This window comes from Bos taurus, chromosome 7 (genome assembly GCF_002263795.3).
Source record: "Bos taurus isolate L1 Dominette 01449 registration number 42190680 breed Hereford chromosome 7, ARS-UCD2.0, whole genome shotgun sequence".
NCBI lineage: Eukaryota > Metazoa > Chordata > Mammalia > Artiodactyla > Bovidae > Bos > Bos taurus.
The window spans coordinates 106,791,294-107,826,859 of NC_037334.1; the positions used below are offsets into that span (position 1 = coordinate 106,791,294).

Consider the following 1,035,566-nt stretch of genomic DNA (forward strand, 5'->3'; position numbering starts at 1 on the left):
TGAGAAACCTGTATGCAGGTCAGGAAGCAACATTTAGAACTGGACATGGAACAACAGACTGGTTCCAAATAGGGAAAGGAGTATGTCAAAGCTGTATATTGTCACCCTGCTTGTTTAACTTCTATGCAGAGTACATCATCATAAATGCTGGGCTGGAGGAAGCACAAGCTGGAATCAAGATTGCCAGGAGAAATATCAATAACCTCAGATATGCAGATGATACCACCTTATGGCAGAAAGTGAAGAAGAACTAAAAAGCCTCTTGATGAAAGTGAAAGTGGAGAGTGAAAAAGTTGGCTTAAAGCTCAACATTCAGAAAACAAAGATCATGGCATCTGGTCCCATCACTTCGTGGGAAATAGATGGAGAAACAGTAGAAACAGTGTCAGACTTTATTTTTGGGGGCTCCCAAATCACTGCAGATGGTGACTGCAGCCATGAAATTAAAAGACGCTTACTCCTTGGAAGGAAAGCTGTGACCAACCTAGATAGCATATTCAAAAGCAGAGACATTACTTTGCCAACAAACGTCTGTCTAGTCAAGGCTATGGTTTTTCCAGTGGTCATGTATGGATGTGAGAGTTGGACTATATAAGAAAGCTGAGTGCCGAAGAATTGATGCTTTTGAACTGTGGTGTTGGAGAAGACTCTTGAGAGTCCCTTGGACTGCAAGGAGATCCAACCAGTCCATTCTGAAGGAGATCAGTCCTGGGTGTTCATTGGAAGGACTGATGTTGAAGCTGAAACTCCAATACTTTGGCCACCTGATGAGAAGAGCTGACTCATTTGAAAATCTTTCCCTGATGCTGGGAAAGATTGAGGGCAGGAGAAGGGGACAACAGAGGATGAGATGGTTGGATGGCATCACTGACTCAATGGACATGGGTTTGAGTAAACTCCAGGAGTTGGTGATGGACAGGGAGGCCTGTCGTGCTGCAGTTCATGGGGTGGCAAAGAGTCGGACATGACTGAGAGACTGAACTTCTCTTGAAGCCTGTGGATAATTTTACAAGTTACTGAAATATTCTTAAAGATACTTTTGTAGAATTTCTTTTTTATTGACTACGTGTTGCTTTGTTCATTTTGAAACTTAGTTTAAGACCTACATAGTAAAGTTTTTAAACATACAGAATTTTGAGCAGTCATTGTGATAAAAAGCCAAACCAAGTGATTGGTCACATATGTAAATATGCATTATGTTTCTGTGTATTACAAATGTGTATATGCTTACATATAATTCTGAAAGAAGCAAACAACAACTGGGTGATTCAACCAATTTCCACATCATTTTTCATTACCCAGACTTCAGTATATATACTATAGAACAACGTGGCCAACATTCAACTACAAAGCTGAAATTGGTAGGTGATAGTTTCCCACAAGAAATGTTTGTGTGTCCTTTACTATTGGAACATGTATGTACTTTCACTGCTCTGTAGTTCCCCTCTTCAAATATTTAAATAAAAATCACCAAATAATCTATCTGCATTCTAAAACTCTAATCAATCAACTGACACAAGTGAAGTATCCTAAAATGGTCTTTGTGAGTGATTAAATAGCGTTACACTCCGTGCTTAAAAGAATTCGGATTACCATGAATGCATATTACTTACTAAATAAGTAAATAAACGTATAATATATCTGTTCTATGACAATGGCAACATAGATACCTACAGCATGCTGCTAAGTCACGTCAGTCGTGTCCGACTCTGTGCGACCCCATAGACGGCAGCCCGCCAGGCTCCCCCGTCCCTGGGATTCTCCAGGCAAGAACACTGGAGTGGGTTGCCATTTCCTTCTCCAATGCAGGAAAGTGAAAAGTGAAAGTGAAGTCGCTCAGTCGTGTCTGACTCTTTTGCGACCGCATGGACTGCAGCTCACCAGGCTCCTCCGTCCATGGGATTTTCCAGGCAAGAGTACTGGAGTGGGGTGCCATTGCCTTCTCCGACCTACAGCATACCCTTATTTAAATAAAAAGAACATATGTAGCCTTTTCAGAAACACAGTTAACCTGTGCTTTTTTTCTCAAATATATACAAACTAATAATTAGGATACTTTTCTCCACCAGCTACATCTAATGTCACCCAAAAAGTATGTAAGTTGTGTGCTTTTGTATTTTTTTTTCACTTGTTTAGAGACTCCCCAAAGGCAAGAACATCTTTTTTTTAAAAATTTAATTGATACCATTATGTACATACACATTTATACACACGTAGCATGTTTATGAGCATGCATATGGATAGGGAGAGACAGAACTTATTTTTCAATCAATTTTCCCCCAAGATTTCATCAACTTCTGTGAGAATTCTATTTAAAGGCAAGCAGAGGATATAACCCTTAGTCAGTGGGCATGATTTCATGAAATAGAAAATGTTTCTAAGCCCCATTTTAACATTGGCTTTACTTTTTCTCCCTGGATCTAAACTGGCTAAGCAAAATAGAATTATGGCAAAGTAAGAAACTCTTTCCTCAACTATGTGCATTTTTTCTTTTTTCTTTTTTTTTTTTTACTTTTTTTTTACCTTTTATGGCTCAGTTAGGGGATATTTTGGAGTGTGGATTTTTTTTTGGTAGTCATTTAAATAATTGTCTCAATTTTTTTTGATTTTTCTTGGCCATGGTAGAGACGGTCTTTTAAAGCATATTATTTATTTTTTTAGGAAAATTGTCCTCTTACTGCAGATTTATAACTCTAGTAGAGACTTCCAAAAATCTTATGCCAACATTGTAAATTTTACTGTGATGTTGTAAAGTTACAGTTAGGGTATAATTTTTTAAAGGCATTTCATTTTGTAGTTTGGAGTAATAGTTATAAGCTGCTCTCTATAGAAACCACTGTAACTTGTGATTTTAGAACGTCAGATAATAATGCAGAATATTGGCCAAAACTTTTAAAATGAGAAATATTTTACTGAACTAACTCTTTCTAAACTGAAGTCTGGGAGAGAAATGTGTTGTTAAAATGACTACCTTTTAACCAAAGATTATCACTTCCATTTCCATTAGTCTACCTTGGGGGTGCTGCATATGATGTATACTAATTAAATAGGATTTATTGGTTCAGCTAGATTCTGAATTACTCTCCTTCCTTATGGATTAAGAGAGTGCCTTTCTTAACCCTTTTCCTTGAAATCCATCAGGATCTTTTATGTGGACTGGCTAGTATTCTGCACACTTCTAATGCTTAATAAATATTACATTACAATATTAGCATAATAATAAATCATCTTAAAGTACTACATGGGCTATTAAGTGAGATCCTATTCAGTTGAGCCAAGACATCAAAAAGTTTTATTTTCTCTATACGCATACAAAGTAATTTAAAAACTCCCTTTCCATGAAATGTCCTTGCATCCATAAGATGTCTACATATTACAGAGTGAAGTGGTGAAGTGTGTGTCTCCAGTTATGTATTTCATTTGTTCAATTCATTCTGGGGCCTGAATTTGCCATTTTAGTAAGAGGAAATTTAAAATCGGGCAGACAAAAATGGAAATAGCACCATTTGTCAAGTAAATGCCCTTTTCCCAATGGCAATTCTGAACTCTTTATAAAGGATTTCCAGGCCAGCAGCTAGGTAGTGTCCCTTGCCATTAAGAAACCCTGCTTTGTCTGTGACCGGTTACGTCACACACACCTAGACCAACAACTGCGGAAAACGTGGGGATTCTGTTTACGGTTACAGAAATGAGAAAGAAGTTAAAAATATCCTGTCAATACAATCTCCTCCTAACTGGTTGCTGTGAGGGAGCTCCTAGTTGGAAACTGCCATCAAAGCTGAAAATAAAGACATTTCCTTTTCCAAAAGTATTGTTCAAATATTACACATTATATCTACTCAAATAGGATAAAGATGATGCAGAATCTGTGATAGATAGCAAAATGGCCCCAATTCTGTCTCCTTCACAGTTTACCTTTGCAGTTAGCTCCTCTCGTCAATAAAGACTTATTTTTTTCACCCCTTGAATCTGAGCTGACCTGGGACGTCCTTTGGCTGAAAGGCTGTTGTGCCAATTCTGAGACACGTCTCAAGAGGCACTTAAGCTTCCCCTCTAGGAACCCTGCCCAGTGGCCACCTGAGCCAGCTGAAGCTAGCCTTCTGGTTGACGGAAGACGTCTCACTCCTTCACCCCATTGGCCCTGGCAATCCCCAGATGCAGTGCTAACCAGCTGACTGGCAGTGGCCAACAGGTATTAAAAATTTTCAGCGGAGACTAGAAGAGCTTCACAGCTGAGCCCAGTCTAAACTGCCCACCCCCCAAAATCCTGTCCTCAATAAATGGTCCTCGTTCTGAGCCACTAAATTTCGGGGTGGTTTGTTACATAGCAGTAGACAACAGATACATCCTCTTCTTAAATTATCAGAAATAAGATTGTGGCTATCATTCCGTTCAAATAAATGTTATTCTTTCAAAACTTTGATTCCCTTACTGAGTTACTTGCTGCTAAGTCTGTAATTGGCACCATGGTTTTCTGAATATCTTTACCACAAGTCTTTGTTTTTGCTACTTTACAGCTTTCAGAGGGAGTCTTTTCCTCCTTCAATAAACACTTTACGTGGAACCCTCAATGAACGCAGTCAACTTTCAGGCCCTTCTGATCCTCTTAGGATAATGTCATTTAGTTAGACAGGCAAACCTGAAGAGGTGCTTTATCCAGAGGTGATTCTTCTTCTAAAGTGGTGTCCAGCCAGAAAAAAAAAATGAAAAAGGTGAAAAATCAAAGGAAGCTATGTTTAGCTTCATCTCAAACGTCCACATCACTCACCACATTGATTTAACTTCACGGCACCTCCATCTTTCAGCAGGAAGGGCTGGCCCAAGACAGCAGCTTCGGGGGCCTGGTAAGGGTCAACCTCAAACGACAACATCGCTGCTCTTGGCAGACAGCTGCAGTGGAACCAGGGATGAACAGCTCTCTTTGGGTAGATGGAATAGATCTGTTTCAAGGAAGTAGATACAAAGTAGAATTCAAAGAGATACAAAGTGGCATTTTATGTCACAAGCCTTATCTTCCTGTGAGTTAAACCTTCTAAGATTGGAGGAGGTTCTGTCCCTGTCTCTCAGGGGCTCTAGTTTCCAGCCCGGGGTTTCTAGAGTGTGCCGCCTTGGCTGGGGGCGAATCCTCGGACTCAAGAGTGGTCCTCCTCAGCATGCAAATCACTTTCCGCCTCTGCAGACACTCAACCGTTGGCCACCCTTCCTTCTTGAGGCTGTCTTGCCATTGATGTTTATTACTCCACATTTCCAGAGTTCTCTGACTGTCTCCTGCTGCTTTCTTCTGCCTGCTTGACAGTGATTCATAGCCTGGAAGCAGGCACAGAATATCTGTGGGATGACCATCCACCCCTGAAATACAGGTGTTTTTCTTTAGCCCTCTTCTCTTCCTTTACTGACAAGACCTTTAATAAACACCTTCATATTCACATCTTATATCCTTTTGTGGATTGGGGTAAAGACCCCCATAAGTTACCAAAGGAGAACTTCTCACTGACAGATTTGATGAGGCAGAGGATTCAGTATTCTGCCAAGGGATGTCTCAACTTCTCCATCAGGTTGCCTCCTAACCAATCTCAGCCGCCCACGCTTACCTCCATCCAGTATTCACTCCATTCTGCAGCTGGGGTCATCTATTCCAGAGGGAAGCGTCACACTCCACCAGTCCACAGCTTCCCATCAGTTCAGTTCAGTTCAGTCACTCAGTCATGTCCAACTCTGTGACCCCATGAACCACAGCACGCCAGGCCTCCCTGTCCATCACCAACTCCCGGAGTCCACCCAAACCCATGTCCATTGAGTCAGTGATGTCATCCAACCATCTCATCCTCTGTCATCCCCTTCTCCTCCTGCCCTCAATCTTTCCCAGCATCAGGGTCTTTTCAAATGAGTCAGCTCTTCACATCAGGTGGCCAAAGTACTGGAGTTTCAGCTTCAACATCAGTCCTTCCAATAAACACCCAGGACTGGTCTCCTTTAGGATGGACTGGTTGGATCTCCTTGCAGTCCAAGGGACTCTCAAGAGTCTTCTCCAACAACACAGTTCAAAAGCAACAAAGATAAAATTCTCGGAGTGGCCACCAAGCCCCGCATGGACTGATTCTTGCCTTCCTCTTTGACCTGATCTTACAGAACCCACCACCCCCAACCCCGCCCCCGGCAACACACTAACGCCAGTGACACTGACTGTCTCTCCTGTCCTCAGAGAAGCCCTGCATCCCTCTATGTCCAGGTCTTTGCTTATGCAGCCCCTCTACCTGAATAAACATTTAGAGTCTCACCTGCTGGACTGAATTCAGCTTTCAAGGCTCAGCTGTGATGCCAGTTTCTAGGGGAAGCCCCTTCTGACTCCACAGAACAGAGCAGGACTCCGCTAACTCACCCAGGACACCGAGTCTGTCTTCATACTGCTTGTCCTCTGACTGAGACTCGTGTTTGTGTGGCCCTTCCTCGGTGTCTCCTTCTAGCTCAGTTATTTTTCATCACTCCCCAGAGCTCAGCGTTGCACACAGCAGGTATTCTATGAACGTATACTCAGTAAGGGAAGGAAAATAGTGCCCTGGTACCTGACACTGCATCTTCCCTTGTGTTTTCCAGGAGGAACCAGGTCTCAGGGTTGCAAAAAGGCAGTGGGGGTGAGAGGGAGAGACAGTTCAGTGCCTCACAAAGGCTGACCCCCTGCAGGAGGAAACGGCACCCCACTCCAGTGTTCTTGCCTGGGGGATCGCATCGACAGAGGAGCCTGGGGGGCTACAGTCCATGGGGTCGCGAAGAGTCAGACACGACTGAAGCTACTGAACACAGAGCCCGGTACGTTGAAGAGTGATACAGGCCAAGCTAGAAGATAATGCGGGGACCGCGGAGGGCGATTTCTGGCTGGGGAGATTTCGGCTTAGGTGTCAGAGGACGAGTCTGGAGGTGCTCAGAATCCAGGGCCGAACAGAGGAGCTGGGAGGCCCTCAGGAGGACTTATGTCAAAGACAGAGTCTGTTCTTGGTGAGTTCCTACTGTCATTAATTACCTTATATTCACACTAGGTAAGTTCTACAGGTCAGGATTTCAGAATAATTATACATTTTTGTATTTTTAGCTATAGTTTTTTCTTTTCTTGGTAGGATTCAACACTGAAGCCCAACCATGTACAGTTTGGGGCTGCAGAAGTGGTGATGGGAATGCTGACCCCAACCCCAGGATCCCATGTTAGAAGCGACATGACACAGGGAGGAGGTCTTAGATACCATCACCGCTGTTCCTTGAGGTCACAAGTCAAAAAGCAATTCCTCTGCAGCCAGAGGGCAAATTAGTCACTGGCTCCTGTATACATGAATTATGGCTTAAGGAATCACAAAAACATTTGATTACTAAACGAGTTACATTGAAAAAAATAAGAAGAGAGGAAAGATGCGTGAGCTTAGGGAAAGGGTTTTATAATATACCCCAGTCGACTCTGTGATAAATGTACATCATTAATCATAGACACCATTTTGGCAAATGATATTTTTAAATGATAGAGGCAATTATCTGTATAATTACATATGCACAAAATGCATTCTTTTCTGCTTTCAACAGGCAGCCAACCCTACAGAAAAGGTAAGGAAGAGACTTACCTAATGTAGCATCCTAATTTTAAACTCAATCTAAAGAGGACATTTTTTTGGTAATTAGAGGAGGTCCAGAAGGAAATGGCACCCCACTCCAGTACTCTTGCCCGGAAAATTCCATGGATGGAGGAGCCTGGTGGGCTGCAGTCCATGGGGTCGCTAAGAGTCGGACACGACTGAGCGACTTCACTTTCACTTTTCACTTTCATGCATTGGAGGAGGAAATGGCAACCCACTCCAGTGTTCTTGCCTGGAGAATCCCAGGGACGGAGGAGCCTGGTGGGCTGCCATCTATGGGGTCGCACAGAGTCGGACACGACTGACGCGACTCAGCAGCAGTAGCAGTAGCAGCAGAAAAGGAATGTAATAATGCTGACTTCTTGGTTTGCCTACTATCCTGGTGAAACTATTTAGTTGCTGTTTAAAGTCATACAATATGTCATATTCTGTTTTTTTCAATAAGTATAAAATAATCTCCTAAATGCCTTTCCAATAAATGGTCTGGACATATATTGTAAAACTTGTGAAAATGAAAGCATATTTGCTCCTATCTACTAAGTTATTCTTTCTATTAAAATGACAAAGAAAATTTCAGCAACTATAGTAAGCAATGGTAGTTGTTTTTTTTTCCCTAACTTGATAGAATGAGTACATCATCTCTAGGCTATTTCTCTACCCTGATGGTCTTATCTTACAAAGGCAGTGTGGTGTGGGGAAAGAGTTCTCTCTGGAGTCAAACATAGCTTCAAATCCTGTTCAACAATTTACTATGATGCTAACCTTGAGCAACTTACTAAATGTTGCTAAGCTTCAGTTGCTTTGTACAAGTGAGTGTAATCATGTCAATCTCATAAAATATGCTGTGAGCAGTACAGGAGATAATGTTTATCAAGTATCTGGTCTCCCGACAGGGATTCAACACATGTTCAATACTGCAGGTATTATTCATGTTAAATCCTCCCCCTCCTTCAAGTTCTCTAACATCTTATCCATCGGAAATAAATCACAATGTCATTCCATCATTCACTCATTCTACCAATGTGTATTGAGTGCCAGGCATACTTACAAAATATCAGTATATAACTAAATGAGTCCTTTTGGATGTCTTAATAAGTAAAGAAAGGATGGATTATTCAGAAAGTGGTTAGCGATTTTGAACTCTAACTCAGATGGTCTACAACTGTGTTGTCCATGCAATAGCCAATAGCCACACCTGACTCTTGAGCACTTGAAATGTGACAATTTTAAATTGAGATATACTGAATACATAAAATATGCTCCAGGTTTTGAAAACTTAGGATAAAGAAAAAGACTGCAAAATATCTCATTACAAATTTTTTCATTTTGCTCACATGTTGAAATGATAATATTTTATAACTGCATTTATATTTATAAATATTTATATTTATAATTTATACTGTATAAAATATTAAATTCTTAAAATGAATTTTATGTTTCTTTTTTACTTTTTTAGATATATGGCTATGGGGAAACTTTAAATTTCGTTGCTCACATTTGTGGCTACAATTATGTTTCCATTGGGCAGCACTTATCTAAATATTTAAATACAGAAAGAAAGGAGGAAAAGAGTGGAGGAGAGGAAGGGAGGTAAGGGGGGAGGAAAGAAGGGAGGAAATAAAAAGGATCTTCAAGAACTAAAAGATATAAGCCTTAAAAGATCAGAGAATGGAACAACCCTTCCTCCACATAACACCAATGACAAAAGAAAATCTGGGAGCCTGAGATGCTGTGCTTACAGCACCCTGCCAGCCACTTAGCAAATGCCAGTGTGTACTGATCTCAAGTGGCCTCGGCCTGCGGGGCCTGGAAGCAAGGTTTCGGTTCGCGGCAGAGATGAAAGTCAGGCTGAGGCATGGGAGTGCTGCATCCTAGCCACTCGAGCCGCAGGGACCAGTGGCCAGTGGCAAGGCCCTGGTGCACCCGGCTGTGAGGAAATGAACTCCCGCAAAGACAGGAAGCAGTGAAACAAGGGAAGTGTGAAGCAGGGAGGAAGAGTATGTGTGGGTAGACCCACGGAGAGGCTCGCTGAGAGCCCTGCCCTTGTGGCAGTCTGACACTTGAATGGGGCGCTTCCTCCAGGTTTCCTTCCGCCGGGCGTCTTGCTTCTCCTGGCCCTGAGCTCACGTTTGCTGGATCTGAGTCCAGGCGTGTGCACAGCATCTCTCCCACAAGATGGATTCTAGTGAAGGGGGTCTCAGGGGGAGCCGGCATCTCTTACTGTGAGGTGACACTCCCTCCCTTCTGACCTCTGAGACAGAGCCTTTCTGCATGAGTCTAGTAGGGAAGGTCTCTCACTTCAAGAAGGAGAACGATGCGGATCTCTATCTGTTATCTGGGCAGGGTGACTTCCTCTCTGGGTCCCTGTCTTCACTGCGGGGAAACCAGCCCTCCAGACTGGGGCGCCCCAGCTCCCGCCTCAGCAGTGTCTGCTTCATGATCACGTCCCCTACTTCAGGCACCATGCTAGGTGCTACAGCGATGGACGAAGCCATCCGTTCCGTCCTGGAGTGCTCAGTCTAATGAGAATTAAGGAGGACAAGAAAAAATTTTGCAAGCTTTTACATTTTGTCTTTCATATTGTTGACCTTAAAGATACTATGTTCTAATTTTCTTTCAAAGAGTGTGGACACGCCTCTCCAAATCTGACCCTTATTAACCTGATTTCTGTTTTGTCCTCGTGAGAATGAACGGCAACGGGACATTGAAAGGCCGTTTTAGTTCCTTTGTCAAAAATGTCACTGGCTAGTACATTGCATAGTTGCTCAGTAACGGAAATTAATTTAGAAGCACTCATCTGGCATATATTTCTATATTATGCATATCAGTTCAGTTCAGTTCAGTCACTCAGTCGTGTCCGATTCTTTGCGACCCCATGGACTGCAGCACGCCAGGCCTCGCTGTCCATCACCCAGAGTTTACTCAAACTCATGCCCATTGAGTCGGTGATACCATCCGTCTCATCCTCTGTTGTCCCCTTCTCCTCCCACCTTCAATCTTTCCCACCGTCAAGGTCTTTTCAAATGAGTCAGTTCTTCCCATCAGATGGCCAAAGTTTGGGAGTTTTAGCTTCAGCCTCAGTCCTTCCAATGAACATTCAGGACTGATCTCCTTTAGGGCTGGTTGGATCATACATATCATTCTCACACAAAATCATTCCTGGATCCTTCCACAGTATTTCGGACCACCTACGCAGTCATGCTTGTATACATGCGTATACAAACCCATTTCAATACAAATATGTAGAGCAAAGACCTTCATTCTGGAGTAATCATAGCTTCACCAGCCCCTGGCCATCCCCACCCCAGGCTCTCAGAGGAAGGAGCCCAGCTCTGGCTCCGCCAGGCCTTTTGTCGTGCTGATTAGAATTGAGCTGAGCCGCAAGATTTACATGTTAAAGGAAACAGAGCCCGGGCCCCAGAAACCGATCCCGCCCGGAAGGAGGAGGAGAGAAAAGGAAAGGCTTCCAGGAGCCAGAGTTGGGAAGCGGAGTTTGGGGGAGTGAGGGGAGAGAGAGAGAGAAAGGAAACAGTTACCATGGCGAGCCGTAAAAGATACTGAGACTTGAGATGAAATTGAAATGCTGAGCTATTGATAAGGGACGAGGTTCTGAGAGAACAGAAATGAAGGCAGGATGAGCAGAGGCGAGAAGACCCCAGGAAGGCTTGCTGAAAGTTATGAGATCCCTTAGTGATTTTCTGAGAGGCGGCAATGAGGATTTAAAATGCGTTCATTAATTCCTGCCTATCTGACTGGTGTTTCTACTGGCTTTGCAACTATTCACACTGGTGAGAGCAGCTGGGTTAAGTTAATTAAACAAGGAGGCCGTTAGACTGGATGGGGCTCTAATGCTTTGGCAGCCAGTAGGCAAACCTAAATCTAAGCCCAAAAATCCCTCCAACTTAGGAATCAGAATGCTAAAGACACAGACCACAAACAGCCAACTCGGCTTTAAACCACGGCCGGTCAGATAATTTCCTTTCTTGGCTTTCTTTGCCTGGGTCTTTCCTGAGCTCCTGTGGGCCTACCGTTTCCGGTTTGGTGCTGCCCTATTGCAGATGGCTTTTTGCTCAACCTCTTAGAATTTTTTGTTATACCTCAGTTTATCTTTTAAGAGCTCCCCTGGTGGCTCAGCTGGTAAAGAATCTGCCCGCGATGCAGGAGACCTGGGTCGATCCCTGGGTTGGGAAGGTCCCCTGGAGAAGGGAAAGGCTGCCCACTCCAGTATCCTGGCCTGGAGAATCCCATGGACTGTGTGGTCCACGGGGTCGCAAAGAGTCGCCCGGCTCTCTCTGGGTTCCTGGTCACATTTCAGGAGCTCCATCCGGGAAGCGGAGGCTGTCCCGAGCCCCTATGCACACACAGCAACCACTGTGGCCATCTCTTGCACCCTCACCAGCAGACGCTCCAGAGATACGGCTTAAACAGAAAAGGTATGGCAACCGACTGAATAAACCTGGCTGTGCAGCTGGAGGAAGGTATGTACTGCCCCAGGCACGACTGCTCATCTTTTCTGTGCATGAGCCCAAGAGCTAGGACAGGCCTGGTTTACTGGTTTCCTGTTTGTCTGGTTTGGTTGTCTTAATAGTCAGTTGCCCGTGACAATAAATACACCTTCTCAGTTTGAAAACACGGGTCCCTTGACCACAGCCGCCCCCTCCTGCCACAGACTCCCTAGCTGCAGGGTCATCCCCCTGTCTCAGGGTCAGCACGGCGCAGTCCCCGGGGAGGGCGGACAGGGTGGGTTGTCTGGAAACCCGGGACAAACCACAGAGTTCTGGGCAAGTGGCACAACAGAATCAACCAGAATCGTGTTTGGGCCCAGTCCAGGATAATCAAAACTGAATTCCTGGGCCTCTGTAATTTTTTTAAAATTCCTGGGTCATTCGGACACCAGGTTAAGAGCTGGGAAGCCCTCTGCCTTTGCTCCTCGCCCAGCTCAAGCCCGAGTCTTCGCTTGCTACGCCCATCCCAGAGGTTGCAGGCGAGCCTGCAGGCCCCGACGGCTGGCTCAGGAGCCCCCGTGTGCCTCTGAGGGGCGGTTCCTGACGATCGAGACCCGATGCCTTGGCTGGCTGGCCCGTCCTGGGTCAGGCTGGCATCTTGGGAAAATTACTAACAGCTCCTCTTTCTCTCTTAAAAGAGCTCCAGGTTTGGATGGTAAATTATATGGTCCCTCCACACATATCAAACAGGGGAAACCCAGCCTCGCCTAGCGTAGTATTTTCCTGGGATTCTTTCCAGCAGCAGTTTTAATATTCCTTCACTCTCTTCCTTCCTCAGACGTCTTTCTTTCCAGCCCTTTCTTCCTTCTTTTTCATCAGATAAGGCTTGCACAGCCCAGACAGCCCACCCTCTCACTCCTTACCCACCCCACACCCCTGGGAGCTTCCGCCTCACCTCCTCTTGGGGAGAGTTCAGGAGGGCGCTGCAGGTGAGAGACGGGATCCCGCTGGTTCCCGTTCGAGCGCCAACAGAGAGGCAAGTAGCCTGAAGCCCTGTGTTAGGCGGACGGGCCTGGCTTTCCCGCGGACCTCGGATCACTCGAAAGAAAGGTCTGTGGAGCACGGCGCCCACCAGGACTTCCTGAAGCTGACGAGGGACCGTCACCCAAGTGTGGACCCCGGGCTCCTGCAGATAGAAGGAAGAGGAGTGGGGGTTTTCCAGATTCGCCCACACCACGGACTTCCCACAGAGGAAAGCACTGGCCTCTGCGTCTTTCTCATCTGACCTCTCTCCTGGGGAGGCCCTGAACTCAGGGTCCTGATTGCCGCATCTGACGCTCTGGCCTCTCTCCTGGGGAGGCCCTGAACTCAGGGTCCTGATTGCCGCATCTGACGCTCTGGCCTCTCTCCTGGGGAGGCCCTGAACTTATTATCCTAATTTTTGTATCTGAGGCTCCTTCTGCTCTGGTACGCAGGTTGCTTTTTCCTCCACCTTTGGCCCCCTGATTCCAGGACATTATAATCCCCTCCACCCCGCTCATCTTTGGCTGGTACTCACCTTGTGGGAGCCCTTCCTGGGTTTGGCTTCCCATTCTGATGCTTCTCCAAAAACCCAGGCCAGGACTAGGCGCTATCTCAGAGATGACACAGAGGCCACGTCAGCGGCAGAGAGCCTGACATGGTCACAAACAACATGGTCGTGTTCACTGCCTTCTCTCCAAAACTGAGATTTCTCCACAGACGCTACAAAGCAGACGGAGCCCCTGCACTGTTTCGGTGTTGAATTGTGATTCTCCTCACGCCCCTCCCCACCATCCAGTCCCATCCCAGGCTCTCTGCTCTCCTCATCACATTCCCTGTGTGGACTGTGTTAGCCGCTCAGTTGTGTTCGACTCTTTGCGACCCCATGGACTGTAGCCCACCAGGCTCCTCTGTCCATGGGATTCTCCAGGCAAGAGTACTGGAGTGGGTCGCCATTGCCTTCTCCAGAGGATCTTCCTGACCCAGGGATCGAACTCTGGTCTCCTGCCTTGCAGGCAGATTCTTTGCCGTCTGAGCTACAGGGAAGTCTCATCATCTTCCCTACCACCCTCCTACGATGTCTCAACTCTCCATCTCACTTTGCATGTGAGTTGCTAAATGAGTCGATGAATCAGCTTTTGGTTCATAAGCCAACTACCAACACTGACAGTTACAGAACTGAGTTGTCCCATAAGGGCGGGTGGCAGATTCAGATGACCCCTGGGGGCAGAAGGCAGGCTGCCTGGATGAAGCCGGCTGGGTGGGAACCAGAGCATCTGGCGGGTGCCTGCCCTGGACAAAGGGTCTAACTGCTGTTCTTTGTCGGTGCAGTGCTGCCAGGAAGGGATGCCGCCTCCAAATGCTAGACCTTTCCAGCTTTCCAGAAAAAGAGACACCTGGATTCTTATGAAAAATCTATTATTTTGAGGGGGGATAAATATTAATGCCTGATTTTAAAACATTTAAATTTCATCCTTAAAACTCGGTGTGAGTAAGATCTGGCTTTCTGGCTGCCAGTTGGCAATGGCTTTTCTAGTGTATTCTCAGACAAATTTTTACATAATTTTAAACACGATTTCCAGATTGAAAAATCCTCTGAGACAACCCAGGGTCAAGGGGTGTGAAATGCTAAAGGATACCCTGGAAATCTACAGATTCTGCTGTTTATGCTTAAAAGTGTCAGTAGCAACAACAGAAATTCCTAGTAAGTGACAGATAGCCACTTAAGAAAATCTTTTACCGAAAGGAGATTTTAAGCATTCTTTAAGAGGTCCACTGTGCATGCTTTTGTGCCTGAACACTTCATTTTTCATAAACAAAAACCCTCTAATTGTCTTGCATTTTAAAATATCTTTGTCAGCGAAGATTCTGAGGAGGCAGTTAGAGGGAAAAATAAAAACACTCTGAAAGTTAGCAGGGACATCAGTTAATCTCTTATCCCTTATGGAGTTTACATTTTGAGTGACGACTAAGGTTATCTACTTTGCAAATACTGTAGCTTTATTTTTGAGCAAGGTGAGAGGAAAGCATATTATTTTCCTCTATTACTGGACATTATTTTTTCTTTCAAAGAAATCAGGATGCCATGCTTTAACACTTTAACAAATGTAATACGTTGAAATGCAAAGTATTTCAACGTGGGATGGCAAAAATGGTTCAACTGAGTGAAATGCTAGAGGGGGGTTTCTCAACCTCAGTGTATGCAGCTGACGTTTTGAGTCCCATTATCTTTTGATGCGTGTGTGAGTGTGTGTGTGTGCGTAAGTGTGTGTAGGGGGTTGTCCTGTGCACTGTGGTCTGTTTTGCAGCACCTGTGACCTCTACCCACTAGATGCCAGCAGTACCTGCCCCAGCTCGTAAAAACAAAAAAGTATTTCCAGACACCACCAAATTTGCCCCCGATTAAGAACCATTGCTCAAGAGGAAATGTACACCACAACTTGGATTCTGATTCTATGAAAATCTTAAAATGGCATTTCACACAAAGGGGAAAAGCATCACCACTGACTTCATCTAAGTCCTCCGGGCACTTCAGTGGGGCTTGGGGAGAGAGGTCTTTGAGGCAAGAGCAGTGAATGCGCACTGACAAGGAAGTTGCTGGGGGCGGGGGCAAGAGGGGTCAACCCTGGATGTGAAATCCACTCTTCTTGACAACGATGCCGCGACAAGCAGGAACCAACAGAGACCTGTCAGGCCAGGCAGCAACATCTGGTAGATCCCAGACTACTTGTGGGGACCTCCAGCCTTCATCTGGCCAAGTGTGAGGTGAATTTTCAACATCTTGAAGAACGGGATGATACCAACCAGTTAGACATTTAATAGGAAATCCTTTCTTTCTTTTTTTTTTCCCCCCCATTTTGGAGAGAAAACATTTTTCCAGAAAAACATGAAAGGTTATAATAGTGGTTTGAAATCAGTAAATCTCGATTTTTTTTCTTTGTGGTTATGGAAGAAATCATCAATTCCATTTCTCAATAGAACCTCATAAACACAACAGGCCAAATGCCAGAACAGAAATTAAATGGCTCTGTGAGCCTCAAGGGAAGACATACTTTAACCATGAAGTATTCACACCAAACCATGAGCGCAGTACATGAAGGAGAATGAGCTAGAGAATGTGCGGTTTGCATTTGCTGTTTTTGACAGCATGTTTATCAAAATAACTAACAATTTTCAAAGACAAGACTACTTAATTTTTACTCTATTGCTTTTCTGTCTGGGAGGAACTATAAAGAATAAGTTCACTAAGTTTTTGGTTGAGTTTTAGTTCATGTAATTTGTTTCATGTTAGATGTTTCAGAACGGCACCCCCTAGTCTTTTCATGGTTTGTTACCTTAAAATAGGGATGATAATGTCCTGGTGGATACGTATCACTCTGCCTCTGTCAAAAGCTGTGGAAGGTACAGCACACAGAATGAGCACCAATGTAAAGGATGGTTTAGTTAACAATAGTGTATCGATATTGAGTCATCGGTTGTATCGTATATACCACACTAATGCAAGATGTTAATAATAGGATGGAGTGGAGGGGTGTGGGCAGAGGGGGCGTGAGGGAACTCTGTATTTTCTGCGAACTGTCCTTGTAAACTTTAAACTGCTATAAAGACAAGGTTTACTAAATTTGAAAATCTGTTTTGTAAATTTTACAATAAAAGCCCCGAGACAGTTAAAATTCTGTAAATGTCTTTTAAATAGGACTTTTGAGTATCGTTCTGCTACTTGCTTATTTACTGCTGGAAGATAATTGCTCAGGATGAAGTAGGGGAGATAAAGGACTTCCTGCCTTGTTTGAGCGTGGCCAATGACCACTCTCATCCAAACTCCTGGCAAGTACTGTCTAAGTGCTGTGAACGGTGGACCTCAAATTGCATTATATTTATGCATTCTCTTCTTGTCAGCGATTTCACATGCCTTTACGTTTTTCCTTCATGAAATAACTTTTGAAGTAAAATTCACTCACAATTGTTTATAATACATTCTCCGTGACAGGCCAAATTTATTTCTGGTTAACGACATATAGTACTCACTGGAAAAGCAGTTATGATGAATCAAAGAGCTTTTTGTTGGACTTTATCTATGCAACAGCAAACAAGCTGTTGTGTTGAAATATAGTAAATTTGTTTTCTCAGTGGCATTCTATTCACCCTGTCATAAAGACTATTGGTCCCAGTTCTAATCTCTGCAACAGTGGGACGTTTTTCAACACAGAAGCTTCTTGGATGGTTGTCAGAGATTCTCCAGGCTAATTAGATGTCATCTGTCATGGGAAGACTCAGAGCAGAACTTCATACTAGAGGCTCTGAGGGGAAAGAGCAATCTAAAGTCTTAAATGGTCCTTTATTCAGAGGATACACATGTGGTTGAAAGGATAGAACCTACTTTTATGACCACATTAAAAATACTCAGCGCAGCCAAGAGTAAGTGCAATTGGATGTAAGAGAAAGCTAGTGCTGGAAAAGACTCCCGAGAGTCCCCTGGACAGCAGGGAGATCCAACCAGTCCATCCTAAAGGAAATCAGTCTTGAATATTCATTGGAAGGACTGATGCTGAAGCGCCAGTACTCTGGCCACCTGATTCGAAGAGCCAGCTCACTGGAAAAGACCCTGATGCTGGGAAAGATTGAGGGCAGGAGGAGAAGGGGACAACAGAGGATGAGATGGTTGGGTGGCATCGTTGACTCAGTGGACATGAGTTGACTTTGAGCAAACTCCGGGCAATAGTGAAGGACGGGGAAGCCTGGACTGCTGCAGTCCACAGGGTTAGAAAGAGTCAGACGTGACTTAACTACTGAACGACAGCTGTGCTGAAAAGCGGCAAATACTTAGAGTTGGGAGGAACAGAACGAAGTGCAAAACTCATGGGCTTTGGAGTCCTAGAGACTTGGGTTCTAGTCCAGACTGTAGAATCCCAGACAGATTGCTTCATGTCTCTGGGTTTCCAATCTTGCATCTGTGGAGTGAAGAAAGGAGAGGTCACGTCGTTCAAGAGCTAGATTCATGGTAAGAGTGCAGTAAGTGATGGTTTCATCACTGCCGTTAAGAGTGGTAATAGCAACAGCATAGTAGTAGGGCTTCCCTGCTGACTCAGTGGTAAAGAATCCGCTTGCAATGCATGAGACCCGGGTTTGACCCCTGGGTCAGGAAGATCTCCTGGAGAAGGGAATGGCAACCCACTCCGGTGTTCTTGCCTGGAGAATCCCACGGGCAGAGCAGCCTGGTGGGCTACAGTCCATGGGGTCGCAGAGTCAGGCACGACTGACTGACTAACACTTTCACTTAGTAGTAGCTGTAGTTATACAGTCTGAAAAAGAGACTTGTTTCCAAGAAGGTGAGATACCTCAGTGAAAAGTAGGGAGACTGGGTTTCAAGGTGAAAGCTGGTGTTTCCAAAGTAGTGGGAAAGAACGAGGCACATTTTGACTAAGATAGGGAAGTTCCCTTGGGAGATTTACATGAAGTAAAATTAATGCAGTGCAATATCAGTTAGGGAATAATATCTGAAGGTTTGCGGGAGGAGAGCAGATGACAGAAAGACAGTGGGTTCAGGAGTCAGTGAACCTGGGCTCTAAATTAGGTTTTTACCTTTAGAGTCCCAATTCCTCTGCTAGCTAACTGAGTGACTCTGGGCAGGACAAGGCCTCTTTGAGACTTAAGTTGTTCACCTGTGAAATGGATCCATGGGTTCAGAGGGTCACTCAAGACGGTGGCAAATAAGAGTCTAAGTCCTTTGGCATACAAGAGGCATGATTAAAGCAGGAAAACAGTTGCTCTACAAGCTATTTCTAGAATTTACTGGAGAGGAAAATAGAGGAGGATCAAGTCAGAGAAAGAGTTATGTTTACAAAATACTGTCACAGCAGGACAACGGGAAGGGAATTACATCAGTTAACCTGGTGCAGGAATGGATATTAAGAGCCCATGAGTTGGGACAATGGGAATAACATGAAAATTACTGAAAGTGAGGGAAAGTAATTATTTGTAGAAGAAAGGGAACATGATAAGCTAATTTTTCAAAGAAGTTAAGTGTCAAGACATGGCAGGAGATCTTTAATATTGACTAATGAGCAATAAATTAGATTTAGTGATTTGATGTAAGTAGAATGGATTATATCACACATTTTAATTACCACTTTATCATATTAAAGATTTCCAAAAACTGACTATAAAATTCATATAAGAGCATAAAGTTCCAAGGATAACCGAGACAAATTTGAAGAAGGAAATATGAAGGAAAGACTTGCCTCATTAGATATCATGAATTACTACAGTGTACACTGTATCGAGTAAAATAATGTGGTGTTAGGGGAAGGTCAACATAGCAGCGAACGGAAAAGAAGCCAGACCTATCACTTAATGGAAATACCTACTCCTACATAAGACCTCAGTGTAAGCAGAGGTGACCTTAGAAACCAGGAGGCATTGTAAGTGGCTTCACTGCCCATGGAAAACTATATAATTAGAACCCGACCTTACATCATACTTCAAAAAAAAAAAATCCAAATGAATTAAAGACACAAATGTGAACACACAACTAACTATACCTTTTTATGATGCAGAGAGGGAAGAAATTCTTAAACCAAGCTCAGCAAGTCAAATTTGTAAAGAAAAAGGTTGATGAATCTGACCGCATTATTACAATGAGAATATAAGTTACTGGTGAGAATACAGACTTGGCGAGCAATCTGGTGGTGTTCATAAAGATGCACGTTTTCCAGACTCAGAAACTCCAATTGCTGTGATAGACTTGAAAGAAACGTGAACATTTATACAAAAGGAGACAGTCTGCATAGCCTATACAAGTGAAATATTGGAAGCCACATAAATGCACATCAATAGAAAAATGAGTAAGTAAGTAGCTATGGCATGTCCCATACCGATTACATTTATTTAAACCTTGATCTACATGGGCTGATACAGAAAGAACCCAAAACAAAATAGTGAGTGAAAGAAGCAAGACTGACACGTGATATCAATTACGAACATTTTAAGAACTTACAAAAATAAGTAAGTAAAAATTGGTAAAATATACATTTAGTAAAAACACAGACAATGGATGGGCAGGGTATATGCCTGCTTTGGGGTAGAAGCTATCTCAGAGAGCAACAGAGGGAAGTAACACCGGAAAGTGGTTTAAACCTTCTTTGAGTGTATGTACCTACGGTTATTTTTGAACAATAAAGAAAACCTGTTAGTATCTTAAAATTCTGAGTGCTGGTGGTGAATGCTTACTGTCTTACTCTTTATACTTGTCTGTTTGCTTGAACTATCCCCAAATAAAGCAGAGTGGGGCAATTTTTATCTCTCATAATTTAAGCATTATCTATGTATTTGAATTTTAAGGCATTGTAATTACTGTTTTCTAAGTGTTTGGAAATTTTACTTCAAGCTTTCAAAATGATTTTTTTGTTTGTTTTACTTCTCCACTTCCCAAATTATCGAATAAAAATTACATGGGGGAAAAAAAACCTGCCATAAAACACTGATAGTTACATCAGCAAAGCATTCTTAACTTTTAACAAGATTTATTTTATGGCTCCACTTCAATTTTGATCAATTAAATGATCAGGGGCCACTACCAATTAAAAGGATTAGTGGGTTAATAAAATTCAATTCACTAAAAGTTACTTTCCAGTGTGTTTCCAGCGTAGAAGGGCTGCGTAAAATGAGGTACACCTGTAAATTCCAAAGTGTAACTTGGTCTCTTGGGACCATGGACCCCTTTGATCTTGTCACAAATTGGCTCCTGGAAACCAGAAGGCCTCCTGGACTCGAGTCTCCAGGGATCTCACCCCTGCAGCATCTCAAAACAAATAAAATGACTGAGACAGATGCTGGACCCAGACAGAATGGCAACCATTTCACAAAATTAACCCCCAGATGATGTGAACAGACAATTCTCCACATGTAATTATGGCTTTTGTTATTTTTCTCCCATGAAAGCTTTCTATTGCTTTGGCTTAAATGCAACAGATAGAGGTATTCAGCCTTGGCTGGCCATATTTCTGATCCATATTTCAATAGATTATCCTGAATTGGCCTCCTGGAAGCATTTATGCTGACCAGTTTTGAAAACCTCTTTGTCAGCCCCTCACCCTTACCTGCTAACGCCCAGCTCTAATGGATGAAAGCAGGGGGTGATGATAATCACTGTCTGCCCTGCCCTGAGTGCATTGCCTGCGTCTGCAAAATAGTCTGTCTGGAGGGGAGGAAAAAAAAGGAAATAAGGAGTGTAATTCAATGAATACTTAGGAACCGAGCTTGAGGGTTTCTTTTTCTGTTTAAAGGAGTAGTGATATCAGAAGCAGGATTATGAAAAAGAAAGAGTTAGTAAAAGTAGGATCTTTGTGAATTAGAATAGCAAGGCCATTTCAAATTGAATTACACAGGATCATGGCAATTAGAATTGGAAAAGATCTCTCAGTCTTTCTCTGTCAAAGCATGATTACTCCCCACGGGATATTCTCCCGAGCTTAGTCCAGTCCAATTTTAAATGATTCAAGTGATGGGGCCTCCTTCGCTTCTCTTGGGATATCCCTTCACAGTCTGAAACAGCTAACAGCTAGGGAAGCCCCCGCGTATACATATGTCCTTTTTCCATGATTCTGTTCTGTGCGTCCCCAATCCACCTTAAAACTGTCTGAATTTAATTTTAAATGGGTACAACCTACATTTAAATGATTAAACCCAGCTGAGTCTGGGTCTTTTTGGATAGGCTGACTCTCTCTCTCTCTCTTTCACACATACACACAAGTATACACACACACACACACACACATGAGCTCATGACACAGTCACAGTGTATTTATGGGAAACAATTAATAAAGATCCTTACATTTTATGTAATTCACTGATAAAACAATGTGAAAACTCAATAACCTACTGCTTTTCAACTGACAGAGGAGCAACAAACTATAAACCTAAGTGCTCCTTCACTTTGTGAATATTATATTTATTGTACATGAGTAAAATAATAAGATCTTCTAATATAGTGCTTACTATAGCTTATTCAGTATAAAGGATACAGATATGCAATATGGTGCTAATGCCATAAGTAAATTTATAGAAATCATTTTATTCAAACATTTTTTTTCATCCATTCAAACAATAGGGGATTCATACTTTCTATGTAGATGGGCTCATTCCAACACTAAATTTGGTTTGAGATTTGAGTAAGTTGTAGGGCCTAGGGGAACAGCTTGGGGTGTTCAAGGTTAATGGAGGTTGCTTAAGGGTATTTAAATTTGATCAAGGATTTTATATAGCTTTCCATGTCCTTTCCAAAGAGCTGCCCTAAAGTATTTTTCACACCTGTCAATCAACCAACCAATATCCAATCAGGTAGGAAAATGAGTACCCTGGGAAAACGAGAAAAAAATAACTTGCGCTTTCTTTAAAGAGATGGAATCTACTGTTTCTGTGGGCACAGTTTTTGATGCCATCAGTTCATGAAATTTTGAGCTGAAAAGAGTCTTAGAGCTAGGAATCTTTGAGCTAGAATCAGCTAGCTCAGTGATTATACAGTCATGGTCTAGAAAAATTATAAAGAGAGTCTGTGCAGCAAATTAAACTTTTGAATGTCAGTTGGGTGAGTTTTAACTATGTGGATCGAACATGCTTTTACATCAAGCACCTCCATAAATCTTGTGCAAATTACAAGAAAGAAGTTTAAAAGAACAGAGAATGTAAGAAAGGAAAGTAGCCAAGGAGACATTCCTTGGCTATGCAGATTGCTTTTGAAGATGAGAGCAAATACGGCAGTAACTGAGTGATTTGAATGGAGGAAGCTAACAATAGCTAATGATTTTTGAGCATTTATTATGTGTTAAGTATCAACATAAAAGTTCCACATAGTTTAATTCAGGAAGCTCTCACAACGATGCTATAAAGTTGAGTAGTATTGCTATCTCCATGTAACAGGTGATGCTTCTGATGTGATAGGTTAGTTAGGGAGCTGTTAAGTGACAGAAACTTGTAAGTCAACCCGGAGAATCTCACTCCCGCAGCTGCGAGAGGGGAATACCAGGGACGAGCAGGGAAAACTGCCCCACACGACCCCCTCAGAAGCTCGGTGGGAGAGGGAGTGAGCAGGAGGCCTGAATGATGCGTGACAGACCATCGAGAACGTCCTTAGGCCACAGTCTCCCCTCTGTCACATCAGATGAAAGGAGATGCTAAACATCCAAGTGGATCAGAAGATTGGAGGAGGCTTTGTGGTAGAAAGTGAGTGTCCTTGAAAAAATACTCACAACACCTGGCCTTATGGGTTCCCACAAAAAAGCCAGAGAGCCAACAAACCCCCACACAGTGATGCCTGTTTATCAGTTACCCACGTAAGCAAAGTGCTTAAAATCAGGTTTTACTGCCTCTTTCTTGATATCTGTTTCTACTGACTGCTTTATCTCTTACCAATAGGTTGCGTTTCCCTTGCTTTCTCTGTGTCTCATTTTTCACTGAATGCCAGTGTGTGCAGAAGACCAATGGAGACTTGAAAATTTCATCTGAATATCCATATTTTAAAAAAGAACCTTGACTTCTACCTTACCCCATACACAAAATTATAAATATGGATCATAGACCCAAATATAAAACGATAAAGCTTTTAGAAGAAATCACAGGAAAATATCCTCAGGACCTTAAAGTAGCAGAGCTTTCTCAAGGGGCACAAAACACTCTGTCATAAAAGGGCAAACGGATACACTGGATTTCATCAAAATTAAGGAACTTGGTTCACAAAATGCAACATTAAGAAACTGAAAGATAAAGATACAAACAGAAAATGCAATATAAATCTATACTACAGATAAATGACAAAATACTTATGAGAATATGAAAAGCATTCCTTGAAATAAACAAGAGACAAGACAACCCAACTTGTAAAAATTAACTGAAATACTTGAAAATAAGCAACGCAAAAGAGTGTATCCACATGTCCAATCATGTCTGACTCTTTGTGACCCCACGGACTGTAGTCCACCAGGCTCTACTGTCCATGAAATTCTTTAGGCAAGAATACTGGAGTGGGTAGTGGGTTGCCATTCCCTTCTCCAGGGGATGTTCCTGATTCAGGGATCGAACCCAGGTCTCCTGCATTGCAGGCAGATTCTTTACTGTCTGAGCCACCAGCGAAGCCCCAAATGTCCAATATGCATAGGAGAAAAAAAAGTCAACATCACTAGACATCAAGGATACATAATTTAAAATGACAATGGGATATCACTGGTAAACTTCCAGAATGGCTAAAATTAAGAAGAGTGACTATATTAAATTTGGGTGAGACTTATGAGCAATTTAAACTCATATATTGCTAGTTGATGTGAGTAGAAATTGATGTAACCACTTGGGAGAACTGCTTGGCAGTATCTGCTAAGTCTAAATACATAACTATTGTACAAGTCAGCAATTCTAGTCCTAGATGTATACTCAAGAGAAATGAGTTTATATGTATACCAAAACATATGTAAAAAATATTAACAATAACCTTATATATAATAGCTTCAAGTTGGAAATAATCAGGATATCCATCAGTGGGAAAATGGATAAAGAAAGTGTAGTATATTTACATGGTGGAATAGCAAACATTCTTTTTTTTTAAGTTTTAAAAAAGAATAAACTACTACTGTGTACAACAACATGGATAAATCTGCCAGGCAGTATTTTAGTGAAAGGCAGGTGTAAAAACATATATACTACGTAATTCAATTTACATGAGGTTTAAGTACAGGCCACACATACATTTATGGCGTTGAAGTTACAATAGTGATCACCTCTCTGGGGGTCTTATTTGCAATGCTATGATGTTATCTTGGCCATCTGTTGGTTACTTGAGTTCTTACATGTGTAAAAATTCATCACGTATATTTACTATCAATGCACATTACTGAATATACACTATTCTCAAGGAACACTTTTAAAAGGCTAAAAACAAGGTCAGCTAGGATCACAACATATGTGAAGAAACCTTTAAAATAGAACCTTGGGCTTCCCTTGTGGCTCAGTTGGTCAAGAATCTGCCTGCAATATGGGAGACCTGGGTTTGATCCCTGGGTTGGGAAGATCCCCTGGAGAAGGGAATCTCCACTCCAGTATTCTGGCCTGGAGAATTCCATGGACTGTATAGTCTGTGGGGTCCCAAAGAGTGGGACATGACTGAGAGATTAAAAAAAAAAAAATGAAACAAAGCTATCATTTTTTCCAGAAAGTCAATGGGATTTACATACATTCATGAAATAGAAAGCAGAGGAGTTAAAACCATAAAACAAAAAACAGAAAAAAAGAAATAGGTTTCTTTGGTCGGGGGTGGGGGTGGGGGGGGGTGGGGAGGGGATAAAATGTAAAAATTCCATAGAAAATAAAGTGGAAGAAATTATCTAGAAAGCAGAATAAAATGTTGGGAGATAGTCAATAGAAGTTACCAGGTTTTTAAACAATTTAGTTACTCCAGACAAAAATGCTCATCTCAGGACGTGGCCTTCATGATTTCAGTCTGACCTTGGGACATCCTGGAAATATTTTCCTGCAACAAGCTGCCCGGTGACTTCAACAGAGTATGTTTGATTTTTTGTGAAATTATATTAACTCGGCGTGCTCACAACTATTTCCTCAGCTGTGATTGGCAAATACAACATTTCGAAGACAATTGACGAAGCAGATTCATTAATCTTTATTTCAGTTTGTTCGGGAGAGGAAACATTTCAAAACAATAGGTCTATATGAGAGGGGGAAAATAACAAATATTGTCCCAACAGCAACAAAATAATAAGAGAGGTGGGAATAGTTGAACACTGACCTTTTGCTATATTCCAGTTATCAGTCAACCCTGTGTATTTATCCATGTGAAACCAGTGTATGTTATCATTTCAAAATCATTTCTGCTTTTCTCTTCTCTTAAATAATGTACATTCTAGAAAATTTGGATAATACAGTGAAAACACAGAAAAATCAACGAGGATCCTTCTGCATACAGATAATCACTATTGATTGAGACTTAGTTTAAAATCCTTGTTGTCTTTCTTCTCTCTTACTATACATACATATATATAAATATATTGATATATCTCAATATATATATCTATATTGATATATCTTTATATATAAAGATAAAACTTTATCATACAAACAAGATAAAATCAAGCTTTATCATACAAACAAGACTGGACTATTTGTAAATATATAATAATATACAATATGAAATTATAATACATTTTTGGCGCCAAAATCAAGGGGGATAAAATCAAGCTTTATCGTGCAAGCAAGACTGAACTATGTGTAAACGAAATAATACATTCTGGCGCCGCGGCAGCACACTGAGCGCCATAGCTCCAGCGGAGGGGCAAGCAAGGGCCTGCGGGCACCTGGCAGCTCCGTACCTCGCAGAGCAAAAATAAACACGGGCTAAGAAGCCCGGGGGCAAAATGCCATCATATGCATTCTTTGTGCAAACTGGCCGGGAGGAGCACAAGAGAAGCATCCAGATGCTTCAGTCAGCGTCCCGGAGTCTTCTGAGAAGTGCTCAGGGGGTGGAAGACAACGTCTGCTAAAGAGAAGGGAAAATTCGAAGACGTGGCAAAGGCAGCCCAGGCCGGTTACAAGAGAAAAGAAAATGTATACCCTGCTAAAGGGGGAGCGGAAAAGAAGTTCAGGATCCCGGTGCACCCAAGAGGCCTCCTTCAGCCTTTTTTTTTTGGTTCTGAGCATCATCCAAAAAGCAAAGGAGAACATCTTTGCAACGCCATTGGTGGCGTTGCAAAGAAATGGGGAGAAATGTGGAATAACACTGCTGCAGATGGAAGGGCTGATGCTGAAGCTGAAGCTCCAACACCTTGGCCACCTGATGCCAAGAGCGGACTCGTTGGAAAAGACCCTGATGCTGGGAAAGACTGAAGGCAGGAGGAGAAGGGGACGGCAGAGGATGAGATGGTTGGATGGCATCACCGACTCGATGGACATGAGTTTGAGTAGACTCCGGGAGTTGGTGATGGACAGGGAGGCCTGGCGTGCTGCAGTTCATGGGGTCGCAGGGAGTCAGACACGACTGAGCGACTGAACTGATGCTGATACTGACAGATGACAAGCAGCCTTATGAGAAAAAGGCTGCAAACCTGAAGGAAAAGTCGAAAAGGATATTGCTGCCTACGGAGCTAAAGGGAAACCGGACACAGCAAAAAAATAAATAAAAGGAGGGGCGGGAGGAGGGGAGTGGAGGAGAGTCCTCAGGGCTGAAAAAAGTTGGGGAGAGGAGGAAGAGGAGGACCAGGGGGAGGACCACGGGGAGGAAGAAGATGAAGAGGAAGAAGATGGTGAATAAGTTGGTGCTCGTGCAATTGCTTTTTTTCATTGTCTATAAAACATTTAACCCCCCATAATCAACTCACTCCTTTTAAAGAAAAAAACTGAAATGTAAGGCTGTGCTAAGATTTGTTTTTAAACTGTACAGTGTCTTTTTTTGTATAGTTAACACACTACCAAGTGTGTCTTGAGATAGCCCTGTCCTTGCCGTATTTTCCATAGCACCTTGCCTGGAAAGTGTACATGGAGCTTTAGAGCTCGTTCCTGGTGGTGTGCAGTACGAATTAGTTACATATGGGGACCGTAGTTTTTTCATCTTCAGTTGTCTCTGATGAAGCTTATATGAATAATTTTTCTTCTGTTAATTGAATACCATTCTGTAATTGAAAAAAAGAAAAAAGTTGCAGCTGTTTTGCTGACATTCTGAATGCTTATAATTAAATACTATTTTTATTAAAAAATAATACTGTGGACATTTTCCTAAGTATACAATCACCTTTAATTAATAATATTTCACAATATGATGGTCCATGATTTATGTACCATTATCATGTTGTCATTTAGTTTGTTTCAGTTTTAAAATATTACAAGTGATACAAATCATAACAATGATATAAAATATTTGTACATGTTAAAGGAATCTAATTCTTATTGCCAAAATGCCTTGAGAAATGTTACCTAAATTTACACTTATACCAGACACAGCAGAAAGTGCCAGGTTCACTGAGCTTGAGCCAAATCCAGAAATTTTCATTTTTATAAAATCCTCAACATTAAAATAGAAAAAAAAAGGTAACATTGCTTTTTAAATCTGAATGTCTATGTTTCTAATATTATTGAACATCTCTTCATATGATTGCTGGCATTCTAATTTCCTTTTTTTCCCCAAGTTTTGATTGATTTGATTTTTCTTCTTTTTTCTTATTAAAGTGTAAGAGCCATCATGCTGTTGCTGCTGCTTAGTCACTAAGTTGTGTCCGACTCTTTGTGACCCCGAAGACTGTAGCCCGCCAGGCTCCTCAGTTCTTGGGATTCCCCAGGCAAGAAACCTGGAATGGGTCACCATTTCCTTCTCCAGGGGATCTTCCCAACCCAGGGTTCCAACCTGTGTCTCCTGCTTGGCAGGTGGATTCTTTGCCACTGAGGCACCTGGAAAGCTCTAAGAGCTTTAATAAGTCAAGGCTAAGACCAATAATTTTCAAATGCTTTTTTTCTCTTTTGCTGTTGTTTTTGTTTGGCAAATTATGCACATCTGTATGAAGGAACATGTATGATGGGACGGTAAGTAGAAGAACAAGGGTCAGAGGAGTCAACAGTTCATGCTGCCTTAAGCGTGGACATCGTCAAAGACGGCAGCAGTAAGTCCAGAAGGAAAAGAAGGTCAGAAGCAAGCAGTTGTCATGGATAAGATGTACTTTCAGGAGTTTTCCATGTTATTTTTATTACATTAGTGGAGGATTAGTGGGATAAAGGTTCTCTCAAAATCTTCTGGAAGCCAAATCTTTAGATATGATAGAAATCTTTCTTTTGCAGAATGAGCAAGTCTTTTGGCTAGACGTAGGCAAAAGCTTTTGCTCAATATGGTGTAATAACTCCAGTAGGCCCACAGCAGCCAAACTAAGTCTGTCTCAAAGTATCTTATTACAATAAAATCAAATTTAACCTCCTCAACCCAAGACACAAATCACTCACTTTTCTTTCAAACAATTTGTTAATATATTATCATAAATGCTACCTGTCACAAGACTGATAGTTGTCAGTAGCTCAAAAATATGAATAAAATTGAAAATGAATCTGAATGTGGGAACTATAACAGCATTTCAGAGAGAGGTGATGATAATAAGAGGTTGTGGCAGACACGAAAAATTCTCAGGAACAGGGAAATCAAGAAAACGTTCTTCAAATTGAATAAGCTCCCAAATCAGTCTCAGCAGACTTATATTCCCACCAAACCTAGCAGTCAATAAACACTTATCGGCCCCTGGTAGTCTGTAGCGATGGAAAATTGCGTTTACCGTGTGAATTTTTATATTGCAAAGTTTGTATCAAGTTGCAGAGCGTAATTTCAAAATGACACAATCTGAGTTTATATTTCTTTCCAAATGATACTTGAGACTTTTGTTACCATTTCTCCAACAATATAAAAAACAGTCTCACCTGAATTTTAAGGTGCAGTTTTAACCCCTAACTAAGATCAATAAACACAATGTCTTTTAAAAGATCCAAGTCAATGTATTTCAGATAAAAGAAGTTTCATTATATCTCTTTCACATTTTCTGGTTTGAAAAACAGTATTGCATGCAATTGTTCTGAAGGATCTCAAGGGTGTTAGGCTGAGTATAAAAAAAGTCAGTCTCAAAAGTTATATACTTTATGATTCTATTTATGCAGCATCCTTGAACTGACAAACCATGGGCTTGGAGAAGAGATTAGGGGTTGTTGCGGGATGGGGGGCGGTGGGTGTGGCTAACAAAGGGACAGCAGAAGGGAGTTTCTTTGCACCATATCTTGATTGTGGCAGAAGTTACAGAAATCCATACACGGGACAAAACTGCAAGAACTATACACACTCACAGAGCAATAAGTACACGTAAAACCCGGTGAGACCGAACACAATCTGCAGCTGCTGAACTAACATACTCAGGTCAGTGTCTTGCTGTTGCTATTGGGCCACAGCTGTGTCACATGTCGCCTTTGGAGGAGACTGGATGAAGGGCTCACAGAACTCTGTGCATGGAGTTTGCAACTGTCAGTGAGTTTAACTGTTTAAAAAGTGTTTTCAAAACCATGTTTTCCGCTCATCCTCGTGCTTAACCTTATATAGACGATTGTCAGAGAGGAAGCGAATTAGAACTCTTAGCAGCCAAACTACATATCACAAAAATCCATGCACTAACAGTAATTCATTCTACTCATTGGCGAGTACCTCAGGTTCTCATTCAGTGCCTAATTGCTCTTGCTTTAAACACATTTCTGAGACAGTCGGTAGTTTGTCTTTCACAACTAGAGCACATACAATCAGTCAGCAGTCATCTATTCATTAATTTATGTTTATTCATTATTTTGCTGATTATGCCATGTAATGTGATAAGCATGATGTCCTGATGAATGACAATTTTTGCCCCCAAGAAACTTATGACTTAGATTGGTGATTTCTACACAGAGGGGTAGAGATAAATGAAGAAATATGTATCAGAAAGTTACAAGCTTTCAAAATACATACTACCCCATCCCCCAAACTCTTAAACATCCCTTAGGAAGACATCCTTCCGCCTCCTAGAATAGAGGGATGATGACAAAGGGGAAGCGGGGAGAAGTGAAAATAGATGGGACCAGATCAGGAAATACCTTATAAGTGGGAGCTTTGGAAGGTATCCATATTGCAAGGGGGCACTATTGAAGGGTTTAGGCAAGGGGTGAGGCAAATAATCAAATTTATAGTATTTTTCAAGATTTCACAAACTTCAGTATGCAAGTCTGGAGGGTTGATGACTAAAGAGATGTTGCAATAATTTTTATATGACTACTTAATGGCTGTGGGGATGAAGATAAGCAGACACATTTTTTAACTCATTAGGAGGAATATTTGACAGGACTTGGTGAGCAGCTATTCCTCATATCCATAGAGATGGAAGTAGCCAAAGATGACCTATAAACAAAGCTGACTGCCTAAGAATTGATGCTTTTGAACTCTGATGTTGGAGAAGATTCTTGAGGGTCCCTTGGACTGCAAGGAGATCCAACCAGTCCATCCTAAAGGAGATCAGTCCTGAATATTCATTGGAAGGACTGATGCTGAGGCTGAAACTCCAATACTTTGGCCACCTGATGCAAAGAACTGACTCCTTAGAAAAGACCCTGATGCTGGGAAAGATTAAAGGTGGGAGGAGAAGGGGATGACAGAGGGTGAGATGGTTGGATGGCATCACCAACTCAATGAACATGAGTTTGGGTAAACTCTAGGACTTGGTGATGGACAGGGAAGCCTGGTGTGCTGCAGTCCATGGGGTCGCAAAGAGTAGGACACGACTGAGCAACTGAACTGAACTGAACTGAAAGATGACCCATTGCAGGGTGGAGAGGTTAATGACTGGAAGAGACATAGGAGGACTTCTAGGCTTCTGGTAATGTTTTGTTTCCTGACTTGGGGGCTAGTTAAATTGATATAATTGAGCTTCCCAGGTGGCACAGTGGTAAAAGACCCGCATGCCAATGCAGGAGATGTAAGAGGTGCAAGTTCTATCTCTGGGTCAGAAAGATCTCTTGGAGCAGGAAACAGCAACCTGCTCCAGAATTCTTGTCTGAAAAATTCCATGTATAGGAGCCTTGTAGGCTACAGTCCATGGGGTCACAAAAAGACAGACATGACCAAGCAACTGAGCATACAGATACACAAAATTGATATATTTACTCTGTGAAAATTCATTCAGCTTGTGCAGTTATGATCTGTGCATTTTGTTTCTGTGTGTGATAAACTATGATCAAGATTTTTACATAAATTATGACATCTTAGCAAAAATGCACTGAAATGTATATGATTTGCATGTTAATGAAATATATTCAATTGAGCATCACATAGGAAGAAAAAAAGATAAATTTAAAAAATGTCCTTGTTGTAGTATTGTCTTTAAAAGCAAATATATATTTGCAAATGAAAGAAATAATTAGGCTTTGGGGCTGTCAACTGTCACATTCAACAGGCTGAAAAAAATTGGCAGCTTTTAAAGTACGTATTTCGTATTAGACCTACAAAGACTGACAAAAGTTTTCTTACTGACCTTTGCTAAAGATGAACATGGCTTCCTTTAACATCATCTAGAGACAATTCTAGAGAAGGCAATGGCAACCCACTCCAGTACTCTTGCCTGGAGAATCCCATGGACAGAGGAGCCTGGTGGGCTGCAGTCCGTGGGGTCAATAAGACTCGGACACGACTGAGCGACTCCACTTTCACTTTTCACTTTCATGCATTGGAGAAGGAAATGGCAACCCACTCCAGTGTTCTTGCCTGGAGAATGCCAGGGACGGCGGAGCCTGGTGGGCTGCCGTCTATGGGGTCGCACAGAGTCAGACACGACTGAAGCGACTTAGCAGCAGAGACAATTCTAGATTTACCTATAAAATTAGGTACAGGGACTTTGTGTTTCTCATTAATGTAAGGAGCTTAGAAGATGCCGTTTGATCCTAACATCAAGTATAAAGGTGAACAAAACTGAAAAATTAAAACTCTTCCTAGATCTGCCAGAGAAATGAGGTCATAGGTAAACCCCTGCCCCCAAAATGGAGACAGGCAAGTTCAGAGACTCCCAACTTGCTGAAGGCGGAACTTCGGAAGAACCAGCGCCAGGGTTAGAAAACCTAATTGAAGAATTGCTGGAGGCTCAGTGTGGACAAGTCTGGGCCCAGTCATAGAAGGTACAATATTTTCATTGGTTGTACCTACCAGGTCTTCATATCGACTATTAGAGAAAAATCTCTCCTTGTGCTTCTGTCAAGGGGAGAGGAAAAGAAACCATTTTGAAATACAGCAGAACATTCTGTTTTTCTTAATATGGCCTTGCCCTAATAGAAACTATTTTACCTGAGCCACTGTTATCAGAGCATAGCCTACCTGGGGGAAGTGACATAGCTAAGTGCAGCCCCCTGTACCCATTCAGATTCATCAAAGAAAGGAAGAGAGGGAGGCAGGGAGGGAGAGAGAGGTGCATTGGTGAAGCACACAGTCCAGAAACACAGGCTCACCAAAGGCTAAGATCTAATCGTAAAACTAGGAAATGCTTTCCTCCACCCTTGCCTTGCCACTACATTATTAAAGGCTTAATTACTGCAGTTCTGCTTCCCAGTACATCTTGGACAATATTCAACAAAAACATTATAAGGCATACTAAAAGACAAAAAAAATCAATTGGAAGAAACTGAACAAGTGTTAGAACCAGAGTCAGATATGGTGAGAATGTTAGAATTATCAGACAGGAATTTTTTTTTTTACAATTATGATTAATATGCTAAGGGATTTAATGGAAAGAGTAGACAACATGTAAGAACAGATAGATAATGTGATCAAAGAGAAATTCTAAGAAAGAATTCTTTAAATGCTAGAGATTAAAACTACTACAACACAAATTAAGAATGCTTTTGATCGGCTCATTAGTAGGCTAGATGTGGCTGAGGAAAGAATCTCTGAGCTTGATGATATGACAATAGAAACTTCTAACACTGAAAATCAAACAGAAAAAAAACACTCAATTACAATAAAACATCCAAGGATTCTAGGAAAACTACAAAGTGTACGATACATGCATGAGATTATCAGAAGGAGAAGAAAAAGAAAGGGGAAGAAGATGTGACTAAGACACCAAACCACAAACCCAGGAAATTCAGAGAATACTAAGAAAGATAAATACTAAAAACCCTACATCTGTGCATGTCATGCTGAAGCTTCAGAAAATTAAAGATGAAGAAAAAAATCTTGAAAGAAGCCAGAAGGAGGAATATGCCTAGTTGATAGAGGAGCAAGTATAATTACATCCAACTTCTCAAAAATCATGAAGGCGAGAAGAATATTTAAGTAAAATATTTAAGGTTGAGAGAAAAAAATCCACCACCACAGAATTCCATACCCTGCTAAATTATCTTTCAAACTGAATAAGAAATAAAGACTTTCTCTGACAAACAAAAGTGAAAGAAAAATTTTGCCAGTAGACCTGCCTTATAAGAAATGTTAAAAGAAGCTCTTTTAAAGTTTTAGAATTTTTCTTCTAAAAGAACAAAAATTATATAAGTCAGAAATTTGGATCTACATAAAGAAAGAAAGAATAAGTGAAACGAAAATAAAAAAATTCTCATTCTTAATTCATCTAATAGATAATAGTTTATTCAAAATAATAATAACAATAATGTATTTAGATATACATAATAATACATAATTATATATAACCATATGTAATCCATAATTATATTTGTGTACATATATGACTCTGTATCGGAGAAGGCAATGGCACCCCACTCCAGTATTCTTGCCTGGAAAATCCCATGGACAGAGGAGCCTGGTGGACTGCAGTCCATGGGGTTGCTAAGAGTTGGATATGACTGAGTGACTTCACTTTCACTTTTCACTTTCATGTATTGGGGAAGGAAATGGCAACCCACTCCAGTGTTCTTGCCTGGAGAATCCCAGGGATGGGGGAGCCTGGTGGGCTGCCGTTTATGGGGTCACACAGAGTCAGACATGACTGAAGCGACTTGGCAGCAGCAGCAGCATGACTCTGTATACTTATGTAAATATGAAAAGAATGACAGCAATGAAGCAAGGGACAGGAGACAATGGGCAAGGAGATATTAGGAACATTTTTTATTATAAAGCACACACACTATGCAGGGAGTAGTATAGTGTTATTTGAAAGTATATTTGGATTAGTTTTAAGTATGTATTGTGAATTCTAGGATAACCACTGGATAAAGCTTTTAAAATGTATAACTCATATGCTAAGAATGGAGAGAAATGGAATTAAAGTGCTCAATTAAAACCACAAAAGGCAAGAAAAGCCTGGAAAACAATAACAGGAACAAAGAACAAAGGCAACAAAAAGAAAGTAAGAAAAATAGTAGATATGGATCTACCTTATCAATAATTGAACATCAATAGTCTAAATACACCAACTAAAAGACTGTCAAGATGGATCAAAAAACATTTCTCAGAAAATCCGCTTTCAGTATAAAGGCATGTACATATCAAAACTAAACGAATGGAGAAAGATCAAAAGAAAGTGGGAGTATGTTTCAAATTTCAGATAGAACCGATATCAAACAAGAAAAGTTACTGGGGATCAAAAGGGACACTGCAAAATAATACTTCAAAGAAGACAGAGCAATTCTAATGTATATATACCGAGTAACAAAGCTTTAAAATACCTGAGGCAAAACTGAAAGATCCACAAGGAGACAGATGAATCCGCTATTATAGCTGGAGACTGTGATACACTTTTGTCAGAAATAGATCCAACAGGCAGAAAATCAGTAAGGATAAAACTGGACTCAACAGCATTGTTGACAGCTGTAGACTAATGCATCCAATTACTAATGTTGCACACTCTTCTCAAGCTCACATGAAACATCCGCCAGAATACAGCACATCCTGGGCCATGAAGCACACCTGTGTGCTGTGCTCAGTCGCTCAGTCGTGTCCGACTCTGTGTGACCCCGTGCGCTGTAGTGCACCAGGCTCCTCTGTCCACGGGATTCTCCAGGCAAGAATACTGGAGTGGGGTGCCACGCCCTTCTCCAGGGGATCTTCCCGATCCAGGGATCGAACCCAGGTCTCCCACATTGCCGGCGGATTCTTTACCATCTGAGCCACTAGGGAAGCCGAAGAACACACGTGAACACATTTAAAGAACAGAATCATAAACTCTCTTCTCTCAACTACAACGGAATCAAACTAGAAATCATTAACCAAAGGCTAACTGGAAAATCCCAAAGTATTTGGAGATTAAGCAACATACACCTAAATAATATCCAGCTCAAAGAAGAAGCCTCAAGATAAGTTAAAAAATATTTTGAATGAAATGAAAACACAACCCATCAGTATCTATGGGATGCAGCAAAAGCAGTGCTAAAAAAATATCTATAGCGTTAAAGGCAGGTATTAGAAAACTAGAAAGATTTATAACCTATAATCTAAGCTTCAATCTTAGGGGACTACAAAACAAAGATAAATAATCCAGAGTAAGCAGAACAAAATAAATAATAAAAATTAGAGCAATAATGAAATTGAAAACAGGAAATCAATAGATAAAATCACTAAAACCAAAAGCTAGTTCTTTAGAAGAGATAAGCAAAAATTAGTAAGCCTCTACTACTCATGCTAACTAAAAAAAAAAAAAAACAGGGAGAGAGAGAGAGAAGACACGACTGATACCAGATGATGTTAGAAGTGAAAGTGGGAACACCATTATGGATCACATGAACATTAAAAGGAAGATAAAGAAATCCTAGGAACAACTCTACCCTACAAACTTGATAACCTTCATGAAACGATCCCCTTGTTTGAAATATACAATCTGCCAAAGCCTACACAAGGATAAATAGACAATCTCAATAGGCCTATATCTATTAAAGAAATTGAATCAATAATTAATCTTCCAAAATAGAAATCATCAAAACTGGATGAATTTACTGATGAGTTATATCAGATAGTTGGGCTTCCCTGGTAGCTCAGCTGGTAAAGAATCCGCCTGCAATACAAGAAACCCTGATTAGATTCCTGGGTCAGGAAGATCCACTGCAGAATGGATTAAGCTACCCACTCCAGTATTCTTGGGCTTCCCTGGTGGCTCAGACAGTAAAGAATCCCCTGCAATGTGGGAGACCTGGGTTCAATTGCTGGGTCTGGAAGATACCCTGGAGAAGGGAATGGCTACCCACTCTAGCATTCTGGCCTGGAGAACTCCAGTGGACAGAGGAGCTTAGCAGGCTACAGTCCATGTGGTCGCTAAGAGTCACACATAACTGAGTGACTTTCACTTACACCAGATATTTAAGGAAGAATGTACGCTACTTCTCTACAATTTCTTCCAGAAAATAAAAGCAGAAAAAATACTTCCTAACTCTTTTGAGAGACCAGCATTAGCCTGATAAAATCAGCCAAAGACATTATAAGAAAGCTATAGATCAATATCTTTCATGCATATAGATGCAAAAATCCTCAACAAAACATTAGCAAATCAAATCCAACAATGTATTTTAAAAAATTATACACCATGATGAAGTGGGATTTATACCAGGATGCAAGGTTGGTCAATATTTGAAAATCAATTGAGGTAATCCATCAAATCCACAGGCTAAAGAAAGAAAGTCACATGATCATATTAATTGATGCAGAAAAAGCATTTGTCAAAATCCAACACATACAAATGACAAAATTTTTGGTAAATTAGGAACGGAGGGGACCTTCTTCAACTTGGTAGAGAATATCTACAAAAAACCCCTACAGCTAACATTATACTTAATGGTGAGAAACTGAGAGCCTTTTGACTAAGATCAGGAACAATTCAAATTAAAACAAGGAGATAGTACTACCTACCCATCAGAATGGCCAGAGTCTGGAACACAGACAACATCAAGGATGTGAAGCAATAGGAACTCTTATCCATTGCTGGTGGGAATGCAGAATAGTTCAGGCACTCTGGAAGACAATTTGGGGGTTTCTTAGAAAACTAAACTTATTTCACCATAATATCTCCTTTGCTAAGGAAGGCAATTGGTCTCCTTAGTGTTTACCCATGGAGAAGGAAATGGCAACCCACTCCAGTGATCTTGCCTGGAGAATCCCAGGGACGGGGGAGCCTGGTGGGCTGCGGTCTATGCGGTCACACAGAGTCGGACACGACTGAAGCGACTTAGCAGTAGTAGCGTTTACCCAAATGAACTGAAACCTTATATTCACACAAAAACCTGCACATGGACATTTGCAGCAGCTTTATTTAAAATTATCAAAACCTAGAAGCATCCATGATGCCCTTCAGGAGGTGAATGGATAAACAAACACTGGTCCACCCAGATGACCAACTATCATTCTGCACTAAATGAAATGGGCTATCACGCCGTAAAAAGACATGGAGGAAGCGTAAAAGTCTATTACTGTGCAAAGGAAACCAATCTGAAAAGGTTACATACTGTATGATGCCAATTATACGACTGACATTCTGGAAAAGGCAAAACTTTCCTGGAAGTAAAGAGACCGAAAGATCGGTGGTTATAGAGGTTAGGAAGGAAGCAGGAATGAATAGGGCAAGCGTAGAGCCATTTTTAGGACAGTGAAACGTCTCTGCGTGGTACCATAATGAACGCTTGTCCTTATACATTTGTCCAAACCCATAAAACATACAACTCCAAGAGTGAATCCTAGTGTAAGTTATGGACCTCGGGTGATAATGACGTGTTGATGTAGCTTACCAGTTGTAACAAACGTTCCAGTCTGGGACAGGATGTTGACCGTATCTGGGGAGGTTGTGATTCACAGGAGCAAGGGCCCAGTTGGAACCCTATCTGATGCTCAAGTTTGCTGTGAACACAAAGTTGCTCTAAAAGGTAAAGGCTGCTAATTTTTAAAAAAGTAGGTTCATAAGACTTATGCCCATTTTCTCACACGTATTTAGAATTTCCTTCCACAGGGAACTGTGAAGACTAGAGACGACTTTACTCAATTGCTTTTAGAATCATTGACACCACTTAGGGCTCTTATTTTTTGAGCCTTGAGGCAAGGCTTCTTTTCATGGCAGAAATAAAGAAAAATTCTCCTTTTCTCATACTACTTGAGAGTATACTATAAAAGACCTCCATTTCATATTTTTATCTAATTCTTTATGATTTTTAGAATTTTATAGAGAAAAATATTTCATTAGCTCTCTTAAAAATAGCTTGTTGGTGTTTCTGCTGAGGCTCTACAGATATGCTAATAATTTCTTTATTAAGCTCTTATTTAGGTTAGCATGAATATGAACACATATGTAATTTCACTTTAACTCTAATACATATCATGTTTAGATTGGTTATAATTGAAAAAATGGTTTTCAATGTGACTTTTTTTATTACAGAGGAAGTCATTTACATAGAAGAAGAATGGAGCCAAATATAGACTATTGGGTATATTTTCTGATTATTTTCAGGTGTTAATGTTGATGAAGAACTAGGCAATTTTTTAAAAAAGCATTCATCCCTGAGCAGATATTTTGCTGTCATCTAGTCTGTGCCATATTCATGTTTCATTCAGAGATCATTTCATATAATGAAATAATTATTTACTTTGGGAGATTATTGATGTTATGAACAAAAGATAATGGATTAGTCACTATGTGTGACTATAACTTTTTAAAAATGTTACCAATAATATTTGGACGATGAACTCCAATGAAGAATGAAGGGAAATCAATTCTCAAGACTTGGGGAGTCCTGAGAACCAGTGGGGAACATATTTAAAAAGACTTCCAGGGTCTTGAAGGCAGAAAGTTTCTATAGACGCACTGAGAATTTTTTCACATATGATTTTTTTTCTTTAAGTAACTCCCCAAATATTTATAGAAATGGCCATCTGATGTTTTAAGACTTCATTCTCTCCTGGAGAGTATTTCCTTCCTACCAAATTTACTGACCTTACTTCCAATTACTTCCAACCTCATTCTTCTCTGATTTTACTTAATCATCTACTCTCTGAAGAATTCCTATAAATGGCCCTAAATAGCTATGTTTTACTTTTTTCCATGATTTCCAGGTACTCTTCTATGCATTATTCTCTTTTCTGACTCTGTAGGGATAATGAGCTCCATGCTTTGCCTCACCTGCTCGGGCCTCTTGAGAGATGTCTAAACGTCACCATGGTGATAGGGTACCATGCAAGGCCCTCCTGGGACAGGGATAGGGCTCGAGAGCTGGGGCCTATGTCTGGGAGAGTGACTTTAAGTTCTCTTAGTTGGGAGAGAATAAGAGGTCGACAGAGGTACATAAAGCTATATTCTGATGCTCACAGGCCTTGGAAATCCAATTCACTATTTCAAGGAACTACATCTTGATTTAGCAACTTCTCTCTCTTTGCAAATGCAAAGATATTAGATCTCTGTTGTTCAGAGAGGTCCCCACAAATGCTGAACATCAGGGGAAACCTGCTTCCTTTCAGCTCAGTTCAGTTCAGTCGCTCAGTCTTGTCTGACTCTTTGCGACCCCATAAATCGCAGCATACCAGGCTTCCCTGCCCATCACCAACTTCTGGAGTTTACCCAAACTCACGTCCATTGAATCGGTGATGCCATCCAGCCATTTCATCCTTTGTTGTCCCCTTCTCCTCCTGCCCCCAATCCCTCCCAGCATCAGAGTCTTTTCCAATGAGTCAACTCTTTGCATGAGGTGGTCAAAGTACTGGAGTTTCAGCATTAGCATCAGTCCTTCCAATGAACACCCAGGACTGATCTCCTTTAGGATGGACCGGTTGGATCTCCTTGCAGTCCAAGGGACTCTCAAGAGTCTTCTCCAACACCACAGTTCAAAAGCATCAATTCTTCAGCACTCAGCTTCTTCACAGTCCAACTCTCACATCCATACATGACTACTGGAAAAACCATAGCCTTGACTAGATGGACCTTTGTTGGCAAAGTAATGCCTCTGCTTTTGAATATGCTATCTAGGTTGGTCATAACTTTCCCACCAAGGAGTAAGTGTCTTTTAATTGAGGCAATAATTAATGATGCAGTAACCACTTCACAGCTGTGGGCTGCCATGTAGCCAAAAAAAAAAAAAAACCCTCAATATCTTCAATACAGATTTCAATCTAGGTTTTTCATCAGAAACTTTCAGAAAGCAAAATTCTAAGCCATGTCTTTTCTAAAATGTCAAAGCCATCCCAGTAACGTTCTCAAATGGCCACAGAAGTTCACAGCAGAAGGGGGAATTAAGGATCACGTATTGATCAAAGCCGAAAAAAAAAAAAGAGAGAGAGAGAGAATCACTGACTCAAAAGGCCAAGGTTAAAGAAAGATTTGAAGTTACAAAATGTATTCGAGTTTCAAAATGCAGGAAGTAAAGAAATAAGAGACCAAGTAGGTAGTATTTTGTAATGCTGATTTCAAAGGTTTGGTGTGAGAGCTGAAATGCACACCCCTCTATGTAAGAGAAACATTATAACCCAGCATCCTACAGAGTCTCCTCCTCCTTAATTGGTTCCAGGCGCCTCACTCTCCAGCTGGACCCTCAGTGGTTGTCGAGCGTGGTGCTGGGTACCACAAAGTTCCCTGCCCCTGGAACACGCCCTCCACAAGTATTTAGGCATCAGGGGTATTGAAGGATGACGACTGGGTTGGAACGCAGTTTCCCTGAGTGCTAGAGCGGTGGTTCTCAAACTGGGGAGCGCACTACCCAGAGGACTTGTTAAAACAGAGTTTGCTGGACCCACCTCTGGAGTCTTTGACTCCGTAGGTCTAGGATGGGAATGAAGAGCCTGCTAACAAGTTCCCTGGTGCTCATCTGGGGAGCACAGCTCGAGGGCCACTGTTCTAGAATAGTGGTTTCAACCATGGTTGCACATGACAACCACCTGGGGAGTTTTTGTTTTGTTTTGAAGTTCTTGATGCCCAGATTATTAACCAGACCAGTAATGTCAGAATCTATGGGGGTTGTGACTGCTGCTGCTGCTGCTGCTAAGTCGCTTCAGTCATGTCCAACTCTGTGTGATCCCATAGATGGCAGCCCACCAGGCTCCTCCATCCCTGGGATTCTCCAGGCAAGAACACTGGAGTGGGTTGCCATTTCCTTCTCCAGTGCATGAAAGTGAAAAGTGAAAGTGAAGTCGCTCAGTCGTGTCCAACTCTTAGCGATCCCATGGACCGCAGCCTACCAGGCTCCTCCGTCCATGGGATTTTCCAGGCAAGAGTACTGGAGTGGGGTGCCATTGCCTTTTCCAGGGGTTTGTGACCAGGCTTTGGTATTTTTTAAAGCTCCCTAGTAGATTCCAATGTACAGCTTGAACTGAGAAACACTGTCTGGCCTCACAGTGGTGCTGAGTCCAGGCTGTACGTTAGAGTAACTTGGGATGAAAAGTTAAAGTGAAAGGTGCTCAGTCATGTCCGACTCTTTGTGACCCCATGGACTATACAGTCCATGGAATTCTCCAGGCCAGAGTGCTGGAATGGGTAGCCGTTCCCTTTTCCAGGGGATCTTCCCGACCCAGGGATCAAACGCAGGTCTCCTGCATTGCAGGTAGACTCTTCACCAACTGAGCCACAAGTCCAAGAATACTGGAGTGGGTAGCCTGTCCCTTCTCCAGCAGATCTTCCTGACCCAAGAATCAAACCGGGTTCTCCTGCATTGAAGGTGGATTCTTTACCAACTGAGCTATCAGGGAAGCCCTTGGGATAATGTTTTTAAAAATTAAGCTGTAGTTGACATGCTATAAAAATGACCCTTTCAAAGTGTACAAGTCAATGGTTCTTATTTATTTACAAAGTTGTAAAACCATCATTAGTATCAAATTCTAGAACATTTACATCAACATCTATGGAGATTTTTAAACAAAGTTCTGATACATGGGTCCTACTCTCAGGGATTCTGATTTAACTGGTTTACTAGGTAAAGACATCAGTGTTTATATGAGTTCCTCAAGCAATTCTAATGCCCAGCTGGGGCTGATAACCACAGTTCCAGAGTCTGATCACAGATCCTCCAAGATGGTTTCAGGAGTTAAGACCTTTTCAGAAGCTTTCACTGACCCAGGCAGGGATGTGGTAAGCATTAATACAAAGGAACGAGCACACACTTTCTGTCTAAACTCCTGCTTGTCCAATAAATGTGGTCAGTCACAATAAAGGAAAACCCTCATCTCCGATTTCTGGCTCTCAGAGCAGAGAGCTGGGTGGCCTCTATCAGATGGACCTGGAGGTGACTCTAGCAGTGAGTCTGGCTCCACCGCCTGCAGCATTTCCCTGCAAACTGTAGCTCAGCTTTAGAGATTTCAAGAGCTTCTAAGGCCCAGTGGGCCCCCAGAAGGACTCAGAGCTGCTAGTTACATATTTAAATCTTTGCTTCTGTTGGTCTGCTGCTGTTGCAGTGATGGGCTTTTGTTGATTAAAGCACACAGACGTGGAGTGTGAGCCCTGGCCCTGCAACTGCTATTGCCTGATGTGGGGTAAAAAAACAGTTTCCTCATTTTGTAACAATTCTGCCTCCCAGAGAAATGTTCCATTATTAGGGAAAATAGTGTATTGAGTGCATTCAGCTCTGCAGAATTAATTCAGAGTTTTTACATGTGACCTGAATTCAGTCCCTGGCTCTGGTCCTTTTTGCTGACATAGCTTGGGCAAATGTAAGCCTTCACAGTCTATAAAAGGGGAATCCAACAATAACAATAGCAATAACAAAAATAATAAACCTGACTCACCTTTGATAATACTTTGATCAAATATATACATTTCATGTGTAGTTCACATGAAAATGTTTTATATACTATGGCATCATATAAATGGTTATGCCTTAGGATGTACCTAAATGGATAGACATATGAAAGGAAGAAAGAATGTATAATTTATAAATCAAGATGATTTGTTTTCTCTGTAAACAGTTTGAACTTTAGGACCTTAGGAACAAAAGGATACTCCCTCTACAGATCATTTCAAAGCGCCTATCACCTGACATCTAGGTAATTAAACCTCATTTAAATGATTTAGGGAGAAGAAAATCCTGAGATGGCATCCCATGAGTAGTCTTTTTTTTTTTTCACTTTTCCTGCCTCTATTTTCACATTTTTCAGAGTCTTTGCCTATACAGAATTGAGTGAATTCTCCTCTTCAGTTCATAGCGTTTCACTGGTCCGTATGATGCCCCTTTTAATTCATTCTCCTCCTTCATCTCCACCCTGATCCCATTTCCCAACCTCACTTGTCCCTATACTTGTGTGTGCAATGCGGATTCTTCCAGTCTCCCTTCTGTACGTGTGTGTATATGTGTATCTGGGAAAATGGTGTTTCGTGTGCATGAAATGTTTGACATTTACACAGTTGTTATTGTGCTATAAATTTCAGTTGTTTCACCTAGCAGTACGTTTTCACTTTATTTCATGTGGTAAGAACACTTGCATGAGATCTGCCTTCTTAACATTCAGTGTACGATACAGTGTTGCTGATTAGAGGTGCAGTGTGTTGTGCAGCAGATCTCCAGACGTATTCATCCTGCTTACCTAAAAGTTTATGCCTGTTGATTAACAGCTCCCTACTTCTCTCTTCCTTCAGTCCCTGGAAACCACCATTCTACTCCTTGATTCTATAAACTTGAGATACCTCATATTATTGGAGCCCTGCAGTTCTTGTCTTTCTATGACGGACATTTCACTTAGTGTAACGTCCTCAAGGGTCATCCATGCTGTCACACGTTGCAGAATTTACTCCTTGTTAAGGGCTGGATTGTATGTGTATGCCATTGCGAGACTGGCTGTCCTACTAGATGAGGATCTAATTCATTTGTTTTGACTGCTGTGTATCATTCCATCTTAGGCAAGCGGTCTACTGTACTTACCTATTCCGCTAGAGAGGGATACACACTTCCCCCAGCTCCCACTGCCCGAAATAATGGTGCCCTGCTCCTCCTGTGTCCCCTCACGCATCACTGCACCAGGAGTGGAGGCCCTGAATCACAGCATATACACGTACCTAGTGTCACAAATCTCACCACACTGCAACCCAAAACAATCATACCAGATTCTGCTCCAACTTGGTTTGCCAGAGAGTTCGTATTTCCCCATATTCTTGCTAGCAGCTGAACAGTGCCTTGAACTTTGCCAATATGAATAGTATCAAGGTATATTTCCTGATGGGCTTCCCTGGTGGCTCAGATGGTAAAGACTCTGCCTGCAATGCAGGAGACCGGAGTTCAATCCCTGTGTCAGGAAGGTCCCCTGGAGAAGGGAGTGGCAACCCACTCCAGTATTCTTGCTAGAAAATTCCACGGACAGAGAAGCCTGGTTGGCTACAGTCCATGGGGTTGCAAAGAGTTGGACATGACTGAGCGACTAACACGTCCACTTCCATGCTTCCTGATTGTCTTAACTGACACTTCTCTGATGTGAATGAGATTGGTTATCTCTTTAAATGGTTTTTCATCATTCAGTTTTTAGTGAATTGACTATTCATACCCTTTGCCCATTTTTCTGTTGGGCTTCTGTTTTTCCTTGAAGATCTTTGAGAATCCCTTATATATTCTGGAAGTTAATATTTGCCTGTTATAGACGTTGTGAAGATCTTCCAGTGCGTGAGTTACTTTTTAATATTGTGCATAGTGTTCTTTGCTCAATAGAAACCTTAAATTATTCTGATATAGTCAAATTCCATCCTTACTCTTTTTAGGGATTTTACTTTGAGGGTCTATTTCAAAACACCCTTTTCTGCCCTGAGATCCCAAAGGTTCTCCAGCAGGGTCTGTTTCATAACTTTATTTTTACTTATCATTTGTTCTTTCCCCAGTTACATATTGTTTCAATTATTATAGTTTTAATTAATATCCACAATATTTCTTAATATCTTTTAGGTCAAGCTCTTTATTTGTGCTTCCTTTTTGAAATAGTCTTAGCTGCTTATGGGCTTGTATTGTTCCATTTAATCTTAGAAGCACTTTATCTAGTTCTTCCAAAAATTCTGCTGGAATTTTTATTGAAATTGTATTAAATTTATAGATCAATTTGTAGAAATCTATATCTTTGAATTGTACAGATATCAATCCATTTACATGATGTGACTTTCCATTTATTTAAGTCGTTGCTCCTCTTTTAATAGAATTTTAAAATTTCTCTATAAAGATGTTCATCAGATCAGTTCCTAGATAGTTTTTAGCTTTTGTGTTATTATAAACGATGTTTTATTTTCTACTGTATTTTCTAATTGGTTGCTACTGGTATAAGAGAATGTTATTTATCTTTGCTTAATATTTTATTTTTCAAAGTTGTTGACCTCAAATTCCTTTATTACTTTTCATAGTTTATTAGTTCTCTTGTATTTTTATGTAAATTATTATATAGTCTACAAACAAGGGCAATTCTGTCTTCTCCCTTCCAATTTTATCCCACTTATTTCAATTGATTGTCTGATTGCATTGGCCAAAACCTACAGTACTCTATTGATTAGTAGCATTTGAAGAAATTAGCCATGTCTGCTTCCTGACCCAATCATATTGTGGTTGTGAAACCCACAGGCATACTTTCTTGGTGTAGTTTTTCTGTAAGGCTCTTATCTTTCTGGGGTGAGGGAAAGGAATGGGGCAGAGCCTGGCTAAAAAGGAAATATATGAAAAGTCTTAGATAACACTTATAAGGCCAGGACTCATTATTCCAAAGGCTGGGTAATTATGGTAAAGACACATTTGGAGTTTATACTTCAGTGATGACTATAATACAAAATAAGTCACCTTCCTTTATTTTCTCCCTCTTCTCTCATGCCTTATGCTCTGGAGCCCCTCTGTCTTTAAACACCCCTATACTCTTTCTTGATATGTGTTCACTAGCTTCCGTCTTTTCCTCTTAGAGGTCCTCCTTTCCCACTTTATTATGTAGTTTAAATTTTTTTCCCTGGAGAAAACAACCCTTTCTCTTTGGGAAGAGGAAAATAGACTATCCAAATGGCAAATGGATGCAGAAAGAGGGCTGTGAACATTTTCATTGCTGATTTTTATTCTTTCTGCTTACATGACTTGGCACATTGAGGCAGATCATTGGATCTTCAGGTAGAAATATTTGGAAACTTTAGTTTCTTTGGCTCTCTATCTCTATGCCCTATAAATTCTAACCACAATTTGTTTAATATGACATCTGCTTCCATCACCATTGTGACCTATTTATGCAGTGTAATATGGCTTTATTTATTTATGTAGGCAGCTCCATCACACTGCTGGTTCATTTTGAAATTACAGTTCACTTAGCTTCTAGTGTTACCCAGTTATTTGTATAATCAGCTTTTGGATCTAATTCAAAGATTTTACATTTGTTCCTAAAATTCTATTTTGTCACTCTAGCTTATGAAGATTTTTAGAAATTGATTTCTGTTACCCAACATACTATCTATTGCTCCAATCATCATGTCATCTGTGGAATTTGATAGGAAGGCCATCAGTGTGCTCATCCAAACCTTTGATAAATATGTCAAAAAGGGACAGGGCCAGGGAGGAACCCTGAGGCACACCACCATAAAATTTCCTTCAGGTTGACATGGAATTAGCATTCTTGGACATGACTCTTCAATTATTGATGAAGTCACCTGACTGCACTCGTATCTACCCCATATTTCTGCACATTATACACAAGGCTCTCCTGAGACACTGTCAGATTCCTTGCTGAAATACTCACACACGGTGTGCAAAGCGTTTCCTCGACCTACCGGATTAGTAAACCCATGTATTATTCAGTTCTACTCAGGTTTCAAATGACAGAATTCCAATTCAAGCTAGAATAAGTAAAAGAGATCACTTATCAATTCGCCTAACTTGTATACCACGAAAGCACTAGCTCTCTCTCTCCGTGGCTCTGCCATGCGCAGGGCTGGCTCCGTCCGTTCCTCGTCTCCGCACTCCCGGAATCAAGATGGCTACCGGGAACCGGGGGCTTTCCCCCAGCAGTTCCTGTAACGTCCCGGAAGTGCCTCTCAGCGTCTCTGACAGGAGCATGAGCCCATCTCGAAGACAAACCCGAAGAGATGGAAAGACCTGAGGAGCCAGCCTGGGTCACACGCCTACTCTTGAAGCTGGAGCTGGACTCTGCTTCACCCAAATTACAGAACCTGAGCAAATGTCAAAGATAACAGTGCTATCAGCTCTGAGAAAATCGAGCAGAGTGGGATGTGGGGGGTGGGAGGGGGGCGTAAGAGGGGGGAGCTATGTGTATTTAGAACTGATCCATGTTGTTGCACAGCAGAAACGGACACAACAGTGTAAAGCAATCATACTCCAACTGAAAAATAAATGTAAAAAAAGAGAATGCTATCGAAAGAAGAATGAATGGATATTTTCTATACCCGATAAAAATATCTTGGCCCTCAATGTAGGCTCCAAAGTATCTTCTCAGGAGCCTCACAACGCAAGGATTACTCACATTATACCTACATTTATATAAGCAATTATTTTACACATATGTTCACAGACACACATGGAATATATATATATTGAACTATGTATGTATGTACGTATGTATATCCAACTGTTACACACTTGGAAGCAATAGCGTATTTGGATAAACAGAATATCATTAGAAGCCTATTTCCATAGGGACGACTTAATGAGTGCTCTCCATTCTGCAGCTGGCTGGCTGACTTCAAACCCAGCCACCGCAGAAATCTGGCAAGGCAGTGGCCACAGATGAGGGGTGATGGTATCGTGTATTTGTGGTGAGCTGTCTTAAAATGAAGAGCTCGTTTCTTGGTGCTGATTCATTTGGATGGCAACAGTAGTATGTGATCCAAAATACAGTGGTCTTTAAGCAACAGGAAATACCAGGGGTGAAAACTATAAGAAGGAGAAATTCTGCTTTGGCTTTAATATATCTATTACAATTTGGGCTGAATGGCTTTTTCAGAGACGGATTCTCTGAAGGCACTTAATGATCTAACTGGTTTTGTCACCAAGGTACTTTTCTGTGTACTTAATTTTATTTGTTCCAACTGCATTCAAGTCCATGGAGAAGTCTCACTCACTTGTGCAAATCTGCTAATGAGTCCAGTGGTGAGAAGTGGGGAAAATGCTGTGAGGGAACACTCTAAGGGGCTGCTCTTGCCGGGGATAATCTTGGCAACTTTTATTTCATGGAGTTGTTCTAGAATCATTTATAACCAGACTCAAGGACTAAATAAGGACATTTCAGGTCTGACTGCCTGATAAGAAGCTTTCTCATTTCTATGCTGTTAGGCATTCTAGAAGGAAAACCAACGGCAACAAAGACAAGATCCCGCTGCTCCCTGCCCACCGCCCCCCACTTGACCACCCAAACAATACAAGGCCCTGGCTAGGACTGTAAACCTCTATACATTTTGGGTAGTGTCTGCTTCTTTCCTGTTCATGTTTTACAAATGTCCTGTCTTTTGTGTTAGACAAACTTGATGTTATCAGAGTCAATATCGAGGCAGCAGTAGAATCACCATACCTTTCTTATACTGAACGATAGGCTGGCAGCAGAGAAATAGCAAGAGGCTTGTCAATTGTCAGGAATATATTAAGCTTTTCCTGAAGGTAGTAGATTTAAGAATGAAAGCAAAAATCTGTTGGGAATTTTGCTGCTATGCTGTGCATATTAGTACATGAGGGGACCGCCCTCAGAAAATGTAGGGAAACAGTGGATATCTTAGAAATCCAATAGAGAAGACACATAACTCCCATGTTTTTGACAATTAGAGCCAACCATGTAACTGTAGCAGTTTGGGGGAATCCTAGCACTTTCCAGACTGATCAATAACATTAAATGCTGCAGATAAGTCTGACAGAATGAAACTAGCAAGAACATATCAACAAACACAAAGAACCTGATCATTATCACTCCTAGGATGTAAAGAGCAACAAAATTGTAATGTATCTGAAGGTCTCACCATTAGAAAATAGGGCAGAATCTTAATTTCCTTCCCCACTTTCACAATAAGAAATCCAGTGCTCCAGGCACTGTTGCATTAAATATTGATATGGAGTCACTGTATAGTAGGTTTTCCTTCTAAGAAATCAATAAATTCTTAATGAAGAATAGGGAGACAGAGCCCGACATGAATGGATAATTCATTCAAATACAGTTGACTTTTGTCTTTAGAGTTATCCTTTTTCCATATTACGTAATAAATGATTTTCTTTGGAATTTAATTTTTCTGACGGTGACACGTACGTATCTAATAAGACTTCCTGGATTCTAAATGGACATTCTTGGAAAGCTTTCACTTGGCACAAAGAAAAAGCTTGCAGGGAACTGCCTTAACACCTATGTTTTATGTGGGGTCAAACAATCAGTAGTGCCCACTAAGGATTAAAAAAAAAAAAAACATGGTTGGCTGCATGGCTTCTGCTCCTGATGCTTTCTGAACTCTTTGAGGCTATCAGCATTCTCTGTGCTTCTAGGGAGACGTGGAGAGAACAGAGTTCTGCAAGGAAGAGGGCGCCGAGATGTTCATCTGCCTCAGAGCTACACGGAATCACCGACATGTGCCATTGTCAAGAGTTCAGTTCCGTTCACTTTGGCTCAAAAGTTTTCCACTGAGCACTAAAGTACAAAGGTGTAATGAGAGCCAGAGCTAGGAAAGGTATAGAAGACACGATTCCAGGTACATATCATCTCCGACTTACTCAAAGCACATACACATGAGCTAAATAGTCAGGGTCGATGTGTGATGATAGTACTTGCCAAGCTACATGCAGAGATGCTAAGTGGGTGAGTTAATCTTTGAACTGAAGTGTAAAGAAAAGGACAAGGTCATCTTTGGGCTTTGCATTCACCTATGGTGTCACTGAAACATCCTCCCAACTGAGATGTGCTGTTGGAGTTTTGCATGAAGAAATCCAAAGGGGAATGCTCTTGGTAAGTTAAAAGGCTGTGTTTTCTGTAACTGAACATGTATTTTTCTGGAGATCTCAGCAGAGTACTGCTCAGAGCATGGCCAATGAGATGTTCCAGGCAACTTGCAGATAATCTCTAACCAGCTGACCCCAAACTGGAGGGTAACCCAGGCCTTATTTTGCTGTCCCCCATAGAATCCCAGGGACAGAAAAACCTGGCAAGATACAGTCCATAGGGTTGCAAAGAGTCAGACATGACTGAAGCCCATGCACACAGGCATTCCAAGATCACACCAGAATCTGGGAGCTTACATGGGTCCCAGAAATACAGGATCTAACTACTCCAGTCTGAAGATGCTGACTGTTCTCATTTACTGAGTCCATGACAGCCCTCTGATGTCTTGTGACTTTGCTGTCCTGAGACACAGTGGCATGAAGGAATCTCTGCTAAGGCTCTGAACATGGTCCCACCCCCTGGGTAGACCCTAAAGCCAAGGTGTGTGAGGCTGTGTTTTTGGTGGCGGGGTGGGGCAGGGGGGGCATCACCATAAGGAACACCCTCAGTTCTCTATGACCGTGAGCTCTAAGCCTGTCTCTGAATCTGCAGGAATCCCTCTCTCTCCAACGGCTAACTTCAAAGTCTTCAGGGAACCCAGGTTTCAAGAAAGTGCCTTGCAAGGTATCAGTCAATACAAATTTCCTTCCAAGGAAGAAGAGCGCTGAAAAGCTGGGCTGCCTTGTGGAATGGGGTAGGGAGAAACAGGTGAGATCTCTCATTAAAGAATATTTCACAGTGCTTTCCTGCCACACCTGGGTATTTGGAATTTTTCTTCTAGACAATGATGCTTTAAGTGGTGAAATGAATCTTCTGAGAGCAGGGTGAAAGATGGATGGAGAATGGAGCACATTATTGGGAAACCAGTTAGAAGCATATTGCCAAAACCTAGACCTGACGTGAAAGACCCTGGACTTTAGTGGTGGCGGTGGACACGGGACGCAGGACAGACATTAGAGTTCTTTAGAGAAGGCTTTTATCACTGACTAGATACAGAAATTATATGAGAAGGAGGAGTCAAAGACAAATGTGAGCTTTCAAGTCTTAGGGAGTGGAAAATATTGACATGGAGAGATAAGGAAGGGGAAACAGGGAGCACGATGATGTGAAAGTGTTACCAAGATAGTCAGCAATGTGAGATAAGTTGAGAGGTTGAAATTCTGGAAAAGGGGTAAGGGCTAGGGAAGAAAATTTGGGGCTCACTTGAAAAAGGTGATAGTTGAAAATCTGAAGAGGAATGAGAACTCTGAAAGAGAAGGAGAGGAGACCAAGGCAAGGCGGGACCCTGGTGTTTACCGATGTTTGGCACCGGTAGCTAGAACCCAGAACTTGTCTCATGAAAAGGAAGATGCTCTCTTCAGAGCTCTGTCCCTGAAGCCTCCGGGTCTCATCAGGGTCAATGAAAACTGCAAGTCTTAGAAAGGACAGGAAGAGTGGCCACGTCTTTTAGATTAAGCTAGAAACTAATGTTAAAAGATACTGGAAATTATCCTCCAATTAAAAATAAGTAAATTTTAAACAGTTATTGGAGTAGATTTCTAGTATTTTTGTGAGAAAAAGACTTAGTTATTTAGTGGAAAGACAAACAAGGAGTTCAGGAAAAACTAGGTGGTAAAAAAAGGACACAGGGGTTACAGACCCATTTTCTTTACGAAATCTGGCTGTGGAACTATGGTGAGAAATAGGATGAAATTAGAACACTCCCTAACATCATACACAAAAATAAACTCTACATGGATTAAAGACAAATGTAAGGCTGTTGCTGCTGTTGCTAAGTCGCTTCAGTCATGTCTGACTCTGTGCGACCCCATAGACGGCAGCCCACCAGGCTCCCCCGTCCCTGGGATTCTCCAGGCAAGAACACTGGAGTAGGTTGCCATTTTGCTAGACACTCTAAAACTCTTAGAGAGAAACACAGGCAGAACACTCTTTGACATAAATCACAGCAAGATCTTTTTTGACCCACCTCCAGATCAATGAAAATAAAAACAAAAATAAGCAAATGGGATCTAATTAAACTTCAAAGCATCTGCACAGCAAAGGAAACCATAAACAAAGTAAAAAGGTAACCCTCGGAATGGGAGAAATATTTGCAGACAAAGCAATTGACAAGGGATTCATCTCCAAAATATACAAAGAGCTCATGCAGCTAAAAAAAAAAAAGAAGAAGAAAGAAATCCAATCAAAAAGTAGTCAGAAGACCTAAATACACATTTCTGCAAGGAAGACATACAGATGGCTAAGAGGCACGTGAAAAAATGCTCAACATCCACAGTTGTTAGAAAAATGCAAATCAAAACTACATTGTGGCCATCATCCAAAAATTTACAAACAATAAACTCTAGAGAGGGTCTGAAGAAAAGGGATCCCTCTTACATCTTTGGTGGGAATGTAAATTGATACAGCCACTATGAAGAACAATATGAAGGATCCTTAAAAAACTGAATATAGAACTACCGTATGATCCAGCAACCCCCCACCTGGCCATATACCTGGAGAAGGCCATAATTTGAAAAGATATATGCACCCCAACGTTCCCTGCAGCAATATATACAATAGCCAGGACATGGAAGCAATCTAAATGTCCATCAACAGAGGAATGAATAAAGAAGATGTGGTACATATACACAACGGAATATCACTCAGGCATAAAGAGGAACAAATGTGTGCCATTTGCAGAGACATGGATGGACCTAGAGAGTGTCGCATAGAGAGAAGTAAGAAAGAAACAATACCATATATTAACAGGTATATATAGAATCTAGAAAAATGGTACAGCTGAACCTATTTGCAAAGCATAAGTAGAGACGCAGACACAGAGAACAAATGTATGGATTGCAAAGGGGGAAGTGGGGTGGGATGAATTGGGATTTGGGGATTAACATGTACACCCTACAATGTATAAAACAGAAGACTAATGAGAACCTACTATTCAGCACAAGCAACTCTACTCATTGCTTTGTGGTGACCTAAATGGGAAGGAAATCCAAGAAAGAAGGGATCAGTTCAGTTCAGTCACTCAGTCGTGTCTGACTCTTTGCGACCCCATGAACCACAGCACGCCAGGCCTCCCTGTCCATCACCAATGCCCGGAGTCCACCCAAACCCATGTCCATTGAGTCCGTGATGCCATCCAACCATCTCATCCTCTGTCGTCCCCTTTTCCTCCCACCTTCAATCTTTCCCAGCATCAGTATCTTTTCAAATGAGTCAGCTCTTTGCATCAGGTGGCCAAAGGATTGGAGTTTCAGCTTCAACATCAGTTCTTCCAATGAACACCCAGGACTGATCTCCTTTAGGATATACTGGTTGGATCTCTTTGCAGTCCAAGGAACTCTCAAGAGTCTTCTCCAACACCACAGTTCAAAAGCATCAATTCTTTGGTGCTCAGCTTTCTTTATAGTCCAACTCTCACATCCATACATGACTACTGGAAAAACCATAGCCTTGACTAGACGGATCTTTGTTGGCAAAGTAATGTCTCTGCTTTTTAATATGTTGTCTAGGTTGGTCATAGCTTTCCTTCCAAGGAGTATGCATTTTTTAATTTTATGGCTGCAATCACCATCTGCAGTGATTTGGGAGCCCCCAAAAATAAAGTCTGATACTGTTTCCACTGTTTCCCCATCTGTTTCCCATGAAGTGATGAGACCGGATGCCATGATCTTCGTTTTCTGAATGTTGAGCTTTAAGCCAACTTTTTCACTCTCCTCTTTCACTTTCATCAAGAGGCTTTTTAGTTCTTCTTCACTTTCTGCCATAAGGGTGGTGTCATCTGCATATCTGAGGTTATTGATATTTCTCCCAGCAATCTTGATTCCAGCTTGTGCTTCTCCCAACCCAGAGTTTCTCATGATGTACTCTGCATATAAGTTAAATAAGCAGGGTGACAATATACGGCCTTGACAAACTCCTTTTCCTATTTGGAACCAGTATACAAATATCTGATTTACTTTGCAGTACAGGAGAAACAAACATAGCATTGTAAAGCAACTATACTCCAATAAAAAATTAAGGGGAAAAAAAAGAAAGAAATAGGACAATAACTAGAGGGTGTTACAGAAAGTTGGCTTAAAGCTCAACATTCAGAAAACTAAGATCATGGCATCTGGTCCCAGCATATCATGGCAAATAGTTGGGGAAACAGTGGAAACAATGGCTGACTTTATTTTGGGGGCTCCAAAATCACTGCAGATGGTGATTGCAGCCATGAAATTAAAAGACGCTTACTCCTTGGAAGAAAAGTTATGACCAACCTAGACAGCATATTAAAAAGCAGAGACATTACTTTGCTAACAAAGGTCCGTCTAGTCAAGGCTATGGTTTTTCCAGTAGTCATGTATGGATGTGAGAGTTGGACTATAAAGCTGAGCACCAAAGAATTGATGCTTTTGAACTGTGGTGTTGGAGAAGACTCTTGAGAGTTCCTTGGACTGCAAGGAGATCCAACCAGTATATCCTAAAGGAGATCAGTCCTGGGTGTTCATTGGAAGAACTGAAGCTGAGGCTGAAACTCCAATACTTTGGCCACCTGATGTGAAGAGCTGACTCATTGGAAAAGACCCTGATGCTGGGAAAGATTGAGGGCAGGAGGAGAAGGAGATGACAGAGGATGAGATAGCTGTATCCATAACTGAGTCGATGGACATGAATTTGAGCAAGCTGCAGGAGTTGGTGATGGACAGGGAGGCCTGGCGTGCTGCGGTCCATGGGGTCAAAAAGAGTCGGACACGATTGAGCAACTGAACTGAACTGTTAGAGAATAAATGGAAGAATTGTTTCTTCTTTCCATGTACTTCAGGAAAATATCTTTTCTGAGGGGCACAAGTATCAGATGGATACTGTTTAAGGAAATCAACAGATTTTTATAACATTTTGTCATTTGTAGATAGTTATAGAGGAATTTGTTTGCCTAGATGACTTGGCTTAGGCTCTACCATGACTCAGCAAATGATTAAATGTCCATTTTTGTGGCTTTCTGAAAGAGACATTCACCACCACAGCCCAGTCGGTGAATGACAGCAGGCTCTTTATTCTCTGTTGTCATTGTGGCCACTGAAGTCGACCACTCCTGCCCAGTGGCTGTCGATTCACTGCAGAAGATACAAGAAAGAGAGCAATAAATTAGAATGGAAATGTACATTTCAGTCCCACAGAGATCTGAAGGGCTGGATCTAGATGCGTGCTCTTTTTCAGAATTTGGATCAGAAATAGGCAGAGATGGAGTCTTGGAGAAGAACAGTGCCTCTGGCGTTATGACTCACCATTGAAGGATTTCATCAGGAGGGAAAGGACACGTCCTTCAGCCAGTCAGAAGGAAATCACGACTGTCTGCTTATTCCACCAAATCCTGCAGAATTTAGCTGGAGCTGGTAAGAATCTGGGGGTGGAAACTTCGACACTGTAATGATTTCCTTGCCTAAATCCAATCTTTTCTAATTCAAGTCATGAAAACACATATTTTTAGGTGGATTGATAGACATACACACATACAGAGTGCATATATATTATCTTTTCATAAACATTTACCTGTCAGTGTCTGTAACTTAGGGTGCCTTTAAATAAAATCTCAACTGAATTAACCTAAAGTAAAATGTTCTCTATACGAGCTCCCGGAAGAAGATGAATCCTAAGAAGGACTACTTAAATTCATTCCAGAGAAAATGGAGAATAAATGAGAATACCAGGTAGAGTTAGAGGGTTATTTTGATGAACTGATTTCTATATAATGTGAAGGAAGATTAGAGCTCGTAGGGTTCTGCATTTTAAAATAAATCACTGCATGGAGGCACAGGAAATATGACTAAGAATTTTGTTCTGATGGCTGGTTAACACTTTCCACTCTTTAGACAATTGAAGATTTAGGAAGGAAAGCCCAGTTTCTGCCATCCCTTTACCCATTCAACAACAGCAAAAAAAGTAAAAATAAAAATAAATGTATTGAGGGCATCCCCTGAACCAGGCACAATGTTAGGGTTCAGGACAAAGCGGTGAACAAAAAAGACTTTCTCACTCCTGGAGCTGAGAGGCTGGCGGGGGAGGGGGAGGGCAGGAAACGATGCTGATGAATGTGTAATTACAAACTGAGATAAGTGCTTTAGAAGACAGGACTGGAGCCCTCTGAAAAGCAAAGAACAAAGAACTGGGTGGGGTGGGGGGCAGTAGTGAGAGGGGGTGGGGTGGGGGACAGCAAATCTTCCCTGAGAAAGGTTTGTTTGAGCTGAGATCTAAAGCACCAGGTTGAGTTAAAGCTAACCAAGGAATTGGGGGGCGAGGGGGGAAGGAGCCTCTGATACCCAGAGAAGAGCCCGCGCAAAGGTGGACCCCCCCCACCCCCGCCACGCACAACCCCTAGAGGGGCCTGGCGGTGCAGCTCCTAGTTAAGGATTTGGTCTTTATTCCAAGAGCAGTGGGAAGCCATTCAAGGGTTTTAAGCAGGTTGCTGACACGATCAGATGTGTGTTTTGAAAAGAACACTCTGGCTGCGGTGTTGAAAACAAATTGGAAAGACAGTTGTCTAAAAGCCATTGTTTCATGAAGTAAAATGCTAAGGCTTGCAGCTGTCACAATGACTTTCCTGTGGTCACCTGACCCCACTCATATTTTTCGGCATCCCTGTGGACATTTGGAAGCTATTTGAGGTGGAGGCTTAAGAATTTCTTGATCCCAGATTACTACCCGATTATGTCAACGTTTGGGCTAGAGACACAACGCCTTTCTGTCTGCGCAGAGTTTTGATGGGCATAACTAATCACCGTGCTTGCCTGTGATGGCACAAACAAGGCCTCCCAAACAAACTTCTGCATCTTCCAGTCGGGCACGAGGTCACATTACCCTCCTCCTGGGTCTGCCTCTGTCCTTGCAGACGCGCATCACCTTTCCGGTCGCCCTTCGGCGTTGTGACTCTCCATGTGGCTTACCCTGTCTCTGGCTCCCCCTGTTTCTCATCAGCCCCAGGCTCCCCAGAGAGTTGTTTCAGTGGTCCCCTTGCTGAGCTGTGTGACTGAGGACAGCAGGGAGAGGCTGGCAAGAGAAGGCGTCCGCTTGGGTACCAGGCGGGTTGCAGGCATTCTGTTTTGCAACTTTATTGTAGAAAGGCCTGATTGTAAAAGCCCGCTTCCCAAATTTCAACTCAGTTCAGTTCAGTTCAGTTGTGTCCGACTCTCTGCGACCCCATGAACCGCAGTACGCCAGGCCTCCCTGTCTATCACCAACTCCCTGAGTTTACTCAAACCCATGTCCATTTCAAATAACCCGGACTAAAACCATGAGTGTGCAAAGTACCCTCCCCAGACCCCTGTTCTTCCCCTAGGTTGAGGCGGGAGTTGCCCAGGACCCCGAGGAGGGGTGAGCTGCAGTGTGGGGCTGGGGGAACCCACTGAAGTTCCTGGAGGACAGGGAACCAGGCAGGTACTGATGACCGCAGCCTGGAGAACTGACCTTTCACCACACCTGCTGTGAAATGTTGCTGTTGAGCTAATGTGCTTAGGGAGCATCCAAAACCTACCCTCCACCACGTGAAAAACTCTCTTCAAGGGCAAGCGCCCATCACTTGGTGTTGGTAACATGGCTTTAATTGTTACATCTTCCTTACATGGAGCCTAAGCAGACTTCTCCCACCACTTCCACTAACTTAAGCTAACAGTGGCCCTGCCACCTCATAGAAGGGGAATCCGTCCTCGACAAGGCGGCCCTTTAGTACTTCAAGGGTGTCGTTACATCTCCTCCATCCTCCCCAAGCTAAGGCTCCCTGTTTCCTTGCGTGGGACCTGTTGGCTTGGCTGTACTTCTCTGAACTAGACAAGAGTTTGAAAAATACTCCTCTTGAGACATTGTGATTGGCTGGTTAAACAAGCTGGGCTCGCTCAGCGTTATCCTTGTATCCATTCTTTTCCAAGCAGTTCTTTTTCCGTCTGCGTGCAAAATTTGAAACAGACCCCCATAGCTTTTCCACCATGAGAAAGATGATTAGTCCCTTTGTTTAGGCATGAAAAAATCTAAGAACTCGGTAACTCCAGTCCAACTCACCCTAGATTAGTCCACATTCCAAATACACGTCCAGTTGAGGGCTTATCCCCCGGCCCTGCTCAGATCTGCCCCAGTCTGTGAAGCCTGGAGCTGGGGACAGTGTGGTTACCTGTTTCAGAGCTCTTCCCCTTGCCGGCTGCTGTTCCTAAGCACCCGCAGGCTGGGCTGGAGGAGAAGAGACCAGGAGAACCTGGCCTTCCAGTTAGACCTGCTGGTGTCCTCTGGGCCTAAGAGATGCACAAAGGTGATTCTTCCTCTTATGTGGCACCTTTGCCTGTTCCTCTGAGATGCTCAGCTGATGACCTCTGAGCCGCTGCTTCTCAAACTGTGGTCCGCAGATTGATGACATTATCACCACCTGGGAGCTTGTCGGAAGTCCACATCTGGGGGCCCTTCTTTCCTAAGGAGTCAGAGTCTCCAGGAGTACGGACCAGTGGTCTGTTTTAACGAGTCCTCCAGGTGTTTTGATTTCCCTGGTGGCTCAGACGGTAAAGTGTCTGCCTGCAATGCAGGAGACCTGGGTTCAATGCCTGGGTTGGGAAGATCCCCTGGAAAAGGAAATAGCAAGCCCCTCCAGTATTATTGCCTGGAGAATTCCATGGACAGAGGAGCTTGGGAGGCTATACAGTCCATGGGGTTGCAAACAGTTGGACACGACTGAGCGACTTCACTTTCACTAGGTGTTTCTGATGAAGGTTACAGTTTGAGCAATGTGATCTAAACAAGTTTCCTCTTTTTTGCTGGTCACTGACAACCTTTTCCATGCTCTGGGTGTCGGGGCACATCACGTCTGCACATCTGTGCTCTCCTGCTGAGCTGAGTCCACAAATAAATCCCCGGAAACTACCCTTTCTCTGCAGCTAAAGGCAGCAAGCGTCCCTTCCAACATGTCTTCTCATTGCTGTACCCCTCAGGGATCCCTGCACCGAGATTGCCCGTCTTAGATTTCCAGGGACATATAGATGGGATGTCTCTGTGTCCCAAACTTCAGGGGTTAAGAGCCAAGCTAGTAAGGTGCTGTCTTGAAGCCTCCCTGTCTCAGCTTCAGGAACAGGCTATGCCCCTCTCCTTAACCTCCTTTGAGGTGGATGATGAGCTCATGCTGACCAAACTGGAGTTATGATCTGCTAACATGTTCCATGAAAGTGACCCAGCACACCCCGTTGGACATGGGAGGACTCCGATCACTCTTGCACTGCTCTTCGTGTCCTTTGGAGTCTACCGCAAAAACCCAAGACAACAGCAGAGTTCTATTTAACGTCTTTTTGGACAAGGCAACTGAAACTCAGTTCTGCCGAGTGAGTGTCCTTTGTTCTGCATGCTGCTTCTAGCAATGCAATCCAAGATCACACTGGCCACATCCCAGCATTGGGATGTATTGTCAACTTCCTTAAGTGATTTTCCCTCATGTTCCTCTTAAGTCACATCTTCCCAGATTTCCTCTTAGTTGGTCCTTGTGTCAGTTTTAAAGCTGACTTAGGGTTCTCTTCGTGTTTACCACGGACAGGTGGCACTCCTAGCTTCTTCTGTTGGTACATTGCTGAGCTCATGGGACTTTCCAGACATTCACTGGCCTAATATCTAGACGATCTGTCCAACTATGCTACATACTCTTAGGTTAAATCATCGCTGCTGCCAGTACTCCTAGGATTTTTCCTTCTTGTTGATCAGAAATAAGAATCAATTACTAATTTCCTGATCAAGTCCTCTACATCTGAGAGATGAAATCATCAACAAAACAAGTGAAGAACTTTTCGGACGCCCTGCTGTCACTATGCTGAATATCCTACAGATGCTCAGTCTGTGTATGAACTACTCAGTTCTCCTGGTTTGCCACTCACTGCTGCTTAGCAACTGACCTCTTAACTGCTCTTTATTGCTTCTCCGTGGAGCTTACGCCAACTCTTTTTTACCCCTTAAAATCTGGGCACCTTTTATTCCCATTATTACTCATAGATGACTCCTCATCCATTTAACTAAAGAATTAATGTTATTCAATATGAGCTCCCTCAACTTCCCCCCTCTTGATTGCAAAATCTCCCATAATTTCATTCTTTTACGTTCTCCCTGTTATTATCTCAGAAAACGTACCACTTATGTTTGCTAAGATCATGCCTCCATCTTTGCCATCTTTTCTCATTCTCTATGGGACTTTCATTTCTTTTGCCTCCTTAATATGTTTCTCTCCATTAGGCCCCTTTCATTAGCCAAAAAAAAAAAAAAAGGTTTAGTCTCATATCCTACAAACCAGTCAACAAGAAAGCAGCCCTAGACCCTCAAACTGCCATCACGTCGTTTTCCTTTGCTTGACCCCTGTTGAGCCATCTCAGCTCACTTTTCTCCACTCTCCTGAGAACTTTCCAAAGTTGAGCAAATGATCTCCTAACCATCAAATTCACAAGCTTTTTCTCATTTTTTATTCTTCTTGGAACCACAGACTTTACATGTTATATTCTGTACTCTTGACTCTCCACTGGGCACATAAGTCCTCAATATAGATCAGTCTTGTCATACTGGCATCAGCTTCCAAACTGATCTCGCTACTGAAAGTCTATTAATTGTACATTCTACTGCCAGAATGACCTTTAAAAAAGGGGGGGAGAAATTTCAAATTTGCTTAAATATCTTAAATATTCTAGCCCCAACATCCATTTCCAGCCTGGTTGCCTGTTTCTTGACATACCGACAACCAAAGTGGATGACACAGCATGGAACTATTTCCCTCTTCTCCAAGCAAAAGGCGTTTATTTCTTCAAGCCTCTGATTGTGATGTTTTTCCACTTTGCAGTTCTCTTCCTCCCTAGTTCGTTATGTCACAGTGCTCCTTATTCTCTAAAACCTCTCACAAATGCTACTTCTTCAAAGACTTCTACAAAGTCTTGCCCGATTCTATTAAATGAGTGACTTCTTTCTCCTTTCAACTTCTATAGCCTTTCGGCATCCCTTATGCTATACATGCAAATACACAGATGTGAATAATTACTAAATTTAGAGAGCATGATGTCTTTCCAAAGCGGCTGCATCTTTCTCACACAAGGAAAACAATATTAACGACTCTATCTTTCTCGTCTTGCATTAGTTTAGACAAGACGCACCACGTGAGAACTGGGAAAACCGCAATTTTCTTTAATGTTTTGCCTATAATTTGTAACACAACAGAAAATATTCCTGTAGACATGTTTCAAATTTTCCCCAGATGCCATAATCTCAGTCCTGTTTGGCAATGTCTTCATGACACCCGCTGAGCATCCATCCAGATGCTGAAAAGACGCCGGAGGACAGGGACTAAAATGATCAGCAATTTTGGAAATAGGCCCTAGGTGGAAGTAATTTATATACGAAGAAGAGGAAGGAGGAGCAGGAGGCAAAGGAGGCTGCAGTACTTGACTCAGAAAAGGTAGGGGCAGGAAATGTTAGTTATTAGTCTCTGAGTGTCTAAGAAACTGTTACATGAGCAGCTGTTCCACGTTCCCACTCAGAGGAGGACAAATGGCTTGGGTTATTGCACGAGAGATTACAAAGAGACAGTGGGATAAGTCTCTAGACTATAAAGTTGATAAAATTGTGGGGTATGATAACATGTTGTCAAAAAAAGGGAGGAGAGACCTCGTTCCACACTGGGGTCAGGGTGAGGCCCTGGCTGAAAGAAAGGATACTGGAGATAAGGCTATTTATGGGGTTTTATTCTGATGAAGTCATCCATAGAGAGGAATGATTCTTCATCACCCAGTATATGAGAAAGTCCTTTCAGAAAATGTAAGTTAGGATTATCAATCTATACTCAAGGAAGGAAGAAGTGTTCTGAGAACGTGACAATGTGGGCGGATGCCATCACAGAAGTGACGTTTGCTTTTCCTGGGTCGCCCACTTCCTAGCACCGTGACCCTGGAAAAGTTACTGAACAGTTCCGAGAATCAGTTTTCTCATCCGCAAAGTGGAGATAACGGCTTCTCCTCTATTACAGAGGCATGAGTAGTCTCTGAAGGGATGCTCAAGAAATGCTAAATGTGTGTTATTTGATTAGATATGTGGCCCTGTCAGTAATGCCTAGCACGGCTCCCTTTCCAGGTATGATTTTAGGCATATTCCCAATCATTATCTGCTTTACAGAGCAATCATCCAAGTCCTATATAAAAGAGATGCTATGATGACTTTTCACCAGAGTTATGTTCTTTAATTAAAAATGAAAGCCCTAGGCATCAAAGACCAGCCTGCTGAGTTTCCTTACCTTTCCCAACCACGAGGCATCTCCCTGATGTCTGCAGCACATCTTTGACATCGGGGACAGAAGGCCAATTTGCCTTTACCCCGACGTGCTTCCACCTGTCACCGTTAATGTGTGATCTTTATAAAATTAAACTGAGAGGGCACCAGCCTTTTTTCTCCATGCTTTCTACCAAAGCCATCAAGCTTACAAATATGGTATCTGTTTAATAAAATGAATGGATGCAAGAAAGAAAATTCCTGTATTTAATTTCACATGTTCAAAATGGTATTTATACCAATAAATGTATTCATGTTTGATCTGAGCTATAACGCATTTCTCACCATTTGATCAACTTGTGATAGAAGGTTTATTTGTAGCCAGTAGTTAATACACAAAGCATATTTCCCTCTGGGTCATTGCTTCTTTCTTCCTCTGCCATTTAGCTTCAGAAAAAGCCAATTTTCTCAAGGTTCCCTGGGTGTGAATCCTTTAACTCTTCTCTGTTTATATCAAGGGAAGAGATCAACATTCTGATCTTGACAGTAGTTATTGTATATCAATATAGGCACCTGGTAAGGTTTCAATTCCCCATTTGAGAGTCAGTTCAAAAGCACAGAATACTGAAGTTATCTATGCAGTTGTATTAGATTGTGTGTGAGTGTGTACACTTTCACACTTTCACTTGGATTCTCAGGAACAAAGAGTTCAGTACAAAGTATTTTATATATAGCTCCATGCAAAAGTATACTAATGGCTTTCTCTTCATTAATAGTGAAATCTAAAAATCCAAACTGCACAGTTGGATTTCTATGGCTGAGTCAGAAAGAGTCATCATAATTGGAATTCAGCAACATGTTTGAATGATGGAAATCAGTGGGGCATGGCAATCTTTACTTTGAGTTATACATAAAGATAGCTTAGGACTGGAATGAGGCATGCATGATGTATAAAGGAATACTTAGACACTACGAAAACAGTTCACCACTGTGAAGAGAAAAGGGGAAGGTTAAATTACTTTGGCTATAAAACTCCATGTAATGCAAAAACCAACTGAACCAACTTTGTTTTCCAGATGTCTTCAGCACTGCATTATCACAGAAGTTGGAGGAGTATAGGAAGATGATTTCAGGGATGCCTGATACTTTGTTACAGAAACAACAGTAACAATGACAAAAGTTTTAAATGATCCTAAGATGGACAAAGGGAATACTATTGCACAGGTTTAATAAAATATCATTTTATAGCAGATAACCTAAAACGTCAGTCTCTGGAGTAAGAACCATTCAAGTTCGAGCCCCAGTATCACCCCTTAATCTCCACTGGTCCTTGAGAAAGTCCTTGACCTCACTGAGTTTTAGCTTCCTCATCTGTAAAGGCGGACCAAACAGGGCTGATGTGAAGTTTAAGTGAGCTATGAATAAAGTTCTTAGCATAGAGTCGGGGAGAGGAAGGACTCAGTAAATTGTCAGCTATAGTGTTGATAATGAGGTGAAATATAATGAAGAAGATGAAGAGGAGGAAAATGGAGAAGGAAATCAGCCAGATTCTGCATCTATAAACCCTTTTTAAAAGAGACTTCCTAGCAGAAGTAATTGATGATGAAGTGTGAGAATCCTCTCCTTCTAAGGGTAAATTATATTTTAGTGAAGGATTTAGGTGCAATCCTTTACCTGTCCTTGTAGGAGAATATTCATTGTAAAATTGAAATGGGGTTGTATGACTTTTGTCAGATGGAAAGAGGAATTTTTTTCACCTAGAATTAAGAACAAACCTTAAACAGGCTATTAAAAATTCTGTCCTTGGCTAAATCCCTATACAGCTAAGAGTTTATGAAGGAGCAATTTCTTCACTCTTCCTAGTCTTCAGGGACAGTGGGGATGGAGTGTTGCACATCAAAAGTCAAGATGCAATGAGCAGGAGTTCTTCAAATTGATAAGCTGATCCTAATATTTATATGAAAATGCAAAACACTTCAAATATTTGGAGCGATCTTGAACAGGAATAGCGAAGTTGGAGGATTTACATTACCTGATTTAAGTATTCTGGAAAGCTGTGATAATCAAGGCAGTGTGATAGTGGCATGAAGATTCACAGAGCAATGGGATCCACAGAGCAGGAGATGCCCACTCGGGTGGCCATTTGATTTTTGGCAGGGGGTCAAAGTAATCCAATAGGAAAAGGAAGTTCTTATCCATAAATGGTACAGTAAATAAAAGGAAATAAGTATCAATAAACTGGATATCCATAAGGAAAAAAACTGAACCTTGACCTCCACCTCACATTATACACATACTAATAGACCTAAACATGAAAGCTAACACCATAAACTTTTAGAAGAAAACGTCAGAGAATATCTTCATGATTTGGGTAGGCTAAGGGTTTCTTCTTATGTAATAGGACAAAGAAACAGTAACCATCAAAATTGTTTTGATAAATTAGACTTCATTAAATGAAAAGTTTTTCTGTCATCAAAAGACACTTCTAAGAAAATAAATAAGCACACTGAAGACTGGGAGAAAATGTTTGTAAAATACATATCTGACAAAAGACTGGTACCCATGATCTGAGGAACTTTTACAACTCAGTAATATAAAGGCAAATTGGAAGTGGTCAAACAGGAGATGGCAAATTGGAAGTGGTCAAACAGGAGATGGCAAGAGTGAACGTCAACATTCTAGGAATCAGCGAACTACAATGAACTGGAATGGGTGAATTTAACTCAGATGACCATTAAATCTACTACTGTGGGCAGGAATCCCTTAGGAGAAATGGAGTAGCCATCATGGTCAACAAAAGAGTCCGAAATGCAGTACTTGGATGCAATCTCAAAAACGACAGAATGATCTCTGTTCATTCCAAGGCAAACCATTCAATATCCCAGTGACCCAAGCATATGCCCCAACCAGTAACGCTGAAGAAGCTGAAGTTGAATGGTTCTACAAAGACCTACAAGACCTTTTATAACTAACACCCCAAAAAGATGTCTTTTTCATTATAGAGGACTGGAATGCAAAAGTAGGAAGTCAAGAAACACCTGGAGTAACAGGCAAATTTGGCCTTGGAGTACGGAATGAAGCAGGGCAAAGGATAATAGAGTTTTGCCAAGAGAACACACTGCTCATAGCAAACACCCTCTTCCAACAACACAAGAGAATACTCTACACATGGACATCACCAGGTGGTCAACACCAAAATCAGATTGATTATATTCTTTGCAGCCAAAGATGGAAAAGCTCTATACACTCAGCAAAAACAAGACCAGGAGCTAACTATGGCTCAGATCATGAACTCCTTATTGCCAAATTCAGACTTAAATTGAAGAAAGTGGGGAAAACCACTAGACCATTCAGGCATGACCTAAATCAAATCCCTTATGATTATACAGTGGAAGTGAGAAATAGATTTAAGGGACTAGATCTGATAGATAGAGTGCCTGATGAACTACGGATGGAGGTTCATGACACTGTACAGGAGACAGGGATCAAGACCATCCCCAAGAAAAAGAAATGCAAAAAAGCAAAATGGCTGTCTGAGGAGGCCTTATAAATAGCTGTGGAAAGAAGGGAAGTGAAAAGCAAAGGAGAAAAGGAAAGATACAAGCATCTGAATGCAGAGTTCCAAAGAATAGCAAGGAGAGATAAGAAAGCCTTCCTCAGCGATCAATGCAAAGAAATAGAGGAAAACAACAGAATGGGAAAGACTAGCGATCTCTTCAAGAAAATTAGAGATACCAAGGGAACATTTCATGCAAAGATGGGCTTAATAAAGGACAGAAATAATATGGACCTAATAGATGCAGAAGATATTAAGAAGAGGTGGCAAGAATACACAGAAGAACTGTACAAAAAAAGATCTTCACAACCCAGATAATCACGATGGTGTGATCACTCACCTAGAGCCAGACATCCTGGAATGTGAAGTCAAGTGGACCCTAGAAAGCATTACTATGGACAAAGCTAGTGGAGATGATGGAATTCCAGTTGAGCTATTTCAAATCCTAAAAGATGATGCTCTGAAAGTGCTGCACTCAATGTGTCAGCAAATTTGGAAAATTCAGCAGTGGCCACAGGACTGGAAAAGGTCAGTTTTCATTCCAATCCCAAAGAAAGGCAATGCCAAAGAATGCTCAAACTACTGCACAATTGCGCTCATCTCACACGCTAGTAAAGTAATGCTCAAAATTCTCCAAGCCAGGCTTCAGCAATACGTGAACCGTGAACTTCCAGATGTTCAAGCTGGTTTTAGAAAAGGCAGAGGAACCAGAAATCAAATTGCCAACATCCGCTGGATCATAGAAAATGCAAGAGAGTTCCAGAAAAACATTTATTTCTGCTTTATTGACTATGCCAAAGCCTTTGACTGTGTGGATCACAATAAACTGTGGAAAATTCTGAAAGAGATGGGAATACGAGACCACCTGACCTGCCTCTTGAGAAACCTATATGCAGGTCAGGAAGCAACAGTTAGAACTGGACATGGAACAACAGACTGGTTCCAAATAGGAAAAGGAGTATGTCAAGACTGTATATTGTCACCCTGCTTATTTAACTTATATGCAGAGTACATCATCATAAATGCTGGGCTGGGAGAAGCACAAGCTGGAATCAAGATTGCCGGGAGAAATATCAATAACCTCAGATATGCAGATGACACCACCCTTATGGCAGAAAGTGAAGAGGAACTCAAAAGCCTCTTGATGAAAGTGAAAGAGGAGAGTGAAAAAGTTGGCTTAAAGCTCAACATTCAGAAAACAAAGATCATGGCATCTGATCCCATCACTTCATGGGAAATAGATGAGGAAACAGTGGAAACAGTGGCTGACTTTATATTTCTGGGCTCTAAAATCACTGCAGATGGTGACTGTAGCCATGACATTAAAAGATGCTTACTCCTTGGAAGGAAAGTTATGACCAACCTCAGTTCAGCTCAGTCACTCAATCTTGTCCAACTCTTTGCGACCCCATTAATTGCAGCATGCCAGGCCTCCCTGTCCATCACCAACTCCCAGAGACTACTCAAACTCATGTCCATCGAGTTGGTGATGCCATCCAGCCATCTCATCCTCTGTCGTCCCTTTTTCCTCCCGCCCCCAATCCCTCCCAGTATCAGGGTCTTTTCCAATGAGTCAACTCTTTGAATGAGGTGGCCAAAGTATTGGAGCTTCAGCTTTAGCATCATTCCTTCCAATGAACACCCAGGACTGATCTCCTTTAGAATGGACTGGTTGGATCTCCTTGCAGTCCAAGGGACTCTCAAGAGTCTTCTCCAACACCACAGTTCAAAGCATCAATTCTTCGGCGCTCAGCTTTCTTCACAGTCCAACTCTCACATACATACATGACCACTGGAAAAACCATAGCCTTGACTAGACAGATGTTTGTTGGCAAAGTAATGTCTCTGCTTTTGAATATGCTATCTAGGTTGGTCATAACTTTTCTTCCAAGGAGTAAGCGTCTTTTAATTTCATGGCTGCAATCACCATCTGCAGTGATTTTGGAGCCCTCAAAAATAAAGTCTGACACTGTTTCCACTGTTTCCTCATCTATTTCCCATGAAGTGATGGGACTGGATGCCATGATCTTCATTTTCTGAATGTTGAGCTTTAAGCCAACTTTTTCACTCTCCTCTTTCACTTTCATCAAGAGGCTTTTGAGTTCCTCTTCACTTTCTGCCGTAAGGGTGGTGTCATCTGCATATCTGAGGTTATTGATATTTCTCCCGGCAATCTTGATTCCAGCTTGTGCTTCTCCCAGCCCAGCATTTATGATGATGTACTCTGCATATAAGTTAAATAAGCAGGGTGACAATATACAGTCTTGACATACTCCTTTTCCTATTTGGAATCAGTCTGTAGTTCCATCATGTTCAGTTCTAACTGTTGCTTCCTGACCTGCATATAGGTTTCTCAAGAGGCAGGTCAGGTGGTCTGGAAACTAGATAGCATATTAAAAGCAGAGACATTACTTTTCCAACAAACGTCTGTCTAGTCAAGGCTATGGTTTTTCCAGTGGTCATGTATGGATGTGAGAGTTGGACTGTGAAGAAAGCTGAGCACCAAAGAATTGATGCTTTTGAACTGTAGTGTTGGAGAAGACTCTTGAGAGTCCCTTGGACTGCAAGGAGATCCAACCAGTCCATTCTAAAGGAGATCAGTCCTGGGTGTTCATTGGAAGGAATGATGCTAAAGCTGAAACTCCAATTACTTTGGCCACCTCATGCGAAGAGTTGACTCATTGGAAAAGACCCTGATGCTGGGAGGGATTGGGAGTAGGAGAAGGGGATGACAGAGGATGAGATGGCTGGATAGCATCACCGACTCGATGGACATGAGTTTGAGTAGTCTCTGGGAGTTGGTGATGGACATGGAGGCCTGGTGTGCTGTAATTCATGGGGTCACAAAGAGTCAGACACGACTGAGTGACTGAGCTGAACTGAACTGAACTGAATATAAAGTCAAATAATTAAAAAATAAAGGGGGCAAAAGATTTGAAGATGCTGTCCAAAAGAAGATTTATGAATGGGCATTAAGTCCACGAGAAGATGCTTAACAATAATCATCAAGGAAATGCAAATTAAAGCTACAATGAAGTACCAGTCATATGTATCCATGAGGAAGGCTAAAATAAAAAGACTGACAACCTCAAAATCTGACAAGGATGTAGATTGTTTAGAACTTGAAAACATTATTGATAGGAGTGAAAAAACAGTACCGCTTAAAGCAGGTACAACCTACTTTATGACCCAGAAACTCTATTCCTAGGCATTTGATTGAGTGAAAGTCACTCAGTTGTGTCCGATTCTTCAATCCCATGGACTATACAGCCCATGGAATTCTCCAGGCCAGAACACTGGAGTGCGTAGCCTTTCCTTTCTCCAAGGGATGTTAAAGATCCCCTGGTAGTATTTACCCAAGATAAATTAAAAACATGTGTCTAAAAAGGCTTATACAGTAATGTTCATAGCAGATTTATTCATAATAGCTGAAAAACCAGAAAAAGCCCATCAACAGGATAATGTAGAAATAAACTCTGCTCTATTTATGCAATGAAATACTGCAATACAAAGAGGGAAACTCATACTGACTACAGACAACAATATGAACAAATCTCAAAAACAATGCTGAGTAAAGAATCCTTACACAAAGATTCTACTTACAGAAATCTTAGAGAGGCAAAAATAATTTATGGTGGAAATGTCAGAACAGTGAGTGCCTGAGGGGACAATAATTGTCTGGGAAGGGATACGTGGGAACTTTCTGGAGTGTGGGTGATGTTCTATATTTGAATAGGGGTTTGGGTTATACAAGTGTCAAAACTCTGGAATATTTCTTTAAGATTTGTGCATTTCATTATGTATAAATTTTACTTCAAATAAAACCAACACGATAAACAAATATTGAACTGTAGTTAATAATATGCATGTTGTGGGCAAGTGTACTGATGTTTGAACTGGCTTTGAACTACATCAAAAAATAAGATGGATTGATAGATACATTGAGGGACAGATAGATGGATTGTTAATGTGATAAATTAGGTGAAGTAAAATGTTAGTGGCACAGTCCAGGTGTGTATATTTACCTTAGAATTCTTTCAACTTTTCCGGTGTTTGAACATTTTTATAATAAAATATTGGAGAAAAAAGTTAAGGCTGAATGGGTAGCCAAGACCCAGAGGAGTGAGTCTGGTCATCTCCTGCAGCAGGCAGAACAGAAGAGCAAGGAAGGTTTCAAGCAGGGTAGTTCTATGAGCAGATTTACACTTTAGCATCATTCCTCTGCCTGAGGTGTACAGGGGCAGCCTCCAGCCTTACTGGCACCAGGGACTGGCTTCATGGAAGACAATTTTTCCATGGACTGAGAGGGGGGTGGAGGTGGTTTGAGGATGCTTCAAGCACATTCCACTTACTGAGCATCACCGCCTCAGCTCCACCTCAGATCGTCAGGCATTAGATCTCCATAAGAAGTGTGCAACAGAGACCCCTTGCTTGTGCAGGTCACAGTAGAGTTTGCTCTCCTGTGAAAATCTAATCCTGCCGCTGACCTGACAGGAGGTGGGGTTCAGGTGGTAATACAAGCAGTGGGGAGCGGCTGTGAATACAGAGGACGCTTGGCTCCCTCGCCCACCACTTACCTCCTGCTGTGCAGCCCAGTCCCTAATAGGCCACAGGCTGGAGGCCTGGGTGCTGGGGACCACTCGCGTACAGGGTGAATCGCAGGCAGAACGAGAGGCATTAGGTTCAGCCTAGGAGACCAGTGAGAAAACTACTCCAGCTGCACACCTGAGATGTTTGACAGGGTAAAGTGACAGTGAAAGGCACTCAGTCATGTCCAACCCTTTGCAGCCCCATGGACTACCCAGTCCATGGAATTCTCCAGGCCTGAACACTGGAGTGGATCCCCTTCTCCAGGGGATCTTCCCAGCCCAGGGATCAAACCTGGGTCTCCAGCATGCAGGCGGATTCTCTATCAGCGGAGCCGCCCGGGAAGCTAGGTAAGGTCTATAGAATTGCCACAGGCAACGGTTACTTAGCGGGGGAGGAGGCCGGAAGCAGTCCAAGATGGCACACCGGTGTCCTGCGTTGCTCATAGAGGGAGAGGCCCGACAGTCTCTGGCGGAAATGGAGACGAAGCAAATGAGGGGTTGGGGGCAGTGGGTGACAAAAGATGCTTCATTCCACATCACACATGCTGGCTTTGAGGTTCTCTATGGTTCTCTGAGGTGATGGTGTCCAGGGGGAGCTAGTCATAACGGTCAAGAGCTCAGAGGAGAAGTCTAGGTTGGAGATACGGATTGTGATATCATCAGCTAAATGATGATAGCTGACGTTGCGCCAGTGGATGAGAAGGCCCAGGGGGGAGAACGTAAGTGAACGAGGCCTGAGGGGCTTCCCTGGTGGCTCCGACGGTAAAGAATGCGCGGGCACTCCAGGAGACCTGGGTTCCATCCATGGGTTGGGAAGACTCCCTGGAGAAGGGAATGGGAGCCCACTCCAGTATCCTTGCCTGGAGAATTCCATGGACAGAGGAGCCTGGCGGGCTACAGTCCATGGGGTCACAAAGAGTTGGACACGACTGAGCGACTAACACTTTCACGTTCCAAGGAAGAGGCGCAAGCAGAGAAGGCCAAGGAGGAACAACGTAGAGCAATGTTTGTAGGTCTCAAAAGCACTGAGAGCAAACTTCATATAGAGAAGAAAACAAATAACTCTGTTCGGGCTTTGGGGATGAGAAGAAGAGGACGCAAGAAAGTTTTCACAAAGGAAATGTCAATGAAACAAGACTCTGAAGGGCGAATAGGAATCTTCCCATGCAAATAAAGGAGATAAAACAGAGGCAGGAGGGACAAAACGATAGGCCAGAAGCTTCAAGAAGCATTCAGGGAATATCGGGCCATGTGTTTTTAACCCCAGTTTAGGGATTACGGCTTGGCTTTCTCACCGAATATCAGCCTGTTGGAATACAGTGCTGGGTTAGGGAAGGACGATTTCTATACTTCTACCTGATGTAAACTGTTAGCTTTCAACTATGGTGCACACCACAGTCCCCCGGACAGCTTGTTCAAACAGATTGCTGAGCCCCACCTCCAGAGTTTCTGATACAATAGGCATGGGTGGGCCTGGTGATTTGAATTTCTAATCAGATCCCAGGTGACGCCAGTGCTGCCGTTTCAGGGACCACAGTTTGAGGACCACTGAGAAGGCAGAGAAGAAGAGGTACCACACTAGCCCTCCCCCCAGCCCCCCAGTCAGCTTCTTGGGCAGGCCTCACCCGTCAGGGGGACCACTTACACTGGGAATAAAGGACTGCATCACACAGCCTTCACATCCTTCTCCCTTTCTTGGTAGACAGATCCTTCCTGTTTACTCTTCAACCTATACAAATTTTGGACAATTTCAAGGCTGGGTCGTTTTTAAGAAAGCAAACTCCGACTTACCCGAGTGGTGACACACAAAAATGAAAAACCACTGCTGCGCCTCTCTCCACGTCTCGGCTGCCTTGTGGAGCTGTTTTACATCAGTGAATCATTTTACCCTCCCGAGAAGCCAGCCCAGGTATTCCTGGAAGGTTGAATAAGCAAGCATGGAGTGATGATGACCTATCAAAGTCCCCACAGTAGATGCCGGTCTACCAGAGACCCTGGTGGTACCACGGCCTCTCCTAGAAACTGGTGACAGTTTTTCATGTAAAATTTAGCTCTTCCTCAGTTCTGCAACACTTCAACAACAGAATCTACTGCAAACGACCCAGATTAATCAGGAACTGTAGTCCTTCCTGGAGAAGGAAATGGGAACCTACTCCAGTATTCTTGCCTGGAGAATCCCATGGACAAAGAAGCCAACTGTGCACACACCACAGCCTCCCATCCTGGATTGCACGGCTTTAGGGCCGTTGAATTTAGGATGCCTATCGTGAGTCTGAGTGAACTCCGGGAGTTGGTGATGGACAGGGAGGCCTGGCGTGCTGCGATTCATGGGGTCGCAAAGAGTCGGACACGACTTAGCGACTGAACTGAACTGAATCCCATGAGAAGGAGCTGCTTTGAACTCTCCTCCTTCCCCCTAAACCTTGAGATTGTGGGGGTCTTGGAGATGTCTCTGTGGCACCATGACGGGGGAACAGAGTAGTTGATATGTCTACAAGGTGAGTACCGATTTACTTCCCCAAGCCTCCCTGAGATGGATGCAGGAGAATAGCTGGGCTGTTCCTGTGCCCACAAGAGGAGAACAGATGGGATGAACAAGGGTCTGAGGATCGAATTAGTTTGCAGCAAGAAGCACACAGCATGACCTGTGGGGCCCACGACAAAGGCTATGGTGAGCAGGAAACTCAGCTCGTTAGATGATTGATCATAATCCAGAGAGATTCTTACATGAGCTAAGAAAATTTAGATAGGGAGAATTACACACAGTGACAGAGAAAGGGCCAAACTAGAGTATACTTGTGAGCTACATCAGAGTTTTAGAAGGCATTCAGCTCAAGTGGGGCCAAAGACGCGTTGAAGTGAGCCAGTTCCAGGACATTCTGAGAGAGACATCATCACCAAAATACCAGGCTTCTACAGTCTAACCCATTCCTCCAGCAGACTAGGTTCAGTTTATGGTAAAGATATTAAAATGGGGGGAGAGGGTAGGATTCAGAGGATCAAAGGGCCATCTCTTACACAGTCTGAGATCTAACAGGAAAAAACAATGCAGCTGAGCCTCAAAAAGAGGCAATACAGGGGGTGCAATGGTAAGTACTTAGAAGTCTGTCATGTGCCAGGGGATGAAGCATGTGTGGATGGGTAGCTGTTACAGGAAAAAGATTTTCAAGTCGGACATATCATAAGGAACTTTCTAGAAAGTAGAACAGCCTGAGGACTTAGGAGCCTGGAGTTTGGAGCAAAGCTGCTTAGGTCTGAAGGTCCTGAGGTAACCTCAGACAAATGAGTTACCCTCTGGGTGCCCCAGTTCTCTCAGTTCTCGGCAAAGTGATGTCAAGAATAATATCTGTGGTGAGATTAAAGAGCAAATAGATCCAAAATGCTTAGGCATTGTCTGGCACATACCAAGGGTTATAGTTGTTGAAGATCCCCTGGAGAAGGAAATGGCAAACCACTTCAGTACTCTTGCCTGGAAAATTCTATGGATGGAGGAGCCTGGTAGGCTACAGTCCATGGGGTCACAAAGAGTCGGACACGACTGAGCAACTTCACTTCACTTTTCACTTTCATTCTTGTTACTGACAGAGGTATCCACAGAAGAACAGGCTTGAGCAGTAATAGTGTGTCCCCTCAGGGGTTGTCCAAGCAGAGATGCACAGGTAGGTGGGAAATCAAGGAGAGAGGAAGCGGCGGCTGGAGGGCCGTGACACGGGTTGATGTTTTAAGCTCTAGGTGGACAAAGGATTTCAGAAAAACTACCAAAGTTTAATTCTCCACAATCTCTGTCTCCACTCACAATGGCATCATGACTACTCTATTCTGAATGTTGTTTTTGCTTTAGTGAAAGCACCGTAGCTCACTGCCATGGATACTTCCACTATTTTAATATCTTTCAAACTGTCTATAGATGATTCACATGTTTTCACAAACTAATAACAGTCAATCCTGAGAAAAAGTGAGCATTTCGAATTAGATGAGACGCAGAAACACATTCACCCTTTCATTCAGCGTTTGTCGAGTCACTGATACGTCAGGCACTGGCCATATTTATATAGTGTTCATAAGCTACAGTACCTGGCCTTCAAGGAGTTTATGATTCAGTCACACTGGCCAGAAATAAGGTACAAAAGCTTAAGAACCACTCTGTGAAATAAGCCTAAGAGAAGTCTTTCAATACTGAGTGAGAATCTGCAGTTTGGCAATTCTTGGCTTGGTAAGTAGCAGTGGCAACAGTCCTGTGGATAAATATAGTACAGAGAACAGACAAAATCGAATGAAGAAATCCTGAAGAACAACCGCCCCCCCCAACCCCCCGCCCAGCCCTGGCCCTCCAGCAGCCTAGAATCAGCCTTGAGTTTGTATAACATGTTGAGTTGAAAGCACTGAGGGTCACTTTGCTTTTGAGAAGTAAAGCATGAGGGCAAGAAAGAGCAATCCCTGTGTGATGAAGCAGAGAAATGACTTCTTCAGAAAGAAAACAGAAAGTCTTTAAAGTAAAATATAATCTAAAAGATCAAAGTCTACCTGGCAAGGATAATAGCCAATGAGGTGTTAAATATATGCATTAAATTCTGATTGGATGGGGTAGATAAACAGATGGTACAATAGATTGTCAAGAATCTTTATGAAAGCTACATATTGTAGTTTAGAAGCTGGATGAAAAAACTGTTGCTGAAGATAAATTTAACAAAGAATAGAGAATCTAAGAGAAACAATTTCAACAAAAGAAGTTTAAGGTAAAACAAAAATTTCTCCTGAAATCATTTTTAGTAAAATGTTGATGGAGACTAAAGTCGTCCAGGAAGTCATTACGTAGCACTTAAGACACGTAAGTGTTCCAACTCTCCAAAGCCAGATGGTATTCATTGTGGGGGTCCCAGGAGGACCCACATGTGAATGGCCATAGTATTGGTCAGGACATAAAATACAGTCTCAACGTTATGTTCTTACCTAAACATCAGACTCCACTGGGAGTCTTTTTCTTGAATAAAGGTTTGAGAATTGGGTCCCATCATCTATTCCTGCAGAGGAATTATTTCTGGAAATTAGAAAGGTGTCTTATCCTCAGGAGATACAAGAAATTTAAAAACCCTGAGCCTCTTAAATTCTAAAACACTTTCTTCAAAGATTAATTGAATCAATATGCCCTTATAATTGTGATATATTCTGAAGTAAAAAATAAAATCAATATTCAATTTAAATTCTTTCTGGGGAAGGACAACAAAATGGGGAGAAAAATAATCCAACATTACTTTCTAAAAGTGATTTATATTTTTCTGGGGTTTTTTGCCCTAAATTTTGTCTCATGAATATGTATCACATCCATAACCAGGAAAAATGGTTGAAACAAAGAACTATAATATACTAGTATTAAAACATTTCTTAAATTGTGGTAGCTCTACTCAAAAAGATTTAGGATAGCCATAGCCAAGCATAATAAGAGTTAAGGCAACCACTCTGGATAAAGACTCCAATGCAGAATACAAGATGGATGGTCCAGTGCATGGCATGAAATTGAACAGTCTAACATTACTTTATTCTAGAATAGAGAAAAAATAATTAGAGACTTTTTGGAGCTGTTTAAACACTCAGTGAAATCTAAGCAACTCCACATTTCACCCATGTGCCAAGGGAAGAAAAGGGACATTGTATGAAGTTCATAAACAGGAAAATTAGTAAAAACATGAATTAATTTTTTACTTTATGTAGAGCTAAAACATAGAATATTGTGTTGAAGATGTTAGTGGGGAAATTATGGAGATATATATTTTATGATCGTCAATTATATTTGTCTCCACCAGTATAAAAATAGTATTCTATCAATCTCTCTTGTAGGTAATGTGGCGCTATTAAAAGCAATAAGGCATCAGTTGATTACCTACAGAAGAAGTTACATTTATTTTCCGTGCTCAGCAATATCACACATACCCATTGGTTATCATATAATGGGGTCAATGGCCAACTTATTTTGGTATTAGCAGACGTTAGCTACTAATGATACAGGGTACCTGGTGAGCGGATGGGGCCAACAATTGATCATTTATGGGAGATCTTTATTTCTCTTATAAGATTTTTTTTACTGGAAGTTCTTGGTCTTAGGAAGACTAGTTTGTTTCCAGGGAACTGAAAGCTCTGTGTAAAATAACCTCTATTATGCATAAGATACCATCTGTCTCCGGGTCAAAGAGATGATATACTGTGTTTCAGGACACCGGTTCCTTTTAGGTTACGATAAAGTCAGACACTTGGCTTCAAGTGACTGTCTGTACCAGTCTTATACCCCAAAGTTTCCCCGTGGCCTGATGTCAGTCAGCAGTCTGGAGGGCAGAAACTCTTCCTATGTGGCAACAATACTTCATTTTGACTGATGGCTGACATCCTCCTTAAGAGCAATTAGCACACTGAAAACTCCCAACAATTAACCTTGGCGGGAAAAGAATTGCGATTAATGTCTTTACCAGGGTCGAAGACTATCATTTCATTGTGCTCATACCCTTGTTAGTACATAGATTTTCTATTAATTTGCTGATCAGGTATGGACTTCAGTCTCAGTGTACATATTTAAAATGTGTAGAAGTTGATCCTCTAAAAAACACTATCCTGTGACACCTTTCCTAGAATTAAAATGCCTAAGCAGCCCTGCCGATCCAATTCTTCCTTTGCATATCTGACTTCTGAAAAACACACTTTCTCTTTGTAGTGCTGAAGCAAGTAGCCTTGAGCTGGAAGCAAGAGTGAAGGTCAAACAAGGGAGAAAATCCGAAATGAATCAGATACATTTCATCTTGCACAAGGATTTTCTATCACATTTACCTCTGTCGAAAAAATCAGCCTATCTTTCCAGTTTACTTTTTACCTGGAGTCAAAAGTAGAGTTTGCAAATTGTAAACATAGGGGGAAAGATAATTTTAGTGCACAGTTTTACCACCACCAACCCAGTGGTTCTCATAACTGAATCCCACATACTCTGAGAATGTCATGACTGCCTTACTGTGTGTGGAGAGCAGAGTGGAACGAGCCCATCTCCACCAAAGGTCAGAGAGAGAAGCCGAATGACCTGGGGAAGGACAGAGTGTGACTTGTTTGTGATTAAACGCTGAATGAGTTCACTGAGTGAGGAGAGTCGGCAGAGTGAGAGCCAAGGACGATGCACCCGGGGGCGCAGGCATATTTCCCGAGCTTCTTCAGCTCCCTTGCCCTGCACACCCGATGACACCAAGGTTGCTAACTGCTCTTTCAGAGCAGGGCATAAATGCTCTTTCCTCAGTGTAGTCATTAAAGCTGGGAGAAGGTGAGGATCTCCTTTCGGGATGCCAAGTTGCACTTCTGTTGATTCCTTCGTACGAGGACAGAAATAGGCAAGGGGAGTTTGCCCTGGGTTCCAACATCTGTCAGCATCCTTGCAGAACCTTTTAGCAGCTGAAGTCAATCAGGTTCTGGAAAGTGCTAAGCAACCGTACCAACTGCTCCCAACTAACATTACCTCCAAATGTGCGTGACCAGGCATATTTCAGCGTGCTCTGCCAGGCGGTGCTAGTCATGTGAGCAATGCGCAGCTCACTTTACCTGCTGACTGGCTTAAAAAGAGAAAATTAAATACATTTCTCATAAGGATATTTTGTGGAATTTTTCCACATCATTAAATAAAACGTAGCCCTGGTTTAAAGGCATTTCCTGAGAGAAAACATTTCTTAACCTAAACTAACTGGACGACGTGATACAGTCTGCCTGTATATACCATAATATTTTTTTTCCTGATTGCATGTAATGACCCTCCTATCATCCTGCAAAGCTTACCTGTATCATCGGATTGTTTCCTGGCCGTCCGAAAAAATTGACTGCAAACTTTTTAAAGCGATTCTAGGGAGAACGGGCGGTTATTCAATTTTCTCCTCATAGTTACAAAAGGCTGAATGGTATCGGAGATGACATTTCTGAAATAATTAAGAAAAATAACGACGTGCTTTCTTCAGCTAGGTCCATGCTTCCCTCGCAGCTTTGACATAACAAGCTATAACATTGCTTCCTTATTGTCGGAATAAGGAAGATAAGCTCAAATGTGACAGACAGCAAGAAGATGCTATAAAGCAGACGCTATAAAGAAGGAGAGAATCAAATGGAAAGCTTTCTTGTTTGCCATCAGAATGCCTAGTTTCACTTTCTTCCCGAAGAAGGGACTGTACTTCCCTATGAGGGCTTAAATCCACTCCGAGTTTGGGTTTGCAACACTGTTTAATTGCTTTGGATCCCCAGTGAGGTATATTACCACCCCTAACTCCATCAGTTCATGGTTTCCGCATTGGGACTGAGGTGTTGTACATGATTTGTATTTCTTTATTTTTTTTTTAACTTTCCATTGGAATAGCCACATGAGATGTTCTGATTTTTTCAACAGACTCCCCTGGCCTCTTTGTCTGAGTCAGAAATTATCTATTAAAAAGAAAGAAAGAAAGAAAGAAAATGCTCCTTCCAAGAAGATACCACACATTGTTTAATCCCAGGAGTCTTCTCTCCAATTTGAAAGTCAACATCAGACAGAGAGGTAATGCTTTTTTGTTTTGTTTCAATCCGAACTCTCACAGTTGTTCAAATTGAATCAAGAAGCAAGAATTTCAAACTAAGTGGTGAGCTGAAATAAAATGGGGAGACAGTCATTCTACAAGGCTGTCTGGGAGAAGTGCTGAGTACACCCTGAGAGAAAAATAAAGCAGGGGGCAAGGTTTCCATAAGACGTTATGGCCACACAATAATCCACAAAGCAGTGTGAAGGAAGAGCATGCACATACCTCCTGTAGCATAATCCAAGTTGCTGTAATATGGCTTGGTGAAATATTTCAGCACTGGGGCTTTTGAAAGAACTCTTGTGAGTGAGATGCCTTCAGACATAAAAACAAAGTCGGGTTCCAAGAAGCTTTAGTGATTCTTGTCCCCAGCTGGTAACGCTGACCAGTGTGCACGTGTGAGTGTGTGCACACACACACACACACACGTGCAGGACAAGGGTGCTGTGTCTAAAGAGAAACACAGAACGCTTTTCTCCTTGGGATGCTGGATCAAATTCCCAGTCTCCTAACTAAGTTAGGACTTGGTCCCAGCTCTGGGCATTGCCTTGTGGCAGAGAGTAACCTCCTGCTCATTGCCATTCCCTGCAAAAATAAAACCTCCAAGAAGAAAAGAATGTCCTATTGTTGGAGGAGAGTTATTCCTCCAGCTTCTCAAAGAGGAGGTATTTTTGGCATCTGGGAAGAGATTGTGTCCAGAGGGGCTTCTTAGTTTTACAGCTGGGTCCACTCAAACCCGCCCGACAAGCCAACATCACAGAGAGGAGCCCAGCCAAACACAGGCACTTCAATCATGCTCGATTCACTTGGGTTCTGGTAAATGAAATAAAACCCCAAAGCTTGGCCTTTTTTAAAAGTTTTCTTAGGGCAAAGTCCATTTAGAATTGATATAATCGCTTGCTATGATTACATATGCCACATTTATTTTTAAATAGCTCCACGTCCCAAGGGCTCCTGATTTCCATCCACACGGCAGGTAGAAACGCTGCAGGAAAATGATTCGCAACACGGTCTGCGTGTTACCAGGTTCCGGAAAGGCGCGTCTGGAGACGCACCCCTAAGTTGGTAAAGAACTGGGCTGCTTGGTACGTATACCCTGCAAGTTTGGTCCTACTAAGGGAAGCCCAGCCAAAGACAAGGCTGGGGGATGAAATCCATCCCGGGATCTGCTGGCCACGCTGACCCTCAGCTGCCTAGAGGAAGAGGCCTTTCTTTCCCACTCGGCAAATATGCTATCCACCTGTGCATGGCGGGCCGTGTCTCGCCAGTCACCCCACAGGTGGATGGGGCCCTGCTTAAGACGCCCTGTGTCTGGTCTCCACCGCCTGGTGCGGTGACTCTGTTGGGGGCTGGCTCTTTGTGGTGGTGGGGGGCTTGGGTCCAAACTTTGCACGGCCCCTGTCAAAAGGCTGCCTGGGATGTGGACTGGCCCTGGGATGAGACTGCAAAATCTCCCAACTCTGGTGGCCCTGCTTCCTGCTGAATAGTACTTTGTGCTTTTCCCAAGGAAGGTGACCGTGTTAGCCTAATGGTGTCCAAGTCCCGTGCTTCCTTCTCTCCCTTATCCGTCCCTTGCCATCAGAAAGTAGGTCTCACTCATCTTTGGATGCTATAAATAGAACCCAACGACAGGGAGGCCTAGCTGCAGTCCAGGGGTCGCAAAGAACTGGGCACGGCTGAGGACTGAACTGAACTCAGTCTCTTGGGTTAATGTTTTGTTTAATCCAGAAACTGCAAGCTGGGGCCCGTACACCAACCTGGCTACTTGGGTATCATTCAACACAAATTTTGTGGTTCTTTAGTCACTAAATCACATCTGACTCTTTTGCAACCCTATGGACCATAGCCCGCCAGGCTCCTCTGTCCATGGGATTCTTCAGGCAAGAATACTGGAGTGGGTTGCCATTTCCTCCTCCAGGGGATCTTCCTGACCCAGATCTCCTGCATTGGCAGATGGATTCTTCACCACTAAGCCACCAGGAAAGCCCTGATACAAAGTTTAGCAAGACATCAACTAGGTTTTATGTTTTACCTACATGCTTACATTTACAGACTGAGAGATTTCACATTAAAATCTGCACTTCTGGTTTCTTTGGAAAAGCTGGGCATCCTGGCCTCATCGGGTTTGCTTCATCTCACGACAGCGTTTGGCCGGAGTAGAGGAGCTGCCGTGTCTCTGGATCTGGCCTGTTCTGTAGGGTCAGGGTCGCCATGGTGCCTTCTTCCTTCCTGTGAATTATCTGCCTTGCTGTTCTAGGCATATGGTTTAATTGAATAGAAGTCCATTGGAATAATGATCCAATCATCTCCCTTATATTCAGTTACCGGATCCAGTGCCGTAGCATGGAGTTTGTCAATGTTTTTTTTCCCCTTCCTTATCATCCATGGTAGATGACTTTCACATGTACAGCACACTCTCAAGGGTGCTGTCAGGGTTATTCTAGCTGTAACAAGACTGTGAGATGGTTGCTATAGCCTGGAAAACTCTCTTCTCAGAAAAAGAAAGCAAATACTTTGCAGGCTTCAGAAAAACTATTACTGGTAACAAATTTCTTGTGACATCTCACAACTGATCAGGACACACCTGTGTGAAGTGAGAGGGCAGTTGAGAATAGCTTTGAAGCTGAAAAAGGAAAAGCATAAATAAGTTTAGAGAATTGTGTTTATAAAGCGTGATGGAAAAGAAGGCTTACAAGACCTCCAAGTAAATAATTTTAGGTCAGGGTAAATACTGGGTTTACTCACTTCTATTCAGCTCCCCACACGTGTGTTATGATCAGGGCCAGCCCACCGCATGGGGGACATTGGCAGCCACCTTCTTCTCATGATTGGGCTGGTAAGGAATCTCTACTATTAGACTCATTTCTAGGATTTAGGTAAAGACAGGGTATTGTCTCCAGGAGACTCTTGAAGACAGAGGAGATCAGCAGATTCTGTCAGACGCTCTCCTAGAACATGAATGAGGGTCGGCATCTTAGATTTGTGGTTTGTATTAAGAGAGTAGCAGGAAACCTGGATTTGCTTCAGGAGGGAGTGGGGAGGCTGAGCGCTCACCAGCAATCAGGAGGGAAAAGCGCTCGGGTCTGGGTCAGGGGGTCAAGACTGACAGGGAGCCCTGTGGTGCTGGGTGCTGACTTAGGGAAAGAGACCCAGGAGATGAGCCAGTTCATTTAAGGCGAGTGTGGTGGACTGCATTGAGCCCGTCTTCAGCTCGTGTGTGTGTGTGTGTGTGGAGGCAGGGGAGGGCGCAAGTGGAAAGTCAGATGCTGGTTCCGAATGTAGAACTTGGTTTGTGTCTTAATCACCAGTCTGTTTTTCAGGATTTATAATAGGGTGACTGGCGTTTTGCCCAAGAGCAATAGATTCTTAAAGTATTGAAAGTCCGATGTTTCTAGGAATTAGACTGTTAACAGGACAGTAAATGGATCGAGGGCGGGGGGGTTCATTTTTCTTCACTGGCTGGATTATGTACAGATGGGCCTGGGCAAATTAGGAGCCATCTATCGAGAATTAAGTATTTATTACGCTGCCCAGGCTCCAGTTTCTCCAGATTTGAAGATGAAGAATATTGAAAGAAAATGAAGAGGTCCCAGAAGCTTCTAAAAATGTGGTGTAGGCTAATGGTTTTCAGTCATAGCTCTTTAAAAATGCTTTACCACCTCTGAGAGGGACTTAAATTTCAGCTGTCTGAGGCTGGCTAATTACTGAGGTAAAGTTAAAAGTTGTTCTGTGCCCAGAGAGGACTGGGGAATAAAAGCAGTGAACCGCAAAACTGTGTCAGGAAAAGTTTACTTTTCATGGTCATTGAATTAACGAAAGAACAAGCCAGCCTGGTCCACCTCTTTCTGCCTCCGCGTCATGCTGGGCCTCCCTGCCACAAACGGGCAGACGCTGCTCAGGCCCCAGACGCCTCTTCCACCAGAGGAGAGCTGCCAAAACCGAGTGCTCCTTGACTGGGGGAGGGAGGGGGAAAATTGGAAATTGCTAATTCTCACTTTCCACTCACTTGCTTGAAATGTGACAATCGTGTTTCTGGGGCATCCTTCGAGAGACACAAGGATAAGACGTGGGGGGCAGGGGCAGAAAGCACAGCGCCTGCCTTTTTTCCCCCTCTGTGGAGATGGAGAGAGCAGAATGACTTGCAGGTGGCCCCATCTGAAGCCAAGAGGAATGCAACGATTTGGAAAAGAGCTCTACCTATTTTTTTTTAATTGCAAAAGAAAAAAAGAAAATGAGAAGAAAATGCTAATAGTTGCAGCTAGAAAATATGCCTGGGAGAATGGCCTTTATCATCTGTGTTTTGAAGTAGGGGTTGAGAAAGAGATGAAGCCAGGGAGAGAGGACCCAGAGGGCTGATCCTGAGAACAGAGCGCTGTGGGCACCGGGACACAATTGGTACCTGAGGGAGAAACTTGCCTGTAAAGTCATTACAGACTCGCTCGGCGATTCGGTGAGAATCATTTACATGGTCTTCTAAATGGTATAGCCCTGTTTCATCTCCAGACAAGAGTGCGAGAGGTGTTTATAAAGATCCTAGCCTCTGTTTAGGGATGTCTAAATACATTCTGGTAATTAGCTTAACTTTGATCCAATGCAGTGCTTTTTCTCAGTAAAATAAATAAATCAACGAAAGGTTCTGGAATACTCTCCCCTTTGAGACCCCTGCCATTAATATCAAGCTGAATTCTTTCAATGCATATTGTTAAATCTGATGTATTTTTTTTTAACCTCCAATCTGGTTTTCCTGTTAATAATAATAAAAAAAAATACCATGCGTGCATGCATGATCAGTTCAGTCATGTCCAATTCTTTGTGACCTCATGGACTGTAGCCTGCCAGGCTTCTTTGTGCATGGGATTTCCCAGGCAAGAAGACTGGAGTGGGTTGTCATTTCCTCCTCCAGGAGATCTTCCTGATGCAGGGATCAAACCCAGGTCTCCTGTGTCTCCTGCATTTGTAGGTGTATTCTTTATCTCTGAGCCACATGGGAAGCCCAATAAATAATCAGATCAGATCAGATCAGTCGCTCAGTCATGTCCGACTCTTTGCGACCCCTTGAATCGCAGCATGCCAGGCCTCCCTGTCCATCACCAACTCCTGGAGTTCACTCAGACTCACGTCCATCGAGTCAGTGATGTCATCCAGCCATCTCATCCTCTGTCGTCCCCTTCTCCTCCTGCCCCCAATCCCTCCCAGCATCAGAGTCTTTTCCAGTGAGTCAACTCTTCGCATCAGGTGGCCAAAGTACAGGAGTTTCAGCTTTAGCATCATTCCTTCCAAAGAAATCCCAGGGCTGATCTTCAGAATGGACTGGTTGGATCTCCTTGCAGTCCAAGGGACTCTCAAGAGTCTTCTCCAACACCACAGTTCAAAAGCATCAATTCTTCAGCACTCAGCCTTCTTCACAGTCCAACTCTCACATCCATACATGACCACAGGAAAAACCATAGCCTTGACTAGACGAACCTTTGTTGACAAAGTAATGTCTCTGCTTTTCAATATGCTATCTAGGTTGATCATAATTTTCCTTCCAAGGAGTAAGCATCTTTTAATTTCATGGCTGCAATCACTATCTGCAGTGATTTTGGAGCCCAGAAAAATAAAGTCTGACACTGTTTCCACTGTTTCCCCATCTATTTCCCATGAAGTGATGGGACCGGATGCCATGATCTTCGTTTTCTGAATGTTGAGCTTTAAGCCAACTTTTTCACTCTCCACTTTCACTTTCATCAAGAGGCTTTTGAGTTTCTCTTCACTTTCTGCCATAAGGGTGGTGTCATCTGCATATCTAAGGTTATTGATATTTCTCCTGGCAATCTTGATTCCAGCTTGTGTTTCTTCTAGTCCAGCGTTTCTCATGATGTACTCTGCATACAGGTTAAATAAGCAGGGTGACAATATACAGCCTTGATGAACTCCTTTTCCTATTTGGAACCAGTCTGTTGTTCCATGTCCAGTTCTAACTGTTGCTTCTAGACCTGCATACAAATTTCTCAAGAGGCAGATCAGGTGGTCTGGTATTCCCACCTCTTGAAGAATTTTCCACAGTTTATTGTGATCCACACAGTCAAAGGCTTTGCTATCTATTCCCTGGTGACACAGATGGTAGAGGATCTCCTGTAGGAGATCTGGGTTCAGTCCCTGGGTCTGGAAGATCCCCTGGAGAAGGAAATGGCACCCCACTCCAGTATTCTTGCCTGGAGAATCCCATGGACAGAGGAGTTCATGGGGTCACAAAGTGTCAGACATGAGTGAGCGGCTTTCACTTTCATCTATTAATAAAAAGTTCAAAGTGAAAAACTTTGCTAGTGCAATGCCCATCTTTTCTCATAAAACAAAATCTAGAAGTGTTCTATATAAGCCTGGTCGCGCTTCAAGATGCAGTGAGAAACTGCACGTCAGCTCCTCACTATGTTGTTAGAAAGGTTTCGTCACACGACGCAAGCAACAAAGAGAAGAGCCACAGCTTAGCTCCTAAGCTTCTGTAGCAAGGAATGATTTTTGCACATTCTACTCCTTTAGCCGTTTTTACGCATCCCTCTTCCCTGAAACCCAGAAGGGAGAGAGTGAGGCAAAATCACCATTTAACTGAAAGGTGTCACGGGCTAATATGTACCAGATACATTGTCACCCCCTTGTCCCTATTCCCTGGGATTTCCTAAGTTGTGTTGTCTGTGAAATGGGCTGGTCCCACATCAGACCTGTAGGTATGAAAGGAAGTGTATGATTCCTTTACTAAAGGGAGAAAGAAAGAGATTTATCTCACTGTTTCAGATGAACATTGAATTCCATTGATAAAGAGTATAGTCTCATGTCTATACTAACAGCTGATATCTTTTAAAGAAAGATTTCAGAATGCTACTTCAAATTATTTCACTGTAAGAGTTTCTAGATAATGTTCCTCTACAAAATAGACCTGACTCAAAAGGAATAAAAAAATATAGTTAAAGGAAGAAAATTTACTTGTATCTCACCACCTAGAGATAATCACAATTAACATTGTGAGCTATTCCTGTTCAGACTTTTTGTATGTACATAAGATGATCTTTTTATAAAATTGGGATCCTGCTGCATATATAATACTGTACATTTTGACTTTTTGTTCCAAAGTCAAAGCCCTTCTCCCATGTGTGATTTTAAAATGACCATTAGCTTTTTGTAAATGAAAATTACACCTTTATACAGTAGAGAAAAAAATACACTGCAAAATGTGATGACGGAGAGGAAGACGCTTCCTCGTTACAGACCTCAGTCTTACTTCCTAGGGTGAGGCAAGCATGGTCACAGTTTCTCACAGACATCAGCTTTTAGGGGCTGGGCTACTCTGTCTTTCTAAATTAGCATCACACTAAGGCATTGGACGAAACATCCCACAGAGTGTTAATCAATGAAAAATGGCAAGTTTCCACACCGTACTCCAAAGATGATGTGAAGTTAATTCTGCTGTTAATGTCAACTGAATTATTTCTGTGATGGTACAGGTGAACAACCGAGGATTTTGCACAGGTAAGTGCAGAGAGCCCTGGAGAGTCTTATTCCAGTCAAAGGAGTGAGAGACGGCATGAGAGATGCCATACTCTCACGTGGCATCCACGAGAAAGGCAAGGTACACGACACCGCAGCCCGCGATTCTTCCCGGGCACCCTCCTGCAATCCCAAAGTTGCAAAGTCGGCTGTGCCCTTGGCCAGGAGAAGCAACTGAGAGACTCAATGGGAAGGTTGAGGAGCACACAGGGACAGACAGGGACCATGGCGAAGAGGAAAAGATGTCTCAGGGTGTGAGGGGGCTGCCGCTCAGACAGAAAGGCAGCCTCGGGTGACCCTTTTGATTTTTAATGAGAAATAAGAAACCTACCTGTTCATGTGAATTTGCCCAATTTTTATGATTGGCAATTTGTTTTAACAAAATAATAATAACTGCACAGGGCTAACTAAACTTGCCGATTGGCTGCCTTGGAGTGAAGTCTTTTTTTCTTCTGTAAAAGCTCCCTTGTGGAAGACAATGGAGAAGGCGATGGCACCCCACTCCAGTACTCTTGCCTGGAAAATCCCATGGACGGAGGAGCCTGGTAGGCTGCAGTCCACGGGGTCACTAAGAGTCGGACACGACTGAGCGACTTCCCTTTCACTTTTCACTTTCATGCATTGGAGAAGGAAATGGCAACCCACTCCGGTGTTCTTGCCTGGAGAATCCCAGGGACGGGGGGAGCCTGGTGGGCTGCCGTCTATGGGGTTGCACAGAGTCGGACACGACTGAAGCAACTTATCAGCTGCAGCAGTAGCAGCAGTGGAAGACAACTATCATCTTAGCTTGACGTGCAAGCCGTGGCTTCTCTGCGCTCTAGATCAGACGGCCCCCAGCCCACCTCTTTGCCAGCAGGAAGCCCGTCTGATGCAGCTGGCAGGCACAGACGCGGGCATGATATCACAGCACAAAGGTAAGCATCCCCAGAGCAGGAGACAGGCAGGGCCTTGGAGCAGGCACGCACTGAGGACGTTGCCATTCTTGTCACAGACAGAAAGTGGCGTTCTGACCTCCTGGTTATGCTACAGTGATGAAGTAACGGGACATCAGTAGTATGGGCTAGGATGGTGCCCACTGCCCCAGAAGGAGCCTGCTCTTTCTGCTGGAATGCCCCTTCCTGCGGGGGTAGCCAGGGCATGATGGTAAGAGATCTGGAAATGGTCTAAATATCCTTCTTAAGAAATCCACTGAGGACGGCCTAAAAGCTTCTCCTCCATTCTCAAATGCTCTTTCTGAAACCCAGCCCAACTGCCTTTGTTTGTGTTAGTGTACTTGCTCTGGGTGAGTTTACTCTGTCACCTAAGAGGCAAAAGAAAGCAAATTCAATTTTCCATAAGCAAAATTGAAGCTTCAGGGCAGCACTGGTAGAATGTTTGCACCAGGGGAATTTGAGACATGCTTCGTAAAAATGACAAAATGTTGTTAACAAGCGTCAACAAGCCAGCTTGGGAGCTGATGTCCCAGAAAAATGATGGCCAGTTGGCACCGTATGGGTGCCATCACGGGCCCTGGTTCACAGCGGAGACCTCAGGCCTCAGCTTTACCACAGGGCAGACGTCAGTGCACTCAAAATGGCTCACAACGGATGCCTCTGCTATTCTCCTACCTAAAGCAGCAGCTCATTATTTGAATATTGAAACGTGGAGTCAAACAAACCTATCAATCTATTTCTCCCAGTTATTTGCATTTCAAATTAGTGAGGTCTTTTAAAATATTCATGCTCTTTGACTCGGTAACACCACTTGCAGGAATTTATTCCAAAGAAACAATTCTAAACAATAGCAAAAAATAGAAAACAAGTTAAATATTCAATAATAGGGGAATGGCTAAGTAAACCACAGTTTATGATCGCAGTGAAATGTTATATAACCACTCCAATGATTATAAAGACTATGCAATAACATCAAAAATACTTACGCTAAGATGTTGTCAGAAAGGCGAGATGCAAAATTCTAAACAAGTGTGATTATATATTACATAAACCAGTCAACTAGAGAGCAAAAGAAAAAAAAAAAAACTCTTTGTACAGGAAATACAGGATTGAGGGAAATCATTGAAAAATTAAGAGTAGCACTGTCTGAGGTGATACCAGTTTTTCTCTTCTTTCCATAACTTTCTGCATTTTCTTAAATGAGCACGTATTACTTGTATAATGAAAAAAGTATACATTTAAAAATGGGGCTTAGCCCTAACACTTTGGAAAATGACAGCTAACACCAAAACGAAGCAGCCTCTTCAACAAAGTGGATCTCAGGTTGTCACAAGTGGCTGGTAAAGGCTCATCCCGTGCAGTGATGATCCAAAAGCCCTGCTTCTGAGCAGGGGAAGCAAACTCAGGCCTTTCCTCGGATAACTCTGCCAGCGCTGTGCGCAGAATCAAGTTCATCATTCCAAGGACGGTTTACAACCCAAAGCGGGAGATTTTCTTACGTTTATCATCATCTCAGCGAAACCCTGTACGCGGCGCTACCATCAGTGAGAAAGATTAACCGTATTAAAACCCAACCGCAGCATGATGTGAGGGATTTCCATGGAAGCCGATTCAGAAGGCGGAATGAAGGCAACGTGAAGTGGAATTTCCTTTCCTTTTGTGACCCCTCCCCTCATAAATCTCTGCCCTTCAGTTTCATCAAGCGAGCCTTTGTTCTGACATTCTGGGCAGGAAGTGTGGAGGGAACTGATCCGCTCTCCTAACACCTCTCGTGAGTTTTGAATATGCACGTGTTTGAATACATCAAACACATCTGCTTCTAGACAGTCCGCGCCAAGTATCCTCACCATGTGTAATTCATACTCCACGCCAGCCCCCTTCCTCTTGTCTCCCCTTCACGCAACAGCAGCACACACACGCACGCTAGAGCTTTGCTAGCCTGACTCTTAAAATGCAGGGAAACAAATTTGTTACAGGAATCTGAAAAGCGCTATGTTGCTTTGTCCAAATAAGCATCAAGAGAGAAATACATCAAATTCAGCCAGTGAGAGGAGAGTTGGGAGCTGGAGAGGGTGGGGAGGAGAGAGACTTAGGCTGGAAATTCATCGTGTGGTTTTCAAAGGCTTTTCTGAGCTTTCTCTTTTCTATTATCACCTTACAAACAGCCTGTTGAGCCAAAGAGGATGCAGATATTTGTTCTGGCCTTCTTGCTACCTTCTTCTAGAAGATGGAGAAAAATGTGAAAGAGGATATTTCATTCCTCTGGGATACTTTTTGTTTTGTTTATTTGAAGGGGTGATAAGGACACAAGTGAACAGGTAAAAACAAACAGCACTCCCGATGCCACACTGCCTTACTTTTTCATCTTTTCTTGGTGTGTGTGGCTCAGGGTGCTAGAAGCGACGTGTTGATTGGTCGACAATTATTCCTAAGACCGGTCCACAGGGATGTGTATGAATTAAGTTTGTATGTTTAAGGATTAAGTCTGAAGTAGACAAAGTTTACATTAGCTTTCCCTGGTCATTATCATCTTTCCTTTCATTTGTACAAATTAAATACTGCATGCTTCCCCCTGGCCTCTTTCCTAATTTGCTTGGTTGTATCTGAAAAGTCTTCAAATTTACTATGGCTTATCCTCAAAGGAATGGAGAAGGCGATGGCACCCCACTCCAGTACTTTTGCCTAGAAAATCCCATGGACAGAGGAGCTGGGTAGGCTGCAGTCCATGGGGTCGTGAAGAGTCAGACACGACTGAGCGACTTCACTTTCACTTTTCACTTTCACGCATTGGAGAAGGAAATGGCAACCCACTCCAGTGTTCTTGCCTGGAGAATCCCAGGGACGGGGGAGCCTGGTGGGCTGCTGTCTCTAGGGTTGCACAGAGTCGGACACGACTGAAGCGACTTAGCAGCAGCAGCAGCATCCTCAAAGGAATAGAACGACCGGCACTGAACTTCTCCAACAAGGCTTCAAGTCTGGTTCTGAAAGTAATCTGGGCAGAATCACCTTCTGTCTTTGAACATTAGTTTACTTATTTGAGTCTGTTCACAAAACAAGGTTAACGGTACAGAGTGTAATTGAATGCAGTTCCTGAGATGTATGGTAAACATAATTTATGGCAAACCATATTCATTTCGAAATCCTGTCAGCAACGCTCCATGAGGGCGTGAGGATGGGTGGCCTACCACCAGGGGCCACCTCGCCAATCCAGTGAGTCATTCCCTTCCCTAACTGATTTTTGATTCACAAGGAGATCTGGTCTTTACCCTAGGGCTTCTTATTTCCTTTAAAAGTCAGGAAAAGAAATAGGAGTTTATGAAAATGAGCTATAAAAGACCATCCATTTCTTAAAAGCTGGCTCTTGCCGCTCAGCTTTTCTCTTCGTCCGTCTCCACGGGGATCTGAAACATGACTGGAGTTTCCTAAGTCAAGAGGACACGTCTCTATTTCTCACGGGTTCCTCTGGTCGGAGTGTTAGGGGAAGCACACTGATTGAAACCACCCACCCTGGCCAGGCACCATGGTAACCATTTGCACGAGTTGTTTTATGACAGATCCTGGTAAGGAATATGGAACTAATTAGCCACCACCAACCGGAAAGAGTTCGGGAAAGGTCGAAAGGAGACACCGCGTGTCCATCCACTTCCCAGAATCCCTCTCGCTAGCATCCATCTTGGCTGAGCGATGCGTGAGCCACCAGGGAAGACTCCGAATTAGAATGATTGGCCAAAGACCACCTGGAAACTAATCCCATCACCATAAACCCCGAGACTGCGAGCCACGTGGCAGAGCAGTTCTCCTGGGTTCCCTTCCCCTACTGCTCTCACCCAGGTGCCCTTTCCCAATAAAATCTCTTGCTTTGTCAGCACATGTGTCTCCTCGGACAATTCATTTCCGAGTGTTAGACAAGAGCCCAGTTTCGGGCACTGGAAGGGGTCCGCCTTCCTGCAACAGGAGCATATATTTAAAATAGCGATAGCTTGCAAGGTTGAATGAACAACTCCGCACATGTCTCTGTGCCTACACACTTAGCAGGAGAGGTGGAGATGGCCTCTGAAAGGGTGGGAGATTGGCACAGTGCTGTTAGAATTAACCAACGAGTCTTCCCTGGTGGCTCAGTCGGTAAAAGCGTCTGCCTACAATGTGGGAGATCCGGGTTCAATTCCTGGGTTGGGAAGATCTCCTGGAGAAGGAAATGGCACCCCATTCCAGTACTGTTGCCTGGGAAATCCCATGGACAGAGGAGCCTGGTGGGCTACAGTTCACGGGGTCACAAAGAGTCGGACACGACTGAGCAACTTCACGAGTTCCTCCATGAGCTATTTCTCAATTTAAAAAATAAAAACAGAGCCCAGTGCTATGGGGCTGTGTGCTAAGAACATTACGCATTATTTATTCCAACCTGAACGGCTCTGGGGCCTCTAGGAACCCTTGGTTTTCCCTCCTAGGCCTTTGCTCCCACGAGGAACCCTGCTAGGGTGTCACTAACAGCCACCCCAAATCTTTATTAGTCTCAGGACCTGAGTGATTCCACGGATGTCCACCTCAAAAACTTGGACGCTTCCTTTTATAGAGACGTTGGACGGACCATCTCTTTGTGATTGTCTTAATGAAAATGGAATTCAGCTAGAATACACACACACACACACACACACAATGCCCTCCCCCCTTCACATACACAGATTCTCCTGCTTCCAAACCCAACTGCGTTTACTTCTGTTTGATTTCCAGCCTGCCTTTTTGGGAGTGGAGAGCTACTTTGTTTGAGGCAAGTTTCAGTGAATGGGGCTCCTGGCTGCCTCACTTCTGCATGGCGAACACATGCATGATAACAATTAACGAGAGGAAGGGTTTTAATGATAGTGTCTAGCATCCGATTTTCAGCCCTTAAATTTTCCCTATATGCACACGGATCCTATTACCTCTGGGAGAGCTCTTATTAATCTCAGTGTCAGAGCTGTTTCAACAAATCTACTGTAATAATGAAAAGTCATCTTATCACACTTTGCTCTCAGTAAATTTACCATTCTTTGATAAGGTTGCAAGCAACTGGGAAGTAATTGATCTGTAATTAGTGTGGCAACTGCTGAAGAGAGTCTGTGCTGGGGTTTCATCATTTATCTGCCCAGCACAGCGCATCCTGCACTGGAACTCTAAATTATTTAGCATTCCTTTCAAATACAAATGGTCTCAATGGGTTCTCCATTCTTTTCAGAACTTTCCGAAGAGGAGGCTAACGTTTAAATGTGTGATTGTCTGTCACCAGGGTGGTGCTTACAGGGTCTGTGAGTGGAAGGGCATCATTGTTCACACATGACTTGCCCGCTGAAGCCAGCCGGCGCTGTGAATGGAGAAGGACGGGGGCTCTTTGATCTCAACCAAACTTTCACCATTTATCTTTCAAATGCACGAAAGCTTTTGATAAATGTCAATTTGACAATTAAATTCTTCAAGGGCCACAATACATCACCATCAGAGCGTCTGTTTTTGAGGGTCGGTCAGCCATGACATCTTTCAGCAGACAGCAGCGAGCAGAAGTCAGAGGGGAAACGACAGCTCTCAGGCCTTGCTCTCCCCCACGTGGTGTTTCTGTCTCTTGCTGAGTAAAAGAGCCCGGATCTTTTCCTTCAAGACAAGGCACAGCTCTGATGGCAGAGTGTAAGGTCTGCCTTGCAACCAAAGGGATTGTGTTCAGGGTCTGTCAGCTGAAAGTTAGGGGGGAAGTGAACGGAACTCTTCTGGTCATTTGCCCTTTTTAACACTCTATTTGCTATACATATATATATATATATACACACACACTATTTGCTACATATATATACACACACCTATGTATACATACACACATAGTAAGTGAGTGAAGTTGCTCAGTTGTGTCTGACTCTTTGCGACCCCATGGACTGTAACTCACCAGGCTCCTCTGTCCATGGGATTTTCCAGGCAAGAATACTGGAGTGGGTTGCCATTTCCTTCTCCAGGAGATCTTCCCAACCCAGGGATCAAACCCAGGTCTCCTGCGTTGTAGGCAGATGCTTTAACATCTGAGCCACCAGGGCTGGTATATACACACATACATACATATATATATACATAAGTTTATATATATATATATATATAAAACTTCCCCAGTGGCTCAGACGATAAAGCATCTGCCTATAACGTGGGAGACCTGGGTTTGATCCCTGGGTTGGGAAGATCTCCTGGAGAAGGAAATGGCAACCCACTCCAGTATTCTTGCCTGGAAAATCCCATGGACAGAAGAGCCTGGTGGGCTACAGTCCATGGGGTCACAAAGAGTCGGACACGACTGAGTGACGTTTACTATATATGTATTTACATATAGATTACATATATAGGTTTTATATATATAAGTATAGATTGCTACTCTCAAAGCTATCTATTTTTCGTTGTGTTTTGCAAGAGACAAGGTACGCCTGCCATTCTCAGAGATCTCAGAGTTAGTCGGAGGAGTAGCAGTAGAATGACTGAGAGTCCTAACTCTGGTTTCATGTAAAACCCAGTTCAATGACGAAAACCATTAAGTCAGAGAGTGTGGACTGTAGCTGCAGGGTGACAAGGATGGAGGAAATAAACAGGAGGCACGAGGGTGGGAGGTGAGATCTCACCTTCAAGGCCATGACGGTCTTTGGGGTATGGGAACTACAGAGTTATTTCATGCCTAAGCTTGGATCTTCCTAGGCATCTCTGAGAACTGAAATAGCCATCAGATCATGAAGAGGGACTGGCCTCTGCCTTCTCAGGGCTGATGTTCAAAAGCACTTCTCCTCTTTGCTCTTTTTGCTCCACGAAAACTCAACCCTTACTGGAAGAATGACAATTGTAATGTGACATTTTGAAATGTTTCACATGAAAGATTGTTTCGAACTCCATGGTTACGAAGGAGTTTCTGAAGCACTGACAAAGGAAGATGCTTTGGACACAGCAGCAATGCCTCTGTGATCACCTTTTAAGCTCTCCCCTCATCATAGGCAGTGCTGCCGTGGCCCAACGTGGCCCCACCACCCAGACATTTGGCACGGATATGATGCTATCTTTTGACAAAACTGACATTTCAGTATGATTGTGAAGAAGACTAAAGCTCCCAGATCAGTTAGCTGACCTGCTGAAAATACAGACATAAGATGCTGCTCTGATGTCTGCGTGGGACCTTTTCTCAAGGACAGAGGAGAATCGCTGTAATCCTTACTATCTCTAAGAAAAAAGTGAAAAAGAACCAACGGACTGAGTGTCTTGAGGGCATCTCACTGTTTCCAACACAGATTAATTTTTTGGATGGGCTATCATGCAGCATTGTCAATCAAACCCTCCTAGGATTGTAGCGTGCCATCCGCCCTCAGTACAGCCGGAGTCATGAATGCTGAAAGTTAGCTACGAAAGAAATGGAGGTCATGTCCCCGACTTTCAAAATGTTTGCAGGCTCTAACTTTCTGTTAAGGACTGAGCATAACAATTACTTCGAGTTGGTGCCAACGGAGGATATTTGCCATGTGTTTAAGGTTATTTCATGATGGCAAAACTGAGGGTAAGGATGGGGGGGGAATGTTATTTTGGTTACTGTCATTTCAAAGTATCATTCTTAATAGCACCCACAACTCTAGATGAAATTCACCCAGTGATCATTCAGCTCATCGGTGGCAGCCATGCAGTATTTAAGCCTTTGTCCTGCTTTGCCTATTAATGGAAGGTACACGCATGTTTGCAAGTAAAATCCTCTTTTCTGCTTTTCTTGTAGTTTCTCCAACTATATCTTATTGGGTACACTTAAGAGATCAGTAAATAGGTAAGCCTCTACTGATGGATCAACAATTATCTATTTCAAGTACTGATACTCAGATATTCTGTATTTCATAATGCATGTTTTTCAGAGAATGGCAACGTCCTTTGGATGACACTGATGATGGAATATACTCCTAAAATTTCATTCTCTATGTAAATTATCTACTGAAATATCACAGAATGAATCATGCACATTAAACATGAAATCAGATAGAAAATTAATCTGCATTTGAAAATCTCATCACTTCCCCCATACAGCACTTGGTAAGTATCGAATGTCATCCAGCACGCTCCCCTGCATCACTGGATAAACTGCTTCCAGAGCTGTGCGGAGTTTGGCCTTCTCACTGACTTGATACTCACGTGCTGTAGGACGGACCTAGATGTGGCTCTGGTAGGTGGGGTCTGAGGCAGAAGCATGCATACAGGCCCTTATATCACGTCTAAATATTCAAGAATTATACATGACATCTAAAATGATATGTTACACATTTAAATTAGCGCTTGGGACTTCCTGGTGGGCCAGTGGCTAAGACTCTGCACTCCTAATCCGGGGGCCCCCGGTTCAATCGCTGGTCAGGGACCCAGGTCCCAGATGTTGCAACTAAGAGTTCACAGGCTGCCACGAGAACTCCTGTGTGTCACCACCAAGAGCCGGTGCAGCCAAATAAATAAATAAAATAGTTTTAAAACTAGCACTCAATGTGTTTAGTCTTCTACCTTGATAAATATGTGTTCATAGTAACGAAACTGAGCAATGCATTAAAAGAAGCAGAATTTTTATATGACTGAAAGTCACCAGAACATAAAAGATGACAGAATTCAGTTACTTTTGCATATATTTGGATGTTTTGTTGATGTGCGGCTGATGTTTGGATGAATAATAAAATAAGACATATATAATTCATAAGTTATTATATATTTATCCCCTAAATTTTTTTCTTGCCTTCCTTTTAGCGAAATTATGTCTAGCAAATTATGTTTATTTGCTCTTAAAATTTTTATTTAGGTGAAATTCACATAAAATTTTACCATTTTAAAGTGAACAATCAGTGGCACTTACTATAGTCACAATGTTATGGAATCTATTTCCCAAACACTTTCATGACCTCAGAAGGATACCCCATACCCTTTAAGTACTTACTCTCCATTTCTCACTCCCACAACCCCAGCAATCATGAATAAAATTATATTGTAATGCTTAAGATCTTTTTTTCATAAATTTTTGTTCTACTGCCAAAAATCACTGGAAGCATTAAATATGAAAGGGGTGTGTGTGTGTGTGTGTGTGTTAGTTGTTCAGTCGTGTCTGACTCTGTGACCCCATGGACTGTTGCCCGCCAGGCTCCTCCATCCATGGGATTCTCCAGGTAAGAATACTGGAGTGGGTTGCCATGCCCTCCTCCAGGGGATCTTCCCGACTCAGGGATTGAACCTGGGTCTCCCACACTGCAGGCAGATTCTTTACCATCTGCACCGCCAGGAAAGCCCAATATGAAAGGTACTAGTCACCAAATATATGAAACTCAAATGCATTTTCATCAAAAACCTGAACCACCGTGTGGGAGGGATGGCGCGCTGCCCTGCAGACGCTGGATCCACTGGCCCCGTGGCTGCACCCACCCTGCTGCACCTGTGATCTTGGGAGCAGACAGGACGCGGCTGTGTCTAGGCTCAGCGCTCAGAACAGTGGGCGCGAACGATGCTGTGTGGCTGGAAACCGCCGAGACAAGCACAGAGCGAACAAACAAAAAGGACTAAAGTCAAAAATTTATCATTAATTTTCATCTATTTTTCCAAAAAGTGATTTCTCATCTACAACATTAAAATTATACATTAAAATTTTAAAGCAAAACATAATAAATTACAATTATTGACTACATAAACTTTTCATAAGTTTTCAAAACTAAAGTTGACTTTTAAATGAGCTTTTCAAAAGTTGTATTCTTTTTTGCAAAAATAAAAACAATTTTAATGCAGTGTTCATTTATAGTATAATACCAACATATATACAAATTTAAAATTAATATTATTTTATAGTGCAAATCATTCCTCAGCTACTGCATGAAACTTGCTAATATAATGCTAAGATGTGGGTACCATGTAAAGGGACATGACTGAAAAAAAAACAACAAGGAAACTTCGCCCCAGTGCTGTGGTGCTGAACCAGCATGAGGAGTGAGGGGATGTGTCCTGATTAGTAGCGTTTACTATTTTCATTTAAGGCCACCAGTGACTTAAAACTTGGCTTGCAAAAATTCCTGCCTCTTAAACCACTGGCTCTTGGGAGCTGGCACGAGTAGGCTCCAGGACTCCGCTACTTGTCACCGTGGGAGATGATACTCGGTTAGACAGGATTTGTAACATTCACGCTATCTGAGATCAGAACTTGAGAAGTGACTTAATTTGTCTTTTCTTATGCCCAAGCATCCTCCTTGGGACTCAGAAGCAGTCTCCCTCTGTGATGCAGAGGGAAGCGCCAGCCCCAGAGCTTCAGGTCCCTTGGACCTAGCTCCCTTTTGTTGCAAAGACAGAGGGCAAGAAATGCGGAAAAGCGTTTCTCTGGGGTCTCAATGGTGTTAATGAAAAGATGAATGTTCAGGGATTCTAGTCACTCTGTGCCAATGCTGAGCATCAGATTCAGAGAGAAGGAGGCTCCTGTGTATTATTTAATCAATTTTATGTGTTTGCAAAATTCAGAGTCCTTTAAATTACAGAGCCCCAGGGTCCCTTAATTGATAAGTGAAACTGCTTATCAATCAGATCAACTATACTAATTTCGTTTGTTAGGTCCATCTCTTTTTTGAGGTTTTGACCTACTTGATCTGTTGCAAACTCAAGAGAATTAAAATCTTCCACGTCTAGGACTTCAGTCTATTTTTCCTTGTATATCCTTGTGGTTTTGATATGCATTTTTCTCATGATTAATGACGTGGAACGCATGGAAAGGTGCTATTTGTGTATCTCCTTTGGAAAAACGTCTCCTCAAATCCTTTGCCCACTTAAAATATTGAGTTATTTGTCTTTCTACTGTTGAACTATGATAATTTTTATACATTCATGCCTTTTATCACATATAAGATTTACAAATACTTTTCCCATGTTGTGGCTATCTTTTCACTTTATTGATAGTATCTTTTGAAGCACAAAAGTTTTTAATTTTAATGAAGTCCAATTTATCTAACTTATCTATATATTTTTCTTTTGTTGCCTGTCTCTATGTCATATCTAAGAACCCACTGCCTAACCCAAGGTCGTGAAGATTTACTCCAGCGCTTTGTTCCACATTTTATAGTTTTAGCTCTTATATTTAGATCTCTGACCCATTTTTAAGTTAATTTTGTATACGGTGTAAAGAAGGAGTCCAACTTTATTCTTTTGCATATGGATATACAGTTGTCTCAGTATTGTTTGTTCAAAGGATTATTCTTTTACCCATTCAACATTCATGACACCCTTGTCAAAAATATTCTGGCAGGAAAGAGAAAGAGTGTGTTTTGGATCTCAGTGGTGTTCCACGAGTTTATATGCCTATCCTTATGCCATTATCACACTGTCTTGATTACTACGGCACTATAGGAAAATCTGAAATTATGATGTAAATGTCCTCAAACGTTTTGTTATTGAAAATTGTGTTGGCTACTCTGGGTAACTTGTACTTTCATATGAATTTTAGGATTGGCTTTCCAATTTCTTCAATAAAGGCATCTGAAATTTTTACAAGAACCATATTGAATATGTAGATGAATTTGGGGATTATTATTGTTTTACTACTATATTTTTACTATATTAGGTTTCCTGATTCATAAAGATGAGACATCATTCCATTGATTTAGGTCTTTAATTTTGTTCAACAATGTTTTGTAGTTTTCCATGTCCAAAGAGCTTGCTCTTCTTTTGTTGAATTTACTGCTACTTTTTTCTTTCCGGTGCTACTGTAAACAGACTTATTTTTTAAAATTTAATTTCAATTCTTCATTGCTATATGTAAAAAGTATAGTCGAATTTTATATCCAAAACGTTGCAGATGTCATTTAGCAGTTCTAATAGTGTTGTGTGTGGGGGTGTATATTTGTATTCCTTAGGATTTTCTATATACAAGATCATATCATCTGCAAATAGAGATAATTTTACTTTTCATTTTCCAATCTGGATGCTAAAACTTATTTTTCTTGCTGAGGGTGAAAGAGGAGAATGAAAAGACTGGCTTAAACCTCAACATTCAAAAAGCAGAGATCGTGGCATCCGGTTCCATCACTTCATGGCAAATTGATGGGGAAGAAGTGGAAACAGTGACAGATTTTATTTTCATGGGCTCCGAAATTACTGTGGTTGGTGACTGCAGGCATGAAATTAAAAGATGCTTGCTTCTTGGAAGAAAAGCTATGACAAACCTCAGTTCAGTTCAGTTCAGTTCAGTCACTCAGTCACGTCCGACTCTTTGCAACCCCATGAATTGCAGCACACCAGGCCTCCCTGTCCATCACCAACTCCCAGAGTTCACTCAAACTCATGTCCGTAGAGTCGGTGATGCCATCCAGCCATCTCATCCTCTGTTGTCCCCTTCTCCTCCTGCCCCCAATCCCTCCCAGCATCAGAGTCTTTTCCAGTGACTCAACTCTTCGCATCAGGTGGCCAAAGGATTGGAGTTTCAGCTTTCAAAGGACTGATCTCCTTTAGAATGGACTGGTTGGATCTCCTTGCAGTCCAAGGGACTCTCAAGAGCCTTCTCCAACACCACAGTTCAAAAGCATCAATTCTTTGGCACTCAGCCTTCTTCACAGTCCAACTCTCACATACATACATGACCACTGGAAAAACCATAGCCTTGACTAGATGGACCTTTGTTGGCAAAGTAATGTCTTTGCTTTTCAATATGCTGTCTAGGTTGGTCATAACTTTCCTTCCAAGGAGTAAGCATCTTTTAATTTCATGGCTGCAGTCACCATCTGCAGTGATTTTGGAGCCCAAAAAAATAAAGTCTGACACTGTTTCCACTGTTTCCCCATCTATTTCCCATGAAGTGATGGGACTGGATGCCATGATCTTCATTTTCTGAATGTTGAGCTTTAAACCAACTTTTTCACTCTCCTCTTTCACTTTCATCAAGAGGCTTTTCAGTTCCTCTTCACTTTCTACCATAAGGGTGGTGTCATCTGCATATCTCAGGTTATTGATATTTCTCCCGGCAATCTTGATTCTAGCTTGTGCTTCTTCCAACCCAGCATTTCTCATAACAAACCTAGATAGCTTATTAAAAAGCAGAGGAATCACTTTGCCAACAAGAGTCTGTACTTTCAAAGCTATGATTTTTTCAGTAGTCATGTATGGATGTGAGAGTTGGACCATAAAGAAGGATGCTTTTGAACTGTGGTGCTGTAGAAGACTCTTGAGAGTCCCTTGGACCACAAGCAGATCAAACCAGTCAGTCCTAAAGGAAATCAACCCTGAGTATTCATTGGAAGGACTGGTGCTAAAGCTGAAGCTCCAATATTTTGGCCACCTGATGTGAAGAGTCAACTCATTGGAAAACACTGTGATGCTGGGAAAGACTGAGGGCAAGAAGAGAAGGGGACGACAGAGGATGAGATGGTTGGATGGCATCACTCATTCAATCAACATGAGTTTGAGCAAACACCAGGAGATAGTGAAGGATACGGAAGCCTGGAGTGTTGCAGTTCATGGTGCCGCAAAGAGTTGGACACGACTTTGTGACTGAACGACAACAATTGCCCTGATTAGAATCTCTTGTACAATGCTGAACAGAAATGGCAAAAGCATAACTCCTTGTCTTCTTCTTGATTTTAGGTAAAAAGCATTTCATCTTTCACAATTAAGATGTTAGACATGGTTTTTCATAGGTGACCTTGATTAGGTTGAGGAAAGTTTCTTCCATTCCTAGCTGTTTTTTGTAGCATTATTTCATGAAATGAGATAGATTTTGCCAAAATTTTTTTTCTGCATCTATTAACTATTCAGATGATATGTAGTTAATATGTAAAACTACATATTATTGTGTAGTTGCACATGTATGTATATATCTACATACATAATACATAACATTATGTATTACATAATATTGTAATATATACATAATATTACAATACATAATATTGTGTTGCTGATTTTCAGATATTAAACCAACATTATACTTCTGAGATAAATCCCATTTAGTCATGATGCATAATCCTCTTCATATATGTTGCTGGGGTTTTTTTGCTATGAATGTATTGATGATTTTTTTCTCTATATAAAGAGTATTGACTGTGGTTTTCTTTTTTTGTGATGTCTTTGTCTGATCTTGGTATCAGGGTAATTCTGGCCTCATAGAATGAGTTGGAAAGTTTTCCCTCCTCTTCATTTTTTGAGGGGGAAAGATTTCATATTAACTCTTGCTTGAGCATTTGGTATTATTTTACCAGTGAAGCCATGTTTTGCTGGACTTTTGGAAAATTTTAATTACTAATTCTTTTTTTTTAACTTGTTAAGAGTCCTTTTCAGATTTTCCGTTTCTTCTTGTGTCAGTTCTGATAGAGTGTGTCTGTTAGAAATTTTTCTGGGCTAGTTTGTCCAGTCCATACAATTGTTCACAGTATCTCTTACAATGCTTTGTATTTCTGTAGGCTGTGAAGGATGTCTTTTCTCTGATTTCTAATTTTAATAATTTGAGGTTTTCCACCTTTTTTTCTTGTCCATTCTAGCTAAAGTTTTGTTAATTTTTAAAAAATTATTTCAAGGAAATGACTTTTGATTCCACTGAGTTATTTCCATGATTTTCCTATTCTCTTGTTTCATTTATTTCTGCCTAATTTTCATCATTTTCTTCTTTCTTTTCAGTTTGGGATTGATTTGCTCCTCATTTTCTACTTTCTTAAAATGCAAGGTTAGGTCATAAATTTGAGGTCTTTCTCCCCCCTTTTTAATACAGACACAGTTATAATTTCCATCTAAGCACTACTTTAGCTTTATTTCATAATTTTTGATATGCTATATATTCATTTTTCATCTCAAAGTATTTTCTGATTTCCCTTGTGGAATTTTTATTTGGCACTTGGCTTTGGAGTGGGGGTGGTTGTTGTTTTATTTCCATATATTTGGGAATTTCCAGAATTTCCTTGGTGTTTATTTCTAATCTAATTCCATTGTGGTTAGAGTACATATTTTATATGATTTCAACTTTTAAAAAATGTCAAGTCTTATTTTATGGTTTAACATATAGTATTGTTCAAGTCTTCTATTTTCCTCAAGTCTTCCATCTTCTGCTTAGGTGTTCTGTCTTTTATTTAACATGAAGTATTTTAGTTCCCAATTATGGTTGAATTTTCTATTTCTCCCCTCACTTTTGTGATTTTTTTTTTTACTTCATGTATTTGAAGGCTTTGTTTCTGTGCAGAAGTTTCTTTAATTTTAAGGATAGATATCTTTTTAACAATAAGTCCACATTTCGGTCTCAGTTTTCTCTGATACACAGTATATCCATTCAACTTGTAGTATTAAATACACTTTTTAAAGATAAAAAATGTATTAAATTATATCATTAAATATTTTTCCATTATTTCGACGTCATAATTTTGTGGCCTCTAATTACGTGAATGTTGCATCTCCTTTGCCAGTGTCTGTCTGTGCCTACAATTTTTCTTTCCAAATATATTCAATTCTTAAAATTTCTCTTTCTTTTCCCCCTACATTACTGACTTGTATTCTCTTACTGACTTTTCTTCCTCAGAATGCTTCCAGTTCTATTCTTAGTTCTAGGACACTTTTGTTCTCTTCTAATTCTTTCCTTGGTTCTCCTGGTTCGTCTTTCGTCTCTCCTGCTGGCTCATCTCTTCCTATTATTTTTATAATTCTATATTGTGATGTCCCTGGAGGTAATCTTTTAACTCAAAAAATAATGGAGAAATATTTTATAACTATACTCGTTTTCTCTGTGGAAACACATTCCATGGGCGAGAGTGTTATTTATCATGGTTTGTTTGTTGTTCCTGTCATATCGAAATGCCATAAACCAGGTGGTTTCTGCAACAGAAATGTATCTTACAGTTCTGAGCCTGGAATTTCAAGATCAGGGTTTTGGGCATCTTCAGTTTCTCTTACAGCTTCCCTTCAAGCTTTGCCAATGACCTTGACCTTCTCATGGTGTTCTTACCTGGACTCTCCTCTGTATACACCCGTGGTGTCTCTTCCACCTCTTAAAAGGACAACAGTCCTATTGGGTAAAGATCCCTTCCTTATGATCTCATTTAACCTTAACTACTTCTTTAAAGACCTGTCTCCAAATACAGTCACCTGGAGGCTTGGGGTTTCAACATATGAACTCTGGGGAGGCCATTATAGTTCAGTCCATAATGGTCAGTAACTTTTGTTTTCATTTTCTGCCATTGAAAAAAAAGGAATCTCTGTATTGATGCTGGGCCTATTCCTTATTTCTTATCACTAAATGAGTTGAATTTTCCCATACCAACTATTTAATTTTATAGCTTCCTCTTTTTCTCCAAATCAAAATTGGCCCAGTAGAAGGCCACACAAAGCTGCCACTCATCATTTCAAAGTATATACGGCTTGTCTGTTTCCGAATGCCTCTCACCTTTAGGAAATGCATTTAAAAGTGAAGTATAATTTATATACAGTGAAATGCACTAATCTTAAGTGTTCAAGTTGATGAATTGACAACTGCTCATACCTTGTAAACCCCAGCCATATCAAGTTATGGGACATTTCATCACACAGTAAAGTTTCTTGCCTGTCAATCAATACCCCTTCCCACTTTCATTATCTTGCATGTCAAATGCTATTCTGATTTTTATCACTATAGTTTTGCCAGGCCTATGATTTCATATAAGTGGAATCACATATCATGTACTCTTTGTATATGGCTTCTTTCACTCTGAAAAATTTGAGCTTAATTCCTGTTGTTGGGTGAAACAATAGTTCATTCTTTTTTATTGATGAATAGGGTTTCAGTGTAAGATTATACCACAAGTTGTCTCTTGTTGGTGGATGTTTGAGTTCTTCTTAGTCTTGATTATTATGCCTAAAACTGGTATGAAAATTCTTGTGCCTGTATTTTAATACAGAAATGTATTAATCTTGGGGAAATACCTGGGAGTGGAAAGCTGCGTCATCAATAGATGTATTTTTAACTTTATATATCAGTCAAAGTTGTACAATTTTATATCTGCACTGGAAATATATGAGAATTCCACATTCTCATCAATACTTCATCTTATGAAGTCATTTTAATTTCATCCATTTTCATAGGCTGTAGTGATATGCTGTACAACATTTTCTGAACACTTTGATCAATCATATATCTTCCACTACAGAGGTTCCTTTGCCCTTTGCAGTAAAAAAAAAAAAAAAAGTTACTCCTGCCAAAGAGAAGTTCTGGCCTTTGCTTTTGTCTTCTGAAAGGTAATCTATATTATATCTCATTGGATTGTCTCTATTTAGGTCAGAGGCTGGCCACCAAAAGATTAACCATATGAATAGAGAGTAGGTGCTTCAGGTCACAGGGGGTCGAGTAACCTCGTAATTGTTGTTCTGTCACTCAGTCATGTCCGACTCTTTGCAACCCCATGGACTGCAGCACACCAGGTATCACAGTCCTTCACCGTCTCCCAGTTTGCTCAAACTCATGTCCATCGAATCAATGATGCCATCCAACTATCTCATCCTCTACTGTCCCCTTCTCCTGCCTTCAATCTTTCCCAGCATCAGGGTCTTTTCCAATGAGCTGGCTCTTCACATCAGGTGGCCAAAGAATTGTAGTTTCAGCTTCAGCATCAGTCCTTCCAATGAATATTCAGGGTTGGTTTCCTCTAGGATTGACTGGTTTGATGTCCTTGCAGTTCAAGGGACTCTCAAGAGTCTTCTCCAACACCACAGTTCAAAGGCAATTCTTTGGTGCCCAGCCTTTTTTATTGTCCAGCTCTCACATCTATACATGACTACTGGAAAAGCCAAAGCTTTGACTATACTGACCTTTGTAGGCAAAGTAATGTCTCTACTTTTTAATATACTATCTGGGTTTGTCATTGCTTTCTTCCAAGAGCAAGCATGTTTTAATTATCATGGCTGCAGTCACTGTACACAGAGATTTAGAACCCAAGAAAATAAAAGTCTCTCACTGTTCCCATTGTTGCCACATTTATTTGCCATGAAGTGATGGGGCCAGATGCCATGATCTTTGTTTTTTGAATGTTGAGTTTAAAGGGAACTTTTTCAATTTCCTCTTTCACCTTTATCTTTAATTAAAGAGGCTCTTTAATTCCTCTTTGCTTTCTGCCATAAGGGTGGTGTTATCTACATATCTGAGGTTGTTGCTATTTCTCTCCACAATCTTGATTATTGCTTGTGCTTCATCCAGCTCAGAATTTCACAAGATGTACTCTGCATATAATTGATATACTCTTTACCAAGTTTTGAACTAGTCTGTTGTTCCATGTCTAGTTCCAACTGTTCCTTCTTGTGCTGCATACAGGTTTCGCAGGAGATAGGCAAGGCGGTCTGATATCCCCATCTCTTAATTTCCCAGTTAGTTGTAAATTTTACATAGCCAAAGGCTTTAGCATAGTCAGTGAAGCAGAAGTAGATGTTTTCTGAAATTCGCTAACTTTTTGATGACCCAGGGGATGTTAACAATTTGATCTCTGGTTCCTCTGCCTTTATAAATCCAGCTTGTACATCTGGAAGTTCTTGATTCACATACTGTTGAAGCCTAGCTTGAAGGATTTTGAGCTTTATTTTGCTAGCATGTGAAATGAGTGCAATTGTGCAATAGTTTGAACATTCTTTTGCATTTCCCTTCTTTGGGATTGGAATGAAAACTGACCTTTTCCAGTCCTGTGGCCACCACTGAGTTTTCCAAATTTGCCAGCATATTAAGTGCAGCACTTTAATAGCATGATCTTTTAGGATTTGAAATAGCTCAGCTGGAATTGCTTCCCTGTAAAGAATCTTCCTGCAATGCAGGAGACCCTGGTTCAATTCCTGGGTTGGGAAGGTCCCCTGGAGAAGGGAATGGCTAAGCACTCCAGTATTCTGGCCTGGAGAATTACATGGACTATATAGTCCATGGGGTCGAAAAAAGTCGGAGCAGTTGAGCGACTTTCACTTTCACTTTCTTTCAGCTCAAATTCCATCACCTCCACTAGCTTTGTTCATAGTGATGTTTCCTAAGGCCCACTTGATTGCACAGTCCAGGATGTCTGGATCTAGGTGAGTGATTACACCCTCATGGTTATCTGGGTCATTAAGATCTTTTTTTGATAGTTCTGTGTATTCTTGCCACCTCTTCTTAACATCTGCTTCTGTTAGATCCATACCATTTCTGTCCTTTATTGTGCCCATCTTTCCATGAAATAGTCTCTTGGTGTCTCTAATTTTCTTAAAGAAATCTCTAGTCTTTCCCATTCTATTGTTTTCCTCTATTTCTCTGCATTGTTCACTTTAAAAGGCTTTCTTACCTCTCATTGCTATTCCCTGGAATTCTGCATTCAGATGGGTATATCTTTCCTTTTCTCTTTTGCCTTTCATTTCTTTCCTTTTTTCAATATTTGTAGGGCTTCCTCAGACAACCATTTTGCCTTTTTGCATTTCTTTTTCTTGGGGATGGTTTTAATCCCTGCCTCCTGTACAATGTTGCGAACCACCATGCATAATTTTTCAGGCACTCTATCTATCCCATCTAATCCCTTGAATCTATTTGTCACTTTCACTGTATAATCGCAAGGGAATTGATTCAGGCCATACCTGAATGGTCTAGTGGTTTTTCCCACTTTCTTCAATTTAAGTCTGAATTTGGCAATAAGGAGTTCATGGTCTGAGCCACAGTCAGCTCCCGGTCTTGTTTTTGCTGACTGCATAGAGCTTCTCCATCTTTGGCTGCAAAGAATATAATCAATCTGATTTTGGTGTTGACCATCTGTTGATGTCCATGTGTAGAGTCTTCTCTTGTATTGTTGGAAGAGGGTGTTTGCTATGAGCAGTGCATTCTCTTGGCAAAACTCTATTAACTTTTGCCCTGCTTCATTCCGTACTCCACGGCCAAATTTGCCTGTTACTCCAGGTATCTCTTCACTTTCTACTTTTGCATTCCAGTCCCCTATGATGAAAAGGACATTTTTCTTTAGTGTTAGTTCTAGAAGGTTTTGTAGGTCTTCATAGAACTGTTCAACCTCAGCTTCTTCAGTGTTACTGGTCAGGGCATGTGCTTAGTCGCTCAGGCATGTGGGACTCTTTGTGACCCCATGGACTGTAGCCCCTCAGGTGCCTCTGTCCATGGGGATTCTCCAGGCAAAAATACTGTATTGGACGGCCATGCCCTTCTCCAGGTGATCTCACCAGTCCAGGGACTGAACCCAGGTCCTTCACATTGTAGGCAGATTCTTTACCATCTGATCCACCAGGGAAGCCTAGACTTGGATTACTGTGATATTGAATGGTTTGCCTTGGAAACAAACCAAGGCAATTCTGTCACTTTTGAGATTAAACCCAAGCATTTCAGACTCTTTTGTTGGCTATGAAGGGCTACTGCATTTCTTCTAAGGGATTCTTGCCCACAGTAGTAGTCATGTGCATTAAATTCACCCATTCATGTCTATTTCAGTTCACAGATTCCTAAAATGTCTTTAGTCACTCTTGCCATCTCTTGTTTGACCACTTCCAATTGACCTTGATTGGTGGAGCTAATATTTTAGGTTCCTATGCATTACTGTTCTTTACAGCATCGGACTTTTACCACCAGACACATCCACAACTGGGCATTGTTCTCACTTTGGCTCAGCCTCTTCTTCCTTCTTTAGCTATTTTTCTGCCCTTCTCTAATAGTATCTGGAAACCTACCAACCTAGGGGGAGAGGTTCAGCTTTCAGCATCATATCTTTTTGCTTTTTCATATTGTTAACGGGGTTCTGAAGATAAGAATGCTGAAGTGGTTTGCCGTTCCCTTCTCCAGTGGACCACGTTTTGTCAGAACTCTCCACCATGACCCGTCCATCTTGGGTGGTCCTACACGGCATGGCTCACAGATTCATTGAGTTAGGCAAGGTTGTGATCCATGTGATCTGTCTGCTTAGTTTTCTGTGACTGTGGTTTCCATTCTGTCCGTCTGCTCTATGAGGATGACCTAGAGGCTGCAATTAGTCGAATGGGCAATCAATCCATCCTGCCAATGTAGTGAGTCCCCAGTAAACACCATGGACCACAGAGCTTAGATGAGCTTCCTAGTTTGGCAATGGGCTTCCCAGATGGTGCAGTGGTAAAGAATCTGCCTGTCAATGCGGGAGACGCAAGAGACATTGGTGATCCTGGGTTGGGAAGATCTCCTGGAGTAGGAAATGGCAACCCACTCTAGTATTCTTGCTTGGAAAACTCCAGGGACAGAGGATTCTGGTGGGCTACAGTCGATGGGGGTGCAAAACTTCAGACAGGAACTGAACACACGAGTTGGCAATACTCTACGTGCACTGCTACACGGCGGTGTTGGAGGTAAAGCAGAAACTGCACGTTTGGAACCCGAGCAGACTCTGTCCTGGAAGTCTCTTCCTCTGGCTGATCTTCTGAATTTCTTCTAATAAATGGTAGCCATGAATATAATAGCTTTCAGTGAGTTCTGTGAATACTTCCAGAGAATTACTGAATCTGAAGGTAGTTTTGGAAACCCCTGATTGACCTTGAACTTGGTGTCAGAAGTGAGGGTGGTCTTTGGAAAATTCTGCCCTTAGGCCCTGTAATTTAGCAAGTACTGGGCGTGTCCCCTTTAACTGAACTTTCTTTGTTATTGAATTACAGATATTCTTTACATAATGTGAATACAAGCACTTGGCCAAATATATATATAAGGCAAATATTTTCTCCTTGTGTGTGGAGTGCCTATATTTTTATTTATGTATCCTTTCCAACTTTTTATGGTATTGGTGACTAGTTTAAGAAATTGAGATGTTATATGAGCTTTTTGGTCCTGCTTGTAAAACTTAAGACATTTAACTCATACTCTTTGTAAAACCATACTCAGCTTTCTAATATGGCAGTCTGAAAAGTTGCTTCAATAGGATATGGTCTGGAGCTCGCCCTCGGAATGGCTCTGAAAGTGCTTTGTAGCTTCCCTATGTTTAGAAGGGAGAATGTAATTATTGCCATTGGCTATAAGACAGTAATTCCCTTTCACAAATGGCTGCTGAAATCACTATACCTAACGAAAGAATATTCAACGGGTTCTTGCTAAAGTAAATTCATGAAAAAAATGAAGCAGAACTCCTTGGAAAATAGAAAATATTCTCTGTCTTTTCTCTGTTTCCACAAAATGACAAGAGCATTAATGAACTGACAAATGAGCAGAGTGCCAATTTCATCTGAGGACTTCACTACTTCAGAAATACAGGTGCAGATTACTATGTCTTTAGATTTATATTTCGAGATGAAATTTTAACACTGCAATACCCTTGATATATAATAAAATATAAATAATATTCAGCTGTTATGTTCCATGCTGAAATTATCCTACCAATTCTTATCATTTATCATTCTTTTCTAACTAAAGAAATCTATAACTCTTAAACTGACAAGTTCTAACTCTTTCATTTACTTTGAGACTGTGATTCTAGCAGGATTAATAAATTCACTTCTTGCCTCAGTTCAGTGGCCATCTATAATCTCTATTTGACATATTTTAATCCCCTCCCTAATTTCAATAAAAAGGTTTTTAAGAAACAATAAAAACAAAATAAGTGTATTGTATTTGCATTCACTGATTATATTCTGTAAGGCCTACCTATTAAAGCCACCAAGTCATCTGAACTTTAATAGAACTGTATTCTGCTGACAGTGTTTCCCTCTCGCTCATTTTGTGATGTGAAAACCCTGTAGCAGCTTTTTCCAAAGTGTATTTCATAACGTATGTGAGTCTTGCAGGATACTGTAGGTCTTGAGCCAAAATAAAGTGAAGCAGGATTTAATTGGACTGCACAGAGATCCCACCAGTCCATCCTAAAGGAAATCAGTCCTGAATATTCACTGGAAGGACTGATGCTGAAGCTGAAACTCCAATACTTTGGTCACCTGATGCAAAGAACTGACTCATTTGAAAAGACCCTGATGCTGGGAAAGATTGAAGGCAGGAGGAAAAGGGGATGACAGAGGATGAGATGGCTGGATGGCATCACCAACACAATGGACATGGGTTTGAGTAAACTCCTGGAGCTGGTGATGGACAGGGAGGTCTGGTGTGCTGCAGTCCATGGGATCACAAAGAGTTGGACATGACTGAGCGACTAAACTGAACTGAAGGATTTAATTAGCAAGTATATTTGGAAAATTCTGAGTTAAGATAAGGAAAGGTGTTTTTACCTCTTTACTATAGAATTCTCAAGGATTTTGAAATGTTGGTATGTACTGTGACTTTCTGAAAATGCCAAGAACTGTAAAACTTTTCTCAAATATTGGAAACCATGAAGTCTTTCAATGTATTTTTTAAAAAATGAAAACAGGTTGTATCGGGTAAATATCCAAATTCCTTTTCTGTCAAGATACTGAAGTTAATCTTAAATCAATTAAAGATTTAAGAAATAAATTATGAAATACAATGTAGAATGTTATAGAGCCATTAGAAATAATTTTTAAAATATCTTAATGATATGGGAACATGCTAATGATATAACAATATTGAGTAAAAATAATATGTAACTTTAGAGAATTTGGCAATATCACTGAAAGCGATTGAAAATCACTGAAAATCACCAGATAATGAGTAGAAAATTACTGAAAGGAAATAAACGCAGAGTGGAAAAGTGGCCATGGTTTTATGGCTTTTTCTTTTCTTGAAGTTTTCTATAAAAGTTTACTTTTAGATATTAACATGTATTAAGTTCATAACATGAAGTTTCCCCTTCATTTCATTTTCTCTACTATCGTCAGCCCGTCATTATCTCTCTGTTTTGGCTGACTCTTTTCTTTCTCTCCAACTCCCATCCATCTTCTGCATCAGGAGTCAGCAGTTGGGATGCTGCCTGTTTTGTCCATAAAGTCCTACTGGAACACGGTCAGGCCAACTTGTTTGTATATTGTCTGTGGCAGCTTTGCTCTAGGGCAGAGCCGAGTAGTTCAGAGAGAGACCGGAGAGCTTGCAAAGCCTAAAATATTCACTCTGTCACCAGGCGAGGACTAGAGAGGCAAACAGGCCCCCAGGATGCACTCTCAGGAGAGGGGTGCTGCCTGCTGGGGCAACGATGGGCTCAGATATGAGCAACACTGTCCTGTGCAGGAGCTGCCTGCTTGAGTCTGGGCCTCTGAGCAACATGCAATGGGAGAGCTGGACGAGTCGGAGACCTGCTGGAGGCAAGGCCTGTGAAGCGAAGGAGGAAGAAGCAGCAGGAGGAGGTCTGTGTTGGGGAGGGGAGTCTTCAGACCCCTGTGACAGGAGAGAGGGACAGGAGACCTGTCAGGGGAGCCTTTAGCACAGAGCTGTTCTGACCCAGCACTGGCCCAAGTGGAACCCAAGAGCAAGCCTGACAGTAGAGCCTGAGTCTAACACCCCACCTTGGCACGAGCATCCTGCTGGGTCCACAGGTGTCCGTGCTGGAGGCTGTCTGCCGAACACACGCCTCACGGAAAGTTCTTCTGAAGAAATGTCTGAGCGTGCTTACAATACGTGCCCATGTACGATTTGAGGTGTGTGGTGAACATTGTGGTTATTTTCTTCAAATTCTCACACCCCCGATTTTAGGCTTGGGAAAGACTGATTCCATTTTGGACTAAGGCCGTCCGGGATAGGTCGTCCAAGGTCACCGTGGTGCTCGGATGGCTCCATCAGAATGAACTGTAGCCTCTGATTCCGTGCGTGGGGTTTGTATGGTTCCTCTCTCCTTGAGTATGGACAAGGAAGCGCATAACCCAGTGGCGGCCGGGTTAGTCAAGAAAGGTGTCAGCTGAAAGTATCCAAAACCCCTCCACTGAAGCAGTTTGTCAGGGTTACAGAAGAAGAGGACCAGAGCGGCAAGGTGGCAGGCCTCAGGTGGGTGCTTGTGCGTGAACGTCATCTCCACGAAGCTCTTGGCCTCCTGACTGCAGCAGCTCCATCCTCGCACACCCACATTCAGCAGCAAGGGCGAAAGAGCACCCGGCCTGGGGCACTGCCGCTCCTCACGCGCCGTCCTGCCCTCCTCCCACTGCGCATGCGTAAGTGTCGTTCTCAGACCCGCGGAGCCACGACGGGGTTACACACCAACGTCTAAACGAGACCCTGGCCCCGCCTTCCCTGGCATCAGGGAATCTCTATTACACACAAAACAAAAGTAGAGCTTCACCTCGTGGGGTGGTCCCAAGAGGTGGGACAGGGCGTCTAGAGGGGCCAGCCTGAGCACGGAGTTGACACAGGGAGAAAGACAGAGCTGGGAAAACAGAGAACCAGAGCCAGAGCCCCGACCACACCCACAACATTCAGGCTTTGCATCTTCTGTTACGTGAACTGATGTAACCCTTTGGCAGTCCTGTAAGTCTTAATCGGTTTTCTTATTCTTGCATCTGAAGAATTCCAGTTAACCGAAGGAAAGAGAGGTCCATTGTTCTTTAGACTTTCTAAAGTTGAACTACTTGGGCTTCTCTGGTGGCTCAGACTTTAAAGAATGTGCCTGCAATGCAGGAGACCAGGGTTCGATCCCTGACTTGGGAAGATGCCCTAGAGAAGAGAATGGAAACCCACTCTAGTATTCTTGCCTGGAGAATTCCATGGACAGAAGAGCCTGGTGTGCTACAGTCCGTGGGGTCGCAAAGAGTCAGACGTGACGGAGCGACTGACACACACAAAGTTGAAAATAAAGGGGGTTGGTTGTATTAGTTAAGATGCTTTTGGCTATAAGTTCCAAACAAACAAAAAAATCCCAAACTCAAAGTGACTAAACAATAATGACATGTATGATCTCTTCTAGCAAGAAATCTATAAGTAGGGCAGCACCCAAGAATTCAGGAGCTCAAGCACATCATCATGAAATGAGATTCTTTCTGCCTCTCCACCCTGCCATCAGCATCAACTTCAGCCTAAGGCAAAGATGGCTGCCCCCAGCAGTGGAAGCTACACCTAAGAGGAGAGGGAAAGCGCGCAGAAGCCAGGCTTCCCTTCGGTTTGATAGGGTCAGCCTGGACCAATAACATGTGAAAAAGAAGACGTGTGGAGGAGCAGCAGGGACAGGCTTTGGGAAGGGCTGGTATGCACATACACGCACACACACACACTACATCCGTGCGTGTGCACACACTACATACATGTGCGTGCACACACACATCTATGTACCTAGTGGCCTATTTCTTCAGTTCAGAGTAAATATAGTCTCCAGCACAACTTTCATCATCATAATTACATAAACTAATAACTGCTAAGTGTCTACCATATGCCAGACATTCTTCTAAATATCTGTACATGAGCTATCTCATTAAATCCTCACTGTAACGGCCCTTTGAGGCTGTTTTTATCATCCCTGCTTTACAGAGGAAGCAACTGAAGGCAGAGAAATATTAAGTAACTTGGATAAAGTCACATAGCTAGTAAGTAGCAGAGCTGATATTTGATTGCAGGAAAAGAATCTGCCTGCAATGCAGGAGACCCCAGTTCGATTCCTGGATCAGGAAGATCTGTTGGAGAAGGGATAGGCTACCCACTCCAGTATACTTGAGCTGCCCTTGTGGCTCAGCTGGTAAACAATCCACCTGCAATGAGGGAGACCTGGGTTTGATTCCTGGGTTGGGAAGATCCCCTGGAGAAGGGAAAGGCTCCCCACTCCAGTATTCTGGCCTGGAGAATCCCACGGACTATACAGTTCATAGGTTCACAAAGAGTCGGACACAACTGTGTGACTTTCACTTTAAATACAAGTTTTAGTTTTAAACAGTCCTGGATGCTGATGCTGGGAAAGATTGAAGGTGGGAGAAGGGGATGACAGAGGATGAGATGGTTGGATGGAATCACTGACTCGATGGACATGAGTTTGAGTAACCTCCAGGAGTTGGTGATGGACAGGGAGGCCTCACGTGCTGCTGTCCATGGGGTCCCAGAGTCGGACATGACTGAGCAACTGAACTGAACAGAACTGAGTCCTGGATTTGGATACCTGGCTCTGTTATTTTCCAGCTGTGTGATCTTGAGCAAGTCACTTCCACCTCTTCAAGTTTCATGTTCCTCCTCTGTGCAATGAAATCAGATGACAGAGTATGATCAACTTCATGGATATGCTCATCCTTGTCCTCGAGCTCCCCAAGACCACCCTATGATTCTTCACTAAAAGGACTCGGGACTTAGAAAAGCTCTTTCACTTACGGTTATAGTTTATTATGATGAACAGATAAACATTAAAATCAGGAAAGAGTATAGTGCAGATATAAGCTTCCAATACCCTCCCTCAGTCGGAGTCTACAGACAATGCTTAGCCCTCCCAGCAATGATGTGGATCTCTATGTACCAAGCATTGCCAACCTGGGATGCTTACCTCAGTCTTGGTGTCCAGGGCTGCTGCTGGGGTTGGTAACGTAGGCATGGAAAGCCCCCATGCCTGACCATAGTCACTCAGGCTCCAACTCCCACTAAGGACAGACTGATGGAGGGTGGCTCAAGGCTTCCACCATCAGTGACATCATTGACGTAAGTTATCTGGGGTCACCCAAGGCCCCAGCTATGGAAAGTCACTCTTATCAAGCGGGATATTCTGAGGATTTAGACATTACTTCCCAGAAGCCAGAGAAGAGCCAGTCCTTTCTTTGGAGGATGGAGGGTTTGAACAACCCAGGTCTGCTTGTTAACCCTTTGGTGTATAATCAGATTACATTAAATGTGTAATATGTAATCTGCAACAATTGTCTCATGGCAGTCACTCAGTTCTCTCCTTTTCATCCCTATCTTCACAGCCAGAAAGTGGCATTTAGCAATTAAAGACTTAAGAGAACCTATCCAGTTTCAACTCATTGATTATTCACAGATCAATATTCACTATCCCTGGTCCCACAACTCATAGACATCAATAAATTGCTATATTTTGAAATCTCAGAAACAAGCACTTTTATAAGGGAAGATTCCTCAAAAGTCACAGCAGTTATCATAGTAGGAAATACCAATGGTTTGGGATTAGACTTTAAGACAACACATCAGACTAGTTCCTTTTAAAATCAGATTATCTCTTTTCATTTTATTCAGAAATATGTAGACAAATCAAGATAGTTATTTTTCCATTTGTAGTTCTATGCCAGTATCTCAAAGATTTTTCATTGCACACATACTTCTAAAATAACTTTGATCTATCCCCTCCAATTTATGTGTTTTAAACATAAATTGCATGCACCCCCATGGACGGAGGAGCCTGGTAGGCCGCAGTCCATGGGGTCGCTAAGAGGTGGACATGACTGAGCGACTTCACTTTTACTTCTCACTTTCATGCATTGGAGAGGGAAATGGCAACCCACTCCAGTGTTCTTGCCTGGAGAATCCCAGGGATGGGGAAGCCTGGTGGGCTGCCATCTATGGGGTCGCACAGAGTCAGACACGACTGGAGTGACTTAGCAGCAGCATACTGCAATATAATAACTAAAGAGGCTCTTGATGAAAGTAAAAGAGGAGAGTGAAAAAGTTGGCTTAAAGCTCAACATTCAGAAAACTAAGATCATGGCATCTAGTCCCATCACCTCATGGCAAATAGATGGGGAAACAGTGGAAACAGTGGCTGACTTTATTTTGGGGTGCTCCAAAATTACTGCAGATGGTGACGGCAGCCATGAAATTAAAAGATGCTTACTCCTTGGAAGGAAAGTTATAACCAACCTAGACAACATATTGAAAAGCAGAGACATTACTTTGCCAACAAAGGTCTGTCTAGTCAAAGCTATCATTTTTCCAGTTGTCATGTATGGATGTGAGAGTTGGACTATAAAGAAAGCTGAGCACTGAAGGATTGATGGTTTTGAACTGTGGTGTTGGTGAAGATTCTTGAGAGTCCCTTGGACTGCAAAGAGATCCCACCAGTCCATCCTAAAGGAAATCAGTCCTGACTATTCATTGGAAGGACTGATGTTGAAGCTGAAACTCCAATACTTTGGCCACGTGATGCGAAGAGCTGACTCATTTGAAAAGACCCTGATGCTGGGAAAGATTGAAGGCAGGAGGAAAAGGGGCCAACAGAGGATAAGATGGTTGGATGGCATCACGGACTCAATGGACATGGGTTTGAGTAAACTCCAGGAGTTGGTGATGGACAGCAAGGCCTGGCATGCCACAGTCCATGGGGTCACATAGAGTTGGACATGACTGAGTCACTGAACTGAACTGATACTGCTATAATAAGTATGATAACTTACACATACTCAACAGAAATCTTAAGAAGATGAAACTGAAAAGTAAATGCAACTAGAAGCTCTAATACTGTCTCTCTTCCTTTACTTGAGCAGATCATCTTGTGAAACCCTTGGGGTACATGCCTCCCATGTGGATATCTTTATTCTCCATATCAGAACCACAACCTGATTCCTTTACGTCACACTGTCCTGGTCAGCCAGGACCTCTCTGAGGTCCTCACTTTAATATTATGTCAACAACATTGAATTGTAAAGAGTTATTCTTTGAAAAGATAGAAGGAGAAAGAATCTATATGTAGGATATAGTCCAAAGCAGTGGAATGCTAAGCTGTGTGTCAAGGGGGTTAGAGATCAAGGCAAAAAGATAATGGACTTTTTGGACTAGGAAGGGTCCACAGAAGAGGGAGAATGTGGCTGGCTTCTCAGATGGATGGAATTGGGTTGGGAGGTGGAAGCATAAAGTGATGAAGGCCTGGAGGGAGGATTAAATGTAATCAAAATGGGGGAAAATGTAGGACCAGCCCAGCTGGAAGACCCAACCCAGGCCAGCCCTGAAGCTCTTGACCTTTCTCCCATTAGGCCACTAAAGTGATTCGATCCTGTTCCTTTGCTAGCTGTCTGGAGCTTCAGAGGCTGAAAGCTGCCTCTCGGGTCTCATCTGTCAGGGTAACTGAGGACTGTCCATAGTTCTCACAGCCCAGCTCCTTGCGAGCCTCTTTCCTGAGCTCTGGAGCCTCTGGCTGGCTTTCAGGCCCATCCCCAAGTGGCCATCCATCCCAGGCCTTCTCGAGGTAGGACTAGGCTGTCGGTGACGGGAAGGGAATTTCAGCCAAGATCAGGACCTCCCAGTCTGGTAAGCAAGTCATGTTTTCAAGTTAAAAATCCCGACAGTAAGCTGTGTGGTGTCTTGCGGTGTGTGCAGTGTTCATTTAAAACATGTGTGTGTTGGGCGGGGCCTACGGCTGAAATAAGATCCCTCTGGCACATCAGCGCCATCTGTCAGCTTCACTTGGGACCATGTCTTGAGGACAGTCCATCCCTTGAGAGTGGGTGTGGAGGGAAGGTCACCGCGAAGAAAGCGAGGATGGTGGGCGGGGTGGCAGGACGGACGTTCACGGAGTCAAAAATTAACCGGTGTCAAAATTAACCGGTGCGCGTGTGGTAACAGGAAGAAGGGAAGGAACAGATGTTGAGGGTAGACCAGTTGCCAACACTCAGGGACGGCCGGTCTGTCTTTCTGCCAGTGTTCCATCCAAGCTTTGGGGGAAACAGGCTCACTACCTTGAGGTCTTAATGGAACATCAGTCAGGGTTGCGGGGGAGCAGGCTTGTGCCAAGGAGACGTCATCCCAGACCAGATTTCAGTGAGGCAGGGCAAGTGTGGGCTCTGCCCCCTACACACAGCTTCAGACCCACCCCTTCCAGGCTTGCTAGTGCCTGGAGCATCTTTAGGAAAGCCAAACTTAAGGAGCCTGTGGTTTCCTCTTGGCCCCCACGCCCTGTGGCCCCTGACATGTTATGAGCCGCCGAACCTCCAGATGCAATCCAGGGTCAAAACAAGCCTCGGGCTGTGCTGGTTAATCTTCACAACACAAGGACCCGTGAGGGCACTGAGGCTTCTACAGAGATGGGTTTCTGAGCATCATTCTGCTCCTTCACTAAGTTAGGTCAAAGATACGCGGAGGGGACTTTCCCGGCGGACCAGTGATTAAGACTCTGGCCTTTCACTGCCGGGGTGCAGGTTCCATTCCTGATCAGGGAAGTAAGATCCCACATGCCAAGCAGCGTGGCCACAATCCATTGTTAATAGTAATAATCATTAAAAAAGATACAGTAGTGCTCCCTCCCATTGTACTTTGTGCAAGCCCAAGGCTACCTATCTGAGAAAGCAATGGCACCCCACTCCAGTACTCTTGCCTGGAAAATCCCATGGATGGAGGAGCCTGGTGGGCTGTAGTCCATGGGGTCGCTAAGAGTCGGACACAACTGAGCGACTTCACTTTCACTTTTCACTTGCATACATTGGAGAAGGAAATGGCAACCCACTCCAGTATTCTTGCCTGGAGAATCCCAGGGATGGGGAAGCCTGGTGGGCTGCCATCTATGGGGTCGCACAGAGTCGGACACAACTGAAGCGACTTAGCAGCAGCAGCAGCAGCAAGGCTACCTATAGGAAATGTATCAGTGAGCAAAACGAATACTCCTGCCCTCATGGAGCTTACCTTCCAGTGGGAGAAGATAATCCACAAACAATAGTCATGACAAATAAATTATACACTATGATGGAAGGGATATGTGCTCTGGATGAAAAGAAAAAGGGGAGCAGAGTAAAGGGGGCATGCCAGGGCTGGATGTGCATGACAGTTTTAAATGGAGTAGTCATGGAAGTCTGCTTCACTAAAGGGCATGCATGGATATCAGGGGGCAGGGCATTTAAGGCAGTGGCAACAGTCAGTGCAAAAGTCCAGCAGTGGGAGGTTCATGAGCAGAGTGAGCAAAGGAGGGAACAGTAGGGAATGAGGTCAGAGAAGAATAGGGCCAGGGCCCCGAGGATCCTAGAGACCCTTTCAGGGGCTTTGACTCTGAGTCCAAGTGAAATGGAACCTTGGCTCTGTTCTGAGTAGAGAAGGGACATGATCTGATGTATTTTGAAGAGCTGTCTCTGATTGCAGTGTTGCAATAAGGGGCAGTTATAGACAGGCAGAGGGCTTAGGAGGTGAGCACAGGGATGCAAGGGAGAGATGATGGTGGCTTGGACCACCGGAGGAAGGGCGGAAGAAGCAAGTGGATTCTAGACGTGTTCTTTTGAGACTGTCCTCTTTAGTTATATTTGAGTGTCCTAAAGTGTGAGCTGCTGCATGGCCTTCACCACGTGTGAATGACTCACTCTATCTTGAATTTCCCAAACGTGCTTTTTCATAGAACACTCACTATGATGAATCTTGGAAAATGTAGTTTTAATGTCTAAGCCTCCGGGCAAAGATGGGTGACTTAGCATCCACAGGCTATATCTGGTATAAAGCTTTTTTGTTTTTGTGAAAACTGAACTAGCATTCTAAGAACAAGAGATGCACATAAAAATCTGAATTCCTAGTTAGTCTCACTTAAAAAAAAAAATCAGAAAGTTGGCCATACATTTTCTCATGGTAACCATCAGCTGGAAGTGAGTAGATATCGTGTCCTCCAGTTCCCCCCAGTCCCCAATGGCCACGTTCATATGTTGACACTATTTCCCTAGACCGCACCCACATTAGGGTTTAAGAAACGGCCCTAGTCCAGGGGGAGTCCTGAGCTGGAAGAGGAACCCCACTGCGGGTCCAGACCACACAGACCATTCCACTAGGCTGTTACCCTCTGACCGGGGTGCTCACGCAGACAAAGAAGTTTAAAGCTCTTTTGTCTAAATAACTCCCCTGCTCTTAGCTTCTCTACGGGCACGTCTGTCTCCCTCCCTCAGGCTCTCTGTCCTCTCTCCTGCGGTGGTCTGCTCAAGGACACCAGGCCTCCTCCAGCTCTCGAGGAAGACTGCGTCTCTCCTGTGGAGGGTCCCAGCTGGGCTTCCAGCACTCAGAACCGTGGACTGGGAGGCAGAGGCCACGTGCCCTAGGCTTCGGGGGGGAAGACTGCGCTCTCTTGCTTTTGTGACTACCATTTTCTGCCTTTTCTTGCCTTGCGACGGGGAAGACCCGGAGGGCCGACACTAGGAAGAAGTTCCAGGCAACCGACTTGAGTCGCCAGCTTTGGCCCCACTGCCCCCAGCTCTCCAGGGCCAGGCCTCCAGGGAGGCCTCTGGGCCAAATTCCTCTAGTCACGAAATGTGCATTTGTTTAGAGTTTCCCTTGTAAACCTGGAATGTCTATAAATCAATGGTCAAAGGTATGGTGACCATCTCTTTCTACATAAGAGGTAAGAGGCCCTCAAATGAGAGTGCTTAGTCAAAGACAAATATTTCAAAAGGCCTTCTTTCTGCCACAGATCCAGAGGAGAGTGCCGGAAGGTCCACCTTGCCCATTTTGAAAAATAACCTCAAGCACACACCCTCCTCCAAGACTCTTACAAAACCACCCATACTCTTGATGAGGCTTGAAATTCCAACAGTCTCTCGCTCCACAGTTAAAAATAAGGCTCAAAATGCAAGGTGCAGAAACACCGTCCTCTGGTCCTGTTAAGGTCTTGGGGAAGCATGGAGAATGCAGAGGTGATAAGAGACAGAATTCAGGAGTGTTCACCCTTCATCACATAATGAGCATCAAGCAATATCTTGGTCCAGGCTAGACTCAGAGAAGGAAGCCTTTACAAAAGTTTTACAGCTTCTCCTCATCTTTTCCTAATTCCCATGCTCCCATCACCATGGCAACCCACAAGCTACAAAAGCAGGTGAAGAGATTTGTGAATCTTATCTTAGCTCCTTGACCTTCAGGCCTCTTTAAGTTTTATTCTGTGCTTTTGAAGAGCGTAAGTTACCTAACTTGTACATTGCAGGGGAGAAGATTCCTATGGAGGATGTAAGAAATAGAACTTCTAAATGGTGAGCTGGAAATAGCAGGAGAGCCTTCACACTAATGACTGGCCACTCCAGGCTATTCTACCAAGAGAAGAAGGTGTCAGGCCCCTAACTGAGAATGGCTGTGGAGAGAGAACTATGGATAAAATGGTTATGATTCATCTAAGTTCACTCCAGTCTTGTTCGAATGTTAGACCTTATTATTAGAGTTTACGTTTGTATGCTTCACTTATTATTAGAGATAAGTAGAAACATCTGGGAAAAGTGATAACACGTGCACACCCATTTCTGTATACACATATTCATCAATACACACACACACACACATGAGCCCACACTCTCATTCTCAGTAAGGTAAAAATGCCTGACTCAAGATGGTTCCTGAAGAACCCAGTTTTAAAGAGAGGAAAGAGAACACCGAACCTAAGAGCAGAGGTGAACACAGCGGAGCAAAGAAAATCAACTAGCTGGAAAAGTCAGTAGGGAACAAGTACAGAAAATGCAAGAGTATAACATTTAAACAGTTTGTTTTTAAACGCATGAATGACACCTGAGTCTGGAGTGCTGTGGGGATGTGAAGTTGGAGGGATGGTCTTTGCTCTCCTAAAGGGGTTGACATGGTGAGCTTGATAGGGTTTTAAATGCTAATGTATGTCCTGACTCAGGGCGAAATAAAGAGTTCATATGGGTTTCAGTGTTAAATCATCCTTGGTATGAGGCAAGTCCATTCAATGTGGTTCCCAGATGCCCCTTAACAAACTCTAATTGGGGCCAGGTGCTCAGGCACGGTCACCTCCCTGTACTCAACTCGCCCGGATGGCATATCCATGTTTCTAAGCCCGAAGAAGCCACGGTCAATGCCTTATTGCTAATGGTAATTAGCAGCCCTGCCGGGGTCTGGCCCTGCATGGGTCTGGTGCTGTTTCCTGCATGGAGCCACATTTGTTGCTGCCCACAGCCAAAGAACGGGCTCTTTTTTTTTTTTTTCACTCGTTTGAAATCTGAAGAGGGATTTAGACCTCAGGATGCGAATGACAAACGCACATTGTACCCTTGTAAATAGCTGGAACCCCTGAGATTCTAGTGTTCCCATCACTGACACAAGGACCCAACACGCAACAAGGAGAAAGATTCTGCTTCATCAGAGAGCGATTCCCGTGGACGTCCTGCTGTTCTCAAATAATAGCGCCGAAACAGAGAAGCAGGAAAACGAGATCAACCATTCCGGAAATCAAAAAGAGATTGAGTACAGGGTGAGGCGGGGTACGACAGCAAACATATGGAAGAGTTTTCAGTTATGGAGGAAGGAAGCCAAACACGGGGGCCATTATTTCAATTTTCTTCAGTTTTCAGCCTTAAGATTTGCCCAGGAAATACTTTATGCTAATTCTCTTTTCTTAAAAAGCTGAAAAATCTTTCAGAACTGGAGAGAAGTAATTGTGGCTTGCAACTGGTTTGGCTTTTTTCCTGTCCTTCAAAATAAATCTGCATTTTTTTTTTCTTCCCTACCCAGGAGTTAACTAGTTCAAAGTCGATACATGAGTGACGATTTCACTAAAATAATCAGAAAATATTTGCTATGCAGAAATTCTCATGAAGCTAAAGACTGCATGGGAGCGTTTTATGCAACACTGGGTTCATTCACTTTTGAACATCCTGGACACATAGAAGATACTTTCTATTAAGAAGAGCACTCTGGGTTTTTGTTAATTTCCACAGTGCTTCTTGGCCTAGTTTCACCTTTTTGTCAGTAGCATTCTCTGTAGAGAAGCAATTTAGCTGAGAACAATAAACAGACCAGAATTTAAAGCAACTTTTATTTGTATACACCTTACATGGTTTCTGATATTTCAATCAACACAGCCTAAAATTTTCATGGGGATAAATACCCTTTTGTACTATTTTTTGAACAAAAATTTTCATACTACCTTTCAAAAATTACATTAATTAATATTCATAGCTATCAAGGTGAAAATTGTACTAGTTCTATTATGAAGTCATTTTAATCACTTAATAAACATAGAGTGTTGATTGTTACCTTGGAAAGCAAGACAAGCCAATCAAAATAACAGGGTGAAATAATCTCAGGCAAGCGGAACCCATGGCTTCTTCATGCACACGTTTAGGCTTGTGAGTGTGTGTTTGTGCATGCAAGGTCCGTTTTAGAGTAAGTTTTAATTCTCCCAAGATGTCCTTCTTGAAGCAAAACAAGATTAAAGGTGAAAATTTGAGAAATTCAATCTTAGCAATAGTTCTGTCTTTTTGTTAGTAATAGTACCACCTTTCGGAGAAGGTAACGGCACCCCACTCTAGTACTCTTGCCTGGAATATCCCATGGGTGGAGGAGCCTGGTAGGCTGCAGTCCATGGGTTGCTCAGAGTCAGATATGACTGAGTGACTTCATTTTCATGCATTGGAGAAGGAAATGGCAACCCACTCCAGTGTTCTTGCCTGGAGAATCCCAGGGATGGGGGAGCCTGGTGGGCTGCCGTCTATGGGGTCACACAGAGTCAGACAGGACTGAAGTGACTTAGCAGCAGCAGCAGTACCACCTTTTTTAAAAATTATTTTTTATTGAAGGATAATTTCTTTACAGAATTTTGTTGTTTTTCTGTCAAACCTCAACATGAATCAGCCATAGGTATACCTATAACCCCTCCCTTTTGAACCTCCCTTCCATCCCTCTCCCCCTCCCACACCTCTAGGTTGATACAGAGCCCCTGTTTGAGTTTCCTGAGATATACAGCAAATTCCGGTTGGCCATCTATTTTACATATGGTAATGTAAGTTTCCCTGTTACTCTTTCCATACGTCTCACCCTCTCCTCCCCTCTCCCCATGCCCATGAGTCTATTCTCTATGTTTGCTTCTCCATTGTTGCCTTGTAAACAAATTCTTCAGGACCATTTTTCTAGATTCCATATATATGTGTTAGAATATGGTGTTTATCTTTCTCTTTCTGACTCATTTCTCTCTGTATTATAGGTTCTAGGTTCATCCACCTCATTAGAACTGACTCAGATGTGTTCCTTTTTATGGCTGAGTGATATTCCATTGTGTATATGTACCAGAACTTCTTTATCCATTCATCTGTTGAAGGACATCTAGGTTGCTTCCATGTTCTATTGTAAATAGTGCTGCAATGAACAATGGGATACATGTGTATCTTTAAATTTTGGTTTCCTCAGGGTATATGCCTGGGAGTGGGGTTGCTGGGTCATATGGTGGTTTTATCCCTAGTTTTTTAAGGAATCTCCATACCGTCTTCCATAGTGGCTGTATCAGTTCACATTCCCACCAACAGTGCAACCGTGTTCCCTCTTCTCCACACCCTCTCCAGCATTTATTGTTGGTAGACTTTTTGATGAGGGCCATTCTAACTGGTGTGAGGTGATAGCTTATTGTAGTTTTGATTTGCATTTGTCTAATAATAAAGCGATGCTGAGCATCTTTTATGTGTTTGTTAGCCATCTGTAGGTCTTCTTTGGAGAAATGTCTGTTTAGGTCTTTTTCCCACTTTTTGATTGGGTTGTTTGTTTTGCTGGCATTGAGTTGTATGTGCTGCTTGTATATTTTGGAAATTAATCCTTTGTCACTTGTTTCATTTGCTATTATTTTCTCCCATTCTGAGGGTTGTCTTTTCACCTTGCTTATAGTTTCCTTTGCTGTGCAAAAGCTTTTAAGTTTAATCATGTTCTACTTGTTTACTTTTGTTTTATTTCTGTTACTCTAGGAGGTGGTTCATAAAGGATCTTGCTTTGATTTATGTCATCGACTGTTCTGCCTACATTTTCTTCTAAGAGTTTTATAGTTTCTGGTCTTACATTTAGGTCTTTAATCCATTTTGAGTTTGTCTATGTGTATGGTGTTAAGGAGTGTTATAATTTCATTCTTTTACATGTAGCTGTCCAGTTTTCCCAGCACCATTTATTGAAGAGGCTGTATTTGCCCATTTAATATTCTTGCCTCCTTTGTCAAAAATAAGATACCCATAGGTGCATGGATTTATTTCTGGGCTTTCTATCTTGTTCCATTGGTCTATATTTCTGTTTTTGTGCCAATACCATACTGTCTTGATGACTGTAGCTTTGTAGTCTAATCTGAATTAAGGAATGTTGATTCCTCCAGCTCCATTCTTCTTTCTCAAGACTGCTTTGGCTATTCGGGGTCTTTTGTGTTTCCATATGAATTGTGAAATTTTTTGTTCTAGTTCTGTGAAAAATGCGATTGGTAATTTGATAAGGATTGCATTAAACCTGTAGATTGCATTTGGTAGTATAGTCATTTTCACAATATTGATTCTTCCTACCCAGGAACATGGAATATCTCTTCATCCATTTAGGTCGCCTTTGACTAGTGTCTTATAATTTTCTATATACAGTTCTTCTGTCTCCTTAGATAAGTTTATTCCTAGATATTTAATTCTTTTTGTTGCAGTGGTGAATGGGATTGATTCCTTAATTGCTCTTTCTGATTTTTCATTGTTAGTGTATAGAAATGACAGTGATTTCTGTGTATTGATTTTTTGTATCCTGCAACTTTGCTAAATTCACTTATTATCTCTAGTAATTTTCTGATACTCTCTTTAGGGCTTTCTATTACAGAATCATGTCATCTGCAAACAGTGAGAACTTTACTTCTTCTTTCCTGATCTGGATTCCTTTTATTTCTTTTGCTTCTCTGATTGCTGTAGCTAGGACTTCCATAACTATGTTGAATAATAGTGGGGAAAGTGGACACCCTTGTCTTGTTCCTGATCTTTGGGGGGATGCTTTCAGTTTTTTACCATTGAGAATAATATTTGCTGTAGGCTTATCATATATGGCATTTACTATGTTGAGGCAGGTTCCTTTTATGCCCATTTTTTTTTTTTTGAAGAGTTTTCATCATAAATTGGTGCTGAATTTTGTCAAAGGCTTTTTCTGCATCTATTGAGATTATTATATGTTTTTTATCTTTCAATTTGTTAATATGGTATATCACATTGATTGATGTTGAAGAATCCTTGCATCCCTGGGATAAACCCAATTTGATCATGGTGTATGAGCTTTTGGATGTGTTGCTGAATTCTGTTTGCAAAAATTCTGTTGAGGATTTTTGCATCTATTTTCATCAGTGATATTGGCCTGTAGTTTTGTGTGTGTGTGTTTTCTTTGTTTGGTTTTGGTATCAGGGTGATGGTGGCCTTATAGAATGAGTTTGGAAGTAGTCCTTCCTTTGCAATGTTTTGAAAGATTTTTAGAAGGATAGGCATTAGTTCTTCTCTAAATGTTTGATAGAATTCTCCTGTGAAGCCATCTGGTCCTGGGCTTTTGTTTTTTGGGAGATCTTTTTTATCACAGCTTCAATTTCAGTGCTTATAATTGGATTGTTCATAATTTCTATTTCTTCTTGGTTCAGTCTTGAAAGATTGAACTCTTCTAAGAATCTGTCCATTTCTTCCAGGTTATCTATTTTATTGCCATATCAGTTCAGTTCAGTTCAGTCACTCAGTCGTGTCCGACTCTTTGTGACCTCATGAACCGCAGCACGCCAGGCCTCCCTGTCCATCACCAACTCCCAGAGTTTACCCAAACCCATGTGCATTGAGCCAGTGATGCCATCCAACCATCTCATCCTATCATCCCCTTCTCCTCCTGCCCTCAATCTTTCCCAGCATCAGGGTCTTTTCAAATGAGTCAGCTCTTTGCATCACATGGCCAAAGTATTGGAGTTTCAGCTTCAGCATCAGTCCTTCCAATGAACACCCATGACTGATCTCCTTTAGGATGGACTGGTTGGATCTCCTTCCAGTCCAAGGGACTCTCAAGAGTCTTCTCCAATACCACAGTTCAAAAGCATCAATTCTTCAGTGCTCAGCTTTCTTTATAGTCCAACTCTCACATCCATAGATGACTATTAGAAAAACCAAAGCTTTGACTAGACAGACCTTTGTTGGCAAAGTAATGTCTCTGCTTTTTAATATGCTGTCTAGGTTGCCATATAGCTGTTCATAATAGTCTCTTATAATCCTTTGTATTTCTGCATTGTCTATTGTAACCTCTCCTTTTTCATTTCTAATTTTGTTGATCTGATTCTTCTCTCTTTTTTTCTTGATGAGTTTGGCTACGGGTTTGTCAGTTTTGTTTAGCTTCTCAAAGAACCAGCTTTTAGTTTTATTAATCGGGTTTCTTTCTTCTTCTTTTTCCAGTTGCTTTAGGTGTAAAGTTAGGTTGTCTATTTGATGTTTTTCTTGTTTCTTGAGGTAGGATTGTATTGCTATAAACTTCCCTCTTAGAACTGCTTTTGCCACATCCCATAGGTTTTGAGTTGTCATATTTTCATTGTCATTTGTTTCTAGAAATTTTTTAATTTCCCTTTTGATTTCTTCAGTCACCTGTTGGTTATTTAGAAACGTGCTGTTTAATCTCCATGTGTTTGTGTTTCTTACAGTTTTTTTTTCTTGTAATTAATATCTAGTCTCATAGCATTGTGGTTGGAGAAGATGCTTGATACAATGTCAATCTTCTTAAATTTACTGAGGGTTGATTTGTGACCCAAAACGTGGTCCATCCTGGAGAATGTTCCATGTGCACTTGAGAAGATGTATTCTTCTGCATTTGGATGGAAGGTCTTGAAGGTAGTACCGCTTTTTTTAATGCACAGCATTGCTTGGAAAAGAATTCCTCTAGCCTGGTCTTCATCTTAATATTCACACATTTAAATTAATTATTATTCCCTGTACATCTACCAGAATCACTAAAACCATCCCATCCTTTGCCATAAGCAAGAAGTAAATCTATCATTATCACAGGTAATAAGGAGAATTGACATACTCACCATCCCTTGGCAATGGAATCTGCTGTATTTCTACAATTCCTTGTTACTTCAGGGTAAATCCTTCTAGAAACTCAGCAGAGAGCCACACCAATCCTCATAACCAGCACCAAGAAAGCAGGCAATGGAGCCGTGGAGGCCCAAGTGTGGGTGGGGAAGAACGTCTTTGAGGGAAACTAGTCAGAAGTCATGGATCCTCTTGCAAAAGCAGACAAGTTGACAACACCAGGCATGCACGTCCACCAGGAAATGCTGGGCTGGAGCCTGCTTCCCTTAGACTTTCAACAGTGCTCATTCTGTCTGCAGGGCTGCTCACACATTGCCTGTCTCCCTCACACATTACCTTCCTCACACCTGTAGGCATTTGAGTTGGTTCTGGCTTCCCTGGTGGCTCAGATGGTAAAGCGTCTGCTTGCAATGCAGGAGAGCTGGGCTTGATTCCTGGGTCAGGAAGATTCCCTGGAGAAGAGAATGGTGTCCCACTCCAGTACTCTTGCCTGGGAAATCCCATGGACGGAGGAGCCTGGTAGGCTACAGTCCATGGGGTCGCAAAGAGTTGGACACAACTGAGCGACTTCACTTTCACTTTCTGGCTTCCAGAACATGTGATCCAATGCATTTCACCTGGTAAAATTCTACGTGGCGCTAGGCACCATCATGCAGGAGCGCCTGGATGAGGACCTTCAGTGTCTCCTCTAAAGCTGATCCTAGGCTCCTTTCTCTGCCCATGGGGGCCTGCGCCTTTCCCTGCCACTGCACTTGTCATGTTACCTCACAATGACAGGTTAGTGTGATTCCCGCCGTACGCTCTGCCAGGTCCTGGAAGGATACTAGAATAAGCATCACATATTCCCCCAAATACATGAAAAGACAGACGAAGAAATAGATTAAGGGCCATATTCCTTGTTCACTTAAGGAGGTCAAGAAGGGCTGCTTGGAGCAACTGACATAGAAAGTCCTTTGTGAAGGTTTCCGCAGGACAAATAAGGCAGAGGACATGGTCCCAAAAGGAAGAGATAGAAACCAGATAAGCATTTAGGAATCGGTGAGTCTGAGGCCACAGGGAGGACGGGCGAGCAGGGCCAAGCGGTGGGCACTGAGACACGTAAACACGAGAGCCCTCTGGGCTGCAGAGAGACACGGCCAGAGCTGGACTGCGGTGACCCAGCAGGAGGAACCGGAGAGGAGAGACACCGTGAAAAGGAGCGCTCGTGTGTCGAGCGTGCCAGACCAAAGTACGCGCTTTGTATCTATGGTTTCATTTTATCCTCACAGTCTGATGAACAGGCTGCTAGGATTTTTTGTTGTAATTTCAGAGGGGAAAGCTTAGACACAGCTGCTTAAGTACATTGCCGAGCTCTCAATCTCTGCGCCCTTAACATCTTGCCCAGTGTTTGTTGTACGGGTGCAGACAAAACAGACAAATGCACGAGCAAACAAATGGCGGGCTGGCCGGCTCGAGTCAACTTTAAGTCGGTACGGCCTCGTACTAAGCCTTCCACCGGCTAGATGCGATTCCATAGGCAGGAACAGGCTCAGTGAAGGTTGGAAGTCAGGTTGTGGTGCTGAGAATGGATGGAGGACTTGGCTGGAGAGGAGGCAGTGAGCTCCAGGCAGCATTAGAGAAATCATTTCTAGGGAGACCAAACACCCTGACTGTCCTGGAAGTAAGGGGCTTTCTAGGAACAAGAAACTTCCAGTGGTAAAACTGGGACAGTTCCAGGCAAAGCAGGACTGTTAACTTCTCCTAAGAGGGAAGAGTCGCATATTCCAAGCTAGAAGTCGCAGGAAACACACAGGAAAAGAAGCCATGCTGTAAGTGGGCAGTGAGTGAGGGTTAGTTACTTCAGTTGTGTCTGACTCTTTGCGACCCCATGGACTGTAGCCCACCAAGCTCCTCTGTCCATGGGATTCTCCAGGCAAGAAAACTAGAGTGGATTGTCATGCCCTCCTGCAGGGAATCTTCCTGACTCAGTGATCAAACCTGTCTCCCTCATTGGAGGCAGAGTCTTTACTGTCTGAGCCACCAGGGAGGCCCTGCAAGTGGGCAGAGGTGGTTCTAAAACCACCCGCAGGCACCGGCATGCCCTGGAGGGCTTATTGAAGCACAGAGTGCTAGATCCCACCCCCAGAGTTGCCGACTCAGTGGTGTGGGGTGGAAACACAGAGGACCCGCATTTCTATCAGGTCACGCTGCTGCTGCTGGTTTGGAATCACACTTTGAGAGGCCTTGCTTTCCAGTTTGCAAAGCTTTTCTGCAGCCCCTGCTCATTTGCTCCTCGTGATGAGGAGTGGGCTGGGACCCCTGGGAAGGTCAGAGGATGACTGCTGGTCTGTGGAGCTGGATGGTCTCAGACCAGGGAAAATTAGAAATAAATGTCAGACCAGACACTGTCTTGGAGTCGAGTCCCTGGGGATTCCTGGGTACTTCCTTATCAAAACCCATGCTAATCTTCTAATACTGGATATATGCATGCACCTCCCAGAGAGCTTTTATGTACAGTGGATGTTGTCCTGAAGTCCCAGAACCCAGGAAGTGGGTCTCTTAGAACTAGACAGAATCATGAACCTTGCCTTTTCCTGCTTTGTACTGTACATCACTTACCCTGTGATCCTAAGCAAATGGTTTCTTTCATTCTTAGGGGTATGGTATTAGAGTATAGTTGATTAAGAATGTTGTGTTAATTTCTGCTGTGCAGCAAAGTGATTCAGTTATACATATACAGACATTCTTTTCCTTATGGCTTATTACAGGATATTGAATATAGTTCTTACTTCCCCAAAGTTCTCTTCCAGAAGCTACCCTGTTCTGGTGTTTACAGAGACGCCTTGCATTTAGGAGAGGAGCTATTCGTTTGTAGTTAACAATTTTCCAAAAGCACCCCTAAGTCTTTATCTGACAGTCCCTGGATAAAGCCCAAAGTTGCTGGCATCAGTTTTTATGCCTAACTCTTGAAGATGGTAATATAAGCTACCAACTTTTACAAAAGAGATCAGAGGGGAAAAAGCTAATTTTTATGTATTTTGATAGTTTACTAACTGCTTTCATAGGTCATGTCTTACTTAATCCATATAAAATCCGGGTATATTCCACATTTTATAGATGAAGAGGATAAAGTGATGTATCCTAGAGTTGATAGTTAAGAAGCAACAGAGTTAGAAAACAATTTCAGTTCTACTACTGTCTTTCTCTGCCAGTCATAAAGGCAGAAAGTCAAACCACCTGCATTCTTTCAACTGCACATCATGAAACATGCATAATTCTTTCATATGAATGTCAAGTCTGTGAAATATCCAGATCCTAGCCAGCCCTTCAAACCTGTGTCCACATAGCAAACACCCCCTTCTTTCCTGTAGCTTGTCATCCACTTCGTATCATGAATTTCATACATATGTGTCTGTTTTCTCCAATTAGATGGTAAGTCCCAGCAAACAGAGTCCTGCCTTCCTCCCACTCTTCCGAAGACCCTGGAACAATGCTAAATACACAACAGGAGCTGAGTGAGAATGTGCTGGATGTCCAGTGACGATTAACTAAGAGCCTGGCCTTCACACAGCTCTGTAAGTACCAGACAGAGCGAGATGTGTTTCAGCTTCCTACTGCTGCTGTAACATATGACCACAAATCCAGCGACTTGAAACAGCACACATTTATTATCTTACAGTTATGGAGTCCAGAAGTTTGACATAAGCTTCCTGGGGCTGAAACCAAGGGGCTGGCAGGACATGCCTGCTGGAAGCTGTGGGAAAGAATCCTGAAAACAAACAAACAATCCTTTCCTGGCTTTTTCTGGTTTCTTGGGACTGCCTATGTGCCTTGCCACCCCGTGACTTCTCTCTACCATTTTCAAAGCCAGCCTGGGGGGTTGAAGCCTCACACTGTGCCCTCTGACCTTCTCTCCTGCCTCCCTCTGCCACTTTTGATGACCCTTGGTGACTAGTCAAGGCCATGGTTTTTCCAGTGGTCATGTATGGATGTGAGAGTTGGACTATAAAGAAAGCTGAGCACCAAAGAATTGATGCTTTTGAACTGCAGTGTTGGAGAAGACTCTTGAGAGTCCCTTGGACTGCAAGGAGATCCAACCAGTCCATCCTAAAGGAGATCAGCCCTGAATATTCATTGGAAGGACTGATGCTGAAGCTGAAACTCCAATTCTTTGGCCACCTGATGTGAAGAGCTGACTCATTAGAAAAGACCCTGATGCTGGGAAAGATGGAGGGCAGGAGGAGAAGGGGATGACAGAGGATGAAATGGTTGGATGGCACCACTGACTTGATGGACATGAGTTTGAGTAAACTCTGGGAGTTGGTGATGGACAGGGAGGCCTGGTGTGCTGTGCTCCATGGGGTGGCAAAGAGTCGGACATGACCGAGTGATAGAACTGAACTGAACTGGTGACTAGCCATCATAATTTCATCTGCACCTTAATGTCCCTTTGCAGTGTGACATAATAGTCACAGGGATGGGGCTGTAGAACCTCTTGGGAGGAGAAAAGGAGATAATTCTGGGACCACACAGAGAGAGGAAGAGAGTAAAAGATGTACGGACGCTGGTAAGATGCACGTAAGCATAGTCCACTGAAGGCACCTGCTGCCCACTGCCTGTGGTCTGAGCACTTCCCTGCCTGGGAAGCAGAGGCAGAGAGAGATCATGCGACTTGCTTAAGACCCGCACAAATGCCCGGCGAGGGGGCCGAGGTGGTGCTCACTCGTCACCCCAGCGCACCCAGCCTCCCGGGCCAGTTCAGCTCTGCTCTGCAGGCCCCACATGGCCTTGCGTTTCCCTTGCCCTCTTTCTTCCTGTGACTCTTGGCCTGGACCCTACTTAGCTGCATACAACGAGGGGTGGGGTAAAACGAGGCCCGGCAAAGCCCTCCAGCGGGTGGCTCTTAGGGGATTTGTTTTTCCTCTTATTCGTGTTGTTCAAGGAGACAGACGATAATTAAAATGTCAGAGCCCTTCATGCTTCCCTGATCAAGATAACTGCTTTACCACAGGTGATAGAAAGGCAAAGCAGAAAATGTCCGTGGTGGAGGAAGGGAGCTGCAGAGTCTGAGAAGGGGGTAAAGCTGGGGAGACTGAGCCCCCTGAGTTCACTGGTGGGGGGTGATTGCTGCTCAGGCTGAACCAGGCAGAGCGCTCACCCACGGGGTCTTCAGGGAGCTTCCTACCCCGGTCCTCCTTTCCCCAACCCCCCACCCCCACCAACTCAAAGGGAGGCAGCTCCCAGGAGATCCATCCAACAGCTTGCTAATTCCATCCAATCTCTCCAATTCGGTTAATTCCCAGTTTCAGTAACAGAGGCAGCAGCTGTCAAGCTCAGCAGCTGTGTTCTTTGTCTCCCTAGCTCTGTCTCTCTCCTTTCTCTCTCCAAGTTAACCGAGTGGATCACATACAACCTTCCAGGGGAAAATGAGAATAAAAGTCTTGGATAAAGTGAGAGAAGGAGAAGCCTGTAGGTGCTTGAAAGTCACCTTGTCAAGTCATCTGGAGACAACAGAGAGAATTCTTTCCCAGCCTGAAGTCCCAGCGTAACACTGAACCGTCTCCCTGACACTCATGTACTCTCTGGAACAGTCAGTTCTTCCCAAATTTACTGTGACAGGGAAGTAGCTTTTTATATTCCAATATGTGGTGGGTGGGTGCTTGGCTCTACTGTGCAGAACTAGGGAGCAAGCTGGAACACACATGTGACTCACCCCCAAGAGCAACAGTACCTGGGCTTCCCGACATTCTCTCAAGAGACCCCATACATGGACATCGTGACAATGACAAGCTGCTATAAAAAAATTCCTATACACTCCCAACTTCCGGACTTATCGACTAAGCTGCACTGTCCTGGCGGCATCGCCAAGAAAGTGGGATCTGCACTCGGAGTTAAGGCGCATGAGTTAGCCTTGGGAATTTCTGGATGAAGTGTATTTTAGGTAGAGGGAACAGCCAGAACAAAGGTCAGGGATGGGATGGCTAGAGTTGAAGGCATCCGGGGAGAACTTAGAGATGATCTAGCAGCTAAGGGAGGGTAGTAGGTCATGTTGGACACTGTAGGTTTTTGAAAGATTTTGCATTTGGGGATTAAATGGTGTGTGTTGTAGGATTGTGAGCAAAGGACTGGCATGCTCGAGCTGCAGTATTGGGGTGGGGGCAAGGCTAGATGCAAGGAGAGCAGTAGCTGCTATAATAATTCAGGCAAGAGATACTGAAGGCTCAGACCAGAGGGTCAACACTAAAGAGCTGAGGACAGAGGGTGGACAGGGTACAAGACAAGGAGAGGAGCCAGGGAGGATGCCTGAGTCACAGGAAGAGTGGAGCTGCCATCCCTGGGTTGGGGAGGGCATCACACAAAGTAAAGTTGATGGAGGAGAATCAGGACTTTAATTTTCAACACACTGAGATTGAAATATCTCAAAGACCTCCAAACGGAGATGAAGAGGTGCCGCACAGCAGTTGGAGATCCAAGTCTGGAGTGTGGGAGACGTCTAGCCTAGAAATAGAAAGGGAGGAGTTGTCAGTATTTCAAGCCACGGGGTTCAGTGAGATTTCCAATGGAGCACATTTAGAAAAGAAGGTACTCCGAAATGAAGAGGTCAGGCAGAAGGGGAGGGATGGGTCAAGGAGGGTGGGGGACAGAAACCCAGAGAGGGTGATGATGTGAGACCCAAGGGAAGAAAGTCACTGAAGCGGGACCCTGGGCAAACTGCCAAGCCTCACTTTCTGCATCTGCTAAATGGGACTTCTAATGTCTCCTTGAAGTTACTGTGAGGATTATAAGTGAGTTAATCCATTTAATAAACATGTACTAAGCATACCTGCTATACTGGGGACGTGGATTTGCGCTACATACGGTTCCCTGCCTCGAGTGGGAGGTTACCATTTATAAAACACCCAGCACAGGGCCTGACCCCAGAAGGTGCTCAGACAGATAACACCACTGCTCGGGTAAGAATAGCAATTGCCTGTGTATGGCCTGTGTGGATTCTCACTCTCCTCTGCTTCTTGAGACCAATTAAAATTACTTAGTGCTAATTAGTGAGTTTGGATAAGCAAGGGAGTCTCTCCCTTCCCCACAACTCCAACCCTCTCCCTCTAATGCTCAGGTACTCCACAGAACATATGCACTTCTTTCTTGGTTGGGGAATAAGAGGGGGCCACTTCAGGAATTAGTAATTGGTCTTACCTTGGCTAAGGCAAGAGTCTTTGGGGCCCCAGGCCACCCCAGGGAGGCCAGCAACCCAATCAGTCACACTGAGAACACAACTTAAGGCAAAGGGTGGTTTCCGAAGGGGAAAAGAATCAAGGAAGGGGAGCCTGTGGCCTGGAGAGCAGGCCCATGGGAGGCTAGAGCTCATTCATCTTATCGATGGCCCCAGGACGTGCACGCGGGCTTACGGATGCAACCCACCTTTTCATTTTCCCATGGGCCAAGCAGCGGCCTCCTCCCCCTGTTCACTGGGACTTTGCAGCAGCCTCTCTTGCACAGGCTGGATCTGACTCCAGGGATCCACGGGTCAGGTAGCCAAGGTGGCCAGGAGCCCCCGGAGCCCAGGAGGCCTCCCCGGGGAATGGTCCCCACAGGCGGCGGGTTCCTGGCAGTGAGCTGGGACGCTCTCCCAGCTGCCGGTCCTGTCCCCTGATGGCCGCGGCCACCTGGCCCGCTGCGGAGGCAGGCTCCTGGGGCTGGCTGTTTTCTTTATGACTCTGGGTGACATTGCACAGGCGCTCCAGTTTCTCTCACAACTGCCTTTGTTTTGATCTACAAAAGTCTGCTGAGTTTCTTTCGGGCCTTGTCATGTTAACAAAAACAAATGTAATAATATGCACTTGAAAAGGCTCGCGTGTCTTGATATTTTAATAAGCTTTTGATTCTACAGGGACCTCGGAGGCTTTTAAAAGTTTAAAGTTAATAAAGAGAGAAAAGGAAAAAAATATATGAATTGTTTTTAATTATTATTATACAGGATTAACCAAGCCAGTTGTGTATAATTAGACGGTAGCTACCTTGCATCGTAGAGGCAGTAAATAGGCCCACAGGGGGGCTTCCAGAAGGTTGAGGTGTTTACAAGGCTCTGGAGATGTTTTCACCAAGCACATAATCCCCGTTGCAGTTGCAGTTGCTGTTATAATGGATGTGTTCATTACAACCAGAGACTAATATGCGTATCCATCATCTTTCCAGCATGTTGACTCTTAAGTGGGGGATGGCGGTGGAGAGGGTATGATATAATTTGGTGGTCAAATTATTAACAGAGCCCATTAGTATGCAGCTTCCTGTGTGGTTTTATTTTTGTTGCCATGGCCAAGAGGAATTTTAAGTTCAACAAACAATTGCCAAAGGAGTTATGATTAAGATATTGCTAAGACAGTGTGGTTGAAAAGAAAGAAAGAAAGAAAACCTTCCAGCACTGGAAGCAATGGGTCACGAGTCCCAGGGCTTTGTGATGAGCCCCTCTGTAACTCTGGGGAATTCATTCATTAACTTAGCATTTATGGAGTGCTGTCAGATGTCAGGCATTGTCTTAGATGCTGGGGGGTGGGATGGGAAATAACGCGTAAGAAACACTGGATCTTTCTTCCCAGGTATTCTCAAACAAGGACATCCCTTAGAGTCACCTGGGAAGCTTTTCAAAACATATTCACTGAGAATTACAGCCCAGAGTCGATAGAGCTGGTATGACCCTGGGCATACAAGTTTTTTAAAAGTGTTTCAGGGATTCTGATGGTTGTTGATTGGAGTGGCCGAGATATATAACTAAACAACATACATGAGTGCTTGGCCGATCTGAGCTTCCAGTCCTATGCTTTTGTAGTGGGGATGACATTGTCCTAAACATCTGCCTTGGCCAGGTTCCCCGGGGAAGCAGGCTCTGTGAGAAGCAGCGTGGAGGGAGTTTACTGGGGAGCGCTCTCAGGATAGGTCATCTTGGGATGTGGCTTGGGGCAAGGCAGCACTCTCCAGCCCGGGCTAGTTCCTGGCTTGAGGCAGAGGACAGCGGTCAGCACCACCTCAGCCTGTACTCCCACTAGCCGGAGGAGTGAGGACCTCGGTCCTGGAGCAGGATAGGAGAGGCATGTCACAGCATCTAGCAGAGTCGATGTTTCCTACAGAGACAGATACTGAGGCGGAAACTGGGAAGTACTTCAGGAGATAAGAAGACTCATTTTCTATTATTAACCCATCACCAAACTTACTCTTGACAATGGCTTTTTAATTTTATTCACTTTTGATGTGAGAATGACCTGATGTGATGTCTTACCCCATAATTACCCTTGCTGATTAGGCTGAGCCAGCTGGCTGGGCTAGTCCCCTATGCTTCCCGCAAAGCTCCTCATGTGTCCCCTCTTAAACCTACACATTCAGATTGAGAAGGAAACAAAAGGAAAAGACAACCCACAGAATGGGAGAAAACACTTGCAAACAATGTGACCAACAAGGATTAATCTTCAAAATTTACAAACAGCTCAAGTGCCTGTTTGTAAAAAGCAAACACAATCAAAAAATGAGCAGAAGACCTAAATAGACAGTTCTCCAAAGAAGACATACAGATGCCAAAAGGCACATGAAAAGACGTTCAACGTTGCTAATTATTTAGTTCAGTTCAGTCGCTCAGTCGTGTCCGACTCTTTGCGACCCCATGAATCGCAGCACGCCAGGCCTCCCTGTCCATCACCAACTCCTGGAGTTCACTCAGACTCAGGTCCATCGAGTCAGTGATGCCATCCAGCCATCTCATCCTCTGTCGTCCCCTTCTCCTCCTGCCCCCAATCCCTCCCAGCATCAGAGTCTTTTCCAATGAGTCAACTCTTCGCATGAGGTGGCCAAAGTACTGGAGTTTCAGCTTCAGCATTATTCCCTCCAAAGAACACCCAGGGCTGATCTCCTTCAGAATGGACTACTTGGATCTCCTTGCAGTCCAAGGGACTCTCAAGAGTCTTCTCCAATACCACAGTTCAAAAGCATCAATTCTTTTGCGCTCAGCCTTCTTCACAGTCCAACTCTCACATCCATACATGACCACTGGAAAAACCATAGCCTTGACTAGACGGACCTTTGTTGGCAAAGTAATGTCTCTGCTTTTCAATATGCTATCTAGGTTGGTCATAACTTTTCTTCCGAGGAGTAAGCGTCTTTTAATTTCATGGCTGCAGTCACCATCTGCAGTGATTCTGGAGCCCAAAAAAATAAGGTCTGACACTGTTTCCACTGTTTCTCCATCTATTTGCCATGAAGTGATGGGACCGGATGCCATGATATTTGTTTTCTGAATGTTGAGCTTTAAGCCAACTTTTTCACTCTCCACTTTCACTTTCATCAAGAGGCTTTTGAGTTCCTCTTCACTTTCTGCCATAAGGGTGGTGTCATCTGCATATCTGAGGTTATTGATATTTCTCCTGGCAATCTTGATTCCAGCTTGTGTTTCTTCCAGTCCAGGGTTTCTCATGATGTACTCTGCATATAAGTTAAGCAGGGTGACAATATACAGCCTTGACGTACTCCTTTTCCTATTTGGAACCAGTCTGTTGTTCCATGTCCAGTTCTAACTGTTGCTTCCTGACCTGCATATAGGTTTCTCAAGAGGCAGGTCAGATGGTATTCCCACCTCTTTCAGAATTTTCCACAGTTGATTGTGATCCACACAGTCAAAGGCTTTGGCATAGTCAATAAAGTAGAAATAGATGTTTTTCTGGAACTCTCTTGCTTTTTCCATGATCCAGCGGATGCTGGCAACTTGATCTCTGGTTTCTCTGCCTTTTCTAAAACCAGCTTGAACATCTGAAAGTTCACGGTTCATGTATTGTTGAGGCCTGACTTGGAGAATTTTGAGCATTTACTAGCGTGTGAGATGAGTGCAACTACTAATTATTAGAGAAATGCAAATCGAAATTAAAATGCAATATCACCTCACACCAGTCAGAAGTGGGCATCATCAAAAAGTCTACGAATAATAAATGCTGGAGAGAGTGTGGAGGAAAGGGAACCCTCCTACCTGTTGGTGAGAATGTAAACTGATGCAGTCACAACAGAGAACAGCACGGAAGTTCCTTAAAAACTAAAAGTGGAACTACCATATGACCCAGCAAGCCCACTCTTAGGCACATACCTGAGAAAACCATAATTCGAAAAGACAAACGCACCCCAATGTTCATTCCAGCAATATTTACAATAGCCAAGACATAGAAGCGACCTAAATGGCCATCAACAGATGAATGGATAAAGAAGACGTGGTGCATATATACCAGGAAATATTACTCAGCCATTAAAAATAAAGAAATAATGCCATTTGAAGCAACATGGATGAACCTAGAGATTATCAAACTGAGTGAAGTAAGTCAGAGAAAGATAAATATCATATGATATGACTTATATGTGGAGTATTGAAAAAATGATACAAATGAACTTATTTACAAAACAAATAGACTCACAGTCTTATAGAATGAACTTATGATCACTGAGGGGAGGGTAGGAGAGAAGGGATAGATGGGAAGTTTGGGATTGACATGTAGACACTACTATATTTAAAAGAGATACTCAACAAGGACCTACTGCATAGCGCAGGGACCTCTGCTCAATATTCTGTAATAACTTAAATGGGAAAGAATTCAAAAAGAACAGATAAGTGTGTATGTACAGCAGTGACTTTGCTGTGTGCTTGAATTGAGCACAACACTGTCAATCAACTGTACTCCAATATATAATAAAATTAAAGAGAGAGAGAAGGTACGCTTCCAGGGAGAAGAGAACTGACTTGGTAAGAGACATAAATGACCTGAGGTCTCTTGCTGCACACTTTCAACAAGCTTGCAAGTTCCACTTACATTTAAAAGGTGGTCATTTTTTAATTCACATGTGTCAAATTTTTTCTTGATTCCCCTACTCAAGAATGAGTTGCTGAAATTGTTTCACCCATTCAAGCAGGGAGTTTAAACCTGTGCTTCTCCATTCCAGCACTGAGAAACCAAAGGGTTAATTAAAATGACCTTTAAGACCTTCACTGATATATTCCTGGCACCCTTGAGACGGGTCTCCATCATAAATCTTGACTTAGGAATGCACCTGCTGCCTGCAAGCACATTCCCCACAGCCTAGGTTAACTATACAATTGTCACAATGGCCCCTTGGAGATGTGAAGTACAGCTCTGGGTCACCATGCACCTGATTCTACTCTGTAAGTTACCATGTAATAAATGGATCCACTGATTACAGGGAGCTGCCTGCCTCATTCTTCAGTCTCAAGGTACCTCCTCAGTGCAGTGGGCAAGTTTTGTTCCCTCTATCCTCAGACACCATGGAAAAGAGCAAAATTCAAAATGTGATGTTGTCTTTAACGGATGCATATTGAATGTGCACCATCATAAAAGCAAAAACCATCAGAAATTGGAAACCATCTATAATTTCTTAAACTGAAATCTGGGTTAGATTTTCTGCAAATCATATGTGTACCAACTTGTGCTTGGGGAAAATAATTGTAATATGAAAAGTAATAAATGATTTTAAAAGCACACAAAAAATAAAATGACCTTTAAGATTTCTCTGGCTTTAACCTTCTCTGATGATCCAAGTATTTACCCTGGGCTGGGAAGACAATATTTTCTCTCAGACAAGAGCAGGCAATACAAGGATACCTCCAAGTAGAAGCCTGCTTTGCTAGAATTAAAGCTTTATAAAAAGCCTCTAAATAATAACATAGTTGGAAGATTTTTTTCCATGCAGCTTCTCCAGTGCTGTCTCTTCCTTGTCTACACTGTGGAGCAGGCAATTCAATAAGTGATTATACACAAGGGCAGGAGGGGGGTGCAAATAGGAAGATTCTACAAAATGGGAAAAAAATTGATTGAAAATGGGGTAAAAAGTTAGAGTCTCCTTCCTTGCCTTGGTGGGCATTGTCCATTAGAGTTCATCCTCTTCCTCAAATCATGTTTACCCATGTTCCTAATGTAGCCAAACAATTTGCTGTGTCAAATTTTTAAAAAATTAACTTTCATTTTAAAAGCCATGTCTCATCGAAGCTGCTCTATCTCTCAACATGTTCAAGAATATTTTAAACAACAAGAAATGCTCCATGCAACCTCACTGGGGCCTAGAGATCCCTGCTCTGGGAATCGAAAACTGTAAACCAGTTCACTGGGGGAGAGTATGCAAATACACAAAGAGAGCTAGAAAAATACTGGGAACTTAAGAATCTAGATGGCAAGTTGGAAATGAATTTTCAATATACTTACTTGGCTTCTAGGACTTTGAGCTTCAACCACAGGCCATTTTATTGGACAGATATATAAACAAATATTTGCATAAATACATATTTGTATAAAATTTCCATAATTTCTTCCTCTGGAGCTGGAAGAAATGGGGCTATCAGGACAACCTGCCAGGCCTGGAACCAGACTACTTTGGGGGCCTGAAAGGGAAATTAGGAGATGAAGTAGCTACCAAGATTTGGGGACCAGGAAAAGTGAATAACGGCAAAATGGCTAAAGAAAAGATAAAAGAATTACTTTGTAGCAGAAATGGCTAGGAGGAATGTTAAGGGTCCAATTTTATCGTGCTGTGTAGGAGGTAAAATACTGAGAATCCAACAAGGCACACCCACCCCCCTGCTAGAGCTGTGAGGAGTAATAGACAGAATTTTTAAAAATGAAATTTGAGACAGGCATTAGAGAGGAAACCGAATTTCCATGTTCCTGGGTGGGGGAAGGTGAACACACCAGGGCATTTGAAAATTGAGGTTGAATTAAACTCTGGGAAATATTTTCTATTGTTGGCAACCAATCCATGCTGGCCCACTGGGATGGAGTACATCATCTAACAAGACGTATTCATTTCTAATTTCTTTTAACTCCGAGGAAAATCCTTCCTGAATTCTCCACAAGTCTCCACAGTGTTTACTAAGTGAAATAACTTGGTGCCCTCCGCAGCCTTCACTAACTTACTCTCCACTCGCTCCTCCGAATCAATAATAAACACATTAAATAACAGTGGTCCCCAAACGGACCCCTAAAGGCACCACACTATTAACCTCCCTCCCCTCCGAGAGACTGGCCGGCGCTGTTTCCTGCTGCTTAGCGGGTCTTGTAAGAATCTCCAGTTTTTCCATTCTGGTTTCCTCGGGTGTATGCCCAGGAATGGGATTGCTGGGTCGCATGGCAGTTCTATTTCCAGTTTTTTAAGGAACCTCCATAGAGGCCGTACCAGTTTGCATTCTCACCCTCAGTTTAAAAAAAAAAAGAAAAGAATCTCCAGTCTTTGCTGCTGCCGGGCTGGGAGAAGAGCCCACCTCTGTTTTGTTCTTCCCTCTAAGGCCTCACGACAATCAGGCCTGGACACGGGGTGCAGGGCTGGGGCGGGGCGACACCAGCTGCTCTGATGGGAGGCCCTGGAGGTTGAGCAAAGGACAAGAAGCAGGGAGAAACAGTTCATTGCTCCGGCGGAAACCTCAAGCCTGCTGCCGTTTCCCACTCCCATTGAGAAATGCCAGTGTTCTCCCCGCCGTCTGGCGGAGGCAGACGTGACCAGGTGTCCCCACGCAGAGTGGGCTCTCACAGTTGGGCTGCGTGTGTGTCACGAAGCTAAATAGGGAGCCCGCTCGGTGCGCCGCCCCCCGGCTTCTGCCGGCCAGGCACGGCGGCCCCATCTGGTGGTGGGGAAGTCAGAAATAGCCACCGAGCAGCTGTCCTGCTCGCACCTCCTGACTCCAGCAGCACCCTCAGAAGCCCCGACGGCCTGCCGCTGGGGGCTGCCTCCTTCTCCATCCTCCACTGTAACCATCCAGAGGTGAGTGGTCCTGCTCACACCTCCTGACTCCAGCGGTACCCCCCGCAGATACCCTGACGCCCCCCGCTGGGAGCCCCTTCCACTCCTTCTCCTGGACGTGACCACAGGAGCAAGTGGTCACCCAGCTAAAAGAGGGGATGGGAGGCTGGGAGACACCAGACTGCCCATGGTACCAGGGGGCCAGATGGCTGACCCTGCAAAAAAAATCTCAAAAATCATTCCGAAGTGAGTCAAACAGTTCTAAAGATCCGTGGGGCTGTTCTACGCCTGTCTACACACAAACATAGACGGGAAGAGTTTGGGACCAGGGCATTGTTGACCTCTACAAAGTGCCAAGAATGTATTCAGAGTTCAGACAAGGGGAGGGTTTAGGATAAGGAAAATATGTTACCAATTAAAGATTTAGAAGCCAGTCTTAGCAGAAGGAGGTAATATAACAGAAGGTATTTTCTTCCTAAAAATCATCTTAAAAAAAAAAAAAAGAAAAGAAAACTCGGGCTTTACTTTACACAGTATTGGAGATACAGGAATGGTCAAAGAGAGTCAAATCACTTTGCAGAAATTAATTGAGTGCCACTGTATTCCTGGGCACAAGGAATGCAAGGAGATAACTCCTGGCCTCCATTGGCCCTGGCCTGCTGAGATAGCTGGACAAGGGATGGGCTGGCAGAGGAGGTAGACCATCCAGCAGCCAATTCTGCTTTTGGTAAAGAGAGTTCATCAACTTGATGGACTTTGAGTTTGAACAAACTCCAGGAGTTGGTGATGGACAGGGAGGCCTGGCATGCTCAGCCCATGGGGTCACAAAGGGTTGGACATAACTGAGCACAAAGGAGAGTTTGGGAAGTGTCCAGAGAGGACACAGTGCCGTCTAAGCTACAGAGACCAGGGCGTTTTCAGTACGTCTGAGAAACAGCAAGTGGATCCACTGATGCCCCGGGGGACTGGTGGGGAGACTGGTTGGCATGGCCTGGGGAAGGGGACTATAAATGCAGGACAATGAAGCCTTTGCACCAGGCATGTGGTAGCCGCAGATTAATGCCGAATTTATAGCTCTTGATTGTTACCTGAAGAATCCTCCCACTCTCTGCTTCACCCTCACGTAGGCTAACCAGAATATTTACCTCTCTCCTAGCTTAGATCTCCTATGGAGGAGTCATCCTTGCACCGGGGCCCCATGAGTATCATTTCCCAGAACACCCCCATTTTCACTGGGAACGTATAGGCATGTGTCCCATGATGGACACTCCCTTCATAAAGTAGATAAAAGTTCTGGTCCAGTTAATGCTGGGCCAGGCCTCCCTCCTGGGTTCACACACACAAGCCGTCATGCTCTACAGGAAGCCCTCCCAGCCCTTCCTAATATACTCTCGCCCCTCCACCACCTCCCGAGAAGGGGAGGCGGGGAAGGTGGTGGACAAGGAGTGAGCGGGGTATGAAATCCTTTCTTTCCTTTAGGCTCGAGCGACCCGGGCTTCTGGCTTTATGCCCAGCTCCCGACTTCGGTCCGTGATAAGGCTGGAAGTCCTCCAAGGTGGTGCCCGCCTCCCGACCACCCTCTCCAGCCCCGCGCTGCCCACTTCAAGCTTCTGAGGCTTTCCCCAGGTGCCCCTCAGCACCAGGCCCCTCCAGGCCCCCACACAGGCTCCTTACTCTCGCCTCTGACCCAGGCCCTGTTGGGAGGAGCATCTCCACACAGGTGAGAGGCCAGGTGCAGGGGTCAAGGGTCACACAGTTCCCAGGAAATTCAGGAGAGGACTTGGAAACTGTCACCACCTGCTTGAGCCTCAAGTGTCCCATAACCCTTCCTGAGCCTGGGGTTCAAAGGGTCCCCCAAAGTCTGAATCCTTCTCTGTTTGAAAGCCATTTCATTACCTCGAAGTCTTCATTTGATGCCAAGTGGACAACGTTTTGTCCTGTCCTGAAAGTCAAGCTGGCATCCTCAGAGTGGTTTTCTTAAATACCGGACGCTGACCTGTGCTACTTGCTTTACATCGATTGTCTCATTTCATCCTCACAGCAACCGAGGAGGAGGTGTGAGCATCTCACGTTTATAGTCGAAGAAACCAAGGCTCAGAGCAACGAGGGCACTTAGTCACCAGGGAGTGGATGGTGGAGCTGGATCAGAACCTGGGTCTTTCTAAATGACCACCAGGGTGCTATGGTTTAAGAGCCCATTATGGCTGCCAGGATACTATAATGTTTTTCCATTTGGGGCTCTTGAAAATAAGATTTTTGAGCAAGTCAGGTCTATTAACCAAAATATCATAAGGAGTCAATGTGAGGATTTCTTTCTTAATCAAAATTTTGATTGTTTAATGACCTTTTCTCTAAAGAAAATGAGCTACCAGATGAAAAAAACCCCATCTTGGTTTGCAATCCTAATTCTAGCAGGCCTAATCTTTATCTTTATAGAGAAAAATGCAGGGGGAAAAGGGAGGGGGATGGGGCAACGTTGTCTGAACAGTTTCATTCGGGGATTTTTTTTTAAACAGTTTTTGTCTAAGAAATTAAATGTGACAAGAAATTAATCCACATTGTGATCTAATTATTTTTAGAATTATGAGGAAAATGTAAGGTGTCTCAACTGCTTAATTTTGAAAAGTGTCTGTGAAAATTAACTTTTATTACCTTTCATAAAGATTTTTAGTTTTTTTGCTGTTGTTAAATGGCATTTTCACCAGTCACTAATGTTGCTATTGCTGTCATACAAGGTCACTAGCATATAAGGTAGAGTGTCTTACGAAGTCTGACTTTAAAGAACATGAGACATATGATGATCTGAGCTTGTCCAAATATAATTTATCAAATTTATGAATCAGAATATGGGAGTGAATTAAAGACCCAACCATTTTCTTGGCTTCCTTTATGTCTCTGAAGGGTCAGCTGTTAAGCAGGAAGGGACCCCAAACATGGGGAACTTCCTTGTGAGGTGTTAAAAGCAGTGTCAATCTGAACTTTAAAAAATTAAATAAGACCAACAATATGGGGAAAGTGGTTAAAGGGGATGGAATTAATTAACATAGTTTAAAATATTTGGATTCGGAAAGAAATCAAAATTGTGACATTTTAATAAGGAGTGTTTTGGAGATGCTAAATCCCATCCATCTTTCCCCAAATATGTCCCCCAATTTCAGGATCCAGTGACCCAAATTCAGAAAACTGAAAATGGTCTTCAGGAGGAAAAGGCACTGGATCCAAGAAGCACCAAACTCAAGAGTGTCCTCTGGGAGGGAACCTGCCTAAGTCATCTACTTTCAGGAAAAGTGGGTTTTTACAGCACTTGGAAGAAGTCACAAGTAAAGTTGAGAGGAAAGGAAAGGGGAGAATGTGGGCCCCCGAAAGAGAGGGCCCACGGTGGCGGTGGAATCCCCAGTGCTGCAGGAAGGAGCTCCAGGGCTGGGGAAGCCAGGAGATGCTACATTTTAGTTAGTAGGCAGCTCTGTGGACCCTTTCCTCATTTGCGATCCTAACCTCAGGGCTGGTAGCTGTGACCCCAGATGCTGTTCCTCCTGAGGGCATCCTCTAAGCCCCAGGGAAACCCACATTCAGTCTTCTTGTCCTAGATCCTCAACGCAAACGGCAAGCACATCCAAATGCCACACCGGTCAGTGGCTGAGCAGGGAGCTGGAGGGGCAGGACTCCACCTCGGAGTACAGGAGGATTTCATCAGTCGAAGCTCTTAGGTAAGAGAGGCGACAAATTAATTCACTTGTCAAATCCTTCCCTTCATAAAGTTCAGATGCGATCGATTTTTACATAACAAGGCACCATTTCCCAGCAGTGCCAAGTTTCCATTTCCTTGTTTCTCTCCTTTCTCCAACTGGAGATACCAAAGGCACTCACCCACCAAGGTGGCATTCAGGACAGCTACACGTGGCTGCTACCGTGCACCGCCCTGGAATTTGTCTCTGCGTGTCTCTGTGTCGCGGGGGGGAAGTATGATACTGCTTCTTTACATTGACAGCTGATGGACATTTACAATGGAGCTGCAAATAGTTTTTTTAACAAAAATATGTAACAAGACATATTTTAAAAGGTAAATAAAAATCTAGCCTTTAAATAATGTACATTAAAAATGTTTAAACTTTAAATAGAGTTTGGGCATTTTAAAAGAAACAAATAAAACCACGTAACAATAAAATTTACCATCTCACCCACTTTTAAGTGTACAGTGTAACAGTGCTGGGCTTCCCTGGGGGCTCCGTGGTGAAGAATCTGCCTCCCAGAGCAGGAGACCTGGGTTTGATCCCTGGGTCAGGAAGATCCCCTGGACAAGGAAATGGCGACCCACTCCAGTGTTCTTGCCTAGGAAATTCCATGGACAGAGAGCCTGGCGGGCTACAGTCCATGGGGTTGCAAAGGAGTTGGACACGACTGGAAAACAACACAGCAGTGCTAGCTACGTGCATCTTGTTGCACGACAAATCTCTAGAAATCCTTCATCTTGCACAACCGAATCCCTATATCCACTGGACAACGACAGTCCCCTTTTCCCTGTCCCCAGCCCCTGGCAGCTACCGTTCACCTTTCTGCTAGAGAAAATTTTATTTTAAAATGTAATTTTAACTTTTTCATTTTTAAGCTTTACTTTCATTTATACTTTTATAAAAATACATTCAAATTGTATGTATTTTAATAAAATTATATCTTATTATTTTAATTCTTTAGACATTACTTACAAGAGAACACAAATTATATGAAAAATCTTGACTGTAGCATTTAATTAGTGATTTGGTGAAATGAAGGCAAATAATACATTTTATGGAATAAATTATGATTTTTATGAATTAGGTACATCTTATTTTTTATTCATTCAAATATCTCTAGCTCATCAACATAACACTCAAGACATATGCAATAACAATTAATTCAGTCAGTTTTGACATTTTGCCAACTTTAAGTCATATAAAGGCTATAATTATACTCATGTTTTTCAGTTTTGTCTCTATGAAATATGTTTTTCAAGGAAGGAAAATAGAACATGTTTTGTTTAACAGTTTATTAGCTTTAAATATTTAGACATATGGTATGTGGGCCTCTATTTGTACTCTTGTCTGCCCCCCAGATATAAGCCTGCTGGGTTGTAACTGCATGTCTAATTATCTGTCTTCACCACGTTACCATAAACTTTGAAGGGGCTGTTGTTTGCTTTGTTTATCATTGTAACCTCAGTGTTTGGCATAAACCTGGTGTATAGCTGATCCTCCTAGAAATGTGCTGAATTATACTGAAGTCACTATTGATGACAACTAATTGAGCTATTGAGTGAGCCATTGTATTAAAAATTCACGTAGGTACATACCAAGGGCTGCAGGCAGTCAGTCTTGCTAAGGCCCCAATCCCATGTGTAATACAGAGATAATAAAACTACCTACTTTGCAAGGTTGCTGTGAAGATTAGGAGAGAGAATTCACATGAGGCACTTAGCCCAGGTCTGGTGCAGGGTATCCACTCAATAAATGATGGCAATAATACAAGTAGTAGCTTTGTAATAGTAGTGCTCCTGGAAGAGGTGGTGGTGATAGTCATAATGTTAATGATGGCAGCTGATGGGGAAACTCAGGAAAAAGTGTCTATGCGCTCAGATGATCAGGAAGTTTCCCGTGAAGGAAAACACCGAGGTATAGATAGTTGCTGCTGCTGCTAAGTCGCTTCAGTCATGTCTGATTCTGTGCAACCCAAGAGACGGCAGCCCACCAGGCTCCCCTGTCCCTGGGATTCTCCAGGCAAGAACACTGGAGTGGGTTGCCATTTCCTTCTCCAATGCATGAAAGTGAAAAGTGAAAGTGAAGTTGCTCAGTTGTGTCCGACTCCTTGTGACCCCATGGACTGCAGCCTACCAGGCTCCTCCGTCCATGGGACTTTCCAGGCAAGAGTACTGGAGTGGGGTGCCATCGCCTTCTCCAATAGATAGTTGAGGGTACCTGAAAAAACATAGTTTTGAAAAGATGTGTCAAGGAGTTTAAGCTAGATAAAAAAAAGAAGAAAGGTGAACTGGAGGAACTCATAGTGGATGAAGGCAGCAGGAGAGGGGAGAGGGAGATGGAGCTGAATGTAACAAGCCAGTGGAGCTGGCTTGCAGGGAAAGAAGGCCAGGGAGTCATATAGAAAGCAGTAACAGCAAGAAGCAAAGAGGACTGATTCTGAACGCTCTTGCAGCCTTGAGGCTTACTGGACGGGAAAGGTTTGAGTTACAACATGAAAGAGCTTCAGGGGATGCAAAATATGGGGGAAAGACACAAGTTTCAATTAAGAGACTGAGTTAAAGAGAGTACTCTGATGAAAGATTATAGACCAGGTTTCCTGGATTATGGCAACTCTAGACAGCAAGGTGGAAGCGTGGACACTGTTGTGTTGAGGACCAGGTCAGGGGCCAGGAAGAAAACAGGTGATGAAGCAGTTCAGCAGGATGCTGTAATATAATAGCACATGTATGTAATATACGGAGAAGGCGATGGCACCCCACTCCAGTACTCTTGCCTGGAAAGTCCCATGGACGGAGGAGCCTGGTGGGCTGCAGTCCAGGGGGTCGCTGGGGGTGGACACGACTGAGCAACTTCACTTTCACTTTTCACTTTCACGCATTGGAGAAGGAAATGGCAACCCACTCCAGTGTTCTTGCCTGGAGAATCCCAGGGACAGGGGAGCCTGATGGCCTGCCCTCTGCGGGGTCGCACTGAGTTGGACATGACTGAAGCAACTTAGCAGCAGCAGCATATGTAATATATAATATAATATCGTCCCAGTCCTATCACCAAATCTCTATGAAGGTAGATAAGTGACCCAAATTTCCATGTCCTTCTCTTCATTGCAAACAAAATACTTGCCTTATGTATCAATTAAAAATTAAAATTGTATAAATATTTGGAGGCCTGGAAACGTGAAATATGTTTTAAAAATATAAGGTAGTGATTAGGATCCCCATGAAGTCAGACAGGGTTCTTGGTTCAAACATTCCAAAGAAAGTGAAGTCACTCAGTCGTGTCCGACTCTTTGTGACCCCATGGACTGTAGCCCCTCAGGCTCCTCTGTCCATAGGATTTTCCAGGCAAGGGTACTAGAGTGGGTTGCCATTTCCTTCTCATTCCAAATATGCTAGTAAATACATAGATACTGGTGGGAAGCCAATGGGACAATGGCTTCAACTATCTGATGGATTTTTGTGAAACACAAGTGATCTAGAGCATCAGTCGTGACAATAACCTCAACCATTGGCATGTTATAAGTCAAGCTGGACAAAGAGGTACATGAAAAAAGAAGAGAGGAGACTAGGGGATAGAAGCAAGGCCAGACATCTGGATGGTTCCGTGAAGCCAAAGAACAGGGGCGATGGAGGAAAGCACTGCATAGACAGGGCTTCCACCGCCCTACCGGAGCTGCTCACTCCAGTACTCTTGCCTGCAAAATCCCATGGACAGAGGAGCCCAGTGGGATGCAGTGCCTAGGGTTGCAAAGAGCTGGACATGAATGAATGACTTCACTTTCACTGGAGACACAGCTCCATCACAGGCCACAAACTCAGCAGTCTTGAGTGAGGAAACAGAGGATAATTTAACAAGATGTACATTCAGTTCAGGTCAGTTGCTCAGTCATGTCTGACTCTTTTGACCTCATGGACTGCAGCACGCCAGGCCTCCGTGTCCCTCACCAACTCCCGGAGTTTACGCAAACTCATGTCCATCAAGTCGGTGATGACATCCAACCATCTCATCCTCTGTTGTCCCCTTCGCCTCCTGCTCTCAATCTTTCCCAGCATCACGGCCTTTTCCAATGAGTCAGCTCTTCACATCAGGTGGCCAAAGTATTGGAGTTTCAGCTTCAACATCAGTCCTTCCAATGAATATTCACGGATGATTTCCTTTAGGATGGACTTGTTGGATCTCCTTGCAGTCCAAGGGACTCTCAAGAGTCTTCTCCAACACCACAGTTCAAAACCATCAATTCTTTGGTGCTCAGCTTTCTTTATAGTCCAACTCGCACGTCCATACATGACTACTGGAAAAACCATAGCCTTGACTAGACGGACCTTTGTTGACACAGTAATGTCTCTGCTTTTTAATATGTTGTCTAGGTTGGTCATAACTTTTCTTCCAAGGAGTAAGCATCTTGTTATTTCATGGCTGCAGTCACCATCTGCAGAGATTTTGGAGCCCCCCAAAAATAAAGTCTGACACTGTTTCCACTGTTTCTCCATCTACTAGCCGTGAAGTGATGGGACCGGATGCCATGATCTTAGTTTTCTGAATGTTGAGCTTTAAGCCAACTTTTTCACTCTCCTCCTTCACTTTCATCAAGAGGCTCTTTAGTTCTTCACTTTCTGCCATAAGGGTGGTGTCATATGCATATCTAAGGTTATAGAAATTTCTCCCAGCAATCTTGATTCCAGCTTGTGCTTCCTCCAGCCCAGTGTTTCTCATGATGTACTCTGCATATAAGTTAAATAAGGAGGGTGACAATATACAGCCTCAATGTACTCCTTTTCCTATTTGTAACCAGTCTGTTGTTCCATGTCTAGTTCTAACAGTTGCTTCCTGACCTGCATATAGGTTTCTCAAGAGGCAGGTCAGGTGGTCTGGTATTCCCATCTCTTTCAGAATTTTCCATAGTTGATTGTGATCCACACAGTCAAAGGCTTTGACATAGTCAATAAAGCAGAAATAGATGTTTTTCTGGAACTCTCTTGCCTTTTTGATGATCCAGTGGATGTTGACAATGTGACCTCTGGTTCCTTTGCCTTTTCTAAAACCACCTTAAACATCTGGAAGTTCACGGTTCATTTATTGTTGAAGCCTGGCTTGGAGAATTATGAGCATTACTTTGCTAGCATGTGAGATGAATGCAATTGCCTTTCTTTGGGATTGGAATGAAAACTGACCTTCTCCAGTCCTGTGGCCACTGCTGAGTTTTCCAAATTTGCTGGCATATTGAGTGCAGCACTTTCACAGCATCATCTTTGAGGATTTGAAATAGCTCAACTGGAATTCCATCACCTGCACTAGCTTTGTTCATAGTAATGCTTCCTAAGACCCACTTGACTTCATATTCTAGGATATCTGGCTCTAGGTGAGTGATCACACCATCATGATTATCTGAGTCGTGAAGCTCTTTTTTGTACAGTTCTTCTGTGTATTCTTCCCACTTTTTCTTAATATCTTCTGCTTCTGTTAGGTCTATACCATTTCTGTCCTTTATTAAGCCCATCTTTGCATGAAATGTTCCCTTGGTATCTCTAATTTTCCTAAAGAGATCTCTAGTCTTTCCCATTCTATTGTTTTCCTCTGTTTCTTTGCATTGATCACCGAGGAAGGCTTTCTTACCTCTCCTTGCTATTCTTTGGAACTCTGCATTCAAATGGGTATATCTTGCATTTTCTCCTTTGCTTTTGGCTTCTCTTCTTTTCACAGCTATTTGTAAGGCCTCCTCAGACAGCCATTTTGCTTTTTTGCATTTCTTTTTCTTGGGGATGGTCTTGCTTCCTGTCTCCTGTACAGTGTCATGAATCTCTGTCCATGGTTCATCATGCATTCTGTCTATCAGGTCTCGTCCCTTAAATCTATCTCTCACTTCCACTGTATAATTGTTAGCGATTTGATTTAGGTCATGCCTGAATGGTCTAGTGGTTTTCCCCACTTTCGTCAATTTAAGTCTGAATTTGGCAATAAGGAGTTCATGATCTGAGCCACAGTCAGCTCCTGGTCTTGTTTTTGCTGACTGTATAGAGCTTCTCCATCTTTGGCTGCAAAGAATATAATCAATCTGATTTTGACCATCTGGTGATATCCATGTGTAGAGTCTTCTCTTGTGTTGTTGGGAGAGGGTATTTGCTATGACCAGTGCCTTCTCTTGGCAGAACTCTTCATCCCTGCTTCATTCTGTACTCCAAGGCCAAATTTGCCTGTTACTCCAGGTGTTTCTTGACTTCCTACTTTTGCATTCCAGTCCCCTATAATGAAAAGGACATCCTTTTGGGGTGTTAATTCTAGAAGGTCTTGTAGGTCTTCATAGACCCGTTCAACTTCAGCTTCTTCAGCATTACTGGTTGGGGCATAGACTTGGATTACTTTGAATGGTTTGCCTTGGAAACGAACAGAGATTATCGTGTCGTTTTTGAGACTGCATCCAAGTACTGTATTTCAGACTCTTTTGTTGACTATGATGGCTACTCCATTTCTTCTAAGGGATTCCTGCCCACAGTAGTAGATATAATGGCATCTGAGTTAAATTCACCCATTCCAGTCCATTTTAGTTCGCTGATTCCTAGAATGTCGACATTCACTCTTGCCATCTCCTGTTTGACCACTTCCAATTTGCCTTGATTCATGGACCTAACATCCCAGGTTCCTATGCAATATTGCTCTTTACAGCATTGAACCTTGCTCCCATCACCAGTCACATCCACAACTGGGTGTTGTTTTTGCTTTGGCTCTGTCTCTTCATTCTTTCTGAAGTTATTTCTCCACTGTTCTCCAGTAGCATATTGGGCACCGACTGACCTGAGGAGTTCATCTTTCAGTATCCTATATTTTTGCCTTTTCATACTGTTCATGGGGTTCACAAGGCAGGCATAGTGAAGCGGTTTGCCATTCCCTTCTCCAGTGGACCACATTTTGTCAGAGCTCCATCACAGTCCACAAACTCAGCAGTCTTGAGTGAGGAAACAAAGGATAATTTGACAAGACATACATCAGCCTCGTGGAAGGCCCTGAGTCGTATTTGGGTGGAACAATGATGCTATTTTCCTGGTTTAGCAATATTTTTTCCCCAAAGCTTGGCTATATAGTTTTAGTCACGCATCTCCAGAAAGTTGTAATGCACTGTAGTCTCTCACATGTTAATGTATCACACTGAGTGTTGACAGGATGGATATTTAATTATCTGGGGGGCTGCTGCACTTTCTTTGCTTCGTGAATAACAAACTGGATTCTGTAACAAAGTGTGAGGTACTTACAGCTTCTCTGAAACACCAGGGACTCTGCCTGAAGTCACACAGGGATTCAGCTCTTCACAGGTACCCCAAGAGGGTAAGTGAAGCAATTATCTGGAGATTTCAGGAAAATCACTGACTCATCTTAATTATCTGGATATAAGGAAAATCCAATTTCAACAAACTTTAAGGCACTGTCCTAATTACTTTGAATGTTGAATACTGTTTACCAGAAGTGACTCATCATTTGGGCATTAGATCTCTGTTGTATAGGCTGTTATCGCTGTAATGGTGTCTGGGATAATTAGATTTAACCCGCTTGAATTATCTAGAAAATGGCCTTAAATTATCACTTCATTTTTGTAAAAGTATGTAATTCACCTTGAGTAGAGACAAGCAGAAAATACCCTTATCAGTAATGTACTTGGATTTGCAGACCATGAACTCCGCCACAGTCAAATTATAGTTCTTACAACACAATTTATTCTGAGTTCACTGGAATAAAGGCAGCAGTGGGCTTCGGGTCCTTGTCAGTTTTGCATCCCAAGCTACTTCTGTAGATCAGCTTGCACGTGGTTTAGTTCAGTTGTTTCTGGGTATTGTTGTTCCTTAGTCTGGTCCTTCACGTGGGCTAGTTGTGTGAGCTATTTCATTTGCCAAGGTCATCACTCCCTGGCCGTGTTTAAGTAATACTCAACGTTCAAAAAACAAAGATCAAGGCATCCAATCCCATCACTTCATGGCAAATAGATGGGGAAACAATGGAAACAGTGACAGACTTCATTTTCTTGGGCTCCAAAATCATTGCAGATGGTGACTATAGCCATGAAATTAAGAGATGATTGCTCCTTGGAAGAAATGCTATGACCAACCTAGACAGCATATCAAAAAACAGAAACATTACTTTGCCAACAAAGGTCTGTCTAGTCAAAGTTATGGTTTTTCCAGGAGTCATTTCCAATTCCATATAGAGTTGGACCATAAAGAAGGCTGAGCGCCAAAGAATTGATGCTTTTGAACTGTGGTGTTGGAGAAGACTCTTGAGAGTCCCTTGAACTGCAAGGAGATCCAACCACTCCATCCTAAAGGAAATCAGTCCTGAATATTCATTGGAAGTACTGATGCTGAAGCTGAAGCTCCAGTACTTTGGCCATCTGATACAAATAACTGACTCATTTGAAAAGGCCATGATGCTGGGAAAGATTGAAGGCGGGAGGAGAAGGGGATGACAGAGGATGAGGTGGTTGGATGGCATCACCGACTCAATGGACATGAGTTTGAGTAAACTCCGGAGTTGGTGATGGACAGTGAGGCCTGGCGTGCTGCAGTCCATGGGGTCACAAAGAGTCGGACACGACTGAGTGACTGAACTGAACAGGAGTGTATGAGGTCTTGTAACTGCATTTTAACACCATTATAAAGGCTTTAAGTGCTATGAAGCCACAAGATGAACCCCATTAAGAAACGGAAGAGCAGCCTACCAAAGTATTAGCTGAAGGCCTAGCAGGGTGTCTTCTGTACAGAGGAGGCATGAATGTTTCCTAAGTAAGCTAGAACATGGTGTGCCCCCTATTAAAACACAGCTGCCAAAGAGCCGTCTAAAAAGTTGCTTTACATACTATCCCACTTTTCCTTTTCAACCTCAAATCTATATTTTCAACTAGTCAATTGCCATTAGTACCTTAAGGCCCCACAGACAGCTCAAAACCAACATTCCAAAAAGTTGGCATTGGTTCAGTTCAGTTCAGTCGCTCAGTCTTGTCCAACTCTCTGTGACCGCATGGACCGCAGCACACCAGGCCTCCCTGTCCATCACCAACTCCTGGGGTTTACTCAAACTCATGTCTATTGAGTTGGTGATGCCATCCAGCCATCCCATCCTCTGTCGTCCCCTTCTCCTCCTGCCCTGAATCTTTCCCAGCATCAGGGTCTCTTCCAATGAGTCAGTTCATATCAGGCATTGGTAGGCAGCTCTTAAACTGGCTCCCACTGGCTCCTCTGGCGGCGTGTCCTTGTGTAATCCCCTCCCTTGAATGGGCTGAACTTGGTGACTCGCTTCTTACAGACGGAATCTAACCAAAATTCTGGGATGCTGACTGTGAGGTCCGGTTCCTCAAAGACTTCGGCATCTGTCTTGCTCACCCTCTCCACCTCCCTGAACCTCTCCATCTCTCGGTTGGTCACTCCCTCTCAGAGCCGGTGGCGAGCTTTGGGGAAAGCAAGCTGCTCTGCTGTGAGCAGCCCTGTGGAGAGGCCCATGGGGCAAGGACCTGATTTTTTTGGCCAAGAACCAAAAAGGACCTGCAGCCTCCCATAGCCGTCACATAAATAAGCTTGAGAGCAGACTGTGGAGACCTTCCCAGAAGCACATGAGGGAGTTTAGACATAGAGCCTCCTTCAGGCAGACCTTGAGGGGCCTGCAGCCTTGTGAGAGACCCTGAGTCAGGGACATCAAGCTAAGCCATGCCTGGGTTCCTGACCTGTAAAATAAGATAATAAATGCTTATTGTCTTACACGGCTAAAGGGAAAGTGAAGTCGCTCAGTCGTGTCCAGCTCTTTGCAACCCCACGGACTATAGCCCGCCAGGCTCCTCCATCCATAGGATTCTCCAGGCACGAGTACTGGGGTGAGTTGCCATTCCCTTCTCCAGAGGATCTTCCCGACTCAGGGATCCAACCCCAGTCTCCTGCAATGCAGGCAGATGCTTTATCCTCTGAGCCACCAGGGAAGCCCTTACACTGCTAAGTTTTGGGGTAATCTGTTACACTGTATGGATAACACACAGTCCATTCTGCGTTTTCTCAGGCATTCTAACAGTGAGATAAATGGCATTCTTGCTCCAGACTTCAATTTTTTTCCACCATAAATCCAATCATAGTCATCTCACTAAACATGTTTTAAGCGCTATTGTTGCTCCAGAAGAAATTTCTAAAAATCTGGCAGAGAACACCCTGGGTCCTCTGTAATCTGGCATTTACCTGCAGCTTCTCAACCTGTTTCCTATCAGTGATCCAACTCCGAGATGTCTCTGTTCCAACTACACCAAATCCCTTGCAATTCCCAAGCACACTGCGTGCCGTCATGGCCCTCTGTTCTGTCCTGGCTGTGTCCTCAGCCTGGTGTTCCCTCCCCACCTCACCCCTTGGCCTCCTGGAAAGCTCCTACCCGTCCTCAAGCCTCAGGCCCCAGCCTCCTCCTGTGCAAAGCGCTCTCTGTGCCAGGCAAAGCCCAGCACCCACCCCTCCACTTCCCACAGCGCTCTGCTCCCATTACCCCACTCTCTCTGAATGCAGCACGGCTTCTCACACATAGGAAACGTGTTTCATAGAGAATAACCTTCAAAAGCAAAGGATTGGGAGCCAAACTGACTGGGTTCAAAATCCTCTCCCTCTGTCTTTACTTAGCTGCAAGCCTTGGGCAAATTTTCTAACCTAACTCTCAATATTCTAATCTGTAAAATGAGGATAATAATGGGACCTGTGTATTGGGTTGTTTCATAGAATCCGCCCTCAATGCGGAAGACCTGGGTTCAATTCCTGGGTCAGGAAGATCCCGTGGAGAAGGAAATGGCAACCCACCCCAGTATTCTTGCCTGGAGAATCCCATGGACAGAGGAGCCTGGTGGGCTACAGTCCGTGGGGTCACAGAGAGTCGGACATGACTGAACGACTAATATTTTCACTGTCATAGTTAAGTGAGATAGTGAAATGTGCTGAGCATACTGCCTCGTGGTTATAAGGGTTCAATTCATGTTGTTATTATTTGCCTCTCTAGCCGCGGAGACTAGCACAAAGTAAAATTTCAATTCGTGCCTCATGATCCTTTGAAAACCCTTTGCGCTTCCACTGGGGACAAAGGTTGGCAAAGACATAGATGTTACAGTGGTAGAATTTCAGGCATTGCACACCTGGTTTGCCTCCTCCTAAGGTTGGCCCTGGATATTAATATGAAAACAGCTAATAAATTAGCAGGTAGCAGAAAGAGCAGGGTTCATTTATTCACTGGGACCTATTTGTCAAGAGTCTGGAAATGAGAAGATATTCCCTATTAATGTGACAAAGTGATTATAGCTTGAAGATGAAGAAACCATTTCCTTTTCTGAAAGAAAAATTGCCAGGGAATCAATTTGAGAAGCCCCTGATCTTTGACAAGCTCTTTCAAGCAGCAGGAGGCAGTAGAAAGGGCCTAGGCTGAGGAGGCTGGGGACCGGTTCAACTCTGCATTTACTGGTGTGTCTCAGGGGCTTTCCTGGTGGCTCAGAGGGTAAAGCGTCAGCCTGCAATGCAGGAGACGCGGGTTTGATCCCTGGGTTGGGAAGATTCCCCGGAGAGGGAAATGGCAACCCACTACGGTACTCTTGCCTGGAAAATCCCATGGATGGAGAAGCCTGTAGGCTACAGTCTATGGTAGGTTATAGTCTGTGGGGTTGCAAAGACTCGGACACAAATGAGCGACTTTACTTTCTTTCGTTCACTCAGGGCAGGACACACTCCTGCCATCTGTACATTCTCACGAAGTCACAGGAGGGAGGAGCAAATGGGAGCATGTATGGGAAGACAATATTTGAAAGTTTTAGAAAACAGAAATGCACGATGTGTATATTTTTGTGGTTTCCTTTTAAATAAGAAATAGTCAAGCACATGTAAGGACAGCAATGGGAAACATAATTGATTCTGCTTATGTAAATGTGGTGTTTTTCTTACATGCTTTCCAAAAAACTCAAAGGAAGTCATAAGACTAAAGTCATTTTAAGGAACTTTTTTTTTGGTAAATTGGAGTAAAAGTGATTTTTCTTTTTTGGAACTAACAACAACTTTCAAAAAAAAAAACAAAAACCCTGAGGGATCCAATATTCAACACAAAGGAACTCAATATTAAGAGCCAGGAACTAGCTTCTTTATGCACTGCTTGCATTCTCACAGAAGTCACTGGGGCAAGTAGGTCAGCTCCTAAATATTAAGGCCTCTGTGATTCTCAGGGGGGTCTATTTGGAATTTTCTCGTGGTTACTTATTTTGAAAATGCCAACCTATCTGATCTCCTTCAAAACTGTTGTAAATAGAAATTTTAAAACATCAAATGCAAAATATGGCTCTAGGTGAACTATATGAACATGGTTATCCTTAAAGAGTGATTCATTCCAAGAGGGAAAAAAAAAGAATGAAGGAAAAACGGTCGCCACTCCACACGGTCTCCATATTAAACAGAGCGCTACAGATCCATAGGCTTCTCCTCAGGTCATCTCTCGGAGACAAAAACCACTCTTCACGATTTGAAACAAAAGGTAAAGGGAAGTTTGCAATGCTAAGAACCCCTGTGGAAATAAGGCGAAATAAGACAAGGCCTTCAGACCTGTGAGAAAAATCAATCTGACGGAAAATTGACAAAGTTGTTTAACGTGAGGCGTGAGAGCCAAGGGCTGACCCCAGAGACCTCCACTGAGACGCCCGTGAAGTTCCCGTCAGCTCCCTTAATCCGTGCAATTACACAACAGCATCTCAAAGGGAGCCTTTAAAAAAAAAACCAAACATCACTTTAAATTAACTTTTTTGCCATTGTGCTTTAAATTCCAGTTTCTTTCTCTTCATTCTCTCCTCTATACTAAATTATTAAAATCACCAACTGCTCTACAATCAAAAATATTTCAAAAAGCAGTGATGCCAAATTTGGATTGACTAAAGTGAAATCAGACAGAAGGAAAGATATTTTGAACATTTCCATGCTTGGTGCATTGTTTAAGGATATGGCAACAAGTAATTAAAATTGACTACTCGGCTTCTCCCCATGAAACCAGCGCTAAGCTCCATGTTTGGCTCCATTACAGCCTAATTCAGACCAGGGAGGCATCTTGAGTGGAATAAAACACATTAATATATTTATAAATAGACTGATTTTTTCTTCATCCATAACTTGTTCCTTTTATATATATATTTAGAAGTCACGGTAAAACGATAAACTAAGTAATATTACTTGTTGGTTGGAAAGCCAAATTGGAAAGTCGGAAAAAAAAAGACAAGGTAGATAACCTTTTACGATTAGAGGAAGGAAGAGGTTCTTGATTGTTTTTAAAGAACAAATTTTACTCAAATGTTGCTTAAATGGACTTGCACGCGTAGCAAGCCATGGCAATTCTGACCTGTATTCTTTCCATTTACCGTCATCTCTCCATATACACAGACACAAGGAAGCACACACAGCCTCCCAGAGGAAGCAGAACCGCACTCTGCCTTCACACACACGTCACAGCCACACCTCCACCGCTGGCCTCCCTCCTTCCGATGGGCGAGTTTCTGTTCAACGCCCGTCAGCTCCCGGCTTTACCGCCCTGTCCTATGCAACTGTCTCGTCAGTTCATTCAGTTCAACAGCTGAGTTTAGCCTACACGTACTCAATTTTCTCTGTGCCAAGCACTGTGCTATGCGCTAGAGATGCAAAAATGTCCCCTACTCTCAACAAATTTACGGAATGATGAGTCCCTTGAAGTCCTTCATAGAAGGGCCCTGAATTCCAGGCAGCAAGGAGCAGAATAAAATAAATGAATCCCAAAACTAACAAGTAGGCTTTGTGGCTTTGTTTTCTTTTTTTAAAAAGGTGGTGGGGGGTGGGGAGTGCTCATGTTTTGACTGGAAACCAAGTCACATTTTTTTTTTCTTTGAGAAAGAATATTCACGACAGTGGCAGCGGTTACATGGCTATGCGTATGGATGCTTGTTTAACTCTTCAGTTCAGTTCAGTCACTCAGTCGTGTCCGACTCTTTGTGACCCCATGAACCTCAGCATGCCAGGCCTCCCTGTCCATCACCAACTCCCAGAGTTTGCTCAAACTCATGTCCACTGAGTCGGTGATGCCATCCAACCATCTCATCCTCTGTCATCCCCATCTCCTCCTGCCCCCAATCCCTCCGAGCATCAGGGTCTTTTCCAATGAGTCAACTCTTCGCATGAGGTGGCCAAAGTATTGGAGTTTCAGCTTCAGCATCAGTCCTTCCAATGAACACCCAGGACTGATCTCCTTTAGGATGGACTGGTTGGATCTCCTTGCAGTCCAAGGGACTCTAAGAGTCTTCTCCAACAGTTTAACTCTTAGTGTTAATTCAACTTAGTTGAAATTCCCTTCGACGCCAAAGAAAACTGCAATGAAAGGAAACTGCTGCTATAAATGTGGACCATTTCAGATATGAGTTTCCTAGTTTTAAAAGAGTCTGTACTAACTTTCATAGCCTAGAAACTACTTTCAAATATTACCTCGCTGACCCCATGAGATCAGAGGCTTAGTGATCTCAGTTACTATAAATTAGGAAACCAGGCTCGGTGGGGCCAAGGAACTGTCTAAGGGTCACCTGGTCACGAAGTGCTGGGCCCAGCACTGAGTGCTTCCTGACGCGAGAGCCGGTGTTCTTTATCCTGGCTGAGAGTGTCTTCAGAGACCTCTGGGGTCGTACAAGCTGTTGCACCAAGACGCTGAACTGTATTTAGAAATCAAATTAAAAATAAAATATTCACCTAGAACTTCTGATGCTCCTGGTCCGTTTGATTTCTTCCTTGTGACTCTGAGGAATAAATATATACCTTGGGGAAGAGGAAAGAATGAATTTCTCCTGAAGCTATTTTTCTGGCAGAGAATGAGCAACTGGTTAGCCACAGTTTACTTGGCTTACTAGTCAGTTTTGGGTTCCATTTCTAGATAATGAAAATATTTTTTAAAAATTTCCCCTTAATTTTTTAGGTTTGGAAATCAACATACTGATTTATTAGAAAAGAAAGAAAGGAGCTGCTGCTAAAATGAAATGTTTGTAAAGACGATTTGGTCTTTGGACATGAGTCACCTTAATTTTTATTTATTTCTTAGATGAAGGAATTTTTTAAAAAATGTAAAGTCAGTTATTAAGGCATTAGCTGTACAAAGAATGCACATTTTATTAAGCATCTTATGCAAAAGGTAGATTCTTCAAGAAAATCAGACCTAAGTAGCTTTTCTACCTATCGGGACCCAAAGTGCCACAAACTGAGTGACACTTGGAAAAACTGATTTTAAAATTAGAATGTCTGAATTTCAGTCTTGTGCGGAAGATAAGGAAACGAAGCTGTTAGACCACATATTGCTAGGTTGAGTGTCAGAAGCAAATCTGTAGTGAGAAATGCTGTATCGCCTGCTATTTTTGAGCCCACAATCCGTCTTCTGTGTGAAGACCTGCCCTCGCCCCCTCCGCCCAACTCCATTTTACTCAGAATACACACGTAGTTGATTACTGTACCCTGTGATGGTGACATATTACTTTTACTCTGTGAATAGAATATTACACTTTCCCACATGTTACCAAGCTGCAAGCTTGTGTGAGCTCTCGTGGGAAATTTGTGACGGTGTGAAGTGAACTCCTGTCACCACTCAATGGATTGCAAAAATAGTGTAGCTCTTGCTAAAGACCTGGATCATATCTTGAAAGATTGCACTGATCAAATCAGTACCTTCAGCAAGACCTGTCGTAGCCAACTTCATTTCAGTGTGTGCAGTGGATGTAGCATGCTTAAGAACACAGAGTTGGCTATCTCTTTCCATTGTACTCCTTGGAGCTAACCCTTTGGAATGGATTTTTACAAGTATAAAAAATACCAGGTAAGTATCTAAGCACTAATATTGGCATTCTGTGACAAGAGGAAGTTTTGGAGTCTCACAGACCTAGATTCAAAGCCAAGCTCTGTTGCTAAGCAGACATGTCACCTCGGGGCAAGCTTCCTAACCCTTCTATGCCTTGGTTTCCTTCGTTGTAAAATGGAGGTGATGATGTCTGCATCGCAGGCTTGAGAAGTCCTGAGCACAAAGCAGGTACCCCTATAAGTCAATTTACTCTTTTTTCTTCCCTGGAAGGCACCATTTTCCTTTTTTGCTTCATGAGTCACCACTGCTCATCTCCATATTATCACACTCTTGAGTATATCTGTACATTTATAAGTGTTCATGCATATGTATGGATTTATGCCTTTATATTAATACCATTGAATATTGAGCCCAACAGTGATTTTCTTCCCCCACATTACCTTTAGGAATTTCAAAGTAAGTTCCTTTTTATATGATTCAATATAGGTGCTTTAAAAGTTTTAATAGCTATTTTAATTTCTAACTGGTACAATCAATTAAAAGAGATACTCCTTTTGAAAATGGGATTTCTGACACCAACATACGTAAAAAGGACTTGTAATTAAAACAGAAAGTCTAAATGAGTTCTATTTACTTGAGTATCTGACAATATACTGAAAAATGTAAAAAGGGTGTCTATTATAGATTTACTCACATACTAAAGAAAATATTGACTTCTACATGGGATGGATTTAAAATGAAATACTAGAAGAGATGGTGGAGGAAAGAAAGATAAAAACGTTACTGAGGGCGCCAAGCTCCATTTTCATAGGAAGTTTGCCCTCAGGATGTTTTCCCGGGAAGAAAAAGGGCAGGAAGGGAACAAGACAGATCATGCCAGACAGGCTCCTGGTGATACGGCCTTAGGAAGTGTCTGCACGCCTTTGTTTAAGCCGGACCTCAGAACACAAGTGTTTGAGCAAGCAAGCCGAGACGGACGTCGGCGCGCCGGAGAGCAGCCATATTGAAAACCCAGCGGCACCATGTTTGCCCAGGGCCTCCATCCTGATGAGCCGCGCGCCAGCCTTTAGCAAGCAGGCGGCAAGGGCTGCCTCGGAGAGACCCTCTCGGGAGAGATTATTGTTTCCTACGCTCTTTTATCCTTGTGGCAGAATATGCTTGAAATTTTAATCCGCCCATCTTAACCCCTTCAAGCAGCTGGGCCACTTTTAGGGCCCGTGCTTCAAGGTGAGGCTGCTGCAACAGGATCAAAGCTAAAACTGCCTTCTGGCCGTTGTCATCCAAGAGCCGGGGCCCTGAGTGTCCTGAGAGGAAGTGCCCGAAAGCTTGAGCGCTGAGGATGCGAGTGGGAAAACGTGGAAATGCAGTCTTGCCCACCTCCGAGACCTCAGACGAGAGGAAACTCCCTGGGCTGGAGAAGACAGAAGAGATCCAGGGAGGATTCCTCGAGAATATGGACGCTGGCAGCTCCTGGACAAACCGGCCCTTTGTCCGCGCCTCCTGGGCTGAACGCTGTGGAAGCAGGGAAACCCGAGGCCCTTCCTAAACCCTGAGACGGGAGGGCTGAGCCCGTTCCCCCGGGCGGAAAGGGCTGCGGTGACTCCGGGCCGCAGGGCAGGGTCGCCGAACGTCTCGCAGAGATTTCCGGGCCTCGGCCAGGCTCGGGGCTTGAAAAGAGCCCGTGACGCCTCGGACACGGAGCGCGGCCCCGAGAGGCGAGAGGCGGAGAGGGGCCGGCCTCGGGGTCCAGCTGCGCAGGAGCGGCCGGCGCGTGGACCACTGAGCAGAGACCAGGGCGGAGGAGGCGGCGCGGATCAGGAGCACCCCCGGTCACCGTGCCTCCGCGCGGCCCCCTGGGCATCTGGGCGGTGGCCCCAGAGAGCAGGGCAGCTAGGAGCCTGGATGGACAGAGCGGGGTTTTCCTCCACCCCGGCAGAGCCAGGACTTGATGCGAAATTAACCAGTGTTACAGAAAAATAGCAGGGGCTTCCCTGGTGGCTCAGAGGGTAAAGCGTCTGTCCTGCAATGCGGAAGGCGTGGGTTCGATCCCTGGGTCGGGAAGATCCCCTGGAGAAGGAAATGGCCACGCACTCCAGTACTCTTACCTGGAGAATCCCATGGATAGAAGAGCCTGTCTATGGGTCGCAAAGAGTCGGACACGACTGAGCGACTTCACTTGCACAGAAAAATAAACGATACCTGATCTGTGATGAGCAGCCTTATGAAAACCTAATTTTAAAACAAACAGTCCGGAGGTGAGACTAGCTTAGCTGCTGAGACAGACGGGCCGCAGAAGAAGGGGTGGGACGCACCGGTCGGAGAAGCATCCTGGGGCTCCTTGCCGTCTCCTCTGACTCAGGGTTGAGGCTGAAAGACGAGAAGGCCCCGCAGAGGGGTCGGAGGCCCTTCGTACCCGGCACTGCGGTCAGTTCCTGAAGCAGAGCCGCTCTGGCAAAGTGCTTAGAAATGAAGCGCAGTTCCCATACGTTCAGGAGCTTCGGTAAGCTCACGTTCCTCTCTCATTTGTTCCGAAGGCTCCCCTTACGTCTGAAGCTCGGGGTTTTTTTTTTTTTCCAGCTGTTCAAAAATGCCCTTGTTTGAGACGGGCACCAGGTTTCCCTTCCAAATCTGCAGCGGTGGAGGATGGAGCCCCAGGCCAGACCAGCCTCGCTTGCCAGGTCCCGAGGGAGGTCTGGGCCTCCAGGAGGCATCCTCCTAGGGGCTTAGACCCTGCGAGCAGAGCCAGAGGGAGCCTGGGAACAAAGAGGAGGCTATGCTCATTGAAACACTGAACAGCGAAGCCGAAGAGACTCCAGGTCACTAAGTCCTAGTGACGCGGGCTCTACTACACGGCGTCCTGGGGGTCGGTCACTGGCGCTGGAGGAAGCTGACACAAACCATCCGAATCCCAGCAAGGAAACAGGACTGGCTGAATTTTAAGCAAAAAACCTTGGAACGACAAAAACAAATACGTTAAGGGGGCTGGCCAAGGGCAAGTCAATAAATAAAAAAGGGACAGCCAGGCTCCCTGGCGTGGCTGCCAGAGGTGAAGACGGACTCCTTCGCATATGCTGCGGGAGAAGCTGCATGGCGAGGCATTTCCTGTTTTTTGCTTCTAATCCCACCCTCTCCGGCTCACAGGGGAGCGTGCTGGGCCGGATGCACGCTTCCAGGCCAGCCAGATAAGGGAAATGCTATCCCTGCAGTCTGCGGGCGCGGTGAAATCACTCGTGCTGCCTCGGGGTTCCTCTCTCGAGTGTGGGGAGAAAGACGACAGGAGCATCTCCTGGGGTCTACGGGGTCCCCTTAAACCTGAGAGCGGAGCCCCAGAAGCTGCGATCTACCTGCTAATATTTCAGTGACACCCGGAGGGCCCCTTGCCTGCCTCCTCCAATTGCTGCCAGCTGCTGAGAACCCTCCTAGATAAATCCAGCCTTTCTTGCCACTGTTAGATACAAAGAATTTCACAGTAAGGTGTAGGTGACTGATAGCATATTCTTTCCCAAGGATGGGTTTTGATAAGAGGAAACTAAGAAAGAATGTGGAGCTATTATTGATGGCTGGAGGAGTGCCTTGGGGGAGGGAGGAAATACTGTGTCGGGGGAAATGATGAAAAACGGGAAAGGTGAGATTGCCAAAAGCTTATCCCTTCATAATTTTCCAGGGGGCCTGTCTTACTCAGAAGCAATGAAATGGCTTTGCTGAGCCATGTGGAAGGGTCATGTGGAAGAGTCTAGCAGTTGGGAGCTCTAATGTGTTCCCCGTTATTAACATGGATGTAGGGAGAACTCCCACTGGAGCAGCCTACAGACACTTGGCCTTCTCGGTTCTGGCTTTCTGGGCTACGCAGCCTCCGAGTGAAATATACTTCTACTGCCTGCCCCAGCGAGCTCGTGGCAGCGCCTGTAAGGCGGCGTTCAGAAGCCTTCAGAATCCCCATGGGCCTTTCACGAATGATGGACCCAAAGTGTTCTTGACCAAAAAGTCTTTTCATCATGAATATCCCAATTCTTCCTAAGTTATGAATTTGACATGACCTCAGAAGAAGTACTAACAGTTCTTTTCTGTGCCTAATCAAGCTGTTTTTAGAGGACAGGGGGGCTAGAAACCAGCTCTAGTAGATATTAGAATATAATGAAAAGTCTCAGTATTTGAAAGGTGGGACACTGCCACATAGAAAGACAGACCCTTGGAAGAGAATAGAAATTATAGGAGAATAAAACACATATAGAATTTAGTAATGATAAAAATGGACTTTTTCTGCTGGGTGTTGGGACAACTGAATATCATATACTAAAGGAGAAAATTGGATCCATACTTTACACTGTACAGCAAAATTAATGATTTAAATGTGCAAAATTAAACCATAAAAGTACCAGAAGGAAACACGGAGAATTCTTTTATAATCTTGGTATAGAAAAGTCCTTTTTAACTATGACTAAAAATTTAGAATCCATAAAAAAAGAGATTGATAAATTCAGCTACAAAAAAAAAAAAAAAAACACAAAGCTTTCTCCATGCAAAAGTAGAATTGGCAAAGAGAAAAAATAATTGCAACTCATATATAGACAAAGTGATAATTTCTCTATATAAAGAGTTCCTAGAAAAGAAAAAGAGGCTAACAAACCCAAAATATAAAAATGAGCAAATGACATGAGCTAACAGTTTGTAGAAAAAGAAACACAAAGGCAAAACATGTATCAGGATTATCAGTGTCACTCATTACAAGAGAAAGGCAAACTGAAACTCTACCAAGATATTATTTTTCCCTATGAGATTGACAAAAATCCAAAAGTAGGACAAAACATTCAGTTGGTGAGGCAGGAAAAGAGGAACTCTCATTCGCTGCCGGTCAGAGTGCAAAACGGCACATTCGGAGGTAGATAATTTGTCAGTAACCTTCAGAAAAAGAATGCAGCTGCCAGACTTCGGCTTCCAGCCATGATGGAGTAAGAAAATCCAAATTTGCTCTCGCATCTCAAACAGCGACAGCAAGAGAAAGGAAGAAACATTTGAAGCAAAAGCTTTTAGACCTTGGACCACAAGCAGCCCAGGATAGTTTTGATGGCTAATTTTACTTGTCAACTTGACTGGGCCATGCTGTGTGCAAACATTTGGCCAACCATTATTCTGGGTGTGCCTGTGAAGATGTTTCTGGATGAGATTAACATTTAACTTGATAAACTGAATCAGGCAGAGTTCACTCCCTAGCGTGGGTGGGGTGGGGGCGGGGCTCATCTTACCGTTGAAGGTCTGAGAAGAACCAAAAGTCCGACCCCACTGTGAGTACGAGGGAATTCCTCCTTACTGACTGCCTTCAAGCTGTAACACTGGGTTGGTTTCTGTTTGTTTGTTTGTTCGTTGCCTGTTTTCAGGCACAGACTGAAACATTGGCTCTTCCTGGGGCTCAAGTCTGCCAGCCTTCAGACCGGAACTAGACCACCCTGGTTCTCAGGCCTTTGGTCTTAAACCAAAACGACACCATCAGCTCTCCTGGGTCTCTAGCTTGTTGACTAAGGATCTTGGGACCTGTCAGCCTCCATAATTGCATGAACCACCTCCTTACACTAAATCTGTTATCCCTGCTCTGTTAGTTTCATTTCTTTCTGGAGAACCCTGACTAATACAACAGTGAGCGCGGAGAGGAAAGAAACAGACAAGGTGAGCCTGCGGTTGCTACAGTCGCCCGCCTGGAGAGAGTCAGGTTCCCGCCCAGGGAGGCGAAAGAACCCACAGCCTTGCTAAGCTGAGGAGACAGCATTCAGAATTCTGAGGCCAGGAATTCACAGGGCAAAGTAGCAGAGAGGTGGGAGCTCACAGAAAGCTCCAAGATCACTGGTTGCCACACTGGGGACTCTTTGATCCATGAGTTGGTCTCAGTTCTGGGCTCTCGAGGTGGGAGCATCTTTCTGGGTTGTGACTCTTGACTTTAAAAGACCTATTTCCTATACAACAGGGTCTCTAAACTCCAACCCTCTACTTCACTTGATGCATAATGTAAGAACAACTGTTAACTTGGCCGTGCTGGACTCAACGGAAGACCTGTTCGTTTCTAGCATGCTGCCTCTCTAAGAGATTTCCAGAGGCTATTTGGACCACCTGCTGTTTTCACCTGCGGTAGGTTTCGTCTCTGCAAAAGTGCAAATCGAAGGAAATGGCAAGAGTGCTGGGTTTGGGGTCAGGAGGCTTATTGTGGGTCTTAGTCTGTCGCCTAACCTCTCCGGCTTTGTTCCCATCTTTATACAAGGAAATCGCTCTTCTTCATGGTCTCTAAAACCCCTCGAGTTCTAGAAGTTAACGAAAATTTCTGATAACACATCCCGGTCACAAAGCATTTACAGCGCTCCAAGATAAGGCATAATTGCACTAGTTCTAGAATATATAGTTATGCTATTTCATCTTACAATGAGATTTAATTAACTCTCCTTTCCCGCTGTCAGGAGCCTCAGTGGAATAATGGTCTTGGCGCCGCGCGCAGAATCTCAGCGCCCTGATTGGACGCTCCAGACACCCGACTTGCTGTCCTAGCGGCAGGAAGAAGCTTGGAAGGCGGTAGTGCTTTATTCACTGTGGAAACGGACGGCATTGTTGCCGCCCCCTTCCTCCCCTCTGCGGCCCCAGAAGAGCCGTGGTGCTAGGTGCCGGCTACGTGCCACGAGCAGGAGTTAGCCCCGTGGATAAATTTCGGCTGCCTGGAGCAGGTGGAATCATCTCAAGCAAATGTGACGAGCTGGGCTTTGTCCTACAGCCTTGTTGAAATAACCAGTGGCCCTAGGCTCCAGGGCCACTGGGGAATGTCTGACTTAACCATGGTTTTACTTATCTTTCAGCCGAAGCAGACCTTCAAACATCAGCTCGAGTCATCCCGGCACTGAGTGCATTTGTGACCCTCCCTGGAGGCGGTTGGCTCCAAACCCTGGGAACGTGTTATATGAAAAAATAAATGCCTTTTTTTTTTTTTAACCATCTGTGAATGAAAAACATTCTTCATATGTTTAACTGTTTCAAACTGCCATATGTCACACACACACACACACACACACGCACCATACTTGCCAGGGGCTGGGATTGGGTTGGTACTAGAGATTTGGGCCCCTCTTCCACCCTCTGCTTTTCCTTTCAAGGAGGCTCCAGGTGAAAAGCCTCCAGGTTTGCACCCGCCCAGAAATGGCTCACTTTCAGTCCTGGTGGGGGTGCTGCGGCTGGCTTGTCTGGAATTTCAGCCATCTGCTGCAGCCTCCCTCTCCCCTTGCAGCCATTCACGTAAAGTGCCTCCATGCTGCAGCAGAATCATAAACATCTGAGGGCTAAAACTATGGCAAGATAGGGTAATGTGCTTTATGGTGTTTTATTTTACAAGAGGGACGGATGGTAGAGAGAGGGGAAGAGACTAAAAGAACCTTCTGAATTCAACTGTCCCTCGTTAACCGAGGAAGAGGACTAATCAGTTTCTTTCAGAGACTTTGGCTGTTTGCTTGCTTGAATTAATTTTTCTGGAAGAACTAACAAGCCAGAGCTTTCCTAATTGTCTAAAATTCCTCATGCATCGGTCCAAGCTGTTAGCGGATGAGGGCAGAAGCCTTCAGGGTACCCGCTGCTGGTCTCATCCGATGATGGTGACTGAGGATCAGTCAGTGAGCGAGGTCGTGGCCCATGGAAGACATGATTCTCTAAATCTAAAAGGAAACCCTCCATGAGGGACCTTTAAAATTGACTCACAGGTATTGCATTTGGCAGTAAGAGTCCTTTTATAGCAAGCAGTGGGTACTGATGTTTGCTTATCCAAATCAGTCGCCTCCTGACTTGCTGGCACAAATGTTTCTTTGCACCAGAGGGTTGACACTGGGTAGGGTGCCCATTCCACGTGGGTAGGGTTCCAAGGTAGTCATGATCGTGTGGCCCAGTTCTGGACAAAGATACAAGAGGCTTAGAACTTTTGCAGAAAGCTGAACAATACAGGCAACATTCACGAATATCTGGTTTTCCTTTACTTCTGAATACCTGGAAGATTGTGCCTCCCTGTTCCCTTGCAGTGAGGCAGGGCCATGGCTGATTTCCGGCCGATGGAATCAAAGAGGAAGTTATGGTGAACTCTAAGAGGAAGTCATTTCAGGCCAAAAGATTTAACAGCAGCCTCCTCTTTCCTTGCCACCATGAATTCCGAAATTCCTTTTAAAATGAGAACTTCAATCAGTCTGGGCCCATTAGACAAAGCCAGCAAATTTGTGTAAGACACGGAGCAGGAGCAAGCAATGTATTTTTATTGTTTTTAAGCCACCAAGATTGGGAGGTTGTTACTGCCATATAATTTATTCTATCATGACTGATATAGCTTTTCTTTCTCTGGAGAAACAGACAGAAGATGCAATAAGAAAGAGCTTCTTTTCCTATGCTGGAGACTATTTTGTAAGAAATGACACTGGATCAATTCATTTCAGAGAAGGATGCCAACACATAAAAATCTCAAGGAGCCAGGCTCTTGACAACATCACTGAACCACAGCATGAACCTAGAAGTCACCAGGCTTCTTATGTGAAATAATAAACATCTCATTTTGGTGCCACTTTCAATCAGATAATGTTATCTGTAGTCACAAGCATCCTAACTGATACACTACAGAAGAGGTTATCTGCCTTTCTCCTTTCTGTATCATTTTTGTCTCCATCCATCCATCCATCCGTCTATACGACAAACAGATACATCATTTATTTTTCAGGCCACACTATAGCCATAGAAAACAAAACACAGTGAAAGACCACCATAGTTTAAACCAAAGCCTTCTACACAGATTCTCCAGACGCTGGCTCCACAGCATCACCCCGGGATCACTGGCGCTGCTCTTACTGAGGACCACCTCCAGGAGCCGGTAGAGATTCTTAAGGTATCCCTGGAGAGCTGAGGACCACCTCCAGGAGCCGGTAGAGATTCTTAAGGTATCCCTGGAGAGCTGAGGACCACCTCCAGGAGCCGGTAGAGATTCTTAAGGTATCCCTGGAGAGCTGAGGACCACCTCCAGGAGCCGGTAGAGATTCTTAAGGTATCTCTGGAGAGTTGAGGGTCATCTGAGCTATAGGGCCTCTTTCTTGGCTGCTTTCAGTTTTTTAAATGGACTCTGTCTACAAGCATATTTCCTCTATTATAAGCTCCCTGCGGAGCACTCCCTAGTGACCTCAGGGAACAGCGCATCGCTAACTGCCGTGAAAAAGAGACGGAGCCTGGGCAGAGAGGTGAGACAGACCAACTGACAGGCCCGCTGAGTACGGGGCTGCCGCTGTGCACTGCAGGCCGCCAGGTGCCCACCAAATTCTCCTCTGGACCCCAGTCTGCCGACGCCCTCTGTGCCCAGCGCTGGTCACTCACGTCAGCCGCTGGGCCCGTCCTGCACCCCCAACCTCCTCCGCCAAGGATGGTCAGGCCCTCAAAAGGCTTGGCTCTGCAGAGACTGAGGCCCAGAGGTGGTTTAGAACTTTCCTTTCATCCCCCTCTTGCCACATTGCATCCCTACATTCCCCACCTCTAACCAGCAGTTGTTCTAGGGCCATCAGACTGTCCTTCGCCTGGAAAGTGGCCTCCCAGGCGTCATCACAGGGATTGGAAGGCGGCATTCATCTCTGTTCTTTCGTGTCTGGACCAAAGGTCCGTTCAGAGCTTGAAATGGAACGGGTTCTCCAGAAGCTGACTTGGGGATACAAGATTATTTTTTTAGAGTGGAAGAGCTGTGAGTAAAATGTAGAAGAAGGCGGAATTAGCAGAGGAAGAAGGGAAGGGTTGGGACCAGACCGACCAACCTCTGCCACCCCGAGCACCGCGCTGGGCTAACGTGGCCAGGTCTCCATTCTGCTCCCCCTCGCCCAGTCACCCACGAGAGGGGCTCCAGCGAGACCGTGACCCTGAGCAAGGACCCCCGCAGCCGGGCAGACCCCGAGCGAGCTGCCCGCTGGAGCTGTGTCTGCTGGGTCCCTGTGGTGGGGCAGCACATCCCGCCCCGGAGGAGAGCGGGCTGACCCCGCGGGAGCCCACTGCCGCCCACCCTCAGCGCTTCTCAGAGCCCCTTCTGCACATGAGCTTGGCGATCAGCCCCTCTGGGGGCTCCATGAGCCCCTTGGGGAAGGGGGAGATGGCGGGCTGCCACTGCCCTCCACTGGGGCCATCCAAGCAAGCGAGGCGCGTGCCTTCCGGGCTCACAGCTCATGCTGCTGCCCCGCCCCTCCTGGGGACCAGCTCAGCTGACCCGGACCACGCTTTCCCAAGGCCACCTCGCGCCCCGACAGAGTTGCTGAATCTGCCCATCTGTGGTCACCAGCGGCCGAGGAAGGAGAAAGGGACACCCGTTTGGTCCCATGCATATTCCTCAAGGGCCCCAGCCTGTCGCAGAAGCCCGCCCCGCCCTCCCCTTGAAGGTTGAGCTCGGCTCCGTCTGCACCCATCTTGTCCCTGGAAACAAAGATCCTACAAGTCCCGAGCAGCGACCGCAGTGCGAACTTACTGGGACTCTGCTGTGCCCCCCGAGGATGCCTGCCCCTGTGGGGCGACTCTGGGTCATAGGGACATAAAAGCAGAAGGTCCCCCGGTGCGTCATGGGATGGGGGCGGGGGTCACGCCCACCTCTACCTGCTGGTCCCCAGACCCCGGTAGCTTCCCGTGAGAGCAGGGCACCCGGGGGATGCAGTGCCCGGGAAAGGCCTTTGGTTCAGTGCATGCATTGTATCCTTTGGAGCAGCGGGGAAGGCGACACCACCAACCAGGGGTCCCACGGTAGTACAGCCACTCCTCACATCTTTGCTGGAAAGTGGGTCCCCTGATGGGGTCCGTGTGACATAGAATCCTATGCCCATGGGTGAAATGCTGCATGAGCCCCTTGGAGAGCAGGGCCCGCTATGCCCTGGAGTGGTGGGCAAGTCACACTTGGGTCCGTTCCTATGACAACAAACTGCAGCCCTTCCAGAAGGGAAGAGGTTCGATGTGAGGAGCGCCCCACCGAGTGACCAGCTGACCTCCTCTGGACTGAGGGTGGGCACTCAGTGTCACGTCACTGGAGGGTGGGCCCACCAGCAGAGGAAACGGAAAGTCAGCCTTGGGAATCGGGCTTCCTGCGTGTGACTCTGTTGCTGTGGCCACTATGTCGCGTGCCCACTGTGCCGTCCCCGGCGTGATGATGACCGAGGCTGGCTGATGTCGGCAGGCTGCTCACTGCTTTCTGCAGTGGTGACTCTCTGGAGGCTTCCGCATGGCGGTGTCACTGGCCGTGCTCATCTGCATGCCTCTTCCCCAGACTTTGCCTTTTACCCAAACTTCTAACCTTTCTTCTACTGAGCAGCTAACCAGGGAGCCAGGACATTTGCTATATCTGGCCCACATATATATTCTGGCGTATGTGCTGACGAAGTAAGCACAATAGCCCACAGCCCAAAAAATAAACATATATTCAAATCTAGGGTCGTTTCTCTTTTCGTAGTTTGAAGACCAAAGACATCGGGAATGGCCCACGATCCCTTGGCACGGTCTCTCAAGTCCACTCTCAAGCCTCTGCTGAGGCTGCCGCCCATTTTTGGCTTAAACCCGCATACTGAACCAGTCCATCTGTGTACTGAACTCAGGCATTTCCCTGTTCTCAGCTGGTCATACGAGATGTCCTTCACACACATCAGCTAGCGCTGAGGCGAGGGAACATGGAAAGAGGGCAGATGCTCTGGGTCTGGGCTACCTGTTCACAGAGCTGGCTTGTGTGCTAGGTCCTGCTCACGTCTGATCCCAGATGGAGCGTGTCCATCTCACGATAAAGTGCTTCAGGGCCCACCCAACCTTCTGATGCGGCAGGTCGGCCAGGACCCAAACTTGGATGGAGACTGCAGGCTGCCCGCTGACTTGGTATGACCGTCTGTTTACACAGGGTTGTGGGATTTCCCAGGATGAAAGACTTCCAGTGTTAAAACCTGGGAAGGTCTGGGGCAAACTGAGATGCTGTGTTCCCCATCCTACCCCAGGCCAGGCACTCTGCCTCCAGGAGGGCCCCACTAATACGTCAGATTTGTATTTCAAAAGGTGTCTAATTCTCCCCTGAAGGTAGCATGGCTTTGTTCCGGAACCCCCGGAGCTGGCTTTGTGGTTCTCCCACTGGGACTTGCCATGACTCTGAGAGGAAATCCACCCCGACGTTCTGATTGCTTCTGTCAGGGTCCCAGGTTTCCCAGCCCGGGTGCTGACCTCGGGTTAGCACACCTGTCTTGGCTGGTTGATCTCCTCTGACTTGAAGTCCCGGCTTGGTCCTTGGCCGGCTGCACTCTCCAGCTAGAGACGATGAGCACTTCATTGTGAGCGGGCAAAGAGGCCTCCAGCTTTCTTCTCTGACCTTCAGCCCTCCTTGGGTGTCCCCATCAGCCCCCCAGTCCCCTGCAGGGTTGTATCTTCCCAACGTTTCCGGGCTTCGTATGCTGCTTCACTGGTATGTTCGCTGTTACAACACACCAGCCCGATTCACCACCGAGCAAAGTTCTAACAGGCCCGCCCCCTGGTGCTAGAAAACGGGTCTTTATTGCCGGGTAGACAGTGAACGATGCAGCGCTAAAACTCCATCTTACCCTCTGCTGTCTCAGATGGCTCTCAGTACCCGTTGTGGCAAGGCTGGTTCTTCAAGCTGAGACAGTTGGGGGGCGAGACGGCCATTACAGATGAATGTACCTAGAAGGGAACGGAGGAAAAGGCAGGACGGGCCCCACGCAGAAGCTGGCCTTGGAGGCAGGCCTGAGGAAGTGCTGGCCAACCCAGCGCGGGGCTGTGCAGGGGGCGTCGGCGACAGGCCCCAGCGCTCTGGCCCTGCAGCAGTGACGGCCACGTGGCTTCTGTTGAAGGAGCCAATGCCAGCCCCCTGCCTGCTAGCTGCACCAGCTTCCTGCAGCTGGGCGGGAGGGCCCTCCACGAAGGGGGCTTTGCACAGCGCACCCCCATGCCTACCCCCGAGCTCTCCTCCAACAATCAGAGCCCCCGGAAGAGGGCGGTGGCATTGCACAGGGCCCCAGGAAGGCATGGGCCCCAAGGCGCACTGAGATTCCTGCTCAGGGGTTCTGCAGAGTGAGCCCTTCAACCTGTTGTCGTGGAAGAAGGGGGAAGAGGGCAGGGACGACCCGAGGAATAACTGTGTGCCAATTAGGAGGCAAAAGGAGAGAAAAGCATCGCATGAGGTGAGGAAAAGAAAAATGAAAGCTGGTCTCTCCTCAGATACCCTCATTCACTGTTTTCATCCCCTTGGATTCCAGTCTAAGACCCAGAAACAAAGCCCCTGGACTGGGAGTTTCCTTAAAGCTGCTGGCAAAGAGCCAGGCATGTTTGCATGGACCTTTCTTCCAGGCTTCTGCCAGAAATGTTCAATCAAACGGTGACTGCTCTTCTTTGTATTCGGGTGTCCAAATAGGGAAAGAGAGACCTCTTACCTTCTTCATAAACTCGAGTCCTAGGAATTCCACTGTCGGCCCCATTGCCCACATTCTCCTCGGCCATCTGTGTTCATCCCACACTGACCATCCGCAGGGAACCGACCTAGGGCGTCCCTTTGAGGTGACCAGCCGTGCAAATGTACTGAGACCACTTTTTAGAGGTCTACAACCCTGCGTGTTTAAAAAGTTATGAGCAATTTAAAGTGCAAGTATTACTCTGAAAATGCTCCCTAATTAATAAATGTTCTACATTTTTATGTGGGAATGTTTAATATTTAATTTTTCAATAATTTTATCATTTATAATTTATTAAATTTATTTTGTGGCTTGTATTTATTAAAAATTGATATACTTCCTATTTCTTTTATTCCAATGTTAGATTGTTTTTATGCAAAATGGAAAAAAAAAAAACCTGGGTCTTTAAGTCATATGACTCTTCGTTTTAAAGCCCCAGTTGCAGCGTGTTAAGGCTCCAATATCCTAGCCTCCATTCTGGTGTCTCTCCTGACACTTCCTCAATGACGGTTGCATTTGTAGAGGTCAGGGGGTCAGCAGCCTTTACAAGTCGGCTAAGATGTTCAGTTTTCTTCTGCAAGGAGCCGGGAGTAGAGGTTATTATCGAGCTACATTTCATGGTGTTGGAATGGTATGGACGTGGAGCTGCAACAATCTACATGCCCCTAAAAATTCAGATGGCATGACTTTTCACGATGGGTTGAGGTGAGATTTCTGTCTCACAGGGGTTGACAGCTGAAGTGAGTTACGCTTCTAATCAGGTAATATAATGGCAGGACTGGGAGACAGTACCAGCGGTGGAGTTACTGTTAAATGCCCTGCCATTCAAAGCCAAGTATTTGCAAACAAACATGTCTGATGTCAGTGGTCTGGATTCTGCAAGTCTGCAGCCTCTGCAAGGGAATCCTTGAGACTTTGAATGGAAATCAGAATTATTGGGCCATATATCCTCAAAGGCAGAAGGAGTGCCATTATTAAAAGACTCTTCTCCATACTGTGGACTTTAGGCAAGCTCAGGTTATGATTAAAGTCATATGCATTATGTGCGTTAAGTGGAGGAGGCCACCAGGGTAAAATCGGCAAGCATGCAGCAGGCCAAGTTCACTCAGTGCTCACAGGTTTATTGACCGTTTACTGTGTGAGGGGCCCAGGAGGTCAGACGCACGGAGAAGCGCGAGGGCATCTGGTGATCACCGTCCACATGAACAGCAGAAGGCAAGCACAGACTTCTGCCCCTCTGTTGCTTAGCCACTGAGCTGTGTCCGACTCTTTGTGACCCTGTGGGACTGCACGCCAGGCTTCCCTGTCCTTGGAGAAGGCAATGGCACCCCACTCCAGTACTCTTGCCTGGAAAATCCCATGGACGGAAGGGCCTGGTGGGCTGCAGTCCATGGGGTCGCTAGGAGTCGGACACGACTGAGTGACTTCACTTTTTTTTCACTTTCATGCATTGGAGAAGGAAATGGCAACCCATGCCAATGTTCTTGCCTGGAGAATCCCAGGGACAGGGGAGCCTGGTGGGCTGCCATCTATGGGGTCGCACAGAGTCGGACACGACTGAAGCGACTTAGCAGCAGCTGCAGCAGCGGAGTTAGCTCAGAGGGGAGGAGGAAGTGGCAGCCACTCCAGTACTCTTGCCTGGAGAATCCCATGGATGGAGGAGCCTGCTGGAGTACAGTCCATGGGGTCGCAGAGAGTCGGACACGATGAGCAACCAACACCACTACTACTAGAGCCTGCTCAAACTCACGCCCATCGAGTCGGTGATGCCATCCAACCACCTCATCCTCTATCGTCCCCTTCTCTTCCCGCCTTCAGTCTTTCCCAGCATCAGGGTCTTTTCCAATGAATCGGCTCTTCTCATCTGGTGGCCAAAGTATTGGAGCTTCAGCATGAGTCCTTCCAGTGAATATTCAGGGTTGATCTCCTTTAGGATGGACCGGTTGGATCTCCTTGCAGTCCACGGGACTCTCAAGAGTCTTCTCCAACGCCACAGTTCCAAAGCATCAGTTTATTGGTGCTCAGCTTTCTTCATGGTCCAACTCTCACATTCGTACATGACTACTGGGGACTCTGTAAGTCACCAAAATTCTACAACAAAAAGCCCATTAAGCAGGACTGTGAAGTGCTATGAGATGCTGGGTTTAAAAATAAAATATAAAATCGTCAGTGTCAAACTCTACCATTCATCACATTTCACATTTTTTACAACAATTCTTGAATTGGTTTCCTCACTCCTGTTAGCACGGACATCAGAGCTTACCTCTGTTCTGTCTTCATTTCCCGCATGCCGTACAGTACTTTGTTCACAGTACTCCCCTAAAAATGGGCCAAATGAGCTCCTGTTTATACCCAGACCATCTCTAGTTTGTAAGTCCCAGGAGAGTAGGTTGGAAGCATTTTCCATTGGTATTTTCCAAAGAGCCTACATTTAGTGCTTCGCGTTGGATTGTAGCAAATAAATGCTGGTTCAGTCAGAGAGGAACCTCTGATATTCAGCTCTTTTCTAGATCGCGGCCTCCCCAGTGCCCTTCTACAAATCTGGCAATGCCAAGTTCCAGCTCCGTTAGTGCCAAACACAGCTCGCTCCTGGAGTCTAGCTGCTGAGCGTCTGTAGCATTTTGATATAATGCATTAAAACATTTCCTCAGCCAAGTGTTTTACACAACATAAAATATTTTCCTATGCTAATGTTTCTTTTATTGAGTTTTTTACAAAAAAAATTATCACACATTCTACAGATATTCAGCAACACTTACTCAACTGAAACGCAAAATAAAATTACAGAAACACTAAATACAGACATTCTCTCAAATTATCCAGAAAGAACTGATTGCTGGTGAGGAATAAACTACGTAAGCTGCTGCACGGCCACTGCCCCGGGCTCACTTTCACCAGATGTCACACTGGCTGGGCACTTTCCAGGTGGGTCAGCCACATGGTCCCTGACGACCTAGCAAACAGGACGAAGAGGTTGAACATCCCGGCTTTAAGTTCATGGAACAGGACTTACACTGTAGTGACGAGGGTCACAAAGCAGCCAGATGCTACACGAGGCACACTCCAAGATGAAGGCAAGGGAGGAGGGAATGTAGACTCGGCAAGAGCTAGCGAGTTGGAGAGAAATCCTTGTTGCCAGGGTAACGTGGAAGCAGCCCCTGCCTGGGGAAGGACCATCATCTGGGGAAAGGTGACTCAGAGACGCCAGAGGACAGCAGATGATAGAGGTCTGGGCATGGAGATGAGCTGGTGAGGAGGACGTGGGGTGGGGAGAATGTCAGGAAGGAAATCAGTGAGCAGAGGTCACGTGAAGGCACTTCCCTTCTGGGAAGTGAGACCACAGTTTGGGTCCCATTCTCTGGGAAGACTTAGAGGAACTGCCCAACACCAAAAAAAGATGTCCTTTTCATCATAGAGGACTGGAATGCAAAAGTAGGAAGTCAGGAGATACCTGGAGTAACAGGCAAGTTTGGTCTTGGAGGGCCAGAATGAAGCAGGGCAAAGGCTAACAGAGTTTTGGAAGAGAACCTGCTGGTCACAGCAAACACCCTCTTCCAACAACACAAGGGAAGACTCTACACATGGACATCACCAGATAGTCAACACCGAAATCAGATTGATTATATTCTTTGCAGCCAAAGATGGAGAAGCTCTATACAGTCATTAAAAAAAAAAAAACAAAAAAAAAAACTGGGACCTGACTGTGGCTCAGACCATGAACTCCTTATTGCCAAATTCAGACTTACACTGAAAGCAGGGAAAACACTGGGCTTCCCAGGTGGGGCTGGAGGTGAAAGAGCCCGCCTGCCAATGCGGGAGATGTAAGAGATGCATGTGTTATCCCTGGGCCAGGAAGATCCCCTGGGGAAGGGCATGGCAACCCACTCCAGGAGTCTTGCCTGGAGAACCCCATGGACAGAGGAGCCTGGTGGGCCACAGTCCGTAGGGTCTCAAGAGTTGGACACGACTGAAGTGACTCAGCACACATGCAGGGAAAACATTAGGTCATTCAGATACGACCTAAATCAAATCTCTTATGACTGTACAGTAGAAGTGACAATAGATTCAAGGGATTAGATCTGATAGACAGACTGCCTGAAGAACTATGGACAGAGGTTCCTAAGAGAGTACAAGAGGCGGTGATCAAAACCATCCAAAAGCAAAAGAAACGCAACAAGGTAAAATGGTCGTCTAAGGAGGCCTCACAAACAGCTGAGAAAAGAAGAGAAACAGAAGGCAGAGGAGAAGGGGAAAGATGCACTCATCTGCATAGAGTTCCAGAGAACAGCGAGAAGAGATAAGAAAGACTTCCTAAGTAAACAGTGCAAAGAAACAGAGGAAAACAGCAGAATGGGAAAGACTAGAGATCTCTTCAAGAAAATGAGAGATGCCAAGGGAACATTTCATGCAAAGATGGGCTCGATAAAGGACAGAAATGGTATGGACCTAACAGAAGCAGAAGATATTAAGAAGAGGTGGCAAGAATACACAGAAGAATTATACAAAAAAGATCTCATGACTAAGATAACCACAATGGTGTGATCACTTACCTAGAGCCAGACATCTTGGAATGCAAAGTCAAGTGGGCCTTAGGAAACATCACTACGAACAAAGCTAATGGAGGTGATGGAATTCCAGTTGAGCTATTTCAAATCCTAAAAGATGATGCTGTGAAAGTGCTGCACTCAATATGCCAGCAAATTTGGAATAATCAGCAGCGGTCACAGGAATGAAAAAGGTCAGTTTTCATTCCAAGCCCAAAGAAAGACAATGCCAAAGAATGTTCAAACTACCACACAATTGCATTCATCTCACATGCTAGCAAAGTAATGCTCAAAATCCTTCAAGCCAGGCTTCAACTACGTGAACCAAGAACTTCCAGATTTCAAGCTGGGTTTAGAAAAGGCAGAAGAACCAGAGATCAAACTGCCAACATCCACTGGATCATCAAAAAAGAAAGAGAGTTCCAGAAAAACATCTATTTCTGCTTCATTGACTCTGCTAAGGCCTTTAACAACAAACTGTGGGAAATTCCTAAAGAGATGGGAATACCAGACCCCCTTATGTACCTTCTGAGAAACCTGTATGCAGGTCAAGAAGCAACAGTTGGAACTAGACATGGAACAATGGACTGGCTCCAAACTGGGAAAGGAGTACGTCAAGGCTGTATATTTTCACCCTGCTTATTTAACTTCTATGCAGAGTACATCATGAGAAATGCTGGGCTGGAAGAAACACAAGCTGGACTCAAGATTGCCGGGAGAAATATCAATAACCTCAGATATGCAGATGACACCACCCTAATGGCAGAAAGTGAAGAAGAACCTCTTGATGAAAGTGAAAGAGGAGAGTGAAAAAGTTGGCTTAAAACTCAACATTCAAAAAACTAAGATCATGGCATCTGGTCCCATCACTTCATGGCAAATAGATGGTGAAACAGTGGAAACAGTGACTGACTTCATTTTGGGGGGCTCCAAAATCACTGCAGATGGTGACTGCAGCCATGAAATTAAAAGACGCTTGCTCCTTGGAAGGAAAGTTATAAGCAACCTAGACAGCATATTAAAAAATGGAGACATTACTTTCTTGACAAAATTCTGTACAGTCAAAGCTTTGTTTTTTCCAGTAGTCATGTATGGATGTGAGAGTTGGACCATAAAGAAGGCTGAGCGCTGAAGAATTGATGCTTTTGAACTGTGGTGTTGGAGAAGACTCTTGAGAGTCCCTTGGACTGCAAGGAGATCCAACCAGTCCATCCTAAAGGAAATCAGTTCTGAATATTCATTGGAAGGACTGATGCTGAAGCTGAAACTCCAATACTTTGGCCACCTGATGCGAAGAGCTGACTCATTTGAAAAGACCCTGATGCTGGGAAAGATTGAGGGCAGGAGGAGAAGGGGATGACAGAGGATGAGATGGTTGGATGGTATCACCAACTCAATGGATGTCAGTTTGAGCAAGCTCTGGGAGATAGCGAAGGACAGGGAGGCCTGGCGTGCTGCAGTCTATGGGGTCTCAAAGAGTCAGACATGACTGAGCATCTGGACAACAACTGGCCAGAGCTCAGTCATTACACTTCCATTTGTAACTCACATCACGCAGTTTTCCCCCTGTGAGTTAGAGGCAGGGGGTCAAGGAGCGTCGATCCTGGCATTCAAGCCTATGTTCATTACTTCTGATCCTTGAAGTCACCTTAAATTCATCAAAAATGAGTATTTTACTCCTAATTGGCAGATGAGAAGAATAAGTGCCAGGAAGTCTGAGCATCTTCAAAATGTTCTGCTTGGCAAAGAGGGGGAGGCCCTGGACTGGGGTTCGGGTCTCCTGGCCACTCACCCACATGTTTCCTTCCTTGTTTCCTTTGAAAGAAAGGGAAATAAAAGTCGCTCAGTCGTGTCCGACTCTTTGTGTCCCCATGCACTAACAGTCCATGGGATTCTCCAGGCCAGAACACTGCAGTGGGGAGCCTATCGCTTCTCCAGGGGATCTTCCCCACCCAGGAATTGACCCAGGGTCTCCCGCATTGCAGGCGGATTCTTTACCGACTGAGCTATCAGGGAAGCGTTTGCTTCCTTTATCTCTGTTCAGATTTTACCGTCTCAGTCCCTCACCCCTTTCCCTTCCCTTAGACCCATCACCAGCAGAAACACCAGCACTCGCTTGCTTGTTTACGGATCATGCCCCCTTCCTCCATCACAATGTAAGCTCAGTGCAAGAAGATTTGTCTGTTGCTGTACCCTCTGAACCTCTAACTGTGCCTGGCGCATCGCCCTTGTCTCATCCTATGTGAAACGTCTGGGCCAGGACTTCTGAATGAACCGAGGAATTTGGTTCGGATGCAGATTCTGATGCCCGGGGGTAGCATCTGTGACACCCCTATGGCTGATCAGGGGACCCCTCGCCATGAGGTTCGGTTTTCCTTTAGCTCTGACGTGGCGGTGGGTGAAGCTGGCTGGAGGGAGAGGTAAGGCGAGGCCAGAATTGGCGGGGCGGGAGGAGCGGAAAGGAGCCTGTGATCGGGATTTCTCTAGCCTCAGTTATTCCCCTTGATCTCACGTGCATCTGGAATTGTGACATGTCCAAGCAGTATTTGAGAAGCAGGTCCTCCTCTAACCTCTATCCCAGAGCACTCTGATAAGCCCCCAGCCCCCAGCCCCCGGGCCTACCTGATGACCACACTAGGAGTACGCTGCTGTTGAAAACCTGGTTCCATTCTTAAGCCTGCCTTAAAAACAGAAAAGCCTGCAAGGCTGCAGCTGAAGGAACCACCTCTCTCAAACAGGGCTTTTCTTTAGGGTCTGTTTGGCAAACACGTATGCGTCTTACTTAGAGGCAGGCCATGTCAGCAGTTTAATTTAAGGCATCAAATGAGAAGCAATCTGTCTGGTATAACCTTTTGCCGGTGAAATGAACAGCCTCTGAGCCAGCTCCCAGAGAACACTCTCATTATCCTGCTCGCCGTGACATGGGACATATTGTCTCTTTCTTGACTTGACCTTAACACATCACTGATGCAAAACATATTTCTAGTTTGAAAAATAGTCATCTAGAAAATAAAAGCCATTTCATCGGCTCAGCCGCAGTCCTGAGCCTCCGTGCTATTGAAAAGATGTTTTATTTGTTTGATTTGTGCCACTGATGGATTCTACCCTTTTAAAAAATTAGGGAAATATTTGTGAGCAGAGAGGTGCCCTGCAAAAAAGTATGCTTTCCATTCAAAACCTGAGGTCAACAGACTAAGATCCACGGGAACATGGATTCTGATTCTGATCACCAAATGATCTTGGAAAATCAGGGCTAAAGGGACTTTTGTTTGGAAGTAAAAATTCACGGTCAAATTAAATAAAAAATGAATAAAACCTCCAAAACTATGTAAAATGGTAAAAACGTGATCTACACTGTAGAGTTCCAGTGGAATGGGGGAGGAAAATTAGGGATCGTTTAGTTTAGTGAGACATTTGCAGAGATTAGGAAACTGTGCCCCGGAAGGCAGACTTGCTTAAAAATAAGTAGCTACAGTGGGAAGAGGCAGGACTAGAATTCAGATCTCCTGGTTTGCAGCCAATGCCCTCCCATTTCACATACTTTCTTGACAAAAGTTCTCATACAACGCAAATGCTTGGACCATTAATAACTGGTGCATTACTCATATGGGCCTCCTGCACCCACGTCAGTGAGGATGAGCATCAGCTACTACTAAGCTAGAACAAGATGAAAACTTGTATTTCCCTCATTTCATTGAACCCTGCTGGCAGGCAGATCTGGTGTGGGGATTGCACGGGGACTAGGGACCACGCTCCTGGGGGATGCGTGAACTCTCCTCCATCGGTCTATTACCAATTCATGACCCAAGGCAGATGCGGAAACCCCACCTGTTGGCGTCGTGGACACTACGTGGCGGGAGGGGAGAAAAGGAGAAAAGGGGCGTTCTGCTGTCTCTTTCTCTCTTAAAGTGATGTCTGCACAATTCCTCCCTATAGAGTCTGCTTATATGCAGCAGAATCGATATTGCCACAGAGGAAATTGGGAAATGTGGCTTTCCATCCAACTGGGTTTTCCTGAAGAGGTCTTCCCTGGTGACTCGGATGGTAAAGAATCTGCCTGCCATGCAGGAGACCCGGGTTTGATCCCTGGGTTGGGGAGATCCCCTGGAGGAGGGCATGGCAGCCCGCTCCAGTATTCTGGCCTGGAGAATCCCCATGGACGGAGGAGCCTGGTGGGCTACAGCCCATGGGGTCGCAAAGAGTTGGACACGACTGAGCGACTTTCACTATTCCTGAAGAAGAAAGAGAATATGGGTATTAGAGGCAACAAGCTGTCTCTGCAACTGTACAAAGTATATTCGTGGCACTGACGGCAGTTCTCCAGTCTAAATTTGGCTTTTTTAAATATCAATACATAAGGAGTCGTGGGGTTGAGAGTGGCACAGCAGTTCGTGTTGGATTAACCCTCCCACAGATAACAATTAAACTGTAGGAAAAAAACAGAAACATAAAACCTCTTGAAGTCACTGCACAACAACCCAAAGCAGGCAGCTATTAAAGGGGACTCAGCCCTTTAAAGAGGAAGCGCACTCATTGCGCGACACAGCTTTTCCCCTGAGAGGACGCCTCAGTCTGCGTGGCACCAGGGAGGCTGGAGACCGTCCAGGTTCGAGCAGAAAGCTGCCATCTCTAGACCTGAAGGGTCAGGGAAGTGTCCAAGAGGTTGGAATTTGAATGGGAAGTCCTGGGAATGAAAGAGACCCGTCGGAATCGGCATATAAACCCGACGCCGAGCCCTGGCCAACTCGTGTTCCGCGCATGCGTCGGGGAGCCTATTAAAGAGTTCAGCGAAAGCAACAATCGGAACGCTGAAAAGATGAAAGATATTTCAGTTCTGCCAACACAGACAAGAAAGAGCTTAGAGTTTAAGTCCTTTCAAGTTAGAGGCACGTGACTATTTTTTAAAAAATAACTTTCACGTCTCTTCTCTTCTTCCTCTTTGGGGTTCCAATTGCATTGTGCATTAGGCCACCCGGGCTACATGGCTCAGGGTCGTGTTTCTGTTTTTCTCCGCCCAGCCTTTCCCCTCTCCATTTCCAGATGAGATCATTTCTATTGCTATATACTCACATCCACTGACTTCTCCAACTCCATTTGCTCTTAAACCCATATTCAACGGATTTTCTATTTCAGGTATTGTACTTTTCAGTTCTAGAACTTCCATTTTTAAAATACAATTTCTATTTCTCTGTTGCGGAGAAGGCAGTGGCACCCCACTCCAGTACTCTTGCCTGGAAAATCCCATGGATGGAGGAGCCTGGTGGGCTGCAGTCCATGGGGCCGCTAGGAGTCGGACACGACTGAGTGACTTCGCTTTCACTTTTCACTTTCATGCATTGGAGAAGGAAATGGCAACCCACTCCAGTGTTCTTGCCTGGAGAATCCCAGGGACGGGGGAGCCTGGTGGGCTGCTGTCTATGGGGTCACACAGAGTCGAACACAACTGAAGTGACTTAGCATAGCATAGCATAGCATTTCTCTGTTGAGATTCCTTATCTGTTCACTCATTATGACGTTTTCCCCCTCACAGTACTTGGGCGTATTTATAATAGTTTATTTAAAAAAAGAAACTTTGCTCCAATATGTGGATCACATCAGGTCTATTTCAACTCGCTTATTTTTTTCTTGAGTGCTGGTCAGATTTTCCTTTTGTCTTCTTGTATCTGTTAGTTTTTGATTGGACACAAGCCACGAGAGACCATGTGTTGTAGAGATTCTGGCCTCTGTTATCTTCTGTTGATTTTTTTTACTTTATTCCATTAGTTAAATTATTGGCTAATGACCTTGAACTTGTGGAGGCTTGGTTTGAAGGAAACATAAATCTCTTTGTTAGAGAGAAAATATAAATCACCAAAAGCAGGACTGAAAAGGGGTATCTTTATAGATCTTATAAACATTAAAAAGGTTACAGGGAATCACAGACAACAACGTGACACCAATATTCTAAAACCCAAGTGTAATGAAAAAACCCCCGTGTTGTTTCAACACAAAAATAATTTCACTGGAGAATTCTTTTAACCATTTAAGAAATAAACAATATGACTTTCACATCCTCTTTCACAAAATAGAAGGACATTAAGAGGCTAGAATATAACGGAAGAAAATAAATGAAAGAATCTATATGATCATTATCAATCAGTTTCAAGAAATACTAAAAATGTTCTTCAGGATGAAGAAAAATGATATTAGGAGAAACAATAGATATGACTAGATATTAAAATATTAAGCAAAACACCTGACAAAATTCAATATTCATTTGTAATAAACATTCTAAGCAAACTAAAAATAGCAATGAATCTTTCCAATCTTACTATTTGCACATACAAAACCATATAACTAAGATCATAATTATCAAAGATGAAACAATTTCCCCTAAGATCAGGAAAAAGGAGGTCATCTCTCATGATGTGTATGTAATATTGTATTGGAGTTCATAAGCCAGTACAATAAATTAAGCAAAGGAAATGAAAGTTATAAAGATCAGAAAGAAACGGCATTGTTTTTATTACTGCAGATTTTTTTTTATTATTAAAAAAATCCCAGGGATCTGCAAGACAACTAATAAGAACTAATAAGTGAATTTAGCAAGGCTGCTGGATACAAAGGCAGCGTGCAAAACGAAGTAGCACTTCTACATACTAGTAGCAAACAATCTAAAAATGAAAAAATGTAGATTCCATTTATAACGACACCGAGGCATAATGTACATAGGAATAATTTAAGGAAAGCAGTCAAGATCTCTACTCTGAGAGCAACTCTGAGTTGCTGAAAGTAATTACCAAAAACTGTAAAAATAGAGAAATGTTCCATGTTAGTGGACTAGAAGATTCAACATTGTTAAGATATCAATTATCCTTACATTTATCCAAATATTAAAACAAAAGCCCATTTAAAGTTCTAATGGGTCCCTAAAATGGCTAAATTTGTTGACAATATCAACAGTCGGTGAGGAGGTACAGTAATTCACTGAACCTTCCGCTCGTTGGTACTGGCAGCAGTGGAACATACACTTTAGAAGCCAGTTTGAGACTTTTCTTATAAGGACTATGTTTATAACATATCCTATGACTCAGCAATGCCACTCCTAGGCATTTACCCAGGAGATTCCACTCCTAGGAATATGCCCCATAAAAAAGTTACTAAAATATTTATAGCTCTTTATATACATTGGTCAAACAGGGCTTTCCTGGTGATTCAGTCAGCAAAGAATCCACCTGCGATGCAGGAGACCCGGGTTTGAGTCCTGGGCAGGGAAGATCCCCTGGAGGAGGAAATGGCAACCCAGTCCAGTGTTCTTGCCGGGGAAAGCCCACGGACAGAGGAGCCTGGTGGGCTGCAGTCCATGGGGTTGCAAGAGTTGGACACGCCTTAGCCACTAAATCACTATATATTGGTCAAAAACTGGTAATATCCCAAGTGTCTATTAAAAGTAACACAGATAAATTGTGGCATATTCATACACACTCAGCAGCGACTGACACACCCAATAAGATAAGTCTCAAAAACAATCGTGTGAGGGAAAGACGTTAGACACAAAGAATATGTGCCCTGTGATTCCACTTGTGAGATATTCAATAACAGGCAGAAATAATATGCGACAGAAATCACAACAGTGATTGAGAAGGAGTGAGGTGACAGGGAAAATGTCTAGGGTGGTATACACACACACACGTATTTATACACACACACACACACACACACGTATATTATATAGCTTGTTTTATATATATTGTACAGCTTGAGGTATTACAAAAGTCTACATATTTTTCAAAGTTACAAAGAACTGTAACTTAACACATGTGCATTTTATTGTAGGCAAATTGTATTTCAATTGAAAAAATATTACTTTATAAAATATGAGTTCCCATCAGTAGGGTATGTTTCGGTCTAAGCAAGAACAGTGAAATCCCTCTTATCAGCATGGCAAGGACAGCTAGCTGGTTACTTAATTTTAGAAGTTTATTAAAAATCATTTAAGTATATATATTTTTCAATATTTTATTTTTCATATAAAAGCACATATATGCATTCATTTGCAATCTTTCGATGTATAGACACGACCGATTTTCTTTGTGTTCTACATTGTCGTTCTTGAATAAACTATAACACATCATCTATGCTTTCTAGCTTCAATTTCTTTAAAAAAGAGTCAGAAATTAAATTCATTTTTGAAGCAAACTAAACACAAAATCCCTCAGGTCTTTATAATGTTTTCCACATTCTACACCTTGTGTGCCCTATAACTAACCTGAAAGATTTTTCTTGTCCCTATCTTTTCATCTGAATTTTTTTCAAAGCATTCAACTTTGTTTTTATAGCAGAGAAGTGACTACTCTCTTTTTTCCCATTCTTATTTCATTGGTTTACATGATATTTAATTATATCATCACAATAACCATACAATTTGGCATTTAGGCAATGCTCATATCCCCATAATTTCTCATTTAAATCCAAGATAATGGCCTCCTTCCATACAAAAGGATGTAATGAAGTCAGAGGAAGATGCGGGACTAGAGTGACGGGGAGATGAAGGGAAAGAAAGCCCTGTCCTGTTAGTCTGAAAGCTCTTACAGGGCCTCTCAGCTCCCTCGCCTACCTTGCTCAGCTTCTGCCCCCAGAGCTAAGATCCACAGTGAAACCCTGGCAATCCTCTCAGGCCTTTCCTGTCTGGGTTCCTTCTGTTATTTGAAATGGGAAGGCAAACATTGGTTTAAAGGCCTTTACAACCATTATTTCCTAAGTGGTCAATAAACAGATGAAACAGTAGCCAGCTTCCTGATATTCTGGAGGATGCAGACTAAACCATAATAAGACACGACTGCAGGGCAACTGGAAGCAAATGGTGACCAGTAAGAACTTCCATACGCTGCTGGTGGAAATGGGAATTCCTTCGACAGTTTTGGGAAGTGGTGTGGATTCACCCAACGAAATGGAAGATATGCACGGCGTAGCAGTTTTTCTCCGAATACACATCCTGCGTGCGTGTCTGCACTGTGATACCTGTACAAGGACATGTTTGGTTTGCAAACAAACCAAACGCTTTTCGGTAGTAGAATAGCATGTCCACACAATAAAATGCATGGACCCTACGAACACTATCATGTAAAAAAAGAAAGCCACAAAGCCATACGCACCATGTGATTCTTCCGTGTAAAGTTCAAAACCAAACTACAAGGATTCAAATAGGTGGTATTTTTTTATATCAAAATGCAGGTTTCCTGGAGTGCTCTTTATTAAAAAATGACCCATCTTTAATACTTCCCCACGTTTGTTTCATTAATTTCTCACTCACTCTTTTAAGCTTCAGTGGTAGCTAGAAGACACTTTAAGATTACTCAGATGGCAAACCCTGAATCTCTTTCACCTCCTTTTTCACTGGCCACACACACATTTTCTTTCCTTTCTTTTCAATGAACAAAAACAAAAGCAAGAAAATGACTTCTATAGAGGCCAGGAGAGTGATTTTATCTGGAAGGAGTAAGTGTCTGGGCTTGGAAAGGGGAATCTGGGATAGGGGCTTCTGGGGGTGCCAGCCTTGTTCTATGTATTAAGTGGCGTTTGCTCTGTGATTTTAATAAACTGTATCAAACACATCTGCTTTTCTCCGTTATATTCACAAGATATTTTAAAACACGGAGTGTCTTATATAGTTTACTTAATTCTCCCTGCCTCCCCCCAATTCCATGTTAGGGGATCACTTTCAAATGTATCATTCATCCTTGGAGGCAACGAAGACTCTGATCACTAATATTCTTAGACTCCGGTTAGCTCCACAGATGAAGCGTAAAAAGGAAGAAATGGGGGCAGTAACATTCAACAGCAGCCACAGGGAAAGAGAAAGGATATGGACTAAACATCCATGAAGACGCAGTTGAGCAAATTCAGTCATCTACGTTATCTAATAACGAGGGGTGCCAGTAACTTAATTTTCACATTAAACCCAGTTAGTTCAGTTATCTATGAGTGTGTTTCCAAGTATTTGCCTCTCTATAGTCATCCATGGGCCCTGAATAGCAATCCATCTTTTGGTTTGGAATCGAAGAAACACTAATACAAGCTTCATTGAAATCCAATTATCAAGATGTCTTTTTTCCACTTAAGCCAATAAGTGAGTCAGTTGCAAGATGCTGCTTAAATTACAGTAGAATTATTTTCTAACAGAATCAAGCTTGCTGAGCTTTTACCATTCATTTTGGTATTATTTATAAAAATTATCATTTTAAGTAGCCACCCAGGCCCACCAAAGCATCTATTTTTTTTTAAACAATGCTTTTAAAAAGCCCTTTAGTTCACTAATTTTTCATTTTCCATTATGTTACTCACTAAAAACTTCAAGAAACAAAGAAGACTAAATAGATTGCATTCAGTTGACATTGTTTTCTATTGTATGGTGCATATCAGCACATGAGCACACACACAGCCACCCCACTGGGAAATTTCAGGTTATAGAAAGTAACTCAGTGGAGCGCCCACCAGCCTGATCTAGCCATGAATTCTCCTGCCACTTGATCTGAGGCCAAACTGAAAAAAGTATAAGAAACACCCACCTATCACATGGTGAATAAAAGAGCTGAAAGTTTTATTCAGATCAGATCAGATCAGTCACTCAGTCGTGTCCGACTCTTCGCGACCCCGTGAATCGCAGCACGCCAGGCCTCCCTGTCCATCACCAACTCCCGGAGTTCACTCAGACCCACGTCCATCGAGTCAGTGATGCCATCCAGCCATCTCATCCTCTGTCGTCCCCTTCTCCTCCTGCCCCCAGTCCCTCCCAGCATCAGAGTCTTTTCCAATGAGTCAACTCTTCGCATGAGGTGGCCAAAGGTGGCTGTCTGGGGAGGCCTTACAAATAGCTGTGAAAAGAAGAGAAGCGAAAAGCAAAGGAGAAAAGGAAAGATATAAATATCTGAATGCAGAGTTCCAAAGAATAGCAAGAAGAGATAAGACAGCCTTCTTCAATGATCAATGCAAAGAAATAGAGGAAAACAACAGAATGGGAAAGACTAGAGATCTCAAGAAAATGAGAGACACCAAGGGAACATTTCATGCAAAGATGGGCTCGATAAAGGACAGAAATGGTATGGACCTAAGAGAAGCAGAAGATATTAAGAAGAGATGGCAAGAATACACAGAAGAACTGTACAAAAAAGATCTTCATGACCCAGATAATCAAGATGGTGTGATCACTGACCTAGAGCCAGACATCCTGGAATGTGAAGTCAAGTGGGCCTTAGAAAGCATCACTAGGAACAAGCTAGTGGAGGTGATGGAATTCCAGTTGAGCTATTCCAAATCCTGAAAGATGATGCTGTGAAAGTGCTGCACTCAATATGCCAGCAAATTTGGAAAACTCAGCAGTGGCCATGGGACTGGAAAAGGTCAGTTTTCATTCCAATCCCAAAGAAAGGCAATGCCAAAGAATGCTCAAACTACTGCACAATTGCACTCATCTCACATGCTAGTAAAGTAATGCTCAAAATTCTCCAAGCCAGGCTTCAGCAATATGTGAACCATGGACTTCCTGATGTTCAAGCTGGTTTTAGAAAAGGCAGAGGAAGCAGAGATCAAATTGCCAACATCCTCTGGATCCTGGAAAAAGCAAGAGAGTTCCAGAAAAGCATCTATTTCTGCTTTATTGACTATGCCAAAGCCTTTGACTGTGTGGATCACAATAAATTGTGGAAAATTCTGAAGGAGATGGGAATACCAGACCACCTGATCTGCCTCTTGAGAAATTTGAATGCAGGTCAGGAAGCAACAGTAAGAACTGGACATGAACAACAGACTGGTTCCAAATAGGAAAAGGAGTTCGTCAAGGCTGTATATTGTCACCCTGTTTATTTAACTTATGTGCAGAGTACATCATGAGAAACGCTGGACTGGAAGAAACACAAGCTGGACTCAAGATTGCCGGGAGAAATATCAATAACCTCAGATATGCAGATGACACCACCCTTATGGCAGAAAGTGAAGAGGAACTCAAAAGCCTCTTGATGAAAGTGAAAGTGGAGAGTGAAAAAGTTGGCTTAAAGCTCAACATTCAGAAAACGAAGATCATGGCATCCGGTCCCATCACTTCATGGGAAATAGATAGGGAAACAGGGGAAACAGTGTCAGACTTAATTTTTCTGGGCTCCAAAATCACTACAGATGGTGACTGCAGCCATGAAATTAAAAGACGCTTACTCCTTGGAAAGAAAGTTATGACCAACTTTTATTAGCCAGGCAAAATCATAGGAAAGGAAATGCTCTTTATGAGATGATGTTAGTTTTCCAAAGTTTAATTCTTGGTGATAGAAGGTTGCATTTCAAGGACTGAGGAAATAATACTGCTACCTGTGTTTCTACTAAGTATCTCAAGAAACCGGGGATGAGTTTTAGCAAGCATAATACCCACACGGGATACAGCCTAGTATTCAGTGATGGTAGGATCCGTAAATAAATCGCGGTTTGTTTGTATAACGAAATGGATAGACTTTACCCTGACTGTTCTTTTCAGCTATAGATTTTCACATTATCAGACAAGCCTCTGTGTTACTAAAAAGGTTTCGATACCAGATTTGACTTTGCAATTGAAGAGGAAGTGATAATAAAAGGGCCCCGTGCACTACAGAGCAGCACAGTGCTTCTGCGTGGGGAATGACGTGGCAGACACGCCGTGGACAGCTGTTCCGCTTGAAGTGCCAGTGATGGTCACAGAGAGACAGGAAACGCTCTGCTCCCAGCACAGCAGCGAAGAGGGGTTGGACCAGCATCTTCTTCCGGTTTTGCCACCTGCTTAGACGGGGGTCCTGGTAAACTCTGCTTCACACAGAGCTAGCCTCACCCGGACGCAGGCAGGGAAGCTCGCATCTAGGGTTAGCAATTCTGGACCACCAGTCGACCAACTTACACAAAGTACGGAACTTTCTCGTAACATCTGACAAAGTATTCGATACAGGGTAGCCTGCCTCAGAGGCGCATTGCGAAGCACCTTAATAAAACAAGCGCTGGTGAATCCACTCTTCCCCTTACGGAGCAGAACTTCGGATTCAGTGGAAGGCTCCGTGGGTCCCACGCCTGCTGCCAAGTGTCACCAGCACTCTAAACCTTTGCAAGTATTACCTTTCCTTTTTCCCCTTTCCGTTCTTATTAATGAACTGTCTCCCTGAGCAGTGGCGGATTTAATTTTGCTGGCTTTCAGTTGATTCTAGGATAGAACATACTTGGTCGTCTGCCTTCCTTTCAGGTTATTCTGCCTCAGTTTCCTTTGAAGGATTTGCTTCCTCTTCCTGCCTTCCACATTTTGGAGTGATCAAAAACACAGTCCTTAGACTTCATTTTCTATTTAAAGTAATGGACGATGACCACAGATGATAATTTCAGACAGACTCATGGTTTAAAATGCCATCTGTATACCTCTCCTCGGAACAGAGCTCCTGTATCAAACTGCGTAACTCAGTGTACTCATTTGGATGTCTAATAAGCATCTCAAAATTAACCTGAAATTAAGCCTTTGAGATTCTTCCCTAAAATCTTTCTTTTTCTTCATAAACAAATTAAACACCATTATAATTTTAAACAATGCAATTCCTTTGTTCTGTTTTTTTTTTCCTCTGCAAGATTAGATAGATATGTGGGAGAGCCTCATAATATGTCCCGTGTGTCTTAACCTCTCAGCCATCCATATGGAAATTATCCACACGAAGGAAAAAAAAATATGGTTTTGTTTAAAGTTTTCTTTTACTCAGCTCTACCTTTCAGTTTATGAATTCTCTCTACAGCTGAATCCTTTCTTCTAATGCCTTTCCATTTTAACATTCAATTATGTTTTCATTTCTAGAAATTTTATTTATTTAAAAAATATTTTTGTTCATCTTTTGGTAGTTTTTTTCCTTATACGTGTTATAAATAATTTTTAATATATTTTAATATTTCAAACATCTATTCTGAATTATGTATCTTAGCCTTTAACATTGAAGCCTTTGAGGATGGGAGTCTAGTCTTTTTTTTTTCCCCTATGGATTTGTGTAATGCTGGCTTATTCCTGCTGTCCTCTATGATTTAGATAGTGAGTTCATGTTTGCTGGCATGCTGTTTGTTGGTTGGGATGATTTCTGTCTGCTTTTGTTGGGCAGTGGGAACTCCTGTAATGAGTCCTTTTAGAAATACAGTTACGCAACACAAGTGATGCACATACTGTAGTTTCAGATGAGCCCACGTGAATGGTAGCCAGTGACGCCGATTTTCAGGAGACTCCTCTTTTAGAAAACAACCTATAAATAGCCAAGGCTGAAAATGGTAATTTTTCTTACTGTCTGCCTCTTCAACTTCTGTTTTTCCTTATTTTAGTTCACTCTTTGGAAAAGGGCATTGCCTTTCTGAGTTGTGCTCCCTCTAATTATTACATCCACTGTGCTCCACTGCTATGGCTAGTTTTTAAGAATATCTTCTTGCTAGGCTATGAGCAATTTCAAGATGGCAAGGAGTTTTATTTATTTTTAAATGCCCAGTGCCTGACACATGTTTTTAACTCAATAAATTTATTTACTTTGAGAAAAAAAAAAAGCTAAGTAAATGAATGAGTGTTTAGAAAATGGTATTTTAAACAAACCTATTATTTAAATCCTTGAGGTTTTCAATCTTATCTCAGTACTCACTGGCCAACTGAGAACCTCCTAAATTCAGTCTTGTTTATTATTCTGAGTTAGTTGAATCTCCATAAAGTCTACAGTGAAACACACAAGGACACGGACTGCTTCAGGCCCCACACCCAGCCAGCATGAGGGAGGCCATTTATTGTCTCTAAAAGAAAACAAAAGACACTGTGTTTTCTTTCTCTTTTATTGCAACCCGTCGAAGGTCAAAAGATTCACAGAAATATAGAAACTACAAACTGGATGAATTTCCTTTATCCACTCAAAAAGACATTAAAGACAAAAGACCAGAATTTTCCACTACCGCAATATATTTCATATAGTCTTTATTCTGAAAATACTGTTGACATTTTAGAGAGGATAAAAAGCCCTGCGTTAAACATGTTCACATATATTTATGACATTCTAAGCAAAAAAAGAAACTTTAGATTGCCCAGGAAAAAGTTCATTTTAAGCCTTATTTCAAAGTATCTAATGAGAACACATTCAACAACCATCACAGGATCATTCAAGGTGATGTTTTCTTGGTTGCTTTTGAGATTAGTGCTTTGAGGCTGGATATGGTATTTCTACAGATTCCTACAAATGCACCAAAGCAGTTTTCCAGGGTATGATGCATCTGGCTTTCCGGATTCATCGCCATCTTAAAGAATAAGTGCAAGCCCCCACCCCACCCCACCCCCCAGGCTAAAGCATGTCATAGTGCTGTACTTCAGATTCAAACAATGCAGCATTTCAACAAAATCAATTATACACTTTCAAAACCATTTGACAACCAAACTGTAACACTCCCAAGATTATTACAACTTTGAACTGAAATGGCACCATCTATATCATTGATGGCTCTCCCCTCTTCTGTCTTTTTAACTATTTAAAATATAGTGTGACATATATAAAAATTAAACTTTTGCTTATTCACTCAAGCTATTACTATACATGTCGTCTTATAAATTAGTTTTGGATTAAAAACCAGTTAAAATATTGTGAATTAAGATATTTTTCAGTGGTGGGGAAATGAATATGAAGACGATACAGTTGGATGTGTAAGAAGAATTACAATTTATTAATAGCAAACAGCTTTTTTTATTACATAAATTTTATTCCCTTCAAATTAAATTAGTAACCCATTTAGTGATGGAAAAAATACTTTTGGTGCTTAGCGACTAGATTTTCCAAACTGACTGGAATTAAAAGCAAAAACATGCCACATCAGAAACATGTTGACATGATCAAAGGAAATAGTTGTTTACATAAAAAGAGTTATTATAAATAAGTGAATGGTACTTGAATGTAAAGCTATTTTTCACTTCTTACAGCTAGTATCATTTTAGCAACACTGGGACTTCTATAAAGTGAAATTCAAATCTGAGTATATCTGTTAAAGACCAAAAAAAAAAAAAAAAAACAATTATGTCCACAATGAGAAAGAATAAATAGCAAACTCACAAGTCAGGGTTTTGTATATCTAACTACTGTGAAAGATAATCACGCTTTAGCTTAAAAAGGCTCCCTGCTGTCTTGATTATAAATCAAGACATAGGAAAGGTTATTATGAGCCTGAGTCCCTACTATGAATTAATTGTAAAGATGTGTGAAATCAAAACGTATATTCATTTACTAATAGGTATTGCCTAAACTGAAAGCTGGACATCTTTAATTAAACAAATAAATGCTTATTTCTGACAAGTGTAAACAGAATCTTAATGAAAAGATTTTCTAATTTTTCTTCTAAACTCATACATTAACCAGCAATAGATCTTTGCAATAGCATAAGAACTATTGAAAAATATAACATGCACATCTCCAAAAAACCTGTTCTAAAGCCCAAAGCAAAGCAAAAAGAAAAAAAAATCAATAGAAAGATTGTCTACTTATATCTCATTCATTAATCTTCTATTAATGTGACTAGCCCCGAATCTCAGAAATATACTTTCATAATTACCAAATTAACAAAAATAATTAAATGATCTGTACAGTTTTTTTTTTTTAAATAACTGCACACTATTAATTACACTGGTGACTTTAATGTGAATAATGCTAAGATTAGTTCCAAATATCATTAAAATATCTGGACCAGTTACTATCCGTGAAATAAAAGCTAATACAATGTTAACGTAAAACTCAAAATACTCAGTACTCCAGAGAATTTGGTAGAATAGTGAATAATTAACTTTTGTGAGCTGGCCAGCGGGTTTCAGATCGCGGACTCCACACGGAAACTTCACAGAAGGCCCTGCTCTCTCTAGTCCCTAAGCTGCCCACTGGACGGCAGGTGGGGAGCCCCGTGGGGACGGTGTGCTAGGGGGAGTGGCAGGGGAGGGCGGGGCCTGGAGAAGGGCCCGTGTCAGAAAATGACCAGGGAGGAAGTGCGTGCATGTGTGTGTGTGTGTGTGCACGTGTGAGACAGGATGAGAACCGACACCCGTGGATGTGCTTGAAATCCTGAAACGCACTAGTTCTCAGGCTTCTAATTAGTGCCACGTCACTCCCCTCTGGTCACCATCCGCAGAACTGCACAATTCTTTCTCATCAAATAAGAAGGCAGTTGCCTTCATTTGGGGGCATCTCCAGTGGCAGTAATTAGAAGCTCAAAATAATGGATCCTTTTTGGTTTTTTTTATTCTACAGTTAAACAAAATTAGAGAAATAAGCCTTTGAACTTAAAAACTAAAGGTCTGTGCCTGTCAAAATCTTTCATTTTTAAGACAAAAAGACCAGCTCACCTGGGAACAAATAGCAACTGCACTGACGCTATGCAGTATGCAAACGAGACGCGGATACACACAGGCGGGGGTACACAGCGGGGACACAGCACAGTCGCGACCTCGGCCGGGGCGCCTGCCCCAGCTCCGCACCCTAGGAGGAGGCGGCCGACACGCCGGGTGTCCAGCCCATCTGGTAGGCCCTCTCCAGCGTCCTCTTGCAGTCCTGCAGGACGGTGCTGAAGGTGATGTGCGGGTACTGCTGCACCAGCTGCTCCACCGTCACCTCGTTGACCTGCAAGTGAACAAGAGCTGCCGTCACACACAGGCACCAGGACCGCCCCTCGTCCTTCTCAGCAGCGCCAGCAAGTGTTTGCTGGGAAGACCTGCCCTAAGTACTACATTCTACGTGGTGCTAGGTAGTACTAAGTTCTACGTAGTACTAAGCACTACTAAGTTCTGTGTAGTACTAAGTAGTACTAAGTACTATGTTCCCCCTACGTTTTTTTTTTTTTTTTTAAAAGATGTAAGGTATCGGGAGGTTAGCGCTTTCTAGGAGTATAAATGAGCTGAAGTGTGTCCGTTGAAGGGTGAGTGCCTGGGAGGGGAGGCAGCATGAGACACTCTCATGTACCTCTGACTCTGCCACCCACCTGGCAGCTTTTTTAGGAGAGAACCATAGACTGCCGGAGAGGATGCACGGGACTCTGAATAGGAGTGCTGGGCAAAACGTTTATTTTTCTTCCCCTTAAATGTTAAGGTCCTGGCAAACCTCAGGTCCCTTCGTGGAAAAGGGCTGAAAATGTGAGGAATCAATCACTAAAACATACATGGCTGGCAGGTCAGAGATGGCCCCAATAGACCTTAACCATCAAAGACACCACCTTGATTCTTGATTAGACAAGGCAATCAGACAGGCCTAATTAAAACTAACACCTTTTCAATTGCTGTGCTGTGAAGGGATTAATTTGTCAATTATTTTTAAGCTGATTGCAGTTCATATCACAAAAGCAGACAGCTCCCTTCATCCTTCAGATAAATAAATGATTAACCTAAGAACTGCAACTTTTAGCTTGCTTTATTTAAAATCTTTATCGAACACTTCGGCATTTTCAAATACAATAATGTTTCATTTATATTGAATAAGCTGGTCTGCAAGAAGGTTCTGCTGAGACACGTTTTTGTGCTTCCTTTCCATGTCTGTCCACTACTGAAAGGATCAGGACCATCAGGAAAAACCTCAAACAATATCAGACCCTTGCAATTTGCTTTGAAAGCCAGCTTGGGAGTATGCTGACCGTGACATTAAGTCCTCTGCACTTTTCTAAAATAACATGGTGTTTTGTTAAACTATGTTACATGTAGTATTTGTTAAATTCAGAGTTGATATTTCCACATTGCACTGATGATGCTTATTTTTTGTCAGAATTTCTATTCAAGACTTTCTTGTACTGAAATCAACTGTCATTCCAAATTTAACCAAGCTATGCAGTTCAATCTGTGTTACAATATATGACTTTTGTTTACAAAAACATGAAGAAAATGATTTTGAATAAAAAGAAAAACTGATATACAAATCAGAATTGAGAATATCAACTGCTGACCTTATAAGGATTTCTAAGCAATGTAACTTTTTAAAACATTGAATTCTACCTAAGTCTAGCTTGAGCTGAGTCTGCTTGGATCAGTAACTGACAAAGTCTTGTGTCACCTAGCTGTGCCCGTCTCTCCGGTACATCTTTGATATTATCCAATCACCTGACCTAATGTCAAGTTATCAAGCTGTCCAAGTCCTTTCTGGCCTCAGGACCTTTGCACCTGCCATTCTCTTTATCTGGAATACTTTTAAAGCCACCTCCCCCTTAAGAACCCCCTTCCCATGGCTAGTCCTCCTCATTCTCAGGTCAGTGTCATTTCCCCAAGGAGCTTCGATCCTTGCCCTCAGCCTGCTTCCCTCCTCAAATCAGGCGAGGCTTCCAGGTTATTCTCTCTTCCAACACTGCCTACTTTTTCTTCATAGTACCTTCAAAAGTCAGTTTATAATTGCTTTATTTAATGTCTGCTCCTGTTCCAATGTAAGATCCACAAGAACCATGATTGTTTTGTCATTCATGAGCCAGACTAACTTCTTAGTGAACGAAGGAGAAAACAATAACTACAAACGAAAAACAGAAACCCAAGAGCAAAGCGCTGCCAGACACTAATGCACTACTGACCAAGACCAGCAACTTCCCCAAGAACCATCCTCAGCACAGGGACTCGCTCCTTCAGGGAACATCCCCTGGCCACGCCGACCCTCGGCGCAGGTGCGCTGGGCACTCCTGCTCTGAACCCATGGCAGCACCTGCAGGCCTCTAGCTTCAGTGCCCTCACACTGCTCCAGTCATCTCTCCACTCGACTCTCCTCTACCTGAACCAAAGTCTGGGCACCAGACACTGCCTTTTCTTTTAATAAGACTACAGAGTTGTGTACAAAGCAGAGAAGCAACGTGGCGACTATAGTTGACCTTGGAGTCAACCAGGCACAGGTCAGAATCCTGGTTTCACTTCAAAATTTGGTTTCCTCAACTGTAAAAACAGGATAAAAGTACCGATGTCATAGGATGTTACAAGGATAAAATAATATGCCTAACAGTGTGACTGACATAAAAAGTCCTCAAATGCTGGTTCCTATAGTAGAGCTGATGTTCAATAAATGATCATTTACTGAATCAATTAATGCTATGGCAGGGTGACCAGTTCTCTACAGTGATGTTCAATATTGTTCAACTTCTGAGATATTTCAGAAATAAACCTTGATAACTTACTCCTTGGAAGAAAAGTTATGACCAACCTAGACAGCATATTGAAAAGCAGAGACATTACTTTGCCAACAAAGGTCCAGCTAGTCAAGGCTATGGTTTTTCCAGTGGTCATGTATGGATGTGAGAGTTGGACTGTGAAGAAAGCTGAGCACCGAAGAATTGATGCTTTTGAACTGCGGTGTTGGAGAAGACTCCTGAGAGTCCCTTGGACTGCAAGGAGATCCACCCAGTCCATGCTAAAGGAGATCAGCTCTGGGTGTTCTTTGGAAGGAATGATGCTAAAGCTGAAACTCCAGTACTTTGGCCACCTCATGCAAAGAGTTGACTCATTGGAAAAGACTCTGATGCTGGGAGGGATTGGGGGCAGGAGGAGAAGGGGATGACAGAGGATGAGATGGCTGGATGGCATCACTGACTCGATGGACATGAGTCTGAGTGAACTCCGGGAGTTGGTGATGGACAGGGAGGCCTGGCGTGCTGCGATTCATGGGGTCGCAAAGAGTCGGACACGACTGAGCGACTGAACTGAACATTAGCTATCACCACAGGGTAAGAAGCAACCTTGATAATATACTTCATATATAAGAAGAATCTATCTTAATGCTCTCTGGAGAAGAGTCCAAAACTTTTCTTAGTAACACAGTCCGGGTTTTCAACAGCCACTTTTAGGAAACCCTCCCTTTCCTTTACCTGATGTTCCCCCCAGGCTGTGGGTGAGGTTACTTTCTTCCCTGCTTCCACAAATAAACTTAGAAGGAGGCCGGTCTCACTCAGGGAGAGCTGAAGTCACCTGGCCGAAGGATTTTCAGAAAATCTCCCTCAAATGGCAGAGAAAGTAAATGTGGCCCAAATCACCTAGCATTCAAGAAACAACTAACTGAAAATAGCTGAAAAACAGAGGCAGAAGAGAAAACCTCTAAACCCACCATAAAGATGGGCTTGTCTTCTACAATACATCTTTTCTAATCATAGGCCTGTACAAAGTTTTACACCAAGGACTGACAGGCATTTTGTTCTGGAGGCCCAAGTTTTATAAAGATAAAGTATCACTGTGTGACAGCTGCTTTGCATGAAGAGAGAGAAAATTCACCTTAAGCGAACTTGATACATGAAGATACCGATTTATGAAGTACGTGAATTAGCTTCAGTTAGGGGTTAACTGTCGACTCTAGCAAAGACTCATGGTAGGGTTAATTTAGTCAGTCAGCTCTCTTAATGTGTTTTTATATCCCTGACTTACTGAAATTCAGCCTACCTTCTTCTGTTGCATAAAGCAAGGCCCACCTATAGCTGAGAATACACAGTGGGCTAGATTTCTGGCTTTCATAGGTTGTGGGTTAAAAAAGGATAGTCATCTGGTTTTGTGTAGCTGTATAAAAAATGCTACAGGTAATCCTCTGTGGACATAATGTGTCTTCTAAGCAGTCCGTTTGCTGTGCTCTGTAAACTCCAGAAAATAAAGCAGTAGGGGAAATGCAAATCCTCCATTTCAGGGCTTTGTTGGTAGAAGCTATCCTGGGGAAATACATGTGTTCCCACTAGGGAGGGTTCTATCTTTTACTTATAGTGTCTCCTGGCGATAAGGTGTGACACATTTTATACTGAAGCTATTTTCATTTACTCCTCACAAGTATACACTATGCTCACCTCTTTGTATAGACTCCAAAAGCAGTTTGGTGCCTTAGAGAAAAAGTTGGGTGTAAGACACTGGGGCGGTCCAAATCATTTCAGCTCCTCAGGCCTACATATGTGTTTCTGTAGACACTTTGTCATGCACAGCTCCACTTGCTGGAATGAAGAGAACTATTCTCTGTTCCAACTCATAAAATGTATGTAACATAAAAACGGAACATGAAGATGAATTAAAAAAATTTTTCCCATGATCCTTGGTTGTCTGTTCTTAATTTCTTTTTCCTCTGCTGCAAACTATCAATGGCAATTTCTATATTACACATAAGATTTGAGAAATGCAGTGGATTGTCTCAGAGAAATACTCAGCAGTGTCATTTGGAGAAATTACTGTGATTAAAGGGGGAAAAAAAGCATGTACTACAGAGTTTTTTTTTTAAATGTAAGAAAAATTGGATTTTATAGTTCTCTCCCAAAGACTGTATAACCATAATTTACATTTTAAAAATTATTATAACTCTTTTTAAGGTAGTAGCAATCTGTCTGGTATTTTAATCTATTTTGAGTTAACATCTATTAGCACTTTTTGAAAATGTGAGGCAAATTGCTGTGCTAATTAAGGTAAATCATACCACAGTTTCATCCTATCGCTGCTGCTACTAGAGAAGGGTGAGAAGAGACTGGTCAGGGTTTCTGAGATTCAGTTTAACCTATTTACCTAAACTATCACCTGTTCCTTCACCTCCTTATTGACGCTTTCCCAAGAAAATTCTATAAAGTGTAAGATTAGGCCTAAATTATCTCCCCAATGATACCTATTGTTAAAAAAATACAATATCTGATGAAATCTGTTGAAGAAACCATTCAAGTTATTCTCATTTCCTCTTTGACTCATGTTGTAAAATAGAATGTACTTCGTGTGTCGAGGGGAAATATTTGGCACCGGAGTATATTAAAACTACACTTAAGAATATAATGACTTACTTAAAATCATTGTTTTAATGGAGAAAGTTTCCCTGAAAAAAGCGAACATTAGTCCAAAGCACCCCAACAATAAATGTGTTGCATTTTTCCTAGATCGTAAGCTCCTTGACAGCAAGGAGTACGTTAGTCATCTCCTTGTTTTCAGCCCTACACATACTATCTGGCACATTCCCGTCCCATCAGAATATAAGCTCCTGCTTCTCCTCACTGCCAAGCTCCCAGCAGCGGGCAAGCGCCTGGCATGTAGTGAGTACTCAGTGATAACTGGCTGGCTGAGTGTTGCTCCATGAGTGTGTCCTGAGTAACCAGAGAGGCACGGAACAATACCGCCTCAGAAATGGTGGCGATAAGCTCACCTTGTACCCAGACTGTTCGGCTACAGTGGGGGCAGGCTCTAGGAGCTTGACATTACGGCAGCTCCAAACTCCTCACACACAAGGTGATTCCTGGTGCTCCTCTCCTTTCTCTTCTTGCCATCTGACTCCACCGGGTACCTCTGTCCTGACACACTTTGCCCGGGCTTCCCAACGCTTTTGCAAGGAGACCAAAGCAGCTCGTGATGGCGGTTCAGCATCACGAGCTGCTGCTTGCTGGCCATGTGGCCCCCAAGCGGTACCAAGGAAGTGCCAGGGATATAGTGCATCAGTCGCTCAGTCGTGTCTGACTCTTTGAGACCCCATGGACTGTAGCCCACCAGGCTCCTCTGTCCATGGGATTCTCCAGGCAAGAACACTGGAGCAGGTTGCCATGCCTTCCTCCAGGGGATTTTCACGACCCTGGGATCCAACCCGGGTCTCCCACATGGCAGGCAGATTCTCTACCAGTTAAGCTGCCAGGGAAGCCTTAGGCTGTACTTCAGATGGACTGATGGCAGCCCTTCCTGTTAGGGATGTGTGGCTCAGTACACTGGGGAGACAGTGCTGAGAAGCACGCTCTTGGTGCCTGGCTACGTGCAGGTTCCCAAAGTTTTGCAGAAACCCACGATTCACAAGGGTTCACACTTCAGTTTGCAGCACCAGGGCCACCCTGCTCAGGGTAGCAGACTCGGGAGGGCCCCACAGAAGACTCTGAAATCTTGGGACATTTAAGGCTCCTTCTGAGGTCACAGTTGTCTGGTGACAGGGGAACCGTGGACAGTGTCTGACTCAGAGCAATGCTATTTCCACCTTCTCATTGCTTGGGCTTCAGTACCTCTGCACGCCTTCACTGTTACTTGGGGCTCTTTTTGGGGGGTTGTTGGTGGTTGGTTGGTTTCATTGTCACAGTCATATTTGGCACTTAACGTCTCAGCTGTCCAGCGATCCCCATCCTTTGTGGCTGGTTTCATGGGTGACAGTGTTTCCACGGCCTGGGCGTGGGGGAAGGCTTCAGGCTGGTTGAAGCACGGTCCATTTACTCCGCACTTATTTCTCCTACTGTCATATCGGCTCCACCTCAGAGCATCGGGCATTGTATCCTGGAAGTCGGGGACCTCTGAGCTACTGCCATGGGCAGTACAGTCCCAAACAGGGAAAAATTCTCCCACTGAAACTGCCGCACGCTCCCCAAAGAGAAACACTGTATTCTCCCAGATTAGGTGCTCATGAGATAGGATAGAAACAGAGAACATTTTTTTCTTCCTGGTTTATTTAGACAAAATACCTGAAAATAATTTATTTTTCATCCTAATGACCAATAAGGCAAAATGAAAGTACATCCCCATCCTAGTAAGGAAAGAGGAAAAATGTTCAGTGAGCATCTACCATTTTCCAAGCATCTATGCATGAACACTGCTGGTTACAGATGAATCGCGCCTCAGACAAAATCAGCATTTCACGTGGGGTCATGGCTGGTGAACGCAGCCAGGATGGGAATCTGGACCCGCAACGCAGGCACTCCGGGCCCTTGGGCTGCCCTGCCCTGCATGCCACGCGGTGGGTGCACCAACCGTCTCACCAGAGCCTCGCTGAGCACCCTCCTAGTAAATGGTCACGGACGTTCATTTTCCAGGTGACACGGGATGACTGCGGGCTACTGGAACACATTTCAAAGTCCTTTACGACCTCTTCAAAACGGCTGCTCTGCAGGAATGTGAATTCTAACGGATCTCCTTAATTCTAACGGATCTCCTTAATTCTAATGGCTCTCCGCTGGCCTGCAGAACATCCTGTTACGGAACTGTGGTTGCGTGAGACCCTGAGACATGGAGGAAGCATGATGAAGCCGTAGGACTGCCGTGGGCCTTTGAGAAGGCCAGTGACCACCCCACACCATAACCCGGCGTTCTCTCTCTGCAGTCTCCTGTCCCTGTGGGTCCCAGAGGCAGAGGGGCCAGCCTGGCAGGGACAGACCCCCGCCCTCCTGAGCAGAAAAGATGGACAACAGGGAGGGCAAGGCCTAAGAAACGCGTTCCAGGGCGTGGAGAGGCGGCTGTGGGCAGAACTGGGCAGGCCCTGACTTCCGCCAGGAGGGCTGGAAAGGGCTTTCCAAAATCGGGGGTGTCTGAGTGAACTTCGGAAGGACACAGAGGTATCAGCTTTGATGCTACATGCATGAAATACACGTGTATTATTCAGGGGAGAAAGGACATGTGCTCAAGAGTGAGAAGGGCACACTCATCTGTCCTTCACTTTGTAAGGCAACGCTTCTCCAGCCTGTCTCACAAATTCGACGGGGTAACTGAAGCAGGTTCTTCTCTACAATGGCACTGCTCTGAGCTTGATGTGGTGGTGGGGGAGAAAATAGGCCCTCCTGCCCCCCGTTTCTATAGGCCGAAGAGTAAGGAGCCCCCAGGGAGCTCGGGAAAGCGTGGCAAACAGCACAGGGGCCTCCTGCCTCCTAACTCCGGCTCTCCCCCTCATGCTGGTCTGCCATCCCTGCAGACTCCCCGGGCATTGCCCCTCACTGCTCACAGCCCCGCAGGCTGACTCCCAGCAGCCTGGAGGCAGCGTGTGGTCTCCCAGGCAGTCAGGAGCGGCTCAGCTCCTGGGACACGTGCCGGCTCTCCCTGCGGCCTGGCGTTCGCCGGGTGCCAGCAGAAATCCTCGTGGGTGATGCAAATGCAAATGAGACCCAGTTGCTCTTTTGCCAAGTGCCCACTGGCCCCAAGATAGGCATGTACTAAAATGGATAAAATAAGGGGGACGGGAATTTAGTAATACTTCAAATTTGCATGTCAGTGAGATGAGTCATCTAAGTGCAGTGTAGAATACTTTACATCGGCCACTAAGGACAGAATGAGAGGGCGGGCCACACAGTGATTTTTCTCTTCAGGACCTGCACTGCCGACCACGTGCACCGGCTCTCCGCAGGGCGGTGGGTGTTCTCATGATTCTGTTTCCCTCCTTTGCAGCAGGACACCCATGGCCCTGTCTGGGTGACTCGCCACTTCTGGCCGGCGCCACCTACGACCAGGGCAGGGAGGCCTGGGACGCCAGGAACTGGACGCTGCTTCTACGGTCTCTCCCCTCATCTGTTTCCCTGGGGCTGCAAGCCGAGCTTCCCAGCAGTCCAGCAGCTCAACAGACAGGAGAAGGCTGTGGGAGGACCCGCAGCGAAGGGAGAGGCTGGGGAGGACTGCGGGAGGACTCTGAGCATGAGCAGACGGTGCCCGCGTCTGCAGGCAGTCACCTGCCTTTCCACTCCGCTTCCTTTCTCAGCCAAACCAAGGTCTCTCTCTGAACCCCACGGCGACTCATACATAACAAATATCAATCTGTGTTTCCCGACGTGTGATGGATTCAACTATGTCAATGATCCCCCCCAAAAGAGAATTCATTTAAGAGGTCTCTGGGCTTCAGCCTCAGCAGCCGCCAAAGAACTCCAGGGACAGTTTTATCCCAGAAAGTCTCGTGCAGTTATTGAAACTAGGGGATAACTAAGAACATCCAGAATACCGCACACACTGCTTAGGCGATCTTGTTATGTAACTCATAGCGGAGGCATGGAGGTGACTGCTAAATCAAAGTAATTAACATGAACACGTTCTGTCCGCAGAGACTAAGGGGAAACAGGTGTTCAGCCAAGAAAAAACATTTCTCAGTGGATTTCCTACAAAGTCAAAATGTCTCAGGTTTAACTCACAAAAATTTTTAAGTTAAAAAAAGAAATTAAACTCTGTCTGCAACCAAGAATACAAACAAGAATACAGTGGTTCCCGGTCCAAGCGCTGATTAGAACCACCTGGGGTACCTTTGAAAAAGTCTCAGTGGCCCAATCATATCCCAGACCAAATGCATGCCAGTCTTGGAGGAATGGGACCCTGGCATAAGTATGTTTTAAAGCCCCTGGAAGATTTCAGGGTGAAAAGCTCAGGTTGATTGACGAGATCCCAGAGACACAGGAGGTGGCCACCTGACCTTCCCAACATCTCACGGAGGGAAAGAGTTCCCTACACCCAGCTCACACAAGCACCCAGAGCTTTCTCAAGGACCACGCACGAGGCGGGAGGAGAGGGCGCACATGCCTGAGTGTTTGATATAATCTTAAGGAGAAAATGACTATCTTACTGGAGTCTAAAAACCACCCGCTAAATACATGTGTTTACAGGCCACCCTTAATGCACTAGCCTCATGCATGAACCTCATGCCAAGAGCCCAAGGCCTTCGAGGATGTATTTTTTTATACAGAGGTAAGAAATATTACTCTTGGGTGGCAAAAAAACTCATCCCCAAATCCCAAAGCATAGAAAGAGAGACACTGAGGATGCGATGAGCCTGACAGGCAGGCTCACAGATTCACTCAGCTCGGCCAGATGCAGTCTCTCCACCCAGAATCTGCGACGGTCGGAAGTGCTCTGCTCAGTCAGTATCACAACAGGCCTGGCTTCATGCTGTCTCTTTCTCGGGAAATGTGGGTTGCCTGTCAACACTAGCGTTGCTTCCACTCACCTGAGTTAGCACGGCGAGAAAGCTACAAGGTATCTGGAAGAGCGGGGATCACAGAAACATCTGCAGCGCTAAGTGAGAATGGGGGCTCACCGACCTGAAGCCTCTGATTAGAGACCAGGGCGACGGGCGTCCAGCAACTAGATCGTCAGAGAGAAACAGCAGCGGCGTTTTCATTCCCTGTTCCACCAAGCGAGCCTCCACCCAGAAGCATGTTTCAAGCCAAGTGGAGACTTCAGGTGTAGTCTGGGATAGGATGTCCTGAGGCTGCAAACGTATGGTACTGACCCATTGTGCAAGGCTGTGCATCGTTTGTACAGATTTGCACATGCGGCACACGTAAGAACAATCCTGACATGTGTGGGACGCCTGGATGGACAAAGCCACTGGGGAAGACTTGGTGGCCCCCTAAAAGACTACTTGAGAAAACCTGGGTCCTAATAGGATAATTAATAAACATCGTCACTGAGGGAGCAGTGAGTGTAACATATTTATGGGAACACATCTGTGTGTTTCTAAATTAAACTTGCACAAGTTAAGCTGAAAAACACAATTGAGAGAGAAAATGCTCAGAACCTAAAATTATGTTTTCTTTTGTGCTTAACGGCTTTCTTGATTTCAATTTTTATTTTCTTACATAAAGCTTTAGGGTGATGGTAATCACTAGTGGACACCTGATTAAAAATAAGAAATCTTTCTAAAACTGAATTTCCAGGAGGTAGAATTTATGGATTTGACCTGTTTCCTAAAATAAATTTATTAGCAGCAAAAATTTCTTCTGCATAAACAAGCGACAGTTTTGCCTTTCAGAAGAGAGGCTCTACCTGAATCAGAGCAGTTCAGGGTTAGGCTCTGACAGGTGTGAGTCTCATCATACCGTAGATGTCTGAACTCCATCCTTGACTGACCTGGGCCCCCGAGGCAGCCTTCAGAACCCCCCAGCTACAGGGAACTGGTACTAAATCCAAGGTGTCATCTTTCTTACTCACTTATTTATTCCCCTGTCTGAAAAGTGAAAGTGAAATAGATACTTTTTCATTTTCTGTCAAATGATTCAGAAGCAATGGGATCTAATGGTTTTCAAACTTGCTTTTGGTTGTATGATACTTTTCTGCAAACCAAAGTAGTAAATAAGTAAACAAATCAAATAGATAAGCCAAGCAGATAAAGCAGTCAAACTGGGGTCACTGGGGCTGCTGTTAGGTGCCAGGACAGGCCCTCTGGCCTCCTAGCCACCCTGTCATCCCTAAGAGGCTCACAGGCACCTCCTCGGGACCCTGGGGCCGCACAGAGCACAGGTGGGGACAACCGCAAGGCACCTGTCTGCCGTCCACTGCGTGTTCGTTTAGCATCTGCTACGCACCAGCCACTGTGGCAGGGCCTGGCTTACAGCACAGGCCCCATCCTTAGGAGGAGGGCATCCTGGGGATGAGGGTGGAAGAACCCACCACCACCAGAAGCAAGGGCTAACATGCATGACTTTCTTCATGGAAGGAATCTACAGGCACCGACTCCCTTAATCCTCCCCACGGCCCTCAGATGGGTGCTGCTCTCATGCCCACTTTACGGATAGGGGAATGCAGGCGCAGAGAGGCAGCCTGGGAGGAGGCAGCAGGAGCCTGGCGCCACGTGGGTGCAGCTGCTCGGGGATGGAGCGAGCTGTGGACAGGCAGGCAGAGAGCGGAGTCAGTGAGATGAAGTCACTGTCGCGCCTGTGGCGTGGAAAGACCTGTCGGGGGTGGTGAAAAGTGTCCACAGTCGGTCCTTTCCGGGAACTGAACCATCGAGTGCCGGAAAGACAAAACCGCAAGGAGCGTCGCCGAAAGCCACGCGAGACCAAAGCGAGGTTCTTCGCGCAGAAGAAACAGAATTTCTGGCACCCGGACGCCACTCTGCCTGCCCATTTGCTTGTCTGTCTTCCCCAGCGGGCTGCAGGCTCCATGGGCCAGGAACTCTGACCTCGTTCACTGTTTTTTTCTGACCTGTCCCCTGTTACAGTTACTGGAACATAGTAAGGAGCCCAACAGATGCTTTTTGAATGCACTGATAAAATAATATAATAAACATTGGAAGCTGGGGGAGGAAACAGGCTTTCTCCTGAAAAACTACTTGCCCAGACATGGTAGGCCCCGGTAGCCTGGCGCCGAGTGGCTGGGTTTCGGGAGGCAGGTTGGGGGCCCCCTTCCAGGGACCCGCAGACCCCCCAGTCTCTGGAGTGTCGGCAGGCGGCCCTCATTTCTACTTTTCGAAGTGAGAGGCTTAGGAGTGCTGGGGTCAGAGTTCCTGTAGGAACTCCCTGTTAATCTTTTTTATTTCTACATCAGAAAAAACCAGTATGATCCTCCAACCTTAACTCTTTCTTATAATTACTTAAGCCAAATCAGAGTTCCAAGGAGATTATTTACTGCAAAGCAATGATGCTGCAGGCAAACTCCAACATAACGTTCTATTTACCCCGAAGCCTTTGGGGAACAGCAGGCCTCCTCTTTCCTCCTTTAAGAAAACATTTCACCATGCATCAGTCCCACAAAAGGAGTAAGTAAGACACAGCAGCTACTTGCCCACCCCCCAAAAGGTTCCAGGGACACGCGGTCTTCCCTGAAGAAACACACCAGACTGGAACTGACGGGCGGTCTGACTTGCCGAGCCCTTACTCTCTCTGTTCACAAGAAAGGACTTAGCCCTGCAGGTCTCGAGGTTTCGTCCTCCATATGTTTGACCGTCATTTAATGGATCCTAACTAGCAGCAGCAGCAGCTATTCAAAAAACAAATTAAAAAAAAAAAAAAGTTGTTGTCTGAGTCTCAGGGGCCTAGGTTTTCTTTGTAAGATCTGAGCATGTGAATTTATATTCATGGCTAGAATATATGAACTGGGCAGTTCACATCATGGTTAAATATCCGATTCCAGGGCAGCCATGTATATACGCGAGTCAATAGTAACAGTCATGGTAGCTGAGATTACACACTTACAGACTGCATGACCTTAGGCTAAGTCCTTCATTGAAGTATCTCATATAATCTCATAACCATCCCGTGGGGCAAACACGATCCCATTTTTCAGATGGTAAAACAGGCTTTTAGAGCTTAAGCTGTCGGAAGCCGCACAGACAGTCAAGCGAAGGGTGAAGAATTTGGAAACCTAGCGGGCTGCCTCCAGCGCTCACCAGTGTGACCCCTGTGAGGTCCTGCAGCAGGCTCTCCTGCTTTATTAAACACCAGAAAGGCCTTCAGTGACTGCTCGGGAGAACTTCAGGCGAGGAGGGCTGGGAGAGGCGGAGATGGGGCCTTGGCTAAAATGAGTGGAGAGATAACCTCTGAATTTCAGCTGATGTTTTTTCCCTGTTTCAATTACCAGGGATAATCAGGAGAGGGCTGTAAAAATGTGTTCTAAAGTGCTCCTGTGTGGAAATCACTGGGAGAAACTGTTTTATCAGCAAAAGGAACAAGATGCTGATACTTCAAGCGAAGGACTCGAGTTCGGATTTTAGAGCCCCAACCACACACAACTCTCCGATTTTCACATCCTCTCTTGGAGCACATGGCCTGGCGGGCAGCTTGGGGAACAGATACGTCTCCCATGACCACCCCATCTGATACCGTCAGACCGCTCCCGCCTTGCCAGGGGAGCACTTTGTTTTCTTTTCTTTGATAAGGCATCCATTTGCGATCTTAAAATCCTGGCTCCCGGCAACCTGGAGACAGCTGTGGACACGCGTGGGCAAGGGCAGCGCCCGCAGGTACACGCTGTTTCACAGCTGGACTGCTACCCAAACAGTCCTGGACACAGGGCCCCGCAAATCATTTTTCCCCTAAACTGATTTTTCCAGTTAGTTCTGTGTATTAGTTACAGAGTCCTATATTATTTTCCCCGTAGGGCTTTCCTGCTCATGGCTCCTAAATAAGCTGATGAAAACTCCATTTTCTCCGCAGAAATCTTTAGGCTGTTGAGGCTTTCTCTTACCATAATTACTTCCTGAAAAAAAAACAACGTAGTGGTCAATTCCTCCTGAATATTTTTACATTACATTGGGCATGCAAAACTTGGCTCTTGCTATTTTAAGGTTGCAAAGCAGATTCCTGGCTTTAAGGAGCTGACTGGTCTCCCTTACTTTCTTCCTGCATTGACTGCTCATTGATTTGATTAAATCTCTCCACAATTTCAATGAGAGAAACCCTGTGTGAAAACAAGGATTTCTTATGACCTGAAGAAATCATCCCTTATTAAAAGAGATCATCTGTTTCGCTCCTCAACTAAGCACTTCAGGAATGAGGGCAGGTGAGGAGAAAGGTCTTGGCAGTGGCAGTTTGATGAGAAATGAATTAATTTGATTATTTCCATGGTGTGTGGATCAATAATAGTCGGCCTCTGGCCTCAAGGCAGCTGGATAATCAATAGGATCACAGAGGCAACTCTCCTCCCCCAGCAGCCTCTCTGATCTTTTTTTGGGCGGACTCTTCACGCCTGTGTAATTCTAATTTATGTTAACTAGAAATCAAAGAAATTCCAAGAGGCTTTGGTCAGAGGACATCGGGGTGGACCTTTCAGAATCTATTTATGTCTGCTCCTTAAGTCGGGTGGCCCCCGCGGCCCTCCAGGCGCCCCTATGGGCCGAGGCGAGGCGGCTTCCCTGCAGAAGGGCTGCTACCTGCTCTGGGCAGAAGCGCACAGTGGGGTGAACGGGGGCTCCCCGCCCCCATCGACGACTCCGCAGACACGTGAGCGCCAACAAGCATTTCCAGCCAAGTGCTTTGCCAAGAGTGGCTCCCTCAATAATGCTCTTTAATGCTACCCCAGACGCTGGCATTTTCAAATCAAATGAACAGTGTATAAAATTAGTTCTGCATGAAGTTACAGAAAAAGAAAAAAAATATAGAAAGTGAAAGGGAGCTTTTAAAAGCTCCAGAATTTCTTCATCCAACTGCTTTTCACAAGGGTTTGGCATTTGAGAATTGCTACATTTATGATGTTATTCGCTGCTCATAATTCAGGCCCTCTGTCTCCAAACTTCTGTATTAACACACGTTGCAGAGGTTTCCACCTCGACATTTTATCACGGAGGTTTCCCAAACCAGCCGGCCTGCCTCTGGCCAGGTCTGGTTTCTCAGCCAACGCCACGCCACTGGGCTCCCTTGCTTTTCATCAACCTTGTTACCCCAAACATTTTTCATTAACCTTGAACACTGCATTTCCATTGGCCCTACAGCTTTCCCAGGAACTTTTTTTTTTTTTTGGTCCTTCTTAGTTTTGTTCTCCATCCAAACTGCCATGTAAGAAGTGAGGAAAATACCATATTATTAGAAGAAACAGATCTGAATAGAATCTAGAATTCACTGAAGTTGTGAAAACGACTTCTATGACCAAAGCCACTGACTGTCTATAATTGCGGAAAGCAGAAAAAAACATATTGCTCTTATTAGAGAGTCCCGTTGGTTATACAAGTAGTTTTAACTAAATTACCAAATAAATGCGTGTTAAGTTGATAGGTGATTTCGGGTCAACTCTAATTCCCAAGGTCAAGTAAGCCTTTGAACAGTCTTTAAGAATATAAGTTCACCCCAATTCATCAAAGCCGTCTCACACAGCGTTTTCTTCTCTGCGCTCTTACAATGCACTGAAGTTTAAGGGATTAAGTGGCGTCGGCTTCAAACCCAAAGTAATGCCTCTAACGTGCTTATCCATCCAGCAATCAGAAAAGCTACTCACACAGGGGCTTCTTAATGTGCTTCCTAATTTTACAAGCACAAGGGGAAAGCTGCATTTGTCTAACGACCGGAGGACTCCTTCCTAGGAGTCACCCATTGCTGCCAGACAAATTTACTGCTGTTGAGTTTAGACTGCTTTCATCTGCAAAGGATACATTTTCTCATCTGTTCTTTGTTTATCTAATGAAAGCATGAGGAAGAGAAACACTTTTTTCCCCCTACAACAGGTAACAGTGCATTTTGTTATTTAATTCTTCAAAAGCTCAAGTGAGGGGGCAAAAAAAGCAGACATTTTTAAAGTATAGCTTCCAAATCAAATATAAGTGGCCCCGAGTGAAAGAAAATAGAATCGGGTTTCAGCATTTCAGAAAAGCCCAGGATTGCAGAGCACCAGCCCTGGGACGCACAGACGTGATGAAGCCCATTCGTCTCCAGATCAGGAAGCCCACCGACCGCAGGCCTGCCAGCGGGGCTGGCTGTGGAGGCCAGGGGCGTCTCTCTGCCCCCGCCTTTGGTTCCAGTTGGTATGCAGAGAGGGGACAGAGAACTGAAGAAGCTTCCAGGGGCTAGCAGCTTAGATTAAGGTACATGGAGACGAGTGAGAGGCCCACATGAACTTCCTTCCTCCTGTCTTTGCTGGCACAGAGGACCACGCGGAGACGGACAGTGGTTCGTTGCATCCTCAACAGAACTTCACTGTTTCCGGTTTCGGTTCTAATATCCTCTCCTTCACCATTTTTCTTCTTTCCTTCTTTTTGCTTTCCTGCCTATTTGAATTGTTTCATCTTTAACTCACCTTTGTCCCCCACTGCAAACCTATCTTTAGCCTTATGCCTGGATCAGTAAGTTGATTCCAAATACACTATCCCTCAGAGGCATCAGTTTCCCTTCATAGAGTGTGTTTAATATGCAATTATTGATCTATTTATGTAGAAATAATAATCTTAAAATTAAGTGAGGGAAAAGTGAAATGGCAACATCTTTGAGTTCATGTCTTTCCTCTTTCTAAAGATATCCTTTCAACAACGGGATAGCAGGCAATGCAATTTTTTCTCATTTGCAAATTCAAAAATCAAGACCCAGGTTAGTATAATATTGTTAAGAATAATTAACATTAAGCATTTTATATATGACAAGCATTACTCTGAGGGCTTGATATATGTCCACTTATGTAATTACAGCATTTCCACAAGACGGTACAGTTATTATCCTTGTTTTACAAAGGAGGAGACGGAAGCACTCAGAGGTTAACCTGTCCGAGCTGACACAGCTAAGTGCAGAGCCCAGACCTGCACCTCATCTCTGGCTCCAGAGTCCACGTCCTCAACTGCTACCTTTGGTTCTTCGCTACTCACATACTCCTTTGAGTCCTGATAGAAATTTAGAATCTGGAGATGGACAGTATAATAGAAATGCGGAAGACAGAACACTCACACTGGATTTCCATCCAACTAAACCAACCAGCAGGCTCAGCTCAGTCGGTAAAGAGTCTGCCTTCAGTGCAGGAGAGCTGCGTTCGATCCCTGGGTCAGGAAGATCCCCCGGAGAAGGAAATGACAACCCACTCCAGTACTCTTACCTAGGAAATCCCAGGGACAGAGAAGCCTGGTGGGCTACAGTCCATGGGGTTGCAAAGAATTGGGCACGACTGAGCGACTAACACTTACTGACTTAAATCAAGCAGCAGGCTTTTAAGTGCGAGGCTCTACGTGTGCTTTGTGTGTGGTGTGGAAACTTCTTGCATCCTCACAGAACCTCCTGTGTTTTGCCTTAAGCCTGAGGACACCAGCCGGCTGGGCTGGGCTGGCTACAGTGGGCTGGACTGTGACAGCCCTAATTTGGACGAATTTGGATTTATGCAGAAAAGGATCCTTCCACTTACTGAAAATTGGCAAAATGCTGGTCAGCAAATATGTCCGAAAGGATCTTCTGAACTAACTGGAGTATAAATTCAGCTCCGAAGAGGGTGCTGATCTCAACAGGTCTAAAGAGCCCGGGCTAGAAACACGGTGACTTTCACCAAAGGTTGTGGGCACGTGGATCCAGTTTTAAATGCTTACCTTTCCCTCTCCTTGATGAGGGAATTCATGTGCAGCAATTCCTTCAGGCAGAAGCCAAAGAGTTCTGCTGTCACTGTTCAGGGTTTCTAGAATACTCTGCCTGCTATGGACTCTTTCACTTGTTTTAAAAGGAGTCATTTTGAAGTGACAGGGTTAGTAGCAGTGTTAAGTTAGTTAGTAGTGAAATTTAAGAGAGACTTGCCACCCTGGGGTCTCCACTGTTGCTCAGTAATAAACTCAGTCAGCTTTCTAGGCTGGGCTGAGTATATAAAATCTCTCTAATCATAACTAACTGGAGAGGTCTGGTGTAAGTTTGGATTGTAAAACATCTGGAAAAAAGAACTAGGTCAATTAACAAAACTGACAAAGCACACAGAGAATTTGGGCCATTCTTATTTGTCCCCAGATTTGCTACATTTAGAAAATACAGGTCCTTTGAGAGGCATCTATATTTAGCTTCACGCTCTTTTGCTTCATTGTCCCTAATCACCAATCACAAAAAGTAGCACACGTGTATAAATTGTTACAAGCTGCCAACATTTTCAGAGCCAGTAGCTGAGGTGGGTCTTTTTCAAGGAAGCACCCCTTCCCTGGAGACAGCCCCTGGGGTGGGCCCCTGGCACTGGACACAGACTTGAAGATCTTGGGGCACCACCCTGGATGAGGGGTCTAGGGCCAGTGCCTGGTCCTTCTGAGCTCCGTTTTCTCCCCTTCACAGTACAAACGACCGTCTCCTAGATCTGTTACCAGGGAAAACGTAAAAGAGGCAAAGGGGAGAGCGCCTCTCCAACGCCTGGTTATCAGGTCAGCTTTTGATCATCTTTATTAGATGCAGCCCAACTTCTCAAACTCAGGCTCACGCCTCTGGCCAGCTCCACTGACCTTCGGTGGGGCCTCTGGGACTGCTTCTCAACACGTGTGAAAAGCAGCATCTGAAGTGTGGAGATTCCCACCTAACACTGCCTCACTGGCCCCTTCTTGCCCCCCGAGGGCCAGAACACAAAGACGTTAAGCAGTGGAATCGCACACTTCAGACTGCGACAGAATCATCTGGCAGTGGGCTTTCCAACTTACTGCTGTAGGAAACTCGGAACCCTGAGTGGAATTTCACTGTTAAGCCATGCACACTGTAGGGTGCCGTGCAAACACGTTTAATCGTGGTCCACGGACTTATGGACAGGAAGCCAAAATCTAAGTTGAGTGTGATTGCTGTTTCCTTTCTGCATAAGCACAAACATTCATTTTTAAACACAGATATTCAAAAATCATCTCAGATTACTTTAGAAAACCAGGCAGCTTACCATGCATACCTGTAATAACATCAGATCAGATCAGATCAGTCGCTCAGTCGTGTCCGACTCTTTGCGACCCCATGAATCGCAGCATGCCAGGCCTCCCTGTCCATCACCAACTCCCGGAGTTCACTCAGACTCATGTCCATCGAGTCAGTGATGCCATCCAGCCATCTCATCCTCTGTTGTCCCCTTCTCCTCCTGCCCCCAATTCCTCCCAGCATCGGAGTCTTTTCCAATGAGTCAACTCTTCGCATGAGGTGGCCAAAGTACTGGAACTTCAGCTTTAGCATCATTCCTTCCAAAGAAATCCCAGGGCTGATCTCCTTCAGAATGGACTGGTTGGATCTCCTTGCAGTCCAAGGGACTCTCAAGAGTCTTCTCCAACACCACAGTTCAAAAGCATCAATTCTTCGGTGCTCAGCCTTCTTCACAGTCCAACTCTCACATCCATACATGACCACAGGAAAAACCATAGCCTTGATTAGATGAACCTTTGTTGGCAAAGTAATGTCTCTGCTTTTGAATATGCTATCTAGGTTGGTCATAACTTTCCTTCCAAGGAGTAAGCGTCTTTTAATTTCATGGCTGCAGTCACCATCTGTAGTGATTTTGGAGCCCAGAAAAATAAAGTCTGACACTGTTTCCCCATCTATTTCCCATGAAGTGATGGGACTGGATGCCATGATCTTCGTTTTCTGAATGTTGAGCTTTAAGCCAACTTTTTCACTCTCCACTTTCACTTTCATCAAGAGGCTTTTGAGTTCCTCTTCACTTTCTGCCATAAGGGTGGTGTCATCTGCATATCTGAGGTTATTGAGATTTCTCCCGGCAATCTTGATTCCAACTTGTGTTTCTTCCAGTCCAGCGTTTCTCATGATGTACTCTGCATAGAAGTTAAATAAACAGGGTGACAATATGCAGCCTTGACGTACTCCTTTTCCTATTTGGAACCAGTCTGTTGTTCCATGTCCAGTTCTAACTGTTGCTTCCTGACCTGCATACAGGTTTCTCAAGAGGCAGATCAGGTGGTCTGGTATTCCCATCTCTTTCAGAATTTTCCACAGTTGATTGTGATCCACACAGTCAAAGGCTTTAGCATAGTCAATAAAGCAGAAATAGATGCTTTTCTGGAACTCTCTTGCTTTTTCCATGATCCAGAGGATGTTGGCAATTTGATCTCTAGTTCCTCTGCCTTTTCTAAAACCAGCTAGAACATCAGGAAGTTCACGGTTCACATACTGCTGAAGCCTGGCTTGGAGAATTTTGAGTATTACTTTACTAGCATGTGAGATGAGTGCAATTGTGCGGTAGTTTGAGCATTCTTTGGCATTGCCTTTCTTTGGGATTGGAATGAAAACTGACCTTTTCCAGTCCTGTGGCCACTGCTGAGTTTTCCAAATTTGCTGGCATATTGAGTGCAGCACTTTCACAGCATCATCTTTCAGGATTTGGAATAGCTCAACTGGAATTCCATCACCTCCACTAGCTTTGTTCATAGTGATGCTTTCTAAGGCCCACTTGACTTCACATTCCAGGATGTTTGGCTCTAGGTCAGTGATCACACCATCGTGATTATCTGGGTTGTGAAGATCTTTTTTGTACAGTTCTTCTGTGTATTCTTGCCATCTCTTCTTAATATCTTCTGCTTCTGTTAGGTCCATACCATTTCTGTCCTTTATCGAGCCCATCTTTGCATGAAATGTTCCTTTGGTATCTGTGATTTTCTTGAAGAGATCTCTCATCTTTCCTATTCTGTTGTTTTCCTCTATTTCTTTGCATTGATTGCTGAAGAAGGCTTTCTTATCTCTTCTTGCTATTCTTTGGAACTCTGCATTCAGATGTTTATATCTTTCCTTTTCTCCTTTGCTTTTCACTTCTCTTCCTTTCACAGCTATTTGTGAGGCCTCCTCAGACAGCCATTTTGCTTTTTTGCATTTCTTTTCCATGGGGATGGTCTTGATCCCTGTCTCCTGTACAATGTCATGAACCTCATTCCATAGTTCATCAGGCACTCTATCTATCAGATCTAGGCCCTTAAATCTATTTCTCACTTCCACTGTATAATCATAAGGGATTTGATTTAGGTCATACCTGAATGGTCTAGTGGTTTTCCCTACTTTCTTCAATTTAAGTCTGAATTTGGCAATAAGGAGTTCATGGTCTGAGTCACAGTCAGCTCCTGGTCTTGTTTTTGCTGACTGTATAGAGCTTCTCCATCTTTGGCTGCAAAGAATATAATCAATCTGATTTCAGTGTTGACCATCTGGTGATGTCCATGTATAGTCTTCTCTTGTGTTGTTGGAAGAGGGTGTTTGTTATGACCAGTGCATTTTCTTGGCAAAACTCTATTAGTCTTTGCCCTGCTTCATTCCGTACTCCAAGGCCAAATTTGCCTGTTACTCCAGGTGTTTCTTGACTTCCTACTTTTGCATTCCAGTCACCTATAATGAAAAGGACATCTTTTTGGGGTGTTAGTTCTAAAAGGTCTTGTAGGTCTTCATAGAACCGTTCAACTTCAGCTTCTTCAGTGTTACTGATTGGGGCATAGACTTGGATTACTGTGATACTGAATGGTTTGCCTTGGAAACGAACAGAGATCATTCTGTTGTTTTTGAGATTGCATCCAAGTACTGCATTTCGGACTCTTTTGTTGACCATGATGGCCACTCCATTTCTTCTGAGGGATTCCTGCCCGCAGTAGTAGATATAATGGTCATCTGAGTTAAATTCACCCATTCCAGTCCATTTCAGTTCGCTGATTCCTAGAATGTCGACATTCACTCTTGCCATCTCTTGTTTGACCACTTCCAATTTGCCTTGATTCATGGACCTGACATTCCAGGTTCCTATGCAATATTGCTCTTTACAGCATTGGACCTTGCTTCTATCACCAGTCACATCCACAGCTGGGTATTCTTTTTGCTTTGGCTCCGTCCCTTCATTCTTTCTGGAGTTATTTCTCCACTGATCTCCAGTAGCATATTGGGCACCTACTGACCTGGGGAGTTCCCCTTTCAATATCCTATCATTTTGCCTTTTCATACTGTTCATGGGGTTCTCAAGGCAAGAATACTGAAGTGGTTTGCCATTCCCTTCTCCAGTGGACCACATTCTGTCAGATCTCTCCACCATGACCTGCCCATCTTGGGTTTCCCCACGGGCATGGCTTAGTTTCATTGAGTTAGACAAGGCTGTGGTCCTAGTGTGATTAGACTGACTAGTTTTCTGTGAGTATGGTTTCAGTGTGTTTGCCCTCTGATGCCCTCTTGCAACACCTACGGTCTTACGTGGGTTTCTCTTACCTTGGGCGTGGGGTATCTCTTCACGGCTGCTCCAGCAAAGCGCAGCCATTGCTCCTTACCTTGGACGAGGGGTATCTCCTCACCGCCGCCCTTCCTGACCTTCAACGTGGGATAGGTCAATGTAATAACATAAGTACGTGCATGTATACATATATACCCAGGGAGAGAAGAATCTAATATCAAGCTGTAAACGACACTAACATGTAGGAAAGGAGTTTGACAGGCAACTCACTTTATCACATCTCATCAGCCCCAAGTATCTTAAAGACTTGCTGCTCTGTGCAATCAGGGTGGCTCCTTGGTCTGTAATCTCCTTACACCATCCAACGTCCACGGTCTCTATTGTCATGCTGTATCGCCCAATGGCTATCAGAGCTGCAAGGGGAGACAGAGGAAGACAGGAAGCACAAATGTCAGCAGCATAAGGGATCTCTATCTTATTATGACTATTTCTCTCATTTCCTCACTACATTTGTTCCTGAAATGTTGTGTATAAACGAATGTTTCGTAAACGAAATCCAATTTAAAATGCTTTAGGAAAGCGTGCCCTATGACAGAGCCTTTCACAAAGTGAATAATCATTCCATAATTTCCCCTTTATTGGAACACAACCTTTTATCAGTTTAATTCATTACAAGGTTACCTGTACTTCCAAACATTCATATCTGTAGAGGGCATACACTCAAATGAATTACGCATATAACATTACAGGAAACCCCCAAGGAGTAATTAAATTTTACCCAAGATAAATTTAATAATTTTTAAAAAGAAAAACCTTCAGAAACACCATTTTGAGGTGTGTGATTCTGCATATGAATTTCTTTACCAATTGGCACATTTTTTCCCCCATCTGTTCATGATCTGTAAAATGTAAGAGAATATAATATTTTTCACATTAGTCCTTCTTGAGACAGCTGGGAATTAAGAGGACATTACACATACAGTTGAATTTAGCTGGTGCTAGCATTTGTTACGGAGAAGGAAATGATACCCCACTCCAGTACTCTTGCCTGGAAAATCCCATGGATGGAAGAGCCTGGTGGGCTGCAGTCCATGAGGTCGCTGAGAGTCGGACACGACTGAGCGACTTCACTTTGACTTTTCACTTGCATGCATCGGAGAAGGAAATGGCAACCCACTCCAGTGTTCTTGCCTGGAGAATCCCAGGGACGGGGAAGCCTGGCAGGCTGCCGTCTCTGGGGTCGCACAGAGTCGGACACGACTGAAGTGACTTAGCAGCAGCAGCAGCAGCATTTGTTATGGTGAATGTCCTCACCGTATGGGAAGTGTTCCTCCTACTGACATAGGGAAGGAGCCTGTCACACAAACACCATCCCTGCCCTAGTCTACTCGACTCTTCAGCCTGTACCTCTACTGATGCACAGAGTTTACCCCACAGTCTGTGATGCACACCACACATCACTGCAGGGCTCCATAACCTGTCACCCTGTCAGAGCGTCCAGCCGGAGAGTGTGGCTCTTGCCTACAGACTTCTAGTGAAACATACACACCTCTACCCTCGCAGCACAGCAAAACAGATTTCAATACCTCCAGCCAGAAAACGTTTACGGTGCCTTGGTTTGTAAAGGAAAAAACTCTGAAAACAACGCCACAAATATTAAAAGGAATAATAATTGTTTGCTAATTATTTCTCATTCTAAGATAGGATGAGTTGATTCCTGTGACATTAAAAGCAGCCGATATTTTCCCATTGATTAGAATGATAAGAGCAGAGTGAAGTACTCGTGTAAATAAATGTTAACTCTTAAAGCTTGCAGGGAAAAAAACACATAGCAAAAATCTCTTTGCCAATTATCTCAGTAATTTTTTAAACTAGAAAACTCATGCCTATGTATTCAAGTATCAAAGCATTCCTAATGAGTCAGATATTTGCAGTTTATAAAAACAATAATCATGATCCCAGTGTTTCCAGTGAAAATGCTATTAATATAAGGAAGAAAAAAAAATTCCCAGAAGTTCCTCAGCATATCAATTCGCTGATGTTCTCAACTGTGTACATGCTACTCTGGCATTTAGTTTTCCGAGGAGGCGGGACAGGGCAGGAGCCATCTGCCCAAGGTGTGCTGTGCGGTCAGAGTGATTTTTTTGTGTGGTATAAGCAGCACCTCAGGCTAATCCTATCGGTGTTCCTGACCTAAGAAAGCTGGTGCTATCTCTGGTAGTGTCATAAAATTCATTGGTTATGATATCCTCAGGCTCTCTTATGACAGAAGAAGTAGAAGGCACGAAAAGAAATCCCTTTCACTACAAAGTACTCGAATTATGATCTCAAAAGAAGGAGCGCCAGATGCAAGGCGACCCCCCACGGGTGGAGTGTGTATTTCTGTCGAGGCTTGGGGCTGGAACGTGAAAGCTCCGCACTCTGCAGACGACAGTCCATCAAATGACCAGCGGAGTTTCCCGAGGCCGCTTGGTGAGCGCACGAACGTTACCAACTACTGGTTCTAGGGGCTGAAATCACTAGTGAATGGCAATTTCCTTTTTTTCCCTTCTTTTTTGTCTGAATTAAAACACACCATAAATAAGACAGCTGAAGATACCATCAAGGTATTCAGTCTCTGTTTTGCCATGGTTCTGTTTACTGAGGTAAGAATTAAATTTTCCTTTTCCTTAACTCATTCACTGATGCAACAAAAACTTTGGGAGCACGCTAGAGCCTTTTCTCCGGCACTTACTGACGACCAGGTGCTGCGCTCGGGGCTAGGAATTTCAGGCGCGCTTTCTCATTTAATCCTGACAGCAACTCCACAAAGTCTTAGTATTAGTTCCTTTTTAAAGACCAGGGAACTGGGTCGCAGAATGCCGGGAGAGCCTTCCCGTCATCACGAGGTAGCAGGCTGGAGCCAGCGAGCTGCGCGGCGGCCGGCAGCCTGCCCCGGGTGCACTCAGCGCCGGGAGCCCGGAACCCTGGCCCAGCCCCGGCGAGGCCGCAGGCTGCAGGGCCAGGGCGGGGCACCAGGGGCCACACAGGGTCACAGAGGGCCGGTCAGGAGGGGCAGGGGGCGGGGAGGGGAACAGCCAGGTAAACAGTCACAACACAGGGCTCACCCCCATCGCTTTCACCCCCAAACTTCTCATTTCCAGATCTCAAGGCAAAGGTCAGCGTCTCAGAACCAATTACTCCATCATTTTCTCGCTATTACTTGTTTGCTTACTTATGCGCTTTTTTCGCTGTTGTTGTTCACTTTTCCCATTGGAACGACAGATCTATCCACTGCTGTATCCTCAGCACCTAGCATGTGCCCACTACAGAGTCAGTTCTTGAAAATATTCGCTGAACATACCAATGACTGCAACGTGGCCAGCTCTATTACAGAGACATGCCAAGGGACAGGGCAGCCCCTCAGTCTTCAAGGGACAAGAGGGGTCATGGGAGCCCTCGTGGAAGAGCTGAGCCAGGTCTTGAAGGATCTTGAGAAAGGATTCTCCAGAAAAACACAGGCGTGAGGGCTGGCGTGGCAGGCTAAGGAAATAGCACGTGGAAGGGTAGAGAGACGTGAAGGGATGGGGGAGCTGCAGGTCATCCTGCGTGGCTGAAATGAAAACAGGGCCAAGGAAGTGGTGGATGGAGGCAAGACATGTTCATTCAGTGATTAGGAGCACTGGGCCTAAGAGATACAAAGAGGAGGAAAGCTAAGCAGAGTCCTAGATGCCAAGAAGCCCATATTCTAGGAGGAGACATAGATGTGAAGCAAACGCAGAAGTACACATAATTCTAAACTGTAAAAGCGCTTTGAAGGAAATGGAATGATCACTGTCAGAGTGATGTCTAGATGGCACCAGGGAGTCTTTCTGATAAAGTTACTTTTAATCCTTCCAGTGACCCAAAAGTAGTCATGTATGGATGTGAGAGTTGGACTGTAAAGCTTAAGAATTGATGCTTTTGAATTGTGGTGTTGGAGAAGACTCCTGAGAGTCCCTTGGTCAGCAGGGAGATCCAGCCAGTCCATCCTAAAGGAAATCAGTCCTGAGTGTTCACTGGAAGGACTGATGCTGAAGCTGAAACTCCAAAACTTTGGCCACCTGATACGAAGAGCTGACTCATTGGAAAAGACCCTGATGCTGGGCAAGATTGAAGGCAGGAGGAGAAGGGGACGACAGAGGATGAGACGGTTGGATGGCATCACCGACTCAATGGACACGAGTTTGAGCAAATTCTGGGAGATGGTGAAAGAAGGGAAACCTGGCGTGCTGCAGTCCATGGGGTCGCAAAGTGGCGGACAAGACTGAGCAACTGGACAACAATGACAAATAGACCTACAAAAAGACAGGCATGGTAGAGGTAAGAAAACGGGCTGAGTGCCTCTCCAAGGCCCACGCCTACGGAGTGGCAAAACGAGGGTGCAAATGGCGACGGTGTGGCTCCAGGGCAAGGGCCCACTGTCCTGGTGGCAGCGCCAGGGGCGGAGGAGGCTGTGTCTACTCAGAACATACTTCCCCTTGCCACCATTCAGGACTGAGACGTTACAGCTCCGGGTAGCCAAGAATTTGCCCTGTATCTGTAAAACAGGGTCCAAGAGAACCCTTCAATCCCAAAGTATATACTGAGGAATTTACCTCTCTGTGAATACGTCCTACCTTTGGATATTTTTTCATTTTCCACGAGCTGCTAAACCAGTATTGTGGTATGGTCTCAAATTCACTTCTGGCCTTACTACTTAGTAGATGTTCAACTTAGAATACCATTGTAACTTTCCTGTGTCTCAGCTCCCTTACTTGCACAATAGGGAGGATGACTAATTGTTCTGCCTACTTCACACAGTTGGTCTGAGGTTCAAGTGAGAAAATACGTGTAGAGGACTTTGCACTACATAAACACAGTGACTGATTAGACATTTCCCCACACCATTCTACAGTGGTCCAGTGGACGAAAGATGAGGACTTGAACGAGCTTTGAAACATGAAAAGCTCTGGGCAAATGACAGCATTACGTAAATGCTTCGTCACTATGTCCCTGCTGGAGTTCTTGAATTCTCCTCTGCGCCAGTGATCGTGAACTTGTAGACTGTGCCAGGGAGGACAGGGTACGTGGCATGCACGATTACTGTCTTCATGAGGGGCTGCTGACACATTACAATGGCACTTATTAAGCCTTGGCAAAGCATGAATTATGCAAGACTAATTCCGTATCCCAAATGCAATTTTAATACATTTTAACATGCTAAGTATAACTAATAAAGTTAAATTTTAAAAAGTCACACAAATTCAAAGCTGTAATTCAGAAACATATGATGATCAAGGTAATACATGAACTCACTGAAAGGTGTTTCCATAGGCAAACAGAGTAACTGAATGACATGAGCATGTATGTAGTCAATTTTGACAAAGGAACGCCATTTCTACGAATCTACCCTGAATCAGTTCAGCTCAGTTGCTCAATCATGTCCAACTCTTTGTGACCCCATGAACTGCAGCACGCCAGGCCTCCCTGTCCATCACCAACTCCCGGAGTCCACCCAAACCCATGTCCATTGAGTCAGTGATGCCATCCAGCCATCTCCTCCTCTGTCATCCCCTTCTCCTCCTGCCCTCAATCTTTCCCAGCATCAGAGTCTTTTCAAATGAGTCAGCTCTTCACATCAGGTGGCCAAAGTACTGGAGTTTCAGCTTCAACATCAGTCCCTCCAATGAACATTCAGAATTGATCTCCTTTAGGATGGATTGGTTGGATCTCCTTGCAGTCCAAGAGACTCTCAAGAGTCTTCTCCAACACCACAGTTCAAAAGCATCAGTTCTTCAGTGCTCAGCTTTCTTTATAGTCCAGCTCTCACATCCATACATGACCACTGGAAAAACCATAGCCTTGACTAGACGGACCTTTGTTGGCAAAGTAATGTCTCTGCTTTTTAATATGCTGTCTAGGTTGGTCATAACTTTCCTCCCAAGAATATATACTTCTAATTACACAAAATTATACAAGTTTATTCATTAAAGAACTGATTGTTCCAAAATAATGGAAACGGCATAATGCCCACACACAGGAGAGTGGTTACACAAGCTGTGCCACAGCCTCACAACGGAACACCAGGCGGCTTTAAAAACGTTAAATGGGGAAGATCACTAGGAACTTTCAAGTCATTCAGTGAAAAAATCAACTACAAAAGAGTTTCCATGATGTGCTGCTGCTGCTGCTGCTGCTGCTAAGTCGCTTCAGTTGTGTCTGACTCTGTGCGACCCCATAGACGGCGGCCCACCAGGCTCTGCCGTCCCTGGGATTCTCCACGCAAGAACACTGGAGTGGGTTGCCATTTCCTTCTCCAGTGCATGAAAGTGAAAAGTGAAAGTGAAGTCGTCCAGTCGAGACCGACTCGTGGTGACCCCATGGACTGTAGCCCACCAGGCTCCTCCGTCCATGGGATTTTCTAGGCAAGAGTACTGGTGTGGCTTGCCATTGCCTTCTCCACCATGATGTGCTACCACCATGCAAAGCATAACAGAATTAAAAACAGGAATCTGCTCCTTTGTATGAAAGGAGTATGGGAAAGACATAGCAGAAACTACAGAGACTGTTTAACTGTAGGGGGCTGGTGGGGAAGGGCAGAAAAGGACAGGGTATGGAATGTGGGGTGGGGTGAGGAGGAGCACATACTGCTTGGAATATCTCTTTGGCTCTAGCTTTGACACCACCCTTATGGCAGAAAGCGAAGAAGAACTAAAAAGCCTCTTGATGGAAGTGAAAGAGCACAGTGAAAAGTTGGCTTAAAGCTCAACATTCAGAAAACTAAGACCATGGCTTCCGGTCCTGTCACTTCATGGCAAATAGATGGGGAAACAGTGGCAGACTTTATTTTTCTGGGCTCCAAAATCACTGCAGATGATGATTGCAGCCAGGAAATTAAAAGACGCCTACTCCTTAGAAGAAAAGCTATGACCAGTCTAGACAGCATATTAAAAAGCAGAGACATTACTTTGCCAACAAAGGTCCATCTAGTCAAGGCTATGGTTTTTCCAGTGGTCAAGTATGGATGTGAGAGTTGGACTGTGAAGAAAGCTGAGCACTGAAGAATTGATGCTCTTGAACTGTGGTGTTGGAGAAGACTCTTGAGAGTCCCTTGGACTGCAAGCAGATCCAACCAGTCCATCCTCAAGGAAATTAGTCCTGAATATTCATTGGAAGGACTGACGTTGAAGCTGAAACTCCAGTACTTTGGCCACCTGATGCAAAGAACTAATTCATTTGAAAAGACCCTGATGCTGGGAAAGATTGAAGTTGGTAGGAGAAGGGGACAACAGAGGATGAGATGGCTGGATGGCATCACCGACTCAATGGACATGGGTTTGGGTGGAGTCTGGGAGTTCGTGATGGACAGGGAGGCCTCGCGTGTTGCAGTTCATGGGGTCACAAAGAGTCAGACACGACTGAGTGACTGAACTGAACTGAACTTGACTCTCTAAACCAGAGTAATGTTTTATATATCTCCCAAAATAAAGAAAATAAAACCAACCAGGATATTCTGCCCAAGCAGAATACCTACAGGAAGAAGTGAACCTAACTGTTACAGATGAACACCGTGACCAGGACCAGTAATATGGCCATGCTGAAGGGGATGGAACTAAGAAGTAAGTCACTTTGGAAACACGATTGTGACTGAATGTTGTAAAGTGAAAACCAAACAGAACTGTCAGCAAATTACTGCACTCTAGTTAGAAAATCTATTTCTTGCAGGGGTATGAGTTAGTGATTCAGTAACCACTTTATGCACAATCCAAGATTATAAATAATGAGAGCCAGTCTTTTCACTATTAAAGAAGTTACCACTAAGAAAAGGGGGGAGCCTTAATAAGCCTTGTGGTACTGAATTGGAATCAGGGATATGAGATGAACTCATGCTTTTTTGGACACACATGATAGATAAATACATATAGAAATAACTAATAAATATGGTATATGTTCATGTATGCATGGTTTAGTATACATACTTACATTTCCTAGCTTATTCTGCTGAGTGGAAATAGGACCAAGGACACCCCAGTAACAATGGTCTACAAGCACCCAGATCTAAATATCATTCTCCAGTAAATTGAATAAAATGAATCAGAGTTTCTTAGAAAAATTCCAGACCTGGGACAGGTAAAATAGAAGCCGATTCTGCGGTATCTTGTGATTGTAGAAAAAAAGACGTGCTTACGAAAGAGTGAGGGTGTATCGAAAGGACAGTGGATTCAATCAGGAGTTGCCAATGGCTGCAGCTAGAACAATTTGAGCAGCAAAATAAACAATGATAATACTGGATTATGATTCAGAAAATTGAACAAGCATTCACAGCTTCATACTGATACAAACAAACAGCCGGGGAAGGCATGTTATAGAAGAACTCCAATTAATAAACATATAAGGAATAAGGGAAATGAAGAAATGTCATCAGGTGAAGACCACAGTATTAATTACTGCAGGCAAGATATACCAGTGGATGCTGAAATCAGTGAATGAAAGTTTTGAGGTGAAACATGATATTGGCAGAGTGCTAAAGATACCTGTGTGTGTGTTAGTTGCTCAGTCGTGTCCAACTCTTTGTGATCCCATGGACTGTAGCCTGCCAGACTCCTCTGTCCATGGAATTTTCCAGGCAAGATTACTGGGATGGGTTGCCATTCCCTTCTCCAAGGGATCTTCCTCACCACCCAGGGATTGAACCCAGGTCTCCTGCTTTGCAGGCGGATTCTTTACTGTGTGAGCCACCAAAGGTATTTATCAACTATCAAGGGTTGTAACTTTATAGTGGAGAGACTTAGCAGATACCATCTTACCCAAATAATCAAAATTGACAACACTAGTAATAACATATACAGACATAATGTATCATCTAATTATTTCTGCAAATAATTATTCACCAAAATAAATAATTTCAATCTACTCATAAGAGAACACCACATAAACCCAAGTGAGAAACATTCTATAAATGATTCACCAGTAGTCAACAGAAGGGTCAAGATAATGTAGGGTCAGAAAAGAATGAGGAACTGTCACAGACTGGAGGGGTGTAAGGAGACCTGACAACCAGGTATCAGCACAGTGTGATATCCTGGATTGAATCCTGGACCAGACACGGAAATCCAGGGAAAATTTGGTAAAATTCAAATAAGATTTGTAGCTCAGTGAGTCTTATCGTTTCAAGTTAATTTCCTTGTTTGATAATTGCACTATGGTTATATAAGCTGTCAACAGCAGAGGTAGCTGGGTGAAGAATACATATGAACCCTTTACTATTTCTGCAACTTTTCTGTGATTCTAAAATTTATCTGAAAACAAAGAGACAGAAAATGGATAAGTTAACAAGCAACATCAAGTGAATGAACTAGGGAGAGGACTAACATTTTCTAAGGGAAAGCAGGTATTATTTTTACATTGAAAGATCTGATATAAAAATGTTAGGACTAAAAATACATCTTTCCCCCACAGGAGAAAGATTAGTCATGTGAGTGCATTAACAAGTGACCCACACGTGCCATTTTGTCCTTTGCAGTTCTATCGTCTGCTGTGGATCTATGTACCTGTAATAAAATCAGAAGCAATGCCCCAGTGCTGGAAAGAATTAAGGTTAAAATTTAACAGTAGGATTAACATCTTTCATGTCATACTTGGATAAAAGCCATTTGCAAAGAAATTTCTTGGCACAGGTACAAAGAGATGAATATGAAAAGTGCTCTTCTTTGTGAAAGCCATAGTAGCTCCCAAAACAAAGAGAGGCCCTTCTTGTTGTGTGATGGTCCCAGTGAAGGCTCCTTCTGCCCTGCAGGACTCCAGCAGGGGCTCCAGCCCCGGCGGTCCAGGAGACTCACAGGCGCCTAGAAAGAGGACAGACACCCGAGTCCCAGCCCTGGAGATTCTGACTCGGGAGCAGCTATAAAAGCTCCTGTGATCCCAACATGCACTCATGGCTGAGAACCTCTGGAACAAAATAACCTACAACTCAGACAAAGGCAGTCAACTGAAAACAGAGGAACTTATCTTGAAGGATATAAACAACTTATGTGTTCTGATATTTGAAACCAACTTTGTCTCTCCAACAGTCCCAACTCCTTGTACATAATCCAAAGCTTTAATTCCTTTGTTTGTAATGTATGGAGAAGGGAATGGCAACCCACTCCAGCACTCTTGCCTGGAGAATCCCATCGACGGAGGACTGTGGTGGGCTACAGTCCAGGGGGTTGCAAAGAGTCGGACATGACTGAGAGACTTCACTTTCACTTCCCTTCTAATGTGTAGCCTGTCTTCCACTTTTAAACATTATTCTGTTCCTCCCACTCCAGTGTTCTTGCCTGGAGAATTCCGGGGACGGGGGAGCCTGGTGGGCTGCCCTCTATGGGGTCGCACAGAGCTGGACACGACTGAAGCGACTTAGCAGCAGCAGCAGCAGCCCAGTATTATGAAGCAAACCCAACGGTGACTACAGCCTATAACGTTTTTGCCAGTCTCCTTTTTTTGTTAGGTGTTTTCCTTTACTTCGCTGCACTTATATATATCTCTAATGCAGCACTGCTAAGAGTTGGTTTCATATTAGAATTATTTATCAACAAGCCTGTCTTCCCACTAGACGGTAAAGTCTTTGTAGCAATGAATGTGGAGAGTGTTTTCCTAGAACCCCTCAATCTGTGGAAACCAAGCGTCACTCAGTTTTCTTATAGTCTTAGTATAGTTTTTGGAAGTATAACCTGCAGGCAGAAAACTGCACAAGTCCTCAGGGAACAACTTGACGAATTCTGACCAAGCTGCCACAGCTGTGTAACGGCATCTGGATGAGACACACAGCGTGGCCAGCACCCCTAAAGCACCCTCATCCCCAACACCAGTCATTACCATTCCCCCGGAAGGACAACCACGATCTTGACTTCCAATTGCCTGGATCAGTATTCTTATTTTCGGATGTCAAACACTCAACACACTTGTTTCTGGCTTTTCAGCTGTCCATTATGTTCCTGAGATTCATCTCTATTGCTGTGTGTACTGGAAGTCTGTTCATTCTCAATGCTGAAAAGCCATCCACTCCAGTACAGACGGGCCTTTGGGTTGTCTCTGCTTTCTGGGCATTAGGTACATGCTTCTGTGGACACCACCGTAGGTGTCTGTGTGGGAACACGTGCTCTCATTTCATTTGGGTAAATACCTGACATGGGATTAATGGGTCATACAGTTAAGTGTGTGCTTCATTTCCTACGAAACTGCCACAGCGTTTTCTAAAGTGGGTCTGCCGGTTTACATTCCCACCAGTAACGTATGAACGCTCCAGTGGGCCCACAGCCGTGCCGACACCTGGTAGTATCTGTCTCTCTGATTACAGACGCTCCAGCGGCCGTGAAGCGGTGCCTCCCCGTGGGCTCCACTTGCATTTCCCTAAGGGTTAATGGTGCTCTTCCCTTTTCCCACGCCACACGCTTCCACAAAGCCCTAGCTCAGTGCCTCTCTCCTTGCAATCACTCAGTAAGCTATAATAACTATTAAATTGCTGAAGAAGGAAAGCACATACATATTTTTTCTATTATTAGGCTATAGCAGAGAATAGCTTTCTAGACAACATATAATTTTCCATGTAATTTGAAGAAAACTCCCAGTAAAATAAACTTAATCTATCCTCTGGAGACATGAAAAGTCTTAAAGTTTCTTAAAATATGAAAGCAAATTCAAGGGAAGAAATAAGGTCATGAACTTTCCAAATGCTCATTTCCTTGTGGAAATTTCAAAGACTGTGGAGTACGCTTCACTTTAGGAACTCTACACCTCTAAAAATCGACTGAAAAATAAATCTTAAACAAAAACTGTCTTCCAACAGTGGGAACATTAGAGTGGAGACTCTGCCTTGTGCTAGAATTTTCAGGCTGCTGCACACAGGGCATTATTTTACATGACTCTGATTTACCAAGTTCCGAACAGTAACACGGGGGAACTGTCTGACTCAGGAAGGGAGCGAGCTGGCTATGGCCCTTGACCTTTCAGGGAGAGGCTCTCCTGCCCTACACATCCTGAAATGGAAACGCAAGCATTATTTATAGGCTGTGCCTGCTTTCCTTCCTATGAGATAAACAAGCTAGTGGAAAAGTAAGACTTCAAATGAAGGAGTTTTAAAATTATAAAGGTCTTTATATGCATCAGGAGCAAGAATAAATATTTCTCCCCTTTATCCCTTCTTGACTATTTTTATTTTAATGCAGAAAGACACAAATGTGATTGAGCAGATAGAAACTGCTTCTGAATGTGAGGCTTCCAAAAATGCAAGGAACAAGGGCCGCATTCAGAACTAGCCTTCGCTGAACAGGAATCTGACCCACGACTCTGGTTTTCAGTGGTGCTGTATTTGCTGGTAACTAACCCTCTGAATGGAATGTTAGGTTCCCCTGACAATCTCCTTATTAAATTTAGAATTTGAGATGAGGAAGAAAAAAAAAAACAAAACCTTACCACTCTAACATTAGTGGACAACCTAAAGTCTCTGGTTCAATGATTCTTTTTTATTCCAGCCTGCATAAATACATACATTACTTATCAAAGAATTATGCATCCTTTTCAAAATCCTGACATTATATTAGATTTCCTCACTTTATGAGAAGCAAATTCTGGGCTTAAATATGTTGGTTCGTAGATATGGAAAAGTACAGTGGTGTCTCTGTCGTCTCTCTTTGTAGGCCCCTTTCTGAACTGAATTTTCCAGACCACTGTAAAGACAGAGCATCAGTTTCAAGCAGCCATCGGCTACTAACATCTATCTGCCCTGGAGTGCAGAAAAGCACAATGAGATTTCAGCAACTATCATTTAAGAAACACAAAGGCTGGTGACGACATAGGTGCTGCTGAGCCGCCCAGTCAGCACTGTGAAGCGTCTTGACACTGAACAGAAGAAAACCACAGGAGGAGAGAACGTGGAGGCATGTCAGTAGCCTGAGTACATCATCCTCCTTCTTTCAGCAAATGCTAACTGAGCACCTACGAGGCACCAGGAATGTTTCAGGGGCTGGGGGTAGAGAGAGCAGATCCTGCCCTTGTGAAGCTTGTATTATGAAAGTAAATAAATGATAAGCATGCATGGTATTTTGAGTGGTGACAGTGCTTTGGAGAAAAATAAGGCAGGGACCAGGGGCAGGAGCGCTCGGGTTTTAATCAGGACGAACAGGAAAGGCCTCACAGAGAGAGTGGCATCCGAACAAGGATCTGAGGGGGGACATCAAGTCCTGCAGGCAGATGTCCCAGGGAAAGGCACTGCATAGAGAAGGCCTCGTGCCAAGCCCATGAGGGAGGCAGGTTCCTGGCTTGCTCTAGAGTGAGCAGAAGAGCAAGACGGTGAACAGGAGATTTTACACTGAGGAGTTGGCGGAAAAGGGGTTGGACACAATCTTCTTTTAGGCCGATGTAATGACATTGGGGCTTTTACTCTAAATAAGGTGAGAATACACTGGAGAATTTGTGGCAGAAGGCTGTTGTTATGAGCTGAAAAATTTTCAAAGGACTTCTCCAGCTTCTGGATGGAGAACAGACCGTATAGGGGCAAGAACAGAATCAGGCAGATCAATAAGCAGGCCACTGCTATCATCTAGATAAGAAGTGATGGTGGCTTGGCTCAGGGTAGCATAATAAGAGAGGGAGAGGAGTCGAGTTGTGAATCGATTTTAAAGACAGGACCAACAGCATTTGCTGAGGGACTGGAAATGGAATGAGAGAAGGAGAACAGTCAAGAACGTCGAGAGAAAAGAAATCGCTAGGCGCACTTGGATTTGAAGGAAACTCCCTGCATGTGATTTTACACAGCGGCTCTAGGTATCCTTGCTTTGGCGGGGATTTACTGGGCTTCTTCTACTGGATACAAATTCCACTGCGAGGAGTGAGGACCACCGTGCTTCATCTTTACATCATCATCATCGAGCACAGGGCCTTGACTTGTGAGGACTCGATATACGTTCATTTAAGTATATGTTATGTTAGATATCGTAATCACAGGCACTTAGGGAAAAAACTTAGAAAAAGGTTTGGCTTGTATTCTCTGGAGTTCATATTTTTCTTTTGTTCTAAAAACAGGTATTGAGTAGCCACAGTATATTAATTGCTGTGATGACTGCAGGTATCTTTGGAGGAGACTGTGGGTAACATATTTTTCCTTAAATATTTGTTCATTTTCAGATGTTCAACATGAAGCATGTTTTACTTTCACAAAGGATTAAACACTTTTTATTTTTTTGGAGCTCTATTGGACAGATCATTCAATTCTACCAGAGTAAAGTGAAGAACTTGACATTTCCTATAATGTCATTTCTCTCCCACTCAGCACTCCTTAAGGCAAACAAACACACTTACTGGCGCCGAAATTCAATATCTAAAATCACGGGAAATCATGGGAAAAAAGCAAAAGGCTATTTGTAAACCAAAACGAAAGACAGAAAGTGGAGTGCAGTGACTCCTCCCTGACTGTAACCAGTGCAGCTGTAACTCGGGGGCTGTTGTCCTGAGTGTGAACTAGTTTAGAAACCGGCAATAACTCCTGCCGATGGGCACTTCTGCCCCAAGAAGGGCAAAGTCAATAAAATATGAAATTCAAAGTGTTTCAGCCTGAGAGTTCAGAGTGTAGTGCAGGACTGGATTAAAATGTAGAGAACACTACACTTTCTCTACTTGTTTTTGTTTTCGAGGGAGAAGGCAGAGTCCCAGCCCTGGGTCCTCTCACTTGGGACCTTGCATCAGGCACACAGGAGCGCAAGCTCACGCGGACACACACACACACACACACACACACACAGACGCAGACAGGCAAACACACATTTATTCCCCAGTCCTAGTCTACATGTGGCCCACCTTGAAGCTAATGAAGTTAAGCTTCAGGGTCCGTCATTAACATGGACCTTTACCAGGGCCAGGATCCTAGAGATACATCCACATGGTAAAGTACTTTTGTAAAATCTGTTAAAGCAAGATGCTTTGCATTCATCTTCTTAAAGAGACACCCCAAATTGCATAAACCCCAGGCCCTGGAAAATCCTGACTTTCCTCCTGACCCATCGCTTCAGGGTGGATGCCAGGAAGCTGTGTCTTTTCCTGCTTCTCCTTTTTTTTTCATGTCACCAAGTGATTCTGATGCACAGCTAGGTTTGGAAATCACTGACGAAGGGCTACAGACTGATGAGTTTAATGAGTCTCTGACTTCCAGGTAGTATTTCTTTCTGGAGCTTTGCCACCATTGATTGGGATGTAAACCATATAACACTACGCAGTCTGGAAAAAGCTGACAACTGGCAACATTCGCTTCCACACTGCAGTGATGAATCACATAACCCTCTGTGCCGAGTAATTAACTATCCATTTGTATGTCCTGGCTGTAGTGACAGAGTTCTTTTCAACGAGGAAGGAAGGGAATTTGGACATAACATTAACAGTTGTTAATACCAAGCAAATAGAGTAAATTGGATTTATTAAAAAGAGTATGTGTGTGGATTTTTTTCCCTAGGAGTTGATATAATTTATCTAGCTTTCTAATTATAGCTAGGACAGAAAATGGCTGAACCCAGAGACCTCTCACGGTATCTAATAAACTTTTACTTACAGGGAGAACGTTTCTTGGGCTGGAGAATGACAAATAATTTACTAAGCTTTTCCTGAAAGATAGCTAAAGGTGTTTCACCTATATCTAGCTGATGAATTAGCTTTAGCTAATAATCAGTGTCATGAGACAGGGAAGAAGCAGCCTGTAATTACTTTGAAAGGAATGAAGGAACAGATCTGATAAAGAAACTAAATCAGCTAATTCCTCTCGAGGCATACTGAGCGAGAGAGGCTTACTTTTCTGCAAGCTTAAAGTGAGACAAAGATAGGGGGCACTGGTAATTTTCTCTGCCCAGTGTCCATTCATCTGCAGTTTCTGGAAACAACCCTTCCATTTTCCTTTCCATGGATGTACTTTGAAATCAAAGGTCCCCTCCCTTCTCCAGGGCAGGAGTCCCAAACTTGACTGAACACACTCCCCAGCAGGGATCTGCATTCTGCCTGCAATGGCTTAGGAAAAGAGCTAGAGATCACGCATCCTGGGGCAGCTTCCCTGAAGGCACACTCCTTAGTCCCAGCCTTAGAGGTCCCACGTTCTTACCTGGCCCAAGACCTATTTTACTGAGTTTTGGTTTTGTTCTGGGCGTTAGCCCAGTTTCTTTCAGCACTGCCTTTGCCTTTGTTCTTTTGCTTTGTTTTTGTTTAAAGTGGCCTCTGTTGGTTTCTGTTACTTGCAACCAAAGAATCTTAACTGACACAGAAAACTGCACAGGATGGCTCAGTTATTTTCTGCAATTACACAAAAAGCCCCCAAACGGTTCTCAACAGTGCTCAGCTGAGTCACACCAGCAGAAAATATGAATATGGCTCAGTTACTAAACACGTGTTTTGTTGGTAGATGTTACTGAAATATCTGTATATACTTTTTTAGCAGTCCAGACAAAATAACTTTATTCAGTTCCTTGATTTTTAATCAATGACTCTATTGACTTGGTAAAAACGGCACAACTTATCATAAAAATTGAATCAATAAAGGAAAGTCCAAGAAACCTTAAAAATTACCCGAAACCCCTCTATCCAGAAATACCACCACTAACTTTGGTAAGCATTCTTCCAACATCTTCTGCATATAGCCAGGTGAAATAAAAATAATTTCAGAAGTATATATTATTATACATGATTTTTAAAAGTAATCAGTTTTACTTGAATTTAATGAAAAGAAACTGAATTGAGATTAAAAGAATCATAGAAATTCAACTAAACATTTCTTTACCACCAAAGACAGCAATTCTTTAAAAAGTTTACAAAAACAAAATTCTGAGCTATTTTTAAAATTCTACACTTTAATGTTGGACAGAATCTATTGAATCTTTTCTTGGAAAGATAAGAAAACTGGCAAATATTTCTTCCTCTTTCTTCTTCCTCTCTTATTTGTTAGGTATGTTATTATTTTTACATTGTCAGGTTTCAACATTTCCATATGCTTTTCTAACCACAATTTTCATGGTTGTTTTGCTCTGGTTCTATATTAAATGCGTGAAATACCATGAGCTTTTCTATAATTTTTTTTATTCCTGAGATTTTTTTTTTTTTTACTTTAATCTCCTGGGTGGTTCAGTTCAGTTCAGTTTAGTCACACAGTCGTGTCCAAGTCTTTGCGACCCATGAACTGCAGCATGCCAGGCCTCCCTGTCCATCACCAACTCCTGGAGTTCACCCAAACCCATGTCCATTGAGTCAGTGATGCCATCCAACCATCTCTTTCTCTGTCGTCCCCTTCTCCTCCTGCCTTCAATCTTTCCCAGCATCAGGGTCTTTTCCAATGAATCAGCTCTTCACATCAGGTGGCCAAAGTATTAGAGTTTCAGCTTCAACATCAGCCCTTCCAATGAACACCCAGGACTGATCTCCTTTAGGATGGACTGGTTGGATCTCCTTGCAGTCCAAGGGACTCTCAAGAGTCTTCTCCAACAACACAGTTCAAAAGCAGCAATTCATCGGCGCTCAGCTTTCTTTATGGTCCAACTCTCACATCCATACATTACCACTGGAAAAACCATAGCCTTGACTAGATGGACCTTTGTTGGCAAAGTAATGTCTATGTTTTTTAATATGCTGTCTAGGTTCGTTATAACTTTCCTTCCAAGGAGTAAGCGTCTTTTAATTTCACGTCTGTAGTCACCATCTACAGTGATTTTGGAGCCAAAAAAATCAAGTCAGCCACTGTCTCCACTGTTTCCCCATCTATTTGCCATGAAGTGATGGGACCAGATGCCATGATCTTAGTTTTCTGAATGTTCAGCTTTAAGCCAACTTTTTCACTATCCTCTTTCACTTTCATCAAGAGGCTCTTTAGTTCTCCTGGGTGGTTAGGTAGCAGCATCTTTAAGTAGTTTTGTTTTTTGTTTTTTCAAAGAAAGATTCATCGTATATTCGTAAATTCTTGAATGCTTAAAAAAGACTATTACTCTTACATTTAAGGAACAACATGGCTAAGTATTCAATTTGCTGGTCACACTTATTTTTATGTTCAGAGCTTTCAAAGACAAGTGTTTCGCTTCTGCTGTGGAGAAACCCAAGTGCAACCTGATTCTTCCCCTTCATACGTGTCTTGCTTTTAATGTCTAGAAATCATATGATTTATTTCTCAGGATCGATACTTTTATCAGGGCAGGTCTTGATTATTCTGTAGTGATTTATCTTCTTGGAACCTGTCAGATCCTTCTGACATTTTCGCAAAACTCTTCAGACACAAGATCCACGTGTTTCACTCTTGCTCTGGTGGCCTAACCTCCTTCCATCCCCTGCCTCCCACCTCCATCTTGCAAACAGTTTGCTCAAATAAAATGATAGGCAAAGACCTGTTCCTTTCAAAACCTTCTTTGTGGGGAGGTGGATCACGAGCTAGACCTGTCTGCGGCAACTCCTTGGGAGTCAGCATGGCCGGTAGAGTCACCACAAGTCTATTATCTCCTTTATCTGTTCAGGTTTCTATGTTCAGGATGCTCCGCATCACTAATAACAACCGTCTGGACCATTTCTGTGTTGCAGTGTGGAACTTCCCGCCTGTCTCCCTTGTGACTCATCCACTTCACTTCTATCTGTATGCCCCATTCCAGGGCCAGCCGGTGGACGAGAGAGATGCCTCATCCATGTGATTTCTGCTTTAGTGACCTCATCCTCAGTATTTCTGGAATGTGAAATTGGGGCTCTGATTGGCAGTCCCACCTCTAGGGACTTGGCAATTCACGGCTCTAATAGGAAAACTGCTGGATGTGCCTTTCTGAATGGGGATACCAATTTCATGTTAATCAGAAGTATTCCCCAAGATTTTTTTTTGTGTGTGGGGAGGATGAAGTTAAAGAGAGTTTGATAATATTGAGAAATAACAAATTACATAGAGAACTGTTGAACTCTAGGGTAACTTGATTAATATTTGTTGTATGATTCAGATCAGATCAGATCAGTTGCTCAGTCGTGTCCGACTCTTTGAGACCCCATGAATTGCAGCACGCCAGGCCTCCTTGTCCATCACCAACTCCGGGGTTCACTCAGACTCTGGTCCATCGAGTCCTTGATGCCATCCAGCCATCTTCCCTCTGTCGTCCCCTTCTCCTCCTGCCCCTAATCCCTCCCAGCATCAGAGTCTTTTCCAATGAGTCAACTCTTCACATGAGGTGGCCAAAGTACTGGAGTTTCAGCTTCAACGTCAGCCCTTCCAAAGAAATCCCAGGGCTGATCTCCTTCAGAATGGACTGGTTGGATCTCCTTGCAGTCCAAGGGACTCTCAAGAGTCTTCTCCAACATCACAGTTCAAAAGCATCAATTCTTCGGCGCTCAGCCTTCTTCACAGTCCAACTCTCACATCCATACATGACCACAGGAAAAACCATAGCCTTGACTAGATGGACCTTTGTTGGCAAAGTAATGTCTCTGCTTTTGAACATGCTATCTAGGTTGGTCATAACTTTCCTTCCAAGGAGTAAGTGTCTTTTAATTTCATGGCTGCAGTCACCATCTGCAGTGATTTTGGAGCCCCCCAAAATAAAGTCTGACACTGTTTCCCCATGTATTTCCCATGAAGTGATGGGACCAGATGCCATGATCCTCGTTTTCTGAATGTTGAGCTTTAAGCCAACTTTTTCACTCTCCACTTTCACTTTCATCAAGAGGCTTCTGAGTTCCTCTGCACTTTCTGCCATAAGGGTGGTGTCATCTGCATATCTGAGGTTATTGATATTTCTCCCGGCAATCTTAATTCCAGTTTGTGTTTCTTCCAGTCCAGCGTTTCTCATGATGTACTCTGCATAGAAGTTAAATAAACTGGGTGACAATATACAGCCTTTACGAACTCCTTTTCCTATTTGGAACCAGCCTGTTGTTCCATGTCCAGTTCTAACTGTTGCTTCCTGACTTGTATACAGGTTTCTCAAGAGGCAGATCAGGTAGTCTGGTATTCCCATCTCTTTCAGAATTTTCCACAGTTGATTGTGATCCACACAATCAAAGGCTTTGGCATAGTCAGTAAAGCAGAAAGAGATGTTTTTCTGGAACTCTCTTGCTTTTTCCAGGATCCAGAGGATGTTGGCAATTTGATCTCTGCTTCCTCTGCCTTTTCTAAAACCAGCTTGAACATCAGGAAGTTCACGGTGCACATATTGGTGAAGCCTGGCTTGGAGAATTTTGAGCCTTACTTTACTAGCGTGTGAGATGAGTGTAATTGTGCGGTAGTTTGAGCATTCTTTGGCATTGCCTTTCTTTGGGATTGGAATGAAAGCTGACCTTTTCCAGTCCTGTGGCCACTGCTGAGTTTTCCAAATTTGATGGCATATTGAGTGCAGCACTTTCACAGCATCATCTTTCAGGATTTGGAATAGCTCAACTGGAATGCCATCACCTCTACTAGCTTTGTTCATAGTGATGCTTTCTAAGGCCCACTTGACTTCACATTCCAGGATGTCTGGCTCTAGGTGAGTTATCACACCATCGTGATTATCTGGGTTGTGAAGATCTTTTTTGTACAGTTCTTCTGTGTATTCTTGCCATGTCTTCTTAATATCTTCTGCTTCTGTTAGGTCCATACCATTTCTGTCCTTTATTGAGTTCATCTTTGCATGAAATGTTCCTTTGGTATCTCTGATTTTCTTGAAGAGATCCCTAGTCTTTCCCATTCTGCTGTTTTCCTCTATTTCTTTGCATTGATCGCTGAAGAAGGCTTTCTTATCTCTTCTTGCTATTCTTTGGAACTCTGCATTCAGATGTTTATATCTTTCCTTTTCGCCTTTGCTTTTTGCTTCTCTTCTTTTCACAGCTATTTGTAAGCCCTCCCCAGACAGCCATTTTGCTTTTTTGCATTTCTTTTCCATGGGGATGGTCTTGATCTCTGTCTCCTGTACAATGTCATGAATCTCATTCCATAGTTCATCAGGCACTCTATCTATAAGATCTAGGCCCTTAAATCTATTTCTCACTTCCACTGTATAATCGTAAGGGATTTGATTTAGGTCATACCTGAATGGTCTAGTGGTTTTCCCTAGTTTCTTCAATTTAAGTCTGAATTTGGCAATAAGGAGTTCATGGTCTGAGCCACAGTCAGCTCCTGGTCTTATTTTTGCTGACTGTATAGAGTTGTATGATTACTGCATGCAAAATGACAAAGGGAATCAAATATGAAAGAAAAGAAAATCCTTGTTGCTTTGCTTTCAGTGTGGTTATGGAGAATAAACAAAAGATAAGATACTTAAATTATTACGACTGTTTATATATGTTCACTGCTGAGCCAAATAGTGGCAAAATAATTACCACCTACATGGTGGTAATTAAGAGATTTGGCTTTTAAAAGAACTGGAGCCACTCATTCCCGATCTACAGCATGAATCCTGTCTTCTTTCTTGAGTAACTTCTAGAATCTCCTTTTTATCCTTAGCAATGTAAGCCTTCCGGGTGACATGCCTTCACGTAGATCCACTTTCATACATGGCGCTGGGCGTTTGGTGGGCCCATCAGTCTGGAAACTCGCCCTCTCCTTTCTTTCAGGGCAGTCGTTCTTCTTCAAGGATGTATTTGCTTTTCTTGTCTCTGAGAACAGTGCTTGAGGCTTTTGATGCTTTCTTTTGCTATTTGCGTTGCCTCTGTTTCCTTTCAGCTTGGTTTTCCTGTTTGTTTTCATCTCTCTTATGTCAGAAGCTTCTTTCAAATGTCTGGTCACTTGCAGATCTTTCACCATATCACAAGGGCTTTCTAATTTCTCAGATCCTTCTAAGAGCTGAGACTTGCAGGGGTTCTGCAGGCTAACAGGCTCACCTGCACTAGCTTATCTGTCATGGAGTGCTTCTCTGGGAGCACTGAGGCTATGAGTTTCACTGCTTTGTTAAGACTGATTTGTGTTTTCTAAAAATGTGTTGCCATCTCTCATTCTCATATCCTTTCCTACTCTCTCTCTCAAAAAAAATCCCTTTAATGTCACTTTAGCAAGATTTTAGGAGGAAGAGAAGATAAATGCATGTGGATTATCAGCTATTTCAATTATTAAGAAAGAACATGGCCTTTCCTAATTGTTTTCAATTTTAGGCATTCATTAAAAATTGCTTTTTGGGACTTGAATGAAATATATAATTAAAGGAAAGGTCGGTCTCTTTATATGTATATGTGTTACATGCATGCTGGGTCACTTCAGTCATGTCCTACTCTCTGTGACCCTATGGACTACAGACCACCAGGCTTCTCTGTCCATGGGATTCTTCAGGAAAACACTGGAGTAGGCTGCCAATACACAGTCTATAAAAAGCAAAAATTAAAGGTAGAGTAAAAGCAGGACGGGTTAGCATCCAGGGTGAGCAGTATATCCTGAAAATATAATTAAACCTAATTAAACAATAATATCTTCTTAGTTATTCCTCATTCCCACACTATTACTCTGCTCTATATTTAGGTTTATCTATGTGGGCAAATAGATTATTTTAAAAATCTATTGGGATATACTTTATTTTATCAGCTGCAGTATTATATCAATATTTACCACTGAGTAAAACAATATTTGAAATAGAATCCCAGATGCTTGAAAATTCTCCATATATTCTCAAGGAATAGCTTCTATAACTTAAATCTTTCCTCCATAACATATTTGAAATGCTTTTTCTGATTTCACCAAAAGCCTTAAGAACTGTTTTTACTTCAAGATATTTGAAAATAAACAAGTAAACACCTATCATGCTATGTAAAGGGATATTCTCAGTGAAGGGACTATTTTTGCTAAAATAAATGCATTAACATGACTTCATTCCGTATGTTTTTGGTAGGAGAATTCTCCTCTATTTAATTGCAGCAAACCTGATGAAATAGTATTGTGCTTCCATTTAATTCATTCCATCATCTAGCCACAAAATATGTAATAGTCATTAAATTCAGCCAACTGTTTTTCAGGTCCAGAGGAAGATGTCTTCAAGAAAACAGACTATGATTGACAGCTCCCTTAAATCAGTAATATCATAAATATTTATATATACAGTTATAAACAAACTATTATTAGTTTAAGAAATGCAATTTATCCTCAGTGATAATAGGTTTGAAAGTTAAAAAGCAGAATTTAAACATTTCAGTTCTTTAGAATTTTATGCTTTATACAAAAACAAAGGAATATCAGATAATGTAGTTCTCTACTAATTATTACTCCAATTTTTTTAGGATATGCATGCAGTTTAGTGTAACCACTATGAGCTTAAAAATTATTTGTGTGCACTAAATACGTTATTTGGAAGAACTGTTCAGGTGCTAAGAAATGAAAGAGTTTAAATAAAACTGCATCCCCCAAAGCTTCGATTTAAATCCTTTGCATTTACTGAAGATTCTTATAAAATCTACTGAATTTCAGTAGATTTCTTTTTAAGATAAAGCCTATGAAAGGAGAAACCTGTACCCATAGAGAAGAACCAACAAAGTGCAATGCAGTTAACTTCCAGAACATATTTATTAGATGATAAATAGAGGAGTCTCTCTAGAGAAAGCATTATATCTCAGGGGATTAGAAGATTTGTGAAGCTACTGTCCTCTCATAATGAAGGGCTTATCAACTGCAAAATGTTTCAATCATTACACTGCAAGTATATGATCTCATCCATGAACATAAGCTGTATTTCAGACTGTAATGAAGCATGGCACTGTATGTTTTAATTGCTTCTATAAGCTTCACATATCATCTGTAACTGTTCTTCAATGTATTATGAATTTTATTAACCAGGATAAATCACCATCACATTTTTGATACTGTGGGAAAACAAGGAATTCCACGTAAGTGAAATAAGCAGGTAGCAGAAACTGCTTTATAGCAGGTTAATCAATGTGAAGCTGCCATTTTTCTGGGTCAAAATTATTAAATATTGGCAATTTCAAATGCTTCAACATATACACTCAAAGTTTCTTATTTCGACTATTTTAGATTGAAATAGTTCTGGAAAGTTTTATCTACTTCTTTATCTTTTTACATGGCATTTATCAGACCTAGCAAAACTCTCCCCGAGTACTATGCTTCACTGCAATTAGCAGCTGTGCTCCAAGCTCTGGACTCTTCACCAAGTCCAGTGCCTAAGGGCCATGCAGATCAAGTGAACGAGCAAAGCTGCTTTAGTGCGCTATTCTGACACAGACCCACACTGTTTGCATATGATACACTGAAACATTTTTCTCCTCTATAAAAAAAAATTCACTTGCTTCCTTTCTTTCAATAACGCTCAGCCCATTAAGCCTACCTTTCTATTCCTCACTTTTGACGGAGAATCGGATGAACAAATGTTTTCTTCAGCTTCGTTTTAGCCAGACTGTAGATAAATACAACCAACACGGAGCCTCAGGGCTGGGGAGAGAAGAGGATGGGCGGGCATTGTGAGTACTGAAATGCCCTCCCTGAGATGGGGGCAGCGGAGAACTGGACACCACCGTCTTCGGTCAAATCACTACAGTCCGTCCAAACTCTCCAGAACTAGTCCCTTTTAGGAACATAGAGTCGGTGCTTCTGGGTCTTCATGGGAGACTTAAAATCAATTTTGTAAAATGTGAATCACCTGATACTTGAGCGTTACAAACTGAAAATAATCAACAAACACAAACAAAAATACAGTGCAGATGGACAGATTGGGAGTTAAGCTAAACACGTTCGTGAGACGGATGCAGCCTGAAGCGCTGGTTTGGAATCCCTGCTCTAATTGTTCCCACATTATGCTGCCTGGTTTCACATCCTTCTATGTATTTCTCTCTCTTCCTGTTGTCACAGCTATTTTTTCAGCAACTCCAGGTTGTTGGACAGCTTGAGAAATCAGATAATCTCACTTGTCACAACAATATATAAAGTTGGAATGAATGGGTTTGGCAGGAGGAAAGGACAAGAGGGTTCTTGGAAAATTTTTAAATTTACTTTTACTGATTCCAACATGACATCACAGAGTGGGTTTTAAAGAAATATTTACTATTGGTACAGTACTAATGCAACTAGAATGACCAGCGGGACCGGCAAGAAGAGTGGGTCCATGGGTTACTACAGTCCCACACCATCACCCTGTTAGGACAGGAGGAACAGTCAAAGTCATTAACACTTCAAGATTTCAAAAAGCTAAGCAAGCATTATCCTTCACTAACTAAGCAAAGTCTGGTACCTCAAAGGTTGTTTTCCTTTTTCCATAAAGTAAAGCAGCTATCTGAAGGTGATACATCTTCAAGACCATCTAAAAAAATCTTTTTGTACTTTCTTCTCATCTGCCTTTATTTTTTAAAAGTTCTTATTATGGAAATTTAAAAACAAAAGTACAGAGATTTTATGCACGTACTTTCTGGTATCTATTTTAATTGCACAGGTTTTTTTTTTTTAAATAACTTGCAGGCTTTTGGGTTTGTGTTCAAGTTGAAGTTGGTTGATAATTGATCTCCAGACAATTGAAATTTCACTGTAGTTTGTATAATAAAAATCATCATTCATGGCATTGACTGAAAAAAATTGAAGAGAACAGAAATATGTTTTATCTCAGTAACTTACGAGACTGAAGAATTTTCATGTGCATTTCATCAACCTCTATATAATAAAAATGAAAATCATTAAATCATTTTGATTTTGTCTTTTTAAATATAACTTGATTTGTAATTTTAAGCAAAAAGATTTAGGAAACATACTTCTGGAAAATACTTCATTATTTCACAGATCTTATTGTAAAGACATTTCTTCCTATATGTATTTCACTTTAGATTTTCAATTTAAGCAATGTATGGATGTGAGAGTTGGACTGTAAAGAAAGCCGAGTGCCAAAGAATTGATGCTTTTGAACCGTGGTGTTGGGAGAAGACCCTTGAGAGTCCTTTGGGCTGCAAGGAGATCCAACCAGTCCATTCTAAAGGAGATCAGTCCTGGGTATTCATTGGAAGGACTGATGTTCAAGCTGAAACTCCAATACTTTGGCCACCTGATGCAAAGAGCTGACTCATTGGAAAAGACCCTGATGCTGGGAAAGATTGAGGGCGAGAGGAGAAGGGGACGACAGAGGATGAGATGGTTGGATGGCATCACCAACTCAATGGACATGGGTTTGGGTGGACTTCAGGAGCTGGTGATGGACAGGGAGGCCTGGTGTGCTGCGGTTCACGGTATCACAAAGAGTCAGACATGACTGAGCAACTGAACTGAACTGAACTTTCCTTGATATCATTTTGAAAATAGTTAATTGAGGCATATTTATGGTAGTGGCAGTCAATCACATAACAGTTACTGAAAAATTTATTTATTGAGCACTCTCAAGATACCATAGACATAGTATCTCATCCTCACTGTAACGCTGCACAGAACTGGACTGGACCAAATCAAAAGACTGGACTGTCTTCTCTGTAGACTAAACACCTGCAACTGCAAACGAACCAACCCATAGTAGTATCAGCACAGTCCTCATGTTACAGGAAAGAGCACGGAGCAGAGAGAGGTGTGCATGGCCTTGGATGGACTTATCCCAGGTCACGTGGCCAGTTAACAGCAGAGCTAGGATTCACAGCCAGCTGGACCTGGTCTCGAAGCCTGTGTTCTTATATTAAACAGCTGTAGTGGGGAACATAGGTGATGTGGTGTGATGATAGGTGAGGACAGAGCAAGGGGAAAAGGTGGAAGACAGTTCTGTAACTATGAGGGGTTTACAGTTTTCTTGGGGAGAAATAATCATATCAAAACTAACCAAGAAAAGCAGAAATCATCATAGCACAAAATGCAAAATGATGGGACATTCACTTTCACACCGTGATCCGAACTTGACTAGTACACCTTTCCAAGCAATTTCTCCCTGTCCATCTTCATCCACCCACCCCCAGATTGGCTTTCTTGAGGCCATCAAAGCACATGTCATAAGCTGGGAGGAGGGAAGCCTTGGTCATATGATACAAGGACTACAAGGGCAGCCTTCCCGAATCCACCTGTAACTGCATGTTTATAAGAAAAACATTTTGACTTTGATATCAGTGCAATTCACCATACAAGAATGAACTTTTAAAACATTAATGACTCCAAGCCTAGTCCCTCTTTTCAGAGCTCCACATTGCATTTTTGCGCCTGGGACCTCATCTAGATGTTCTACAAGTGTTCAAAATAAACTCACCACTCTTGACGCCAGACCTACGACTCCTCTGCCTCCCCACCAGGAGATGGCACTGATGAGTTGCCCGGATCAGAGCCAGGAGAGGCATCCTTGACTCTGCTTCCTGGCCGTCCTATTCAATGAGTGACTTACCATTGATTCCATCCCTAAGCCGCTCTCAGCCTCCCCCAGACTCTGGATACCCACTGCCTCTGCACTTCCTCGGACCCTCACCATCACCTGCTGACCAATGACCCAGGTCAGTTGGTTTCTCTGTCCCTCCTTCTGCCCTGCCTTAATCTAGCCTTCACAGGAATAGAGCTTTCTGGTTTCCAGTCATATTAAGCATACTGAAAAGATGAAAAAAATGTTATTTACTTACAAAACCCAGTTCAGGGCTTGCACCCCAAAGCAGGGACAAAATAGAATCTCAATTTTTTGACAGGTAAAGAACCCCCATTGACAACAAAGCTGGACCTGTACAATTAAGTTCTTAACAGAAAGTTTATAATGGCAGTAATCAACTGTGATAACAGAAACCAAAGCGTATTCCCCAAATAAAGTTACTGAAGGATCAACGGTATAAAACAACGCCTTCAGTGCTGACATATTATCAGTCCACATGCCTGCTCAGTTGCTTCAGCTGTGTCCTGCTCTTTGTGACTGCATGGACTCTTTGCGACCCCGTGAAGCCCGCCAGGCTCCGCTGTCCATGGGATTCTCCAGGCAAGAATACTGGAGTGGGTTGCCATGTCCTTCTCCAGGGGGATCTTCCCGGCCCAGGGATGAACCCGGGTCTCCTGCATTGCAGACAGATTCTTTACCATCTGAACCACCAGGGAAGCCCCCCGATTACTAAGCAAGTATCCCCTTAAAACAAGGTATGTGGAATATCTCGAGATTTCTATTTGCTTACTATTTGTGGAATAATGCATACTTAGTCCCTTCTATGAAAAATGAGACCTTAAAATATATCAAATATGCATACCTGCAGATACTTTTAGTTAAATACAGCCAGTTATAGGTAAATCTGAACATACAATGACAACATATGTACATATGCACATATACACACAACACACAACTATGTACATGCGTACAGCAGACGTACACGTAAGGATGCGTCTCTTGTCTTTGGATATATCGTTCAAGTTATAACTTATCTACAAACTAGAAGGTTACCTTCAAGCCTCTGTCCATCTAGAATTATTGTCACAGTGAAAGTTCATATCACACTATCTGAGTGGAGACTGTTCTTTTAGCACAGCCCACGTGTTTCATATCTTCTCTGGGCCTAACTTGCCTTGGGCAGCTCACGGTAATTTGCGGGTCTACCTCACGCCTCTAGCAGCCTTTCTTGAGAATGATGTCTGGAACTGCAACAAACTAAGCAGGAACAAAAGGACGCGACCACGCCGGGAGCCAAGCTAATACTAGGCCCGAAGAAACGGAAGAGGAGAAGAGGGGGGCTGCATGCATCAAGCAGACATCCCCTTTTCTCTAGGAGAGTTTAGCAACTCTGGTTAAACTCCCTACATCTAAATATGCATTTTTACCTTTTCTTGGAAACTAGGTGACAGGCCAATCAAATAGTGAGCATAATTTCTATTAATACATAGAAGTAATTAATACATATTTGTGAAAGCATGTTCCTTAAACATCAAAGGTATTCAAGATACATTATATTTAGCACATACATCCAAAATTTGCTATAATACTTCAAGCTTCATACACTACAGCATAATGGGTAGAAACTACTTCAAGTGAAAGCAAAATAAAAGACAAAGCAGACTGTACAATGGCCTGTATAGAAAAATAACCTACAAAAGGGTGGATGTATGTGTACATACAATCAATCCACTGTTCTGTACAGCAGAAACTAACAACACTGTGAATCAACTACACTCCAATCAAAATTAATGTAAAAACAAAGGAAAGCGATACAGCACCCACCAAACAGACTGTGAATAACACAGTAATAGCTAAAGGACTGACCGTTCATGAAAACGTGCTGTCTGCATTTAGCCAGTTAATCCTCGTCCCGTTCTTGTGATGTAAATGTTGCTTGTGTCATATAAACGAGGGGCTACATTTCAGACGAGGTTCTATGACTTAAGGACCATAGCTAGTAAGAGGGGGGAACAGGCCTGGAGCCCAGATCTGCTGACAGTCCCAAACTCCGACATCGCCTCTCCTCCCACTGAGTAATCAGATACAACTCATAAAGGCAAGAAGGCAACAGGATTCTGGTGGGCAGAACATATCTAGGAACGTGACTAATAAATGTGAATTGTCATAAATAGTAAACTGGCGTAACCAAAGAGATTCAAAAGCAGCTAAGGACTCTCACTTAAACAGTTTGAACACGACAGAGAAACCACACAGTCATAAATATTAGGTAATAGTTCGGTCACTTATAACACTACTGGTATATTAACTTTCTTTTAATGAGGCATATCTCTAAAGCAGTTTCCATATTCTGCATGGAAAGTAATGTGCTATTAGACTTCATGGAAGACACTTCCAGTCAGATTTGGAAATACAGTCAACTTCTGAATCACAATTAATATCTTAGTAAAACAGATAAAACTTCCATGACATATACAGTAATTCTTTGATAAGCGGAGCACAATCTTACTAGCTAATCTGCACCTTCCCACCTGATGTCCTCTGCCTCTCCTCGGCCACATCACCCATTTACACCTCACATGCACACCTTGTAAAGATCAACGAAGTGTGACTACAGCGTGATGAATAAGGAATAGTCTCAAAAGATGACTAATTTGTAGGAGATCACAGTGATTTAAATAGGAAAATTCCAGTATGTTGATTAAAGATCAGCCACATTACTTTACAGACATCCTTTGGGCATTGCTACTGAGCAGTTCCATATGCAATAGCCACAGTACCAGTATGCACATATGAGCTCAGGACCAAACCCTGTCGTTTCAGCTCAGTGCCAAATCAGAATAGCTGCAAACTAATGTCTTTTCAAATCAAAGCAAAACAAACAAAAAACCAACCGAGCAAACAAATACCCAACATGACTCTACTTGGTATTCTCCTGTACTTAGTATTAGGCTAAGAACTAATCCTCATGTATTTTGGTTACTTTGCTATGATATGGCAACCCACTCCAGTGTTCTTGCCTGGAGAATCCCAGGGATGGGGGAGCCTGGTGGGCAGCCATCTATGGGGTCGCACAGAGTCCGAACACGACTGAAGTGACTTAGCAGCAGCAGCAGCAGCTATGATTAGATTTTTTTGCTAGTTTCATGAATATTCAAAATACTGTCTTCTGCATACAGAAAAACCCATTCATTTATTCAACAAATGATTTTTAAGTGCCTAGTAAGTTCCAGGCATACTTCTTATGTACTAGAAAATGAAAGTATGGATTGGGTGAAAGACAGACGAAAAATATATGGTTTTAAAGCCAAATATGTCGATACATTCAAATTTCAAAGGAACCCTGGTTTCATTCAAGAAGATGATATATATAAAACTGAGATATGTGACCAAAACTTTGTAAACAATTAATTCCCTGTAAAGAGCCACAGTTCCAAGTAAGAGAATCCCACAGGTGCTGGAATAATCCAAAAGACTTCACAGAAGTGGGCTGAGAGGTGGACCACGAAGCGTAAACAGGCTGAGTGATGAGAGGGTGCCCTGGAAAGTGGTCGGGGGCGCTAAGGCTACTTGGGGGGGTGTGCACGGTAGGATGGAGCTCAGCAAATCCACCCCTGAGCATGTGGGTCTACGGAAACACACTGTGGGTGTCCAGGCGGCCAGTGCAGATGAGGCTCTTCCTATGAGGGTCTGAAATGCTAGTTTGGGAAGCTGCAGTATACTCAAAGTCCCCAGCAGCTGTAGACTTGCGGTTCTAGGACAGCGATCTCCTGATGAAATGTTCTTTCTGACTCCAGCACAGCAAGCACCCACAGGGACGGACCCTGCCCCGTGGTGATTATGATCCACACACCTGTGATGCTCCCACTTGTACACTTAAATGAACATAAATAGATGTTTAGAGCAATTTATCCTGAGATTCTGGAGTGGGGGCAGGGGGGATAAATGAAGAGAATTAAACAGAAAATTCTATACTTTGAGTCAATGCAGACTGAGTTAAAAACACAGCAAAGGGCGTATTTTCAGTCAGACTATTCTGAAGACTCATTATTAACTTCTTTAAGTGGATCCTGAGTACTTAGGAAGAACAATGGCACCGAGTTTCCATGAAAAGAACCACAATTTGTGCACAGTGTCTCAAGACTGTCAAATTAGTTCAAATAATGACACCTACTGTATGTGACCAGTGTTTATTGCTCAGTGGCTACACATAACTTGCATGTTCTGTAGGCTAACAGAGCTTCAGACCATAATTAGCTGCCTTGCCTAATGAGCACAGGAAACTTTAGCAAGGCGGTTGAACGTAATGGTCTTCACAATCCTTACGTAACAATGGGGATGATGGAAGTAGAAGAACAGCTATCAGTCCCAAAGGCTTCCGAAACCGCCCCTCCCCCGGCCCTGAAGGAAAACATGGCTCTAGCCGGTCCTGCGCCGTAAGCTTAAGCGGCACAGTCTTCCTTCCCTCACTAATTGAGGCCTCTGTGCCTCAGGGATTGTTCAAGAAAACAACACACAATTGGCAGCGCCCCCCTGGATCCTTGCCCAAAGAGAGGCGCGTGGGTGTGCTGCGTACAGAGGCGGGGAAGGCTACTGACGTGAACAGATGCTCAGGCTAGCCGTCCCTGAAGAATCTCCTTCAGAATTCAGTGAGCCGCACACTTCAGGGCTTGGGACCAGGGCAGAGCTGTCTTCTCCTTCAAGGCTTAAACATTTCAGGGATAAAATTCAATCTGGATGAAAGTGAATAAATATGTTTGTATTTACCTCACTGTTACTGAAGCTAAATGGCTTAACATACAGGGTATACATTGGTTGCATTCCAAGAATCTGCTTTTTTAGATAAGTAAGTTCACGACAGTCTTTTTGGAGAGCTACACTGAACTAAAGTGACTTCACCATAAGCCACTCAAATAAACGCAGTTCAGAATCTCCACTGTCATCTGCTCACAGTACGGGATGGGGGTTGTGGGGAGCCATGTCCCAGAGTGGGTGAAGGTCTAGCCAAGGGGTAATCGGGGATAAACTATTCAAGAATTCAAAAAAACACCCATTACAGGAAGAAAAGTAATGAGGAGTTGGGCCTGGCTCTCTTGAAAAGTAACGAAGAAGGGAATGAAGTAAATTAAAATTCTCACGTTCTTAAAAACTCAATCAGTGATAAATTACAAGTAAATATATTAGGACTTCTGCTTTACAGATGAAGAAGGCTGACAAGGAATTTTAAGGCTGACTGTTTCTTATGGGAAACAGCATGGTGTAGTAGAGTCCCACCAAGAGTGTGCAGCTAAAACCCACGGCGGGGGCTTCCCTGGTGGTCCAGTGGCGAAGAATCTGCCTTGCGATGCAGGAGACACCAACTCCATCCCTGGTGAGGGAACATCCCACAGCCGGGGAACAACTAAGCCTGTGCGCCACAGCTACTGAAGTCTGCACACCCGAGCCCGCACTTCGCAACGAGCGACTCCGCTGCGCCGGGAGCCCAGCACTGCAATCAGAGAGCAGTCCCCACTCCCAGCAATTCGACAGAGCTGCGCACAGCAACGAAGACCCAGGGCAGCCAAAAATTATTAACTTCTACAAATTAGAAAAAAACAAAACCCACAGCAAACATCAGACAGGAAGGTACAATAAGTTACTGTCCATTAAAGTCAGGATGGAGCCAGAGATGTCTCTGGCATTGCTAGTATCCAGGGTATATACGGTCCTGGACAAGGGCAGTAAAACAAGAAGAAACGTGAAGCAGAAAAGCTGGAAGGAGACAAAATGATCAGGATTTTCAGAAGATACAATTATTTACCTAAAAAACTCAAGAGATTCAAACTGGCAAAATATTAAAACCATTGAGACTGTTGAGTAAGGTGGCCAGTTTCAAGATGCATTTAAAAAAATGGCTTTTCAATATAGTAACAACCATCAGTTGGGCTTTTCCTTTGTTTAACAGAGAAGGTTTACTGCAGGACCACGCATGGAGAACAGGTATCCTTGTTGGTGGTGAGTCACGAAGTCGAGTCTGACGCTCTGTGACACCACGGACAGTGACACACAGCGATCCTCTGACCTCTACCGTCTCCTGTGTTTGCCCAAACGCATGTCCACTGAGTCAGTGACGCTACCCAACCATCCCGTCCTCTGCTGCCCAGTTCTCCTTTGGCCCTCAATCTTTCCCAGCATCAGAGTTTTTTCCAATGAGTTGGCTCTTCTCATCAGGTGGCCAAAGGACTGGAGTTTCAGTTTCAGCATCAGTCCTTCCAATGAACATTCAGGATTGATTTCCTTTAGGATTAACTGGCTTGATCTTCTAGGAGTCCAAGGGACTCTCAAGAGTCTTCTCCAACACCACAGTTTGAAGACATCATTCTTCAGCGGCTCAGTCTTCTTTACGGTCCAACTCTCACATCCATACATGACTACTGGAAAAAACATAGTTTTGACTATATAAAGCTTTCTCAGCAAAATGATGTCTCTGCTTTTGATATGCTGTCTAGGTTTGCTTTTCTTCCATGGAAAGGGTCTTTTAAATTTATGGCTGCAATCACTGTCCACAGTGATTTTGGAGCCCAAGAAAATAAAATCTGTCACTGCTTCCCCTTTTACCCTTCTATTTGTCATGAAGTGATGGGACCAGACTCCATCATCTTAGTTTTATGAATATTGAGTTTTAAGTCAGCTTTTGCACTCTCCTCTGTCAGCCCTCATCAAGAGACTCTTTAGTTCCTCTTCATTTTCTGCCATTAGACAGGTATCATCCACATATCTGAGGCTGTTGCCATTCCTCCTGACAATCTTCATTCCAGCTTGTGCTCCAGCCAGCCTGGTATTTTGCATGATGTACTCTGCAGAGAAGTTAAATAAGCCAAGTGACAATATACAGCCTTGACCTACTCCTTTTCCAATTTTGAACCAGTCTGTTGTTACATGTCCAGTTCTAACTGTTGCTTCTTCACCTGCATCCAGGTTTCTCAGGAGACAGGTAAGGTGGTCTGTATTCATTCCTATCTCTTTAAGAATTTTCCACAAATTGTTGTGATCTACCCAGCAAAACACTTTAGCATAGTCAATGAAGCAGAAGTAGATGTTTTTCTAGAACTCCCTTACTTTCTCTATAATCCAACAAATGTTGGTAATTTGATCTTTGGTTCATCTGCCTTTTGTAAATCCAGATTGCATATCTGAAAGTTTTTGATTCACATATTGATATGGTTTTTCCAGCAGTCATGTATGGATGTGAGAGTTGGACTATAAAGAAAGCTGAGCACCGAAGAATTGATGCTTTTGAACTCTGGTGTTGGAGAAGACTCTTGAGAGTCCCTTGGACTGCAAGGAGATCCAACCAGTCTATCGTAAAGGATCAATCCTGAATGTTCATTGGAAGGACTGATGCTGAAGCTGAAACTCCAATACTCTGGCCACTTGATGTGAAGAACTGACTCACTGGAAAAGACCCCGATGCTGGGAAAGATTGAAGGTAGGAGGAGAAGGGGATGACAGAGGATGCGATGGTTGGATGGCATCACTGACTCCATGGACATGAGTTTGAGTAAGCTCTGGGAGTTGGTGATGGACAGGGAGGCCTGGCGTGCTGCAGTCCACGGGGTCGCAAAGAGTTGGACACGACTGAGTGACTGAGCTGAACTTAACTGATGAACCTGAGCTTGAAGGACCCTGAGCATAACCTTGCTAGCAGGTGAAATGAGAGCATGAATGTTAAATGTTAGTTTTAACACTCTTTGGCATTGCCTTTCTTTGGGATTAGAATGAAAACTGACCTTTTCCAGTCCTGTGGCCACTGCTGAGTTTTCCAAATTTGCTGGCATATTGAGTGCAGCACTTTCACAGCATCATGTTTTAGGACTGGAAATAGCTCAGCTGGAATTCCATCACCTCCACTAGCTTTGTTCATAGTGATGCTTCCTAAGGCCCACTTGACTTCATACTCCATGATGACTGGCTCTAGGTGAGTGACCACACCATCATGGTCATCTGGGTCATTAAGACCATTTTTGTATAGTTCTGTGTATTCTTGCCACCTCTTCTTAATCTCTTCTGCTCCGGTTAGGCTCTTACCTTTTCTGTCCTTTATCGTGCCCATCTTTGCATGAAATGTTCCCTTGATAATCTCCAATTTTCTTGACAAGACCTCTAGTCTTTCTCATCCTATTGTTTTCCTCTATTTCGTTGCATTGTTCACCTAAGAAGTCTTTCTTCTCTCTCTTTGCTATTGACTGGAACTCTGCATTCAGTTGGGTATATCTTTCCTTTTCTCCTTTGCCTTTTGCTTCTCTTTTTCCTCAGCTACTTTTAAAGCCTCCTCAGTCAACCACTTTGTCTCCTTGCATTTCTTTTTCTTTGGGGTAGTTTTGGTCACTGCTTCCTGTACAATATTATGAACCTCCATCCATAGTTCTTTAGGCACTCTGTCTATCAGATCTAATCCCTGGAATCTATTTCTCACTTCCACTGTAAAATCATAAGGGATTTGCTTTAGGTCAAACCTGGATGGCCTAGTGGTTCTTCCTACTTTCCTCATGTTACGCATGAATTTTGCAATAAAGAGCTCATGATCTCAGTCACACTCAGCTCCAGGTCTTATTTTCACTGACTGTATAGAGCTTCTCCATCTTTAGCTGCAAAGAACATAATCTGATTTCAGTATTTGCCTTTGGCGATGTCCGTAGAACTGCCTCCTGCGTTGTTGGAAAAGGGTGTTTGCTATGACCACTGTGTTCCCTTGACAAAACTGTTAGCCTTTGCCCTGCTTCATTTGGTACTCAAAGGCCGAACTTGCCTGTTACTCTGGGTATCTCCTGACTTCCTGCTTTTGTGTTCCAGTCCCCTGTGATGAAAAGGACGTCTTTATTTTGGTGTGAGTTCCTGATGGCCTGTAGGTCTTCATAGAGCCATTCAACTTCACCTTCTTTGGCATCAGTGGTCGGGGCACAGACTTGGATTACTGTGATGTTGAGTGGTTTGCCTTGGAAACAAACGGAGATCATTCTGTCATTTTGAGATTGCACCCAAGTACTGCATTTTGGACTCTTCTGTTGAGTATGAGGGCTACTCCATTTGTTCTATGGTATTCTTGCCCACAGAAGTAGATATAATGGTCATCTGAACTAAATTCGCCCATTCCCATTCATTTTAGATCACCGATTCCTAAGACATTGATGTCCAATCTTGCCATCTCCTGCTTGCCCACATCCAGTTTACCTTGGTTCATGGACCTAACATTCCAGGTTCCTACGCAGTCCTGTTCTTTCCAGCATCGGACTTTACTCTCACCACCAGACACATTCGCAGCTGAGCGCTGTTTCCGCTTCTGCCCCGCCACTTTGTTCTTTCTGGAGCTGTTAGTAACTGTCCACTCTTCCCCAGTATCATACTGGACACCTTCTGACCCGGGAGGCTCATCTTGCAGTGTCGAATCTTTCTGCCTTTTTATACCCTTCATGGAGTTCTTGAGGCAGAAATGCTGGAGTGGGTTGCCAGTTCCCCCTCCAGGGGACCACCTTTTGTCAGAACTCTGACTATTCCCCATCCATCTTGGGCAGCCCTACGTGGCATGGCTCATGGCTTTACTGAGTTACACGAGCCCCTTCACACCAACAAGCCTGTGATCCTTGAGGGGGCAGAATCGTGGCTATGCTCAAAATCCCCAACTTCAATCAGCTAGAATCTAAGAGAGAAAAGGATTCTACCGACAATAGTAACACACACAAAAACAATGTTCTGTAGGAATAAACCTAATAAAATAGGAAATATCTTTGTGGAGAAAATCATTAGAGCTTATTAAAGGGTATAGAAGAAGACCAGAAATGGAGAGTTTTATCAAATTTATAGATGGGAGAATTCAATGTTAGGAAATATATCATCTCTTCAGAAAAACCTATACATTCAGCGCAATCCTCCAAAATCCAACACTGTTTTTAAACAAAAACTAAGAAATTGATTGTAAAATTGATATCAAAGAATGTGAAAGGCAACTCTGAGAAAGAATTAATGGGGAATAAATCTACTAGACTTCTTGTCAGAATAAAGTTACACTAACTAAGACAGTATAGTGCTGGTGACAGAATGGTAACAGCGAGACCCCAGAAACAGGTTCCCAAACATACGAAACATCTGTGTATGAGAGAAGCACATGTCAAATCAGAGGAGAAAATCATCTATAAGTGATTCAGAGATAGCACATCATCATTACATAAAAATTGGTAGATACCAAAGTGAAGTTGCTCAGTCGTGTCCGACTCTTTGTGACCCCATGGACTGTAGCCCACCAGGCTCCTCTGTCCATGGGATTTTCCAGACAGGAATTCTGCAGTGGGTTTCCATTCCCTTCTCCAGGGGACCTTCCCGACCCAGGGACCGAACCCAGGTCTCATTCACTGTAAGCAGGCACTTTACCGTCTGAGCCACCAGGGAAGCCCGGTAGATAACAATCTTACATGTTAAAAAAAAATTCCAAGTCAGTTAGAGACCTAAACAAAAGAAAATAAAATGAAAATAATTGTAATACCATAAAAGATATCTTTTTGACTTTGCATTGAGGAAAGATTACTTAATAATGGAAAAGATAAAAAATAATACAAAATAGAAAACGGTGTTTCCTCTGTGCCACTTTGCATGTATTAACTCATCCACTTCACAACAACCTATGAGGCAGATGGTATCACTACCCTCCTTTTACAGCTGAGGAAATGAAGGCACTCAGAGATTATGCAAGTTGTCTACGATCTTAGGGTCAGTAAGCGGCACAGCTGGGTTTCAGATCTTGTCTCGAGGCCTGAGCACATAAAAGAACAGACTGATGAATGTGGGCCATAAAATTCAATCTCTTAAAGACAGATATTTTAAACTATGGTAAACAAGCAGCAGACTGAGAGAAAATATTTGCAGCATGTAACAAAGAATTAGTATCAAGAATACATTTTTTAAAAAAATAGAAATGAACAATGGCTACAGATAATTTAGAGGAGAAATCAAACTGGCTAATAAGTATGTAAAACTATTCATATTCACTACTAATCAAGGAAATGCAAATTAAAATACCACTGGATTTTCTTATTGGACAAAAGAGGAAATAAAATAGTTTGATAATATAAGGTGTTGGGATGAATTAGGACAATGAGTACTCTTAGTACTGCTGAGGAATTATCAGTCTGTGTGGCTACTTTGGAGGACACACTGGCAATATCAATTAAACTAAAAAATGAGTGTAACTCAGGGTTCACATTACGCTCATATTATGGAGCGCTTACTATGTTCTGACCTGTAACTTAGCACCTGATATATATTAACTCATCTAATCCTTATAACAACTCTGTGATGAGAAGAATGAAGCTCAGATTGTTTAGGCAACTAGTAAGCCCACAGCTAGTAAGTAGAGAGCTGGGAATTAACCAGCAAAATATACTGCTTTGCTGCATGCAAAGAGGTCCACAAAGAGGAATTTGTAATGGTAAAAAATGAAAAAGCTTAAGTTCATCAACAGGGGAACAGATGAATACAACACGATGTGCGCATTTCATGTGACTCACAAAGTAAAAGAGCGAGCTAGCTCTGTAAGTGGGAGAAGGCAACGACACCCACCCCAGTGCTCCTGCCTGGGAAATCCCATGGACGGAGGAGCCTGGTGGGCTGCCATCCACAGGGCCTTGAAGAGTCGAACATGACTGCGCAACTTCACCTTCACTTTTCACTTTCATGCATTGGAGAAGGCAATGGCAACCCACTCCAGTGTTCTTGCCTGGAGAATCCCAGGAACGGGGGAGCCTGGTGGGCTGTGGTCTATGGGGTCGCACAGAAATCAGACAAGACTGAAGCGACTCAGCAGCAGCAGCAGCAGCTCTGTAAGTATCAACATAGATGTATCTCACAAGGATTTTATAAGGGTATATATGTATGAACGTGTATAAAATAGTCTGCAAGCAGTGTACCTGTCACAAAGCTTTCCATTAGGGAAGAGGAGCAGTTGCTGGAAGGAGGTTCAGATTTATCTGTAACTCCCTACAGGTTTTAAAGGACACAGTACTCATATATTACCAGTGCAAGGAAAATGTAATAATAAAGTTCACATCAGTTCAGTTCAGTTCAGTTCAGTCTCTAAGTCACGTCTGACTCTTTGTGATCCCATGGACTGCAGCACCCCAAGCCTCCCTATCCATCACCAACTCCTGGAGACCACCCAAACTTATGTCCATTGAGTCGGTGATGCCATCCAACCATCTCATCCTCTGTCGTCCCCTTCTCCTCCTGCCTTCAATCTTTCCCAGCATCAGGGTCTTTTCCAATGAGTCAGTTCTTTGCATCAGGTGGCCAAAGTACTGGAGTTTCAGCTTCAGCATCGGTCCTTCCAGTGAACTGAAATCCAAGGACTGATTTCCTTTAGGATGGACTGGTTGGATCTCCTTGCAGTCCAAGGGACTCTCAAGAGTCTTCTCCAAAACCACAGTTCAAAAATATCAATTCTCCGGTGCTCAGCTTTCTTTATGGTCCAACTCTCACATCCATATATGACTACTAGAAAAATCATAGCCTTGACTAGACGGACCTTTGTCAGCAAAGTAATATCTCTGCTTTTAATAAGCTGTCTAGGTTGGAGAAGGCAATGGTAGCCCACTCCAGTACTCTTGCCTGGAAAATCCATGGGAGGAGGAGCCTGGTAGGGTGCAATCCATGGGGTTGCTAAGAGTTGGACACAACTGAGCGACTTCACTTTCACTTTTCACTTTCATGCATTGGAGAAGGAAATGGCAACCCACTCCAGTGTTCTAGCCTGGAGAATCCCAGGGATGGGCGAGCCTGGTGGGCTGCCGTCTATGGGGTCGCACAGAGTCGGACACGACTGAAGTGACTTAGCTAGGTTGGTCAGAGCCTTTCTTCCAGGGAGCAAGTGTCTTTTACTTTCATGGCGGCAGTCACCATCTGCAGTGATTTTGGAGCCCAAGAAAATAAAGTTTCTCCCTGTTTCCATTGTATCCCCATCTATCTGCCATGAAGTGATGGGACCAGATACCATGAGGACCATTCCTGAAGGAGTTTCAGTGGCTTAACCAGGGTGGCAAATAGCTATTGTAAGATTGTTAAGTGGTTTATGCAAGCAAAACATTCTCTGACATAAATCGTACATATGTTTTCTTAGGACACTCTCCCAAGGCAACAGAAATAAAAGCAAAACAAACAAATGGAATCTAATCAAAACACAAGTTTTGGCACAGCAAATAAAACCATAAACAAAATGAGAAGACAACGTACGGAACGGGAGAAAATATTTGCAAAAAATGTGATGAGCTTAATTTCCAAAATACACAAACAGCGAATACAACTTAACGAGAAAGCAAACAACTCAAATGAAAAATGGATGGAAGATATAAATAGACATTTCTCCAAAGAAGACATACAGATGGCCAACAGACACATGAAAAGATGCTCAACATCACTCATTATTCAGTTCAGTCTCTCAGTGGTGTCAGACTGTTTGTGATCCCATGGATCGCAGCACGCCAGGCCTCCTTATCCATCACCAACTCTTGGATTTCACGCAGACTCATGTCCATTGAGTCGGTGATGCCATCCAACCATATCATCTTCTGTCATCCCCTTCTCCTCCAGCCTTCAATCCTTCCCAGCATCAGGGTCTTTTCAAATGAGTCAGCTCTTCATATCAGGTGGCCAAAGTATTGCAGTTTCAGCGTCAACATCAGTCCTTCCAATGAACTGAAATCCAAGGACTGATCTCCTTTAGGATGGACAGGCTGGATCTCCTTGCAGTCCAAGGGACTCTAAAGAGTCTTCTCCAACACCACAGTTCAAAAGCATCAATTCTTCGGTGCTCAGTTTTCTTTATGGTCCAACTCTCACATCCATACGTGATGAGTGGAAAAACCATAGCCTTGACTAGATGGACCTTTGTTGGCAAAGTAATATCTGTGCTTTTTAATATGCTGTTTAGGTTTATCATAGATTTTCTTCCAAGGAGCAAGCATCTTTTAATATCATGGCTGCAATCACCATCTGCAGTGATTTTAGAGCCCCCAAAAGTAAAGTCTCTCACTGTTTCCATTGTTTATAATTATTCAGTTCAGTTCAGTCGCTCAGTCGTGTCCAACTCTTTGAGACCCCATGAATCGCAGCACACCAGGCCTCCCTGTCCATCACCAACTTCTGGAGTTTACTCAAACTCATGTCCATGGATTTGGTGATGCCATCCAGCCATCTCCCTGTCATCCCCTTCTCCTCCGGCCCCCAATCCCTCCCAGCATCAGAGTCTTTTCCAAATTAGAGAAATGCAAATCAAAACTACATAATGAGGTCTGGCCTCACACCAGTCAAAAGTACCATCATTAAAGAGTCTATAAATGAGGGTGTAGAGAAAAGAGAATCCTCCTATAGTGTTGGTGAGAATGTAAGTTGGTGCAGCCACTATGGAAAATAATATGGAAGTTCCTCAAAAAACTAAAAATGCATTTACATATGGTCCAGCAATCCCACCCCCGGGCACATATCTGGATGAAACTCTAATTCAATAAGATCCATGCACCCCTATGTCCACAGCAGCACCATTCACAGTAGCCAAGACATGGAGACAGCCCACAGATCCATCAACAGATGGGCGGCGTAAAGAAGACATGGAGACAGCCCACAGGTCCATCAACAGATGGGCGGCGTAAAGAAGACACTGTACATATACTGGGTTGGCCAAAAAGTTTGTTTAGATTTTTCCATATGGAAAAACCCAAATGAACTCTTTGGCCAACTCAATATATACAATGGAATACTACTCAACCATTAAAAAATAACAAAATAATGCCATATGCAGCAACATAGATGGAATTAGAGATTCTCATACTAAGTAAGTCAGAAAGAGAAAGACAAATACCATATGATATCATTTATTTGTGAAATCTAAAATATGACACAAATGAGCCTATCTACGAAAGAGAAACAGAATCACAGACATAGGTAACAGATTTGTGGTTTCCAAGGGGAAGGCCGTTGGCAGGGGTTGGACTGGGAGGTTGCAAACCATTACATATAGAATGAATAAACAGGGTCCTGCTGTACAGTACAGGGAGCTATATTCAATATCCTGAGATAAACCATAAAGGAAAAGAATATATTAATTTTTAAAAATGTATATATATGTGTGTAACCGAATCATTTTGCTATACTGCAAAAATTAACATAATATTGTAAATCAACCAGACTTCAATAAAAATAGATTTTAAAAAGGATTGTAAGTGGTTTAAAAGACAAGGGCACATGTGAAAAGTCATTAGCTTTTCACACAGTAGGCTCACAATAAATACTTCCTGAATTAGAGACTTCAGAAGGCTGTGTGTTTGAGTGGGAGGGTGAGGAGGCGTTTCCGAAGGAGTTTCAGGAAGCTGACCCGGACTGTGATGTCACTCCCAAGAGACGAGCCATGGAGGAAAAAGGGGAGGTGTCCTTTGTGTGGGACTGGCAGCTGGAAGAGAGGTTTGTGTGGCTGCCTTTGTTATCTCCTGAGGAGGCAGAGGTACAGAAATGGCATCAAGTCTTGGCGTAGGGCAGAGGAAACAGGAAGAGAGAAGCACGTGTGCTGGGTTGAGAGAACAGACATTTTCTTCTGGGGCAGGAGCAAAGGAAAGAAGATCCACAGAGAGTCGGCGGTGATGACAGTGATGACCACAATGATGAGGACATCACCTTGCAGGTTTCCTTGATCCTCTTGGAAAACTACTTAGATAAGAACGGTTGAGAACTCCCCTGAGAATCTTTGATCCTTAAGTGAAGTAGATCCATTAAATTTTTCATCACACCACATCCGGGAGACTATCCAACCAAAGGACAGCTAAGTACTGGGGATTGTCCGACTCTTTGAGACTCCATGGACTGTAGCCTACCAGGGGAGGCTATGCGTCCATGGGATTTTCCAGGCAAGAGTACCAGAGTGGGTTGCCATTTCCTTCTCCCGGGGATCTTCCCAGGACAAGGGAAGGAGGATGAGAAATAATCAGGAAGCAGCCAACATATATCCCCTGCGACAGTAACAAGGGTCCAGATTTGAATACCTAGGCTTGAATCAGCTGGAGGAAGTTCATCTTGTCCATTATCCCACTCTATTCTCCGCAGAAGTTTGGATTTCCTTTTAGAACCAACCGATCCCCAGTTGGTTTGATAGAACCCATCTTCAGCCCTGGAGTTAGGCTATGAGGAACTTAACACGTTTGAATTCCATCCGCAGATTCTTACTTCACTCAGGATGGTATTTATGAGGTACTCTTTCTACTACCACAAGGAGAATCTGCTTAAGGACAACATCAATAGACTGAGGGAGGCAAATGGAAAGCAATGCAGGAAAACAGAGCTAGAGCCTGAGAATGCGAACTGCTGGTCCAAGCTTCATGGCTAACTGGGACTGTCTAGACCTTCAGGGTCTTCAGGGCCATGAACCAGTCAAGCCCACCCTTCCTTTTTTTGTTCAAACCAGTTGAGTTGGGGTTTTTTATTAATTGCAACCCAAAGATTCCTGACCGTATTCCATGTGTTTGATAAATGGTTTTAAAAATAAATGTGGATAGAACCCTGAACTACATTTTAGTCATTGATGGAGAGGCTAATAAACTTATCTTTTGTGTAGAGAAAAACTAGTTTCTTACTATAATTGAAAGTTTAAAATATATTATTTGCTTAGACCTAAGCGTCCCTTCATTATTTTTAGAACTTCCTAAAATTTATGCCATATGGAATCTGGAGGGGGATGTTTGAATTCTAAATGAAGAGTCTCAACCATTACAAGCTGCATGAAACATAAGTAAAACATTTTTGCCAATTTTTAAAATTTTATTTGTATACCCTATTTTAGATCTGGGAATCTGACACTAAAAATGGTCTCAGATTTAATGTTGATTTGTATTCAATGCCAACAATAAAAAAAAGAACCCTAGTTAATATGTCTTTGGTGTTTTTATTTTAGTGAACTGCTATTTCATAAGAGCGGTTTTCCCAGATTGAGTAGGGGCTGGAGGGGACATGGCGGGCAGGATGGTTTATTCTTTATCTGTGAAGAAAAATTTCCACCAATAGTCTGGAAAAAATATGCAACCGTCTTTTCTGCAAGAACTTAAGAAAGTAATGAGATTTTTTTTCCCTCCTTAGCTTCTAAGAAATTTACAGTGAACCCCATTGTTCTTGGGTAATCTAGTCTTGGGACATATAATTTTAGAACCCGAATGTACCTTTCTGCATGTAAAAATAAACGTAATTTTGGTGCTTATGATAAATCAGCAGCTAAACAGGAGAGCTGTGTTTCCTCCAGCCTTGTCTGCTGCCTTGTTCAGCTGCTAGAACCAAATGCCTCATGCAAGCCTGCCTTCCCCAACACTTCATCCTAGAACCAAATGCCTCATCCAAGCCTGCCTTCCCCAACATTTCATCCTAGAACCAAATGCCTCATCCAAGCCTGCCTTCCCCAACACTTCATCCTAGAACCAAATGCCTCATCCAAGCCTGCCTTCCCCTAACACTTCATCCTAGAACCAAATGCCTCATCCAAGCCTGCCTTCCCCAACATTTCATCGTTATTGCTAGTTCTCGTGGTCTCCCATCTGTGTTCAATCAGTCTGACATCTATTGGCTCAAAGAACTTTACACATCTGCCAGCAGACAAAGGATGCCTGATGCCAGCTATCCATGCTAACCCATAGGTACCTCTTGACTTCTCACTCTTGGCGTTTTGCAGAGAGTTTCTCTTATTATATAAAAGCTCATTTAATACTTTCTTTTTCAGGCAATAGATTTTTCTTCTTGGGTGGGTGTTGGGGGGAAGTCTGCTAAGACCCTAAGCTGGCCGCTGCTTCTGGGTAGAGCAGACCTCACCTGTGTCCCGCTGATGGTGTAGCTGGCGCAGTAAATACCAGACACAGATCCCAGGTATTTGTCCGTATTTACTCTATAAAGACTAGGTGGTTTGGGACTACAATCATCAAATCCCTTGTTCCACAAGATTTTATAAAAAGTAAGACCACCTAAACGTAGTTTAGTGTTAAGCTTTTAAAATCTAAAACAAAGTGTACCCTGGAGATGGGGAGGCTCTTGGTAGTGGCTGAAGGCGCTGTGAGAACCCCCCGGATCCACACCGTCACCCCAATTACTTCAGCCTCTTTTCTGACTCTCTAACTTTCCTTAAAGCTCCATCGCTTCCTGCTTACCTTTTTTTTAATGTAGTTTCATGAGATAAAAATGACACCAAATAGATTTGAGAATATACGATTTCTGACAAGACTGTTCTTTCCCCCAAGAAATTCAACAATAAATAGGCATTATGTTTAATCATTTCAAATGAAGTCAACTCTAAAATCTGCTATTTTTATTCCAGAGCACAGGCTATAGGAACGTCTTTCTTCTTTCTTATAGAAGAAAATAAACTTCTTAACTGAGCTATTCTATTTCCCCTGGCTGCTGGGCATAAAATGTGCCATTTACCTCAAGAATATTTTACCTTTTCTCTTTATCCTGTTCATCTCTCACAAAATAATGTACATTTTTCACCTTCAGCATAGACTGAATGAGAAAATGCCTTCAACATGTGGTCAAATAAGTTTGTTTTCTGAATTAAAAATCCTCAGAATATGAAACCATTTTCTCAACATGCTAAAATTTTAGTCTTTGAGCATGATCAAAGGTTGTGTCACTAAGACAGAGCAACTTTGGGTCTAAGAATCCTATTCAGGATTTCCTATTTCACAGCCTGTCAGGGCATTCCTCTCCTTTCCTTAGGGCACTTCAAAGAAATGAGTAAAAGTTTCTTGAATATATTAACGCAAGATATATTTAACCCTGTGAACTTGCAAATATCAGTAGATTGGGACCACCACCACGCGTATGACAACTATGGTTCCCGGCTGCCGACAGAAACTGTCAGCTTCCTAGAAGGGAATAAATATAGCGTGGGGGGCAGATTTCCCTATTTTCTCTTTCTAATTTCTAAGATTCCTGAGGATTTAAAATGATCTTGTGAGGATGCTGGTAAAACCACAGCTGAAAATCTACAGCCTGAGCATTCTGTAAAACCTAAAGAGGAAATAATATCAAAAGCTTTAGAAAGCTGTGGGGTTTTTCTTTTTTTTTTTTAAGAAGGTGAAAGATGAAAGGAAAACCTGCACAAGTAGCATACCAAGAAACAGACGGTCTTTTAAAAAAATGAACCAAGCATGTGCCTTCCACAAGCACACTTCTTAATTGTAGCATACTGAGCACTTTTATGCAGATTATTTCACTTGCTAAACGCAGAGCCGAATAAACTGGGTTAACTCATTGACATTAAGTGACATCCTGTACTTGGAGCTCTTCTACTGTTTGGTCTGTAAACACCTGATATGCAAAATCGCATGAAAAAGCTAGTGCCAAGCCGGTTTAAGATTAACCAATGTTCAGGAAGATTTAAAAGGCTTGGCTTGCATTTTGCGAAAAGATGCTCCCTTTCATATTTAATCAATGAACTCAGTTCCGTTTTAAGCACTCCATTTAGAATGTATGATTTTGTTTCATTTCAGCTTATTCCAAAATGAGTTAAAAGAAGCTTAGGAACTACAAGGGGGAGGGGGAAGGGGGGAAAAAAAAAAAACACCTCAAGAACTTATACCAGTTAAAACAGAAAATTTCACAGGCAAAACTCTGAAACACGTAGATTACTGACTTAACCTCCACTGGGCAGAGTGAGGACTAACAGCTTGAGTTTATTTCTATTTAGCACAGGGTCCTAGAGACATTAACGACGGCCCTATCTGCCTGCAATGCGGGGGCCCGGGGTTCGATCCGGGGGCCCCGGGTTTGATCCCTGGCTCGGGAAGAGCCCCTGGAGAAGGAAATGGCAACCCCCTCCAGTATCCCCGCCTGGAGAACCCCATGGACGGAGGAGCCTGTTTGGGCACAGTCCACCGGGGTCGCAGAGAGTCGGACAAGCCTGAGCGACGTCACTTTCACTTTCCGGCCCGTGTCGTCCTCCTCACTTGGCTTTGCAGGGGCCGTCCGCTCAGGCCTTGGTGAGGGAGCCCTTCAGCGAGGGTCCAGGCAGACCGACTGCCACGCGGGAAAGCAAACCGCTCTCTCGGTTCCTTGATGGGAGACGAGCGGGACTAGCGAGGGCTCTGCTCTGGAGAAGAGGGGGCAGGTCTCCCTGTGAGGGGAACCCGCAGGCAGGCACAGCCGGGGGCTCAGTGAGCGCACACGGCCGCCTGCAGGGCAGAGGGGCCTGGAGGGGCAGGAGCGGCCGTGGACACAGCGAGGAGAGAGCTGCTGTGGCGAGCGCGTCTGAATCTGTTATTCAACACGCGTGTTTTTTCAAGGCATCTGCATCAGCATGCTTTCATTAAAATTTGAGTACTAACTTTACCAACTAATTTATTTTTTTTCTCTTTGGGCAAAAAGCTTTGTGTAACTTATATGACCTCTCACTTTACTATTGCTCGTACTGATCACAACAGACAAGCAAATTCTGAAGACTAAAAGGTTAGTAACAAGGAAATAAACACACGTTTGCACTCACATAACTGTACTGCTCGTTGATGTATACATAACATACAAACATTGAAATATCTATGTATATAGATCTCTATTGAATCTATATTTATGTTTGAAAGAGTTACATGGCTGACATGCACCTCTGTAAATGATATAAATAAAACCCCAGTGCTCCACCGAGTTATGGGTGGCAAAGTGGTTTCATTAGGCGTCCAGCCCCTCAGAGATGAGGACGTGTCACGTTCTTTCACAGATTTCCGCGCTTAACCTTGCTGCGTAACTTCACCAACCGAGGGGTGCGCAGCCGTCCTCTGGATTTTGTCCTCGGATTCAGGGAAGCCACGCATGAGCTCTTGTTTTTGTGCTGCTTATATCTTAAACTTGACCCTCTATCTGCTTACATTACTCATGGATTATATTGGGGTGGGGGGGCGGGGTGTAGTACAGAACCTAAGTGTTTGGTAACTTAATTTTCAAGCCGCATGTCTTTATCATGTTCCACCATAGTAACACTTTGGTTGCTGCTGCTGCTGCTGCTAAGTCACTTCAGTCGTGTCCGACTCTGTGCGACCCCATAGACGGCAGCCCACCAGGCTCCTCTGTCCCTGGGATTCTCCAGGCAAGAACACTGGGGTGGGTTGCCATTTCCTTCTCCAATGCATGACAGTGAAAAGTGAAAGTGAAGTCGCTGGAGTGGGTTGCCATTTCCTTCTCCAATGCATGACAGTGAAAAGTGAAAGTGAAGTCGGTGGAGTGGGTTGCCATTCCCTTCAATGCATCCAAGTGAAAAGTGAAAGTGAAGTCGCTGGAGTGGGGTGCCATTGCCTTCTCCGAACACTTCGGTTACCTTGCAACAACTACTTGCATCGTGTTGTTCTTTTTGGACACAGAAACACAGATTTCCCCTGAATCAGAAAGAGAAAAAGCCTGAAGGGTCCTAAGTAAATGGAAATGGGCTTTCTTGCTTTGGCTACTACATAGCACACAAGCGGGGCTCCAGCGCTGGCGGGCTCCCGCATCCGCGTCTGCTCCATCAGCAAGTCTTGCTGGCGCTGCTTTCCGCTGATCCAGAAGCCAAGTGCCTCTCCGACTGCCTTTGCCGCCACTCCAGTCCAAGCCAACCTCCTCTCCACCTGAATCATGGATGACTCCAACAGCATCTAATCGGCTCCTCTCCATCTGCCTTTGGCTTCCTAGAAACCACTCTCACAAACGGCCAACGGGATCTTGTACCAGCGAATCAGATCAAGTCCCCCCTCCTCCTCGCAAGGGCAGTCTCTCGAGTCAGCCTCACTCAGAGTAACGTCCTAAAATAAAGGCTTTAACGTTCTGGTCCCCGCTACCTCGCCGTCGTTTCTCTTCCTGCCTCTGCTCTGCTCGCTCTACTTCACTCACACTGCCCTCCTCACTGGTGGACCAAAGGACAAATCACTCTCCTTCTCACGGCCTTGAAACACCAGAGTTCCCTCCGCGCAGATTCACTCAAGGCCCCCGGCTCCCAAATCTTCGCGCCTGGCACCCTCACCTGCCTCAGACCTTTCAGAGTTCCTTTCTCAGTGAGATCCTCCCTCAATCTCCTTGTCATTGTTTTTAAACTTTTTATTTTATGTTGGCATATAGTCAATTAATAATGCTGCGTTCCTGTCGGGTATACAGCAATGTGATTCATTTACACATACACATCTATTCTTCACCGTCCAGGTTATTTCCAAGTGCTGCACAGAGTGCCCCGCATCATACAGCGCGGCTCTGCTGGCTGATAAGTGGCACCACTCCCTGCCCTTCCCAAGCTCCCTGGCCTGGTCTTACGTATCAGCTGATTCTACTTCGTCCCATACAGTAGATCGGAAGCCCCCAGGTCAAGAGTTTTGGCCTGTTTCTTTCACTGCTTTATCTCCCGTACCTATGACAAGCCTGGGGTACGGTGCTCAATAAATACTTAAAGAATAAATGAACTGAAAGATGGCTCAATAGTATAACCAAGCAAACTTTGAGGATCTAGTTTATGCCAGAATTGCATAATGCATACTCCAAACTTAAGCCCAAACAGCAAAATTATTTAGTTTTGTGACTCTTTTTCAGTCTTTAGATATACTTCATAATGAGTTCTTTTTTGACAAGTTGGCAGATCGAGAAGCAAAGTGTCTGGGCCTGCTGCACTCGTATCTAAACCGTGGGCATGAGTCTGAATACATGGCCCACAGAAAGCTCTGCAGCACGGACTCTGTTACCTAAGCAACAACACTCTGGTGGCCAGCAAGAGTTAGCCGAATTTTTAGATGAATATGAATTATTACAGAGGATTGGGACAACTTAGCTCAATATGAATCTGAGATTTTTTGGATGGTCAACTTTAAGGGACTGTGAAATGACATGTGGGATATGAATAAATCCAACCCCAAATTCTGGAGTGAACTTTTGAGAAAATCGAATGACTTCTGTCTAGCACCTTTTATAAATCTAGCAGAAACCAAATTTACATCAATGCCAAAGGCAGAGTGAATCTTTCTCCAGGAAGTGCCTAATCCTGCAATAAACCTGTTGAAGAGACAGGTTTAATGTTCACCAAGGCTAAGTGTTAAGAGGTCTCCATAGTATAATTTATCACTACTACAACTTTTTGCTTTGCTTTCAAAGCCGTGAAAATTGCTCCCTAATCCCACCAGGAACTAAGTTGCTCATATCAGGATCACAGTTTACAATTCGTTCCTATTTTCATAGCACTTCTTTGTTTAATGCTTGATGAAAAAAATATATGCTATTATATGCACTTCAAAGCCACAGGATGTAATCACATGAAAATTCAAAGGGTAAAATATACTGCTTGACAATAATAAATTGAGTAAAAACAAGGCACAATAATTTGAATAGATTTCAGATATAAATAGTAAAGATGGAGGTGGTCACTAAATTTTTATTTCCAACCTCGTCAGAAGTTAATTATCCACGCACTGTTAGCACAACCTTAGAGTCCATGTAATTTATTCAGGAATTCTGAAGGCTAAACATCCCTGGGTTCTTTTCATCACACTAGTTGTTGAAAAAAATGTGTGCTAAATTTACCATGTGTAACAGTGTTCAACGTTAAGGTTGCTAAAGAGAACATTTTTATGTTTACATGGCAAATACATAAAAAGAATAAATACATACACAGTTGGCAAAGACTTATTTCCATTCATTCTGCTTTAAAAAGAAACCAATTTTTTTAAATTGTGTAAGTCTATATGCACACACATACTAATTTGGTGCCAAGGCCCATTTTCAGGAAAACACTTTATAACAGCACTAGTTAACTAATGTCCTTTTCATTGTACGGGACTGGAATGCAAAAGTAGGAAGTCAAGAAACACCTTGGAGTAACAGGCAAATTTGGCCTTGGAATACGGAATGAAGGGGCAAAGACTAATAGAGTTTTGCCAAGAAAATGCACTGGTCATAGCAAACACCCTCTTCCAACAACACAAGAGAATACTCTACACATGGACATCACCAGATGGTCAACACCGAAATCAGATTGATTATATTCTTTGCAGCCAAAGATGGAGAAGCTCTATGCAGTCAGCAAAAACAAGACCAGGAGCTGACTGTGGCTCAGACCATGAACTCCTTATTGCCAAATTCAGACTCAAATTGAAGAAAGTAGGGAAAACCACTAGACCATTCAGGTATGACCTAAATCAAATCCCTTATGATTATACAGTGGAAGTGAGAAATAGATTTAAGGGCCTAGATCTGATAGACAGAGTGCCTGATGAACTATGGAATGAGATTCGTGACATTGTACAGGAGACAGGGATCAAGACCATCCCCATGGAAAAGAAATGCAAAAAAGCAAAATGGCTGTCTGGGGAGGCCTTACAAATAGCTGTGAAAAGAAGAGAAGCGAAAAGCAAAGGAGAAAAGGAAAGATATAAACATCTGAATGCAGAGTTCCAAAGAATAGCAAGAAGAGATAAGAAAGCCTTCTTCAGCGATCAATGCAAAGAAACAGAGGAAAACAACAAAATGGGAAAGACTAGGGATCTCTTCAGGAACATCACAGATACCAAGGGAACATTTCATGCAAAGATGGGCTCAATAAAGGACAGAAATGGTATGGACCTAACAGAAGCAGAAGATATTAAGAAGAGATGGCAAGAATACACAGAAGAACTGTACAAAAAAGATCTTCACGACCCAGATAATCACGATGGTGTGATCACTCACCTAGAGCCAGACATCCTGCAATGTGAAGTCAAGTGGGCCTTAGAAAGCATCACTAGGAACAAAGCTAGCAGAGGTGATGGAATTCCAGTTGAGCTATTCCAAATCCTGAAAGATGATGCTGTGAAAGTGCTGCACTCAATATGCCAGCAAATTTGGAAAACTCAGCAGTGGCCACAGGACTGGAAAAGGTCAGCTTTCATTCGAATCCCAAAGAAAGGCAATGTCAAAGAATGCTCAAACTACCACACAATTGCACTCATCTCACACGCTAGTAAAGTAATACTCAAAATTCTCCAAGCCAGGCTTCAGCAATATGTGAACCGTGAACTTCCTGATGTTCAAGCTGGTTTTAGAAAAGGCAGAGGAATCAGAGATCAAATTGCCAACATCTGCTGGATCATGGAAAAAGCAAGAGAGTTCCAGAAAAGCATCTATTTCTGCTTTATTGACTATGCCAAAGCCTTTGACTGTGTGGATCACAATCAACTGTGGAAAATTCTGAAAGAGATGGGAATACCAGACCACCTGATCTGCCTCTTGAGAAATTTGTATGCAGGTCAGGAAGCAACAGTTAGAACTGGACATGGAACAACAGACTGGTTCCAAATAGGAAAAGGAGTTCGTCAAGGCTGTATATTGTCACCCTGTTTATTTAACTTATGTGCAGAGTACATCATGAGAAACGCTGGACTGGAAGAAACACAAGCTGGAATCAAGATTGCCAGGAGAAATATCAATAACCTCAGATATGCAGATGACACCACCCTTATGGCAGAAAGTGAAGAGGAACTCAAAAGCCTCTTGATGAAAGTGAAAGTGGAGAGTGAAAAAGTTGGCTTAAAGCTCAACATTCAGAAAACGAAGATCATGGCATCCAGTCCCATCACTTCATGGGAAATAGATGGAGAAACAATGGAAACAGTGTCAGACTTAATTTTTCTGGGCTCCAAAATCACTGCAGATGGTGACTGCAGCCATGAAATTAAAAGATGCTTACTCCTTGGAAGGAAAGTTATGACCAACCTAGATAGCATATTCAAAAGCAGAGACATTACTTTGCCAACAAAGGTTCATCTAGTCAAGGCTATGGTTTTTGTGTGTTCATGTATGGATGTGAGAGTTGGACTGTGAAGAAGGCTGAGTGCCAAGAATTGATGCTTTTGAACTGTGGTGTTGGAGAAGACTCTTGAGAGTCCCTTGGACTTCAAGTAGATCCAACCAGTCCATTCTGAAGGAGATCAGCCCTGGGATTTCTTTAGAAGGAATGATGCTAAAGCTGAAACTCCAGTACTTTGGCCACCTCATGCGAAGAGTTGACTCATTGGAAAAGACTCTGATGCTGGGACGGACTGGGGGCAAGAGGAGAAGGGGACGACAGAGGATGAGATGGCTGGATGGCCTCACTGACTCGATGGACGTGAGTCTGAGTGAACTCCGGGAGCTGGTGATGGACAGGGAGGCCTGGCGTGCTGCGATTCATGGGGTCGCAAAGAGTCGGACATGACTTAGCGACTGATCTGATCTGAGTTAACTAATAGGAGACAAGTGGTAAGGTCTAGGGAGCTTTCTATCATTAATGATAAACTGGAGCATTTCTCAGATTTCATCTCAGAGCATCCTTTGGCAGAGTTTTAGTGTAAAGTGTTAGGAGGAGGTCTGGTGCTGGTTTTAGAAAATCCTAAACATTTACCCCCAACTTTTGATTATAGTTTCAGCTTTTTGCCAGCAAGTGCTTCCTTCCAAAATGGAATCTGATTTGTCATTCCGTCTCCTTCATCCCCGTGTTAGGTACCCTATAGGATGCAGGGGGCACACGCTGGGCACACATATTCCCACATTCGCATACATCCCCATATATTCCACATATTTTCACATACAGCACTAAGGTACCAGTGACACAAACTTGGTTCCAATGAGCCTCATGATGGATGCTTCACAGCAGAAATCAGCCACTGAAGAGGAGAGCAGCGCCCGAGGAAGGCGCTGGTCACAGGGAGGAGTGTGAAACAGGAGACAGCGAGCCACGCTTCTCATCCTTATTACACAACCCCACGCAGAACCCGAGGAGCTACGCGCCAGCCGGCTCTCACCGTGGATGCTTAACAGCAGGGAGCGGCAGGCAGAGCTGCCGGGCTGAATGGCCCAAAACTCCTGTTTCTGCACCGGCCAGGGGGTCATGGCGGCTGGGTCGGCCTCCTGTGAACCCGGAGGGGTCCAGGAGCAACGAGGCATCACGTCCACGACCTCAGCCATGAAGCAGGGCAACGGAGAGGTGAGATAAGAAGAAACCAAGCGTGGGCCAGAGACAAGGCCGGGATCCGCGGCCATGACGGAGGAGGGCGGAGAGGGACGCCCCCTCCCCAACCTACGAAGACCCCTTCTCAGTGATGTCGGGGCCGCCCACACTTGACACTGAAATAAAATATCCGATTCCTCTCCCCTCTCCTGCTGTCCCCGCTGCTCCTCCGTCCACCTTCTGCTTTCCAGGGAGACAAAGGCACAGGACTCAAGCTGACTTGGCCCGGACTTGCTGAGCTCTGACTCAACTCAATTTCAGTATCTACAGCGCCTGTTCATACAAAGCTCACCCTGCCTGTGACCGGGCAGGTGGGACAGTTCTGCTGAGGACGTCAAAGATTGTGGCAGACGCTTGGGGTATCCCCAGGCAGGTTCTGAGCAAGGATGCCTGCACCAGCTTCCTTACACGGATACCCAGTGAAGGCAGGAATGACAGGGAGAAGCCTGTCAGATATGTTTTCCCTTTAGCGTATGAACATTTTATTTCCCAAATGGGTTGAGGTCAGACAGAAACACCACAAGACACGCTGGATCTCTGAGTGTGGAAGGTTTGCAGTGTGTGCTCTGGGCTCCAGAGTCACTAATATGTATGGAAGTCCACAGGACTATTTCACCATGTAATACATTACAACGTCGGAAAAATCAATGTCCTACGGCACACAAAGATGAATACAGAGCTTTTCAATTATCTTTTCTTTTTTCTAAAAATATTTCTCTTTTCAAATGGATTCAAAAGGCAATATGATACTGTTTTCATTTTTCGTTAAGAAGATGTTGAGTCTATGCAAGGATCTCAACCGGTTCAATCCCACTGGGTAATGGCCCACTGGGCAAAAGCGGTATAGACCCCTGAAAACACAGTAGGTTAATAAAACTCTCCCTGAGAGCTCAATGAATGAAGATGAGGTACCTTCGGCAAATTGACTTGTCTGTTTAACAGTCTAGCTGCACCCAACTCAAGACTGACGTGGGCTTTTTTTTTTTTTTAAACCAATGTCTTCTGTCAGTAAGTACATGGATCACAGCATTGTTTTAAAATAAAATTTCCTGTCACATTCACATCTTGGGAAATATAACAGAAGCAATCCTAAAAGCCTAGCTTCTTCGTATTCAGTCAAATAAGAAACTCGAGTCAGTTTAATACCACAGGCAGAAACCTAACTTTCAATCTCAATTACCCAAAGGCTCAAGGTCATCTGCCACCTTCGAAAAACTAGCCCTGCACAAAGATGATGCAGTATCAAGAACAGCCTTGGAGACTTCCCAATTTCTTAGGGGGCAGAAAGGAATATTCTAGCGGGACACAGAGCATCCCTTCTGTGTTTCAGAACAGCTGTGTTCTATCTCATGCCCGAAGCACTCCCTACTGGTGTTAATAAGGTGTACAGAGAAGGCTTGGCGGGCCTGTTACAGCGGCAAAGCCCTCTGTCCAAACAAAATTTTACAAGAAAAGCCACAACCATACTGAAACCAAAGGTGGAGCACCACCGTGGCAATGGGTGTCCAAGTTGTGTTGGGGGTGGGAGGAGCAGGAAGCAAGGAGGTAGGGTCTAAATGGCGCTGGAGCATAGAAGATGTTTGATCAGTACTTGTGAGAAGACTAAATGATCTATCATTTCAGGACAGGACAGACTGGCCTGCTCTGAGATCCCACGGTGTGTTCACCTCAAATACACCCGGCTTGTGCTTGCCTCTCAGGCCTATGGTGGCGTTTTCATCTTCATTCTGGCCTCGGTAAACAGGTCCCTGGAACCAGGGGAGGACTGGGTTGTTTGAGCCATGAGCAAGTGGAGATTTATTAAGCCTCCGACTCCTCCTGTTTCTAGGTGGCAACGTGTCCTGTTAACTCCCGGGTACCTACCAATTATATTTCCCCAGCTGCCTGGTGCATTGACAAAGAGTGTCTGCTCGTGAGCATCCTCCAAACCCCAACAACTGGTACTCCTCTGTCAGAAAGTCCACTGTCAACAGCTCAGTACTCTACTGCTGAGCGCAGGCCTCCTTTTCAGATCTTTATATCACTGCTACAGTGAAGGAAAATGCCTTGTTTTAAGCTGGAAAGAGTTAAGGTTCTTTCCGACAACACTAAAGTATTTGATATGCTACGTTTATTTTCAAGGACACAGGATTCTTAATATCCATTCTTTCATTGATTCATTCAACAGAAATTTATTGAGCGCCTACTCTGTGGGAAGCACTGTCCTTGACATTGGGGTATAATGATGAATAAGACAGATAAATTCTCCTCCTCCATGGCGGGAATGTTCCAGTGGGAGAAGTCAAACAAACATACAAACAAATAAAGGAACAAGAATACATACAGAACGCAAGATAGTGAGGAATGTGCTGAAAAAAGTAAGCGGGGCGGGCTGAAGCAGATGAGGGCCTGGGACAAAAGGCTATTCTGGATGGGATAACCAGAGACCTTCCACCTGAGGAGGTGACATCCAAGTCCGTGAGACGAGACCTGAGAAAGTGTTCCCCTAGACTTCAGTTTGTATGTAGCCTACACCAGAAAATACCAAAAATATGAAGGAAGTACACAAAATATCTATTTTTCTGCATTTATGTGGCTTGCTACTGCTGCTGCTGCTAAGTCGCTTTAGTCGTGTCTGACTTTGTGCGACCCCATAGATGGCAGCCACCAGGCTCCCCCGTCCCTGGGATTCTCCAGGCAAGAACACTGGAGTGGGTTGCCATTTCCTTCTCCAGTGCATGAAAGTGAAAAGTGAAAGTGAAGTCACTCAGTCGTGTCCGACTCTTAGCGACCCCATGGTTTGCAGCCCACCATGGGATTTTCCAGGCAAGAGTACTGGAGTGGGGTGCCATCATCTTCTCTGTTTATGTGGCTTAGTTTCCACTAAAAGCTAACCTCCATAGTGGAGAGTCACATAATTTCTAATCAGGTACAAGGAGTCATCTTAGAGAAGTATTTATCACACATAACTGGGTAGAATATTCCAGAGGGTGTCCGAGTATCTGCATAGTGCTTCATGTCAAATTAATAATCATTAATTAAGGGTTAGCATATTCAGAATAAGCAGGATTGATTAAAAAAAAAAAAAAAAAACAGTCAGGTCAGGATTTAACTGTCTATAAAACTTTCAAGCAGACAAGGTTGGGTCTTGAGGTTGCCCTAGTCTCCTAGAATTCTCTTTTCATCATACTCACCACCAGTGTACCTGGCGTCTACATACTTTACCGCTTAGCAATTCTGGATTTAACTAAGTAATTGAAAGGATCTGCCCTGAAAAGAAGCTGAGGAACCCTCCTTTTAACCTAAAAGCAATTTCACCAGATGATCTGTTTTAAATTGAGTAAACCATCCATCACAAAACTCTTGAAACCAATTTAAGAATTCAACAAAACTCCTTGTGCCTAATAACACCTTGCTCAGCTGCAGAGGAAAGCTACAAAGATAATACGTGAAAGAGAGCAATTCTGAAATCTTTGCATTTTCTGATTTGTGTTACAGTATAATACAATGAAAGGAATGCTTTTGACCCTGTCAAGTGGAACCTCAAGGACAAAGATTTTATCGTTTCTTTTCCTGGAAAATTGATGTAAAGATTCAATTTACTTTGGAGTGTCGAAGTGCTTCAGCAACTGAGGAGGAAAAAAAGATTGATTTTTCATATGGATGTTATGTAATTAAGTTCTAATTTGATAAAAGAACTGATCAAAAAGTGGTGGCCATTCTAAAACGTTCCTCCTTGCCAAACAATTACTTGTAATGCTTTCAGAAAGAAAACTCTCAAGTATATTTTCCTCTATGTATATAATTCAGGTGCTGTGTTTCCATACTAATGTTTATAACACACACATATATACAAATGCTGGAGATATATATATATATATATCCATAAGATATACAGATCCATAGCATACATAATACATCCATAATGGATACATTTATATCTTATGCACATATCTCCATCTTAGGGAGGCATCTCCATCTTAGGGACATATCTGTATTTTATGGATGTATCTGGACCTTATGGACATATATCTTATCCCTCCTCTTGTGCGTCTATGTCCTCTGAGCTTGTCACACACAGCCACATGTTGCAGCTGTGCAGTGTGGATCTGTGATGCACCTGAGACCCCGCTGCGAGAGTGCTCAGACCCCAGAGCACACCTGGGCAGCACACGGTGCTGGTTGAAAATACTGAGGAATCAACTCCCCAGAAGCAGCCCTTGGCCAACAAGAGAAAGGCAAAGGGTGACAAATACCTCATTTTCTTCTCTCCTTGAGGAGACAACTCAGAGGCAACTTCTCCGTCACCTCCCAGAAGCCCTCAGAGGGCCTGGGTCCCAGCGGCCCCTGCAGTCCCGTGTTCTTAAGTCCACCCTCTCAGGGCTTTCTCGTCCTGCCCTGTCTCCATCCGTGACCCTCATCCCTGCTCCCCGAGACAGCCTCTTAGATATTTTATTCAAGTCCTTGCCTCAGAAGTCTACCCTGGGGAATTATAACCTAAAGTAATCTACATCTCAAATATGTAAAGAGACTATTAGTGATAAAGGATAGATCCAGCCCCCCAATTTTTTTTTGCATTGCTTATAACACCTGCACTCACCGCTTTGTATACAAAACGGCAATGATGATGGGGAAAGCACAGCTCTGCGTCAGGCACGGGGCCCTACTTTCTACCCCACTGACCCTCCACGGCCCTGTGAGGGAGGCTATTACTAAAGGTAGGGACTTCACTTCATCACTTCCTGCTCACAGGAGTAAAGCGTCCCTAATGTTCTGAAGCAGAAACAAACACTAACACTACTATGCCCGCTGCTGCCTCCCTTCACACGGTTACCTTTTGATGATGATGATGATGATGATAAAGGAGAGACATTTATTTTTTTATCTAGGACAGACAGGCTGTTATTATGGCATCCTAACTTTACTGTGAAGCCTCAGGTCATACAACAGTATCTAAAACATATCAGGCACTCATTAAATACCTGTTGCAAAAATCCAATTTTACACAAGACGTGAGAGTGACTTAGAAAGGTAAGCAACTTGTCAACGGTTCTGCTGTAAATGACAGAGAGGATTCCAGAGTTCAACCTCTTAATCCTCCACTATACCGGAAGATGAGGAGTAGGGAGTCCACTTAATATTTATTTGCTCTGGATTGTGGAGAGATGAAGAACGATGTGGGTTACTAATACATTTGCTGTCACATCAAAAAAATAATCTGCACTATTTGCATCTTCATTTACCGTTCACTGAGCTCCCCTGGCGGCTCAGATGGTAGAGAATCTGCCCGCAATGCAGCAGACCTAGGTTCGATCCCTGGGTTGGGAAGATCCCCTGGAGGAGGGCATGGCAGTCCACTCCAATACTCTTGCCTGGAGAATCCCATGGACAGAGGAGCCTGGCAGGCTACAGTCCGTGGGGTCGCAGAGAGTCAGACACAACTGAGCGACTTCACTTACTGTTTATAGTCATAATTCCTCTGGCTACCTGCATCCTTCCCTGCTCTTCCTCCTTCATTTTATGAATAAGTAAATTCTTGTGCCTCCCTTGGATATGGTGAGACTATTCCAGTGTGTAATTTGGTGATTAATGTGTCATGATCTCCAGTCAATGTCTAACAGCCACCTCTCAAGTCAAAGGAAGCAAAATAACTAGTCTATTCGAGTTACGTAAAGAAGTCTCTCCTTTATTGTTACCATGATGAAGCAGGTAGACAAGATAGTCGTGGCAATATTTTTTCCACTTCAAGATAAATTAGGAACATTTGGTACTTTTAAGAAAAAATTTTTTCAGTTACTAATGAACATTTTTGAGTTGTCTATAACTGACTTCTCTCTGATAAGTTAATGGAGAACTGGAAACCTACTTATTTTTGTTGGACTACTGACTTGAATTTTGTTTGAAAACAAAGCACAATAAAGTGACTGATGAAACATTGAAAGAAAATACAGCAACAACAAGTAAGTACCTAAAAATGATAATTGTAAATTACATAGATGAATAAGCCATGTAAAAAATATGTTAAACTTTGTTATCTATAGAACTGGCCTTCAGTGGTTATTAAAAATGATGGTCTCTAAGTCCATTGACTTTTAATAAAAAGACACCAAATAGATAAACAAATGCTAAGTCAATTTCTCTTCAAATATTTAAAATGTTAAAGGTTAATCTATGTTGCTGAATTAGCCATGACAGAGTGAAATGTTGTAAATAATAAACGGCCTCTAATAATAACTGTAACATTATATAATGATAACTGTAACATTATATAACAGCAGTATTTAAATAACGGTTCAGAGTCACATTGCATGCTGTCAGCAACTAGCCATATGAGGAAAAAATGCAACAATAACTCCTACTACACAGTTACGTTACCCAAGATTTCAGGGAAGAGCAAGGATGTATGTATGGCTCTTTACAAAGCACTGAAGTCTTTGATTCTTGAGCATCCCATCTGCCCAACAGCTAAGAACAACCACTTCCTTTTATACAAAAGATTATGAGCCAAATGTGAAAACTGAAACGTACAGAGAAGAACTTCTTCAGTTAATAAGCTCTCATAAGATTTTAACTATAAACACACAATGATTCTCTAGTAAATAAAACTGGATACAAAAGAGCATATTATCTACCACAAGGTTATGGTTTTCTCTAACACAGTAATTTTCTTCTGAAGAAAAGATTCTATAATTTCAAAGAAGTATGCTTCAAGGGGAGAAAAAGCCCCTCAGTCTTTTAAAAAATTATGGTAATACACTGACACCCAACATAACGAACTCTCTTTCTTGACACACGCTGATTGGTATTCTGCACGTATTCCAAGAAGTTAAGACACAGGAATAAAAGAGATTGCACTTGACCTTTTTTCATATCATGTTAGCAATTACTCTTTTCAATTCACCTATTCTTATAACTGACCTCATTTGGCAGGGAGATATTAAATATCCAAATATTTTAAGGATGGTAGATAATATTACAAAATGATTAATTTCTTACCATCCACCTACAGAGCCTTTAAAAATATTAAAGCTACCCTGGGTAAAGAAGCTCTTGGAGAGTTCCTCTCAACCATAATAAAGGAAATTCTAAACAGTAATTAATATGAGAAAATATGATTGCTCTTTGAGCACTGGTGAAGGAAACGTGAGTGTACGTTAAAATTTGGTAAAGAGAAGCAGCACGCAGAAACACATAAAGAGAAAACAGGGCTCCTATGGGGCCCGCTCAGGCTCCAAGGAAAGCTTTTCACGAAGATTAAAGAGGCAGTGGGAAAAAAAGAGTTTGACTAGCTTTTCAGGAAAATACATATACAGTAGCAATCCATCACACTCTTGGTTGTGAAACATTTATTCTTTTAAACCTTTATTTACTTAAGTGAGTTTAGCTCTAGGATTCTAAGAGACAAAAAGGTACTTTGATTTTTTTAAAAGTTAGCAAAGATGACCTCCCCCAAAATACCTGCCAGATATTCCTTTTGAAGAGATTATACTGCATTTAGAAACATCACATTTTTCACTTTACATACAGAAACTCCACAATTACTATTGCTTCTAAATGGCCTTACATACTCAGATTTAAGGAAGACATATAGCTTGCACACTTAGTTCACTGATCAATAGCTACAAAATTTTATTTTTGAGGAAGAGACAAGAGTCTGAAGTGAAAGAGGTAGTGGTTTTAACAGGATGAATTCCTAACACATTATTACCGGAAGAGCAAGACGCACGTGTCCCTCATCTTCCCAGTGAGGCTCTTCATCCGTTATGCTGCTGTAGGCCTGCCTGGGATTACACAGTCGTCACTGAGGGTGCGTGCAGCCGGTTTGTAGAAAACGTGCTCTTAAAACAGAAGTGATGTATTTCCTAATTACCTCTCTGGAAGAAGAATTTCTTGCTAAAGCAGATTCCCCCCCACCCCCTGCCCAAACATACATTGATGCCAGGAAAGAGAAAAGAATCTCTCCCCTCGTACAGGACTGACTAGTCTAAGGCTCTGCCGTTTTACCATTTACCTTTATTTCCATAGTTCAGTAGAGGGGAAATAACACAAGGCAATGAAAGGTGAACTCTCTCTCTGCCTCAAAGGAACCTGCCATGGTGGTGTGAAAAGAAACTCCCTGTCAATACTGAAGACTGTTTAGACTAAACAGACACAATAGGGAAAAAGTCTTCAGAGAAAAATTCACTTTTAAATGCCCTGCCCTTTTATTTCCTTTGGGCACGGGTGGAGGATATGGAGCCAAGTGCTTTTGAAAGCCTAAATCTAATTATTCTGTAATTTCCAATTTTTCCTGATGCTTTGCTTCCTTCTCTAGTCTCATTACTTAAAATGAGCCACATTTGTTTGGCATTATTAAATCTGATAAATTAACCTAAATGCTATAAAATTACCTTTACTACTACTTAGTGGGAAAACATATTATTATAAAAATAATATATAACTATGAGAGGGTATATAAGTGTATATGTGTCTGCTAGCAAAAATAAAAATATTAACAAATTTTTTTCCTGATTTCTAAATGCTTCAGCAGATTTTCTTGGATTTTACTCTCAATCTAAAATGTTGATTTATTTGCAAAACAGAAATAGACTCACAAACATAGAAAACAAACACAGTGACCAAAGGGGAAAAGCAAGCAGGGCTGCGGGGCTCAATTTGGAGTTTGGAAGTAACACGCACTCACTGTTATGGTGGCGCTAGCAGTGAAGACAGAGGGTGAGACGGTTGGACGGCATCACTGAATGGACGTGAGTGAGCAAGCTCAGGAGCTGCTGATGGACAGGGAGGCCTGGCGTGCTGCGGTTCATGGGGACGCGCAGAGTCGGACACGACTGAGCTGACTTAGCACCCACACTCATAAAAGATAACCAACGAGTACCTACTACAGCATCTCGTAATCCATCTGGAAGAGAAAGACTATGAAAAAGAATATATGTTGGGCTCCCCAAAGCACTCTTGGCAATGTAGGAGATGTAAGAGATGCTGGTTCCGTCCCTGGGTTGGGAAGATCCCCTGGAGGGAATGGCAACCCACTCCAGTGTTCCTGCCTGGAGAAACCCATGGACAAAGGAGCCTGGTGGGCTACAGTCCACAGGGTCACAGAGACTCGGCCACAACTGAAGCGATTTAGCATGCATCCACACATGTGTATATGACTGACTCATTTTGCTGTACGCCTGAAATTAACACATGTTAAATCAACTACCCTTTAATCGTAAAAATATCTTTAAAATTAAAAGAACAGAATGTTATGAACATGGCATAAAAGTGAAAAACAGCAGTTGTAATCAGGTATCTGTGAAACACAATGGTGCTGAGAACCATTTGCCAATATAATCAAGCATTTGGCCCCATAATGCTTACAGAGCTTTGCGGGAGGAGTCACAGAAACACTGCAGGAAAGTGACTTGTTCCCTTGTTCCATCTCCTCCCCGCTCTGTGTACACAAAGTGCTCCGTGGAGACCACGCCCCAGAGGACAAAGTCCAAGGTGAAGGAAGGATGGCAGTTGGCAGCTGTGAAATTTTTACTCCCTATTTCCCTACATTTCCATAAGTCTGGATTTATACATATTCTTCCTGAAAATAATGCTCTAGTAATTTCACATAAATTCCAGAAGAAAATCCAGTCCATCAGCAAAGTCTGTTTATCTCACCACCAAAATATACCTCGAACCTGTTCCCTTCTGTCCATCCCCATGGCCACCGTCGTTTGTCCTCGGACCTCAGCAGCAGTCACCTTTCTGCCACACTGCCCCCAGCCCCAGTCCACTCTGTGCACAGCAGCCAAAGTAAACCAACATTCTTCTGATCACATTCCTCTGCCTAACACTCTTGGTTGGCTTCCCTCTGCGTCTAGTACCAATAACAGCTAAGTGCCCTGCCCACAGGGGAACTGCATCTGTCTACCGGACTTCCTCTCGGGTATTCACCCTGTCGTCCAGGTTGTGCCAGCCTTCCAGCAGTAACCGCAACTCACCAGACTTGCCCTGTGCAGGGTCTGTGTGTCCTTGCTCGGCTTCTTCGTCCCGCGCGTTGGTGCCTAGTCCCTTCTAGCCCTTCGCGCTGGGGCTGAGGTGTTTCCTTCTAGGGACGGCCTTCTCTGCTAATGCTGCGGCAGGCTGGACCTCTGCTCTGCTCTGCACTGTTCTGTCATCGAGTCTGGCAAGTTTCTTTCAGAACTATTTTATCACTTGGCTTGTTCATGTTTTCATGGACGACTCTCCAACGGGTATACAAACAGCAAGCAGCAGGAGTGATCCTGTATGTTACCCCAGGCTGCAGTCCCAGGGCCTGGGACAGAACCCAGCACTATCACTCAATAAGCATTTGTTAAACGCATGAACACAGCAGAAGGGAGTGAGGCGGACAGCAAATACAGCAGCATCCTAAGTTCTTCTCTGTTTCACCGCACAGTATTACCTGTTTATATATAATTATGTCCTGCTGCACGGCTACTTCATGCTCGTCTATGAAAGGCGGCTGATTTAAAAACTGAGCACCTCATTAATAAATAATAGAAAGCTAGATCCTTTTTTTGGAGGGGGGAGTTTTATTTACACTAGTTTGTCAATGTTTCCTACCTTAACATTTTCAAACATTTTCAAGACTGTACCAGCGTCTTGGAATTTACCTCTATGTATCACTTTGTAGTGCCGGTAAATATGGACATTTTTCCTTGGGGCTCTATATACAGTCTTTGTGAACAACCACTTCTGTTTGAGTTGAACAGTTGGTTGAACTGAGCAGAACAGGAGAACCCAAGTATGCTATGGATAAATACTTCTGAGACTTCGCTGCCTGCACAGCTAGACAGAAGTCAGTAGTGCTGACTTCAAGCAGAGCCACTTGATACTGCTTTTGCTATGAAATGCCTATGAAGCCAAGATCTCTTTAGCACTTTTGAGCTTTTTTTTTTTTTTAATTGACTAATTTAAACAGGTATCTTTCTACTTTACTGCAAGGAAGATTTATTTCTACTCCTTGCTAACAGACTTCATTCTGACATTTTTACTTCAAAACAGAATCTCTAGAACACTATATTTAATTAATTTCTGTGAAGGTTTAAGAGCACCACAGGCATGGAATTTTGGATAAATATTTGTCCATGTGCTCACATCACAACAGGTCACATGTCCACATTTTACACTCATTAGAAACATAAACATAAAGGGTTCATCAATGCCAATCCTATCATTATGATTACTACCCGGTGTTGCAACTTCTTTCTTTCCGGGTCCAACCTCTTGTTACCCAGATGCCTTTCAAATTAGTGAGCCTCAGAATCACTGGGTAAGTTATTCAAAAGTGCAGACTCCTGGATCCTATCTGCAGATTATGGCTCCATAGGTCTGAGGTAGGGTACAGGAATCTGCATTTTTAACAAACGCTGCAGGTAGTCTGGACACTGATGCAAAGGGGCACCTGTGCTCAAGGTCACTGACGCAGGCTTTTTTCCTTAGCAGGGCTTCCACCGTGCGCTTTCTAAGGTCCCCGTCACACTTTGCACATCATCTGGCATATTGCAGGCATTAATAAATTTTCACTGAATGAATTGTTCATGAGATTAGAAAGTTTATTTTATGACTTTATGAAACATCTAATGAAATATTCTCATTGGTATATCTTTTGAATAGTAATAGTAAATGATACTAAGTTTTTTTTTTCTAAAAGGACCACATTTAAGGAATATGTTTATGTTTATAACTATCTATGAATACAATGAGATTGAATATTTTAATGACCTCCATGTGGCTAACAGCATGTGGGATTACTGTGAAGAATACAAAAGAAAAGAGCTCTTTACTACTTCAATTCCATTAAATGGTTTGAAATAAAGTGCTGACTGTTGTCTACTGAACTCTCAGTCCTAAATATACTTAATTAAACAAATTTGATTTGTTTTAAAAGCATGGATTGGAGAAGGAAATGGCAACACACTCCAGTATTTTTACCTGGAGAATCCCATGGACAGAGGAGTCTGGCAGGCTCTACAGTCCATGGAGTTGCAAAGAGTTGGATATGACCGCGCGACTAAACCACCACCAAAAGCATTATTATATCTTAACTCAGTGAAGACATAACACGGTCTCTTTTCTCTAATATATGGCAAAAGATTTTTAAAGATCAAAGACAATCTTAAAATATTTGAATAGAACGTGATTTATTTAAAAATAAGAGATATTTGTTAAAAATAAGTTTAAAGAGAAACTGGAAAGAATACCAGAAGGTGGAAACTCAGAAACTATCCCTAAAACAGCATTTAAAATCCATTACTTTTAAACCGGAAAAGCAAGAAGCCTGCAAAGGATGACACAGGAAGTCTAGCTCAGTGCTGACTGTGGGGATAAACTAGAAATCCTGGGGGTTGAGTGTAAGGTCATGGTTACTACAAAAACTGAGCTACAAGTTCGAAGAGGAAAAACTGGATGGAATCAAAAGACAGGAGGAGGCGGCGGTGAAGAAAGCATGGGACTGGGAGTCAGAAGACACGGGCCTGAGGGCCAGCAGCGTGGCCTTGGCCAAGTCACTTTAAAGAAGACTCAGCTTTCCTATTTGAGGGAAGAAATGAATCGTCAGCTTACTCTGGGACACACCACGACTTCTGCTATGAGCGCCTTGTAAATGGCTGACTGTCATTATGGGATTACCATTACAGAGCCACAGAAATAAGAAAAACAGATAAAGAATGAAACAGGACTTGGAAGATACCTACATTTGCCATTTTATCCAATTTCACCAGTTTGTGCAAAATGGAGCCCCTCTCCGATCACTCGGCACACACAGTCTGGGAAGATGCATCACAGTGGCTGACTTACCAACAATGAACAGTCACTTCAGTTATACCTAAGATAATGTGACTTAACTTCTCGAGGATTCGTCACATCAGGTTAATTAGAACTAAAAAAAACAGAAATTCTAAAGCCCTTCTGGTTTTCCTAATTATTTTAAATATATAAGGAATCTGTGGTGAGTATACAGACTTTAACAATATCCCATTCCCCAGACAGGGTTCCAACACAGTCTCTGACATGTATCCAATACTATTTTCTTACATTTCACTGTGTTGATTAGATTCTGCTTGGGGTTTTCATCTTGACTTGCTATTCTCCCTTTAGCAAAGTGTAAGGCAGGGTTAAAAGTTAAAAATTGATGATTTATTTCAGGATACATTTCTCCCTAACTGTCTGACTTAGACCATTCCATTTATTTTCATTTGAGAAACTCTGAAAAAAAAAAAAATGATGGGAATCAGAGAAGAGTAAAGGAGGTGAACTCTCATCCCACATAATCAGCTTCATACCAGGATCATACAAAGGAAGACATCTGGATTCTCAGGTGAGACGAGGACTGTGGCTGCTCTCAGACTCAAGGGCCCATGACTGCGCTTCCACATAACTAGGACTCAGGGGTCAAAGCACCACCGTGAGACCCGAAAAACTGCCGACTCCTTTGCGGTTTCTGACATTCTTCTCTCTCTGACTCAGATTTGCTCCACCTCTTTTACTTTCCATGACAGATCTAGGCTTGGGAAAAGAATTACTTTTATTGTAGAATAATAATAATACCAAAGTGAATTTTGAGGGGAAAAAAAGCTATTTCAAATGACATATTTAATTATGTACATTGCACTGCAGATTTCAATGAGAACAAGTCTAATCATTTTTTCAGTCACCCAATATATTAAATGAGCATTTTGTATAAACTAAATGAATCTTTTTCTTAATTTCAAAATAGTCAATATGACAGAATAAACAGACACAATATTCTGACATTCAAAAAACACTTCAAAATTTCTACGCCTACACTGAAGTTATTGAGTTCAGTCAAGCCTTCAGTTCAGTTCAGTCGCTCAGTCGTGTCCGACTCTTTGCGACCCCATGAATCGCAGCACGCCAGGCCTCCCTGTCCATCACCAACTCCCAGAGTTCACTCAGACTCATGTCCATCGAGTCGGTGATGCCATCCAGCCATCTCATCCTCTGCCATCCCCTTCTCCTCCTGCCCCCAATCCCTCCCAGCATCAGAGTCTTTTCCAATGAGTCAGCTCTTTGCATGAGGTGCCAAAGTACTGGAGTTTCAGCTTTAGCATCATTCCTTCCAATGAACACCCAGGACCGATCTCCTTCAGAATGGACTGGTTGGATCTCCTTGCAGTCCAAGGGACTCTCAAGAGTCTTCTCCAACACCACAGTTCAAAAGCATCAATTCTTTGGCGCTCAGCCTTCTTCACAGTCCAACTCTCACATCCATACATGGCCACTGGAAAAACCATAGCCAAGCAGATGATATCTGCTTCATAATTTAACATGTCATACGCTAAAATGATGGCCACAGAGGTACACGGAATACAGAGGGTGAGAATTTATGACATAAAAAGCCACATCCAAGTACAGAAAATGTTATTCTTTAATTTTTGCTATTACATCACAAGATATTTAAGATATAATCTACATCTAGGTTGGGATACATGCTCAGCAAAATATTGAAACTTTTGTATTAAACAGGCCCTAGTGTGTTTTTCTTTGAAACTAGTTGCATACTCATATTGTTAAAGGTTGCTTTATTATTTTCTTTCCTATTTTGTTTTCTTTCTTTGATTTTCTTCTCTTCTTTCACTACACACTCTGTCTACAGACTGGCTCTAGTTAACTGTATCTGAAATGTAGCCTCCAGCATCCGTCCTGGGGGAAGGGGAAATGGGGAATCCCAGCCACTGCTAGTGAGTGCATTTCAGACAGGCCCCTGACTTTAGGAGTCTTAGAGCTGGAATCTTCATGGATTATATTTCCTATAAAAGGACGAAAATGCATTTTGAACTACTTATACACATTTTATCACATACTTCAATGTTCTTAGTCAGGGCATAAATGAAGTCGCTCAGTCGTGTCTGACTCTTCGCAACCCCATGGACTGTAGCCCATCAGGCTCCTCTGTCCATGGGATTTTCCAGGCATGAATACTGGAGTGGGGTGCCACTTCCTTCTCCAGTGGATCTTCCCGACCCAGGGATTGAGCCCGGGTCTCCCGCATTGTAGGCAGAGGCTCTGCTGTCTGAGCTACGAGGGATGTCAGTGCATAAGGCAGTGTTAAAAAGCCAGGTACCAAATCTTGGCTTAAAACATAGCACTGGTATGACTGGAAATACAATGTGCTCTGAAGGTATGGCTGTCAAGTCAGGTGATCTGTGAGACTTATTCCAAGGAGGTTGTCACTGTCATCTGTCTACAGAAAAGAATGGTCAGTAGATCAACAAGATGTTCCACTGTACTTAGTTCACACGAGGTGCTATTTAAATAGAAAGTGGTACTTTATATATGTTACTTACATGCCTATTTCCTTTGAGAAGATACAAGGATGCCTAGATTAGACTCTGTTTGCCATGTATGAATAGCAGCCTTCAAAAATCAAGGACTCTTAAGAACTGATTTGAAAGTAACTGCCATCATTCTACATTGGTAGGAGACCTTGGCAAACGTATATAAATATTATTGACTTGCCTTAGCTTTTCTGTAAAAACAAAACTAAAACAAACAAAACAATGTTCTTGATTCTCTGAAGAGGCATATGAACACACACACACACACACACACACACACACACATTTCTCTGTCTCTCTATATATACACATACATACACACACCTCTCATTTCAAAATACTGTACAACATCTCTCTTAACAAGTGTTGTCAGTCATAACAGAAGACTTTCCAGTGATAGTTAGGGGTCTTTACAAAAGAAGGTGATATGTATTCACATGGTTTGCCTTAAAAACATTTTATACCCTAGGAGTACTTTAGAAGGAATGATACAATAAAAAGAATGTCTTTTTTATTATATAATTCTATCAAATAGAATTACATATACCACTTTTCCTTCCATACTTTTGAAAGATGTAAACGTGTAAGCTGGCATAAAGGGCCATTTTCCATTTACGAAGCCAAAGAAGAATGCTAAGTAACATATCTGAGCTGAAATGCCAGCACCAGTTTGTCCAATAGGTTTTCAAGATCTCATTCTGCAAATCAGACTGAACAGGGGAAGAAGCTAGGGAGGGGAAGCTGAGATTGTATCGCTGCAGCAACAGTGGGGAGCAGGGGAGTGGGGGGAAGGCACAGGACACCACATGCCACCTGCTAATCAATTAGGAGGCCTGTTTGCAAGCTCGAGAAGTCCTGGAGGCTCTGGGGCTGTAGACACCACTATAGTCAAGAGTCAAGGAACACAGAAAATGTAACTGGGAATTCTCTTTTGAACTTAAAACACTCACTTATACTTTTAACACCCATATGTTAACAATACTGTAGTCCATACCAGCCACTCTGCTACGCCATCTGCTCCAAAAAAGTCTTATTTATCACCACTGTACATGTGATTGCTGTTTAAAAAGCTGCATTGATATTTTCCCTTTTAGTCTGCATTAATTGCACTGTTGGGTGAGTCTGAGAATGAACTTGATTTTCCAAGTGCAGTATTTTATAATCTCTCATTAAGACATCGGTAGCTTTGGTGTTTATGTAACTGTTTTACACTCTTGTTCTTAATACAGAAAACATCAATGTATAAACCCTTTCCTTGTTTTACGTAACAAGATTATTCAACCTATTGCTGAATGGGGTCAGAGGAGCTTGTAGGTCATTTAATTTACTATTTATTTCCTCTAAAGTCATTCCTGGAGGCTGGGAGTCCTCTGAGGACTGCTGCTTTCCTTCCGCCTCTGGCTAACCACCCCACCTCCCCTGTGCCACCCTCTACCTTGGAAGATCTGACAAGTATTCTTTAGTCCTGCTCTCCTGAATTCGGAACTATTGACGACTTCACACGAGAAGTCTGACTGATGTGTTACACAAAGGCCCCGATGTAGGTGACGTCTCGAGATGTGCTAAGAAGCCCATTATTTTCACAGCACAGTCATCTGCCTGTAGAATTTTCTGCAAACATTTCCAAGGGACAAGACACGAGAGCCTCCATTCCTGTTTTGTGTTGACTTCTGACCTAACAGCGGACCAGTAAATCCCATGTGTAAATAGGAGGCTGGGTGGCAAGGCCACTTTCCTAAATATTTCACAGTGGTAAACTCTCCAGGTTATAAATTACAAGAGAAATAAGACGATCATCTTTCCCCACCATGAACTTGTATTCAACACTTACTTTTCTATTATATTAAGCAGGCTAGCAGGAATTTAGCAGCGCACAGAAACTCGAAGAGGAACAAAAACTGGCCTAAACAATTCATCACTGCAGATAACCATGGGTAAGAAAAACATCTGAGAAAAAAATACGACAGCCAATGTGAGCATATGAAAATGTTTAAGTTTTTAAAAAAAAAAAAAAGATAAAACTTGGGTAACAAATAAGTCCTATTATTTTAGGCAAAAATGCCATGTTCTCATAAACATAAAACGGCATGAATTAACTTAGAGATTAAAAAAAAATTACATGATGTATATGAAACATCCCATATCATTGAAACATAAATAGGCTGAGATACTCAGTCACCAGTTGGTGAAGCGGAGATGTCGATCAGCACCATCTTATTCAATCTATTGTGTGCAGTGATTCTCAGAGAGCAGAATAAAGCGCTCAGAAGCCAGTGTTAGGCTGATTTTCATCTTCTGGGAAACTCCACTTAACAGCTCTGAATGTCATTAACAGCCTGTGAGACAGTCACTCAAGGGCTGCTGCCGTAGGCTGACGTGGGAGCTTTCAAAATGCACACACAGAAAAGCAGCTCATGGTTATAGATCTTTTTGCAGAATAAATCCAGTGGCCGAGGTCCTGAAAAGCTCACACTGACCTCCCACGGCACTTCTCGTCTGTCTCTCCTAATTGTGAGATGGATTTTTGTCGGCAGGCAATAATACTGTAAGCCCCTTGAAGGGGGAAAATGTCCCTGTATTTCTTGCTCTCCTGTGGCGCCTTGCGTATTTCTAAGCCAACGGCAGGCGTGCAGTAAATAGATGTTGAACTGAATTACAGCACGCGATCACATGCTTGCCCCCGTCCGCAGAACCCCATACACCACTCCCTGCGATACTGAGATTGCAGGGGTCGCTGGCGGCACTCTGCCTGATGGTGTGCTGACTGACAGGGTAGAAAATCAAATCAAGAAGGCCGGCACGACCTTTGAGATGGGCAGACAGGGTGCGCACTCACTGCAGCAACAAGGTCAAGATCAAAGTGACGAATGTCCAACCTTTCGGGACATGGCCAGGGACCCGGACTGGCCACATCTGATTATCTGCCATTTCGTCAGCATCACCTGTGAGCAATGCGTGGGCTAAAGACAAACAATGGGAGAGGAGCCCAGATAACACAACCTCGACCACCGCAAATTCACCGGGTTGAAGAAGTGCGCTTGACAACAGGCTTCCAGTGGATTACGCAAGCCTGCCGGGGAGACAGGAAAACAACTGCTTCATGGTGACCCAAAATGGGATTAACGTAAGCCGGATGAGTGTTAGAAAGTCTTTAAAGAACCCAGTGAAGTATCATTCAAAATGATACAGCCAAGCTGTTAAAAAAAAAAAAAAATAGTTCTGGGAAAACAGAGAAGCTGAGATGAATCTGGTTATCAGTAATCAGGAAATGAGACAGCTCCTACTGAGAAAAACTGTGTGGGAAAACATGATTCCAGCCATCAAAGTCACTAGTTTCTGTGAATCTAGGGTGGAAAGGGTTATTAGTCACTTAGCTGTCTGTTACCTACATCAGCCTTCACAAATGGTAGTCAGATCATTTACAATACTAAAGACAAAAATAAATACACTGTATGTAAATATGTATCTAAATGATTTTTACTTTTAAAAACAACCTCACTTTCAGCTATTAAAAAGCTCCTTTAATTCTGAGAGAGACAGTCAGTGGGTGGCTAAGGCATTGCAATTTACATCTGCTTAGTGGTGATATATTAGTCCAGTCTCCAGAGGGCTTCAACTTGACTTTCTCCATATGCTACCCATATGTTATATTACCATAAACATATCTTCTAGAAAACAGCCATATGCTTCATTTTTATACCTGAGTAATAGTGGCCCTTCCTTATCCTTTGGTTGTTATCTCTTCTGTGGATTTTGAAATATTTATTGGAACTATATATGAAAAGAAGTATTTTCAAATCAGAGGAATATAATCTCTGTTATGCATAGCCCTGCATTTCTAGGACCTACAAACTTCTTTCCTATAATACTAAAATTCCCAAGCTTGAATATCCAAGATAAGAATCACTATTTACATTTAGGTCAAACATAATTTAGCTTGAATTTTAATGCATCTTCCCAGCCAGTGTTCCCAAGTATGATCTGGAAGTGGAGGCTCCTCCTCTATTGACGAATGAGTCAGGGATGATCATCATCAACTCCGTGATATCAGCAACAGTTCATGGTTACAGAATTCAGATGATGTGTGAGTACTGTGCTATGAGATACTGCATGTCACTTTTCATTTTACCTACAAGTAAAGTGTAGATAAAAATGGAGTAATGATGTTTATAGCTATATTATTTTCAGGTTGTACTCACTGTAATTTCCAGTTATCACTATGGTGATTTTGCATATATGAGACTGTAAACAATCCTGGTACTTTTAGGGCATACAACATGAGAAATAAATAACCTGACTCCTTGCTTGATCTCTTTTATTTGTCTTCTTTCCTCTAGCCTTCTAACTACTAGAACCTCCACGAGCAGAAAGGGCTATGATGAGCAGGTTTCATCGAAGACCTCTGGGTGGATGACTGTGCCCATCAAGTATTAGTGTGTATGCAATTTTTTACTTAGGCTGTTTTAAAGTAGGAAATTCAGAGTCAGGCCCTACCCTCAGCAGAGTTTCATTATTTCATGTCCGATTTTGTGGGGGATCAACCTGTTTCTAGTATCTACTATTTCTAATCAGTAAAATCGTACAGAATAATTCTGCTCATACACATTTTGAATTATTTCACTGTCTTGCTATAGCACATCCTTTCAAAACCCAGGATCATCTCTTTATCTTGCAGAGTCTTCTACCAGCTGATTCCATGTAGCTCTGTGTACTCCTTTCCCAGCACCAGCCAATGAGGCCTTGGACGAGAAGGGCGGGAAGGCCCAGTCAACCTAGATCAGACTCAGGCAAACTTCACTAACCATGTTTGACCCATTTCCTGCTCTGATCTCTATCTCAGAAAATACTTAGACTTATATCCAGATGAAAAACAGTTAGAAGGTAATACTAACAGTGAACATCTGTTTATTCTTGCCTGAAAAATCCCACGGACAGAGGATCCTGGTGGGCACAGTCCCGGGGATCGGACACAACTGAGTGAAGAGGCACAGACCACTAGGCACGATGTTAGCCACCATGCAAATGCAGCACCTCACTTAATCCTCACACGCCATGGAGTGGGAAGCGGTGCTATTCTCACCTACCGGAAAATGAAATGGCTTAGAAACACCAAATAACTCTCTCAAGCCTATATAGTGGTTGAGCTGCCACTTGAAGCCAGGCAAGCTGTCTCTAACCCGTGCTATGGTGCCCCACAGAACGATTTTTTATAATAAATTTCACTCATTCATACGCTGAGTCCTCACTATGTTTTAGCACTGCAGAGTATGACACAGACCAGCAAGGGATGGGCCCAGCCCTCCAACACCTCCGTGTTTTATGTGTGTGTGGGAGGGGTCGTATAGCTAAATGCATGGGACTGCCTGTTCGAGAAAATGTGGAGCATTATTGTCGTAAACACTTACGTATGTGTGTTAAATAATTACGCTGTACCTTTTACACTTACACAGCACTCCATAGCAATATCAATAAAACTATATCTCAGTAAAACTGGAAAGCCATGGCGTCACCGGAGGGTGTGCACATACAGCACACCAGTGCGGGCTTCTCCGCACGAGGACTGCGGTCCTTGGCGCAAGGAGCCTGGATATGCAGTTAGGCTGTTCTCTGTTGACAAAGGGCTTTCAAGTGTGGAGGCGCACAACTGGGATGTCATTTTAAAAAGCCAGGCTCCTCAAACCCGGCCGCACGTTAGAATCATCAGGGGATCTTTTAAGGAAATACTGGAGCCCTGACCCCACTCCCAGAGAATGAAACTCAATTAATCTGAGGGAGGGCCTGCATCAGTACTGTTAAAAGATCCCTGGGTGATCCAAACATGCCATCCAGGCTGAGAAGGACGCCTCCTGGCTTCTGGTGTCTCATTCACAAAACTGAAAAATGTACTTTGGTTAATACTTGCCACACAAACAGCAAAACATAGCCACCAATTCAGAAGATTTCACCTAAGAGGATTCTAAATACTGTTTCAAAGAAAAATCATCACTAAATCAAGTGAAAAATTAAAAAAAAAAAAAACACTTTGCTTGTGATTGCATGCTAAAGATAAGTTTGCTGGCAAGACATGAGCCAGAATGCTGAGGGGTTATGTTACAGCACAAGGTGATGAAATAGTAGGGAAAATGACATGTAAAGAAGTAAATAGAAAATCAACCACTCATCTTAAAAAACTCTTTTCTTAAAATTCCACAGTTCTCTCTCAATGCATGTTGGGTAACAATAGTTTAAAAATCAAATGTATTTTTCCACTGTTGGGACAGAAGCAGGGCTAAACTCCGCCAAGAATTGCAGATGATGCCCAGCTGAGTTGCAGAATGGACACCCCCGCAGTAGTGAACCTTGCTCCAGCTCCTGGGTAGATGAGAGTGCCCCAGAGTTTCTTCTGCGGTGAGGCCACGGGGGATCTGGCTGCAAGCGCATATTTTTATAGACACCTCAGCTACTGTCAAAGTCCTAATGCAAACTTCAGTGCTTGGGAGCATTAAATAGGTTTGGGATGCTTCCCCGGAGAGTTTCAGTTCCATTAACACAAGACTTGGTGGCTGAGGAAGGATATAATCCTGATCCCACGTTAGAGATAGAGAAAGAAAAACTCCTCACCGTCTTCAAGTTAGCACTCACGTTTCAAAAGATAAGAACCTTTCAGGGTCGAGAGGACTGAAGAATTCAGGTGGAACTTAGTTCAGCATCTTACGCAGCGCCCTTCCCCTCTGTGGGGCTCAAGTGGCAGAATACAGCTAAATTATCTCAGCTGTTAGAGGAGAGAAGGACTTCAGGGGCGTCCTCCCGGCACTGCGTGATGGGAAGCACTGCTGCGCAGTGCCGAGCTGCAGGCCCTGAAGGCTCCATGTTCTCAAGCAGCTCAGGGCGGCAGCTGCGCATGAAAATGTCTGCGGCCAGCTTGGAGGTGCCGCGGTGGGCACTGCGCGTGCAAGGCATCTGTGCACGTGTAAGACCTCTGCACTCAGGTGCTCTGGCGGGGAGCGTCCTCCTCTGGGCACAAGGCTGAATGAAGCCTGGAGGGAGGCAATGCCACAAACCTACCAAGCCCCGTGATCATTCATGGGAGCCTGACATTCCCTCGCAGGGCCCGTGCCCACCCCCGTGGGCCCGCAATTCACACAGGGTATGCTCTAAACCTAGTCAGTGCTCCCAAGCACTAACGTCGGCATCAGGACTTTGGCATTAGCTGTTGCTGTTTAGTCGGTAAGTCAGGTCCCCTTCTTTACGACCGCATGGACTGCACCCCACCAGCTCCTCTGTCTGTGGAATTTTCCAGGCGAGAATACCGGAGTGGGTTGCCTTCTCCAGCGGATCTTCCTGGCCCAGGAATTGAACCTGAGTCTCCTGCTTGGCGGGTGGCTTCTTTACTACTGAGTCTCCTGGGACGCCTTTCCATTACCTGCTGCTGCTAAGTCACTTCAGTCGTGTCCAACTCTGTGCGACCCCATAGACGGCAGCCCACCAGGCTCCCCAGTCCGAGATGTCTATAAAAATCCAAGACTCTGTCCTCCTGGAGAGCTCAGAGACGAGGCGGGGGGTGTTCAAGGACACGCAAGGCTCCCGGAGGCAGGTCCCAGAGCAGGTCTTCCCTCACGAGCGACCCCGCCCCATCCCAGAGCACCCCAACTGCCCACGGACACTCCTCAACAGTCCCTCAGCGTTCCGTCCTCCCCACCGGTGCGCTCACAGTCCTGGCTGGGAGCCCAAGTTTTCAGTTCCTTTGACCCAATTCAGACCGATCACTCAGCTGATCTTGTCAGCCGTGCATCTCCTTCTAAATACACCGTCTACCGCAGAGATCAGGAAAGTACAGCCGAGAACCAAACCCTGCCCGCCGCCTGTCTTCTTTCTTTAAAGAGCTGCTTGCTTATTTGCTTTGGGCGGTGCCAGTTGCTGCATCAGGGCTTCCGCTGGCTGCCGCAAGCAGGCTGTTGGCGTGGGGCTTCCTTACTTACGGCCCATGGGCTGGGGTGCCCTGTGGCGTATGGGACCCTCCAGGACCAGGGACGGAACCCTTGCGCCCAGCACGGGCGGGCAGGTTCTTGACTCCTGGACTACCAGGGCAGCCCTGCTTGTCTCTGTATACAGAGTTTAATCGGAACACGGCCACGCGCATCCATTTCTGTTTTATCAATGGCTGCTTTCAGGCCACGGCGGTGGAGAGAGATCGTCCGGCTCACAAAACCTGAATTATTTACACTCTGGCCCCTTACAGAAACAGTTCTCTAACTACACTGTTGTCCGGATGATTTTGATCCAAAGTATAGATCTGATCGTGCTGGTCCCATGCTTGAAAGACTTTGGTGGCTGTATCTGGTGTGAGGGACCACACTGTGGGTGCCGAATGTAGTACTTCCGACCACATTAAATAAACTCCTGATCTTGAAGGTGCCTTGCACATTAATGCCAACTTCACCCTCCTGTGCTATGCTGCGTGTTCTGCACATCATGCCCTTCGTCTGAAGGCTTTCTGTTCATCCTCCCCGGTTCAGTGCAAATGTCGTTTTTATTATCACGTAGCCTTTGACTCCTCTCAATGGTCAGATCCTACACACCTTCTTCAGTTTCACAGCACTTTATATATTTTTCAATTTTGCATGTATTGCTCAGGATTTCATTCATTCATCTATTTGCAGAACTGGTTGCCTTGCTAAGTCACAAGGAATTGGCTTAAATGTACCAGGATGAAACTTGCAAATAAACATAATGGCAATTTTCTGCCTGTATTTATATTGAAATTACTGTTATTTCAAACAAGTTTGAGAGTTTTTCTAGAAGTCTGCTTCAGAGACATTTTATGTTCACACCAAAAAAGTAGTCTTAAGAGTTTGGAGGTACATCTCATTTCAAGTTAAATAAAAAAAAATCATTCTCTAGTTTCATTACTAAGCTTATTCTATAGAAATTCTAATCCTTGCCCAAAATTAAATCTACCCTTAAAGAAAAATTTACCAATGATGATGGCTATTAAATAATTTATAGCAGACTTCGAATGTAATTTTAAAAAGATAAATTTCTAAGAGCAAGGGCAGCCATCTTGAGAGAAATACTTTTGTTAGGATATTAAGTCTGATGGGAGTGTTATATGGTTTGGAATGCATTTTTTAATTAATTAAAGGACACTGTGTAAAGGATGGAATACTCAACAAATGGTTAACACACTTTTAAAAAATGGATTTGGACGGATAACATCTAAGTATAATTTTGAATAGAAAAGGCCTCTAAAAGGCAAAATAGAAGGAACAAAACGGCAAAAAATGATAAATACAACTACATTAAAATGAGACATGTTCATGAAGATACCATAAACAAATCAGAGTCAAGCCATAGATGGAGAAGATGTTTACAAAGCATGTAACTGACAGAAGCTTAGCATCCAGATTGTCCAAGAATGCCTCAAATCAGTAAGATAAAAACAATCTCCTAGACAGACAAACAAAAAGATACCAACAGGCAATCTAAAATAAGAAGGTCCAATAAACATATCTAAAAATTCTCTACTTCATGAAAAAACCAAGTAAATACAAATTAAAGCCATAATGAGATACCACTTCACACGAATCAGATTGACAAACATGAAAAAGTCTGGCAACACCAAACGTTGGCAGGGACGTCGAGCAATGAGAAATCTTATACCTGATGGTGGGAGTGTAAATTAGCACAACTTTGGAGAGCACATTGGCAACATCTAGCAAAGTTGGAGATGCACTCCTAGATTTATTCTTAGACACAAAGAAACATATCCAAGGATATTCACTGCAGCACCATTTGTAATAGAAAAAGAGAAAAATCACCTAAATGTCCTTCAGTTGGAGAATGAATAATTAAATTGGCACTGTTTACAAGATTGCAAAAACGAATTAACTAGGACACACGTACCAACGTGGATAAGTCAAAAACGCATAATGCTGAACAACAACAACAAAAAAGTGAGCAGGAAAAAATGCACATCGTAGAGTATCACCTACATAAAATTTTAAAACCTGCAAAGGAATGATCTACATTGTTCGCAGACACATACAAATGAAGCCAAAATAAATAGATGTGTGTGGGGCTGATGAATACCAAAATCAGGAGAGTGGTTACTTTTGGAGGGGAAAGATGAGATGTCAAGTATGGACTTTAATTCTGCTGTAATCATCTGGCTTTTTTTTAACCTAAGATACTGATGCTTCCCATGGGGGAAGGTAAGGCAGCCCACTCCAGCGTTCCTGCCTGAAGAATCCCATGGACAGAGGAGCCTGGTGGGCTACGGTTCATGGGGTCGTAAAGAGCTGGACACAACTGAAGCGACTTAGCACCCACGCACCCATACTGAAGTGTGTACACTATTCTCTATGCTTTTCTGAATATCTAGAATTTTCACAGTTTAAAAAGTCAATCACTTTGAAGACAATTCTTTCTGAAGGAAGTTGCCATAACATGCACCGCCACGATGATAAATTCAATAGCCAGACATGTTCCAGTATCTGACAGCAGACTGGTGAGATTTTAAGCTCCTCAGACAGTGTTATCAGTTCTCGAATTAGGATTTACCTCAAAGTTCGGTCAGTCTAGCCCTCTTCTGTTTACAAGGAAGGCCGTGGCAGGAGTAACTCAGTTACTCAGCACTGTCAGACTGGGAGTGACAGGGCTGAGACAGGGGGTCTGCAGCAGCATGGCCACGCAGCCTGGACACGGGGTAAAATCACATAGCGGCCTTTTCAAGCACAAGGTCCAGCGTTCTCCCAGTGTTACTCTCATCAATCTGACCGAATCCTGAGTCACAAATACGTATCTTGAGACTTTCATTAGGGACAGAAACCCCCGGCTGCATCCTGGATTTGAATGGCTCCTGTGGTATGAAATAATTCTTTACCAGATGAAAATGGTAAGGAGCAGAAAGAACAGTACGCGTAACATGGCGCTGCTCTGTGAAACACAAAGGGACAGGGACACTGTATCTGCTCAGCTTGCCCATGCAGAAAAGCACCCATACGGGCTGCATCAGCACAGGGGCTCGCTGTTAGCAGGGCTGGTGCTGGGAGAGCACCAGGACTGTGACGGTGACTCTTCCCCGTACACCTTTTATAACTCTTCTGTTACAAAACACACGTGGTTTTCCTCCTCCGTTGCTCTCAGTGAACTCCAGCTCCCCACCCATTATCACGGACTGATCAGGAAAATCAGAGCATACGGTCCGGGTCCGACAGGCAGAGTACAATGGCCATTACCCTGGCATAGCTGATGGCCCCCAGCTTCAAAGGCTCAGCTTCTTCTGCACCAAGGTTCCTTGTTTTAGCTCCCCGGTGGAAGTGACTCATGCCTGTTGCTCTCTACTTAAAGCTCTGGTCTCAAGCTCCTGTAGGTCTTCAGCTTTTCTCCTAAGGGCACTGTCTTATAAATGCTTCCTCAAGACCATGAGGTAATACAGAAGGAGACCTTCGGGAAGTAGTCGCCTCTCCCTGGGCTGTACGATGCTCAGCTCTGTCTCGGGTCTAACCTGTGCCTCCTGGCCCCCCTTCGCAGCTCATCACGCGCTGACACCTGGGCTCGAGGTGCCCACTGACTCCCGCTGTCCTGACATCTGACTTTGATGCTGTGCCATTGGCTCTTACTCAGGTATCTACGCTAAGCTCTTTTCTCTTCTCTTCTCACACATCTCATCTGTTGATCACTAAAATCTGGAGTTCTCACTAATAAACGTTTTTCTATGACCGTTTCCAACCATCAGGTGGAAGCTACTTCTTCCTGAACTTAGAATTTGGTTCTTGTTCTACAGTTACTTTCTAAAGAGATGGGTTCTAAAACAGAGCTTCAGGGAAAACCAAGGCAGTCGAGAGAACCCGAGCTTGAGGATCGAAGGCGCCGCGTTGGACGAAGCCCAACTCCTCTGGCCCTTAGGTTCCTCCACGCTGAAACGAGCCGCTCAGGAGGCGCTGTCTGTGAGGGTCCTCGCAGCCCTAAAACCCTGTGGTCCTCCTCTTTCTGCTCCTCGCTTGTACCTTCCTCCAGCTCCACCCCTTCTCTCACCTCCACGTTTGAAACATACCCTGAACAGAGGTGTTTAGACACATGTACCCATGACTTAATCTCCTAGAAACAGAGAAGACTAAAAAGCTTGGAAACATAAAGGAACAAATGGGAATTGCTGCCTGCCAACTGTTCTCGTGGAAAAAAAAAAAAGGCATTTTCTTCTAGAGAGAAAAATCTCTTTAGGTACTAAGGTTATCAAAAAAAAGGCTCCACTTTCTAAGGACATTGTCTTAAAAAATTTTCCTCAATAATATGAGGTAATAGAGAAGTGAACCTCCAGAACGGAGTCTTTACACTTTACCATGTGTCATCCATTCATTCAGTCACCCACTAAGATATATTCTGAGCAGAAAGTCCTGTAATTAGGTCTCTTTAATTTGCATCAACGTTTTTAATCATCAGAGTCATCCCTTGCCCATACACCCAACCCACCCACCACATTCTGAGGACCCCAATCCAGAACAGATCCCCCCTTCCACTTCTCTGCCACTCCTCTGCCCTCCAGGCCACGCCTGCTGAAACGCAAACAGCCTCCCTGGGGCCTCTTTGCCCTCTGGCCATTCGCCAATCTTCTCTCTGCAGGGCAGCATGAGCAATCCTTTGAAAGCCACACACCTAGCTCCCTCAGTCCCCAGGAAGCACCCTTCAAGGTCCTACCAATGGCTTTTGAATCGAATCTACACCCTTTCCCTCGTCTTCAGGACACACAGGATTTGGTTTCTGTCTACCTTCCCATCATTAACTAGCTGTGTGAGCTTCTGCAAATTCTCAGATCTCTCTTTACATTGTAAAGTTTATGCTATAAAAATGCAGCTAAAGGTATACCTGTGGTGGATTCATTTCGATATTTGGCAAAACTAATACAATATTGTAAAGTTTAAAAATAAAATAAAATTTAAAAAAATTAAAAAAAAAATAAAACAACCAAGACATTTCTGAAAAAGAAAAAAAAAAAAAATGCAGCTAAGAAGTAGAACCGGCCTATAAAGTGCTTGGGACAGTTCTTGGTACATAGCAAGTACTCAAGGAGTGGTCACTATTTGAATATTTTATAGTCAATAAAGACAGAGTATCTATTCTGTGTACCACACAAAGCTAGGTGCTTAAAAAATCTAATGAACCATTTCTAATGCTTCTTCCAATATATTCCCTTTCCTCATTGCTATGTCAACAAGGGGATTACTACATTTAACATTTTTATAAAAGTTAAATACATACATGTACATATATATATGTGTGTGTGTATAATACAAATGAATAAAATAAAAAGTCTTTGTAAATAACATATAAAGTCTTACACTTGGGTTACAATATCAATAGCACCAAAAATGGCTTAGGGCACTTCACAGTTAATGTGAAGAGAATCTAAGGATTTTAGGTGGTTTAGGATTTTAGTATCTAAGAGAAAAAAGCAGAGTGCATTCAATACCACCTACCTACCCCAATGAGCACACAGAAAAAAAGCTAAAAACAACTTAGACAATGATACTATTTATATGGAAAGCAAGAGAAGTCACATGTTACACTGGTCAGATAACATCTGGTTTTATTCTAGGGACCATATTTTAGTGACATTAACATGTGAATGAAGGACCAATTTAGGAAAGTAGGAAGGTCACAGTCCTGCCAACAATGTTATGTATAAGATAGTTCAGAGAATTGGAGTCATCATCCTTGGGAAGAAAAAGCTTGGAAGAGAGGATGGAAAAGATATTTCAAATATTTGAAAAGACTTGTTATAGAAAGCACACTACAAACCTCCTGGCAGGCAGATGTGGACCCAACATGTAGAAGTTACAAGGAAGGAAACTTCAGTTTCACTATTAGAACTATTCAAAAATGGGGGGGGGGGAATATTTGGGAAAGGAACAAATGTCTCTGCATAGGAAAAGTTTTAAGTACAGGTTGAATGATCATCCTCAAAGAACCACATGGAAAGAGATTCCTTTTTGGATAAAAGCAAGGACTAGATAACAATATTAATAGCTAACTTTTCCTGAGCACTTAGGGATGTGCCAAGAGCTTTACAGAATTACTCAATGCTCACAACAACTCTATCAGGTAGACACTACCGATTTTCTGATGAGGAAATTGCCCACGCTCCAACAGAAAATAGCTGAACATGAGTCAAATCCAAGCTGCAAGACTCCAGAACCTGGATTCTCAGCCCTCCCATCAGCCAACTTCTAATCTAGCTGTTTTCTGAATCTTCTTTACCTCTAATGTCCAGTAGGCCTGTGATTTCCTGTTTCTAAGATTTGTAAGGAAAAGGAAGTTTTTCTGAAATAGATGAATGTGTACCATTTCTCAGAGATGTACAAGAATGCACATGTAAGAAGAGAGAGTTGTACAGAAAGAGAACTCTAATCTTCAAACTCACCAAAGAAAAAGTCCCTGTACTCAAAAAGTACCCTATGAGAGGACCTCTGCTCATTTAGAAAGACACGTTCTGAGATGGTTTTAGATATACAATCATTTAAAATATGTCATACTTATCAAAAAGATCCAAGAGAAAAATCAAAAGGTGTAGCAACCTTTACAAATATTGTCTTGCCATTAGATTAAAAAGTGATAACTGCAGGAAGTTATTAAGACTGCTAACATTCTGAAAACAGAATAACCACCATACAATATCCCTATAAGGAGAGAGTTTATAGAGTAAAACCTTCAGCGATAATTTGAGATCCGTACAAAACTCAAGTGGATAAGTCAGATAATGGCAGAGAGCAGAACACCCCACAGCATGCACAGATATTCTCGTCTGGTTAAAACTTTTGGGTGTAACACTATGCCTAGATGACTCGTCTGGTCTCATCTGGCACAATTTTGCAGTGATAGGAAAAAATACAATTTACTCATTTAGAACATGTTTTTGAGCCGGGTGAGAAATAATTTCCCTAAATTGAATATTTGGGAACCAATTACAACCCCCAATCTGCTATTAACCTCAAAATAGGTAATTGCAAGTTTGTGTCTAAATCCATTTGTCATAATGGAGCAAATTAAGAATCACACGATGGATGTGAGTCATGTGTGACAGCTATCACGAGCACCACGAGCTCAAACTAATAACAACACCAAAGAGAGATTCCAAACGCGACGCAGCCACGAAGGCAGAACAAATTTTCGAATTGTAACAGCGACATCCAAGAAAGGGAACGTTTCCTTCGTGCGACAGTCACAGCCGGGCCTCTGGAGGCTGGCCGGCCACTCACGTCCTGGTGAGCAGGAGACACGTGCTGGAGAGGCCGTCACCACGTGGTGAGCGGCACAGACTCACTGCTGCCACGGTCCCGATGGACCAGACCGGCAGCGGGTCACACGGGGCTGGAATAAAGGCAGTCTCGTTACCGGTCTGGGCTCAGGGCTCGATGTGCCCAGGAATTCTGATCCCTACTGCTGCACAAGCACATTTTCGGTGCATAGAGGTAACAACACTCCTTCCTGACTCTTCTGTAACCTGTCTGCCCTGTTTTCCTGTTGAGAGAATACCAGAAGTCTTGGCAAACACTTGGTAGTGTCACAAAGAGAGTTTGCTTTAGGCAACAGTCACCTCACAGCTGAGACAGAAAATTGCCCGAAGATCTTGGGAGAACAGAGGCTGTGGCTGATGTCACTTGATACTAGGGAGCCCAGGACTGCCGGGGGAAACAAACAGGGCCAGGCAGCGACCCCCACCCCCGACCCCCGCTAGACTGAGGGCCATGAGGCCAGAGAGGTGGGGGCGAAGCTCTCTCTCATCTTTGCCTCCCTGGCACTGATCAGGGGCCTGGATCGGAGAGCCAAGGAGTTAAGGACAGCGTAGAAGAGAGGTAAGCAGACAGGCTCCGAATCTTGGCTCTGCCGTGAACTCGCTTATGTGGCCCCGGGCAGCTTACTGCAGCTAAGTCTCAGTTTCTTGCTGCAAAAACGAAAAACAGCGTGGGTATTAAGTGGTATATTAAAATATCTAATACACACTCGTGCTTTTAAAAAATGGCAGATTATTGCATCAAATACATTTTAAGGATGAAAGCTGCCTAGGATGCATGAGACAAGAGGAAACAGAAAAAAAGTTCAAGATAGTCATTTTTCATAGATCAAAGTGGGCAACAAAAGTTCTCAGCACAGCACTCCATGAGGTGAATACAAATAACCTCTACTTGTCCAAAGTAGTTTTTTTTTTTTTAAGTATAATTGGCTTTTTATCATTGTTCATACAATGGTTCAAAGAGAAAGTCTGTCTCAAAACAATAAATTCTCATGAGAGTGAATAGAATTTAGAATTAATATTTCTTATTCTCATTTTATCTCAACAAATTTCTTAAAATCTGGACATCTTAATACTTGTAGGACTGCACGGACAGGAATACGCATATATTAAAATAAACAGGTTTTAGTCTAAGCTTAAGTATGACTATATCCGCCAATTTAAGTGTAGATACATGAAATAATTGATGGCTCATCTCTTTCAAATATTTTTATATTTACTCTTTGGTTTTCTCCATAAAATCCCCTTTCTATGGTTTTATCTCTTTTGGCAGAATAAAATTTGGATTTTGATTTGCATTGCTAATACTTTTAAAATTAAAGTAGGTATTTTAGATGTTGGCAATTTTCCACATCTCCTTCCAACAGGACTCAAACTTTCTTAGTATTATCTCTGGGGATAAAGAACTAATTAGTTATTTGAGACTCCAGTCACAGAATTGGTTATAAATTATGAGTAATTTAACACAATCATTTTTTACTGAAGGGTTAAATTTGAAAGAAAGAAACTGTTAGGCCTTCAAAGACTTCTTCAAATGATGATTTTTCTGATACGTGTCAACTTCTCGGTTCACAAATGCGTGTGTGTTATTTTAATATCCCATCAAATAACTAAGATAATCAAATGACGTCTGCAGTGGTTCTGTTTAACACATTGGCGTGTTTCTAGAATACAGACCTGAAGTAAGTAGTCAGAGATGAAAGCAAGGTTATTTGAACTATTTAAATGGCATATGGCGCTCTCATACACCCTACATCTTCTGCCTAAACTATGCTGTGTACTTGACTGTGTACGCACATATGATTCGGCCTAAACAAGTCCAGTTTTGCTTAGAACAGTCAATAAGGTAATTTGACTTTCCTGATACAAAAAATACAAATATTCAACGCCAGGGGAAATCTGGATCTTGTGATTAGTGACCAGAGCCTCTGAGAGACAGCCTCCAGCGGCTCAGCAGAGGGCCAGGCAGGAAGTGAGCTGCAACTGACGCACGCCTGTGCTGTCATTGCCCACGCTGCCTCTCTTCTCTCATCTGCCACTCATCCACCCAGGACAACACATTCCCCTCCAATCTGTCCTCATCCGCCACGAAGCTGCAGTGCTCCTCCAGGGTCAACCTCCTTCCTTTCCTCTCACTGAATACTCCTCTGACCGTAAAAGGTCAAATGTACTTTTATGGACTCAGTGATTACCTGTGTGTGGCAAACTCTGAAATGTTTCTTTATGGAATGTTAACATGCAAGGAATTTCAAGACTCTTATGTATAAGACAATGGGAGCTAGGAGCCATTAAGTTTCTTGGTTAAACTTAACCTGCCTAGCTGGGCTCAGGGAGGGCACTAACCAGAACACAGGTCTCCGCCCTTCCAGCTGTCTGCTTCCGACTACACAAAACCACCCCCGTTTCTGTCCTTGGCACACCGTGTGGTCTCTTCTATCTCTATCTTCCTCCTACTGGATCTCATACTTCCAGTGTCCCAAACCAGAATTTGTCAACTTCTCTCCCAAGCCAGTTCCCAAGATACCCCACTAATGTCATTTCACTCTTCAGGTTATCCCAGCATGAAATCTTAAAATCACCTCTGATTCCTTCCTTTAATCTTCTAAATATAAAATAATAAGTAAAAGGTCTTTGATACGGACATGACATTGAAATATACCAATCTTTGAAGGACAAGTGTAAATACTATCTTTTCAACCAACCTGTCCAAAGTCATCAATTCATAGTGATATCACTTTCCTCTGAACTCACAGACCACTGATTGAGTCTAAAATTATTTTGATAATTAATCATGCTGTGTCACTAACTGGCAAATTTTAAATTTTTTTTGTTAATTCTTATAACAACTAGAAAATTTTATACATACAGTAGGTACTGAGTAAATTCTCATTGTGTTCAATCGTATTTTTTGTAACATGTTCCAGGCTGTTCAGTGCAGTAGCTCAGTCGTGTCTGACACTTTGCAACCCCATGGACTGCAGAATGCCAGGCCTCCTTGTCCATCACCAACTCCTGAAGTCTACTCAAACTCAAGTCATTGAGTCAGTGATGCCATCCAACCATCTCACCCTCTGTCATCCCCTTCTCCTCCTGCCCTCAATCTTTCCCAGCATCAGGATCTTTCCAAATGAGTCAGCTCTTCGCATCAGGTGGCCAAAGAATTGGAGTCTCAGCTTCAACATCAGTCCTTCCAAAGAACATTCAGGACTGATCTCCTTTAGGATGGACTGGTTGGATCTCCTTGCAGTCCAAGGGACTCTCAAGAGTCTTCTCCAACACCACAGTTCACATCAATTCTTCGGCGCTCAGCTTTCTTTAGAGTCCAACTCTCACATCAGTACATGACTACTGGAAAAACCATAGCTTTGACTAGATGGACCTTTGTTGGTAAAGTAATGTCTCTGCATTTTAATATGCTAGCTAGGTTGGTCATAGCTTTTCTTCCAAGGAGTAGCCATTTTAATTTCATGGCTGCAGTCCCCATCTGCAGTGATTTTGTTGGCCCCCCAAATGAAGTCTGTTACTGTTTCCATTGTTTCCCCATCTATTTGACATGAAGTGATGGGACTGGATGCCATGATCTTAATTTCTAAATGTTGAGTTTTCAGCCAACTTTTTCACTCTCCTCTTTCACTTTCATCAAGAGGCTCTTTAGTTCCTCTTCACTTTCTGCCATAAGGATGGTGACATCTGCATATCTGAGGTTATTGATATTTCTCCTGGCAATCTTGATTCCACCTTGTGCTTCTTCCAGCCCAGCATTTCTCATGATGTACTCTGTGTATGAGTTAAATAAGCAGGGTGACAATATGCAGCCTTGATGTACTCCTTTCTTGATTGGAACCAGTCTGTTGTTCCATGTCCAGTTCTAACTGTTGCTTCTTGACCTACATACAGATTTCTCAGGAGGTCAGGTGGTCTGGTATTCCCATCTCTTTCAGAATTCTCCACAGTTTATTGTGATCCAGTGAAAGGCTTTGGCGTGGTCAATACAGCAGAAGTAGATGTTTTTCTGGAACAACCTTGGTTTTTCGATGATCCAACGAATGTTGGCAATTTGATCTCTGGTTCCTCTGGCTTTTCTAAATCCAGCTTGAACATCTAGAAGTTCACAGTTCATGTACTGTTGAACCTGGCCTGGAGAATTTTGAGCATTACTTTGCTAGCGTGTGAGGTGTGTGCAATTGTGTGGTAGTTTGAGCATTCTTTGGCATTGCCTTTCTTTGGGATTGGAATGAAAACTGACCTTTTCCAGTCCTGTGGCCACAGGAGTGGCCAAATTTGAGTTTTCCAAATTTGCTGGCATATTGAGTGCAGCACTTTCACAGCATCATCTTTTAGGATTTGAAACAGGTCAGCTGGAACTCCATCACCTCCACTAGCTTTGTTCATCGTGATGCTTCCTAAGGCCCACTTGACTTTGCAGTCTAGCACGTCTGGCTCTAGGTGAGTGATCACACCATCGTGGTTATTTGGGTCATGAAGATCTTTTATGTACAGTTTTTCTGTGTATTCTTGCCACCTTTTCTTAACATGTCTGTCCTTTATTGAGCCCATCTTTGCATGAAATGTTCCCTTGGTATCTCTAATTTTCTTGAAGAGATCTCTAGTCTTTCCCATTCTATTGTTTTCCTCTATTTCTTTGCATTGATCACTGAGGAAGGCTTTCTTATCTCTCCTTGCTATTCTTTGGAACTCTGCATTCTAATGGGTATATCTTGTCTTTTCTCCTTTGCCTTTCACTTCTCTTCTTTTCTCAGCTATTTTTAAGGCCTCCTCAGACAGCCATTTTGCCTTTTTGCACTTCTTTTTCTTGGGGATGATCTTGATCCCTGCCTCCTGTACAATGTCACAAACCTACATCCATAGTTCTTCAGGCACTAACAGATCTAATCCCTTGAATCTATTTGTCACTTCCACTGTATAATTGTAAGGGATTTGATTTAGGTCATACCTGAATGATCTCTGGAGAAGGCAATGGCGCCCCACTCCAATACTCTTGCCTGGAAAATCTCATGGACGGAGGAGCCTGGTAGGCTGCAGTCCATGGGGTCACTAAGGGTCGGACACGACTGAGCGACTTCACTTTCACTTTGAATGGTCTCGTGGTTTTCCCTACTTTCTTCAATTTAAGTCTGAATTTTACAATAAGGAGTTCAAGATCTGAGCCACAGTCAGCTCCCAGGCTTGTTTTTGCTGACTGTATAGAGCTTCTCCACCTTCGGCTGCCAAGAATATAATCGATCTGATTTTGGTATTGACCCTCTGGTGATGTACATGTGTAGGGTCCTCTCTTGTGTTGTTGGAAGAGGGTGTTTGCTAGGACCAGTGCAACTTGGCTGATGTAGCTCTAAAACATGAACAAGATATCTGCAAATATTTTCTGATAGCTTGAATATTAAATGAAAAAATTAAGTGCTAACTAAATATTCTTCTTAAAAGAGCATCTCATTTAACATAATATTTATAAGTGAGAATTAAGATAAACAGGTATACACTAAATAAAATTAATATAAAATAACTCATTAAGTATTATAGATATTACCAAAATATGACCATTTCAATCATGTTTTTCCTGGCACATACATGAAACAAAAATAACGTAAAACAGCAACAGCTTTAAGGAGTCAGTACTGTCTTAGGACAGATCAGTTGGGAAAGCATGCTGAACAATATACCCTGAATAGCCGTCCACCGCCTGCAGTGAGTGCAGGGGATGGTGGGCTGTTACAGAGTGCAGGGGTCCTCAAGGAAAACATCCTATCTCAATTTCCCATGTCTAACTTGTGGAGTCATTAGTAGGCAAAGACAGTTGATTTCAATTGTTCCACTGGTACACAGGGAGAATGACAATCTCAGAAGTAAAAAATTCTTTTCCCCCTTCTAATTAGTCAAAGACAGTTGACATACCATGGCATATTCATGAGTCTACAGGAGAGGAAACAGATTTGAAAAGGAGATATGAATGAAAAGATAGCAGATGGATAGAAAACAGTTTTGATCACAGAAGACTAGAAATGAAGGAAAGTTGATAATCAAACTAATAGGAGAAAGCTGAAATGGTTAGTACAAAATTAATAAAAGTAAAAAGCAGAAATGAAAGGTTAACTATAGGAAAACTGACTTTCCCCTTTTCCTTATTATCTATAAAATTAGGCTCAAGGAACTACAGATTGCACAATTTCTGCTCTGATACAAAAAGCAACTTTAAAGTCAGAAATTTACTTCAAAGTCCACACAGGAAATTCAATCTCATTAATTTACTGACAGTCCTTTAGATATGTTCAGTATGGAATATGTAATGCATTTTGAAAATCCATTCTAAATTTTACCCAACTTCAAGGAAACAAAATTATTCTTTCAAATAATAAAACATTTTTTAGAAGTCAATGCTGAAAACTAGTAAAACATAAGTAATTATACTTTTTATCACAGTTGCTGATATTTGACATTTGTTTCTAATGAAGAGAATAATTTATATGAACAAAATAATACATTAAGCAGGAGGAAGTACTGATCTAAAAGAATCACAAATTCAATAAATACCAAAAACTCATTCTCCCTCTTATCTAAATAGCTCTCGGTCTTAAGAACAAAAAAAGAAATCAGAGTGATTATCAGTAGTGTGGGCTGGTGATTTTTTTTAAACAAATAACTAAGAAAGATTACAAAGATGTTTTATGTTTTAAAAACTAATAACTAAGAAAGATCACAGAGATGCTTCACTTTACCACAAACTGATTCTGCAACCCTCCTTAATGTTGATTTTGCAATCAGAGTAGATGCAGCTCAGAGCTATTGTAGCTCCCTGTGACAAGAGTCTCCAAAGGAGATGAATGAGATCATCCTATTGATAAGGTCACGATCGATCTGAAGTAGACCTTTTTTAAATTAGCAAAATGTTGCAGTACTTTAGTAAGTGTCACCAATAGCCTTTCTCCATGAAAAATGCACTGGCTTATGGAAAACTAATTTTTTCAATTAAAAATTTCTCATAACAAAAGATTTGCTGCTATACCTGCTTTTCCCCAATTCATTATTATTTCAGAGACATAGATTCTCAAGGTAGCCTACACTTATATCTGGGTTCAGAATAGCCCATCTCCCAAAAATCTTTTAACAAGTAAGTTATGTCCAGTAGTTCAAATCAATCTCTGTGGTTAAAAGTGTCAAAGAAATCTTTCTCAGAACACTAAGGGACATCAATCTCAAATAAAATTTGACCCTATCAAAATGAAAAGCAATACTTAAAAAGACTTAACTCCAAAATTAATGAACTCTTGAATAAATTTGAAGAAAGCAAAACCAACTCTTTAGCTTTCTTGGGAGGAAGAAAGTGGACAGAGGAGGGGTGCTGATAAAAAAGGGGTTGCCATTGAAACTATGAAACACGTAAACATCATGTGGCAAGTCAGTTTCTTTTTCCCCCCTTAAAGTAAAAACTATTACAGAAACTCTCCCATGTACACATGCACATGATGAGAGGCATGGATGGACAGGTGGATATTTATTGACAGGTATTTTGTTAATACCTATAGAAAAGCAATCCTCAAAGCAGATACCTGCCTCAGAATTTCCTGGGTTTGTTAAAAATTCAGATTCCTAGAGGAATATTCAGATTCCTCTGTAGATACAGCAAGGAATCTGCACGCCCACCATGTTCCCCAAGTGATCACTTTGTACAGTCAGGCTTCACAACGGCTGCTTTGGACGTGCCCCCTTCGCTGAGTAGTGTGGCGCTGGTAATCTCTAGCTTTCCTTCCACAGTCAGAAGGTGTAGTGGCAGAGGGCAGGTAGACTGAGGCTCCAAGTCATGGAAGTGACTTCAACTCTCTGTGATTTGGGTTCCCCACCTTGAAAATAAGGATTTTAATCTCACATAGAGATGCTGTGGGAGGAAAGAAAACCCCTCGAACACAGGAGGCTCCCAAAGATTGCATTATTAGTTCAGTCCCCACAGTGACAATTAACTCGTCCTGCCGCAGGCCCACAGGACGCACCTCAAAACAGCAGCCGAGAAGAGAGAGTGACTGTTCCAGGTGAGGTGCTGCTAAGTCTCTAAGATGAAGTGATCTGATGAGACTCTGACAAGTTTCACCAGCTCTTCACAAAATTAATCTTGTAAGAGTGGGCAGAAGAGAGACTGCCCGCTGGACAGTTCAGGGAAAGTCAAGAGAAGCACCGAAAAAGAAAACGGCTCCAAAACAAAGATAAATTTATAGTTGCTCTGTGCCCAAATCTCAGCATCAATAGCGTTGGGAAGGTGGCAAATGGATTTGCATTGAGTTCACATTTAAAATGAGGCTATGATGTGTCACCTTCAGAAGTGTGAGGTTGATTCCTTTCGTTTTAAATTTACATGGTTTCACGGCTTTAATATATCATTGCTTGATTACCAGTTTCTCTCCCGTGTGCTTTCTCAACCCTCCAGTGTCACTGATTAGAAATCCTGGGGCCAGAAGTACAGAGCTAAGACGACGAAGGGCACTGGCTTTGTAAGGAGCACAGGTGAGGAAAACCGGACGAGACCAGGAAGAGCGGGCGTAAACAACATCTGGTTCCACCAGCTGCTCCACGAGACCCAGCCAATTAGCGTGCTCAGGAAGTAACACGCTAATAAACAGTTCTCGCACTGGAGAGGAGAGAAAGGAAACAGGATTTTTTCACTGGTTTAAAAAAAAAAAAAAGGGCTTCAGGCCAAAGTGTCAAAAAAAAAAAAAAAATTACGACGAAGAGAATCTTTAATTCCTACTTGGAATACACATTTAGAAATACATTACGAAAAAGTACTATGCTTAAAATTGGTATTAGTGAAGAAATTGTGTATGCTGTTTTTCAGAGCCTCCTACAGATTTTGTCTCACTTGACTACATTGGATTCTTCAACCTGGAGCATGTTCCTTTCCTCCACCTAACATAACTGTATAACTTTCTGTCCACATCTATTCAGGTGTCACCTAAGCTGCTGTGAACGCTCAAACACAGCTCACACACACACTTAAAGCACACATACAACAACGCTAGCACCCTGAATGGCATTTTAACTACAGAGAATATAGTTCGCAAATACTTAAACTTGTGGTGGGAACTTCCTGATGATTCCCTTGGATTGAGGAAAAACAAAAAATGATTCAAAATGAAGCTCCATTACCATTCTCACTGAACAGTTTCAAGTGGCCTAGTTGATTCCAGAGGGTGACGACAGTGACTTGTAGAATCATCTTTAAACAGCGGCTTGTGAACCAGGCGCTCTGTGCATGCAGGGCATGAGGCCCTGTGTCCATGAAACAAACTCTTAGCCGCTGATGCGGCAGGGGAAATGTCTAAGCTGAAATGGTACAAGGGCCGTGTAATCCAGGTGGAGGGCATAATTACCTCCCTAAAGATTGTGAGTCAACTCTGGTACCCAGAGATGAAGTGGCTTTTAAAAAGTGAATTGTGAGTAAAATTAGAAGGAGAAAATATAGGCCAGATTCTTTTTTTTTTTTTTGTCAGTTGTTCTCAGCACATAGAGATACATAACTGTTCCTTTATTTTGGGGTAAGTTTAAGTATCTCCCTTCCCTTCATAGGCTAGCACCATTTCCGCTTCTTTAGTTTTAAGACTCCTATTGACTGAGATCAAATCTTTATTCTCATAACAAAAGGTACGCTGTATAGACCTCAGAGTGAGGTCACCTCAGCCAGCTAAAAATTTGTGAATCAGCATCCAATAGATGCTCTTCTGTCTCCTTCTGTGAAGAAAGGAAAGCCTACATTGTTTATCCCTCTACAGCCAGGTCAGCTACAAGGTAACCTGTTGTTAAAAAGGACCAAAATGCAAATGCTGAGCTTTTTAATGCAGAGACACGGACAAGGTGCTTCTTTGTCCTATGGCCAAAAGATATCATCTATGTCTTAATTTTATTTCAAGCTGATGTCCCACAACTCAGTTCAGTTAAAAACGTGGCAAATTATCGAGAATTCACAAGAAACCACATCCTTTACTTTAAAACGTGACCTGCAGCCTGTCTTGCATTGTGCGCACCTCAGAAAGTGTATCGTTAGGAGCTCCTTCCCATCCTCAAACCACCAGAACCCCCACCCTTTGGCCGCTCCCTCTTCAGCAGCCACGGCTCCTGCCCGGCTGGGGGTCCCCCATCAGTGGACTGCGACGGGGCCATCTGACGGAGGCTCGGGATCACCCCGACTCTGCCCTCCCTTCCCCAAGGAATGGAGAAAGGCTCAAAAACGAACCCTGCTGGGTGTTCCCGGCACACTTCGAAACAGCAGTCGCTTCTAGTCCTTGTCCCTCCTCAAAGCATCTGGCCGCGAGCTAACACTCTGTGGCCCGTTTTCCCCACATTAGACAGACCTGTGCTTTTTCCCAGAGTAAAACAGTAAAACACCCAAAATAGCACAGAAAACAATCCGGTCACAAGGCTAAGAAATGGGACAATGGAGGAAAATTTGCCTTGGGTTCCAAATTTTACAGGGATTATTGCACACCTTTCAAAATTTGGCCTCCTCGGTTTTAAGAATGATGGAGCGATCACACATTTTTCTTAAAATAAAGTCTGTCACATTAGAGTTAAAAATGTCAAGTCTGGTCAAGGTTCTGTGGAAATTAGTGGAGACATGAAGATCAGGTGCTCCAGCGTCAGGAAGGGACTGGAATGTGGTCTCCATGGTAACAGCCTTGGTGCTTACATCAAAGGGCCTTCTCCTACATGCACAATGCCCGTGATATTTCTGACGAGTGCTTGGGCCACGGGATTGTTCTCCTCTTAGGTGGGGGCCTTCTGCATTCAGGACCGACCACTAAGTTTAGTTCAGATGCTGATGGGTGAAATTCTCTTCACCGAACCCTGGGTCTAACAAAGTACAAAGACCACTTTATATAAAAGAAAAATGCTCAGGAATCCTTGAGAAGAACCTCATGTATTTTCAACTTACTTTTTACTGTTACACAGAAAATTCAAGCATCCTGAGCCACAATCGTTATTTAATATGCAGGGCTGCGAAATAATCACAGGACACTCACATGCGCACAGGCAACTCTTTGTTATTGAGGTGGATTTTACTTCTGTGTGCATTTTGTGATATGCCTCACCTGCCTTTCACCTGGTTCTCATCAACGTCATACCCGCTTTGACTCACTCATCAAATTCACTAGCTTATTTGGCTGCTACGTTTCAATGATCACAATGTGAAAAGCATGCTAATCACTCCATCATATGTTGTATTTTAGTAGGAGTGGCTTTTATTATACAAAACAGTTCACATGCCTGATGGATGTACAAAGTTTTGTTACAACGGTTCTTGTAACATGGGGACTAAGTCTGCTGAATTTTACCTAAAACACCAGTTTCAGGTCCCTTCCAATGTGGTCTCAATTGACACAGACCAGAGCTTCAAGTGGTTTGCTAAAGTTGGGACAAGAAATGGCCTCCAAGTTCCCTGTTTCTTTGATACTTTTTCTTTTTTGGTCTTTGGAACTAACATGGTCTCAAAAAGGCAAGAAAAGCTCCGTGAGGTTTATTCGGCACTTAGTAATAAAACGCATTTCATTTCGTTGCAGGGGCCGTCTCAGTAGACCTGTTCTCAGTGACCAACACTAATCTGTGTACTTTGCGTCTCACATCACGCACTAGTCCTGGGCCCTTGTTCTGTTGTGGAAACTGACACTCAGATTAACCAAGAACAGGGACAGTACAGGCAGGAGGGAGACGGGGGACCTCGTGGTTCCTGACGGCTCTTGGTTCCTTTTTACTTTTCTCCTTTGGCTACCTTGCTTTTCCTGTGGCCAGAGCACATTCACGGATCCACGGTTCTGAGACTCGACTTGTCCTCCTGATAGACACAGTCACAGTTGCTCAGTCATCCACTTTCATCTTAAGAGGAACCCCCAGAGGGTCCTCATAGGCTGAAAATACAAACACAGGACTCCACTGTACTTGGGTCTGACAGGCGGACAACAATGGGAAAAGTTCTAAAACTGTAACATATATTTAATAACTATTTACTATTTGATGCTTTTGAACTGTGGTGTTGGAGAAGACTCTTGAGAATCCCTTGGACTGCAAGGAGATCCAACCAGTCCATCCTAAAGGAGATCAGTCCTGACTATTCATTGGAAGCACTGAAGCTGAAACTCCAATACTTTGGCCACCTGATGCGAAGAGCTGACTCATTGGAAAAGATCCTGGTGCTGGGAAAGATTGAGGGCAGGAGGAGAAGGGGACAACAAAGGATGAGATGGTTGGATGGCATCACCGACTCGATGGACAAGGGTTTGGGTGGACTCCGGGAGTTGGTGATGGACAGGGAGGCCTGCCGTGCTGTGGTTCATGGGGTCACAAAGAGTTGGACACAACTGAGCAACTGAACTGAACTGAACTGAACTGATTTACTGACTGCCTCCTCTGTGCCAGGTGCTGTACTAGGAAATAGGGTTACACATATTTACAAGTCACCCTGCCAAACCTTAGAGAGTTCCTGAATTAGAGGGCGAGAAGGCCAGTGAGTCCTTATTCTCAGCAGAATGGGACGCAGGTGAGCAGCGGTTTTGCACAGGAAGTTGCGGAAGCACAGGGCAGAGGCAGGTGGCTGGGCGCCTTCCTTGAGAAGGCGAGTCTGAGCGGAGCACATAGTGACAGCAATGACCAGCTGGCTGTAGAGAAGGGGGGGTTCGAGTCGGGGAGGGGCACTCTGGCAGGAAAGGCAACCCAGGTACGAGGCCTAGACTGGGGGCCGTCAAGCCTGATCAACGCTTGCCAACTAAGGGGCTGGCGGGGGAGTCTTCACCAAGACAGGACAAAGCCAGGGGAGATCATCAGAGATGATTTAAACTCATCGGTGAGCCAAAATCAGTCAAAACCCAGCCCACCGTGGGTAAAACGGAACTAATGTCAAATGTGTTTCCTGATAAATATGTCTTGAAAGACACCTGGCTGGAGAATGCTTTCAGTTGGATATGAAAACACCTCTCTCGGTTGAACAGCTTTCTCAGCTACACTTGATTTCAAGTGATCACAGGTGGGAAGCTGGCGATGAGTGGGCGGGAACAAAAAGTAGGAGGTGGGTTCTTGGAGTCTGGGTAAGAAAAGACCGAGAGGTTTTGGAGATGATGTCTTTTATTCATTAATTCATTAGAGTAATGTGACTCATTGAAGAGTGAAATGCTTTTGGAATAAAAGAGCACATAATAAATAAATGTTCACTATAGATCTGATAAACACACTGTTGTTGTTTAGTTTTTTGCAAGTGGATAATATCTTAAATTTTAAGGTAAAAGATGTAACAGTTTCTGTTTGAAAAGTTCTGGAAACAGAGGGATGACGGCTGTGCCACGCGGTGAAAGCACTCGACGCCACTGCGCTGTGCACTTACGATGGCTACGACAGCACGTGTTACGTGTGCTTTACAAAAAAGTTTAAAATACGTAAAGTTATGTATTATAAGTACAGTTGACCAACAATGAATTTGAACTGGATGAGTCCACTTACATGTGGATTTTTCCAATAAATATGTACGACACTACTTCATGATCGCTGCTTTGTTGAACTCAGGGATGCAGAACCATGTAGAGAAGGACAACAATAAAGTTATAAAGATTTTTAACTGCAAGGAGGGTTGGGGCCCCAAATCCCTGCATTGTTCAAGGGCCAACTGTATCTAAAAGTTAGGACTTACAGTAGAAAACCCTTCATGTAGGGTGGTACAGCAGTAACGACATTACTCAGTGACCCCTGCTTTCACTGTGACTAGCATTCCACTATGTGAACAGTTACTAATTATTAACTATCTACTCTGTCAGGCCCCGTACACAACACACAACACACGCCCTTTGATATTGGTATTACTGCCAAATATAGACAAGGATAAGAAACACCATTTAATGCAAAAATCAAAAGGCCATTACAAAGAAGTTATTGATGCTACCCTGCATGTCAAATGGGATTTTTAAATTTTTTTCTTACATTATTAAATGTAGTTTAGAAGATATGAGTGAGATAATTTGTTGTAAATAACAGAGCAAACATTAGTTTCTTAGAAATGAACGACTTTCCATTTTAAGGAAACTAACTATAAGCTAATTATTTTGTTCATAAAGTCGAACAGAGAAGTAGATATCAACAAATTTACATTAAGGATAAATTTCTTTTAACAACTTAACTAATTTCAGGACTCACAGAGGATTCCTCAGATAGGCGAGAATTTAGCAAAAGCATAAAATTTTACAGATAAAACAGTTATTTTAAACAACGCATGCCACCCATTAATCTAATTCTAAAAACCTATCTGAATAATTTCATGGTACAAAACCCACCCTCCTTTAGGGAAGTTTTTATCTATAATAGAAAATTATGTATTCATGACGAGAAGGAAAGGAAAAACTTAAAATATTTGGAAGAAGTAGTCATACACTAGAAAAGAATAAAGTATTTTCTTCTTATTACTTGTAGGATTCTCAAGTCCTCATCTTTTATTAAGCTACAAACCCCGTGTAGCTCCTGGGGCTTGACTGGAACACCTGGAGGACCTGCGAGAGGCGGGGCTCTGCCGGCCCTGCTGCCCGAGAGCCCACTGTGGGTGGCCGGCTCGGGGCGCCGGGGCCCCACTGCAGGCGCGGCCCCGTGCTTCCAAAAGGGGAGCAAGAACTTGACCAGCAGGGAGCACACATGAGCTGGGAGTCCCTCGTGAGCGGCGCATAAAGAGCTAAGACCAAAGGCAAAGGAGGGGTCAACTTCGCCACTAACGGCGATAAGCTGAGAGCAAAGGCTCTCAAGTCAGAAAAACTGGGTTTCAATCCTGGCTTTTCCAGTTGCATTACTTAATAGCTATGTCACTGAGTCTTTCTAAGCTTCCGTTTTCTTATCTGGAAAATGAGACCAAGTATGTAAAATGTCTAAAAGTACCAACTGCACACAGTAGGTACCTTTGTCTTAATACCTCTATTTATTATAAAATATAAAAACTGAGCAGAAAACACATTTGACTTTGAGAGCACGGAAAATCACGTTACTATTCTCTGACACTGTTGTTCTGTTATCCTTAGCATACTCACATTTTTGAGATGCAAATCAACAGTTTTACTACTTGAAGACTCACTCTAGGGTTTATATAATAGAAACTAAAGTGTGGAAACTAGATTCTTTTCTAGTTAATGATAATTCGGAACATCTGAAATCCCAGATAAACACCTAGGTTTCTCTTCCTTTGCCAATACAAAGGAGACCTAGCACACTTATCACCTGGGCAAATGCCCACATAAACAACGTCTGAGGAATGTAAATATAATATAATACATATTACATTATATACTGTCACTGAGAGCTTTTTAAGATTTACCACAGACCCAGTCAAATATAGACAGGTGAATTCATGCCACAGCTGCCAAATTTTTATTTCACTCGATGTAGGATGGACCTGGCATTAAGCAAAGGTTCCCGTTTTCTTTATCCAAATGGAGAGTTTTGCCCAAAGAAATCACTGTCTCATAGAAGCTTTCATGTGGTGAGATGGCAAATTTTTTGCTGCCTTACATGATCAAACAATAACCATAAAAATCACAGGGGATGCAGTGTGTGGGAAAAGCACAATTAGAACCATGAATAATTCTCTTGGATAAAAAATTATTACTTAGAGAATACACACCATGAGATTACTGATTATCCATTTCTTTCAAAAAGAAGTTACCCAAAATGGAGAGTACTTAAATGTGATACAAACATCAAATGTAATAGAAACACCCTTACTGCAGCCTAACTGCATAAGATGACAAGCCTGAGCCAAGAAGCATGCCCAGTCCTCACGCTTTAAGTGAGGCATCTTACTAAAATGCCAGTTCCCATTCAGTGCTGTCCCATTAGCATTTGCACGCAGTTAAGACGTTATATCCAATGGATAGCTTTACCTCCAAGGCTATTTATAGGAAGTTAATAACTAAGACACCCAAAGACCTGAACTTGCATAAAAAGGAGGCAAGGCTACATTCACTCAGCTATACAAATGGCGCCATATAGACAGAAGCTCTAAGAACTCATAATCTCTGCTTTTGGATTTCGTCAGGGATGGCTGGCTAATTGGAGGAACTCATGAAAGTTCCTTACAATCCAATTAGCACTTCAGTGCAATTAAGTGGTAGAGGCTTCCCTATTCTGCAGAGACTGGCTTTGATCTTGCAGTGAAAAGTGTCCTTCCTTAAAGCTGTGGTTTTGATTTTTTTCCCAGTAATTAGTGCTAATTGTAAACCCAAGCCTGACCTGCTATAAACAAAGTGTTTTACTGCATTTGACACCAGGACCTTAAATCAGTGTTCTCTTTTGTCTACATTGTACTTGCTTATTAGAAGTCTGCCTATTTTGCTCATTATTTGATGCACAATGGCTAAGTACATACTAAAGTCAGCTGAAACAAATGCCTTGATCTTAAGAACTTGTGTGGGTATTTTCACTGATGTATTTTAAGCCTAGCTACCATAAAAGTAGTTGATTGAATTTCACTTAAGGAATATACTGTAGTTTTTCCGTACAAAGAATGACTATTCAGAAGCAATTTCTAAAGAGGTTTAGTGACCCTTGTATGTTTGGAAAATAAAAACAAAAGATGAAAATGGTCTTTTCATAGGAGCAAACATAAAGAACTGCATAAATCAACTGCAGTAGTCTGCTGGAAAATACCTATTATAACAACGTCTGTTAAATCAACTCATTGTTTAGATTCCTAAAAATGAATTAAAACATAAGCCTGTTAGTGGATAGACCAAAAAGATATCTCTATATGGGAATAAGATGCTGCAAAATATAAAATCCCATCCTTCTCTAAGATATAGATAACGATCTTTTAAATTAGCACACATTTCCTATGCAAATGTGAAGCAACTGGATATTAAGCTAGGATACCTTTCCCTCAAATATGTTTTTAAACAGACCCTATTTCATCACTTAGTACAGTTTCCTCATAAGAAAAAACAAAGATAATGGAAGCTAGCCCAGTTCATGTTATATTGTTAGACATTCTGAATCAAGACCAATTTACTGATCTTTAAGTGTACATGGTCCAGTGTGTTATGTTAGTTAGTTGCTAATCATGTCTGACTCTTTGCGACCCCACCAGGCTCCTCTGACAGTGGGATTTTCCAGGGAAGAATACTGGGGTACACTGTACAAACATACAATTACTAGGAGGAAGATATCTACCTAAATACAAACATACAATACACAAAAAATGTGATGTTGCCAATTAGCACTACTTACAAAAAATATTTTGGTTAAAAAAATTTTTTTTCCCTTATGTAACGAAGTTAAGAATCTAGAAACAAGTATAGAAACAATCTAGAAACAAGAGCCTTTCTCTAAAGGACAGTATGACTGAATGTGACTAAAGCAAACAAAGGGCAAGAGGGACTCTGAGAAATCTTATCTTATTTTATGTCTTTTAATCATTTAAAAACCCAAAAATATCGCATGCACACAGTTTCAGTTCAGTTCAGTCGCTCAGTCATGTCTGACTCCCAGTGACCCCATAGACTGCAGCACGCCAGGCCTCCCTGTCTGTCACCAACTCCCGGAGTTTACTCAAACTCATGTCCATCAGGTCAGTGACGCCATCCAGCCATCTCATCCTCTGTCGTCCCCTTCTCCTCCCACCTTCAATCTTCCCCAGCATCAGGGTCTTTTCCAATGAGTCAGGAAAAGTCAGGCCACCTTTTTGTCAGGTGGCCAAAGTATTGGAGTTTCAGCTTCAGCATCAGTCCTTCCAATGAATATTCAGGACTGATTTCCTTTAGGATGGACTGGTTGGATCTCCTTGCAGTCCAAGGGCCTCTCAAGAGTCTTCTCCAACATCACACTTCAAAAGCATCACTTTTTCAGCACTCAGCTTTCTTTATAGTCCAACTCTCACATCCATACATGACCACTGGAAAAACCATAGCTTTGACTAAACAGACCTTTGTTGGCAAAGTAATGTCTCTGCTTTTTAATATGCTGTCTAGGTCGGTCATAGTTTTTCTTCCAAGGAGTAAGCATCTTTTAATTTCATGGCTGCAGTCACGATCTGTAGCGATTTTGGAGCCTCAAAAAAATAAAGTCTCTCATTGTTTGCATTGTTTCCCCATCTATTTGACATGAAGTGATGGGACTGGATGCCATGAGCTTAGTTTTCTGAATGTTGAGTTTTAAGCCAAATTTTTCACTCTCCTCTTTCACTTTCATCAAGAGGCTCTAGTTCTCTGCTTTCTGCCAAGGGTGGTGTCACCTGCATATCTGAGATTACTGATATTTCCCCCGACAATCTTGATTCCAGCTTGTGCTTCATCCAGCCCAGCATTTTGCATGATGTACTCTGCATAGAAGTTAAATAAGCAGGGTGACAGTGTACAGCCTTGACGTACTCCTTTCCCGATTTGGAACCAGTCTGTTGTTCCATGTCCAGTTCTAACTGTTGCTTCTTGACCTGCATACAGATTTATCAGGAGGCGGGTCAGGTGGTCTGGTATTCCCATCTCTTGAAGAATTTTCCACAGTTTGTTGTGATCCACACAGTCAAAAGCTTTGTAGTAGTCAATAAAGCAGAAGTAGATGTTTTTCTGGAACTCTCTTGCTTTTTTGATGATCCAGTGGATGTTGGCAATTTGATCTCTGGTTCCTCTGCCTTTTCTAAATCCAGCTTGAACATATGGAAATTCACAGTTCAGGTACTGTTGAAGCCTGACTCAGAGAATTTTGAGCATTACTTTGCTAGTGTGTGAAATGAGTGCAGTTGTGTGACAGTTTGAGCATTCTTTGGCATTGCCTTTCTTTGGGATTGGAATGAAAACTGACCTTTTCCAGTCCTGTGGCCACTGCTGAGTTTTCCAGATGTGCTGGCATATTGAGTGCAGCACTTTCACAGCATCATCTTTCAGGATTTGGAATAGCTCAACTGGAATTCCATCACCTCCACTAGCTTTGTTCCTAGCGATGCTTTCTAAGGCCCACTTGACTTCACATTCCAGGATGTCTGGCTCTAGGTCAGTGATCACACCATCGTGATTATCTGGGTCATTAAGATCTTTTTTGTACAGTTCTTCTGTGTATTCTTGCCACCTCTTCTTAATATCTTCTGCTTCTGTTAGGTCCATACCATTTCTGTCCTTTATTGTGCCCATCTTGCATTAAATGTTTCCTTGGTATCTCTAATTTTCTTGAAGAGATCTCTCATCTTTCCCATTCTGTTGTTTTCCTCTATTTCTTTGCATTGATTGATGAGGAAGGCTTTCTTATCTCTCCTTGCTATTCTTTGGAATTCTGCATTCAAATGGGTATATCTTGTGTTTTCTCCTTTGCTTTTGCTTCTCTTATTTTCTCAGCTATTTTTAAGGCCTCTTCAGACAACCATTTTGTCTTTTTGCATTTCTTTTTCTTGGAGATGGTCTTGATCAATGACTCCTGTACAATGTCATGAACCTCTGTCCATAGTTCTTCAGGCAGTGTCTATCAGATCTAATCCCTTGAATCTATTTCTCACTCCTACTGTATAACCATAGGGATTTGATTTAGATCATACCTGAATGGTCTACTGGTTGTCCCTACTTTCTTCAATTTAACTCTGAATTTGGCAATAAGGAGTTCATGGTCTAAGTTACAGTCAGCTCCTGGTCTTATTTCTGCTGACTGTACAGAGCTTCTCCATCCTCGGCTGCAAAGTATATAATCAATTTGATTTTGGTGTTGACCATCTGGTGATGTCCATGTGTAGAGTCATCTCTTGTGTTGTTGGAAGAGGGTGTTTGCTATGGCCAGTGCCTTCTCTTGGCAACAGTTTAGAAGTCAAATAATCATGAAAGGCCAATCAAAAACTTAAGAGTAATTTCCCATTTCCTTACCTCCTCCTCCCCAGAGGAAATGACTTTCAACTGTTTTAGTCATTGCTGTGGCTCTTTGGCTCATATGTTAAAGTCAGCTATGACTGCAGTGAGCTGGCTTACAGGAATCAGCTGTGACCATCTGCCTTTTGGCGTCCTCAGGAGGAGAGGCTAAAGGCTCAGGTTCAATTCCACTAGACCACCCGTGTTTTCGCTGCGGTCCCCCACCTCTTCAGTCCTTGTAGCCTCCAAGTCCTGTGCTGTCTGATTCCATCTTCCCCAGAGCATCACCTCCTGCCTGGATGGAAGTGGAGAGGTCATCTGACCAAGGAGAGTGGAGGTAACCGGGAGGTCTAGTTGCGACTTGCACACATTTTTGAGCAATCCCTGTTTTCATTACCCTCACTATTACTACAACGCCCCCCAGTTCTCAGATCTTTCTGGGAGGCAAACTGGTCAGCTGTTGTTTGCTACTCTCAACCTGCAAGCGTTTTTGTTTGACCTCCCTTCTCTCTACTAAATCACTTATCATTCCTTTAAAAATATTTACTGTGGTAAAAAAAAAACAAAAATTGTGCCATTTTAACTATTTTAAAGGCACTTTTCAGTGGCGACAAATACTCACAGTATTCAACAAGCATCAACACTGTCCCCACACTTTTTCATTACTCTAGCCATTCACCATTCTCCCATCTGCCTTCCAACTGCAAAGGCTATATTCTTGGGCAATGGTGGATGGCTCTCTAATCATAGCAAACTTTATGTTTGCACTTCTTTTGTTTCTAGTTGTGGGTGTGATTTTTAAGAAAAACGTGCAAAAATGTTTTTATTCTGTCATTGTAAACCCTAACTTTTCATCTCCTTATTTTGAAGATGGGACAACTCTTGCCTGGAAACAAAAAGCAGTTTTGCTCTGGGTGCCAGTGTGGTTTGCCTAATTACCCAACATGGCACTTTCCATCCACTGGACTACTCATTTCGTTCCTGGGGTTGTTATGAGTTCCGATCATTCTGTGGGGGAACACACACAAAACACTGGCTGTAACAAAGAGATTGAGAATGGTGTTTATGCAGAAATTATTAGAACAGCAACTGCTGAACAGCTGATGCTCAGGGAAGCAGATCTTCCCAGATCCCTGTGGTGACAGCAATAGGAAACTGAGTAACAGAATGAGACCCCTGGGGCACTCTGAACGCAGACTCACGGAGGGGCTGCCGAGCAACGCAGACAGCTAGACGCGTCCCCTCCTAGAGCTGGGAGGCTTCATTTTAGGGCCTGTTTAATACAAAAGTTTCAACATTTTGCTGAGCATGCATCCCAACCCAGATGTAGATTATACCTTAAATATCTAGTGACGTAATAGCAAAAATCAAAGAATAACATTTTCTGTACTTGGATGTGGCTTTTTATGTCATAAATTCTCACCCTCTGTATTTCATGTACCTCTGTGGCCACCATTTTAGCGTGTGACACGTTAAATTATGAAGCAGACATCATCTGCTTGGCTATGGTTTTTCCAGTGGTCATGTATGGATGTGAGAGTTGGACTGTGAAGAAGGCTGAGCACCGAAGAATTGATGCTTTTGAACTGTGGTGTTGGAGAAGACTCTTGAGAGTCCCTTGGACTGCAAGGAGATCCAACCAGTCCATCCTAAAGAAGATCAGTCCTTTAGACTGATTCCTAAAGGAATGATGCTAAAGCTGAAACTCCAGTACTTTGGCCACCTCATGCGAAGAGTTGACTCATTGGAAAAGACTCTGATGCTGGGAGGGATTGGGGGCAGGAGGAGAAGGGGACGACAGAGGATGAGATGGCTGGATGGCATCACTGACTCAATGGACATGAGTCTGAGTGAACTCCAGGAGTTGGTGATGGACAAGGAGGCCTGGCGTGCTGCGATTCATGGGTTCGCAAAGAGTCTGACACGACTGAGCGACTGATCTGAACTGAACTGAACAGGATAGTGTAACTTAAATAGCACGGTAAGATTTGAACCTTTGGTTGATTTTAATGTCACCTTCATGCATTGGAGAAGGAAATGGCAACCCACTCCAGTGTTCTTGCCTGGAGCATCCCAGGGACGGGGGAGCCTGGTGGGCTGCCATCTATGGGGTCACACAGAGTCGGACAGGACTGAAGCCACTTAGCAGCAGCAGCAGCAGCAGCAGCAGAGGGAAGGAGGAGGAAAAGAGGAGGAATAATAAGGCAAACAGCATCAAAGAAACGGAGCAACTCTGTTCTCAGGTAGGTATCCTTGTCATCCCTACTCTAGAGATGAAAGAGCCACGGCTCAGAAAAGTTAAGTAACGTAACCAGAACCACACAGCTGTAAGTGACAGAGCCACAGTCTGAATCCAAACCCAGCGCTCTCAACAACTCAGCCACGTGGCCACTGAAAGTCTCCCAGGAACTCAGAAACAAAGTGTAGTCATGTGAATAAAGTAGTCTAGAGTAAGCACAAAGTACTATAGTACACTGATCATGGCGAGGGCAGGGCAATTTCTTCTCATTTGAAAGGCAATTTAATCTCTTCTTTTAGAGAAGACACATCTGGTACTCTTGATAAACTATTCATCAATATGGAAAACATGGGATGAGACACAGTAAATCATGTCCATGAAAATGTAGCTGAAAAATTTGTTCTTACTTTCACACCAATGTGATGTATAGTTATAAAAGCCTATTGATCTACAACAAGATTCTTTTAACAGAAAACTTATTTTCCACATTAACAATTTGTTCAAGAACCTAGAAATAAATAAAAGGGCCCCTGAGCAAGGCTGGAGAAGGAAAGCCAGAGTAAATGTACCCTGCGCCGTCTTTACTAGAAAGCCTTTTGCCCATCCCTTGTCTAATGATTCTTATTTTAGGTACAAATCTAACAAGCTAGTTTTTTTTTTAATGTAGGCCAAGCCACATCAAAAGCAATAAACAGAAAAGGTTGAGATGTTGCTGAAGGAAGGAAATAGAAGAACACCAGAACACCAAGAAATAACAATAATGAACTTCTAATAAATTACTAGAGAAAGACAGTAGTTGAGGTCAGAGGTTGTCAAACCACAGCCTGGAAGCCAAATTCAACCACTGCTGATACAACGACAAAGTCTCACTGGAAATCAGTTCTGGTCGTTTCACTAACGATTCGCCAAGACTGCCTTCGTAAAGCAGGGGCAGCTGAGGGGCAGCAGAGAGTACCTGGCCTACAAAACTTAAAATGTTTCCTACCTGCTGCTGCTAAGTCACTTCAGTCGTGTCCGACTCTGTGCGATCCCATGGACAGAGGAGCCTGGTAGGCTACACAGTCCAGGGGTCGCAGGGTCGGACACAACTGAGCGACTTCACTTTCACTTTCCCCCCCAAAATGATTATTTTTTAACCAACACAGATCAAACATTTCAGGTAACCAGAAATCTGATTATAAAGAATGCCCAAATAGATGACATTTCTAAAAGAAAATCTAATTAAAAAAAAAAAAACTATTTAGAAGCTGAAATCTTAGAATTATTAGCTGGCACAAGCAGGTGAGAAAAATGAAATCATTTCAGATGTATTTGCTAAAGTATTTTTTCCCCTTAAGATCAAAGTTTGTGTTCTAATTTCCTTCAGGTGATCCACAGTTTCTGGACTCCGGAAACCTTTGTTCCCTAAACTGAGCACAGTGGAAACACTGATATCAGACAAGTGAATTGGCACTTTTTGAAGAACTACTGCTGTAATTTAAACTACGCCTTGATCTGCCCCCAAAGCATGCAAGAGAACCTAATTTCCATAAAACTTTCTAACCCAATTTGAACAGTATAATGTGGACAGTGGGGAATAAATGGGTTTGATCAATTATGAATTTATATGATATGTTAGTAAGCTATTCAAGCTAAGTCTTACAATTCAGTATTTTGAACACTAATGCCAAGCTACATAATTTTAAAATGGTGCATTTCAGAAAAAAACTCACCAGGGCATATTTGCATATTTGGAAATCTAATTAACCCAAGCATATCTTAAAGCTTTCAAGAGAGAACATACAATAACATTTTTGTCAGCTGAATGTTTGCTTGAAGGATTTTATCATCTGCTGTAACATAACCCTTCAGCTCCCGATTTTCACATGGGAATTACCTGTGGACAGACAGAAGCTTTCCCCCTCTCTGGGCCTGTGACTCGGGCTCAGCGTGAACAAGAGAACACTGGCCACTTCAAGAACACCCTCAAGTGTCTCTGATGACTCTGCTACACAATCCAAATCCAAAACTGTTTCTTCCCTGACCTCAGATAGTGTAACACGGAGTGACACTGCTGCAGAAACTCTGGAATTAGGTGGAAAAAAAACAACTACATTGCAGAAATAGCAAAACAAAGCATCCTTTTTACGTCTTTTGTGGGGGAAAATATTTCAAAAGGAGACGGAAGCCCAATGAGGGATGCTGCTGAGCTGCCTCCCCAGCTGCTGCCTCCTCTGTCCTTAACGAATTTCCTCCAGTGAGGTGCTCCTCTTCCTCCAGGCCAGAATCTGTGCCCACCGACAAACGCGAGAGCACAAAAGGAGCTCAGTTCTTTGGACGTACGGTCTTCCCTGCTAAAAGTTAGCACACTGCTGTCGGCATCACTCTCTCTGCAAGTCTGGTTGTGGAGGCTGATCCATGGCCAAAACCCTACTCACCTGAGATTTTCCTTTGCATTTCTGGCCTAACCTTGTCAGAGTGAAAAAAGACCTGCTGTCCTTGCGACGGCATCTCCCTAAGAATTGCTACAGATACAGAGGCTCAGACTGAGAAACACTGTTTGCACTCTCATGGCCCTCACCTGTTTCTCCAAGTTCCCTGCAGACGCTCCCGTTAGAGAAGCTGAGAGAAAAGGTAGTTCTGGAGAGCACGGAAGTCCCTTCTATCCTCATTAAGTAGGGGACTGGATTTATGAGGAATCTTGATATGTCCAACAGAATCTCTATACACTGAGAGATTTCGGGAGATAATGTGAAAAAAAAAATTATGAACTTAATTTGCAACAATATACAGTCAGTTCCGCAATAAGGTTTGTTTCAAAATTGCAGATCTGCTCCAACAGAGTTGATATACGAGGGAACAACTGGAACGTAACGAGAACTTCACGTTTGCTTATGCCAAGTTCTTGGTGAGAGAGACTAGGTAAGCGCAGAAAAGTGTACCCAGCTGAACTGAACTGTGGAGGAATCTGCAAAACACCCTCAAGCAGCATCGTACACTTCTCACCTCACTTCCTGCATTATGACTCGGAGGGGAGCCATATCCCTCCTCATCTCCCATCATGTTTCCCTCCGATTTCAGACGACCGCCCCCACCACTTCACCCTCTGCCTTGACCGCCACAAGTAAACTTCAGGTCTCTTTCGAGGTACAGCGCCACGTTTCTTGCACAAGCTGTGTAGTGCTGTAGTATTACTACGGACTCCTTAAATATTCAAGGTGTGTAAACCACGCTACCATTTTCAGAAGTCCCTCTCCTTGAACAATTGTGTGTCCCCTTGATGAAGTTTCTGAGTGTTTGCCCCAACCCCATTTTCCTTTAGAGCTGCAATTTTCTGTGCAGCATGATGAATTTAGAAACATGTATGTCACTTCTTAACAGAAAACTGACTGTAAATCAGATTTCATTGTCTTATTAAGTATCAAAGAAAGGGCAGAGGACAGAATCAATAACGTTTCAGTTGACGAAAAGAAACAAATGCTGTTATGTACCTTGCTACATACAATCAGTTTTTGCGACTGTCTAAAACAGTTGGTATTATAGAGCACAATGGACTCCCTTCTCACCACAGCCCAGTTCAGCTCAGACGGCATTTCCTCCAGCAAACTCGAGACCCTACCCTGCTCTGTATCAGATTCATCCACCATGTCTCGTACGTTCCCGAGCCACCTGCTCATACCTTTGGCACAGGCCCCATCACCTCACACTGCAACTCTGTTTACTTATGATTCTCATTCACTGGCCTGTGGGCTCCTGAGAGCCATCTTTGCGCCTGGATCTGGATTCTAAGCATGTCATGCAGTGTCTAGCACAGTGGAGATGCCCATCAAATGCTTGTGAAGGCAAGAAGAAAGCAGCGTTCGGTTATCTGTATCATTCACAGCCCTGAGCAGTGCTTCACACAGAGCAGGCCCTCAACAGACACTGTTAAATGAAAGGAAAGGGAACAAAAAAGAACTGCACTTATTCAGGGCCAGGAAAAACGGTGAGCAAAGTCATCTCGTGAAATCGTCAAACAAAGCCTTCCTAGTAATAAGGTAAACTTATCTTTATAGAAGAACAGGGAAGGAAGATGACTACGATATTTTATGTTCACGACAGAACTGTTGAATTCCTCAAAACAGTTGTCTGGCTCAGTTCTACCATCAAGCAGGTCAACTCTGAAGCCTTCCAACCACGTGGGTGTTCATTCCATTTTGAACATCTTCAGATTATATTCTACTGCTTGGTAACCTTAGACAATGCTTATTGATATTTTATAATCAAAAAACCCCTTCTAATGTAAAAGCAATCCCCCTCTTGCTACTTTAAACTAGTTTCTTTTGTTCATTCTTCTGTAGGGATAGAGCGCTGGTTTGCATCCTTATGATAAACCTCTACATACTATAAGACAGTTATTAAGTCATCTCTGAGCTTTCTATTTTCCTGGCTAAGCAACCAAACTCCTTTAATCTTTCCCCACATGGCTTATTTTACATTCCATTAAGCATTTCTGTTGTTTTGCCATAGACCTTTTCCAATTTTTACACTTCCTTTTAAAAGGTAGGAATCCAAAGTCAACCAAAGAGTTTAATAAGAGCTCATACAACACTAAACATAGCAAAGGATTACTTTCCAACCCCCTGAATCCCACTATCACAGGAGCTGTGTAGCTTGCTTTGCTCAAAGCCAACAAGTCCTTACCGCCTCTCCATGGCTGCTGACGCTCCTGTACGCCCTGAAACCTGGGGTGTGCGGGGGGCCTGGCACCCCACTCTCTCCCTGTGGATGGTGGTTCGGAGGTGCCCTGGGCACATGCTACACCCTCTTTCTGCCCTAGCTTGCTGGACTAGACTTTGGGGCGTGGAGCTGGTTCCAGGTGGATCTCATCTTAATTTTCTGTGGTTCTGGCCACGAAAGAGCTACACACGCCTCTGGTGGAGCAGGGCTGGCCCCCGCAGTCTTGTTTCAGGGTGGGCGCCACTCTGCTGAGTCACCTGGAGCTCACGGTCCTTTTCTTATTCTCTCTGTGCTTAGACAACCTTCCTTCCTCTGCTGACAGTATATTTACTTTTCTTTCTTAGGAAACAACCTTGAATTTGTTCCATATTTGTGAAATGTGACTTATATAATTTATTAAGGTCATGTCAAATTCTAGTTCTAGCTTTCCAAGCACTGCAACCCCTGTTAGCTTAGTGTAATCTCCAAACTTGGTTGGAATGCCTTTTAGTCTGTCGCCCAGGAAATAATGAGAATGCAGAACGGAATCTATCATGGGCACCAGGACGGACTCTTCTACATCTTCAATTACCAGGCCCTCACAGCTTATAGTAAGGACTTCAGAAGGTAATCTCCTTACCAAAAGGCACGTTTACCTGATCTTGATGACCCTGGGATCTACTTAGACAAATCTTATTTATCGATAAAAAGTAGCCACTTATGGGGTGGAATCAAAGGTGATAGTGAACAGATAATGGCTCTGTGCCTTGCTTTCCTCTGGCCTGTAGGGTTAATATTTCAGCACAGAAGGAAGCTGTACCACTGTGGGTAGATGTGCAACTTGCAAAGCAGAGCAATAAAATTATAACCAAGGTTTTACCGTAATGATCTTTATTATCCTGGCTATTGTCACTGTGCAACTTAAAATCAATATCAAATTAATTACTATCAAAAATGTAAAATGTAAAAATATTTTTAAGTCAATACAAGAAACTAAAGGTAGAAATTTGATCAATCTAGGTAACTGTGACAGCGGTATTATCATGAGATCAAGTTGCTGAATGATTCAACTGTAACTAGAGAGAAGCAAAATCTAGTGAAAATAACTAAAATTAAATGCATTCAGCTAACATGACTGTTAGCTTCTAAACTTCAAACTAGATACCCTAAGCTTCAAACTAGATACCCTAAACTTCAAACTAGATACCCAGTTAAAGAGTAACAAAATTATGTCAGTAATTGTAAAGACTCTTCATTGGTAATTTTTAACTGGATAAGTAAATTTAATATTCCACTCAAAAATATTTGATCCTGGAGCAATTTCCATCAATCATCATTTCTGCCACTGTTGCTACAACTGTCAAAAGACTGAAGACAATAAACAATAATGTCCTTAAAGAGCAGTGCTCAGTCAGTTAATCAAAAACATTTACTGACTGAAAATCTGACTACAATACAGAACCCCTTTCTCGATTATTTCCTAATTTCTTTCAGGTCCGGGCTCAGTCATTTCAGACGAGTAGGTTGTTTCGTGCACTTGTTTGTTAGATTTTACAACACTGGATGCACAAAAGTAGGTCGAGGGAGAATTCCAGAAAATTATCTCACTAGACTCAGATTTATGGAATCTTTGATAAAGGGATATCTGCTGTTAACAGAAAAAGGAAACTATATCAAAAAAGAAAAAAAAAATCTGAACTGTGATGTTCGGCCAAGGGTTACTGAGCTGACCTTGGAACAGCATTGTACACACACAATTCTCCCCCACTGAGTTTTCTGCTGGCATATACACTCTGTCTGCATATAATGTTAATGCATCATTTATTTATATCAAAAGCCTGCCCTAGACAATCGTCCTAAAAATGGAGTAAGATAACAGTCTTTGTTCTGGGAGTAAAAGAACTTGAGAAAATTCCCATTCTTAAAATATGCCATTTTATAAAATCAATTCTCAGATATTCAGTGTCTAGTCACTGAGCTATGGATTGCCTATAAATGTGCTCAAATACTTCTTCTCTTCCTTTTTTTCAGGTATTGGCTTTGACTGCTCATTAGCACATCCAGGACAGGACAGACGGGGTGATACAAATCTATCAATTTAAAAGCCTCACCAAAACTTATGGAAATTCACTTCCCTACAGTAATCTTATTTTTCATTACAGGTCTTGAAATATGCTTAATTAACAGGATTAAGTCTGAAAGTGAGAGTCACTCAGTCCTGTCCAACTCTTTGCTACCCCATGGACTGTATCGTCCATGGAATTCTCCAGGCCAGAATACTGGACTGGGTAGCCTCTCCCTTCTCCAGCGGGTCTTCCAGACCCAGGAATCGAACTGGGGACTTGTGCATTGCAGACGGATTCTTTACCAACTGAGCAACCAGGGAGGGATTAAGTCTAAAGTCAGGTAAACAGATCACATAAAGAAATAATATCCAACTTGTGTGCTCAGTGCTCAATCACGCTGACTCTTTGAGACCCCATGGACTGCGGCCTTCCAGGCTGCCCTGTCCGTGGGATTTCCCCGGCAAGAATACGTGTGGGTTGCCGTTTCCTTCTCCAGGAGATCCTCATGACCTGGGTCTCTTGCATTTCCTGCATTGGCAGGTGAATTCTTTATCACTGAGCCACTTGCGAATATCATACTATACAATTTCAATTCTAATATATTATCAACTTACAATGTATTCTTACTAAATACTATCTGATCTTTGCACTTTTTATATAGTATATAAGTGAACCCTTTTAAAATTAATACATTAAAAAAAAATTTTGGAACAATCTATTCCATGAAAAGGGCTTCCCAGGTGGCTCAGTGGGTAAAGAATCTGCCTGCAATGCAGGAGACTCAGGAAATGTGGGAAGATCCCCTGGAGGAGGGAATGGCAACCCACTCCAGTACTCTTGCCTGGAGAATCCCATGGACAGAGGAGTCTGGTGGGCTACAATCCATGGGGTCACAAAGAGTCAGACACAACTGAAGTGACTGAGCACTCATAATTTCGATAAAGAGAAACTGAAAAAATGTGTCATTGCCAGAGATTTGTGTACTTTTTACATTTCAATGGTAATAGGACTGGTGGGATTTGACTTACGGATTGAAATGGGTTGAGCTTACTATTTTCTTAGGTGATACACAAAGCGAAAGAAAGTGGAAGTGGAAGTTACTAAGTCATGTGTAATAATGGGCACGTTACAAAGTGGTTGTATAATATCCCAACAAATATAAATATTAGTTTGCTCCAACCCTTCGCTTTATAATACATTCAACAATTCAACAAAGGTTAGAGTGGTTTGTATGTCTGATGGTGGGATGGTTTGATGGTGATCTTTTTGCCCTAATTTCTATATCTTTCAAGTATTTGACAGTGAATAGATACTATGTTTACAGGAAAATAAAAAGGTATTAATATAAAAAAGTTTAAAAGCTAAATACAACTGTGAGAAGGCAGGAAGATTTCTGCTAGCATTCTCCAAGGGATCATAAGTCTTCAGACGTTATATACGATACAATCTGACTTCTCTCAGGGCTGACATACGGCCACTTGAAAGAATCATGACTTTATTTAAACAGTCTACCTTTACTGGTTACAAGTATAAAGAACATTTTTAAGTGCTGAGGAAGAAGAAGAATCTAAGATTCTCCATCTGCAGTTTTCTTCTCATCGTTGAACTTCCCTTAAACCCATAATTATCGAAGCTGATTGATATAAAAATGTTTGAAATACAGAGGGAAAAGGATATCTGAATGGTGCGTGCTTATTTAAGGTAACACATAGCATTCAGCCAACAAAGAGTCAATGGGTAAATAGCTAATTTTAGGCAGTACTAGACAATTAACAAAAATGAAGGAAAAAGGCCTACCCTGTCCTTCTCGGTGGCAAATGTACAAACGCAAAGACGAGGTGGGGCTGACACCGGTGGCAGGCGTCTGAGGGCAGGAGCGGGCTGCCCAGGCTTTCCTGTACTGCGAGTCTGGGCTTTCGCTATGACTCTGCAGACTTCCCAGGAGGCCCTGTGGTCAAAAGTCCGCCTGCCGATGCAGGAGACAGGAGACAGGGGTTTGATCGCTGGGTCCAGGAGATCCCCTGGAGGAGGAAGTGGCAACCCATTCCAGGCTTCTTGCCTGGAGAATCCCATGGACAGGGGACAGTCTACAGGGCCTCAGAGAGACAGACAGAACTGAGCACACACGCCCAACACACGATTCCAGACAACAGAGAAGAAACAACCGTGGGAGATAAGGTGCGAGCAGAAAAGCAGACATTTTACTTCAAAAATGCTTTAATGACACTGTTTCTCTTATTCTTTGAGACATTTCACGTTATGGCAAGCAACTGGAGGGGGAAAAAGAATAAGACAGTAAAAGAGATCATGGAACAGACTTCAATATAAATAGACTATTTGAACTGAGGTCTGAAGCTATAATATCCAGAGGTAAAACACAATTGATTCCAGCCTTGCTGGGGGAGAATTGTAAGCATTAGAATACACTGAGAAAAAATGAGAGACAAATCCACATTCACCTTCACTGCCTTCCCTCTTTCCAAGCTGATTATCACTGGGGATTGACTGTAGAAAGGGGCTGGAAATTTCAAGGATGTTTGCTATTTAAGTACCGAATTAAAATTTTTAAAAATGCTTATCCCTCACCACTATTATAGGACAAAGAATTTTTAGTTGGATGTAGGCAGGCTAAGTCTTCACCTATTATACTAGATTCTTCACTGGAGATAATTCTTTCCAAGCAGGTTCGCAAAGAGTCATAGTATATTGTTCAGTAAAAATGGAGTTTACTAAACTGCGCATATTCCAAATACAATTTAAAAATGACAAGCAACTGCGGTTACTCCTGAGTATTACTTGTTTTATTCATGGGTTATCACTTCTTTGCAGTTTTGTGCATGTTTTCCAAATGGCAAGGAACACACACACACAGTTTAGTGAGCGCCCTTACGCTGCGAGGAGCTTCACACTCACTGCTCTAAATGCTCAAGGGTCTGCACGGCGTGCTGTGACCCCCGGCTTCCAGGTAGGCCCCGAGAAAGCGAGCACTGTCTAAGTTCACACAGAGACAACTGTCAGAGATCAGACTTTTTTATTTTTTTAAAGAAAATACACTACAGAACACAGAGGTCACGCTTTTTTAAAATAAAAAATACTGTTAGACAGAGATGAACTGCCTATTACGGTTTTGTGAGGGCATTCCAGGGCCTTCACGTAACCTCGACGATACTTTATAGCTGCTGCCTGAAAGAGCTCAGCTGAACTTCACAGTCACCCCAACACGCTGACAAGTTCTGCACGGACACACATACGTGCATTTCTCTGGGCAGGACGTTCATACCTGTTATCAGATAATGAGATACAGTAGTTGTTCAAGGAAGAAGGCTAGCACATAGTTTGCTTTCAATACCCTTAAGGAATATCCTTTGCACGGCTGGATTCACGAAAGCCGGCAGGGTGATGGGCAGCGGGGCTGCAGGGGCGGTGGGAGGACCGCACCAGGCGTGGGGGCTGGGCAGGCGAGGCTGGGGCGCAGGCCGGAGGCGGGGGGAGGCCGTGCCTGTGCACCTTCAGCATGACCACAGTCACCTGCAGGGGCGGCCACAGACGGCGGCACCGACCCCACGGACGTCAGCCTGGCTGGCCTCTGGGGGCTGGCGGCGGACACGAGGCCTGGCGTGCTGCGGTCCCTGGGGTCGCAGAGAATCGGACACGACTGAGTGACTGACCTGAACTGAACCCCCAGGGCTTCTGATTCTGCAGGGCTGCGGTGGGTCTGACAACCTGCGTTTCTGACAAGTGTCCAGTTAATGTTGGATAAGTACATATAAGGCTTCAGGCATAAGGCTCTATAAGGCATATACGGCTCATAAGGCATATAAGGCTCTGGGACCCAATGGGGTTTAAATCCTTTGTCTACTAGTTACTACTATGGGATCGTTAACAAGTTACCTAACCTCTCTATCCCTTGGTTTTCTAATCTGTAAAGTGGAGATGATTATACTTAATGAAATTTAATAGGACAGTGCCTGTCAAGTGTTTATTCCGTGCATGACACACTAGATATATAATAAAAGTTATAGTCAACACATACACGTACATACCTGGATTAAAGAAAATGATGTAATGCTGAAACAACTCCCACGGACAATATGTTAAACCAAAGCCAACGGAATATGATCTAGTTTTTTGTCTTTCAAATAAACAAACCCTTTTCAAGTTGTTGAGTCAAGCTAATCATATCGCTGCTATTTCCTTAAATTTGCAGCATGTCACTCACAGCAGGCCCACCAAGGCTAAGGGAATCCATGGTAACCACACAAAGCAAACATCCACCTACCCATTAGTGCCAGCAATTCTTTGGCATTTGTTATGTTAGTTAAACTGTGTAATGGTGTGTGAGAAATCAGTTTCTGCTTCCTCGACCCTTTGGAAAGATGGTTTTCCAACCCAGCGTGCCTTGCTGAGACTCCAGAGTCTGACAGCTGTGACTTCAGGCAGTGGTTCCCTCACAAGCCTCCTCTGGAACCGAGGCGGCAAACACCGTGGTCCCCTCTGAAAGGGTAAGAATCTATTATAGGGGCTTGATTATTGATAATGACCATTGCTATTTTGGGGCTAACAGCTAACTAAGGACTTCAATTGTTCATTTTAACAAGTATTCATCGTGAACCCTGAACTATCCCTCGGAGAACATTCATTTTAGATGTATGAGATACAAGGAAGTCAAATGAAAGCTTATTTTCATGCCTTTAGGTTTCAAGGAATATATCCTGTTTACTTATACTGGAGATGTACAAAGAAAAGGAAAAGAGATTTAAAAATGAAGAAATCAATTCTAATAAGAACAGTTTTAAATGTTAATGCATCTTCATGCTCTCACAAATCCTTAACCTTAATTCTAAAGATGTAAGAGACCTAAAACTACACAGAAATTTTACCGAATGAAACATTTTCAAGTCTATGTCTCCTTAGTAAAATATACTGTATTAAATTCTGGAAGAGATATAAAAGCGAGTAAGTACTTGACTGTTATCAGGGAACTGATCATTCAAACAGGAGATGATACATGACAGTGAGTGGGAAAGGGAATGCATCTGAGGTGCGGGCAAGATCACAGAGACGGGACCGAGGCCTCGAACGGAAGCAGCCAGCTGGGCTTGGAGAGTTCCTGCTGGAGGGAAGCAGGAGATGAGGTGAAAGAGAAGGAGACCCAGGGCTGAAAATGAGTTTTTTGGATCTGACTGGCCCATCCCTAGCGAAAGGCGTCTTAGCCGAATCCTGACGTCAGCACAGCATTCGTTTGTCCTGTTTCTGCACCCCTGTGCAGGTCACAGATGTACCTAGAAGACACTGATGAGGAGCCACGGCTTGGCTTCTTCTCTGTCTCCGCAGGGAGAGAGGTCTGACGAGTGGAGGAGCCCCTTGCTATAAGCAGACAGAAGGAGGAGCAGGGGAGAGGTGCTGAGTCAGGGCAGGGAAAGCAGGAGTCAAGGACTGACTGAGGTTTTTCTCAGCTGCTCCTCTGGACTTTACGTGTCCCGCTGGTCTACTGAACACTAGCTCTGCTCCAGCCAGAAGAAACTATGTGCTCTTCAAAGAAATCTGGATTGGCAGTGGCAGCTTCTACACTAAAGCATAACACAATCCGGCACCAGGGCAGGGACGTTAGATGGCAGACGAGATACTGCTCCCTGATACTTCTGCCAGCACGGCAAAGGGAGAAAAACCAACAAATAAACGTGCTAAGTAAAAGCAAATGCCTATTCTCCGGCCACACCCAGATGACTTTTTCACTCTTCCAGGTTGGTGGACCTCCTGCTCTCCTTTCCTTCACTGAAACCAAGAACCCAAGGCCTCCCTATAGATAAAGCTGCGCTTGCATGTAACTTTATTACAGAAATGCACAGAGACTGAACCAAGGCTGATCATGAAAACGTTAAACCTGACTTCTTGGTCATTGCACAGCATTTCTAAAGTAATTTTAGAGCAACACAGAGTGGAGTCCTAACTATAATGATAACTTAATAAGAAGTCATATAGTACTCTTCAGGTGAAGGAAAAAAAGGGAAAAATGAGCCCTGAGCACAAGGGAATGTATTTTGATTACATTCAAAAACACATATTCTTAAAGTCATCCCTCTGAATTAAAGTCAAAGAGATTCTCATCTTTAACTGGTTTGGAGATGACACATAGATGAAATTTTCTTTCATTCATAAACACAAAGGCTTAAAAGGATACCTGTACAGTGAGTACATCAGGGCACACTTTACAGAATTAGAGTACAGGGCCATCAATATTGACCTTATTTATACAAAAAATTTTTATATTGGGATGTCAAGGAAATGTACAGGTTCACATAAAGACTAAGTCCTTCAACATTCAGTAATGGAACGATGAAGTGGGTACTCTGTTTATAATCCTTTCATTCAAAGCACTGACGAGCAAAATATATGGCAATGAACTTGCCACGAACACAACACTTCTATTTAAAGATGAAACTTTTCTCTGTTGAGAACCAGGGGAAAAATGCATCCATAGTCTCAGGGTGGTACACTGGCTACATTTCATTTATGCAGATTTTAGGTTAATAGATAGGACTCACCGACAAGGGTTCTATAAACCATTTCAGTGAGCATACATCCTGATTATAATGTCACGTTAAGAAATGGACTGCAATCTGTCTTCGTGTCATACTTAATAGATTTCTAGTAAATAGCCCACAAGCGTGCCTTCTAACAGGTGATGAATTACATTACTGCCCTGTTGTACTTTCCTAATGAAGGGTCTGGCAGGATTTCCATTATAATCAAGACTCTTCGCAGGGAGGAAACAGAAGCAGTGGTTTGCATGTTCCCACAGGGCTCCGTCAGGCCCCGCCACCAGCTGGGGTCTTGGGGGGACACACCTCTGAGGCCTGACTCAGAAAAGTGTGGGATGCCGGCTGTGTGATTATTAGCCACGGCCATTTTCACCACGTCGCTCCCTTTCTTTCCTCGCTTGCTCGCCCTCTCTCGGGCTCTGCGTCTCCCCTTCTCGTGAGCATCCTGTCCCCGTCACCAGCGCTGGGCAGGATGACCCCTCTCTGATGCCATTCCTTTCCCACACTGGGTTGCTGGCCCGCTGTTTGCTCTGGAAGAAATCTGGCTGCCCTGCACCTGAGCTGCAGGGTCAGCCTTCTTTGCCTTTTGAATAACAATGAAGGGACTTCATAGTGAAAGCCAACACCAAGACGGCCACTGGCGAGGGAAATGAGGTTGATGAGGACCCTCTCTCCACACAACAAACATGAATTACCAAAACATTCAGAGGATGAAACTACAGCCTCTAAGGCCCACAGCAAAGCAGTGCTTCTGACAGTAAGTGTCAGAACAGCTAAGCCCAAAGAGAAGGGCAGAGCTGCGGAGGACTGGAAGCTGATGGCTGCAAGTTCCCCAAGTTCTTCTGTGTGGATGCACCACAGCCCACCTGCACTAACACAGATCAGAAACGGCAATGGGAAAGACGGGGCAGCACAGCGAAAACAAACGTTGAGGGGCGCTCAGGAGAAAGGGGAAGGCGCAGTGATGAAGAAGGTGAACAAAAAGCTGAGAACCTGAAGGGAAGCAATGGAGAGGCCAATCCTGCCCCCCACACACAAGCAGCTGGTAAAATGTCTTGCTATTTCCATCACAGGCAGAACGCGTTGTCTCACGAGCAAGGACAGCCTTGGGGTTTGTACAGGTGACGCTTTTCATTCTCGGTTTCCCTCATGAGCTGGTTGCATCAAACTGGACAAGTCACCGGGGAAAATAAGACTATTAACTACCCAGAGCTATTATGAAGGCACACTGAGATATTTAAAACATTTTCAAGGAGTCACAGTCACATTTCCATCTCCTATTATGAAATTTCAAGCTATTTAATTTTGTAAATTTGTAACATAAGGTATACTTCTTAGTTTTACAAAATTCAGTAATAGTATATTGACTATTAACAAGAGAGCATACATTGTTGTAGTAACAATATTAACAAGAGTCCACTCCCCCATTCTATGAGGTCTCCAGAGGTACTCAGGGTATCTTTAATTCCAGGGTAGAGAAAAACAGCCACACAACTTCAGTTCCCAGGTGCCTGTGAGTTCCTGGCAGCCACTTGCTGTAAAACACACTGCTTTCTTCTCTAATGACTGATTCCTTTGCTCAAACCCGGGCAAGATTGTCTTACTCGCACCAAAAGAGCCTAAAACTGTTGAGTTAAGGTTAAATAAAAATTTTAAACGGCTGACACACCATCTTCAGATCAAACCAGTCCATCCTAAAGGCAATCAACGCTGAATATTCATTGGAAGGACTGATGCTGATGCTGAAGCTCCAGTACTTTGGTTACCCGATGTTGGGAAAGACTGAAGACAGGAGGAGAAGGGGACGATAGAGGATGAGATGGCTGGATGGCATCACCGAGTTGAGTTGAGTCAACTCCAGGAGTTGGTGATGGACAGGGAGGCTTGGCATACTCCAACCCATGGGATCGCAAAGAGTCAGATACGACTGAGCCACTGAATAACGACACACCATCTAATTTCTTACTTGTTTGGCAGTGGAACTCTATGATTGTAGAGAGGGAAATAATTTTTTATGCTTTTAAGGTAGATAAAAGATACATAAATATTGAAAGACATTATTCAGAAAATTAGTATTCATTTCAGCACACTATAAGGATATTATGCATAGAATCTCCATATTTCGTTCTTGGACAAAAAGAAGAAAGTATTTTTGCTGCTAAAGTTGTATGTACTTTTCTAGAGTAAAAAGCTTATACCAACCTTTTGTAGAAAATCAGAATGAGTTAGCACAGTGTATACGATAACCTACTATGTCATCGTGCCAGAAGTTTGACCAACTCCTTTTCATGGAAGTTTGAAAACGTCAAGCTCACTTTTAAGCCCATGGCTAGTTTCATCCACTTTACACCCAAAGTGACAAAACCGGAATCGACTGGGGGTCCTGCAATCCGCTGTCCTTAGTATTTGACAATCCACGTGAGGCAGGCTTACCACAAACTGCTATGACAGAGCAAGGATGACAGAGAGACTCCTGTGACCAAATTAATTGGAAATAGACGCCTCAGTCTTGTGATCCTCTTTCAGGCTTTGAAAGAATTACATGCACCTTCAGAGCACGCCGCGTCTAAGGATGATTAGTCCTGTACCGCTGGCACTGGGCTGATGTGGCGCGTTGCCAAGGGTCTCGAGAGAAAGCTAGGAGTTCAGCGGAGGTGGTGCAGACTGTGCAGCGATTCCAGGATTCCCTCGGAGGACACTCTGGCTTTTCTGCTGAAGGCCTGTCAGAGAGTGAGACCTGTTCTCTCTGTGCCTGTGATGTGTTCAGACTGCCCCAAGTGGACCTTTGTAAATTGGCCTCTTGTCTTTATTCACTCTGCCATACTGCTAAGAAACATAATAAAGTAACCAGGCATTTTTAATGTGGCCATCTATATCCACATTATCTTTTCCCACCTTTATTAAGATTTATACATAATAATGATCACAATGAAACTATGGCAGCTAATACCAAACCCAGTATTTTCCATCTGTCTGAAAACAATGACACTATGCAAGAGGTGAGAGGTCAATCATCTATACGTGTGCAGCTAGCCAAAATACAGCTGAGTATTAAATAACACCGCCAAGAAAGTTACTATGTGATTAAATGTCATACAAACTGCTAATCGTAAACGCATCACAATTTCTCCTGGATTTGCTTCCAAATAATTCTGTGTGTGGGAAGACAGCAGACGAGGTGAGCTATGCACAGATGAAACAAGGTTGGCTGGCTGCTGATAGCTGTTGAAGCTGAGGAATATGCATCTAGGGTTTCAGTATTGCTTTTTGTAGAGACTTTTGTTAACGTTTGAAATTTTCCATGATAAGAACATTTTAAAAAGACAAAACCTAGCAAGTTTAGAAGATTATGAAATTATCTAATGTGGTTGCAATAAATTTACAGAATAGAAATATAATCTACTGAATCACCTGTTATGAATCTATTTTACACAGTAACCATAATAAATTTATGAGATAAAATTTATCCATACCTGGAGTATATATTTCAATGTCTAATATAGATATATGTTTTTATACTGATAAATCTACTTCTTGCCTTGAAACCAACCATAACTAAGATAACGCACAGAAACCTGAAATAATTATTTTAATAGAGAAGTTTTTTGCTGGCATGCTTAACTTCTAATTACAAAAGATGGCAATGCTCTCAAATTAACCTTTTCTAGGGCTAAGAAAAATTGTAAGATTAAACACCAAGCAGTTTATTCAAATGTCAGAACAACATAACACAAGCCTAACACTGATTTAGATACATTTATCATTTTACCTGCAATGTGAATAAGGTTGCAAGAAGTATCCTTATCTATATTAAAAGAACCCAAACTTCAATCTTATATTGTAATAGCTTTTTTGAATGTAACAGGAATACATACTGAAATCAAGTAAACTGTTTCAAACAGACTTAAATCGCTTAGAATATTTTCTTAAATTATATTCTATCAGAATAATTTTGACAACTTGATAATTATTTTCATTAAAAAATAAAGCATATTAGACATTAACACAATAAATGTTCTCATTAATAGAGTGACAATATTTAAAATTGGCAGCCCTATTTATAATGACAATTTTGAAAACTATCAGTCACTCAAAATTTAACAAATACTCCAATAATCATATTTGAGGGCAGAAATATCCAACAAATAATACCATGTTAACCTTACTGTAAAGTCAATTATGGGAAAACTATGCTTATATATGTTTGAACAATACTTTTTCTAATGTGCTGCTGCTGCTGCTAAGTCTCTTCAGTCGAGTCCAACTCTGTGCGACCCCATAGACGGCAGCCCACCAGGCTTCCCTGTCTCTGGGATTCCAGGCAAGAACACTGGAGTGGGTTGCCATTTCCTTCTCCAATGCATGAAAGTGAAAAGTGAAAGTGAAGTCGCTCAGTTGTGCCCGACTCTCAGCGACCCCATGGACTTCAGCCCACTAGGCTCCTCGTCCATGGGATTTTCCAGGCAAGAGTACTGGACTGGGGTGCCATTGCCTTCTCTGTTTTCTAATATAAAAGCTACTAAATTTTTCAAATGTTTACACAAATTTATTGACATTTTAGGTTGAAAATTACTAATAAACATAAGCCAAAAATGTCATAACTGAAACTTTTTTAGGCACATTTTTTAGCAACAGCATTTATAAAAGGATGGCTGGATATGATTTGCTCCTTTAAGAAGAGAGACATGGAAAAACACAGAAGTCAAATCTAAAATACATGACAACTCATATGTTTTATATATTTTGTCTGTATGATACTTGGTTATTTGGAAAAAACAGTGCCATTAGGAGGAAGATATTTTCTAAGTGAAAATAAAAGCCAAAACCATACAGTGTAGAATTCCAGCTTTTTGAATCTGCTACTGCTTGTTTTTTAACAAACACTCATCTTTTCTTAAAAGAAAACAATATCAGATTCACAATGGTCAGACAGGTAAGTTAAATATTTTTCTCCAGGTGCTAAAATCCATTCCGAAAAAAGATATTCATTTTAAAACAAAAACAACAATTAATTACAGAATGAAATCTATCATAAGCCAGGGGCTTTGTGTAAGTTCTTTTATGTCCTTCTTCCTAAATTCCTCACTTTCTTTTTTTTCAGGTGAGAAAAAAGGCTCGTGTAAATTTAGTAGCCCGAGACAGATACCTAACAAGAAACTGGCAGTGACTGGGCCTGAAGTTTGTCCCTGCTCTTTGCATATTGTGTGTCCAGAAAATAAAAGTCGTCTACAGTGGGCATCTTGTTATTAAGTAATGTCTACAAATAAATGCAAAACCAAGAAATCTAGCATAACGCATGTTGGACAGATGCTCTGCAACAATGGCTGGGTTCAGGAAGATTGCAAAACAGATTGGCGCATCCTTAGGAATGATTAAGAAGCTCTGTGGTCAGGCCCAACAATGACTAAATCTATACCTATTTTAATGATAAAGACAACATTTTGATGCTAAAGCTGAAACTCCAGTACTTTGGCCACATCATGCGAAGTGTTGACTCACTGGAAAAGACTGATGCTGGGAGGGACTGGGGGCAAGAGGAAAAGGGGACGACAGAGGATGAGATGGCTGGATGGCATCACCGAGTCGATGGACATGAATTTGAGTGAACTCTGGGAGATGGTGATGGACAGGAAGGCCTGGTGTGCTGCGATTCATGGGGTCGCAGAGAGTTGGACACGACTGAGCGACTGAACTGAACTGAACTGAATTCATCACGGATGGATTAGGTGAAGTTGAACTGATGCTCATAGCTAAGAGAATTATTTCCTAAATGAATTAAATCTTTTTGTATAAATATTAGCTAAAAGGGAACTCTGTTGGACTTATATTTCTGTACATATATGTTGGAAAATAAAAATTAACAATTTTAAATCACCAAAATAATCACAAATATCACCAGCTTATTTTAGTGAACAGCAGCAATTCTAATATATTTTTTTTATTCTATAAGAAAAATACTTTTAAAAGATCAAATTACAAAAAGTGCAAATGTCCTCTTCATAATATATGAGATATATATATATATATATATTTAGCTATAATATCCTGAATTCTATTAGAATTTTAGTCTGAAACCAAGTAATTCTATATCTAGGAGTCTAGCAAGATATCACCTTTCAACCCATTACCACTTTTTCCCACTGCAGAAATAGATTAATCTGAGAACTTACTGGTCAAACAGTTCTTCCACTTTTGCAATTAAAAAAAAAAAATGTTCAATCGTTTTCTTCTGAAGATGTCATACAGGGTGCTAATGCTTTCGTAAGCACAATCAACACCTTTAGAGCACTGAAAAATTGATGTGAGCTGAAAATACAGGCTGCTACACACAGTCCTTTCCTAAGTAATTTAAAGGGTAGTATTCTGGCAGAGAACTAAAGGAATGACTTTATAAAAACAAAGCAATGCATTTAAACAGCATTTCCTATATATGATCATTTCCTATATACAGATAACCAGTGCTGTTGACATTAGACCAAATTTTTTATTTTTTAAATGTAAAAATTTGGCTTCAAGGGATTAAAAGAACAACATTTCTCATCTAGATATGGCACTATATTTGAATTTTTGATCCATTAATTACATTGAAAAATAGCCTGATGATCTGATCTTTTATTTAGTATAATGTAGTTAACTGCCCACCTGGAATTTAAGCTAAATCTTCTCTTAGACAGCAGTGGAAAAGGAAAAATTCTGTGCAAAGGACTTAACTCTTGATTATACCTGATAATAAAGAGGAAAATCCCAAAGGGCTCGTGACCATGTACCCGTGGACGCGTTGTCATCTGAACATACAAATAACAGCGTATTTGCTATACTTGCAGTCTGCAGGAATATTTCTAGATAAATAGTAAGGTCATAGGTGATTCCTTGAATTAATTTCTCCACCAGGTTCTTCCTGTTAACACTATCCAGCGATCTCTACTCAAGAACGACCAGCACATCACTCCAACATAAAGCTTTGAAGTTCCTGTCTGTTGGTTGCCTAGCCTCTTCTCGTCTCTCTGTGGGGGAGGAGTGTGGACCTGAAGATGGATTCCAGGATGGTAACTGAGCAGTGTGTTCCCAGAAGAAACTTTCAGAGCAGGCACAGGGCTTTCGGGCACCACTGCGGGGGCCGCTCCACGCTGCCCTCCTCCTGCGAGGCTCTGCGCACAGCGCGCGCGGGCAGACCACGCAGACATGCAGGAAGGCCTGCAGGGCTGCGGATGGGCGTGCCTTTTGATTCAAGGAAGTTACTAAGTCTAAAATTGGTTCGGGGGTAGGAACCCATTGGTCCTTCCGCCAGGAAGGAAACATAGACGAAAGGAACAGTATGCTATTTTTTTCATTACAGTTCTGGGTTAGGTTTGGGGCCAAAACCAGTCATCATTCGCTGCAACCAGTCATCATTCACTGAAACCAGTCATCATTCACTGGCTTAACGATGATCAGGTGAGTAACAGATAAGGGTGCAAACTCTGGGGTCAGTCTCTGTAAGTCTGAATTTCAGCTCTTATCACTTAATACCTGCAAAGCGTTGGGGAAGCTATTTAATTTCTTTGTGTCTTAGTTTTCTCATCTGTAATAGTAACTCCCTAGTAGGACTGTTGTGAGAATTAAGTTAATAAATGTGCCAAGCCTTAAAATAGGCCTCACACATAAGTGGTCAATAAACATTTTTTAATATAAGAAATATGAATGACGCTAAGTCTTGCTGACAAGCAGCTAAACAAGGGGGGATGCAGACAAACATGGAGAACAAGGTCCCCGCCAGGGACACTGCTGGGCAGCCTCCTCTTAGGGACTGCTAGGATCTGTCCGCTTCAGATTCCTGAGGTGAGGTGCCGTCAAAATAACCACGTAATTTTAGCTCTATAACAAACATCAACTTTCATAAGGAAGCCAGGATCAAATCTGAGGGTTAGTGGCTAAAATCTTGTTTACATTTGAAGAAGCCCAATTTTGTACTTCAAACTTGACTTATTAATGTGAGATTTAAAAAGTGGTAATATTAACAGGCATGTGAAAGTAAGACTTCTGAAGATGACTGGAAATGTACGTGACTGTAGATAACCAGAAGCTAAAACACAAAGAACATCAGCCTTTATTCTTGGCTCCTTTATGCCCATCTTCAATCATGGGGGCTCCTCTTCTAAAAAGTCTCTGTCCGTTTTCTCTAACATAACTACACAGTGTCTGCAAGTAGAGACTACAAGAGGCTGAGTTTAAGGAACAAGGCTGAGGCGTCATGGTTTGTAATCCTGGAGGCCCGGGAAGCAATGTGGAAAGCAAATAGTATACATATAGATGATGTTGTTAAACCCACTTTTTTTTTTTAATTTGGAAGAGGATAGTGGTCTCTGGAGCAGTGATACTTTAACTAATCATAAAACCCATCAATAAAACACTAAATAACATTAACAGAAAGCTACAGACCTGCCTGGTGGTAAGCTACAAAGCCTACCACCCCTGCACCCCCACGACACTGCTGCAGTCGAATCTTAGTAGGTCTGATACAGGGATGGTAATCTGTACTCGCCCGTTGCCCCACTCCCTGCAAAGCTGCTCCGCATGTTTGAAGGCAGTACCAGAACTGGATGCACTCATCTCAGTCTGATATTTAGAATCCTCTGTTAGTCCCCAGCTCCCACACAGACCTTGGTTTCAGAGGTCTGAGGTGGGGCCTGGTGCTGGGGTCTTAGAAAGCACTTCCCAGTGTCCTGAGGTACAGTCTGAGCCGTGTGCCAGGGACACTAGTGCGATGCTTTCCTGCTGGGCATATTACAAAACTGGATGCGGCTTCTGCGCTTCAAAGCGGAGACCATGTGCCTTGTCATTACCAGAAGGCATCCCTTGCTCTTACCCCGCACAAGCCAGGCGCTGAGGGAAGACACAACCGTAACCTGTTACATTCCAACCAGCGATGAAGTCAAATAACAGATAAGATTAAAAACTGAAAAAGAAAAAGTAAACTCCAGGATGACCAGCGTGCTGCATAACCTTCATCCACTTCCCCAGAAGGGACGCGCAGGCTGCTCTTTCAGATCTAAGTCTCTCTCTCCGGTTTATCTCTTTCAGTCTGTGGTATTTAGATACTGCCTGTGCTGGGAGAAAACCTGTCCTTGCATGGTTTATCTGCTGTTTTACAATATCTTGTCATTGGCTTGGAAAATGAGGCATCAACATAATTTATTTTCAGGGGCACCTTATATAAAGCACACTTTAACATACCTAAGCAAATCATTCCATTGCTTAGGGGAGGGAGATTTCACCACAGTATTTAATGAAATGAAAACTAAATTAGAACTTCTATCCAATGAAGTGAAAGGAGTAATGAAGCATGACTTTACCTGTTTACATCTAAAAACACTGCAATAAAAGTTATATATATGTGGACAATGACTTTTGAAAATATAAAACTGGGACAGGTATATAACCATGTAGGCAGTATGTGAAGTGAAGGGAAGTCGCTCAGTCGTGTCCGACTCCCAGCGACCCCATGGACTGCAGCCTCCCAGGCTCCTCCGTCCGTGGGAGTTTCCAGACAAGAGTACTGGAGTGGGGTGCCATTGCCTTCTCCAAACAAGAGCTAGAAGGAAGTAAGTACAAACCCTCTCTCCTTATGTAGTTTAATGATCACCAGATCTAGTCCAACTCGGAAGAAAGTAACTTTCTCTTATGGAAATATATCACACTAACTCCTGCACTAACGTGAAAAGTACGGTGTTAAATGCAGAGCACAGCGACATTCTCTCGGCCTGTACATCGGACAATACTGTGTCTCCTTGAGACTGGAACTAGAATCCAGAAACTGCTGACCTTGAGAAAGATGTATAAACAAAGCTATGACTCTTTCAATTTTTATCATTTTTTTAATGATAAAAGTCTTGCCATTATGAAGATTTTGCAACAAGAATAATTGTTCAGGTCAGTTCGAAGAGTGTTTGGGGGACAAATTTTTGAAACTTTCTTATCATGGAAAATTTTCAACACACACAAAAGTAAAAACAAAAAACAAACAAACAAAAAACCCAGTATAATGACCTTCCATGTATCCATCACTTCAGCTTCAACAATTAACCCACAGGCACAACTGGGTTCATGTACACCCCTGCCTACTTCCCCACCCTGATGGGCGCACTGACTGAATTGTTTTAAAGCAAATGCCGAACAATATGACACGCCACTGTGGGGTCAGGCGTTTCATCAAGCCATTAACCAGCACCTGAATAGCTATGATTTTGTTTTCTTTTTCAAGGCATAACTCTTGTATTTTCGTCATTCCAAATCTTTTTTCTCTTCTGTCTTAATGCTTTAATAAGCTTGCCTAAACAAAAAGCTTCTTAGACTGACATGGTAGAATGATGAGTGACCATTCTTTAGCCATGTATATTTCTGACGTGATCAGTGGCTCTATCAGAACAGATCATCCGGTAAGAAACCGGAGATGCAGGGGTTTTCTAAACTCCCATTTGCAAATATGTTCTAAACAGAGCTATTAAACACATGTAGTTTTCTGACATTTTTGATACATCAGGAAAGTTTAGCATCAGTGCAGCCTCTACTTTTACATTCATTTGACTAAGCAATAAATAGTCTGGGCAGATGTTTTTCATGTATCTAAAAGTCAAGGCCTGCATAAATAGGAAAAGAATGCGCTAAGTCGTGTCCGACTCTTGTGACCCCATGAACTGTAGCCCACCAGACTTCGTTTGTGGGATTCTCCAGGCAAGAATCCTGGAGTGGGTTGCCATTTCCTTCTCCAGGGGAACTCCCCAGCCCAAGGATTGAACCCAGGTCTCCCGCATTGCAGGCCGATGCTTTACTGTCTGAACTATGTGGGAAGCCCTCTAAATAGGAAAATTTCTTATATTTTCCTTTATTTAATCTAATATATATTCTAACATTTTTCCTAGGCAGTTCCATTTTTACAGGTAATATCTTCTTTTATATAATGCATATGTTTAAAAAGTGGGTATGTTATTGTTCTTCAGGAATCTTCCTTTAAATCATACTCCTTTGTATTATAGCATATCCTGAATAGATAACTTATGGCAAAAAACACAATGTAGCAATGAACTGAAATTTAATTCCAATAATACCGGAGCCAACCGATTTTGGAAGAGAGCTCCCCTTCCTGGCTCAGGCTCCCTTCAGACTAACGCCCTTCCGCTCAGAAGCGACGGCCCCTCAGTGCCCCAGGCAGGGCTGTGGTGCAGGCTGGAGGGTAAGAATTAGCCAGCAGAGATTTTCAAAATTATGTTAGAATTACACCACAGTCATCATTATGATTAATTCCACATATTTTAAAACAAATTTTAAAGGTAAAAGTGAATAACCAAGAAGGTTTGGAACAGACAGAACAACACTGAATCATAAATAAACACTGATTCATAAAGCTAGATTGTTTTTCTGACTCTACAAGGAGGTTTCAGAATTAATTCCAATAAAGGCTAGTGACATGAGATCACTTAAAAAAATTGTTTTTAAAAAGAAAATCTTTCATTTTGATGCCAAATAATTCCAAATGTTACCCAAAAAAATCAATCAAATAGTGTGTTTTCTGAATATTACATTGCTTTTATGTCATAAAAATTTGTGGTAGGGCAAAATCTTTGTATGTGTGTGTGTTCATGCATGTGTTAGCCTCCCTGCCTCCCTCTGAGGCCACAGATAATTAATTTATGAACTGTTCATCTTCATACTGAAGACAGCATTTCAAATTGAATATTTAAAAAATAAACATAAAAGACAATAAGCATACCACAAGCTCATTTAGAAATTTCTATAGTGTTACATATGTTTAAAGAAAAGTGGTTTTTAAGTAGAAAAGCAGGAAAAATTAATCTCTGCTGTCAGAAGGAATGATACTGATTACTCTTCGGGGAGGGTAATGATTGAAAAAGGTAATGTTGGGGTGAGGATTTTGGGGTGCTGAAAATGTTTGTTTCTTCATCTGGACGTGAAGACTCACTACACTTATATGTTCACGTTACACTGCACTTAGAGGTTTTCTAAAAAAACAGAAAATGAATTAAAATGGTATTAGACTATTTTCATACTACATCACCTGCAGCATTTGCTAGTTCTGAATTTTATTTATTAAATACTTTCACATACATGTGTATAAGACATATAGACGTGGTTCTTCTAATTCAGTGGTGTCCAAGGCCAATTATTTCGTATTTAACCTGGTTTATTTAAAATACACGCACCTTTGAGGTACTATGAATAATTCTGAATGTGACGTAAGCCTCAATTAAAGAGTAAAGATGGCCAAATAAATTCTCTAGTATAGGATATTTACAGTATATCAGGTGAATCCCAATAACCAAAAAACAGGGATATATTCCTCATCAGTTCCAGCAGGCCTTATTTTAGACACTACAACACTTCCCTTCACTTTAAGGGAAAAAATCATTTGTCCCTTAAGAGTTTGTACATGTTTGTATGAATGTAACCAAAAGCCTAATGATCTCAAATTTCCATGGGGTTTATAAATTATTCAAGATCTTTAAATTATATTTGAAAAATAATATGAGACGTAAGAAATTCAAGTAGTCTTTAAAGTTTAATTTAATAATATTATCAAATAAAAATAAATAATATTAAATAAATTAAATAAATAGCATTAAATCAATGAGCATTTAACTTAGTTTTGTGAAAACTAGTAAATTCATAAAACTGCTATTCTAAAAGAAGGTGAAAGTTCTAGACATGGAACATGAAAAATGAAAAAAATGCAGACATGGAAAAATGCAGGCATTCAAGGAGTCAACAGTTGAAATCTGTGGCTGATGAAGTACAGGGGGGTAGCTGAGTCTGGAAGAGACAGCCCAGCAAAACAGATTTATTCTTTCAGTGACAGACACTCAGAAGAAGCTACTTCATTTAATGGTTAGCTGATGACCAAAAACTCAACAACCTGAACCGTGGTCAAACGCTCACAGCCATTACCCACTCTGAAAGCTCCTGTCTGCCATGCCGGTTTCGCCTTTTTTCATAGGACACCGCTTACTCTGTTGCCTAGTGTTCCCGTCCAAACCTTTCTTGCCGTCCTCTTCCACCAGTCTGTAATCTTCATCCTCTCTGCAATTTTCCCTGATCACAGTCCAGTGTTCAATTACGTTTTTCCTTCTCTGAGTTCCTTGACACAGCTTAACTCCTGTGTAAGCAGTGTTTTATGAATGAGACTCTCATTTTTTTCTAATGGGAAAAGTAAAGGAAGGACAAATTCTATCTACTACATTTTCTCTTCAAATCTTTACAACAGTCCAATTCACAGACAAGAAATTGGGTCTCAGGGAGACTAATCTACTTGTCTTCACACGGATATTAAGAGGCAAGATTGGGTTCTGCATCCGGGCCTGCTTGACTCCAACGTATTAAAGCCTCTGCCTTCAAGCAGATGGTGATTCTAGAAGACAGACAGCATTATATTTCACCATGATACCACTCCTAGAAAATGGACTGCATTACTAATTTCACAACTCCTAGCACATTACCTGAGACAGATGTAGATACAAAATGTTAGAAGAAAGATAAAGAATTCGCACATGTTCGTACACATTCTAAGTGGCAAGACAGGAACTAGAAACTGTCCCCGGGGTCCCCTGTACCACGTTCCACTCAACCCTCATGACAGAGTGTTCAGGGGAAAGAACATACCCAAGCAGGCAGCACACTTCAGTGAAAAGAATGCCAGATTCAAGGTCAGAGACATGTGGGTTTAAATCCTTTCTATACTATTAATTTATATCCTCAGGCAACATTTGCAAATATCCTAAGTAGATTTCCTTATCAGTACAACAATAATAATATAGATACTGAAGGTCTATAATGTGAAGACTAAGGGATCCAGCATGTGTTAAATTACTAATAAAATACTCAGAGCTAGTTTCTGCCCCTCCCAACTTATATGTAATATTAAAATGCTGAACTCTGGTATTCCACTGACACATCATTTCCAAGGGTTCATCAAAAAGCACAGCCTACAAATCAGACGATGTCCTCTACAGGGCATCCACTCCAGGGCCTCCGGGACCTCTCCAGGCACCCTAATGAGAGAGCAATGCTTCTCGTTATTCATTACCCAAGAACGTTAAGGAGACGGCACCTTGAAAACAATTTCAAGAATTGATTATTATATCAAATGATACAGGTTTCATTACAAGAGAGAAAGGAGTTATGAAGGAGATGGTTTCCTTTTTTTTATTTCTGCCTGCTTTGTTCCTGTCTTCCAAGATGTCAGATGAATAGTCTGCTTTATTTATAAATGAAACTACAGCTGAGAACAAAGGATGAGATTATAAAAAGAAAGTAAAAGCCTCAGAAAGATGAAGGAGGAGGTAAATGTAAGGCCTATTAACTAGATGGATGAATTAACATCCTGAGTCACTGAGGCAATAAAATAAATAAAATCCATTTTCAGTGACTCATGGCGTCTTTGCCAGAAAGAAAAGAAAAACAGTAGTCAAACTGATATCCATTTTTCTCATATTTCACTAATTTAGAATGAATTCAGAAATGGAGGTTTACATTAAAGATGGTTAATCTCAAGCAGCACTATCCAATACCATAGCCACTACAGAAATTAGCGCACATAGCTCCTGAGTACTTGAAACATGCCGAGTACGAATTGAGACATGCTTAAAGGGAAAATACACACCAGATTTCAAAGATCTCAGATAAAAAAGGAACGTAAAAAGAATGTAAAACATATCAGCAGTAATATTTTTAATTGATTACATGATGCAATGGTAATATTTTAGATCCATTTTTATTAAATATAGCATATCATTAAAAGGAATTCCACCAGTTCCTTTTCACGTCTTTCAATACTCTACTAGAAAACTTTAAATTACATATGTAGCTCACATTTGTGGCTTTCATTACATTTTGTATTGGACAATACTGGCCTAGAATGAGAATCAAAGATACTTGAAATTCAGGCAAGTGACAATACATGAAAAATACTCTCTCCAACTCAAACAAAAGGGCCTGAACTTCATTAAGATTCCATTTGCAAACTGTTTCTTGAGTCACAGATGCTGATGTGATTTTATACAGTATTTAGCATGTTACATTGGTCCCTGAAACATTTCTGCTCTTTAAGATTATGATCTACAGAGCTGAGATTTAAAGAACTTAATTCTAAGTATATATTATACATATAAATTCTAATATGTAAATATAAATTCTAAACAATACAGATGTCACTGGAATATGGAGTTCATATATATACAAGTGTGTGTGTGTATATATATATATATATAATTTTTGAGGTCAGAAAATCAGAGACAAAAACCCTGAGAAAACTGAGGTGTGCCATTTCTTTCCTAAACTCGTCCAATATCTGTCTTGTTATCAGTCTCTTCACTGATCTGTTCTCAGTGCAACTCATCCTGCACACTGCAGCAAGAGTTCTGTTTTGGAAGATAAATTAGACTTTGTCACCTTCCTCCTCAAACACCCTCCAACAACTCCCACCATTGGTGGCATAAAGTCTAAATTCTTTAGGTTAAAGCTCGCCACCATCTCCCTCCGGACTAAGTCTCCACTCATCTCAGAACTGTCCACCGCGGGCAAAAGCCCGGCCTGGCCAATCCCAGCGCGCCTGCGCGGCTCCGCGGCCCGCCTCCCTCCGGCGGCTGCAGAGCTGCCTCAGTGCGACCCCGGGGACCTCCAAGGCATGTGCTGCCTGGACGCCGTCATCCACGCCACCCACCACCCTCCAGGGTGCACATCTCGCGGCCCTCCCAAGACCACTTTGAGAGGGGACAGGATGAAGAGAAGGCCACTGATAGTTCACCTTTGTGGCCCCAGAGTCTAGTGCAGTGACGGACTCAATCAAGGGGTTCGATAAATATACTGGTTGCAACAATTATGGTTTTTTCATCTACCATCTAAAGCCACACAAGACTCTCATGTTTCTAAAACATCTAGCACTTTTCTATACCCCTACTGTCCCACCACAGCCTGGAATGCTTTTCTTTTTGAAATTTGTTTACTGTTGGGTTCAGTTCTATCAGAACAATACACATTTACTGTTAGAAGAAAAAGTTAAATGCTATAACACGCAGTCTCATGCTGTACATCTATGTTATTTCCAAACCCTACTTCCTGAAATCAACTACTTCCAACTGTTCAGGTCTTTTTTTTAAAATTTCTTCCTCATTCTTACATTTCCAAGGCACTCCTTGTTTTCAAGGAGAGCATAAGCAAGAGAAGGCAGGTCCATCTCAAACTCCATGCCAACTAAAATATCTGGTAGAACACTTTACACATAACACACTCAGTAAACACTTGTTGGTGGATTAAATTAATGAGTAAGTGAATCTTCATGCATTTTGCTGCTTGAGCACACATTACTCAACAGTCTGAAGCAGAGATGCATTCATATACCACAGTCAGAGTGAAGGAACAAGTTAAAATGCAGTGTCAAGATGTAGTAGGAAGGAGATAATGAAAGGCAAGACTAGGTGGGTGGAAAACAGGAAATCACATAATAGAATGTGAATGAAATTCAGGTTCAGATAAATTTAGATTTGCCTTCTAGCTGAATAGCCTTGGAAAAGTTACAGAACTTTCCTGGGTCTTAGTTTTCTTATCTATAAAATGGGGATGATGCCCCTTCCCTTCTGGATTTGCTGTAAGTGTATGGTATGCTCTCGGAGAAGGCGATGCCACCCCACTCCAGTACTCTTGCCTGGAAAATCCTGTGGACTGAGGAGCCTGGTAGGCTGCAGTCCATGGGGTCGCTGAGAGTAGGACACGACTGAGCGACTTATCTTTCACTTTTCACTTTCATCCATTGGAGAAGGAAATGGCAACCCACTCCAGTGTTCTTGCCTGGAGAATCCCAGGGACGGGTGAGCCTGGTGGGCTGCCGTCTATGGGGTCACACAGAGTCGGACACGACTGAAGTGACTTAGCAGCAGCAGCAGCATGGTATGCTCTATAAACGGAAGCTGCTTTATGATCACCGGGTATGTGTGTGGGGATAATAACAACAACAACATCACTATGGCAACCGTGAAGAGGAGGCCAACTTCTGCTTTAACCAGAAGCTTCTTACACGCTTACTGCTGAGGCTTCCCCAGACCAGGGTGGACACAGAAAGAAGCAGGGTGCTGCCTCTTGGTGACGGAGAGTATGTGGGGAGGACATGAGGACTCTCCCCTTCGAGACGCACTGTAAAAGGCAGGATTCTACTTGCACCTAAAAGACGCTTCCTCCTTGGAAGGAAAGTTATGACCAACCTAGACAGCATATTCAAAAGCAGAGACATTACTTTGCCAACAAAGGTTCATCTAGTCAAGGCTATGGTTTTTCCTGTGGTCATGTATGGATGTGAGAGTTGGACTGTGAAGAAGGCTGAGCACAGATGAATAGATGTTTTTGAACTGTGGTGTTGGAGAAGACTCTTGAGAGTCCCTTGGACTGCAAGGAGATCCAACCAGTCCATTCTAAAGGAGATCAGCCCTGGGATTTCTTTGGAAGGAATGATGCTAAAACTGAAACTCCAGTACTTTGGCCACCTCATGTGAAGTGTTGACTCACTGGAAAAGACTCTGATGCTGGGAGGGATTGGGGGCAGGAGGAGAAGGGGACGACAGAGGATGAGATGGCTGGATGGCATCACGGACTCGATGGACGTGAGTCTGAGTGAACTCCAGGAGTTGGTGATGGACAGGGAGGCCTAGCGTGCTGCGATTCATGGGGTCGCAAAGAGTCGGACATGACTGAGCGACTGATCTGATCTGACCTGATCTGATATGTTCATTATCTTTCTGTTTGATGGTCTTTTCCCCAGAGAGACTACCAGGAAAAATCAAGCCTCTTTTTTTAAGTGGCATACTCAGAAGCACAATAACATACTTCAGAAATGACAATGGATGTGTGATTACTGCTAAAATTTAATACACGTGCTTGATGGAAAAGTAAATTTCGTAACATCCTATACTAATGTAATCCATACACTGAATAAAGACTCTATCCTCAACTTTCTATTTAGATAAATAAGCCGGAATCTCAAGACAATAAAGTCTCACTAGAGGGTATCCAATAGCAGAACTTTAAATTGCTTTCAGCGTCTCCATGACGATTCAGTGCATTAATGACAAGTGATTGGTTAAAAGCATTTAAATCAAACTTATGTTCTTGAAATTTTCCATGAACAAAGACAATATCCATTTAGAAAGATCTCACAAAAATGAGTTTGGTGTAGAAAAATATAATAATATAATAAATTATTTTAAAGCATTTGGCTAGTGGATAACATAATTGAGTAGGTGGAATATAACCTAAGCCCTTGAATCACAAAAGAGTCATAGGTGATGGGTAATCAAAAACATCTGTGCTCACTTACATTTACCACTGAAACATGAACTATGAAATAGCGGATGCCCATAAGCTGATCTGCAGATAATAAAACCTCAAAGCAACTAACAACATTTGAATGCTGTCCTCACTGCCCTAAATAACCTGAGAGCAGAAAGAAGAAGAATTCTCTTCATGTATAGTAGTAGAGAAGTAGTAACAAAAGTCTACTTCATACATAGTAGTAGTCTTTGTTAGTTTTGCCCTATTTTTATATATAACAACTGTAACTATTTACTAGCTATGATCCAAAAAGAGAAAAGAAAACCCCAAACAGCAATAAGGACGATATGTATGGATGTTTTTATGTTTTTAATGAAAGCGTGACAAGTGAAAACCAAGTCTCTAAAACGGAAGTAATTTCTAATTAAATGACTTCATCATTACAAATTTTAATTATCATTATAATAACAAAAGTAGAATTTAAGTAATCTGATTTTAAATATTTGAGTAAATTAAGTGTATTTCTTTCTACCTCTTTCGATGAAAGCACAGAAAAGAGGTTTCTTGGGATTAGCTCTCTTAAAGGTTGGCTTTCCTGTGTCCCAGAATAAAATCAAAAACAAACTATAAACAAGCAAAAACCTTCCTTTTCTGAGTGAAAATGTGACCTTTGGTTAACTTCCTAGAGGTGTTCTCCAAAAATGGTACGTGCACCACCGCTTAGAGTATCAGCGATTCCCTTCTGGTAGATAGCATCTGTCTGGCCTAAGAGAACTGCAGACAGCCTGGTGAGGACCGTAACGCTCAGACTCCCTGAGTACACTCCTTACAACCGGGCGTGTAACTCCTAGGGATACTAGATGCTGTGCCGATTGATTCCTTTACAAGTTACCAGTTCCTCGGGTTGACGCTTCTAAGCCAGGGTAGCGCCCACACACGTTCTACGTGGAGCTCATCTCCTTGTACTTGAGCCATCATCTGGCAGTGAAAGATGTCTCCTGACTGTTGCTGGGTGAGTTGTGGCCTGGGCTGCCGCAAGGCCTTCTACAGAAGAGGACCTCCTTCACCACCCTGCAGCAAGCGGAGGTTCCCACCCTTCACCCTTCCGAGTTAGACTGTGTCAAGTGTATCCTATGAGAGCTAAACAGCTCAACGTTGAGTTGAACCTAGTGTATCTCAGGGCTTCCCTGGTGGCTCAGCAGTGAAGAACCTACCTACAGTGCAGTAGAGGCAAGATATGCAGGTTCAATCCCCAGCTTGGGAAGAGCCCCTGGAGGAGGGCATGGCAGCCCACCCCAATATTCTAGCCTGGAGAATTCCACGGATAGAGGAGCCTGGTGGGCTACAGTCCACAGGGTCGCAAAGAGTCAGAAACAACTGAAGCAACTCAGCATGCAAGGACAATACGACCTCGTGGTAGGCAAGGCACCTAAATGTGTAACTTTTAGTATTTCTTTTGGGTTTAAGCCTGTATGTAACCCAGGGTAAATAACAATACTGCTAAAATCATGAACAAATTACTTTAATAACATCTTCGTGTATTCATATTATTTTAGGGGGTTCGTTGTGGCTGTTCTGTGATAAAGTAAGAGGAAGACAGAGAATGCGACTCAGTGGCTAGGGCAGTCACCAGTGGCGACACTCCAGGTCCATTTTGAGGGTGGAGTTGACCTGACTTGTTAACGGATACTGATGAGAGGTGTGAGGAGAAGTGAGGCATCAGGGACATTTACGTTTCGGCTGGAGTAACTGAGTAAACTGCTGTTGTCCGGTCGTTGAGTGGCGTCCAGTCTCTGTGGCCCCATGGACTGTAACCCACCGGGCTCCTCTGTCTATGGGATTTCCCAGGCAAGAACACTGGAGTGGAACGTCCGGTCGTTGAGTGGCGTCCACCTCTCTGTGACCCCATGGACCGTAACCCCTGGGCTCCTCTGTCTATGGGATTTCCCAGGTAAGAATACTGGAGTGGAACGTCCGGTCGTTGAGTGGCGTCCACCTCTCTGTGACCCCATGGACCGTAACCCCCGGGCTCCTCTGTCTATGGGATTTCCCAGGCAAGAACACTGGAGTGGAACTAAGTGAACAGGGATGCCATTCTGAGACAGAGAAGACCAGCAGTGACAGCCTTCCACTCTGCATTTAGATTAACCCTCTGAAGAGTGAGGACTTACATAAGCCATGTGGGGAAATGAGGCTTTGAGAATAGTGATGATAAGGATCCAGCTTTATAATCAGCATTACATACTTAATTCCTTTTACAAGAAGCAGGAACGAATAAAGAAGAAAAAGGAGGAAAGGCAAAACACATCTTTAAGTCTGCAAGCACATCATGTGTTAAATTGAAACAACCCCAAAGTTCAACTTCCTTCACTGTTCAAGGAGAAAATCCTTTACTATGTACTTCAGGATAAAGGATTTGCAACTATATGGTGCTTGAGAAATATGCTATTGCTGTAATTTAACTCACTGTATGTGGGCTTCAAGATGCACAGTGGCATTCCAAACCAACTTTTAAAGAAAATTGCATGGAATTTTCAAGACTTCAGGAGCGTTCTTAAAAGTTATGCAGAGAAAACGGATTTTTGATAGTTATGAATTACATTCAGCGCTGCCAGATTGCAGGGAACGCTCTTTTTGCTTCAGTATGGTTAGAATCACTGTTGACAAAGTTTTAATTTAAATTTTTAAGGATTTAAATGGGAGAATATAGGTCACTGGATTTCATTCACTGCGTAAGGATGACTAGCGGCAGAAGGCAAGCGTGTAGTGCGGGTCCAATTTTGGCCCCGGAGTCCATCTTTTCTGTAGTAGTTGGGAACTGAGGATGTGTTGGAGAGAATAATTTAGCTCTCAGTCAGGCAACCAGTGGACTGAACACACACAGTTAGAGACCTGCCTGGCACAGAAGAGGAACTCAGTGCAGAAAATACTAAACGCATTTGTGAGACAGGCTCAAGGCCGCACAAGTCACATATTACAATCACAAGCTGGAAGGGATTCGATCTTGCCTAGCAGGTTGTAGATTTAGATAGATTTGTAATAGTCTGAAAATACACTACACAGCTCCAAAGTCTAATTCTAAAAATTTTCAACTGGTTTCCTGAAGTTGACAAAAAAGAGGTAAATATTTGTAGAACCCACTGCACGTAAAACAGGTTTTAAAGAGCCTTGAGACATACCAGGAAATCGTAAGAAATTACAGTAGGCGTCTAATTTAAATGTTGCCTTAAAATAACTAATATAAAAGTATATACTATATAGGCTATTAAAAATAAAAGTCTTTTTTTAATAAAAAGTTAAAAATTCTATTTTTTTCATAAATCCAGAGACTGGAATAGGTTTCAAATCCACATTCCGTTTAACAAAAAGATGAAGCGTGAGCTGTGAGCAAAGCAGCGAAATCACTGAAAGGCCTTTCCGAGCGATCCCACTTCCTGTGTCACGTGTGTGGGGCCTTTCTTCAGGCCTCTGCTGCAGTCACTGAAAGGCCTTTGTGCGCGATCCGCCTTCTGTGTCACGTGTGTGGGGGAACCTTTCTTCAGGCCTCTGCTGCAATCACTGAAAGGTCTTTCCACATGATCCGCCTTTCTGTGTCACGTGTGGGGGGCCTTTCTTCAGGCCTCTGCTGGGTCTGGTGCCCTATTTGTCCTCAGTGCCCCCAGCGCCATATTCCGTGTTTTCTTTCACAGACTGATGAATGTGATAGGTAATAAGGACACGTGTAGCACATACTCGTGTGCATTCCCTGAATTTGCTCTACCCCCACAATAGTGTGGAAGTAAAAGATCATGACATACGTTTTAGGGGGATATGCATTTATGGAGTAAAGGACTGGCCTTCCTAATAAAACAATTTATAAGCAAGTAAATAAATAACGGTACGCTGGTAGGCACCTCTGACAACAAAAAAGCCACAGATTATGTGCAAATTTCAGCATGCCTGCTAAATTCATCTCTCTTTCTGCCACTCAAGAAAGTATTACCAAAATCCAAGCGCGTGAAAGTAAGAAACCCTACCGAATCTAGTCTAATTTAGAAATTTTTACAAAGAAAATGGTTTGCAAACCTTGATTGTAAGGTATGCTGTAATGGCAAAGTTGAAAATGAATCCTTTAGAGGATTTCACCCAATTTCTTATGTAAACCAGAGCAGAAGGTATGATTCTCGTAAAAAGCCAAGTACATTTGCCTCAACATAAAATAGGACTGATTGAATTTCAAACTCTTCATTTATTTTGTAGAGCTGAAATGTTAAGTTCCTTATTGCTGTTCAAAATTGGCTTGAGTCTTATTTATTATGATATATATATATAATGTATTTCATATACATGCTATTTAATATGTATATTATTATCAACACACACACACATATATAAAACAGTAGCCCCTCTTTATCTGTGGGGGATACTTTCCAAGACTCCTGGAGGACTCCTGAAACTTGGATAGCACTGAACCCTATGTATACCATGTTTTTTCCTATACACACATGCCTATGATAAAGCTTAATTTATAAGTTAGGCAAAGTAAGAGAATATCCAGACTGTCAGCATCACTATTCTTGCACCTTTGGGACCCTTACTAAGTAAAATAAGGGCCACGTGAACACAAGCGCCGTACCACTGCAATGATCAATCCAGGACCTGCGAGGACTACTCGGGGACAGGCAGAGCCAGCAGCCTGGACTCACGAGCACAGGAGGAATTCACCCTCCAGGAGGGATGGCGTGCATGGCACGAGGGTTCAGCACACTGGTCAGAAAGGCACACGATGTGAAACTTTCGAATTGCTTATTTCTGGAATTTTCTACTTAATATTTTTGGACCACGGTTGACTGTGGGTAAATGAAATCATGAATAGGGGAGACTGGCTTCCCAGGTGGCGCTAGTGGTTAAAGAACCCACCTGCCAATGCTGGAGATGTAAAAGACATGGATTCGATCCCAGGGTCGGGAAGATCCCCTGGAGAAGGAAATGGCAGCCCACCCCAGTACTCCTGCCTGGAGAATCCCGTGGACAGAGGAGCCTGGTCGGCTACAGTCCATGGGGTCGCAAAGAGTCAGACCAGACTGAAGCAACTTAACACACGGTCTTCTCATTCAAAGAAGCTTTTGGTTACTATAGGACATAAATGATTTTAAATTTCAAATATAATCCTCCTCCTCAAGGAGTTTCAGAACGTGTCATTCTAGACGGTTTCTCCTGGTCATGAGCAGCTCCCTGCATGACTGTCTCATCCTCGGTACCCCAGAGAGGCATCTCTGGACTTGAAACCTCCAAACTGGATTCCCAAGGCTGACTTTGGAAAGATTTACTAACAGAGGGCAGGAAGGGGCTGGGTCTTTGAGGGCATTATTGTGATTTCAAATCTAAAAGAACAGAAGAATCCTTCATGAGAGGAAATGAAATATCTTCAAAGCAAAACTGCTTTCTTGGAGAAACTCCTAGAGCCATATGTGAGGAAAGAGATAGTAGGAAGAAAAAAAATTGGAAATTTAACCTAAGAAAGAGAGATGATTACAAATATATTACAAGTATCAATCAAACAGTACTTAGCTATTTTCTATATCTTTTTTTTCTGCTTCTAAGAATTATTTATTATATAAAAGTATTTAGGCAAGCAAAACTTACATTATATCAGTTTGAAGGTAGTTCATTCTAAAGAGCCATAATAGAAATAGAAAAGTACCATAATAGCAAAGTCCTAACTCCCTGAAGACAGAATTCTTTTTTGTTTACTCCTGATTTCCAATTTTTAAAATCTCCTTTTCTGCGCCCACACACAGTCATTCTCCATGAAAGACAAGTTGCTTTCAGGGATTCGGCATGCACTGCATACAGAAGCACATAGGCTGGATCAGCCTCGTCAAACTCAACACAATTGTTTGAAAAGTTGAAAAGTTCAAACTATTTATTTAATGTCATGCAGATAAACCCAAGAAAAGGAATACATTTGACAGGTAAATTCTAATTGACTGAGTCTTAAAAAAGCCAAGAGAATGATTTAGGATAAGAGTTAAAATGAACAGTTTAATATTTAAGTTATTAGTAAAAGTAAGTTTGACTTAATTAGGAAATTAAATTAACCAAACTACCTTTCTGCCTCAAAGTCCCATTTAATATCTATTCTAAGTAAAATCATAAAGAGAATCTGTTCGATTCTCTTACTCCCAAAGATATGAGAGAAAGGAATATTAACACTTACTCATGCATAAGATCAACACATTGGGTTTGAAGAACTTGAGAAGGTTGGCACTATCCATCTCCAGAACCACAGTCCACAGTGTACCACGGAAATCTACCAGCTTTCTACTCAAGAGGGTCACTGACCGCCTGATCTAGTTCTTACCTATCCTTGGAAGGAGATGAACCAGAGCAGTGTTTCTCAAATTGCTAGTCATTCTAGTCAGTGATACAATCACTTCAGTGAACATCCAACAAGCACCTTAAAGGCAAAATGTATTTTTCACTGTAGAACAAGGGAGTTTAAAAGCCCTGAAATGAGATGATGTCACACCTTACAGTTGGAACACTTTTTCTACTTATTTCCAAATGGGTCCAAGAGGTCATATTTTAGCACTTAAATGCAGAACATCTGAGACAAAATCGGAAGGAAATTCCCAGAGAATTCATGGGGCAGCTAAAATATAAAAATACTTCTCTTTCCTAAGTTCCACTCCTAATTTCTCCAAAAGCAGAAAGTAAGATAGAGTTAAGAGAGTGCTGGATACAGGGATACCTAGGAGCTTTGTAGGGCTGGTTCCAGATCACCACAGTAAAGTGACAATAAAGTGAGTCACACGGATCTTTTTGGTTTCCCAGCGCATATAAAAGTTATGTTTATACTGTATTGTAGTCTATTATGTGTGTGATAGCATTATTTTTTTAAAAGAATGTATATAGTATTTTGATTATTGCTAAAAAATACTATTATATGAGCTTTCAGTATGTCATAGTAGTAACATCAAGACTACTAATCACAGATCACAAAGAAATACAGTAATAAAAGAAAAGCTCGAAACATTTTGAGAATTACCAAAATGTGACACAGAGACACAAAATGAGCAGATGCTGCTGGAGGAATGGCACCCACAGACTTGCTCTACAGAGGGTTGTCACAAACCTCCCGTGTGTAAAAACTTCAGTGTCTACAACATGCAATAAAGCTAAGCAAAATAAAATGAGGTGTTCCTGTATATAGAACTAGAAGTTCCTAGTGTGTTGAGAATCCCTAAATGAGGATTCTCTAAAACCCAGGGGGGCTGAACTTGCTGTGTTTATAATGGAAAGGTTGGACTTGTGATGGGAACTAAAATAGGTTTTAGGCTGGAGGAATGAAAGGCAGAAAATGCAGTGATATAAGACTCAGAGAGCAGCACAGACATAGAAGATAAATTTCTTTAAAAAGCCCAATTCATTCAAAGAACCAAAGTTCTTCAGAAAAACGAGTGATGCCAGGTCTCCCAGCGTGAAATGCACAAGATGAGCCCGGCACATCTTGACATAATGAGTCAGCGTCAAAAGGACAGGGGAACCAACCCAAAGAAGCGTCTACTACCAAAAGAAGGCCAATCTGAGTAACGATTAAAAGAATAACTGCAAGGGATCGTTGAGATTATAATAACACCTACACAAAAATAACAACTCCTCGTTGGTCACCTTGGAGAACACTGGAAACCAAATTAGCATTTTTAAAATGGTAAATGAAGAGAAAAATATCATGTATTATTCCTTCCTTTTCTATATAAATTGAACTCAAGTAAACCAAGAAGTTAATAAAGGAAAGTTGCTCTTAATATAAGGAAATCTTGCTAATAAATGAGAAAGACCGGGTAAGGCTTAATCCTACCAGTATCCATGGGTGTAACAATGTGAGTCTAATTAGTGAATGACAAACAGTAAAATCAATTAGTTTAATGTTTAATTTCTATGTTGCTACAAGTGTTACTATCGTTTTCTAGTGGGAAAACTGGCAGAAGTTTTTGTTTTACTTTATTTTTTCCAAATAAATATCAGATGCCAAGTGTCTTACATAGGCTAATTAACCAGGAAAGAGGGAAGGAGGTTTAGTCAAAAACACAGCTAGGGAGGTAAAATGTCTTAGATCACGTTAAAGGGAAGGGGAGGCCCTGAGGGCTTCGCAGACCCAGTTCACTGCAGCAGGGAGGGTGGGGCCCTGGGCTTTGCCCCATCTGCTCCTGCTCGCCGAGAACTGTCTCAGCAGATGAGGAGCACTGATGCTAAAGACCCTGACTCCGGGAAAGGCTGAAGGCATGAGGAGAAGGGGGACACCAGAGGATGAGATGGCTGGCTGGCATCACCCACCCAATGGACACGGGTTTGGCTGAACCCGGGAGTTGGTGATGGACAGGGAGGCCTGGCGTGCTGCAGTCCGTGGGGTCACAGAGTCAGACACGACTCAGCGACTGACCGGAACCGATGCTGAAGAGCATAAAGGAGGCAGACAGCAGAGCCATACTGAAGAGGCTCCACCTTCACTCCTCAGAGGACATTCCTGGGAGCGGCTCTCCCGAGCGAAGAGAATTGAGAGGCACTGACTCAGGTGATGACACTGAGATCCCAGGAACTTCTGAGCTCGGGCTCAAGAAAGAACCTGAAGAAGAGGGCAACCGCTGATGCCTCAGGGAATGGCACAAAACTGTGTGTCTCTAGCAATACCTGTACTTTAAACACTGCTGTGAAATCACGTCACTTAATATTAGCTGGATTGCTTTTAAAGGATCATTTAAATAAAGAAATCATTTCTATAAGAAAAGCTGGGAAATTTAAGAAGTTATCTGCACATAATCCAGTAAACGATTTAGAGGGAGATTATAGTTCCAGTTTTGCTAATTAATGAAAACCTACATAGGCTCGATTTCCTCATCCATTAAAAAAGAGTAATAATATTTATGCTTCCTTCATAAACTTTTGGTAAAAATTTAGAAAGAGTGCAAGAAAAAATGTAACTCATGAAGAATTATATACAACTTTGAAATTAAGAACATTTGCTGGATATGTGAATGCACACTGAGTATCATGAGAGCCTCCACCTCCTGGCGCAGGAGCGCCTACCCACAGAAGGCAGCTAACGCTCAGGGTCAGTACAACAAGCTGTAGTGGGTCAGCACGCTGAACCTACCAAGTTAGTAACTATATAATCAAATCTCACTGGGTAGTTGCTTTTTGATATTGTTTTTTTTATACAAAGATGGAAAAAACACGGTATCATGAATTTCAGTTACATCATTTAAGCTTTGACAACTGGGACAGTCCAACAAAGCTTTCTAGTAATAAATACTCCTAAGCACATCACTGACCTATGACTGGTTATCCAAGAGACTGATTTACTATTGAATCCAGGCTGAGCGCCAAAGAATTGATACTTTCGAACTGTGGTGTGGCAGAAGACTCTTGACAGTCCCTTGGACTGCAAGGAGATCCAACCAGTCCATCCTAAAGGAGATCAGTCCTGAATATTCATTGGAAGGACTGATGTTGAAGCTGAGACTCCAATACTTTGGCCACCTGATGGGAAGAACTGACTCAATGGAAAAGACGCTGATGCTGGGAAAGATTGACAGCAGGAGGAGAAGGAGATGACAGAGGATGAAATGGGTGGATGGCATCACCAACTCAATGGACGTGAATGTGAGCAAACTCCGGGAGATAGTGAAGAACAGGGAAGCCTGAAGTGCTGAGTCCATGGGGTCGCGAAGAGTCGGACACGACTTAGTGGTTGAACGACAACACAGTATTATACGGTTACTCACAAATTATGTGAACCTGAGTCTCCACATCTGTAACCTGGAATACCAACAGTCCATATCTAAAACAGGGTGCTCAGGGAATTAAATGAATACATTTAATTAAATGAATGAAAACATCCAATAACTGTTAACTATTCTATTGTTATGAAAATTAACATTTCATTTTCTTTCATTTGAACTGGGTACTTGATTAGTAGTTAGAACCCAAAGTAGTGTTTCCTTTTATATATGTTAAGAGAAGTTGTTACCATGGGAATGGTGAATAAGACAGGAAAAGTCGAAATGAAAATTGGAAGTTACTCTGAATTTTCAACTAGAATATTTTCATAAGGTTTCTTCAAAATTTGCCCGTGTGTGCACGTAATCACTTTGGATGATTTCTGCTCTTTCTTTAGATTAACCAACGCACGCAAACTCACCCATTCCGACACCTGCTCGCGCTCCGAGCCTTCCTTAGGACTGCACCACCTCAAACGCCCTCCCTTCTCCTATCTGATCTCCACGCATCCTCCACCGAAGACTTCAGTCTCTTATGGCCCTGTCCTCCAGAGTCCCTACACCTCATAGGGCCTTTTTTTTTTTTTAATTTGACACCATCATGTTGCTCGAAACATTCTCACTGCTTATATCTGCTTTCCCTATGTAAGAGTATATACTTCTCACTCATCTCTGTATACTCTACAGCGCCCAGCCAGCACACAGCCAGTAAACATCTGCTGAATGAAACAAAATTGGAGCCAGCCCAGTACACTTCCCAGGATTAGAAAGAAATTTAAACATTATGTAGGTCAATTCCTTACCCCAGTGCTTCCAACTTTCCACCTTCTCTTCAAGAGATTATCTCAGTTTGAATAACTCTTGTAAGAAAGAGCTCACTACCACTTAAGACATCTGGTTTCAATAAGTCTTAAACATTAGGAAATTGTTTTTTTGTGTGGGCAACGAGAAATCTAGTATTACAGCAGTTATCTTGGTGTTTATTGCAGTCCCCTTTAGATTTACTAATTACTGATATAATACCGATAATAATCAATAATGACCATATTACAGCACAGTTCAAGGAAAATAAATGCTTAGTCTGAATACTGAAGGGTACTAAGGGTACTAAAGTAGGCACTCTGAAAAAACGACTTTTTATGTGATTTGGAACACATTTCTTTTATCTATAACAGAACTCCTTCATGAGATTAAAGTTAAAAGTTAATTAAAATTAAAATCAAGCTTTCTATTTTAAAAATGCTAATAAGTAATTGAGAAAAGGAAAGTGGAAAAGTAAATATTTCAGTTAACAATTAAGTTGTATATGGAAATTTAGTATTTGGCTATAAAAATTAATAAATTAATTGAATCAACAACATTAGTGTATTTGGAGGTATAAGAAAGTTCAGGGCAAGCATAGAGATTGGTCCATTTGTCTTTTAAATATAAGTTAGAAGACTTCTTAATTAAAAAAACTCTATTACATACAAAGCTAGAGTTGGCCTTTGAATTGGTTATGGGAGACTTTTCTTAAATGTCTTAAGAAGTGCTTCTTTTAATTATAATTCTTAAAAATTATAATTACCAAATTTTTGGTGAAAAATCATGACCATTACTGAAAAGAAAGAAAAACGACAATAACAGTTGTTAAGTACAAAAGTAGACATACAAATCCAACGGTGAGGAACTCCAGGAATAAAAGAATTACAAGTGAAGAGAAATGACTTTTAAGATGGGCACACAAACAAGGAGAATTTGCAACAAAAGAAGATTTAGCATTTTAGTATTATTTTGTTAGAATCAGTAAAAGCTATCTATATTTAAATGATAGAATGGAGAGAAAATGTGAATAGTCAACAGGAAACAATAAGGCATTCTTTTTCACTTGCAAATCTATTTTCTAAAGTTTGTCTCTGTCACTTTACAACTATTAGAGTCATTCCTGCTGACAAAAGGAGTCGAATCTTACCCCGCAATCTTGGAGTAGTCTGAATTACAATTTGAAAATGAAACAAAACATAAAAGAAAAAACACAAGAATTTAATTTTAAATGGAACATCACTGTATGTAATGCATACCTAATAATATGAAAAATAAGATGGCATAAGAAAGGACCAAACTATCTTTCACGTAAAGATTTTCTTCTTGAATCAGCACTGGTTTGGCAAGAAAAAAACAGAAAAAGAAACACTCCGATACTAGTGCAACCCAGAATGCTTGCTGGGATCTCTTTTTGTTCCTTTAGGCTGCTTATTTTGATCATGTATCCAGGATCTAATTTGGGTTAACTCATAGCTGAAGAGGTCTGGTATCCCAGGAAAAGGTAGTGAACGTACCACCTATTAACCTTTCCAGAGCGCTAGAAGGTCAGCAAGGCTGGGGTGAGGCGAGGCTTAGACCCGGGCGGAGACGAAGGGCAGCGGGCGCTCCCGGCCACTTCTCTTGTCCAGGAGGAGGAGGCGCATGACCGTTTTTCCTTTCCTCCTTCTGGAATCAGCAGGCGGCGCTGTGCTCCGGGCCGCGCAGGACTGAAGGCCCGGGCGCACACACAGCAGCAGGCCGCTCGAGCACCGGCCCGCACACAGCAGGCACTGAGGCAGTGTCTGTGGACAGGATGCATATACACATCGTGTCCGTCGCGCGGCAGGCCAGCTGAAACGGCATCTCACGTGATAATCGCGGGAACACCGACCTGCTTTTCTGGGAGGTGACTTTGGCCCAGAGTAACCCAAAAGCTTCCGCGGCAGGCCTGCGGTTGGGCTCTCAATCCCGGAGCAGGCAGAGGGCCGGGCGAGCACAGGAGGGGCGGCCAAGGGCTGTCCTGGGGGCAGCAGGGACCCTGGAGGCCCCAGACGGCGAGGTCAGAAGTTGAGTGTTTCCAGTCCTCTTTAATTAAAAGGTTATTTGACAACTTGAGACAGGAAGCAAAAAGATATCCCTTAGAGTGCATTTTGCAGTGCTCTCAGGAGTGCTGAAGTCAAAGGAAATGTGCTAACAACCCACAAACCAGGGTCCTTTTTACATCTGCTCCCTGACTCGGGGTCACACTGGTGACCTCCACTGTCAAGACTGGAACTGAGAGAAGGGCTTTCTTCATCCATCTCGTTTATTAGACCATAGGGTCTCCGCCTCACTGCCCAAGACTGGCTCTGACCTCCGCAGGCATGAATGATACACGCTGACTTCTCCTGTTCCCGCTAATCCTAAGGACATACCTTTCTGAAGGAGGAGAATTTTTCAACAGAAAAGTATTTGAAGGCAAGCGGAAAGGCAGGTTGGAAATTCTTCAATGACAAATTATTATAAGAACAAAAAAAAAACATAAGGGGAGCCAAATTAGCCAAACAAAAATGAAGGTAATCCAGAGAAAGCAAAGGGAAGACGCCTAAGACAGGGAGACAAAGATTTTCAACTTTCTGGTGCATCTTTCTTTTCATTCCCTACAAATGTAGAACAATATGGTTTAGACAGCTCACGTGTGGCAGCCAGTTAGGCATGCGTGGACTAATACAGGTCAAACTTACAAAGAACGATTCCCACAAACAGAAAGCCACCCTTGGAGGAGGAAGAGGCCTGATTCTTCTTCAGAAAAACAGAGAGTTCTTACAATTCTAGAGTTGGAAGAACTGCTAGTTAGTGAGTGTCCACTACGCCACCAGGCCAAACACAGACGCTTCTTACCCGTTTTCACCACCTCTCGTGGCCTGCACTGTCATGCGCTTAACAGACGACTAGCTCGAAGCTTAAGCAACTTAGACCAGATCATTAAAGAAAGGTGAGACAAATTCTAACCTCACTCCCTGACACCTTAGTTTGAATTTTTTCCCGTGATAACAGCCCATAACATTTATTTGTTTAGTGACAGAAGAGTGACAGTATTATTTTGTCTTTAGGGAGCGATTCCCCAAGACTGTATTTTCCATTCAGCTGTGCCTGAATTATTGATTTGTTTATGATTGTTATCCTTTACCATAAAGATCTATGTTCAATCTGGGGAATAGGAAGCCTATTAGAATGATACTTTCCTGCACAATAAGTATATCATATATCAATTAAAATGAACATAACTGCCTACCAGCCTGGCCAGGTGTCGCTAAGTACTAAAATACCACATTCAACACCTGTGAGAATCTCGACAAAAATTACAAATGATAAGCCAGGCGAGCTGCTGTTTCTGAATTGATGCAATCTGCAAAGAACTTCAAAAATCTCAGGATACTGTACTGGGAGCATGTACAAACACACCAAGGGGAAAGGAGGTGAGGAGGAGACTGGCTGGAATATGTGCAAACCAACAGGAAGGAGAATTAGGGTAGTCTCTTGAAGGATGAGATTCCCCTGGTATCAGGCACATCAAATTGTACTATTTCTAAGTAGCTTCAAAAAAAAAAAAAATCCTACAGAATATATATTCAGTTAAAGAAGAAAAACAGCATCTGCTTTTCTTTCTTAAAATTTATAATTAACACAGGGCAAAGGATCACACCCTCCCCTAGTAGAGCAGTTACTTCCAAAAACATGCCGTTTCTCTGGTTACAATGAATAATCATTTCTGCTGTCTTTTTGACAAAACTGTGCATGTGTTATTGGCAGGGTACAAGGAGGAAGGGAGATGAGCTGAATGTTCAGTACTTTTTTTAAATTTTACAATCAAGTAGCAATTATGGCACAATCTCATAAACTATTGACCTTTACCCTTCTACCTCAACCGTGCCCCAACATTTTGAAGAACAGAACGGATGCACAGAGGCTTTCACCACAAATCCTCTGAGGACCTAAAACCCCAGGGAGAAGGAAGGGAGACAAGCTGGGCAGAGGGCTTGAGAGCTGGAGGGTATGAAAAAAAAACCATGATAGATTTCTCCATGGAGGGAGACAATCCTCAAAATTTTCACTTCTAGTTTCTCTCAACTAGACTAGGTCAGTGGTTCTCAATTTTGGCTGACATTGACATCATCTAGGCACATTTTATTGCCTGGGCACCACCTCCTAGAAATTTTGAAATCCCTGTGTAAGATTCAAGCACCATGATGCTTTACAACTTCCCCAGGTGATCCTAACCTGCAGAGGGGGTTGACAAGAGCTGACCTAAATAATTCAGAGAGATGGATAAAGGCAGACCACATGGGCAAAGGATTAACACAATTTTCACCTCACCAGGAGGAAAAAACAAAACCTAAAATCTCAGAACACCAGAACAAGAGAATATCACTGAACAATAGCAATAAACAATAACAATACATAATAGCAACAGCAACAACAAAGGTCTCTCCCAAGGCCTTCCTTCCAGGAAAGAAAAGGAGGTCGAAGAATCGTGTGTGAGTCTTCCCTCTGTCCCTCTCCTGCAGGAAAGCAAGTTCGCTCAGCAGTACACACTGCGCTCTCATTAGACAGGTACACGCGGGAGCAAGAAGTCAGTTTACATGGGAGGAGACAGCCTCAGAGACGTGAGGGAACTTCCCGAAGGCCAAGGCACAAAGACCGAACCTGATTCGACATCTGTCCCAGGTCTAAAGCGTTTCCTCTTTTCCATAACTTCCGGAACATTTGTTCGCACTGGCTAACTTACTGGTACTGCGACAAAGTGTAATTTTAGGAACAGTTTCCATTGCGGGCCTTGAAGGGTCCATTCTAAAGAACTTAGTCCACCCTTCTCCTGGCAATTAGTAAGACTGGAGAGGCAGGTAGGGGACTACTGGTAAAGGATTTTGAATGCCAAGTAAAGCGTTTGGAATGAATGAATGTACTAGTTAATTACCAAATCTACAGGTATTGAGGATCTGCCCGGTTTGGGGCAGAGAGAACACTCTAAGGTCTAGACAAAAGGGAGGCATTGAAAGTTTTAGATACCGTATCTTAGAGGCACTCTACTATGCCAAACCAGAAAACAAACTACAAGCAAAAAGAAAACACCAAAACACTCCTTTCTCATGGTATAATTACGAAAAAAGACAATAACCCAGAAACAGTATGGATAAATCCATGTAAGAAATTTACCATTCTCAAAAAATAAACTCTGAAAAGAAATTAGGGTTATCTTTAAGCCAAATCCTTTATGTTACTTTTTTATTTTTTTGTTATAGCTTTCATGGAGTTTTTCCAAAGGATGAATTTAGTAGCTGATAAAATACAACTCTCCCATCCAGGCCAGTATGATATCTTAGGATTGGAGTCAATTATCAGCATATGTTGGATTAACAGTTAAAAAAAAACCAATATAATGAATTATTAGTTTCCTTCAAGGTAGAAATCATATTCCCCAATGTAAAGAAACAAATTTAAAAATCAGAAAAGAGAAATGGAAATCATTTAAAAACATCTAGTTAAAACTCTGTATTTAGATTAAATATGCAAATTAATAGTAAAAAATATTTATAATGCACTGAACAAAAGAGGAAAGCCTAGGTGGGTTATTTTATTACTCCAATAGGACAATTTCATACTTTTCATATTTTTATATAATAACTTGCTTTTCTCCACTTGAAAGGAATATTTAAAATTAACATATTTAAACTTTTACAAACAAATGTATACCTTTTACTTCCTATATATCTAAACTTCCTATTGGACGTTTCCAATGTTTTAAAGAATTTAAGGCATTAAGAAGGCTGGCATTTGGAATGTGAGCAAGCGTGCATTCGACATGACATAAATTAAGCAAATCAACACAGTAATTACTTTATATTATATCAAATATTTCATTATCCTAATATTTTCATCATATAGAAATTTTAGCCATACTTTTTAATTCTATGTGATTATGCAAGTACATATATGATTTCATGTGGTGACAAAACTGATATATATATATTCATTTTACTCTGGTTCTAATTTCAAGATTTCTTGATTTGGGGCAGTATGATCAGAGTTTGCCTCAGTAAAGATATAGCTCAGTGTCTATGAGATAGTAGCTTTTGATTTTTTTTAAAAAAAGCTTTCAAAGATCTTGTACCTTTTTATTCTTGAAGACGATTAGGACAATGGCTCATTACATACCATAATCTGTGATTTTACAGGACACCAAATACAGCTCTTTCAGGTTTTGTCCTTCCTTTGCGATGACCTCCACACACCTGAAACACACACAAGAAAGTGGCGAGTTACACTAATGTGTTTCAAGTTAAATTAGCAAGAGTTTGGCCACGACTGTAACAGGAAGAGGCCAGCGTCTGATGAATGCCACAGCTCTCTTCTTTCCACAAACCGCTTTCAAGGTGTTTTGGGAAAAGGTATTATATTCCCCGCTTTTTAAACTCAAGTGCTTTAATACTTAAATGACCTTAATTAAATACATTTATGACTAGTGCATCTTGTAAAGCTAAACTGATGAAAAAGAGATATTCCTCTAACAGCACTGTTACATTTGGTAATAAAAGATTAGTAAACATATGCTATATAATGAATATTTATCAATTACATTAAAAAAAGTAATGAAACTGTGAAACATGGATGCTCATTATAAGGGATTCCCTGGTAGCTCAGCTGGTAAAGAATCCACTAGCAATGCAGGAGACCCCAGTTCGATTCCTGCGAAGGGAACTGGCTCATTATAAGTGAATGTAATATTGCTCATGGTTTAATTTTTAATGGTGGAGTTTGATCACACTGATATACATTTGTGAAATTTTATTCAACATAAAAATGTTTTAAAAATCTGTGACACTGATTAAAGAAGAATATTAAAATATTTTCCCTAGTTTTACTATTAATGTTTTAGATGAATTGTTGCATATATACAGGCCATTTAAATAATATAGATATGTAAGATTTAAAGTCTCTTCTGGTTTCATTTAAGTTAAAATTTTGAGCGGTGCACCCTGCTCTAATGTCCACAGTGGAACATGTAACACAAAACTCAATGAACTTTATAAACAATGATTAAAAACACTATCTATCTGATGATTCAGTCCCCTGTAATATCAGAAAACCCTGTACAATCAAACTGACACATAAGCATGTGCGTCCTTCAATGCAGTCCCAGTTTTAATCTTTATAAACAACAGTTAAGTAAAAGGGTAAAAGCAAAAAGAGTCATTAACCTTTTCTAGGAAGTTAAGGATCAAGTAATTTGATACCTATGTGTATAATCCATCAAAAAATTACTGAGTATCCATCTCTGTCTTTCAGATATTTTATTTGCTGTCTGGCTTATTTGTAGGTATCTTCATAAAATGTCAGGAAATTTTATACAATTTTACTTCACATAATTCATTACTGAAGGTTAAATTAGTTATAGAGAAGACCTATTTTTCTTTTAAAAATATTTTTATAGAATATTGTCTTAATAGAATGATAAACATTTCTAAGTTCCTCAGACTAACTGAATAAACATTTTTTTTGGCTATTAAAAAAAAAAAGATTTATTATAAAAAATGGGTAAGCTGTTCCATGGTTACAATAGAAAACTTAAAACAGTAACAATGTAATTATGATTGATATAGCTTATTATGAAGGGAAATTTTTAAACCTAATTCTACATCATTTGACTTTAATGTAATATTTGAATAAAGTCTTAAAAAAGAAAAATAAAAGCAGAAATGAAACTAACTACAGGCAACAATCATGTTTTACATATGACTTTAAAAACTGATTTTCATATCCTAAGGATAAAAATAAAGGCCCTGCTTGGTTATAATACCATAAACAGTTAATTTAAAAAGTCTACTTTCTGCCACGCATAGCTCTCTGTCCGTCTCCATCACCTTCCAAAAAAGTTAGCAGATCCAACATGTTGTATGACCACAAAATGAAACATTAGTGCAGAAATGTGTTCCCATCATTTATTTTGTTTTCACGGTCTTTTCAAATAGTTCAAAACACCTGATTATGGAAAAAAAATCTAAACAAACACAATGTCCTATCTGTGTTCTCAGCAGCTGATCCTGTATCAGATATGCTACGAGCACACGTGACCATAACAGACACACAGGGCAGACTACAGACGGCAAATAACACAAATTGATTTCCCTGTACAAGCCAGATCAAATGCTATTTCATAGGCAACAAGAACTGGTATTCACATAAAATAAGATAATCAATCACTGGATAGAAACTGTCCTAAAAATGATGAAAGGCCACGAGCATCAGGTTTCCTCCCTATGTGAGAGAGAAAAGTTATTATGAATAGATAACACAAATATATTTAGCTTACTCAAGAGGCAACAGCCAAGAGAAAACACATGATTAAGAAATAAAGAGTATATATGTTTCAGAGAAATATAAGAGAAGAGCATTTTACTTTTACAAAGGATCACATAGGATTTTTGCTCTGTTTTAAAAAGTTCAGCTACATAAGGTTTTCCAAATACTTTTAATTATCCTGTAATCACAACCAGTGCTAAAAGTTATGTGCAACATAAAGCTGTTCCTCAAAAAGGAATTCATAGAGGGAAAACAAAATGTTCCTTGGAAGATTTTTAGCAAAATTTGTTATTTTTTAAATTAAATATCACATATTTCACAGATGTGATCTTTGAGAAGTCCCAAGTTCTTGTGAACCTGGACTGAAGCTCAGTATCATACTAACAGCAAATTGATGGTTCAAATAAATAGGTAAAATAGCTATTTTTTTTGACAGTTGGAAATGGAAGTGGTTCATGTTATCCTGTTAGTGCAAACTGGTGGAAAATGGAACCCCACGTCTGGTTCCTGGCTAGTGTCTGAAGTGAAGGGTACTTGCTCGGTCGTGTCCGACTCTTCACAACCCCATGGACTGTAGCTAACCAGGCTCCTCTGTCCATGGGATTCTCCAGGCAAGAATACTGGAGTGGAGTGCCATTCCCTTCTCCAGGGAATCTTCCCGACTCAGGAGTCAAACTGGGGTCTCCTACATTGCAGGCGGATTCTTTACCCTGAGTCAGCAGGGAAGCCCAGTCATGCTCTTTAGTCAGGACTTAACATCAGAGCATTTCCCAGCTCACTGTATAGACTGTATGCAGGCAACAAAAACAGGAGACAAAGCTTTAGTAATTACTTAAACATTCTGACTACAGGTATTCATGTACGTTTTAAGAGGTGTTTAAAATGACACCAAAAAGAGAGAGAAATGTTTGCAAAGTCACAGTCTGTGTGCAGGAACACAAAAGAACCAAAGACCACGTTTAACCTTCGCTTCACACTCCCCTTGCCTATTCACAGACAGTGAAAAGGGGAGTATTCATTAATCTCAGTGATAAAGCATACTTTGTCCCCAGGGGTAAGCCATGAATTCCTAAACTCAGAATTCAGAATTCAAAATCTGCCCACTCACCCATCCCGTCCCTGCCCTCCCTAAGGATGAACCTCAGAATACCACATGACCACCATTCTCTATGGGTCAATGCATTCAAAGACCCTACTACATGCACGACAACCCAAGGAATTATAAAACTTGGGGAAAGAACAAGGTCCTTCGAGAAAGGAATAATCTCTAACATTACCAAGAAAAATTCCTAATATAGGAATATGCCAAGTGGAAGATGCAGAAGAGTATCAAATACCGTTAAAGGAGCCCGTGAACATCAAACACGAGCCTACTAAACCATCTCCCTGAGTTCTGAGAAGTAAGAGGAGGCACGTCTTAACAAGAATGAATGAAGAATGGGAAGACGTACATTCTGTTCTCAGCTCCACGAACCACAGACACCCCTATCTTCTTCAGAGTCCCACAGTACCGTTCTTCGTAAAAATGAGGGCCTCTCTGAGAAGCTTCTCCAATCAAACGTCCTAGGTTCATTTACATACATTTTAGCTCCTTCTGAATTGCCTCCTCTCAGATTATTTTCTTGCTTTTACGTTTTGGCAGGGTTCTGAATAGAATAAAAAAATTGCACCCATTGTAAATTCTTGAGTAACAGCTGTTGAGTACATATATATATAAACTCTGTTAGAATACTGAAAAGGGCCAGAAAACCTGCTCCCAACTACCCAAAGAACTCAGAATAATTTTTTATAATAATGTGATTTTATGCTCACTTGCTTTTGATAATGTTCTAAAATACACTTGAAACATTTGATGAAATATGAAAAACAACAAAAAGGTTACTTTTGTGAGCAATATAGGTTTTTCCTTAAAAGAAGAGAAGGCATTACTTAGTTTCAGGAAAACGCTGTCTTCTTAGCAATAGATTCTTAATCACCTGATTTATGTGAAGGGTAAAGGTTAATGAATTAAGCTGTGTAAGCTTCAAAACTATCAAAGGAATTCAAAAGAGCCTCGAATTATGGAAAACAATGGCCCATTCTACATACATACCAAATTTTTATGTTTTTTGTCTCCCACTCAAAAGCTGGAACGTGGCATTAGTGACAATTGGAAAGAACTAATGAGGAAATATGACTACGCTGCTTGCAAGAGGAGCGTCCTAGGAGACCTTGTTACTGTTTGTGATGTGCTTCACATCCAAAAGAAGCTAATTGGAGCTGCCAGACACTGGTTTGCAAATCTCACTTTAAAGGACAGGCTCAATCACCTCAGAGGTGTGAAAAGAAATGTCCCCATTAGAGATGCATTAGCATGTGGCTTGGTGAATTTCTAAGTAAACTTTAGGATGTTCTTTCCTAAGTCACTTTTATATTTGAATAATAGACATATCTGCAAGCAGAAGAAAAAATGCAACAAGACAAAAACCACCCTACGGATTAAAACAAAAAGCACGAATAGCGCTGTAAAGCCATTGGCGAGTAAGTGCGACAGGGAGCTAGGTAAGCTTCAAGCTGAATAAACATGTAGATCAAACCTGGAAACTCCTGAAATGCAAACACATCAAAAAGCGATCTATTTGGGGGCTTCAGAAATAGAACTCCAGTTTCATCATTTCCTGAAACTAGACAAGCCAACAAGCCACCCTGGATTATATTTACTGTGAGTGGGGCAGCAGACGAGGCTGCAACACACACACAAACAAAAGAAAAAGGAATAAAAAGGAGGCACGAAATCTAAAAAGAGAAACAGGGGAGTGAACCTGGTCCAATTCTGTGCTATGAAGCTCGTCCCAACTCACTCACATACGGGTCGTTTAAACGGTAGCAGAGGTCACCAAAACACAATTTGGCATCTTACACAAAGAATAATGATATTTGATTGATTTTTTCTAAAGCCTCAAATCAAGTTTTACTGGGGAATAATCCAATCTCAGTGCAGTGAATGAATGGGCATGATTTACAGGTATATCCTGCTTTCAGAATGTGTATGATATAAAATATTTCTATGTTAAAGAAGATAAATTTACAGTTAAACATTTACAAGATGAATCAATTCAAGAATTAACAAATAGTACCTTTCTACTTATATGTGAATATAATTTCATTTATAAACATTCCATTAACAGGCACATTTTCCAGTAACACAACACCTTAACTTTACGGAGCACGAAATGGTTATTTTATCTTTAAAGAAATGCACATAAGGACAAATGGAAGACTATTTTGGGAAAGTGACACATGGCGTCAAGTGGTGCGCTGAGTACCCTTTGTATTTTATGGTACACTTTCTTGTAAATGTCCTTCTGTTTTATCCTTTAACAGCACAGTATCAGATATATATTTAAGTCAATTTTTCATACAAACATCTAAAGATAATCTCACAGAAGAGACGTTTATTGCAAGAGAGATTTTTTTTTTTAAAGCTGACTTGCAATTAAAACACTAAAGCGTTTGCTCAAAACACATTCCTAATATACCTTAGGGGCGAAGAATGGGAGCCACATGAAAAATGTCACCAGCTCACCAGTTACAACAATTATCTTGGGATATTCATTAAGTTCTCACTTACCAAATGTTATTCTCTGGAAAGCCAATATCTGATTAGTGAATCTAAGATTAATTTAGAAATTTGCTATTTAAACAGTGGAAAACTGATGCCTATTTGGTCACACAGAGACAGTGAAAGGTTACAAAATGAGGAGAGTAGTTTGCTTGTTTTTAATTACCACAGTAAGCAGCCTGTAAACTGAAATGTTACTGCAGTGTTAAGTTCTATGGGTCTGCAACTCTGCTGAAAGAGGTGCTGTTGCGCCTGAGAAGGGGGCACAGCAGATGCCGACACCTGCAGGCCCTTTCTGGGCCACTCTTCTCCAGCCACTCCTAGCATCGGGAAGGTTTCCTAACTGGAGAGTAAGAGCCCAGGAGACAGCACTGAAAGAGGAGCAGTAAGACAACTAAAGAATACTTCTAACATATTGAGGAGTGACCATCACAAACCAGCTCTTACGGGACTATTTTGTTTCCTCATTTATATAGCAAGACATGTTTAATGTAATAGGAATGTGTCCAGAGAACTTCAAAAATGTTTTTCAAATAGAATAAAGCCTGTTTTTTTTTTTTTAAAAGCACATTGTCCTTAAGCTGCTGAGAAACAAAATGGTTAAATGTCTTCCCAAAGCAAGAGGGTGGGGGAGAGGGAAGCAAACTAACACATTTGGATAAACTTGGCTCTGGCTTTAATACTTCAGATCCACTCATCCAAACGTCTTGTTTTTAATTTTAGTCATTGTTCCATCCTTTAACTGCAGCTACACTAGACCTTTATATAATAACTCGAGCTAACTTTTTCTAAGCATGCCTCCAAATATTCAAGAAGCAGAAAAAAATTTCTAAGTACTTACCTATTTATTTCAACAAGGTTTTATTAAGTGCAAACTATGTGATAGAAATGTTAAAAGATCTAATCAGAAAGCCGCATGATTATAAAATGATGGACATAATACTTATAACCTTGATAGATCAACTACTATTTATTTTTGCTGCTATGGCTGATATTAATGTTCATCCCCAGCAGCAGAAAAACCTTATCACTATCTCTGTATCTACTGAAAATCAAGTGGAAAGAGTCATATTTCAGGACTGAAGGAAATGTTAGAAGCGAAGGGGAAACTTTAAAGGTAAGGTTTCCTAATTCAGCAGTTTAGTCATTCCTCGATGGGGGGAAAAATGCATTTACTTTAAAATGAGAAAAGTTAAGAGATCTCCTCCATCCTTAAAGGTTTTTGAGTTTCCATGAATTTACAGCCAATATCTCTGGGGGAGTTTGGGCACAATGTTCATACAGTTAAAACTGGTGCTATGTTTATGGTATTCTGGCATATTTTAAGATAAAGGATGGAAGAGAAGATTGTATTCTCCTATATGTTACAAACATTTACTGTGTGGAAGCAAAAGCCCGGGCCTTAAAAAGAAAACAGGAATGTAAAAACTATAGTTTTTATAGGTTAAACTATGGTTAGTCCAGTTCAGTGGCCTGTGGTTCATTAGAGGCCATTCCTTTTCTGAAAAGAAGGCAGGCAAAATTCTGGCAAGTTCCAACTCCTACCTGCCTCCTGCAACAATAAATAAGAACGTCAGTGGTAAAGCTAGAAATATTCCAGAGAGACTTGCTAGGCTTCCAAACGGCTAATATGAAATTTAGACGGAATATAAAACATTCAGTGGATAATCTCCCTGCCCGTCTCCACCTCCATCACCCTTACTGCTTTCACTACTGATGAGAAAGCCTCAATTCCACAAACATTAAGCGCACCTTTAATTTAAAATGAAGAACACAAAATTATTTGCGTGGACTTTAAGAGTATTCTGAAGATGCGATTTTAGGCATCATTCAGGAAAGAGTTAAATACTTCCTTACCAGAAGATGCCACAAGGCTTTGTAGTGACTAATTGCCTCTTTAACCTCTGCACTCGGGGAGCTGGCCTGCACTTCAATACCAGTTTTGTGATAGAGCCAAAGACTGATGTTCAACACAGACCTCCTATGACCTGTGTAGCCCTGGAGTCAACTCGGACAAGATGCTGACAAAAGGTCTCCTTCTCACTTGGGAAGGCACAGAATCCCTTTTTGGATCAGCCAAATTCCCAGAAGACAGAGACAAAGCAGGTAAAGACTGTTTGGAAGATAAAGAATGGTTTTACTGCTCCTGACAATATTTCCCAACCTTCCAATGTACCACTCAAAATTCTGTTTGAGAAAATGGTTTTAGTAATATGAAAAAAATACATATTTACTTTAAAATGCAATGAAGAGGGTACCTAACTGGATATCTTTGAAAGCTTACATCATTAGATAGCTGTAGGAAGACTCAAAGAAGGCAGGTTAAGCTTCTCCCTTACAACTGTTTCCCACGTGCTTTAAGCATTCATACTCGGGAAGTCTGTACCTTGTCCTTAATGTTTAAGCTTAGCAAATTTCTGGCCCGATCAAAAGCCAATAAAATAACTGTATAGTTAATTTAAGTACAATTAGAGAAAACTAATTAATCCTGCAATTTGGGAGAAGAAAATGGTGAAGGCTTCTTCTTAGTTTCTGACAAAGAAGGTATGAGGAAGGAGTTCTGGGCTAGGGGAGTGGGAGTAAAGTTACCAAATATTCACTCAGAGACCAAGGGAAAGACCACGTGGCCTTGATGAAGACAAGGGCACTACATCAATTGGACTTTATTGATGCTTAGCTGCACTGAACTCTGAACCCTTTGAGGCTTAAATCCCATCAGCGCTGAATTCGTAAAACCTACTTCCAAAGCTCTGGGACGGCCACTGCTTTATTCCTATTTTCTTCCGTATCATTACATACTGACGCGATGTCAGGGGTGAAATAAGCTTTGTTGTAAGATTCACGGGGAGGAAGCAGTGGATCATGTTTAGAGCTTTTGGTGATCATGTTTACACAGAGAGACAACTTTCTCACTTAGAAAAAGAAACAACATTTACACTTCTTTAAAAATAAAAAAGAAACAATTCCCGTCTTTCTACAAATGACACTAAGAGGTATTAACCTAGAACCCTCTCATGAAAAGTTTACATGTTTAATCCCCAAAATGACGATTGATTTCTGTTCATTTTTACTTATCTAAAGGATAAGAGAAACAAAGTCCTCCCCATTTTCCTTCTCAAATAATATTCAGCTAAATACAACAGAATGAGATTTTTAAATTCCAGAGGAAGCCTACTGAACCTTAGTTTTACTTGCCCACTTCAATGATTCTTGAATAAATCACAGTCCATTTGCCTGTAAAATATACTTCTAGACAATTCTTTCTTAATGCTTTAATTTATCCATCAATGACAACAACTGATTATCAACAATTTAATTTATATTCAAAGTAGTATAGTGTAATATAGATGCACACATGTATATAAACACTTATAAATACAATTTTAATATATCATTTTTTCCATTCCCAATTAACAAATATCTCATTGCTATAAATGCACTTCTTGAAGGAATTTTAGCAGCCTAGCCCCTGAAGTGCTGTGATCACTAAAATTCAGATTGCTTTGCTTGGACTAGTCCTCAGTCTGTTCCGTACGGAGGGAAAACACATCTCTCTGCTCTTGGAGAAAGTGGTGGGAAGCTGGTGAAACCAGTGCTGAGACTGATGGGAACCCGAAGGGGAAGCATCACCCGCTTTCTCCTAGCAGAAAGTTGCAAACGCAAGACAGGAAGGAAGCATGGAGAAGGAAGACAGCACGTTTCACTATTTGTTTCAGACAGCGGGCACCTTGCAGGCAACATCATGTCTGACAGCAAGCAGGAACAAGCAACACCCCCAATCCTACCCTCAGCTTCATGTTACTTGAAAAGGTAAATCAGAGTGAACAGCACATCCATCTCTGGCGAGCTTCTAAATGCTCCTTTGCTTACTATAGTTACTCTTCTGTCTGCATAATCAACAAACCATGCAGCAAAATGCAGTAACAGCATTAATATTTCTGCTCTATACAGAAAAAAACTTTTCTTAAGTACCCAAGGAAATAAAGAAATATATTCTGGTATTCACAGGAAGACTGAGAGGTGAAAAGGGGATAGCTGATTGTTTTCAAAGGTCCTTAGGGCAGTAAAGAGTCGAGAACGCTGCTAGACATTTGAAAGGGATGCCAGGTAAATGAGCTTGGGGCCAGTAGATTCCTGTGTGTTCCTGCGGTTACTGAGGGTATCGTAGGTGCTGTCCTGGGAATGAGAGAAGTTAGAGAACGAATTCCTTTTTGTGATCCATTATTGAAAGGTAAGCACGCGCTCATCACACACACAACACTCTTAGGCCATTTGGCAAAATTGGGGGCTTTGAGAAAATTAATATTGATTCAGTACTGCATCATACTTTGAAAAAGGTGAAAGAAAATATAAAAGGTAACAGGATAAGCAAAGCAGTGAATATAATATATACTCAGGGGCAAGTCAGTTGAAGTATGGGCTTGATTTAAGGTTGTTCAAAAAATATTATAAAGAGGAAAAAAAGAAAAACAATATATACAACATATAGCCATATCTCTATAATGTAACCAGTTGTTATACGTAACATATGCAATAATATATTCGTATATTCAGTAATCACTAAGGAGCCTGAGTTCATGTTATCTGTTCACTCATAAACAGCCTCATTTCTCTTGAAATGCACATGGAAATGCAAAGAAATATTTGAGAGGAGCAAGAAGGTAGGAAACGCGGACCGCAAAGTGATGAAGTCAGGGACACGTTAGCCTCTGGGACTAGAACAAGATTTTGGAAGAAACTTTCAAGGAGCAAAAGTAAAGAGGAAGGTATGGTTATTTATACAATTTGTAATATCAGTGAGTTTTTAAAAATCTGATGTTCAAAAGAAGCTACAAAAAGACTAGACAGACATGACACATTTCTGGGGAAAGGGCGAAGTTTTGAGAACGTGTTAAAATAGTCTGTATTATTTAGAAAATTTCCTCCCATTTCTTAATACCACTGTGGACTTAATTCACATGAAAATGGCCTCTACATGTACACATATGGCCAAGTCCCTCTGCTGTCTACCTGAAACTATCCAACATTGTTAACTGGCTATTCTCCAAAGCAAGATAAAAGTTTAAAAAATAAATAATGGAATGGTAAAAAAAGATTTAAGTTTAAAAGTTTATTACACATGATAAAAACTTAAAAATTAATACTGGAATGGTTAAAAAAAGAGTTAAAAGTTTTAAAGTATATTACACATGACTGATAATGCAATAATAAAACATGATACATAGCTGTATTAAAATTTTACAAAAACTTAATGATTATTATACAAAATCAGTTATGGACAGTGGAAATATGTTTCAGATGCTCAGAATGTCACAGTTTTTGTGTATGTGTGTATAAGAGACAGTCTTAGGGTTGGGAATGTAATTCAACTTCCCTAAGTCTTTTCAGGAAAATTCTGGAAATTACAATACCTACTTCCATGGATTTTGTAAAAGTTACATTTCATAATGTTTGCAAAAGTGCCTTTTGTTACTCAATAAACATTTATTAACCCTTATTCTGCCCCTAACTATATGGATACAAAGATGGAGAACACAAGTCTCTTCACAAAGAGAATTCACAGTCTTGTCAGTTTATCTTCCACACAAATAAGACAGGGTTATTTAGGACTGAATAGAATTTTCTAAAGTATGTTTCTCAGAAAACTAACACTTTAGGGCTTCACTAGTTGACATATACAAGGAAGAAATGTATGCTCCAATAAGTTTATGTTAAACCAAATCAATTTTTTCCTTAGTTAAAAAAAAAAGAATGTAAAGCACATAGGACAGCATCTAGCAAAGAGTAAGCGATTAACTGCTAATTATTGTTACCGAGGCCCTAGCACAGAACCTGGCACATTAAAAACAAACGCCTGTGGTAGGCTGAGTAATGGCCCCCGAAGATATCAGGCCCTAATCCATGCAGCCGGTAACTGTTACTTTATGTATACAGTATCAGTTCACTCAGTTCAGTTGCTCAGTCCTGTCTGACTCTTTGCGACCCCATGAATCGCAGCACGCCAGGCCTCCCTGTCCATCACCAACTCCCAGAGTTTTCCCAAACTCATGTCCATCGAGTCTGTGATGCCATCCAGCCATTTCATCCTCTATCGTCCCCTTCTCTTCCTGCCCCCAATCCCTCCCAGCATCAGTCTTTTCCAATGAGTCAGCTCTTCACATGAGGTGGCCAAAGTACTGGAGTTTCAGCTTTAGCATCATTCCTTCCAAAGAAATCCCAGGGCTGATCTCCTTCAGAATGGACTGGTTGGACCTCCTTGCAGTCCAAGAGACTCTCAAGAGTCTTCTCCAACACCACAGTTCAGAAGCATCAATTCTTTGGTGCTCAGCTTTCTTCACTGTCCAACTCTCACATCCATACATGACCACTGGAAAAACCATAGCCTTGACTAGACGGACCTTTGTTGGCAAAGTAATGTCTCTGCTTTTGAATATGCTATCTAGGTTGGTCATAACTTTCCTTCCAAGGAGCGAGTGTCTTTTAATTTTATGGCTACAATCACCATCTGCAGTGATTTTGGAGCCCCAAAAAATAAAGTCTGACACTGTTTCCACTGTTTCCCCATCTATTTCCATGAAGTGATGGGACCAGATGCCATGATCTTCGTTTTCTGAATGTTGAGCTTTAAGACAACTTTTTCACTTTCCTCTTTCACTTTCATCAAGAGGCTTTTGAGTTCCTCTTCACTTTCTGCCATAAGGGTGGTGTCATCTGCATATCTGAGGTTATTGAGATTTCTCCCAGCAAACTTGATTCCAGCTTGTGCTTCTTCCAGCCCAGCGTTTCTCATGATGTACTCTGCATAGAAGTTAAATAAGCAGGGTGACAATATACAGCCTTGACGTACTCCTTTTCCTATTTGGAACCAGTGTGTTATTCCATATCCAGTTCTAACTGTTGCTTCCTGACCTGCATACAGATTTCTCAAGAGGCAGGTCAGGTGGTCTGGTATTCCCATCTCTTTCAGAATCTTCCACAGTTTATTGTGATCCACACAGTCAAAGGCTTTGGCAACAGTATACTTGCTTTAATAGAAAAAAAAAAAAGGTCTTTGCAGATGTGATTAAAGATTTGGATAGGGAGGTTATCCTAGATTATCTGAGTGGGCCCTCGACACTGACATCTTGATTTTGGCTCAGTGAAACTGATTTTGGACATGTGACCTCCACAACTGTGAGAGAATAAATATTAGTTGCTTTTAAGCTACCACATGTGTGGTAATTTGTTTCAGTAGCCACAGGAAATGAATACAGTGCCTAATAAATGGCATTAAACTAATCACACATAGGGCACCAAGAAGTATGATTTATAAAGGTAACAAACCAATTGCAATTAAGATGACATATTATAATTGGATAAGACAAAATTTTAAGTTGTGAAGGGGATAAAAAAGAAAACCTTAAATAATTCTATCAAATATTCATCCTGAATTAGAATAAATTCCAAAAAGGTATGTCTTCTAAACTTTTTTAGAATAAACACTCATCTTTGTACAAAATTTTATTATGGAAAATTTCAAGCATAGCAAAAAGTTAAAGTTAAATTGTTCACTGAAAAGCCATTAATCACCACCTAGATTCCATAATTAACATTCTTCTACATCATCTCAGATGTATCCCATCTATTTCTCTATCCCCCTAGGTATCTATCTATCCGTTCTTACTTTTTAACACATTTCAAAGTAAGTGCAGACATCAGTACATTTCACGCATAAATATTAATACTGTAGCATACACATCATTAACTAGAGTTCAATGTTTATAATAGTTCTCTCTTTAACAAAATAAAAAGATATACCCTCTGTGAAATGCACAAATCTCCAATGATATCAGCCTATATGTGTCTATCTTGCTGCTGCTGCTGCTGCTAAGTCGCTTCAGTCGTGTCCGACTCTGTGTGACCCCATAGATGGCAGCCCACCAGGCTCCTCCATCCCTGGGATTCTCCAGGCAAGAACAATGGAGTGGGTTGTGATTTCCTCCTCCAATGCAAGCATGCATGCTAAGTCACTTCAGTCATGTCCAACTCTGTGCGACCCCATAGATGGCAGCCCACCAGGCTCCTCTGTCCACAGGATCCTCTAGGCAAGAATACTGCAGAGGGTTGCCATTTCCTTCTCCTAAGTGTCTATCTTGACCCCTATCAAATCCAGACTATTCTGCCTCCCTTCCAGCCATTGCTCATGCACACCCACAAAGGCAACTGCCATTGTAGGTCTTTTTGTTACTAAGTTTTACTATAGCCTAGTTTTGTCTGTTCAGGAATGTCATAAAAATAGAATCATACAATATGTACTCTTTTGAATAACTTATTTTTACTCAGTGTCAGAGTTTGAGGTTCATCTATTTTATTTTATATTTCATTAGTTTATCCTGATTGTATCTTTCAATTGCCAACTATTCCATTAAATGAATATAGCACAGTTTCTTTATCCATTCTTATCTTGAAGCTATGTGAACTGTTTGCAGTTTTGGGGGAAATCACTAATAACAGTGCTAGGAACATTTTCATACAGCCTTCTTGTGGACATATGCTTTCATTTCTCATGGGTGAAAATCAAGGAGTAGACTGCTAAGTCACAGAGTATTAGTAGTATGTATGTAGTAGATAAATGAATTTCTTTCCAAAGTTGCTATACCATTATAAATGCCCGACAACATTTATAAGAATTATGGTTTCCTCATATCCTCACCAATGTTGATGTTATCAGACTTTTAGCCATTCAAGTGAGTATATAATTAAGGCCAGTTCTACATTAAAAAATTCAAAGATCCTATCATAATAATTCTATTTTTATCTTTTAAGAAAATATGCAATAATAAAAGATTCCTGGAAACTGATCAATATTTTAAAATTTGTTTATTTCCAGAAATTTGTAATGCACACTACATAACAGTATACATATATGACATAATTTATTAATGAAACCAGACATTGCTTGCTGCAGACTCTTTGTAATAGCTTTCTGGCCCAGAGTCAGTGTTCCATCTGTTAGTTCTCTGGAATATCTTCAACAGATATCTAATTCTCTCTCTTCTATCGTCTTTTTTTCCAAGGAACCTAACTACCCAACAATAACTAGATAACTTCGCGAAAGGGATCTCAGATATTTTTAGCCCTCAATATCATGCTGTCTTCCACATTATATCTTATCAACTGGACTAAAAGTTAAAAACCAATATAAAATCAGCCCCAAACTACGATCTCCTCAATAAGCATCATTATATAAGGTTGTGCCTTAAAAGGTAGATTGCTTATCCAATCACTAAAAGCGTTTTAAAAATGTGTTGCCAGAAACTGGATTAGGATTCTAGTATTATGCAGCAAATAGTAAATAGCATGGACCTCTCAGCAAAATTTTCCTCAATCCGTGGAAAAAAATAATGAAATTTCATTTCTTTTACTAATTATCTAAATGAACTGCCCAACTTGAAGTAACATGAAGTCTGCTGATTTACACAGCTATAGATATTGTCCATAAAAGACTTCACCAAAACACGCTGCAAACCGTGGAAGTTGCAAACGAACACAAGAATGCTTAGTACTGCTGAAGATTCAAGGTTAATGTTTTTCTTTAATTATAAGTAAACATAGTACAAAACAGATCAAAAAATTTAGCCTGACAGTTTTTCTTCACTCCATTGTAAATTTTATTTCTTGTCTCACATAAAATGATTCACCTGGGATCTAGATGATTTGTGCTAAGCAACCAAACATCAGGCATTTCAAGAACTCTCTGTAAACACGGCCTCCAAACAGGATCAAGGAATGAGATCCTGGTTTTTTACAGCATCCAGTTTAAGAGATGCTGTTTTTTTACAGCATCCAGTTTAAGTTCAAGACATAACAAAAGTTTGTGAACAGCCATAGTAAGATTGCCAAGCACAGTCTAGATTTCTATATTTGAGGAAATCTATTAGATATGAAAGATCTTTTGATATATAATATAAAAATAATGAAGATATTAATAACATTAGGCATTTACTATTAATATAAACCTCACATGACCAAAGCCTGGTATACAATGAGAGAAAAGATATTACACCTTCATTTCAAAATACATAAAAATATAGTAAGGATTATATAACTATTAAATTATTTTTCAGAAGATTAATATTTAAAATGGAAACCACTAAGAAAAACTGCAAAGTTATTAACTGTATGAAAGCTTTTAAAAGTCATTTTACATTTTTGTATTACTCAATTATACCATGTAACTTTTAAGACATTCAGTCTAATTCTTTTCAAAGTAAACTTTAAACACTGATTAGAATCAATGTCTATCAATCCATACAAAGGGAGAATAAATGCATGTTTATTGCAAAAATTAATACAGAGCCCAAATCTGTGAGTTTGTAAATCTCTCTTAATAGCTAGTACAATTAATGTCAAACATTAATTATAAAGACATTCAACATTATTTGGGGAGAAAACAGTTTTAACAGCCAGCAGGCGTGTAGTCATACGAACTGCATATGGCCACACCACATTTGCTATTGAGCCTAGCCTCCAACATCCATGCCCAGTTATCCTGAGTCTGGTCTTCAGCCAAACACTTAATTCCTCTGTGCCTGGAATCTTTAATTTTATTGGCTTATCCACACCAGATTAAGGCACATAGAGGTCATAAATCCTGGGAAAAAACATGATCTCTAATTTCATAATAATCATTTAAAGATCCACGAAACTGCACAATTCATGAGAGAAAGGCCAAAGTCTAATTTTAGCACTTTTTCAGACTGTTTCTGCTGCACGTGGGTGGCACCACTGCAGGCGAGTGCTTGGCGTGCTCACGGGTGAGCCCAGCAGGGTGCCCGGCTCGGTGCCAGCCTCCCACAGCTTCGCTGGGGCCTCTGTGCCCTTGGTTCATCATTTTGCTGCCTTTTTTTTTTTTTGCTCAAATTTTGTCCCAAATCTATTTCTTTCAATGTAGTTTGAAACCCTAGGTAATAACTTCTGGCCCCCAAATTCTACATAAGTCTATCTGACTTGGCCCACTAAACACAGTTGTTATACAAATAGTTTCTCAAAACACTGAACTTTTCATATACTTAGGCCTCACCACAGATAGGCATCCCAGCCATGACTGTCCCTGGATCAGACATGCACTCTCCAGTTGCAACAGTTCCACAAATCTCTAGAAACGATTACATTTAATCCATTTGACTCACTTATATTCTATGTCTGGTCAGACTCCAGCAATGGACTCTTCTCAGACGGACAGTTCCTTCTGACTCCTAGCTCTTCCTCCCTCTGTTGTGACCACTGTATGAAGTGTATGTCATCACCCTGACATGGGGCCTGTGTTTTACTCATCTTTGATGAGATGCTCAAGATAGGTTTGTTGAATGAATGTGTGAAGGTTTGAAGCACACTGATAAGACAAGTCATGTGGCTGTGTATACTTAGAATTCTGAATAAAAACAGCAAATGCACCACTTATAAAACATATGTCAACAAAGGAGAACATTATTTATAGGCACAAGGAATGAGTTACTTGCAGTTGTAAAGAGAATTATCTATGTAAAATCTGTCTAATAAAAAGGATAAAGAGCATGTATTAAAATACAGAGAGTCTTAAAGTCAAAAAACTGTACGTGATGACAGGCAGATTTTAAAACGTAAATAATAGGATAAGGATGTGTAATGGAAACTGAAAGTGGATCCTGCTGAATTTCCTTCAGTAAATATATCTTCTACAACAGATAAACCAAACTGATTGAGAAGACTCTACAATATTGATTCTCACATAAGCAAAAGAAGCAATAAAAACTAACAATTTCTTTTGTAAATGGTATGGCTATTGAAAATTACAAATAGCCATTAATTTCAAGGAACTCACCTTATATTTCTTGATGATGCAAAAGAAATATTTATCTATTTACCTAAGGGAAGTAAATTTGCTATCTATGAAAAGTTCCACTACAGGAAAAGGAAAATATTATAGCTTGTCAATGTGAAAGAAAGTACCACAGTAAGAAAATAAGTATGTATTTTACAAGGTATTATTTCCAAACAAGGTAGATGTGGTAAACAACACAGCTCAGAAGTATTTTTTATTTAAAATACACACTCTTAAAACATTTATTTGCTTATAGAATTAAGACACTATGTTTACTGGAGGGTTCTGGTACACACCAACTCTTTTGAATGCAATTGAGAAATGTCACTGTCTTCAAAAGGCAGACCAGCAGGGTGCTCTGGAGCACAGACTCGGGAGTCTCAGTCCCAGAGACCAGATCAAACCTAGCCTTGGAACCTCAGCAGGTCCTGTAGACTCCCTGCACTTCACCTTCCTTATCCATACAGTGGGTATAATAAGACCACCTACGTTAAAGAACTTGGATAAAGATGAAAGGAAATGCAAAGTGTTTAGAATAGTGCCTTGTGCAAATTAAATGACACAGCTTATATAACTTTACGTAAAATTTCCATTACCTCCAGATAACATGTGTCTCTTGGTGTAACATATCCAGCACGACCTATATAGCATATTGTCCCAAAACTGGGAACCTAAATGTAAATCAGAATCCAATTTATCAATTTATAGATACAAACTGATTTATAGCCTACCTCAGGAAACAAAAAAATCTCAATCTAACCTTACTCCAAAAGGAACTAGAAAAAGAACAAACAAAGTTCAAAGTTGGTAGAAAATAATAACAAAGATCAGAGCAGAAATAAAATAGAGCCTAAAAAAATAGCAAAGATCCATGAAACTAAGATTTGGGTTTTAAAAAAGATAAAATTGATAAGCCATTATCAAGACTCACCAAGGGGGTAAAAAAACAAACAGGGAGGGCCCAAATAAATAAAATCAGAAACGAAAAAGGAGAAGTTATGACTGATACCACAAAAATGCAAAGGCTCAAAAGAAATTATTATGAGCAATTATAATGCCACTAAAATAGACAACCTGGAAGAAATTCATTAATTCCTGGAAATGTACAATCTCCTGAGACTGAACCAGGAAGAAATAGAAAACATTACCAGTAATGAAACTGAATCAGTAATTAAAAACTCCCAACAAATAAAAGCTCAGGACTAGATGGCTTCACTGGTGAGTTCTATCAAACATTTAGAGATGAGTTAATGCCTATCTTTCTCAAACTTTTTCAAACTACTGAAGAGGAAGAAATGCTTTCAAACTAATTTTACAAGGTCAGCATCACATCAAAACCAAAACCAGACTAATACAGCACAAAGGAAAAGAGAAAAGAAAATCACAGGCCAATATCCCTGATGAACATAAATGGGAAAATATTCAACAAAATGTTAGCAAACTGAATTAACAATCCTCTAAAAGGCGTATACACCGTAATCAAGTGGAATTTATGTCAGAAATGCAAGAATGGTTCACTATCCGCAAATCAATGTGATACACAATATTAATGAATTGAAGAGTAAAACTCATATGATCATCTCAGTAGATGACAAAATTCAGCATCCACTTATGATAAAACAACAAATCAACCACTCTCAACAAGGTGGATATAGAAGGAACATTCCTCAACATAAAAGGCCACATATTGACAAACCTACAGCCAACATTTTTTTCAGTGAAAAGCTGAAAGCATTTCCTCTAAGATCAGAAACAGGACAAGGACGCTCATTCTTGCCACTTTTATTCAACAAAGGATTGGAAGTCCTAGCCATGGTAATCAGAAAAGAAAAAAGAAATAAAAGGAATCCAAACTGGAAAAGAAGTAAAGCTGCTGCTGTTTGCAGGTGACATGATTCTATGTGTCGAAAATCCTAAAAATGATTAGAACCCATAGATGAATTTAGGATGTGGGAGGATCCAAAGTTAAGACACAGAAGCTTCAGATAGCTTGTTATCAGTGTACAGAATTACATACTATCAGAAAGAGAAATAAAGGAAACAGCACTATTTACAACAACATCTAAAAGAGTAACATACACAGGAATGAATCTACGGAGGTAAAAGACTTACCCTCTAAAAGTGTAAGACACTGATAAAAAGACACTGAAGACAACACAAATAAATGTGTTCATGAATTGGAGAAATTAATATTGTTAAAACTATCACACTACCGAAGGCAATCAATCTACAAATTCAGCGCAATTTCTATCAAAATACAAAGGGCATTTTGCACAGAACGAGAACAAATAATTCTAAAATTTGTATGTAAACATAAAATACCCCAATAGCCAAAATGATCTTGAGAAAGAAGAACAAAACTGGAAGTGTCACACTCCCTAATTTCAAATTATACTACAAAGCTACAGTAATCAAAAGCAGCATGGTACTGGCACAAAACCAGACATGTGTATCAACAGAACAGAATAGAGAGCTCAGAAGGAAACCCACACTCATGAGGCCAACTGATCTGTGTCAAAGAGACAAAAACATAAAATGGGGAAAAGACAGCACCCTCCACAGATGTCACTGGACATACTGTACAGCTTATGCAAAAGAATGAATCTGGACTACTTTCTCACACCATACACAAAAAACAAATGTAAAATGGATAAAAGACTTAAATGTAAGACTGGAAACCTTAAAACTGTAAGAAACACTGGCACTATTATGTTCTTTGACATTGGTCTTAGAAATATTTTTTGGATCTGTTTCCTCAGGCAAAAATAAACAAATGGAACTACACAAAACTAAAAAGCTTTTCATACAGTGAAGCAAACTATCAGGAAGACAGAAAGGCCCTCTACGGAAGCTGCAAATGATATATCCAATAACAGGTTAATATCTGAATATACAAAAGACTCATACAACTCAATATCAAGAAAACAAATGACCTGACTTTAAAAATGGGCAGAGGACCCGAATAGACGTATTTTCCCCCAAAGACAGATGGCCAACGTATATGTGGAAAAGATGTCTATAACATCGCTAATCATCAGGGAAATGAAATCACAAGTACAGTGGCACCTCACACCTACCACAATGATCACAAGATGCCTAACAGAAAGTGTCGCAGAGGACGTAGAGGAAAGGGCCCTTCGCGCACAGATCACGACAACCATTTTGGAAAACAGCATGGAGATTACACAAAAAATTAAGAACAAAACTGCCATGTAATTTAGCAATTTCACTTCTGAGTATTTACTTGAAGAAAATAATAACACTAATTCAAAAAGATGCGTTCACCCACTTGTTAACTGCAGTGCTATTTACAAATAGTAAGAAATGGAAATAACCTACGTCCATCAAAAGACACATAGATAAAGAATATGTGGTACACATAAAACACAATATCATTCAGCCATTAAAAAATAAATCCTGGGACTTCCCTGGAGGTTCAGTGGCTAGAACTCTGCGCTCTCCATGCAAGGGACTCGGGTTCGGTCCCTGGTCAGGGAGCTGGATCCCACATGATGCAACAAGCCCTGGCACAGCCAAATAAATAAATATTTTTTAAAAAACTGTCACTTGTGTTGACATGATTGAATGTACAGTGTGTCGTACTCAGCGAGATAAAGCGGACAGAGACGATAAATGCCGTGTGTTCTCACTCACACAAAACAAAAACACAGACGCAGAAATCAAACCTGCGGTGGCCAGAGAGATGCGAAGTGGGGAGAAATAGGTGAAGGGAATTAAGAGGTACAAATCTCCAGTTATAAAATAGATGAAACAATGAGAATGTAACACAAAACATGAGAAATAGTCAATAATAATGTAATAACTTTGTGTGGGGACAGACGGTTACTAGGCTTTATGATACTGATCATTTCATATATATGTAAAATGTCACTGGTTAATTCATTAAGCAAGCAGACAAATGTGAAAACTTAAAAATATTTATGGGAAAGTCTGTAAAATTGAGAAGGATTCTACTTACACTGTTTCACAAGTGTCTTTCTCACCCTACTTTAAAGTACTGAAAACTGGAAATCTCTGATGATACAGTTGGGGTGGGGTCTGTAGAAGAAAGATGATCTGAAACTCCCATCAGCATGCTATTATACAAATAAACTGCCCTGGTCCTTCAGGAGATTCATAAATAAATGGGCATTTATATAATTTTAAATCATGCAAATTCCTTGGGTATTTTATTTTACAGTACTCCTGTCTTGACTCTTTCAATAAATGTATACTAATCTCTGTGAGGGGAGAAAAGAGGGGCTTCCCTGAGCTACAAGTCTGCTTTGCTGTTCTTCAATAAAAGTTTTGGATCCCCTGTACAGTTAAAAGAGTCCAAAAGTTACCTGTGTTTTAAAATCCTGTTATTATTTCAGCTATTTAGGTTAATTGATCAATTCACAATATAAGATTAAAGTGGTATAAGCTGAGAAAATGATATGATGTTTTACAGTTTGAATAATGAAAATCATATTGCCCAACTATGGCCTCATTAAATACAATCTGGAAGCTAGAAGGCCTTTCCAAATTGCAAAAGGCTGTGTTTTGCATTTGACCAAACTATACAATAAAATGTACTGATATCAATGATACTTAGTAAATGCTACACCTGTGAATTTATATTATCCCTATTTGACAAAACAATTGGCAAGCTTAAAATGAAAGAAAATGTTCACATTAGCTAGTTATAAGACAATAAGATGACTCTGAACTTTGCTCTAAAAACAAAAAACAATGCTTAAAATAGTCTTCCTTCCAAAAGCCACGTTATGTAAAATGTTCAAACTCACTATTATCAAGTTCCCAGAATTTAAATATCTTTTCTCTTTAAAAAAAATTATCATTGTCCATTAATACAGTTGAATAACAACACAAGCATAATTGTGAGTCTGATTCATACACACTGGGGATAATAGTATAATCACAGACAGAAAGTGAACGTGAAAGGCGCTCAGTCTTGTCTGACTCTTTGCGACTGTACAGGCCATGGGCTTCTCCAGGCCAGAACACTGGAGTGGTAGCCTTTCCCTTCTTCAGGGGATCTTCCCAACCCAAGGACTGAACCCAGGTTTCCCACATTGCGGGCAGATTTTTACCAGCTGAGCCATAAGGGAAGCCCCATAATTCCAGAAAGCTACCCCAAATCCTGGTCTGTGTGTTCTAATAGGCTGAAGTAGAAAAAAAAATGGATCCCAATTAAAAAATTGTTATAGATTTGATTGAAATATAGCCCCTATCCCAAAGCTGTTGGAAAATGTGACAAAGCATCAAATCAGCATAAAATAAAAGCATAATTAGTGCCTAAAGTCCCCATGCTGGCATCATTCCTCATCATCACAGATATAAAAATGACATTATTTGATTGTTTATTTAAAAACAGGACAAATGTTGAAGCATATTACATCTTGGGAAACAAAAAAGATAACTTTATATTAATATTATAGTGGCTCTAAACTGGGCTTCCCTGATAGCTCAGTTGGTAAAGAATCCACCTGCAATGAGGGAGACCTGGGTTCCATTCCTGGGTCGGAAGACCACTGGAGAAGGGATAGGCTACCCACTCCAGTATTCTTGGGCTTCCCTGATGGCTCAGCTGGTAAAGAATCCACCTGTAATGTGGGAGACCTTGATTCGATCCCTGGGTTGGGAAGATCCCCTGGAGAATCTAAACCAAAGTTTGGCTCTAAACCAAAGTTTCAAAATAATAAAAATTTTATGTTTACATATAATAAAATCTTGAATGACAGATACATACTTGGGAATCAGACCAATACCACTTTCCAAACCAGTGGACTGTACGACTGCCCTTTAGAAGCCAACTGAAACACAGCCGCCACGACACGCCTCTGACCGTTTGGAGCTTCGACTCTCACTCTGAGAGAAGCTTACTTATAAAACGGTAACTGGGGACCTAATTGTCAACTTTCACACCTTGCTGAGGGGAAACAGATATACATGTGGCAGCAACACAAGTTAGCAAAACCGTTCTGGAGTGTAGTCTGGGATTATTCATTCCTTCATTTATATATTATGGGTCATCCTATGCGCCTAGGGGTCTTTTGGATCCCAGGAATACAAGACGAACAAAACTAATAAAGCTTTCAGTGAATAAGCCCTATGATATAGAAATCCTATCATTGCAAACACAAACAGGAAAGGTTAAATAAATTATGGTATTCAGACGCAGAGACGTGATAAGATGGTATTTTCCTTGAGATATAAAGATTGCATGAAGTAACGCGGAAGTAAAATAAAGTCACAGAGCAGCATGATGAATGACCCTTTCTACACAATTACTTTGTATTTCTGACATATTCTTGTATCAGTTTGGAGTCAGTATCTTTCTTTTAAAACAGTAAGTTAATTGTCAAATGATTTGTAGGAATGAGGTGATAATATCTGAGGCTTTGTGAGGTTTTTACCAAGGAAGTTTACCCACAGACGTCACATATTCAAGAACATAAAGGCAGAATACAAACTTGGTAATGTAGGAGTGCTATGGATTAGATATTTTGGGCAATAAAGCAGCTATTTAAAAAATCGCAATGTATTAGTACATGTGACGCATGAGACTAAATGTGGTTATTATTAACCTGGATAACAAAAGGGAGGGAATGACTTCACGGGGTTATCATAATGATGAAACGGGACAATATATGTACAGTGCTTTATATTCATAGACGCTCAGTTGTTATTTTAATTGCTAGCTATTATTAAATACTTCCAAGTCAGAAAATACATACTTGTAGAGTATTTTACGATTTTTTTCTTTAGTATTATATATTAAGTCTCTAACTGAGAATGTTCCTCCTTCCAACAACGGAGGCTCATGCTTAATCAACTTTCATGACTGGGTGCTAAGCAGAGTTTCACATACCATGGTGTTGATACAGAGCTATGCTCAGAAACAGAACTTAAGAACTCAGGGCCTCATACACTCTACAACAAGCTCCTAGAAAAACCTCCAAGAAGCACTCTTTGCCGTCAACCACAGTATGAAAACAGGCACGTGGTCCCTGATCTTGGGAACTGTCACCAATTTAAGCACATTTTAGACGGGACACAGTGTTACCAACGATTTACATGTTCTGAAGTCGTTTCTTCACAATGCGAGTTTAAGACTTTTTCTGTCTACACACTTAACTCCTACAGGAGATTACAAAATGCCAACCTAACTATGGGCACTTGGAAAGTGAATTATGAAAACATAGCTGCAAGAGACAGAGGAAGCAGCAAGGGCTTTAGAGGCATATCTGGTAATCTAGATCTCCTTCCTAAATATCGAATAAGGAAATGGAGATTTATCAGAAAAGACAGGGAAGTTATCTGTTACCCCAAAGCATTCTGCAAATGTCTTCAAATCAGTAGTCTATTCAGAGGTCAGAAACACAAATGAAAAACTTAGGCAAAAAAGTGACATAATGTGAGATAAACATCGTATGTCTCACAACAAAATTTAAAACCTAGTGTTGCTGTTGGTTTTTTTTTAAAAAGGCCCAAGATTTTTGTAATAAACTATCAAAATTTCCCATCAGAAATTAGTTTCAAAAGAAACTGATTTAAAAAAAAAAAACCTGAACAAGATTTCAATGCCAAATCAAATCTTTGTTCTATGAAATTAAAGGCTCAATGATGACGCATCATACCTGTGACAGAAGAAACCAACAGCACGGTTTCCAAGGAAAGTTCACAGCACTGGTTTCCCACAGTTCTAAAACGCGCTTCTTAAGTCAAAAGCAGATTTTTCATATCTTTCTCATTTAAGGGCCCCAAAGACGTATAAATTTTTAACTCCATCTCCCCAAGCTCTATACATTCTCTTTTTGTAGACTTTCTGACGCGCGGATTTGATCTATATACAATTCAGCTAAAAATTAAATGCACAATCTTCAAAAACTCTAAATCTTTTACAGTTGTGCAGCTGAAGATAAAAGAACATATATACAAATGTTTGAAAGAATATAAACCTTCCTATGTAAGATGGAAAACAAGAGGCTCAGTGCTCTTTCTTAAATCCATCCTAAGGGATTCTATTAAAATAGTATGCTCCTCCAGCAATCCCATTACAATAGCTATAACACTGGGAACAGAAAAGTTATGGTCAGACTGAAAGTCAATAATAATTTTACCACTACTAAAAATAATATTAATTAGTACTTTAAAAAATCTTCTCAAATTAATTACAGGTCTATTATCTCAGTTTATACTTTAAAACATTATGTAAGGTAGTTTTATCTTCACTTGATAAGTGAGAGGACTGAGTTACAGAGACATTAAATTGAAGGGTCAACAATATACTGGGGTAGTTAGTAGTGAGTTAGCAATGTAATGAGGCCAGATTACCTGTTCCTACATCCAGGACCTCTCTGCCAGACAGTCAAAGAATAAACACAGCTAGCATCAGTGAGCATTCAGGAGCTAGTAATTTGCTAAATATTAGCTTACTCAGTTCTGTAAAATACAACTCCATTCAACCATTTTACCATATCCATTTTTACCATGCAGAATAATGGCTCAGTCTGATCGACGGAGTTAAGTGGCAGATCTGAGTTAAAGTCAGCATGATTACAATTAAAAAGTTCATGCTTTTTCCCTAAGAGAAAGAACTTAAAGCTAGAAATAACCAGAAACTAAGATAAGCACTCCTTCCCTACTACTTGTCTACATAAACACTTCCTTATATGAGAAAGGGGAGAGGGGAATGAATTCAAAACACTGGTAAATTTAGGCGGGTCTGCAAATTCTTCGTGTTTTGACATTCTTACACTTCTGTCTAACCCTGAACTCAGAGCCCAATGCCTTCAGGCACTTCTGCAGCAGTTGCTTCTGGAGGCCAAAACCAGAGAGCCAGATTTCAGGAAGAGGACCACTCACCTTGTCTAACCTTTGTTTAGTTGAATATGTCTGTGGAGAGATTGAAAACAGTCAAAAAACATTGTTTCTCAGAGTACAGAGACTGTCCACACAAAAAGGGAGACTTCACTCAAACCAGTTGGAAAAAGACTGCATCACGGAACCCCAGAGCCTTGGGTCACAATAAATTTAAGCACAGAAAAAGCTTTGAGCGGTACTGCAGAACAAAGGCCTATTTCACTTGGCTTGGCCAAGTAATTCTCAAGCATAAGACCTATTAATATTCTAGGGAACAGCTTCTGATATTTCAGACTTGATTCTGAAAATAATCTGAATTTGAAAAACACTGTGCTTTTCTCTTAGACAATTACTACAGAGTGAAATTTTAGGGCATTATCTACAAGGTACAGAAGTATATAGCACATTATCCTAAAGGTATAGACAAGAAATAGCTCCAGGGCAGATGAAACTAAAAGGTGTAATCTCAGGATATTAGAACTGGCAGGCCCTTAAGGGTCTTATCATCTCTTCATTTACATAGAGCCCAGAGGGATGGAGACCCTGCTCCAAGAACCGAGGACCCTGGAAAGCAGCTGCTCTGCTCATGAGAAATGGCCTCCCCTCAAGAGGACAAGTCTAGTACCGCAGCCGCGTGGCAAGTCAGAGGCTTGCCATCACACCTTGGGGTTTTCGGTTGGTCTGGTCCAGGACTGACAGGGAGAAAGGCGAAGGAGTTGTTCTACCTTCTCGCCTTGCTGCTTTGTTCTCTAAGGAACGTCATTTGCCATCTGAGCATGAAATGTTCGCAATGGGTATTATCAGACAGGTGCTTGCCATCAGATGTTTGCTTCCAGGCTAATAGATCCACAATTTCTCCCCAACTACTGTACAGATGGGCACTTACAATACCCAAGCGTACTTCTAAATTTTATAAGGATAAATTGAGGAAAAAATAAGTACTCTTCACCATATCTATATAGGGAATGTTTTAAAGTGGTTTTCTAGGGTAAATATATATGTGTGTGTATATATATATTTATAATATATATACAATATGTGTATAGATCTTATATATATATAATATTTATTATATATAATAGATATATATATAGATCTTATATATATATATAAAATATATATATACACATATATATTTACCCTAGAAAACCACTTTAAAACATTCCCTATATAGATATGGTGAAGAGTATATATGTGTATGTGTGTATATATGTGTATATATATTCAGTATATGTGTGTATATACATGTGTATATATATATTCAGTATATGTGTATATATATATTCAGTAGGAATACAGTAGGAAATTCTAAGTTTCTATATATGTAGTTATACTATCCCCTGGAGTAGAAAATGGCAACCACTCCAGTGTTCTTGCCTGGAAAATTCCAAGGACAGAGGAGTCTAGCGGGCTCCAGTCCACAGCGGTCACAAGGAGCTGGACATGGCTGAGCGGCTGAGCACGCACATGCTAAGTATACATCTACATTTTATCTAAATGTATCTTTATACCCATATATGTGCATATATAAACTACAGCTAAAAAATATCTTGGCTAGTAAGTTCTGCTTCATACAGTTTTGGAGAGTCTTTATTAGAACTGACTCAGTAACTATATTATTTAAAAATTTAATCTGGTCTGCGTTACAAATGGTAAGAGGTACAGTGAGATGAGGTGGACATTCCTCTACTGTTCAGCCAACCCATTCTTCGCTATTCTTAGCCCTCAGCCACCCATCACTGACATGAACGTGGGCAGTACAGCGCTTTCTGGATATACTTTTTCACCTGGTAGAAAGTATCACAGGCTGGTGAGTTTAGTCACCCCTTACCCAGTGGCACTTTTAGCCACTAGTCTCTCACTTCAGGAAATCCTTTCCAGAAATCTGTCTTCCCAAAGTCCCACTCATCACAGAAAGCAACAACTTCTAACCTCTACATTGAAATCTCTAAATTTCACGATCACTCTCTCAAAGACACAGCTTCCTCGATTTTAAGTTTCCTCCTACGGGCGCCTCCACACCTTACACCTTCCTTCTCAACGTAAGCCCAGCGTCCCGGGTCCAGGCTGCCCCCAACCCCATAGGCACGTATTATACACTAACCTGAACGCCACCACCAAAAGTGCAGGAGATCAAAAAAAACACCTTGTGAGTCCTCACTCCTTTGATTTTCTGCATCCTCAAGGCCCTGCCCCACAGATCCAGGGCAAAGCAAGTTAAGAATCACAGATGTACATTCAGAAATCTTTTGGAACAAGATGGTCTTTTTAAATTAATATTTTAAAAGGTTGTTTATTTTCTATTAATCTCTTACTCATGCTCTTATAACTAATAATACACATCTGAATTCCGTTGAGATAATTTATGTCTTGGGGGCGGGGGTGGGGGAGGAGACAGAGATTAACTGAGAAAGGGGCTCCTTCCTGAGAACCAGGACTTCCCGCTGCACCAACGAGACCCCGGCCATCGGCCCACTCAGCCACAGTCACACAACTCTAAACAGTGGGAATCTGAAACAACAAAAACACCACTTTTTCTTTCCAGTTGAGTTCTTTTTATAATTTTGATATTTAAAGACATTAAGTGAACAGTCACGCTCAAGTTTCCCTACGTCAGGACTCACTCTGGCTGTGTCACGGGCACCCTAACAGGGCCGTGACAAACATGTTCTCACACCAGCTTTCACTCTGCACAATTGTGTCCCTCATCAAGCATGGCATACAAACTGGTATCCAAGTCAAGAAATCCTGAGTATTCTCACAGATACATATTTAATGAAAATCATGGCCTTCACTGTTGCAGGTGTGGGCTTCCTTCAGTCATTTAAGCTCTCTAGGTTTTATTTTTCCTACCTAAAAAAAAAAAAAAAAGCCGGGGGAAACACTACTCATGCATAAAACACTCTGAGCGCCCCAGATGAAAGCCCGAGTATATAAGTGTGATGCGTGTTTATCGCCTCTTCTCTGATGAAAAGTGGCAGCCTTCTGCTTGCAATGGGATTAGAAATTCTGACTATAACGGAGAAGAGAGAAGCACAAATGAGTAACAAGCAGTCAGAATAAATAAAACTGAAAAGATTGAGAGCACTCCTTTTACAAAAGGAACATCAGTTGCAAAACTTGTGGTTTAATTTGGTATGCTTTCCACTTTTAAAAAATTGGGCTTCACTGCATGTATAATGAGCTACAAGCAGAAGGTACATCCAGTAGTACATGAATAAAAAATGACCTTTTCATTTGCTCTTCCATAGCCTGGCATTCCTATATTATTAAAATATATTAAAGATTAAGCAAGCATATTAGCATACAGACATCATGTTCATGTGGCCATGGATACGAGGCTATCCAACATAAAGTTATTAACAGAAATCCATCCATATAAAATTCATATTTACAATACTATAGGTATCAATTAAAAAGAATACGAACTTCTCTAACAACAAACTCAGCTATTCCATAAGGGATGAAAAAGAAAAGAATGAGGAGAGAATCAATAAAAAGAGCCACAAATAATTACAAGCTCTTCACTAGCTGGGCGTGAGCCACATTCTGTGCTATAGGAAACATTAAATAGATAAGCTCCCAGCTTAATGAAACTCAACACTCTCCATCTAAGATTTAAAATACTGAGGAAATTTTTATACCAACATTTTTGGGGGGACAATAAAGCATTTAATAAATATTTTCATTTTCAATAAAGCATTTATTCCTTTCTATGGTTTAATTCCCTCTCTCATTTTTCTTTTTGACATATAAAACATAAATTTACAGAATATTAAGAGAACAGACAACAAAGTAATTGCAAAAACATAAATATCTTAAAATTACCAAGTTTCCAAAGGACAGGGCTTTCCTTTCACTTCATTATTATGTAAGCAATACAGGTTCATAAAAAAATTGAGAGTTCAGGAAAGTACAGTGAAAAAAGAAGAGTCCTCTAAGTCTCACGCAGTCCGTGGTCACTTCTTTTGTATTTCCTTTACTATCTTCCAATACCCGCCTTTTCTGTTTGCACGTGTTTTGCTTGTATCTCATATACTGTTACAGTGGAGACACACTGTTATACCAGGCTCTTTTCCGTTAACATGTCAAGCTGCATTTTACACGCAGGGTGTGTGTTTATTTTCTATTTAAAGTTCATTTTTCCTTTAAAAAAAAAAAGTTGCTTCATCTATCAAAATGGAAAGCTGACATTCCCTAAAACTCTCGTCACTTGTTCTACAGACTGTCCCTCAACGGCTTGACAAATGATGGTGATGATGTTACTTGGAGCACTCCAAGGATGGTGATGGTGTTACCTGGAGCACTCCAAGGAAAGCAGACGCCAGAGCGCACTGGTATGTAAAAGTAGAGGGTCCAGCGTTTCACCTAGTCAACCATGCAAGGATTTAGCCTCATATCTCATTTACAACAAAGCATGAGGCAAAGGAGGTTACGTATAAGGTAAAAGCTATTCAGTGACCTTGGCTTGAGTTGGTGTTTAAAGATGTGAGCTGCCACACTTTCTTTTCAGCAGCTCATCCGCTGTCTGGGTGCCCTTGGCTTACTGCTGTTAACGTACAAGGAAATAAGAAGCCCAGTCTGAGAACTACTATTCCCAGTCTGTCAGATTAACCGTGAAGGATCTGTGTGTGAACACGTAAGTACGAACAGGAGAGAAATTCCTTCATATGTGCATTCATTAAAATGAATAAAATTCTTCCCTACATTTATGAAAATTAGGTAAGATGAAAACCACACAAAGAGGAAGGCTAACTTGAAAATTTGGGGGGAAAACCCCAAATATTTACTTTTAAAATGATGTAAAATCAAAACAGACATTTATAACAGATGTGTCTTTGCTTTCTCTGTTGTTTTGGATGAAAAACAATAGGGATTTTTTTAAAAAACAGTTTGCTATGAACAAAATTTATCATCTACTGATGTATTATTTCTCAATTTATTTTTCTTATTATCTCTCAGAGATAAATGGCAATAACAAAGACACATTAAAATGACACTAAGAACAGCTTTTTATAGTTTTAATTATTTTTTTCCTTTTTGGCAATAAAAATGATGTGGTATGTTTGCATGTCATATATTGAGAAGCAATAATACTGTTTAAAGATTCATAATTGTGAAGATAATTTTTACTTGATATTTTAAATATGAACTAGATTGCTTCTAGCCCCTAATACTGTAGTCCTGTTTACTAATATATACTGTAGACACACCTATATTGATGTCAATCATTTACTGTGCTTTTCATTCTATTCTGAGGTAGTCTGCATAGACATAATATTCTTTTATGAGTCCATCAAGTTTCACTGTCTGAGAAATAATTTCACAATTTGTAGTGTAGATAATGAGCACTCATTTTCCTGTGTCTCTTGGGAACTGAGCTCAGTCTGGTCTATGAAGTCAAAACAGAAGAACTGAAATGAAAATCCAAGACAAGGGAGCCCTGGTTATGGTCATGGAGGAGAGGGGCCCTTGAGGGTGCTCAGTGGAGGTCTGGCGGGGTCCCCCAGGGCAACACTTCATCTGGATCACTACAGCTTGTACCCAGCCCCAACTTTAGCACTTGAGAAATGATTCTGTACTTAGAGTAAAACTGAAAAGTGTCTTTGGGATAAACCCATGGAAATCAAGTTTCTATATAATGTAAGTTATTAATTTAGAATAGCATAACACATTACTGTAATGCAAGCTGTGTTTCTGAGCTCTGTCAGATTTACTGCACTCTCATCTGCATGGAAACTTCCAGTACAGCATCGGCTCTGTAGACCCAGTTAAGACGTAAAGGTTGATGGTTTTTATCTCAGGCTTCCTAGGCTTAACCTGTTCAGAGAAGTCTTCCTTTTGTCAGAGGTTCTCAACTGGGCTGCTTCCTTTTAACCTTCTAAACATAATTTTAATTTTAAACATTCTGTTTACTACTAGATAGGTATTACATTTCGATGATACAACAATAAGACAGTGAAAATGAAGTCTACCTCCCTCTTCTAACCCTAGATGCCCAGTATCCTTCCCCGAAGGCCAGCTGTGCTACTAGCAATTTCCTGAGTAGCCTTCCAGAGATAATCTATGCATTTATAAATATATGCCATATGTGCGTATACATATATGTGTCTCCTACATGTATATATACACACACACATATACATACGTATGTGTATATATGCAATTTGTCTGCCTATAAATACCATATGCTGTTTTGGCATTTTATTTTAAAACTTTCCATATATAGAACTTTTTAAAGTGTACACTGGACATACAAATAACACATACAGCAAATATTCTTAAATATAATTTCACCTACATGAGAGTTTATCTGTTAGATAAATACCTTGAAATGGAATTCTGGGTCAAAAAATATTCACATTTTTAGCTTGGAAAGTACTGCTAATTTTTGGCAATATTTTATAATGGTTAAAAGTTGGAATTCAAAAACACAACATGGTGATTAACTCCTCGCATGTTGTAACCATAAAATGATTTATTGTGAATTTTTACAGATGGGAAAGACAATTCAAATTTGATAAATTTTGCTTCTAATTACCCTCTCATTTTCCAAGGTAATAATTCAAGGTATATGATTGGCTACTGAACCCTAGAAAACAGGCCATCAATTACATGAAGTATACTGCTTGATAGATGGGAAAGCAAGAAAAATAATTGGATCGAACATGAAAGAAAAGATTTTAAACTTAGGGTTTAAAGGGTTCCGTTTTCTAGTAACTTTGTGGAGTTTCAGGGCAAAACTCCTCTTAAACAAGAGGTGATGAGAATAAATTTTTTTTTTAAAGTGAGAAAAGTGAAATAAAACTACCAGGCTCTCTGAACTGGAAATTCTAACATTACATATAGAGTCTCATATGAGGAAGGAATGTTTGTCAAGGCAAATACTGAGGGAACCTGGGGAAGAACGGATTCATAAGCGGACTGGGGAGGACTGAAGATCAGGTTTCTGGAAGGAATTTTCATTGATATCCTTACTGGAAAGAAATCTGTCCAAATGCTAACAAGGGGAAGGGAGGAAGAGAAACTGGGCAGACCAAGTTATGGATCTTCGGACTCCAAACCCAAAATGTCTCTACTGAGGATAAGAGAGCTATCACGACACTGATTAAAGGAAGGACGTGAAATCTCCGAGATCATTCACACTCCACTAATCATTCTCACACTGTTGAGAAGTCACTATGCTGGGCTAAAGAAACATACTTTTAATATCCAAGATTTAATAAATGTTAAAGTTGTTTTTTAACATAAAAACTAAATATATAGATTACCTTTTTGATATTTTTTAACTTAAAAAGTCTGGGATATAAATACTTGGCATGACCTTACACATGCATATGACTCCCACTGCTTTATCAGAAGATAAATAAAAGGATCCATCATAATAATTATAATTTCCATCCTAAAGTGACTTCAAAAAACATATAATTCTAGAGGACTATAATATAATTTTTAAAAATTACCTATATATTAATTTTCCTGAATATAGCAGAATATAAAATAGGTTTAAGCATATAATTTACATCTAAAATTTAAGGACAGTGTCAAACTATTAAAGTGTTCTTTTAATTATGTATCATTTTGGAAGGGACTCAATTACAATTTTCCACCATTTTATTATGATTTATACAAACTTGTGCATTTTCACAAACCTATCTCTTATTTTATGATTTATCTGAAGAGGGATTTAAGAATTTCTCACTATTATCCTCAACTATTCAAAACACAACAAAAATTCCTTTATATTTTCTGATTACTATCTGAAAGCAAATGAGAATTATCTGAAATTAAATGGAACATTTGAATCCTGAAAATGAGCAAGAAGCATTTAAACTTAAAAGTTAAATAATAGGTCAAAGCAAAAAATATATTTTACAAGTGAAACTGTTCAGTTCATTCTCTGAAATGAATTATTAATTTTAATCTTGTATCTACAATAAAGGTCACAATACCATATAACTGAATCTACACAATGTTTTAAATAGGTGTCTTAAAATACATGATCTAGACTTATCTCATGTTTGTTGAATAAATACTCTAAAAGAAATGTGATAATACCATTAATAATTTACATAACAGAAAAGTCTGTTATCATTAACATATGAATGTGGATTTTTTAGATTACTGTTTTGTTCAGTCACTAAGTTGTGTCCAACTCTTTGTGACCCCATGGACTGAAGCACTCCAGGCTTCCCTGTCGTTCACTGTTTCATGGAGTTTACTCAATTCATGTCCACTGAGTCAGTGATACCATCCAACCATCTCATCCTCTGTTGTCCCTTTCTCCTGCCCTCAATGTTTCCCAGCATCAGGGTCTTTTCCAATAAGTTTGCTTTTCATATCAGGTGGTCAAAGAATTGGAGCTTCAGTTTCAGCATCAAACCACAGTTTTGACTATTTGGGCCTTTGTCAGCAAAGTGATGTCTCACCTTTTTAATATGCTGTCTAGGTGTCTCATAGCTGGCTTGGAGAAATCCACAGACTGTATAGTCCACGGATCGCAAAGAGTCAGACACGACTGAGCGACTTGCACTCTCACTTTTCTCAAAGCTTTTTTCCCAAGAGGCAAGCACCTTTTAATGTTGTGGCTGCAGTTACCATCTGCAGTGACGTTGGAGTCCAAGATGAAGTCTGTCACTGTTTTCATTCTTTCCCCATCTATTAGCCATGAAATAATGGGACCAGACGCCATCCATCTATTAGCCATGAAATAACGGGACAGACGCCATGATTTTTGTTGTTGTTTTTTTTTTAATATTGACTTTTAAGCCATTTTTTTCACTTTCCTCTTTAACCTTCATCAAGAGGCCCTTCAGTTCCTCTTCACTTTCTGCCATTAGAGTAGCATCATCTTCATTTCTGAGGTTATTGATATTTCTCCTGGCAATTTTGATTCCAGCTGTGCTTCATCCAGCCCAGCGTTTCTCATGAGGTACTCTGCATATAAGTTAAATGAGCAGGGTGACAATATTCAGCCTTGAACGTACTCTTTTCCCAGTTTGGAACCAGTCTGTTGTTCCATGTCCAGTTTTAACTGGTGCTTCTTGACCTGCATAAAGATTTTTTTCTCAAGACACATGTCAGGTGGTCTGGTATTCCCATCTCTTGAAGAATTTTCCACAGTTTGTTGTGACCCACACAGTCAAAGGCACAGTCAATGAAGCAGAAGTAGATTTCTCTCTGGAATTCTCTTGCTTTTTCTATATTCCAACAGATGTTGGCCATTTGATCTCTGGTTCCTCTGCCTTTTCTAAATCCAGCTTGAACATTTGGAAGTTCTCAGTTCACAGACTGCTGAAGCCTAACTTGGAGGATTTTGAGCAGTACCTTGCTAATGTGAGATGAGTGCAATTGCATGGTAGTTTGAACATCTGTTGGCATTGCTCTTCTTTGGGATTGGAATGAAAACTGACCTTTTCCAGTCTTGCAGCCACTGCTGAGTTTTCCAAATTTCATGGCATACTGAATATAGCACTTTAAAAGAGCATCATCTTTTGGGATTTGAAATAGCTTGGCTGCACCTCCATCACCTCCACTAGCTTTGTGTGTATTAATGCTTCCTAAGGCCCACTTGACTTCATACTCCAGATGTCTGGCTCTGGGTAAGTGACCACACCACTGTGGTTATCTGAGTCATTAAGACCTTTTATGTATAGTTCTGTGAATTCTTGCCACCTCTTCTTAATCTCTTCTGCTTCTGTTACTTCCTTACTGTTCTGTCCTTTATCGTGCCCATTTTTGCATGGAATTTTCCCTTGGTAGCTTCAATTTTCTGGAGAGATCTCTAGTCTTTCCCATTCTTGATTTCCTTTATTTCTTTGCATTGTTCACTTAAGAAGGATTTCTTAATTCTCCTTGCTATTCTCTGGAACTCTGCATTCAGTTGGGTATATTTTTCCCTTTCTCCTTGGCCTTTCACTTCTCTTCTTTCAGCTATTTTTAAGGCCTCCTCAGACCATTCCTTTGCCTTCTTGCATTTTTTTTCCTTTGGGGTGGTTTTGGTCACTGCCTCCAGTACAATGTTATGAAACTCCATCCATAGTTCTTCAGGCACTCTGTCTAATTCCTAGAATCAGATCTAATTCCTAGAATCTATTCAGCACCTCAACTGTATAAGCATAAGGGATTTCATTTAGGTCATATCTGAATGCCCTAGAGGTTTCCCCTACCTTCTTCAAACCAGTGAGTTCTCTTGGCAAAGCTCTGTTAGCCTTTGCCCTGCTTCATTCTGTATACCAAGGCCAAACTTGCCTGTTACTTCAGTTATCTCCTGACTTCCTACTTTTACATTCCAATCCCCTATGATGGAAAGGACATTTCTTTGGCATTAGTTCTAGAAGGACTTACAGCCTTCTAGACCGTTCAATTTTAGCTTCTTCAGTAGTATTGGTTGGGGCAGAGACTTGGATTACTATGATATTGAATGGTTTGCCATGGAAATGAACTGAGATTATCCTGTTGTTTTTGAGATTGCACCCAAGTACTGCATTTCAGACTTTCTTTTGTTGGCTATGAAGGCTATTCCACTACTTCTAAGGGATTCTTGCCCACAGTAGTAGATATAATGGTCATCTGAATTAAATTCGCCCATTCCAGTCCATTTTATTTAGTTCGCTGATTCCTAAAATGTCTATGTTCACTCTTGCCATCTCCTGCTTTACCACTTCCAATTTACCTTGATTCATGGACCTAATATTTCAGGTTCTTATGCAATACTGTTCTTCACAGCATCAAGCTTTAGTTTCACCACCAGACACATCCACAGCTGAGCATTATTTGCGCTTTGGCCCAGACTCTTCATTCTTTCTGGAGTTATTTCTCCACTGATCTCCAGTAGCATATTGGGCACCTACCAACCTGGGGAGTTCCTCTTTCAGTGTCCTGTCATTTTGCCTTTTCATACTGTTCATGGGGTTCTCAAGGCAAGAACACTGAAATGCTTTGCCATTCCCTTCTCCAGCGGACCACGTTTTGTCAGAACTCTCCATGGTGACCCGTCCGTCTTGGGTGGCCCTACGTGGCATGGCTCAGTTTCACTGAGTTACACTAGGCTGTGGTCCATGTGATCATTTTGGTTAGCCTTTGGTGATTCTGGTTTTTGTTCTGGAGGCTGTAGAATTGTAGTTCTTGCGTCTTCTCTCTGCTCTCTGATGGATGAGGGTAAGAGACTTGTGCAAGCTTCCTAACAGGAGGGACTGGCTATAGGGAAAACTGGGTCTTGCTCTGGTGGGCGGGGCCATGCTCAGTAAAGCTTTAATCCAATTGTCTGCTGATGGGCGGGGATGTGCGCCTTCCCTGATACAGCTGTTTGTTTTTTAGGTACTAACTATGGTATATTTCAGTCACATTAAGTAGATAATATCTACCTCATATCAATTTATTGTTATATTTGTCCTTCTTTTATGTTCTCTCCAGGAACATATATATCATCACATTCCTATTAGTAAGCACTGCGCTTCATAAATATTAGTTCAGTAATTGATCACTCAGTGAATACTGAATGAATTAATTGACTATAACATTAAATTTTCAGTTAAAAATGCTAAAGCACTCAAAGTAAGTGGTAAAATGAGAAAAATTACTATTATACACAGGAAAACAAAAACCTAACAGAATAATTATATTGACAAAAATGTTAGTTTCTCTCACCTGTAAGACTGAGGGACTCTAGATTGCATGAGCCCTTCCAAGGCCTGGGAGCAGTCCTAGCATTATAGTTGCATGGTCCTAAGTTTTTGTAAGATATTTTAACAGTTATTTAGACTGCTGCACATTTAGAGCCTAATTTTTTACTTGTAATTTTGTGATTGATTTCTTAAGGCGTAGAGGGAAAATTATAAGAGTGGTAGGCTCCACAAACTTGGATCTGCTCCTCTAGAGTTCATTATACTGAGGATACCCTGCACACAGGAATGAAAAGTAAACCAACATTTGGACAAGGAACAAAGACTTGGTTTGCACTTACAGATATGTGTCATTTCTTGTTAAAAAATCAAAATACAGCCAGTTCTAAGTTATGGGCTAGCACATTACTCTGAAAAACAGTTTATCATCTAACAAATCATGTGGTGAGATTTCCATTAGGTAGGAGCACATTTTCTCAAATTGCAATTTTCATTTCTAGTAATTATTCTTGGACATTTACTGACAGTTAACAGCTGCTGTACTACTTCACTTATTTTACTTCATGTTGACATTTCACATTTAACTCATATTTTCAGATAGCCTAAGGTGCTTGAGGAAACCAGCACTCTGATATTACTTTTTCAATTCTTTATGATTCATTCAGCATATAAAATATCATCAAGTTGCTGTTTTTGCCTGTGTAATCTAACATCTCATTAAAAAATGTGCAGTAATTACAATATATATATAACATTCAATTTTCAGTTAAATATTTTGACATACTTATTCTACCAAAATATCAAAAGTCAACCATCATGAAAGCACCATGAAATACTTTGAGTCAATGAAGTTTTTGTTAAAGCCAGAAAAAAAAAGTAAGTTTTCTTTACACAAGTGAAATACAAATACTCCTAATTGCTAACAGATTTTTTTTTTGACAAGTGTTCACCCAAAATGAATGTTTACAACCTATGCTGAGTAATGGATGCCTGGAGAATAGCATTTACATGGAAACCCTGACATGGTTTTCACCAAAAAAAATTTAAACATATATCCGTGGTAGCTTAAAGGGGCAGTTAGAATACTCTTGGCCTTGGAATGATGTAAGAAAGCATTTAAAGAATATCTGATTCTGCTGAAAACAAGATCATAAGATTTTTGTTAAAACAAATGCCTGAAGGTGTTGAGTGTGATATTACTTAGACACATACACAGACACATACATACACACACACACCATGGTCTACAGCAAGAAATATTTTGATACTTTTCATAGGAATTTTGTTATTTTGGAGGCAGAAGGTAAGAGAAATAGGAAAAAAATATATGGAGAACATATTCTAAAATTTACAACTGAATCATGCTTATTACAACTGCTATATCGTTTGCTTTCCTTTCTTATGTTATACCTACCTTATTTTGTAGAGTATCTATTTTAAAAGGTGGATACTGAAGACTGAGGAGGATAGGACTTAGTTTGACTTGCAGGAAGGCTACTCTAGAATGCTTATTTCATTTTGAAAATATAAACACTAAGGAAATACTTTTTGATGTCAAGAAGATACAGTATATGAGTGATGGCTGTTTGCAAAGAAACCAGGGAAAATCATTTTTAAATGGATAATCCTGTGTTATCTCTTCTCACTGTGTTTTCATATATATGCACCATACCAACAGTAGGCCTAAACAGAAAACAAGAACTCATAGGAGACAGCTGCAAATTAAATCATCCTCATTAAAAAGCCAGATTCTATAACCGGTAAGTCGGAAAATCACAGAGGTAAACTGAACTTCCTGCTGATACATGGACAAAAGGAAGATTACTTTATTTTTCCTGCTCCTTCCCCTCATCCTGCCCCAGTGGTTCGAATCAGTGAAGAAAGCTGTCTTCCTTTTCTTGGTTTCAAAGTGTGCCATGCCCCACACAGCTGGAGGAAGAAATGAGAGCTGAGGACTCCCACACATATCTTTCTAATTTCAAAACCTTCTTCATGCAGATGACTGAAACCAAGGGCTGATAAATGATTTTTTTCCATTTCATATTCTAGACTGCTAGATACTATTTCAAAGCTAGATAGCACTCCAGTGGTCAAACAACAAAACTAATTTGCAGACTACTCTTAGAAAGACCCACCTAAATAAGCTGCTTGATTCTTTCTCTATTGCTGTCCTAAGGTAATTCTTGGGACACACAGCATACATTTCAAATTAAAATATTATGCATTAAAACAGCAGGTTAAGTACAAGTTTTTCTCCTTATAACAGATTTATAAATGAATCTATCAATACTGGAAATCGAATCACAAATTACTCTATTCACTATGTCTCTCTCTTATATCCCATTAGGCCCTGCAAAGGCAAATTCTGCAAAAGATTCAATAACACATCTAATCTTAAGGCTCTGATCAGGTTAATGTAGTTTCCTTCAGAACTGCATTCATCTTCACAAAGTGTAGGTGTCTTTGAAAAACCACTATTAGGTTCAGAGACATTAACTTTTAAAAGTACTTTTAACAGGTCTTTCCTATTACTAAAAATCTTACTTTTCGTGCTAGTTAACGGCAAAGAGCTTTTCATAAGAGCGTAAAGAAAGAAATTGCCGTTAACAGGAAAACTGAAAAACTGCACCTGAACAGGGTTTATTCAGCAAGGGTACACTTCATCACTACCCATGCTTTCAACCCATTCACCAGCTGCATCTGCTTCGCCTCCTGTCATTTGCACTGCATAAATCATAACAGTACTCATTAGTATAAAGTCATTAGGGTAAACCAAATCTCAGTGGCAAGGATCTCAGCATTTCTGGAAACATAGATATAAAGATATCCAAGTTAATGTCACTTAATTAAAAATATAGAGTTTACTCTGGACAGTTTTTACTAACCTTGGTCCTTATTATCCAGACTCGTGAGATTAAGATAATTTAGGGCTGAACAGTTCAAGTGCAGCAGAGGATAAAGGCCTTCTAAAACAGAGAGGCCCAAGTCCAGGATACCTACTACCATATAACTACCACTGGGAAATGCAATTTTAATTTGCAGGAGGATTTTAAGGAAACTTCACTGTAAATGAAAGTGAATCCTGACAACAACGAAAGCAATTCAGTGATTCTGCAGACGGAGCAGATAAGGCATTGCCACAACACTGTTCTTTTAAAACCAACCAAATGCTGTTGACTGCAAACAGTTCTCTGAGCTAATTAGAATGCAAAGCACCTTGAGATAAAATTTAATGAAATAAAACACCAGTTTGTGAAATTTTTTTATGTTGCTAAGATAAAATGCATTACCATCCATAGATGGCACTGCTAGGACAGACTCAGGCCTCCCACTCAAGTTCCCAAGGTATAACTTACGGCTGGATTGCTAAAACCTGCATTTTAATAAACATCCTGTTTTTATTTAAGTAGGACTATTGACTGTGGCTCAGATCATGAACTCCTCATTGCCAAATTCAGACTTGAATTGAAAAAAGTAGGGAAAACCACTAGACCATTCAGGTATGACCTAAATCAAATCCCTTATGATTATATAGTGGAAGTGAGAAGTAGATTTAAGGGGCTAGATCTGATAGACAGAGTACCTGATGAACTATGGACGGAGATTCGTGACATTGTACAGGAGACAGGGATCAAGACCATCCCCATGGAAAAGAAATGCAAAAAAGCAAAATGGTTGTCTGGGGAGGCCTTACAAATAGCTGTGAAAAGAAGAGAAGCGAAAAGCAAAGGAGAAAAGGAAAGATATAAACATCTGAATGCAGAGTTCCAAAGAACAGCAAGGAGAGATAAGAAAGCCTTCCTCAGCCATCAAAGCAAAGAAAGAGAGGAAAACAACACAATAGGAAAGACTCGAGATCTCTTCAAGAAAATCAGAGATTCCAAAGGAACATTTCATGCAAAGATGGGCTCGATAAAGGACAGAAATGGTAGGGCCCTAACAGAAGCAGAAGATATTAAGAAGAGGTAGCAAGAATACACAGAAGAAGTGTACAAAAAAGATCTTCACGACCCAGGTAATCACGATGGTGTGATCACTGACCTAGAGCCAGACATCCTGGAATGTGAAGTCAAGTGGGCCTTAGAAAGCATCACTAGGAACAAAGCTAGTGGAGGTGATGGAATTCCAGTTGAGCTATTCCAAATCCTGAAAGATGATGCTGTGAAAGTGCTGCACTCAATATGCCAGCAAATTTGGAAAACTCAGCAGTGGCCACAGGACTGGAAAAGGTCAGTTTTCATTCCAATCCCAAAGAAAGGCAATGCCAAATAATGCTCAAACTACCGCACAATTGCACTCATCTCACACACTAGTAAAGTAATGCTCAAAATTCTCCAAGCCAGGCTTCAGCAACATGTGAACCGTGAACTTCCAGATGTTCAAGCTGGTTTTAGAAAAGGCAGAGGAACCAGAGATCAAATTGCAAACATCTGCTGGATGATGGAAAAAGCAAGAGTTCCAGAAAAACATCTTATTTGTGCTTTATTGACTATGCCAAAGCCTTTGACTGTGTGGATCACAATCAACTGTGGAAAATTCTTCAAGAGATGGGAATACCAGACCACCTGACCTGCCTCTTGAGAAACCTATATGCAGGTCAGGAAGCAAGTTAGAACTGGACATGGAACAACAAACTGGTTCCAAATAGGAAAAGGAGTACGTCAAGGCTGTATATTGTCACCCTGTTTATTTAACTTCTATGCAGAGTACATCATGAGAAACACTGGGCTGGAAGAAGCACAAGCTTGAATCAAGACTGCCGGGAGAAATATCAATAACCTCAGATATGCCGATGACACCACCCTCATGGCAGAAAGGGAAGAGGAACTCAAAAGCCTCTTGATGAAAGTGAAAGTGGAGAGTGAAAAAGTTGGCTTAATCATGGCATCTGGTCCTACCACTTCATGGGAAATAGATGGGGAAACAGTGTCAGACTTTATTTTTTGGGGCTCCAAAATCACTACAGATGGTGACTACAGCCATGAAATTAAAAGACGCTTACTCTTTGGAAGGAAAGTTATGAGCAACCTAGATAGCATATTGAAAAGCAGAGACATTACTTTGCCAACAAAGGTCTGTCTAGTCAAGGCTGTGGTTTTTCCTGTGGTCATGTATGGATGTGAGAGTTGGACTGTGAAGAAGGCTGAGCGCTGAAGAATTGATGCTTTTGAACTGTGGTGTTGGAGAAGACTCTTGAGAGTCCCTTGGACTGCAAGGAGATCCAACCAGTCCATCCTAAAGGAGATCAGTCCTGGGTGTTCATTGGAAGGACTGATGCTAAAGCTGAAACTCGAGTACTTTGGCCACCTCATGCGAAGAGTTGACTCACTGGAAAAGACTCTGATGCTGGAAGGGATTGGGGGCAGGAGGAGAAGGGTACGACAGAGGATGAGATGGCTGGATGGCATCACCGACTCGATGGACGTGAGTTTGAGTGAACTCCGGGAGTTGGTGATGGACAGGGAGGCCTGGCGTGCTGTGATTCATGGGGTTGCAAAGAGCTGGACACGACTGAGAGACTGAACTGAACTGAACTGATAGGCATTCAGATTTTTATGATTCGATTATACTCAATCTGTGTGAAGTTCTCAGGTGAAAGACAAGGGAGCAAAATCTGTGACAGGAAGGATGGGCTTCAGGACTTGATAACATTTGAAAAACAAAACCCATCCGTGTCATGTATCTCAGGCGTCTGCTTGAAATCAGAACCCTTCACATTGCGGCCGGCATCTTCAGTTGTCAGGCTGACTTCACTGAAGTGCATGGATTCTGCTTTGGGCCAGTTTCAACGGAGATCCAGACTGACACCAACCGGATACCAGGCCACCGTCCGCATCCACATCACCCGTCCACATCCACATCACCCGTCCGCATCCACATCGCCCGTGGCGCAGTGCGCTGGGAACCAGCCCGCCCCCTCCGAGCCGGCCCTGGAGCCGCAGGGGGGACAGCTCCCCATGCCTCATCTCCCCAGCCCCCAGGGCCCCTGCGGTGCACAGTAGGAAACAAACACTTCATCCTCCTCCCTCGTTCTGGCACAGAGCTCCTAAAATCCTTAGAATTCCCAAAGCACTGAGCGATACAATTTTGTCTTTTGTTATGTTCATAAGGTGACTTTTGGATCCCATTTAAGGAAAGGGCTGATGGCCAGGAGAACCAACCCTGTCATTAGAGGACTGGAACGTTCTGGACCAACCGCTTTCCCCTACCAGCTCCAGAAGCGGGGAGGGGCTGAAGGTCTAACTGATGATTTAGTCAGTGGTACCAAAGTAATGAAGCCCCGTAAAATCCGAAAGGATGGTGTCAGTAGAGCTTCTGGGTGGTGAGCACGGGGAGGTCTGGGGAAAGTGGCTGGATGGTATGGGAGCGCCTCGGCCTCTCCCCACCCCCCGCCCTGTGCGTCTCTTCCATCTGGCTGTTCCCGAGTTACATTCTTTTATAATAAACCAGTAATCTAGTAGGTAGAATGTTTCTCTGAGCTCTGTGAGCCGATCTAGCTAGTTAACTGAACCCACTCAGGGGGGACATTAGAACCTCCAATACGTAGCCAAGTCACTGAGGAGCACGGGTACAGCCTGGGCTGCAACTGGCAGCTAAAGAGAGGGTGGTCTTCTAGGACCAAATCCTTCACTTTGGAATCTGATGCTACTCTGGGCAGACAGTGTCAGAATCGAGTTGAACTGCAGGACGCCCAGCTGCAGGTGTCAGAGCTTGTTTTTGGCATGGGAAAGTATCTCCACATGTTGGAACCAGTGATCAGAATCCTTACCTACCTCATCCCAAACTTGTCCATTGTTTCCTTCTTACTCCCGTCTCCCAGTTTCAGTTGACCTCTCTCTGTGTGTTTCTCCCTGCTCAAGATTCTCAAATTCTAAAAGGCACCTCCCTTATTCTATTTTACCCCAAAGTCATTGTCACATTTTCCTTTCACCTTCTTGAATACAGGCCAAAGCATTTAAACTTGCTGTCCTTTCTGTCTCATCTTTCACTTACTCATTGGTACATCATAATCTAGCTTCCATCCTTCACATATTAGATTATACTCCAGCAGAACTACCTAAGTCATACAGTCTCCGAGTCTATCTCAGGATCTATCCCAAACAGCTTCTGCAACATCTAGTTTTGTGAAACACCCCATTCATGAAGCCGTCTTCTCTCTGGCAGCATCAGATTGGTTCTCCTGTCTTTCTGACTGTTTCTTAGTCTCCCAACATGTGTTAGAGGAATTCCCTCAGCTCCCTTGAATGGGGTAACCTCATTTATCCCAAGTGATGTGTATATCGTTCTTCCTGAGTGATTCCCAAATGCCTCCTTGGCCCTGATCTTTATCCGTAATCTTTATGCCTGTGACGCTTCTCTAAATAAACTTCAACTGAGATCTAACGTGTCTAAAAACAGTCATCATCTATATTCCCTCATACCTGATTTTACCAAACTGGAGTTTAAGAGAGCTCATGTGACAAAACATAAAAGTAAGAGCACTAAAAGAATTCTTACTGACACCCCCTAAGCCCTCCCAAAATATGATGTAAATGAGAGAGTTATTACTGCAAATTCAAGTAGGAGCAAAAACAAGTCAAGAACAGTTACAATGTCATGATCTGCAGAAATATTCCTAGAGAGGATGACAAAGAGTCTTCAGCCATATCTTAACCTTAACCGCCAACTCATTTCCCATTAACTCTTTTGCGTTAGAAACATTTCAGATGTCTTAGAGGCAAACTAAGGGGCACTCAACCTTCTCGACACGAAATATGTTGCTTTCAGCAGAAAAATATTATAGAGCTAGACAAAAAAAGGACCATACCTGAAGTGAAAAAGACTTTTCAAAAAGGTAAAATCACATTAAAAATTCCTGAAAAACATGTGCTCCTTTTATGAGAGCCCTTTCTTCATTTACAGATATTTTTAGTTCAGGAAGAAAACTTGTAGCCCTAAGTCAAGTTATTAAAGCCAGAAATACCAGTAAGGCTATATTTTAATGCAATTTCATAGCAATAGCTGGTTAAATGGCAGAGTAAAAAGGACAAAATAAAAAATGAAAAATTTTGTGTCTGTATCACTACATTTGGAACACAAAACCTAGGGAGAAATCATGCTTAATGGATAAAGACTGAACGGCATTGGTTTCGAAATTTCAGAGCTAAAGTGGGTAAAGGGGGGAACAGAAGAGTATTTTAAAATTGGTGACCACCTTGCCTATTTCCTGAAGCATCTATGAAGACGTGAGACATAAGCTATAGAAAAGAAAGTGTTACTCATGACTTTAACTACTTTCAGTGATAAGATATTATCTACAGGGATCTAAACTGAAGACAAAACCTACCATGAAAAACAGTACACAAGAGAAAATGAAGAACAATCAAAACGTAAAAATGAAGTCATTAACGTGTTCTATGTGGAAGACTTGGCAGAGGAAGATAAGGAAACAATATAGCAAAACTTTTTGGCATAAGCTAGTTTTCCTAAAATGCAACATGTTAAGGCCTTATTACAGAAAGCATTCAGTACTATATTTATAAAGCATTTTCTATAATGAAATATAATGGAATAACATAGGTATAAATTCTTCTTAAGGATTAATTCAATCCTAATGAAATCAGGCTCCAGGAGTTTTTACCTACAGAAGAAGGGAAAAAAACCCAGGGGGCTGGGGGAATGACACTATTACAGCTTCTATACCTGTCTTAGAATAAGACGCTGTATGACTAGATCACGCAAAGCCAAGATTAAAACCTTTTCTTGCCAGAAAAGGAGGAAGACACAAAGCTATATGGAGGCTCATTCACTCTTCACCCAACATTTGCCTATTGCCCATTAACTGCCAGACTCTGTGCTAAGTAGTTACAAGGACAGTCCTCTCTTTACAGAAACAGACAAAAACCCAGCAGCCTGGTGAGTGTGATCACAGAGGCTTGTGGGGTGCTCTGGAAGCCTAGGGGAGATATACCTAACCCAGCAGGCTTCTTCTGTTTAATGTGAAAGACTGGAATTAGAATTCTAACACAATTAGAATTAGGTTTGGATAAAATGCCAATCGCCTGGGTTCCACAGAAGAGGAAGCTGCATTCAGGAATAACTGGAAGCAGGGCCAATGAAGTCCTCCTTTCTTTGTGTTTCTTTCCACTTCTCTCTGTACATTCATTGGCTTTCAGAATAATTTTCTGCAAACTCAGAACCGCAGCTGAGGAAGCTCCAGGATTGACACCTTCCCAGGTGTCACTGGCAACTGGGAGCTGTGTTTACAGTTGATCCAGATCACTGAACAGGCCTTCTCAGGAACACTACCTCAGAGGTCTGAAGTCAAACCCTTCTGATGTCTGAGAAGATGATGGCGCAGGAAATGGCACCCCACTCCAATATTCCTGCCTGGAGATCCCATGGACAGGGGAGCCTGGCGGGCTACAGTCTATGGGGTTGCAAGAGTCAGACGCAACTTAGCAAGTAAACCCCCAGTCCTGTTTCAGCAGGAACTGCACTTCCTGGGCATGCTTCACTACAATAAAAGCACCTCCGGGTGCCTCCTAGTGAGGCTGGAGGGAAACTTTACTGACCACCTTAATTATATTGCTAAAAAATAATATGTGCAATGATGGGGCAAAGTGATCCTAAAACTCTCTCCACAAGCGCCTTTGCAGAATTTTGTACATACTCCTGATATAGTAAGTCTCAATATATAATTATTGACTCCCGATTAAAAATATAAATAATGTATTTGGTGTCTGATGTTCTAGAAGCCACAGGGCAAAGTTCCAATGCTTTTAAAGACAAGACATTCCTTACCTATGTTTTAATCCTCAACAATATAAAAGGACCAGAGAAATTCATTTGAAAAATACACAATGCCCTCAAATTCAAAACTTCCATCATTATTAACCTGATTGGAAAAGTTCAATGTGTAATTATAGACTCACCAGGAAAACATAACCAAAGTGGTTATAAACATTGGTATGGTTACTGTGTGGGTGCAAGCAGTGAGGTTTGGGGGATCGCCTCCCAGGGGATTTAGAAGCGGCCAACTCACCTTGCATTTCTGGTTGGGTAAAGCAGGCTGGTCTCTTGTTTACTATCCAGCATTTGCAATGGGCCTCATTTACACAATAATTACTTAGAAGTAACTCCTCTGAAATGCATTGCGTGATTAATTGACTTGGCTTCAGGAATGCAACGTTGTTTCTGCATTGTTGTTCACTTCAACCTAATGCCCCCTAGAGCACAGATCCAATTAAGAAACAAGGCAGGGAGGCAGACTCTATCACACAGCACTTTCATCCGGGACTGAACACCACCACCTACTGTCTGCAGGCTCTTGATTTATTCAGTGCATCCCTGTGACACTGGGGGCATGGCGGATGGAGCTGAACCGGCTTTACAGTAAATATCTTAGAGGAGAATTAAAACCAGACAAATTTAACTTAAGAGGTACTCTTTACCACAAAAGCCTAACTAAAGCGAAAACTTAATTTTCTCATAGAAATACAAAGGATAATAATCTGGCTTATGGATTATTCTGGTATGTAATGAAAGGAGAATTCTCCTCTTCAATGAGATGTTTCCAACCACTGTTTCTCCATTGGCAGGGGGAATCATCCTTAAGTTTTCACAAGGATTTGCATTTCCCATTCTTTTAAGATGACACCACCCTTATGGCAGAAAGTGAAGAGGAACTAAAAAGCCTGTTGATGAAAGTGAAAATGGAGAGTGAAAAAGTTGGCTTAAAGCTCAACATTCAGAAAACGAAGATCATGGCATCTGGTCCCATCACTTCATGGGAAATAGATGGGAAAACAGTGGAAACAGTGTCAGACTTTATTTTTGGGGGCTCCAAAATCACTGCAGATGGTGACTGCAGCCATGAAATTAAAAGACGCTCACTCCTTGGAAGGAAAGTTATGACCAACCTAGATAGCATATTGAAAAGCAGAGACATTACTTTGCCAACAAAGGTTCATCTAGTCAAGGCTATGGTTTTTCCAGTGGTCATGTATGGATGTGAGAGTTGGACTGTGAAGAAGGCTGAGCGCCGAAGAATTGATGCTTTTGAACTGTGTGTTGGATAAGACTCTTGAGAGTCCCTTGGACTGCAAGGAGATCCAACCAGTCCATTCTGAAGGAGATCAGCCCTGGGATTTCTTTGGAAGGAATGATGCTAAAGCTGAAGCTCCAGTACTTTGGCCACCTCATGCAAAGAGTTGACTTATTGGAAAAGACTCTGATGCTGGGAGGGATTGGGCGTAGGAGGAGAAGGGGATGAGAGAGGATGAGATGGCTGGATGGCATCACTGACTCGATGGACGTGGGTCTCAGTGAACTCCGGGAGTTGGTGTTGGACAGGGAGGCCTGGCGTACTGCGATTCACAGGGTCGCAAAGAGTCTGACACGACTGAGCGACTGATCTGATCTGATCTGATCTGATTCTTTTAAGGAGAAATCACCCACTTAGGTATTAGAGGCCAAATCTGCAATCAGCTGAGTCACATACAAAAGGCCCGTGCATTCTGAGAAATTAGGGCCCTATCTCCTCTAAGACAAAGGGCATGGGACAGTAACATGTAGAGTAACCGTATAATCTCAGGTTCAGACAGTACTGGCAAGTGAGGTCCAAGTTGCTTCCCTCAGCCCCACTCAGTCTGAACCCATCCAGCTTCCTTTCCCTTTTCTCTCTCTTCTCCAGTAACTCTCCACTCTGCCTACTTCACCATGCTCTAGCACCCTCTGGGCTGCAAGTTCATTAGGAAGAAAAAGCGTAAGCCAAACTCTCAATTCTACAGACAAATTGAGGCAAAGTGGCTTCCTGGTGGACCAGATCTCTGAGTTACCAGCACAGGGCCCCAGAGGCAAAAAAACTGGAAGCAGGAAGCACAGCTGTAACTCCCCCTCAGCCTCTGCTCTCTGACCTTGGGACCTGAGTGTCTCCCGGCCTGGTACATCCTTATACTCGCGGACATATGAAAAATAAGAAGGGTTACTGGAGATCTCTCCAAGTTCCTTCAGGAAATCAAAGCACTAAAGCACTACAACTGTGACGCAGAAAGAGCAGTGGGTCAAGCAGGGACTATGGGCTCACATTGCCTGGTTCAAACGTCAGCTGGGTCATTTCCTAGCAATAAGTGCCTGGCTTCTCATCTTTAAAATGGTGGTACACCTCATAGCATTGCTATGAAAACTAAAGTATTCAATACTATCAATAAGTGCCGAGAATAACCCTCGGCACATATCAAATGTTCAGTATGTGTTAGTTGCTCTCATGGTCATTCTAAAATATTCCAACTACAGATAGGTGTACAGAGCCACCCAACACACTGCCTCTGTTCAGAATAGATAAAATTTCACACAGTAGCAAACTACTCTGCTTATTCAAGTTTTCTCACTTCCTGGCAATATTCCTTTATAATTTGCAGTGTGCTAGAACATGAGCTACAATGACAGCCCCGAGTGATCCATGAGTTCCTTTCTGTAAAACTTCAACTAGTAATATTAATGAAAACGAGAACTGTAATGAGTATTAGTGTTTTGTCTTCAGTTCCTTTTGTAGAATTTATTTCCCAACTTTTGATGAACAACTGAATAATGCTGTGTCCAACTGTCTTTGACCAAAAGTAATAAGAAAAGATTGTAAAACTAAAGTGAAAAAAGTTGAATTCTTGCAATACTGAGGGGGTAAGCAAAGCCTTTTGGCAGTATCTCCGTAACAAAATTTCTTATTTAAAGAAATGTTGTCAATCAGCTACCTGCACTTGTTCGGGAAGGCAATACCATGCACCAATATTGCAGAAATTTTATGGAATTAATGCCTTATTTTTCCTTGTCCATGACTTAAAGGAAAAACAATTTTTGAAAAATATAACCTACAAATGATCAGTATCTAAGAAGGTATAAAATACAAAACTTCATTAAACGGGAGCAAACGTGCACCTACAACTGTTTCTGGAGTAAAGTAAAGAAACACTAGACCCCTCTCTCTAAGGCTGCACACTCACGCACAGAGTTAAGACAGCAACTATTTTGATCATACCTATAGGGATACACATTTTGCATTCCTTCCCTAGCTCTGTGTATACTTACAAAACATTGCTTTCTAGGATTTTCCCACTTGTGAAGCAAAACATCAGTTTCATCAGAGTTGATGAAACCATTCACCTACAGGTAGCTTAAAGTATATGGGAAATGTAAATGTTCTCATTAAATATAATTTAAACAGGAGCAAAAATATATATGGCAGAATTGTACCAAAACAGAGCAGGCAGTCCTATACAGACATCTGGGTTTGGACAGCAGCGCTTAGCATTATCGGTATGAAAGATCTGTTCCACACCTCAGCTAGGAAAAAGAAAAAAGCAACTTTGAAAATGGAAAAGAGTTTCAGACTGATTTTCATAAGAAAGGTGGGAAACTCACTGTTTAATCGTTTCTACTTAGCAAAGAATTTATCTTTCATATTCTTATAAAGTGGCTTTCTTCTGTGTTATCAATAAAAACTAACACTGACCTTCCTCCTGGAAGGTTAAACTTCTAACTTCTGTTTGAAACGCTAGAGTGCCTTTTCTCAGAAGAAATGCTACATATACGTGCCGCGAGCAATGAAAAAGAATACACCATCTCCCCGACCCTTCATTAGTCAGAGAATCTTGGCAACAGCGATGCTACTTGTATACGGTCTCTGCATGAAAAACTGTTTTCAAAGGTAACCTTGCCAAGGGCTATGTCTTGGCAAAAAGAAGCAAACTTTACTTTTCTACCAATCGGTTTGCTCTGCATGAGAAACAGGTGTTATGGTATGAAATGGGGCTCAGAGCAGTAGCACACTAAAACTCACCCCCAAATAAGTTTCATCTGGAAAAAAACACAACTCTGAGATAATAAGCCTGCAGGGCTGACATGTTTTTGCAAAATGCAAATCATGAAAACTGGTTGAGGGATTAAATGCTCTTTTGCAAAAATGACCATGGAGATTATAATCATTAATTAAAATCATGTAAATAATTTTCTGAAAGAACTCTCCCTTTTTATCTCATAGGTTTCAAACAGTCTAATGGTAAAAAGGTTTAGTCTCAGAAGAGACTCTCTAATTAAAACTAGAAATCTGGTATAATTAATAAGTGTCAGTCTGCAATCTCAACCACTTAGTAAAGGCAGAGAAATCAAATGCTGATGTTCTATAAAAACTCCAACAAAATCTCCACGAAAATGAAATTTTTATAGCCTCTGTTTCCTATCTATACAATAGGTGTCCCAGATGGAACTAGGCAATTGTTAAATGGATAAATATTTTAACACTGACAATTCCTATATGCCAGTTTTATTCATTTTTCTTTCTCTTCAGAGTTTCAGCTTGACCCACAAGTCAGCATTCAGTGATTTAACTGGGTTTACATTTTTTAATTTTCTAAGTCTTTGATTCTTTCACCCCCAAATCTCCCATTATCATCTCCACCCAGAGGTCAACCAGAGCAAAAAAGACAGGACGAACTCAACATATCCATTCCGAACACTGATTACCTTATCTGCACAGTCCTTCCATCTTCCTTCCCTGCACTGGAATGTTCCAACTCTAGGGCAGTTTTACTGTTTACAAGTTTAATTTATCTCCCAGGTAACAGTTCAAAGAACAAGGGAAACTGGGTTTTCAGGAACGAAGTTTCTGGTATATAACTTGGTCTGCAGTTAAGCACACCGAAGTTAGGAAAACCGATTACTTCTATCAGGCAACATACAGCACATTCATCAAAACCCCACGTGTCATCACTTGTTAGTGGCTTGCCCTCCTTATTCAATAGCCCTCGACTTCTCCTGGGAATCCACAGGTTCTAGAAATAGATTCCATCCGGGGCTCCCGGCCCGGCCCCCGATCCTCGGCTCCTCAGTCAGCGCCTTCTCCACCTCTGCCCCCACGCAGCTCCGCGGTGCAGGGGTCGGCTCAGGAGCGCGCAAGCTCTGTGCAGCCTCCCCAAGAGGCCCTTTCCGGCTCTGGCCCACGTGGGTGCAGAGGTCAGCCGGGGGACGGGGCGGGGGGAAGCCTGCGAGACACCCAAGACGACAAAGTCAGGAGAATCCCAGGGAAGGCAGCAGGGGCTGCGGGATGAAGGACACTCGGAAGCCCACCCCTCCTCTGGGGCTCTGTTTCCACGGGCCAGAATGTTCCTGACTGAATAAGTGTGAGTGGCTGTTCTTCCCGGTAAGGCAAAGCAGCCAAACCAATATAAACGTATAGAGGGTATACAACTCAATCACACGGAAGATTATAAGACGGCATGTTAGAGATGAAGTATGCCGCTCGGATCCCCGTCCAAGCCAGGACTTGCTGCCAAATATGGAGTGGGGTCAGCACCTGCCCTGCGTGGACCTGGTCTTTCAGGCCAGCCTTGGCTACAGGGAGCTGGCTCACCCAAGCAGAAGCCGTCCGCTGGGACAGAAAGACCCATCTCCACTTCAGCCCTGAGCAGGACCCCGGACAGCAATCCAGCTCCATGGGCTGCGCGGAGGCCTTGGCAGCACCAGCATCACGCTCTGAATTTCCCCTCTGCCCAATCCCCCCTTCACACTTGCTTTCACAGCAGTTGATCCCTAACAAACATCTTAGACCCCAACCAACCTCCCTCTCAGTGTCTGCTGCCAAAGAACCCAACAGTATCACCTTTCACATTAAAACACACCATAAGAAAATAAGAAAATAGAAGAAATATATATATATGAAACCACATGTGGGAAATCCTCACCTGAATTCCTACAAACCAAAGGCACAGCAGATTTTCTTCTACTCTACCCAGCATTCTGCTTTTCTAACCTTTCTTTGATAACAGTTTCCATCCACCACATATAGAAATCTTGGTAGAGGAGGAAGGAATTATTTAACAAATCAGAGTAATACAATTAAGTTGGCTGAGAACCTACTGAAAATTGACAAGGCCTGTGAGCAAAGTGATATTTCCCAAAAGTCACCAATTTTGCTTTTTTTCAAAGTCACTGTGAATGTTGCAACAACTTTTTCTCATTACTGCACTTTTTTATTAAAGGGGATTTGCTGTATAATCTAAGTAAGATTTTAAGTATAGGTGATAGGGAAAATATGTTTTCTATCAAAATATGCTGTGAAGCAAACTTACATGAACCCTACTTTTTAATTAACTGCCATCATAAAGTTGGAGAGCAACTGAACAATAAAAAGATCACACCTGGGAATGCAGGTTTTCTTTAAAACTAATCTAGTTAAAAGTATAAATAACTTTGATAAAACAATAATTTAGGGATTCTATTCTTGTTTCCTCATCACAGTTCTTGCTTTCTAGCCTTGCTGCCAAGTCGCTTCAGTCGTGTCCGACTCTGTGAGACCCCATAGATGGCAGCCCACCAGGCTCCCTTGTCCCTGGCCATTCTCCAGGCAAAAACACTGGAGTGGGTTGCCATTTCCTTCTCCAATGCATGAACGTGAAAAGTGAAAGTGAAGTTGCTCAGTCGTGTCCGACTCTAAGCGACTCCATGGACTGCAGCCTACCAGGCTCTTCCATCCATGGGATTTTCCAGGCAAGAGTACTGAAGTGGGGTGCCATTGCCTTCTCCGTTCTAGCCTTGAGAGATGTTCATATCCCAAAATCCATGGACACTCATCCATCCCGTTTTGCTAACTTCTCTAAAACTCTATCGTTCCCTGGACACTCTTCTTCCTTTGACTCCTAACACACAACACTCTTTTCCTCTTTTTACTCTCACTTTTTTGTACTTTCCGGCTCATTGTCTCCCACCTGGTCATTAAAAGACATCCCTTAACACTTGGTCAAGGCCCCCTTCCCTTGTTAGTCTTTAAGCAGTCTCTAGTGCTCACAACCATACCTACGGTTCTAAAGCAGCACCGTCCCACAGATTACTAATACACAGACACATGCAATCCACTCACACACAGACTGCTCAGAACACTTGAGATGAAAGCCTCAAAGGCACCTCCAACTCCACATGCCAACGGCAGAACTCCTGACAGCCCTTCTCCCAGATTACCTGTCTCAGAGAATGGCTTTGCTCTTCATCCTATACTAAAAAACCAACTGAAAAGTCTCAGCGACATCTCACTCCTTATTCCTCAAATCCAAATCCATCAAGTCCTGTTAGTTCTGCCTCCAAACTTATGTGTCAAGATAAACTCTTCTTTTTATTTATTTCTTCAACTACTGAAATGTACAGCCCGTTTTAGCTCATGGGCCACACAAAAACAGGTGGTGCCTCAGAGCGGAACTCCACGCTGTGGGTGGATGACCCAGGTCTTATAAGAAACAAACTGCACACCTTTCTACGCTTGCATCACTTCACGATATTTTAACGGGTTCTCAGACGTCTGGTCCTATTTTACTTTGTGGATTGTTATACATGAACATGACACATACACACACACACACCATTTTGGGGGGGAGGGTGGTGTACACTAAAATAACCAGTGAATTAACTTGTGCCACCGAGTTCCGAGCGCCGCCCCCCGCCCCCACCTTTGGGGAGACTGGCTGTGCTTAAAAGAATCACTTCTCTTGCCATCTTGATTAAAATGAAGACTATCACATGAGACAAAGCAAACTACTAAAACCAAACAAAACCTTCCACATACAACTACTTATTTGTATGAATTCGGAATTCTCTGAAATGTACAACCTAAACAAAATATAGAAATGGATTGAAAGCTAAGGCTAATGTTGTTTTGCAACTCAACTAATGGTAATAATAACAAAAGTAAAGAACATTTACTGCTTGCTTACTATAGACCAGCCCCTTTGCATTTTGAATTATTTCTTGAGTAAATATTACATACATTTGAGCTTGTATGACAAAATTACAGTTTTAAAAAATCACATTTCTCTGTTTTCTAGGTTGGAATTTCTATACAATTTCATTTGGAAAAGGAGATTGATTTTTATTTCTCCTTTAATACACCACCCACTTGGGCATTTTATTGCATATTCTGTTACGGTTAGCTACTCTACTGCCCATTTTATGTGAAACTTTCTTCTATAGGCAGGCTGTTAAGTACGCTCCTTGAGGTCAGGCATCAGACCTTATGCCATTTCTCCTACTTCTTAAATACAAAATAAATATCCTATTTCAGTTCAGTTCAGTTCAGTCGCTCAGTCATGTCCAACTCTTTGTGATCCCATGAATTGCAGCACGCCAGGCCTCCCTGTCCATCACCAACTCCGGGGTTCACTCAGACTCTGGTCCATCGAGTCCGTGATGCCATCCAGCCATCTTCCCTCTGTCATCCCCTTCTCCTCCTGCCCCCAATCCCTGCCAGCATCAGAGTCTTTTCCAATGAGTCAACTCTTCGCATGAGGTGGCCAAAGTACTCGAGTTTCAGCTTTAGCATCATTCCTTCCAAAGAAATCCCAGGGCTGATCTCCTTCAGAATGGACCGGTTGGATCTCCTTGCAGTCCAAGGGACTCTCAAGAGTCTTCTCTAACACCACAGTTCAAAAGCATCAATTCTTCAGCGCTCAGCTTTCTTCACAGTCCAACTCTCACATCCATACATGACTACAGGAAAAACCGTAGCCTTGACTAGATGGACCTTTGTTGGCAAAGTAATGTCTCTGCTTTTCATTATGCTATCTAGATTGGTCAGAACTTTTCTTCCAAGGAGTAAGCGTCTTTTAATTTCATTGCTGCAGTCACCATCTGTAGTGATTTTGGAGCCCAAAAAAATAAAGTCTGACACTGTTTCCATTGTTTTCCCATCTATTTCCCATGAAGTGATGGGACCAGATGCCATGATCTTCGTTTGCTGAATGTTGAGCTTTAAGTCAACTTTTTCACTATCCTCTTTCACCTTCATCAAGAGGCTTTTTAGTTCCTCTTCACTTTCTGCCATAAGGGTGGTGTCATCTGCACATCTGAGGTTAGTGATATTTCTCCCGGCAATCTTGATTCCAGCTTGTGCTTCTTCCAGCCCAGCATTTCTCATGATGTACTCTGCATATAAGTTAAATAAGCAGGGTGACAATATACAGCCTTGACGTACTCCTTTTCCTATTTGGAGCCAGTCTGTTGTTCCATGTCTAGTTCTAACTGTTGCTTCCTGACCTGCATACAAATTTCTCAAGAAGCAGGTCAGATGGTCTGGTATTCCCATCTCTTTCAGAATTTTCCAGTTTTTTGTGATCCACACAGTCAAAGGCTTTGGCATAGTCAATAAAACAGAAATAGATGTTTTTCTGGAACTCGCTTGCTTTTTTGATGATCCAGCGGATGTTGGCAATTTCATCTGGTTCCTCTGAGAACCAGCTTGAACAACTGGAAGTTCACTGTTCACGTATTGCTGAAGCCTGGCTTGGAGAATTTTGAGCATTACTTTACTAGCATGTGAGATAAGTGCAATTGTGTGGTAGTTTGAGCATTCTTTGGCATTGCCTTTCTTTGGGATTGGAATGAAAACTGACCTTTTCCAGTCCTGTGGCCACTGCTGAGTTTTCCAAATTTGCTGGCATATTGAGTGCAGCACTTTCACAGCATCATCTTTCAGGATTTGAAATAGCTCAACTGGAATTCCATCACCTCCACTAGCTTTGTTCGTAGTGATGCTTTCTAAGGCCCACTTGACTTCACATTCCAGGACATCTGGCTCTAGGTGAGTGATCACACCATCGTGATTATCTGGGTTGTGAAGATCTTTTTTGTACAGTTCTTCTGTGTATTCTTGCCACCTCTTCTTAATATCTTCTGCTTCTGCTTCTGTTAGCAGCCGTGAAGAGATACCCCATGTCCAAGCTAAGAGAAACCAAGTAAGACGGTAGGTGTTGCAAGAGGGCATCAGAGGGCAGACACACTGAAACCATAATCACAGAAAACTAGTCAATCTAATCACACTAGGACCATAGCCTTGTCTAACTCAGTGAAACTAAGCCATGCCCGTGGGGCCACCTAAGACAGGCAGGTCATGGTGGAGAGGTCTGACAGAATGTGGTCCACTGGAGAAGGGAATGGCAAACCATTCAGTATTCTTGCCTTGAGAACCCCATGAACAGTAAGAAAAGGCAAAATGATAGGATACTGAAAGAGGAACTCCCCTGGTCAGTAGGTGCCCAATATGCTACTGGAGATCAGTGGAGAAGTAACTCCAGAAAGAATGAAGGGATGGAGCCAAAGCAAAAACAATATCCAGCTGTGGATGTGACTGGTGATAGAAGCAAGGTCCGATGCTGTAAAGAGCAATATTGCATAGGAACCTGGAATGTCAGGTCCATGAATTAAGGCAAATTGGAAGTGGTCAAACAAGAGATGGCAAGAGTGAATGTCGACATTCTAGGAATCAGCAAACACAAATGGACTGGAATGGGTGAATTTAACTCAGATGACCATTATATCTACCACTGCGGGCAGGAATCCCTCCGAAGAAATGGAGTAGCCATCATGGTCAACAAAAGAGTTCGAAATATCCTATACACTCTCCTAAAACAGGGCTCAGGCCAAAGGACCCTTCCAAGAAATGGACTGCTACTTACAAAAGTGAACTTTTAACTTAATCTGTGAGCTCCACAAATCTCCATTTGCTTAAAATGCATTTCAATTAAATTGAGGTGCATGTAATTGTTCCTGTAAATATTTAATAAACTCTAATCCCTATACTACACTGCAGATTAGAATAGTCTCTGGTAGCAAAAGAAAAAATTTAGCTTTAGTAGTAGTAAAAAATAATCATGCTTTTTTGTTAATCTGGAGTCAGAAGTGCTACTGTTGTGCCATGAGTTCCTGCTTCTTTTGCTAATCTATGTGTCTAACTCCTCTGTCTGGAAAACACAGTATCCCTCTTCTGTTTATATTCTGGCTTTAGCCTTGGCATCTGCTAGGCTGAGAAAAATTGTGACTTCAGACATCAAGTTCCATGTATTACTTTACACACTAAAATGTATTTGAATTTGCCAACAAAAATTAACTAGCATATTTGCTGGGATTAACGATCAGCGTATCTCTACAAAGCCTCCAGCTCGTACACGTGGACCAGTCCACAGCTGAACTTTCCCTATGACCTGTCACATGCCAAGGAAAGGTGAACACAATGACAGGAGCTGAATGACACCAAGACTCAACCTGGAGAAACCAGAGTGAGGCTGAGCTGAGCGGGTCTGTATTTACATAAATAAGAAAACTTACAAAGAAACTGTCTATAGGTCTCATTAAAGGCTTTCCTGAAATGAGTACACAAATAGGTCTTTTCAGTTAAATACCAGAGGTATGAATGTTTCCCAAAGGGAAGAGAAGGAAAATAAGCAGTAAGTACTGGATTTGTGCACACTGTTAAGATGTATTATGTATTTTAGAGAATTTAGCTATTTCTGTTTTGAAGGAAAAAAGGACAATGAATTGAAGGGCTAATTATAGTATGCTCTCTTCAGTCTCCAAATTAAATATATCATTAATCTGTGAGATAATTATCCAGAGAATCTGCAAAGGAGACAAGAATAAAACATTTCTAAACCATTTACTGTAGATAAATACTAAAATATTCAATTAAAATTTTAACCTTATACATACATAGACTTCTTCACACCCCTTCACTCCTCTCTCCCTGTCCCTATCCCAAAATACCAAGCATCATACATATTTCCAGGTATGCTTCTATGGACAGTCAATTAAAATGCAATTTTTATGATTTATTAAAATTGACAAATATTTCCCTATCAAAAAATACCACCTTTTCTGTATTTTACATGCCATATTTTATGATTTATTACAATTGGTAAATATTTCCCTTTTGAAAAAAAATCACCTTTTCTATATTTTATAGTGCATTCTTATAATAATAGTCCCACTAAAAATCTTAATCTACTTTAACAAAGTAAAATGCTGTAGTTTAGGGCAGACAAGTATCTCCCACTGGAACTAGAGCACCCCTGAGTTTCATACGAAAATTTAGTCTTGCAACATCTCGTCTCCCCCTATCTTGTCAGTAATTTACTAAGAAAGCGCAAAACTTTTTAAGAAAGCAAAGGTGAATCCACTGATGTGAAGCATGAAAATGATCACCAAAGGAGATTTCCTCTGAATTCTTAATAAGAAACTCCGTCTTGAAATGTATCCAAAAGCTAAAAAGGTAATTTATATACTGCTAGATATTCCCTGAGGGTCACTAATGAAAAAATATTAAAGTATGCAGTGTTTAGCATCTGAGTGTCTCAAAAGGATCTTCTTTACTGCCCTGAATAGGTAGTAAAGGTGCACAGTCCTACGCTGACCGTTTTTAACAGCTTTTGATTTAGTAATTTCACTGCATTTATATTTGCAAAGATTATACGCAGACCTGAGTGAGTGTTAAGTGAGTAGCTCTGTCTAAGGGTAATGACAATAGAATGAGATTCAAAATTTTTAACTCAGTAGGGTGTTTATGTTTTATTCTAATACCTAACTTTACTTCAAGATGTAAGTAAATGTATGATAACTGGAAAGAAACAGAGCATGATTTTTAAAAATCAAAGCCGTTAATGTACTTAGAAAGCCATAAATTCAGGATGCTGGGGAAGAACACATCTGTGAGTACGATAATCTTTAATTTTAGATGCCCATATTCTCCTCCTTTGTAATTCCTCATGCATTCAATGTTCCAAAATAGCAGCATACAGCCTACGGTTTAAACATCAAAATTTGTACTTGCACATAGTATGCTCCCTGAAGCTTGCAAAGAGCCTTGGGCTCTTAAAATGATTACTAGAGCTCAGATATAAAGCACAATCTGTGGCACTTAGCAGCGTGTGCTACTTCAGTCATTATTTCGTGCAAATTATGCTCCCTGCGACCAGTTAGCTAGTTAATCAAGAAGCAAGGGCAAAACACGAGGGGAAAGCTCTTCTGCACAAACAAGTTACAAAGTCATCTTTCTGATAAAATGGATAAAATTAATTAAGTATCTCTGTGTATCTCATATCCAGAAACTTGTCCAAACCCTGGTAAACTTGGCAATTTCACTTTCATATGATCAAATTTCTGTAACACAAATGCCAGCAGGACAAGTGTAACAGTATATGCTGCTTGGAGAAAAAAATCCAGGAAACCTCTCCCTACTCACTCATCCTATTTCTCTCCTGTATCTTTAAAGAACATCAAAACTATTTCTAAATTCCATGTTGTCCATTCACATGGACAATGAATATTTAGAAATTTCTCATTCATGCATAAAAACGTGTCTGTGATTAAACAACAAAAAACAAAAGCTGCCAATGTGCTCCTACTGTTTTATGGGAGAAAGGTCTTTTTGTAATTGAAAAAATATTACTTTCAAAATCTGTAAGGGCTCTCATATTTTGTTCTAAAAACATTAGTATCTAAAGCATTTCTCAGGACTAATTATCACATGATTCACTCTGATTAGAAATGTTATGGAAGGTGAAACAAAAAAAAATTATTATAAAAGCCTAAGTTTTAAAAGGCTCATATCAAAACTGATAGAAACCAGGGTACAAAAAAATAAACCAGTGAGTGAGCTCCTATGAGAAATCAACTTAATATTTGTCTGGGCAGGCCTATTTATTATGCATTTTATCAGTACATTTCAAAATTGGTAGGGAACCAATACTACCAACCATCACTCCAAGGGAAAAAACTTGCTTCTCTAGGCAAATACGGTAAGTGAAAAATTAAGCTTTTCTATTTTACATATAAGGAGTCCCTCTTAGAAAGAAAATGTGTCATTTATACATTCATTTAAAAATCTTAACATGTCACATGCGTACATTCAGAAGGGCATGAAGACATGTATTTTTCTTCCCTATTAAGTATTTTACATGTGCTCATAATCTACTTTGGAAGATCTCTAAGCAACTTTTATAAATACCATCAGATGGCAAACCTGTTTACCTATAATATGAAAATGAAGCAAGAACTGGGAACAGAAATCAGTGGGAACCTCAGACGCTTTCTCACTTAATATGTGGTATTTATTTAACCTTTACCATACTGTTATGAAGGAGGAGAAAGGATGATATTTATGCCCATTATGTGGGAAAACTCAAGCTACATAAAATTTAAATAAATTATTTTAGTAAGCTATTAACAAAGAAACTGGAGAACAGAAGTCTCCTCCAGCTTTCCCCCTACATAGTACAGAGAATAAATCAACTCGGTAGCTATTCAAATTAATGAGATGAAATCTAACATCGAACTGATTTGATAATTTCCTGACAACTGAGGTCATTTTTCTCTCCAACAAATCTTAGTATTTGTTGTGTTAGGAACCTTTATGTACAATTTATCATTGTTAATATTAGGCCAGAGGTAATAAATGGCAAATGTAGTTACATTTCATTCACAATAAGGGCTGATGTAATGATAAACGGCATCATTCATAGAGTTTTCACCTTTAAGTCAGATGCCAGAACACAATGACACAAATTCAATTATTTGAAAAGAACTAGGAATTTTATGAAGAGAACTGTCTTCTTAGAAATATGAAAAACTGATAAATCAATTTCCCAGACAGGTAAAATCAATGCTGAACATGGACATGCTGTCTCTGCCAAAATATAACTTTTAAAAATAAAGATAAAATTGTTGTATAAAAGTTTAAAATTCTTAACAGCTGAATACACTCTGGGTCTGTTTAAACAGTATGATTACCATATCAATCTAGTTATCTTCCTAGATATACACTCAAGGTGTCTTAGAATGGTTATGCTTGTTATGCTTGTTAGCAATTTCGTAAAGTTAAAGACTCCAGAAAACATGATCGATTACTCCAACACAAAATATCCTATGATTTTGCTTATAAATGTTAGTTATCCTTTGCATATGTGCCACAATTTATTTAGGCATTGACAGCCTACATAGGAAGAACTAGCAAAATGATTTTTCAGCTCAGTAAGAAACCATTATTCACTATCAGTAACACAGCTCCTGTGCAAATGGAAAATACGGTGTTTTTCAGACATGAGCAGAAACAGCTTTTTAATTCAGACAGTTACTCACATAGGATATCCTCAAGAATGTCTTTAGTGGTAGCTCAAAATTAACACCAAGTTTATGGGGAAATGTTTGTCCCAAAACACCACCAGAAACTGTGCTTGCGTTGCTCTGGAGGGTGAAAGTGTGATAGAGAGCAAAGGGGCAGTGGAGAGTGGAGCAGGAGGCAGAGAAGCAGAGGACAGACCACACACTGGCCCAGAGCCGGAAATCAGAAGACCAGGCAGCAAGCTCTTGGAAGAGTGAGTTTGGCATCGAGCAAACAGACAATGAAACAGGCTTCCCTTATTTGGGGGTAGGGGTTCAGGCAGCAATACCGGGCCTAGAAGGCCAGTAGGAATGGAAAGGCAAAGACCAGGAGGTGAGGAGCTGTCCAAGCAAGCAGGAGGCGCTGTGACCTTCCGGGTTAGAGCAGGCAGGCCCCAGGACAAACGCTGGAAGCCCAGCAGAAGCACGGCACACCCAGTGTCCTGCCTGAGCTCCATGCTAGAAGCTGAAGAGCCTCATAGAAAGGACACGAGAACAAAAGTCAACCTACAGACTCAGTGATGACAGACTGGTGCGGGTTAAACGCTCCTCCACGGGATACTTAGCCAGTCCACTGATTAGTCAAGTGGACTCAAAGTACGTATACTATTCAGATAAAACCCTACTCCTAAGAAAGTGAGGCACAGCTGTAAGACTTTCGTTTTTGACACAAAGAACTAAGAAACTGATCTTTGCATGAAGGGCTCTTTGTGACATTCTCATCCCAGGGTCAAGATTATATCTTCAGAGATGGCCCCCCTGAGCAGCCAAAATTTCTCTCCATCACATTAACTACTCTAATTCTGTAAATATCACTTTACACTATCTGATAAGTTTCTTAATTATCTACCACAAGTCCAAAAATAAAAGTTTCCTGAGAACAGGAAATCTGCCTATCTTATTGAAAACTGAATCTTACTGACCATCATACTAGTAGACACTGAGTGAATACACGGTGAATGAATAAACTGACAAGTATACGGACAGATGACTGAAAATATAATTGTTTAATTAAGTCCTCAATAAATAAATACTTGATAACTAAAGATTTTACTCTTTACAGGCCAGAGGTTTAATCCAACTTCTGTGTGTGTGTGCGCTTAGTCGCTCATTTGTGTCCAACCCTGTCAACCCTTTAGAATACAGCCCACCAGGCTCCTCTGTCCATGGGATATTTCAGCCAAGAATTCTGGAGTGGGTTGCCATTTCCTTCTCCAGGGGATCTTCCCAACCCAGGGATCAAACCTTTGTCTCCTGTGTCTCCTGCATTGCAGGTGGATTCTTTACCCACCGAGCTATCAGGGAAGCCCAGATTCTCACTTATCTATAGAAATAAATGATGATATAGCAGATTAATTTTTTTTTAATTAAGGCTTTGATCTCTGAGCAGTCACCTACTATCCATTTTAATTTGGAGCTAAACTGCCATAGAAAACAACATTTAAAAAAATATTTCTCAAACAGAATGCTGTCAAACATTCCAAAGGGAAAAAATAATAACTTAAAAAAAGAGAGAGACAGAGTAAAAGATTATAAACATGAATACAAGAAGGATGTAGCATTATTCTAAGAACAAATGACCAGTTACCTGGACTCTTACGTACTTCACTCAAGGAAATGCTAAGAGTAGCACTAAATGAAAACAGAGACGGCAAAGACTAATCATGTCTACCTGACAGTAATCAAAGTCAAAGCTATGGTTTTCCCAGTGGTCATGTATGGATGTGAGAGTTGGACTATAAAGAAAGCTGAGCGCCAAAGAATTGATGCTTTTGAACTGTGGTGTCAGAGAAGACTCTTGAGAATCCCTTGGACTGCAAGGAGATCCAACCAGTACATCCTAAAGGAGATCAGTCCTGAATGTTCATTTGAAGGACAGATGCTGAAGCTGACTTCAAAAACTCCCATATTTTGGCCCCCTGATGTGAAGAGCTGACTCACTGGAAAAGACCCTAATGCTGGGAAAGATTGAGGGCAGGAGGAGAAGGGGACAACAGAGGATGAGATGGTTGGATGGCATCACCGACTCAATGGACATGAGTTTGAGTAAAGTCCAGGAGCTGGTGGTGGACAGAGAGGCCTGGCATGCTGCGGCTCATGGGGTCGCAAAGAGTCGGACATGACTGAGTGACTGAACTGAACTGACAGTTATCAGCATTTCCCTGATGTTTCCTTTGCCACTGATATCAAATATAACAGCCTAACTGGAATAAAACTTTCCCATCAGGAATGCAACAAAATATATCTGTCCCTAAACTAGGCAATACGAGAAACACAGTTTTAAAACTCAACTTTATGGGACTTCCCTGTGGTCCAGTGGCTAAGACTCTGAGCTCCTAATGCAGGGGGCCTGGGTTTGATTCCTGGTCAGGGAACTAGACCCCACATGCTGCCATGAAGACTGAAGATCCTGTGTGCTGCAACCCAATGCAACCAAATAAATAAATATTTTTTTTAAAAAAGAACTATACTCCAATCAAATAGTTGGTAAGTTGCCAAACCAAGCCAAACAAAAATGAAGTATAAAGTAGTTTGTTATGTGATATGAATAGACATTGGCATCAATTCAGTTCAGTCGCTCAGTCGGGTCCGACTCTTTGCGACCCCATGAATAGCAGCACACCAGGCCTCCGTATCCATCACCAACTCCCAGAGTTTACACAAACTCATGTCCATCAAGTCGGTGATGCCATCCAGCCATCTCATCCTCTGTCATCCCCTTCTCCTCCTGCCCCCAATCCCCCCCAGCATCAGAGTCTTTTCCAATGAGTCAACTCTTTGCATGAGGTGGCCAAAGTACTGGAGTTTCAGCTTTAGCATCATTCCTTCCAAAGAAATCCCAGGGCTGATCTCCTTCAGAATGGACTGGTTGGCTCTCCTTGCATCCCAAGGGACTCTCAAGAGTCTTCTCCAACACCACAGTTCAAAAGCATCAATTCTTCAGCGGTCAGCTTTCTTCATTCTCATATCCATACATGACCACAGGAAAAACCATAGCCTTGACTAGACGGACCTTTGTTGGCAAAGTAATGTCTCTGCTTTTCAATATGCTATCTAGGTTGGTCATAACTTTCCTTCCAAGTAGTAAGCGTCTTTTAATTTTGTGGCTGCAATCACCATCTGCAGTGATTTTGGAGCCCAAAAATATAAATTCTGACAGTTCCCACTATTTCCCAATCTATTTTCCATGAAGTGATGGGACCAGATGCCATGATCTTCATTTTCTGAATGTTGAGCTTTAAGCCAACTTTTTCACTCTCCTCTTTCACTTTCATCAAGAGGCTTTTTAGTTCCTCTTCACTTTCTGCCATAAGGGTGGTGTCTGCATATCTGCATATCTGAGGTTATTGATATTTCTCCCAGCAATCTTGATTCCAGCTTGTGCTTCTTCCAGCCCAGAGTTTCTCATGATATACTCTTCATATAAGTTAAATAAGCAGGGTGACAATATGCAGCCTTCACGTACTCCTTTTCCTATTTGGAACCAGTCTGTTGTTCACTTATCAATTAATTTTGGTACACAGAACATCTTTCATTCTCTTAACTGATATTCTGTAATCTAAAATTGTCCCATGTCTACAATGCAACCACTTTCTCAGTTACCTTACAGAGAGTAAGTTACAGCTGGTATGGCTTTACTCCTTGCACTGCAATATATTAATGTTGAATTATAATGAATGAATTATTATTGAATGAATACTGTTCATCTGTGGATAATCTATATTAGAGACTAATTTAACAATCTTCCTTATCTCAAGGATGCTAGCATTTTAGGTAACACACTATTCACAGCATGATTTTTATATCCATATCCCCACCACTAGTAATCTAAATGGAATCACTAAAGGAAAAATTATTTACATATCAGAGTTCTGTTTACATATTATAAGTCCTTGTAAAGTTTTTTTAAGATATCTTTAATTTCTAGGTTTTCTTTAGCAAGAAAACATTTTCATTTGAAGATGACATGATGCCATCTTAATAACCACCAGAAATTATTTTTACTTTTTATTATGAAAAATCTCTAATTAGGAAAAAGTAGAGGAAATAATTTCAAGGAGCATTCACACATGCACCCCTGGAGGTCAGCAATGACCGGCTCACGGTCACGCTTCTTTCATTCACTGGGACACCCCCATCTCCCTCCCACTGGGAACTGCTTTTAAGAGAATCTCAGAACTTATGTTATCATATTTGTATTTTAAAAATTATCTTTAGTAGATCCTCAGGTTTTAAATATTTACATAATACAGGGTTTTCGTGGTTTTATTAAACTGTTTATACTTTATCAGGAGTTGGTTTCATAACACAAAATTAAAACATGTCTTAAAAGGACTCTTAGTAGGTTCCTCTTGATAATTTATAACATCAACAGCAGTTTTAACACAGCTAAAAATACAGTGTTTTTTTTTTAATTCCTGGCTTCTTCAGGTACCTTCTGGCAGGCTCTGATTACAGAATTTGTATTCTGTTTTTAAGAATAAAAATTAGAAAGGAAAGGCAAGTTATAATGCCATAGTTTTAATCAATCAGTAGAGCTCAATTTTTCTTTGCTTTGCTTTCAAGGCAAAAATACTCATAAGAAGACCAATTCATTCTTAGAATTTAGATGTACTGAGACAAATTTAGACATTTCACTACAAATATAGATGGAGCTGTAAAAATAAAAGATCAGAACATCAGAAATTCCATAGCAAAAATTTATGGTAAATTACCACAGTTTTCAGAAGGAAGAACTTTGGGGGTGGGGTGGGGAGTAGAAAACAGTGAATCTCTACACTGCTCTCTAGCTTGAAGAGTTTATTCTCCAAGTCTTTGATGTGAATTTCGGAGAGCTACCAAATGAAAGGGTAAGGCTATGTCATTTTTACATCAACCACTTGTTTCTGGGCATGCTAGGAAGGCATTCAAGAACCTCTTCAGAACTTCGCTTTCAAAGCTTAATTATGAATGGAATAGCATAGCAGGAAGACAGAGAAATTCAATGTGTGTACACAGAGCTCTGTCCACAGGCCAAGATTTTATTTCCAAAAGGACACAGGGCCTTCTCATCGAACAATGCCATGGTTAGCTCATCATACCGACACAGAGCCTGTGCCAGGACATTTAATCTTTCGATGTTCCACTATTCATTACTCCCTGATGCTTGCCAAGGACCAACCAGACTGAGCCCATTCAGGATAAACTTAGTGCTGGGCCCAATCAAAAGACTTCAAGGAAAACATGAACAAGTGTTTTGTACGCAGAATCCAGCCGCTGGCAGTGTCTATTAATGTGACACTGTTCCCAGCTAATTCTTCTCCCTCAGAAAATGGCTTTTGAACTAAATTGAGTTACCTCTCTGCTGTATTTTAACACTGTATGTTTAGTTGCTCAGTCATGTCCAGCTCTTTGCGACCCTTCTGACACAAAAAGGAGAGACTGTTTGTAATTAGCCATTTTAAAACACACTCTGTGATAGTCATTTTCCAAGCAATCTTCTCCCACGCTTTGCAGCGGCACATGGACAGGGAAACTGGACAAGAAGTACCAACTCTTAATCATCGTCTATACTATGTTTTGTTTTTATTTTAATTAAAAAAATCTTCAAAAACACTAAAATATAGAAGAGAATGTACAAATGATGCCACTTCAGTTGGGAGAAATGGTAAGGATACACTTGATAAAAATTTCAAAATAGACATCACAGAGACAAAAAAAAACAACAACAACCTTGAGAAAACGGTGTGCTCGACAGGCCTGTGTGAATGGGTTCCCCAGTTCCCAGGGCAGCTGCACTCCAGGCCGGAGGCGCCCATTCAGTGCAGGGTGTGAGTGGCTGGGACTCAAATGAGATGAGTTCAGTCAGTCTCGGCAGCCTGTCCTCAAGGCATTCTTTCAACTCCCATTACGAACTACCGGGTTTCTGTCTCCAAAGAGTGAGATTCATGGAAATGAAATATGGAGAGATAGAGGGGTCATCAGCGAAGCTGTGTATGTGCTCAGACACTGTGTTTCTGACTCTTCGAGACCCCATGAACAGTAGCCCACCAGGCTCCTCTATCCATGGAATTCTCCTGGCGAGAATGTTGGAGTGGGTTGCCGTTTCCTACTCCAGGGATCTTCCCGACCCAGGGATCAAACCCACATCTCTTGAGTTGCTGACTGGCAGGCAGGCTCTCTGCCACCACACCACCCGGGAAGCCCAGAGAAGCTGATCACCTCCCACACAGACTCCTAAGTGACACTGTACTATTTTTAAATACCGAAAGTTTAATGCCGAATCTGTCTCAAATTGGGAAAATAATTTATTGAAAGTTTTAATCTCCATTTGGTAGCTCTATCTTAGCAAATTTTTAGAACTGAGGGAACAAAATCAAGAGCGTGGTGATTAAAGAGATGGAGCTCAGAGCTGAGGTCTAATCCTGGTTTCACCACTAACGGGGATCCTAGACAAATTATTTAATCATTCTTAGTTACAAGTCCCTCATCTGTAAATGGAAACAATGCCTACATTGTAGCTTTGTATTTGGTGTGTGTGTGGTGAAGAGATGCCTTTCCATTTCAGCTTGGTCCACACTGTTGACCTGTCTTACTGCCGGACTTCCCTACGGTTCTGCTCTCCTTTACGTTCACAACTGTACACACGACACCAACAATAGAAAGCACAAGACAAAAAGCCTCCATGAGAAGATACTGCTGCAGACACAACACAGTGTTGTAATCTTCCGCATGTGTCTCATGCTTGACTGTCTAAAGAATTCCTGGCAGAAGAAATATTTAAATTACATCATTTATAAGATGGGATATCTTATGAGAAAGCAATTTTCTCATGGCATTTTTTTTCAACCAATAATATATACTATTCTAAACAATGTAAAGTCAGAGTTGAGAGACTGCTGCTGCTGCTAAGTCACTTCAGTCGTGTCCGACTCCGTGTGACCCCATAGATGGCAGCCCACCAGGCTCCCCCGTCCCTGGGATTCTCCAGGCAAGAACACTGGAGTGGGTTGCCATTATATTAACTAGTAGGAAAAGTCAGACATATGATAAACCCCACAGTAAAGCCAATCAGAGGGGGGAAGAAAGGGTATTTGCCATCGGAATTAGTGGGTACTCTGCAAATACGTATACCATCTTGTGAAACTATGGAACTATCTAATTTTTCTGTCTAAAGGTTTTATTCTATGTGAGCCAGTTAATCTGTCCTTACTCTGCTTAAAACCATCAGCTGTGACTTCACTTTGATAGAATTTGGAAAACAATCAGAGCAAAGAAGACCCATTTCATCAGCTTTATATAATTATGCAGAAGGTAACGTGTATTCAGTAATTCAATTTCTAAAATTCTGAAAACTTCCTGCAGCTTATGCTTTTAAGCTGCAGTCATTTTGTTTTCCAGTGGCACGAAGAACTTTCAAACAGCATTCCTTAGAAAAACGTACAAAGCTGGGCATTGTCTCTGCTTCAAAAATAGTAATTTGTTGTTTTTGTTGCTTAAATGATCATTTGGTCAGGGGAGCCTATCATCTGATATTTTCCATGTAAATCTGCCCTAGGAATTTAAGAAGCAATAAAACACAGCACTGGTCAGCAGAGGTTTGTGAACACTAAAACTAAAGAAATCATGTGAGAGATTAATTTTGAGCTCTCACGTCATGTCACACATTTTATCAGGAAGTCTCATACTCCTGCAGTAAAACTTTGTCAACTGTTTCACAGGAAAGATACTTTCTCTTTCATTTACCACAATGCGTATATTGCTTTCATTCTGATGGAAGGGATGTTTTGGAAGCTAGTTGGTCTTTTATAGTTAGAAGGATAACAGGTCTCTTCTGCAGTTTGTGTACTGACTTTATTTCACTTCTCAGAAAGTTTCCCTTCATTCATCCTTTTTCTCAGTTCACAACCAAGCGAATTACACTTTTTTTTTTTTTTTTTTTACTGATTTTCCCGTTTTATTCCCCTCAAGTTAAACCCTCTTTTCTGCTTCCATGGAAAAAACTGCCAGATTCTAAGCTGTATGCAGGACATTCTCAAATTTCCTTCATCAATTTTGTTCTCTCCATTACCCAAATACTAATTTTACATTCGATTACATTTCTAAATGTTCTTTCTATTAGAAAGGTTACCTACAACAAAAATAGAGAAATTTATCAGTCCTCTAAGACTCCTGAATTTTACAAGGATCACACTAAGACAGAGGTTCAAAATGTCCAATTCAATCAACAGTACTTACTGAGTATCTCCTACAGGGCAGACCCCTGTGAATTCCTGATAAGGAAGAACAAAAGCTTAAGATATAGTCTCTGTCCTCTGAGGAGCTCCTCACTTTAGCTGCACAAGTAGGACTGACTAACACACATGAAAATGTTAAAAACAGATATGAAGAGTCAAAGGGTTCATCCACCGAGTGTAATACGCGACTCATGGTTTTGTGACAGAGCACGTGTCACAAAACAACACGCATAGGATGGCCCGTTTCTATTAGAAACATATTAAAAATTACTGGAAAGATAGAACTCTGTAAGTAAAAAGAATTTTACCTTTTTCTTCTCACAATTTGGATGTTGTGTTTGTTTTTTTTTAAAGTATGAATTAACAAAGAATCAACAATAAATAAAATAGATTCAGATGGGTGAAGAGAAAAGAAGGCTTCTTGGAAAAGGCAGAACATGATGTGGGCAGGCAGAGAAAGCACACAGCACTGTGAAAGAAAAGCTGTTAGCACTTGCAAAAGGTTGTAATTGTGCCAGTTTGTCTTCAGGAGGTGATTCAGGTAAAACTGTAGCAGAAAAGTTGGACTGTTGTAAACTGGTGAAGGCTTTTAGATAATCCTGTTATTAAGCCATTACATCTTGCATATGTTTCTCAAAGCTGCTTGTAACCATAAAGAAAGTAAAGGAGAAAACAGCTTTCTCTGGATACATAACCAAGTTACAAACACAAACAGGAAAAATGGGGGAAGAAATTTAAAAAACTAGGAAAGAGAGTTACATTTAACTCTTGATTATCTGTATATGTAAATTATCTGCTTCACTTCTTATCCTAGACAAATCATCATATTCTTCCCAAAAGGAACTGGACAGAAAACAAGCTTTGCTTTCAATATTTTTGCTGATATAACTAAAGTTAACAATTACACAGACAAAAAAAGAAAATTTAACTTTCACAGAGTTTATATTCTATTTAAAAAAGGCCATTAAAGCGGGGGAAAAGAAAAAAAATCCTTAATATCTCCATTTATTTGCTTAAGAATACACATCCCCAAAAAAGGAACAGTGACAGTGACAGAGAAGGAATGAGAAGAGTCTGATGCTTCACAATTTGCAAATTACCTTTACCTATGATCTTACTGAACCACTGTGAGAAAGTAAGGGATTAATCCTACTTGAAGTAGTGGGAACCGGAGGCTCACAGAAGTGGAATGACTCATTTCTCAAGGTCACTCAAGTAGTACGTAAGAAGCTGGGTCTGAAGCCCAGCTCCGATTTGAGGGCTCTGTCTACTACGTCACTGCCACCACTCCACCGCAGGACGCTGCTGTTTAGTCACTAGTTGTGTCAGACTCCTGCAACCCCGTGGACTGTAGCCCACCAGGCTCCTCTGTCCGTGGGATTTCCCAGGCAAGAATACTGGAGTGGGTTGCTATTTCCTTTTCCCAGGGATCAAACTACTGGCTTCTGCATCGGCACGTGGCTTCTTTACCAGTGGCCCACCAGGGAAGCCTCCACGACAAAATGTAGCAGGGGAAAACTGAAAGTGTAGAATAACCAAAGCAGGAGAGGATTCTACTTCTCCTAAATGTGAAAATAAAATACAACTTAAAAGACAGACAATAACAAGTGCTAGCAAAAATGTGGAGAAACTGGGGGCTTCATACACTGCTGGTAGGACTATCGAATGGTACAGCCACTATGGAAAAGGGTCTAGAGTTCCTGCAAGTATTATACTTGAAGCTACCAATGACCCAGTCATTCCACTTCCAGACAGACAGACAAATAGATGGATAGAAACAAAGAGGACATATATAGTATGTATATTTTATACATTATAAACACAATTTAAGCACACCTATAGAATATTATATATATATATATATCTCCATTGCATCAGAGATGCCATCCAGTCATCTCACCCTCTGATGCCCTCTACTATTTCTGCCCTCAGTCTTTCCCAGGATCAGACTTTTCCAATGAATTAGCTGTTGGCATCAGATGACCAGAATACCAGTGCAATGGACACGAACTTGGGCAAACTTTGGGAGAAGGTGAGGGCCAGATGAGGCCTGGAGTGCTGCAGGTCATGAGGTTGCAAAGAGTTGGATATAACTGGGCAACTAACAATAAATACATAAAAAATTACCAAGGGAAATGAAAACATCTACCCACATAAAAACTTACACACAAATGTTCATAACAGCATTATTCCAGATAGCCACAAAGTAGAAACTCAAATGTCTATTAACTAATGAATGGACAAAATGTGGGATATATATCCATTCAATGGAATATTATCTGACAATAAAAAATGAAGTACAAGGTGCTACAACATGGAAGAGCACTGAAAGCACTGTGGTAAGCAAAAGAAGCCAGACACAAAAGGAAGGGCACATACTATGAGTCCACTGATATGACCTGTCCAGCACAGGGAAGTCTGTAGAGACAGAAAGGAGATGAATAATTGCCAGGGGCTGTGGAAAAGGGATAATTGGGAGTGACTGCTATTAGTTACAGGGCTGATGAAATATCCTACAATTAGCTTGTGGTGATGGTTGTAATATAATAAATGCACCTTAAGATGGTGAATTTCAAGATATGTGATATACATCCAATAAATGTGCCATTTTTAAGAGCTGGAAGAATTAAAAGCAGAAAAATTTTTAAAAATAGGAATTTTTACAAAAATAAATTATATAGAATTTTTCCCTAACAACCTCTGCACTTTAAACACAACTATAAAACTGTATTATTTGATATCTTTTGTTCACTGAGATTAAAAAAATCAAAGTTTTTAAACTATTATTAACTATTATATAAAACAATTCAGTTTCCTCTGCGGCTTGAAAATGTCATTTCACTAAGCTTCTTTAAAACATTCTTTTCCCTCCACAAGTCTTAAAGACAGAGAAATAAAAAGGTGAATTCAAGCTGCCTTTATGAAATACTTCATTTGAATGAATATGCAGGAACGGATAAAACAGAAGACACTTTTAAAGGGATAGGTGACACATACACAAAGTAAATACGCCTCTTGGGAGCCTAGAGGACTCTGACAGGGGAGGACGGGCACACATCTGCTTAGGACTGGCTCAGGTAAGTCTGTCCCACATCTTCTTTCTGCTCATCTTTCTCTGACATGTATCCTAACAGATGCCTGCCAAAATACACTTATTTTGATTCTGTTTTTATTGAAATTGAATTAATTATATCCTAGGGAATAAAATAAAAATTTTTTCTAAGTCTTTATTTCTATTTTTCTAAAACTTGAGAATCTATCCTATGAAATGTAAATAATACTATCCTATTTCATTTTTACACACATGCTTACTCCTCTAGAGAAGTATGGTGTAGAGGGAAGTGCAGAACAGGAGAGCCAGGCTTCCTGAGTTCTAATCCTGGCTCTGCAACTGATTAGCTATGGCTCTATGAGCCCAAGGTAAGTAAGTCACTTGACCTGTCTGGGGTCAGGTTCCTCATTTTAAGCAGGAAAGTAATCATAACTTCCTTGCAAGCTTGTGTGAAGATTAAATGAATTAATAAATACACATATATAAAGCACTTTGATCAGTGCTGTGTACATGATATGGCAATAGCACAGCCTAAGAGTCAGCTCATTCCTTAGCAATGAAAACAGGAACAATCTGCGGTCCCTCCTTTTATCTGCAGCTTACACTAGGGTCAGCCTTGGCCCTGCTGGGCATCTAGGCTCAGAGAGCGCAGCACATGCGCAGGACGGCTGCCTCTGTTCCCTGGCCCGCCCACTTCACAGAAAGCACCTTGTGGCTCCGTATCAGAGAGAAGGAGTGTTGGGACCATCACTACAGAAAGACAGCAATACCCCCGAGGATAATCCTGTCCATAAATGAGCTATTTTAATTCCCAGTGTTCCTTTTTACTACTTGTTGCCTCCATTTTCTATCCTGTTCCTGATTTATAAGAGCCTTTTAAGTATTTCTTTCTCCCTCTAAAATTACACATGACGATCATTCATTGCTGTACTACTTAAGAAAGGTCACTCGGAATGGAAAGGAGAAATCAATCTTAAGGAAACTGACCTAGAATATTGAGTATGTCCTTTCACAAAAATGCAATGAAAATTTCTGTAGCCTTTATGGTGATAAAATCATAAAATTTGTTCATTACATACACAACGCTGATATACGGAATATTGCCTCCTTGCCTAAATATGGGAAAGTCTCAGTTTTCTGAACAGGAGGAAATGGAAAAGGCAATGGCCTAGAAAAAGAACAAGCTTTCAGAAACACTCAACACCTTGGAAACTCCATTCCTTAGCTACAGTTCAGTACAGCAACACGGGGTTTTATGTGGGCCAAGACCAGTCATCAAGGGAGGACAGTCTCTCCTCTGTCTAGTTCCCACATATAATCCAAACTGACTATAACCTTAGACTATATGCTAACCTCCACTCCTATCATTCAGGTCTACACCATAATCATGTCTTCCTGAAGCTAACAGAAGACTGCCTAACTAACTTCTCCCCTTCCTTTCCCTGGCACTGTGTATTCACTGCTCACCAGCCAGCGGGATTATTTTAAACCATAAATGAGATCAGGTCACTCTCTCAATTAAAACCTTCCAATAGCTTTTCAGCACATGTAGAAACCCAGACCTCTTCACATGACCTACAAGGCCCCACGTAATCTGCCTGCTGCTGAGCACCTCAACCTTATACCCTCTCCCTGCTTCCTTCACGGACTTTGCTCTGGGTACACTGCTCTTTCTGCTTCTCAAACACACCAGTGTGGTTCTGATTCAAGGACTGTGTATTTGCTCTTTCCTCAGTGATTCCCATGGCTCACCCCTTGACTTCACTCCAGTCTCTGCTCCAGTGCCAGCTCTCCAGTGAGGCAGACGCTTTCACCAGCTGGAGGAAACTGCAAACCGTAATCCCCAAGCACACATCCTGCTCCCTAGACCACTTAAGCTGTCATAGTAATACTCTTCTTACCACTATCTGAAGAATATTTTTATTTGTTCATTATCCATCCTTCCTCCTGGAATGAAAATCCACGAAGGCAGGGTCTGTTTGTTCACTGTTGTAATTCCAGTGCCAAGAATAGGGAGAGCTCAGCAAGTATTTGTTGAATAAATAATCACAAGAATCTCAGGGAAAGTGCTTAGGAGACTATGAAATATTATGTGCTCTTCAGATATAGCAGTCATCTTTGCACCCTTAGGGCTGAGCACCTAGAAAATTTGAAGGATGAATCCATGAATGACTGATTACAGTATGACAGATGGATTCATGAATGAATGAAGTTATATTTAATATAATCAGGTTAGGTGAGGCCTATGTATTCAAATGAAGATATGAGTGAATATATTCATTCATATATTTGAAATGAAGATATGAGAGACTACTAAAAAAAGTTATTTTTATTACCCTCTCCATTTTTTTCAGCACCAAGTAGAACACTCCTTAGATAGCCTGAATTTGTGTTCTTACCTGGAACAAGACAAACTGGGGGAGAAAGCACCCCATTAGATCAGGTTCCCCAGTGTGCCAAAAGAGTCACACCCTCAGACAAAGACCTATTGGGAAAGTAAAAATTACAGTAGGCAGGAAAATACCTGAGCTTTGCAAAAGCAAAGGCAAGGAGTAATGGAGAGATTGGGATAGTGGCCATGTTCCCCTCCCAGGATTCCCAAACGTGAAATCCTATGAGCTTTCATTATTTTTATTACATATGCATTGGAAGGACTGATGTTGAAGCTGAAATTCCAATATTTTGGCCACTTGATTCGAGGAGCTGACTCATTTGAAAAGACCCTGATGCTGGCAAAGATTGAAGGCGGGAGGAGAAGGGGACGACAGAGAATGAGATGGTTGGATGGCAATACCAACCCAATGGACATGGGTTTGGGTGGACTCCGGGAGTTGGGGATGGACAGGGAGGCCTGGCGTGCTGCAGTTCATGGGGTCTGAGAGTCAGACACGACTGAGTGACTTAACTGAACTGACTGAATATAAACAACATATAGCAATACAAGAGCGATACATGATTAAGATGCTTTGTAATTTTTTATAGTAGTACTGTTACCGAAACCCAGGCACATGTGCCTGAGGCACAGTGACTTGAAACAATGCCAAAAGGTTGGGAGTCTGGAGCAGAGACAGGTTTACTGAGGGCCACGGAAGGAGAGGAGCAGCTCATGCCTTAAATGCCCCAAACTCCCGGAAAGCTTTCAGCAGAGGCCTTTTCTAGGAAAGGTGAGGGGGGTGCAGGGGGGTTAGTTGTAAACTTTTTGGTGTCAGATCCTTTGCCCCAGAGATCAGGTTATGGTCTGGTCACAAGGTTCCTGTGAATCTCTATCTAACGGATGTTCTTCTCCTCCTGACGAGAAAAGGCGAGGTCGCAGAGCTGGCTAAGCAAGGTGGGCGGCTCCCGCAGGGCCAGGTCCCCAGACCCTGCTCCACGGTCATCGCCGCAGGCTTCTCAGGCCACCTGCGAGGTGGGGCCCAGGTCCCCCAGGCTGCATCCCAGGCAGATGGCTGCATTGGTGGGGACGGGAGGCCTGGGCCCGGCCGGCGGGTGGCCTTGGCGAGGGCGCTGGAGCCCTGGGCACACGGCCCCCGGCCTGTTCCTGGGCCCCCAGTTCACATACTGGCCCAAGACCTGGAGAGAAGGACGGGGCTTGCCTCTTCCCGCAGGCTCCGCCAGCTGACATGGCTGACATCGCCTCACTAACCAGGGGCGGCTTCCGGGCAGGGGCAGCTTGTGGGCAGGGCCGAGGGCCGACCAATGGCAGAGCAGGACCGCAACTCCTCCTGGTAACAGGGGCGTGGTAACGGCGCCCAGCACAGGCTGCCGGCCAAGGGCGGTGCTCAGGCGCTCCGTTACGCTGCTACATTAGACCTCAGTCAGTCTTCACACGTCAAGTCCAAGGAGACGGAGGAGGGGCGGGGGTGGGAAGTAAACTACATCCACGCAGTTAAACTCGGAGTTTCTCTTCTTTGTCATGTCTGTCAGATAACAGGGTCAAATGCCTGTCTTCTCTTCCAGCTCGAGAGCTAATAAAGCGGTTAACACTACAATGCACAGGCTAAGGCCTGGTTGTCGCCCCTCGCCCAAGTCCTGCGCGGGATGGGTGTGCTCGAGCTCACTCGGCTCTCAGACCAGCCTGACAGAGCCCTCAGGGCTCTGGCGGTCCTCGGCCTTATTCCTTTGCTTTCAAATGTACTGAAGAAACTCCCTGGGTCCAAGAACACCCAAGCAGAACTCGAACCATAATTCTTGATTAATCTCTTGCAAAATCCTCTTTTCAAGTTTAATTTGAAACAAACTCTTCAGTAATGCAAACTGTTTATAGTAACACTTGAAATCGACTAAAGTATGTTATTTCCAAGTACAGAATCTCTCAGATTTCTTAACTGGATATTAATAGAAATAATTACAGTGCATTATAGCTACGCCATTCAAAAAAGACAAAGAAACAAATGAGCTAATACATGTATCATAAACAGAACTGCCACTTGACTGTAGGAAGTAGATTTTAATTAATGGGCCCTGTTTCAAGTTTGTAAATAAAGTTTACTGCTTGAGAGCAGTTTCCTACGTAGACCCCTAATTTCCACACAGAGGAAAAAGGAAAAGGCTTTAAACAATTTCAGTTTTCAAATGCTGAGTAATGTAGAATTTTTTTCAAAGTATTCTATATTTTAATACTTAAGAATTTAATGACAGTTACCATTTGTCAACCCTGCTACACTATGCTCTCTTTCCTTGTAGTACGTTAGCAGGCTTTAAAAAAGAAAAAAGCAGATTTGTGCCTGAAAAATACCACACTATTATTGGCTATGCCTTAATTCTTTCACAAAGAAAAAGCCCCACACACTTTAATTAGCATGGCATTTTATGTGTTTCCTTGATTCTGATTAGCAAGTCAAATAAAATACCTTAATAGTTATTAAACCTGGGGTCTAAGCCTCCTTCTCCCTTTTGCCAGTACACCGAAGAGTCCGTATTACCAGCACCAAGTCTCTTTCATCAGGACAATGGCAACAAGAAATCTTCAACAAGTGTTGGCCTGACCCCTTTTCTTTTTCTGCAGATCCAGCTGAGCATCAAAAACTGCTTGAAATTCAGCAATCACATTTCTCACTGTTCCAGAATGACCTATTTCGCACTAGAATGAACCAGTGAATTCATACATATAAATAACTATCTGCAGATGCTGCTTTTCAAAATATGAACAGGCATAAGCAAAAAAAAAAAAAAAGGTGGGGGGAGCTATAGTTAAAAATGAAGATTTGATTGAATTGGTATTTTTCTTTTTTTTGAATTGGTATTTTTCAACTGTTTGATATGACAATTAAAAACAGAGCATATCTACATAACTTAGCTATCAATGCTATACTTAAAGTCTTAGAAACTGTCAATATATACTATTCATGAGAGTACAAGCTAAACCAAGTTAACTTTTTCTTAAAACACATATCCTCATGTTTTTATTGTGTATATGTTTCAGCTGTCCTTTCTAGACACCTAAGAGAAGAACATGTTAATATATTTCTAAGTAGACTATGCCTATAAATTAGTTGCAATATTCTTCACCCACACACATTTATTGAACACTACTGCACACAAGATCTAATTACATGTTATGTCCTGCAAACACAGTTTTCTAAGACCCCTGGTCTCTCAGAAAGAGCCTTTCCATTCTTATAATCTTTCAGTCATTGTATAAAATTGTACATGTCAGCTTTTTCCATTAGAATATGGGATCATGCTTTATTCATTTCTATATTCCCAGTGACTAACAAAATCCTATCACGTAATGAACTCTCAATGAATATTTGCCAAATGGATTGATTACTTAAGTCTCAGCCGTTGAGAAGCTTATGAAAGTTCAGGCAGTGGCCACAGAGAACGCCCTCGTCACTCACATTAGAGCTCTGGGTCATAAACCGAGGGCCCAATAGCATACCTGAACTGACCCAGAGATTCTGACTTCAAGCTCTGAATATATTAATATGACCAAGAATCTTAGGTACATCAAGAGTTAAAGATTTTTTTAATATTAATAAATTTTCAACAGACTCTGAAACTTATGCTTCCAGCCACGATGAGAACAGGAACCAGATTTACACTCTACCTCAGAAAATCACTAAGCAAGACAAGATATTGAAAACTGGTATTCAGACACTGACAACAAGCAATGCAGGGCAGTGATCTCTGACAGCAGGAGAGAAACAAGTGAGCCCTACACCTCAAATACTCACTGGTGAGCGTACTTCCAGACCACTGCATGGGAAAGGAGACCCCAAAAGCTCAAGCACAAAAGACTTGCTTAGTTCAAGAGACACAGTTCAGAGTTCTAGAACCCCAAGGAGGCTAGAATCTGCTGGACAGAGTACCAGTAAGGAGGGAGCTACACAGAGCAAGTGAGTCCAGTAGAGTCTTGACCTAAAGACTGGTCTGGGTCTGCACAAAAGAAATGAGGCTAGAGAAGGCATCATCACTCAGGAGAAAGTGGAACAACGTCTGGAGCTCACACAGGCCTGGAAAGACCTGAGACTGCCACAAGCCAGGACAGAAAGACCTGCTGACCCACAGGGCATCGACTCAAGGCCTCAGAAGGACAATGTTCCACTAGTGTGGCCAAATTAGCCCTTGACTGAAAGCTTTTCTGGATCCACCTAAGAAAGCTTAAAGGCAAGCCATAGATGATCAAACTGTGTCCAAGTAACTTAACTGCATCCCAGCACAAAGTCAAGACAAAAAGGGATACAAAAAGAAAAAAAGTCAGCACCCAACAACCTAATATTCACAATGTCTGGCATCCAATCAAAATGATCAGTCATGAAAAAGGAAAATGAAAATACATCCCATACCCAGGAGACAATCAACCCATAAAAATAAAGAAATGGCACAGATGATAGGATTAGTGAACAAGGATATTTAACATGTATTATAAATACACTGGGCTTCCCTGGTGGCTCAGAGGTTAAAGCATCTGCCTGCAATGCAGGAAACCTGGGTTCGATCCCTGGGTTGGGAAGATCCCCTGGAGAAGGAAATGGCCACCCACTCCAGTACTCTTGCCTGGAGAATCCATGGACAGAGGAGCCTGGTGGGCTACAGTCCACAGGGCCGCACTGCTGCTCATAGAGGAGGAGGAGCATGGCAAGTGAGGCCATGGAGTTGGCCCAGGAGCCAGAGTTGTTGTAGCCCCAGCTCTTTCACTTTCTGATGCAAAATAAGGGCCAGGAAAAAAAGAGAAGGAGGAGGAAAACAAAAGCATGATCAAGAGACAGGTACAAAAGATACAAAAAGATACAAAAAAACGCAAACCACACTTCTAGAGATCAAATGATCTGCTGATACACTTTAAGGTAAAATACACTATGTTTAAGAAACGCTACCTTTTCATAAGCCTTTCGTTTCTTTCTCTGACTTCCTCTGATATGTGAACTCTGAAATAGGGGTAAAGCAGGGGTAGGCAATTGTATATCACTCTTCACTGGTTCCAATCACACTTCTTTGGTTCTTAATCTGCCATTCATAGTCCTAAACTCTCTAATTTAATTCCTCATCACTGTACCCCCATTTATAGGTAGAAAGCTACTCCTCTAAAATTATAGTGTCCCATAGATAGAAAGTTACTCCTCTAAAATTACACAGTGTACAGTGATCCAGTTGATTGCAGTCTAGATTCTGTCAGTGCCTCACTCTACTTCTCTCATACGTCCGCTTTCATTGAGACATCTATCCTCTAGCTGTGTAGTGTTGTAGATACACCAGGAGATACCAGCTCCCACCTTGGTTCTGCTTCTATGTGAAAACCTCGAGGGCAAGTGCCTGGATCTCAGGATCTTTTAAATTAAAAGAGTAGATCATTTTAACCTTCATGGACAATGGCTTCTTTTTTCTTCACTGTGCCACGCAGCATATGGGATTTTAGTTCCCCAACCAGAGACTGACCCATGCCCCCTGCAGTGGAAGCATGGACTCTTAACCACTGGACCACCAAGGAAGTTCTCAGTGGGCAGTTTGTAAACATTTTAGCCGCTGAGCCCTTTGAGCCCAATAAGCAGGACAGGCATGCTCGGCTGCTTCCGGAGTGGGTGTATATGTGCACACTGGAAGAGGAGCACAGGATGGGGGTGAAAACCTCCTCGTCACATAGTCTCTCCCCACTGGCCCCAGACATCTGGTATACAAACTACTGCATTATCTCTACCAGTCATCTCCAGTGACATTTACTTACTCATTCATTTATAAGTATTTACTGAGTCATCTGCTACAGGTCAGATATATGTCTGAGATAGCGGGAACTAACAGTGGCTCTGACAGCTCATTTCAATCCAGAAGGCTCCAGGTGCCTGAGGAGCTCTATGAGGAAAGACGAGGGAGGGAAACCGCACTCTATCTTTCATTAGAGCGGTCGTAACTTAGTTTATTAGTATCAAATAATAATTTATGCTGATATACTCTGATAATCAGAAAACTATTACCGCATTGCCCTAATCCAGATCCTACGTATGGGCTAGTTTATTGCTAATCAAGTTATTTGTTACCAATAATCATGGCGATTTTAAAATGACTAAAGTGAACATAAAGTCAATAACTATTGCAGGTTACATAAAATGTGCTAGAAAAACTATTTTCTTAAATTTTGTTTTCAATATATCAAAGATAGGATGAATTATGAATGGAGATAATATATGTGAATCAATCTAATAAAGTGAAAAATACTGACAAGTGGAAAGAAAAAAGTACTTCTGAGATGTCTTTCTCAAAGATGGGAATACTACTGAAGGTCTCTCAGAACAGACACCATCAAAAACTGCTGCTGCTGCTGCGTCACTTTAGTCGCGTCCGACTCTGTGCGACCCCATAGACGGCAGCCCACCAGGCTCCCCCGTCCCTGGGATTCTCCAGGCAAGAACACTGGAGTGGGTTGCCATTTCCTTCTCCAATGCATGAAAGTGAAAAGTGAAAGTGAAGTCGCTCAGTCGTGTCCGACTCCTAGCGACCCCAAGGACCGCAGCCCACCAGGCTCCTCCGTCCATGGGATTCTCCAGGCAAGAGTGCTGGAGTGGGATGCCATTGCCTTCTCCTCAAAAACTGATGAGTATATGAAAAATGTCGCCTCAGAAGTACACTCCTCAAATTGAAAAGATTCAATACTAAGGATGCCTTCTTGGAGGAAAGGAAGACCTGGAAAGTCTGTTCCCAGAATCTCTACACAAGAAGTCCTTCTGCCTTGAAATAATCTCTGAACACGACACTTGAAATAACCATCCTAGGAATATAGCTGTGAAACTCATTCTTCAGAAAATTGGTTTTTCAAAAGAAAAAACACACATTTTGATTTCTTCTATTTTTTGGTTCTTTTACAAACAGAAGAAATGTTTAATTATTAATTTTATGAGTCATTTAAACAATAATCCTTTCTATATCTTTTCCAGTTATGGAAAGAGACCAGTGGCAGTGTCAATTTGGATTACACAGCAGGCTGTATATGAAGGTCATAAAGCTAATCTTGGTTACCATTATCTGTAATAAACAGAAAACATCCTCCAGGAGTTTATACGCCATTCTGTGAACACAACATGTACAGAGTTCACACTCGACAATTCCTAGAACTTCACAATTGTTTATGGATTTACTGTGCATAGTGACAATTTGTTTACTCCTAAAGTCCTTTTGATTTGTTAGTATCTTAGTGAACACATTTCATTCAATTCCCTATAAGTTGTTGTCTCTGGCTTCCAAATTACTATAAATTCAGCATGACATCAAGCATAAATCATCATTTATATTAATTGAGTACAATTGTTATTGAAAGACAATTAGGTACACATCACTAAATGTCTGACTGAAACAAATTAGGCAGGAAAATAATTTTATAGCCTACAATAAGAAATAAAGTTGTTGTGTGTGCAGGTGCCCCCATTCTTTGCTTGTGATGGTGTAGGATACTAAGTGACTTTTATATTCTTATCTGTGGCCATTTGTTTTTCAAACTGTGTATATCATCAGAAAAACACTCAAATGGGCAAAATTTACCCTGATACTGAATGAAGCACACAAATGCTTGGCACATTGCAAAATGTTTCAAGCTTGGTTGGCTTTTCAATGCCTGAAAAGAGAATTAGAGACAGCCACTGAATGCTAATCACACTGCTGCAACTCCTCACCACATTGAAATTCTTAGGGTGAACATATTTATCATTGACTTGTGAAGCTACATCATTTTTAAATATTGCTCTCAAGCTGCTGGATAAAATTTCATGTCCCAAGTCCAGAACACCAAGGTAAATGACAAACAGGTTGCAGATTTCTTTTCTTACCCAGAATATTAACAGAATGCCTCTAATCCTATGCAGAAACGTAATCCAAAAAACACAGCCATGCATTTTTTAAGTGTACACAAGACTGCAATCTCCAAGCAATTGTTTTTAAGCAAATGCAATCACCGGACAATTGGGCAAATTCAAGATATATTAGAAAAAAACTAAGGAATAACTGAATAAGATACGTCCAGGTGCAAGAACTCGATAGAACAATAAGTGCTCAAGTTATGCAAAGAAAAATATTTGTCCTTTCCAGTTACCCGTGGTAACATCAGTACGTTTTTTCTAGTGGGAAAAAAACACAAAAAACAGAAGATGCCATAGGCTTTATTCACTGACTATGAAAACTAAATTAGCTTTTAAGATGTGAGAATTTAGTGTGCGTGTATGCTGAAAAATATATTTATAGTAAACTAAAAAATTGTTTAAAATGCACATACTATCATATATATAAACATTAGTCCTTAACTTCTAGAACTGGCCTCATTTTCTAGACCCGTTTTTAAGTAACAGCATACATACGGGGAGGGACTGGGGCGAACGGGAAGGCACGGGAAAGCATCCAGAGATGGTAGTCATTATTCCTCTCAAGATGCTGGGAGAGCAGTGGTAACACTGCTTCCAACTTTTAGGAAAAAAGAAAAGAAAATCTCCCAATTTTTAAATTTTTACAACTAATTCAAAGTTTAAAAGTTATTTCTCGGAGTAATTCTACAAAACGGCCCACATATATAGACCATGCCAGTAATGAGCAGCTGAGCAAGATGAAAAGGAGCAATTAGAGCTATCAGAGATAGAGAAGGCCCCAAGACAGCATCTCATGTGGCCCCCTGCCTTCAGACAGGTAAGATACTCATCTAGTTTAAAAGCTGAGGCAGCCAAGCCTTAATGAGATTAAAATGAAATTGTTCACAGTCACAATGAAATTAAATAACAAAACATAGGTTGATCACCTTCTATAACTGGTTTTTTGTTTGTTTTTAAGCTAAATAACCATTGGCTAAGATATTTTGCTAATGACTGGCTTCAAAAAAGACAAAAAGATGTAACAGAAATTTTGAAATAAAGATGACTGAACAAAATCTCCTTTGCAAGCATGTAGTAAACCAGAAAGACTGTATAAAGAAATGAGAAAAGTCCTAAAGTCATAGGAACATATAATATAGAATAAATATAGTAAGGTCCTTGGCCTGACATCAGTAAAATGACTCCTGGAGTCAAGTCTAGGACAAAGACAGGGAAGCAAAGGAGGAAGTGAGCGCAGAACCAGGTCAGGTGATGAGAAATTAGGAGGAATCCACAGAGGGGTAAAGAATATCATAAATCCAAATCAGACACATAAAAATAGATTAAAAAAAAACTTAAGATAGAGTAAGGGGATGAAAAATGCATGACCATTTTTCAAGAAAAACTCATGGGCATCAAAAATGTCATCACTCTGAAAAGTAACTGAGATAGGTCCCTGCAGAAATGAACACTCAGGGTTCCAATTCCTTGAATCCTTGAATCCTTCGCTTTGGCAAGGCTGGGATGACGATTCTCTGTACTTTGTCAGGTAAGTGACTCTGCAATCCCAAAGAGGAAAGGGATACATACAAAAATAATGAAGTGTTTCAAAACAATAAATTGTATACTTTTGCTAGGATTAGGAATGTTTAGTTTGATATTAACGGTATTTGAAATATTTAAGAGAATCTGACACATTACGAAATCTGACATTTTAGGCTTGTGATTTTTATTTAAACTATTTAAAAGAAGTTGACTAAGAGTAAACTTGAGATTTTAATTTAAACTATTTTAGGACAGTCTGAATGACTACGTTTACACAGTTTTTGAAAACTGATTGACTAATACATACATTAGGTTTCCAGTTTGTAAGTTGTATTTAAGTGCTCGGGGAGGTTTTTCAAGGTTATCGTGCTAAAGGTTTAAAATGCTCGGGAAAATTAAGTATATGGCGGGGGGGGGGGGGGGGGGGGGATTATCACTTGAAATGTCTAAAGGAATTTAATTAATCAAGTTTGAAATGGTGTGAAATGTTTAGGAGAATTTAGTCTGTCAAATCTATGAGCTAATTGACTATTAATCAAGGAACAAATGAGAGAGTGTTTATAATCTAAAATTACTAGCTTTAAAAATGACGAGATTTATAAATTGAGCTTAAAGGTTTATAAAAACTCGGCTTTAATATTGTAAACCTTTAAAAACTGAGTATTAATGAAAAAAAATAAAAGGAAATGTGAGTATTCCTTTCAAATGACTCTCAAAGATTAAAAGCCCAGTGATTCATGGAGATGACATTAACATCTCCAATCAAGAGGGGTTTTTTTTTGCAGTACCTTGAGATATTAATAGGTATTCCTGGAAAAAAAAGAGGTCTCTACTTGAGAAAGAGACAAGCTCAGGAAAGAGCTAACCCCTCTTGGAAATTTCTACATGTTTGCACATTATTAAAGGTTTTGAGAAGAACTGCAATAAAGAAATGTTCCATTCGGTGGAGTTTTTCTTTCTTTTCTTTTTAGTGTAGGAGTTTATTTAATGCTTATTAACATCTGCAGAATTGCAGGAGGTGCTTCATAGAACACAGTTTGGGAAACCCCATATTAAATAGTTGTGGAAAATTCTCTCAAGGCATCTTCTTTGTCAGGAGGCTGGCAGAAGGAAGGGAAAAACAGCTATAGAAGATCAGTTTCTATTACTTGGTGGAAATAACACTACCATCACTCAACAGCTGGCAGGCAGTCTGCCTTAATGATACAGGATAGCTCTGTCTCAGGAGATGCTCATGTATTCTCAGAGTCCAAAACCACCATTTATGCTTGCTGAGTATTAAACTTGAACCTCTTCTTTTCTCTATTACCCATGTATATAGATGATTTTCACTATGATCTATATATATCCTGATGGCCCCAAAATCTTTATCTCCTGTCCTGATTTCTATCTTGAGATTCAGACCAAACTTTCTAGGTACCTAAGGAATATCTCTGCTTGGGCAACCATGGTAACTTCAAACTCAACATGTCCAATACTGAGTTCATTCTTTTCCACCTGAAATTAGTTTATATTCCAATTTTCTACAATTTAGTAACAGCATCCCACCTACCCAGATGCCCAAGCTAAAAACTAAACGCTAAATCTCCTGGAATAGAAAATGGCAACCAACTGCAGTATTCTTGCTGGAGAATTCCATGTACACAGGAACCTGGCAGCTACAGTCCCTGGGGCTGCAAAGAGTTGGACACAGTGAGCACACACTCGTAACATGCAAGGGTCTCTCATTCCCCCTCGGCCTTTAAAACAGAAGACCTACACACATCCTGAATGACCCGGGTTTACCCTCTCCTTTCCATTCTGCTTCTCACTACTTCCTGAGGGTCAGGATGTCATAACTTCTTCCCCTGGACCACTGCAATAGTCTTCCTCAGGTTGCCCTGCTTCTGATCTCCCTCTGCTCCACTGTGTGGCTGTTTTTCTGTTTTTCAGTAGAAACCATCCAATGTCTTCCTATTACCCATAATGGCAATTTCCCACCTTCTTAGTGAGACACCCATGGCCCCGCATGTTGTGGCTCCTATTCATCTCTCTAAACCTCTCTCTCAGCTACAACCTCCACACTTATCCTGTATTTTAGACCCTTCCAACGTCTTGCACTTCCTAGTACAGGATGGGACCCTTCAAATCTATCTTTACACATGTGGTTTCCTCAATCTGAAATGCCTTTACTATTCTCCTCTTCCAAAAAACCTCCTAACTCATACATTAAGATTCAAGTAAAATGTCACCACCCTGATGCTGGGAAAGATTAAAGGCGGGAGGAGAAGGGGATGACTGAGGATGAGATGGCTGGATGGCATCACCGACTTGATGGACATGAGTTTGAGTGAACTCCAGGAGCTGGTGATGGACAGGGAGGCCTGGCGTGCTGCAGTTCATGGGGTCGCAGAGTCGGACGCAATGGAGCGGCTGAACTGAATGGAACTGAAAATGTCACCTCCTCTCGGGAGCCTCACCTATTCCTTGCATTCTTCCCTTTCTGTGCTGATTCACTGAACTTCACTCATACACACAGAAGGCACTCACTTCAGATTGCTGCGATTATCTGCATTATACAGCCGCCTTACCCATCAACACTGAGGTGGCACGCATTGCTGTCTAGTTGCTGTTGTTTGTTAAAGTCTCTAGTTTTGTACCTAAATTCAGCCAATACTTCTTACACGTTTTTTTTTACACGTTTTTAAAATCCTAAGTTTGCAATTTGACCATTTCCTTCCTCACTTATTCTAACCCTCTAAGAAACTCCAGAAGGAATGCCTATCTTACGTCCTTGCCTAGTCCCTCATTTTCCCCCCACTGTAAACCATAAGTGCCCCCTTCCGTCTTCCACAACTAGAGCACAGAATATACAGAAGTTTCATATACCGGGATTCTAACATAAGTCTCTCTTGGTCACAAATTCATAAGCCTGAAGGGTATGAGGATCTCAAGGGCTTGGGCTGACCGTGCTGACAGCATCAGAGACCTGAGTCTCTCTTCCTCTAAGGAGAAAACTGATTCAATTCAACAAATATTCTCTGAGCAACCACTAAAGTAAAAGGCACCCTGTTAGGAGAGATGCAGCCCCACTAGGAAGATTCCAGTTTTCCTCTACGTGGCAAAAACTACTCATGACAAAAACTACCTGGACCCTGCTTAAACACTCGGGGACTTGCAGCACCGTTTTCCATCTACAAGAACTCTTTCTTCATCCCAGAAAGTGATCTGTTCTTTGTGTTTAAATATAACTTTAGGCATTTGGTTAGAACACAGTATAGGAGGACGTATTGGTTAGTATGTTTCCTTCTACTTGCTTCTCAACTTCTCCATGGCTCCAGGTTTTCCCTTCCTTGGGAACAGAAGCATTGCTTCCTGTTTTATTTCTGTTGTTGCTGATAGAACCTAGTGCAGTGCTCTGCATATATTACAAACTATAAAAACACATGGCTTCTAAAAGGCAATATTCCAAGAGTACGATTTTCCTGATCCATGTATTAACATCTTTCATCAACAGTTCACTGAATTAACACACTTTTTGTAATCAAAAGTTACTAGAAAGTCAGGCTAGGATAAAAGCAAAAGAGGATGTCAGTGGCTCATTAAAAATACAAACAAATGTGACAGAATGTGCTATTCCAACAGCCTCTTATCACTCCTGCTAAGTGCCCTGGGTGAGGACTGCAAGGGGTCAGGTGGGAGGCTCCCACCTAGCTCCCACCTGACCCTGGCAAGGATAATCATGTCCCGAGGTGGTGTGAGGGGAATGCCACTAGTCCCAAGTCAACAAGCTTGTTCTATTCATAGCCTGGAATAAATTAGGCCCTTCAGGGAAGGCAACTGCTCTTCTCCCCGGGAGGAACCAGGGCAAATGAGCAGGTCAGAGTACCTGCCTTGGGCACGTCAGGTGCCCAGCCAGCTGTGAAGCTCTTCCAGCCCTGCTCAGTTGGAAGCAGCATAATAGGGTCCATTGTTAACACTGAGAAAAGCAGGAGCCTCAACTTTAGAAAGAATGTACTTCCCATCTCTCCGAAACTCCATGAGGAAACTTCTGGAATGTAGACCTTTAGAATCCATGAAATTGCCACATTCACAGTTTTGTCAGAAAATTGAATGAGTACCTCTAATGTTCTAATGAGGCGCTGACTGCATAGTAACCTCCTCCCAGACACTGCAGAAGTTTCTGTGTAATGAGGATACAAGTCAGCATGGCCTGCTCACTTTAGATTTGTTCAGCCTCCCAACATTGTAACAATAGCAGCAACTCCTGATCGTTTCTTTATGTTTTCAAACAATTCTGGAGAACACGATTTAAAAAAATTAACCTGTGACTGGATTTCCATGGTACAGGACCTGTCGAAATTCAGAAGGTGGCCCACGAACAGTGGTGTCTGATGATGCCCGCTGGCTCTAGGCATTGCTCCTCATGCCCTGGCATTTGGCGAACTCCGCGCTGCGCGTTCACCACGAGCTGCGGCGGTGCTACACCACGTCAGTGCTATTAGCACCGCCTTTATGACCAACACCCGTTTCCACTTCTTCCCACCCCAAAAGCTAGGGGCCGAGTGGAGGGAATGTCCCTGAGAGTTGCAGCTTCACTTCATTACAGGAATACAAACTCCCTGCAGAGAATAGAAGGACAGAAAGTATCCCTCTTCTGGGTCCTGAGCCTCTGGGAACAAAGCAGTCAATCCACAGGCTGAATAAAATTAAACCAGAGAGCACACCACCACTTACTATCCAAATTTGATGGAAAAGGTGGCTTACATCAAGATGGGAGTTACAGGAACAACTGCCTCATGCTTAATCGCACCTTGCTAAGAAATCATCTTCAGATTCAACTACTGCTATGGTAACTAAAGATCTTATGGAAGAGAGAAAAGTCATTTTAACTGCCATGACAGGTAAAAGAAGAACTCTGTCCTGAATGTGTATATGTATGTCATTAATAATTATAACCTTTAAGTTCCAATACCATAGAGGAAAGAAAACTTACTGGTTTATCGTCTGATCCAAAAGTTACACTGATGTATCTTTAGTGCCTAGAACAGTAGCAGGTAGTATTCTAGGCACTCAGATGTTGGTTGATTGACTAACTGATTAACAGAATGAATGAGGCTATCCTCTTCACAATGTTTCTTGTTTCTTTATATAAGTCAAAAGCTCAAAAGAATAAAGAGATTTCAGATTTAGTCCATCATTATTAAAGAATTTCTAAGTAAACAGACTAACACTATTAAGAAAATCTTAATGTTTTTTGGCAATGAAATATATAAAATGATGATAGATTGACAGACTCCCCCACATACACAAAGGATTGACAAAAATGAGAAAAGAAACATTTTTAAGTTTTACAGAATGATCTTTTGCATATTTTAACATAACTGTTCATTATACAAAAGACAAAGGCTATATAACTCTAACAGATACAAAAATATGGTTTGAATTTAAAGGTTCTCTTCATCTTATTTTTGAAAATAAGTGATGAAAAGTGACACTTTGTTACTTTGTATTTTCATATTCCACCCTAAACATCTTACATTTTTTGGATAACTAATACTCTTAATTCCACTCATTGGAAGAGGGTGGAAGCAAATTAATAAATACTGAAACACCTTTGAAGAGCAATAAAATATTCTCTAAAATTATATGTCCAATTTTGAAACTATATTGGGTCCTCAGAATACAAATATCAACAATAGTAATAGCCAACTCTTATAAAGGACTTATCATATACTAGGTAGGTACTAGCTATAATATATACAGATAATTTTATATAATTCGTTTAACTTCTAAAATAAAATACCAACTAATATATATATATACACACACACACACACACACATATATATCCATACTTATATATACAAATACAAGTATATTTGATCCTACCAAAAATCGTATGAGGTAGATACCATCTTTTCTACTCCAAAATGAGGAAACTGAGACACACAGAGGTTAAATAACTTGCTAATTAGTCATATAGAAAAAAAAAGAAGCCTTGCAGGGCATTCTCTGGCAGTTCAATGGTTAAGACTCTGCATTTCCACTGCAGGGAGCACGGGTTCCATCCCTGGTGAGAGAACTAAGATCCCATATGTCCCCAGACTAGGCCAAAAAAAAAAAGTCATACAGCTAATAAGTAACAAAGCTAGTACTCAAATTCAGACAGCCTGGCTCCTGAGTTCATGGTCTTAATCCCTGTATTTCATAGAAACATGGATTTCAACTTTTTTGTAAAAGCATCACAAATTAAGTGCATTCTAAGAAAATGAAAAGTGCCCGCAGTGCCTTCTAATAAACCCTCTTATGAATTTCCCTGAGACTATGCGCCTAACTTGCATGCATGCGCACTTAGCTGCTCAGCCACGTCCAACTCTTGGCCACCCCTTTACATCACCTTAAATGGCAGGTATACACACACACAAGAGGAAAGAAACAGAAATAACTTCTGGGGGAAATGTCTAAAATTAGAAAATCAACATTATAGGATTTAAAACTATGTGCCAATTTGTATTCACATAAAAACAAGACCTCTGAGTACCACATAGTCAAAGTCATCAAGAAAGATGCCAGTGATTCTCAGCTGTGTCTAGGGCATTATGTGTCGGCAGAAGTCTTCACAGAAAACGCTCGAGGAGCTGCTCCTTCCGACAGCCTTTCAGAAAAGCACGTGCAAAGCAACAGCAAGCTCCCTCGGTCACCCTGGTTATTGGTGGGGCTACCACATTCAAGAGCCCGACGTTCAGTTCACTAGAGGGCTTGCCTCTAAGACTGCCAACACATGACCTTACTCCAGGCTGCGGGATGCAAGCCTTATTATTTCTCATCTTCAAGTCCGATTTTACTCTGTATTCTTTTGCTGCATATAAGATTTCCTACTTCACTGTAACAGATCTTTTGGGAAAAGGATGTTTTCACTGTGGCACTGCTTGCTGTATGTATATATATATATATGCTTGGTTGAGATTTTTGCCTTTTTCTTTTTTTATGGCCACCACAGTTTTGGTAAAACCTTCCACAGGAGAATCAAGATTCTATCGGAATTACTCAAATGTCTCTATTTTATTATAGCTTTCTCCAGAGAGAAGTGCATTAGTCTGTTTACTTCCTTCAACCTCATAGTTTTTTTCCCCTCAACACAGGCAAAGCTCCAAAAAGAAACATCGAGCACTCTTAAAATAATTGACAGAGGCTACCTAAAGATCCACAATCATGTCTATACTGCCAATTCCTAAAGAAAAATCTTAAAATAAACATCACTGTGGGCACTGAAACGTATTCAGCTACTATGTTTACATTTCTATTGACAATTTTAATGAAACAAATCATTTTCTGGTGTTTTGAATTTTTAGTAAGAGATGTATCACGGAAACTTTTCCTGGGAGCTTACCTTCTAGAATGAAAGAAAAAACAGCAGTCTGAGTGAAAGCAAGTCCCAGCTTCATCCTGTCTCAGCACACCTCACGCCTTCACCTCGCTGTCACCTTTCATTAGCTGACACTCCCTACTCCCATGTCCCTTTTACATACCAATAAGGAAAACTGGGATTTCTTTGGAAGGAATGATGCTAAAGCTGAAACTCCAGTACTTTGGCCACCTGATGTGAAGAGCTGACTCACTGGAAAAGACTCTGATGCTGGGAGGGATTGGGGGCAGGAGGAGAAGGGGATGACAGAGGATGAGATGGCTAGATGGCATCACTGACTGGATGGACGTGAGTCTCAGTGAACTCCGGGAGTTGGTGACGGACAGGGAGGCCTGGCGTGCTGCGATTCATGGGGTCGCAAAGAGTCGGACACGACTGAGCAACTGATCTGATCTGATCTGAAACCACCGCAGAACACAGGATTTCCCAGACTCTGCAGTTGGTAAAGGGGAAGCAAAACCAAGGACCTACACTTTGAAATGGCACATACAACACACATCACATCATTCTTAGCAACAGCCACTCACAAAATGAGCTGAAATTTCTGGGTGCCTGGGGCTGTGAATTCCTCCCCCAAGTTTCAACGACAGAGCGCCTACCCTAGAACTAGGAGTCTTTTTGAAATTATATTAAAGCTTCCACTGAGCTTGAGTCAGTGACTGTCTATTTGTGGTAAAGAATCACTTTACACGCCTGATGTTGACATTACTAAACTGCCTTGACAAAGTAAGATAAACACTGGATTTGCTTATGCTTACTTAGTCTATGGTTTTAGAGTTTTGGCCAACTTCACCAAATAAGTCTTACAATTTACCTTCAACGCTGCAATTTCAGGTCAACTAGAGGTTAGCTTAAGCTGATAAGAACAGATGTATTTATATTCCTGAAATAAATACATATTAATCACAATAATTTCCTTAGATATGAGGTATATCAGAAAACAGCCAAAGTGACACAGGAAAACCTAATTTTGGTCACATTTATGCTAATTTCTAGGTCTCTGACCTTGGTATATTTCTTAACCCCACTAGGCCTCAGTTTCATCATATGTAAAATAAGAAGGCTGCCCCAGATAAACTCTACGGCTGTTTAAAAATTTTAAACTCCAAACTTAAGCAAATTTATCTGAATTTTAGAGAACGAACACAATTACAGATACTTAAGCACTGGAATAACTAAACTGGCCTATTACAACAAGATGCAACGGTACTGAAAACCGTTCACTTTGGCTAAAAATGTGATTCGACTTTAATAAGAGTACTACCCAGCTAGTAAGCAAATACCTGCACATTGAAAATATTTTTACAGCAAGCATAAACAGTTTGACAGTAATTTGTATCATTCTCACGGGAAAATAACTTCTCCGATCTCATCTTTCTCATCTATGTAGCAGTGCCAATTTACAGGCATATAAAATTCGAAACCTCTTCTGTGCATCAATTATAACTTACGCAGCTCCCTGAGCAGCATTTAAAAAGCAAAGAAGTGCAAACAATATTCTGCTTGCTGACATAGTAAGAAATTTAGCTAGCATAGCTTTAGAACTTCACAATTTGACTGCAATCAAATATCCCCTTTTCAAGAAAGGAAAGTGATGAGGGCAGTATCTTAAGTCTAAAACTCCATCCCTAAAATTATCTATCTAATTACCCAAGGAGAAGGAATGCTAGGCTGGAAACCTGGCCAATAATATTTTTCTTGCTATCAATGTACTAGAAGCCACACAATCCTACATTATATTTTTTGAAAGGAATGCATTTAAAATCACAGATATACATATCTAAGCGACACACAAGGAAAAAATGTAACACAGCGTAAACAAAGAATAGTAGATATTAAAGCCTTTTCTACTTGTACTATACAGGAAGATAACAAGATTAATGTACATAAAAATAAACTTAAAGAAATTGAAAGTTTTGTGGAAGTTCCAGAAAAATCAATAAAAATAGGTCAAGGTCAAGACTGAACAAAATGAGAAAGACTTAAATACCAATTAGAATTTAAGTCAGAAATAAGAATTTTCTCAATGAGATACTCAGAATTTGTATCTATGTATATGAGTAACTATTAGAGTCTTTGGGAGGGAGGGTAGGTTATGGAATTTTATGAAACCTTTTCTAAAACAGCAGACAGTTTTGATCAGCAGTGACAGCTCTGGTTGGCTATGTCAAAGGATATTCTTTCTGATTGACATTTACATATACTTTTCATCATGTTACCAGAACTACGTTACAGTTTGAGCACGGGGGACAATGGATCCTTTCCAAGGTAAATGAGTTCCCAGAGGCAACGTGAAAACCCTTCCTTAGTCCATATACGTTCTTCCACCTCCCTGAGAAATGAAACCAGTGAAACAAAACACCTGCATGTTCTCACGGTGCAAAGAGCCCAAAACAGTCAACAGAAATTCTAAGAGCCCACAAGGGTAAAAATCCTATTCCGCAACTCCTTAATTTAGATTGCTCTGATGGAATTGGGCTTTTGAGAATTTTCTCTAGAGCCATCATGTGCAGCTATGAGAGGTGCAGAGGAAGTCGTTTCTGGTCAGCTGTAGACCAGAGATAGGCCTAGAGTACCCTGTTAATAACACATGGCTTAACTAAAATAGAGAGCATAATTTAGCCTCTAATTTGATCAGTTTAAAAATCAGGCAGAAAAAAATTGGGCCCTTAGGCTAGAACCTGGTATATGAGATATCAGCTCAAGGGCATATTTTCTTAGAAACTATTTTGGAGGTTTACAGGTAAAACTAGATAAGGTTCACTCACTTCTCTCTCTTTTCATTTAAGAGTCAATTTCTTTTGTTAAACCACTAAGCATTTTTTTAAAAATTCTGTCTACTAAAGAAATACATCTGAAATTCCACCCAATTCAAATCAGACTATTTTTACTTCAGATTAAAAATCATTTTGTTAACATTCTAGACAGCTGAGACGCTAGGAGAAACTTCAAGTTTATACTTTTGACCACAGTCATAGCTTTATTTCATATATATGTGACTATATCATTAATTCTTAGAACAAATATATAGCACAGATCAGTTGCGAGCCTACTTTCTAAAAGAAGGGTAAGATGAAAATGCTCACTGTCTTTAAAGCCATTAGGCACAATATTTTAGAGAACCAGGTTTAGTCTGTTCTTTAGTTCTCTGAGAGACGCTGAAGAGAATATTACAAACATCACACAGATGCCACTTTGAGTCACCAGAAGCCTTCGGGTATCTAAACTCTTCAAATCAACACACTTTTGGTCCTGACCTCGTTGTCTCTGTAGTACGTTTTGTTGTTGCTCTTCGGCTTGTGCCAATACGAATAACGAGAAAGACACAATATAAAATTTAAGAAGTCATTTTTGGCTAAGAAAGTATAATCATAAATTTGGAAGTCAGACATTTGTCTTTGCAGAAGCAGCTTTCAAATTGTCATCATTATTGCAGCACTAACTAGGGCCATGTGAGGCTGCAGTGATAAATTCTGATGCTTGACAACAGCGATGACTAATAGCAAACTGCTGCCGTTGTCTGTCCAAACTATAATACAAAGAAAAGCAGCACAGAAGAGCTGTGTAGGCACAAAGCGGCTGCGCATCTTGACTCTTTTGAAAACTGCCATCGACGCTCACTCAACTCATCTAAGTAAAATGCAGAGTCAGCATAACTAACAGGACTCTGAGTTTCAAAGGAAGGTTACTGACACAGAATACTCACGGAGAGGGAGGTGCTCAGCATTAGGAAGATGACGACGAAAGAGGTGCTTAGAAACGTGAGAAACTAGAAAGGGTAAAACTCTGTAGCAAGCCACTGTTTCAAAAAATAAAAACTCAAACTTTGTTAAATCTATTTTTAAAATTCTGTCTCAGAAAACTATGTTTAGTACAATATGAACTAAAGATTACAGCTTTTAGCTTTTTAAAATAATTTTTCCAACGCCAATTCCTTTTAATGAAATCAATCTAATAAAATAAGCATGGATTAAAAACTTATCCTTAAATATGCTATGTATAAAATCATCCAAACATTGAAAATGTTTGAATAATAAGCCCAATTGAGAATTTTAAATCTCAATTGCAAATTTCCATGAACAATTTTTTCTCCTTTCTCTACTTATTCATTATTAAGAATTTCTCCATAATCTTCCATTAACCAGAAAATCTAATCATCATTCAGTCATAACTTTTTGCTTTCACTGGATTTTTATCTATTATGAGTGGTGGGCAATGTTTTACACTTTTCATTTCTGGTATTGTTTCCCCCAGTAACAGTCAGTTGTGCTACTAAGGGTTCTTTAGTCAACTAGCCTGTGTCAGCTTCACTGCTAAAAATACTATTACAATCAGAAAGAAAGCCATGAAACAGATGGAGTGAAAGGGTTAATATACCAATAATAATTTATCACTTTATTATAACTTGCCCTGTGGCATACAGAAGCTCTATGATAAAAAAAAACAACAACCAAGAAAGCTTCCCTTAACACAATACTCCTGATGGCTTGTCATGATAGATGATTAAAATACCAAAGTCAACAAGAGTCTACAAAGCACAGTTAAAAATTAGTGAAGACCCATAGCACAATTTTTTTCAAAGCACTTTAAAATTTTAATGAGATATAGATCGTGCAACACTGGCTAAAGACAGTAACTGGGATACACTGGGGAGTACCACATCCAACATATATCTCAGCAGATAATGCCAACTGTAAAGAAAATAAACTTTTCAATATTACATATAATTTCAGCAGAAACATCTGGATATTTAAATATTTGCACTATAAAAACAAGCTCAACCAAGTTCAATTATTACATTTACGTTCATGGTACTGTAGGAATTCATTTCCCACCCAGCTATTTAAACGAAATTTTCTGGTTGATGTGATTTTTAAGTAAATGTGATACCAATAGCTACTGAGAATTGCATTCTCAGAGAATTGCATCAAACAGATTGACTTTAAAATGCACTCCAGTCTTGATTATTGCTAGCAGAAAATCTGAATTTAAATATTTTCTTTCAACTGTAAGTAATCAATCTACCTATATTGCATCCTGACGGAACACATGAGTTAAGAGAAAACCAAAAGAAAGGTTCGTTGAGCAGTGTCTTTTCACAAACAGCATTTTACCAATTTGTTCTGTGGTTGTATACGCTGTCGGGTGTTATGGAGTCAGTGCGATGTGTTCACCGGTTGTCAGTCACAGGATGACAGTATTGTAAATTACGGAGATGCATCTTCAAGCAGAGCCGCGTACATGTATTTCTCAGGAATCCATTTACAGGCTGATTTATGCTCTTAAAATAGACAGCCTACCACTATCTGTTGAAAAGTCTCACAGGTATGAAATTGTCTAATTGAATATCATTTTCCTTTATAATCAAAGTAGGCTCCCATTTAGCTTCAATCACTTTACAGTCTTCACCTTAATATTTTCTATACAGTGAAAAGGAGTCAAAAGACTTCACGAATAGTTTTGAATAACATTACTTATTTAAATATGTCTCTACTGAGATGAAAATTACTGAATAAAAATATGTCACGGTAGTTGTGTAACTCCAGAGGATATATTAATAGCAGTCCTTAAAGCAGTAATTCATTATCATGATAGATTGCTAAAATCTATTCTAAAACCTAACTAGAACAAAGATTTTTCAAAATAAGTGAAAATAATTATTGGCAGGTACACTAAGATCTTTTAAATTTAAAATTACATTAAATTACCATTTGTTGGCTAGGTTTTTAAAGAAGCCGTTGCATAATCTTTTAACTGAACGATGCTTTTTAATCGTGTGTGTGTGCATGTGTGCTTATGTGCGTGTGTGTGTATGTTAGTTGTTCCGTCATTTCTAACTCTTTGCAGTCCCATGGACTGCAGCCCACCAGGTTCCTCTGTCCATGTGATTTTCCAGGCAAGAATACTTAAGAGGGTAGCCAATCCCCTCCTCCAGGGGAGATCTTCCTGACCCAGGGATCGAACCTAGGTCTCCTGCATTGCAAGCAGATTCTTTACCATCTGAGCCACCGGGGAAGCCTTTAATCACATATGCATAATAAATCTCATAAAAATGACCAGGCAAGGTAAGAATTAATAAAAGTTCTGATAAGTCCATGTAAACAATTCTATACTTCATAATTTTTAAATAGCAATATTTTAATAGGAGAAAAATTGTTTTAAAAGGATATTTATACATAAACTATTTTTAGGTTCCCTTTGTCATACATTATTATATATCCATGAACATATACTAAATATAACTGACATTTTATATTTAGTTTTCATCATAGGTAAGAAAAGAAACACTAAAAAGGTTTTGTGAAGTCAAAACTGAGCTCAGAATAGGAAAGAAATGAGAGGAAGAACAATTTCTTTCTCTTATATACACGGGAAATTGCCATTCTAATGTACAAATCACAAACCTTAAAACTGGCAGAAAAATCACATATCTACTAGTAATCAAGAAGCTGTAGGTGGGAGTGAAAAAAAAAAGATACTCATAAATATTTGGCTATAGTCATATAATTTTGAGGGAGGCCTTTAAAACTACAATGAAATGATTGTTTCAATGTCATCAGGCCGATGTATGGGATTTCAAGGGTTGATATTACATGTGGATTCAATTCACATGAATGAAGGAAGAAAAAAAAAAAAGCTGTCTGTCCAAGATTTTTACTCTAGGTGGTAAGATGTAAAAACTCAGAACAACTTCATTTGTAAGCACTACTTTTCTGCATACTGAAAATTTCTTAAACCAATTATTTTCTACTATTACCTTAGGGGTACATTTATCAACCACTAGGGTTTAAAGCGGAGAAGGCAATGGCACCTCACTCCAGTACTTTTGCCTGGAAAATCCCATGGGCGGAGGAGCCTGGTAGGCTGCAGTTCATGGGGTCACTAAGAGTTGGACACGACTGAGCGACTTCACTTTCACTTTTCACTTTCATGCATTGGAGAAGGAAATGGCAACCCACTCCAGTGTTCTTGCCTGGAGAATCCCAGGGACGGGGGAGCCTGGTGGGCTGCCGTCTATGGGGTCGCACAGAGTTGGACACGACTGAAGCGACTTAGCAGCAGCAGTAGCAGAGTTTAAAGTGTTAAACAAAATCCACTTTAAAACCCCACCGTATTTTTTTAAACTTAATATAGACTGTCAATTGTGTTTCAACTACATAAGATTTATGCACTCAAAGATGGCCACAGCCATGGTAGGCAGTGTGCTGAGGGCAGGACAGCTCGGACACGTTCAGTTAATAGCGCCACATTGCTCTGACTAACCCAAAAGACTAACTTTAAAGTCACAGTCCTCATTTTTAATATATTTCCCATTTAGAACTTGATTCTAAAAAATGAATATAGAATAAGCAATATTTTTCATTACTCCAAATTTTTCATCTTTCTAAACTTTCAAATTTTAGCAAAACAGCACAACTCAAGAGACATACTATCCATATAAATCTCCTTGTAGTTCTTGACTCTGCTACTGTAATAAATAACATATTTCAAACAGGAAAAGGAAAAATTTTACAGGTTTAGATCTACTCCTGTTTTATGTCTATTCTGACACAAACTTCTTGGTTCAAGTTACTTCTGACACCACTAAATTATTAGTTACCGGTTACATTAAAAGGTTCCTTGAGTATCTAATGAATCTTAAATAATAAATGTGTTTCTTTGACTATTCACCACTGGAAGTTCTGAATTCTATTATAAATAAGTCCATGACTATTTGGTAATATTTTCCTTTAGGAGGGATCTGTGAAAGATTTGCAAGCAACCCAAAACTTCAGGTATCAAAATCACAGATGAAGAGACCTCCAGAGTCCTCATTAATAGGATGACTATAAATGATTTAAAATTGTAGTGAGGCAATTTACTACAACTTACATGGGCACTGGAGACGGCAATGGCAACCCACTCCAGTACTCTTGCCTAGAAAATCCTATGGACGGAGGAGCCTGGTGGGCTGCAGTCCATGGGATTGCTAAGGGTCGGACACGATTGAGTGACTTCACTTTCACTTTTCGCTTTCATGCATTGGAGAAGGAAATGGCAACCCACTCCAGTGTTCTTGCCTGGAGAATCCCAGGGACGGGGGAGCCTGGTGGGCTGCCGTCTATGGGGTCACACAGAGTTGGACACGACTGAAGTGACTTAGCAACATGGGCATTATTGGTTTTAATAATGAGAATCCATACCTTTGAAGGAAAATCCTAATAAAACATTCCACTAGGGAAAAAAAAAGTGGGGGAAGAAGATATCCTCCTTATAAGCTAATCACCAGTGTGAATCCCCTTAGATTCCCAGAGAAACAAGAGACCACATTTTTATCAAAATATAAATTGTTACCACAGAGGGAATTTAGAACACTGGCTAGCTAGTTAAAAAATAATATTATAATATTTGTTATTGTAATTATGAATGCCAATTATTACATAGCTATCATAATTATATTTTCATTAAACCTTCAATTTTCTCTTATAATATCTAAAATTATCTAAATAAATATCAAGGCTGAATTTAAGGAATTTTTTCATGGAATCCTTTTATTTACAGTACAATTATTTTCTATTACCTTTGACTGAAGGAAATCTCTTTCAAGAAAAGGAAGAGTATAAACAGTTTACACATAGCTTTGAAAATTCTCTCTTATATATACTTAACAATGACCATAATAGATGGAAATCTGTGTACTGTTATTAATGTTAAACACGAAACAATTGAAAACCCTAATTAGCTAACACACTAGTGAATAAACTTTTTTGCTTCATGTAATACGCTGTGTTTATAACAAATATTCAAAGGCTGCTGCTGCTGCTGCGTCACTTCAGTCGTGTCCGACTCTGTGCGACCCCATAGACAGCAGCCCACCAGGCTCCCCTGTCCCTGGGATTCTCCAGGCAAGAACACTGGAGTGGGTTGCCATTTCCTTCTCCAATTCAAAGGCTATATATATATAAATGACGTTCTCTCTTTAAGAATTATTTCAAAAGGACTTTGTTTTCTAATTGATTTGATCTGCAAGTTTAAAAAGCTTACATTTCAGTAGCCTTTCATCCAAGTAAACAATGATCTACAAAATACCTTTAACTTCATTACTCCTTCCTTTTGACAATATGTTTAACAATGATGTTCTTACAGTACAAAAGGTAAACTGACTTCCCAGGCCAGCCTGTGTAAACACCACCAAAAAGCATTTACGTTTACACTGCTGGGCCTCACACACACGTAGTCTGTGATCTCAGATGTGAACAGAACATCTCCCTCCAGGTGTGCTGGATTAGTTTACCTCACAGTCAGCACACACACGTGGAACCAAGAGAAAGGAATATTATATGCATAAAAACGGCTGCCTACAGTATTGTCAGCAGGGAGAAAAACCAGAAATAAATAAATGTTCCCTTCAAAGAGGGAAATGTAAATGATTAAGTAAATTGTGGTAAATATGCACTCAGAGGCACATTTGGCAGCAAGCTAGTGACGAATATGATCCTTCTGAAGAGTCCAGAGAAATATGCAGGCAAATCTGGTGAAATTATAAGCACTACAGTAATTAAAAAGCATCCATTACTAACAGTAAAGAGTTAGGGTGCAAACACTTAAAATTCTGAAATTCTTAAAGTAAATTTTAAACTCACATAAACTATCTCCTCTCTGAACTACCCACTGTCTGTCCATGTGTAAAAAATTCTACATTCAATCCGGGTCTTTCTTTGAGAGGTCAGCAACCAGCACTATACCTAGGGGACGTGGACACCTGCCCTAGATTTGACTGCGCTATATTTTAACATTTCCTAATAGTTCATTTTAAATTCTATCTGCTGAGTTAGTCTGATTTACTAACAGCAAAAAATAAGCTATTTGAAATAAGAGAAATCTTAAAGTTTCTATTTTCTCTATTCATTCACTCTTTCCCACATTCATTCAGAGGACAAATGAACAGCCCATTCTGGAGAAGGAAAGTTGAGTTCCCTGACAGCAACACTGAATTCCCAGTGTCAAGCACAGTGTCAGAGATTCAGACAGCATGTAGAGATTTACTGGAAGAGAGGAAGAAAGAGAGAAATGGAGGGGTTATGGGAAAGGAAGGGAAAGGAGGTGGTCTACACACAGCAAATGAAAATAAGTGAAACAAAAGGAAGAGGATGTCGATACGAAAAGAGTAAAGAAATGCTTAAGTTTCAGAGTCAAACATGTCAGCTTGAATTCTTTCTGACTGAAAATCCTGAATATATTTACATTTTTATGCTCCCTTTTCCTCATCAGTTAAAATGTGACTCAAATGAGTTGGCATCTGTAGAAGGTTTAGTGGAAATCCAACACGTGGTAGGTATTCAGGACATATTTGCTGTCTTATGAATGCCTCAATATACAGTGAAGAATACGTATTTTTAAATCACCGTTAATGTTCTAATACCGTAAAGTAGTGTTACTGCCAAGAAAGTCAGGCTGAACACTGGCCGCCCTTATTAGCTGTTCCGAAGATATACAACCATCATTTAGAGAAGCCCAAAGATCTAACTTCATTTTTTCCAAAAACGGCAAAAAACAATAAATAGCAATTCTTAAGTCCAATGCCAAGCAACTCTAGTATTTGTTACATGACCATAATAGTCCACTGAGGGAAATTATATGGAAGAAAGAAAAAAACTCTTGTATTTCATCTGAGAATCAGAGTCGGAAGCAAATACATGAACAAATATGTGATAATAAATATAGAAAATATATCAGCAGAGTCAAAGAGTAAATCTCTTTTGACTGTTTTGAGAAATCATTTTATGATGAAAATAACTCCCTCTTAAATTTGTCTAATTTTTTATTTTATATTTAATATATCAGGTTTTCTTAAACCGGGGCCTACTTCTATGTCCACCTATAAATTTAAAAATAACAGATAGATGTAATTTCAGAAAATGACCAATAAAAAAAAAAAAAACAACTAATTTTCCCCTCAAACCACATAGCTGAACCAGAGCCACTCTTTCTAAGATAATAGCAGAGCTCTCTTTCCAAGGAGGGCCTGGCACAGTGCAGTGAAGAACAGCAAAGCACAACTGTGTCCACAGAGGCCCCGCAGGAGGTGAACACTGTGGCAAGATTGAACACTGGCCGTCCCCACCAAGGCGCAGACTCTAACAGCGTCCACACGCGTAAAACGTGCACTGCACTGACAGGCCCACTGACTCCCAACCCCAACCCCAGCAGCGTCTGGCTTCTGAGGTCACCCACAGGCTGGCAGCTTCTTCTGCAGAAGTCCTCGGGCTCCTTACCTTCCACTTCTGCCCTACCTTAAGCCTCCGCTGCACTTCCTTTTCTTTCTTTCTTATTGACAGGAAAAGCTGTCATGGATTTAGAAACGTGTTTTATGAATTCACACTTTAATAATCACAGCAGTATATAACTATATTTTTGTTACCATATGTTTAGATAGAAAGCACTGGTGCTCTCTCTTGTGGTCCAAAATAACACTTTGTGATCAGTCATTTACAAACTTAAAAAGATTGGCAACCACCTAATATATTCCATATATTTAGTGGCAGCTTCAGAATTTCATTAGAAAAGGGGTTTGGGAGTATCAATCATGTCACGCGAGTGTATGTTCCTCGGCTCTTTGTCTCGTCACAACAAAGATTTGGAGTGACGGACATTAAAGCCCCCTCGGCGTGTCACAGCTCTCAGGTCTTGGACAGACCGTGTTATAGCTCTCAGGTCTCGAATGGACCATGTTATAGCTCTTAGACAAATCAGTGTTACAGCTCAGTGTTACAGCTCTATTTTATTTAGAAGATAGCAGGAAAATCCATCTTTGAGGAGTGAGGGCACGTTGATCCAAAGACGCCAGGAGAAGAGCACCCCAGCTCGAGGGGGAAAGAGAGAGAGCTAGCTTTGGCTCCTCTTTTTATATGTTTATCTCTCCCTGCGCCTGCCCTATGTACATTGGGCCAGCCAGGAGTGTTGTTCGTTTTACCTGAGGTCCTCACTCTGGTCCTCGGACCTTCTTTTGTTCTATTTTCGTGGGCTTTTCCCTTCCTTGTCTTTTAGCCACCGCCATTTTGGACTCCCTTTCCCTATTCTACCTACCTAACAATCAGATGGGAGGAGTGTGTGTCTACGGAAATCATCTAACTGGGGTTTTTATACAAATGAGCCGTAGGTTTTGCACCCTATCTGTTCATTTAGCATAGGTATGGACGGAGAAAGCTGGTGGTAGCTCTGAGGAGAGCCAAAGATCCCCACAAGCCACTCAATCCTTGACACAGCGCCTTCTTTTGTTTGGGAGGATGGCCTCAATGCGGAGTAGAAACAAAGGTGGGAGTCCAGAGAATACTCACTGACAGTGCGCTATTTTTGTGCCTGGTAATTTTACCCTGACATTCAAGAGGGTGAGAATTACACAACATCTGTATCTTAGTGAGAAAAAGGACTTGGTCAACTTCACGCATCCCTGAGATTCAAACCACGCTTGCAAGAGACTCAGTCCTCTGCTAATGCCTGAAGCACTCCTCAGTAGTGGACAAATCTAGATGTTTCTCCTCTCCGATCTCCTTCACAATTCTTTACACTGTTAAAAATGTCTTTTCCACTAAACAGCAAGGAACTTAGGCTACATGTGAAATTTTGAGGAAGCCAGAGACAGGAAGTAGGTAAGAAGGTCTTTATTTCAAAAGATTAACATTTGCATTTGGCATGTCCTTTTCCTCTCAATTTTGGATTTGGGATTTGGGGGTTCAGGGGTAGAAAAATAAGATGGTTATTTCCTCTCTAATCAATCATTCTAATCTCTATAATAAGTTGAACATCTCTGATCTATCAGAAAAAGAAATATTTCAGAAGGCAGAAGGATGGAGGCAAAAAAGTTCTAAAATATTCACCTCTTCTCTCGAACCATCCAGCTGTCAGCGCCTCCAACACAGTTAGTACTTCATAGGCACAACAAAGATAGGGGGTATTTCAATCATCAGTGAGCAACGACAGCTGCTATTTCCAAACAAGGGAGAAAAAAGTAAGACTACTTCTGAAGAAAACATTTTGTTTTCATCTCTAAATGTATACATGTATACACTGTATACATATGTATACATCTCTAAATGTATGTATGTGTGCTGTGTATCAGTAAAAGAAAAATACTGTTCATATTGTTAAGCTCAGTTAAACCTCTTAGATATGGAAATGGAAAGGCCCTCCTTTATTAATGAGCTCAACTCTAGAATTAATTCAAATTACTACTGGCTAACGTTTCTTGCCTGGAGAATCCCATGGACAGAGGAGCCTAGCAGGCTATAGTCCATAGGGTTGTGAAGAGCCTGACACGACTGAAGCTACTTAGCACAGCACAATGTTTCCTGAATCACTCATTTCCTCTAAGTTTCATTCATTCTCACAAAAAGGTAAATGGGCTTTTAAGCTTGCTAAATGTAAAAAAAACAAAAGTATTCATGTATCAGATCCAAAACCACTAAGCTGCAGTGATAGCAAGTTTCCGTAACATGTTTCTTGGTATGCTGTAATCAAGTTTAAACAATGGTATTTCTGGTCCTAAAGTGGGTTGTGGATATAAGAACTAGTTTTTCTTGCCCAGACAAGCAATATGGAATGAACGATTACAAAGAAGTAGCTGCAAGAACTGCAAGAGCCAATCTACACAAACACACACAATGTAGTATTTAATAGCACTTTGCTCACAGCAAATATATAAGTATATACACACATACACACACTAATATATAAAACTAACCCCTCAGAAAAAATGTTTATAATGATACTAAATTTGCACTGTTAGTAGAGCCCAACTGGTGAAAATTTACAGGACTTGGTAATCCTAGAAGTTTCTGTGAGTAGCTATTAGAAATGTGGTTCAAACTCAGAGGGAGTTTGAAACTTCTCATGCTTTTTAAATTAGTCTGAAAAAAGTTATTTTGATCACTTCAGTTTTTCTTAGTATAGCACAAAAAGAAAATATAATGAATCCAGGATTTTGAAATCAGGTTTTAAGTTACTATTTTAAAGTTATAACTTTAAATTAGATAGATAGACAGACATAAAGAAAGAAAAGGCCACATTTACTTTAAATTCTAAGAAACTAATTTTGTGGATCAGATAACATGACCACTCTTTTAAATAAAAAATAATAAAAATTAAAAACTAGTCATCAGAAATTCTGTATCATAAAAAGTTGCCACCAACTGAAATTCTCTGTGAACAAAATACATCTCTCTCATGATGAAAATCGTAATGCTAAATCATGAAATATGGAAAAATCTTGAAATGTCATATTTAAAGAAGGATGATGCTACTCAGTGTAACTTCTTGTAAGTGCAGTTTATGTCACTCGGTCTACAGAGGCTGGCTGGCTGTGTATCACATGCTGGAGCCCGAGGTGGCCTCTTGCGGCAGGAGGCTGTGGCGACCAGCCACCACCCTATGCTGCGTTACATGGCAAAGCCTCCTCCCTGCTCTTTGTCTCCATTCAGGGACACGTGGCTCCTCATCTCCTCACCCACGTTCATAAAACCGGGACCACCACCCACGGCTTCTGTGTGTTTCAAAACGGGCATGACCACCTGCTGGCAATCATGCATGAGAGAAAAGTGGCGTGCCTCTGAATAAAGCTGCTCCAGATGTAACTACACACCGACGAGAGTCTTTAATTACCCCAGGGCTTACTACTGCCCAACAGTTATCCGCTTCAGAAAACACACTACACTTGTGAACTAGCTATCTGCGGTGAAAGTCATGAAATCAGTTTGATAATCAAAATTTCTGGACAGGTATCTTATTAGTGCCCCTGTCTCCCTGATAATAAATAGTCTAACACGACCACTTAAACGTTTATTTCAAAAAGTATCTGTTGAATACTGTGAAACTTCAAATGACAGGAGAGGAATATTGAGTTAACTTAGGTTCAGTGAAAACTGGATGAGTTGCCAGGAAATCACACTGCATATGGCTAGAACTATTGACAGTTTGGGCATACCACTTCTAAGATAAAAGCTCACAGCTACTGAAGCTACTCACCACGGCTTACTACTTGACTTTTAAGTTACTTTTTCTTAGTTTTCTAGGACCTTTGTGCCTATTTTTTTGTTCTCAGGACTAGGGTGTTTATAATGCAAAGATAACTTAAAGATCCAAAATCAAAAGGGCAACAAGACTGTCGGCAAGATAATGTATTGTTAAGGAACTTGTCCAAAGTTATTTTTAAAAAATAACAACAATAAGACTCTAGCTAACTGGGGGAAAGAGTCTCATGAGCAACAGTGAGAACATGTCCGCAACCAGACTGCAAACACCAAGATTACTGCCGTTTATAGAAAACCTTTACTTCTTTCCCACTGTCTCTGGCTGCTGGCATGTCTGGCAAATTTTTCATTGGCTTTACTCTAAATATGTATTATCCATAGAACTTAAGCACACAGAGTAAAAGAGAAAATTTCAAAACTCCCAATTTTTTTGTCTTGCAGTAATTTTGGTAAAAGATTTTGTGTGGGCTTTTGGACCATATGCAATTTTATGCTTTCCGCCTATCTCATTGCTTAGAATAACTGGGCTTGACATCGAACAGAAAGTAAAACACCTCTTCTTGAATTGCAAAGGTAAACTGCATCAGGTGAGGGGGAAGAGAGAAATTATAGCTCATCACAAATAAAGTTTAAGCCTTCGTCTCTCTCACTCACAGCCTTTACCCTGAGGAAATAATGAATCATGCATGCGTTTATTATTTCATTCGTGCCTTTATTACTTATTTGCTGCTTACTGTCTTGTTTGTACCAGGACCCTGGAAACACAAAGATCACTCTCTGCATTCACAGAACTCAAAAATGTGTGGGAAAGCCATGAAATTCTGTGATAGGTGCTTTTGGATAAGGCATGGGAAAAAGCCTGCTTGAACTGGCAGGCAAAAGGACTCAGGTTGTCTAGCTAAAAGCGGGAAAAGACCTTCGGGGCAAATTTTATAGAGAGCACCCCATATGAGCTAGACTCTAAGGTGAGAAGTGCCTCAGATTTACTAATTCACTGGGAATGAGCATTTCTCTCTTTTCAAGGGACATCATTCATCAAAGGAAAAGCTTCTATTCTTATATGACCAATTTAGAAATCTTTAATACCTGGAACAAGTGATCTGACTGAAATACAGATGCTTCCAGGCATAAAATAGGCACTAGAAGAATTAAAATCACATCATACTTTGTGTGTGTGTGTGTGTGGTGGAGAAAGTGTGAGGGGAGGAGCATGTAGAGTGAATGTTTCGTGTTTAAGTAACTGAGGATACTCCGAAGCAGAAAACACTAGATAAGAAACAAATTATGTCCATTTAGCACCTGAGATATAACACTTGCTAAATCTAGAATTCATAAAAAGACTGACTCTATACTGTCATCTACAAATTTGAATGTATGGAATCTGACACCTGTCTGATACCATTCTAGGTTCGCAGCACCTCCAGATTCATTTTTAATCAACATTTTTTGAGTTTGCATCACTGGACTGCTGAGTTCCACTGGAAGAAGTACAACCGTGTGGACTGGTGCCACTACAAATTTATGGTTTCCAAGCTCGCGAAACCACTCAGCAATTCTGCATTCTGCTGGTCAGCTCCTTCTACCCCTTCCCCCAGCAGCTTTCCAAAGTTTAGCTCCATCCCCAGGGCCCTCCCTCACAGCCTCAGGCTTTCATCTCAGAACTAGTTAGGCTTCAAAGAACAATTAGGGGCCATGAAGCCAAGCTCCACAAACCCTGAGAATGTTTAATCAGCACCCCCCTCTACTCAGAGCTGGAGGATTTCTCCCCTTCTCATGGCTACTTCCTCCTGACCCTCCCGCGTGCCTAACCATGTTCCCTGAATTCCTCTTAGACCCCCCTCCGGGAACTTCCTCCTCCACTCACCTGTCTCTCATCTCCTTTGATTCAGAGTCTCAACAAGTTCAAATCTCACCCACCTTAAAAAAAATTTGACAAAACTCCTCAGTCTACTGTACTCTGGGTTTTCCCCCAACCACGTTGGTAAAACAGCTTTCCCTAAAGCCAGCATGATCCTCACAAATGCTAAATCCACAGGTCTCTCCTCAGCCCTCAACTTCACAACCATCTCTAAGGCGCCTGACACCTCCTTCTAGAAAGTTTCCCTGCCTTTGGCTTCAAGTAACAACCACTTGGCCTATTTTTCTGACTCCTCCCTTTCCTTTTCTCTGGGGTTTCATCACTCTCTGCCCATGCTTTATCCATGGTGTTTGCTGAGGCGACCTTACACCACAGCAATCCTAGGAGAGCATATTCACACCCACAGCTGTAACAGCTGCCAAATGGTACGGACATCTTCCAAAACCTGGCTTGGATTTCTCGCCCAAGTTCTCCCCTCTAGATTCAATGGCAAAGTATATATAAACTCAAAGGATCCCAGAAAACTCGAGATTACTTACCTTATCCAGTGAAAGGCACTGTCCAATGAAATCCACAAGAAGCCTGAGCCATCCCTTTTTCCACGTCAAACCAGATGGCAAGACTCACTGATGACATCTCCTGTTCCGTAAACGTATCTCCCATAATACTTTCTCCCCATTCCTGCCTTCAGTCTAGGCATCATCTCCTACCTGGACCACACAAACTGTCTCCCTTTCACCGATGTTCCTGAACCCTGCCCTTGAACTTTTCCTATTTGCCCTAATGTGGAAATGTGATGACATCACCTCTCAAGTCAGTTTTCTTCAGGGCGGGCCCTGTCTACCTCTCCTGTCTCTTCTTCCAGATTTCATGCTCTCGTAACAATGAACTATCTCTGTTCCTCCAGACGTGGTGCTACCTCCTATGCTCTACCTTGGTCTCCTCAGAGTAGCTTTTTTATCTGGCAGAATGCTAAAGCACTCGACCAGGTTCCACTCAGCTTCCTGGTGACAGATCCCTTGTGAGTTAATCCTCGGGACGTCTCCCCCACCCACTCCCCTGAACACACACAGCCCTGGCATTTGCTCACATTCCTTTTCCTTTTGTCATAATGACCACTATGACTATAGTTCTGCCCACACCACCTTCTGATTTGTTGAACGTCTGCTTGTCAGTTATTCTGTGAACAGAGCCCGCCAGGTTTCCTTAGCTTTGTCACTCCAGAGTCTCAGGTCACGCTCAAGCCACTGTAGAGGCCAATCAATATTTTCTCAGGGAAAAGGGGGGGACTGGTCTGTTCCTCTTTCCAATCAGTCTTCTCCTTCTACACAACTAGATGAGATCTATTTCTAAAAGCAGACTGCACAGGTTGGGCCTCTAATTAATCTAAAGCAATGAGAAACCCCTGAGGGAATTTCCAAACACCTTGAGACAGCATCCGAGCCACCACATGACCTGCTTCAACCGTCCTACCTCCGCCACAATCACCCTCAAATCAGACCTCCCAGCAGTATCGGACTATTTCTCGGTTTACACGTCCTGGCCTGTACACATAGGTACTACACTCCTCCAGGGGCTGTATGGGAAAATTCCCCTCATCCTGCACGTCATTATGCCTGGATGAAAAAAAGTCCGTGTGTAGGCCTCACACCGCCACGAAACATTTCTGACCTTACCATTCATCCCAGGCTGAGTGGATTCACCTGCCACCTTTAACACAGCTTTCTATTTTCCATTTATCTCACACTAATTATGTGTTTTAAAGTTTGTTTCATCCTATGAGAATGGCAGCTACTTCAGAGAAGGAACAGTTACATTTACTTTCAAATCTCGTGACACATAAAAGCCTATGTTTCAAGCGCTAGCAGGATAAGTAAAAAGACGAGCCAAGCATGTACAAATACAAAAACACAAACATTCTCGCTTGCTTTGGTTGGCATTAATTTGTCTACACTTAAAATGCTCTCTCCCTCTATTCTTATCACTTTTCCACTGGCACTTTAGAAACTATAGGAAGCTACACTCTAATTATAATTATTTTGAATTCAATGTTTTGCTTCCCCTGTAATCTTTTTTGCAAACAGTAATTTTTCAAAGACTATTTTGGAAATTTTTTCCCACTCCTTCCAGCAAAAGGAGATTCTTAAAAGGTGTTTAATGAGCTAAATCTGCACAGACCCAAAATGATAACAGTAAACGGTGAATCAGTTGGGCTTGAATTTCCATACTTTCCTTAAATCAACTCAAAGCAACAGCACGCTGGCATTAATAAGAGTACCTCTGTCCAAAAATGCTGTCTGTTTATAAATATATGTTTGTTAACGGATTTTTCCCTGAAGCTGACATAAGTAATATTAATAAATAATACTAATCACTGCATCTAGAAACTAGCTGGAAACAAAGAACACAATAAGGAAGAAAATGTTGATGAGCAATTGGACAGGAGTTTTTTAAACTGTAAAAAGTCCTTACATGACGGATTTCAATGCTTAAGGAAGAAATGTATCACATTACAGATACATGTAGAATTCTTAAACTATTAAAAACATTCTTCAATAAAATAAAATGAACATAGATTACTAATGTGTTTTACCAGAAGAACAGGATTCACATATAATTGAAAAAGTATGTATGATAAAGTGTTAGTTGCTCAGTCGTGTCTGATTCTTTGCGACTCCATGGACTGTAGCCTGTGAGGCTCCTCAGTCTGTCCATGGGACTTCCCAGGCAAGAATACTGGAGTGGGTTGCCATGCCTTCTCCAAGGGATCTTCCCGACCCAGGAATTGAACCCAGGTCTCCTACATTTCAGGCAGTCTTTACGGTCTGAGCCACTAGGGAAGCGAACACGCTATTCATGTATTCATTCACTGCTGCAGCATCTTATAAAGAATCTGAAGTGCCGCAGCAGGCATTGCTTCATGCGTAGACTGCTTACAACAGACATTTACTCACAATGAAACACTCAGCTTTCTGACTACATCATGCTCTCTCCAGCCTCTGCTTCTACCAACATCTGCATCTAAAATACCTCTATCCTTGTTTATATATGTGAAGATCTGATTATATTTTGAAGCCCAGACAGCTCTAACAAGGTCACATCCAATAAACCTCCACTGGGCTTCTTAACTGCAGTGAACTGTGTGTCATACCTGTGCCCTTTCATTTTTTATGAAAACAAAAAAAGTAAGACTCCTTTCTCAGATGGACACACCCACCTGTGGGTGCTTCTGAAATTTACCTCCATGTGAATGTGGGAGAAAACTCCATTTTGGCAGGAAAAGTACAGCTCACATTCTTAAAATCTTTAACTTCTGTTCCAGGAAGCTGGTAAAGAGACCTTGATTTTTCGTAAAAAACTTAAGCTAGTGGACAAAAACTTAAGACTGAAAAATTATAGACAGATGTTATAACATCTCTTCATCTGTTGCTTTCAGAAAATATATTAGCAATGACAGTCTCTAAGATGAGCAGAACCAAGGATGTGTGAGAGCCCTGGAAACCTTTCAGGTTCTATAATACTTTGATATAACTGACACACTTAGATGAAATTAAAAGGCATCAAAAAATAAAGTTTTTTTTAATTTGAACCATTTCTCAAACAAAGGAGGAAACTCTACCTCATTAGATTAATGTAATCTAGTATACCTGATTATACTCTAATGCCCTCAAAAGTTAATGCATGTGATTCTTTAAAGGTGTTTAATAAGCTAAACCTATATGAACTCAAAATGATATAATAAATGTGAAATCATTTTGGCTCAAATTTATGTTCTCTCATGCATATATATATATATTAGAATTATACACACATATATATATATACACACATATATATATTAGAATTATTTCTAACATAAAAAGGCCCTTATTTAATCATTTGTTAAATGGAGAAAGCAATTTCCCACAGCTAAAACTATTTTAAAATCTGATATAAGAATAAAATTATATTAAAATGCAATAAGACATGAATTTAGCCACTTGCCAAGGATAGATATGGACTTTTGCAGATTTCTCTTTTAAAGATGTACCAAGCATTCCAACATTTCTAATCATTTGATAGTCAATTGCTGTAGGCAAAAACTGTACCCAGCAATTCTCTACTGCCAATATATTTTAAACTATTTCATAAACATTGCTCATACAGTATGTCTAATAGATTTTGCATACTTTTTCTTATCAGAAACTTTTTAAACATATATAATCTACTGAAATTCTCAAACTAAATTAAATCATAATAGGAATGAAACTGACAAAAATCTTTCAGTTGGCCTGTTTTACCTGGAAAAACTGGTAAAATGGAATTCATGGTTCTGAATCTCCATATATATTGAAAATAAACATGCTAATATTTAAGTAATTTAGTTAAACTCTCAGACAATAATTTTAAGTAGTTTCCATATTTAAAAATGCAAATGTGAGAGAAAACCACAGTAACATTTTAAACGCATTGTTTTAGAAATATGCACTCTTACTCTAAACCCACCAGAACCAAGAAATTAATGGTATTAAATAAACCAAACAATGCGTTAAATTATCAGTTTCATGAAAGATTTTTTTAAGAGAAAAACTGACCCAATTATTTCTATACGTTGATCAGTTCTAATTTATAGCACTTGCCAAACAAAGATAAACTGAGAAACATGATTTATGATTTTAAAATATGCATGAAGTTTACTTGACAATTCATTTTCTAATACTGTTATTGTGTGACATGAAGGTCACTCAGTCGTGTCTGACTCTTTGTGACCATGGAATTCTCCAGGTCAAACACTGTAGTGGGCAGCCTTTCCCTTCTCCAGGGGATCTTCCCAAGCCAGGGATCGAACCCAGGTCTCCCACATTGAAGGCAGATTCTTTACCAGCTGAGCCACAAGGGAGGCACAAGAATACTGGAGTGAGTAGCCTATCCCTTCTCCAGGGGATCTTCCTGACCCAGGATCAAAAGCAGGTCTCCCACACTGCAGGTAGATTCTATACCAGCCGAGCCACCAGGAAAGCCCTGTTATTGTGTATTAAGATGTATTTGTACAATAAATACATCAAGAACAAAACAATCAACTCAATAAAAGCAAATGAGTAGGGAATCACCGGGCAACAGACAGACTTCTATTTTTGTAAGGACACTGGCATCTCAGATCCCCTGTGTCAGAACTGTCAGAGGGAGACAGAACTTTTAAATTCCACATAAGCCAACTTCAGGCAGGTCAAAACAAGTTTCATTTTAACTCCTCACCAAACCAGCTTACTTAAAATTTTCCCTAAATAAATACCTACTGGATGATGTTGAAAATGACGCTCCAATATTTTGGCCACCCACACAGCCAATTCATTGGAAAAGACCCTGATGCTGGGAAAGATTGAGAGCAAGAGGAGAAGGCGGCAACAGAGGATGAGATGGCTGGATGGCGTCACTGACTCGATGGACGTGAGTCTGAGAAAACTCAGAGAGATGGTAAAGGACAGGGGAGCCTGGCGTGGGGCAATTCACGAAGACACAAGAGTTGGACACAACTGAGCGACTGAACAACCACTCCATTAAGCTCATCAGTTTCCTTCATTCTCCCACTTACTTCATTTACTAACACAAAAGTTAAGAAGTATCTTACAATGTTTATTACTGTGAGGAAGTCAAGGATATGAAAGAGGTTAGGCAATGGCACCCCACTCCAGTACTCTTGGCTGGAAAATCCCATGGATGAAGGAACCTGGTGGGCTGCAGTCCATGGGGTCGCTAGGAGTCGGACACGACTGAGCGACTTCACTTTCACTTTTCACTTCCATGCATTGGAGAAGGAAATGGCAACCCACTCCAGTGTTCTTGCTTGGAGAATCCCAGGGACGGGGGAGCCTGGTGGGCTGCCGTCTACGGGATCGCACAGAGTCGGACACAACTGAAGCGACTTAGCATATGTCAAGTGACAATCAAATAAAAAGAATTACTTTAAAAAACAGAGAAGTCAGTTTTAAAGAGTTATTTAATGAAGAACTTCCGGTGTCTGTTAGTTTCAAAAGAGCATTTTTAAAGGACAAAGAAAAAACTCTTATAGAATATAACACTGTATATTTGTTGCCTTAAAATTTTTTCTTACAATTTGAAGACAATTACTATCAACATTGAGAGAGAAATGCACAAAGATAGCAGTAGTAAGAATAAGCTATTAAGCCTCTTATCACCAAAGCAACCAGAATCTTAGAATCTGAATTAAACTGTCACCTCTTTGGCACAAAAAGAGGGATTTACAAATTCCATTTAAATGAGGATTATTTTAATTTACACCCTTTAAGATAACTTTTTTCTAGTAGTCATGTATGGATGCAAGAGTTGAACTATAAAGAAAGCTGAGCACAAAAGAATTGATGCTTTTGAACTGTGGTGTTGGAGAACACTCTTGACAGTCCCTTGGACTACAAGGAGATCAAAACAGTCCATCCCAAAGGAAATCAGTCCTGAATATTCATTGGAAGGACTGATGCTGAAGCTGAAACTCCAATAATTTGGCCGCCTGATGCAAAGAACTAACTCCTTAGAAAATACCCTGACGCTGGGAAAGATTGAAGGCAGGAGGAGAAGGGGACGACAGAGGATGAAATGGTTAGATGGCATCACCAACTTGAATGACATGAGTTTCAGCAAGCTCCTGGAGTTGGTGATAGACAGGGAAGCCTGGTGTGCTGAAGTCCACAGGGTCACAAAGAGTCGAGCACAACTGAGCAACTGAACTGAAGATAACTCTGGAGTTACTTTCTGTTTCTTTATCATTGTAGTAGGACTTAGTAACAGGAGTTCCCTCTTCCAGCACAGCTCCTGGTAGGCCATGCCTCATCCTCCAGTCCAAGTGGCTAGGACAATGCACCTCGCTGCCTTAGACAAGGAAATCTCAGGAAAACCAAAATCAAACCCTTCTTTAAGTTTCATAAACCCAGGCTTTTGAGTTGTAATAACATGGTTTTTAAGCTTCAAAAGGCATAAAGGTTGAAGTTAAATGGTTCACAACATCAATCAAATATCTAGAAAACTACTGAAGAATCAGTCATTCCTCCTACCTCCAACTAGCATTTCCCCACAATAAGATGAAGCATGAAATAGGAGTAGAAAAAATATATGCTAAGGCAACAACCTTAAAATTGAAGTTTTAAGAACTTGGAAGAAAACCTATGACAAACCTAGATGGTGTATTAAAAAGTAGAGACATTGCTTTGCCAACAAAGGTCCATATAGTCAAAGCTAAGGTTTTTCCAGTAGTCATGCAAGGATGTGAGACCTGTACCATAAAGAAGGCTGAGTGCTGAAGAACTGATGCTTTGGAACTGTGGTGTTGGAGAAGACTCTTGAGGATCCCTTGGACTGGAAGGAGATCAAAACAGTCCATCCTAAAGGAGATCAATCCTGAATATTCATTGGAAGGACTGAGACTGAGGCTGAAGTTCCAATACTTTGGCCACCTGATACAAAGAACTGACTCATTAGAAAGACCCTGATGCTGGGAAAGATTGAAGGTGGGAGGAGAAGGGGACAAAAGAGGATGAGATGGTGGGATGGCATCACCAACTCAGTGGACATGAGTTTGAGCAAACTCTGGGAAACAGTAGACAGGGAGCCCTGGCGTGCTGCAGTCCATGGGGCTGCCAAGAGTCAGACACGACTGAGAGACTGAGCAGCAACAACAAAGCAACAGCATTCCTCTTTCTCGCCTTCTACACCCTCTCTCCTCTCTATCAACTGAAGTACTGTTTTTAGAGAAAACTGACAAAAATATAATTTTGATAACCACTCTTCACAAAAAAAGGAAAAAAAAACCCACATATTCTTACTTTATGAAAGTAAACTGCAAACATTCATAATTTATCAAATTATATTTTTCCATTTATGCTTCCTGGAGCTATCTTCCTTACTGATATTCCTTTTTGGCATTATCAAACTATTTACATCTTTTAAAGGCTTATTTCTATTTTTTTCATAGTGTACACATGCTTTAACCAATTTTATCAATCTGCAATCATGGTGCTATTAAAGTTTTTTTTTTCTTTCTAAAATAATTTTCCTTAAAATCTATGATCCCAGTCTTTATTTTTCTTTCAAGTACCTTTCTGTTTTGTTCATTATGTACTTTCTTGAAATTTAAAAGGAAATATTAAATTATCCAGCAACTCAAATGCAAATAAACATGCTTTCAATTTTGTAACGGTTTCACTGATGCAATGATAGCAAATCAATGGATATATTAATTGTGATATTTTTAATTTAAATGACTACTACTACTCAGAAATTATTTGACATACAGCCAAGTTTACCTCCAACTGGAGGAACACTTTTCAAAGTAAGAGGTTTCTTTTAAACTCACAAATAAAGTAATTTGACACAAATAACAGATAAATCAAAGGTAAAAAATACACATAAAACCTTGTAGTGAGCCTTGATACTACCTAAAATTATTAAAACATACCTTAGAAAAGAAAAGCACTTGATAAAAAGTGAAATAACACATATTTGTGAAATTGGGAAATATTTTAGATACAAAAATATAAATATCACTTCACATGATTATTTATGTAAGAAATAACAGTGTTCATTTTTCTATAAGACTGTGTAAATATTCTATTGGAGCAAGCCTCTGAGAGAACAGCAAATTAATTCACTTTCATGCCTCAAATTCTTACAGTTGCATGGGTGCTCAGTCGCTACAGTTTTTCATGTCCGACTCTTTGTCCGACCCATGGGCCACATCCCTCCAGGCGCCTCTGTCCATGGGATTCTCCAGGCAAGAACACTGGAGTGGGTTGCCAGGCCCTCCTCCAGGGGATCTTACCCACCCAGGGACTGAACCCACATTTCTTGCATTGCAGATGGATTCTTTACCACTGAGCCACCAGAAAGCCCAAATTTTTACACTAATAATTTCGCACTTGTCTTAACTATATTCTTTACAATTTAAAGAAAATTGATATTGAGACCAAGAAATTCCAGATAGATATGAGGAAATTATTCAGCATAGACAGATTATCTAGCACAGACAGATAAAGAGAAGCAAAATATGAAGAGAGGTTAGGCAATACTGAGTAAGAGATACAGCAAAGGAAACAACATTAAACATAAGCAGAATTCTACACAGCAGATCAGAGAGGGGAATTTTTCAATCAGAAAATGGAAAACATTTTTGAACTAATGAAAGCCCCAATCTTCAGATCTAAAAAGTCTAATAATTATAAGCATAACATTAAAAAGAAATCCACAGCTTGATAAATCATCATGAAACCACACAATACTAAAGAAAACGAAGAGATGTGAAAATCTAGCAGAAAGTAAAGACTGCTATCCACAAAGGAACAGTAATTAGACGTAAAATCACTTCCTAACAACCACAAAGGATGCCAAAAGATGGTAAAATACATCTTCACTGAATTTCATACTCGGCCAAAGTATCTTTCAAAAGAACAAAGACAAAATAAAGACATATTCAAAAAAAAAAAAACCTGGAAGAACCTCTCATTAAAGAAAATTCTAGGTACCTTGGAAGAGGAAGAAAAATTATCCCAGACGGAAGAGAGAAACGTAAAATGAAATGTAAGAAAAAGTACTGGTAAACATATGGGTAAATCTAAGTAAACATCAATTGTATAACACAATAATTCCGATGTGAAAAGGGAACGGTAAGTTTGACCAGAGAGTACGTATTCCTTAACTTTAATATTTGTTGAGTATTTGTCTTAAAATAGAGAGAGTAACCGCTGAAACAACAAACAGAGCATACAAGTTCTGAAGAGATAAAAAAGAAAAATAAATCCGTGAATTCAAAAGAAGGTGAAAATGAATACGGGGAGAAAGGTTAGGAGATTGAAATAGATAAAAAATATAATAACTTGGTCTAAAAATCCAGCATATTAGAAATCACACAGATGTCATGTAGCAGTCATGTATGGACATGCATACATGTCCAGTAGTCACGTATGAATGTGACAGTTAGACTATAAAGACAGCTGAGCGCCGAAGAATTGATACTTTTGAACTGTGGTGTTGGAGAAGATTCTTGAGAGTCCCTTGGACTGCAGGGAGATCAAACCAGTCAACCCTAAAGGAAATCAATTCTGAATATTCACTGGAAGGACTGATGCTGAAGCTGAAATTCCAATACTTTGACCACCTGATGCGAAGAACTGACTCACGTGAAAAGACTCTGATGCTGGGAAAGATTGAAGGCGGGAGGAGAAGGGAATGACAGAATATGAGATGGCTGGATGACAACACTGATTCAAAGGACATGAGTTTGAGTACACTCCGGGAGGTGGTGATGGACAGGGAGGCCTGGCGTGCTGTGGTTCATGGGGTCACAGAGAGCTGGACACCACTGAGTGACTGAACTGACTGACTGACGCGCTGCAGCTACAATTAGACTATTTACAGTAAAAGAAAGTCAATGTCTGATATATATTCAGACAAAAAAATACCTGAAATCAAAAATATTAACAGAGATAAAGAGGGTCATGAAAGAGTAATAAAACATTCTCAACAGAAAAATATAGAAATTCTAAACTTGCAAGAACCTAGCAACAGAGCCTAAAGCAAATAGTTAAGCAGCAATAGATAAGAAAAAAAGTGTCATCAATGACAAATGTTGTGACTGTCTATGTAGAAAACCCCAAAGAATTTACAAATTAATAAGAGAAGATAACAAAGTTGTTGGATACAAAAATCAACATTAACAGTTCATTTTATTTCTATATACTAGCAAGTCTCAGGAAATTTTTAAAAAAGTTTACAATAGCAATATCATATCTAAGACAGATAAAATATGTACTAGTTCTTGAGGAAGAAAATTATAAAATCTTACTGTAAGACCTTAAAAGGCCTAAATAAATGGAAAACCATGCTACCTAATCCAGAAAATGCAAATTAAAACTACAATGATATTTCTTTTTAAATCTCACTAGTGATCTCTCAACTGTGTCTGACTCTTTGCGACCCCATGGACTGTAGCCCACCACACTTCTCTGTCCAGGGAATTTTACAGGCAAGACTACTGGAGTGGATAGCCATGCCCTTTTCCAAGGGATCTTCCCTACCCAGGGATCAAACCTGGGTCTCCTGCACTGCAGGCATATTTTTTACCATCTGAGTGAGCAATAATTAAGAAGCTGCTCTCACAGGCGTTTGTGAGAATATGGAACAAAAGAACTCTGATTCACTTCTCTTTTGAGTGTAAATTTATTTGAAGACTTTTGAAAACAGTTTGCTATTCCACTGGGAAGTGGAACATGCACAATCCTACATACAATTCACCTGTCTCACTCCCAGGGATATACTCTCAAGAAACTTTTGCACATGTGCTTAGGAGACATGTGTAAGAATATTCATTTATTTGAGCAGCATTGCAGCAGCATGGTAATAGCCCCAAACTGGAAACAATCCAAATATACTACAAAATTAAATAGATAAATTTTGTTAGGCTCATTCAGTCAAATCCTGAACAGTAAACTCCATCTCCATCCAAAATGGATGGAGTTGAAAAAATAATTTTGAGTGAAAGAATCAAATCATAGGGGAATTTATACAGTATGATTTCATCTATATAAAGAAATAAATACAGACTGATCTAAGTTATTCATATAGGATTGCATATATAGGCGATAAACCTATGATAAAATGTGCAAGACTAAGAACGTGCTGAGAGGACTCTGAAAAACTGAAGAGCCTCATGCAAAGGTGACAGATCTCAGGGAGGGGTTTCAATGGGCAAACAGGTAAATTACTTAATCCTCTGCATTACTATATATAATTTTGATAACTACCACCAAGCAGCAGATGGTGCTACAGATTCTGAAGAAAACACAGAATATGAAAATGGGCCACAACAGGACCATCACTATTATTATATATGTGCTGTTCTTAGTCGCTCGGTCGTGTCCGACTCTTTGAGACCCCCTGGTGCACCCCCTGGTGCACAGCAGTGCACAGGCTCCTCCGTCCATGGAGAATCTCCAGGCAGGAATACGGCAGTGGGTTGCCATGCCCTCCTCCAGGGGATCTTCCCAACCCAGGGATCGAACCCAGGGCTCCCGCATTGCAGGCAGATTCTTTCCTATCTCTGAGTGGGTGTGCAGGAGGCATACTGAAATAAAGAACTGCCGAGTTAGATGGTCCATGCTCAGAACCAACTGTGTCACCACCACACTGAACCCATCAGTGCTTTGGAGTAAGTCACGTAACAATGTACACATCACAGGCTTTAATGGAAAAGGAGGAGACTTGTATGAAATAGCCAAAAACAGTAAAACAACGGAATAATATGTATCATTATATGCAAACATTAAGAGATACTGTCATTTGAAAAATGACTTAGCTGAAGACAGTTTCTGACTGGCACTCGCTTCCTCATTACCCTGGTTTTCACCCATTTGGATTGCTTAAATTCAAGCAGATCTTACATTTAAGCCTCCTCAGATTCCACTTTGAAGTGCACTACGCACGCATAAAGCACTAAAGAGCGGGCTCTAGTCCTAGTTTCACTGACTGCCCACGACGCATGGCAAGGCTGGCAACTGCAATCGGGGGCTCATGGGGCAGTGCATGACAGTGGCTGCCGCCCATTCCATACAGGGACCCTGGCATCACAGCCCACACTCTTCCGACTTCCAGGAAGTCACACTCATCCCATCTCATTTCAAATCCAAGTTAATTTTCCATTAATTTATTATGAATAGAAAATAACAACCCTAACTTTAAGATATCACAGGTTCTCTGTTTTCTTATGTACCATATGGCTTGTGCTTAAAAAAGTAAGTCTTTTTCACCTTGATCGTTTTTTTCCAATGCATAAAAGAGAGAAAAATGCTGGCAGTAAACTCTTGGCCGATTCCCCCTAATCCTATCCCCTTAACTTTCAACCTTGTATATAGTTAGGGATCTGATGTTTGTTTTTAACTTGTAATTTTGAAAAATTTCAAACACGCTGAAAAAAAGAGTAGAATGTATACCCATAAATCCCCTCACCTAGATTTATCACTTATTAACTTTTTAACTACATTTGTTGTATTGCTCTCTCATTACAGTTTTTTCTTTGTAGAATCTTTTAAAAATTAAGTTGCAAACCTCATAACATTTTATCTATAAATACATCAAAGAACTGGGACATTCTCCTATTAAATTATATATCATTATCACACCCAAGAAACTTAACTTTGATACGAGCATTTTTTTCTTATACACACTATCTCCACTAGTCCCAATCATGTTCTTAACAGATGTTTTTCTCAATTCAGGATTCAGTGAATCATGCTTTGCATTTTTTTTTTTATTCATAGTCATTTTATTTTTTTTTAATTTTATTTTTAAACTTTACAATATTGTATTAGTTTTGCCAAATATCGAAATGAATCCGCCACAGGTATACCTGTGTTCCCCATCCTGAACCCTCCTCCCTCCTCCTCCCCATACCCTCCCTCTGGGTCATCCCAGTGCACCAGCCCCAAGCATCCAGTATCGTGCATCCTCTACCTGTTCCTTATGGCTCTGTCACACGGACACTTTTTAAGAAAGGATCCATACAAACTGTCTTACAGGATGTCCTGTAACTTGATGTGTCTAATTGCTGTTTTGCGGTTAATTTCAGATTAAGGATTTTTGTAAAGAATACTACAGGAGATTCTATAATTTCCACAGGATCACATCTGAAGGCACATAATCTCTATTTTCCCCACTACTGGTGGTTCCGATTAATCACTTGATTAAGATAATGTCTGTTGGATTTCAATATTGTAAAGGTACCTTTTGCTCTTCACAATTAATAATCTTTGATGGTATAAAATTAGTTTTTCCCCTACAACTTTTCACACAGTAATTTTAGCATCACTGGTGAATATGACAACCTTGGTTTTTATGTGGTTCATCACTCCCTATGATTGCTGTATTAACCAAACTCTCCTCAGAAAGCTTATCTAAAGAACATACCAAAAGGCTTTTTCATGAAGCCTATAGTTTTAACTGGGCTTTAGTGGTGGGTCAATGGAAAGAATCTGCTTGCAATGCAGGAGAAACGGGTTTGATCCCTGGGCTGGGAAGATCCCCTGGAGAAGGAAACAGTAACATACTCCACTCCAGTACTCTCCCCTGGGAAATCCCATGGACAGAGGAAGACGGTGGGTTACAGTCCATGGGGCTGCGAAAGAGTCGGACATGACTTAGCAACTAAATAAGAAACAATAACAAAAATAGTTTTAACATAAATTTGCTTATGTTCTCAGTGTAAAGAGTCCCTTTTTCCCTCTTTCTAAACCTTTTGAATTTTCTTTGAATAAGAGGTTCAAATACAGTATTTTGCATAGTAGTCACCTCCTTGCTCATACTGGACAAAAACTGCCTTACTTTCTATAAAAAGAAAAAAAAGTCATCAAAATAAAAGTAGGACTAAATTTAGCCAATCAAGCCCAGTTGTCTCATTGGTTAATAAGGAAAATCTTCTTTGCTTCACAAAATTACAGGACAATCTGTCAATCAAACTCTTAGCTTGTCTCCTAAAAGATCTGTACTGGGTTGCCTGTCCTATCACCAGTGTTCTGTATTTGCTGTGGACCTTACTTTATCAGGTCTAATGAAGCAAGCTACATAGGAAGGTGAGATAAGGTTTCTATCAAAATCTTAATTCCCAAATCAGAAGTCAAGAGGGCAATCCTAGGAAGAGCAGAGCCATCTGAAGACACCTAAAAGAAACTTTCCCAAGACAGATAATTATAATAGGAGAACTTTTTGAAAAAGTAACTGTGACCTAGGCTCAAATGTCACCCATAAAAATCAGAATTGATCTTTCTGTTATGCAAAATGGAAAAGGAATTTAAATAAGGACATTTATGTTTCCACTTTCACTTTTTCCTCTGTGAAAACCTGGCAGACTTTTAAAGTGAGTGGTCTAGGGATGAGCAACATGCATTAACGCCTTCAGTAATGAACACAATACAGTATGCTCCGATGACAGTCTTTCTCCTCAGGAACTTTAGTATCAAAGGTTAAAACAAACTGACTTAAATGATGCATTGTTCCACAGTAAAGCCTAAATGGCCGACAGAAACCACAGTGAATAAGGAAATCTAGTCTCAACTTGGCCACTATGATCAGGTTCTTCATCCATGAAAAAAGAGATTAGACTCGATGAGTTCTAAAGATTTTATACTCACAATCCTCTATGAACCCGAATACATAGGTGACTGATATTTTTTAAAAAGCAGATACTAAAATAAAATAACTACTGTATTCCCTCCAAAGATTAAACTAGAAGCACAAAATGTAAAGGGGTACCAAAAATACTTAATGATCAAGATCATTAAGCATTTGGTGCAATATGTAAAAAAAAAAATTATTGCAAAAATCCACAACGAACAAAAAATAAAATTTTTACACAAAGGTAGTCATTGTTGCTTGTTTTATGACCCTGTATTAGCTGTGCAACAGGAACTGTCATTTCCAATCAGTTCCCAGTCCATGAGGCTGTTCACCATCAAGAAGGGTTATAAGGGTTGAGCAGAGTATCCAACAGACTAGGCAATATACTTTACAGTCATACTTTTTATAAAATTTGTATCAACTTTTTCCATGTCATACAAAATATGAAAGGATATTTTGATAAGTGTACACAGGGACACATTTTAAACATTTTTCTGTAGCTCTAATGTGGCTCACTGGATTTAAGAATTCATTCTTTCAAAACTTCTGGCTCAAATGTTAAAGAGTCTGCCTACAATGCGGGAGACCTGGGTTCAATCCCTGGGTTGGGAAGATCTCCTGGAGAAGGAAATGGCAAACCACTCCAGTATTCTTGCCTGGAAAATCCCATGGACGGAGGAGCCTGGTGGGCTACAGTCCAAGGGGTTGCAACGAGTCGGAAACGACTGAGCAACTTCACTTTCACTTAGTCATACACTACAGCCGTTTGTTTGTTTGTTTATTTATTTCCTTATTTGGTTGTGCTGGACTTAGTTGGGACATGCAGGGTCGTTTGGCTGCAGCATGTGGGAGGGATCTAGCTCCCTGACCAGGAATTGAACCCAGGCCTCCTACACTGGGAGCATGGAGTCTCAGGCACTGGGCCACCAGGGACATCCCTCTGCATGGTGTTTTCAATTGAACTTACAGCATATCAAAATCGCAGAATTCTGAGAGACAGTCTGGACAACCAGAGAATTACAAATCAAGAAGGTACCTTTTGCCAAAAAAGGGGACGCCAATCAAAATTTAATTTTAATTCTATGAAAGCGAAAATTGCTCAGTCATGTCCAACTCTTTGCAACCCCATGGACCGTAGCCTGCCAGGCTCCTCTATCCATGGGCTTCTCCACACAAGAATACCAGAGTGGGTTGCCGTTCCCTTCTCCAGGGGGATCTTTCCAACCCAGGGATGGAACCGAGGTCTCCTGCACTGCAGGCAGATTCTATACTGTCTGAGAACTAGAAGCAGCTTATGCATGGTTCTCATTAACCACATACAGTCTTATCTATTATAAACTACTAAAATTTGGGGTGAATATTTGCCTTGACCCTACTAAGGGATTGATTTTTATTTCTCTTGATTTACAGTAAGCATCATACTATACTATAGTTATTCATCTATTAATCTGTCTTTCTTCTTATTGATGCTGATGAGCAACTTAAGAGACCATATTATTTATTTACCTTTTTGTGCCCAATACCAATCAGAACACAGTAGGTGCTCAAACATATACATGCATGTTTGAGTTCAAACAATTAAGCAACAGGACAAAATTCATTTCATATATTATAGTGTAATATATTCAATCTAGGAACAAAATTTATATACTTGATATCAAAAACTTCTGGAGAAATGTACATTAATGTCATTCTGGTTACAAAGTCCTACTTGTATATCCTAAACATACTATACTAAAGTACAAAAAAGAATAATTGCATTTTAACAACTTGGGGATTTAAAAATTTCTGGAGTAGAGAAAGTATCAAAGCTTGCTGGTAGCATATTACTCTAAATCAACTGACACAGTTTGTTTATCCTTACTTGGAGGAATTTTAAATGTGTTATTATTAAAACAGTATCAGCAAATTTTCATCTGTTCATAAAACAGGTATTAACAATCATTTAATGTATCTATCTAAAATGGGAGTTTTTCTTAAAATATATCAAAACACACAAAGAAGAACAACAGCACTTCTACTCTTATCTGAAGTTCCAAAAATAATAATTTGATTCTAACACATGTTAGCTTTTAAGCATGACAAACACCCCCCTAAAAAAGAAAATTAAAACAGTGGGAACCAGCATAACTAGTTACACAAATGACTAAACTAACAATTAAGTAATATAATTATATTTTTAGGCATTCTTAAAATGATCTATATTATTCAAATTAAAAAACAAGAGTTTCAATAAATTTATTTTATATCAAAATGTAAGAATTAGATCTAGCTGTTACATATGCAAATATCCACCATCTGATTATGCATCATGTAGTATTCGATTTTTCACTTCATGCACTCCTATAAATGGCACTGAACTAACTGGGAAAAAAAGAGTAAGCTAAGAACAACATACAAATGTGAGATAATTAAAGGAATTTTTAAAAGAATAAGTAAGTTAAGAGGGGAAGATTTTTTTCAAAAGATTTTTCCATTCAATTTATTTTGCAGTACAATTTAGAATCATTAAAATACATTCCATCAACAAATATTCTAAAATTTTAAATCATTACTATAAAGTATGCTTTATATAGATCTAGTCATGGAAATATGACCAGGTATCTCTTATAGGAAGGTTAGCTTTTTTAAGAGAAAATGCAATAAAATCCAGTATGACACTTCCTTATTTGAGACATCATGTTAACTGTGTTCTATAGAGTTTTAGGAGTAGTCAATGAATACCCAAATAACCAGTGAATTCAACTTTTATTTTTCTTAAAAAAAAAAAAAACTAAAAGGCATAGATGCATTTATTAGTTTCACTACACTACAGACAAAATAAATTATATAACGATACTGAGAAGAGCCAAACTTTAATATGGCTCCATAAGAAAAAGAAAAGATAAAAGAAAAAAGCCTCTGAAAGCCAATAAATTTATACTTGATAGGACTCAAAAACAAAAGTAAAATTCAGTTTAGCCTTTTAAATGTTCAGCGTTAAATAAAATTGATGCACCAATTATTTCTATAAATCACCCTTCAACCTTAATTACCCAGAGGTAATTTTCCATTAATACTTGTTACCATTTTGTTTCACTTAATATAACTGCTTTTTTAAAAAGGGGGGGGTGGGGTAGCTAGAGAAAGTTTACAGGAAGAACAAGAGGATTTTTTAAAATTATGATCAAATATATGAATGAATAGAATACAATAAAAGGAAATAAAAGTCAAAAATCTTTTTAAAAAGTGTGACTGTCTACCTTTATGAGCCAAGAGAATCAACTATAAAACCACTAGAAACTATATAATCAGAAACATAGTCAGTTATAAAATTTATATACAAAAGTGTATTTAAAGTATACAAAAATGTATACTCTTATTGACCAAGAATAACCAATTAGAAAAGATCAAATTGATATCATTCACTATAGCAAGAAAATCACTAAATACATAAAACTAAATTAATATGAAATACATAGGACCTATAATAAGAACACTGTAATCCTCAAAAAAGGAGAGGTTTAAATAGGAAGTGCTATGTTTTATAATAAAGACATCAAATTTCCACAAATAAAACTTTGACTATACAGCATAACAGCCAACTTCTAACAGTGTGTGTGTGCACAGGAGCCAGGGGCTATCCAAGCGGACGTCCAGACCAAGGACCATAAAATCAATTCCATCCAAAATGTGATTTCTGGAGGGTCAGTAAAAAAGTTATTTTGAAGAAAAGTGAAATGTCTCAGCCCTGGTTTGACATAGAGCAAGGCAGACTTGATGGGGAGAGTAATGCAATCAACTATGACATATTCAGATTCAGGAATTCAAGACAATAGCTTCTAAGAGCTAAAGCAAGAAAAGAGAGCCATGATAAGTCTACTCAGTTTTACATTTTCTCTTGGGTGCAGAATACTGAAAGAGGCAAAGACAGCTAAGGGGAGTTTCATAGGCCTCAAGGTAAACCTTGAACCTTAATGGAACAGGGAAAAAGGAATCAAGATAGCAGGGAGGTCCCTAGCAAGTAAATGGTGGTATTTCAATTAATGATCCCATCTTTCAGATTTACAAAGTCTCAAAGAATAAGGATAAGAACGTCCTCGGCTAACATCACAGACAATTGCTCTAAACAGAGAAGTGTACTCTGGAGTATTAAGTTGTAGGTATGTTCTCAGGGCTTTCACAAGTCAAGGCCAGACAAACTCAAATTTCCCACTTCCCCCTTCTTCTTGATTCAAAACACTATGCAATTTTATTCAAAAAAAAAAAAAAAAAAACTAATAAGGCAAAAGGATTACCTAAGATAACATTTCAGATCTGCAAAAGCCTGGTGATTTGTGAAACACCCTGCCCAGGATATAAAGATATACTGAGAAGGGTTCCAACTTTTCATAAGGGGGTAAAATTAACACAAATATTTCATTTTCAATCATGTTTTCCTAACATACTAAATTCATGATGTTGAAAATCCTTAAATGCTACACAGATATAAAAGTGAAACTAGCAAAGAAAAGAAAATAGCAACAATAAATCAGCTTAGGTCCCAGGATTATCTTCTCATCAGGACAGTAACAGTTTCTAGGTTTTCCCTGTATCTAAAATGAAACATGACGGCAATGAGAATTTCAGTTAAATACTGTATCCGTGTTAGTCACCGGAAAACGTTAGAAAACCTGCATCACGACAGGTTATTTTGTCAAATAATCAGAAATAAAAGGATCAACCAGTGACTGGAAGGCCCATTCCTACTTACTATGATGATCAAGTTTTACAAAACCCAAGTCCTAAAATCCATGAAGAGACACAGTAAGTGCGATTAATATAAGTCACTTGCAATAATCTCTTCTCTGCAGCACCAAAGGCCTTTAAAAGGGTGAGTGTACCATAATATCAAAATGAGATTTATATATCCTAGAAGAAGGGTTACACACTGATGAACAGCATTAAATTGACATAATGGCTCTTAGTGGTTATAAATGCAGCTTTTTCCGACTTTAATTGGCAATGACTAGACTGACCTTTTCTGTATAATTGTAACTACAGTACAGTAATTAGACAAACCACTACTTCTGAAGTAAAGAGAGGAAGAAGGCTCTCAGTCAACCAGCCTTGAAAACGCAGAGTAAAACTGGGTTGGCATTCTATTGGGGGAAAATGAGCCACCAATAAGAAGAGCAGTTTTCCATAAATTGCGTTCTATGTTGATGACTGCACTGAAGATGAAAACACCAGAGGAAAGTCCTTTCCTTCTACCGAGAAGCAGCGCCCCACTGGGAATAAAGCCAGCCCGCAGGCCGCCGTCCACCACGCAGCCAGGCTGCAGCCACGGGCCCCGCACACCTCCTCCATGAAGGCCTCTCCCCGGCGGGCCCTGAACACCTCCTCTGTGAAGGCCTCTCCCCGGTGGCCACGGCGCAGCCCGCAGACCCCGCACACCTCCTCCGTGCAGGCCTCTCCCCCTGCGGCCATGACGCCCGCGGCGGGCCCCGCACACCTCCTCCTCTCCCTGGCAGGCCCGGGCCTTCTCCCCAACCGGCTGGGGGAGGCCAGTGCGCCTGGCGTCCCTTGATGCAAAAGCAGCCCGGTGGCCGGGCCTTCTGCCCTGGTGGGAGAAGCTGCCTCACCACAGGCGCGTCCAGCCCAGCCGCTCCGGAGCTGCGTCCTCCAGGAGAGGAGCCTGGAGAAGTGCCCTGGACGGCCTGACTTTCCGGGGAGCGCGTCCCGTGGGAGCGGGGAGACAACCGCGCGCCCTGCAGGCGGCTGGGGGTCCCTCTGGGAGGGCTGCCCGAGAGCCCATGGCCCGGGAAGAGCCGCTCTGGGGTCGAGCTCCTGAAGCCTCTCCCTGGAGCCCTTGCGCAGCTTTTCCACCACCCTGGAGCCCCCTCCCGAGCTCAGCACCAAATGGGAGAAAAGAAACGCTTTTTGCAGAAGAAAATAACAGCAACAACAAAAAAAAGCTGTACTATATACTTGAGAATATGTCTCAAGTGTTCTCACCACACACACAATAGGGCTCAGGATGTGAGGTTATCAGCATGCTAGTTAACCTGACTGTGGTGATTTTTTCACAGTGTAAATGTTTATTATCACATTGTACACCTTGAAAGAAAGTGAAGTCGCTCAATCATGTCCAGCTCTTTACAACCCCATGGATTGTAGCCCACCAGGCTCCTCCATCCATGGGATTCTCCAGGCAAGAACACTGGAGTAGGTTGCCATTCCCCTCTCTAGGGGATCTTCCCAACCCAGGGATTGAACCCAGGTCTCCCACATTGCAAGCAGACGCTTTTACCATCTGAACCACCAGGGAAGCTCATTGTACACCTTAAATATAAATAATTTTCCTTTAACAGTTACATCTCAATAAAGCTGAAATAAAAATTACAAACATTAAAAAAAAAAAGTCCTAAAAACAAGTTTGAAAGTAAAAAAAGAAAAAAAAGAATGAAGATGTTACTTGGGACACATGGAGGGAAAGCAGGAGGAGAGATCTAAAAACAATCACGTTAAAATCCCCAATTGTGGTCCCTGCAGGGATGCCTTCCCCAGCCCACATAATTCAGCAGGAAGGCAAGAGTCTTGACAGGGGCCCAAAGGAACAGCCAGCGTCAGTCCTCCCAGAAGACCCTTGGCAGAGGCTGGAAAGGAAGCGGAGCCCACCCTTTCGCTCACCCCGTTCCTGGGTCTCGGGTGAAGGTCAGCCAGCTCCTACGCCGTTTTGCCTCCAAGGTGGGAGACACCAGGTCCCTGAAGGACAGGTGGGAGATTTCTTTTTCAGCAGCCCAGACTGCACTTAAGTGATCAGCTCTCTGTGAGACCCTGGGGGGAGAATCCTGGCATATTAAAAGGAAAATAAAAAACAGCAGTGCGAACTTGACCAGTGGGTGAGCTCCCACCACCAGGCACTACCCCCTAGCATCCCGAGGCCTCCACGTGGGTCACCCTCGCTCCAGGGCTGCCGTGGTTGGCAGTCACACACGGGCAATTACAAGGCAACTCGGCACCCGGAATTAGTTTCTCATTTGGACAGGAAAAGTTTACTCATCCCCCAATACGCAAAATGGAATATAATTGCAGTAGGAATACGATCTCACTTCTATCCCTGTTAGTCACTGAAAATAAGCTAGAAAATATAAATGAGAGCCAGGAACCACCATCTTTCATCAGTAGAGCAATGAGATTTGGTATTAATATATAAACAGCAGTTAAAGGAGGTCACTGTACAGTATGTAACATTCCAGATTACACACAAGTGCAATGTACAGTAATTAAAACTACCTGCTCGTGCAAATTGGAGAACGCTGACTCCCTCGATGATAGGAACAGCGAACAGAGTTTCAGAGCGTGTTCAACAAAGTACATAGAACTGATGAAAATGAAAAGCAGCAAAAGCGTCACACCCACCCAGAAGTGGCCTGGCTGTGTTAGAGGCACGCACTGCCAAGCACTCCACGAAGGCAGGGAACACAGAGGTTCTGCCAACTGTCCTTCCCCAAATGTCCAGTCATGGAAAGTGTCTGACAAATACCTGGCCAGTGAATAAATGATAAAAAAAACATGCTCTGGAATTTTCTCTCACCAATTCTTGGGTCACGCAACACTTACTTCTTCTAATGTTCATCAGACATAAAAGAAATATGTGAATACTGGTTCTCTACAGGGTTCACTTGGGATAGAAAAATTATATTTTATTTACATGACAACGGGCAACTTAATCTCTCATGCCTTGATTTCCTCATTTGAAAACAATGGGAACAATAGTAGGGCCTGCCTCACAGGGCTGTTAGAAACTTACTATATGCAGCGCACTTTAACAGTGGCAGCAGAGTCAATGCTCTGTGTAAGTGTTAGTGGTTTCTGCTCTTATTCTAAAATGACATGCAGGGAGGTTTTTAGAATCTTATGCCTATTCACTAGTCTTATTAGCCTCTCGCCACCTCCAAGAGGCAGAGACCATTTCTTATTCAACTATGTCTCGCCAATACTAAGTTCAGTGCCCAGCACACAATCAGCGGTCAAAAAAGGCGGGGGGTGGGGTTGGGGAGGGAATACACATTACAGTGACTTAAACATTCATATTATAATACTACAGTGTTCTCATCTAGATCTGAAAAAGCAGTCATCTAGACACAGTATGATTCAGAACACGAATTTCCTACACAATAAATCCAAATGTGATAAGCATCTCCCTTTAACACGTGATATTACCTAACTAAGGGGCAGTTACAATGAAAGAGCTTAAAAGTGTTTCCCTTTCGCCAGGGTCCAGCATAGTCAACCTCCATTCCTTTATATCCCTCCTTACCATCTATTCGCCAATTCAAAACCAAACTCTCCATCCCTAAATGTGTTATTGTGACAGCAATGGCAAAGAAGGCAGATAAGAAGGTTCAACTGACAATCAAGCACTAGGAAACGGGCTAAAATGTCAACAATGCAGGACGTTAAAATGCTTTTAAAAATCTGCTGAAGATTTGGAAAATGTGTTTAGCATTACAAGCACACTTGTGTGCAAAATAATATGTTAGAATTCTAAGGAAGTGTGGATCTGTTTTATTTATAAATTTAAAATTTTCCACCTAACTGCCATAATTCACCCTGAAATATTTCTCCCTTTGGTTTCAGAAAAATAAAGTCTCAATTGATACCTAGATGCAACATGCCGGATCATCAATAACCTGGCAATAAACTATTTTTCTCTGGCAATAAACCAAGTTTCTCTTCTAACATTTTTAAGCAGTAACTGATAGTTAAGAATGAGCTTTCCCCTGAGTATCTGGAAATAAGACTGTCCTCTAAATTAAACTATAAAATTGATCCATATAGAAGAAATAAGCAAAGATAACGGTCAAAACAGCTTCCAGGCCAAAGCAAGAATTTGACATCACATCATCACACTGACACCCACAGAAAGTTATAATTCAGATAAAAGGGTGACCATGACATTTATCACCCACAATGACATTAAGCCAGACACAAACCAAGACTGTGCTGCACCGATTCAGACATAACATTCACTCTAAATCACAAAGCAGTTGGGAAAAAAGAAGACAAAACAGGAGAGGGAATTCACTCTAAATCACAAAGCAGTTGGTAAAAAAGAAGACAAAACAGGAGAGGAATCTGGTGTCACTCTTCCAAGTATTATAAACTTTGAGACTGCTCTTCCTGTTTCAGGAATATGCCCGTCTTGTGGTGATTAATGATATTTTAGTGCATGTCTGTTCTTATGGCGTAGTTTTGTGCTGCTATTTAACTTGATTACAAAACTCTTCATTCATTTCTGTCTTGCTTCTTTGGGTATGTGGTGGGTCTTTTTGATCACTGGGATACTTGTGTCTCAAACCCCACGTTCCAGCACTGTGGCCCCGTGAACTGCAGGGGGAAACCAAATGCCCACTGACTGACAGCAATAGTAACAAGCACCGCAGCAGGCACACGCGCGGTAGTGCAGGATGTGCCAGGACCTGTCCTGAGCGCTTTACGTGCTCACCCACATTGAAGTCAGACAGAAACATGATGGAGTGGGCATTACTGCAATCTTCATTTACAGACAGGAGGAGACAGAGGGAGGCTGCGGAACTCACCCGGTGACAAAGAGGCAGCAAGTGGCAGAGTCGGGACTCACATCCAGACTGTCTGGCTCCAGACATGACTACTGTGCAGTACTGTCTCTTAGTGGAAAACACACATGCTTAAATAATTTATCTAATTATAATTCAACAGGACTGGAAAGGGTCAGTTTTCCAGCCAATCCCAAAGAAAGGCAATGGCAAAGAATGCTCAAACCACTGCACTACTGCACTCACCTCACACGCTAGCAAAGTAATGCTCAACATTCTCCAAGTCAGGCTTCATTAGTGTGTAAACCGAGAACTTCCACATGTTCAAGCTGGATTTCGAAAAGGTAGAGGAACCAGAGATCAAATTGCCATATCCGTTGGATCACTGAAAAAGCAAGAAAACTCCAGAAAAATATCTACTTCTGCTTTATTGACTATGCCAAAGCCTTTGACTGTGTGGATCACAATAAACTGTGGAAAATTCTTAAACAGGAATACCAGACCACCTGACCTGCCTCCTGAGAAATCTGTATGCAGGGCAAGAAGCAATAGTTAGAACTGGACATGGAACAACAGACTGGTTCCAAATATGAAAAGGAGTATGTCAAGGCTGCATATTGTCACCCTGCTTATTTAACTTATATGCAGAATACATCATGAGAAACGCTGGGCAGGAAGAAGCACAAGCTGGAATCAAGACTGCTGGGACAAATATCAATAACCTCAGATATGCAGATCATACCACCCTTATGACAGAAAGTGAAGAAGAAATGAACAGCCTCTTGATGAAAGTGAAAGAGGAGAGTGTAAAAGTTGGCTTAAAGCTCAACATTCAGAAAACTAAGATCATGGCATCCAGTCCCATCACTTCATGGCAAACAGATGGGGAAACAGTGGAAAGAGTGATAGATTTTATTTTTATGGGCTCCAAAATCACTGCAGATGGTGATTGCAGCCATGAAATTCAAAGACGCCTGCTCCTTGGAAGAAAAGTTATGACCAACCTAGACAGCATATTAAAAAGCAGAGACATTACTTTGCCAACAAAGGTCTGTCTAGTCAAAGCTAAGTTTTTTCCAGTAGTCATGTATGGATGTGAGAGTTGGACCATAAAGAAAGCAGAGTATTGAAGAATTGATGCTTTTGAACTGTGGTGTTGGAGAAGACTCTTGAGAGTCCCTTGGACTGTAAGGAGATCCAACCAGTCCATCCTAAAGGAGATCAGTCCTGGGTGTTCATTGGAAGGACTGATGCTGAAGCTGAAACGCAAATATTTTGGCCACCTGATGCAAAGAACTGACTCACTGAAAAAGCCCTTGATGCTGGGAAAGACTGAAGGCAGGAGGAGAAGGGGACAACAGAGGATGAGATGGTTGGATGCCATCACCGACACGACAATTATGAGTTTGAGCAAGCTCTAGAAGTTGGTGGTGGACAAGGAGGCCTGGTGTGCTGCAGTCCATGGGTAGCAGAGTCAGGCATAACTGAGCGACTGAACTAAAGCTGAAATGATTTATTATAAGTTTTCAGTTATTAAACATTAAAGTTATTTTTAAATGCACCAAAGTAAGTGATGATTACATCCAGAGTTGGCACAGGTATGGAGAAACAGATATTCGTCTCCAGGGACACAGTCGTATATTGATATACTCTATGGGGAATGAGAAAGATACGTAAAAATTTATATGTATATTTATCCTTATATGCAGAAATTCCATTTCAAGATTTCAACCCTAAGTAGACAAAAATTCAAAGTATACAAAGACATAGGTATAAGAATATTCATCATACTAGAAATTATTAGAATATCTATCAATAAGAGATTCAGATCAGATCAGACCAGGTCAGTCGCTCAGTCGTGTCCGACTCTTAGCAACCCCATGAATTGCAGCACGCCAGGCCTCCCTGTCCATCACCAACTCCCAGATTTCACTCAGACTCATGTCCATCGAGTCAGTGAGGCCATCCAGCCATCTCATCCTCTGTCGTCCCCTTCTCCTCCTGCCCTCAATCCCTCCCAGCATCAGAGTCTTTTCCAATGAGTCAACTCTGCGCATGAGGTGGCCAAAGTACTGGAGTTTCAGCTTTAGCATCATTCCTTCCAAAGAAATCCCAGGGCTGATCTCCTTCAGAATGGACTGGTTGGATCTCCTTGCAGTCCCAGGGACTCTCAAGAATCTTCTCCAATACCACAGTTCAAAAGCATCAATTCTTCGGTGCTCAGCCTTCTTCACAGTCCAACTCTCACATCCATACATGACCACAGGAAAAACCTTAGCCTTGACTAGACGAACCTTTGTTGGCAAAGTAATGTCTCTGCTTTTGAATATGCTATCTAGGTTGGTCATAACTTTCCTTCCAAGGAGTAAGCGCCTTTTAATTTCATGGCTGCAGTCACCATCTGTAGTGATTTTGGAGCCCAGAAAAATAAAGTCTGACACTGTTTCGTACAATATGTTAAACCCTACCATATATTCTTGAGAAATGGTGACACAGATCTGTATTTATCAAAATAAAAGTAAATCCATAGTATATTGTTGACATAAATACAGAGAGCAAAATAGCAAACACAACATAATTCCAGAAAGTGCGGTGGGAAGACATGGACACATGTGCGTATCAAAAAATACAGTCACCAAAATGTCAACAATGGAAGGATTTCGATAGTGAGATTTTAGGTCGTCTCCACTTTAAAAAAAGAAAAATTACTAAAAACCTCCTTGTGTATGTGTCGTTATTTTTACAAAGGGGCATCAAAGAAATACAAGAGCGCGCAACCTAAGAGACACTCCAGTTCCATTCTAGGCCATGAAAGAAAACAAGCATTGACGGCAAATAAGTGGCTACAATGGAAGGTGAGGGACAAGCTCAGCGCAGAACCGAGTAGCCTGAGAGCCCAGGGGAGCCAGTTCCCGGCCCACCCTCCGCACAAGCACGCTGCGCAGACCTGGCCAAGCCACGGGTGAGCCTGGGGCCTCAGCTTCGAAACAGCGAAACGAGAGCCCCGGGAGGCATCCTCAGAAGCCTTCTGAACCCCAAGGCTCTGTGGTAAAAACCTGCAGAAAGAGCAGGGGGAAACATGGCAACTCCTCACCCCCTTGCCAGTCACGGTGGATTACTCTATACTCTCTCAGGACACGGTAGTCCGTTTGTACAAGATGTGAAACCCCAAAGGCCAGAAAATGAGGACAGCAATGAAAGCCCATGCACCCAGGCAGGCACTCGTTACTGGCAATATGATTATTCCTCAGAGAGCAGGACAGAACACGCCCCTAAGGATGGAGCCCACGACCCTATAAATGCTCATTCCCAGAGCTGACAGTGCTCTTATAACATTTCACTCTTATACAGATAAAAAACTACAATATGATCCAGTTGACATCATGGTTATTTATATTTCTACTGACAAAAATCTCAGGAAAAGAGTCAAGTGAGACCTTGATGTTGCATTTCACTGTTACTCAGATATATCAATAATCAAATCTGGAGAGCTGCCAATAAAAATAGAATAAACATCATTAGCATTTTAATAAACCTGCAAGCCAGAGGGCTGGAAAAACAGAGCAAGACAGAGCAAAGGGAAATGAGCGTGTTGAGTGCCTTCCCTCTAGCGGTTCGCCCCCGGCAGTCCGCCGTGTCCTCCCCAGGGCACTCCTGCAAAACACAAGCTTCAGGGAGATGTCACTGTATTTTAAAACCTCTCATAGAGCTGCCTGGCCCTAAAGTTCCGGGGATATGTTGTAGACTTTTTTTTTTAACTGAGAATAAATAACCTAATTTTTAGAATACTTTTGGAAAGCGCTGATCTTTTAGTTATAAGCAGCATCTTGAATGTCATATAGCCAGAATGTGATTTAATATGTTAACCAAATAGATTCAGATGAAAGATGAAGGAAGAAGTGGTAAGAAGATGGGAGGAAAAAAAAAAAGAAAGAATATGCATGCATATGCACCAGATGAAGAGCCAGGAGCGCACAGTAGACGGCTGAGTTAGAGTCCTTTCAGACTACGTCCGGATCAGACCCTAGGGTTCACAGAGTATATCAGACACAGAATTACACATAAACACGCAAAGTAAACAGTTAATTTCCTTAATTTTCAGTCATTATAGTTCTTCAACTGAAATGGAAATTAGAAATTGAAAGCCCTGCTTCCTGAGATATTTTGAATTTCATTTAATCTCTTTATTCCATGATGCATGTGTGAGTATGTGCATATGTGTAGAAAATCTTAAAATATATTTTTTAAAAAGTGTAATATTAAAATACATTTGGATGCAAACTGCAAGTGAAAACATTCACAGAGGTAAAGTAGCTATGTATTAAGGCATTTTATTTTATGGTAACAAAAGTAGGGATCACTGTTTAAAAAAAACAAACTCCATTTATGAATCTGAAAACACTTCACCCATTTAATCTGAAAATAGAGATGTTTACGAAAATATACAAAAGTGAATATACACTAAATGCCTTATTTTCTTCAGGTAATTATGAACACTGCAGTGTCACCACACCATAAGCAGTAAGTAACCTTCAAGAATCTGCTAGTGTCTTTAAAACGTTTGATTTAAGACCTTTGCTGTCAATTTGCAGGGAACCATAAGGCTACAATGGTGATAAAGCATCGATGATGGATGATACCACCCAAGCCACCATTCTAATAATGAACTAATGGTTCATACTCAAGGTGCTTTTGAAACATGATTAAGCCTCCAAACATTTCACTATGGTAGGTTCTCATTACCCCAATCTTATAAAAGAGAACTTAAATAAGTTTGTTGTTTTTTTTTTTATAAAAGAGAACTTATTTAAGTTTACCAAGGTTATATAGTGAATGACAATGGTAAAGTCTGGACCAACAATAACAACAACTTCCAGAGTCCTCCGCAAGCCCTCTTCATTAGTACTACAGAGAAGACTTTCAGAGAAATGTATTTCATTGTTCTGCGTCTAACTGACCTTCTCTGGTAGCCACTGGCAAGTGTTTGCCGAAATGTCACTGCCCAAAAAACTCCTTACAATGCCATGTTTTATAAAATGAATATGTCAAGAATCAGATGAAAATGTCATCAGTGACACTGACAACAATAAAAGAAAATATTCTACAGACTTAAGGAAGGGAAGATCTAAGTTAATGGGGAAAAACTGAGAGAATGTCACCAATGACTACATTCACAAAAAAGTAAAAGAGATCACAGCTCTAAGTAAGGAAAGAAGACACAAAGTAAAGCAGGCACACTTCCTGGGAATCAAATGCTCTGTCATGGATCAGAAAGGGTAAAAGACTCCTTCTACAAGGGCTTCTGGGAAAGCTGCTGCTGCAGCTGCTAAGTCGCTTCAGTCGTGTCCAACTCTGTGCAACCCCATAGACGGCAGCCCGCCAGGCTCCCCCGTCCCTGGGATTCTCCAGGTAAGAACACTGGAGTGGGTTGCCATTTCCTTCTCCAATGCATGAAAGTGAAAAGTCAAAGTGAAGTCACTCAGTCGTGTCCGACCCTTAGCGACCCCATGAACTGCAGGCTACCAGGCTCCTCCGTCCATGGGATTTACCAGGCAAGAGTACTGGAGTGGGGTGCCACTGCCTTCTCCTCTGGGAAAGCTGCAACATCTCATTTAGGGATCATCTCATTATTCCTGGTGGAGACAGAGGCAACATGCCTAAGCACCTGTGAGAGCTCTTCAGGGCTGAATCCCAAAGTCATTGGGTTTCTTATTTGCAGGTTAAAATGAATGACATAATTTGTGAATGTCAAAAGCAGTCACATCAAATTACATAGAAATTTAATTTGAACAAAAATTTCCACTACGTAGCCTTTAAAATATAAAGTCAAAAGCTGTCAATTTTCCTACTCTAAAGTCTTTGGAAGTTAAGTTTCACTTGTACAAATACTTGAAATCAAACAACCCAGCTCGGTGTGTCTACTCTTTTGAAATTAAAAAAAGTAATTTCACTTTTAAAAGAATTACTTTTACACTAAGACTGAGTATTTATTTTAAATGGACTTAGCTTGCAAATGTGATTCTCAAAATAAATGATCGCAGCTTGATACTGATGATTAGAATACATTTTGGGTATATTCTGGAATTTTCACCTGTATATGATTAGCACTTTTAAATAACAGCTTTATTAAGAACTTTCAAAATAGCGTGCATATTTTTGATTACCTGCCTGAGGATGAATTGCTCTGAAGATTATCAGTCCAGGTTTAAACCTAGAAGTTTTGTTCCACCTAAATGCTTACAGGACACTATCCTCCCAACAATGAAATGAAATCAATGCCAATTAATACTAAAAACATGGAGAGCACATGTTAGGATTTCCTGCTACCTTGAATTACTCACTATTCCATGGTCTCCCCCACGTGTACTGGCAAGCTCACCAGTGTGGATCACCACAAACTCAGTTCTTTTACCTGAGAACAGTGTGCATACACAACCTATTTAGAGGACTGAAATGTAAGATACAACTGACAGGGGCAGTTAGTGACCATCCAAATGCAGCTCTAGAAAGATAATGTCAGTGGGGAAAGCACACAGGCAGCAACAGGAGTGTCAAGTTATGCTGACCTTGTCTCTTTTAAAACAGCTACATTTCAAAACAGGAAGCCAGCATCAAGCAGCCGCAGTGCCCGTGCGGATGTCTAAACATCTGTCGGAGCCTGCCCGGCGATACCTCATACTTCTCCCCCTCTAACAAGCTTCACTGTTATTTGTTACATTTGTACTTGGAGACAAATGCCAAAAGCCATCACCAAAAAGGAAAAAAAAAAAAAAAAAAAACTCCTCTATAACCTAACAATGCTGTCTTGGTACGGGGAATAAATTTGTAAAAGAAAAATCTTGGGAACAAGAAGAAGATGGACAACTATATAAAGCTACAAATTATTAAACACTGGTAATTCCAATAAGAACACAGTATGCAAAATATTAACCGTATGATAAGTAATATGTATTTCTTTGAAGATACTTATCCAACAAATAAATGTCTATAAATCTGCAGGAAAAAAGTGTTACAGAAAACTCTTCTGTTTCGTCTCATTTTTAAATTCCTTACTAAGTTTAATGATGAAAGCCAGGGCATTGTCATGACATATTTTGTTGTCCCTTTTCCAAATAAATTGCTGCCGCAAGGATATCATGTTTCTTTCAGGTTTCTCTCCCCTTGCCTTCACTCAGTGTTGTTAACTCAGCAAGGTTAACATGTTGTCACACTAAAACCGTATCCATGAACCTCTCTCATAAACCACCACTCTGTTAGAGAAGTCAGTTTGTGCCTCTTTAACTTTTCAATTACATTTATAGAGCATTTTTAAAGGCTAAGTCTACACTCATTACATGAACTTGACTATTTTGACTGACTTATTTTGATTTGCTCTATTTCTTGACCAATATGAGCAGTTCACTTTCTTTTTCTTTCACCTTGAACACTAGCTTATGCTCACTGGGTTTATTTGTATTGCCATGTAATCAATCAACACACATTTACTAAACTTCTGGTCAGAAGCCCAGGACTACGGAAAAGACAAAATTCTCAGATACAGTTTTAATTCCTATGTGGTTATCAATGTCACATTCTAAGAAATTTATAATCCATCTGAATATAAATTAAAACTAAAAGAAAAAAATTCAACCTACTCTCTCTCTCTCCAAATGTGAGATTCTCCAGGTACATATTCACACAAAATATTAATCTCTCTCTGTGTGTGTAACACAACAAAACATCAAAATACTAAAACATATTGGTAACTTGCTATTGAAAAAAAAAAGATTAATCAAAACCAAAAATAAGAACCGAGTTTAAATTCAAGTTAAAAGGAAAACAAATGGAAATTGTATTTCCCAAATGAAACAACTTCTCAAAATACCATAATAAATCACGGAGGGAAATGTTTCCAGGCTTTATTTAACAGGCAATAAAACCCCGAGGCAGGTTTGATTAGTGTGCTGCTGTAGTAAATGGTAAGATGAGCTATGGTATACATATCAAAACCACCTACTAGCCTCAACTAGTTTACTGATGCATGGTCTTTAAGGTGAGACTTAAAATTAAACGTAAAAGTGTTTAAAACATGAAAAGACGTTCACTTCTGTTTGTGGAATTTTTTGTGGTATTTTTGTCATAGGTGTTAGTACCATTATTGACTACATGCCATAGAAGTTATGTCCTTACAAGACTTATTATTAAAAAACACAGATGTTAAAGACAAATGTAACAGTGATTAAGTTTCAGCCATAATTCTTCTAAGAGGTGGACTCCTTCTTTCCACTTCTCCCTAACTTGACAATAGGGTAGAAAAGGTTCTATTCTGAATAATATGAAACACGGAAAACTGTTTTAAATATATCTAAAATCAAGGCCCTTTACTTATGTACTTTTAAGTTTGTATCCACACTATACCTTTCAGAAGACCTGACTTTTTCCCCTTGCATTTTTTAGGTGAATACTCAAAATTAAACAGTAACACTAGAAACTTCAAATGGATGTTATTTTATTCTAATTTTATTTAATCAATGATATTTATTTTATTACAATGCAATTTAGCTAGCACTTACATTCAACAGACTCTACTGGTAGGTTTAACTGCTTATTGCAACTGAATGTATTTTAAAACTTGGAATAAGCTTTCGTGAGAAGTTTGGTAGACGGGACTGAGGTCAGGGAAATCTGCATTCAGTCCTGACTGTACTTACTAGCTGTGATTGTCCACAAGATCCTTTACCTTTCTGAGTCTTTTTTTTTTTAACTTCATCTATAAAATAGAGTATAATGATACCTATAGGGCTTCCCCCGGTGGCTCAGATCCTTTGAAGAAGGAAATGGCAACCCACTCCAGTATTCTTGCCTGGAGAATCCCATGGACAGAGAAGCCTGGTGGCCTACAGTCCATAGGAGTCGCAAAGAGTCAGACATAACTGAACTGACTTAGCACACACGCATGCAGTGATCCCTATGTCACAGAGTTGATGTGATAATTAAATAGGGTAATGAATAAAACACTCTGGGCAACTTACTATAAAATTTCAACATAGATCAGCTACAAAATCACTGTCTGAGTAAGAAACCACACCAACACTTCGTAGCTTAACAACCACCCTTATCTGCTCACAGGTCCCTGGACCAACAACTTGGACCGGGCTCAGCGGTGCAGGCCTGCTGGTTTTATTCACAGGGCTGCAGGGATCCAAAGTTCTGCAAAGTGAGGCTGGATGGTCTGACCCGGCCTCACGGACATGTCTGACAGATGACCCCGGCTAGACCTCCATCTCCAGGTGATCTCCCATTCCCAGAGAGACAACTCTGGGCTTCCTCAGGCGGGGCAGCTTCCAGAAAGGCAAGAACAAAAGTTGCAAGGCCTCCTGAAGCCAAACCTTTGAAGGCCTCCCACAAAATTTCCACTGCATCCTCTTAGTTAGAGCAAGTCACAAAGCCAGGGCAGGTGCGAGGGGCTAGGGAAAGACGCCCTCTTGATGTAGGATAGCTACACCCTAGTGCACACAGGCCTGCACACAGCCGTGGGCCAAGTGTGTGGCTACAGTTTGCGATCTTCTAAAGCCTGCGAAATACTGACAACTTTTATAACACCTATGCCACCTTTCAACTATAAATAACTGCAGAATTCATGTCTTAAAACCAAAAAGAAGAACTAGCTTGAGTTCCCCCCAATCTAGAGAATACTGTTCTGTCGCTTCAATGACAGACTTAAAAGAAGACCAGCATCCAGACCTGGTGACTGATATCATCATTTAGATTTCTTTGTTTTTCTGTGTTCTAAGAGTCCTCCACATTTTTCTATTTAATCTAATCAGTATATTTATTTTCATCTGATTTGATATTTTAACCTTCAGCATGTAGCTTTCTAGTCAAACAATTCACAATGAATAGAATCACCCAGAAATCTGGATCAGTATGCTGTACTTCTAGAAACTATGACTTTTTATTTTAAAAAGTAAAGAAAAACATATCATTGTAAAAACTAAATATCCTTTTGTTTTTCTCCATGAAAATGATCACTAGAGAAAAATAATTTTGTCTATAGTTCATCAGCGAGGCTTTAGAGATCTAGTCATACAGATTTAAGCAGAAATAAAGAACAAGATTTTTAGAGCCACTAACAAGCAAAACGTAGAATGCCAAAGCAAAACTTGAAGTTTAATTTATTGTATCAAATCTCATTTTAATGACTATCTTTCTAAATTTTTTGTCACAGCTACAGAAAGTCACTAAATGATAAATGCTACCAAAACTTCCTTTAACATGAATGTCTCTAAAAGATTCATTTCAAGAGCCACAGTCCTTAATACAATACAATACAATCTGCTTCGGGTAATTTCATGGGGCAGGATATGCCACTAAACACACTGTGTGATAAGAACTGCTCCTTAAGGAAGGAGAGAAATGAAGGAAATAGCTACTTGCTGTTTGACAATATGGTGAACAGAGAAGCGGTTTGGGGAATGGTTAATTTCCTAAACTTGACATTTTTTTTAGCAGAGGTTCACTTACAACATGGCTTCATAAAGAAACAGTTGGAAACTCAAGTCGTTTTCAATTTTAGACAAATTGGTGCTGCCAAAATTATAATACTCAATAAAGGAAAACTTTAAAAACAGAGGGATGCCTAATCTGGTTTTTAAGACATTCAAAAATCCTGATTACGTTATGAGAAGCCATGCAAGAAGCCAAATACACATCTGTCTAGAGAAAATGCCATCAGCCAATGCCATCTTTGGTGGTTAGGGACATTCCTCCTATGTGAACAAGCCTCCTTAGTGGGCATTACTGAAACTAGATAATTTGACTCGATAATTACAGATTACAGATAACCCTGTGCTACCATTCGGGAAAGATAATCTACTCAATTTATTTTTAAAGGAAATCTTGTGTGTCTAACATATTCCAATTTTGCTTTAATTATCTCAAAGTCCTACCTGAGTGACAGATCTACAATATAGGCTCATATGGAATAGTCACCATTTTTGAAAAATAGTGGCAATTCTAACATTCTGTCGTTATATTGCTTACTAATCTTAACTGCCATGATTTCAAAAGACAGTTCCAAAGTGCATCTTGAACAAACAGAAAAGCAATTAGCCTAAATTAATTGCTTTGCTGATGTGATTTGCAGTAGGGATGCCTGGTGGTTTTGCAACTCCTGCCAGTGCTTTCACAAGTTGATGTTCTGATGATTTTTTAGCCTATTTTTGCACCAGAGCAATTAACCAGATAATTGTTCTAATGTGAACCTGCCCTTAATCAGTATGCTTAGGTTCATACTAACAATTAACCAAATATTAAACATACACTTAAATAGCAGCACTCAAAAGTGCTACGGGAAGAATTAAGAAAAAACTTGCAACAATTTTCTCATACAGCCATACTCTTCTCACCAAGAAACAGAAAAAAATGCTGTACCTGTCTCCTCTGCCTCTTTTCAATTAATACAAGATATCATTACATATGAAGAGCAAAGTTACTGGGTCTTCATTTAAAAGTATTCCAAAGATTCTATTCAAAAGACAGAAGCCAATGATTCAACATTAAAACCTATGAGGAGGGCACGGCAACCCACTCCAGTATTCTTGCCTGGAGAATCCCCGTGGACAGAGGAGCCTGCAAAGAGTCGGTCATGACTGAGAGACTAAGCACAGAGCACACCGTCCAAGAATCGGAGCTACCGCTTCCAGACAGGAAGTATGCACTACAGAAAGCAAGCTCTACCTGAGTCCAGACGAGGACAGGAGCCCTTACTTTAGAAAGTACCAATTTAATTCAGAAATAAATAAAGCCTGGGGAAAATAGGACATGAGAGCCAACTGCCTGGATTTTAACCAGAGCTCAAGCCAAATTTAAAAACAAACTTACACATCCTACAAAAGCAGCATTTATAATTCCCTCAACACACAGGCATTAAATTACTCCTCTGAGCTGGGTTCTATGCGAGGTACCGGGGGCTGAGGTTGGGGCAGAGGGCCATAGACAAAGAGGCAGGTTCCCCTTACAAGGAGAGAGTCATGAGCAAAACATCACACAGCCACATAATGTCGTCTGCCGCCAGTCGACCGACGGGCTACGGATTCAGCCGACAGTGATGGGATACAGCACTCATTACAACCACCATTATTATTTCCTCTTTTCCTTAACAATAAAGGAATTCACATTCTTTTTAAGGCAAATTATTCGCAGTGCAACTAGAACTGTTAATGAAACAAGTCTCAATAACTTTTGAACTTCAGTCAGCAAGGAGTTATTTTATACAACCTTAAATTAAATATTTTATCAGTTGAGGAATGAGATACATAAAACCTTTCCGTCTTCATGAGGCAAAAAGGTTCAAGCTGAAAGTACTGTGTCATTCTTCATGTCGTCGTGTCTTCTTTTTTAATTTCTAAAAGGGCCATCATACAGAAAATGGCCCAGGCACATACATGTCAAGTCTGCCATTTTTAATTATTACCAGTCAAGTTCCAGCAATTTTTCCTCTGGTTAAACATGTGTGTACCTATCTTCTAAGATATTTCTTTACGCCACTGTTCATAAAATATTTTAGGCTGAAGCAAAATCTCTTGCACAAAATTAATAACTAATCACAGGAGATATTTATCATCTCAAGCCTTTTACAAGGAAATTGTCAGATTTAATCACCTTTCTCATATTTTCACTATTTACTGGGCTTCATTTATCATACATTTTAAAATTTTGACAACAGTGAGTTATTTTAATTACCATTTCTGGTTGGGGATTAAGAATAAGACAACTACTCAGGGAAGGGGAGGCAGGGCAGGAAGTCATATATTTGAACAGTCAATAAACTATTATCATTTTCATCAAGAGATGAAGATTTTGTTCAATGTTGGCAATTTTAAAATGGGTTTGAGGTTAGGAAGCCTCCCAATGCACAGCAGTGCATTCTTCATCATATAAATTGTGTCCATCCTTTCCCATAATTTGATCATGAATTCTGATTTCATAACATATAAAACATGATTTTTAATCCCACAAACTAACTGCTTAATATATACACTCACTTATCTTTATATTGCCTTAAAAACATAGAATCAGTAACAATATTTAAATAGCACATCCAGGAATACCAATAATATGATACTATAAAAGCTCTATTATTATTACTTACAAAAATGTTTACTTTTACATTATTATCACTCACTAGGAACCAAAGTAGAAATTAAAAATTACCACTGTATGTTGGAACTGTCATAAAAATTGACATTATTCCACAGGACAAAATAATGCAAACATGGAGAATCAATAAGACAAACTCATCTACGTCAAATCCAGCTTCCATCTCATCTTCAGAACTGGAGTTAAGTATCAAACCTGGCTGACACAGATAAGATACAGATGATCTCATACAGATTTTCCTTTCAAGTAACTGTACTAGGTTAAATGCTTTAGTGCTATATATTAATTAATATTTCCTGTAAGTGATATTCAATAATTAGAATTACTCAAAAAACCAATATCAGAACTGATATCCAGTATCACTACATACCAAACAATGAAAAAGTACCTTTAATTTGAATTTCATCTGAGGATAAATGCACACATCATTTCATCAGAGAAACTTTCTGTTCTATAGAAAAATATCATCAGCTATTTGAAAAATCACATAATACTGTACAGATTAGTTACGGCAGTTATTTTTTTACCAAAGGTACTAAAACATTCAATGAAGTTAACTTCCTTCTTTTTAACTCAGTAATATTTACTCCAAGTATATAGCACCTAGTATTCTCCTTTACTCTGCAACGATTAATTTATTACAACTGACAGAGAGCATCTATAGAAACTAAAATATTTGCAAAAATAAATGTGCATCAACACTTAAGTAAATATCTATTCTAAATTCATCTTGAAATTCTTTTCGGTATCAAATACGAGCCAGATGTGATATTAGACATAAAAATGAGCAACACTTTCTACTTTTCCTCAATAAAATTAGGAAGAAATTAAGAGCATTTGTAAATGGCATTGTTGGGGGAAAAAAATGTTTTTGTTACAAAATTTAGATGTTTAAAATCTATAGGTCTTAGTCAAACAAAGCTAGTGGAGGTGATGGAATTCCAGCTGAGCTATTTCAAATTCTAAAAGATGATGCTGTGAAAGTGCTGCACTCAATATGCCAGCAAATTTGGAAAACTCAACAGTGGCCACAGGACTGGAAAAGGTCAGTTTTCATTCCAATCCCAAAGAAAAGCAATGCCAAAGAATGCTCAGACTACTGCACAACTGCACGCGTTTCACATGGTAGCAAAGTGACGCTCAAAATCCTTCAAGCCAGGGTCCAACAGTACAAGAACGCCCACATGTACACGCTGGATTTAGGAAAGACAGAGGAACAAGAGACCAAATTGCCAACATCTGCTGGATCATAGAAAAAGCAAGAGAGTTCCAGAAAACCTCTGCTTCATTGACTACACTAAAGCCTTTCACTGTGTGGATCACAACAAACTATGGAAAATTCTTCAAGAGATGGGAATACCAGACCACCTGACCTGCCTCCTGCGAAATCTGTGCACAGGTCAAGAAGCAACAGTTAGAACCAGACATGGAACAACAGACTGGTTCCAAATCAGGAAAGGAGTATGTCAGCTGTATATTGTCACCCTGCTCATTCAACTTATATGCAGAGTACATCATAAGAAATCCCAGGCTGGATGAATCACAAACTGGAATCAAGATTTCCAGGAGAAAAATCAATAACCTCAGAGAAGCAAATGACACCACCATTATGGCAAAACTTGAAGAGGAACTAAAGAGCTTCTTGATGAAGGTGAAAAAGGAGGGTGAAAAAGCTGGCTTACAACTCAACATTCAGAAAACTACCATCATGCCATCTGGTTCCATCACTTCATGTCAAGTAAATGGGGAAACAATGGAAACATTGTGACTTTATATTTTCTTGGGCTCCAAAATCACTGCGGATGGTGACTGTACTCATGAAATTAAGACGCTTGCTCCTTAGAGAAAAGCTACCATTCAGGTATGACCTAGATCAAATCCCTTATGATTATACAGTGGAAGTGAGAAATAGATTTAAGGGCCTAGATCTGATAGATAGAATGCCTGATGAACTATGGAATGAGGTTCGTGACATTGTACAGGAGACAGGGATCAAGACCATCCCCATGGAAAAGAAATGCAAAAAAGCACAACAGCTGTCTGGGGAGGCCTTACAAAGAGCTGTGAAAAGAAGAGAAGTGAAAAGCAAAGGAGAAAAGGAAAGATATAAACATCTGAATGCAGAGTTCCAAAGAATAGCAAGAAGAGATAAGAAAGCCTTCTTCAGCGATCAATGCAAAGAAACAGAGGAAAACAACAAAATGGGAAAGACTAGGGATCTCTTCAAGAAAATCAGAGATACCAAAGGAACATTTCATGCAAAGACGGGCTCAATAAAGGACAGAAATGGTATGGACCTAACAGAAGCAGAAGATATTAAGAAGAGATGGCAAGAATACACAGAAGAACTGTACAAAACAGATCTTCACGACCCAGATAATCACAATGGTGTGATCACTGACCTAGAGCCAGACATTCTGGAATGTGAAGTCAAGTGGGCCTTAGAAAGCATCACTACGAACAAAGCTACTGGAGGTGATGGAATTCCAGTTGAGCTCTTTCAAATCCTGAAAGATGATGCTGTGAAAGTGCTGCACTCAATATGCCAGCAAATTTGGAAAACTCAGCAGTGGCCACAAACTGGAAAAGGTCAGTTTTCATTCCAATCCCAAAGAAAGGCAATGCCAAAGAATGCTCAAACTACCACACAATTGCACTCATCTCACACGCTAGTAAAGTAATGCTCAAAATTCTCCAAGCCAGGCTTTAGCAATATGTGAACCGTGAACTTCCTGATGTTCAAGCTGGTTTTAGAAAAGGCAAAGGAACCAAAGATCAAATTGCCAACATCCGCTGGATCATGGAAAAAGCAAGAGAGTTCCAGAAAAACATCTATTTCTGCTTTATTGACTATGCCAAAGCCTTTGACTGTGTGGATCACAATCTACTGTGGGAAATCCTGAAAGAGATGGGAATACCAGACCACCTGATTTGCCTCTTGAGAAATTTGTATGCAGGTCAGGAAGCAACAGTTAGAACTGGACATAGAACAACAGAATGGTTCCAAATAGGAAAAGGAGTACGTTAAGGCTATATATTGTCACCCTGTTTATTTAACTTCTATGCAGAGTACATCATGAGAAACGCTGGACTGGAAGAAACACAAGCTGGAATCAAGATTGCCGGGACAAATATCAATAACCTCAGATATGCAGACGATACCACCCTTATGGCAGAAAGTGAAGAGGAACTAAAAAGCCTCTTGATGAAAGTGAAAGTGGAGAGTGAAAAATTTGGCTTAAAGCTCAACATTCAGAAAACGAAGATCATGGCATCCGGTCCCACCATTTCATGGGAAATAGATGGGGAAACAGTGGAAACAGTGTCAGACTTTATTTTTCTGGGCTCCAAAATCACTACAGATGGTGACTGCAGCCATGAAATTAAAAGACACTTCCTCCTTGGAAGGAAAGTTATGACCAACCTAGATAGCATATTGAAAAGCAGAGACATTACTTTGCCAACAAAGGTCCGTCTAATCAAGGCTAAGGTTTTTCCTGTGGTCACGTATGGATGTGAGGGTTGGACTGTGAAGAAGGCTGAACACCGAAGAATTGATGCTTTTGAACTGTGGTGTTGGAGAAGACTCTTGAGAGTCCCTTGGACTGCAAGGAGATCCAACCAGTCCATTCTGAAGGAGATCAGCCCTGGGATTTCTTTGGAAGGAATGATGCTAAAGCTGAAACTCCAATACTTTGGCCACCTCATGCAAAGAGTTGACTCATTGGAAAAGACTCTGATGCTGGGAGGGATTGGGGGCAGGAGGAGAAGGGGACGACAGAGGATGAGATGGCTGGATGGCATCACTGATTCGATGGACGTGAGTCTGAGTGAACTCCGGGAGTTGGTGATGGACAGGGAGGCCTGGCATGCTGTGATTCATGGGGTCGCAAAGAGTTGGACATGACTGAGTGACTGATCTGATCTGATGACAAACCTAGAGAGTGTATTAAAAAGGAGAGCCATCACTTGGCAACACAGGTCTGTATATTCAAAACTATGGCTTTTCCAGTCGTCGTGTATGGTTTTGAGAGTTGGAACATAAAGAAGGCTGAGCACGTCAGAACTGATGCTTTCAAACTGTCATGCTGGAGAAGACTCTTTGAAAGTCCCTTGACAACAAGGAGATCAAGTCAGTCAATCCTAAAGGAAATCAACCCTGAATATTCACTGGAAGCAGAAAATCCATTCCTTTGGCCACCTGATGCGAGGAGCCGACTCACTGAAAAACACAGTGAGCTCCCATGAGGTCAGGAGGAGAAGGGGGTGACAGGATGAATTGGTTGGATGGCATCACCGACTCAACGAACATGAGTTTGAGCAAACTCTGGGAGATGGTGATGGACAGGGAAGCCTGGCGGGCTGCCGTCCATGGGCACAAAGAGAAGGACGTGACTGAAAGACTGAACAACAACAGGTTTTATCCGAAACTCTAACTTCTCAGATATCCCATAAGGAAAAGAAAAGGGAACACTCTACTGATGTTCAGAAAGATCAAGCATAGCCTGAAGATAGGATGACCACAGAAGTTGCCATCCAAAGCAGGACATGCGGATCGCAGAAGGGGCAGCAGCAGCATGAACAGGAACCTGACGACCCCCCAAAACCATGGGGAGGGGCGGAGACTGGCCTAAGCAAACCAGGACACAGGGCAGGAGGCCTGAGGCAGGCAGGGCGCCCCTCGTGGTCAGAGCTGGGGCTTTGGAGGCAGAAAAATGGGCTCCAAGTCTGTTTCCACCAGTTAGGAGTCGAGAGTGGTCTAATCTTCCTGGACCTTAGTCCCTTTGTTTAAGTGAGGCTAGTTTCTTCCTCAGGGTCGCAGAGGTTAAATGAAACACAGGTGTGAACACTTTGCACACTGTGCGGCACAGACAGCAGTAAACGGTAGCTGTCACTACCTGCTATTATTAACCTTGGTTCAGAAACAAAGGAGAGAAAGTGTCATACCCTTCAACTTTAGCAGCACCACAGAAAACAAGCGTGGTTGTAAAGAGAGGGTCTAATGGATAGGACACCAGAGGCCTCATTTTCAAAGATGGTCAGGGGACCTGAGGGCTTGTCAGGTGGCACCACTAGTAAAGAACCCACTTGCCAACGCATGAGACATAAGAGACGTGGGTTAGATCCCTGGGTCGGGAAGATCCCCTGGAGGAGGGCATGGCAACCCTCTCCAGGATTCTTTCCTGGAGAGTCCCATGGACAGAGGAGACTGGCAGACTACAGTCCACGGGGTCACAAAGAGCCGGTCACAACTGAGGTGACTCAACACACACGCATGCAAAGGGGACTGGAAGAACACTCACCCCAGCATCATTCTATTCTCCTAGGGATGGCCTTACAAGTGACCGTGACTATAAAAGAGAGGGTCAAATCTAAGCCAGCTTCAAACAAGTGTCACCAGCTCAGAAACACTCAGTTCTCTCCCTGCAGTTCTCCTGGAAGTCAGTAAAATACAGTTATTCATTTAAAAAAATCTGAATACATACAGAATATACTCAAAACTACGCAGTAAAATTAGAGAAATAAATAAAATTCAGTTTTAGTAAAAGTCCACCCAACCAGCCCAGCCACATTATTAGGCACCAAAGGTATGCAGACAGGCTCCTCTGCAGTCTCTGCAGGCTCCACAGTCTCTGAAGGCCACCGTGGAGCCACTTTGATGGGCAGCGCTATTTTTACTGCCTCTCGATTTCCAAGTTTTCGTGCTTTTATAGGAGAAAACTGTTCAAACTTCACACTTAGTACTCCAAGGTGAAAAGTATTTCTCTCCTCCAGACCACTTAACTTTAATAGAAAACAAAACATTCTCCGACTCAAATTCAACTATGCCTGCTGGATTTTAATGGATAGGTTTGTCCCCCGCTTGGGCAATCTTTAAACCTCTGTCTCTAGGAGAATTAAGTAATATTAGGGGATTGAAATGAAATAAAATTCTAAGTCCACTGTGACATGACATTCACAGGAAGATGGTAGATTATCCATCCAGTCCTCGAACACTTATAAAAACAATATATAGCATATGTTCACAAAACAATTCTTGGAAATAAAACACAATGGGCACTCAGCAAATATTTTATATCGCCAACACCTGCTCAAATCCTCTCTGAACTTTATTTCTAAATGTCACCGTTTTTTATTGAATCAACGGAAATTTGAAAGAAGAAACAGAATAAACATCCAGAGAAGATCAAGGGAGTTAGAAAAATCTTTATAGAAAGCCTCATTGAGTTTTACATGAGCCAGGGTGCTGTCAGTCTCCCTGAAAGGGGCGGTAGAGTAATCTGTCACTTCACGACTTCAATCTCAGAGTGCCTAAAAGACTAAAAAGGGCTCTGTGCGGAAAAAGAGAAGAGAAAAAGAGAAAGAAAAGAAAAGTCTTAAGGCTTTTCTAAATTTTATAAACAAAGGAATCGTGAATCAAATACTAAGCACTGCAAATAAATTCACTTTGAATCACAGACTTGAAGTTGGAGGTAGTTTAGTATACTAATTCAACTCTGTTATTCGGGAAACTGTAACACCCCTGTTAGAACTGTCAGTGGGAATGAGTTCTCTATTTTGGAAGGCAGTCAATGAAAACCAAGGTTTTAACTTATTTTAAGCTGAATTCTGTCTCCCTCTGTAACTTCAACCTGTTGGCCAAAGTTCTGAGGTCTGAAATAAGAAAGAACTAATTTAGGGAAACTAATTAACTCTCTATTATCTGTTAATATATTTTATCAGACTCAATTTAAAAAGAACTATTTGATTTAAAATGAGAAATCCTTACCTAAAAATCTTTATATTCTGAATTTCAATAAGGGAGAATTCAATTTGTAGACTAGGTGGGGACAGGTGGATATTATAAACTAGATCATGCTGGGTGAGAATAATGGAGAAATTGAAGAATGGCCGACGAGAAAAGCCCATTACTCATCCTGGAAAGATCGCTGACATGAGAAAATGTGGGTCCAGTGTTGCTAGATCTGCAACTTTCCCAAAAGAAGGCCCAAATTCAGATTTTTATGTGAACGACCCAATTTTTTAAAGTTGGCAACTTACTCAATTTTTTAAATATTGTATGGGCCAAACAAAACAGCTTTGTGGACTGGACTCAACTCTGGCTCGCCAATTTGCAATTTTAAAATGTTGTTATTTAAAAGTCTATTTAATGAGAAAACATTTATAGTTACTATTCTAAACACTAGTACATATAAAGAGAAACAGTAACATATTGCAAATGTTATTTTATACTTAAAAGAAACTGGTCACAACAATCTCAGATTTAAAACTCCTTAAATTTTAGGATGTTCACTGATGCAACAGCTCCCTTTACATAAATATAAGACTCATGCAGCAAATTACTCCTTAAAGAAAGTGTCCTATCTGTGTTCAACAGAGTCAATACATTCAATTTTGTTTTAAACTGCAAATTCAAAGAATACGTCTCTAGCTAGGTAAGAACCATTTAGTTCTTTTAAAAAGTCATGCAGCTTCTGGACTCTATACCAAACATAAAAAGAAAAAAAAAAAATAAAACAGTGAAGACCAAATTGCATGTGAAATAGCAAAACAATTATATCAAATACAAGTAAACATTCCAACAAACTTCCAGTCAGAGAGAGTACAGGAGAAATAATAACCAGATGTTTAATTTAAATCATCAATAGAAATAGTCAGTGTCCTCTTTTTATAAACCACTTGGATTTTATTTGTATTCAAAAGCAATGGTAAATGTCAAATGACTACTAGACCATCCTTCTGAATACAACAAAATATGCTGTTTAACTCTCTAAATACAAAAAGTGCTTTTTAAAAAACAAAGATAAAGAACAGCGTGTCTCAGTCACACAGATCAATTCAAGAACCACAAAATGCTAAAAGGTTCCGTGCGCTTAACAGTAAAGACCTTGAGTTACTAAATATTTTAAAATTTTGAACTTCGAAAACATTTATTGTTAAAATCTTTTAAAATCCAGGATAAATCTTATATCTAAAGATCTGAGAAGAGTATCAATCTTTATCTTCATGTGAAGAATTCATTATTAAAGCTAGCAGCATTAAACATAGATCCTTTTCATAGGCATTAGGTATAAAATAGTATCTAAAGGTTCTATTATAACTTTATTATGAAAGAAAATAATGAGATTTGTGTTTTTTTTAAACTAAGAATGTTACGTATTAAAAAAAAAGAATGTTATGTATAAATGTCAATTGTGTGTGAATTCCAACTATGAAATGGAAATTGACTCATTAGCCATTTGCTTTTTCTTGTTTGCCCCCATCCAATTTTTACTACAGTAAAGATGGAAAAAACACATCCAATCGGAAAAGTCAAAGAAAAATTAAACAAACGGGCTAAATTTAATAGGAATAGTATGACCTTCAGCAGAACAAAAGATGTTGAAAGGATTAAATGAGAACACGTGTAAAGTGCCTATCAATTACCTGGATGATAAAGGTTACTTTCCTTCCCTCTATCCTTACAAAGCTCACTATTATCTCACTCATTAAGTCTTATATCACCGAAAGAGGAAAGCCTTTGGGATCAGCAGGAACTCAGTGCCCCACAGTCTGAGGCACAGCACCAAGTATTTAGTAGGGGGTTAATAAATACTTCCTGATTTACTAGAGGATAATAATAATGAACAAATGTAAAACAGACACTAATTGATAGGCTAAATGCATTAGTGCATTCTAGTGTCCTCCATGGGAAAGGTTACTAACCCATCCCGGCTAAGTGCTGAAATTATAATTAAGTCTGACGGGAAGTCCTAGATTTATACCAATATAATTACAAATATTACTTAGCTTAGTGATAGAGTATGGCAAGAACAATGAGCTGACTAATTTAGATGACACTGCAAAGTGGGTTTTAATGTTTGAAACTCCTATTACAGTACACAGGATAAGTGCAAGTGGTGTAATTAAAACCTAAAAGAGTCTGATCTTTAAAACTCTACCGCTCAACCTCATTAAAATGCATGTTTTCTCAATTAATTCAAACTTTTCCATTAAAAACATAAAAATACCCTTTTATTCCTTGCAAATAAATCTCTACAGTACAGCATTTAGGATCAAACACCAAATAATCATTATAGTTAAATAGGAAAAAAAAAACAACTGAAATATTATGGAAAGGGATTTGAGCAGATGGAACCTAACAAAGGGAAGGAAAGGCAAGGTGAAGGCTGCTCTTTTTTTTCATGTGTAAATACCCAGTTATGACTACATAAGCATTTCAAGCACCAGAAGATGGGAAATCCTTGAGTATCTTTGTGTAAATGATACAAATCTAAGCAAAAGCAAAACCTGTTTACTGAGCAGATAACCCTTATGATCATATATGGACTGCATCTTACTTACCTTTGTAGGCTCCAAGTACTGAGTCTTCTCCATCGTTTTCATATCCATTTTGTGGCACAGTTTTCAGCTTTCAATCTGAAGCATTACTAAGAAGTTTACCTAAATATTAAGCTAATACTAAACACCTAAAACCACAGGATGACGTTTTTCATGTACTTCTTTTTATCAGTTGTTACGGAAAACATTTAAAAGATTATTTTAAAACTTGTCACATAACTGATCATGTGGAAGAATGTAGATTATAGAAAAGAATTTAATTTTTTAAATGTTCATCAATTTTCTTCAGATTTTGATACACATCACACAGTGACTATTATTCAGAAACAATAAACACCTTTTATAAATGATGGCCATGGACCAATTCTGGACTAGTAAATTTTTCAAGAAAAATGTTACTAAGAAAGAGCCAAGTCAAAAGCTACCACACGTAATTTAAAGGGCAAGGCTGGTAATTTACAGGAATGCCACTAGAATTTGCCATTTTTGGGGAAAATGGAGTCTACATGGTTTTACTGTTAAAAGGATAAAAGGAAATTAAAAATGAAAGGGGGAAATGTCTTAAATTTAAAGCATTATCTGACACAAACTTTACAAATCACTGCTCTGTTTTATAAAAAACATTTAAATCTAAATAGGTTCTAATTTTAGCTGAAATAGGGCTTCCTATTTTGAAAACAATATATTTTTGGTGGCCTTTTTTAAAACTTATTTATTCTTGAAAAGCTACTAAGCAAGAACTTTATCTCATGCCTATATTTAAGAACCCACCTAAACTAATCAGCAGTAGGACTCCCTGGTGGCTCAGATGGTAAAGAATCCATATGCAATGCAGGAGACGTGGGTTCCATTCCTGGGTCGGAAAGATCTCCTGAAGGAGGGAGGGCATGGCAACCCACCCAGTATTCTTGCCTGCAAAATCCCATGGACAGAGGAGCCTGGCAGGCTACATACAGTTCATGATGTGAAAAAGAGTTGGACAAGCATAGAATAAGCACAGAATAGTGGTACTCTGCAGTTGTTTTCACTACAAAGAAGTCTATTTTCAAGGGTTCTTGCATTTTTTTCCCCTCATGCAATATTTCAGAGAAAAATTGACCTATCCATTATCACTGTTTATTTTTAAAACTATTTTTAAAACATTTTTAAATGCTTATTTTTAAAACATTTTACACATCTTTACACTACGTATTAAACTATCCATCACATGACTTTAACATTCAAAACAAATTCTATTTATACAGAAAACAAAATGTCATCCTAGAGAAAAGATCTGAATGCATGATGTTTGAAATAGTTTCTCAGAACCATTTTCCTTGATAAATGAACAGTAAAATCAACCACAAAAAGTTGCAAAACTATTAAAGTGACAAATAAACAATATGTCTTGCATGAGTGACAAAGAGAAGATTCAACAGACTTTTAGGCAAACATATGAATCTTAACACATAAACTTTGCTGCAAATATAAGCAAGTGTGAGTCACTCAGTAGTGTCCAACTGTTTGCAACCCCATGGACTGTAGCCCACCAGACTCCTCTGTCCATGGAGTTCTCCAGGCAAGAATACCCACTCCAGGCAAGAGTGGGTAGCCATTTCCTACTTCACGCGATCTTCCACACCCAGGGATTGAATCTGGGTCTCCTCTTTCAGGCAGATTCTTTATTGTCCGAGCCATTAGGGAAGCCCCAAAACTGGATGGGTTAAAAGTATACTTCTAAATGTTTTTCAAAACTTAAAAATATCTATTTTAAAAGTCACAGCTATATCACATTTTCCTTAGAGTAGACATGCCTTATTACAATGATAATCAGTGCTTGGTACACAGAACACATGCTTCCCTTTGAAAAAGTATTTTTAAGATGTTAAGGTGGTTACCTGTCATTTATAATCCAGTTCAGGCAGAGATTGAGAGAGCTAAGATTTTTGCACCTCTTGACAATTTCCATCACGGTTTCATTATCCAGTTCAGTGATATGACGTAGGTCCAAGCTGGAAAGGTTTCTTAGCTAATGAGATAAATAAAATGAAAGATGAGAAAGATAAATACTACATCCTCAAAAACTATTAAGAACAGTTGATTACAGAATATCACTGCACTGAATAATAGACTATAGAATTATTAAACTAAATGGTTACATAATATTTTAATAATAAATAAGAAATGAGTCAGAAATCTAAGGTGAACAAATGAATGGCAATAAACATTAAAATCAAGCAGATTTTATTGAGGCATCATAAAAATCAAAAGTTAGCATTCTAATATGTGGGAAAGCTGTTAAGTCGATCACATTAATTACCTACAATTTGACAGGATTATTTTCTTTAACATTGATTTCATATATTTATCTTCATGATAATACCACTGTTGTACAGGTTTTCTTTTTTATAAAAGATAAAATAAGAACAAATTGTTAATCAGAGATATCTTGGTGATATTTTATCAAGGTGGATAAAGATGGCAGGCTCTTAATTATCTTCTTCAAATAAACTATATCTCAAATAAGCTGTTTTGCTTAATAACATGCAAAGAATTAATTTGGATGCATCTGGTAGACCCAATAACACCACTCCCTATGCTCTCATGTGCCAACTTATATGGCAAAAGAGATTTTGTGGATATGATTAAAGTTGCTGAGATAAAGTGCCTGTCCTGGATTATTCAGAGCAACAGAGAACCTCTCCCAGCTAAAGTCAGAGATGTGTTTGAAGAAGATGCAGGGGACATTTAAACTGTGAAAGGGGTTCCACCTGCCTTCTCTGGCTTTGCGTCTGGAGGAAGAGGGCCAAGGGCCAAGGAATGTGGGCAGCTTCTAGAGCTGCCGGCAAGACATCGGGACTTTCAGACCTACCAACTTAAGGAAGCGAATTTCCTCAAAAACCCGAAGGGATGAGAAAACATCTCTAAATTTCCCAGAAAGGAACACAGGCCAGATGATTCTAGTCTGATGGGACCTGTGTTGATCTTCTCACCAGTAAACCATGAGGTAACAGATCTGTGCTGTTTTAAGCTGCTGTGTGTGCGGTCAATTGTCACAGCAGCAGCAGGCATTTCCAGCGCCATCAGGGAGCCCTTCCAGTACAGGCCGGTCTACCCGAGGCCGCCCTAAGTCCTTCTGTAGGGGGAGCAAGTGATTCCTGATTTGCGGGCATAACCTGACTGCCAAAGGCCTCAAAAGTGAGTCAGGTGAGCTTCAAACCCAAGAGAAGACGCTGGTATCCCCGCTGCTGCAGGACAAAACACAAGGAACAGTCTACGGAGAACTTTCTGCAGTGACCGACGTGTTTTCTCTCTCTAGCGTCCAACACAGTAACCACTCGTCACACGAGGCCACTGAGTATCTGAAACGGGACCAGTATGTGGAAGGACCTGAATTTGTTATCTCATTTTGTGCTGTTTAGTTTACATCTAACATCTATTCTACGTCTGCGTGTGGGCTGGGGCTCCAGGGTTGGACAGAGCCGCTCTGGAAAGCCGGGCGGCGGGGGAAACCCTCCTTCCACCTCGGCTCTGAGAGAGGCCTCGCGCTGCTGCCGCTGCCGCCTGTCAGAGCCACGAGAAGCACAAGGAGCGAGGGGCGGCAAACATGGAAAGGGCCCCGGCTCCCAGAGAGGCCTCCTAGTACTCACCACTGACGGACGCCCGTCAGAGCCACCGGGAGCACGCGGAGCGAGGGGCGGGACACACGGAAAGGGCCCCGGCTCTCAGAGAGGCCTCGTAGTACCGCCGCTGACGCCCGTGAGAGGCACGGCGGACGAGCGGCGGGACACAGGGAAAGGGTCTCGGCTCTCAGAGAGGCCTCGTACTCTCACTGCTGGCGGACGCCCGTCAGCGCCGCCCGGAGCACGAAGAGCGAGGGGCGGGACACACGGAAAGTGCCCCCGCGGCAGGGGACACTTTCTCAGTGACTGCAGGCCTCTGTCACAAGGGCTCAACTCCGAGCGTTCAGAATGAGGTTTAGGAAAACCTCTCTGCAGCTGGCCTCTCAGAGATGTTCACAGAAGCCACCTGCAGGGTGGGGCTCAGGACACCACCAGAGAATGGAGGCAGGACCTGGAAAGGAGAAACGGTTCTCACAAAGCTCCTCCTCAAGCCATCACAGGCTTTGCCAACACCAGAACTGCACCAGTACTTGGCAAACAAAGCATAACGAAAGGGAACAGACTCACCTTTGTCAAAAACAGAAAACAAAACCCCAGACTGCTCTATCTCGGCACGTCCATACAGATGACCAGTCGGAACCGGGGCTGACTGTGGTCTCCCTTCCCCGAGAGCCTCCTCACTCACGGTCTGAAAACTGCAGCCAACACCACAGCCAGGGCCCGGACGGGGGGCCCGTGGGCTCTAACTTTATACCCGAAACATGGCCCTAGTCTTTACCTCTCCCCATAAATAAAGCAGGCTGGCATTAAACAAAACAATTTTTCTTCAGTAACAAAAGGAACGGTTAAAAAAAAAAAACCTACATAAAATACAAAATAGATAGCAATATAAGTTTCCATAATCTTCAGTTGTTGTTCACTTAGTCACTAAGTTGTGTCTGACTCTTTGTGACCCCATGGACTGTAGCCCACCAGGATCCTCTATCCATGGGATTCCCCAGGTAAGAATACTGGAGTGGGTTGCCATTTCCTCATCCAGGGGATCTTCCTGACCCAGGGATCAAATCCATGCCTCCTGCATTGGCAGGCAGATTCTTTACCACTGAGTCAACGGGGAAGCCCATAATCTTTCAGACATCACTTAAATCATTTGTTATCCTTCAAACATTGCCCTCAGTAATGTACTCTATTTTCTATATTTTTAAAAAAACACCTTTTCTTACAACTATAAGTGGAGTACAATCCATTAAACTTTTGAAACACTATGTTGTATTACCATAATCTAATATTGTCAACTCTATCTAATTAAAAAATTTTTTTTCTTAAGCCACTTTATTTTTATAGTTAGCTTTCTTTACAGGGTACTTTTGATCCCAACACCCCAAAAATTTTCATCACTACTGTCCTGAGAACATGTATAGAATCAAGTAGCCTCTGTGAGTAACAGGCACTGGGGGGCTTGCTGAGCTCAAATCCTGACAGTAGCCTCGTGTCTGTACCTCAGCAAAATCAGAAATACATGAAATGGAACCACAGGGCTGCTAAAAACTATTTTGAAGGATGAATTTTGCTGTAACCACGTGCGTGTGTGAACTGTTAAATATGGCCACATATGATACATACACAGCGTCACTTTATTTTCTCAACTATCCCGCATTATTGTCACCAGGAAGATGCAAAATCATAAAAATTCTATCCAGTCACATAAATACCTCCTACACACACATATTCTGGGGTTTAGCACAGCTTCTCACACAAAGTTGCTATGTGAATTATCACTTTATCCTTAGCCTCCCTAACGGTAATATATCTCATCACAACTCTGTGAATGTGCTTGCTACCACAGAAGAGTACACTTAATAATGGCTTGAAAGGTAAACTTTTCTCATGTACATTTTTCCACAGGAGAAAAATGACTGCCTCCACCAGCACACAGTGAGAAGATACAACCAAGGTCTGTAATAAAGAAAGCTTGACTTGTGTCAGTTGGGCCCCTCAAATTAGGGAAGGTGACTGAGGTTTGAATACTTCCTAAAGTGCTGATAACAGGGAGAGATAATAGGAAACCTATTTTTCGGACTTAGGAAAATTCAAAATCTTCTAGAATGAATAGGACAGAAAGAAGTCACAATTTCAAAAAACTATCTACATATAGTTTACATATAGTACATATAGTTATGTATGGGGTACATATAGTTACCCCAACCAGTAACGCTGAAGAAGCTGAAGTTGAACGATTCTATGAAGACCTACAAGACCTTTTAGAACTAACACCCAAAAAAGATGTCCTTTTCATTATAGGGGACTGGAATGCAAAAGTAGGAAGTCAAGAAACACCTGGAGTAACAGGCAAATTTGGCCTTGGAATATGGAATGAAGCAGGGCAAAGACTAACAGAGTTTTGCCAAGAAGATGCACTGGTCATAACAAACACCCTCTTCCAACAACACAAGAGAAGACTCTACACATGGACATTACCAGAGGGTCAACACCGAAATCAGACTGATTATATTCTTTGCAGCCAAAGATGGAGAAGCTCTATACAGTCAACAAAAACAAGACCAGGAGCTGACTGTGGCTCAGACCATGAACTCCTTATTGCCAAATTCAGACTGAAATTGAAGAAAGTAGGGAAAACCACTAGACCATTCAGGTATGACCTAAATCAAATCCCTTGTGATAATCCAGTGGTAGTGAGAAATACATTTAAGGGCCTAGATTTGATAGATAGAGTGCCTGATGAACTATGAAATGAGGTTCGTGACACTGTACAGGAGACAGGGATCAAGACCATCCCCGTGGAAAAGAAATGCAAAAAAGCAAAATGGCTGTCTGGGGAGGCCTTACAAATAGCTGTGAAAAGAAGAGAAGCGAAAAGCAAGGAGGAAAGGAAAGATATAAACATCTGAATGCAGAGTTCCAAAGAATAGCAAGAAGAGACAAGAAAGCCTTTTTCAGTGATCAATGCAAAGAAATAGAGGAAAACAACAGAATGGGAAAGACTAGGGATCTCTTCAAGAAAATCAGAGATACCAAAGGAACATTTCATGCAAAGATGAGCTCGATAAAGGACAGAAATGGTATGGACCTAACAGAAGCAGAAGATATTAAGAAGAGATGGCAAGAATACACAGAAGAACTGTACAAAAAAGAGCTTCACGGCCCAGATAATCACGATGGTGTGATCACTCACCTAGAGCCAGACATCCTGGAATGTGAAGTCAAGTGGGCCTTAGAAAGCATCACTAAGAACAAAGCCACTGGAGGTGATGGAATTCCGGTTGAGCTATTCCAAATCCTGAAAGATGATGCTGTGAAAGTGCTGCACTCAATATGCCAGTACATTTGGAAAACTCAGCAGTGGCCACAGGACTGGAAAAGGGCAGTTTTCATTCCAATCCCAAAGTAAGGCAATGCCAAAGAATGCTCAAACTACCACACAATTGCACTCATCTCACACGCTGGTAAAGTAAGGCTCAAAATTCTCTAAGCCAGGCTTCAGCAATATGTGAACCGTGAACTTCCTGATGTTCAAGCTGGTTTTAGAAAAGGCAGAGGAACCAGAGATCAAATTGCCAACATCCGCTGGATCATGGAAAAAGCAAGAGAGTTCCAGAAAAACATCTATTTCTGCTTTATTGACTATGCCAAAGCCTTTGACTGTGTGGATCACAATCAACTGTGGAAAATTCTGAAAGAGATGGGAATACCAGACCACCTGATTTGCCTCTTGAGAAATTTGTATGCAGGTCAGGAAGCAACAGTTAGAACCTGACATAGAACAACAGACTGGTTCCAAATAGGAAAAGGAGTACATCAAGGCTGTATATTGTCACCCTGTTTATTTAACTTATATGCAGAGTACATCATGAGAAACGCTGGAGTGGAAGAAACACAAGTTGGAATCAAGATTGCTGGCAGAAATATCAATAACCTCAGATATGCAGATGACACCACCCGTATGGCAGAAAGTGAAGAGGAACTAAAAAAAGCCTCTTGATGAAAGTGAAAGTGGAGAGTGAAAATTTTGGCTTAAAGCTCAACATTCAGAAAACGAAGATCATGGCATCAGGTCCCACCACTTCATGGGAAATAGATGGGGAAACAGTGGAAACAGTGTCAGACTTTATTTTTCTGGGCTCCAAAATCACTACAGATGGTGACTGCAGCCATGAAATTAAAAGACGCTTACTCCTTGGAAGGAAAGTTATGACCAACCTAGATAGCATATTCAAAAGCAGAGACGTTACTTGGCCAACAAAGGTTCGTCTAGTCAAGGCTAAGGTTTTTCCTGTGGTCATGTATGGATGTGAGAGTTGGACTGTGAAGAAGGCTGAGCGCCGAAGAATTGATGCTTTTGAACTGTGGTGTTGGAGAAGACTCTTGAGAGTCCCTTGGACTGCAAGGAGATCCAACCAGTCCATTCTGAAGGAGATCAGCCCTGGGATTTCTTTGGAAGGAATGATGCTAAAGCTGAAACTCCAGTACTTTGGCCACCTCATGCGAAGAGTTGACTCATTGGAAAAGACTCTGATGCTGGGAGGGATTGGGGGCAGGAGGACAAGGGGATGACAGAGGATGAGATGGCTGGATGGCATCACTGATTCGATGGACGTGGGTCTGGGTGAACTCCGGGAGTTGGTGATGGACAGAGAGGCCTGGCGTGCTGTGATTCATGTGGTCGTAAAGAGTTGGACAAGACTGAGCGACTGATCTGATCTGATCTGATCTACATATGATAAAACTCTCATTCTAGTTGATTAACTCCTAAGCTTTTACAAGTCCTGCCTCCAGGCCCACTCCTCAGGGCAAGGTGGGTCAGATGGTGACTGCCCTGGGTTTCCTGTCCATAAATGAAGCGTTTTTTTCTCTTCCAATGGAGCATAAACTCAAACAGGAAAAGAAAGGTTTACTTTGGTTCTCACATGCCAGCTGTCTATTGAGATCATCAAGAGCATTTTTGCCCTCGGATTCAATTAAGGCCCATTTTTTCACGAGCTGACAGTCGCTGACATCGTTCATGAAGCCTTTCCTGTGACCACATTGGCCAGTTCAACCTGGAAAATGACAGCACCCAAAGCAGTTCCAGGAGGCTAAGCCCTGGGAACCGGCAACATTATAAGACACGTCCAGAGCACCTCTACAGGCTGTGGTGTTTTTATTCAGAATGCCACAAACAGCTCTGTCAAATTCATCATACTCCTTGCCTTGCTAAGGGAATTTCATAATAGTGCCCTCCAGTGTTTCATTAAAAGCTACCCAACATAATCCTTCATAGTCTGAAACAAATAATTACATTTAGGAAACTGACATTTTAATTAAACTGACTTTTCTTACAAATTCACTGGTAGTCTTGGGTTACACAAATCACAGAGGATTTGAATAAGCGAAGCCATACAGCCAAGATCTTTGACAGGCTTTGTTCCCATTTTTAAACAGTTTAGTAAGGTATTTGAAAAGAAACCCAAGTCAGAATGTAGACTGTAGGTAAATCAACTTTCAGTTTAATACCGCTTTTATTGAGGAAAAAAATATTACTTATAGCCAATTCAGGTTAAAGGCTAAAATTAGTCAATGACTGTATGGCTGTGTATGTATTTAAGAACAAAATGAGGCATTAAAATGTTACCTAGGAAACACAGACTTGGAGGATTATAAAAAGACCTCAAATGGCTTCCAAATTTTCTTAAGACTCTAGAAAAGTACAAACTGAAACAAAATCCTGTTGTGCAGGTTGACTCCAGCGGGTGAAGCAACGGACAGGGAATCGGAGCGCCCTTGGCAAAGGCAGGGGTTGGGGGGGGTCCCGCTGGTTCAGACCAGCAAGGATAATTTACGTGAAGCCAGCTGGAGGTGATAACTTTCGCGAAGGATAAAAATTTCTGTATGGTTAACCATGTTCAAATGTCAACTAGTCCCTAAATTACTTCCTGCCAGCCCTGCAGATGTTGGCGTCGCGGGGACTGGGTTTCAGAGCAATCAGTTGCAATCTTCAGGGAGCAACGTCAAGGTGAAGACAGGCCGCTGATGCTGTGGATCGGCAACACACACCCATCTGCCAGTCACAGGTCAGGCTGCCAAGATGGGGACTGCAGAGGGGACCAAAGGCAGAGGGGAGAGAGGGGGGCCTGGGGAGAGCCACCTATTGGGAACCACGAGGGAGACACAGGAGAAAGGGAGGGAGGTGTGGTGTGCGCATGGCAAACTACAACTACAGGTAAAGACACTGAGATGCTGGGCACTGGCAAACTACAACTACAGGTAAAGACACTGAGATGCTGGGCACGGGCTGGGGCAGAGGGAATTTCTACCCCCGGGCAAAGGAAGGCTTCCGCATGTGGACAGGGTCTACACTTAGAGGAGAACTTGGTTGTCCTACGAGGAGGATGAGGGGCATCTGTTCTGCTCATCAACTAGGCCGAACCTCAGTTTGGTTGGTTATGGCTGGCACTCGAGAGCAGTAGTAATAAAAGCTAAATAAGTCACACTGAGGACATCAGGGAAATCCTCCCAGCACCTCACAGAACTGAGACCCTCAGGCTGTAACTGAAAGCTTTTCATTGCCCAAGAGCCGGGCAGAGACAATAACAATTTCCAGTCCTAACCATGAAAAGGAGACTTCCAAGGCCCGGAACGCTCATCGCATCTGCAAGAGCTGCCACGTGAGCTCTCTGGCCCTTCTCCAGGTGTCCTTCCAGCCACTGTCTTCTTAATCACACTGGTCTGCGGTCTCCTTGCTTTGTTTCCAAATCTGAGGCTGGCTGGCTCTCCTGCCCTTCTGCTGGATCTGCCATCTCTCACCATTTTATTCACGCTCTGTCTTGCTTTCCAGGACATTTTTACTCGCTGCTCCTCCTTAGAGCTATCCCTTCTAACTCCTTGCCACATTACCAGCCACAGAAATATTGTTTAAATAACTTTGATCATATCTCCCACCTTCTCTGAAACTTTGAGGAAACAGAAACCATTTCAACTGCAGACAGGAATTCCAGAGCATGCTTATCAAAGCCATCCCTACCGTTCCCTGACAGGTTAAGTTAAAATAGCTCAAATCTCCAAGTTGCAAGAAGTTATTCTCATTGTGCTCAGAGAGCTGGACTTGTTATTTAAAACTGAGCTCACTTCCTGATTACTTCAGAGAGAAGAAAAATTAGTGAGTCTCAGAAATATAATATACCTGCCTTAACACAAATTACTAACCAGGCAGTCGCCACTGGAACTATGCCCTTTAGACAGAAAGCAACTGCCAACAGCTGCCAAGGGAGCAGGGGAACACACTTTCCTACCTGCTACAGCTACTGGGCATGCCCTGTGTCTGCTCCATCTACTCTGCCTCCTTTCACCCCACCCTAGCGCCTCTCCTACCAGCCCCCCCAGGCTGTGCTACTCATGACCAACCTCTCACTGCAAACATCTGACATCTGATCTTAATGCCTGAGCCAATCCAAACGTGCATCTCTCCTACATCTCTGCTACAGTTCACTCTCATGCATTCATTCACACTTAGTGAATTCACACTTTAGTGAGCACGTGGTTCCAACCTTGGTGCACGTTAGGATCATATGGGGTAAACTTTTAAAAGATACTAATAAACACCACTACTTCTGAAAAAGATACCCAGTTGATCCATCCTGAACAGGGAACCATTTCCCTAGTGCAGAGCAAGTGATATTTAAATCCAGTTACTGAAAGGGTATTATTCCCTGGTGACTCAGTGGGTAAAGAGTCTGCCTGCAATGCAGGAGAGCTGTGTTCGATCCCTGGATTGGGAAAATCCCCTGGAGAAGGAAGTGGCAACCCACTCCAGTATTCTTGCCTGGAGAATTCCAAGGAGAGAGGAGCCTGGTGGGCTACCGTCCATGGGGTCACAAAGAGTCAGACACGACTGAGTGACTAACACTTGCACTTTCACTGAAAGTGTAAAAATAATTTATAAAGTTCAGCCTCTTTAATCACTTAAAAAAAAAGCATTGAAAATATTATTCATAGAGTCAGTAACTATTAGGCACCTATTATATACCAGAAAACATTCCAGCTGCTAAAAATACAGCAATGAACAAAACAGACAAAAATCCCTGTACATAGCATGCTTATATTATTAGTTGGAAGGGGACAGTGGAAATAATAAGTAAGCAAATTATATCCTATGTTAAAAGGTAGTAAGTATATACTATAAAGAAAAAAAATTTTTAAAGGCAAGGTAGATGGAGAACAGTGGAAGGGAGGAAGATGGAGTGTAATTTTAAACAAAAAGTCAAAAATGATCTCACTGAAAAGATACATGAGCAGAAGTTTGAAGGAGGTGAAGGAGCAAACAAAACCATCCTGATGTCTGGGGCAAGAGCTAGTGCAAAGGCCCTGCGGTGGGAACTGGTCTAAGATGTCAGAGCATTCGTAAGCAGCCAGAGCTCCCGGAGCAGAGTGAACAGAAGGAACACTAACTGGAGGCATGCCCAAACAAAGGAGCAAAGACAGAAGACTGTACAGTGCCTTGTCGGTCAAAGTTACAAAGTTCACCTTCTGCTCTGCTCAATGTGGGGACTTGGTGGGTTTTAAGCAGGTATGTGACGTGATCTAACTTACATTTTAAATGCATCATTCTAGCCCCTGTGTGAGTCTTAGACTAGAAGCAAAGGAGCAGAGAGGCTGTAATGAATTAATGAAGTCAGGCAGTAGCAGGGACCTGGGTGGGCCACAGTGCCAGCCCCTGGAGGTGGTATACCGAGACCAGACTCTGGATATATTTGAAATTAGAATCGACAGAATTTTCTGACAACTGAGTTATGGAGCATGAGAGAAAAAGAAAGAATCAGAGATGACGCCTAGGCTTTTTGTTTGAGCAACTGGAAGGTATGATTGCAATTAATTAAGATGCTTTGGGGAAAGTAGGGAGAGAGTTTGGTTTTGAAAATGCTACCTTTGAGATGCCTGAATATCGGAGGAGAGATGCCAAATAGATGTGGGGCTCATTAGCACACAGACAGCTTTTACACTTCTAAATTTAATATGTAAAAGTCTTAATTATATATCAATGTGCTCAGTTCATTAGGTTGGCTAGGTACAAGCATACTAGCCTTTCAATTTATAATGAGTAAAAAAAATATCAATTAATTGATTAAACTACTGTGTGGGCATATATATCCAGAGTAATAAAAAAAAAATAATAGCAAGCTAGCATGATTCTAAAAACAAAGCATTAGCATCATATTGTCCCAAGTGACCCGGAGTAGTTAGAGGCTGGTTCAGTTCCTATCAAAGCACAACTCAGGCTCACAGCCCCAGCACACACCCTTTGTAAAACCTCCCAGGATTCGGAGTTGGGGACTCTGCCCTTTGTATACCCAGCAAGGCGGCTCATTCTCCCACCACACACTGCTTTATAATTTAGTCTAATTCAGCGTGCGTTTCCCCCACCAGAGTCCAAGGCAAGCTAGTGCAGGTCAGGGCCCATGTCTTACTCGCGTCTCAGGCAGCAGTGGCCTCACACAGAACTAGGTGCATCAAACCAAACTATCAAATGTCTATATTGCAGAATGAGCTTGAATCAGGATCAAAACTTTAAAAATAACTTCATGGGTTTGGGTTTCCCAAAACCAGGATTCTGTTCTTGTAACTGTATCAAATGCAGGATCTGCAGCTCTGAAGCTACATGTTTCTAAAAGTGATATATCTGAACATAAACTTCACTAATATGTAAGCATTACATTAAAAAAAAATTCTCATTCCACACAATCAAAGGTTATCTTAGAACAAGAAGCATCATCTCTTTTCATATTTATTCTTAAAATGAAGAACATTTAAGAAGTCTCTGTAATTTGACAGAGTTTTGATATGTATGGCAGGAATTTTGAGTAGTTCACCCAAAATTCTAATCGCTGCTTCAGAGACGTGTGTTTGTTAATTGCATCCCTGCTTCTCCAAACAGACTCGGAATGGATCGGCTCCTCCTCTTCCAGTCTGGCAGGCGGCACACTCTCTAATTGACTCTTTCCCTAGGACTTTTCTTTTCACCAAATCCCTTTCTTTTCTCCATGGAAGATTTCTAGAGCTCATAACAAACTACAAACAGCACTTGCAGTTAACAGCACTAAGAAGCCCTGTCAGATTTCTCAGTCTGCAGGTGCGAGGAAGCAGAATTTCTCCTCAATTAAAAAATAAAATATTCATACTGCTTTGCTTAAATAAGAAAAAAAAAGCACAGCTTAAATAAATTAAGGGTAAATTAAATCAAATAGGAGCCAAGCAAGGGGCGACTGCTTCATCCGACGGGCTGGCTGTGCGCTTCTCTTTCATTTTCTCATACCAAGTTCACAGATCCTTTTTTTTTAAAGAAGACAATTCATGGGATTTTGAACCCATTTCAATCACTTGCAACCATGTATCATACTACTTCAATGTGCCAAAAGTGTTGGAAATATATTCCAAATAAAAGTTTTACAATCTTATTTTTAAAAGTAGTAATCAAAATGTCATTAGCCTGGGACAAAAGTTTATCATATCCATGCCAAGTGACCTGTACATTCACTTCCTGATATTATACTATCAAAGCCAAAGAGTCAAATTATTCCATTCTTTATTGTTAAATGTGTGAAACTGTAAAGCAAAGAAATGACAATAACAATTTTTAATTAAAAAAAATACTCTGGCATATATTGCCATTTCCTGGCATTCAAAAAAAAAAATTTACAGAAATGGTATACCTACTCTCTAAAATGAAATATCTTTTATTTCTTTCCTTCTGACTCAGGATATGTAACTGATTTCTTTCTTCCTGGTTTTGAATATTCATGGTCACATGGAAAATCTCTTGGGCTTACACTCTCATCTCTGAGCCTAAGAATAAAGTCAAAGTTCAGAGTGAAGAGTGCCCAAAACTTAATTCAGGCACTACTTCTTCCAATCTGTGACCGAGTACTGTTCAGAGCACCCGGGCACCCGGGATGGTAGCTACCAACAGGGTCACTGCTCGTTTTCCCACCTCCATAAACCAGAAACAGATTTCCTAACACGTGGAGGAAGAGCGTGTGGCTCCGTCAGTACAGCTCTCCTCGGGCTCACCCAGGGTCTGGGGCACCTGCGTCCTCGGGGGACACAGCTAACCCAGGCATTCATCAGCAGCTGTCTGTGTGAGGAGAAACATCCCCAAATGTGTACATGACTCCTCCCCTCCCCCCTCTCCTCCCCAATAAAGCCTCAGATACCCCTTTCAGAGGGAAAACCAGGCTGATAGAACAATCTAAAAATGAATCAATCAGATCACCCCTACTAAGTAAGAAAGAAAAATATCAGGATGCACGTAGGAAGAATACTGTTTCTTCCACAATCTTCACTTCTGGCATTGTACTTGATTTCATTATTCATGGTATCATCTAAATGCCAAAATCACCTATAATAATAAAAGAATGAACACTCTCTAAGGAAAATCTTAGAAAACTCAAACTTTCTAAAGAGCATGTGAGGATTCACACTCAAAACCCGAGTCAAGAACTCTACAGACACTGACTCAGGTCCCGTTTGTTGTACTTAGTTTTACCTTTGTCCTAAAAAAAAAAAGGTTGTAAGAAGCAATAGCATTTGGTTTACATGTGTTTAAATTTGGAATTGACAAATCACACTCAATGTTAAGAGGCAGAAGTGAATGATCTAAAATTCTAGGTTAATGACTACGCTACAGGCAGTACAGTGAAGGTGAAAGTCACTCAGTCACCTCCGACTCTTTGCAACCCCATGGACTGTATAGATTCTCCAGGCCAGAATACTGGAGCGGGGAGCCTTTCCCTTCTCCAGGGGATCTTCCCAACCCAGGGATCGAACCCAGGTCTCCCGCGTGGCAGGCAGATTCTTTACCAGCTGGGCCACAAGGGAAGCCCGGTATATCAGTTAACAGTAAGAAATGGCACTCAGAAAAGCCTTTACAAGGTTTTCCTTGATATTAGATCACACAGAACATGAAACTATTATTAGATAATGCAAAATTTTCAAAAATAAAGCACATAAATTATATGTTTGATTTATATATTAAAGCACTACCTTCTGATACAAAGAACTAATTCTCTTCTCTCAACCACTTTCTTCCATCTTTGAGTTGAAAAGGTAATTGAGATGAAATTTTAAACAGCACTAAATTTAAACTTCAAAATTTATGATTTACTTCAATATTATGCAATTTGGGTCACTTATACTTTCTTACATCAACAAAAAGCATGACCAAGATCTAAAAGTTAAAAAATAAACAGAAGTACTGATATGGAATATTCACTGGAAGGACTGATGCTGAAGCTGAAGTTCAAATACTTTGACCAGCTGATGCAAAGAGTTGACTCTATTGAAAAGACCCTGATGCTAGGAAACACTGAGGGCAGGAGGAGAAGGGGATGACAGAGGATGAGATGATTGGATGGCATCACCAACTCAATGGACATGAGTCTGAGTAAACTCTGGGAGTTGGTGATGGACAGGGAGGCCTGGCGTGCTGCAGTCCATGGGGTCGCAAAGAGTCGGACACGACTGAGCGACTAAACGACAACAACTGATATGGTAATAGGTTATTTTTAATTGTCAGTCAAAACCATCCAATATATAACTTTAATTAACTGGTAACTAATAATAACTCAAATAACTAGTTCACAACAATTAACTTACTTAGTGAAATATTTCTCTTTGCATTTGCCTCTGTGAATTGGCACACATTATAGCACTGAGAAACATTTAAATTTCACCCGTTCCAGGAACATGGCTTCCCAGGTGGCTCAGTGGTAAAGAACATCCCTGCCAATGCGGGAGACCTGGGTTGGATCCCTGGGTTGGGAAGATCCCCTGGAGAAGGGAAAGGCAGCCCACTCCAGTGTCCTGCCTGGAGAATCCCATGGACAGAGGAGCCTGGTGGGCTTCAGTCCACGGGCTCACAGAGAGTCAGCCACAACTGAGCATGCCCACAAAACAAAAGGAGCATGCATAAAAACTATTTTTATAAGTAAGCATCTGGCTTTCCATCCTACTCTTGGGAATTACCAAGAGCTGTAGCTTCATTATTCCTAATTGTCACACAGCTGGTTGTTTCTATCTATCGAGTTTTAGCTTATCTAGATCCAAGACAAGAGTATGGCTACAGATAGTCCAGGGAATGAAAGTGAAAGTCGCTCAGTCGTGTCTGACTCTTTGCAACCCCATGGACTGTCCATGGAATTCTCCAGGCCAGAATACTGGAGTGGGTAGCCTTTCCCTTCTCCAGGAGATCTTCCCAACCCAGGGATCAAACCCAGGTCTCCCACATTGCAGGGCAATTCTTTACCAACTGAACCACCTGAAAAGCCCAAGAATACTGGAGTGGGTAGCCTATCCCTTCTCCAGCAGATCTTCCCAACCCAGGAATTGAACCGGGGTCTCCTGCATTGCAGGTGTATTCTTTACCAACTGAGCTATGAGGGAAGCTCCAGTCTAAGGAAAGGTCAAGTCTAATTTAAATGTTATACAGTGTGCAATTCTCTGCTTTGTGCTTTGATCTCATTGTTACAAGATTCTTAGAGGAGAGATAAATATCAGTTCTATTCTCTTACAGGTGCTCTCATGTAATACGTTCTAGTATCTTACTAGGAAAACAAATCCCTATAAGCTGAAGGGAATTTCATTAAAAAAAAAAAAAAAGGCTATTCTGATGAAGTAGAAGCTAAGAAGAGAGGCTACTGTAAGCCACAGATTTTCCACCAGCAGGACGCCACGAGCACCCCAAGGCTAGAGAGACAAGAAAGAAGACTCAGTGTTCATGAAAACCACATGCCTGGTCTTCCAGTGCAAGCTGGGGCTGCGGGAGGTCTGTCCAGGGCTGGAATCACAGAGGAGATGAAGCCTGTTGCCAGAAACGCAACCTGAGACAGAGAAGGAGGGAAAGAAACACCAGAGGGACTCCCTCCCTCAGCCCTCCTGCCTCCCGCTAAATGCAGCCTGCATAGAGAAGCCCCCTGTGACACAGAAGAGACGCTCGGAGACAAGGGAGGATAGGAGGGCGAACAGCCCTAGGACCGGCTCGAAGCAGAAGGAGGGAAAGGAGAAAGGCGGGCCAGCTTCCAAATGAAAAGAAACAGTCAGTCTAATGGGAGCTCATGGTGATAGCCCAGAAGGAGGAGGAACTCCCAGAGTATGCCCCACGCCTTGCCTGGGAACCCCAGGGTGCTCACAGATTTTGTTTTCTCCTCTGAGCCAGATGAAAGCGGAAAAGTATCCGGAGCTGTTGTCGGCTTCCTCAGGCACAGGGATATTGTTTCGTTTTTAAAGATCCAAGATTGATAGCCAATTGCATGTTGAAAAGTACCTCTGATCGAACATAATAACCAAGCATTTCCACTAGTGAATATAACAGAGAAAGCTCCAGTGGGCAGCTTTTTTCGTGGAGAAAAATGTGGATAGCCTATCATCCCACTGGGAGACAATCAATTGTTAGGAAGTCTACAGTAGGGAAGCGGCGATGCTCCTGACAGTTTTGCAGATACACTGTGATCAACAGCTTTTGTGTAACCACCTGTGATACCTCTGGGCTGGAGAGCAGACATATGAGGAGCTCAACTGCCTTTAGTCAACGGACGCTACTGGACTCTCTTGCTGGGCCAGTGTGCCCAGAGAAGAGGGAGCTCGCAAACAAACTCTATTCCAAAAATTATTATGGGAAGTAATGAGTAATATTATGTAGACCCAAATAAATATTGCGGTTCCAAGCTAAAATTTCTGAACACACACCTTCTATGTTTGACTAATAGTGAGTTACCATGGAAATGAATTCCCTGTTTTCAAAGACGGTGACTTCAATAAAGATGCAACATAATTTATCTTTCCCTCAGCATCCAGGAGAGCCTTAGGCCATCATTATTAACACTGCACAATGATAAACAAAATTGTAAAGAAAAATATGATTATCTGGATTCTCTATAATTAATGATCGACACAGCGTGTGTTTGTGTGTAAGTGAATATATAATATTGCACATATGCAGGGACTTCCCTGTGGCTAACAGGAGCTGCCCAGGTGCACTGGAAACAGTGTTTAAATAAGATAGCTGAATTAGTTGACAATAAAACACCATTAAATATTTTATAAATGTTCAAAAACTTTTTTTTTCACTCACTAATTTGTGTCCAACTCTTTGCGACCCCATGGACTGCAGCACACCAGGTTTCCCTGTACTTCACTACCTCCTGGAGTTTGCTCAAAATTATGTCCATTGAGTCAGTGATGCCATCTAACCATGTCATCCTCTGTCATCCCCTTCTGCTTTTGCCTTGAATCTTTCCCAGCATCAGGGTCTTTGCCAGTGAGTTGCTCTTTACATCAAGTGGCCAAAGTACTGGAGCTTCAGCTTCAGCATCAGTCCTTCCAGTGAGTATTCATGGCTGATTTCCCTTAGGATTAACTGGTGTGATCTCCTTGAGTCCAAGGAACTCAAAACTATTAAGTAAATATCAGATCACATCAGATCAGTCGCTCAGTCGTGTCTGACTCTTTGCGACCCCATGAATTGCAGCACGCCAGGCCTCCCTGTCCATCACCAACTCCTGGAGTTCACTCAGACTCACGTCCATCGAGTCAGTGATGCCATCCAGCCATCTTATCCTCTGTCGTCCCCTTCTCCTCCTGCCCCCAATGTTTTAATCAATTGAATATGTTTTAAATTAACCAGACTCTGTAATTTTCAATACATGTTTATTTTAAATTAATAATTGATAAATGAATCATTTTGCTGTATAACTGAAACTAACTCAACATTGTAAATTAACTATACTTCAATAAAAATTAATTAATAAATGAGATCCACTCACTTTTCTTCCCTCAGTGGTACATTTCCTCATTTAAGTTTCATTACAATTTATTCTTACCAAGCCCCAGATCTCATTCTCTAATTCAGGCAGCCTGTTCTGTCGACTTAGAGACATGACCCCATCTGTGCCTGATACCATTATGTATTTATATATAAACCACAAGACTGAATGAAGCAGACTCACACTGATCCTTAAATAAAATTTCTGTCACTACACAGTGTGAATGAATCTGAAAGTCAAAAAGAGCATGAGAGCAGTATCTCCTAATATCTTTCCTGGATAAAGACTGACCTCATGTGTTAGAGACCAGATAAGTAAAGTTGAAATCCTTGCCTACAGAAGTACTCTGTATTTATAAACAACAAGTGTGTGATAAAAACGCAAGGAGTGAACTGAGGCTCACGTGAGCAAGGTGAAATGACATATAAAGTATAAAGCCAAGATCCAAGAAAGGTCCTTTCAAGACAGATAGCCAACTTTCCTCATTTAATATTTATATATTTACATTAAAGCCTGAAGAGACCATTTTATCAAAGGACAGATACAACAAAGAAATGTATTCGTTCATTTTACTTGTTAGGACTTCCACAAACTGAGTCATTTGAAAGATGCGTTCATTTATTTTACTAGCCTCATACTGATACATGCTGCTATGGCAGCTGCTGGAATGAAAATGTAGCACAAACAGACATTATAACTAGAGTGAGGGTAACAGGGTTATAAAATATAAAAAGAGTAGCCTCACTGAACAGATATAACTGACTCAGTAGAATGAAAAAAGTAAAGGTGATAAAATGCGACCGCTTATGTAGACACTGCCTACACTAGTTTGAAAAATAAAAACCAAAGTCACTCATTTGTGTGATAGCAGTAAGGTATAACATACCTTACACCAGTCAGAATGGCCATCATTAAGAAGTCTACAAATAACAAATGCTGCAGAGGGTGGAGAGAAAAGAGGACCCCCTACACTGCTGGTGGGAATGTAAATTAGCACCACCGCTATGGAAAACAGTACAGAGGCCCCTTAAAAACAAAAAAGTGAAGCTACCATACGATCCAGCAATCCCACTCCTGGGCCTATATCCAGAGAACAATATAACTGAAAATGATACATGCATCCCGATGTTCATAGCAACACTATTCACAATAACCAAGACAGAGAAACAACCAAAATGTTCAATGACAAGTGAATGGACAAAGAAGACGCAGCATACACATACACGTGCGTGCACGCTCAGTCACTTCAGTCGCGTCCAACTCTTTGTGACTCCATGGACGACACCCCATCAGGCTCCTGTGTTCAGGGGATACTCCCGCAAGAATGCTGGAGTGGGTTGCCATGCCCTCCTCCGGGGATCTTCCCAGCCCAGGGATCAAGCCCACATCTCCTGTGTCTTCTGCACTGCGGGGGGATTCTTCACCACTGAGCCACTGGGGAAGCCCTATACGTATACACACGTAGGTATGCAACACACACACACAATGGAATATTATAAAAAAGAGTGAAATATCGCCACTGCAACAACATGGATGTAACTAAAGATTACCACCACACTACGTGAAGTGAGTCAGAAATGAGGACAAATATCAGCCGATACCACTCGTATGTAGAATCTAAAATACAACACAAATGAGCTTTTATGAAAAAGAAAGCGAATCACAGACACAGAGAACAGACTCTGGTGGGGTGGTGGACTGGGAGTGCGAAATCAGAGACACAGCAGTACACGCAGAACGGACAAGCGACAAGGCCCTGCCGTACAGCACGGAGAACGGGGCCCGACGCGCGGTGATGAACCACAGTGCAAGGGTATTGCTGAAGCAGAACGCACATGTATGTGTAACTGAATCACTCTGCAGTGTAGTGGAAATTAGCACAACAATGTAAATCCACTCTATTTCAATAAGAAAAAATTTAAATGAGGTACAATACTATATTCCTCTGATTCAGTGCATTGCTATGGTAGGAATTTTTTGATGATTTAAAATATTATTTTAGTTGTTCAGTGGGTTAAAGGAGAGAAAACAAACTCATGAAGAGCAGACAGTTATTCATCTTAATATTCTGAATCGGCACTCAGGTAGAATGAAGGGTCATAAAGCTTTTAACTGAGATTTATTTTCATGAAAATCATTTTACGTTTTTATTTTTATAAAAGAACATGAATGGATTAGGACTAAAGAGTTATAAGCAGACTTTGTACATAATAATGAACATTTTTACAATTACTTCTTTATATTATTTTTCAAATGCTGCTTTAGTATGTGCCAAACACCCTTCCTCTACAGCCCAAGAGATAGGTAGATGCTATTATTATCCTCATTTTACAGATGAGAAAACTGAGAGTAAGAGATTACGTGAAATGCCAAAGTCTTACGATCAACAGTCACATCATTAGCTTTGATGACAGCAATAAGTGGCTTGCTGTCCCTTGTAAACTTCTAAGAAAAAAAATCTATTAATGGATCACACCAGGCCTAGAGAATCATTGCCTAAATTCTCAAAACTTGCTTTCTAGCTCAACTCTTAACTCCCCAAAAGCTAAAAAAACCAAGAGCATCCTACAAACACCTCTTCAGAGTCATCACTGGTCTACTCAGAAGGGAATATTTCAGAGCTGAATGAATTCAAGAACACACTTTCCACATCTCAAAATACCACTCAAGTTCCTATAAATTAATTAGAAACAAACAAAATTATAATCTATAGCTTAACAGCAATATCACCCCAAAAGCAGCAAAATAATATGTTCTATCTTTAGAATAAGACATTCTAAACTGATCAATTGTTTTGAAATTTAGAAGGCAAGAAAGTTCATCTTTCATTTCTAGTCTCTGAATAAACATGACAAGGAAGATGAGAATTGAGTTAGCTGCATGGATGAACATTCTTTCACTTACTTACGTTAAATTAACTGAAAAAAAATCAATTTTGTTTTTCTTTAGAAAACATTTCATATTTTCAGCCATAAGCACTTTTAAACTATGTGTTTTACAAAAAGTTCTGTAAATATGATATGGTCCAAGAAAATATCTGAATTTTTTTAGCTGCTACCTTCCAAAAAACACCTCTCCTTAAAAACAAAACCACACAAACATACCCATATCTGACATATCCCAAGAATTCAGTTCGTGCTTCTAAACTGAAAACTGAAACAACAATAATATCTAAGACAGGCTTCCCAGCTGGTGCTAGTGGTAAAGAATCCCCTTGCCAGTGCAGGAGACATAAGAGACATGGGTTTAATTCCTGGGTCAGGAAGATTCGCTGGAGGAGGGCATGGCAAACCCCCCCTGTATTCTTGTCTGGAGAATCCCATGGACAGAGGAGCCTGGAGGGCTACAGTCCATGGGGTCACAAAGAGTCGGACATGACTGATGTGACTTAGCATGCATGCACAGCATCAGAATTAATATCATTAATTAATTAACAACTTTAAAATATATCAACAATCTAAAAAGGAAAAACATCTATCCCTAAGGTATGACAAATACAAATTTTATATAGCATAAAACAAAAACGAAGTTTTCTCAAAAATTCTTCATCTTTTTAACAGTCATTTATTGACTAGTCATTAAATGAGTATTTAGTCATTTATGAATAAAATACCATCTTCCTGACTGTTGGTTGAAATCATTCGAAGTGACTGAAGTCAATTCACAATGGATCAGTGGCATGAAGCTCATGAACTCAGAGCAGACCTCAAGTTTGCACACCAACTACATGTACTATATAACATGCCACTTTGATATTTCAGACTCCATTGGCTTATTTATTCAAATGATTTTAAATTAATATTATATATAATGCACTTGAGTATTCATTATCATCCTGAGCTTTTTCCATGTTACTATGAGTTCTTAAAAAGTATGTGATTGAATAATACGACTTATCATGTTATATTAATATCAATTTTAACCTCTTAAAAGCTTCATTATTACGGAAATTTTCAAGGATAAACAAAAGTAATGAGAATAACATAATGAACCTTCTTGTCCTATAACTTACCTCAATTATCTATATTTTGCCATTTTTGTTTCCTTTATTGGCCTATCCACTTTTCTATTTTTTCATCTGCTGTATGATATTTTGATACAAAGCCCTAATGCTATATCATTCCAATAGTAAATCACTCAAGTACGTATCTCGCTCCTCTGTCCATAGGATTCTCCAAGGCAAGAATACTGGAGTGGGTAGTCATTCCCTTCTCCAGGGGATCTTCCTGACCCAGGGATCGAACCTGGGTCTCTTGGGTTGCAGGCAGATTCTTCACCGTCTGAGCCACCAGGGAGGTCCGAAAAAGTTTTGAAATATAACAAATATTTGGTGGAATTCACCAGTGAAGCACTCTGGGCAGGGAGTATCACTGAGGGAAGGTTTTTAACAACAAAAGTAATTTCTTTAAGTAACAGAGGTATCCAGGTTATCTACTGAATATTTCTTCTTGAGCGAGCTTCGGAAATTCACGACATTCAAATATATTTTCCATTTCATCTAACTTGTTGAATTTAGAGGCGTGAAGATGCTCATGATGTTCCTGTTACCCTTTTAATATCTGGAGACTCTGCAGTTATGCTGCCCCTCTGAGTCATGGCACTGGCAATGTCTCCTTCTCTCTATTAATTAGTCTGAATACAGATTTATCTAGTTTATCAAAGAACCAGCTTTGCGCTTTCATTAATATTTCTTTTTGTTTTCCATTTCACTAATATCCGCTGTGATGTTTATTATTTCCTTCCCTCTGCTTACTTTGAGTTTAATTTACTCTTCTCAAGTTTCATAAGGTAGAAGCTACGGCTGTTGACCTGAGACCTTTCTTTTTTTTGTATGTAGGTGTTTGGTGCTATTTAACCAAAGTGAGTACTTTAGCAGCATCCCACTAAATCTGGTGTGTTTTGTCTTTATTCTCCGTCAGTTCAAAATATTACTACTTCCTTGTTTCTCTTGGGATTTCTTTACTCGTGGGTTATTAGGACCAGATAAGCACGGGAGAACATACACTCATCTCCGGGGTTTTCTATGCAGCTGTCTCTGCTCTGGTACTCTGTCCTCCTGAGCCCTGGCCACCCCGGTCTCCCTGGACTTCCTGTTCTGTGTCTACTCAGGTCGCCTGCTCGGCTGTGCTATGAGCTGGAAACGCTTCCAACACCTGAGAGAAGTCCTGGGTTGGAGGAGACGCAATTCTGCCGGACATGGCACGTCATTAACGTTCTCAACTTCGGAGGCAAAACAGAAGCCTCAGAAGCTCTCATCCCCGCTTCCAAACCCACTCCAGGAAAGCTGACTACCTTCTCAACCTGTGTGCGTGCGCTGTTAGCTATTTCTGGACTCTCATCTACATAGTCATAGCAGCTTAGAAGGAAGTCCATTACTGCTTGATATTAACAGAACGTATCTGAAGACTAAGGGTGTGTCATCAATAGAGTTCAGACAAGACGGAGAGCACCAAAGTAAAATTAAGTCCACGAGACCACAGTAATAGAATATCAATATTCTTTCTCTTGTTATCAATCTTCTGTCTTCTTGCCCTTGATTTAACAATCTAAGATGTCACAAATCCCCAATTTTCCCTTCTAACTTAGTAAGGACTTGACATTCCTTGCATTCAAGGACAGCCACTCAGAGTCCCTTCCAGGCCAACAATTCTTAAATTCAGAGATTTGTCTGGCTATAAGAAACTCTAGAGATAGATCCTCTATTACAGACATGCCTCTTCACAGGAGGAAACTAAGGCACGGAGCTTTCATGGCATTTGCCTCTTTAGCAAATTTAGAGTCACAGACTGGAAAGTAGGAAGTTGGAGAGATTTTCTCAATCATATAAAATTAAATATATTTATCCTGATAACACTCTGCATTTCACATCCTCTAATCATTTATTTAAAAATTACATAAAATATTGAGAAAAAAACATTGAAAACTATACACCGTGAGGACAATAAGGGTAACACAACTTTCTAGGAACGTTTATATATTTACAAACATTGTGTGAATGTAAATTACATTTTGTATAATGTCTTAGTATAAAAACACTGTCAGAACGAATTTAACAAAAAGCTTTGAGTTCTACCCTTGGTTTTCAAAAGCTGAAACAACTAAACTAGTTTAGCCAAAGTAACATATGTTTAAAAGGCTATCTTGCCGTTACCTGAATCCATGAACTAAGCAATGTCATGCCACAGACCGGTCTTCTCACCAAAACACTGTGCTGAGCACAGGGATGAGCCTAGAACGCTGCGGACCGGCTTTGATATGAATCCAGTAGATTCCGAGCGCTGACAGGCCAAACTCCCAATTCCGGAGTACAATCTTCAGAATACTCCTCGCAGCAAATTAAGCCTTCCGAAGCTGACATCTGCTGTCGCTGCTACTTTGTCACAGAGAATAATTCTGATCTTTTAAGCACCAGTGTACCATAATTTTTGGCCATCTCAGAATGTTCAGGGAAGCGCTTACTGATCTAATAAGTCTTGTTTTGTCTTTAATGAGTACAATTTCAAGTGATCGTAAAAAGCCCACATATGGTCATCATAACACTTGTTGTGCACAATCTGTTCATCCAAAGGCATTTCTACTCTGCACTATAAACAGCAGTAGATGATGTGATGGGAAAAGCATTCATCTACGAAAATGTTCAGGCCAAGGTTATAGAAGATGAATAAAAAATTACGGTTACATATGGTCTTGGTTACACGAAGATGTTCTGATGGAGCAGTAATAGAGGATAACGTGCCTTGCTCTCTGCCAGTTTTAGGTTCTAATCCTCCAAATACAATTAAAGCCCATCAGTCACGGAAGACACAGAATAATTACAGGCACTGCTTCAAACGCACTAGAATAAAACAGTGATTTGATTTCTCCCTCAAGGTTTGCTCTAAACTTCTAGCGGTTTAGTTATGGTGGCACTTCTTTGGGCTTCCCTGGTGGCACAGTGGTGAATAATTGCTGACCAGTGCAGGACGCACAGGAGACGTCGGTTCGGTCCCTGGGTCGGGAAGATGCCCTGGAGAAGAGAACAGCCACCCACTCCAGCATTCTCGCCTGGAGAACCCCTGGACAGGGGAGCCTGGCGGGCTGCAGTGCATCGGGTGGCACACACTCAGACACAACCGAGCACGCGCGCAAGCACCAGTTCTTTCAAGGAGAGTGAAAGTACTGGTCGCTCAGTTGTCTTCAACTCTGTGCAACCCCATGGACTGTAGCCTGCCAGGCTCCTCTGTCCATGAAATTCTCCAGGGAAAAATACTGGAGTGGGTTGCCATTCCCTACTCCAGGGGATCTTCCTAGCCCAGGGATCAAACCTGGGTCTCCTGCAATGTAGGCACCTTCTTTACCATCTGAGCCACCACTAATTTTAATAATAGTAGCTAAAGTTTATTGGAGAAAGAAATGGCAACCCACTCCAGTGTTCTTGCCTGGAGAATCCCAGGGACAGGGGAGCCTGGTGGGCTGCCGTCTATGGGGTCACACAGAGTCGGAGACAACTGAAGCAACTTAGCAGCAGCTAAAGTTTACCTAGCACTTACCATGGTCCTGATACTGAGGAAAGCATCTTGCATATACTAGTTCAATTTAATTCCCTGAAAAATAATTTGTTCACTCAGCTGATTAATGGCAGAACCAAGATTCAAACCCAAGCTGACAACAGAGCCTGGGTTCCTACCCTCTGGGCCTTATTGCCACAGTCCTAGGTAATTTATAAACATTTGCTCTTTTCCTAGGAGGAAAGAGGGCTTCCCTGGTAGCTCAGTTGGTAAAGAATCCGCCTGCAATGCAGGAGACCCCGGTTCGATTCCTGGGCCAGGAAGATCCACTGGAGAAGGGATAGGCTACCCACTCCAGTATTCTTGGGCTCCTCTGGTGGCTCAACTGGTAAAGAATCAACCTGCAATGCAGGAGACCTGGGTTTGATCCCTGGGTTGGGAAGATCCCCTGGAGGAGGGAAAGGCTACCCACTCCAGTCTTCTGGCCTGGAGAATTCCATGGACTGTATAGTCCATAGGGTCTCAAAGAGTTGGATATGACTGAGCGACTTTCACTTTCACTAGGAGGAAAGAAACTGTAAATTCTTTTCCCTAAACTGTAAGCTTGAAGAGACATGACAAATTTTGAATAAGACATAAGTAAATTTTATAGTAGCCAGTTTTCTAAAACATGTATGTAAGAATTAGTTCATAATTATTATAGAACTCTGAAAAACAGCACAGATGATGCATGACAAGTGAGAGATTACAAAGGAACTGATGTTTTCATTATCGCTAAAATATGAGACTTCCTATATTTGTATATAAGGAAATTCTCTGAACTATGAAGTTAAATTTTGGCATACATTCACTTCTCTTTTCACCATGTATGTTCAGCTTAATCATATGAACTGACCATATGCACTTCTTAAAAGCCAAATACTCAGAAGATCTAATGATACATGACCAGTGAAAACTTTCATTAAAGTATCTAAAACAATACATAACATTAAAATCTAAATAATTCTTGTCATATATATCAGTTTCTTTACTGCATACATTCACAGTTATTAGCAAAGGAAAAATGCCAAAAAGCAAGCTTCTTGTTTAAATGAATGTCCCATTTCAGAAAGGATAGATTTTATATTGTTGACTTAAGCTGATTTTTATTATACCAAACACTACTTACACTTCTATTATGGTCTGACCAGTCCTCATTCAAGTATGTGGAACACTGCGAGGGCATTGGTATGAATGATGCTGGGAAACACCGAGGAGATGTAGCCGTGGAACCTACCTTGGTTAGGTGAATGACTCCTTTAGAAGTAACCGAACAACCCATGAAGCCAACGTACTGCAGCTCAGGACAGTGCTCAGCGAACGCTTTCACGGACTGGTCCGTCACCTGGGGAGAGCAGGGAAGAGAGAGAGTTAGGACAGCACTGCAGGATTTCACCACTGCAAACTCCCCCGGCCTTACCTTGCATTGTTAACGTTTCCTTTTCCAGTGGGCCGTTTGAATCCATAGACACGCTGCACGACGTCCTGTGCTTTTTAAATCCGCCCTCAACCCCACATTCCCTTCTGTCAGCCCATGTTTGTTTACATCTTCACGTCTCAGAGACGTCACATTATCCACCTCCACCTCTTCATGCCTCCCTCAATAGACATGTATGCATTCTGACATTTACTCCACGTGCTATGAAATTCACCATTTCAAAGGGAGCAGTCCAGTGGTCTGTATCAGATTCACAAGTCGTGCCACCATCACCAACGTCTAACTCCAGAACATGCTTCTCACCCCAGAAAGGAGCCCCATGCCATCAGCAGCCGTTCCCCAGTTCCAACCCTGCCTCCAAGTTCTGGCAGCTTTCTGTCACTATGGCTTTGCTCAGTCCCGACATATTTGATAACTGAAATTGTACAACTGTTTCCTAAACGGCAACAACAGTCTCTTTATAAGGTTTCTCCCTACAAGTGTTTCTTCTAAGAAATCTGGTTTTGCCCCTCACTGCTTCAAACTTCTCAGATTTGGAGGGTATGATGGTTAAATTTATATGTCATCTTGACTACACCATGAGATGCCCAAATGTTTGATTAAAAATTATTCTGGGTGTGTTCGTGAAGGTTTCTGGGTGAGATTAACATTTGAAACAGCAAACTGAATAAAATAGATTGCCTCCCCGAGGTGACCACTCAACCTCAGTCACATCCAGTCCGATGAAGGAATGGGACAAAAAGCGGAGTAAAGGAGGATCTGCCCTCTCCCTTTCTCTCTCCCTCCTTCTCTCGTTCTCTGCCTACCTTCACATTTAGCCACCAGTTTCCCACCTTTAGACTCAACTTTGGACTGGAACTTATATCATCAGCTCTCCGGGTTCCTCTGCGTTTAGACTCAGCCTAGAACTACACCATCTTCTCTCCTTGGTCTCCAGATTGCTGATTTGGGGATTTCTCAGCCTCCAGAGTTACAGGAACCAATTCCTTACAATAATCTCTTCTACACACACACACACACACACACACACACACCCCTCATACTAATTCTGACTCTCTGAAGAACCCTAACTAATGTGATACATATTAGAATCCCGTGAGGAATTTATTAAAACCTCAGAGTCAAAAGAGGTGTAACCCAAGAATCTGTATTTTTAACAAGCCCCTAAGTGACTCTTAGGGATGTGAAAACTTGAAGCCCCAGAGCTGCAAAGAAGTTACATTGACAGCTTTTGGCATTTCTGCATGGCCCTGCTTTAAACAAAGGGCAGACTGAAATTCCTTTTTGTCTCCTCCAGCCTCCAAAAGCTTTCCATATATAAAATCATCTTCTTATAATTGTGCTAAGATTTTCTCCACTATTCTACAAGTTGTAGCATATAAAAGGAGGTCCAGATAGTCTCTATGATAGGGTTAATTTCAGCTTCACTTTCCTCAGTCAAGATGAAATCAACAAGTTAAACAACACTGTTAGTTTTTCAAACAGCAGTGACTTACACCTACTTTGCATTAACTTTAATATGGGTGACTCTTACTTTGTCTCTCCCTTATATATTCTGAACAGATATTGGAAAATAAAGTTATGTGGGTAGCATTAATTCTGAAACAACACAAGAACGTTTTCCTAAAATAATCAAACCAACAGCGTCCATGGTACATCTGATAAAAGATTAATTCTGCCCTCAAAAGTAAAGTGTGCTTCAGCATGTTAAGACTAAGGGTGCCACTGATAAATTAAAAATGGGCCTTCCTGACACTCAGCTTTCTAAAAACATTATGTCAAGAAAGAATATTTAAGGCACTGAAATTGCCTGAAGCTTCAGTGAAAACCAATTTCTATTTAAAAAGAAAACCTCAGAGGGTGGCGGGAAGGAGAGGGAAACAGGTTCAACACCTATCGCCATTTGGTTCAACATCCTGCCTAATCTGACATCAGGCTTCTCCCAGATCCATCTTCAAAAGGGGGAAGAGGAATTCAGATAAGGATGAAGGACACAGGAAAGCTCAGGTCCAAGGTGTTAGAGCTTTCAGAGACAAAGTATTAAAACTGGCTTCGTGGGTCTTCCTCTTTCAGCTCAAGGAGTCAAATGAGAGGTTGGAGGTGCCTCCTGCAGCAACAGAGCCCCAAGAGCCGAATAAGGCTAGAGGGAGTGCCTGGGGGACAGGGGCGCTCTGTGACCTTACCACAACTGTGCAACCAACACCACGATCCAGTCACAGAACGCCTCCATCACACCGCCCTAAAGGTCCCTTTCTCCCTGATACCCACATGCAGTCAGTCACCGCTCCTGCCCGGAGATGACCCTTGATCTGTTTTACACATCTACAGCTGCCTTTTCTAGAAACTTCATGTAAATAGGATTCTACAATAAAGTCTTTTGTGTCTAGCTTCTTTCGCTAGTAATTTCTTTTGTTTGTTTGTTTGAGGTTCCCCCTTGCTATTCCCTGTATCAGTAGTTGGCTCGTTTTACTTCTGGGTAGATTTGCATGGTATAACTATATTACATTTTGTTTATCCACTCACCAGTTATAAACATTTTGTTTACAGTGTGGGGCTTTGATAAATATGCTTCTGTGATCGTTCACATACAAGTCTTTGTTTGGACATATGTTTCATTCCTCTTGCATAAATATCTAGGATTGGAATTACTGAGTCATATGATAAGCTTATTTTTTTAGACATTTTTAAATGTGAGTTGTTTTCTTATTAAGTTGCAAGAGTTCTTTATATAACTTGAATACACGTCCTTTATCAGGTATCTGTTTCACAAATCTTTTCCTCCATTCTGTGCTTTGTCTTTTCATTTCCTTGATGGTGGTCTTAGAACCAACATTTAGGCCTATGGTGCTCCTGGAGTTAATTTTCGTGAACAGTGTGAAGTAAGGTGAAAGGTTCATTCTGTTTGCACATGAATTGTCCTATTTGTTGAAAAGACCATCTGGAATGGTTTGATTTTGAGCGATCATACTTACTCACAGACTGTGATAAAACCAGCCAGTAAATAAGAATTCATATGCAAAGAGAAACGTGGCTCAGGATTTGGAAAGTGGTATCAGAAAATTAGCGGGGAATGAGACCAGCTGGCAAAGCAGATTTTGACCTTTTAGTCAAAGCTGTGATGGAGAAAAAGAGAAGACGAACCTCAGATTCAACAGTGTCACCTCTTCACGTGACAGAGACAGAGAGGACCATGTCCTTAAGCTGACACTCTAAGAGCCAACTGACATTCTGATACCAGCGTGGAGAAGACGCAGTGCATTTAGTGTTACGATGAGGAGATGCACTGGTGACAAGGAATGCCCCGTGCCTTCAGAGTCACAAGGGCCATGAAGAGCCTCAATAGCACAGACACACGCAAGATTCCAGTGGAGCCTCCACTGTGAATCCTAAGGGGCCCTCCCTAGTTGCTGGAGCCCAAACAAACGGAAGCCAGAAACACAGAGGCAAAGGCAGAAGGAAGATACTGGTTCTCAAAAGCTCTTGAGCGGCACTCAACCAGACATCCTTTGAGGGTGGGTTCTCATGAGAGCAAATGTGGGCACAAGAAGAACCCTCCCCGGGAGGCAGAAATAAAAGGCCTAGAAAATGCAGATGTAATGGCCACTATGGAAGAAATGTCCATACATGACGAACATATTCTAACCAGAAGGAAGAGAAAAAGCAGAAGGTGGGCAGCACAGGGTCACTAATCTTGCTTGAAAAGTTACTGTTATAAAATTATTATTTATATTATTGTTTACATAATATTTTTGAATTGCTGAATCTAGAGATTCAGTCTTTGAACACAGCTCAAAGTTTGGGTACCAGTAGCCAAAGTAGCTTAAGAGGGAATAGAAAATAAAATGGCTGTATTTACTAAGGCCTTACTGTGGGCCAAGCTAAGTCCTCTCTGTAACAGGGGATCCCTATAATACCCTTGACAGGCAATATTAGCCCCATTTTACTGCTAAGACACTTCAGTCATGCCGGACTCTTTGTGACCCCATGGACCTCCTCTGGCCGTGGGATTCTCTAGGCAAGAATACTGGAGCGGGTTGCCATGCCCTCCTCCAGGGTAGACCTAGCCCCATTTTACAGGTGACTAAAATAAGCCTATCAGAGATTGGCTTCTCCCAAATCAAACCACTAACAGATGGCCAAGCAGGCTTTAAACTTCCGTCTTTCAGATTTTATAATCCATGTTCTTTAACTTATATATACTAGGCTGTGATTCATTTAGTTAGTGGTGCTAATTTCCACTCAAATGCAAAAGCAAATTTAAGGCCCTCCCTCTGGCCCCAGAGAGGTAGAGTGGCAGGGATCAAGGCACAATGGGTCTATTTTTTAAAGAATTTTCTAGAGAGAAGCACTACCCTTGATTACTTTTTTCATCTCCTAAGGATAGAATAGATGTGCTGAAATGCCATGATAGTTTCCTGTATATCCTAAGAATCCTCCCAAAACAAGAAGCGTAAAAGTGGGGTGTGTGTGTGTGTGTGTGTGCGCACGCGCATTCAGTTGAGTCCAGCTCTTTGCGACCCCATGGACTATTAGCCCTTCAGGCTCCTCTGTCCATGGTGTGTTCCAGACAAGAATATTGGAGTGGGTTACCATTTCCTCCTCCAGGGGATCTTCCCAACCCAGGGACTGAACCCATGTCTCCTGTGTTTCCTGCATTGCAGGCGGATTCTTTACCTGCTGAGCCTTTGGGGAAGCTCAAAAGTGGGTTGGGATTATCTAATTCAGAGGTGATGAAGAAGCTGGGTTAATGGTAGTGAATTATAAAACCACATAAGTAGAAACTGATAATCCAAGAAAGCACTTTCACCTAAAAAGGATTAAAATTAAAGACTAAGAAAATATGGATGGGAAAAGCTTTTACTTAAATTTCAGGACTCTAAACAAAGAGATGCAGCTTCTTCTTATTTTAAGACAAAGTTTCCTTAGAACATGGGTGGAGAGATCTATCTTTATCAGAATAAGACTGAGTCAATGAAAAGGGATTTGTAATCTGTGCTGAAAGATTAAATTTGGGGAATGATGCTAGCGTATCAATAGAAGAAAGAAATTTATATCATTAATTCTAAAAAGGTCAAGAAATCTTTGTACATTTTTACACTTGGGACATTAAAGAATTGTTCCATATAATCCTACATGAATGTATTAAATAATATAAAGTATTTCACAACTTCACTCAGAAAAAAGTTTTCGCTAGAGTTCACCCCAAACCTACAAATTCAGACTTGGAAATACATACTTCTAATAAGTTCTCTTAAAGAGTTCACCCCAAACCTACAAATTCAGACTTGGAAATACATACTTCTAATAAGTTCTCTTAAAGATTCTTATGGAGTCAAGTCATAAACAACTCACAACTAAATCTAACAACTAACCAGCCTTTCCAAGTGTTAGCACTGAAGATGGTCCTGGGCACACGTGGCGTCACGGGGTTATCTCTTTGCTGACCTATACTGACACCACAGACCACCAAGGTCCAGGACATGCCATCCTTCTGGGCATTTTCAGCAGCCTGCACACTGAACGTCCTTCTGCCACTTTTGATTCCACAAATCTATCCTCCACCCATCGAGCCATAGCGATCTTTCAACGTGTACAAATCACATTGTGTCAGTCTGCCATTCACAATCCTCCAGTGATACCAATTACTCGAAGTATAAAATCCAAACTCCTATAATCTACAAGGCCCTGCACAATCTGCCTCCTCCCTAGTTCTTCCACCTCGTTCATCATCCCACCATCCCCTATCCAGGTCTGAAACCAAGTCTGAAGAAGTAACCACCGCTATGGAGGGTTGGATGTCTGGCAGAATGGTTGTGATTTGGTTTGGAAGGAATCTGTTTTATTGATAACGTGAGACATACATGGGTTAAAGAAACTATGAGGTCCCCTTGAGTTCCAGCCTCCTGCACGCACCTACCGCATGGTGCCGTTCATTAAAGGCTCTAAGGGAAGGGTGATAAAGGGAAGCTGTCCTTCAAGGCCCATCAGGTAAACTGAGGACCAACTAAAGGGATATTCTGGCCTCAGGGAGGCTGCCAGTGGGTCACGCCTACAGCAGGGTCCTGCCCTGTGAGAAGAGCAGTATACTACAGCAAGGGGCGCCTTCAGCACTAGGCCGAGCCAGTCAGTAAGCATCCACATCTGACCACGGACGAACAAGTACTACGTGAGGCGCTATAATGACTCAAGTCCCAAGTGAAGAATCTGATTTAGATACCGAGTAATATACATGGGCTTCCCTTGTGGCTCAGCTGGAAAAGAACACCTGCAATGCGGGAGACCTGGGTTCGATCCCTGGGTTGAGAAGATCCCCTGGAGAAAGGAAAGGCTGCCAACTCCAGTATTCTGGCCTGGAGAATGCCATGGACTGTATAGTCCATGGGGTCACAAAAAGTCGGACACAACTGAGTGACTTTCACTTTCAAATATACATGATACTTCAGGAGTTTTAAAATGAAATACAATAAAATTTCTCCATTTATTTAGTTGAGTCCTCAAACTCTATGAAAATTTCTTTTTCATTTTCACCTCCTTTGCTTTTCTGTATTCTATTTTTTCACAGGTTATAAAACACTTACAATTAATGCACCCTCCTTTTAAATAGTGTAACAAAAACACAAAAGAGATTCATACCGACCATATAAAAGGAAATAGCTAAATATGGAGACAAAGTACTTGGTACGGATTCGCCTTATGAATCATTTCAGTAAGACCTTTTCACTATGCTCTTACTGTAATAAAAATTTCATATTTTTAGTGACTTTTAAAAAGAAATCTAAAAGAACATTATTTAAACATAGTGTTCTTTTAAACTACAGTCAGACAACATTTAGTGAGTAAATACCACGGCTCAAGCGCTGCGCTACACACCACGACCAAGACAATCCACCTTCACGGAGCTGACAATCCAGTGAGAGGAGTAAATGCGAAATAGTTATTGTAAGTGTGACCCCTCCTTTAATCACTTGCAGGAGCCTACCAATTATTCCTTTCTATATATGTGCAATAATTACACGGTACACAAAGGAAGTTGGGCTAGTGATTAGGAACCCACTTGGCAATGTGGGAGATGCAGGTTTGATCCTTGGGTCAGGAAGATCCCCTGGAGGAAATGGCAGCCCACTCCAGTATTCTTGCCCAGGAAATCCTATGGACAGAGGGTCTGGCAGGCTGCAGTCCATGGGGTCACAAAAGAGCCGTATACAACTTAGCAACTAAACAACAACAACACATGGAAAGAAGTCAAAAGTATGACTAAAAATTATATTCAATTATACAAATGAGATTCTTCTCAAATACTTTAAGTTATTGTATGCCTGATATCATTACATGCCCAATATCATTTCAGTAGAGGACTAGAATATGTATTGCTTTTATAAATCATGAAAAAAACAAGCATTATTTAAGAACTCATACTTACTAATACAACTAATACAACTCTGGCTGTTAATCAGCATGACTCAACTATTCATTAGGTAAATCAGAAGCACAAGACAGCAAAATCCTTTAACATTTTATGATGAAAAAATTCAAAAACATAAAAAAGTAGAAAAAACAATAAAATAAACCTCCATTTACCAATCATCTACCTTCAATAATTACTAGCTCATTGTCAACTTTGTTTTATTAATAGCCCTATCCACCTCTAAAACATCACATTTATCAGTAAATATTTCAGTATATCTCTAAAAGATAGGATCTTTTAAAAATCAGAGCCATAATACCCTTATCATTCCAGGAAAAATGTTCATGTGAAACTTAATATGAAAAATGAACTATGTATAGTTTTATGGAGATAATAATCCAACATGGTAATTTAAAAATCTCATTAAAAATTTACAACAATTTTATAAAAACTGACCCTTTGTCAACAAGGGCACTGAGATTCATAACTAATCATTTTCTAAAACTCTAAAATTCCATTAGCGGCCAATGACAATCTGATTATTTGATTGCTTGTTTGACCTTGCCTGATTTTTGCTCATTCTGTCTTGCTTAATGTTAGTCTGGGTTTAGAGAAGTCAGATTGGCTGATAAAAAGAGATTTATAAGTTATGCATTAAAGTATTGTGAAAGGGAAAGACACTGGTCCAGAATTAACGGCACAGTACGTGTCCCTACTAAAAAGATCTATGCTAAGCCAGCTATGACTCAACCATTTCCCCCCAATTTGCTGACCATGTTTCTTTAACTAATACTTTATTTTATTGAAATTCAATACTTGGGTAATGTAAATGAAACAGAATAATTAGTCTATTCTGCATCAGCTCACCCTTTAATTAATGAAAGGAATAAATCTAAAGAGAAATCTCCAAACCTAACAATCATAGTTGTATTTAGCAATGATATTTACAAGGCATTTTCTAGTATACATACACATCTGTCCACTCACCCAGTTAGATAAGCAGGCAGGTGCAAATTTCATTTCACAAATGAAGAAACACAGAAGTTAAAGTAACCTGCCCCACCTTATATGTGAGCCCAGTGCCCTGTGCATTACAACATACTCAATAATGTACTTAAAATACAATCAAAGAATCTATATGAGTGCTAAATTTGAGACCCATTAAATAATAAATAAACATAGCTGATAAAAAAAAGTCCTTATTTCATAAACATGCAACTAATTTAATTCTTTGGTCATATCACAGAAAAAATGTTTCAATTCTCTGAAAGTAATGCGTCTTCCATTCTGCCAAGCTTTATTTCATTTCTAAACACAACTTTTAAATTAACAGATATGGTTAGTATATTTCAAAGAGTATAAAGTGAAACTCATAAGAATATGACTGAAGGCTAAATTAAATCCACCAGACAGATCACTTACCAAAATCTATGTGGATGCATCATGTGTTATGCAAGAAAACAGGGAAAAATAGAAGTAGTATACACAACTTGAATTCTGACTCATGTAACTTTGAATGGGTTTCATCACAAAGGGTAAAATGAACTGAAGTCCCAGAAAGCTCACACACAAAGAACAGTGCTCGGAATAGCAGAAGAGCTAGTTAGTATTTCAAAAGGCTTGCTAAAAGTCACGGAGGAAGAGAAAAACCACCACGATAAAGGTAATTTCCTTAGACTCCCACACCATCGAGGCCTCTCTTTATCTACAAAAACAGGTGTTCTCTGCCTCCTCCTCAGCCCCTGCCCGAACACCTCCTCCCCTGCCCGACATGTGCGGCCCTCTCTTCCATTTCCACCAATTCCCTTACCTCTCCCTGGTTCTTCTCCTTCCTTTTCCTCATGTTCCTTCTGAACCCTTTATGCCCACTATTACACCTTTTCTTGAAGAGATCTCTAGTCTTTCCCATTCTGTTGTTTTCCTCTATTTCTTTGCATTGATCGCTGAAGAAGACTTTCTTATCTCTTCTTGCTATTCTTTGGAACTCTGCATTCAGATGCTTATATTTTTCCTTTTCTCCTTTGCTTTTCGCTTCTCTTCTTTTCACAGCTATTTGTAAGGCCTCCCCAGACAGCCATTTTGCTTTTTTGCATTTCTTTTCCACGGGGATGGTCTTGATCTCTGTCTCCTGTACAATGTCACAAACCTCCGTCCATAGTTCAGCAGGCACTCTATGTATCAGATCTAGGCCCTTAAATCTATCTCTCACTTCCACTGTATAATCATAAGGGATTTGATTTAGGTCATACCTGAATGATCTAGTGGTTTTCCCTACTTTCTTCAATTTAAGTCTGAATTTGGCAATGAGGAGTTCATGATCTGAGCCACAGTCAGCTCCTGGTCTTGTTTTTGCTGACTGTATAGAGCTTCTCCATCTTTGGCTGCAAATAATATAATCAATCTGATTTCGGTGTTGACCATCTGGTGATGTCCATGTGTAGAGTCTTCTCTTGTGTTGTTGGAAGAGGGTGTTTGCTATGACCAGTGCATTTTCTTGGTAAAACTCTATTAGTCTTTGCCCTGCTTCATTCCGTATTCCAAGGCCAATTTGCCTGTTACTCCAGGTGTTTCTTGACTTCCTACTTTTGCATTCCAGTCCCCTATGATGAAAAGGACATCTTTTTGGGGTGTTAGTTCTAAAAGGTCTTGTAGGTCTTCATAGAACCGTTCAACTTCAGCTCTTTCAGCGTTACTGGTCGGGGCATAGACTTGGATTACTGTGATATTGAATGGTTTGCCTTGGAAACGAACAGAGATCATTCTGTCGTTTTTGAGATTGCATCCAAGTACTGCATTTCGCACTCTTTTGCTGACCATGATGGCTACTCCATTTCTTCTAAGGGATTCCTGCCCACAGTATTAGATACAGTGGTCATCTGAGTTAAATTCACCCATTCCAGTCCATTTTAGTTTGCTGATTCCTAGAATGTTGACGTTCACTCTTGCCATCTCTTGTTTGACCACTTCCAATTACCCTTGATTCAAGGACCTGACATTCCAGGTTCCTATGCAATATTGCTCGTTATAGCATCGGACCTTGCTTCTATCACCAGTCACATCCACAGCTGGATATTGTTTTTGCTTTGGCTCCATCCCTTCATTCTTTCTGGAGTTATTTCTCCACTGATCTCCAGTAGCATATTGGGCACCTACTGACCTGGGGAGTTCCTCTTTCAGTATCCTATCATTTTGCCTTTTCATAGTGTTCATGGGGTTCTCAAGGCAAGAATACTGAAGTGGTTTGCCATTCCCTTCTCCAGTGGACCACATTCTGTCCTTTCTTTGGAAGGAATGATGCTAAAGCTGAAACTCCAGTACTTTGGCCACCTCATGCGAAGAGTTGCCTCATTGGAAAAGACTCTGATGCTGTGAGGGATTCGGAGCAGGAGGAGAAGGGGACGACAGAGGATGAGATGGCTGGATGGCATCACCAAGTCGATGGACGTGAGTCTGAGTGAACTCCAGGAGTTGGTGATGGACAGGGAGGCCTGGTGTGCTGTGATTCATGGGGTCGCAAAGAGTCTGACACGACTGAGCGACTGAACTGAACTGAACTGAACACCTTTTCTTAACTGGCTGTTCATAATAAGAGCAATTTACGAAGGATTTTAAATATAATCATTGTATTAATTTCAAATCAGTGACATTAAACTTTTCCTTTATCTAAGAAATATAAGATTATCTGAAGTCACTGGACTCAGCCTGAATTGCAATCTAGCTCCTCGTCTTCCTAGCTGTCCAACGTTAAAGCATTTATCTGCTTTCCAAAAATATGAAAATGAGATAGAAACCTAACAGGCTTCTTGTGAGCATTCCAAGAAAATCCCCATGTGCTGGACACACTGCATACGTGTACCACGCAGTGTGCGTGCCTCCTTTCCCCATTCCGTGCAGCTGGTGCTCCGAACGTTACTGTACAAAATTAACTTCTTTCCCTATCATTGTACTTGATAAAATATATAAAGCAGCATTTAGTGATAGTCTCTGTTATGATATGTCCCACCTTCCACCAAGTCATTAGAAACAGAAACAACAATACATGAATGGTTCTATACTTGTTCACCAGGTTGAAGTCACATATTGGGAGAAAAATGTAAGTTAAATGAGACTTTCAGTTGGTAAAATATCAGTAGAAAGTTTAATTGTACACAGGTTTACCTATACTTTGTAATACATCTAAAAATGTCGGTAATAAAAGGAAGCAATGCAAACAACTCTCTATTTTCTAAGGGTACATTGACTCTATTTTTAATGTTCTAACTTGCAAACTATTTTAGTCTAACAGCACTTGGATATGACAGTACATCACTACTATTCTTTCAGCTTTCGGAAAGCACAACTATCTACACCAAAACTGGGCTTTGTGATGCTCCTAAATATACAACGTGTCAGACAGTAAGTAGAATAGCGAAGTTTCTTTCCTGCGATTTTAAGGAACTCATCAATATATGAGAAGGTTTGATTTATAAGTATAATATTCTATAACAAGAAAGAACTACCTCCTCCCTAGGAGGGTGATATATAATATGCAAAATGAAAATATATAGAATCAAGAGAACAACCTTCAAAGAGTCACTCGTGTTTGTGAAAATATTTCAGATTAAGTTTTAATATTTTAACAACAGAAAACTCTTCCCAGGATGAATAAAATCTAACCAAGGTATAAAGTCCTAACAATTTGTGTTTTAATCATAAATGAAAGCCAATAATCTCCTGTTTAAAAAGAAAAAATGTACCAACACCCTAATGTATGAATATAGAACATTTCTTACATATTCATGTTTAACATTCTTTAAACAAGAAAACCTATTATCAAAAAACAAAACCTAAAATTAGGTTATACATTTTTCATCATGTCAGACAAATACATTCATAGCTCGCTTTCTTACATTTCAAACAGCTCATAAAATCCCACCTCCTTTGATGAGGTTCCCACAATAACCAGAAGCAAGACAGCAAGTCCACCAACCACACTGACCTAGTCCACTTGGTCTGCACACTTAACCTTCACAAAAGACGCCATGCTAAGTAGCAAGAATGTGAAGGAGGCATTTTCCTTGTCAATTTTGGCAGAGGGGGAAAAAGTATGTATAGTATAAATATGTTTAATTTCATTTTTCAAATTAGAAGCTCAGAAAGAGCAGAGCTCATGAGCAATGTCAAGATCCAGATTCATCTCTCTAGGAAAAGGGGTCAACAGAGATCTTTCGGTATTTTCAAAACATCCCCTCTAAGTCCAAGTCAACAGACACCTTCACTGGGCCTGGTAGGTAGTAGCTGCTCACTGCACATTTATTGAATGCGTGAAGGAATGAAACAAACTGGGAAAGACAGGTACTGGAAACACCAGTTCACTGAGAATGAAATAACGATACTGCAGAATTTCTACTGCTAAGAGAGAGCTGGTAGCTGAGTGCCTATTTCCAGGCACTGGACCAGCTGACTTTATTTACATTTATGCACACTACAGTGTACAGGTCTTAAAGGTGTTTACCCATTTTTACCCAGAAGGAGCACGTCTAGGGACGTCTGGGCAACGGGCCCAGCAGAGAGGTGGGCAGATTTGTGGGCCAGGACACTCACCGCAGCAGCATTTACAGCAACGGAAGAACAGAAGCCTCTCAGATGTGTTAAAATAGGATAATGGCTAAATTAAGGTCCATATTTTTGACAGACTGCCATGTAGCCATGAAAGATCATATCTTTTTAAACATCTGATGAAGTCAGAAAAATACAGTCTGCTAAAACAGGCCTATACAATTGTCAGGAGTTTGAGCATCACTCTGCTCAGTATATAAGCAGAAGGAAAGACTCACGTGATAAAACGTCAACTGCCTCCTGCTAGTGCACTAAGTGTGGTTTTAATTTTCTTTATGTTCCTCTTATTTTCCAGAGTTCTACATCAATATTTTTATATTCTTATGATCACAAAAAACAAATGCTTAAAAAAGGAAAAAACTATGTGATAAGGCTTTTGAAAGTCTCCACGAACTTGAGGCACTTTTCCCAACAAGAAACTAGAAGATGAATTTTAGGTACATTAAAGAAATAAACACAGACAGCTTGCACAATCTCTAAAAAATAATAACAGAAATAAAATACAATTTACTCTTATTTAAACCTAAATAATTTTCTTGCAACTTTAGAAATTTTAAGAAACAAAATGAAAATTTTCTTAGAATTTAGAAAAAGAGAATATAACTTATTTTAACCTATAAAATATTTTTATTTATAAATCAGTACCATATTTCTACCTAGTCATTATTCTTCCATGCAATAAGAAGAAAATATACTATAAAACAATAAACAATATGCCTAAGTACACTTTGCTTGGGTAAGCCAAAAAACAAGTTTTTGAAAATTCGTTTATATATTTCCCCATATATAAAAAGATATTAAGAAACATAAAAAATACTATATAGAGTCAGTTCACTAGTTTAGAATGAAAATGAAGAGCAAAAAAATGGTAAACACCAAATCCAACATATAACTGGATAACAAACAAGGCTGTACTAAAAAATACTTCAAATGAACACAAATATGAGATGCTTAGTGAAAAGATGCAACCCAGGAATTCTCAAAATCAACTGCTTTAGCGACATGGTGATAATGTGCTTGCATTACACGGCTTCTCATCTGTATTTTATCTGAAAATAATAATAAAATATATCCCAGACCTCACTAGCATGGAATCATAAAGCAGGGTTTCCTTTGCTTTCAGGAACCTAATGAGGGAAGCAGAGTTCCCCACCAGCCTGACTGGTGGGCACCGGCCTCTCTCAATGCTCTCCAGGCTTCTGAGATGCCCACAGCAGGCCCTCGTTCCTGCTCAGACGCTTGCCTACTAGCTGCGGCTGCCCAGGGTGCTGCCCTGCTCTGGCCACCACCTCTGGTTCCCGTGGCCTCCGTACCATTCAGCAGAGCTCCCGGCTTTTCCTGTTCTCGTGACTACTCCTGCGTGATTCCGTCCAAAGGCCGAAGCTTCTGGTCCTGTACCCATCCTCACCGCCTAAGCCCCAAAGCCTTCCGCTTGGGGCGCACCACCTCGCAATGCCTGTCTCTCCGTACATCGTTCCTTCCGGTGCTGGTCCTCTCCTCTAACCACAGGAATCAAACCCGAGCGCCAAGGCTTCGAGCATCCCAGGCGGCGCTAGAGGTAAAGGACCCGCCTGCTAATGCAGGAGTCAGAGGAGATGTGGGCTCCATCCTGGGGTCGGGAAGATCCCCTGGAGGGGGGTCATGGGAGCCCGGTATTCCTAATGGAGAATCCCATGGACAGAGGAGCCTGGCTGGACACGACTGAAACGACGTAGCACATGCGCACCAAGGGCGGGTGAGGAACAGACGCCGTGCAGCCTGCAGCTTTGCTAACTGCCCTCCCATGGACCTCTCCCTCTTCCTCGCATTTTCAAGACATCAAGATAGGCAAATCTAATGTGCACGAGCATGTACCTAAACAGAAGAATGGGCAAGCGGCGTCTCTACAGCTTCACATGGTCTAGGCTTGAAGTCACGAGGACTAGACCCGAGTCACTCATTTCGCCTCCTGCCAGCTGCATACTTAACCTCTCCAGATTCCAATATTCTCTTTGCAGGTACTTCAGTACCCAACCCCACTGAGCTGTGTGGGGATTAAAAAAGACAACGCATGTAAGGAATTCACATACTACAAACTCAATGCAGCTGCTTTCAAATGAATTCATTAATTTGGCAAAAGAGGGAAAAGATCATATCTTAATCTGGGTGAAAACCAAGTTCTTGGAATCTCATTTAAAAAAAAAAGAAAGAAACACTAAAGCATCAAAAGAAATATATCTTTGTTCAATGAGATTTTTGGTTTCCTTAGTTGAAGAGGCTTGGTCTTTCGAAATCTGAAGCAAATCTGTCCTCGCCTAATATTGTGGAATTCATTGTATTTAGAGGAGGCACTGAAACACGACAACGGAAGCACCAAACTGGGAGCCAGATTTTAATTTTACCTCAATTTACAAATGTTCATCATCAAGTATGTGAAAGCTCTGTACAGGATATATGTATATGCAATGGTGGTGGAGAGTAGTCTACACAGGTACCCATAATAACATACATAAATGCTAAAATAGTTACATGAAAATTGCTTTTGTGCACTCGTGTGGGGACCAAATGGTATCCTGAAGGAGAGACCTTTAAAAGACCATTTCAGGCATAGGACATGAGCTACGACCACTTAGAACCACAGTACAAAGGCCCAGAGATGTGAATGTACAGAATACACGGTAAGAATGAAAACATCCAAGCATCAAAAATCTGGTTATGCCCTAGGCAGCACTTGTAGCCACCTTAGAATTCTTATTATTTCTTAATCTTCTCTACCTCAGTTTTATATTCTGTACAAATGGAGATAAGACTATCAGATTAGAGTTTTGTCATATATAAGGTTATTCTCCTATAAGTATAAACAATTACAGTTAACTTTGTTTTAGTCTGCTATCTTATTTCTTCTAACGTCAGGTCTGAATTTAACAAGATTTCCTTAAAAGTTACTATATCTAAACTTTTGATATTCAAAGTTGGGTTTTTTCCTACAGTTCTGAACACATTTTATTTTTCACTCTTGGCATTTAACATGGACTGCCTTCTGAACATCTTCAGGGCATTCATGGCTTCCGGGGGTTTGTATCGTCATCTACATTAAGCTAGGAAGGGACATGATTCACATTTCCCACATGTCAGGGATTAACATTCACACAGTGTTTCTCTTCTAGTTCCAGAACAGAATGGATTAGCCTACTCTTCCTGAGAAGTAGAGCAAAAAAAAAAAAAAAGGTGGGCATTATATGTAAATAAAACAAATGCATGAAGACTCTGACACTTTGGCCAGAGAAAGGGCAACAGTGGGGCTTTCTTGAGTTTTGCTTTTTTTGTTTTTTGTTTTTTTGGTTTCTTGCCTATGTTCACCAATGTTTCCAGACTGCCAGCTTCTCCAGCACTCAATCAGGGATGTGTGAGGCAAAAAAATAAGACAGAGAATTCACCACTATGTTGTCTTCAGGTTCCCAGGGAAAGAGCAAGAGATGCTGAAATTATCCAACAAAAACGTGAAATCACACCTCATAATAATGTTCCAATAAACAAGTACAGACATTCTTGAAGCAGAATTTTTAAAATGTCTCAGAAAGATATAGAAAATATATTAAAAAAAAATGGAAGTTTTAGAACTGAAAACTGAAATAATCCAAAAGAAAAAATGTCACTGGATGCTATCAATAGTAAAATGAAGATAAGAGAGGAAAGAGCCAGTAAGTGGAAGATAGAAAAATACAAAGTACCCAATATGAAAACAGAGAGAAAACAGACTGAGAAAAAAGTAACATTCATGCTATAAGTATTCCAGAAAAAAAAAAGGGAAAGAATGTGGAACTAAAACAGTACTCAAAGAAATAATGGTGGAAATTTCCCCAAACCTGGTTAAAAAAATAAACCTACAAATTCAAATAAATGAGTGAACTCCAAAAAGGATTAGCACAAAGAATCACATGCTGTAACGTATCATAATCAAATTTCTAAAACTAAAGACAAACAAATCTTGAAATCAGCAAAATCTCTTTAAAGCTGGAATTTGAAAAACAATTCAATATTATAGCAGATTTCTCCTCAGAAACCAAGAGTACTAGATGGAAATGGGACAATATTTTTCAAGTGCTGAAAGAAAAGAACTGTCAAGCCTGAATTCTATATCCAGCAAAAATATCCTTCAGAAATGACTAGGAGACCAAGACATTCATTCAAAGATGAAGAAAAACTTACAAAATTTGTTGTCGGCAGACCTACCCTAAAAAAATAGCAAGTAGTTCTTGAAAAGGAAAATAAACAATAAAAGTACTCTTGGAGCATTGGGAAGTAAGAAAGAGGAAGAGAAAAAGTAAAAAATTGGATTAATACAATAAACTTCACTCTTCCTCTTGAGTCTTCTAAATTACATTTGATATTGAAACATTTGAGCAAGGATGGGCTGAGAAAAATCCAAAGCCAGGTTTCAACCCATCCTAATCCTCCCCACACCCTATTCGTTTCTCTTTTTCAACTAGCAAATGGATACACTATCTTCATCATTTGGCCTAGAGACCTAAGTCCTTCCTGACCCTGCACTATATGTCTAGACATGCTTTATCCCAGTTACCACTTTAAGAAAGGAGGCTTTCATCTCTTTCCCTGCTAGGGACGCTGTGAGACAAGCCAGGAATGCATCTCATATAAGATCTCTGAACATTATTTTAACTATGATTTTTAAAAAATGATTAACAGCAAAGGCTGATTCCTACTTATAATCTGGCCAAACACTACTAAATATACTGCTTTATTCTGTACCAACATGCTAATTTACAGAAACAGAGTGAATCCATATTAAAAAAGTTATCATGCATATTTTACTACTGGGAGAATTCTATATTTAACTTATTCAAATAGTGAAGCTGGTTGTCTGCTCGTATCTTTGTAAAGCCATGAACTTGCCTAAGAGTGCAACTTACAGACACAGCATGAAGATGGAGCACTGCGCCCCTGCATTCAGAAATGCCCTCCCCTCTGTGGCCTCGGTCCACAGTCCACCACCCCAGGCAAGATGCCCCGAGGAGCAGCGCAGAGCTGAGAAAAACACATGTGACCCATGCCTTCTGAAATACACTATTAGAGGTCACCTGCCCACCATCAGACACATTCTATACTAACAAAACATGAGCGCAGGGAAAGGCCCCACTGGAGGCCGCCACATGATGGCAGAGAAACCAACTTCTCTTTCCTTTACCCAAAAGTAAACCCCAATGAATGAAGAGATTGTAAAACTAGTTAGAAAAGCCTGACATCTCTCTTTTATAACTGGGAAACACATATTTTTGCATGCAAGAAAAGAGTGACCTTATTATTTTTTAAGAACTGTTACATATCCAAGAAGCCATATAAATCTTTTCAAATGTTTTTAAAAGGTTTAAAAGCCAGAAATTTAGATGCTTTAGCACCATTAATGCTAACCTTGGCACTGTGACTGCTCCCAATCAATTTTTTCCTTTTAGAAAGAATGAATAATTTTGATGAATGCCATTGCAAATTACACACTAAAAACATAATTTTTCATATGAATGGGGCCAATGTCTTTTGGCACGCTTGTCACCATCACAATATAACTGCTAATCTTCAAATATAGTTATTAACTTCGGAAAATCATTTAGAAGACCGATTCTTTTTAAGGTCAATGATTACCACAGTTAATGACCAATTGGCTTCAGACATTACTGTCCTGCCCTTTACAGCATGTTTTAAACTACCAAGAATATAAATAACTACTAATACCAACCTATTCTGAAGAATATTTTTCAGTGACCATCTATACTCACTGAAAACATTATTGTTTTTGTGTTTTATATAATCACTCTGTTGATTTTTGCTTGTTTCCTTGCTGTAGCTGTATGTTTTATCATAGAAGCAGAAATAAGGGTGGTGGGTGAAGAGACAGAAAATCCGAGATGAATTCTCTTAGCATTTAAGAAAAAACACTAGTTAGACATGTGTTAGTTTAGAAAATATAAAGGGCACTGAAAACTACCAAATGAAAAGTAAAATCCATCTTCTCCTCACTCTCATTTCCCAAAGTAATCACTCAAGTTTCTTACCAAAAAGATTTTAATGTATATGCTCGTGTATAATATGTGTTCCTGCCTGTCTTTCTTTCTAATTTCCTCCAACAGTTTCAAGCTCGATACATTGTTTTGCAGCTTTCCTGTTTTCACTTACAGTATCTTGGAGATCTTCCACATCAGCATGTGTAGGCTTACTTCAATTACATAACTGCAAAGTACTCTATCCTATGAAAATGCAAACTTATTTAACCAGTTTTATATTTATGTTATTTATTGTTTTGTTGTCTATTTTGTTTTGTTATTGCAAACAGTACTTCACTGAATATCCTTGTATATATATTTTGAAAAACATGTGAAACTTATCTGCAGTATTTCTGGGTAAAGAACATTTTCTTTTTAATTCTGAGAGACTTTGCTACAGTATCTTCTAGAAACACTATGACTCATATGCACCCCCAGGTATTATCACACCTCTTGTTTTCAGCAACCTGCAAGATACAAAAGATCTCAAGGTATTCTCTCTTAGAAGTCTTTAAGTATTAATAAGGAAGAAATAAATCTTCTCATGTTTATTCAGAGACAGTTGTTCTTAGCTATTATTATTTCCTTATTTAGTTAGAACACGAAAATCAAGTCTGACCCTTTTAGTTTAGGGTCTGATAACAGCTACTTAATAAATGCCGATCCCTTATCAGTTGAATCAAACGACCCTTTAAAAGAAATCCTTCTACAGCCACACTTTATTACCCTGATAAAATCCAATATCTGGTTTTCAAAATTCACAAGGTTTCTTGAGATTGAGTAAAAAGAAGTTGGCAAAACTACAAGACAAGTAGGTTACAAACAAGAAGACATACAATGGTAAATACATCACACAGTTGCTTTCCCACAGCCACATCATAGATGGCTATCTACCTGTTATACACAACACACATTTGTCCATACCATATAAACCCTCTAAAAAGCTAAATGATATTACACCAATCCTATAAAGTAGCATTTTACAGGTTTTATTCTTTCTATAAAAGTCTACTTTATATATCCTTCTACAGTTTGCTTTTCATTCAACATTATGTTGTTGAGATGGAGACATATTGATACATATAAATCTACTCCATCAATTTAACCACTTCCAATTCTTTATTAAACAGTGATATATTTATCAATTACATTATCAATTTATATTTAAATTCTTACAAACAAAGTTGCAATGGACATTCTTGCATATCTCTTTGAAATATGTACAAAAGCCTCTGCAAGATACACATATATGTGTACCCAGAAGTGAAACTGCTGAATCCATTTGCACAAGTGTAGGAGATAATATTAAAAAAGAGAATACCTTTCCATTATTGTTGAGACTATAAATTGGCATAAGCATTTTGGAAAGCAATTTGGACATATTTTTAAAGTTTCTATATCTGCACCTATTAGTTTATTACTTATATTTCTTCCACTCCTATAATTTCATAACTGGGAGATATTCTTGTTCAGTTCAGTTCAGTCGCTCAGTCGTGTCCGACTCTTTGTGACCCCATGAATCGCAGCACGCCAGGCCTCCCTGTCCATCACCAACTCCCAGAGTTCACTCAGACTCACGTCCATCGACTTGGTGATGCCATCCAGCCATCTCATCCTCTGTCATCCCCTTCTCCTCTTGCCCCCAATCCCTCCCAGCATCAGAGTCTTTTCCAATGAGTCAGCTCTTCGAACGAGGTGGCCAAAGTATTGGAGTTTCAGCTTTAGCATCAGTCCTTCCAACGAACACCCAGGACTAACCTCCTTCAGAATGGACTGGTTGGATCTCCTTGCAATCCAAGGGACTCTCAAAGAGTCTTCTCCAACACCACAGTTCAAAACCATCAATTCTTCGGCGCTCAGCTTTCTTCACAGTCCAACTCTCACATCCATACATGACCACAGGAAAAACCATAGCCTTGACTAGACGGACCTTTGTTGGCAAAGTAATGTCTCTACTTTTCACTATGCTATCTAGGTTGGTCATAACTTTCCTTCCAAGGAGTAAGCATCTTTTAATTTCATGGCTGCAGTCACCATCTGCAGTGATTTTGGAGCCCCAAAAAATAAAGTCTGACACTGTTTCCACTGTTTCCCCATCTATTTCCCATGAAGTGATGGGACCAGATGCCATGATCTTCGTTTTCTGAATGTTGAGCTTTAAGCCAACTTTTTCACTCTCCTCTTTCACTTTCATCAAGAGGCTTTTTAGTTCCTCTTCACTTTCTGCCATAAGGGTGGTGTCATCTGCATATCTGAGGTTATTGATATTCCTCCAGCAATCCTGATTCCAGCTTGTGCTTCTTCCAGCCCAGCGTTTCTCATGATGTACTCTGCATAGAAGTTAAATAAGCAGGGTGACAATATACAGCCTTGACGTACTCCTTTTTCTATTTGGAGCCAGTCTGTTGTTCCATGTCCAGTTCTAACTGTGGCTTCCTGACCTGCATATAGGTTTCTCAAAAGGCAGGTCAGGTGATCTGGTATTCCCACCTCTTTCAGAATTTTCCACAGTTTACTGTGATCCACGCAGTCAAAGGGTTTGGATTTTCTTGTTACCAGATATAAAACTGGCTTAGGCTGTATAGCATTCAGAGCAATTAAGCAAAAACGGGAAACATACTAATATATGATTGAAGAATAGTGCTTGACAGATTTAAAAACATCAGAAGTACAAAGTCAACTCAGCAAGTGTTTTGCTAAATCAGAAAATCATTGTTGATAACAAATTTTGGAAAAACAATATTCTTAAAAAAACACTATTTTCAAACTGTTTCCAGAAATTCTGGAACAAGTGAAACTACAAAAACTAGGAAAAGCGCAGTAACATATTTGGTGTGGATTCCAGTGATCATTTCTTTTCTGAAAGTTGGTGGTACACAAGTCTGAGAATTTAAATACCATTTAAGTATACTATGCTACATACAGAAAGATACATGAAACACATCAGACAATGCCTTGACTTGATATGTGGTAAAAGTCATAGAAATAACTCCAGGCCTCCAAGAGAGCTTTCCTGATACCAGATTCCATGACAGCAGAGGGCAAACACCATTCTATCCACAGCACAGCTGGGTAACAGGGACTGCTGCTGTTCCTTACGTTCCAACTGGGAAATTCTCAAATTCGCTTATGCATAATGAACCTGGGCCGCCATCAGATGAACCCGTTACACTGGCATTCACAGGGGACTTCCCCGGCAGTCCAGTGGTTAAGACTCTGTGTTCCCAACGCAGGGCACCTGGCTTGGATCCATGCTTGGGGAGCTAAGATTCCACATGCCAAGCAGCACATCCAAAGAACACAAGAAAACAAGCAAACAAAAACCTATATTCATAAATCAGCTCAGCGAGTAAAAGCATTCTCAGAAAACAACATTCAAAATGGTTACTGCATGTTCAAAGCAATGTTGAAGCTAATGTAGGAAAGCAAAGCTTTCCTAGCCTGTCTGTGAAATTTCTCTTTAAAGACAATTGACATGAATTACAGAAAGGACATTCTACTCTAAGAAAGCAAGGTTTTTTTAATCTTCATTTCTGTGCCTCAGCAGGTTGTCTCTAATGGTAATCCTTGCATTTAAGCATGTGGAATGGTTCTTTTGTGGAGAAGGAAATGGCAACCCACTCCAGTATTCTTGCCTGGAGAATCCCATGGACGGAGGAGCCTGAGGGGCTACAGTCCACGGGGTCGCAAAGAGTCGGACACGACTGAGCAACTTCACTCACTCACTCACTCATGGTTCTTTTGAGATTGCTTTCAAATCATTCATACCTGCTAAATGTATTACTTTAAATCTTTACTAATATCTTTGCACTTGTTAAAGCATAAGCCGCCGCCTCTCCACTTACAGTCCTTTGGATTGCAGGAGCACCATCTCACCGTTCAACGGCTTCCTTTGTGTCTAAGGCTCACCAGTATCACTTCTGAAACACTATTCCCCTCTCCCTCTCCTTTCCGGCTCCCTCTCCCAGTAGGTCAGATTTTGCTACCAGCTGATACTCATCCTCCTTGCTTCTCACATCCAGCATTAACTACTGAGGATAGTTAGAAGGAGCAATAATTTAAGAAATATTTAGGCAAATAATAAAAAATCTATAAACAAGTATCTACATGAAGGTAATAATAAATATGAAATCACCATTTCCTACAATATTGGTATCTTAGGTAAATCTGTGCTTTGAATTCAAGCAAAAAACTAATTAAGATATGAATACAATTTATAGAATCTAGAACTTCCAACGTAAAGAATTTTCAAGGTTCATTACAACAAATAATTGGTGAATCAGTTCTTAAATGCCAAACTCTGCTTCTAAGAAATAGAGAAGAATAGTGGTAAAAAATTGCAACATATTCAAGCAGATTCCCTCAAATGAGCTTGAATTGGCTAAATTAAATAGTTGGTTGTATTTCAGAGGAGACATCAATTACCAATTTTCAACTCTCTGACTACACACAGCTTCTTTCTGAATCCAGTACCCACCTAAAGAGAAAACCGGCCCTCATGCTTTCCTTCTCTCCACTATTTAAATCACTGATGTGACTAAGTCTGATGACCCAATATGAATTTTAAGTAATCATTAAGACATCCTAAAGACATCACTTATTCCCAAGGGATGAACGGAATACTAAGAGAAAATGGAAATCATAAATGCCTCTAATTATTTCTCCACCATTAATTCTGTAATGTTAGAGTAATGGATTCCTACTTAAGTGTACTCCAAGGAAACACAACATGCTAACTTGTAGAATACTCAATCAATTAACAAAAGCCATAATTTCACAAAAATATGTTTCTATCCCGCAAAGGTGAGTTAAGTTAGAATGGTAAGAACAAAGGACAGAAGACAAGCCTACTCTCTGCTCTCCCTACACAGGGCTGTCAGAGGCACTGAATTATGCCCTTCAGAAAATCATGCAGAACACAGGAATGGACCTAGGGAGTATTATACTAAGTGAAATAAGTCAGACAGAGAAAGACGACTACCATATGATTTCACTTATATGTGGAATCTAAAAATATAAAACCAAAGATGAAACATAAAACCAGTTTCACAGATTCAGAGAACAAACTGGTGGTTGCCAGAGGGGAGGTGGCGGGGTGGGATGGGTGAAATAGGTAAGGGATTAAGAGGCACAAACCTCCAGTTACAAAATAAGTCTCAGGAATGTAAGGTACAGCACAGGGAATATAATCAACAACACCAATAATTCTGTATGCTGACACTAACTAGACTTAATCGTGGTGACCATTTTGTAACGTATAAAAATATTTATCACTATATTATAAACCTGAAAATAACATAATCTTGTAAAATCAATTACACTTCAATTTTTTAAAAAAAGAAAATTATTCAGAATCAATGCTTATGTTAATCTTAATATCGTCCTCAAATTGACTCATTACAAGTTACTGGTTCACAGATTTATCGAAGTTGGATATTATGCAACCTGCATACTATATTACTTTACACACGTATCTATGATATTAGAAATAATTTAGTGTGGCTTCAGTGAGTGCACAATAAATTAATACAATGCAATGGAACACTGTTGAGTAGCATCTCTGTCAAAGAGATTAATCAATCTGGAAGGAAATTCATATACATGTACCTCAACACACATTTGTTGTTTATTCTCTAACATACTGAAATATATTTTTCCACAATCCTGAAAAACGTTAAGACAGAGGATAATTGTGGCAGAAGGTAATTATTTTATCAATAAAATAAGTTATGTTCTAGGGTCCTGAAAGCTTAATATGCAGCATATTTTAATACATATACACTGTAAACTTGATCTTAACTTTTTCATTTGGTTGTTACTACCTTTTTTGTAGTATTCCATAAAATCATAAATTTAGAAAATGATACACTTTTCAATATACGCTCATTGATCCCTACACTTAGGCAGATTCAAAGGTAAATTCATAAAGGAGAAAGAACAGATTTCAGAATATTTTTAAGCAGCCAATAACAGACTTTTACTTCAGTAGCAACAGGTTTCCCTGGCTCTTGGAGATAGAACTGTGTTGGGTTCATATGGAGGCTCAACCCCAATGAATCCTGGGCTTGAGTCCAGGGAAAGACTGACCAACTGCATACCATGGTTTGGTTCTACCTCCCAGGATGTCATTTCTTACACGTGAGACACGTCAATTTATTTCCACACGTTGTTATTTTCACATATTACATTGTTTTGAATTGGTTGAAAATCAAATGATGGCGTTCTTAAAATCCAAAATCATGCAATTTTTCCCAACAACATTATCACTTTTTTTCCTAAAGCCTCTTTATAGCTTGGCAATCCTAGATAAGCCACTTAGAAAAACTCACATTTGAAGATGTTACTAAAAGCAGATCTCAAACTCTTTCTCTGGCTATCAGGGAGGGGCAGGAGATGATGCCTAAAGCACAAAGCAGTACTGACGTGAGAGCCTTGCACAAGTGCTAGCGAAAAGCAGGCACAGGGGAAGCACGGAAAACCTAAGCCACAACTTTGAGTACTGACTGCTCTGTTGACTCTAAAGACAGCCAACTCCCTGCCCGGAGACAAGCCACTACACCTCTCTACGCCTGTTTTTTCACGTGTGAGCCATGCTCCTGGATTCCACCCTTACAGTCAGAAGAGTCTCTGACTCAGAGGAGCAGTCTGGAAGGAAATCAGAGAGGACATCTGGCTCCGATCTCATATAAATATTATAAACAACCTCCAGAACATTTGCCTCTGCCTTACCATAGATACTCAAAACACATCTGTTCTTATATAAGTAAAATCAGAACTAAAAGTAGAGCTGCTGAAGAAGATATTCTGTTCCTGCCTACCAGCTTTCTCTAACCCGCCAAGAATCTTCCTAGGTGAAGCCCACTCAAAAAAGTCCTGAGAAACTGTGAGAACTATCAAGAGTGGAAACAGATTAAAGTCTAGAACAAAGTCAACTCTGCAAATGCATAAATGGGGCCAAGATCACTGGAAACAAGAGCTGCATGATTAACCCAAGGCCTGAGGTGCAGCTCAGATTCGGGAGGAAAGGCTGCTCTCCCAGCAGGTTTTTGGACCATGCTCCATGCAGGTTATTTGCATATATCTCATCTCGTGACTAGATCACAACTTCCTTGGAAGCAAGGATTACTGTCTACATTTACATTCCCTGCCATGCCTCGTACCTTGCAGATATTAAATTAATATTAGGCAAATTAATTAAATGTGATGCCTTGTAAAGAAAATCAATGCTATCTTGACATTCAAACAAAGCATCCACTAAGTTCAAGTCAAAATATTTATCATTAGGCTAAAGTTTGCTTTTTTTGCTTTCTTTCTTATTTTTAGCTTGCATTTTATTAAAATTATATATGCATCTGGCTTGAATTAGCAAATAACTTCAGAAGGTTTCTTTTCTTAAAAAACAGCAGGGTCTTCTCCTCCATCCTCATTTCCCCCTTGCCAGAAGTAATAAGCATTTCCAGTTCTTTCACAAGATGATTTTGGAATTAACACCATGCTTATGTTTCTATTTCTTGATTTCAAGTTTTAGGCCATGCTCTGTTGACTTTTCAACATGAAACAAGGGTTGAGTTCTATTTCCTCCACCCGGATCCAATATACACACAATCTTTGCTACCTAGTTACATTATAATTTTGGTTAGATTCATATTGGCATTTGTGTAATTATGACTAACAAACAGTATCCGGAGCCAAAGCATTTAGTGAGATATTATTACTTCTGTGAGGTTCATCAATGTCTTGGAGCTTGTTGTGGCGGTGGTTCTGTATCTTCCTTGCTTAGTTATCAAAGTGTGTATTGTGACTTCAACACCAAATTCCTTGCCAGAGAAAACGTTTAGAAGTTTTGATGCTCACTATGACTGTTGCAGAACTTCAGCATTTTCAGGAACAGCACAAACATTTAAGCTATTTTTCACAGTGTTTCAGTTACTAACATGCTGCTTCAACGAACAGGATTACACAAGGCCTGGGTCACAGACTACCTGGGCTCTATATGGGCCACAGATATTTCAGATGTTATAAAACTTGATGCTAATCAGATCATCACTCAAAAGTGTTAAATTGGTTTTAATATGGTATCGTGGAAACAGCTTCCTTGGTGGCCCAGCAGTAAAGAACCCTCCTGCTAATGCAGGAGATGCAGGTTTGATCCCTGGATTGGAAAGATCCCCAGGAGAAGGCAATGACACCCCACTCCAGTACTCTTGCCTGGAAAATCCCATGGGCGGAGGAGCCTGGTGGGCTGCCGTCCATGGGGTTGCTAAGAGTCAGACATGACTGAGCACCTTCACTTTCACTTTTCACTTTCATGCATTGGAGAGGGAAATGGTAACCCACTCCAGTGTTCTTGCCTGGAGAATCCCGGGGACGGGGGAGCCTGGTGGGCTGCCGTCTATGGGGTCGCACAGAGTCGGACGCGACTGGAGCGACGCAGCAGCAGCAGCAGTATGATACCCTGGAGCAGGAAGATGGCAACTCACTCCAGTGTCTTTGCCTGGGAATCCCACGGCCAGGGTAGCCTGACGGGCTGCAGTCGATGGGGTCGCAAGACATGACTTAGCAACTAAACAACAACAACAAATAGAAACAGCACAGATATGAAGGCAGACCAGGGAGAGATTTCTGGCTCGCTCCAGCTGAACAAGTACTAACTCCTCTGAGCCTCGGTTTCTTTATCTATAAAATAGAGATGATTGGAATATTGTAAGTTGATTTCTGATTTTTCCACCTACAGGAATAATTCAGCTCAGTTCAGTTCAGTCACTCAGTCGTGTCCGACTCTTTGCGACCCCATGAATCGCAGCACGCCAGGCGTCCCTGTCCATCACCAACTCCCAGAGTTCACTGAGACTCACGTCCATCGAGTCGGTGATGCCATCCAGCCATCTCATCCTCTGTCGTCCCCTTCTCCTCCTGCCCCCAATCCCTCCCAGCATCAGAGTCTTTTCCAATGACCAACTCTTCGCATGAGGTGGCCAAAGTACTGGAGTTTCAGCTTCAGCATCATTCCCTCCAAAGAAATCCCAGGGCTGATCTCCTTCAGAATGGACTGGTTAGATCTCTTTGCAGTCCAAGGGACTCTCAAGAGTCTTCTCCAACACCACAGTTCAAAAGCATCAATTCTTTGGCGCTCAGCCTTCTTCACAGTCCAACTCTCACATCCATACATGACCACTGGAAAAAACATAGCCTCGTCTACTTACCAAGGCCCTAAATGACAAAGCGAAGACTAAAGAGAGTAAGTTTGAGTCATTTGGGCCCTGATGGTCAGGAAGAATAGCAAATGAAGATGATGATAATCTGCATACTATTAACTGAATACCGACTATTTAGCAAGTCCTATTCTCCTTTAACCCTCATTGCCAGCAGCTGTGAGGGGATTTTGTCCAGTTTACAGATGAGATGCTGAGGCAGTGACAAATACCCAGCCCAGGTTCACAGCCACTTGGTGGCAGAGCCTGGGTCCAGACTTAAGAGGTGTTCTGATACCAAAGTACAAGGATGTGTGCCTTCAGTCATGATCTGATAATGCCTCCCAGGAAGGTTTAAACAGCAGTGTAAACAATGAAATAATATTAAACTCATCAGAGATTTTTCTTTTTTAAACACAGGCCTATTTGTGCCTGAACTGGAGAATTAGGAACAATCCTATAAGGTGCGTGAGTTTGTTTTGCCAAAGGTTGCAGGAGAAATTGTGCTTGCATCCATCTGCCTCTCCTCAGACCAGTCACACCCTGACCTTGAAGACAGATCACGTTAAGGCCACTGAGGCAGGCCTGTCAGCAGCTATAAGGCGTGCTAGCTACTTCACAGGGTTATGATAATAGAGAATACTATGGACTGAACTGTGCACCATCAAAATTCATATGTTGAAACCTTGACCTCCTGTGATTACATCTGGAGATAGTCTTTAGGAAGTAATTCAAGTTAAATGAAATCACAAGGGTAGGGGCCCTTATGGGACAGGACTGTGCCCTTATAAGAAAGGGAAAAAAAAGGACAGAGACCTCTCGCTCCTTTCCTGCCCTGTGCCATGTAAAGACAGCAAGAGTGGCAAGAACAGGGCTTTCACCAGAAAAGGAACTTGACTGGATCTTGATCTTAGGTTTTTCAGCCCCCAGAATTATGAGAAAATAAATTTCTGTTTTTTAAGCCACCTGGTCTATGGTACAGCCCAAACAGACTAATAACAGAGCAAGACTTTAGAAGAAATTTAATAATATTAGCTCTCTCTTCTTCCTCCTTCTACCTTTTCCTATGTTGGACCTAAAAACAGGCAGCAAGAGGCAGTCAACTGTTGAAAAGAAAACCTAAGTGTGGTTCCCACAAGAGGAACAGATTCAAGTAAAAACACAAAGTTTCTGTTTACCATTCACTAAGGAGATTACCTGGAACAGTGTAAAGAACGAGAGAGTTGGGATCAGAAAACCTGGCTCATAAGGAGGCTTGGGTCCTTATTTGCAAGCTGGCTTTGGCCAAATCATTTAATCTTTCCATTTGCCCAGAGATGATCACAGAAGTCAGGCGAGATGATCTCTAAGTTTTTTCTGCTAAAACACCCTAGGATCCTACAATGTAGGCGGTAAAAAACTAGTCAATAGAAGAGTCTGCTCAGGATATATTCTTAAAGCAGTAACACACTGAGAATTTAAAAGAAATTCCAATGACACAAATTAGATCCCAGTAACCGGGAGAAAAACTGAACATAATAAAAACCTGTGATATGCTATATCCAGAGTATACATATTTCCAAGGCAGTCTATAGATCATAATGAAAGCAATTACATAATTTCCATTTAAATAACAAGTTTCTGTGATTTAAAAGTGGCAGGTTTTTCCTCCCAACAATAAGTCCTTGGCTGCTATCAGCTATTTTCACAGCATAATCTGAATTGGAGAAAAAGAAAGCACAAACAACACTTTTTCAAGCTGTGAGATTCAGGAATTGAAGAGATTTGATATAGGAGGGAGTCAGGTACAAAGCAAGTATGTTGGTTTAAAGAAAATACAATCAGAAATGCATATCAACATTTAATACATGGGTTTGTGGCAATCCTTGGCTTAAAAGTTTCCAAATAGCCAAAACTGCGAAACTCATTTTACTATTAAAAAAATAGAATTAGGAATAGTTATCAAAAAATCCAGAGAATTCTGCTGCTGCTGCTGCTAAGTCGCTTCAGTCGTGTCCGCCTCTGTGAGACCCCATAGACGGCAGCCCACCAGGCTCCCCCGTCCCTGGGATTCTCCAGGCAAGAACACTGGAGTGGACTGCCATTTCCTTCTCCAATGCATGAAAGTGAAAAGTGAAAGTGAACTCGCTAAGTCACATCTGACTCTTCGAGACCCCACGGACTGCAGCCTACCAGGCTCCTCCGTCCATGGGATTTTCCAGGCAACAATACTGGAGTGGGGTGCCACTGCCTTCTCTGAGAGAATTCTAATGTAAAGTAATTCTTTGCCACACGGTTGGAGCACGTGAGACAGAGCCTTGGAACTGAACCTGACTGTGACACTGTGGGCAGCAAAGTGACCTCTCTGAGCCTTATGGCTTTCTCCACACGGCATCAGTTAGAAAGTAACGTGACTAACAGATGTTAAAGGGCTGCATAAAGATGCTGTGAAAAAAAGGGAGAGCTTTTAGGAAGCCCAAAGGCACGCTCAATTTCCCCATGTCAAAGATGTGACAATATGAGATGGAAAAAGTACAAAGCAAAGCAAAAGGTAAAAAAGATTTCCCAAAGCAAAAGAATCATATGAGGATACCAACAGTACCCTAAAAAAAAAAACACATTATTTCAATATCTGGTAAAATTAAAATCTGAATACCAGAGGCGGTGGGATAAAATACCATTTTTAAACTTTCTAACTTGAGACTACTAGTCTTTTAACCTCGGTGAAGATGAAACTTGCTCTGTAGCTACTTACAAGGTAGTATATTTCCTATCAAGATGGATAAACTCCCTACAGCACTGGCTGTCTCCACAAACATCAGTTCAGGAGAAACCACAGTTTAGTAAGGGAAGCAGTGCAAGGAACTTAAAAAAAGAAGGAAAAAGAAAACTGCGCCGGAGTCAGTGCGTTGCAGGCAGGCGGGGGAGCCGGCTCTCGGCAGGGCCGCTCCTGCGCCTCCCGGGAGACGAGTGAAATGGACACACCATCACCTTGTCACGGAGACAGGGCAGCAGAGGCCCGGCTGTTGATGTCAGCAGGGTAAAGCTGAAACTCCAGTGCTTTGGCTACCTGATGCGAAGAGCTGACTCATTTGAAAAGACCCTGATGCTGGGAAAGATTGAAGGCAGGAGGAGAAGGGGACGGCAGAGGATGAGACGGTTGGATGGCATCACCGACTCAGTGGACATGAGTCTGAGTAAACGTATCACCGACTTAGTGGACATGAGTCTGAGTAAACTCCGCGAGATGGCGACGGACAGGGGGGCCTGGTGTGCTGCAGTCCATGGGGTCACAAAGAGTCAGACACGACTGAGCGACTGAAATGAACTGGGTAAAGGTGGGCAGCTTAAAGATTTTCACGAGGTGAAAGCAAAACCCTTAGCTAGTGAAGAGACAAAGAGTGATCCACAGGAAATCAGCAGGGCCTGGAGTTCACTATGCAAGATTAATCATGACCAGAGGCTGGTCTTCAGCCTTCTCAGTTCACATTAAGAGACAGAGAGGCTATGTCCTGGGAAGGAGAAAAGATCTAGAAATCTGACTATAAAGGACACCCACAGTTAAATCAACACAGAACCCTAAGCACATTGGCTTTCCTTTCTGATAGGTGTGAAGAAAGGATGGGAGATGGGAAGTGGAGGAGAGGGCAAAGTCATGCCAGGCAACCAGTTCTACAAGCAGGCAGGGAGGAAGTGGGTTCCCCGATTTCTCTCAAGTGTTACAGTCAGGCCCACAAGGAGAAGCGCCGCTGCGGCTGTCCTGCAGTTAACTGAGCCGCGCCGGGGAAAGGAGCGCGGGGGTGTGGGGGCGGGGGGTAAATGGCCACTAGGGGGCGCGGTCCGCACCCAGCCCTAGACCAGATTTGGCTCCACCAGCGCCCTGATGGCAACCCACTCCAGTGTTCTTGCCTGGAGAATCCCGGGGACGGGGGAGCCTGGTGGGCTGCCATCTATGGGGTCGCACAGAGTCGGACATGACTGAAGCGACTTAGCAGCAGCAGCAGCAGCAGCACCGCCCTGACCTCCAGCAAAGGAGATGCACAGGCTTGCTCTAGATACTCCACCAATACCGGTATCGCACATTCTGGCACTTAGACCACTAGAAACTTGGGCCCCCTTAACTGTCCTTTGGAGGGGTTTTCTATATGTGCTGAGGCAGAATGATTAAAAATGATGTATCAATAATTTGGAAGTGGTCAAACAGGATATGGTAAGAGTGAACATTGACATTTTAGGAATCAGTGAACTAAAATGGATGGGAATGGGCAAATTTAACTCAGATGATCATTGTATCTACTACTGTGGGCAAGAATCCCTTAAAAGAATCCACCTGCCAATGCAAGAGACACAACTGGATCCCTGGGTCAGGAAGATCCCCCTGGAGAAGGAAATGGCACCCCACTCCAGTATTCTTGCCTGGGAAATCCCATGGACAGAGGAGCCTGGAGGGCTACAGTCCATGGGGTCGCAAAGAGCTGGACATGACTGAGTGACTAAACAACAACTGGGAAATAACTTTTAATAACATTAATGACAGAGGAATTTATGTTTATTCTATAGCATAATAAGTTGCAAGTATTTAAAATTTCCCACAAAAATTATTTTAAAATCCATTTTAAAATACCATTAAAAGTATTTAACATTTAGATATTACTGAAATTTTTAAAAGACTAGCATAATATTTTCAGGATTTTTCAGTAACAGATATCATTAGATATTTTTTAGAGGATCATTAAAAATCTAGTTGGCATTACAGAACCAGTTTCCCTAAATAAAATAAAGAAAACTTGAAGGAAAACAAATACTATTATCAATAATATTATATTTTATATTTGCCATTATGTTATATAATCTATCAAATATCTAGCAATGTTTGCATCTAGATATTCAAATTTTTCTATTAAATTCTTCATAATGTGTTTACCTAATTTTATTTTTTGGGGTTGATATGAGCTATAAGTTTGTTAAACAAAAGTTACAAATACCACCTTGAAAAAAGGTTTAAGTTGGGAAATGCTAATATTTTCTAAAATGTGTACCCTTCTGTTATTGAAAAGCTTCTAAATTTACACACATGAATCCAAATGTTCAAGCCTATTTTTTCCAATAGACTCTCCAGTTGCTGTATAACAGAATACCTGGTATTTCTGAAATGGCTATGCACAGAATCCTACAAACATAGCAGAGACAACATTTCCAAGACATACTTCACAACACCTGAATAAATTAGACCCAATTTTTTACTACTAGACTGAAAATCAAAAAGTTCCACTATGAAATGATATATAACCACAAAACAACTTTTACTTTATATACAGACTATTAATATATACAGACTTTATATAGAGACAAATTTAAGTGGTTGGAAACTCTTAATTATGTGAATTGTCAATATTCAAGACATTCATTATAAGATTCACAATGTTACTTAATCCTACCCCTACTAGTAGTAATGTAACCTTGGTAAAATTATTATATTTTAGTATTAACTTCCATTTCTATAAAACGGAGAAAGTTGCTTCCCTTGCTGATGGTTTCTCCAACAAATATTTCATGCCTAGTCTGGGGCTGCAATGTGCTAGAGTGGACAACTACCTGTCACAAAAACATGGGACACAGGACAGTCAGTCAGTCAGTCCTAATAAACACGGGACTCAGGACAGTCAGTCAGTCAGTCAGTCAGTCCTAATAAACACGGGACTCAGGACAGTCAGTCAGTCAGTCCTAATAAACATGGGACTCAGGACAGTCATTCAGTCACTCCTAATAAACATGGGACTCAGGTCAGTCAGTCAGTCAGTCCTAATAAACATGGGACTCAGGTCAGTCAGTCAGTCAGTCCTAATAAACATGGGACTCAGGTCAGTCAGTCAGTCAGTCCTAATAAACATGGGACTCAGGACAGTCAGTCAGTCAGTCCTAATAAACATGGGACTCAGGTCAGTCAGTCAGTCAGTCCTAATAAACATGGGACTCAGGTCAGTCAGTCAGTCCTAATAAACATGGGACTCAGGTCAGTCAGTCAGTCAGTCCTAATAAACATGGGACTCAGGACAGTCAGTCAGTCAGTCCTAATAAACACGGGACTCAGGACAGTCAGTCAGTCAGTCCTAATAAACATGGGACTCAGGTCAGTCAGTCAGTCAGTCCTAATAAACATGGGACTCAGGTCAGTCAGTCAGTCAGTCCTAATAAACATGGGACACAGGACAGTCAGTCAGTCCTAATAAACATGGGACTCAGGACAGTCAGTCAGTCAGTCCTAATAAACATGGGACTCAGGTCAGTCAGTCAGTCAGTCCTAATAAACATGGGACTCAGTCAGTCAGTCAGTCCTAATAAACATGGGACACAGGTCAGTCAGTCAGTCAGTCCTAATAAATATGGGACTCAGGTCAGTCAGTCAGTCAGTCCTAATAAACATGGGACACAGGACAGTCAGTCAGTCAGTCCTAATAAACATGGGACTCAGGACAGGCAGTCAGTCAGTCCTAATAAACATGGGACTCAGGACAGTCAGTCAGTCCTAATAAACATGGGACACAGGACAGTCAGTCAGTCAGTCCTAATAAACATGGGACTCAGGACAGTCAGTCAGTCCTAATAAACATGGGACTCAGGTCAGTCAGTCAGTCAGTCCTAATAAACATGGGACTCAGGTCAGTCAGTCAGTCAGTCCTAATAAACATGGGACTCAGGTCAGTCAGTCAGTCAGTCCTAATAAACATGGGACTCAGGACAGTCAGTCAGTCCTAATAAACATGGGACACAGGACAGTCAGTCAGTCAGTCCTAATAAACATGGGACTCAGGACAGTCAGTCAGCCAGTCCTAATAAACATGGGACTCAGTCAGTCAGTCAGTCCTAATAAACATGGGACTCAGGTCAGTCAGTCAGTCAGTCCTAATAAACATGGGACACAGGTCAGTCAGTCAGTCAGTCCTAATAAACATGGGACTCAGGTCAGTCAGTCAGTCAGTCAGTCCTAATAAACATGGGACTCAGGTCAGTCAGTCAGTCAGTCCTAATAAACATGGGACACAGGTCAGTCAGTCAGTCAGTCCTAATAAACATGGGACACAGGACAGTCAGTCAGTCAGTCCTAATAAACATGGGACACAGGACAGTCAGTCAGTCAGTCCTAATAAACATGGGACTCAGGTCAGTCAGTCAGTCAGTCCTAATAAACATGGGACTCAGGACAGTCAGTCAGTCCTAATAAACATGGGACACAGGACAGTCAGTCAGTCAGTCCTAATAAACATGGGACTCAGGTCAGTCAGTCAGTCAGTCCTAATAAACATGGGACTCAGGACAGTCAGTCAGTCAGTCCTAATAAACATGGGACTCAGGTCAGTCAGTCAGTCAGTCCTAATAAACATGGGACACAGGTCAGTCAGTCAGTCAGTCCTAATAAACATGGGACTCAGGTCAGTCAGTCAGTGCCATGAAGATAAAGTTAAGTGAAAAGATAAAGAAAGACTTGGGTTGCTCTATTAGGGCTACACAGAACTGGACATGGAACAACAGACTGGTTCCAAATAGCAAAAGGAATACATCAAGGCTGTGTACTGTCGCCCTGCTTATTTAACTTCTATGCAGAGTACATCATGAGAAACGCTGCGTTGGAAGAAGCACAAGCTGGAATCAAGATTGCCGGGAGAAATATCAATAACCCAGATATGCAGATGACACCACCCTTATGGCAGAAAGTGAAGAGGAACTAAAAAGCCTCTTGATGAAAGTGAAAGAGAGTGAAAAAGTTGGCTTAAAGCTCAACATTCAGAAAACGAAGATCATGGCATCAGGTCCCATCACTTCATGGGAAATAGATGGGGAAACAGTGGAAACAGTGTCAGACTTTATTTTTGGGGGCTCCAAAATCACTGCAGATGGTGACCGCAGCCATGAAATTAAAAGACGCTTACTTCTTGGAAGAAAGGTTATGATCAACCTAGATAAGTGTATTGAAAAGCAGAGACATTACTTTGCCAACAAAGGTCCATCTAGTCAAGGCTATGGTTTTTCCACTGGTCATGTATGGATGTGAGAGTTGGACTGTGAAGAAAGCTGAGCACCGAAGAATTGATGCTTTTGAACTGTGCTGTTGGAGAAGACTCTTGAGAGTTCCTTGGCCTACAAGGAGATCCAACCAGTCCATTCTGAAGAAGATCAGCCTTGGGATTTCTTTGGAAGGAATGATGCTGAAGCCGAAACTCCAGTACTTTGGCCACCTCATGCGAAGAGTTGATTCATTGGAAAAGACTCTGATGCTGGGAGGGATTGGGGGCAGGAGGAGAAGGGGACGACAGAGGATGAGATGGCTGGATGGCATCACCGACTCGATGGACGTGAGTCTGAGTGAACTCCGGGAGTTGGTGATGGACAGGGAGGCCTGGCGTGCTGCGATTCATGGGGTCACAAAGAGTTGGACACGACTGAGAGACTGAACTGAACTGAACTGAAAGAAGATCCCCTGGAGAAGGAAATGCCAACCCACTCCAGTATACTTGCCTGGAGAATCCCATGGACACAGGAGCCTGAGGAGCTATGGTCCATTGGGTCATAAGAGTCAGACACAACTTGGTGACTAAATCACTGTGGAAGATCCATCTGAGAAAGCTACATTTGTGTGGAGATCTATCCCTAAAATGCTTGATTATGTCCTTTTCATTTCAAATATATTTTCTAAATGTTATTATTGAAAAATTAACTTTAATTTATCCATTATAAACAGAGATGGCAAAAAAAAGCTATATGCCAAAACAGTTCCCACCAAGGTCTGGTTTTTAGTTCAGGAGCTGTTAACAAGGTACAAAGCTGGCTAATTTAAATTATTGTGTGTCCCAAGCATGTTCCACCCTCTGATAGGTAAAGAGTTAGTAATGAAAAAGAAAAACTAGAAGTTTACTGGTAGGAAGTTAGAGGTGAGAAACAGGGGAGAGGGGAAGAATAAAGAGAAATAAAGGATCTGAATGATCAGTAAACTGGATAAACTGTTCATGAATAAATCATGAGTAAGTGACATTTCTATTCTCATTTTACTCCAAAGAGGCAAGAATTTTAGTGGAGTGGGGTGTGCGTCTCTGCACACAGGCGTGTGTGCGCCATGGTTTTTATACCAAACTTCACCCAGCACATTCCCCTTTTTACTTTCAAAGCATTTTATCTCAAAGTGTAAGGTTTAAAGGCAAATCTGTAACTATGAAACGGCTCTGGTTCAACGTTATCAGAAAAGGACCAGAACTTTAGATTATATAAATTCTCATGTTTTTCTTCGGAGATGCATCAGCCACTTGGCACAATACTTCAGTCACTGCAGAAAGCCTGATTCTTCACTCCTTCCCTGATAAACTGTTCAATCAGAACTATGTTCAATTTACTTTTAAGTGTCAAACTAAAAAGTTAGAATTCAACCTTTGGGGGAAAAAATGACTTTAGAGGGGAGAAATTCATCTTCTTTAAAGATATACAAACACTACTAACAAGAGTTGATGTAAATTATTGCTTGTTATAACTCTTTCTGTAGGTTTTTAACTTAAGGACTTTGCAATTGACTGTATAAATTAAATTATCTCGGAACGTACACTTTCCTTATACTGTTATGAAAGCTTTCAGTCCTTAACTTGTATGAGTACTGAGAGCATTATCTAGAGATAATTCAAGACAGGAATAATCTGAAGAACTTAATTGGAAGAATGTACACAGAAAGACTAACTTCGTCAAACTTAATTATATTGGATACAAATGAAGAACTATGTGAATTCCTTTGTTTTTGATGAGACTTTATTTTTTAAGAATAGCTTGGGGTTCAGAGAAAACCTGACAGGGAAGTGTAGACATTTCCCGTATATTTCCTGCCCTCACACATATGCGTGGTCTTCACCATTATCAACAAGCCCACCAGAGTATTTTGATATATATATTTGTTACAGCTGATGAACCTACTCTGACACATCACAATCGCCCACAGTTCTTATTTTAATTATGACCCACTCTTAGTGCTGTAATGAACCTACTCTGACACGTCACAGTCGCCCTAAGTTCTTATTTTAATTATGACCCGCTCTTAGTGCTGGAGCACATCCCGTGTGTTTAGACAATGTATAATGACGTCTCCATCATTATGGTATCACAGAGAGTATTTTACTGCCCTGAAAAATCCTCTGTGCTCTGCCTATTCATCCCCTCTAAATCCTTTCATTTATAAGTATTTTTCTTATCATCATAAAGCTGGGCACAAAAGAAGAATCTTGATTCTCCAACCTGTAGCAATCTGGGGTGAGGCAAGAATATGAAAATGTGGGTATTATATCTCCTCTCTTTCCCTGCCCCTCTTCCATCACCCAGACTCATATCTCCCCCAAAAAACAAAGAGAGGACCATGTACTATTCACCACTGAATCTCCAGCACCTAAGACAAAACTACCACAAAAACAGATATTCAAAGAATAATGTTCCTGAAATCTTTTAGATGAGTTTTTTCTCAACAAATTATTACTAGAAATACCAAGTAAAACTTTGGTACGGCCCTAAAACACAATTCCTCCTTCTGTTACTACAAATCTCAGTGCAAAGTGGTATGGCTATAGCCCCCTCAGAAACAGACTCATCAGGTCCCCGCAAAATAAAAGCAAAAGCAGCACCGGCAAATACCCAAAGCTGAAAGGTTTCCTCAACGACTCTGAAATAGAGTTTTCAAACATACAGATTAAAAAACAGAGAAGTAAACAATCTCCAAGAACCTAGAAGACATCTGAGGAGAGGTAGAAAGAAGGGCTGCCAGGCATGCTGCCATATAAATGGTAAGATTCGGAAGAAACAGCAGGAGCTCGCAAGAACAAAAAGGGCACCTTGAATACTGAGAAACTCTGTGTCTGCAGACATCCCACAAAGAAGTGATGACTTCTTTACACTCCATTCCACCGGCAGATCTCAAGAAGGGTGCTCCCCGTGCACATTTACAAATGCAGCTAAATTGTGGATTGCACAACCATTACAATAAAATGAAAAGGAGTCACACTTTAGATTATTTAAAAAACCTCATGTCCCCAAGGAAATTCATCTATTAAAACTAAAGAAACAGAGCATTCATTAGTCATTAACCTTGAGAATGAACGCCACTTAAAATTTCCTCTCAGTATTAACTTTATACAAATTTCTGTTAACAATATTTTATTTTAATATTATCAGTAGGGGGCAAAAAATCACATAAAAATAAAGCATAATAGGTTGCTGAAATTCGGTGCCGAGGTCTATTTATCCTCAGTACACACCCCTCTCCCCTCTCCTTCCCCTCCCCCTCCCCGCTCATACCCTGGCATGCACAGGAACTCATGGAACTCATCTCCTTTCCACATAATTACACGATAAACAGAAATGATTTAGTAAGTAAAACAGTGCAAAAAAAGAAAGAATGGCACAGGAAAGAAAGTGGTTAATGAAAATCAGTACCTATACCTAAGCAAATCGTGGTAAAAACCCAGCTGGTACTCTGACTTTCCCTAGTGAACGACTGAAATAAACTGTTAAACCTGGAGCTTTCTTCCCTATTAAAAGATCTGTCTTCTCTATTAACCCCACAAACGCCCAAGTCGCGTTCACGGGTGGGAGAGGCCTCTCCTCCCTTCACTTTACATCCAGTATTTGTTTGCAATGAGAAAAGAAAACTACAGCTAAAGGAAGGGAAGGTCATCTCACCCGTGCATTTATATGTATTCATCACCAGCATCTTCTGTTTCAGACCCTAAGCCTGGGCTAGAAAGGATCACTGCTGGGTAAGGAGGGCTGAAATTAGGGAGGAAGTTTGCTCCAAACCCAAGATTTAGTCCATGATATAAATGGGCTCTCTGGCTTTTTCTGTTCTCTCTCTACTCATTCAGAAATCTGGTAACTACAACAGAGAGGAATACACACACACACACACACACACACACACGGAAGAACAAAGGAAGTTAAGATAGTTGGTGAGCCCTTGACACCTGGTCACAAGAGTTCTCTTTATTCATTACAACACAGATTCAAACTATGGAGGAAAAAATGGGAAGGTGTACCAACCCACTCACTATGAAAGATGGGCTTCTAATACAAATAAAACTCTTTTTATCAAAAAAAAAAAAAAAACTTTTTATAGCCAATTTCTTAAGAACACATTTGTGTTCTGGTATGTGGTTTATGACTTGGGGATATACCTACCAATAAATTATGCACTATAAAACAACAACTGTAAAATAACATGCTGAGAGATAGTTATAAATGCAAGGTTGCACCATGTATCTTTTTGTGAAATCTTAATATTTCATGTAGATCCTTTCACTCAGTTGGAAAAATCCTTCCAAAATACTTAGGAGAAAAACCAATATTCTCTTTGTCAAAAACCTATTACATATATCATGAGCCTCCTAACTGTAAAAAGTAATGTTATGAATATTTTTATACATGTGTGTATGTGTATATAAAAATAAAATAATCTATACAGTATGGAAAAATAATTATAATTAATAAATACGAAGCACTTTCTGTGTCTCGACTTTTTCATATCTTTCTTATTAATACTTGAGATATCTTCTGTCCATTTTAGCTGGATTTTTTTGGTACTGAGTTGAATGAGCTCTTTATATATTTTGGATATTATTAACCCCTTATCAGATAGGTGATTTGCAAATATTTTTCTCCCATTAGACAGGTTGTCTTTACATTTTGTTGATGGTTTTCTCTGCTGTGAAGCTTTTTAGTTTGATCTTCTCCCATTTGTTTATTTTTGCTTTGGTTGCCCTGGTTTTTAGTGTCAAATCCAAAAAATCATTGCCAAGACCAGTATCAAGAAGCTTATTGCCTATTTTTTCAAGCTTTTAATCCATTTTGAGTTAGTTTTTGTGTACTGTGTAAGATAAGGGATCCAGTTTTCCAAACACCATTTATTTAAGTGACTGTCCTTTCTCCATTTTATATTCTTGGCTCCTTGTCATAAATTAATGGACCATATGTTGCTGTGCTGTTTAGTCACCAAGTCGTGTCCTGCTCTTTTGCAGCCCCATGGACAGTAGCCTGCCAAGCTCAGTCCATGGGATTTCCCAGGCAAGAATATTAGAATGGGTTGTCATTTCCTTCGCCAGGAGACCTGCTGACCCAGGGATCGAAAGTCCGCCTCCTGCATTAGCAGGTGGCTTCTTCACCACTGAGCCAGCAGGGAGGCCCAATGGACCACAGACACGCAGGTTGACTTCTGGGTTCTCTCAACTCTGTTCCATTAAATCTGTGCCTGTGTTTATGCCAACATCGTACTGATCTGACTACTACTGCTTTGTAATATAGCTTGAAATCAGGAAGCATGAGGACTCCAGCTTTGTTCTTCTGTCTCAAGATACCTAAGTCATCTAAAAATGACACCACAAATGCCAGTACTATTATTATCCTAATTAAGGAAATAAGGGAAGAACAGAAAGGTTAAATAGCCACCCAAATCCACACAAGGGAAGTGACTAAATCACAATTAAAGTCCAGGTTCTGTAACCCCAAATCGGAGTTGCTCATCAGAATGAACACCACATCCACAATCATCAATTCACTCGGAATTTATATATAAAATATACATGGACAGAGACAGACAGACCTTTAAGATTACCTATCAAGAATGCTAAATGAAATGCAAACGTGTACCTCACAAAGTAGATGACAAGTATATGTCCTGCCCCATAAACTACAACAAGAGTTCTGGTTGACGGAGGTGGTGCCTAAGACCCAAGATTCCAACAAACCATTTGATCAAAGGAGATGGGAGGGAGGTTCAGGAGAGAGGGGACATATGTATACCTATGGCTGATTCATGCTGATGTTTGACAGAAAACAACAAAATTCTGTAAAGCAATTATCCTTCAATTAAAACATTACTTTTTTAAAAGTCAAGTTTTTGTTTAGGTGGAGGTGGGGGGTATAATTTAAATCCAAACAGTTATATGAAATCATTATTAAAAAAAAAAAAAGAAAAACTTTAAAAACGCATCACAATTGTCACCTTCTCGGCAGCGTGGCCTATGGTAAAGCCGCTGTGATCCACTCTTATTTTCCTGAAATGTCGACTAGTAACAATGCCTCCCTTCTGCCTGCCTCTGTAACCACTAAAGAGACCAGTGCTTTGCTCTCTCTGCTCTCCTACAGAGGAGGAAGGCGTGAGCCAGCATCTCCGCAGCACTACCCTGCGTCCAGAACCACGCTGTTGCTGCTCAGGTGCTCAGTCACGCCCCACTCTTTGCGACCCCCCTACAAAAGCTGTGAGATTAACCTCCACAACCACCACCTGGGCAAGGTATTATTCCCATTCTGCACAAACAGAAATGAGGACAAAGGAAGATTTATGGCTCTGGATTAGATCACCCATACCTTAAGGACAGAGCCTAGATTTCAACCCCAAACTAACTACATGGCTTCAGCAACCAGGGATTCCGTAAGCAGCCCAGGATGCACGCTGGAAAACACCTCCTCTGACTTCCTTCTCTGGGCCAGTCTCCGTCCTAACTCAGCACTCCTTCCCATTTACAATCCCAGAACTACTGTGGATGAGGACTCCAAACAAAAGAGAATTGATACTGATCATCTGAATGCAGATTATCCCTTCAAAGTAATCCAGGGAAATTAATTTGAAGATATTAAAATGTAAACTTTAACACAGCATTAAAACTTGAAAACAAAAAAACAAGAAAGTAAGTGTGATCCAATATAAAACTATCTTTTATGTGTATGTATTCTTCAGCCAAAGATTTGAGTAAACTATCACTTGGAGAGAAAACATGTCTATTTTCAAGGATGAAATGAAATGCTTAATGAATTAACTGGATTTTTTTCCCTATTTCCAAACTTTTTAATCCTTTCTATTTCATCACTTCATAGTGCCACAAAACTTTATAAAGTGGACATAGTAGCTTATTTTAAATATTTGAATTGCTTTGTTAGAATATGAAAACATTACTTTCAGAGATGCTATCAAATGACCTTGATGATCTACACAACATTCATTATAGACTGGTAAACATTTGTGAAAATCCTTGCTGTGATGATTGATTGCTTTTTTCCCTGCTTCAGTTACCTCAAACTAAATTGCCTGTCATTAAAATGATGACTTCTGTCAATGTAGTTTCTTAATCCTTCCTCAAGCCTTTCTAGCAATGACAATCTTAGAATAATATATTGTAAGTCTTTATGGATCAATAATGCTCAGTATAAAACACTGCAATCTACCACCAAGATTTTTATCCCCCTATTTACAATGATGTCTGACAAACTAACAGTAAAATTTCTTTCTAAGGAAAGAAAAAAAGACATCTAACAAACAAGCCAAATACAATACTATAAACAGCAGATGCCAATCTAAACAAGTTAAGAATTTTGAGTGAAGTTCAATGTTAGCAAAATGCTTTTATCCTAAAGTAGTTAATGACTGAGATGTCATTTGCAGACTACTCAAGAAAAAAATTATTCAGGCCCTTACTTAGACATTTTGAAATGACTTATGGGAGGTTATTTATGTGAAAAGGCTTCTCCACAATGTCAGAAACAGAAAGCTTCCACTTAAAAACCATAAAAGACAAGCCTACATGCATACTCTGGTTAAATTTTTTCCTCAGGCAATTAGAAAAGACATTTTTAAATTTATCTATATTTAGACTGTACCTTGAACATCTTCATATGGAAATTAGCTTCTAACTGCCTCTAAACACTACAATTTAAATGTTTTCATTTAAGCCAAGAATTACTTAAATCCATTGTATCAATGAAAACAGAGGCATGACACTGCTTTGTAATTGACAGTACCTCTTCTATATAATTAGTTGTATTAACTATGTCTTCTCTAAATCTCCATGTATTTTATCCACTTATTAAACTCAAATAACCTGAAATCTTTGATAGTGCTTAACTGGAGGGGCAAAGTTTCAACAAGCTAGCACTTCCTAATATTTTTCCTCCTAAACTATTTAACCACAGGATAAGAATAAACAACTTTTATTTACTATTGGGCAATTTGAAAAAACATCAGATTTTACTGGATTTAGAGAACTAACTCTACATAAAATATCACCTTAAACTTTCAGGGTGGGGGAAGTAGGGAATATAAACTCCACGCATGCTTTCTGAAGAAACCACTGCTGGAATTAAAACTGAGGAAGTAAAAAAGGTAAAAGGAAAACACAGAAATCAGGAAATGGGTCTAACGCAGAAGAGACAGGAGAACTCTACACTGAAGCAGGCTTAGGACTCCCAGAGCAATGTCTCTAACCAGAACACACAGACACACTCTTGCTTTATGTTATCAGCTTCGTCATATTGAAAAGAGTTTATAGTTCTGTCAGAATTCAGGGTAAGAACTAGTAACTGGTACAAAGAAAACCAAGCTAATGGGGGGGAACTCAAGAAAATTTACACAAGGGCAAAAAGTGAGCACAGTACATTATATAGCTGTGTTGTGAATGTTCACATAGTCATAACAGTATGATATAAATATAATGGAAGAGGAGAAGAGAAGAAAAGGAAGCAGAGTACGGTCAGAGGAAAGGAGGGAAATATGCTAAATAATAATAATATGCTAAATATTTTAAATAATTTTCATAGTAGAAAGACACTATGTAATTAAAACTGCAAATAGTAACAGAAAATAGTAGTATGAATTTCAGGATATAGAGGTAAATAAAAAGGAGAAACACAAACAAAATATTGAAAGCAGTTATCTCTGTGCATCTAAGGAATGAAAAGGGAGCTGCCCATTTTTCATTCTAAACCTAACATATTTTGACTTTTTAAACTATGTGCACTGAGTTTTCTAAAAATTTCTTAAATTATTGAATGAAGTGGAACCACATGAATCAACACTGACAAAATAACAAAAAGGATATTGGGAGTAGAAAAGAAAGTTGCAAACTACTGATAATCATTTATACCAAGTTTAAAAACAGAAATCCTAAACAGAGAGGGAAGGGTGCAGAATCTGTTTCAAACTGGAACTTCTCTATTAACCAGCAATGACAGCAATGACACCACGTACAAATGACTTACCGACTCTTCACCTCCATTTTTTCATGTGAAAAATATGGGTAACAGCAGTGTCTACCTGATTATGTTACTTTGTGAATTAAGTGAGCTGCTGCAGGTGGAGTGTTTGGCACATGTGTGTACTGAGCTGCCTGAGTCCTGTTCGACTCTGTGTGACCCCATGGACTGCAGCCCACCAGACTCCTCTGCCTGTGGGATGCTCCAGGCAAGAAGACTGGAGTGAGCTGCCATACACTACTCCAGGGGATCTTCTCAACCCAGGGATCGAACCCAGGTCTCCCACATTGCAGGTGGATTCTTTACCATCTGAGCCACTAGGAAGCCCATTTCTCTTACCTGCAAGTAAATTCCCTAAGAATTTGTACATCATTTATTTATATCTTTTTTGCAGAAGCTGTACAGAATGGCAGATATGTCTGAAGGCTTTTCCACTGAATTTTCCATTTCTGAAAGTGTGTGTTTTCTACAATTCTAGTATGAACAAGAGTTACCAAATATTGAGCACTACAGTGAATCATGTGATAGTTGCTTTAAGAATATTATCTTGACCCTTAAGCAACTCTGTAAGGCAATTTCTGTTATCCAGATTTTTACATAAGAGACTGGAGCTTGGAGTTCAAGACTGCAGAACCAGTATTCTGACCTGGAGAATTCCATGAACAGAGGAGCCTGACAGGCTACAGTCCATGGGGTCACAAAGAGTCAGACACTACTGAGTGACTTTCACTTCACTTCACTCAAGAGAAATGAGGGATTAAGTTTTGTGGAGACACTGGCATTTTAAATATTCTCTGAAACAATGTATCCTGCAATGATGATGTATCAGTTTAACAGACAACATTTTTTCTTGCTGCTGCTGCTGCTAAGTCGCTTCAGTTGTGTCCAACTCTGTGCGATCCCATAGATGGCAGCCCACCAGGCTCCCCCATCCCTGGGATTCTCCAGGCAAGAACACTGGAGTGGGTTGCCATTTCCTTCTCCAATGCATCAAAGTGAAAAGTGAAAGTGAAGTCGCTCAGTTGTGTCCAACTCTTAGCAACCCCATGGACTGCAGCCCATCAGGCTCCTCCGTCCATGGGATTCTCCAGGCAAGAGTACTGGAGTGGGGTGCCACTGTAAAATAACAATGCTCTTAGATTCAGTGAAGTAGAGTAGACAAAGATGAAGGGAATTCTGTACAGAATGGCAACCCAAGGCACAGAACTGAAATTCTCAAGGCATGAATGTGGCATGTATAGCTCAGGTAGGCTGGCACGTAGTTGTGTACAAAGAGGAGCCAGGAAACAAGGGCGCAAAGGCAAACTAGTCCACTAGTTTACCTGGGCCATTAGCACCCTAGTGAATTAACTACTGCTTTGTGGGACAGAGCATAAACCTTAGTATGTGATGGGGTAAGTTCACTCACACTGTTCTTCAAAATTATCTGGCTCTTCTTGCCCCTTCCATATCAATTTTAAAGTTAGACTATGTAATGCTGTAAAAAAAAAAAAAATACTAGGTGGGATTTTGATCAGACTTTCATTACTGAACTTATTAGATTTATTTGGGAGAAAATTTCTATTCTTATACTTTCCCATTCAAAAGCATAGTATCCCTCTCCATTTATTTAGCTCTTAGGTTGCTCTTATTTAGGTAGCTCTTATTTAGCTTCTTAGGTTCAATGAAATTGTATAATTTCTTCCATAAAGGTCATACACATCTTTTGTTGGATTTAGTCCCCGGTATTTATTGCTGGGGATTTTTTTTATTGCAAATGGCATTTAAATTATGTTCTGTAAATTGATAGACTATTTAGTAATCTCAAGCATATATGATAAGATTAATGTTAATATGTTTAATCTTGCTTTTCTATATATTTCACATATCATAATTTAAAATCTAACAAAACACTTCCAAGATACACAGAATATTAAGACTTCAAAAGTCCAAATAAGGATGGTAACATAGGTAATTTCATTTAAAACAAGTGAAGTACAGACTTAAATTGTCCTGGAAAGAACACAGCATCCAAAAGACCCGTATTCGTGTATAATATTATACAATGCCTATAAAATGTTGGGCTATCAAATACTGGATGAGATTCATTTCTGAAACCTTGAAATAAATGACAGGAGTGTAGTGTGATATCAAAACAATTATTCTTGCTCACTTCAGTGATTTTACTGGAGTCAACTCTCAACTGCCCTCACCAACAGAGAGATACCCTGATGCGTGCAACAGAAAACTACAGATAACCAACCCAAGGGAGTTGAAGGTGCACTAAACAATCAGGCCTCTCCCTAAATTTATCAGCATCCGGAAAGCTGGGTCATCATCTGCTCTCCTTTCCCTCAGGACAACTTCACTGACTACACGAGACAGCTAGTGGCAGAGAAGAGGCAGCAGAAACGAATTCCAGACAGTCTCCTTAAGATCTGAAATGGAGTATGCACAGACATCTATTCTCCCAAAATTTCTCTAATTCAACTTCTAAAATGTCTTTATTCTCTGTATTTAAGAGTCATTAGCAGAAAAACAAAAACAACTGATGAAACGAGTTTGGAACCAGCATGCTAACTTCCAAATCTGTCTCTCGGGCTCCAAATCTTGGACATCCGACTCCCCACCTGCACGTTTCCTACACTAGAGTCCTCTGACATCCCAGACGTGACCTGTTCACTAGGGCAGTCCTCCTCAACTCCCAAAACCAGGTCCTCGCTCCACCCGTCCCTGCGCCAGTGAGTGGCGTGCCCACCTGGGAACCTAGAAGCCAGCTGCTCTCGGGCACTCCCACAGAACGTTATGGACATGCTGACTGACTCTGCCTCAGTCTTCCTCCTCTCTGCTCACTGCCCTGGCTGCATCACGCACTCATCATCTTTCCTCTAACTACTGTAGTAACTGAGTGGTCTTTCCACCTTCACTCTCTACCAGAAAACCTTTTGAAAATACAAATAGGTACATGTTACTCTCCCACTCAAAAATTCTTTAATGCCCAACCAATGCTTATAGGATAAAACCCAACATTCTTAGCACACCATCCAAAGAGCTTTTATAGCCCACGTTTCCAGTCAGCCTCACAGGTCCAAAACCTCCTCTTCCTAGCTGTACTCTCTAAATGCCTCCACACCTCTGCACATAATGTTCCCTTAACCTAAATCCCTTTTTTACTTTCTATGACCAACTGGAAATATTCTTCAGATAAAACAAAGCCTCATCATCTCACAAAGACCTTCTCTGAACCCTGAAGAAGACAAGCACTGCTCTAAAGTTTCCTTTGAATCATGACTTATTATATAGCACATATAACACTGCATTGTAATTCTCTATTAATGTCTTTCTCTTCCTAAATAACATTTAACCTGGACTTATAACACAGTGTCAGTATTCATCAGTCATCAAAAAACATCAGAATAATACTACGTATTTCTATTAGCTTCTTATTAATCTGAAAATATAATTATCACTGATACTTTGAAATTAAAATACTTCTGGGTAGGAGTCATTACATCTTACAATAAGGAATCTGCATTATAAAATGAAATACAAATATGATTTATATATAAAGTTGAAATATTTTATAATAATTTTAAGTGGCTTATTCATTTAAAAATGATTAAAATCTTTCTAATCTTTAAGTGTGAAAGTTGTAAATCCAATAATTAAAAGCTATTTTCAAATATGAAGATGAGCATAATTTTGTTCCCAGCAAATAATTCTGGAATATTAATGTTTCCTCTAATTTGTAATGTCCCTACTTGATTCTGAATATACAACCTGGAGTGAATAATTTTCAATTTACTGAACAAAAAAAATATAACTTTAAAACTCTGTAAACTAAATTTACACAGAAATGTTTAATTAAATCCCCCAAATAAATTATATTTTCTAAATCACCTTATATTTTATAACTACATGATGAAACATACAAAAATAAGCAGAAAGCCATCTGCAGTTAAATTATTCATCTTAAACTGTACACATTACTTAGAAACACTATAACAGGATCTCACTCAGAAGTAATGTGTATGAATCATTACGAAAAATAATTGAATAAAGACACACATAATATTAAGCAAACACAGACGGTCAATTTTATACTTATTTCTAATAAAAGCATTCGACCATAGAAAAAAATGATACATATCAATAATATTTTAAAAAACTTATGCAGTGTGTATACTCAATGGTACCAGATTGCAAAATATGCAATTCAATCAAACAGAAGATCAAATTTGTTTACTCTATTGTCTGAAATACATACATTTTATAATTCCAAGAAGTTGTAAGCTCATTTAAAATACTTTGCATTTACAATCTAAGTTAATATTAACACTACTCAGTGATTCTCATTCATTATGAATGTTTTTATGAATTTTTGAGGAGAACTGTCTGATTCAGAAGCACAGATCCCAACGGATGCTTTTAACCTTCATCTTACCAATGCCAAATGGTGAATAAAAATCAGTAGCTGAAGAAATCTGATCTAACTGTAACACTGCATGTGTGTATGAAAAATAGACATTTCCTTACATCCCACCTGCCCTCCCTCGCCCAGGAACAAAGGAAAGAAAACAGGAAAACCTTTACTTTCAACTTGGCCGGAAGTGATGAAAAAAAAATTCATCACTTCAACAAGGATAGAAAAGTTATAAGAACAAAACATTAAATTGAAGACACTGACTGTACTCACCCTATGATAAAAAAAAGAAAAAGCCTATGCTACATTTTCATTTTTTAATTTAAAAATCTACCTAAAAATACCAAGTGCCAATTTTGTCTTGTATTTCCAAACAATACTTCTCTATATATCCATTACAGTTCACAGTTAGAGTGTTTTATGATAACATAATATAGCAACAACTCTAATAAATGATTAAACAGTTATTTATACACATGTGCATATTCTCCAAAGTCTTAAGTATAAGGTTACTAAACTTAACACAATTCAATTCTTAAGAAATTTTCAAACAAAATTGTTTACATATATTCAAAGAAATATTTTAAATTAGTTATAAAACGTGGCATTTTATTGCCAAAAAAAAAGATCTTTAAGAACTATGCTTCAAATTTGTGTACTTTCTCAATTTAAAATATATTATCTAACTAGCTTATTTCATTTTTAAAGTAAAAACTGTTAGCATTTAGTAAGTTTACTATGTATCAGGTGCTGTTCTAAGAATATTACATATACAAACACATTTATTTAGTGGTTGAGAAAATAAATTTCTCCAGGGGACAAAGCAGAAGAGCTGGGATTTGAACACAGGCAAGTCTTGCTCCAGAATTCATACTCTTTACTATAAATTTACAGCCTCTTCTGTGCCAAGGTCTATACCTGGGACTTGCAACTCAAAGTTCACACAAACAAACAAAACACACAGTCACTGCTTTCAAAGAGTTCATAACTATACACACATAAGCCAATAACTTTTCTAGTTATGAGAGACTTCTAGTAATATGATCCAATTGCTCAAAGAGCTCAAATCGGTGTAATTAATTCTTAAAGTGGCTCAGATCATGAGCTCCTTATAGCAAAATTCAGGTTTAAATTGAAGAAAGTAGGAAAAACCACTAGGCCATTCAGGTATGACCTAAATCAAACCCCATATGATTAAACAGTGGAAGTGACAAATAGATTCAAGGGATTAGATCTGGTAGACAGAGCGCCTGAAGAACTATGGACAGAGGTTCCTACCTGTGCAGGATGCGGTGACCAAACCATCCCAAAGAAAAAGAAATGCAAGAATGCAAAGTGGATGCCTGAAGAGACCTTATAAATAACTGAGAAAAGAAGAGAAGAGAAGGCAAAAGACAAAGGAAAGATGTACACAACCAAATGCAGAGTTTGAGAGAAGAGGAAGGAGAGAGAAGAGAGCCTTCTTAACTGAACAATACAAAGAAATAGGAAAAAAGTTTATAACTAGAGAGAAAGAAAATTGGAGATGTCATGAAAACATTTCATCCAAAGATGGCACAACAAAGGATAGAAACAGCAAGGCCCTAGCAGCAGTAGAAGAGATTAAGAGGAGGTGGAAGAACAGAGAAGAAGTGTACCAAAAAGATCTTAATGACCCAGATGACCATGATGGTGTGATCACTCACCTAGAGCCAGACATCCTGGAGTGAGAAGTCAAGTGTGCCTTAGGAAGCATCACTACAAACAAAGCTAGAGCAGGTGATGGAATTCCATCTGAGCTATTTCAAATCCCAAAAGAGGATGCTGGGAAAGTGCTGTACTCAACATGCCAGCAAATTTGGAAAACTGAGTAGAAGCCACAGGACTAGAAAAGGTCAGTCCTCATCCAAATTCGTAAAAAGGGCAGTACTAAGGAAGGAAAGTTATGACCAACCTACATAGCATATTCAAAAGCAGAGACATTATTTTGCCAACAAAGGTCCGTCTAGTCAAGGCTATGGTTTTTCCAGTGGTCATGTATGGATGTGAGAGTTGGACTGTGAAGAAGGCTGAGTGCTGAAGAATTGATGCTTTTGAACTGTGGTGCTGGAGAAGATTCTTGAGAGTCCCTTGGACTGCAAGGAGATCCAACCAGTCCATTCTAAAGGAGATCAGTCCTGGGTGTTCTTTGGAAGGAATGATGCTAAAGCTGAAACTCCAGTACTTTGGCCACCAAGAGTTGACTCATTGGAAAAAACTCTGATGCTGGGAGGGATTGGGGGCAGGAGGAGAAAGGGACGACAGAGGATGAGATGGCTGGATGGCATCACCGACTTGATGGACATGAGTTTGAGTGAACTCTGGGAGTTGGTGATGGACAGGGAGGCCTGGAGTACTGGGATTCATGGGGTCGCAAAGAGTTGGACACAACTGAGCGACTGAACTGAACTGAACAAATATTCAATTTGTTCAAATATTCAATTGGACAATTGCATTCATCTCCCATGCTAGTAAGGTCATGTTCAAAATTCTTCAAGGCTTCAGCATTACATGAATTGAGCACTTCCAGGTGTACAAAGGATTTAGAAAACACAGATGAACCAGAGATCAAATTGCCAACATCTGTCAGACCACAGAAAAAGCAAAGGAATTTCAGAAAACCATCTACTTCCGCTTCATTGACTATGCCAAAGCCTTTGATTGTGTGGATCACAACAAGCTGTGGAAAATTCTTAAAGAGACGGGAATACCAGCCCACCTTACCTGTCCCCTGATAAACCTGTATGCAGGTCAAGAAGAAATAGTTAGAACTAGTCATGGAGCAATGGACTGGTTCAATATTGGGGAAGAAGTATGGCAAGGCTATATATTGTCACCCTGCTTATTTAGTTTCTATGCAGAGTACATCATGAGAAATGCTGGGCTGGATGGAATCCAAGCTGGAATCAGGATTGCCAGGAGAAATATCAACAACCTCAGATACGCAGAGGATATCAATCTAATGATGGAAACTGAAAAAGAACTGAAGACCCTCTTGATGAAGGTGAAGGAGAAGTGAAAAAGGTGACTTTAAAACCCAAAATTCAAAAAAACTAAGATCATGGAATCCAGTTCCATCCCTTCATGGCAAATAGATGGGGAAAAGGCAGAAACAATGGCAGATTTTACTTTCCTGGGCTCCAAAATCACTGCAGATGGTGACTAAAGCCATGAAATTAAAAGACGCCTGCTCCTTGAAAGAAAAGCTATGACAAACCTAGACAGCGTATTAAAAAGCAGAAGCATCACTTTGCCAACAGAAATTCACACAGTCAAAAGTTATGGTTTTTCCAGTAGTCAGGTATGGATGTGAGAGTTGGACTATAAAGAAAGCTGAGCGCCAAAGAATTGATGCTTTTGAACTGTGATCCTGGAGGAGACTCTTGAGAGTCCCCTGGACTGCAGGAAGATCAAACCTAAAGGAAATCAACCCTGAATACTCATTGAAATATTCATTGGAAGGACTGATGCTGAAGTTCTAATACTCTGGCCACCTGATGCGAAGAGCTGACTCACTGGAAAAAGACCCTGATGCTACGAAAGATTGCGTGCAGGAGGAGAAGGGGGCAGCAGAGGATGAGATGGTTGGATGGCATCACTGACTCAATGGACATGAATTTGAGCAAACTCCAGGAGATAGTGGGGGACAGGAAAGCCTGGCGTGCTGCAGTCCACGGGATTGCAAAGAGTTTGACACAACTTGGTGACTGAACAACGGAAACAACAAAGTGACTCTTCACAAAGCAGGTGACATCTGGTTTCAAAGGGTGGGAATGCGAAGGGGAACTCTAGAAAGGCACACTAGAAACAAGTGCTAAGGTCCCAGTGAATGCTGTTCTAAGGATATTAGATTCAACTGTGTAAGCAACTGAGCGTGAAAGGCTGTTTGCTCTGTCCAGCCAAGTGTTTCAGTTTCAAAAGAAAAATGCAAAAATACTCTTCAGTGTTACTCAAGACAGGTGGAAAAGAAAAGCGGTTGAAGACAATAACATTAGTTAGAAACCTTCTAGAGTAGTCAGAAAGAAAATATAGAGAAGAAAGAATGAAGAGTCATTTTCAAAGTAGAGAAATTGAGTTTGATGGAAAAGATAAGAGACAGGATCAAGTCCGAAATTTCTGCACTGAAAGACTTACACGTGACAACATTAAACGGATACAGAAAAAAGCAACAGAAATTGAGGGGAACTGGGGTATAATTCATGATTTCAAACAATATAGCTGACACTACAAGTCTTGATTTTCATATTTTAAAAAATGAGCTGCTTTCTGTTACCATATATGAAATACTAATGTAAGTTCCTGAAACTTGTTTTCTTTGACCCTTATTTATACCATTTTCTTGTTATGAATACATCTAAACTAAGTATGGAATAATTTCTTCTTAGAAAGTATGACCTAAAATAAAAAGATCAACCTCCCTAAAACCCAAAAGCACTGATTTATTTACTGTACATTATTAATGTATGAAGGTTAAGACTTTGATACAGCTGTAGCACTCACTTTGATGTCAGTAGTGGTAGAAGTACCCCAGCTGCCTTCTATACTTAGTCTAAATGAAAATATATTTTTAATACCTTGGGGTATCAAATGTCACTTTTGACATTTTCTGCTTTGCTCTGAGTAATACTTTATTTCTTAATTTTGTATTAATATATATTAAAATTAACATTAATAACTATTAAAACCAACTTGCTTTATTAATGTATACTAGTTATAAGCATGCATTTCAAATGAAATAAAACATTCAATCGTCTAAATTATAAAAGATATAAAACTGAAATAAAATTAGTAATTGCTATTTTCAATACAAGAGTTCATTGTTTTTAAACTTCAACTTGTTATTAAGTAAGAAAAACAGATAACAGATGACTTTATTTTCTTAAAAATTAACACACAGGTACATGCTCAGTCGTGTCTGACTCTTTCTGCCAGGCTCCTCTTTCAAGGGGACTTTTCAGGCAAGAACACTGGAGTGGGTTGCCATTTCCTCCTCCTGGGGATCTTCCTCACCCAAGGATCAAACCCACATCTCTTGTAGATTCTTTACCATTGAACCACCTGGGAAGCCAAGACATAGGTAATAACACAGGAATTGTCTAACTGATTTTCTCATTATAATTTCCACATGAGGCACATAAAATAATCACCTTCTTTAAAAAACTTCATAAACAAACCCAGCCTTGAGACCACTCACTTCCTTAAAAAAGGGTAACTTTCTAATTCAGTGGCAAAGAGCAAAGTGATGAAAACTCAAATAGTAAAGGTGGTAAAAGTGCATTATTTTATAATCTATAATAAGCCATTCTGATGAATTTCATGAATATAACTTTTAGACATAAATCTATACTATGACAGCATTATATAATATACAAGACATCAGCAGTTAAGGAATACAATCATTCAATTAAACCAAAAACATTTTTGCTGAATTCACAAATTAAAATACATTAGTTTGACCAACAGGTGGTGCTCAACCTCCATTTATAAAGAGAATAAATATTCCCCAAAGTATTTCCAAACGGGCTTCCCTCGTGGCTCAAACAGTAAAGAATCCAAAACAATGAAATCAGTTTAAGACTATGTGGCCATTTTAAAACTTAAACGTCCAAAAATCCAATGCATAAACTTCATTTTAAATGTTGTACTGTGAAGAACAAAATTACTTTGGTTACACTGCAAAAGGACTTTAGAACTGATACTGACTGCCATTCATACACAAAAGATTTTGTTAAAAGTTTTTAAAATGTTGCTGAAACATTTCTTTTAAAAAGTAACTTTCAATATTGTAAAATTTTACACAGAAATAAACTTTTAAAATTTAGCCGGTATTCATGATAAATTAAGAAATAACTAAAGTCATTTTATACCAGCTTAAATCATGCTTTAGAATTCTTATTAAGTATAATACTTAACATTCTATACTTTTCTAGAAAGTTTTTAAAACTAACAAAAAACTAAGATATTTGGCTAAAATAGAATCAGCCTATTTTTTAAAATTCAGGTTTCTATACGGCATTATATTCTTTATTTGTAAAAACAGCTTAAGACTCAATTTTCTGGCAGATTCTAAATGTAAGCTATTCTCACCAAAAGCAATTATGTTACTTCTTATTTGAACCATGATGAAACAATTTCACTTTTGCAATACCACAAATGCCCAAGTGGGGTTTATAAAAATTTAACTTATGTTACATAGCTAAATTTCTTTTCTTCTTTGGGAGAAAGAAACACAAAGTACTACAGAAATTTTGCAATAATATAGGATATATGATAGAAAATGACCTAAATTTAATCTATTCATGTAATAGTCTTCCTGCTACTTAATACAAAGGTAGGAAAAAGGCATATGGTATTTGGTTCCTAAATGTAAAAACAAAAAAAAAGAACTTATGACACTAAGAAAAATTACTTTTTGTATACTCTGCATTTAAAAAAAGGAGGGGGTGTGGCTACTCTACTAGTGAAAGGGAGTGCAATAAAGCAGGATAAAAATAGGTTTAAACTAAAATCTAAACAAAACAATTTCAAGAGGCTAATATAAAAGTTTTATTGGGAACACCTAAAGCCTTAAGTTTTGCATTACAAAAATTAAATGCCACTGGTTACTAACCCAATCACGTTAAGAAGACATCAACTCAAATTCAGTCTGAGGTATGGGAAACATTGTAATCATAGAACATACACATTTTTAAAACAGCAATGATCAACACAAAATATACTATGTTCCTTGATAACATACAATCTTCCTCTTATAGAATTTTAAAGTGTCAGAAATCTTAATCTACATTCATTCTTTAATTTTTAGACAGGTTTATTTATTCACTGCTATTAACCACTAAGTAAAAATCTAATTTAGTTCTTACATGTTTTCAAAATGAAGCAAAAATTTCAAACTGAATACTTCAGTATTTAAAACACATATATTTATTCTTGCAGTTTATAAAATGACAATCTCTTTTTCCTTATCCACACTGAAATTCTGGCTCACTGATTTAAAAATTAACATTTTATATAGTGCCAGTATTTCATTAAAATACAAATATATCATATTTTCCTTTGTTACCTAAGTGCCAATACTGAAACCTAATTTTTACATGAATATACATCTGAAACAGTAACCCCAACTTTATTTTGCTATTCTAAAACAGTCTGATTTATTATAACAGTTTTTTAAATTCTCTAATAGTGTTAAAGCCACTTAGACAAGATTTCACCAAAATCTTATTTTTCTTTTAAACGGATGGCAGAATTGGCTGTATCTTTCTGACATACAGACTAAATTCCCATTTTACAGTTACATAATTTAAAGTTCCTTAAGCAAATCCACCATTTCTACTTCCCTTGTAAAGGTGAGATTCTTACCCTCTGCCCAAGATACCATTAAGGTATACTTTGTGCATAAACAGAAATGTTTCACATTGGTTTTCTTCATATGTGTACAAGCAGGTTTACATAACAGAAATATGCACTAGAAAACAAAGACATACCTAATTTGTAGAGCCAGAAAAATGTCTAAGTTACAATATAAACATTACTGGGAAAGGAAAGTAAAACCAGCAGGTGGGCTCATTTCTACATAATCCTTCCTTTGTAAGATAAATATTCCCTACAGTACACTTACTGGGTTTTACTTTTTAATAGATAAAATGAATATCTATACTTTGAAATGCAAAAAAATATAAGAATTAAAATGTAAGGCCAAGTCTGCCCCTGTGCATGATTGGCTGCTTGTCCAGTAAGACCTGGGTCCCTAGGTATGTTATCCGCTCTGCAGGAGCTGATTGAAGCAGTGCATGTGAAATTCGGAAGGATCCAGGAGGAACTAAATAGCGTGGAACACAATAACACGATAAAATGTCAGTCGAGAATCTGAAAAAAAGGGTAGATGTCATGGAAAAATCATTAGATATTTCTTCCCAGAACATCTGAAGTGATGGGTAAATGAACCTAAACGTCCAAATTTACCCCCTACATTTAAAGTTTCAGAAAATGAATTTCTTAAAGCTCAAAAGGAAATGTGTCCATTCTCACAAAGAATTCTGATTACTGTTTTGAGTTAGTGTAATTTTTAAAGTAGAATTTAAAATTTTTAAAGTAGAATTTTTAAAGCCACAAAGAGATATTATCAGTGTCTCATTTTAATTTTTAAAACACATTTTTAAATGACTCATTGGTTGTGCTACTATTTAAATTAAATGATTCAGTGTTTAGATCTCTTATTCAAAAAACTTTTAGGGACTTAAATAAGTTTCAAAAGTTTCACTCAATTGATACAATTCTATTTGATGAAAAAAATTACAGCAAATTAAATTTCAATTCATTTGAAAATTAAAACATAGTCCAATCTAAAATGAAGGATTCTTTACACTGCTTGTTCAGTGCCCCAATTTAGAGACAAGTAGATTCATGATTTTGTTTTCATGAACAATTTTGGAACTGTATAATAAATGCTTCCAAAAAGAAAGATAATGGTTTTAATTAAGTGTGTGGACCAAATGATCTACTGTATTATAGGGCAGTTGTTAAAAAATTAATAACTATAAAAGAGCTGTTTCTTTTATACTACTTAATTATCTCCATATGGAGTTCTTTTTTTCCCTGTAAAGTATGTTTAACAGTGCTCTATATACAGAAGAGAGGTATTAATTCTATCAAGTTTTGCTTAGTTTTATTTTGCTATGGTACCAATTTGAGAAAACCTAGAGGGCAGCTCCTAGACCTAAAAATGATTCATTAGTATAAAATGAATCACCTAGCCTCTGTTACACAAAAACAGGCAACAAAGAGAAAGGAAAAATAAAGATCTGTAGTTCTGGCTACATTTTCATTACCTCAAATTTTTATAAAGAAGGTCAATATGCAATTGCTTTACATATATAAGGGTAAAATTCCCCTAGTTCCAAAAAACTGATGACTCAAAATGACTTACAAAAAAGATAATAGTTAGTAAAATAAAATGAGTATTAAAGAATATGTATATATGCTTAAATGTTGATAGTTTAAAATATATTCTGTAGCCAGATTATAGAAAGTAAAATGTAGTATACATGTACATGAACATAATAAAAAGTAATCAACCTACTAAGGTGTTTTTTTTTTTTGAAATGAAATTGATTCCTGGAGTAACCACTATAGCATTTTAATTTTAGCTCTTTACTGGATTTTTGTCTACTGATTTTAAGAAAAGAATCAGATAAAACTCAGGGATCTTTGAACTCTATTATTCCCACCACTTATTAATTCTGTCACCTTTGGCTTTGTTGCTCAGTTTTCTGATTACCCTGTCTTAAAATGGAGGGGGCACAGAGTTATACAGAAAAATTAGGTGATAAAAATCTATGATGAGTTTAAGAGCTTTAAAAATTCATATTAATAAGGAAATTTTAAGAACAAAACAGTTCTTTTCATGGAAAACTGTTAACATCACTTGAATTGCAAAACAAATCTAAGCCAGCAATTTTACTAAATTTCTTTTAGCACACAATTACTACAGCTTGTACATGATGCAAAATTCTTATATCTTTCATATGCAGCACTTTAAGTTACAATTCCAACAGGCAGAAATGTAAACACTGTATTAACTAACTACTATGTGAATGCAATGGAAATTAGTTGTAGTAAGTTTTGTATTTTTAATTGCATTACCATAGATCCAACCCCAAGAAAACAGACAAACACTGGAGAAATAACACTTATTCCTGCGTGAATTATAAACAACAAAACTGCATTATTCCTGGAAAATATGTATTAGGTATCAATATAAATGGAATGGGTTAATAACTAAGAGACACTATTTTTCTATTTAGGAGAACCATAAAAAATTTGGGATCCAAAAATCTTTGGCACATCAGTTCTAGAAGATAATTTCCATGGATCTACAATTATCTATCATGTTTTTAAGTCTGCTAATAACAAAATCCAGGTATTTCTCATTCTTAGTGGTAGATACAATAACAGGATAACTAATTTTAATACCTCCTAGTAGGACAGGGAATCCAACCATTTCTCATGTAGTGATTGGAATATGACATTTCTTTGCGCCAACCCATCATAAGTCTTTCTGAAAAACATGCCACAAATTTGGACCAATCAATAAAGCAGTTGGTCAAGGCTAACTTAGCTGAAAATACAAATGTCAATTTAACTAAACAAACACAGCCCAGGAAAAACAAAAGTTTACACTAAAATAGAGACAAAGATAGGGTAATGATTATCCCTATATGACTCTAAAGTCATTAGCAGTCAAAAATAACTTTATGAACACATCAATTCATGTTAACTGAAGAGAAATTTCTCTCAAAAAGGTGGATGGAGGATTCACCTATGGTTTATGGAATAACCATTTCAAACAAAACTCCAAAATTAAACTTGGAAACACACACTGCTTCCTGACCTTAATCAGGCTTCTAATCTTAGAAGCCTCCCAAAGTGAGTTAGCCTCAGGAAACAATCACTTTCAAATTAACCCTTCTTAAAAAGTAAATTAGCTTATCATTGTTTAGGATGAGAGAAGTGTTGAAAAAATTAAGATGCTTGCAAAATATAATTCCTACATACAAAGTCTAAAAATTTTCTTCTAACTAAACAACTGTACTTATGATAATAATTTGCCTCATCAAACCCTTAAACCCAACTGAACCATTAAGAAATGTTTTAATTTAAATGCTCTATGTTTAAATAATACTTCAAGGAATAAAATGCTTTTATTTTGTGGGGTATTTTAATACAAAAAAATTTTTTTTCAGAAACTGACATGTATCTTTTACATATACATTAACTTTTTTTTTTCTATAAGGTAACCTATGGAATTCATAGATATGTTTCATTTTTAAGAAGAATCAATATAGTGAAAATGAGTATACTACCAAAGCAATCTACAGATTCAATGCAATCCCTATCAAGCTACCAACGCTATTTTTCACAGAGCTAGAAAAAATAATTTCACAATTTGTATGGAAATGCAAAAAAAAACTCAAATAGCCAAAGCAATCTTGAAAAAGAAGAATGGAACTGGAGGAATCAACCTGCCTGACTTCAAGCTATACTACAAAGCCCCAATCATCAAGACAGTATGGTACTGGCACAAAGACAGGAATATAGATCAATGGAACAAAATAGAAAGCCCAGAGATAAATCCACACACCTATGGACACCTTATCTTTGACAAAGGAGGCAAGAATATACAATGGAGAAAAGACAATCTCTTTAACAAGTGGTGCTGGGAAAACTGGTCAACCACTAGTAAAAGAATGAAACTAGAATTCATTTTTCACTTTCATGCATTGGAGAAGGAAATGGCAACCCACTCCAGTGTTCTTGCCTGGAGAATCCCAGGGATGGGGGAGCCTGGTGGGCTGCCATCTATGGGGTCACACAGAGTTGGACATGACTGAAGTGACTTAGCAGCAGCAGCAAAACACTTTCTAACACCGTACACAGAAACAAACTCAAAATGGATTAAAGATCTAAACGTAAGACCAGAAACTATAAAATTCCTAGAGGAGAACATAGACAAAACACTCTCTGACATAAATCAAAGCAAGATCCTCTATGAACCACCTCCAGAATATTGGAAATAAAAGCAAAAATAAACAAATGGGACCTAATTAAAAGCTTTTGGACAATGAAGGAAACCATAAGCAAGGTGAAAAGACAGCCTTCAGAATGGGAGAAAATAATAGCAAATGAAGCAGCCAACAAAGAATTAATCTCAAAAATATACAAGCAACTCCTGCAGCTCAATTCCAGGAAAATAAACGACCCAATCAAAAAATGGGCCAAAGAACTAAATAGACATTTCTCCAAAGAAGACATACAGATGGCTAACAAATACATGAAAAGATGCTCAACATCACTCATTATCAGAGAAATACAAATTAAAACCACAATGAGGTACCATTTCACACCAGTTAGAATGGCTGCTATCCAAAAGTCTACAAGCAATAAATGCTGGAGAGGGTGTGGAGAAAAGGGAACCCTCTTACACTGTTGGTTGGAATGCAAACTAGTACAGCCACTACAGAGAACAGTGTGGAGATTCCTTAAAAAACTGGAAATAGAACTGCTATACAACCCAGCAATCCCACTGCTGGGCATACACATCAAGGAAACCAGAACTGAAAGAGACACGTGTACCCCAATGTTCATTGCAGCACTGTTTATAATAGCCAAGACATGGAAGCAACCTAGATGTCCATCAGCAGACAAATGGATAAGAAAGTTGTGGTACATATACACAATGGAGTATTACTCAGCCATTAAAAAGAATACATTTGAATCAGTTCTAGTGAAGTGGATGAAACTGGAGCTATTATACAGAGTGAAGTAAGCCAGAAAGGAAAACACCAATACAGTATACTAATGCATATATATGGAATTTAGAAAGATGGTAACAATAACCCTGTATGCGAGACAGCAAGAGAGACACAGATGTATAGAACAGTCTTCTGGACTCTGTGGGAGAGGGTGAGGGTGGGATGATTTGGGAGAATGGCATTGAAACGTGTATTATCATATGTGAAACGAATTGCCAGTCCAGGTTCTGCATGATATAGGAAGCTTGGGGCTGGTGCACTGGGATGACCCAGAGGGATGGTATGGGGAAGTAGGTGGGAGGAGGGTTCAGGATGGGGAACACCCGTGGCGGATTCATGTCAATGTATGGCAAAACCAATACAATATTGTAAAGTAATTAGCCTCCAATTAAAATAAACTTATATTAAAAAAAAATAAAATCTATTAAAACTGAAAAAAAAATTAAAACTGCAATTAAGACAATAATTTACCTCATCAAACCCTTAAACCCAACTGAACCATTAAGAAATGTTTAATTTAAATGCTCTACTATGTTTAAATAATACTTTAAGGAATAAAATGCTTGTATTTTGTGGGGTATTTTAATACAAAAAAAATTTTTTTCAGAAACTGACATGTATCTTTTGCATATACACTAACAGTTTTTTTTCTATAAGGTAACCTATGGAATTCATAGATATGTTTTATTTTTAAAAAGAATTGATGCTGAAAGACCAATCGGTGATAATTCATTGTTCAGAATAAGTTTTCATTTTATAAAAAAAAGTCACGTAATTATTTTAGGCCCAAAATGTCACAACTACACACGTTACCAAGATTTGCATTCATTTTTTAAAAGAGAGAATCCAAAAGCTACAAATACTACCACTGCAAGAAAACAGTTGTACATGAAATTGTACAGCTTCAACCATTACATTCAAGTAGCTAGTTCAGATCCAACTAGTGGTAGCAACAACATAAAATGATGAAATCTTAATATAAACACTCTCTGTAAGGCTTTAGAAAGATCATGAGATTCTCTCATATACAAGAAATGCTTCAAAATATAGTCCCTTTACTAATTGTGGCCTCTAAACAACTAGGTGTATAAGTACAGCCATACACTGAACCATAACATATGGCTAAAGACAGAGCAAAATGATCCCCCAGAACACACTTTTAGTATGCTAGTATGACCTCGATTACACCTGACTAGACCACATCCACCACACACACACACACACACACACACACACACTTCCCACAGTCAATACTACCCATTCTTTTTTCCATATTTTGGTCTAATTTAAGACTAAATGCAAAGAAAGACAAGTCAAATTGCTTTATTTCACTGTGGAAAATAACTCTGAATTTGAGAGATATGAGTTTGCTCAACATAAAACACACATTTTTACTTCAACTAAAGGCTTCTCTGATTTACAATAAAGAAATTCAAAACTGAAATGTTTTAACTATAGAAGCAACTTCTAAAGTTTGGTCCAGGGATTCTCTGCTTTGGGTATCTGCAATGTCAAACTTTTAATAATAATATTAACACATTAATTGTTATATCCACTCATTCTCTGAATATACAGTGAAGTTCTTCAGAAATTCTATGACCTGTGATGAGTTAAGTGGATGAATGATCGAATATACGATCGTATATTCAAATTTTCTCATTTTTTATTTCAAAGGTCAACAAAACACAAAAAGCTCTTTACAGTCCTAAATAATTTTAGGAGTGTAAACAAGAAGTCCATAAACCAAAGAGATTAAAAACCACTGAACAGGGACTTCCCTGGTTAAGAATTCGCCTTGCAATGCAAAGGACATGGGTTCAATCCCTCGTCGGGGAAGATCCCACATGCTGTGGACAACTAAGCCCAGGTACTGTAACGACTGAACCCGTGACCCACAGCTGCCGAGCCCGGCACCCGAGAGCCTGTGCTCCGCAACGAGGGCAATCGCCGCGGCAAGCAGGCAGCGCCGCCAAACGAAGCCGAGGCCCCGCCCCGCACAACTGAGCGAGAACCCAGGCGCAGCAGCGAAGGCCCGGCGCAGCCAGAGAAACACACGCAGGGGCCCGAGGAGGGCTGGTTCCCAGAAAAACTGCTCTCAGCGGAGGGCAGATCATTCACTGAGTTCCTTCCTCGATCACTCTCACAGCCCCAAGACATCTATCTCCAGCCCTTTTAATTGTACTGCGGTTTTAAACACAAAACAATTTATCAGGAACACTAAACACTCTCTCGATATAGCTATTTTAAATAAATACAAAGCAGCCTCAATTTCCACCCAAATTTATATCTACTACTTTATGCTTCTTTAATTAAACCTGTTTTTCTTCAACTACCAGCATTCAAGAAAAACTATTTTAGTCTTAATTTGAATTATTGATTCTGCTTTAGTGACTACATTTCAGTAGTGTTATCTATTTTTATTTCATTATAACTTTTAGTAGTTAAATCTAAGCGGTTAACCCCACATTTATAAAGAACATTATTAGCACTTATAATTGTGTTCATGAGAAACCACTTTCTAAATTCCAATCAAATTCATAAATAAACCTATGGAATACAATCACTTTTCAGTGAAGAGCTCCTCTAATTAATTGAAACTTAACTGGCAAGTACACACAAATACACATGTTGCTTTACTTTTCCCTTTGGGTTGCCAAGAACAAAAAATCAATTCAAATGAACTCCAGAGAAAGGAAATCTCAACACTTATCAACACAAGAATGAAAAGACTTGGGCACCTAAAGAGCTCTTCAACTCCTCTCTGGGTGCTGTTTCTGCCTCTCACACTCTGTTTATTTTCTTTCCTCATATCACACCCTTTATACATGCTTGATAAAAAAAAAAAAAACAATTTCCCTGCCCTGTGCACAGTGAGACCTCCTGAATCTTTCTTTATAATAAAGTAAAAAAATAAAACATTGCCATTTGAAACTGATCCTCTACTGGAGGATCTACAATAGAATTTTTCTATGAAAAAAATGATCAATTTTTTCTTTTCCAATTTCTAATTCCCAAGAGAAAACCTTGATCAGTTCTTAGGCAAACTCTCTAGGCTTCAATTTCCTTCTCTGAAAAATGGACAGATAATAACACCCACCTCAAAAAGCTGTCATAAATCAACAAGTCTTACAAGATGAATCTGGAGAGAAATGGGGGAAAGAGAATTTTGAGCAGGAAGCAGTGTGAATGGCGTGTTCTGCAAACCACATGTAGACTCAGCTACGGCAGAGTGGGTTTGCGAGGACAAAGCAGGAACAAGGCGTGCCTAGCAGAAACCAAGCCAAGAGGGGTTTTCACGACCATTTTAGAGAGTGTGGGGTTTCTGCCCTACATGAGAGGAAAAAACACTTCGGGATTTTACCCCCGAGTAAGAACACAACAGAAAAATAGACTGAGAAGAAGGAGGTAGGTAAGATAATGAGTTTAGTTCCACTGAGTTTTGGCATGCTTAATTTGAACTGAAAATAATGGTTTATAAAGAGAAGAAGACTAAGAGAACTACCAGCAGTTTTAGCATACAGGGTGCAGCTCATGTCAGAACTCCAGTTCAGTTCAGTTCAGTTCAGTCGCTCAGTCGTGTCCAACTCTTTGCGACCCCATGAGTCGCAGCACGCCAGGCGTCCCTGTCCATCACCAACTCCCAGAGTTCACTGAGACTCACGTCCATCAAGTCGGTGATGCCATCCAGCCATCTCATCCCGTCGTCCCTTTCTCCTCCTGCCACCAATCCCTCCCAGCATCAGAGTCTTTTCCAATGAGTCAACTCTGCGCATGAGGTGGCCAAAGTACTAGAGTTTCAGCTTTAGCATCATTCCTTCCAAAGAAATCCCAGGGCTGATCTCCTTCAGAATGGACTGGTTGGATCCCCTTGCAGTCCAAGGGACTCTCAAGAATCTTCTCCAATACCACAGTTCAAAAGCATCAATTCTTCGGTGCTCAGCCTTCTTCACAGTCCAACTCTCACATCCATACATGACCAGAGGAAAAACCATAGCCTTGACTAGACGGACCTTTATTGGCAAAGTAATGTCTCTGCTTTTCAATATGCTATCTAGGTTGGTCATAACTTTTCTTCCGAGGAGTAAGCGTCTTTTAATTTCATGGCTGCAGTCACCATCTGCAGTGATTTTGGAGCCCCCAAAAATAAAGTCTGACACTGTTTCCACTGTTTCCCCATCTATTTCCCATGAAGAGATGGGACCAGATGCCATGATCTTCGTTTTCTGAATGTTGAGCTTTAAGCCAATTTTTTCACTCTCCACTTTCACCTTCATCAAGAGGCTTTTTAGTTCCTCTTCACTTTCTGTCATAAGGGTGGTATCATCTGCATATCTGAGGTTAGGGATATTTCTCCAGGCAATCTTGAGTCCAGCTTGTGCTTCTTCCAGCCCAGCATTTCTCATGATGTACTCTGCTTATGTAAGTTAAATAAGCAGGGTGACAATACACAGCCTTGACGTACTCCTTTTCCTATTTGGAACCAGTCTGTTGTTCCATGTCCAGTTCTAGCTGTTGCTTCCTGACCTGCATACAGGTTTCTCAAGAGGCAGGTCAGGTGGTCTGGTATTCCCATCTCTTGAAGAATTTTCCACAGTTTATTGTGATCCACACAGTCAAAGGCTTTGGCATAGTCAATAAAACAGAAATAGATGTTTTTCTGGAACTCTCTTGCTTTTTCCATGATCCAACGGGTGTTGGCAATTTGATCTCTGGTTCCTCTGCCTTTTCTAAAACCAGCTTGAACATTAGGAAGTTCATGGTTCACATGTTGCTAAAGCCTGGCTTGGAGAATTTTGAGCATTACTTTACTAGCGTGTGAGATGAGTGCAATTGTGCGGTAGTTTGAGCATTCTTTGGCATTGCCTTTCTTTGGGATTGGAATGAAAACTGACCTTTTCCAGTCCTGTGGCCACTGCTGAGTTTTCCAAATGTACTGGCATATTGAGTACAGCACTTTCACAGCATCATCTTTCAAGATTTGAAATAGCTCAACTGGAATTCTATCACGTCCACTAGCTTTGTTTGTAGTGATGCTTTCTAAGGCCCACTTGACTTCACATTCAGAACTCAAGCAGTTGTTAGTCCTTTTCGAACTGTTTAGACCAACCTCCACAGAAACATCCATACATTTATCTATCAACTTCTAAAACTAAAGTTTCTTAAAACAATATTGACCTTTACTATGTAATACATCTGATAGCTTACATTCCTATTTCAAAAAACTGTCAAATTGGGTCCAATAAATTTATATCAAAACCTACTCCTAGAGGCTTCACTGACAGAATAATGATTTAAGGAACTCTTGCAGTACTCAGAGCAGACTCCTATATCTAGGAGCCACTAGATTTGGATTTTCTAGTCTTATTCACAGCTATGTATATAGAAGAATATATGAATTTGTATATTGTTAGAGGATCCTTTTGAGGGTTAAGTCTTTGTGCATTTTCATGAAAAATGTATACGTAGATATATTTATCACTGTTTTTATTCTGTGAGCACTTAAATATTCAGAGAGAATATGCCTTCCAGTGTCTCAAGTAGACCTAAAGATTTAATGTGTGATGCTGTGAAATGAATGAGACAGATACACTGGTGGTTAGCTGTCTGACCCACATTACTCATGGATAAAGGTCTCAAAGAGGTATTTTCACTAGGTTCAGCAATTTGCTATAATACAGGTAGCAGAGAGCATTGGATTTTTAGGGTCACACTGCCCAGATTCCAACCTCGGCCCTGAAATTTACTAGCTATCATCTCTGTGCTGCAAGTTTCCTCACCTGGAAAACGGAGATAATAACAGTACCTACTTCACAGGGTTGATGTGAGAATTAAAGAAATCAAAGGAATATACATACACTGCTTCACAGAGTGTTGGACTGAAATGTTAAAAATTATTATTATTTAACTTATCCAGCTAGATTCTTACTTATTTTAAGTGAAGGGGCTTCCACTGTGTGGTTTGTCAAGTATTTTATCTTCCTGTGTATAGCAAATAAAGCTGGCATTTTTCCATCACAGTGTCCACAGACTGCTGAGTCATAGTATTTTAAGTGCAATTTGAAGTTCTTATATAAAAAAGAACTTGAACCTCCATACTCTCTTCTCTAATTGTCACTTGTGAGTATATAAAAAATCCAAAACACTGGCACTAGTCACTGCCCCTTACCGTTTAATGACCGTGCCTTTCTCAATAGCTGTCATTTTTCAGGACTTAACACTTTCCGTTTTTGATAGTATACCTGAAAAGTAGTAGGTCTGGAACCACTGACTGTCAGGTGAAGTGCCCCACACCTTTCAATTATCCCTGCACGTGTCACGGTAGGTTACACAGTAATGTCACTGATAGTCACAGTGATGACCTCGAGCCACCAAGAAAAGGCTACGTATCTTCATACATTCTCTTTAACATGATATTTTAGAAAGACTGCCTTTAAAAAAAGGTTTAAATTGTAACGAGTGACCTTCAGTTATCTAGTCTAAGATGTTAACTCCTTTTTAGTATAAGTAAAATCCCGTTTTACTCTATAAACATCAACCTTTGGTTCTGTTGCTGCTGCTAAGTCGCTTCAGTCGTGTCCGACTCTGTGCGACCCCATGGACTGCAGCCTACCAGGCTTCTCCACCCATGGGATTCTCCAGGCAAGAATACTGGAGTGGCTTGCCATTTCCTTCTCCAACGCGTGAAAGTGAAGTTGCTCAGTCGTGCCTGACTCTTAGTGACCCCATGGACTGCAGCCTACCAGGCTCCTCCATCCATGGGATTTTACGGGCAACAGTACTGGAGTGGGGTGCCATTGCCTTCTCCCTTGATTCTGTTAAACATATGTATTTCCATTTGCTTATACGTGATCCTTGAATGAAAGCAACTGGCCGATATGTAGACAATAAGATTTACTGGACAAAATACTCTATGTAACAAATTACCTTTAATCTTGACCCATGGAGGTATCTTCTTTGTAATGAGTAGCTTCTATTGAGATATGTTGTTATAAAATATCGAGGAATAAGGAAAAGATTGACCTTTATAAGGGTTCTGAGACCTCTAGTTTGCTTTAAGTTTTGTCTGTGTGTATGCAGTTTACAAGAAAACTATTTAAGTAGTATGTGTTATGAAAGACTTAACAACAAGATATCATTCCCTAAATATCAGTTGATCAGTGAATACAGCCTTAAAAATTCATGTTCTAAGTTCTGTTTATTCCTATAAATTGACAGAAACACAACTTTGTCCCCTTTCTACCCCATATGCCTAAGGAAATTGCTACTACAACTATTTCTCACTATCTTGCTTTTCATTTTTTAATTTATATCAAGTAAAATTAAGGATTGAGAAAGAACATTTGTACTAATAGTAAAAGTAACAATGGTGACTGTAGTAGTAGTAAAAATAATAGTAACAGGAATAGGAACAACAACAAATAAGGTGATTTTCATTTTTTGAGTACCTAGAATGTATAGGCACTATGCTAGGCATATTATACACACACACACATACACACACACACACACACACATACACACACACACACACACACATATATTCTCAATGAAACAATTATATGAGGAAAATATTATTACCATTTTATGGTTCAGAGAGGTTTATGTAGCTTGCCCAAGATTACATGGCTAGTAAGCAATGGAACAGAAATTCAAACCAACTTGGCCTCCGTAACACTACATATAATCCTGACTCTTGCTAGAATGTTCTGCAGTCAAAACAGATTTTTTGCTTTATAGAAATTTTAATAGAAATATTAATCTAACTTTGGGGGTACCTCCCTTGTGGAATATATGTAAGCAATCATTCTTTAAAACTGCTTAACTCCTATAAGAATCTAAACAAGCAGTGTGGCATCTCTTGCTGCTATTTAGCAGTGACCTTTGTCCTCATTTCCTCCATCCTTTGCCCTTAATAGATGAGAAAACTATTTTGCTTTGAAAAGAAAATAAATAGGTAACATTAATTTTTAATGAACACAACTGTTCATTAACTGATTTTCAGGAATTAAAAGATGGATAACAAATGGTTTAGAAGAGACACAGGGAAATGAGCACTTAGATATACTGTAAGAGTACAAACTGACACAACCATTCATCCTGAAGAATATTCTGCCAACAGGTAGCAAATTTTTAAAAACAAATACCCGCTAGACTCCAAATTTTAACTTTCAGAATAAATTTCTGGGATATAATTACAAAATTGAAAGAAAAAAGAAGAAACTTATACAGCAATAGCTCGTTACTTCAGGGATGTTGACGACAATGAGAAGTAGGAAACAATTTAAATATGCACTAATAGTAACACACAAAGCACGGCACATTGACACGGTGGATGAAAAAACAGCTTTCACAAATAATGGCACAGTCCTGTAACTACTAACAGAAAAATACATTTGAGATAATCTGGAAAAAGATTACACAAAGCAACACTTAATATGAGCCATTTTTATATTAAAATTAATATTTATATCAGCTGCCTATGTACATTAACAAGTCTAAAATGGAGTTGACCAGACTGTTACTAGTAGATTACGGAGTTGCAAAAACTCTGAAAACAAATACTTTAAGAAACACTTTTCTGTACTAAGTTCCAATCAACATGTATTATTTTCATAATAAGAAAAGGGGCCATTTTCAAGATATTCTTGCATTTATATCCTTTAAAAACAAAAGATATAATCAAGGTACCTATGAAAATGCATGTGCCAAGACATTCATTGAACCACACCATAAAGAGCAAAAACCCAAAACAATTTAAATACCAAATAAACAACCTCCCAGCCATGAAGAAGTAATGTTCTATAAGACTATTTCTTGTTGTGGCATAATGTTCAATATATATTAATCAGTGAAGCCATAAATTAAGTATAACTTTCTTGGAAAATATAAATTCTATTTACATAAAAAAACAGAACATTTGCTCAGATATCAGCAGTGGCTTATCTGCCTCTGTGTTAGGGATTGTGGGTAACATGATTCCTCCCATTTGTGCTTTCTGTTTCCAGGCTTTCTCTAGCGAGGACGTACTGACTTTGTAATTTGAAAAGACAAAATAAAGAAATATAAGGATTCTTCGCCTCTCACCCGTTTATACTTAAGACACCAAGTTCTATATCCAACACTTCAAATGTATTCTATTCTATTTAGAATATGTACAATAGATGGCTAAAAATCACTAAAAAGTTTTTCTAAAATTGAAAATTTCTATCAAAATGCAAAGTATCAGTCTACAAATTAAATATTTAAGGGTTTTTTTTTTAAAGCAGGTGAATTTCTGTGCATTAAGGGCTACTTTTAAATAATTCTGTTTGAGGAAAATTAAAGGTCTTCCTGAGCATGACTGGGATTTTCTGAAACAGAATTTCCTATAGAAAATCAGTTTTACAATTGCAAGGTTTCACAAAACAGGTAGTATGTGAGTGGGCTACCTTCTTTAATAGCTGCCAAAGGACTGTGAGGTTAAGAAAAAAGCACTTACCACATATCCACTTACCCTGACCCTTATATTATGACCTAATCATTCCTTGACTATCCAAGTATCTCTTCATTACAAAATGTGAAAGCTATTTTTACTCTAAGAAACCATTTTTTAAAAATTCTCTGCCCCAAATTTAACTACCTTATTTCCATTTAATGATCCCATCAGGCTATCTATATTTCTAAATGTTTAATTATGTCAGAAACTGACCACTTAAACTCTATAGCTTCAAATATATAACCTAACTGTGGTTACAATATATATAATTTGAAATATTCTAATAAATTGAAAGAATAAAATATTAATTTCCATTAGAACTTTGTGATATTTTTAAACTATTTCAAAAAACCAATTTAGAAGTATCTACTCACAATTAACAAATTATGTATGTCAGGAAATTTCTTCAGTTTTACTGCAGGGCCCTTCTGTAACTGCCATATTAAACAACCATCACAGAAGCATCATACTGTAGAATTTAAGTCTTTGGTTTTAAACAAAAAGTTATATGCGACTTACAAGCATCCCTTACTTACACACGTGCTACATGAAAAGTCCACAATGATTTTCCTTCACTATCTGCTGCTGGCTGGCTGAGGTTTAACCTCCAAGCTAAACTTGTCAGCAAACTTCTTCAGGTTAACTTCAGCCATGCCATGTTGGTTTTGAATAAGGCATAATTCCAGACCAAGTCAACATAATTTAAATTTAGGACTGAAGTGGGAAAGGGAGTGAGGGCAAGACAGTGAAAGTGAAGTCGCTCAGTCGTGTCCGACTGTTTGCGACCCTTTGGACTTGTAGCCCACCAGGCTCCTCCGTCCATGGGATTTTCCAGGCAAGAATACTGGAGTGGGTTGCCATTTCCTTCTCCAGGAGATATTCCGGACCCAGGGATTGAACCCGGGTCTCCCGCATTGTAGGCAGATGGTTTACCGTCTGAGCCACCAGGGAAGTCATGACTTCTGGAGGTAAGATAAGCACTACTGAAATCACTGCATTTTTGCCTCTGATCCCCATTGGAGAAACTTATCTACCCTTTCCTCGTGTACTTTCTATCACTAATTCTCTTCACAGTCCTCCTTAGGAATGCTCCAAGGAAGTCTGAGTATTCTTCCAAATATATACAGAAAACGACTTTGTTTCTGGGCACGTCCAAACTCACCATTAGTATCTTTTCTTGGACTGATCCCTTCCTAGGAGTCTTTTTATTCCTTTCCCAAATCCCTATTTGTTTGGTATCTGTATAAACTCTAGAAAACTTCTCAAAAAGACAAAGGACTTGCTCTGATGACAAGAAAAAATGAAGAAATGCTAATACTATTTTGTGTCTTATAAATGAAGAGGAAAGAAATCCTAGTTACAAAAAGGAAAAAAAGAGATGAAGGCTCAGTGCCAGGAACTGTTGAGTGTGCTCCAGTATTTCCAATGGAAGAGTTCTAGTCAGACCCTTTGGCTTTCAAACTAAAAAACCCATTCTCTAGACCCCAATATCCACTCCTGCACACCCAAATGGCACCATGGAGCCAACAACAGAAGACAGAGATGTGTCCTTTGAACCACCTAAAATAAGCTAGTGCTCTGAAGATTTTTTCCCACAGAAACATTCTTATAAAGGTTGGCTGGATCCCATTATAACATCAACATCACAGTTCATGTAAAAGGCTACCAAAGACCAGATTAGGGACCCATTACATAAAACACTCCCAGAAAGGAAATGTGTTCCTAGTTCAACTCCTAAAATACACAACCTTAAAAACCAACTCTTAAAACACTGCTCATTTGTATATCATGAACTACCTATATGTTTCTGATGCAATCAAAGCTAGTATAGCAACATTCCCATGTAGAAAAGCAATTTCCTTTCTTCTTACATATATAAAAAAATGGATCTCCTTTTTCTAAACTTAAATATCCTCAGTAGCAGATTGCCTGATTGTAGCAGTCCAAGCCATTGCTGGAAGGCAATCCAACAGTAGGATGAGAGTAATTTCACACGTATCTTCTATTTAAGCAGTCACACATGTTATGACACTGTCCAAATGCCAAAGTGTGAGCAAAGAAATTAACTTTTATAAACCTAAGTTTCAGTTGAAGAGTCCCTTAAAACTTGAGGGAAAAAAAGCCTGGTGTTCTAATTCTGCATTTGTTACTTTAAAAGTACAGGTAAAGTAGCAAATGTTTATATAGCCTTTAAAATACAACCATGTAAATTTACTACTTTGTAGAAATACAAAAGAATGACTTTTACTCCATTATTATTTGCAGATCAACTTAATTAGTCTATATAATCTACTCACAAATGTATTATTTTTTCAGAACCCTCTAATTAAAATGCTCCAAAAGTGACCATTTCTAAGCTAATGCATACTCAGTTCAGTAGTTAAAACATATTCCTAATTTCACCATAATAACGGGAGAGACTCTGAACTCTGTGCTTTTAAGTCAGACCCAAGTTACTCATATGAAATACAACATGAATTTAAACTTAATTAACTACAAACTTTAACTGGTGATTTCTGTCCTCTTTTCAAATGAAACATTTCACTTACAGCCAAATCTCAGTTACTAAAGATCTGACTGTCCAATGTGCATGCTGCTTTTATTTCTCCTTCCATCTTCCACTTTCAGTTCTTCTGATCCATTGAACACACAGGAGAATTTTTAAGAAAAGATGATGTATAAAGTCGTTAGAAAAAAGAATTCATCTATTCCAGCGTTCTACCTGATGAGCAGTCCTTCCAACGATACTGATTCACACATAGACCCTTCTGTTCAGAGAAGCACCTGAGACCACACCACCTCTGGAGTAAGTCCTGCATGCCACTTACGTTTACTTCCCGCCTTGGGCACCTGACTGGACACATACACTTTGGGACTAGATATGACCATCTGAAAACGGTGGACCAAGCATCTTCAAAACAAAGAAACTTTAGGCCCTTTAATTTGAGCTGTACCTTTCACCACATACAAGTCCATCACTGTGTTATCTGGGGAAAAATTAAAACACAGAGACCTAATTCTGTCAGTCATTACAGCGAGCTAACAACTGCAAAATATACCCTTAGTAGCAATAGTAAACTATTCTGCTCATTAACCTTTCAGTCAGAGTTGGATAGTAGCAACAGAAAGATTAAACATAGGTCAGTATCAGGCTTAGTGACTGTCCTCAATTATTTATATTTATATATTATATATGTATATTACTTCTCTACTCATTACTAAGTTATCATTTCACTCAACAGCCTTAATGACAAAGACGACAACATATTCTGCAAAATATGTAGGCAAATATCACCACTCACAATTCTATACATTGCAGTTATTTAATGCCTATAAGTCTTAATCTCAAAGCATATATGAAAACCATTTCTGGATATTCAATGTTACACGGTTCACTTTATTTTATATAACAAAAGATTTAAATAGCAAAAGTGAAGGCAACCTAATTTAAATATCTGAAAATAAAATTCTTAGTAGTATGAGCATCGAGAAAAACATATGCTTTGATAATCAAAATATTAAAAATTAATAAATCTAATAAACAGATTAACAACTTACTATACATAAAACAGATAAAAACAAGAATTCACTGCTTAGCACAGGGAATTATATTCAATGTCTTAAAACTATAGTGGAAAATAATCTGAAAAAACAACATATATATGTGTAACTGAATCACTTCGCTGTAGTTTTGGGTGTACAACCATATTGTAAATCAAAATACATATTGTAAATCAAATACCATAAATCAAATAGCAAACAAAATACCATATTGTAAATCAACTATACTTCAATTTAAAAAATTGCTGAATCTAGGTAAAAGGTTTGTGAGATATCTGTACTACTTTTGGAACACTTTACTTTGAAATTATTTCAAAATAAAACAATTTAAACACCTAAAATGAAGGCAAGAAACATCAGATATGAAACACTGTCTTTAGTACAACCAATATTTTAAAAGTAATCAACCAGCCTTAAATGCTAACATTTTCCATATTCTTCAGAATATAATACACCCTTATTTGTATTTAATCAGAGATTTTGCATAGCCTGCCAAAGTCAAAATGGTTTGATCAAGATTATGTTTATAAAGACTAGATTTAAAAAAGAAAAATAATTCACTGTGAAACAGCACATTCTTAAGATTTTCCACAGGTAAATTTCAAAAATGAGTGCAATAAGCAAAATAATGTATAATTTAGTATCCTATTCATATAGATAGCACATGTTGTGTTCCAAATGCCATATTGAGGAAATATTTACTTTAATCCTCAATTTTATTCTTAGTTTATTTCTTCTTCTACATTATAAACTTAATTAAGTTTAATACAATGTTCAATAGTTATGGTCTGTCTATACTGCCTAGAAATTAAGCATACGCACACACACACACACACACAAATAGTAAAAATTAACATTCAGATTCTGAAATTACTACTTACAAGAGTAATAAAATATTTTAACCTCATTTCATTACTTTAAAATCACGGCATTTCTAAAAGATAATTACTATATTTATGTAACATTAATACTTTATAAAATGCTTAAAATCTACAATCATATTTTAGTCTCATAACATTGCATGCCAAGTAAGATAGGTATCATATTACTAATAGAAAAGTTTTATAACCTATTATAAAATTTAAGATCACTTACTGTCTTGTTTTCATATTTTAAAAGTTTTTCCATTTTTATTTATAGCTTCATAAACAAAAAGATACTCAACAAATGCCATGTATTATATCACTATGTTCACTATGCGAACTATTTCTAAAAATCAATCAAGGATGACAGATTAATTATTTTTGAAACTGATCAACTAACAAGGCTGTAAAAATGCAGTTTACAGAGAGTAAGGGGAAGATAATTGAAATTTAGGAAGAAAAATAATATATCAATAAGGTTACTTTATTACTGAAGTAAAAAAAATAAATTCACAAAAAGAATTCTCATGTATATTTTTCAGAATCTATCTAGAGTTATGAGATCTAGAGAAGACGACAGAGAAAATCAACTTGAGTGACTTATTCTCAGTTTTACTTTTTTAAAATTTGTTGTTAAAAATAGAAATATCTTAGTATTGAGATCAGAGAAAGAGATCATGAAGATTCTCTCATTTATAATTTAATATTTTGTTTTTCAATAATGAGAAAATATGTAATTATGTAATTTATAATTTTAGTAGCACTGCTATAAATTAATTATGTTAAACACATTAAATTTCAAAACATTTTTCTTATGTCAATGAACTGAAAAAACACTATAAGTTACCCCAAATGTGCATAATTTTAGCTAAATCTGGTAACAGTTCTCTTTCACTATTTTTCTTCCAATTATAATACAACTAAGAGACCTTTCATATTCTTCGCAAAATATGAACCTTTAAGTAACTAAGTATCAACATATGCTTATTTAATTCAGTAACATAGTCTCATAAAGACTCAAAGAATCCTCAAACACAACTTGAAATTATGCTTTCTAATATATATCATTGGTAATGCAATTAGGATTAAATCTAGTATCTTTCAAATATTTTAAAATACAAACTAACATGCTCTAAATCTATATAATACTTTAGATTTATAATGTTAGGAAAGTCATCTTTGATACATAGAGTACATCTAATAGGTAATCATTTTTTAAACATCCTAAAATGGGTACAAAACATAACTAGAGTCTAATCGCAATGTTGCCCTGCAAACACACACACCTTGCTGATGAGGCCATCTCAGGATATCTATTTAACAAGGGTCTTCAGCAATGTAACCTCTTTGAAAGAGGTCCACACAGATTATCTCAAACATGAGGTATTATGATCCATGAAAAATGTTATATTATGTATCCAATGAAATTCTATCCTTAAGAAAGAGTAAGACTCGGTAAAGTCCATCCTGCTTACCTGACCCTCTAAAAACTTAACAGGAGAAAAAGTCTGGTGATGTACTAGTGAATACCTGCTAGACAAATACATTTTTTAAAAGGTAAACAACAAGAAAAGAACTATAGTTGAAATGTAAAACATTTTTATACAGCAATATGAAATTTAAGTTCTAATTTCTCATTAAATAATTCTCTATAACAATAAATTATTTGTCATAGATTACAAATTAGATCTAAAAAAGACACTTAATAGATGATTAATAAAATCCTATCATTCAAAATGCAAGCACTAGTCATCATTCTGCTAGCAGACATTCAAAAGTTTTATAAATGACTGCCTTTGAAAAAGAATTGTAAAATTTTTAATATGAAAATGTCAAAACAAAAAGTAACATCTTCAAATTCAGAAGACAACACTGATTGCCTGTGTTCAATGTAATCTATTCATTCTTAGACAATCAAGTAGTCATTTTTAAATAGTACAATAATAGCCTAATACAATAAACAAATAATGAACTAGGTAAAAGCACAGCAGAAGAGACCAAAAAATTATACATATTGGAAATCATGTTGTTGATATTTTAGAGATCAGTAGTGATTAATTCATAGCAAATTATTAAACTATTAGAGACCTTGTAAGTTATAAACCCAGCTAATTATATAAAGTATCAGTTTTAATGTCAAGCCAATATAATTTCCTCATTAGCTTCTTTAAAAGCTATTTGTTAGTGTATATATCCATCATATTTTAAAATCTTTATAATAATAATTTCAAATTATATATAATGGTCTCAATATCTAGTTCTATACTATGTTTCTGTCAAATCCCATCAAGTTTCAAGTGGAATGGTTGGGCTGGTAAATGTTAACTTTCTTCTCATTAAATTTTCCATTGTAAAGTCTTTTTCAATATATGTAAATCTGACACATTAGTTCTCCAACAATTAAACCTATGTATATTCATTTATTTGTTAAAAATCATATTCCCAAAACCATGGACATAACTTTTTAAAAAATCTGATACAAAGAGCACCTTTAATAATGACATTAATTTTTCTGCAACCTGCTAAAGAACATGCCATAACTATTTTGGTATAAAAATTAAAATGTTATGCTGAAGGTTAACTACCTCAAGTACAGTAAGAAAACATTTCCACACATCTTAACATGACAGATTCATGAAAAAAATTATACAAGTAGGTACATACTACTTACAGTCACATTAAAAATATTATTCCAAAACAAAATGATTAAACATGTATTCCAAGATCTACTCAAAGTGTCAGTTGTCAATCAAGTGAGAGTACTGTTCACTGTAAAAGTAATAAGAATCTTACAAATATACATAAACAAATATGGATATTTGTATATCCATAAACAAATATGGATATTTAAATGCAAAGGCTTTTAATGTATGTACCTTTATCTGCATATAATCACATAAGCCTTGTTTTTATTGATACTGTATTTGCCAAATGAAAGCAAATAAAATAAGATCACTAAGTAACTATACAATTCAATACATGCTTCTTGCCCAAAATGACTTCTATGAAACAGTTCATAAAACAATTCAATGTCTGTACATACAATAAAATAACAGACTAAGAGATAGATATAAAGACTGTAAACATTTTTCCTTTCTAACAAACGAATGTTAGATTCCCTAATACAGAGATAAAAAACCCATGCACAAAACAAAAAGATATCCAGTATTCTTAATTATTTTAGAGCTATATCCAGTATGTTGCTGCTGCTAAGTCGCGTCAGTGGTGTCCGACTCTTTGCGACCCCATAGACGGCAGCCCACCAGGCTTCTCTGTCCCTGGGATTCTCCAGGCAAGAACACTGGAGTGGGTTGCCATTTCCTTCTCCAATGCACGCATGCATGCTAAGTCACTTCAGTCGTGTCCGACTATATCATACTCAAAAATAGAATACAACATCCAGTAACTTAATGCATTATGAGCAGGTTTATACCCTTCCTATGGCTTTGCTAAACAGCAGGTAGGACGTACAGACATCAAGCAAAAATATTTACCGACCTCCTATTACTATCTTAATATATTTGCAATTATGTATTAATATATTTGTGGTATGTGCTATATGTTAATATATTTGGAGTTATTTCTATTTCAATTTTTAAATAGGTCCCAAATAATCCAATATTGCTAAAAGAATAAACGCATATCGAAAAAAATGTTCTTCAATAACCAACATGCAAAAAGAACATGAAATTTTATGCAAGAACTGGTAACTAGTTTTAAAGATGGATAGCATTTGATGTCTTTTACCATTTGTATATAATTCTTAAAATATTATTTTCATTCTTCTTCACCAAAACTGCTTAATTAAGCTTTTCTGGCACTGGATGCAAACAGATATAGAAAAGAGAAAACAGCAGTCTAATTTCACAGGCTTGAGAGACTTCCAGTACAAAGAATCACTAGCAACAAGATAAAGATACAATGTGACTGCTCTCAAATAGTGAAACATTCAGCATTCCCATCTATGGCATTTAAAATCATAAGCCAAACAAGTGATGGCTACAAAAACAACTGTCTAACATCCATTACATTTATGATAAGACAACTAATTAATAATTTAAAAATTCTTTTAACTTTACAGCTATAAAAATCAACAGTGGAAATTATATATTCATTTAAAAACCAAATTACAGCAAATCCCAAAATCAAGGCCAACACACACCATGCCTGATTTGACACAGCTGGAACATTCTGCTCCGTCTGCTCCCGAAAGACACAACGTGGGGACAAACGGAGCCGCCTTCCAGCAGGTTCCTTCTATACATACAGATAACAAAAAAGAGATTTTTTACAAGGCATTCACTTAGTTTTCTTCCATGTAACAGTGTTAAATTTATATAACCAATCTAATTCTTGAAAAGGACCAATCTAAGTGCAGAACAAGCAGAATTATCAACATAAAAAAAGAAGAAAAATTCCTGTAAAGACATTTTTTTAAAACAGAAGATGTACTGGATATTTAAATTATCAGTGTGGCATTAAACCTACAGTGGAACAAAAACTAAGTATCATATTTCCTGGATTAAAGCATTCCTATTTTTGTCAGGACAAGCAACTACCATTAGGGGGAAGTTATATTTAATGAATGTTAGCTGTGCACTGCCATACAGAAAGTATTAACAAATGAAAAAATCTGAATTACTAATATTTTTCAACAGAATTTACTTCATAAGACATCTGAAATAATGTGAAGATTTTGACGTTTTCTTATCAGCATTAAATTATTTCCTAAACATTTTTAAATAAATGCAAACTAATACCGAAAATAATTATTATTACCACCCCTAAAAATTATATATTTTAAATAAAAATCAATACTCTGAAAGTAATTATTTTAATTAGATAAAATTATCTCAGAGAAACAATGTAATTTAATTTTTTGACAATTTTCATTTTAAATTTAACAATTTATTTCTAAATGTGTCACTTCTATTATTATTATAAAAACTAGAATAATTACCTCTAAAACCTAGGCTAGACACTACCAAAAAGTGAGCAGCAATATTTTTTCTCAAATATGTGTATCTGAAATGTGTGCAATGAAAAATAAGTCTATCAAGTATAATCTAAAATTGTGTCCTAAGGTCCAAAAGTGATCTGTTGGCCTTGAGTATTATTTATCCACCATGAAAAATTACTTAATTTTGATATCCCTAATTTTTTAAAAAAAATTACTTTCTTTAAAAAAATTTCATTCCGTCACCTCAAAAAACATTTTCTAAGATGACAATGAGATCCTCCTTCAGAACATTTGCATTGCATACCTATCTCTCCCCACTAACTTTGAACTTATTTCGTCTTTTTTAATCTCCACAATTTTCCTGTTCTTTTACCTTGAGCTTTGTCCCTTTCCTTACCTTGTCTTTTACGCCCTTCTTTGTTTTTGTCTTTTCATATTTCATTCTTTTCTTTAAGCCAGCATCATCTGAAGCCAAAGTGGCTTATGTCCCCAGGTTGGAGACAGCTATAAAAAATAAACTCTTACTATTTTTAAGGGGAGGAAAATAAGCTAGTTATCATCTGCGACAGCATGAGGGGATTTTAACCCACCAGACAAGCCTGTCCAATAACACTCAGACCTGAAGCAAGTGATTAGAACTTCTCATGCACACACATAGAGTTCTTGGAAAGCATCCAAATTTTTTTTTTCATTTCTTCTCCCTTGTCGAGAAAAAAAGGACTAAAAAAAATAATTGGACTATAATAATTCAATCACTTTTACAAGTCTATTGAACACAAAAATCCTTTAAACAAAACCTTTATAAGCTAGGACTTGAAACGTTTTGACAATTTTTTATTAAACACTGACATCTGAGAGAAGCCAAAACTGTTTTCTGCTTCTCACAATTTCTGCTTGAACTAATGGAGGGTCAATTACTAAATATGTAATTTCTAGCTTATTCTAGAATGAAAATCCAACATTTTGCATTAAAAATAAATAGCTAAATCAATTCCATAATCCTTTGAAACTTTGACTTTCAGCATATCATTATATTTAATTAGGTTATTTTCAAAATTTTTTTAAAAAAAGATTAGCTTTGCAACAACAGATAATGCTGATTTTAATTTCAGAACAATCATACAAATTCATTTAAAGAAAAAGCACAAGTTTAACCCCTATTTATGCAAACAAACCTTTATGACAAAAATCTAAAGTTAAACAAATTATCACCAATTGGTTCACTTAGCAAGGATGTCCTAATAGTATGCATTCAGTGATATATTTAATGAGCGTAATTTTCATGTTGCCTAACAGCTGTTGCTAATAAATATAATATTACTACACTTATGTGGCATGTATGCACTTATTGTAATATGTTCAAATCTATAGCAATACTCACATTTAAAATCTCTAATTACTGAATATATTACCAATAAGGGGCTAAATTGAAAGAAATGGATACTGAAATGACTATGTCTAGAGATATATTCAGGACTTTATAATATTTATTCTGCTTCTCCTTTGGGGATACAAGAGTTAAGAAGGATGCTTGTTCCCAAATGCTGGCCAAATTTAAGTGCTGCTGCTGCTGCTAAGTCGCTTCAATCGTGTCCAACTCTGTGCGACCCCATAGACGGCAGCCCATCAGGCTTCCCTGTCCCTGGGATTCTCCAGGCAAGAATACTAGAGTGGGTTGCCATTTCCTCCTCCAATGCATGAAACTAAAAAGTGAAAGTGAAGTTGCTCAGTCGTGTCCGACTTGTAGCCACCCCATGGACTGCAGCCTACCAGGCTCCTCCGTCCATGGGATTTTCCAGGCAAGAGTACTGCAGTGGGGTGCCACTGCCTTCTCCAATTTAAGTGCAGGTCTTGTATTAATGCAGATTGGAAAGAATGGCCGCACTCTTCCCACACTGTGTCCGCATGTGCAGCGGGCTCTGCCTTGCACAAGTGCAAGCTGGTGCTGGACGCTACCATGCAAGACTGCATCTGCATCCCAGCGTCCGGGAAGCCTCTCAGTGCCTCCCACCCACTAGCGTGTACAATGTAAGTGGCTGATCATAGCCCAGGCCATGCACAAAGTACTGCTTCTGCCTTTTTAACTGAAACCCAAGATTCAGAGGCCAAAAGGGGTAGGTGGAAGACTAATGCAGATTTTAAAAGTCATTAAAAAATAAAACTTCTGCATGGCACAAGTGCTACAGGCAAAGGCTAAAGCAAAACAACAGAATGGAAAAAAAAAAAAAAAACATTTACAACTCCTACAAGGAATTAATAACATATATTACAAGTGCTCCAGGAACACAAGAGAGGAAGATTATCAACTTGGTGGCAAAATACCCCAATGATGAATAATCACAAAGAAATCCAAATGGCTTTTTAAACATATGAAAAGCTGCCCAATCAGACTCATAAAGGGATAGATACAAATTAAAACTAACTCAGATACCACTTCTTGCCTATCAAAACAGCAAAAATCCAGCGGATTGACAACACACCACTAGCAAGGCTGTGGGAAATGATCACTCTCAATGCAAACCCACTGCTTACATAAACGCAAAATGGTTCAGCCCTTGAGGAGCGGGATCCGAGAATATCTACCAATACCATAGGTCTTGTGCCCACTGAACTAGCAATCTTACTCTGATAATCTCTCCTACAAATATAATTAAACTTGTACAAAATTATAAATACATAACTGACCTAATAATTCTTGTAATAGCAAGAGAGTTGGCACAAATTAGGTGCATACATGAATGAATGTATTATGCTACTTCCAAAAAAATTAACTGGTATATCACAGTTACAGAAGAGAGAAAAAAACAATGAAAGCAACCTTATGGAAGAGATTATTTTATTATGAGATCTAAGAAATGAAAAAAATGAAAGTGCAGTATATATACTAATTTAACTTTTATGTAAATAGCATGCCATTCTTTATGTAAGTACTATCTATTTTTTATTTAAGAAAAATATAGTATTCTATTTTCTTATATTTTCATTAAAAACACAGGTTACATATAGGGAGCAAGGGAGAAGATGGAAATGACCAGAAGCAAGATTTCTTGGTATGTTATTTATGATCCAGTAACTTCTCCAAAAATTAAAATCAAAATGGCTGACCTGCCAAATATTAGTGGCAAAAAGTACTACGTTAGCTCTCTTAAATCACTTGTAAAATTGCCATCAATTATTTAATAGATGTTCCCAAACAGAATGATAAGATCACAAGAGCCATGTAAACACCTGTAAAGTCATTAAATATATTACTGAGGTGCTTACTGGAATAGAAGACCAAGTTTAAAATGTTAATGCCAATAAGCTTGGTGAGTTTACATCTAGAGGCAGTGAACACTGGTTGTAACCAATACTGTCCAATAAAACTGGGCACACCACAGATAGCATCCCATTCAAGAGTGCAATGAATATACAGAAAGCCTTTCTATGAAGATCAGGAACCAGGCAAAGATGTCCATTTTTTTCCACTTCTATTTAATATAGTACTGGAAGTCAAAGTCAGAGCAATTTAGCAAGAAAAAGAAATTAAAAGTATCCAAATTAGAAAGAAACAAAATTAACTGTAGAGTATAAGATCTTATACATAGAGTACCCCAATATTAAACAAAAAAATAATCTATTAGAATACATTAATTCAGTATAGCAGAGATGCTCAAAATTAAAACCAAAAAAAAATTAGTTTTATTTCTCTAGGCTAATAATGAAAAATATGAGAAGGAAATTAAGAAAATAACTCTATTTATAATAGCAACAAATGGAAAATATTTAGAAATAAAGTTAACCAAGGGGTTTTAACAATTGTATACTGAAAACTACAAAACATTGCTTAAAGAATTAAAGTTGACACAAATAAATGAATAGACACCCTGTGTCCACAGACTGGAATATTTAAAATGTCAATACTACTCAAACGGATATATACAGGTTTAATCAAAATCCCTACATCACTTTTTGCAGAAACAGAAAAATCTATCCTAAAATGCACATGAAATTTCAAGGGACCCCTAACAGCCAAAGCAATTTTCAAAAAGAACAAAGTTGGAGCTCTCACACACCCTGATTCAAAAAAATTATTATAAAGCTACAGTAAACAAAAGTATAGACAGTACCATCATGAAGACAGACATATAGATCAATGGAAAGAACAGAAAACCCAGAAATAAGTCCTCACTTACACAGTCAAATGATTTTCAACAATGTGGCAAGACCATTCAATGGGGGAAGGACAGTCATTTCAACAAACAGTGCTGAGAAAACTGGATACCTACATGCAAAAAAAAATTAAGTTGGACCCTTCCTTTACATCATATCCAAAAGTTAACTCAAAATAGATCAAAGACCTAAACATAAAATTAAAACTATAAAACTCTCAGGAAAAACCATAGTGGGAAACTTTCATGAAACTGGATTTGGCTATGATTTCTTGAATATGACACCAAAAGCACAGACAATAAAAGTAAAAATACCTAAGCTGGGCTACATAAAAATTTAAAAGGCTGTGCATCAAAGGAAACAATCAACAGAGTGAAAAAGTAACCTATTTGTTGGGAGAAAATATTTTTGAATTATATATCTGATAACATGTTAATAATCAAAGAACATATAAAGAACTCCTATAGCTCAACAACAGCAAGAAAATAACCCGATTTTAAAATGAGCAAAGGACTTCAACAGACATTTCTCCAAAGATATACAAATGGCCAATAAGCATATGAAAAGATGCTCATTATGGACATACAAATCAAAAGCACAATGAGATAATAAATCACATCCATTAAGATGGCTAACACCAAAAAACAAACACGGATTCCTTCAGATTCCACTTATATGAGATAAAGGAATCAAATTCATAGGGATAGAAAGTATAATGGGGGCTCCCAGGAACGTGGGGTTGCTTTGTTGCTAAACTGGTATAAAATTTCAGTTTTACAAGATGAGTAGTTCTAGAGAATGGTTACACAACAATCTGAATGTATTTAACACTACTGATCTGTATGGTTAAAATGGTTAAAATGGCAAATGCTATGTTACATATGTTTTAAAATTAAAAATAAAATGACTTTTAAAAGAGGTAAAAGCTAATAGAAGGCATGCTTTCTCATGCAGTGTCACCATCAAATTCACTCAAGAAAAAAAAAAGTGATCAACCAAGATACATCACCTCTATGACCAAAGCCTTACCAAAGAATATAAGAATTCTTAACAAAGTAAAACAACCCAGAAGGGTAAAACATGATAGCATGAAACACTCAGCAAGAGGATTTAGGCAAAAATGTGATCTTAAGAATAAGTAAAAGTCCTAAAGAGTAAGTAGAATTTATTTTGGAAAGAGGGAAAGAAACAGTATTCCAGAGATGAGAAGAATAAACAAAGGTGACCACTATGAAAAGTAAGAACAAAGGGGAAGACGAATATTAAGATGGCAGGTTCTACCTCATCATCCACAATAAAACTTTAGTCAGTTTGCAAAAAACAAACAAAAAAAAAAAAGTAGCATTTTTGAGACACAGAGTAAATATCTTACTGATTTGTTTGACATTGGTTTATAGGCAAACCCTAAAGGGAAGAGGGTGGTATCTGACAAGCTTAAGAAAATAACTGCACTATGGGCACAAAACTAAAGGGCCTCGAACAAAGACTGAGCAGCAGGACTGGGGAAGCAAGGCCCAGTCAAGACAGGGTAAGGGGAAGTGAAGCACAGGGCATGGGAGAGAGCAGGACAAGCAATGGATAACGGGGGCTCCCAGGGGATGGGGGCTGCTCTGTTGCTTAACTGGTATACAATTTTCAAGGCTATAAGACAAACAAATCCATTCACTCAAAAATTGCTTTTGAACAACTTCTATGTGCCTGACATTTTCTAGACAGAAGATACATCTATGAGCTACCTACTCTGGAGTTTACACTCTAGGAGAGGAAGATGATACACAAACAGTAATGAAGAAAAGACAGCTGATACTAGCCAAAAGTTTTACACAAGACACAAAAGCAATCATCATTAAGGAGAAATGATAAATCTGACGTCCTCAAAACTAAAACCTGTTCTTCAAGGGAAAATAAAAGGAAAAGGAAAGACACAGACAAGCAAGTAACCACAATGCACAGATCTGGTACAAGAACTTGCACCTAAAATATATAAAGAACTTACAAAGTGATAAGAAGAAATCCAAAATTTTTTTTTTTTGAAATCCAAAATTTTTAAAAATATTTGTACAGACACTTCACTAAAGAAGTGAGTAATGGCTAATGTGCACAATTAAAAGGTGCTCAACATCATTAGACATCAGGGAAAAGCAAATGAAAACCACAGTAAGATACAACCACACGTCCACTCAGACGGGCTAAAATTTAAAAATCAGACATTGCCACTGCTAGTGAAGATGGAGCACAAATGGAGCTATGAGACACCACTGGAAGGAGCATAAAACAAACAAGTATTTTACAAGTATTCTGTAAAATCCTTTGGCAGTTATTAATAGAGTGACATTTAAGTGATACAAACTACATGACCCAGCCATATCAAACCTAGGTATTCACTCGAGAGAAATGAAAACCTCTGTCCATTAAAGATGTGTTCATGAACATTTATGGAAGGTTTATATTTAATAGTTGAAAAACTGGAAACAACCCAAATGTCCATTAACAGGTAAATGGATAAAAAATTATTGTGTGTTTATACTTTGCACCCAAATATCAAATTAAGTACAACATACTAGGTACATTGTAAACGGTACTAGTAAACAGTAATTAACTACAGAAATGCACAACATGTACTTAGGAACTACTGTCAGCAATCTCTGAACTATAAACGGTCCAGACTTAGACTGAAGATGAGTTAGAAAAGAGCTAAGCAGAGTCAGAAAGAACAGGCTCCATATATACACAGTAAAAGATACTGAATCAGATCAATCCGAAAGCCTGACTGACCTCCATAACACAGCAGTTATGAGCCAATAAACTTCTTACTGTTTAACCGGGTTGAGTCAGGTTGTCTGTTACTTGGAATAAGGTGAATCATAGATGATACGATGTAGCTCATACTTCATTTCAGTTCAGTTCAGTCACTCAGTCGTGTCCGACTCTTTGCGACCCCATGAATCACAGCACGCCAGGCCTCCCTGTCCATCACCAACTCCCAGAGTTCACTCAAACTCATGTCCATTGAGTCGGTGATGCCATCCAGCCACCTCATCCTCTGTCGTCCCCTTCTCCTCCTGCCCCCAATCCCTCCCAGCATGAGAGTCTTTTCCAATGAGTCAACTCTTCACATGAGGTGGCCAAAGTATTGGAGTTTCAGCTTTAGCATCAGTCCTTCCAATGAACATTCAGAATTGATTTCCTCTAGGATGGACTGGTTGGATCTCCTTGCAGTTCAAGACACTCTCAAGAGTCTTCTCCAACACCACAGTTCAAAAACATCAATTCTTTGGCACTCAGCTTTCTTCACAGTCCAACTCTCACACCCATTCATGACCACTGGAAAAACCACAGCCTTGACTAGATGGACCTTTGTTGGCAAAGTAATGTCTCTGCTTTTTAATATGCTAACTAGGTTGATCATAACTTTCCTTCCAAGGAGTAAGTGTCTTTTAATTTCATGGCTGAAATCACCATCTGCAGTGATTCTGGAGCCCAGAAAAATAAAGTCTGACACTGTTTCCACTGTTTCCCCATCTATTTCCCATGAAGAGATGGGACCAGATGCCATGATCTTCGTTTTCTGAATGTTGAGCTTTAAGCCAACTTTTTCACTCTCCTCTCTCACTTTCATCAAGAGGCTCTTTAGTTCCTCTTCACTTTCTGCCATAAGGGTGGTGTCATCTACATATCTGAGGTTATTGATATTTCTCCAGGCAATCTTGAGCCCAGCTTGTGCTTCTTCCAGCCCAGCATTTCTCATGATGTACTCTGCATGTAAGTTAAATAAACAGGGTGACAATATACAGCCTTGACATACTCCTTTTCCTATTTGGAACCAGTCTGTTGTTCCATGTCCAGTCCTAACTGTTGCTTCCTGACCCGCATATAGGTTTCTCAAGAGGCAGGTCAGGTGGTCTGGTATTCCCATCTCTTGAAGAATTTTCCAGTTTCTTGTGATCCACACAGTCAAAGGCTTTGGCATAGTCAATAAAGCAGAAATAGATGTTTTTCTGGAACTCTCTTGCTTTTTCCATGATCCAGCAGATGTTGGCAATTTGATCTCTGGTTCCTCTGCCTTTTCTAAAACCAGCTTGAACATCAGGAAGTTCACGGTTCACGTATTGCTGAAGCCTGGCTTGGAGAATTTTGAGCATTACTTTACTAGCATGTGAGATGAGTGCAATTGTGCGGTAGTTTGAGCATTCTTTGGCATTGCCTTTCTTTGGGATTGGAATGAAAACTGACCTTTTCCAGTCCTGTGGCCACTGCTGAGTTATCAAAATGTACTGGCATATTGAGTGCAGCACTTTCACAGCATCAGCTTTTTAGGATTTGAAAGAGCTCAACTGGAACTCCATCACCTCCACTAGCTTTGTTTGTAGTGATGCTTTCTAAGGCCCACTTGACCTCACATTCCAGAATGTCTGGCTCTAGGTGAGTGATCACACCATCGTGAGATCGATTTCCATATTCCCCATTAAACAGTAGGAGGATTTAACTGCTAATGATGGGAGCTTATGGCAAAGAAAAAGATAGGAATTCCTGAAAAAAAGTAACAGACTGGAATAACCACTGTGGATAAGTTACTAGGAGTAAAAAACATAAAAGCAGTAAGAAACATAGATAGAATGTATGGCAAAAACCACCACAATATTGTAAAGTAAATAGCCTTCAATTAAAATAAATTGAAAAAAAAAAGAAACATACATAGTGTTTTGAGAAAACCACAAATACTAGGGGTTAAAATAACGCTTCCAAAAACTCCCCGTAAGATGAACGGTTCACTGGGCACTATCACATGTGTAAAACAACCAACAGTACTTCTACCACCTGCCAAGCTGCTCACAACAAAAATGTTCACCACCAGCAAACTTCTGGCAGTGACTTCATTCCAGGTTTTCTTTAGTCACAAAGAGAGAGAAGTGAAATGGCAGTTGGGAAGTTAACAAGAAAAGACAGAAACGTTTAACTCTTTTACATAAAATGTTTAACTTAATTACGAACTGCTATTTGCCAAGATGCCTTGTTGGATGATACATATACACCATCTCAATCCATGTAACTTCATCAAAGGTCAAGCAGAGTAAATGGTATCATCTCCAATTTAAACACCTGTTGTTGCTCAGTTGCTAAACTGTCAGGCTCTTTGCAACCCCATGGACTGCAGCATGCCAGGCTTCCAGGTCTTCACTATCTCCCAGAGTTTCTTCAAACTCCTGTCCATTTAACCTAAGGAAATCAAATCTTCAAGAAATTTAAATCCAAGTGCTTAAGAAATCCAGAACTTGTGACCTGGTGATTGGTCGTGCAGGGATTGGAATCAATACCTGTCTGACACAGAAGCTATCTTGCTCAACCTTTTGACAAGAATAAGCACTAAAGAGGTGTCACTGGTTCCTTTGTCTGACCTGTCGTCCTAAGGGAAAGCATCAGTCACTTCTCACTAGAAAAACATGTCCCTTAATGATAAAACAGAACACAGGAGTATCAAGGAGTTCCTAAAGTACGTTGTTTATTCTTATCCCACCTCTAAGTGTAAAACTATCTGATGTTCTCAGAAAACTCCAGCAGCGGACATGGTCACTATTTGAAAGAAAAACAAAAACACTTGGCAGACAAATGAAGGACAGTATGTAGAGAAGATATGCTTATTAGTTTTGAGAAAGTTATCAACAATATATCATAAAAAGGGTACATATGAAAATATATTCTGCTAGAAAACCACTGAAATTTATAGGCATTATCATTTCTAATGGGGAACAAAAGGAAAAAGCCAAAGTATTCACCAATATTGAAGTCTGTAGAACAGAATATGTGGTGTTCCTTTTTCAATTAAAATGTATGTCTTCAGAAAACTAAAACAGAACTATCATATGATCCAGCAATTCCACTGCTAGGCATTCAGTTCACTTTGGTCTATCAGTCATGTCCGACTCTCTGCGACCTGATGGACGGCAGCACGCCAGGCTTCCCTGTCCATCACCATCTCCCAGAGTTTACTCAAACTCATGTCCATGGAGTCGGTGATGCCATCCAACCATCTCATCCTCTGTTGTCCCCTTTTCCTCCTGCCTTCAATCTTTCCCAGCATTAGGGTCTTTTCTAGTGAGTCAGTTCTTTGCATCAGGCAGCCAAAGTATTGGAGTTTCAGCTTCAGCAACAGTCCTTCCAATGAATATTCAGGACTGATTTCGTATAGGATGGACTGGTTGGATCTCCTTGCAGTCCAAGGGGCTCTCAAGAGTCTTCTCCAACACCACAGTTCAAAAGCATCAATTCTTCAGCGCTCAGCTTTCTTTATAGTCCAACTCTCAAATCCATATATGACAACTGGAAAAACCACAGCCTTGGCTAGACAGACCTTTGTTGACAAAGTAATGTCTCTGCTTTTGAATATGCTGTCTATGTTGGTCACAACTTTCCTTCCAAGGAGTAAGTGTCTTTTAATTTCATGGCTGAAATCACCATCTGCAGTGATTTTGGAGCCCAGAAAAATAAAGTCTGACACTGTTTCCACTGTTTACCCCATCTATTTCCCATGAAGTGACGGGACCGGATGCCATGATCTTCGTTTTCTGAATTGAGCTTTAGGCCAACTTTTTCACTCTCCTCTCTCACTTTCATCAAGAGGCTTTTTAGTTCCTCTTCACTTTCTGCCATAAGGGTGGTGTCATCTGCATATCTGAAGTTATTGATATTTCTCCCGGCAATCTTGATTCCAGCTTGTGTTTCTTCCAGTCCAGCGTTTCTCATGATGTACTCTGCATATAAGTTAAATCAACAGGGTGACAATATACAGCCTTGACATACTCCTTTTCCTATTTGGAACCAGTCTGTTGTTCCATGTCCAGTTCTAACTGCTGCTTCCTGACCTGCATACAAATTTCTCAAGACGTAGGTCAGGTGGTCTGGTAGTCCCATCTCTTTCAGAATTTTCCACAGTTTATTATGATCCACACAGTGAAAGGCTTTGGCATAGTCAATAAAACAGAAATAGATGTTTTTCTGGAACTCTGTTGCTTTTTCAATGATCCAACGGATGTTGGCAATTTGATGTCTGGTTCCTCTGCTTTTCTAAAACCAGCTCGAACATCTGGAAGTTCACGGTTCATGTATTGCTGAAGCCCAGCTTGGAGAATTTTGAGCATTACGTTACTTGCGTGTGAGATGAGTGCAATTGTGCGGTAGTTTGAGTGTTCTTTGACATTGCCTTTCTTTGGGATTGGAATGAAAACTGACCTTTTCCAGTCCTGTGGCCACTGCTGAGTTTTCCAAATTTGCTGACATATTGAGTGCAACACTTTCACAGAATCATCTTTTAGTAGATTTAGCTCAACTGGAATAGTTGAATATTTTAGGAATAGCTCAACTGGAATTCCGTCACCTCCACTAGCTTTGTTTGTAGTGATGCTTCCTAAGGCCCACTCTAGGATATTACTCAGCCATGAAAAGGAATAGAATTCTGCCAGTTGCTACAATGAGGATGGCCCCAGAAGGGCTATTTTGCTTGGTAAAATAAGACAGAGAAAGACAAATACTCTATGTTATCACTTACATGTGTAATCTAAAAATATAAATAAATGCCTGTAACAAAACAGAAGCAGACTCACAAATATAAAGAAGAAACTAGTTGTTAGCAGTGTGAAGATGGCAGTGTGGGAAAGGACGGGATAGGGCTACGGGATTTATGAGATACAAACCACCATGCATAGAATGAATGGGTAACAAGGATACACTGCGCAGCACAGGGATATACAGCCACTGTTTTGTCATAACTTTGAATGCCATGTATCAAGAAAAACACTGAATCACTATGTTTCTGAAATTAAAATAGTATTGTAAATCAACTATTCTTCAATTTAATTTTTTAAATTAAAAATTTTAAAGGAATGATAGACAAATAAAAATATATGTATACATATTTGCATGTGCATTAAAAGCTTTCCCAAAACAATCATCAGATCGATTAGCAGGAAGTTTTCCTTTTGTACTTTTCTGTACTTTTAGAATTTTTTAAACATGCATGAAGATTTTTTCTGACAAGGGTTATTTAAGCCTCTTATATTTCTTAGTATTTTGTAAGATCCTCTCAAATACTCTTTTAATTATGGTTCACTTTCAATATTATTAATAGTGTAATAGATAAATGACTACAGGAAAAGTCTCACTATTCACTTAATACAAGACTACCACTTTTACATAAACTGCCTGAGATAATGGGCTTCCCAGGTGGCGGCTAGCGGTAAAGAACCCATCTGCCAGTACAGGAGATACAAGAGACGCGGGTTCAATCCCTGGGTTGGGAAGATCCCCTGGAGGAGGGCATGGCAACCCAATGCAGTATTCTTGCCTGGGAAATCTCGTGGCCATAGGGGCTTGGCAGGCTATGGTCCACAGGGCTGCAAAGAGTCAGACACAACTGAAGCAACTCAGTACACATGAGTACTTAGTACAAATGAGGAAACACCTCACAGGGACTTTCCCAAAGTGGCTCAACTAGGATACAGAAACCTTATATAAACCTGAAAGTGAAAGTGAAGTCGCTCAGTCGTGTCCAACTCTTTGCAACCCATGGACCGTAGCCCACCAGGCTCCTCGGTCCATGGGATTCTCCAGGCAAGAATACTGGAGTGGGGTGCCATTGCCTTCTCCAGGGGATCTTCCCCACCGAGGGATTGAACTCGGGTCTCCTGCATTGCAGGCAGACGCTTTAACCTCTGAGCCACCAGGGAAGCCCCATTATATATATATATATATAAACCTATAGCTCCCTAATTCAAACCTCAAAGGACTTTCCATTACACCACACTGCCTATTCAAAGACAAAGGTGTTTTAAAGTTAAAATAAACTTATATAAGTACTTCAGTTTGTATTTAGGTATATCCCTCCTCTTTCCAAAAAAGGAATTGAGACAGGTCATGGAAATTCACCCTACAGGAGAAAAACAAGTAGGAACTGAGGCACTGGAAAATAAGGGTTAAAATGAAAAAGTTATTCTATAGTAAACAGAGAAATTCTGAGTGTTTTTACATCAATTACTATGTTTCTTAATTTCTAAGATATCAAAGAAACGAGGTAAATGAGACCACAATATCGTTTATAAAATTCACAGTATTAAGTCATAAAGGAAAGCAATTGCTCAGAAATCTAGCTTTCCCCAGCACCAAGCCCAGAGAGACTATATAACTGAGGGTTCTTATGAGGGAAGACTCTGTGACAGAGATGGCAAAGTCCTTACAAATATACTAATAATAATTAAACAGAATAATGCCAAAAACTCAATTCAAGTACTGCTACCCATATACTGTTACAGCTCAATGGGACAAATCTACCTTTAACAGCAAAGTCTTCTTTAAAAGCTAGCAAGTCATTTTAATGAATATACCATGTTTTCTTTCCGACCCCGTGGACTGTAGCCCACCAGACTCCTCCCTCCATGGGATTCTCCAGGCAAGAGTACTGGAATGGGGTGCCATTTCCTTCTCCAGGGGATCTTCCCAACCCAGAGATTGAACCTGGGTCTCCTGCATTCCAGGCAGACGCTTTAACCTCTGAGCCACCAGGGAACCCCATACCATATATCAGCTCCTTTTAATTTTAATCTTCAAAATATTTCACCTTAGTTTGGTAACTAACTTAGAGGTTATCATCATTAGCAAATAAAAGATCTAGACATCATTATTTTCATATTCTTAAAATGTAGTTTTCAATATAAGAAAGGCTGAGTCCAAGCTCTAACGCAATGGCCTTACCAGGGCGATGTTACTGTTCTCCCCAGTGGACTCATCCACAGGTATATACAGGATGGAAAGAAACTGCTCATGTTAATTCAGTTACTTTATAGTAAGCGGGCTGGCACAGCCCAAGGAAACCTGGGTCTAGAAGCACAGTGCTGTGTGTGTGGTTCTGCTGTTGCTGTTGCTTGGTTGTTAAGCTGTGTCTGACCCTTGGGACCCCATGGACCTTAGCCCGCCAGGCTCCTCTGTCCATGGGATTCTCCAAGCAAGAATACTGGAGTGGGTTGCCATTTCTCCAGGGGATCTTTGCAAACCAAGGATTGAACCCACATCTCCTGCAACAGCAGGTGGATTCTTTACCACTGAGTCACCAGGGAAGCCCATGTATGTGGTTATTACTCAATAAACAATGAATGAATGAATAAGTAGATGGGAAGAGATTGGACTTATGGAAAATAATTGATCCGCGTAGTATATAACCATGAAGGAGCTAAGGAAAACACATTTTCCAGAATTACACCACTTGTAACTTTAGCGCTATTAACCTATTAACTTCCAGGCTTTCAATATCATTTTCTAGGGTATAAAATGTCATTCCACCCTCTAACCTTTCCCTCTAATTTTAGCTTCTCTTCTCCCAAATATTATAAATCAATGTATTTAATAATTTTTTTCCAACAAATTACCTAAATGATTGGTCTGCACTGAGAAAAACCAAAGGAACTATACCAAAACTAAACCACCAAATCTTCCTGAAGCTGTCTGACACTTCTAAGAAGCATGCAAGCGATTTACTGCTCCACTTCTTCAGGTATGCCTCACAATATAAAATATTGAACAAACTTCAATGGAATGAACTGCATGCAGCTTTTCAAACTCTAACCCTAAATACTTAATGCCAGCTGTATTTATCACTCAAGCAATCTCACTAAGATATACTTTAGAGAGCAAAGAAAGACAAATCAACACTCAATGTGGACACCTCAGACTCCTTCATAAAGCAAAGCATAATCCAGGGAACAAAAAAACTCCCTTTTAAATTCAAATTACATTAATTTGAAATTACTTCACTATCTTATATTATTTTGAATATATAGACACAAATATATATTACATATGTATTTATGTATAAGCACACATACATGCACACATTTGAGATCTCCATTTAGACTGAAACTCTCTAAAAGTGGAAACTGGTACATAAATTTATTCCCTATTCTACATTCTTACAGATATGATTGGTTGTAACTTCTTCAAAGGAAAAAATCTGTGGCAATCAAAGTTGAAATGTGCTAATGTGATCTCCAAAAACATTTTATTAGTTAGCTCACTCAATATTTACATATCATTAAACTGACTATTCCTAGGAATACAGAAAATACCTATGTACTGAGTATGAACTATTCCTAGGTATAATCAACCATATTTGCAAAAATATAAAGACAGATATGAATACACACACACACACACACACATATATCTTCACCACCAGGGAAGCCATTCTACAATCAAGTAGCTCTAAAATCACAGAAGGCTTCCCTGATGGCACAGTGGTAAAGAATCCACCTGCCAATGCAGGATGTGGTTCGATTCCTGGGTCAGGAAGATCCTTTGGAGGAAATGGCAACCCATTTCAGTATTCTTACCTGGGAAATCCCACGCACAGAGGAACCTGCTGGGCTACAGTCCAAAGGGTCGCAAAGAGTCTAGACACGACTAAACACAAAATCAAAGTCTTAAAACCAATATAAATATTTAACGGAGTTTTTATTCCCCCAAAAGTTGTTATTAAAAAGTCATAATATGCTGCTGCTGCTGCTAAGTCGCTTCAGTCGTGTCCGACTCTGTGGGACCCCATAGACGGCAGCCCACCAGGCTTCCCCGTCCCTGGGATTCTCCAGGCAAGAACACTGGAGTGGGTTGCCATTTCCTTCTCCAATGCATGAAAGTGAAAAGTGAAAGTGAAGTCGCTCAGTAGTGTCCAACTCTAGCGACCCCATGGACTGCAGCCCACCAGGTTTCTCCGTCCATGGGATCTTCCAGGCAAAAGTACTGGAGTGGGGTGTCATTGCCTTCTCCGCATAATATGTCTAGCAGTCAAAGAAATTTAGTACAATCATCTTATTCTTATGCAAGATGACAGTGGTTGGATTTATTAAACTACCAGTGATATACTCTAAACTGGTAAGTAAAACATAAAGGTCATTTGGTAAGGTTAAAATTCACTTACCTCCATATCAAATTAGTAATTAGTTAGATAATCCTGACCAATTACCACTACCACTTAAAAAGTAAATGTTCTAAACCCATAAATCAAGTAATAGGAATTGCTACAATTGCAGTATGTCAAACCTAAGAAGAAAAGACCTCATTTTCCACATTTATGAAAACAATTTATAAAGGGAAGTTACAAAATCCAAGAGACCAACATGGAGCCACTGAACCTTCAATCTAACAATTTAAAAAGAACATACAAATGCAACAGAGAATATTTTAAAAATTAGATTTAAATAGTATCAAGTTTAAGATTAGAAACATACTTTCCTTAGATTAATTGACCCAGAGGGATGGTATGGGGAGGGAGGAGGGAGGAGGGTCCAGGATGGGGAACACATGTATACCTGTGGCAGATTCATTTTGATATTTGGCAAAACTAATACAATTATGTAGAGTTTAAAAATAAAATAAAATTAATTTAAAAAATAATAATAATTTACTAAATTATATCACTCTTAGATAATGTTAAAATTTAGATTGTGTAATGAGTCTGTAATAAGATTCCTTAAATTTTAAAGTTTCAAAAATAGAAATAGAATATTAATTTATAAGACATTTTATTCCAAATGAAATTAATCAAATAGAAATTTATGACACCTGACTCAATGCCAATATTAGAATTCCTAAGTCAAATTACATCCTGAAAAGGGAGACCCTGAATGAAGAAAGGAGATTTATGTTACCTAATTATCAAAAACAGACAAAAATGAAACTTTTGGCAAAGATGAGCAGATAAATTATTAGATTAAAAATAATTTTTAAAAGGCTGTAAATTCTCATTTGAAGACAAATGACTGCTAACTATGAGCTTGGATGAAATTCAGCAGTATTTAAAATGCCAAAAATTGGACAGTGAAATCTAGTAGCAGTCAAATCTTTAACCTTAATGTGAAGAAAAACTGAAATTTTTAGAAATACGCCTCAATTGTCAATTTATCCACATAGAAAACTAACAGAAAATAAAAATATCATCGTCTTCCAGACTTTAGTCACATACCTACAAAGATGAAAGGGCAGGGAAAAGAAGCACACATGTAAAACCTCAGTGAGACTGTCTCAGTAAATCTTCTTTCAAATAACTTGGTTAGGAAGGGTTACCTTAAGACAAAATACAATAATAATTTCTAATAATAACAGTAATAATTTTCCCACTAGGGAGAAAGAGTTAATTCATTTTTTTTAATTATTTAGTGAGGTTACTTTTGAAATTTTACCACTGAAGGGTCCTACTATGTGCCATGCTTAGCATTTGTTATACATCATTATAATCATATAAATGTTCTGATTAGTTCTAGTTAGATGTTTGAAAGGCAGAGTTCAATGACTTCTTAGCCTGTAGTATACTATACTGAAATTTGCTTCTTCATTAATACTATCTCTAAAGAAATATTGATAACAAAGTTAGTCAGGGTGAGTCTTTATATTTTATTCTACGGAGAATGACTCTATAACCTCTAGATAATTAAAGTAAAATGTTTAAACATCTAAACTGCTCAAGAACTAGGATGTAAAAATCTTCTGTACTCCAGTTAAGCTTCCATTCTGACTTCTAATTCACTGTACATCAAAGAAAATCAACTTGCCCTAACACAGAAAAACTATACCCTTCAGTGATCAGGCAGGTGTTGAGGCCAGAAAGAGAGCCTATTTTCCACAGCCCTTTACCTTGTTTGATCACTGGTTACTTTTGATCTGACACTGCCCTCTCTCTAGTAATGACTTCCCCCTCGAAGACCCTACCTCACATCTGTCAGAAAGAATAAAGGGCATCAAACTGAGACCTGACAACGCCTATGGGCCAAGCGATGGGCTGCCAACTGAATGCTCCCCAGCTCCCACAATTTCCAATTCAGCTCCTTTTGTTCTGGTAGGTACAGGGTTAGGGTACCAATGACAGCAGAAAGGATTATGCACCAACTGTGAAACCAAGCCTTCTTGAATATGTATCTTTTATCTCTGCTTCTTCATCTTCTTAAATGCTGCAAACTTCATGGTGGTTACTATGAAATACATATTCAACAGGTGCAATAGAAAGTTTGTTTAAATCCTTTTCCAGGAGAAAACAAAGGACACAATGTATTGTAATTCAACTATAAAGCTTTAAGGAAAAAGTTTCAAACCCATGGTGTGAGATTAATAAAGGCCAGCTGTCAAAGAGCATGTTAATTGTAAATGAAACCACAAAAGTTTTAGAGGACCACTACTTAGCACCATACACCACCTAAAATGGGAACGTCCCCTAAAACAATGTACATATTCAGAAGAGGCAAGGTTTAGATTGTTAAATTGCAGATTCTCACACTAATTTGGTGCTAATCAGTACTGAAAATAAGTTCCTCCAGTTTTGTTTAAACAATGTGGTGAGTTTTAAGGCATTAATAGCAATAACTTTAAATGCTAGAAATTTTAAAAATTTGGTCAAATACCACTTTGATACCATTTCACTAACAAATTTTCAACTGTCATTAGAATATTGCATGAGTTCTTATATATTCATTAATAAATAACCTTCACACACACACACACACACACACACACCTCATCAGGCATGCAATAAAAGGATTTGCAGAAAGCAGGTTTAGAGGCCTTCTAAGATCACTTTCAAGGTTGTCACTTTTTTTTTTTTAAGAAAGGAAAGGTCAGAAGACGGAAGTACTTGATCAATAATATACCCATGCAAACTTAATATACTTTTAATATTATAATGCATAAAATCAAATAACTAACTTTAGACATGGATAAATACAAAATCTCAAAGGTGAGGAGGAAGCATTAAGGTGATTACAAGTTAATTCCAATAACTGGAGAAATTAGTATATACAACAGCTAAAGAAAGATATGCCTTGATGGAGAGAAAGGGGAAAGGCTCTCACATCTGAAGAATGAAACTCCGACACTGGGCAAATCCATACACCAACTGATACTGATTTATACCTCTGAAGAAGACTGTATGTGAAATATCTCCTATACTAATAGTGACCAACAGTCAGCACTATTTCACTCTTCTTGAAAAAAAAAGTCTATCTCGACTGTAATCTAAAAGTATCATAAAGTATATTATTATAATGTGATGGTTTTAAATAGACTCTAATATATAAAAACAGATGATGCTTATATACACACTCGGAGTGACTTTACAGAAGAAAGTCATCTAGGTATACCAGAAAAAGGTAGCACTTCTAAACTGAAAAAGCACAATTTAATCCAAGGATAAACAATACAGCTTGCTGACCCAATACTTGCCCAATTTTTTCCTTAAGTTTTCCAAATGCCACTTAATTCTCCAAGAAAATGAAGAAATAAACTACATTATTCTAACAAGATACCTATCTATGCTTCTTTTGCTGTATTCTTTCCCTAATTTTTGATTCTATAAAACTATTAGGACATATTAAAGAACCAAAAGATAATAACATAAATGGAACCAATTTATGATACTTAAAAAATAAGAATATAAAGTATTAAAAATTGCCAGTGTAATCTTCTGCATGGTATATCATGGTATATAAGCATGCAATGTCGATGTTCTAATTAAATTTAATGCCAGGTATGTTTGATACATTTTCTGGGTACTATGCAATCAATATATGTATCAAATATTATACTTATCTCTTTCTAACTGCAACAATAAAAGCAAGCTCTTCCAAACAAACATAAATGCAAGATGTTAACTTTCATCTTTTTAAGAAAAATCAAGTGATTAAAAATGACAACAGAAAAAGGACCACAATTCTAAGCAAGCTCAAGAGATTTTTGTTAGAGTTTTCTGAAAGCAAGGAAGGAAAATACACTGGTGAAAGCAATGGAACAACTCAAATATCCTCAATGGAATGCAAACCAAGTATCTAACAGGTAATTTGCAATAAAAAAGAAAACAGCTTTAAAGTCACAAGACTTGATTCAGCTTTTAAAAATCAGTTCTTAAAGCTACTTAATTCTTGAGGAGGACATACCTCTCTCTTATCTTCGAGGAAAGATTTTACTTCCTCAAAGTATGACTGCCATTTTTCTGGGAAGAACACTAATGAAAATCACTTGACATCACTATAGAATAAATATATTTCACCAGTTTAGCCGTTAATAAAAACTGAATCTTTTATACTAAAAGGTATCTTATATATACATCAGATCAGATCAGATCAGTCGCTCAGTCTTGTCCGACTCTTTGCGACTCTGAATCGCAGCACGCCAAGCCTCCCTGTCCATCACAAACTCCCGGAATTCACTCAGACTCACGTCCATCGAGTCAGTGATGCCATCCAGCCATCTCATCCTCTGTCATCCCCTTCTCCTTCTGCCCCCAATCCCTCCCAGCATCAGAGTCTTCTCCAAGAGTCAACTCTTCGCATGAGGTGGCCAAAGTATTGGAGTTTCAGCTTCAGCATCATTCCTTCCAAAGAAATCCCAGGGCTGATCTCCTTCAGAATGGACTGGTTGCATCTCCTTGCAGTCCAAGGAACTCTCAAGAGTCTTCTCCAACACCACAGTTCAAAAGCATCAATTCTTCTGTGCTCAGCCTTCTTCACAGTCCAACTCTCACATCCATACATGACCACAGGAAAAACCATAACCTTGACTAGACGAACCTTTGTTGGCAAAGTAATGTCTCTGCTTTTGAATATGCTATCTAGGTTGGTCATAATCATACTTAAAGTGACTGACATGTACCTCATTAAAGATATTAATTTTTAAGATCTTTCTTTTGGGCACAAAAAGAATTTTTCCAGAAGAAAAATTCAGAATAGAAGGTTCATCTTAACTAACTGTCCTTTTCAGAAAATTTATAATTTTTAAGTATAAAAAGATTAATTTTTAACCATTTAGTCAAAACATTAACAAATATATAGTCAGTTACTATAAACAAATTTAAAAAAAAAAGACATCCCCATTTTTAAGGAGCTTACATGATTAGACTGAAGCCTTGAAACCTACAACAAATTATCAATGGATTAATAGGAAATAATAAAGGAAGTTGACAGAGTACTAGAAAGTAATAAATGTGGTCGAATTCTTAAAGAATATTTAACCAAAACAATCATCTTTCGCTCAGCTTGAACACATATTGGAAGAAAGCAAGATGACAACAGAAAATGTAGAGTAAATAGACTAGTTGAGAACATAATGAGAACAGAGACAAGTAACTGGAGAAATTTTTGTAGTCAACCACTACAAGTTCCTGAAATGATGAATACAGTAGTTTAGCAAGAGTATTTCTGAGTTGTAGATTTAAAAAATAACAAAGCCAGTCTTAGAAATGTCTTAGGCCATGACAGAATCCAGTGGAATATACAATATACCATTATCTTTCACACTGTTTTCCTTTAAGTTCTTCACTCATAAGCTTGACACAATTGTAGTTTATGAAAATATATCATAGGTTACACAATGGAACTGACTACAGTTATATATGATTAAAAAGTACTTATTAATATATCAATATATGTGTATATAAAATTGTGTCCTGCAAGAACTTAAAACATAAAAAATATCAAACTATCTATAACTGCTAGTCGCTTAGTCATGCCCAACTCTTTGCGACCCCGTGGACTGCAGCCCACCAGGCTCCTCTGTCCATTAGATTTTCCAGGCAAGGATACTGGAATGGGTTGCCATTTCCTTCTCCAGGGGATCTTCCCAACCCAGGGATTGAACCCAGGTCTCCTGCACTGCAGGCAGATTCTTTACAACTGAGCTACAAGGGAAACCCCCAAAGTATCTGTAAGTATCATCAAATATTTAAAGTTAGCATTAACCTAGTATGCAGGCATGGGACTGTATTTTGATTCCCACTCAGTGAACCTACAAGTCACGGCTTAACCTAATCATACCTTGTTCTCAGAGGAGTCAAAGCAAAAATCCAGCATTAAACGATCAAGATAATTTTATAATCTGTAGTCGTTTGATAGGCATTTTAAAAACAATGTATATAAATATATACCTTCCTCTTTGTTTTCTCAGAGATATATATTCAATAAGGGGAAAATAAAAGATAAGAATAATCACCCAGACACAGTTTAATTAGGAGTCTGATACATAACTATTTTTCTTCAGATTACAAATTCTCAATATATTCATTTATGTATCACATTACAGTGAATGATAAATACCTAGATATTATGCTTAAATCAAAAATAGTCAATGAAAACCTGGCAATAGACTCAACAAATTTCCTACTCCCAAGGACTCTCCTGGAGTCTATCACAGTTTAGAAACCAAAAATAGTGAAGTAGAGCACTCATTAAAGAAAAATACAATATTGGTCTTTTCTGCAACCTAAATTTTATGTAGCTACATAAAATAGGAAGCAATTGGAGGGTTAAAAAATAAGTAATATCAAAATAGTATATATTTTATCTGGCCTCAATTTCTCAGCTACTAAAAACCAGAAGGTACAGTCCAAGGGAAAGATTTTACCCCAATACTCTCATCTGTAAACTCATTCTAGACCTTTAATAAGAACATGAAGAAAGACAGCAAAAAGAAACAATATAGACAATATGGATAAGCAAAGTCTGCAGCAGAAATAGGAGCAGTCCTCACCACAGGATGTCTGGATGCACTTTCATGACAATGCCTCTTTTGATAATAACTACAATAAAATACTTGGAAAGAAGCATCTTATCACCTGGTAGCCAGATTCAACTATAGTTTATAAAAGACGTTCTGAAAGGCACAACTTAAAAAAGAAAGAAAAAGAGAAATTCTTCTCCCCTAAAGCCTAATCACGAAAACAGTAAATGGAATTAAGTCTTGCATATCTTAGTACACTAACAGCCTTGTGACAGCTATAAGCCAAAACTTCTCACCAGATCTAAGCAACACATCTCACTTGTTGACTGACAGCCTAGATAGGCAGTTGAAGAATGTGTGCTCATAAACGGCAGACTTAATGTACTCCCAGCATTCCACTCTTATTTAACCTTATAAAGTTTCTATTTGCTAAGTCTAACCATTTGGCTCTTTATCTCAACCCACTTGCCAACACTTGAGCACAGAGACTAAGACAGCACTTTCACATTTATATTTGAGAAATAATTTGATTTGTTCCAAATCTCTGATTTTTTAATATGCACTCCTAGAAAAAGTAAACAAAAACTACATTAAAAAAAAAAAAAAGGATCTAAACTACAGAGTATGTAAGTGGAAAATAACACCAGTAAAAGAACTGCAATACTAGGGATAACCTATCAACTATAAATTTTAAACCCAGAATAAATTTATTTTCAGTAATCTAGAATCTGAGCCCCCCCACACACAAAAAATTAACAATGTGCAAATACTATCTGAGTCTCCTATTCCGAGTTTCCCTAGTGGCTGAGTGGTAAGGAAACGTGACGGGAGCCTCAGGTTCAATCCCCGGGTCAGGAAGATCCCCTGGAGAAGGAAATGACAACCCACTCCAGTATTCTTGCTTGGGAAATCCATGGACAGAGGAGCCTGGTAGACTATAGTCCATGGGGTCGCTAAATAGTCAGACACAACTTAGCGACTAAACAACAATAACAACAAAACTTTTAGCTATAATAAATTCTTCATTATCAACACTGGAATACCTGTATCAGTTTTCAACACCAAGCTTGCTTCAACTTGTGATTGTTTGAATCTAAGGAACTCCTATCATCAGCTGATGGGCCCCCAAAAATCTGTGAACTAAATTTAATGTCATTAAATTAATACAATTAGTTAAATAAACATGCTGGGTAAAAAAGAAACAAAAAACAAAACTGACGCAATCCAAAGAAAAATTATTTGGATATTATCGAAGCTACTGCCTGCCCTCTACCACACCAGTCCACAGGAGAAGACACACACACACACACATGCACTCACTCTTCACGGTTTTCTATGCCTTTAAAATGAAGGAATACAATTCAGTTAAGTCCTTACCAAGATACCTGACAAAAAAGATACCTACAGAAGGAAAACAGAAAAACAGTTCTAAAAGAGAGATGGTAAGCTCTACCAAAGAATGTATAATGAATAAAAATGCATTCATTCTGCAGATTGAAAAATACGCCAAATAACATTTTAACTTTTTTTCAGGTTTGCCAAATAACTCTAGCTTTTAATTAAAGTAGATCTTCTGAATATCACTGAACAAAATAAAGCCAATTTTATAAATGGTAAGAAGGTACGAGTCAATGTAATTTTTACAAGGATAAAATTATATTCTAGTTCATCAGAATGGCATGTTGTTAAGAAATATTATCCCAGAAAATAACCCTTGAGAACATGAATGACTCTGGCTGGGTAAACCTGATACATGAAGAACAGCATCATTGATACAGTAACCAGATCAAAGAGATGTACGTACTGCAAAGTCAGAAAGCCATGGACTCTCCATCTTTAACTTATTCTTCAAGCTTTTATTTATAAGCTTAAGTCCACCCACTTTTTAAAGCATGTTCCCAAAATGCTAGAAGAAATACCTTTAAAAGTATATTCAGTTCAACAGTAAGCCATTAGTCACTAAACCAACATTTACTGAATATCTACTATGTGCCAATATGTGGGTGGATGGGATAAAAAGGAAACATGATACTCTTTACCCTCAAAAGAGCTGACAACCCATCAGCAAGATACACCTGTAAACCATGATTTCAGTTACTCATGAAGAGCAACTTGACATCTATCAAAAATTTCAAAATGTATCTGATATCTTAGCTCCCTTTAATTACATTTCTAGACTAGCTCCCAGAGAAATTCTCATAGATAAGCCAAGAGACTTGCACAAAGCTTTTATTGTTAACCTTACCTATAAAGCAAAACAATGGAAGCAATATAAGGGTCCCTTAATGTGAATGGATAAACACGAGATACATACATTTATAGAACACTAAAAGTTTAAAAGAAGGAATTACATATTCATTAAGCTAGATACCAAAAACAACTTAAAAGTAAACAAAGGGGATTGCAGACTGACAAACTACGTGAGACCAGCAGTTAACCCTGTAACATCAGACACAACCACTGTGACCACACACTGAGCAACACTGTACTGCTGTTTGTGGTCCATTATGTTTGCTAAAGCTGTTGGTTTTTTAAGCATTTTAGATCATCACAGTAGTTACCTCTAGAAAGAGACAGTGGTAACATGGGATGTAAGACAAGAGACTTCAAGTTTATTTGCTTTATTAATTCAAGAAGAAACAAATTTAAAAGAAAGGCTGCTGCTAAGTCACTTCAGTCGTGTCCGACTCTGTGCGACCCCATAGACGGCAGCCCACCAGGCTCCCCCGTCCCTGGGATTCTCCAGGCAAGAACACTGGAGTGGGTTGCCATTTGCTTCTCCAACGCATGAAAGTGAAAAGTGAAAGTGAAGTCGCTCTGTCGTGTCCAACTCTTAGCGACCCCGTGGACTGCAGCCCACCAAGGTCCTCCATCCATGGGATTTTCCAGGCAAGAGTACTGGAGTGGGGTGCCATTGCCTTCTCCGACAAAAAGGCTAACAACTGTCAATGTCTAGGTGACGACGGGCTTATATTACAGATGTTACTGCTCTTTTCAGTATTTTGAATTTTTTTAATTTCCTAAAATTAGAAAATATACAAGACTAAAATATTTGACCACATTTCAAATTAGAAATCTCAAACTACAATCCCAGTTACCAAGAGATACACAAATTTCTTATCATGACACTCAAGAAACTTAACAACCTGGTCCCTACCTTCCTTCACAGACCCAATTATGAACACTTCCCCAACTACGATAAAATCCTAATCTTACTTGGACACCCACTACTAACTAGCTGCTGCTGCTGCTGCTAAGTCGCTTCAGTCGTGTCCAACTCTGTGCGACGCCATGGACTGCAGCCTACCAGGCTTCTCTGTCCATGGGATTCTCCAGGCAAGAACACTGGAATGGGTTGCCATTTCCTTCTCCACTACTAACTGGACGTTCCACATATTTTTCTAATGCCTTGTTTTTGTCAACGCTATTTCCCACAGCAGCACTTTTCTCACAAAATGTCTGCTTGCATCATAGTCACCACATCGCTACGTATCAATCAAGACCCAGTTCCAACGCCACCGATTATTAACAGGATTTCCTGATTCCTCCCTGGCCTCTCACAGAAGTACTTATTTTGTGACTGGCATTTCCACAGCACTTATCACTAGAAAAGGATATCCTTTCTTTGGCAGTATAACTTTTTAAATTCCTTAACACTATTGAGTGCCTGGCACACAGTATGTATTCCATTTTTAACTGCACCAAATCAACATCTGAAACAGTGTTAAGGGATAGAGTGGAAAGCTATCAGTTCATTAACTCATTAGAATTTTTATTAAATCTATTAGACAAAATATTTAGCTTCTAAATACAAACTTCATAAAAAATACATTATGTTTATGAAAAGTAAAAAATGTTGCATGAGTGCAATTCTAATAAAATTAATTATATTTATACAGGGTTAATATCAACATTAAACACTCTCCAGAAGACACTTCTTCTCTTTGACAATTTTACTAATTTTCCTAGAAAAGAGTTCAGTGTATCTCTATTAGTATTAGCAGCTCCCCCTAAAAAAAAGTTATTATTCTAGCAAAAGGATCTTCTGCTCATGCTAACAATTAACTTCCTCCTTTGGTGCCTTACAGAACCTGTCGGTAAATGTTTTAAGAGGGATAATGCCTTTTGGAAATTACTGCTTGGTTCAAAGGCATATAGATTTAGCTCCATCTGTGATGTATCCAGGCAATCAAAGGTCTTGAAGACAAATACTCAGGAATCCGACATATCTGGGTTAAAACCTTGACTGTGACATTTACCTATTGTTACTTAATCTTTCGGGGCCTCAATTTCCTCATCTGTAAAATGGAATAAGTGAAAATTAATTATGTGAAACTACATTGTACCTGGGTACATGATAAACACTCAGTGAGATAACAACTACTAAGTCTTTTTAAACATCAAAAACTGAAAGCAGAATTCTGAAATGTAGTAACAAAGACAAGACGAAGCTTAATAACTTAACGTCACCTTCTCTAGAATGCCATATTTGTGCATCACTGTTTACTGGGAACTACCACTCTTGATGCAAGTAAATGCTTTGTCCATTCAGAGGGGAAAGGCAATGAAGACGAGTATCTACCCTAGGAGACTCTGGAAGCCAAAGTGAGTACTTACAAAATGCAGTCCTTCATAAATGTACATCACTTATGTCTGGGATTACAAGTAAACTCACTTCTCAAGGAGTATTTGAGGAATAAGATATCAAGAATGTAGTGGGGGTACTGGAGGGTAGCAGGGACCAAATCCCTTAATATATTCACTCAAAGTTGAAGAGTCAGGAAAAGACAAGCCTTAATAGAATGCTGAATTAGTTACTGCTATTTAAGCTTTGATGCAAATGTTTACCTTACTTACCCTAATTGATGATAATATGGCTACCAGTCTACTCACTTAACTGCTTCAACAACCTCAAATTACAGCAAGCAGCAAAAATAAAGAATTAAACTGTGTGGGTAACTAACGGATGAAATCAGAACAGTCAGCGACAGTGGGCACTGACAATGGCCAGTTCAAACTGGTAGACTCCAGAAAGTGAACTCTGATCGGGAGAGGAAGAAAAAAGCTTTTAATAAAGACTCCTACATTTGGAACTATATGCAGCATATTAAAAAGGAGAGACATTACTTTGCCAACAAAGGTCCATCTAGTCAGAGCTATGGTTTTTCCAGTAGTCATGTATGGATGTGAGAGTTGGACCATAAAGAAGGCTGATTGCTGAAGAATTGATGCTTTTGAACTGTGGTGTTGGAGAAAACTCTTTAAGAGTCCCTTGGACTGCAAGGAGATCCAACCACCCCATCCTAAAGGAGATCAGTCCTGAATATTCATTGGAAGGACTGATGCTGAAGCTGAAGCTCTAATACTCTGGCCACCTGATGTGAAAAGCTGACTCACTGGAAAAGACCCTGATGCTGGGAAAGATTGAGGGCAGGAGGAGAAAGGGACGACAGAGGATGAGATGGTTGGATGGCGTCACTGACTCAGTGGACATGAGTCTGAGTAAACTCCAGGAGCTGGTGATGGACAGGGAGGCCTGGTGTGCAGTCCATGGGGTTGCAACGAGTTGTACACAACTGAGCGACTGAACAACATTTTGTACTTCACCTCAATCTCTTTTAGTCTGATCTGCCTAAGAACAAGTCTGAGGTAGTACTATCTCCTTTCTACAAACAAGGAGATCAAAGTTCAAAAATTAAGATAATTAACTGCATCACATGATTAAGAAACAGTTGGATCACAGGATGAATTCATTTCAACTCAAACTTAAGTGTTTGCTCCATCCATTCCCTAAAATGCTTCCAGCCTGGAAGAAGGACACCAAGAGAGGTGAATTAGGTCCTACTTCATGCACGTAGGCCCCCAAAGGGTAACAACACTAAAACAATGCTACAAATAATGCTACAGCAGGAGCCAAAGGAGATGTACAGAATTATAAAACTAGTAAAATGATTCACCAGGAGGTTGAAAAAAACAAAAAGTCATAATTAACTGACAGGAAATCAAGTTTTAACCAGAAAACGTACATCATTTCCCAAAAACTTTCTAAAATCTATTCATAATATATTACTAGTTTCTTGGGTAACTCCGAAATCTATACTAGTTCATAACTCTACAAAGTACAAGATGCTAAAAATAGGCCAAATAAATATAACACATATATATCAAATATGCTGACCCTAAGCCTTAGGATAGAAACCATTTTCAAAATCATAAAACTTTAAGACATCTTTAAGACATAAGTACTTCAAGACATCAAGTTGGATAGCAAATGTAGATAATCTAACTGACCCCATCATTTTAAAATTAAATAAAAAGGTGCCCAAAGAACTTCCGTCCAAAATGTAGAGAAGCAGAATCTGGAGCAAGGAAATTAAAAAGCAGAGAAAATATACTTAATGAAGATTCTAGATCATCAGTAACTATATACACAAACTAAACATGGCTTTAGAATAATTTTAGCCAGTCCTGCACAGAAGTGATGTTAATGCTACAGCTAATAGACAACAGACGGCTATACACAATATGCTAGACACCCATTATAGTTGTATTCCTCAGATCTGTTTTTATAATCTATATGATATTTTATAGAAAATGCAAAATATATCCAATCTAGGTGCATGGCACCTGTCTCATTCAAAAAATGACTAAAACAAAAACCCATTATTTGGAGGGGGGGAAGATTTTACATCTAAGTCCTCAATTCTTTGCTTCACCATCAATCATCTGAATCCAAAAATGTCCAGTCATCGTCCTCACTTGACGCCTGCATAAAGCTCCCTCTGGTAAATAACACATCCCTTTCCTCATTCTAACGTCTACCTTACTTACAGTGCCACAAATAAGCACACTCAAATATTCTGCTACTTTGGGTAAGATGGCAAGTTTACCATTTAACACTCAAGATAAAGCTAAGCATTTCATATTTTTAAAGAAAATTTCCCTAAAATCATTTAAACAACAAAATTAAAAATAAACCATAAATATCTGCAAAAACCCATGTACAAGCATCTTATCTTTACAGTTATATCAAGCACACAAAAGCTGTGTCACTGAAATATACAAAGACAATGCTGCCATCTAAAGGCCAAGATACAGTCAGATACTCAGTGTATAGAAAAGCACACAGTTTGATATTCTAAAGTCAGCAAGCTTTACGCTTTAGAAAAGCACTGCACTGTGACTGTTTTCAGGCCACATAATGAAACTCGAACACTCTGGAGAAGGTTCTTAAGAAGATAGATACGACAATTAGCAAAATAATTTGGCTAATGATCAATATCTATCTGTACAGGTAAAGTTCTGCTAGCATCCTTTCAAACACAATATTCTCCTAAGTATCTGTATTAGTTGTTTGTTCTATTAAATGACATTTATTATCCCTGTCTATAATTAAATATACAGTATAATTATATATCTGCATATATAAATATTATTTATCATTAAGCAGATTATTATTTCTACTTACCCTGTTTAAAATATTTGTTGCTAAGGGACTAATGATAATACATCTCAGAGCAAAAAAAAACCCAGACTACTTAAAGTCACAGCTTTGCAAGTAATTCAAATATTTATCCTTATTTCATAATTCCTAAAAATACATACCAAAGTTCCTATGGGAGATGAGTTATCAACAGCTTAACTGTCCAACAGAAAGAGTTCAAATGATTCTCAATTTCTCTTTCTAAATTGAAAGAATTTCTTTGAACTAAAATATAGGAAAAATTACTTCAAATTTACAATGAAATCAAAATATTTACTGAATAACACTACATAAAAAACTTATTTCCTTTAGCATCTAAGTACATAATATCTTTCTAATGGACCATAATATCAAGGATATTTGAATATAACTGGACTTCCCTGGCGGCTCAGACGGTAAAGCGTCTGTCTACAATGCGGGAGACCCGGGTTCGATCCCTGGGTTGGGAAGATCCCCTGGAGAAGGAAATGGCACTCCACTCCAATACTCTTGCCTGGAAAATCCCATGGACAAAGGAGCCTGGTAGGCTGCAGCCCATGGGGTCGCAAAGAGTCGGACACGACTAAGCGACTTCACTTCACTTCAGAACCGTCAAAAAACATAGTTAATTCCTTTGAGAAACCACTGACCAAAATTTTTTGCTGAAACAAAGATGTTTTGAGCATCTTCTGTATGTGGGATTCTATGCTCGGAGCAGGGTTTCAAACTGTAGATCAGTCACCTTCTGGGTGGCTGAAACGCTCTTGGCTTGGGTGCAGAGGCGCCACCTTTGTATTTTGTAGTGTTGATTTGGGACATTAAAAGTGAACAACCAAACAAACAAGACTTTGATCAGGTAGGATTTGTTTTGCCCTTTCTAAATGTCAATTTTAAATTTCATTTTATGTTGTTTTCTCTAATTAATAAAAGGTTTTCACCCTAAAGACAAATAAAAAAAGAAAAATGTTTCTCTGGTTTTGCTCAACAAGAAAACAAATATTAATCAGTCAATAATGTTCCCATTACATGAGAAATATTAAAAACTGTAAGTCGGGATTACCATCTTTTAATTTATCTTGAGTGTAAAGTGGAAACAGATGACACACACAGTCAAGATCTCATAACAACCACTAGTTTTTTATGTTTCCTATGAGTCAAAATTAATACTGCACAATTTAAGGACATTATGTCATTTAATCCTCAAAACCACAACCCGCAAAAAGACAAACACTAATAACCCAATTTGCAAAAGACATTCAGAAACCCTAAGTAGCTTTACCAGGGTCACAATGCAGGAATCAAAAATTCACTCTCTCTGACCCAGAAGACCTTACTGTCTCCAAAAGAACATAAAGACTCGGGAGTGATTATTAAAATTGTATTAAATGTAAAGAGGAATAGGAAGTATTTTTATTATGTAATTTTAGAGAAACATATAATTCTATGTGTTAATAAAAGCATATACTTTTAATTCAATGTTTCAATTTTTTTCTTACTATAATCTTATAAAAAAAAAAAAAAAAGCATTATCTTACTTGAAGTGCTGAGGTTTCTTAGAGACTTTTCAAAACTTACCTTAATACATGAGAGGTATTACTAAATTTTGTAAACTAACTCTAAGGAGGGGGGAGCAACAAAAAGATCTCTTCATTTGCAGATAGAGTTAAAAAGCACATCTTCTTTATAAATCTGATACACGGTCAGGACCATCTTGCCTACATTTTAATGTAGAGTATTTTTTCGACATCAAGAACTCTACTAACGCCTCTGCAGTGACAACTTTTTCTGTTAAAAAGTTTTCTCTTTCTATACTGCATACTCATCAAATCAAAGTTAAATGAATTTGGAATATTATTCTGCTATAAAAAGGAATGAAGCTCTGATACATGCTACAACACAAATGAACTTTGAAAAAATATGGTAAGGCAAAGAAGGTAGATACAAAAGACCACATATTGTGTTCTGTTTATATGAAATGCCTGGAACAGACAAATCCATGGAAACCAAAAGTAGACTACCAGTTGCCATGAGCTAGAAGAAGGCGGAATAAAGAGGGACAGCTAATGGACACAAAGTTCCTTTATGGGATAATAAAACCATTTTAGAACTAGTGATGATGACTGCATAACTTTATGAATATACTAAAAAATACTGAATTGTACATTTTTAAAAGGTATATTTTATGATATGTAAAGTATATCTCAAAAAGAGAAAATTACATGGTTTTAAACAGTGTGTATGATTATCTACACATGTGCTTAAAACATAATATAAATTCTATGTAACACTCTAAAACCTATGTAACTACCAAGATTATCTGTCTCAATTTACTGAATCCCATTTTATGCCATACTAAGTGAAAGGCTCTATTTCACAAATGTACATCTTCTTGAATGTTAAAAATCCCTAACTATCTAAAATTATTATAACCCCTAGGGGAGTCAGAAGGAATGACAACTACATACTCATGTTTGGCAGCCAAATTTCATTTTTTCCAATTAATTTTTACCACTGTCACAGTTTAGGAAAAAACACATTAACACATGCTAATGAAGAATTTTTAACATGTAAGTACCACATATAAGCAAGCATCCACATGACTATAAAATCAAATTATAAAAATCACTGTTTTCAGAAGATTCTTGCTTTGAAGTAGAATTTGCCTCTAAACCACCAAAAGAAATCAGCAGAAAAAACCTGATAACACTGCGTTATAAGGAATTCAAGAGTTAAATGAAAAACAGAAGGATGATAAGAAGTACTTACTAATTTGTTTTCCTGCATGTATATTCTCTGTAATTTCAGACAGCCCTTAGCTATGACGATCATGCCTTCATCTGAGATCTTGTAACACTGGCCGAAATGAATATCTTTCAGTTCTCTGCATTTCGACCCCAGCTGTAAATAAAGAGATTCCGCTGAATGCTCCAAAAATAACAAAGTCAACATATTTCTAGAGGGATTTCCAAACAACTTTTTAAATAGCTATACCAAAGTTAAATAATTATTTATCAATTCCTCTTAAAATAGAATGCAGGCAATCTCTCATTTAAAACACTGCTGTGTAAGCCCTGTGACCTTCTAATCATTTCCTTGCTTCAACTGCCTCACACTCTCCATCCACCAAAAGGCCTAGGTTCCTTTACACTTCAAATTTGTATCTGTGTTACTCTTAAGTCTTTTTATCAGTCATACTGTTAGACTGAAAGGAATAGAGGTCCAAGGGATAAAACCAAAGTCCAAGAAGTGAACCATGATGCAGTGAGTGAGTGAACGAGTGCTTAGTTCATGAGATTCTGCTTCCAGCTCTGACTGCCCGCAATGTGTCCTTTTTCTCCATCGGCCCATTGACACTGTGATAGAGAAAAAAGACTGAATGTGCTAGAGCCAATATTCCAGTTAACACTTATTTACACACTTACTGCAAACACCAAAAGAAAAGGGACTAGTGATTTCCTGATTACTTTCCTCAAGTGTACATTAAAAAGTTACAAGTATAATGTCCCCCTTAAAAAACATGAAGCACCATATAGAACAAATTATATACATTTCTTTCCAAAATCTAGAGTAGAAATTAGATAATTAAAGCAAACGATAAATAAACATTGTTTTATGAGTGTTACATATGAAGAAAGTCATCTTAGATAAAATGAGAAAATTTAGTAAAAATCTATAAATCAAAAATTATCTAAAAAGTTACATTAAAACAAGAAACCCAGTGTTGACAAGAGTTCAAAGTGTATAAATTATTACTAAAAATCATGGAGAATTTAGAAACTTTTTTAAATTTTATAAAATAGGCCTGAAAATTATATGACTCGGCATCTAAATATTTACCAAAAAATGTAAGAAGAATGGATAATTGACTAGATGTACAGTAAAGTCAACACACTAAAAGTTAATTATACAACCTAGATAGTGGGTATTCAGGTGTCCATTCTAAAATTCTTTCAAATTTTCCATGTATTTAAAATTATTCATAACAGATTATTGAAATAATTAACTAAAGGTGTTTGGTAACAGTTAGCTACAAGAAATTAGCATAAGACTTTTTTAAATAGTAAAATAGAGAAAATAACTTAAAGTTATAAATTATGGTGTTTGCATAAAATTGAATATTAGATAACCATTAAATTGAAATAATCTTGGTTCATTTCCAAGGAAAACCATTCAATATCACATTAATCGAAGTCTATGCCCCAACCACTAATGCCAAAAAAACTGAAGTTGAACAGTTATTATGCATACCTACCAGAAGTAGGTCTAGTTACTTCTAGAAATAATGCCAAAAAAAAAGATGTCCTTTTCACCATAGGGGACTGGAATGCAAAAGTAGGAAGTCAAGAGATACCTGGAGTAACAGGCAAATTTGGTCTTGGAGTACAAAATTAAGCAGGTCAAAGGCTAACAGAGTTTTGCCAAGAGAATGCACTGGTTATAGCAAACACCCTCTTCCAACAACACAAAAGACTACACATGGACATCACCAGATGGTCAATACCGAAATCAGACTGACTATATTCTTTGCAGTCAAAGATGGAGAAGCTCTATAAAGTCAGCAAAATCAAGACCGGGAGCTGACTGTGGCTCAGATCATAAACTCCTTATTGCCAAATTCAGACTTAAATTGAAGAAAGAAGGGAAAACTATTAAGCTGCACAGGTATGACCTAAATCAAATCCCTTCAGATTACACAGTGGAAGTGAGAAATAGATTCAAGGGATTAGAACTGATAGAGTGACTGAAGAATTATGGACGGAGGTTCGTGACACTGTACAAGAGACGGTGATAAAAACCATCCCCAAAAAACAGAAAGGCAAAAAACAAAACGGTTGTCTGAGGAGGCCTTACAAATAGCTGAGGAAAGAAGAGAAGTGAAAGGCAAAGGAGAAAAGGAAAGATATACCCATTTGAATGCAGAGTTCCAAAGAATAGCAAGGAGAGATAAGAAAGCCTTCCTCAGTGATCAGTGCAAAGAAATAGAGGAAAACAATAGAATGGGAAAGACTAGAGATCTCTTCAAGAAAATCAGAGATACCAAGGGAACACTCCATGCAAAGATGAGCACAATAAAGGACAGAAACAGTATGGACAGAAGCAGAATACACAGAACTATACAAAAAAAGATCTTAATGACCTAGATATCCAAGATGGTGTGATCATTGACCTAGAGCCAGATATCCTGGAATGTGAAGCCAAGTAGGCCTTAGGATGCATCAGGACAAACAAAGCTAGTGAAGGTGAAAGAATTCCAGCTGAGCTATTTGAAATCCTGAAAGATGAAGCTGTGAAAGTGCCACACTTTTCCAAATATGCCAGGAAATTTGGAAGAATCAGCAGAGGCCACAGGACTAGAAAAGGTCAGTTTCCCTTCCAATCCCAAAGAAAGGCAATGCCAAAGAATGCTCAAACTACCACACAATTGCACTCATATCGCATGCCAGCAAAGTAATGCTCAAAATCCATCAAGCTAGGCTTCAACAGTATATGAACCGAGAACTGCCAGATGTACAAGCTATTTCAACAAGGCAGAGGAACCAGAGATCAAATTGCCAACATCCATTGGATCACAGAAAAAGCAAGCTAATTCCAGAAAAACAGCTACTTCTGCTTCATTGACTACACTAAAGCCTTTGATTTCAGGCAGTTCTACACTGACTGACTAATAATTTCTACCAGTGAATCCAAAAGGAAATCAGTCCTGAATATTCACTGAAAGGACTGATGCTGAAGCTGAAGTTAGCTCCAATACTCTGGCTATCTGATGGGAAGAAATGACTCAGTGGAAAAGGCCCTGATGCTGGGAAAGATTGAAGGCAAGAGAAGGGGATGACAGAGGATGAAATGGTTGAATGGCATCGCCGACTAGATGGACATGAGTTTGAGCAAGCTTCAGGAGTTGGTGATGGACAGGGAAGCCTGGCGTCTGCAGTCCATGGGGTCGCAAAGAGTCGGACACGACTGAGCGACTGAACTGAAAGCCTTTGACTTTGTGGAGCACAACAAACTGTGGAAAAGTCTTAAAGAGACTGGAATACCAGACCACCTGACCTGCCTCTTGAGAAACCTATAAGCGGGTCAAGAAGCAAGTTAGAAACAGACATGGCACAACAGACTGGTTCCAAATCGGGAAAGGAATACATCAAGGCTGTATATTGTCACCCTGCTTACTTTATATGCAGAGTACATCATGAGAAAGGCCAGGCTGCATGCAGCACAAGCTGGAATCAAGATCGCTGGGAGAAATATCAATAACTTCAGATATGCAGATGACACCACCCTTATGGCAGAAAGCGAAGAGGAACTAAAGAGCATCTTGATAAAGGTAAAAAAGGAGAGTGAAAAAGCTGGCTTAAAACTCAACATTCAAAAAACTAAGAATATGGCATCCCATCCCATTACTTCATGGCAAACAGATGGTGAAACAATGGAAACAGTGGCAGACTTTATTTTTGGGGGCTCCAAAATCACTGCAGATGATAACTGCAGCTATGAAATTAAAAGACTTGCTCCTTGGAAGAAAAGCTATGACAAACCTAGACAACATATTAAAAAACAAAGACATTAATATGCTGACAAAGGTCCGTAGAGTCAAAGCTATGGTTTTTCCAGTAGACATGTATGGATGTGAGAACTGGACCATAAAAAGGCTGAGCGTTGAAGAACTGATGCTTTTGAACTGTGGTGTTGGAGAAGACTCTTGAGAGTCCTCTGGACTGCAAGCAGATCAGTCAGCCAGTCCTAAAGGAAATCAACCCTGAATATTCATTGGAAGGACTGATACTGAAGCTGAAGCTCTAATACTGTGGCCATCTGATGTGAAAAGCTGACTCATTGGAAAAGACCCTGATGCTGGGAAAGATTGAAGGCAGGAGGAGAAGTGGACGACAGAGGATGAGATGGTTGGATAACATCACTGACTCAATGGACATGAGTTTGAGCAAGCTCCAGGAGATGGTGAAAGACAAGGAAGCCTTGTGTGCTGCAGTCCATTGGGTAACAAAGAGTCGGACATGACGGAGTAACTGAACAACAACAACAAAAAAAAATTGAAGTAAACACTTGACAAATAAAATGTAAACTGTACATATTTTTATAATATAATTCTACTAATTATGAATGTTTATGTATACACATACATATTTAAACATATACATATGTATAGAAAGGAGATGAAATATACACCCAAGTGTTTACAGTAGTTATTTCTGATCGGTACAATAATGGGTATTGTTTTTTTTTCTTTTTTACCAATCTTCTCACATCTTTTTGCAAATAAATCATTTGTAAACAAAAACTTCCAAGTTTTGTTTCAAATAAAGTAAGAAAGATACACAATTTCAACTATTTTTCTAGGAATGGTGATATACACAAGGCATGTTATTTTAATCTAGGTAACACAATAACCAAATATATATTCCACTGGAAATATAAACTCCATGAAGACAGAGATTTCACTAATGTAGCCCTGGTGCCCATGTCTAATAGTCAGCTGATACTTAGTAAATATTTGTTGAATCACTGAAAAGGTTGATCAGAGTTTTTCATTGTAAAGAAGTCTTTTTGAAAAATGGACAAATAAAGGGATCCATGATTATGGTCCCATATACTACCGTGTTCTATTTAATTCAACAGTTCTAAATTGGGTCCACAGGTGGAAATCAAGGATTCCAGGTAAATGCAAAAGGGAAAAAAAAAGGTAAATTTTTATTTACTTGCTATTCTCTAATGAACTTTAACCTCTCCTTCACTTATTAACAGACAATCATAGTAGTTTAGCAGTATGCATAACTCTATAAACAATAGGAAGCAAAAATAATCTCATGTAACGTTACTGCTGTTGCAGATACAGTGACATAGCATTTTTGTCATCAATTTTCATCACGTTCGTTAGATGTGCTACCAGATCTTACAATACATTAAAAAGGCACATATATTTCTAGAACAAACATACATGTTACTCAGACCAGAGAGCTGAATTGAAAGTCAGTAAGTGAAGAAAGCAGAGCAGTAGTATCTTAGCTCACAACCAACACACCCAACAAGGTCACATGTGTACAGCAGTGAGGGCAAGGCTGGTGTGGAAGACACCAGGGTTCCTGAGAAGTGCAGTAAAAAAGCAGTCAGCCCCTCAGAGCACCGCCCACTGCTGCAGAGCCCGCCCCTGCCCCGCTCAGACAGCAGGGAAAGACGGGTTCACCGAGGGTCGTGCACCACAGAGGGCCGTGCACCACAGCGTCCTCCGACAGGGGCAGGCCATTGGCAGACGAGAGCAACAGCACACTTCTGAAAATGTGAGGATGATTGTTTTCAAAGCGAAAATGGAGGAATTAAAAGAAATAACTCCATAAAATGTTCCAGGATGAGAGGATACGGACTTCCAGACCAAAAGGACTCACCCGTACATCTAACCACAAATGACAAAAGAAGATCTATGCCAAGGCAAATCATCATAAAGTTTCGTAACTGTGGGTATAAAAAATATTCTGCAGATCGCTAGTAAGAAACAGATTTCATACAGAGGGTTAAAGATGAAAATAGCATCAAACTTCTTAATGACAACACTGAAAGAAAGCAATAGAGCAACGCCATTAAATACTGAAGGAAAATTATTTCAAATCTATGATTCTATTAAGTGTGAGGGGTAGAAAAGAGACATTTTGACACGTGCAAATTCTCAAAAAAGACTTACGTCCCATATATTCATACATCCCATACATTCATACATCCCATACAGGAAGTGATCACAGTCTGTGCTCTATAAAACATAAGAATACATCCAGAGAAACAAGGCATGACGCCTAGGTAATAGGACATCTCACAGAACAGCAAGAAGAAGAAAACATTGAAAATAACAGTGACGGTAAGACACTAAGACGACCATTAATGCAAAAGTAGGACAGGGGAGCCTGGTGGGCTGCCGTCTATGGGGTTGCACAGAGTCGGACATGACTGAAGTGACTTAGCAGCAGCAGCAGCAGCATACATTCAAGAAGTCCAGACTGTTGTCTGCTTTAAGAAAATAAATTTAACTAAGCATCTATATATAGATACTAAAACAGGTGGGGGGAGCTGTGGGCTCCATCACTGTTAAGATATAAAAACTAGTAAAGTAAATGAGGACAAAAGGTATTTATTCATTTTGATAAAAACAAAATTCCAAATGGAAAAAAGGTAAGTACACAATTATAAAATGTAAATACTGAATACTTATTTAATCAAAATTAGAACTATTTTGATACTCTGAAGGGATAGGAGATAGAAAAGGATAAGTGAGCTAAATCCTCATCTTTCCATAGCAAGGAAACAGCACAAATGTTCTAAAATGAATAAATCAAGAAAACACACACAGAAACAGACAGGAAATGCTTCTCTACTATTGCGTCCTTCCTGTGAACTCTGGTCTAACTCCTGGTCTCTACACGGATTATTAATTAGCTTACATTAATAAACTGAATATGTTCAGTTCATCTCTGTTCTTTTGCCCCTTGAGAATAAACTGCCCACAAGGAGCACCCTACTTCTACATTTGCAGGACACTGCTGATTCAGCCTAGTGAACGATGACTATGCCCACTGACCAAACTATAGCATTTGCATTAACAGATGTATTCAACTCTCTTAGTAAGCAACATTCCCAATCTAGCCTTTCTGTGTATTAAAGCTGCTGTTTTCCCTCTGCCACTATTCCAATGTCTTATTTGTCAATTTATTCAGATACTGAGCAATAAAGAGACCTCAACACTTAGTGCACCAGCCAGGATTACTGAGAAACAGAAGAGAATCTGGATAAAAGAAGTAACAGGTGTCTATAAGACTCTTAGACATCAACGTCTGTGGACAGCTTGGTAGAGTCTCATGTTAAAACAGGTAAGTTATACTGCTGCAAAGGTCCATTTAGTCAAAGCTATGGTTTTTCTAGTAGTCATGTCTGGATGTCAGAGTTGGACTGTGAAGAAAGCTGAGCACAGAAGAACTGATGCTTTTGAACTGTGGTGTTGGAGAAGACTCTTGAGAGTCCCCTGGAGTCTCCCCTCTAAAGGAGATCCAACCAGTCCATCCTAAAGGAAACAGTCCTGAATATTCACTGGAAGGATTGATGCTGAAGCTGAAACTCCAATACTTTGGCCACCTGATGCGAAGAACTAACTCACTGGAAAAGACCCTGATGCTGGGAGGGATTGGGGGCAGGAGGAGAAGGGGACGACAGAGGATGAGATGGCTGGATGGCATCACTGATGCGATGAACATGAATTTGGGTTATCTCCGGGAGTTGGTGATGGACAGGGAGGCCTGGTGTGCTGCGGTTCATGGGGGGGTCGCAAAGAGTTGGACACAACTGAGCGACTGAACTGAACTGAATACTGCTGCAGTCTGGAAGAGATGTTTAAACCAATTACATGGTGTTTTGACCTTAGCAAGTAGCTCTGATGCCTTTATCTACAAACAAGTGACTGTGACTTTCCATAGAGCAAACAGCCACATGGGCAGGCATACATACATAAGAACCATGGTAATGGTCTCAACAGATATGAGCAGCACAGGACCCTAATAACTTACTAGGGAAGAGCGTCTCGAGGGACAATCACCATCATTTAGTCTCACTGAAGAAACTGATGTTCTATTTTAGACAACCTCATTGAAAATACTAGGAAAGACTGCATCCATATTGGTGTTTATCTGTACTAGTCACGTTACCCCAAATGAATGTTCTAAAGTTCCAGGAATAAATTTAATCAAGAAGGTAAAAGATCTGTACTCTGAAAACTATAAAACAATGATGAAAGAAACTGAAGATGACACAAATAAATGGAAAGATAAACCATTCACGTGGACTAGAAGAATATTGTTAAAATGACCATACTAACCAAAGCAGTCTACATATTCAGTGCAATAGCTATCAAAATACCAATGGCATTTTTCACAGAACTAAAACAAATCATCATAAAATTTATATGAAACCACAAAAGACTTCAAATAAAGCAATCCTTAGGAAAAATAAAAAAGCTGGAAGCATCACATGCTTGATTTCAAGCTATACTAGAAAGCTACAGTAATCAAAACAGTATGATACTGGCACAGAAACAGGCACAGACCAACGGGACAGAACAAAGAGCCCAGAAATAAACACACACACACACACACATTCACACCCAGCCTGCCCTTCAACGCTATTTGCACCTGACATGCCAGGCACAACCCAAACTCTCATTCTTCCAGTAAATGGTCTTAGGCACCTAAGACACAGAACCCAGGATGTCATTTAGGAGGCTATGAATCTCTATCAAGTCAAGTCCAATATCTGGTTCCCTAGGAAAGGTGCATGTTGAATGAACAGTAATAGAAACTCTCCTCTAACTCTAATGTGTCAAGGGTACCCATCAGTCAACTCTGAAGGAAAGCATTTAATACAAAGGGTATTATCACTTAAATGAAGCCACCTATTAATCCATGGTTCATATTAGCACATGACAGCAATTAGAACTATAGACTAAATTAATATAAAAAGGATTATCCTTATTCTTTTCCTCTTTATAACAGTCATTTAAGATTCTTTTCCTTTAAGATTATTTACACTTTTGCTCCAGAACCTTGAGTGTTAGTGCCTCAGTCATGTCCAACTCTTTGTGATCCCATGGATATAGACCACAGGGCTCCTCGGTCCATGGAATTCTCCAGACAGGAATACTGGAGAGGGAAGCCATTACTTTCTCCAGGGGGTCTTTTCAACTCAGGGATCGAACCCAGGTCTCCTGAATTGCAGGCAGATTCTTTACTATCTGAGCCACCAGGGAAGCCCCTAGAACTCCAAAGGTATTTTTCAAAATTTTCTCTAAAATACTTGGAGATGAAAAATAAATAAATAAATAAATAAAAATAAAATACTTGGAGATGATTTTCCCTGAATCTCAAAATTTAATTAAAATTTTGCACACTACCCTTAAGAATTTACAGAAGAAAATATGTTTTAACAAGCTATTTGCTGTTACTGGGTTATTTTTATAAATAACAACAAAACAAACACCTTAGGAAGAGTATAATTCAACAAAGAATCTAGATAACTGAAACCACAACACAGAACCACTGGGATAGAAGTAAGATTAGGTTTTCCAAGGTCACAGGAAAGTTTTTCAAAACCAGGAGTAAAAACATATTTTTAAAACATGAGGTATGCCTTCAATAGAAGAGGAAATTTGTTCCTTCTTTCCATTCCTGATATATCACCACTGTCACTATTATACATATGCAAGAAAGCAGTGAAAAAACCTAATCCATATCTTATAGTAACTTCACCCAACTACACTAAATACTCATGTCTGTGAAATCATAAAAATAACAATGTCATAATTTGATTCAGTAGTTTCACTGGTAGTAGAGGAACACAAACAACGAGATATGAAAGAAAGCAAAGCAAATTTTTCAAACTGCCACTCATCTGACCCACTTTAAGGACTCAAATTTGAATCTTTTTCCTAGATTTATGTTGTTTGACTTTATGAAACACTGAAAACATTATGCAAGTGATAAGCCAAACGCAGAAGAATTAGGAGTGTACGAGTCCACCTACATGAGGTAGCTAGAATAGGTCCTGAAAGTCCACTAATCAGAAATCAGAATAGAGCCCACGATGGTTACACAACATGGTGAACATACGTAATGCCACTGAATCGCACACTTAAAAGCTGTTAAAATGAAAAACTTGCTAAAATAGTAAATATTAAGAAGATTCTACCACAGTAAAAAAAAAAAACACCACCACCACATTGAAAAAACAAATGCCAGGAAAACTTAAGATTAAAAAAATAAATAAATAAGTCAACAGGAAATGATGTTTCTTTCCAAACCTGTTTTTCTAATTATAATTATTTTAACATAATTACATTAGATATTAAATAAACTGACTTAAATGAGAAAGAAAAAGAAAGCTCATGCTATAAAAAGTTGGTTGAATGTTCTACATTCAATGAGAACAAGCCATAAAAACATGCCAATAAATTAGTTTTCAGTAAGACACTATAAAATTATAAAATATTGGGAAAATCACAATTTCAAAGAAGCTGCACCCATATTCCTGTCCCACTTCAATTTTTAATAAAAACTGAAAATCAGCAGTGCCACATCATTGTTATACTTTAAATAAAATCTATCCATCCATCACATGCTCAGTCACGTCCGACTCTTTGTGATCCGATGGACTGCAGCCCACCAGCCTCCTCCGTCCATGAGATTCTCCAGGCAAGAATATTGGAGTGGGCTGCCATTTCCTCCTCCAGGGGATCTTCCTGACCCAGGAATCAAACCTGTGTCCCCAGCATTGCAGGCAAATTCTTTACCGCTGAGCCATCGGTAAATCTATATAAGTAAAATAAAGTAAAACTCTATCTCTAATTCAAGAAAAAGGCCTTGACTCTATATCAAAAGATTCACTAAATGAATCTACAATTATATAACACTTTTAATTAAAATGTTTATCAAACATATTGATTTTGTGATTCTATCATTTAACTGAATTTCAGTTAACTGACCAACTTCCATTCTCAGGCCCATTAGGTGAGAAGACTTACACTGAATTTTAACAATGCACACCTGTACCTCACTGGGTTGTGGAGATTTTTTTTAAAAATAACAATCAGAAATGCTTACTGGCACACTGAAAAGCATATAAAAGTACTAAGTAAACATTTTATACATTATAATTACTATCAATGGGTATAGAAGGAAGCTATTAGAACACTATTCACTAGGATTCATGAGAACAGAAGTTTTTATAAGTACTATCAAGATAAATTCCCATGAAGAGGCCTTCTTGAATTATATGAAGCCTCAATACTCCCAGTTACAGATGGAAAATATTTTCTATAGTCATTGAATTGTACATCTCAGCTTAAAATCCTAGAATATGGTCTCAAATGACAAGATTCAGAAATCAAGCAAAACAGAAAGAGAATATTGGCTCCATAACTTCCCAACTATGTGAACGTGGGTAAGTTACTTAAATTTCAAAAGATTCAATTTTTCATCCTGAAATACTTCAGGGCTACTGTGAAGCTTAAAGTGGATAACAAAATATGAAAGCACAAAATACAATGCCTGTCACATATAAAAAGCACCTAAAATACATTTACTTCCCATTGTCAATTGTGATGCTAATTTAGAGACAGACGGCTTAAAACACTCTTAAACTACTTAACTATAAAACATTTTGATAAAGAATGCTTTTCAAGATCTCTACTTTCTCAGCCTCATTGTAAGTAACAATTATCATTACAGGGATAAAAAATGAGTGTTACGACTTCCCAGGTGGCACCGGTTGGTAAAGAATCCGCCTGCCAATGCAGGAGACACAGGTACCATTCCTGAGTCAGGTAGATCCCCTGGAGAAAGAAATGGCAACCCATTCCAGTATTCTTGCCTGGAAAACTTATGGAGAGAGGAGTCTGGCAGGCTACAGTCCATGAGGTCACAAAGAGTCAGACACGATTAAGCAGGTATACAAGGATGCCATGTGCAGAGGGGAGGAAATGAGCTAGATGGGTTGAGTATGAACTCAAGGCACCTCTGGATATGAATGCCAGCCCTATCACTTACTACTTTATCTCAGATAAATTACTGATAGTCTCTCTGTAACAACTTACTCATCTATAAAAATGAAACAATACCAACCTCACCAAGTGGCAGTAAATCAAGAGAGAAATTAAATGTATGAATATACAGTCAATATATGAACAGTGGCTAACACATGGCAGAGCGCCGAAGAACTGATGCTTTGAACTGTTGCGCTCGAGAAGATTCTTGAGAGGTCCTTGGACTACCAGGATATCAAACTTGTGAATCCTAAGATAAATCGATCTTGAATATTCATTGGAAGGACTGATGCTGAAGCTGAAGCTCCAATATGCTGACCACCGGATGCGAAGGGCCAACGCAATGGAAAAGACCCTGATGCTGGAAACACTGAGGGCAAGAGAAGGGAGCGACAGAGGATGAGATGGTTGGATGGCATCACCAACTCACTGGACGTGATTCAGAGCAAACCCCGGGAGATGCTAAAGGACAGGGAGGGCTGGAGTGCCGCAGTCCATGGGGTCACAAAGAGTTGGACACAACTGAGTCACTGAACAGCAACATAAAGGTTACATCTGCTGCTGCTATGTCACTTCAGTCGTGTCCGACTCTGTGCAACCCCATAGACAGCAGCCCACCAGGCTCCCCCGTCCCTGGGATTCTCCAGGCAAGAACACTGAAGGGGGTTGCCATTTCCTTCTCCAATGCATGAAAGTGAAAAGTGAAAGTGAAGTTACTCAGTCGTGTCCAACTCCTAGCAACCCCATGGACTGCAGCCTTCTAGGCTCCTCCGTCCATGGATTTTCCAGACAAGAGTACTGGAGTGGGGTGCCATCGCCTTCTCCATAAAGGTTACATACCTGCTCTTTATTTAACTATCACTACAACATGTAAAGATAGATTAGGTGAGACTGAGAGTTTCCTTTATCTCATAGAAATTCAGCATCTAAAAACAAGTAATGTTTCTTTTTTCCTTTATTGTGGTAAAATATATGTAACATAAAAATAGCTATTTTAACCACATTTAGGTATACAATTCAGTGACATTATTTCCATAGTGTTGTGCAACCATCCCCACTATTTCCAAAACTTTTTCATCACCTCAAATAGAAACTCCCTACCCATTAAGCAATAAGTACCCATTCCCTGGGCTTCCCCAGTGGCTCAATGGTAAAGAATCCACCTGCAATGCAGGAGATGCAGGTTTGATTCCTGGGTCAGGAAGATCCCCTGGAGGAGGACATGGCAACCCACTCCAGTATCCTTGCCTGGAGAATCCCATGGACAGAGGAGACTGGTGGGCTACCATTCACGGGGTCGCAGAGAGTCGGACACGACTGAAGCCAACTGAGTACCCATTCTCCACTTCTCCTACCCCATGAAACACTCTACCTACATCTGTCTCTATGTATTTGCCTCTAGTAGGTAATTTATAGGGCTTCCCTGTTGGCTCAGCAGTAAAGAATATGCCTGCAATGCCCGAGACCCAGGAGACCCAGGTTCAATCCCTGGGTTGGGAAGATCCCATGGAGGAGGGCATGGCAACCCACTTCAGTACTCTGGTCTGGAGAATCCCAAGGACAGAGGAGCCTGGCAGGCTACACAGGGTCGCACAGTCAGACGTGACTGAAGCGACTAACAGGGAATTTACGTAAGTAGAACCTTACGGTATTTTTAGTTTGTGTCCGGCCTATTTAACTTGGAATGTGTTTTCAAAATTCACTCACATGGTAACAGGTACAGCATTTCATTCCATTATAAGGCCTAATAGTATTTCATCACGTATACATACATTTCATTCACTCATTCATCTCAATGGGCACTTGGGTTGTTCCTATCCTCTGGCTGTTAAGAATAATGATAAATGAAAACAAGTAAACAAGGATCTATTTGAGTCACTGTTTCCAATCATCTGGGTTATATATTTAGGGAAGAATTACTGGGTCATATGATAGTTCTATGTTTAATCTTTTGATGAACCACCAAATTCTTCCACAGCACACGCAACACTGTTTCTGTTCCTGATCTTAGGGGAAAACTGTTCAGCTATTCACCATTGAGTATATCAGCTGCACGTTAGTCACATACAGCCTTTATCATGTTGAGAAACATGATACCTTTCTATTCCTTTCTATTCTACCTTTCTATTCCTATTCCATTGTGTGCTTTATCAAGGAAAGGAGCTTGACCACCAAATGCATTTTCTGAGCCAATTAAGATGATCATGTGGGTGCTTCTTCCTTCATTCTGGTAACGCAGTACATTACACTGACTGATTTTTGTATGTTGAGTCATCCTTCCATTCATGGGATAAATTATACTTGGTCATAGTATATAATCCTTTTAACATGCTGTTGAATGCTCTTTGCTGTATTTTGCTGAAGATTTCTGCATCTATAGCCATTAAACACATGAGTCTACAGTTGTCTTTGCTTGCAGTGTCTTTCCCTGGCTTCAGAATCAGGGTAATGCTGGCCTCACAGGAATTACCAAGAGTTGCTTTATTTTAAATATTTTGAAAGAGTTTGAGAGACAGATTGGTATTATTTCTTCCTTACCCGTTAGACCAAATTCCAGACTTTGCTTTGTTGAAAGGATTTTTACTACTGATTCAATCTCCTTACTTGTTACAAATCTGCATTCAGATTTTCTACTTATCTCTGCATCAGTTTTGTAGCTTGTACATTTCTAGGAATTTACCCATTTCATCTAGGCTATCCAGTTTTTGTTGTATATAGTTGTTCACAATTTTCTTATATAATCCTTTTTATTTCTATAGTTAGTGGTAATGTCTGCTCTTAAATTTCCCATTTAGTAAGTTGAATCTTCTTTTTTACTTAAGTCAATCTAGTTAAAGGTTTGTCATTTTTGCTGGTATTTTCAAAGATACCAGTTTTGGTTGCATTGATTTTCTCCATAACTTGTCTGCTTTCTAGCTCATTTTTCTGTGCTCTGGTCATCATTTCCTTCCTTCTGTTAGCTTTGGATTTAGTTTCGTCTTCTTTTGCAAGTGCCTCCAGGTATTAAATTACACACTTCAGTATCCTTCCCGGGATGGACAGAGGAGCCCAGTGGGAGTCCATAGGGTGGCAAAGGGCTGGACACAACTCAGCAACTGAGCAAGCATGCCAGGTGTCCAATTAAGTCCTCCAGGCGTGCAATTAAGTTACTTATTTCAGATTTTTCTTCTGTTGTAAACATAAACTTTTACACTATAAATTTCCTTCTGAACACTATTTTTGTTGTCATAATTTTGGTATATTGTATTTTCATTTTCATTCAATATATTTTCTAATTTTCCTTGTGATTTCTTCATTGTCCCATTGGTTGTGTAAGAGAATATTATTTACCTTACAGATACTTGTGTATTTTCCAGTTTTATGTTATTGATTCTTAGATTCACGTCATTATGGTCAAAAAAGATTCTTGTTTGGCTTCAATCTTCTCAAATTTATTAAAAGTTGTTTGTGATTGGAAATACGGTCTAACTTTGAGACTATTTCACGCACACTCTTTTGTTGCTGCTGCTGCTGCTGCTGCTAAGTCGCTTCAGTCGTGTCCGACTCTGTGGGACCCCATAGACGGCAGCCCACCAGGCTCCCCCATCCCTGGGATTCTCCAGGCAAGAACACTGGAGTGGGCTGCCATTTCCTTCTCCAATGCATGAAAGTGAAAAGTGAAAGTGAACTCGCTCAGTCGTGTCCAACTCTTAGCGACCCCATGGACTGCAGCCTACCAGGTCCCTCTGTCCATGGGATTTGCCAGGCAAGAGCACTGGAGTGGGTGCCATCGCCTTCTCCGCTTTTGTTGCTAAGTGCAGTCTACTGTATGCATCTGTCAGCAGACACTTACTGTGACTGGTTTACAGCACTGTGCAAGCCCTCTGGTTTACTGTTGATCTTTTTCTCATTGTTCTCTCCATTAGTGAAAGTAGGGTATTAAAATCTCCAACTATTAATGTGTAACTGTCTTTTCCTCCCTTTAAGTCTTTATATATTTAAGAGCATTTTTCCTTTATATATTTAGGAGCTGTGTTGTTTGGGTCATATGCTTGTAACTGCTGCATCTTCCTGATGAATTGAAATTTTTATCAATCTATAATGACCTTCATTGCTTCCAGTAACCTTTTTACTTAAAATTTTTTTTCATAATAATACAGATCCTTCTCAATTTACAACAGACTTAATTCCTGATAAACCTGTAAGTTGAAAATATCATAAGTCAAAAATGCATTAATACACCTAATTTACTGAACACCACAGGAGAGCCTAGGCTACCATAAACAGGCTCAGAACCTTATATTAGCCTATAGTTGGGCAAAACCACCCAACATGAAGCCTACTTTATAATAAAGTGTTGAGTACCTTGTATAATTTCAACAAAAGTGAAAGAGAGAACCGCAGTATGGGTACAGAATGGCTGTCACTGTGACAGCTGTTTACCCTCGTGACTGTGTGCCTGACTGGGAACCACAGCCCACTGTCACCATCCAGAAACCTGAGTGTTGCATCACATACTGCCAGCCCAGGAAAAGATGAAAATTCAAAATCTGAAGTACAGCACCTATTGAATGCATATGGCTTTCACACCATCATAAAGTCAAAAAATTATTAAGGCAAAACACCATAAGTTGAGGAGCACTACAGCTTTCCTTGGTTATTAGAATTTGAGTGGAATAATTCTTTCCATTTGTATTAACTTTCAACCTCATTGTGTCAATATCTAAAAGGAATGTTTTTTTAGACTTTATATGCATGGCTGATTTTTTTTTTATTCTGCCAATCTTTGCCCTTTAATTAGAGAACTTAATCCAATTATAATCAAAGTAAGTTCTGCAGTCATGAAATTAAAAGATGCCTGCTCCTTGGAAGGAAAGCTATGACAGACCTAGACGGCTTATTACAAAGCAGAGATATCACTTTGCCAACAAAGGTCCATATAATCAAAACTATGGTTTTTCCAGAAGTCATGTATGGATGTGAGAGCTGGACCATAAAGAAAGCTGATTATCCTAACTTTCCAAAGAAATTCTCTCCCTGGCTTTTTCCCCTCAGGCCTTGTGTGATCCAGTGCATGATTCAGCCATAATCTTTTGCCCCAACTGCAGATTTTTGTATTTGCTTACAATATCCACCCTGAATGTATTTTGAATTAGGTGAAATAAATATGAGCATCGTACATGAGTCCTTTAAGAAGCTCCCAAGCAGGTTAGAATACACAAACCCAGTAAACTGGGAATAAAGTCTGCTCTGCTCCCTCTGGAAGCAGGGACACACACTGGGAGCACACGCTGCTTCTTCAGTGTTGCTGCCAAGCTGGGGAAGGCAGGAGGCACAGACAGGTAAAGTGTCACAAAGCTCTATCACTGTTTTTCAACTGCCTTTCCCCTGCCCCAGCATTCACTCTGCTGTCAAACACTATTTTTCTGAGTTCTGGCAAAGTTGGTTCTAATGATTTCTGTTTGTTTTCAAATGTTTCTGTGGAGGAATGGGGTTTGGGAGCTGTCCACTCCATCATTCTGCTGATCTTACTTTACATATTTATTTTTAAAGGCCTAAAATCCCATAATAGAGCAAGACCCAAATTTACTAATGCAACATCTATTATTTTGTACATTTTAATCTAGGAGATGCCTTCAGTGGCTATTTCCAGAATTTCTACAGAGATCCATTAACTGGATTGAGGGGTTAAACTGTTGTAATCAAATACGAGCAGTCACATAAATTATTAACTTAATGGATACAATTTCTTAGATGTCTTTGAATACTTTCACTACTCTGCTGTCTCTTGTTTGCTGTGATGTGCTAGATGGTAGTAAAATACTAGAAAAACATACACGGCCTACTATTCTTAATTAAATAGCTCTTTTTCCCCCTAAATATGTGATTTTAGTTTTACAAGATACATATAAATAACAGAAATATGGCAATGATAATTTTAATAGAAATAAGAATATCAGGATTTCAAGGTGGTATTTCACAAAGAACAGAGAATACAGCCAAAAACAGCCTATCAGGTATTTTCCAAAAGTTTAAGAAACACTGTGAGGTGAATGCAATACTTAATGTATTAAATTTTAGATCCATTACAACTCCAAACTAAAATGATTTACGTAACTGCTTTTATAAACTGAAGTCAAAAAATACATTCAAACAGATGGAGAAATACACAGTTACTTGGACTGGAAGAACCAATATTGTGAAAATGACTACAGTGCCCAAAGCAACCTACAGATCCAAGGCAATCCCTATCAAACTACCAATGGTATTTTTTCACAGGACCAGAAAAAAAAATAATTTCACAATTGGTATAGAACACAAAAGACCCTTAATAGCCAAAACAATCTTAAGAAAGAAAACAGGAGCTGGAGGAATTAATCTTCCTGACTTCCTTGGCTGCCCACGTGGCTCAGTGGTAAAGAATCTGCCTGCCAATGTAGGAGACGCAAAAGACGCAGGTTTGATCTCTGGGTCCAGAAGATCTCCTGGAAAAGGAAATGGCAATCCACTTCAGCATTCCTGCCTGGAAAACTCCATGGACAGAGGGGCCTGGGAGGCTACAGTCCATGGGGTCACAAAGAGCTGGACAAGACTGATCACACAGCACGACTTCAGACTATACCTCAAAGATACAATCATCTAGACAGTATGGTACTGTCACAAAAACAGAAATGCAGACCAATGGGACAAGACAGAAAGCCCAGAGATAAACTATACCCCTACGGGCACCTTATCTTTGACAAAGGAGGAATATACAATGGAGAATACAGTAAGAATACATAGTGCAAGAATATACAAAGGACAAAAGACACCCTCTTCAATAAGTAGGGCTGGGAAAACTGGACAACTGCATCTAAAAAATGAAACGAGAACAACTCCTAACACCATACACAAAAGTAAACTCAAAATGGACTAAAGGCTTAAATGTAAGTTCAGAAACTATAAGCTCTTAGAGGAAAACATAGGGAGTATACTGCTTGACATAAACCACAGCAAGATCCTCTATGACCCACCTCCTATTTATGGAAATAAAAACAAAAATAAACAAGTAGGATCTAATTAAACTTAAAAGCTTTTGCAAAGCAAAGGAAACTATAAACAAGTTAGAAAAATAACCCTCAGGATGGGAGAAAATAATAGCAAACAAAACAACTGACAAAGGGTTAATCTCCAAAATTTACAAGCAGCTCAGGCAGCACTAGAAAAACAAACAACCCAATCAAAAAGTGGGCAAAAAACCTAAATAGACATTATACAAAGACATACAGATAGCTAATAAACACATGAAAAGATGCTCAACATCACTCAGTATTAGAGAACTGTGAATCAAAACTACAATGAGGTATCACCTCACACAGGTCAGAATGGCTATCATCAAAAATTCTACAAACAATAAATACTAAAGAGGGTGTGTGCTCTTGCACTGTTGGTGGGAATGCAAATCGATGGAGAAGAGTATGGAGATTCCTTAAAACACTAGGAATAAAACTACCATATAACCCAACCGTCCCACTACTGGGCACATACCCTGAGGAAACCATAACTGAAAGAGACACATGTACCCCAGTGTTCACTGCAGCACTATTTACAGCAGCTAGGACATGGGAGCAACCTAGATGTCCGTCAGCAGCTGAGTGCATAAACAGGGTGGAGGAGTACTCAGCCACGACACTGGAGTCAGTTCGAATGATGTAGATGAACCTAGAGCCAATTATACAGAGCGAAGTAAGTCAGAAAGAGAAAAGCAGATGTCACAGATTAACACATACTTATGGAATCCAGAGAGATGCACTGCTGACCCTAGTCGCAGGGCAGCAATGGAGGCAGACTTGTGGACACAGTGCGGGAGGGGGCGGGTGGGATGACCTAAAGGAGAAGATGGGAACACATACACTGTCATGTGTGAGACAGCCAGCCGGTGGAGGCTGCTGTACGACGTAAGGAGCTCAAACTCTGTGTTTCATAGACAACCCGCGGGCGTGGGATGGGATGGGAGGCGGGTTCAAGATTGAGGGGACATATGTACATGTTGATGTGTGGCAGAAACTAACATAATATTGTAAAGCAATTATCCTCTAATTAAAAATAATTTTTTTAAAAAACATATTCATATGGTATTGGCTAAAGTCAACTAAAATTATAGTAGTTATGATAAAAATATATTTTTAAAGATACTATCAATAAGATACATCTATACCATTCTAAAACATTTGTCAGTTTTTACTAACAGGAAAATATTCTTAAAACCTTTTAACTTGATCTGTAGAATAAACAATTTAATAGCTATGTTTATGAGTAGAAAAGAAAAAAATACCAGGAAAATTCATCAATTATGAAAGTTCCATCCTAGGCCTTTGAAACTTTATTATACATTTTTAAGTTGTTAATTCACTAAAACTGTAATACATTCCACAGCAGAGCTTATCAAATACCAATGAGAAATTAATTTACTGAGTGAATCAAGATCAATATTTATTTAACATAACAGTATAGAATAGAAAATTATTTCATGAAACCTTTAGTTGTATTTTATGTATACATGAAAAGCCATTCTCTACTATTCTACTCCACAACACTATTCCATCAGAACAAAGAGGCTAAAAGAGGACACACACACCCCCGCCACAGCACAGTCTTAAGCACAGGAAAGGATTACTCCCTGAATTGCAGTGAGGTTCAGAAGCAATTACTTTGAAAAATTACTTGGGATGAACAGAAAGAGAACAGATTCATATACACAGCGGGGGCCGCAGGGGGCGGGCAGGAGAGGGTGAGAGAATCGAGAGAGCAGTACTGAAATGCATACATTTATCACGTGTAAACAGACTGCTAACAGGAAGGTACTGTGTAACGCAGGGAGCTCAGCCCAGCCCTCTGTGACAACCCAGAGGGGTGGGATGGGTTGGGAGGCGGGAGGGAGGTTCAAGGGGGGGACATATATGGATACCCATGGCTGATTCACATTGATGTACGGCAGAAACTAACACAGCCCTATAAAGCAATTATCTGCATACTAAAAATGAATTTTTTAAAAAAGAAAAATATATAAAAATTTTTTAATTAGGATGAAAAAGATTTAAACTATTTTATTACTTTTATCAGGTTATTTCTTCATATATAACTAATTCATAATTCAGAAACCATAAAAATCTGAAGCAAACTTCTAATCTGTCATAAATTAACAGGTTTCAAAACATGTCACATTCTAGGAAACATTTACATAATTAGTCTCAAAGCTGTAAATATTAGATAAATTCATAGTACTTAAGTGGCATATTAAATCTTGCTCCTTAAAGAACTCTTTAGTTTCCCTCTATTTCAACCATAAATATGACTTTACTATAAGGTGTGTACCATGGCACTCTGCTCAGCTGGCATCTATTTGTGTTACATCAGATTTAAATATATAACAAATTTAATCCATTTCTTAATAAATATATAGACTTTTTAAAATGTTTCACTGCAAAGTATAATCTGAGAAATTTCTAATCACAAAAAAATCACATCATGTCTATAAAATTTATAGTTTACCATAAAGATTATTTTAATAGACTTAACTGTGTAAAATGCTTTGCTAGTGAGTAATCCTGTAAATAGCAGAAACTGTTATTACACAATTAGTCTTTGCAGACAAAATGAATGAACGAATGAATGAATTCGCTCAGTCATGTCTGACTCTTTTCGACCCCGTGGACTGTAGCCCACCAGGCTCCTCTGTCCATGGGATTTTCCGGGCAAGAATACTAGAGTGGGTTGCCATTCCCTTCTCCAGGGATCTTCCCGACCCAGGGTTGGAACTCGGGTCTCTGGCATTGTAGGCAGACGCTTACCGTCTGAGCCACCAGGGAACTGAAGTGTTCTTACTGCGTAAATCGGACTGACAAACCCAGTACCATTTAGGACAGACTTTCCAAATTCCTTCTAGTGCTCAGTTTTCAGTTAATCCGTATATAGTGCCTAAATTTAGGCATATACATGTTATTCTGGTTTCATCTAAGATGAGACTTAAATCTAGGACTTTACTGATATTCTGCTTTTACTAGGAAGTATTGGGACTACATCTCAATTCTGAATTTAAAAAACTGTTCTGACAAAGTTCTTAAATGGAATTATTAATAATTAATTCTTTTTTTCAACAAATGTTTGCCTGGGCACTGTGTGTAGAGTGGTGAATGTGCACAGCTTCTGCCTTCATGGAGAGGCTGCCTTATTCAAGGTCGAGGAGAGTACAGTCGATTGGCAAGGAGAACCAGAAAGATAATAAGGCAGCAGGGCTTTAGGGAACCCAGGCTCCAGTCCCAGGTCCACTGTCTGCCAAACATTAGCCAAGTTTCTTAATCTCTCTAAGACTTAATCTCTTCCTTTATAAAATGAAAATTAAACAAAAAGTTCAATATCAACAACTCCCACAAAGTTACTTCAAGGGTTAAATATAAAAAACACAAAAAGTGACCAGTACATTAGTGGTACTATTATTAAATATACAAAACATTCACAAATTCAGGGACTGGCACATAGAATCCATTCAATATTCACTCTGAGACAAGAAACTTTAAACACCATTTCCAAAGAAAGTGCATCAACCAGAAAATACATGATACTGTATTTAAACCCAACTACTGTGCCTAATATAGGTAGTTAACCATCTTTTGCTTCACTTTATACTCCTCAACTTAGAGTTGCATTTAAAAGATATTTTAAAATATGTAAGCATTTCACCTAGTAACATAAAAGAGGAATTAAAAGTTAATTTTTAAAAGCTCATGCTAACCCAAACTGCATACTGTTGTTACATAAAGCAAGTGAAAGTTGCTCAGTTGTGTCCAACTCTTAGTGACCCCATGGACTATACAGTCCATGGAATTCTCCAGGCCAGAATACTGGAGTGGGTAGCTTGTTCCCTTCTCCAGGGGATCTTCCCAACCCAGGGATCAAATCCAGGTCTCCCGCGTTGCAGGCGGATTCTTTACCAGCTGAGCCACAAGGGAAGTCCAAGAATACTGGAGTGGACAGGTTATCCCTTCTCCAGAGGATCTTCCCGACCCAGGAATTGAACCAGGGTCTCCTGTATTGCAGGTGGATTCTTTAACAACTGAGCTACCAGGGAAGCTCCTACATAAAGCAAAATTTAGTACAAAATTTAAGTAACAAAAGAATAAAGAAATAAAATGGCTGGTCAAAGAAGTTCAAGCACTTATTAAAACGCCCAAAGAAGTTAATTTGTCCATTACAGCCACAGCACTCTAGTTCATGAACCCAAATATTCATGAATACATAAAAAAATGACATTCTCTGAGTATTACTTTTAACATAAAAATCTTTCAAAGTGATGCTGCAAAAAAACCCATTAATACATGCAAAACCATCTTACAGATTCTAAAATTTACCTGTTTGAGTCCTTCATCAGTCAGTTTGTCCTGGTTGCCTACATGAACTTTCTGAAGTAAAGGACAGTGAGAGGCAACTGCAATAATAGAGGTGTCAGAAAGCTGTTTACACCTGTAAGCTGTATACCTAAGAAGTCCAGGACATTTAAATGCTAGAACACATACGCCAGTATCAGACATACTGCGACAATCAGAAATGTTGATTTCAATTATATTTTGACTTCTTGATGCAATTTTTTCCAATAATTCATCAGTGACCTATGAGAGGGGAGAAAAAAAGCAATAAATTTAAAACTTTGCTAAAAATGGAAACTTACTTTCTATTCTTTCATTAAATTTTTTCTAATATATAACAATTAGATTATAGCATGAAAACCACAATCAAAAAGCTTCTTAATATTAAAGCATAATAAGAACTGTCATACAATTTAAAAAATATATTTATATGTGGTCTTTTGTCTGCAGTTCCTAGAACAGAGCTCCTGAAGTCCTAGGAACTTCCTGAGTGATGGGAATGTCTTTTGCTCTTTTTAGCTAGCCCCTTGTGACCACGACTGAGTTTACAGTAATGGAATGACCCAAGTGGGGGCCCTAGAGAGCTTTAGGACGGCACCGGTCACCAGAAAGACCAGACACCATGTGATTAGAGTGTGGAAACTTCCAGTCCCATCCTCTGACTTTCTGGGAAGAGAGGAAGCTGAAGATGGGTTACAAAACCTCTTGAACAATGAGATCTGGAGGGCTTCTGAGTTGGTGAATATTAAAGTGCTGTGAGGGTGATGTGCCTTTAGAGGACAGGGAAGCTCCATACCCTCTCCCTGAAACCTTGCCCTAGGCATCTTTTCCATTTATCTGGTCTTGGGTTACATCCTCTACACTGAAACAGTAAACATTAGTATTTTCCTGAGTTCTGATCACTCTAGCAAATTATCAGCTTGAGCAGGGGACATGGGGAACTTCTAGTTTTAAAGATGGTCAGTCAGAAGTATAGGTGGCTCCAGACTTCCCTGGTAGCTCAGATGGTAAAGCGTCTGCCTACAATGCGGGAGACCCGGGTTCGATCCCTGGGTTGAGAAGATCCTCTGGAGAAGGGGATGGCAACCCTAGTACTCTTGCCTGGAAAATCCCATGGACAAAGGAGCCTGGAAGGCTGCAGCCCATGGGATCGCAAAGAGTTGGACATGACTGAGCGACTTCACTTTCAGGATTTGTGACGGGTATACTAAGCAGGGACAGTCATGGGACTAAGCCCTTAAACTGTAAGGTCTGCACTAACTCCAGGAGTTAGTGTCAGAATTGAACTGAACTGTTGGACACCTAGTTAGCGTCAGAGAATTTGTTAGCGTGGAAAAAAGCACACAATTGGTGTCAGAAACAGCAAGTGATAATATAATGTACTGGCTTTCAATAAAAGCCTAAAAATCTATCCTTGTTAGGAAAACACACTTTAATTAAACCTTTAAACTCACCAAAAACTCCCCACAAACAAAACTATATTAGAATTCTGAGTTGGTTCTTAACACAACAAATGGTATGTATCAGTCAACATAATGCATAAATCTTGACTTTTCACACATAATATTAGATGATACCTAACTCAGCGATCAATGCAAAGAAATAGAGGAACACAACAGAATGGGAAAGACTAGAGATCTCTTCAAGAAAACTAGAGATACCAAGGGAACTTTTCATGCAAAGATAGGCTCGATAAAGGACAGAAATGGTATGGACCTAACAGAAGCAGAAGATATTAAGAAGAGGTAGCAAGAATACACAGAAGAACTGTACAAAAAAGAGCTTCACAACCCAGATAATCACGATGGTGTGATCACTCACCTAGAGCCAGACATCCTGGAATGTGAAGTCAAGTGGGCCTTAGGAAGCATCACTATGAACAAAGCTAGTGGAGGTGATGGAATTCCAGTTGAGCTCTTTCAAATCCTAAAAGCTGATGCTGTGAAAGTGCTGCACTCAATATGCCAGTACATTTGGAAAACTCAGCAGTGGCCACAGGACTGGAAAAGGTCAGTTTTCATTCCAATCCCAAAGAAAGGCAATGCCAAAGAATGCTCAAACCACCGCACAATTGCACTCATCTCACACGCTAGTAAAGTAATGCTCAAAATTCTCCAAGCCAGGCTTCAGCAATATGTGAACCGTGAACTTCCAGATGTTCAAGCTGGTTTTAGAAAAGGCAGAGGAACCAGAGATCAAATTGCCAACATCCACTGGATCATAGAAAAAGCAAGAGAGTTCCAGAAAAACATCTATTTCTGCTTTATTGACTATGCCAAAGCCTTTGACTGTGTGGATCACAAGAAACTGGAAAATTCTTCAAGAGATGGGAATACCAGACCACCTGACCTGCCTCTTGAGAAATCTGTATGCAGGTCAGGAAGCAACAGTTAGAACTGGACATGGAACAACAGACTGGTTCCAAATAGGAAAAGGAGTATGTCAAGGCTGTATATTGTCACCCTGCTTATTTAACTTATAAACAGAGTACATTAGAGAGACACTGGGCTGGAAGAAGCACAAGCTGGAATCAAGACTGCCGGAAGAAATATCAATAACTTCAGATATGCAGATGACATCACCCTATGGCAGAAAGTGAAGAGGAACTGAAAAGCCTCTTGATGAAAGTGAAAAAAGAGAGTGAAAAAGTTGGCTTAAAGCTCAACATTCAGAAAACAAAGATCATGGCATCTGGTCCCATCACTTCATGGGAAATAGATGGGGAAATAGTGTCAGACTTTATTTTTTGGGGCTCCAAAATCACTGCAGATGGTGATTTCAGCCATGAAATTAAAAGACACTTACTCTTTGGAAGGAAAGGTATGACCAACCTAGACATCAGTGTTCTTGCCTGGAGAATCCCAGGGACAGTGGAGCCTGATGGGCTGCCGTCTATGGGGTCGCACAGAGCTGGACACAACTGAAGTGACTTAGCAGCAGCAGCAGCAGACAACATATTGAAAAGCAGAGACATCACTTTGCCAACAAAGGTCCGTCTAGTCAAGGCTATGGTTTTTCCAGTGGTCACGTATGGATATTGAGAGTTGGACGGTGAAGAAAGCTGAGTGCCAAAGAATTGATGCTTTTGAACTGTGGTGTTGGAGAAGACTCTTGAGAGTCCCCTGGACTGCAAGGAGATCCAACCAGTCCATCCTAAAGGAGATCAGTCCTGGGTGTTCATTGCAAGGACTGATGCTGAAGCTGAAACTCCAAAACTCTGGCCACCTGATGCAAAGAGTTGACTCATTGGAAAAGACCCTGATGCTGGGAGGGATTGAGGGCAGGAGAAGGGGACGACAGAGGAGGAGATGGCTGGATGGCATCACCGACTAGATGGACGTGAGTCTGAGTGAACTCTGGGAGTTGGTGATGGACAGGGAGGCCTGGCGTGCTGCAATTCATGGGGACGCAAAGAGTTGGACACGACTGAGCGACTGAACTGAACTGAACCAAAGTATATAAATTTCAGTTGCTTTCCTACTTCTATCAGAATACATTACATATAGTTAAATCCACAGCTTATACTATATATCATCTTGGATATTAGGACACCAAAGACTATATATAAAGGCCATTAAAAAAAAAAAACAACTTATCTCAGAAGACTCAGAGATAAATATAAGTAATCTTAAAATTCATCTAGTGAAAAACTCACAGGACCATCTTGATATTTTAAACAATTTTTAAAAACCAACCTGTACACATTCCCTGACCAATCATACTTCCAAAAAGAAAAAAAAAAAAAAAACACCAAGAGTTACCATTATTGAAGTGTTTTAAGTAAAAATAATGAGAGAAAATACATATGATTAAAGTTAGAAAGGAAGAAGAAAAGAATCAGGGCATGTTGAGGAGTACAAGGTGTAAGAACAAAGGCTGAAACCACTTTGTTTCTACTTGTTGGAAACAGTGTGCCTCTTTCTCTATTTTCTTTTCTTTTTTTTTAAACCTCCAAACCTAACTACCAGCAGAGGAGAAAAGCTAATAGTCTGAGCTTATAACAAATAGCTGGGATATTCAAGACTAAGGAAGTTAAAACCCCATGGATTACTTCACATTTCTGCTCTCTACACTCTCAGCCACAACTAACCAAGTATTCACCATGCCCCCTGGATACAAACTTGATGAACTCAGGCAGGTAAACACTGTATAACTGTCTTAACCCTTACCAATAAGGCAGGCAAACAAAAAGGAAACTTAAAAACAAATGCTCAGGAAGTTATTTTTTTTACAGTGCATGTCTTATAAACAGACACATATGCTACCAGTGATATGCTGGAGTTGGCTTGTGCCAAATCAGAGAGTCTGGAATATGTATCACTTTCCACATCAGTGATAGCATCACATTCTGTGACATCACACTTTTAGCTTGAAATTGGTCATGGGGAGAGTATCAGGGCTTCTTCTTTGTTCATTTGTTTTTGGAGGCCAGCTGTTAAAGCACTCACCAGTGCATCACTACTAACAAGATCATGGGAGGTTTCGAGCAGGTTTAATACTCTAATAAAACCCTATTTTTAGTGGATATTTTATGTTTCCAAAGCCAAGTACTGACAACCAAGGAAGAATTTAACAAGTCCAACCAACTGTCTGAAATAAGGCAATATAAAGTACTTTCTTTCTTAAATGACACCACCATATAAACATAATGGGCAGCTGGGCAATGGGGAGGATTGGAAAACTCATCAAAGTGAAAATTAAAACAAAGTAAGTTACCTTATTCCATTTTGCTTCCATTTCTTCACACAAAATAACATTATAAGAATACTATTATCAAAAGTATATTATTATATTAATAGAGATAATGATAGTATCAACTCATAAGGCTGTTGATCAAATGAATATACATAAAACTCACAGAACAGTACCTACATGGCAAGTCAGCAGCACTATTTAAGTGTTTGCCATGGCTGTCTACTAATTCTCTCTCCAAAAAATGAAAAGTTTAGTAACTTTTTCAAATGTAGTAGAAAAAAATAGTAATACGGTGGGGGAAACAAAGAGGACTGCAACAAAAAGGATTCAGAAGCAACCCCAAATTGCCAATCCAAACTAAAAGATATATCCATCACAGAAACCTAGCTTCAACTTGAATTTGAAAAAAAAAATTACTAAAGCACAGAATTATAGATTTCAGTCATTTGAACTATCCTGAAAAACTACAGTGTGAAAGAAGTAATTTCTAAGAAGAAAAAAGATATTTTTTGAGTAGGTCAAATTGAGTGTTTTTGTAGAATCAGAATCCATACCTGCTGACGACTGCTAAGATCCAGCTGCTTCCAAAACTGGAAATCTAAACAAAGGTCACGCCAGTACTTGCAAACCAATGATGCAGAAAGGCAACGTTCATCCAGAGATAAATTGGAAAATATCTGTGAATAAAAAAGGAACCACATAATATGTGTTAAACATTTTAAAGGCAATAAAAGTTTTTACCAGTTAGAAAAAATTAATCTTTTTTAAAAAATGTATCCCTTGTATCAAGGACTGATCACAGCAAGGGAGCTGCTCCGCTATATAAGAAACCCCAAGCACACTGTCTGAACAGCTGAGCGCCAGGTTCCCCACAGAAACATGGGTGAGGGGTGGTCATCCTTCCAGCCATGAAAAATTAACGTTTTAAAACAGAAAACCATTTTAGTACAAGTGACCATTATTAAAAGAGTCACTATTATGGGCTGTCCTAAAGAGGAAGTATGATATGGGAGTAGCTAAGGTGAGAACCGAGAAAGGAAAAAAAGAACACTCAATCTACTAAAATCATGAATACAAAGAGATATTATTGCCAACCTTACAAAAAAAGAAAGAATTATAGGGGAGTATTATGAACAATTGTATGCCAACAAATTAGATAATCTAAACGAAACAAACTTGTTAGATATATACAAACTACAAAAAACTGATTCAAGAAGAAATAGAAAATTTCAATAGACCTATAATAAGAGAAAATGTTGAATCAGTAATCAAAAACTTCCAACAAAGAAAGGCCAGGGACCAGAGGGCCCTAATAGTGATACATTTAAAGAACAAATAGAAATCCTTCTTAAATGATTCCCAAAACTGAAGTATAAGGAAACTCTTGCTAACTCTATGAGGTTAGCATTACTCTGACACTAAAGTCAAAGACATCGCAAGAAAACTATACACCAATGTCTCTTATGAATTTAAATGCAAAAAATCCTTAAAAAGCCTACTTAGCCCTTGAACAATGTAGGGATTGGAATGCTGACCCTTCATGCAGTTGAAACCCAAGTGTAACTTCATAGTCGGCCCTCCCTATGTGCAATTCATCACCCACAGATTGAACCAACCAAGGACCACGTACTATCATAGTGTTTACTATCGAAAAGAAGCCTGAGTGTAAAAAGACATGCATAGTTCAAACCCATGCTATTCAAGAGTCAACCATATCACCAAAGTGAATCAAGCAGCGTATTAAAAGGGTCATATACCACGGTCCAGTGGTATTTATCCCAAGAAAGGAAAAATGGTTCAACAGGCAAAAATGAATCCATTTAACACACCACATTAATAAAATAAAGGTTTAGAAAACTCAACCATTTCAATTAATGTAGAAAAAGCATTTGACAAAATGCAATACCCTCTCTTGGCAAAAATACTCAGGAAACTAGGAATGAAGGGAACTTCCTTAATGTGATAGACGGCATGTGTAAAAATTCTGCCATTATTATTACATTTAATAGTGAAAGACTGAATATTTTCCTCTGAGATGAGGAACAAGACAAAGATTTCTGCTGTCTCCACTTCTACGCAACACCGTACTAGAGATTCTGGCCTGGGCAATTACATAAGGAAAAGAATTAAAGGGCATTCGGATTAGAAAACTAAAATGTTCTATAGTTACAATTATCATGATCTTACATAGAAAAATCATACACAAAAAAATTTAGAGCTAAGAAACAAATATTTCTGTACACTATCAATGAACAACTCAGAAATAAAATAAGGAAGGACTTCCCTGGTGGTGCAGTGGGTAAGAATCCACCTTCCAATGCAGGAGACACGGGTTTGAACCCTGACCCAGGAGGATTCCACATACTGAAAAGTAACTAAGCCGCAACTACTCAACACTCAATCTAGAGCCTGTGCTCTGCAAGAGAAGCCTCCACTCACTGCAACCAGAGACAGCCTATACAATCATAAATAAATAAATACAATTGTAAAAAGGAAAGCACTGCTATTTTTAATAGCATCAGAAAATGCTTTTTTACAGTTTCCATGTCTTTATATTGAAACTTGCCATTCTTTGGGTCAATGTTATAATCTCTTATAATTTGAATAATGTTTCCTTCCATTCTTTAACATGTTTATTATAGTCTGAAGTTTTTATCTCCTAAGTCTAATATCTGTGCTTACTCAATTTCTATTAACTGTTTTGTTTCCTCTCAGTACAGGTCACTTTTTCTCTGTCTCTTTATACCTCTCATAATTTTTCACTCAAAACCAGACATTTTAGGTAACATTTGTAGCAACTCAGGAATTTGATTTACTTATCTGAAATGTTTCAACTTTAATCTCCCTGGCCTTAAATGGTAGGATCTGAAGTTTGAATGTTTGTTTGCATGTCTCTGCTCAACTTTTAATTCTTATTCATGTTTCTTTAGTGTGGCTTCCCTGTGTCTAAATTTGGGCCAAAAAAAAATGCTCAAATACCTCGAGCCTGCTCTTCAATCTGTGCATGGGTTGGGAAGAGCATATTCAAGGCTTATTCTCAAGGTTGCTTTGGCCTGCTTTCTGCTAGATACTCTCAAGTCTCCCCAGGACATGTGCATAGTTTGAGTAAACCAAGGATATGTGAAGAGCTTATTATCCCTTTATGGGTCTCTCATTTCCAAGATCCGCTGGTTAAATTCCTAGCTGATCCCCACCTCATCCCAACTGGCACCACAATATCAAACCTGAAAATATGTGCGTTTTAACCATTTTCTTCCTACAAAGTTCATCACGTTTAGCTGACAGATACAGGTTGTTACTCATTGCCGCTAACTGAGTTGGTGATGGCATCACCGACTCAATGGACATGAGTTTGAGTGAACTCCAAGAGTTGGTGATGGACAGAGGCCTTGCATGCTGCAATTTATGGGGTCACAAAGAGTCGGACACAACTGAGCAACTGAACTGAACTGAGGGTAACTAAGTTACCCTCTTAAGACACCAAAACAGCTAGTTGTTGCTATTCAGCCACTAAGTCGTGCCTGACTCTTTGTGACCCAATGGACTGCAGCACACCAGGCTTCCCTGTCCTTCACTATCTCCTGGGGTTTGCTCTAATTCATGTGTATTGAGTCGGTGATGCCATCCAACCATCTCATCCTCTGTCATCCCCTTCTCCTCCCGCCTTCAGTCTTTCCCAGCATCAAGGTCTTTTCCAATGAGTCAGTTCTTCACATCAGGTGGCCAAAGTATCCGAGCTGGAGCCTCAGCATCAGTCCCTCCAGTGAATATTCAGGACTGATTTCCTTTAGGATTGACTGGTTTGATCTACTGCTGTTAGAGGTCTCAATTCAAGAGTGGTATGCTAAGTCGCTTCAGTCGTGTCCGACTCTGTGCAACCCCATAGATGGCAGCCCACCAGGCTCCCCCGTCCCTGGGATTCTCCAGGCAAGAACACTGGAGTGGGTTGCCATTTCCTTCTCCAATGCATGAAAAGTGAAAGTGAAGTCACCCAGTCATGTCCAACTCTTCGCGACCCCATGGACTGCAGCCTATCAGGCTCCTCTGTCCATAGGATTTTCCAGGCAAGAGTACTGGAGTGGCTAGACTTCCACTATTCTTACCTGAAGCTCTAGTAGTTTTCCTAAGAATAAATACATATCAATTTGTTGTCTGCCTTTGGTCAATTCCCAAAGCCCAAATAGTTCAGGGCAATTTTTCCCAGTTATTTACATATATATGTATATGGGTATTGGTATGTGTGTATATACATATATGATATATGTGTGTCTGTGTATATATACATATACATGCACTGTTTGCAGAGAGGATTCACCAAAGTTTTCATGCAGCCAAAGTCAGAGGTTCCTCTCTGGTGGATTTTTTTATGCTTGTCCTCCACATTTCATAGACAAGAAAATTAAGATTTCGAGAAATCAGATCATTTGTTGAAGGTTAAAGGACTACATGATTTTAAAGGGCTAATTTGTCCCTTAGCAAACAGAAGCTGTGTGGCACATTCTGGAACCAAGAAACGCCTTGTTTAAAATATGTGTAACTTTGGATAGCACTTTCTTTGGACCTTAATTTGTTCTTTTCCGAAAGTAAAATGATTGTCACAACAGATAATTGACTAAATCTAGGTAGATTTTATTCAGGTGAAAGGAAATTCAATGAGTGAGTGAAGGGAAGATAACACCAGTACCAGCAAAGATGAATTAAAAAAAAGCAAAATCGAAGCTGAAACACCAGTGCATATTTAATAGATCTCTGCATATGGTTTGTTGTAGGCAACCTATAAAATGGCCCTCACTGACCCCACCTCCTGGTAGTTACACCTGTGTAAGCCTCTCCTCATAAGTATAAGCGGGGTTTATTGACTCACTTTTAATGAAAAGAGTATGGCAGAAGAGATTGGGTTAAGAAAACCATGGCTTCTTATTTTGGGTGTTCTTGACTCTGCTGTTGCATGTGATCAGCCCTTTGGAGAAGTCTGAAATGGCATGGCAAGGAACTTCAACATCTGTCCAACAGCCAAGCAAGACCTGAGGCCTGCCAACAACCACGTGTGTAAGCCTGGGTGAAAACTCTTAAGCCCCAGCTGAGCAGCCCCAGTGACACCTTGATCATAGCTTCATAAGAGACCTTGGATCAGAGGGACCCAGCAAAGCCATGAAAAGATTCCCACAGAAAACATGAAATAATAAATGTTTGTGGTCTTAAACTGCCAAACTTGTTAAACAGAAATAATTAACTAACATATGCTTTAATATACCAGCTTTTCTTAACAGCCATTAAAATGCTATCTCGCCCATTCCCTAACTCCTCAGAAAATAACGACTCTGCCCCATGGTGTTTTTCTTAATTCATTTAACAAACATCTGTGCACATGTACCTGGGCTTCTATGGGAGACACTAAGGTAGGAGATTTGCTCACTGATCTCAAAATTATATATTCAAAGACATGTCCGAATTATCTTTGGATAAGCTGATATTGAAGAGAAAGAGCATTTCAAAGGTTGCTTTGAAGAAAAAGAACATAAAGGACTGACCTGGACCAACATTTTTGTTAAATAAGAAAGAGGAAAAAATGACAGTGGAAAAACTGAAATGGCACTTGGATCAAGCCAGGAAGCTGCTTACGTTAACACAGTCCTATTAAGAACGGCTTGAGTATGACAGAAGTCCACACCAAGAAGGTATTCTAAGGCTGCAAAAGATAGAGGCATGGGTCATCTTATATTTGCTGCTCACTGTCCTAAAATACAGGGGAAAATGAGTTACTCTTTTAATCCAGGTCATCTAGCCCTGCCTCCTGAAAAACCTGTATGCAGATCAAGAAGAACAGTTAGAACTGGACATGGAACAATGGACTGGTTCCAAATTGGGAAAGGTGTACATCAAGGCTGTATACTGTCAGCCTGCTTATTTAACTTATATGCAGAGTACATCATGCAAAATGCCGACTGGATGAAGCACAAGCTGGAATCAAGATTGCCAGGAGAAATAACAACCTCAGATATGCATATGACACCATCCTTATGGCAGAAAGCAAAGAGGAACTAAAGAGCCTCTTGATGAAAGTGAAAGAGGAGAGTGAAAAGGCTGGTTTAAAACTCAACATTCAAAAAACTAAGATCATGGCATCCAGTCCCATGACTTCATGGCAAATAGATGGGCAAACAGTGAGAGACTTTATTTTTTGGGGCTCCAAAATCACTGCAGATGGTGACTGCAGCCATCAAATTCAAAGATGCTTGTTCCTTGGAAGAAAAGATATGACAAACGGCACATTAAAAAGCAGAGACATTACTTTGCTGACAAAAGTCCATCTAGTCAAAGCTATGGTTTTTCCAGTAGTCATGTATGGATGTGAGAGTTGGGACTATAAAGAAAGCTGAGTGCCGAAGAATTGATGCTTTTGAACTGTGGTTTTGGAGAAGACTCTTGAGAGTCCCTTGGACTGCAAGGAGATCCAACCAGTCCATCCTAAAGGAAATCAGTCCTGGGTGTTCATTGGAAGGACTGAAGCTGAAGCTCCAGGACTCTGGCCACCTAAGGTGAAGAGCTGACTCATTAGAAAAGACTCTAATGCTGGGAAAGATTGAGGGCAGGAGAAAGGGACGACAGAGGATGAGATGGCTGGATGGCATCACTGACTCAACAGACAGGAGTCTGAGCATGCTCCGGGAGATAATGAAGGACAGGGAAGCCTGGCATGGTGCAGTCCATGTCCACAAGGAGTCCGACATGACTGAGCGACTGAACAATAACAAGCCCTGGAAAACAGAAGAGGAAGCAAAGGACAAGCAGCTGCCTTTTACAATATGACTTGGAAGTTGTATACATTGCTTCTACTCCCACCCTATTACCTAATATTTAGTCACAGCCACCCCTATCCATGAGAGGTTAAGAAACAGGCTCTGGTTAGGTGGCCATGTGCCTAGCTAGAACACGGTAGGTTCTGTTACCAACAACAATATAGAGGGAACGATATCAGGAAACAGAAATGATTTCTAGTCAAGACCTGGGTTGAAAACGCTTAATATTCCTAGATCTTTAAGGGGCGGATCTGAACAACGCAACTGAACTATTAATTACCAGAAAATGTACAAGTCATATTACTGATACAATCTGAACTAACCACTACCAGGCCAATACCCAAGTACTGTCAAGCCTTGAAAATTCTACTTTTGACTAAGGCATGGCTATAAGTCATCAAAAGATACTTCAGACTAAAGAAACTTCCAGAGACCGTACTGTTGCTTAACATTTGGGCATACATATCCCACAGACCTTTAAAAATCAACCATGCCGACACCTATATTTGGCCATTTCTTTTCTTAATGAAGAGATCTTACCTGCTATCAGACATTACTACAAGATGGAGATAAGGTTTATAAGCAAGCAGGTTGCATGCAAGTTATAGAAAGAAAAGAAGTAAATCTGTGTAGCAATTTCATATTGACTATCTTCTCTGTATCAGTTCAACTTTTCTGGTCTTTTCAGTTTTTTCCTATGAACATCATATACTGCCTCTTTCTTAAATAGTCTGCTTACAACAACTTGCCAAAAGCCTGAAAGAAACATTTACTAACTAGTCTGTTGAATAAAGCACCACTTAGAAAAATAGAGACACAGAATATATTTCTTGTATTTTTCCTTTTTATTTTAACCTGCACGTGCAGCTTGCAGGGATCTGAGTTCCCTGACCAGGGAGTGAACCCGGGCCTGGCAGTGAAAGCGTGGAGTCCTAACCACTGACCTCCAGGGAATTCCCTTTCTGGTATTTTTCTAACCATACAGCCAAAGGGAAGTCATAGATTCTAAAACTACTTCCTAATCTATAATCAAAATAATTTCCATAGTTTAACCTTTAAAATTTAAAGCACAGCAAGCCAATAAAACCCCAACTATAACTACACAGAGTGTCAGTCTATGGTCAAGTATTCACACAAGAATAAGTTTTATTCTAAAGCAAGTCACCAAAAACATGACTCCTTTTTGAGTATTCGGGGAGGAGACACTATGAAACGATGTGTCCTCTGACACACCTCCAGGACTCTCTGAGCACTTCCTTGTGTTCCAGCTCAAAACAGTCTAAGCTCATCTTGTGTCTTCCTTGTCCCAACTCTGGAATCAGTCATTTCTCCAAGAACACTGATTCCTTTTCGCAGAGAATGGTATTTAGAAGCTAAGATACGGACACTAAGCATACTCACTGTCTTGGGCACTGCTGCTCAGAGATCCTCTCAGGGCAGAGGAAGGCACTGCATCCATGAACGCATACATGCAGCCCATCTCCCGACACGTTCCTAGCTTCTCCCCCGACACGGGTGTCCTTACACATGCAGCCCATCTCCTGACACGCTCCTAGCTTCTCCCCCGACACGGGTGTCCTTACCATGCCACCTGGGCTCCAAACTGGCCAAGACTTGGGCAAGATTCTCTATTTCTAATTGAAGTATGGTTGATTCACAATATTATGTTAGCTTCAGGTGTACAACATAGTGATTTAATATATTTACAGATTATACTCCATTTGAAGTCATACAAAATAATGGCTGTATTTCCCTGTGCTGGACACTATGTGCTTATTGCTTCAAGACTCTTGATAAGCATAAAATAGGATATTTAACCAAAGGAAAATAACTTTTTAAGAAAGTATTATTTTAATAGTAAATGCTTCCATATTTGCCTTCATGTATCTTCCCTCACATTCCCTATCATTTATAGAACCTGATATCTTAAGCTGATAAAGAACAGCTCAAGGTTAACTCCCTTGAACAGCTACTCATTACAAGGCACAAAAATTTACAGACTTCCCAAAATGAGAAGAAAACAAGTCTCACCTTTTGGTAATCTGATTTAATTAAGTTATCCAAGATTTCTAGGCATTCTCCAGCCAAAAGATATCTTGAACCTGACTTCCTAAGGACACTTCATTTCAGCACTGGCTAAGATCATCCCTGGAACTCCAGAGACGTACCTTCTAGAATTTATGTGGTACTGGAACCTAGGTCAAAGCATTCACAAAAAACTACATTAACTTAGTTCCTCTTACCCACTACTAATCTACATTCAAAGCTTTAAAAAGTTGTATTACTCATTTTCTTTGACTCCCATTTTCATTGCTTTTTTCATATCTGAAAAAAAAAACAGATCAAATACATAAGCTTACCTCCGAAACACATTTCTCTTATAAAACTCTTCCTTGATCTCTAAAGCAACCTGTTGGTAATAAAGCTATAAAAATACAGATTTAATTAACTACTGACACACTGTCAGAGACGCATTCATGGTAAAGTGGTTTTCTAATGGTGGTGATGGATTTTGGATCTCTCACCAGGTTGGCTTGGAAAAGAAATAGTCTGCTGACAGAGACCAAGGTATCTAAATATATAGCACACAAAGCCTCTGAAATTTAAATATAGATTCAAAATACCCAGTTACTCAAATAGCAACTACTTAAAAATATTCCACTGCTGTCATTTGATAAAATTGTTATAGTGATTCTACTATATAAAAACCTAATTCTGATATCAGTAGGCAAGATTGCTTAAAGTTTTAAAGGCAACAGTTACCAAAGACTGAGGCTACCTTATCTGATCTAAAACAATATATTAACCAGTTCAAGATCAAACGTAATGGGCTTAATTAAGTGTTCAATACCTAAGAAAATTATATCCCCATAGTTGAACTTTGAAGGCCATTCCCTGCTTCTCAAATTTTTTGTATTTAAAACAATTCAACCCCAAAGACCCAATTATAAAATTAGCCTCTGAATCATAATGGTTAGAAGTTGACTGGTGTTAAGTTTCCACCTGCCTTCCAATTAAGGAATTTCTTTCATAAAATCTCTGAGAGAAGGTTAATCAAGCCCTTTTACCCCGTATGTTGAAAAGACCTCACGACCTGGAAACACTGAGCTGAGTTCTAGCCCAGGGCCTGCCATTCACTATCTGAAATGCCCCGGGGTAAGCCATTTCACTGCTCTAGGCCTGCTTCTTTTCACGCATAGCGTAGGGAGTGATCAAATGACCTCAAAGGTCTCTTCCTGAAGTTACATAATTACAAGTGCCAGTGAAGCTCACCATGTAAAGAATTCATTTTTACACAGCTCCCAGGAGGAGAAGGGGGAGACAGAGGATGAGATGATTGGATGGCATCACCGACTCCAAGGACATGAGTTTGAGTAAACTTCGGGAGGTGGTGATGGACAGGGAGGCCTGGCGTGCTGCAGTCCGTGGGGTCGCAGAGAGCTGGACACGACTGAGCTACTGAACTGAACTGAATCACACTATATTGAAATAAATACAGTGTTGCATAATACTATGGGATACTACAAACTAAAAAGAATGAAGGAAATCATACACTAACAACAAAAAACCTCCAGTTCATACAGTTAATAAAAAAATTGAAGAACATGTACATTTTTATGCCATTTGTGGAAAAGGCTATGAAGTTTTACATAGGCCTTTCTACAATGAAGAAAATATTCTGGATATGCAGAGTCCAATATGGTAGCTACCAGCCACACGTGACTACTGATCTCTGAAATACAGTTATTGTGACTGAGAAGCTGAATTTTAAATTTTACTTAATTTTAACTACTTTATTTTAAATAGTAATCAGTTCAGTCAGTTCAGTCACTCAGTCGTGTCCAACCCTTTGGGACCCCATGGACTGCAGTACCCTAGGCCTCCCTGTCCATCACCAACTCCCGGAGTTTACTCAAACTCATGTCCATTGAGTCGATGATGCCATCCAACCATCTCATCCTCTGTTGTCCCCTTCTCCTCTTGCCCGCCCCCAATCCCTCCGGGCATCAGGGTCTTTTCCAATGAGTCAGTTCTTCGCATCAGGCGGCCAAAGTATTGGAGTTTCAGCTTCTCCATCAGTCCTTCCAATAAATATTCAGGACTGATTTCCTTTAGAATGGATGGTTGGATCTCCTTGCTGTCCAAGGGACTCTCATATAAATAGTAATATGTGACTAGAAACTACTGTACCCCACAATACAGTAAGTCTACGAAAAAAATCTAAACTGGTAATGGTGGTTAGTGACCTCTGGAGAGAGAACTAGATGGAGGGTAGCGGGGAACCAAGGCAAACTTTTGCTTTCCCTGCATTATGGGAACTTAAAGCAGGTAATACTCACTACTTACATAAAACCAAAACTGAAAAAGACCTATTGATATTGAGTCAAAAATTTGACTGAAGTAGAGTAAAAAGAATTGAGTTTTTTCTCTTTTGCTTATACCAGACCTGGGAAAAACTGAACAAGTATGGTAGTCTGAGTCAACTCCCCTAAAAACATCTTTAAATCATATTTCGTCACATTTTTCTCCCAAACTCTCTCCCCTCCACCTTCCCATTCTCTGTAACTATAGTAACTTCTGGTACAAAGGACTCAGCAGTACAATTTTAGAAGTTATGGCCCATTATCAGGGAAGTTGGGCATACCTTCTAATGGGGGTAATGGATTTCTGCCTCTATAAGCACAACCCTCTGGTACTGTTAAAAAAAAAAAAAAAAAAAGTCATCGCTCCCTAAGTCCTTCTTCAAGCCATAATAGAGCCAGAAACTTTTCACCATCCAAGGCTCTACTGTGGCTCAAAACAACTCAGGGTACAAACACTTCTTACAGACTTCCATTATTGGCATAGTGTATATTCACGCAGAGTCTCAACCCAGACTTCCTAAACACCTGGTCATTCGCTCCTTCATCAATATTTACTGAGTGCTATTAAATGCCAGGCACTGCATTTAGGGGAGGAGACAGAGCAATGAACAATATTTAAATAGAAAGAGCCTCTGCCCTTCAAAGCTTGATCCCCAAAAGTTAATTGGCTTGCTAAACACTAAAAAACTCTAATTTCAATTCATTCTAGACAGTCCAACTCATGCTTATGCTGAATATCACGGGGACCATGAAAACCACACAGAGTAGCTCTATCCTTGTTTCTAATACGAGTAATGGAAATCTACGTAACGTGTAAATACTGCAACACAACAGGGGAAGTCCAATGAATAATTTCCCCAAATGTTCCCTAGAACAAGTTTTCGACAGTCCTTACCAAAAATGTGGAAAAGAACAATGTTGTAAATAAAATAAACTTATTGTAATGGAACTCTCTTAATTATGAAATCATGTCCTTCCTCCTTTCTTATCTTTTTCTTTTCTTGTTGTTTTTGTATTAAAATGTCCTCTACCTCATGAAATAATGATAGTTTAGGTAGAAAGTGGGAGGTACCAGCTTTTTACTTTGTTTTTAACCAGTCTTACTTACCAAATAACAAGACAGCAATCAAACCTCTATGCCAAATATTTGTTGATATTTCATTTGTCCAAGTTGTCCACTAAGTTAAAAGATTCAAGAACATTCCCTCTGCCCTAAAATGCACAGCCTGAACATACAGAGGCAGCAATTACTCCTTCAAAAATACACCACTGAAAGGTGAACAACTTCAGTTCAGGGTGTCTGACTCTGTGACCCCATGAACCGCAGCAGGCCAGGCCTCCCTGTCCATCACCAACTCCCGCAGTTTACCCAAACTCACGTCCCTTGAGTCAGTGATGCCATCCAACCATCTCATCCTCTTGGACATGTGGAAAAATTAAGCTTTCCCAGTTCTTTGCTATATTATTTACAAAAATATTAATATCACAGTAAAACAAATCCAAACACACAGGATTATAAACATGCAAAAAGTCGAAAGTATATTGTTGAGAATAAAAATTATAATTGATGACAGCTACTTCAGTAACAATAAAATTAGCCAAATTCTTATCTAGGTTTTTCTAGTTAGTCTTAAATATCATCCTCAGTGATAAAGGGGGTTTGTATTTATTAAGCTCCAGAAAGCTGGAGTGTGGGGGTGAGAGAGAAGAGAGAAAATGAACGGAAAAGAAACTTTTTAATACTAACTTACTACAAAGTATCACATAATTAAGTTTATCACTAGCATTGACAAAACTGCAAATTTTACTTGGTAGCTGAAAGTGGGACACGGTTTCCACGGGATACCTCTTCCCCACTCACGTATCCCCCCAGCAAAAAATACACTTGTCCTTACCGTCTGGTAATCTGTCTGCTTTACCTAAGATAATAGAACATAGCATAAATAAAAGGGTTTTCCAGTCAGACAGGCCTAAACTCCGCAGATCTGTCTGTGTGTGACCTTGGGCAAGTCATTCAACCCCTTCAAGCCCCGCTGGACTGTAAGCTCCATAGGAATACACACCACGTCGGCCTGACTTACGACTGTAGGCATGGGGCGCTGATACATCGGTTTCTTCTTGTGTAAAGATGTTAACAATATTTCTTTCACGGCGTCAACTGAAGAATTCGGTGAGATATTATGTATATAAAGCTCTGGCACTGTGCCTGATCATCGTGGTCAAGTACTCGATAGATAAAAGGTAACTGTTTTTCGACATCAGCTAGCAGTTATCAAATCTGAAATTACTGTCTGAATACTTTCTAACACTAATATACAAGTCTTTACCCGATTAAGCGCAAACCGCTCAAGGGATTAAAAAAAAAAAACAACAAAAAACATTTCACAGAAAACCTACAGTTTCCAGTTTCTACAACAGTGGGCTTGGGACTCTCCTAGGTGGACCCGGGATTACGCGCAGCAGACTCAAGCGATTAAAAGGACCTTCAGCGGACTCCAAGCCCCTGCACTTGAAATAACCGGCTGTCAGGGAGCCCCGCCGCCCCGGGGAGTGCAGCAGAGAGGACCCCCGAGCGGGCCCGGCGGGGGGCGCGCAGACCCACCTTGAGTAGGATGGAGGGCGGCAGCTGGTTGATGTCCGGGGCGTCGGGGGGCGGCTCCCTGTGGCAGTCGCACGGCGGCTCGGGGCCCTCCGGACAGTCGGCGTCGCCGCACTCGTGCTGCGGCTGCCGGGCGGCCGAGGGGGCGGCGCCCCCCGCTCGAACCGCGTCCCCGCCGGCCTCCGCGGGAGCCCCTCCCGGGGCGGCGGGGGAGCGCGGGGCGCGGAGCGGCGGCGGGGGGTGCTGCTCGGGGCCGCCGCCCGCAGGCCCGCCGCCGCCGCCGCCGCCGCCGCCGCCGCCGCAGGCGCCCCCGCCGCAGCGGGGCTGCTTACAGGGGGTGCAGGCGGGGACCCCGGCCCCCTTCCGCTTGCACACCATCTCGGGGGGCGCGGGGGGCTCGGCCGGCGGCGCCCGGAAGGGCCGCGAGGCGGCGGGCGGCGCGGGCGGACGCACGGGCCCCGCGCGGGCCCACAGGAGGCTCCGGGCCGGCCGCTCCCGGGCGGCGGCGGCGGCCGGCCCCAGCTCCCCGCGGCCGGGGGCGGGCGGCGCGGCGGCGGCAGCGGCGGCCGAGAGCAGGAGGCGGCGCGCTGCGTCCTCAGCGGCCAGGCCCGCGCGGCGCCGCGCCGGGGGCTGTGAGGAGGCGGCCGCGCCGTAGGCCCCGAGCGGCCGCGGCGACGACAGCGGCGGCTCCTCCTCCGGGCCGGCGGGGGCGGGCGCGCCGGGGCCGTGCACGACGAGGCAGAGCATGCAGGGCCCGCGGAAGAGGCAGTCCCGGCCCCGGGGCGCCGCCGCCGCCTTGGCCGGGGCCCCACGGGGCCACCTGAGGAGAGGCCGGCGGCGGCGGCGCCACCAGCTGCCGCAGCGGGGCCGCTTCTGGCGCGGGCGGCGACGCGGCTCCTTCGAGAGCAGGAGGCCCATAGGGGAGGCCCCGCGCAGGGGCCGGGCCGGGGCAGGCCGCGCGGGGGTCGGCCTCGGGCCCGCGGGCACACGCGGGCACACACACACACACGGGCACACACGCGGCGCTGGGGGGCTACATGCTCTGCCCCGGGACGCCGAGAGACCACGGCGGGGCGCGAGCTCTGGGGACGCGACGGAGGCCGGCGACCCTGCTGACCGCGCGGCCGCTCGCAGCCTGGCCCGCCGCCTCAGTTGGTCAGGGCGGCGGCTGGGGAAGCGCGGGGCGCGCCTCAGACCACTTTAACGGCGGCTCTGCCGGCGGCGGCGCGCGCGCCCGCGGCACAGCTCGGCGCGCCGGGAGCGCGCGGCCCGATCGGGAAGGGGACGGGGCCGCGGCGGAGGCCCGCGCGGTGTGGCGAAGCGGGAGCGCGCGGCCCGATCGGGGAGGGGGCGGGGCCGCGGCGGAGGCCCGCGCGGTGTGGCGAAGCGGGAGCGCGCGGCCCGATCGGGGAGGGGGCGGGGTCTCAGCGGCGCGCGGCGGGGGGGCGGCTCGGGAGCGCGCGGCCCGCTCGGGAAGGGGGTGTGGCCGATCGGGAAGTGGGCGGGGCCTCGGCGGCGCGCGCGGCTGCTCGCCGCCTGACTGCCGCTCGGCCGGGCCAGCCGTCACGGGTGCGGGCTCATCGCTGTCTGTCCCCGTCGCCCGCGGTTTCCCGGAGCCCACGCCCCCTTTGTGGTGCTGGGGGGAGCCGCCTCCGAGCTCTCCGGGTGACGTCCGTGGGCACAGCCGCGCTGACGTCGCTAGGCGCACGTTCGGTAACCGCCATTGGCCGGGAACCGGCGCTCTCACCGCCCGACCAGGACACCGAGGCCGCTGAGGAGACCCGGTCCCGCCCGAGGCCAGCCCGGGTGCCCGGCGGGCTCTCCGCTGCGCCGGCGGGAGCGCGGCCCTGGGCCTGCGAGAATGGTTCTCCCGCGAGGGACTCACGGGTGGACCGGCTCTGCCGTGTTTCTTCGCTTGTCTGCAGACACTTGTTGCTAGGGACGGACAGGTTTTCCCTAAGTACATTTCGGGATGAACGCACTTATCAGGTGATTTCAGTTCAGTCGCTCAGTCGTGTCCAACTCTTTGCGACCCCATGAACCGCAGCACGCCAGGCCTCCCTGTCCATCACCAACTCCCCGAGTTCACCCAAACCCATGTCCATTGAGTCGGTGATGCCATCCAACCATCTCATCCTCTGTCGTCCCCTTCTCCTCCCACCTTCAGTCTTTCCCAGCATCAGGTTCTTTTCCAATGAGTCAGTTGTTCACTCAGGTGGCCAGAGTATTGGAGTTTCAGCTTCAACATCATGAATATTCAGGACTGATTTCCTTTAGGATTCACTCGTTAGATCTCCTTGTAGTCCAAGGGACTCTCAAGAGTCTTCTCCAACACCACAGTTCAAAAGCATCAATTCTTCGGCGCTCAGCTTTCTTTATGGTCCAACTCGCACATCCATACATGACTACTGGAAAAACCATAGCTTTGACTAGACGGACCTTTGTTGGCAAAGTGATGGCTCTGCTTTTTAATATGCTGTCTAGGTTGGTCATAGCTTTTCTTCCAAGGAGCAAGCGTCTTTTAATTTCATGGCTGCAGTCACCATCTGCAGTGATTTGGTGCTACTGCTAAGTCACTTAAGTCGTGTCCAACTCTGTGCAACCCCATACAGCAGCCCACCAGGCTCCCCCATCTCTGGGATTCTCCAGGCAAGAACACTGGAGTGGGTTGCCATTTCTCCAATGCATGAAAGTGAAAAGTGAAAGTGAAGTCGCTCAGTCGTGTCCGACCCTCAGCGACCCCATGGCCTGCAGCCTTCCAGGCTCCTCCATCCATGGAATTTTCCAGGCAAGCGTACTGGAGTCTGTCACTGTTCCCGCTGTTTCCCCATCTATTTGCCATGAAGTGATGGGACCAGATGCCATGATCTTAGTTTTCTTTCTTAGTTGAGTTTTAAGCCAACTTTTTCACATTTTCAGGTTATTTAGACACACACAGATAAACATTTTCTCAACCCAATTAGTCATGCAGCATCTCAGGCTGCACAAGCTATGGAGGACTCCATCCTCTGTACCCATCGTTCCATCCATCACTCGCAGGACTTTTAAAAAATGATTGCTTACTGCTTGCTCAGAGATAAAGGGCTCTAGGTGGACTTTGGAGACTCAGATTTCCCCAGAAAACTAGGAAATAGTCTTTGCAGACAGCCCTTTTGAAGATTTGACTGTAATGAGATCAGAGACATAAAGCAGTAACTAGGAGTGGTACCTGGTGTTGAAAGAAGGTTAGTTTTCACAAGGGAGAAATTGGGAATGGCTTTCACAAGGACTTGGACATGCTGATGGGAATGATGATGGGAATGAGCCAGTATAAAGGAGGAGGTAGAGAAATAAAAAGAGATAATACAACGAGGCCCTTGAGAAGATAAAATGGCAATTACCTGTGGATGGATACAGTCTTCATTGTGATTGGAAGGAAGAAGGCAAGGATAGATCAAGGATGACTGAGAAAACAGTGTTGCAACATTCAAGGTCTATCTGCATAGAGACTGTTGAGCATTCCTGATTTTACCACCACACTGGCCAGCCTTACCCAGTCTTCACCTGACCTGCCATCAGACTTTTGCTAATAGAGAGGAATCACTTTTATTTTTTTTTTCACTTTTTTTTTCTTTTTTTTTTTTCACTTTTATTTTAAGATCTCCCGTTCTGAGCTTGATCACAGTGAGATGGAATTTCAAGAAACCTACAGGCAGAGATTCATCAAAGGGTTTTACATAGGTTTCTTCCAAGGTATTGCCCAAACTGCATTCACCTACAGATATTATCCACACATCTTTCATCCCTCTGACTTTAAAGGAATTTCTCAGGGTTCCAGAAGAAAGGTGAGGAGTGACACGGTTATCTGAGGCTTTTTAACACGATCCTTTGCATCTCTTCCAGACTACACTTTGAGCAAAAGGAGAGGGTATTTTAAGCTTTTTATTTCTCTATTTCTCTAAAATTGTGGACCCATTAGTTGCATATAAATTAAACATACAACCCAGCAATCCCACTTACAGGTATTTATCCAAGAAAAATAAAAGCATATACCTAAAAAAAGACTTGTGCAAAAATATTCATAGCATCTTTATTCATAACAATCAAAATCTACAATCTGGATGTCCATTAGTAAAGAATGGCTGAACTGGTGTACTCATTTGATAGAATACCACTCACAATTGAAGTGAAGGAGGTAAACAACACGCAGGAATCTCATAACCTTTTGGCTGTATTAGACTCTGGAATCGGAGGCCCAGAATTCCTGATTTTAACAAGGTCCCACATGATGACTATAGAGACAGCCTGGCACCATGCAGACCTATCAGAACTACACGTAAGATCTACCTACAGCTTCTTGTTTTCAGAGAGAAGGCAAGTGACTCTGAGACTTCTGAAGGGGTTTCTGAAACTGACAGCACTGGTTCTTCCTCCCAGTTCCACAGCCACTCAGCCACAAGCAGGTGCCTGCTATCCCGCAGCATGTAGCAGAGGGGTTCTATGTTTTAGTAAGTATTAAGCTACTACTAGCATCACCAGAGATAACTGAATTTTAGAATTCATCACTCACTAACACTGACGAGTATTTTAAATATTCAGGAAACAGAATTATGAACAAGAGTAACAAATTGCAATTTAGAGACAGTGATAGCACTGGATGGCTTTGTTAGTGAAAAAAAGGAAAGCAGCCTGAACAACCAGCAGGCCTGGCACTATTGGCCAGGGCTTGATGTTACTGGTGTTCTCAACTGGACTTGAGTGTTCTATTGAACAAAACAATCTCACAAGACATCAACATTGGACATGGCCACTCTGTGTGACTATGAGAAGAAAAAATAAGATGCCTCCATAATCATGTCTAAGACGACAAACACAAGGACGCTCCACACCACAAAAATGACCTACCATTCTGCCTAATATGAATTATTATTACTTTTTCTTGAACAATTGCAACCTGAGCCTTGCTTCACTCTTCCTACATTCTAGCTAGCAATTATTAAAATACCCAATCACAGAATAACCTCTACTTCCTGAAAGCATCCGATCCAGAGCAAAGAAGCCTTAAACCTTCCTCAGAAATCACCAAGCACAAACCCAATCCTGCAGACCTTTTATGCCTTCTTACTGAGACTCTCCACAGTTCCTCATAGTGTGCTATGGGCCTTTTGCAACAAGTCAGTAAACCCAACTTCATTTAACTATGCATGTGTTCCTGTTGGTCTTTGGCTAGAGGGCATTAACGTTGGTTACCACCTTATCAACTGTTACTACCGTATCTAAAGTTATTCCTTCCTTATGCTGCATGTTTATGCTTATGCTGTATGTCAATTATCAATTAAACTGAAATAAAATAAATTACACCCTCCTTTACTTTTCCTCTTGCATGCCTGCTCAGTCATGTCCTGCTCTCTTTAACCCCATGGACTGTAGCCCACCAGGCTCCTCCGTCCATGGGATTTCCCTGGAAGAATACTGGAGTGGGTTGCCATGCCCTCCTCCAGGTGATATTCCTGAGCCAAGGACTGATCCCACATCTCCTGCATTGGCAGGAGGATTCTTTACCACTGCGCCACCTGGGAAACCCACTTTTCCTCTTATCATGCTTTTACTTTCTTTATACTGCCTTAGGACATGTTTATTTTGTCTTTTCTTTTTTCACTTTTAATCTCTCCCACTAGAGTGCAAACTCCATGAGAACTGGGATTTTGTTCAGTTTTTTAGGAAGATAATCTGGCAATTGTGTAGAAAATGAACTAGAGTAGGAAGAGGCTCTTAGCAGTAAGACCAGTTAGGAATTGTTCAGTGGATGGACTTTAAAAGCATGAATTAAGGCCATCATGGTGGGGATAATAAAGTGTGGAGTGGGATTGAGAAACAGAGTCTTGAGGATTTAGTAACTTATTTATGAATTAGGTAGAGAGAGGATGATGGGTAGGGAAGAAATGAAGGGCCCAGGAGAGCAACTTGTACATTCATATGCTTTCAGTTCAGTTCAGTCGCTCAGTCATGTCCGACTCTGTGACCCCATGAATCGCAGCACGCCAGGCCTCCCTGTCCATCACCAACTCCCAGAGTTCACTCAGACTCACGTCCATTGAGTCAGTGATGCCATCCAGCCATCTCATCCTCTGTCGTCCCCTTCTCCTCCTGCCCCCAATCCCTCCCAGCATCAGAGTCTTTTCCAATGAGTCAACCCTTCGCATGAGGTGGCCAAAGTACTGGAGTTTCAGCTTCACCATCATTCCTTCCAAAGAACACCCAGGGCTGATCTCCTTTAGAATGGACTGGCTGGATCATATGTCTTATTTCAGTGTAATAATGACTAATAGATTCTATAATACAAAATATTTACATATTTGAATAAAATTCAAACTTGGGGTATATATGTGTTATACTCAAATTCACACTAAAAACCAGTATCTAAATTTAAAATGTTTAAAACTGTTTTTTAAAAAAAGCCTTTTCTTTCTTCTTTGGTGATATAAAATATATGTACTCACTTTGAAGTTCACGTTTGCCTGTAAAAACACACCCACAGACATAAGTTTCTCATGCTTGCAGTTGGGTAACGATGGCTGTTATAAATGGCCAATGCACTCTGTGGCACCAGCGATGTAAGTGGAGCTCAGTCAATGTATTGTTGGTCTCTCTGGTTGCAGCAGGGGCATTGGATGGCCTACAAGGACACTCTGGGGGGCAGAAGACATGGTTTTATGCATCTGGAAATCATGCAACACCCCAAGTGTTCAATAAACTTAATTCATTACTCAATTGTGTTTTTGCTGCACGACTAAAAGCCAAAGATGGAGAAACAGCCAGCTTTCAGGGGATTTCCTTCAGGAAGTGATCTGTACTCTTGAAGAGTCTGTTTCAGTTCAGTTCAGTTCAGTCGCTCAGACGTAATTGTGTTTTTGCTGCACTGCTGCTGCTGCTGCTAAGTCGCTTCAGTCGTGTCCGATTCTGTGCGACCCCATAGACGGCAGCCCACCAGGCTCCTCCATCCCTGGAATTCTCCAGGCAAGAACACTGGAGTGGGTGCACTACTAAAAGCCAAAGATGGAGAAACAGCCATCTTTCAGGGGATGTCCTTCAGGAAGTGATCGGTACTCTTGAAGAGTCTGTTTCAGTTCAGTTCAGTTCAGTTCAGTCGATCAGTCATGTCTCTTTGCGACCCCATGGACTGCAGCACGCCAGGCCTCCCTGTCCATCACCAACTCCCAGAGTTTTCCCAAACTCATGTCCATCAAGCTGGTGATGCCATCCAGCTGTCTTGTCCTCTGTCGGCCCCTTCTCCTGCCTTCCATCTTGCCCAGGATCAGGGTCTATTCCAGTAGGTCTGTCTCAGGCACAGTATAAGTGCAGCAGCTACCTCCCCTGTCTGCCCCCAGCTCACCCCATGACTGAGTCCTGCTCACCTGCAGCTCTCAGCCCAGGCAACCCTTCCCTGGAGTCACACCTCCCGGTCCATCTCCTTTACAGCAGTCACCACAGCAGGCAGCTGTGGGGCCTTCAGGATTTGTTGACCATCGCCCCTGTCAGAATTAAGCCCTTTGTTTATCCTGAGCTTCGCTGGTGGCTCAGACAGTAAAGCATCTGCCTGCAATGTGGGAGACCTAGGTTTGATCCCTCGGTGGGGAAGATTCCCTGGAGAAGGAAATGGCAACCAGTTCTTGCCTGGAGAATCCCATGGACGGAGGAGCCTGGTGGGCTACTGTCCACGGGGCCGCACAGAGTCAGACATGACTGAGTGACTTCACTTTCACTTTCTTTTCTTTATGCTTGAATCACCAGCACCTGAAGTCGCTAATCAGTTGCACTTTAAAGAGAAGCTATTCCGGGTGGCCTGATGTAATGGTGGGAAATCTTTACAGACAGTTAGACGGGGTTCTGCGGACAGACTTGGGAGAAGGCATGGGCAACAGGGAGCCCGGCCCTGCGAACACCTGGACTCCAGCCCCCTGGGGATATGCGCCCAGGCCAGGACCCCTGACTACAGAGCTGTGAAACAGTGAATCACTCCATGTGTCATCATTTGTTATCGAGGGAATAGAAATGTTTTCACCAACTAAGCCTTCATGCAGCTTAACGGGAGGAAAAGAAAGCAAAACAACCAATTATCACCCATAACTCTCCAAAGATAATTCAGGCTCATGAAAGGAAGCAATTAACCGAGTTTAAAACAGAAAATTCATTGTTCTCCCACTTTTATATAAGTTAATGTGGTGATTGAGGCAAATGCAGGGGCTCCTTTTCCTTTTTTTTAACTTAAGATCACATATTCATCTTTTCTTCTGCCCGGTGATCAAAGCCGTTCTCCTGCGTCTCCTGCATTGCAGGCGGGTTCTGAACGACTTGAGCCACTGGGGAAGCCCTAAATGAAATCACTAAAGCACAGAGACGTTGTACCGCTTGTTGCTGCTTAGTCACTAAGTCATGTCCAACTCTCTGCAACCCCATGGACTGTAGCCCACCAGGCTCCACTGTCCACGGGAGTGCCCAGGCGAGCATTCTGGAGTGGGCGGCCCTTCCCCTCTCCAGGAGACCTTCCCCACCCACAGAATGAACCCCGTCTCCTGCATTGTCAGGTAGTTTCCACTGCTGAGCCTTATTCCCTCAATTCTGTGCCCAGATTCTATATCACAACTAATACGTTTTTACCGTCAACTGGTAAAGTAGGACCTTTAGAAAGAATTAAGTTACGGGTGACTCCCTAACCAATTTAACGTTCTTCCCTCTTAAATTTAATAACATTTTTGTTTCTTATTATATAAATTTAGAAGAGTTATACAGTTGCTCACAATAAAGAAATGACAGATAATTATAATTACTATTAAGTGACTCAGAAATGGCAAGCCACAATTCTAAACGTTGAGAATTGGTGGTATCAGTATAATAACCAAGCGTCTACACTCCATATTTGTTTGCTGCATTCCCAAATCGTATCATGAGTGTCCAGTTGCCCCTTCGTAACCTGTTCCCTTTTTCCTAAGGGTTTTATCTCTCCTTCCAGAGGTAAGGCAGTCATAACCAGGATCCACACACTAGAGGGACTGAATGGACCATTCAAGGTTTAACCCCTTCTGGGGCAGGTGGGAGACAGGAGGGTGGCCGGAGAGGTGATGTGGGGTGACTCTCACCTCTTCTCTGACTTCTGTCTGACACTGCTGGCTCATTAGCCACTGGATTATGAGATTTTCTTGTTTTGTGTTGCCTCCTTAGCCAAGTGATAAGATGTTCTTTTTTGCCATTCAGGGAGTAGATACTTCTCTTTAGATGTAGAAAGGGATGATAAGGTACTTTTTAAAGTTATTTTTCTAAAATATTTTTTATTTTTTCCAAAGATAGAAAGTTAGAGTCATACCTAAGTATGAAACAATGGAAGAAATGATTTTAGCAACTGTTCTCTTTAACCTCATAAACTACATAAATTCCCTCAACTTTCTGGAAGGACACACTTTATCGGTATACCACCTGTGTTATCCTGAGTAGCTTTGGGTTTCAATTCTGTTCTACTTGCTTTTGAATTGCACATTAATGTTTGCTGATGTTTAGTTTAGTTTTTTGTATGTTTGTTCAATTATGCCTACAGTATGTTGTGAAGCAAACAAATCAACCCCATTTGGAGTCCATCATTTCCCACTAATTAAATGTGAAGAGTAGGGTACAGGAATTAAAAATTATGTCATCTATAACCCAACTGTGAAGGCAGAGATAAACACAATCTCTTCTAAGTTTGGTTATGCAGCAAAGCTTGTCATTCAGAGTCAGCTCTCGAACCTCCCACCTCCACCTAACGATGGGAATGAGGAAATAGGGTCCCAGGACGTTTTGCCCCCTCCAGGGGAATAGATCCAGAGAGCTGAGAACCACTGTTTTTCTAGTAGTCATGTATGGATGTTGGAGTTTGACCATAAAGAAAGCTGAGTGCTGAAGAATTGATGCTTTTGAACTGTGGTGTTGGAGAAGACTCTTGAGAGTCCCTTGGACTGCAAGGAGATCCAACCAGTCCATCCTAAAGGAAATCAGTCCTGGGTGTTCATTGGAAGGACTGATGTTGAAGCTGAAACTCCAATACTTTGACCACCTAATGCAAAGAGCTGACTCATTAGAAAGGACCCTGATGCTGAGAAAGATTGAGGGCAGGAGGAGAAGGGGAGGACAGAGGATGAGATGGTTGGATGACATCACCAACTCAATGGACATGAGTTTGAGTAAACTCAGAGTTGGTGATGGACTGGGAGGCCTGGCGTGCTGCAACTCCATGGGTCGCTAAGAGTCAGACATGACTGAGTGACTGAACCGAACTGAACTCTTATAGGAAGCATGCTGTTTTTTGTGACTTCTTTTCCTTTCACTTTATATATTCATTTCAACCTTACGTTGGAAGTAAGTGTGTGTGTGAGTGTGTATATCTTGGGGAAGAATACAGGGAAAGAGGACTTCTTCCCAATTCCTACTGCTCTGCCAGTGATTTCCCCTGACAAATCAATGTATTTTCTTCCGTATTTGTAAAAACTGACATTCTTAAACATTCATGAGTTGGATCTAACTGGAATAGTTTGAATCTTTATTGGGCTACAAATCAAAGGCATTTACTTCCCGACAGGTAACAAAACTGAGATAGTGCTAGGTAATGTTTTCACATGCTGTGGGCCAGAGGCACTCTGTTTTTAAACTCAATATAGCTGTTTTCCATGTCAACCACAACATGATAAACAACAATTTCTCTATGACCAACATACCATGTGCATTCTTATAAATTAAAAAATGAAAGAAGAAAATTTATTTTGTGGTCTTATGGGCATGGCAAGGGTCTCAGAATCTTCACTGAAAAGATGCGTGGAGCACATAGTCAAGTGACAAGGACAGGAACTGCAAGAAGATTTGTTCTTTCAAAAGACACTTAATTCTAAGGAACAGTAACCCTAAACCTACTTTACATTGTGTTGCCTATGTCATGCTGTTTCACCTGCTTTCATCACCAACCAGCCTCCCCTGCCCCCGAAATGCCTCATTTCTGAGCGTGCCTCTCCACTCCAGCCTACACCTCAGCAGTACTGAGGTACGCTCCCAGAGGCTCTTCTTATGGATCAAGTTTTGGAGAATAGTCTACGGAGAAAACGAATCATTCTTTTCAGACACAGTATAAGGACTATTTGCTAAGATCACATTGGAGAATGATAACACTGAATAGAAATTCTAGAGGGTGGGTGAACGGGGGAATAATCATTTCTAAAGGAAAGTATGAGCGTGGAACACATATTCTGTGAAGCCATCAGTTCTTTGTGAGATGCGTGTAGGTGTGTGTCTCTGTGCAAGAGAGAGATAATGAGAGATAAAGCCACTTGTGTGTGCCCCCATTGATAACGATTTCCAAGAAGTACCTAACAAACCCTAACTTTATTTTCTTACTTTGGTAGAGAAGCTCTGATTCACACAGTCAGCCAGGTCAGTCATTTCAGTCCCTCAGTCATGTCCAACTCTTTGCGACCCCATGAATCGCAGCACACGAGGTGTCCCTGTCCATCACCAACTCCCAGAGTTCACTCAGACTCATGTCCATCGAGTCAGTGATGCCATCCAGCCATCTCATCCTCTGTCGTCCCCTTCTCCTCCTGCCCCCAATCCCTCCCAGCATCAGAGTCTTTTCCAATGAGCCAGCTCTTCGCATGAGGTGGCCAAAGTACTGGAGTTTCAGCTTCAGCCTCATTCCCTCCAAAGAAATCCCAGGACTGATCTCCTTCAGAATGGACTGGTTGGATCTCCTTGCAGTCCCAGGGACTCTCAAGAGTCTTCTCCAACACCACAGTTCAAAAGCATCAATTCTTCAGCACTCAGCCTTCTTCACAGTCCAACTCTCACATCCATACATGACCACTGGAAAAACCATAGCCTTGACTAGACGGACCTTTGTTGGCAAAGTCATGTCTCTGCTTTTCAATATGCTATCTAGGTTGGTCATAACTTTCCTTCCAAGGAGTAAGCGTCTTTTAATTTCATGGCTGCAGTCACCATCTGCAGTGATTTTGGAGCCCCCCAAAATAAAGTCTGACACTGTTTCCCCATGTATTTCCCATGAAGTGATGGGACCAGATGCCATGATCTTCGTTTTCTGAATGTTGAGCTTTAAGCCAACTTTTTCACTCTCCACTTTCACTTTCATCAAGAGGCTTTTGAGTTCCTCTTCACTTTCTGCCATAAGGGTGGTGTCATCTGCATATCTGAGGTTATTGAGATATCTCCCGGCAATCTTGATTCCACCTTGTGCTTCTTCCAGTCCAGCATTTCTCATGATATACTGTGCATATAAGTCAAATAAACAGGGTGACAATATACAGCCTTGACGTACTCCTTTTCCTATTTGGAACCAGTCTGTTGTTCCATGTCCAGTTCTAACTGTGGCTTCCTGACCTGCATACAGGTTTCTCAAGAGGCAGGTCAGGTGGTCTGGTATTCCCATCTCTTTCAGAATTTTCCACAGTTTATTCTGATCACACAGTCAAAGGCTTTGGCATAGTCAATAAAGCAGAAATAGATGTTTTTCTGGAACTCTTTTGCTTTTTCCATGATCCAGCTGATTCACACAAGCAGGTAAAAAATATCAGGAACATTTTGGCAGCCTTCTGACTAGACTGAGACAGGTATCATGACTGGTTTATAATCTAAGCCCAAAGAGAGAAAACTTGAAAGGAGGAAACAAACAAACAGGCAACAGAGACATGACTTTAACGTTTTGGTGGGCTAGTGTATTTCTAATGGCACTTAGTCCAGAAGGTTTCCTGACCCCTGAAAGGTAGGGGTGCACACCATCATTCCTTAAGGCAATTCAAATTAATCGCATTGAGATACCATCACACCTCTACTGGAATGGCTAAGATTTAAAACATTGGCACAGCAAATGTTGGCAAGGATGCAGAACAACTTACACCCTCACGTACGGATGGTGGAAGTGCAAAATGATAACAGTCGTTTTGGAAAACATTCTGCCAGGTGTTTATGAAATTAAAGACGCAATTACCATATGAGCCAGAGATCTTAATCCTACGTGTTTATGAAAGAGAAATGAAAACATATGTTTATATAAAAGCCTGTATGCGAATACTTATAACAACTTTATTCACAACTGTTAAAACCTGCACACAAGCATTCTCCACTGGTTTAGAGATGATCTGTGGTAAATCTACACAATGAACGAATCTTTGGCACGTTAGCCTCAGTGAAAAAGGCAGACTTAAAGGCTTCATCCTGTGTGATTCCATTTACATGACTTTCCCCAAATAGGCAAGACTGCAGGGACAGGAAATAGAACAGTGGTCGCCAGGACCTGGCACTGGGGGAGGGCTCACTTCAAAGAGGCAGAGTGGAATTCTGTGAGCGGAGTTAGAAGTATTCAATATCTTGATCCTGGCAGTGGTTACACGACCGAACGAATTTGTCAAAATTCATGGAACTACCCACTAAAAAGGATGAATTTCATACTATATAAATTATATCTTAATAAACCTGAGTTTAAAAGAAAGGAATATAGAACAGTAATTTATAAGACATACAAACCAGACTTTTCAAAAATTCAGTCATTAATTTTAAAAAAAGAAAAGAAAGTAGGTATCTGAACTAAATATAAAGAGACTGAAAAAGCAAAAATATCAAATGAAATCTATGAACCTAGAATGGATTCTAGTTTAAAATAACTAACAAAACAACCAAGATAACTATCTTTGTACAGTTGGGGATATTTGAATATGGACTGGAAATTAGATAATACTACATAATTATTTTCAATTCTCTTAGGCATTCAAAGAATATTAAGATTACATATTTTTGTTAGGAGATATATGCTAAAAGATTTAAGGTGAAATGTCATGGTATTTATAACTTACTTTCAAATGGTACTGCAAAGAAAAAAAAGGCAGGAGGGAGACATGAGAAGTGCTGACCATTATTGAAACCAGCTGGAAGAATCTTACCACATAATGTCTTTTCACTGTAGTGATAAAACTCTGATACAGAACACCACCTCTATTATATATCAAACGCCCATGAGTGTTATGAGTAAAAGGAAAATTGTAGGCAAATATGTATCACACAATTCAAGGTTTTTAGAATACATATGGGATTAGTGTATTTGCATCTGTCTTTATCAACTCCTAAATAATTTGGTGATGACACCCATCATATTGTTAATGGTGCCCACTGGTAAATAAAGTACAGAATCAGAATTCAAGTAGAAATTTCATTTAGTACTCTACAGTTAATGCCTTCTATACTTAAAAAGGTTTTTGGATGATTTTTACTTTTCTTGTAGTAAAAGACTCAAGGTGGAAAGGAAGTCATCTAAAACTTTATCATTTTTAATCCTTAGTCTCATATCTGTACAATAAGACCAAAATTCTTCCCCAAAGACTTTTGATGCTTTCTAAAATCAAATCCTTTTTAAATGAATTTCTACAATAGTGCACTTCTACATTTGAAGGCAATTCCAAAGAAGAATTCTGAAAAACATTCGCAACAAAAACAGCATGATTCATAAAAGTATCTGTAGTTCATAGATAAAACAGGCAATTCCCAATATAACAGAGTAATTAAAAATTCATAAATTGCTACTAATCTTTAGTGATGAAAAATTATGAAAGTAGGACCTTTACCACCTCTATTTTTAAAAGCTGTAGAAATGTTACTAAGGTGTTTTTTTATATATATATATAAGAACATAGCGGCTCCACCTGCAGTGCAGGAGACCCAGGTTCAATCCCTGGGGAGGGAAGATCCCCTGGGGAGGGAAATGGCAACCCACTCCAGCATTCCTGCCTGTGAAATCCTCCATCGAGAGGAGCCTGGTGGGCCACGGTCCATGGGGCAACAAGGAGCTGCACATGACGGAGCGTCTTAGCATGTTTTATATATATAGTTGGTTAACAATGTTGTGTTAGTTTATTAAAGTTTTTATTTAATCAAAGAATGTTGCTTGAGGTGCATAACACTTTTTTCCCACAGCAACAATGGTGAAAGTGTTAAAACACCTGAAGATCAGATTGGAAAAGTTTTTTCAACTCAAATGTGACTGAGCTATAGTAGTAACAGTCAGCCTCAAAAAATACTTGTAGTGTGAGAATAAGTGAGTGGGTGAACCAGTATTAAGGACCAGAATGTTCTCTAGATCATGAACTCTCAGAGGAAGGAAGTGGTCTTCCCTATTCGTGTTTGTATCCCCAACACTCTGCCACATAGTTGGTGATTAGCAGATGTTGACTGGGTAATCCTAGAGCTAACTGGATGTTCATAATTTTATGTTTGTCCTAACCTATTATTAAGGGGAATATTTTTGTAAGATAAAATCACGAACCTTGTGCAAATATAAAATAGACATGTGTTAAAGAATGCTTTAACTCAATTATCGAGGAAACTAGAGAACTGTAAAAAGCCAGTTTAAGGAGATTCTGAAGATAAGACACAAATAATGGCAATCAGGAGTACCGAAATAAATTTAACAGATGAAAAAATGGGCAAAAAGTCACAGGGAAGGTATTAATTGCATCTTCACCGGCAAAAATCATTAGCATTACTAGCAGTTGACTACAAGTAAGGAAGTGGTAAAATTACTCAGAGGGAGTGCAAGTTACAAATCATGACCAAGCATTTCATAGGTCACCTCTCATATTTTTCCTTTTGTCATTTCAAAGTCTTCCACAACTTTTCCTTGCAGTCTCCTCTCCCTGTAATAAGGATAATTCTAAAAGTTATTCTTAATCACACACACACACACACACAGACCGGTTTTCTTAGGTTTGGCCTGATTGTCTGTATAGGTGAAGCGAGGGCAGGAATCAGCAGAAGACAGCCTTGTCAGCAAACAAGGTCTGACTCTCCAAACCTCCTGCAAGTTAGGAATGGTTTTCACATTTTTAAACGGTTGAAAAAAAAACACCAAAAGATGAATAATTTGCTGTGACATAAAAATTATATGCAAATCAAATTTCAGTCCCCATAGCTAAAAATCCACTGGAATACCTTCGTTCAGTGACACATCTGTTGCTGCTTTCTGGATACACTGGCAGAACTGAGAAACGTCACAGAACAAGACCAGGATGGGGTGAAGCGGCTCAGGAGCATCCCCTGGGCACAAGATTTAAGAGGGCACCAAAAACTAAGTGATGAAGAAATGAATGAATAATACTTTGACGCATATTTTTTAAAAATCGAAAGAATGCCCCCTCCCCCCACCACCCCCCACCCCCCGCAAATTTACCACAAGGTCAAAATCTTAAATGAAGACAGGATCAGTAATGTTGATGTCTTCCCTTTTCTCCCTTTAGCCTCAGGCTCCAATATGGCTTGGCAAGGAATTGCTGCATTTCACCGCACCCTGATCCTGGCCCTGTTGCAAAGCTTAAAATATTTACTACTGGCCTTTCATAGAAAAGTTTGTGATCAAGAGTGTTAACCAACCATATAAGCTTCCTTGAGTTTGCTTTTCAGACTTAACCACTAAGCGTTAAGCCCACAAAATAAACTTCTGATTGGGAAATACTGTAAGGAATCTTTTTTTTTGGAAATACTGTAAGGAATCTTGGACTGGAATCTTAAATGCTGCTATTATTTGCTACCCTGAGGCTAAGAAATCAAGTTCCCAAACCTCTCTCCACCAGATTTCTTCTGCAGTACCTGTAAATTTGATGACATCCACTCTTTCTGAGGTCCTCAAAATTGACTAAGTTTCCTAGCTTGCCAGTAAATAATATTTTCTTATCATTTGTAGGCCTGGGACTCTGAAAGGCAATTTTCCTAGGAGGGCTTAACAGGTATTGGTCCCAATGTAAAATCAATCTTCTTTTTCCATAAAAATGACCTGCCTAGCTGATTAAAAGGGCTATTCTCAAATCATAAATTCCAGGCAGTTTGTCCAATTGTATCCTGATAGAAAGGCAGATAGATTCTTATTGAATGTATGCAAATAACTACATTATCATAAAAAGCAACAAGACCATGAAAGTGTCTGAACTTGGGAGAGCAAGTGAGAATCAAATACCATATAAAAATGTTTTAGCTCACAAAAGCAGTCTACTAAGCTGTATGGGTTATAGATTGCTAAAGAGAAAGGGCTCCTTCATCTAACCAAAAAATGAAACAACAACACAGCATCAACAATATTCCAAACAGGGAGCTCCTGAACAATATTCCAAAAAAGTAGTCATCCTCACATCTCCCCTGCACTCCATTAGGCCTCTGTCATTAATGTCTGCTTTGCTGGCTCTTCATCAGTCCGCTCTTGGGACTAACAGGAGCTCCGGAAGTTCTGACTCCACTTACTGGTAAGGTCTGAAAGTTACCTAAGTGGGCAAGAGTTTGGTTTAGAAATGCTAGCACTTTGAAGTGCCTGTTATGGTCTTTTCCGACTAGTTTCTGAGACCATCCTTATTTGTTAGGACACAGACTCTGGGCTGTAACTTACAGCAGAGTCCTCAGGCACACATCGGATTACAGGCTATAGATGATGGATAGAAAGGTATGCATGCATGCTCAATGGCTCAGTTGTGTCCAACTCTTTGAGACTCTGTGGGCTGTAGCCTGCCAGGCCCCTCTGTCCATGGAATTTCCCAGGCAAGAATACTGGAGTGGGTTGCCATTTCCTACTCCTGGGGATTTTCCCAACCCTAGTCTTTGGGTTCTTTACCACCTTGTCACTTGGGAAGCCATATAGATAGAAAGAAATAGGTAGAGATAGGTTTCAAAGACTCAGTGGCTGTGGTTCATTTATTACTGTGGCTAATAACATCAGAATGAAAGAAAGGAAAACTCTACTGGGGTACGGTGCACACGTATTTCATAAGTTTTCGTCTGATTTCCCCTGAGAGTAAACACCTATTATGCGCAGCAAGGGCACTGGCAAACCTCTAGGGACATTCAGAAAAGAATAAAACTCTGTGGCTTCCCTGGAGGCTCAGTGGTCAAGAATCCAACTGCCAGTGCAGGAGATGCGGGGTCCATCCCTGATCTGGGGAGATCCCACATGCCGCGCAGCAGCTAAGCCCGTGTACCACCACACCACAAGACAGGCCACTGCGAGAGAAGTCCGCGGACCTCAACTAGAGGGGAGCCTCTGCTCGCTGCAGCCGGAGAAACCCCACACAGCCACGAAGACGCAGCTCAGCCAAACAGAAATAAACAGAGTTTTTAACAATCAGTTTCTTAAAAAGAGATACAAGCTCTGAAAGTCATCTCAATATTTGTCTTTCCGAACCTGTTGTAGACAAGAGTGATATCTTGTCTCATCTGATATGATAAGAGATATATCTCATCTGATATGACGACTCTTCCCATCCAAGTCTCAAAATAGGAACATCTCAAATGAACCTCATTATTTTTAGCATCTATCTATAAGATGAGAAACCACATCATTGCGGTTTTCCCAGTAACCTTTTCCAAATCCAAAGACACATTTAGCTGTAAAGAACAACCTGATATTTTTTTTCCCCTAAATTTAGTGTTTTGATTTTGGGAGAGCAACTCCGAAAGAACTGGCAGAGTATATATGGATGCTTAATTAAGGTAGGATCATGGGTTACTGAGCAACAATACTCGGTTACTTATTTAATCAAAATGACAATAAAAGATTTTAAAAGTAAATATATAAGGTAACATGAATGTAAAGAACCTTAGTCCTTTCAAAAGTGAGATTTTTTTTCTTAAATAAAATTATTCTGATAAGCCACAGAATCTCGACTATGTAGGCAGATAACACAAAAGTTACAGAATGAGCTTTCGTATTATAATTGAAGGTTATTAATCAGTGAACCAAGGAAGTAATCCATTAAAATGGAGTCATCTTTGCTAAAATTTAACCTATTTTATAGCCTAGTTTCAAACTCAGGTGTTATAAAACCAAAGAAAATAAAATTTACTTTCCAAGTTTTCTCCATTATACTGTTTCATATTCTAGAGTAAACTGACACTTTTCCTAAAGACCATATTAATCCATTTGGGCTTCATGGAGAAATTTTCACATACAGAGGTATAGGGAAGTCATTCTGGCTTATATGTGATTTGGCTTGAACTTCACGCTGACTCAAACAACCTGTTTTATGGCCTATATCTGCTTTAACCATAGAGAAAAGAATGCAGCTAAAAATCATAATGAAATTACTGTGGTTCAGATATTCAAAACGAAGCCAGGTGGCCATTGCGGGTGTGGTTTCAGAAGGATTCCTGCATCAGTGAGAACTGATTTTGTGAACTGTATCAGTCTCAAGGACACTGCTAGCCATTCTCAAAACAATACCTGCTAGCACGTGGCAGCTGCAGTCTTACGGTCTCGATGTCTCGCCTTGGAACTAGGCAACCATTTTGGACCCTTGCTTAACACGTACCCTTGTGCCTGCGTGCTAGGTCGCTTCAGTCACGTCTCACTCTTTGTGACCCCATGGACTGTAGCCCGCCAGGCTCCTCCGTCCATGGGATTCCCCAGGCAAGAATACTGGAGGGGGTTGCCGTGCCCTCCCGCAGGGGACCTTCCCCACCCAGGGATGGAACTCTCATCACCGGTGGATTCTTTACCGCGGAGCCAGCGGGGAAGCCAACAAGCACACTTACTTCCTGCTAGCTCCAATCCTAATTCTTAACAAACAATTTATGTAATTCTGTGGGGTTTGCCTTTAAAAAGCCTCCGCCATTTTGTAGTCCAGAGAAATACAATTCAGATCTTCTTGAGTCTGTGTCTCCCGGGCTATGGTCCTCAGTTTAGCTCAAATGAAACTCTGCTCCATTCCTGTTGTAGACTGGTTTACTGATTCCTTCTGTCAACCAGTTGCTATAACAGAAGACCACATAGCGGGCAGCTTAAACAGTAAACATTTCTTACAGTTCTGCAGGCCAGGAGGTCCAAGGTCAAGGTCCTGCAGACTCAGTGTCTGGTGGGAGCCCCGCTTCTTGGTTCATGGACGCCTGAGTCTTACTGTGTCCTCTTAGGATTGGAAGCTGGTAAGAGGGTTCTCTGGGGTCTGTTTTGTAAGAACACCAGCCTCTTTCATGAGGGCTCTGCTCTCCTGACTTAAGCACCTCCAAAAAGCTCCACCTCCTAATACCAATATATTGGGGATTAGGTTCAACATATGAATTTTTAAGAGGACACAAACATTCAGTTTATAGCAAGAACAGAGCCCTAAAGCTCATTCCAGGGATGCACGGAGTAAACACTGTTTTCATAACAATATTAAAATGTTTTTTGCCTTTCTCATTCTCATTTCACTTTCTCACAAGTGTACAGTACAGATGCTATGGAATGCGTAATATTACAACTGATTACATGCAAAAGGAGACATGAGACTCCAGCTTTTTTCTGGGAAGCCAGGCATTTAAGAGATTTCAGAAACACAATACCATTTTCATATTTTTGGCTTTAGAAAATATATTTTTCATAAAAATATATTATTATTTTAATATGCATTGGGTTCCTATGGCTTCCCTCATAGTGCAGTCGGTAAAGAATCTGCCTGCAGTGCTGGAGACCTGGGTTCGATCCCTGGGTCGGGAAGATCCCCTGGAGAAGGAAATGGTAACCCATTCCAGGATTCTTGCCTGGAGAATCTCATGGATAGAGGAGCCTGGCAGGCTACAGTCCATGGGGTCGCAAGACTCAGACAGGACTTAGCGACTAAACCACCACCACCTATAATATTGCTGCTTTCCAATGATCAAAAAATAAATATTTTGTATATTTCTCTTACAAACAAAAGCTTTCTGGAGTCCTCAATCATTTTTAAATGTAAAGGAGTCCAGAGAATAAAAAAATATATATTTTAAAAGAAAAAACCCTACTCTTGTTTTGATGAACAAAAGCACACTCACAATTTTATTTCAGTAACTCTTGCTCCTATTATGGTTTCAACTACTCCTAACAATTTTAACTTTTAACTAAGTAACTTTTATTTCACAGAAAAGAGGATGGCCTGGGGGTGAAGGAATGACAAGATCTTTAAATTTAGAACATCTGAACAATCAGCTGCTCCAGAAAGAAACATTATCTGTACTTAAGCAGATACTCCTGAAAACAGAACTGCCATTGACCCTTCTCAGAGATTTTCCTGTTTGAAGGAGACTGGCCCTTCACCCCAGGCAGTGCAAATTCAGCTACTCATTAGCATCCTGATGCCCAGTAGAACTTTCCATACTTTCCAGTGAAACCCTAAACCTGCCTCTTTTTTGTTAAGTTGGTATATAAACCTTTGCCCCCAGCTGTTCAGTGAGTTACTCATTACTCTGGGAGCCTGGTGTATTCAAATAAACTTTGTTTTTTTCTCCTGTTCATTTGTCAGTTAATTCACAAGGCCCCAAAGAATTGAACCTAAGTGGATAAAGGAAAAGTTTTCTTCCCCAAAAGGATCAATTATTGAACTGGGTACCATACATAAGCACTTGAGAAAACTAGCCTGTGACGCACATAAGTTTCTCCAGCAATGCACATCTCTTTTACCCCTCTTAAGATGGCAAAAATGAGCATATTCGTTAACATGACTGAATGATACAGTCTTTCTGTAGTATATAAAATAAGAAGGAAAGTTAATAAACCTCAAACTTTGCTTCTAATTTACTTAGAATTATCCTGGTATTCAGGGATTATCTATTAGGTAGTTCAAATTACTAACAGTATAAGGTTTTAAAGTAACTAAAGGTCTTGATTTTATCTTAAATCTGACATAATAAAACATAATTGCTGTTGAAATGAACAGTTTGTCAGAATACCAGGACATGGAAAGAACCTAAGCGCCTTAGCAGCAGATGATTATATTATGAAGATGTGGCATACAGGGGCTTCCCTGGTGGTGCAGACAATAAGAATCTGCCTGCAATGCAGGACGCCTGGGTTTGATCCCTGGGTTGGGAAGATCCCCTGGAGAAGGGAATGGCCACCCACTCCAGCATTCATGCCTAGAGAATTCCGTAAACAGAGGAACCTGGCAGGCTACAGTCCATGGAGTTACAAACAGTAGGATGCAGCTGAGCAATTAACACTTTCTTTTTTTCTTTCCATGTGTACATATAACAGAATTTTACTCAAATGTAAAAAGGAATTAAAAAACTGCCATTTGCAGCAGTGTGGATGAACCTAGATAATATTATGCTTAGTGAAATAAGTCAGAAAAAGGAAGACAAATACGATATAATGTCACTTATCCGTGGAATCTAAAAAATCATACAGATGAATTCATATACAAAACGGAAACAGAGTCACAGACGTAGAAGACAAACGTGTGGTTACCAAGGCTAGAAGAAACGGAGGAGGAGGGACAAAGGGAGGGTGTGGGACTGACAGGCACACACTACTGAATGCAAAGGAGATGAGCAGCAAGGGCCTACGTACAGCACAGACACACACTACTGAATGCAAAGGAGATGAGCAGCAAGGGTCTCCGTACAGCACAGGGAGTTGCACGCGTTATCTTGTAACAACCTATATAATGGAATATAATCTGCAAAATACTGAATCACTACGCTGTACACCTAAAACTAACACAATATGGTAAATGAACTATGCTTCAATAGAATAAATAAAGTAAAAGCAACTGTCTTTTAAAAAGTTTATCAGAATAGTGACTTAATTTAACAAAATTTACATTTTCCACAGTCCTAAACATTGTGTGAGAGCAACGTCAATTTATTTGATCAATATGCCTATAACATAAGAGAAATAAATCCAAGTAAAGTAAAGTGTCCAGGAAGGGGTCCAGAATTTGCTGCTGCAGCACAGAAGTTATTTTGAACAGAAGGCATCTGAGTGCCTGAAATCCCTTATCTGCCTTAAAGCAGAGCCTCCGAAAGAACTCAGAAGAACTTAATGGTCATAACTCCCCTCCCTGGGAGCAACCAGGGAAGATTGAGCCATCACCTGAAATGAGAAGACTCCACACCACACCTAAACACACATTGCGACGAAACTCTGTCTCCCCCATGACCCGTTTATCTTTCCAAAAAGTCATGTGTTTCTCCATAAATGCTCTTCTGTTTTGCTCCTGTCCTTTTGAAGTGGTATATAAGCCTCAAACTCTAATCACCCTTCTGAGTCACATTTTTCTGTGAAATTCTGTTACATATATGTAGGTACATACCTAAAACTCTATCTTTTCTCTTGCTAATCTGTCTTTTGTCAATTTAATTTGAAGCACCCAAATCTTAAACCTAAGAATGTAGAGGAAAAGTTTTTTTTCCATGACATACATTTATATTATTCTCAACACTGAGAAATCAAAGAGAAGACAAGAATGCTCTTTTTTTAACCAAAATTATTTAGCTATTCTATTTTATCCAAGATTCACCTAAATTATGTACATTTAAATTCTTAAAATGTTTGACCTTCACTTTTTCTGTAGGATAGATTTATTTTTAAGTACAAGACTTTCAAAATATTGGATATTTAACTTCTTTATTTTCTGCATACAATTTATATAAACTCTTAGTTCTTCATAAACCAATCAGAATAAAGTTGTTTAAATAACTTTATTAACTACTATATTAATATTATCCAAAGATAGGAAAATCTTTGGATAATAGATTAGGCCAATAGATAAAGGCCAAACCAAGAGGTTAAGGCCTTTCTTCCCTGGTGGCTCAGCCAGTAAAGGATCTGCCTGCAATTCAGGAAGCCCAGGTTCAATTCCTGAGTCGGGGAGATCCCCTGGAGGAGGGAATGGCAACCCACTCCAGTATTCTTGCCTGGAGAATCCCATGAACGGAGGAGACTAGAGAGCTACTGTCCATGGGGCTGCAAAGAGTCAGACGCAACTGAGTGACTATCACTTTAAAAGGCCTTTCTGAATTATAAACACACACACACACACAGATGCATTGAGTACTCATAACTCCAGTTCTATAGCTTCAGCCACAAGTTAAGATTAAACAAAGAAACATAAAAACTCAGAGATCTATATAAGTTTGTATCAACAGCGGGAAAAGTCAACAAAGACTAAAATTCTGCTATTGCTTGGAATTCGTCTCCTGAAGCCACAGCCGAGGTGCTGGGGCTGCCTCTCAGGTCTGTGTTCCCTGGCTCTGCCAGGAAAAGCCACTGGGCATGTTCGAGGATGATCTCTTTAATTATTAAAATTTAAACCTTTTTAAAAAAGGAAAATCATAGCTGTTGATCAAATGTAAAATGAATATATGTCAAAGATATTTTTTAAATGTGTTAATTAATGGTGTAACCAGGAAGGTGTTGGAAAAAATGGAAGGTGTTGAAAAAAACAAGTCAGAAGAGACTTCAAAGAGCAAACATAGATACATGCAATCAGATAGGTTAAAATGAATTTGGCAACAGATGCCAAACTGGTCAATATTCCCAACACAATAATCAATTACATCCCCACTAGCAAAAACTTGTTTGTGTTTCTACACACAAGAATTATTTGTATTTGTGGGAGAGGAAAAACATTTTCCTTGATACTCTTAAGTGTCCTTGGCTGAGTCTGAAAATTAAAATGAACAAGAGAAAAGCATGTGAGTTTATTTCAGTTTTATCTGATATGAGAGTCTTCATAAGGAAATGAAGAACTAAAGAACTGGTTAAACCTGAACGTTTTCCCGCGCGGTCTGCCAAGGCGTGGACAGTCGCGGAGAAAGACTGTGGGACAAAGGGTATGAGGCTGCGGTTCGCGGCTCAGTCGCTGAGCTGTCCGACTGTTGCGACCCCGGGGCCTGCAGCACATCAGGCTGCCGTGTCCTTCACCATCTCCCAGAGTTTGCTCAGACTCACGTCCATCGAGCCAGGGATGCCATCCAAGACGTTCTTCCATCTTGGAGACAGGATTGACCCTTTCTTCCGGGGATGGGAAGAGGCCTTTTCATAGGACGGTCCTATGAGTTCAGCGGAGAAGGGAAGGCATTGGGGTGCGGAAGGAAGTGTCAGAGACGTCCTTTCGCTTCTGTAGCTTCTCAGACTCCTGCAGGCTCAGACGTTCAATGCTCTACGGCCCCATACTTTGGAAGAGTGTGTCCTGAGCCCCACCGTGTTACCTTTTCCTTCAGTGGACAGTGATATCTCTGAGACCATGAAAGACGTGGGCAACCAGGAAGCTTGGACTGGATAATGCCTAACCTTCCACAGAACACTCAGTAATCTTTTTTCCCATTTTTCAAAGTCTTGCACAACTTCTCCTGACATGACTTTCCAGCTCTCAGCACGCCCCTTCCCTCCGTCCTCACAAAGGCAGCCTGATGAGACCTGCCCTTTCCCTTTGCTTCCCCTCCCTCATCCCAGGTCCATTCACCTTTGGCTCCATCTAGTTCATCTCCATTAATGTTGAGAAAAAGCACTAATTTATTAAATATGACAATTTATATTAAGAAGCTATCAGCCCTTTACACCTTATCTTCTCAAAGGTGTGGGTACCCTAACAGCGATAGTAAAGATGCTTGTTGTCCTAAAAGAGATCTCTAACTGAAGGTATTTTTAATGGGTAGCAAAATACAGTAAAAATTCTTTAGACCATTTATAGGGAATAAGTATTTGATGCAAGGGAAACAGGCAGTCCAGCTCTAGCCGTTCTTGATCTTCAGATCTTCTATTTTCATAGACAAGCTCACAGCAAAGGTCATATGAAATCCAGCGGCCAGGGAAACAAACAGGTCTCGGCAGCAGCCGGGATGTACTGGTGGATCTTGTACAAGTGGCAGGCTTCCCCAGTGGCTCAAGGTAAAGAACCGGCCTGCAATGCAGGAGGTACAGGAGACATGAGTTTGACCCCTGGGTCGGGAAGATCCCCTGCAGGAGGAAATGGCAACCCACTTCAGCACTGGAGAACCCCAGGGATGGAGGAGCCTGGCGGGCTAGTCCTTGAGGTCCCAAAGAGCTGGATGCCACTGAGCACACAAGCACTTGCATAAGTGGCATGTTTCGAAATCTGTACCCATCTGTTTTTTGAAGGGGACGATGATCATTGGGTGAATGACTAAGCTCTAGTAGTCATTTAAAACCATTTTGCTCATGTAAGTCAACTTATAGTGACAAAATGTGAGTAATGTGTTTTCCATTTTGCAAAAAGTAGGAGAATTTTTATGAAGTACTTTAATTACTTGGGCTTCCCTGGTAGTTCAGCTGGTAAAGAACCCCCTGCAATGCCGGAGACCCTGATTCGATTCCTGGGTCAGGAAGATTCCCTGGAGAAGGGATAGGCTACCCACTCCAGTATTCTTGGGCTTCCCTGGTGGCTCAAGGAAGCTCAAGAATCTGCCTGCAATGAGGGAGACCTGGGTCCAGTCCCTGGATTGGGAAGATTCCTTGGAGGAATGAAAGGCTACCCACTCCAGTATTCTTGTCTGGAGAATCCCCATGGACGGAGGAGCCTGGTGGGCTAAAAACCACGGGGTCACAAAGAGTCAGACAGAACTGAGTGACTAAGCACAGCACAGAACTTTATTTACTTAAAACAAAAGTAGATACTTCAATGTGGTGATTTAGATCATTTAAATTTGATGTTTCCTATTTTTATTAAGAAGAGTTGAAACAGTTAAAGCTCTACTGTTACAGTCTTTAACGTTATTTTTATTTTCACATTTCTTCACATCTCATGCAGTTTTTAAACACGGTGGAATTTATTGAAACTTACTACACATGTCTATTTTAAGTTATTGCAGTATTTTCTCCTGCAAATAATGGTGACAAAGACTCTTTGCTTGACCAAACTTTAGTCAGGCTCCTGAACCTTCTCCTAGGACCATCCATGAATTTCCCTGTAAAATCTAATTTTATCAAGAACCCTGCTAGTCACTTTAACCAGAGTCCTTCACCTAGATATTTGATCACCCAGGATAACTAATCAGGTTGCTAATCCCCTCCAAAAACCTCTGTGCTTAGTCAGTCAGTCATGTCCGACTCTTTGAGGCCTCATGAGCTGTAGCCCACCAGGCTCCTCTGTCCATGGGGATTCTCCAGGCAGGAATACTGGAGCGGGTTGCATGCCTTCCTCCAGGGGAATCTTCCCAACCCAGGTCTCCCGCATTGCAAGCAGATTCTTTACCATCTGAGCCACTAGGAAAGCCCAACACCCCCCACCATCCCCCAGAAGAGGTCTGTATACCCTGGCCTGTCTTCAGCAAAAATCTGGTTAGGTTAACTTTTTGCCAGAAATCTCCTGATCCCTGATTTTTTTTTTTTTTTTTTTCCTTAGTAATTTCCCATCCACTGATATCCCACCCTGCTCCTTGGCTATAAATTTCCATTTTTCCTACAATCCCTGGTGGCTCAGACAGTTAAGAATCCGCCTGCAATGCAGGAGACCTGGGTTTGATCTTGGCCAACCATTCTGACCCAGAGTCCTTCCTGGTGGTGAACACATTCCTCAGCCAAGATGGATGCCAGAGAGAAGGATTCTGGGAGGTGGTCAGACACGTGGAGTCTCCTTTTGATCTTTCCTGAACTCTTCCTATCGGTGGTGGCTTGTTAGTTCCCTGTTCTTACTAGGACCTCCCAATGTAAAATAACTCATGAAAATGGTTATTATGGTGCTTGGCCAGGGTAGGCAGTTTCAGTCAGTGTGTTTCTGCTAACAGTGTCTAGGGAAAGATTCTTATTATTCTCATTTTTGGGAGAAAACAATCAATAAAAATTTGTGTTCATCTTAGCATCTCTCCAGTCCCTACCCTTATGATTTACTATCACCAGTTAGAATTCAAGTTCTCATTTTCCTTTCTCTGAGTTAAGTTTCTAAGAACACTGTGAAGAAGTACCAAAGATATAAGTCAAAGGGTAGGCCAGCAAATTTTTATCATTTTACAGTCACTTTCCTCTGACAGGAACTAATGATTCACCCTGGCTGGGCCAAAATGTCACACACGATCTATACCATTGCCCAGATCCTTTAAATGAGCCTCAAATGTTGCAAGAGATCAGCTCTATCTTAGAAAAACATTTAAAATATGTTCCCTTCTTTGTACATTGGGTAGAAATCTTAAGACACAGAGCAAATTTTGAAGTTGGATATAACAAGATTTCCTCACTTATTAGAGGAGCCACTGATTGGGGGGTGGGGAGGAGTAAACAATTAGCTATGAAATGAGTGAGAATAAAAGTGCTGAGGTCAGCAGTAAGAGAACTCCTTTGAGAGGCCAGAAAAAAAAGGATCAGCTAATCCTGACGCCGGAGAAGGCGATGGCACCCCACTCCAGTACTCTTGCCTGGAAACTCCCATGGACAGAGGAGCCTGGTAGGCTTCAGTCCACGGGGTCGCTAAGAGTCAGATATGAGCGACTTCACTTTCACTTTTCACTTTCATGCATTGGAGAAGGAAATGGCAGTCCACTCCAGTGTTCTTGCCTGGAGAATCCCAGGGACGGGGGAGCCTGGTGGGCTGCCGTCTATGGGGTTGCACAGAGTCAGACACAACTGAAGCGACTTAGCAGCAGCAGCAGCAGCAATCCTGACACAGGAGGCAGGGAGGCCTTTTGGGACGGCGTCACAGAAGAGGGCAATGTCAGATGGTAAAGCGTCTGCCTACAATGCGGGAGACCTGGGTTCAATCCCTGGGTTGGCAAGATCCCCTGGAGAAGGAAATGGCAACCCACTTCAGTATTCTTGCCTGGAAAATCCCATGGACCGAGGAGCCTGGTGGGCTACAGTCCATGGGGTCACAAAGAGTGGGACAGGACTGAGCGACTTCTCTTTCACTTTCACAGAATAGGGCAGCTGAATGGGTTTTCAAGAATAAAAATGAGAATGCCAACAATTTACATTCATTAGTTAGGTACACTTAAATGCTGCTTGCTGGTGGTCTGAGGCTGGAAGGAAAGAAGATTTTGGAAAGGTAATTTGAATCCAGGTTATGTAAAGTATTCAGTTACACCTAGGGAAACCAACAATAGATATGCAAACCTTGGCAGGTCTTGACTGGTGGAAAAAAAAAAAAACAATGGGCAAAAATCACCTTCTCACCTTCTACCTTACATTCCTCTTTCTTCTCAACGTATTCATAGCACTTTCACGATCTCTCAGCTGTCTCCTACCCATGCCTGCCCCAGTCTTTCCAGTGAGTTTAGTTGCCCTTCAAAAATGCTGTTTTCCCCAGTAACAAAAGAGAAGAACTACACAATATTGCTACTGTATCAACCCCATTCCTTTACATAAGAGTAGGAAAAGGTTTTTTGGTTGTTTTGTGGTGGTAGTTGGAGGTGGTGTCAGAATTTCCAAGGGAGGTTTCAGTTACCTTTTAGAAAAATATTATTTTAACCCAAAACTCACTCAGGCTCCTTGTCTTCCAAAATTTTTGTTTATATTCCACGTTCAGTCAATAATTCAGGTAATGAGTACTTCCCCCATGACTCCAACAACAGGGCATGCATTTGCAAGTGGGCACACAAACTTTTTTTTTCTTTAACCCACATTTCTTTGGGGTGGTAAGAGTGCATTTTATCAGCTCAAAGTCAGCTTTTCAAATCCCTCAGGTGGAGATAGGATTCCTTAACATGTGAATGACTGCTATCTCTTATCTAAACCCTTCCTGCCAAACAATGAAAAAGTCGATTTAAATCCACTAATTCTTTAATAGAGCTTCCTCCAGGTCATTTAAAAAGACGCTAAGTAAGGTGGATTTTACCACCAATTCTTAAGACATCAACTCTTCACAATTCTCACTTATTTCCTCTATTTGCATTCTGTCTCCAGGCCAACTTTCGGTTTTGGACAAATCCCACCCATTTTCCTATCTTATTTCCATAGCGGATTGTTAGAAAAACTATGTCAGTATTTTCTGCTTCGAAGAGTTTCAATTAGGCATACTTCATATTGCAAAACACCACCTGCATATTGGTTTTCCAATTGGTAATCCTTAGACTCACAGAATCCACTAGCTCAGTTGCATAGGAAAGTGAGAGTTAAGGCAAATAACTTCTCTGGGAGTCAGTCATCTTAAACGTGAAAAAGGTCCACACCACAGACCCCTTTAATGACTAACAGACAATTATCAGGGGCCCTAATAATACAATGGATCTTCCCTGGTGGCTCAGATGGTAAAGCGTCTGCCTACAATGTGGGAGACCTAGGTTCAACCCCTGGGTCGAGAAGATCTCCTGGAGAAGGAAATGGCAACCCACTCCAGTATTCTTGCCTGGAGAACCCCATGGATGGAGGAACCTGGTGGGCTACAGTCCATGGGGTTGCAAAGAGTCGGACACGACTGAGCGACTAGCACACTGCAACTAGCTTCTGAGTGCCCACGGCTATAGCGGGTTTATGAAGTCTGGCCGACAGTGGTTCAGTTTCATCCGCAAATGTCTTCTGAGTTCCAAGGTGTTTTACTCACTTTTTTTTTTCTGCCCTAAATCTTTTCATTAATGAAGCAGGATAGTCCGTGTGTGCACACATGTGCTCTGTCAATGGAACTTGCAGTATTTTAAATATGAATCTCCCTTGGATGTAGTAACTCACACATTCATTTCAGGGGATCATGTATTCATTCAATCAACAAATACTCTTGAGCATCTACTCTGAGCTGCACTTCTAAAATACAGTATTGAATTAAACTGTCTTAAAGTTCCTGCTCTCAAGTGATTTATATTTTAGCAAATAAAAGTATGTTAAGGAAAGCCTCTTGGTGAGATAACATTCGAACAGGATGAAAAATGCAATGAGCAAGTAGGTTATGCTGATACCTGTGGGGGGGGGTGGGTGTGGAGCAGGGAGGTCCAGTGCAAAGACCCTGAGTTGGGCGTCCCACAACAGCAGTTCAGTTCGATCGCTCAGTCGTGTCTGACTCTTTGCCACCCCATGGATCGCAACACACCAGGCCTCCCTGTCCATCACCAACTCCCGGAGTTTACCCAAACTTATGTCCATTGAGTCAGTGATGCCATCCAACCATCTCATCCTCTGTCATCCCCTTCTCCTTCTTCTCGCAATCCCTCCCAGCAACTTTTAGCAGAGAGCCAGAGTGACTGAAGGCAGAGTGTAGCAGAAATAGGGAAGCACAATATCAAGAATGACCTTCTTGACCATGATAATGAACTTAGACTTCATTCTGAAGGATATAGAAAACCACTAGATGGAATTCTATTTCAAACCATGCTTTTCTGGTCTTTTAAAAACAATGTGCAAAGTCAACTCAGTCTGCACACTACTTTATGTTGACCCTGGAGCATACTCTTAGTTGTATGAAAATTATCTTATGCAGAGAAGAAAAACATATGTACAGGACCAGATAGTAAATATTTTTGACATTTCTGTCTATACAGTTTTTGTTGCAACTAAAAGTAGCCGTGGCTTCGTGGGCGCAGGAGGGCCTAGAGGAGCTATCCCACGTTGAAGGTCAGGAAGGGTGGTGGTGAGGAGATACCCCTCGTCCAAGGTAAGGAGCAATGGCTGCGCTTTGCTGGAGCAGCTGTGAAGAGATATCCCACGCCCAAGGTAAGAGAAACCCAAGTAAGACGGTAGGTGTTGCAAGAGGGCGTCAGAGGGCAAACACACTGAAACCATACTCACAGAAAACTAGTCAATCTAATCACACTAGGACCACAGCCTTGTCTAACTCAATGAAACTAAGCCATGCCCATGGGGCAACCCAAGACGGGCGGGTCATGGTGGAGAGATTGACAGAATGTGGTCCACTGGAGAAGGGAATGGCAAACCACTTCAGTATTCTTGCCTTGAGAACCCCATGAACAGTATGAAAAGGGAATACTGAAAGAGAAACTCCCCAGGTCAGTAGGTGCCCAATATGCTACTGGAGATCAGTGGAGAAATAACTCCAGAAAGAATGAAGGGATGGAGCCAAAGCAAAAAGAATACCCAGCTGTGGATGTGACTGGTGATAGAAGCAAGGTCCGATGCTATAAAGAGCAATATTGCATAGGAACCTGGAATGTCAGGTCCATGAATCAAGGCAAATTGGAAGTGGTCAAACAGGAGATGGCAAGAGTGAATGTCGACATTCTAGGAATCAGCGAACTGAAATGGACTGGAATGGGTGAATTTAACTCAGATGCCATTATATCTACTACTGTGGGCAGGAATCCCTCAGAAGAAATGGAGTAGCCATCATGCTCAACAAAAGAGTCTGAAATGCAGTACTTGGATGCGATCTCAAAAACAACAGAATGATCTCTGTTCGTTTCCAAGGCAACCCATTCAGTATCACAGTAATCCAAGTCTATGCCCCAACCAGTAATGCTGAAAGAGCTGAAGTTGAATGGTTCTATGAAGACCTACAAGACCTTTTAGAACTAACACCCCAAAAAGATGTCCTTTTCATTATAGGGGACTGGAATGCAGAAGTAGGAAGTCAAGAAACACCTGGAGTAACAGGCAAATTTGGCCTTGGAATACGGAATGAAGCAGGGCAAAGACTAATAGAGTTTTGCCAAGAAAATGCACTGGTCATAACAAACACCCTCTTCCAACAACACAAGAGAAGACTCTATACATGGACATCACCAGATGGTCAACACTGAAATCAAATTAATTATATTCTTTGCAGCCAAAGATGGAGAAGCTCTATACAGTCAGCAAAAACAAGACCAGGAGCTGACTGTGGCTCAGACCATGAACTCCTTAGTGCCAAATTCAGATTTAAACTGAAGAAAGTAGGGAAAACCACTAGACCATTCAGGTATGACCTAAATCAAATCCCTTATGATTATACAGTGGAAGTGAGAAATAGATTTAAGGGCCTAGATCTGATAGATAGAGTGCCTGGTGAACTATGGAATGAGGTTCATGACATTGTACAGGAGACAGGGATCAAGACCATTCCCATAGAAAAGAAATGCAAAAAAGCAAAATGGCTGTCTGGGGAGGCCTTACAAATAGCTGTGAAAAGAAGAGAAGTGAAAAGCAAAGGAGAAAAGGAAAGATATAAGCATCTGAATGCAGAGTTCCAAAAAATAGCAAGAAGAGATAAGAAAGCCTTCTTCAGCGATCAATGCAAAGAAATAGAGGAAAACAACAGAATGGGAAAGACTAGAGATCTCTTCAAGAAAATCAGAGATACCAAAGGAACATTTCATGCAAAGATGAGCTCGATAAAGGACAGAAATGGTATGGACCTAACAGAAGCAGAAGATATTAAGAAAAGATGGCAAGAATACACAGAAGAACTGTACAAAAAAGATCTTCACGACCCAGATAATCACGATGGTGTGATCACTGACCTAGAGCCTGACATCCTGGAATGTGAAGTCAAGTGGGCCTTAGAAAGCATCACTACAAACAAAGCTAGTGGAGGTGATGGAATTCCAGTTGAGCTATTCCAAATCCTGAAAGATGATGCTGTGAAAGTGCTGCACTCAATATGCCAGCAAATTTGGAAAACTCAGCAGTGGCCACAGGACTGGAAAATGTCAGTTTTCATTCCAATCCCAAAGAAAGGCAATGCCAAAGAATGCTCAAACTACCGCACAATTGCACTCATCTCACATGCTAGTAAAGTAAGGCTCAAAATTCTCCAAGCCAGGCTTCAGCAATATGTGAACCGTGAACTTCCTGATGTTCAAGCTGGTTTTAGAAAAGGCAGAGGCACCAGAGATCAAATTGCCAACATCCGCTGGATCATAGAAAAAGCAAGAGAGTTCCAGAAAAACATCTATTTCCGCTTTATTGACTATGCCAAAGCCTTTGACTGTGTGGATCACAATAAACTGTGGAAAAATTCTTCAAGAGATGGGAATACCAGACCACCTGATCTGCCTCTTGAGAAATCTGTATGCATGTCAGAAAGCAATAGTTAGACTGGCCATGGAACAACAGACTGATTCCAAATAGGGAAAGGAGTACATCAAGGCTGTATATTGTCGCCCTGTTTATTTAACTTATATGCAGAGTACATCATGAGAAACGCTGGACTGGAAGAAACACAAACTGGAATCGAGATTGCCGGGAGAAATATCAATAACCTCAGATATGTAGATGACACCACCCTTATGGCAGAAAGTGAAGAGGAACTCAAAAGCCTCTTGATGTAAGTGAAAGTGGAGAGTGAAAAAGTTGGCTTAAAGCTCAACATTCAGAAAACAAAGATCATGGCATCCGGTCCCACCACTTCATGGGAAATAGATGGGGAAACAGTGGAAACAGTGTCAGACTTTATTTTTCTGGGCTCCAAAATCATTACAGATGGTGACTGCAGCCATGAAATTAAAAGATGCTTACCCCTTGGAAGGAAAGTTATGACCAACCTAGATAGCATATTCAAAAGCAGAGACATTACTTTGCCAACAAAGGTTCGTCTAGTCAAGGCTATGATTTTTCCTGTGGTCATGTATGGTTGTGAGAGTTGGACTGTGAAGAAGGCTGAGTGCTGAAGAATTGATGTTTTTGAACTGTGGTGTTGGAGAAGACTCTTGAGAGTCCCTTGGACTGCAAGGAGATCCAACCAGTCCATTCTGAAGGAGATCAGCCCTGGGATTTCTTTGGAAGGAATGATGCTAAAGCTGAAACTCCAGTACTTTGGCCATCTCATGCGAAGAGTTGACTCATTGGAAAAGACTCTGATGCTGGGAGGGATTGGGGGCAGGAGGAGAAGGGGACGACAGAGAATGAGATGGCTGGATGGCATCACTGACTCAATGGACGTGAGTCTCAGTGAACTCCGGGAGTTGGTGATGGACAGGGAGGCCTCGCATGCTGGGATTCATGGGGTCACAAAGAGTCGGACACGACTGAGCGACTGATCGACTGATCTGATCTGACTCAACCTTGTCACTGCAAGGAACTATATACCCATCACTATAAGCAACCTGTGGCTAAAAGATTGTACACATGTTCCAATAAAATTTTATTTATGGACATTGATATTTGAATTTCATGTAGTTTTTCTTCTAAAAAAACATTACTTTTCTCTGATTTTTTTTCAACAGTTTAAAAATGTAGAAACCATTCTTAGCTTAGGGGCCATACAAAACATGTATTGGATCCAATTTGGTGCACAGTTTATAATTTGCCAAACTTTATCTAAACTGTAACTACTGTTGACTAAAAAAGATGCACAACTTGAGAGTTGTGAATTAAGTTTTATTTGGGGCAAAATGAGGACTGCATTTTGCAATTACTTAGATACAATCTCAAAACTGAGAGAATGACCTCTGTTTGTTTCCAAGGCAAACCATTCAATAGCATGGTAACCCACGTCTAGGCCCCGACCAGTAATGCTGAAGAAGCTGAACAGTTCTATGAAGACCTACAAGACCTTCCAGAACTAACACCCCAAAAAGATGTCCTTTTCATTATAGGGGACTGGAATGCAAAAGTAGGACATCAAGAGATACCTGGAGTAACAGGCAAGTTTTGCCTTGGTGTACAAAACGAAGCAGGTCAAAGGCTAACAGAGTTTTGCCAAGAGAACACACTGGTCATAGCAAACACCCTCTTCCAACAACACAGAGAAGACTTTACACATGGACATCACCAGATGGTCAACACGAAAATCAGATTGATTATATTCTTTGCAGCCAAAGATGGAGAAGCTCTATACAGTCAGCAAAAATAAGACTTGGAGCTGATTGTGGCTCAGATCATGAACTCCTTATTGCCAAATTCAGACTTAAATTGAAGAAAGTAGGAAAACCACCAGACCATTAAGGTATGACCTCAATCAAATCCCTTAAAATTACACAGTGGAAGTGAGAAATAGATTCAAAGGATTAGATCTGATAGACAGAGTGCCTGAAGAACTATGTTCATGACATTGTACAGGAGACAGGTATCAAGACCACCCCCAAGAAAAAGAAATGCAAAAAGGCAAAACAGTTGTCTGAGATGGCCTTACAAATAGCTGAGAAAAGAAGAGAAGTGAAAGGCAAAGGAGAAAAGGAAAGATATACCCATATGAATGCAGAGTTCCAAATAATAGCAAGGAGAGATAAGAAAGCATTCCTCAGCGATTAATGCAAAGAAATAGAGGAAAATAATAGAATGGGAAAAACTAGAGATCTCTTCAAGAAAATTAGAGATACCAAGGGAATATTTCATACAAAGACAGGCACAATAAAGGATAGAAATAGTATGGTCCTAACAGAAGCAGAAGATATTAAGAAGAGGTGGCAGAAACACACAGAACTACACAAAAAAAGATCTTCATGACCCAGATAATCACAGTGGTGTGATCACTCACCTAGAACCAGACATCCTGGAATGCAAAGTCTCGTGGGCCTTAGGAAGCATCACTATGAACAAGCTAGTGGAGGTGATGGAATTCCAGTTGAGCTGTTTCAAATCCTGAAAGATGATGCTGCAAAAGTGCTGCACTCAATATGCCAGCAAATCTGGAAAACTCAGTATGGTCACAGGACTGGAAAAGGTCAGTTTTCATTCCAATCCCAAAGAAAGGCAATGCCAAAGAATGGTCAAACTACCACATAAGTGCACTCATCTCACATGCTAGTAAAGTAATGCTCAAAATTCTCCAAGCCAGGCTTTAACAGTATGTGAACCATGAACCTCCAGATGTTCCAGCTAGATTTAGGAAAGGCAGAGGAACCAGAGATAAATTTGCCAACATCTGTTGTATCATCAACAAAAGCAAAAGAGTTCCAAAGAAACATCTATTTCTGCTTTATTGACTATGCCAAAGCCTTTGACTGTGTGGATCACAACAAACTGTGGAAGATTCTTCAAGAGTTGGTAATACCAGACCACCTGACCTGCTCCTGAGAAATCTGTATGCAGGTCACCAAGCAACAGTGAGAACTGGACATGGAGCAACAGACTGGTTCCAAACAGGAAAAGGAGTACGTCAAGGCTGTATATTGTCACCCTGCTTATTTAACTTAGACGCAGAGTACATCATGCGAAATGCTGGGCTGGATGAAGCACAAGCTGGAATCAAGATTGCTGGGAGAAATATCAATAACCTGAGATATTAGATGACACCACCCTTATGGCAGAAAGTGAAGAATAACTAAAGAGCCTCTTGATGAAAGTGAAAGAGGAGAGTGCAAAAGTAGGCTTAAAACTCAACATTCAGAAAATTAAGATCATGGTGTCTGGTCCCATCACTTCATGGTAGATAGATGGGGAAACAATGGAAACAGTAACAGACTTTATTTTGGGGGGGCTCTAAAATCACTGCAGATGGTGACTGCACCCGTGAAATTAAAAGAGGCTTGCTCCTTGGAAGTAAAGCTATGATCAACCTAGATAGCATATTAAAAAGCAGAGGTATTACTTTGCCAACAAAGGTCCATCTAGTCAAAGCTATGGTTTTTCCAGTAGCCATGTATGGATGTGACTTCAGTTCAGTTTAGTTTTTCAGTCATGTCCAATTCTTTGCGACCCCATGGACTACAGCACGCCAGGCCTCCCTGTCCATCACCATTCCTGGAGTTTACTCAAATTCATGTCCATTGAGTCGGTGATGCCATCCAACCATCTCATCCTCTGTTGTCCCCTTCTCCTCCTGCCTTCAATCTTTCCCAGCATCAGGGTATTTTCTAAGGAGTTAGTTCTTTGCATCAGGTGGCCAAAGTATTGGAGTTTCAGCTTCAGCATTAGTCCTTCCAATGAATATTCAGGACTGATTTCATTTAGGATGGACTGGTTGAATCTCCTTGGAGTCCAAGTGACTCTCAAGAGTCTTCTCCAACACCACAGTTCAAAAGCATCAATTCTTTAGTGCTCAGCTCTCTTTATGGTCCAGCTCTGCCTGGGAAGCAGCACCAGATAGCTCTGAGAGACTGCTCCAAAGATGTAGTGGAGGAAGGTCAATATATAAGCTTTCAGTGAAGGGGGACTTCAATGCAATCAAGTGTTTACTTTATCAGAGGTTTTCTGCTAGTCATGAAAAGACATCATGAGGATCTGATGTCATCATGAAGGGATTTAGTGCCTTTCTAGATAAGAGGAGATGCAAGGATTAGGATCATAAAATCTGTTCCTGAAAATTTCCAACTATCTAACAACCTGTCCCACCAGATTCCATGGAGCACAGAGTGCCTCAGTCCATCCTGAACTCCCTCAGGGGATGTTGAAAGTCAATAGCTTCGGCAGCACAGGGCTCAGTCTCCATGGCGGCAGATGGCAGATGCCCTTGTTGTTCAGCTGCTGGCAATGCTTTTGGCATGTGCCAATTTGTAGTTGACATTACTACAAAGCTGCTCAGTTGTGTCCAACTCTTTGTGATCCCTGAAGCCCACCAGGCTCCTCTATCCATGGAATTCTCCAGGCAAGAATACTGGAGTGAGTAGCCATCCCCTTCTCCAGGGGATCTTCCCAACCCAGGGATCGAACCCGCATTTTCTGTATTGCAGGCATACTCTTCACCATCTGAGCAATCAGGAAAGCCCAACTACTAAAAAGTTAGGTTTTCATTTCTAGGCTACTTAAAGAAGAAATGAGGACTTGTGGCAGAAGGAAAAAAAAAATCAATCCCATTTGAAACGTCTCAAGTAATGCGTTATTTTATATATTGAAGACAAACATGCAACATTGTAAATCGACCGTGTGTGTCTGTCAGTCGCTCAGTCGTGTCTGACTCTATGACCCCATGGACTGTAGCCCACCAGGCTCCTCTGTCCATGGAATTCTCCAGGCAAGAGTCCTGGAGTGGGTTGCCATTTCCTTCTCCACAGGATCTTCCTGACCCAGGAAGATTGAACCCGGGTCTCCTGCATTGCAGGCAAATTCTGACTCTTTGCGACCCCATGAATCGCAGCACGCCAGGCCTCCCTGTCCATCACCAACTCCTGGAGTTCACTCAGACTCACGTCCATCGAATCAGTGATGCCATCCAGCCATCTCATCCTCTGTCGTCCCCTTCTTCTCTTGCCCTCAATCCCTCCCAGCATCAGAGTCTTTTCCAATGAGTCAACTCTTCATATCAGGTGGCCAAAGTACTGGAGTTTCAGCTTTAGCATCATTCCTTCCAAAGAAATCCCAGGGCTGATCTCCTTGCAGTCCAAGGGACTCTCAAGAGTCTTCTCCAACACCACAGTTCAAAAGCATCAATTCTTCAGCGCTCAGCCTTCCTCACAGTCCAACTCTCACATCCATACATGACCACAGGAAAAACCATAGCCTTGACTAGACGAAACTTTGTTGGCAAAGTAATGTCTCTGCTTTTGAATACGCTATCTAGGTTGGTCATAACTTTCCTTCCAAGGGGTAAGCATCTTTTAATTTCATGGCTGCAGTCACCACCTTCCAAAATATGTTTTACAATTAGCTCCATGATATCCAGTTTCTTTTAACAGGATGAATGATTTTAATTCATTAATATAAAGTCTGAAATAGAATTATGGTTTAAAGGATAACAATAGGCATTCACAGCCACGATGATACCTGAAAACTTTCCAAAGTGTGCACTTACACGAATAGTTGTAAGTGATGTCACCATTTCTGTGTACTTTTCCCTAAAATTGATCTGCGTGAAATGCCTCACTCCCCAGTGGTATGAGATGATGGCATACCTGTCTTCCAACCCTATTTCAGATCTCACCACAGTGCTTGGCTCATACCTCTGAGAGCAAAACAAGTAAGTATCAAAGCTTTTGTTCAAGTAACCCTTTTGCAATGATTAAACAAAGCATAGGTATCTTACATACATTTCTATTAAAAGTGAAGTTTAGCCTGAGAAATAGGGTGTTAGGCCCATGTTGGAACATTAAATTCACAACAGGGTAAAAAGCATGGATAATGATGCTTATTCCTTTAAATATAAATCGAATGGTTTGTGAGGCTACCAAAACGATTATGTATACACTGGATAACACTCACAGATAAAGTGCAATATCACTTCTTTAGGTGAGCTATGCTTATTCAGCAAGCTGCATATATGCTAAGTCACTTCAGCCATGTCTGACTCTTTGCGACCCTATGCTTTGCCAGGCTTTGCCAGGCTTGGCAGCTTGGCAGGCTTCTCTGTCCATGGAATTCTCTAGGCAAGAATACTGGAGGGGGTTGCCAGGCCCTCCTCCAGTTGGGGAGCTTCCTGACCACAACCCAGGGATTGAACTTGTGTCTCTCAAATATCTTGCATTGGCAGGTGGGTTCTTAACCACTAGTGCCACCTGGGAAGCCCATTCAGCAGAGTAGTCAAGACCTATTTCATCAAAATGTATTTTAAAATATTGATTCCACTTATAATCAGTCATTCTAGTTCAAATTATAAGATATTTAATATTTTGGACGATCTATTAATAAGAAGGCTTTCCAGGTGGCACAAAAGTAAAGAATCCACTTGCGAATGCAGGAGTCACAGGAGACGTGGGTTCAATCCCTGAGTCGGGAAGATCCCCTGGAGCAGGAAACAGCAACATGCTCTAGTATTCCTGCCTGGGGAATTCCGTGGACAGTAAAGCCTGGCGGGCTACAGTCCATAAGGATACAAAGAGTCAGACACAATTGAGCAAGTATACATGAGCACGATTAACAAGAAACAAACTTATTCAAATGTATGATAAAATTTTAGTGATTTTAAAATGAGCAGTAGGCAGCCATCAAAAAGAATGAAATAATGCCATTCACGTTATTATTATTATTATTCACATTAATATTACGCGACATGGATAGGCCTAGAGATTGTCATACTGAGTGCAGTAAGTCAGAGAAGGAGAAATATCATATGACATCCCTTACACGTGGAATCTAAAAAGAAATGATACAAATGAAGTTATTTACTCTATTTACATAGAGAACAAACCTCTGGTTGCCCGGGGAAGGATGAAGGTAAGGGATGGTTAGAGAGTTTGGGGTGCACAGGTACACACTGCTGCTGCTGCTAAGTCACTTCAGTCGTGTCCGACTCTGTGTGACCCCATAGACGGCAGCCCACCAGGCTCCTCTGTCCCTGGGATTCTCCAGGCAAGAACACTGGAGTGGGTTGCCATTTCCTTCTCCAATGCATCAAAGTGAAAAGTGAAAGCGAAGTCGCTCAGTCGGGTCCAACCCTCAGCGACCCCACGGACTGCAGCCTTCCAGGCTCCTCCGTCCATGGGATTTTCCAGGCAAGAGTACTGGAGTGAGGTGCCATACACACTGCTATATTTAAAATGGACAAGCGACAAGGACCTGCTGAACAGCAACAGGGAGCTCTGCTCAGTGTTGTGTGGCAGCCTGGATGAGACAGGGGTCTGAAGAAGAATGGACACATGTGTATATATATGTGTGTGGCTGAGTCCCTTCTCTGTTCACCTAAAACTATCACATTTTTAATCTGCTACACTTAAATACAAAGTTCTTTTTTTTTTAATGAGCAGTAGGGTACACAGATTTTCTTATTGTAAACTATAAGTGAACAAAAATGAAGACAACTGCCCTAGAGAATGGAGAGAGGCACTTGGGTCCCTCTCCAAGAAACCAAGAGGACAGGGGAAGGTGGGAGACCTTGGGAAATTTGGGAGCAGCACAGAAAGGGTGCTGAGGAATCCACACACACACACACACACACACTTCACAATTTTCCCGAAGAACAGCGCTGGCGCTGCCTACAAAACCTACCCCCTTTCCCCTCCCCTCTATTTGTGAGTAGGGAAGAGGAAGGAGCTTTACTGGAGCTTCAGAGGGCAAAGAAAAGTCGAGGAGTAGACACTCTGAGTGATTCCAGTGGGACATGGGTCTTCAACTGATGGTACCTGGCCCTGGGATGATTTAAGGCAGGTGAATAATGGTTTGATATGTGAGAATAAGACAAATACGTGGTTGGGTTTATAAATCTGGGACTGGCTGCCTTGTCTGTGAAGGATGTGCTTCCTGCGCAGTTTTTGCCATCTCTAAGAACTGGCTATCCCTGGGAGTGGCAGTCTCTCCCCAGATAGCTTCATAACCTGTCTGCTAAGTCGCTTCGGTCATGTCCAACTCTGTGCGACCCCAGAGACGGCAGCCCACCAGGCTCCCCTGTCCCTGGGATTCTCCAAGCAAGAAAACCAGAGTGGGTTGCCATTTCCTTCTCCAATGCATGAAAGTGAAAAGTGAAAGTGAAGTCGCTCAATCATGTCCGACCCTCAGCGACCCCATGGACTGCAGCCTACCAGGCTCCTCTGCCCATGGATTTTCCAGGCAAGAGTACTGGAGTGGGCTGCCATTGCCTTCTCCAACCTAGACAGCTTATTAAAAGCAGAGATATTACTTTGCCAACAAAGGACTGTATAGTCAAAGCTATGGTTTTTCCAGTAGTCATGTAAGGATGTGAGAGTTGGACCATAAAGAAAGCTAAGCACTGAAGAATCGATACTTTTGAACTGTGGTGTTGGAGAAGATTCTTGAGGGTCCCTTGGACTGCAAGGAGATCCAACCAGTCCTTCCTAAAGGAGATCAGTCCTGAGTGTTCATTGGGAGGACTGATGTTGAAGCTGAAACTCTAATACTTTGGCCCCCTGATGCGAAGAACTGACTCATTGGAAAAGGCTCTGATGTTGGGAAAGATTGAAGGCAGGAGCAGAAGGGGACGACAGAGGACGAGCTGGTTGGATGGCATCATCCGGGAGTTGGTGATGGACAGGGAGGCCTGGCCGTGCTGCAGTCCATGAGGTAGCAAAGAGTCCTATACACAGAGCGACTGAACTGACAGGAACTGGACAAGGGCTGTCGCGGTCTCTTGAGAAAGGGAAGTCGCTCAGTCGTGTCTGACTCTTTGCGACCGCATGGACTGCAGCCTACCAGGCTCCTCTGTCCATGGGATTTTCCAGGCAATAGTACTGGAGTGGATTGCCATTTCCTTCTCCAGGGGATCTTCCCGACCCAGGGATCGAACCCGGGTCTCCCGCATTGTAGACAGACGCTTTACCGTCTGAACCGCCAGGGAAGTCTTGAGGGCTGGCGTCAAAGTCTTCGGAAGGCCGCTCCCGCCCCCTGGCTGTCACCTCTGAAGTGCAGCGGGCACGCGGTGCCGGGCCTGGGGCCCGCCGTGCTGTTAGTCAGAATCGCCAGCTGTCGGGAATAGGCGGGAGCTGGGTCGGAAAGGATGCGCACAAGTCGAACCCGTGGGTCTTCTGCGTCTGTCACTGAGCCTCTCGCCACAGCGACCTTCGGGGAGGTGCGCCTGCAGCTTCACTTCCGGGTCATCTCTCACCCGGAACTAGATTTCCTTCCTGCAGACCTTCAGGGAGCTTTGGGGTGTGCGTTTCCGCTAAGGATCACCAGAGGGCAGGAGAGGGCTCTGGTCAGACAAGCGTGAGGCCAAAGCCGCGTCACAGGGAAGCCCTGCGGTCTCAGCGGGCTCTCCTCACAGGTGCGGTGTCGGCTGCAGCGAGGCCGGCTGCGCATCCGAGGGCGTTTGGGGAGTCTCTATGAGGCATTTTCTTGTCGCCTCAGTGAGAGTCGCTCAGTCGTGTTGACTGTTTGAGATCCCATGGACTCTCCAGGCCAGAATACTGGAGTGGGAAGTCATTCCCTTCTCCAGGGGATCTTCCTGACCCAGGGATGGAACTGAGGTCTCCTGCATTGCAGGCGGATTCTTTACCAGCTGAGCAATGAGGGAAGCCCCCTCAGGGTTGTGCCAAATTGTGGCAGCCAGTACTGAACATCATCTGGACTGTCATGTAGACTCCACCATCCTTGCTGGCTGGGCCAGGGCAGCTGCAGAGTTTTGTTTGCATGAGCCAGGTCTTACTTGACATGGTGAGGAAAACACGCTAGAATATAATGATCAGGTGTGGTCAGAAAATCTTCCTAAAGCAATGTTTTATCACTTCTACCTGGAACGAAATTCTTGCCCCAACTGGAAGCTCCCTGAAAACAGGCACTTCGAATCCTTTATCAACTAAGCATGACTACTCTTTTTCAAAACAAAAAGAAATCCTCTATCTGAGAAACAAAGCATGAGTTGCATAATTTGTAAATGGAAGGTTGAGCTTTATTATCTACCTTGTAAAGAGATTTATAACAGAGTTTTTGTGTTTTCACCTCTGCATTGTGTTTTTATGTAAAATATTTGATAATTAACATAAAATATACAAGATGCGATGGACATGAGGTTGAGTAGGCTCCAGGAGTTGGTGATGGACAGGGAAGCCTGGCGTGCTCCAGTCCATGGGATCCCAAAGAGTCGGACACGATTGAGTGACTGAACTGATACAAGAGTGTATAACATATATTATATAAAATATAAAGAATAAAAATAAAATCTCACTCTTTTAAAGGAGTAATTCATTCAGCAAATGTAGAACATCTGCATAAAGATGGAAATGCATAAAAATATACTTACTCATTTCTCCATTTTCTCCCCATTTGCTAGCCTTTTTGTAAACACCTCTCTTTTTTTCCAGCTTAAATTAAAAGGTTTATCATTTCAACTATGCCTTTGCTTATTCCCTAAATTGCTGTGCCTTTTCTCTTTTGTTCCATGTCTAGCAAAACCTTACCCTGGATGAACCTAGCTCTCTGCTGTTCACGTCTGCACCAGCACAGCTAGTTGGGCCCTGATGAAAGTCACATCTGAGGAGACTGGTAATCAATGGACTCAATCCTAAACCCTGGATTGATCTGAGCAGTTGGCTCTCTTGTCTCACAAAGCCATCCCACCTCCTCCCGCCACTGGAGGTTTCCTTGCTGCCCAGGACTAAGGCCCCTCAGTGCCTCTTCCTCTCTCTCAGGTGAGGAGTCCCTGTGAGTGACAACCCCAGCAGACTGGAGCCTGCCTATGGCAGGAGCACATGACCTCACAGGGTCAGGGGATGCGGGACGGGAACCAGCTATGTCTGCTCCATCTGGGATGAGTGAGTGGTGAGAAAATACCTTAGGGAAAAGGCAATAATCTGACCTTTCATGTTTCAAGAATTGAAAATAAAAACTCTGCTTTTCTGTGGTGAAAGGCAGACATAGCTTTGACATTATGCTGCTGCTAAGTCGCTGCAGGCATGTCTGACTCTTTGATCCTATAGACTGTAGCCTACCAGGTGCCTCTGTCCGTGGGATTCTCCAGGCAAGAACACTGGAGTGGGTTGCCATGCCCTCCTCCAGGGGATATTCTAGATCCAGGGGTCAAACCGGCCTCTCTTAAGTCTCCTGCGTTGGCAGGCTGGTTCTTTCTCATTAGTGCCACCTGGGGAGTGCCCTTTAACATCACAAAGAAGTCACAATCAGAAACCAGTCCCACCCCAGAACTTCTGACCCAACAGGGACCCTGAGATGTACCTGCATATTTTAAAAAAAAAAAAAAAAGGGGGAAAGAATTGAGCACTAAAAGCTACTCGCTGAGGAGCCCAAGAGTGGGACTAACTTGGCTGGACAGCTCTGAGGATCACTCCCTTTCAAAGGACAATGTGCCCCTGACAGGGGTCTGTGTCAGGATTAGGTGAATTCTATGGACTTAGAAAAATCTTTCTATTTTGAAATAATTCTAGACTTACAGAAAAGTTGCAAAAATTGTACAGACAATTCCCATTTGCCCTTCACTCAGCTTTCCCTAAAATTAACAACAGATTTCATAATCTTAACAGAATTACCCAAACCAGGAAATTAACTTGGAAACAGTAAACTGACTGATCCACAGAGCTTATTCACATCTGTTCAGGGTTCTTATTAGTGTCCTTTCCCCAGGCCAGTATCCTATTCAGAATGCCACACTGCATTTAGTTCACGTTTCCTTCACCCCCTCTGTCTGTCACATGTCCTCAGTCCTCCTCGGTCTTTCTCCTTGACACTTTTGAAGTACACTTACTGGTCAGTTATTTTTTTAGAATCTCCCTCAATTTAGGTTTGTCTGGTATTTTATCATGCATAATTAGAAGGAAATTACATATTTTTGGCAAAAAAAAAAATCCCACCGAAGTGAAGATGTTCTTATCAGTGCCTCCTACCATGAACTGTAACGATGTCCCATTGCTGGAGAGGACATTAACCTTGATCCCTTGGTTAAACTGGTGTTGGCAGCATTTTTCCAATATGGTGTTTTGATTTTTTTCTCTTCAATCAATAAAGATCTTGGAGGGAGATTCTTTGAGACTCAGTTTGGCATCCATGGATGGCTCTCGCCTGCCACATTTTTACTCTATTTGCTTAATGGTGACCTGCTTTTAGTCTCATCTATATGAACTGATTTTCAGTAACCTCTTGGGTTGCAGTGGAGGCTACTGATGTGAGCAGACAAATCTTGATGCAGTTCTATTCCTGCATAGAGGTGGAGGCCAGAGTGGCCTCCTTTTGACCTTTTGGAGACTGAGAATGCTTGGACAGTTCTGTAGGAGGATGGAGATTCAAGAGGGAGATAATTGGACTTCCTGCTAATAAAGCAGCTGGGAACCTGAATAATTAAATCAAATGAATAAGATGTTAATCATATTTATACACGATTTTGTAGAGCAGTTTATTCCAGTTAATTAATTTCTATCTGTGGTAATGATACCTTTATTTTTTAATACAAAATCTGATTTTATTTATGTTTAATGATCCCTTTAAATCTGTAGATTTAGGTAAGCCTCTACTTACTGACTATGCTAAAGCCTTTGACTGTGTGGATCACAACAAACTGTGGAAAATTCTGAAAGAGATGGGAATACCAGACCACCTGACCTGCCTCTTGAGAAACCTATATGCAGGTCAGGAAGCAACAGTTAGAACTGGACATGGAACAACAGACTGGTTCCAAATAGGAAAAGGAGTACGTCAAGGCTGTATGTTGTCACCCTGCTTATTTAACTTATATGCAGAGTACATCATGAGAAACGCTGGACTGGAAGAAGCACAAGCTGGAATCAAGGTTCCTGGGAGAAATATCAATAACCTCAGATATGCAGATGACACCACCCTTATGGCAGAAAGTGAAGAGGAACTAAAAAGCCTCTTGATGAAAGTGAAAGAAGAGAGTGAAAAAGTTGGCCTAAAGCTCAACATTCAGAAAACTAAGATCATGACATCTGGTCCCATCACTTCGTGGGAATTAGATGGGGAAACAGTGGAAACAGTGTCAGACTTTATTTTTTGGGGCTCCAAAATCACTGCAGATGGTGATTGCAGCCATGAAATTAAAAGACGCTTACTCTTTGGAAGGAAAGTTATGACCAACCTAGATAGCATATTCAAAAGCAGAGACATGACTTTGCCAACAAAGGTCCGTCTAGTCAAGGCTATGGTTTTTCCAGTGGTTATGTATGGATGTGAGAGTTGGACTGTGAAGAAAGCTGAGCGCCAAAGAATTGATGCTTTTGAACTGTGGTATTGGAGAAGACTCTTGAGAGTCCCTTGGACTGCAAAGAGATCCAACCAGTCCATTCTAAAGGAGATCAGTCCTAGGTGTTCATTGGAAGGACTGATGCTAAAGCTGAAACTCCAATACTTTGGCCACCTGATTCGAAGAGTTGACTCATTGGAAAAGACTCTGATGCTGGGAGGGATTGAGGACAGGAGGAGAAGGGGACGACAGAGGATGAGATGGCTGGATGGCATCACCGACTCGATGGACATGAGTTTGAGTGAACTCCGGGAGTTGGTGATGGACAGGGAGGCCTGGCATGCTGCAATTCATGGGGTTGCAAAGAGCTGGACACAACTGAGTGACTGAATTGAACTGAACTACTTATTGAAAGTTTTAAAAAATTGTTAATGTTCTATAGAGCCTGTCCTTTTATTTGTACCAATTCTTTATAGTCTGATTTTTTATTGTCTTTCTTCTATATCTAATAATCTTTTTTTCTAAATTATCTTGATCCATTTTTTTCTTCTGCATTTTTTGGACATCTTAAACATATCTCAATGCTATTTTTTCATTTTTCTGTAGGGTAAATTTTGCAAATGAATTTGAGATCCAGCAATCTTATCTCCCTCCTAAAACACTGAACTCTGTAGAGGGAATTTCTAATAATGTACTTCCACAGCCTTGAGAAATTTCATAGAAATAACATCTGGAAAAACAACATATATCAAGAAACTGTGTCGATAATTATTTTTCATGTTTTTCTTAGAATAATAGCCTTGTACAGACCCCAGGGCCAGACCCAGAAGGGAGTATGACTGGGATCATGAAAGCATGGACCTTGGAACACTGGGTCAGCTTTGGGTATGAACAGTGCTGGTTGTTCCTGAGACTATCCCAGAAGGGAATGGCCTGGGGTAAAAACAAGCAGATCTGGACTATGTCAGTGTAGTGTCTTGGGAAAGATAGATCAAAGAAAGTCTTGTAGTCTGCAATCGGGAATAAAAGCTGGACTCAGAGTGGACTCTGCCCCTCAGTCCAATAGAGGCTGCAGGTCCCCTGACCCATTGCACCAGATTTCCTGTTCTGTCTTCATTCTTGTTGCTCACTCCCAGACCTTTAGGGCAATAGAACTCTGTGCTATTTTTATTTTATTCTCATAACAATTTTCTCTGACATTGTTAAATATTATTTTCTAAATTTTTTTCCCAATTTTTATTTGCAAGAGTAAACTTTGTCTAGGGTATGCTGTTTGATGCTGGTGTTTGATTTCTTTTTCTGTTTTATAGATATTGTTAAAGATTGACTGTCTCTTTTATTCTGAACTTCGAATCAAAATAATATTTGCGGTTATTATTTGCCTAGAAATACCACCTATGGCTTCGTACTGAGTTATTTTCCTATTTCTCTGGGCACTGTTTGAATCTTTAGAGCCTGAAGATGAAATGGTTTGTATTCTCTGTTCATTTCTGTAGCTGCATGAGACGAATAGGGAGGAAGCTATGTCTATAGGTACCTGTCTTCAGGGAAATTTATCTCTGCTTTCTCTTTCTTCATAATTCTATTCACACTCCTGAGGCTAGATGAATTGAGATGGTGATACTTCCTAACCAGTTGTGAAGACATTTTACTTTAGTGTGGTTTTCTCTTCTCTTTAGGATGAGTGAACCACTTTGGGGAACAGTCATCTCATATTTTGTCTCGTGTGTGTGTGTGTGTGTCTGTATGTATGTGGCTACACCTACTTCTCCACACTTATCTGCCTTTACTTGCTACTATCACTCGAGATCAAGATAGTTGTCCCAGCAAAAGACCTTTACAGACATTTCTCCAAAGAAGACATACCAGTGGCCAATAAACACATGAAAAGATGTTGAACATCTCATTATTAGAGAAATACAAATTAAAACTACAATGAGCTATCACCTCACACCAGTCAGAATGGCCATCATCAAAAAATCTATAGACAAAAAATCCTGGAGAGCGTGTGGAGAAAAGGGAACCCTCTTGCACTGTTGGTGGGAATGTAAACTGATACAGCCATTGTGGAAGACAGTATGGAGATTCCTTAAAAAACTAGAAATAAAACCACCATATGACCTAGCAATCCCACTACTAGGCATATACCCTGAGGAAAACAAAATTGAAAAAAGAAACAGGTACCCCATTGCTCATTGCAGCTCTATTTACAGTAGCTAGGGCATGGAAGCAACCTAGATGTCCTTTGACAGATGAATGGATAAAGAAGCGGTGGTACATGTATACAATGGAATATTACTCAGTCATAAAAAGGAATACATTTGAGTCAGTCTAATGAGTTGGATGAACCTGGAGCCTATTATACAGAGTGAAGTAAGTCAGAAAGAAAACAAATATCATATACTTAACACTTACACATGGAATCCAAAAAGGTGGTACCGATGAACCTATTTGCAGAGCAGCAGTGGAGATGCAGAGATGGGGACAGACTTACGGACACGGCTGAGGGTGGGGGAGGAAAGAGAGCGTGGGATGTATGGAGAGAGCAACATGGAAACGTACACTACCGTATGTGAAATAGACAGCCAAGGGGGATTTGCTGTATGACTCAACCCAGGGCTCAGTAACAACCTACAGGGGGAGGACGGGGAGGGAAGGGGGAGGGATGTTCAGGTGGGAGGGGAAAAGGGTAAGCCTGTGACTGACGCATGTTGCTGTTCGGTAGAAACCAACACAGTACTGTAAAACAACTATCATTCAATTAAAAATAAATAAATTAGGAGAAAAAAAAAGATAGCAGTCCCAGGATTTAGTCCCATTCCTTCTCCATTTAGTGAGGGGTCAAGGACAACGGCTCTCCTGCTTGCTGTCTCTTGTAACTTCTGTCTTGGAATGTGGGCTAAAGGGCTTCAAAGACCAAACGCCATGTCGTTTTCCCAGTATGCTCCTCTCATCAGTTCCAGCTCTGGTACTTCCACACTGGACAGCGTGAGAAGCTTTTCACAGTGTCTTGCCCTGCGTGCTTGTCCTTTACTCTTCGCCCCTGCCACTTACACTTACCCTGCTCAAAACTGAGTTATTCTTCATTGGAGCCTCGTGAAGTTTATAGACAAGATTACATATGTCCCCTTCGTTTCATGTTGATAATATTGTCTTTAGCTCTGCTTATATTTTTTTTTTGCCGTGGTTGTGGTTTAGTCACTAAATCTTGTCTGATCTTGTGACCCCATGGACTGTAGCCTGCCAGGCTCCTCTATCCATGGGATTTTCCAAGTAAGAATACTGGAGTGGGTTGCCATGCCCTCCTCCAGGGGATCTTCCCAACCTAGGGATCTAACCTAAGTCTCCTGCATTGCAGCCAGTTTCTTTACCAACTGAGCCACCAGGGAAGTCTTTGTGTGTGTGTGCTGTTATATATGCACATATATATGTATATATTTGGTTTTGGTTTTGATGTCTTTTAAATTGATTTGTGGGAGGAATCATCTGCAAAATCCCTATATATTTCCGGAATTCTGAATCAGTATGTATTTTGTAACCTAAACACAATGAAACAAGATAAATCTAGCTGTCATTTTGTGTGTGTGTATTTTTGGAATTCAAAGTATCCCCTAATTGATTTCCATTGTACACAAATCCCTTATTGCTTTTGTAATCTTCTACAAGTTTTCTGTAAATTTTGGGCTTCCCGGGTGGCGCTAGTAGTAAAGAACCTGCCTGCCAATGCAGGAGACATAAGAGACGCAGGTTCGATCCCTCGGTTGAGAACATATCCTGGAGAAGAAAATGGCAACCCACTCCAGTGTCCTTGCCTGGAGAATCCCCATGGACAGAGGAGCCTGGTGGGCTACAGTCCATGGGGTCTCAAAGAGTCGGACATGACTGAAGCTACTGAGCACAAGTTTTACCTCAAAACAGCTTTTGAAGTTCATAAAAAATGAAAGTACTCAGTGAAACGTTTTTTATTTTTGTTTCTTTGTTTAATAAAAAGGAGCCTTAAAACCCCAATGAAATAATTCCAAGTTGTATGTAATGAACCTATGTGATCACCAGATGTCACTCTTGCTTCATGCTTTATTGCAACCAACAGCTAGAAGGGATAATGCAATGTGGGTTTTCAAGTGGTAAAATAGTTTTATCAGCAGGGAAGCCTTACATCCTCTAATTAAGCAAAAAGACTTAAAAGGAAGTTCATTTTTGATAGCAGGGAGACAAAAAAATGTACTTGGCTTTAATTACCAAAAAAAAGAAGTAATTCTTTAAAACACATGTCACTTAAAGAATGAAGGGATTATCTTAGGTTGCTCTTAATTATACACCGGCTTTATTAAGTTGACATACACTATGACTACTTCATACTTTTAATTTATGTCAATAAAGTTACAATAAAAATGTAAAGGGTTATTTTCTCCTAAGTTTTAGCAGAATGGATGAAGTCTAAGGTAGGTACAAACTAAAAATTATTGTTTTAAATTGTCCTGTTAAAGAGAGAAAAGTGTTAACTTTTTCAAAGGTCACTCTTTTTAAGATAGGTAAAGTCATTTAATTTCGTAAATACTAAATGAAACCTATCTTAAGGTTTTGCACACTTAAAAATGTAAGGTCAATACTTTAAATTGCATTTCACTTCTAACATTTATTGTGTACTTACCTGATACCAGGGAGTATTGAAAGCACTTTTTATGTTTTAACTCACTTCATCCTCTCAATAAACCTATAAGGTCAATATTCATCATTTAGTTTTTAGAACTGACCAAAATAAGCCTCAAAGGAATTCAATAAACTACCCAAGTTCTTGTTTTTCAAACCCATGAAGTCACTGTGCCATCCAATAAACTTTTATACACCAATAAACTTAGAATTTTTTAGATGTTAAACTACCAAAGAATATACAGTAGTTAGCCATTTCAGAGTACTTTTACAAGCTTGGTTATACATCAGAAAGTTACAGTCCCTCAGTTTACATCTTCCCTACTCACTTTCAGAGCTAACATTTCCAGTAGGGAACAAACTTAGACATTATCCAGCAGCTAGAAGAATATGTACAAATGTGTATGTGTATATGTGCATATATATATATATATATATATATATATATATATATATATAACAAAACAAAGATTCTACATTAAGATGCTGACTGGAATAAAATGATGTATATAACTTCATTCCTTCCCCAAACCATGCTAAAACTTCAGGCAAGGTTTTTCCCCTTCCCAGTTTTATTGAGGTATAATTGACATACAGCGTTGTATTAGTTAAGCTGTACAACATAATGATTTGGTATATGTATATATTGCAAAATGATCACCACAGTAACTATAAGTTAAAATCAATTACCTCATATAGCTACAAATTTTGTTTCTTGTGGTGAAAACTAAGATCCACTTTCTTAGCAACTTTAAAACAGACAATACAGTATTATATTAACTATAGTACTAACTCTAGTCACCATGCTGAAAGTGTTTTATGTCTTTTGACCACAGACCAGGTACGCTTTAACAAGTCGGGACTTCCCTGGTGGTCCAGCGGCCAAGACTCGGCGCTCCCAGTGCAGGCGCCCAGGCTCCATCCCTGGTCAGGGAACGTGGTCCCACATGCCACAGCTGAGTGCTGCAACTGAAGAGCCCAAGTGCCGCAAATAAGCCCTGGTGCAGCCACAATAAATAAACAAATACTGCTTTTAAAAAAGTTGAAAATTGTCAACATGGTCCCAAGTTGAGAGGCGAAAACAGCAACACCATGTTGTAAGGTGAAAAGTGGGTTGTGCAGAGTGAACCGACCAGAAGCCCAGCTCTTGTGCTAACAGCTGAGAGACTGAGAATGAACACAGTTCACAGCTTATTCCAGAGTCTTGAGAAGGCTCAGGAACTGTTAGTTCCAGGCACCTTTGGGACTGGATGTGAAGCGTGTTTGATATGAGTGTGTGTGCTGGGGTCAAGCTATAATGAAGAGTATAGGGTAAATACCGTCCATGGGGTTCCAAGGCAAAAGGAGAACGGGGCGGCAGAGAAGGAGATGGTTAGACGGCATCACCAACTCGATGGACATGCATCTGAGCAAGCTCTGGAAGGGGGTGGAGGACAGAGGAGCCTGGCGTTCTGCAGTTCATGGATGTCACAAAGAGTCAGACACAAATTAGTGGCTGAACAACAACAGCAACAATAATAATGTAAATATCTTTTGTGATATGACTAGATTTTAAAATTCACTCCTCCTCTCCATGCCTCTGGCCAACTGCCCAATGTCCATCCAGGCAGGAAGATGGAGGTTTATCTCTAGAGAAAGTAAAACAGGATCTCTGTACAGCCAGTGATAGTAGAGAGAATCCATCCACATTGAGGGAGCATGGGTACAAAGCCAAAATCAGGGGGAATAAGCGACTGTATACTTAACTGAATGCTGAATGCAGAGACCCACATCCTTCACGAGCTTCCGAAACAGTTAACTAGACTCTGGCCCTCCAGTCAGCATCGAAGACTCTTATAGCTACGGTCAGGCCAAGAGGAAATCCCTAAATATATCAACGTCAAATGGCCTCATCCAGATAAATCGAAAGAGAACCTCAGAGTGGACAGGCTTCATTCACAGGTGAAGTGTTCCTAGGTAGCTTTTCAGATCTCTCTAACAAAGGGCAGAAAGCCAAGGACTTCCAGGCATATGAGGAGAGCCAATGCAGAAAACAGGACTTCCAGGGAAGATACAGAAATGGCCAAGAACCACAGGAAAAAGAGGCTCAATGTCACCAGTCATTAGAGAAATGCTAACCAAAACCCTGAGACATGACTTCACCCTTACTGTAAGAATGGCTGTAATTTTGTTTTAAGATGGCAAACAGCAAGTGTTTGTAGGGGAGTGTGTGATTTCCTTGGTTCTGTCTTATCACAACAAAAATCTGAAGTGACGGACCAGTGTTACAGCTCACTTTTATTTAGAAAGTAAAGGAAAATAAATCCTCGAGGCATGAGGGCATGCCTACCCAAAAGACACGAAGAGAAAAGAGACACCCCTGGCCCTTCGGCTCCTCTTTTTATATATTTCTGCCCCCCGACTCCACCTCCCTGGGCCTGCCCTATGTAAATTGGGCTAGCCAGGAGTGCTGTTTGTTCTACCTGAGGCCCTCACTCCGGTCCTCGGATCTTCCTTTGCTCTATTTTCATGGGCTTTTCCCTTCCTTATCTTTTAGCCACCACCATTCTGTGCTCCTGTTTCCTATTCTAACTACTGAACATGTCGATGAGAATATCTGCCCCTTAAAAGAAGAGGAGCTGCTCCTTTCCACAGACCCCATCATCTCTGAGTGCACACAGCTAGCATTCTCATACGACTCCTACAAAAGCCAGCACTTCCAAACCACACTAGGTCATCCTCTCCCCTTGAACCTGGGCTGGCTTAGGAGACTTGCTTAACTAATAGAATGCAGGCGTCATGGTATTATACAATTCCCAAGTCTAACTCCTAAGCAGTCTTACAGCTTCCACCCAAGTCTTTGGGAACGCCAGCTCTTGGAGCCCAGCTGCATGCAGCCCCAGCAGCTCAGTGGAGAGGAACTGAGTCTCCCCAACATCCCATCAGGGCTTCTGGACAACAGCTGGTACTGCCTTGCTTGTAAAGGAGCTCTCTTGGCAGCTAAATTATGAGCCCCAATCAAGCCACTCCGACTAAAGCTGTGTGAAGCAGAGATGGACTATCTCTACCAAATCATACCCAAATGACAAGTTCTTGAGCAAAATAAATAGTGAGTGTTGCTATGTTTTTCCTTTTTAATCTGTTAATTTTCTGTTGTTAAATTCCTTGTGTTCTTGGAATATACCTTTTAAAGAACTCTTGCAGTCCCATAATTTGGACACTGCACTGAGCATAACCATCACCATTTATGGAAAAATAAATTTATCAAGCAAATGAAAAATGCTAGAAAATGTTTAAAAATGTCTCACCTATTTCAGAAAATCTGAGACACATAGGTAGAACACATTAGGTAGTTCAGAAGGACTCCTGGCCGGCACCACTGTAAAACCAATTTTCTTTATTTCACACTATTAGACTTTTAAATTTGGAACCCTTAATCCAAATGTGTTGTATTTTTCAAAATGTTTTGAAGGCTTCACTTGAAGTTTAGTTTTTTTTGTTTGTTTGGCTTTTTGCTGTGTATGTGTGTGTGTGTGTTTTGATTCAACTTAGGGACTTGATTGGAGAAGGCAATAGCACCCCACTCCAGTACTCCTGCCTGGAAAATCCCATGGACGGAGGAGCCTGGAAGGCTGCAGTCCATGGGGTCGCTGAGGGTCGGACACGACTGAGCGACTTCACTTTAACTTTTCACTTTCATGCATTGGAGAAGGAAATGGCAACCCACTCCAGTGTTCTTGCCTGGAGAATCCCAGGGACGGGAGAGCCTGGTGGGCTGCCATCTATGGGGTCACACAGAGTCGGACACGACTGAAGTGACTTAGCAGCAGCAGCAGGGACTTGATTAATGGCATTCCATTTAGAAAGTAACCAAGGCTTTACTAATCTAAAATAATCAGAGGTGGAGTTTTCTCTTTTTCTCCCTCACTCTTTCTCTCTTTGTCTTATCTCATTGACTCTTTGACTTAATGCATATAATCAACTGTTTATGTAAAAATGGAGAAACACAAATGAGCCTTGAAAGGCCTTTGAAAATAAAAAATTGAAAAAAGAGAAGTAACAAGGTTGCGTAGAGGCTGGCAGTAGTTTGAAAATTTTGCCAGGTGCAAAAGATGTTTTTCTGCTTTTCAGACACACCAATATTTAGGAGAGACCCTCTCAACCATCCCCAGTCTCCACCTCCTACCCCGGCCACTCCCAACCCCCCACCCAAACTCTCTCTCTCCCCCCCACCACGCGATGCTCTTTTAACCACTTCTCCAGAGCAGTCTTTCTCCGGTGGAACCTTTGCCTCCTTCAGCTGTCTTACCACTGCCACCTTAAGACACCTGCTGCTAAGTCGATTCAGTCGTGTCCGACTCTGTGCAACCCCATAGACGGCAGCCCACCAGGCTCCCCCGTCTCTGGGATTCCTCAGGCAAGAACACTGGAGTGGGTTACCATTTCCTTCTCCAATGCATGAAAGTGAAAAATGAAAGTGAAGTTGCTCAGTCGTGTCTGACTCTTAGTGACCCCATGGACTGCAGCCTACCAGGCTCCTCCATCCACGGGATTTGCCAGGCAAGAGTACTGGAGTGGGGTGCCATTGCCTTCTCCAAGACACACCTAGAAGCCCTAGCAAATTCATTTTGGTTGCATTTCCATTTCTAAAGTTTTTCAATTAAAACGGCCTCTAAAGGATGCCTGCTCAGAGAAAGTTCCTGAAGCCCCCAACAGCGAGGGACCAGCATTTATCCAGAAGTGACAGGACCAGAGAGCAGAGGCCCCAGTGGGAAGCTATCCTTATGTAAATGTGCCTGCAGGACAGCCCTCCTCACAGGACAGATGACTCGTCAGCGACTTCTTAATCAGCCTGTCTCTAGCAATAATAATCTAATCACTGGTCACCTAATTAAAAATGAAAGAAATCAGTGTCTTTCCAAATCTGAGCTTCTAGCGTCCCAGGTTGCAGACTGTCATGAAGCCAAGGGGCGTCAGCTGTTTGCTCGTCACGTTATGGATGGGCAGACCCTTTCGAGGTGCCTCGTGCTCTCCTCGGTGATTTGATTATCTCGCCATCATTCAGTTCATGCATTGATCTGGATGATCTGCTGTGATGGGCCCCTGCTCATGTGTTCATTCATTCACCAGTTCTACCACAAGCGTTTACTGCAGGCTTGCTGTATGCTAGGGGATATATTCTGGGGATAGAAAGATGAATAGGACACTTGTTCAGCATCTGGCAGATGTCTCTGTGGAGGAAACTGATATAAAAATATTTAGCTATGATACAATTTGATCAAGCCGTACTACAGAAAACTAATAGATACATAGTGCATATTATGAAAGAAGCAAGATGGTGCTCCACTGGATAGAATTTAAGATTTTTTAAGAATTTAAAGGAATAAATTTAAGAATTTACGATTATTTATTCAGGGCATGTGCCTCTCAAGTTACCAAGGGCTCCACCATATCCTAATTTTTAAAACTTCGTCCACTTCCTTCATGCACGTGACCTTCTTGGTCCTTGTTAAGAATCTGAGTTTCAGATGCTGATGTAGAGATAGGTCTGTCAAGCAGATATTTGCCATTAGATGTGGTTTTAAAATTTAAGTATTGTTCTTTCAAATTAGTTTTAAAGAAAATTATGTGTGATGTGTTTTTAAAAAATTCTTAATCACACATTTCTCGGGTACAGGGGAAAAAACACCTCACCAGCTACCTGTGTCCTATAGCAGAGAAAACAACCAAATTTTAAAACAAGCCAGATTAGTATCTTAATCTGTCTCCCTTTTGGTTGTCTTCATTGCCATCATCGAAGGGGAGATTCATTCTATTTGGGCTCAAGGCTCATTCTTTTTTATTTTTAATTTTCTCTTTATTGTGCTATATGAATACTTGCTTTACAGTGCTGCATTATGTTCTTTTAAAAAATACCTTTTATAGCTTTTGAATGATTTTATTTGTTTATTTACTTTTGGCAGTGCGGGGTCTTGCTCGCTGCGCGGGCTCTTCTCTAGTTCCTGTAAACGGGCTTCCCATTGCGGCGCCTTCTCTTGCTGCAGAGCACAGGCTGTAGAGCGCCCAGGGTCAGGAGCTGCGGCTCCCAGGCCCTAGGGCACAGGCTCCAGTGTCTTGGCACGTAGGCGTCGTTGCTCCAAGGCATATGGGATCTTCCTAGATTAGGGATGGAACCCCCGTCTCGTGCATTGACCGGCAGATTCTTTGCCACGGAGCCACCAGGCCTCTGTCGTCCCCTTCTCCTCCTGCCTTCAGTCTTTCCCAGCATCAAGGTCTTTTCCAATGAGTCAGAACTGCTGGTGAGCCCACGGTCACAGTCACGCGCTCCTGGCTCCAAAGTGTCCACTCCTGGAGTCTCTGTCTCCTGACCTCAGTGCCTGCTCGCATATAGCCACCCCTCTCAGCACTTTTAGGCTACACTAAGGCACCGAAAACTTTCAGTTCAGTCACTCAGTTGTGTCCGACTCTTTGTGACCCCATGGACTGCAGCACGCCAGGCTTCCCCATCCATCACCAACTCCTGGAGTTCACCCAAACTCACGTCCATCGAATCAGTGATGCCATCCAACCATCTCATCCTCTGTCGCCCCCTTCTCCTCCTGCCTTCAGTCTTTCCTAGCATCAAGGTCTTTTCCAATGAGTCAGTTCTTCGCATCAGGTGGCCAAAGTATCGGAATTTCAGCTTCAACATCAGTTCTTCCAATTAACACCCAGGACTGATCTCCTTTAGGATGGACTGGTTGGATCTCCTTGCAGTCCAAGGGACTCTCAAGAGTCTTCTCCAATACCACAGTTCAAAAGCATCAATTATTCATCGCTCAGCTTTCTTTATAGTCCAACTCTCACATTCGTACATGACTACTGGAAAAACCATAGCTTTGACTAGACAGACCTTTGCTGGCAAAGTAATGTCTTTCCTTTTTAGCATGCTGTCTAGGTTGGTCATAGCTTTTCTTGCTTTTCTTTCAAGGAGTAAGCATCTTTTAATTTCATGGCTGCAGTCACTATCTGCAGTAATTTTGGAGCCCCCTCAAAATAAAGTCTGTCACTGTTTCCATTGTTCCCCCATCTATTTGCCACGAAGTGATGGACCAGATGCCATGATCTTTGTTTTCTGAATGTTGAGTTTTAAGCCAACTATTTCACTCTCCTCTTTCCTCCTTCACCAAAAACTTTATTTTTTTTTTTTCACCAAAAACTTCAAATTCACCTAAACTCATGGATAGACTGTTGTGTTAATTGTACCGAGATCGAAGAACATAGCTTACGCAACATTAGTTACTTGAAATTTCCTGGAACTTGCCCTAAGACCTTGCTTGTGATCAATTTTAGTAAATATTCAATGTGTGGTTGAGAAGAATATGCTTCTCTAATGGTTGAGTCTACATTGGTGTTATAATCTATTTAACAGATTAACACACATTTAGAGGTTTAAAACATCCATTTTTAATATCTCACAGTTTCTGTAAGTCAGAAGTCCAGGCATGAGTTCTCTGCTTAGGGCATATATACGTATACAGCAGCAGTGTTCTCGTCAGCAGCTCAGTGTCTTCTTCCAAGCTCACTGGGTTGTTGGTAGATTTCAGCTGCCTTCAGTTGTAGACCTGCGTTTCTCAGCTGAGACCCTCAGGCCTCACTTTCTTACTGGGTCCTGGCCCAGGTTTGCTCTCAGCTCCTAAAGCCCACTCTGCTCTTAGCCCTGAGCTTTCCCACATGGTGTGTGTGTTAGTCGCTCAGTCTTGGCCAACTCTTTGCTGTCCTATGCACTGCCATCCAATGGGCTCCTCTGTTCATGGAAATTATCTTGGCCAGAATACTGGAATGGGTAGCCTTTCCCTTCTCCAGGGGATCTTCCTAACCCAGGGATTGAACCCAGGTCTCCTGCATTCCAGGCGGATTCTTTACCAACTGAGCTATTTTAATCTTTAATATAATTGTACTGATTGTGAATTTGCCTATTTCTTCTTGTAGTTCCATCTTTTTCTTTTTTCTACTTTATTTTCAGAATATTTTACTAGATGTATGCAGCATAGAATTATATTGACCCTCTTTAATAATAGTTTTTGTCTTAAAATCTATTGTTTGGTATTAATATAGAATGCTGAACTTTCATCTTGTTAGTATTTGCCATATGTTATTACTATATACTAATATATATATAATATAATATATATATATTAGTCTCCAGTCTGTACATTTTATTTTGGGTGTGTATCAGTTATGTCTACAGAAGGGAATGGCTACCCACTTAAGTATTCTTACCTGGAGAATCCTATGGGATATAGGAGCCTGGTGGGCCACATTCTCTGGGGTCGCAAAGAGTTGGACATGACTGAGCGACTAACACACACACACACACACACACAATTTATCTATTGCTGCCTATTATACTGTTCCCAAATTTAGAAGCTTTTTAGGGGAACCACTTGACTTGCTCATGATTCTGTGGTTCAGCAAAGTGAACTGAACTCAGGCAAGGGGTTCTTCTACAGGTCTTCAGTTCAGTTCAGTTCAGTCGCTCAGTCGTGTCCGACTCTTTGCGACCCCATGAATTGCAACACGCCAGGCCTCCCTGTCCATCATCAACTCCCGGAGTTCACTCAGACTCATGTCCATTGAGTCAGTGATGCCATCCAGCCATCTCATCCTTTGTCGGCTACAGGCCTTACCTAGGATTATTCACGTGGCTGCAAGTCATCTGGCAATTTGACTGGAGCTCGATGTTTTAAAATGTCTTCACAGATTTGGTGGTTGGTGTCAGCAATTGATTAAGCCACTCTCTTATTTACTAGTCTCTTATTTTTGAGGCAGATGCCTGGGCTTTGTGTGGTATGGGAAGGTGAAGACTGAGAGCAGAAGCTGAAAATTCTTTGAGAACCAGACTTGGAAATCCAAGGGTCCCTTCTCTAGTTTTCCCACTGTGCTTAGTCATTCTGGCCAGGAGCATCCGGAGGGTGTGTTGCCTCAGTGAGAAACTTTTGAAGGTTTAGACACATGTCATGTCAGTCAATAATCCTCCTCATAGTAAGTTCTTAGAGGGGTGAGTGTGAGCAGTGCTCCTTCATGGCCACCACATAGATGTGGTTAAATGCAATATAAAAAAACCAAAAACTTCAGGCATCTGCTATCAGTGACAAGTCCTGTTGTTGAATTCTATTTTGTGTTTTCAATGGCTGTCTTTTCCTCTCATATGTATTATATAAAGCATTCAAAACATGAAAGAATGAAGATATATCTAATAGATATAGATTTACTATTAAAAAGCAATTGCTTTAACCATTGGTCAATTGACTCACACAAAAACAATAAATTTGTTTCCTGATTTTTTGAAAAATTCAACTACTTTTAAACCACTAGCTCTAAATGGCTATCATCAAGACAATGTAATTATGTAGTAAAGATCTTAAAAGACATTAAAACAGCAATTAACTCCTGCTTATTAACTCTATTTCTCAGCTTCAGGGTGTAGTCTGCAGAGTCATATTCATTCGTATTCTCTCCTTTCTGCAGCAGAGATCATTGGCTCTCCATGTTTGTCTTTCCTTTTTCTTCAGCTGCATGGTATGTTGAATCTGAGCTCCCCGACTAAGGAGCGAACCCATGCCCCCTGGACTGGAAAGCTGGAGTCTTAACCACGGAACCTCCAGGGAAGTCTCTCTTTCTTCAGTTTTTCTCTGGGCATATGGCTACCACTAATGGTCTTCCCAGGCGGCTCAGACAGTAAAGAATGTGTGAGACCTGGGTTCGATCCCTGGGTCAGGAAGATCCTCTGGAGAAGGGAATGGCAACCCACTCCAGTTTTCTTGCCTGGAGAATCCCACGGACAGAGGGGCCGGACAGGCTACCGTTCATGGGGTCTCAAAGAGTCGGACACGACTGAGCGACTGTTACTTTCAATGAATCTAGTTGTATAACTAAGCTCTGGAAAATGGGGGTATTTATGAAAAAGTGGTGAACGTGACTTCCAGAAGTGTCTGTGAAGAGAAGATGAACAGCCATCGCCCCCTCCGTTCCTCTTTCCTATTGGCTTAACGGAGACAAGAGCGTGGCGCCGGAGCCGCCATCTTGAATCATCACGGCTGACAGAGCTGCGAGACTGAAGAAACCTCAGGCTAGCGTTCCAACTCTAGGCTACCGGGCCGGGCATTTGGAGGAGAGGAAAATAAAAATCTCTTCTGCTCAAGCCATTGTTATTTGGGGGTTTCCATCACCAGATGCTAAAGGTAATCCTAAACATCTTTCATGTATTTGTTTGCTTTTGCTCCCAATTTTATCCCAGCAATTGTTATAGTACCCGACAGTAACACAGCTCGGAGAGGCAGCCACCCAGCAGGAGAACTACGATGGACCTTCCGCAGCTGAAAAGATGTGAGTCAAAATTAAGGACAAAACTCACATCTGTCATACAACAGGCAGTCTATAAATATTAATATTTCTTGAATGAGTTAATTCATTAATTAATTAATGAGTTAAGTAACGGCAGGGGGCTGCCATGTTTTTGAACCCAATGTCATAACTCTTTAGAAGATGCCCTCCTTCCTATACTAGTTAGCTAACTCCTACTGATCTCCCAAGATCCAGCTTCAATGTGACTTTTCTGTCATGCTCCCTCAGGTTTTCCTGATATTGGGTAATCCCTCCCTTCCTGTCTGTATATATCTCTGCCTCCCTCCCACCTCTCTCTCTTGTTATCTCATATTGAAACTTCAGGCGTCCTTATTCATGTTCTTAATACCCAACATGATGTCTAGAAGGATGGAGGAGAGGCAAAGAAAGAATACTTCTATACATGGAAAAAGTCATACAGGACTTTCCTCTGAAGATTTAGGAACTGGATTAATCAGTGATCTTCAGAGAAACAGAACCGAAAGGGTGTGTGTGTGTGTGTGTGGGAGAGACTTATTTTAAGGAATTGGCTTATGCCACTGTGAGAGCTGGCAAGTCTGAAATCTGCAAGACAGGCTGGCAGGCTAGAAACTCAGGGGAGAGTGGATGTTGCAGTCTCAAGTCTCAGGGTGATCTAGCAGAATTCCTTCTTCCTTAGGGAGATCTCAGTCTTTTCCTTTAATGACTTCACCTCATTGGAGAGGCCCACCTGCATTATGGAAGGTAATCTTCTTTACTCATAGTCTACTGGTTTAACTGTTGCTGCTGCTGCTGAGTCACTTCAGTCGTGTCCGACTCTGTGCGAACCCATAGACGGCAGCCCACCAGGCTCCCCCGTCCCTGGGATTCTCCAGGCAAGAACACTGGAGTGGGTTGCCATTTCCTTCTCCAATGCATGAAAGCGAAAAGTGAAAGTGAAGTCGCTCAGTCGTATCTGACTCCTAGCAACCCCATGGACTGCAGCCTACCAGGTTCCTCTGTCCATGGGATTTTCCAGGCCAGGAGTACTGGAGTCGGGTGCCATTGCCTTCTCCGGGTTTAACTGTTAGTTCTACCTAAAAAATATCTTCACTGCAATGTCTACATTGGTGTTTGGCCAGCAACTGGGGCACCAGGGCCTAGCCAACTTGACACCAAAAAACTAACCATCACAGGAACCATAAAGATAAGTGAGTTACTTTAATAATTTTATGTTCAAATAGTACTACTTAGATGACCTCTGCTAGGAAAGCTACATTAATTATTGAGCGTTGTAGCAGGTCATTAGGAAGCCAGAAAAAAAAAAAAGAAACAACAATTGAGTATGATAAATGAGAGAGAAGGTCCTATAGAAAACAATTAGAAATATAATCAGATCTATTTAGCAACTTCAAATTCATTATTACTGTGTACATGGTTAAAGAAAGTTCAGTCCCACAGAGGATTTGCTATGTAACAGAATTAAGCTGAGTTTATGTGAACCAAGATCTCTGGGAGGAAAACAAGAATGCACACATCAGCAATATTCACTTAAGGTTAAAAGGTTTTTGACTATTATTAATCAAGAATTTAAATATCCCAAAGATACGATATTTCTTTCTTCAGGACAGGATGTCCAATTCATAGCACAGATGAAAACTACATAAAAAGGAGAAATGCAGGAAGTGGTCCCTAGTATGCATTGATCTAAAGTAATGGTTGCAGTGTGCAACGCTGTAAATTCAACTTCTCCTGCTGTTTGTGCACTAAAGGGTACTCAGTTGGCCCAAAAGAATTAATGCAACTTCTAAAAGTAGGCCAACTAATTTATAGGCAATAGCTTTCATACCAGGAAAACTGGATCAATAAGTAATGTATATTTATTTCCAAGAAACCTAGCAGTGCTTTTCTCACTGAAAATTGAGCAAGAATGAAGTCAGTCAGAAAGGTCTTTTTTCTGAGAGTGGAACCAGCCCAGGAAACACCTCTTTCTGAGCAAGGAGGTGTATGAAGCGGCATCCAAGGAGGCAAACAGGAGAGAACACGTGGCAGGAGAAGTCTGATGGACCTTTCTTAGACCGGCAGATGGAGGCTAAGCTCTTGGGTCAAAATCAAGGCCAACACCGAGAAAGAAAAACCAGTCTTCTCTGGCATATCAGTTACTTCATCCCCTCTTTGATTCATTCATCCCCAATCCTCCATTTATGTAACTGTATGATGCTGGGAAAGATTGAGGGCAGGAGGACAAGGAGCCGACAGAGGATGAGATGGCTGGATGGCATCACCGACTTGATGGACATGAGTTTGGGTGGATTCCAGGAGTTGGTGATGGACAGGGAGGCCTGGTGGGCTGCGGTTCATGGGGTCGCAGAGTCGCACACGACTGAGTGACTGAACTGTGAACTGAGTGTGGTTTATGAAGAACTGCATAAACTACAGGTAGTTTAGAACTACATTAGAGATGGAACGCAGGTCCATGGTTGGTAGGGCAGGAATGAGGCTGGGTCCACCTCTAGATGAGTCATATGACGGGGATCTTTGTGGAGCTAAAAAGAGCTCTGCCTCTTGATTGTGGTGTTGGTTGCACGGATCTATGCATGGGATAGAACTGCATAGGAGTCTCTACACACAGACACGTGGTAAGCTGTGCGAGCAGGATCTTGTCTGCCCTGTTCTGTAGTAACCTTGCATAGTTCTTCATGAAGAACTACACAAACTACGTGCAGTTTATGAAGAGCTAGGTAACTACTGCCCGAGGCCCCCACGGACGGAGGCTTTGCTCCTGCCCAGCCTGTCTGAGGCGGCCTGCGCACAGTTGCCACTCGTGGTGCCCGGGGCTCCTCAGCCCTCTCTCCTAAGGCCTGGGCGTGTGCTCACAGATGACTGAATGCCTCTGAAGGTCTTTCTAACCAATGGGCCCAGGAGGTGTCTGATGAATGCGCCAGCCTCCCTACCTTTCCAGCGGACTGAGACCTAGTGTGATCCCAGTGCTGACCTGCCCATTACTGGTCATTGCTTTTATTGACTTTTCTTCCTCCTCTGTCTCTCTTCCCTGCCTGCTCCTTCCCAGGATTGCCTAGGCCTGTGATTACTTCCCTAGTAACCAGATACCCGTCTATTTAGGGAGTAAACCAAGCTAAGACGGCAGGGAACAAGGCAGATAAGGTCGTGTTCTCATGCATCTTACCGGCTGTCTGTGTGTAGAAACTTCTATGCAGTTTTATCCCACACATAGATGTGTGTAACCAACACAATGGAGATGCAGAGCTCTTTTAGTTCCACAAAGATCCCCGTCACATGACTCATCTAGAGTTGGGCCCACCCTCCTTCCTGCCCCCTACCAACCACTCATCTGTTTTCCGTCTCTATAGTTTAGTCATTTTAGTAATGGTACAAGGGAGTTCCCTGGTGGTCCAGTGGTTAAGAATCCACCTTGCAATGCAGGGGACTCAGGTTCAATCCGTGGTCAGGGAACTCAGATCCCACATGCCGTGGGACAACTAAGCCTGTGAGCTGAAACCACTGAGCCCACACACCACAACCCGAGAGTCCACATGCTGTAAGATCCCACTCAGCTAAGACCTGACACAGCCAAGCAAATTAATTAAAAAAAAAGAGTGGTATACAAGTACAATCTAACACACAGCCATTTGAGACTGGCATCATTCACTAAGCGTAATGACCTTTTCATTCATTCAAGTTGTTTGCAGATCAATAATTTGTTCCTTTTTATTGCTGAGTAGTATTCCATTATATCTGGAGAAAGAAATGGCAACCCACTCCAATATTCTTGCCTGGTAAATCCAATGGACAGAGGAGCCTGGCAGGCTATACAGTCCATGGGGTCACAGAGAGTCAGACATGACTGAGCACGCACACAGTATATTCCATTAGATGAAGAAACCAGAGTTTGTTAACCATTCGTTTATTCATTTGGATGTTTACAATTTTGACATTGAAAACAAAGGTGTTTTGAGCATTCATATACATAAGTTTGTGTGAATGTTATGCTTTCATTTCTTGGGATAAGGGCCCAGGGATGTGACTACGGGCTGTGTGGCAGGGGCATGCTTCATTTATAATAAACTGCAAAATTATTTTCCAGAGTGGCTGTGCGATTTTACATCCTCACCAGTAATTTATGAATAATGCAGTTTCTCTGCATACTTTCCAGTATTTGGTATTATCACCATTTAAAAAATTTCACACATTCTGATAGGTGTGCAATATCTCATGGTGACTTTAATTTGCATTTCCTTCACAGTTAATGATGTTGAACAGCTTTTCCTGTGTTTATTAACCATTCATATTTCATCTTTGATAAAAAGTCTCTTTGTGCCTTTTACCTATTTTCTAATTGGATCTGTTTTTTTGCAGTTAAGGTATGAGAATTCTTTATATATTCTAGATAAAATTCCTTCAGATATGTGGTTTGCAACTATTTTTCTCTGATCTGAAGACTGTCTTTTCATCTTCTTAAGAGAGCCTTTCACAGAGCAAATGTTTTAATTTTTGATAAAGTCCAGTTTATCGTTTTTTCTTTTATGGTCTTATTGATTTTTAAGGGCTCATATATTAGAGAAATTCATCTCATGAGTGTCAGGTGTGTTGGAAGTACTTTTCAAATTTTTTATTAGTTTATTCATGGTACCTTGTTCCATGTCCAAGTTTCTATTTGTGTAGTCTAGTTCTCCATCATTTTAATTAGTGTTTTGTCCTACGGTTTTCCTAAACTCTCTGCTTCTTTTTAAATCTGTTACTCTTTTTTTGTTTGTTTGTTTTTTAATGATTTTATTTATGATTGTGCACGGTCTTCATGCTGCGTGGGCTTTTCTCTAGCTGTGGCTCCTCTTGTTGCGGAGCATGGGCTCTGGTGCCCACAGACCTCAGTTCTGCGGCTCCCGGGCTCGAGAGCCCGGCCCAGTGGCTGTGATGCATGGGCTCAGCTGCTCTGCCATGTGTGGTCTTCCCAGACCACGGATGGAACTCGCGTCCCCTGCTTTGGCAGGGGGGCGATTCTTTACCACTGAGCCGCCGGGAAAGCCCTCAGGCATATTTTAGACTAGTTTTCCACGCTCCTATCTGGTGAGAGAGGCCTGGGAGCCAGGAGTCCTCAGCCACAGTGCTGGCTCTGCCATCAAAAGCTCTGGGGCCTCTAGCGAGCGCCTGAGCCTCCCTCAGTCATGTCTGACTCTTTGCCCACCAGGTTCCTCTGTCCATGGGATTTCCCAGGCAAGATTACTGGAGTGGGTTGCCATTTCCTTCTCCATAAATCTGTTACTCTTTTGGCTTCTCTCATATACTCTCTGATTTTGTTCAGCTGCCTGAAAATATAAGTGTCTACAAAAAATTCTTAATTATTCATATTTTAATACACTATTTCTTATCCCTCTGTAGATTTTTTTTAAACTGATCTCAAGTTTTCTTTCATCTTCAGTGATCATCTCCAGCTTTGACTTATATTTCTGAATCCAGACCACCCTTCCACTATTTCAAACGCCAGTGTCCCCAGAGGAAATCATTATTTTCCCCACTTTGGTTAAGGACACTTCCATCATCCTAGGCTAGAAACTGCAGCATCGCATTGGCCTTCTTCCTCTCTATAACACAGGTCGGTCGTCACCAATCCTGCTGGTTTTGTTTTGTGGGCCCTTCAGATCCTCGTTTCCCTCTTTCAGATGGTTGTGCGCATGTTGCTCAGTCCCCCAGTCATGTCCAACTCTTAGTGACCCCACGAACTGTAGCCTACCAGGCTCCTCTGTTCATGGGATTATCCCCCCGAGAACACTGAATTGGTTTTCCATTTCCTCCTCTAGGGGATCTTCCTGATCCAGGGAGTGAAGCTGTGTCTCTTACATCTCTTGCCTTGGCAGGCAGATTCTTTACCACTGCGCCTATGGTTACCATGAATTCGAGGTGGAATACATGCCTCCTAGATGGTATTCTCCATAGCTTCTCTCTTTCAGTCCATTCTGTACATTATCATCAGTGTTGCCTTCCTGTTACAGAGTCCAAATGTATCATTCTCCTGCTCAAAATTCTGCAATAAAAGGGAGAGATACAAAGATATATTGTCACCCTGCTTATTTAACTTCTATGCAGAATACATCATGAGAAATGCTGGGCTGGAAGAAGCACAAGCTGGAATCAAGATTGCCGGGAGAAATATCAATAACCTCAGATATGCAGATGACACCACCCTTATGGCAGAAAGTGAAGAGGAACTCAAAAGCTCTTGATGAAAGTGAAAGAGGAGAGTGAAAAAGTTGGCTTAAAGCTCAACATTCAGAAAACAAAGATCATGGCATCCGATCCCATCACTTCATGGGAAATAGATGGGGAAACAGTGGAAACAGTGTCAGACTTTATTTTTTGGGGCTCCAAAATCACTGCAGATGGTGACCGCAGCCATGAAATTAAAAGACGCTTACTCCTTGGAAGAAAACTTATGACCAACCTAGATAGCATATTGAAAAGCAGAGACATGACTTTGCCAACAAAGGTCCATCTAGTCAAGGCTATGGTTTTTCCAGTGGTTATGTATGGATGTGAGAGTTGGACTGTGAAGAAAGCTGAGCATCGAAGAATTGATGCTTTTGAACTGTGGTGTTGGAGAAGACTCTTGAGAGTCCCTTGGACTGCAAGGAGATCCAACCAGTCCATTCTAAAGGAGATCAGCCCTGGGTGTTCTTTGGAAGGAATGATGCTAAAGCTGAAACTCCAGTACTTTGGCCACCTCATGCGAAGAGTTGACTCATTGGAAAAGACTCTGATGCTGGGAGGGATTGGGGACAGGAGGAAAAGGGGACGACAGAGGATGAGATGGCTGGATGGCATCACTGACTCGATGGATGTGAGTCTGAGTGAACTCCGGGAGTTGGTGATAGACAGGGAGGCCTGGCATGCTGCAGTTCATGGGGCTGTGAAGAGTCAGATACGACTGAGCAACTGAACTGACAAAGATATAATATTAAGTATGAAAAATTATATATAATTACAGTGGGAAATATGGGAAAACAGTGGAAACAGTGTCAGACTTTATTTTTCTGGGCTCCAAAATCACTGCAGATGGTGATTTGCAGCCATGAAATTAAAAGACGCTTACTCCTTGGAAGGAAAGTTATGACCAACCTAGATAGCATATTGAAAAGCAGAGATATTACTTTGCCAATAAAGGTCCGTCTAGTCAAGGCTATGGTTTTTCCAGCAGTCATGTATGGTTGTGAGAGTCGGACTGTGAAGAAAGCTGGGTGCCGAAGAATTGATGCTTTTGAACTGTGGTGTTGGAGAAGACTCTTGAGAGTCCCTTGGACTGCAAGGAGGTCCAAACAGTCCATCCTAAAGGAGATCAGCCCTGGGTGTTCATTGGAAGGACTGATGCTAAAGCTGAAACTCCAATACTTTGGCCACCTGATGTGAAGAGTTGACTCATTGGAAAAGACCCTGATGCTGGGAGGAATTGGGGGCAGGAGGAAAAGGGGACGACAGAGGATGAGATGGCTAGATGGCATCACTGATTCAATGGACGTGAGTCTGAGTGAACTCCAGGAGTTGGTGATGGACAGGGAGGCCTGGTGTGCTGTGATTCATGGGGTTGCAAAGAGAGACTCTAAAACTTTTATAGAAGAATATTACATGCAGCTCTATGACAATGAATTTGAAAATCTAGGAGTAATAGTTTTCATATAAGAATATGAATTATCAAAATTTAATACAAAACTTGAATAGGCCAATAATCATGAAAGGGAAGCCAAAGATTTACCACTTGAAAAGGCAACAGACCTAATGTTATTATAGAGAGAGGCTGGGGAGTGGGGGAAGCCCTAAGGAGCACACACACTAATGAATCTGTTGCCCACCATAAAAGAAAGTGTGCAAAATCAGCTGCAAACAGGCCATTTTGATAGAGCAGAGGTTGGGCCAAGCAAAGCACGGGAGTGAAATTGGTCAGGTTACTCTGTTTCTTTCAAATTATTTACACATATATATAATTATTTATATTCTCCCCCACAAATTGAAACAGATTTTTTGTGTTTTGTATTATTTTTGTGCTCTGGAAACCTCAAGATGGCAGCGTTTTACTTTGAAAGAAGGTGTTCGGTGTTTTTCTATTCAGAACAGCACCCGGGAGTCGTGCTGTTGCTAGCAGGAGGGGAAGGAGACAAGGTGGTAGATGTGTTTCAAAATATTCTGACCTCTCACACTCTCCCCTAATTTACTATCCACTGTAAACTGACAGTTCGGGTGAGTAGTTTCTCTACAGTCATTATAGAAACAGGTATTTTATTCTAGCTCCATTTGTACTATTCGAGCTAAGTAGCTGACTTCTCTGTTCGCAACACACCACTTGTGCAGAAACGATTTTTATTTTTCATCTTGGAATTAGGCAGCAGAGAGGAATATTATAATAGCACATTAGTGTCGGCCTTTGCTTGAGCTACTGAAATGCCCTTCTGCTTGTCTCTCTGAGTCTCTTTCCCAAACTTCACATCTTGTCCCTCGCCTGTTCCTAACTACCCAATAGCTTCCCACTGCAACCCAAGGAAATCCAGCCTCCTTACCATGACCCGCATGCTCTGCAGGGTCTGGCCCCTCCCAGTTCTCGGTTTCTTTGTGTCGTATTTTAGATTCCACATAAAAGTGATCTCATACGGTGTTTGTCTTTCTGACTTCCTGTAGTATGAGAATCTCCAGTTGTATTCATGTTCTGCAAGTGTTATTATTTCATTCTTTCTTATACCATTGTATATGCATCTTCTTTATCCATTCCTCTGTCAATGTTTCATGCCTTGGATATTGTGAATAGTGTTGCTATGAACATAGGGATGCATGTATCTTTTTGGATTATAGTTTTGTCTAGATATATGACTAGGAGTGGGATTACTGGACCATATGCTAATTGTATTTTTAGTTTTCTGAGGAACTGCCATACTGTTCTCCATTGTGGCTGCACCAACTCACATTACCAGCAGTGTAGGAGCGTTCCCTTTCCTGTGGAATTCATTCTTAAATGAAGTGAATTTTTATGAGAAATTATGCGAGTTACCAAAGAGAACTTTTCACCTATGTCAAAAGAGTATCTGCGTGACTAATCATGGGTGATATTTTATCTGCAAAACAATTCTAAGGCATACAATATTTAGGCTGTAAAAAAAAAGAGTAAATAATTAAGATGTAAATTCGATTATGGTCATCCCCATTACAGCTCTTTTTAAGGGGATAGAAATATCCTGCATCCTCAGTTTATAAATGAAATTATATCTGGAGGCAAGTGGGTGGAAGGAGAAGTTGTGAAAAGTTCTCAGTAGATAAAAAGCAATTCATTAAACGTTATTCCTAGTTATACACATAATATTTGATTCAGTTTTGCAACTACAGAGAATAGCAAAATAAAAATATAATACAATGTTTAAAAAGTTTTCTATATTGAAAAATAGTAAGATAAATCCTAAACCTTTTTTTCAGTTCAGTTCAGTTTAGTCGCTCAGTCATGTCCGACTCTTTGCGACCCCATGAATCGCAGCACTCCAGGCCTCCCTGTCCATCACCAACTCCCGGAGTCCACCTAAACCCATGTCCATCGAGTCGGTGATGCCATCCAGCCATCTCATCCTCTGTCGTCCCCTTTTCCTCCTGTCCCCAATCCCTCCCAGCATCAGAGTCTTTTCCAATGAGTCAACTCTTCACATGAGGTGGTCAAAGTACTGGAGTTTCAGCTTTAGCATCATTCCTTCCAAAGAACACCCAGGGCTGATCTCCTTTAGAATGGACTGGTTGGATCTCCTTGCAGTCCAAGGGACTCTCAAGAGTCTTCTCCAACACCACAGTTCAAAAGCATCAATTCTTCGATGCTCAGCTTTCTTAATAGTCCAACTCTCACATCCATACATGACCACTGGAAAAACCATAGCCTTGACTAGACGGACCTTTGTTGGCAAAGTAATGTCTGTGCTTTTCAATATGCTATCTAGGTTGGTCATAACTTTCCTTCCAAGGAGTAAGCATCTTTTAATTTCGTGGCTGCAGTCACCATCTGCAGTGATTTTGGAGTAAGAAAAATAATTTTAAGTTAAAATATATTATTAAATATCTTCTTCGAAGTAGAATTAGGAATTAAAAGAAGTAGGACATGTTTTTTCATAGTAACTTACTGAGTGTCCTCCCTATCATTTTTCTAAATGCTCATTAGCTTAATTCTTGTTATTTTAAATAATAATTTGATCATTTTGTTCGCATCACGATAGCTAATGATGATAGCTATACCCACTACGCGTTTCACAGTGTGATAGGCAGTACACCTGGACTTGCCAGTGGTGCCAGTGGTGAAGAGCCTGCCTGCCTGCAAGACATCTTAGAGACCTGGGCTCTATCCCTGGGTTGGGGAGGTCCCCTGGAAAGGGGAATGCCTACCCACTCCATTATTCTTGCCTGGAGAATCCCATGGACAGAGGAGCCTGGCAGGCTGTAGTGTACTGGGTGGCAGAGAGTCAGACATGACTGAAGTGACTTAGCATGCATGCAAGCAAGCAGTTGTACCTAGCATATTCAAATTACTTAATTAATACTCATGGGTTAGCCCTGGAACCCACTCACCATTTATAATACATCTTCAATGGAAAAATAGATTCCAACTTTAAAGGCATTGACTTACAAATGAAATTTTTTAATACAATGTATTTATAAGAAGAGAACTCTCTGAATTGGGTGACTGCAACTTCTAATGAATGGAAATCTATGCAGCATGACAAACGGAGTTAAATCAGAATAACCTTTGTGTACAGGAAAATGTAGAAACTCTTTCATATTTTATTTCCAAATAGAATTCTTGGCATTTGAAGGTATTACTGCTGACAACATTGCTTTCAGCATATTTGCAAAGCCACAGAGTCTGACGAATGCATGACTTGCAGTTACTTTCACAAGAATCATCATCCATGTGAATTCAGTCTGTTGACTATGGTGTGGCAAAGTACTTTAGTAGCAATGCCTCTCTACCCTCTACGCTAAAGGTTGCCTTTGCCTAAATAGCTGCCCATCTCAGGTTGGCACAGCTGGCTGGCACAGCTGCGGCTCTGTGTACACATCTGCATAGATTTGATTCAGGGAAACCTTGTTTGACGTTCTTTGGCTCACTCTTGCCTTAACTCGCCAGAGGATAGTTCACTAGGAAAGACATTTTGATGGAGACTCCTATAGCTCCTCAAAATGTTATGGTAAGATGGCAACTTATTTTTCTGGCGTGCCAGGCTGAATATAATGGACATCTGTGGTTTATTCTGTTCAGCATCTGTTTCCCTGTAGTGAGGTAAAACCATCCTCTTTTGGGGGAAGCACACTCTTCCATTGATGCAGCCTGTGAGTCAGCTGGGGCTGAACCTTCTTTTGAAGCCAGTGGTTGGTACATGACAGATGAGAGCATTATATGCCCTGGCCAGAGAGACTAGTTTAGAGACAGACATGTGACCCAAGCATGCCAGTCAGAGCTATAAACATCAGTTTAGAACTTTCTGTTAGAAGCACTGGGAAAGAGAAACTCTCATTGTTTTCTGGGAATGCTAAGCCTAGACCTTCTAATACTCATTTTGCTACCCCTTGCAGTCAGTCTGAGGATGACAGCAACATGGGGTGTGAGCCAACTGGGAGGTAGAGAACATACAAACTACGTTGTTTTGGCACCTAGATCTAGCTTCAGCTGAAGCCAATGGTGAACCCTTAAAACTACATTAGCTTAAGTTAGTTGAGTTGGTTTCTGCCCTTTGCAATGAAAAGAATCCTGAATAACACAATGGGAGTGACCAGAAACTGAATCTCATGAGCAGTTGTATGGCTGTATTTGCCTTTGTAAGGAAGTACTGTTACACTGAGGACTTCAGCTACTAAGGAGGAGCCCACAAAATTAGGGCTTCCGTGGTGGCTCAGCTGGTAAAGAATCCACCTGCAACTCGGGAGACCCGGGTTTGATCCCTGGGTTGGGAAGATCTGCTGGAGAAGGGAATGGCTACCCACTCTAGTATTCTGGCCTGGAGAATTCCATGGGCTGTATAGTTCAGGGGGTTGCAAAGAGTCAGACATGACCGAGCGACTTTCACTTTCTTTCCACAAAATCAGCTGTTGCCATATTCCTGAAGATCAGCAACTGTATTGCAGGTTCCTGGTGCTGTGTTTTGGAATTCTGCTTTACTGTCCTTTATTCTTTTTGTAAAACTGGCATGGCAGACAGCTATAACCAGCTGGTGCTGATAATCAGCACAGGTGCTATATCATCTTGTCAACTCCATAATTTTGAAACAAGTCTTAGTATTTGGTTGAAAAGTACAGTAATTAATAAAAAGAAGAGTTCCTATGTGATGAATAGTTTTTTGAATTTAGGTTTTGCTTCCCAGATCATGGTCAAATTTACTGGCCTCCCACCCACAGTTACTTCATATTTAAAATAGGAATAATATTAATCTTGCCTGAAAGTGCAGGTCACTCAGTCGTGTCCTACTCTTTGCGATCTCACGGACTATACAGTTCATGGAATTCTCCAGGCTAGAACACTGGAATGGGTAGCCTTTCCCTTCACCTTGGGAACTTCCCAATCCAGGGATCGAATCCAGGTGTCTTGCATTGCAGGCAGATTCTTTACCAGCTGAGCCACCAGGGAAGCCCCAAAATACTAGAGTGGGTAGCCTATCCCTTCTACAGTGGATCTTCCCGACCCAGGAATAGAACTGAGGTCTCTTGCATTGCAGGCAGATTCTTTACCAGCTGAGCTACCAGGGAAGCCCTAATCTTGCCTAATAGGGCTTAAAAAAAAATTAAATGGGTTAATGTAGGTCATAAGCTTGTAACAGTGCTTGGGTATAAGAAGTACTCAAAATGCTCTAATACTAGGCATCACAACCTATGGCCCAAGAATAGGTCCTTGGATTCTTACATCATGATACCATCCTTATTGCTTTCTTTCTTTTTTAAAAAATATTTATTTATTTATTTGGCTATCCTGTGTCTTAGGTGAAGTGCACTGGATCTTTGATCTTCCTTGCAGCATGTAGAATCTTTCTAGTTGAGAACTCTTAGTTGTTGCATGTATGATCTAATTCCCTGACCAGGGATTGAACCCAGGCACCCCTGCACTGGAAGCAAGGAGTCTTAGCCACTGGGCCACCAGGGAAGCCCCTCATTTTTTTCTTCAGCCCCATTTGGACACAATCTGACAGCCCAAGGTACAAAACACAAGACTCTAGGCTGGACCTTAGCGTTTTCAGTTTCTTGTAGGTTAATGGTTAATACAGAAAAGCAACAAAGTATGACTGCTGCATCAGGATTTTATTCAGCCTGGAAGAAATTTCCATTTTTATGTGTTCACTTAGAACACTTTGTATGATATGAAATCAATGAGAAGAAAACTCTGTTGGCAAGAACTCTCCCTAGTAAAAAAAAAAAAAAAAAAAAGACATTTTCTTAGACCACATATGCCTTTAAACATTGTTACTTAAAATTTTTTTACTTCCTGGCAAAGCTAGGATTACAGTATTACAAGGAAGACATTGTAGTTCAATAGGTACAATAGCCTTCATTTAGCTCCCTTGAAGCAAATGTTATAGATGTCTAGTGTAAGTACAACCACATGTTGTAATGGGAAATTAAGTAAAGGATGTAACATCTGTAATTGGTCAGGAAATCAGAGAAAGTTAGGCTTTTTGGGCACATTTTTAAACCATTCTCTTCTGGCTTCTATTGTACAATATGAGCTTCTATTACAGAAACAAAATTATTAGAAAGTGAAAATACAGCAGTAAGATGATTTAGTGAGGACTTTTTTTTTTTTAACTGAGGTAATTGATTTTAGTTTCAAGTACACAGTTATTACATCTCTCAATTTCTGGCCATTTTTAATACTTTTTCCTCCTCCTTCTTATTGTCAGACTGTCAGCTCTCAAATATTACAATGGTCAGAATGCCTGAGTCTAGAAGCTACCCCTTTTAATTTCCTGCTTCTAATCTGCAATGAAGAGAGGAGTTAGATTTTCTCTAAAATAAGAGTGAACAGCCTCTAAGTGAGAGTCAATTTTCTCACGGAGAATTTAATAATCTTAGTGTACGGGTTTGTGTTTTTTTCCCCCTCTGGATATTCAAAGGTTCCTTGTTGCTTTCTTTCATGTTTTCTCAACCATGTCCAGATGAGGACATGACCTTTGGTTAAGTGCTTTTATAACTAATTTAAAATTTCAGGGACTTTTTATATAGCTAAGCTCTGCACATATGCATAATTTATTTTCCCTTGCTTACTATCTTGTTCATGACCTTTTAGTGAGGGTGTTTGATGTCAAGAGGGACCAATCCATAGTCTATATTTTGTAGTAGCTGTTCTTCTAAATTGACCCCCTCTTCTTTCTGTAGCCAGTCCAAGACCATCATTGGCCTTATCAATGTTTCCTGAAATTGCCTTGCTTGTTCTTGCATTTATGCAATATTTAAATAGTTGCTTTGAGTTAAGGCACATTTTCCTACCTGTCTCAACCCTCTCATGTGTCCAAAGTCATCTCACAGTCTAATGTTTCCAGTCTCTAACTCTGGCCCACCTGAATCACTCCCCATTCAAACTGTCTGTAACTGTACGGTCGTTCCCATGTGTTGGAGAGCTGATCAAATACTGTTACTTATTATTCTGTGTTTGGGAGAATGCAAGCTTATTATCTCTATGTTATTATCTGCTCTGAGCAATTGCATGCTCCTTATTCAGTATAGAGAAGAGAAGAATATTATTAATGTCCCTTTTTGTATTATTCCCATCATCTTGTCTTGTGTCTGGTAGAAAAGAAATGACATTATTTAGTCAGGGATGATGGAGTAACACAAGAAGGCTAGAGATCTGAGCAAAACTGTTGGCCTTTCTTTGTACACATCGTTGCTTCTCCTGGCACAAGCCTCGTTTGTTTAAAGGGGTCAATGTTGTCATGCTATGTCACAGTGGGTAGGAAAAGTGATTCCTCAGTCTACCACATATACCTGTGTGGGGATTTAAAGGAAACTTGGCCTCAGAGATCTAGTTGCATACACAAAAGCTGAGCGATAAGGGCCATCTGTAGACAGAAGGTGATTTCAGGGCATTTTTTTCCAGATAGAAGATTTCTTGTTTCAAGCATATGGTCCAGATATGTGACTAATAGAACTCTCTAATCATGAACATCTCATTTTTCCAACTATTAAAAAAACATTTTTAAAATAATCCTCTCTATGTTTTATCAAAGGAAATATTTTCCAATATGTTTTTCTCTGTTATGAAACCACTTTAATGGAAAATCTGCTCTACTTATTTTGTACATTCCAGGTTATTCTACTCTTGTTCTGATCACTTGTCAGTGAGTCACAGAAATCCCTTGGGTTTTCCTGACCCAAATTTCTTAAAAAAAAAAAAAAATCTCATAAAACGGTAAACACTTATTAGAGATGAATAAAATCTTTCTTGGAAATAAAATTTATATCATTAATTGGGTAAGCCATCAGAGTCCCTGCTTAATTATTTATGGAACCCAGTGAAAGACTCAAAGTTATCTGGGGTGTTTGGTTACAACATGATGCTAATTACATAAAGTCAGAAGAGCCTTATTTCAGCCCAAGTGGTTTTATGCTGATGAAATTTCTGTTCTAAATATGTACACTTTTTTTTAGTGTAGACAGTGATCTCAGTGAGTCGCCTGCTCTGTAAGGAAGAAAACAGGGTGGGAACCTCACCATTGCGAGTGAAGTTCCAAAGTGAGGAGCTCACATTTCTGTGGATGCAGGGTCCATGTCAAACCAGAGTCATTTATTTCTAAATAATATCAGAAATTAAATATCCATATGATGCTGTGTTCCAGCCTGTGTTGACCCAGCACCCTTCTCTTCCTGATGCTATAGCTAGTTCACAAAATGACACAAAGCAACAACCAGCCATATTTCTTTGCCTGTATGCCTACATCCTTCTCCAACGATTTTTATAAAGGAGAGTTAATTACAGAGCTAACTGACTATGCAAAGCTGACACATATAACAGAAAAAGCTTTTGATTTCCAGATAAATGCCTTCTAAGTTGCACTCACATTGAATGGCAAGTAGTGAGTCCCAAGAGTGAGAGATTACAGATCTGAATTCCCAGTGGATCATGTAAGGCTGTACCCTGGACTCCACCTGTTTTAACAGAGGCATGCATTTGATTTAGGTAGAATTTCTTACATGCTCATTACCTACAAACTTGCATTTCATGACTCAAAAGGGCAAATGATTAGTATAAACTACATTTTATATTTTAAATACATTAAATAACAGTATAACCCTGGAATTTGACATTCCTGAAATTTTATACAGAGATTTCTGATATTTTCTCACTTGTTCCCCACCACTTTCTTGTGTATAACATGTTCCTTTGTAAGTTTTCAGTGGAGACGTGAAAGTTTGAAGGAAACTGTTACAAAAGAGTAAAGGATTAAAAAATAATCCACATCTTTATTCTGTTATACTTACAAGCAACTTTTAGGATCCTGTTATTGCGTGGATGTCTGGTGGAGAATTACTGTTTCTAACTGTGGTGTTCAGATCATTTATGTTGTAACTTCCTACTCTCCAGTGTCATCACTTCCTACTCTACCTGTTCAAGTGTCCATTTATTCTTTGGCTATAAACAATCATGAAGTAGGCCAAGCTTCTCAGAACATTAACTTTCACTGTGGTTACACATTAGTGAAAGCTCTCTCATGGAAAATTTGTATGCCTTGTTAAGAATAGGATCGAATTGCAAAAGCTTATTCTTTAAATAATTTGTGTCTTTTTTTTGTCTGCACTGTACAGCACGTGGAACTCCCCTGACCAGGGGTGAATCAGCGTCCCTCCTGCAGTGGGAAAGTGCAGTCTTAACTGCTGGGCCACCAGTAAGTCCTCAGGTGCCTTTCTGATATTAATGATTGCATTAAAATTTTCAAACCAATTTTTCAATAAGTAATACATGCACATAGAGTTTTAAGAATTACATACAGTAAAAAAATAAGCCTCCTTCTTACTCATCTTTAGGGAAACCACTGATACGAATATATTTTTTATCCTGCTAGAGATATCCTGTGTTTATACACATACATGAAAAAATCCATCCACTTTTATATACACATGGCCACATAATGTATTACATCTGTACACTTTGCCTTTTCTTATACCAATATATCTTGGAGATCTCTACATTCAGCTATTTTGTTGGCTTTTATGGTGATATGGCCCTCCATCACAATTCTTGAATATGCAAAGGACTGACCTTTTAAGATATATTTAAAATAAAAAGATGGCAACCAGCATACATGATGGCTTATTTTCCTATTTTAGTTTAGAATATTTTTGTACAAGAAACCTAATGTAACATGTTTGTTTGTGCAAATGACATGCAAATAGAATGTGGTTTCCAGTACTAGTACTGGCACTTTTAGTGAAGTGACTCTGAGTCTTCTCATTTATAAAATGAGGTAGTATATCTCAAAGGACTGTTGGGAAGATGAAATAAACTAGTGAGTATGACACGCCTTAGCTCGTTATGTGGCACATGGCGCTGTGTGCAAAACATTAGCATCGTATTTCTCTGTACATCTATGCCTGTATCTGTGTTTACATCTATACATGTCATGTCTACAAGAAGGCCCATGTCGTCACTGTATGGAATGGAAATTAAGATGACTACCTCAGAAATCACCCATGCCTCTATCCTTTTTCTGCTCTCTATTTTTCTTCATAGCAGTTATTGACATGAATGACATAGCACGTGACATTATATGTGTGTGTGTACACTCAGTCACTCAGCTGTGTCTGACTCTCTGTGACCCCATGGACTGTAGCCTGCCAGGCTCCTTTGTCCATGCGGTTTCCCAGGCAAGAACACTGGAGTGGGTAACCATTTCCTCCTCCACAGGATCTTCCTGACCCAGGGATCAAACACCTGTCTCTTGTGGCTATGGGGATTCTTTACCTCTGTGCTATTGCGAAGCCCTTATATTAATAATATATTTATTACCATCTATTTGTTTCCACTAGAATATAAGCTCCAAGAGAAAAAAGTTCTTCTTGTCTATCTTATTTACCACTTCATCCTACAGTGTCTAGAATTGTGCTTGAAATGTTGAATGAATGAATACATTTTATAGATATTTGTTGAATATTTATATTAAGTCATACATTGCACTGGACTGTTACAATTAAAGTGTACTTTGAATATTTAGTTTGAATCTTATTAAATATGGTACATGCTATGTGATAGTATCTTAGAAAAAGAGCAAGAAGAGTGCATGGTATGCATTATCAGAGCTTCTGGTCAGATAAAATAATTAGTATTTCTAGACTCAGACTGCAGCAGGTGAAGGGCATCTGAGTGATCACGGGTCAGGCTCCTCAATTCACGAGTAAAGAGAGTTTAGCCTGAGGAGTAGAGCTGGAATTAAAAAATGGGATCTCCTGACTTGGGTACTTTCTACCAGATTAATTTGCCTCTCAAACACCTATTATGTGTTCAACTCTCTACAAATCACTGTGGGAATCTAGAGGTACACATTGAGACTTCAGGGACCTTATTTGAAAAGATGAACTATTGGAGAATACCAGGAGATAACACAGTTCTAAAGACCACAATATGCAGTAAAATAACTCAGAGTCAAGGAAAGGCATCGTGGGAGCCACAGATCTCCAGTCAGGCTGTGAAAAGTGACTTAACTTGGAAGCGAAGTTTGGGAGAAATGTTGCTACTGCTAAGTCACTTCAGTTGTCTCTGACTCTGTGCAGCCCCATAGACGGCAGCCCACCAGGCTTCCCCATCCCTGGGATTCTTCAGGCAAGAACACTGGAGTGGGTTGCCATTTCCTTCTCCAATGCAGGAAAGTGAGAAGTGAAAGTGAAGTCGCTCAGTAGTGCCCGACCCTCAGTGACCCCATGGGCTGCAGCCTTCCAGGCTCCTCCGTCCATGGGATTTTCCAGGCAAGAGTACTGGAGTGGGGTGCCACTGCCTTCTCCGGGAGAAATGTTCAGTTCAGTTCAGTTGCCCAGTCGTGTCCGACTCTTTGCGACCCCATGAGTCGCAGCACGCCAGGCCTCCCTGTCCATCACCAACTCCCGGAGTTCACTCAGATTCATGTCCATCGAGTCAGTGATGCCATCCAGCCATCTCATCCCCTGTCATCCCCTTCTCCTCCTGCCCCCAATCCCTCCCAGCATCAGAGTCTTTTCCAATGAGTCAGCTCTTTGCATGAGATGGCCAAAGTACTGGAGTTTCAGCTTCAGCATCACTCCCTCCAAAGAAATCCCAGGGCTGATCTCCTTCAGGATGGACTGGTTGGATCTCCTTACAGTCCAAGGGACTCTCAAGAGTCTTCTCCAATACCACAGTTCAAAAGCATCAATTCTTCAGCACTCAGCCTTCTTCACAGTCCAACTCTCACAGGAAAAACCATAGCCTTGACTAGATGGACCTTTGTTGGCAAAGTAATGTCTTTGCTTTTGAATATGCTATCTAGGTTGGTCATAACTTTCCTTCCAAGGAGTAAGCGTCTTTTAATTTCATGGCTGCAATCACCATCTGCAGTGATTTTGGAGCCCCAAAAAATAAAGTCTGACACTGTTTCCACTGTTTCCCCATCTATTTCCCATGAAGTGATGGGATCGGATGCCATGATCTTCGTTTTCTGAATGTTGAGCTTTAAGCCAACTTTTTCACTCTCCACTTTCACTTTCATCAAGAGGTATTTTAGTTCCTCTTCACTATCTACCATAAGGGTGGTGTCATCTGCATACCTGAGGTTATTGATATTTCTCCCCGCAATCTTGATTCCAGCTTGTGTTTCTTCCAGTCCAGCGTTTCTCATGATGTACTCTGCATAGAAGTTAAATAAGCAGGGTGACAATATACAACCTTGATGTACTCCTTTTCCTATTTGGAACCAGTCTGTTGTTCCATGTCCAGTTCTAACTGTTGCTTCCTGACCTGCATACAGATTTCTCAAGAGGCAGGTCAGGTGGTCTGGTATTCCATCTCTTTCAGTATTTTCCATAGTTTATTGTGATCCACACAGTCAAAGGCTTTGGCATAGTCAATAAAGCAGAAATAGATGTGTTTCTGGAACTCTCTTGCTTTTTCTATGATCCAGCGGATGTTGGCAATTTGATCTCTGGTTCCTCTGCCTTTTCTAAAACCAGCTTGAACATCAGGAAGTTCACGGTTCACGTATTGCTGAAGCCTGGCTTGGAGAATTTTCAGCATTACTTTACTAGAGTGTGAGATGAGTGCAATTGTGCAGTAGTTTGAGCATTCTTTGGCATTGCCTTTCTTTGGGATTGGAATGAAAACTGACCTTTTCCAGTCCTGTGGCCACTGCTGAGTTTTCCAGATTTGCTGGCATATTGAGTGCAGCACTTTCACAGCATCATCTTTCGGGATTTGAAATAGCTCAACTGGAATTCCATCGCCTCCACTAGCTTTGTTTGTAGTGATGCTTTCTAAGGCCCACTTGACTTCACATTCCAGGATGTCTGGCTCTAGGTCAGTGATCACACCATTGTGATTATCTGGGTCGTGAAGATCTTTTTTATACAGTTCTTCTGTGTATTCTTGCCACCTCTTCTTAATATCTTCTGCTTCTGTTAGGAAGTCAAGAGACACCTGGAGTAACCCGCAAATTTGGCCTTGGAATATGGAATGAAGCAGGGCAAAGACTAATAGAGTTTTGCCAAGAAAATGCACTGGTCATAGCAAACACCCTCTTTCAACAACACAAGAGAAGACTCTACACATGGACATTACCACATGGTCAACACCAAAATCAGATTGATTATGTTCTTTGCAGCCAAAGATGGAGAAGCTCTATACAGTCAACAACAAGACCGGGAGCTGACTGTGGCTCAGATCATGAACTCCTTATTACCAAATTCAGACTTATATTGAAGAAAGTAGGGAAAATCACTAGACCATTCAGGGATGACCTAAATCAAATCCCTTATGATTATACAGTGGAAGTGAGAAATAGATTTAAGGGCCTAGATCTGATAGATAGAGTGCCTGATGAACTATGGAATGAGGTTCATGACATTGTACAGGAGACAGGGATCAAGACCATCCCCATGGAAAAGAAATGCAGAAAAGCAAAATGGCTGTCTGGGGAGGCCTTACAAATAGCTGTGAAAAGAAGAGAAGCGAAAAGCAAAGGAGAAAAGGAAAAATATAAGCATCTGAATGCAGAGTTCCAAAGAATAGCAAGAAGAGATAAGAAAGCCTTCCTCAGCGATCAATTGCAAAGAAATAGAGGAAAACAACAGAATGGGAAAGACTAGAGATCTCTTCAAGAAAATTAGAGATACCAAGGGAGAAATGTTACAGATGAGCAAAACGTGGAAATGAGCATGAGTGTTTATGAATCAGAGAGAGGGGAGGCAGGTGACACACTGCAGAAGCACATGGTGGGCAGGCGGGGAGAAATACTGCTGGACAGGGAGTGTGGGGAGAGGAAGGCCAAAGGCCCTCATAACACTCATTTGTCTGCGATGTGAGAGTTAAGGCTCTTTAATGGTGAAGGAGCTGGGAAGAAATGGAAGGATTTAAAGAGGAAACTGAGGTGTTGAAAGTGGTACTTCAGGCCAGCAGTGGAGGTGATGATGTGCTGAAATGTTTAGGTGGGATTGAGGGCAGCCAGAGCTGTTGGAAGGGAGGTATCATTTTCCTCTTGAACATGTTTGGGGCTTGCAGCCCTCATTGCCAGTCACGAGACTGGATGCTGTTAGCTTCTCTTCATCACTGTCATATGTCTGCTTCCTCATACTGCACTCCCTCAAATGACTCTGCCAAAGTCGTCTCTGAACTTGCCAAGCTGGGGACTATACTTTCTCCTTTGTATAGTTGGGCATTTCATCTCAGTTACTATTTGTTGTAGTTGTTTAGTAGCTAAGTTGTGTCCAACCCTTTTGCGACCCCATAAACTGTAGTCCGTCAGGCTCCTCTGTCCATCCAGGCAAGAATGCTGGAGTGGGTTGCCATTCCCTTTCTAAGGGATCTTCCCAACCCAGGGATTGAACCTGCATCTCCTGCGTTGGCAGGCAGGTTCTTTACCATGGATCCACCTGGGAAGCCCCAGTTACTATTTATCACATGCGAAATGGGATATTTACCAGTTTTACTCTGAACTTTTTTGGTTTGTATAGGGTCTGACTCATGACTTAATACAGTACCTGACACCAGGCTGGGCTTTGTGAAACTTCACTGAATTATTGCATACTTCCCCACCTGAAGTCCTTCCATTCAGTCACCTGCTCCATGGCTTATCCTTGAACCACACTGGATCCCACTGAAGTATTAAACCCCTGCACATCCTATCATTTTGTTCTCATAGTGCCTTACTCCGTAGTATCCTGCCCCTTCATCCATCCATCGTCTCTCAGGTTATCAGCCTTGTCCTGGCTTCACCTTCTTCCTTCTGGCAAAGATCTGTGACATATAAGCACCGTTCACTCTGGCCCCTTCTTTTCACTGTAGCCTCCATGGAGAAGAGCCACTCAGTCAGGCTGCTATGGGACTTTCACAGATTTGTGACCTCCAAATGTATGCTCACCTTTCATGTTACCTGGAATTGGTCCTAATTCTCCTAAGTAGCTGTCTTTCTCTATCACTTTGGCAACCACTTCAAGCCTTTATTACTCTCCTCATATCTTTCAACCTACCATGACTCTCAAGAAAGGATCTCATCTCCTGCTTCATGGAGAAAATAGAAAACCTCTTCAGTTTTCCCCAAGACACAGAGTGATTCAGCTGTGTCTGTGTGGAGATAATTGCTCCACCCCTGCTCGTCATTTTCACACTTCTGCTCTATGTGAAATAGCACCTCTTACCGCTGGTGTTTCAATATCCAGCCTGCTCCATCTGTCACCTCCTTGGAGGCAGAGTTTGAGTTTTTTCTGTCTTTAGCACATCACCCACAGTAGAAACACAATAAATGTTTAATGTTAAAAAATGTATATATCTGATGGATGAAACTAGGAACACTATTGATGGGGGCATTTATTGAGAAGTAAAACACACTATTGAAGTGAGGTCGCTCAGTCGTGTCCAACTCTTTGTGACCCCGTGGACTGTAGCCCACCAGGCTCCTCCATCCATGGGATTCTCCAGGCAAGAATACTGGAGTGGGTTGCCATTTCCTTCTCCAGGGGATCTTCCTGACCCAGGGATAGAACCCAGGTCTCCTGCATTGCAAGCAGATGCTTTAACCTCTGAGCCACCAGGGAAGCCCGAAAACATACTATTGGAAGAGGATAATTTTAATTTTTCACTATTGGCAGCTTTCTGGGAAGGATAGATGGGACCAGGTATTTCTGAATAAGAAAAGATTTGGATTCAAAGAGAACACTGAAAAATATGGAGAGGAAGCAGGTCAGATTCAGGGAGAATGAGAAGCCTTGAAGCAAGGCCAGGCCCTTAAATTTTGTTTTGTTACATGAGACCTGGTCATAGTCTGCTTTGCATGAGGGCTGAAGGACAGAACTACAAACAGTAATATCAGAAGGTACAACACATATTATCAGTTCAATTCTAGTAAAGCTGAAATGCTGTAGAGACACAGTTTTAATAATAAAATTGGTAAAATTTTATGGAAGACTCAGGGGAGAAGAAAAGCTTACCTGAATCATGAATTATTCATGCTTCAGTGGAGAACAATGAGGCAGAACCTTGGCTTTTATTATGGCTTCTGATATGAAGTGATTAGTTTTAATTTTAGATGATTGCACACGCTTATGTAACACACCAAATTCTATTTGGATATTAACTTTTCTGTTTTGACCATTCCAATTTGAAACGATTTACTTGAGGTTATGGAATTGTTTCTTCCTAATGAATGCATTAGAATTGAATATTAAGATATATAGAAGACTTCTCCCCAGTTCTCAGAGTTAATCAAATAAAGTAATTTTTGCCTCTGATGCAGAACCAGAGACAAATGGATCTTTGAATTGAAATTAGATTAAACTGACACAGTCATCTAAAGAACAGAAATATATACACCCTTTGCTAGTATTTATTACAAGAGAATGTTCTTATTTTCTGCTGTTGATTGTAGAAGCGCTGGCTGTGGTGTGTGCTAAGTCACTTCAGTTGTGTCTGACTCTTTGTGACCCCATGGATTGTAGCCCACCAGGCTCCTCTGTCAATGGGGTTCTCCAAGGCAAAAATACTGGAGTGGGTTGCCATTCCCTTCTCCAGGAGATCTTCTCAACCCAGGGATTGAACCGAAGTCTCTTACGTCTCTTGCATTGGCAGGTGAGTTCTTTACCACTAGTGCTATCCAGGAAGCCCTGGCTGTACCATGACTGAAGTCACAAGTTGAGTTTCTAAGTTAGCAAGGTCGTTCAGCTGTTTCCCCACAACCAAGAGTATTGGTTATGTAGTGCTAAACAGAAATAATTTAATATTAGAGTTTTGCACCATAGTAATCACATGAATTCAGCCAGAGATTTCCTGTTTGATTTTTGTGGATCAGTAGTTACCACAGGGGTTTTTTAATCCTGAATTTGTTTGATTTTCTTGCATATTCTGCATCTCTTCAGGTTAGAGGGAGGAATAGTTGTGGATCCCTTCTAAAGCTTGTTTTCAATCTCTTGACACTTTTATGTATTAATATTTTAAAGTAGACTTATTTATATTTTTGTTAACCCAGTCCTAAAACATAGTGACTGAAGCAAAGAAAATGGCCATTCTTTCTGTAATATCATAAATTCTACTGCTGTAGGGAAAGCCAAGAGAATGGCTGCAAGAATTTAAAAGACAACTGGGCAGGACCTTCCCTAGTGGTCTACTGGTTAAGATTCCAAGCTCCAGTGCAGGGAGCCTGGGTTTAATCCCTGGTCAGGGAACTGGATCCTGTATGCCACAACTAAAAGATCTCACATAACACAACTAAGATCCTGCACAGCTAAATAAATACATACTTTTTTTAAAAAAGAGACAATGGGGTGAATTTTTTTTTTTCAGTTAGCCAAAAGTTATCAATGGAACTTTAACATTAAAAATGTTGGTTTTAGTGTTAAGGAGATGATAACTTAATCTTATGATCAACACAATTTAGATTATCAGACAGTTAGAAAACAACAACCTTAAATGCCTTTAAGACCTCTAGTCATCACAGACTGTGCAAACGGCCCTCAGAAAGAAATGAGTCTCCTGAAGTGTGTTTTTTTAAGAATTCTTGTGATGGCCTGAATTTGAAGAAAAGTTTTAGCTTCTCATTTTGAAATGTGGAGGGATTTAAAATATCTTAGATTTCAGAAAATTATTTTTCACCTCGATGTTATACACTTTGAACTAAAAATGTAAATTTTGTTCAAACAGTAGTTGTAGAAATAATTATACATGCTGGGATCATTTGTTAAGTTGTTTACCATTTCCCCCCCTAAAATAGCAGGAAACCCAGACCTTAATATTTGGAGAGAATTGTCATAACCTAATTGTATTTTTACTCTGAATAGAGATGAAACTGATTTAGGAAATCACAGATGTAATACTCTCCCCCAGATTATAAGGATGAAGGTTCAGCCCCAAAGACTCTGTCAAGCAATATTTCTCAATCCTTTTTGATACAGGACAAGAAACAGCCATCTATATTTTCAGAGATACGAGAGATAAGACACAAGGGCTACCTTTAGCTGCCTGCAGCCTAGTTCTAGCCATCAGTGGCAGGTCCTACTATTTCCTGTGGTGTCTCCTCTTTAGCCATTTTCTCACAGCACAAAGTGGAATGTTGTTCCCTCCTTCCTGTCTCAAGAGTTCCTGTGGTAATACCCCTCCCTCAGGCCATGTGAAAAGCAATGGCTTTCCCCAGTCAATCAGAAGGCCCGGAAGGTCTCCCACCTGCTTAGCTGCACCCAAATGAGCTGGCCTTTGTCATCACACAATCCCCACCCCACACATTTCCCTCACCCATATTCTGAAAAATTAAGCCCATCGAGAGATGAACGACCACTAGAATACTGATTCTGAAAGGCTGATGGCATTCTGAAGACTTAGATTGGATCAAAAGGGGAGGGGATATTTATATGTATGGCTGATTTATTTTTGCTGTACAGCAGAAACTAACACAATCTTGTAAAGTAACTATACTCCAATAAAAATTAATTTAAAAAGAAAAAAGAAGTTAATTTTAAAAATAAAGCTATTTTTGTGAACATGGGGAAAAAAGACATATTGGGTCAGATCATTCTGTGGCTCTTCCCTTTATCTTTAACAATTTCCTCCTTCACCTTCTCACATCTCACTGAAATTGAGCAACTCTTCTCCTGGAAAAAGCAAACCAGGAAAATGTCAGAAAGCACTGTATTTTTCTGAAGCTTTAAGAACTCACTCTGAGTTCAAGTTGAGGTTTTAGAGGGAAGATGTAAAAACTAGAGTGGAGGAATGTGATTGTGATAAACACACACAGTGTTCAGTGGGTTTTGGCTAAAAGTTACTTTTTTGAAAAATATCCTTGGTTTTTATACCCAGAGAGAAATCCTTCTTGCCCAGCTCGAAGAGTTTGGATACCGACGGCAAGCCTACAGACTGTGAGGTCTGCAAGCACACCCAGTGCTGACGAGGGTGCGCAGTGTGGCGTCTTGGATGTCCACCAAGCAGAGGCGCCGGGAGGGTCGGTCAAGCCAAGAAGAGCAGCCACACTTTCAGAACTACTTTGGGAGAAATAGCACTTTAATGATGTCTCATAATGTATCAAGTCTAAAATACTACATTCTCTCCATACTCTGAGGGGGGAAAAAAAATCTCAATTTTGAATTTGCATGGCATAGAAAATAAAACCACAGGAAGAGGTAAGACCTATGTGTTATACAGGGTAGAGTCGGTTTGTGATGGACACAGTCCACTAGTTCATTCATTTTATAAACATATATTGGGCATCAAGAATTATTTGCTAAGCATTGTTAATAAATAATTAAGACACTATTCCTCCAAAGAGGGATTCAGATGAAGAAAGATGGACATGTCATTAAATAATTAATTTACTACACAAAAAATTTAAATTACAAAAAATAAAAGATCTCAGAAGAGATTTGGAAATACAAGCAGCCATTACCAGAGAAGAAATATGAAAAGTTGTCAAAAAGCAACCCCTCAAGTATCATCAGATCCAGATGTTCTCACAGGAGAATTCTACTTAGCTCCTAAAAGACAGATAATTCCAGTGCTATGTAAATTGTTACAGAACATATGAAACAAATTAAGCTTCCAAATTCTTTTCATAAAGTGACAAAATAGAAATACCAGAACCCAAATATGACAACAAAAAACCAAAAAGGAATAAAAAGTAAATGACAGATCAATCTTTCTTATGAATATCCATGTAATAAATCTAAATAAGACATTAACAAACAAGACTCAGCAGCACATTAAAAAGATAATAAACCATGGCCAAGGATGAAATAAATCATTTACCACAATGAAAAAAAAAAAAAAAAGGGTTTGTAAAGCTCCACCAAAAGGTGTTGATTAACCAATTCAGATGGGGCCTGGTAATGTTTGATTAGCTTTCCACCTCTAGTGAAGACCAGCCAAGGGCCCAGAGTGGAATAATTCCTTGGTCAAGGTTTGGTTCTTTTCTGCATTCTTTCCTCCACCTAGGTTTTCCCTAGCCTGCAGTGGCTGGGAGCCAGGGACTGTGACTCCTCACCTGCATTGAGGGTCAAGGACGGTGCATAGAGGACGATCCCCATAACATAACTTATCCTATTAATAAACCAAAATGGAAAATCACATGATCATCTTTACACATGCTGAAAATGTATTTAATAATGCTCAACATTTATTCTTCATAAGGAATCTATAAATAAAGCAGGAAAGATGAATCCACCCTCAAATAATTTAAGGTTGTACTGGAAATGGCCCTTGGAGAGTGATGAGCAAGATAAAATGTCATAGCTAACTCACATTGTTCCAGAAGTTCTGGTTAACAGCATTAGACAAGACCAAGAAACAAAATGAATACACATTAGTAAAAGAAGGTGTATTCTTATTTTTAGATGATAAAATTATATAGATGAATAAAATAAGAGAATCAACTAGAACACTATGTAAACCCTGAGAAAATTCAGTAAGGCATCAGAGTACAAAATTATATAGAAATACATAATCTTTGTAGATACAAAGAACAGGCAACATTGAGAAATCCAACTACTGGTAGAGGCTCAGCATTTCCGGTAATACCACTGAGATTTTTCTGTATTATGTGAATATGCCTTAGAAGTGAGTTACCCAAGGCTGTTATTGTTCTTTTTTAGGAAGGTAATCAGAATTTCTCTCTGGTAGCTTTCAGGATTTTCTTTGTAATTTTGATGCTCGCAGCCTTACTGTGATGTGGTTAGATGTGCACTGGTTTTACTCTTATTTTGGCATGTCCTTTTTATTTTCTCCTTACAATTGGAGAATCTAAGTCATTTTTTAATTACATGTTGCCTCTTCCCATTCTCTCTATTCCTCTACTCCTGAAACTTCAGTTGGCTATATGTTATACCTGATTTTTCTAGTCTCTATGTCTCAATATCTTGTTCATGTTTTCTATCTTTTCATCTTGTTTTGGAATTCTCAGTGTGTTCTCTAGGTTTCCCAATTCAATACCTCATTTTTGGTTGTATTTAGGCCACTGTTCAACGTGTGCTTTGAGGCTTAACATTTTTTTAAATTGAGCTTATTTATAAATGTAAATTTTTTAAGTGAAATTTTAATGTACTTGAGGTGGAGAAGAAATATCAAACTTATCATACTGACCAGAAGTCTATAAACAGTTTTTTATATGAATAATTATTCATGATTACATTAATTTATGTTTAACGTTTTCCTATTTTTCACTACTGAACTTGTTTCAAATCTCTGCTAATGTAAATAATTTTGAAGTGAATATCTTTATGCACAAGCGATTTTGTTTCATTTTAGATTATTTTCTTAGAAGGGATTGAACCAAAAGTATACCTGGCTTTAATGCTCTTAGTATTTATTGTCAAAATAGTCTTTAAAAGAAGGAGCCAATAAAAAGACAGCCTGGATCAAAGTGACAGACTCTGTCACTTAAGCAGTGCTGGTTATTTTAATTTCATTTAATTTTTTGCTGACTTAAAGAATGAAGGCAATATCTTCATTTAAGAATTCGCATTTCTTGGATTACTGGTAGGGACATAAGGACTGAACATTTCTTCAAGCTTGTTTACTGGCTGTATTTACTCTTTGAAGATTGTCTCTGTGCATTTTGCACTTCATTTATTAGGATCTTGGGCTTCCCTGGTGGCTGAGATGGTAAAGCATCTGCCTGCAATGTGGGAGACCCGGGTTCGATCTGGGAAATGGCAACCCACTCCAGTACTCTTGCCTGGAAAATCCCATGGACGGAGGGCCTGGTAGGTTACAGTCCATGGGGTCTCAAAGAGTCAGACACAACTGAGCGACTTCACTTTCACTTTCACTTATGATTTGATTAATCTATAAACCGTCACGAATGCATCTATTTTCCTTGAAATAAAATCCCTTGTTCATTTCATTCATCTAAGTTTTGGCCGCACCCTGAGGCATGTGGTATCTTAGTTCCCCAACCAGGGATCGAATCCACATCCCCAGCATCCCCCTTTTTAAAAAAAAAATTGTTTGGCTGGGTCAGCTCTTAGCTGTGGCAATGAGGCCTTCGTTGTGTCACGCAGGACCTTCTGTGGAAGTGCACAGACTCTGCGGTTGTGCTGTGTGGTCCTACTTGCTCCATGACCTATGGGGTCTTAGTTCCCCAACCAGGGGTCAAATCCATATCCCCTGCACTGCGAGTGGATTCTTAAGCACTGGACCACCAAAGAAGTCCTGAAAGACAGAGTCTTAACCACTGGACCTCAAGTAAGTCTTGTTCATTTTAGTCAGCTTAATTCTGAGAATGCATTTTCTTCATGGAAATATAATAGGAACCAACGCTCTGATTTCAGCTCCATGTGAGTCAAAATGGCCTGTAGTGCGGTCCCTCCAGGACTGAGGGTTGCAGCAGAGAGGGCCCCTTGATAAAGCTACAGTGCTACTGGGTGGGACAAGTCGGAGCTGCCCAAGTGAAAGAACCATGGCCAGTACAGTATGAGGTTACCACAAGGTCAGCACACAATTCAAGCTAGCTTCAATAGCTCACGTCTAAAGTATATTCACATACTCAAGAGACATTCCCAAAGAAATTATTAGACATGCTGAATAACCTGCTAACAGTTAGGTTTCAAAATGTAAACCACAGAAATGTGTATACACTGTGGCTGAGTCATTGTCCCTTTTCAAGTAATATGGGCTGAATTATGAAATATGCAGTTAGTCTAGTTCTAAGAGTGACTGCATAGACTCAGAGATTTGGGAGATATATTCAAGCAGGTGTTATGAAATTTGTGACTATAATCTTGCCATTTGCAACCATATGGATGGACCTTGAGGGTACTATGCTAAGTGAAATAAGTCAGATGGAGAAAGACAAGTACTGTATGATTTCACTCATACATGGAAATATGACAAGCAAACAAAACAAAAATAAGCACACAGATACAGAGAACAGATCGGTTGTTACCAGCAGGGAAAGGGGCCCTTGGGAGGAAAGGCTGAATGCTAAAGGGGGTTAACTGTATGGTGATGAATTGAGACTAGACTTTTGATGGTGAGTATATAAGAAGAGATGGCAAGAATACACAGAAGAACTGTACAAAAAAGATCTTCACGACCCAGATAATCACAATGGTGTGGTCACTGACCTAGAGCCAGACATCCTGGAATGTGAAGTCAAGTGGGCCTTAGAAAGCATCACTATGAACAAAGCTAGTGGAGGTGATGGAATTCCAGTTGAGCTATTCCAAATCCTGAAAGATGATGCTGTGAAAGTGCTGCACTCAATATGCCAGCAAATTTGGAAAACTCAGCAGTGGCCACAGGACTGGAAAAGGTCAGTTTTCATTCCAATCCCAAAGAAAGGCAATGCCAAAGAATGCTCAAACTACCGCACAATTCCACTCATCTCACACGCTAGTAAAGTAATGCTGAAAATTCTCCAAGCCAGGCTTCAGCAATACGTGAACCGTGAACTTCCTGATGTTCAAACTGGTTTTAGAAAAGGCAGAGGAACCAGAGATCAAATTGCCAACATCCGCTGGATCATAGAAAAAGCAAGAGAGTTCCAGAAACACATCTATTTCTGCTTTATTGACTATGCCAAAGCCTTTGACTGTGTGGATCACAATAAACTGTGGAAAATTCTTCAAGAGATGGGAATACCAGACCACCTGATCTGCCTCTTGAGAAATTTGTATGCAGGTCAGGAAGCAACAGTTAGAACTGGACATGGAACAATAGACTGGTTCCCAAATAGGAAAAGGAGTTTGTCAAGGCTGTATTTTGTCACCCTGTTTATTTAACTTACATGCAGAGTACATCATGAGAAACGCTGGACTGGAAGAAACACAAACTGGACTCAAGATTGCCGGGAGAAATATCAATAACTTCAGATATGCAGATGACACCACCCTTATGGCAGAAAGTGAAGAGGAACTCAAAAGTCTCTTGATGAAAGTGAAAGTGGAGAGTGAAAAAGTTGGCTTAAAGCTCAACACTCAGAAAACAAAGATTATGGCATCCGGTCCCACCACTTCATGGGAAATAGATGGGGAAACAGTGTCAGACTTTATTTTTCTGGGCTCCAAAATCACTACAGATGGTGACTGCAGCCATGAAATTAAAAGACACTTACTCCTTGGAAGAAAAGTTATGACCAACCTAGATAGCATATTCAAAAGCAGAGACATTACTTTGCCAACAAAGGTTCGTCTAGTCAAGGCTATGGTTTTTCCTGTGGTCATGTATGGATGTGAGAGTTGGACTGTGAAGAAGGCTGAGCGCTGAAGAATTGATGCTTTTGAACTGTGGTGTTGGAGAAGACTCTTGAGAGTCCCTTGGACTGCAAGGAGATCCACCCAGTCCATTCTGAAGGAGATCAGCCCTGGGATTTCTTTGGAAGGAATGATGCTAAAGCTGAAACTCCAGTACTTGGCCACCTCATGCGAAGAGTTGACTCATTGGAAAAGACTCTGATGCTGGGAGGGATTGGGGGCAGGAGAAGAAGGGGACGAAAGAGGATGAGATGGCTGGATGGCATCACTGACTCGATGGACATGAGTCTGAGTGAACTCCGGGAGTTGGTGATGGACAGGGAGGCCTGGAGTGCTGTGATTCATGGGGTCGCAAAGAGTCGGACACGACTGAGCGACTGACCTGATCTGATCTATGTATACTGGAGAAGGCAATGGCACCCCACTCCAGTACTGTTGCCTGGAAAATCCCATGGATGGAGGAGCCTGGTAGGCTACAGTCCATGGGGTCGCGAAGAGTCGGACACGACTGAGCGACTTCACTTTCACGTATTGGAGAAGGAAATGGCAACCCACTCCAGTGTTCTTGCCTGGAGAATCCCAGGGACGGTGGAGCCTGGTGGGCTGCCGTCTATGGGGTCGCATTGAGTTGGACACGACTGAAGCGACTTAGCAGCATATATATACACACTTCAGTAGTGTATACAGAAGTCAAATTCTGTTATACACATGAAACATAATGTCATAAGCCAAAAAAATTGTAAATATATATATAGTGTTAGAGATTAAACAGGGGATGTAATCAGGAAAACACAGCATGTGTAATAATCAATATTATTCAACTTGGAGCTAACTGGCCCCAAAAGAGCCAAACCTGAATCAATGCCAAATGAGTGAACCTGAACTGGCCGTGGCCAACACGGCTGATACAATCCGTGAATCCAAAAGGGGAAGAGTGTGCTCCCTGAATGGAAATAAAAATTGCATCTTTAAATGTAGGTTCCACTAGATCCTCTGCAAATGGCAAGCCACTCTACTATTCTTGCCTGGGAAATCCCATGGACAGAGGAGCCTGACAGGCTATAGTCCATGGGGTCGCAAAAGAGTTGAACATGACTGAGCAACTAAAGTACCCACCACCACTCTCCCAATTCCAGTAGAACTGCTTAGATTTAGCCTCAAGGGCAGGTTTGTTTGTTTTTTTTTAACTGTAAATGTAAATCCAGTTGTCTGTGGGGTTTCTAGCCTTTCCGCCCAGAGCACGGTGACCCAGAACTCACCTTTTGCTACTGGACCTGAGTCTCTGCTGTCTGGAGGGCCCTCTCTCTGCCTGGAAACCCCTAGTGACCTTCTGTAGACCCTACTCAGCCCCCTCATCTGATTTCATGGACAATGGTAATCAAAAGAAACCACAGCCCCGTCCCCAGGCCTTTTATTTCTGAAAGCTAACTGAAGCGATGAATTATATTTCAGACTTCCTACATAGAGCTACAGGATTTATTTTCCACTACTTGGCTTCCACATCTCAATAAAAGCAGTTACGCTAACCATGGTAATCAGCTCTTTTCACTAGCAATAAAGCACAAATGCCACAGGTTTGAGTTCATTTTTAAAAGAAGCACAATTTAAAAACCTTCAGAATGTTGATGCCTGGAGCTCTGTGGTATTATGACCTCTCCTTTCAAATCAATATTAGACCCGGATGGTATTTCCAATTGGAAAGGCTGCTGGGCCAGAAAAAGTGACCTTTGGCTGAGTGACCACTTGTTACTTGGTCAGCTTCAAGGCTGCCTGCCATTAGGAAGAACCACCAAGTAATAAACTATTACAGTGGGCACTTATCTAGCCCCTACAGGACACTTTCTGGGGAGGACAGGAAAGCAATTGATTTTCTCTATTCGATAGTCCTCATCTCATACTTTGGTCATCTAACTGCCTAGTATCACTTCTGTTCAATTCTCAGGGTACCTTATGTAACAAGGGGGGTAGGGGAGGGTTTTTTTGGACAGATTTAAAAAGCCTAGAGCTTTTGTATGGCATAAACTAATACCTAGAGCCGTAGACAGGTGAGGCACAGAGAAAAGGAACCCAGGAAGAGGTCTTCTTGTCCTAAAAGATCTCATTTGAACCAAGCTATAAAAGGAATATCTAAGTGCTCTCCCCATCCACTGAACCATTTTTATTCTGATGAATTAAGAATCATTTCCAATTCTGGAAATTTCTTTGGAAAAATGTGTTTGTTTTTTTTTTTAAAAGCAAATTCACTTAATCTCTCCAAATCTTGGTTTTTATATCTGAAAAACAGGAAGTTATTTTTGCTTCTGCAATTGTCTAATTTTAGGAAGTAGATATGCACACACACCCACAGCTGGAAGTTTCAACATACTATAGCCACAGGTGAAATGCTTGATAGCAAGTTGTTCAGAATGGTCCAAACAGACCCAACTGTAGGGTTTACTGACCTAAAGACTTCAAGGCAAACTTTTCAATAATGGAACATATTATGTCGTCTCTAACCATTTATAGCTCCTATGCCTTGGAATAACAATGTTTATGGCAGTACCCAGCACATCTAAAATCATGCATATTGTGCTTTAACGCGACCATGAATATACTTGAGGCAAAGATACTGAGTCGGTCATTTAAAAAAAGTTACACTAGGCTACATTTTGGAGAAGGTGATGGCACCCCACTCCAGTACTCTTGCCTGGAAAATCCCATGGACAGAGGAGCCTGGTAGGCTTCAGTACATGGGGTCGTGAAGAGTCGGACACGACTGAGCGACTTCACTTTCACTTTTCACTTTCATGCATTGGAGAAGGAAATGGCAACCCACTCCAGTGTTCTTGCCTGGAGAATCCCAGGGACGGGGGAGCCTGGTGGGCTGCCGTCTATGGGGTCACACAGAGTTGGACACGACTGGTGACTTAGCAGCAGCAGCAGCAGAAGCAGGCTACATTTGCTAGAAAAATTGCCTAACAGCATGTCTTGACTGCCTCGTCAATGTCTTGGCTTTGGTAAATTGCAGTCGTTTGTACCACTTTTACCATTAGAAGGTTCATGGTGCCAACGATGATGCAGTACACAGCACAGTGGTTTGCACTGGAAAGTGGGTTCTGCCAGTTATTTAGCTGTGAGATGACTGCAAGTTACTGAGCTCTCCAAAGGTCTTTCCTCATTTGTAAAATGGGTAAAGTAATACTTCCTAGCTCACAGGTTGTTGACGGGATTGAATAAGGTAATATGTTTAAAATGCTTGGCTCAGTGCCCATCTCATGAAAAATGATTGATAAATAGTATTACTGTAATAGAAGTCATTTAAAAGACTTTTGAATGGCCTCTCATACTCATCACCACCACCCCTGCCCCATCCTGCGAGCAGTGGGAGCTCTGCCCCTTGTGCTGGCAGTCTTGCCTCAGGGCTAGTCTTTCACCACCAGTGAACCCGAGGTTATCAGTGTCAGGGTTTACTCTCCCAGGCAGAACTCTCTTCTGTGGCTTGCATTTACCACCTCTGGTCTGCAGACCAGTGTGCAGAGGGCCATAAAGGCAGCCAGGGTGAGACAGGCAAGATCCCGCTGCGCTGACGGCCCACCCCTTCTCGTTACCCCCATTCTAGGGAACAGTGACCTGCTTCGTTTCTCTGGCCAAGGAGAAGCCTGGCACAGCTCATTTTGTCCTTCCTGTGAAAGAAAAGGTTAAACACTCTGAGGCAAGGCCAGGAACTGAGAGACAGCCAGGGCCTTGAGAGGAAAAGGTCTGCTTTGCTGATGCACTATTGTATGCCGGGCACTGTTGTCAAGTTCTGGGGGTGTAAGTAAAATACACATTGTTCCTGCTGTCGGAAAACTGAAGAGATTGATGTGGAGGAAAAAGTACAAGAAATGATAGACCTAGGGCTGACCTAATCAAGAAAGCTTCCCCTGAGGAAGTGACATTTGAAATGAAATCTGAAGGTTCAAGAAGATACAGCCTGCTAAAGGGATGACATACAAGCAGGGCAGCAGACGCCCGAAACCTGGGGCAGGAGAATGAAAACTGCTTTTCCATCCAGAGAAAGGTCTTTGTGAATGGAGTGCAGAGAACAAAGGTGAGGGTGTGCAAGACGAGCCTGAGAGGCTGGCGGGCCCAGACCTTGCAGGGCCTCTTCCGTGCATGCCTGCGCGTTAAGTCACGTAAGCTGGTTCCGATTCTTTGTGACCCCGTGGACCACTGCCCGCCAGGCTCCTCTGTCCATAGGATTCTCCAGGCAAGAACACTGGAGTGGGTTGCCATGCCCTCCTCCAGGGGACCTTCCCGACTCCGGGATCAAACCCGAATCTTCTTAGTTGCAGGCAGATTCTTTACTTCTGAGCCACCGAAGAAGCCCGCAGGGCATCTCCGGCCAAGCTAATTATTGTAGTCCTCATCCTGAGAGCACTGGGAAGTCACTAGATGGTTCTAATCTAGGGAGAGATTGACACACTCTCTTGCATTTTTACATGCTACAGGGAAGAGTATAATGGAAGTGAATACCGAAGGCCACAGAAGAGCTACTGCAGGAGTCCCTACAGAATATGCGAGTGCTGTGGCCGGGAGTGATAATCCTTGGGGATTTGACGCACTAGATGCCGTGGACACGCTTGCTCCTTGGAAGAACCTAGACAGCATATTAAAAAACAGAGACATTACTTTGCCAACAAAGGTCCATTTAGTCAAGGCTATGGTTTTTCCAGTAGTCATGTATGGATGTGAGAGTTGGACTATAAAGAAAGCTGAGCGCTGAAGAATTGATGCTTTTGAACTGTGGTGTTGGAGGAGACTCTTGAGAGTCCCTTGGACTGCAAGGAGATGCAACCAGTCCATCCTAAAGGAGATCAGTCCTAGGCGTTCATTGGAAGGACTGATGCTGAAGCTGAAACTCCAATACTTTGGCTACCTGATGCAAAGAACTGACTCATTAGAAAAGACCCTGATGCTGGGAAAGATTGAAGGCTGGAGGAGAAGGGGACGACAGAGGACGAGATGGTTGGATGGCATCACGGACTCAATGGACATGAATTTGGGTAAACTCTGGGAGTTGGTGATGGACAAGGAGGCCTGGCGTGCTGCAGTCCATAGGGTCGCAAAGAGTCGGACACGACTGAGCGACTGAACTGAAGGTTTGGGGGCCTGCACAGTGGGGAGAGAAAGGGGAGGAGGCTGTAGGGTGGAGTTGTTCACAGGGTGAGCAGGCCTCAGCCTCTCTCTTGGTTCCCCTTTGCACCCCTACCTCCCCATGGAACCTGCTTCCCCTGAGTTTCTGCTGGAAAGACCAGAATTCCCCTCTCAGTGCCACACCATCCTTGGAGTTGTCCTGTCTTTGCTTAGTTTAATCTGTGAACAGGGTGGCCTCCTTTTTATCTTCCAGAAGTTACTCAAAATATAATATGGGCTTATTTCTTTACTGCCATATTACTGGGGTCTAGGAAGAAAGAGGAAATAAGTATATGTTATAAATTTGCTGCTTGAACCACAAATTCCAATTTGTATCTTCAAATGTATAATAAATATATCATAAGTGAATAGTGAAGTTGCTCAGTTGTGTCCGACTCTTTCAGACCCCAGGGACTGTAGCCCACCAGGCTCCTCTGTCCATGGGATGCTCCAGGCAAGAATACTGGAGTGGGCTGCCATTTCCTTCTCCGGGGCATCTTCCTGACCCAGGGGTCGAATCTGGGTCTCCTGCATTGTAAGCAGATGCTTTACTGTCTGAGCCACCAGGGAAATCCACAAATATATCATATTTCTGTAGAAAGTTAACTGTCTAAGATATTTTGAATCGCTTACTAATGGACAATGGCATTTAGGTTTGGAAGTTTTGGCCCAAGATAGCATTTCTTGCACTGAAACCAAGCTGAGAAAACCGTATTGTATAACCTTCACTGGCCTAGTCTTTCAGGTGAGATTTAAAATATGGCATTCAAGTAAGTGCCTCTTTGATTTCCCTGATGGTTTCACAGTTGAGAACCCTCCTGCCAAGGCAGGGGACACGGGCCTGATCGCTGGTCTGGGAAGATTCCACATGCCTTGGGGAAACTAAGCCCAAGCACCACAACTACTGATCCACATGGTCTAGCACCCAACAAGGGAAGTCACCGCAACGAGCAGCCAGCACTCTGCAACGAAGAGTAGCCCTGCCCCCTGCAGCTAGAGAAAGGCTGAGTGCAGCAAGGAAGACCCAGCGCAGCCGGAAATCAGTCAGTCATAAGATGCTACCTAAGCACACAGGTGTAAACACGCATCAGGCCCCTCCTCGAATGAAATCGGAAACCTCACAGGAAGCGCAAGGAGAGGAGGAGAGTGTGGAAGATGACGACGAACTCCTGAGGCGGCGGGCAGAACTTCCTGTATCAGGAGGGAACACATTTTTCTGTAAACATTTAATTTCCATTTGAACATCACTACTGAGCTTACCATCATCACTTCTTTAGGGAAATGGTGCCTCTTTCTGACTGCAGTTAGCTCCAGGAATATTTTCCTCATGTCAGTTTGAGGTTGCCCTTTGCTCTTCTGGTTTTGCTGTTCTTCAGGTCTCTTCGGTCTAAAGTCTGCTTTCCTCTTAGTTAGCCACTATTTTTAAAAGTGTTTTTCTACCTGAAATGTCATTTCTTTCATCTAAATAAATTCAGATCTCCTGAGCTCTTTCTGGTAGTTTCTTTCTAATATCGGCACCTTTTCGGGTTTATTTCTAGGATTTAAGGTTCTTTTACCATTTTATCTCCCCAATTCAATTTTCACATAATGGATAAGTCCATCTTTTATCCAAATACAAAGTACCACCCTAACCATTAGGTGGTGAAACCCCTTTCATCACTTTAAAATCACAATTGGGTGAACTTTTCTTTGACAGATGCATACCCTGTATTCAATAATGCTTATAGTAGGTCTCCTGGGGTGGCCTCCTGAGGCAATTTTGAGAATCATATGCCGTTCACTGCCTTATATGAACTCTCTCTGTGCTTTTCAACCCATCGATTCTGCACGTGTTACTTTATTAACTGATAAAACCCACAGCTATTCATGCAAACCCTGACCCCAATCATTCATTCATTCAACACCAGTTGTGTGCCAGACACTGTGCCGGGCACTATGAAACAAGAGTGAATCAAAACCAATACAGTAGGGCAGAAACTTTCAATCATGATGTAAGTGCTGTGAAAGAAAATCATGGGATTAAGTGATGGGAAGAGAGGTGCTCAGGAGCTTGCTCGAGATCAGCATCAGAGATGCTATATACAAATACATTTATTTGTGTGCTTGCATGAAAATGATATTTAAGAAGTATCTGGGACTTAAACAGCAATAGCTTTTTTTTTTTTTTTAACGGGCTCACTGGTCATTTGAATGTCTTCCTTGAAGGAAAGGTTTCCCTGTTGGCTCAGATGGTAAAGATTCTGCCTGCAATGCAGGAGACCTGGGTTCGATACCTGACTGGGAAGATCTCCTGGAGAAGGGAATGGCTACCCACTCCAGCATACTTGCCTGGGGAATTCCATGGACAGAGGAGCCTGGCAGGCTACAGTTCATGGAATTGCAGAGTCAGAAATGACTGAGCGACTAACACTTATACTTTTCTTTTGGAGAAATGTGTATTTAGATCCTTTGCCCATTTTTAAGTGGTTTATTTGTCTTTTTATTATTAAGTTGTAAAGTTCTAATAGGAATAGTTTTAATTCCAAATTACTGGGCAACATTTTGAAAAGGAACTCTTCATTTCAGAAAAGATTCCAATCTGTAAATCCTAGAATGTTTTTATGTCTTCCAGTACTGCAAGGATTTATGGCAGGTAATTATTCCTTGATTTGATCCCTTTAAGGTTTTCACATGAAGTCAAATGATCAATTCTAAAAAGAAGAGAATCTCACTTTAATTCAAAGCAATAGTCAAATAGCTAAAGCTTATGCTGTTCCCCTATACAACAATTTTCCTTGGATTCTTAAAACTGTTTTGGAATTGTGTTTAACTATATCTCTTTCCACTTTTCATTCCTTAGAACTTGGTTAGACTCATTGAGTTTTATAATTATACCATTTATACCACTCTTGGGTCATGGGCAATTTTGATTCATGTCATATTAACTCACATTTGATTAATGTGAAATGCATTCAAGGTTATTAATGAGAACTCATACTTGGGATTTATAAAGCATTTTCTACATACAAAGCACTCTTCAGATAGTAACTAATTATACTTTACAAAACACCTGAAAGATTGATTTATTACTAATAATATTTGTCCTGATGTCAAACTCCATGAAGCACCCACTTGACATAAATGTCTAATGTGATACAAATTAATTGAGAAGAACCTTTGTTTTTCAACTTGCAGGCAACTGTTTTTCAGATATCACATCACTAATCTCTTGGCAGATTTTTTTTCAAAAGTGATACATCAATATGTTACTAAAGCTTGATAAATTATACCTTGTCTTTGTAGAGGAACTTTTAATAAAAATCTGCCCAGTGGTATTTGATTTCAAGATAAAGGAAGGGGAAATGATTCTTTTTTTTTTTTTTAGTTTGAAAGGTAAATGTCTTGAGAAATGAGTAACCTATTTAAAGCATTTTGAATTACAAGTGGATTATTTGAATACGTAACAGTGGAGTAAGTTCAATGATTACTAAGGATAAAGGGAATGCTAAGGATCACAAGAATTGAGTTCTAATTGAAAGTCTGACACAAGTATTTCTGGGATACTCAAGCAGGCCTCCTAACCTGTTATTTACTCACACAATCATGGGATCACTCATTTCATAAAATGGTAGACAGCAGTCTGAATGGAGTCCCAATTAGCAACCATTGGTCCACACAACTCTTTTTTTTTAATTTGAGCTAGTTTGCAACATGCTTTAAAAGGTAGATTACATATAAAAATTCAGATTTCTAAATTCTCTTAAAAAAAAATCAGGTAATCTGATAATAGTGGTCCACATCCTTGAGTGACATTTGTTTGGGGATAGGTAGCTGCCCCACTGCTAAACAGAGCTATGCCTGGCTTGCTGCTGCTAAGCTGCTAAATCACTTCAGTCGTATCCGACTCTTAGCGACCCCATGGACTGCAGCCTACCTTAGGTTACTCATTTATGTCACTTGCCTAGCTTTTGTAGTCACTTCAGTGTACTCCCAAAAAAGTGGGATATTTTAGGGCATTTTTTCCCCTAAAGCATCTCTGATATCTGTGGCAGAAATCCAAGATGTCCCAGGGAAATTCCACCTTTCCCTGTTGTACAATATAATCCCTGTATAATCTCCCTTCTCAAGTGTGGGCTGAACCTGTGAGTATAATGAATGACACCCTCATGATTATGTTATGTTATATGGCAAGAGATATTATAGACACAACAAGGTCCCTGGATAGTTGACTGTGACTTAATCAAAAGGAGAACACCTGGGTGGGCTAACCCTAGTCAGGAAAACCCTGAAAGAGTCAAGAAACAACAGCAAATACTTTCCTGTGCATCTTAAAGAAACTAGGCATGCTGTGAACTGCCTACACACAGAGGTGTCCCCAGAACCTGAGGTTCTCAGACCTACACCTGCAAGAAACCGAATTCTGCCCACAACCTGAATGAACATGGGAAGAGGACTTCAAACATCAGATGAGACCCTCATCACTAGTTGACACCTTAATTTCAGCTTGGTGAATCCCTGAGCAAAGGACCCTGCTAATTCATATCCAATATCTTGACCCAGAGAAACTGAGAAAATAAAGGTGTTTTATTTTAAGCTGTTAATTTTGTGGTAATTTTTTAATGCAGCAATAGAAAAGTAATATAGTCTCTATAAAGGAAATACATGTTTAACATCAAGGAATATGCCAAGAAATTTAACTGTTTAATGTATGACATATATTTTATTTAAATAGAAGGCTATGAGTCTAAAGGGAGGACATGAAGAGAGGTGGACTCTTACAGTTTCGAAAGAACTCTGGATGTATAATAGAGTTGAGCAAATAAATTAATACGCTGATGCTGGGCACATGAGTTTCCAGTGAGGAAGAAGGGCTATATAAATATGCACTATGGGGATGGACTGGAGTTGGAGATATGAACTGTATAACGTATATATGAACTGTGACAATGTATATATGCAGGTATATAGGCACCTTTCAGTGATCCATTGCTGCCTAACAAATTATCTTAAAACTCAGCAGCTTGAGACAACAAACATCTATTATGTTACAGTTTCTGTGGGCTAAAAATCAGGGAATGACTTGACAGGGTGGTTCTGAGTCACTGTCTCTCGTGACATATCAGTCAAGCTGTTGACTAAGGCTACAGTCATCTAAACAGTTGGTTGAGGCTGGAGGACCATTCCAAACTCATCGATTTGCTTGTTGTAGAAAATTCAGTTCTTCTCCATATTGGCCTCTCCATACGTTGCTCGTGGCAGTTGACATCCCCCAGAGAAAGAAGAGGGAGAAAAGGAAAGAGAGAGGAACCAAAATGGAAGCCACAGTGTGGTTAGTAACTAATCTCAGCAGTAAACACAGCATCACTTCTGCCATGTCCTGTTGGTCCCACAGACCAAAGTGAGAAAGTCCAAGTGTTAGTTTCTCAGTCATGTCCTGCTTTTTGTAATACCATGGACTGTAGCCTGCCAGACTCCTCAGTCCATGGAATTCTCCAGGCAAGCATTACTGGAGTGGGTAGCCATTACTTCTCCCAGGGGATCATCCTGACATCTTCTGCATCACAGGTGGATTCTTTATTGAAGAATTCTTTATTCTTATTGGGCTTCTTTGGAAGCCCAAACTCAGACCAAATCTTATATTAAACACAATGTATGCACAGCAAGGTATGAACACCAGGAGGCGAGGATCACTGTAGGCCATCTTGGAAGCTGGCATGGCTATCATAAAACATGTGTGTATGTGCATGTGTATATGTGCATGCATGTACATTTATTTCTGTGTATGTATACGAATCTGTGGATATAAAGGTGTATATTTTCTAGCACTGTCTGCAGAAAGGGCCAAAAGGAAAAGACATGCTAGCAGCAATCAGTGTACCTAGCATCCAGATTTTTATCTTTAATATAAGCATCACTAAAAACAACTAAGTTTTCTCAGAGAAATAACTGATTCCAGGGTTGGGGCAGGGTAGTTAAAAGATGATACGGGATCACTATGTTATTCCAGAAACTAAAGAAGTACTCAAAAACATGATAGAGATATGTCACAAAGACATAGAAACCAGTTGAAGGAATTTCCATTTGCAAGTAAGTAAAATAATGTCTTAATAATGAGTTTCCCAAGTGGCTCAGTGGTAAATAACCCACCTGACAATTTAGGAGCTCCAGGAGACAAAGGTTGCATCCCTGGGTCGGGAAGATCCCTTGGAGAAGGAAATGGCAACCCACTCCAGTATTCTTGCCGAGATAATTCCATGGACAGAGAAGCCTGGTGGGCTAATACAGTTCATGGGGTTGCAAAGAATTGGACACTACCAAGCACAAATGAGTTTTAAATCAATGGAACAATATGTATTCATGAAATTTTACTGGTGATGGATAGGCGGATGACTTCTCTTGCTTAAAGTTGAAAGACTAGGCCTTTCTGGTACATGTAGAGAGAGTGCTGGACTCAGGAAGTCATCATTTACTACCGTAATGGTAAAGACTGGATTATACAAGAATCATCAATGCATGGTAGACCTAGAAGAGCAGAGCAGGATATTTGCATCACTTTAAAGTAGCTCCCCACAGACTGCTTATTGCAGGTGATGGACACACCCCAGAAATTAAAGAGGGGAGAAACTGGGCAACACTTGAACCAGGTGATCAAAACTAGCATTGTCCATGCGGGAAAAATTCATGTGTGCTTCCAGATGACACATTCTAAGAACTCAACATCTCTGTCCTGTGCAAACCTCCACCCAAGAATGCAAAACTTTAAGTAAGAGAAAATATTGGACAAGCACAAGAGGAAGAAACTTCTAGAGGGATGTGTGTGCCTACATGCTTGACTCTTTGTGACCCCGTGAACTGTAGCTCGCCACCTGCCAGGCTCCTCTATCCATGAGGTTTTCCAGGCAAGAATGCAGGAGGGGGTTGCCGTTTCCTACTCCAGGGGATCTTCCTGACCCATGGATCGAACCCACATCTCCTGCAACTCTTGCATTAGCAGATGAGTTCTTTACCATTGTGCTACCTGGGAAGCCAGGCTCTAGAAGGGATAGCTTTCTTTAAAAATGTCAGTGTTGTGGGGCGGGGGGGGGAGGCGGGGGAAGGCTATGGAAATGTTTCAGATTAAAAGAGGTTAGAGGCATGACAGTTATCTGCAATTATCCCAAACTAGATTCAGCCTGTATTGCAGGAGGAAAAAGTGCTGTAGGTCAGCTGGCAAAATGCAATACTGGTAATAGCTTACATAAAAGTATTGTGGTGGGAAAAATTGGTCTTTTAATGCTGGCTAAAAATTGGTTTGAAAGCTAGATTCACCTCTCCTCAATGTGTGATTTCTGTGCCACGTAGAAAGCAAAATGTGATCACTACAAAATTTCCTGTCACCCCTAATAGAATGAAAGATTTACATAATTTCCCTAAGCATATATCTTACCACCATGGGGTAATTAAGGCCATTGCTACATGTGGTCTGATTTTTTTCAGCTGCTTTAATTTCAATGGTCAGTGTTGGCACAGTCAGTCAGACCGGCTGCACAGCCCTGCCATTTGATAATTAACTGCCAAAGCCTGTTGTGATTATTTTCAGAATGTTGGATGCCTGCTGAATATACAATGAGACATGACACCAACCCAGCAAGCTGGTGGTCTTGATGCCAACACTGTCTTTTCTTGTGTCCTATAGCTTCTGTTTAGGGCATTCCATCAAAGACATTCTTCCAAAAAAATAAGTGACATTTCAGCAAATATAGAATTGAATTCGAATTTGAACCACATTCTTTACTGGAATTTCTTAGAGTAATGGAACTAATATTGAAAGAGACTGTATTATTACCTTCCACAATTTTTACCTCGAGTAGTTTTTTAGCAATTACCTTTTTACTAACAAAGGCAACTCGGGAACACAGTCACGAAAAATCATCACATACCACAAAACAAGTTGCTGGAACTTTCACATAAATGTACCCCATACATTGACTGTCTCTCCTACTGAGTCCTTAAAGCAAGATTAGATCACCCTGTGCACCCAGTTAGTCCAGTCTGCAAGAATTACTCAAAAAGACAGAAATTATTCATAGACATGTTTTTTAAAATTTCCCCTTTTATTTTGGAAACAACACATTCACTCCAATACTTAAAATGTTCAAAAAGCCAGATGGTGAAAAGTTCTCCTTGAATCTTTATTCTCAAGCCATTCAGTTTCCCTTGCTGGGAAATCAATGACATGAGTTTCTGGTATGTCTTTCCAGGCATATTTTGTGCCTATACAAGCAAATCTTAATACACATTGTCCCCCTCCTGTGTGAAAGATGGTATATTGCACACACTGTCCTTCATTCTATTTTTATCTTTCACCTGGAGATACTTCCACAGCAACTCATAAAGAACATTACCGTTCTTTTCTGGGGTTAAGAATATGTAATTGTATGACTGTACCATTATTTAATCAGTCAACTACCAGTAGATATGTCGATTGTTTCCTATCTTCTGCTCTTGTGAGCAATACTGCTACAGACACCCTTGTCTACATGTCAGTTTGTACAGATAAGAGAGTATAGCCAATTAACATTTTAATTTTTATTATTTATTTAGTGGAGTTGTTTTGGATATTGCTGTTGTTGTTCGGCCACTCAGTCGTGTCCGACTCTTTGCAACCCCATGGACTGCAGCACGCCAGGCCTCCCTGTCCATCACTGTCTCCCGGAGTTTGCTCAGACTCATGTCCGCTGAATCGGTGATGCCAACCAGCCATCTCATCCTCTGCTGCCCCTTCTCCTGCCTTCAATCTTTCCCAGCATTAAGGTCTTTTCCAATGAGTAGGCTCTTCGCATCAGATGGCCAAATTTTTGGAGATTCGGCTTCAGCATCAATCCTTCCAATGAATATTCAGAGTTGATGTCCTTTAGGATTGACTGGTTTGATCTTCTTGCTGTCCAAGGGACTCTCTCAAGAGTCTTCTCCAGCAGTTTGAAAGCATCAATTCTTCAGTGCTCAGCCTTATTTATGGTACAACTCTCACATTCATACGTGACTACTGGAAAAACCATAGTTTTGACTGTATGGATCTTTATCGGCAAAGTGATTTCTCTGCTTTCTAATACAGTCTAGGTTTGTCATAGCTTTTCTTCCAAGGAGCAGGTGTCTTTTAATTTCATGGCTGTGGTCACCATCTGCAGTGATTTTGTTTTGGATAATGATATCAAAAGTTTCTTTTCACAGAAAAACAAAATTGTAAGGAATAACTTTTTTTTTTTCCCAGCTGGACTATATATTTTAATACCAGCTTACTCATACTCTTCTCTGATGAAGTGAAACATTCTGTATTAAGTGCTATGAAGGGAGTCTTGAAGAATGTTCATTTTAGATGGGCCCCAGAATGATCATTCACCCCTCTAGTCTTGGAGCAAAGATCTAGGGACGTTCCACTCTACTCACATTTGCTACTACTTATCTTAGGGTCTCTAATGCGTTTGGGCTTCAGGGATGTTCCACTGAGCCTGGAAAATTGCATGGACAGAGGAGCCTAGCGGGCTACAGTCCATGGGGTCTGATGTGACTGAATGACTGAGCATGCATGACACATTTAAAATAATATAGACACTTCTCTTGTTTGAGTCAATGATTCATTCAAATGCTTATTTCCTCTGAGTACTCTAAATGTTCTAAGTGACTGTCCATTGAAACTTCTCTCCAAATACAGCACTGAGAACCTGGGGCAGCAACACCCAAGCAAATGATTTCAAGACTAAACATGTAGCATCAAAAATACCTTTCTAAAATATCTTAATTTTTAAAGGCATTTATACAGTTTGGCCCTAGACCATACCTGATAGCTATTAGGAGTGATATCAGAACAAATCTTTTTTGAACAAATGCCATCCAGTCCAGTCATAATTTCAAAATGGTGCAATTGTATATTGTCTTCCTGTCTCACCTTCATTTTTAAGAGCAAATCTTCACACTTAACATGGATTTTAGAAGTACTCAACTTTGTATCAGGTTGGTAGCCCATGAAAATCACAAGGGAGGAACATAAAAGCTACAAAGTCAGGCAGCGCAAGTCGACTGTCTTTAGCCTAGATTTGATCTGAATTTGGGCTTTGGCTGAACCCCTGGGGAATAATGAAGAAAATGTACTAATTGTGTAAATTTTGCCTGTTTACACAGAAAACACATCGAAGACTCTTTTCTTGTATAGCATTATTCTAAACTGTCATTATGAGGGATGTCCTTTGTATAAGACATTTACAAACGTCTTATCCTTTGTATACGGTGAAGTCAAAATCAAGACAGCAGAGATTAAGAGAATAACTGGAAGCCACAACGTCCCTGAGGATTTCTAATGACGAGGAAAGAGCTTCACCTGCTGTGAAAGAAGTTCACTCTCTCTTTTCATAATAAGCAGAATGTGAAACAGTGGGAAATGGAAATCCTCCATTCAACCCCAGGACAAAAATAGCTTTATTCTCATGGTTGATATTCAAATATGTGCTCAGCATGCGTGCTCTGAGGAGCTCTGAGCATCTTGCAAACTTCAGTAGGAATAGCACACATATCAGCTTTTCTGAGGCTAGTCCAGAATTCCAAAATACCCAACTCATCTCCGATGGTCAAACTGATCAAGAACTAGGACTCAGCAAAATACAAAAGCCGGCAATGCCTTTCCTTCCTACCTTCCTTTTCTGTGTCCTGTTCCACACTGTTAACACTCATAACCCAACCCGAAGCACTGAGCTTCCTTGGTCGCACTTCTAAAACCCCTCTTCTTGTTTCCACCTTGAAGAGGCAATAGGAGCAAAGAAAACCCTGAATGTGTATCTGAGTTTCTACAGGCCTGACTCTATAGAGTAGATGTCAGATTAAATGTTCATCTTTACATCTCGGTGGTCTCTAAGCATCCCAGAGTTATCAGCATTCTGTATTTTATATTAAAGTATAAACGACTGACAACCAGGCATGTTAATTCACCCCACACCAAGTAAGTTCAAATCCTGAAACCCCCTTCTCTCAGCCTTTGTGTTGGAATTGGGAGAAGAGCAGATAAAGCAGGATCACAGAGGCTCGCAGGAAGAAGGGTGATGAGAAGAGGCTCTCAGAGGCTACTGGGCGATTCTACCATTTCTGCTTCCTCCAGAGACCAAATTAGAAACAAACTGGAGTTGGCTAGACCTGTGTTATAATGGGTATATATGGCTTATATGTTTCCAGCCTAAAAATAAAATATTGGCCCAGATTTCTCTAGCTCTGATATTTTCTTTGATCCTTTATTGACACTCCAGTTACCTTTCACTTATCAAAATTTCACCTGAAGAGCGGGCATAAAAACAGACAGAGAGCATGGAACAGAACATACAGCCAGAAGTAACCCCTTGCAAATACAGTTAAATGATTTTTAAGCAGGGTGGCAAGATCGTTCAATGAAGGAAAGGACAGTCTTATCAACAAATAGTGCTGGAAAAACTGAATATCCATATGCAAGAGGATGAAGTTGGGCCCTTACCTTACACTACATGCAAAAATGAATTCAATAAATATTGGTTGAATAAAGACAAAAACATTGATTGATTGAAGCTTATTTTTTCTTTTTCCTTTCTCACTTTGCTTAGTGGGATAAAGAGAAATTAAATTCTGAATTCAGTAGAGTGTTAGAAAAAGGGACAGTCAGCAATTATTCATCATGTTGAAGTACTCAGAATTAGCAGCTGTGAGAAAAAGGTTTTTGATGAAAATTGATTTAATTCTGAAACACTTTTTCTAGGATAGAAGTTCTCAGCCCTGGCTAAACACTGAAATAATATGGGCCAGTTGAAAAAAATTACAGGTGTCCAGGTCCTACCTGAGAACAACTGAACTGGTTCGTAGGCATCAGAGTGTTTTATAATTACTCCAGGTGGTTGTATGTACAGTGAAGTTTCTAGGAGCAATAAGTCTCCCAGAGACAAGTTCAAACAAGTTAGAAGGCAATTATTAATACAACATGGAGAATTAGCCAGAGTAATATTAAGCTGTTATCAAAACAATATAGAATTTATTATTGGAAAAGTTATCAAGTTATCTTTTTTCAGACAGTAGCTCATTTCCTTGTTTTTCTTCTTTCCCATGAGTTAATTCAAGTAATTGCCCTTATGTGCAATTCCACGCCATGTCCTGAGTCCATACCAGTGGGAGGTGGTAACAATGCTTAGAGTCCTAGGCTTGTGCTTCTGGTCAAGTTACAGCTATAGCACCCTTCCTACTCAACGCAGCCTGTACTTCAACCATGGTAGCTGATATTCAGTTCTTACTACATGCTAGGATGCTATTCTCAGCGCTTTATTATGTATTGATACTGAACTTCCCCACAATGCCATGAGTTAGGTGCTACTGTCATGCCTGTTTTCCATATAAGAAAGTTCAGCCTTACAAAAGTAAAGTTAGTAAGTTGTGGACCAAGGAGACCAAGCCAAGCCTCTGCATGACCCCAACCCACTCTCTTCACTTGCCAAGTGCAAAGTCCCTTCACCCTTTGCTGCTGAGCCATCCCCCAAATTAACTATGTGTTTACTTCACTAGAAGTAGCCAAGTACTGGAGAAGGCAATTGCACCCCACTCCAGTACTGTTGCCTGGAAAGTCCCATGGATGGAGGAGCCTGGTGGGCTGCAGTCCATGGGGTCGCTAGGAGTCGGACATGACTGAGCGACTTTACTTTCACTTTTCACTTTGATGCATTGGAGAAGGAAATGGCAACCCACTCCAGTGTTCTTTCCTGGACAATCCCAGGGACGGGGAGCCTGGTGGGCTGCTGTCTCTGGGGTTGCAGAGTCGGACACGACTGAAGCAACCTAGCAGCAGCAGCAGCCAAGTATACAAAAACATTAATATTTACTATATCCTCACTCTGTGCTCTGCACTGTTGCAAAGCACTTTTGCATTTGACTTTCACAATAACTCTATTCGTTAATGTTGAAGTGGGTTGCCATTCCCTTCTCCAGGGGATCTTTCTAACCCAGGGATCGAACCCGAGTCTCCTACACTGCAGGCAGATTCTTTAACAACTGAGCTGCCAGGGAAGCTCCCAATGTGATAATTAGTCCTATTCATTCACAGGTAATGAAATGATGTCAGAGAGAGAGAGAAAATAATGAGCCCACATCACAGACAGAGGGGTAAGGCCTGAACTCAAAATCAGGACTCTGACTCCCTAGCACACTGTGCTATATACCTCTTAAGGAAAATGTTAAATATATCTTTGTGATTTAGAAATTCTAATAAAGAGTTACAGCTTGAGGTTTTGTTTTTCTTTCAGGTAGACTTTGAAAATACAAGATTGGTGATATGGATTTATCTGTGTTTCTGGAAACATAAACAAAATCAGAGTATCTTTGGTGGCAGTTCCCCTCATTGTAAAAGAAGAATCTTAAAAAAAAAATTTCTTCCAAGAACTTGTCAGCTTAGAGTCAGTGGTGCTCGGTGGACCACTGTCACTGACTCCAGGTCTGATTACCTGTATCTCTTCTCAACTCAGCAGTCTTTGTCACGTTGGTGGCTTGGAATCAGCCATGGTGTGCGAATTTACACTGTAGAAACTGGTGAATGTTACAAACCAGAATATTTTCCCTGCAAAGGGCCAGCTGGTAAACAGTTACCAGCACATTACTGTCTAAAGTTATAAAATAGGGACAAGTGTCTTAATATTTTAGTAATTTAAAATGGAAGAGAATGGTGTTGTTTTAGGAAATCATTAGCTCCGTGTTTCTTTTTCACGGGCATTTTGCATTTAGGACATTGAAAAGTAAAATTAAGCTTTTCAGATGTCATCAAAGTTAACTAAGATGTTAACTTAGTTCCGCATCAGAGGAAGTACTGAAAATGGGTTTACTCTCGTTTACTTGTGTTGTGTTTTGGCCATCCTGGGCTTTCCCTAGTTTCCGCGAGCAGGCTTCCCACTGCGGTGGCTTCTCTAGTCGTGAGCCTGGGCTCCGGGGCCTGTGTGCTCAGTGGTTGTGGCACTCAGCTTCACTGCTCCACGGACGTGAGATCTTCCCAGGCCAGGGATTGAACTGGTGTCCCCTGCACTGCAAGCAGGATCCTTAACCACTGGACCACCAAGGAAGCCCCTACCCTTACTTTTTGCAACAGACATGCTACCTGGGCCACTGGCCAGAAGACTTGGGTAATGATTTCATCTTACAAATTCAAGTACATACCAGAGCATTAATTTTCTAACTCCTCTTGCCTTTCTTTAGATTTATATAACTGAATAACAGAGCTTCAGATGTTCTGTCTCAAAAGCAATAAATGTGAAACATCTGAAAAAGTCTATGATAGACATGACTGAATCCTTGCTTTTGGACACAAGTACTTTATATGTCTATTAATAGTCATGTTTAAGTTTTAGAGTAATTCTCCCCCTTGCTGTTTAGCAAAATGGAGCATTTTATCAAATTTATGTGACTTTTCAAGTATGCAGTGTATCCGGTATACACGCAGTTGCATATACACTGTGTGGGACCCATTCTTTCTGAACACCTCCTTCAGCACTACCGCCTCACCACGACCTGCCCCCTGAAGATTTAGGGCTGATCCATCAGCAGCGTCAGGGCTGGGAACTGCAGGTAAGAGCTGGAGCGTGTTACTCTGAGGAAGATACCGCACCCTGCTGACATCCGGAGAGACAATTCCACAGGAGAAAGCTGAAGTTCAAGGACATTGACAGAAGAGTTGAAGAGGGGGAGGGGGCTTGTAGAGCTAGGAGTTCAGAGCCAGGTTTGTGAAGTCAGGAGATGGTGAGGTAATTGTCCAGACACCAGTCGGGCATCTTACTTCGCAGCCTGGAGGTTGACTTTACAAACATGTTTCAAGCTGTGGTGGACCTGATTCAGTGTTATATTCTCCCACGAGGCTGACACTTCACTGAAGGCAGGGTCTCCGTCTAGCTCTTGCTTATACCTCTAGCATCTGGAACTCTGCCTGCCATATAGTGGACAATCCTAAATGCTCAATATTCATAAATACTTGTGCAATAAATGAATGGACAGGTATGTGCACCATTATGTTGTGAAGTACATGAAAAAAATTTCTTTACAGAAACCCCCCTCTGGTTGGGTTGTCAGTTTATTCCTTTAGAACCTGTTTACTTCAAATGTGCTAAAGGAAAAAAAATGTTTTCCTCCTTCAAAATTGTAACATCTTTCCCCCAAAGCATTCTATGATAATTATTTCTTCAAGATGCTATCACAAAAAGATTAAGTAATAAAATAAAGTGGAGAAATGATGAGTCAAACAGAAATGAAAAGGATTCTTTGATGCTGGACTTCTCAGAGCTCTTAACATGCTATAATCATGTAGAGTCTCCAGAGAAAGCAAAGAGCAAATGGGATTTTCCAAAATCGATTTGCCATGGAGCACTTTTATACAGAGAAACTTGGACCAAGTATTTCAAGGAAAAAAATCTGGAAATTCTTCTCTAGATGTTTTGTGGCCCAATGTGTAACAAGCCAAAATGCTGAGATGCTAGGATTTTCAGCAGAGGGTTAATTCACAAGGCAGACAGGCAAGGAAACAGAAAATCAAGTATTAGAACCACCACCCCGAAGGCCAGAGTCTTGGGTATTTATGGGATAAAGAATAAAGCAGCATGCGGTCTGAGGCCTGAGGAGTGTGGGGAGCGCGGGGAAAGGTGATTGGAAAAAGGTGTGATAGTCACCGCCCTGAGCGGATGTAATTAGGCTACGGGCCTCTTGCGGGTACAGACACGGAGGTGTTTAGCAGGATCTGAGGGTGGAGCTTTCAGCCTTCCAACATCAAAACATCACCAAGCCACCAAGCGGACACACACAGGACCACTTGGAGGGTTAGTGGTCCCAACCAGTCTTAACCAGCTCAGGTCGAACTAGACCCAGCTGACCCCCAAGTTCATGGGAAACAGCTCTGACAAACATCTTAATATTTCAGTTACATGCTGACTGGAGGACACGCAAGTCTTTTTTTTTTTTTTTTAGACGAACCCAGAGACGTTTAGGATCTCAGTTCCCAGACTAGAGATTGAACTGCACCTCTGGCCTTGAGAGCACAGTTTTGACCACTGGACCACCGGTAAAGTCCCCATGCAAGTCTTTTGTGGAAACAAAATTTTTGTGACAGCATGTGAAATGGGTTTGACTAATAATTACCCACAGTTTCAGTTTCTGCAATTTTACTCTATCTAAATTCAACACAAGTAAAGTCCTTTCATGATCTGAATCTCTCTTGATCTGTTCCATACTCCATCAAAATGTGTGATTTTAACCCATTTTCACCAGAGTCTGCCAGGGAACTGACTAGTCTGATAAATTATATTGAGGTAAAATGTTAGGCCTCTGGAGGTAAAATGAGCCTCTTGATGAAAGTGAAAGAGGAGAGTGAAAAAGTTGGCTTAAAGCCAAAGAATTGATGCTTTTGAACTGTGGTGTTGGAGAAGACTCTTGAGAGTCCCTTGGACTGCAAGGAGATCCAACCAGTCCGTGCTAAAGGAGATCAGTCCTGAATATTCATTGGAAGGACTGATGTTGAAGTTGAAACTCCAATACTTTGGCCACCTGATGCAAAGAGCTGACTCATTTGAAAAGACCCTGATGCTGGGAAAGATTGAAGGCAGGAGGAGAAGGGGACGACAGAGGATGAGATGGTTGGATGGCATCACTGACTCAATGGACATGAGTTTGGGTAAACTCTGGGAGTGGTGAGGGACAGGGAGGCCTGGCGTGCTGCAGTCCATGGGGTCGCAAAGAGTAGGACACACTGAGTGACTGAGCTGAACTGAACTGAAAATGTGAGGACCCAATAAGAGCTTTCTTACTTTCCCAGCCTACCTTGGCATTGAAAAGAAGTTTCAGGTAGCCCCAGCTCGAGTCAGACAATTCAGAATTTCAATGGAAGCATAAACAGGGCTGAGGATAACAAACAGTTTGGTTTGGAAGCATAAGGGTTTTTTTTTTGTTGCTGTTTAATCTTACACTGTGGCCATGCAGCCTGTAGGATCTTAGTTCTCCGACCAGGGATCAAACCCATACCTCCTGCAGTGAGTCTTAACTACTGGACCACCAGAGAAGACCCCCGGAAGCACAAGGTTTTTGATAACCCTTCAAATTAGATCCTGTACAGATTACCTCCTCTCCCTACACAAACAGCAAGCTGGTTATGTCCCCTGCTGTGAAACTGATTCGGGTGGAAGTCTCTTTCTTCTGCAAAGAGGCAAATATCAGTCAGATGACCAACCATCCCAATTTTTCCAAGACAGTTGGTTTTCTGGGACATGGCCTTTCAGGTCTAAGGCCAGGAAGGTTCTAGGCAACCATGACAAGTTGATTACCCTCACAAGGCAGTCACTTCACAAAATGAAATGACTCTCTACATCTTTAAAATGTCTGGAATCAGAAACTTCAATGTGAACCACATATTCTATTTTTCACTGATTTACAAAAGTGCATTTATGAGTTGTTTGCTTACAGTAAAGGACAAAACCTCAGGAAAAAAAAATATGCAGTATTCTCTCCTGGTCATTTGGAACTTTATCGTGTAGTTGGTGGAAGGCCAGTCTCTTCCCTCATTTTCCCACTCTCCTTCCTTTTTGATCTTTTCACTACTTTTTCTTTTTGCAAGAGCACTAGAAGGGGCATTGAAGCTGGTGGGAAAGCTCGGTTCTGCAGGGTGAGGCTACTCCTGGTGTTCTGACCCTGCTTTTTCCTTACTCCCCAATCCCTCCAACCTTTTGAATGAAGTGCATCCAGGCATTTTATTAAGTTTTACTCATTTTTATGTTTTTTATTTTGTTTGCTTTCCTAGTGTTATTTTCTAATTTTCCATGAGAAATAAGAAAGATATCCAACATGTACTCTGTCATGAACTGTGCTATATAGACTTTGAATACATTTATTTTATCTAATTTTCATAAAATCTTAAGGTGAAAAAATAATTTATCCCCATTTTATCAATGAGACAGGTGAAGCAACTTGCCTGAGGTTATACTTGATAGATGCCAAAGCAAGGATGCCAATCTGGGTTGTCTGAGTCTGAAACCAGTATTCCTAACCCTGCTTTTAGCTGTGCTGTCTCTAGTTTTCCAAAGTTGGAAAGAGACTTTGCCACCCTAGGCTGCCATCACCAGGTGAGACGGGTCTGCGTGTTAAAAACTCTTATCAGTCAGACTGTCAGCTATTTTTATTACACAGACTTATTTCTATAGGTGGATTTCCTCTTTTCTCTCTGGCTGTTCCTTTTTAGTCTGCTTGCGTACTTTGCCTCTAACCAGTCGTTAAATGACGGGATTCCTCAAATCTCATTCCTAGCCCACTCCTCTTTTCATTCTTTACTCTGTCCTTAGGTCAACGTCTCACAAATTTACATCTTTAGATACTCTCTTCCCAGCTCCAAAACCATATATCCAGCTGGTTACCTGCCTTCATCCTGAGTGCTGCAAAAGCCCCTCATAGCAAATATACTCTGAATCAAACTAAAGGAGCTCTTCACTGTGCTCACTTGCTTGACTTGGAAAGCCTGTTGTTTTTTTGTTTTTTTTTTTTTTCCCAGCATTTTCCATGTTAAAGCCACTATATCATCTGGTTATGCAAGCTGGAAACCTAGGAGTAATCTTCATTATCTCATCTTATCCATGACAAGCACAATTAGTCTCTCTTGGGCAGCTGACAAAATGTCCTAATTGACATACCCACATCCATTCTGGCTTTCTTACATTTGTTTTCAGTATTACAGCCAGAGAAATCTTTTTTAAAAATGTATCTGATCGTGTTAGCATACTAAAATCATCCATCTGTATCAGTCAGGGTTCCAGCAAAAATTACATGGTATAATCCAGCTGGATAATTTGTAAAGAGTTTAATAAAGATATGGGCAGTGTTAATGGACTATGGGGATACTAGTAAGAGGTAAAAGGACCACCCAATGCCAGAGGGGCACGAGTGGGAGAATTATCATGATGAGGAGATGGTAAGTGATAGAAATATTATCTGGCTGGAGCCGGGGCCCTGGGTAGAGGGATGCAGATACTCCGTGACCTGTCAGGGAGGGTGCTGGGGAAATCAACAACCAGGTGCATTCTCTTTCCACCCTCTGTTCCCAGCCCAGGGCCTCGCTCATGAGCTGCATCAACTGAAAGTCAAGGGTCCAAAAGTGACCGCTGTGACAGTGAATCAGCCTCCAGAGGCTAGAGCAGGGCGGACAAGTTTAGACAGGGGAGGGGCCAACGAAGATGGGGGGTGCTTACTGAATCAGGGAGGATTTTCAAATGCAGAAAGAGTATCAAAGCAAAACAAAGACTAACTCATATAGCCCATAGAAAGATAATCAAACTTGAACCTCACCTGGAATACTGGTCTATCTGTTGTGCTGTATATAGTTTTTATTACACAGACTTTTTACAGACTTCCACTGGTGGTGACCAGAGTTATTCTTGCTTTACTGTTATCACCGAACCCCCTTTTACTAGACAATAGGCCCCTCCTCATACGTGAGTTAATCAATTCAATTCAGAAACGTTCTGTCACTAAACTTGGTCTAACCGTTTTGGAGACTGTCTTGCTGTTTTTGTTTTTGCCTTACATTTTTTACAAAACACTCTACCAACTGCCTCTGAAAGATTTCCCTCTCTTTTTACTCTAACAAAGGAAACGTCTGCTAGTTTTTTAACCTCTTAGGCATATATTGTTATTCTCTATTTAAAAACGCGTTGATGTAAAGAAAAATTATCATATCAATACATTAACACTGAAACAAAGTGAGTTGTTTAAAGAAATTGACACATCTCTAAAAAAAAAAATTCCAGCAGGTGTTTCATAAGTACCTGTCAGCTATTTAAACTGTAAGATTCTTATGGGAGATGACAGTATGCTTGTGTTGACTGCCGTATATTTAGAATATTTAGGAAAAACTTTAGAGACTTTTACTTCCAGAAATTTAGCAACTTTGATATTTTGAAAAACTCTCTGCTGTATAAAGTAAAATAAACATATTTTAAATGCATAAATGAGCTCACAATAAAACAATGAAAATCTGCCAGTGTCAAAAATGAAGAGATAAAACCTGATGGTGGTGATGCCTACAGGCTGCCCTGGGGCATCTCAAGTCCTGAGGAAATCTGGAACCTAGGCTGTAAACAGGGCTTGAAATTAGGCATGGGACGCTTATCAGGTGGGGTGTTGGAACTGACACCCCTGTAGAAAGCCCAGACTCTCAGAAAGTCAGTATTTTTCTTTCTAGAAGAGGATGCTATATAAAGCTTTAAAATAATAAAAACAAATATTAGATATTTTGAGGGGATATAAAATAACGCCAGATTCTGGTTATGGGAGGAGGACAGGAGTGGGCGTGGAGGAGGCAAACGCAGTGAAGGGCGCACATAGGTTTCTAGTATATTTGCAATGTTTTCTATCTTGAGGGATGTCCAAATGAGTTTGTTATATTACTTCTTGTATTTGTGAAATATTTTAGAATGAAAAACTGTAAAGAAAAAATGAGGCTACCAACTAGCATGTATCTGTATGTGTGTGCACAGGCATGTGTGTAGGACTTCTAGAAGGATGTATATTTAAATACAAAGGTAAATGGCAGAAGAATTCAGAGCATAACACACAATTTAAAATATGCAACACAATAATAAACCATGGGATGTAATATACAGCATAAGGAATACAATCAATAATACTGTAGTAACTTTATATGGGGACAGATGGTTTGTAGGCTTATTGTGGTGATCATTTAATAATATATGCAAATGTCAAACCACTATGTTGTATACCTGAAACTAACATAATATTACACATCAACTTTACTTCAATTGATAATTTTAAAAAAATGCAACATAAAACTACTGTTACTCAAAGATGCATATCCATATAATATTTACCAAAAAAATATGAGAAAGATAAATGCCAAATTAAGCCCAGTGATTACACTGCAGGGGAGAGTGGGGAAGTCTCCTAGGGAGGGCCATACTGGGTGAATTGAACACTGTTGGCAATATATTGTCACTTAAGCTGGTAAGAGTACATAGGTATTAGTTATGTTATTCTTCATTCCCCTTTTGTAATTTCTTAAATTTAAAATGAAATACATTGGTATTGTAATCTTTTGAATAGCAGCTATTCATTCCTAAGGTCCTGAAGAGGTACTGGTGGTCTGATAACCTGAGAAAGTGAACTCTTCTCCCAGAATTGTATTTTTAGTTTTTTTCTAATTCAGTGATGTATTTTATTAATAGTATTTATTGAGTTTCTACTATGTCACAGGACCTATTCCAGGCATTGGAGATAACATATGTGATTAAAACCAACAGAAACTATATTCTCCTGCATATCAGATTCAGACAATATCAAGAAAATTGCTAGATATTTTCTCTTATCTGCTGTTAGTGGGATTGGTAGATGGGTTGGTAGAGGGTACGGAAGGTTCTTTGGGATTCAGTTCTGAAAATGCTGTACATCCTCAAACAAATCTAAAATTTTGATTGGATCCTGTATCAGTATCTGATAAAGTGAACCTATAATTACTACATTACACACTACTGGGGTAGACTCATTCGATAGGCCTGGAGGGAAACTGTATTGGAATTAAATTGGACAGTATGATGGTATTTTTTATTTATAAGAGGAGATATTCTTGATATTATTGTGGTTTAGACTATCTTAGAAAACAGCCAGAAATCTGCTTCTGAACCTGTGAAGCCAGCATTCAGCACCCTCATTTTTTTTTCCCCATCATCCTCATTCTTAAGTATTGATTATAGTTTCTTTGCATATCAATCATATCATTAAGTGATTATAACCTTTTTTTTTTTTTTTTTTTAAGGAGTAGAGAGTCATGCCTTCTTTGAAGGATAAAAGTCAATCTACCTGCTTGTCACTTCACAAACCAGCCAAAACTTACTCCCTTATAACAAGAGTCATTTCATTAAGCTCAAAATCTTTAGGTTAGGCACGTTAGCTAGGCCATTCTCCTGCCTCGTGGGGCATTGATTGGGGTCACTCAGTTGTATTTATTTGGTGGCCATTTAGATTTGGAGGGTCCAAGAGGGGTTCGTTCACATGTCTGGGGCCTCATCTGTGTTGACTGACGTCTGGGCTGCGGGGCCCCTGACCCTCTCTTGTACTTGCAGGGCTTTTCCACGTGCTCTTTCCACCGGGTGGTTGAACTTCCTACCTGGTGGCTCAGGGCTCTAAGAGTGTGTTCCCCAGCGCGGGAAGTGAAAGCCCCCAGCTCCTTAAGGCCCAGGCCCCAGATACCCGCACAGTGTTACCATTACTAAGCCTCTGGAGTCTGTTCCCCACAAGGGTCCTCCTGCCCCGTGTTGCTCCAGACAACAGAACGAGACCAAGTTCGGTTCAGGAGCAAAAGGAAGCTTTAACGGAGAGGTGTGAGAGGACCCCCCTGGAGGAAGGAATGGCAACCCACTCTGGCCTTCTCGCCTGGGGAATCCTCTGGACAGAGGAGCCTGGCGGGCTCATGGGGTCGCAAAGAGTTGACAGGACTCTGCGGCTGAGCACGCAGGCCTGCTCTTAAGTTCCGCACTAGAGCGCACACTCCCCGACAGCCCTCCGATGGGGCTACTTTGTAGGGTTCCTGTCCTCCAGAAACGAGGGGGCAGAGTTCTCACCGTCAGGCACACCGCGCTCCTGCTGCGCACTGCTCCTCTCGTTCCAGACCTAAGCGCCCGGCGCAGCGCCTCAAACACCAACGTTTCAGCCCCGGACTCCCCGCCGCCATCTTGAAGCTCAGGGCGGCGCTTGCGCGCACGCGCGGTGGAGCTGCGGCGTCAGGAGCAGCCCTTTGACGGCCGGAGCTCCAGTCTGAGACAATGGCAAGGCCTCGGCACGCAGTGCCCCGTGAGCGAGTGAAACTGAGCAAAGAAAGGTTCAGTCAGGTCAGTTCAGTCGCTCAGTTGTGTCGGTTCTTTGCGACCCCATGGACTGCAGGATGCCAGGCCTCCCTGTCCATCACCAAATCCCGCAGTTTACTCAAACTCATGTCCATCCAGTCGGTGATGCCATCCAACCATCTCATCTTCTGCCGTCTCCTGCTCCCGCCTTCAATCTTTCCGAGCATCAGTGTCTTTCCCAATGAGTCCGTTCTTCACATCAGGTGGCCAAAGTATTGGGGTTTCAGCTTCAGCATCAGTCCTTTCAATGAATATTCAGGACTGATCTCCTTTTGGATGGACTGGTTGGATCTCCTTGCAGTCCAAGGGACTCTCAAGAGTTTTCTTCAGCACCACAGTTCAAAAGCATGAAGACTTTATTACCCAGGCTCTATTTTTATTTCCCAAGAATTGTTAATGGTGACAAATCCCTCTTCCATCTTTTGTCCCACTCCTCATTCTGGAGGGGCTCTGAGGGGTGAGGTTCCTCTTCTGAAACTCTTTCCTACTGAGTCTGGGCCTCATCCTGTCCCCTGGTGGAGAAGCAGGACTTCTCCCAGCCTGTTTTAAATATGGGTGATGTCACCAGGCCTCAGGGTTGACGGTTCATGCCCCTGAGCGGCCACCATTTGTCTAAAGTTTTGGTGACAAAGGACGCCAGGCAATTTAAGATACATGGCCAAAATATTAGCAAGAGAAAAGTGGTCTTGTGTCCATGTTTTCCTAAAAATGAAGTTATCTAGGTCTTTAGTCTGTAGGCATAAGTGTGCCCTGATGTTGAGGCTTACTGCCATGACCTGAGCCTCCCTGGTCACACTTGTTTTCCAAGAAGAGAAACTTCAGATCAGACAGAAATAGTCAAGGGCAGCTGTGGGGCTTGGGGCCCTCTTTGCTCAGGTGTGATGTGCCCACGGAGTGATCCCTGCAACTTCAGGGCAGCTTGGGTGGTTAGGGTCACCCAGTGGGGTCCACTCCACTTAGCTGGGAGGGGGTCTTTCGGGTTGCTGGTTTTCCACGTTTTATGTGCACCCAGTCTCGTGGCCTGAAAGGGTGGAGAGCCAGGTCAGTGGGTGCAGACAGCACCTGGTTACCATATTTTTGAAAGAGGTATATTTATTCATTTTTGACTGTGAGATTTATTTACTCATTTTTGACTGTGCTGGGTCTTCGTTGTTGTGCAGGCTTTCTCTAGTTGCGGGGCGCCGGGGCTGCTCTTTGTTGTGGGGTGTGGGCTTCCCACTGCGGTGGCTTCTCTTGTTGGGAGCAGGAGCCCTAGGCTCATGGGCCCAGTGGCTGCTGTTCGCGGGATTTAGAACATGGGCCCAGCAGTTGTGGCGCACAGGGTTAGTTGCTCCGTGGCATGTGGGATCTTCCCAGACCAGGGCTTGAACCCGTGTCCCTTGCACTGCAAGGTGAAATCTTACCACTGGACCACCAGGGAAGGCCCCTTGGTTACCACGTTCAATGAAATCTTTCTTGGTTTCTTCTACCTGAGGGCATAGTTGAGTTGTTCACTTCAAGGGGCTTAAAGGGTCTCTTCTCTGGTGCATCGGGGAATGGAGTTCAAATGCACTTAACTTATCTTCAGGGCTAACCACTTGCAGAGCCAAACAATTGAAAGCAACTTAATTCAGTTTTCTTGGGTTTCCTGATATAACTCTGGTAAGGTCTGTGTCAAGTTCTCACTGAATTTCTCTCCTTGCCTGGATGATTGAAGTCTCCAAGCTGAGTGTAAGGTCCTTCTATGCCAGGACATTCATTATCCCCTCTGTCACTTCAGACACACATACTAGGTCATTATCACTTTGTAGAGATCCTGGAAGCCCAAACTTGGGGACTATTTCTTTCATTAATGTTTTGGCCACTTCAGCTGCTGTTTCAGTTCTGTGTCCACAAACAACAAGAGATACCTGAAATTTCCTGGTACGCTTGACATGACAGTAAAATTAATCTGCCAGTCTTCCCCAGGATATATTCATCTGGTCTGGTTGGGCCTTATCTGGGGACCTCTGGAGTGGTATAGTTTTAGAGTTGTTTATTGTGCAGATGGGACATGTCTCACTATTTGACTGATTTTACTTTTCATGCCAGGAATTACCATTTCCTCGGCTGACCACTTACATAGGGCTTGTCTCCTGTGTTCCTGGATGAGCCTTTCTGATGGCTTGATAAGCTGTAGTTTGAGGAAAGAACTATTGCCCATGTTCATTAACTAGCCACACATGGCCTCCTAGATCTCCACTGGAGCCCCATTTTTGGAATTTGTCTAATTCGTCCTTTGTTTAGATTGGGGAGCCACTGGATTTGACCTTGGAGTATGAGAGGTGTTGCCAATTTATCGATTCCAGGACTGCCCTGTAGACAGCTGTGTCAGTTCTGTCATTTCCCCTGATCACCTCTGCATCCCTCTGTGGGTGATCCCTACGATAAGTCACTGCTGCACTTTTGGGAAGCTGCACTGCTTCTAGGACTCTCAGTATGTTTCAGCTGTGTTTCATTGCTTCATTCTCTGCAGTAAGCATACCTCTTTCCTTCTAAATAGCCAAGTGTCAGTATAGGATGACATATGTGTACCTGGAGTCTATGTAAGATCTTTCCTGTCTTGAGCTCTAAAGCTCAGGTGAGGGCTCTCAGCTCGGTCTTTTGGGCAGAAGTCCCTGGGAGTAGGCTTCTTGTCTCTGTGACTTGCATCTGGAAGGTTACTGGGTATCCCACCAGCCTTTTCCCCTCACTCATAAAACTGCTTCTGTCTATGAACCATTCCTCTTTGGCATTTGGGAGAGGTTTACTTCCTAGGTCAGGTGACTGGAAGAGATCATGACTATTGGCTGGAAAATTCCATAGACAGAGGAGACTGGTGGGCTACAGTCCATGAGCTCACAGAGAGTCAGACACGACCTGGCAACTAAACAACAACAATGGTTTCTATACAATCATGCCTCAAGGAACCTATTTCTGTGGGTAGCAGGATGGCAGGATTTAGCATGTGACAGGTTTTTATGGTAGCCACTGTGTTGTCTAAAAGCATAGCCTGAACTTGAATTGACCTTCCAGGGGACAGACATTCCTTTCCCTTAGAACTTACTAAAGCCTGAACTTGGCGGAGTCTACATAGTGATTAGCTGACCAAATGCCAACTTTTCAGCTTCCTTAACAGGGTGGTAGCAACTCTTCTGCCCATAGGAAAGGAGGTCATCCCTTAGCAGTTTGATCTGATTTTTTAGAGAAATAAGCCAGAGTAAGAGGTACCAGTGAGAGATACTTGTCTGAACAAACACTTGTTCTCATGGGTCCTGTAGTCTGTTGGAAGGCAGCAACAAATGGGTAAATGATTAAGTAATTACAAAACATGACAGATTTGGCAGGGAGTGAAAATCTATAGGTAATCAAGAAAGACTATGGAGTGGACATTTAATCAGATTACCTGTTACTAAGGAATCAAGATGGTAAGGAAGCACATTCTAGAAAGAGACAGAAGTGCCAAGTTGAAGGAGCAGGATAAAGGGCAGTGTGTTTGGAGCAGTATGGATGATGGGAGAGTTGTAGGAAATGAACATGGAGAGAGAGGTAGATAACTGGGGGACTTGAAAGCCTTGGTAAAGAGTTTGGATTTTATTTGGAGTGGGAGAGGAAGCCCAGAAAGGGATTTAATTCAGAAGAGTGACATACCTTGATTGATGTTATAAAAAGACCTCATTATAGAAAGATCCCTTCAGCTCTGTGAGGAAGCGGGGAGGGATGGACTATGAGAGCACAGTAATGAAAGGAAGGAGACCATGGATTGGGATGGTGTGTGGGTGTGTGTGTGTGTGTGCACGTGTCTGTCCACCCTGCTGAAAGCTGAAGGTCAGGTGTTCGTGGTGGAGATGGAAACAGCAGATAGATTCAAGAGCTATTTAGGAGGTACCATCAATAGGGCTGCATGAAGGATTTGAAGGGGAAGAGAGGAAGAGGAGGCCTCATCGGGGAGTCTAGGCTTCTGGTAACTGGGATCCTGCTGTCATCTCAACCTGCTTTGTCATCCAAACCAGGACAGAATATTTATTTAGATCATTATTTTCACTCATCTCAGCTTGCTTTTGAGACTCAGACTTCTCTATCACCATGTGGCTTCTATAAATGCTACCAGCAGTGAGCACAGAAAAGTTCAAAGACACCAAATATAATTTCAAAGTGCCTTTCAATTCACTAAGGAGAAAAAGGGGGAAGTGCTTCCTAACCCTTTCACTGTCAGCATATTTATCCGAGCCAAGTAACACAAGCTTTCCCCCCACGTGAGTGTCACGGTGCGTCTTTGAAAAGCAGCTAAGCTGATCAAGAAAATGAAATTGAGAGACTCAAGCTCCGTGGGAAACTGACTCATTCTCCCAGCCTGCCGCAGAAACAACCCTGAGATACCTCACTTCCCGGCCACATGGTACTGCTCCCCTTGGTTTATTTTCTCAGATGAAGGGACATTGAGTGATCACAGCTCTAGCTTGGTGCTATCATGACCGACCTTAATCAGTTATGGCCTCAGATCTGGGCCAAACAAAATGCCCGAAGAAAATATGAGTGAATGATTTTCCAGGCAAACATTTACAACTCTTCAGATTGTAGTTTGCCATTCCAGCCTGAGCGGAAGGTGGTTTGGACACCAGAATATTGACGTAAGGAGTAACAGCTGGGCACTCTCTGAAGACACAGCATTGGAGGGAAATAAATGTGCTCTATTAACCAGAAATTGTGGTCTCTGGCAAGGAAATGCCCTGGGTTCAAATTTTCAGGCCTGTTTGGTTTCACTGCTTAGCTGTTTGCTGATTTTCCTTGTGTAAAAATTTCCAGGCTCGTGTGAGAAACTTGTACAAGTCAATTTAAAGATGAGAATCAGGGACTTCCCTGGCACTCCAGGGGTTAAGACTTCACCTTCCAATGCAGAGGGTGTGGGTTCCATCCCCGGTTGGAGAGCTAAGATCCCACATGCCTTACAGCCAAAAACTCAAAACAGAAAACAAAAACAACATCATAACAAAAATCAATGCTGCTGCTGCTGCTAAGTCACTTCAGTCGTGTCCAGCTCTGTGCGACCCCATAGACGGCAGCCCACCAGGCTCTGCCGTCCCTGGGATTCTCTAGGCGAGAACACTGGAGTGGGTTGCCATTTCCTTCTCCAATGCATGAAAGTGAAAAGTGAAAGTGAAGTCGCTTAGTCATGCCTGACTCTTAGCGACCCCATGGACTGCAGCTCACCAGGCTCCTCCGTCCATGGGATTTTCCAGGCAAGAGTACTGGAGTGGGGTGCCATTGCCTTCTCCGAACAAATTCAATAAAGACTTTAAAAATGGTTCTCATAAATGATTCTCATAAAGATGAGAATCAAAGCACTTTAGTAATAAAAAAAATCTCTGATTCTTATCTCCAACAAGCAAATTTTGCCTCAGCAGAACTGCTTCCCTCGCTCTTCACATCCAGCAATGTATAGTATACAACATGGAGCAAGAGGTTTTAAAATTACATCTGAACAGGTATGTGCTGTGTATGCTAAGTCACCTCAGTCGTGTCCAACTGTCAGTCGTGAGACCCCATGGGCTATAGCCTACCAGACTCCTCCATCCATGGGATTCTCCAGGCAGGAATACTGGAGTGTGTTGTCATGCCCCCCTCCATAGGATCTTCCCCAATCAGGGATGAACCCGCATCTCTTATGTCTCCTACACTGGCAGGCAGGTTCTTTACCACTAGTGCCACCTGGGAAACTTATAAATCAGTCTAAATGTGCACAGATAAATATGAATTTACAGTCAGTACCTTCTGCTCTATTTGTACCAGGCTAAGAGTTGTAAAGACCTAAATGTTTGGACTAAATATCCCCCACTCATGGCCACCCTGTGGGAGGACTCCAGTGGATACTATTCACATCGCATTCCCTTTGAAGCCTGCATCCTGGGCAGTGCCAAGAGGTGCCATCCACATGCTCCTCCGATCTGTGGAATGAAGCAAACCTCTGTGCTCCTTCATCCATGAGCCAATCTCATGAACCTATTAAATGCCTCTCTCCCACCTGTGACTTGGCCTGTGGTACCTAGAGAACGGTTTCTGGGCATCTTGGGCTTACCAGGCTGCAGAATTTCCCCTTTTCCCTGATGGTACATACTGCTTATAACTGGGCTTTTGCTTTGGTTTTTTAAAGTGTTTTGTCCTGCTGGTACTAGAACCCTGCCCAAAACCCACCCAGCACTTTCATTCTCTTTTCTAGGGGACTGGAATCTATTATTTGTAAACATCCTTGAGGTTCTACCCCAACATTTGGCTCTGGTCTTGTCCCATTAAGCTAAGTTTGCTTTAGTCTACTCTAGACATTCTTTCTAGCAAAACTCATCTGCCATATCCAACCCAGATCAAGTCCCCTAAGACACTGTGGCTTGGCCTGCTGTGGAATCAAGACCAGCCTTGATCCTGCCATCTTGGACTTATTCCCCTCTTCTTGCAAGATCACTTTTAAGGGCAACACAAGAGATGACATTATCCCATTATAGATCCGTATTTGTGGACCTTTCACAGTGTGGGCCGGGTTATAAATTACTTCAAGAGCCTCTGACAGCGAAGTTTTAAATTTAGTCCATGAAATATGTCAATAAATACCATATTCTTTCCACTTTTTTATATATATGAAAAGCTCAAAATATTTGGAATATCAATTTCCAAGCATCAGATCCTCTTATCCTGAGTCAGGGAAGGACACACTATAATTCTGTCCTACCCATCCAAACCTCCTTATCTTTTCACCCCACAGAACCCTTAGAAGTTTGGGCAAAAGGAGGAAGTTAGATCTAAGAGCTGAAAGCCACAGAGTAGCTGTAATGGTTGTTTTCCTTTGTTATGAGTAAGATTCGATCTGTTCTTATCTTCCCAAAGGGACTCATAAAACTCTGGATGTAATGAGTTTTATTCTGAGAAATAAACCAAAAATTGATGTTTGGATTTTTTTTTTTTTTTAGTGCTATACTCCAGTGAGTCAAAGAAAATAACAAGTTGAATATTTATAAATACTATAATGTGACTTAGTTATGCTATTATAATTTGGACACAGATTTAAGACACATGAAATCCCTGTGCTCCCTGGTGGCCATCCAGGGGTGACATCACTTATTTTGAGGTTGAGAGGGAGTATCTCAAAGAATGTAATGGAAAAATCCCAAATGCACATGTAATTGGTTATGAATTCCAGAAAGTTCTCTGTGTTTATACCAGGAACACTGACTGCATCTTTTAGGAATCAGGAGTCTATTGCTGTTACCACAAAACTGTCTGTGTAAGATCCTAGTCCTCCCACTTATGGACCCATATTTTCTTGGTTAGGGACCTAGACGGAAGCACAGGGAGCTTCAGGCACTGCCTTTTTGAGAAGAGTGGGAGGTGGGGCATCCAGGGACAAAGGGTAAACCCCACTCCTTGTCTCTGACAACCTCTCCCCACGTTCAGAGTGAGAGGATTGGGATAAATGACCAAAGACTGTTTTCCTGGTTCTGTGCAGTAGCCACCTATATACTGGCTTAGTGAAAAGCACCCTGCTTTGACATGGGACTCCCTGGCCACCATCAGCTTAAAGTGCCTTAATCCCCCTGTTTCCTCACATGCAAATGTGGGGATAAAAATACCTACCTCACAAGAATCATTGTGAGAACTGAAGATGATAAGTAACTATTATTTTCATGTTTCCTATGGAGTAGAAATTTATAGCCAATTGCCGGGGTTCAGCCCCGGCTGATCCAGGGTATTCGAATGAGAGACGGCGTAGGTGAGGATCAGGAAACAATTGCTTAATTAAATGTTAATTAAGGATATAAAGAGTAATAGAATGAGGATAGCTCAGTGAGGAAATTCAGTGGAGAAAAGAGGCTGAGTAGCTTGGTTTACGCGGGAGACCAATAAAACTTCAAGACAAGAAGTTTGCACCACTTACGTAGGCCGCAGGCGTCCTTCCGTTCTCCCGAAGGAGAGGAGACACTGAGGCCTCCCCGGTCGGATCTTAGAAGCCCAGGCATAATTAGTAAGCATGGCGGGTTCCGCGCTCCAGATGGAGACTCAGCCAGAATTTGAGAGAGAGCGCGACATGGGGAGACCAAGTTTCGGTGAACAAGGCCCGCACTTTATTTTCCGAAGTAGTTTTTATACCTTAAGTTATGCATAGAGGATAATGGGGGAAGGGGTGGTGTCATGCAAGGACAGCAGTTCCTGGTTCTAATCGAAGCCAGGCTTTCAAACTTAACATATGCAAAAGTTCAGGTGATTTACATCATCTTCTGGCCAGGAAGCCTGTTAACATTTTAAGAAACTTATTTTTCTCTAAAGGTGATTATTCCAAAGTCAGGCACCAGCCTCCAAAAAAGCATTGGACAAAGCTGCATTCCTATAGGGCAAAGGTGAGGTGGGCTCAATCAAGAAAAGAATTAACTCAAGGGTCCAAGGTTACAAACATTAAAGCTACTACTTACACCAATTATATTAATCAATACACTGCCAGGGACACAGCAGGTAAGGGATATGGAGACTTAGCAGCAAACATTGGCCCAACAAGTGGAAAACCCTTCACCAATACAATTTCTAATCAATCTTTTAACTGCTCAAAGGACTCTGTATTTAGACAGTTTAGAACATCTCATGCCTCTCACAGTTGGGAGGCTCTGAGCGATCACATGTGGCTGGAAAAACCTATTCAGGCAGGCTAGAGGACTTCCAAAGGAGTTTGTAGGTTGAAACACTATCACACCCAGGAACTTTATTAACTGGAGCTATAAGTTAACTCTTTTTTCAGAGACAGGTAGTGGGGGACCGCCCCCCGCCCCCATAAAGTCAGAGGTGTAGGTGAGAGCACAAAGCAGAAAGTAGGCAGACTCTGGTTTGGGGGGTAGATGCTCGAGAATTTCCAGGGGGACTCCTGAGGCTCGATCACACCTTTGCGTATGCCGAGCCTCCTTCCTCATGACCTTTGCCACGGGAGGAGTTCCTCACGCCGGCTCCTGGCAGTGATAGACTTCCAGTTGAGCTATTCCAGACCCTGAAAGATCATGCTGTGAAGGTGCTGCACTCAATATGCAATATGCACTCAGTATGCAATATGCCGGCTCCCGGCAGCCAATAATAGCTCTTATAAGTGTGTGTCATCATTATTATTTTCTGATCATCTTCCACTTCTATCACTTCCTCCTAAGAATTCCTTGCAGTGACAGCTAAGTCCTGGAAAACGTTCTCTTTCTTGCTTTCTCTAGGAGTGACCTAGGTACTGAGGCAGAGATAGTGCCCAGTCTCTCTCCCGAGGTTGCTGAGACTTCCTCAGCCTTATGCACACCGTATAAGTCACCTTATTCAGAACCTGAACACGCAGAAGCTGTCTTTGTGGGGCCCCCTCTTCTGTGCTCAGAGAGCCCCAGAGACAGTCTGTACTCCCACTTTACTAGTTGAAATCTAGCCGTTCGAATGATGCAAGCACCTGTTCACGGGAGGCTTTGTCACTGTTGTCTGAATAAAGGAACTTCTTGGCTTGTGTATCAAAAATGGTCAGACACTTATTTCTAATGATGAATGCCTTTCCCACCAAAAGCATAGACTTACCCATGACTATAGCTTTAAAAAGCATGTACTACTGAAGTCTGTAGAAATGTAACTTTTTCATATCTTCATGATTGAATTCAGCTGACTCAGGACCTCACCCTATCCCCACTCACCATTTCCTAAATCAACAAAGCCAAAAGCTGGTTCTTTGAAAGGATAAATAAAATTGACAAACCATTAGCCAGACTCATCAAGAAACAAAGGGAGAAAAATCAAATCAATAAAATTAGAAATGAAAAAGGAGAGATCACAACAGACCACACAGAAATACAAATATAAGAGACTACTATCAACAATTATATGCCAATAAAATGGACAACGTGGAAGAAATGGAAAAATTCTTAGAAAAGTACAACTTTCCAAAACTGAACCAGGAAGAAATAGAAAATCTTAACAGACCCATCACAAGCACGGAAATTGAAACTGTAATCAGAAATCTTCCAGCAAACAAAAGCCCAGGTCCAGATGGCTTCACAGCTGAATTCTACCAAAAATTTAGAGAAGAGCTAACACCTATCCTACTCAAACTCTTCCAGAAAATTGCAGAGGAAGGTAAACTTCCAAACTCATTCTATGAAGCCATCACCCTAATACCAAAACCTGACAAAGATGGTGGGGAAAAACAATTTTGACCTTGCAGATTAAGGATAATTTAGGCACATTCAGTTTAAAAATTAGTCTCTCAGTTAATTAGGTTCAGTTCAGGATTTAGAGTCAGTCACGCAATTCGAAGTTTATAGCCTTTCCATCCTCCCCATGGTCCTGGGGGGGGGAGGTCTCTGGGGTCCCGGGGGAGCGTACATACCATCACTTGTGTTGGGGTGGTATATGTGGTCTACCGGCTGGCCTCAGCTCTTTGCCAACCTCCACCGGCTCCTTAGAGACCAGTCTTTGTAGCACTTCATCTGCTGCTGAGGTACCAGGTCACATTTGGCTGGGGGGCTTGGACAAGAAATGATGCTGATGCTGCTGTTTTGGCCAGAGCCTCTGGCAACCAGATCCATCTTCTGCATCCTCTTCCCCCTCCTGGAGCCTCTGCATGGTCAGGTCTTCTCTCTGCCTAAACACACCGTCCTACCCATCCATCCTGAGACAATGCCAACTGAGAAGTCTCCTTCCACAGTTCCAGACAGGAAATGGGATGGAAACCTCTTCTGCTTTCAGGCTACTCCCAAGCCACCTGGGATTTTCAGTCTTCCTTACAATCAGGGGATGGGGGACATTACTGGTGGTGATTCTGTTAGCTCTTCCTTCCATCCTCCTTGCTACAAGAAACCGAGTTATATTCAGGGTATCAAAGTGATTAGTACAATATTTACCTTTTCAGACTTCCTTTCGCTAGGGATGGCAGTAAGATATAAGTGAAAATTACTGGGTAAGTTTTTCAGAAGTTACTGTTTCCAAGAGAAAGAAGAGAAAAAGCCTCTAGCCTTTGTCTCACCCCTTCCTTGCTGATTAGAATGTGCAAGTAATGCCAGAAAGTAGAGCAGCCATCTTGCAACCAGCAAGACACATACCGGCGGCAGTGAGAAGCTCGGAGGAGGCCTTGGTGATTGAGGACCCTTGATGATTGAGTACAGATTGAACTACTCATCTATTCACTTATCTTTAACCATTTTCCCCTCTAACAACCACTTGTTAGAGGGGAAAAAAGAAAGCCCTATTTACTTACACCTTTGTGATCAGATTACTTGAAGGTAAAAACAAAAGAAATTGACTGACTTGAGCAGCATATTTACCTTAGTCTTGCTGACCGTAAATATACCTCCACCTGCACCCCCCAGATTAGCAAGGGTTTTTTTATTGCCACGCTGCATGTCAGGAAACCGCTATTACATCATGGTGAGGAAATAAAACTTCCCTGGATACCTTAGTGCTATCATAAAAAGCCCGAGTCTCCCGAGACATAGAAATGTAAATGATACAAAGATAGAGAATATTGGCTTTCATTTCCCCTGGACACATTTTCACATACCATAAGGATTAGATCTGGAGCCATTTGTTTCCCTAATGATACAGCTAATTGCTCTGATCTGAAAGGATAATAAAACTTTCTTATCTCTCCCCAAACCAAACATCCGGAGATAAGCACCCAGGTTGGCTCCTAGGAATATATCTATAAAAAGATGTGAAGCCAGAGACCTCTGTAGGTGGAACACTCTGGGCTGGCTGACTCCTGGAGAGATTTGATTTACAATCCAGATGGTTAGGGTAAAACCTAGCATCCTTTCCATCTTCATCGGAAAGCAACAAAAGGTTTTTTCCTCTTTCTTCTCTTATTTTGGGAGGTGAGTGGAGGCAGCTTCTCTCCTGAGCATAAACAGAAAATCCATTATTCTTCAACCCCCACCCGCCAACAGAACTGAAAAGATTCCATGGCTCTCATCAAGAAGCCTGGGTTCTAGATGTGAGGGACTCATGCTGCAAAGGTATGCTGGTTGTTGATCTGGTCGTGCCAATAAGGAGCTCTCCTCTGGCCCACATGCTTCCTGCCTCTGCAGTGTTCACATATAAACGGTAACTGTGCAGGTGGCATAACACTTCACAGTTCTTGAGAAAACAATTGTGTCTTTATCCTTCCTCTTCGTGGTCCCTTTTACAACTTTGATTTCTGATTCCCCATAAGTTCGGGCTCATTTAAAACTACAAGTCCTTACTGGCGGTAAACAACCTGAGACTCTCACACTGTTGTGTGTAATGGGCTTGATGAACTTAATGAGGAAGGCCAAATGGGAACATATAAACTTTCGTCTTTGCTGTGTTCTTCCATCACTCTGAAGAGGGCCTTTGAGAAGTAATCTTATAGGAATAAAATACGGGTAATAAAATGCTTCAAAATATTAGCCTGGTATACTTTTTTAACTAGCTTATATGACGTTTTCATATTACAGATGCTGTGATCTTTCATGATGTAAATGTAACTCATTGTCAGACTCCTCCAGAAGCACAGTACCAGTGCCTCTGCTGACCTTCCTATTCATTTTTCACTGGACTGTTTCCCTCTGTCTCTCTTCTCACTGTTTTTTCTGCATGGACATAAGAGTTTGCATCTTGGGGTGGTGTAATGTGTGTCATCAGCCTCTTTTTTTCCCTTCAGATTTGGTGGATTAAGTGGCCCAAAATTCCTCGATCTCTTTCCATTGACGGGGCATGTTTATTTTCCTTCCCTCTCAATTTATCCACTGCCTGTGACGGTGACCAAGAGAATACAGCAGAAACGACGCTGCACCGGCTTCTGGGCTGCTTCTGCTTCCTCTTCATGGGAAGCACTCCTGAGCCACCACGTAAGCAGCTCGGTTACTCTGCAGAAAAGGTGATGTGGAGAGCACGAGGGGCCCAGGCAAGCTGAGGCTTCCCACCTCTTTGTCAAGGCATTGAGCCCGTTGAGATGGGTCATCTTGAACCTTGCAGGCCAGCCCATCCTCCAGCCAAATACCTGAGCGACTCCAGTGGATACCACGTGGAGCAGAAGAATTGCATACCTGAACCCTGTATTAATTCCTGACCCCCAAATTGTGAAATACAGTTAATGTGGCTGTTGTTTTTAGCTGCTGCCATGAGGGGAATTTATTTCACAGCGATGACAACGGGGCACCCTAGTTCATTGCTGTTCCTCCTCTTTGGCGTCTCTCCTTGTCACTAGCATCTATTTTTTCCCCTTCTTCTTCCCAGGACAGCCTCATAGCCTCCCCAACTTTGGCTTTACCCAAATGTTATTTATTATGATAACAGTGGTTCAGAGAACAATATAGAAAGTTAATTGCTAGACAAATTGCTTAATAGACTAGAATGTGGATTGTAATCATTATGTTTGGATATCTTCAGGATTTAGGTCTGTCTTCTACATGGTGAGACAATGTATTCACTCGGAAATAGAGTTTTTAAAAGCTCTAATCAACATTATAGTTACTTATGCTCATGGAAGTATTGGTATTTCTAAGCCCTATGGGGCCTCAAGGTTTGACTTTCTTTTCCATTCAGATCTGTCAGAATTCATAAAGCACAACCTGAATTAATGCAAAGAAATATATCTAACCTGCAGTGATGTAATTAGTGTCCAAAAACTTAGAGGAAAAAAATAACATTTAAAAAATATTCAAAGCAGAATCAAGTTTGGAATTCTGTGTTTCTCAGGGGGATTTAGAAAGATGAGAAAAGAAAAGGTGAAAAGGTTGAATCGTTTGCACAGTCATGCCGTTTTGATTTTTCTTCTAAAATTTTAGACCCTTTCTTCTTTCAAAGTTCTTTTTTTTCACTGGAGCCTATCCACATTGCCTTGTAGACAAAACAGGTCCAAAGCCCCTCCACCAGTGGGTGTTGAACCTATCAAACCCAAGTCCCCCTTCCTCTCCTAAAATGAGTTCATAGATAATGTGATCTATCTCCACAAATATTTTAAACAAAATATTTCATGTCCTAATTTTAATGAAAAAGAGAAATAGATTCCTTTTTTCATACGTAAGAATCTGGGCTCAGTATTGTAAGAATAGTGAATAATCCAGTACGTGGGCACACACATATAGAACCACTACGATGGTGACAGCCGCAGATAATTTGTGTGACGTATTGGTGACTCAATACCACGCGCACTGGCCCCACAGGTGATGTGGTTTCTGGAATGACTGCTGGTAATACACGAAATGAAACGGTATTAATAGAGTCATCCTTTAACTTACGTAGTTGTTGCCTTCTGATTTTTAAGACTCTATTACATGCTAAATTCATTATAGATTAAAACCACTCCTACTTTGTTTTCATGAGTGTCCAGTGGGATATTCAGAAGTCACATGGCTTTGGGACAATTCTCTGTCCTGTAAGAGTGGTCAACATGTGCACAATATCTTGTATCCCTCCTCCCTTCATCACCATGGTGACAAAATTCCTGCCACAAATTACAAAACAAAAAAACCTCTCTAGAGTAGGCTTATCTGATTAAGTCCAGGATGCTTTGTTATATTTGAACTTCAGAGAAACAGCAAAATATTTCTCAATATAAATTTGTCCTATGCAATATTTGGGACATACTTCCAATGAAAGAAATTTATGTATTTGAAATCTATATTTTACTAGGCATCCTGTATTTTTACTTGCTAACCCTGGCCACCACACCCTAGAAGGAGGTACTGATCTCTTGAGAACCACTGCTCCTCAAACCAAACATCCAGCATCTGGAATCATGACCCCGGGCACACGGCAGCATTTCGCAAGGAGGAGAGGCAGGCAGTAGGGGCGAGCCCACAGTTGCTTCCCCTCCGCATCGCCCGCTCAGCACGCAGGAGTCCTCTCGTATCAGAAACTGTTTTGGGGGTCAGTCCAAACTCACCTACGACATTGGGTTTACTTGTCATTCTGCTTGTTCTCTGTGATAACTTTATTTTTATTTTTAAAAATAATCATTCACTATTCTTTTAGAAGAAACTAGTTATTTTATTTTGCTTATTTATTTTTCTTTTTTTGGATCATGTGAGATCTTACTTCCCCCACCAGGGATCGAACCCATGCCCCTGCAGTGGAAGTCTGGAGTCTTAACCACTGGAACACCAGGGAAATCCCTCTCCTTGCTCATTTTAATTTAAAGGAAGTCACAAAGGGATCCAACACCCATTTTTTCTAAGAAACCATTTGAAACACTTCCCATATTAGGAGAAGGGACGGTTAATCTTTCCTAATTTTTATGTTGGCATATCTTCTTTCTGGAGATAATGAAGACAAATAGAGAAATAACATAGCTCTGTACTGCCTCTTTGGCTGCATGTATTTCTTCTGGATACCAAAGACAGACATAGGTGATATGAAGAGAGAGGGAACACAGGGAAGAGAGAAATGAAGGTATATGTGCCTGACTCGCCAACATGACTGAAACTTCCTTGAAGAGAAGGGTCATTGTTCTTTCTCATTCATCTCCCCAGAAGTGCCTAGCAGAGCACCTTGTAACAGCAGAAACTCAGTTTCTCCCTAATGTGATAGAAAGAAGCAAAGGCACCACAGTAAAGCAGGCTTTATATTAAATAACATCATGACAAATCGTGAGCCCCAAATCAGTAAGCTATTTTTAAAAGATCTAGAAATATGTCGGAGCAAATTTCCTCAACTTTCTAGATGAAAAAAAAAAAAGTCAAAGAGGTCTTATCTTCTGTGAATAATATGTTGGAGCTGAAAGTTAGGCCTCCTGAAAATAGCTTCACTTTCCAAAAAATGTCCTTAAAAGGAATTGTCTTGGGAGATGTTCTAGGGAAAAAAAAAAGTTTCTTTAATGAAAGAGCTGGAAGAGGGAGTTCCCGGTGAACTTGTGGCTCAGTCACTGGTTGGGGAACTGAGATTCCACAAGCCGCTTGATGCGGCCAAAATAAATAAACAAAATTTAAAAAGAAGGTAAGAAGAGTTTTGTGTTATCCTCTTTACCCCAGTTCACAATGTACATTATCCTATTAAAATTTTTGAAAAGTCCTACAGTAAGTACATTTATTTCACTCTGATTAACTCGTAACTTCCCATATTTGATCATGGATCTCTGCCAATATCACGCCTGTGAGCTTTAAGAAATAAAGCTCTATACTTTATTGTCCCAGAAGAATTAGAAATATATAAAACTGACATTAGCCTTGAAAGCAGTGGTCAAAGGCTCAGTGGGAACTGAACTCTATCCTAGAGGTTCCCAAGTATTGATCAAAATCACAAAAGGAACTTGTGAGCATGCAGCCTTTTTGATTTTATCCTCAAATATGATTCTCCAGATCGGTATGCGGCTCAGGAATGTGTATTCTTAAAGTTCTGTAAGGCTGTGAACTACTGCTCATTTAGAGTTGTTCAGTAGCTCAGTCGTGTCCAACTCTTTGTGACCCCATGGACTGCAGCACTCCAGGCTTCCATGTCCTTCAGTATCTCCTGAAGCTTGCTCAAACTCATGTCCATTAAATCAGTGATGCCATTCAACCATCTCATCCTCTGGTGCCCCTTCTGCCCTCATTCTCTGCCAGCATAAAGGTCTTTTCAGTGAGTCAGCTCCTCACATCAGGTAGCAAGCGTATTGAAGCTTCAGCTTCAGTCTTTCCAGTGAGTATTCAGTTCATTGCCTTTAGGATTGACTGGCTTGATCTCCTCGTTATTCAAGGGACTATTAAGAGTCTTCTCTAGCAGTTTGAAAGCATCAGTTCTTCAGTGCTTAGCCTTCTTTATGGTCCAACTCTCACATCTATACCATGACTACTGGAAAAACCATAGCTTTGACTATACAGATCTTTGTCAGCAAAGTAATGTCTCTGCTTTTTAATACACTGTCTAGGTTTGTCATAGCTTTCCTTCCAAGGAGCAAGCACCTTTTAATTTCATGGCTGCAGTCACCATCTGCAGTGATTGGAACCCAAGAAAATAAAGTCTGTTACTGTTTCCATTGCTTCCCCATCTATTTGCCATGAAGTGATGGGACCAGATGCCATAATCTTGGTGTTTTGAATGTTGAGTTTTAAGCCAGCTTTTTCACTCTTCTCTTTTACTTTCATGAAGAGGCATTTTAGTACTTCTTCTCTTTCTGCCATTAGGGTGGTGTCATCTGCATATCTGAGGTTATTGATATCTCTCCCAGCAATCTTGATTCCAGCTTGAGTTTCATCCAGCCCAGAATTTCATCTGAGTACTCTGCATGTAAGTTAAATAAACAGAGGGTGACAATGTACAGCCTTCATGTACTACTTTCTCAATTTGAAATCAGTCCGTTGCTTCATGTCCAGTTCTGACTGTTGCTTCCTGACCTGCGTGCAGGTTTCTCAAGAGGCAGGTCAGGTGGTCTGGTATTTCCATCTCTTGAAGAGTTTTCCACAGTTTGTTATGATCCACAGAGTCAAAGACTTTAGTGTAGTCAATGAAGCAGAAGTAGATGTTTTTTTTGGAATTCCTTTGCTTTTTCTATGATCCAATGGATGTTGGCAATTCGGTCTCTGGATCCTCTGCCTTTCTAGAACTTACTTTGAAAAAGGTTTCAAGTTACCTGATGTTCTGTCAGCACATATTAAAGCAATGTAAAATATGTCCTATCTTGGATTTATGTTTCCTAAGATCCCAGTCTTTGAGGAACTTGACTTGGAGATATTTGCACATGTGTAGCAGGGGAAAATGCAAGCTTATCTAAAATCAGTTGCAGGTTGTTAGGTTGTGAAGGCAGACATCTATATGTTTACAAAGAGAGGATCTTCATGGAGTCTTTAGGATTTAGGTGAAAAGCTAAATTTTGAACCTATAGAGAAACAATATATTCTGAATTATGTGATATTATGGGTTGAATAGTGTCCCCCCGTTCAAATTAATAGTTTGAATTCCTAACCCCCAGGACCTTGGAATGTGACCTGATTTGGAATAGGGTTGGTTGCTGCAGATATTAGTATAATTAGCTAAGATGTGGTCATTCAATCAAATACAACTGGTGTCATTAAAAAAAAAGGAAACTTGGATACAGACATGTATCCAAAGCCAGGGCCATATGAAGATGAAGGGAGGGGTCGGGGTGTTTCTTCTACATGCAAGAAATGTTAAAGATTGCCAGCATATAAAGCTAGGCGAGAGGACTGGAATGGAGTCTTCCTCACAACCCTCAGGAGAAAACAATCCAATCAACTCGCTTCCAGCCTTCCAGCCTCCAGAACGGTGAGACAAAGCATTTCTGCTGTTTGGGCCACCTACTTTGTGGTACTTTATTATTACAGCCCTGGGGCTTCCCAGGTGGTCTCCTGCCAATACAGGAGACATGGATTCGACCCCTGGGTTGGGAAGATCCCACTAAAGAGCAAAGGGGAACCCACTCCAGTATTCCTACCTGGGAAATCCAAGGATAGAGGAGTCTGGCGGGCTACAATCCTTGGGACTGCAAAGAGACGGACAAAACTGAGCAACTGAACACGCATTATTAGAGGCCTAGCACATTAATGCACAGAGACAGAAGTTACCATAAGCCACGAGGTTACCTTCCTATTCCTGTGTCCCCACAACCTCCAGAGCCCCCCACCCTCTGACGCCTTCAACCCTACCACTTCCATGGCACTTCAGCAGCAACCGTCAGTGGATAAGAAGTTAGGAAAGTTGTTGGTAATGATAGCAAACTGCCCCCCTCTTTCCTCTTCCTCTACAATCCTCCAGTACTATTAATAAAAGCAAACACGGCCTTTCAAACCCTTCATTATTATTAGGCATCACTATTACTAATAATAGTAACGAAGAAGCGGTCTGATTATACACAGCTAAGAAGCTTAGAGTTTCCTTCTTATTACTTTTTTCCCCTAAACACACTTAGAAGTTGAGCTCAGGGTAGGAGAGAAGCACAGACTTTCAATGACACAGTTATCAAGTCACTTAGCATAACAACCTGATTCTGAAACCAGTTCCCTGGACTTTCAGCTTACACACAAGACAAGTCTAATGGTTTGTAGAAGATGCTCTTGGATCTGGCCCATAAAAACTTTATCACTCACCATGCTGGTCGACTTAGATATTGCAAGCACTCAGAACTCTTTACCTGAGACCTTTCTTTCAGCCCAATGAAGTACAGGCTAGCTGTTCCCCTGGGAACAGTCCTGAGCCAAAGACAGACAGGCGTTCAAGGGAAAATATCCTACTTGACTTATCCTGCAGATGAGACATCTTCTTTGGAGTACTGTCAGAGAGTTTGAGCCCCAGTTGCCCACAGTAGCAACTATTATCACACACTCATTTTTAGCTTTCTTTCCTTATTCTTTGACATCGTTATCCACTATGATCTAAATAAATTAATTTGTTAATTCTAAAATAAATTACTTCTACTCAATTTCTTATCTCGGGGTTTGCTTCTAGGGAAGCCTAAGCTAAGACAATTGTACAATGGTATAATTTATTTCCTGGACCAGGGCATGGCAACCCACTCCAGTATTCTTGCCTGGAGAATCCCATGGATAGAGGAGTCTGGTGGGCTACAGTCCATGGGGTCACAAAGAGTTGGACATGACTAAAGTGACTGAGCACCTAATTTATTTAGTTACTTTTTAATCTGTTATTTTGTGCATTGATCTGTCTGTAACTGGTGAATTCCTCTACAGAGCCTAAAGTACTTTTATTTCATAGACAGACATGGCTGTCGTTGGGAGTGTTGGCAAGTATACTGTTTCTTCTCTTCCCAGGCATATGTAGAATTGCATCTCCCCTTTCCAAGATATTAGTTTCATTAATTTCCCAAGTGGCACAGTGGTAAAGAATCTGCTTGTCAATGCAGGAGACATGGGTTCAATCCTTGGGTTGGGAAGATGCCCTGGAGAAGGAAATGGCAACCCACTCCAGTATTCTTGCCTGGAGAATCCCCATGAACAAAAGAACCTGGCGGGTACAGTCCATGGGATTGCAAAGAGTCAGACATGACTGACCACCAGCACACACATCTCCCAAGATAGTTATGAGCATGTGACTTGGTGTGACCAGTGAAATATAAGTGAAGTGATGTGTCTTTAAGGTTCAGTGCATGGCCCCTCACGTTTGCTTTTCTCTGTCTTGGCGAGTACTGGACAGAGCCTAAGATGATCCCCAAAGACCTCTACATCTTGGAATTCATATCCTTGTGCAGGCCTTTTGAGTATAAACTGGTCTGATGACTCAATACTAACCAGTATTGAATAATGCAAAGGTGAATGGGATGTCATTTCCATTATTACATAAGATTGTAAGTTCTGTCTTGCAGGCCTGTTCTTGCCCTTGTGGGCTTTACTGAAGCAAGGTGCCATATTTTGAGTTGCTGTGGTGAGGCCCACATGGTAAGAAACACAGGTCCCCATCCCACAACCTGCAAGGCACTGATTCTTGCCAACGACTACATGAACTTAGAAGCGAATCCTTCCCCAGTCAAACATTCAGATGAGACTCCTAGCCCGGAAATCATGACTGAAGCCCTGTGAGAGACCGCAAATCCAAGGACCCAGCTAACAGGTACCTAGATTTCTGGCCTACAGAATCTGTAAGATAATAGTGTGTGTTATTTTCAGCTGCTAATTTATGATAATTTGGTACACAGAAACAGAGGAGTGGTTGGCAATTGTGGCAGCACAGAGATATAATCTGCTCTCAGCTAGGTCTTAGCTGACCTAATGAACAAGTAGTATGATTGAAAAATAAAGCTGTGATATTTAAAGCCACTATGATTCTGGAGTTGTTACTCCAGCGTAGTTTAGCCTATCCCAACTGAATCATAATGCAGTCTTTTGCTCTCCCCACCTGGCTACCAGATTTTTTAAATAAAGAAAAAAAAAATTCCAGCTATATTAGTTACCTCAAGTTATGTAGAAAACAGAATTTTACATGGAATCAAAAGTAGTTTAAAAATCGTCCTGCTAAATCAATATCAAGCTATAATTATCTCTGTCTTTCCCCACTACTGGTTTTAAAATGCGACCGTATCAAAGTTAAGACAGATTCAGATCTCATATTTAACATGCAAATATCCTGATACAAAGTGCTAATATCCTGCCAACTTTCAGAAGGAAAAGTGAAAGTCGCCCAGTCGTGTCCGACACTTTGACTCCAGAACAGTTGCCTCAAAAATGAAAACAGCTAGTTCTATTCCTGTTGAAAATAACAACAACCCAGCATCTAGCTCTAGCTTGATGCTTCGCCTTTCTGACATTTCAGGTTTAGCAGGAGGTTAATTAGACACAATTGCAGCACTGCTGAGCTGCCCTAGGGCACAACACAAAGGCCAATTTGGAGGCAACTGTATCTTAGAAACCCTGGGAGATACCAGCTTGAAATTTGCAGCAGGTTTAAAACAGAATCTTCTTTACAAATTTAGTGGCTTTATTGGAACCTTAGGTCTGTGGCATAAACCTTAATTGGGCTAAAGTTTCCATTGCAGTGATCTGCTCAAGGACATAATGAAAAGTCAACGTTCTGATGTGTTTATCTACTCCCTGGCTCCAAGGCACAATTGGAAATGCTAATATCCAGATGCCCTTCTCCATAAAGAAACCGGGGCTTTTTATTTGAATTATAGAGTGCAGGTTTTTCTATACCCCAAACTAACTCAGTTAGAAAGTGAGTATAGAAGAGACAGCCAGCTACTTAGCTCTCTGTATAACAAGAGGAAGAGGTGATCGACCCCAGGATCGTGGGCATTTCCTGGGCAGGCAGTCCTTCCAGTCCCTGGTTCCCTCAGAGCCCAGCTCAGGAGGCCCTTGTTCTTCCCCCTGCCAAAGCTTCCTTCCTTCAAGACTCTGCTCAAGTCAGATCACTTCTCCCCCTAAAAACTCAGGTCATTGGAGGAGAGGGGTCTGGATTTTAGTCCTTGACCCCCTCCCTTACTAGTTTACATGGATTTTATCAAATTATTTTCCCTCTCTAAACTTCAGTTTCCTCAAATGGGAACAGTCACTCAGCGGTGATAAAAAAAATTGGTGGAACAGTAAGTGGAAAGTCCTTGGCCCAGGGCTGGGCACTTTGTTAAGAATTTTGCCTACTTTATTATGCCGCTCATTCTGCTTAGCAGCTAATTACAGTTGGCCTTGAACTACCTGAAAAAGAGTTAAACCAGTCACATTCCTCAGCTAGATTCTAGGTTTTATAAAAACAGTGACGAGTTGTCATTATTCTTTACAGTCAATGCAACATCTAACACACGGAAACAGTCGGCTGTGTGGTGAAAACGGGGAATGCGTTCACCTTGCAGGGACCCATCACAGTGTCTTGCCCTCAAGTGACTTAAAGCATTGAATGAACGAGGGGACACACAACAGAGGGGTCACAGTAGTGCAGATTTTGGTGACTTTGCAGGAATATGATAATCTCACTAATCTGAATTATAAATATGACCACTTAAAATGAATAACTTGTGTTTTCAAGATTTCTGGGCAAGAAACATTGTTTGCTGAGCTTTATAAAGAGTCATTTGATTTGTCTCTATAGGAAGGTTTTCAGGCATATTCTTGTATTAATTAAGTCTATTTTTCAGAGATTTTCAGCAGTACATGCCCCCATGTAGTCAGGCATGAAAGGCAAGATCCGCTATACGTATCCATCCATTTGGAGAGGAGATTTGAGCTTCTCAGGGGAGGGTAAATTTGTGGCACCAAGGTCTCAGATGCTTGAGGCTGTTTTATCTTGCAAGGAGAAATGCTCACATTGGCCTCTTTTGCGGAATATTCAAAGGACTACACAAGTCTATGAGACTTCTAAGACCCAGAGACATTGCCCTGAATCTAGAATAAATTCTTTAGTATGTAGCTAAGCAAGACTAGTGAATAAAGCAAGTATTCTCATTTATCTCATTGTTGCATTAAAGACCTTTGGAAATAGAATTCTAATTATACGGAGAAACCTAAAGACAGCTTCACTGCCAGGAATTTCTGTCAGCCTGCAGCTGCCCTGAGTGTCTGCTTAGCCAGCCTTATCTCTTGAGGATAAAGGGGTGAGTGGCAGAAAGCAGGCTTGTTACGTGGCAGTCTAAAGAGGTGATAGATTTTACCTAAAGGCACAAATTGGATAGGCATGTTATTCCTCCGCTGTTCTGCCCTCTGTGAGTGGTATATTTGCCCTAAAGTTTCACTGAAACTGTCAATTTTGGTTTCAAAATGTATTTTAGTACCAGTTATTTAGCAGCAAACGTGTTTCCAAGAGAAACACAACTTGTGGTTCCATATTTTAGCTACATCTCTCTGTTCCCATTTCTCAGTTACACTCTTGCCTTTTCCAAAGGATCTGTAGGCATGTCACCTCCTGTCTGACACTCCAGTCTCTGGTGAGGTGGTGTGAAGCCCGCACACGCACACCGCTCGGCATGGAAACACCCCTCAGGGTGTATTTTTGCGACTGTCATTGTGTCTTCACAGGGTGTTGCGTTGTACCTATTATGCTATATGTTGTCATTGCGGATTTTTAAATATGCTAATCTTGACTTGAGAAGTTAATCAGTGAATACATTAGGTGGTCATATTATATATCATTAGGTCAATTATATTTCATTAGTCATTATCAAAAATGGTAACGGCTACGCTGGATCCTACAGCAGTTAAGATTTTCTACATTGTTCCATTAATTAGGACAAAGAGACCCCGAATAATGTAACTTAAATTAGAAGTTTCCTTCCTTTTCATGTAACAGCTCAGAAGTAAGCAATCTGTTACCACATTCTCAGCCAAAGAGCAGGGTACCGTGTTGGCCCAAGCATCCTTGCTAGGCAACTTCCATCTCCATCCAAGGCAGCACCTCTTGCTGTTGCCATTTCCCCATGGATGATGGGAGGAGGCAGAGAGAGAGACCGAGGAGAGGGACTTGCCTTTATGGACATGACCAGAGGTTCCCACATTCCTTATGCTCTGCTCCCAGTGACCTGCATCCCAGCTGGCCTCATAGAGCCACAACACAAGCTGAGAAGAGCAATCTCCAGCCAGTCAGTGATGTGTCAAGCCAAAACGGTGGGCATTTTTTTTTTTTAAAGTAAAAGGAACAAAGGAGAATGAATCTGAGGGATAATTAGCATTGTCTTTTAAATTCTGAAGGATAATTAGCACATGAACCAAAATGGAGCCCGCAAAGAAACAGACCCACCTGCATGGCCAGGAGAGGCCACTCATCTTTGTTACACAATTTCTCTCTGACATTCGTATCCAGTAATGTTTGATGAGCAGTTAAGGCACACGTTTCTGGTCTCTGCCTAACCTTTATGACATCTATGGAATCACTGGACCCACCCAATAAAATATCAGTTCTAGGAAGGATAGGAATAAGAGGCCTGCTTTGACTTGAACCTTACACTCCACTATTCTTCAAGAGTTGCTAGACTTCCTGCATGATTTGGTAGTCGTCAGCCCAGTGATTGACCTTGTGAGCCCCACGGTGTGGGGACAAATGCTCCATGTCCTACTTTGTGGAGAACCAACAGTGGAGAACAAAAAGAGGATGACCAGCAGATGCTGCAGGGGGCACTGGCCCGGAGTGCGTCAGCAATAATAATAACAGCAATACTGGATCTTGAACAGACACACACAATATTCAGTTTAGAATCTTTTGGTTTTGCTAACTGATAAAACTGATAAAAGAAGTTACCCTATCTAGGGCTAAACCCATGTTCTACCTTCATGAAGCATAAATAACATCAGCCAACTGATCAGTGTATAAAAATCCCTTTCTTCTTGTTAAAAGAGAATTTTGCATAGTTTAAATGTAAAGCTCAAAGCCTCAGTTTATCTAGTTCAGAGTTCTTTTTTTTTTTTTTTTTGAGGATAACTGCTTCTAATACTGTGGTGGTCTCTGCTGTATATCAACACGAGTCAGTCATAATTATATACATATAACCTCCTCCCCCTTTAGCCTCCCTGCCCCTCCCATTCCACCGCTCTAGGTCATCACAGAATGCCAGGCTGGGCTCCAGGTGTTATGCAGCAGCTTCCTGCTAGCTCTGTTTTAAACATGATGGTGTCTATATGACAGTGCTACTTTCTCCTGGCCTTTCTACTAATGTCTGTTGACGAGTTTCCTTTTGTTCTCCACGTGTAGGTCCTCCACAAAGTGGGACATGTAGCCTGGTACCCGCACAGTGGGGTTCATAAGGTCTAGAGCTGGGCTGATGACTGCCTAATTATGCAGGGAATCTAGCAACTCTTGAAGAACAGTGGAAAGTAAGGTCAAGTCTAAGTAGGCCTCTTCTTTCTATTCTTTCTGGAGCTGATATTTTATGTGGCAGATTCAATGATTGCATGGATGTCATCAGGGTTAGACAGAGACTAGAAATACGTGTCTTAATTGATCATCAAACGTTTCTGGATGTGGTGTCAGAAAGGACACTTGTGTGTCCACAAGTTCTTTCTCTATGTCTGTGCCTCCATCTCCTCTCTGTACGTAGCTTTGTCAGTACTGTTTTTCTAGATACCATATATGTATGCATTAATATATGACATTCATTTTTCTCTTTCTGACTTACTTCACTCTGTATAACAGTCTCTAGGTTCATCCACCTTACTGCAACTGACTCAGATTTGTTCCTTTTCATGGCTGTAGCTCAGCGTCCTTTGGGTTCCAAAACTAGTAGATGATGGAACAGTCTCCTGACAGCAAAAATTAATAATTAAAATGATTAAAATTTGTGCACAAAACTTATTGAAAAAATATGCATTTTTAAAATGTTACTACAAAGAAAAGTAAATAATTCTAAATACATTTCTATAACTGCATTTTATGTAATTCCTAAAGAATAATGCATATAAATATAAGGCTTTTTACACTATAGATCCAGAATCATATTTTTATCACTGTACTGGGCAAAGCATATTTGTAGTTCAGACGAGGGTAGATATTTATATAAGTATCATATCACTTATGATTACATGTAACAGAATCCTTGGCTAGTTATTTCTGTATGTTTGATAAAACATCCTATGATCTATTTAGTAAAATTCTCCCCCAAAATGGGGAAGAGGATAAAATTTTTTAAGTGTGATTACAGAACTAACATAGTAAAGACTCCAAAGTAAAAAAAAAAAAAATAGGCATTGCTTTTTTTGACTCAAAATCATAAAATAGAGATTGCTTCATTATAAATAACTTTTATAATATTAATGAAAATTAATATTAAACCCCTCCTTTCTTTCAAATAATCTCTGATGAATTGAAGTATATAATGTCATGAATTAAAATTTAGCCACATACTACAAATTCTTAGGAGAAAAGATTGTGTGATGAAGATAAGAAACTTCCAATTTTCAGATTGCTTTTCATTTTTCTTGCTGTTAAAATTAAAAAGTGTCATTGAATTTATACTTCTGGCTTCCTCTCATCCTCCTATAAGGTTAAGAATTTCAGAGACTAAAAGATCTGGTTGATTGATTTTTATTATAAGAATTGAGTCAAATCCAAGTAGGGTGGCCTTCAAGGACTAACTCAATTCTATACTTATGCTAGAATTCAGCTTTCAACTTGTAAAAAAGCAAACTAAGCAAGCATATTGTCTGGGACTTAGGGAAATTTAAAGGCCATAGAGATTTCCATTGCGATGTTATATTGAAAATTGGGACTTAGCTGGGAGCCAAAACAGTGAAGCCTTGTGGAAGGGCCAGTAGGTTAATGGAAGGGCACCAAAGAAAGGCCAAGAATTCAGAACGGGAGCTAAGCACAAAAGCTCTGATAATCGATGACATCTGTCACAGGCAGGTTACACGCTGAGCAAGAAGGGTAAGACAGAGGAGAGTTAGAATACGCATGTTGCTTCCATGAGATGGAAAGAAAAATATTCTGGGCCAGACAGGTCAAATATAGAGGGCATTTTCATGCTGCCTGCAATGCAAGAGACCCGAGTTCGATCCCTGGGTCAAAAAGATCCCCCAGAGAAGGAAGTGGCAACCCACTCCAGGATTCTTGCCTGGAGAATTCCATGGACAGGGGAGCACGGTGGGCTACAGTCCATGGGGTAACAAAGAGTCAGACACGACTGCATGACTGACAGTCTCACTAATGCTGTTAAGTGCGTTTTGTTCTTACTAACTGTGTGTATAGTTGCCAATTTTAAGTGCTTTTTTGAAGATCTAATCTTTCCAGATGTTATAAAATACCTGATACATATTAAAAGTAGAAGTAATGATACATCACATTTTGTAAGTATATTTTTGTTAAAATTCGTATGAAATGTTTTTTTGAGAGGAATAACCAAAAACGTCTTTAAGCAGTACACAGGGGAGGGCAGAGGAGAAGGAACTAGAGAGCCCTGTGCCAGTGTATTTTTACCAATGTGAGAACTTACCGCTGTCTCTCGTGTTCCTGTTTTTTATTGTGTGTACAATGGACAAATGAGTCCTAATTGACAACATCTAGTGGTGGGCTGCCGTCTATGGGGTCTCACAGAGTCGGACACGACGGAAGCGACTTAGCAGCAGCAGCAGCAGCAGCAGTCTTTCTAGACATTAAAGAGGTTGCAGTGTATGAAAAAAGTTGAGTTAGTAAACCGGTAAATTTGGTGCATTTTGCACAAAAATTTCTGGGAAAAGATCATCTTCTGAAAATTTGAGCATTATAGACCCCTAGACTGACAGAGGGATGAGAGGAGGGAAGGGTTTTAAGAATATTTACATTTTGAAGACACTTTTAGATTATAGCTGTTGCTACATGTGTGTAGTTTATTCAAGACTGTGGAGATATATATATATATATATGTATATATATGCTTGTTTATATATTATACACACACACACACACATATATATATATGCTTTTTTTGTTCAGTCACTCAGTTGTGTCTGACTCTTTGTGACCTCATGGACTGTAGCACTCCAGGCTTCCCTGTCTTTCACTATCAAGGAGAAGGGGACGACAGAGGATGAGATGGCTGGATGGCATCACCGACTTGATGGACATGAGTTTGAGTGAACTCTGGAAGTTGGTGATGGACAGGGAGGCCTGGCGTGCTGCAGTCCATGGGGTCGCAAAGAGTTGGACGCGACTGAGCGACTGAACAGACTGACTGGTTGGACCTCCTTGCGTCCAAGGGACTCTCAAGAGTCTTCTCCAGCACCACAGTTTGAAAGCATCAACTTTTCAGCGGCTCAGCCTTCTTTATGGTCCAACTCTCACATCCATACATGACTACTGGTAAAACCGTAGCTTTGACTACACAGACCTTTGTTGGCAAAGCGATGTCTCTGCTTTTTAGTACGTTGTCTACGTTTGTCATGGCTTTTCTTCCAAGGAGCAGGCACCTTTTAATTTCATGGCTGCAGTCACCATCCTCAGTGATTTTGGAGCCCAAGAAAATAAAATCTGTCACAGTTTCCATTGTTTCCCTATTTGCCATTTGCCATGAAGTAATGGGACCTGATGCCATGATCTTTGTTTTTTGTATGTTGAGTTTTAAAAAGCCAGCCTTTTCACTCTCCTCTTTCACCTTCATCAAGAGGCTGTTTAGTTCCTCTTCACCTTCTGGATGAAGCTCAAGCTGAAATCACGATTGCCGGGAGAAATATCAGTAACCTAAGATATGCAGATGACACCACCCTAATTGCAGAAAGTGGACATATATATATATATATATATATATATATATACATACATACATATATAGTGGACAAATTAACTCCTTATTTGAAACATCTAGTCCATCAATAATTTAGAAATGCCTGGTATATGTAAAATGTAGAGATAGAAAAATACGCTTTGTAAATATCTTTTTTTCCTAAAATTCATAGGAAATATTGTCTTTGGAGACTAGAATTATTAAATCACCTCTGTGAGTGGTACATTATTATCTATACTTTTTATTGGTTTGCAGGAAGTGGGAGGAAAAAAATTGCACAATGTTATAGGTTAATGTGCTCACACTTGAAAAATGAGTCCTAATTTTGCAACATCTAATCTCTGGTTGTTAAAGAAGTTGCCAGTATATGATGAAGTATTTGGTAATGTTAGTACATATTGTACACTTTGTGTTGAAATTCATGGGAAAGCTTGTCCTCTGTAAATGACTCTCAGATATGAATGTGTCTGAATTCACCTCCAGGCCTTACACATGCCTTCACTTGTCCACCGGATTGGTGGTGAGGAATAGGAAATGAGGAGGGAATGGTTTAAGGCCCGAATGGTCGTATTTGAAAGGTACCTCAGATTATCACCATTATTGTGCTCAGTTGCATCTGACTCTGCAGTCCCATGGACTGTAGCTCACCAGGCTCCTCTATCCATGGAATTTTCCAGGCAAGAATACCAGATTGGGTAGCCATTCTATTCTCCAAGGGATCTTCCTGACCCAGGGATCAAACCCACATCTCTTACATCTCCTGCATTGCCAGGTGGATTCTTCACCTGGAAAGTGAAGTCACTCAGTCATGTCCAACTCTCTGCAACCCCATGGACTGTAGCCCACCAGGCTCCTCCATCCATGGAATTTTCTAGGCAAGAGTACTGGAGTGGGTTGCCATTTCCTTCTCCAGGGGATCTTCCCAATCTAGGGGTTGAACCCAGATCTCCTGTATTGCGGACAGACGCTTTTCCGTCTGAGCCACCAGGGAATCCCTTTCACCTGGAAAGCCCCTGTAATCAGCAATTTTATTTAGCAGTGCTGCGTACATAGTGGACAAATAAATTCTTATAGCTAGGATTTCCAGATATTTAGAAGTGCTCAAAGTATTTAAAAGTAGAAGCAGTAAGTAATGCTTTTTGTAAATAGCGTTTAAAAATTGATGGGAAAAAAATCGATGGGAAATTCATTTTTCTTTGGAAAGATGAAATTGCTACAGCACCTCAATGAACAGTATGCTGTTCTTTGCACTTGTTCGTTGGATTGAGGAGGCAGGAGGGAAGAAATTCCAAAAGGTGTTTTGTTAATGTGTACTAGAAAATTTCAGCTTATCCATACGGTACATTTAACTTAACTTTGCTATATGATTGGTTATATTTTGGTTACTATATTTTGGTTACTAACGCCTGATTTCCTCTCAAAATCAGCTTCTCCGTTTTCATTTCCAGTACCTCGGGAAGTTCAGGTAACTCATCTAGCCAGTCAGAACTTGTATCCCCTAATTTGTAGTTATTGGTTCAGAGATGCACACACACTCTATCAGAGCCAGTGAAATATAGTAAGACTATTTGCTGGGTATGCTGAGGAAAAGGCAATTAGTTGTCGTTGTTAGATTTAAACCCGGAAGGTTGTTAGTATGAAATTACTGGTGCCTTCTTATCACCATGTGTCATCTAAGAGTGAAGAAATGGGAAAGCCTCAGAGTCACAGAAAGCAGGGGACACACTGGGTCCCCATGACGCTGTTCCGTTTCCTTACTTCAGCTGCTTCTGAATCCAGATCCACACTTGGACCCATCAGATGCATGAAGCAAGAAATCCTTACGTGCTAGGCTACTTTTGGTTAAATTTTCCAAAACTTGCAACCAAGAGAGGTAGAAATGATCAGCTGAACAGCATGATGCTTTGTTAGGCAATAAAAAACCAACTGGTGTGCTTTCTCTCTTGTCCTTACTCCTGAAAAGAAGGTCAGCAGAGTGCTTTTGAAAGCTTGAGCACATCTCTCAGGGGTAAGTTAAGTGTTTTTCCATTTCAGGCTCACCGAAGAGACTAGACCTCGAGCAACAAGGATCCTTTCTTATTTCTCACGGTTTCTGGAGTAGGGATGACTCATTCCTGCTCCACAGTGTTCGGGGGCAGAAATCTCATGAAAGCGTCTTCATTCCCAGGCCTCTCTGTTAATCCCGGCTGCTGGCTGAGGACCTGGCGGAGACTGCAGGGCAAAACACCCACATGTGGCCTCTCTGTGCGCCTTGAGCTCGCTCATAACACAGTGGCTGAGTTCCAATGGCGAGTGTCCCGAGAGACAGACCAGACAGAAATCACAGAGCGTTACTTCCGCCACATTTTGTTAGAAGTTAAGTAGTGCCTGCTTTCAGGGAGAGAGGAATTAGAGCTCATCTTTGAAAAGAGGTGGGTCTAAAAAATTGTAGACATATTTTGAAACTACCACAGATGATAAGGGGAAAAAGAAGAGTTTCCTTAACATGAGGGAAAACTGTGACAGTGTATTTTTCTGACAGATAATTCCTTCCAGATTTCTCACTCTGTGCATTTAGGTATGCTTAAGGGAGTTATGTGGGTTTCTCTATCTGTTTTTCCGTGCATTTTCCAAAGGGGCCTGTTGGGGATACTATGCAGCTATTATGATTTTCTGAAAGATTGTGGTTTCTGTATTATTCCCCACTCACAGAATCAGGACTCCTTGGAGAAATGGTTGATTCTAGGTGTAGGGCAGATAAAGAACAAGCTGTTTTGCCAAAAAGCAAATCAGTAACGATTAATGGAACTCTATTTAAAGAACACAAAAACCAGCCTGAAGGGGTTCCCATTGATGAAATTTGAGACTTTAGTGAAAGAAGGATAATTATAATTTATGATTGAAAAAGTTGAATCAATGAACCGTCATGAGGTTTGTTGGGTGCACACAAGAATAGGTGTGTTTTTGACACTGGCTATTAAGGAAAGGATGTGTGAGGCAGGGCAAGGGCTGCCAGGCTGATCAGGTAATCAGTGAGCCAAAGTGAAAATCAGATACATCACCTAAAAAGAAGCCCAGCAAAGCTCTGACTTGTACAGTACACCAAAAGGAAATAAAGGATACTGTATATGTTGGAAAACTTCCCACCAGTGCCCACTGCATAAAGAACATAGTTCAAATTTGTGTTCAGCCCATGTATATTCAAAATTTACATTTTAAAAGAAAATGTTATTCCTTGGTGACATTTGTAAATTTTGGAAAAGTGACTCGTGCCCATCAAAAATGTGCATATAGGATTTTAAATTCCCCGGTGGTCCAATGGTTAGGACTCCATGCTTCCACTAAGGCTGCACAGGTTTGATCCCTAGTTGGGGCATAAAGACCCTACATACCATGCAGCACTGCTGAAAAAGAAGAAAAAAATGTGTATTTAGGGTTTATGAAGGCCAAGGCTGACTTTGAGGATGGTATGTTTCTCACAGAAACTACTGCATGCAAGATGCCAGGATCGGGCTAATTATGCATAAAGCCACTTCACTGCAAGGGACAGTGAAGCAGTGTAACAGCGGGAATAATCTGGACCCCCAAGCGTACCGGAAACGTGGAGCACTGGAGCTTTCAGGTGTAGGAACTTGGACAATTGCTCCCCTGCTCCAGAAACAGTGGAAAAAATTTTGAAAAGAGATTCAAGTTACTCGTCTGTAGTCTGACTTATACATTCTTCTTATTTGTTTGTTCCCTTGGAACTCCAAGGAGCTCAACTTCCACATAGTCCCATAGACCACTTCATGGTCCCCAAGACATCCATGGATGACGAGAGCGAACAACCAGAGAGGTCTCTGAGCCGGGCCCAAGTTCACCTGGTCACCTGGATGAACGCAAGGCAGAGGCTGTCTGTAACCCACAGCATCCTAGGCCTACAGTGTCTAGGAGAGACTGTGGACTCAGTTTTGTGTTAAATTGAACACTTGGTATTAAACTCAGTCAAACTATTGAAAACAACAGGAAAACTGCACTAACTCACAGACCATCAGGCTGAGACCGTTCTCCTTGTGAGGTCACAACCCCCTTCAAGAGAAGACCACCAAGATTCAAATCTAACCTCTCTGTTTCTCAAACTCCCCTCAGGTTCTTGACATCACAGGGCAAAGTCTACATGTCCATTACAGTCAGGAAAGACACTGCTCAACCAGAGACTGCCCAGACATCCAATCTGAGGGGCCATTATTCAAATCACAGTGACTCATAGCTTTGCATTGCCCATTTAAAGGGAAGGATGAACTGTGAAGCTGAGAAAAGCAATCAGCCTGAGTGTAAAAACCACGCAGATGGCAAAGATGTTGACCGTAAGGTTTGTCACGACACCTACAGACTCACGCTCATCTTGGAGAGAAGTGCGGACCCATGGTGAATTCGAATGTAACTTCCCATCACTTAGCAACTTCAACATGCTTCCTCAATATGGAGGAAGAAAGGACTTCCCACTAAAAATCTTTCTGTATTAAAATTAAAAAGACTGGTAAACCTTCCAGGGAACCCAAGGGTCCTAGAGTTGGCTCGATAGTGGGTCAAATATTTGATTGTGAATGGAAAAGACTGAGGTGCAAAATCAGGGAGTAAGAAAATCCGAGAGAATTATTATTCCTTGATGTATGAAGTAGTGTGTAGCTGCGTCAGCACAGGAGCTGCCGAGAGGAGCTACCCCCACATCAGACGTCAGGGGCTGCACCTGGGAGGAGCTACCCCATGTCCAAGGAGCGGCAGCTGCATGGGCGCAGGAGGGCTGAGAGGAGCTACTCCACGTTCAAGGTCAGGAGGGGCAGCCGTGAGGAGATACCCCTCGTCCAAGGTAAGGAGCAGCAGCTGTGCTTTGCTGGAGCAGCCGTGAAGAGATACCCCACGTCCAAGGTAAGAGAAACCCAAGTAAGACAGTAGGTGTTGCGAGAGGGCATCAGAAGGCAGACACACTGAAACCATAATCACAGAAAACTAGTCAATCTAATCACAAGGACCACAGCCTTGTCTAACTCAATGAAACTAAGCCATGCCGTGTGGGGCCACCCACAACGGGCAGTCATGATGGAGAGGTCTGACAGAATGTGGTCCACTGGAGAAGGGAATGGCAAACCACTTCAGTATTCTTGTCTTGAGAACCCCATGAACAGTATGAAAAGGCAAAATGATAGGATACTGAAAGAGGAACCCCCCAGGTCAGTAGGTGCCCAGTATGCTACTGGAGATCAGTGGAGAAATAACTCCAGAAAGAATGAAGGGATGGAGTCAAAGCAAAACCAGTACCCAGTTGTGGATGTGACTGGTGATAGAAGCAAGGTCTGATGCTATAAAGAGCAGTATTGCATAGGAACCTGGAATGTCAGGTCCATGAATCCAGGCAAATTGGAAGTGGTCAAACAAGAGATGGCAAGAGTGAATGTCGACATTCTAGGAATCAGCGAACTGAAATGGACTGGAATGGGTGAATTTAACTCAGATGCCATTATATCTACTACTGTGGGCAGGAATCCCTCAGAAGAAATGGAGTAGCCATCATGCTCAACAAGAGAGTCTGAAATGCAGTACTTGGATGCGATCTCAAAAACGACAGAATGATCTCTGTTCGTTTCCAAGGCAAACCATTCAATATCACAGTAATCCAAGTCTATGCCCCAACCAGTAACGCTGAAGAAGCTGAAGTTGAATGGTTCTATGAAGACCTACAAGACCTTTTAGAACTAACACTCAAAAAAGATATCCTTTTCGTTATAGGGGACTGGAATGCAAAAGGAGGAAGTCAAGAAACACCTGGAGTAACAGGCAAATTTGGCCTTGGAATACAGAATGAAGCAGGGCAAAGGCTAATAGAGTTTTGCCAAGAGAATGCACTGGTCATAACAAACACCCTCTTCCAACAACACAAGAAAAGACTCTATACATGGACATCACCAGATGGTCAACACTGAAATCAGATTGATTATATTCTTTGTAGCCAAAGATGGAGAAGCTCTATAAGGTCAGCAAAAACAAGACCGGGAATTGACTGTGGCTCAGATCATGAACTCCTTAGTGCCAAATTCAGACTTAAATTGAAGAAAGTAGGGAAAACCACTAGACCATTCAGGTATGACCTAAATCAAATCCCTTATGATTATACAGTGGAAGTGAGAAATAGATTTAAGGGCCTAGATCTGATAGATAGAGTGCCTGATGAACTATGGACGGAGGTTTGTGACATTGTACAGGAGACAGGGATCAAGACCATCTCCATGGAAAAGAAATGCAAAAAAGCAAAGTGGCTGTCTGGGGAGGCCTTACAAATAGCTGTGAAAAGAAGAGAAGCGAAAAGCAAAGGAGAAAAGGAAAGATTAAGCATCTGAATGCAGAGTTCCAAAGAATAGCAAGAAGAGACAAGAAAGCCTTCCTCAGCGATCAATGCAAGGAAATAGAGGAAAACAACAGAATAGGAAAGATGAGAGATCTCTTCAAGAAAATTAGAGATACCAAAGGAACATTTCATGCAAAGATGGGCTCGATAAAGGACAGAAATGGTATGGACCTAACAGAAGCAGAAGATATTAAGAAGAGGTGGCAAGAATACACAGAAGAACTGTACAAAAAAGATCTTCACAACCTAGATAATCACGATGGTGTGATCACTGACCTAGAGCCAGACATCCTGGAATGTGAAGTCAAGTGGGCCTTAGGAAGCATCACTAAGAACAAAGCTAGTGGAGGTGATGGAATTCCAGTTGAGTTATTCCAAATCCTGAAAGATGATGCTGTGAAAGTGCTGCACTCAATATGCCAGCAAATTTGGAAAACTCAGCAGTGGCCACAGGACTGGAAAAGGTCAGTTTTCATTCCAATCCCAAAGAAAGGCAATGCCAAAGAATGCTCAAACTACCGCACAATTGCACTCATCTCACACTCTAGTGAAGTAATGCTGAAAATTCTCCAAGCCAGGCTTCAGCAATATGTGAACCGTGAACTTCCAGATGTTCAAGCTGGTTTTAGAAAAGGCAGAGGAACCAGAGATCAAATTGCCATCATCTGCTGGATCATGGAAAAAGCAAGAGAGTTCCAGAAAAACATCTATTTCTGCTTTATTGACTATGCCAAAGCCTTTGACTGTGTGGATCACAATAAACTGTGGAAAATTCTGAAAGAGATGGGAATACCAGACCACCTGATCTGCCTCTTGAGAAACCTAAAGGCAGGTCAGGAAGCAACAGTTAGAACTGGACATGGAACAATAGACTGGTTCCAAATTGGAAAAGGAATACATCAAGGCTATATATTGTCACCATGCTTATTTAACTGGAGAAGACAATGGCACCCTACTCCATTACTCTTGCCTGGAAAATCCCATGGATGGAGAAGCCTGGTGCGCTGCAGTCCATGGGGTCGCTAGGAGTCGGACAGGACTGAGCGACTTCACTTTCATTTTTCACTTTCCTGCATTGGAGAAGGCAATGGCACCCCACTCCAGTGTTCTTGACTGGAGAATCCCAGGGACAGAGAAGCCTGGTGGGCTGCCGTGTATGGGGTCGCACAGAGTTGGACATGACTGACGAGACTTGGCAGCAGCAGCAGCAGCTTATTTAACTTCTCCGCAGAGTACATCATGAGAAATGCTGGGCTGGAAGAAGCACAAGCTGGAATCAAGATTGCTGGGAGATATATCAATAACCTCAGATATGCAGATGACACCACCCTTATGGCAGAGAGTGAAGAGGAACTCAAAAGCCTCTTGATGAAAGTAAAATAGGAGAGTGAAAAGGTTGGCTTAAAGCTCAACATTCAGAGAACTAAGATCATGGCATCCGGTCCCATCACTTCATGGGAAATACATGGGGAAACAGTGTCAGACTTTATTTTTTTGGGCTCCAAAATCACTCAGATGGTGATTGCAGCCATGAAATTAAAAGACGCTTACTCCTTGGAAGGAAAGTTATGACCAACCTAGATAGCATATTGAAAAGCAGAGACATGACTTTGCCAACAAAGGTCCGTCTAGTCAAGGCTATGATTTTTCCAATAGTCAGGTATGGATGTGAGAGTTGGAATGTGAAGAAAGCTGAGCACCGAAGAATTCATGCTTTTGAATTGTGGTGTTGGAGAAGACTCTTAAGAGTCCCTTGGACTGCAAGGAGATCCAACCAGTCCATCCTAAAGGAGATCATTCCTGGGTGTTCATTGGAAGGACTGATGCTGAAACTGAGACTCCAATACTTTGGCCACCTCATGCGAAGAGTTGACTCATTGTAAAAGACCCTGATGCTGGAAGGCATTGGGGGCAGGAGGAGAAGGGGACGACAGAGGATGAGATGGCTGGATGGCATCACCGACTCGATGGACAAGAGTGAACTCCGGGAGTTGTTGATGGACAGGGAGGCCTTGAGTGCTGTGATTCATGGGGTCGCAAAGATTCGGACACGACTGAGCAACTGAACTGAACTGGACTCATGAAGTAGTGTGTAACAATGTCCAGAAAACTGGCCCATCCTTGAGCAGAGTTTTACTTCCACACACCTAGAAATTCCTGAATATACTCACTGTGAAGCAGAATTAATCCCCTACTGCAAATCAGGGTAAAAACTATCCTTTGGGAATGACTCAGAGAATAATTTTTTTTCAAAATGTTAAACCTACAAACTGAAGCTATCACAATCCATTTTGTAAATGAGAAGAATTTTAGGGAAAAGGGTTTTGAATTATCACTAGGATAACTGGGTCAAGAAATCTGGAGTTTAAGGAGATATTAGAGAACAGCCAGCCAGTCCTTTCCTTTAGGCTCATCATTCTGTCCTTATAAACCCACCCACCCCTTTCTGTCATTTTTCCTCTGAAATAAATTTAAGCCCTGAAAATCCAGTGTGTCTGGAATAAGCAATTTGGTCAAACACTCTGAGCTATTCAGTTCGGTTCAGTTCAGTTCAGTTCAGTCGCTCAGTCATGTCCGACTCTGCAATGCCATGGACTGCAGCACCCCAGACTTCCCTGTCCTTTACCATCTCAAACCTGCTGGCTCAGAGTCGTGTCCATTGAGTCGGTGATGCCGTCCAAGCATTTCATTCTCTGTTGTCCCCTTCTCCTCCTGCCTTCAGTCTTTCCCAGCATCAGGGTCTTTTCCAATGAGTCAGCTCATTAGAATCTATTATGCTTAAAATAATAATTGAAGTAAGTGAGCTAAGAAAGAAGAATAAACAATTCTAGTACCATCCACACTTATCTGAATCTAATTTCCTATAACTTGGTTAGGGTTGACTGAAAAGAAAGCTAAAAACAAAATTAGTTTTAGGGAACAGATCATTTTAGTAAAGCATTTTTCAAATCAGATCAGATCAGATCAGTCGCTGAGTTGTGTCCGACTGTTTGCCACCCCATGAATCGCAGCATGCCAGGCCTCCCCGTCCATCACTAACTCCCGGAGTTCACTCAGACTCACGTCCATCGAGTCAGTGATGTCATCCAGCCATCTCATCCTCTATCATCCCCTTCTCCTCTTGCCCCCATCCCTCCCAGCATCAGAGTCTTTTCCAATGGGTCAACTCTTCGCATGAGGTGGCCAAAGTACTGGAGTTTCAGCTTTAGCATTATTCCTTCCAAAGAACACCCAGGGCTGATCTCCTTCAGGATGGACTGGTTGGATCTCTTTGCAGTCCAAGGGACTCTCAAGAGTCTTCTCCAACACCACAGTTCAAAAGCATCAATTCTTCGGCGCTCAGCCTTCTTCACAGTCCAACTCTCACATCCATATATGACCACAGGAAAAACCATAGCCTTGACTAGACGAACCTTTGTTGGCAAAGTAATGTCTCTGCTTTTGAATATGCTGTCTAGGTGGGTCATAACTTTCCTTCCAAGGAGTAAGCGTCTTTTAATTTCATGGCTGCAGTCACCATCTGTAGTGATTTTGGAGCCCAGAAACATAAAGTCTGACACTGTTTCCACTGTTTCCCCTTCTATTTCCCATGAAGTGATGGGACCGGATGCCATGATCTTCGTTTTCTGAATGTTGAGCTTTAAGCGAACTTTTTCACTCTCCACTTTCACTTTCATCAGGAGGCTTTTGAGTTCCTCTGCACTTTCTGCCATAAGGGTGGTGTCATCTGCATATCTGAGGTTATTGATATTTCTCCCGGCAATCTTGATTCCAGCTTGTGTTTCTTCCAGTCCAGCGTTTCTCATGATGTACTCTGCATATAAGTTAAATCAACAGGGTGACAATATACAGCCTTGACAAACTCCTTTTCCTATTTGGAACCAGTCTTTTGTTCCATGTCCAGTTCTAACAGTTGCTTCCTGAATATATGATTGCAAAAGAAGGGTCCTCATTATGGATGAATTGTACCCAAGTTTTTTTCTTTTTTTCATGTCCCATCTAGAAATGCATACTGAAGTGCATGAAAGCTGACTCTATTTTTATTTGGGGAAAATATGCCAACCATCTCTTAGAGCTCTAACTCTATGGGAAGAGGAGAGTCATGTGGATCCATACAGCCTCCACTGTCAGTTATTCCTAAGATGAATGCCATTTGTGAACTAACTATGTATCTTAAATTTCAAGAAATGAAATTCCAAATGGATGTGCTTCATTAAAAATATCTGCTTGGTAAAGACATTTAAAATGATACCAGTTAAATCACAAATAAAAATGTTTGAGATTTAGACAAAACTACACTGAGAGGAAAAATAAAAACCTGAAATGTGTTCTTGGGAGAGAAATGATTTTTTCTGAAATTTCTGCTTGCCATCCACAGATACACACAACCCTTCAACATTAGCTAACCGTAAGTAAGAAAAGGATGTCCTTCTAAGGGTGGTAACTTACTGCTCTGCTGTGACTGCCAGGGCACTCAGACCTCAGACTCTAAAGAACGCAGCTGGTTGGTGTTTCCAGAGCCAGAAAACTCAGCCTGAATCGTACCCAAGTTTTAAAATCTGGCTTTTAGAAGCACATTCCTCTGCCAGAGATGGGAGACCAGTCATTGTTCGGTTCTGTCTTTTATGGCAGTCAGGACACAGGCTCTGTGCCATCAACTCTCTGACCCCAGCTCTCTCTTTTGAAATCTTTAATTCCGGTTCATGTTCAGCCATGTTGTTGAGAAATAAATGTTAGGATATTAGTTTTATTTATTTGTTTGCTTTTATTTTTTCTATTTTTTGGCCGCACCGTGCAGCCTGTGGGATCCTAGTGCCTTGACCAGAGATCAAACCTGTGACCCCTGCAGTGGAAATGCGGAGACTGCCCTACCAGGGAAGTCCCAGAATAATAGCTTTAATCCTTTCATTACAGATCTTTCATCTTTTGAGATTTTTGTTTTTGTTTTATCTAAAGACTATTTTCCAGGATCTGTCTAATCAAAAACCTATTTGGGAAATAAATTTTTTAAAATGGAACAAAAATCAGGCAAGTGGGGAGGACAGTCATGTCTTTAAAAGTCTAATCATAGAAGACTTACCAATTTTATGTCAGTCACACAATGGAATACTATGCAGTCATTTTAAATGATCCATATGTATGTTTGTTGACACTGAAAAGATTTTTCATACTATATGATTAAGTGAAAAAGTTACAAAACAGAAGATAAATACTAGTTCTCATCAGGTTTGTATGACAACTAATTTCAGTAACTTAGCCATGTCAGTCCAATTAAAGGAGGATTAATTTAGCTACGAAGAGATTCATATGAATTTCCAGAAATACAAACCATAGTACCGCAGGATATCACAGAAACAGGTGCAGAATCTGGGAAGTCATCTGGCCCCGGCGCAGCTCTCCTCACGCATACAGTGACCACACGGAAAGAACTAAATGACCACGTGCTGCTTTAAATTCTTTCCTTCTGATTCGCACCTTAGCTTTGTTTCACTGAAATTTTTTAATGATTGTCTTTCATTCAAAGCTTTTTTAAAAATTAAAAATGGAAAATTACAGCTCAGATTGAGAAAACTAATAACACTCTTCCTTGTATCAGGATATTTTTAAAAATTTATTTATTTTTTATTGAAGGATAATTGCTTTACAGACTTTTGTTGTTTTCTGTCAAACCTCAAGATGAATCCGCCATAGATATACATATACCCCCTCCTTTTTGAACCTCCCACCCATCTCCCTCCCTATCAGGATATTTTTAATGTGCTCATAATTTGTATTTATCTTTTTCAAACTTTTGTTTGGACGTATGTTTTCAGATATCTTGGGTGTATACGTAAGAGTGAAATTGTTGGGTCAGATGGTAACACTACATTTGAACATTTCAAGGAACCACCAAACTCTTTCCACAACGGCTGCACTGTTCTCCATATCCTCAGCCATGATCACTTTCCTTTTATTTTCTGGCTACAGCGTCCATCCTGTAGGTGTTACATGTATCTCATTGTGGTTTTGGTTTTCCTTTTCTTAGTGACTAAAGATATTGTGCATATTTTCATGTTCTCACTCACCATGTGTTCATATCCACTAGAGAAATGTGGATTCAGATTCTTTCTCATTAAAAATAGTTTTTATTATTGAGTATTAATAGTTCTTTATATATTATAAACACTTGATCCTTTTCAAATATATGATTTGAAAATATCTTCTCCCATACTGTGGACTGTCATTTAATTTTTTTTTTTTAACTACCCTTTGAAGCAGCATATTCAAAAGCAGAGACATTACTTTGCCAACAAAGGTTCGTCTAGTCAAGGCTATGGTTTTTCCTGTGGTCATGTATGGATGTGAGAGTTGGACTGTGAAGAAGGCTGAGCACCGAAGAATTGATGCTTTTGAACTGTGGTGTTGGAGAAGACTCTTGAGAGTCCCTTGGAGTGCAAGGAGATCCAACCAGTCCATTCTGAAGGAGATCAGCCCTGGGATTTCTTTGGAAGGACTGATGCTAAAGCTGAAACCCCAGTACTTTGGCCACCTCATGTGAAGAGTTGACTCATTGGAAAAGACTCTGATACTGGGAGGGATTGGGGGCAGGAGGAGAAGGGGATGATAGAGGATGAGATGGCTGGATGACATCACTGACTCGATGGACGTGAGTCTGAGTGAACTCCGGGAGTTGGGACAGACAGGGAGGCCTGGTGTGCTGCGATTCATGTGGTCACAGAGAGTCGGACATGACTGAGCGACTGATCTGATCTGATCTGATCTGAAGCACAGAAATATGAAATTTTTGTGAAATCCAATTTCTTTATTTATTTTTTGGTGGCTTATGCTTTGGTGCCATATCTAAGAAACCGCTGTTTATTCCAAGGTCCCCAAAACTTACATTTGCATTTTCTTCTAAGAATTGTATGGTTTTGTTTTAGCTCTTGCCTTTAGGTCTTTGATCATTTTGAGTTAATTTTTATATATGGTGTAAGATAGGGGGTCTTCATTTTTTTTGCATGTGGATGCCTAGTTGTTCTAACACCATTTATTGAAAAGACTATTCTTTCATTGAATATACTTTTTTTTAATGCCATTTATCTTGATTTGAGAGTACTCTCAATGAGATTTTTACAGTATTGGAAGTTAAATATCTTTTGAAATGTAATAACATTATTTGTTGAGAGACTGCTGTGTGTTAGGTGCTGTGTTGATGTTAGTTCTCTTTTTAAATGCATTTATTCCATTCTTTGTGTCTTTGTTCTGGATCCCGGTTATTGGTTAATGCAGTAGCTGTACAGAGTGTCTCGAGATCAACACAGAGTCTTCCTGAGGATTACATTCCACTGGGGAAGATACGCTGATAAATACATAACGTAATTTGAGAAACTAAATTTTGTTTTTTAAAAATGAGCAAGAAGCACTTTATTAAACACCACTGCAATGGTAAAGTGATGAAGCATGTGGTTCATTTTAAAACCAAAGTAACCGTCAAGCTTCTTATACAGTATAACTTGAAAAAGGCTCAGTAAACAAACTTTTAAATCTCTTACATTAACATCAACAACAAAAGCCAGAAGTCCACATTGGACAAGAGAAAGAAGGAGAGAAAGAGAGAGAGACCTTATTTTCCACCTTGGGAGGGACAATAGTACCATTCTTCACTCTGAAAATTGCAATGAAAGACTAAAGAGTAAAATTTACTATGTCTTCTTAGGAGAAAATATAGTTTATTCCAAGTTCAGGGAAATTTCATAATTAGAGAAGAATATCAGCTAATAAATGTAGAACGAATAAGTGAATTTAAAAATGACACCATTTGCAACACCATTTGAAAGAATGTTCCAGATAAAAATAATCAATGCGTGCTAAAATCATGAGATGAAAGACTGTGAGGAGCAGAATACATGAAGGGTCCTAAAATATCATCCCATGGATTGTTTGCTAATTGCAAAGGAAGTAACGTGTCTTCCTAATGGAGAGATCTGGGAATCATCAGCTTACCTGAGAATTCAAACTTAGCATCACTAACAATGGAGAAAACTCGACACTTTGTGCCTCCTAAAGTGATGCACCCTGAGGTGCATGCTGTAACCTACAGAACGTTCTTGCCAAATACATTTTACCTCAATCCAATTAAACTTCCAGTCTTACCGTTAATATATAGGATATAGTTTTAGAAGAGGAGTAAGACGTCAAGAAGAAGGGATCAAACAAATCCAAAATATGATAAAACATTATTCTGTAAGATGACTGGTTTAACTTCTTAAAAAGCAAACGGAAACAGAGAGTGGAGACCTAAACACATACACACATATAGACACTATAAAAGACAGTTGGATAAATATAATGTAGAGCAAAACTAAGATGATCTCGTGATGCTGTTAGCATTTTTCTTAGGTGTGATGATGCTATTATGGTTCTGTAGGAGAATGTCCTCACTAGAGTCACCCACTTAGGCTGATCAAGGGTACTGGTTTGTCCAGGACTGGAGGGGTCCTCACGACACAGACAGTCACTTTAAAAACCAGGAAAATCCTGCGCAGATAAGGATGACCTTATCACCCTATGCTGCTGCTGCTAAGTCGCTTCAGTTTTGTCCGACTCTGTGCGACCCCATGGACAGCAGCCCGCCAGGCTCCTCTGCCCACAGGATTCTCTAGGCAAGAATACTGGAGTGGGTTGCCATTTCCTTCTCTGCTATACCCATCAATGAATTTAGGGGTGAAGTGACGTGATATCTGCAATTGATTTTCAAATGGCTTGGCAAAATATATATGTACATATATTGTATATAGAGATAGATAAAACAAATTATAGTAAAATGTTAACAGTTATTTGAATAGTGTGCACTTGATTATTATCATACTATTCTTTCATTATTCATTAATCTATTCACTTCTATTATATTTTCAGAGTGACTGAATTAACTGATTCTTTTACCATGTATGTATGTTTGAAATTTTTTGTAATAAAATGTTGGAGGAAACACGCTTAGATAATGAAAACAGTTCAAATATGAAACCAGACTGAATTCAAGTTCTATTAGAACCTGAAACTAAACTTATTAGAAAAAAAATATTGGAAAACTGGAAGCCCATTAGAAGCTGAAAATAGAAGCAAATAGATTAATAGAAGAATTGAAAGACATTAAGGAAATATCCCAGAAAGTAGAGAACAAAAAATGGAAAATAAAAAATCAAAATGAAAATAAAATTAGAATATTAATTTAGTAAGTCTTAATGTTGAAATAACTGGAGTTTCAGAAAGAAGAAAGAAAGAAAAATAGAAAGGAAGAGATAATCAACAAAGGAACTGAGGAAGGAACTCCTGGAATCGCACAGCTTGCTTCCGGGTTGAAAGGCTGCACCAAGTATGCAGCGCGTGTGGATGGAAAGAGATCCACATTGATGTGCATCCCTGTGAAATCTCAGGACACAGGACACGGAGAGAAAAAGAAAAAGACACTGGCCAAATATTACACAAGTTGGAATCAGGAAAGTTCAGGATTCTCACCAGCAACTTTGAAAGCTTGGAGGTGGCAGAGTAATGCCTTAAAGAAAATGGTCCAAATCCAGATATCTGTTCCCAGCCAATCAGTGTGTAAGACCTACATAAAGTGTCTTCAGACATTCAAGTTTCCCAAAATATCCCCTCCCATTTCTGTGTTTTCAGGGATCTTGGAGATCAAGTCAGGAAAGAGGAAACCAGAAGAGAGGGACCAGGAGAGGCAACGGACTAGAAGATGAGAGGAGCCCGCAGTCCGGGCAGCCGCGGCGGCAGCAGTAGCCTCCGCTGCTGTTCCAGCGGCCCGGAGCCCAAGGCTCCCTAAAAAAAAAAAAAAAAAAGAAGATGAGAGGAATGCCAGGATGACGGAGAAAGGAGGTCCCGAGACGCGAGCCACACTTCAACCTGGAGACGGACTAGAAGATGAGAGGAATGCCAGCCTGATGGAGAAAGGAGGTCCCGAGACGCGAGCCACACTTCAACCTGGAGACCCAGCGTTCCAGATGGATCACGGCAGAAGCTTCTGTAAGGCCTTTCTTTAGAAGGGTAAGATGGAGGGAATGCTAATGAGCATGACAGTATTGAGAGGAACTTTTGACAACTGATGGCAAGTCAGGGGATAAATTGGCTGGTGGTGGGTTAGTCGCTGAGTTGTGTCCGACTCTTGAGACCCCATGGACTGCAGCCTGCCAGGCTCCTCCATCCATGGGATTTTCCAGGCAAGAGTACCAGAGTGGGTTGCCGTTTCCTTCTCCAGGGGATCTTCCTGACCCAGGAGTCACACCTGGATCTCCTGCAGTGCAGGCAGATTCTTTACCAACTGAGCTCTGAGGGAAGCCCAGGGGGGATAAATTAGTGATAAGTAGATTAAAAAATCAAGAAAATAAAAAACTAAGACAATTATTAACTCCAGAGAAAAGATAATTGTGCAAGAAAGAATAACAGTTTATACAAAAGTTTATATCAGAATTTACCATTCCAGCTATAGATAGCACTTACATAATCAAAATAAATCCTGTTTTTTATTAATTCTATTAATAATTTATTAATTATAATAATAAAAAATATGATGTAATCATATTAGGAGGATAAGGTAAAAGAAAGGGAACACATGTATGGTAGGATCAGGGAAAGAAAAGGAGCCAACTCTAATTTTTATAATGGGAAGGCAATGGATAATGTCTAAAGCAAAAGTTAATGATAAAAATTCAAGCACCTTCTTTCAAGTCTTGGAAGGAAATGCCAAAACTCAGCTAAGAGTTGAAATCTATTGTCTCTTGGAGAGGTAAATGCTGAAGTGAGAATGGAGAACTACTTTTTTTCATTATAAACCTTGTAGAACTATTTGATTCTATAGTATGTACATGTAAAACTTGGGTTTTATTAGTTAAAAATAGGGAAAGATACTGAGAGCTAGAAAAGAATTTAGTCCAGAAAAACAGAACCTGTTAACAAATGCAGAGATGTGTAACTTATTTTTAAAGGAAGTATAGAAGCTTTTAAGTCTGTAGAAAAAATTTAAGTCTGTAGAAAAATTAAGAAAAATAGCTCTTTTCAAAATGTAGTCTAAGAAAGTTATAAAACATTTAATACATCCAAAATGCCAATATGTAAAATAGGCAGCTGATAAAGCCCCACTGAGTAGCATAGGAAACTCTTCTAAATACTCTGTAATGACCTATATGGGAAAAGAATCTAAAAAAGAGTGGATGTGTGTATATGTATGACTGATTCACTTTGCTTTATAGTAGAAACTAACACAGCTCTTTAAATCAACTATTTTGTTGTTCAGTCACTAATTCATGTCTGACTCTTTGCAACCCTATGGACTGCGGCTTGCCAGGATCCTCTGTCCTCCACAACAAAATCAACTATACTCCTATAAAATTTTTTTAAAAGAGAAAAAACACATTGGCTATGTATGTGACACACATCCAACCGTCAGTTCAGTTCAGTCGCTCAGTCGTGTCTGATTCTTTGCGACCCCATGGATGGCAGTACACCAGGCCTCCCGTCCATCACCATCTCCCGGAGTTCAGTCAAACTCATGTCCACTGAGTCAGTGATGCCATCCAGCCATCTCACCCTCTGTCGTCCCCTTCTCCTTCCGCCTTCAGGCTTTCCCAGCATCAGGGTCTTTTTAAATGAGTCAGTTCTTCACATCAGGTGGCCAAAGTATGGGCGTTTCAGCTTTAGCATCAGTCCTTCCAATGAACACCCAGGACTGATCACCTTTAGGATGGACTGGTTGGATCTCCTTGAAGTCCAAGGGACTCTCAAGAGTCTTCTCCAACACCACAGACCATAAAAGGATCTAAATGTTAAAGAAATACATCAAGTTATTTCCAGTAGAAAACAAAGATATTGCTGAAAACAGGAGCATGGCGGGTGCAAAAGTGAACAGGACACAAAACAGATGTGTAATCCATTTTTAAGAAGCAAGTATGATTTGGGTGAGCATCATCTGGTTGTTCTTATGTCAACAGATTAAAAAGTTGTAGTGCAGCTATTAAAAGAGAAGACTTACAGGCAACCAGAGCACAGAAGAACCGTGTCTCACAGAAAGCTGGCTCTGCATAGGGGGTAGGCAGAACTCACCAGAACAACTCCCAAGGCAGAGAGAGGGAGAATGCTGCCTAACTGATGAATGTGGGTGCCAATGGATCATTGTATCTGAGCCTCCAAATCTTATTGACAAAATTAATTCAAAACAGGCTTGAGTACGAATCTAGTTATACCTAAAATGCCTGGGTGATTATAAACAATCTGCAATGATTAATGATCGCATAATTAAGTCTAGGGCAATGTGTAGTGGGCTGTTGCAAAGGTCCATGTTGGGTCTGGTCCAGTTTAATACCTTTAATGAACTGGAAAAGGAAGTGAATAGAATTTATAGTTGCTCCTCAATTTTCCACTGAGTTCCTGGCCCTAAATAGAAGGTTTTCCTGGCTTGGTGTGGATGGCACTCAGTCTGGTATAGAAAAGGATGGATTACAGTCTTGAGTCCTTCACCCTTGAATGCTTGCTTTCTGTATTACAATTAGTATTCTTTCCACCTGGCCCATTTTGCAAGCCCTGGCTTTCTCTAAAACACCTTTCCTCTGATTGCCTTTACTATCCTTTCTGCTGAAAGAACATGTGAAATGGCTCTCGCCTGTCCTATATGTCAGTTACTATTACTCTCTCAGGATCGGAATTTATGCCCTGGTCTCATATGCATTTAGCGTACAGGCGCACTATAAATTGAGTTCAAATCTGACCACCTGTGAGTTGGGCCAGTCAACTTGTATAGGTATGTAAATGTTGTATATGTTGTTTGACTTCATACTTCCATGCCCTTTTCAAAGTCTGATTCTTTAAAATCTCTCCCTTAAATCATGGGCTAACCTACGCTGTGTTATCTCTGGATAAGACATTCTGCACTTCACTATCCAGTCAGGAAGCTTCATCACTCCCTGTGAAGTTGTACTCTCTCAGGGTTTCCACATTAGTTCCCTAAGAGCAGTTGCTAACCTGATTTCACTCTCTTTTTGCATCTGATGGCTTCTTTACAAAATCTATTTCATCAAAATGTTCTAGTCATTTGAAGGCAGTGAAATTGCCTTGGTTATCCATGCATTGGGTATTCAGGTGGGGAGAGAATCCATTAACAATGCAGAGGCATTATTACAGCCTTTGCTGTGCATACAGTACAGCCAGAAATTTCAAGCAAATCAACTTCTTCACAGTGGATAAACACAGTGGGAACAGTAGTATTTGAGAATGAGTTGAACTCCAAATAAAATAACCCCAGGTTACAGAAAAAAATATCCAGCTATATGCTATTAACCAAGATACAAGCTGAAAATGACACAAGAAATTTAAAAAGTAAAAGAAAAATACAGATATTCTAAACAAAGGCTATAAAAGAAAACAAATGTGACAATAGATTTGAAAGATAAAATGTATTAAAAGAAAAAGAGAATGATGTTTAAATTTAACAGACATTATTATTCACCAACTCCTCGTAACAGTCAAGAAGTTTTATGCATATGAAACAATAGATTTGAAATATGCTGACAATCACAGATATGTAAATTTATCATTATGTTTACAAAGAAAAGTTTAAAAAAATTTTAATAAAAGATGTCAACTTACTCCTCTTATAAATAGTTGACAAAATAGATGAAAAATAAGCAATGCTATTTAAATAACAATGTTAGCAAGTATAATCTAATAGCTATACAAAGAATTTTGAAACCCACAAACTGAGAACAGTGTGGCACATACTCCATCAGATATAAAAAATGTGTATATTGTTTAGCCAGAGAAGGCAATGGCAACCCACTCCAGTGTTCTTGCCTGGAGAATCCCAGGGACGGGGGAGCCTGGTGGGCTGCCGTCCATGGGGTCGCACAGAGTCGGACACGACTGAAGTGACTTAGCAGCAGCAGCAGTGTAAGATAAAGGAAGTGTTTCAAGTGTGTGAGAAAAAAACAGATTATTTAGTAATACTTGGATTAACTAGTTATCCATTTTAAAAAAGAAAAAAGTCCAATGACTACTCTGTACACCAAAAGAAATTCCTATGATTAAGGAATTATTTATATAAAATAAAAACCTACAGAAGTATTAGACCTAAAACAATGTCAAGATTATATAATGAATTCTTAAAGCTCATCAAGAAAAAGACAAACATTCAAACATTAAAATGCATACAAAGAATAATACACAGAAGAAAATATATAAATAACTAATAAAGGTAATTTAAAAATGGTTTACTTCTTTAGATATGAGAACAAAGCATATGAAGTAAATAGGTGTAATTTATTCTCTATCTTATTTTCAAAATGAGGACACTAGCTGCTGAGGGCAAGGGTGTAAGGTAAGCAGGTATTCTCTTGCATTCTTGGTGAACAGTGACCAAGCCTTTACTAGAGAACAGTTTTGTAGCATCTAGCAAAGTCTTTTGATTCTACCTATGACCCAGAAAGTTCACTCTCAAACATCTGCTCTAGGCAAGCACAAATATGCACAATCATGGAGCAATCACATTGCTTGGAACATTATTTTTAGTAGTGAAAACTGCTACTGAGTGGTTTCTTACTCATGTGGTCCATAAGAAAGTGTACATCGGTAGGTTATATGGCCCATGCATTACTATGAAATAGGGCAAAGTTTAAAACAGTGCGATCAATCATAGGCAAGCTTCCCACGAGACATCATAAACTGAAAAAAGCAAATTAAACTATGATGCATTGTTATTTAACTTCAGTTTTGTAAAACATAAAGAAAACAACCCTAGATATTTTTATGTGTTCCTACATCAATATCATATACTTACATATCAATTTTTGTTGTTGTTCAGTCACTCAGTCACGTCTGACTCTTTGCGACCCCATAGACTGCAGTATGTCAGGATTCCCTATCCTTCACCATATCCCGAGCTATATCAAACTCATGTCCATTAACAGTGATGCCATCCAATCATCTCATCCTCTGTTGTTTCCTTCTCCTCCCGCCTTCAATCTTTCCCAGCATCAGGGTCTTTTCTAATGAGTTGGCTCTTCGCATCAGGTGGCCAAAGTATTAGAACTTCAGCATCAGTCCTTCCAGTGAATATTCAGGACTGACTTCCTTTAAGATGGATTGGTTTGATCTCCTTGCTGTCCAAGGGATTCCATATCAATACATATATAAATTTAAAAAATCCAGAAAGGTACACACAGAACTGTTAAGAGCACTTGGTTGTCTCTGGAGACTGGATTGGAACTGGCAGGGAGTAGTAAGGATTATGATCTTCACTTTAGATTCTTCTGTACTGTCTGTTTTTAATAAGAGGACTATATTTGCAATTTCCTTGTAAAAAATTGATAGTAAAATATTTAAAGAAGAGCACTTCTCTAAACAGTCTATATTTCCTCTTAGGGGTTAATTTTAGTTTAGCCCCAAATGTGTACAGAGAAAAATACACACTGCCTTCCAAATTAATTGATACTCAAGTAACATTAAGAGAAGGTGTTATTGATTTTTTCTATCTCATTACTGAGAATTAAAATAGTGACCAAGGAATTTCTCGCAGAGACTGCACGTGGCTGCTGAGGAAAAGCACTGGAGCACTGGGCGGCAAGTTCCCGTGGGCTCTGATGGGCGCGAGGCGGGAGGATGGGAAGGGGCCAGAGGCTCAGGAGCAGCGGAGGGGGCAGTCGTGCACTGACCGGCAGGTAAGGAGACACCTAGACCTGACTTTCGCTGTCCAAAGGCGCTTGGTTTTCATACTGATTTGAGAATCGACTGCCTGGGTAAGCATGACCCCACTTAAGGGGCTCTGAGACCAATTCCCTACCGCATTACCATGACAGCAGTTTACAGAGCCTGGAGAAAAGCATATTTGCAATGACAGGCAGCAGGCGGCTGAGTATTTCTCTATTACTCTTTAAAGTCATTTGCATCTGAATCTGATCAAGCAAATCCTAGGCCCCAAATCAGTTCCGATTTATTTATTGAGAACCAACCATGTGCTGAGCCCTGAACCAACTACTCTCACATACACAGTGCATTTAGTCCTCAAAACAACACACACATTATCACGTGTGAAAAATAACCGTGCCTATTGCTTTTGAAACAGGAAATCAGTCCAAGGATACCCAAAAGCAGTTTAGAATCCTCTTCCTTCCTCCATTACACTCAGAAATGTGATGATTGTCTTAAAGGTTGAACGGTTTTAATGATAAGACATCAGCATTGAGAGCTTACTTTTGTCCCCCACTTCCCACCTTTTTAATAAGACTAAATCAGTAGTGCTCAAATTTTAGAATTACTATCTAAAGTTGCATACACAAGCCATTTTAGAAAATTTCAAAGACTATTTTGACTACAGGGGATTTCCTTTTTTTTTCTTTTTGAGTCTGTTGACTCGTAGAAGTTTGTCGGTTCCTAGCTTCAACTGCCAAGCGCTGGGGGCAGCCTGTGCTGCTTCAGGGAAACTTAAAGGGAAGAACCTCAGGACAAATGGTCCCGGCAGCTGCTAGGGTCTTGCCCCAATATTCCACAGTACAAAGGATTTTTGACTTACACACAAATTTTAGAAGTCAATGCTAAGGGAATATGTATAATTTAAAACACATAGGATTGAGTCTCATATTTTAAAGCTCAGAAACTCCTACACTTATGTACAGTTTAGATTTCCAAGGTCGATCTGTTCAGTTCAGTTGCTCAGTCGTGTCCGACTCTTTGTGACCCCATGAACTGCAGCATGCCAGGCCTCCCTGTCCATCACCAACTCACAGAGTTAACTCAGATTCATGTTCATCGAGTCGGTGATGCCATTCAACCATCTCATCCTCTGTCATTCCCTTCTCCTGCTTTCAGTCTTTCCCAGAATCAGGGTCTTTGCCAAAGAGTCGGTTCTTTGCATCAGGTGGCCAAAGGATTGGAGTTTCAGCTTCAGCATCAGTCCTTCCAATGAATATCCAGGACTGATTTCCTTTAGGATGGACTGGTTGGATCTCCTTGCAGTCCAAGGGACTCTCAAGAGTCTTCTCCATCACCACAGTTCAAACGCATCAGTACTTCGGCACTCAGATTTCTTTATAGTTCAACTCTCACATCCGTACATGACCACTGGAAAAAGCGTATCTTTGACTAGATGGACCTTTGTTGGCAAACTAATACCTCTGCTTTTTAATATGCTGTCTAGTTTGGTCATAGCTTTTCCTCCAAGGAGCAGGGTCTTTTAATTTCATGGCTGCACTCACCATCTGCAGTGATTTTGGAGTCCAAAAAGTCTGTCACTGTTTCCATTTTTTCTCCATCTATTTACCTTGGACTGATGGGACCAGATGCCATGATCTTCGTTTTCTGAATGTGGAGTTTTAAGCCAATTTTTTCACTCTCCTCTTTCACTTTCATCAAGAGGCTCTTTAGTTCTTCTTCACTTTTTGCCAGAAGGGTGGTGTCATCTGCATACATGAGGTTATTGATATTTCTCCCAGCAATCTTGATTCCAGCTTGTGCTTCATCCAGCCCCACATTTTGCATAATGTATTCTGCATATAAGTTAAATAAGCAGGGTGACAATAAACAGCCTTGACGTATTCCTTTCCTGATTTGGAACCAGTCTGTTGTTCCCTGTCCAGTTCTAACTGTTGCTTCTTGACCTGCATACAGAGTCTCAGGAGGCAGGTCAGGTGGTCTTGTAATCCCATCTCTTGAAGAATTTTCCACAGTTTGTTGTGAACCACACAGTCAAAGGCTTTGGCATAGTCAGTAAAGCAGAAATAGATGTTTTTCTGGAACTCTCTCGCTTTTTCAGTGATCCGACGGATGTCAGCAATTTGATCTCTGGTTCCTCTGCCTTTTCTAAATACAACTTGAACATCTGGAATTTCATGGTTCAGATACTGTTGAAGCCTGGCTTGGACAATTTTGAGCATTACTTTGCTAGCGTGTGAGATGAATGCAATTGTGTGGTAGTTTTAACATTCTTTGGCATTGCCTTTCTTTGGGATTGGAATGAAAACTGACCTTTTCTAGTCCTGTGGCCAATTCTGAGTTTTCCAAATTTGCTGGCATATTGAGTGCAGCACTTTCACAGCATCATCTTTTAGGATTTGGAATAGCTCAACTGGAATTCCATCACCTCCACTAGCTTTGTTTGTAGTGATGCTTTCTAAGGCCCACTTGACTTTACATTCCAGGATGTCTGGCTCTAGGTAAGTGATCACACCATCATGGTTATCTGTGTTATGAAGATCTTTTTTGTATAGTTCTGTGTATTCTTGCCACCTCTTCTTTGTATCTTTTGATTCTGTTAGGTCCATAACATTTCTGTCCTTTATTGAGCCCATCTTTGCGTGAAATGTTCCCTTGGTATCTCTAATTTTCTTGAAGAGATCTCTAGTCTTTCCCATTCTATTGTTTTCCTCTATTTCTTTGCACTGATCACTGAGGAAGGCTTTCTTATCTCTCCTTGCTATTCTTTGGAACTCTGCATTCAAATGGGTGTATCTTTCCTTTTCTCCTTTGCCTTTCACTTCTCTTCTTTTTATAGCTATTTTTAAGGCCTCCTCAAATAACCATTTTGCCTTTTTGCATTTCTTTTTCCTGGGGATGGTCTTGATCCCTGCCTCCTGTACAATGTCACAAACCTCCATCCATAGTTCTTCAGGCACTCTGTCTATCAGATCTAATCCCTTGAATCTATTGGTTACTTCCACTGTAAAATCATAAGGGATTTGATTTAGGCCATACCTGAATGGTCTCATGGTTTTCCCTACTTTCTTTACTTTAAGTCTGAATTTGGCAATAAGGAGTTCATGATCTTAGCCACAGTCAGTTCCTGGTCTTGTTTTTGTTGACTGTATAGAGCTTCTCTATCTTTGGCTGCAAAGAATATAATCAATCTGATTTTGGTGTTGACCATCTGGTGATGTCCATGTGTAGAGTCTTCTCTTGTGTTGTTGGAAGAGGCTGTTTGCTATGACCAGTGCGTTCTCTTGACAAAAACTCTGTTAGCCTTTGCCCTGCTTTGTTTTGTACCCCAAGGCCAAAGTTGCCTGTTAATCCATGTATCTCTTGATTTCCTACTTTTGCATTCCAGTCCCCTATAATGACAAGGACATCTTTTTGGAGTGTTAATTCTAGAAAGTCTTGTAGCTCTTGATAGAACTGTTGACCCACAGCTTCTGGTCGGGGCATAGACTTGAATTATTGTGATATTGAATGGTTTGCCTTGGAAACGAACAGAGATCATTTTGTTGTTTTTGAGATTGCACCCAACTACTGCATTTTGGACTCTTTTGTTGACTATGATGGCTACTCCATTTCTTCTAAGGGATTCTTGCCCACAGTAGTATATATAATGGTCATCTGAGTTAAATTTGAGTGAATTCCAAGTTCGATACTAAGTCCATTTATCTATAAGGACAACACGTCTATGGACAATGTATGAATATTTGTGTAGAGACAATTACTTTGGTTTCCATCATAAACATGCACCTGTTTTTCTAAACACAGTGAATACTATTATGTTTTTGCACTTAGGGAATTTGACAGGGTTTGTAATCGATCTGGAAACAGAGCACAAATGAGACAAACTTGCTAATGATCAGCACTGTGTCAGCAGACAGCCGCTGACCCCATTTGTCTACAGAGGGGGCGGATCTGACACTCTTGCACAAGCATGCAACTTAGCTTAATCTCTCCAGATTCCTAAGTGAAAGTTGGTTTGTAGAAGAGCTGCTGTTTTACTGTCTTTATCCCCAATACTCCTATCTCCAACACATCATGTCAAAGCAAATTTGGTCAGTTAAACACAGGGAAGGAGGAAAATTTCATACCCTTAATTACCTTTCCTTGAATTCCATGGCTACTGAGATATTTTACACAATGCAACTATTGTTGTTTAACTATTACCTTAACCCCTGTTACCACCCAACAGTACAGTGCAGAAATGGCCAACTGCACTACTTTATTATAATTCACGCACTGTCTGTCTCTCCAAATAGAATAGTTTCTTAAGGGCAGAGATTTCATCTTTGTTGTCCATGTCTGTACCCCCATGCAAAGAAGGATGTCCAGTATCCATGCAATAAAGAAAGAATGGAAAGGAAAAAAGGAGGAAGAAAGAGGAGAAGGAAAAAATAGGAGCAAGAGTGGAAGAAATTAACTGAGATTTATTACAGTTCTAATCTAGCAATTACATTTCCTATTATACTTTTAGACAACCAACATTTATATTTGACAAATGATGCAAGAAAATACAGTTCTCTGCACACAGATTTTATTTTCAATAAGCTTTTGATCTCTCAAGGCAGTTGTCACCCTTATGGGAAAAAAAGCTTTTTAGAATTTTCTTCCTCTCCTACAAATGAACTTGCACTGTAAACCAAGTTAACTGCTAGAAAATCCTCTTGAATACCCTGATGATCTTTAGTTCAAGTAAAGAAGGGAAAATGTGCATGTGGCTAGGTGGGTAGGGTGTGTGACTAGTAGAATTGAACTGATTAGCCACAAGTGATGGATGAGAACAGAATGGAAGGAATAGGGAAGGAGTGAGACCTTTTGAGTATATCTTTTAATATAAGTCTTACCTTTGAATCAAATCAGTGTTTTATATATTTAAACTAGTATAATTATAACAACAAGGAGGGGAAAAACCTAAAATGGGATATAAACAGAAACAAGTGAACCTAAAATTTTTCATATCAAATTTGCAACATGAACACAAAAATGCATCAATTCAAGGACCATCTGAACACGGTCTATTGTACGTACACAATTATGTGCTCAGAACTGCAAAGGAATCTGGGGTTTTACTTAGCTGGTTTATTATTGGTAGTAGTATAAGTATGGCGGCTCAGATGGTAAAGAAGCTGTCTGCAATGCACGAGACCCAACGTGACCCCTGGGTCAGGAAGATCCCCTGGAGAAGGACTCTAAAATGATTTTATTTTTATTATAGAATAAATAAATACATCAATGTTTGGAACCCGAGTTCTCACTGTGGGAGTGAAAACACCATAAAAAATGGAGGTGGTGTTGAAATGGAATAGACAATGTGCATATGAACTGATGATTAAGAAAAAGAAGCTCATATTTTTTCTCTTTGTCACGAAATGGTCTAGACATAATGACGCATGTGGCAATGAGCACGTTCAGTGCTCGGCTTTCTCATTGCTGCTCCCCAGGAAAAGCAACCAAATGTCCATGGAGAAACGATGTGACCCCAGGCCTCAGGCAACGAAAACACAAAGCAAGCCTGGACGATGTTATGCTAGAAGAAGATTGCTCAAGGACAAATGACAAGCCAAGAAAAGGTCACAAGGGCCAGCTTGAGGGCATCGTACCAGCCAAATTGGGAATTTGGGACAACTTGAGCATCAGAAAGAATAACTGTGAAAGACAAGACATTGAATTGTAACAATAGAGTGAGCTTCGGGCTTCCCCCTAGGATTGGGAAAGTTAGAAAAAGTGTCATTCCCATCCTAGGGACAGGCACAGGCTGTATATTGTATAACTGCTTTCTTCAACCCATCTAAGAGCTAAGTGCATCCAACCATCATGAAGTCTGAGTTAAAGATAGATGCCTTCAAGAAGAGAGAGGGAATGAACCCTGGTTTGCCTGAGGCAGGGCACCAAGGGAGATGGAAGTGGGAGGATTTTAGGTCTCCTAATGAATTGCCAAAAGATGAGGGCCCGCGAGCACAAGAACACACAGCCTCTGGGCACCTCACACACAGGCCGCCCTGGCACTTCCAGGCTTCTCACAGACCCCCGGGGGCCGTGGGTGGAGACAGTGGATAGCCTCACTCCTGGGGCAGCTGGGAAGAGCGGGGCAACTGCCCCTGAGGAGAACTGGCTCTTGAAACAGACGAATTTTATGGCATTTGGGGGACAATTGAGCTCATTTGAATACAGAATTTACATAAGAAACAATTTTTTTCAATATGATAGTAGAATTGCAGTTATGTAGTACTTAAATGTGGTTCATGTCCGTGTTCTTAGGAGATACACACCAAAGAATTCAGAAGTGGAGTATAGTAATGTCTACAGCTTTTGCTTGGCATAAATAAAATGTGTGTGTGTGTGTGAATAGAGAGAGGAGGAGAGAGAAAGAGAGAACAATTGCAGCAAAATTTTAATGACTAGTGGATATAGATGTGGAGTATACGCATGTCCAACTGTGGTCTTCCCTGGTGACCCCGGTGGAAGAGAACCTGCTTACCAAAGTAGGAGACGCCAGAGACACGAGTTTGATCCCTGACTCAGGAAGGTCCCCTGGAGGAGGCATGGCAACCCACTCCAGTATTCTTGCCTGGAGAATCCCAGGGACAGAGGAGCCTGGGGGGCTACAGTCCACGGGATCACAAAGACTCCAACATGACTGAAGCTGCTTAGCACACACGTTTGTCCAGTTGTATTTATAATCTTTCAACTTTTCTCTGTGTGTGTGTGACATGTGCTCAGTCATGTCCAACTCTTTGCGACCCCATGAACTGTAGCCTGCCAGGCTCCTCTGTCCATGGGATTCTCCAGGCAAGAATACTGGAGTGGGTTGCCATTTACTTCTCCAGGGGGTCTTCCTGACCCAGGGATCGAACCCAAGTCTCTGGCGTCTCTTGCACTGGCAGCCACATTCTTTTCCACTAGCACCACTTGGGAAGCCCTTTTCTGTAGGGTGTAGCAAACACTCTAGTTCAGGTGTTATTTGAGTTTTACAACTTTTTTACTGAAGTATAACAGTTATAACAGATGTACAACATTTACACAGAAGTGTAAACAAATTAGGAGTGCACAGTTGGATGCATAGTTATAAATTGAGCCCCTCATATAATCAGCGCCCAGATAAAGACACCTTGTGTTCCTACATATAAGCCCACATATAAAGCAAAGACGTATGTACTATGTAGACCGTATGCTTTCAGTCAGCAGACTGTGTGGGAGTAATAGTTATACACGTGATACAAAAAGAAGATAAACTCAACTCTCTTCACCTGTCTGGGTAGTACATGTAGATACTAACATGAGACCTACCTGTTACCATTGGCTAATTGGCCGTATGTACAAACACAGAAACTTCAATACTTTGGCCACCTAATGTGAAGAGTTGACTCATTAGAAAAGACCCTGATGCTGGGAAAGATTGATGCGGGAGGAGAAGGGGACGACAGAGGATGAGATGGTTGGATGGCATCACTGACTCCACGGACATGAGTTTGAGTAAACTCCGGGAGTTGGTGATGGACAGGGAGGCCTGGCGTGCTGCAGTCCATGGGGTTGCAAAGAGTTGGACATGACTGAGCAACTGAACTGAACTGAACAAACACAGAGACACAGGAGAAAGAACATCAATAACTAAATATCCTAAGAGGTGAAAAAATACTTAAAATTATTTCACTGGAGTATAGTTGACCAGGAGCTGACTGTGGCTCAGACCATGAACTCCTTACTGCCAAATTCAGACTTAAATTGAAGAAAGTAGGGAAAACCACTAGACCATTCAGGTATGACCTAAATCAAATCCCTTATGATTATGCAGTGGAAGTGAGAAATAGATTTAAGGGCCTAGATCTAAAAGATAGAGTGCCTGATGAACTATGGAATGAGGTTCGTGACACTGTACAGGAGACAGGGATCAAGACCATCCCCATGGCAAAGAAATGCAAAAAAGCAAAATGGCTGTCTGGGGAGGCCTTATAAATAGCTGTGAAAAGAAGAGAAGCGAAAAGCAAAGGAGAAAAGGAAAGATATAAGCATCTGAATGCAGAGTTCCAAAGAATAGCAAGAAGAGATAAGAAAGCCTTCTTCAGCGATCAGTGCAAAGAAATAGAAGAAAACAACAGATTGGGAAAGACTAGGGATCTCTTCAAGAAAATTAGAGATACCAGAGCAACATTTCAGGCAAAGATGGGCTCGATAAAGGACAGAAATGGTATGGACCTAACAGAAGCAGAAGATATTAAGAAGAGGTGGCAAGAATACACAGAAGAACTGTACAAAAAAGATCTTCATGACCCAGATAATCACAATGGTGTGATCACTGACCTACAGCCAGACATCCTGGAATGTGAAGTCAAGTGGGCCTTAGAAAGCATCACTACGAAAAAAGCTAGTGAAGGTGATGGAATTCCAGTTGAGCTATTCCAAATCCTGAAAGATGATGCTGTGAAAGTGCTGCACTCAATAGGCCAGCAAATTTGGAAAACTCAGCAGTGGCCACAGGACTGGAAAAGGTCAGTTTTCATTCCAATCCCAAAGAAAGGCAATGCCAAAGAATGCTCAAACTACTGCACAATTGCACTCATCTCACACGCTAGTGAAGTAATGCTGAAAATTCTCCAAGCCAGGCTTCAGCAATATGTGAACCCTGAACTTCCTGATGTTCAAGCTGGTTCTAGAAAAGGCAGAGGCACCAGAGATCAAATTGCCAACATCCGCTGGATCATGGAAAAAGCAAGAGAGTTCCAGAAAAGCATCTATTTCTGCCTTATTGACTATGCCAAAGCCTTTGACTGTGTGGATTACAAGAAACTGTGGAAAATTCTGAAAGAGATGGGAAAAGCAGAACACCTGATCTGCCTCTTGAGAAATTTGTATGCAGGTCAGGAAGCAACAGTTAGAACTGGACATGGAACAACAGACTGGTTCCAAATAGGAAAAGGAGTACGTCAAGGCTGTATATTGTCACCCTGTTTATTTAACTTATATGCAGAGTACATCGTGAGAAACGCTGGACTGGAAGAAACACAAACTGGAATCAAGATTGCCGGGAGAAGTATCAATAACCTCAGATATGCAGATGACACCACCCTTATGGCAGAAAGTGAAGAGGAACTGAAAAGCCTCTTGATGAAAGTGAAAGTGGAGAGTGAAAAATTTGGCTTAAACTCAACATTCAGAAAGTGAAGATCATGGCATCTGGTGCCATCACTTCATGGGAAATAGATGGGGAAACAGTGGAAACAGTGTCAGACTTTATGTTTCTGGGCTCCAAAATCACTACAGATGGTGACTGCAGCCATGAAATTAAAAGACACTTCCTCCTTGGAAGGAAAGTTATGACCCACCTAGATAGCATATTCAAAAGCAGAGACATTATTTTGCTAACAAAGGTCCGTCTAGTCAAGGCTATGGTTTTTCCAGTGGTCATGTATGGATGTGAAAGTTGGACTGTGAAGAAAGCTGGGTGCCGAAGAATTGATGCTTTTGAGCTGTGGTGTTGGAGAAGACTCTTGAGAGTCCCTTGGACTGCAAAGAGATCCAACCAGTCCATTCTGAAGGAGATCAGCCCTGGGATTTCTTTGGAAGGAATGACGCTGAAGCTGAAACTCCAGTACTTAGGCCACCTCATGCGAAGAGATGACTCACTGGAAAAGACTCTGATGCTGGGAGGGATTGGGGGCAGGAGGAGAAGGGGACGACAGAGGATGAGATGGCTGGATGGCATCACTGACGTGATGTCTCAGTGAACTCTGGGAGCTGGTGATGGATAGGTAGGCCTGGCGTGCTGTGATTCATGGGGTCACAAAGAGTCGGACACGACTGAGCGACTGATCTGACCTGATCTGACAGTTGATTTACAGTGTTGTATTAGTTTCAGGTGTACAGCAAAGTGAATCCATTTTCTTATACATATATCCACTCTTTTTTTTTTAAGATTCTTTCCCCATCTGAGTCATCACAGAATATTGAGTAGGGTTCCCTGTGCTATGCAGTAGGTCCTAATTATCTATTTTATGCCTAGCAGTGTGTATATGTCAATTCCAATCCCCCAGCTTATCCCTCTTCTCCTTACCCCCCAGTAATCGTAAGTTTGTTAGGTAACTATACTTTTTGACAAGCTTATTTTATTGATTTCAGTGTTGCGAATTTTTTTGGTGACCAATGAAGTTGAGTACATTTTCATATGTTTATTGACCATTTGGACATTCTCTATTCAAGTAAAATTTTGTATTGTCTGTGTTTTTCTTAACACAACATGTTTCCAAGTCTTTGGCTGGATATCTGTATCACGAATATCTTTCCTCACACCATGAGCTGTAGTTTTACTCCTGTAATAGTATCTTTTGACACACAGTTTTTAATCTTATAGTCCAATTTATCAATTTTTCTCAATATACTTAAATGCCTTGCATGTCTTGTTAAAGATTTTTTTTGCCTGTGCCACAGTCATGAAGATATTCTCCTGTTTTTTCTCCTAAAATGTTAACCTTTCACCAATTAGAATCTGCAACCCTCTTAGAATTTATTTTTATATATATCCTTAGGGGGATACAAATTCTTTTTTCTTCTGTACAGACATCCAATTTACCCAGCACTAATTGCTGAAAAGATAATTCTTTCCCCCACTGCACTGCATCGTTATCTCTGTGATGAATAATTTCTAGAGAGCTAATGTACAGCATGGTGAATACAATTAACAAAACTCTATTACATAGTTGAAATTTGCTTGTGTTCTCACCACAAAAAAGGAAAAATGGTAACTATGTGAGATGATGGATATGCTGTTACCTTGATTGTGGTGATCATTTAACAGTATACACATATTTCAAAAGGTCAAGTTGTGTACCTTCAGTCGGTTCAGTTCAGTCACTCAGTCGTGTCCGACTCTTTCCCCATGAATCCCAGCATGCCAGGCCTCCCTGTCCATTACCAGCTCCCAGAGTTCACTCAGACTCATGTCCATTGAGTCAGTGATGCCATCCAGCCATCTCGTCCTCTGTGGTCCCCTTCTCCTCCTGCCCCCAATCCCTCCCAGCATCAGGTCTTTTCCAGTGAGTTAACTCTTCACATGAGGTGGCCAAAGTACTGGAGTTTCAGCTTTAGCATCATTCCTTGCAAAGAAATCCCAGGGCTGATCACCTTCAGAATGGACTGGTTGGATCTCCTTGCAGTCCAAGGGACTCTCAAGAGTCTTCTCCAACACCACACTTCAAAAGCATCAATTCTTCGGCGCTCAGCCTTCTTCACAGTCCAACTGTCACATCCATACATGACCACTGGATAAACCATAGCCTTGACTAGACGGACCTTTGTTGGCAAAATAATGTCTCTGCTTTTCAATATGCTATCTAGGTTGGTCATAACTTTTCTTCCAAGGAGTAAGCGTCTTTTAATTTCATGGCTGCAGTCACCATCTGCAGTGATTTTGGAGCCCAGAAAAATAAAGTCTGACACTGTTTCCACTGTTTCCCCATCTATTTCCCATGAAGTGATGGGACCAGATGTCATGATGTGTACCTTAAATGTATACAAATTTCATTTGTCAATTATACCTCAATAAAGCTATTCAAATACATAGCAATCCTAGATAATAGATGCCATTCAAGTAAAATCCACTGATTCATATTAATCCTAACTCTCCACTCTGAGTCTAATCATTTCACATCACAGGGTAGACAAGGCAGATAATGATGGAAAAAAATAGAAAGAAATTAGAGTTCTCAGAGTTCACATGAAACTTGCTAAAATCAGACCACTTTGAAATTCCAATCGAGCCAATTCACTTCCCTTCATTTTGTTCCTTTACACTCATGTTGAAAGGAAACAAAAGTAGAGCCTTGTCCAAGCTCTCCCACTTGTTATGCAGGTCCTGGCTGCTGTCAGCTTCTCTGAGGAGCAGCCCCTCACTCCCAGCTGTTCTGCACTATCATGGTCTGCGTATATGCACTCTGTCTTTCTCCTAATTTCCACATTCCACTTGCAGCTCATGGTGTATCATTTCAGTGTTGTCTTCAAGTGACAAATGAACGTTCAACTTCCTCTCTTTTCATGAGAACGTTACGGTCTCTAAAACTCAAGAAGTGCCATAATATCTTTGTGAAACTGATAATAATACTGTCAAACCTGTGGGAAATTTCTTTGGATAAAGGAATAAATAGAATAAATCTGTGTCAACAGGCTTCTCTGTCCATTAGAATGAGAATTTCATGCCAGCCACATTTAAAATCTTGTATGATATTAATACTAATCAGTGTTTATTAACATTCAGACATGTTCACAACTGTTGTAGCAGCTGAGTGCCTGTAAGTTAAATTGATTTTAGTCCTTAGATACCCATTAACAGCCCTGCTTCCCATTTCGGTAATGGAGTACAGTTGTTTGGTGGGGTGTTTATGAAATGACATCTATTTGATTTATAAGTAACCTTGACTAGGAAATCTCTGTGTGTGAGAATGTAAATGACCACCTCCCCCACTTTGATTGCCACATTGCAGCTGTGCGTTCCCATTTCCAAACCGTTAGAGACCAAAAAGATCTGGAAATACAACAAATACTAAGTTAGTCTCTCAGCCTAGAGCAGATACATTAAGGCAAATAGCTTTTGGATTTGCTTTTAAGGGACCTAACCATGGGCCCACAAAGGAGACTGTGTGACGATGTGCAGAAGAGACCCTGGGAGGGTTTCTGAATTCAAAAGAAGACAATGTTTTGAATTTTGGCTCAGTATGCTAGCCACCTATTCTCAGACACATTTCAACCCTGACAAAACTTGAGTCTGATGTGTCTCGTATTGATTTGAAATGTTCAGTCAAAGCAAACTCCAGAGTCACAGAGAGAAGAAAATACCACTCCATGGTGGCTGCCCGAATGGAACTCAAGAGTCGTTTGAGAGACTTGCTGGGACCAACCTGGTGGCAGGGTCTTGACACCTCCTTCATTCTCTGAAGAAGTGTGTGCAGAAGGAATAGAGTGATTGAAAGACTGTCCTGCTTTCTGATACACTCTTCTGAATACATTTATTTAAAGAATTTTTCTTTCTCTTGGAAGAGCATGAGGGTATTGGCCAAGAAAAAGCTCCAAGTACTCCTTTCCTCTGTGTGCTTGCTAAATGGCTCAGTCACATCTGACTCTTTGTGACCCCATGGACTGTAGCCCACCAGGCTCCTCTGTCTCTGGGATTATCCAGCTTGAGAACTGCATCAGTTTTATTTTAATCACAGAACTCCCAACAACATTTTGTACTTCAGTGTCTTATTATTCAAGGTTGAATGACAATGTCCCTTATGCAGGTATTGAAAAGCAAGTTTATAAATATGCTTACATATTTTCCAGGGGGATTCTTTAAGTACCAGATTCTTCTTTGTGGAACACTAAAGGGGGCTGTTTGTATGGCGAGAAAGTTAACTGAATGCTGATATTCTGAGCATCTCTATTTTAATTTACAGGCAATAATACTCTGTTTCCATGGACTGTAACATTTTTTTTTCAGGGGGTTTTGTGAAAAAAATCCAAGTAAACAACTATAGAATTAAGCAGGAAATGTAAAAACTTGCAAGTCATATTTAGGATAATATAGATAATAGAAAACATGGCAAGAAATGGGAGGTAAGAAAACAAGCAAGAAAGAAGCACAACAACACACGCATCAGGAAGAGGTCCAGAAAGACAGACACGATGCTTCCTCAGGGAGAGAATGAAGCTATTAGTTGCTGGGGTTGGGGAGAGTTGATCTAAAATAATATGATAAGAACAACAATGAAACCCAAATCTATTTCATGGATAATTTTTATGAATCTCCATCCTGGATTCTTGTCTACTCTACCATATAACACCCACCTCACATGTCCTATACTTTAAAAACTGAGCAATCTCGAAATGGAAGGTTTACAGATTCTTCAAGATTGTTCTGCTTTATTGACTATGCCAAAGGCTTTGACTGTGTGGATCACAACAAACTGGAAAATTCTGAAAGAGATGGGAAGACCAGACCACCTGACCTGCCTCTTGAGAAACCTGTATGCAGGTCAGGAGGCAACAGTTAGAACTGGACATGGAAAAACAACTGGTTCCAAATAGGAAAAGGAGTACGTCAAGGCTATATATTGTCACCTTGCTTATTTAACTTATACTCAGAGTACATCATGAGAAACACTGGGCTGGATGAAGCACAAGCTGGAATTAAGATTGCCAGGAGAAATATCACTAACCTCAGATATGCAGATGACACCACCCTTCTGGCAGAGAGTGAAGAAGAACTAAAGAGCCTCTTGATGAAAGTGAAAGAGGAGAGTAAAAAAGTTGGCTGAAAGTTCAACATTCAGAAAACTAAGATCATGGCATCTGGTCCCATCACTTCATGGCAAATAGATGGGGAAACAGTGGAAACAGTGGCTGACTCTATTTTTTTTGGGCTCCAAAATCACTGCAGATGTTGATTGCAGCCATGAAATTAAAAGACGCTTACTCCTTGGAAGGAAAATTATGACCAACCTAGACAGCATATTAAAAAGCAGAGATATTACTTTGCCAACAAAGGCCTGTCTCATCAAGGCTATGGTGTTTCCAGCAGTCATGTATGGATGTGAGAGTTGGACTATATAGAAAGCTGAGCGCAGAAGAATTGATGCTTTTGAACTGTGGTGTTGGAGAAGACTCTTGAGTCCCTTGGACTGCAAGGAGATCCAACCAGTCCATCCTAAAGGAGATCAGTCCTGGGTGTTCATTGGAAGGACTGATGTTGAAGCTGAAACTCCAATAATTTGGCCACCTGATGCGAAGAGCTGACTCATCTGAAAAGACCCTGATGCTTGGAAAGATTGAGGGCAGGAGGAGAAGGGGATGACAGAGGATGAGATGGTTGGATGGCGTCACCAACTTGATGGACATGAGTTTGGGTGAACTCCAGGAGTTGGTGATGGACATCGGGGCTTGGCGTGCTGCGGTTCATGGGGTCACAGAGAGTTGGACATGACTGAGCAACTGAACTGAACTGGACTGACCAATGTTGTTCATGGTAGTTGTCTTTGCTCTTTTCCTATCCTCCCTTGTCTAACTCTCTGCTTCTACCAGATTAACATCTTGGCTCTGCAGCCTTCAACTTTCCTCCTGCCTTTGACCGTTTGTCTGCCCTTCTCTTGAAGGGAGTCTGCTGACCTGCTTTGTCCCTTCCCTCTCTGAATTCTCTGGACAAACCCTCAGACGGACACAGTGTGCAGTGCCAAGCCAGCCAAACCACCATTCACTTCCCATCAGAGGTCCTGAGTTGACAACCAGGTCTAAGGCCAATGATTTCTTTACATAATAAGCTCACCAGCCAGGCCATAAGACACAGGCATAATTTTTCTGTGGGATGTGTGTGTGTATTTTCTTGTCTGGTTTTGTTTGTTGGTTGGTTGGTATTTGTTTTTTGGAAGGGTGAGTTTTGATGAGGGAGAAATTATATGGATTGTTCTGGACTGTAACTTTAGTAGTTTTTAGAGGGATCTGATCACATTTTTCCTAGGATTGATGCTTTGCTGCTGCTGCTAAGTCACTTTCAGTCATGTCCGACTCTGTGTGACCCCATAGACGGCAGCCCACCAGGCTCCGCCGTCCCTGGGATTCTCCAGGCAAGAACACTGGAGTGGGTTGCCATTTCCTTCTCCAATGCATGGAAGTGAAAAGTCAAAGTGAAGTCGCTCCGTCATGTCTGACTCTTAGTGACCCTATGGACTGAAGCCTATCAGGCTCCTCCGTCCATGGGATTTTCCAGGCAAGAGTACTGGAGTGGGGTGCCGTTGCCTTCTCTGAGGATTGATGCTTTACTCTGCTGAAAATTCCCATGATTGTGGTCAAATTTTAGTTCACTCACTCTGTGTAGAAACCTGGGCAATTTAGATACTGTCAGCCTCAATATCCTTACTGGAAAATATGGAAATAATAATTCCTATCTAACAGGGTTTACTAGGACTGTCTGAGACAATGTACATGAAATTGCCTCACGCAGAAGCCTAGCCCCGAGTGGGCCCGCGGTGCATCCCTGCTCCCTCCTTTCTCCGTCTTTGTGGATGCCAGATAAGAAGTCAGTTGTTGTTGTTCAGTTGCTAAATTGTGTCCAGCTCTTGGTGACCCCGTGGACTGCAGCTCTCCAGATTCCTCTGTCCTCCACTGTCTCCCATTGTTTGTTCAAACGCATGTCCATTGAGTTGGTGATGCTATGAAGAAGCTAAGGCATGTTAATGTATTGCTCCCATTCTTTTGGGGATAACAGTTGTCTGACTAGAATGGGTTTGTTGTACACTTTCACTGACTTGTTTCCTACTGAAGTGAAAGTGAAGTGAAATTTGCTCAGTTGTGCCCAATGCTTTGCAACCCCATGGACTCTACAGTCTATGGAATTCTCCAGGTCAGAATACTGGAGTAGGTAGCCTTTCCCCTATGCAGGGGATCTTCTCAACCCAGGGATCAAACCCAGATCTCCTACATTGCAGGTGGCTTCTTTACCAGCTGAGCCACAAGGGAAGCCCAAGAATACTGGAGTGGGTTGCCGGGGTCCAGCCCCAGTGGATCCAGGGAAATTTGAAGGAGATACAGCGTCGGTGAATACACTGGCTTTAATTAAATATTAATCAAAGATATAAAGAGTAATAGAATGAGGATAGCTCAGTGAGAAAATTCAGTGGAGAAAAGAGGCTGAATAACTTGGTGTACATGGAAAGCTAATAAAATTCCAAGGCAAGGAATTTACATCACCTACGTAGGCCACAGGCATCCTCCCGTTCTCCCCAAGGAGAGGAGACACTAAGGCCTCCCTGGTCAGATCTTAGAAGCCCAGGCATAATTAGTAGGCTTGATGAGCCTCCACGTTCCAGATGGAAATTCAGCCAGAAGGTGAGAGAAAGAACGACATGGGGTTTATTTTCCAGGGTCCACTTTTATACACTGAGATGTTATACAAAAGTCACGCGGGGTCAGCAGCAGTCCTGATTCTATCAAAATCAGGTGCTTCATACAAAGGTCTTAGGTGTGTTACATCATCTTCTGGCCAGGGGGCCTGCTGACAATTTATGACCCTCTCCATGTGACAGCCGTCAGTCAACCACAACACTTATTTCTCCAGGGGTGATTATTCTTAAAACAGACACCACCTTCCAAAGGTACCAGAATGGTTACATTTTTATAGGGTGAGGGTGCAGTGGGTTTTAATTAAGGAAAGAATTTGCTTAGCCTAAGGTCTAACGTGATTAATATCAAAGGTTAATACTTATTTCTTCTATATATTCATTAATGTGTATAAGGGCAGGGGATGTGGAGACTTAGCAGCAAACATTGGCTCAACAAATGAAAAATCCTTCACCAATACAATTTGTAATCAGCCCACTGTACTAATAATTTTCTAACTTCTCAAAAGAATCTGTTTTTAGAAAGTTTAGAGCATCTCGTGCCTCTCACGGTTGGGAGGCTGTGAACAATCACATGTGGCCGGACAAGCCTGTCAGGCAGGCTAGAGAACCTTCAGAGGAGTTTGTAGGTTGAACACTCCTGTCACGCCAAGGCATTTTATTAACTGGAGCTGTAAGTTAACTCTTTTTCAGAGAGAGGTTGTGGGGGACAGCCCCCCCGTAAAGTCAGAGGTGTAGGTGAAAGCACAAAGCAGTAAAGTAGGCAGACTCTGGTTTTGGGGGCAGATGCTCGAGAATTTCCAGGGGGACTCCTGAGGCTCGATCCCACCTTTGCGTATGTCCAGCCTCCTTCCTCATGACCTTTGCCACGGGCGGAGTTCCTCACGCTGGCTCCCGGCAGTGGGTAGCCTATCCCTTCTCCAGCAGATCTTCCTGACCCAGGAATCGAACTGGGGTCTCCTTCATTGCAGGCAGATTCTTTACCAACTGAGCTATCAGGGAAGCCCTTGTTTCCTGTTAGATGTCTTTAATAAGTAGCCTTTTGCCCTCCAAATACATGCATTACATAATCTAAAGTTTTCTTTAAGTTGCATCTAATGAATGAATAGATCTTAAAAACGTGCTCTGAATATACCTAAGAGCTCTACTCGGCAGAGAAGAGCGGCAATAGCAGGCAAGTATTCTGTTGGAATGAGCAAAGAGAAATCTGGTTGAAGCCAGCTGACAGGTCACCAAGCTTTGCAGCCCCTTCCGCGCCGAAGGCTCTCAGACCTTCTACTCCCAGTGTCACAGGGGCCGTCCCAGTTGTGATTGGTCCTTGTTTGTTCCTAGACCGCGCAGCGAATCCCTGAGCCCATGTTTCTGTCTCTGGCCTGTACTCTAAGCTTGATGCATTGAACTTCCCAGATGCAGTCTGCTCTCTTGGTTGCTTTTGACAATTACGATTTTATAGCCTGAAGTCATCTGTTTGAGGGAGGCAGCGCAGCTCTGGGTAACCTCTGCCGTGATTGGTGGGACGGGCTTTCAGCCTCTATAATAACGCGCAACAGCTGCCGAAGAACATCTCCGCCTAAGTGACACCACGTCGGAAACGGAGAACCGGCCTCCACAGGCGTTTGTACAGTCATTTGTATGATTGAATTTCCCATTTGGAGGGAGGCAGATGACATTTTTATCTAAAAACAATTTAGCTTGCTTTCTTTGGTGAGGAGGCGCGAGTTCTACCAGCGGAATACAAAGCAGGTGATGCGAAGAGGAAGAAGGTCTGGCTGGATGGAAATGAAGCAAAACAATAAAGTGAGGAATTTACATCCACCTGTTTTTTTGCACAGTGATAACACGATAACCGTTTCTGCCCTTGAATGCTTATTCCCTTAAATGGACTCCCCTTCAGGGCTCATAATAAAGAGAGAACAGCCAAAAGTTTTTGTCTTTGTATTTATCACCACATGGTCGAATTGCTAGGCTTTTGAGCAGCTTCAGGACAGGGTAGCTGCCTGAAAGAGAAGTGAGAGCTGTTCTGAGAGAACCAGGTGCCCTTGAGCCAGAGCCCTGCGTGATTCAGACCAGTTGTCCACTGACTGAACCCCAACAGTCTCCAATCCAGCAGAGCCCTCCCACAAGCAGATTCAGATTAGTTCAGGTTATAAACATATGGTCTTTAATCTGCTGACATGACTAAGGTAGTGTCAGATTGTACTCTGGTTGTGACATCTAAATTCACAAAGGGCATTGTGATGGAAAAGGCTAGGTTTTAAGATACAGTTCCATGTACAGTCCCAAAGAATGGCACTGGGGGAGGAATTATAAGCTCGAACCACCAGATCCAATGTTTGTGCTTAGTCTCTCAGTCATGTCCAACTCCTTGCAACCCCAAAGACTGTAGTCCACCAGGCTCCTCTGTCCACGGGGACTCTCCAGGCAGGAATACTGGAGTGGGTTGCTAGGCCCTTCTCCAGGGGATCTTCCCCACTCAGGGATTGAACCCAGGTCTCCTGCATTTCAGGAGGATTCTTTACGAGCTGAACCACCAGGGAAGTTTCCTGCAGATTCTGAGTTCTTTCTGTCTCCCTTTCAAATTTCTCTTCTTCTGCTCTTTCTCTTTGGGAATTTCCCAAAACCTCTTTTAAGAAGGAGGGAGCATTTCCCGCCTGACTTTCCACCGGCTGTTTTCTGTACACCTCTGCACATTTCCCAGACACAGGGCAGGACAGCTGGATTCCTGCCTTGGCAGGTTAGCAGGTGCCACTGTGACCACATCTTCCTCATAACCGCTTTTCTTTTTAGTTTAACATATGGTTTTACATTCTAAGTAAAGCCAGGTTTATATATGAGCTACTCTACTACTGAATTCTTTTTACTGAGTTCATTCTCAAGGAAGTGGTTTGAATTCTACTTGAAAATCATAATGTGTTGGGCTATGCCTTAGCAACAAGGAATAAAATAGCAAGGGCTACTGCAGCTATGAAATTAAAAGATGCTTGCTCCTTGGAAGAAAAGCCATGACCAACCTAGACAGCATATTCAAAAGCAGAGACATTACTTTACCAACAAAGGTCTGTCTAGTCAAAGCTATGGTTTTTCCAATAGTCACATATGGATATGAGAGTTGGACTATAAAGGAAGCTGAGCACCGAAGAATTGATGCTTTTGAACTGTGGTGTTGGAGAAGACTCTTGAGACTACAAGGCGATCTAACCAGTCCATCCTAAAGGAAATTAGTCCTGAGTGTTCATTGGAAGGATTGATGCTGAAGCTGAAACTACAATACTTTGGCTATTAGAAAGGGCCCTGATGCTGGGAAAGATTGAAGGCAGGAGGAAAAGGGGATGACAGAGGATGAGATGGTTGGATGGCATCACTGACTCAGTGGACTTGAATTAGAATAAACTCTGGGAGTTGGTGATGGACAGGGAGGCCTGGCATGCTGCAGTCTATGGGGTCGCAAAGAGTCAGACACGACTGAGCGACTGAACTGAACTGACGAGTCTAAAAAACAACTGTGCTTCATACAAAGTGGTGTCCACGGATCCCTGCAGAGGTGGCACGAAAGTGCAACAGGATCTCTAAATTCCAGGCTGTGTGTATAGGGGGAATGGCAACATTATCTCTTTCTATGACAGCTCTATAAACAGGAAGAGAGTCATCAGGAAGAAGTAGCATAATAGTGTTATTTTCCTGGTGCAGCCTCTTTTCCAGGGTTTTCCCATTTTTGCCGACAACCAGGTATCCTCCTTGCTCTCAGACATCAATCTGGACATAAGAAAATTGTTCTATTTGATGACAAGAGGAAAAGAAAAATAGGTTCTGAGCCTGATAAGAGAAAAAGCTGCTTAGAATAAAGTATTCTGAAATAAAATGATTGTGAAAATAGGTGGGCCAAGATTTCATCTCTCCGTATTGAATGAGGGGATTACGTTTTGTTAGGAGTACATATTGAGTTAATACATGGAGATGTGGGAACTGTTTAGTACAGATTCATCATGAACCGGAGCTGCTGTCTTTCTACTAATGTGCCAGAAAACTGAAATTTAGAGAGAAATTCATTATTTGTAAACAAGAAACAGGTAGCCTTGTTAGTCATCAGCAGCCATCTCACTACCTGAAGGAAGCCAGGCTGAAGGCCGAACCAACCCAGCAGGAGGGCAGAGCCAGCACTGAAGAAATGGAGCCAAAGCCCTGATCAAACCATGCCTGAAGCCTCCCTTCCACCACACAACCAATAAAGCACTTCTCAGGTTTTTAAACCACTTTCTCTATTCTAATCCCTTCAGCCAAATGCATCCTAACAGACACAGAATTTATTCCCAGAAATACGGTGCCTAAAGTAACAGACTATAAAATGTGAGAGCTATTGAATGGAAATTAGGTATTGAACACACTTTATTCTAAAGTGGAAAACTGGCAACCATTGTCATATGATAGCAAAACAGTTAAGCCTAAGAATGGTGGTCATGTGACTAAAAAGGATATAGCACTAGAAACACTGGTGAGAAAAATTCAGTGGGTTAGACTGCTTTATGGTCTTCACTAAGATCCTAAAATAAAAAGGCAAGCTTAGGGGTAAGAGGGCTTGTACAAAAACAAAGAAGAAAGTGCATGTTTTCTAAGAGAGGCCTTCTCTGGAAGCCTGCATCTGCAGTACTGGGAAAGCTAAGAGAATGACAGAGAAAGACACAAAACCCTGATCAAAGCTCACCTGAAGCCCCAGCCATAGATGATATAAGCTGTACATCCCCTTCCAAGCTTGAGTTGGAGTTTTAGTTATCTATCAGTTCAGCTCAGTTCAGTCACTCAGTCTTGTCCGACTTTGTGACCCCACGGACCACAGCACGCCAGGCCTCTCTGTCCATCACCAACTCCCGGATCTTGCTCAAACTCATGTCCATGTCATGCCATCCAGACTCAGCTTTCTTTATAGTCCAACTCTCACATCCATACATGACTACAGGAAAAACCACCGCCTTAACTAGATGGACCTTTGCTGGCAAAGTAATGTCTCTACTTTTGAATATGCTCTCTAGGTTGGCCATAGCTTTTCTTCAAAGGAGCAAGCATCTTTTAATTTCATGGCTGCAGTCACCATCTGCAGTGATTTTGGAGCCACCAAAAGTAAAGTCTGTCACTGTTTCCACTGTTTCCCCATCTATTTGCCATGCAGTGATGGGACCAGATGCCATGATCTTAATTTTCTGAATGTTGAGTTTTAAGCCAGCTTGTTCTCTCTCCTCTTTCACTTTCGTCAAGAGGCTCTTCAGTTCTTCACTTTCTGCCATAAGGGTGGTGCCATCTGTATATCTGAGGTTATTGCTATTTCTCCCAGCAATCTTGATTCCAGCTTGTATAACTTAGAAAACTAAGTTGTCTGGGAGACAGGTGGTGCTGGTGGTAAAGAACCTTCCTGCCAATATATCAGACATAAAAGACGCGAGTTCTATCTCTGGGTGGAGAAGATCCCCTGGAGAAGGAAATGGCAACCCACTCCAGTATTCTTGCCTGGAGAGTTTCATGGACACAGAAGCCTGGCAGGCTACAGTCCGTAGGCTTGCAGAGAGTCAGACATGACTGAAGCAACTTAGCACACTGTAACTTACCTTCCATTGAAGTTTTATTTCCCTTTAGTTGCTTTCTTTAAATCAGTACAATAAAGCCTAAAATGTGTTGTTGTTGCTTTTTAACCTTTATTCCATTGTATTGTCCTGCCTCTCCCAAGATTTGAAAATTATTTTCTGAGTGCTTGGCTTCTGCATAATCCTAAAAGACAGATAAACTAAACGCCATGCTATTAGAGTAGGGTGACTCTTAAACTACATGATATTAGATCAGGATTTGGAAAATAAACCTGAGTGTGTGCTTTAGCAGTGGTTCCTTGATAAGACAATGAGGTAGCTCTGGACAAATCTGGTGTCTGAATGAACAAGTGGTCTCTTGTTGATGTTTGTTGATAGCTTGCTCCCTGCCTTTCTACTGCGGGCTTGATTTCTTCTGGAGCCAAGCCTTGGGAATGTAGTTCTCCACACCTCCTCTGCCTCCAACTTCCCAATGTATAAGTGATCTCTCAAAAAAAAAAAAAAAAGACTTTTAAAACTTTTAAAAATATTTATTTATTTATTTGGCTGAACTCGGTCTTAGCTGCGGCCCCAAGAATCTTTAGTTGCGGCATGGAGGACCTAGCTCCCTGAACAGGGATCACCCCCGGGCGCTACATTGGGATGCAAATCTTAGCCAGTGGACCACCAGGGAAGTCCTTCCAGCCCTTTTTTGCCCCCAAAACTCCATCCTAGGATGGTCATGACAAGAATTGGATAGTGTTTTCCATATTCTTAATTAAAGCAGAGATTTCCATGGATTCTCAAGATCTCAGTGGTAAGGTGTAGAAACACAGTTCCAACTATTTAAAGAAGAAATGAATTAGCTTATAAAACACACCATGGAAAAGCTGGGATCTGATCAAAACAGTCTCTCTCTCTGTGTCTTTTCAAGCTTCTTCTCTGCTTCTTTCCATATGTCAGCTTTGGTCTTCCAGGCCAGCTGTCCTCACAAGGCTCTGGGAATGGCCAGATTTAGGTTTACATCCTGGTAACTTCCTGACCCAGTATGAACGAGAGCTCTGCCCTGCCACCTCCAGGAAAATCTTGAGGGATGATATAAGCTATAAATACTCTCACTGGTTTGACATAGGTCACAAACCATCCCACAGTCATTGTGGCCCAGAGGCAGTGATCAAAGATTTGACCAGCCTGGGCAAGTGCCCGCTTTTCCTGATAGATAGAGCCCTGCAGGCCTCTACGGAGTTCCGTGGTCGAAATGAGTGAGGAACACTTCCCGGAAGAAGGGCGGGGGTGCCCTTCTAGGTAGACTCAATAATGCCTGTCCACTAAAGATCGCAATGCCGGCAAAGGAACCATTTGGTGGTGAAGTGGACAAGTCATGTAGTGACTGCTGACTCACCTGCTCTAGATCTTCGGTCAGTGCTACTGAATAGATAAGTCAGTCTTGAGTTCTCTAGCTTTAGAAACAGCTTTTACTCATTTCTCTGTTTAACCTGTCTCACCCCTATTGTCAATCTGGGGTCCTTCTACCTAACTTCTCAAGGGCCCTGATGATTTTCCACAAGTAAAGCTAGCACTCTGTCAGGCCATTTACTTCCCTCGATCCTTTTGAAAATTGAAATAGTGTTTCCTTCTCAATCTTTGCTATCCCTCAGCCTCAACTCCTGGCTCTTGTTTGAACTTAGTGGCTTCTATAGCCACAGTCATGGTGTTTCCGAAAAGAATCATCCCGTCATCTAGATGCAAGATTTAAGGTATGCAAACACCACTGGCAAAAGCACGATCACACACAGTCTATATTTAGGGACCTAGACTAGTGCTCCCTTGGGGATGCCTCCGTGTATGGTATCCCCTGATGTGCTGTCGGTGACAAGGGCAGAATGAATGCTGGCATACCAGGCGATCGTGTGCGTTCAGTCCCAGACCACCATAACAAAGTGAATACTGCAACAAACCGTGTCATGGGAAATTTTTGATTTCCAAGTGGGTGTATAAAAGTTGTGTTTATACAGTAGTGTAGACTGTAGTATGTGTTAAGCCACATCGGCATTGCGATCTTTAGTGGACAGTCAGTTGTCCCTGACTCTTTTCGACCCTATGAACTGAAGCCCGCCAGACTCCTCTATCCATGGGATTCTCCAGGCAAAAAAAAATGAAATGGTTGCCATGCCCTCCTCCAGGGGACCTTCCCAACCCAGGGATTGAATCCATGTCTCTCGTATCTTCTGCTGGCAGGCGGGTCCTTTCTCACCAGCACCCCCCGGGAAGCCCTGCATACTCTAGTATGTACATGCCTTAATTAAAGAATGCTTCATTGCTAAAAAAGGCTAACCGTCATCCAGGCTTTTGTGAGCTGTAATCTTTTTACAATAGTAACATCACAAATCACCATAACAGATTTAATAATAAGAAAAAGATTTGAAATTTTGTGAGAATTACCAAACTGTGACACAGTAAGAAAATGCTGTTGGAAATAGAGTTACCTGAGACAGAATTGCTACAAACCTCCAATTTGTAAAAAATGCAGTACCTGCAAAGCACAATAAAGCACAGTGCAATAAAATGCGGTGCGGCTACACTTCCCAAGTCCTATCTCTAACCAGCAATAAATGTGGAAAATCCTGAAGCCAGTCTCTGCGCGGTTCCTCATTGAACTCTCTTGCCAGCTGATTGCCTTATTACAATCAAACATGTGGAACACAGACAAGAGTTCCTCAAGAGTGATCTTTAGTTGACTATAAATAACCAGGAAGCAAATGTCCACTGGAAGCACCAGGAGGATTAGCTTGGCAACTAATGTAACAGAGAAGAAATAGAAAGGGATAATTGCTTCCTTCTTCTTGGTACGAATACAGAGAAATGGAACAATCTCTCAATGTCTGAGAAATAAGAAAGGGCGTTCTTCTGAAAAACGAGGTAATACAATTACATATTGCTTCGGAAGAAAAGTAGCCTCAGAATCACACCGTTGTGCAGCATAACTACAAATAAGAAACTCAGATAATTTCAAATAGAAGCACATGGTCACAGCATTACCACCATGAATCCTCTGAGACAGACACAAGAATCTAAAACATTGATTCTGGCAACACTTGTATGACTCTCCATTACAGCAAAGTTACTGAAGTGGAAACGGGGACTGCCATTGTGCAAAAAGGATAATCTCAAAAACACGGCTATCTTGAGAGTGAGAACATGAAGACATTGGACTCTCTATTTCTCATCTATCATTGCTAGATTTCTCAGAATTCACAAAAACAAAACAAGATACTTGGTTAACATTTACTGAGTTGGAAAAAAATAAAAATCTCCTCTCTGGTATGTCAGATTAGTCATTGAGAAAAATGCAAATTAAAACAGCTTGTGGGGAAAATGTGATGCTCTGTAAATATATCTAGCAAGTTTAAAAAGGAAAGTGGTAGAGGATAAAAGGAAGCTCATGATATTAAGAACAGCTGATGTGACTTGTCCAGAAATATCTATCAGAAACTTGTATGCAGTGGGCTTCATAACTTACCACTGAAAATGTCACTCTCTCTTATTAATTGAATGATGGGCACTCAGAGTCAATTTCAAACACTTAATCTTTATTACTTGTGTCTTTTTAAAAGCAAAATGCATTTCAAGAGAACATTATGAAGATTAAAAATCAAGAAAATTTTAAATGTCAGAACAAATAAACTATTTATTTATGATATTAAGGATATTCTTCCCAAAAGAAGTCACATATTAAACACAAACATATTGTGTTTCTCTTATCGTAAGAGATGAGTGTGAATCCCAAGATTCATGGCTAGAGGATGACATAGTGAGAATTGGTATTTACTTAGATAATTCACAATCATAAAAAAAAATTGTAAACAGTGATCAAATTAAAAAAAGAAGAAAAAGAAGCAATGACTTTGAACTGACCACAGTCACAGAGTGGTGATAGATGTGGCCGAAACTGGAGCGCTAACAGAAAGACTCGGCAGAATTGGTCACGTGTTGTCCCGGGGTATTCGATCCAGGGCCCACACGTGTTGGTGGCGTGAAGAAAGATCATGAGTTGATTCCAGAAGTATGAAATCATGGAACATTTGCCCTTGAAGAAGCCCTTCAGTGAGGCCTGCCCTTCCATCTGATATGCAGAGGATGGGCTGGGGGATTAGCTTAAAGTCGCAGCATCTTTCCAGCTCTTTCTGTCTGAAGACAACTTTCAGGTGAGTTTCTCTAGTCTCACCATCACAAACACAAGATCGTTGAGGGCCTTGTCCCTGGAAAAGAAGCATAGGTTAAATTTCATTTTTTAAAGTCTCTATTTTCTGTCTTATAAAAAGCAGCTTCAAATGTGCAACACAGAATATATGTATTCTAGGGAAGTCCAAAGTGGCAGAGCTTTTTTATTTGACTTGCGTTTTGGATCCACTCACACGCCACCTGGCGAATCTTAGAATTCTAGAAGGTTTGCAATGAAAAGGTCTAAGGAGTGCTAGTGGTAGAGAGCTCGCCTGCCAGTGCAGGAGACATGAGACTCAGGTTCGATCCCTGGGTCGGAAAGATCGCCCAGAGGAGGGCATGGTAACCCACTCCAGTGTTCTTAGCTAGAGGACCCCATGGATAGAGAAGCCTGGTGGGCTACAGTCCATGGGGTCCCAGAGAGTCGGACACGACTGAAGCAACTGAGCACGCGTGCATGCTCTGCTCAGAAAGAGCAGGCTCTCTCAGCTGCAGGAGTCTCAGAGGAAGCCATGAGGAGGCGGAAGGCCCAGCTGTCCTGACCACCACCCTAATACTGCTCCCACTGCCCCTACTTCTCTAGCTCTCGGTTTCTTCCTCAGCAAGCAAGCAAGAGAGAGACAAAGAGAGAGAAATCAGAAGTTCTCATACTGACCTAACACATAAAGCCTTTTAATTATGTGACATTTTTGCCAATAATCTGTAGTATCGATTTGGGAAATCATCTTCAGGTCGATAAATCACCAGTCCAGCCCTCTCACTTACAAATGACCATGACTCATGGACTGTTCGGGAACTGCACTTTCCTTCATTCATGCATTCATTCAGCAAACACGTACTGAGAAGTTCCTCTGCCAGAAACTGCTAGGTATGGGGAGAGAGAAATCCCTTCGCTTAGAGGCTGATAGTCCAGTCAGAAAGGCAGATTTACATTAAACACAAGTGCATCCACCTTATGGCCGCGACACTGCAACTGCTGTACAATACAGTACAGTAATTCAGCGCAGTGGTTAGCCGACACATTGCCAGGGAGCCTCTCACTTCCGGTACTTCTGAAAAACGACGCGATCTCTCTGAGCTTCAGTTTCCTCCTTTTTAAGCTGTAAATAAAAATTAGTTTTTATGGCATACGTTGTTAGGAAGGTTAACTGAGATAAAACATGTAAACAGGACTGGCTTAGAGTAGGTGCTCATAACGGTTAGCCATGGTTACTGCTCTTTCTACAGTAGAGATGAAAAACCTGCTTTATTTGGCTTGTGAAGGTCTAAAGATGCTTTCCATCACTTCATGGCACATAGACGCGGAAACAGTGGAAACAGTGACAGACTTTATGTTTTTGGGCTCCAGAATCACTGCAGATCGTGACTGCAGCCATGAAATTAAAAGATGCTTGCTCCTTGGAAGAAAAGCTATGACCAAACTCGACAGCATATTAAAAAGCAGAGGTATTACTTTGCTAACAAAGGTCCATCTAGTTAAGGCTATGGTTTTTCCAGTTGTCATATATGGATGTGAGAGTTGGACTATAAAGAAAACTGAGCGCTGAAGAAATGATGCTTTTGAACTGTGGTGTTGGAGAAGACTCTTGAGAGTCCCTTGGACTGCAAAGAGATCCAACCAGTCCATCCTAAAGGAGATCAGTCCTGAATGTACACTGGAAGGGCTGATGCTGAAGCTGAAATTCCAGTACTTTGGCCACCTGATTCGAAGAGCTGACTCAGTGGAAAAGACCCTGATGCTGAGAAAGATTGAGGGCAGGAGGAGAAGGGGACGACAGAGGATGAGATGGCTGGATGGCATACCGACTGAAAAGACATGAGTTTGGGTGAACTCCAGAAGTTGGTGATGGACAGGGAGGCCTGGCGTGCTGCAGTGCATGAGGTTGCAAAGAGTTGGACACAACTGAGCGACTGAACTGAACCGAAAAATGCTTCATGGAAAGTCTTTCCTCTAGCTGAGTCTTGAAAATAAATTAAATCTCTGCCAGGTAATTGTGGGGAGGAATAGATTCTGGGTAAAAGTTACATGAGTAGAGTGCTAAGAGCAGGGCATAGCCCGACACATTGGAGAACCTCCTGGCCACAGGGAGTAGCCAGTGTTCAGGACACAGGCCCGCCTGTCCCCACACAGGGCCCAGACAGGGATAGGGGTCAAACGCTCTGAGGACTTAGTTCTGTCCTCCTCTCCCTCCCCTGGGCCAGCCGGTCCTTTGCCGTGGCCTTAAGTTTCTTATTTGGAAATTAAAGTGATCAAAGTAGAGGACCACTACCATCACTCCTAGCTCCAAAATGGTAAGGTTTTATCTTAGGATCTAATAAAGTCAAACCAGAAGGTTTATGTTGCATACTGGCCAAAACCAAGTGAGTGTTCTGAGTTGGGAGGCTGCTTAAGAAAGATACAGGTACTTCTGTTACCAAACCAAACCTGGGTCTATTTGCTTGATGTGCAGCAAAGTCAATTGACTGACATTCGTTTTTGGTGAAATAAAGAACAGTATTTAGTGCAAGTTGTCCAAAGTGGGACGAAGCCAGGAGAACGAACAGCTCATGCTCAAAGACATGAACTCTCTCTGATGGCTTTTGCAAGCATGCATGTTAAGTTGCCTCAGTCATGTCTGACTCTGTGACCCCATGGACTGTAGCCCACCAGGCTCCTCTGTCCATGGGATTCTCCAGGCAAGAACACTGGAGTGGGTTGCTATGCCCTCCTCCAGGAGATCTTCCTGACCCAGGGATCAAACCGATGTGTCTGGCATCTCCTGCATTGGCAGGCAGGTTTTTGTTTGTTTTGTTTTGTTTTTTGTTTGTTTTTACCATTAGCACCACCTGGGAAGCCTGATGGCTTTTGGGGAAGGTTTTTAAAGACAAAGTGAGGGAGAGGGTCACAGCTTGATCAGTTTGTGAATGATTCTCTGATTGGCTGATGGTGAGGTCTCAGTCTCACAATTATCAATTCTCAGGTGCCAGCTGGTCTGGGGGTGCGTGCTCATGGTCATCATGCAGTTAGCTTCTTCCACCTGGTGGGGGTTTTAGTGTCTACAAAACAACTTGAGGATATTGCTCAGGATATTATCTATAGTCCTTGAGGAGGAACCAAAGATCCTTGACTTTGTATTTTGTCTTCAGTCGCTCAGCCATGTCCAACTCTTTGCAACCCCATGGACTGCAGCACGCCAGGCCTCCCTGTCCATCACCAACTCCTGGAGTTTACTCAAACTCATGTCCATCGAGTTGGTGATGCCATCCAACCATCTCATCTTCTGTCGTCCCCTTCTCCTCCTGCCTTCAATCTTTCCCATCATCAGGGTCCTTTCAAATGAGACAGTCAGTTCTTTGTATCAAGTGGCTAAAGTATTGGAACTTCAGCTTCAACATCAGTCCTTCCAATGAACACCCAGGACTGATCTCCTTTAGGATGGACTGGTTGGATCTCCTTGCAGTCCAAGGGACTCTCAAGAGTCTTCTTCAACACTACAGTTTAAAAGCATCAATTCTTCGGCGCTCAGCCTTCTTCACAGTCCAACTCTCACATCCATACATGACCACTGGAAAAACCATAGCCTTGACTAGACGGACCTTTGCTAGCAAAGTAATACCTCTGCTTTCTAATATGCTGTCTAGGTTGGTCATGACTTTTATTCCAGGAGTAAGCGTCTTTTAATTTCATGGCTGCAGTCACCATTTGCAGTGATTCTGGAGCCCAGAAAAATAAAGTCTCTCACTATTTCCATTGTTTCCTCATCTATTTGCCATGAAGTGATGGAACCAGATGTCATGATCTTAGTCTTCTGAATGTTGAGCTTTGAGCCAACTTTTTCACTCTCCTCTTTCACTTTCATCAAGAAGCTCTTTAGTTCTTCTTTACTTTCTGCCATAAGGGTGGTGCATCTGCATATCTGAGGTTATTGATATTTCTCTCAGCAATCCTGATTTCAGCTTCTGCTTCATCCAGTCCAGCATTTCTCATGATGTACTCTGCATATAAGTTAAATAAGCAGGGTGACTATTATTATTTGTTGTCTTGCTTGACTGTTTCCCTCTGTTTCTGCATTTTCTCACTTCTCTGATTAAATTTGCTCTCTGGAACTTGGAGAAGGCCTAGGAGGCTAGAGCTTTCCTACAAATAAGAGGCAGATGTGGGACCTGGCGGGTGAGGGAGTCTGTCTCCAGGAAGGCGCCTCAGGAAGCTGCTCAGTTTCTCCTCACGGAAGTCTGTGTGGGGACGCGGGGGATTGTGGGAAAGGGGCACAGACTCCTGAGTGGCCGCTGAAGGAGAGGATCTGCTCCCTGGAAGCGAGGGCTGACACAACTCAAGGACGGGGCGTGCCCTTCGGACTTGTGAACTCGTTCAGTTTCCACTGCAAGGTATTCACATGCTTCTGCTTTTGTCGTTATGTAATTTCTCAGTCAATGGACAAGAAAGATCTGCTCTTACAACGTGGGGATCAGGAAACATGTTTAACTGTTAAAGGATCTTAACTGTGAAAACCCTGAGAATCACTAGACCCTGCTAAGGTGCTATGAATTGATTTTTATCTCAAAGCTAAAAGCTGATCCACACAAACTGAAACATTATGTAAAATATATATATAAAGAAAGTAAAATGATGCTGAGACAAATACAATGATATTAAGGGAAAGTGAAATAAGACAGAAATGGAGAAATCCTCTGAAGAATGAATGCAGTCTTTCTTGGAGCTTTTCTGTATCAGAAATCTGGTACTGAAGATACTGATAATGTGGGAGGGATCATGGACTTTCCGTAAGCAACCCCTCACTCCCCTGAGTTGTAAAGGTCTCAACAAGACAGTTTATGTAAAAGATATCTGCATGGTGGAAACCACCACCAGGCCACGTTAGTCCTCACTGGTGCTGACTGGTGTGATGGTGAAAGCTCTTCATGTTTTCAAAAGCCCAGATGAGCTCCATGTCTGAAGACAGGGTTCATTCATCATGGAAGCTGCCCCAGGAAGGGTGTTAGACATAGGCCAGAGTCAAAGACAGTTCTCTACTCTGATGCAGGGGTATTATCTCCTGTCCGCTAGGCACATCTCAGAATATTCGCATCAGTGGTGTTTTAGGAAGTTGAGGCTGCAACCTAAGGGAATGCAGTGCAGTAGTGGGGAACTGGGGTCTGGAAGAGACAAACGTGTGAAAGTTCTTACAGCTGTAGCTGGCACGGAGATCACACACACCCTTCAGTCTATCCGGAGGGTTCAAACCATGACTTGATACACGGTCTGTATGTACAAAGGGCATGATCCTCCCCCAGCACTCTCACTCATCAATACTCCTCTCACAGGTCCCTTCAACACTCTCAAGGTTAAGTCAGCAGAAACTTTCTCACTTCTACTTGTATAAATAATTCAAGAGCTCTCATTTTAATTTTTTTTTTTGGTCTTTTTTGGTTTTCCTTTCTTAGAAGAACCTTCCATTTATGTTAGGAGCATTGGGGAAACCTAATTGTTTATGGTTCTGGCTGTATCAAAATCCTAAACCAAAAATTTGGTGATCTTCTTCCCTTGAAGTTGTCACAGCTTCCATATTTGGTTATCTACAGGGTCTCAGAAACAAATCTTGCCTTATTTTTAATGTCACTTAGATGCTTCAGGGGTAACCGGAAGCAAGTGGATGCAGTCTGTCGCCCTGTGGGCTTTGTACTTGCTAAGATGAAAAGACAGCAGAGGTGAGATAAGAGAAAAAAGTGGAGCTCCCTACGATGATCAGCACTATTATATATAACACTGCAGCACAAGGTCACGGCACCACCACCCTCAGCCAGAGTCCTGGAGAAAACGTTCCAGAAAAAAGGAGATGGGCCCATGTAGGACACACACAATTTGCATATATTATTTCCTTTAATCTTCACAGTAACCCCTACTGATTTGTAAATGAGAAATCTTGTGTTTCAAGAGATGAAGCAACTTGTTCAAAGAGCTAAGAAGTGACAGTGCCAAGATTAAAATCTTGCTATAATTTCAGGCTCAGAAGAGAGGACTTATTGAGAGTAAAAATTTATTGCCCTTGCTGGTACAGGAAGTTTGGTTGTTAAAATTAATTTTGTGTAGTGGTTTTCCAAATACATTCTTAGAAAAACTACTGCTCTGAAGTTTTAGTGGTTCTTCAGTGGTTTCAGAATATTTTACTTTAACTTCATTCATGAAATAGAGTTCTATTTTAATAAAATACATGTCTTATATACCAACACCTAGGAAACCATGAAATTATTCATTTGAATTCTTATTGGTTAATGTCATAAGTAAATGTTACAAATTAGGACTTGCAAAAACAAGGGGATTCTATTAAGAAAATAATTGTTATTCTACATTTGGAATTGTGTCACCATCCCATTTCTTTGCTTCTCTTTTCAGCAATATCTACTGAAAGAATTACTATTTGTTCTTACATCTCCTAAACCTCCATGTTCCCATCAACCCACTCCAGTCGGGGTTCAGTCCCATCCACTTCACAGAAGCCTACCCTAGCCTGTGCCAACACTGCCTTGGCCAAATTAAGCCAGACAAATTTGGGGTCTTTTTTTTTTTTGGCTCTGATTTTATGTGACCTCTTAGAAACATTCAATATAGATGACAGCTCCATTCTCCAAACCTCTTCCACCTCCCCTCATGTCTTCCAGGATGCCACATATGTCTAGCTTCCCTTCTTCCCTGACATCCCTCACGATGCCCAGCACTGCATCTTCTACCTTTATTTGGCCCCTAAATACTGGGGAGATCAGCACTCTCCCCTCTGCTCCTCCCAGTAACCCTCTCTTTAGGCTATCTAATCCAGTCTCAGGGGTTTACACACTACCTACATGCTGGTAACTGGCAGCACAAGCTGGAATCAAGATTGCCGGGAGAAATATCAACAACCTCAGATATGCAGATGACACCACTCTTATGGCAGAAAGGGAAGAGGAACTAAAGAGCCTCTTGATGAAAGTGAAAGAGGAGAGTGAAAAAGTTGGCTTAAAGCTCAACATTCAAAAAACTAAGATTGTGGCATCTGGTCCCATCACTTCATGGCAAATAGATGGGGAAACAGTGGAAACAGTGTCCGACTGTATTTTCTTGGGTTCCAAAATCACTGCAGATGGTGATTGCAGCCATGAAATTAAAAGACACTTGCTCCTTGGAAGAAAAGCTATGACCCACCTAGACAGCATATTAAAAAGCAGAGACAATACTTAACCAACAAAGGTCTGTCTAGTCAAAGCTATGGTTTTTCCAGTGGTCATGTATGGATATGAGAGTTGGACTATAAAGACAGCTGAGCACAGAAGAATTGATTCTTTTGAACTGTGGTGTTGGAGAAGGCTCTTGAGAGTCCCTTGGACTGCAAGGAGATCCAACCAGTCCATCCTAAAGGAGATCAGTCCTGAATATTCATTGGAAGGACTGATGTTGAAGCTGAAACTCCAATACTTTGGCCACCTGATGCGAAGAACTGACTCATTGGAAAAGACCCTGATGCTGGGAAAGATTGAAGGCTGGAGGAGATGGGGAGGACAGAGGATGAGATGGCCGGATGGCATCCCCGACTCAATGGACATGAGTTTGAGTGAACTCCAGGAGTTGGTGATGGGCAGGACCGTGCTGCCGTCCTCGGGGTTACAAAGAGTCGGACACAGCTGAGCAACTGAACTAAACTGTCAACTGAACTAGTTTCACTTTGCCAAAGCCCTGACACGCCGAAATTTGAAGCAAAGAGAGGATATATTTGCAAGGCGGTCAAGCAAGGAGAGGCGAGAGGTCTCAGATCTGCCTCTCCAAAAGCAATGGGCTGAGAGTAATTACAGGATAAAGAATAGAGAAGCAGGCATGGGGAGCGTGGGGAAAGGTGATTGGAAAAGGCGTGCTGATTATCCTGCACAGGCATAACTAGCGCCAGGTCTCTGCAGGCACTCAGCACGCTCTGAGGGTGGAGCTTTGGCCCTCTGACATCACAAAAACCGGTTCTAACCGGGCTTAACCAGCTCAGCTGGAACGAGACACAGCTGAGTTACAAGTACCTTATTGTTTAGTTACCTGCAGCTTGGGGGACATGCAAGTCTTTTGAGAGAACGTTGATTAGTGAACTCAGGTGAAATGGATTTGACTAATGATCACCCATGGTTTCATTCCTAACCCTGACATTCAGTTTCAGATTCACATTCAGTTGCTCACGCAACTCATACCATCTCTCCACGGTCTAACAGATGTCATATTTAAGATGCCCAGAGCAAAACTCTTGAACTTTCCCTTCTCAATCTAGTTCTGACCTGTTCTTTCCCACCTTGGAAAATGTCTTCATCTATCCAGTTGCTCAGACTAGAAACGTGGGAGTCACCCTTGACCCCCTTCCTTAACGTCCTGCAGCCAACTCATCCAACTTACCCTGAATCACTCCACCTGTCTCCAGCGTTGTTGCCGCCATTTTAGTCCAAATAACTGTCATTTCTCCCGGGTTCCTGCCCCAGGCTTCTACTTCCACTCTTTCCTCCTTCCTAAAATATCAGATCTTTACACCAAAGCTCAGAGTTTCTTGACATTTTAGGCTGTTGATCTGTTTGCTGTGGGAACTATCCCGGGGATCATAGGGTGTTTAGCAGTGTGCCTGGCCTCTGCCCACTAGATGTCAGTAGCACTTTCCACTTGTGACAACCAGAAATGCCTCCAGACAGTGATAAAGGTCCAGATCAGGTCAGATCAGTCGCTGAGTCCTGTCCGACTCTCATGACCCCATGAATCGCAGCATGCCAGGCCTCCCTGTCCATCACCAACTCCCGGAGTTCACTGAGACTCACGTCCATCGAGTCAGTGATGCCATCCAGCCATCTCATCCTCTGTCGTCCCCTTCTCCTCCTGCCCCCAATCCCTCCCAGCATCAGAGTCTTTTCCAATGAGTCAACGATTCCCATGAGATGGCCAAAGTACTGGAGTTTCAGCTTTAGCATCATTCCTTCCAAAGAAATCCCAGGGCTGATCTCCTTCAGAATGGACTGCTTGGATCTCCTTGCAGTCCAAGGGACTCTCAAGAGTCTTCTCCAACACCACAGTTCAAAAACATCAATTCTTCGGCACTCAGCCTTCTTCACAGTCCAACTCTCACAGCCATACATGACCACGGGAAAAACCATAGCCTTGACTAGACGAACCTTTGTTGGCAAAGTAATGTCTCTGCTTTTGAATATGCTATCTAGGTGGGTCATAACTTTCTTTTCAAAGGAGTAAGCGTCTGTTAATTTCATGGCTGCAGTCACCATCTGCAGTGATTTTGGAGCCCAGAAAAATAAAGTCTGACACTGTTTCCACTGTTTCCCCATCTATTTCCCATGAAGTGATGGGGCCAGATGCCATGATCTTAGTTTTCTGAATGTTGAGCTTTAAGCCAACTTTTTCACTCTCCACTTTGACTTTCATCAAGAGGCTTTATTACTTCCTCTTCACTTTCTGCCATAAGGGTGGTGTCATCTGCATATCTGAGGTTATGGATATTTCTCCCGGCAATCTTGATTCCAGCTTGTGTTTCTTCCAGTCCAGCGTTTCTCATGATGTACTCTGCATATAAGTTAAATAAGCAGGGTGATAATATACAGCCTTGATGTGCTCCTTTTCCTATTTGGAACCAGTCTGTTGTTCCATGTCCAGTTCTAACTGTTGCTTCCTGACCTGCATACAAATTTCTTAAGAGGCAGATCAGGTGGTCTGGTATTCCCATCTCTTTCAGAATTTTCCGTGGTTGATTGTGATCCACCAGTCAAAGGCTTTGGCATAGTCAATAAAGCAGAAATAGATGCCTTTCTGGAACTCTCTTGCTTTTTCCATGATCCAGCAGATGTTGGCAATTTGATCTCTGGTTCCTCTGCCTTTTCTAAAACCAGCTTGAACATCAGGAAGTTCACGGTTCACACATTGCTGAAGCCTGGCTTGGAGAATTTTGAGCATTACTTCACTAGCGTGTGAGATGAGTGCAATTGTGCGGTAGTTTGAGCATTCTTTGGCATTGCCTTTCTTTGGGATTGGAATGAAAACTGACCTTTTCCAGTCCTGTGGCCACTGCTGAGTTTTCCAAATTTGCTGGCATATTGAGTGCAGCACTTTCACAGCATCCTCTTTCAGGATTTGGAAGAGCTCAACTGGAATTCTATCACCTCCACTAGCTTTGTTCTTAGTGATGCTTTCTAAGGCCCACTTGACTTCACATTCCAGGATGTCTGGCTCTAGGTGAGTGATCACACCATCGTGATTATCTGGGTCGTGAAGCTCTTTTTTGTACAGTTCTTCTGTGTATTCTTGCCACCTCTTCTTAATATCTTCTGCTTCTGTTAGGTCCATACCATTTCTGTCCTTTATCGAGCCCATCTTTGCATGAAATGTTCCTTTGGTATCTCTGATTTTCTTGAAGAGATCCCTAGTCTTTCCCATTCTGTTGTTTTCCTCTATTTCTTTGCATTGATCGCTGAGGAAGGCTTTCTTGTCTCTTCTTGCTATTCTTTGGAACTCTGCATTCAGATGTTTATATCTTTCCGTTTCTCCTCTGCTTTTCGTGTCTCTTCTTTTCACAGCTATTTGTAAGGCCTCCCCAGACAGCCATTTTGCTTTTTTGCATTTCTTTGCCATGGGGATGGTCTTGATCCCTGTCTCCTGTACAGTGTCATGAACCTCATTCCATAGTTCATCAGGCACTCTATCTATCAGATCTAGTCCCTTAAATCTATTTCTCACTTCCACTGTATAATCATAAGGGATTTGATTTAGGTCATACCTGAATGGTCTAGTGGTTTTCCCTACTTTCTTCAATTTAAGTCTGAATTTGGCAATAAGGAGTTCATGGTCTGAGCCACAGTCAGCTCCTGGTCTTTTTTTTTTTGCTGACTGTATAGAGCTTCTCCATCTTTGGCTGCAAAAAATATAATCAATCTGATTTCAGTGTTGACCCTCTGGTGATGTCCATGTATAGAATCTTCTCTTGTGTTGTTGGAAGAGGGTGTTTGTTATGACCAGTGCATTTTCTTGGCAAAACTCTATTAGTCTTTGCCCTGCTTCATTCCCTATTCCAAGGCCAAATTTGCCTGTTACTCCAGGTGTTTCCTGACTTCCTACTTTTGCATTCCAGTCCCCTATAATGAAAAGTACATCTTTTTTGGTTGTTGGTTCTAAAAGGTCTTGTAGGTCTTCATAGAACCGTTCAGCTTCTTCAGCGTTACTGGTTGGGGCATAGACTTGGATTACTGTGATATTGAATGGTTTGCCTTGGAAACGAACAGAGATCATTCTGTCGTTTTTGAGATTGCATCCAAGTACTGCATTTCGGACTCTTTTGTTGACCATGATGGCCACTCCATTTCTTCTGAGGGATTCCTGCCCGCAGTAGTAGATATAATGGTCTTCTGAGTTAAATTCACCCATTCCAGTCCATTTCAGTTCGCTGATTCCTAGAATGTCAACATTCACTCTTGCCATCTCTTGTTTGACCACTTCCAATTTGCCTTCATTCATGGACCTGACATTCCAGGTTCCTATGCAATATTGCTCTTTACAGCATCAGACCTTGCTTCTATCACCAGTCACATCCACAGCTGGGTATTCTTTTTGCTTTGGCTCCATCCCTTCATTCTTTCTGGAGTTATTTCTCCACTGATCTCCAGTAGCATATTGGGCACGTACTGACCTGGGGAATTCCTCTTTCAGTATCCTATCATTTTGCCTTTTCATAGTGTTCATGGGGTTCTCGAGGCAAGAATACTGAAGTGGTTTGCCATTCCCTTCTCCAGTGGACCACATTCTGTCAGATCTCTCCACCATGACCCGCCCATCTTGGGTTGCCCCACGGGCATGGCTTAGTTTCACAGAGTTAGACAAGGCTGAGGTCCTAGTGTGATTAGATTGACTAGTTTTCTGTGAGTATGGTTTCAGTGTGTTTGTCCTCTGATGCCCTCTTGCAACACCTCCTGTCTTACTTGGGTTTCCCTTACCTTGGGCGTGGGGTATCTCTTCACGGCTGCTCCAGCAAAGTGCAGCCAGTGCTCCTTACCTTGGATGAGGGTTATCTCCTCACTGCCGCCCTTCCTGACCTTCAACGTGGGATAGCTCCTCTAGGCCCTCCTGCGCCCTTGCAGCCATGGCTCCTTGGATGTGGGGTTGGTCCTCCCGACCACTGCCCCTGGCCTCGGGCATGGGGGCGTGGGGTAGCTCCTCCCAGCCGCCGCCCCTGACCTCGGACGCTGGGTATCTCCTGGGGGGCAAAATCGTCCCCTGTCAAGAATTACTGCCATAGCCAAAGCAGTTTTTATTAAAACAACAACTCACAGATAATGATAATAAATATTAAGATAAAATAATAAAACTAATGTCACCTCCCTACTTTAAACCCTCCGCTGACTCCCCAAGTCTTCCGTATGTCCAGGAAGGCTCTGCATGATCTAGCTCTGCCAATTTCTCTCACCTTGAAGCTCCCAGTGGCTTTACTGCTATTCCCCCTGTAAATTAAGCGCATTCTCACACAGGACACTGCCCTTGGTATTCTTTCTATTTAGGCTACTTCTCCCCTGACTTCCTGACTTCTGCATGACTTCTCTCTGCACATAATGGCCCTAGCTTCTCTGCACTTCTTATCTCACTACACTGCCTTCCTGTCCAGCTTTCCATTTCCACATTGCCTTTCTTCACAGCATCTCTAGGCACCTGAAATTACCTTCTATGTTTGCCTGTCTGTCTCGGTGAAGGGAAAGCCCCTAGTCTGTGACACAGCGTCTCTGCAACTCCAGTGCCTGGAACAGCACTGGGCACACAGTAAACACTCGAGAAATATTCATTGATTTTTAAAAGCCTTCCTGTCTTGACTTCACATACTGAAAGGATTACACGTGAAACTTCACAGTGTAAACATTTAAAAAAAGGTGTTTTTTTTCACTAGACCAGGATATCCACCACACAGAGCTCAAATGAGTTCCTGTGCCAACGCCAGGTGTTTAGGTGACAAACGTGGGAAGTGCCCCTTTTGTAAGGAAAGGCTGCTAGCGTGGTCAGATTGTGACTGGAGCCCTAGTGCCAATAAACAAAGTTTGGCAAAGTCCACACCACGAAACTCTTCCCAAGTGACCTAAGCTGTGCGGAAACCCGTCCCCAAAGGTGATGTCCTAATGAATCTATCTCCTGTGCCAAAGAACCTTCTGCTTGATATAAGCTTTGTCAGGGGAATGAGGTCTTCACGTTTTAATGTCTGCGGATTATGGTAATGTGCTTAACTATATCGATCTGTTCAGCATTCTGTACTTGCTTTGGCCACCAGCCAAGAAACTCCAAGAGAAGGAAGTGTCCAGATGGTCATAACACAGGCTGTGAAAAGGGATCAAAGCAGCAGCACATCAGTGTTATTCATGAGACGTTAGACACCACATTCTGACGCCTCACTTAAGCCGCAAGCCTAATGGGAAGGTGCTTCACGGGCTGCATTAATCCCGCCGCTCACAGAAACCGGGTGTGTGACGCCAATGAGCGCTCCTCAGCTGGCCTGCCGTCTGGAGTGCGGAGCAGCGGCTCTCCACGGGGGGCCCCTGAGGCTCGGCCATCCGGCCAAGGACCTCAGAAGTAGTGCAGGTGGGGTCACGCAGACCGGGGAGCAGAGAACCCTCGGGGTCCCGGAAGGGCTGGCCGAAGGCCCAGGGCAAAAAGCAGCGGAGCTGGGGAGCGCTCGGGCTGAGAAGCTGGGCAGTCGGGGCTCAGCGCCCACTCGGCCGCTTGCTGGTGGGAAGAACGTTTCTCCTCTCATAAGACGGAAAGAGCATAAAAGGTGCTAATGTAAACTCCCTGCGCCAGGAAGGGCGAGTCCGACTTCCTCCTCCTCCTCCTCCATCCTTCCAGGCTCGGGCGCGCGTCTCCTCTGATCCAGCCTCCACGTGCCTTCACTACCTGACCTTGAAACTAGCAAAGACCTTCAGAGACAAGCCCACACTCACCCTTCTGTTCTCAGCGGCTTCTGGCAGCTGCCTCAGAGGAAAGATGAGGCTGTGTGAGCTGCCGACATTGAGCCGCCCTCTCTTCTGTGAAGGTGATCGAAGGCTTGGCAGGACGGAGCACGTTGGGGAGCGCCTGCGCCCACCACCCCAGATTGCCAGCCGGCAGGAGAAGAGCAGGGGACAGCAGACCCCGGTCCTGCTAGGCTGCTCATCACAGATGCCCCTGACACTTCACAGCTATTAGGATAAAAGCGGAGTCTGCCAGCCCTGGCTTCACATGATGGGGGAATAAACAATAGCTTGCAGATTAAATAACGCAGGACATTTTATATTCGAGTTTGAGAGTTTAGCAGAAACTGAGAGCATGATAAATAAAAAGGACTGCGCTCGCCTTTAATAAAGCAAACAGACCAAGGAGCCATTCATTTACCCTATGAAGGATTTGTTTTCCAGGGCAATCATGCAAAAAGGCTTAGCCTATCTTGCAGATGAAAAACTGGCCTGACCCTATCCTGCCCAGCGGACTGAACTTTGCAAACAGGGTTTTCAAAGTGCTCTTTTTCAATTAATGTTTTAATATTTTGAAGCTTTTCATGGAAATTATAGCTCTAGCTGTTCAAGATGACTACAGCGACTGCCTGATTTACAAATGCACCCAAGCAATGCCAATGGCCTTTGCAAATTAGATTTTTAAAATAATTCACACGGTGGCTTTTTAATGCACTCAAGTGCTTCCCATATGCCGCCTTTGAGCCTCATTCCGGAGCCAGATATTTCAGAGCAGAGTGCACATTTCAACTCTTTTTTTCATACCTTTCCCTTTTAGGTAGCTTCAACGCTGCTTTCATTTATCAGAATAATGGAAAGAGAAGCATAGGGCTCAAGATGAGATGTCAGTCATGAAGGCTGCTTTCGCGTTGAGTCTCAGATCGTCGCCAGATCTTCAAGCTCTCTCATCATCTAGCGTCTGTTCTGTTGCCACAGCTCCTTGCTGTTTTGATCCACTCCGTACATTTGTGGCCAAGGTCGTCTTCTTAAGACATTGCTCTTATCACTTTATTCCCTGCTCAAGAAATAAAAGCACCTTGCTGCCTCCAGTCTAAACTTTCCATACTGGCTTTTTTGCCCCTATTAAAAAAAAAACAACTTTCTTTTTAGAGTATTTTTTAAGATCAGAGCAAAGCTGAGCAGAAAATGAAGAATTCCCATATATTCCTTCCCCCCACGCCACCCTAAGACACACAGCTTCCCTCATCATCAGCCTCCTGGACTAGAGTGGTACATTTGTTACAATCGCTGGGCCTGATTATCATCCAAAGTCCTTACTTACGTTAGGGTTAACTCTTGGTGTGCTATTTTGGGTTTTGACAGATGTACAGTGACCTGTCCCCACCCCTGTGGTCCACACAGAATGGTTTCACTCCTCTAAATCCTGTGTGCTCTGCCTGTCCATCCCTCTTTCTTCTCCAGCCCCTGGCAACCATCAATCTTGCTGTCTCCATAGTTTTGCCTTTTCCAGAATGCCATATTGTTGGACAGCCATTTCAGATGTGCTTTTTTCACTTAGTAATATACATTTAAGATCGCTCCATGGCTTTCCATTCTCTTTAGCATTGAATACTATCCCACTGTCTGGATGTACCAAAGTTTGTTTTTCTCTGCACCTACTGAAGGGATTCCCATTTGCTTCCAGGTTTCAGCAATTATGAATAAAGCTGCAATAAACATTCGAGTGCAGGTTTTTGTGTGGACACAATTTTCATCTCATTTGGGTAAATCCCAAGAAGTGCAATTGCTGGATTGTATGGTAAGAATATGTTTAATTTTGTAAGATTTTTGAATCATCTTGAATTTTGAATTATCTTCCAAAGTGGCGGTTCCTCTTTGCATTCCCACTAGCAATGAATCAGAGTTCCTACTGCTTCACTTGCTTGCCAGCACTTGGTGTGGCCAGTGTTTGGGATTTTTGCCATTCTGTAAGTGTTGCAGCCTGACTTTTAAATCCTGATTCTATTTACCTTGTCTCTCCAAATGTGTTTGCCGTTTTTGCAAATAAGAACATCCTACTGTTGTCCAGCCTGTGTTCCAACTGAGCCTCCACCAGCCTTGGTTCCAGGTCTGTGCCCTTGTTTTTCCTCACATGAAAGCCTGCCACCTTCTGGGTCAAACCATGCTGTGCTCTTCTCCACGGGATCTTCTTGACTATACCAGACATCATTTCTCTTCCCTTGCTGTGAATGTCTTTAAAGACATGCTTGTCAACCCGAGAGATACTGCAGACTAGCTCCTATCCCTAGAGATTCTGACGTTACTGAACTATGAGCAAGGACCTTTAAAAGTCCTCCCTATGACTCTAGATGTGCTCCCAAGGTCAAGAATCAAACACTAGGACTTACAGTCTTCACCAGACAATCCAGTACCTTGTATGATCAGGATCTCTGGAGGAAGGACTCAGCACCAGTAATTTTTAAAACTCCCCAAGTGATTATAAGGTAGAGTTCAGACTGAGCACCACTGGGATTCTACCTTACAACTTGCCCCACATGTATTTTATATACTCAACTAGATCCCCAGTTAATATTTGGGGTTTCAAAGACTCCCAGTTAGTATTTGGGGTTTCTACTTTAAGATTGCTGATCCCAACCCATCCCCTATTCCTAAAATACATCATAATACAGAATACACAACAGAAATTCAGTTCAGTTCAGTCGCTCAGTCACGTCCGACTCTTTGCGACCCCATGGACTGCAGCATGCCAGGCCTCCCTGTCCATCACCAACTCCTGGAGTTTACTGAAACTCACATCTATTGAGTTGGTGATGCCATCCAGCCATCACATCCTCTGTCGTCCCCTTCTCCTGCCTTCAATCTTTCCCAGCATCAGAGTCTTTTCCAATGAGTCAGTTCTTCACATCAGGTGGCCAAAGTATTGAAGTTTCAGCCTCAGCATCAGTCCTTCCAGTGAATATTCAGGACTGATTTCCTTTAGGATGGACTGGTTGGATCTCCTTGCAGTCCAATGGACTCTCAAGAGTCTTCTCCAACACCACAGTTCAAAAGCATCAATTCTTCAGCAGTCAGCTTTCTTTATGGTCCAACTTTCACTTCCATACATGACCACTGGAGAACCATAGCTTTGACTAGACGGACCTTTGTCGGCAAAGCAATGTCTCTGCTTTTAATATGCTGTCTAGGTTTGTCATAGCTTTTCTTCCAAGAAGCAACTGTCTTTTAATTTCATGGCTGCAACAGAAATTAATAGTAAGTAAATGTCTAAGTAGGTAAATAAGTCTAGGCAGCCTGTTTGATTTTTATCAGTTGCTTAAGCCCAAGGATTATAGGCAAGATCATATGTTTCAATATCAAATAGGTTATTTATGAAATTACTATCCCTTGACCAAAGGCTAAAAATGTACCCTCTGCTAAGTGCTTGATAAACGTGCCATCTATTAGAGCACAGATGAGCTGAGTGAGTGCTGAGCTTTACCCCAACAGTGGGTGGTCTGTCACACCATTGAGGAAAAGAAAAATGTCAATAAAAAATGAGGAAAAGAAGCATTCACTACAGATCTTTTGTGTTGAGAATTTTGCTGATTCTTGTTTCATGGGTTTGTATAATGTCATCATTACCACTTGCTGACTTAAAAAAAAAAAGACTGTCAACCAGACAACAAATGTTACTTGCTGGCCCATCTGAGTTGAGCCTCTAGATTTTTCTTACCAATTTCACTGCATCCTGAAAATAAGATTCAGACCTCGAGAAATTAGTTTTCTTCCTTTCTTTCCCAGGCACAAAGCATATCAGGAAAACCCACTGATGGTCCATCACAGCAAAGTTCCCATGAGATGAGTCCCTCCCAGACAACGACGTTCATAATTAGTCCATCGACTCAGTTGTCTGCTGGCGGTTGAACTTTTCCTTCCCTAAAATTCACCTCTTTTAATGTTTTCTGCTCACTATGATGCTGCTGTAATAAGAAAGCAGTGAGAAGGTTTACTTGGTGAACGTATGTTGCTTTTAAGGATGCAAATGATGTTAAAGTGAACTTTAAGCCCATCAAAATGCAGAAGCCAGGTTCCGGTTCAGAAACTTGACTGAAAACCTGTGTTTATTTTTTCTTCCTCCATATCCCAAAGAAATGACAGTCAAGATACCCAAAGAGGGATAAATGATGGTAATATGCAACACTCTTCCTTTCTTTTATCCTTTCAAAAAAAATTTTCCTTTGAGTAGCCTTTAAACAGTTTTCTAAAATGTGTTGATAATGTCCCCTGATACCATAAGGATGTGGAAATCTTTACTGTTTATATGCTCTTCTAGGCAATGTAGCCATACACATCAGTGGTGAGTTATGAGCTGCCTCGTCTTGGACGGGCCGAGCTTGGGAATACCTGCCATGCCCACAGCCCTTTTCAGACACGATCGTCCCCAAAATCTCACTGTTGCATGTGATCTCCAACCCAATTTAGGAGAGCCAACAGGTGAGTTTTCCTTAGAAAGATCCCTCTCAAGAGTTCTGAATTTAAGGCGTTAGAATGAACCATCCATTTGGGGAATTAAGTGAAATACCCAAGGAGAGAAAGTAAGACATCAAAGTCATGAATAATCAGGAGTAATGAGCGACGATAAATAGAAGCCGTACCAAGAGGGGAAGTCGGTGGGAAAGAGCAGGAGCAGGAAAAGCAGAAACAGGAAGTAGATGAAGGCCAGTGGAATCAGACAGGGCCTTGGGGAATCCTTTTTAAGGAGGACAGCCTTGGTCAGCATGCTTTTCTGGCTTTTTACCTTTCATGAAAATAACAGTCTCATACACTAAAAATATCAGTGCAGGAAGGTGGGAAAAAAGCACAGACTACCTGAAGTTCCTTTTCTAAGCTACTTACTAATGAAAACACAACCTCCCTGATTTCTTTTCTGCTAAGCTATAAAGAAGCTCTTCAAGAAATACAGCGGGGAAAGGTCTGGATTTCAGCCCTAGGATTCCTTTTGAATTCAATGTCTGATTCCATAGGTTGTGTTTATATGATATCAAAGTAACTATTTTAACGTGTGGGGTGAAAAGGGAGTCTTTGACACCACATAGACAAGAGACTCAAGGCTTTTTGTTGTGTAAGCTCTTCAGTTGGCATTTACAGAAAGAGCCCCTCTTCTGCCAGACTGCAGTGTCATTATTTTCCTCCTCCATAGAGGAGCCATAAATCACTTAGAGGATAAACTGGCAGGTGTTATATAAACACTGAATACAACTGAACATTCCTTTCAAATAGTGTCATGGTAAAACCCACAAGGCTCAAAGAATTTGCAGTACTCTGAAGAAGAAAGCAATACAATAGCCTCAGAAATACTGACATTGCTAGTAAAATAAATCTACAGTATTGACTTTGAGAAGGAAAAAAACCCAACACTAAAGCAACAACAAAACAACAACAAAGTCTATATTTAAAAGGAAGCAGCCGATATCAAAGTAAATAAAATGTCTTCCTGTAGCCAGAAGTCCTGCTGCCTCTCACAGGTTCAAAGTGCTTTTGTGCCACAAAATTATAGTTTACCGTCACTTGTGTGATTAAGGAAGTACAGCGGAAATGCCTACGTGTCTTCTGGAATAGGTAAGAAGTAGAAAGGATAAAAGTTATTTCCTGTTGTTTTTCTTAGGACCTCAAGTCAGCTTTCTGCAACAAATGTTAGCTTTATTTTCACACGGGAAACCCTTTATTTTCCTGTTCTCTTTGGTCCAAGTCACACTGGTTTATTGAGCATCTAGTATGGGCCACTGGTGAAAGATGCCGGATCCTGAATGACAGGGAAGCCTCAGTGTGGAGAGTGGGATTCAAATGGGGGCCACAGGGCAGAAAAGACACGAGATGGGAAGGAACATCCGAAACAGACCTAAAAGGACCGGGCAGGTGGAGATGGCAACAGGCTGCGTTCCATGTTGGAAGAACAGCACAAGCCTGAGCATACAAGATCATCAGGCTCAGAGACAAGAGCAAATAGTTTGGCGTAATTGTAGAGGGGTAGGAGGAGACAGTTGAAAGGGTAGGCGAAGGCTGTATTACAATTCTTTAGGTTCAGGATTCTTTAAGCTCAGAAATACAAGAATTGGCCCACTTCACTGCAGAGTCAAGGGGAGCTCTGGCTTCAACCAAAGCTGGATCCGGGGACTCCCACCTTGCCCTGTAAATGTCACCTCTTTTCTCCCTGTTGGTTTCATTATCACGTTTTAGTTGTTAACTCCTGGCAGCTTCAGTCTCATACCAATTCTAGCAGTCTCAACTGAAAACGAGCTTCTTTTTCTCAACTGCTCAGCCAAGACTCAGAATAGAGATCCTTTGATCTAAGTCATTTCTGCCTCTCCCTGAACCAATTACTGTGTCTTATGTCCACTCCTGGAGCCAAAAAGAGGGATCAGTGCCAGTCAATTCATATGGACGAGGGAATGAGTCCCCATAAGGAATCTTAAAGACACCACCACAACAAGAGCTGGCTTCTGGGATGGAAAAACAGCAGGTGTCCCCACAAGGGGCCATACATAACCTGGGGGTTCTGAAACCAAGCTGAAGAATATGCACTTGATTCGGCTGAGGAGAGTCATCAAATATTTTAATGCAGAGAAGCAGAATGATGGAAGCTGTTCCAGAATGATCTGACCCCAAGATGAAGGAAAATATAAGAGAGTTGAGAGATAAGAGGCTCTTTTATCAATAATCTTATCAATAATCATTTCTGAAAAAGAAAATGAGGGTCCAAACCAGAATTGTAGTCCTAATGTGAAGGTGATGGATTAGAGATGGAAGTTGCATCAACTTGGTTATCAGCTGAATTCTGTGGAAGAGAAAGAAAATGAGTCATCAAAGATGATTGTTTTTTTGCAAACCTGGTCAACTGGAGAAACAGGGAGTTAGGAGGAGTAGTTTGGGGGTGAAATTAGTTGAGCTTGGCAGTGCTGAGTTTGAGGACAGGTGATGCTCCCAGTGGAGATTTTCATCAGGCAGCTGGAAAGGGAAGTCAGTACAATCCAGAAGCAGAGCCAGGTGCATACAGGTAAAGGGGAAACGTCAAGGTCATTCCAGGAGACAGTAATGGAGGCCCAGGGCAAGAGTCATCCTGGGGCAGATGACCATTCGAGCTGGCTTCTGTGTTTGCATCCATCGGTTGTGTGACCGTCCCAGGAGGTCTGGGGTTTCGCCCAGGCGGTCTCAGTGGATAGGCACCAGGAAGGCTCACAGAGCAGATGGTGTGAGCAGCTGATTTGTTTCTTGGTCTCTTCCCTAATAATTGAAAGTTCTCATTTCTTCCTTCCACTGTCTTCTCATTCCTCATGTATATTCTGACTCTCCAAGGCTGTTAGCAGGTCCACACAATCTTTCTACCCCCAAGTCTCTAGTTAACTGCTCTCAAAATAACTCCTCTGTGGATCATCCGCTCCTCTCGTCTCTGTCACATCCATTCCAACAGCTCTTGTGAAAGCAGCATTCCAGCGCAGGACTAAGGTCTTTGCTCTGGAGCAGAGTCACCGTGTGACTGTGGCCAAAGTATTGATCTTCTGAAACCTCCATTTCCTCACCTGAAAAAAAATAGTAACCATACCTACTTTATAGGGTTGCTGTGAAGGTAAGTAAAATACGTGTGGTGCAGAAGCAATAACGGTGTGTTTAACATACCGAGTTGTATGTCCTAGTGAAAAGTAATTTGCAAGGCAGGAGTTTTAATCTGGATAAGAACTCCATCGTCCTGCTCTCGAACTGTTTTACTCCACTCCTCACTGCACCCTCCTTCGTGCTCCCCTCCTGGAAGCACATGGACAATTTCAGTCTGAGACCCCCGCAGACAGCCCTCAGCTGCACAGGTCACAGAGCCTACGGAGGATGGTGAAGGACGGTGAACCTATGGAGGAAGGCTTCACCTTCGCCAAGAGCACGGTGAGGCTGCTGGCATGGCAGAGGCACTCACGGCCCTGGGTGTGCAGGGGCAGGGGAGGGCGGAGGCAGCTTCCAAGCCTCTGAGCTGCGGTCTCCTCCTTCACAAATAAACCAGAACACCGCTAACATTCGTTCCAACCCAAGTGAGGGCTTAGGGGTGAGTGGGGGGTGAAGGTACGTTGTCACGAGAGATGGTGGGCAAGAGGCTGGCATGATCCAGTAAGGGGGAAAGGAGCAGGACAGGGCTACGAGCACAGACTGGCAGGTGAGCTGAGAAGACAGGTGGTGAGAAGGAAACGGTGCCATGTGGGAGAGACCAACAGGCAAGGCAAGGTTGCCAAAGCCAAGGATCGTGCTCTTCTCTGTGTGCTTGAGTCCAGCCTCCAACCTCTTACTGTGCAGAGGGTGGGGAAGAATCTGAAGGGTTAAGAAGCCCAGGAATATCTAGTTTAGAAAACTAGCTTTGCCAGATTTTCTACTTTGTTCATTTGCTACCGATTAGAGTCAAGAGCCTGGACTTCCCTGGTGGCTCAGTGGTAACGCAGGAGACACAGGTTCGATCCCTGATCTAGGAAGATCCCACCGCCCATGGAGCAACGAAGCCCATGTACCACAGCCCTTGAGCTCTAGAGCCCGGGAACTGCAAGTACTGAGCCCACCTGCCCTAGAGCCGTGTTCACCAACAAGAGAAGCCGTGGCAACGTGAAGCCTGGGCACTGCAGGCAGAGAGTGGCCCCCACTCTCCGCCACTAGGGTAAAGCCCATGTATAACAGTGAAGACCCAGCACAGGGAAAATCAATTTTAAAATAAATAACATAATTTTTTTAAAAGAACATCAGTTCAGTTCAATTCAGTAGCTCAGTTGTGTCTGACTCTTTGTGACCCCATGGATGGCAGCACACCAGGCTTCCTTGTCCATCACTAACTCCAGGAGTTTCCCCAAACTCATGTCCACTGAGTTGGTGATGCCATCCAACCATCTCATCCTCTGTCGTCCCCTTCTCCTCCCGCCTTCAATCTTTCCCACCATCAGGGTCTTTTCCAGTGAGTCAGCTCTTCACATCATGTGGCCAAAGTATTGGAGTTTCAGCTTCAACATCAGTTCTTCCAATGAACACCCAGGACTGATCTCCTTTAGGATGGACTGGTTGGATCTCCTTGCAGTCCAAGGGACTCTCAAGAGTCTTCTCCAACACCGTAGTTCAAAAGCATCAATTCTTTGGTGCTCAGCTTTCTTTATAGTCCAACTCTCACATCCATACATGACTACTGGAGAAATCATAGCCTTGACTAGATAGACCTTTGTTGACAAAGTAACATCTCCGTTTTTTAATATACACCTTCCTTATCTTTATGTATTTTGGTATCCAACCGAAAGAGTGAAGCAGGAGGATGTGGAGAGCAGCGCAGGTGACCTCAGAAGGGACAGGAGGCCTGTGTGTGCTGCAGGTGGGGTCGTACATAGCACTGCAGATCCCTCGTTCCCAGAGCAGGACTGGGCCAGCACCAAGAGCATATGTAGGAACGACCCTTTCATGAATCATGCTATTTTGAAAGGGCCCTTCATCCATCAGGCTGACCCAAAATAAATACAACCATCACATTCGGAAGCCCTGAAGAAAGCCCTTCTCTTTGGCACTCGGATTACAGACGGAGCTGACACAGCATGGAATGCAATGATTTATGCAGCAGGAAGATGACTGGCTGTGGGGCAACAGGGAGATTTTCTTCTGCAAGAATTTCTGTCGTGGCCTTTCCTGACCCTTCACTCTGCTGATTGAAATTTAAAAGTAAAATGAATGCCTTTTCCATGAGTTATTGAGTTTTCTTCTCCTGCACTTAGCATAACTTGCTACTTGGGGGGAAAAAAGGGCAAAGGGCTCTGTTCAGTCGAATGTCTGAATTAATGATCTCCCTGAGCATCTTGGATTTAAATGGTAGGTTTGAGGGTGCAGAGAACCTGGGTGTTTCCAGTGAGACATACAGCTTTATTAGGGCTTGTAATAGAAAGAGAAGCTGATCAGGAAAATGGTGATGAAATCCCAGTGAGGATGATGGCCTCAGTTTAGAAGTGATCTTAAGCTGTTCCAGTGAATGCCAGAGGTCCTTGGTTTCTAAGCCCTCTCTGCTCATGTTGACCTGGTTTCAGGAAACTGATTCACACAAACACCAGCCCTGACCTTAGCAAAGGGGAGTAGTAAGAAAGAGGGTGAAGTGTGTTTACTTTAGATTTGCCAAAATAAATTTGGTGATTTAACCAAAAAAGAATGAGCATCAGTTAGAGCTGGGGGCGGAAAAGGCCCAAAGGAACCATGTGACGGATCTCTATTTCCCTGAAATTGCTCTAACATTTAAATCAAAAGTTTTCAAGATATTTTTACAATAGCGTTTGACACTACAGGAAGTAAGGGAGAAAGGATGTCTGTTGTACTACAGTGGATGAAGCGCCAGTACCAGCCTGTGGGTTGTCGTTGTTTCCTTCTAGACAGACGTGTTCCCTAAAGCCATCAGCATCTGTGACAAGACAGCTGTGAGAGAGTGAGCCTGGAATGCAGACGTCCGCGTTGAACAGCTGAGACAAGCAGTGTGATGCAGAGAGAGCGTCTGATTGGAACCAGGACACCTTCACCCTGGCTGGCTGCTGCGACACCCTGCACCACAGCGACCTCACAGGGAAGGACAGGAGAGGCTCTGAGAGGGAGGCTTCCGGAAAGCCTTCCACCCGCCACGCCTGCTTGGCAAGGGCCAAGTGCCAGAGGCCCAAACACAGAAACGAGGCGCTTGGCATTGGATGTGCGAGAAAAACCTGTATGATGCAAAAATGCAATGTCACACACGTACAGAAATCTCACGGTCAGCTTTCTGACAATCTCCGGGACCCACTGGGCCTGTGAGGAGCTGCCTGGCAAGTCAAGATGAGGCTCCAGCACCAACAGGCGCTGATGTAGCAGCGCCCACACCCCAGGCAGGGGGTTTTGTGTGTGCCGTACACTGCTGTCACCATTCCAGACAGAACAACAACACTAGCAGCTACGCAAGCCCTGTGGCACCAAGTTTCCATATCTTAGCTCATCAACCTAACGAAATCGATACTATCATTCCCATTTCATAGCTGAGGAAATGGTGACTTAGGCTGGAAAACCAACTTGACTAAAGTCTGGCAGAGCTAAAGGACAGGGAAGCAAAGATGAACCTGAAGAGTCAGTAGGAGGAGGGCATGGAGGTGCCACGGGGAAAGAAATGCAGAAACACAAGAGCAGATAGTCAGATGCAAATCAGACCACAAGCCAGGGGTTGGCAGCCGGTCAAGTCTGTACCCGGGAACCACAGATACTGAGTGCTCCTGCTCGACAGCACGGGGTCCAAGGGCTTCTCACACTCAGTGTGTCTGTGAATCACCCAGGGGTCATGTTCAAACTGCAGACTGATTCCACCAGTCCTGAGATCCGGCATTTCTGACAAATTTCCAGGTGACGTGATGCTCCTGGTCTGAGTTCAATCTGAGTAGTAAGAATCTAGATGAGCCCGTACGCTGGTCTAAGAACTAAGGCTCAGTGGCCTGTAAGATCCACAGAGCTCGGTGAAGACAATAAAGATGATGGACTGAGGCTTTTTTTCTTTTTCTATTTACTAGATTGCTGGTTCACCATAAAAGGACACCACTTGGAAGAGCCAGATGGAACAGGTGCTGTCAGGGCAAGGTGTGGGAGAAGGGATGCAGTTTCCACACCCTGAAAGGTATGCCTCCCTCCCAACACCCCAACCCAGACGCTCTTCAAACTCCAGTTGCTGAGTTTTTATATAGCTAACTTCATTCAGCTTTTTTCATTTATGTTGTTATAGTTCACTTTTTTTGCAACACAGTCCTATTACAATAGGCCAACTATATGAACACCAAATTTAATCATAGACTAAAACGTTGGGAACCCAATGTCAGTTTCCATATTTTTTTTTTTTTTTCCAAAAAAGCTAAACTGCAGAAGTGACCCAACCTTTCAATTTATAGATGGCGAGACTGAAGCCTGGAGTGGAGAAGTGCTTTACCAGTTACTAGAAGATGCAAGCTGAGCATCTCTTGGCCCTGAAAGGTAACGAATAAGGCTAACAGAGGTAGGTAGATTAGAATATGCTGCAGAAAGCATTGCTTGTCACATTGAGAAACCTAGGTTTTATCATACAGGCAAAGGCAAATTTTGAATATTCTGATAAGGAAAAGTTGAAAATTCTGAGTTAGTGTAACAAATCTGGCAAAAGAGCATAGCATTAAGTGCTGGAGGCTTGGAGATCAATTCAGAATCTAATGCCTTATTAGCTTGATCAAAGGCAATGGCACCCCACTCCAGTACTCTTGCCTGGCAAATCCCATGGACAGAGGAACCTGGTAGGCTTCAGTCCATGGGGTGAGTCGGACATGACTGAGCAACTTCACTTTCACTTTTCACTTTCCTGCATTAGAGAAGGAAATGGCAACCCACTCCAGTGTTCTTGCCTGGAGAATCCCAGGGACAGTGGAGCCTGGTGGGCTGCTGTCTATGGGGTCTCACAGAGTTGGACACGACTGACGTGACTTAGCAGCAGCAGCATAGAACATAAGATGCCATCAGTTATAAGAAGCACTTGTGTTCCTCAAAGAAAGAAAAATTTCTGTCACTACAACTATGACAAAATGATTTATCACTTTGGAGTGTTTATTTTATATGTATTGAATTGGTCTCATATACTTACTTAGACATAACTTTTTTATTATGTATTACCCTTATGCATTCATAAAAATAAACCATGAGCCAAATGAATTGGTTAAGGTCATGGTTCCCAAAATATGCACCAAGCCACCTCAAGGAGCCAGTGAACTAAAGGGGGTACCATGGGATGGTTTATATTTTCAGGGGAAACACAATAATGTTTGACGTATGTTAGACATGGTGCCAACTATGAGCTCCAAGTTATTCATAAATTCAACGTGGGATCAGACTACACTTCAATGACGCTGTATTTTGTCAAGTTGGGTTATTGGCAATTGCCGTGATAAAAGAAAGCCAGTACTGAAAAAACAACGTGGGTCAGGAAGGGAAGGTGCCAGTGTCCAAGTTGATTCCACGGTTTGAAAAGGTGTGTAGCGCCCCAAAGGCACACCCGTTCCAGTAGTGAGTATTCTAGCTATCTAAGCGTGAAATTCAAAGGGGTTTTTACGAGCTTACTTCTGTCTTTGTTTATTTCTGTTTTTGGCTGTCCTGGGTCTTGTTGCTGGCATGGGCCTTCTCTGGCCGTGAGCGGGGCTCCCCTCCGTCCGGGGCGCGGGCGTCTCATCACGGTGCCTCTCCAGCGGCAGAGCACAGTCTGTAGCTGCACGGGCTTCCGCAGCCGCGGCTCAAAGGCTCGGCTCAGGGGTTGGGGCTCGGGGGCCCTGGAGCACTGATTCAGTAGCTTAGTCGTTCTGTGCATGTGGAATCTTCTCAGACTCGGGATCAAACCGGTGTCCCCTGCATTGCCATCAGGGAAGCCCCAAAAGTTAATTTTACAAATGGCTATTAAGTTGTTGGATCAAAGGATTTTAAAAATGAAACTGTTGGATATTTCTTTTAGCCTAGATGTGCTATGAAGAAGAACTCAGACCTTGGAAATGTCATGAACCAATAAAGTTGGAGAATCTCTGGGTATTCCTGAAGTTTGTTCACATTCATAATGCACATTTCCTGGGTCCCTCTCAGTTTCACAGCAGTCTGCACCCACGTTTCATCTGCTCAGAAACACCCTCTGTGCCACGGATGCCCTGGTGGCGTGCCACGTTTAAAGAATGCTGCGCTACTGTTTCTGCGATTTTAAAGCCCCATTCATTCTGAAAGTATTGTTGCTGGAAAATATCCCAGTTTGTTCAATAGAAGGTTTTAAGGCAATAACCAAGACTCATATTCCTTCCTTGAATAGTCTGTTAGGAGCTAGCAGTTGACAACAATGAATTCCATTTATTTCACCAGGAAAAATATGTCAGACGGAGCTAGCTTAGGCAATGACAAATACACCGCTACTGATACCTTCCTGTTAATACGGCACTGCTGCTACACGGAGAGCAAGTGCAAGTGGCCATTGAGAATAAACCCTATCACGATTTCAAAGACGTTACAATGTGAAAAAAGGTTTATGTATCAAGAAACTGACAAAATATAATATCTGTCTCACAATGCCATGAGAGTCGAGGTAATAATGTGAAAAGATGTGTCAGAAGTAATATTGTTCTGATTAACTACTGGGAGATAAGGGCCTAAGGAAAATACTGAAAGAGGCCATAGAAAAGGGGCTACGGTGTTAGGAGGCACTGAGGTAGAATCAACAGGGTTTCGAAATTAGAACATAAACTTGCATCATGCGCAGCTCTCCGCTGGTCAAGACTGTCCCAAAAGTGCTTGGTGAGGTACGTGCCCCTACGTTAGAACCTCACAGGAAATGTACAACCCACCTGGCAAGTCCTTGGCCCTCTTTAGATCTTGTTCCAAAGTCATAGCCGCAGACTCAAGCCGTGTGCTCTTAACCCTGACAGATATTCAGTGGTTGCTTCAGAGAGCGCCCTTGGTAAAGCGAAGAAATGTCCTGCATGTTTACCGAAAATCACATATATTTCATTCTTGAAAAGTATAGTTTGATGAAAGTGAAAGTCACTGAGTCGTCTCCGACTCTTTGTGACCCCACGGAATTTAGAGTCCAGGGGATTCTCCAGGCCAGAATACTGGAGTGCATAGCCTTTCCCTTCTCCAGGGATCTTCCTAACCCAGGGATCGAACCCAGGTCTCCCGCATTGCAAGCAGATTCTTTACCAGCTGAGCCACAACACAGGACAAGGTTATTATAAAATACTGACTGTACTCCCTACTTGGCGGCGGTGGTGGTGATGCTCTGTCCTGTCTGACTCTTTGCGACCTCATGAACTGCAGCTCACCAGGTTCCTTTGTCCACGGGATTCCCCAGGCAAGAATACTGGAGTGGGTTGCCATTTCCTCCTCCTCCAGGGGATCTTCCGGATCCAGGGATCTCCTGCAATGGCAGGCAGATTCTTTCTGCGTGTATACTTTCTGGCCGCTTTAGAGAGAGCCGGAAGCAGCTCTTTGCCATCTCTAGCCTTTCCTGGCACTAAGCAGAACCTTCTATCAATCCCTTGAAGTGATCACTCTTTTTCAGACTTTCAAGGAAGCCAGCCCAGAACGGTGAGGCAGTCACAAAGCATTTCTTGGAGTCAGAAAAATGTGCTACATTTGGAGCATAAGATCTCAGATCCACGAGCCCACTTCATGCTCAATTCATGGGCTCAGGACTGGGGATGAGACAGAGGAGTCAGCTTGTGTCCACTCCACTGGTCTGGCACGAACTGGTCTGGCACGAGTTGTTGCACCAACTGTGTATACAGACATTCAGTGAAAGTGACCGATGTCATTTTTTGTATTTCAGTGGGGTCCCGGAGGTGAAATGCCTGGACTCCAGCAAGCACCCGTCTGGGGTGGTCTTCGGGACCGCTACAATGCCAGCTGGGAGGAAGCATTGCGCCTGGTGCAGGGAGGCATTAATGTTTTCTGGGTGTCCTCTGATACATCCATTCACAGCAGCTCGTACAGATTCTGAAGCCAAAATTTTTTCTGGGTGTGTTGAGATTGTACTCAGTGCTTGTGAGATAGTCAGGGGTGTGGTGGGCAACCAGGATACTGTTCCAGACTTGTTTGGTGCAGGAATAATGCACAACTCCCCTTGGTGGAATAACACCCTGCTGGAACTGTTATCAGGATCCAGCCATCTAGGGAGAGGGTCGGCAGCTGCACGTTGCAGCACCGTGAGCTTTTCTGGATAACTGGGAATTTGTGCCTCTTAATCCCCTTCATTTATCTTACCCCTGCCTGCACCCTTCTCGCTTCTCATCACCACGAGTTTGTTCTCTGTATCTGCAGCTCTTGTTTCTGTTGTGTTATACTTGTTTGCTTTTTAGAGTCCACGTGTAAGGGAAAGCATACAATATTTGTCTTTCTCTGTCTGACTTAGGGCTTCCCTGGTGGCTCAGCTGGTAAAGAATCCACCTGCAATGCAGGAGACCCCGGTTCGATCCCTGGGTTGGGAAGATCCCCTGGAGAAGGGAAAAGCTACCCCTTCCAGTATTCCAGCCTGGAGAATTCTCCATGGAGTCTCAAAGAGTCAGACATGACTGAGCAAATTTCACTTTCAGGTCCATTCAAGTTATCACAAATGGCAAGATTCATTCTTTTCTATGACTGGTATTTCAGTGTGTGTGTGTGTGTGTGTACAGCATATTTTCTTTATCTGTTGGTAGACACTTCGATTTCTTTTGTATCTAGGCTACTGTTAACAATGCTGCTATAAACACTGAGGTGCATATATATTTTCTAACTGGTGTTTCTACTTTCCTTGTATAAATACCCAGGAATGGAATCGCTGGACCATACGATAGTGCTATTTGTAATTTGGAGGGAAACCTCCATACTGTTTTCCATGGTGGCTGCACCAATTTACATTCCAAAGGCTTTACCCAAAGCCTCCCCTTTTCTCCACATCCTCGCCAACACTTACAGTTTGTTGGTTTTTTGATGATAGCCATTCTGACAGGTCTGAGGTGATATCATTGTGGCTTTGATTTACAGTTCCCTGATAATTAGTGATGCTGAACATCTTTCCATTTGCCTATTGGCCATCTGAATGTTTTCTTTGGAAAAATGCCTGTTTTTCAAATTATACTGTTTGTTAACTATACGCCCATTTAAAAATTGTATTGTTTGTTAACTATACTGTTTATTAGCTGTGAGAGCTTGGGTCTCTTAGCCTCAAGATCTAAGATCTTGGCTTACATTTAGTGTTTAAATGTCAAAAAGGCTAAGACAGTCCAGTTCCTTTGCCACTTCTTTGACAGAATTACATTAGTTTCTCATGGGAGTTTGTTTTCCTGCCTGAAATTTCATTTGGAAAAGTTTCGTGAGCAGTTAATAAACAGGAGCCGGACGCAAATCGTACGTAGGCTGTTTTCCCCGTCCCGTCTTTACTAGCGTCTCCCTGGTCTGTGACACCACCGTGTTTTTCCTGAGCCAGAACTGCACCGGCGGATTCATTTTGATATTTGGCAAAACTAATACAATTTGTAAAGTTTAAAAATAAAATAAAATTTAAAAAAAAAAAGAAAGAAAGAAACCTCGCATCCACTCTCAGCATACTGGGATCTGTTCTCTGCCCACATTTCTAGATATTCTTTGGAGTCTGTCACTGCTCAGATTAAAATCCCCCGGCAGCTTCCCACTGCGCTGAGTAAGATCCAAACCCAGCGCCTAGACCTCCATCTGCTGCTCCAGCGCGGCTCCCACCTTGCCCTCATCTCCTTTCTCCACCCATGGCGACCTGCCTTTTGTTCCTGCAGCATGCCAACCCCATTCCCACTGTAGGGACGTTAATGTTCCCCTATGTTTATCACTTTTCATGCTGATATTTTTCTTGTTCATTAATTTATTTGGCAGCCATGTTTTCTCCACCTACCCCCAGCCCCAGCCTTCAGAAGCTAAACTCTGTGAAAGCAGACATTATTTTGCTCTTTGCCATTTTCCCAGTGCCTAAAGAACTATCTGGCATTTATGAGGTATCCTATAAATAACTGCTTCATCATAAATAAATACATACTCATCAGACATCAGCAAAATACCATTACCTGTGTACCCCTCTGGGTACACAGTTCTTAGGAGACGATACTCCGTAAGCATGCAGTAGGATCCGTGTCTGACAGGGAAGGGCTGAGAGTCTCGCCCAGGCGCTGACAGACAGTTTGTGCAAAGCCCAGGAAATTATGTTTCATTGTCGCCTCCCTTTGTCTGAAACTGTTTTGTAACCGAAAGCTCATTGTAGGATTTTTTCCCTCTTATCTAGAAAGTCTTCGGGTTCTGGCTCCTGAAAGATTTTCTTGTCAGTCTTTACAGACAATACATCTCAAAGATTACGTTCTATAGCAATCTGAACAACTTGCAATTATTTGATTCTCCCAGCATTTAACAAGTAAGCTATTCCAGAATTCCAGGCTAGGCTCTGAATAGCTACCAAAGGAGGAAACTTTATCTCCTCATGTTCATAAACACATAGGAATCTCCCTTTCTCTCCCTCTCTCTCTCATTATCTTTATGTTATTGGTGGACAAAATGTCAATTTACAGTTGAGATTTATTTCTTCAAATTCTTTACTCATGAATCGGGCAGAAACTGCAAGCCAAACACGTTTATTCCATTCTGAAGGACTAGTCTCTTTCAAGCCATCAGCAGTAACAGCATATAAATCTGTCAGCATAATAGTAGTTGTTCAAGGCAAATCTGTAGCTTAATTACCGAGAAGGTGCAGCAGAAGAAAATGGTCCTCAAACTCTGAATCGATGTAGAAAAGACTGTTCAATTTATTTAAATTAAAATGTTCACTGAGCAACCACCATTACTCTCTAAGTACAAAGCAGTCGGCAAGCTGGACACCCGAAGAAAGAGCTTTGGGAAAAGCGTGCAAAATGTCAAGCGCAAGGCTAGACCCACAAAAGGTGCTCAGCAAACGCTGGATTCCCCTAAGGATCTCGATCTCTCCTGTGAATCTGGGCATGTGTCTTCAAAAGTACCGTGACTCAGCTCAACTCAGATATGTCCCCAGGTGGGTCAGGCAGAGAGGAGCAGCCCAACTTGACAGCCTGGTCTGTGCCCTGCATGGTGCAGAGCTCTCATGTACAGAAAATCTCCTTTCTGTCTCCACAGGTTAGTCTTTTGTTCCCATTTGCCAAAATAGGAAACGGGAGCACTCGGAGATTAAATAAATTGCTTGATAATGTGTGATAGATACAGAATGCAAATTAAGTTTTGTTCATCCATAGCCATATTCATCTCATTCAGAACACATTTATTGATCACCTGGAATCCCTGAGGCTGAGGATTCAAACAGGACATGCTTCAAATACCCAAAGAGCCTTCACTTAATGTGGGATGATACATATAAAACAAGGACCTTCTTGAAAGTGGGAATATCATCATGGAGGTACACTTGATAGGCTTCCTGAGTGGTTCCTACCGTAAAGAATCTGCCTGCAATGTAGGAGACCCAGGTTGGATCCCTGGGTCAGGAAGATCCCCTGGAGGAGGGCATGGCAACCCACTCCAGTTTTCTTGCCTGGAGAATCCCATGCACAGAGGAGCCTGGCGGGCTACAGTCCACGGGATCACAAAGAGTTGGGCATGACTGAGTGAGTAACGCTTTTCACTTTTCTCACACTTGGTAGGACAGAAGAGAAAATGGCTCATTCTGCCAAGGTGGAATAGTGAAGGGATATTGAAGACTTTACCAGAAGGAAAGCTATGACCAACCTAGACAGCATATTAAAAAGCGGAGACATTACTTTGCCAACAAAGGTCCATCTAGTCAAGGCTATGGTTTTTCCAGTGGTCATGTATGGATGTGAGAGTTGGACTGTGAAGAAAGCTGAGCACCGAAGAATTGATGCTTTTGAGCTGTGGTGTTGGAGAAGACTCTTGAGAGTCCCTTGGACTGCAAGGACATCCAACCAGTCCATCCTAAAGGAGATCAGCCCTGGGTGTTCATTGGAAGAACTGATATTGAAGCTGAAACTCCAATCCTTGGGCCACCTCATGTGACGAGTTGACTCATTGGAAAAGACTCTGATGCTGGGAGGGATTGGGGGCAGGAGGAGAAGGGGACGACAGAGGATGAGATGGCTGGATGGCATCACTGACTCGATGGACGTGAGTCTGGGTGAACTCCGGGAGTTGGTGTTGGACAGGGAGGCCTGGCGTGCTGCAATTCATGGGGTCGCAAAGAGTCAGACACGACTGAGCGGCTGAACTGACTGAATAATAGACGAGTTGTGAAAAATTAATAGGCACTCATGGGGCCATCTACAGGAGGAAGAGAGAGAGACAGGGGTGGTGTGGGAATGCTGTGGCGTGGGTGTGGGGACTGCAAACACCAGGTCCCCGGGACTCGAGGAGCAGCAAGTCGTTCAGTTGGCCTGGAACGTGGGTGGTGTGACGAGGGTGGCAGGAACTGACCCTGGGGGTGGAAGCAGAGGTGCCAGCAGGAGGGGGTGTCAGACCAAAGAGTTCAGGCTTGACCCGAAGGTCATGGGGACCCAGCAACCGGTTTTAAGCAAGAGGATGACACCCTTAGAAAGGTATGGTCTAACGTCCCTCACTGGTGGTTTGGGAAAAGGTTAGAGAGAGACTTATTCAAGGAGGCAGGAAGCTCTGAGACAGTGCTTCTCCACCAGTCCTGGCAAGAAAGGCCCAGATCCACGCAGGGGCTCAGAAATGCCCCCTGAAGCATCTCTGTGCCCCCAGCGACGAGAACTGACATCAAGGAGCAGGAGAGCCTTGCCCTCAGCCTCACGCTCCTGTTCAGCCCTCCGGCTAGATTTTGTGAAAGCCGGCGTTCCAGTGATGCTGACCTTGCAAGGGCCCTGAAATGAGCCCATCAGTAATTCCTTTGCATCAAGTTAAGGAGACCCCTATTAAAGGGAACGGCAGACACCCCAGGAGGAATGCAGCATTACCAGCCACTAATGCCCTGCCCTTAATTGCTTCACCAGATTAATTAGGTGGCTCCCCAGCAAGGCCCTAATCGAACGAGGACAGAACAGGTAAATGTTGATGCCGGTGAGGGAGTAAACGAGATTCAAAGCACTAGGCACAGCCTGGGAAGAAGGGGGCTCAGGAATCTGGGCAGAAATGGGGCCCCGAAAACAAAGGAGAGAGCCAGGAGAGAAGGAGGGGCAAGGAGCCTTAACGACCAGAGGAGGCCAGCAAGCTCATCAGGCCATAGGCCGCCTAGAAGATGCCTTTCCCCACCTGAGACAGGTTCTCTGTCCTAGAGAGACCCTCACCTGGGACGGGAATGGGTCCCAGTCAGTGTCACCTTTACATCCAGCCACGCCTGTAGAGCTCTGAGCAGAACACCGGATGCTTTCTATGCATTCTCTCAGTTAACCACACGACCATGCTATGAGATACCCTTACAGTTTCCAGGTTTCCCAGGGAACTGAGGCCCAGAGAGCTTGGGTAAATCGCCCACAGTCACACCACTGAGCACCAGAGTTAGGGCTTGAGTGTAGACCCGTTTGGCTCCAGTATCTTAACTGCTAAGTCAGCTCACACCTCTCAGCACCCATTCCAGCAATCACTACCTTGACTCTTCTAATTGGCATAGGGTTCCCATGGCCTGCGGAGGTGGTTTGACATTTAGAAATCCTTGGATGCATTTAAAAAATGCCAGCCCAGCTCCATTTGCACCCCACATGGGCAGACGTTACTGCACCCTCACCATTGCCTGGAGCTGCACTCCACGCTGCACCAGGAGACCCATCCTCCCCGCTGTCTGAGCACCAACAGAAGAGATACGTACCAGGGAAGCTGCTGGATTCTTGCAGCAGGAAGTGATAAAACTGGAATTACAACCCAAGTCTGTTTGACCTTAAAGCAAATGCATGTCTACTCCATGACCTTCTCAGATGATGCTTGAGCTGGGTTTGACCAATGGGTCACAGAGGTGCAGAAACGTGGCAACTGTAGGCACAGGGAATACCACAGGCAAAGGAGTGCAGTGTAGGCACGGTGTGGCCAAAAAAAAAAATGCCTGGAGAAGGGCGAGGAGGCTAATATGCTGGTGGGAGAAGAGGGGTGGCGGGAGATGAGACTGGAAAAGGAGTTTGGAATGATGTTGGGAAAGCGATGATCTGGGAGGCATCCAGGGGAGGGAAATGCCCTCACGGTTGATGAGATGATGCAGGCGTATGAAGACCATGCGGAGAACACAGCCTGCAGTGATGTTGGCTGGTTACTACTAAGTTATACCGAAGCCTCACAGAGGGATAATTAGAAACCAAGGCTCAAGGTGAGCGCTTAACTAGTTTACAAAGAGGCCCTTATCTCCTGCAGAGGGAGAGCATCAAGATCTGAACATCAGTGATACTTAAGTACTCAGCCACAGGAGGTCTGTGTGATAAGTGAAGGGCTGGAACTGGGAAAACCTGGGGCACGGAAACGGGAAAATCTGGCTGGGTGCTTCTTTGCGGAGCCCCTGAATCACCAGAGCTTGGAGAAGCGGCCTGCCTCCCTGGAGAAAGAACTAGCAGCTCCAAGAAGGAAGATACTGCTGAGTTCTTTTCCCACAAAACACCAGATAACCCGTCAGGAACTAATTCTACCCACATGTCTGACTGCCAAGCTAATTACTAGGATTAACCCCACATTACCTGACTGAAGACTTGCTGTACCTGAGAAGGAAGGAAACGGATTTCCGCTGAAGAAGCTGCAAGAATCATCATGTGTTATATGAGGACATGAGCTGGAGAGTGCCTCTGGGACTGAATTCTGGGGACACAGCACTTGATCAAGGGAGTTACAAAATAAAACGGGATGAGAAAAAATTCATAACCTGAGACAACTTTCTCAGGACATGGGATTTACTACCCTGGCAAGGACCCAAGGGGATGGGACAAACCTTCAGCTATGATGGCTCTTAGAAGCCTGGAAAACACAATGTCCTAGGCTGGACAAAGTGGAAATGCCAGGGAATAAAAAAGCTAAAGAGACTGGGATGCTGGAGTAGATATATTATTGATGCTAGGAGGCCTACTGAGGGATCATATGTTCCATGAGGGGCCCAGAAGATTCCAAAGCCACTGGGAATGTGCTGGTGAGAGGGGCACCAATAACACGCAGGAGTTCAGGGGTGGCCTTGTCTGCAGGCCAGGCAGTTCACAGAACTGCACTCAGGATGGGAAGTAAGAGATGCTAGTCGGTGCAGCTCAGCCACTAACAGCCAGAAGGCCACAGTTATCATAACAACAGTGAGGACAGGGTGGTGGCCAAGGATGCTTGATCCAGGAAGTTGTAGAGAAAATTAAGAGAGTATGGTATCCCAACGGGCAAAAGTGGCCAGTGCTGCTTAACGTTTACAAGCAGGAGCAAGACCAGAGGGCAAGAATCAGCTTCATGAACAGGTAGCCTCTGTCCCAGATCACATCTAGGACTATCTGTGGGGCCTTTTATGACCAGCTGTAGGAGGGAAAAAAAGCCTAAGCTTGGTGTGCCTATGGATCAGGTCAATATGTGAGTGGAAACTAAAAGTGTATGGTAATTGTATATAGCTATATTCAGAAATGGCTTTGTAACACAGTTTCTGCTAATTCCCTTCAGTCGTGTCTGACTCTGTGCGACTCCATAGATGGCAGCCTACCAGGCTCCCCTGTCCCTGGGATTCTCCAGGCAAGAATGCTGGAGTGGGTTGCCATTTCCTTCTCCAATGCATGAAAGTAAAAAGTGAAAGTGAAGTCGCTCAGTGTCCGACTCTTCGAGACCCCGTGGACTGCAGCCCACCAGGCTGCTCCATCCATGGGAGTTTTCAGGCAAGTGGAGAGCAGAAAGCTCCCCAAAGAGCAAGTGATGTGTCTCATAATTACTTTTGTGTGTAACAAAAAGAGACCCTAGGCAAGAATATACATATAGATTCCTGGGCAGGGACCGATGACCTACCCAGACCATTAACCCAGAACCTAGAAGGTAAAACACTGGAAGACTAGGGACAAGAAGTTCTGGGACAGAAGCAAATAGATGGCAAGTTGTTATGTGCACAGAGTATGAAGAATTTTTATTTTCCACGGTGACACCCGGCAGAAAGCCTCTACTGTGGAAGAGATGGTGAGCAATCAAGTAAACGAAAATGACAGTTGGCACAAGCCAGCTTTCACTATTGTCACGGCAGGGTGGGAATACTGAGCCAGGAGCAGAGATGACCGCTACATGGGACTCTACGACGTGCACTTCCGTTTGCTAAGGCTGATCTAGTTGCCACTGCCTCTGAATAGTTAGCCTGTGAACCACAGACACAAACGGGTGTGATTCCATGCTCTGGCATTACTCACTGAGCAAACCAAACCGTCTGTGTGGCGGCAGGTGAACAACACTGAGCCCCTCCTACTTTAGAAGGGCCGGTAGCCCACCCTCAGAGGAATCGATCCCTGTTCTGGATACGCATTTGCCTTTCCTCTTCACAGATGCTCAGGCAGTGTCCCTGTCTGGAGGCTTACAGAATGCTCGAGCTGCAGGACGGAATCCACGTAACATGGCATCCAATCAGGGGACCACTTCCCAGCCAAGAACACAGTTGGTATCACCCACTGCCCCCTCCAGAATCAGCCAGCCTCACAGAATACTGGAACAACCTATGAAGCACCATCTTTAGGCCCAGCAGGCTACCAGCAATGGGCTGGCATCAGAGGGCCTCTAAATGTCTCAGTAGGAAGAATACATGGGGTTTCCCAGGTGGCACTCGTGGTAAAGAACCTGCATGCTGATGCAGGAGATGTAAGAAATGTGGGTTCAAACCCCCTGCATCAGATTCTCTGGAGGAGGGCACGGTAACCCACTCCAGTATTCTCACCTGGAGAACCCCATGGACAAAGGAGACTGCTTGGCTACAATCCATGGGGGTCGCAAAAAGTCTACACGACTGAAGTGACTTAGCATGCATGCATGCAGGAAGAATACGAGCACCTGGGAGCCAGGAGTAGGCACAGAAGTAGCCCACTTATCACCACTCTCAGGGACCTCTTGGGGTGCTCTGGGCATCTTCTTCCTTCAGTTCTGGACTCTGCAGGGCTGGAGGGCCTGGTCACCAATGGGGTCACACTCTTGTGTGGAAGGATGGCAACAGTCCCTTGAACTACAAGCTAGGACTGCTGCCCAACCACTCAGACCCCTCCAATCCAAGGACCAGCAAGTGAGAAGAGGAGTCAGCATCTTGGCAGAGATCCTTTACCCCAACCAACAGAAGGAAGGAAGGGCTGTTTCGACAAGATGAGGGCAGGAAAGAAGCTGTGTGGCAGCAGGATGGCCCAGCTGGGTGCTCCTTGGCACTCGTTACCCAGCTGTAACTGTGAACGGACGTGGGCAGCAACCCTGGCCTGAAAAGGCTGTGATCTTCAACGTATCAGACCCCTCGGGTAGGAGGGTTTGGGTTACCCCACAGGTAAGCCATTAAAGAGGGTGTCTGGGAGTGAGGAGGGCTGAGAGTGGAAGGAGGGAAAGCAGGGTTATCACTGAGGCCGTGAGACCTAATGTAGCCACAGGAGGCACAGTTCACGTCTCACACCTCCCTCTTCCAAGCCTCCCGCCAGGAATAAAGGCACGTTATCCTCCTGCTGCTCGGAGGAGCACTAGGCCACGCTTCCCTCAGGCCGCCTGCCCTCACTGGCTGAGCACAGCGGGAGTTGGAGAGCCACCCAGCCCTGCTCCACGGCTTCTCCAACAGGAAACTTGTGCTGGGTCAGGTCCCATCAGCGCAGCTGAGACTTTCTTGGAGCTTCGCTCTAGCCTGTGACTTCTCCCATCCCACCCTTCCGTCCTCTTCTCCTTTGATGGTGTCCAGGAGCTCTCCCTGCCTACACCAGCTCCCGACCCTGCACGGGCACTTCCCCCAACGGATCTCTTGCGTGTCTAATCCTGTTTCAGCGACTTTTTTTTCAGAAGTCCTGAAAGATGCACCCACCATACTTTGTGCTCCATGAAGGCGGGACTCACACCTGCCTTGTTTGCTGCTATGTCCCGGTGCCCTGCACCATTCCTAGGAACTGAGTCAGTCAGGGCACTCCTTAACCACGGCGGCATCGACAACGCGGAAGGAGAGCCACCCAGACTGGATGGAAAAGAGGGCAATAAGGCCGGGTACGCTTTCAGAAACACTGGCAGCGAACGAGAAATATTAGCAGGACTGGGGGGTGAAGGCAACTAAGGAGAAGGCACGACAGACAGTTCTTCCGGAGCTGGAAGGGCGTGGCCACGTTTCTGTGCTGAGGAGAAGTCAGTGAGGAGCGCAAGACTGCAGGTCCCCGACGCGGAGTGCCGGTGGGTGAGCGCGGAGCAGCAGCTGAGACGGGAGCGCTGCCTGGAGTCTCTAGGTTTTAGCGTCGTGGGAGGAAAGGCCGTCTGCTGAGAGAGAGGAAGGCTGGTGAGGGATGGTAGAGACCGTGAGGGGAATGCGGGAACCAGCCCACGGCGAACGGCCACAGAGCACTCGGCGCCGGGCGGAAGGCTGACAGGAGCGGCTGTCCTGAGGCCAGCACAAGGCGCCTGGAACTCCAGCCCGGGGGTGTCTTCAGCCTCCCTGAGGGCCTGTGGAGAACTGGAGACGGTGGACCGCTGTGGTGGCACAGCGAGGGGAAGCAGCCTCTGAGGAGGGCCGTGGGGCGGCAGCCAGCGAGTGAGAGGAGGCTGCCGGTGACCGATTTTAAACAGCGATACCACGGCCACGCTTGGAGAAGGAACTCACGCTGAAGGGATAATAAACTGACCACCTTTCTTCCTGTATCTTGTCTAATTTTCCCACATGAAAGTATTTTCTGCCCACAGATGAAGTCCTGGAGGCTCAGAGAGGTTTGTAGAACATGCCCAATATTTTCCCTCAAAGTTCTGTGTATTGAAAAACTCACCCAAGATGTGGATTTGACTAGGTCAAGAAGATATCTCTCCAAGGGAATGGAGATAATTGCACTGGCTGTGTTCAAAATGGGCTCTGGCAAGAACGTTAAGAAGTTGTGCAAATGAGATGGCTTCTAAAAACTTGTTCACTCATTATGAGGGCCCCTCATCCATTATCTGATAAAGATAATTTGAGTCAAGTAAAGAGTGAAGTTCAAAATGAAAGCAATAAAGGATTTATTTTCAAATCTGGTGATGACTGTCTTCCCATAAGCATTCTAGTGATGCAGATTTATGGACATATGTGACTCTGCAACGGGTCTTAAAATTATAGTGCATTCCCCACGGTGCCATCTTTGACAGCTGGTCCCACGCAAATATGAGACTGGACTATTAACCACACAACATCACAGATGAATGTGGAGAAAATGGTTCAGGCTGTCATTCGTTTTAATTTTTTAAGGAATTAACTAGAAGAAACATGAAAAGATTCATTATATACAGAAGAGGAAACGAAATTACTTTCCTGGTGTTTTCTTACTGGAGCTGAAAGAGATAATGCACTGAATTATGTGTAATGTATAACCACTTCATTAAGGAGAAATTTTACTAAAATAGTATTTTAAAAATCCAAAATGAATCAGATCTTTGGGAAGTTTATGAATTGTTTAAAAGAAAAAAAAAAGGTCAGTAGGAGTGCCAGAACGAATTTGTGCTACAAGTTGATTCTGAATCAATGTTAATGTGCTAAGACCCTTGCTCATTGCAAGTAATACCCAGATTACAATGGATTTGTTTCTAATTTTTCATAAGTGAGTAGTTCAGAGCTTGAGACATCTTGCTAAAGAAAAAAAAAAAAATACTGCTACAGAACCAATATGGGTCAGACTCATCATGGTAAGGAGCTTTAGATACCCAGTCCTTTGGAGAGCTGATCCGGCAAGGCTGTTCATTTCATGATGAAAGAATGGAGGCCCAGAGGTAGCCCGCGTGGAGCTAGTCTACCCTGGCAGGGCCAGTCTGTGCTCTGCATCCTGTGAGGGGCTGTGGCATTTGAGAGGAAAGACACAAAGCTTAGAGAAAGTGAGAGTGGGAGGCGCTCAGTCATGCTGACTCTTTGTGACCCCATGGACTATACCTTCCATGGAATTCTCCAGGCCAGAATACTGGAGTGGGTAGCCATTCCTTCTCCAGGGGACCTTCCCAACCCAGGGGTCAAACCCAGGTCTCCCACACTGCAGGCAGATTTTTACCAGCTGAGCAACAGGGGAAGCCCAAGAATACTGGAGTGGGTAGCCTATCCCTTCTCCAGGGGATCTTCCTGACCCAGGAATCAAACCGGAGTCTCCTGCATTGCAGGCGGATTCTTTGCCAACTGAGCTATGAGTGAAGAAGCTTAGAGAAATTCTACCTAATTCTTAGTTACAGAGCAGGGCCATGAAGAGCACAAGTGCTCAAAAGAGTAATATCCTGAAGGTCTAGAGCCTTACTTGCTCAGGGGAAGGTTAATGACTTTTTATTTTCAAAGTACTGATTTTTTAACAGCAAGATTGTATAGTGTGTGAGGCCTCTGTTAATTGAATAAGAGGGGTAGAACCCAGCTCTAAGTATTGAATACAGTTGCCTTCTAGAACCTAGAAGAAGTGGAGAGGTGGTGGGCTTGACAGTTGTGCCCAGTGGCTGACTTGGTGCAGAGGCAGTGGATACAAGGATCAGCAGAAAACCACATAATCACAAATCTTGAGTGTCTCAGTTCAATTCAGATGAGCTCAGCACCAGGCTCATCAGAATTCTGGGGATTCTGGCCACCTGGGATCTTACATAGTACCAGAGAGACTCAATCGCTCAGTCATGTCCAACTCTTTGCAACCCCATGAACCGTAGGCTACCAGGCTCCTTGGCCCGTGGGATTTCCCAGACAAGAATACTGGAGTGGTTCAATCCAGAGATTGAACCCAAGGCTCCTGCACTGCAGGCAGATTCTTTACCATCTGAGCCCCCATGGAAGCCCATACCAGAGACGAAGGCCTCCTAATGAGAACTGTAAGCAATGTGAAACAATGAAAATGTGAGGAAAAGCCCTGGGCTTTGGGGGATCCGTTCAGCTGCACTAGCTCCTGAGCATACCACCCCCAACTCCTCCATTTCTGAAGTGACACCTTTTGAAGTTCCAAGATGGTTTCAGCTCTCAAAGTTCCAAGGTGATGTTGGGTTGTTTAATTCTGCTCTCTGATGGAGCTGTCAAACAAAGAAGTTAGTGTAATAGAAAATGCTCTGTGCACAGAGCCACTGAAGTATGTGAAGTGAAAGTCGCTCAGTCGCGTCCAACTCTTTGTGAGCCCTTGGACTCTACAGTCCATGGAATTCTCCAGGCCAGAATACTGGAGTGGGTAGCCTTTCCCTTCTCCAGGGGATCTTCCCTACCCAGGGATCGAACCCAGGTCTCCTGTGTCTCCTGTATTGGCAGACGGATTTTTTACCAGCTGAGCTACCAGGGAATCCCTACACATAGCTATTGCTTTGAATCAAATACTCTCTATACCAGGGAAGATCTCTCAAACTACTCTCATTTTATTTCTGAGTAGCCTTTAAAATAACCAAATGAGATCAGTCATTTGTGCTTGGAGACCCAGAAACCGACTGCTGGAAGCATTTAACCTTTAACATTTCAGTTCAGTTCAGTCGCTCAGTCGTGTCCAACTCTTTGCGACCCTATGAATCGCAGCACGCCAGGCCTCCCTGTCCATCACCAACTCTCAGAGTTCACCCAAATCCACGTCCATCAAGTCCGTGATGCCATCCAGCCATCTCATCCTCTGTCCCCTTTTCCTCCTGCCCCCAATCCCTCCCAGCATCAGGGTCTTTGCCAATGAGTCAACTCTTCACATGAGGTGGCCAAAGTACTGGAGTTTCAGCTTTAGCATCATTCCTTCCAAAGAAATCCCAGGGCTGATCTCCTTCAGAATGGACTGGTTGGATCTCCTTGCAGTCCAGGGGACTCTCAAGAGTCTTCTCCAGCACCACAGTTCAAAAGCATCAATTCTTCGGTGCTCAGCTTTCTTCACAGTCCAACTCTAACATTTCCTCACCCAAATAAACCAGTCATTTGTCTCTGTCCATGAAAGAAAACTATATTGACTGAAGTCTCTTCTCATTATTCTTTTTTCTTCTCCTAAGTATGTATTACACTTGATCAGAGCAATTAGCCGTGATCCAATTCAGGTAGGAAGGCATTTTCAAAAGCCTGACAACCGATCTGAATTCCAAATCCATTGCCAGAATGGCTTCAGTGTGTACACATGTGTGCCCTGTTCTAAATCAAGGAGAAAAAGGATGAAGTTCTCTTAAAGGTGGCCCGAGATGACGGCACTGACTGACACTCTTGCTCCTGAGAACCTCTGCCGAGCTCTGTCGGGGGAGGTGTGCCCTGGCATGCAGACAGGGCGTGAAGGTGTCACAGGAACCAGTGAGCAAACAGAAAGTGTGCCCAGACCTCCTGTTCGATGATCTCAAAGCAGTAGAAAGAAATCAACTGCAAGTCTTTTTTTATAGATGCCAAGGTGGCTTTTTAAAGATTAGCATTCTAAATGCCAGATGGTTAATGAAGGTCAGGCAGGCAACTTTCATAATTTGTCATTATGAGTTTAGCTGTGTGCCTTTATTAGGAATTGATGGATAACTTCCTACTTGGCAATATTTTAGGGAGTATTCTTCCTGTAATATGAAAGTATATAGCATAAATGCCACTTAAAATTCTTTTTTAAAAAATAGAGCTAGGAAGGCAAATGAACTGCTCAACAGCCATATTTGTGCAGTCAGATGAGATTACTTGCTTGCTTTACTTTCACCTGGAGGAGTCTTTGTGCATCTGAATCACATTTTTACTGACTTTTGAGTTCAAGAACCAAAGCTGAGGAGGATAAAGCCGAAAAAACTGCTGTTAAAATGGCCGTTGCAGTACAGATTTCAGAGGCTAGAGGGCATGATTGCTATAGCTGATCCAAAGCAAGGAAAAGCAAAATCTATTCATCTGATTCTCATACAAGGACCTAGAGGCTTTAAATTTTGGATCATGAGTGCAGGCTTGTTTTTCATTAAAAATCCAAGTCAGTATCTGCAAGAAGGAGCAGCAGAATAAAACATGCATTTTCTATGGTTGTTGTAGGCATTTCTTGCAGAGGCCTTGGGCTTGTGAGAGAAAGTGGACCACCCTCCAAGGGGCCCTTTCAGATCAGATCATATCAGTCACTCAGTCGTGTCCGACTCTTTGCGACCCCATGAATCGCAGCACACCAGGCCTCCCTGTCCATCACAAACTCCCGGAGTTCACTCAGACTCACGTCCATCGAATCAGTGATGCCATCCTGCCATCTCATCCTCTGTCGTACCCTTCTCCTCCTGCCCCCAATCCCTCCCAGCATCAGAGTCTTTTCCAATGAGTCAACTCTTCGCATGAGGTGGCCAAAGTACTGGAGTTTCAGCTTCAGCATCATTCCCTCCAAAGAAATCCCAGGGCTGACCTCCTTCAGAATGGACTGCTTGGATCTCCTTGCAGTCCAAGGGACTCTCAAGAGTCTTCTCCAACACCACAGTTCAAAAGCATCAATTCTTCGGCGTTCAGCCTTCTTCACAGTCCAACTCTCACATCCATACATGACCACAGGAAAAACCACAGCCTTGACTAGATGAACCTTTGTTGGCAAAGTAATGTCTCTGCTTTTGAATATGCTGTCTAGGTTGGTCATAACTTTCCTTCCAAGGAGGAAGCGTCTTTTAATTTCATGGCTGCAGTCACCATCTGTGGTGATTTTGGAGCCCAGAAAAATAAAGTCTGACACTGTTTCCACTGTTTCCCCATCTATTTCCCATGAAGTGATGGGACCGGATGCCATGATCTTTGTTTTCTGAATGTTGAGCTTTAAGCCAACTTTTTCACTCTCCTCTTTCACTTTCATCAAGAGGCTTTATTAGTTCCTCTTCACTTTCTGCCATAAGGGTGGTGTCATCTGCATATCTGAGGTTATTGATATTTCTCCTGGCAATCTTGATTCCAGCTTGTGTTTCTTCCAGTCCAGCGTTTCTCATGATGTACTGTGCATATAAGTTAAATAAGCAGGGTGACAATATACAGCCTTGACGTACTCCTTTTCCTATTTGGAACCAGTCTGTTGTTCCATGTCCAGTTCTAACTGTTGCTTCCTGACCTGCATGCAAATTTCTCAAGAGGCAGATCAGGTGGTCTGGTATTCCCATCTCTTTCAGAATTTTCCACAGTTTATTGTGATCCACCAGTCAAAGGCTTTGGCATAGTAAATAAAGCAGAAATAGATGCCTTTCTGGAACTCTCTTGCTTTTTCCATGATCCAGCAGATGTTGGCAATTTGATCTCTGGTGCCTCTGCCTTTTCTAAAACCAGCTTGAACATCAGGAAGTTCACGGTTCACATATTGCTGAAGCCTGGCTTGGAGAATTTTGAGCATTACTTTACTAGTGTGTGAGATGAGTGCAATTGTGTGGTAGTTTGAGCATTATTTGGCATTGCCTTTCTTTGGGATTGGAATGAAAACTGACCTTTTCCAGTCCTGTGGCCACTGCTGAGTTTTCCAAATTTGCTGACATATTGAGTGCAGCACTTTCACAGCATCATCTTTCAGGATTTGGAATAGCTCAACTGGAATTCTATCACCTCCACTAGGTTTGTTCTTAGTGATGCTTTCTAAGGCCCACTTGACTTCACATTCCAGGATGTCTGGCTCTAGGTGAGTGATCACACCATCGTGATTATCTGGGTCGTGAAGATCTTGTTCGTACAGTTCTTCTGTGTATTCTTGCCACCTCTTCTTCATATCTTCTGCTTCTGTTAGGCCCATATCATTTCTGTCCTTTATCAAGCCCGTCTTTGCATGAAATGTTCCTTTGGTATCTCTGATTTTCTTGAAGAGATCTCTAGTCTTTCCCATTCTGTTGTTTTCCTCTATTTCTTTGCATTGATCACTGAAGAAGGCTTTCTTATCTCTTCTTGCTATTCTTTGGAACTCTGCATTCAGATGTTTATATCTTTCCTTTTCTCCTTTGCTTTTCACTTCTCTTCTTTTCACAGCTATTTGTAAGGCCTCCCCAGACAGCCATTTTGCTTTTTTGCATTTCTTTTCCATGAGGATGGTCTTGATCCCTGTCTCCTGTACAATGTCACGAACCTCAGTCCATAGTTCATCAGGCACTCTATCTATCAGATCTAGGCCCTTAAATCTATTTCTCACTTCCACTGTATAATCATAAGGGATTTGATTTAGGTCATACCTGAATGGTCTAGTGGTTTTCCCTACTTTCTTCAATTTAAGTCTGAATTTGGCAATAAGGAGTTCATGGTCTGAGCCACAGCCAGCTCCTGGTCTTGTTTTTGCTGACTGTATAGAGCTTCTCTATCTTTGGCTGCAAAGAATATAATCAATCTGATTTCGGTGTTGACTATCTGGTGATGTCCATGTGTAGAGTCTTCTCTTGTGTTGTTGGAAGAGGGTGTTTGTTATGACCAGTGCATTTTCTTGGCAAAACTCTATTAGTCTTTGCCCTGCTTCATTCCGTATTCCAAGGCCAAATTTGCCTGTTACTCCAGGTGTTTCTTGACTTCCTACTTTTGCATTCCAGTCCCCTATAATGAAAAGGACATCTTTTTTGGGTGTTAGTTCTAAAAGGTCTTGTAGGTCTTCATAGAACCGTTCAACTTCAGCTTCTTCAGCGTTACTGGTTGGGGCATAGACTTGGATTACTGTGATATTGAATGGTTTGCTTTGGAAACGAACAGAGATTGTTCTGTCATTTTTGAGATTGCATCCAAGTACTGCATATCAGACTCTTTTGTTGACCATGATGACCACTCCATTTCTTCTGAGGGATTCCTGCCCGTAGTAGTAAATATAATGGTCATCTGAATTAAATTCACCCATTCCAGTCCATTTCAGTTTGCTGATTCCTAGAATGTCGACAGGTTCTCCATATTTTCCTATCTTAGGTTCATGAAGCTGTCTGCTTGATCTCCATTTGGACTTTTTGTCCCCAAAACAGGAGTCCTGCTATCAAAGAATATGTACATATGTATGCGTGTATGTATATATAATGTACTTGTGAAGGATCTCGATGCATTTCATTAGTAATGCATTATCATTAGGAAATGACCAGATTAATTCAGCTAGTGAGATTTGACTTACATGAAAACGGTTTCTTTTTAAAGTGTACGAAACTTGATCATTTTTCTTCCAAAGTGGTTAGCTAATCAGTGATGCGTGGACCTACTGCTGTTTCTGCCTTTATCTGGCCTCTTCCTATTTAGGACTTTCTGGGTCTTTTCCCATTTTCCCTTCTTTACTATGACAAACACATCACATGTTGTATGTGAGCTCAAGGCTGAGATTACCTTCCTCTTCATTTATTCTACTGTTGTTTATACCACCATACCCATATTGAAGAACAGTGGAGAAAGTAACTTCCACACTGATAAATTCTTAATTTCATCCTGTCTTTGCCTCACAAACCACAATTCTTATGATCACATTCAAATTTTTCTTGAATGAGAGTGGCCTTTCCCCTGTTTTTGCACATAGAAAGCCCTCAGGCAGGATATTTGTAGACTAATCCATGCCATGTACTCAAGGAAATGATGGGGACCTGTAAGAAGTTTCTAAAGAAGGGGTAAATGTCTCATTAGATAAAACATGAAATATTTTTTGAAACACATCTTTTCACCTGCACCTCCAAAATATATTCCAAACTCATCCATGGTAGGCAGAATTTTGGTCCCCTTGATCTTTACTTTGTGATGTCTCTCCTGTGGATATGTTACTTTACATGGCAGAATGGACTTTGCAGGTGTAATTAAGGTCACTAATCAGATGACTTTAGAATAGGAAGGATACTCTGGATTATCCTGGCAGGCCCAATGTAGTCACATGAGCTCTTTAAGGATGAGAGATTTCTCTAGCTGTTAGCAGGAGATGAAGGCAGATAGTCAAAGCATCAGAAGGATTTGACCACTATTGACTTAAAGATGGAGGAGGCCATATCAAGGAAATGGAAGCTTAGTCCTGCAAAGCCCCAGAGAACTGAATTCTGCCAATAATCTGAATGAGACAGAAAGCAGGATCTTCCCCAGAGTCTCCAGAAAAGAGCCCAACACAGCTGATACCTTGATTTCTTGATTTCAGTTTGGGAAGGCCCTCAGTAGCAGACCCCGTTGAGAGAGGCTGTGTGCAGACTTCTAATCTATGGAACTGTGTTTGTGGTCATTATTTACAGCAGCAGTAAAACTATTAGAGTGCTCCCTCTTGTTGTGTGGGATTTAAAACCTTTGTTATTTATAGCTCAAAAAAGAATTATATCTGCTTCTCAAGCTGTGAAAATAAATCTTGAGATTAGAACTTTCCCTTCTTGACTAAGGGACTGTTCTGTGTATGGGGCTTCCCAGGTGGCACCAGTGGTAAAGACCCTGCCTGCCAGTGCAGGACACACAGGAGATATGGGTTTGATCCTTGGATTGGAAATATCCCCTGAAGGAGGGCGTGGTAACCCGCTCCAGTGTTCTTGCCCGGAGAACCCGATGGACAGAAGAGCCTGGCGGGCTATGGTCCATAGGGTCACAAAGAGTTGGACACAATTGAAGCAATTTACATGCTCTGTATGTATTGGCCTTTTGATGAAAGGATACAACTCTCTTTGCATTGGCTGAATGTCTATCAGGGACAAGGCTATTTAGTTTACAGACCCTACTTTCAATCTTGAGAATAATTTTATGTTCCAGAAAAGAATATAAATGATCAAGTTGGGGAAGAAATAGTAACCATCTTTGGTGGTAAGAGGAATAGGCAAACATCATTCCAAAAAGGAAGCAGGTATATAAGGAAACAGTTCATTTTTTAATCTGACTCCAATATACAAAATAACCAGGCTTTCAGCCAGCTACAGAGCAGAAATGTTTCTATTTTTAACTCTTATGACACAAACTGAACTGTACAATAAATAAAAATTTTTAATTTTTATATGACAGCTTAATTGTTTACTTCTGAGTCCTATAAAAGGAATATTGTGCCAGACCAGTAAAATAGTCAGGGAAAACTTTATTCAAGATGATTGCAATAGGGGAGAGAAATTGAATTCAGTTCCATTGACATGAAAAGTGGGAAGATTTTTAAATGCTGAGATGAGCTAGTGGAAAATTATGGGAGCAGTCTGTCAATGTGATTAGGCTATCCATATTTACTAATTGTCACTTACCAAAGTTAGGTTCCTAATTTCTGCCAGAGTCTAGGAGACAGGGCCTCTATCTTTCTTGATGATTAAATTTCAAAAGGATGGCTCCCTTTGTCCCTGAGAAAAACATTTCTGGGTTGCATAAAATTTACATTTCAAAGAGAACAATAATTTACAACTGCAGGTTTTCTAAAGTAAGTGCTCCAGGAAAGAGGTGGTCAGGAGCCTATTATCAAGGATTTTTTGTGAACCCGTGGACTGCAGCCCGCCAGGCTCCTCTGTCCGTGGGGTCTTCCAGGCAAGAAGACTGGAGTGGGTTGCCATTTCCTTCTCCGGGGGATCTTCCCAACCTCACGTCTCCTGCCTTGCCTGCATTGGCAGGTAGATTCTTTATCACTGCGCCACCTGGGACGCCCTTGGTCAAGAACAAGTTCCTCTAAAGCTTTGTCAAGCTGAGGGAAATATTTAGGCCATCTTGGTCAGCCCCCATTTTGCTTACCTTCAAAAAATGTAAACATGGTCTCTTTGGAGAGCTTTGTATCCCAATTCTAGGATTTGTTCCAACCCCTGGCTGCCTCTCATCAGCTGGGTTGTGGTTCCAGACAGCTCTTGGAGTGTCAGTTGCCCACAAGCCCAGTTTATGGTCCACTGTGCTGGTCAGCACGGCTCCTGCAAGGCCAGCGGCTCTCTGCTGTTCCTGGGCATCATTTGGAGCACAAGAATTGCACTCGGAAGTGGCGTGTGAGCAGTCTGCCTGATAGCCGGGATAGTTCACCCTGCCCCATTCCCCATCTGATTGAAATAATACATAGCCTGATGGAGAGAAAGGCAGAAGAAGAAATGAAAAGAAAGATAACGGTTCATTTCTCAAACATACTTTCCTGCTGCACATCCTAGATAGGCTGATTCAGTCAACGTACACGAAAGCATTCAGATGCTAATGTAGTGCCTTCACATGCTAATTTAAGAAAACAAAGAAAATGCATCTCATTAGCCTAAAGTCTTTAGAGGGAGTTGAATCATGCTTTCAGTGTAGTTTCTGTAGCATTCAAAGAACTTGTCAAGATTGGAGCAGTAAATTTAAATATTAAATATATACATTTTTTTCAATAGCACCCAGTATTGGAAAACATACCAATCATTTGTTTTTAAATGTATTTTTCACTCTCATATTTTTGAAAGTTTTTGGTTGTGTGTTTTTGTTAGCTATATAAGGATTTTCACATTTTAAGATTTTTTTCTTCTTTTTTTGAACTTTCTGATAATCACATTTAGTGAAAAAAGTATAGAACAGTGTATAACATACAACACAGAATGCATCTATTTGTATAATTCTGCAAAAATAAGATGTCATTTTATACATAATCTCTACGCATGAGAATGAAGCCTGTGATACAATTCTTAGAGACTGTTTATGTGTTGAACATGGATCTGGTGTTCACGTCAGGAAGACACATCATAAGTCCACAGAAAGATTTCCGAAGAGATTGAGAGATAAAATATGAAGACTTCCATTTTTAGAAAAGCTTGCAGTTTTAAATAGCATAGCAGACATGGACAAGCATCCAGGTTGAACTACTCAGGTCATGATGTTGCCATGACAACAGATCTCAAGAACATGAAAAGTGAGAATAAAGTTGAATGAGAATTTGGGTTGCAGACCTTATTTGATTATGATCAAACCTTTACTTTCTTAAAAAGAAATTTTCCAATGGAAGGGTTCCTGCAAGAATCCCTGGGCAAAGCGCTTATCCCTTTGCCTCCTAAAGGTTTTTTGACGCTGCCACTGCACCCAGCCCCCTGAGTCTCGCTGCTTCCTTTGACTGGAGGTTGCAAAGTGGCACACACACAAATTTCATTACTTGGTGGTGCAACGGAAACAGCTTGGAGTACTCCAAAAGAGAGTCTGATAAGAAAACAGAAAAGAAAAAAAAAGCAATATGAAATCTCCCCAAATTATTTTTCAACAATTCCAAGGTGTGCCTGGAACTTTTTCCCAGACCTGATTGGTCTAAGAATAATACAACTTTCTTTCCCAGTGATTGGTTCAGAAATGCTATGTGGCTGCTTCCAGCCAGTAAGATGTGAAGGGAAGTTCTGATGGAGATTTGAGGAAGTTTTCTCTCATCTAAGACAGAGTCACAAGAAGTAATAGACTCTCTTCTTCTTGGGACCACTGTGAATTGTGGATGGACAACCATCTTACTTTCTGCCAGCTCTGAAGGCTGCAGAAGAGGTTAATGAAACCTAGTTTTCCAATGACGTTGATGAACCACTGAATCGCAACCCTGAAACCTACCTTCCTCCCCCCTTCCTTTTATATGAGATACATTTCTCTTTTCTTCAAGTAAGCTCGTATCAGGGTTTCTGGTACTTGCAGTTAAAATTATTCTGACAAAAAGTATTTTATAAATTTTGCCGTTACCACAAACTTGGTGCATAATCTTTGTCTACCCCTCAGATTATTTCCTAAAGTAAATTCTCTGAAGAGAAAATCCTAGGTCAAAAGGTAGGAACATGTTTACTATTCTTCATATGTATTGCCAAATTCATTCTGAGAAAGGCCGCATCATTTTACACTCCCATCAGCACTGTATGAGTGACTATTTCAACGTACCTTTAATAGCATCCCCTGGAGAAGGAAATGGCAACCCACTCGAGTGTTCTTGCCTGGGAACCCCTTGGACAGAGGAGCCTGGCAGGCTACAGTCCATGGGGCCGTGAAGAGTCAGACACGACTGAGCAACTGAGCACTTACTCTTATCAAATACCATCTTTTAGAAACTTTTCATTGCTGTGATGGAAAATAATAGTACCACGTTATGATATCAGTTTGAGTCTTTGTTGAGAGGGTTGAACATATTTTCACATAAGCAGTTTTTAGTCACTTGTGTTCAGCATCTGCACCTTGTCTACCTTGTCTGTGGCTGCTTTTCCTTACTGTTTTCTTAATTGAAATTTGAGGACAAGCAGTTGTTTTAAAACATTAGTTATAAATACTTTTTGTTTGATTATCATTCTCGTTTGGGTGGAAAGGCAATTATTACAGGGAAGAAACTGATTTTGGCTGGTTAGTTCATAAAATGAAAAAAAACCTCAAACTCACTAGAGACACAAAAAGGATTTCTTCTTTAAAACATGTTCATATCTATGGGGTGTGGCTAAATTCATTAAATAGTTTAATTTTTTTAACCCAATGTCACATGGAACTAAATCCTTTTAATTTCTCTAATCAGTACTCAGACTATCTAACTCCTCATTTAAAGCTTCATTTATGACCCTTTTAGCAATATTTAGGTTTCTCTCTACTTTCTAATAACCCACTACGACTTTCCTCATGCAGCTGCTTTCTGTCAGAGTTTAGCAAATTTGTGATCAGCTGGGGAGAAACATGGGTGTGTAGAAGAAAAAATGAGCTCTAATAATGATACATACTCAAGGCAGAAGAGCCAACACGTGCCCATCTTTATTCTGGAAGTGCCAGTTTTCCAGGTGTCTGCATCCCTGGAAAACAATGTAATGTGGTCTACATCTCTGATGTGTTCAATGGCACCCTTTTATATAGGCTAGCATTAGCTAGGTGCTCTCCTGGGAGAAAAGGGGAGATGTGATTAACCATACGTACGTCCTCGCCGCCAAACTCCTCCCATGACTTTTCCCGGATCGGAAAGAAGAATGTCGCCCAGTAGGTGGCCTGCTTTGCCCAGGAGCTGTGTCAGAAGGAGAATCTCTGTCTCCCCTGGGTCTGGCCTTGTGTGTATGTCGGTGTGCAGGAAGAAGGGACAGCTCCTCAGTGTACAGGCATTGGGCTACCGGTCCTTGTCTTTAAGGGTATTTCACTCCCCTCACCCTCAAGGACTCTACAAACAACACACCTGCATACCTCTCATCTGGGCTTACTCTGTAACTCACTTTTTGACCAGGGGGATGCAGTAGAAATGGAACTGCATAACTTCTAAGCCTAGGCAATAGAATATCTGGTAGCTTCTTTCTGGGTCCCTGAAATGACCCAGTCTTGGGAGGGCCAGACTTCATATAAAAATTCTGACTACCCTGCGACTGCTATGCGGTGAGGAAGCCAAGCTAGCCAAGTGAAGGGGGCACACGGAGAAAGAGACAAGTGTCTGACCAGCCTCCTCACTGTTCCAACCATCTCCATCTCGGCTGAGACAGAAGAAAGGGATACTGGATGGAAATTGGAGCCTAGGTAAAGAAATAAAGAGCAGTGGAAATGGTAAACATGTGCAGGAAAAATAATAATTTTTCTCATTTAAAAAATCCTTAAAAAAAGATAATGGACATTAAGCAAAAATAGTAACTGTGTTGTGGAGGCTATAGAACGCACGGGAAACATTTAACGTATGACAATCACAGCACAAAGGAAGAGAGGAGCAGAACTGGAATGAACTGTAGCGTCGTTCTAAAAGATACTTTGAACGGGTGCAATACTATCTGCAGGCATATTGTGGTAAGTTCCAGACGTATGTTGTAAACCCTAGAGCAGGAGTTAGCAAACTGTAGCCTGTGAGCCAAATCTGACCTGCCATGCCTTATAAATAAAGTTTTATTGGACCACAGCCAAGCCCGTTTATTTTCATATCTGTGTGGTCCACAGAGCCTAAAAGATTTACTCTCTGGACCTAGAGAGTAAAATCTGTCAAGCGTGCTTCAGAATAACCACTGGAAAACCAACAAAACAAAGGCGTATAGCTAATAAACCAATAGTGCAGATAAAACAGAAGCATGAAAAAATACTTAATTCAAAGGACGCCAGACAAAGGGGAATAAAGTAGTGATGCATCTGCTCCAGCTTGTGTAACTGAGTGCGTGTAACTGAGTTACCCTTGACTCTCCCCCTGCCCCTCCGACTGACCCTTCTCAGTCTCCTCCCCAGGTCTCTCTGCCTCTTAGATGTGGTCCTCTCTACCTCACTAGCTTGCCTGCCACATGCATACATCCTCCTCCCCAGACGCGCAGAACCAGCTACCATCCTGAACGCTCTGGGCTGGCTCTTCGGCCAAGACGTTGCACCTGTATGGCCCTCCTTGCTCCTTTCGTCCCTCGGCCCCTGCGCTGGTTACTGCCCTCTGCCCATGCTGACTCTGCTTAACTCTAGTTTAAGTGTGGGAATTTAACTGAGACATGATCTAATCCAGCCCCAAAGCCATCCCTCAGCCCACCCCACCCAGGCCCAGCCTTCTTTCTGCTATTAAGGCTCTTACTGCACCAAACTGTAATCATAGGTTTACTTGATTTTCTTCTCCATGAGACCCTAGGATCCCAGACGCTAGTGATAATGTCTTTCCCCGTACCTATACGAAGTAAGGTACTGAATAAATAATTGTTAAATACATGAGTTAAACGAATACTTATAAAATAAAGATATTATAAAATTAACTTGAATAATTATTAAAGGATACTTATATGCCAAGCACTGTCCAATGTGCTTTACATGTATTAACTTTTTTGATTTGCTAGTAATCCCTATTAAAGTGAAAAGTGAAAGTGAAGTCACTCAGTCCTGTCCGACTCTTTGTGACCCCATGGATTGTAGCCCACCAGGCTCCTCCATCCATTGGATTCTCCAGGCAAGAACACTGGAGTGGGTTGCCATTTCCTTCTCCAGGGGATCTTCCCCGCCCCAGGGATTGAACCCGGGTCTCCTGCATTGCAGGCAGACACTTTTACCGTCTGAGCCACCAGGGAAGTCCTGGTGGACTTAGTAATAGTAATCCCTCTTAGGCAGGTATTATTATCCTCATTAATTGATAGCTTAAGTGATTTTCCTGTGGCGGTAAAGAAGTATCCCAGGATTCAGACCCGGGCCTTCCAATCCCACAGCCGTGGTACAGATGTGAGAGTTAGAAGAAACCCTGTAGACTGTGTTCTGCCCACTTCACTTCAGAGATGCGGGAAGAGGTTCATGGCGCTGGTGTGTCTTGACCTTCAAGAGGATAACTGAACATTCAGAAACATTTTAAATTTGTCATCTGATTTAATTTATGCACTAAGTATCTTCAAACTGTAAACCTCCAGAAAGTGGCGTTGTGCAATTCCAGTTGGGTTACAAGTCAGCGAGCAGTTCTCCTAGCAACCACTGTCTTAATGACAGAGTGGAGTGTGCAGAATTTAATAAACATTTGGAAATCCTTGGAAGAGAGAGAGAGATGCTGCTAAAGATAGAGGAAGACGGTTAATTCAAAGAGAATGTATGGATTAAAACACAGCAACAAAAATATTTGTACTTAAAATTGAAAATGAAGAAAGATAACAGAAGACAGGAATACAGTAATTTTGTTATCTATAAATAGGCACTCATGGCAGGCACTGTGTGACTTTATTTGTGCTTGTGTTTATGAAAATGTAATATCCAGAAGTCTATATGCTGAGGTTATTTTTCCATTAATATAGACATAGTACGATAAGAAATGAAGTCCTGCATTCCTATCCAGTCCATGGTAGTCAGGTTCTGTTTTCTCATTTTTGAAAACAATTAAGAAAATCTGAGACCAGCTATTTTTACTACTTTATATGTAGGATTTAAAATTTTTATATCATGTCTTCAGTTCAGTTGCTCAGTCGTGTCTGACTCTGCGACCCCGTGAACCACAGCACTCCAGGCCTCCCTGTCCATCACCAACTCCTGAAGCTTGCTCAAACTCACATCCATTGAGTCGGTGATGCCATCCAACCATCTCATCCTCTGTCGTCCCCCTTCTCCTTCAGCTTCAACATCAGTCCTTCCAATGAACACCCAGGACTGATCTCCTTTAGGATGGACTGGTTGGATCTCCTTGCAGTCCAAGGCACTCTCAAGAGTCTTCTCCAACACCACAGTTCAAAAGCATCAATTCTTCGGTGCTCAGCTTTTTTTATAGTCCAACTCTCACATCCATACATGACCACTGGAAAAAACCATAGCCTTGATTAGATGGATCTTTGTTGGCAAAGTAACGTCTCTGCTTTTCAATATGCTATCTAGGTTGGTCATAACTTTCCTTCCAAGGAGTAATCATCTTTTAATTTCATGGCTGCAATCACCATCTGCAGTGATAAGATATCATGTCTTAGAAGTGGTTATATTTTATCATTTCAAGTTTTTTTTTTAACCTCAAATATTTATCTATATCTGTGAGCAGATATCAATAACAAGATAATCCCATATAATAATTCTAATGGTAAGACTGGTGATAACAGTTGGAAAGGACAGGTAATACATGTTCTGTATTCCCCGTGTCCTAACACAAGCAAATTATCAACGTAAATTACAACTGAGACCTGAGAAATCATTGCAGACAAAGCAAAAAGGCAGAGAATTTTACAAGGGTAACTTCGTATTCATAGAGTACAAGGTCTGGCAGTTTTAGATTAAGTTTTTGCCTGCTGAACTGTAGTAAAAAAAAAAAAAAAAAATTCTCCAAATTCCCAAGTTTGGCCACTTGTGAAAGTCACTAAATTGTGTCCGATTCTTTGTGACTTGATGGAATCCATGGGATTCTCCAGGCCAGAATATTGGAGTTAGGGTTAGGGTTAGCCTTTCCCTTCTCCAAAGGATCTTCCCAACCCAGGGATTGAACTGAGGTCTCCTGCATCGCAGGCAGATTTTTTATCATCTGAGCCACAAGGGAAGCCCAAGAATACTGCAGTGAGTAGCCTTTCCCTTCTCCAGGGGATCTTTCCAACCTAGGGATCGAACCCAGGTCTCCCACATTGCAGGCAGATTCTTTACCAGCTTAGCCACCTAGATGGGTTCAAATACTGAATGTTAAATTAGAAACAAGACTTTGATTATGATGGAAATCATTTCATTTTTAAGTTGTTATTCAGTCTAATTATCCTTTGAAACACTTTTCTAGATTTAAAGAAAATATTGATGGTAATAGCCACATATTAAATATATTAAATAAATATTATAATCCCAAGCCACATTTGGAGTTTTCTGCCATGCTTTATTAGAAGGCCAAAAACATTTTTTTAGAATGACTAAAGATTTCCCATCAACAAGTTTTCAGCTTTTCAAACTCCGGGGATATTTAATCCTCTTTGACCCGCCTCTGGATTTATATCAGTCTCTCTCCCTCTCTCCTTAAAGAGATGCGTTGTGGGTCCTTTCTTTCTATGAGGCAATAACTGCAGCCTCCACTAAATAAACTCAGTGGCTGAGGTATTTATAGGAAATAAACTCAAAGCTAAAAAGCTAGAGGGTTTTTTAGCCTAGGATTTGATGATAATTGAGTATTTCCAGGAGTACACCCTCAAGTTAACTGTTATACTGAATTGGCATCTCTCTCCCCCTTTCCATTTTTCTTCAAGAACTTCTTCACTGACTCCCTCCACATTAGGGAGTCAGTGAAGAAGTTAGATTCAGAGGGTAAATCTAAAAATTCTGTAATTAATTTCTCATTTCTCCATAAGAAATGCTTAATTTTTAAACTACCAGTCTTTAACCTTCCTGCAAACTCATCACGGAGAAGGCAATGGCACTCCACTCCAGTACTCTTGCCTGGAAAATCCCATGGACGGAGGAGCCTGGTAGGCTGCAGTCCATGGGGTCGCTAAGAGTCGGAAACGACTGAGCGACTTCACTTTCACTCTTCACTTTCATGCATTGGAGAAGGAAATGGCAACCCACTCCTGTGTTCTTGCCTGGAGAATCCCAGGGACGGGGGAGCCTGGTGGGCTGCCGTCTATGGGGTCACACAGAGTCGGACACAACTGAAGTGACTTAGCAGCAGCAGCAGCAAACTCATCAATTACAAAGTCAACACACAGCAATCAAAATGTTAAAAGGAAAGTGTTTGGGCTCCTCTTCCTCTACTACGAGAAGCATAGGAAAAGCATTTATTGACACTCATGATTTAGAACCAATTAAAAACTATATGAGAAGGAAGCAAACAATTTTTAAAACAGTTCTGAACTCTGGGGAAATTTCAATTTGACTGTTTACTATCTGTGTCTATTTCAGTTATGAAATGCAATTTGTTACCTATATAAAGAAAATGGGGTTTCTTAAATAAAATGGAGTCTTTGCTTGCTTACTGCTATAGGATGAAAAAGTAGCTGAACAGATTTTCACCAGTTTGTATGTTTAGAGCGGTTTGATGTAACAAAAGCAAATAAAAATTAGGTCAAAAGGGTATACACAAGATTTATTTTAAAAAGTCATTAGGATGGCATCTCAATGAAACAAGACCACATCCTCCAGAACACCTGTAGACTTTCAGACTTGCAGGGGCAGTTCGATCACACGTACTTACATATTCCATGTGAAAGCAGCAGTTATTTATTTGACAATGGTTAGTGATACTCCAAAGCAATGCTGGGTTGGCCCAGTTAATGCTGCAAATGTTTTTTAATATGTAATTCCACCTGTAATCAGTTGTACTATGGTCTTGGAAATGAACATCATTTACTTACTTTGTTTTTATATTATAAAACTTCCTTAAACTGAGAATTAAAGCTGAAAGTTAATTTATTTGGTTACAATTTGACTAAAGCAGAAATTCACTTATTTATGAAGTAAGCTGTTCTAACACAATTAGTAAAATGTCTGGTGATTGTTCTGAATTAATCCGAGTCCTGTAGCAGATGCTGTCAGTGTCCCACTCATATGTCATGGGCCTAACCCAAAGATCTCCTGTGTTTCACTGGTGGTTCCCACGTACACTGAAGACATCCTTGCTTAAACATCTGCGCCTCTGGCTCAGCACGTGTATGCTGCAGACCAGACATGCCTGGGAATTCATCCCTTTAGGAACCTCAATCAGTCAATAAAGGATGAGGATTGGCAAGTAAATATGCCAGCCTCCTTTCTCCTTGGTCAGTCCGTTTTGAGCTGTGTTCTACAGTGTCTCAAAGTTCCCAAGGGGACCGACCCCACACAGAAATGTGTTTGTTAATGCATCCTTCATCAGCCCCCCTCCTTTCTCCGCCTGACCTCCTCACCCTGGGCCTCCCAAGATCCCCTCTCAGATGACCTCACATACATTCAAAGCCTTGTCTCAGATTCGCTCGGAGGGGAATCCAAGCTAAGATAAATTCACAGAATTAGTAGTTCCTTATTTTGGTGGCACTATTTTGTTTCTTTTTTACATCTAATTAAGAGGTTAAAATCACATGCTTTTCCAACAAGCAGGCCTAGATTTAAATCCTGACTTCTCCTCTAATTATCTGGGTAATTTGGACAAGCTGCTTAACTTTTGTGAGCTCCAGTCTTCTGTATCTACACGTGCTAAGTCACTTCAGTTGTGTCCTACTCTTTGCAACCCCATGGACTGTAGCCCACCAGGCTCTCTGTGCTTGGGATTCTCCAGCTGAGAATACTGGAGTGGGTTGCCATGCTCTTCTCGGGATTTTCCCCACCCAGGGATCGACCCTGCTTCTCTTGCGTCTCCTGCATTGGCGGGCACCACCTGGGAAGCCCTCCGTTATCTAAGGAGCATCAATACTACCAGCACCTGTTCTAAAGCATTGTGCCTTATGTCTACGGAATGAAATAATACTCCCTTTGTAGTGTAATACATATACTGCCTAATGTAGACATACCTTGGAGACATTGCAGGTTTGGTTCTAGACCAACGCAATAATCCAGATATTGTAATCAAACAGGTCACAAGAACTGGGGGGCTTCCCAGCATATAAGAGTTATGTTTATATAGTACACCCCCTTCCAACAACACAAGAGAAGACTCTACACATGGACATCACCAGATGGTCAACACCGAAATCAGATTGATTATATTCTCTGCAGCCAAAGATGGAGAAGCTCTATACAGTCAGCAAAAACAAGACCAGGAGCTGGCTGTGGCTCAGACCATGAACTCCTTATTGCCAAATTCAGACTGAAATTGAAGAAAGTAGGGAAAACCACTAGACCATTCAGGTATGACCTAAATCAAATCCCTTATGATTATACAGTGGAAGTGAGAAATAGATTTAAGGGCCTAGATCTGATAGAGTGCCTGATGAACTATGGACTGAGGTTCGTGACATTGTACAGGAGACAGGGATCAAGACCATCCCCATGGAAAAGAAATGCAAAAAAGCAAAATGGCTGTCTGGGGAGGCCTTACAAATAGCTGTTAAAAGAAGAGAAGCAAAAAGCAAAGGAGAAAAGGAAAGATATAAACATCTGAATGCAGAGTTCCAAAGAATAGCAAGAAGAGATAAGAAAGTCTTCTTCAGCGATCAATGCAAAGAAATAGAGGAAAATAACAGAATGGGAAAGACTAGGGATCTCTTCAAGAAAATCAGAGATACCAAAGGAACATTTCATGCAAAGATGGGCTCAATAAAGGACAGAAATGGTATGGACCTAACAGAAGCAGAAGATATTAAGAAGAGATGACAAGAATACACAGAAGAACTGTACAAAAAAGACCTTCATGACCCAGATAATCATGATGGTGTGATCACTTACCTAGAGCCAGACATCCTGGAATGTGAAGTCAAGTGGGCCTTAGAAAGCATCACTACGAAAAAAGCTAGTGGAGGTGATGGAATTCCAGTTGAGCTATTCCAAATCCTGATAGATGATGCTGTGAAAGTGCTGCACTCAATATGCCAGCAAATTTGGAAAACTCAGCAGTGGCCACAGGACTGGAAAAGGTCAGTTTTCATTCCAATCCCAAAGAAAGGCAATGTCAAAGAATGCTCAAACTACCGCACAATTGCACTCATCTCACACGCTAGTAAAGTAATGCTGAAAATTCTCCAAGCCAGGCTTCAGCAATATGTGAACCGTGAACTTCCTGATGTTCAGGCTGGTTTTAGAAAAGGCAGAGGAACCAGAGATGAAATTGCCAACATCTGCTGGATCATGGAAAAAGCAAGAGAGTTCCAGAAAAGCATCTATTTCTGCTTTATTGACTATGCCAAAGCCTTTGACTGTGTGGATCACAATAAACTGTGGAAAATTCTGAAAGAGATGGGAATACCAGACCACCTGATCTGCCTCTTGAGAAATTTGTATGCAGGTCTGGAAGCAACAGTTAGAACTGGACATGGAACAACAGACTGGTTCCAAATAGGAAAAGGAGTGCATCAAGGCTGTATATTGTCACCCTGCTTATTTAATTTATATGCAGAGTACATCATGAGAAACCCTGGACTGGAAGAAACACAAGCTGGAATCAAGATTGCCGGGAGAAATATCAATAACCTCAGATATGCAGATGACACCACCCTTATGGCAGAAAGTGCAGAGGAACTCAAAAGCCTCTTGATGAAAGTGAAAGTGGAGAGTGAAAAAGTTGGCTTAAAGCTCAACATTCAGAAAACGAAGATCATGGCATCCAGTCCCATCACTTCATGGGAAATAGATGGGGAAACAGTGGAAACAGTGTCAGACTTTATTTTTCTGGGCTCCAAAATCACTACAGATGGTGACTGCAGCCATGAAATTAACAGACGCTTCCTCCTTGGAAGGAAAGTTATGACCAACCTAGATAGCATATTGAAAAGCAGAGACATTACTTTGCCAACAAAGGTTTGTCTAGTCAAGGCTATGGTTTTTCCTGTGGTCATGTATGGATGTGAGAGTTGGACTGTGAAGAAGGCTGAGCGCCAAAGAATTGATAGTTTTGAACTGTGGTGTTGGAGAAGACTCTTGAGAGTCCCTTGGACTGCAAGGAGATCCAACCAGTCCATTCTGAAGGAGATCAACCCTGGGATTTCTTTGGATGGAATGATACTAAAGCTCAAACTCCAGTATTTTGGCCACCTCATGCGAAGAGCTGACTCATTGGAAAAGACTCTGATGCTGGGAGGGATTAGGGGCAAGAGAGGAAGAGGACGACAGAGGATGAGATGGCTGGATGGCATCACTGACTTGATGGACATGAGTCTGAGTGAACTCCGGGAGTTTGTGATGGACAGGGAGGCCTGGCATGCTGCGATTCACGGGGTCGCAAAGAGTCGGACACAACTGAGCGACTGATTTGATCTGATTAAGTACACAATAGTGTTAGGCCTAGAAAACAATGTACCTACCTTATTTGAAAAATATTTTATGGCTAAAAAATGCTAAACATCACCTGAGCCTTCAGTGAGCTGTAATCTTCTCTGGTAGAAGATCTCTCCTTGATGCTGATGGCTGCTAACTGATCAGGGGTTGGCTGCTGAAGGCTGGAGTGGTTGCAGTAATTCCTTAAGATAAGACAACAATTAAGTTAGCCTCTGCTGCTGCTGCTGCTGCTGCTAAGTCGCTTCAGTCATGTCCGACTCTGTGCGACTTCATAGACGGCAGCCCACCAGGCTCCCCCGTCCCTGGGATTCTCCAGGTAAGAACACTGGAGTGGGTTGCCATTTCCTTCTCCAATGCATGAAAGTGAAAAGTGAAAGTGAAGTCGCTCAGTCGTGTCCAACTCTTAGCAACCCCATGGACTGCAGCCTACCAGGCTCCTCCGCCCATGGGGTTTTCCAGGCAAGAGTACTGGAGTGGGGTGCCATTGCCTTCTCCAAATTAGCCTCATCTAGGCAATTTTCCGTTAGCAGTTTCTCTGAAGCATGAAATGCTGTTTGATAGCATCTTACCCACAGTAGAACTTGCACATTTGGAGTCAATCCTCTCAAACCCTGCTGCTGTTTTATCAACTAGGTTTACGTAATAGAATCCTTTGTTTCCACTTCAACAAGCTTCACAGCATGTTTACCGGGAGTAGATTGCATCTCAAGAAACTCCTTCCATAGGAAGGAAGCTCTCGTTCATTAAAGTTTTATCATAAGGTTACAGCGATTCATTTGTAGCTTCAGGTTCCACTTTAATTCTAGTTCTCATGCTATTTCTATCATATTTGAAGTTACTTCTTCCACTGAAATCTTGAACCCCTCAATGTCATCCGAGAGGGTTGGAACTGACTTCTTCCAAACTCCTATTAATATTGATATTTTGACCTCTTCCCAGGAATCACAAATGTTTTTCATGGCATATAAAATGGTGAATTCTTTCTAGAAGGTTTTCAGTTTAATTTGCTTAGATCCATAAGAAGAATCACTGTTGATGGCAGCTGTACCCTTATAAAACATATTTCTTAAATAATAAGACTTGAGTTCAGAATTACTCCTTGAGTCATGGGCCTCAGAATGGAAGTTGTATTAGCAGGCATGAAAACAGCAAAAACCTCACTGTACCTCTCCATCAGAGCTCTTGGATGACCATTGTCCACGGGCAGTCCTACTTTGAAAAGAATTTTTTTTTCTGAGCAGTAGATCTCAAATGTGGGGTTGAAATATTCAGGAAACCGTGTTGTGTGCAGAGGTCCCGTCATTCAGCATTTCCCCCTCTTTATGGAGCACAGGCAGAGTAGCTTTCTCGTAATTCTTAAGGACTCTAGAACTTGGGGAATGTAAAACGAGCATTGTCTTCAACCGCAAGTCATCAGCTGCTGTTGCCCCTAATAAGAGAATCAGCCTATGCTTGAAAAGTTTGAAATCCGGCATTAACTTCTCCTCTCCAGCTATGAAAGCCCGAGAAGGCATCTTCCTCCAAGAAAAGGCTGTTCTGTCTACAAGGAAAACCTGTTGTTTAGTGCAGACACTTTCATTCATTACCTTGGGCAGATGTTCTGAAGAGCCGGCTTCTGCCACCTTCAAACTTGCCTTCTGTGGCCTCGTCACCTGTCAGCCTTCCCGGAATGAAGACTCAGGACCTCGCTCTGGACCAGGTTTTGCTTCGGGAACGTGGTGGCAGTTTTAATCTTCCACCCAGACCACTAAAACTTGCTCCACATCAACAATAAGGCTGTTTTGCTGTTTTTTGTCCCCTCCCCCACATCATTCCTGTGTTTACTGGAGTAGCACTTTTCACGTGTCTCAAGAAGTTTCCTTTGCATTCACAACTTGGCTAACTGCTTGGTGTCAGAGGCCTGCTTTTGGACCTGTCTTGCCCTTTGACGTACTTTCCTCATCAAGCTTAACCGTTTCTCTGTTTTGATTTAAGTGGAAGATGCAGGACTCTTTCTTTCACTTGAACACTTGGAGGCCACTGTTGGCCTCTTAATTAGCCTAATTTCAACTCATTGTGTCTTAAGGAATAGGGAGGCCCAAGGAGAAGGTGAGAGATGTGGAAACGGCCATCAGTGGAGAAGTCAGAACAAACATTTAAATCTATGTTTACTCTTGGATATGGCTGTGGTTTGTGGTGCCCAGAGCGATCACAACAGTGACATCGAAGATCACGGATCACAAGCCCCCATAACAAATATAATAATAACGAAAAACTTTGAAATATTGCGAGAATTACCAAAATGGGACCCAGAGAAGCAAACTGAGCAAATACTACTGAAAATATGGACTTCCTCAAACCAGTGTTGCCAGAACCTTCAATTTGTAAAAGATGCAGTGTCTGCAAAGTGCAGCAAAGTGAAACACAATAAAATGGGCACACACGCACACGATGCACGCGTTCTCCGTCTCCGTCGTGTCTGACGCATTGTGACCCCATGGGCTCTAGCCCCCAGGCTCCTCTGTTCGTGGGGTTCCCAGGCAAGAATACTGGAGTGGGGTGCCATTTTCATCTCCAGGGGATCTCCCTGATCCAGGGATCAAGTCCTGCACTGGTGGGTGGGTTCTTTAGCCAGTGAGCCACCTGGGAAGACTGTGCATACAGTATAGTATTTAATAATGTAGTGTAATACAGTGCCTGACACATACTCAGTGAGTGTTAGTTATGGTTACTCAGTTTAATAACTTCTTGTTTTGTTACTGGAAACATATAACTTATAGGTATTTATTGAACAAAGAATAAATACATTTTGAAAATCAGAAGCTTGGATGCCTAGACCGACCAGAGACAACCCTTCCAGAGTCTTAATGTAGGAAGGGCTCTTACAGATTCTTTGTCCTCCTCACTGTAAAGGGTGAATGATAAACATAGGCTTTAAAAGGCCACACAGCAGGTGGCGAAAGTAGGGGCCCAAGCTGCCTCTCGCTTTTTAAGTAAGCAGCAGGCTGACGTATTCTTGCCACTGGTGTCGATAACAGAGGCCCCGGCGTGTTCTTTCTGCAGCAGCACCCACTACCGCCCGTGTACACACTCAGTGCCCTCAAGCCCCGGCCCCAAGCTCCCCAGGCTCTTATTCCTCTGTATTCCTGATGGCAAAAAGCAACTACCGACTCCATCTAATTTAGACAAACAACATGAACTTACTGTCAGGCTATTGGGTAGCCAGTCCATTGAGCTAGAATGTGAACTAAACAGGGGCCGGGAGCCAGCGGGGCCAACCCACAGTCAAAATCACATCCCAGTACTAGTCTGTGACCACTGGACGGGCGCTCATGCCATCCCACCAGGCTCCACCCTCCGGCAGGATGGCACGAGTGCTGGCTGCCATGCAGAACCCATCTCAGGCTATGCCCTGACCCGCACCCCACAAAGGCACATCCAGCTGGCCAAGGCTGGTGTATACACACACACCTTCCCTCCCCAAGTGCCTTAGCTGATGAGAGAGGGACTATTTGCTACTTCAGTTTTATTCACAGGAGACAGGGCTTTTTTTTTTTTTTTAATGATTTCTATGGGACGTTTTTACGAATACATCTCAACAAAATCATTGACTTTGGTAGAAATTAGAACTAGGATTAAAAATACATGTAATTTCCTACTCTTGGATTAGAAGAATTAATACTATTCAAATGGCCATACTACCCAAAGCAATCTATAGATTTAATGCAATCCATATCAAAATACTCATGATCTTTTTCACAGAACTAGATCAAATAATCCTAAAATGTATATGGAACCACAAAAGATGCAGAATTGCCAAAGCAATCATGAGGAAACAGAACAAATTCGAAGGCATAAGCCTCCCAGAGTCCAGACAACGCTAAGAGGTGCAGCAATCAAAACAGAGTGTTATTGGCAGGAAAGCAGCATGTGGCTCCCGGGACAGCACAGAGTCCTGAAGCTGAGCCGCACAGTTACGGTCAATAGACTCTCTCCAACCAAGGAGACAAGAGTGCCACAGGGAAACGCCAGTCTCTCCAGCGAGTGATGCTGGGAACGCTGGAAAGCTACATGTAAATCACTGAAGTTAGAACACTCCACACCATACACAAAAATAAACTCAAAATGGTTTAAAGTCCTAAATATAAGACAGGACCCCATAACACTCCTGGAAGAGAATATAGGCAAAATGTTCTCTGACATATATCATAGCAATACTTTCTTGGACCAGTATCCCAAGGAAAGAAAAGAAGAACTAAACGAGGGGACTCGATTAAACTTAGAAGATTTTGCACAGCAAAGGAAACCATAAACAACACACAAAGACAAGCTGCAGAATGGAAGAGAATATTTGTAAACAGTCCAACTGATAAGGAGTTATATCCAAAATTGGAAGGACTGATGCTAAAGCTGAAGCTCCAATACATTGGCCACCTGATGCAAAAAGCTGACTCACTGGAAAAGACCCTGATGCTGGGAAAGATTGAGGGCAGGAGGAGAAGGGGACGACAGAGGATGAGATGGTCGGATGGCATCACCGACTCAATGGACATGAGTCTGAGCAAGCTCCAGGAGATGGTGAAGGACAGGGAAGCCTGAAGCCTGGTGTGCTGCTCTTCAAGGGGTAGCAAAGAGTCAGACATCACTGAGTGACTGAACAACAACAATCCAAACTACATAAACAGCTCATACAACTTAATTTAGAAAAAACAACCCAATCAAAGAATTGGCAGAAGACCTCAGTAGACATTTCTCCTAAGAAGACGTACAGATAGCCAATAGGCACATGAAAAGATTCTCAACATTGCTAATAAGCAGAGAAATGCAAATCAAAACCACAGTGAAGAATCTACCACCTTACTCCAGTCAGAATGGCCGTCACCAAAAAGTCCACAAATAATAAATTCCAGAGAGGGCGGAGAAAAGTGAACCCTCCTACACTGTTGGTAGGAATGGAAATTGGTACTGTCACTATGGAGAACAGAATGAAGGTTCCTTAAAAAACTAGAAATTAACCATATAGTCCAGCAATCCCACTTCTGGGTATTTATCAGGAAAAGATGAAGAAAACTCTAATTTGAAAACATACCTGCACCACAGTGTTCACAGAAGCACCGTTCACAGTAGCCAAGACATGGAAACAAACTAAACGCCATTGATAGAGGGTGGATAAAGAAGGTGCGGTACGTGTATAGAGTGGGATATTACTCGGCCACAAAAGGGGGGTAAGACATTGCCATTTGCAGCAACATCGATGGACATAGAGACTATCATACTAAGTGACGTCAGACAAAGGCAAATACAATACCACTTACATGTGAAGTCTAAACATTAATACAAATGTATATACAAACCAGAAACAGGCTCACAGACACAGAAAACAGATCTATAGTTACCGAAGGGAAAGGGGAGGGTGCAGGAATACATTAGGAGTGTGAGATTAGCAGATACAAACTACTATACATAAGATAAGCAACAAGGCTTTATAACACAGGGAACTGTGTTCAGTATCTTGGAATAATATATAATGGAAAATAATCCCCCAAACGTATATATATATATATATATATATATATATATATGACTGAATCAGTTTGCTGTACACCTGAAATTAACACAATATTGTAAATCAACTATACTTCAACAAAATAAGTAAATAAAAATTTCCAGCACCCCTCCAAAAGGACATGTAATTTTCATGGAGTTGAAAATTGAATGGAGCACATAATGATAGAGCACTAAAGTTCCTGTAGCTGTGCTGAAAGCCCTTAACATGTTCACTGTTAGAGCCCTTTAAGAGTTTTGCTTCCCTTTCGTACACCCCACAGTAGTAGGTTAATAAAGTTACAGTTGTGATTTTGATAGGATTGTATGATAGGAACAAATTATATTTAAAATAGAAACTTAAAGTGTAAATTTTTTTTAATTTCTTAAGGCCACTACAAAGATACTATGTTGTCTTGAACTCTACTTGTTACTCCAATGTTTGGTGTGTATTTATCTATTCTAATCACCAAAGATCCAACCAGTCCATTCTGAAAGAGATCAGCCCTGGGGTTTCTTTGGAAGGAATGATGCTAAAGCTGAAACTCCAGTACTTTGGCCACCTCGTGCAAAGAGTTCACTCATTGGAAAAGACTCTGATGCTGGGAGGGATTAGGGGCAGGAGGAGAAGGGGACGACAGAGAATGAGATGGTTGGATGGCATCACCGACTCGATGGACATGAGTCTGAGTGAACTCTGGGAGTTGGTGATGGACAGGGAGGCCTGGCGTGCTGCGATTCATGGGGTTGCAAAGAGTCGTACACGACTGAGCGACTGAACTGACTGAAAGTGATTGTAAATTCCTTGAGAGCATAAGGCTTGTCTTATTTTCTTGGCCCCACAGGCCTCCAGTATTCTGTAAATAGCAGTTAATGAAGGTTTCCTGGCTGATGGACTAAATGAATATATACATGCACTATGCATTGCTTTTCCAGTAGTAGATTTATTTTAATTTGCAGTCACTTTCTTGCTCATCATCGTAATAAGAACCGCTGGTATGAGGTGGAGTCTGCGGCTGTAGAGCCCTCTGTGGGTTTTCCTGAGACTGGGATTCTACATCTTGTTTGGCTACACCGAATATTAGTTCCTTTGCCTCTGCCAGACTTCATATGTCAGGAGTTCCTGCTTAGTCATGAACCACAGAACAAATTCACACCCTAGGAGGGTGCAAGGGCAGCCTCTGACCTTGGGTAAGTTCTTCTACTCCTCTAAGGATCATCCTAGGAATTGAAAGAAGGGAACCTGGTCTCTGGCAAGCACTCCAAGAATGCTGCTGCTGCTGCTGCTGCTGCTAAGTTGCTTCAGTCATGTCTGCCTCTGTGGGACCCCAGAGACGGCAGCCCGGCGCTGTTCTTCTGCCTGGGCGTGGCGTAGGTGGTCAGAATGCGACACCAGTGAACTCTAGGTTCCCTCCCCGGTGGCCGGCTGGTCAGCCACACCCATTCCTGTGCTGACCTCAGGGCAGGATTGGTAAACACCGTGAATTCACTGGGGCTGGGGATTTGGTGAGAAGCCTGAGCCTAGAAACCCAGCTCCACTGCAGGTTTTAAGCCGGGGGGATGGCGGGGTTTCATTCTTATCACAGAGCTAGGAGAACAAGTGGAGGTGTGGGATGTTCTTCTGTATGATTAAAATGTCACACGATTAGCGTTTTTAAAAATAATTTAATCTATCTTTGGGGTCACAATTGAGCTACTAATGTCATTTGTATTTCAGGCAGTGTGGAATAAGTTTTTCTCCCATCTCACCATGTAGAGATGTGTACAATTTTTTCATCAATTTTTATTGATGAAATAAAAGTCTGTCGTCTAAGGCAAGGAAAATTTAAACAAGAAAATTTCCCCTGCCCTTTGATCTCCTCTCTCCCTTCTACGGTACGTTGTGTGACCTCATCATTTATTGACCAAACCAAGCCATCCACGGAAATAGCTGCTCAGCCATTAAGAGCAACATTCTCCTAGCGTCAACAAGGTAATTCCTCAGGAGATAACCTTTCTGCTTAATCTTGGAAGGGTCCACAGCAACACATGACCCTCTACTCGCTTCGTACACTTAGATCAGGATTGTGCCAAATGTTGATAATACGTCATTTAGTGTACAGCCTTCTGTCTCAAAATCTCATGTATAAGTGTGCTTTGACCTTTAGCAGAACAGTTCTTAGAGCTGAGAGGCTGTCCCCAGGTCATAATCCTCAATTTGTCGTGAATGAAAATTTCAATTTCTTTCTTAGATTGACTGATTATTAGTTTGTTTTTTTTTTAATCAACAAACCAAAGGTAGCCCCTCCTATTTTAATTCTTAGAATTTACTGCAGAATTTAGAATTAAATTCTTAAACTTTATTCTTAGAATTTCAAAGGTGCTCAAAGACATATTTAGATCGACGTGTGTTGGTGCCTTGTTTGTGACAGCAGAATGCTCTGAGAGCCCTACGCGTCGTACACACGGAGCACACACAGCGGAGTGATTGAGTGATCCGCAGTGGGTGCCTGCTGTGGGACACTGTGCAGCTTACGGTCAATCAGCATTTAGCATCCATTCTTTTCCAGAAGAAGAAATTATTTTTCTCAAACTGTCTTGCGGCTGGCGTTCTCGATGAGAATTCGCTTCCACCAGGCAGTGTGTGTGTGTGAGATTTGGAAGCTGGAAGTTAGAGGAAGGCCTCCCTTGTAACGAGCCGCCAGCTCATTAGTGTTTGCAGCCAGTCTCAACATTCCAAAGTCTAGTTATCAGCCTTGTCATTATCCAGAGGCCGCAGCCCAGATGCGGCAGTCAGAGCCTGGTCACCAGCCTCGGGGGCTCCGAGGCCGCTGTGAGCTCTAGCAGTGAAAAAACAGCAGCAGTCGGCTGACCCCTGCCCTTGAAATTGGTATTTGGTAGCACATTGCCATCTTCTGCTCCTTGAACCAGCCTACAACTGTGTAAGTACCATATTTAAATCCCTTCCTATCTGAAGTTCTTGGATTGATTTCTGTTTCATGCACTGAATCCTGACAGATAAAAATATGATATGGATGTCAAGAAGAATTAAAATCTCTATGGGCTGTAGAACAATATTCAAGTTATAGCATTAGACTAAATAATAAAAGTTGAGAATAGTATGTAAAGTGTATTTTCATTCGTGTAAAAACTACACGTGTGTATATTTAGTTATATTGTTGACCTGAAACAAGTAGCCATACATTTGTCCAGCAAGGATGGGTTTATTTGGGGTCAGAGAGAATCACAGTTGGGTGTCTGCAACTACAGCAAGCCACCACCCGGCAGGGGAAAAGAAGCCTTTTACAGAGCGGGAGAGGAAGTTGGGAGGCTATAGGGACACAGAGGCCGAGGCTTTTCATTGGTTGAGTCCCTGCCAGCAAAGAAGCGTCTGCTTCCTTTTGAACTCTGTTACCTCACAGGTCGACAGAGCTCCCCATTCTGGTCTCCAACTCATGTAATTTCTGTTTATTACACATTCTGTTTATTAATATTTTACACCATATACATATATGTTTGTTCATACATAGGAAAATTTGAGAAGTTCATATAAGAAAATGAAATCAGTAATTGCTTCTGGGAAGACAAAAGTGGAGTCTTGGATCGGAAAGAGCTTTATGTTTGCTTCATATATACCCCTTAACCTGTTGACTTTTTAAAATTTTTGCTAGGTTCATTAAATACATTTTTTTCAATTAAAAACATTTTTTAATTATAAGAAAGTGGCAAGTTTTGTAACAGTTTTTAAACAGAAAGAAAAAAAAATACTAATTAACACCTGCCAACCTATTATTATAGGTTTTTTGGTGTACATTTTCTCTAAATCCATCTTTATTAAATTCTTGCAGCAAAATATACACACACACTAGTTTATAGTCTGGTTTTATTTTTGTTTGCTTGGTTTTTCTTTGATTTTGTTTTTCTTATATGTAACTCAGGAAATAAATACTTTTCATATGATTATAAATTTCCTCAAATCATATTTCATCGGAATTAAAGTGTTATTGACTTAAGATGAATCTCTACCTTATGTATAATTAAGAAAGAACTTAAAAAAACTGCCTGCTAAATTGTTACACAGACAACACATGGACCTTCCCCTTCAAATGAGCCAGGTGTGTCTAGAGGTTAGGCAGCCTCTGTCTAGAGGCAATAGGGCATTCCTGACCCACTGACTCTACCACCGATGATGGCTCTACAGAAGGCATGAGTTGCTCAGACCACCCTCTCATTCCTTCGAGATTGCTTTCATCAATTTCAAGCTATTTCATGGTTTCTCTTGCCCTCTGTGGCATTGGTTGGTATATGACAAGCTCATCTCACAGCAACAAAACATAACACAGCCTCCTCTTCAAGGCTGCTTTGCATGACTATGTGGAACTGCAGTCTTTCCTTTCAGTTTACTTCATTTCAGTTGCTCAGTCATGCCTGACTCTTTGTGACCCCATGGACTGCAGCATGCCAGGCCTCCCTGTCCATCACCAACTCCCAGAGTTTACTCAAACTCCTGTCCATCGAATTGGTGATGCCATCCAACCATCTCATCCTCTGTCACCCTCTTCTCCCCCCGCCTTCAATCTTTCCCAGCATCAGGGTCTTTTCCAAGGAGTCAGCTCTTCGCATCAGGTGGCCAAAGTATTGGAGTTTCAGCTTCAGCATCAGTCCTTCCAGTGAATATTCAGGACTGAGTTCCTTTAGGGACAAATATTTGTTTGCAAGAATCACAGGTAAGTCCTCCTGCTCTGTTAGTCTGCCTTTTCCATACACAATAACTTTGATTTCCATGTTGATCATAGTGTGACTATAAGGGACTTAAAATGGCAATTAAATTCAAATTGTGTGCTACTACAATGTATGTAGTTCAGCTGCTGTGACAATCACATGAACACTGATGGCCTGGTTTACATGCGTAAGCGACAGCAACTCTGTGATTGTAGGACACCTTCAACGGTAAGTCACAGTCCAGTATCAGAGATGTGTGAAAAATATTCTCCTTAGAATAGATGAGACAAATACTTAGGAATATATCTACCTAAAGAAACTAAAGACCTATATATAGAAAACTATAAAACACTGGTGAAAGAAATCAAAGAGGACACTAATAGATGGAGAAATATACCATGTTCATGGATTGGAAGAATCAATATAGTGAAAATGAGTATACTACCCAAAGCAATTTATAGATTCAATGCAATCCCTATCAAGCTACCAACGGTATTCTTCACAGAGCTAGAACAAATAATTTCACAATTTGTATGGAAATACAAAAAACCTCGAATAGCCAAAGCGATCTTGAGAAAGAAGAATGGAACTGGAGGAATCAACCTACCTGACTTCAGGCTCTACTACAAAGCCACAGTTATCAAGACAGTATGGTACTGGCACAAAGACATAAATATAGATCAATGGAACAAAATAGAAAGCCCAGAGATAAATCCATGCACATATGGACACCTTATCTTTGACAAAGGAGGCAAGAATATACAATGGATTAAAGACAATCTCTTTAACAAGTGGTGCTGGGAAAACTGGTCAACCACTTGTAAAAGAATGAAACTAGAACACTTTCTAACATCATACACAAAAATAAACTCAAAATGGATTAAAGATCTAAACGTAAGACCAGAAACTATAAAACTCCTAGAGGAGAACATAGGCAAAACACTCTCCGACATACATCACAGCAGGATCCTCTATGACCCACCTCCCAGAATATTGGAAATAAAAGCAAAAATAAACAAAGGGGACCTAATTAAAATTAAAAGCCTCTGCACAACTAAGGAAACTATTAGCAAGGTGAAAAGGCAGCCTTCAGAATGGGAGAAAATAATAGCAAATGAAGCAACTGACAAACAACTAATCTCAAAAATATACAAGCAACTCCTACAGCTCAACTCCAGAAAAATAAATGACCCAATCAAAAAATGGGCCAAAGAACTAAATAGACATTTCTCCAAAGAAGACATACAGATGGCTAACAAACACATGAAAAGATGCTCAACATCACTCATTATCAGAGAAATGCAAATCAAAACCACTATGAGGTACCATTTCACGCCAGTCAGAATGGCTGCAATCCAAAAGTCTACAAGCAATAAATGCTGGAGAGGGTGTGGAGAAAAGGGAACCCTCTTACACTGTTGGTGGGAATGCAAACTAGTACAGCCACAATGGAGAACAGTGTGGAGATTCCTTAAAAAACTGGAAATAGAACTGCCTTATGATCCAGCAATCCCACTGCTGGGCATACACACTGAGGAAACCAGAAGGGAAAGAGACACGTGTACCCCAATGTTCATCGAAGCACTGTTTATAATAGCCAGGACATGGAAGCAACCTAGATGCCCATCAGCAGATGAATGGATAAGAAAGCTGTGGTACATATACACAATGGAGTATTACTCAGCCACTAAAAAGAATAAATTTGAATCAGTTCTAATGAGGTGGATGAAACTGGAGCCTACTATACAGAGTGAAGTAAGCCAGAAAGAAAAACACCAATACAGTATATTAACGCATATATATGGAATTTAGAAAGATGGTAACAATAACCCAGTGTACGAGACAGCAAAAGAGACACTGATGTATAGAACAGTCTTATGGACTCTGTGGGAGAGGGAGAGGGTGGGAAGATTTGGGAGAATGGCATTGAAACATGTATAATACCATGTATGAAATGAGTTGCCAGTCCAGGTTTGATGCACGATACTGGATGCTTGGGGCTGGTGCACTGGGATGACCCAGAGGGATGGTATGGGGAGGGAGGAGGGAGGAGGGTTCAGAATGGGGAACACGTGTATACCTGTGGCGGATTCATTTCGATATTTGGCAAAACTAATACAATATTGTAAAGTTAAAAAAAAAAAGAATAGATGAGACACTATCCTTTTGAGTCTCAGAAAAGCTTTAAGTCAATTCTATTATTCCTCACTGAGAAGGCAATGGCACCCCACTCCAGTACCCTTGCCTGGAAAATCCCATGGACGGAGGAGCCTGGTAGGCTGCAGTCCATGGGGTCGCTAGGAGTCGGACATGACTGAGCGACTTCACTTTCACTTTTCACTTTCATGCACTGGAGAAGGAAATGGCAACCCACTCCAGTGTTCTTGCCTGGAGAATCCCAGGGACTGGGAGCCTGATGGGCTGCCGTTTATGGGGTCGCACAGAGTTGGACATGACTGAAGTGACTTAGCATTATTCCTGAACTAAGAAAGCTGGGAATCCAAAAGGTTATCAAGATATTTAGCTATTAAAAAGCAGATGTTTTTAAAATGTACTCAATCTGATTCAGATGCCCACTGTTTTAATCAGTAAGCCATGCTGTCTTCTTCTTCTAAAACTTTCCCTTTGTGTTTACATAATATTCATAATATGGCTGCTGAGTATTTCTTCAAAAGAACAAATCAGACTTTAATAATTGTCAAATATTAGATAATTCAGTTCAGTTCAGTCGCTCAGTCATGTCCGAATCTTAGTGACTCCCTGGACTGTAGCCCGCCAGGCTCCTCTGTCCATGGGATTCTCCAGGCAAGAATACTGGAGTGGGTTGCCATGCCCTCCTCCAGGGGATCTTCCCAACCCAGGGATCAAACCCAGGTCTCTTAATAAAGATTATAAATTGCACTTTATACATTTGTACAGATTGCTGCTGCTGCTGCTGCTAAGTCGCTTCAGTCGTGTCCGACTCTGTGCGACCCCATAGACAGCAGCTCACCAGGCTCCCCCGTCCCTGGGATGCTCCAGGCAAGAACACTGGAGTGGGTTGCCATTTCCTTCTCCAATGCATGAAAGTGAAAAGTGAAAGTGAAGTCCCTCAGTCATGTCCGACTCCTAGCGACCCCATGGACTGCAGCCTACCAGGCTCCTCTGTCCATGGGATTTTCCAGGCAAGAGTACTGGAGTGGGGTGCCATTGCCTTCTCCATTGTACAGATTAGAGATGGCATATTTTTTAAAAATATCGCACAGCCAAATTATTTTAGACAGCAGATTCACCTTCAAAGAACAAGCTGGTGAGAGGGCAAACAAGGACCTTGTGTATAACTTGATGCCACTGAGCGTCATTAGAGGTGCCCTGTGCTGCCTTAATGCAAATGTTATTTTGCATCAACAATGAAAAGCAGTCAAATGCTTGCTGAAATATTTCCACTTGTTGGCGTATATTCTCTTCCCCCTCCACGCCCCACCCCCACCCCATTGTAAAAGCGAAGGTTCTTTGAGTGAGGCACAATCACGTTGTGTACACTTAAGAGTAAATCTACAGCTTCCCTGGTGGCTCAGACAGTGAAGAAGCTGCCTGCAGTGCAGACCTGGGTTTGATCCCTGGGTCAGGAAGGCCCCCTGGAATTCTTGTTCAAAGCGTCGCTTTTCCTCATCTGTACTGTAGTAAAGCGAACGTGAAGCCGCTCAGTTGTGTCCAACTCTTCGCGACCCCATGGACTGTAGCCCACCAGGCTCCTCCGCCCATGGGATTTTCCAGGCAAGAGTACTGGAGTGGGATGCCATTGCCTTCTCCAGGAGATCTTCCCCACCCAGGGATTGAACCCGGCTCTCCCGCACTGTAGGCAGACGCTTTACCGTCTGAGCCGCCAGGGAAGTCACCCTGTGGTCCTGTGGTAAAGCACTCTTTTTATACCTTTTTAACTCACTCTCTAAAGTTTAAACCATAAATAGTAGGTATTTGCTCTATACTTAGCAATTTTCCTTGGCTTCCAATTTAATTAAATTTTCAAATTGGAGCTTTACTGTAATTATCGTCATTATTATTACTATTGTTAGTCTTTTGTAAGGACAGCTTGTGTTCTGCTGACGCCCTCCCCTCCAGGCTAGTTAGATGTATTTGATCTTTGACTAAGAGGATTATGCTGTAGCCTTTACCACCCTTCTTTCCCGCATTTATTGACCTAATTATTTGAAGAGCATTTATTGTGTTCTATGATTTAATAATGGTGACTTTTATGGTAAAGGGTTTTTTAAGAAACACATTTTAATCGCATAAAATATGCGAGTTGAAGGAAGTAAAAATGCAATATGAAAGACATATGAAAAGAAGCAAAGTTTAAGTTAGCTGAACGGTGCTCTTCTGTTTAGGAAATTCCACATCTTTCTTATGAGACCTGAGATAAATCTTCTTGATTTTTGCTTATGATGGGGAGGAAAAATGGCTTTTAGTTACCTATTCCATTACCTATTCACCAGGAATCTGGGCATTAGTTTTCATTCTACATTTTTACTACTATCCTCAGAGAAATTCTTTTGTTTCCAGTGATTGCAATGGTCCCTGTCTTTGGAGAGTTGCTGATCCAAGGTTAAACTTTACATTCCCTCAATCTTCTTACAAATGTTTTATTAAATGGCACCTGTCTGTGCTTAAATAATAGGTAGCAAAGCTATTAGGAAGAAAAGCTAGGAGGATAGCAGACATAAATATCTTTTTCTGTGCTGCGGGGACAAGGTGACCTAGAAGACAGTCACAGGCTTGTTAATGAGGATAAACACGCCCTACAGGAAGACTCAGACTGTGGAACCCAGATCACAATGTCTGGTTGAAAGCGCACCAGGCTTTGTGGTTGGAATGCAGAAACAAATGAGACGCTCTGCCTCGAGGAACTTGTCCGAGATTCTTTTTTCCTATGAGGATAGGAAAGACCTCTGGAATTGAGGCATCATTATTGGAATAATGTAGTGGACATATCTCAGAATGAGAAAGGTCAGACTTTGTGTGACACAGAATTTTTAGGAAAAAAATAAAACAAAACATTTTAGCAATCAATACTACTCATCTCCAAGCTGTTACTACTAGACTTATGAAATAGCTGGTATGCCACTGCCATGTTTATATCCTTGACATTTCATTCCTTAACCTCTAGAGATCGGATGATCCTCATCGATGATCGGATCGAGCTTCATCACTCCTCTGAAACTATGATACATTCTGATCACTTAACTGAAACTACATTCTAAGAGAACATAATCTCCTGATTGTTAATGGTAAAATATTGACAGAACAGCAAGGGAGTTAGTACAATGAGCTTTGAAATGAGTGTTAGTTGCTCAGTCATGTCCAGGTCTTTGTGACCCCATGGACTGTAGCCCACCAGGCTCCTCTGTTCATGAGATTCTCCAGGCAAGAACATTGGAGTGGGTTGCAGTTCCCTTCTCTAGGGGATCTTCCCAAAACAGGGATTGAACCCAGGTCTACCTGCGTTGCGGGAAGATTCTTTACCATCTGGACCACCAGGGAAGCCATGTAGACTACATTCTAAGAGATTGTATTTCCCCGATTGTTAATATGTAGATGGAATAGCATGGCAGTTAGTAGGATGAGCTTTGAAGTCAGAAAACCTGGGTCAAAATTCTGATTCCATTACATAGTAACTAGGTCTGTGACTTTGAAGAAGAATTTTTTAGAACCTTCTCTGAGAAATCAGGATAATAAATTCATCTCATAAGATTACCACAAGGATTGAGAGAAAATGTCTAAAGAACCTATTACAGGCAAAACACAGAAGTGACACTCAACACCCTCATGATTATTTTTAAAAGGCTTTTTACACTCTTTATTTCACCTGACATTTCTATTTGCTGTTGTTCAGTCACTAAGTCAAGTCTGACCCTTTGTGACCCCATGAACTATAGCATGTCAGGCTTCCCTGTCCTTCCCTATCTCCCAGAGTTTGCTAAAACTCATGTCTGTTGAGTCAGTGATGAGAACCACCCATCTCATCCTCTGTCATCCCGTTCTCCTCCCACCTTCAATCTTTCCCAGCTTCAGAGTCTTTTCCCATGAGTCAGCTCTTCAAATCAGGTGGCCAAAGTATTTAGCTTCAGCATCGGTCCTTTCAATGAATATTCAGGGTTTCCTTTAGGATGGACTGGTTGGATCTCCTTGCAGTCCAAGGGACTCTCAAGAGTCTTCTCCAACACCACAGTTGAAAAGCATCAATTCTTTGGTGCTCAGCCTTTTTTATTGTCCAGCTCTCACATCCATACATAACTACTGGAAAAACCAGAGCTTTGACTATATGGACCTTTGTTGGCAAAGTAATGTCTTGCTTTTTAATATGCTTTGTAGGCTTGTCATAGCTTTTCTTGCAAGGAGCAAGCTTTTTTTTTTTTTTTTTAATTTCATGGCTGCAGTCATTCTCTGCAGTGATTTTGGAGCCCAAGAAGATAAAATCTGTCATTGTTTCCGCTTTTTCCCCTTCTATTTGCCATGAAGTGATGGGACCAGATACCATGATCTTAGTTTTCTGAATGTTGAGCTTTAAGCCAACTTTTTCACTCTCCTCTTTCACTTTCATCAAGAGGCTCTTTAGTTCTTCTTCATTTTCTGCCGTAAGGGTGGTGTCATCTGCATATCTGAGGCTATTGATATTTCTCCCGCCAATCTTGATTCCAGCTTGTGCTTCATCCATCCCTGCATTTCGCATGATGTACTCAGCATATAAATTAAATAAACAGGGTGACAATATAAGCCTTGACGTACTCTTTTCCCAATTTGGAACCAGTCTGTTGTTCCATGTCCAGTTCTAACTTTGCTGTGATCCACAGTCAAAAGCTTTAGCATAGTCAATGAAGCAGATGTCTTTCTGGAATTCTCTTGCTTTATCTATGATCCAATAGATGTTGGCAATTTGTTCTCTGGTTCCTCTGCCTTTTCTAAATCCAGTTTGTACATCTAGAAGTTCTCATACTGCTGAAGACTAGCTTGAAGGATTTTGAGCATTACTTTGCTAGCATGTTAGATGAGTGCAATTGTGTGGTAGTTTGAACATTCTTTGTCATTGCCTTTCTTTGGGACTGGAATGAAAACTGACCTTTTCCTGTGCCGTGGCCATTGCTGAGTTTCCAGATTCACTGTCATATTGAGAGCAGCACTTTCACAGCATCATTTTTCAGGATTTAAAATAGCACAGCTGGAGTTCCATCACCTCCATTAGCTTTGCATGTAGTCATGCTTCCTCAGGCCCACTTGACTTAACACTCCAGGATGTCTGATTTAGGTGAGTGATCACACCATCATGGTTATTCTACATACTAAAAATGTTTTCTTTCTTCTTCTAGGGCACAAACCTTCAGTTCAGTTCAGTTGCTCAGTTGTGTCCGACTCTTTGCAACCCCATGAATTGCAGCACGCCAGGTCTCCCTGTCCATCACCAACTCCTGGAGCTCACTATAAACTCATGTCCATCGAGTCGGTGATGCCATTCAGCCATCTCATCCTCTGTTGTCCCCTTCTCTTCCTGCTCCCAATCCCTCCCAGCATCAGAGTCTTTTCAAATGAGTCAACTCTTCTCATGAGGTGGCCAAAGGATTGGAGTTTCAGCTTTAGCATCAGTCCTTCCAATGAACACCCAGGACTGATCTCCTTTAGGATGGACTGGTTGGATCTCCTTGCAGTCCAAGGGACTCTTAAGAGTCTTCTCCAACACCACAGTTCAAAAGCATCAATTCTTTGGCGCTCAGCCTTCTTCACAGTCCAACTCTCACATCCATACATGACCACTGGAAAAACCATAGCCTTGACTAGACAGACCTTTGTTGGCAAAGTAATGTCTCTGCTTTTGAACATGGTATCTAGATTGGTCATAACTTTCCTTCCAAGGAGTAAGTGTCTTTTAATTTCATGGCTGCAATCACCATCTGCAGTGATTCTGGAGCCCCCAAAATAAGTCTGACACTGTTTCCACCGTTTCCCGAAATATCTGCCATGAAGTGATGGGACCAGATGCCATGATCTTCGTTTTCTGAATGTTGAACTTTAAGCCAACTTTTTCACTCTCCTCTTTCACTTTCATCAAGAGGCTCTTTAGTTCCTCTTCACTTTCTGCATAAGGGTGGTATCATCTGCATATCTGAGGTTATTGATATTTCTCCCAGCAATCTTGATTCCAGTTTGTGCTTCTTCCAGCCCAGCATTTCACATGATGTACTCTGAGTATAAGTTAAATAAGCAGGGTGACAATATACACCTTGATGTACTCCTTTTCCTATATGGAACCAGTCTGTTGCTCCATGTCCAGTTCTAACTGTTGCTTCCTGACCTGCATATAGGTTTCTCAAGAGGCAGGTCAGGTGGTCTGGTATTCCCATCTCTTTCAGAATTTTCCACAGTTTATTGTGATCCACACAGTCAAAGGCTTTGGCATAGTCAATAAAGCAGAAATAGATGTTTTTCTGGAACTCTCTTGATTTTTCCATGATCCAGCGGATGTTGGCAATTTGATCTCTGGTTCCTCTGCCTTTTCTAAAACCAGCTTGAACATCTGGAAGTTCATGGTTCACGTACTGCTGAAGCCTGGCTTAGAAAATTTTGAGCATTACTTTACTAGCATGTGAGATGAGTGCAATTGTGCGGTAGTTTGAGCATTCTTTGGTATTGCCTTTCTTTGGGATTGGAATGAAAACTGACCTTTTCCAGTCCTGTGGCCACTGCTGAGTTTTCCAAATTTGCTGGCATATTGAGTGCAGCACTTTCACAGCATCATCTTTTAGGACTTGAAATAGCTCAACTGGAATTCCATCACCTCCACTAGCTTTGTTCGTAGTGATGCTTTCTAAGGCCCACTTGACTTCACATTCCAGGATGTCCGGCTCTAGGTCAGTGATCACACCATCGTGATTATCTGGATCATGAAGATCTTTTTTGTATAGTTCTTCTGTGTATTCTTGCCACCTCTTCTTTGTATCTTTTGATTTTGTTAGGTCCACACCATTTCTGTCCTTTATTGAGCACATCTTTGCATGAAATGTTCCCCTGGTATCTCTAATTTTCTTGAAGAGATCTCTAGTCTTTCCCATTCTGTTGTTTTCCTCTATTTCTTTGCATTGATCGCTGAGGAAGGCTTTCTTATCTCTCCTTGCTATTCTTTGGAACTCTGCATTCAGATGCTTATATCTTTCCTTTTCTCCTCTGCTTTTCGTGTCTCTTCTTTTCACAGCTATTTGTAAGGCCTCCTCAGACAGCCATTTTGCTTTTTTGCATTTCTTTTCCATGGGGATGGTCTTGATCCCTGTCTCCTGTACAATGTCACGAACCTCAGTCCATAGTTCATCAGGCACTCTGTCTATCAGATCTAGTCCCTTAAATCTATTTCTCACTTCCACTGCATAATCATAAGGGGTTTGATTTAGGTCACACCTGAATGGTCTAGTGGTTTTCCCTACTTTCTTCAATTTAAGTCTGAATTTGGCAATAAGGAGTTCATGGTCTGAGCCACAGTCAGCTCCTGGTCTTGTTTTTGCTGACTGTATAGAGCTTCTCTATCTTTGGCTGCAAAGAATATAATCAATCTGATTTCGGTGTTGACCATCTGGTGATGTCCACGTGTAGAGTCTTCTCTTGTGTTGTTGGAAGAGGGTGTTTGCTATGACCAGTGCATTTTCTTGGCAATACTCTATTAGCTTTTGCCCTGCTACATTCCATATTCCAAGGCCAAATTTGCCTGTTACTCCAGGTGTTTCTTGACTTCCTACTTTTGCATTCCAGTCCCCTATAATGAAAAGGGCATCTTTTTTGGGTGTTAGTTCTAAAAGATCTTGTAGTCTTCATAGAACTGTTCAACTTCAGCTTCTTCAGCATTACTGGTTGGGGCATAGACTTGGATTACTGTGATATTGAATGGTTTGCCTTGGAAATGAACAGAGGTCATTCTGTCATTTTTGAGATTGCATCCAAGTACTGCATTTCAGACTCATTTGTTGACCATGATGGCTACTCCATTTCTTCTCAGGGATTCCTGCCCACAGTAGTAGATATAATGGTCATCTGAGTTAAATTCACCCATTCCAGTCCATTTCAGTTCACTGATTCCTAGAATGTCAACATTCACTCTTGCTATCTCTTGTTTGACCACTTCCAATTTGCCTTGATTCATGGACCTGACATTCCAGGTTCCTATGCAATATTGCTCTTTACAGCATCGGACCTTGCTTCTATCACCAGTCACATCCACAGCTGGGTATTGTTTTTGCTTTGGCTCCATCCCTTCATTCTTTCTGGAGTTATTTCTCCACTGATCTCCAGTAGCATATTGGGCACCTACTGACCTGGGGAGTTCCCCTTTCAGTATCCTATCATTTTGCCTTTTCATACTGTTCATGGGGTTCTCAAGGCAAGAATACTGAAGTGGTTTGCCATCCCCTTCTCCAGTGGACCACATTCTGTCAGACCTCTCCACCATGACCCTCCCATTTTGGGTGACCCCACATGGCATGACTTAGTTTCATTGAGTTAGACAAGGCTGTGGTCCGTGTGATTAGATTGACTAGTTTTCTGTGAGTATGGTTTCAGTGTGTCTGCCCTCTGATGCTCTCTTGCAACACCTACCATCTTACTTGGGTTTCTCTTACCTTGGACGTGGGCTATCTCTTCATGGCTGCCCCTCCTGACCTTGAACATGGAGTAGCTCCTCTAGTCCCTCCTGTGCCCGCAGAGCCACTGTTTGTTGGACGTGGGGTTGCTCCTCTTGGCCACTGCCCTGACCTCTGGCGTGTGGTATCTCGTCTCAGCCGCCACCCCTCACCTCGCGCGTGGGGTAGCTCCTCTAGGCCGCTCCTGTGCCGTCGCAACCCCTGACCTTGGGCGAGGGGTAGCTCTTCTCCACCAGGCTTCTGCGCGGTCCGTCGAAGTCGGAGCACTTTTGAATCCTTATACGCACAAACCTTATACAGTCCTTAATGTTTTATTCCTTGTAGTGTTCTTCTTTATTCTGTAAGAAGCTATTATCAGTCTTTACCCAAAGGGATGCAGGGAGTGACTTGTAAAGGGAGTGTACCACTTTCAGAAAAGAAGTAACCCTCAACCAACCCAAGACAGCCTTGTAGTAGCTAGAGTAGTTGATATTACCCTGCTCGCACTGTCCTCCTTCTCCGTGATCTCCTGCTGGGCCCTTATTGACTAAGAGAGCCTGAAACCACGGGGAGCCATGGATGCAGTGTGTCTAGTCTGTACTTCCACGTACATTTCATATGGATACTGACAAGTTTCCAAATTGGTTTGATGCAAATTAATTGTTCTACTGAGGCTGTCTTTGATATGTTCTGTGGGAAACACAGCTTTGATTTTATGAATGCCTGAGCCTTGTACACAGAACATATGCAATTAGAAAAAAGTACAGATGTGAGAGTTGGACTGTGAAGAAGGCTGAGTGCCAAAGAATTGATGCTTTTGAACTGTGGTGTTGGAGAAGACTCTTGAGAGTCCCTTGGACTGCAAGGAGTCCAACCAGTCCATTCTGAAGGAGATCAGCCCTGGGATTTCTTTGGAAGGAATGATGCTAAAGCTGAAACTCCAGTACTCTGGCCAACTCATGCGAAGAGTTGACTCATTGGAAAAGACTCTGATGCTAGGAGGGATTGGGGGCAGGAGTAGAAGGGGACAACAGAGGATGAGATGGCTGGATGGCATCACCGACTTGATGCACATGAGTTTTGGTGAACTCCAGGAGTTGGTGATGTTCAGGGAGGCCTGGCGTTCTGCAATTCATGGGGTCGCAAAGAGTTGGACATGACTGAGCGACTGAAATGACTGAATGAACTGACAGCTAGAATGAATGAAGGACCACATTAAAGAATCTGTTATTTTACAAAACCTCACTCTCCTATTTCTCACTCATGAAGTTCGTTGGATATATACATTCCCAGGGTTGTGCCCAAACAGGCCTGCTTTCGCCCACAAGGGCCATTTGGCAATATCTGGGGCATGTTTATTTGCCACACGGGTGGACGAGGGTGGCTGCTACTAGCAGTGAGCGTGTTTAGTGGTTAGAGAGGCCAAGGCTGCCTCTAGACAGCCTGTAGTGCACCGACCCATCCCCCAGAGTAAAGAATTACCTGACCCCAGAGCAAGTGATTAACCGCACCAGGGCTGAGATACTGCTCTAGTGGAAACTAAAGGTACCAACAGCTCTGATGAACTCACTGAAGACTTTTGTCCCTATTAGTTTAGTATATGAAGAAAGGTAAAATGTTCTTTTAAAACGTATACATGGATATAACTTATACTGAATATACATATGTGACACATGCTTATAAAGTAATGAAACCACTCTGATAGCGTGTGAAATTAATCGCTAACATTTCAACAATGATTTACCATTTACAAAATTCTTTCTCAACAGTCTCTCCATGGCAATATTATCTATGCCCACAGCCTCAACTTTCATCTCTATAATTATGAGTTTCAAATATTTATCTCTAGCCCAGGCTGCAATGTTACCGCATCTTGACTTTCTGTCCTCACTATTTCCTGTCACTCTCGCTGCCCTCATACCACACTGCCTTAGTTTGGCCTTATCCTTGTTTCCCAGATTACCATGTGACCTCATTGTCCAAGATCACACCACCCTGCGGCTATACAAGAAGGAAACACCTTTTTCTTAGTACACAAACTATAATAGTCTCAATTCTGACTAACCCCCAGAAATCATCTTGTCAAATTATCTTCGAGCTGCTTCTGAGACCTCCCAGGATTCTGCCCTGTGGTCTCCTGAGCAGGTCCACAGGGTTCTCGCCCTTGCTAAGGTTTGAATGCTGCTGTGTCTTCTTTAAGATCACACTGATGACTTGGCTGGGCATGGCTTACTGCAGACTGGTCTCAAGGAGAAGGTATACTGCAAACCCCTTTGGGTCTCTTTCTGCAGCACAGGAAGAGCATTTCCTGAGTCCCCCCATGGTGTAGAGTCCAGACTGTCAGTTTTAACAAATTTTTATGCATACTTAGGGATTTTAAAAAAGGATATACAATGAGGTAGTTACAACTTGCTCAGGGGTCGCACTGAGTCAGACACGACTGAAGTGACTTAGCAGCAGCAGCAGGGCCAGAATTGCTTTCAATTCAATTCAATTCAGTCAGTCCATTCCGAACTGACTCTGCTACCAGAAAAAGGGTAGTTTTCCCCTCATTTGCATTTAAATTCCTTGTAGACAAAACTTCACCACACCCCTTACATGGAAGGATATGACCCAGTCCCCAAATAATACTATCAGAATCCTGCCAATTTCAGTCGATTTGTCAGAGCCTGGATAACTCACTCTTAAAATAATCTCTCATGGGCCGTCAGCAACCCAGCGAAGCTGTTTGGCTGCACCAACCTTATTCTAGTTTATTTTCAGTCTTATGAAACATTTAAAACCTCAAAATCAGTCTCACCAAGAATCACCTGGTTATGACCAAGATGACTTTCCAACTAATCTCCTTCTTCTGGCCCAGTCTTATCGAATTACCTCCTTCCCTGCTGCCTGTGTTCCTCAGAAAGGCAGATCTGGTCACGTCTTAAGACGCCATAGTGACCCCACGCAGGCCTCGGCACTCCCTCTGCTTATCTCTGCAGCCCCATCCCTTCTCCTGTCCTCACCTAATCGCTGAGCTCACATTCGGACATTCAGAGTTCCTACAAATCCCTGACCTTGGATTCTTTCTCAGGCCTCTGCCTTTGCTGTTTCCTAGGCCAGGAATCGGAGAAAGCAATGGCACCCCACTCCAGTACTCTTGCCTGGAAAATCCCATGGACGGAGGAGCTTGGTGGGCTGCAGTCTATGGGGTCGCTTAGAGTCAGACACGACTGAGCCACTTCACTTTTACTTTTCACTTTCCTGCATTGGAGAAGGAAATGGCAACCCACTCCAGTGTTCTTGCTTGGAGAATCCCAGGGACAGGGGAGCCTCATGGGCTGCCGTCTGCAGGGTCGCACAGAGTCAGACACGACTGAAGTGACTTAGCAGCAGCAGCAGCAGCAGCAAGCCAGGAATGCTTTTCACCCTGTCCTCAGGAGGCCCTATCGTATTCATCCTCCATGATGCAACCCAGTTACCACTCTTCCAGGAATCCTCTCTCTGCCCCATCCCCATGTCTGGAGCACATCATTCTCATGTCTGACATAGCTCTCATCACACTGCATTGAAATGGTTTGTGTATTCCATAGACATGGAGTGCCCTAAAGGCAGAGGAAACAGCGTTGCCCTCTATATTTTCAGGCACTTGGCACAGGGCATGCAAACCCTCAGTTAAGTTTAGTGGATGTTGACTCAGTATTTTCACTTGATCTTCTTAACAACACTGTGGAGCTAGTAATATTTCCAACAGTGCTGGAGGAAAGCAGTGAATCCATTTAATTTAAGATGAAAACCACCATGAAAATTATGGTTATGGAATATAATGTAAAGTTTATGAATTGTGACAATGTAGACATAATATAATTAAAAAAGAGGAAAGGAGAAGCAGGTGTAAAGATGGGATGTGTGTAAGCTGTTGATTTGCTGTGTTACAGATGAAGTTGTAAAGGTATGTTTTAAAGCTGACAGATCAAGTCATCATTGTAAAACCACATTTCAAGATATAAAAGCAAACATTAGAAAAAATAGAAAAATAATGCAGTTAATTGAAATTAGGTTTTAGAGGGTAGGAAGCAGAAACTGGATACTATTCATGGTGGTGATATAAATATATATATAAAAATTTTTTTATTATGTATACTAATATCTTTTTTTTAAAGAAATAGAGAATAAAGTATGTTATATAAAGTTATGGTAACTTTGAGCTTAAAGCAACTGAGATTACTAATTTTTTTCACATATTCAGGAGAAACACATGTACAAAATACAAAATACAAATATAAAAGTATATGGTGCATATTTAGTAAAAAAAAATAAAAGCTAGAAAACAGAAGGAATATCTATCATATCAATAAATTTACCTATGAAAACAAAATGACTCTCAAAAGGACTGTAAAACAAAATCGAATTAAATGCTATATATAAGATATATTCCTAATACAAACTATTTTAAAATATTAAGCATTAAAAAGTACAGAAGCAAGTCACAGAATGAAACATAAATAAGATGGAGAAAATACTTCTATAAAATATTAAAAAGAAGACCGAAGGAAAACAATGGACGAGCAGGCCAGAAGCTTGAGCAGATTGTTAAAGATCACGTTTCTCATGAACATGTGGAATGGTGCTCTACCTCACTGCGGCTCAGGGATTAAAGCCGCTCCAGGGAGGCGGCGGGTTGTTAGGAGACAGGATAGAGTTCGCTGTGCTGCATGGTAGGTCCTTGCTGTTAATCCATTTTGTATATAGCAGTGTGTATCTGTTAATCTCAAGGTCCTAATTTATCCCTCCCTCACCTTTCTGTTTTTCTAACCATAAGTTTATTTACTGTGTCTGTTTTATAAATAAGTTTATTTGTATCATTTTTCAAAGAATCCACATGTAAATGATATTTGTGATATTTGGCTTTGTCTGACTTACTTCAAGCAGTGTGATAGTCTTCAAGTCAAAAAAAAAAAGAAATTAATACTGCTACAAACCCACTGGAATGGCTAAATATTAGAAAGACTAAAAAACCCCAAGTGTCAGTGAGGATAAAGAATTGGGAAGTCTCATACACTGCCGGTAGGGGTACAAACTGATAGAACCACTCTGGAAGACAACTTGTTACGCCATTAGGTTGAAGAATGTGTTCTCCATGAAGCAGCCATTCAATTTCTAGATATATACTCATTAGGAATGTGGACATACACGTTCCAGCAGACATGTATAAGAGTGCTCATTGGCCAAAACCCAGAAACAATTAAATGTCTGTCAAGGGTAATGATAAATTTACAGCATGTAAAACAATGCAACAATGCAAATAAATACATTATAGTGTAAGCAATGACACAGAGATATCTCATGAACATAACGCCAATCTAAAAAGACTACACTCTGAAGGATTACTGTGTGATTCCATTTATGTAACTTCAAAAACAAGCAGAGCTAAACTCTAATGCAAACAGATTGATACTTACAGAGTAAGAGTGACAAGAAGTAACCCCGTGATGCTCCCATAGATGCCAGGAGTGGACTACACTTAAGAAGAGCTGGTTGGGAATGGGCCTGGAAGTAGGGTGCTCTTTGAGTTTCGCCAGTGATCTGCCTCTTTACCTGAATTGATTACACGATGTTCAAATTGTAGTCATTCATTAAACTGCATGTTTATATTTTATGCAATGTGCATGTTCTATATATCCTTAACAATAACAAACTTTTAAACTATGTAACAGATTCCAAAACTTCCCTTGAATTTTTAAAATAGCCTTTGAGAGATGTTAATAAATTTTTAGTTTAAGAATGCTTTTAAAAATCTTTTGAAAAGGAAAAATCTAGAAGAGGTTACAATGACAATAATCATCAAATGCATTATATCTGTGCATGAAAACTTTATCAAGATCACTCATTTGGCAATTCACTCCTCTCAAAGGCTATGAAGTTCTAATGCTTTTCTCACAATGCTATGATAGCTTTGCTTTGAGATAACTTCGGCTTTAGTCATTCAAAGTCACCTTTTAAATTTTGAACAATAACAAACTCGAGAGTTAAAAAGAAGGCACATTTTAAGATGAGAAAAAATTCATGAGTCTGGTGGCATTACTGCAGTTTAATAAAGAATTTAAAACATCTAATGTTTTAAAAATTTCTAGTATTCATTTGATGCTAACTATTTCTAAAGCAAACTGTGAAAAGCAAAAGAAAAGCATTTACAGGAATTTCCTGGTGGTCCAGTGGTTAGGACTCAGGGCTTTCACTGCCGGAGCCTGGGTTCAATACCTGGGCAGGGAACTAAGATCCCCGAAAGCCATAAGGTGCAGACAACAACAACAAAAAAAATTGAAAAGCATTTACTATTGATTTCTAATAGTTGGTAGACAGGTGTCATGAAAAATGATTAACATTATATGCTATAACATATGATTATATAAATTAACTGATTTTGTCCCCCTAGGGATACAGAGGAGCCTGGTAGCTGCAGTCCATGGGGTCGCTAGGGGTCGGACACGACTGAGTGACTTCCCTTTCACTTTTCACTTTCATGCATTGGAGAAGGAAATGGCAACCCACTCCAGTGTTCTTGCCTGGAGGATACCAGAGATGGCGGAGCCTGGTGGGCTGCCGTCTGTGGGGTCGCACAAAGTCTGACACGACTGAAGCGACTTAGCAACAGCAGGGATATTTGGTGATGTCTGGAGACATTTTTGCTAGTCACGCCAAAGTGAGGAATATCTAGTGGGTAAAAGTGATGCTGCTCAACACCTTAAAATAGAGAAGCCCTGCCTTCCCTTCTCTCCCCAAAGAATTATCTGGCCCAACTATCAATAACTCTGAGGCTGAAAAAAACTCTTGAAAAAGTGAATCAAGAGAAAAAAGTTATCACATATTGTTAAGCAAAAAAGAAGATTACAAAGGGCTAAACTTGTGTGATTCCATTTTTATTAAGAAAAAGTGTGATTGTCTCTGTATGTAATGTGTGTGCAGTATATTTACATAATGCATAAAACTGTCGGCCCTGAATGATGAAATCATGGGTGAATTTTATTTCCTTCTGCTTTGTTTTGCTTTGCTTACCTGGAATTTCTAATTTTTTCTATTGGTCATTATATTACTTGAACAGTAAGAAAAATACAAATTTTGGTTTCTACCAAAGAAAGACCCAGTCTGTCAGTAGGGAAGTTTAATTAGTGAGTGGAGAATAATGCAAAAAACTAGTCATAATGTGGTAATCCGGTCTTGGACATATTCACTGGATACTGTGGAAGCAGAGAGGAGGAACAGTTGGCTACGCTAGCTGACACCACCTAGTATTAACATCCTACAGTATTGTGACTATGCTATCTTACAATCAGATCTCTTTTAGTTCACAAATAAAACTTATGACCATAGAGAAGATGCCTAAAGTAGAATTATGGTACTGTGAGCTGCAATAAACAAAGGAAATTAAAGAATAAGATATATACACAACATCCAGTCAGGCAGGAAAGTAGATGGTGGGATGAGGTGAGCCAGCCTCCATCCTGGAAGTCTCAAATGGTTCTGGAACTCTTGGCTGGCCTCTGGGCTGGAGGACTCCGAGGTGAAAAGTTCCGGAGTGGGGAAAAAAGGAATCCAGGCACAGTAAACAATTTATATGTTGGACTTGGATAGAATTCTTACACATAAAGTGTGCCTATATCAATAATTGCAACTATATAAAATAGTATTGTTCTATTGTGCTAGCAAACAGTGGTTAAAGGATAAACATTTTCTAGAGTTAAATATTTCAGATAACAGGAATCAGTGTCCCAATAAGAACACAACTGCTTCATAATGTGTAATGCTTTGAACAGCTTTTAGATTAGAAAAATTTGAGATGAAGACTCGACTCCAAAAGAAGCCAACATCAACTGAAGAAAACAGTGGAAGATGCAGCAGAGCAAAAGCTGGAACTGAATAGGGTTAACTGAGAACTAGGTGGGCACGTTGGCTGATGGCATTTGAAGGCAATGAGAAACCACAGAGATAGGATACTGTTTTATTTGGCTTTTCAAAAACATCTTGTTTTGATCCAACAGGAGACAGAAACTGCGTGGTGCTTTAGTATAAGTAAAAACCGATCAGGACCAAAATCAGCTGCCCGCTTCATCGCCTTTTACCATGGAGAGGGGAAAGACATAAAAGAGGAAGAGAAAACAGGAGTAAAGCCCACTGTTGGTGCTTTGCAAATCCTTCCAGCGTCAATCCTCACAGTTACTCATCCCTAGGCGTGCAATACTAGCAGAATCTGGCTGATGCTTCCTCACCTTTCAGGTCTCTTCCCCATCTCCACCTCCTTCCCATAGGAATCTCCCTGCTATAAATCCTCAACGCCATAATTAAAATTATGTGTTTTGGGGCTTAATTATTTAGAATCTGTTGCCGTTTCCTCTTTCATATGGAGAAGGGCATGGCGACCCACTCCAGTATTCTTGCCTGGAGCACTCCATGGGCAGAAGAGCCTTGTGGGCTACAGTCCACAGGGTCGCAAAGAGTCCGGACACGACTGAGTGACTAACACACTTCGTCTTTCATATGCCAACCACCCGCTCATCTTCAAATAAGCTTCAGAAGGGCGGGCCCTGACAGTTTTCCTCACCAAGGGGTGAGTGTTCTCACCTCGCAGCATTGCAGGCGCCTTGCAGTGTTGATTGCCGCACAGCACGCAATCTCCAAGCATTTACTGAAAAGAAGTGTTTCCGTGTTTAGCGGTTAATAATACCAGGCCCACAGGAAGCGGTCAAGAAGTAAACAGCACTGACTCACGTCCACACCTATTTTTTCAGTTCTTTCTCACAAAGCCCGCTACGTATGGAAGCCGGTATTGAGGGGTCTAGAAAACTTCCCTGGCGGCTCAGACAGTAAAGCGTTTGTCTACGATGCGGGAGACCCGAGTTCGATCCCTGGGTTGGGAAGATCCCTTGGGGAAGGCAATGGCAACCCACTCCAGTACTCTTGCCTGGAAAATCCCATGGACAGAGGAGCCTGATAGGCTACAGTCCATGGGGTCGCAAAGAGTCGGACACGACTGAGCGACTTCACGTTTACGTTCAGAAAACTCGGGAAGGCTCACCAGGCCGCCCGAAGTCAGGCGACACGAGACGGAGCGCGCCCGGCCCGGGAGCCGGCCCTCCTGGGCGCGGGGCCTCGTTACCCACGCGGCGCCCACAGGCGCGCCCTCCGCCCGCCGGCCCGCCGCAGACAAGCTCGTCTCCGCGGCTGGAGGAGGCTCGAGGCGGAGGCCGCGGGGGCCTAACAGGCGGAACCCGACTCCTCAGAGGGAGCCGCCCCGCCTGGGCGTCGCCACCTGACGAGAGGACTCGGGGCCAGCGTCCCCGAGCGAAAGACCGCCGGCATCTTCCAGGACCGGAAGCAGGCGGCGGAGCTCAGGACCCGCGAGACTAGCCCCAGGACCCCGGCCCAGCGCCGGCTGCCCGCGGCCGCTCTAGGACGCCGGAGGCACCGCCGCTCTGTGGTTGGGGCCGGGCCGACCCCCGCCGGGACCGCCCACTTTCGGGCGTGTGTCGACCCGGCTCGTGCGCGAGACACAGGCCCGGGGCTAATGCTCCTGAGAGCGCGCGGCGCCAGGAATTGTAGGAAGGTTGGAAGAGCGGGATGCTCTGGCCGGTGCTCTGCTTCCACGGGCGGGCTGGCTTTCTCTGGAAGATCTCTGATTTCTAAAAATCTCAGAGAACAACCGTGGTCAATTTTAGCCCACAATTCCACCTCTCTTTGCTGCGTGGGGGAAAAAAAAATCCTAGTGTTTCTTAGTTTGTCTTTATTATTTTCAAACGACTTCTTGTGCATTTCTTTGTTTCTAATTCTGCTAAAGCAGCTCCATGTGGAGGATGCGGATGAAAGGAGCCCCTCAGAGCGATAGCCTAAGCATTGGGCAGAGAATGGGATCAGGACTCCCCCCGCCCCGCCCCGCCCCGTACCCCATATAGAACTAACAACGTTCTTTGTTATAAGTACCAAGGAAAGGGGGGAAAATGATTTTAATAGAACCTCAAACATTAAAGATGAGAAGTTCACAGAGCCGAAAGTACTGAAAGCGTGCCTTAGATCCCGTTTGAAACTTGGCTTATTCTGTATGAGATAAAAGGAAAAGGGAGAAATGAAGTGCTTGGTATATGTATCTATAAATGTAGGCTTATCAATCAAAAATAAGTCTTTTATGCCGGTTTGTTGAAGAAACATGCACTAATTTCTAGATATTCTGCAATTAGAAGACTTTCTACCTTATGAAGGCAGTTTAGAGGACTTTAGCAAGATGGTGAGGAGTGACTCCTTTCATACCCTAATTCTTCATTCAAAAGGCTTTTGTCAGTAACCCAGGTCTTTAAAAATAAGCCTAATTCCACTCATTTTCACATGAGTACTCTAATAAATAGGAGAAGGCAATGGTGACCCACTCCGGTACTCTTGCCTGGAGAATTCCATGGACGGAGGAGCCTGATAGGCTACAGTCCCTGGGGTCGCTAAGAGTCGGACACGACTGGACGACTTCACTTTCACTTTTCACTTTCATGCATTAGAGAAGGAAATGGCAACCCACTCCAGTGTTCTTGCCTGGAGCATCCCAGGGACGGGGGAGCCTGGTGGGCTGCCGTCTATGGGGTCGCACAGAGTCGGACACGACTGAAGCGACTTAGCAGCAGCAGCACTCTAATAAATACCAATCCCCAAGTCAAATGTTTCTTCGTGTTTAGATAGATACAGGTAGATACATTCTTGCCTGGATCAGCAAAAAGGTATAGATGATTTAACTAAACAGAAAAAAATAACAATAAATTTGATTCCTTTGACTAGTTAAGAACTCTAAGGAATTCAGTTTCATTTGGAAAATCTTAGAGCTATTTCAGAATACTTATTAATGAGCTTATTGTAGTATCCATTTTAAGAAACTGTCTTGGCAATCTTTTATTTTTAGTGGCTCCCTCTGATAACCTCATTTTATTGCTGTGTGCATAATGATGTTCTTTAGTATATCCCAGAGAGTTTTTGAAGTTGGAATATACAATGACTCAAGTTTCACTCTAGCAGCTTGAAAGAGTGATAATGAGGTGATCTCTTTTTTTACATTTGTACTCCCCTTCCAGGTGTATAATTTCATTTAAAAGTTGATATTGTCCTTCCAGATTTTTTATTCAATAATGAAACGCAAAGCAATGATTGTTCCCCTGAGAACAACTTTAAGTTTTCTGAGAGTTATGATAAGGACTTTGCCATGAACTCTGAAGGTACCATTTGGGAATTTAACACAATATGCTTCAAAGCCAGAGAAAAAGGAAGGTTCTGCATTAAAATGTGTGGATGAAAATCTATAATCTGGAACTAAATCAGTTGAGACCTAGTGGGTGGCAAATAAAATTGCAAGAAGAAAGTGAAGATTCTGATTGCCTGCAGATTTAATGGGTAGGGGTCAACTCCTGCTTAAATTGTAGGAAGAATGACTCAGACTACAAAGACAGAAGGAAAAGGGGTGTTTGAAGATAAGAAACTCAAGTAAGTAAAATACTAAAAATAACAGTACCAGTAGCTAACACTTGTAAAGCAGTTACCAGGCGCCATGATAAGCATTTTCTGTGCGTAATGCCATTTGATCCTCATGATAAGCATTTTATGTGCTTAATGCCATTTGATCCTCATGATAAGCATTTTCTGTGCGTAATGCCATTTAATCCTCACAACAATGCTGTGAAGTTGCCACTACTGCTGTCCTCATTTTGACAAGCGAGAGCATTAAGCTTTAGGTAAATAATTTACCTAAGGCACAAAGCTGGGAAATCATGGAGCAGGTTCTCAAGCCTAGGTTTATTGTGCTTTTAGAGCAATAAAGAGATCTTTAAAAAAATTTTATTTTGTGTTGGGTTATAGCTGATTAACAAACAATGTTGTGATGGTTTCAAGTGAACAGTGAAGGGACTCAGCTCTACATATACATGTATCCATTCTCCCCCCACACTCTCCTCCCATCCAGGCTGCCACATAATGTGGAGCAGAGTTCCACGTGCATACAGAAAGTCATTGTTGGTTATCCATTTTAAATAAGGCAGTATGTACATGTCCATCTCAAACTCTCTGACTATTCCTTTCCCCCAAACTAGCCCCACCCCCCACCAGCAACCACAAGCTTGTTCTTGAAGTCTGTGAATCTCTTTCTGTTTGTTAATTTCTTTTTAGACTCCACATGTAAGGGGTGTCATAAGATATTTCTCCTTCTCTGACTTACTTCACTCAATATGACACTGTCTAGGTCTATCCATATTGCTGAAAATGGCATTATTTCATTCTTTTTCATGGCTGAGTAATATTCTGTTGTATATGTGTACCACTTCTTTATCCATGACCCTATTGATGGACATTTAGATTGCTTCCATGTCATGGCTATTGTAAACAGTGCTACTATGAACATTGCAATGTATGTATCTTTACAGATCATGTTTTCTCCAGATATATGCCCAGGAATATGGCTTCCCTGATGGCTCAGATGTCCAGAATCTACCTGCAATGCAGGACACCCAGGTTCGATCTGTGGGTTGAGAGGATTCCCTGGAAAAGGGAATGGCTACCTACTCCACTATTCTTGCCTGCAGAATCCCGTAGACAGAGAAGCCTGCCAGGCTAGGGGTCTCAAAGAGTCAGACATGACTGAGGGACTAATTTACTTTTCATGCCCAGAAGTGAGATTGCAGGGTCATATGGTAGCCCTACTTTTAGATTTTTAAGGAACTTCCATACTGTTCTCCATAGTGGCTGTACCGATTTACATTCCTACCAACAGTGTAGGAGGGTTTGCTTCTCTCAACACCTTCTCCAGCATTTATTGCTTGTGATGATAGCCATTCTGGCTGGTGTAAGGTGATAATTTATTGTAGCTTTGATTTGCATTTCCCTAATAATTAGTGATGTTAAACATCTCTTCATGTTCCTACTTGCCATCCATATGTCTTTTTGGAGAATTGTCTATTTAGGTCTTCTGCCCATTTTTTTAGTGTGGGTCATTTGTTTTGATGCTGTTAAATGTCATGAGCCATTTGTAAGTTTTGGAGACTAATCCCTTATTGGGCTTCCCTGGTAGCTCAGCTGGTAAAGAGTCTGCCTGCAATGCAGGAGACCCCAGTTCGATTCCTGGGTTGGGAAGATCCCCTGGAGAAGGAATAGGCTACCCATTCCAGTATTCTTGGGCTTCCCTGGTGGTTCAGTTGGTAAAGAATCCACCTGCAATGCAGGAGACCCAGGTTTGATCCCTTAGTTGGGAAGATCCCTTAGGGAAGGGACTGGCAACTCACTCCATTATTCTTGCCCGGAGAATCCCATGGACAGAGGACACTGGTGCTCTACAGCCCATGGGGTCACAAAGAGTCAGATATGACTGAGCAACTAACACACACACACATGTTTTCCTCAAGGAGTTTTATAGTGTTCAGTCTCACATTTAGCTCTTTAATCCACTTTGAGCTTATTTTTGTGTATGGAGTGAAAGAATGATCTAATTTCATTTTTTTTACTTGTATCTGCCCAGTTTTTCCAACATCACTTATTAAAGAGACTGTCTTTTTAACACTGTGTAATCTTGCCTCCTTTGTCATAGATTAATTTACCATGGGTGCATGGGCTTATTTCTTGGTTTTCTATCCTGTTCCATTGGTCAGTATTTCTATTTTTGTGCCAGTACCATACTCTTTTGATCACTGTAGCTTTGTAGTATAGTCTGAAGTCAGGAAACCTGATTTCTCCAGCTCCATTTTTTCTTTATCAAGATTGCTTTGGCTATTCAGGGTCTTTTGTGTCTCCATACAAATTTTGAGAACTTTTTGTTTTAGTTCTGTGAAAAATGCCATTGGTAATTTGATAGAGATTGCATTGAATTTGTAGACTACCTTATAGTTAGTAGTATAGTTATTCTGACAATACTGATTCTTCCAGTCTATGAACATGGTATATTTTTCTACCTGTTTATGCCTTCTTCGATTTCTTTCATCAGCATCTTATAGTTTTCAGAGTACGGGTCTTTTGTCTCCTTAGGTAGGTTTATTCCTAGATATTTTATTTAAAGAGATTTTCATATTAGCTGTGCTATTAAAAAAATAGCATTCTATTTAAAAATCTGATATCCCCTACCATTTTGTCACTTTGCTTGGATGTTGATCATCCTTCTTTCCTCTCAAAATCACTCCCCTGCTTCTGAATAAATAGACTTGACTGGCAAAGCAGCGTAGAGAACAGTTAAATGGCTCTTGCATTAGGTCTTCTGGATTCAAATCACAGTATCTATACTAACAAGTTGTGAGACTACAAATCATATATTTAACTCTCTTTTCTTCTTCTTGTTTTAGCCTCTGCAAATTGGGATAATATTAGTGCCTATCCCATAGGGTTTTTTATAAGACTTAAAATGATACAGTGAGTATAAAAGCACTTGGTACATATCTAAGTGTATAACAAATACTCTGTGTGTTATTTTTATTGGAACCCAATACTGCATATAAAAACATTCTCTAACCTTATGATTATACAGTGGAAGTGACAAATAGATTCAAGGCATTAGATCTCATAGACAGAGTGCCTGAAGAACTATGGACGGAGGTTCATAACATTATATAGGAGGCAGTGATCAAACCATACCCAAGAAAAAGAAATGCAAAATGGTTGTCTGAGGGGGTCTTACAAATGGCTGAGAAAATAAGAGAAGTGAAAAGCAAAGGAGAAAAGGAAAAATACACCCATCTGAATGCAGAGTTCCAAGGAATAGCAAGGAGAGATAAGAAAGCCTTTTTAAGTGAACAATGCAAAGATGTAGATTAAACTAACAGAATGAGAAAGACTAGAGATCTCTTCAAGAAAATTAGAGATACCAAGGGAACGTTTCATCCAAAGATGGGCTCAATAAAGGACAGAAACTGTATGGACCTAACAGAAGCAGAAGAGATTAAGAAGAGGTGGCAAGAATACACAGAAGAACTATACAAAAAAAGGTCTTCAGTACCTGGATAGCCATGATGGTTTGATCACTCACCTAGAGCCAGACATCCTGGAATTTGAAGTCAAGTGGGCCTTAGGAAGCATCACTAGGAACAGAGCTAGTGGGGGTGATAGAATTGCAGCTCAGCTATTTGAAATCCTAAAAGATGATGCTGTGAAAGCGCTGCACTGAATATGCCAGCAAACTTGGAAAACTCAGCAGTGGCCACAGGACTGGAAAAGCTCAGTTTTCATTCCAATCTCAGGACTTCCCTGGTGACTCAGCTAGTAAAGAATCCACCTGCAATGCGGGAGACCTGGGTTCAGTTCCTGGGTTGGGAAGGTCCCCTGGAGAAGGGAAAGGCTACCCACTCCAGTATTCTGGCCTAGAGAATTCCAGACTGTATAGTCCATGGGGTCACAAAGAGTCAGACACGACTGAGTGACTTAAAAAAAAAAATCATTCCAATCTCAAAGAAGGACAATACCAATGTGGTTCATAGTCCTGTACAATTGCACTCATTTCACATGCTAGCAAGGTAATGCTCAAAATCCTTCAAATTAGGCTTCAGCAGTATGAGAACAGCAGTATGAGAACTTCCAGATGTTCAAGCTGGATTTAGAAAAGGCAGAGAAACCAGAGATCAAATTGCCAACATTCGTTGGATCACTGAAAAAGCAAGAGATTTCCAGAAAAACATCTACATCTGCTTGATTGACTTCACTAAAGCCTTTGTGTGGATCACAACAAACTGGAAAATTCTGAAAGAGAGGGGAATACCAGACCACCTTACCTGCCTCTTGAGAAACCTGTATGCAGGTCAAGAAGCAACAGTTAAAACTGGACATGGAGCAACAGACTGGTTCCAAATCGGGAAAGGAGTACATCAAGGCTGTATATTGCCCCCCTGCTTATTTAACTTATATGCAGAGTACATCATGCAAAATGCTGGGCTGGATGAAGCACAAGCTGGAATCAAGATTGCCGGGGAAAATATAAATAACTCAGATATGCAGATGACACCACCCTTTGGCAGAAAGAGGCAAAAAGCCTCTTGATGAAAGTAAATGAGGAGAGTGAAAAAGTTGGCTTAAAGCTCAACATTCAGAAAACTAAGATCATGGCATCTGGTCCCATCACTTCATGGGAAATAGATGGGGAAAGAAGGGAAACAGTGTCAGACTTTATTTTTTTGGGCTCCAAAATCACTGCAGATGGTGACTGCAGCCATGAAATTAAAAGACACTTGGTCTTTGGAAGGAAAGCTATGACAAACTCAGACAGTGTATTAAAAAGCAGAGACATTACTTTGCTGACAAAGGTCCATCTAGTGAAAGCTATGCTTTTTCCAGTAGTCGTGTATGGATGTGAGAGCTGGACAGTAAAAAAGGCTGAGCAGTGAAGAACTGATGCATTTGAACTGTGGTGTTGGAGAAGACTCTTGAGAGTCCCTTGGACTGCAAGGAAATCAAAGCTGTCAATCCTAAAGGAGTCAACCCTGAATATTCATTGGAAGGACTGATGCTGAAGCTAATGCTCCAATACTTTGCACACATGATGCGAAGAGCTGATTCATTGGAAAAGACCCTGATGCTGGAAAGATTGAAGGCAGGAGGAGAAGGGGACAACAGAGAACAAGATGATTGTATGGCATCACCGACTCAATGGACATGAGTTTGAGCCAACTCTGGGAAATAGTAGACAGGGAACCCTGGCATGCTGCAGTCCATGGGGTTGCAAAGTGTTGGATTGAGTGACTGAACAACAACATTTGATACTCAGAGGCCCAGTTGAAGAAGAAGACAGTAAAACCTTTACCTTTAGGCCCCTTTGGGCTTGTGAGTAGTTCACTCAGGCCTGGGGAAGAGGAGATGAAATATAAATTTATCAGTGAGTAAATGCAATCTATAACTGCTACAAGAAAAACAATTCCTGTGTAGTTTATGCCACTGGTAATGGACTGAGTATTAAAGAGTTCTTACTAAATTTGGACATTATTAATATCATTAAATAGGCAACAAAATCCCAGGCTCACTCTGCAAGGAAAGGATTTTTTAAAGAATGCCTTTTTATATCAATCAAACTGTGCTCATTAAAGCAGGGAAAAAAATGTTAAAGCTGCTAAAATCGAAGGCTTTTCCCCACCTTTCTTCTGCAGCCTCTTTTTCTTTCTCTGGCTCTATTGAGATAGGTTTTTTATTTGCCACTAGATAGAATCTTTAATTTTAAATTATTTTACTATTCATCTTTCTATGATGTGTTAGCAATTTTAAGTGCCTATATAAGAATATTTAACTTGTATAGTCACCAAAAACTACAGAATTCATATTACATAGTTCATATATGAGTATGTATTTCATTCTTACCAGAACAGTGTAAACTACACAAAACTAACTCAGTTTTTTTTTTTAATTCAGGTTTTAAAAGTTCACTTTTTGATGTTTGCACATCTATCAACTCCCTCTAGCTTTAGCTTACTAATGAGTAAGAAAGGACAAAAAAGGAAATCTGTCCTCACTTTATGTCATCTGTTCTCATGTATGGTGTGTCTTCATGTGCCATCATTTTAATATGAGTTCAGTTCAGTTCAGTCGCTCAGTCGTGTCCGACTCTTTGTGACCCCATGAATCACAGCACAACAGGCCTCCCTGTCCATCAACAACTCCCAGAGTTCACTCAGACTCATGTCCATCGAGTCACTGATGCCATCCAGCCATCTCATCCTCTGTCGTCCCCTTCTCCTCTGGCCCTCAATCCCTCCCAGCATCAGAGTCTTTTCCAATGAGTCAGCTCTTCGCATGAGGTGGCCAAAGTACTGGAGTTTCAGCTTTAGCATCATTCCTTCCAAAGAAATCTCAGGGCCGAACTCCTTCAGAATGGACTGGTTGGATCTCCTTGCAGTCCAAGGGACTCTCAAGACTCTCCTCCAACACCACAGTTCAAAAGCATCAATTCTTCGGCGCTCAGCCTTCTTCACAGTCCAACTCTCACATCCATACATGACCACTGGAAAAACCATAGCCTTGACTAGATGGACCTTTGTTGGCAAAGTAATGTCTCTGCTTTTCAATATGCTATCTAGGTTGGTCATAACTTTCCTTCCAAGGAGTAAGCGTCTTTTAATTTCATGGCTGCAGTCACCATCTGCAGTGATTTTGGAACCCAAAAAATAAAGTCTGACACTGTTTCCACTGTTTACCCATCTATTTCCCATGAAGTGATGGGACCAGGTACCATGATCTTCATTTTCTGAATGTTGAGCTTTAAGCCAACTTTTTCACTCTCTTCTTTCACTTTCATCAAGAGGTTTTTTAGTTCCTCTTCACTTTCTGCCATAAGGGTGGTGTCATCTGCATATCTGAAGTTATTGATATTTCTCCTGGCAATCTTGATTCCAGCTTGTGTTTCTTCCAGCCCAGCGTTTCTCATGATGTACTCTGCATATAAGTTAAATAAACAGGGTGACAATATACAGCCCTGAAAAACTCCTTTTCCTGTTTGGAACCAGTCTGTTGTTCCATGTCCAGTTCTAACTGTTGCTTCCTGACCTGCATACAGATTTCTCAAGAGGCAGGTCAGGTGGTCTGGTAATATGAGTAGTTGGCCAATACAGGCAGGAACACAAATAAGAAAGAATAGGATAGGATTCCTATTGGTTCACGTTTCGAAGGATGCCATTGCCTTCTTCCTGCATTTGAAGCGAGTTCTGACTTGGACGGAAAGCCTAGCCTTTAGGGTTGTCGGTGTCCCTGGTGACTCCGTCATAGGCGTGACGCGCTGGCCTTGTGCACCTGTGGATGGCCGAGCCCTCAGCACGTGGGTCCCCAGGGGGCGGGACGCCGGGGCGCAGGGCGCACTGCTGAGCCCAGCGGCAAGGAACAGGGCAAACCCGCACCGAGCGCATCTTCTCTGTGCACAGCACATTCCATCGTTCCTTCCGACTCAAAGTCCAAGGCACAGGGTCAAAGATACAGTTACGAAGCATCCCAAGCCTGCCAAGGGGAGCATTCAATGAAGGACAGGGTCTCCTGAGCCGGGGGCACCTGTGCCAGCATTCACCTGTGCTCACTCTGCTGGCTGGGCCCACTCTTCCCTTAGAAAGCCCTGTTTACCATAAGCCTCTGGTCTTAAAATATCTGGGGGAAATATCAATCCTACTACTTTTCCTGATTCCTAGGATAGTGCTGCCTGGGATACTAATTTGTTATGGGCTCCTTGTTTGGTTCTTAGCACTAATTCTAGGCCTAGCAAAGAGGCTGCATTTAAATTTAGCAAATCATGACCTTTTGACAAATGCAGTTAGGCTAAATGGCCACTAGAAGAGACCAAAGCTTCTGATTTTCAAAGAAAATAATAATACAACAGTATATTTGGCAAAAATCAAAACTGAAGGGAATTGCTATTTCAACAAAATAGGTAAAATATATAACAGAGTTTTTCCGTTTTCTTAACTTTCTATAACTATATACTTAGACAAATACATATTCACGAATCCATATAAGACTATATATACCTTCAGAATATACTTGCAAGACCTGCGCTCCTTAGATATAACCTCCCTAAGGCTAATACATAATGTGACCAATTTGAAATCTGTAAGATGATGCCATCCATCCATAGTACTTGTTATTTCAGTCAATAAAGTTTCATTTCATTCCATGGGAACATATTGCAGTATATCAAGTGTCTGGCAAATACATTTAAGTTTTCAGTTTAAAAAGAGACCAGAATATAAGAGTATATTTACTAGTGTATACTGTTTTACAGAAAAGTAATAATGGCTGAGAAATGTTCATTCATTCATCCACTAGTGGTCTAGACATATGAATTCCAGTTCATCTGGTCTTTGAATTTTTCACAGAGATGAAATTTGAGTTCAGCTTGAAAGAATGAAAAGCATTTCTTTAAAATCAGAGAGTTACATGCTGCCTACATGCCCTTCATCAGATGTGTGATTTGAAAATATTTTCTGTGGTTTGTCATTCTCCTGCCCATAGGTTCATAGATCAATTTTTCCCTAATTTTAATCAAGGCCAACTTACCAAGTTTTTCCTTCCACGTGTCGTGCTTTTGGCGTTTTATCGAAGTACTGTTTTGTTAACTGAAGATCACAAAGATTTTCTCCTGCTTTTTTTTGTTTTTCATTTTATATTTAGGTCTTTGGTTCATTTTGAGTTAGTTTTTTGTGTAAGGTGAGAGATAAGGGTAAAAAAACAAGCCGCCAGAAAAACTTGCAGGTGAGTGTCCAAGAGTTACAGCATTACTTGTTGAAAAGCAGTTCCTCTCTCTGCTGAGTCGTCTTTGCATGTTTGCCAGTGGTCAACTAACCGTATTTACATGGGGATAGTTTTGGTTTCTTTATGCACTCCATTGATCTGTATATCTATGTTTTCACTGATACCTCACTCTGTTGTTTATAATAAGTCTTAAAATCAGATCGTGATAGCCCTTTGACTTTGTTCTTTCTTTTCAAAACAACAATCTAGTTTTTCAAATTGGCGAAAGCTTTGAACAGATACTTCACCGAAGAAGATATGTGGATAGAAAATAAGCACATGAAAAGATACTCAACACTATTAGTCCATAGGGAAATGTAAATTAAATCCATAACAAGATACCACTATACACCTATCAGAATGAGAAAACAAACCACTAATCCTCATCCCCCTCCTCAAAAAAACACTTGACAACACCAAGTGTGGGTGGAAATGAGGCAAAAGTGGAACTGTCGTGCATTACTGGTGGGAGTGTAAATCCGTGTGGCAGGACTGGAGGAAGTTTGGCAGTTTCCTGCAAATCCGCCCTGAGCACAGGGCACAGCGATCTCACTCTTTCATATTCTCCCAAGTGAAATAAGTCTTTGTGTTCCCACCGTGAAACCTCTATGTGAATGTTTATGGCAACATTTTTCATAATACCTGACAACTGCAGAACAAAACCCAAATGTCCCTCAACTGGGAAACTGCTGAACAATGACATACTCCACTACAATAAAATGGAAAAAACTACTAAGGCATGCTGAAACATAGACGATTCTCAAACGCATTATTCTAAGCGAAGGTGTCAGACTCAAATGCTGCATACTCTTAGGCTGCATTTAAATGACATTTCGGAAAAGGTGAAACTATGAGAACAGATGGAGGGAGAACAGATGAGGGGCTGTGTGAGGCAGCATCGACTTCAGAGGGGTAACGTAAAGAGACTCTGTGTTGGGGGGCCGTGCGAGGGCAGGAGAGGCTCGGAGCTGCTCTGCATCTTGATCAGGGTAGTGGTTCCATGGCTACGCCATGCTCAAAACTCATGGAACTGTACACCAAAACAGTGTCTATAACACTGTCTATAGTTATTATAGTTTAATAACTATAGAAATTAAAAATAAATTAAACTACATGTGGAGGCATAACGTATTCTGTCGGTGAAGGTGAATGGGGAGAGGCAACAGTGAGGTGGAGAGAAGTGTGGATAGTCAGATTGCTTGTACATTTGCCAAGGCTGAAGTCGAGGTTAGGAGACTAGATTTGCGTGCAAGCTAAAGCATTTGAATCTGGAAACATCAAAGTGAAAAGGATGGTTAGGTGGCTTAATCTGTTGACAATGTGTACTGTAGAACACTAGGGAAGCAGACCAAGAAAGCAATTAAGAACTGATAAGAGCTCTCCAAGGGTAAAAAAAACTTACATCTAAATAGGAATTTATTTATTGAAAATTCATTCATTTACTCTATCTCGATTATCATAAGAATCAGTGAAGATAGAATTACTATGTGCAATTAATAGGCATAGAAATGGAGGCTCAGAATGGCTAAGGGTTTTGTTTGCGTTCATAGTATACTGTGAAGTAGAGATCCGAAGCCAAGACCCGAGTCTCAGCTGTTTGATTCTTTCCAGTTCTCTTTGTCTTCTCCCATTTTATTCATTTCCTTCCTAGCCTGATCTCTTTCGATGGTCCGCAGGTTTCTGGCTTACTGTCTGCATCTCTGACTTGCATTCAGATGAAGAGGCTTGCCCTGCAGTCTCCTGTCATATCCTCCGAGCTGCTCACGGTGTTTGACATGAGATAGGTGCTCAGGAAATATCTGAGAGAATAGCCATCCAAGTTAGAAAGCAGATTACGTCTGGCACGATTCTTTTAACCGTGTGTGCTATGTGCAGTGACAGAGACAGGTGCTCCTTGTCCTGTTCTTTACCCTGAAAGTGTTTCTCCCTCAGTTGTGTCTGACTCTTTGTGACCCCAAAGACTGTAGCCCACAAGGCTCCTCTGTTCATGGGATTCTCCAGGCCAGAATACTGGAGTGAGTTGCCATTCCCTTCTCCAGGAGATCCAACCAGTCCATTCTGAAGGAGATCAGCCCTGGGATTTCTTTGGAAGGAATGATGCTAAAGCTGAAACTCCAGTACTTAGGCCACCTCATGTGAAGAGTTGACTCATTGGAAAAGACTCTGATGCTGGGAGGGATTGGAGGCAGGAGGAGAAGGGGACGCCAGAGGATGAGATGGCTGGATGGCATCACTGACTTGATGGACATGAGTCTCAGTGAACTCCGGGAGTTGGTGATGGACAGGGAGGCCTGGCGTGCTGCGATTCATGGGGTCGCAAGGAGTCGGACACGACTGAGGGACTGATCTGATCTCCAGGGGATCTTCCCGATCCAGGGATCGAACCCGAGTCTCCCGAGTTACAGGCAGATTCTTCACCATCTGAGCCACCAGTTCTTCATTCTGCTGCTGCTGCTAAGTCACTTCAGTTGTGTCCGACTCTGTGTGACCCCATAGATGGCAGCTCACCAGGCTCCCCCATCCCTGGGATTCTCCAGGCAAGAACACTGGAGTGGGTTGCCATTTACTTCTCCAATACATGAAAGTGAAAAGTCAAAGTAAAGTCGCTCTGTTGTGTCCAACTCTTCGTGACCCCATGCACTGCAGCCCACCAGGCTCCTCCGTCCATGGGGTTTTCCAGGCAAGAGTACTGGAGTGGGATGCCAGTTCTTAAATCTGGCTGTGCAACAGATTCACCAACATATTCTTCTTAATGTTTATGTTTAGCAAAGCAATGCAAGTGAAACGATGGCCCAAGATTCATGACATAAGGGAGCCTCTGTCCCTAACCCCTGTTACTCTGCAGCTCCCATCTTCCTCCCCATGCTTGAACTCTACTTCCAAACACTGGACTTTATCCTTGCAAGCGTGAGGCAGACTTTCAATACCCTGTCTTGATTTTTCAGAATTAGCAAATATATGCTGGCTTCCTACTATTAAAGAGGAAGATTTAGTTCTCTCAAATTATTTCCACTCAAGAGTTTCCTTCACTGTATTCCTACAGTATTACAAGAATTACAATATTGTAATTTTTTGTTGAATCAGCATTCAGTGTTTAGAGTAGGATGACTGTGTAATTATCTTTTTAGGCTGAGTCACATGTACACTATGGTTACATTTTTTAATGTAAAGTTTTTTTTTAATAAAGTTACATTCCTGTGGCTCATAACTGTCATTTTTCATTTGCTTCATATCTTATATGCCTACTCTTTAAGTCATCTCCAAATTGTGTCATGATGCTAATGCATCTTTTTTGGTAGTGAAATACATCAAGTTACCTACTGATTGTTTTCATTATTTGGAGACATCAGTTCTCAGACTTCCATTGTCTTTCCTCAGTCTGTACTGGCTGCTTTTTAGGTCTCTCATATAGTTATTATCCTGGAAATTTCTTTCATCATCATTCTGGGAATTTTCTTTTTCCAGTATTGATTCACGGAGAAGGCAATGGCACCCCACTCCAGTACTCTTGCCTGGAAAATCCCATGGATGGAGGAGCCTGGTGGGCTGCAGTCCATGGGGTCCCTAAGAGTTGGACACGACTGAGCGATTTCACTTTCACTTTTCACTTTCATGCATTGGAGAAGGAAATGGCAACCCACTCCAGTGTTCTTGCCTGGAGAATCCCAGGGACGGCGGTGCTTGGTGGGCTGCCGTCTATGGGGTCGCACAGAGTCAGACACGACTGAAGTGACTTAGCAGTAGCAGTATTGATTCATTTCTTCATCTCTCTTTTTCAGTCCTTCTTTTTGGTGGAAAACATTTTCAAGTGTCCTCCTAATAAAACGTTCCTTTCCAAGAAAACTTTCTGAGATCTTGCATATCTGAGGATGCCCTTATTATGTTCTTAGACTTGATTGATGGTTGAGTTTATAGGAAATTGTAAATTGTAAGTAATAGCCCTTTGGAATCTGAAGAGATTGCTCTGTTTTCTTCTAGCTTCCAGTTTTATTGTTGAAAAGCCCAATGTCATCCTCTGTTATCATGTCTGATCTTTTGTCTGCAATCTGTTTGTTATTCTCTTTGAAGCATTTAGGGAATTCTCTTTATCTCTGCTGTTCTGATATTTTAGGATTAAGTGCCTTTCTGTGAATCTTTTTCATTTATTTTTCAGGCAGTCACTAGATCCACTTCAATTTGGAAACATACTTCTTTTAGTTCTGGGGAAATGCCTTTCTTTGATAATTCCACACATCCTGCATCCTGCTCCCCTTCTCCCTTTGTAAGTGCTTAGTTTACCTGTACAGCTTCCTGGATTGATCCTGAATTTTCTTTTATCTCATATTTTCCTAATGGCTTTTTGCTTTTCTCTTGAAACTTCTCAACTTCATTTTATCATTTACTACCAAGTTACGACTTTTCATTTTTTTAATTTCCAAAAGTTCATTGCCTTCCTCTGAATATTTCTTTTTTTGAAAGGCATCCTCTTTTTAGTCATGGACTTTCTTTCTTTAATGGTATCGCTCATAGTTCTGAAACTTTCTTCTGCTCTTACCTTTGGTTTTGTTCGGATCTTTCTCACCTCTTCTGGTAATTTTTTTTGTTTTAGTGTCTGATTTTCGTGACTGTGGTTTCCTCAGAAGTGTGGTAATTCCCAACGTCTCCTCAAATTTAAGAATGAGAGAAGTTAATTGCATTCCTTGAACTTGTGGATTGACAGACTTCACTTCTGATGTGATAAGGCAATGAATCTGAATGTTGGAAGATTCTCCCCTCCCTAGAGTATCTGTAAAAGTATTTTTCCATGGACAAGTCAGTTTCCATAGAAAGTGTTGACTTAAAAAACAAAACAACCAGCTATATTACCAGCAAAATAAGTTTATTTACGAATTGTTGTGGTGGTGGTTTAGCTGCTAACTCATGTTGGACTCCTGTAATCCCATGGACTCTAGCCCTCTGAGAAGGCTCCTCTGTTCATGGGATTTCCCAGGCAAAAATACTGTACTGGGTTGCCATTCCCTTCTCTAGGGCATCTTCCCAACCCAGAGATTTAACCTGAGTCTCCTGCTTGCAGGCAGATTCCTTACCACCGAGCCACCTGCTGCTGCTGCTGCTGCTGCTAAGACTCTGTGCGACCCCATAGACGGCAGCCCACCAGGCTCCCCCATCCCTGGGATTCTCTAGGCAAGAATACTGGAGTGGGTTGCCATTTCCTTCTCCAATGCATGAAAGTGAAAAGTCAAAGTGAAGTCGTTCAGTTGTGTCCGACTCTTAAGGACCCCATGGACTGCAGCCTACCCGGCTCCTCCGTCCATGGGATTTTCCAGGCAAGAGTACTGGAGTGGGATGCCAGTGCCTTCTCCACCTAGGAAGCACCTATTTGGGAATAGTGAATGAGTGCTCAATCACTCAGTCACTTTTGACTCTTGCAACCCCATGGACTGCAGCATGCCAGGCTTCCCGCTCCTTCACTATCTCCCAGACTTTGCTCAAATTAATGTCCATTGAGTCGGTGATGCTATCCAACCATCTCAGTCTCTGCTGCCTGCTTCTCCTTTTGCCTTCAATCTTTCCCAGCATCAGAGTTTTTTTCCAATGCAAAGAGTTGGCTCTTTCCATCAGATGGTCAAAGTATTGGAGCTTCAGCTTCAGCATCAGTCCTTCCAATGAATATCCAGTGTTGATTTCCCTTGGGATTGACTGATTTGATCTCCTGGCAGTCCAAGGGACTCGGAAGAGTCTTCTCCAGCACCGCAATTGAAAAGCATCAATTCTTCGGCGCTCAAACTTCTTCATGGTCCAGTTCTCACAGCATACATGACTGCTGGAAAAACCCTAGCTTTTGACTATATGGACCTTTGTCAACAAAATGATGTCTCTGCTTTTTAATATGCCATCTAGGTTTGTCATAGCTTTCCTTCCAAGGAGCAAGCATCTTTTAATTTCATGGCTGCAGTCACCATCCAGAGTGATTTTTGAGCACAAGGGGGAAAAAATCTCACTGCTTCCACTTTTTCCCCTTTTATTTGTCATGAAGTGATGGGACCAGATACCAGGATTTTTTTTTTTTTTTTGCTGTTGAGTTTCAAGCCAGCTTTTGCATTCTCCTCTTTCACCCTCATCAAGAGGCTCTTTAGTTCTTCTTCACTTTCTGCCATTAGGATGGTGTCACCTGCATATCTGAGGTTATTGATATTTCTCCTGGCAATCTAGATTCCAGCTTGTGATTCATCCAGCGTGGCATTTCACATGATGTACTCTGCATATAAGCTAAATAAACAAGGTGGTAATATACAGCCTTGACATACTCCTTTCCTGATTTGGAACCAGTCCATTGAACCAGTCCGTCTGGTTCTAGCTGTTGCTTCTTGACCTGCATACAGGTTTCTCAGGAGGCAGGTCAAGTAGTCTGGTATTTCCATCCCCTTTAGAATTTTCCAGTTTCTTGTGATCTACCCAGTCAAAGGCTTTAGCATAGTCAATGAAGCGAAGTAGATGTTTTTCTGAAACTCTCTTACTTTCTCCATGATCCAACAAATATTGACAATTTGATCTGTGCTTCCTCTGCCTCTTTGAAACCCAGCTTGTATATCTAGAAGTTCTCAGTTGACATATTGCTGAACTCTGCTTGAAGGATTTTGAGCATTACCCTCCTAGTACATGAAATGAACACAATTGTATGGCAGTTAGAACATTCTTTGGTATTGTCCTTCATTGGGATTGAAATGAAAACACCTGTTCCAGTCCTGTGGCCACTGCTGAGTTTTCTGACTTTGCTGACATATTGAGTGTAGCACTTTAACAAAATCATCTTTTTGGATTTTAAATAGCTCAACTGGAATTCTGTCAGTTCCACTAGCTTTGTAGTGATGCTTCCTAAGGCCCGCTTGACTTCACACTCCAGACTGTCTGGCTGTAGGTGAGTGACCACACCATGGTTATTATCTGGGTCATTCAGACCTTTTTTGTGTAGTTCTTCTGTGTGTTCTTGCCACCTCTCCTGCTTCTGTTAGGTCCTTGCTCATCTTTGCATGAAATCTTCCCTTGATACCTCAAATTTCCTGAAGAGATCTCTAGTTTTTCCCATTCTATTGTTTTCCTCTATTTCTCTGCACTGTTCATGAGGAAAGCCTTCTTTCTCTCTTTCCTGCTCTCTGGAACTCTGCTTTCAGTTGGGTATATCTTGCCTTTCTCCCTTGCCTTTCACTTCTCTTCTTTTCTCAGCTATCTTGTAAAACCTCCTCAGACAACCACTTTGCCTTCTTTCATTTCTTTCTGTTTGGGATAATTTTGGTCACTGCCTTGTGTGCAATGTCACAAACTTCTGTCCATAGCTCTTCAGGCACTCTGTCTACCAGAGCTAATCCCTTGAATTTATTCCTTACCTCCAATATATAGGGGATTTGATTTAGGCCATACCTGAATGGCCTACTGGTTTTCCCTGCTGCTGCTGCTGCTGCTGCTGCTGCTGCTAAGTCGCTTCAGTCGTGTCCGACTCTGTGTAACCCCATAGACGGCAGCCCACCAGGCTCCCCCGTCCCTGGGATTCTCCAGGCAAGAAACTGGAGTGGGTTGCCATTTCCTTCTCCAAAGCATGAAAGCAAAAAGTGAAAGTGAAGTCGCTCAGTCGTGTCTGACTCCCAGCGACCCCATGGACTGCAGCCTACCAGGCTCCTCCGTCCATGGGATTTTCCAGGCAAGAGTACTGGAGTGGGGTGCCATTGCCTTCTCCACTGGTTTTCCCTACTTTCTTCAATTTAAGCCTGTTATATCTCTTGACTTCCTACTTTTACATTCCAATCCTTTATGAGGAAGAGGACATCTTTTTTTGGTGTTAGTTCGAGAATGTGTTTAGGTCTTCACAGAACCGGTCAACTTCAGCTTCTTCAGCCTAGTGGTTGGGATATAGACTTGGATTACTCTGAGGTTAAATGGTTTGCCTTGGAAATAAACTCAGATCTTTCTGTTATTTTTGAGGTTGCACCCAATTACTGCATTTTGGACTGTTCTGTTGACTATATAGGCTACTCCATTTCTTCTAAGGGATTCTTGCCCACAGTAGTAGATATAATGGTTATTTGAATTAAATTCTCCCATTCCCATCCATTTTATTTTACTGATCCTTAAGTTGTTGATGTTCAATTTTTCCATCTCCTGGAAGATTCTTCCATCTGCTCTCCACATCCAATTTACCTTGGTTCATAGACCTAACATTCCAGGTTCATATACAACGTTTTTATAGCATTGGACTTTTCTTTTACCACCAGACACATCCACAGCAGAGTGTTGTTTCTGCTTTGGCCCGGTCACTTCATTCTTTCTGGAGCTATTAGTAATCGCCCTCTGCTCTTCGCCAGTAGCATATTGGACACCTTCTGACCTAGGATGCTAATCTTCTGGTGTCATATCTTTTTGCCTTTTCATACTGATCATGGGGTTTTTGCGGTAGATTTGTAAAACAAAACCACGTAGCCATTTTAAAAGAAACTGAAATTTAGAAAGGAAAAACAAAAACAAAAAAATATCAAAATAAAGTTCCACACAGACATGACCTCTAGTGATAGGATTCATGCAAGAGAGCAATTTAAAAATCAAAGACATTTGTACGCACTGAAAACAGAAACTGAAGTGTGTATGGCATAAAGGTAGGTATGATTTCCATATTCCTTGCCTCAAGTCTCTTCATTTAAGGAGTGATATGTGTAAGCTGTTAGGTATGAATTGTGGACTAGAGAAAGTACAAAGCAAAGGAGTTGGTGAGCAGGAGGAAAAGAGATATAAATTTAGGGAAAAGAGGGAAGGATAGATGTGGAGGCCACTGAACGAAGATGACACATGGCCAAAATTTCTCTTAAAGACTATTGTGAGAAACAATTACACAGGTAAATGGGAGTGGGGGAGTGGCGACACAGGGTAAGGAAAAAAATTTTAAATCATTTTTTACTACCTAAGGTTCAACATCAATGTTATCGTATTCATTTGTTCAGGTAAGTAATGTCACTAGAACAGTAAAAAGTTGGTACTTGGGAAAATGGACTATACAGCAAAAACTCATCTATAGCTAGCAAAGACTGTGGCGTTTCTACAGTCATTGTAGTGCCTGGTATAGATCTAAATTTTAATGACAGAAGATGCATCTTTAAAGTCTTACGCTAACAACTTCAACTGAGACACATATCCCTTCAGGCCCTTTGTGGGTGTCTAGTATTTTATGGATCCCATAGATCATCAAGACAGGAAATTATTTTCCTTTTTTCCTCTGTAATCTCCCTACATTTACAAGATGTAAGGAAATTTGCACAGCAATCAAGTGAAACAAAGTGTTTGCTAATTGTGTTGCAATGCACAGTGATAATTATAACAGAAGGAACATTTTAAATGGATTTCCTATAATTGTTTTTTTGAGTTTCAAAAATATAGCATAGATTTTTGCCACATTCATTTATTTCAAGTACATTCACTCAAAACTGCATTTCTTGGCACAGTGCTTGGCATATGGCAGGCAGTTTTTAGGTTGGCGTGAACAGGTGAGAACTGAGAGAACTGTTGAAGAACTAGGAAGATTGTTAATCTTTTCAGAGATCTGAGTTCCTTAAAACACACACACACACACACACACACACACACAAAGACACAGTGTATAGCAAATAGTTCTATTTTTCACACCAGACTTTTACTTAAAGCTACTCTCTGCAAATACGTAATCACAAATTCAACAAACATATCTTTCCAGGTTTAGATTTTTCTTTGTATAAGGATAGAGGCATTCTAAGTTGCTTGGAGAAGATGTGCCTTGGTGAAGCAATCCCCAAAGTTGCATTTTGCCTTTGTCTAACCATTTCACGCATAAACATTCATCAATTTCTTTCATATTGATTTGACACATACCACAGAATTTAATATTCACAGAAAATTTTCGATTTTAAGAGGTTTATTCACCTATCTTTAGTTTGTGAACAGTCATCACAAAATACACACCAAACATTAATTTGATTATTTCTGACTGTATTAAAATGTATCTTTAGTTTCGGTGATGTTATTACCCAATGTGACATCATTTTCAAGAATAAATAAAAAACTAGAAAGTAATTACTTTCTTTAACTTATAGTCTCAATATTTCGGGCATAGGTATTTTGGGGAGAATATAATTAGAAACAAAATGTTCTCCTGACCCAGAAATTCTCTTCACAAAGGTAGTGGAGAAATAAAACACTTTTCTTATTGAATAAGCATTAGACCAGAATGTGATGGGCAATGCAGGCAATCCACAAAGAGACTGCAAAGACAGCAGGCATCCTTTACACAGCCCAGCAGATACAACCTATTACGTTTCCGAGTTAAACAATAACTAGTCATCAAGTACTAGGCCTTGATAACAAGGCACATATAATTCATCTTACCTTTATTTCATAATTGGGATGACCATCAGTGTTAGCTAATAAGCATTATCCACAGGAAAAACAAACATTTCATTTTTATGACAGAAGGTCGTTTTGCAATTTGGGAAAATTTGCCCAAGAATTTTGGCTCCTACCATCCCACAGAAACTGGGAGAGAGGTGACATAGCTCTCTCTCCCCCATCTGTTTAATTGAGGTATAACTATTACACTAGCTTGAGATGTACAACATAATTCCTTATTTGTATATATTTTTAACTGATCACCACAATAAGTGTAGTTAACATCCATTATGTATTACACAATTTTTTTCTTATGAAGAGAACTTTTTAAGATCTACTTTTTTTTTTTAGCAACTTTCAAATATACAATAGAGTATTATTAACTGCAGTTATCATGATGTCTATTACATCCCCATTATTCATTTTATATCTGGAAGTTTGTACCTTTTGACCACTTTCACACATTTCAACCACCTCTCACCCCTTGCCTCTGCCAACCACCCATTCTGTTTTCTGTATCTGTGATCTATGAGTTCTTTACTTTTTAACTCCGCGTGTAAGGGAGATTACATGGCATTTGTACTTCTCTGTTTTATTTCACTAAGCATGATGCCCTCAAGGTCTATCCATGTTGTTGAAATGGTAAGATTTCATTTTTTTTTAGGCCGAATAATATTCTACCCTGTATATGTATGTAACCACAACATCTTTACCCGCTCATTGGCACTATTTTTCTCGATATTTGCATTTCAAAGAGAGAGGTCCCAGGTCCTTAATAAAGACATTTCTGGGATATAAAGCTAACAAAAAAAATGACTAAGACCTATCCAGTCTTCAAAATAATTTGTATACATTTCAAAGCAAGGAAAAAGCATACAACAATTACCAATTTTCTAAAGCAAATATTCTAAGAAAGGGAAATACCTTCTAGCTTCAGTAGGGTGAATTAAACAACTTTTTAAAAGTTTCTGTCTTTACATTTTCATTCTAATTGGTTATGTCTAACCTTCGTAATTTTGCTTAACCTTTCTCAAATATAGAAAAATTTAAGAATAAAAGCTCTTTTAGTCTTGAAAAAATACAAATAAACAAAACTCCCAAAAGACAATAGAAAAAAAATTTTTTTTTGTCTTCACAGCACATTGTGGTTTTTTAACAGAGTATACATGTTAAGTCTAAAATTTGTTTTTCTATGTATAGGGCTGTTCATTACAGTAAAATAAGGAACTATTTAGAAGTGATCAACTATGAATTAATTATTCACTGTTCTCTGGTTCCCATGTAATACACAAATTTTGGAGGGGGAGATGGAGTTTGGGTTGACCTTAAAATTTGCTCCAGAAAAAGAATGTGGTCCAGCCAATGCAGTATTACTACACAATGCTTTAAAGAGTCGGTCACAGAAACACACCCTGGAACAGTGACTAATAACACCTGTCACACAGTTACAGATCGCCCAGGTGTCTTTTTGCAGCTCCAATTACTCATTTTCCACTAAGTTCTTTTGAGGAAGGGTGCCTCAGAGGCGGAGCAAACCAGCTTCAGTTCTTCCCTCATTCCAGATTCTGGAAGTGGTGAGAACTTACAACATGGAACCACTCACAGAACTGCTGTATGTTTTTTAACAGCATCCATCACACTCACGCTCACAGAAATCCAAGTCTATGCCCTGACCAGTGTGCTGAACAAGCTGAAGGTGAACGGTTCTATGAAGATCTTCTAGATCTAACACCCAAAAAAGATGTCCTTTTCATTACAGGGGACTGGAATGCAAAAGTAGGAAGTCAAGAAATACCAGGAGCAATGGGCAAATTTGGCCTTGGAGTACAAAATGAAGCAGGGCAAAGGCTAATAGAGTTTTGTCAAGAGGATGCACTGATCATAGCAAACACCCTCTTCTAACAATACAATAGAAGACTGTATACAGAGACATCACCAGATGGTCAATGCCGAAATCAGATTGATTATATTCTTTGCAGCCAAAGATGGAGAAGCTCTCTACGGTCAGCAAAAACAAGACCGGGAGCTGACTGTGGTTCAACTCATGAACTTTTTATTGCCAAATTCAGACTTAAATTGAAAAAAGTAGCAAAAACCATGAGACTATTCAGGTATGACCTAAATCAAATCCCTTATGATTATACAGTGGAGGTGAGAAATAGATTTAAAGGACTAGATCTGATAGACAGAGTGCCTGATGAACTATGGATGGAGGTTACATTGTACATTGTACAGGAGACAGGGATCAAGACCATCCCCAAGAAAAAGAAATGCAAAAAGGCAAAATGGTTGTCTAGATCAGATCAGATCAGTCGCTCAGTCATGCCCGACTCTTTGCGACCCCATGAATCGCAGCACGCCAGGCCTCCCTGTCCATCAACAACTCCCAGAGTTCACTCAGACTCATGTCCATCGAGTCACTGATGCCATCCAGCCATCTCATCCTCTGTTGTCCCCTTCTCCTCTGGCCCTCAATCCCTCCCAGCATCAGAGTCTTTTCCAATGAGTCAACTCTTCGCATGAGGTGGCCAAAGTACTGGAGTTTCAGCTTTAGCATCATTCCTTCCAAAGAAATCTCAGGGCTGAACTCCTTCAGAATGGACTGGTTGGATCTCCTTGCAGTCCAAGGGACTCTCAAGAGTCTTCTCCAACACCACACTTCAAAAGCATCAATTCTTCGGCGCTCAGCCTTCTTCACAGTCCAACTCTCACATCCATACATGACCACTGGAAAAACCATAGCCTTGACTAGACGGACCTTTGTTGGCAAAGTAATGTCTCTGCTTTTGAATATGCTATCTAGGTTGGTCATAAATTTGCTTCCAAGGAGTAAGTGTCTTAATTTCATGGCTGCAGTCACCATCTGCAGTGATTTTGGAGCCCAAAAAAATGAAGTCTGACACTGTTTCCACTGTTTCCCCATCTATTTCCCATGAAGTGATGGGACTGGATGCCGTGATCTTCTTTTTCTGAATGTTGAGCTTTAAGCCAACTTTTTCACTCTCTTCTTTCACTTTCATCAAAAGGCTTTTTAGTTCCTCTTCACTTTCTGCCATAAGGGTGGTGTCATCTGCATATCTGAAGTTATTGATATTTCTCCTGGCAATCTTGATTCCAGCTTGTGTTTCTTCCAGCCCAGCGTTTCTCATGATGTACTCTGCATATAAGTTAAATAAGCAGGGTGACAATATACAGCCTTGACGAACTCCTTTTCCTATTTGGAACCAGTCTGTTCTTCCAAGGAGGCCTTAAAAATAGCTGTGAAAAGAAGAGAAGCAAAAGGCAAAGGAGAGAAGGAAAGATATACCCAACTGAATGCAGAGTTCCAAAGAATAGAAAGGAGAGATAAGAAAGCCTTTCTCAGTGATCGATGCAAAGAAATAGAGGGAAAAAATACAATGGGGGAAGATTAGAGATCTTTTCAAGAAAATTAGAGATACCAAAGGAACATTTCATGCAAAGATGGGCTCAATAAAGGACAGAAATGGTATGGACCTAACAGAAGCAGAAAATATTAAGAAGAGGTGGCAAGAATACACAGGAGAACTACACAAAAAAGGTCTTTACAACTCAGATAATCACGATGGTATGATCACTCACCTAGAGCCAGACATCCTGGAATGCTAAGTCAAGAGGGCTATACGAAGTATCACTACGAACAAAGTTAGTGGAAGTGATGGAATTCCAGTTGACGTATTTCAAATCCTAAAAGATGATGCTGTGAAAGTGCTGCACTCAATATGCCAGCAAATTTTTCAGTCCTGGCCACAGGACTGGAAAAGGTCAGTTTTCATTCCAATCCCAAGGAAAGGCAATGCCAAACAATGCTCAAACTACCGCACAATTGCTCTCATCTCACATATGAGCAAAGTAATGCTCAAAATTCTCCAGGCCAGGCCTCAACAGTACATGAACAGTGAAATTTCAGATGTTCAAACTGGATTTAGAAAAGGCAGAGGAACCAGAGATCAAACTGCCAACATCCACTGGATTTACAAAAAGCAAGAGAGTTCCAGAAAAACATCTACTTCTGCTTTATTGACAACGCTAAAGCCTTTGACTGTGTGGATCACAACAAACTGTGGAAAATTCTTCAAGAGATGGGAATACCAGACCACCTGACCTGCCTCCTGAGAAATCTGTAGGCAGGTCAAGAAGCAACAGTTAGAACTGGACATGGAACAGCAGACTGGTTCCAAATCGGGAAGGGAGTACGTCAAGGCTGTATTTTTTCACCCTGCTTATTTAACTTTTATGTGGAGTTTATCATGTGAAATTATGTGCTGGATGAAGCACAAATTGGAATCAAGATTGTCAGGAGAAATATCAATAATCTCAGATATGCAGATGACACCACCCTTATGGCACAAAGTGAAGAACTAAACAGCTTCTTGATGAAAGTAAAAGAGGAGAGTGAAAAAGTTGGCTTAAAGCTCAACATTCAGAATACTAAGATCATGGCATCTAGTCCCATCACTGCATGGGAAATAGATGGGGAAACAGTGGCTGACTTTATTTTTTTTGGCTCCAAAATCACTGCAGATGGTGATTGCAGCCATGAAATTAAAAGATGCTTGCTCCTTGAAAGAAAAGCTTTGACCAACCTAGATAGTATATTAAAAAGCAGACATTACTTTGCCAACAAAGGTCCATCTAATGAAGGCTGTGGTTTTTTTCAGTGGTCATGTATGGATGTGAGAGTTGAACTATCAAGAAAGCTGAGCACCGGGGAATTGATGCTTTTGAACTGTGGTGTTGGAGAAGACTCTTGAGACCCCTTGGACTGCAAGGAGATCCAACCAGTCCATCCTAAAGGAGATCAGTCCTGAATGTTCATTGGAAGGACTGATGCTGAAGCTGAAACTCCAATACTTTAGCCGCCTGATGTGAAGAGCTGACTCATTTGAAAAGACCCTGATGCTGGGAAAGATTGAGGGCAGGAGGAGAAGGGGACGACAGAGGATGAGATGGTTGGATGGCATCACTGACTCGATGGACATGAGTTTGAGTAAACTCCGGGAGTTGGTGATGGACAGGGCGGCCTGGTGTGCTGCGGTCCACGGTGTCGCAAAGAGTCGGACACTACTGAGCGACTGAATTGAGCTGAACTGACTGAACTGGTCACAACTATAGCACCTCGTGTCTTGCCCTTTTAAAAAGAGGGTCTCAGGTACTGGGAATTACAGGAATGAGAAGGAGCTCCCGTCTTTATGGCAATTCCAGCCGAAAGCTAGTTGAAGAGAATGAAGGCTACAACAGCTGCATGTAAGATACACGAAGAGAAGAAGGAGTGACACGCACGCACTCCGGGTGGAGGGTCCGCGCCCCAAAGCCGACTTCAGTGCCCGGCGTCGCCCGCGGGCGCCCTTAGCGTTTTAGTCACG

At 41.4% G+C, this 1,035,566-nt stretch overlaps 1 protein-coding gene, 5 long non-coding RNA genes and 2 other non-coding genes across 10 annotated transcripts; 1 reads left to right on the top strand and 7 right to left on the bottom strand.

The window, feature by feature from the left end:
* Nucleotides 1–25,718: 25,718 nt before the first annotated feature.
* On the bottom strand, nucleotides 25,719–47,664 carry LOC132345807 (uncharacterized). Of its 2 annotated transcripts, XR_009495374.1 has the most exons (5): nucleotides 47,377–47,661; nucleotides 43,287–43,389; nucleotides 37,449–37,550; nucleotides 27,593–27,744; nucleotides 25,719–27,180 (listed from the first exon to the last, which is right to left on the bottom strand). It is a non-coding gene; the product is annotated as an uncharacterized lncRNA (long non-coding RNA). The 2 variants fall into 2 exon arrangements; XR_009495373.1 differs by lacking the exon at nucleotides 25,719–27,180 and having other exon boundaries at nucleotides 27,480–27,744; nucleotides 47,377–47,664.
* A 509-nt stretch (nucleotides 47,665–48,173) lies between these two features.
* Nucleotides 48,174–51,748, top strand: LOC132345843 (uncharacterized). Its single transcript, XR_009495427.1, has 3 exons — nucleotides 48,174–48,264; nucleotides 49,970–50,172; nucleotides 51,012–51,748. It is a non-coding gene; the product is annotated as an uncharacterized lncRNA (long non-coding RNA).
* A 143,632-nt stretch (nucleotides 51,749–195,380) lies between these two features.
* On the bottom strand, nucleotides 195,381–718,029 carry FBXL17 (F-box and leucine rich repeat protein 17). The gene is made up of 9 exons (XM_024995338.2): nucleotides 717,036–718,029; nucleotides 703,824–703,946; nucleotides 698,560–698,817; nucleotides 675,376–675,507; nucleotides 561,444–561,551; nucleotides 535,150–535,280; nucleotides 375,725–375,801; nucleotides 220,787–220,929; nucleotides 195,381–198,206 (listed from the first exon to the last, which is right to left on the bottom strand). The coding sequence occupies exons 1-9, from the start codon at nucleotides 717,948–717,950 to the stop codon at nucleotides 198,066–198,068; spliced, it is 2,028 nt and encodes a 675-aa protein (XP_024851106.1). The 5' UTR covers nucleotides 717,951–718,029; the 3' UTR covers nucleotides 195,381–198,065.
* On the bottom strand, nucleotides 656,118–656,189 carry TRNAS-GGA (transfer RNA serine (anticodon GGA)). The gene has a single exon. It is a non-coding gene; the product is annotated as a tRNA-Ser (tRNA).
* Nucleotides 714,800–714,879, bottom strand: MIR2465 (microRNA mir-2465). The gene has a single exon (NR_031002.1). It is a non-coding gene; the product is annotated as a microRNA mir-2465 (primary transcript).
* A 24,400-nt stretch (nucleotides 718,030–742,429) lies between the features above and the next one.
* On the bottom strand, nucleotides 742,430–759,784 carry LOC104969022 (uncharacterized). Its single transcript, XR_808079.4, has 2 exons — nucleotides 759,695–759,784; nucleotides 742,430–742,702 (listed from the first exon to the last, which is right to left on the bottom strand). It is a non-coding gene; the product is annotated as an uncharacterized lncRNA (long non-coding RNA).
* Nucleotides 759,785–936,698: 176,914 nt separating this feature from the next.
* Nucleotides 936,699–944,906, bottom strand: LOC112447534 (uncharacterized). Its single transcript, XR_009495376.1, has 2 exons — nucleotides 944,490–944,906; nucleotides 936,699–937,679 (listed from the first exon to the last, which is right to left on the bottom strand). It is a non-coding gene; the product is annotated as an uncharacterized lncRNA (long non-coding RNA).
* Nucleotides 944,907–1,007,543: 62,637 nt separating this feature from the next.
* Nucleotides 1,007,544–1,009,478, bottom strand: LOC100140403 (uncharacterized). 2 transcript variants are annotated; one of them, XR_009495378.1, is made up of 3 exons: nucleotides 1,008,632–1,009,034; nucleotides 1,008,178–1,008,241; nucleotides 1,007,544–1,007,671 (listed from the first exon to the last, which is right to left on the bottom strand). It is a non-coding gene; the product is annotated as an uncharacterized lncRNA (long non-coding RNA). The 2 variants fall into 2 exon arrangements; XR_009495377.1 differs by having other exon boundaries at nucleotides 1,008,178–1,009,478.
* Between the last annotated feature and the right edge of the window lie 26,088 nt (nucleotides 1,009,479–1,035,566).

Bases quoted from the DNA above. Each gene is read 5' to 3' on its own strand.
- FBXL17 (XM_024995338.2), bottom strand. From the start codon at position 717,950: ATGGGCCTCCTGCTCTCGAAGGAGCCGCGTCGCCGCCCGCGCCAGAAG. The intron at 675,508-698,559 runs GTAAATTTTAGA...CTTTATTTACAG, and splicing joins CTGATGAAGGACTCAAACAG to CTGGGGTCGAAATGCAGAGA. The intron at 198,207-220,786 runs GTGAGTTGCCTG...GTTCACTTGCAG, and splicing joins GGCTGATGAGATGTGATAAA to GTCAACGAGGTGACGGTGGA.